Source organism: Rhineura floridana, chromosome 4, assembly GCF_030035675.1.
Source record: "Rhineura floridana isolate rRhiFlo1 chromosome 4, rRhiFlo1.hap2, whole genome shotgun sequence".
Classification (NCBI taxonomy): domain Eukaryota; kingdom Metazoa; phylum Chordata; class Lepidosauria; order Squamata; family Rhineuridae; genus Rhineura; species Rhineura floridana.
In genome coordinates this window covers 59,867,225-60,837,872 of record NC_084483.1, presented here as the reverse complement: position 1 = coordinate 60,837,872, position 970,648 = coordinate 59,867,225, and the positions used below count along the sequence as shown (strand labels likewise).

Here is a 970,648-nt window from a genome sequence, read left to right as displayed (position 1 = left end):
ACCCACCCCATCAGGGGTGCAGGTTAAGGTAGCCTCCAGTTTACATAACATGTCACGGCCCATTAGAGAAATAGGGCATGAAGCAGAATAAAGAAAAACATGGTTAAACATTTTATCATTGTATTTTACTTGCAATGGTAACGTTATGCACATAGGTGTGGGGTTTCCGTCTACCCCCATTGTCATTTTTACTTCTTTACTTAACCAACTACCAGATGCAACATTTATCAGGGAGTATGTGGCTCCAGTATCCACCAGAAAAGTCACCATCTGCCCCTGCACGTTTAAGGACAGTCTGGGTTCTTGGATTGGGAGAGAGAGAGAGAGAAAGAAACCTACCAGAGACATAAGATTCATTAGCCCCGCTCCCAGCCCCTCCCTATCCACATTTAGTCATTGCTGGTTCACTGGGCGTCCGCCATACTGGTCCCATGAAGCCGGTGTCTGTTGAGCGGCAGGTGGAGGTGGGGGCGGAAAATCTGCGTTCGTGCCTGTAAAATCTGGGTAAGAAGGTTTGTTAGGGGTGTACTGCGCGTTCCCTTTCCTCCACGGACAGTCTTTCTTGAAATGAGTGTACTCTCCACATTGGAAACAAGCTCTATCTCCCTGCCATGAATGCCTCATTTGTCCCCTTCCTCTCTGGTCTCCGGCTCTCGGCCCCCTCGGAAAACCTCTTCCCCTGCCTCGAAATCCTCTATTTGGTGGCTGGCCTCTTATTGCAAGAGCCAGCATTTCAAAATCCTCCTTCTTCTCCTTCTTTCTACTTTTCTCCTTATCTTTGTCCCACACAAAATCCGCTACTTCCAAAATCACAGTCACAGCCTCCCCCCCCCATCCGGGTCTGAAATTTAGAAAATAATCCCTCACTGCTGGCTGCGCTTGATGAACAAAATTGGCAATGAGGGTTGGATGATCCAGCACGTTTTCTGGGTTCAAATTGGTATAACTACGTGCTCCCTCTAACAAGTGCGACCAGAATTTTCTGGGAGGTTCGCTGGCTTCTTGTTTGATCGTCATGAATTTAGCTTGGTTGCGGGGTTTCTGTGACATTCACTCCAAGTGTGTCAAAATCCTATCCCTGTCGGTCTGCAGCTGGGCGCGGCGAGGCTGCGTCCAGTCTCCCGCTGCCCAAGCTGCAGCCGTTTGTGCTCGGTCCGACCAAGCTCTATTTGTTGCCGACTCCGCAGCCCAAGCAGTCTCCATTGTCCACAACCTGCTACGTTCTTCACCTGTCAGTACTCTTCTCAACAAATGCTCCACATCCGAGTACGTTGGATTGTGGCTTTTAAACAACCTGCCTAACAGTTCTCTGATTCTCCTTGGCTGTTCCCCGAAAGTTCCAGCCATTCTACTCCATTCTTTTAAGTCCCATTCCAACCAACTCTTTAATTCAACCACCTCAGTACGCTGGATACCCCTGTGGCCATCCACGTACGGCTGATCATGTACAAGCAAAGGCATTTCCAACGCTTCTGCCTCTTTTCTTTTCTTTTCCTTTTTTCGCTTGCGCGTGTCCATGCCCCCTGAGGCCCCCTTCTCTTTCCCCTTTTCATCTGTCTCATCGTCTGACACAAATGAAAGGGCCCCTTCCTCCGGATTGGGATCTCCACCCCCGGGAGCTGGGAGCGGATCCGGAGCAGAGGGTATTATAGAGCGATTCAAGACCGTTCTTTTGCTTGACGTGTCGTCATTAAAATAATGAGGAGGGAGTTCCTCAATGGACAAAGTTCTCACTGCCATCAAAGTAAGACTATCCCATTTTTGCGACTCTATTTTCCATAGGAGCCAAAATTCCAATTGATCCGGGTGGGTATCCCCAATCCGTCTCCGCACTCCCAGTAGCGGAGCGGTTTCAAAGGACCCACCCCTCGGCCACCGTTCACCCGGCACCGACACTGCAGTCATCCGCGGCCACTCCTCCTCACAGAGCTCTATCATCTTTTTCTTTTTCAGGCCTCTCCTTCGCACAGGCAATTCCTCCTCTTGCCACAGCATACACATGATTCCCAAAGGGCTGTCCTTTACCGGCACACTCCCTTTATTTCCCATGATGTCTGATAACGGGTTTTTCCTCAACTGTGCTTTATCCCCAAAGTGTCAAAGCCGCCCGCTTTTATTGATAACCAAGAAAATTCTCTCGTGGCGCCTGTTATCAAATTAAGGGGTGCGATGGCAAAAAGGGGGTCCGCACAAGGGATCCCGGACGAGCCCCCAATTGTTAGGTCCAAACCCAACACGCAAGTCGCCCTGTCAACCCCAACTCGCTTATTACACCCGGGAAGAGTGCGGAGTTGAGTGCAAATGAACCCACTATCAGAGATCAAGTAACACGAGACAAAAACCTTTGCAAAGGGGACCCAATACTTACAAGCCGAAGCAGGCCAGCATGGGAACCTCATTTATTGGTGTCCAAGGGTTTATATAGGCTTACCCCGAAGTTTACAATATCGGGTTCACGTCATAAAATACAAAAGGAGCAATTTCTAACTGTTATAGCTTTGGGGCATATGTAAGGAGGTAAGGGTCAGGTCACCAGGAAATAAACCGACATTTTATATCAAAAGTCAAATAAAGGCCACTTTGGTTCTATTTCCCGTGAAGCCCAAGCTGGTTTAGGTAGGACAAGTGAACTATAGTTTTACAAGCACTGGGGGTTTCAATTTATCCCTAACACAGGTATTTTTCTGCTATCAGATAGTCCTTCTGTCTGGATTAGACAATAGTTGTGTCTTTCTTTGTTAAAAGACAAATGAGGAAATGAAGGCCCAAGCATGGATGGGTTGGAAAATTGGCCCACTGTACTGGCTTCTGGGGGATCCAACAGGATCCATCCCAGCTGCAAGTCCATTATAATAAGGAACAATGAGGCTAACTGTAGATTGGGCATGAGATTGCTTATGCAAACTTATTTCAAGGAATCTACATTTTAAGTTCTTGGAAGATTTGGTGGAGCCAATCAGAAGCAGTTTTATGTCGGAACAAGCAACTTTTTGAACAGTGAGCTGCTGGTCCAGACAGTTCAGTGAATGGACCACACTGGATATCTTACCAATGGTTGGACCTCCTGAAGGTAGCATAGACAGGCTACTCAATTCAATAAAGCTCATTTGCTCCATCCCAATTCTCACAGCAAACCAAGGACCACACTAGGTATTATGCTAAATGCATTACTCTGAAGGTTTTTTTTAAATCAATAGCAGGGTGGCAGGCAGGACGTTAGCATGCGACTTTAATCAGGACACCCTTCCCTCCCCAGCCATGATCCTTACAAAAACACACACTGCTATTAGCTCTGAGGAGAAACCTCCCATCAGTGCCTGCTATTAATCTTTCAAAATCCTGACATTGACATCATGTCCAGGTTGGCCCTTAGGCCATTTCACACATTGCATCGTTACCACCATGCACACACTCACCAAGTCACACCCAGCTGTATCTTCTCAGGATCTTCTCCAGCTTGTTCTTGTGCTCTGTCCAGGCATTCCGTGTAGGAGTATGGGAGGAATGCGACTGTGGCTGCAGGCCCCACCTGCAACTGCTGCTCATTTGGCAGAAAGTATCAATGGCTCTGGCTCTGTTTGTGTACTACTGGACACATGGTTGGGCCTCTATGTGCTCTTGGGAACTCTGGCACCAGAGTTCCAATCATGAATTTGGACCTTAGGTACTGGAACTGTACACACGCAGAACCTTTTTTCAACTTCTGCCAAACACATGCAAGTCACGGGTGGAGCTAGAATGAAAACAGGGCTCTTGACAAGTGTACTAATGTTAAATGTGTTTTGCAAATGTGTTCATAGCTTCTATACTTAGTATAGGGAGAAGATAGGAAAGCAGCTTCCCACATGCAAAAGCCTCCTCCTATGCATACGTTTTGCTTTCTGAACGATTTGGGCATCTGGCTGCATTCCATAGAGCAGGGCTTCCTAAACTTTTTTCCCCTTATAGATGACTTGAAATAGCTGATGGTCTTGGAGGATCATATAATGATTTATCTGCCTGTTGTAGCAAGTGCTGTGCTAAATTCTGTATGATTTTTAATTGAATTTTTACTGCTTTATTTCTTATATTGTATTTTACTATATTACAATTTGCATTCCATGGAATTCAAATTGTGATACAAGAAATACAATAAAAGAAATAAAAGCTGTAAGAATACAATTTAAAATTAAGCTATTTCATATGGAGATGCCACGGACCACCTAAATGAAGCTCATGGACCACAGTTTGGGAACCCCTGCTCTAGAGTCAACAGTTTACCCTATTGTATTCCCATTGATTTGCCCCACTAAGACTTGAGTTCTGTTGACTTTGATGGAACTTCATTCCAAGTAAATCTGCTTAAGTTCAGAGCTTGGGGCTCAAATCATAAATGTACTTGGTGTAGATTTCAAAGAAACTTCAAAATAAGTTTTCTAAAGTATCAGACTTAATCACAGACTCTTTGGACCTTATACTTTGTGATTCCAAGCAAATTTGCTTGGAAGTAAATTCTATTGAAATTAGGACCCAAATCCAGGTAATGGCTTTAGGTCTAGGATGTTAACTTGCTAATAGTTCAGAAGTTTGTATTTCAGGTATTTTCTCTTAGCACAGGAGATGATAATGAATCACATATAAAGTGCAGCCTAAGTAATTTACATGTATGATTGTCCTATATCACATAGCCCCTTTTGTTTTCCCCTGACATACTACAGCCCTCTACTGGAAAGAATCAGACCTATACTAGGCTCAAGTACTGCCAGGGGATAATGAAAGTTTACCACTGAAGAGACAAACTAGTTATGACATTGGAGAGTGAACTGTAATAAATTCTCTCACAATTCCCCCCACCCCAAGATAAAAGTTCCCAAGGGGGTGTGGGGCTGAATTAGATTAGGACCATGGCTTTGCAAGAGCGACAGTCAATCTTTTCTTTTGGTGCAGTTTTCTCAGTATCTGCCTTCCCTCCCATAGACATACATGCAAAACTGCTATTTCCCCCCAAAAAACATTGGTGGCAATTCAGATCAGGAAACCACCGCAAGGGAGAAAGGGGGAGGAAGCTCCCACAGCAGGATAACCTTGATCTGATTGGGGGGGGGAGGATCTGTGGAAGATGCAATCACAGATCTTCCGGGGTATTATCTAGTTTGGCCAGAGCCACTACAACCATTAAGCAAGGATTTTGGTATCATGAAAGGGCAGCAGATTGTTGGAACAATTACACGGTATATGAAACATATAACTTTAAAATTATGAATCAAGGAAACAGGAATCCTCTGAAAAAGTTCATGAGTGATATCCGGTACTACATTGGTTTCAATGGGACTACTCTGACTAACATTGGATAGTACCCAACATTTTCTGATAAGGAGGAAAACTTTGGTATATGCATACAGGAACAGTTCACCTGGTGTCACCTGCTGCTTACTAGGAGGGGGAGAGGTGAAGTGGTGGTAAGGATGGGGCTGCACATGAGCTAGGTCAACCACCTGACATCCATTGTCAGGTGACCCAAAGTAAAAAAAAAAAAAGCTTTTGCAGGCACAGCTTGAGCAAAGATCCTTTGCATCACCAACCTGAATTCAAGTCACCAATGCGAACCAATATTTGCAGTCACAGCAAGCCTCGCTATAAGCGGGAGTTGCTGTAAGTAACAGTCTTAGCAGGGCTTACCGTAAGTATTGAACAGCTGATCAGTGTTTTCCTGCATCACCAGCAATCAGCTGATCAATGCTGACAGCAAGCCTCCCTGGCCAAGGGACAATCGGGAGTACACTTTAAGGGTCTTGATTGTTCCTTTGCAGCCTCTTTGTCCACACCTGGTATCACATATGATGTCAGATGTGGGACAGATGGCTGTGATTTGAGGAAATGGCCTCATGGGCCAAATTGAGGCCCATACTGTGCCTAATCTGGTCCGCAAGTTACAAATTCCCCACCCCTGGCTTAAACTTTTCCCATCTCAATTCTTCCCTCCTGCATTTTCTTATCCCAGCCACTTTTCTCACATCCAGGGTTCCCAGAGAATGTTTGTCATGCCATGAGGAAAAGGACTTGAGAGAGGGAGTTGTATGGTGGTACTGTGGAACTGCACTAGCGTTGTGAGTTAACCAAAGCCAATTCTTGCTGGCCAGCCCTTTTGCCATATTATACACATGAACACTTGACATGGCATAGCCGCACTGACCTCTTTGGGAAGGGCAACAGAGTACATGCTTTGCATACAGAAGGTTCCATGTTAAGTTGCTGACATCTCCAGGTAGCGTTGGCAAAGATCACCACCTGAAACTCCAAGAGCTGGTGCAAGTCAGCATAGACATTAACAAGTCAGATAGACCAGTAGTTTGACTCTTTGTAAGGCATTCCTAAAGCTATCACTGCACAGAGGCTCGTGGGCAGAAAATGATCCACCTACCTATCATCTTGAAGGCATTTCGTCCACTGCTTTTATCATTTCTTCTACAAAACAGTTTCTATCCCCACCTTCCTCAAAGGAGCTCAGGGCAGCATATGTGGTCCTTTCTCTCCTCAGCCCCATTTTATCCTCACAATAGCCTTGTGAAGTAGGTTAATTTGAGATACAGTGACTGTCCGAGAACTTCATGGCTGAACAGGGATATTAACCTCCAGCACTCTGACTACCATCCCACGCTAGCTCTGTTTTTCAAACAATTGCAAATGTTGCAGGCGTTATTCTATTTGTGGAGATAATTCACTTTCCTCTTTCAACAAGCCTTTTAGGTTGAGACCTATCTCACTCTGTGTCTGTGTTAGAATTGCTTAATATGTTTTTTAATAATGTTTTTAACCCTTTTTTAAAGTTGGGTTTCTAAAAATGTTTTTAACGCTGTTTTGTTTTAATGTATTTTAAGAACTGTTTTTACGATGTTTTAAAGTGTTTTTAGTGCTTTGTTTGCCGCCCTGGGCTCCTGCTGGGAGGAAGGGCAGGATACAAATTAAATAATAAATAAATAAATAAAATAATAGGCAAAAAAACTCTTGCAGTTTAAGAATGTACCTATAGCCAACAGATATTTCTATCAAACTTGAAAAAGCAGGGAAATTGGGCAGCTATAGTGAATGCACCAGAGGAGCAGGAGACCTGACCTCCTCTCTGAGATATTGTACCATCCTACAAATTTGTAAAAATGCAAACACCATTTGGGTTGGTCTTTCACAGTCCAATCCACTTGCTGTGTAGCTTGGAAGAATTTGGTAACATGTGCCTCTGAGCATATGGTGAGTGGTGGCAACACCTGCCATCTTCAAAGATAGAGAATTATATTTTCGTATCTTTGTTGGTGTTTTTCTTACTTTGCTTCTTTCTGTGTTACTAATGTTTCTACAGAGAATCTAATCGAGAAAAAATTATTTCCCTCATTATTCATCCCAGAAATCTGTGTCAAATTTATTTTTATTAATTTCAAAGCCTTTTTATTGGTCAATGTCATATGATGATGAAGATAGCCTTTTGTGTTTCAAATTGAAGGTTATGTTCTATTTCTATTTTGGGTGCATTAACAGTGGAATCTGAAACTGCAGTTTGATGTAAAATCAGACTGATCACAATATGTTGCTACTTCAGCAATGACTCTAGCTGTTGGAAAAAAGAGGATGCATGTTTTCAGCCTGCTGTGTTTAAACCACTTCATTTAAGGCAAGGTGGGCATAGTCAATTAAAAACACAGAGCACACCTAGAATTTTGCTAGAATATATTTCACTTCCCACTGTTTTACCTTGTGCAAATTGAGACACTCCTGATGTCCACTGGAGACTATTCTGCAGAATGAAAATGAAATGGACTGCCTTCAAGTCGACCCTGACTTATGGCGACCCTGTGAATAGGGTTTTCATGGTAAAGGGTATTCAGAGGAAGTTTTACCATTGCCTTCCTCTGTGACTGAGAGGCAGTGACTGGCCCACAGTCACCCAGTGAGCTTCCTGGCTGTGTGGGGATTTGAACCCTGGTCTCCCAGGTCGTAGTCCAACATTCAAACCACTACACCACACTGGCTCAGTGTCATTATTCCACAATTATTGTTGGAGGTTTTTTTTAGTGTATGTTAGGTCCAAACCCAACACGCAAGTCGCCCTGTCAACCCCAACTCGCTTATTACACCCGGGAAGAGTGCGGAGTTGAGTGCAAATGAACCCACTATCAGAGATCAAGTAACACAAGACAAAAACCTTTGCAAAGGGGACCCAATACTTACAAGTCGAAGCAGGCCAGCATGGGAACCTCGTTTATTGGTGTTCAATGGTTTATATAGGCTTACCCCGAAGTTTACAATATCGGGTTCACGTCATAAAATACAAAAGAAGCAATTGCCAACTGTCATAGCTTTGGGGCATATGTAAGGAGGTAAAGGGGTACCGGGGGAAGGACAAAGTGGAAACATCAAGACTATCTCTCAGACTCTATGTCTGCATATTTCGCATGTCCTTGAGATAAGCACTATGCAGGAACAGACAAAGGCAACTATTGAGGGGAGGCCCAGCTGCAACCGGGCGCCCCCTAAACTGGAGACAGACATGATATTACTCTGCTTACATATCAAAGGAGTATTACAAGTCAAGGATATGAGGGGCATTGGAATAGCGTTTGACATTTCTATTCAAGGAGCGTTTGTAACAATAAGCAAGGCCATAAGCATAAATTTGATACAGAAATGCATAGTAGGGAAGTTTCCAGCTTAAACCGGCTTTTATTATGCGAGCCACTGGAATGTAGGTAAGGGTCAGGTCACCAGGAAATAAACCGACATTTTATATCAAGAGTCATATAAAGGCCACTTTGGTTCTATTTCCCATGAAGCCCAAGCTGGTTTAGGTAAGACAAGTGAATTATAGTTTTACAGGCGCTGGGGGTTTCAATTTATCCCTAACAGTCCCCCCTTTCAGCCCTGAGAGACTGACTAGTCTCTCAGGTAGCTGTATTTCCCTGCTTGGGTTGCCAAATCGGTCTCAAAGCCATTTCCACGTAAGTTGGTTGTGGTTTTCGGGAAAAGGACAGTGTGAGCTTGCTTAGACAGACTGAGGCCAATTGCATTAAATTAGGAATACATTGCAAACAACAGCAAACAGAAATCAATAAGGCAAGTACCATAACAATGTAAAATAAAATTTTGTGCCAGTCTGGCCATGCAGAAAACCAGTCAGAAAACCCAGAGAACAAAGAGAAATTCCCAATGCGCTCTACCTCATGATAAATGTTTCCGATATCGTTAATGTGTTTAATGACGTCAGCTTTGCTGTCCGTAATATGGGTACAACATTCGCTCCCTATTAACGAGCAGACCCCCCTGTGAGAGCTTAATAAAAAGTCCAAGGCGAGCCGATTTTGCAAAACTACAGTTCTAATTTGTCCTTGTTCATTTGTAAGATCTGAAAAGGAAATGGCCGAATCATTCATAAAACGTTCAAATGCTTGGGAAAGTTCTATGAGTTCCTGGTATGTTTTGGTTGCGCCATACATTGGAAAAAATCCTCTCAACACTGCCTCCCCTGTGCCTCTCTTATTACGGTGGCGCAAAGTGGGCAGAGTGGGGGAAACCCGGAGCCCTGGCACCACCCTTCCTAAAGTACAGGTCCAAGAGCCTGATGCTGGTAGTTTCCTTACCGCTGAATGTCCACAAAGCCACCAGAGTCCAGCTGGGGTTTGATGGTCCACTAAGTCCGTGAGGAAAGGCACCAGATGATGGTCTGCAAAAGTCAGCCGCAACAGATGCTGCCAGATGGATTACCAAGTCAAGCCCTCTGCTCTATGTGTTCCATTCAAAAATGTCCAATTACCCGGGTTTGTAGAGTAAATCAAGCCATCACACATCATCCCTCCCGTCGGCTGGCTTCCGCTGCCTACGCAGACTGATCTAGCGATGGGCCCGCTTAGAACCAGCCCCCCTTCTAGTTCCTGTGAGCTGGAATGTAAGGCAAAGGAAAGATATTCTTTTAACGGCAGAGGGGCCCCAGTCAAGGGGACTCCAGCCTGTCCATGTGGTGGTGTGTGTGCACATACATAACAAGTGCCCTTTTTAGGAGCTGTTTCTTCCATTAAGGCAACAAACGTATTACCATCCCACCCATCGCCTATTTTAGTATTTCTTTGTTTAAACCCACCTAATGTCTTTGTTTTTTGTGTAGCCTGTGTTACCTGTTTCTGTAAAGGTTTCTGAGCGCTCAGTTTATCATTCAGCCACGCATAGCAAGAGGGTATACCGATACCCACACAAAACTTCTGTTTTTCTGTTGTCCTAAATTGAACAGTAATTATCTGGTCCACATCATACAGGAAGGGATCTGGACAGTCCTGTGTTTTCGGAATTGTTCGTCCAAAATCTTTCAGATAGTAATAGTCATTGTCACTGCATATTTTCACATTGGGGGGGCAACATAGGGGCCAGGCATGATGAATCAAAACACCCACAACCCACAAGTAGGCAGACATCCTCCATCCTTGCCGGGGCATTTCTGCGTTGATGTTTACTCGATGTCTGCATCCTGGAAAGGGAGTTGGGCCGCCTGCCACTGGCCTGTTTCTTCATTCCTCTGCAAACGTATTTTGGGGACCTGGGGGGGGGTGCCGCTACCACAGCAGGCTTTACGTGGGAATGATGTATCCACGACTTCCGTCCTTCCAGGAAGATGGCTGCTTGTGTGGTTAAAAGGACTTGATGTGGTCCTGTGTATCTTGGCTGCAAAGCATCGCCCCTCACGAATTTCTTTGCCCAAACAAAGTCCCCGGGACAGTATGGATGCACCTGGTCCTCAAGGGGCACCGTCTTGGTGGATCCGGCAGCTTTCCAGAGTTCACGGAGTCTATTCTGCAGACAAAGATACTGGGATACAGTTATGTGATCCCCCCCCAATAGTGAAACATCCACATTTGGCAAGTTCCCCCCTTTTGTGGGAGGCCTGCCATACATTAATTCAAACGGCGAGAGCCCTAAGGCTCGGGTAGGGCGGGTGCGCAAATGGAAAAGAACGAGAGGGAGTACCTGAGGCCACCTTAAACCTGTTTCCTGAGTATACTTAGCCAATGCCGTCTTAATTTCCCGGTTCTGTCTCTCCGTCGCCCTGGACGATTGTGGATGATAAACAGTGTGAAATAGATGTTTGATTCCCAGACCTTCTTCGACTTTTGCCAAAATCTGTCCTGTAAAGTGTGTTCCTCGGTCTGAGTCTATTACCTCTGGAACCCCGAACCGCGGTATTATTTCTTTCAGCAGCAATTTGGCCACCGTTGTGGCGGTGGCATTTGTGGTTGGGAATGCCTCTACCCATGCTGTTAAAGGACATACCATGACCAAAAGATGTTTCTTTCCTTCTGCTTTAGGGAGATCAACAAAGTCAATTTGAATGTGTAAGAATGGTGCAGCCGATACGGGTCTACCCCCTTGCGGGGCCCTGTTTGGCAAAGCTGGGCCGTTTGCTTGGCAAATGTGACATGCTTTCACTATTGCACCACATACTAGTTGAATTCCGGGAGCATACCAGAAGCGCGTTATCGAATCCACTAGCGGATGTTTACCATAATGGCCCCCATGGTCGTGGAACCATTTCGCTGCTGTGTGGTACAGAGCTCTGGGAAGGCATGCTCGACCATCAGGCATAGTCCATAACTGCTGTTTCAGGATCGCTCCTAGCTCGGTCCATTGCTTCAGTTCCTGTGGGGGTATTGAAACAGATACAGGCGGGACAAAAGCAGTGGTTGCCAGCGCCAAAGTTGGCATACTTATAGGAAGCAGTGCTGCTTGGCGCAAAGTTTGGTCTGCCAGGGCATTTCCTAGTGTCACAGGATCCTGCTCCTTGGTGTGTGGTTTGCAATGCACCACTGCTAGCTGTAAAGGTTCAAGAATAGTTTGTAACAACTTTTGCACGAGTTCCAGATGTTGGATTGGTTTTCCCCCTGCAGTTGTAAACCCCCTGTATTTCCACAAATGAATGTGACAATGTATAACCCCGAAAGCATACCTGCTATCTGTGAAGATAGTCACCTTTTTACCTGCTGACAATTGACACGCTCTGGCCAGCACGTAGATTTCTGCTGCTTGCGCTCCCCACCGTCCTGGGAGTGCTGCCGCCTCTACCACATCCCATTGTGTTGTTATTGCAAAACCTGTGTATCTTACCCCATTCTGGTAGTAAGAACTGCCGTCCGTGAAAAGAATGACATCTGATTCCGGTAGCGGTTCACCAGATAGATCAGGTCTGATCTGCAAGGTGGATTGCAAAACTTCTACGCAGTCATGGTCCGGGAAGGGCGGAGGCAACTCGGGCAGGAGGGTAGCTGGGTTTAACGGTCCGCAACGTTCAAACCGCACATTAGGATCATCCAACAGCTCTGCTTCCAGCTGTTGCTGCCTCTGCGCTGAAAACACTTGCGTGGTACCTTTTCGCAACAAAGCCGAAAGTGCATGCGAAGTCCAGACAGTAGTGGAATGACCGAGGGTCAATCCTTTCACCTTGGTCAAAAGTAAAGCCGCCGCTGTCAGCGTGCGTGTGCATGTGGGGGTCCCACGAGCCACATTGTCAATTTGCTGCGAATAAAACGCCACTGGGAAGTGACTGGGACCGTACAGTTGTGTCAGAACTCCGCTAGCTACCCCCGACCTTTCATGAACAAACAAATGAAAGGGTTTACCGTAATTCGGCGGTTTCAAAGACATAGACGTGGCTACACTTTGTTTTAGTAATTCAAACGCCTTTTCATTGTCCCGGCTCCATTGTATCAAATCAGGAGCTTTACTTGCAGTAAGCGCGTGTAGCGGTTTGCTCAATTCTCCACAGGATGGCAGCCATGGTCTGCAAAACCCAATCAGTCCCAGGAACCCTCTTAACTGTCTCTTTGTCTTTGGGAGCGGACAATTCTGTATGGTGGAAACGCGCCCGGGATCCATTTGTCGCCCCTCTGGCGTTAAAATGAACCCCAAATATTTAACTTTCTCTGATAGCCACTGAATTTTCTTCGGGTCAATTTTATGACCCCTTGAATGCAAGTATAGCAGAAAAGCCTTACCGTCTTCCCGCAGCGCTCCCTGGTGTCCGTTCGCAATCAAGATGTCATCAACGTACAAAACAAGAACTGAACCCCCTTTTGGGGTGAACCCCTCGAGGTCGTCCCGTAGACACTGGCTAAACACCCCAGGACTATCACAGTATCCCTGAGGAATTTGGGTCCAAACGAAAGAGCGCTGGTCCCATTCGAACCCGAACAAATGCTGCGAATCTGGGTGGAGAGGGATACTGAAAAAGGCATTTTTTAGATCAATGATGGTAAACCACTTCGCGTCCCATGGAATCTGACTGATGATTGTCACCGGGTCTGGAACAACAGTGTGTAAAGGGACCACATACCTGTTTACCGCCCTCAAGTCTTGACAAAATCTCCACCGGACTGGATCTCCGGGTTTCTTTGGGGGTTTCTTTATGGGTAAAATAGGCGTGTTACAGGGGGTTCGCTGCGGCCGGATGACTCCTTTTGCGATAAAACCCTCAATTATGGGGCGTATGCCTTCTCTTGCTACTAATGACAGAGGATACTGGGCAACATTTGGTGGCGGGAGGAATGGCTTTACCTGAATTCTGACGGGGCTTACCGATCGCAACAGTCCCACATCCGTATCCTCCGTGCCCCACAAGTCGGGTGGCAGGTCAACGAGATCTTCTGGTAAGCTGTGACCTATATGTTTGTGTTTAATTGTGTTCCCCACAGGCACCCCTAATACACTCATCAACAAACCCACCCCATCAGGGGTGCAGGTTAAGGTAGCCTCCAGTTTACATAACATATCACGGCCCATTAAAGAAATAGGGCATGAAGCAGAATAAAGAAAAACATGGTTAAACATTTTATCATTGTATTTTACTTGCAATGGTAACGTTATGCACATAGGTGTGGGGTTTCCGTCTACCCCCATTGTCATTTTCACTTCTTTACTTAACCAACTACCGGATGCAACATTTATCAGGGAATATGTGGCTCCAGTATCCACCAGAAAAGTCACCGTTTGCCCCTGCACGTTTAAGGACAGTCTGGGTTCTTGGATTGGGAGAGAGAGAGAGAGAAAGAAACCTGCCAGAGACATAAGATTCATTAGCCCCGCTCCCAGCCCCTCCCTATCCACATTTAGTCATTGCTGGTTCACTGGGCGTCCGCCGTACTGGTCCCATGAAGCCGGTGTCTGTTGAGCGGCAGGTGGAGGTGGGGGCGGAAAATCTGCGTTCATACCTGTAAAATCTGGGTAAGAACGGTTGTTAGGGGTGTACTGTGCATCCCCTGTCCTCCAAGGACAGTCTTTCTTGAAATGAGTGTACTCTCCACATTGGAAACAAGCCCTATCTCCCTGCCATGAATGCCTCATCTGTCCCCTTCCTCTCTGGTTTCCGGCTCTCAGCCCCCTCGGAAAACCTCTTCCCCTGCCTCGAAATCCTCTATTTGGTGGCTGGCCTCTTATTGCAAGAGCCAGCATTTCAAAATCCTCCTTCTTCTCCTTCTTTCTACTTTTCTCCTTATCTTTGTCCCACACAAACTCTGCTACCTCTAAAATCACAGTCACAGCCTCCCCCCCCCCCATCCGGGTCTGAAATTCAGAAAGTAATCCCTCACCGCTGGCTGCGCTTGGTGAACAAAATTGGCAATGAGGGTCGGATGGTCCAGCACGTTTTCTGGGTTCAAATTAGTATAACTACATGCTCCCTCTACCAAGCGCGACCAGAATTTTCTGGGAGGTTCGCTGGCTTCTTGTTTGATCGCCATAAATTTAGCTTGGTTGGGGGGTTTCTGTGACATTCGCTCCAAGTGTGTCAAAATCCTATCCCTATCGGTCTGCAGCTGAGCGCGGCGAGACTGCGTCCAGTCTCCCACTGCCCAAGCTGCAGCCGTTTGTGCTCGGTCTGACCAAGCTCTATTTGTTGCCGCTTCCGCAGCCCAAGCAGTCTCCATTGTCCACAACCTGCTACGTTCTTCACCTGTCAGTACTCTTCTCAACAAATGCTCCACATCCGAGTACGTCGGATTGTGGCTTTCAAACAACCTGCCTAACAGTTCTCTGATTCTCCTTGGCTGTTCCCCGAAGGTTCCAGCCATTCTACTCCATTCTTTTAAGTCCCATTCCAACCAACTCTTTAGTTCAACCACCTCAGTACGCTGGATACCCCCGTGGCCATCCACGTACGGCTGATCATGTACAAGCAAAGGCATTTCCAACGCTTCTGCCTCTTTTCTTTTCTTTTCCTTTTTTCGCTTGCGCGTGTCCATGCCCCCTGAGGCCCCCTTCTCTTTCCCCTTTTCATCTGTCTCATCGTCTGACACAAATGAAAGGGCCCCTTCCTCCGGATTGGGATCTCCACCCCCGGGAGCTGGGAGTGGATTCGGAGCAGAGGGTATTATAGAGCGATTCAAGACCGTTCTTTTGCTTGACGTGTCGTCATTAAAATAATGAGGACGGGGTTCCTCAATGGACAGAGTTCTCACTGCCATCAAAGTAAGACTATCCCATTTTTGCGACTCTATTTTCCATAGGAGCCAAAATTCCAATTGATCCGGGTCGGTATCCCCAATCCGTCTCTGCACTCCCAGTAGCGGAGCGGTTTCAAAGGACCCACCCCTCGGCCACCGTTCACCCGGCACCGACACTGCAGTCATCCGCGGCCACTCCTCCTCACAGAGCTCTATCATCTTTTTCTTTTTCAGGCCTCTCCTTCGCACAGGCAATTCCTCCTCTTGCCACAGCATACACATGATTCCCAAAGGGCTGTCCTTTACCGGCACACTCCCTTTATTTCCCATGATGTCTGATAACGGGTTTTTCCTCAACTGTGCTTTATCCCCAAAGTGTCAAAGCCGCCCGCTTTTATTGATAACCAAGAAAATTCTCTCGTGGCGCCTGTTATCAAATTAAGGGGTGCGATGGCAAAAAGGGGGTCCGCACAAGGGATCCCGGACGAGCCCCCAATTGTTAGGTCCAAACCCAACACGCAAGTCGCCCTGTCAACCCCAACTCGCTTATTACACCCGGGAAGAGTGCGGAGTTGAGTGCAAATGAACCCACTATCAGAGATCAAGTAACACGAGACAAAAACCTTTGCAAAGGGGACCCAATACTTACAAGCCGAAGCAGGCCAGCATGGGAACCTCGTTTATTGGTGTTCAATGGTTTATATAGGCTTACCCCGAAGTTTACAATATCGGGTTCACATCATAAAATACAAAAGAAGCAATTGCCAACTGTCATAGCTTTGGGGAATATGTAAGGAGGTAAAGGGGTACCGGGGGAAGGACAAAGTGGAAACATCAAGACTATCTCTCAGACTCTATGTCTGCATATTTCGCATGTCCTTGAGATAAGCACTATGCAGGAACAGACATAGGCAACTATTGAGGGGAGGCCCAGCTGCAACCGGGCGCCCCCTAAACTGGAGACAGACATGATATTACTCTGCTTACATATCAAAGGAGTATTACAAGTCAAGGATATGAGGGGCATTGGAATAGCGTTTGACATTTCTATTCAAGGAGCGTTTGTAACAATAAGCAAGGCCATAAGCATAAATGTGATACAGAAATGCATAGTAGGGAAGTTTCCAGCTTAAACCGGCTTTTATTATGCGAGCCACTGGAATGTAGGTAAGGGTCAGGTCACCAGGAAATAAACCGACATTTTATATCAAGAGTCATATAAAGGCCACTTTGGTTCTATTTCCCATGAAGCCCAAGCTGGTTTAGGTAAGACAAGTGAATTATAGTTTTACAGGCACTGGGGGTTTCAATTTATCCCTAACATGTACATTTTGCAAAGTGTTGCTGTACTTCACATATTCACAGAAATAGAAACAAAATAAAATGATTTCCTATAGGAAACTTCACTAAAATTGCAAAGTAAATCAGACATATTTAAAGTGACTATCTGAACCATATCAACTGTCTTAATAATGTTGCTTCCTCCCTGCTAAAACAAGATCAGCACAGCACATGTCTTCTTTCTATTATTTGGGCTGATTGCAGGTGTTGCCACCACTCACCATATGCTCAGAGGCACATGTTACCAAATTCTTCCAAGCTACACAGGAAGTGGATTGGACTGTGAAAGACCAACCCAAATGGTGTTTGCATTTTGACCAATTTGTAGGGCAGTACAATATCTCAGAGAGCAGGTCCGGTCTCCTGCTCCCTTGGTGCATTCACTATAGCTGCCCAATTTCCCTGCTTTTTCAAGTTTGATAGAAAGATCTGTGGGCTATAGGTACGTTCTTAAACCGCAAGGGTTTTTGCCTATTAGTGAATTTCTCTGCTTCTTAATCCGGGAGGCAAGAAATGGGATCCTGTGCAAGTTTGCTGAGAATGGATTGATCATATTGAGTTCAGTGGGATTTACTCCCCTGCAATCATGCTTGGGATAGGTGAAACTGACCACAGGGGATTGGGAGGAGGAGGAGGGAGGGGAGGAGGAGGGAGAGGAGGAAGGAGAGGAGGAACGACAGAGGAGAGAATGGGGATGGGAGCAGGCAGGAGGGGAAGAGAAGGACAGTTTGATAATTTGCATTTTTTGGGTTTCAGTGGGATTTACTCCTGTACAGTCACGCTTAGGATAGGTAAAACTGATTGGGGGGGAGGGAGGGAGGACTGGAGTAGGCAGGGGAGGAGGAAGGGAAAGGAGAGGGGAGGAAGGGGAAAGCCAGGTCTGATCATTTGCATGCTTATTGAGTTGAATGGAATTTATTCCTATGAAATCATGGTTAGGATAGGTAAAACTGATTGTGGGGGAGGGGGAGGATGAGTGGGAGGGGAAAGGGAAGGAGGAGATTGGAGGGCGGCAAAGGAAGGGGGAGGGCAGGTTTGATAATATGTATGTTTGTAGAGTTCAATGGTATTTACTCCTGTGCAATCATGCTTAAGATAGGTAAAACTGACCATGGGGAGGAGGAAGGGGAGGGGGAGGAGGGGATTGGAAGGGGATGGGGATGGGGAGGGAAGGGGCAAGAGGGAGGGAATAGGAGGGAGGAGAAGGGAGGATGGGTTTGATTATTTGTATACTTTTTGAGTTCAATGGGATTTATTTCTGTGCCATCAAGTTTGAAAATGGAAATGGACTGCCTTCAAGTTGATCCCAATTTATCGTGACCCTATGAATAGGGTTTTCATGGTAAACAGTATTCAGAGGTGGTTTTACCATTGCCTTCCTCTGAGGCTGAAAGGAAGTGACTGCCCAAGGTCACCCAATGAACTTCATGGCTGTGTGGGGATTTGAACCCTGGTCTCCCAGGTCGTAGTCCAACACTGACCCAAGGGAGGGGCAGGGAGGGGAGGAGGAGGGAGAGGGGAGGAGATTGGGTAGGGGGGCAGTGGACAGAGGGGATGCCCCTTTCCTTTTCAAAAGGAAAACATTGTGAACAGTATCATTGCTTTTCAGCATTTCCCCCACCTTTTTATTCTACAGAAGGCACATGTAGCCTCCCACACAAATTTAAACCAAACCTGTCCCTGGCCACATCCACACCAGACCTTCACTTTAGGCAGTCATGGCTTCTCCCAAAGAATCCTGGGAAGTGTAGTTAGTGAAGGGTGCTGAGAGTTGCTAGGAGACACCCTGTTCCCCTCACAGACCTTCAATCAGAGTGGCTGACTTAAACCACTCTGGCCACTGGAGCTCTCTCAGGGGAATAGGAGTCTCCTCTCAGCACCCTTCACAATCTACACTTCCCAGGATTCTCTGGGGGAAGCCATGACTGTCTCAGGTGAAATCAAAGTTTGGTGTGGGTGTGGCCCCCTGATTAGGCAAGCCCAGCAGCTGTGAGTCTGGCTTTTAGAACACTAACAGTTGGTTCTTACTGAGCATGCCTGACACTATCATTCCGTTCAATGGAAAATTTCTTAAATTAATTAAAAATCAGCCAGGCATTTTTTAAACTTTTAAACTGCCAAAGATGAAGGTCAGAGTATGGCGCAAGGTCAGTAATAGGATTACAGGTACTCAGTGAACATGGCTGATTTTTAATGAATTTCAACAGATTATGAGAACTCTGAGAGAAAAAAGTCCAAAAGGGCTCTGGGTTTTTTTTCTCTCTTTTTAAGAGTTTGAACTGTCTATTCTCTGTGACTGTTTTGTGTATCGCCATGAAAATTTAGAGGGTTGTTAAGCAAGCGTTTCTGAGTTCAGGACTATAAGTTTTGTAAGGTTTTGCTTTGAAATGATCTTATGGGAAGCATCAGAATGGCATGGTGGGTATTTTCAATTTAACATTGCGGAATGTGAAAAATCCACCCTTGCTATAGTATACAGCCACTCTTGTGGCTGTATACTAAGGCCTTTGTGCATTCCAGCAGAACAGGACATTCTAAAAGAGTTACCAACACAGCCATTAGCTTGACTGGGCAACATTCCAGCTCTACAAAGGACGATGGGGGAAGATATGCAGAGTCTCCCTGACTCCTCATGTTTGTTTGTTTTTTGTGTGTTTTTTTTGCAGTCTGACACCTCTGAACCATGGTTGCTAATGCTGAGGCAGTTCCTTTGTGGAAGGGAAGCAGTGAGGGCTCATGATGGCTTTTCATTCTTTGGTGAAATGGCCCTATTTAATCTGCTTGAACGTTTTGCTAATACCACCAATGCTATTTAAATATTATGACAAAGAGACTTATGGCACCTTAAGGACTAGCACATTTATTATGTCCTAACCTTTTGTGGACTACAGTCCACATCATCAGATGCATGAAATGTAATCCTAAATCGACAGAGATAAGCACACATAGTGGGGGGAAGGGATTGGAGAGGAGTGAGGTCTGAGGGGAACGAAATGCAAATAGGGACAGGGAGAATTATGTAAAAGCACAATGGCTGTTGTGACAATTGACAAGGCAGTATTGGTTATAACACAAACATCCTAACATTGGTAAGCTAATTAACTCGTCTCTATTTATACTAATATTTTTATAAGCTCCTAGGCTAGCCCAACACGCTGCAGTTCGCTTGGCCACCGAGAAGCAATGCTGCGAACTGCAGCCTAACCAAGCTGTGCTGGACTTAAACGCGGGGGGGGGGTGCGCGCGAGGGAAGAAAGGAAGGCAGGCGGCAGGCCAGCAAGCTACCCAGGCAGAGTGGTGGCGGGGGGCACGATTGTCAAGGGGGGCGGTGGTGCGGGGCAGCGCGCACCAGAGGCCTAGGCATGCTGCACGGAGGCTACATTTGTCGGGGGGGTGCGGTGCAGGGCTGCGGACAGGTATTGCAAGGGGGTTTAGCCGGGTTGCCTGCAAGTGGGGGTGCCTGGAGTGGGTGGGGTTGGCGCGTAAAGCCCGTAGTAGCGTGATAAAAATCCAGGAGGGTATTTTATTGTTTCCTTTGTTAAATCATTGGGAGACATAAATCCTCACTGATTACTTCAGATTACCCAGAGACCTATCAGTAGTTCCCGATCTACCCTCTGCCCATCCCTGGATATACTACATGAGTCAACGCTGGAAGAAACCCACTGGCTATGAGCCGACACCGGAGAGACTTCCACCGGTTGCCTTACGAAGCGGGATCCTCGGACGCCCCTTTTCCTCCAACAACCAATCAGCCAGAAGACTAGTGCCAGTAGCAAAGATGGCTGAGAGAGCCGAGGAGGGTGGGGAGAAAAACAAGTCAGTTCAGCAGACTCTAAGTAGATGAACCCCAACACTGGCCACATTTCCGCCCGGCTAGCAGTCACGTGCCTGCTGGCTGGCTTGCCGCTGACTTTTGTGGCTGGCTGAAGAGAATCAGGTGGGTTATAACAATAAAGGGGGGCGAGTGTCTACTCCAGCGTTTGCTTTTACCCTGAAGAGTGATATGCAGACCACGGAACCTGAAGAGGCGGAGGAAGAAGAGGACCATACCCCGTTGCTGTTGCGAGAATCCCAGCCCATCGGCAAGGCGGGTGAGAGCAGCTGCTGAGGGATCTCTTTTCCCCTCTCCTCCAGTCCTGACCCGAATCCCCTCTTTTTGTCTTCAACAGCCAGCTTCCATGGGGGGAGGGGGAGATATTTCCATAGCGTGCGTCACTGTCTCCAGTAATTTGTGGAGGTGTCCAGCAGCCTCGTCCTGTGCAGGTTTATGAGTAACAACGCAACATTATGCCCTTTTACTCGGAAGCAAGTTCCATTTTGGTACTTTTTCCCAAAGATTGTCGCCTGCCCTGAGTCTCACCAAATTTACTGGCCGATTTCAGTGGGTGGCCGTGTAAGCCAGTGGCAACAAACGTAGCAAGAGGTATATTGTGGCACCTTGAAGACTAACAGATTTATCGAGGCACAAGCATTCACGGACAACTTCTCACTTCAGCAAATGTGTGAAGGATTTATATATACACAGAGGTATCGACGGAGAAATTGCAGAGTGAGTCAAAACTCCATGAAATGCTAGAAATACAGTTTAACATTAATATTTTATTTTAAGGCAATTTGCAATCACACAATAAAACAACTACAAATAGGTTTTAAAACAATTTTAAAAAACTAAAGATGGGTTTAAAAACAATAAACATCCCAGACAGAGACCTTTTTTAAAAAATGTCCTGACTGTTGTGAGACTTAAAAAATGCAGACTGACCTGTGAGTGATCAAGGACTTACCTGTTCTTGTTACATTAGTTTTGCACGGAAATGTCACAGACTACTTTTTGCTTTGGGGCAAAGAGAGAGAGAGAGAGAGAGAGAGAACATTTAATGCATCTGATGTGAACACAAGAAGCTGTGTTATTCTAGATTATTTGTCCCTTTTACCCAATATTGACTACTCTGACAGGCAGCAGCTCTCCAAGGTCTCACATCCTTCTCATCGGTTACTTGAGTTTTTAAGCTGGAGATGTCAGAGATTGAACCTGGGTCCTTCTAAATGCAAAGCCTGTGCACTATTGCTGATCTATAATACCTCACCTGAATGGGCTCTAATCCACAGAAGTTTATGTCTCAGTAAATCTGTTATGGTGCTGGAACACCTCCTCAGCACAAGACTGCAGCCTTGGGCATGCTTATGAAGTATGCTTCCTAGGAACTAGGTCTGTTGAACTTGATAGGTCTTTGTCTTAATAAACATGTTTCAATAAGATATTTAAGATATTTAAATCTATAATTGCATATTACAGATTTCTCATTTGCCTGTAGGAAATCCTATGAAACTTTTGTGTAGATGCTGATCTACATGATGATACCACACATGTGATTGGCTGTGGCTTCCTTTCACATAAACTATCATGGAAAGCTCAGCTGAAGGGCAGTATATAAATATTTTAAATAAATATATAGGCCAAGCAAAACACACACATGTGTAATGGTTGCATGTGCAAGCTATCCCTGCAGGAATTTTGTTCTCTTTCAAACTAGAGGCAGGCTTGCAAGACAGAAAAGGCAAGAAGTCTTATTTTGCTTAACTAAGTTGCTGCCATCATCAAAGTGTCCTAGAGATACCTAGGAATAGAATTGTCAGGCCAGAAGATGATAAGGTAAAATAAAGGCCTTAGCACATCTCTGAAGTTTTTTGCTGGGGCTAGTCACTATGGAGGATTTTCAGATGTCTGTTTAAGACAGAGATGCACTTGATAACCTGGATTTTAAAACAATAGCCATGGTACTTGTGGACCTCAGAGTAACAGGAGATGGATAGCATCCAACAAGTCTGGCTTGTTTTCTTCTTATGACACCAGGGCTGTGGAGTCGGTACGCCAAACCTTTGACTCCGACTCCTACTCCTCTATTTTTCTACTGTCCGACTCCACCCAAAATTGCTTCTTGTCAATCAAAATTTATTTGGAAGTCAGAGTCGGTACATTTCTACCGACTCCGACTCCACCCAAAATTGCTCCGGACTCTGACTCCAGGACTCAGACTCCAACTCCACAGCCTTGTATGACACATGGCAAAACTTCTTTTAAATGAATTGTTTGTAATAAGACATTGGGGGGATCACTTGTTAGAAGTACAAGGCTACCACAAGCATGAGCCTAAGCAATTCTTAGGAGTCCATTGAATATATTTACCCCAATATACGACTGGTTGCAGCATTTCCAGGTCTAACTTTAATAAATAAGGAAAGGAGAAGGGTTGACTATTAGCAGAGAACTTAATTTACTGCAGGTTTGAAAGGCAGGTTTGAAACTCAGAAATGCCAAATCATGCAATTCACTATGTGTAGAAAAAAATGCAGCTATACATACCATGCAAATCGAATCTATCAGATTTAATTTAATAGACACAAGTGATTCATTGTCAGCAGAAACAGCTAAAATGCTACCCATGCTAGGTTGAATAGTGTGTCCCAATTGCAAAATAATGCAATAATTTAGGTAAAAAGAGAGCCAGTGTGGTGTAGTGGTTAAGGTGTTGGACTACGACCTGGGAGACCAGGGTTCGAATCCCCACACAGCCATGAAGCTCACTGGGTGACCTTGGGCCAGTCACTGCCTCTCAGCCTCATGAAAACCCTATTCATAGGGTCGCCATAAGACGGAATCGACTTGAAGGCAGTACATTTACATTTTTTTCGGTAAAAAGGTGTCTCAAGGGATTAGCAGGAAAAAGGGGGAGAAAAACCAGGATGTCAAGAGGCAAATGTGGGTGAATCAAAGTCTGGAGATTTATTGTAAAAATATTTTTAAAAAGTTATGCCCAACATGTTTCAGCTGGAAGAACTCCTGCCTTCATCAGGGGCAAATAATGTGGAAAGTCAGATCACGTACAACGATTTGCACAAGTTGCTAATTAGAACAATGCATAAACAATAAAGTTCTCTCAATGGGACTTACTTCTGAGTAGGCTTGCATTGGATTGTGTTGTTACCCTGAGTGCTAGAAGCTTGTGGTAAACTCCATGAATATGTGGGAAAAACTATTTTCAGTGATGTGGTACTTGCATAGTCTGAGGAGAGAGGAGGCAACCACTGAAAAGCCAGGACTGGTTCCTACGCCAAAGAAAAAGTGTGTGTGTGGAGACCTTTTGCAATAAAGCTGTGTAAACATTTTAACAAAACAAATCCAAGGGGGGAGTCTGCTTTCATAGGAACTGCACAGCATTATGCAACTTATTATCTAAATGGCTGCATTTTCACCCAGAACTAGAACTGGGAGATTTGGGTTAAAATCCCTGCTCTCCCATGAAGCTTCCCTCTCCCGCAGTGGTCTTGGGTTAGTTACTATTATTTAGTCAATCCTGTTTCACAAGGCTGTTGGGAGAGCACCTACTTGTGGTTTTGGAAGAAGGGCAGTATGATATCATAAATATTCTTGCTTACATAAATAGTAGAAGTTTGCTTGAAAAACATATATTCTCATGGGTCTATGTGATCATCTGCTCATGATAGTTCAGCAAGACTGGCTGCAAATTGATGCCGGACAAATAGATAATCCAGCAGTCTGAACCCCCCCCTTACATTCCCTAGGGCCATTTCGGTCTGTAACCTTGGTCCTGTCTCCACAACTACTTCCATGCCACAGTAGTCGCTTATGTGCTGATATAGGACAGAGTTAGGCCTGCAGTCATTTCTCTCTTGGGCTGTATCCCAAATCTTAATAAGTCTAGCTCTACCATTTTGACAAACACTCTCAGGGAGGGGGGCAGCAGGCAACCTATGAGGAAGTGTCCAGTAATCCTCCTTGGACTGCAGTTCTGTCTTTGCCGCTGGCCCTTCAGAAAGAAACCACAATGCAACCTTTTCCCATGCATTTAATAAAGGGATAGGCTTCTTACTACCTTTTGGAGTGTTGTCTGTTCCAGCTGTTGGTCTCTACTAGGGAGTGATCCCCTTCCATTAGTGAGTTCACAACTGCTCTTCCCCATTTCTGTGGAACACATAACAGGCCTGTTACCTCAGTGTCCTTGGGAAAGGGTTAGGTTTGGTTATTATTGGTTGAGATTTTAATATTTTAATGTAACTATGTGTTTTAATTTTGTATGTCGCCCAGAGTGGCTGGATTGCCAGCCAGATGGGCGACTAATAAATTTAATAAATAAATATAGCTGAGGTTATTCCTGCCTCTCTGGCCTCTAGCAGCGCATTTATGGGAGAAGCCACTTTATGAACAAATGATATAACATGCTGACCACGTTCACAAGTCATAGTAAGTCATAAACTGTGGCTTGCTGTTCAGAAGCCAATTGTGCCTGTTTTGTTCCTTCCTACTGACACAAACCCTGCCTTAACACTACACACAAACTGGGGACCTTGGTTTGTTTTGTTCTAACAAACAATGTTTGGTAAGCCAAGAGCAAACTACCATGATGTGCAAATGTAACCATTGCCTCTCTCCTGCTGGCCCAATACTCTTGAGTTCATGACTTGCCCAATGTCACCCAGTCCATTCATTGATGAACCAATATGTGTTCTGGATCCAAGTCCAGTGATCCATCTCAGGAGCTCCCAAACTGTGGCCCATGGACCACTGAGGGTCCGTGAGCATCATTCAGGTGGTGTGTGGTGTGTCTAAAAAATACAATTAAAAATCATACAGGATCTAGGCTAGCGCGTTACAATTGCTACAAGATAGAACAATCATTAAGTGGTCCACCAAGAACCTCAGCAGTTTTCAAGGGGAGGGGGTTTGGAATCCACTGCTTTGTCCAGTGGATTAAACTGACTCTTTGTGTGTTTATTCATTTCTGACCAGCAGCATCTATGCTGAAAACACCTGGAACATTAGTGTAGGTACTGTTTGCATATTTCTAATTACTTTGCTTTGACGAGAAGGAGATGTTCCTAATCAGGCCTGCCCTTAGCATGTGCGGGGCCCGGGGCAAAAGCATAGCTGGAGGCCCCCCACATTCTTTCTCTCTCTCTCTCTCTCTCTCTCTCTCTCTCTCTCGAAGTAGGAGCTAAAAGGAACTCCTTTCACTTTGATTGGTTCCAATCAGCAAGAAAGGCCAAGGAAGCAAGTTAGAAGACTCTTCTCAGTGGCCAATGCACTCCCTTTCATGCTGAATGGCTCATAGGATGCTGGAGACCTAGGGACTCTGCTGGGACCTGGCTCTCAAAAAACTAAAGGGTCTAAGACCCTCCAAGACCCTGGAGGACTACATACACCCCTGGTGGTGGAGTATCTGTTTAGCATGCAAGAAGCCCCAGGTTCAACCACCACCCCCGCATCTCCAGCTGGGACTGGAAGGAACCCCTGCCCCAAACCCTAGATTTACACACACACACACGACTCCTATAGGTAACCACGCTGTAGAAGCAAAGAGACTAGCAATAAAAACAACTCTTACTGATCCTAGGAGGATTGGTGGTACAGTAATATAAGTAGCAAGCTGTACTTCTCAGACAAGGGCTCATACTACAGTAAGAGTAACAGCCGTGCTGTTACCAAGAGGGCTGATGATATAGTATGAGCAGCAAGGATAGGTGCAGCGCAATCCGACACATGTCTACTCAGATGCAAGCCCTACTGAGCTCAATGGGACTTACTCCAAGATCCGTGTGAATTAGAATTGCAGCCTCAGAGGGCTAACATGGGCGATGTGCGACACCGACATGTCCATGTATTTGTCGGCGAAGGAGGAGGCGGGCTGGGCACAGGATTTGAGGACGGCATTGTGGTGGCTCATGTAGCACGGGAAGTAGCCACTGCTGAAGTAGCCATAAGGCAGGGCGGCGGGCCCTGAGGAGCTCTGCACAGCAGCCGAGCAGGGTCTGCATTGCTTGACAGCGGCCCCTGGCTCTGCCATGCCGGCCGCGGGCACCTCACTGGACGTGTAGGCTGCGGTGCTGCCCGGAGTGGCCAGCGAGGCTGAGTGAGCCATCAGGTTCCGGCATTGGTTGGCCGCGGCGAAGTTGGTGCCTGCAGCCGCCGTGGCGTGGAAACCGGCTTCCATGTTCTTGCTGATCTCCTCCAGGCTGTTTTCGTAGAGGAACATGACAGGCTCGATCCAGCGGGGATGGAGGAGCACGGAGGCTGTCATAGCCCAATCCGCATTGAGACTAGTGGGTCTTTTTTAAAAGCCCTAAAGACTGAAAAAAAACGCAGCTGGCGTTTATCTCCAGCGGGCCGAGGGAGGGGCGTGGCTGCTCATCCAGCCAGATTTCCTCAGGCGGGCTGCAGGTGCCATTCGCCTCCCCATGCTGCCCCCAACTTTGGGAGGCTCCCACCGCTCACTCACTCCTGTCCGCGTCCTTCTCTGTCACCGTGGACACCCCCCCCCGAAAACCAACAATGGGACCAGGGTGCACAGCAGAGCCCGCGCCATGAAGCCAATACCTGCCAGCGGGGATGCCTCCTCGCCGACCCAAACCTGCTGCATGCAACGAGATAGTAATCAGCCAAACAGATTGCCAAGTGCAGGGGCCCCCAAAGCGCGGGGCCCGGGGCAACTGCCCCTCTTCCCGGTGCCTAGGGGCGGTACTGTTCCTAATAATAAAATGTAAAAACTATACAAGCAGGTACTAGAATTCCTAGCTGGCTGTTGGTTTACTCAGCCATTATATATATATATATATATATATATATATATATATATATATATATAATACACATGCTTATAAACATTTCATTTGGCAAGAATCATGTTAAAAGTGGTATTTTCCCTTTTGAATGCCTCTTACAAAATGATGGCTACCACAAAAATATTACAAAAAACAAGCAAGCAGAATATTGTGTTTCTTACTTCAGAAATATTATAAAATTAAATTGATCAATTAATTCACTAAAATGCACATGATTGATTGATTGGGTTGCAGTGTTGGTTATAACCTGCCTGCTTTATTTCTGAGCTCCCAGAGACATCTGGATGGAAACAGAAAGTTGGACTTGGTCTGATCAAACAAGACAGATCTTAATCCCTTTTGGTCTGCTGCCTTTGTCCATTTCTTCTTGGCCCAAAAGGTTCACAATGGGAATGTTAAAAGAGCGTTCCTTCTGCAATTGCGCACACTTATGGCATATGTTTTGTGTAACTGCACAAACATTTTCCTTGGTGATGCACTTACTTTGTTTTTTAAAAAACTAGGGTAATATATTATTAGAGGGCAGACCATGGAAATAATTCGTTACAAGTAATAAATTACTTGTAATTCATTACTTTTTTGAGGAACAAGTGGGTAATTCCTTTACATTTTGATTGTAATAGAACTAAGAGTAATTTTATTACTTTTGTGAAGTAATTGTAATGTTTCCAGCATTACATTTGGGCACTACTGGGGGGGGGGAAGCAGGGGAAGTCTTTTGCTCCTCTGATTTGTGGATGAAAATCATGTGCCTCAAACTGGGCTTCTGTGCAGCGTTGTTCTTCCCTCATGCTCCGTGGGCGATGAGGGAGGAGATGGAGAGTGAAACAGGGTGGAGTGGAAAAAAAAATTATTTCAAAAAATGGATGGTGGTGGTGAAGAATGGAGTGGAGGGAAAAAGGAGCCGGAGGGCAAGAACATGGATAAAGGAGGAGAAGGAGGCAGCAATAGAATAGAGATAAAGAACTGTGGAGGTGAAAGATGATGTGTGTATGTGTGGGGAGGGGGGGAATTCTGTGTTTGCACTTGGCAGACAAAGTGGCCTCCGCCACCCTCTCTGACTACTGTGCTGCATTTGCAGTATTTTAACTTTTTTGCATCTCAGGAGAAAATGTTTGCTTGGGTGAGTGTCCCTTAGTTGGTGGCAGGGCAGGGTCCGGGAGGTGGTTGAGTGAGAGAGATTATGCTTGCTGGCTGAGGGGGGGGGTTGCACTTGGTTTGACATGCAAAGATCTGAGTAGTGGCCTCTGCCTCCCTCCCCACCTCCCTTACCAGCAGAGAGACCACCATTGGTATCTTATGGATAAAAAGAATTATTCTACTACCTTGGTATGTGTATGTTTATTTTTAATGTTGTTTTAGGCTACTTAGATGTGTAGCAACTTTGTAGGTGTTTTTTTAAAAAGTAACTGAAATGTAATTGTGGTGATTACTTTTGAGAAAAAGTAAAGTAATCAGTTACTTTCAGAGCAATTGTAATTGTAACGGTAATTACTACTTTTGGGGGGCATGAAGTTGTAACTGTGATTTATTACTTTTTAAAAGTAATCTTCCAAGCTCTGTTAGAGGGTGACAAATAAGCAAATAGCATAGGAGAAAAAAATGTAGCAAAGTGATAAGAAATCTATCCTCATAATTTTTTAACACATTTTTCTAAGGATCTGTGATCCCTCCATTTATAGCTCCAACATAGTGGTACTTATTTTGCCTTCCATAAAACTTTGGTTAAGGGGGGGCAGCTAAAAGCAAGATTATTGTCCTGTCCTTCATGGCAATTACTGACCCTTTTGTAATTTGGGGAATGTGTGTTGCTCCCTGCACCACACAGTGTTGCCAGTTTTACTTCCCCGTGTTTGATAGCGAAAAGGAAGATGACAGAGCTCATGTTGAAGACTCAAACACCCATCATTGCAGTGCACATCTAGGCCTTTTTTATGGTGAGGGATGACAGCAGCACAGCTATTCCCACTCCCACCAAAAACCAAGGTGGTTTTCTCTGCAGCAAGGTATTTCCTGCACTTCTCGACTATGACCACTCTGGATCCCATGTAGAGACTGTTTCCTTTCCTGCAGGACTTTGAACAAGGGGGGTGGGTGGGAATTGGTTGACAGTGGTGCAGTGCTAGATCATGTGGCTAAGTAATAAGTCAGTACTAACAGCTGAGAAAAGTAAATAAATGAATTTGATATCAAACATTCAGTGTGGAAATAATAATGGCAATGAATGAAATATAGAGCTTTCTATTTAGTATTTCCATGATGGTGGGGTGAGAGAGAGGCTATTGACTGAAAGCAGTGTGGTGTGGCGTGAAAGGCAGGTTGCTGAGAGAAGCAAAGCTGCACAACAGGATATTCCACCTGTAGCAGCAGAGGTGGATGCAGAAGAAAGGCAGAATTGGTGATTTGTGGAACCCGCAATAGCTTAAGTGGCCTCACAGATAGCGAGAAGAATAAGGATATTATTGGCAGCAAGGAAGGTTCATTTGCTATTTAATGTTGGGTACTAGACCAGCAAGCTCTTAAACGTCCACATGCCACATCTATTGTGCCTCATTTGCAATAATATATTTACAGAGCTACTTCCTCAAACTAAAAATGTTGCAGGAGCTTTCAGTTCAGATCTTGGGAGCATGTTGTTGATCCAGCACAACTGTAACTAGGAAATTGGGGGGGGAAATGTCTTCGAAAACAAGGTTGGTTGTAAAAGCAGAAGCTCCTGGGGAAGTTAATGGTAAGGAATTAATTTTGTGTCTTTTGAACCTAAAAGGGAGTAGTGTGTTGCATTTCTTTTTTTCAAAGGATGTGTGTGTGTAGAAAAAGAATCACATAATCACATGTAATCATAAAATGAAGGAAATAATGAGTAATATTTTATATAAGTAGGATTTTGTTGCGCATACTATGGTTTATTTGTATATCATGATTGAAAAGTATATGTTAAGACATGCAGGGGAAAAGATTGGGGACAAGATACAATTCTGTTGCTTTTTTAGGTTTGGATTAGGGAGAGGGGAAACTTTGTAGCAGCCAGAAACACACCTGTGCTTCCAGAATGCACAATTCACTTGCTCTGTGTGTGTTGTGTCCATGAATGAGCATGCTTACACCCCCTTTCCCCTTTTGTTGTTTTGTTGAGAGTCTTATCCTGCTATTTTTATTTCTTTGTACCAGAGATATAGAAATTGTGGCCCTCCAGATTCTGTTGGATTCCAACTCATAGCATCCCTGACTTTTGGCCATATTGGGGCTGGGGCTAATGGGAACTGGAATCCAACAACATCTGGAGGGGCACTGTTTAGCCATCCCTGTTTTATGTAGTTCTCCTACTTGGAGAACTGCTGTGGGCAGAGCAGACAATTGCTTCAGACCAATGATCTGAGGTAACTTTTATACATTCATTTGTTCATAAGTAGCAGCTGGTATAGCACAGTGGGGAGGAGAGCCTGGCTGGGAGTCCAGAGTCTGTGAGTTCAAATTCCCACTCGTGTCTCCTGGGAGTCAAGGGCCAGCTAAAGATCACCCCCACAGTGAGTGGCTCAGGGGTTACGTGCCCTGCCACCTGTGCAGCCGTGGGCAAGCTGCATAGTCCCAAGGAGCCCAGTTGCCCCCCAGCTGGCAGTTGCAGACAAGGAAGGGGCTGGCTTGTGCAGCTGTGGCAAGCTGAGCAGGCCCTAGCCAGCTGGGGAGGACTAGCCTCAGAGGGAGGCAATGGTAAACCCCCTCTGAATACCGCTTACCATGAAAACCCTATTCATAGGGTAGCCATAAGTGGGGATCAACTTGAAGGCAGTCCGTTTCCATTTTGTTCATAAGTTACCTAGATGAGAATTCATTAAATTGCTTTTATTCTTGCTATCTGTAGCCTGGGGTTGTATTGCCTTCTCTTTCATTAGTATCTTCTAATTTATGATGCAATGATATATTGCACTGTTTCTGTATGTCAGCATGAGGAATGTGAACTTGGATTGCCAGGTAGAGACATTTTTCAAAGACTAATCTTTAAATACCATCCCCAGTGAACTTTGGAGGAGAAAGGCAAAGAACTTTGAAGGCTGAAGCACAACTTCTATCTTTTCTTAATTAAAAATGTATATCTTGACTTTTTAAGGAACTTCCTCCACAAAACAGCTTATAGTCTCTAATAAAAAACCCTCCACCTGACAATAAAATATAAAAATATAAATATAGTCCAACTAAACAATAAACCAGCATAAAAAATCACAAGTCAGATCCAGCAGGATCCGAGAGAGAGAGAGAACCAGCCTAATCTCTGTCAGAAGTGAGTTCTGCAATGTCGGGGCCGCCACTAAAAAGATCCAAACTCACATGTCCAACAGCCTGATGGTTTTCATTTGCAGGTACTGCAGCAGGCCTTCCAACATTGATCTTAAGTTCTACACAATCAGTATGGCTTTTAGATAGTTATCTTGTTTCCTAAAATTAAAACTAGAATGAAATGTTCTCATAAAAAATGTTGCCATATATATCTTCATCTCCTAGCAGGAGTGCTTCTGTTCAGTCAGCACCCTTTCAGCCATTGACCCACACACCCCCATTTCTAGTTTTTCTTTTCTGACTGAGGGTACACCCACACCACAGACTTAAACTGGTTCCCTCAGTCAATCAATCCCTCTTCCCAGGGAACTCTGGTAACTGTAGTGAGGGGATAGGAGTCTCCTAACAGTTCTCAGCACCCTCAACGAACTACAGTTCCTATGGTTCTTTGGGGGAAACTATAACTCTTAAAATGGTATAAAATTGATATAAATGTATAGCGTGGATGAAGGCTGGCACTGCTCAACCCTCATTGGGGCAGTTTGAGAATGGGGTACGTCCTCCCTTAGATTTGTTTGGCATTTAATCTCCTCTCATGGAATCTGAACATCAAACCCATAGAGGCTTTGACAGAGCCCTCCCTTTTATTTGAACTGCAGCTGTTTGCTGCCATGCACAACCTTAAGACAGACAAGGAAATGATAATGAGCAGCTGAAATGATAGTATGGGCTTTCTTCTTCATATTAGGGAAAGGGGATTAAAGAATCTGTAGCTTGTGCTTTGGCTCTTGTGGGAATGAGTCATTGGGGAGAATCAATCTTGTTGAGTCTTCAGCCCTTGTTCAGTCAGTGGGTGTGGTAAGATGTTGTTAACACTTATCATATGTGTCTTTTTTTCTCTTTTAGCCACAATATGCTGCTCTGCTCGTCTCAGTTTAGCAATTTGGGCCTTCTTTGGATTCTTTCTCTTATATGCACTCCGTGTGAATTTAAGTGTTGCCCTGGTGGACATGGTAGAGTCAAATGCAAGCTTGACCAAAAATACAACTTCTTCAAATGTGTGCCAAGAACATTCTTCTACTCCAGTTGTTCCTCGTAACACTTCGGTAACTTTTTACAACATCTATTTTTGAAAATGTAAGCTGTCTTAAAGGTTTTAATTGTTATTTTTTCACTAGCATTCTGCAAAGGATGTTAACAAAGAGTCTGTACTTCAGGGGTGGGGAATCTTTTCCAGCCCAAGGACCACATTCCTTCATGACAAATCTTCTGAGGGCCACATGCCAATAGTGGGTGGGGTCATTGCAACAAGTCTCACACACATATACATCTCATATATAAAGAGACACAAATACCCATTCATTCATTCAAACACCCACATCCAAACAGTCTCTCTCTCTCTCACACACACACACACACTCACACACACACACACACATATATGAGTTTTTAAAAAGCATTGGAACAGCTCCCAAGTCAGAGTTTCTTCCAAGGTCCTGCTGTCTGAGCGTTAATTTCGGTGAGAATTTCTAAGGAGGAGATGAAAAGGAAAGCTTGCTACACATTAGTTTCTTAACAAGATGGGTTTGAGATCAGGGGATAGGTAGGGAGTGCCTCAGACAGGACACTGTTTTTTTTCTGATCCCCACATTTCTCTTGAGAAGCCTAGATTGATGTATGCATTTCTTGGTGAATATTGATACAGCCACAAGAGTGGCTGTATACTATAGCCAGTATGGATTTTTTGCATTCCACAGTGTTAAATTGAAAATACCCCCCATGCCATTCTGATGCTTCCCATAAGCACATTTCAAAACAAAACCTTATAAAACTTATAGTCCTGAACTCAGAAACACTTGCTTAACAACCATCTAAGTTTTCATTGCGATACACAAAACAATCAGAGAGAACTGAGAATTCAAGGTGTAAAACATGAGAAAAAAGCCCCAGATCGCTGTCGGACATTTTTCTGTCAGTGGTCTCATAATTTGTTAAAATTAATTAAAAATCAGCCATCTTCACAGAGTACCTGTAGTCCTATTACTGACCTTGCCCCATACTCTGACCTTCATCTTCTGCAGGTTAAAAGTAAAAAAAATGCCTGGCTGGTATTTAATTAATTTAAGAAATTTTACATTGAAGTCTATTATAATGTCAGGCATGCTCAGTAAGAACCAATTGTCAGTGTTCTAAAAGCCAGACTCACAGCTGCTGGGCTTGGCTAATTGGGGCCACACCCACGCCAGACATTTATTTCACTTTAGGCAGTCATGGCTTCCCCCAAAGATCCTGGGAAGTATAGTTTGTGAAAGGTGCTGCGACTTGTTAGGAGACTTCTGTTCCCCTCAAAGAGCTTCAGTGGCCAGAATGGTTTAACAGTCAGCTCCTCTTCTGGGGATTGTAGCTCTGTGAGGAGAATAGGGCCTCTCCTAGCAACTCTCAGCATCCTTCACAAACTGCACTTCCCAGGATTCTTTGGGGGAAGCTATGCCTCTCTAAAGTGAAATGAAGGCCTGGTGTGGATGTGGCCAGGGACAGCTTTGTTTTACATTTGGGTGGGAGACTACATGTGCCTGCTGTAGAATAAAAAGGTGGGGGAAATGCTGAAAAACAATGATACTGTTCACAATGTTTTTATTTGGAAAGGGGCTTTCCCTCTGCCCAGTGCTCACCTGCCCAATCTCCCCTTCCCCTCCCTCCCCTTCCCCTTCCCCTTCCTCCTGATTGCACGGGAGTAAATCCCGCTGAACTCAGTAAGCATGCAAATGGTCAGACCTGCCTTTCCCCTCGCCCCTCCCCCTCTCTGCTTCCCCTCCTCTCCTTTCCCTTTCCTCTCCCTTCTTCCTTCCTTACCCTCTTCCTTCTTCCTCGTCCCCTGTCCAAATTGTTTTTTCATTCTTGCAAATTTGTAGGGCAGTACAATATCTCAGAGAGGAGGTCAGGTCTCCTGCTCCCCTGGTGCATTCACTATAGTTGCCCAGTTTCCTTGCTTTTTAAAGTTTGATAGAAATATCTGTTGGCTATATGTATGTTCTTGAACCACCTTTTTTTGCCTATTAGTGAATAAATACACTTACAGTGCAATCTGAGGCATGTCAACTCAGAAGCTGGTCCCACTGATGTTAATGGGTCTTAGATCTTGGTAGGTGGTTATAGGATTTCAGCTTTGCCTTGGAGTAAGCCCCAGTGAACATAGTGGGATCTACTTAGAGATAGGATAGAGGGAAGTATAGCCATGGGGAGGTGGTGAATTACCATCGAAAATGTGGGCGGGGCTATCTACGCCTTGTTCCTTGCTGCCACTGCTCTCATGGATGGGTTCCTCGTTGCTCATCTGCTGTGCCCACTGGCCTGGTGTGTTGTTGTTTAACGCCAGATCAGTACACAATAAGCCCACACTCATCCATGATTTGATCGTGGATGAAGGTGCCGATTTGGTGTGCATTACTGAGACCTGGGTGGGTGAGCTGGGAGAAGTTGATCTGACCCAGGTTTGCCCACCTGGATACAGTACTCTGTGCAACATTAGCCACAGGATGCAGGGATGGGGGGAGGAGAAGTTGCTGTGGTCTACAGAACTTCCATAAGAACATAAGAAGAGCCTGCTGGATCAGGCCAGTGACCCATCTCGTCCAGCATCCTGTTCTCACAGTGGCCAACCAGGTGCCTGGGGGAAGCCCGCAAGCAGGACCGAGTGCAAGAACACTCTCCCCTCCTGAGGCTTCCGGCAACTGGTTTTCAGAAGCATGCTGTCTCTGACTAGGGTGGCAGAGCACAGCCATCACGGCTAGTAGTCATTGATAACCCTGTCCTCCATGAATTTGTCTAATCTTCTTTTAAAGCCATCCAAGCTGGTGGCCATTACTGCATCTTGTGGGAGCAAATTCCATAGTTTAACTATGCGCTGAGTAAAGAAGTACTTCCTTTTGTCTGTCCTGAATCTTCCAACATTCAGCTTCTTTGAATGTCCACGAGTTCTAGTATTATGAGAGAGGGAGAAGAACTTTTCTCTATCCACTTTCTCAATGCCATGCATAATTTTATACACTTCTATCATGTCTCCTCTGACCCACCTTTTCTCTAAACTAAAAAGCCCCAAATGCTGCAACCTTTCCTTGTAAGGGAGTCTCTCCATCCCCTTGATCATTCTGGTTGCCCTCTTCTGAACCTTTTCCAACTCTATAATATCCTTTTTGAGATGAGGTGACCAGAACTGTACACAGTATTCCAAATGCGGCCGCACCATAGATTTATACAACAGCATTATGATATCGGCTGTTTTATTTTCAATACCTTTCCTAATTATCCCTAGCATGGAATTTGCCTTTTTCACAGCTGCTGCACACTGGGTCGACATTTTCATTGTGCTGTCCACTACAACCCCGAGGTCTCTCTCCTGGTCGGTCACCGCCAGTTCAGACCCCATGAGCGTATATGTGAAATTAAGATTTTTTGCTCCAATATGCATAATTTTACACTTGTTTATATTGAATTGCATTTGCCATTTTTCTGCCCATTCACTCAGTTTGGAGAGGTCTTTTTGGAGCTCTTTGCAATCCCTTTTTGTTTTGACAACCCTGAACAATTTAGTATCGTCAGCAAACTTGGCCACTTCACTGCTCACTCCTAACTCTAAGTCATTAATGAACAAGTTGAAAAGTACAGGTCCCAATACCAATCCTTGAGGGACTCCGCTTTCTACAGCCCTCCATTGGGAGAACTGTCCGTTTATTCCTACTCTCTGCTTTCTGCTTCTCAACCAATTCCTTATCCACAAGAGGACCTCTCCTCTTATTCCATGACTGCTAAGCTTCCTCAGAAGCCTTTGGTGAGGTACCTTGTCAAAAGCTTTTTGAAAGTCTAAGTACACTATGTCCACTGGATCACCTCTATCTATATACTTGTTGACACTCTCAAAGAATTCTAATAGGTTACTGAGACTTCCATCTCTGTCACCAGGAAACCACTCTGCCTTGGAGCTGGCTGCACCTGGTGTCAGGCCAAGGAGACAGTAAACTAGGGTTGCTGCTGGTGTACTGTCCACCCTGCTGCCCGGCAGCTTCTCTGATTGAGCTGGCTGAGGCTGTGGTATTGGAGGAGCCCAGAATGATAGTCCTGGGTGCTTTCAATGTCCATGCTGAGACTGACTCTAGTGTTCCAGCTCGGGACTTCAGGAAGTAGGGCTGGGGAACACTGAAACCCTAGAGAAACACTGCCAGTCAGTGTAGTCAATACTGAGCTAGCTGGATCAATGGCTTTACCTTGGTATCAGACAGTTTGCAGTGTTCCACATGGTATAGCCCTCCCTGTACTGCACCACAAAAAAGTTTGTAAGTCTCTCAGGCGTGGAAGTACATAAATTAAATAAAGGGAAAAAAGGAAGGCTTTCAAAGCAATTTATGTATTATTTAAATGATTTTAAAAGACCCTTGTCCCTGTGCTTGTGCTCTGCTAATTTTAGGAGCTGGGTTGACAGACTGAAAAACGTGAGATATTAGTGGCTGAGTGGAATTAACCAGCTGTGTGTATTTTAATGTGATTTACAAAAAGAACAATGTGGTCACTTTTGGATATATGTAGGGAGTTCTTCCCATTCCTCTCATAAAAAATTACTAATGACTGTGCCAGTGACAGGTGGGTAGAAAATATAGTGTGTTGGCGATTCTGTAGTTGGCTCTGAGTACCGTAGATAGGTTTCATGGTTGCTGGATGGGCATATTGTTGGCCAGTAGTGCAATCTATGTGACTCACAGACAGAGGTTTTGCAGAGAAAAGGAAACCTGAAGAAAACGGGTTAACTTGAACAACAGTGAGTGCCAGAGTTGTCAAGGCCAGCAGGTGGTTGGCAAGGGCAACTGCTCTGATAAGAGCAGCTCTCGCAGAAGCTCTAGTGTGGGGGAAAAGTTGTATGGAGAGAGGACTGCATTTGAAACTTATTGTCAGTAAAAGACACTTACAAGGTACTTTGCCTGGCCTGGATTATTTCTGGTTCTGCACAGCTCCAGAGTCGCTTCTCTGGACCGTACTGACACACACGCGCCAACACATATGAAGACCTTTGTTTTTCTTTGTGATGTAACCAGACCTGCATGTTTCTTTTCTTTGTCTCAGGGAAGAAAGTATCCATGGGATGCAGATACTCAAGGCTGGATCCTTGGTTCCTTCTTCTATGGCTATATCATTACTCAGATTCCTGGTGGATATCTTGCACGCCAAGTTGGGGGAAAGCGGCTATTGGGGTTTGGCATCCTGGGTACTGCCATTTTCACCTTGTTCACACCTTTAGCCGCAGATTTAGGAGTTGGATACCTAATAGCAGTCAGAGCTTTGGAAGGCCTGGGTGAGGTAATCTCTCCCTTTTTTCCTTTAATGTTGACCAATACGTTAGTAAGAAAAAAAGAGGGGGAACCCCAGAATGTCAAAAAAGGGAAATTCCAAATTTATATTTTTTTCTTTATTGATTTATTTAAGTTGTTAAAGTGCTTTATTCAATAGAGTTTTCTATCTCACTTTTGCAGCAAAAGTGAGATAGAAAACTCTATTGAATAAAGCTCTTTAACAACTTAAATAAATTAATAAAGAAAAAAATATAAATCTGGAATTTCCCTTTTTTGACATTCTGGGGTTCCCCCTCTTTTTTTCTTATTATCTACGAATGTCCACACCTCGTATTTTTTGTTGACCAATACGTTAGGCCAGTCTTCCCCAGCTGGTGCCCTCCAAATTTAGTTGGACTCCAATTCCCAACCAGCAATTCCAAATTCTGCACCAAGAGCTGAATTCTGCAACCTGTATAAATTATGGAAATTGAGCATAACTTTCCATATCTCTTATTTTGCATAATTTACACTACAGTTTTAATTGTTGGTTTTATTTCTGCTAATCATAAGGAGAGGCAAATAACTACATAAGACACTGAGGCTCTACCCTCAACCAGTGGAAATCATGTTTGCCTTTTGTTAGCTTTCTAATTTAATTTAGGTGTGTCTGGTTGTTGTTTTGACTCAGTCTGTCTGCAGAATGAGGTCCCTTACCTGTCATGCTGTCTGGCCACCTGCACATATTAGCATTTAACAATCCAAATTTGGGGGGGAAATCATCATTTCAAAATATTTGTGTTGCTGTTACTAAGTTCAACATAATTGTTATGTCCACAAAGCATATTCAGCTGAAGAACTGAGGTAGGCAAGGAATTAGTTCTGCTTAATTGCCCCGGAGCTATACACATTTTGTTCAGAGAATAGCTTCATGCTAATGCAACCAGTACTTTCTCCAGGCTTTATTTGAGACATTTAAGTGAAATGAATCTTGACAAATGAAAGTTCATTTTACTCTTGAAATATGAGTAAACTATAAGCAAATGTGCTTATTTTCCAGGGTGTCACCTTCCCTGCCATGCATGCTATGTGGTCCTGTTGGGCTCCTCCGCTGGAACGCAGTAAACTTCTTAGTATTTCATATGCAGGTGAGAAACTATAAAAATGCCCCAATTCTGACCAATGAAGATACAGTACTAATGTATTTTAACTTGGGTACTAGGATTGGGAACAGGCCAAAGTTGTGTGCGTTCCCTTTCCTCTCCAACCCCCACATTCCTGCAGCTGCCCACAACCATTGTTCATTGTTATGAATGCATTACTGCTAATCTAGGTTAAGAGATGTATTCTTAACTCTGCATTTGCAGTCCTTGATGGGCAGAGCAATGCAACTCAGGGGAAGCCGGCATAAGTGGTGCCGGCACAAGAGAAGCTGGTGTAAAGTTCTGCCACATCCAGTTGCCATTCAGGAGCCTCTTGGTTGGCTAAACACTGACTCAGGTGGGAGCTGCACACAGGGACCAGAAAGTAAAAGCCTGCTCTCCCAAATACCCCTACTGGGGAGTAAGCCCTCTTCATTAACTTCTATTGTATTTACTTTCTTTGACCTTTTTCCTGGCATAATGTTTGCTTAAATTGGGACCTGCAGGAGCACTCAAAAAAATAAAATTGGATGTGGCTTAAGTCTCCTCACCTTAGTCCCTCCCCTGACAAGACCCCGGAATGCTCCTTTATCGTTCTTTATTCCAGCTTCATTTACTCCGACCTTGGCTGAGCTGGGCTGAGGGACTTACACAGACATAGCCCTGCTGAGCCAGGACCCAGCTGGTTCAACTGGAAATGCAGCACATCCAACTCCCCTCAGCCCAGTGTAAATGCGCCTTAATATGTCTACTGCTATGATACATATTGGCAACATTTTAAATAATAAAACTTTAATTTCTAGGTGCACAGCTAGGAACAGTTGTGTCTCTTCCATTGTCTGGCTTGATCTGTTTTTATATGAACTGGATTTATGTATTCTATATATTTGGTAAGTATTCTCACTGTAAATATAATTCCATTGAATGAAGCTTTTTGTGTGTATTTCTAGAGGATCTGATTATTGCAAATAAATGCTAAAAATACTTGCACGGCTATACTGTCTGTCACACCCTGGGAAAAGTCATGACTTGATGTCATTTTTCTGTTAAGGTAATATATGCATGTGTGTCACAAAAAGTGATCTACAGTCCTTCCAGTGGAAGAGGTTCTGTCTATGGGAGGGTTTGGTGTTTTTTTTAACATCCTAGTTCTCTCATTTTAATTATGTAAAGCATCTCTCTGAAACTGATTTGTATTCACACCTACTGTCAATTGCTGAAGCTGACAAATCTAGTGGTATTTTCACGGGAGGCTCTGTTCTAACAGAACTAGTTTTGAACAGAATGGCAGTTTGCACACAAGAGTTTCTATTGATGTAATCTGTGAGCATGCACACATAGAAATGTTATGTTGGAATGAGCTTTGTCTTTTACCCTTTCGGGGGGGATGGCTGGATACTACATGCCTGTCGACTCCACATGTGACTCTGACCTGAGATAAATTTTGCATTTTACAATTGGCCTAGAGGTGGTCTGTATCTCAGTGCCCTGTAAATTCGAAGTGTCATAGCTGGCCTTTCCTTTGGTTTAACCATAAGCATTCACTTTAAGGTACCCTTGGCGTGCTGTGGTTCCTCTTCTGGATGTGGATGGTTAGCGATACACCAGAAACTCACAAGAGAATTTCCCATGCAGAAAAAGAATACATTCTCTCTTCCCTTACAGATCAGGCATGTAATTTTTATGTTTTGTAAAGCTTTTGTTCATTGCTGTTGAAATACTGGGGTAATATACCTCCACTAGCATTTAGAGAACAAGAGGGAAAATGCTTTTCAATGCTCAATATCATTTTATTGTTTTATAAGTTTTATTGTCTGTCCTTCACCATAAGGTCCCATACTGGATTACAACAATAAAATACACAATTATAAAAAGAAAGAAAACATTACAGTTATAAAACAGTTCCAAATAGAACAGAACAATATAAATTCAGCAAAAGAGGTGGGTCCCACAACGCAAAACAAAAGCCAAGTAAAAATAACATTTGGGTGAGAAGGGGAACAAGAATGTCCAGCATCTAAATCTCTAAAAGTCACAATTCAGACAAATGGGTTTTCTTCATGTTAAACGTAAGTGCACACATAATGTGCACAAGCCATGGATAACAATGGGTGTATCTGTGTGAAACAGGTAAGGGACTCGGGGAGGAACCTAATCCCATAGCCTATTCTTGATCCCTTTACACATGGTTAAGGATCTACTACCATGCTTGAACTGGCTCCCTAAGAATGCAGACTGACAAGAGCTAGACCCTTTAGAAGTAACTTCTTAAAGGTTGTAAGAAATGAGATTTAAAAAAATTAGAATGTCTGTGTGAATTTAATTCCTTCTCTTTAGCTTTCTACTCAGAAATCTGTCCCTTGGGAAGCCATGCTGACATCCCTTCCGCTTTGGGCTATTGTTGTAGCACACTTTTCTTATAACTGGACTTTCTACACACTCCTTACCCTATTGCCTACTTACATGAAAGAGATTCTGAGGTTTGATGTGCAAGAGGTAAGAGACTCTATGTTTTCCAGTTACAAACTTTATCCTAAAATGACCTTGGCTTGAACAGAAAAAGGGGTTTCAAAGGGCATTATAGAAACAGCAGCTGCTCACCCAGTGGGGCCGAGCTGCAGAAATAGCCTCCTGGCAGTGAGGTTGGGGCTGCATGGATGCATTGCCAGAGCCAATCCCTCTGATATGCCAGCATAGCCCAGGCCTCTCCATTGCCTTGCCCCGCCTTTTCCTGGTAATTGGCAGTGGCACCGCTGCTGGGAGGCTATTGCTGTGGCTTTGTCCCATTAAATACCTCGTATAGTAATTTGTGCAGAGGTGGTTCAATTACAGCACAGTCCTATCTACTCAGATGCAAGTCCCATTGAGTCTAATTTAATTTACGTCTGAGTAGACATGCATAGGATTATTCTGTTACTGTCTTGGCTGAATGGATTTAATGTCCAGTCTCTGGTCTTGGCTGAATGGGAGTTTGATCTGAAATCTCTGGTCCATGTCCAACACTTTTATCCATTATACCACACAGTGGTGTTCAGTATGTGGCCTTGAAAGTGGTACTGTATTTGGAACATATGGCCACCAAAGAAGTGCTAAGAGTTTTTCAGAAAAAGAATATAGAATAGCATGCTTGTCACCTGTCATAGGGTTATAATTAAAGGCACTTGTGTGTGTGTTTTCCTGGGAAATCAGTTCTAGTGAGAGAAGTTGAGGCTTTGCGTACTTTCTCCTCTGCTGTGTATAAAACGTTTCTGGCAATTTATCTAGCAGTGTTACTTCTGGAAGTACAGTTCTTAAATCTCTGGCTACTTTTTAATAGAACGTTGAGTTTACAATTTAAAAATCATTCTATTTTCAAAGTAGAAATTCTCTCTTCTTTCCCCCATTTTTTTCAACACAATGTGCCATAGCTCTTCCATGTTTGCCTTTTAAGGTTAATAGCTTAGTTAAAAATGTGTCACTAATTCAAGAGCATTAGTTAAAATTAAGTTGAAACATCTTTGAAAAACAGTCTATCCAGCTCCCTTTCCTTGTGCTTCAATTCTAAATGTTGTCATATAAATTCCTTTAGAGCAGTTCCATATTTTGTTCTATTTATTATACATTTAATGGGCTCTCTAAGAATGAACACGTACATGCACCAAAGAAATTTTTTACCAGGAGAAAGGAAGGCACGCTATTTCTCTTGCTGCTCCTTGTTCTTCTTCCTCCTGGAACCTTCTGCTGCTGGTCTTTGAAGAACTTTTCAATGAGTAGTCCAGCCTGTTGCGTCAAGCTGGACTCCTTAACCATGAGTACAGTTGCTGACTGGGAGGGCTTCATTTCAAGTGGGAGGCTGATTCCCTTTTGGTGGATCGCTGATTAATAAGTATTCCCCTTCAGGGTGCATATGGACAGATCAATGTGGGGATCATCAGTTCTGCTGACTGGCAAGGACTCTCTCCAGTAGCTCTACACATGAGTAATTGCACCCTTTATGGCTTCTTGAAAATTTCACCCAATCGCAGAGATGGCTGTCAGCTCTCCTCATGTACTGCCTGGGGCACACTAGCTTTTGTCCACAACCATAAGGACATGTGGAGAACTCTCAGCAGTGTAAACCATCCCTTTAAATGCCTCCTTTAAATCAGATTGATCTGAAATCAATGCTTTGCTGTTTACTCCAATGGAAATAAGGTTGGTCTTGATTAAATATATATAACAGAAATAGCCAAAGTGGTACCCTCCAAACATTGGACAACAACTCCTATCATCCATGACTATCGGCCATGTTGGCTGGGGCTACTGGGAGTTGGAGCCCAACATCTGGAGACATAACATTGGCTAGCCCGATCTATAATATGATCTCCTTTTTCATGTTTCATTAGTTTGAAGGATTTCTCAGACTCCCATTTTGGTGAGCCATCTTGTCTGAAGGTGGCTGTTGCAGTTCCCCTCACTGTAAAAAGAACCTAAGCCAAGATGGGAGGGTCATCAGGCAGTGGTAAATCTCATTACATCCCCAAACCAGGCAGGTGTCTTCTCCTGTCTTTGTCATTAACTTCTGGGTTGCCTCTGATAACAGATGGAAAGCTGCTATTGTTAAACCAAATACTCATGTCTCATAGCTGAGACTGTGCGTCCACTGTGGCTTGCAAAAATGTATCACTTTTGCATATTACTGCAAAGGAAGTCAGTTTCCCTTATCATAAAATGCATGACTTATCATTTATATTCACTGGTTATCTTACAGTACAGTATCTGTTAAATACTGCAATATAAATTCTGTTTCAGACTGTTTAAAACAGCTTTTAAATAACTGTCCCCATCCTAAAACAGGTTTTCTTTTTTTCCATACAGAATGGATTTTTATCTGCAGTGCCTTATTTTGGCTGTTGGGTTTGCATCATTCTATCTGGTCAATTTGCTGACTATTTGCGGGAAAAGCAAAATATGTCTACTGTATGTGTGCGCAAGACATTTACTCTGATAGGTAAGGGAAGGAAGTGCTTGTTTTTAATTTGAGCTGTAATTTAATGAGAACACAGATAGTTTTTGTCTTGTTTGTTTTAACCACTTTAATTATATTTTTTGTTTTGAGTAGATTAGCATTAAGATAAGCCCTCCCCTCAATTTTCAATTCTTTTTTCCTGTTTTGAAGAATGCTACAATTTTTCTGCCAAGTTCTTTTTGTCTACTTGTGTGTGTGGGTGCTTTTATTTTTGCTTATATTCCTTTTGCCTGCACAATTTGTGTCCTACCACACTAGATGCAGCCCAGCCCACCAGACATGTATGGTTACCCACCAAGAACTTGATAAACATCCTGTTTTTGCTGCCTATTTGGAATTGCAAAAAGCAGGGAATTTTTAAGTACTGGTGCAGCCATGAGACATGGCTGGTGGGCTTCATTCACCTTAGTGGGTCACACGTTATCCTGGCCCAAACTAGATCTGTGGTGTCTGCAGTATAAGGTGATCATCCCTACTCGGGCATGGATGGTTGCTATGAGAGGGCCAGGGCCTTCATGACTGCTCCCAGCATATTGTGGCTAGGGACCAGAAGAAGAACCTTGATGAGATCCTCTACAAGTGTCATTAGGCTTTTAGAGAAAACAGGTGCCCAGAGGGACTTGGGCAATGCTATTAGCAGCTGAGAGAATAGGACATTACCAGCTTTGGAGAGGGCCCAATTCTTTGTCTCTGCTGGCCATAGGATCATAGGAAACTGCCTTACAGAGTCAAACCATTGTTACATCATCTAGCTCCATACTTTCTACAGATTCTGCACTGATTGGCAGTAGCTTACCACTGTCTCAAACAAGGGTCTTTCTCAGTCTCCCTGAAGATGGCAGAGATTTAAATCTGGAATTGCTGCATGCAAAGTTTGTGCTCTGCTACTGAGCTATGCCTTTTAAATCCAGCCTCCATGATCTTGCTTGGCCTTTCCTCTTGCTAATATTTGTTAACATAATCTCTTTAAAGAACCTGAAATGGCTTTTATATAAACTGAAGTTGAGATAATTTCATGAAAAAAGATGGTCTGAAATGCAGATGCTTTAATCAACAGTTCTTCAGCTTTTTCCATTCTGTCTTGTGCAAAGCTGTCTTTGTACACCGCCCAGAGAGCTATTAGCTATGGGTGGTTTAGAAATGAAAATAAATAAATACCGTAAATAAATAAAATAAAGCTGTCCTTCATGATTTAATCATAATACAACACTAGTCTTGATCAAAACAGGATATGTTTGACATTTCCTGTATTCTGATTACTTCTTTTATCCAATTGGTTTAAAAAAGAGCAATTACAACAGTTATGTTGTTTTTAACAAGCATCTACAGTACCAATAGCATTGATTCTGACATAAAGTTGTACAAGCAATTTAGATATATATTAAATATTAGACAGGTGCCATCTCTGTTATCTTTTCGACGCCTATGGAAGTTACTCTTTCAACAAGCCTTTTAAGTTGAGACCTTATCCCAGTCTGCTTCTGTGTTGGAATTGCTTTTTAATATGTTTTTAAACCTTTTTTTAAAAATGTTTTTTAACCTTTTTTTAAGCTGTCTTGAAAGCTTTTTAAAACATATTTTTAAAGTTGTTTTGTTTTAATGTATTTTAAAGTCTGTTTTTATGATGTTTTAAAGTGTTTTTAGTGCTTTTGTTTGCTGTCCTTGGCTCCTGCTGGGAGGAAGGGCGAGATATAAATCAAATCATAAATAAATAAAACAAAATAAATTTGGAGATCCATGCATTTTCTCCACTAGGTGGCAGCAGAGTGTAGAATAATCACTGAACCTTTTTTCTTATATTGAATTTTCAGTTTTTTATCATAGAAAAGTAATGATGACCACTCCATAATAGCACATAATAAAGGACACAAAGATTAATACAATTCTTAGTTAGCTTGACACCAGATTCTGCTTTAAAAGATGTACACAGAACTAGTTGCTTATTTCTCACTTAGGCTGCAATCCTGTGCACACTTACTTGCTGCTCATCTCGTAATCCTATGATAGCACAAAGTGATGAGGTAAGCCAGACAAAATGATTTAATAGTGTTAGTCCAGGATATTTTGCAATTATTTGGATCTAGAAAATCTGTCTAATGTCAGAGACCAGTTGATCAGACAAAGTGACTGCATAGATCTCCCTTCCAGGGATTGGATTTATTCATTCAGCATGTTCCATTTCCTTGAGAGTCAAGCCGAGTATCTTGAAATGACCCTGTATTAACACAGTTGAATGAATGAAGCTGCCTTGTATTATGTCAGACCGTTGGCTCATCTAGCTCAGTATTGTATATTCCAGAAGAGTTATGCTAGATCTGCTACCACAAACCCTTTTAGCTGGAGGTGTCAGGGCACTAAACATTCCCAAGCAGAGTATGTGCTCTGCCACTGGCCAATGGCACTTCTTCTGTCAGTAGGAACTCTTACACCATTACAAATGTCTTGCATCGTTATGTCCCTTCAAAATTGCACACTGTCACCCAGTCCTTTCCACATATCCCCCAGTACCACAACATTTTTTTTTATCTATCCTGCAATCCCTGACAGCTTCTGAGTTTCCAGGTGCTGCTAACCCTCCTGAATCTCTAACCTGTTTTGCTTTCCTGTGCCTGTTTGGTGGTGATGTTATGCAGCAAGCTCTTTAAATATAGTTAGGAGCAAATACCTGCTCCATCCTGTGAATTCCGAGGAACATGTAATCATCTTCTCTTTCCCTTCAATCATATCAAAGCAGGGCCCCAACCACTGGCTGAGATCAGCAAGGAGATTGCCATAGAATTGTGCTTTTTTTTTGTAGATCAAGAGCAAAAGTTACTACAATATTGCACAAAGAATAAATAAAATTTCAATTTCCATGAAGGTAATATTTATTATTTGTTTTCATTAAGGAATGATTGGGCCTGCAGTTTTCCTTGTAGCAGCTGGATTCATAGGTTGCAATTATGAACTGGCCGTTGCATTTGTAACCATATCCACAACACTAGGGGGCTTTTCTACATCTGGATACAGCATCAACCACTTGGATATTGCACCATCGTAAGTATATTAAAAAAAATCTCTGAAAACTGTCAACTAGGTGTTCTCACTACAGTATGTGAAGCTGAACAGAGTTTGAAGGAGAGCCATAAGAGTGCTTTGAAAAGGATTATTGTAGCAGTCCACACAGTAACGGATCCTTGCTTGTCATTGACCTTGAATTATACTGTTATTTTCAGGCATATTCTGCACTAAACCCATAAGTACAGAGAATCGCCTTGGCTAAGAAAATTGTTGCAGAAGTAAACTAAAACAGTACAGAAAAATGAATTGACAGAAATATTTTAGACTGTTGTGAACCTATAACCAAGAGAAACAATACCAGTGCCAGGTTTTGGAGGCCCCTCAGGCAAAGCATCCCCAGTACCCCCCTCCCATTCGCTATGGTTGCCACCAGTTGCTGTTCCTCACCACTACTGCCACCCCCTTGACTTGTCAGAGCAGAAGGGCCTGTAACAATTCAGAACCAAGAGGCTGCTGCTCCTCCTCACCGACACTTTTGATCAGTTTCTCATCCCCTGTGGTCCAGAAGGATGCAGGTGAGCAAGAAGTAGCAGTGGTGCCAGACCATGCCAGCCTCTGATGCTGGCCCAGGGGAGGAGTGGGCTATTTCTTCTGGGAGCCTACTCCATGCATCTTGAAGGGGGGGGGGCACTACCTACTGAGTTTGCTTGTGACTGAGAAGACATGTTTTTTCCACCCTAAATCCCCCCTTGTCTAACCTGCCTGAGTCCCTATCTGACAGCTTCTAATCAATCTTACCCCACACCATGTGCTCCTGACTCTTGCTCACCTGCTTGCCTTTGTCCGTTTTAAGCTGCTTCAGAACAATTGGTGCAGGTGCTGAAGTGCCTGCCTCCGGCATCTCTAATAACTAAGCTCAAGTGTTGCCCCTTAATGGTAGCATCCAAGGAGAAAGTATAGGAGCTCACCTTGGTGTTTCCCCCTTTCCTAGTTTTTTTCATATCTGCAGTTATGATCCATTCAGTGGCTATCTCTCAGACACATGTTCAAAGTCCATCACTGCAATAGGATTCATCCATCTTCTTTTGTGAGAGTTAAGAGTGATTACTTACCCAAAATTCCCAGTGACAGCAGAATCTGTCTGGGTAGGATCAGGTGTGCCTCTTGGTGTTATCTGTCTTCTTTTCCTCTCCTTTGTGTTATTCTTTTTTAAAAATTTCCCCTCCCTTGTTATGTGTGCATGTGATGTTCATGGATCATTCCGTTCCCAATAGTTAGTGCTCCATGCTCTCTTATGTGTACCCCAGGTTCTCTTCATTTTTGAGTTTCCTGTTCCAGTTTCTGGGGAAATTAATAGTTCTTCAGCAGAGTCTGTACTTTACTTTAATAAATAAATCCTATACAACAATTGGAGAGGTGTTCTAAAGCAGCACCCATGCAGAAATCTGGAGTCACATGTAGCTAGTGTAAATTGTGAGTATCTCAGAGCTTGGAAAAGTTACTTTTTTTGAACTACAACTCCCATCAGCCCCAGCCAGCATGGCCACTGGATTGGGCTGATGGGAGTTGTAGTTCAAAAAAAGTAACTTTTCCAAGCTCTGCTTCTATACTTATTTGGGGGGGGGTTCCCTCTTGCTGTGGACTAATTGCTACAGTGATGCTCATTATTGGATGCTCTAGGTATATTATTTGTCTAAATAGCACTCTTATTTACAGGCTCAATATGAACCAGCTGTATGTCTGCATTTTCCTCAGTCACTGATTTGGTTTAATTCAGCCCCTTTGCTGTAATGCTGGCGAACTCATCCAGCAGCTTTATGGATTATTTTACTCTGTAGCCTTGTTGTTTGTGCAAATGCTATCATCAGGATTCACTGTCTCCTGCAGTTACAAAATTCTCACTTTCCACAACCTGTCTTGGCTTTTTGAACTAGGAACTAATAAAGGCTTGCTTGCAATTGACACTCATTGGGACACTTCTCAGTGGCTAACACACTCCCCTTTCATGATGTTTGGCTCGTAGGACCCTAAAGACATAGGGACCCTGCTGGGACCTGGCTCCCAAAAGCTTAAGGGGTCTAAGGCCCCCTGGGACCCTAGATGACTACATCCCTGTTTGGGAATAAGCCCTATCGAACCCTGATTTTTCCAGGCTTCTAAAATGCACAGGGAGCCTACATAAGTACAGCAGGTTCCCTCCTTCAGAACATTTCCCACCATCTTGTGGAGGGCAAGTGGGAAGGCAGAGGTAGCATGGTTGTCCACCTGCCTTCCCCCTGCGCGTTTAACTAACCTGAATAGAGAATGCCTGAAGACTTTAGTGGGACTGAGACCTCAGTATATATGCACTGGGTTGCGCTGTATACTCTTCTACTATTTTCTGGCTGCTTCCCCCCTCCACTCCCCATTCCATAGTTTTCTGGAGCACACAATGCTTGATTGTTACAGGTACAGGTTAAAGTTACTTGCATGCATTGGTGCTTAGACAAATAAGGTCAGGAAAGGCTTCTATAGAACCCACATGAAGTATGTACATTATTTATCAAAGTGCATATTGATGCCATTGCGGTGGTTAAACATCTGGGGCGGGGAGGGGGGAATGTGCTTTACCACTAAAGGATTTATGCAGTCTTGTTCCTCACTTATCTGTCCTGTGACGCTTTTACTCTTTGGCATTTGTCTTCATAAAGTCATTAATCTTTAAGCACTTCCCAGTTGGCAAAGGACATACTGTATAAATGCTGGTTCTGTAGTCAACGAATCTGTAGTTCTTATGTTTTAACTTTAAAATATAAGTAGCACATCCCACCTGACACACACACACAATCTAAATTTCAGCTTATTTACTTCAGTGCAGGATTCAGTACCATTCTTCAGTCAAAGGCTGTGTCTGCATTATGAATCCTCCCAGTTTTTGAGGAAATGCCCCTTTTTAAAAGGGATGCTGACGTTCTGTATGACTAATGCCATGGCACAGTAAACCTAGAATGCTAGTGCTGTTCCATACAGCACCTGTCCAAACTCTGCTGACACTCTGTTCAGTACTGTACATGCTTCCCAACAGCATATACTCTCTGTGTGTGCATAATATGTGGTAATTCTCTTGTAGATAAATAAAGTTGGTTGAGTAGATTGATTTCAAGACTGATCACTGAGCTATGGCCCCCAGGTGTGGTTCCTCTGAATATAGTTTTGTCTTTCCCTCACATCATCTGACATGGAAGTCCACTAGCACGTTCTGTAGTGCAGTTCTAAGATGTCAACTAAAATGAATTCCCATCCCCTGACAACCAGGTTTTTGAGTTTCATACATCTTTCCTATTTTGTGGTTTATTTTAGGTTTCTTATTTTATAGATTATTTTTGTGTTTTTAATTTATGAACTGCTTCAAAGTTAAGATGAAAAGCAAAATAAGTGGTTTTAAAATAAAATAATAATAAAAAAGCCATGAAGTTGCCGTTTCCTCCCAGACTGCGTTGTCCTTGTGTAAAGTGCCTATACACATGGCCTTGGAGAGGGGCCACTTTCCTCGTGTTGGGAATCCTGTGCTAAAGCTTAGGTATGCGAGCAGCTTAATGCTTGGATTTTATTTCCCTCATAAATACTTCATTGAGAAGTTTGTCCATGTGAGAAGGTCTTCTAATCCCCTGTGGACAAGCGGATGAATCATGTGTGAAATACCTTCTGGGGTCTCTTCTTTCAGTATGCCAGGAGGGTTGCAGGTGCCAAGACATTTTGCCTTGTGCTGAGACTATCTCCCCTCTCTTATGCATGTCTAGTTTTATATATATAATGTATGTGTGTGCTTGGCTTTGTGAGTTGCAAAGAAAGGGGGAAAAGAATAAACATCCTACTGTTGTTCCTCAGTGCTAGAAAGAAGTTCAAGGCGCTATGGTCTCAGTAACCAGCTGTTTTCCTTATTTTCTTAGATATGCTGGCATCCTCCTTGGAATCACAAATTCATTTGGCACAATCCCAGGAATGGTGGGACCACTTGTTGCTAAGAGCCTAACTCACAGTGTAAGTCATTCTTAATTGTTGTTTTCAAAGGTTGTCACCATGTGTGTCATTACTGGTTATCGGTTTTTTAAAAATAAAACTAAAGAAGATTTTTACACACTCTCTTTCTCTCTCTCTTATTATATTGATATAAAATGGCAAAATCTATTCAGTCATATGTCCTGCAGCAGTGGGAATGGATCTCTTTTCTGAGACTCTTTGTACTAATATCAATTTTTATTTTTTAAAAAACACCATATGTTCTGGTTCATTGCTTTGTGAGCTTTGCCATAGTAACCCTCCCAAATTCAGCAAAACAGTTTCTTAAGCCTCTTCGAGTGTATCTAAAACAAAATGAGGACAACCTGAGGACAAGCAAAAGAGGGGAAAGCAAAGGGGCATGGACCCACTGCATGAATTTTAATTAGGATCTTGTGAGACAGATCCCTGAAGAAAGAATTATTTGCACAAAACAGCTGCCTTTTTATCCCCATCAGTATTGACTCTTAGGCACGTAGCCTATTTTGCCACCCTTGAGGATGACAAGGTGGTGTTGGATTGACACATATGAAGAAACTGGAGGGGGGCAGAGTGCAGCTCACACCTCCCCTGGCAGTGAGCTGCATGGACCTCTTGTATAATACAGCTGAGAGTCTCAGGTTTCATATATTCACAACGTTTTGCTACTGTACTGTACTTACTGTACTGTACTATACTTTGCTACTGTACTGTACTTGTGTCACTTAATAGCAAAAGTTAAAACTTTGAGCAACTTCGCAAGTTCTTTATACATTTTATTCCACTATATTTCTGGAGGTAGAATCTGAAGATTCCTTTCAAAGAGGTGTTAGCTCCTCTGGAAACTTTGATTTAGAACTCTCAGTGAACTCTTGAGTGTAGCTTATACATACCAAGAGCTATATCCCTATTTAGCAGAAGTCGTACTGTGCTGAACAAAATATGCCATTTCTCACATTTGTTTGTTTTTAATAAATCGTTGCACTCGACACATTCAGATGTAACATACCTAATTCAGGAGGAGCCTTCTCAAACTGGGGGGAGGTAACAAGTGGGGTACCACAGGGCTCAGTCCTGGGCTCAGTGCTCTTCAACATTTTTATTAATGACTTGGATGAGGAGGTGCAGGGCATGCATATCAAATTTGCAGATGATACAAAACTGGGAGGGATAATTAATACCCTGGAAGACAAACAAAATTCAAAGGGATCTTGAATGCCTGGAGCTTTGGGGTGAAAACAACAGAATGAAATTTAACAGGAATAAGTGCAAAGTTCTACACCTAGGAAAAAGAAACCAAATGTAAGATGGGGGATACTTGGCTCAGCAATACTACATGTGAGAAAGATGTTGGAATTGTTGTTGATCACAAGCTGAATATGAGCCAACAGTACGATGTGGCTGCAAAAAAAAGAAGCAAATGCTGTATTAGGCTGCATTAACGGAAGTATAGTTTCCAAACTCTGTGAAATACTAGTTCCTTTCTATTTGGTACTGGTTAGGCCTCATCTTTAATACTACATCCAGTTCTGGACACCGTAGTTTAAGAAGGATGGAGGCAAACTGGAGCAAGTTCAGAGGAGAGCAACAAGGATGTTGAGGAGAGACTGTGAGGAGAGACTAAAAGAACTGGGCATGTTTAGCCTTGGGAAGAGAAGACTGAGGGGAGATATGATAGCACTCTTCAAGTACATGAAAGGCTGTCACACAGAGGAGGGCCAGGATCTCTTCTCAATTGTCCCAGAATGCAGGACACGGAATAATGGGCTCAAGTACAGGAAACCAGATTTCGGCTGAACATCAGGAAAATCTTCCTAACTGCTTAGAGCAGTACAACAATGGAACCAATTGCCTAGGCTGGTGGTGGGCTCTCCAACACTGGAGGTATTCAAGAAGCAACTCGACAGCCACTTGTCAAGTATGTTTTAACTTGGATTCCTGCATTGAGCAGGGGTTGGACTCGATGGCCTTATAGGCCCCTTCCAACTCTACTATTCTATGATTCTATGATCAGAAAAGAGCAGAGAGTTCAAGCGTTGTCACATATGGTTTCAAGGTGTGGAATAGTGATTAGAATGTGAGATTAGGACTGGTTCAAATCTGTACTTGCCCTTGAAGTTCAAGGAAGAACCTTAGGCCAGTCACTGTGTCTCAGCCTAACCTACCCCACAGGGTGGTTGTGAGGATGAAATGGGCAAGAAGGAGAACCATGTATGCTGCTTTGAACTCCTTGGAGAAAAGGTAGAATATAAATGTAGTAAATAATTGTGCACAGGTTGGATGTTGCTATGTGGCATAAACATAAAATTCGTGATTCGAGATATGAAGGTGCCATTACTGTTGGTGAATACTATCTTGTTCTCTTTGATTTATAAGCTGGTTCTCCCTAATTTAAAATGCTGAAATGTTAAAAAAAAGTTGGATAGGATGGGAGTATTGTCACTATGCATTAAGTACAAATACATAAGGTTTCCTGTAAAAAGGAGGGCTGATGATGGGATTTTCCTGATGGAGACTAATAGTGGTAAGAAAAAAATAGGCATAGGAAATAAGTCGCAACAAGACGGTGAAGGAAAATAATGTCTTAATGAAAAGTAGCTTGCTGTACAGTTCATTCTTGAGCATGGTGATGTAACACTGATGCACTGATTTATCTTCTTATTTCTACCCTTCTTTTGCCAGAATACTGTGGGAGAGTGGCAGATTGTGTTCTATATTGCCGCTGCCATTAACTTATTTGGAGCCATCTTCTTTGCATTATTTAGCAGTGGAGAAGTTCAAGACTGGGCACTCAATGGCTACCACTTGCATAGGAACTGAAGGAACACTGGGGTTAATCACCACGCATTACAATCATGTGACCTGGAATGCCTTTCACATGACAACTGCAAAGCCTACTGTAACCCTTTCCTATTACAATTGGAAGACATTTCATGTTTTAATAAGTTGATTTTGTAATAACTTGGGATCTAATACACAATCAGTTGGTGTCAGATACCTGCAGATGTGACATATTTTAATCAACGTATCAACATTTAAAAAAAATATGTATGAATTAAACTATTGGAAAGGAACTTTTGCAAAATGCAAGTAAGAAGTAGTTGGGGGGAAGGGTGAGACAGAAAAAAGGGGTTTTTGTTGTTGTTGTTGTTAAGGTAATTTTAAGTAAGGGTTGTCATAACTATATTATATATTTGTCCTGTCCTATTAATTCAAATAAGTAAGGGAAATTAAAAGGGGGGGATTCACTTGTGTGCCCACTGAAAGTATGCATTTGTCAGCATATATCCCCTACGACAGGGATGGAGAACTTGAGCCCTCAAGATGTTGTTGCACTACCTCTCCCATCATACCGCACTATTGGCTATGCTGCCTGGGGCTGATGGAAGCTGGAGTCCAACAGCGTCTGTACTATGAGATTTCACCACATCTGAAGCACACACACTAATTAAAAGAAAATAAGCCAAAGTCTGCTACTATATGGAAGAAATAATGTTTGATTGAAAGAATGGCATTTTGTTCCCCCTTCTCCCCCTCACTGTACTAACACCTATTTTGACCAACAAACCACAGAATAATATCAAAATGGCTGTAGAAGCATGCTAAAGTCTGTGACTAGTGCATGGCAAAACATTTGTACTAGTGTAATCATTTGAATATATATTCAGAAGTAAGTTCAGTGGCACATTCCTAGGTAAGTGGGTATAGGATTGCAGCTTAATAGGGTGTTCATCAACCTTCAGGATTATACACTAAGAACTCCCAAGTGTATATCTGCACATGTTCTCTTCAGGGATTGGGTGTTCCCATGCAATGCATCAGAATCCAGAAGCCCTCAGCCAGTCCACATTGCAAATAAGGCCTGTGTCAGCTTACTTTGTCATAATGATACTTAGAGATTGTCCCATGTTGCATTGCACTTTCTTTTTCAGAGGGCTTCCCTCAAACTTCATATTTGATGCTAGTGCACTAAACTGGAAATGGAGGGAATTTCCATACATATATCCTCCTAAGAGATATAGGGAAGACAACATTTCTGTTTTAGAATAAGCTTTGGAGTCTTTGTGTGCCCGCTCAGATTAAAAAAAAAAGTAAAGAAGAGCATTACTGCCTTGGTTTGGAAAGTCCCCCTACTCCAAGTCAGAAGAAAGCTTAGCTTAGAAAGTTTTGTACGCACTAAGCATGGGTATAAACTCCATTGAACACTCTAGGATTTAATTCTAAATTAGCCATGCATAGTACTATGAAAATACAAACTTCCATTGCACTGAGAGAGTGCAGTTGTGACTGGAAATGAGATGGTGGCTTAAACAGTTGAGACTTTGGCATAATTGTAACTAGAATACGGGGACACAAGTGACTAAAGGCCGTTTTGTAAAGCATTGCAGGTTCGAAGCAAACCAAGGGAGGACACTTTGTGGTGGTTCTTCTATCTGTCCAAAGGGAAATCTGATACACCTGCCACAAACTACTCCGGTGGAACCCAGCTGCCTTCGTTTCTAAGAAATGAAGTTACATCTGTTTGCCAGTTTTACATACATTTTAATTTGCATTAAAATATTGCAATGACATATTGTTAGTTAAATTATATTTTGCAACTTTTAGTGTAATAAACAGTGTTGGCATTTTGGTTTGTGTGTGTTTTGACTACTTAATGCAACCACAAACCCTAACATGAAGGTTGTCAATAATGGTATGTTTTGCTTTTTGAAAGAGACACAGCATTCTATGCCTTTGTACTACACACTTGACAGGTGACTCTTCATATCTGTAATCACTGTATTCTCAGCCCAGTTCAGTTTGCATATTCAAAACAACTAACACTATTTCTTCAGGTCTTAGAAATGGTTGTCTAAAGTTGATGGGTGCCAAAGTTATTTTTTTACAAAGCAAATAATTTTTTTAAAAAATTATAGACTGGGAGTGGAAGTGATGCTGGGGAAACCTTTAACACTGCCTTTTTAATACCTGCTCAGTGGGGAAAAGTTACTTGCTACAATAGCAGACCAGGAAGGAGGATTCTCTATATATAGCTTTTTCCCTGATACGTTTTTTAAACATCTGTCTGTATTCATGTTGGAATTTCTTTTTAAGATGTTTTTAGTTTTTTAAAAAATATTTTCATATTTTTTGTTTTAATAAGTTTTAAAGTCTTTCATTTTTAAGATCTTTGAGTGCTTTGAGTGTTTTTGTTTGCTTCCCTGGGCTCCTTCTGGGAGGAAGGGCGGGATATAAATTTTAATAATAATAATAATTGTACATGGAGTGTTTTTCTGTGGGGAGCCATTCATATACACAGCTTTTCCCCATTAACTGCTATCTTCAGTCGAAAATACTGCAATCCAGGAAACACTTCACTGCTTAATTGATTCTGACAGTATTTATTCATTAGCCCAAGGTTAATCTTGCAGCCCTATCCCACTGATTTCAACATCAGGTTACAATCATAAGTATGCTTCTTGGAAGTATTATTATTATTTATCAAATTTATATCCCACCTTCCTTTTACTAAAACGAATAAACCTTACTTGCAACTAAAAGTGCCTAGGGTTAGGATGTAAGGATGGATCCAGACTATAGGTTGTATCCAACTCATAGTCGGAGAAGATCAGTTGAAATCACTGGCTGTGACTAACTTAAATACATTAATTCAAATGGGTCTATTCTGTGCATGACTTAGTTGCATGCAACCATAAATTTCCATGCTCTCAGTATAGAACTTGTAGCTTAATCTTGGAAACGGAGAAAGTGGACAATCTGAATACCTTTCTCTTTTTTCTAAAATAAAGGCAAGTGTATTTTTAGAAGGTAATAGCAAACGATTACTGTGCAACCAGTGCTAGTTGTTAATTATGATGCCCATTCACAACTTGGATGACAGCAGGGTAAAGTCCTGGTTGTTTCTTGTGATGTGTATAGCGTTCCCCTGAAACCACACACTCCTGCCCAGATTGGCTTTAGATCCCCAATATATGTGAGCAGGTGGTTTCTTCCCAGCTTTTATAAGGTTGAATGATCATTTCTAACTTGCTTTTTCCAACATTTGACTTTTTGCTATAACGTCTGTGGTATGAACTACAACAGGCATTAAAAAAACACAGGAAATGCTTTCCTTTTTCCTCTTTTTGGCTGCATATTCTTCCTTCCCCCCCCCTTTATTTTTAATTAAGGGTGTTACTTCCTGTGCCCAACAGTTTAGGATCTTTCTCTCTCTATGGCACATGCCAACCAATTTCTCCACCCCTATCAATCCTAAGTCCAGAGAATCAAGCCAGAAGATTTTCCACTACGTTGGAAGAGGAAGGAGGGAAATCTGTCAAATACAAGCAAATATTTTATGGGCAGATGGTAGCAAATGGTGTGCAGGCATTTAAAACTTTGGATTCCCCACTCTTTTGTGAATCATATTTGAGCTGGGTTGTTTTTTTCTTTAATGAATTCAACGCACAGTTGAATGTGTGAGCATACCCAGGGAATAAGCTCCACTGAATTCAAATCAGACTTCCTTCTAAACAGACAAGTATAGGAATGATACGGGCAAATCTTCCACAGTGGTGTGTGTGCCTTTGTTGTGCAAGTTTGGTTGCTCTTAAATGAGTCAGTGACTGAGGATCTTTTTGCTGAGTCATGAAACATAACTACATTGCTGTCAGTTGATTTGTCTCAATGCACGCCAAGCAAGAAAGTCTCTTTTAAGCGCTTCTGTTCCTGGCACAGGGAACAGACAAAGAGGGGGGCTTGAAGTGACTAAGCGCACAGTGATGTGCTCGTTTGTGCCTCTGGAACAATCAAGTGAACAATATCCGGGCTGCAGACTAAAGGAAAGTTTTTAGTATGCCACCACCGCCCTTCTGCCACCTCAGAATGGATTTTCTGTCTTAATCGGGATGTAAGGTGGAATTCTAACAATTTCAAAGCATTCTGGCAAAGTGAAGGGCATGAACCTGAAATAATTTCGCTAAAACAACTAAAGTGAAAAATACTAATAGAATCATTGAGGATCGGACTAAAAATCAAGCGTAAAATTTTTCTCTGGAAGTGTTCAGAACTAACTTTCTAATCATCTCACAGAAAAGCTCCCAAGGTAGTATGTCATATAACACCACCACAATAAAATAAACTATACATAGATTGCATTAGAGTGGCCAGATGCAACTGAGGATGGGGTCCCTGTGCCTTTAGTAGCTGGATGGACACAGGAATTTTGCCAAACATTTTGTTACAGGGGCAACAAACAGTTGTGTGTCTGCTGAAAATTCTGTCTTCTGCACGAGTAGTAAAGGTACAGGAACCTTGTGCTTTATTTTTTGCATCTGATTCTGTTTGCCAAGTATTTGATGCTAGAACATGTCTTTGCACTCATATTCATAAATGTAGATACTTTTCATGAGAATTCACAACCCTTCCCTTACAGGGTTTCATATTCACTGCACTGTATCTATTTGGAATATGGGAACATTGTAAGTGCTATTGGCTGGATCCAGGCTTGGCCATACTTAGACCAGGCCCATTGAAATCAATGGGATTCCTGTTTGATTTCAGCCCATCTACACCAAGCATGGCTCTTATGGGGACCAACCTTCACAGGTAGAAAACAAAGCCTCATTCATTAAAACAGATGGGGAACTTCAGGCCGGGGGGGTCAAATGTGGCCCTTCAGACTTTTCTATCTGGCCCTTGGATCTCTCCTCAGGCCACAGCCCTATCTGTTTCTGCTTTGCACTCCCAAATGTTTTTGCCTGTCTGGAATGAGTCCTTGAACTCTAATAATGCCTCTTGGTTGTCTCAACCGAGAGAGATGATTGAGTCTATGTAAAAGCTAGGTTAAATTTATATTTGTTACCCTGCCCAGTTTCATTTCTGACCCAACCCACCACTGGCATGTGGCCCTGGGAAGGTTGTCTAGAAGTGAATGTGGCCCTTGGACTGGAAAATGTTCCCTCTCCCTATGTTAAAAGCAGTATGTGATGGAGGACATCAGTATCTCCACTCCATCCTGTGGCAACCATCCTTGCTATTTCTTCCCTGCAAAGTTTAGACAAAAGTTGGAGTGTAATTGAGATAAGATACTCTCCATTCAGGCTCAAAATTTCCCACAATTCCATGTACAGAAACCGACTAGACCAGGAGCTGAATCTTTAGCACTGGTGGTGGACAGCACATTCCACCATGCCAGGGGCAGCAAGGTAGCCACATGACACACACAGGTCCAACATCTTGCTGCCACTGTCTGTCGCATCCCTGCCCCCTAGCACCTGGATCCTAACTGCCTAATGGTAAAGCCAGCCCTGTCATCAATTATATTAATACCAAGTAGAATGGATAAGGTTGATATAAAAACATATCTCAGCAGCAGACTTTCACTTGCACCCTGTTCAAATCTAATGTTGAGGAGCAGAAGCAAGCTATCCCTGCTCCCAGACTCCATCTATTTAGTCTAACATTGGCATAGATTCTGTGGCAATGGTTCCCAAACTTTTTTTCTGCATGGACCACTTGAAAATTGCTGAGGGTCTTGGCAGACTACTTTTTTTTTCTGATGTAGTAATTGTAATGCACTGTACTAGATGCTGTATAGTTTTAAAACAGTATTTTTACAGACACTCTGTGAACCACTTGAATGAAGCTCACGGGCCACCGGCAGTCCATGGACCACAATTTGGGAAACCCTGCTCCATAGCACACCAGGGAAGAAATGGATCTGGCCAGCATTCTGGGTCTTTTCTTCTCCCACTCGCCATAGGCCAGCTTTGACAGTCAGCTGTCAGTCACCTGATGTCTTTGTCCTATGACATCAGCTGTATGGCAGGTGGGAGTGACTCGGCCAAAACAGCCTTGCAGGCCAAATGGGAACGTCTAATTTTGATCAGAGACCAGAGGATCCTCACCACTGCTCTAAAGCCTATGCATGTACAGTTCTCTCTGTGCAATCAGAAAACCTGAAAAAAAGAATCCCCAAGCTCTGCATAAGTGTGTGTGTGTGTGCGTGTGCACACACACACACACGCACAAACATGGTAGACTGCCTGGAGGGAAACACTGGCATAGTCAGCTGGCTGGAAACCTCAACAGAAGTGCTCCACACTGCAACTTTTTGTTGCAAGTCCCTCTTTTTCCCAATTGTATGAAAAGAACACAGTTATATAAATAACCATTCTATGCCCTTGTTAATCTGAAAACATGGATGTTGAGAGGAGGAATCAAGTCAAAGGGCCCACCCAGCCCCCTCCGGATGTTCAGCATCATCTCTGAAACAGGTCTGACTGCAATGCTCTACAAATAATATAATACCTAATAGGCAGGCTAACATGACTTGGCTTTATAATTTGTCAAGACTGAACACAAGTAGCCTTTTGGAGTGGATTTTAACTTGTGAGATACTGGTCGTCTTTAACTTACAATCCTGCTTTTTATTTTCTTCTTGGTGATCTTCTGACATTTTTGACCTAGGCAGAATTACAGATGTGACAGCTTTCAAGCTACCACACCTGTAACTGGCTTCAATTAAGTTGATTTCCCCTTTGATCTTTCAGTGGAGTGTTGAGATTTCATGGCAGCTGTTGCTCTTTCATTTCACATTGTTTTGTGTAGATTAAACACATTATCTCAGAGATGCAATGGGCCTGAACTATAAGGGGCTTTCTGCATGATCAGTGGGGAAAAGTATGTCCTAATTGTATTTTATTCTCATTGCAATGCCCCAGTAAGTCCCAATAGAGTATCAATAATATGATATAGCCCCTTCTCCCAATGAATGGGGAAGAAAATATGATAACAGATGGAAATAATGCATACTTTTTTTTAATTATAAGTGTTTCACATGATCTTGGTAATACAGGCTAGCATTGCTCCTGCATTACAGATTGTGGCTTAGCTTACTGGGTGGCATTGACAAGAGTTAGTAGGGACCTGCAGCTCATGCACTACAGCAAAGGTTGGCAACCTTTTTGGACCAGGTGTCACATTTCAAATTTTGAGAGAGACCAGAGGGTGCCAGTCACAAAATGGCTGCCCTGGGGGAGGTGGCATAACACATCATGGCTGCCAGAGGGGCATGGCATAACGCAAAATTAGAGAGAGCACAGACATTGCTGCTTCTGTCTCTCCCTCTGCCCTGCCCCACAGGACAACCTCATGCTTACCATGGGAAGTCAGCTATGTCCTGCTGGTCCTGAGTGTGGAGATACAGCTGTTAACATTCCCCGATGCTAATCCTAAACGAAAGCCTAGGCTGCTATCCTGTAGCCACTTATCTGAGAGTAAGCCCCATTAAGCACAAAGAAACTTACTTCTAAAGTAGACATGTATATCATTGTAAACTATACAGCGAATTCTTAATGAGTGCCTGGACATCATCTCTGCACAGCAGGAGACATGGCTAAGCCTCTTTGCAAAGTTTTCACATTTGTCTTTTGGGTGGGAGGGGGGTTCTTTAACATTCATCCATACTTATTGTGTAGTAATATTTGCTGAAAATAACTTCTAGGGAGTACTTGATCTCATATGAACCCACCAAAGGAAAGATACATACTATGACCTGGGAGACCAGGGTTCAAATCCCCACATAGCCATGAAGCTCACTGGGTGACCTTGGGCCAGTCACTGCCTCTCAGCCTTGTGAAAACCCTACTCATAGGGTCTCCGTAAGTCGGTATCGACTTGAAGGCAGTACATACATACACATACTGGCTACTAGGTAAAAAGAAAAACAAACTGCAGAGATTCCAAGAACTATTAGAAAATAAGACAGAAGCAGGAAAAGTACACTAAAGGAGAGGGGGAAACAGAAGCTCTTCAGGACTCCAAGAATTCCTATTACCTAGTCCAAACAACTCACTTATCAGTCACAGCTCTGACTTTACTCATTGGCTAAAAACATAGCTAGCTGGGAGTAGCTAGGCTGGCTCATTTCATAGAAATCAATTAGAAGGGCATCTGCACATTTTGGTTCATAACCTTTCTGGGAGGGCTAGATACTTACTTTTCATTTAAATGAAAGCTTGGAGTTTCAGGCCCCTTCCTCGGGGTACCAATGGGTTTCATGGGCACTGGATCAGCAGCCCCCACATTATGTACATTAATGGTTGGTCTAAATTTGATCTGTGCCTTGATATGAATATAGGATTACTTTTTTAGGGACTGGATATGTTGGGATCCCAAAGTTCTTGCTGTTAATATATAGTAAAAGGAGTCAGTCCCAAAGTACCTGCTATTAATAGGCAGTAAAAGGAGTCAGTCTGGGAACCAAAATCTGAGCACCATCCATTTGCACAACTGCTGCTGACACTGACACCACCACCACCTTGCTTGCTGTCTGGGAAGGGAGTAGTGATGTAATAAAAGGGAAATAAGCATGGGAGAGAAATTCCACTCTGAATGGTCTCCCACCTGCCCTCAGTTCCTTTTCAATCTTGCTACTGTGAGAACACAAGAAGAGGCCTGCTGGATCTGGCCAAAAGCCTATCAAGTCCAGCATCCTGTTCTTACAGGGGCCAATTAGATGCCTGTGGAAAGTCTGCAAGAAGGACCCGGGCACAACAGCATTCTCCCATTAAAATATTTGTAAAATCTCAGATTCAGATTGCCCAGCTCTCAAGTCCAGTCCTAGGGAGTGAAACCATCACTGTTGGGCTTGAGTCCCAGCCTAATTGGAAGAAACCAATATTCCCACTTTCATTTTTGTAGCATTTCATCTGAAGCCCATCTGCCAAGCTCTGTTTTGGAGGAAGATGTCTGAGGGGGGATTTTTTTCCCTCGACCTAGAGTGAAAATCACAAGTTGAGGCTTGTTGGTGGGGCCAAGAGCTTTTCCTTCCTTAACTTGAACTGTTTCTGTGTTCCCTTGAGGGGAGACTGGTACAGCCTTGTAGCCAGAGTTCCTTGTTAGGAGGGGCCAGAGCTTGGAAGATTACTTTTAAAAAGTAATAAATTACAATTACAATTACATGGCCCCAAAAAGTAGCAATTACTGTTACAATTACTTTCAGAGCAATTGTAATTGATTACTTTTTCTCAAAAGTAATCACTACAATTACATTTCAGTTACTTTTTTAAAAAAACGCCTACAAGGTGCTGGCCTTGGCTACTGCACATTTAAGTAGCCTAAGACAACATTAAAAATAAACACACACATACAGAGGTAGTAGAATAATTCTCTTTATCCATAAGATAGCAATGGTGGTGTAGTGTATTGGCCCTCCAGGCTTGCCATATCAGGAACTGCTGAGTCAGCCCCAGGCTGTGGTAGTTTTAGTTCCAGGCCCGCCTTACAAGCAGCACCAGGCTGTGGGCCTTGTTCCCTGTATATGATTAGTTATAGTAAAGTTCTTGTTGTTGTTTAGATCATCTGTGTGGCCTCTTCCTTCACAATACTTTTCACTGGTGACAAGGATGGGATCTACTGAGGCACACAGAGTGTTTTCTTCATGCGTTAGAGGCTGAAAGGGAAAGAGAACATTTCTCCTTAGACTGGATTAGGACATCCGCTTGGGCCTTGTGGAAACCACTACAAAGCACTCCAGGTCAGTGTGTATATTGTGCAATATGGCCACCCAAGGGCATCTTGAAGAATTTAACCCTGCAGGTCCCAGCAAGTGGGAAAGTTATGCAGCCAGGCTGGAGTTTTACTTGGCAGCAAATGGCATCACAGAGTCAGAGAGGAAGCGTGCTCTGTTACTCAGTGTCTGTGGGGCAGACACTTTTGACTTAGCCCAGGCCCTCCTAGCACCAGCAAAACTTGCTAATACATCTTACGAGGACATCCTGGATGCTTTACAAGGACATTTCTCTTCAAAACTGTCTGAAATAACACAACATAATTCTTTCTACAAACAAAATCAGGGCCCAATGGAGAGTGTGTCACTTATGTTGCTGAACTTAGATGCATGGCAAAACACTGCAATTTCCCAAACCTTGAGGAGATGCTGCTTGATCGCCTGATCTGTGGGTTACATGATGAGGGCCTGCAAAAGTGTCTGTTTGCAAAAGGACAGCTCTCGTTCAAGACTGCATTAGAGGAAGCTCTGGCTACCGAAGCAGCAGCAGCAAGCACCCAAGAAGTGTGCTTGGCAAGAAACTCACCCTGTTCAGAAACCCAGCTGGCTAAAGATTCAAATCAACAACTTCTAGAGATCCACAGGCTGCAGTGCAAATGCTCATCAACTAGAGTAGGTGCTGCAGGACCTCCGAGATCCAGACAAGTTTCTCCAGTGAAATGTAAGATCTGTGGCGGATCCCATGAATGGCATGCCTGCTGTTTCAGGGGTGCACAAAAAGTTGGGCATATTGAGTGAGTATGCCAAGCCAAAGAGGAAGCAGCCACCCCCAGAAGTGCTGTAGAAGGGAAAACACCAACAAGGACATAGGGCAGTACCACACACACTGTACAGAAGTTTTCCACATATGACAACGCAGAGGAGGTGATTAACCACATCAAGAAAAGGTTACAGTACTCCACCAATGTGAGGAAGGTGAAGGTGACAGTCATCATCCAGAGCACTCCATGCACCATGGAAGTTGATTCGGGCTCAGGTTATACTATCATCTCATCGGAAACCGACCAGCAAATATTTCCTTGTGGGGACTCACAAATTGTCCCTTTCTACTCCAAACTTACTGATTACCAGGAAAATCAGGTTCCAATAAAGGGCGTCTGTGAAGTTGAGATGCATTACCAAACTTTCCATGGAACTTTACAGTTATTGGTTGCTCAAGGGCATCGCACCAGTCTCCTTGGCTTAGACTGATTTGAGCCATTGGGCATTGCTCTCACAGGGGTCCACCAGATTGGTGAATCATTATGGGATAGCATCCTAAATGATTTCAAAACTGTTTTTGATAAAGGTCTTGGGAAATATAAGGGGCCTCCTATTTCATTGTTCTTGGATCGTACTGTGGCCCCCATCCATATGAAACTCAGTCGTGTTCCATTCACACTGCAAGCAAAGATTGATGCTGAATTTGATTGCCTCATACAGCAAGGCATCTTGGAGCCAGTGACACACCCTACGTGGGAGACACCCATTGTTACTCCATTGAAGGCCAATGGCGACATCTGCATTTGTGGTGACTATAAGTGCACTATCAATAAAGCCCTGCATCAGCATCCATATCCAATCCCAGCGGTGAGTCATCTTTTGGCATCACTTTCACAGGGAAAAGTTTTTGCAAAGTTTTACCTGGCCCAGGGCTATCAGCAACTGTCTGTGGATGATGCTACTGCCGATGCTCAGACTATCACCACTCATCGTGGAGCATTCAGAGTAAAACGCCTCCAGTTTGGTGTTTCTGTGGGTCCTGGAATTTTTCAGAGCTTAATGGAGGACATTCTCAAAGGAGTACCAGGTGCCATACCGCATTTTGATGATGTCTTGGTTGCTGGCAACTCCATTGCTGAACTTGCCTCATGGGTATGGGATATACTGCACCTTTTTGCTGTTGCTGGTCTCTGGGTCAAGCATGAGAAATGTGTATTTGGTGTTTCCCAAATTGAATACCTTGGCTACAGTATTGATGCTGCTGGCATTCAGCCTACCCCAGAAAAATGTAAAGCAATTCATGACACTCCAGTGCCCCATAATAAACAGGAACTCCAAGCCTTCTTGGGACTCTTGAATTTCTATCACTTCTTCTTGAAACATAAGGCTACAGTGGCAGAACCACTGCATCGCCTTCTGGACAAGCATGCTGCATGGCAGTGGACAGCCCAGCATAAGGCTTTCCATGACGTAAAACACCTGTTATCATCTGATAGTGTCTTGGTACACTATGATGAACAGAAGCCCTTGATTCTCACATGTGATGCATCTCCATATGGTATTGGAGCTGTCCTAAGCCACCAACTTGAGGACTCTCATGAGGTGCTTATCGCTTTCTACTCCAGAACAATGTTTTCAACAGAACAGAATTATGCCCTGCTGCTGCCTCCTTCTCCTCCTTTATCCATGTTCTTGTCCTCCAGCTCCTTTTTCCCTCCACTCCATTCTTCACCACCACCATCCATTTTTTCAAACAATTGTTTTCTCCACTCCACCCTGTCTCGTTCTCCACCTCCTCCCTTGTCGCCTCCTACCCATCCACAGAGCATGAAGGAAGAGCAACGCTGTACAGAAGCCAAGTTTGAGGCACATGATTTTCATCCACAAATCAGAGGAGTAGAAGACTTCCCCTGCTCCCTCCCCCAGTAATGCCTAAAGGTAATGCTGGAAACATTACAATTACTCCAGAAAAGTAATAAAATTACTCCTAGTTCTATTACAATCAAAATGTAAAGGAATTATCCACTCATTCCTCAAAAAAAGTAATGAATTACTTCCAAGCTCTGGGTGGGCAGCCACATTTCTAGGTGGGGAATTTGGAGTGAAGAGGTGCATAGCGTCAGCCACCCCCACCACCCCACACACACATTGGTGGAGAGGATGTGAGGGCCAGGCCAGGAGAAGGGAAAGGCAGTGACCTCCCCCCTCATTCCTTCTTCATCCAAACAGTGTGTTAACTTATATGCATTAAGTTTAATTGGTTGAATTGTCTCACCTTTTGAGAGATCTCCATGAATACCAGACTCAAAAGCTTGACACTGCCTATAGCTACAGTCCTCTTTTATTTATTTATTTATTGTACTTATATACCGCCCCATAGCCAAAGCTCTCTGGGCGGTTTACAGTAACTAAAAACATTAAAACACATGTGGTCTGTCCCTTTGTTCTAAATCTTCATGAACTGAATTACTTTGGCAATGACAGTGAACTCCTGAGCTTGGCTTTGATGCTGCATTAGATATCTCAGTTTAAAATTCTACCCGAAAAACAAACTTACTAATTCTACAAGTTTAAGGAAGGGCAGAGAGAAAATAAATACTTTAGGATGTGTTTGTTAACTCCTCTTTGAGAGTCCCTCCTTCTAGTCTTGTTCCTGACCTTTCCATTTTCCTTCCTGTTAGACAATCAAGGGAAAACTTGTTAACTAGCCACTATATAAATGACTAACAAAGCAATTGGAAACTAATTGTGGAAAGCAATTGGAATTTTTTTTTACTAGTTGCTGGGCTGAAACCCTCAAAAGGCCTCATGCTGAATTGCACATATTGGGAAAATCAGAAATTAGGCCTGAATTTCAGCCTAGATGGCCAGCCAGCCAGCTAACTGTAATGTGCACAGCAGTGCTTCTATTCCTCTAGGGCTGTTCTCATCCTTTGCCATCATGTACTCAAGAAAAAGAAGAAAAATAACCACTATGATTGTGAGTATAGTGAGTGTTTAAAACAGTAAAGGGTAACATGGGGTAGCCATTTTTTCAGATCACTTTAAGGTATCTATTTCACCTTTTAGCTATAAGTATGCAATCCTGCTGTCCTCATTATAATAATTGCAAAATAAACAAACTCTTACTTATTACTGCAGGCAAACAAACATAGCTCTTTATTGCTGGCTGGGTAGAGAACACAACTGAAACTGAAAGCTGAACAAAAGAAAGTCCAAGGTGTGGAGTCTAATTCTATCCCATAATACAAAGAGAAATGTTACTATACAGGATAGTTTTTTTCAGGTTCACTTAAGTAATGATAGGGTGATTGTGATCAGGGCTGGTGCCAGAGGGTGGTCAGGTTGGGCCCTGGCCGAGGGCCCCTGGAGCCAGAGGGGGCCCTGAAGGGCCCCTCCTTAGAGGGGAAGGGTAGTACTACCATCCCACAATCCACAGCAGCGTTGGTTCCCAACTCTGCCACGGATTGCAGAGAGGGAACCCAGGCACACCCCATACAACTGCACAGGCCCGCAATGCCCACCTGCATGCCCCACCTACCTCTCCCGTTGCGGTGAATGCTGTGCACACTACTTGCGCATATCTGCCATCAACCAAGATGGTAGCCAAGGCTTCCCTAAGGGACTAATGCCCCTGCCGCCATCCTTGTTGATGGTACGCATGTCTGCCATCAACCAAGATGGCAGTGGAGGCATCAGCCCCTTAGGAAAGCCCCCGCCACCATCTTGGTTGATGGCAGGCATGCGTGCACAGTGCAGCCAGCATTCACAGCAGCGCGAGAGATAGGTAGCACATGCGGGTGGGTCCGGGGCAGGCTGGCGCCCAAGGGCCCAGTCATGCCTGGTGCCAGCCCTGATTCTGAACATGAGAAATCTACCCTCAGTCATAGAAAGTCTCGGGTGAGCAGCTTTTGGGGGGCTCTTCCAGATTAGGGTTTTGTTGTGCACTCACACTGCCTATTTCACTGAATTTTTCAGAGGGTCCTATTCTTAAATTGCTCCCTAAAAACAAGCTATCATTCATTAAATGAAGATTGTCGTTGTCTGTCATGTCACAAATTAAAAATGACAATTTCCCAAAAGAATCCAGGGGGGGAAGCGCAGCTCTACGGGGTGCCCCCATTTCCCCCTTGCTGCCTACAGGGCTGGGCTAGTAAGAACATCATACTCACGTACAACATTATAGTTTCTCTTTGCAAGTGAACTAGGCCTACAACAACGAAGTTTTCAAAATCTACCTCAGAATGCACAGATTTCTTCTGGACTATGTTTGAGATAAGAAGACTCACTAGAACTTCGTTCCTCCTTTGCAAAGCTATGATGACTAAGCCCTGGAACAAAGATAAGGAACCTGTGGTCCTCCAGATCTCCTTGGACTCCAATTTTCCTCAGCCAGCACAGCAAACCATCAGGAATGATGGGAGTTGTAGTCCAACAATATCTGAAGGGCCATTGGTTAGTTATCCTTGCCCTGAAACTAAGATGCAAATAAGAAGATATCATGCAAATACGGACGTACCTCCTCTTCCCCCCTGAGGAATTGCAAGAGGAATTACAACTAGATACCAGTTGACATGTTCCATCCACATCCCACCCCTTGTTTCCCTACTCTTTTTAAAAACAAGTTTGGATGTCCCCATTGTAATTCAAATGCCAATTTTAGAGACATTAGCATTTACCCTGTTAAATCCGTAACTGAGCTTATGGTTGGTTTCAAGTCAAGCATTCACAGTACATTACTGACATCATAAAAATAATTACAAAACTATTCATGTATTTTTAGGACATATAGGCTGTTACCCTTAATAACACATGTGATTGTCTTGCTCATCCTCTGTGACTCTGAAGTGATCACTAAATAAGGCCACACGGACGTGGGATTATGAAGAGAGAAATCAGTTGGAAGCCAAAACATAAAGGACAGTTGAATAACGGAAGTTCAGATAACAGGGATTTTACTGTTTCCATAACATAAATTTCCCTTGGCAAACTTTATCTATCTATTTGCAGTGCATGTGCATGCACATGCGTGTGCGTGCACACACACTTTAGATATTATTCACTAATAGGCAAAAAACCTTGCAGTTTAAGAATGTACCTTTAGCCAACAAATATTTCTATCAAACTTTAAAAAGCAGGGAAATTGGGCAGCTATAGTCAAAGCCCCAGGGGAGCAGGGGATGTGACCTCCTCCCTGAGATACTGGACTGCCCTACAAATTTGTCAAAATGCAAACACAATTTGGGTTGGTCTTTCACAGTCCAATCCACTTGCTGTGTAGCTTGGAAGGATTTGGTAACACGTGCCTCTGAGCATATGGTGAGTGGTGGCAACACCTGCCATCTCCAAAGATAGAGAATTATATTTTTCTGTGATTGTTGGTGTTCTTCTTACTTTGCTTCATATCTGTGTTACTACTCTTTCTACAGAGAATCTAACCTAGAAAATTATATTTCTCTCATTATTCATCCTAAAAATCTGTGTCAAATTTACTTTTATTAATTTCAAGGCCTTTTTATTGGACAATGTCATATGATGGCGAAGACAGCCTTTTGTGTTTCAAACTGGCGGTTATGCTCTATTTCTATTTTGGGAACATTAAGAGTTGAATCTGAAACTGCAATTTGATGTAAAATCAGACTGATTACAATATGTTGCTACTTAAGCAATCACTCTAGCTGTTGGAAAAAACAAGCTTGGCCTGCCCAGGATGCATGTTTTCAGCTTGCTATGCTTCAACTACTCCACTTAAGGCAAGGTGGGCACAGTCAATTAAAAACATAGAGCACACCTAGAATTTTGCTAGAATATATTTCACCTCCCACTGTTTTATCTTGTGCAAACTGAGACGCTCCTCATGCCCATTGGAAACTATTCTGCAGAACAGTCAGTGCCATTATTCCACAATTGTTTTTGGAGCTTTTCTTTAGTGTTGCAAAGTGTTGCTGTACTTCACATATTCACAGAAACAGAAGCAAAAGAAAATGATTTACTATAGTAAACTTCACTAAACTTGCAAAGTAAATCAACCATATTTAAAGTGACTATCTGAACTATATCAACTGTTCCACTATTGTTGCTTCTTCCTGCTAAAACAAGACCAGCACAGCACATGTCTTCTTTCTGTTATTGGGGCTGATTGCAGGTGTTGCCACCACTCACCATATGCTAAGAGGCACGTCACGCAATTCTTCCAAGCTACACAGGAAGTGGATTGGACTGTGAAAGACCAACCCAAATTGTGTTTGTATTTTGACAAATTTGTAGGGCAGTCCAATATCTCAGAGAGGCGGTCAGGTCTCCTGCTCCCCTGGTGCATTCATAGGGTTGCCAGGTCAGAAGCATCCCAAACCCTGAGACTTTGGGGGTGGGCCTGAGTGATGTAATGGGGCGGATCCAAGTGATGTCATTAAGCATGATACATTAAGCATCAACCACAGTTGCTTGGCACATACAATTCATACAAATACATTTACAAATACATTTATCTGTTTGGAAATTGAGATAGAAATCTTAGCTAAAAGATGCAGCCTGGGAAGGGAACATTTAATCTAGCCAATTTGCTTCTGGCAAAAAGGGTTCAAGTGCTCTCAGACCAGGCCATACTAGTTACCAGAAGGGCATTGTAGGAAGAAAGGAACCTAGTGTCGTGGAGATGTTAGATGGGAGCACTCAGAAGTAAAGATGGATGCCCCTGAAGAGCTGCAATTCTAAACGCACTTACTAACGGACTAAGCCCCATAGAACTCAATAGGACTTACTTCTCAGTAGATATGGTTTGGATTGTGTTGTTGGTAAAGCTTGACTAGGGATCCTCTGCAAAGATATCCATATCCAAGTAGGGTTGGCAACTTTTAACATCCAAATTTATTTACAGATTTGACCCTTCAGAAAGAGGTCTAAGTAATGAGTAAGAAGATTCTCTACCCTTTTCTGTCTCCACTGTGGGCTGCTATAAACTCACTTCATCAGCCAACCCAATTCCAGTGAATATAATTGACAGAGAGAAAGCACACATGATTTGGTCTACCTTCATAGGCAGCAGCTTGGGAACAACAACAATTGCAGCCATACTGCCCAGTATGTGAATTCTCTTTTACCACTATTGGACAAGAAACAATCAACAAGGTGAATCATCAGTGGATTTAAGAAGGTTGAGCGGAGCACATGGAACCACTGTTGCTTCTATGGATGAAAGGGAGTGAGAAAGGTAAATGAAATTTACTGCTGGGAGGAAGGGCAGGATATAAATAAAATGGTGAATGAATGAATGAATGAATGAATGAATGAATGAAAATAGAAAAAGAAAAAGACAGTGATGATTTCTTAAATGCAATAAGATTCCTACGAGTAAGGCAGAAAACTAAGCATCCAACTAAGCATTTTGATTCCTAACCAAAAACCAAAACTAAAAAAATCCTGGCAGCCAGTCAGCCAAGGTCACATAAATCCCCCTGCAGCACAACCTGACCCAGGGGGCTGCAGTTAGTACAGAATGCTGTGGCACGATTGCTGACATGAGTGAGACCCTATCAGCACATAATACCTCTGCTCTGAAATCTGTACTGGTTGCTGATATGCTAGCACAGGCTTTCCCAACCAGTGTGCCTCAGATGTTGTTGGACCACAATTCCCATCTTTCTTGACCATTGGCAATGCTGGCTGAGGCTGATGGGAGTTGTGGTCCAACAACATCTGGAGGCACACTGGTTGGGAAAGGCTGTGCTAGCAGGTCTAGTTCAAGGTGTGCTTTCCATGTTACGGGTGCCACATAGGACTTGTTCTGCTCTTGTAAGAAACCTATCTTTTAGTGTGGCAACACCTATGCTTTGGAACTCCCTGCCTAATGACATTAGCAGGTACTCTATTTTTAACTCATTGTTGGTTTTATTATTTTGAATATTTTTAAATACTTGTCTTTAACTGTTTTTGCCAAAATATTTTTAGTTCTTTCTGTAAACTGCTTTAAGGGTTTTTTTTTACAATAAAGTGGTATATAAATGTTGTAATAAAAATACATCAATACATTTTAGAGTCACTGTGGCCCTTGGGTCTCTTTCCATTTTTAAGAACAAAGGAATTTGCCTTACACCACTGAGGCCATTTGGTACCATCTAGCTCAGTACTGATGACATGGACTAGCATTGGCTCTCCAGGATTCCAGACTTTTCCAGAAATTGAATTTTGGACCTTTGAATGCAAAGCGTATGCCCTACCAATGAGCTACAACCCTTCCCGTTTTAAAAAAAGTATTTTACAATTGTTCTTTTCAATTCACTAATGAATGCACATCATACCTAGTGCAGATCCACACCATTCATTTAAAGCACATTCAACACATATTTGAAGCAAATGAATCACAGCACAGAATCAGGGGAACTGTAGTTTTTTAAGGGTGGTGGGAACTATAACTGTGAGGAGGAAACTACACTTCCCAGGATTCTTTAGGGGAAGTCATGTGCTTTAAATACAAGTTGGATTTGCTTTAAACATATTGTGTGGATCTACTTAATAAACTTTGCCTGCATGTAAATTGTTTTAATTAATTTTTTTTAAATGGAAATGAGCTGTAAAGTTTATTGGGTGACCATGAGCTACTCACCATCTCTCAGCTTAATCTGCCCCTCAGGATGAAAACAACAGAGGGGAACCATGAACACTCCAAGGAAGAAGGGCACACTTAAAATGTAGGGGAAGTATTGTAAACCATAGTGTGAAATCAGATACCGATCAGGACATAGTATGAAGAAATATTTGTATAAGCATGACTATCAAATATGTTTATTATTTACACAATCTGTAAAGATATTTACAGTGCAATCCTACATTTATTTATTCAGAAGCAAGTCCCAATGTATTCAGTTGGGCTTACTCAAACAGGGACAGAACTGCAACCTCAAGTGACAAGGAACTTCATTCACGCAACCCAATATTCTGAATCATGCCACTTTAAGCTGTTTTGCAACTGTTTATACTTGTTTTTATGGTTATTGGGTTTTAAAGGGATTTATTTCTTCTTGTGAGCTGCCTTGGTTTCCAGACTGCAACCCTACCTCACAGGATTGTTTGAAAGATCCCCATACACACACACACTGGAGATGTAAAAAAACATACACCCGATATAACAGTTTATTGTCAAAACCAGATGATCATTGCAGAACATTAAAGAAAAGAAAATCAGTATTAGTTTCCTACATAATAAAAACAGTGATACCTAAGTAAGACCTGCCCCATTGCTTTAAAAATAGGATTGGAGAGGGAGAGAAAGATATACAACACAAATACAATTCTTTGCTATGTTCACTCAAAAGTCCCATCAATTTACAGCACAATCCTAACCATGTCTACTCAGAAGGAAGTCCTATTGAATTCAATGGGGTTTACTCTGGGTATGTTTATTCTGGAAAAGCAAGTACTGGATTAAAGCTTCATATTGGGAAGTTTGCAAAACACTGCCCTCTTCAAAATTTAAGCCTGTCTGACTCCTACACACAAGAGAGAAAAAGACTGAAAGCTTACTTATTCAATCTGTGAATGTTCAGAAAAGCAGGAAAAAATACATTTTCTGAGCCTTGGGCCAGTCACTGCATCTCAGCCTCAGAGGGAGGCAATGGTAAACCCCCTCTGAATACAGCTTACCATGAAAACCCTGTTCATAAGGTCACCATAAGTAGGAATAAAGTTGAAGGCAGACAATTCAATTTGACTCTATAGCTTTTTGGCTCTATAATTCCTTGTCAATCACAACCCTGACTTCTTATTGGCTAAAAACCTGAAAGGGCAGGAATTAGAGCAGAATTTAGAGCAACTAAGAAGTTGTGAGGGGGCGGCTGACATTTTGCTGTATATCTCTGGAACCAGACCACCTAGAAACTTAATTTTTTTTAAAATGAAAGCTGAAAGTCTGGAGATTAAGGTGAGTCACCTGGAGACCTGGAGGGGACCCCCAAAAATGTGAGTTTCCAGCTGAAAAATGGAGATCTGGTAAACCTATCCATTCACTATAGCTGCCCAATTTCCCTGTTTTTTAAAGTTTGATAGAAATATCTGTTAGCTATAGGTATGTCTTTAACCCACAACGTTTTTTTTTTTGCCTATTAGTGAATTTCTCTAATTTTTAATCCGGGAGGTAAGAAATGGGATCCTGTGCAAGTATGCTGAGAATGGATTGATCACATGCACGCTTATTGAGTTCAGTGGGATTTAATCCCCTCAATCATGCTTGGGATAGGTGAAAGTGACCACAGGGGATGGGGAGGGGAGGAGGACGAGGGAGAGGAGGGGAGGTTTGATCATTTGCATGCTTTCTGAGTTCAGTGGGATTTACTCCTGTGCAATCATCTTTAGGATAGGTAAAACTGACCTGGGGAAGGGGCAGAGAGGGGAGGAGGAGGAGGACAGGAATGGGAGGGTGAAGGGGGAGGGGAGGAGATTGGGTGGGTGGGCACTGGGCAGAAGGGAAGCCCCTTTCCTTTCCAAAAGGAAAACATTGTGAACAGTATCATTGCTTTTCAGCGTTTCCCCCACCTTTTTATTCTACAGCAGGCACATGTAGCCTCCTACCCAAATTTAAACCAAACCTGTCCCTGGCCACATCCACACCAGACCTTTATTTCACTTTACACAGTCATGGCTTCTCCCAAAGAATCCTGGGTAGTTAGTGAAGGGTGCTGAGAGTTGCTACGAGATGCCCTGTTCCCCTCACAGAGCTTCAGTCAAAGTGGCTGACTGTGAAACCACTCTGGCCACTGGAGCTCTGTCAAGGAAATAGGAGTCTCCATTTTGGTTAATGACTGTACTAAGGTATTGATATTCCTTAACAAGTTCAATGTCCTCATTGTCAACTTTAAAGTTACATAAATATTCTTTTGTCATTACTTTAGTCTTCTTGATGTTCAGCTGTAGTCCTGCTTTTGTGCTTTCCTCTTTAACTTTCATGAGCATTCATTTCAAATCATTACTGGCTTCTGCTAGTAGTATGGTATTGTATGCATATCTTAAATTACTGATATTTCTCCCTCCAGTTTTCACACCTCCTTCCTCTTGGTCCAATCCCACTTTCCGTATGATTAAACAAACAGGGTGATAAAATACACCCCAGTCTCACACCCTTTCCTATTGGGAACCAATCAGTTACTCCATATTCTGTCCTTACAGTAGCCTCTTTTCCTGAGTATAGGTTGTGCATCAGGACAATCAGATGCTGTGGCACCCCCATTTGTTTTAAAGCATTCCATGGTTTTTCATGATCTACACAGTCAAAAGCTTTGTTATAATCTATAAAGCACAGGGTGATTTCCTTCTGAAATTCCTTGCTCCATTCCATCATCCATATGTTTGTGACATGATCTCTGGTACCTCTTCTTTTTCTAAATTTAGCTTGGACATCTGGCATTTCTCACTCCATATATTGTAAGAGCCTTTGTTGTAGAATCTTGAACATTACTTTACTTGCAAGTGATATTAAGGCAATAGTTTGATAATTACTGCATTCCCTGGGATCCCCTTTCTTTGGAATTGGGATATATATTGAACACTTCCAGTCTGTGGGCCATTGTTTAGTTTACCATATTTGTTGACAAATTTTGTCACAATTTGGACAGATTCAGTCTCATTAACTTGTAGCAACTCTATTGGTATGCCATCTATTCCTGGTGATTTGTAATAGTTCTCTTTGTCCCTGCGTACTAGTTGCTCTATAGTTGCATTTAGGGTTATAACTGTGTTTCCATCTCCTTTTGCTTTCCTTCTCTCTTTAACCATTTTAAGAGTTTCGCCAGTCATCCATTGAGGTCTTTTTCTCTTTTTAACTAGAGAGATTGTCTTTTTGCATTTTTCCCTGATAATGTCTCTGACTTCAGTCCATAGTTCTTCTGGTTCTCCAAGTTTAAAGCCTCAAATCTGTTCCTTATTTGATCTTTATATTCTTCTGTAATGTTATTTAAATTGTATTTTGGCATTATGATTGCTTTGTTGTTGTTCTTTCTCCTGGTTAGCTTTCTTCATTTCAGCAGCCTAATTTAGGTGGGAGAAGTCATATTGTGTTGCAATTTTTAAACAATTGAGAGTCAGAAATCCTTGTCAATCTATTGTAAAGCCACCACAGATCTGCCAGTAGACCCCATTCTGCCTTTTGCCACCCTCACTTTGCAAAATCAATTGGTGCAAAGACTGGCAGACCAATCCAGGGGCAAGACTCCATGTCGATACAGAGCTTCAGATTGAAGAAAAAATCCCTAATATCACTAATGTTTCAAATTTGGTTTAATGTTGTAACCATATGTCATAACATAGTATCACTAATGTAAATTGCAAAGTTCTTGTTGGCTTCTATTTGATTAAGCCCTCCAGATGTTTTAACACTATAGAAATCTGGAGGGCACCAGGGTGGGGAAAGCTGAATTAGGCCGTCATCCTAAAATTGCCTATGTAGTCCCATGTACTTTTCTATAATGAATCTCCATTCAATATCTGACAGAATTCTACAACTCTATCTCAGCATTTCCTGTTTATATTTTTCATACACTTTTAGCTGGCATTGTACAAGGAGTTAAGTCACAAGAGAGTTCTCTAATGTAGCCTCTCTGATGAGCTGCCAAAGAGCCTTGATTGCGCAAGCCTCACTGACTGCAAGGGAAAAAAGTATTGGAGGCATGAAAGGATATAAAGACGCCAAAGGTTTATGCACAGATTGGGCAGGTAGCTTTATTGGCAATAAATAATCTCACAGTACATAAGGAAAGAAAATATTTGTGAGCACTCACTTAAAAATACAAGAACAAATCATGGTGAATTCAGAAATTTAATTGTTCATAAGGTTTATATAAACAAAAATGACTTCATAGAATTGCAAACTACTCCAATCAACCTAAGATAGATCCTGACTTGTTTAATCTCAGGCAGATCCAAAGCAAGAATCCTTACCTCCTTCAACTCTTAGCTGCATTAGTGATGGTATGGAATAAATGGAAAGTTCTGATTCCATCCAGTAGGTGGTATCTTTACAAAACTTTACCCTGGAGTTACAGGACATGGTGACCCTACCAGTCTTTGGACATACTTTACTGAGATGAAAAATTCTGGTCAAATCCCATAAAACACTCCACAGAGTCAATTTGCAGGCCTAAGAGATGGCAGTTATGATAGCAAATAATTTTTCTCACTACCATCATTTATATAAATTTAGGTTTATGTGTTTAAATTAGTTTTATTTAAATACATAGATCTACCTAAAGTGGCTTACTGTAAAAGAATCACAATAAAACAATATTATTATTAACAGTTTAGTTATGTATTGGATTTTTGCTCAACTTTCTGCTTTGTGATTTATTTAAAAAATGTTTTTTGCGTTAAGGTTTTTTATTTTAAATTGAATTTTGCATTTTGTAAATCGCCCAGAGAATTTGTTTGGTTGAAATGTAATAAACAAAAATAAGTCATTAACTATAAAACAGACAAGCAGTGACTCATAAAACTATGTATCATCTCAGCAGAATATTTCCAGCAAAGCTGCTCTAGATAATTCCTGACTTGTTAGATCCAAAAGATGTTCCACATGAATTAGAAACTAAGGAAATTAGCTTTGCTAGCTTTGCATGATTTATAAAGACATGTAGCTAGGAAAAGGATCATTTTGGTGGTGGTCCTAGAATTAGAGTGACCTCTTTCCTAGCCTTTAGACAACTGTACAGTTTAGGAAAGTGTTCAGGTATTGAGAGCTGCTTCCAGTTTTTATGATGAGAACAATGCTTTATGGCACTGCTATGCCTTGGTTTTAACTTTCCATTTTTGCTTTAAATTTGGATCATATGTCACTTTGAGCTATTTGGAAATACAGGATAAAGAAACTAGATAAACAAAATAGTTATTCCTCAGCACATAATGAGTATGTTTTACCCAAGGTTTAATTCTTATTTGTTGTTGTTATGTGCCTCCAAGTCAACTATGACTTATGGTGACCCTATGAATCAGCGACCTCCAAGAGCATCTGTCATGAACCACCCTGTTCAGATCTTGTAAGTTCAGGTCTGTGGCTTCCTTTATGGAATCAATCCATCTCGTTTGGCCTTCTTCTTTGTCTACTCCCTTCTGTTTTTCCCAGCATTATTGTCTTTTCTAGTGAATCGGGTCTTCTCATTATGTGTTCCAAGTATGATAACCTTAGTTTCATCATTTTAGCTTCTAGTGATAGTTCTGGTTTAATTTGTTCTAACACCCAATTATTTGTCTTTTTCGCTGTCCATGGTATCTCCAAAACCACATTTCAGATGAGTTGATTTTTCTCTTATCTGTTTTTTTCACTGTCCAACTTTCACATCTATACATAGAGATTGGGAATACCATGGTCTGAATGATCCTGACTTTAGTGTTCAGTAATACATCCTTGCATTTGAGGACCTTTTTTAGTTCTCTCATAGCTGCCTTTCCCAGTCCTAGTCTTCTTCTGATTTCTTGACTATTGTCTTCATTTTGGTTAATGACTGTGCCAAGGTATTGATAATCCTTGATAAGTTCAATGCCCTCCTTGTCAACTTTAAAGTTACCTAAATCTTCTGTTGTCATTACTTTACTCTTCTTATTCTTATAATATACACTATTTCTCCTTTCTTCTGCCTTACCACATCTGGGCTTTCCACCTTATGTTCTCCTGACAGAGACTCAGTGAAAATTCAACTGGTGTAGCTTTTATCAGTTTGGTCTATGAAAATGTAGTGATGAGGAAAGCTACACCTGTTAACTTTCTGCAGCTGTTAAAAGTGCAATACCCCTACAGGCAGCAAGAGAGGGAATATAGCATTAAATCACATTATAGAATTTTCACAGCTGACATGACAGCTTGGCAGAGTATGACAGTTCTGCATGCCACCACTGAGTGTAAATGCTCTGAAAGATGACTCACAAGAGGGAATGAGCCAAGAGGGCCAAAGTCTACTCTAGCAACCTTTGAGAGGAAGTTTTTAATCTTTCCAGGCACGAACAAAACCATTGTTCTCTACTATGACTGACAAAACTGTGTGAACCCGGCTCACATAGACACTATGATCCTTTCAAAGGGTTAAGGTGCAACCCTATGTATGGCCACTCAAAAGAAAATTGTATTCAGTTCAATAGGACTTACTGCCAGGTCAGAATGTGTAGGATTGCAGCCTTTAGCTCTCATAAGGAGCAGAAAATGGACTGCCTTCAAGTCGATTCCGACTTAGGGCGACCCAATGAATGGTAAGCAGTATTCAGAGGATGTTTCCCATTGCCTTCCTCTGAGGCTGAGAGGCAGTGGCCCAAGGTCACCCAGTGAGCTTCATGGCTGTGTGGGGATTCGAACCCTGGTCTCCCAGGTCATAGTCCAACATGCTAACCACTACGCCACACTGGCTCACACACAAATATAAAAGACAGGAAAAGAACAAAACAATTTACAAAAAATTATGACAACAAAATCTTAACATTTTTTTAAAAAAGCAACAGCAACAACTAAAAGCCAAAAACATTCATCTTCCTGGCAAAGGCCAGTCCCCCAAAAGATGTCAGAAAGAACTAGGGTGAGGGGGCAAGGCAGGTGGAGAAATCTGCCCCTTAACAGCCCCAGCACAGTCTAATCTCTGCAGCAGTACCTCTCAGTTTGCAGCTTTTCCTTGTAAGAGTCCAGGCAGAGCAGTAGGGCAGGGTAGGTGGAAAAGTTTGCTCTTTGGTGGTCTCACCCTTGTAGTCTTCCTCTAGAATGTGACCATTGGATCCAACTAAAAAAAGAAGTTGGGAGTGCTCAGTCTTATTTAAAATCTATTTGCGTTTGTTGACTTCAGTGGAACATGGGAATCTCTGCCTTTTTCTAGATTGTGCAACATGCATTTTAACATGGCACTGGCTGCTAACTTTTCTGTGGAACCTGATGCTATCAAAAATGTGATTAATTCAAAGTGATGAACAAAGATATAACTGAGGTCAAAGAAATATTAGGTGAATAGAGTGATCCTACGCATATCTGAAAGTAAGCTGTTTCTTTAAGGGCTTTACTTTCTTTTAAACATGCTTAGAACTGCAGCCTAAGGCTGTAATCCTAATCATGTTTAACTGGATGTAAGACTCATTGAATTTAGTGGGACTTACTTCTGAGTAGACATGATTAAAAGTGAAGCCTAACATAATGAATTCAATACTTGTAGTGTAATCCTAACCATGTCTCCTAAGTAGTAAGGCTTATTGAATTAAGTAAAGATTGCTTTCAGGTAAGTGGGGTTAGGACTGCAGCCTTCATTATTAACTAAGAATAAGGTGGTACACAAGTTATGTCTAGATTTTACCTGGTAGGAACAATATGAAACAATGAACTGTTACTGCCAAATGGAAAAATCCTTGTGAGCAAATCAGACATGTTTGTTTAAACTGCTCCTTTACTTCATGCATTGTGGATCTCCCTCTGGTCTTGTTAACTCTTCTCCTGCAATCAGAAAGCCTGCAAGTCCAAAAGAAATCTTCAGCAATGCAATTCCAACCATGCACTGTGGGTGAGATTTTGGTATTAGAGGGGAACTGTGAATTTTTATCTCCTGTGGGTCTGTGCACAGTGTGTGCCTCTTTTACTCAGTACTCAATCCTCTGAGAGAAATAAAGGTCATCTTTAAAGCAAACAAAAGAGTGACGTCTCTGAGTATCTGAGCCTAATGTGACTTAATGCCTTATCAATGTTTACCAAGAAATAAATCCAATGCATAGCACAATCCTATGCATGTTTACTTCAGAATAAGTCCTACTGCTTTTAATGAGGTTTGCTTAATGCAGCTTACTCCACAATAAGTGTGTTATCTTTAATTAGGATTGTAACTTGAGATGAGTAGGAAGAAAATATGCTGCAATCCTCAACATACTTTCTATGGAGTTTGTTGGATACAGTGGAATTTATTTCTGAGTAAACATGCACAGGATTGTAGTAGCATTTGCCTTGTAAAATGTTAAATAACTTCAGAGTTATGACTTCCATGAGGCAATTTAGCAAATTCAGTGACTACTTAGTTTATACTAATACTAGCGAAGCAGGCAAGTGAATTATCGCCAATACTATGACTGCATACAAGCCATGAATTTAAAGCACATGAGTTCCTCCAAAGAATCCTGGGAACCGTAATTCACCCCTTGCAGAATTACAATTCCCAGCACCCTTAACAAACTACAATTCCCAGGATTCTTGAGGGGGGGGGAGGATGTGTTTTAAATGTGTGGTGTGTACAGTTTATGATGCCTCTGCAAATGCAAATTTTAGGGATTTTCCCCACGGAAAACAATGTAATATGTTTGCAGCTATTTGAAATGTAATTTGCTGGGATGTAAGAACATTTTTGCATTTCCAAAACTAGAGGCTGGTGAAGGGACTAAAGTTTTTAAATGTAAACTTTTTGCCACTGACTATCTCTATTGAATATGCTGCCAAGGGCATAGTATTAAAACTAAGAAAGACAGCAAATAACCCTTCCAAATACTACTTTGGGCCAAGGTTAGCTTATTTCAAAGTTTTGCTCAGCCTAGTGAAGCCCTATGCATATTTACTGCAAAATAAGTCCCCTGGAGTTCAGCAGGGCTTATTCCCAAGGAAGTGCAATATAGGATTGCAGCCATAGGGTCGTGAATGTAAAACATAAAACCCAGGATGCCAGTAGTTAGTTGTTAAGTTCAGATAAACTTAATTGCACACATCAATCACAAGTAACTTGTCTTATTGATTTCAGTGTGATTTAAGCATAACTAACTTTAGCTAGAAAGGGGGAGAATCTATGAGTATGGTGGGGCTAGTTCATTTCTTACAAGATGAGACAGTCATGTAGATATCCTTTATAAATTTAATGTAAAAGGAAGAACAATGAAGAGACAGAAAATGTTTTCTGTTGCAAAGTCTTGCTGATTTTGTTTGTATTCATATTTTTAAATGTACATTAAAACTATTGTAAAAAGATGGAATGAGTTTGTACCTATTGTGGTTACAAACAACTACAATGTAAATGATTTTTTTTTTTTAAAAATGAGGGGGACGTAAATTATGTATACTTTTGATAAAATGCTCCATAGGGGAAGGGGTAAGATCCATTAGGGCCAGATTAAAGAAGGTATCTTTGCATGGTGTGGTATTGAGAGATGAAAGTATGAATGAGCATAGCCTGGAGGATGAAGTGGGATTGAAGGGTCCAGTTGAGCATGAATGCTTATGGTGCATAGCTATGTGGAGAGGAGTAGGAAGGAATGAAGAAAATATCAAGCTTGTTTTGTTTTAAGACACCAGGGCTGTAGCACATTATGCTAAATATTCTCTTTTAGGGTAAGTTATGTTTCTCAAGGCTGAATTTGGTACCGTTCGGATGGAGTGAAAAGCGAGCCTGAGGTGGGGGGGAGGCTAGGAAGGGTTAAGAGAGGCGTGTGAAAAGAGGATGTGTCTGGGGATGTGAGCGCACTCCAGCCAGGCAGTTCGCCGGTGGGGGATGGGCTGGAACTGCTTAAAGCCCGCACTGACCACCTCAACCCACTCTTTGCATAGCAGACTGAAGGTGTCTTCAAACTCTCACAGCCTGCCAGACACGAAGCGTGGGCTCCGATTTTGGGAGGAATGGAGGACGAGGGGACGGAAAGTGATGATTTTATAACTGGAGTAAAGTGAAAATACGTTTATGTGAAAGAGAAGTTATTTTATCTCTCTCCCCAGACATAACTCTGGAGGACAAGCTCGACGGTCGGGGGGGACGGGGACGGCAGTCAGAAGCAGCGAATGGAACGCTGGGAGTAGTGACGTGTCCCTCAGGCCACCGCCCTCCCGGCTGAAACTATATAAAGCGCGCCGCTCTCAGTTTCTGCCTTTTTCGCTACGGGTTTGTCGTTGCTTCAGAGGTAGGGAGCGTTTTTTTTTCGTTGGGCCGCATTTAGGCCTAGGCCTGGGAGGGGCGGGGTCTAAGCAAGGGCCACGTGGTCATGGTACTAGGGAAAGCTGTTCTCGGTGCCCGCCAAGAGGCACGAGGACGGGGCAGCGGTGGTTCAGCTGTGGAGGGGAGGGAGTTGGGGAAGCGTGCACGCGCGTGGCCAAGAATCTGCCGCTGCCTCGCACCCCCCACCCGGATCCACCAGGAATGGGGCCTTGATAGAGGCGCATGTTGGGTAAAAAGGAGGGTCTGTTTTCCTCCCCAATGATGTCTTGGGCCGGGAGCGAAGGGGGAGTTTCGAAGACACGTGTCGTGTTTCTTTGGGGTATTTAAGGCGGCGCTGCGGTGGGACGGGACAAGGTGGCTGCGGCCGTAGCAGGTGCGTCCCTCCGGCTTTCTCATTCAACTCCCGTTTTTCTCAGCGGGTCTATTTGGCTTTCCTTGGCCTAGTTCGGGGCTTTTCCCCCTTCCTTGTCTCCCGGTTTTCCATGGCTTCTGTCCTCCTGTCTTTCCCCTTCACCACTTTCCGCTTAGTTCTATTCAGAAAAAAATGGCCGCTCTTCGCCGCTGCCGTCACAAAATGGAGGACGCGAGAGGGCGGGCGGGGCGCGTGCCAGCCAACGAGTGGCTCAACTACCATTTCCCTCGCCCTTCCCCCGCCCCAATCCGGGCTCGTGCTCGTTTGATTTCCGACACAAAGGAGCGGGAGCCGCCCTTTCTCTTTTTTCCTCCCTCAATATCCTATAATAGCAACGATGGTGGGGATGAAGGAGCTTGAATGTATTTTATGAGGTGAAAGTCGACCTCAGTTAGGTTCTGCCCCCCTCCCCATCGCTGTGTGGTGGGTGGAGTTGAGGGAATCGCGGCAGGCTTGGGGCCTTGTTCCGGCTTCGATCCTTTCAATCAAAGGGAAGAGACAGCCGGCCTTGGATGGCCAGCCCACATGGCGTCTTGGCCTCTTCTTTCCCAATAAGAACTTTATACGCTCCTTTACTGTTTCCACTACTCTCCACTAGGGGGCTCCTCATTGGTTGAAAACTGTTTTTTCTTTTTATAAAAATGGATTTTGTTTCTGTGTCCCCAGGTGCTTTATCTGAAGTACGAGAGAACCATCTACTAACCATCCAAAATGGGAAAGGAAAAGACCCACATCAACATTGTTGTGATCGGGCATGTCGATTCTGGCAAGTCTACCACCACTGGTCATCTGATTTACAAATGTGGTGGGATTGATAAGAGGACCATTGAGAAGTTCGAGAAGGAAGCTGCTGAGGTTGGTTTATCTCCTGAAATAATACCAGTACAAGATAAAAAACCATGATTAATCTCAGCCGGATGGGGAAAATTGCTTTAAAGCAAGCAACATTTTTTCTATTACAAAGGTGCCATTAAACTTTGGTCCGAGTTTATGTGGTGTTGGCATTATTGATAGGATCCTGGGTAGTTTTAAGTAATCTGTTCTGAATTTGCATTGTTTGGTGTTTGTGTCGGTGGGTGGGGACAGCCTGTGTCTGTCTTCTGATTGCCATTCAAGGTGTGGACTTTTTTGTTGAACCAAAATTTAAATACAAGCACATTGGGAAACGTACAGAGCAGCTGAGTGTCTTTAGTGTTCTAAGTTGTTAGGGTGGGAATAATTCCACTTGTGTAGAAATCTTAACTTTTGCAGAAGAAACTTGGTGATCTAAGTTTAAACAATTCATATTGCCTGTATTAGGCAATAATAGATTAACATGTCACTGGGTTAAGTAAGCAAAGCGGGTGTGGAATCTCTTCCCACTTCATTTTGCTAAACATAACTTGTATATTATATTTCAGAATATTGGTGCATGCTATCTTTAGAAACAGCTTCCTTTTGGTAATATGATCATCAGTGTGTGTCTTGTGCAAGAGGCATTAATGTCATTTTCTCCCTCAATAAATAGATGGGTAAGGGCTCCTTCAAGTACGCATGGGTGTTGGACAAGCTGAAGGCAGAACGTGAACGTGGTATCACTATTGATATTTCACTCTGGAAGTTTGAAACAAGCAAATATTATGTCACTATCATCGATGCCCCTGGACACAGAGACTTCATCAAGAACATGATTACTGGTACCTCTCAGGTAAGCAAGCAACACTGCCTTTTTGGATGTAATAAAAATAAGTAACATATGATGAATAAAATAATATAAATTCATGGTGCTATTTATTACTGCTTCTTTTCCCAAAAGGCCGACTGTGCTGTCCTGATTGTTGCTGCTGGTGTTGGTGAATTTGAAGCAGGTATCTCTAAGAATGGACAGACCCGTGAGCATGCCCTTCTGGCATACACTCTGGGTGTAAAGCAACTCATTGTTGGTGTTAACAAAATGGATTCCACTGAGCCAACTTACAGCCAGAAGAGATACGAGGAAATTGTCAAAGAAGTCAGCACATACATAAAGAAAATTGGTTACAATCCTGATACAGTGGCTTTTGTGCCAATTTCTGGCTGGAATGGAGACAACATGTTGGAACCCAGCTCTAATGTAAGTAATGTTGCTCACCAGTAATTGCCATAGGAATGCAGTTCAACTAATTTGGGAATTTGAAAGTAATAGCAAGGTTTTCTATAGTGGCTCAGCTGATTCCATAACAAGAAACAACACAGATTTTATTAATTGAAGTCCTTTTTATATTGAACTACAGGTTTAAATCCCGAAACTTGTACTGTTAGAAACCTTAATTTTTTAATATTCGGTCATCATTGGCAAGTTCTTGGAAAAACTGCCTGTAGAGGTTTTAAGCAAAATTATATTGCCTTTTTTTCTTTTTATAGATGCCTTGGTTTAAGGGATGGAAAGTGACCCGTAAGGATGGCAATGCTAGTGGAACTACACTGCTGGAAGCTTTGGATTCTATCTTGCCACCAACACGCCCAACTGACAAACCACTGCGTCTGCCGCTTCAGGATGTCTACAAAATTGGTGGTATGTACTACAAGAAGCCTACATTGAGATCTCAGAGAGACTAATACCTGTAAAGTCAAACTGGCATATTGTGTAAATACTGCTTCCAAAACACAAACACTGTATGTAGCTGTGCCATCCCATCCACTTGACGTCTCCCTTTTCTACATGTGGCATTGCTCGTTTCTTCTAATTGACTTTGCCTCTGCCTGGTAGAGAAGATTATAATACCCTTGATAGAAACATCTTTCTTCCTTTCAGGGATTGGTACTGTCCCAGTTGGTCGCGTAGAAACTGGCATCCTAAAACCAGGCATGGTAGTAACATTTGCACCTGTCAATGTTACGACTGAAGTAAAATCAGTGGAGATGCACCATGAAGCTCTGAGTGAAGCTATGCCTGGTGACAATGTTGGCTTCAACGTGAAGAACGTGTCTGTTAAAGATGTTCGTCGTGGTAATGTTGCTGGTGACAGCAAAAATGATCCACCAATGGAAGCTGCTGGGTTCACGGCACAGGTATTTGGCAGAAGTGCTTAATTTGGTCAATTTCAATACACTGTACAGCTAGATGTGGATTTAACTTTTTTTAACCGTTCTGTAGGTTATTATTCTGAACCATCCAGGCCAAATTAGTGCTGGATATGCCCCTGTGCTGGATTGCCACACTGCTCATATTGCCTGCAAGTTTGCTGAGCTGAAGGAGAAGATTGATCGTCGTTCTGGTAAGAAGCTGGAAGATGGTCCCAAATTCCTCAAATCTGGAGATGCTGCCATAGTTGACATGATCCCAGGCAAGCCCATGTGTGTCGAGAGCTTCTCTGACTATCCTCCTCTGGGTAAGTAGTCTCTCTCTCTTGGTCATAACTTGTTGGCTGATGATCTAAACGAGCTTTGTTTTGGGATAGCTATTGTTACTGCTACTATTAAAGGTATATAATGTGATGCAGATACTTGTACCAAATAACTGCTTTTTTTTTTGAGGGAGCGCTAGTTGAGGTGAGAAGAAACACTCAGCTAGCATCTGTAAAAATTCTACTGGCTTTCTCGTCTTAAATGGGAAAGCAGAACTATTAAATATTAAAGTATATGGTGTGAGGAGTCCTTTTTCCCCCTTTGAAATACTTTTTTAAAGCTGTTTCCAAGTGCTGTTACACTCTTTTTCTTCATACCTAGGTCGCTTTGCTGTCCGTGATATGAGACAGACCGTTGCTGTTGGTGTCATCAAGGCAGTTGATAAGAAAGCAGCTGGTGCTGGCAAGGTCACAAAGTCTGCCCAGAAGGCTCAGAAGGCTAAATGAAAATTCTGTACATCTGCCACCTCAGTCTTAATCAGTGGTGGAAGCATGGTCTCAGAACTCTTTGTCTCAATTGGCCATTTAAGTTTAATAGTAAAAGACTGGTTAATGATTACAATGCATCGTAAAAGCTTCAGAAGGAAAGGAATGTTTGTGGACCATTTGTTTTGTGGCAGTTCTTAAGTTATTAGTTTTTAAAATCAGTAACCTTTTTTAAATGGAAACAACTTGACCAAAATCTGTCACAAATTTTGAGACCATTAAAACAAAGTTTAATGCAAAGTCTGTGTGTTCTTTTGAGCTAATAGTTATCCTTTGGACACTAGGTAATAGACTTGGACCTCTCCTTGGGCTTACTGTAAAGTGAAAGGTACTAACACGTTTCATTACCATTGATACAGGTGTATGTTAGTATTGCGACACAAAAAGTGCTTTGGTGGCAAAAACTTTCCAGATGTGTTACTTGTGCCACTGGCAACCTAGAATTGAACTGTGGTCAAGGAGTTCAGTAGCCGAATCTTATGCAGTGTTAGGCATGCTTAAGCCTACTTTAGGATTTCATGTTTGAAATCTTTCATTTTTAATGTTTAAAGAAGCAAATCACATGTAGTTTGGTGGCTGCTTTCTTTTGTTCCAAACTTAAGTGTATTCTTACAGTGATGTTTCAGTGACTACTTTTAACTTGAGTGTTTCTGGTTTTACTAACACATTGTTTTACTTTAGTTTACTACCCAAGAATTGGGAGCTTTACTTCTGATAGAATTAGATCATGAGTTAATAGTAAATTGGTGTGAATACACCTGTTCTCTACCTCTTCTATTAAACTATCATAAGGGACAAATCTCTTCTATTAAACTAACATAAGGGACAAAACAGCATAGATCAACACAAACATATAGATTCTAGGTGCTGTGCCAGAAGGGACTGATCCAAGAGCCTTATGAGGTTAAAATTGAGACCTTCCCCTGGAACTGGTATTATTCTTGTAAGCAGTTGTACTAGCAATTTCAGCTTCAGATAAATTTTAATTAGTTCGCATTGCTCAAGTTTTCTGAGGACTATTTGGACATAGGTAGAAATTGAAGGTGGTAGATTTTTAATGCTGAAAATACTCCTATTATGCAGATAACCAGTTCTTAATTTTTCATCCACAAATGATTTGAAACATGGAACTTAACATGCAAACTCACCGCTTTGGTTTTCTGTAGTTAAGTTTTATTTATATTCTCAAACTAATTAAGCTCTTTCTGGTGGACTGGAGGCATGGATATCAGGGTCCCCCTTTTGGTAGTTCTGATCACAATTCCAGATCAAATTTGTATGGCAGTAGTTTTATTAGGGAACATTGTAGGCAAAGCTGAAACTCCTTTAATATGTGAAAACTCCTTAAAACTCCTTTAATATGTGAGAGTTATTAATGTGCTTTACGCCTATGGAAATCAACTGGACCTAAATGTTTTAACTGACTGAATTGTGTGTGCCCATACCCAAATTCGTCTAAACCAAATGATATTTTTCCAAGTGTAATGGTAACTTTTTTTTAAATAAAAATGTCTATTAAAAGAATTGGTGGCTAAACGTCATAAGGCTTTGAAACCTGAAGACACAAACTTTTGGATTGCAGAAAAATCCCATGGATGATCATACCAAGTGGTCTATTGAGTCAACCTTCAATCCCCTTTGTCTAGCAGTTGAAAGGTTATGCTTGGAAAAGATGAAAGAAAAGGGTGGTTGCTTGAAACGGTATTGTAGTTGGCATATTTAGGGACTTGAACGATACTTGTGTGCATTTGGCCTTAAATAAATAAGCAGATAAGGATTAGTGCTGTCTGTCTAGTTGCTTTTCGCTGCGCTTTACTACTGTTTCCCCTAAAATAGGTCTCCTGCTATATACAGTATATATATGTGTGTGTGTATGTGGATATAGATATATAGGTACACTGCAAGTCAAACAGCTGCGTGTATTCAGGAGGAGTATTTGAGGGCAAGGCTTGATCACTACTGTAGGATAATTGATAAAAAAACCACAAAGGTATTTGGACAAGAATGCAAGAGACTCGAGGTGAATTTGATCCCAAAGCGTGTTAAAATTGGCAGTTTAACTTTGAAATGGGGGGCTAATGCAAAATGATATTGAGCATCCTACATGTAACATGTCTTAGAGCTGAGAGCTAGCAATGGTTTGCCTGTGCTGAATGCTGCCATTGATTAAATCCAAATTACAGCAACACTGACATTTTGATGCTTTTCTTGGCAATTCACTTTCATAGATTAGTTTTGCTTTCCAATTCATATGTGATAGTACACTTCTGTTGGGTTTATGGAAAAATACTAAACTTTGTAAGCAAACACTTGGACATCCAGTTTTCAATAAATTGAGTAGAATTATTTGACATCTACATGGCTCTTTCCCCTACTCTCTCCCCCCCCCCCCCGGTAGGGTAGCTTTTCTGTGTGGAGCTGCAGTGAGCACATAGTTTATTTTAAGCAAGTGTTGGAACAGTTTACTCAGAATAGTTTGTATTAATGAGTCTTCCGCCAGCTTTTTCAGGCTGTAAGCACTGCATCAATATTCTGTCAAACACCCCAAGCTGCTTGACAAACATTTAGTGCTTAATAATTTTAGGTTGCTCAATGGAAATACTTTTTGTTGGTAATAAGGGCACCAGAAAAAGGTTGCTATGCAACCATTTCCCTCTTGGCTAACTAAAAGCACAGACTAATGGTACAATCCAAATCTTAAAAGTATTCTGTTTGGGGCCACAGTTCAGGGCTCCCAAGGACATCAGTGAGAAATCTATGGGAAGCACAATACAGTGAAACAAAAGTTCTGTAAGAAATGGTGAGATGTAGCAAGTGAGGCACGCTCCACTGAGCATGTGAATCTTTAAGCACTGGGCTGCACCCCCTCCCCTGACTTGAGACGTGTAGGGTACAAAATAAGAGTCTAGTGTGGTTAATACCTCTACTAAAGAACTTCATTAAAGTTGAGCATTACCTGCTCAAACCACACAAACTGCAGATAGCAATGGGCTTGCATATATGCATGTCAGCTTGAAGGGCAGGGTATAAATTTATTAAGCATTAGGTGGTTTGGGAAAATCTGCAGGATACAATTTAAAATTTGCAAAAAATTATAATAGCTAAAACCATCAGACTCAGTAAAAACTTGAGCAAAATAAAAGCTGTGAAAGTCACTATCAGTGACCTGCAGCCTTGGTTGGGGAGGAAATTCCAGAACTGGGCCCCTACAGAAATTTGATGGTCCTTGACTTCTGAGGCTTGTTTTAAGCCTAAGGTAAGTTTATATAGGTTCAGGTGTGCCTTCCAATAACATTCATGGCATGCAAGTCATGTACAGTACACTGGAGGCTTTAAGTTCTGACCATTGGTGTCATTTGTTGGTGTCTGGCATGCCAGTGTCTCTCAGTCTAGTACCAGGATGCCTAAGTCTCCCAAGCTGCATAACATTTAAAATTACACAAAAGGATACAACATAATTTGTAATGGGCCAAAAAACTTTTTTTTTTTAAAAGCAATATTGCTTTGGTTTTGTATCATTTTAAACTTGTAGACAGCAGGTCAAGCTCCTGGGTTGTCTCCGCTTATACCTTCCCCTGCTGTCTAAAAGGAAAGCAAGGCAAACTTCCCTAGGAAATCACACGGCTTTGCTGCCTCACCTGTATTGCCACCTACTGTACTGTCGTGTGTAAAATATGAACAAGCAGGTGTAACGAGTTCACACAAATTAACTTTAGACACTCTAATTAAACCACTATACAAATACTAAGTATTTTTAGCTAGAGTGAATCTCTAGCAACTCTATCAATTGACAGTGACAACTCAAGCACAAGGTGTGCTCCCTTCTTCAATCCCCTCCCTTTCCTTGCTTTTTGTAATCTGGACCTTAACTGCCCTGTACAACACTGTACACTAGGGAAGCAACAAGTGTAGTTTGCATCTGCATTCTGTTGAAAACACATCGTTTTGCAACCTGTGTTAGAGGTTGCCTGCTTTCTCTCATGTAACGCTTTGGGCTAAAAAAACAGTCTTGTGGCGATCTCAGGAATGAGCTCCATTGACATCAGTGGGACTTCCTCCAATCCTGTGTCATCTATTACTGGTTCTTGGCATTTGTATTAAGTAGTGCTAGCCCTAGAAAATAGGCTAGTATTATCTCCATATTCTGGGCAGGGAGATGTTGAGAAAGCAGATTACTGAAGACTGCTCTGTTGGTTCATGGCTAAACTGAGAGTTGAACCACAGTCCTAACTGCAGGTTCTTGTAACCACTATGCCAGAACAGCATAAAATGTCTACTTGGGGTGTGTGAGAGGTGCGTTCCACTTTCCTGATGTGAGATGCTAATCGCACATGTTCTCTGGAGTTCTCGTAAGCGGACTTTGCCGCCCTGGGCTCCTGCTGGAAGGGTGAGATATAAATCTAATAATAAATAAAATAATGTGAAGAATGTGTATTTGGATGAAAGCATCTTTGCTTGTGATGCGTGCATAGGAAAAGTAAGACTATTAACCATACTTCTGAATGCAGTGTTTTTCTGCATGTAAGGCAAAGTTGTACAAGCAAGAAACAATGTTGGACCTCACACAACTTAGAAGAATGCAGCTTTGTTTTAAAATGGTGCATCATGCTGAAACTACTAATATTTTAATAGTTGATCCACTAAATGGAATAATCCAATCGGTTCACAGTGATACTTCAGTGATGTGGTCAAAGCAGCCTAATCTCTGCTGCAGAATGCTAGTTCAGCGCCATCTTGTGGCAGCTCTACAGCTTTGTAAAACCACTGATCACAATTTTCAAAAGGGATTGGAAAGACTGACTACTGTTTGGATTAGTGTGATGACACAATAATAAGAAGAAATAAGCTTGGTTTGTGCAAACGAGAGAATAGGCATGGTGGGTGTACCTTTGACTAAACTGTATTACACTCACATTTTTAGAAAGACCTCTGCAATTTCACTTGCATGTTACAAAACATTGCCCTAGTCCAACAGCAGAGAAATGTTGCAGAAGCAAGCTCTTGCATGCATAAACAATTAAAATGCTGGTGACAGAAAAGGGGAGAGGAAGAATGGAATGGATGTATATATGAATGAAAGTGTGCGGTGAACAGATGATTGATGAATAGGGTACATATTTTGTGTGAATGGAGGAATAAGAACCTAAAGCCCTGTTGCATCAGGGCAGTGAACCAACCAGTCCAGCATCCAGTTCTCACAGTGGCCAACCAAATGCCTATGGGAAGTCCAAAAACAGGACCTGCATGCAACAGCACTTTCCCCGCTTGCAATTCGCAGCAACTGGCAATCGGGGGTATAATGCCTCCAACTGTGTAGGGTAACTCTGGCCCTAACCACTGCTGGCATGTAGCTTTTGATGGCTTACTGATACAGCCTGGGGGGGGGTGTATCCCCGCACACAGGCTATAGTCACATCTTGCTGCTCATCCCCCCTCCCCATGCCCAGATGGCGATGTGTATCCTCATTCTTGGCAACCACACATCAATCATACCTAGAGGTGGACTGGGGTCTTTGGCCACCTTTCTCGCTCCAAATATATAGAGTGTTAAGGTTTAAAAAACCTATAGCTGGGAGCACCTAGATAGCCCTGTCAAAAGGAAGGTTGAACTAAAATACTGTTTCTGGAGAAAACAAAATGGGTTAACTCTTAATAACTTTGTACAATGGGCCTCAACCAGCATTTGCTACATTAGTAAATAAGTACTTAATTTGTAGAAATAAGTAATTCTTAGGCAGTCCATCCTAAATTCTTGCCATCGGTGTCCAGAAGTGCTTACTCAATGGTGTGACTATACTGTACACTGCCCAAACCTTCTCTAAGCTGGATTGTCCCAGAAATTAGTTCCAACTGATATTAGAATCCACTGACTTTAATACAGATTAAAACAATTAATTACAATGCTTTGTCTATTATTCTGGTTGTAATGGTGCTTTGTTTCCACTCCATAAAAAAAAGCAGGAGGGCCTCTATTGTATGCTCCCACTGTAGCTATGTCTACAATGTCTAGTTAAGAGAGGCTCTTACCAGCGCTATAGTATATCACTACAAACCTTCTGTGTCTGAGCCATGGTACTAAAATCAGGATTTGGGTTTGAGCACAGGCCTAAATCAAACCCTGTCTACAAGTGTTTCAGTTGCTTTCAAGTAAGGGAAGAAGTGCTGTTTACTGTAGAAAGCTTGCAAACATCTTTCTCTTGCTTGCTTTCCAATAGGATTGTACCAGATGAAATATGTTCAGTACCATAGGTGGCAGCAGAGACCGTAGAAGAGGACGTTACTAAGCATGAAACTGCAAGCATGAAACAACAGATTTCCCCACCCCCTTTTTCAGTGGTTATACTCCTAGGGCGATACCAGTCCATAGAGTCAAATGAGTCTACCCTATGACTTAGTTGGCTATCACCCTTAATTTCATTAGATAAGGTAACAGAAACACTGGCTTCATTCTCCCTGAGATAGTAAGCCTGTGTCTAGGTTGAATAGACTGTAGGTGGGAACCTCACATGATATAATTCCTCATAAGGAGGACAAAAAAAGATGCTAGCTGTTCTATGTATTAGTTATTCCTTTTCTATTGTTTAGGAACAACTGTAACTATTCTGTTGAAGAATCACTGCTCCTACTCTTTCTTGTCAGAAACCACAAACACATCCGCTTGTGCCCACTGTGCTAAATTGCTAAGAGATGTTACTGCCAGGATCAGCTTCTCAAGAATTCTACACAATGTTCACATTGATATCAACTAGTTGCAACCAACACAGTTATGATTTACAACTGAAAAGGTAAGACTCTTTCTTAGAAAGGACACAGAGGAGGAAGAAACCCCGAGTTCTGACGTTTAATATAGGCCCAAAAAGTTTCAGAGTAATCCTTTGTTAAACTTTTTCTTTGGCACCTGGCATTTCCTCATCTTCTTGCTATTTTCTGATCATTTTTCTGCTTTTCTCTTAAGAATTTATTGGATCACCATACTTTGCGAATAAGTAAGTTAATGCAAAGTAGCCATTCAGGTAGCTTTGTCTATGCATTTATTGGATAGCAATTGGATACATGCATAGTGTATCTTGACCTTAAAACTACAGGCTAAAGAAGCACATACAAATAACTGTTCAATGGCTTTTGCTCAAGAAGCACTGATCACACATCAGCAGCTTGGAACATTCTTTGCCCTGGCGGATCCCCATTTGGGAAGCGGCTGGCAATCCTAGAGAAGTCATTTATTCCCTTTGCTCTTTTGTGATTATTTTTCACAAACCTCAGTAGATTAACAACAGCAGCCGGTGTAATTCCAGGAATGCGGCTGACAGCACCAATCTAGAAAGAGTAGCACAGGTGAGAATGTCTGCTGTAAGGATCGGAACAACTGATTTTCATCACCATTCTGTACTGCAATCTTCCCACCACTGACTCAATTCATGTAGTTATGCTTAGCTCAAATGATAAAAACATGAAAAAAGTGAAACTTGTCCCCCCTAAATAACATGACAGTCACTCTATGGGGATCAACAGAACATCACTCAAAACTGATTATCAGTGAGATTTTATGAACAAGGGTCACTGGGCGGAATCTAACCAAGTGTTTTTGCTAGCATAAGGATTTTCACTTGTGCAATGGAACTTCTCCCTCTCCACATACCCTCCCCAAACTTGCTCTGGAGCGTTGGCAGAACCCCCAGAACAGATATGCAGGGGGGGGAGAGAAGGGGTGGGGAAGTTCTAGACATGGGTCTAAAAAATCATACTGAACTCCGTAGCCTAAATGACAAGTATAAAAGGGACAGAAAAATTATTGATGCCAGGAACTACTCCCTGCCAGAGAGCAACACGGTTGTAGGACGCAAAGAAGAATCATGTCTGCTGTATGGTTTCAAATTTTTGTAGGCCTACAATATCACATATTTAGGGTTCTTAAAACATGCACAACCAAACATCCTTGCCCTAGCGGAAGCACTTTGGATACCACTCATTGTACCTGCCTTTCCCAAAGCATTGACCTAAAAGCTGCATTAATCACACCAAGTCTGGATGTGGGAGTTTTAGCTTTCGAACCACCATAAAATCGAAAGCTACTAAAGAAAGAAAAATGTAGTGGAGGCTTTTGATATACCATATTCACAGCATATCTACTTGCAAATGCTGCTTAGAGATATTTCATATATTAAGTGGTATAGAAATAAAAATAAGCCTACTGAATTCAATGATATTCTCAGGTTTGAAAACTTACCTAGATCCTGTAATTTCTATTTTTTTAAATAAAGGCAGGGACAGAGTGCTAAAATCTTGTTAAATGCTCCCCCTGCTTTTTCTGCAGCTGTTTTATTTTTCAACTTGAAAGTGAAATTTTCTTAGCACCTTATACCATGCTGTCTCTAAAAGTTAAAGATTTACCCCAAAGACAGAGCTGGCAACACAGCAAGCCCCTTCCTCCAAATATCACAATGCTTCTTCAATTTCCACAACAGAGCCTTTGGAAATTACTAATGCTTTCAAGCCACGTATATCTAGTGCACACATAGCACCCATTATAGTTAGACTGCTTGACTACAATTCCCATCATACCTGGCCATGATGGCTAAGGGCTGCTGGGAGTTGGAGTCCAGCAACATCTGGAAGGCCACAGGATCCACACTCCTGTATTAAGCATTCTATCTCCACCAGCAACTTACCGTCTGTGGACGGTGCAAATGTAATTTCTCTCGCACTTCCTGGGATAGTGATGCACTGATGGCAAAATAATCTAGATCTTCTGGCAGCTGAAGAGCCTCATCTTGACGCACTTCCTCTATTTCCAACTTCTGAAGGGACACGTGCCATTTGTAAACAGCTAGCAAGGAGAACAAAGTGAATGAACAGAACAATTAATTAATTAATACAACAGAAAAGGACTTCCTAACAAAACCCAACTGCATACATCGTAAGAGCTTTTGGCAAAGCAACTGAGATTTCTGGTGTGCTAATCAACATTCATTACCATGAGCAATAACATTTACAAGAAAAATTATGTGGATGGCTGGACTTAAACCACAGAAGATGGTCTGTTCTATGAAAATCGTGGTGTTTAGAAACAATGCAATCCTGTGCGCGATGGGTCTTACTCCCCAGTAAATGTGCTTAGGTTTGCAATCTCAATAGAGTAGATTTACATCAGATTTACTCCTGCACCTTTCGAGAGGAGGAAAAGAGAGTATCTCTCCAGGACCCACAAGCTATCTGGGCCAATAAGAACAGCTATTTTTCACAGAAATCCCAAATGTGCATTCTGCATCCTGTTTGGGATTGGAGGGCATTCTTTTCTGACCTAAATACTAAATGAACAAGACCTACTGGATGCAAAATAGAACAGAAGTGAGGAACCTTTGGCCCTACAGATGTTGCTGGACGACAACTCCATCATCCCTGATCATTGTCCATGCTGATTGGGTCTGATGAGACTTAGGCATATATCCTCATTCCTGTGTTAAGAGTTGGCTGGTCTTCCATACCTTCTATTTTCAGCCTCTCTGCCAGTTGTCTCCATTCAGCAAACTTTGTGAGGAGCTCTGGGACAGCTCTTGACAATATCTCCATATTGATCTCCTGGTACTGAAGGATGTCCAGAGCACTGAGCAAACAAGAACAATTACTGACTATCACACTACTGAAATAATCTGTAAAATGCCTTGTGCGTGCTTATCATAGAAAGGTGGGATTTAAAATCAATCTTAGCTAGAACCCATTCCCATAGAATTTCAAGGAAGTTTACAAGTTCTTAAGCTTTACATCTCTTCACATTGTGGTATCACTATCTAGGAATCCTAAGCGCACTACATTAGGCATAGATAATGCACAAAACAAAACGACTGATTTACCTTAAGGATCTTACAAGCTAATAGAAAGAAACTATACACAGAAGCTTGGGCACAAGATGTCTGTCAGAAATTAGCATTTTATAATATTCATAAAACCCAGAAGGTGACTATGCAATAGAACACACACATCATTTTAGCTCAAGGACACTCAATACAGTTTCTTCTTAATTACTTTTTAAAAATCCAACAAGGAAGACAAAACCAGAGGTAGCAGTGCTTTGGCATTTGGAATAAAAATTAGGCCCAAGCAGGTTGGTTCAGGTCTCAATTAAGGCTGCAATCCTAAACCTAGAAAAAAAGTCTGTTTTCTGCAGCTATAAAACTGGAATGATTCTGAGTCCACAGCTTTGCTCTTATGTTTGTTTATGCAGCCAACACATCCTGGGTCATTTAAGCCACAGATTCTTGTTCATTATTTCAAACCATGCTGTGAAATATGAACCCTACCTGTGAGAGGTACTGATTATGATATTATTTATAAGGTTAATTATTTCAAAGACAAAATAGACACAAGGAAAAAGGCCCAGATTACCCAGGACTGCTTTGCCTCTCTTTCTGTAAGCTACAATTTTGAATTTGCCCCCAATTGTGTGTGTGTGTGTGTGTGTGTGTGTGTGTGGGATGAGATTAGACTAGGTTAACAGTTTCACACCTGGATAAGAATGTTCACTTTAGGAGTTTTTTTCTTCAGGACAGTAATGGCTGGTGGGGTAGCATGGGCAGGGTGACACTGCTCATTCGGCTTCTCAATGCTGCATGTTGCTGCTGATTACAGAAGGGGGAGGGCCAAGCAGGGGAGAGCTCAGTGTCAGCGCAGTATTGGGAGCATCAGATTAGTTCCACTGCTATCGCCACACCAAGGTCCCCGCTGTCTTACCCATCCCGCTCTCAGTAACCAGCAATGATGCACGGCATTGGAAAGACAGGTGAGCAACATCTCATTGTCCGTGCTGCCACACTAGCCGCTACTGATAGGTATTCTCATTATAAGACCCTGCTGTTCTCATTGAGTCAGTGGTGAGACAAGACAGGCCCCTGAGCATATAGTCTGAAGGCAGACCTTGCTGAAGCTAAATAGGTCTGGGTCTGGTGAGTGACCGGATGTGAGAGTACCTCGGAACCACATATATGCCCCCTTGAGTTCCTTAAGGAAAGAAAGGCAGGATATAAAAATAAAATTAAATTTAAAAAATAGACAGAAAAGAAACCAAGGAAATTGCTTCACCTTCCCATAAAAATGGACTGACAACTTTGTACATTTTCTCTTAACACCTTCTCCAAAAACCCTAAGCTTTACTAGTATATGAGAATGTGAGGCATGTTGTTTCCGTAGGAATCTCATCTGTACCTCACTGAAACAAAACCATGGAAAGATAAGAGGGCCATACCTGCAAGGAGAGCTGCGACTAGCACTTATTGTAGCCGCTGGTATGAGCTGGGCCCATTTTGTGCAGCTGAACTGAATAGATTTCAGTGTTTCTATTCCTTCTTCCAACATTGCTTTCATCTGCGATGCTTGCTGGTATCGATTTTGGGACACACAGCCAGCTTCATTAAAGCCTTAAAGCGACAAAGAAGTGCTCAGGAATTAGAGGAAGAGAAAATCATATGCACAAAAATAAATAAAAAGCTTCTGGAGGAACTGACTACCTCGAAAGGTGAGCCTGCTGTCAGCATTATCTGGACGCAAGGACATCCGAAACTCCACTCGGCTGGTGAACATCCGGTATGGCTCGCTGGTGCCCAGAGTAGTGAGATCGTCAATCAGAACGCCAATGTAACCCTCAGTGCGACTTACAATAAAGGGAGGTTCCCCTTTGACCCGCAAGCCAGCATTGATTCCAGCAACTACACCCTGCCAGAGAGCAGCCTGGTTACAGAACACAGGGAAGCCACCGCCAGACTGGACCCCAGAATCTCAGTCTGCTTGGTCTGCATCCAAGATGGGGAAAGTGTGTTGAAGCCACAGATATCACATGCATGACTGTACTCTGCATCCATAGCGAATCTCAGTGGCACAGTTGACATTATGCACAACTGGAAATGGCTACTGCCCACCAGGATTGCATTTACCTTCGTTAGCTAGGGATAGATAACCACTCTGAAGATGATGATCAGATGCTTGCAACTACTTTTTTGCAAAAATGTATAAATTTTTATTGAAAATGGACATGGAAGAAGAACAAGTAAAAGAGTGTATGGTTAAGTGGGCAAAAAATTTTGGTTATAATTTACAAATGGATCAATGGGAAAATATGTGGAAAAAAGGATTGAAATTTACATTATGTTATAATCTTAAAGAAAATTTTTATAAAATGATGTATCGTTGGTATATGACTCCAGAAAAGTTGTCAAAAATGTATAGTAATGTTTCTAATGTATGTTGGAAATGTAAACAACAAGAAGGATCTTTTTATCATATGTGGTGGTCGTGTAAACAGGCAAAATTATTTTGGGCACAGATAGGTAGGATGATGCAAAAAATTTTAAAGATAAATATTCAGTCAAAGCCAGAATTTTTTTTATTGGGTTTTATGGATAAACAAAAGGAAAAGAAATATGGAAGAATAATATTATATATGATCACGGCAGCAAAATTATTATATGCACAAAAGTGGAAAATGGAATCGATACCAACAATGGAAGAATGGCTATTGAAATTAATGGACTTAGTTGAGATGGACAAATTGACATGCCTTCTTAGAGAAAAAACGACAGATACATTTCTTAAGGAATGGAAGCCTCTTTTGGACTTTTTGTTGAAAGAAAAAAATGAAATGATGATAATGGGATTTGATGATTAATCAAGATAGACTATGGAAAAAAGTGAATTTCGTATGTTTTAGGGGACAGGTTTGATATATATTATATACTTATAGCTGATCTGTAACAAATCGGAAGTCAAGTTCTTTTTTTTTTTGTATTGTTTTTGTTGTATTTGTTTTATAAAAATTTGAATAATAAAAATTATTATATAAAAAAAAAAGATGCTTGCAACTACTATAATTATGTTTTTACTGCACTCCTCCTCGCCCACCCAAAGTACAGATGTACCCTATCAGATCCTACACTGCAACGGACAAAGGGATTTAAGGCCTCCCCCCCCGCATATATCCCAGTTATCCATTGGCATGTTAAAAGGTGGCTTAACTGTAAAAGTTGGCACATGGCAATAAAAAGTGATAAGAATCAAAAGGGCTCATTCTCTGGACATGAAAAGCAAACTTTCAAGCATGTAATAGAGACTCATTCACTGAGCAAGTGTAATAGTTACACTTGAAATAATCAGCCATACCAGCATTCCTCAACCTGATGCCCTCCAGAAGATTTGGACTACAACTCCCATCAGTCCGTCATCATGGCCACACTGGCTGGAGCTGATGCGAGTTGTGGTTCAAAACGTCTGGGAGGCACCAGGCTGGAGAAGGCCAAGTCAAATGATCTGTGGCTACAAGCCTCTAGTTAACTATGATATTTGGCACTGCAGACGATTTTACAGAAACAATACTCATTTGCTGCATAGTGTCCTCAGCTCACGCACCTGAGCTGCAGCTTCCTCGTAGCCTGTTGTGCCATTTATCTGCCCTGCGAGAAAAAGCCGCTGGACAAGGAGAGACTCCAGGGAGGCAGTCAGCTGACGTGGATCTAGAAAATCATACTGAACTCCATAGCCTAAATGACAAGTTAAAGGGACAGAAGAATGATTGATGCCAGCAACTACTCCCTACCAGAGAGCAACAGGGTTGTAGGACGCAAAGTAGTATCATGTCTGCCGTATGGTTTCAAATTTTTGCAGGGCTACAATATCACATATTTAGGGATTGTAAGACACGCATGACAATGTGCAGATGGGCAGATCCGTTAACAGCCCACTTCTTTGAAGTGAGGCAGACATACCTCTGCATCCACTAGATGTGATGTGGCATACTCTCCCATACGATAAGCTGCTTATACAGCTTTATCTGATCGGAGAGATCTGATCTTCTTTCTGTCTCTCACCTGGTTGTACCATCTTAGCTTTTTCCAAACCGTTAATATGGGTGATGAGCTCCTCCTGGATCTCAGATGGCAACGTCAGTGACATTCCCTGTGGGTAGATGACATTGGAATCCAGACCCTCAGGTTCAAGCCAGACCTGATGTGTGCGATTTGGAAAACGTAGAACTTTAGACTCAAGCGAGGGACAGTACCTAGACACAGGAATAACCAGCCAAATTAGGATGCTGACTCAGCGAGGAGTCTAATACTGACCTTCGTGAGAGTGCAAGAGATTGGATAGGGGTTTTTCATTGCTGTACCCCTCACCCGCTACTAAGCCTAAACTTATGTAAATGCTTTTACAATATTCTTCCCATTGACCTTGCTGCTGTCATCTCTTCCCTTTTTCTTCCCCTCAGGGTTCAGACCTGTGTGTCATGTACGCTGATAGTACTATACATAAAATAATATAAAGAGGGATTTACCGGGGCCCTCTTGTAGTCTCTCTGACATGGTTGTTCAGGTGAAGATTCTCATGGATGATTTGCTCCACTCTGGGGTTTGTGTAAGTCAGGTAACATGACAGCTGATCTTCTGGCTGAAACAGAACCACTTGGATTTAGTAAGCAAGCTATATGACTTAACAGCCAAACTATTTTTGCAATAACTTGATGTGTGTCATTGTTCACTTCAGTCTTCACTTAATTCTTATCATAATACAACCTGACCATGTTACAAGAGCTAGTACCCAAAGATTGCATCTGTGACATTTCCCAGAAAACTATACAAACCACTATTTCTAAAAGTACAGTTAGGACACAAGAGAAATGATAGCACTGAGTGGGTGTAAGATATAGTCAAGATTGGAGCCTATCTCCTGGGAAGAAATCAAAGCCATTTCACTAGAATTAACTTCTAACCAAGCAGGCCTGAGATCACAAGGCTTAATGATTTATCAAAGGTCATACAGAAAGTCCTTTATGAAATCTAATGACCCAAATCTTTCCACCAATCTAGAGATTTCCTATTAGATAGTTTCCTATTCTTTGGACCCTTGAGTTCTTCAGACTTTCAAGTAAGCAGTGTTACTGTTCTAAATTTATGAATGGAATACTTTAAAAGGTTAGTGATGGTTCTAAAACAGGTTCATATTGTGCTTCAGTAAGAATCTTCTGAATGGTTTCCTGACTGATGGTAGCGAGTTCCTTTTTTGTTTCTAGCTGCTGTAGTGGCTGAAATGATATGATTATGTGGATGTTTTAACTGTTGTTATTTATTTATTTTAATTTTATTTATATTGTGGACTGCTTTGAGATTTATAAACTGTAAATGAAAAGCAGTATATAAAATTATTTTAGAACCTGTTGGCCTTTATTTTAGCCAACATAAAAACTCCACCCAAGATAAAAATAATGACCAAATAGGTGGCTGCAAAAATGACAGGGCAGGTATTTCAGAGACAAGAGATCACTGGTGAAGAGGGAAGGGATGGCATTTAAAAATTACCCTAAGTTCTTCTACATATGTATGAGGGCTGATGTTTTAAGAATAAGACTGGTAAATCATGATAATTTACGTTGTCATTGGACTGTCCCAGTATTTAGGGGAGGCTCATGGCCTCCTGCATTGCTTTCAGCAACCTTTAACAGAATTAGGCAAATGTAATGATTTAGGCACATATACCCAATATGCAGCCACAGAACAGATTATTTTCACATTGAAACAGCCATTTCAAGATATCCTCCTGCATGCAGAAAGCCACAGCACAACTAGAATAATCTATGCTACTTTGAGAGAGAGACACTCCACATAAACTTCATCAGCTGCATACATCCTCAGGACTCCATCTCACCTTAATCCACACAGCTTCACTAAGGAAGCTGAATGGCACAGGAGAGTTGTCAGCAGTATGTCTCCCAAGAACACTGAAGTCAATGGAGTCTTTCGCCAGTCGGGGTGGAGTCCCAGTCTTTAACCTTCCTATGGTAAATCCAAGTTTCTCCAGAGTCTGAGCAAGGCCAATGGAGGGCTGGTCTCCCATTCGCCCAGCAGGATGCCTTTCTAATCCAATTAGGATCATCCCTCTCAGAAATGTTCCTGTAGTCAGGACAACACTCCCAGCATGCATTCTCCTTCCATCTTCTAAGGGGGAAACATGAAGTGAAACAGAGTAAGAACTAGATACCAGTTGCTGCCCTATTTAGAAAGCAGTACCTTTTTATTTATTCTTTTAATTCTTAAGAGGTTTTCATCAGGACACATCAGAAGCCTGGAGTTTAACGCAGAGACATCTTCAATGACAGAAAACAAACATTTGTTTTCCAGCTTAATATCTTACAAATCCCTAGGTATATGAAGCTGCCATTTAAAGTCAGCATCTTATCCTTCATTTCCATATGTTTTATTAGAGAGAAGAATAACAGATGTGTATACAAACAATACTCTGTCTGAAGTCGAGTATTTATGATCTTCTTGCTTATTCTATCTGTTGTTTTCTCAACTGTGAGCATCAAAGTGCTGATATACTGAACAAAACTATGTAGTCTGGAACAACATAACATTCTGCAGTGGGGTGACTATGACTCTGAAAATACTAGATAACTTCTTCAGTCAGAGGTTTTTGTCACAGTAAATCCCTCCTTCATGTTGGGATAGATTCATGAAGCTGTTTTGAGGTGGTGAAGCTACAGTCACACACTCTCGGCTTCATGGTGTGTTGACTAGCTGTCTGAATGCCCCAACGTATCTCATATGCGCAACTGAGCTCACTACTTTCTGCCTCAACCTACAAAGGAAAAACCCTGCAAATATGAATAAGTTTTGAGCCATGTTGGAGTATTCAGACTGCCGAATGTAGACTTTAATGTGGAGAATAAGCCTATTCCTGTAAATGTTCTGAGTCAGCGAGACAGCATGCTGCCTAGTGCAAGTCAAAACTAAGATCTAGCTTGTTGCAGCAGGAAGAGGGTGAAAGGATCTAGAGAGGAAGAGGCAGAAAGACACATCAATTGCTTCCTTTCTTGGGGCCTTGAAACATTTAAAGGTTATAGGCATTGTTTCCTGCAAAGTATCTGGCCAACTTTTAAACACACACCTTCATGATTTTACAACCTCAAAAATGGTCATGCATATTAATTTAAAGTGAAAACTGCAAATATGGACATTAGTTCATTAAGGACTAGATTAAGATTAGTTATAAGATTCTTATTTGGAAGTAGTGATGGGCGAGATCTCTTGGCTCACATCACATTAGCTCAGAAACAAGCCAAGGTAATCCCAGCCTTTGGAAAATAACTAATTTCCAAGCCAATCTTCTTTTCAAGTCAGGGAAAGCCCAATCTGGGAAGAGTTTCAAGATGCAACCTTGGAAAGCATCCCCTACGCAAATGGATGAAGACTGCTGATTCAGGATGCAGCTTCCCCTAATACTGACCCAAAATGACTCCACTGACACAACATTTCCCCGGATGATCAGACTCTGGCACTGTCAGTAGAAGATCTTCTACAGAAGCCTCACAAACAGTCAGAAGTGGAGTTTGGAGGATTTCTTTCTACTAGGAAAAAGAGAACTGTTAAATGAATGCACACGCACACACACACCCTTCTATGGATGCAGAAGCAAAGGAAAAACAACGTCCAAATAAAACAGTCTGCCTCCTTTCCTTCAGGGACATTTCACTCTGTGAAAACTTTATGGCGAAGGTTCAGACCACATTTATCTACTTTTGACAATAACAAACTCCCTTTTTTATAACCCAGCTATGAATTTCCATTTCTGCATGACACCATTAAGATTTAAATAAAATGAAAAGATCTTCAAATTGTCTTTGTTAGCTTATTTATGGCACTTGACAAAGTACAGAAATACAAACATTTACATTTTATCATCTACAAACAGCCAGCTATGTTTATACTGCAATTTGAAAACAAATCAAGATTCCATTATGCTATATTTCCTTCTGAGTCCATCTAGAATTTGCTGTAAAAGAATAGTGTGACCAATGAGACAGCTAAAAGCAACTTTATTGGGTATTTTAACTGCCCTGATAGATCAAGTGTGGGGAACTCGATCCAGTCGGTGGAACAGATCCTGATGCCCCCCAACCCCCATTGGCCACTTTGACATATGGGTGGGGCTGCCCACCTGTCAACCATCTGATGTCAGTGAAGGGTTTTCCTTTGCAAACCATCTTGAATTCAAGCTGATCCACTGAGGCTATAAACCTTGCTCCCTTTGTCCTTGTGGTTTGATTTCAAACTATACAGACAAAGGAAGTGTTTTCCTGAGGGGCTTGCTGCAAGTGCTGGTCAGCTGTCCAGTATATACTGCAAACCCCATTTTGGACAGGGAGAGGCTGTGCTACAATGTTCCTAGCTGATCCCAGCTTACTGCAAGCCTTGCTTGCCAAGGAACAATTAGGAGTTCACTCTAAGGTTACCTGGTTGTTTCTTAGCAGCTGTGTCTTCACCTGCCACACACCTAACGTCACATATGATGCTAGGTGTGGGACAGGTGGTAACAGTCTTGCAGGCCAAATTAAGACCCTCTGATAGACAAACCTTATTCATTAATTTGGACATTTCCCACCTGAAAGGAAAGAGTGCACAGTCAATGTCTGATTTCTTTCACAAATGGTGAGCACTGGAGGTTTTTCACTTATTTTTTAAACATTATTCAATTTTTGGAAATAACGAATGTATTAGACAATCAGTCAGCTTGAGAATTATATCTAAATAATAAAGGCAAATTAAAGAATCAACCAAACAAACAAAAAAGGCAAAAAGCCCTAATGTCCACCAATGACAAATAAGGGGAGAAGTTTGAACTGATCTGGGCACCATCTGTTTCCTCCTCACAAGATTTTACAAAAAGGGAAGGACAGAAACCACATGAGGATTTCTGTTCTTGTATAGCACTTTTCAAAGCTCTCCCATCAAAGTGCTGATTTTATCAATAAGCAAGACACAGAGTAACTTATTCAGGGAACAATGAGTCATCTTTTGTTTTTTTTAAAAAAAGACACTGGGTTGGATCTAGAGAAATGCCAGTAGAAGAGGTTAGGCAGAAGATGCTTTCCTACTTAGCCCCTGAAAAGGCTCTCCTGAGGGTCAGGGAACTCTGCTGAATGGGTTGTATTGTAGCACAAGAAGTTGGGGGGGTGTATGTCAAAAATTCATTGGAGGCACCTTTAGTGAATCCTTTCTACTCAGCTCCCTGTACCATAACACACTTCATTCAGCAGAGTTTCCACGGAGTGGCTATTGGAGGGCGGGTGGGCAGGAAAGTCACTTTCTGCTAACCTTTCTCTGGATTCACCTATAATTTGAGAGTAGTTCATTTCAGGGTATGAGTCATGTTTTTAAAACAGCTGTATCCCTGACTGCTTCAAAGGTTTAAGTACTTCAAAAGATAAGAGGAGTTTTGAACTTTAGACTCTAAAGACACTGAGAGATGGAGTTGGATCTTTTCTAATAGGGCATTTTAGTGACATTGTGAAATTAATACTTGGAGTCGTTTTTATGAAAATGGAATTGTAAGAAAGTTGGAAATAGTTACAATTTCCCCCAAGAATTTCCCCCTGATACACCCAGGGTGAGATCCAGCGCAATGTTAGCATAAGGAGATTAAGAATTAGTGTTGTGTAAGGAGTAGTGCACAAACCTAACTGCTATTCTACAACATAATTATATTTTGAATGCTTCAGATTTAAAACTTTTGTTCAAAGGATTACCCAAGTTGTGCAAAAGCACCGAATCCCCTCCTCAGAGTCCTGGCACTAAGAAAGAAGGACTGGTTTGGAGTGGCCTCAGAACAGCTAACTGCTGCTGTACTTTTAATTTTGTTATTTTGTTAAAATGTGGTTTTATATTAATTATCTGAATTTTTAAAAAAGTTTTATCATAAAATACAATGAGAAAAGTAAAAACAGGTTTCTATCAGTTTTACAATTTTATAATGATAAAAAATACATAAAAGTGAATATTAATAAAATGTGTCATTCCAAAACATTGTGAAGATATTTTTATCATCAGTAGCGGTTTTTTTCTTGCATATCATGATATAATCTTAACATAATTAGTTAGTTTTAATATTAAAGGTGTTGGACATGACCTTTTAAAAATAAATTCTGCTACTGACAGAACAACTGGATCTCTCTTGCCACACACACATCAAATTCAATGCAATACATTGTTTTTTACGCAGTTAATAAGCTTAATATTGATTCCAAAAATCCTTTAACTGGTATCTCTGGTAGTGAAAGGTAGCCAGTGCAATTTAAGGGACACCAAAAGTCCTATGATAACTCACGGATTTGGTTCTGTCTATATAACACTGAACACTTACATTGAATTTTGAAAAAATATTTGAGTCTACATTGCCTTATATCCAACAACAATCATTTGCTGGAATAATGAATTCATAAGTCTTTCTTCCATTCCCCACCCCCACCTCCCAAATAAATTTTACATTCTGGGCGTTTTAAGTACAACAGGAGTAAGTACATTTCCCTCCCAATCAGGCCTTTGTATTTGAATGTATTTACATCCCTTTGGGAACCCTGATGGTTGCAAGGTATCTCCTGCATTTTTAAACTAAATCAATTTGTTGGATGACCCCAATATCTTAAGACATAATTCCACGCTTTGATTATAAAATATTTTGGATTTCTCAAAATAAATAGTATAGGGATATTGGTTTTATCTGATTACATCTAGAATCTACATTAGACCACACCCCGGTTCACCCAGTTTTCTTTTTCATCACGCTGACAGCGTGATCATACACATGTCTCCTCAAACTAAGTCCCATTGAGGGCCTTATCCCTCGCCTTCCTATCCACATTCTCACCTGCATGTTCTCTTTGTAGAGCTTTCTGTCAATCTGGGCTCGTAGACCCCAGACAGCTGGTCCCTTGCATTTGTTTAGCACTTTGTAATGCACTCCAGACCGATCACAGATTCGAGCGCAGAGCCCATCCAGTGCATCCACTTCCCTCACCAGATGTCCTTTCCCAATTCCACCAAAGGAAGGGTTGCATGACATTTGTCCTGGACAATATAACAAATGCAGTCATCTAACTAGCAGCAAACAACAGCTTTATATATTGGAAAGTGAAGCTTTGGTCCCATACCATTCCTCTGCCCCAAATGTGCCTGAAAGGGGTAAGCTTTGTACATCTCCAGATCCAACATTGTATGAGAAAACCAAGACCCCATGTTTCTGCTTTTGTCTAAAGATTCAGATCTAGGAAGCTTAGATGGAAAATATACCTATTGCTATAAATGTCAGAACACTTTTAAATATTATTTATTTATTTATTTATTTATTGCACTTGTATACCGTCCCATAGTCGAAGCTCTCTGGGTGGTTTACAACAATGAAAAACATTAAAACAAATATACAATTTAAAACACATATTTTAAAAACAATTTAAAACACAAATTTAAAATTTAAAACAATATAAAACAATTTAAAACACATGCTAAAATGCCCGGGAGAAGAGGAAAGTCTTGACCTGGCACCAAAAAGATAATAGTGTTGGCGCCAGGCGCACCAGCAGACTGATGGCAACGCACTCCACAGCTCCGGATGACCTCACCCAGCGGTTTCATGTAGATGTTGAACAGCATGGGGGACAGAACTGACCCCTGCGGAACCCCATACTGGAGAGTCCAGGGTGCTGAGCAATGTTCCCCAAGCACCACCTTCTGGAGGCGACCTGCCAAGTAGGAGCGGAACCACCGCAATGCAGTCCCTCCCACTCCCAACTCAGCCAGTCTCCCCAGAAGGATACCATGGCCGATGGTATCGAAAGCCGCTGAGAGATCAAGGAGAATCAACAGAGTCACACTCCCCCTGTCCCTCTCCAACAAAGGTCATCATACAGGGCGACCAAGGCTGTTTCCATGCCAAAACCAGGCCTGAAACCCGACTGAAATGGATCCAGATAATCAGTCTCATCCAAGAGTGTCTGGAGCTGGCCTGCAACCACTCGTTCCAGGACCCTGCCCAGGAATGGAACATTTGCTATTGGCCTATAGTTATTAAGATTTTCTGGGTCCAGGGAGGGCCTCTTCAGGAGTGGTCTCACTACAGCCTCTTTCAGAGAGCCAGGGACCAACCCCTCTCGCAGAGAGGCATTAATCACTTCCCTGGCCCAGCTGGCTGTTCCATCCCTGCTACCTTTTATTAGCCAAGAAGGGCAAGGATCTGGCACAGAAGTGGTTGCATGAACCTGTCCAAGCACCTTGTCAACGTCCTCAAGCTGCACCAACTGAAACTCATCCAGGAAATTGGGACAAGGCTGTGCTCTGGATACCTCGCTTGATTCACCTGCTAGAGTCTAAGTCCTGGTGGATGCTAAAGATTTTATCCTGCCTAGCAAATTCATTACAATGGGCCTCAGATGGTTCTACCATGTCCCTGGGGCCAGAGTGTAATAGCCCCCGGACAATTCTGAAGAGCTCCGCTGGGCGGCAGATTGATGATTTGATAGTGGCAGCAAAATATTGTTTTTTTGCTGCCCTCACTGCCCCTAAATACAGCTTACCATAGGCACTTACCAGTGTATAACTGCATCCACTAGGAGTTCGTCTCCATCTGCATTCAAGCCATCTCCTATATTGTTTCATCGCTCTCAGCTCTGGGGTACACCATGGAGCCGTACAAGCTCTACACAGGAGAGGGCACTCAGGAGCAATCATGTCAACTGCCCGGGTCATTTCTGTATTCCAGAGTTCAACCAGGGTTTTGACAGGAGCGCCAGCCCTATCAGCCGGAAAACTCCCCAGAGCCCTTTGGAAACCATCCGGATCCATTAGTCTCTGGGGGCGGACCAGCTTAGTAGGTCCCCCACCCTTGCAGAGGGGAAAAGCCACTGTAAGTCTAAACTTCAGCAAGCAGTGATCTGTCCATGACAGAGGGACTGATGTAAGGCCCCCCCACATTCAGATCACCAACTCCATGTCCAGATGCAAAAACCAAATCTAGAGTATGCCCTGCTACATGTGTTGGGCCAATGGCATATTGAGACAGTCCCATGGTTGTCATGGAGACCATGAAATCCTGAGCTGCCCCAGATAAGGTGGCCTCGGCATGGATGTTGACATCCCCCAGAACCAACAGTCTGGGGGATCTCAACAGTACACCCAAGACCACCTCCGTCAGCTCAGCTAGGGAGTCTGTTGGGCAGCGGGGTGGGCGGTACACCAACAGAATCCCCAGTCTGTCCCACTGACCCAACATAAGGTGCAAACACTCCAGACCAGTAGTCACATGGACTGGGTGCTTGCAGAGGAAGATGGAGCTCCTATAGACACAGCAACCCCCCCTCCCCGACCCTCAGGTCTACCCTGATGCTGGACCAGGTACCCTGGTGGACACAGCTGGGAGAGACTGACTACCCCCTGCTCACCCACCCAGGTCTAGTTATACATGCCAGCTCAGCTGCCTCATCCACAATTAAATCGTGAATGAGGGAGATCTTATTATGCACCAATCTGGCATTTAGCAGCAGCATCCGGAGGCCTGAGAGCTGGCTGATAGGGCAACCAACAAATCTGCGGGTGTGGGGAGGACCGGAACAAGGCACAGCCATTAACTGCCTAGGCCGCGTTCCCCTTACCTGGCAAGTCCTCCTCACAACATTTGCTTTTGTTACCCTGTGCATCTGACGCAAAGATCTGAACAAATTTGGATGTTCAAAAAAGTGAGGATACTGAATTATTTTTAAATCTATATTTGAAAAGAAAAGAACAGGGAGGAAAATTAATTCTATCAACCCACACATGACAATGTTGCTGTTCCGTTTCTTAGGTAGTTCCATTCATAAAACAAATATTTAGCAAAAAGATTGAAGGGGATTTTGTCATGTCAAGTACTAGAAAAGGTTCTATGCCTCTGACACACAAACCGTATTCTAATGTTTTTCTCTCCACATGAATAAACAATAATGTATGGAAAGACACTGGGAATGTATTTACTAGCCCTGTTCTGTTGCTGTATCTCTTGCCAACTCTGCCCTCACACTGCCCACATATTTGGGGGGAAGGTCTGAAGAGAACAGAGAACCCTGGTGAATGCATGTACACAATCCCCATGATGCAGCCCTGTGTGATCAGGGTTGCAGTTCATGGGGACAGCCAACATGCACCCCAAATGTCCTTGCACACGTGGCTCCTTTTAAACCTTCATGCCTTGAGTGTGAAGATCTGAAGGGGGCTTCTATAAGTATTCAACTGAATATGCTTAGAAACCACTACATGACCAGGAATCCTGATAAGGCAGGGTTCTCAGTTGTACAAAAAGGTATGAGAAAAGCCCCACCCCTGTGTAGAGGGAGATCAGGACAGGGCTTGCATGTGTGCCCTTGTCACTCTACATGCTTTTTACCCTTGTATGTTCAGGTGAGTGCCTGAATTGGGCTTATATCAGTGCGGAATCTTGGAAATCTAGAATGTGTACATTTAGCTTGCGCTACGAGAAAAGTCTGAAAGCAGATTGCCCAATGCATGTATGTATATATGCATGCAGTACTCTTTTTTCATGCAATATAGGTTCAAAACTCTTCTCATATTCATCTGGTGAACAACTGAGAATCTTTTATGTTTTGTACCAAGAATACAGTGACTATTTACTATTGTACTATTTCACTGCTATCCATGTTCTAAAATTGAAATCACATATTTTGTGATTTGGATTGTGGGGCATGGACAGCCATTGCTGCCACATGTTAACATATTTAATTTTTTCCATATAGGTTTTGTACTTCCATCCTTATCAGATGGACTCTAGTTTATATAATCTCATGGCCCCAATATGGTGGTCCTTAAGATATCACAATAACTTTTTTGTGTGTTTGCTGTAAACAAATGACAAAGCTGACCTTCTGGAATGACACACAAGTAATCTGCAGTAGGACAGCCTTGAAAATAAGCCCACAAAAGTTACTAGCCTCTTAGCAGACTATATTTCCTTGCTGGATGTTGAGGAAGAAAAAGTCCCCTCCACAGCCAGGACAGAAATGCAGGGTACTACCTCTTAGCAGGCTAGGGGGAAAAATGTCCTCTACCAAGCCGATTGGTGGAAGGGCAGAGTGATCCATCCTCCTTCCACTGCATTTCCAAGCTGGTTATGGAGTAATAAGTTTTCATCCCTCTACTGCTAGCATAGAAACCAACGGGGCTGGCAGATGAAGGATGGAGTAAACCTGGTCACTTGTGCTACCAGGCAAGTTATTAAATGCAAGCAGGATTTTTCCAGACCTGCTATGTGATACCCCGGTATTCCCTGGCACATACTTTAAAATTATATACCTCTTGGTATCCTACGTCCACGTTTGTCAGCTTCAATTTAGCAATTTGCGAAGAACTTACTCCTCATTCCTATTTACCTATGGAGTCTATTTTGTGCGTGATGAGCAGAGTACGGGCGCCCACCCTCGCTGCCGCTGATGCCGCTTCAGTGCCAGCATGACCACCACCGATGACAATGACATCATATTTCGAAGTGCTGACATCATGAGACGCCGACGTTACGTCACACCTCGCACACTGGAACCATGTCTTGAGATTCGAGGTCGTCACAAGGCGGCGCCAGCTACGTCTCAACGGCAACATCTGGAGGACGATAAGATCCACCAAACCCCCCAGTAAGCAGGACCGAAACCACCGCAACCCTCCTAGTCGGCGTACCGCATGGGCGCCGCCATCTTGCTTGTGACGACAAGATGATTGACATACCTCTGCCGCCTACCTACCGCAGAACTGGGAAATTTTGCGCATGCGCAGATGGGCGTGGTCGATTGGAGAACGGAATGGAATTTGTGGGGCGGGGAGTCGCGTTTAGCCTGGGGTTATTCCCACGAGGCCGGGACAGCTGCGCTGTAAGAAAACCGTGATTTTCCGTTAGAATCTGCGTCTCTTCTCTGATGCTCAGCGTTGAAAGGGGAAATCTGTATTATACTCGAGAAAGTTCTGTTTACTCACGCAGACCGTTATTGACAGAGAAAGCGGGAAAAATGAGCTTCTATTTTTTAAAAGCAGAATTGATCAGGGAACAACAGGAAAACAGCAACCTATATATAAATTTTCAAGATAGCGGCCCTTCCTCTCCCTGTGCCCAGTTGTGGCGGCAGAATGTACTCTGTGTAAAGGCAACTCCACAGCTGCGATGCATTTTGCTTCGCTTTACCGACACGTGCAAGCGTTACGTTTGTTCCCCTTAGAGATATTGGACACTGTAACAGAAGGACTAAGTCGAGGTATCCATTATAGCTCGATACTATGCGTGCCTTGTAGCTTAATCCTTTACATATATATCTTATTCCAATCCCTATGCATATCAGCTGAGGAGTAAATCCAGTTCAACGCGACTTTCTCTCTCTTAATTTGTACAGGATTACCGATTTAACAACACAGTTCTGTAAAAGTCACACAGTATTCATTGGTTTTATTGCCTAGTGTGTTTAGGGTTGTGTAAACTTGACACGAAGTGAAGGGTTGTACCGGTTTTTGTGTATGCACTTTGTATTGCAAGTGCAAGGTAGCGAATCTTGCTGGTAAACTGAGCAGAGATTCCAGAAAGATTAATGGATAACAATGGCATATTGCTTTTGACGTGGAAGTTCTGTGCAGACAATAAGTAGACTTCTACATGATTGAGGCTGTATACGCACAACAGTTTACAGTGGATTTGACGCATCCCATGTGTGTGTGTTTTTTGTGTCATTGGCACATCATCCTCACCCAAGTGGCAACCTCCTCCCCAGCAATTTGTTTTGATTTTCCTGATCTGCAGGTAATGCAGTGAAGAAGAAAAATTCATCATAAAATCACAGTAGGGTCACCCAACTGTGGACATTGTGTGGTTTTTTTTTTTAAGTGTGGTGGTTTTTTGCTGGGTACCATCTATCACTGCACTTCATACTTCTGTTGAGGAGGTGCTCCTCAGTGAGCAGCTGGCGCCAGGGCTGTGGAGTCGGTACGCCAAACCTTCAACTCCGACTCCTCTATTTTTCTACTGTCCGACTCCAACTCCTTCATAAATGGCAAATGTATATTAGCTAGTAACAACAAATTTACTGTAGTAAAATGGTAGCACAAGGCATTTCATCACCACCACGTGAATCATCAGGCTAGATTGATAGAACATAAAATATATTTATTTGATTAAAATTTCTGAACAAGAAAACTTTCCTAAATTCCTATGAAAGTGAATGCAACAAACTATGCATTTAATAATTTAAAAAAAAGGTTTTTAACAGAAACATAGGATATACCTTAAAACTAAAGAATATATAAAATTATGACTAACATAACATAATACATAAGCTGTCCTCTTACAAACTTTTTATAATTACATTACCAAATGCTTTCCTATAATTTATTTAATAAACATATGTACTACAGAATTAGGTCTAACAGACCACAAAATTATTTATTTGAGCAAAGAATCTGAACAAAAAAATGCTGTCAGATGAAAACATACAAGACACTGTTACGCACTTAATATTTTTAATAAATCTATGAAGAATTTGTCCTCAGAAAAAGAATCGCCTCAATCAGATCCTCCTTCATGGATGCCCTCAAATCTGATCTAATTATTCTAAGAGCAAAGAACAACCTCTCAACACTAACTTGGGTCGGTGGCAAAGCAGTAACCAAGGCTGTGGTACACCAAACCTTCAACTCCGACTCCGACTCCTCTATTTTTCTACTGTCCGACTCCGACTCCACCCAAAATTGCTTCTTGTCAATCAAAATTTATTTGGAAGTCGGAGTTGGTACATTTCTACCGACACCGACTCCTCCCAAAATTGCTCCCGACTCCACCCAAAATTGCTCCCGACTCTGACTCCACGACTCCGACTCCACAGCCCTGACAGTAACCACCAGGGCAACATCTCTGACAATTTCAGGATATAAGGGAATGGCTTCTTGCACTGTTAGTTTTAATTTTTCTACTTCTTTTAGTGCAAGTGAGAAATTTTGCTGAAATTTACTCAGTTTGTTCTGCATGGGTTTGGAGGAATCCTTTTCTATACGGCGACACTTTGCACACTCCTTGTGATCCAAATATTTTTCAAAATCAAATTCATCCTCATTTGTCATCCTAACTACTACCTCACACAGAGCATCTTTCCCTTTAGTCAGCTGTTCATCATCCAGCAGAATCCGGTGCATTGGGTCTACATAAACAGCTGCCAAAAGAATCTTGTTTTGTAATAATAGTGCCTCTCTTCATTTCATTGAAGCAGCAATGCCATCTGCAATTAACCCTCCTCTCTGAGGCAGGCGAAACATCAGGTTCTTCCACTCCTTCAAGAAAATGCCTGGAGTTAAGTCCTCAGCTTGTAATTTTTTAGTCACTATAAATGGGTGATGAAGCAACTCTTCCAATTCTGTCACCTGTGTCCACTGACCTTCGCTTAGCGTCACTTGAGGGTTGGCCATGTCCACAAGAAAGGGTTTCAGGTCAAGCAAGCGCTGAATCATTAAGTAGGTACTGCCCCAGCGTGTGGCTTGATCTAGAATTGCCCCTTTTCCAGCGCATCTCTTCAAAATGGAATCAACTTTAGGTGTTCTGGCAGCAGTAACTAATTTCCTCACCTTGCCAATCAGCAGCATGTCCTTCTTTCAGACTGTCTCTTATTGCCAGCTGCTGTGTGTGCACAACACAGCGCATGGGATGAATTCAGGACAGTTTTGAGGCAGCTTCAACAAGATCATCTAAAGGATCATCATTTTGTTGTTGTCCTGTAGCAACTTCAGTTTGTTCCTCAGTTGAAGGAGCGTGCTCTTCAATTTCAAACATTCCTATATCTCTGAAGTGTTCTTTTAGCTGTTGGTCACCTTCATTATCGGCATTCATTAGTTTAATTGTACTTAACACGTTTGAAGCATTGTCAGTTACAATACAAAGAACTTGTTCTTTTTTATGTTGGAGAAACTCGCTCGTGTGATGAGCTTCTGTGTCTTTTACTGCCAGAGTCTTGGTAACTATTTCATTCTTGTCACAAACAAATCAGACATTGATGGCAAAATAGTTCACTCTGTGACATGTGCAGGCATCCATTTTAAGAAATACAAAGCGTCCCCTGAGAGTTTTTTTTAAGTTCTTCCTTTTGGTTAAGGGCTTCTTCAATCACTATTTTTCTAATACTATCTCTTTCCAGAGAAACACCAAGTTTGCGGGCCATATCTCCATTCAGACCTATAAAAGCTGGTCGTGAAAATAATGATAAAAGCACACCACCCTTTGCAACAAGTTCTATGATATGTTTTTTTGAATGTATCTGCCGTCATTGTTACAGTAACTTTGTCACCGACAAAATATCTTGTAACTGATGTCTGAGAAGTTTTCTGATCCTTTGCTTGGCTGGAAGTGCTGGGCATTAGTTCCTGGCTTTTGCTGTTATCTTTCTCATGCACAGCTTTGAATACTTCTGGATGAAAGCGCTGTAAATGTCTTTTTAAATTGGAAGCTCTTGTAGGAGCATGTTTATCGCTGCCTGAATATGCGCTGATCTTGGCATCACACCATTTGTCTTCATCTGGGTCTTTTGTCATACACTGACACACAAAATGTTTTCCATCCTGAGTTATGGTGAAATGCTCAAATACAGCTGACTTCATGAGAAGCTTCTTTGACATTGTGAATTTATATTTTAAAAAAATTGTCAATCAAAATTACAAATATTTTTCCTGAAAAATAAAAAAGTATAAAATATAGGTATAAAATGATATATTTACCCAAAGCCCATGAAAGCCCAACAGCCTCAGCTCATTCCTCTGGCTATGCCTTTGCACACCAGTTATCCTGAAAAATAACCCCAAAACCCAAAGCCCCAAAACGACAACCTTCCTAAAATGGCTGCCTCACAGAAGGTCTGCCAAAATGGCCACAAGGCAAAGAAAGGCCCAGTCACACGGCCCCAAACTACCACCCATGCTCCAACACTAACTGTAGGCCCCAAATGATTCCAGCCCTCCAGGCCCTTAACAGGTCAGCCAGACTGCACAGGAGGCTGCTAAGTGAAGCAGGCCTGCCAGGCCTAGCAGAGACTCTCCCTGCCCCGACTCCTTGCAATGCCAGCCCTCCTCCAGGCCCTAACAGGCCAGCCAGACTGCACAGGAGGTGGCTAAGTGAAGCAGGCCTGTCAGGCCTAGCAGAGACTCTCTCTGCCCAGACTCCAAACCTTGCAGGCCCCTTGCCTCAACCGCTCCAAGCCTCTCTCTCACACTCCAATGCTGAGAAGCTGACCCACCAGGTCCTCCCGCCTTGTGTGCCACCGAAACAGATAACCAGCCAAGGCCCAAAGCGCCTAACATGACCTAGCAACCTGTTCCGTCTAAGGCCTAAAGCACCTAACGTGGCCTAGCTACCTGCTCCATTGTTGCATCAGGCCAGAAAGAGGCCGAGGGGAGGTGAAGCAGGGCTTAAATAGCCACCCTGCACCACCCCCTATATGATAGGCATGCATGGCCATGCCACACCCAAAAGGGGAGAGGCGTTGAAGCCATGCCAGGTCTTCCCCAGCATGACTGCAAAGGCCCACCATTGCCAGAGCTCTTGGGTCTGACAATGGTGGGAACTGTTATAATATTATAAGTTTTTATTTTGAAGTCGGAGTCGGTACATTTCTACCGACTCTGACTCCACCCAAAATTGCTTCCGACTCCACAGCCCTGGCTGGTGCAGCACACACTTTATAAAAAAACCCACTGTTTTCTTCAAGTCATATCGAACAACTGGTATCTCAAATAATTATAATGGTTGAGTGCACAGCTAAACAAATACCTCTGTGAATTATGCCCACAATGGACCTCAGGTTTCCAGAATTCAGGAAGGGTAGAGAAGTACTAATTGAGGGGAGGGAACAACAACACATAGTACTAATACATCCCATGATTCAATGCCCAGTAGTTTGGATAGGAAACACTGAGAGTTTAGTTGAAAGCTCTTAAGTGTGAATGAATGTGCACAAAAGCACACAAGAAAGAATCAGATCTGTGGAACCCACATGCATAGTAACAGTCTAGTGTGTACACATCTTATGTCTAATCCCCTTTTAAAGCTGTCATATTCTATGATACTGAATTGTTAATTATGCAGTGTATGAATAATGTGTCCTTTAATGTGTCCTGCTGCCTATTTTATCTCGGTCATCCTTCAGGCACCTTGTATATTATCCCCACGCAGTGGTACAGTGAGGTAATTTTAGACTTGACTTAATAGTCTTATGGGGCCACCTCTTTTGTTAGTAGTTTCTGCTACATCACTTACTTCAAACTATGAAGTGATGTAATTGCTTTTGTTTTATTTGGGGTGCCTTCCTGTTCATTCTGCTGTATAGGCCCAAAGTCCTACCCTGATGGCACCACTGTCACTGTGAGTAGGGCTGTAAGCAGAAGAGATGCATGAAGAACATACATTGAGACTGTAACAAAATGACCTACTACATTTGTCAGATGTTAAAAGTGCTTTATTTGTCTAAACTGGCAAGAGGAGTAAACTGTGTTCCTTATTAACTTAAAATGGAACACTAAATTTCAACAAGAAGCCATTCCTTGAAGTAAGCTACATATGGCAAGCCTAGCTACCAGACCGTGGTTTCCTTTAAAGCTGCCCTGTTTGTGGCTGAGGGAAGATGGATAAGGCTGGAACTTTCTAGCTACCCCAGCTCCCATTCTTAATAGCTATGAAAGGAGCAGGGAAAATGAGAAAATGTGTTTGGAGTGAAGAGACAATGGTAGGCAGTGATGTAGTGGATGGGGGCAGGAATATACTTCCAGGACTTCTTTCATAACAGAGCAGTGATGTAATCAGCTGGAGGACCAGGGTAATTGATGGACCTTTCTCTGGATAGTGAAAGAGGTGATAACACAGCTTTCAAGTTTTAGTATTATTTGTGACAAATAAGCATAGAGAATAAGAATGAAAGATTAAGCAAAAACTGGAGACTTGTTTCCATTGATAGGACTCCTATTTCATGCTATCTATGGTTAAAAAAAGAGTCAAAATCAGTAAAGTAAGGTGCTAGGCAAGATTGTTTGCATTTCTAATTGAAATCCGAAGGTTGCATTTCAGTTGGCTGCAGATCTTTTGTTAAAGGTCATTTTGTTTTATAAATTGCACCTATATGGCTAAAAGTACTAAGTTCAGTGGCGCTTACTCTCCGGTAACTAATGTATACAACTGCAGTTATGCCACATGTCTGATCAGGGATGTGAAAAAAGGTTCCCCAGCCAAATTCCAACATGCTAATCACTACACCACCCTTGGTCAGCTCACTATTCGATGACTGTCAGCAGATCCCAATAAACTGTTGCTCTTTGGGGTGTGCGTGAGTTGGATCAATGTAGCTGTTTGCAGTTTTGGACTCTCCTTTTGGGTGAACCACAGTAGAGAAAGGTATATAAAATCTATAGGTTCTAAGTTTTTCTCCTGGGCCTGCTTGACAGACTGATACAAGAGATGCTCAAGTCCGTTTCCAGTCATAGAAAAAGATATAATGGGAAAAGCTGTTACTGGAGAATTTCTGCCTATTATGCAGCTATGAGTTGCAGGAGATCTGCCAAAAGAGAAAGTGATGGCCAAGACAACTGCATTTAAACACATGCATATTTCATCTCTCCCCCTCCAAAACTGTAAAATCAGATACTGAGTTGGAGGAAAACTTTGCTCACTGGCTGGGCTGTCACAGCAAAGACTACCAGCATTGTCACTTCTGCAGGAGAACCTGCTGCACCTGCTGCTTTCCCACCCTGGACCACACTACTTTAGATCTATGCGGTTCTGTTTCCCCATTGAAAAGGTTCCTGAGAGAGACTGAAATGTTGGTGCAGAGGGCAGGGAAAGGGGTGCTGATCTCTTTCTCTGCCAACTGCTTGTCCACTCAAAATTGTGCCCCTACCTGCTTTCCTACTCACAGGGATAAGTTACAGGTGAAGGACCAAGGGTGTGTAGAGGTACCCATATGCCATAGTGCTGTGCTCTTGTTTCACCTTTTGAAAAGAACAGTGCAACTGTGCTCTTTCCTGCGCACATGCAGCAGAAATAGGGACAAACAAGAGGTGCCATCTTTTTTTCTTACCTGTGCAATGGGCAGGAATTCCAGATGTACAGGTTTTCCCCACATGACAATATAAACATGGGAACGCTTCTTGTTGAATTTGTTCATTGTTTAATAATTGTAATGCAAACAGGATAATACAGCAATGCTTTTACCCACCTGGAAAACATTCAATAATCACAGTGTCTTCCAGCAAACAAATTCAATTATGAGAAAAGTGTCACCTGCTTTTGCATGCCATTGCCGTTCCAGACTAAAACAGTGGTAATCCAAGTGTTGTTTTAAGCACAAAGAAAGCGGATGAACAGATTTGATGATGGGTTAAAGGATGAGAGATATAGAGAGAAGCAAATGATTGTTAAGCCAACCCTGTGCTGTAAAAGGAGCAGAATCACTGTCAACCAAAACTATTTTTTATTCTTCTTTTGAAATCTAAGTTTGACAGTGGCCAAATTCAAGGATTAACTGTTGCTATGAGGCTTGGATACCTCACAATGCTGAAACTGATTCCAAGTTCCTGTTTTGCACAAAAGTTTGAAACACCTCAATCAGAAAACTTAAAAAAGTTGTCATACAATTCATATGCCCCTGAAACACAAAATAAACTCTGGTCTTTTCCCACATCGTATATAGCCATGACCTGGATGGGGATTGTCCCCTTTGAAATTTGCATAGAGTTTAAACAATCAAAATATTTGTTTTTGTGGTACACTCATAAATGTGAAATAACCCCAGCTGATAATTGAAAATGGACTGCCTTCAAGTCAGTTCCGACTTATGGTGACCCTATGAATAGGGTGTTCATGGTAAACAGTATTCAGAGGGGGTTTACCATTGCCTTCCTCTGAGGCTGAGAGGCAGCGACTGGCCCAAGGTCACCCAGTGAGCTTCATGGCTATGTGGAGATTCAAACCCTGGTCTCCCAGGCCATACTCCAACACTCTAACCACTACGCCCCACTGGCTCTCATAGCTGATAATTACTGTACAAATAAAGAACTGGGGGTATGCACCCCAGAGTAAAGTTTGGGACACCCCAAATTATATCTACACCTCTAGGAAAGTGTCCTCTGTGAGGTGGCACTGAATTACATCTGGCCTAATGCTTTGTGTGGATGCTCTCATTGTGCCTTCTCCAAGGGAGGTGCAGATGATGGGAACACAATGGGCCTTCTCAGGAGTGGCCCCCCACTTACAGAATGATCTCCCCAGAGAGGCATGCCTAGCACTACCACTGCTTTCCTCATATCTTGGCTATTATATTGAGTGATATTATTATGGTTGACCGTGTTCCGCTCCAAATTAAGTATTGGGCCAGATGCAATTTAATTATTTCATAGAAGACACTGTCCTCAAGTGTGGGTTTATCATTTGGGATGATGCAGAGCTTATAATTATCATTAGATGTCATATTTAGAAGCATTGCGCAAAAACAATGGTTTTGATCAGAGAAAATTATTTTGGATCTGGAGAGGTACAGCCCATGGCTCATGGAGATATATAATATGTGGTAGACCAAAGCTAATTTCCGGTCTCTTGGGCAGATCCCATTTAGTTCATTTTTTAGGTTTTCTGATTGTTTTCAAATGTTAGCGTAAAGAATTAAAAACTAGCAACCATCTTCAGCATGGTTCCCGACTCCAGCTTGCTGAAAAACACAGGCGGCGATGCCTTTCCAGGTGATCAACTGTCTCTAGACAAGGAAGTGCTTTTGAGGCGATCGCACACTGTAAAGAAAGGTGCAATTCTGTGCACACTTCTTTTGAGGCAATTCCAGTTGAACCAAGCGAGCTTACCTCTGAGTAAACATGCAATTGTGACTTGACAGTTGTTCTGTCCCTAATACGGTAACGAAGGGGCTGCAGTCGTCTGTTACCTACATTAGTAATAAGGAAGCAGGACAGCAATCACCGGTGTGTGTCCCCCCCCTCCCCATCTTTCGAGGCAGATGGAAAAAAATACAGTGCCCGGAAAGCGTTGAACGGACTTTTTGAAGACGCCCACTCCGCGAAAATGTAACTCCAGCAGATGAGCCGCCCAAAGCACATTCGCCGTGAGGTTTCTGAACTCCGACGAGTAGCCCAGCTTGACCTGTTAATTGAGGAAGGAGGGCGAACGAGTCCTGACACGCTCCTTGCAACCTTGAGCGGAGAAGTTTCGTTTCTCCACCACGATGGGCGTGTTCACGTGGCCAAAGAGTTTATATGCGACGGGGCAGTCGCGGGACGCCGACACAGGCGGCGCACTTCAGCTGTCTGTGCTTGGAGACTCAGGAAGCATCTTTCCTGGCGGGAAAAGGCTGCCACTATGGGCCGCGGTGGAGCCGGGCGACGGAAAGGCGTGGCTCCTCCAGCAGCAAAAAAGGATGCTCCTTCAGCCCCCAAGAGGCCAGGAGATGGGCAGGGCAACGGGGAAACCACGACGGCGCGTCTCGCTAAAAATGCGGCGTCGCTCTCCGATGAAGGAAAAGAAAAAGGCTCCGACCAGGCTGGGAAAGGCGTTGCCCCAAGTGAGAGGAAAGCTTCCCAGAAGAAGAAAGGCGACCCCAGAACGGGGGAAGCGGAGCAGGCAGCGGGGGAAATGCTTTCCCAGATGAAGCAGGTCGAGTCTGCCCTGGTAGAAAAAGAGCCTGCCTGGGGAAGGGCAGCAGTTGCCACCGCCAGGAAGAAAGGCGCTGCCCAGAAGACGAAACCTCTTCCCAAACAGGGAGAAGAATCCGACCAGCCGGACCAAGAAACCGCCTGTGCGGGGAGAAAAGCTTCCCGGAAGAGTAAAGAGGTCGCGACCCCCACGGAGGGGGAATGCCGCCAGGCAGGGGGGAAGGGAACGGACGCCCCAGAGAAGCCCGATTTCCAGGTGAAGGCAGAGGCTGCCCCCATAGCGAAGCAGTCGCACCAGGAGAGGCCAGAAGCTGGGGTCCGAAGGAGACCTGCTTCCCAGAAGAAAGGCGCCCACAGAACGGGGAAAGCGGAGCAGTCAGCGGGGGAAATGCTTTCCCAGATGAAGCAGGTCGAGTCTGCCCTGGTAGAAAAAGAGCCTGCCCGGGGAAGGGCAGCAGTTGCCACCGCCAGGAAGAAAGGCGCTGCCCAGAAGACGAAACCTCTTCCCAAACAGGAAGAAGAATCCGACCAGTCGGACCAAGAAACCGCCTGTGCGGGGAGAAAAGCTTCCCGGAAGAGTAAAGAGGTCGCGACCCCCACGGAGGGGGAATGCCGCCAGGCAGGGGGGAAGGGAACGGACGCCCCAGAGAAGCCCGATTTCCAGGTGAAGGCAGAGGCTGCCCCCATAGCGAAGCAGTCGCACCAGGAGAGGCCAGAAGCTGGGGTCCGAAGGAGACCTGCTTCCCAGAAGAAAGGCGCCCACAGAACGGGGAAAGCGGAGCAGTCAGCGGGGGAAATGCTTTCCCAGATGAAGCAGGTCGAGTCTGCCCTGGTAGAAAAAGAGCCTGCCCGGGGAAGGGCAGCAGTTGCCACCGCCAGGAAGAAAGGCGCTGCCCAGAAGACGAAACCTCTTCCCAAACAGGAAGAAGAATCCGACCAGTCGGACCAAGAAACCGCCTGTGCGGGGAGAAAAGCTTCCCGGAAGAGTAAAGAGGTCGCGACCCCCACGGAGGGGGAATGCCGCCAGGCAGGGGGGAAGGGAACGGACGCCCCAGAGAAGCCCGATTTCCAGGTGAAGGCAGAGGCTGCCCCCATAGCGAAGCAGTCGCACCAGGAGAGGCCAGAAGCTGCTGTCCGAAGGAGACCTGCTTCCCAGAAGAACAAACCTGTCGCCAAGGCGTCTGTCCCGGCCGGCATCCAGAGCCTGAATCAGGTGCTGGAAAAACTCAAGATAGCTACCCAGCAGCGGTCCGTGGCTGCGCGGCGGGTTAATCAGGTCAGGGACCTCCTGGTAACTGCAATAAAAATGGAAGACTGCTTCTCCTTTGTCGACGTACTGGGCACTGGCAGTTACTACGAGCGGGTCAAGGTAAATAAGAAAAGGAAGGTTTGATCGCTCTCTCTGGGCTCCTGGTGTCTGGCATAGCTGCTTTCCTGTTAAGAGTCAAAAGAGCTGCCAGCTCCAAAACCCTAAGAACAGTAGCCCTGGATGCCGATATTTGGGGATGATGTGAACGTTAATCTTCATACTGAGGCTTCTGAAAAGCGCTTCTATGTAGCAGTGCTCCATTCAACTGGGGTAATGTCTGAAAGCAGTTTACCACATTTCATCATAACTGTATCTATTGCAGTTGCCGCCAATGAATGGCATTGCTATGCATTCTATATGCTTGTCAGGAGCCTTTCAAATGTCATGCCTGCTATGTGGCATACCAGTATGCAGAAGCACTTTTCAGTGATCTCCACCTGAGGGCTGTAATTATGACCTTTAGTTGGGACTCATGGGACAGTAATTATTAACATATTTTGGTGGTTTAATTACTCTGTGATTTTTGTTTTGGTTTACAGATATCTATCCCAGACGAGTTTGATATTATGCTTAAAATACCAAATCTAAGAATTGAGCTGGAATCCTGCAGTGTTGGTGCTTCTACTGGCGCTTTCTATTATGTAAAATTGAAAAGGAATCCTGGAAAAGGGTGTTTACATAAATTTTTAGATGAAAAAGAACGACTTTCATCTTCTAATATGCTTTCAGCACTGAGGACCATTATTGTAGAAGCAGTAAAGGAAATTGAAGGTAAGTATTCATTACTTAAAATTATCTTCAGAGATAACTCTTATTAAAAATGCTGAATGCAGACAGTTGAATACATATATATGTATGAATACTCTCCAGTCCCACTGAAATCAATCAGACTAAGTACAAATAGTGATGTGGGTTTTCTGGAAGATATAGAACTGGAAAACTTTCAGCTGCTCTAAATTGAGGGAGATAAAATTTAGCACATTTATTTAGTAAACAAAACTAAACTATGTAATGTTAATTTTACATGCTGAACAACTGGCACTTTTTCCCAGTAGCCAAAACTGAAATATTTGATTAGAAATCAATATAAAGTCGACCTGTATACATTTTATATACAAAACTTTACTTGGGAGATTTTCATTGGAAATTTTTAAATATTGTAAGACATAACCCAAAAAACATACAGTTGCTGTGGTCAGAGCTATGCTTCTGATGGGGGGGGTAGCACACCAAACTGGTTTTTAAAACAGCTAATGATTAAAAATGACTAGAGGAATCACCCATGGTAAATGATCCCCCCCCCCCCGGGTAGCATGACAGGGATCAGTAGCCTGGTTAACTTAGGCTGCAATCCAGTACACACTCACCTGGGAGTAAGCCCCATAGAACCAATGGAGCTTACTTCTGAGTAGACATGTATTGGATTGCAGCCTTACTATGTTAACTGTACACATGTAAGGGCCGAGGAAGCAAGTTAGATGAAATGCCAAGCGCATGCAATGCTATATGGTTATATTCTTGCCCAACACATAATGTTTAAATTGGACTTTAGTTTTTCTATCGCATGGGAAGAATAGCGAAATAGTACTGCCACTACCACATTGTCCTTGCCAAGATGTACAGCTGCCTCTGGCATTGTTCTACAAGTAAAGTTTATGCTGTAAATCAGTCATACTGTATTAACTATATCTTTTTAGTTTCTTGTACTTTTCTCAATCTTTGGGAAAAAAACTACTGTATTGGGAGGAATTTTTTTTTAATATATTAATAGATGTGAAAGTGTCTGTAGAGAGAAAGAGGCCTGGAAGCCCTGCAGTAACCCTTCTCATTGGAAAGACTCCCTGCGTTATATCAGTAGATATCATTCTTGCTTTGGAATTTCGGTGTCAGAACTGGTGTGAGAGTACAAAGAATGGTCTACTCATTAATGAATGGCAAGGAAGAAAAGTAAAGAAAGCCTTTCTCAATGAACCGCTCTTGCTCGTGCCCAAGAATGCCAAGGATGGAAAGGGCTTAATAGGTACTAAAATAAACATCTTTGTTTCACTAAACACATACATCTGGTCATGTCAGTGTGTCAGATATTCTAGTTGTTGGGTGGTGTTGGAATAGCTCAGGCTGGCTATAGTAATTGAGTATTTTTTTCTATGAACTGTTAATAACAAACATTTGGAAGATCCACATCCCTATTCTGTTCCTTATGAAAGGAGGGTGGGTTTTTTTGTTTTTGTGAAGGCATAATTGAACCATGGTGGGATAAACTGTCTGCATCATAGCGGCTAAATTAATCATAAACTTGCTGCATAAAGGGAAAATGTGCAGTACTGGGCTATATTACTTGCCCCAAGATTAGCACATTGCACTAGGATACCACTTCAGATGTGGGTCTTGCTCAGCATATCTATGCATGATGGTGGGTTTGATACCAGTGCTAGCACAATGGCATAAGTTGTATCTTTCTGTTAATGAAAGTGTGCCCTTATGAGTTTCACATAGTAAGTTAAAGGGTTGGATCATCTATCACTAATTGATAGTTTAAAAAGAGCTGAAACTACAGCTGTTGTCAGATATTTAACTCATGTTATTTAAAAATAAAGATGGAAATCTGGAAAGATGGAAATAGTTCAGTACTATGTTTCCTTTTTTAACGAACTTAGAAAACACTTGGAGACTCTCTTTCTCACATATTGAGAAGGCTTTAATGACTGATCATGGCCACGCGAAGACATGCTGTGAAAAAAATGGAACAAAATGCTGTAGGTTAGTATCTTTATTATCTCTTTTTGCTATGTCTGCTTTAGTCATTGTATCACTCTAGAAATTGTTTAAGAAACTGGGAAATTGTAAGAATTCACTCTCTGTAATGGTCAGTTAATCATATTGCTATGCTATAGTTTGAAGCAATAAAACTGATATAGTGCCAAAATTCTGAATTTCCAGATTCAGATCAGGAACGGTTCAGTGTAGTAAAATTTCCTGTGTCAGTTGTCTTAATAGTTGATTAATTGCCCTGTTTTTAAGAGAAGGCATAATAAAATAGATGTGGAATAATATTCCACAATAAATACCCAAGGAAGCAATGCTGTAAATCAGTCATAGTATATTATGACAGCCTTGGCAGGGCTTCACGGAGCTATACATCATGGCCAGTGTGAAATGTGGGAGCAGGCAGATTGCTATTCTAACCTGGAGGGGCTCACTGAGCAGGCCCCATACTGTGAGGTGACAAGCAGTGGGGCTGACTTGAGATGCAACAGATTTCAGGCTGGCTCAGCCCTACTCCCCCTCCAGCCCTGGAACACCCCATTTTGGGGCTTGCCACTAGTGGCACTTCCACCCACCTGCATGTGTGGAAGGGAATGCTCTGTGCCAGCAGAGTGATGCTGGTGCTACTCAGCAGGCAGGAGGCTGATGAAAGGTGGCAGGGCTAGGTGGAGGGATGCCTTTGCCCTGGTCCTATATCCCACCCCCCAAGCACAGCACAAAGAATGTTTCAGTGACTGTATCAACAATAGCTGGGAGCTTCACAAGAGCATATATTAAGGAAGGTGCACTTAAGATGGCTGGTGCACTAATCCCAAATTGTGTATGGCCCAATTCTGATGTAACGATCTTGGTCTAATAAACCATGCTTTATTGTACAGAGAATGAGGATTATGCCTATCCAAACTTTTTAGGTTTATTAAATAATACTTACCTGTTGCATTAGCATCAGAAAACAGTGGTTTAATCCTATACAATAATTGGCAATTCATTCTGTGAATGCTGATCATTATATAGCCAAAAACCCCACTCTATTTCTTTCCCCTTTCTCTTTTTTAAACCTCTTACCTTTGATCTTCCTCTAGTTTAGAACCAACACCAAGCTGGAGGGGGGTTGCAGAAGTGTGAAGGCTTTCTCTGTGTCTGCCAAGTATGTGGGAACTCTGGCTACCTGGTAGGCACATAGAGAAAGCCTTCACCTAGTGTTTTCCAAGAAAAAGATGCGGGTGGAATTCATATTGTTTGATGCCACTGCCACTTCAGTGTGTGAGAAGCACCTTCAGCAATGGCACCAGCTACATCTACCATGGACTCTCTCTTTCTCCTGCTTTATTGAACTGGGCTGTTGTCTGCTTGCAATATCAAAATCAGAAAGAAAGAAAATTGTGTCAAACTGGAGAGTGGCTGTATACTATAGCCAGCATGGATTTTTCACATTCCGCAATGTTAAATAGAAAATACCCCCATGCCATTCTGATGCTTCTCATAAGCTCATTGCAAAACAAAACTTTACAAAACTTTTAGTCCTGAACTCAGAAATGCTTGCTTAACAACCCTCTCAATTTTCATGGTGATAAACAAAACAGTCAGAAAGAACCGACAGTTCAAAGTCTAGAGAGAGAGAGAGAGAGAGAAAACTCAGACCTCTTTTGGACATTTTTCTGTCACAGTTCTCATAATCTGTTGGAATACATTAAAAATCACCTGTAATTCTGTTGCGGACCTTGCCCCATACTCAGACCTTCATCTTCTGCAGTTTAAAAGCTAAAAAAAATGCCTGGCTGATTTCTAATTAATTTAAGAATTTTTTTCTTGAACTCAATCATAATGTCGGGCATGCTCAGTAAGAACCAACTGCCAGTGTTCTGAAAGCCAGACTCAGCTGCTTGGCTTGGCTAATCAGGGGGCCACACCCATACCAGACTTTGATTTCACGTGAGACAGTCATGGCTTCCCTCAGAAAATCCTGGGAAGTGTAGTTTGTAAAGGGTGGTGAGAGGAGACTCCTATTCTCCTGACAGAGCTCCAGTGGCCAGAGTGGTTTAACAGCTGCTCTGATTGAAGATCTGTGAGGGGAATGGGGCGTCTCCTAACAACTCTCAGCACCCTTCACTAACTACACTTCCCAAGATTCTTTGAGAGAAGCCATGACTGTCTAAAGTGAAATAAAGGTCTGGTGTGGATGTGGCCAGGGACAGGTTTGGTTTAAATTTGGGTGGGAGGCGTCATGTACCTGCTGTAGAACAAAAAGGTGGGGGAAACGCTGAAAAGCAATGATACTGTTCACAATGTTTTCCTTTCGGAAAGGAAAGGAGCTTCCCCTCTGCCCACCCACCCAATCTCCTCCCCTCCCCCTTCTCCTACGTTCCCTCCCCCAGGTCAGTGGTGGACTACAACCTGGTAGACCAGGGTTCGAATCCCCACACAGCTATGAATCTCACTGGATGACCTTGGGCCAGTCACTGCCTCTCAGCCCCAGAGAAAGGCAATGGTAAAACCACCACTGAATACCATTTACCACAAAACCCCTATTCATAGGGTCTCCATAAGTTGGGATCGACTTGAAGGCCGTCCATTTCCATTTTCAAACATGATGGCACAGAAATAAATCCCACTGAACTCAAAAAGTATGTAACTGATCAAACCCACCCTCCCTTCTCCTCCCTCCTATCCCCTCCCCCACCCCTCCCCCTCCCCATGGTCAGTTTTTTTCTTAAGCATGATTGCACGGGACTAAATACTATTGAACCCAATAAGCATGCAAATGATCAAACCTGCCCTCCCCTGCCCCTCCTTCCGTTCCGCTCCCCTCCCTTTCACCTTCTCTCTCCTCTCCCCTCCCCCTGCTCCTCCCCCATGATCAGTTTACCTATCCTAACCATGATTACATAGGAGTAAATCCCATTGAAATCATTAAGCATGCAAATGATCAGACCTGGCTTTCCCCTCCTTCCCCTCTTCTCTCCCTTCCTCCTCCCCTCTTCCTTCTTTCCTGCCCACTCCAGCCATCCCTCCCCCCCAGGTCAGTTTTACCTATCCTAAACATGTAAACCCCACTGAACTCAATAAGCAGGCAAATGATCAAACCTGTCCTTCTCCTCCCCTCCCCCTGCTCCCCTCTGCCCTTCCTCCCCTCCCCATCCCTTGTGGTCAGTTTCACCTATCCTAAGCATGATTGCAGGGGACTAAATCCCACTGAACTCAAGCATGCAAATGATCAATCCATTATTGGCAAGCTTGCACAGGATCCCATTTCTTACCTCCTGGATTAAAAATCAGAGAAATTCACTAATAGGCAAAAAACCTTGCAGTTTAAGAATGTACCTATAGCCCACAGATATTTCTATCAAACTTTAAAAAGCAGGGAAATTGGGCAGCTATAGTGAATGTACCAGGGGAGCAGGAGACCTGACCTCCTCTCTGAGATATTGTACTGCCCTACAAAGTTGTCAAAATGCAAACGCCATTTGGGTTGGTCTTTCACAGTCCAATCCACTTCCTGTGTAGCTTGGAAGAATTTGGTAACATGTGCCTCTGAGCATATGGTGAGTGGTGGCAACATCTGCAATCAGCCCAAATAATAGAAACAAGGTATGTTTAGCAGGGAGGAAGCAACATTATTAAGACAGTTGACATAGTTCAGATAGTCACTGTAAATATGTCTGATTTACTTTGCAATTTTAGTGAAGTTTCCTATAGGAAATCATTTTCTTTTGCTTCTATTTCTGAATATGCGAAGGACAGCAACACTTTGCAAAATTTACACTAAAAAAAGTCCAAAAATATTTGTTAAATAATGGCACTGACTATTCTACAGAATAGTCTCCAGTGGACATCAGGAGTGTCTCAGTTTGCTCAAGATAAAATAGTGGGAAGTGAAATATATTCTAGCAAAATTCTAGGTGTGTTTTATGTTTTTAATTGACCGTGCCCACTTTGCCTTAAATGAAGTGGTTTAAACATAGCAGGCTGAAAACATGCATCTTGGGCAGGCTAAGTTTGTTTTTTCCAACAGCTAGAGTCATGGCTGAAGTAGCAACATATTGTAATCAGTCTGATTTTACATCAAACTGCAGTTTGATTCAACTGTTAATGTGCCCCAATAGAAATAGAACCTAACCTCCAATATGAAACACAAAAGGCTGTCTTCACCATCATATGACATTGACCAATAAAAAGGGTTTGAAATTAATAAAAATAAATTTGACATAGATTTCTAGGATGAATGATGAGAGAAATACAATTTTCTAGATTAGATTCTCTGTAGAAACAACAGGAATGCAGCAAAGGAAGAAGAACACCAACAAACAGAACAAATGGAACGCTTTCTACCAACTTCGGTTGGTGGCCCAGCTACGTCCCTGTCTGGACAGAGACAACCTCGCTTCAGTTGTTCATGCTCTGGTAACCTCTAAATTAGATTACTGTAATGCGCTCTACGTGGGGCTGCCTTTGAAGACGGTTCGGAAAATGCAGCTCGTGCAAAATGCAGCGGCCAGATTGTTAACAGGGGCCAGGCGGTCCGAACATATAACACTGATTCTGGCCCGCTTGCACTGGCTGTCTATATGTTTCCGGGCCCGATTCAAGGTGCTGGTTTTAACCTATAAAGCCTTACACGGCCTGGGACCACAATACTTGATGGAACGTCTCTCCCGATACGAACCTACCCGTACACTTCGTTCAACATCAAAGGCCCTCCTCCGGGTGCCTACTCAGAGGGAGGCGCGGAGGATCGTGACCAGAAAAAGGGCTTTCTCAGTGGTGGCCCCCAAATTATGGAACAATCTCCCTGTGGAGGTACGCCTGGCGCCAACATTATTATCTTTTCGATGCCAGGTTAAAACATTCCTTTTCTCCCAGGCATTTTAATAAATTTAATAATTTTTAATTTTAACATCTCAACTTATTTTTAGCATCTTAGTACGCTAGTATATTTGTATTTTAGTATGTTTAAGTTGTTCTATAAATGGTTTTAATTGTATTTTGCTGTCTTGCTTGTTGTGAACCGCCCAGAGAGCTTCGGCTATGGGGCGGTATAGAAATTTAATAAATAAAATAAAATAAATAAATAAAAATAAACATACAAAAATAGTTCTGCATCTTTGACGATGGCAGGTATTGCCACCACTCACCATACGCTCAGAGGCACATGTTACCAAATTCTTTCAAGCTACACAGGAAGTGGATTGGACTGTGAAAGACCAACCCAAATTGTGTTTGCATTTTGACAACTTTGTAGGGCAGTCCAGTATCTCAGAAAGGGGGTCAGGTCTCCTGCTCCTCTCGTGCATTCACTATAGCTGCCCACTTTCCCTGCTTTTAAAGTTTGATAGAAATATTTATGGGCTATAGGTACATTCTTAAACCGCAAGGTGTTTTGCCTGTTAGTGAATTCACATACCATGTTCTAAGAAAATGTGCTAGTTCAACATATTTTGGAAAGAGAATGGGTGGTTGAGATCACATTATGAGCTTTGTATTCTCAAATTGTATATAACATATAAACATTCTAGTATTTCTGTGCTAGAATATAATTGAGGGGAAGAAGTATTTAAAATGGACTAATATTGAGAGTAAACTTTGAATAGGTGTGACCCTAGGTCCTAGGATCATTACGGTACATCATTGTGGAGGACTTAATTGATAGGAAATGGATGCTTTCCTTCCTCTAAGGTTTTCTTTATATCCGGTTTCATTTTTTTAAAATGTACTACCCAAAAGAACAGTTATTGGCAAAATTTAACGGATCATATGGAAACTAAAAGGATGTGTTGTGGTGATTGAGGTGCAGTGCCTAAGGAGGAATATAGATGAACTCTGTCTGTCTGCCAGGGGTTGCTGAATTGTAGCAGGTAGTGGATATAAATTCACATGAGATGCATTGCACTAAGACTGACCCAGCTGCTGACATCAAGAAAAAGAAGGCACTGCTATACTGGGATGATGCAGAGCTGTCACTGATTTTCATTGTTGTAGTCAAAGAATAATGTGGCAGTGTATCATCCTTCTTAATATCATCATGCAATTGCTCACATTGCCTCAGCAAGATAAATAGGGTCCTGAGAGTTGCTTAGGAACCAGTTGGAATTCCCTAGGGGGTATCTCAGGAAATCCTGCCTCGGTTTTAAATAGTACGGCTCTTAAGATTTGTTTGGTAAGGCTTCTGGTAAGTAATGTTTGTACTATCTACCGCAGACTAGGTTTTTTTGTCTCACGTCTAGGAGGACAGACACAGCTTTAAGGTTTAAACTGGACCTTTAACATCAACCATTACTGGTTACAGCAAAAACAAGGAGGAAATGGGAAAAGGGAAACCACACTCCTACTCAGAAAAGCCACCCTCCTTCTGGGCCTAGACTATTTATTTGAGTTATATCCTGCCCTTCCTTTAAAAAAGCTTTAAAAACATATTAAAAAGCAACTCCAACACTATTATATTATTATTTATTAAATTTAAATCCCACCCTTCCAGTAGGATCCCAGGGTGGCACACAGAAACACTCTAAAACATAAAAACAGACATTACAATATATTAAAACAAAACTTTTTTAAAAAAAAGCATTAAAAACATCTTAAAAAGCAATTCCAACACAGACACAGACTGGGATAAGGTCTCTACTTAACCCTTTAGTTTCTTTTCATTCTCTGTACACCTAGTGTAAATGAAACGCTGTTGGTTATTCCAACAATATCTCCCTGACCCCTGCCATCTCTGTACCGAAAAATGGGATTTCTATAGATGCTAGATGTTAAACACAATGCATTCTGGGTTAGAAGATAGTTTTGTGAAAGGCCAAGCCTCTTGCTGTGCTGCAATTTCATCATGGTGAGTAGCAGGCCCTTACTAATAATGACACACCTTTATATCTGAGTGTTTGTCGAAAGCCTACTGATCTGTGGCAGAGGCAGCCACTTCTGAACTTGCAATGCGTTGCAAGTCTTACAAGTATGAAAGTGACAACCACCAAGTACAAGATACATTTAAAAATGTGATGTTAGGAAGACGATTATTGTTCTCTTTTATGGAACTGGGGACGACATCATAGTTGAAAGTTGGTCATATAGAAGTTTGATGAGCTAGCTAGAAATCTAACGCTATCTTGTCCAACAGCATTACCTGTCCCAGGTAGGTATGTGTATATTAAATATCCCTATTAAATCAATTGTTCCAGTAGGATGCGTGTTTTAACATAACATATTTCACTTTTGTTTCCCACCAGGAAAGATTGTCTGAAACTTCTGAAGTATTTGCTGAAGCAACTGAAAACAAAACATGAAAACAGAAATCAATTTGACAGATTTCATTCTTACCATGCCAAAACTGCCTTTTTCCACACATGTGCCAACTGGCCCCATGATGAAGAATGGCTTCAGAAAAACCGTGACGAATGCTTCAAGAGACTTCTGGGTTATTTTCTGGATTGTCTCAAAAAAGCTGAGCTTCAACACTTTTTTATACCTGAGTTCAACTTACTCTGCACAGACAAAGTTCAAAAGACAAAGTGTAGTACACTTGCCAAAGCAATTGAAAGTGAGAAAAACAATAGATTTCCAGCATTTTTGCTGTAAGCTTTAAAATAAAGAGCTGTTTGAATTCATGCAGTCGTGAATGAAATTGGAAGCTATTCTATTGCAGTGGAGGTCTTGTTACTGCTGTTTATAAACAAAGTGGGTTTACTTTGTATTGCTGTGTAGCTATATACAGAGATGAGTATCACACGTTCATGCTAATAGCCATCCCTTTTTTTGTTTAGGTAAACATCATGGACCTAATTGGAATAACTATTTTGACACAATAAATATGAAAATGCACACTTCCACAAACATTTAATAATTGTTAACATTAAATACTAACTATTGTAAGATTGCCATTTACTCCTAACATAGGGTGGTATTCAGCTAATGTGTCCCATCAGTGCAAGAATTGCCACTAGTGAAACAGGACTTCCCATCACTCCCCCCCCCATCTGCTCTGGAGAGTTGGGACAACCCTTAGAACAGATTTAGAAAGTGTACAATGAGGGGGGGAGTCCCAATGTGCTACCGGTAATCCTTGTGTTGATAGGATGCTTATTTGGCACTACATTGGATACAACCCATACAGATCAAGTTTATTCTTGTAATAATGTAAAGTATGTCTTTCTTGTCATACACACAGATCATGTGTAATCAAGCTTAATATCCTAACACATTGTGGATCCAGCCAAAGTTAAGCACTTGGAAGCCCTATTGACTGCAAATAGGTGCGAACAAATACAAGTTCAATGAAAGTAGTATGTCAAGGTGTCATTAGCTTTCTTTAAAATTCTCAGGAACATAACTAATTACTCCAAATAACTATATATGTATATACCCACATAAGTTATAAAGTGTCACATTATTTTTAGATTATTCAAACCTATTGAATGTTAAAAAAATAAATTTATGTTAATGAGGAGTAATAGAAATTGCAAAGTAAATCAAACTCTTGGAGTTACCTCACAAGGGGCACTGGCAGCGTGATATTATTGTAGACCAGAAATTCCTGGCTCCAGTGCTGCACATGGTTTAATTTAAATTTTCTTTTAACACTTAAAACAACGTGTCTGACCTTCCTTGAGTCTTTTTAACCAAATTGGTTAATTTTTGAGATCTTTATATAACAAGTCTTGATTGTCACCCTCTAAAACGTTCAACAGAGCTAGGGACAGCATCATGATCAGTATTTGACCTGAAATAGGTGATTTCTGAAAACACAAGTATCCAGAATGATTGTACATGTGAACAAAACCACCACATATACATAAATATTCTAGATGCCTCTCAATTCCACCAGCAATCAGGTTTTGCATTGCCCATGATTCTCAAGAGTTTCACTGGGGTTAAATACAGTAATACCTCAGTTAAGGAAGTACATGCATTTCTGGACACTACTTCTTTTAACAGGAACTTTGGTACCAGAGGTAGGAATAACAGAGAAAGAAAAGGGATAGGTTCCTGCACCATAAAAAAAGAGCAGGTCAACGTATTTCCACAAACTTTTTATTCAAAACTAACAATACGCATGTTGGAAATGAAACAACCAGGTCAGGTAAGCCTTGCATACAGATCACTTGAAAGGCTTCTTCCAAAATGCATCCAGGGCCGCTTGCCCTGCTTTTACTTTTATCATGTGGTATCTTGCTATAACAATCTAAAACTCTGAGCACGGTTCTCTCTGTACACTTGAGCAGGCGGGCAAGGGGCAACCACCACCACCACCCTCTGCTTAGTCTCTCTCTCTCTGCCATCCTCTCCTACACTCAAGTACATGACTGCAGTAAACAATGCTTCCAGGGCACTCAAAGCACTGTTTGCTCTGGAGGTGTCTGTGCTACTTGAGAAGAAGCACCATTCCAGCCACGTGAGAGAGAGTTGTCCGCAGCAGCCGCAATCCAATAGTCAAGGAGCCACATTCTGACTATGTCAGAGTGTGTGCCCCCCCAATGCACGTGCACCCAAAACTTTGTTAAAAGGAGCTTCTTTCCTAGAGAATTTATTAACTGAGGTATTACTGTAGCATCGATGAATTATTTTTAGTGAATTCTCTAATTTGAACAGAGATTTCAGCTTTTTTTTTTAAAACCACATCACTTCCCATTTCTCCTCCGGTATAGCAGTACCCAGTTCCTGAACCCAGAACAGGTTAGTGCTAACCAAACAACCCTAGTGGTTATCAGAGTTTTATAAAGTTTGGTCACCATTTTGTTCGATCTTGCAAAATGTTAAGCAGTAATTATTCAACGGCTGTTAGATTGAGTAGTCTCAGCCATTATTTCCGGATTTAACAGGAAGTGTATAATTTGATTACATTGAAACCCAGGTAATGTAGTATGTGGTATCTGAGCATATAAAATATCTCATTGAAGCGGGATTTCATTTTCATAGAGGTACATATGGTTTTTAAGACAAAAATGGCTTTGTGCTCTGAGTGCTCTTCCAAGGAGACTGCTTCTAAGGGTCATAGACTCATGAGGAGGAGGTTATATGCTGGCAGTAGCAATGCACAGACCTATCTATAGTGATGGAGAAGAACAAGGGAAGAAGGAAGTTCTCTAATCTAGTACCTCAGTTTCAACTTGCCTGGAATTTACCCTCAGCAAGTAAAAAGAGGCATGTTTAACCTATATAGCCACAATACAAGGGAGAGCTTTTTGTTATGTATTTTGCACTCAGTTCTTCAATACATGTACAAAATACACAATTTGCCATGCCAGTTATGATTCCCCCCTTCAAAATATGCCCTAGCTGGGCCCAACTCCTTTTCCTGTCACTGTTAAACATGCCATTCTGGGTTCCTACTGGGAGGAAGGGCAGGATATAAATCAAATAAATAAATATGGAAAGGAAAGCTTCAGATTATATGTCCATGTTGTCTTTATATTATATTATATTGCAGGAACATGGGGGCACAATGCATAGAGACCCCACTGTTCAGGGGCAAAGGCAATGGGAGTTTTCCCAGTTGGATGCATTGCTTACTGTAGGAACTGTTAGAGTAAACAAATATTGCATGGTCACTTTAAGGGATATTTGGGGAATATCCCATGTACCTGTTTACCATGATGTAACTTCCTAATGGGTGGGGTTTAGTTACCTGACTTCCTTCTCTTTTGTCCTGGGGGATTTTTGAATATCCTCCATTCTTCTGCTGATCTTCCTACCTTTGAGATAGGCCGCATGGCATGATGCTCTCTCTAAGAGCATCCATTACCAACACCAAGATGGACTGAGACCTGTATTTTCTTTCTTCTAAGCTAAAGCCTATGTTCTTCTAAACATATGAGGTTGTAAGTAAACATTCTTTTTCTTTTACCTAAAGGATTGTGTCTGTTGTTATTTATATAGAGAAAGGCGGGCTGGTTTACATTCTCATTCCGCTGCTTGTATTTTTACAGCTCTGCTAAGAAATAGGACCAACCAAATTAATTCCTATTTCTGTGTGTGTATTTTTATAATACCGAACAGGAACAAGTTACTGGCAATTATGGGGGAGAAAAGAGATGCTTAATTACAGGCACATGTTTTGGAGGGTGTGTGTATGTGCTAAGCCTGCCCGGGGGGGGGGGGGAGATGGGTTGTCTCTCCAGCAGTCTTGCTGATTGTAGCCTCTTTTTTGTTGCACAGAATTCTCCAGGAGCCATTGATATACAAACCGGAAATGGTTAACCCAGCCTCTGGTTCTGTTTCCTGGTAATATTAGGGCATGATGTTCCAAGTGCAACAGAACTGGAATCCAGAAGCTGAAGACTTCTCAGACAACACATGAAAGCGAATGCTTTAGTAACTGAAAAGAATTATGTTTAGAAAGGCAGATTACCATTATCTGGCAAGTTCTTGAACATTCTATGTGAAAATGATATGCATTAAAAAAAAATTATTTACCGAGTAAAAACATAACAGCTGTAGATCCATGAAAATAATATTGCTTTATTCTTTTAAAACAGTTTTAGTGCAAATAAAGATTCAGAAAGCAAAACGTTACTGAAGGCAGTTCTTATAAAACTTTCAGTATCCTACCATCACCATTTTACAGACCCACTATAAATCTACAGGTGGAATTCACTAGGCATGCAAATGGGTCAATATACCACATCTTACCAATAAAAGAGATGTAGCACACAAAAACACATGGAATAGGGCTAATTTTAAATTGAGGTTGGGGAGGATCTGTTTGCCTCATTGTTACTTTTTCTTGAAAATATAAGCACTTTTATCAGCATTATTCTGTGAAGTTCTCCCATCTAATGAAATGACTACAAGCTACAAAACCAAGAATGAACACGCTTTGGTATTAAACTGAAAGTATAAGCTTTTACTCTCAACCAAAATGCATCAAAAACTGAAACCTAACAAAATAGTCCACATATTTTAATACAGCACTGTATTAGAATACATTACAGAGAACAGATAAAATTTGAAAAAATTGTAAGCCAGCCTAATTTCCAATATTTTTGAACTCCGTTGATCAAGATGTTGGTACTCATGAGCAGATAAAACTTCAGAGTTGACAATTACTGCTTTATGTACAAGGTTTCCTCCCTGAAGATGAGAAGATGCAATCAATGTATTTTGCAAGTCAGTAAAATCCCATTACGTGTCACATTAAGGCCATTATTCTCAAACTACTTCAAAGAAGTCCTATTTATTTTTTATACCCAGAGAATTCAAGAATTCCTAAGAACCAACCAGACCCAGACTAGGACAAGCAGCTTCAAAATCACTTGATAATGGCTGCATAAAAAGGTGTATTATCTCAATTTTCTAATGATTTTTTTAAAGATCTGGAAACCTGAAATTCCTGTAAATCGTGCAGCTTGAAGAGAACCATATTTTAAAGATTTATGCTGTAAGCGTGCATAAAGTTTGAGAAATAAGGCCTTCTTAAAATTGTCAACATTTCCATAGGCACTTACTGTGTTCAAGTATGGATTAAAAGCTTTTCCGAGATCTCCCACGAGGCCTTCCTAAATCCTTTTCCATTTCTTTTTTCAACTGAAACTGCTTGTATCTTTCTGCCATTGAAATTAATTCTTCAGGAATTACCTGACAATTAGACAACCACATCAACAATACATACAGCTGCCAACTAACCAATGTTTATTGTTCTGTGTTTTAACTTTCAGATAGACCCCTCCAAAAATCACACTGGCTAACTTTGGGGTATATTTGGATCCCAATGAGATTTCCAGTGGAAGGATGGGGTCACTTTGTCCCCCAGAGACTATTTTTGCCAGTGTTGTCAGCACAAATGTGCTTCACAATACCAAAGGACCATCAGCCAAAAAATAAGATGAGGTTGAATTTTTCTGAGCAGTAAATGTTGGCCCCTTCTCCATGTATATTGAGTAAACAACACAATTTCTGGGGTATATTTGGACCCCAGTGGGGGGTTTTGTTTCCAAAAGGAAACCAGTAAGTGGTAACTGGCTGAAGATTTGGGACGTTGTAGATTAAAATTTGTGACAATGTCCTAGAAGGACATGCCTGTAGGACTACTTATATATCAATTACACAATGAAGAGTGCACCTGGAGTCAAAAAGTATCCCACAAATCTGCAAGAACATTAAATCTAAGTATACTGTAAAATGCTAACATGTCTTTGTCATATCAGATCAAAGAAAGTTCCCCCTTGCATAAACATTTGGTAACTCCTAAAAATTCAGTGCTGGTATTTTATTAAAGTAGAAGTGACTTTTATGAAGTGCTTATTAGTTCTTCTGGAATAGTTTTCTGTTTAGTTTCCAATACTTTCAACTTTGATAGATTGGCAGGTTAATGTCTGTTGTGCAGCAAATTTTTGCATCATTGCAAACTGCTTGGAATGCATCCCATTCAGTCTCTTACTGGTCAAAAAGGTATAGAGTAAAAGCTTTTGCTAAGCAAAGTGATGCAGAAAATAAGTTTTAAGTACTAGAGATTTAAGTGGCAGATGTGATGTTAGAACAACCATTCTCCTCACGACATCCACAATATACATACATGCATATAGATATCATGCATGGAAAGAACTTACAATAAAGATACAATATTGCACCCAGGAAAAAATTAAATACATATATATTCTGTGTTATTAGAGCTTCAACTACCATTATTTTATATTGAAGCTCAATCTAGACAAGGCAGAGGCTATGCTCACGGCCTTAAGAAACAGCCCTCAACCTGTTCTTCATGCTGTTGCCCTCCCTATTAAAGATCATGATATTATTTCTGCCCAACTTATCTAATAAGGTACTTGTTGCCAAGCCAAACTACAGTGCAATAGAAGAGAAAAAGATACACACAACCCTTCGAGATAGGCCATAAAAAAAGGAAGTCTGAAGAATTAAAATAACCTTCTAATTATATTTCGTGTGCCATCTACACTGGAGTGGGGCTCGATGCTTCATGCACTCCCACTGGAAGAATCTTTTACAGTGCATGAGGCATCCAGGCACCAATGGAATTTGCTGAAGCAGTACACCAGTATACTAGGGGTGTCTTGTCAGGCAGGAGGGCCCGTCTACCACACTTCAGCAGAAGCATACAGGTTGATCTCACAGGGCTTCATGAGGGTATTTGTTGATGCACATGTGACTGCCCAATATCCTCCAAAAAAGCTTTGGTGGAAAGGGGCAGGATAGAACCTCTGCCTTGGCATTGAGGGAGTGGGATCTGGTCTCTTCCTGCCACCTGATGTGTGCCTTTGATCTATTGTCTGTTGGAAATAGCACATGATGAAGGTACACACAGTCACTGAAAACTGAGGGCCAGATGAGTTTTGCAGAGGTCCAGCCAATTGATGGTACGCTGCCCTCTCTTGGAGGCTCCAAATTCCCTGTACCACCCACTTTTGGCATTAAGCCCCCTAATTGGGTGAGGAGCAGGTGCTTCTTGGCAAGAACATGTAGGCACCACAATCAAATCTTTGTATTAAGAACACTGAGTCAAGTTTGTGGCAAGAAAGGGCAGGTGTGCCTCCCCCTACAGCTGATTCATAAAGAGTCTCCTGGAGATTTCTGGGTCCTGCATTGGCATGAGTGACTGTTTCAAACAGTCCCTTAGGAAGACATGCACCAGCACAGTCTGAAGTAGGGAAAGTTACATTCTTGCCACTTAAAGGGGTGTGTGAATTCACAAGCATCACAGATGCTTTCCCCTTTGTTTCCCCTGGTGATTTTGAGCAGTCTTGATGCTTTATTTTGCAGGTTAGAAACCTTTTTCCCCAGCACTGCCAAGCCTGTTTCAATTTTGCATTGTAAGCCACCTGAGGCTATATACATTAAGACATGGTACAAATTTTAAGCAGCAAGTGGGAAGTAGGATGCAAATAAGAGGAGGGAAGTGGAGTGCTAACACAGAAGTAAAAAAGTCCTTTTACAGAATTAGACATAACTCAAAAGGAACTGATAAAAGTAATTGAATAACTTTTAGGAAAGAACACTAGAAAATAATAGAGCAATCAGTAAGGAAAGAAACACTGAGGCAGAGAGCTTAAGGAATTGCTCTGATCTAAATGAGACAGGGAAAAGTAACTAAAGGAGTTTAGGGAACTGGCTGAACCGCTCAAATCTGGTTATATAGCCTTGTCTGGGAAAGGCAATGGGGTGGGTTAACCCACTAGTGTCAGGATGCCTCATGCACACCAACTGGAGAAGGCCTTCTCTGGGTGTTCCTGCCTTATGAGTAGCTGAATGCCTACCAGAGAGGGGGCCTTTTCAGCGGTAGTGCCCAAGTACTAAAACACCATTCCTAAATATATGTACTTGGTGGGTTCTGTTCTCTCATACCTTTAGTGACTTTTAGACTTTATAATTTTTATTTACTTTTATGTTTGAATTGGTTCCACAAGATGGGTTGTTAATGGCGGCTTTGTTTCAATTTTGCATTGTAAGTGCATTAGAGGTTATATGTGTTAAGACAGTGGTTCCCAATCTTTGAGTATGGGACCCCCCTTTGTAAGCTCAAAACATTTCGTGACTACCCCCATGCTAATTGCAATTTTAGTCTCTGTTAATTGAAAAAACGGTATGCGGCAAAACCGTATCTCCAAATATCCCTTTTCATTAAAAGCTCCCTGCAGACAGGGAGGTGTTGCTTTCTTTTCTTAATGCAAAGGTCCAATCAAATTGGGATCCCCCTCCGCCCCGACACTCCGAAGATGTACAGTCCTGTCTCCCAACACCAGTGGGTTACAGTGTTGGGCTAAGATCCAGGTTCAAATCCCCACCCATCCATGAAGCCCACTGGGTGACTTTGGGCCAGACACAATCTCTCATCCTGACCTATCTCACAGGGTTGGTTTAAGGATAAAATGGTAGGGAGTGGGAACCATGTGCACCACCTTGAGCAACTTGGAGGAAAAGTGGGATATACTTGCAATAATAATGAAATAAATACATTTCTGCTGCAATACCAGGATCCCATCCTCAGCCAACCTGCTGAGCTTTTTCTTTTTCTTTTTAATAATTAAGCAACAATGTGTTGGTGGTGGGGATGCTAGATTATGCACTGCAGACAACAAAGTGCACAGACTGAGGAGGGGGTTAGTGCTTTTAGGCCTTGGGATGATCATCAGAACCGATGACTTGGTTAGCGTGCACTTGGAGAATAAAGCGGAACAAAAGACAGATTAGCACACACACACACCTGCCCCTCCTGCAGGTGTGAATGCATTCAGGCACATGGGGGGGGGGAAGCCCTCAGCTGCTGCAACATCTTGGAGAGATTGATACAGATCTGATAGTGTAAGTATGATAAACATTACCTGGTTTCCTCTTTCCAGAATGTCAATCAATTCAGATGCAATCCGCCAGTCATTCCTAGTCACAAGTGTTACAGCTTCCCCTGTGCGTCTATGATAAAGAGTAAAGTTGTCAAGATTGCCAATATTTCTGGGCCCTGTTTGAAAGAACAGAACCAACTGTCTTCAACTAAAACCATTTTGGAGAAGAGAAGTGGGTATTTAATTTAAACCCATTAAGTTAAATCACCTTTATGAACTACCCCTTGCACATTTATTTAATCCTTTTTTGTGCTGAGCATATGGAGACGGGTTTTGCAAATACAATCTATGAAGGTTCTTTGACCATAGAAATACGGTCTACTACCTAAACTGCATCAATGTTACATTACTCTTTCAATTCTCCCAGGCTCTACTATTGACCAGCAGTTGAGCTGCGCTATTTATTTATTTATTTAATTTAAAATATTTCTATCCCACCCTTCTACCCTGTAATAGGGCACTCAGGGCAGCTTACAAAAATAAAATCAAACACGTACATAATAAAATTGTAAACAATAAAATCACAAAACATTAAAATAAATTAAAATACATAAAATAAAATACATAAAATAAAATACAATTAAAATACATAAAATACAATACACACACACACACACACACACCACATATATAGGGAGTGGTACTAAAAGGGACTACAAGGGTAAAATTTAACGTAGAAGGCAGGGGTTCTCATGCTTTTAATGTTCTGCTCTATGTAGATGTGTTTCTGCACAAAATACAGCAAATTGCAAAGCAAATTGCCCTGCATAGGGCATCCTAAAACACTCATTATGCATTACTGTCAAAGTAGACATACAAAATCATAGCCTGTCAGAGTGGATAATGGTCATTCCTTATACTGCAATGAAGACTAAAACTCTGGAGAGAGTATGGCTTTGGGGACATTCAGTGATTAGTAGATCTGGGAAACATGGGCAGGAGTAAAAACTATTTGATTATTCAAGTGACCAATTGAACAAGATTAAACTTGTCTAGGGTATTAAATTTAAAAATCAATGGTATCAGAAAGAAATGTTTTCAACACAACACACAATTCCTTCAAGAAACATTAAGAAAAGCCTCACAGAAGAAGATACCGTTTTCCAACCCTCTAATGCATCCTAGAAGCCCACAAGCAGAACATGAAGGCACATTCCACTCCCATTAAAATCAACCAGAAAGTTTAAGAAAAGCTGAATTTCTGTTACCAACATATTTTTTGGGGGTGGGGGAAGGGAATCTCATGATAAATTTAAGATCCTATGTTAAACCTCCCCCTACCCCCCCCCCCAATTTCAGATAGAAACAAGTTTTGATATCTGGAACTCTTCCAATAGCTGGCCCAACTCAAATAAGGGTAGTTCAGTGATTTGGCTTCTTGTATTGTGCTGAGGAATAATTGTCTAAACACCTTCTTGCATTTTAAGTACTTTGTGTTCCAATACCTAAGGTAAAGTACTAGCAAAGAGCTTAAACCTCACTGCTTTTTTCTTTGAATATCCACTTGCATCTCAGCAAGATGGGTGGTTTCTAATTGTGTCTGAATGTCTCCCCTTCTCCTCCCCCAAAACAAGCACAGATAGGTCAATTAGACATTCCCCATGTAGAATATGTAGGACAAAACATTGATGTTCCTCTAAGCAGCAACAGAGAGACACTCCAGAGTTCCAATTTACTATATATGGAACATTCAACTTACCCTGCACGTCCAGTACGGCCTACTCTATGAACATACTCTTCAATATTGCGAGGAAAGTCAAAATTAAAGACATGAGTGATATCCTGCACATCAAGTCCACGGGAAGCCAAGTCAGTTGCTATCAAGATACGAACTCTGCCTAGAACAAGCACAATGGGAAGTAAATTGATAGCTTACAAAATACACAAATCTGGATCTGACAAGAGTTTTGAACTTAGAAACCATTGTCCTGATCTGAAGGGTGTTTCTCAGAGGTGTTGAACATAGGACATGGTGGGTTACACCACCCCCTCGACTAGAGACAGGAAGCACAGACTGGTCTTTGTCAGTTAGCCACATCCCTCCTTCAGGAAGTTTCATGGCAAGGAGAAGCAGCAACAGATCACGCAACACTCAAGCAAGGAAGTAACACAATCTGGAAATACAACTTGGAAAGTAACTAATTACACAGTGAAGTAATTACACAGTGAAGTATTAGAACCAACTTGGACTCAACTTCCTGTGGGAGGGCCTGTGTTCAACACCCCTGAGAAATACCCTCTGGGTCAGGACAATGGTCCCTTCTCCACAGGTGGTGACTACACCACATGGTGGGATGTTCTAAAGCTTTTACCTTCTGGGTGGGTTATTTTATTCTTCTGTAGCACCTTTTGGAGAACTTGCCTTCCAAATGCTGCCTATGCAGAGGCATACTTATCAATTTTGTAATGTTTTATTAACATTGATGGCAATGCCCCAGTGGCTGCCCTAAAAATCTCAAGAAAAGATGCATTCATTGATAAGACTGCACATACGGACACTGTCCTTGTAGAATGTTCTAGTATGTGTGTTGGTACTCATAACCTTAAAGATTCATATGCTAGTGAAATACATGTTCTTATCCATCTCACCAATATTGAAGCTGACACTCTGCCCCCTAACATTATCATATTAAAAGATACAAACATCGAGTCAGTTTGTCTTATCGATTTAGTTCTGCTTATGTACACCTTTAATACTCTTCTTGCATCCAGAGACTGTCATTCTTTCTCCTTTTGAGGGTTTGGTGACGGGCAAGATGTTGGCAACACAAGTTGCTATTGTCTGTGAAAATATTAATTTACTTTAGGCACAAGCGGGATCTGTTCTAAAGACAACCCTGTCCGCATGGAAAATGCATAGCTGCTTTGCTACAGATAACACCACCAGGTCAGAGACTCTTCTTGTTGACGTGATTGCCACCAGAAACAGAACTTTATATGGCAAGTATCACAGATACATCTTTCTCAGTGGCTCAAATGGAGGCCCCGTAAAGCCTACAGTAACTTATAGAAGTCCCAACTTGGAAACCTGTGGATGATTGATAGACGCTTAAGGGAGGCTCCTCTCAAGAACCTCTTCACCAATGAATGGCTACTTAACGACTGTGATGATTTCTGAGTTGACAAAATATTTAAAACCAAAGAGATTGCTGCCACCTGGTGGTTCAGTGTTGCTGATTTGAGTTCCATAGACAGTCTGCATTGTAGGCATTCTAATAAAAAATTGACATTGACCTCAGCCAGAGATAACCCCTTGGACACTAACCACTTTTGAAATGTTCACCGCATTGACTTATATATCATTGCCATTGATGGACGTTGTGATGTCCACAGTGTTCCTATCACCTGGTTTGAAAACCCTGCTGAAGACAGCTCACTGCTCAACCTTCAGACAATAAGTTGCAAGGACAAGGGTATACTAGCAGCCATTGGGTCTAGAGATCTATCCGAGATGGAATCCTACATGGTGACTGCACACCTAATTGCAGTATGTCCGACTTCCATGGCCTCCTGGGCCAAAATGGCGCAACTAAGATCACTTGGGCCTTCTCTGCCCTTATTTTTGCCAACACTCTTGGAATCAATGGAATCTGCAGGAAAGCATACAGAAGTTCCTTCAACCATGCCACTGACAGCACATCTACTGCTTCTGCATGCAGGCCATGGTACCTTGAATAAAATCTCACCATCTGCTGATTGTATGTACTCTCCTAAACCACACTTGTATTTGGTGGAATACATTTGAAGCCAACCTCCATTTCTCTTGGATGTATCTGTTGCCTGCTAAGCCAGTCGGCCTGGATGTTTTGGTCACCTTTTACGTGCTCTGCTAATAACAACTCCAAATGTGACTCTGCACAGTCCAGTAGCAGTGACACTCTTCCTGCAGACTTCCGGAATGAGTTCCCACTTGCCTATTCACACATTCTTTGTTCATGTTATTGTCCATGCGTAGTAACACAACACAGAACTTGGTGACTAAGTGCCGAAGCACAAATTTTGCTGCTCTGAGTTCCAATCAGCTGACACTGTGCCTCATTTTGCTGCTCTTCCACTGTCCTTGCACACAGTGGCCCAGGCAATAAGCCCCCCATACAGCTATGTTTGCATCTGTGGTAATCACCACCCTTTCCTGCTCCTCCAAAGGAACACCTTGTAACAAGTTTCACTTTATGGCACAAAAAGATGCAGAGGTGCTCGCAGTGGAATTAACAAATGTCTCTTGGATGCTATGGCCCTCCGATATGGGACCTCTGCTGAAGCAGTCTGGAGTGATGATGTGCCCACTGCAGTAAGTGTAGCTCAATTACCTGTGCCAGATGGATCAGACTTGCTGTTCTGTGCCTGACCAGCTTGGCTACTGTCTGCCGAATCTTTGTTACCCATTCTTTGTTGTGTCTATCAGCACCCTCAGATGGACTATGGACTGTGACGGTTGTAGCGCTTTTTTCATAGTTCACTAGAAATCCTCCTCTTTCCAAAACTTGTAAAGTTGTCCAATCATTTTGGGCCTTCTGCTGTGTCTGCAACCAGATGATAATCTATGTAGATACACATGCAGACCTGATGGCACAAACACGCTACCAGGGTTACCATGAGTTGTGTGAAAATTCTCGGTGTTGAGGCCAGACCAAACAGCATTGCCTGGTACTGATGTTGATGATTGAATGTGAAACAGAAGAAGTACCTGTGTTGTGTGTATTGGTATGTGTAAGTATGATTCCTTTAAATCTATAGACACTAGAAACTCTTCCTTGCATAGTGCCTGCCTGATTGATGCCAGTGTCTCCATCTTGAACTTCCTGTGCATGACAAACTGATTGAGATAATTGAGGTCTAGTACTGCTCTCCATGTTCCATTTCGTTTTGGGATGACAAAGAACATTGAATAAACACCTGAGTAACGTTGATCTGGAGGGACTGGCTGTACTGCTGCTATGACCAGTAGATGAGGTATGGCTTCTTGCACTATGGTTGGCTTCTGTTGAGAACTGGACACTGGTGATGACAGGTAACAGTTTGATGGTATTGTGCTCAGTTACACAAGCAATCTGTGACATACAAGATTCAAAACCCACTTGTCATTGGTAAGGACCACCCATGCCTGGTGCTAATGTTGGAGAAGACCTCCTGCTGGTAGCATCAGGATTGGATCCCTTACCTTGGTTTCCTGAGCCTGCCTTACCTTTGTTTGTGTCAAGAACAGCAAGCTTGGCCAAAGTAAAATGGCCCAGCCTAAAGGGATTGTGGGGAATATTCTGCATAGGTTCCTGGGATGCTCTAAGCTGGGAAAAACCAGGGCATCTCGTATAGTCCAGCTGTAGCTTGTCAGCCGAGAAGGGAGGCAGCTGAATCTTATCTGTAGTGCCTGGTACCAAGGTCAGGAGTCCTGAGTAGCATAAATTAGTAGGCTTGGCCTTGCAGTGAACCCTTGGACTGTATCTTCACCAGAGGTGCCATAACTGGCTAATTGGCTCTGTTGCTGGGCAAATTCCCATAAAAGAGGGGTTACTTTCACCAAACTGTCCCATCCCATTTTGACTTACCTGATGCGATGTCTAGTGGTATAAGGAGCCATGGGGGGACCGGCTTACACTTTTCCTGTTTGTGAGTATTCTAGCTTAGGCTAGGTAAGCTTTGTTATTTTGGGTTTGTGCTGAACTTTCTCTTTTTATTTTGTCCAGGTGTCGACTATGCCTAACTGTGCTTCAAAGTATTGGGCTTAAAGGAATTTGTACGCTGCTCTGTTATATGCACTTTTATTATATTTAATAAACTGCCTCATTATGTGGTGTGTGTTATTTGGGGCTATGGCTCTGAAACCAGTACCTTAACAAAGCTACTGACTACTGGATTGGGTTTGGCTGGAGGCTCCAGAGAAGTGAGTCAAAAGTTTGGCTCTTGCTCTTAGGAATATCTGTCAGTCTAGTGGGTGCTCTGAGTTCCCCTTGACTCAGAGTGGGAAACCAAGTTAAGGTGGCAGTCTACCTACCTTACAGGGTTGGTGTTGGGATTAACTCAGCCCTGGTGAGGAGAAGCACGGGGTGTGCCTGGTCCAGGACAATTACCCTGGGGTAAGGGGGGTTGCCTGGGTGACTTTTTGACAGTTTGCGCTTCCTGAAACTGGAAATCTGGATCTGGACCAGGATGGAGCTCCTCCTCTGAATCCTCTCCCTCGGCTATGAAAGGGATGGTCAGTCTGTGGATAAGGCATGTAACATCTGAATTGTCTCTCATTTTTCCTAGCAGAAGACAGGAGGTACTTTTGTTTCTCCTTTGGGTCCACTAGCACTTCTTTCAGCGCCTCATCTCCAAAAAGCTTCCCCATGACATAAGGTGAAGTTGCCAGGTTCAATTGCCTCTCAGGTTCTATGCTGCTGGGGCCACCGTTGATATTGTTGCAAACTGAGTGGAGTCTAACTGCATTAGCCACAAACACCGTTGTCCTGATAATCTTTAAAAGGGTCTTCCATCTCCTTTCTTGACACTGGGTCAGATCATCCACCATCTCATCTATCCACACCAAAGAATCTCTGGCAAAAATCAAGGCTAAAGTGTCAAGGCAGATGCCTCATGCACTTTGCACAACACATAATCTACTCTATGTGTTTTGTCCTTTGGCTATGCTTCTTCTTTCAGAAATAATACCTTAGACGCTAAAGATGCTATGGGAGAATCTACTGTTGGAAATCTTAGCTGATCCATAGTCTGGCTCCAACAAGTAATATTAGCCAAAGACATAAGTCTCTGGGACTGTAGAGGTACAGCCCATTCTGCCTTTATTGTTTTCTTAAATGGAGCTGGCACTCCAGCTTTCATTAGTTGCTGGCTCCCTTCAGTACCTCTGCACTTTTTGAAGTCATGTGGATGAACTCAGCTGGGATCACCGAGATCTAAAGCTGCTCAGGTTTTATACAGCAAAGGAATAAAATGTTCTCTTTAAATAACCTGTGTGAAACCTTCGTTTCTATTTCCACACCACTCTATTCAACTTTTTCAATTTTTTGGGCCCACAAGTCTGTTGGGTCTAACACAGTATCATGTCCCTAAGTATTTCTAGATGTAGCCATGTGCCCAGAAACCCTTCTCTTTGTCACCTCATGGGGGTTTGGGAAGTCTGCACCCTCATCTGAAGAAGAGTTGTATACTTGATACAGCCTTGGTCTTAATACATGAACACTTAACACTTAAAATGTTTTGACTTCTGCTGCAGTTTGGAAGCCACTACTGTGTGTCAGAGTGGACTACCTGCCTACAGCTTGGTTGATTTAAAACTGGTTGTGTGGAATCTTAGCCAGGAGGTGGTGCTGTTGTTTGCATTTGAGCTGCTGTTCTTTTAACTGCTGTGATAAATCTCCTAGTATCACTTCCCTTATTTGCTGCAACATAGATGCAAACAACTGAGCCGCACTGCATTCCAGTGTGCCAACTGCTGCTGCCCCAACTGCTCTGAATGCATACAAGCAGAGCATGTAACCCCTCCCCATCCTTGTTCATATAAGCCAGAGAGCTATTAGTGACATCCATAGATTGGGTCTGGTGGTCGTTTTTTTTTTGGGGGGGGGGAACCTGGAAATCTACAAACTCATCACTTGAATTGGACACTGCATGCAGTACTGATTACTATATTTGCATCTGGGCTTCTTGCGCCATTTCCTCCTCTGACAGAAGCTCAGCTGTGCGGTGGTCTGTTACCTGTTGCTGAGCTATAATGCTTCTATAGACCAGGTCGATTTGGCAACTCCTCTCCCATATAGCATTCCTTCCTAGCTTCTAGTAACCCAGCGGAAGCCAGTACAGACACTGAGTCCTGCCACCGGCATTCTAAGCAATTGTGGATGTGGTGGTTAATTTCAAAGGTGCTGAAGCAGTTGCACTAGCCATTTTGTCTATTGCTCCCCCAACACTCACCTCAGCAGCGAAGTCTGAGTGGGACTTAAGGGCTTCTCCAACACCTGGCATTGTGGTGTGGGATTGCCTTTTTGTAACTTTGCCTATTTTGAACAGTTCACAAAAACTCTGAGCTTCTGTTACAACGTGCAGCAAGAGGGAGAGGGGGAAGGAGAAAAGCGCTGTTGAAGCAGGTGAATACAGAACTTGCTGAGGATTTATCCTGAAGCCTGGGCTCTCACTCATCCCACACACACACAAACAAATGGGAGACAAACACAAGTGACACAAAGGTGTTTTGTTTTAAAGTGCAGAAAACAAGGGATTAGAAAACAGACTGGTTCTGAGGAACATGCTGGGTATCTTAACAACAAAGACCACTCAAATGATTCACTCACACCACATCCACACCAGGAAAAGCTTTTAAAAACACAAGCCTGATAAACAGTGGACAGATGTGAAGTGAGAAAGAAATCACGTCTGTTCCAGTCTGAGACATGAAACTGTCTGAGGGATGGGCGTGGCTAACTGACAAGTATCAGTCTGTTTCCTGTTTCCGGTCACTAGGTGGCAGTGTAACTCACCATGTTGTGTGTTCACCACCTCTGGAGAAATTGACAACTTTTATGTATGTACAATGTGTGTTCAAATACAAGTAAGACTGGAAACAGCCAATGCTTTTCATACTAGTTTACAATATTATACAAAACAAAAACGCAATACATAAACAGCCCTTATTCTGCTAATGTCTGGTTAATATTCAGGCCTTTTTAGTAAATGCACCTCAATAATAAAAAGAGCCTTATTTTTCAACAAAACATTTCAAGACTGGCAGAACCAGTCAGAACACATTCCAATGTCTGTTTCTCTGCTATTCTTATGGCGGGACGGTTGGGTTGCTGCAATGGCATTCTTACGCTACTTTCTTTCAATGGCTATGTTTACATGTAACAATAAGCCAGATTTTGACCTATTGTAGTGTATAAGAAATGAAATGAGTGCTGGTACACCTTGCCAGACTGATCCCAATTAAACTGCTCCCTTGACATGAATAAGATAAACAAACCAGTAAGCCTTAAGTTTGGATTACATCTGGACCAAGGACTGTGGCTTGCTAGTCTCTAAAAAGCTACATCAGCAAGTCAACAACAAACTATGACTTCACAATAACTAATGATCATGGTTTGTTAGGGAACAACAAACCACTATTCCTGGCTCAGACATAATAAAAGGGATTTTCTGGTTTGTTTATTCTGCTTGCACCAGGGAAATAGCACAGTGGAAGTCATCGGTCTGGCTTATAATTGTGTGCAAACAGAGCCAGAGACTTCCTAGTTATGTATATGTTGCACATTAATATAATTTGTTTGGTAAAAAAAAATTCACAGCCGAGTGGAATCGCATCTTCTCTCACACACATTATGATCAGTTGTTTAGTATGCTTATGCTACAGCTCATTTCGATCAACTGCAAATTTACCTTTCTTGAAGTCCTCCAAAGCCTGTTCACGATCACACTGTTCTCTATTACCATGTAAAGACTGAACTGGAATTCCCTGAAGACCAAAATCACTCGACAGATCATCGGCACTAATTAGAAAAGTTAAACACATACTGATTTGTACATTGGGAGACATAGTTACAAGTAAGCACTCAAACCCCTGTCTCTAGTACTCTATTCTGCATGTCCAAGAAAACTCATTTAATGTCCTGTTCTTTAAGCATTCATAACCAGATATTAAACTTTATAAGCATCGATCAGACTTCCATATATTTTTAAAAAATCACTAGCCTAAAAGAGGTAGATGTAAATATCCTCATTTCACAGACAAGGAACGAACTAGAACAGAACTCTGATTTCTGCAGCTAGAGAAGAAAATGTCTAGATTAAGTCCACCATAACAGAATATATGCAAAAACAAAGGAGTTCATCCTGTTCCAAATGTTAAACTAGCAATAGTATATGAAAGATAACAGAGTGTGTAGCATACCCTTTGTCTGATATCACAAGATATACCGCAAACAGCTTTCTTTGGCACTGACTGATATCAGTCCTATGCATGTTTATTCCCAAGTAAATCTGAGGGTACAATGGGGTTTACTCCCAAATTGTGTGCAAAGAATTGTATTGTTATAAAACATGAGATAACTAAGAATATTTTAAAGAAAAAGCATCCTATCAAGATTACATACCAAAATGCTTTTTCATATTTAGAAATAAACTGTAATAAGTATTTTCTGACATTTCTCACTATCAGAAATTGCATTGCCCACACACCCAAGAAGACTCGTGACACAAGCTGGAATAATGTTATATTTATTAAATATAACATTCAACATCAAATGCAAATAAGCCAATTCATCAGATTAAATTGCTTCGGGCAGGTGAGGCCTCCTACAAATGTGGGAATATTCCCACGCCTTCTAAAGGCAAATAATTCTCTTCAGACCTTAACTCCATAGCCAAGGACGTGGGGGAAAACCTCCCTCCTTGCTGCTGAAGTCAGCTGTGGTTCCAACCTCCGCACCATGGCCCCGCCGTACAGGCGTTCACCCTGATGTGCAAGCAGGTCCCACAAGGACACTCCTCAGTTCGCCACCAGGCATTAAGCTTTGATGGTTCCCTGGGGAGTGCCCCTTACCTGTATACTTTAACCGCCTCAAAATAACCCAATATACCTCACCTGCCCGAATTCCATGCCAGCCAAGCTAAACACCACAACCCTTCCCAACACGCCAATCGAATTAAACCCAAGCAGTATGGAGTAGGCAAAACCAAAGGGATCCTGAAATCAGGACCCCCTCCCAAAAATTCCTACTCAGCCCCAGTAAGGCGACTAGCTAAGCCCATACTGACGAGGGTGGGAGGGAGGGTGCAGTGAGGCAAAAAAGGCAAACGCTGAGGGAAGGAGCGGCTTTAAATACTCCGCTCAAACCCAAACCTAATTGGTCCCTTGATCTCACGTGACACACTTGAAATCAGGCTGCTTTACTGATACTTTCATTCATTCATTGGCAATCACTTATGGCAGAGTAAGATTGTCTTCCAAGATAAGGTCTTTAACAGTGGGTCCGTAAGTGACTGTGAAGGCCAATTCTGGATCCACACGGCCTCCCACAGTGAGGACATAGGTTTCCAGATGGAAGATGGTCGCAATGAGGATTTGTTTGACGTGGCTTCCACTTGGCTCCTTTGTCCCATTCGCCCTGTATTCGTGCTTCTTCAAAGTCCACAGCACCTTTGATAATAGCCGACCTCCATTTGGGACGTTTATGGACCAATACTTCCCAGTTCTTGATGTTCATGTTACATATTTTTAGATTCACTTTAAGAACATCTTTAAATCTCTTTTGCTGTCCACCAATACTTCTTTTTCCATCCTTAAGTTGGGAGTAAAGTACCTGCTTCAGAAGATGGTGATCAGGCATTCGAACAATATGGCCAGTTGAGCGAAGCTGATGTTGAAGAATCATTGTTTCAACACCGGTAGTCTTAGTTTCTTCCAAAACGCTGACAATAGTCCATCTGTTTTCCCAAGTAATTTGCAAAATTTTCTGGAGGCAGCACTGGTGGAATCTTTCAAGAAGTTGGGAGTGGCGTTTATAGATGGTCCACGTTTCACAAGCGTACAGTAAGGTCGGTAGTACAATGGCTTTGTAAATAAGCGTTTTGGTCTCCCTGCGAATATCTCTATCCTCAAACACTCTGCGCTTCATTTGGGAGAATGCGGCACTCTCACAGAGCTCAGACAATGTTGAATTTCAGCATCAATGTTAGCTTTTACAGAGAGATGGCTGCCAAGATAGGGAAAGTGATCAATGTTCTTCAGCATCACACCATTAAGCTGGATTGATGATGCTACAGAGGGACTAGTTCACACCTGTTGATGAAGCACGTTGGTTTTTTTAATATTAAGTGAGAGCCCAAGCTTTCCATATGCTTCTGCAAAGACATTTAGGATAGTTTGAAGATCATTCTCTGAATGTGCGGAGACCACATTATCATCGGCATACTGAAGTTCTACAACAGAGGTTGACATTACCTTACTTTTTGCTTTCAGCCTACTGAGATTAAAAAGCTTTCCATCTGTTTGATATGATTTCCACACCAGTAGGAAGTTTCCCCTCAATAAGGTGTAGAATCATATCAATGAAGACAGCAAATAAGGTAGGAGCAATGACGCATCCCTGTTTTACGCCTGATCCGACTTTGAATGGATCGCTCTTAAAACCATTGTTATCCAAAACCGTTGCTGTCATGTTGTCATGAAGGAGTCGCAAAATATTCACAAATTTATGAGGGCATCCAGTTTTCAGAAGGATGATCCAGAGAACGGTTCGGTTCAGTGTCAAAAGCCTTAGTCAGATCAATAAACGCCATATATAAAGGTCAATTCTGCTCCTGGTATTTTTCTTGAAGCTGTCGTGCAGTGAAGATCATGTCCACTGTTCCCGCAGAAGGGCAGAAATCATTTTGAGATTCTGGGAGGACATCCTGAGATCGGCAAGAGGCAATTTGCGAGGATCCTTGCAAAGATTTTACCTGTGGTAGCAAGAAAAAAGATACTTCGATAGTTCCCACAATCTGTGCTCTCACCCTTCTTAAAAAGAGTGATAATTATGGCATCCCTAAAGTCTTCCAGGATCTCATCCACATTTTTTTTATGAGCTTATGAAGTTGTTGTGTAAATTCAGGCCCACCTTCTTTAAAGACTTCAGCAGGAATCCCATCAGGACCACTAGCTTTGTTATTCTTCATTTGATTGATGGCTTTACTGACTTCATCCAAATTAGGGGATACTGCAAGCTCATCTCTAATTTGTTGTTGTGGGATTTGCAAGACCTCACCAGCCACAACAGTTACGATTAAGGAGGTCGTGGTAATGCTCTTTCCAGAGCAGTGCAATAGACACATTATCGTTAAGAAGTTTGGTACCATCCATATAATGTAAGGGATTTGTACCGTGATTTGTTGGTCCATAGATGGCCTTTGTGGCATTCAAAAAACCCATGCATCGTGAGCATCTGCAAAGTGCTGGATTTCTTGAGCTTTCTTTATCTACCAGGCATTCTTAAGTTCTCTAGAGCTTCTTTGGACCTCAGCCTTTGCACTGGCATAGATTTTTTTCTTAGCAGCACAGTTAATGTCTTTCTGCCATATCTGGAAGGCTTTCCTTTTCTTGTTAATGATACGTTCAATCCCACTATCATTTTCATCAAACCAATCCTGATGTTTCTTAGTTTGGTATCCAATAATTTGTTCACATGCTGCAATAATGGATGTCTTCAGTTTAATCCAGTGTTCCTCGACATTTTCAGGGAGTTCCGTAGGTAGATGTTTCTTGTGAGTTGTTTGAAAGCAGGCTTGCTTAATAGGATCTTGAAGGGCATGGATGTTCATTTTACACCTTAGTTTTCTTCCTTGGAGCCTACATTGAGGAACAATATTAATGGCCATAGTGGATCAAATTAATAGGTGATCTGTTCAGCAGTCATCAGCCACTCGTTATGGCCCTAGTGAGGAGTACATCACGACGATCTCTGGCATGGACAATTATGTAATCCAGGAGACGCCAGTGTTTTGACTGAGGGTGCTTCCATGATGTTTTAAATTTATTTTTCTGATGAAAGTGTGTTTGTAACAAGATTATGCTCTGCACGTTTAGTCAGAAGTAGAATGCCATTCAGGTTGCTATTGCCAACTCCTCCTTTCCCAATGGTTTCTGGCCATAAATCAAAACCACGCCCAACTCTTGCATAGAAATTGCCCAAGAGGATAATTTTATCCTCCTTAGGTATCTCTGAAGATGGTGTCCAGCTGGTTATAAAATGTTTCCTTGATGTCTTCATCAGCATCTAATGTTGGTGCATAAGCAGGCAAGTTTTAACCGGAGAGTTGAGTGTCATTCATTAATGCCAATAGGAACTTCTTACAAGAGCTTCACAAGATTATTTTTAATAGCAAAGCCTACTCCATGTATTTGTTGTTCTTGTTCTGGTAGTCCTTTCCAGAAGAAGGTACAACCTTTTTCTTCCTTCAGTTGTCCTTCTCCTGCTCTTCGAGTTTCTTGGAGTGCTATGTCAATATTAAAATGTCTCAACTCCCTCGCGATGATGGCAGTCCTTCATTCAGGACGTTCACTATCTGTATTGTCCAGCAATGTCCATATATTCCATGTTCCAAAGTTCAATTCTCTTTTGCGACTGCTATGTGGTGACCCCACTGGACGCGGTAATCCCGTCAGGGACAGAGATGAGGCAGACTATGTTTAGGGCACCTTTTCTAGCCCCCTCCCCATACGGGGTGAGCAGAGTGGATCCTGAATAGGACTGCTCAGTCGTAGATATAGCTGCCGGACTACTCAACTGCTTGTCCTTGAGCCAGGATGACTGAGTCTGTATCCACCACCCGTGTGCTGGTCCATGACTAGGGGCTTCCGGATTTCACAGTCCTGCCCCCATCACCATTTGCCAATCACCATGGGATTTTGGTTTGAAGACTCCTGTGCGTGAATTTGTTTTATGTGGGGAGATCAGCGCATGACGATCAACACACAATCTTGACAGAAAAAGGCTATGATCCAATGGCATGGATATCACAATGATTTGAAGTCTTTTATCTGCTGCAGCCTTCATCCACCTTCACAGCAGTTGCAATGTACACATTGTTATCCTCCGCCTGTTCTGCCGTTGAGGACTTTCTTGGATCGTACTTTGTCTGGTTCCTCTCCCTTGACCTTACTCTGAATACCGCTTACCATGAAAACCCTATTCATAGTGTTGCCCATAAGTCGGAATCGACTTGAAGGCGGTCAATTTCCATTACTGATACTAGGTAAGTAGTAAAAGTACAGAGAAAAATAATGGAATGTATCCACAATTAAGAGTGCTTAGAGTAGTCCCCTTGAAATCAAGGGGGCTTGAATTAGTCATAGCTAACTTAATCATGCTTGAAATCTGTGGAACTAAGCTGGATCCAATCCCAAAACTTGAAGCAATAGAAAAGGGCAACAAAAATGATCAAGGAGCTGGAGCAACTTGCCTATTAAGAAAGATTAGAGCATTTGGGCTTTTGGTTTAGAAAAAAAAGTGACTGAAGGATATGGTAAGAGGTGTATAACATTATGCATGGTGTGGAGAAAGTGGGTGGAGTTTTTATCCCTTCCCATATAAATAGAAGGCCATCTAATCCAGCTGAATAGTGGAAGATTCAGGACAGACAGAAGGAAGTACTTCTTCACACAATACTATGGAATTTGCTGCCACTACTTGAACAGCTTTAAAAGGTGATTGGACAAATTCATAAAGAAGAGAGCTATCAGCAGCTACTAGTCAAATCCTTTGAGCAGAGGCAGAATTCTCCATATACAAATTCTCCTAGTAGACTAAACCCTAGCATCCAGATTGTACCACAGAAATGAAATGAATGTGCAGAAATGATCAAGTAAGTTTTTATTTTAGGATATGGCAGAAGGCATTATTTGACTATTCACCCTTCTAATAGAAATTAGAACCCAGGCAGAATTTTATCTGTGAATTAATATCCAGATATTCCAAAACCAAATGATGAATTAAAAAAATCTAGGCTGCAGCAGCAAAAAAAGTACAGTGAAAGACAGGGTTAGTACACAGGCAAGAGGACAATATGAGGTAGAGGAAACAATAGCTGGTTATCCCAGGGTTTGTCAGGATGCAGGATTGGGACCCTAGCACTTCAGACGATGAGGAGATCAGTTTCCCAGAGCTGAGTGAGGAGGGGGGGAGAGAACTCTCAGAAATAGTGTTGCCCAGCAACCGAAGAGGCCTTGAAACTCCTGCAGACAAAGTTACAGAGGAATTTCCCATGCTCACCCCCCTCATCGAGCCACAGCAGTTAGACCAGGAAGGAGGGGGAGCTCAACTCCCTCCTCAGACAGAGAAAAGCCCGCCTGACGTTCACCCCCCTCTTTCTCCAATACCCGAGATAGAATCCTCTGAAGGGGAGGAGGTAGAACTGCCCCCATCACCACGAACCCGAAGAAAACAAAAACGAACCATGGGAAGAGAGAGAAGGGGCGGGGAGGAAAGTACCCTAAGGCGGAGTGAGAGAATTCGTGCCAGAAAGCCCCCTTAATAAGGAAAGGAGGGGCGGGAATTCCTTTGTTCTGTCAACTCTCTTGCATGTCGCTGGACACGTGTATTGTGCTCCTTCATGAGAAGGCGAAGTCTCTGTTTGGATATTACTTTAATAAAGACTGAATTGCTTTCACAACCTGGTCTGATTACTGTGCCCAGTCCTGGACACGACAGGGTTAGGGCTGTCTAATCTGCTTCCCCAAGACTCCCATTCTTATTTTTTAACACTATAAATATGTAATAGGTACATATTAGGGTCAATTTATTCTCTATAACCTCCTTCTAATAGTTTTATATAATATGCATCTTTAATGTGAGATATATCCTATATTGTGTAGAACCACTCAAGAAAAAAACAAGATTCTCCCCACCTCTTCAAATAAAATTATCAGTTTTGCAGGTGTTATCATTTTGCAGATGTTAACAGACTTAATTATTCCCATATCTATTTCTTCTACAATATACAAAGTAGGTCGACTGATTTAGCCAATAAATTGTTCCAAGATGAAACAAAGTGTTCTTTCCATTTATATTTCCCCCCTTACAGCTCCAAAATATGTGAGAAATCTGCATGGGATTTCCTACAGCACCACATAGAACCCTCACTCAAACTCTTACACCATTTGTAGACAATCGGATTTTTAAAACTTGGGGTAGACTATCACCTCAAACACAGCACAAAGATCTTCTGCAAGAAACTCATGCTTTTCAGCCAATTTATTTACTCTACCACTTTTCTATGTGGAGTGTCCTGTTAAGTAGCATACAACAGTCATCTAAACAATAAGACATTATGCAAACAATAACATTAGAACAGCCTTTAGTACAGTGCCATAAAAAGTTAATACAAGAAAAAGTTACATTAAATGCCTGTCTGAACAATCGTTTTCAAAATCCATCAAATACAGAGGTCCAATTGAATATCCATATGAAGGGAACAACTGAAAAGGTCCTGCCCCTTGTATTATATTTCCAGCAGCAATGGCCTTTAAATCAATTCTTAAAAGTGCAGGCTAGTTCAGCAGGTTGAAGGAAATTCTTGAGGTAGCCTGTCCACAGGTCATTTAACAGCTATAAAGGTTATCAGCAACACTTTAAACTGAGTTTGGAAACATGGGTAACCAACATAGATACAGGACTGGCACAATATTCTCCAATTATTTTCCTTGCCAGTTTTAGAGGGATCTGTGTGCTCTTCATAGGCTGCATGCCACAGGAAAGGTAATTTCAATGGCACATACAAGGCTACAATTTTTTCCTGACTGGAAGAGTCAGCCTAAGGCAGGGTGGGAAACCTTTATTATCCCAAGGGCCACATCCCCTCATGGGCAATCCCCAAGAGCCACATGCCAGTGGTGGGTGGGAGCAGAGGCTAAATGTTGATGGAGCAACCAATGTGGTCTGTGGAGGGGTATGTGGCCTAGGCAGAGTCACTTGGCCCCAAGGCTTGAGGTTCCCCTGACCTATGGGGTGGACTATTGGTATCTTCTTCATGTTGAACAGAATGGCTTCTGTTGCTCATGGGGCCATTGCAGGATCTTTCTCCTTCCTTCAACAGAGAGAGTGACAGCCCCCCCCCCAGACATTATAACTGCAAATACCTTTCACTGTCTTTTACTTATGACCTGATGCCCTATCACCATAGAGGGGTAAAGATTGAACTTTTGTCCACCTAAGCCCAGGTAGAACATTTGATAAAATCTAGCTTTGAAGATGAAAGCAAGGAAGATACATAGAATTCCCAGATCAAGATCGAGGTTTTCTGACAAGATTGAGATCAGAAGTTTTGTGTAAGGTCTCACATACAAAACCATCATGAGCTAGTATAAATACAGAAAAAAGTAAGGTAGCAAGGAGTTCTGTCTTTTGAGAACAACACTGGTAAGCATCAAGACATATCCTGATTGTTCTTCTAAGCTTACTATACTTTGCGTGTCTGCTGCGTTTTGCTGTCTCTCTCTTTAGGAAAGTATTAGGTTTTGTGCTTATATAATTGTATGCAATGCTTTTCATTAAATATACTTTTATGTATATAGTGTTTAAAAATGACTTTTCAAGAAACTATTTCTTAGTTTGATACAATCCCTGGAACCAAAAGAAAACAAGTAATTTCTCTCATGGGTAATTCTCATGGTTCCTGGTAACCAAACTCTTAAGTGACTTGTGTTTAAGTGCTGAGGTGTGCAGCACCGCATCTCAGACTATGTAATAATAGAAGGGAAAAAAGAGAGGAAGAAACAGACCACTGGTTCTTCATGAAAAAAACCAAAGCCCAAAACAAAAATGAATATGCTTCCTCCATGAAGTCAGGAGCTTGAGATAACCCTGCTTGTTTCAAGAGATGAGAGTCCATATTTGAACTACTACTCGCTTAGATATAGCTTAAGATGGAACCTGACTCCAAGAGGGTGGGAGGGGCACAACAGAGGTCAAAACAACACCCAGCAGTTATTTCTTGGAAAGGTAATTATTTAGAGCACATCATAAATATGAAAAACTGAAAATAAAGAATCTAAATTTAAACCACTGCATTCTGCTGAAGAAGGGCCATAGCTGAGTGGAGGAACACATGCTTTGCATGAAGAAGGCCAAATAATCAGGCAGAAGGTGATGGGAGAAGACCTCTGCTACAGACCCTGCAGAGTTACTGACAGAATAAGGTAATACTGGGTTAGATGGACCCATGGTCTGACTTGATAAATGGCAGCTTCAAGTCATATTTAATGGTTAATAGTGAAGCACAAGCATAAGTAGTTACGCCAAATATCTGTGTTAAGGTTTCTTCTACATACGTAAGTTTCTTTCCCACAAAAATGATGACCTTGTCTTCAGACTTCATCGTGTCAATGAAGTAACGTGTAAAAGCTCTTTTTTCTTCTTCTGGAATAATAACAACCTTCTGCTCTACTGTATTTACTGCCTGTGAAGCCAAATTTAATAAAAGGAAACCTGAATGAAATCTGAATATTGTCAAAATGTCGCATGTGAATTGTACACACTAAGTTGTAGCTAGGGACACTGAAAGAATAAGTTTCAAGCCTACTCAGGTATTATGCATTCAGATTTTGAACATGAGTTCTGACTAGAACTAGCTGTCAACTATAGATTCTGGCATGTTTACTTGGGAAAAAAATTCCACCTGAATCATTGCTGCTGCTGTACATTTCTTTTCTTAGTTGTGTGTATTAAGAATCAACTATCTGCTTTAGACGGCAAACCACAGGCCAGAGAATCCAGATTTATAATTTCAATGCCTTCAGTGGGACTGATTCATGTCACATTAAAGTATTATCCCTTTAAATGACAGTGGGAAAATTGGGCATCCAATCATCTTGCTATATGATGGGTAAAGCAGGACTCTCCCATAGGAAGAATTCCAAATCCAAAAGTGAAGACTTGGAGGGATTTTGGGTTTGCCCAAGGTGAAACAGCATCTCTACAAAGCTGCAGGAGTCACAGCAGGGAACCCTGAAGTGCTTCATGGAACCTCAGTGATCAGACAAAAACAACTATACCAGGAGGGTGGAGGAAGAGCTCCACCGAGACTGACAAATCTAGCTTGTAATTAGAGGAAATGATTTTACTAGTGCTGTCTAATCCCAGTGCTCTGGGGGCGGGTGCAGCTTCCCAAGAGCAAAGCTTATGTCTTTAAGCTTAAGGAAGATGCCTGGATGGAGGGAGAGAGAAGCTTCTTCACAACTGACAGCCCTGGCAATTGACAGCCCTGGCAATTTTACCCAGAAAGCAGGCCCTTTTCATTCACATTTTAAAGGAGCCTATCCTGGGTCTTTGTCTGCAACTTGACTGGTTTCTTTCCCAGAGGGCGCCTCTCATGTCTGCAGTTTTTAGACTAATATATATCTCGCCCTTCCTCCCAGCAGGAGCCCACAAAACTCTATGGGAGAGTAAGTGATTTCTTTCTTTACATACCCAAAAACTGAAACAGCTGCCTGTGCAGGAAAACCACTGCAACTATACTTCTGAAATTTGACAGTATTCATGCCCTTGAAACGGGCAATCTTGCCTTCAAGTTGCATCCAATTCTGTCCCAATTAAGTTGTAGACCATTACTTTTTTAAAATTGTCCTGAGCCAATCTGCTTGTCATTGAGAAGGATGTTTGCACATTCTATCCACTTCTCCAAAAGAAAAAAGTGTTATAGTTGTTTGGGATTCTGAATAGTGAAAGGGGGCAAGGGGGAGAAAAGAAGAAGTGGACCTGGAGTCACCCCAAACCAATTCAGGAAACCTATAAACACCTTTGACCCAGGTGAGATGTTTTCCAAAGCGCCTAATCAAGATCTGAACTGACTCTTATGGTCAATACATATTCCTTACTTCACCAACTGATCACTCCTGTTCTGCCTGCGAGACCTCCAGACATCCATGCATATTCATAACATATATGCACCAAATCCAAAGCTTATGAGCCCAAACAGAATGGTCAATTCTGCAAGCAACTGATGGTCAATCAATCATGCTGTTTGGAATTACGTATGCCGCATTTTAGGCATAGTGGTATTTGCTTAAAATCCAACATACATAATCCCAAATAGTATTATCTATTTTACCTAAACTTCCCTCAAAAGGAAGAAATTTACTAGTTTTAGCTCACAAGCATTGAAGTTTAGTCATGTATATACCTTGTTTAAATGTTATACCCATGTATAGATGTCTGAAGGTCTCAAAGGTAATACAGGTTTACCCAGAGGGCAAAAAAGTGTAATACTACTCTCTTTCTGTGCATAGGAAAAAGGTAGATTACATTATTACATTATCACCTTATCTGGTCAAAAGACAGCTTTTCCAACTCTGACATTTCTTTGTTCCTTCCTACTTTGATAATACCTCAGTTAAGAAAGTATTTTCATCAGAATACGGGAGAAGAAAGATGGTGCTGTAGGGCCTCTCTGATCACCAGAAAGACCAGCAACTTTGGATTCCTCCTCACCTTGAAATCTCTCAATTCCAGCTGCTCATTAAAAGAACTCAAAGTAAAAATAGTGTTTTTTTCCTCTTTCCTCCAAACCCCTTTTCCTTTCGTGTTATGTCATTTAGATTGTAAAGCCTGAGCGCAGGCACATTTGTAAGCCATTCTGGGAGGTTTTTTTGGCTTAAGAATGGGGTAAAAATGCCTTGAACAAACAGAATTTGTTCAAACCACTTGTATTATTGAGATTTTCATTTCAGCACTTTCATTTTAAGCTTTAATTAAGTAGGTGTTGAGTATTTATGCCTGTTTTCATAGTCTAGTTCACAAGCAAACAAAGACTAGACATTGCCTAATCTATACTGTCTTATTTAAAAATACACAGGAGTAACAAGCCCAGAACAAAAAGTAACTCACCGCTAGATCAAGAGTACCAACATACACAATCAGAGGATCTTTCAAATATGATTTTGCAAGACGGCGGACACCATCTGGCCATGTAGCACTGGAGGGAACAAAAGGGTAAGTCATTATGAAGATTTTCAATTATTACTGTCCCTCATTCCAATTCTCTTGCCTTTTCTGTCACAAACACCAACAAGCCAGTTGCAAATGCTTCCCTTCTCTTAACAAAAGATTGAAGAATAAAGTTATCCAAAAATAAGGACTCTTTAGAAATGGTCGCTCTCTCTCTCTGATCTGAACCTTGACTAGGGCAGTGAGAAAGGGGACCAAGTATTGATAAAAAGGGAATAAAAGGTAAACAATGAAATTAAGAAAAGGTGAAGACTATCAAGAACTACTGCCAGTTCACACCAGGACTCAATTCCCAAGCCCAGGGCAATTGATCCTGGCCAGGCACAACCTGTACCTCCCTTACCAGGGAAGAGTAAACTAACAACAATCCTGCAAGGTAGGTAGACTGCCACCACTCCTTAAACCTGGTCACCTACTCCAAGCCAAGGGGAAACCCCAAGTGCCAGAAATAGACCTGCCAAGGATTCTAGAAGACAAGAACCAAAGATACTCTCTTTGTCTTGGTTAAGACAAAATACCCAAATATATGGTAATCTGTGGCTAATTGGCCAAGATGCTTGATCCAGAGCCAATTCCCCACTGAAATCAACACACATGGTAAATAAGAGGTAGCTTTATTAGAATAAAATGTAAGTGGCCAAAAGGCGGGGTATAAATAAACCAACAACAACAACAACAAGAAGCGCAAAAAGTATAGCAGCAAAATAGTTCCTTAAACCAAACACCCCCAAGGGCTAGGTAAAATACAGAGAGTTCAAATCACAAATAACAAAGCTGTCTAGCCTAATCTATACTCACGATTGGTAAACCAGCAGAGTAACATCATGGTTCCACATCTCCCCAGAGATGTATAGCCTGGAGAGCAGATGGAAGATGGAACCCCAGCATTAGGTAGCACCAAGAACACTGGGAAACAAAGACCTAAGGTCTTGGCTCTAGTCTTATGGGGGGAAAAGCCCAGCAACAGCCAAATTAATTAGCCAATCAGGGGGCTTTCTGGAGCTTTTGCACCTAACGGTCATGCACGTCTCCATCCTTCCCAGGCCTGTGGCCTTGAAGTATGAGTCTCAGCTGGTAAGGTGTTCTTGCTTACTGCTTAATTAACTGAGTTCAGCTGTGAGAATGGATTGTCTCATGGCCTCTCAGAGGCTCTAATTCAGGCAAGATGTTTTCCCCACACAATTCCTTGCCACAGAACCATTCTAGAAACCAGGCTTTCTTGACAAAGACAGAGTTTGGAGGTGCTTTGAAACAACCCTGCTTCCTAGCTTCAAGAGAGGATCAGTTTTGAAAAATAGGAACCCACCCCATGCTGATCAAGAGGTCAACCCTTTCCCCAAACCAGGAGGTAGCATTTCCCCCAGTTGTAAGTATTGCTCTCTGGACTCCTAGAAGAGAAAATGGAATATAAGTGTGGTAAAAAAGTAGAGTCATCAATGAGCTAGGAAGCATCTTCCCAACACACTTATATATCATCCAGGACTACTGGAATTTGAGAATACTCATTTTCATTTTTAAAAATGGTCAAGATGGTTGCAAAATGAACAAGCCATATGAAGTCTTAAAAAAAGAGTCAGCAATAAGACATCGAAAAGTTAAAGCAGACACTAAAATAAAGAATTTAATAGGATCTTGAACATTTGGTGTTTGTGCTATCAGGACTCATGTTCACCTGACCTGGTGGAAATCTGTCATCTAACATACAACTCCAGCTATTAACAATGAAAGTGCCAACTACAGCCTTCACAAATACTAGCAACCTTGCCTATTCCCAGTCTCTCACTAGTTATTACTTATAACACTGAGAAGCAAACCAATTTACAGTTCAACAATTTATATCTGAAATACAATACTTTTGCTTACAGAAGTAAACATTTTCCCTAGAAATAATATTCTGCACTGCGAGTTATTACCATCTCTCTCTACAGATTAAAAAAAACACCCTCACAACTATGGTAGCAAAACAAGAGTAATAATATCAAATACAGGTGGTTCCTGTAATTCAATGTGAACTGGGATTAGAAAAAAATTCTATCACATAGGGTTGTATCCAACTAAATGTTACTAAGTGCAGACCCAATGAAATCAATGAACAAGTTAGTCACTTCCACAGATTTCAATGGGTTGATTCCAAATATGACAATTGGATTCATCCCATACCTTTTTTCTATTTTGCAGCAGCAATGTGTTTGCTGAGAGAATATTACTTCCCAGGGAGTGATATCCTAACTAATCTCTTGATTTTGCTGTCCTCTGTACATTAGAGAAATAATCTGTGCAACCTATAGTTTAACTGCAACACTACAGCCCTGAATTCTACCAGGCTGCTGAACTGATTGATGGAAGTTCTGTATACTGACACCTATTTAACAGTATTTCCCAGTTACTTTTCTACTCAGTGATTATAATTATATAAAACTGAGATGCGGTATCTAGAAACCACATTTTTTTTAAAAAAAACACCATCAGATGAAACCATGAGCCACTAGAAGGCACACGTACCTGGTCATTACTGTCTGCCTGTCAGGACGTATGTCTAATAAAATCTTCATTATTTGAGGCTCAAAACCCATATCCAACATTCTATCAGCTTCATCCAACACCTGTGAAAAACAAAAACTAACTACTACCGACTCCAATGTAATAAGCTATGGGCTTTCTGAAACTCCATGTCATGTTCATTTTACATGTATACTCTCATAACGATGACTTTCAGTTTTCATAACACAATACACCTAATAATTAGCTAGCTCTGTTTCTACTCAAAATTCAGCTACACCATTTCTGAGGCTGCAGCACACAAGGCAACATAGGTAAAACATGTCTCCACTTACACAGAGACTTTCCGACTTCCCCCTCTCAGCATAATGAAAATGTTGTCGTTTTCCAAGTGTGAATGCAAGAACTTTCTGCTCATGCACCAAGGGTTGGTTGTGGTAGATCCTGTAAAGGATTCCTGAAGGAAAGTGTACTGTGACTATTTAATAAAACAAAGTTCAAGGACATCTTCCAATGGAAAAGCAGCTGATTTGAAATATATATATATTCATTCCTATTAAATAAAATGACTTCACACCATCTATATATATTGTGCCTAAAATATTATCAGACATTTTGAGTTCTTTAGTATTATTACCAGCCATGTTCTTCCATTTTTAAAAATCCCTCTTTGTTAGGCGCTACTAGTAGCATCTTCCAATACAGGTACAATAGCCACTTCCAATCCTAACAGTCCACTAGGCTGGTTCTTACCAGCCATACGTGATGAAGATCCCACCACAATGCCTGGATTCTCCCTCTGGGCCTGCTAGATGCCATCACATAGGCATCTTGTTTGCATAGTACCTATATGCAGAAAGATGCAGAGCTCATAGGCTCAAACCATGCAACCATATAATGCTAGCTAACTATTGGGTGGGTGGGTGAGGTGAAAAACCACTGGGGAGGAAGAACAGAATGGAGAAGCCTAGAAGAAAGCAGGGTCCAACCAGCCATGAACATTTCCTACTGCAAGGTTTTGTGGCAGGTTCTACTTGTACATTATTAGTTTCCAGTCTAATACAATGTGTTGACTACTTGCCAAATAAGTTATGCTCCTCAGGTTTATGAAGTTGTTCATTTGGAGGTCATTCAATCTACCCGGAGTAGCTATAACGATGTCCACACCTTTGGTAACCATGCTGATTTGCCCTTTTCGATCTCCACCACCATATATGCAAATGCTAGAAAGAGCATTTGTCCAATATTTAGCTGTTTTAAGTTAAAACTGTATGGTCATGTCACTGTATTTTAAAATGTTACAACAAACACAAATTACATTAAAAACCCTGGACAATTTAAATTATTTATTCTTCTAAATGCAGCTGCAATCCACACCCTCTTTAGTCTGAGCTGGGGCAGATTAGATTGGGCAAAAGTACTGCCCTGCAAGCCACTTGCAAACTGATCCCATCTCTCTGCTGGCCCAGAGTTCCCTACTCAGGCTACTGGATGGGGGGGGGGAGTACTGCCAATGGGATCCCCATCTGCCACAGTCCGCAGAAACCCTAAAAATGGGCATTCCAAGGGAATGGCTAATCTACTGGATCCCAAGTTGGTCCCACTGCTCTCACCTAACAACTTTGATCCTGACTGCTGCACCAGTTCCAGGCTGGAGTAGTGATTTGCCCGCCCAACCACCTGCTTCTACCTGAATGGAGTGAGCAACATGGCTGTAGATGCAGCATTGGCTCCACTATGCCCTGCCACTCCCTAGCAAGGGTTTCGATTGTTCTGTTTGATTAGCAGGAACAGAATTTGAACAACCATTAAAAGTTGCTGAGAAGGCTGTTTTAAGTATTTGTACTGCTACTTAATAGTAATGTTGATGTTTCTCTTGAACATCTGGATAGATGTAGAAATGTTTATTTTAGTCAGATGAGGGAATACAAGTCTTAAAAAGAAGAAGAGAAAGCTAGAAGGTGACAGAGACTCTGAGAGATGGTTGGGGAACCTTTGGCCCACAGTCCAATGTTGGCAAACCAGGGGGTCTAAAATAGCCCATCAGGCCATTTCCTCCAAACTATGCCCATCTGTCCATAAGCTAACATGATCACTGATGAGTAGTGGTGTTTGTGTGTTTAATTCCTGCTCAGTTTGGCTGCAAGCCTGTCCCTTGCGGAGAACAGGCACTCGCAGCCAAAGTAGCCGCCCGCCTTTCCCCCAAGAATCGGCTCGGAGAGGGAAAACTTCTCTCGTGCAGCAATGCATGAAAAAAGGGGGTTGCTTTTGCTGCACGTGCAGCAAAAGCAAGCAGCTCCGTTTTCTTTCAGGCACCACTGTGTGCAAGAAGTCCCTCTGCACCTGACCTGTAAAAAGCAGGTTTCTCCCACGGCCCACCTGAGATTTTGACCGGCGGGTGGAAGAACCCAGCTGTCAATCATGTGATGTCATTATGACATCATACCACAGGTGGGTTGTCCTACCATCCTGTGAAAGTTGACCCGCAAGGGGGGGGCAATATGGTGCCCGGAACCAAAAAGCTTCCCCACCCTGTTCTATGGTCTCTAGATAGAATATTTGGCATACTGTCAACAATTCCTAGGTGTTAAACAGTAATCAATCGGTAGTAAGACTGTAGATAGCAACATACCACTCTATATATAACTCAGCTTAGACTAAGGCCACATTCACTCTATACATTTCACTATTATTCCACTTAAAACAGTCATGGCTTCACCCAAAGAATCCTGGCGAGTGTAGTTTGTGAAGGGTGCTGAGAGTTATTAGGAGACTCCAATTCTCCAATTAGTTTAACAGTCAGTCCCTCATCCCAGAGAACTCTGGGAACTGTAGCTCTATGAAGGGAATATGGGTCCCCTAACAACTCTTAGCAACCTTCACAAGCTACACTTCCCAGGATTCTCTGGGGAAAGCCATGATTGTTTAAAGTAGAATAGCAGTGAAATAAATGTATGGTGGGAATGGGGGCTAAGTGGAACACTCCACAGATATTTTACACACTGTAGTACCAGAGCCAAAGTAGTAAGTAAGAGGATGATGTAAATATTACCTTTTAATTCCTTTATAGGAATATTTTGAGCACTCTGCCTCAACTTGAAGAGCCAATTCTCGAGTGGGAGTGAGAACCAACATACCTGGTCCACCACGCTTTTCTTTAGGTCTATAAGAAAATTCAAATTTTAGACAGCAGTTGAGCACCAATTATACTGAAGCCATTACATTCAGGAAACAACAGAGGACATTTAAGTTACTAACTGGGAATGCACTCTAGAGGACAGGATAACAATGCTGTTTGGCTTGTATACAAACATCATTTAACTTGGATTAGAACAACATTAAGGTCACTTCGAAGCATATTACCCTGAAGCAAGTTCAAAAGTATGCATCACTTACAAAAGCAGTGTATGACACTAGCTGCCTACGTACCACAAAAATGCAAACCAAACAGCCTAGTTTCATGTGGATAGGCAGAATGGGTGTTTATGCATCACAACGCTCAGGTGCTTGGGAGCTAAAATGAGAGAAAAGTCAGGCCAACTGGGCTGAGTTGTCACTTAGGGAGGGACATGGAGATATTAAAATAATCTAGCAGACTGGGTAGCCCGTCAATTGGGCATCTCTGAACAAGAAAAATGCACAAGGCACTGGGATTCCGTATCCAAGCAACATGGTGGCCTTCATGGAAATACAGGCAGCAATTCATAGCTAGGACTATGAGGTTGAAGTTTTGTGTGCGTTTGCTTTTTAAAAATCCTATTTGACATGTTCCAGCCTTTAAATAAATCATAGAGCGTACTCTGCCTCCCAAAGTTGACAGAAGCCACCCAGAAGAATTAAGAGGTAAAGTATGGGCATGAAGTCTCGCTGTGCGGAGTAATGCTCATATTGACTTGTTCATGGCAATTTTCATATTAACAATCCTCTACTGCTGCAAACACTATAACCATAACAAAACACATTGCTGAAGCTCGTTCCGGCTTATAGACAATATTATGTATGCAATAGACAAGAATGGCAATTGACAGACAAGCAGGGCTGAATGACAAAAACATGACAGGAGTCTTTTATGCACAGGGCTCTTGTGACCAAGACAGTTAAATCTTATAGACTTGTTCAACAAAAACAACCCATCACACACAGAATACAAGTCTTATCCCAGTTCTTACATTGGCTGTAAATCCAAATGAATGAACCCAGGCATCAGATAAGCCAACGTCTTTCCGGTACCAGTCTGTGCTATTCCAATGAGATCGAATCCTTGAAGTATTATTGGCCAAGCCTGTGACTAAAATAAGCAGTTCATTACTATATAGAGGATGCAATTTAAACAGTAACGTTTCTAGGCTATTCAGAAATGAAGCTAACATACCTGAATTGGAGTAGGCTTCTGAAAGCCAACTTTCCTTATATTTGCCATAATGTCAGGATATTGGTTAAAAGCATCTTCAAATTTACAGATAGGATTGGGAATCAGACGTTTTTCATAATCTTTCAGGTCATCACATGTGATGTTATTGTTTTCTTTTCTTTACAAAAATCAATAGAGAATGTTATACAAGTAAAAAGGTTTATCCATTCCTGATAAAGTACAAAATATCTAAAGCAAAAAACCATGCAATTTCCATTTGCTGTTAGCACCATAATTGGTCCATGCCAGAGGACTAGATAAAATGAGTTTAACGCAATTGTTTAGAATGGATGTATGTTAATATTATCAAAGTCAATGGCAGAGGCTGCCACTTTTTTTTTTAAGTCCTTGACCTTTATCAATATAAGTTATGACAACAAAGTCCTACAGCATTCAAGGAGTTTTAAGTTTTAGCATAAAACATGAGAACAGAATAACTAAAGCCTTCCATCTATTATGTAAGAGCAAACCAAGGTTCTCAGTGAGTTGCCAGAGAGCTGCAATCATATCTGGCTCTCTGATGGGCCCCTGTGCAATGGATGCATTTTCAAACATATGTACGCTTCATTCACACAAGACATTTTTCAAATGCATGTCTAAGAATGTATTAGTGTGTTAAGTGGTTTTAACATAACCTGAATTCATTAAAATCCCCCTGGAAATGTTCCACAGAAGTAGGCATGAGCTTCTGAACCTTACAAGCTTCACAATAAAAGTGATTCAATGTCTGTTCAAGGGGAAACAAGATAATCCAAACATGGCACATAAGACCTCTCCTGTGTGAAATATGCACACAGAGTGGTTCTATGGTATGCATCTGAACATCATATTGTCTGCCACTTGTTAGAAATTGTCCTGGCTTCTTTGGGAGAAAGGTGGAATATAAATTTAATTAAAAAAATAAAACAATCCCAATATAAAGACCAACTCATCCTCTTAGAACTACAATCCATTAAAAAAAAACACAATCCAACTTTCCAGTAAACCTATCCAAATATAAGTTCTTACCTCCACCTATTAGCTTCTTCTTGTGACATTGAGGCAATCTTTGGCACTTCTTTGTAAAAACATTTTTCAATTGGAGGCAAATCTGATAAAATTAAAGGGGAAATAGGCTATTATTTAAAGAAGAAACTTTCCAAAGTACTATGAATAGTTAGACCAGAGAAAGCAGTTTTAGGGGAAAGATTGTTTTGTCTATAAAGACAACTTGCTCCCCATTTTAAAGAAACAAATTCTATTCACACGCCAGGCCTTTTCACATTCTTACCATCATTAACAGGCAGCTCTGTTGTGCAAATGCAATTCAAACAGGGAGTATAGGGAGATTTAGACAACAAGCTACATCAAATGTAAGTGTATTACTAAAAGAAGGGCAATCAATGTCATCAGTAGTTTTCAATTACTCAGAAACCAAAGCATATGGAAATTCATTTTTCCATGTTCACATTCAGTTATATAGTTTCACTAAATCAGAAATAAAACACTCTACCACAAACACCAAATTTTAGCTTTTTAAAAAAGTTATACCAGGCAGTTAGCACCGATCTGTAAAATGAAATTTGGATGATGGGAAGTCTTGTATATCAGACACTACTTTTCCCCAGCTTTATATCTAACAATTAATTTTAAAAAGGCACGGCAAGACATTCTGAATTCAGTACCCCAACCTCTTCAGTATCTTTTGCTCATAGACCTCTCTACAGTCATCCATCTAACTTGAAAAAAGAACATCCATCTAAGGTCTGCCTGAGTGACCAGTATCAGTGTGCTGCACAACTGGCATGCACAACAGCACTGTGGACTTGTGCATGTATTCTACACCTGCTCTGTGGGTGAGTATGCCTATATTGCAGTCCCTAGCATTTATGTCTTGTAGTGGCAATATTAAAATGGTGCACAGAGCATGGGTGGTCCCATAAGGATCAGGACGAGTTACAACAACCCTCTAAATCTAATTGAAAGTGTTCCTTGTACCAAGGTGCTACTCCATTGTGATATGACACTTTCAACACCCCATGGACACTATGGCTTTTGCATCAGATTGTAGCTGGTTTTCATTTTAAATGCTGCCCACAGACCAGTTCTAATACATTTTTCAAAAATTAATAGGTGGTTACATTTTCTCAGATCATCTTAGAAAATTATAATAAAACAGATGATTTTCACAAGTATTAAAGCATTTACGCTGAAGAACGACCACCTACAATTCCTTTTTAAAAACCCGTTACACTAACCAGCCCACTTCATAGCTTCATATCTAGCTTTATTTTCTCGAAGGGATGCCCAGTTAATGGACTGTTTTGGATTACTGTAGCCAGACTTCAGAACACCAGAATGACTTTCATTGTAACAAGTGGTTCCTACATCTTGATGTTTGAAAGAATCTGTAAAAACAAAAATAGGGCGTGATTTGATGAAACATTTTATATCAGAATTTTATGCAGCTTACATGAGTTTTTGGGTATTCAGGTTGAAGGTCTAATTAAGAGTCACAGAACACTTTCATTTCACGGTCATCTAATTTATTATTATTATTTTATTTTTATTTATTAAATTTATATATCTAAGGAGAAACATCCTGAACTGAGACCATGTTCTCATTTTTGGATGCATCACAAAGGCAGCGCTATGAGCTATTCTGGAAATTCCTTACTTTGCTCTTATCCTATATACCTCCTACAAGCATTCAGTTTATAAATGCTCTGTCAACAGAGTGGCTAGCTATAATCTAGATTTTACACAAACAGGATTTGTCAGCAGAAAAAGCTTAAATATAAAATACGTATCAAGTTTTAGATTCTTACCTTTAACACACCTTTCTCCTGCATTGCTTTGGCTACACCTCTCAATAAGGTCTTCAATCATCATTTTGGCTTTTGTTTGCTTATCATTACCACCAAATATCTTTATTTCAGCTTCATAATTTCCTCTTACAACCTAAATATAAGTTTTTTATTTAGTACAGGAATCAGATACTAGAATGCTGTAATATACCTCCCTAAAATTGTCTTTCTGGACACATAAAATTTCTTTGATAAGTATAACTAAAGTTTCCTAAACCACTCAGATACCTTGGAGCCAGAAGTAGTATGTCTGATAGCTTTTCCATTTCTAAAAATGCCTTGCTTCATAAAAATTGATTACTAACATAATGAATAGATACATTTGTGTATGAGCTGGCCCTGATTGTTATGCATTCAGCAGAAAGTGAAAACGCTGTGGTCCAGTTTGTGTGTAGTACTATGCCATAGTTAGTGTTATATGCATGAGCTAGAATGAGCCCAAGCAAAATTCAGACTTGTGCACGCATGCACTTTGCTACATGGCTAGGATGGCTTTGGCAGCATTTAGTTTCAGTGCTAAATCTTCTCATATCTTTGCATGCGAACCAGAGACTGTGGCTTATAACAAAGTCTGATTGGTTTAACAAACCAACTACAGAAACCATAATTTGAAGTATGTTTGTTGTGAAGCTGCAACAATCCAAGATTAGGATAAAGTAAAACTAAATGCTGCCAATGTCCTACTCCAGGTTATCCAGGAGAGGAGTTGGGTTCACTTCAGCTTGTGCCCATAGCATTAAACCATGATTCAGTGTTATGTGTGTGAACACAGCCTACGTTTGTATTTGTGATCAGGAACCCTGGGACAACCAAGGTTCCCAATCGCACACAACTGGATGCATGAAGAATCCACTCCCACCATCCACAGAGGTCAGGGCCATAATCTCATTCTATATATTGACTGAAACGTGGATGGAATATGAAAAGAGGAAAAAATGTTATATCTAATATACAGCCTTTTGTTTATTTATTTATTTATTTTTAAAACTTATATACCGCCCGACTAGCAATAGCTCTCTGGGCGGTGAACATAGATACAATAAAATACAATATAATACAAAAACATCAGTCTAAAATCAAATTTCACAATCTAAAAACAGCAAAGGCTAAAATCAAATTACAAACATTACAATCATTAACAAAAAATTAAAATGCCTCGGAATAGAGAAAGGTTTTAACCTGGCGCCGAAAGGATGATAGTGTCGGCGCCAGGTGAACCTCCTCGGGGAGACTATTCCATAGTTCGGGGGCCACCACTGAGAAGGCCCTTGATCTTGTCACTGCCCTCCGGGCCTCCCTATGAGTCGGGACCCGGAGGAGGGCCTTCGTAGCAGACCGTAGTGTACGAGCCGGTTCATAGCGGGAGAGGCGTTCCGACAGATATCGAGGTCCCGCGCCGTATAAGGCTTTATAGGTTAATACCAACACTTTGAATTTGGCCCGGAAGCGTATTGGAAGCCAGTGAAAGCGGGCCAAAACAGGTGTTATATGGTCAGACCGCTTCGTTCTTGTTAGCAGTCTGGCCGCCGCATTTTGCACCAGCTGTAGCTTCCGAACCGTCTTCAGAGGTAGCCCTACGTAGAGCTCATTACAGTAATCCAAACGTGAGGTTACCAGAGCATGTACTACTGATGTAAGATCCTCCTTACTCAGGTAGGGATGTAGCTGGGCTACCAATCGAAGTTGGTAGAACGCATTCCGTGCCACCGAGGCTACATGAGCCTCAAGTGACAGGGAAGAGTCTAGAACGACTCCCAGACTACGAACCTGTTCCTTTAGGGGGAGTGTAACCCCATCCAGGACAGGATATGTATCCACCATCTGATTGGAAAAACCATCCACCAACAGCATCTCAGTCTTATCAGGATTGAGTCTCAGTTTGTTAGTTCTCATCCAGTCCATTGTCGCGTCCAGGCAACGGTTCAGCACATTGACCGCCTCACCTGAGGAAGATGAAAAGGAGAAGTAGAGCTGCGTGTCATCAGCGTACTGGTGACAACGCACTCCAAAACTCCTGATGACCGCACCCAACGGCTTCATATAGATGTTAAAAAGCATGGGAGACAAAACCGAACCCTGCGGGACCCCACATTGGAGGGGAGAGTGTGCTATTGAACTGTTGTACCTTGAAATATTTACAAATACTCCAATAAATATGCTCTACAAAAAGCTTTGAGTTGTATCCAAGTTCTACTCAATGGACCCAATGAGATGTATCTAAGTTTGCCATGCCCATTATTTTCAAAGCATCTGCTCTGAGTATGATGAACATTGGACATGAATATTGTATTTAGCCACATTAAGTATGCTTTACTTTTTTCCCCTTATCAAATATTTCAGCTGAAATATTTTTGGCTATTGGAAAATTTTCTGAGCTAATTCTACAGCATATTAAATTTACACAGAGTACTTTGCTATTGTTTACTAACACAAGTCTAATAAGCTACTAGTGCAACTCAATATATGATCATTCAGAAGCAAGTCTCTTTAAGTTCAGTGACTTTCTCCCAAAAACTACACTATATCACAATGTCAAATCATAAATATTACTGATGTTCTAGCTATTAGTTGGGTTCCATCTTAAATTAGGTGAAGCATCAGAAAACTGACTTAACTACATAAACATAACTACAGACTAAAGCTTTCTCCCAAATTCCTCAGTTATTTGCTTTATGATCATGAATATACAAAAGAATGCAGAAAAAATAGTACCTCTTCTGCAATGCAATAATTAGCAAATTTGAGGGAAGACTTATTTTTTAAAAAGATCATTGAAATTGAATTGAAACTTAATTTTTACCCTGCCCTTTTTCCAAACTGGAACTCAGGGCTGCTTACAAATAAAACTACATGTAGTTAAAAACATAGAAAAACATATAATTAAAATACAATTAAACTATGCACAACCTTAAAACCGTAAAAGGCACTTAAAAATCTAAAAACAATTTAAAATAATACAGATAATAATATAAAACAATAAAACAAGCCTTGTAAAGCCCAATCCTAAACACCTTCTATCCCAAAAGCCTGTCAGAATAAAAAAGTCTTTACTTGCCGACAGAAGGATGGCAAGGAGGGGGCCATTCGTGCCTCCCTAGGAAGGGCGTTCCAGAACCTAGGAGCAGCCACCGAGAACGCCCTATCTCGCGTCCCGACCAATCGCACTTGCGAGGGTGTTGGGACTGAGAGAAGGGCCTCTCCTGAAGATCTCAGGGCCCGGGAAGGCTCATATAGGGGCATACGGTCTGACAGATAGCCTGGACCTGGGCCATATAGATCATACGAATGCCTCACCTGTATTTTACAACCTGATGATTCCTCAAGTTCTTTTATTTTACTTCCACTTCGACCTGTTGCAAAAGTAAAATACATATGCAAAACTCGGCCACATTCCAAGTGTCTTAAGAATTAGAACAATGCACAACGCTATTGGCAACATGCAAATATTGTTTCCATGAAGAGTAAAAGAACCAAGGGCAAGTGTTTGGAGCTCCATGAAAAGTAAGTAAAACTTTAAATAAAAGCATTCAAAAGTGATGCTGAACAATTCCTAAGCAATCAGGTTTTTCCCAGATGAATTTTTTTACCTCTCCTACATTAATTGATATTTCACTGTAAAATTATTGAACTTACATGACTGTTGACCACATTTTGTGCAACTTCCACATATGACCATGTAAATGCTTTTCCCTACATATATTGCCTCCATATAGAAAACTAAACCAAACCAGCTAAAAGAACACCAATGTTTCTTAAACACAATCACATACACAGCTCTTTTTCCTTTCCTTAAATCCCTCAACATTCTGGTCTTCTAGAATGGGAAACATCATTGTTTTAAATGAACTACTGTTTCATACCCACAATGAATAGGATTCTACTGCTACTTTTTTCTCTCTACTGGCCACCCAGTTCATGGAAAGAAAAATATTAGTACAACACCATGCCAGTTTGTACAGGGAAAGATAGCATGAGCTTCCTTTGCACTGCTGCATCCCGAGCAATAATTAGCTCAGATATAACATCACTTGTGTTGCACAAATGTGAACAGCAGTTTGATGTTTGAATACTAGAACGAATGTACTCCTGATAAAAATGTTAACTCCCATTTTTTAAATGGAAGAGTAAACAAGCATACCCAACATACAGCTACTTCCTGCAACCCCAATAAAGCCAGATGTGTTGCAAATGCAGACAGTCTGTGGTGCTTCTTTTCAACATTTTATTTATTTATATCATGCCCTTCCTCCCAGCAGGAGCCCAGGGCATGTTCATATACATTCTATAATCATTTCCAGGCTCCTTTAACAGTGTAATCCTTTGGGTGTCTACTCAGAAGCAAGTCCCTGAGTTCAACTAGGCTTACTCCCAGTTAAGTACCTACAAGATGGAAGCCACACAGCACAATCCTAATTATATGTATGCAGAACTAAATCCTAGTGAATTCATTGGAGCTTACTCAGAATTAACTGTGATTACACTGCGATCTTAAACACTTTTCCTAGTTAACATGTGTATCACAACTCTAACTTCCCTCCCTAGTCTCTTTCCGTACACTGGCATAAAAACAGCATATAAATGTAAACAATAAAAAAGGTAATTTTATTAATTCCCACGATGGTCTCCTGAGTTAACCTTAAAAACAGCCCTGTGAAGTTACAGGGTGTTATTTAATTGTCGTCTAGGAAATCGTCCACATCTAAATATTCCGTCCAAAGCACATGGAGGAGGAGAGGGAGGAGAGTAAGCCCCACCGAACTGAGAAGCAAGGAAGCCCAGAATTTTCTGCCACACAGGGGAAAAGAGATTTGTCTCCCTCCCTCCAGCCCACACAGGCTCGCCCTCGCGGGCGGCGACCACTACCTATGAGGATGCCAACGAGAGCATTATCCAGGTGAAAGCATAGCGGTGGCGATCCCGCGCTCTTCCTGTCTCCACCCTTAAAGGAGCCTCGGGCCCGATACTCCAGGGGTCCCGACTGCCACGGCTCGCGGGCAGACGCCGGCCGCGAGCCCCATTTTCTTCCGCCGCCTCTTCCCTCCGGCTCTTTGGCCATGGAGCCGCGGCTCCCACTGGCTTTCAGAGGATCCGCCCTCGTTGTCGCCGGGCGCCACTCGACAAGAGAGGGCTTGGTAAGGGCTTCGCACGGCTCGTCCTCATCGCTTTCCGCGTCCCAGTCAGACATGGCGGGAGGCGAGAAAAGGAGCACCCCAAACAGCAACCCTCCACGCCGTCCTCACGCGAGTAACTGCCTACTTCTCCATACGCGTGCCTAAATAAACCGCCCGATTCAGGGGGCCGCTCTGATTGGTTGGAGTGTCTCGAATTGTCAAGATTTGATTGGTTGGTGTTCTGAAGGCTCCTGTCGATAGCTGAGAGAACTTTCCTCGAGCTGGTGTCTTCCAGCCGTGATCTGGGATGATGGGAGTTGCAGTCCAGCAACATCTGGAGAATACCAGGTTGGGGAAGCCTGCTGTAACTGAAGGAAAGGGGAATGATCCAGCTTTTTCGCCTTGTCTGAGTTTTGTGCAGTGCTCCATGATGTGAAAAAAAACCACAATAATTTTGTGTCTATTGCAAAAAGGTCGAACCTGTGATAGTGGCAGAGCAATAAGAAGCTCGCCGACGGATGGGAGAAAAGGCCTTAAGCAAGGTTAGTGGGAAGCAGGTCTCGAGCAAGTATCTTTCACCAGTAAAGTGCAGTTGTATGTAGTAACTTCCGTCTCTTCTCGGGTTTTTCAGTTTCTATAAAAGTTCTCACCCTCTCGGGGTATCATTTTTATCATTAATTAGTTGGGAATAATAAGATTGTGTACGCACGACAGTTTGAAATGGATTTGATTCGTCATCTAAATGGCTTTCCCACACTTTACCCCCTTTTATTTCGAAATTTCCTGATCCACAATGCAAAAAGGCGGGGGTGGGGAGGAAATCCAACATAAAGATGCATTTTAACTGACTGTGAATGTACTGAAGCACATTGTGTAAGCTTTTTAAAAAAAAAAATACGTGATAACGTTTTGCTAGGTACCATCACCACACCTCGTACTGCTCTTGGCAACGCAGTCCTTGGTGGGCTGCTGCTGGGGCCGGGCGCAATACACACTTTAAAAACAAAACGAAACACACCCTCATTTTGTGTAAGTTTGGTATGTTGAACCTCAGGTTTTGGGGGTGGGCAGCTGGGAAATACTAATTGAGGGAAGGGGGACAACAACACATGATGTGAATATATTCTATTAAGCGCCACCCACTACCATGGATAGGTAATAATAAGAGAGTTTAATTGAAAGCGCTCAAATATGGACATGCAGAAAAGCACATATGTAAAAATCAGATCTGTGCAACCCACATTCTTAACATTCGTGTGTCTACATAGCCTAAGTCTGGTGGAATAAGTGGATTTTTTCTCTAAAGTAAGCATATAGAGTTGCAGAGGTGTCCTTTGGTATAAGTTAATCACATTATCTACTTGTCAGATTTTTATCCCACCCTTCCTCTGAAGAGGGGTGGGCTTTCATGACCATTTATCTTCACAATAATCCTTTGAAATATTTGTCTGAGTGGTCCAAGGCCACTCAGTAAGCTTTGTGATTTAGCCGAGGGGGACTATAGCTAGCATGGTCATTGGTCAGGGATGATGATAGTCCAACAACTTCTGGAGGCAGGGCCGGATTAAGCTGAGGAGGGCCCCTAGGCTGGTTGGTGTTTGAGGCTCCCTTCTTCTCCTAGGCAATATTTTTCTCATGGCCGGCTCCGACAGGGCCCTTGGGCACCAAAGTACCCTGGGCCCCTCCACGATCCGTGAAAACAGCCGCAGGAGCAATCGCAGGACAGGAGCTTCTGAGCCACCCGCCGTCCCATCCCATCCCCCCCGCTTCACCTACATTTCTGGGGTTTTTTGCGGCTGTGCGCATATTTGCCATCAGTCAAGATGGCGGCCAAGGTTTCCCTAAGGGGCTGAAGCCTCTGCTGCCATCTTGGTTGATGGCAAACCTGCGCGCGTGTAGCACGCATGCGTGCCATCAACCAAGATGGCAGCAGAGGCTTCAGCCCCTTAGGGAAACCTCAGCCGCCATCTTGATTGATGGCAAACTGCAAAAAAAAGCAGAGAAAAAGGTAAGTATATATTTTTTAGCATATGCACGGGCCCCTAAGAGCTCTGGGCCCCTAGGCTTCAGCCTACTAAGCCTAATGGATAATCCGGCCCTGTCTGGAGGGCCACAGCTTCCCCACTCCTGTTCGAATAATGCCCACGATGGCATTCGCCTTACAGTGTTGCATTGGATTAAATAAATCATGGCTTTTAAAATATGGAAGAAATACTGAGACTTGTGGTACAAAGATGTTGGTGGAAAGTAATGTTTAGCTGAAACAGGTGCATAAAAATCAGCAATATGGTGACTTTTCTAATATACAGAGTTATTTGGTGTGCTTTGTGTAGCGTATGTAGGCTTGGGGTGGTACCCTATTAACATGTGAAAGAGTGCATCTGTGCATTTAGTGGCTTAACTCTGGTGTCTGGAGATTGCCTCTAGCTTGTCAGATGACTGCAAGAGCCCCAGTAAACATACAGAGTGCATGGATGTTGCTGCCTTGGATTCTGTTGGGTTTGCAGGCCCTCAGGGAATTAGGAAGTAATACTGATTTGATGTCTGGGGAGTGGGGACAGGAGATGGGATGGGAGGAATATAGAAAGGAAGCAAGCAGTGTAATGGAAAGGTTCTCAGCCAAGGAGGATACTGCAGCACTGGCGAACGGAATCAAATGATATATAATGCCTGTTACATTGAATCCTTGAATTCTTAGCTCTCTGACTGCAGCATAACTAATTAATGATTCAGACATCACATAGACTTATTTGACATACTCAAGTTAAAAAAATACATTATAGTTAATTTAAACCAGTTTTATTAACAACAATATGGATTCAATTTATCATGAAATTACAATTAACATTGTATTCTAATATAATGGCTGAAGCCATTTCAGCATCAGTGGAAATGTCCCTTATATTTTTTCATTACTGTCATACAACCAACCTTTCACTACTTTGTACTTCATATTTGGGCCAGCATTAGTATCTCAGAACACTCCCAATGGAAAAAGGTTCTGTTTATGGAAGTATTCTACCTCTATTTGAATTACTGGAAATTTTATAAAACCTAGTAAACAACTTAAGTAGGCATAGGTGAGGAAGGTGAAGGGAGCTCAGAAGGGCAAATTAAGTTGTTCTGCATATAAGTCCAATGAAGTTAACAGAATCACACAAGGTCAAATTTAGCCTCTTATACTTATTTATTAAGGCCCCAATCCTATACACATGCATAAGTGTCAATCTATTCATCATGGAAATGTTCATATGTTTAGGATGGACTAAACAATTACAACCCTAAGCACACTTACAGTGCAATCCTATGCCTGTCTATTCAAAATAAGTCCCATTGGCCCAATTCACACCCAGTGTGAAGCCAAACCATGGCTAAGTGTGAATGAGTAAGCATGTGGGTACTCACAGTAAAAATAATGGCTGCTTTGCTCTTCTCCTTGTCATCCTACTGCTGCACTACCCAAAACTATGCCATAGTTTGGCTTAGCATTATAATGTTCAAACGCCGTCTTTTGGGCTGTCTTCCCCAGTCAAACCACAAACAATAAGCCAAGAACAAACTTTGGCTATAGCTCATGGTTTGTATGGAGTGAGACAAATCATGAGCCTGGGTTTGGATACAATGCTCAGTCAAACCATGGCTTACCTCTAGGTAGCTCAGCAGCAGGATTACTGGCGGCGGGGGGGGGGGAGGGAACCAGCAATGTTGCCATGACTTTTAATGAGAACCAGCATGTTCATATTCATGCTTAGCCATGGTTTGGCTTAGCATTACATGTGAACCAAGCCACTGAGTTAAACAGGGCTTATTCCCAGGTAAGTGTGTATAGGATTGCAAATTTAGGGCCAAACTACACATTACACACAAACTCATGTACCACTAGCCCAACAGCCCTTCTCTTTTTCTTTCCTTCTCTTTCTTTAATGGAAAGCCACTTTTCATTAAAAGGAATAACTGAGAGTGCAGCAATGGCAAGCAGAAAAAGTTTAGCACTGCTCCACAACCTACCTCCACTTTTCTGCTCAATTATCCCCTCCTAATGCATCTCATAAAGAATAAGACCAGCATGCTATTGATATATGTGTTTGCATGTAATGTATAATTTAGTCCTTAATAGGGAGTAAGTCTCATAGAACTTAACACTTCTCACTTCAGAGTAAACATCAGTTTTACTTCAATTTTCCTTGGCTTATATATTTTCTTTCTTTTTTGCTAAATTCTGTGCTTTATCAAAATGTTTCTTTTTCGCCTTTCTCTTAGTCTTTGTGCATTAATTAGAGTCAATGTGACATCTGGATTAATTTAGGTAAGTATTAGTTTCCTCAGGAAATAATTGGAATATTGTCATTTGCACTCTATAGACGCTTAGCTAAAGTAAGAGCTTAAGCCTGCATACTCTTAACTGGGACAACACTCTTGTTGAGGTAAGTTGACTGGAACTTTTAGTTAAGAACTACATGTCTAAACCCATGGGCAGTGTGGTTTTTATAAAGTGTTCAGGATAGATTTGCCTGATCACAGAAGGGTAGAAGTATCTGTCACTATATTTAATTATAGTAGACAATTTAAATTTGAATATCTAATACACATTTTTCTGGCCAGCATGGGTAAAGGTATGATCCTTGACATACTGAATTCTCAGTTAGAACACTCTTTCTCTATTTAAATAAAAATATATCATATGAGCCCAAAATATATATATATGTTTTTAGACACTATTATTTTCAGTTCTTTCATCAATCTGGAACAACTGACATATGCATCAAAATACAATTGCTTGTTTACATTGCAGCCCCTACATTGTTTTGAAGGGTCACTTTATTCCCTCCTGGGGTTTTTTTCAACTTTCATATGCTCTAATACACAGTGAGATAGACAACTCTCAAACGAACAACAACGGAAAAGTTCACTCTGTTCCCGCTCTTACACTGCACTATCATTATGATGACTTCAGTTGTATTCATATGGAAGTAAACTACCCATGCAGATGATGGCATAATTAGGGGCTCAGCAAGTACTTCAAGAGAGACAAAACTCCATTTTGTTAATTATTTCAGTAGGAGAAAACATGACCTACATTCTGTGCATATGTTGTGCATTTGATGATAGGTGAAATACCATCCCACACTTAAGCATTCAGATTAAATCTTAAAACCTTCACATAATTATGTTTTTATAATGCTATAAATGTAATAGTAGAAAAAAAGATTTAATATTTTAGAATAGCATTTGTAAACCCTGCTAGTGCAAAGGTATGTGTGTGTGTGTGGGGGGGCAAAATACAAATGGTGAGCTGTAATTTTGCAAATTTTGTATTCCTGACTTGTATGTAGTTTTGAAAGTAGCCATTCTCTTTCTCATACATCATTTTGTACATAATTAACACAGAGGACTCAAGCATGTCCTTTAATTAAGGCAAAAACAGCAGTTTCTGGTAGGTAAATCATCCTAGCCAAGACAAGTAGCTGCCTGCAGCAGCAACCTGCTCTGCCCACGACTGAAATGGAGCACTATTTGGATGCTGCTGTTGTCTCCATAGAGATGTGATGGGATGATATCTCATGTTCATATATTTACAAAGGGAAACAAGTTTCATTATTTGAACGTGTTGCTTGCCTTGTGCCTTTGTTCTAGCTCCTCTGTTAAGCTAGATTTCAAATAAAGCATGAAAAGGCACTATAAAAATTCAATGCATAAAATGAAGGTCTGTTGTTGGTATTCTACTTTTTTTGTAATGTATAATTTTGACTGGATAAACTGAAAATATCTAAATAAGGAAATATTGAAACTTCTGGCTAGGAACTTGTTTTGGCAGAGGACCATTTTTGACAAGGGAGTGAAGGGTGGTAGGCCAAAGCTCCGTGCTTCCCACAACACACTTTCCCCTCTGATTTGGACAATTGGAGGGATGGACAGAATCGGTTGGGAGAGGATGAATTTGGATCTGGGTCCTACAGTTACTGCTTCTAATGTAAATACTGTGGAAAATCTATTGTCACAAGATGGTACAGCCATCAACTTTCAGTAAAACCCATATAGCAAATTGTAAAGGTAAAATGTGGGAAGTTATGTGGGAAGTGAAAGATAGCCATGTGCTTCAAGATGCTTCTCTTTGAATTTACCATGAGCTTTGACCAAGCAACAGCTGCAGAACAGTATTCATCATCTGTAGGTTTCATATGAATTGCACAGTATAAACACTTTACAGTTTGTGTGTACTTTCACATAATAAGATTATGATGAAACATCAAGAAATTTCTTCTGTATAAAAGAACAACGGAGGCAGAAACTACAACAGATTCAGAGTAAACAGTTCAAATTGTTTGCTGTACAATCTGCAGCATTTAACCGTGATTAAGACTGTTGTGATGTTTTTATGTATAACATTCTCAGCAGGACTGGCTCTGAGTGAGCTTGTAGTGGCATCCTTCAGTTTGTGGAATGCCTTTAGAATCACTACAGAAGGTTGAGCACAGGACATCCTGCTCATGAACATATACAGAATGTACGTTTCTGGGGGATTTAATAAATAACATTTGTTACCAATGGGAAGTGGGACTGGAATGTGCTTAGGCTCTTAAAAGATTTCTGTGGCAAAGCTCAGGTATGGAATTGTAAATATGCCCTAATGGTGTTTTAGGTCAGTTTTAATAAAATTTGGGAAGAAAGTAAAATATGTTGGGGGAAACTTCAGTTCCCTTGAGGCTGTGAATCACAAAACTATGTGGATAGAGTTTGGGGGCAGAGACTGTTCTGGAACATATATTCAAAAGAGACACCAGTATTTAGGTTCCTATTGTCACAATTGTTCTACAGACAGGCGTTCCACTTTTCACTCTACCCACTGCACCTTCCTAGTACAAATACTTGGAGGATCTGACAGGTGATGTTCACCACTGTCAAGTGAGTTGGATTTCCTTAGTATTTTGGGGGGGGGAGGACACATGCTTAAACCTTCATCCTGTCTTCCTTCTTTCATTTTACATTTTTACCTGTTCTTGTGCACACACATTTTTTAAAAATCCTTTTCTTAACTCCTTAAAAAATGATTATATAGTCTCTTTTTCTCCCCTTTCTTACTTTGCACTGTTTTTCTTTGATCTCCCCTACCTCATCCAGTACTTTCTCTTTTCTCCACAACCTCTGATTGTGCTATCGTTCAGCCTCAGAACAACATGAGGATTGACTACATCATAAAGGGAGAAAATATTACATCTAAACCAAGTTTCTGTTTCTCCCTTGCAGAGATTTCTGCCAAAATTATTCACATCCACAAGGAAACCATCAACGAGTTCAGAAAGTTGGAGACCGAAAAATTCACATTGAAGGTCATCCCTGATAATTTAGAATTTTGTACATTTCATAGCAAAATTTTAAAAAAAGTTCAGTCACGACCTAAAAAAAGTGCTGTGCAAAATACTTTGTCTCAATTCTGTATCTCCAAAGAGATACAAAAATCAATATTCTTCTAAAATAGCTGATTAAGGGAGCTTGCAATTAGCAGCCATTTCTAGTCTTATATTATGGGGTTTCCTTCACTAGCAGCTGTAGATAGTAATTTTTGTTGCAAACATAACTATGAACTAATTCAGGACATTATAGTATTTTTTTAAAACTAGAAGCAAATGTTTTTCAGATCTTGAGAATTTTAGTTGTGTGTTTTAGAAACACCATGGTTTCTACATATTCAGAGCTGTTGTTTATTACACCTCTAGTATTAGTTTTGTGGATGACTCATTTATATCTACTGTACTAAATGAAAGTTCCAATGTACTGTAGATACAAATTTAAATTTTTCCATCTCCTAAACATGCATTTTCATGCAACTAAAAGATATGGACTCATACAACTGCCTTTCTTCGTGATTAATTTAATTTTTTTAAAAAAAAATCATTAAAAGGGATTTCAAAGTAGTCCATGCTCTGATATGTATGACTGAAATGATTACTCATATGAATAAATGCTATTTAAGTTTGACATGAGGCAGGCTGAGAGCATCTGTACCATCTCCTGGCTTGCAAATGCTTTGAGATGATCTTGACATTCCAGTCCTTAGAGAGTCAGTAGAGAGAGTTGTTTCCACTAATGGGTGAGAAATGGCTTCAAAAGTCTCATTTTCTCTCTCTGTTTCCAAATCTTCATCAGTTATAAATAATTTTGATTCCCTCCATTTGCTATATAATTCTTGACTCCCTCGTGAACTACTGGTGTCACTACCAGAAATCTGTACATTCAGTTCTTCTGCTGTTGACTGTATAAGGTTTTGTACTGATAATGATTTCCCTATATCCATTTGCACTATTGGTTTCACTGAGACTAAGGGTTCCCCTTCTCTATCAAGACTTTTTCTCCATAAGAGATCCTTTGTCACATTGGACTGTGCAATTTGTCCATTATCCTTTGAAGCAACAAGGCAAGCGGTGACATCAGAAGTATTTTCCTGTGTGCTCATGGGGATAATATGTATAGGCTCCAGCCTATTGTTATGCTTTACTGATGAAAAAGGTGGTATCTGTAACGTTGTAGGTGCTGTTGGCTTAGATGTCTGGTTTATTTGGTTTAGTGCATTATTAGCTGATAGAGTTACAGGTCCATCATTTGGCACCTGTGTGGCTTGACTACGCATAGTTGGACTAAAAGCATAGTAAGGTTGAGGGTTAAATTCATTTGGTGTCAGTATAAGCTGTAGGCCACATGGCATGTTGACACTGGCTGATCTAGAAACACATCCACTGGTCTGGGCAGAATTAGACAAATCTTTACTATCTACAGGACTCTGATAATCAGAAGTTTGATCACATTCAAAAGTTGGCATTTGAAATGAAGCCAAAGTTAGTGCAGATACAGATCCTTTCTTCAAGACCTGTTGGTAGATATCTAGCAGCGAGTCTAATTTTGACTCTATGGATTGAACCTGGAGGTAGAAAAAGAAAATAGTATATGAATACCAAATATTATGAACCAAGCACACGTGTCAGTAATATGACAAAATATACAAGCAATTGCTGTGCAAAGGAAAACTAGTTAATCTTTTGCTGATAAAAGAATGTAACGTTCCTAAAAAGTGTACAATCCAGGCTGCAATCCACTTGAACAGCTCCAGTGAAGTAGTTTTACCTAAATCTATGGACCTTCCTGTGATACACCTGTAGAACACATACATTATGATCTGCAGCCTTCTAGGCCAATTCTATGCACTTAAACCTAGTACAATCTCACTAACACCAGGAAGAACAAAAGTACAAAATGCCACTTGACATCCTAGTCTGCAGTAGAATAATGTTGCACAAAAACTGCCCTTGGTGTAGAAATTATTTTACCTTGCAAATATTAAACATGTTTTAATTATTGAAATAGGTGATCAATAAAATAAAATGGACTCATGATCTTTGAGAGTCACGTTACCTGTTTTTCCACCTTCACTACACGCCCTAGCATGCTAAGGTCATCAGCTGTCTCATTCTCTATAGCATTCTTCTCTCGACTTCTTTTATCAGAGGCAATTTGTCCCCTTCCAAGAATTTGGTCAACCCTGTAAGATAGTTAAATATACAAGTGGGTAAGATCACTTCAAGTAACATACTTTCATTTTGGATCTCAGGTGTACTGAAGGTTCATTCTAGATTCTGGCCATGATACAGAGATTTTTTGTTTCTACTATGCACAATGATCTCTCCTGTCAAATAAATGGTTGGTACTGTCTGTTTTGTCTTTTGAGTCTGCTAATTACCTATTGGGAGAGGGAAAGGAGTTGCTTAGAACCAGCTTGACACCTGTCAGAACACTGATCAGAGCCATCAGAACTTGGAGTGGCAACTATCTGGTGCATGCACAAATGTAGGTAGACAGTTGTTACCTGTTTGTTTTAAAAATAGAATTTTGAATTTCAGGCACAAATGGACTTATTGAGAGGAAGGTCACAATCTATAGAACTTAAAGGAATATTAACATCAAGGAGGGCACAGTAGTGTTAAAACATATAACTTGGATTTTGCCAAGCTAAAAAAAAAAGAAAGGCTATTTATATGAATATAGAGAGCCAGGGTGGTGTTATGGTGCTGGACTACGACCTAGGAGACCAGGGTTCGAATCCCTACACAGCCATGAAGCTCACTGGGTGACCTTGGGCCAGTCACTGCCTCTCAGCTCAGAGGGTGGCAGTGGTAAACCCCCTCTGAATACCGCTTACCATGAAAACCCTATTCATAGGGTCATGATAAGTTGGAATCGACTTGAAGGCAGTCCATTTCCATTTAATTTATATGAACACATTTACCCTTACCGTGACTGAAGACTTTTAATTCTGCACAACATATCCAGGTGACCTGCTGAATACTGTTCAATAACATCTTTGACATCATAGGGACGCAAAGTTTCTTTAAATTTCCTTTTGGCAACATGAAATTTCATGATCCTATAGAAGAAATATTCTCTGGATTAATTATCCATGTGCACTTTGTATATTAAAACAAGACCATGAAAATGATTAACATCAATAAAATCATTCACTCAAAATATTGTGAATAACCGACAATTCTAAATAGGCTAAGCATGATAACATTTTCTGTTGTATTACTGAGGACTATGCAGGAAATGAAATCTGCGTAAGACATTTCCTTCCAATCCATTATTTCTACTTTACTATGATAAATGAACACATAAACCAGGAGTGGGGAAACTCCAGTCCATGGGTTGAATGTGGCCCTCCAGGCATCTCTGTCTGGGCTCTTGGAACTCTCCCAGACCACATCCTCTTCACTTCACCATACCTCACCAGCCTGCTCCACACCCCCTTCAGGTGCCTTTGTCTGGTTGGAATGTGTTGTTGAACTGAGATGCCTCTTGCTTGCCTGGATGGAGGGTGTATGTGTGTGTGTAAATATAAACCTCTAGCTTTTGCGTGGCTGTAATGTGGTCAATTACGGTGAACTACTTTAGGAGCCTTGTCCATTGCCCCACCCACTTTTGACCCTGACCCTGCCAACTACTGGTGTGCAGTTGCTGGAAGGCTGCTCTCAAGGGAATGTGGCTTTTAGGCTGAAAAAGATTCCCCACTCTTGATATAAACTGTCTCAGGATCGCGCCTATGTTGAAGCATGAACCCTTTCCATAGACTAAGAGAAACATTTTGTTTTATTAGAATGTAAAAGCCAGATTCTGTTTTCACATACAGTGCCTTGCAAAAGTAATCTCTCGTATTACTGAATTACAAGTGGCGCGTTGTAATTTTGTTCTGTAGGATATTTTATTTTGGAACACTGAAACTCAAAATCAATTATTATAAGGTGACATTGGTTTTATGTTGGGAAATGTTTGTAAGAAACATAAAAAACTGAAACATGTTGCTTGCATAAGCATTCAAACCCTGTGCTATGGAAGCTCCCAGTTTACACAGATGAAAGAAATTGTCCCTTCGAGGACACAGTTACCTTACCATTGGCCTCCACCTGTGAACCATTAAAGTTGCTGTCACATTGTCAGGATAAAAACCCCACTGTTGAAGGATCATTGGTCAGGCTGTGGATCTGAAGGAAAATGAAGACCAAAGAGCATTCTACAGAAGTGAAGAGAGAATGTCATACAAATGCATAGATTAGGAAAAGGGTACAAACTAATATCCAAGTGTTTGGATATCCCAGTGAGCACAGCTGGATCAATAATCAGGAAGTGGAAGCAGATTCCCACCACCCAGGCACTGCCAAGGAAAGGACATCCCTCAAAACTTGGCACTCGAACAAGATGACTTGTGAGAGAAGCCAACAATCACTTTAAAGGAGCTACAGTGGCTGGGAGTGGAGTAATGGTGCACCAATCAACCATAGCAAGAGCTCTGCATAACATTGGCCTATATGGGAGGGTGGCCAGAAAGAAGCTGTTACTCAAAAAATACCATCTGAAAGCATGTCTGGAGTTTGGCAGAAAGCATGAGAGTGCCCCGGCTGCGATGTGGGAAAAGGTTTTGTGGTCAGATGAGACCAAGATAGAGCTTTTTGGCCAAACCTCAAAGCAGTATGTGTGGTGCAAACCTAACACTGACCATGCCTCAAGACACACCATCTCTACAGTGAAGTCTGGTGGTGGCAGCATCATGCTGTGGGAATGTTTGTCATCAGCAGGGACTGGGCATCTTGTGAAAATCGAAGGAAGAATGGATGGAGCAAAAGACAGGGAAATACTGCAAGACAACCTGCTTCAGTCCACTGAAAAACAGGCTTGGGTGGAAATTGACTTTTCAGCAGGACAAGGATCCCAAGCGCAAAGCCAAAGCAACACTGGAATGGCTCAAGAACAAAAAGGTGAATGTCCTACAGTGGCCCAGTCAAAGTCTTGATCTCAATCCCATTGAGAATCTGTGGTGCTCTTTGAAAATTGCGGTCCACAAGTGACGTCCAACCAACCTGAACGACCTAGAGTGAATCTGCCAAGAGGAATGGACCAAAATCCCTCTGACACTGTGTGCAAAGCTGGTACATACCTACCCCAAAAGACTTAAAGCTGTTATTGCAGCAAAAGGTGGCTCTACCAAATATTAATGTGTGGGGGTTGAGTATTTATGCAAGCAACATGTTTCAGTTCTTTATGTTTCTTACAAACATTTCCCAACATAAGACCAATGTCACCTTACAATGATTGATTTTGAGTTTCAGTATTTCAAAATAAAATATCCTACAGAACAAAATTACAATGTACCATTTGTAATTCAGTAATATGAGAGCATTGGTCAGGGGGTTGATTACTTTTGCAAGGCACTGTATATCAGCAAATGTCCCCATCCCCAATAACTAAATTCTACAAATTTAAATTCTGTCATTAACCCCCAAACTATATGTGATGGCAGCAGACCTTTGTTACAGTGTGGCTCTGTCCTAATTATGTCTAAAGAGTGGTTTGTGGTGTGATTTAACGTCCCAAAGGATTGTGTGGTTATGCTGAATCTGCTCCTGCTTGCTGTCCTTATTTTACAATCACCCCAAGTCCTCCCCCACCAGCTGTACTCTTAATACTAGATGTAAGCCTGGCGGGGAGAAAAGTGCATGGGGTTGAAGGGGCTGTGGAGGGAAAGGTGATGGGCAGGGTTCATTGAGCCCCTGTGACAGTTTAAATTGCACCCAACCTCCATTTTAGATTTGACTGAGGTAATCTGCATTTGAAGATGCAGGCCTGCTGTTATCACGTGGAGTTTGTGCCAAACATTTTCATGTGCAGTATAAAGGTCCTTAAATATTCATTTTGCAAGAGGATTCTTTATTTATGCATTCAAGTTGTTTCTCATTAATTATTAGTTTATTACTTACCCATGTTTATTTGTTTTAGACCATCGGCTCTCTTATTTAATTGCTTTTGGTTGTTGCTGATTTGAAACCCAGTCCTATAACACATTCCCTGAAGGTCTGCCGCCTCCACTAGAACTGCCCCCTCATAACTCCCGTTCATCATTCAAATAAAAGTTGTCAAGCTTCAGCAATTTTGGGAGACTAGACTGCCTTGATAGTTTTGAAATGAGGCAAGAAGAGGAAATCAATCATAAAATATATGTTGTCTTGTTCTCTTACTAATCAGGGAAGGAGAACTTCGCTGCTGGCTTATTTCTAATGCTATTATTTCATGCTGAAGTATTTCCCAATATAATTTATTAAAATGCTACCTAATTTGCCATTAGTGAGATGTTCAAAAGATTAAAAAGCTACTTTCTGACAACAGTATTGGTCAAATGAATAGTATTCCATACAAATATTTACATTTTCTGTGCAACACGATGATGGATATGCTCAACGGCAAATTTTGTTTGCATATAGAGCCTCTTCTTCCAAGTAATGTTGGATTCTCATAGAAATAAACTTATTTATGTACTCATGTTACTGAATGATCAGGTCTTGTGACAAATAAACATCTCTTCCTTATCTATAGTAGTATGTTGTCTCTGCATTTGCTGTTGGCAACTTGGGAAATTAAACAATACTTTCTTCCTAACTTTTCTACAAGCAGGCAAAACAAGCTCTTCATAAGTACCATCCTCTACCTTTCTGCCCCTTCATTACATATAAATTGAGCACTATATGGTCCAACGTGCATTTAAATATCTAGCATTATTTAATTTCAAATTAGAAAACCAAGTGTTGCTGACTTCTATGATTAAAAGGGGGAAAAACTAACATGACGTGGGATGCAATCCTATACTATGTTTTACATGTTTTTAGATGTGTTTACTTGTTTTCAAAAGTTTTAAATATGTTTTTGTTTCATTTTTAATTGTATTGTTTTATCACTGATGTACTTGTCATTCTGGGCTCCTTTGGGAGGAAGGAATTTAAATAAATAATAAATAAAATATTTAGTCAGGAATAAGCCCCATTTTGCTCAGGTAAGTCTGTATAGGATGGCAGACTAAATCTCCAAAGGTAGTAATGACATAAAAAGTCCTACTGATAGCGGATAGCATGGTGAGGCGCTTCCATTCATGTGACCTGACAGCTGAGTTCCTTCTTACCAGGAAGGTGAGGTAGTGGGGAGGTCAATCATAGAACAGTAGAGTTGGAAGGGGCCTATAAGGCCATCAAATCCACCCCCTGCTCAAGGCAGGAATCAAAATCAAAGCATTCCCGACAGATGGCTGTCCAGCTGCCTCTTGAATGCCTCCGGTGTCGGAGAGCCCACTATCTCCCTAGTTAATTGGTTCCATTGTCGTATGGCTCTAACAGTTAGGAAGCTTGCTAATCAGAATATCATGGGGCACTTTGTCAAAATCTTTGCTGAAGTCGAGATATATTATGTCCACAGCATTCCCACAGTCTACAAGGGAGGTTACCCGGTTAAAAAATGAGATAAGATTAGTTTGGCAGGATTTGTACTTAATATATCCATGTTGGCTCCTAGTAATCACTGCATTGTTTTCAAGGTGCTTACAGATTGACTGCTTTATAATCTGCTCCAGAGTTTTTCCAGGAATTGTTGTTGGGCTGATGGGTCTGTAGTTCCCCAGTTCCTCCTTTTTGCCTTTTTTGAAGATAGGGACAGTATTAGCTCTCCTCCAGTCATCCGGCACTTCACCAGTCCTCCATGATTTCACAAAGATAATAGACAGCAGTTCTGAGAGTTCTTCAGCCAGTTCCTTCAATCCTCTTACTCCAGGATGCAGTTTATCGGGCCCTGCCAATTTGAACTCATTCAAAGTGATTAGGTATTCCTTGACCATTTCTCTATCAATCTCAAGCTCCAATCCTGCCCCTTCTACTTCATGTTTCCCGGGAGGGTCACAGACCCTTTTTTGGGAGAAGACTGAGCCAAAGTCGGAATTGAGGACTTCTGCCTTTTTTTTGTCATCTGTTATCATTTTGCCACCGTCATTGAGTAGCTGTGCCACAGTTTCTTTTATCTGTCTTTTACTATGGACATACCTGAAGAAAGCGTTTTTGTTGCTTTTAGCATCCCTTGCTAACCTCAGCTCATTCTCAGCTTTAGCCTTCCTGACACCATCCCAGCAATTCCGTGATACCTGCCTGTACTCTTCCTTTGTGGTCTGGCCTTCTTTCCACTTCCTGTATGTGTCCTTTTTCGTTTTCAGGTCAGCTCTAAGCTTTTTGTGAAGCCACATTGGCTTCTTCTGTTGTTTCCCCCTTTTTTCCTTGTTGGAATTGCTTGCCATTGCGCTTTTAGAATTTCCTTTTTTAGAAACTCCCACCCATCTTGGACTCCTTTTCTCATTAGGGTGGCTTGCCATAGAACCGTACTTACAATTGTTCTGAGTTTATTAAAATCAGCTTTCCTGAAGTCCAGGGTGCGGGTATGGCTACTCTCAGTTTTTGCTTCTGTTAAAATCAAGAATTCAAGTATGGTGTGGTCACTTTCCCCTAGAGTTCCTGTAACTACCACTTCATCCACCAAATCATCTCTATCGGTTAGAATCAAGTCCAGGATAGCTGATCCTCTGGTTGCTTCCTCCACTTCCTGTAGGAGAAAGTTATCTCCAACATAAGTCAGAAATTTCTTGGAGGGGCTGTGTTTGGCAGAATTTCTCTCCCAACATATATCGGGATAATTGAAACCCCCCATTACTGCTACATCATGCCTCCTCGAAACATTGGCAATTTGCTTTTCAAGTTACATTCTCATCTTCTCCTTGATTGGGTGGTCGGTAATAGACTCCAAGCACCACATTCCTTTTATTACTTGCCCCATTAATTTTAATCCAGATACTCTCAGTGGAGCTACCAAGCTTCTCTTCCTGTATTTCTGTGCAGGGATATATATTTTTAACATATAGCGCGACTCCACCTCCCTTTTTATCCCTTCTGTTCTTTTTGAACACGTTATATCCTTCAATTGCTGTATTCCAGTCATGGGAGTCATCCCACCAAGTTTCAGTTATACCTGTCAAGTCATAATTGCCCTCCTGTATTAAGAGTTCAAGTTTGTCCTGCTTGTTTCCCATGTTCTGCGCATTAGTATACAGGCATCGAAGACCATGTGATTTATGGCTTGGCTTCCTTATTACATTTTTCTGAGGACTGTTACTGGTTCCTATTACAGCCCATCTCTCTGTTCCCATTACTGTGCACAAGCCTTCACCAGTCGTTCCCACCAAGTTTACATCTCCCTCCCCATTAGGATTCAGTTTAAAGCCCTCCTGATGAACTCCATGCTGTGGCCAAACACATTCTTCCCAGTCCTTGTGAGATGCAGCCCATCACTTGCCAGCAGTCCATCTTCCAGGAAGCATAGCCCATGGTCCCAGAATCCAAATCTCTCACGTTGGCACCACCTTCGTAGCCATTCCTTCACATGGAGTATTTTTCTTTCCCTTTCTACTCTTCTAAGTACTGGAAGGATGGATGAAAAAACTATCTAGGCCCCAAAGTCGTTGAGTTTCCTTCCCAGAGCTTCAAAGACTGATGTGATTTCTTCATAGCTCCGTTTGGCAGTATAATTTATTCCCACATGGATGAGGAGAAAGGGATACCTGTCGGTGGGCTTGATGAGTGATGGCAACCCTTCCATCACATCTCTAATCCGTCCTCCTGGTAGACAGCATACCTGGCGAGTCCACGGATCTTCTCTGCATACTTGGGTTTTGATCCCACGCAGTAGGGATTCTCCCGCTACTAGTACTCTTCTCTTTGATTTGGATTCCTGCCTTGTGCAGGGGGTTGGACTTGATGGCCTTATAAGCCCCTTCCAACTCTACTATTCTATGATTCTATGATTCTTCTTGTTGTGGGGCAAGGTTTCATTGGCCGTGCTTGATTGAGCTTCAGCCTCTTGCTCGTTGTCGCACAGGGTCTCCTGTAATTCTTCCACCACAGGCTGTCCTCCAGTCTCATCCTCGAAAGCGGTTCCATAGTTCCACTGGTGAAGGGTGTCTTCTAGCTCTTCTGCTCCTGTCACTCTTTCCCACGGAGTTTCCTCCATTTCATTGTTCCTCTCCAAAGCAGTCTCCTCTTCTGCTACCACATGCTGTTGCTCTTCCACCTCCACTTCTCTTTGCTGCTGTTGTTTCAGCTTTCTAAGGACTCTTCATCTTCTCTTATAGTCCTCACTGTGGCCACCCACCGTTCCAGGCCTCTCACTTTTTCTTCCAACAGTGCCATGAGCTTGCACTTGTTGGACGTGTACGCCATGTTGTTCTCAGGCAAGAAAACAAACATGGCACACACCTTGCAGGTCACAACCACTGGAGTATCCTTCCCATTCATTCTGTCTTCTACCTTTTGTTTCTTTCTAACTACTTGTTTTGGAGTGGCCTGTGCTTTGTCCTGTCCTACTTCAGGGTAAACTTGAGAGTCCCACTGGTATGCGGTGCGCTGTACAAGGAGAATTAGTAATTAATTTTTTTAGGGACCTCTCCCTTGACCTTCCCTGTCGAACTCCTTTGTCAAACTCCTGTTTGCTCTCCCTGTTCACTCGCTCTGTTCGCTCGCTCCCTGAAAGCTGGCTTGCTTATATCTCCTCACTTGTAGACCAACTGAGACAGCTCACTCTGCTCTGCTCTGTTGGGAGTCAGGAAACAGAATGAAAGTCCCAGCACACACAGCTGCTGCTTGTTGCCCTCCGCAGTTCTCAGGCCACACCCTTAATGTGGTGCAAACCCACTGGCAGAGCAAATCCAGTGCTCCTGATAGTATCTAGTACATTTGTAGTGCATCCACCTCCCTGCTGCCTCAGCCCTCACCTTCTTCTTCCCAGCAAGCAGCAGCTGAGTCACCAGGTGAGCGCCACTGTCCACTACTGGTCGCTATTTTATAGGCAATATCACATATTCCCTCCTTTCTCTCCTTTTGCTGTGTATTTTCTTCATTTTTTATTCAACTGTGAATTCAGTTTTAAGTGTACTGCAGAATGTATTACAGAGTAGCTAAACGATAATCCATTGCCTCAGTTTGGATATCACAGTAAAGCACAAGTGGAGATTACTCCCACTTCGCTCCTCCCCTAGCATGAGTTGAGAGCAAGAAATCACACTAAGCATTGCACCCAAAAGGGATGATAGATCATTTTGTTCAAAGACACCATGAAATCTCTGTTCCATATCACGATTAATTCAGAGTGAAACAAAGGAGCTATGGTTTGGATGTGACACTAAGCCAGGGACTGTGGTTTGTTGATCCTACTTGGATTAATAGTGAACTGAACACAGGCATTGTGTGGTGAAAATATGTAAGAGCATCCTAATTGCAGGAAAAATACCTGCTATCAGCAATCTCCACAGCTCAGGAAACACTGGATGTTACAAAATATCAGCATTCATTTACCCACATGGGAAGAAATTAAAATTCTATAATGGAGAAAGATTCTGGGTTTGGGGCCTCTGTGTGCATTAGTATATGAATATAGATATGGGTCTCAGAAAAGCATGTCCATTAATCTGTCCATTAATCTGGTCTAGTCTGATTAATGAAGGGGGAAGATGCTGATATGCCTGATGTTAGTTCCAGATTAGGTCTGTTCTGCTTGTGACTCACTAAGTCAAATGCTTTATTTATTTTTATGTATCTAAGACATTTATATACCACTTTTCAGGTGAACCTCACAAAGTGGTTAAAGTAAGATTATCACAGCAATGTATTGATTTGTTTTAAAAGTTATAATAAAATGGAAAAGGCAACTTGTTTGTTTAAGAAGAAGCAGTTGCTGCTTCTTCTCATTCCCCTCAGGGCAAGATGGTTCTGCTGCAGATGCGCCTGTGGTGACAGTTAGGGAAGGAGGGAGAAGCCGCTATGGCAGCTGGATGGTAACAGTTCCTCAGCTTTCTACTACCCTTGTATTATGCTCTGGCACGTGCTTGACCACACTTGCTTTTCAGTTATGGGTCTGCTCTGCAGTGAAAACAAGAAGTCTAACAAGTTCTTGGTAGTCCAGTATGCTAGAAGACTGCACGCAGCTTGCTGGGTCACATGGTGCAGGCCTTATCTAGATTAAGGAGCAGGTGCATGGAAGGCTTTATGTAACTACAAAATATTAACAATCTTGCTCTCTTTTGGATACAACTGCTTAGTCAAGGGGCTTGCTGATGCCCACTTTTTCAACTATGATAGATGCAAATTCCAAAGTTATGTTTGAAGCATGTCGGAAAAGTAGCTGATTATCACTAGGATTTAGAGATACTGTCATTCCTTTTGCATGACTGTTGTTCCTCCCTACCTCTGTCCTGATTCTGGTTGTACTGTCAGTATTAGGGATCAACAGAGTTGATTTCTGACTTGTATGTGTCCAGTATGCCAGTGTCTGTATTTGCATACAACACAAAATCCTGTTTTAGCATTATACAGAAAGCTATAGCAAGTACTCCCTTCCCCTTTCCTCTGAATCCAACAGTTCAAATGAGAGGAGAACTCCCATATCCTTGCATCCCATCATATATGTAGCTTGCCTTTCCCTGTACTCTGGCTGCTATTGTGAAGCAGACTTCATGCTGTGTCATATACTTTCAGCAAGAGGAAAAAGCAACCAACTACTCAGTTTTTCAAAGCACTATTCTGCTAATGTGGTTGTCTTGGACTACGTGTGTTCTGAATTTCAGCATTTAATTGGAGTGAGTGTGGTCCAAGTATCTTTATTCAAACATACACACATTACATATAGTTGTGTCACAGCTAGAGATGGGATTCGTTGTTTGCTCCCTATTCATTTGTATTCTGTAAAACTTCCTTGTAGTTTCTTCCTGTAGTTGACTTTTTCCTGCTATCTCCTGCTGTTTGTTTCATTTTTTCTCCCCCCAAATAACAATATTTTTATTATTATCTCTAACAAAGGCAAGCTGCTTTCTATCTGCCCAGCACACCCACCCATCAAACCCACCCTCGTCTACTTCTTCTCCCAAATAGTGTTGGATCTTTACCCCCCTTCCCAGGTGTGGGAGAAAGTGAGACGTCAAGTGTCAGGAGGAGGCAATTTGCTTGTTGCTGCTTTAAAGGAGAGAGAAAGAAGCTGATCTCGCCTCCTTCTGGCTCCCAGATTTTACTTCCACCTTCTGAATCTCCTCTTCAGCAGCAGCTTTTATTTTGGCTGATCCCTCTGCCCCAGCCAAGGGAGGAAGCGAGAGATCACCTGTCAGTGTCCTTTCGTGTTAGCACAGCAAAGCAGCAGACTGATTCTCTGATTTTCCAAGCTCCTTCCCTCCCCTCCCCTCTTCAGCCAAGACCTGGCACTCCAGTTGTTAGCAGCTTTACTTTGGCTCCTTGGTGTGTCTACTCAGGAGGTGGTGGCAGAGATTTGTTTGTTATTACTGCTTTAATGGAAAGCAGTATTATATAAGGGGAAGGGAGGAAGACATGTCCCTCTCTGGTGCTGTGGAGCCTGCTTTGCTTCTTGGTATACTGAGGAGCTGCAGTCAATGAAACGGACCTAGCGAGGATCTCACTCAAGAGCAGACTGAGCATGTGTTCGGGCTCACAATCGGGTGATTGTGGGGGGGCAGCAAAGAGATTCTACTTTGTTGCCTCCATTGCATCCTCAGGAAACCACCCGGCTGAGTTGTTCTGTGTGGTCCGGAGGTTGGTCACTCCTGACCAGGGGGATGGCCCTCTGGACCACAGCTGTAACTGGCTTGCTAAACACTTTGAGGACAAAGTCGCTTAACTCTGCAATGATTTAGACGTCATTATTGTGGCAGTGCCAGCCAAGGTATCCAATGCAACATTGAACCCAATGTTTTGCGATCAGTTCTAGTTAATGCTGCCCGATGATGTGGACAAGATGCTTGCAGTGATGCCTGCTCATTAGATCCTTGTCCATCCTGGCTTATTAAAGCTAGCAGGGGTGTGGTGACTGAATGGGTCACAGGTGTACTAAACACATTTTTGCATGATAGTGTGGTATCCACTGCCCTTAAAGAGGAGGCAGTGCATCCACTTCTTACAGAGTGCACACTGGACCCAATGGAGTGTAACAACTATAGACCAGTCGCCAACACCCCTTTCTTAACAAAGGTGGTGGAGAAAGTGGTTGTAGAGCAATTGTAGGCATTCCTGGATGAGACTGATAGATCCATCACAATCTGGGCTCAGATCTGGTTTCGGAACAGAATCAGCCTTGGTTGCCCTGATGGATGACCTTTAGCGTGAGAGCGACAGGGAGTGCAACCCTGTTACTTCTGCTCAGATTCTCAGCAGCATTTGATACCATTGACCATGGTATCCTCCTGGACCGACTCAGTAGGATGGGTATTGGAGGCACTGAAATTATGGTGGTTCCACTCTTACCTTCAGGGTTGTATCCAGATAGTAACACTGGGTGAGTGTTTCTTAGTCTCCTGGCACTTGTGCTATGGGCTTCTGCAGGGTACTATTATCTCCCCAGAGCTATTTAACATCTACATGAAGCCATTGGGAGTGGTCAGTAGTTTTGGAGCAAGGTGTCAGCAATATGCTGATGAAACACAGTTCTATTTCTCCATACCATCTGAATCAGGAGAGGCTGTGAACACTCTGAATGCTGTAGTGGACTGGATGACAGCCAATAAACTATGCTTAAATCCTGGGAAGATGGAGACTCTTTGGGTAGGTGGTTCCTATGTCTGGAAGATATGCAGGTTACCTGTTCTGGATGGGGTTGCACTCCCTCTGAAGGACCAGGTCTGTAGCCTTGGGGTACTCCTGGATTCATCTTTGTCACTAGAGGCCCAAGTATCCCCTGTGGCTAGGAGTGCCTATTACCAGCTTTGTTTGGTTCGTGAGCTATGGCCATTCCTGGGCAGGAGTAGCCTGACTCCTGTAGTCCATGTGCTGGTCCAGGGTATCTTAGGGACTGCCTAAACTCTTATATCCTAGCTTCATCACTAAGATCTTCTGCAGGAGCAGCTTTGGCCATCCCCTGAGTTGGCGAAGCTTATTTAACATCAACATGAAATCTAGCCTTCAGTGTCATTGGCCCAGTTCTCTGTAATGCTCTGCCAACAGAGATTCAGCAGGTGCCTTCTGTTTTAACTTTTAAGCGCCTGCTGAAAACCTTTCTGTTTCACCAGGCTAATGCAAGCAATTGAGAACATGCTTTTTTTTTTTTTTTGCAACAATTGACCTTTGTTTTTGTTGTATTTTTAATTTTTTAAAATTCTATTGTTATTTTAAACATATTGTAACTGCTTTCATGTTTTTAATGAAATAGTGGTACACATACATTTTTATAAATAAATAATAAATATACCCAGACGTGACAGGGAAGACTCTCACCACCTTTAAAGAAGCGGGGGGGGGGGACAGAAGAAACTGAGGGGAAGGTAAGAGAAAAAGATGCACACAGCTTTTCCTGCCACTACTTTTATTCCTCCAGTTGCTGCTCTTTCTTTACTAATTCTCCCCCTACCACATTCCAAGTTGAGGCTTTCCTCCGGTTTTTGTTTAAAAAGGACATCCCTTCCAAAGCTGGACACACTCCTCCGCACACCCACCCTGTCTTCCTGTGCTTAGTAGAAAAGACAACTGAGGAGAAAGGCTTTCAGTCAGGAGAACTGAAAAACAAGAGAGAGGCTTTCAGTCAGCAGAACATGCACACGCATGCACTCACACACGCAAAGGGGCGAAGGGAGGAAAGTGTTCCATGTTGCCCAACTTTCTGGATGCTTTCTTGTTTTGCACTTGTGAAGGAAGCTAAAGTTTTGACCAGAGTTAAAAGGGATACAGCGAGATATTTGATGGTGTTTTTTCCAGTGCTATAAGAAGCCAAACAACTCGCAGCATGTAGGATTGATCCAAACATGGAGTATATGTGTGACTTAGCAGGACGTCTGGTGCTAAATTTGAATTTTGAGGAATTCTTCTCCATCTCTAGTCACAGCCTCCTGCTGCACAGATAATTCAACAGGCAAGGTGGGAAGAACTGGCCTAAAATTCCATCTTTTTCTTAATTAGATGTGTCATCTGGAGGGCAGCTGGGCACAGATTTAATACAAGGGTAATGACCCTACCAACTGATAAGTGTTGTGATGGTATTTTTGCTAGGCATATTTCCTGTCTCTACAACTTACCTGATAGCTCGGATAACTGTTTTAAGTGCAGGGGTGAGATCTTCTACTGAGACATCACACTGGCATCCTCTCTCATCATATACATCATCTGCACCAAGACTGGCCTCAGCTGCAAGAGAAATGCCTCATAAATGATATGCATTACCTATAGAGAATGCAAGTGTATATCATATGGTTAATAACATTGCAGATTAAAGGAGATGTTTTAACTGGAGCAATAAACCATTAAAATTAGTTTCAGTACTAAAACTAATTGTGTTTTTGGAAGCAAAGTGTGTTCTGATGTAGGCAATGATTTAAGATGAGGGTTTTGGGGGGATGGGGATGAACCAGTATGGCATTTAGGTAAGATAAATTTGATACTTTGCTTCATGCTCCATATGGGACTCTGGAACAGATATATCAAAATGAGTGAACTGGAGTGCTTGGTTTTAAAGGTGAGCATTACTACTACTACTACTACTACTATGTAGAAGTAGAAGTATTCTTTAGCACTCACCCTGAGGTCCCAGGTGGATTTCAACAGATTAATATATAGTGCCTTGCAAAAGTAACCAGACTAGGGTTGCCAAATTCAATCCCTGAGACTGATCCTGTATCTTTAGGAGAAAAGAAAGTCAGCCAAGTGCAGGTGTTCTTGCAACCCTGTAATGGGAAAAACCACAAGGTGGAATTCTCCCTCCCCGCTGCACAACTGTTAAAGATACAAAAAACCTCTTGGTTGCCAGGCCCGGCCTCCAAGAGGTCTTCTGTATCTTTAAAACACTGAAACTCAAAATCAATTATTGTAAGGCGACATTGGTTTCATGTTGGGAAATATTTGTAAGAAACATAAAAAACTAAAACATGTTGCTTGCATAAATACTCAACCCACAGACATTAATATTTGGTAGAGCCACCTTTTGCTGCAATAACAGCTTTAAGTCTTTTGGGGTAGGAATGTACCAGTTTTGCACACAGTGTCAGAGGGATTTTGGCCCATTTCTCTTGGCAGATTCGCTCCAGATCGTTCAGGTTGGTTGGAGGTCACTTGTGGACCGCAGTTTTCAAAGAGCACCACAGATGCTCAATGGGATTGAGATCAAGACTTTGACTGGGCCACTGTAGGACATTCACCTTTTTGATCTTGAGCCATTCCAATGTTGCTTTGGCTTTGTGCTTGGGATCCTTGTCCTGCTGAAAAGTCAATTTCCGCCCAAGCCTCAGTTTTTTAGTGGACTGAAGCAGGTTGTCTTGCAGTATTTCCCTGTCTTTTGCTCCATCCATTCTTCCTTCAGTTTTAACAAGATGCACAGTCCCTGCTGATGAGAAGCATCACCATAGCATGATGCTGCCACCACCATACTTCACTGTAGGAATGGTGTGTCTTGAGGCATGGTCAGTGTTAGGTTTGCACTATACATAGCGCTTAGAGCTTTTTGGCCAAAAAGCTCTATCTTGGTCTCATCTGACCACAAACCCTTTTCCCACATCGCAGCCGGGGCACTCTCATGCTTTCTGCCAAACTCCAGACGTGTTTTCAGATGGTACTTTTTGAGTAACGGCTTCTTTCTTGCCACCCTCCCATATAAGCTGGTGTTTTGCAGAGCTCTTGCTATGGTTGACTGGTGCACCTTTACTCCACTCCCAGCCACTGAACTCTGTAGCTTCTTCAGAGTGATTGTTGGCCTCTCTGTGGCTTCTCTCACAAGTCTCCTGCTTGTTTGAGCGCTGAGTTTTGAGGGACGGCCTTTTCTTGGCAGTGCCTGGGTGGTGTGATGCAGCTTTCACTTCCTGATTATTGATCCAACTGTGCTCACTGGGATATCCAAACACTTGGATATTAGTTTGTACCCTTTTCCTAATCTATGCATTTCTATTACATTATCTCTCACTTCTGCAGAATGCTCTTTGGTCTTCATTTTCCTTCAGATCCACAGCCTGAGCAATGATCCTTCAACAGTGGGGTTTTTATCCTGACAATGTGATAGCAGCTTTAATGGTTCACAGGTGGGGGCGAATTGTAAGGTGATTGTGTCCTCGATGGGGCAATTTCTTTCATCTGTGTAAACTGGGAGCTTCCACAGCACAGGGGTTGAATACTTATGCAAGCAACATGTTTCCGTTTTTTATGGTTCTTACAAACGTTTCCCAACATAAAACCAATGTCACCTTATAATAATTGATTTTGAGTTTCAGTGTTCCAAAATAAAATGTCATACAGAATGAAATTACAATGTACCACTTGTAATTCAGTAATATGAAAACATTGGTTAGAGGTCTGAGTGCTTTTGCAAGGCACTGTATATCATTAAAAACAATTTAAAACAAAATCACAAACACCTCCAAAATACGATGGATCCTAAAAATATACATCTCAGGTGTCAGAGGCTAGGATAAAGAGGTACATCTTCAGCATTCGCCGAAAACTGTACAGTGAAGTTGCCAGATACACATCTGTGGTGAGGGAGTTCCACAACTTAAGGTCCGCCATAGAGAATGCCCTTTCCGAGATCACCACCACCTAGGCTTCTGAAAGTGGGGGAATGACCAAGAGGGCCCCCTCTGCTGATCTTAAGGCCCAAGAGGATCTGTAGTGAAGGAGGCAGTCTTTCAAATATTTGGGGCCTATGTCATTTAGGGCTTTAAACACTAACTTGATCACCTTGAATTGAGCCCAGAAATTAACTGGCAACCAATGTAGCTATTTTAAACGGGTTATGTGAGTACTAAACGGAACCCCAGCAAGTAATCTGGCTGCTGCACATTGGACCAGTTGAAGTTTCCAAATCATCTTCAATGGCAGCCTTACATAAAATACATTGCAATAATCCAATCTGGAAGTTACCAGAGAATGGAGAACAATGGCCAAGTCATTTCTGTCCAGAAGGGGGTGTAAGCTGGTGAACCATCTGGAGCTGGAAAAAAGGCACTCCTAGCCACTGAGGCCACCTGAGCTTTCAGTGACAGTGCTGAATCTAGAAGCACCCCCAAGCTGCAGACCTGCTCTTTCCAGGGCAGTGCAGCCCTGTCCAGACAGACCATCTCCTCACCTCTCGGACATAAGAACTCAGGACATGTAACATGTCTGGTTTTTCAGGATTCAGCCTCAATTTATTGGCCCACATCAAGCCCATCACTACCTCTAAGCACCAGTCTAACACTTCAACCAACTCTCCCAATTCAGATAGAACAGAGAGATAGAGTTGGGTGTCATCTACATATAGATGACACTTCACTCCAAATTGGCTGATGACAGCTCCCAATGGCTTCAACAAAATGTTAAATAGCATGGGGGACAAGATAGAACCTTGGGGAACATGACATGACAACTCCTATAGTGCAAAACAGTAGCCTCCCATAACTACTTTCTAGACTTAGTTCTGGAGGTAGGAGCAGAACCACTGAACCACAATGCCCCCAACCCCCACCTCTATAGATGTTCCAGAAGGATACCATGGTCAACAGGATTGAAAGCTGCCAAGATATCAAGCAGAACAAGAAAGGTTGCACTCCCTCATCTGACAAGTACCATCAACCAGGGCAACCAAGACAGTTTCAGTGCCATGGCCAGGCTTGAAGCCAGATTGAAATGGATCCAAGTAATCAGTTTCCTTCAAACATGCCTAAAACTAGCCCCAAAAGGGAATATTCGCTACTCGGTGATAATTTAACACTTCTGGGTCCAGGGAGGTCTTTAGGAGGGGATGCACTGCTTCCTTTGAGGCAGATGGTACCTCCCTCCCCTTTAGTGAAGTAATAATCACTCCCTGGACCCACATAGCCAACTCCCCTGCAGCTAGCTCTAAGAAGCCAAAATGGGCAAGTGTAAAGAGGGCAGGTAGTCAAGTTTCAATTCTTCAAGCAGCTTGTCTACATCCTCAGGCTGCAATAATGGAAACATCTGTTACAGATGGAACAGAATGCTTGGACGCCTCTATAGGACCTGCTCTTCCCATAGTATCTAACTTTGTCTTAATCTGAGTGATTTTACCCCTAAACTGCCTTGCAAAGGTGTTACAGCAGGCCCCAAGGGTGTCAAAGCAATTTTCTTTTGGCCAGATGACAAAAGCCCATTCACCACTTGGAAAAGCTCTGCTGGACAGCTACTTGTGGACACAGTGGTGGCGGAAAAGTAAGCTTTCTTCACCGCTGCCACCACCATGGTGATGCAACCTTGCCCGTATTTGGTCAGGTTCGGACCAAGATTTGCACCACCTGAGCTCCAGTCAATGACCCTCTTGTTTCATTGCACACAGTTCACTAGAGTCCCAAGATGACCTATGTGCTCCACAGTGATGGTGAGGGTACTCGGGCAATCATGTTGGTGGCTGTATGCATACCACAATACCACAGAGTGACAAGAGCTTCAGCAGGAGTGCCATCCATGTCAGCCAGAAAATCCACCAGAGCATTCAGGAATCCATCAGTTTCCATATGTCTCTGAAGGCAGACCATTTCAATGGGTCCCCCACCCTTGCAGAATGGAATTACTATATTTAGCCCAAACCTCACCAGGGACCCCCCAATCAATGGAGTATTACAATCTGCTCTGTGGCAAAGACCAGGTCAATGGTATGGTCGGCCACATGTTGGGCCATGTAGTAAGACAACCCCATGATTGTCATGGAGAGCATAAAGTCCCAAGCCAGTTCATTTGAGGCAGCCTCTACATGGATATTGAAGTCCCCCACCACCACCGTGAAAGGGTTCTTCAACACCACATATGAGATTACCTCTGCCAGATTGGTTAGAGAGGTTCTAGTGCAGTGGGGTGGATGGTACACCAACAACATCCCCGTTCTGTCTCTTTGGCCCTCCCCAGCATAGATGTAGGACATAACTGAAACCTGGTGAAATGAAGAGAACCAGCAGAACACAGTTATCTCTGGATGCAAACTCTGTAGGAAAGACAAGGAAGGATGTACTGGAGGTGGGTCACTCTGTCCATCTAAGAGGACATAGTCTAATACAGGGGCACCAGTACAGAGCCCATGATCTCCACTGCACCCCTTAGGTGCCTACGAAATTACCCAATAGACACCTTGAAAATACCTAGTAACTGCAGTTGAAGATAATAAACACCATTGAAAGTATCTGACAACCTCTGAAACTACCAACAACCACTGTTGAAGGTCCCCAATAACCACATTTGAAAACCTGGCTAGAAACCAGGCTGCGAAGTTCTTTGCTGGGCTGCATGTAGGGCAAGTATGCTTCCTTTCCAAAATCAATTCTGATTGGATGTCACCCCCTCCCATACTGGGCAGGAATTGTAGAAGGCAGAAGGGACAACACTTTGCAGAGACCAAGTGGTAGTGGCTGAATACAGCTAGGTTATAAGACCTTTTCTTGTTTTTTTTGGGGGGGGGATGGTGGAAGGCACTCATACTTGGGAGGAGCTCAGGGCCATAGAGACCACTTTTTCAGTTTCTCCTTTTTGGAGGTTTTTTGTTTGTTTCTTTTTACAGGAACCTTTCCCTAGCTTTTGCCAGGATGCTTGTCCTGTGTTTGTGAAGTTACAGGGATGTGTGTGTTCTGGGCCATTGAGGCTACTCTTTCAATATTCCCCATTTTCTTCCTTTTAAACAGAAGGGAGTAGAAAAAGAAGATGACGAAACAAGAGATGGATTGATTCCATAAAGGAAGCCACAGTCCTGAACTTACAAGATCTGACTAGGGTGGTTTATAACAGATGCTATTGGAGGTCGCTGATCCATAGGGTCGCCATAAGTTGTAAGCAACTTGAAGGCACATAACAACAACTTCTTTGCATTCTTTTCCCCTTTTTGCATTATGCAGAGCCAATGAGGGGGCCTTTCCTCATGCCTTGCCAGGTCACCACCTTGTGCTTATGGGGTTGGGAGGTGCTCTGGGCCATTGAAGCCACTCTTTCTATCCCCCCTTTTTTTCCTTTTGCAGGATAGGTGACAGGGTGTGATGTTTTCTGATCTCATGTTCGGTTGGCGACTTTGTGCTCATGCAGTTGCATCTCTGGGCCATGGGGACATTTTTGTCCACCCCCTTTTTTTTGAGGCAAAGGCATGGGGAACTGCCCACTAAGCCACCTTGTGCATCACTGGCAGTGAAGCTGTTTGTGTGTGTGTGTGTGGGGGGAAGAGAATGACAGGGAGAGAGGGAGTGTATGCCTGAGCCAGGGTCCTCAGCAAGCCTCATGGCTAAGTGGGAAGGGAACTTTCATCCTGTGTTTTGGGCATGCTGTTAAATTTATGTTCATGTTGGGGTGTGAGTTCATCCCTGCAGGGCTCTTTTTAACTAATCTGGTGCAGTGTTTTCCAACCACTACTCTTGTGAATTGGCCCAGGTGAGCTGTTGTTTTCTGTTCTGTGTTCCATATTTTTGACTCTAAGAACTTGTACATGTGTTTATTTCCTTCTCCCTTCCAATCTATTTTCCTTTTGTGTCACATCTTTCTAGATTTTAAGCCTGGGTGCAGGGACTGTCTTTTCTTTTTTAGTTATCTGCATGTCCACTCCGGAAACCTTTTTTGGCTAAAGAGTAGGATAAAATTATTTAAAAAAGTAATTAAAATAGTATGATTTTTAGACAGCCAGCATTAACTACATCTTTTTATTTGTGACTGAACATGTATATTCATGCAATAACTACGAGTAGTATCCAACAAAGTAGTGTAATGGACACCACCCCCACCATCCCAAGAAGATGCACTGTAATTTTGAGGAGGTAGTATGGTGTAATGCAATTGTTCCCTTCAGTGCCTATTTCTCCTTCAGGTGTCCTTCATGCCTAAACTTTCTCTTGGCTCCCATAAGAAAGTTTAGGGAGTACATTCCAGACATGATAGCCAGGTGTCCAAGTCTGAATAGAGTGTAGCCAAAATGCAGGTGTGATGGAATATAAAAATCCCAACGGATCTGAGAACAGGGAACTTCTTCGTGACAAGGATCACACCACAGTTGACTGGCCCTAGAACTCATCCATTGCTGTAGCAAGGTTCTCAACAACTAAAGGGACATGAGTTTCTGCAACTTCCTTTTCTTGTTGTTATCTTTCCTCTCCCTCTGAATAAAATCAACTGGAAAAGAACAAACCCAGTGTGCCCACTGCCTTGTCTGAATCCTCATGAAACTCTGCCCCAGGCAGATCAAGAACTCTGTTTGCACGATGGAACTTCCCCTTCTTCTCCGCTCCCCAAACTGTCCCAAATCTGATCTGGATGGTTGGGGGAAAACCCAAAATAGATATAGTGGGGCACAGGGGGTGCGAGGGGAGAAGAGGTGAAAAGGAAGTTTCATTGCACACCCGGAAGTCCTTGTGCTAATGGAACTACTTCACTGGATACTGCCCTGAGTTCAGGAATCATTTTAATTATGTTTTATTTATTTTCTAGCTCTAATCTGCAACATGTCACCACCCACAGGCAACACAACAGACAAGATATAGAAATGTCTGTAAAAGGAGATTCCTGGAAGCTGGCTGTTTATATGTTTCATACTTTTTTAAATTAAAGTTTTCCATATTTGCACAATTTTGTGATCCTCTTTTTCTGCTCTTTTAGATGTGGTAGCTTTTTTGTGCTATGCCACACTATCACAGCAGCCATTTTGTGAATGGTGTCCATGACATATTCTCAGAATGCTGCCCTGGGCTCCTACTTGGAGGAAGGGCGGCAGGGGCGTCACTACCAGGGTGTGGGGGGTGCGGATCGCACCCGGGTGACACCATGAGGGGACACACACCCAGAGCCGCATCCCCCCGCACTCCCGCTAGTGACACCGCTGAAGGGCGGGGATATAAATCAAACAATAAATAAATAAATAAAAATTTCAAATGCTCCAATGGGCCACACAAAAAAAATCATGCTGATTTAAACCAATTGTTCCTTTCTACTGTAGCCCCACATTGTCACTTCCCTCCTGTTCTGAGTGATCCTCCAACCTCCCAGAATAATTTCAGAGTAAGTATCTCATTCCATGAGTGGAGAGTCACTCACAGAACTCTTGAGTTCTCTCTGTGGTTATTAATTGGAATTATAAAAGGAATAACATTTTGTAATACACCAAGTCTTTGCTAAATTAAGTCTGCATGACAATTAAAGGTTTGACAGATTTAAAAACAGATCTGAAACTGGAATGGGTTCAGAGGAGGGCAATAAAGATGATCAGGGGACTGGAAACAAAGCCCTATGAGGAGAGACTGAAAGAACTGCATGTTTAGCCTGGAGAAGAGAAGACTGAGGGGACATATGATAGCACTCTTCAAGTACATGAAAGGTTGTCACAGAGAGGAGGGCCGGGATCTCTTCTCGATCGTCCCAGAGTGCAGGACACGGAATAATGGGCTCAAGTTGCAGGAAGCTGGATTTTGACTGGACATCAGGAAAAACTTCCTAACTGTTAGAGCTATACGACAATGGACATACCTCTGTTTCTGATTAGTGTTCCTTGTAGTAATGTATTCTCCTTTATTCTTCTATACAACATGGTAAAAATAGTTTATGCTTTTCACACTATATCCACAGACCATCCTAGATGCATTTCTCTTCATTTTTACTGATGTAAGTATTTAAAAACTGCTGATGTCAGTGGACTGACAGTAGTATAAAACCAGAGCAAGAACAGATTGCAGTTCCAAGACTATAATATACACATTTCATTTTTTTTAAAAATGGCATAAGTGTGTGGTATAAATTCTTGAGCCTTGCACTTCAACTAACTTTAACATTAAAATGGTGTAAAAGATGAAAATCAGTTTGTGCAGCTCTCATTGTAGTTCACATCAGACAGATTTATGAATGCACACTGAAAAACTCAAAAGTAGCATCAAGTGGACATACTTTTCTCATTAAATATTCCATTTTTGTTTAATATCTTCACTACAGTTATGAATATCCTTGCATTATGGCAGGGACTTAATGTCAGTGATGTTGCTGTGGAAAAATTATAAATGTTATTTGATTTATTTGAGAAAACTGTATGTTTCTTTACAGGACCACAAAAACATAAGTACAGCCTGCTGGGTCAGGCCAGTGGCCCCTCTAGTCCAATATCCTGTTCACATCTGTGTGACCTTAGTGCAAGAGCACTCTCCCCTCCTGTAGTTTCCAGCAACTGGTATTCAGAAGCATACTGCCTCCGACTATGGAGGCAGAGCACAGCCATCATGACTAGTTGCCGTTGACAGCCGTATCCTCCATACATTTGTCTGATCCTCTTTTAAACCCATCCAAGTTGGTGGCCATCATGGCCTCTTGTGAGAGCAAATTCCATAGTTTAACTATGCACTGTGTGAAGAAGTTCTATTGTCTGTCCTGCATCTTCCAATATTCAGCTTCATTGGATGTCTACGGGTTCTAGTGTTATGAGAGAGGGAGAAAAACGTTTATCTACTTTCTCCATGCCGTGCATAATTTTATACACTTCTATCATGTCTTACTCGTCTTTTCCCTAAACTAAGAAGCCCGAAATGCTGCAACCTTATCTCACAGGGGACTTGCTCCAGCCCTTTGATCGCTTTGGTTGCCCTTTTCTGAACCTTTTCCAGCTCTACAGTATCCTTTTTGAGGTGAGGCAACCATAACTGTAAATGCAGTCACATTATGATATTGGTAGTTTTATTTCAATACCTTTCCAAATGATTGCTAGCATAGAATTTGTCTTTTTCACAGCTGCCATGCACTGAATCAACATCTTTATCAAGCTATTCACTACAACCCCAATGTATTGTTCATGGTCAGTCATCACCAGTCCAGACCCCATGATTGTATATGTGAAATTAAGATTTTTTGCTCCAATATGCACATCTTTACACTTGTTTACATTGAATTGCATTTGGCATTTTACTGCCCATTCATTCAGATTGGAGAGGTCCTTTATGAGCTCTTCACAATCCCTTTTTGTTTTAACAATACTGAACAATTTAGTATCATCAGCAAACTTGGCCACCTCACTGCTCACTCCTAACTCCAGATTATTTATAAACAAGTGAAAAAGCCCGGGTCCCAATGCTGATCCTTGGGGGGACTCCACTTTCTGCAGCCCTTCATTGGGAAAACTGTCCATGTTTTCCTACTCTCTGCTTTCTGTTTCCTAGCCAGTTCCTGGTCCACAAGAGGACATCTCCTCTTATTCAATGACTTCTAAGCCTACTCAGGAATCTTTGGTGAGGTATCTTATTGAAAACTTTTTGAAAGTTCCAAGTACACTATGTCAACTGGATCACCTCTGTCTGTACGCTTGTTGACACTTTCAAAGAACTCTAATAGGTTAGTGAGACAGGACTTACCCTTGAGGAAGCTATGCTGCTTCTGCTTCAGCAAGGCTTGCTCTTCTATATGCTTGGTTATTTTTCCTTGAACAATACTTTCTACCAGGGCTGTGCACAGCCCTTCTGATCCACCTCGTGGTCTCAATCTGTGGGCCTCAAGGACAGCCAGTCTGCCCTGTCCCAAAGATGGGACTATCTACCCCACCCTGGATCAGTCTCCAAAGTTATTTGGGGGTGGGGCTAAGGGCTTTTTTCAATTAAAACTTTGGTTGGGGGGGCAAAAGGAGACGCTACATCTCCTCCACCCTGAGAGCACATTGGTTCAACCAGCACTACACAAGAACTGCTTTACACCTGGCGTGTGGTGTATTTGTGGGACAGCACGTGGTCCCTGGTTTTGGACACCACACTTTAAGAAGAATACAAATAAACGAACAGGTTCAGAGGAGGGCAACAAGGATGATCAGGGGACTGGAAATAAAGCCCTATAAGGAGAGACAGAAAGAACTGGGCATGTTAAACCTTGACAAGATAAGACTAAGATTCTTTCTCTCACTGGATCGCTAGAGATCTCGGATGATTCCATGAGAGTTTGAACAGGGTGGAGTTAAGGTCAGGCCTTAGGCCTGGGCATGCCCAACACTTGCCTCTTCCTTCATGCACTGGCTTTGAAGGGAAGACAATGTTGGAGCAGACTGTCAAAGAGCCACAGAAGAGGTCAGCATCAGTTAGGGTACTCTTTGGCAGCTGCTCTACTGTCCAGTGTTGTATGTTGTTGCTTACCCCCCATGCCTCACCCCCTGATAGCCCCAGGTCACTCTGGGCTGCCATATCCAACCCATAGTGTTCCAGGGAATTCTGAACCTGACTCTGCAAAAAGCCTCTGAAGAAGCCCAAATCAGCTCAAGGCTCAGCTGAATACAGAGCACAGCCCTTCTTTATTATTTATTTATTTATTTTATTAGATTTATATCCCACCCTTCCTCCCAATAGGAGCCCAGGGAGGCAAACAAGCGCACTAAAATCCTCTAAAACATAATAAAAACAGACTTTAAAATATATTACAACAAAACATCCTTAAAAACATGTTAAAACATCTTTAAAAACATCTTTTTTAAAAAAGGTTTAAAAACTTTTTTTTAAAGAAGGTTTAAAAAAATATTAAGCAATTCCAACACAGACGCAGACAGGGATAAGGTCTCTACTTAAAAGGCTTGTTGAAAAAGTAAGGTCTTCAGTAGGCGCTGAAAAGATAAGAGATGGCACCTCTCTAATATTTAAGGGGAGAGAATTCCAAACGGTAGGTGCCACTACACTAAAGGTCCAATTCCTATGTTGTGCAGAATGGGCCTCCTGATAAGATTGTATCAGCAGGAGGCCCTCACCTGCAGAGCATAGCAAACGATTAGGTATATAAGGGGTGAGACAGTCTTTCGGGTATCCTGGTCCAAAGCTGTATAGGGCTTTGTGCACCAAAGCCAGAACCTTCAATTTAGCGTGGTAGCTAATAGGTAGCCAGTGCAATTCTTTCATCAGCGGGATGACATATTGGCAGTCTCGCCGCTGCATTTTGCACCAGCTGCAGCTTCTGGACCAACCTCAAGCGCAGCCCCACATACAGCACATTACAGTAATCCAGCCTGGAGGTTACCAGTGCATGGACAACAGTGGTCAGGCTATCCCGGTCCAGAAACAGCCACAGCTGTCTTACCAGCCAAAGCTGGTAAAAGGCACTCCTAGCACTGAGGTCACCTGGGCTTCTAGCAACAAAGCTGAATCCAGGAGCTCACCCAGACTATGGACCTGCACTTTCAGAGGGAGTACACCCCATCCAAAGCAGGCAACTGACCAATTATCTGAACTCGGGAACCACCAACCCACAACGCCTCCGTCTTGCTAGGATTCAGACTCAGTTATTGGCCCTCATCCAGTCCACCACTGAGTCTAGGCAGAGGTCCACGGCTTGCACGGCCTCTCCCGATTCAGATGTTACAGAGAAACAGAACTGGGTATCATCAGTATACTGCTGACACCTCACCCCAAATCTGCTGATGACCTCTTTCAGGGACTTCATATAGATGTTAAACAGCATGGGAGACAAGATGGTACCCTGTGGCACCCCACAGCACAATTACCAGGGGCCAAAAGACAAACACCCAATTATATTTTCTGAAAATGACCCTAGAGATAAGATTGGAACCACTGTAAAACAGTGCCTCCGATACCCATTTCACCAAGTTGGCCCAGAAGGATACTATGGTCAATAGTATCAAAATCTGCTGAGAGCTCAAGTAAGAATAACAGGGTCACACTCCCCATCCTTCTCCCAATAAAGGTCATCCATCACGGCAACCAAGGCCGATTCAGTCTCATAACCAGGCCTGAACCCTGACTGGAATGGATCAAGATAATTTGTTTCATCCAACAGTACTTGCAATTGCTGAACCACAACCCTTTCTATCATCTTCCCTAAAGGGGTATTTGCAGCTGGGCAGTAGTTGTCACAAACCAATGGATCACCACCTCTTTCGGGCGTCTGGAGCCACTCCCTCCACAACAATGAGTTGACCACACACTGGGTCCACTTGGTCAAACCCCCTCGGCAAGCTTTAATAAGTCAAGAAGAGCAAGGGTCGAGAGGAGATGTTGCTGGCCACATCGTTGCGAGCACCTTGTCCATGTCAGTAGGCCGCATCAACTGAAATCGATTCCAAGAAGTTGTAGCAGACGTTGCACTCACTGGGGACTACAGTAGATGTGGATAGGGTATCAAAATTGCTACGGAGGTGAGCAACTTTACCCTCAAAGTGCCTTGCAAGCAATTCACAGTGGGCCTCTGAAGGGTCTAAAACTCCATTTCTTGGAGTTGATGTCAACAGACCCCTGACGATACAGAAAAGCTCTATTGGATGGCTACTTGAGGATCCAATGGTGGTAGAGAAGGGGTCCTTCGTGACCACCCTCACCACCACCCAGTAGGCATGGTTATGATGTTTTACTTGTACCCAATCAGCCGCACAGCATGCCTTTCATCACTTGCACTCTAGCCGTTGTCCATTTCCCATGTTTCATTGCCCTTAATTCACTGGTGTACCAAGGTATAAACCGGGCTCTACGATGCCAGAGAGGGCATAATGGGGAATTCTATATATCCATACATATATAATCATAGATATTAAGAAGGTATATGTTTTATAATCATAAAGAATTAAGCATTGAATTGCAGGCCTGTTGGGGCCCTGAAGATTCAGGCTCATAGAGAACCCTGACTCTTAGCATTTAATTCAGACCAATTCAGACAGCAGAAACCTGTTGCAAACGGCAGCGGTCACAGGGACCTTCTGTTTCTTTGCCAAGACCTGGCCAATGCTTGACTGACAGGTAATTGATTACCCTATTGTTTGGAAGCAAGCAGCGTTTAAATTGTGAGAGAAGCTGTGATTGATGTAATAAGTAGGAATAGCCAGTGTTTGATTCTTGGGTAAAGCTATAATGCCACCTAGAGGGAAAGTCTGTAATAATTATTAAGGGTTTAATGAAGAGAAATAGTGAGATTTTATAATGATTTTACAACTTCGTAAGTGTGTTTTCATTAAGAAAAAGGTGGTGTTTTCATTAAGAAAGAGGGAGTGGCCTGCCTCCTCTATATCCCTGAGGTTGAAAGATACTCGTTAACCAGAGTCGTTGTGGGTAACAGAATCGTTGTGGGTGGTGATACCGTGCCCCAGGAGGGACTTAATACTGGGAACGATCTATCGTCCCCCTGATCAAAATGCTCAGGGAGACCTTGAGATGAGATATGAAATTGAGGAAGCATTCAAACTAGGAAATGTGGTAGTAATGGGTGACTTCAACTACCCGGACATAGACTGGCTGCATATGTGTTCCAGTCATGACAAAGAAGCAAAGTTTCTAGATATTCTAAACGACTATTCCCTAGACCAGTTGGTCATGGAACCGACCAGAGGGACGGCAACCCTGGACTTAATCCTCAGTGGGGACCAGGACCTGGTGCGAGATGTAAGTGTTGTTGAACCAATTGGGAGCAGTGACCACAGTGCTATTAAATTAAACATACATGTAACTGGCCAATTGCCAAGAAAATCCAACACGGTCACATTTGACTTCAAAAGAGGAAACTTCACAAAAATGAGGGGATTGGTAAAAAGAAAGCTGAAAAACAAAGTCCAGAGGGTCACATCACTCGAAAATGCTTGGAAGTTGTTTAAAAACACTATATTAGAAGCTCAACTGGAGTGCATACCGCAGATCAGAAAAGGTACCGCCAGGGCCAAGAAGATGCCAGCATGGTTAACGAGCAAAGTCAAGGAAGCTCTTAGAGGCAAAAAGTCTTCCTTCAGAAAATGGAAGTCTTGTCCGAATGAAGAAAATAAAAAAGAACACAAACTCTGGCAAAAGAAATGCAAGAAGACAATAAGGGATGCTAAAAAAGAATTTGAGGAGCACATTGCTAAGAACATAAAAACCAACAACAAAAAATTCTATAAATACATTCAAAGCAGGAGACCATCTAGGGAGACAATTGGGCCCTTGGATGATAAGGGAGTCAAAGGTGTACTAAAGAACGATAAGGAGATTGCAGAGAAGTTATAAGAATTCTTTGCATCTGTCTTCACAGTGGAAGATATAGGGCAGATCCCTGAACCTGAACTAACATTTGCAGGAAGGGATTCTGAGGAACTGAGACAAATAGTGGTAACGAGAGAGGAAGTTCTAAGCTTAATGGACAATATAAAAACTGACAAATCACCGGGCCCGGATGGCATCCACCCGAGAGTTCTCAAAGAACTCAAAGGTGAAATTGCTGATCTGCTAACTAAAATATGTAACTTGTCCCTCGGGTCCTCCTCCGTGCCTGAGGACTGGAAAGTGGCAAATGTAATGCCAATCTTCAAAAAGGGATCCAGAGGGGATCCCGGAAATTACAGGCCAGTTAGCTTAACTTCTGTCCCTGGAAAACTGGTAGAAAGTATTATTAAAGCTAGATTAACTAAGCACATAAAAGAACAAGCCTTGCTGAAGCAGAGCCAGCATGGCTTCTGCAAGGGAAAGTCCTGTCTCAGTAACCTATTAGAATTCTTTGAGAGTGTCAACAAGCATATAGATAGAGGTGATCCAGTGGACATAGTGTACTTAGACTTTCAAAAAGCGTTTGACAAGGTACCTCACCAAAGGCTTCTGAGGAAGCTTAGCAGTCATGGAATAAGAGGAGAGGTCCTCTTGTGGATAAGGAATTGGTTAAGAAGCAGAAAGCAGAGAGTAGGAATAAACGGACAGTTCTCCCAATGGAGGGCTGTAGAAAGTGGAGTCCCTCAAGGATCGGTATTGGGACCTGTACTTTTCAACTTGTTCATTAATGACCTAGAATTAGGAGTGAGCAGTGAAGTGGCCAAGTTTGCTGACGACACTAAATTGTTCAGGGTTGTTAAAACAAAAAGGGATTGCGAAGAGCTCCAAAAAAACCTCTCCAAACTGAGTGAATGGGCAGAAAAATGGTAAATGCAATTCAATATAAACAAGTGTAAAATTATGCATATTGGAGCAAAAAATCTTAATTTCACATATACGCTCATGGGGTCTGAACTGGCGGTGACCGACCAGGAGAGAGACCTCGGGGTTGTAGTGGACAGCACGATGAAAATGTCGACCCAGTGTGCGGCAGCTGTGAAAAAGGCAAATTCCATGCTAGCGATAATTAGGAAAGGTATTGAAAATAAAACAGCCGATATCATAATGCCGTTGTATAAATCTATGGTGCGGCCGCATTTGGAATACTGTGTACAGTTCTGGTCGCCTCATCTCAAAAAGGATATTATAGAGTTGGAAAAGGTTCAGAAGAGGGCAACCAGAATGATCAAGGGGATGGAGCGACTCCCTTACAAGGAAAGGTTGCAGCATTTGGGGCTTTTTAGTTTAGAGAAAAGGCGGGTCAGAGGAGACATGATAGAAGTGTATAAAATTATGCATGGCATTGAGAAAGTGGATAGAGAAAAGTTCTTCTCCCTCTCTCATAATACTAGAACTCGTGGACATTCAAAGAAGCTGAATGTTGGAAGATTCAGGACAGACAAAAGGAAGTACTTCTTTACTCAGCGCATAGTTAAACTATGGAATTTGCTCCCACAAGATGCAGTAATGGCCACCAGCTTGGACGGCTTTAAAAGAAGATTAGACAAATTCATGGAGGACAGGGCTATCAACGGCTACTAGCCATGATGGCTGTGCTCTGCCACCCTAGTCAGAGGCAGCATGCTTCTGAAAACCAGTTGCCAGAAGCCTCAGGAGGGGAGAGTGTTCTTGCACTCGGGTCCTGCTTGCGGGCTTCCCCCAGGCACCTGGTTGGCCACTGTGAGAACAGGATGCTGGACTAGATGGGCCACTGGCCTGATCCAGCAGGCTCTTCTTATGTTCTTATGTTCTTAGAGTTACCCAGTTTTTCCTTAGTCTGTGTGGCTTCAGAATGAAGCTCAAGTTTTTAAATAATCCCCTCTCTTGAGCTATTTATTTCATAAGTAAGGGAATGGGATTTCTGAGAAAGTATAAGGACATAAGAACCCCTATGGCAAAGGAATAGAACTGGGGGTGCTCATACATTGCCTCAACTCAGGGTGTTTGGGAAACTTAACTCAAGGAACTTGTCCAAATATTTCCAGGCGTACTTGGGTTAGCCTGACTGATCAGGAACAAAGGCATATGGAATGTACCAAGTATGCTTGAAAGCATATTCACAATAGTAACTGTTCCAACTAGCCCCTACATTCATTAGTCTTTTAAGACAGTAGGACAATGGAGACATTAATGATATGGACAGAATCTTGGAATCACCACCGGAGTTTCCTAATGCTTTCTGATTGGTTTGGAACAATTGTAGAGAGGAGGAACTGTGATGTTGGGTGGGCAGGAACTCATGAGATTGGTGAAATCATTGTCACATGCTGTAACTGTACTCTACAAAAGAGCTTGCACACAGTGCCTCAGTGCAGTCTCTCCTGCATGTTTCTGGGGGGCTGACCCTGCATGTGTATATGCATATGCTTGTAAAGAATAAAGGCCTACCTTTTTGCTTCAAGCCTGTGTCCTCAAATATTTTTTGTAAGGACCGCCAGCAAAAGATCCCAATGGAGAAAGAATTCTCCAACAGGCACTCAGGGGCAATTGTGTCAAGAGCCTGATGCACCTTGCTGTTCCATGTCGTGAGCCCTGCTGGAGGGGGGTGGCCTAACAAGAACAAAGTGAAGAAGGAAATAAAGTGGGGTGAAGGGCCGAGCGGGGAGTTGGACTCAGAAGGTACCCCAGCTCCGGAGTTTGCCAAATTAAACTCCAGTGCTGAAGGAGTTGCATTGGTTACTGGTTGTTTTCTGGGCCCAGTTCAAGGTGTTGGTTCTGACCTTTAAAACCCTTTACGGTTTCGGCCCAGTCTATCTGAAGGAGAGCCTCCAACATCATCAGGGATGCTGCTCAAGAAGATCAGCCTCAAAAGACCTTCTCTCCATCCCACCAGTTAAAACAGCTAGACTGGTGAGAACTAGGGAGAGGGCTTTTTCAACTGTGGCCCCCACTTTGTGGAACTCCCTCCCAAATGATCTTCGCCATGCCCCCTCTATGATGAGCTTCCACTAGGCCTTGAAGACCTGGCTCTTCAGGCAGGCTTTTGGGGTGGGTTAGGTTTTATTATTATTGTTGAGATTTTTAATGTTTTAATGTATTTGTATGTTTTTCTTTTGTATGTCGCCCAGAGCAGCTGGACAGCCAGCCAGATGGGCGACTAATAAATTTAAGAAAGAAAGAAAGAAAGAAAGAAAGAAGATGCAGGGGGAAATATACCGTTTGCAAGGAGAGGTTGAATATTGGGGAAGGGATTATGAATTTTTAAGGCAGCAATTGAAGAAGAAAGAGGAGTTTAAATCTGAAAAAGTGAGATGGGCTGCTTCTCTGAGCTCCATGGAAAGGGAGCGAGACCAAGCAGTCAGTTTTTCTGAAAAAGCGGGGGGGGGGAATAGATGAATTAACCCAGGATATGAACCGTGCCACATTGGCAGCGGAACATTTTGTTAAAAAGGTACAAACATAAAGCAAAGTGGTTAGTCATGTAGAGTGTGAAAAAAGAATATGGGAATTAGAAGGGGAATTAGAGGTGCAAAAAGGAATTGTGTCTGTTTACAGAGGGGTATTAGGAGAGCCCGATTTGCAGCTGGATCCACAATTGGCTTCTACTCCTATGGGCACCTCTGAATCACCTTTTCAAGGGGGATTCTTGTCTCCTTCACCCATTGTTCCTACAGCCCAGCCTGCTCTTCCTCCCTCTTGCTCCTTCCCTGAACCTCCTCCCCCCCCACATGGGAAAATAAGCCAGATTTTGTACTTGAGGAGTTGCGGAGGCTTGGAATAGCTCCGGAAAACCCCGAGTGGAAAATGGAACCTCTTGCTCCTATATCACTTAGGGAAATGAGAGAAACTAACATAAGGGGAAATGTTACTATAATAAAAGAAGTACAGGATATTGTGAGATGGACCTTTTCTCAAGCAAAAGAGGCAGCAGAGTGCATGGGTCCTTTGAATAAAGATACTGTTTTAAATTGGCTTACTTGAATGCAATCCACACACCCCACAGCTGATGCTTGTGATCTATCTCAAGTTGCGAGGTATTGTACATCTGACACTGACATAGCAAGTATTGAGGGAGCTATGGCTTTAATTAATAGACCCACAGCTGATGAGTGGAGGAGAACAATGTTAATAACATTTGCTCCTGGTTTAAATATACAGAACATTTATGTGTTGGAAAGCCAAGGAGCTGGGCAAAGTCCAGAAGTATATTTAAACCTAAAGAAACTGCTGGCACATTTAGCAGATGGGGTCTCCAACGTCACACCATTAAGCTGGATTGATGATGCTACAGAGGGACTAGTTTGCACCTGTTGATGAAGCACTTTGGTTTTTTTAATATTAAGTGAGAGCCCAAGCTTTTCATATGCTTCTGCAAAGACATTTAGGATAGTTTGAAGATCTTTCTCTGAATGTGCACAGACTACATTATCATCGGCATATTGAAGTTCTACGACAGAGGTTGACATAACCTTACTTTTTGCTTCCAGCCTACTGAGATTAAAAAGCTTTCCATCTGTTCGATATATGATTTCCACACCAGTAGGAAGTTTCCCCTCAATAAGGTACACACTTTGATAGGGAAAAGATAAGAACATACAAAGTACTGGGATCCGATTGGGAACTAAGTTATATAATCTTAACTGGACTGAATTTGGTGGTGGGGGGGGAAAGAAGTAATAGGAAACTGTCCCTCTTTTGTTAGAAGAAATAGATTAGTGCAAACGGAATATATAGTTCCATAGGAGCACTTTAAAGTTATAGAATTATCAGTAGCTTTTAATGATGACAGCCTGTAAGTAAGATCACCCATGAATTAGCATAGAAAGGTTGTAAGTAAAATGAAGGACTGAAAAGTTGCAGGAAAGAAAAGGCGGGAAGGCAGTATGAAGGATTCTAGGTAGTAAGTTATTGTGATGGCTGTTTTATGGTAGAGAAAGGATAGTTTGAGAAATATTGATTGGTGGTAATGAGATAAGAAAGGGGAAAAAATAACAAGAAAACACAAATGGTGGGTTCCTTTTGTCTTCATTGTTTTTGGCAGATCATCGATTAGAACCTACACCTGTTTAAATTTTGAACTTGAGTAAGGGAGGGTGCATATGACAGTGTGCTTAAGAGGGAAAAATATTTGGAACTCAACAACAAAACTTCTTTCATAAGGGAAATAAAACCTCTTCTGAGGGTGCTAGACCCCAGGTAATTGTTTTAAATTTGTCTGTAAAATATATGATTTGCCCATTTTCTAGATAGACAAAACTGAGGCCACCTTGTTGTTTAAGTCTAATGTTATGCCCTCTTGTGACTAGGTAAAGTCATTACAGATAAGATTTCACACTGTAAACAAAGGAGCTGGCGGGATTTTAAAATTTATATTATTGAGTCTGAAAGCTTGATTTAATTGTTTTCTTTAGATCCATCAAGGCATAGTTTTCCATTAATGAATATTCCTCCCCAAAAAAGATTTTTGCCTGCAAACTACTTTTTGACCAAAGAGGGAATCAAAATGTAGAGCTTCCAGCCACAGCAATTGTCCACCTTATATTAGAATCCACATTGGGAATTAACGTTACTTTGCTTCCAAAACAGAAACTTGTCCCCAGATGCGCTCTGCATGAAAATGGACCAGGACTTCCAACTGTAAAGCCCAGAACTGAACAGGGAAATGCTTTCCTCATTGTCATACCTTGTGCATGCAAACCACACTATTACTAATAATTTTTTTCCTTTTAAAATGCTGTTCATAAATCTAACATATTTGGTATAGGCATGTTAGTGCATTTATTCCTCAACAGGCACTTAGAGCAACTGCTCTACATACAGGATGCGCACCATTGGAACTCCCTGCCAATTTGGAACAGAATTTAAATCTGTTTGTGCCACTAACATTTGTTTGTTTTGTATTTGTAGCAAGAGGTATTCATAAAAGAAACACCTTACAGTTGTTGAAACGTATAAGTCCTTTTTCTCCAAGCACAGCACTAACGAAAGAAGTCTTTGTTAAGACATGAGAGTCCAATAGTTACAGACATTGGACTAGGACTCAGAAAACATACATTCAGAGAGTGCACAGAGAAAAGGAAAAGGCTAAGACAACCCTCCCCTTTTGAAGTGTATTGTCTCAGGAAGATTCAGGAAAAACAAGTCAGCAATCTTTGGATAGCATAGTGAATGTTAGCCTTGGAAAACAAAGAGGTAAGCTTCAAAGGCCTCTGTGGTTTAATTTAAGAGCACATATGCCACCCCAACTGAAAGCAAACCAACCAAATTGCAAGTATGTTGCAATATGGGAGAATTTCTTTCTGTGATAGGTTGATGGGTCATCTTATTATGAAGGGGGGTGCCCATACTGTAAGACGCTCTGCTTCCTCAAGATAGGTAGATAGATAGATCCAACCCATCTTCCATTGCTCCCTGTTAACTCCAGAGAAGCTGCCAGACCCCCGTCAAGCACCTGAGACTCCGCTTCCACCTATACTAATTGATGGGCAGGAGGAGTTTGAAGTGGAGCAGATCCTGGATTCCCGCCAGCACCAGGAAAGTTGCAGTACTTGATCCATTGGATGAGATTCGGTCCAGAGGAAAGATTGTGGGAGGCAGTGACCGACGTGCACGCGGCGGATTTGGTGAGAGTTTCATGAAGCTTACCCGGACAAGCCCAAACCCCCAGGGTGGGGAAAATTTGACATGGGAGGAAAGATGATGAGGGCGATACCAACTTTGTGGACTGGGACGACGAGCTGAGGGAGGGACTGAGCAACGTGGAGAGTTCACAGTGCGCCCAGTCCCCTGGTATCCCTGTTGGAGAGCAACCTGAATTGTCAGAGACTGCCCTGTCAGAGACTGCTCCATTAGACACGCCCCCACACCTGAGGCACCGCAGCTTCCCACGGTTGAGCAGGCAGTTAGCTCCCACCAGTCAGAGGGGGAGGCTGAGATCCAGTCCCCATCGCCTCAAGCTCATAGGCTTCAGAGGAGTGAAATTCAACAGACGGAATTAAGGAGGAGCCGTAGTTTACGCTCGAAAGCCAAGCCTACTTAAGTGGACTCGGGAGGGGTTTGTTGCTGAGTCAACATCTGAGTGCTGTGAATATATGCTTAGTCAGTGTTAGCCACGGCAAAAGTTCCTAGAAAGAGTAGTTAGGTTGATGAGTCATAAAGCTTTTGATATATCTGTTACTTTAATAAAAAGAGAAAAACTCACAGAACCGCATGAGACTGCATTCCTCGACTTCGGGCAGGACATGCAGCCTAAAATAGCAGTTGCCATTTTTGCAGACACATCACACTGTATACTCATATTCACCTTGTGATCAGCAACAATTGCAAGATCCTTCCTGCATGTAGTATGGCTGAGCCAACTATCTCCCATCTTATAACTGCGTTTCAGTCCCCCCCCCCCCAGGTATAGGACTTTGCACTTATTCCTGTTACATTTCATTCTGTTGTTTTCAACCCAGTGCTCCAGCCTATCAAGATCACGTTAAATTTTGTTTCTGTCTTCCAGGGTATTAGCTATCCCTTCCAATTTTGTATCATCTGCAAATCTGATAAGCGTTCCCTGCACCTCCTCATCCCAGTCATTAATAAAAATGTTGAAGAGCCCTGGGTCCAGGACAGAGCCCTGCAGTACCCTGCTCATTACCTCCCCTCAGTTTGAGAAGGAATCATTGACAAGCACTCTTTGAGTACAGTTCTGTAGCCAACTGTGGATCCACCTGATAGTTGTTCCATCCAGCCCACATTTAGCTAGCATGATAAAGAATATTATGGGACGCTTTGTCAAAAGCTTTGCTGAAGTTGAGATATATTATGTCCATAGCATACCTGCAGTCTGCCAGGTAGGTTACCTGATCAAAAAATGAGATTAGTCTGGCAGGATTTGTTCTTGACAAATCCATGTTGCTTTCTAGTATTCACTGCAGGGCTGTGGAGTCAGAGTCATGGAGTTGGAGTTGGGAGCAATTTTGGGTGGAGTCGGAGTCAAGAGCAATTTTGGGAGGAGTCGGAGTCGGTAGAAATGTACCGACTCCGACTTCCAAATAAATTTTGATTGACAAGAAGCAATTTTGGGTGGAGTCGGAGTCGGACAGTAGAAAAATAGAGGAGTCGGAGTTGAAGGTTTGGTGTACCGACTCCACAGCCCTGATTCACTGCATTGTTTTCAAGGTTCTTATAGATTAACCGCTTGATAATGTGCTCCCGAATTTTCTCAAGGATTGATACCAGGCTTACTGGTCTGTAGTTCCCAGGTTCCTCCTTACTGCCCTTTTTGAAGATAGGGACCACATTAGCCCTCCTCCAAGCATTGTCATCAATATTGGCCTCAGTTCCTCAGACTCCCTTCCTGCAAACTTTAGTTCAGGCAAAGGGATCTCCCCTATATCCTCCACTGTGAAGACAGATGCAAAGAATTCATGTAGCTTCTCTGCAGTAGCCTGATCCTTCTTTAGATCACCATAGAGTCCTTTGTCATCAAAGGGTCCAACCGCCTCCCTAGAAGGTCTCCTGTTTTGAAAGAATTTAAATAATTTTTTGTTGTTGGTTTTTATGACTTCCACAACCTGGAAGAATCCTGGACTAGACCCATTGCCATCATTTGATGGCAGCAGGAACAGGTCTGTATCCTGTGCCATCCTTTCTCTGCCTCCTCCCAACCCTGTTTTGAGGATTTCTGCTAGCTGCTGGTGGTAGGGATGCCACCAGCGGTCACTTCTACCCATAGTTTGGTTGGTTTCATTGGGTGCTGCTAATAATGGGGCTTCCCGTCTGACAGCAGAGTTCCTCCAATGGTAAAGACTGGCACAGTTGGGCAGGCTGGGGAGAGCGACAGCTCTGCCCCATCCAAACTCCCTCCAGCACAGCAGATTTGGGGTTTGGATTGCTCTGTAAAGCATTGTAAGTTGGTAAACACTATGCCTTCATTTTCAGCAATACTTTCTGTGGTTTACTTCGGCAAGCATGGAACTAGGAATGCAGCTTTCATTTTTTCCTTACAGTGCTGTTCTTTCAGAGTTAGCAACAACCAAGGCATCTCTCCCTACAGAAACACTTCTATTATCCCATTTGCTTGTTTTGTAAGAAGTGCCAGATGCTGGCAGTAATCAAGCATTGATCAAGGTCTAAAAACCTTAGTTCTGTCTAGCATCTGTTGAAAGGATTACCCAAGTAAAGTCCAATCTCAACACCTTAACTCCTTGAGGACAAAAGCTACAGCATATTCCAAAAAGGTACTTCGGGAGGCCTGTTTTCAAAGGCAAATATGTTCATACGGGGCCTCAAAAGTGCTGTCACAGTCAAATACATTTGGCTATTGACAGATGTATTACGGTGCATTAACAGCTGATTGGAATTTTGAATCACTGTTAGACAGTTTTAAAGGGGGATTAGACAAATTCAAGTAGGATAAGGCTATCTATGGCCACTAGTCATGATTAGGGATGGGGGAGAATTTTATTAAAGTTGAACTCTGCACCAGATTACCCAATAGTTGGCTCGTTCATTATCTTTGCAGAGTGATCTTGTTTGATATGAGCTTCTGTGGCTTTTCCTGACACCAGTTTTTTAAAGTGGCAAATATGACACATTGCTATTAATGACATCTTTGATCTAAACAACAGACATATGTATTCTCTTTAACCTCTGTGTCAATGAGGTGATGATGGTAACCACTAACATTCATTTTTTAATTCTTAATCAGTGGCCCCCTTGTATCTGTTTTTTGAAATCACAGGCACAGCAGTCATTTATACAATCATTGTCTGTCAGATATGTCTGCTTTAACCCAGGGCCATGGGAGGGGGCGGGGGGGGAGGAAGAAAAATAAACATGATAATCATTACTATACTATTGATGGTGGATCCTGTTTTTTTTCAAACAGGCTAAACATAAGGACAAGAATGCATCAGCCACTGAGTGGTTAAGTTTACAACTTTCAAACTTATATCATGTAGCTGGAAAAAAACTTCAACTGAACAAGCCTTCACTGGCTTGTTCAACTGAACTCAACTGAACATCCTTTAATTGTGGTGGTGGTGATGGGAATTAGCTGACTGTCCTAGGACGGACAGTAAACCTGAGGTAGAGAATGTACTCAGTGAGCAATTACCTGCCTTATATGCATTTGAACAGGAAAAACACACAGACCATCATTAGAAAGAACAAAAGCATTGGAAGAAACATCAATAGAAAGAATGAGAACAATACTGCTATTTGTCATGCAGGGTAGACGTGAAACAGTAAAAGTAGAAGATAATGAAAAGCAAACTGACATGAAATGGAATTGGGTGCCAGTTCACAGAAATGAGAGCCAACCCTGCACCAACAAGGGGATTACATCCCTAGTCATGATAATGGCTACATACTGTGCCTCTGAATACAAGTCTCAACCACAGCAGGATAAATTTGAATCAAGATTATGATTGCCAAATATTGGCTTATTCAGCATCCCACACACAGCTTTCTTATTTTTATCTTACAGAATTAAATACTATCTAATTTCTGATATCCTTGGCACAGAATGTTGTTATTTTTAATTATTTAATTAAACTGAATTCCTTCTGTTTTGAGTGATCGTGCAGAACTGTAAGGTGTTCTAAAAGCCATGACAACAATAATTCTATTATTAAAATGCTCACCACATTATAATTGTGATTTACTAATGATTCCATCATGAAATAGTAAACTATTCTGGATTGCTTTGTTTTTTCTTCCTTAAACTCTGGTTGGTTTCTTGTGTTTTGATTTCAGGTACTGATGAATGAATCTGATCTGTTGAAGGGTACCAACCATACCTGCTCCAGTGCCCTGTGTACTTCACTGATCTGGGCAGAGCAGGGCCAGCACCAGGCATGCCAGGTCCCTTTGGCATCAGCCTACCCTGGGCCCCAGCACCCGCATGCACACATGCCACACCTACCTATCTTTCATGATCTGTGGCAGGGTCGGCTGCTGAGCCTGCTGCAGATCACAGAGAGGGAGCTCCCAGACACCCCCCTACTGCCATGCAGGCCCCACCTACCTCTCCCTTGATGTAAATGTTGGTTGCACTGCAGGCAGAAGCCTGCCATCAACCAAGATGGTGGGTGAGGCTTCCCTAAGGGACTGATGCCTCCACCACCATCTTGGTTGATGGCACACATGCATGCTATGCACGTGCATCCCTGCCACCAACCAATATAGCGGAATGGGAATCAGCCCCTTAGGGAAATCTTGGCTGCCATCTTGGTTGATGGCAAGCTTGCACCTGCAGTGCAACCAGCATTTACATCAAGGGAGACGTAGGTGGCACCTGTGTGGCAGTAGGGGGCATCTGGGAGCTCGCTCTTATGATCTGTGGCAGGGTCGGGAGCTGACCCTGCCGTAGATCACAGAAAGGAGAGCTACCCACCCATCCTAAGGAGGGCCCCTTCAGGAGCCCCTTGGGACTCAGGGGCTCATGGCCAGGGCCTAACCTGGCTGCTCTCTGGCGCCAGCCCTGGGGAAGAGGATGGTGAATGGGATCGGATGGGCACAAGATTGTAATTTTGTTTCTGCCATATTCTTTGTGCTTTTTAACACTGCTTGATGAAAAGCAGAAAGTTAGCTGTTGAAACTTTATCTGGCATGAGGATGCAATTATGTATAAGCTCCCCAAAAGCTGGCAACCCTAGGTGGGTAACACTTCATCTCATTAAACAAACACCTGTCATTCTTAATGTGTGTCTAGTAAAATATGCAGTTCTGTCAGAAAATGTAAAGACAATATTAAATATAAAAATTGGTCACTGAAAACCCCTAAATCACTGAATAAGGGCTGACCCCTGAGCAAGACAGTTCAACAGAGGTGTTTGTGTACAGAGAGGGAAAATAGTCATTTAAAAATACATAAATTATATGAAAGTACAAGGGAGGAGGTAAATGGAGGCTGTTGCAACATTTTTTCTATTTTTAAAAATATGTTGCATACTCTGAGGATGGCAAAAGCACGCTGAAGGCAATGAAAGGGCAGAGTTCATGTGAGCTCACAGAAATAGGAATGTAAATCAAACACATTCTTGCAGAGTTCTTTTTAATTAATGAAATGAAATGCCTGTGTAATTTCTCATGACAGAACACTTTGAAGGGTTAGTCAGTAAGTAGCTTCCTTCCTTCAAGATGCACTGAATACTAATTATCTCATACAAAGGATGATACAAAGGGATGATTCACTGCTTGAATACAGATTAAATAGATTCCTTTAGGGGGGGAAATTCAAACCGAATCATTTAGAATGTGTACTACTAGTAGTAAGGATGGGATCTGCTGGCCGTTGCCAGTTCGAAAGCATTCCATTAACCTAACAGGCTGGCATTGATTTTAGTTTGTTCTATATCCGCTAGCCACTGCTTTTACCAATCCATGGTGTTTTTTTCCACTAGGGAAAATATCAATATTAATATCAATATTTTAGAAGGAAATATTGAGGTTTCCTTTAAAATATTGATATATTAAAAGGAAATATCAATAAATTATCATTCTTACAATCAATGTTTTAGAGGCAGATTTTTAAAAATAAAGTCCATTTTCAAAAATAGCTGTGGAAATCTGCTACATTAAAATCCAACCCTCAGCGATTGCAAATAAACAAATTAATGGAAAATTCAGTACCAAATCCAAATTGGGCAGAATTCTAACACATCCTTAACTAGTAGCTTCAAATGTAGGCACTGTTCACAATAATAAAAAGAGAACTACAGTAGGTAAAATGACTTGGTGAAACAGACCAGGAAGGTTTGAAGAAATGGGAATCCTACGGAGGTGTCAAAGGGGCGCGGGCATTTTGTTTTTTCCCTTTTCCTTTAACAATAGCATGAGTTACCTAAATGTAGCAATTGAAGCTTTTTCCTGGCATGGAGATAATGGGGAAAGCACCATCTGCTAAATTTCCACCACAGGCTGCTGTTAAAGGCACAAGAGTGGGAGGGGAGGTGTCAACCCTAAGCAGATATGATTATTTTAAATAAATTGTGAAATTTGAATATGTGTTCAGATCAGTATATTAATTTTGCCTGATACAATCATAAGCAATAGTTCTTTAATAGCGTGCATAAATACACACCAGAAAAATATACAATATATAGGTCAGGAGGATCCAAACTTGTGTGAAGATGCTCTGCTGGTAGATGTAGTTATTTATAATATTTATATATTGCCTTTCAACAAATAGTTCTCAAAATGGTTTACATAGTGCACAGTGGGTAACAAACTTTCCAGTGGTAACCCCCCCCCACTGCAAGCCATGCGTTTTCTGGAGTGGCATCCCTAAGAACATAAAAGCTGTGTTTGATCAGACCAAACGTTTATCTAGACCACCATCCTGTTACCCAAAGTGGCCAAATAGATACATATGTGCCAAGAAGATGCACGTGAAAGTCCAAATATGCAATGTCTGCAAGGCAACCTCTATCCATATGCTTGCTGACACTCTCAAACTTCTATAACAGGTTAGCCAAGACTTATCTTTGCAGAAACCAAGTTGATTCTTCTTTAGAAAGACTTGGTCCTCTTCTATGTGCTTGATAATTTATATTTAATAATGATTTTTACAAATCTACCCAGAACAGATATTATGTTAACCAGCTTGTAATATCCTGTACCCCTTTTTAAAAACTGGTGTTACATGGGCTGCTTTCCAGTCCTCTAGACAGAAGACAGAAACCAATCTTGGAAATAGGTTAGATACTGTTGTTAGATCAGCCATTTCACATTTTAGTTAAGAACTTTTGGTGAATACTTTCTGAATCTGGTGATTAGTTAGCGTTTGTCAATAAGGCCTAGAACATCATCTTCTGTCACCACTATTTGGCTCAGTTCTTGAATCCCCTTCCTGAAAAAGTCAGGCACGGGTATCTGCCCTACATCTTCTGCAGTGAAGAAAGCTATAAATAATTAATTCAGCTTTTCTCCAATCTCCTTATACTCCTTTAACAACCCCCTTAATCTCCTCTCTTGTCATCCAGTAGTCCAACTGTCTTCCTACTTGGTTTCCTGCTTCTGATGTGTTTTATTTTATTTACTATTGGGGAAGGGTGAAAGATGGCCGCCGCAAGCTGACTTCTGTAAGTTTGCTCTCTAACTCTGTTCTCCTATTCAATGTCTAATAGGACTTTTTAGAACGAAAAACTTGAATAAGATAATATAAAGAGGACTTACAGAAAATATATATTAAGCTAAAGCAACTCTGCATAATTATGGTCCTAACGAGAAAAAGTTACAGAGAATTGGGTCTACCCCCATTTGACGACTCATCCTTACCTTCTGGGAGGCAAACAAGGCAGACGAAAATAACAACCTTTTGCCGTCCTAAGATAGATTCCAGCCATGTCATGCCAACAAGATATGAGCAGGAAACTCCTGGTCGCAGTCATGATTGGACTCTTTCCAACTCTACCTGTCTGCCGTTGACTGAGGATATGAAAGAGGGTTCTATGAATTTGGCTCAAGAACTTGCTCAAGCTACGGGGGCTGACTCTCAGGTCAAAACAAAGGACCTAAGAGATATGTTGGATGATTCTCTCCTTAATGACTCACTTTCTATGCCTTCTCTTGAATCCTCACATCGAGAAGATTTATTCAATCTATCTTATGTAACTGACTCTTTTCATCAGCATGACGTAGGGAATCTTCAGTCAGATGTAAGGATCTCTTCTCCTTTAAATGAAAATTGGTATCAAACAACTACGCAAATGCTAATCCAAATTGCGGACTTCATAGCTGAATCAAACCTGATACTCACCACTTTAACTGAATTATTACAAGGAAGGATGACCACAACAAACAAAGCAGAAGCTGAGTTATCGCAAAAAGGTGCCAAAATAAATAAAGAAGAATCAACTTTGATTACATCTTCCAAAACAACACAAACAAGGGTAGTACAACACCACCACCTAGTGTCCTTAAAAGGAACTTCCAGGAGAGCAAAAAAATCCTACAAAAACAAGCAAACGAGGAAAACTAAAAATCAGAAGACTGCAAATTCACATCATCATAGTACCTTGAACTTTAATAAACTTTATAAAATCTTAGATCCACCAAAACCCAAGGAAAAAAAACAAAAGAGGAAAAGGAAGAAAAAAAAACAAAAATAAAAATGAAATACCTAAGGAAGTAAGCATAGTAAATCAGCAGACACCACAAATAAGTCCAATAAAATCTGTTTACCTAAATAATATAGATAATGTCACTTCAAAGACATCCCATCTCCCTGAGATTGATCGTGACCAACTTACGAAGTTCCAAATCGCTAAGAATCATGATGTCCCACAGATTGCTGACTATAACAGATGGAATCTAGTCCTAAAAAGAAATATGTTAGCTATAACAAACTACCCCAAACCCTGGGGTGTGATAAACCAACAAGACCGCAAGCAACATTTTTGTGACACTTTGGAAGCCATAATTCCTGGGTCCATAAGTATACATCAGATCTCCTCTATCGAATATCTCTTTTACAACCATGTATCTGCCAGAGCCCTGATAACATTCCGTGATGAGAGCATAACGAAGAGTCTTTATAACAAAAGACAGTTTTTTCTGGAATATAAACTTGGAATTTTTAGAGTGTTCACAAATATGGCTCCTCCTATATGTCTGCTATCAAACAAGTCTAGCAGGTCCTGCTCTGCTCTGCTAAATAATCCCGAATCTAATGACTGCCAGGAGATACAATCTAAAGCTAAACTTGATACCTCCCCAAAAAATCTCCATCAGACCTCTTCAACCATCCGGGAAACACGGGACATATTAAATCCTACCACAGAGAACTTCATCCCAGAAGAGCTACTACTAATTGACTCTTTTTCATCCTTGGCAGAAGACTCAAAAAAAGAGATAGTTTTAAGACTTGAACTCTTACTACTGACTTTAAAGAATCAAAATTCTAATAAGCCCTACTTGGATACTGACAATGTCCATATTAACTATGTACAAAACAATCAAACCAAATCTGATTTCAATACTTCAAATCATGTCAACAATCAGTCTACAAAGATTGACCTAGTGGTGACATCTCCTCCTAGACGTATCAGTATTCCCAATCAACAACAATGCACTTCCGACAATTGAATTAGAACATCTATTCCAAATTGGTATTTGACATTGGTCTCGTGGAATATCGCGGGTTGGCCAAACAAAATTCAAATGTCAACAGTTAAGGACTTCTTACATAAATTTGAAATCATTTTAATTCAAGAATCCTGGTCCTTAGATGAAATGTACTTGGATGGTTTCACGCCATTTACCTTGGAAGCCCAGCTGAGTATGAAGGGAGGAAGGGCCAAAGGTGGATTAGGTATTTTAGTTTCTACTAGGCTACAAACGGAAGCTGAGGCTTTGAACCCTCTCTTAGGCTTAACAACAAGAATATTACTAAAATTCCCACATCTAACTTACTTAATTATAAACGTTTATATCCCACCTAGCAAAGATAAACAACTAACCAAAAAACAATTTACGAACTTGGAAAATTACATGAGAAACCTGATAGATTCCCATCCTAAAGCCATGATAATACTAGCAGGCGATTTCAACGCCAGAATGGGTTCCTCAGATAAGGCCTTATATACCAAATTTTCCCTAGAATCTCCTGAGCTGGATGGCCTATCAAACATCCCCTCGAGACAATCTAAGGACAAGGGTATTAATCAAGCGGGAATATATCTAATGCATTTGTCTCTGAAACTAAATCTGATTCTCTTAAACGGCCGCACTAAAGGTGACCTAGAGGGTGAGTTAACTTATGTAACGACAAACGGAGCCTCTGCGATAGATACGATCTTTGTTTCTCAAGATTGCTTTACTTTAGTTGACTGTTGTAATGTAATGGCTCGACCTGAAAGTGATCATTTTCCGATGGTCCTTACAGCCCATGGCTTTAATGAATTCCCTTTTTTGGTCAAACACACATTTGAAGTCAACGAAGTGGAAATACGCCCAGCCAGAATAAAGTGGATTCCAAAACTCCAGAAGGAAATCTCTGATGGTTTAAATTCCCTAGAGATAGTGAATATTAAGAACCAATTCCTTTCAACCCCAGCTGGCACTTCATCCTACCATTACCTATATCAGCTAATAACTAATATCCAAGACCTTCTTAAGAGGCCCTCACCTGCATTCTCATGTAGAGATAGGTACAGAAATAAAACCTGGTTTGACCGTGAATGTCTCAAAAGTAAGAAACAACTTAAACTACACCAAGCATACAAGCTGCATGGATCACCTAACAGTCTTGAAAAATTTCGAGAAGCTAGAAAAGGCTTTAAGCACTTAATTAAAACAAAAAAGAACTTGGAATTGAGACAAACATGGCAAAGCCTCATTCAGGCATCTAAATTAAAAGATTCTACTCAATTTTGGCATTTAATATCCCAACAATGGCCTAAATCTAATTTCAAACTTGATTGTGCCATTGCTCCAGCTGACTGGGAAAAATATTATGCCACCCTATTTCAAAGCAATATGCCCAAACCTGAGAGCTTTTCAGATATACCTACTGAACTCCCTACATGGCCTCCTGTTATCTCCGAAGAAATCCTGGACCTTATAGCCTCCCTCAAATTAAATAAGGCCCCCGGGCCAGATAATATACCCCCGGAGGTCTTTAAGTTGAATGCTAATTGGTGGGCCCCCCTTTTGGCTGCCCTGTTTACCAACATTAACTCCTCCATGATCATCCCCGAGGGCTGGGGAGCTGCAATTATAATTCCCATCTATAAAAAAGGATCCCACCTAGACCCAGCTAATTATAGACCAATAAGTCTCCTAAATATAATAAGTAAGATATATGCTACTTATTTATATAGGAAACTTTCAGACTGGGTCATTCATTTGGACATTCTAGCACCGGAGCAAGCAGGTTTCCGCACCGGTCGCTCTCCTGGTGATCATGCTTTGGTTTTGCAGCATTTGACTTCTAAGTATAGCAATATTAATGGGAAAGCCCTATATACAGCTTTTGTGGACCTAAAAGCGGCCTTCGATTCCATTTCAAGATCAAGACTCTGGCTAAAATTACAAAATTTGGGAATTGACAGGCGCCTATTAATATTGATACAAGGTCTATATCAAAACACTTTCTTACAAATTCGTTGTAATAATAAAGGCCACCTAACGAAACAAATTCAAACCTCCAAGGGTGTTAAGCAAGGATGTATCCTTGCTCCCCTATTATTTAATATATGTACATAAACGCCGTAGTATCTTCTATCGCTCCAATTTCATCGCATCCCCCGATTTTGGCCCATACTCCCAGACCATGTTTATTATATGCAGACGATATAGTCTTGCTATCACAAACGCCGATAGGCCTCAAGAGACTATTAGCAACATTAACATCTTTTTGTCATGAGGAAGACCTAATAATCAACCTCCAAAAAACCAAAGTTTTAGTCTTTACTAAAAAAAAGATTAAACACGTCTGGAGGATTGATAATCGGCCCATAGATCAGGTTAGTACCATTAGATATTTGGGAATTATTTTTCATGCATCAGGTTCCCAACAACAGCATATAAATTCTAATCTGCTAAATGCAGATGTACAATAAAATCACTATTATCCTTCTACTATACCAAAGGAGGCAAATCAGTCCCCCCGGCAATTAAGGTCTTTCTGGCCAAAATAATCCCTCAATTTACCTATGGAACCCAGATTAGTACATTTATAAATTTCACAAAACTGGAAGCTACCCAAAACTCCTTTTTAAGAGCTATTCTAGGAGTGCCTACCTGTGTACCCAACCACATTCTAAGATTGGAATGTGGCCTCCAATCTATAGAATCGTACATATGGAAGTTGAGAATAGCATACTGGTTGAAGCTATGTTTTAACCCCTTAGGGCTGGCCCCCCTTGTTCTCTTTGACAATTACCATTCTTCGTGGGTGACATTGATCCATGAAAAATTATTAAGTATAGGGCTCTCTCCTTCTTATATATTACAATTGAGTTTTGAATCTGCTACCCAGCTAGTTAAGCAAAGGCTGAAAGACATCGACTTCCAGACTCACTTACTTCTCATCAAGAAGCAGAGATATAACCCAAAGTTCTGTACACTAATGACATATATGTCGACCCTAGAGCTCCCTAATTATCGCAGAGCATTTACTTTAATGCGCCTTAACATCTTACCGTCTGCCATCCTCACTGGCAGATATAATAAAACTCCCTACTCAGAGAGAATTTGCTCATGTGATATTCAAGAACCTGAAACCAATGAGCATGTTCTCCTTCGATGTACACATTATAAGGACTTGAGAAGCCAATTAATTGCACCTATCTTACGACCTCTTCCAGGAAGGGCTCAAATTTTTTATGTAGACCATTTATTAAGTGACCACTTACCAGAGGTGACCTTTGCAGTCGCCAAATTCTCTGCGGGTGCTATCCAAACCAGAAAAATAATAATGAATCACCTATCTGATAATCAAACTGTTTAATTATTTTCATTGAAGCTAATTATTTTAATGATTTGAGTCAATCACCGATTCTGATAATATTTTTATTTTTGTATTGTTGTATATGAATGGCCTTTGGCTGTATTAATAAAAATTCATTCATTCATTCATTCATTCATTCATATTTACTATTGGTCTTAATAAGGGGTTTTTTTTAGCAATATGCTCCTCCAATGCACATCTCTTACTGTCTGTTTGCATTTCTTTTGTCAAAGTTTTTTGTTATTGCTGCTGTTCTCCTTATTTGGGCAAGACGTTCATTTTCAGAAATAAGCCTTCTGGCCTCAAATAGCTTCTTTGACTTTGCTCATACCTTTGGTGCCCTGTTGCATGTGGTAGTACTTTTCCTGATCTATGCTGTTTTGCACGAAGCATGAGGGGCTATCACCAGAAGGATTTCAGCCCTCTCTTAAACACAGGGCAGGGTTTGGAGCCTTCCTCTTAATTATCAGACATAGTTGGATTGCATTGAAGGAGAGTCCTAACAATCTCAGGATCCCTCGGTATAATGTGAAGGCACAGCCACACATCTTTAAAAGTAGCGATGAGAGCAACCTGGATTCAGCAAGTACATTAGCATCCTATCACAGAATTTCCCAAATATTTGTATGAGTTCACAATGATGAAAGTCTGTTTTATTTATTGTGGTTGTAAACTCAATGACATAATTACAATGAATAAGACATTTAAAACAAATTCTTACTATCTGGCACTGGCTTAGGCTGTGAACTCTTCAAACGAAGGGAAGGACGGAAGCGTGTTCGGTCATTGAAGCTCCAGCTCTTTTGCACTTTTGTTGGGCTGCCCTCTGCAGTAATATCGGTACTTGGTGATCTCCTGTCACCAACTGAAGCTTGTCTGTTCTTGATACTCTGTCCTCTTGGGCTAGCCATCCGTACCCGTTCTTTAAAGCTCAGTTTTTGACTGTAAATGCAGAAAATTTATTTTACTTCATTCCAACCTACTGTAAGGTTTGTACAATGCTGTGTAGATGTATGCACCAATCCACATATCAGTATGCCCTGAGATTATTGTAGAAATCTACTGCATGTGTGGAGAAGGTCACCATTCATTGCAAAGTTATGGTTGTGTAGATCAGCTCCCTCTACTGAAATGAATGAGAAAAGCTGTTCTGGGAAGAGGAATTTTATGCTAGTGCATGAACCCCACACCTGGAACATATCACTGGACTGGGGAAATAAGCCCCAATACCAAGGCACAGATCCTCAGGAATACACTCCAGCCTTGCAGAGGGAGTAAGAAGGAGGAAAATATGTGGCCATCCTCCCTTTGGCAGTGGCTCCCAGTATACATTGTGGTGTGGATACCCCTTGACTCTAAAATGTTGCTTTTAGGGAATTCTATGTACATTTCTCCCACATAAGGGGCAATGGATGAATGCATTTTCCATATCATTTTATTTTTAAACTTTTTAAGATGGCCTCAGTCATTTTCATTATCATAGGGACTCTATTCATTTTGTGTTATTTTGTCAAGGGAAAAAATCATATTTACACCTTATATTACAAAAAATGAAACAAAATAAACATAAAAGCTTATCAAATGTAGCCATAGCAGAGCTTCAGTTTTAAAACTTGACAGTTGTAACTGCACGCAATAGGTCAGTGTATTTCTAATAATCTATATAGGAATAATACTTTTTCAAGTGCTTTATTTTTGCATGCTGTTTGTTAGAGTTAAGCAAGCAAGATTAATTTTGTTATTCATGCATTTATCCAAAACATCACATTTTTTCAACACTCCATAAACAATATTAACAAACATTACATTTCAAATTCCTTATTACTTATAACAATCATTTGGTCAAGACAAAAACAAACATTAAAACAATTAACAATCCAATAAGCAATATCAATGGAATGAGTAGTTCATAGGAAAGTGACATACACTGGTGACTTTCTTGTAACTGAGAGCCACAGAGCCCACTAGTGGACTCGGATTGGAAAACTAGTCAATTTTTAGCTGATCCATGGTGCCCTACGGCTTGAGATTTCACATCTAAACAAAAACATCAAAGATGCAGGGTGCTTATTTTTTTAATGATCTTCCCATCTTGTTTATTCGCATATAAAGAGCACTTAGGAATTAAAAGTTGCAGAGCATTTAATTAATCTTTGTTCACATTTTCATGTTTTCTGTAATTACTAGTTAATTCATGAATAAAAGTTTATACATTGCTCTCAGATGAACACTGGTAATGTTCCTATAGTGCAATCCTAAACATATGTACTCTGAAGTATGTCCAATTTAAATGATTCTCTAGTAAATGTGTTTAGGGTTGCAGCCAATCACTATTATATCAATAAGATACAAATGGAGGTTCCCTGTTAGAGGAGATGTGGAATTGTACTGGGTTTTATATCTTTAGCTTTTTCCCCCTCCTTGAATGGGCAGTCACTGAAAAGGGAGTTAAACAGAAAGATGTTATTTGTGCTGCAAGTGGAAGAATCTTTAAAACTTGACCAAATTTTACTGGTTCATTTGATGAGAACACAGCATTCCTGTAGAAGCAAATCTGTTGGGGCCACTAAGGTACGTGGCAAAGATTATCTGCCTGTTGCTACAGCTGCTAATCAAGTTGAGGCCCTATCTGTTCCACTTATTTCATGGTCCTTGCATCTTAGTGCAACATGACAATAAGATACGTTTTAAATGCAAATATATTCTAGAGCTAACAAGAAACTTTAAAAAATACATTTCCCCATGCCTAGCTGTGAATCTAAAAAGGAAATGTTTATATATATGATAATGTGAAATGAAAATGAAATGAAATTAGACACTGTGGTTATGAAATTTCTAGATAATACAAAGAAATTGTACATGCAACTTAGCATATCTTATCCCCAGTACAAGCAGAGCTCAGGCGGGATACAATATGCAGCAAATCAAGCGCATGCTGGACAACTGGAGGACATATTAAAACTGTAGTTCAACAATTAAAATATTAGAAACATTGTGTAAATGTGTTTCTAGCAACTGAGAGAGTACTTGTTTCCAGAAATGTCTTAATTTAATCTCCCTACATAACCATAACAAGTGTGCATTTTAAAAAAACAAACACAAGACAGGCTTTGAAACTTTATTTCTTCCCTTTCAGCATTCTTTCAGCATGTTTATCACTCCTGGACACTTCATTCACTCTACCTCTTTCACCCACCTTGGAATACCTTTTTTTTTCCTTTTTAAAAGCACGTTTCTTTGCAGTAACAGTTATGTTTCTGTGTCTTATTTCCTTTATAGTGACTTCTATTGATTATTTACATTTATAAGAAAGTAATTGGGAGTGTTATCTAATTAAGAGATTTACATGCCACATTTTTGTGCCACTTTCCTTTCAACCACAGTCACTTTTATCATGTGAAACTAACATTAATCACTGATCCATATTCACAGATCTCAGATACATTTACAATCTCAATACTACTCAATAAAAGCTGGGATCCTGCAAATCTCAGGTGAGGGCACTGATATATATACAACATACAAGTGTAGGAGTTCAGCTGATGAGGTTAAAATCAACTTGTATGCTTCCATTATAATGTCACGATATTATATTGTACTACTTCCATAATACAAATACAACTTATGTTTTCCCACATACTAAGTTTTTCCCTTGAATTAAAAACACTGAACGATAAGGAATATAAATTGTTAAGCTTGTTAGACAGTCCTTTGCTTCCCAAATTAATTGAAGACAGATGAGCTAACCATGAGTTGTATTTTATTATCTCTGTATTAATTTATAGGAGCTATATTTAATTATCTTGGTATGTTCAAAGTAAAATAATGAAATTGTGCATAATGGTCCTGCTAAATAAGATACGACATTTACAAATGGAAACAACAGTCACTGTATTGACATTACTATGGTTGAATTATAATTAGAGAAGGATAAATCTTATCCCTAATAAGGCAAGTCAGGGAAGGCAAGGGATAAGGAACGGAAGACTAGCTGCTAAGAGCCTGGCTATATATTTCAGTAACCATGTGAAAAGCAGCATTCTGTAAGCCAAGCTCTAACTGTTAAGAATAACAGGGACAGTTGCAACAGCCTGTTTCTCTGTGTTTTTGTCCACAATCCCCTCCAGCGTTCTTTACCGGTTTTCAAGGAAAAATTCTCAACAGTCAGGGTCAAACTAGATGATACATTAAAAATATGTGATCACATTCAAAAGTGTCTAGTTTTCCCCCTCCCATTTAAATAACAGCCACAATGGAGGGGGATTGGGACTCAAACCATGCTGCACAGGAGGGGAGGGTAACCTTCTGCTCAGTGTAATCTTGACAAAAAAAACCTCCCCTGAACCTGTAATTTGCCCTAGGAAGGAAGTTGCCACTCGCACTAATGGCAGATTTCCTTCCAGGGCAAATAGCAGTGGGGGGTTGTTTTTTGGGGGGAAGGGTTAAGCCTCCTACCACACCCACACACCATGGTCCTGATAAGAGTCCCTCAACAGCTGCTTAATTCCCCCCCCAAAAAATAGGCATCTTAATTGCAATATTAAATGTATCATCTAGTTTGACCCTCAGTGTCTGGCTTGCATTTTACAGATGTGGATGTGATGAATGTAGCTTGTAGCCCTATACTGAACTGGACTGATCCATGACATGGGGCTTTTTTCACATGGAATCCTTGTGTACAAAAGGATGCCAGGTAGGGTAAGAATCCCCCACCCATGATCCAGTCCTGCACATCTAGTACTTCCCCCTGGATCGAAGCTATGTGCAGTCCCTAAACACATGACCTGCAAAAAGCACACAGAATTCAGGTTTTAAGAACTTTGCTTGCCACAGTTTTGTTTTGGCAAGTTCTGTTGTGACTCAGGTAGTTATTCTGGCTAGAAACTAGGTTGAAATCTGGAGTGGAGGGCCTGCAGCATGTGCCCTGCCATCTCAGGTGAGGCAGATGGTCATCAGAGACAGCCTTTTTAAGTAATGGTACCCTAGTTGAGGAATGTTCCTCTCAGAGCCTGCATCTACCTTACAGTCCTTTTAGCACCAAGCAAAAGTGCTTCACATATTTTTTTATTCTTGAGTCTGCTTTACACTGTTTTTATGATGTTGTGGTTTTTAGCCTATTATATTTTTTTGTAAATACACCTTAATTGTTTTCCTTTTTTGCAAACTGCCCTGGGAATATACTCGAAGGGTACACTTATGGGCTGTATTCAACATAGCACTATGAGGAACATTCTGTTAGCACAAGAATTTCTCTTTGTGCAACAGAATAGTCTTCTCTTCTCCTCCCCTGCCCATCTCCTAAATCTGATCTTGGTTTTGCACAACCACTCAGAGCAGGTTTAGGGATGGTGCAGGCTGCACGGGGGGAAGGAGAGGGGGGAAATCCTGTTGTGCTAGCACAACTATTTAGTTGCATACTGCCCACAAAAAATAATTAAGGAGAAAATTTGTACAGGACTTGTCCCCAACTCAGTAAAATAGACAGGTGGAGACTGAGCCATGGCTGTGGTAGACAGTTATGCAAGCAGACGTGACAACCAGAAACATGTAAATAAATACTAGAGGCTATATGATTTGATGTATGGAATTGTAGAGTTGAGCCAGAAAAGCCCACCTCCAAATCCCCCCACTGCCATGGACACAGAGGCATACCAGATGTTACAATTGCTACAGGAATGTAAGTAAAAACAGGATAAAGCAATTACTTGCATCAAAATGAGATCTGATAGAACTACATCTGTGCTGCCTACTTATAGCTCAAGCAGTTCCCAGCAGCTGTATGTCAGGACGTACTCCCCTAAGCTTGCCTCTTCCTACCAAGCAGAGATTATAGGGAGCTTGTCTCTGTTATAACAGAAGTTTTCCCATGTCCTATCCAAATAAAAATCTAAAACCATACTTCTAACCCAGTTTATACAGGTCTATGTAGGGGGGGTGTTTAAGCATAGAACGAGCTTCTTAGCAGTTCCTACAGTATAATGCATGATGGTTGATTGATTATTATATTAGCAGAGATTACCCCAAGAGTATAACTACAACCTGGGACCTCCTTTTAATTTTTTCTTAGTTATTAGTTTCTTCCTTCCATCTCTCCCCACAAATTTGCCTTATCTCTACACATCTCATGTTTCTGCTTTTTTTCCTTTCTCCATCCCTGTAAAAAATAACAAAGTAAATGGAGGCTTTGCTTCTGGCCTGGCCCACCTTAGGGTGGGTCATGATACAGTTTTGGGCACAGTCCACCAGTTGAGAAGCAACCCTCTACACCATCTGCAAACTATATTTCATCCTAGGAAATTCATTTGGTCAACTTAAAAAATAGCACTTTGTAACAAAGAAAAGAAGTAGCTCAGGCACATTTGTGCGTGCATCCCTAAGTGATTGCCTCTCATTCTGGAGCATCAGTAAGGGCCTTGAATAGTCCTCAGCCTAATGAAAGTAAAGACAAGGAAACTACAGTAGATATATACTTGCCTTTTTTGGATTACATTTCTAAATGGCAGCTAAAAGCAAAACCATTTAGTATGTTTCACACTGAATGTTTTAAGGTTGAAAAGGAGACTGAAGACTTATCCTATTTTGGTTTTTTTGTTTGTCAGGTGCTACTTGATTCTTTTATGTCTACCGGGAAAGGAGAGCTAATTGATAAAATGAGTAGTGCTGGCTTGTCCCCTTCTTACCTATTGTCCTTAGACCCACTGCAAGCTAAATCCGTTGTTAAACAGAGATTAAAAGGTATGGATGGTCAAGAGCTTCATGCTTTAGCCAATGGGCCATGCTCACCACACTCACTGGGCCTGACTTGGTTTGCCTCTAACCAATGTACGCCATCCTTACATATTTTAACAATACCTAGGTACAGAAGAGCTGTTCTGCTGGCATGTTTTAACATTTTACCTTTGAAGATGTTGGAGGGCAGATTTGCTAAAGTTCCTATCAAGGATAGGTGCTGTCCATGTACTCAACTGGAACTTGAAACAGTTTTCCACGTGTTTGTTTATGGTAGAATTTATCAAGGGGTTAGAAAACATATAATCTACCTCCTTATGAGGCAGTTTCCTGGTTGATCCTTAGAGACTCTTCTGAGTATTTTCCTTTGTGGGTGGTCTAATAAATTCATTACTGAACAGGTAGCAATATTTCTTAATTTAGTAATCTCTCTTAGACATTCAATGACTGTTAGCTCTTAATCTTCACCTTTGCTCTTTTGATTTTGTGTTGTTATACAGTTGTATATTCTTTAATGATTGGTTAACTGCAATAAAATGAAATTGTTGTTCTATTTTGTCTTCACTTAGTAAAACTTGTAGGATCGCCTAACTGCATATGTGCTTACTTAACCCCTTTGATCTGTGGAACTGGCACTGTTACAGGTGCCACATAATAATCGTTCTGCACTTGTGAGAAATCATTATTTTAGTGTGGCAATATCTACACTTTGGAATTCCTGGTCTTTTAACATCAGGCAGTCACTGTATTCTTTTTGGTACCTACTTAAAACATTTCTGTTTAATTAAGATTGATACGCCAGCTGCGCCCGTTCCTTGATTTGTCAGACTTGACTATGGTGACACATGCACTAGTTACATCCCGATTAGACTACTGTAATGCGCTCTACGTGGGGCTGCCCTTGAAGACTGCTCGGAAACTTAAATTGGTACAAAGAGCTGCAGCCAGAATGTTAACTGGTACTGGACTTAGAGAACGTACAACCCCTCTATTGTACCAGCTCCACTGGCTGCCAATTTGTTTCCGCGCACAATTCAAAGTGCTGGTTTTGACCTATAAAGCCCTATACGGCTTAGGTCCAGGCTATCTGTTAGATCGTATCTCCCCTTATGAACCTGCTCGGCCTTTGAGATCATCTGGTGAGACTCTTCTCTCTATTCCATCTTCTTCGCAAGTTTTTCTTGCGCAGACACAGCATAGGGCCTTCTCAGTGGCTGCCCCTAGATTATGGAACTCTCTCCCCAATGAGATTCGTACGGCTCCCTCGTTATCGTCTTTTCGTACCCAGTTGAAGACTGTTTTGTTTAGATGGGCTTTTAATTAATAATGTTTATCATTTTTTAATCTATTTAGGATTTAATGTACTTTTAACTGTTTAATTGTATTCTTGTTTGATTTAATTGTTTTGGTTTTTAGTCTAATTATGTTTTAATTGTAAGCCGCCCTGAGTCTTTTGAGAAAGGGCGGGGTATAAATATTTTAAATAAATAAATAAATAATTTATTATTATTTATTTATTAGATATATATCCCACCCTTCCTCCCAGTAGGAGCCCAGGGCGGCCAACAAAATAACTAAAAACACTCTAAAACATCATAAAAACAGACTTTAAAATATAACAAAACATCCTTAGAAACATATTAACACAAAATACCTATAAAATATTTTTGCAAGCTTTAAAAACATCTTTTTTTTAAAAAAAAAAGCTTTAAAACATATTAAAAAGCAATTCCAACACATACACAGACTGGGATAAGATATCTACTTAAAAGGCTTGTTGAAAGAGGAAGGCCTTCAGTAGGTGTCAAAAAAAAAATAAATCTCTCTCTAATATTGAAGGGGAAGGAATTCCAAAGGGTAGGTGCCAAGGGTAGGTGTTTAGGCAACCTTATCCAGACACATAGACGCTGGTGTGTTATAATTTCTCTTTAATTTACTGCTGATTGTAATTGTCTTTTAGATGTTTTAATTACTTGTTTTTAACTGTTTTATTGATAATTTCAATATTTATTGTAAACTGTTTCAAGGTTTTGTTACAATCAAGCAGAATATAATGTTTGTTAAATAAATAAACAAACAAATAAATACTATCTAATCTAGGAATCTGCTCATAGCTAGCTTGCAAAGGAAGTAATTGGAAGTTCATTACTGTTCTTTGCTGAATGTAAGCTCAAATCTACATATAACTACAGTATAACTACAAACCAATGGAGGAGGAAGAACATTAAAGTTGGGTATCTTCTAGGGATGGAAAGATCTGTCAATGTTAGTTCTCTCAGTTTCTCACTTTTCTAATGTTAAATTCAGTTATCTACATTTCTGCAGCAATCTGCGATTAAAAATTTTTTTAATTAATTCGCCATCATTTCAGTGCAAATTTCTCAAAATAAACACATTTTTGTAGGCAGTTTCAACAAAGGTACACATTTTTGCAAGCCATTTCTCATCACATCATGCCTTTTTCCTGTTATTTTCACTCATATATTCAATTTTATGTGCACTTTCCCTTAATATACACATTTTTATAAATATTGTTGGCAAACTCCATCCCAAAATTCTAATAAATGCAAATTTTGAGGGATGGCTGTGTTTCGGTTCTCATATTGTTTTGGAAAGTGCAAATTTGATAAATCTGCTTGTAATGTGAACTGAATTGATATTCTCACCCATCCCTAGTATGTTCTACAAAAAAGTGGGAGAGTTGATGGGTCTGGATATTTCTCTGAACGGCTTCAAGTCATTAGATCTGTTTTTTCCCTTCTAAGAATGTCTGTATTGCTTTTTTCTTTTGGCCTATATTTTAGACTTCTTAAAGCTCACTGGGAGACCTTGGGCCAGTCACTGCCTCTCAGCATCAGAGGGAGTCAATGGTAATCCACCTCTGAATACCGCTTACCATGAAAACCCTATTCATAGGGTCACCATAAATCAGGATTGACTTGACGGCAGTCCATTTCCATTTTTAGCTATACACTGCCATTTTTCTTTTTGTAGTTTCTGCAATTTTCTGATTTTTCCTATATCAGTTGGAGACACTAGAGGTCACTGTGGTACTGTTGCAGAGCTATATAGAAAAAAACTTCCAGGACACCATTAATTTTGTGGGATTGTAGACAACATTGTGGGATAGAAGATAGATAATATAAGTAGGCTGAGACCTGATTCATACATTGAAAATACAACTATGTGGAAGTTGCTCTGTTGTTCCATCAACGTTTCACCACACAATTGCAAATTACCAGAAAGAAAGAAAGAAAGAAGGGCTGTAATGAAAATGGTGTAATGAAAGCCTGCTACAACTACACTGGGTTCTACTAAATCAGGGGACAAATGCAGCCCTCAAGGCCTCTCCGTCTGGCCCCAGCAGGGCCGGTTCCAAATGGAGGCCAGGTGGGGCACTGGCCAAGGGCCCCTGGGGCTGCTATCCTTCTGCGACTTGCAGCAGGATCGCTGCCGCAGATCGCACGGTGAGAACTTCAGAGCTCCGCCATTCCCTTGCTTAACCTACCTTGTTCTGCAGTTGTGCATGCAGCACTGCCCTTGACAAAGATGGCAGCCAAGGTTTCCCTAAGGGGCTGAAGCCTCTGCTGCCATCTTGGCTGATGGCACTCATGCATACTGCATGCACATATCCCTGCCATGAGCCAAGATGGCGGCAGAGGCTTCAGCCCCTTAGGGAAACCTCACCCACCATCTTTGTTAAGGGCAGCGCTGTGTGTGCAACCGCAGAACAGCTGAGAAAGGTAGGTTAAGCAAGGGAATGGTGGGGCGTGTGATCCATCGCAGCGATCCTGCCACGAATCATGGAAGGGGTGCCAGGGCCTGGGGCAGGCTTGTGCCCAAGGGCCCTGACATGTCTGGGGCTGGCCCTGATCCCCAGGCAAGATACCCTCCCCAGCCACACCCTTTCTCTTCAGGTCACACCCCTCACTGGCCCTACTTTGCAACCTCGAGTGTTTTTTTCCCTTGGCTGGAATGTGTCCTTGAACTCTAAAAATGGTTCTTGCTTGACTGGATGGAGGATAAAGAGGAATGTGTGTAGAAACTAGCCTACTATACAAAGGTAAAAATTAGCATTTAATGCTCTACTGGCTTTTTCCTCTGGCCCTGTTCACCATTGGCATTTGGCCTCAAGAAGGTTACCTAGAAAGGAATGTGGCCCAAGGGCTGAAAAAGGTTACCCATCTCTGACTGAAATGCTTAAAATGTTTTTAACTATGTTTAGAATGCTTCTCTTTTACGTTCAGTTGTTTTTGTTGATACATTTGCCACCTTCGGCTCCCTTGGGCAGAAGGGTGGGATATAAATTCAACAAATAATAAAATAGTAATAATACTTACATAAGTGGTTTGCTATGCATTTGGAGCGATATCCAAAATGATGTTTTCAAGCATCTACTCTGCTACTTATTAAATATGTGAATTAGGCCTTAAGATTGAATCCATACAACAGTTATCATGCTCAAAGTGCATTCATGAGTTCTAGAGGAATGACACTGATCAATTTTTCTCTCATGGATATTTAACTGCTATAAGTAGTTTGCCTATGTTACAATTTTAAAGAAATGAAATAACCTATATTATTTTTTACTTCCTTGATTTTTTAAAAAATCCAAGAATCATTTTGATATGATATTAAAATTCTCAGAAAAAGTTGATGTAACTAGTTATTTGGCAGTGAACAGAGGATTTTCCCCTGGAGAGCCACAAACTGAAATTACTATTTTTGGTTAAGTGACAAAGAGGTCAATAGATTCCAGCTGGAGCAAACAATCATTTTAACATTCAGTTCTGTACACTGACATTAGCCTACTACAGTCTTCACAAGCTAGGTCACAGGGATTTTTCAAAAGTGCAGGATCTTTATTAACTTAATTGCTTGACAAGTGGTGTGGGATTAGTTGCCTAACTTTACAGCCAAACAATGTGGAAACATAAAGCACCACTACCGCAAAACAATTCTTGGACTCAGGAAAAAGTTATTAGAATCATTCAAAATTCTTTCTTAGCCCAAGCATATCAGACAGAAGAGGAGCACAAGAAGTCTTAAAATGGCACTGCAACATTGCAGTTGTCCCGTTGAATGGGTAGTTGAATTATTGCTACATAAAATCATAAGATGCAATTTTTTTGTGCGTGACTATTTTGGTATATAAGTGCAGGCAGCAAGCAACAAGGAAAATTACAAGCAATTGTGGCAGGGGACCCAGCCAAATAATGAGAAATCCTTTGAGGAGTAAAAAACTGTAAAGCATTAAGAAGGGGAAATAAACTCTTCATGCACCTGATGTTAGTTGGCATTCCCAAATATCATGTGAACAGACAGGATGCTGGATACCTATGTTTCCGAGAGCTGTACATCCTGAAGAGCTTCTGTTTATTACTATAAAGCTTACTAGGAGTGAGGGGAAATAGAGGTTACTAAGCATTCCATGTGAGGAAAGGGATTAGGTTTTCCTTGTAAGGCAAATCAGACCACTATCGATTTTCTTTTCAATTTACAAGCCAAATGACTAACAATTCACAAGCCAATTGTAAAATGTAAGCTTCCTATGTCAAACAGATGTCAGAAATATGAATATAACAAAATTTATCTGGAAAAGACACTCAAAATACTGGTCTTCTCCTGAACATTCATGTAAGACAAAACTCCTGTTATGTATAATAAGAACTTTCCAAATACAGGTTCAAGATCAGAACATGTTACTTCAATATAACATGATAGTAAAAACCCACCTTCGTAACACAGTAAAATTAATGTCTCTATTTTGGCAGTCCTGAGTAATTTATAACCTATTTAAGTTCTCAGCATAAATCTTATGTAGGATACATGTCAAGCTATCCCTTAAGCAAAGGTTCTTGTGAACAACAGATTTTACGCAGAATGTGTAGAAATTGTAGTTTACTCATCAGTACATATGTTACTGCACCTAAAGTACAGAAGAAGAAAAGAACTAAACTGAAGACCATTTAATGTTAACAACTATGTATATTATATATAATACTTTCTGTGGGGTTTTTTTCTATAAAAAGGGGAACCTAATTGGCAGTCAGTGTCATAAAATATACAACACCTAGTGAAGGAGAAAATCTAAAATATTGTTAAGTGATGTATACAGGCAGGCAAAACTTTAAGAGCTGGTAGTAAATGTGGGCTACTGCTTCACCATGAGGAGGCATCAGCTAATCCCCCCTCTGAGTGGATTGCTGGTTTGATTTATTGTTAGGAGGTTATAGTTAAAGTCCTATTCAGTCATTATGCTCACTATGTGGCTTTGGTGAATAACAGTCTCTGAGCCTACCACACAGGACTATTGTGAGTTAAATGAGAAAAGAATTGTATGCTTGCATTTTGAAGTGTACCTTAGAGAGGATAAATAATATTAAGCCTAGGGTATCAGCAAAAAGGAGTGTTCATCTTGCAATGCTGAAGTCAAATTTGCAATAGACATGGTTGTTACGTTGTTCCTAAAGCAGATGTGAGTACCTATGTCCCTTGGCTTAATTTCATGCAGGTAGCAAGGAAGCAGAAAATTGGGAAAAGTGGATACCAGAAAGGAGTGGCAGAAAGGGAAGGAAGGAGGCCTCACCCAACCAACTCTGGCCTCACTCACCACCACTGGTATGCAGCCGTCTTACCCCTCTTACCCCTTACTACTGTATCTAAAGCAGGACAGCTAATTCAAATTAAGAAAAGTAATGTCTTTTATTGAAGATATTTTCTTCATGAAATATATGTATATCTCTCATCTTTACACTTTTGTTCTTATTGTGCAAGTGCATATATTCATATGTATGTGAAGAAAAGTCATTTTATAAGATTTGTTGAGTTGAGTGTTCATAACAAAACAAAGATCTTAAATGTTAACTCCATGAAAGTTAGTGAGAGGTTCGTGAGTAAATTCCACAGGACCCATGGAAAACACTCTTAATTTTTCAGTAGTTTTGGTATTAGCTGAAGTGTGCTGAACAGTGCTGATCAAGTTTTGTTTATAAATCAATGTGATTTATTTATAGATAGTGGATTCAGCATACACGAAAGGTCAGGCTAATTATATCTAAAAGACAACAGTAGATGTTCTGGTAGATGTTGAGGTAAGTGGCTAGCACCCAATCCTGAAATGACTGACTAGGATCCAGAGCTTAACTAGGTTCCTATTGTCGATGATGAAGCAACCAACCAACAAAGGGAGAACATTTGCTTTCTCTAACCAGCAACGGGAGAGCCTTGACTGTATTTGCTGTTCCCTTTTGATAATTCAAAACCATGATGTGCAAGCAAGCATCACTTTTAAGTAATGTGTTTAACATTTGGAGTAAGATATCTTAGCAAACTTTGGTATTGAGAATGCAATATGCATAACCCATTAAGAGGAGAAGATTATTAAATAACTTCAAAGAACAGAGCAGGGGTGGGGAACCTATGGCCCTGCAGATGCCATTGGACTATAACTTCATTACCCATGACCATTGATCATGCAGCAATAGAGGATAAGAGCAAGATTAACAATTAAGCAGAGAGGATCTAACTAGTTTATAATAACTTTGGATAGAGGTCTTGGGATGTCAAGGAGGGTGAGGTTCATGTGGAAAATGTCATTCATCCTGCCCATGTATTTCTGATACATACAAATCACTGAAGCAGCATGAAACTGAACCACAGTGAAGTAGATCCCAACTGCTTCGTGAATTGTGCCTTAGATGCTTTAAAATATTTGTAAATTTATTTAAAAAATAGGTCTATTCTTGGGTATTAACAATGATAATTAAATGGAACCTCCATGTTCAGAGGTGATATTACCAGATGCAGGGAACAAAACAAAAGGAGCAGCTACTCCCTTCATACTGTGCCCAGTCACTGTTGAAAATAGGACACTAGACTAGATGAACTTAATTTTTATTATGTGGGCCCAGTCAAATTAAAAATCCTGCCATAGCATAGATGCCTGACAGTGTCTATCCTGCTCCATATAATGGGCTCCTTCAAAATGTTTTTTCCATGTTCAGAATGTGATTACTATTCTTTCCTCTTATAATAGGGAATAGCGGTACATTTGCCTGCTGGGGAATTGGAAATGATAGCGTCCTACCAAACATGGTCCTGCTCTCTCCAGGGAGCCAAACTGTGCGTTTGATAGGACTGGTAAAACGTATCTGCCTCTGTGAGCTTAGATAACAAAAGGAGTGAATATACAGAAGGTATGGATGTGTAGGGCAATGAAAAACTACCCAAAATGTGTAAAAATGTTCATCCATTGTTCAGGTTTTAGTCTTATAGTCATATGAATCAAAACTTTATGATTTAGCTAAACCTCTTATCAGTTGGCATTTTTAATGTTCTTATGTAACTCTAAATCTTACAATTATGATTAAGTAGGGCTATAATGTTAAGTCAATTAATTGGTTAGGTTAATCAATTAACATATTTCAGCTGATAAAAGATGTGCTCCCAATTAATCAGTCAGCAGATTTTAATAATGTTTTCATTCTTGTTAATACAAGTACATATAAAAACAACAGATGACATATGCTACCGTAAAGGAGGTATTCCTGTGTGAGAGATAAGGCTGAATACGTTTTCTAAGAAAATGTGTTATGATGCATAAGTGCATAATTTAAAGATAAAGTAAGCAGACTTTTTTCTTTAGAACTACTGTCTTTCTTGTATGCAGATTTAACTGAAAAACTGAATAAAACTAATACGATAAATCCACCAAGATTTTAAAAATTTACTTGCAGCTCTAATTTTGCTACAGTTAGGGACAGAATCCTCTCTTTTTTTACATTTTGTTTTTAAAAGTGGTCCCCTGGTATTTGTTAACGATCCAATTCCTTTTTCCTCTGATATTTTTTCATTTTTACGATCTCTGACTTTTTAATTTTTATTTTGCTTTGCAGAGAATTATCGATATTATAATTGCTATTTATTTATGAGTCTCCACTGGTATCAATCTTTATTCTGAACTCTGCAATGATTGCCTGTTTACATTCCTTTTAATTGCATTGCAGAGCAGAGCAGATAAAGGCAGATAATGGTCAGTGTCTTCCCCCCTGCTGCTTACAATCAATTCCACATTCTCCCTGCTGCTTACAATCAACACTTCATTTCCCTCTGCTGCTGTCAGTTACAATCAACACTTCATTGACATCAGTGAAAATGAATACACATTTGAACAGCTCACACAGAAAGTAGATCGATAAAAGTATCACTCACACTACTGATGATTTCAAAGCAATTTTTTGTAAAAAGAATGAATCAAAAAAAGAACAACAATCAATTGGAAACCAGGCCCAGCGAATTGCTACTTCAAAATGCTCTCCACAAAGATAATCAGAAATAATTAATCCAATGGCAAATCTGATTATAGCCGAAACAGAGCCCATTGCTAGCTACAGCACACACCTTTTTTGCAGCTTGGTCTTGCATAGTGGTAGCTATTTTCTAGACAATTTATGTTTTGACAGTTTCCCTTGTCTGCCTTTTAAATAGGAAAGAGTGTTGTCTAATTCCTTCCTGGTTGCTGGTGCACTGAAACAATAATAGTTATCCTATTTCAGATATGTACATGAATGGTCACTTAAAAAAAAATAACAACCCTAAAGCTTATATATCAGGGACAGAGTTATTTTAATAGGATAGCTCTTTCTCACAAGCTATCCTCACATTCATGTCTGTGGCAGTACTCATATGCTGCACCCTACATTTTTAAAAAGAGATTCTAATGTAGAAGAATAAAAAAGAGAGCCAGTGTGGCGTAGTGGTTAAGATGCTGGACTATGACCTGGGAGACCAGAGTTCAAATCCCCACACAGCCATGAAGCTCACTGGGTGACCTTGGGCCAATTACTGACTCAGAGGGAGGCAATGGTAAACCACCTCTGAATACTGCTTATCATGAAAACCCTATTCATGGGGTCGCCATAAGTTGGAATCAACTTGAAGGCAGGCCATTTCATTTTTCAATGTAGAAGAATAGCAGACACTTTTAAAGAAGTTGCCTGGGAACGCTTCCTTGTGTCTGCAAGTTAACTCCATTGCTAAACTTGCAGACACAAGGAAGCATTCCCAGGCAACTTCTTTAAAAGTGTCAGTTCAATATCCCACATTAATTTTGATTATCCATTTTTTCGTATGGAACTTTAAGATCCTTCAAAACTTCAGCTGAACAATTCTTAGCAGCAATCAACAGATATAAAACTAGATTCTGATCCAGTTTTTAACATAATGACCAAACTTTATTAAATCGGGAGGCCACAACATGATATATTCAAAACAAGATAGCACTCTCATAATATTTTGAAAATGTGTGGATGGGGTGTTAGTTTTAACAGTGTAGTATTGATATAGAAAGACTTTTGGTTTATCTCATGAAGTATCTAAATTGTTTTAAATCTGTATATACAAAATAAAATGTGAATTAAAAATGTTGTAATTGTTGTAAACCGCCCAGAGAGCTTCAGCTATGGGGCGGTAAAGAAATGCAATACATACATACATACATACATACATACATGTACTGGGAAAAGCCATCATTTACAAGTCATGACCCTCCTTCAGCAGACTGTCATTTTATTTATTTATTTTAGCTATTTATTATACCACTTAATTACTGAAGTTTGTAAGCGGTGTTTTCATTCTTTGTAATGGAAGAGTCCTCTAACTCTAATTAATTCTTCTAGGTCATATTAGACAGATGTCTTTCAACTCCTGATTGATCATTCCGGTAACCACTACTGTGGACTGCTAGGTCCATGAATCCAATATTAAGTATGCAAATGTTGCTCGGCATCTGTGGGTGACACAGAACAGCAGGGCCAGCTCCAGGCATGCGGGGGCCCTTGGGCATCAGCTTGCCTGGCCCCCCGGTGGGTGGGTGTGCACGCACGTGCGTGTGCACACACACGTGCCCCCCCAGCCCCCCTACCTGTCTAGTCTTTACCATTGCCCTTAATGAAGATGGCGGCCGCGGTTTCCCTAAGGGGAATGAAGCCTCCTCCGCCATCTTTGTTGATGGCACACGTGCGTGCTATGCGTGCACATCTCTGCCACCAACTAAGATGGCGGCAGCGGCTTCAGTACCTTAGGGAACTGAAGATGGCGGCCCCCATCTTCATTAAGGGCAATGCTAAAAAGCCAGCTGACAGGTAAGTGGGGGGTGTGGGGGGGCGTGGGGGGCACGGATTGCAGAAGGGGAGCAGAGGGCCCCTCAGGGGCTCCTGTAGCTCCAGGGCCGTCGGGCCAGTGTCCAACCTGGCTGCCCTTTAGAACCGGCCCTGCAGAGCAGTATTCCGTTCTCACAATAATAATCTGAAGAGAAAAAATTAAATTCCATTTTCTTTCTCCTTTCCATAATTGAATCCAAGCATGGGCTTTATTTATTCAACATTGTGCCAATATATTTTGAGCCTACAGCCACAAAGATGTGCATCCATTCTCAAACAACATTTTAGTTTTCAAAACCACATATATAGAAACACCACAAACCTGCTAGATGCTTCCCCTTGTTCTTTCCTTCAGATGTCAGAGAATGGAAAAAAGAAGATTTGGGGAGGAAAGACATTTGTTATGCTGACAGTACCAATCATGATGTGGTTACAAATATTATTAGATAAATGGTAAATCACAGTTAGATGTGTTAATCAAATTAATATGTTTAATAACACTTTATAAAGCAAGCACAAAACATTCAAGCAGGGACTCGTATAATTACAGTGATATCAGGAAAAAAATCATTACAATCTCAAGGCATGCTGAATGTGCTTAGTACATACTACCATTGAGTGAGTTGGCAAATCACTTATTTTGGCAAAATACACTGCTGATATACAGACAACAGAAAGTTGTAGGCTTTTTATTTGATAACGATATCTGCTTTATTGGATCAGGCTTTATTGGATCAGGCTTTATTGGGGCTAGAAATGTCATGCAAAAGGAGTGATGTCAGATAATACTTTCCAATGCAGCATTTTCTTTGGTCAAAAGTGCAGTGTAATATATTTTAGTCATACTATGGCTTATATGAGCCAGTGTGGTGTAGTGGTTAAGGTGTTGGACTATGACCTGGGAGACCAGGGTTCAAATCCCCACATAGCCATGAAGCTCACTGGGTGACCTTGGGCCAGTCGCTGCCTCTCAGCCTCATGAAAACCCTATTCATAGGGTCGCCATAAGTCGGAATCGACTTGAAGGCAGTACATTTACATTTTTATGGCTTATATATTTGCATAACTTCAAAATAATTCATTTGTGGAAACAATAGTCTTAAGTACCTACCCTGTGGAATTCCCTCCCTTTGAATATTAGGCAAATCTGCTATCTTTTTGGCGGCTTTTGAAGACTTTCCTCTTTCAACAAGCCTTTTAAGTTGAGACCTATCCCAGTCTGCATCTGTGTCAGAATTGTTTAATATGTTTTTTAATAATGTTTTTAACCCTTTTTAAGGTTGTTTTTTTTAAAAAATGTTTTTAATGCTTTTTTTAAAATGTATTTCAAGATCCGTTTTTATGTTTTAAAGTGTTTTAGTGCTTTGTTTGCCACCCTGGGCTCCTGCTGGGAGGAAGGGCTGGATACAAATTAAATAATAAATAAATAAATAAATAAATAAATAAATAAATAAATAAATAAATAAATAAATAAATAAGTATAAATTGTGTTTGCCTACAAATTGTGTTTGCCTAAAACAAATTGTGTTTGCCTAAAACCAACATTCCTGGCCTCTGAAAAGTTTACAGATGACTTTGATTTTGAAGCTCTTACTACTGCACTTGTAGTAATGAAGCTTTGTTCCTGCCAATTTGCTGAAATTTACAAATCAAATTTACAAATCTGTCCTCTTCTAAGTGGGGGAAGATGGAAAAGAAGATGAGGGATAAACTAGACAAGAGAGATTACATGTCATTCTCCCCCAGTGCATGAGTGTCTGCCTCCTTCCCTGTTGAGATCAGTAGACGAGGCCCTTTAGTAGTTCTGCCACCCTCGGGACCTCGGGGGTGGTGCCTGGGAGAGGGCATTCTCTGTGGTGGCCCCTAAGTTGCGGAATTCCCTCCCCACCGAGGTGCATCTGGCAACTTCATTGTACACTTTTAGGCAAATGCTGAAGATCCACCTCTTTAGTTTGGCATTTGATGTATATTTTTAGGACCCATCCTATTTTGTGATTTTAGATTGTTTTTAATTGTTTTTAATGCTGTATTTTTGAATTATTGTGACACGCCCTGGGACCTTTAGGTGATGGGCAAGTAATAGGTGATGATGGTGATTTATTGCATTAGGCCATAACAGTAGTAACAACTATATTTTAGCTACAATAAATGGATCTTGAGAACCCCATATAACTTTTTGTTGTCTTCTATATGAAAGGTAGTATGCAGCAAAGTCTCAGCAGCAGAGAAGAGAATAAGGAGTTTCTAAGTTTATATAATTAGAGTTCAGAATCTATTTATTTTCCATCTTCTTCAATTCCTACAGCTCAGAATGGATTGGGGACAAGTTTTTAAAGCAAAACAAACAATAAGAATTGCTATGCTGTATGAAAACAAGCTAGAAGTCAGTCCAAGCTTCTAGAGCTTTCTTTTGGAAAATGCTAAGGCTCAGACTTTCCCAACTTCCTAAGGTAGACAATACAATTATTGTAGTGCTACTGTATATGTGCCCCTTTTGAGCATAATTTTGCTGCCATAATTCCTAGAAGCATGCCCTACTGATATTTAAAATAGCATTTGATTATTCTTTCAGTATGAAATTTCTGCCTCAGTGTGCATGTTTCTCCTGACCATATTCTGCCCTCAGATGTATAGGGGCTGTCTCTTTGTTGACTACAGTTGTCTAGCCAAGGAACATATCTGAAGAAATACTAATATTTTTATCTATGCTCCCATTACACATAGAAAGCTACACATTTTTCTTTAACTAAAATAGATGTTTCCCATGAGTCATATCAATATGACCCATCTAATAGGAATGAAGAACAGTTGTATGAGTTTTATTACTAACACCCTCCTACATAGATTTCTCACAGGAAGAGGAAACGTGGATCCTAATTGACAATAAGGACAACATGGTGACATTTAAGCTTCTGTTTATTAAAAAACAACAACACCCAAAACAGCTTTACGTAGAAAATACTGAACTGTAAATTGCAAGCAGCAGTAAGTTGTTTGTAGTGAGCTAACAAATTGCTTGAGTTTCTTTCAGTCTTTTCCTGATCTAAATGCTATTAAGGCAAAACCTCTACTGGTATAAATTAGTGTGGCCTTTTGATCTCAGTGTTGTTTTACACAGAATTCAAATTGCAAAGTAGAGGAAAACCTGTTTTCTCTTCCTTCTCAAAGCACAATTAGTATGAGTTATGAAAAAACAGCAAACAATGGAAGTCAGCAGGTATAAGCTTCTATAAAGCCACAATTAATAATGCAGGGTAGACAATATGGTGCCCTCCAGATGGGAATAATGTATCTCTAACTATGTGAAGTAGGATGGATTAGCATTAACTGAGTCAACACACAGGTAGTATTTTGCCTAGATGCTATTAGAAGATTAACTTCCAGCAGGGTTTTGAGGACTTGGTGGAAAAATTCTTCTACTGTCATATTGAAATAATGGCTTAGAAGCAAAAGAAAATGGGAATCCAATTTGTCATTATGTTTGGAGGATGTGTAATTGGCCTGGTTTGCTGCCTAAGTTCCTTAAAGAATAGCATTAAAAGGAAATGGGGAGGAGAGATTAGGAAGGGAAAAAACAAGACAAACCACACACTGATTTTTATCAGCTCAAACAGACATCAAGTACAGCACCAGCTGCCATATTTTTACCTACTTTGTAGGGCTGCAGGTATGCAAGGCCTTCAAATGAGGCTTCCAGGTAGCAATGGAAACCGATTTCTCATCAGCCGCATAACTACGCCATACACACTACGTGCAGATATATGATAAAGAAAGAAAGGGGGGGGAAAGGCAAGAGGGAGCAGGGGATGAAACAAAAATTGAAAAGCATATTAGTAAACCAATACAAGTCATGGCTTTTTTGTATCATTCATAGCACTGATACATGCCTGAGGGATGGAAGAATACTTTCATAATATCGCCAGGTGGCTGTCAGGTTTGTTCGTCTGCAATCAGTAGAATAAAACCGCCAAGCAGCCTGGTGTAAGGAAACAATAGAAAGCACAAAGGAACCAACAATATATGAAACAAAAGGACCATTATCATTATGGAAAATCTGGATTTTGTTCAAGCTGGAAGCAATACCTGTTACTTTGGCTTAAATAATTAGTTCAATGAGGTTATGCTTGCACAGTGCAGTGAAGATTGGGTTAAGTATTTAAATTCAAGAGAAGAAACAGTACACAGGAATGTCATAAATACAACAGGTTAGATCCAGAATGGAAGAGCTCCTTCCATTTGTGAAGGAAACTGGGATCCAGCAGAGGTTTCCTGTTGAAGGAAGGGCGGTTTGGTGACCATTTTCACTTATTGCCCTTTTACCTTGCAGCTCCCAGGATACCTCCCATGCTTTTCCAGAGGGTCTCCTAACCTTCTGGAACAGAGTGGGAGGTAGTATTAGGGTCTGCAGGGGAAACTGGCAAAAAACTCCTGCCATGCCCGCTTCCTCCAGCTGTAGTCTGCTGCACAAGTCTGGATCTAACTCAATACTTGTTCAGATTGCGCTCATGAAGATAAAGGGATGTATCTATCACATCTTTAAGAAACCATTGTGCTGCACTATTTTTGAGGTGTGCATATGACTTATCTCTCCATGATGACAACAGTGCATTATACAATAGTCTTTATCAGCTGTATTCACATCAAGATTGAGCAGACCATGTGAAAGGTTAAGGAGCTTAGTAGGTACAGCTCCCCAGCAATTTAAGGGGTGTTGATCAGGTAGTTTCGCAATAATTTTCATAACTGCCTCCAAACAAGGCATAGTTGTTGCTGAGCCGCTTCTTGACAATATAATGTTACAAATTATGCCCTAAAAATTGCTCCATATAGTTTCAAAAAACCTGCTTCATAGTTAAAGATTAGGCACCTGTATGATCATTCCAATGCTATCATGGTTTAAAAAACAAAACAAAACAAAGCTTTCAGAACTTTGTGAGCGACAAACAGATTTGGTAGGTATTCAGCAGCAACTGATAGGCTTTGCCTACTAATGAGCATGTGAAAATATGACAATTACCAATAAATAAATTGGTATCAACACAATTATCTTGGAAAATATCATTTTTAGTAGGATAATAAACTTTGGGTTGCATTCAACTAAGTCCCACTCAGACTTGACCCACTGAAATTAATGACCTAAGTTGCTCAGTAGCTATCAGTAGTGTAGTGGCAAAATCAGAAGTACAGGGTCCTTTCATTATAGTCACAGCCACACCCCTCCCCCCTTTTTTGCTGCTGGGCTGAGAATGAGATCCTTGTTAATGCCTTCTCCCGCAATGACAGATGATCCTAGGAGCCAATAAGTATGAAAGGGGAGTGTGTTAGCTACTGAGAAGAGTCTTCTCAGTGGTTGACTCACCTCCTTTCACTCTGATTGGCTCCAATCAGTAGGAAAGAACAAGGAAGCATGCTAGAAAACACTTCTCAATGGCCAACACACTCCCCTTTCATGCTGATTGGCTTGTAGGATGCTGGAGACACAGGGACTCTGCTGGGACCCTACTCCCCAAAAACCTCAAGCAATGTCTATTAACTTTAAATGGGTTTGCTCTGAGTAGGAACAGCATTGAATACCACCTATATGGCATTTCACGTACATTATCTCAGCAATACTGAGGCCATATAGTGAATTCATGGCTGAGATAAGATTTTAATATGGAACTTCCCCACTCAAACTTTTAACCACCACACTATGCCAATTTCCTATTAAGTGTATCCCAAAGCTCAAAATAATAGTAAAAATTAACATGAACATTCCATCCTTCTAGGATACTGGTTTCTGTTCCCAATTTTTCAAATGCCACATTCTTCTTACTGTCATTTTCTTACTTTCTTCTTCTTATTTTCATCTTCTTACTTTCAATCAAGGCATTTAGACTCAGTGCAAAAACCCCCACAACAGCCCTCCTTCATCATTGGATGTCTTATGCAATTCTAAGAGAAAGATAAGCCCCAATCAACCTTTGCAAATGGCCAGGTCTGCCACTACCATTAGGCAGAATGAGGCAGCTGGATCTGGCAGTCCTCCTCACTCCTCTTCTGTTCCCATCTTCCTGAGCTAGTGTACCAGTGGCCGCAATGCTTGCTTGCCGGCCTCAGCTGTTTCATCTAGTTGCAGTCTCCCATCACACTGCTACTGGGAAAGGTCCCTCACTGAATGAACAGGCAGCCCAGGCCATCTAGCAGTCACTGCATGTATGCGTGTGTTGCTTTGTTCATGGGATGCATGATGGCGCTGCTGCAGCATTGTAGAACGTGTTTGATGGGAAGCATCAAGTCACCAGGCAAGAGAAGTGAGCAATGTAATGGCAAGGCACTGAAGGATAGAACTGTGTGTGTGACCCAGCCCCCTAAGCTTGCTGCTCCCCGCAGGTGTGATGGTGGAGTTAGACACTGCCCTGTTGACAGTGTTGATGTACAATTCAACTGTTGGAATATGTGGTTCAACTCCAACTTGTGGGTTGAGGCTGCATGGGGTTAAAAAGGGGTAGCTAGAGAGGAGACCTTCTGGTTGCTAGGCTATACCTGTCCTTTGATCTCCTGCGGTCTCTTCCTTCCTGCTAGACTGATATGCAAAGGATGTTGATCACAATTCCTTCCCTCCTCCTTACTTCTTTCTCTTGTGAGGGAGAGCAGACATATTCTCTTCGTCTCTCCCTCTCCTCCAAGCATGAGGGCAAACACTGGGCTCAGTGGTTGCAGCTCCAACTTAGCTAGTTAGTTAGATATAGGACTCTTTCCTATCAAGTATGTACTTCCAGAATAAAGTAGTTATTTCTTATTTTAAAGCTCAAAGTCTCTATCTGACTAATTTGCAGGGAAGGTATAATCTTTAGCAAGGATTCAAACACACACACATAAGCTCGCTCAGAACTCTCCGTTCCCAGCATCGCGACTCTCCGACATCAACTGCCAGTCTGGTATGCTTCTGTATGTTGGATTGGCATGGTAATGCTATGTTATCCTTAGTCCCAGGCAGCAACGTATCTTAGACTAGTCATGCATATGGCTGTGCATTATATAATTAAAAGTCCCTTGTATTTCTGTGCTGGTCCTTGGGGACTAGAGATTTCAGACAGGAGACTGGCAGTAATAACCTTCTCCTTGAGTTCATCAGGTGTGAATCCTGGGTGACATTCACACTAGTAGTTAACCCAGGGGATAAAGTGAGAGGAAGGGTCCCAGTCACTGCTTGGACTACCACTCTCAAGTTCTAGGATGAATCAGCAGTGTGTACAGTCTACAGGCACCCAGGTTCTTAGCTGACAAGTTGCTGGATCATGACTGTATTCCAGCTACAATTCAGCAAAGACAGAAGGTGAATTCATACCTCTCCCCACCTGCCCCCCCGTATGAAAACACACAGATCCTTGATAATCAACCCTGCAGAGGTTTAAGAGCAATATGTATTCTCCCCGCCATGTTATTTACTAACCATGTATAAAGGAGGCTCCAATACTAGCCTGGAACTGTGCACAGCTTGGAACTTGTTCAATGGCCATGTGCTGATACGTTGCCTTCCCACCCAGCTATCATTCTGTTTTGTGAGTGGGAATGCTGTGACTGCTCAGACCTTAACTTCCAAGGCAGGCATAAATGACAAGCCGCGGAAATGACTGATTGATCCCCAAAGAGACATTTGGCAGCTGTACTTCATGGGCATAATCCAACATAATTTGGGAATCAGTTCTGCTGCCAAAATCTTTTATAGGATATTTGATTTGGTTTTAGAAAGAATAATGAGGGTTACACATATAAGGAAGCACAAAAAAGAAAAACATTGTCAGAATAATTATGGGCCCCTATACATCACACATTTTTAAAACAAAAAGAATAGCTCCCATCAGGCAGCATGCTGAACTATCATTTTTGCTACACAATGCCTCTTAATTTAACTAGGTGTGAAAAAAGCCAGGGAAATCAACATGCAGTATTCAGCTATCATCAACAAAGTGAAATTTGTTGTACTAAAAGTAATTAATGAAACAGCTGTTTAAAATATCAAATATGCTAACATTTCAATTTACTTTGATTCCTCCTACACATAAATACTACTGCTGAGGTGCCACAATTTTAGGCAAAAAACTATTATGATCAATCAGTTGTAGTGAATTCTTTGGACAGAGGTCTCTTCCTTCAAATGGAATGTTTTACCCCCTGGCACACTCTCAGAGACTCACTACCCGGAATTAATTGAATGGGGTTGAGTGTGCTATGTCATAAATTAATCTGTCATTTATCAGTTCTGAGTTTTTCTAGAAAACTATATTACAAACTGTGTCATGCAAAACACCATGCAATTTGTATCCTTCTACTTCTTTTGGAATGATCACTTCTGGAAAACACTAAAGTGGGTTATCCAAGCACTGAACATGAAACTTATCAAGTAGAAAAAGTATCTACTGAAATCAACAGGAATTGTTATGATAATTTCAGTGGTAAGTGGTGGATTGTAATCAAGAATTTCAGTTCAATATAGCACACATAAAGTAGCTAGAGTTGTGTGCACATAAAATTAAAATCATGCCAATTAGCTGTTTAGTGTGGAAGTGGAAGCAAGAGGGACAGAATTCAGTCCCCGCTCCTGAGCGGCAGACTGAATTGATTTAAGCTTTCACAAAATAACTATGTGACAGGCATCCCAACAACTTGATCAATTTATGTGTGTAGACGTCCAGTTCTATGTGTGTATCCCTAGCTGGATTGAGATGGAGACGTTTACAGAACATGCTGCATCATGAGAAATCATCCAAATAATGTCTTAATTTCCTTTACAACTCTGCCCGATATGGACTGACATATTCTTGAATGGAAACTTCAAAAATCTGATTCATTTGGCACTTACTTGAATTAAACTGGCAGCAGGATTCCTTCTTTTTTCAAAATGTTTCTGACGATGCTGTTCCTGTACTTTTAATGCAAATCCTGACCCAAGAATGCCCTGGAGTGCAGTGCAGTACAACAAACGTTCATGGTCAGGACAGTCATTGTGGTAAGGGGTTAAGAGTACACAATCTTTACAATCATATAGATGTGTTATACACATTGTCCCACCTGTCATAGTAAGCATGGCTTTCCCCAGAAATACTTGAAATGGCACACCAGGCACAATCTGGAGAGAATCAAGTGTACTTATTGACCGGACAAAACAGGTTTGTGCCAGTTCCCTACAATGTGTGGAGCAAAGGAATTTAAAGCACAGTAGTGGTTGGTGGGAGGGAAGCTGTTGAAACCTTCCATTGCCCACACCCTTCCCCTGAAACAACATTTCTCCAGCTATTTTTCTCTCCAGAGGGGTTACTTCCAGTCTTGGTGCCCTGGCAGGAGAAAACCAAGGACTGGCAGTTTTCTGGGTAAACTGCAGGCAGAAGAAGGGTTCAGTGACTCTCTCCCTGCCTGCCTCTACTGCGTTTTAAATGGTCCCACCCCAGTTTTATAGCAATTCAGCAGCAATCCAATTCTGACACACAGACCTGTTACTGTCACTGTCTACTTTACCTGTCACTTCTCACTGTTTAGTTTGGTCTTATGCCGAGAAGTGCGTGTCAGCTGTTGTCAGCTTATGCTTTCAAACCCCAGTTCTCACTGTTCCACTGTACAGAGGGAATGGGAGAGCATGATTTGCCAGGAAGAAATGGCAGGTGAGAGGAGGGCATTTCACCCTTTTCTGCCTTCTTTCCACCTCAGATGTGTGGTATTGATAAACACACACACACATACACAGGTATTCCAGTCATGCTCCAACATGTGTATGGGACATGTGGGAAGGGGTAATGGCAAAGGGGAGTTGTGGTGTGTGTGTGTGTGTGTGTGACAGGGAGAAGGCTTAAGCATCCACTTTTCATCTGTAGATTCTTCCAAGCAAATCAGAGTTCCAATCCCCCTCTACAGAAAAGCAGTGGTGATTTAAAAACACACATTAACTGAGTAACATGGAGTTTCTCCTGTGCAGCTATTAGCAGCTCGATCTCAGTGAAATAATGGAAAGAACTAAACTGTGCTCTGAAATGTGATTGTTTTAAACTAGGTAAGTGCACAACTTGTTCTGAACAAGTTCCTTAGTACTGATTCAGAGAAGTGTGAAGACAGGAAATCTGCAAATTCAGTAGAGTTTTCTTTACTTCCATCAAATAATAGTATCCAAGAACATCAGGTTTAAATTCCCTCAAATTTAAAAAGCAACAAAAATTATGCAATATAATGTAGTATTATTTTTCCTCATATTACAGACAAAAGGTTGAGACTGAAAAACATTGGCTTACTTAAGGTTAAATTATGTGAACTTATGATGATTCAATATTTGAACTAGGAATCTGTAGGTCATAACTTGCTTTTAACTACTGTGCTACATCAGCTTACTGGGTGCATATCATTCCACATGCATGAATAAAAGGACTTATTATATTCGGGGGCAGGGGAATATTTATTTATTTATTTATAGAAGCAAGCTATGTAGAAGTAGACAATAATTATTTAATGTGAATATTTCAGGGTTTTAAGTAAACTATTCCATCTATGGAATCTTCTCACCTAGACAATTCTTTCTAATTTATATATGCTACTAAAATTTACAACTAGGTGTCAGTATCAGCAGGTAAGCAAGCTTATCCAGGTATGAGTTTTCACAAGAATTTAAGCCCAAAATAATTATGCAATTTTCTTCAAGACCAATAGTTAGCAGCTGGATCAGAAATAATATTCCTGACTTATAAACTCTAAGATAAATGCTTCACTGTAATAATTAATATGAAATAGCATGTCTGAAAGGCATGAAAACAATGTGGTTAGTTATTTTACCATTTCTATTGGCATCTCAACTGAAATAGGTTGAGAATATTCATAATTCTACTAAATAGCTCAAGAGAACAGAACAGTGTGTTCTTTAGCCTTCTGCAAGATGAGTAAAATTTCTTCTGGATGTTTTTCGGCAATCCAAAAAACATTACTAGGATAATCACATATTTGCCGAAAACCCTCAGTGGATCTGCATGGAAAACACATTAATATATTAATTACTAGATCCCCACTGAGGATCATACAGCCACACAATAATGTGTATCATTGGACAAGGCATATATATATTCTGTTGGGGATATCTGTGTTGATAGCATGGAAGCTGGTTCTTCAGCTGCCTCAGATCCTGCTCACATCAACCATTTGGACAGAGGGGAACTAAGATGGGCTGAATCCCCTGGCATTTATGAATAGTGGGGACTGGATGCCAAAACTTGATAAGCCCCACACTAACATGCCTCATAAAAAACTGCTTATTATTTGTGACTATGAAAGAATATATGGATACAATATTACCAAATGAAACTGGGATATGTCAGATAGATTTTACATTTATCCTAGGGAAAGAATAAGCTTTTAAATCAGCTTTAATTTTTTAAAAAATCAATTGTTCACTGTAGATTAAAGAAGCTGTGGACTCCTACAAATTCACTGACCCAGAGTGCTAACAATGTTTCCTACATATGTCAGCTTAGGGTGTAAAGTCCCTTAAGTTTTGCAAACAGTTGTAAATATACTCACAGCAGGTAATGCAAAGAAAGAAATGCCAAGCAGTGCAAACCCTGCAGAAAGCAGCCTTCCTAGCCAAGTAAGAGGGGTTTTATCTCCATAGCCAATTGTCGTCAATGTGATCTGAAAAGAAACAAATGTAATTCACTGAAAAGTGAACAGTACAGATGTCAATAATGTTAACATTAATTGAGCAATATTCACAAAGACCAATAATAAAAAATAACCAAAATATGGATTTTCCTGGTCCATAAACACTGGTTTTAATGGGTCTTTCTAACTAAAAACAGCCTCATTACTCAACTCAGTGGTGGCTGGTGCAAAATGGGACTGATGGGGTGGAAAGCAGAGAGACCAACAGCAAGTTGAGCCAGAGCCAATGAGAGGCAGTGCCAGTTGATTCTCATTTTGTCCCCATCCTCTTGCCTGCTGAGTTCTACAAAGGCAACATTAGGCTAAGGAGGAGAAAGCTGACAGGCAGTGTCATCCCCTAGACTGGTTGTAGGCAAGAAGACAGGCAGGTGAGGGGGCTGGCTGAGGGTAGACTGAGGTAGATGAGGCAGTTTCCCATTCACCTTACTGGACCAGTCTCCATTGCCTGAAATTGTTCTTAATGGTTTTCCTTAAGTCTTTCCCTGACACTGAAAGGAAGACTGACTGGAGGTGGGGAGTGGCCTGGGGGTATTGTCAGGGGTGAATGAGTAGGCACAGAAGGTGTTAACTTCCCTCCACTTCAGCAAACAGATTTGGGAATCCACACTCGCAGAGATAACATGTAGCAAGTCTATTTATTTGTTAAATAACAGAATCAGACACCCTTGAAGCAATTGCAATATGAACTCTGAGATAACAGTTGAATTTAGGTAAGAATTACTCTGAGAGTCTAAGCAAGTAGAATAATGGAAGCATGTTTTCATTTGCAAGAATTGGAATGAGCGACAGCTGATAAGTTAAGATGACCTGGAATGCCCTCAGTTAAGCTTTAGGAAAACACCATAAAAATCATATATAAGGTAATTAAATGAAGTTCATTTAGAAATCATATTATGTTAACCTAAACATAAGCCTGAAAATGCATACAATGAAACCACGACCATGACTATCAGCGTAGTTTTAAAAATGGCAGAACAAATTCAGAAGTACATGCTACAGAGGAAGCTGTTATAGAGGAAGCTTAGCATAAGCTTAGTATAATGTGGGGGGCCTTACATCAGTCCCTCTGTCATGGACAGATCACTGCTTGCTGAAGTTTAGACTTACAGAGGCCTTTCCCCTCTGCAAGGGTGGGGAACCTACTAAGCTGGTCTGCCCCCAGAGACTAATGGTTTCCAAAGGGCTCTGGGGAGTTTTCCGACAGATAGGGCTGGCGCTCCTGTCGAAACCCTGGTTGAACTGTGGAATACAGAAATGACCCGGGCGGTTGACATGATTGCTCCTGAGCGCCCTCTCCTGTGTAGAGCTCGTACAGCTCCATGGTATACCCCAGAGCTGAGAGCGATGAAACAATACAGGAGACGGCTTGAGTGAAGATGGAGATGAACTCCTAGTGGATGCAATTATACACTGGTAAGTGCCTATGGTAAGCTGTATTTAGGGGCAGTGAGGGCAGCAAAAAAACAATATTTTGCTGCCACTATCAAATAATAAATCTGCCGCCCAGCAGAGCACTTCAGAATTGTCCGGGGGCTATTACACTCTGGCCCCAGGGACATGATAGAACCATCTGAGGCCCGCTGTAATGAATTTGCTAGGCTCTTCCAGGATAAAATCTTTAGCATCCGCCAGGACTTAGACTCCAGTGTTATAGCAGGTAAATCATGCGAGGTATCCAGAGCACAGCCTTGTTCCGATTTCTTGGATGAGTTTCAGTTGGTGCAGCTTGAGGATGTTGACAAGGTGCTCAGACAGGTTCGTGCAACCACTTCTGTGCTGGATCCTTGCCCTTCTTGGCAGTTTGGTAGACAGTGCTGGGGAGGAGTCAGTGGTCGTGGTGCATGTTGGCACCAACGACATGGGGAAATGCAGCTGTGAGGTCCTGGAAGCAAAATTTAGGTTGCTAGGTAGGATGCTGAAAGCCAGGACCTCCAAGGTGGCTTTCTCTGAAATGCTACCAGTTCCACGCGCAGGACCAGCCAGCCAGACCCAGCTTTGCAGTCTCAATGCGTGGATGAGACGATGGTGTCGGGTGGAAGGGTTTGGATTTGTTAGGCACTGGGGAACATTTTGGGACAAGCCGGGCCTGTACAAAAGGGACGGGCTCCACTTGAACCAGAATGGAACCAGACTGCTGGCACTTAAAATTAAAAAGGTAGCAGAGCAGCTTTTAAACTGACTGAGGGGGGGAACCCGACAGGAGCTGAGGAAGGTCTGGTTCGGAATAAACCTCCCCCCTGGGATAAAAACTAAAGAAATGATGAAATGTTAAAAGGGGTAGGCCTAGAAGTAGGCATTGTGAGAGCAGGGGCACAGGATATAAATTCAGAAGAGCAAAATTACCACAGGCCAAACCAAAAGTGCCAAAGACACTTGAAGAGAGACACTGCTTAGGAGTGCCTGTACGCTAATGCTAGGAGCCTCCGAACCAAGATGGGAGAACTGGAGTGCTTGGTCTTAGAGGAGAGCATTGATATAGTGAGCATAACGGAGACCCGGTGGAATGGAGAAAACCAGTGGGATACGGTTATCCCTGGATATAAACTATATCGGAAGGACAGGGCAGGACGTATTGGTGGCGGAGTCGCTCTATACGTGAAAGAAGGCATTGAATCCAGCAAGCTCGAAACCCCCAAAGAGGCGGACTCATGGGTGGTGATACCATGCCCCAGGAGGGACTTAATACTGGGAACGATCTATCGTCCCCCTGATCAAAATGCTCAGGGAGACCTTGAGATGAGATATGAAATTGAGGAAGCATCCAAACTAGGAAATGTGGTAGTAATGGGTGACTTCAACTACCCGGACATAGACTGGCCGCATATGTGTTCCAGTCATGACAAAGAAGCAAAGTTTCTAGATATTCTAAATGACTATTCCCTAGACCAGTTGGTCATGGAACCGACCAGAGGGACGGCAACCCTGGACTTAATCCTCAGTGGGGACCGGGACCTGGTGCGAGATGTAAGTGTTGTTGAACCAGTTGGGAGCAGTGACCACAGTGCTATTAAATTAAGCAAACATGTAAATGGCCAATTGCCAAGAAAATCCAACACGGACACATTTGACTTCAAAAGAGGAAACTTCACAAAAATGAGGGGATTGGTAATAAGAAAGCTGAAAAACAAAGTCCAGAGGGTCACATCACTCGAAAATGCTTGGAAGTTGTTTAAAAACACTATATTAGAAGCTCAACAGGAGTGCATACCGCAGATCAGAAAAGGTACCGCCAGGGCCAAGAAGATGCCAGCATGGTTAACGAGCAAAGTCAAGGAAGCTCTTAGAGGCAAAAAGTGTTCCTTCAGAAAATGGAAGTCTTGTCCGAATGAAGAAAAGAAAAAGGAACACAAACTCTGGCAAAAGAAATGCAAGAAGACAATAAGGGATGCTAAAAAAAGAATTTGAGGAGCACATTGCTAAGAACATAAAAACCAACAACAAAAAATTCTATAAATACATTCAAAGCAGGAGACCATCTAGGGAGGCGATTGGACCCTTGGATGATAAGGGAGTCAAAGGTGTACTAAAGAACGATAAGGAGATTGCAGAGAAGCTAAATGAATTCTTTGCATCTGTCTTCACAGTGGAAGATATAGGGCAGATCCCTGAACCTGAACTAACATTTGCAGGAAGGGATTCTGAGGAACTGAGACAAATAGTGGTAACGAGAGAGGAAGTTCTAAGCTTAATGGACAATATAAAAACTGACAAATCACCGGGCCCGGATGGCATCCACCCAAGAGTTTTCAAAGAACTCAAAGGTGAAATTGCTGATCTGCTAACTAAAATATGTAACTTGTCCCTCGGGTCCTCCTCCGTGCCTGAGGACTGGAAAGTGGCAAATGTAACGCCAATCTTCAAAAAGGGATCCAGAGGGGATCCCGGAAATTACAGGCCAGTTAGCTTAACTTCTGTCCCTGGAAAACTGGTAGAAAGTATTATTAAAGCTAGATTAACTAAGCACATAGAAGAACAAGCCTTGCTGAAGGAGAGCCAGCATGGCTTCTGCAAGGGAAAGTCCTGTCTCAGTAACCTATTAGAATTCTTTGAGAGTGTCAACAAGCATATAGATAGAGGTGATCCAGTGGACATAGTGTACTTAGACTTTCAAAAAGCGTTTGACAAGGTACCTCACCAAAGACTTCTGAGGAAGCTTAGCAGTCATGGAATAAGAGGAGAGGTCGTCTTGTGGATAAGGAATTGGTTGAGAAGCAGAAAGCAGAGAGTAGGAATAAACAGACAGTTCTCCCAATGGAGGGCTGTAGAAAGTGGAGTCCCTGAAGGATCGGTATTGGGACCTGTACTTTTCAACTTGTTCATTAATGACCTAGAATTAGGAGTGAGCGGTGAAGTGACCAAGTTTGCTGACGACACTAAATTGTTCAGGGTTGTTAAAACAAAAAGGGATTGCGAAGAGCTCCAAAAAGACCTCTCCAAACTGAGTGAATGGGTGGAAAAATGGCAAATGCAATTCAATATAAACAAGTGTAAAATTATGCATATTGGAGCAAAAAATCTTAATTTCACATATACGCTCATGGGCTCTGAACTGGCGGTGACTGACCAGGAGAGAGACCTCGGGGTTGTAGTGGACAGCACGATGAAAATGTCAACCCAGTGTGCAGCAGCTGTGAAAAAGGCAAATTCCATGCTAGCGATATTTAGGAAAGGTATTGAAAATAAAACAGCCGATATCATAATGCCGTTGTATAAATCTATGGTGCGGCCTGTGATGCGTCCTTCCCTGGCTCTCCCTGTCAGGTTCCTACCTGCTCGTGGTTACTGCCTGTCTCTAGGCACCACCAGGGACTCCACCAGTCCGGACCGCCCTCTCTTATGGTTTACCTGTCCGCTCTAGCACAGATCTCAACAGATCCCCCTGCTAGGCAACCACCAGTAACGTCCCAATACTAGTATTCCCAGAGACTCTGAATACTGGTATTGTTATTCTCTTCACCGCTGCCACCATTCGTTACAGTTCCCCTTCAGCCTTGGTCATTACCTTACCCTCCCTTCTGGTCTGTGAAACCCCAGCCAAGGATCAGGCCTTTGGTAAACCAAATTAAGTATTTATTAAAGATAACAAAGCTAACAAGATTAACAAGATTTCTTCTTAAGGCACATAAGCATATGGTTTTACTCAATACTAATCCGAACTCCACCTCCCTCCTTCTTCACGCTCTCCTGGCAAACAACTCTCTCAAACCCCACCAAGCAATCCACTCTTTCTCTTCTCCCCCCCAGATTCCACTCTCACTCTTCCTTTTATACATTCAGCCATTTTAAACACTCAGCCAATCATCTCGCATTCTACTGCCCATTCACTCCCCCTCTTTCACTCCACTTACCATGTATCTTCTAAAACAACAACACTTACCATATATACATTAATATAGGAACATCACATGGCCGCATTTGGAATACTGTGTACAGTTCTGGTCGCCTCATCTCAAAAAGGATATTATAGAGTTGGAAAAGGTTCAGAAGAGGGCAACCAGAATGATCAAGGGGATGGAGCGACTCCCTTACGAGGAAAGGTTGCAGCATTTGGGGCTTTTTAGTTTAGAGAAAAGGTGAGTCAGAGGAGACATGATAGAAGTGTATAAAATTATGCATGGCATTGAGAAAGTGGATAGAGAAAAGTTCTTCTCCCTCTCTCATAATACTAGAACTCGTGGACATTCAAAAAAGCTGAATGTTGGAAGATTCAGGACAGACAAAAGGAAGTACTTCTTTACTCAGCGCATAGTTAAACTATGGAATTTGCTCCCACAAGATGCAGTCATGGCCACCAGCTTGGATGGCTTTAAAAGAAGATTAGACAAATTCATGGAGGACAGGGCTATCAATGGCTACTAGCCGTAATGGCTGTGCTCTGCCACCCTAGTCAGAGGCAGCATGCTTCTGAAAACCATTTGCCGGAAGCCTCAGGAGGGGAGAGTGTTCTTGCACTTATGTCCTGCTTGCAGGCTTCCCCCAGGCACCTGGTTGGCCACTGTGAGAATAGGATGCTGGACTAGATGGGCCACTGGCCTGATCCAGCAGGCTCTTCTTATGTTCTTATGTTCTTAAATAAAAGCTAGCAGGGATGGAACAGCCGGCTGGGCCAGGGAAGGGATTAATGCCTCTCTGCGAGAGGGGTTGGTTCCTGGCTGCCTGAAGGAGGCAGTAGTGAGACCACTCCTGAAGAGACCCTCCCTGGACCCAGAAAATCTTAATAACTATAGGCCAGTAGCCGATGTTCCATTCCTGGGCAAGGTCCTGGAACGAGTGGTTGCAGGCCAGCTCCAGACACTCTTGGATGAGACCGATTAGGATCCACTTCAGTCGGGTTTCAGGCCTGGTTTTGGCACAGAAACAGCCTTGGTCGCCCTGTGTGATGACCTTTGTCAGGAGAGAGACGAGGGAGTTTGACTCTGTTCATTCTCCTTGATCTCTCAGTGGCTTTCGATGCCATCGTCCATGGTATCCTTCTGGGGAGACTGGCTGAGTTGGGAGTGGGAGGTACTGCATTGCGGTGGTTCCTCTCCTAGTTGGCAGGTCGCCTCCAGAAGGTGGTGCTTGGGGAACATTACTCGGCACCCTGGAATCTCCAGTAGGGGTCAGTTCTGTCCCCCATGCTGTTCAACATCTACATAAAACTGTTGGGTGCGGTCATCCGGAGCTTTGGAGTGCGTTGCCATCAGTATGCTGATGACATGCAGCTCTATTTCTCCTTTTCATCTTCTTCAGGTGAGGCTGTCAATGTGCTGAACCGGTGCCTGGCTGCAACAATGGACTGGATGAGGGCTAATAAACTGAGACTCAATCCAGACAAGACTGAGATGCTGCTAGTGGGTGGTTCTTCTGACCAGATGGTGGATGTCCAACCTGTCCTGGATGGGGTTGCACTCCCCCTGAAGGAGCAGGTTCGTAGCTTGGGGGTTCTCCTAGAACCATCTCTGTCACTTGAGGCTCAGGTAGCCTTGGTGGCACGGAGTGCCTTCTACCAACTTCGGTTGGTGGCCCAACTACGTCCCTATCTGGACAGGGATAACCTGGCTTCAGTTGTCCATGCTCTGGTAACCTCCAAATTAGATTACTGCAATGCACTCTACGTGGGGCTGCCTTTGAAGACGGTTCGGAAACTGCAGCTTGTGCAAAATGCAGCAGCCAGATTGGTAACAGGGACCAGACGGTCCAAACATATAAAACCGATTCTGCATTGGCTGCCTGTATGTTTCTGAGCTCAATTCAAGGTGCTGGTTTTGACCTATAAAGCCTTACACGGCTTGGGACCACAATACTTGATGGAATGCCTCTCCCGATACGAACCCACCCGTACACTACGTTCAAGGTCGAAGGCCCTTCTCCGGGTGCCTACTCCAAGGGAAGCTCGGAGGGTGGCAACAAGGGAGAGGGCCTTCTCAGTGGTGGCCCCCAAATTATGGAATGATTTCTCTGACAAGGTGCGCCTGGTGCCAACACTGTTATCTTTTTGGCACCAGGTCAAGACTTTCCTCTTCTCCCAGGCATTTTAGCATGTGTTTTAAATTGTTTTAAATTTTTAAATTGTATTTTAAATTGTTTTTAAAATATGTGTTTTAAATTGTATATTTGTTTTAATGTTTCTGGTTGCTGTAAACCGCCCAGATAGCTTCGGCTATGGGGCGGTATACAAGTGAAATAAATAAAAAAATAAATAAGAGTGGGAAAGAATATTAGTTAAGGGTGAAAAAATGACATAACTTTTTCACTGTGGAACCCCTCAGGCAGGGAACGCCTCTCCCAAGCTGCAATTTGTTTGAAACTCAGTTGTGTAACTATCATGGGTACATACTGTGTAGAGCCTGTGCTATTACCACCGATTAGAAGACATATCATGCATCCTTTCCTCTATGCCTCTGATACGGAGAAATGGGCCTGGTTTCATTTACACTGCAGTGCACAGAGCTTGAACCCCCACACCTAGTCAACCAGGTTGTATCCTGTTCCACATGCAAAGTCCCACACTGATGCTGTTTTGTGTGGGTAAAAAAGGGCCAAGCCATAGCTTTGAGATGTTGTCTTGGCTAGAACACCTTCATTCTGTGTCCCTGAGGAAGGGTTGTCATTTTATTGCACTTTTTACTGTTGAAGCACTAATTACTGCTGAAAAGGTTTTATCTTTCAAAACCATTTGAGGTTTTGCTTCTTCTTTTGCTTCCTCATGCAAAATCCTTCACTGGATGTTGCTTTGCATAGGTAAAAAGGGGTCAATCCATAGCTTTGAGATGACAAAAGAGCCCCATAAGTGCCATGAATTTACCTCTGATAGGCTTAATAATGCTAAATTATATTCCCAGAAGGAATGTAGGGACAGTTAAGACCTGAAATGTTAACTGAGGACTAACAAATGCCTTTCTGTTCCTTGATGGCCTTGCCAGTATCACAAAGTTCTTCCCTCACAAATCAGCATCAGCCTGTTTTATCAGGAATGAACCTGAATAATCTGGCCTTCATCCAGGTTGCTATCACTGCCAGACACTGGAGAATAGGGAGATGTTTCCAAGCTATCTTTGATAAAAAGAAGAGGAACCTATAAAAAGGATAGAGCCAGCTGTAATGACACTGCAGGCTCACAGTCTCCTCAGCAGAGAGAGATACGATGGGTCCTGAAGATCTTTATATAATTGAGAGCCCTCAGAAAGAAAGAATAGCAGCACCTCTCTCTCAAAGAACAAAACCGAGCCTGTTCTTTCACACACTCAACAGGTTCTGAAGCCCTGACAAGAACATTACATCTTTAAGTGTATCAGAGACTCCTTGCCTCCTTTGAACAGTGTTGCTTTCTAACTGCAGGGTGGTTCTTAAGCAATGTACAAATGTCACATCTTCACAAGTCTACTTCCCAGCACTGGACTTGATTTTGCCTTGACACTGTAATAGTGTACTCAGAAGACATTTGCATTGCAAACTCCTAATTTAGATTCTAAGATCCTTAAGGCGTGAGCCAGGGCTTTGCTTATGTTTCCCTGTAAAGCACACTGATGCTGTAATATAAATAATAAGCAATAGTAACAGTAAAGAAATATTTACCTTCACTTTAAAACAGTTTAATTAACTGGGTTTTTTCTTTTTTCTTTTTATTTTCCTTTTACAATTATTACAACAAAATAGGTGACAAAACAATGCCAAACAATATCCATGTCATGTGTTCTTGGTCACATGCACACCATACATTTAAAGCACATTCAAAACACATTCATCCCCCCCACACACAAGAATCCTGGGAACTGTAGTCTGCCCCTCACTGGGCTACAATTCCCAGCACCCTTAACAAACTGCAGTCTACAGGATTTTTGGGGGTGGGGGGTGGGGTTGTATGTGCTTTAAAGGTATAATGTGTACGCAGCCATTGATAAACACATAAAGGTTATTACAATAGTGTCATCACAATTTAAGTAACAGTGTTTTATTTTTCAACAAATGTGTTGATAGTGAATATAAACCTGGGGCCAGTGACAAATTTGGAGGCTTTTTTGAAACAACACCACCACTATATCCTTAGTATCTATGGAGAAGGGTGGAGCAGGACAGGAAGCTGGGCCCAGTGCCTTAGTTGTGGGAGAGATCACATCCCATAAAGCAGCAACACTGGCTAACTGGTTTTAGAAATGAGTGAATTTATAAAGGGTAACACAGCAAAGCTGGATAGATGGCCACACTGCTTCAATTAGGATCCCACTGAAGCTCTTGCAGTGAAAGCAGACATTTGTGCTGGATCTGTTGCAGCAACTGCAGCAGGGATATGATCTGGCTGCCCATGTTTCAGCACCTTCATTTCTTTTAACATGTTCCTTTACCAAATGCCGAAAGAGTGAATGAATGCCCCCCTCATATATAGCCTGTATAACTTCCAGTTTCACATGTAGAGGCATTTAGAATGGAATTGTTCCCATTATATGAACTGAATCAAAGTAACTGATATTAAGGCTACTGAGAACTCTGCATGGAGAAGAGACCAACATGCTAATAGTCATTGATGCCTCTTAATTTTGTGTCAATGCATATCAATTCATGTTTTTGGCACCTATGGCAAAAAATATAAAGGGCTATGATCTACAATAGGCAAAGTATATTATTAGAATATTATTTAACTAAAGATAGAATTATTCTGGGAGACAACGCGCAGCTCAGTGGTTCAGCACCTGCCTTGCAGGCAAAAAGTCCCCAGTTCAATCCCTGGTATCTTCAGTTAAAAAAGGATCAGGTGGCAGGTAATGGGAAAGACCCCTGCCTGAGATTCTGGAGGGCTGGTGCTAGTCACAATCCTTAGCTAGATGGACAGACAGCTTGGCCTGGCATTAGGCAGCTTCTTAAGTTTCTTTTCTAAAAGATTATAAATTGTTCCTTTTGTTACGATTATCAGTAATAGATACATCTTTGGAAAGGACTAGAACTGGTATATCCAAATTAAGATATCAAAAGGCTCTTAACTCCCTAGATATGTTATTTAATGAAGCAAAATTTATTTCACTGTATTACAATTAACTGTTAATTAAGCAAACAATTCAAAAATTAATCAAATTTGGTAATATTATTAGTGCATTTTATTGCAATGCAGCTGCTCTAATTAGTGAAGTCTGAAATCTTAATTAATCATACAAAAGGGACATTATCATTTCTATCCATAGAACATTCTCTCATGTGGGACTACTATGTTTCAAAGCTTCAAATTACTTACACAATCCAGCTGCTACCATTATGACTTAAGGCCTTGTTTATGACTAGGACCCAGTTTGCATATTGTGGTATGTTAAACCATGGCTTAGCACAAACGTGCAGGTTCCAGGAGAGGAGATCGCAGCTGCTGTGCTCCTCCCTGGTTGTTCTGCTGCTGCATTATACTAAGCTAAGACATAGTTTGGCTTATTGTGTTATCTGGTTTAACCAGACCAACCATGGACAACATAAGACAGTCGAGGATTGTCTCATGGTTTACAGCTCATCTGAAAGAGTAACCCATGAGCCCAGGTTTGGATGACACACTAAGCCAAACTATGGCTTTGCTCAGTTCAGTACAGCAGCAGAATGACTGGGCAGAAGCACAGTGGTTACAATCTCCTCTCCAGGACCCTGCATGCTAGTGCATATGAGCTCGGCCATGGTTTGGCTTAGCGTGACATGCAAAACAAGCCTATATGAGTGACAATGGGTCACATTATTACATGTGATACTCTGCAAGTATTTTGAGTTGACTACAATAGTTTGGTCAATGCCACTGTCCTGGCAAAAGGTGGGTTGATGCTCCCTTGCACTAGGATGCACAGCCTAATATGCTGGGCTAATATACCCTGGGCTCCTACTGGGAGAAAGGGCGGGATATAAATCTAATAAATAAAATAAACAAATAATATGTCTGTCACTGAAAACAATGTAATGCAAAGGACCCATATTCGCACTTGAATGAGAAATAGTTCTCTGCACTGCATTACTTTCAATGGGATGTGCAGCTGAGATGAGATACAGAGAATCATCAACCTGGTTACTTTAGCAATAGGGACATAATTCCTCTTATCCTTGAACACCTGCCCCTTTGAAAACGTTTCACAATCTTTCATTGAGAGATGCAAAAGAAGACTGAAAAAGGGAAGCCATTTACAAGGGGTGAAAATACACATGAAACAGATTCTGCATTTTTGACTCAATGCTAATATGGGCCTCTTGTATGGGTGGTTCTCTGTTACAAGCACTAAGGGAGAAGGACCATCTGTCTTTGCTGAATAGGAAGAAACATCAATTCCACCACAAGAATGCCCTATAAATAAAGCCATGGTCAAGAGTCCAATGGGGGGTCAGTTCTCTGGGCTAAAAGCAGCTGAAGATCCATAGGGCCAGATGAAACTAGAATAATCTATAGGCAGAAAGGAGGTCAAATTCTGAAGGTGGTGTGTGTGTGTGGGAACAAGAGCTTAATGGGACAAGGTTCGTTGCTAAAACTAAAGTTCAGTCTCTGAGTTGGGGTTTTTTAAGCTCTGGTGGAGCCAAATTAGTCCTTGTGGTCAGCTGACGTAGTGATCCATCATAGTTGTGCTTCTATTGCGGTCTAGGTGGTGATGTTGACAAACACAATTCAGTCTACAAGGCTTATCGTAGGTAAATGGTAAGGGTGGTGGAAGAAGTAATGGGGCATAGCCCAGTCGCTGCAACTCCACAGGTGAGACACACCTCCGGGTGTTTCACATCCTCTTGTTTGGAGATTGTGTCTGTTTCCATAATGCATGGGTCGAGACCTCTAACCTCAACCTGTACTGATTCACTGTATTGATTCCAATAGAGAACTTCTGCTTGTGACACTGCAGTCATCCTGAATATGAATATCAAATGCTGTATATTGTAATTAAATTGATTCTGTACTTACTGTGCCCCACCACAGAGCATCTGCATATGTAGAAAACTGAGTATTTGTATCTTTTTCAACCAGATAGACGAGGAAAGATGAAAAAATTAGTACTAAAAATCCTATGTACCAGGCTGTGATTAATTCCTGTAAGATAAAAAAGAGTATTAAAAAGCAAATAAGTGTTTTGACAACTTATCTGCACCAATATATTTGTTGGAATATTTTTACCTCCATATTCCCTAAGTAGAAAAAGTTCCTTATGTACACAAATTCTCCTTAAACACCGAATGTAAAAAGTCAGGTTGCTGCTTCAGGGCCTATATTTTCAGATTCAAATTGCTACTTTAGATATGCTTAAGTGGTCGGATGTGCCTAGTGGGATTTATGACTTTTTTCTTTGAAAAGCAGACCTTCATGCCAGCTCCCTGGTCTCAAAGGAGTTTGCTGTGCAACACAGGGCTGCTGTTCAGGAAACACAGTGTCAAAGTGCCTTTGGGCAAGCAGTATGAATTGCATGGTTCTTTTGATTGTGGCTATGTAACAGTGATTAACACAGCAAAGATAAAGCAAAATGTTTCAGCTTCCACCTTCTTCAGCCGCTCTGATGTCTAAGGGAACTGTAACCAAGATACTATACTATACTACTATAGAATCAAATGGTACTATAGCCAGGATAACAGTTATAGAACACTGAGGATGAAACATTCAGAGGTGTGGCATCTGCTGTAGATGAGTGATGTGAGGTATTATCCTCCAGGTTGAGGCCATGTGGCATTAGGATGTCAAATCTTATACATTCAGAGGTTTCCTCCCATTTCCAATGGTCCTGGATCAGATGGTATCTCTAATTACAGCAGTAGACAAATGAACACTATCATGATATTTTTAGTTATTTTTACATAAATCGCCTTGAGACTAACATGAAGGGTGATTCATACATTAATAAAATAATAACTGACAAAGCTTATGCCATAAAAAGTTTTTTAGGTGCCACAAGCCTATTTATAGTTTTTTCTGCAACAGTTCTGGTTGTTATGTGCCTTCAAGTCGATTTCGACTTATGGCGACCCTATGAATCATCGACCTCCAATAGCATCTGTTATAAGCCACCCTGTTCAGATCTTGTAAGTTCATATCCCTTTGGAAACTGATAAATCAGAGAGGCTGAACTGATTGTCTGAACTGAAGTGCTTTCCAACTGGTTGTTCCAAGATTTTCATTGATTGGGAACATTTGTTTAAGTAAACTGTAAATTTATATGATGTTATATTATATCATACTATATACAAACACTAACTGTTTATGCACAACACAGATCATTGCCAGAGATGGAATTCTATCTTTACTTTCTTAGCATGAAGTACATGCATAAATCACATATATGAAATTCAGAGAAGTGAACGATATGAACAGGATTTACCTTGCTGTGTGCATAAACCACTGAACCTAACAATTTCCAAGTTCCTCCTCTTCGGTCCATGCGCACCATACGAAGGATCTGTAGGAAACGAAGACTTCTCAGTGCTGATGTTGCAAAAATGTTACCCTGAGTTTTTGCAGAAACAACTGCTATTGAAGCGATGAGAACAATGATATCTGAAAGAAATACATTACAAAATACATTAATGTACTCATATGGACCAGTAATAGATTGGTAGCATGTCGTTATATATTGGGTGAATTTGTATGAAGTATGTTCTTCAATAGTCTTTACACTGCAAAGAAAGTGAGTTGAAGTAATAACATCCCCATAAATGTGAAAAATTAACAAATAATATAAAATTTTGCATTAAACAGTGCTGAGCTCTGTCAAAAGAAATGCCCCTTTACTCAGTTCTTGCAATTTACAAGAATAGGCAAGATTCTCACCTTTTCCAAAGGTTGTTCTTGGTCACCCTTTAGTTATTTCAAGATAGGTGCTCTACAGCCCTCATTTAATTAGAGTGTGCCAATTTCCTGGGACCAAACTGGAAACAATTATTTTAACTAAAAAGGTTATAATATAAGGTTCTTTTATATATATTTTCAACACTGCTCACAGATATAGTATTGGGAAAATTAAGGGTATTTTCCAAATTCTACTTTATTTGGCTGTTTTAACATACAAACATGTGAATATTAAATTTAGGGTATTTATAACCTGCCCTTCACCCAAAGGTCCTAGGGCGGGAGATTCATTTACATTAAAACCATAATTAACACTGTTTGAAACTAGAGCAAATAATAGATTGCACAAATCAACAACAACATCATCATCATAATTATTAGTAAAATTCACATGGTAACAGGAACAACATAAAACACACCCTCAACCCACAGTGAACTTCCCCACTGCCCAAAGGCCTGAACAGCTACATCTTTACATATCAGTAAAATGAAAATAATGTTGAAGCATGACACATCTCAGAGTAGAAGTCATTCTGTAAGTGTGGTGCCAGAGCAGAGAAGACCCTCCCATGCACACATACCCCACTTGCTCAGCAAGGGGACAAGTAGAACCTTCTCTACGGATCTTAATGCACAGTCATGATGATACGAGAGAAGGCTTTCTTTTAGATATTTAGGCCCCAAGTCATTTAGAGCTTTTTACATCATAAATGTAAATGTACTGCCTTCAAGTCGATTCCAACTAATGGCGACCCTATAAATAGGGTTTTCATGAGGCTGAGAGGCAGTGACTGGCCTAAGGTCACCCAGTGAACTTCATGGCTATGTGGGGATTCAAACCCTGGTCTTCCGGGACATAGTCCAACACCTTAACCACTACACCACACTAAGCATCCTGAATTGGGATTGCAAGATACTTGGCAACCAGTGCAGTTTTTTCAAATAGGTGTTATATGTGATTGACAGTCTTCACAAGCATCGCTGCTGCATTTTGCAATATTTTAAAATTCAATTATAATAATTTGAACAATAGTTATTTAATTGGAAGAGTGCATACTTTTCTGCTTTTAATAGATGGAAGACCCATTTGCCCCCTTTGGCTTCTCCTTCACTAGGAGTAACTAGCAGTGATAATAACTGAAAATGCATAATAGAGACAGGATAGTCATCATGCAGATGTAAGAAATTTAAAACAGCAGTTTATGTATTAGCTTAGCACTCTGCTGACATACTAGCTTTTCATTTACAAAATTTTTATGTAGGAAAGAGTTCAAAGGTACAATTTGCCCACCTGAAATCTGAAAGTCCAGAAAAGACTGTATAGCATGCTTTTTAAAACATATTTGAATCAGTTCTTATTTTCCATAAGATTAGGATCTACTTCAATCTTAATCAAAACATATTTACATGGGAGTGGCAGCATAATCTTATGCATACCTTCTCGGAAATAAGTCAAAATGTGAAGCCACATTGGCTTCTTCTGCTGTTTCCCCCCTTTTTTTCCTTGTTGGAATTGCTTGCCATTGCGCTTTTAGAATTTCCTTTTTTTAGAAACTCCTACCCATCTTGGACTCCTTTTCTCATTAGGGCGGCTTGCCATGGAACAGTACTTACAGTTGTTCTGAGTTTATTAAAATCAGCTTTCCTGAAGTCCAGGGTGCTCGTATAGCTACTCTCAGCTTTTGCTTCTGTTAAAATCAAGAATTCAAGTATGGTGTGGTCACTTTCCCCCAGAGTTCCCGTAACTGCCACTTCATCCACCAAATCATCTCTATTGGTTAGAATCAAGTCCAGAATAGCTGATCCTCTGGTTGCTTCCTCCACTTTCTGTAGGAGAAAGTTATCTCCAACATAAGTCAGAAATTTCTTGGAGGGGCCGTGTTTGGCAGAATTTGTCTCCCAACAGATATTGGGATAATTGAAATCCCCCATTACCACTACACCATTCCTCCTCGAAACATTGCCAATTTGCTTTTCAAAAGTTACATTCTTGACTTCTCCTTGATTGGGTGGTCGGTAGTAGACTCCAAGCACCACATTCCTTTTATTACTTGCCCCATTAATTTTAATCCAAATACTCTCGGTGGAGCTACCAAACTCATCTTCTTGTATTTCTGTGCAGGGATATATATTTAACATATAGCGTGACTCCACCTCGCTTTTTATTTTTTCTGTTCTTTTTGAACAAGTTACAGTAGGGCCTCATACGGCAGGTTACGTTCCAGACCCCCGCCTAAAAAGTGATACTCGCCAAAAAGTGAAACTCATTCAATAGAATGGTGCCCGACGCCCGAAAAACGCCATAAAAGAGGAACAAGTGCCGTATGAGTGGAGCCTTACTCCAATTGAAAGCCGCTGTATTAGCAGAACACCGAAAAGCGGGCCACCGAAAAGTGGGGCCCTACTGTATATCCTTCAATTGCTGTATTCCAGTCATGGGAGTCATCCCACCAAATTTCAGTCATACCTGTCAAGTCATAATTGCCCTCCTGTATTAAGAGTTCAAGTTCATCCTGCTTGTTTCCCATGCTCTGTGCATTAGTATACAGATACTGAAGACCATGTGATTTATGGCTTGGCTTCCTTACTACATTTTTCTGAGGACTGTTACTGGGTCCTATTAGAACTGATCTCTCTGTTCCTGTTACTGTGCACAAGCCTTCATCAGTCGTTACCACCAAGTATACGTCTCCCTCCCCCTTAGGATTCAGTTTAAAGCCCTCCTGATGAACTTCTCCATGCTGTGGCCAAACACATTCTTCCCAGTCCTTGTGAGATGTAACCCATCATTTGCAGCAGTCCATCTTCCAGGAAGCATAGCCTGTGGTCCCAGAATCCAAATCTCTCATATCAGCATCACCTTTGTAGCCATTCATTCACATGAAATATTTTTCTTTCCCTTTCTACTCTTCTAAGTACTGGAAAGATGGATGAAAAAACTATCTGGGCCCCAAAGTCATTGAGTTTCCTTCCCAGAGCTTCAAAGACTGATGTGATTTCTTCATAGCTCTGTTTGGCAGTATAATTAATTCCCACATGGATGAGGAGAAAGGGATACCTGTCGGTGGGCTTGATGAGTGATGGCAACCCTTCCGTCACATCTCTAATCCGTCCTTCTGGTAGACAGCATACCTGGCAAGTCCACGGATCTTCTCTGCATACTTGGGTTTCGATCCCACACAGTAGGGAGTCTCCCAGTAGTAGTACTCTTCTTATTGTGGGGCGTGGTTTCATTGCCCCTGCTTGATTGAGCTTCAGCCTCTTGCTCGTTGTCGCACGGGGTCTCCTGTAATTCTTCCATCACTGGCTGTCCTCCAGTCTCATCCTCGAGTGGTTGAAAGCAGTTCCATAGTTCCACTGGTAAAGGGTGTCTTCTAGCTCTTCTGCTCCTGTCACCCTTTCCCACGGAGTTTCCTTCACTTCGTTGCTCCTCTCCAAAGCAGCCTCCTCCTCTGCTACCACATGCTGTTGCTCTTCCACCTCCACTTCTCTTTGCTGCTATTGTTCCAGTGTTCTGTCTAAGAACTCTTCATCTTCTCTTATAGTCCTCAGTGTGGCCACCCGCCATTCCAGGCCTCTCACTTTTTCTTCCAACAGTGCCACGAGCTTGCACTTGTTGTTGCATGTGTACGCCATGTTGTTCTCAGGCAAGAAAACGAACATGGCACACACCTTGTAGGTCACAATCACTGGAGTATCCTTCCCATTCATACTCTCTTCTACCTTTTGTTTCTGACTACTTGTTTTAAGAACATAAGAACATAAGAAGAGCCTGCTGGATCAGGCCAGTGGCCCATCTAGTCCAGCATCCTGTTCTCACAGTGGCCAACCAGGTGCCTGGGGGAAGCCCGCAAGCAGGACCCGAGTGCAAGAACACTCTCCCCTCCTGAGGCTTCCGGCAACTGGTTTTCAGAAGCATGCTGCCTCTGACTAGGGTGGCACAGCACAGCCATCACGGCTAGTAGCCATTGATAGCCCTGTCCTCCATGAATTTGTCTAATCTTCTTTTAAAGCCGTCCAAGCTGGTGGCCATGACTGCATCTTGTGGGAGCAAATTCCATAGTTTAACTATGCGCTGAGTAAAGAAGTACTTCCTTTTGTCTGTCCTGAATATTCCAACATTCAGCTTCTTTGAATGTCCACGAGTTCTAGTATTATGAGAGAGGGAGAAGAACTTTTCTCTATCCACTTTCTCAATGCCATGCATAATTTTATACACTTCTATCATGTCGCCTCTGACCCGCCTTTTCTCTAAACTAAAAAGCCCCAAATGCTGCAACCTTTCCTCGTAAGGGAGTCGCTCCATCCCCTTGATCATTCTGGTTGCCCTCTTCTGAACCTTTTCCAACTCTATAATATCCTTTTTGAGATGAGGCGACCAGAACTGTACACAGTATTCCAAATGTGGCCGCACCATAGATTTATACAACGGCATTATGATATCAGCTGTTTTATTTTCAATACCTTTCCTAATTATCCCTAGCATGGAATTTGCCTTTTTCACAGCTGCCGCACACTGGGTTGACATTTTCATCGTGCTGTCCACTACAACCCCGAGGTCTCTCTCCTGGTCGGTCACCGCCAGTTCAGACCCCATGAGCGTATATGTGAAATTAAGATTTTTTGCTCCAATATGCATAATTTTACACTTGTTTATATTGAATTGCATTTGCCATTTTTCCGCCCATTCACTCAGTTTGGAGAGATCTTTTTGGAGCTCTTCACAATCCCTTTTTGTTTTAACAACCCTGAACAATTTAGTGTTGTCAGCAAACTTGGCCACTTCACTGCTCACTCCTAATTCTAGGTCATTAATGAACAAGTTGAAAAGTACAGGTCCCAATACCGATCCTTGAGGGACTCCACTTTCTACAGCCCTCCATTGGGAGAACTGTCCATTTATTCCTACTCTCTGCTTTCTGCTTCTTAACCAATTCCTTATCCACAAGAGGACCTCTCCTCTTATTCCATGACTGCTAAGCTTCCTCAGAAGTCTTTGGTGAGGTACCTTGTCAAACGCTTTTTGAAAGTCTAAGTTTTGGAGTGGCCTGTGCTTTTGTCCTTCAGGGTAAACTTGAGAGCCCTATTGGTATGCGGTGCACTGTACAAGGAGAATTAATAATAATAATAATAATTATTATTATTTTAGGAACCTCCCCCTTGACCTTCCCTGTTGAACTCCTTTGTCAAACTCATGTTTGCTCTCCCTGTTCACTCGCTCTGTTCACTTGCTCTCTGAAAGCTGGCTTGCTTATATCTCCTCACCTGTGGACCAACTGTGACAGCTCCCTCTGCTCTGCTCAGTTAGGAGTCAGGAAACAGAATGAAAGTCCCAGCACACACAGCTGCTGCTTGTTGCCCTCAGCAGTTCTCAGGCCACACCCTTAAGCCAGCTATCAGGCCACACCCCTTCCAATCAAGCTGCTATGTAGCCCTTCAGAGCACACGGCTTAGAGCACACGGCTTCATAGCCCTCTTGGCCTTTTTCCTTTCCTCACTACAGCTCCTTTGTCAAACTCCAGTGTGCTCTCCCTGTTCGCTCGCTTTGTTCACTCACTCTCTGAAAGCTGGCTTGCTTATATCTCCTCACCTGTGGACCAAATACCCCTACCCTCTTCATTGACTTCTGTTGTAATTATTTTCTTAGACCAACCTTTTTCAAGGTGTAGCTTTTCCCTGGATTGGGACCTGCACGAGCACTCTGAACATGAGTTGGATGTGGCCTAAGTCCCCTTACCTCGGCCCCTCCCCTGACATGTCCCCAACATGCCCCTTTTTGGGGCCTTATGCTAGCTTCTGCCAGCTCCACTTGTGTAGGTCTCGGCTGAGCCAGCTGGATCCCAGCTGAGCCAGGATGAGGAACTAATGCAGGTGTAGCCCAGCTGAGACAGGACCCAGCCAGCTCAGCTCGAGATCTGCCACATCTGATCTACCCTCAGCCCGGCAAAAATGCAAGTTGGATTGCACTCTAAGTCATATTCAGAGTAGACCCAATGAAATCAATGGTCTTGTTAGTTATGTCCATTAATTTCAATGAGTCTACTCTGAGTATGACTTAGTTGGATACAACCCAAGAATGATATCAATTCTATGCATCCCTCCATTAAATTTATGTGTGATAGCACTGCCGAACACTAATATAGCTCTTTTCTGGATTATATTCTTGCTATGAAACAAAACAAGGTGATAATAAACAATTCATGTAAACTATCCTCCTTGTATTTGTACAAACAAAATATGTCAAAGCAGTGTTCAGATTCCTGTATCCTGATCCCTGTCAAACATTTACTTTTAAATGTTTTACATGTAGAATTTTTCTCAGTTAATTAAAGCCAGACAGATTATGATTTATCATCACCTACTAGTAAAAAGTAATTGGCAGGATATCTTCAGGAAATTCTCTGAATAAATGGCACTGTCTGATTTTTGCAGATGTCACTTTAGCCAAAAGGTCTCTTCCCAAGCACATACACAATACTCCCTAGATAGAAACCCTGTTAATTATCAACATGAGAAAAATTAATTTACCCAGTCTCTCCAGATTTTTTGCAATTTTGTTTCAAGATGCAAGGCAACTTTATGTTTTATGATATAAGAAATTGAAGTGGCTGTGATTTCACAATAATCATGAGAAACAACTTGGACTGGAATGTGGAAATTGATTTGAGCTATTGCTGTGCAGTAAGATAATAGTGTTCTTTGGTAGCAAGAATTCAGAAAAATTGGTGTTATATTTGAATCACCTGCTCAATGGAATGCATCTCTTAGCATTTTAATGCACTTCAAGCAACTCTTAATAATGTGGAAAAGACCATTTTCAAGTTACTGTTTTCCCCCCAAAGGTTATGGGTTTCCAGACCAAATTAAAGGGACCATTAGAGTTGCACTGCACACAGACCTACCCAGGGGTGCGAACAGGATTTTGTGGGCCCCTTATACTGTATGTGGATTGGGCCCTCAGCTGCACTTGCAAAAGAAGGTACACATTTGCACAAGATTTGCATATGCAAATTTGCACTCTTTTTTGCACCCAATAAATCAGGAATCACACACAGGATGTCTAGCAAATGGAGTATCAACAGGTGATGTTTTCCCCATAATTGTAATTCCACACTAGAAAAGGCCAATTCTATTTAATATCTGCCTGCCACATATCTGTTAAAGGCACAAGAGGCCTTTTCTCCTCCAACCCTATATCATACAACAAACTCAGCTTTCATGAGCTGGAAATTAGTTACGCCACTGTAGGTCTTTCATGTGCTGACAGTAGGCTAGTAATACTACATTCAGTGCAAGACCAGGTGTGGTATTTCAGATGAAGGAGGGGGGTCAACAGTAATTTAAGATTTACAGCAGCTTGTTTGATGCTCAAGAGCGGGTAAATTTAAGATTTAAATAGTTAAAAAGTAAGCAGTGTATTTATTTGTTATTTATTCATACCTCATAATAGCCACATCATTTTTTCTTTCGCATTTTGAGCAGAAAGGATTTGAAATCCCCACTCAGCCATGAAGCTCACTTGGTCTCTTAGCCTAATCTACCTCACAGGATTGTTGTGATGATAAAATGGATGAAATGGAAAAGGGGAGAACCATGTACACCACCTTGAGTTCTTTGAATAACAACCACCACCCATTTCAGTGTTTATACTAGCAGCATGAACCCACCCACAAGAAGCTCCATAGTCCTCCCATGAAAGCAATTAATCACCCTCCCCAAATATTGCTGCTGCAACCAACATAACCAGCACCCTAATAACACCCACCCTCCCAATAACAACAGTACTCCAACTGTGAAGCACATTATGAGCAGGTCTCACCACTCCACCATTCCACTGCTACATGCTATTAAACAACAGCAGCAAAACATTTGAGAAATGTGATATATAATAAATATTTAACATCTATAACAATAATTTGTAATATAGCATCCAAACATGCCTCCAAAACGGTGATGAGACACTAGAAATAAAACACAAAAAGTCAAGAAAGCAAGTCTTCTCCCACCCTCCAAGCTTTGATTGTTACTTTATTTATTATTCAACTTCTATCCCAACCTTCCACCCAGAAAGAGCCCAGGGCAGTAAACAAAGGACAAAACACTAAGAACATCTTAAAACATTTCAAAAACATTTTAGAAACAAAACATCTTAAAAACATCTTTTAAAAACATCTTAAAAACTATTCCAAAACAGACACAGACTGGGATAAGGTCTGCATCTTGTACTCCTGATTTTTTTTCCAGCAAACAAAAACCTTTTTATTGTTGTGTAAATTTGTATAGATATTAGCAGAGATTGTCAATGGTCTGAGATGTGTGTGTGCCAGTGTGTGCGTTTACCTAAGTAGCAGGCTTTTATCCTGCATTGAGATCACTGAGACTTAAGACTTAGTAAAATAAGAAAAGCTACTTTATTTATAGAAATACATAGTAGATAGGAAAGGCATACCTAGTTCTAACTAACTAACTAAGTTGGAGGTGCAATGTCCAGGTTTGGGAGTTGTCCTCATCGCTCAGGAGAGAGAGAGAGCAGAGACAAAGGTGTCTCCTCTCTCCCGGACAGTAGAAGAAGAGAAGAGGGAAGGGCAGAAGGAGGAGGAACAGATAAGCTTCCCTAAGACATATCAGTCTAACGATTGAAGGAAGTCAGTCAGGGCACCACAGGTAAAGGTAATCAAGCCTAGCCATCTGGAGGACCCTAACTTTATCTCCCTTCTGGAACATAAACAAAAGAACCAAACGAGTTACTCTTGCCCCACTTCCAACATTATTTATTTATTTATTAAATTTATATCCATCCCTTCCTCCCAGTAGGAGCCCAGGGTGGCAAACAAAACACTAAAAACATTATAAAAACAGACTTTAAAATATATTAAAACAAAACATTTTTATTTAAAAAAAGCTTTAAAAACATCTTAAAAAGCAATTCCAGCACAGACACAGACTGGGATAAGGTCTCTACTTAAAAGGCTTGTTGAAAGAGGAAGGTCTTCAGTAGGCACTGAAAAGATAACACAGATACAAAATAGCTGCAAAAGGAGTCTTAGTACCTTTGTTACAAGCATCCTTTATTCAAAATCCAACTTTGTACTATAAAGGGGCATGTTTTCTCTCTCCCCTTCCCCCGCAAATTAGCCCCAGGTCTTCAGCCATTCTTAATTAGGGTTGCCATATTGCCCGGTTAGCCGGGTTTTACCCAGATTCTTTGCATGCCACCCGGCGCCCATTTAGCCCCTTAGCTGGCCTGGATTCTCAGCTTTAATTTAAAAAAAATTAAGTTTCTAGGTGGTCCAGTTCTCGAGATATACATAAAAACGTCAGCCCCCCGTTAAATCTTTTTTTAAAACTACTGTATAGCACTTCGTAGCTTTAAACCCGCCCGTTCAGGATTGCAGCCAATCAGTTAAGTGTTTGGTTGACCTGTGGCAGCGTCTAGTAAACCTCATTACAAGGCCAGAAAATGGTGGTTCCCCCTCCTGTTTATCTGAAAATCTCATAAATTGGGTAAGTATATACATTTCAGTTTTTTTCCCTTGTGTGTGTAGGAGTCAGATCCTGGGCAGTGGTTTGAAAACCTTCCCAATACTTGATTTTGTGGGGGTAAAAGCATTGCTAATCCCATATGTCCAGAGTAAATCCCATTGAATTCAATTGGATTTACTTTTGAGTAGACATGGTTATGAATGTGCTGAAAATCAATGGGACTTTGGAGTGAATGTAAAAAAGAATTGTGTTTGTGTTGTCTTTCTGCCCCCCCCCTGCAGTCCTCTTTTAAAGCAAGTAGGCAGGGCTTACTTAGGTATTACAGTTTTTATTCTGTAGGAAACTAATACTGATTTTTTTAAAACTAATACTGATTTTTCTGCAATGCCCAACTGGTTTGACAATAAACTATTATATGGGCTGTATGTATTTATACATCTGCAGTGTGTGTGTGTGTAGTCATTCCAACAACCCTGTGAGGTAGGGTTGGAACCAAGGCAGCTCACAACAAGAAATAAAGCCATTTAAAATCCAATAACCATAAAAACAAGTATAAACAGTTGCAAAACAGTGTAAAGTGGCATGATTCGGAATTTTGGGTTGTGTGAATGAAGTTGCTTATCACTTGAGGTTACAGTTCTGTCCCTGTTTGAGTAAGTTCCACTGAATACACTGGGACTTGCTTCTGAATAAATAAACCTAGGATTGCACTATAAATATATTTACAGTTTGTGTAAATAATAAATATATTTGATAGTCATGCTTATATAAATATTTCTTCATTTATCATATTTTTGGTTTTTGGTTAGGAATCCTGACTGGTTGTGGGATGCTGAGTTTTCTGCCTTACTCATAGGAATCTTGTTGTGGTTGGTACGGTATTACATTTAGGAAAGTGTTACTGCCTTCTGTGTTTTTTTTTTCTATTTGCATTTCACTTATCTTTAACCTCACTCTGTTACAGCCATAGAAGCAACAGCAGCAAATGCAAGATAATTAACTCCCATTAGTGATAAGAGCAAGAACTTATAATTATTATCTTAATTAAAACAAGAGGCTTAGCAGTACTTTGAAGAGGACCAGATCTTTATTTTATTTCTGAGTCCAGGACTGGGTCTTTCATGATGCCCAGGGGGGGGAAACAGGAGAGTAGTCGATAAGACAGACATCCTGGCATTGGTAATCTAATTAGCAAGGTATGTGTGGGGTTGTTGCACACTTCCAGGCCCAGTTTCATTTTGAGTATGGAGGTGGAACCTGTGTAGATGTGGTTGATCAAAGGGAGAAGAAATTTTGAGTTAAGCAAAGCTCTGCTTTTATAAAACCTAAGAAACATACAGATACTTTGAATGTCTGAGTGCCTGCACCAGTGGAATACTGGAGGAACTTGTAAAGCTTGCTGCAACAGTATTTACAACTGAGCATGTGGTGTGAAACACTCCTTTTCCTAACATTTTGGCTTCTTGTTTTTCTCCACCCACCACATCTCTGAAATATATCGTATATGTAATGGTTAACCGTACTGCTGCCCTGACTTACTTTGTTTGTTGCTATTTTGTGTTTTTATTATGTTTTTATATTGATTGTGTATTTTTATTGTTTTTATTATATTTGTAAGCTGTGGTGAGCTCTGTTTTTAACAGCAGAAGGGCAGGATATCCTCTTAATCAACATTCCATAGTGTTGGAAAGTAGAGTCTAGGCATTTAAGGCTGAAAATGTTGTTTTTTTTAAAAAAGATTTCTCACATCTTTCCCCAGTTTTTGGTGGTAATTCCTAGGCACAAAAACAAAACAACTGGACAATCCAAATATTAATATGCAAATAATATGCAAATAATATGCATAATATGTAAATTAGCTTGCCCGGATTTGTGGAACTGGAATATGGCAACCCTATTCTTAATCTACCCTAATTCCTGTGTGTTTAGATTCCCGAATCCCGACTATATTCAAGAGAGCTTACTGCCAGATTAGTGTGAACAAGGGATCCTCTCACCATGAACCCTTCTCTGCCCCTTCCTCACATGAAAACATAGGCTGCCATCCTGTACCAGTTTACCCTTCTGGGGTCTACGTGCCAGTGGTGAGCAGGGCCACAGGCAAAAAATAGGCACAGTGACAAATGTAAAATTTATTTTTGCACAGTAGGTTACTTTCTACACACACTCACCCACCTCTCTCTGTCCTCCCTCCAGACAAGCAAGAGGCATTATCAGAGTTCAAGGACTCATTCTAGCCAGGCAAAAACACTTGGGGTGTGAAGCTGGGCTGGTGAGGGGTGTGGCCTGGGGAGAAATCCAAAGGCCAGACAGAGAGGTCTGTAGGGCCACACTGACCCCCAGGCCTGAGGTTCCCCACCTTTACTTTAGACAGAATATTTTAAGTACTCTGGGATATTAGACATCCATGCATAGGTTATCTCCCCTTTGGATTGCTGCAACATGCTCTATAACTGGGGTGGAGAACCTTTTTCAGCATGCACACATTCACAGATGCTACATGCCAGGGCCAGAAGCAAAAGCAGGTGTGGCAAGAGGCAAAGGTAGGTGGAATAATGGATGCCTCTTACCTTTGCATAGTAGGCTAAATTCCAGCCACGCAAAAATAATATATTGCTGCATGTATGCATCTCTCTCTCTGTCTAGCCAAGCAAGAGGCATCATCATAGTTCAAGGACACTTTCCAGCCATGCAAAAGCACTCAAGAAGGCTGTGAAGCAGGGCTGATGAAGGTGTAACTGAGGTACAGCTTAGGAAGAGTCCAAAGGGTGGATAGAAAGGCCTGGAGATCCAGATTTGTCCCTCAGGCATGAGGCTGCCTACCCCAGCTCTTTAATCCTTGAAAGCTCTAGCTAGCAAAGAATACAGTGGCCCATTCATGGATGAGGAACATATCACACTAGCAGAGCAATCCTAACTATAGGAAGCTGGTGTATGTTTATGCATTGTTCTAATTAGCAACTTGTGCAAATCGTTGTACGTGATCTGACTTTCCACATTATTTGCCCCTGATGAAGGCAGGAGTTTTTCCAGCCGAAACGTGTTGGACATACCTTTTAAAAATATTTTTACAATAAATCTCCAGACTTTGATTCACCCACATTTGCCTCTTGACATCCTGGTTTTTCTCCCTCTTTTTCCTGCTATTTTGGATGTCAACCACTTTTTAGAGCCTTGGCTGAGCCACGATGAGGAGCTTAAGCTGGTGTATTTTCAGCTGAAGAATGAACAATAATTTGATTAAATTAACTAATAGGCAAAAACCTTGCGGTTTAAGAATGTACCTATAGCCAACAGATATTTCTATCAAACTTTAAAAAGCAGGGAAATTGGGCAGCTATAGTGAACGCACCAGGGGAGCAGGAGACCTGACCTCCTCTCTGAGATATTGGACTGCCCTACAAAGTTGTCAAAATGCAAACACAATTTCCAATCCGTTTCTCAGTCCAATGCATCTCCTGTATAGCTTGGAAGAATTTGGTAATGTGCCTCTGAGCATATGGTGAGTGGTGGTAACACCTGCCATCTTCAAAGATAATTATATTTTTGTATGTTTGTTGGTGTTCTTACTTTGCTTCTTTCCTGTGTTACTAATGTTTCTACAGAAAATCTAATCTAGAAAATTATTTCCCTCATTATTCATCCTAGAAATCTGTGTCAAATATATTTTTATTAATTTCAAAGCCTTTTTATTGGTCAATGTCATATGATGGTGAAGACAGCCTTTTTGAGACACTCCTGATGTCCACTGGAGACTATTCTGCAGAATAGTCAGTACCATTATTCTGCAATTATTACTGGAGATTTTTTAGTGTAAATTTTGCAAAGCTGTACTTCACATATTCACAGAAATAGAAGCAAAAGAAAATGATTTCCTATAGGAAACTTCACTAAAATTGCAAAGGAAATCAGACATATTTAAAGTTACTATCTGAACTATGTCAACTGTCTTAATAATGTTGCTTTCTCCCTGCTAAAACAAGATCAGCACAGCACATGTCTTCTCTCTATTATTTGGGCTGATTTCAGATGTTGCTCAGAGGCACGTTACCAAATTCTTGCAAGCTACACAGCAAGTGGATTGGACTGTGAAAGACCAACCCAAATTGCATTTTGACAAATTTGTAGGGCAGTCCAATATCTCAGAGAGGAGGTCAGGTCTCCTGCTCCTCTGGTGCATTCACTATAGCTGCCCAATTTCCCTGCTTTTAGAAGTTTGATAGAAATATCTGTGGGCTATAGGTACGTTCTTAAACCGCAAGATTTTGCTTATTAGTGAATTTCTCTGCTTTTTAATCTGGGAGATAAGAAATGGGATCCTGTGCAAGTTTGCTGAGAATAGATTGATCATCTGCATGTTTATTGAGTTCAGTGGGATTTACTCCCCTGCAATCATGCTTAGGATAGGTGAAACATGCTTAGGATAGGGGATGGGGAGGGGAGGAGGAGGAAAGAGGGAGGAAGGGCAGAGGGGATGACTGGGATGGAAGCAGGCAGGAGGGGGAGGGGAGAAGGACAGGTTTGATCAATTGCATGTTTATTGAGTTCAGTCGGATTTACTCCCATGCAATTATGGTTAGGATAGGTAAAACTGACCGGGAGGGAGGGAGGGCTGGAGTGGGCAGGTGAGGAGGAAGAAGGAAGCAGGGAGGGGAGGAGGGAGGGAGAGGAAAGGGGAAGGAGGGGAAAGCCAGGTCTGATCATTTACATGCTTATTGAGTTCAATGGGATTTACTCCTATGCAATCAAGGTTAGGATACGTAAAACTGACCATGGGGGAGGGGAAGGGAGAAGGGGAAGGAGCGGATTGGAGGGAGGCAAAGGAAGGGGGAGGGAGGGCATGTTTGATCATTTGCATGCTTATAGAGTTCAATGGTATTTACTCCCGTGCAATCATGCTTAAGATAGGTAAAACTGACCATGGGAAGGAGGAAGGGGAGGGGGAAGGGGGGAAGGGGGAGGAGGGGATTGGAAGGGGATAGAGGAGGGGCAAAGGAAGGGGGAGGGAAGGGGCAAGAGGGAGGGGATAGGAGGGAGGAGAAGGGAAGGTGGATTTGATCAGTTGCATACCTTTTGAGTTCAATGGGATTTATTTCTGTGCAATCATGTTTGGAAATGGAAATGGACTGACTTCCCAGGAGGATCCCTACGCCTGTGCAGCCTCTGAGACGAGCTCTCGTCTTGGATGAAACTTTTCCAGTTTAAATTCAGTCAGAAGGCTCTTTTCTGACTGGGAATAATTTCTTCCGGTTAAAGAAGAAACGTGAGATTTCCTACATAGCTTTGTTTTGATTGTTGGAGTCTGGAATTCATCAGAATTGTCTGTCTTCCAGCAGCTCAGACAGAGCGAGGATTTTTATGCTAGCTCAGCTGGATAAGTGACCCGTTTTTTTATACGGATTAACAGGCAAACATCCTCCTGTCTACATTCATCATTTTCTTATCTATACAGCTAAAGAGATTTGTCAAAGTAACAGCAATTGAGATAACCTAGGTGAGGTAAGACTTTCCTTTTTTTATTCACGGAACTAAGGGGGAAGAAAATATAAATAGCGTATCTTTTTTTTTATTGCAAAAAGCTGTCATGGAAAATAGCATTCTAAAGATTAAACGGATGAGAGATTTCTGATTGAAAGAGATAAGACTGGGACTATTTTTCTTGATCTACTTTTTTTTTTCTTTTTGACGAATCTGCTCATTCTCTCTGCTACTAGCTATTTCGACGCTGTGAACTAAAGCCGTTCTTACACTTCTGGGCAGATAAGAGATAAGGGCTGTCTAGCGTGTGACGTTAGTTTGCTGGAAAGATTAACTCCTTTGTAACTGGTTAAAGAAATAAGCTGCTCTCTGTTTGGGACATTGAAAATTGAAGGAGTTTTGTTCCTTTGGTTTTAAGAATGACAATTAAGAAGATCATGGATGTACAAGAAGGGACTTTATCTCTAGACATGTTTCAGAAAATAATGAATGGGATTAACTCAATAAAACAAGAACTGAGAAATAATAGACAAGCGTGGAGAATTGAATTTCACGAAATGAGACAGGAGCTGAAAGAAACTCAGGATTCTATGAGAAAGGAGAATAAAGATAGATCTGGAAAACAAAAAAAGGATGGAAGAGAAATTAAAGGCAAGGTTCAAACTATGGAGATTGGCTTAATTATGGACATGAAAAAAGATTTGGATTTTCTGGCTGTGATGGATCCTGGAGACAAATATTATAGTTTGGAATTCAGCGCTGTCCTTGAAGGAATTGAAGAGATTGGAGATAAAGATATTATCGGTTCAAGAAAATTCTTGGACTGGAAGGATTTGATGGAACTTGAAATGGAGAAAGTTAACAGAATTAATCCCTGTTTTGTGTCAATGGAAAAACCTTCAAGAGATGTACTAGTGTATCATGTGGAAAAGAGGAACAGAGATGCGGCTTTGCAACAACACTTCAGTGATACGTTTGGATTTGATGGTAAGAAAACATCTGTGATGGAGGAAATTCCTATCAGACTTTTATTATATGACTATGACAGCAAGATTTTTGGGTGCGTAAAGATGGAAGATGGAAGATGGAAGATGGACTCAATATGGATAATGACAGAAGAGCGACTTAAAATTACTGGACTTAGTAGATTTGATGAGTTGGATTAATTGGCATGTTTATTTAGAAAAAAAATTGATTGACATATATCTCAAGGATTGGAAACTTCTCTTTGACTTTTTGTGGAAGATTAAAATGATATGATGTTAATGAGATTTGAAACCAACTAAGATAACCGTTGGAGGAAGGTGATTTTATAATCTATTAAGAGATAGGTTTGTTATATATTATAGATTTATAGCTGAACTATGACAAATCGGAAGTCAATATTCTTTCTTTTTTATATATATATTTTTTTTTCTTTCTTTTTGTATTGTACTAGTTATTGATTTGTGTTGTTTTCTTTTGTATTGTTTTGGTTTTGAAAATTGGAATAAAAATTAATTGAAAAAAAAAAAGGAAATGGAAATGGACTGCCTTCAAGTTGATCCCAACTTATAGGGACCCTTTGAATAGGATTTTCATGGTAAACGGTATTCAAAGGTGGTTTTTCCATTGCCTTCCTCTAAGGCTGAGAGGCAGTGACTGGCCCAAGGTTGCCCAGTGAGCTTCATGGCTATGTGGGGATTCGAACCCTGGTCTCCCAGGTCGTGGTCCAACACGTTAACCACTACACCACATTGGCTCTCTATGTGGCATAAGGACAACTATTTATATGTTCCTGTCCAGTGGCTGCAATTTATTTTTCTGCTACACTCATGCAAAATGCTGAAGATCAGCAGTGACATCATAATAAAGCACAGAAGTAAAGTTCTTCACTAGAATACTATGATGTGTTTCCTTTGCTTCATCTTATGTGCCTGTTGTAACTTGATTTTTCTCCTGGTCCTCATCATGAGTTACCTAGACTTAATTATTCTCTACAAAAACAAAATGCAGCAATTCCAGAAAAAGAACATTCTCAATCTGGGAAAGGAAGATTGAAAGTTCAGGAAAAAATGTTCTCACCAGTTACCTGATCTGCATGCATTTCTTTCAGAGAGGGAAAAAAAAGGACAATGCGTGCCCGGATCATACAACAGTTAGCTGCGTTGGCACGCTTCTATGCCCCACTTTTTGGAGGTCGCAACCTTATCATTACTAATACAGTGAGCAGCGGCTTTTTACTGGGAACTGCAGATATAGTTCAGCAGGCTCTGGAAAGAAGGCAAAACCCCACACGAAAGTGGGATGTTGACCGTGCAGCTCACATGTTTATAACAGGTTGTAGCATGGGGCCACTCCTACATTACTGGTACTTCTTGGTAGACAAAATAACTCCAAGAAAAGGACTTGAACATTTCAAAGTTGTTGTCATCAAGGTAATGATCGATCAGAGCTTTGCTCCATTCTTTGGATGCTGGTATTTCACAATGATGGGGCTGCTTCAAGGTCATAGTTTGGCAGACAGTTTGAAGGAATTTAGAGAGAAATTCTGGGACTATTACTTGGCAGAACTCACTTTGTGGCCTGCGGCTCAGATGGTTAATTTTCTGTTTCTTCCCCCTCACTATAGAGTGCTATTTGTGAATGTAGTGACATTGGGATGGAACATGTACCTTTCATATCTCAAACACAGAAATTAAAGACTGCAAAAAATTGGAACCAGAAATGTGAAGCACAAATATACTTCTTTCAACTGACTGTATTTCCTATATATATATGGATTTCATGCTTTCCCCTTGGAATTTTATTTCAGTCCTCTTTACAAAAAGCAAGGTAAAATAATGTTTCCATATCCTAGTTTTTGCAAAAAATAAAATTTGATTAAAAAACATTAATGTACACAAGAATATGTTAAGAATCCAATCCTAAACTAAGTAAGGGACTCCCTTGTATTTACTCATTTCAAACATTATTAGCAATGAGGTTTACAGTAATGTTAAAACAATAGATCAAATTTAAGGGTAGAGACATGGAAGAGGTTAATCCTAGGCTGCAATTCTAGGTACACTTACTTAGGAGTAAGCCCCACAGAACACAGTGAGAATTATTTCTGAAAAGACATACATAGGATTACACTCCAAAGAATTTAATTTTATTGGGAAAAATCTGACCCAAGGAATGTGTACAATACAGATTTTTTCAGCCTTGCCTAGTCATTAGATAAATATTTCAGAATCAAATGTCCCAGGAAACCCAAATGTAAAGCAAGAGAGATTCATTCAAAGAGATTAATTCATGCCTTTTCAGTTTATGCAGGTGAGTCTCCTCCTCCTTCTCTGGCTTGGGGACATTTTATGTGAGCAAACATACTGCAAGTTGTTCTTTTCAGCTTTGTTTGCGCTGCTAATATTGCAATCCAAGCCTCCTTGGTGCTGGGCTGCAGTGGTTTTGAGTGGATTGGGCAGTAGCGTCCCTCTGCCCAGTGCTGCTGGCTTCTGCCCATGGCGTGATGCCAGCATAATTCAGGTACTGTGGAGATCCATGTTTTGCCTGCCAAATGGGTGGGTGAGAGTGCAACCAGCAGGGCCCCCACTGGAAACATCCCTGAAACAGGGCATTTGAAGAGCAGGGAGGAGCTGGGCTGGGATCTGCTGGATCCTGAGCTGACCCACTGCCATCACATGATGACATCAAGCCTGATTGCCACAGTGGCTCCACAGCAATTGGTGTCCCACCCCCACATTCTACCCTGGCATGAGCAGCAGGACTGCAGATGGAGCAGTAGCCCTGCTCCTCCATTAAGCCTGGCTGCTTCCAAGCCAGGGTTTGGACTCACCCTTACTCTACCCTGATGTAAGAAACCTTGGGCTGGAAAACAACAGCAGCATCTGGAAAGTTCACCACCCTTCCACCCCTAAACTGCTCCTTCCAGCACAGGACTAGGGCTGGCTCTACCACTAGCAGATTTTGGGGGATTGAAGGGGCAAATAAAATGGTGACTTATTTAGGTTATTATTTAGTATGTTTACTATTGGGGTACAGAATTCTGAGTTTCTAATTCAGGCACCAAAACATCTTGGATCATCTCTGCCCCTACAGCAGATTATTTCTTTATAAGCAGCTGTGTGTTGGTGGTGAGAGCATCACAGTTGCTGCATTCCTCTCTTGCCCGTTTGCAATCTGTTGCAGTTGCACTTGCACAGATAGCAGTGCTCGGTCTGGGCCACTGACATCATGGCAAGCACTGTACCACTTAGTAGCTGCACACACCAGGAAATATTCCTGGTGGATTGTTTTTACAAGCTGAAGGTTGTTTTTTTAACCTAAATCTGGAAAGCTTTAAGAAATGGTATACATAATAAGTGCTTGTCACAATTCAGGGAAGATATGTATTTCTTTAAAAAGAAAAAGAAATCACAATGTGACTCAACAGTCAATAAGAAGGAAGGAGCAGGAGGCAGGGAATGAGCAGCCCCAAGAACTCCACAGCTGGATCCTCCTACAGCAGTATGATTTCCATAGCTTCTTGCTGACATTACTGGTATGCTGGCTGGCCTCAAATGCTCTCTTGTCCTGACTGGGATGGCTCAGAACTAAATTTGTTCTAGTGAGGGCTTGCAGGACTCTACAGACAGAGAAAAACACACATCTCAAAGATTAACTAATATGCCTTAATTTCTCCTTGAGATAGCTAATAGGCTGCAAAACTAATGTGCATTGATATATGCTTTTAGCACAGGGGCAAGCAGAATTAACTTGCAGACTAATTTGCTTAACCGAAGAACTGGCTTTGGTTGAAAATACTATGCTCAAGCAGGCTCTTCAAGGAATGCTGCAGAGAAAAAAGGGCCCTTCACATATACTTACTGCAGTAATCTGCAAACAGCGATAGCTTGTGTGATAGTTTGCTGGTGGACGGCCAGAATCCAACACAGGACACTGCTGCATGGGAAAGTGGGGCAGGGGACTGACACTCTCACTGGAGAGCCTTACTAGACAGCAGACTCAACATAAGGGAGGTTGGTACTTCAGCACTGTGCAAGTGTGTACTGGCTGCACGGAGAGCAGTGCTCAGGGTGGGCCACTGACATCATGGCAAGCACTCTACCACTTAGCAGCTGCACACTCAGCACCGGTGTAGAAGCCCTCATGCTTCAGCTTCATAAGGGCATCCAGTCTTCCTTCCCCATGCAGTGGAGGTATGGAGTGGCAGAAGCTGATGGTTTGCCAGCAAACTATCACATAATGTACTGCTGTCCACATTGATTATTTTTGTCCTACTCTTTAGCAGCAGCAGGAAATTTGTGTTTGATCACAAAAGCAATTGGAAGGCATATCCACACCAACATGGTGCAAGGAGGAAATGGTAACAAGGAGTTGGGATCTTTGTTGAAATGTCCATGTTAAAATAACATATCCAGTATCTAGTCATAAGCTTTCAGGAAGAGCTCTTGTGCCATTCTGCTTACAAACATACAAATGGTGCTGCTCAAATGTTCTAGTTCATCTATTGCAATCTGAAGGGCTAACAATTTTTGAGTGAGGCATAAAGAAGAAATGGGGGGGGGAACACCCTTCCCACATACACAGAATCTCGAATGGAATTTTCTAATTAGTTACAGCAATTCTGTCAGTAAAGAGGACTGTAAAATCACACAATTACTTAAAAAGGAAAAATGGCATACTTCCTTAAACAAAGCCTAATATGGTATGCATTAGGCTGTTAATTAGAAATCATATTTCAACTAATTTGGCACTGGCACTGGCATGAACAAGCAATGCTAACTTGTAGCCTTGTGTAACAGATATATTTGTATTTAATTTACTGTTTGTTTATTATAGCTGTGAGAGCCAGTGTGGAGTAGTGCTTAGAGTGTTGGACTACGACTTGGGAGACCAGGATTCGAATCCCCACATAGCCATGAAGCTCACTGGGTGACCTTGGGCCCGTCACTGCCTCTCAGCCTCAGAGGAAGGCAATGGTAAACCCCCTCTGAATACCACTTCTCATGTAAACTCTATTCATAGGGTTGCCATAAATCAGAATCGACTTGAAGGCAGTCCATTTCCATTTTTTCATTTTTATTATAGCTGTATTTCCTCCCTGTCCCCCAAGAACTTATGGGAATAGTTGTTCCCCATTTTGTCCAGTGAGACAGATTAGGCTGAGAGATACTGACTCACCCCAAGAGGTTGCCAGGCAATGATATTAATTAAACCCATGTCTTCCCAATCCAAGTCTAGGATTCTGGTTTGAAGCAGAGGAGCTGGTCTGTGGATAGAATAAATCCTTCTGTTCATGGAAGCCCCCCTTATGAAATGGGCTATGTGTGATCCAGTGGAGAATTCAGCTCATGGATTTCTGGATCAAACCCTCTGTAAATTATTCCTCACTGGCTACTAAGTGAGAGCTATAAAGAGGAAAACTACAAATCACAGAGGAAAGAAATTCAGCACAAGTGAAATCAATGCACTCGTGCATATGTTACTCTTAGGTGGATTGTGGCCTAAGTGTATAAGACAACAAAACACTCTAGAATAATTTTGCTGAGTTTAGTGGTTCTACCCAGAAACAGAATACTTATGGGCTGCAGCTTAAGGCACTGTCTTCTTAATGTAAATCATAACAGTCCAGAACACCAGCCAAAAAATTGAGACTCAAGCAAAAAATAGAATAAAAAAGGGTAAAAGCACCTATGGTCTTTCAAAATTATACTTTCTCACTGATAAATTATAATCTGAGGTATGCTCAAAAGTGCAGACACTGGATTTAAGCTTCTCTTTCAGCAAAGTGCCAGTGTGGTGTAGTGGTTTGAGTGCTGGACTACGACCTGGAAGACTAGGGTTCGAATCCCCACACAGCCATGAAGCTCATTGGGTGACCTTGGGCCAGTCACTGCCTCTCAGCCTCAGAGGAAGGCAACGATAAAACCACCTCTGAATACCATTTACCATGAAAACCCTATTCATAGGGTCGCCATAAGTCGGAATCGACTTGAAGGCAGTTCAGTTTCAGTTTCAGTTTCAGCAAAGTGGAGTTTTTTGCTGCCATTACACAAGCAGGACTGCCATCTCTCCCTGTTCCCAACTCCAGAAACACATATTTGTAGCAGCTTTTTGCACTGGAATATGTGGCAAAGGAAAGAAATTATCTGTGGATGATTATGAAGACAGGTCATTGTTTTTATTTTTCAAAGACCTCAAACTGATACAATGGAGGCATCAATGTCCATGGTGTGCCTGCTCATCCCACTGTTGTCTCTATTCACAGGTTTTGCAGACATTTTTGCAGTTAATGTTTCAAAAACCGGTTTGATCGGAGATGATAGTACAGCAAAGGAAATGGTTATATAACACAGAAATTATATCTCACTGTACAGTCTTAACAATTGTATCAAGCCCTAACTCCCAAATCCCATGTATCTACGGCTGTGCCAAAATACATAGCTGGGATAAAACTTCTTCCTACCTCCCCATGTTATCCCATCAGGTTTCATTAATATAAGTGAGTAATTTCTAAGTTTCAGGGTTGTATCTATGGATGGGGGATAAGTTCAATTCAGTTCGCATTTAAAGTGAATGTCAAATTTGCACTTTCTGAAACCATATGAGAACTGAAACACAGCCATTCTTCAAAATTCACACTTATCTGAATTTTGCAATGCAGTTCTCTGACCAAACAATTTTTATAAAAATGCATATTAATGGCAAGTGTGCATACATTAGTCAAAATAAGATAAAAATGCATAATATTAGGAGAAACTGCTTGCAATTATTTGTAAAAATGTGTACATTAGTCATACAAAATGTGTTTATTATGAGAAATTCACTAAAATGCTGAAGAATTTTCAAGAGGATTTTAAAACAAAAATTTGCAGATTGAAATGCAGAATACTGAATTTAAGATTGGAAAGATGAGCAACTGAGAGAACCGACATTGACAGATCCTTCCATCCCTAGTTGTATCCAATGCTCCGTGACCGAACTCCACTCTCATAAGACTTTCCCTTCCTCTCCTTCCTTGCATGCCCCCTAAATCTGTGCCAGAGGGCTTCCCAACTCCTCAGCTGATTTTGAGGGTGTATGGAGGCTGCAGGGGAGAGGAGGAGAAAGTTCCATTCCTCAAACAAAAGTCTCTTGCATTAGTGGAAAAGGAATGTTGGATACCATCCTCAGTTATTTTATTTGCTGCTAGTCTGGCATTTAGAAGCAACAATGTCAGTCATGAGGCACCTCTGATATTAAACCCAGACAGACCCAGGCTAGAGGGTGGAATACATGGGGAGAAAGGACTTAGTTCCTAAGGATCAAATCCCCTTTTCACTCCTGAGAACAGGTGCTGCCCCCAGGGCCCAAGCAGGGTGGAAGGAAGGGTACACTTTACTACGACCCAAAGATCCAAGGGGTCCAGCCTGAATTAAGAGAAAAATGGAGGCTAAATTGTAAATTATGCTTGAGGATATTTCTGGCAACTTACACTGTATTGCACTGTATCTAGGTATCTCTTGTCCAGAATCAGTGTTAGAGCTGAGCTAGCAATATTCTGCATTGCTGGCCCAGAACATTCTCTAGAACATATAGAATATGTTTGTAAAGTTAAACTAAGACATGTAGTTTGAGAGACACTGACATTTATGCTTCCCTAGGGGAGGAAGGTACAGCTGGTGGGAGGGACAAAGCCCCATAATAATCAGGGATCCCTGGGACTAAGTGAGCTGGTGTTTCTGATAGGATTTATATGCCCCCAAATAAATGTAAGTGAATATCTAGTTCACACCCTTACCAACAAGGTTACGTTATTCTGTCCATCAAATGTGAACTTGTAAGAGAAATTGACTTGGAAGAAACCATTCATGATTTTGCAATGAAGAAGGACAGAAAAATACAACTTTTAAGCGAATTAACCTACATACACATGACTGAAAGCACATTCAAAGCACATTTAACCCTCAAAGAATCCTGGAAACTGTTGTTTGTTAAGGGTGCTGAAAACTGTAGCTCTGTGAGAGGTAAACTACAGTTCCCAGAATTATTAGGAGGAATGTGCTTTAAAGGTATAGTGGTTATGTAGCCACAGTCTACAAAATGTTGTAGTTGTATTGGTCCAATAAAAGTAAACAACAACAGGATGACATCTTTATTGAGGCTAACCAAAAAGTTGTAAAATAGTGACCAAATGTTATTGGACTCTTCTTTAGGCTAGTTATTATGTTAAACGAAAATAGCAAAAGGTGATGTGGCTGGGGCATGATAGAAAAACACTAGTATAGACTTCCGGGAAGGGTGACTTCGCCTGTGCCTGCTTTTGAGACGGGCTCCCGCCTCAGAAGAAGCTTTTTCAGATATAAATCAGTCAGAACATTTTTTTTTTTGACTTATGAAATTTCTCCCGGGCAGGGTGAAATGTAGAGAACAACCTCAAAAGCCTGTTTTTGTTGGGAGGACTGGATTTCATTAATTTATGAGAAAAGGTCCAGCCAGCAATGCCGGACGGACTTCCGAACAAGCTCTATCTGATTAATGTGACACGTTTATCTTTTCTTCAAAGAGAAAACAGACTAACAGGCAAGCACCCTCCTTTCTATCTTTTTTTTTTACTTGGTTTAAATTGTTGCAGCAAAAAGAGATTTGTCAAATGAATCAGCTTTAAAGAACTTCTGGGTGAGCTATAACTCTTCTCTGTTATTCACGAAATTAACAGCTTATCTCTGCTTCTATTGCAAAAAGCTGTCCTGGAAGTGCATTCTAAAGATATAAACAGAAGAGGGATTTCTATTCTGAGGAGAAAAAAATAAAAAATATGAACTTTGGAACATTATATTGTCTGGGACTATTCTCTTTTTGGTCTATTTTATTTTGACGAATCTGCTTCTTCACGACACCACTAACTGTTTTGATGCTGGGAACTAAATTTGTTTTGTATTCTTGAACATAGAGAGATAAGGCAGGCTGCTCTGTTTATACTGTGATGTCATCAAGCCTGGAATATTAACCCAATTGTTGCTGAAATAAGAAGTGGTTTTTTATTTTTGTTTTGTTTTGTTTTCGTGGTTTTAAAAATGGCAATCAAGAAAGTGGTTGAGAATCTGGAAGTAATTATGTTTCAGAAAATAATGGATGAGATTGAGATAACGAAACAAACCCTGCGACAGGGCAGTAAGGAGCTGAAAATTGAACTGAGCAAAATGACGCAGGAGCTTAAAGAAATAGGGGATCCTGTGAGAGAGGAGAATGAGATCAGAGATGAGAAAAGAAAAAATAAAGGGAAGATACAAGCCCTGGAGATTGGAACAAATGTGGAATTGGAAAAAGATCTGGAGTTTATGGATATTAGAAATAAAATCTACTGTTTGGAATTTAACGTTATCTCTGAAGAAATTAATGAAGATATTAGAGATAAAGTTATCAATGGCTTGGATAATTTTCTGGACTGGAATGACGTGATGGAGCTTGATATAGAGAAAATCTATGGAATTAACTGCAGCCATGTGACAATGGAAAAACTCTCAAGAGATGAGCCAGTGCATTTTGTAAAAAAGAACAGAGATATGACTTTACAACAATATTTCAGCAACTTATTCAGAATCGATGGCAAGAAAATATTTGGGATAGAGGAAATTCCCATCAGACTCTTATTATATGACTATGGCTATGACAGCAAGATTATTATGGAATACTGATAATGGAAGATTGGACACTGAAATTACTGGACTTAACAGGACTATTGAAGATGGAAGATGGAATTAATATGGATAATGGAATAATGGCTATTGAAATTATTGGACCTAACAGATTTTGATGAGATGGATTAATCAATATGTTTATTTGGACTATGGTTATGACAATAAGATTATTATTATTATTAACGAGATGGATTAATCGACATGTTTATTTGGAGAAAAATTGATAGATATATTTCTTAAAGAACTGAAACCTCTCTTTGACTTTTTGTGGAAAGAATAAAGTAATGTTTATGAGATTTGATGATTAATTAAGATAACTACTGGAGGAAAGTGATTTTATAATATAATTTAAGAGACAGGATTGTTATATATTGTAGACCTATAACTGATCTGCGACAAATGGGAAGTCAACATTTTATTTTTTTGTTTAATCATTTTTGTTTTGTTTTGTTTTTTGTCTTTGAATGTTTTATGATTTTGTTTTGTTTGTTTTATGAAAATTTGAATAAAAATTATTGTAAAAAAAAAGAAAAGAAAAACACTAGTATACACCCTGATGTAAATGAATGAATTCTTTGAAAATGAAGAAAATATAATTTGAACATTAAAATAGAAATGTTTTTTCCATTATATTGTTGGGATTATGTGATCGCTGGGTTGGGATCACGGTATGTGTATGCAAGGGGGCCCATGTTTTAAGTTTATGTTTTAAGCACTAAATACACTTTAAAAATAATAAAACAGACTTTAAAATACATTAAAACAAAACATCTTAAAACATATTTTTTAAAAAGGTTAAAAACACTTAAAAAAGGTTTAAAAACATATTAAAAAGCAATTCCAACATAGACGCAGACTGGGACAAGGTCTCAACTTAGAAAGCTTGAAAGAGGAAGGTCTTCAATAGGCACCGAAAAGATAACAGAGATGGCACCAGTCTAACATTTAAGGGGAAGGAATTCCACAGGGTAAATGCCGTAAGTTTGTAACAGCCCCTGTCCCCCAATTGTGCTTGGCCTTGGCCAGTACAAACATGTATGTTTATAAACATGTATATTTGGAAACGGCACAAGTGAGATTTTAGGTCTGGTATCCTCTTGAAAATGTGTATAAAAAGTGGACAGGAAAGTAAGAAGGAAGCAGAGCACAAAACACTCATAAGCAAGCAAAGGACATTTAAATTGAATCTTGTATAGCAATGGAAATAGAAGCCAAGATAGAAAAAGAAAGGAGAAACATGGACAAAATAATACAAACATACACAAGCAAAGTTGCAGAATCCACAATAAATGAAAATAGTTGGAAGGTCAGATAGCATTACAATAATCAAATCTAGACAATAAAAAAGGATTAAGCAAAGTTCTTATGATATCAACTGAAAGTAAATAACAAAGCCAGAGATATCTGAAAGTTAGAAACAAGATTTACCTGTAACAGAAAGATCCAAGCAAACAATAATAATAATAACAATAAATATAACTTTAACATTATAAACTTGTGAAGCAGGAGAAATGAATACCTATCCCAAAGAAAGAGAAAAAGATGAAGAGACAAGAAGCAGAACTTTTAAATTCAGTATCAAAGAATGTCTTCCATGAAAGTCAGCCATAACACAGGAAAATATATTAGTTAAAAAAGACAGAAAAGGAAATATATTGTTGTGGGTCATTAATATAAAAATGATAATTAACGTTAAAAGGAATGAATGAGGGAGGTCAAAGGAAGTCAATAAATAGGAGTACATTCCTGATGTAAGGCTTTCATCAGTGGAACAAAGAGAGAAGAAATATCCAGCAATTCTCGCTCTGATCCTTCAGCCCCCACTACCCCTGCAAATCTGTCCTAAGGGGAGGGGGTGTCACAGAAAATTGCTTCCCTTCCCATTCCACTGACAGAAGCCTTACTATCAGTTGAGTAATGCTAGTGGATACAATCCATAGAAAACAAAACAAGGCAAAGAACAAAACCCTGTGGAACTCTAATAGAAAGAGGGAAAAGAAGTAGTAACAATTAAATGAAGCACTAAAAAGAATAATTAGAAAAATAAGTATAAAACTTTTAAGAGCCAACAAAAGATTCAAAAGAAGAAAATTAGAATAATGACCTTGAGATATAGACAATAAAATATCATTAAAATAAAGAGTGGGAACAGTTTACATTGTAAGGGGTTAAAAGAGAAATATGAGGGAAGGGAAAAGTCAGATACCGAGAAAGAACCATATCGTTTCAAGGAGTGTAGAAATGAAAAGAAGCATTAGTTGGTGGTATGATCCCTGCCTAATAATTGAGTTTAGGACTACAGCCTAAAACAGAAGAATCAAGAGAAGGTTTTCAAGACTAAGATTAATAACAGTTTAAAAATGGGGGGGGGGAGTGAGCAACTGAAAATATGATGAACAGGAAGAACAGAAGGAGGGTTAGAAGAACAAGCTATAGCTTTAGAAGAAGAATTACAGAATAACAGAACCAGAATAAAACTGCTGTGTGCATAGGCTCCCACCCCCTCCATCTTTCTCTCTGGGAGCTAAACGTTGCCAGAAATGTTTTGATTTTAAGAATTCTGAAATGAAGCCAAGTGTAGGACTAGGATTTGGGAGACCAAGGTACTTTCCTATGAAGCTCACTTCTCACTTACCCTAGGAGCCAATCAGCGTGAAAGGAGAGACATGTCTTAGCTATGGAGAATAGTCTTCTTAGTGACTGACTCATCTCCTTTCACTCTGATTGGCTCCAGTCAGCACAAAAGATCAAAGAAAGTGTGTTGCCAGCCAAGTGAGAAGACTCTTCTCACTTGGCTAACATACCCCCCTTTCATGCTGATTGGCTTATACACAGGGACCCTGCTGGGACCCTGCTGGGACCCTGCTCCCAAGAAAGTAAGAGGTCTCTGACACCCCGCAACCCTGGACGACTACACCCCTGACTAAGAGATCAAGGAGAATCAACAGGATTGCATTCTCCTGTCTCTCTCCTCATAGAGGCAATCAATCTGGTGACCAAGGCTGTTTTAGTGCTAAAATTGTGCCTGAAACCAGACTGAAATGAGTCTAGATAATCAGCTTCCTTCGAGCATACCATGGAGCTGGCTGGTTATCACCCTTGAGCAGACCAGATGCACATATTAATTCTAGGGCAAGATAATTTATTTTACACTGGTGATTATGGAAAATGAGTTAAGATCCCAGCCAAATTTAACCTAGAATTTGAATTAAAATAATAGCAAGTCTAATTCTATTCTATAATATTGTTGTAATTTATAATGAGGTTAGCCACGGTTCAAAGCTTACCTATTACACAGAATGGTTTCCTTGCAAATCGCAACCTTCCTTGCCATCCACGGTATCGACAACAGCAACCAGCAGACCAGATGCGCATGATAAATTCCAAACCAAAGACCACAATCATGACAGACTCCTAAGAGTGGGAACAAATAAGAAATACAGCTGGTGAACTCAGCAGCACAGAAAATAGAAGCAAATGCTTGTCAGTGCTAGCTAATTAATCTCAAACAGCTGAAATATAATTGGATTTTTTTTTAAATGAAAAGGATTACATTGCAAATGACATCCAGAGCTTTCAAAATACTCGATTTTCACATAATGCAAGGCAGCAGTGAGAATATAACAAATAACACCCCACACACAGAAAATTAGCTCATCAGGGAGAGGACAAAGCTGGAAACTTTCTTATGTGCTTTAGTATTCTTTAGGAATACATGGGGACTCAGGGCCAGCACCAGACATGCCGGGGCCTTTGGGCACCAGCTTGCCCTGGGTCCCGGTGCGCACCTACCTGTCTCTTGGAGGGAGGGAGCTTCTTCCGCCTGCCCATTCGCTGCCTCTGTCTCTCCTGTCTTTTGCTGCTGTGCGGGCTGCTACGCACATGCATCACTGCCATCAACCAAGATGGTGGCAGAGAGAAAGCTTGGCCGCCATCTTGGTTAATGGCAATCCTGCGCGCACAGCCCACGCAGCTGCAAAAAACCAGGAAAGATAGGTAGGTGGAGCCAGCAAACAGGCGGGTGGAAGAAGCTCCCTCCCTGTGATCTGCGGCAGTTACTCTGCCAAAGATTGCAGAAAAGGAGCACTACTCCTCCCCCACCCTATCAAGAGGCCCCTCAGGGGCCTCTGTGGCTCCAGGGGCCCTCAGCCAGAGTCCGACCTGGCCACCCTTTGGGACTGGCCCTGCGTGGGGTTATATGGATTGAATCTGTGTCATATCTGTCTTTTTCACCTCTACAACTAATAGCAATTTGGGGAGAGGCAATTTAGTTGGGGAAATGGCATATGACAGGGGAGGAGAGGATTAACCCTTCCCCAAGTATCATGGCATATTTAAAATTCCCCATCCCCCCACAACTGCTTTTCACCAAATACAAAGATGTCAGGTTATCCAATCATAAATCTCCAATATTATGTCAGTCCAATATTATGTCAGTTTGGTTCTCAAGTTGGAACCATTTTCTCTCTTTCTAGATTGAGAATTATACATGGGATGATACTGCACAGTCTTTGTTTTTAGTATGAACATCATTTCCCTTCAGTCCTACAATGATAGCCGATCAAACAGGTTTTGTAGGTTTTTGTAGCGCTTCAAAGCCATGGAAAATGTGTTTGTCAAGAGATGATAGCGAAGCAAAAGAAAATAGTGAAAGGATGGTCCTGAAATAAGGCAAAGTGAATGAGGCAGCCTTAGGCAGCAAATATTGGAGCATAATTGAAGGAAACCACATCACAAATTATTCATGTTATACTTTTATCATCATAGGGGACACCATTTAGATTATCTGCCTTGAGAACCAGAATTTTGTGGGCTGTCTCAGAGTTTTTGGTTGCATTCACATGTCAGATTCTCCAATCTTGCAACCCATGGTTTAGAGGATTGGGAATGTGGTATGTGCACTCCTCTCCTCCCTTTGCATGCATGGCTTCAAAGAACACATCCTGGTTTGTGAAACCAGTCGTTTGCTGTCATGGCTGAATCTTGCAATCTTGGTTGAAGAGCTTGCTCAAATCAAAGGTGTGCCTGTTCAGATGTCATAGCGAACTGTAGTTTGACAAACTAGGAAGTGTTCTTTCAAGTGGTGCCTGCAAGGGGAGGAGGGGAGGGAAGGAGGGAGTACATATGAACATGGCACATTCCCAGTCCTCCAAACAATGGAAAACAATTATAATATTGTGCCACCTTTATATCACTTAAAAACAGCATCTGTGGAACTCTTGTCTGCAGGAGATATACTAAAGCATTCTAAAACCTTTTTAATTTGACCAAACTTTTAATCTGAAGGTAAGATTTTAACACTTGTGGTTTTATTTTTACTTTCTCTTGAGGCTTCACAACAGCAAAGGTAAAAACCAGAATACTGAAAGCAGATACAGTGGCACAACTTTCACAGAAGTCAACTTCCAGGTTATCACTGGGATGTTATTTTGGATTGAAATGTTTAAGGGTTCATGCACTAACTGTAGCTGACTAAAGTACTTGAAAAATCTTATTAAGCAATTTGTCAAAGAAACAGAGGATGATTTATATTTTATTTGGCAGGTAAAAACATTTCCCTGTCCAGGATAAAGCTGTTCTATGTCAGATGGCTAATTTGTTATCCTTACAGGATGGGGACTAATTTGGGACCAGACTAGTAAGCAAGCATTGAAAATAAATTAAGCACAGGAATATCTGCAAAGAAAGTGGTGACCCACCTTTTATCCCCCCCTCAATAAATCACTCATGTTTTCAGTCTGTAAGAAACCATATTTCCTTAATAAGTCAGTTGAAGGCAGCACCTATAGCTAAATAGTTCCTTTTGCTAGCACAGTGTAACAGCTTATATGTTGCTTAGAGGATAATGACAACCAGCTAATTTATTCACACATACATTATTCATAATTTGTATAGCATTTCCCCTCCAAAGTGCTTTAAAGTCTACTTTGTGATGTATTTGTGGCTGTGAAACTTCTGACAATGATTGACTAGACTCGGATAGAGAACATCAGGCCCCGGGGCCAAAGGTGCCTCACATGCTTCTCTATCTGTCCCTAAGTACTCTCTCCAGGCCACACTGCTGTCCTGTTCTGCAGTGTGGTAAGGCACAACCAGGGTATATGTTGCAGCTGGTGAGATTCAGGCTAGACACAAGGCAAGGTGAGACAAGGTTCCGGCTGAATGCACAACTGTATATAACGCTCTGCCCTGGTGCCCACCAAGAAACAAGTGGAAACGAAGCCCTTTTATAGCTGTAGCACCAGATGCAGCCTAATACTTAGCACCACCAATGCCACAAAATGCTGCTCCAGCTAAAGAGGTCCAGCCTTCTCTAGTAATCCCCTACTGCAGTGGAGCAGGATTTTTATTTTTTATTTTTTTTATTTATTTATTGTACTTTTAGACCGCCCTTTAGCGACAAGCTCTCAGGGCGGTGTACAACAGAATAAAACCACATTAAAATACAGGTGAGTGAGGGTACAATACAACAATAAAAACATTTTAAAAGCAAGGTGAAGACAAAGATTAAAATAAGATTACAATTAAAATTAAGATTAAAATTAAAATGCCTGGGCAAAGAGGTAGGTCTTTACCTGGCGCCGAAAAGATAACAAAGAAGGCGCCAGGCGTATCTCGTCAGGGAGGGCGTTCCATAATTTGGGGGCCACCACTGAGAAGGCCCTAGATCTAGTTATTGCTCTCCGGGCCTCCCTATGAGTTGGAACCCGGAGAAGGGCCTTCGACGTCGAGCGTAGCGAACGGGTAGGTACATAGCGGGAGAGGCGTTCCACCAGGTATTGCGGTCCGATGCCGTTAAGGGCTTTATAGGTAAGAACCAACACTTTGAATCTGGCCAGGAAACATATTGGTAGCCAGTGCAGTTGGGCCAGGACAGGTGTTATATGGTCAGATTTTTTAGTCCAAGTAAGAACTCTGGCCGCAGCATTCTGCACCAGCTGAAGTTTCTGAACCGTCTTCAAAGGTAACCCAACGTAGAGTGCATTACAGTAGTCCAATCTAGAGGTTACCAGAGCATGGATAACTGTGGCGAGGTTCTCCCTGTCCAGATAGGGTCGTAGTTGGGCTACCAGCCTAAGCTGGTAGAACGCATTCCATGCCACCGAGGCTACCTGAGCCTCCAGTGACAGGAGCAGATCTAATAAGACCCCCAAACTACGGACCTGCTCCTTTAGGGGGAGTGTAACCCCATCTAGGGTAGGTTGGATGTGATGCGTCCTTCCCTGGCTCTCCCTGTCAGGTTCCTACCTGCGCGTGGCTACTGCCTGTCACTAGGCACCACCAGGGACTCCACCAGTCCGGACCGCTCTCTCTTATGGTTTCCCTATCCGCTCTAGCACAGATCTCAACAGATCCCCCTGCTAAGCAACCACCAGTAACGTCCCAATACTAGTATTCCCAGAGACTCTGAATACTGGTATTGTTATTCTCTTCACCGCTGCCACCATTTGTTACAGTTCCCCTTCAGCCTTGGTCATTACCTTACCCTCCCTTCTGGTCTGTGAAACCCCAGCCAAGGATCAGGCCTTTGGTAAACCAAATTAAGTATTTATTAAAGATAACAAAGCTAACAAGATTAACAAGATTTCTTCTTAAGGCACATAAGCATATGGTTTTACTCAATACTAATCTGAACTCCACCCCCCTCCTTCTTCACTCTCTCCTGGCAAACAACTCTCTCAAACCCCACCAAGCAATCCACTCTTTCTCTTCTCCCCCCCTATTCCACTCTCACTCTTCCTTTTATACATTCAGCCATTTTAAACACTCAGCCAATCATCTCGCATTCTACTGCCCATTCACTCCCCCTCTTTCACTCCACTTACCATGTATCTTCTAAAACAACAACACTTACCATATATACATTAATATAGGAACATCACATTCCCCCCCCCTTAAACAACAGCAGAGTATTATTCCTGTTCCAGGATTTATACGTCGCGTTAACAAATAAAAGTCTCTATGGGGAAAATGTCTTTCTTTGTTCCTCTGTCTGGTCACGTCACTGCTGTCCCAGCCACTTGCCTGGAAAGTCCATCGGCCAGTACATTGTCCTTGCCTTTGATGAACTGGAAGTCCACTTGATAGTCCTGTAGGGCCCAGGACCACCTCTGCAGCATAGTGTTATGGTTTTTCATAGTCTGCAACCATAACAAGGCCCGATGATCCGTAGTCACTGTGAATCTTCGTCCCCACACGTATGGGCGCAACTTGTTCAGTCCCCACACGACCGCTAGGCACTCCTTCTGGACCGACGAATAGTTTTTCTCCCTCGGCGTCAGCTTGCGACTCAGGTATGCCACTGGATGTCTGGTGCCTTCTCTCTCCTGTAGCAAGACGACTCCCAGCGCCAGGTCCGACACATCTGTAGCCACGATGAATGGTTTCTCATAGTCTGGTGCTATTAATATGGGTCCTTGGCACAAGGCTTGCTTCAGTAGATCAAAAGCCTTCTGACATTCATCCGTCCATACCACACGCTCAGAACACTTCTTCTTTGTTAATTCATGCAAGGGGGTTGCTATTTCCCCAAAATTTCTCACAAACTTCCTATAAAATCCAGCCACACCCAGAAATGCCCTTACTTGTTTTTTGGTTAAGGGGATCGGCCACACTTGTATTGCCTCCACCTTGCTCCATAAGGGGGTGATTTTCCCACTTCCCACCTTATGTCCTAAATAGATTACTTCCTTTAGTCCAAACTGGCATTTCTTAGCTTTTATTGTGAGGCCTGCTTTTCTTAAGGCCTCCAATACTGTTGTCAGGTGTTGGACATGCTCAGGCACCGACTTGCTAAAAATGGCCACGTCATCGATATAGGCCACTGCAAAATCTGACATGCCTCGCAACACAGTATTGATTAGCCTCTGAAATGAACTTGGTGAGTTCCTTAGTCCCATGGGTAAGGTCACAAACTCATATAACCCATCTGGTGTACTGAAGGCAGTTTTGGCTCTGGATTGCTCGTCTAGTTCCATTTGCCAAAATCCTTTACAGAGATCTAGTGTAGAGATAATGGTTGCTGCCCCCAACAACTCTAACATTGCGTCTACCCTAGGCATAGGATACGCATCTGGGACAGTAATTTTATTGATTAGCCGATAATCAATGCAAAACCTGGTCGTTCCATCTTTTTTCGGAACCAGGACAATACTTGAGGCCCAGGGACTGATGGATTCCCTGATCACTCCTAATTCCAGCATATCTTCCACCTCCTTTTTGATCTCATTCAAAACTTTCCCATTCACACGGTACGGAACAGATCTGATTGGGACATGATCTCCAGTATCAATGGAATGTATAACTATACTGGTTCGGCCAGGTTTGTTGCTAAAGAGATTCCTATAGGTTTTCAAAACTCTCAGAATCTCCTCTTTTACTTCCTCCTTCACCTCCTCTGACCATTCCACTTGATCTACCCCTCCTTTGTCTTTGCTTTCCTGTACCAAATCTGGAAGTTCAGGCCCACTTCCCTCAGGGAATAAGGAAACTTGCAACACCTTTGCATCCCTGGTATGGTAAGGCTTTAACATATTTACATGAACCACTTTGCTTTTGTTTAATTGGTCTGTGGTGATTACATATGTCACTGTGTCAAGCCTTTCTCTGATGGTATATGGTCCTTCCCAGTTAGCCTGTAATTTGTCATGTTTCCTGGGTATGAACGCCATAACCATATCTCCCACATCATACACACGTTCTCTGGCTGTTCTGTCATACCAGTAACTTTGCTTCTGCTGAGCTTGACTAAGATTCTCTTTCACCACTTCCATCATTTGTTTCACTGGTTCACATTCATCCTTTCTCTCAGCGGGCATCCACAGTCTATATAAAATCCCATTCTCACACACAACTTGATTCCTCAGTTTGTCAGTGAAAGGAATCTGTTGGGTCAGCGCTTGTTCCTTTATCTGCTTCAGACTTATATCTTTATGCAGCTCTTCCCTGAATTGATCTGCTTCTTCCCCAGAGACCACTTGATACAGTTTGTCTTCTTCAGCAGGCCTGCTAGTGGTTGCTATGGTGACCTGAGGCTGGTTAACAGATTCCACCCTGTTTGTTTCAGCCCCCCTTAATATGGCTTCTTTTTCTCTGCCAATTTGCTGTCTGGTCACTACATAAATTTTCCCCTGTGCCCCCATAACATCTCTTCCCAGTATTACTGGTTCTTGTTGCTGGGCATTAATAACAACTTTATATTGGCCCTTTTGGCCTCTCCATTCCATTTTCACTAGGGCCACAGGCAAACTCTCTGGTTGACCCCTCACTCCTTGGATAGTCACTGTTTCCTGAGGTAATATTTCTTCAGATTTTATTAAATCTGGCCTCAGTAACGTCTGAGCGGCACCAGTGTCAAGCAATGCCCAATAATTTGCCCCTTGTACACTCACTTCCTCTCTCAGACTTGAATCAAGGTCTGTTACTTCTGTCCAGTTTATCTGGCAAAACTGAACCTTTTTCGCTGTTTCTAAAGCCTTGGGCTCTGTTTTCACTGCCCTTGTCTGAGCAGGATTACTAATGGGGTTGGCAACCTCACATTGAAAACGTAGGTGCCCCGGTCTACCACATTTGTAGCATAATTTCTCCTCACTTTTAGGGTACACAGATCCACTCTGGGGTGTCCTGTGCCCTTCAGATTTTAATGGAGGACTCACTCGCTGTGGTACCACATCCCTTCTGCCAGCACTATATGGTCTGGGTTTAAACTCTCTTGATGTTTTCCCCACCCAGCCAGTTCTATTGGAGGCGAAGTGATCCGCCATCTCTGCGGCCTCCTGCACAGATGTAGGGGAACGGTCTTTGACCAGGAGCCTTATTTCTGGTGGTAACTGATGGTATAATTGATCCAGTATCATGAGGCTTTTCACCTCTTCCACTGACTGAGCTTTGGCACTACTCATCCACTTTCCAAATATATCCATCAACTTTGCTCCCAGTTCCACAAAAGACCTCCCTGTCTGTATCTGGCAGTTTCTGAAAAGCTTTCTAAAATGATCAGGCCCCAGCCTGAATCTTTTAAACACTGCTTCTTTGAATTCAGCATAGGTGACGGGACTGTCTGAGGGGAAATATTGGTATACCTCAGCCAATTCCCCTTTAATCAGATTTGATAAATACTGCATGTATTTATCTTCAGGTAGCCCCCACAACTGAGCTGCTTTTTCAAAGGTGCTGAGGTAAATTTGAGGATCTTGACCAGGCTCATAGACAGCAAAGTCCTTTGGAGTAATTTTTATTTTTGCTCCATCTCTGTCTTTCCTTGTCTCCTCAGAGTGAAATTCTCTCTATCAAATTTTAACTTTTCTACTTGTAATTCAGCATCCAATGCTCGTTGCTTCTCCCTCTCCTCAAACCCCAATCTCATTCTCTCAATTTCCAACTCCCTCTGTTTTTCCTTCTCTGCACCTTCCATCCTCAATCTCTCAGCTTCCATCCTCAATCTCTCAGCTTCCAACTCCCTCTGCTTGTCTTTTTCCTCAGCCTCCCATCTTAACTTCTCTCTCAAGTACTCTATATAAGCGGGATTGCTTAAATATCCTTCTGGGGTCTCTTCCCTGACAGGTTGTTTTTGCTGGGCAGTTGCAAATCCTATAAGTGCTACCCTCAATTCATCTACCCCTTTACCCTCGTGAGGTAAATTGAATGTTATGCACTTCTCCACCAGCTCCTCTCTTTTCTTTTTTATGTATTCAGCCATGGTGTTTGAGTTCACTCACTCTTTGCCACCCACTCTTTGCCAGTCACTCTCACAAGAAATCTTGTTTTGTTATTTCTGTTTGCCACACCACTGTTCTGGATTCTCTAGTATTCGTATCTGGATTCTCTGTTGTTCGTATCCCACCGCTACTGCCACCACATGTGATGCGTCCTTCCCTGGCTCTCCCTGTCAGGTTCCTACCTGCTCGTGGTTACTGCCTGTCTCTAGGCACCACCAGGGACTCCACCAGTCCGGACCGCACTCTCTTATGGTTTACCTATCCGCTCTAGCACAGATCTCAACAGATCCCCCTGCTAGGCAACCACCAGTAACGTCCCAATACTAGTATTCCCAGAGACTCTGAATACTGGTATTGTTATTCTCTTCACCGCTGCCACCATTTGTTACAGTTCCCCTTCAGCCTTGGTCATTACCTTACCCTCCCTTCTGGTCTGTGAAACCCCAGCCAAGGATCAGGCCTTTGGTAAACCAAATTAAGTATTTATTAAAGCTAACAAAGCTAACAAGATTAACAAGATTTCTTCTTAAAGCACATAAGCATATGGTTTTACTCAATACTAATCTGAACTCCACCCCCCTCCTTCTTCACTCTCTCCTGGCAAACAACTCTCTCAAACCCCACCAAGCAATCCACTCTTTCTCTTCTTCCCCCCTATTCCACTCTCACTCTTCCTTTTATACATTCAGCCATTTTAAACACTCAGCCAATCATCTCGCATTCTACTGCCCATTCACTCCCCCTCTTTCACTCCACTTACCATGTATCTTCTAAAACAACAACACTTACCATATATACATTAATATAGGAACATCACATCGGACATCAACCATCTGGGCAGAGAGCCCCCCCACCAACAGCATCTCAGTCTTGTCAGGATTGAGTCTCAGTTTATTAGCTCTCATCCAGTCCATTATCGCGGCCAGGCAGCGGTTTAGTACATTAACAGCCTCACCTGAAGAAGATGAAAAGGAGAAGTAGAGTTGCGTATCATCAGCATATTGCTGGAAACGCACTCCAAATCTCCTAATGACCTCACCCAGCGCCTTCATATAGATATTAAAGAGCATGGGGGACAGAACTGAACCCTGCGGGACCCCATATTGGAGTACCCAGGGACTCGAGTAATGCTCCCCAAGCACCACCTTCTGGAGACGATTCTCGAGGTAGGAGCACAGCCACTGCCAAGCAGTGCCTCCAACTCCTAAATCCGCAAGTCGCCCCAGAAGGATACCATGGTCGATGGTATCAAAAGCCGCTGAGAGATCAAGGAGAACCAACAGAGTTACACTCCCTCTGTCTTTCTCCCGACAGAGGTCATCATACAGGGCAACCAAGGCTGTTTCTGTACCAAACCCCGGCTGAAAGCCCGACTGAAATGGATCCAGATAATCAGTTTCATCCAAGAGAGCCTGGAGCTGGCGAGTGACCACACGCTCTAGGACCTTGCCCAGGAATGGAACATTTGCTACCGGTCTGTAGTTGTCAAGATTATCAGGGTCCAAGGAGGGTTTTTTTAGGAGCGGTCTCACCACCACCTGCTTCAGGCAGGGTGGTACCACTCCCTCTCGTAAAGAGGCATTAATCACCTCCTTGGCCCAGCCGGCTGTTCCATTCCTGCTAGCTTTTATTAGCCACGAGGGGCAAGGATCCAGAGCAGAAGTGGTCGCCCGCACCTGTCCAAGCACCTTGTCCACATCCTCGAGCTGTACCAACTGAAATTCATCCAATAAAACAGGACAGGACTGTGCTCTGGACACCTCATTAGGTTCAACTGCTACAATGTTGGAGTCAAGGTCCCGACGGATGTTCGTGATCTTATCTTGGAAGTGTCTCGCAAACTCATTACAGCGGGCTGTTGATGGTATTATTGTGTTCTGAGGACCAGAGTGTAAAAGTCCCCGAACCACTTTATAAAGTTCCACTGGGCGGTTAGAAGATGACTGAATGGAGGCAGCAAAGTACTGCTTCTTTGCTGCCCTCACCGCCTTCACATAGAGCTTGTTAGAGACCTTCACAAGTGCATGGTTACAGCCGTCGGGAGTTCGTCTCCATTTGCACTCAAGCCGTCTCCTTTCTTGCTTCATCACTCTTAGCTCTGGGGTATACCAAGGAGCCGATTGAGCTCTGCAAAGGAGAGGGCGCACCGGGGCGATCACGTCAGCTGCCCGGGTCATTTCCGTATTCCACAGAGTGACCAGGGTTTTGACAGGAGCGTCAGTTTTATCAGCCGGAAAACTCCCTAGAGCCTTCTGAAAACCCTCAGGATTCATTAGTCTCCGGGGATGGACCATCTTAATTGGTCCTCCACCCTTGCAGAGGGGAGAAAACATTGTGAGTCTAAACATGAATAGGCGGTGATCTGTCCATGACAAAGGAATAGATGTAAAATCCCTCACTCCCAGATCACCATCCCCTAATCCAGTGGCAAAAATTAAGTCTAGAGTGTGCCCCGAGATATGCGTAGGGCCAGTAACAAATTGAGACAGCCCCATGGCTGTCATGGAGGTCATGAAATCCTGAGCCGCCCCAGACAAAGCGGTCTTGGGGGATCGCAACAGTAGATCTGCGACCACCTCTGTCAGCTCAGTTAGGGAGAAAGTTAGGGATCTTCCAGAGTGAAGTCTGTGGAGTTAGAGAACAGCAATGTGGCATCCTTGGGTGGGCGGGGCACTGGCCATACAGGGTCATGGGGTAGCAGTGCCTCTGGGGCAGGCCCTGAATGCTTTTTAGGTTTGGAGTCCTTGCCTCCATTATCTAACGAAAAGGAATCTGGCTCCTGGCCCCTGACAGCCCCCTTTCCCCAGACCACACACCTTACTGGCTAGGCCCAGCCTCCAAGAAGTCTTTTGTATCTTTAAAAGTTGTGCAGGGGGAAGGGAGAATTTCACCTTGTGGCTTTCCCCATGACAGCGTTGCAAGAAAACCTGCACTTGGCTGAATTTTCTCTTCTCTTAAAGATACAGGATCATTCTCAGGCCCTGAGCCTGGCAACCCTATCACTGGCCGAGCCAGTTCTTTTGCCTGGTTGGAATGTGCACATGAACTGTGATAATGTCTCTTCCTTGCCTAGATGGAAAGGGGGGAGGCGCTGTAGAAAACTCTCATCTCTGTGTGGCTGCAATGTAGCCTACAAAGCTAAGAATCACATCTGTTGTCCCACCCACTTTGTCTCTCTAGGCCCATCTACCACTGGCATGCCTATGAGAGAATGTGGTCCTCAGGGCTGAAAAAGATTCCCCACCCTTGGTTAAGCAGAGTCCAAATCACATTCCAAACTATCCAGAATTGTCTGCAAACATTCCAGAACTGTTGAAATCTCTGCATTGGAGACAGGAAACTAAAGCAAGGAGTTCTAAAAAAAATCTCATAACAATAGGAAGAGCTGGGAGTTATGGGGAGGGTACCAAGGTAACTAAAGGAGGTTGAACAAAGTAGACAACTGTCTACAAATAGGAGCCCCAGGAAACCATAGCTAGAGGTAAGATAGAGTTGAAGAAAGGAGAAGGCAAGGAGGAAGGAGAAATTAAGCGAAACCTCTCACGTGGCCTAGGACTAGACTGGGCTTGGGACTATTGGTAGAAAGGAAGTGGACAGCCAAGGGACAATTGAGGAGTGGGGGTAAGGGAGCCAGTGGGCCAATGTCTACAGTCTTGACCCTGACTGAGATGCTGTTCCTTTATTAAGAGTTACAGAAACGGAATATTGTATCAGTTATGGTTTCCACTATCAATTTATTTATTATTATTCAATTTGTATCCTGCTCTTCCTCCCAGCAGGAGCCCAGGGTGGCAAACAAAGCACTAAAACACTCTAAAACATTATAAAAACAGGTCTTAAAATACATTAAAACAAAACAGCATTAAAAACATTAAAAAATTTGTTTAAAGGGTTAAAAACATTATTAACAAACATATTAAACAATTCTGACACAGATGCAGACTGGGATAGGTCTCAACTTAAAAGGCTTGTTGAAAGAGGAAAGTCTTCAAAAGGCGCCGAAAAGATAGCAGAGATGGCGCCTGCCTAATATTCAAGGGCAGGGAATTCCACAAGGTAGGTGCTGCCACACTAAAGGTCCATTTCCTATATTGTGCAGAATGAACCTCCTGATAAGATGGTATCTGCAGGAGGCCCTCACCTGCAGAGCGCAGTGATCGACTGGGTATGTAAGGGATAAGACGGTCTTTCAGGTATCCTGGTCCCAAGCTGTATAGGCCTTTGTACACCAGAGCTAGAACCTTGAACTTGGCCCGGTAGTGCAGTGGAAGGCCAAGAAACAAGGAGATGAGGGTTATAAGAACTAAATTTTGCATAATGGTTGAACCCAGCAGTCAATTCCTTGGCCACAGGCTTCTAGTTGTTAATATATTGCAGAACACCAGGCCTATTGTTAAAATGCTGCACAACAGTAAGAGTGGAGATTGGAACCCTGGTCTCCCAGGCTCTTGTTCAACGCTCTAACCACTCATAATATTACTATGTTGTTAAAGGAAAATTTTAGCCCTTGGTAGTCCAAAGTACCTGTTTGGGAATGCTATTTGCTAAAGTAAAGTCTAATGCCTTAGGATTGTTCAAAGTCCTAATGATTTAAGGAATTTTGCTCAAGATGTTTGCTAACTATCTGTCTCCTGTTTGCCTTGTAAAGCTGGTAATGCATAACCACAAGATGTGTGCAAGAAATGGAAACAGCGTGATCAGCAAGGCAAAGGGTCAAATATTGTTTGTGCTTATGAAGTAGAAATGCTCACCGTTGGAAAAAGGAGGGGGGCTCTAACATGATGATTAACTTGAGTAACTTGTTTTGATAAGGGTATAAAAATCCCTGTTTTTACACACCCCTTGTGTGAAGTGTATGGTTAGCCTTTACTGCAGTAAATAAATAAATAAGGAGCCTTGAACTCGATTTACCCGCATGTGTGCACGTGTGTGTTATTATTCTCCACCTGGGAGAACCTGTAGCATTTTTGCTATGACATATGTCTATAGCTGTTTTTTTAAAAAACCTCCAGGTGTTCCCTCCACACACACACACACATAATCCCCAAGTATATGTTTGGCAGGGACAACATATTAACTAAGCGTACTCAGACACAGTTAACAGCAATTCCTGTGATTGCAGAAGTTTTTATTCTCAAACAGGAACCTCACAGGGCCGGATGATGAGAAGGAGACTATAATCCGTGGAACACCACAAGTAGGTGGAAGAAATTTAATTTGTTTAATAGAGGAAACCTGAAAGTAGCCAATAAAAAGAGAATCTAAAAAATATGTTAATTGTTTTTTCAGTTCAAACTGTAATCCACGAGACATTGAGAAGTTTAACAATACGATCGAGTTTGATGACAGGGTCAATTTCCAGTGATGCTTTATAAATAGTGATGATTTAAGCTTGATCTTCTGAGAAGAACTTCCTTGTGGAATAGAATTCCGAAAAGGGATATAAGGGGTGATAGAGACTGGTGAATCTTTATCAGCCACAGAATTCAAGGGAGAAAAAAAGGATCTAGATTCCATCGGAGTATTTGAAGACGAAGTTCCTGTATTAGGCTTCGTGGTGGCTTTAACTTGAGGAGTAGAACGTAATTTCGGTGAGGTCTTAATGGGATCCAAGAGCTTGAAAAGAGATTTAAAGTCCATTTTCTTGTATTTGGGGGTTTAAATTTTTTGATGTTTTTGGCCTTTTTTGGGGGGGGGACACTTCCCCTTAGGTTTCTTGATTTTGGATTTGGACTTTTTCTTAATTTTCGATGATGTTATTCCCGAGGAATGTCTGCCATCATCTGAGTTGGTATGATCCCTTTGAATGAAAACTCTCATACCGTTGACTAGGGTGGTCAGGAGGTTGTTACATTCTGAGGAGAACCTTTTCACTGCTTCCAGTTCTCCCATTAGTAAACAAAACCAGCCAGCCAAATAATCCTGGGATACATTGGGCGATAAAGCAGGAGGCAAAACAGCTGGAGGGAGAGATATCTTCTTGGTTCTTCCAAACTGTAATTCGTGTTATCTACTCCAACCTTAAGAGGAACCCCGCCTTCAGCAGCTAATATTTCCTTAGCCAAGTTTAAAGACGTCTTTCCTTTATGGAAATCATCAAAGCTGTAGTTAATATTTTTATAATTGATGGACCAGTCAAGCTCTTGCATTAATAAGGGAGAATGTGGAGGGGAAGCTGACACCTTATCCGATTGTTCTTCATTTTTGGGAGAAAAGTACTGCGAGATTTTGGCTTGACGAAGCTGGGGGCGGCCCAGATCTAACTCCGGCACTAAGTCAAGTTCTTTACGTCTTTTCCTTGTGAGAACCATGATTCTCGCGGAGCCTAAGGATAGTAGGCTAATAATAACAACAGCAAAAGTCCCAGGGAATAGAGGAATTGATAACAACAAACTACACTGTAAGCAAATAAAATTCCTGTTTCTTTTTAAATCGTCACTTTCTCCACAATAAAGAACGTAGAAGGAAATGCAGGTGAGCTCAGCCGTGGGGCGAAGCAGTAATTAATCTTGAAGCTAGCTTCATTTACTTTGTAGAAGTTGCCGTAGGCATCTCCTATGACTGTATGGTTCATATGATCTATTTGCAGGGAATTCTCATTTGTGTATGCAGATTTTTCTGTAATATTGAAGTAAATAAGGCAGCCCTTACTTGCTCCATGTCTCCATCTAAGCTATGTATAACTTTAGACTGGGGTGATCACGTACATTAAGTCCAGTTGATTTCAATGAACATGGGTCCCCCTGAATTCAGTCACTAGTGGCAACCATATATTTTGATCTTGTAAACAGTATGAGAGAAGGGCAGTGGCTTGTCATGTTGAACTTCTGAGGGACTAAAAAATCAGTGAGACTTTCCATTGCTTTGGAGCAACTCTGAAGCTCAGTGTGACATCAGTGACAAGATACCGTTTGCCCCTGCCCCACTCAGAAGAAAAGTCTTATCTTTGATATGTGCTTTGGTGGCCACAAATTTTGGCAGGCAATTAAGTTCAAGGGGATTTATTTTCCTATGATGGGCTGTCGTTTTAATGATGGGTTCATATAATGTATTTAACTGCTTTTAGAAACTCCATAGGTATCCACCTTTCCAAGTGGTTAGTATAAGATATGTTCATGTGGTTGTCACCTAGTCGCCAAAAAGGTATAAAGGGTGTTTTTTTTAATAGAAAAGTTGGATCTGAGCATGCCTGAGGCCTGTGCTTTCAGGGTATGGTTCCAAGATGGATTCCAAACTGAGAACTGTGTGAAAGAACCTTAGAAATAAACCCAGTTATTGTTTGCATCTTACTGGTGTAGCCTACATATATTATAGTTAGCACTGCATTCATGATAGATACAGAATAAGGAAAACATATTATCAAGTTCCTTTTTAAGAAGCCAAAGTGAACAATGAACATAATAGGTTAAGAAATTTGCTTTTTAAACTTGCACTCTAGACAAGACTAAGATATTTATATGGAAGTAATTACATCACATCAAGAGTATTTATTAGCTTTTGCAAGTATATGGAGTAACACTGGAAAAGGAATATATCTAACAGTAAAGATTTTCACCAGCATCTAATGTGCCAGATGATCTTGTCAAAAATGTATTGTAGGATGAGAATGAAACCAACATCTTATTGTTAAGAAAGTGATGGATAAATGTAGGGATGGAGAGATCTGTCAATTTTGGCTCACTCAGTTACTCATTTTTCCAATCTTAAATTCAGTTCTCCACATTTCTGCAGCAATTTGCAGGTTTTTTAAAAACAAAATCCTCAGGAAAATTCTCCAGCATTTTACTGACAATTTCTCCTATTAAACACATTTTTGTATGCAGTTTTGACTGAAATACACATTTTGCAAGCAATTTCTCCTAGTATAATACACCTTTGCATGTCATTTCCCCTTGTATAGCAATTTTTATACAATTTCCCCTCATACATGAATTTTTGCAAACATTGGTTAGTTGGAGAACTGCATTGCAAAATTCAGGTAAGTGCGAATTTTGAAGGATGGCTGTGTTTTGGTTCTAATGTTCTGGAAAGTGCGAATTTGATAAATGAGGCTTTAAATGTGAACTGAATCGAATCCCCCCCCATCCCTAGATAAATGACACATTCCTATTGTTTAGTTTCTGCTTCCATAATGTTGAAGCAACAGGAATATATTCCAACACATTGGATTCCCAATAAAATATATTCAGTTGAAAGAATCCGTTCACAGTAGCACAGAATCCTTGAATTAATCCTACACACCAAGTTTTCATACTCATTGTATATCCCCTGATTCAGCATTCCATATGTTCTCTGATATATAATGGATTATATTCTAGTAAGCCCTACTCAGAGTAGACCCACTAAAATTAATGAATCTAAGTTAGTCATGTCTGTTAATTTAAATGGATCAACTCTTAGTATGGCTGACTACCACCCACAGAGTTCCCATATGAGTTCACCATTCATATCAGTGGAAGGGGTACCTTCTTTGAATTAACAGAAGTTTGCACATGCAGAATAGCTTTTCCTTCTGTCAAAATGAACATGAACTCCTTGCAGAGAAGGAAGCTGCACTGGAGTGCCTGTATCTGCAAGAAATAGCTGGACTGAAGAGGCTGTGTAGCCACATAGGGATAAGCCTCTTCTATAGAAATTCTGCTGGAAAAGTATTAGACTGTTTTAAATCCCAATAAGAACATAATATAAATCTCAAAGATAAGAGTGAAATCAAGCCCTAAATGCTTCCTATTGTTCGTTTGACTGATACCTGCAATATTTATAAAGAGTGAGAAACAGGGTCCTCTTATTTCTTTAGTATACTGTTACATCCAGCCTTTGAATTTATAAATCTCTATAATCTCTACTGTTTTAAGGCCATATCATTTTCAGAGCCTTCCACTAAAGAAATTAATAATGAACAAATCTATACATTGAGGAAATTGTCACCCAAATATGATGGTAATTTGTTTTAAGGTAATCTGGTTCTAGAGTTCCCATTTAACTTTTAACTGCCAAATAACTAGTGTTTATTTTACATGAACATATATGTTATTTTTTAAAAGTGAACTCATTGTTTGAAAATGTTTAACCAAACAGGTTTAAAAAAACCCACCCACCACATTGTAAGCAGAGAACCCTATAAAAATGAAGTGTGGAGCGATCACAACAGAGCAAACTAACAATGTAATGTAAGAGTTTGATTCATGAAAGGGTATCTAGTGCTATTCCTTTACCCATTAGAAATCTTCTCACACCGAGACAAAAACTGAGGGCACTCGCAAACAACTTGTTTATTGGGCATCCACTCTGATTTGTTTGCAGGGAGGCTAGATGAGGTATCCCACACTTTCCACTTGCACTTCCTCATCACTTGTCTTATCACAAAAAGTCTGATCTTTTGGGGAAATGGGTTTGTTGAACAAGAGCTCCAAATCAACTTGAATTTCACAACCTGAATTGGAATTGAATCCCACCCCAAAATAGTGACAGACTGGAAGTAAGGTTCCCAGGTCAGATGCATCCCAAACCCGGAGATTTCAGGTGCAGGCCCTAGTGATGTCACAGGGCGAGCTATGGCGCTGGATACAACCATTGGAGGGGCAAGGAGGAAGTTCCCCTTTGCCCTCCTGATCGAATGCAGATGGGTCAGAGGCTGGGGGGCACAACAACAGGCCTAAATCTCCTTGAGGGGACCCAGAGAGGACCCCCAAAAAACAGAGTCTCTGGATTAAACCTATAGACCTAGCAACATTATCTGGAAGCTCCCCAAGAGTAATGCACATTTAAGAAGGAAGACTAGAATGGAAGCTAAGTATTGAATACTAATGGCCAAACTGCATGGTCCATTGCTTTTAAAACAGCATGTTTAAACTGGCCACTTTTAATTTGAAGAAAAAGCAGCTATGGGGCTTCAATCTAAACCATACTTCCAACTAGGGCCCTGTGGCAATTTTCCACTGAAAATCACACACTTCACTGGTTTCTCCTCTTGAAAGTGCTGTTTATTTCAAAAAGCATAGTTGGAGACAAGCAGTAGCCAAGGCGGGAACCCTAAGCATGGTCTTTTAAAAGTACTATTAACATCACGTGTTGTTAGGCCCTAACTATAAGTTTATAATTCCTTGTAGGTTAGCTATAAATTTAGTTTAAAGTGGTATGAATTTTCCACAGAAATAGGTTCCTGCAAATAGGCACCAGTAGAAAAATCCAGCATAAAAGAAAAAGCCAGCAAAACATCAATTAAAAGCAATATTGTGACGGAGATATTGTATCAACAATTGGAAAATGGAAATGGTCTGCCTTCAAGTCGATTCCAAGATTATAAATTCAGTCAATAATCTTATCTAATTAGCTTCAAAGCAAGCAATGCTGTCATAGAGTCCTTTCCAACACCAGACTATACTCCTGCCCCCCACTTTAAATACCTGAAGATACCCAAGCTTCTGCTTCTGCTGAGCAGTAAATTGAAGATCAGCAAGTAATTAGAAATGATGTATTCTATCTTTAGAATATTTAATATACCATTATAAAGAAGAGAATACTGGTATGCAGCAAGGTTTGCCTAAACTACAGAAAAGTTTGAGCATACAGTGTATATGGAGTCCTGCCAAAAGTAGGAGTAGGAGTAAAAATAGTTATATGCTGCTTTTCAACAAAAAGTTCCCTAAGTGGTTTACATATCAAAATATATAATCCTTGAAATTTGGCTGTATAAAAGAAGATCACTACAAACCAATCATTTTCATTTCAGTTTTTAAATAAGGGAAATTCTCTCCAGTCCTCGCAAAAAGTAGTATTGAGCTTTGAATATGTGAAATAGTAATGAAAATGGAACTTCTGCATATGTGCTGAGAGCATCCTTCATCCATCCCTCGGGATGACATGAAGCAGGGTGATTTTTGGAGGGGTGACGCCTGCCAGTCAGTTTGAAGAAGGATATGTGTTAGAAATACTTTTCAGCCTTTTCTGAATTGCTGAACAAAGGCTCTGCTGGGCGACAGGATGAGCGAGACTGCATTCCAACACAATTTTACTTGGGAGTAAGCACCATTTAACAGGGTGAGGGAAGGGCCAAAAATGCAAATGGTAATACCACAGCTTTTTCTACAGAGAAGATTTATTTCTTTATTATTTGATTTATATCCCGCCCTTCCTCCCACCAGTAGCCCAGGGCAGCAAACAAAAGCACTAAAAATACTTTAAAACATCATAAAAACAGACATTAAAACAAAACAACTTTAAAAACTTTTTTTTTAAAGCTTTGGAGACTTAAAAAAAAAGGTTAAAAAACATATTGTTTTTTAAAAAAAGGTTTAAAAGCATATTAAAAAGCAATTCCAACACAGAAGCAGACTGGGATAAGGTCTCAACTTAAAAGGCTTGTTGAAAGAGGAAGGTCTTCAATAGGCACCGAAAAGATAATAGAGATGGCGCCTGTCTAGTATTTAAGGGGAGGGAGTTCCACAGGGTAGGTGCCACCACACTAAAGGTCCGTTTCCTATATTGTGCAGAATGAACCTCTTGATAAGATGGTATCTGCAGGAGGCCCTCACCTGCAGAGCGCAGTGATCGACTGGGTATATAAGGGTGAAGACGGTCTTTCAGGTATCCTGGTCCCGAGCTATATAGGGCTTTGTACACCAAAGCTAAAACCTTGAACTTGGCCTGGTAGCAAATGGGCAGCCAGTGCAATTCTTTCAGCAGCGGAGTGACATGCTGGAGATACCCTGCCCCAGTGAGCAGTCTCACTGCCGCATTTGGCACCAGCTGCAACTTCCGGATCAACCTCAAGGACGGCCCCACATAGAGTGCATTACAGTAATCCAGCCTGCAGGTTACCAGTGCGTGAACAACAGTGGTCAGGCTATCCCGGTCCAGAAATGGCCACAGCTGTCTTACCAGCCAAAGCTGGTAAAAGGCACTCCTAGCCACTGAGGTCACCTGGGCCTCTAGCAACAAAGATGGATCTAGAAGCAACCCGAGACTACAGACCTGCTCTTTCAGAGGGAGTACGACCCCGTCCAAAGCAGGCAACTGACCAATTATCTGAACTCGGGAACCACCAACCCACAGCGCCTCCATCTTGCTAGGATTCAGACTCAGTTTACTGGCCCTCATCCAGCCCACCACTGAGTCCAGGCAGCGGTCCAGGGCTTGCATGGCCTCTCCTGATTCAGATGTTATAGAGAAATTGAGCTGGGTATCATCAGCATACTGCTGACACCTTGCCCCAAATCTCCTGATGACTATTCCAAAGGGCTTCATATAGATGTTAAACAGCATGGGGGACAAGATGGTACTCTGTAGCACCCCAAAGCACAACTGCCAGGGGGCCAAAACACAATCAGCCAATGCTATTCTCTGAAACCAACCTTGGAGATAAGATTGGAACCACTGTAAAACAGTGCCTCCAATACCCATCTCACCAAGTCGGTTCAGAAGGATACCATGGTCAATAGTATCAGAAGCTTCTGAGGGATCAAGTAAGAGTAACAGGGTTGCACTCCCCCTGTCCTTCTCCTGATAAAGGTCATCCATCAGGGCAACCAAGGCTGATTCAGTCCCATAACCAGGCCTGAACCCAGACTGGAATAGGTCAAGATAATCTGTTTCATCCAAGAGTACTTGCAATTGCTGCGCCACAACCCTCTCAATCACCTTCCCTAAGAAGGGGGTATTTGCGACCGGTCAGTAATTGTCGCAGACCAATGGGTCCAGGGTGGGGTTTTTCAGGAGCGGTTGGATCACCGTCTCTTTCAGGGCAGCTGGAACCACTTCCTCCCACAATGATACATTGACCACACTCTGGATCCACTTGGTCAAACCTTCTCGGCAAGCTTTAATAAGCCAAGAAGGGCAAGGGTTGAGAGAACACATTGCTGGCCGCATCACTGCAACCACCTTGTCTTCATCATCAGGCCGCATCAACTGAAACCATTCCCAAGAAGCTACAGCAGACATTGCACTGGACACCTCATTGGGGACTACAGTAGATGTGAAGGGGGCATCAAGACTGCTACGGAGGCGAGCAACTTTACCCTCAAAGTGCCTTGCAAACAATTTACAGTGGGCCTCCGAAGGGTCTAAGACTCCATTTCATGGAGCTGATGTCAACAGACCCCTGACAATATGGAAAAGCTCCACTGGACAGCTACTTGAGGATGCGATGGAGGCAGTGGGCATGGAGCGGGCCTTCTTTGCCGCCCTCACAGTACACACGGTAATGATGTTTTACTCATGCCTGATCAGCCTCACAGTACGTCTCTTGCCATGTGCGCTCTAGCCGTTGTCCAGCCTGTTTCATTGTCCTTAACTCACTGGTGTACCAAGGTGCAAACCGAGCTCAACAATGCAGGAGAGGGCACTCGGGGCAACTGTGTCAAGAGCCTGATGCACCTTGCTGTTCCACAGCATGACAAGGGCTTCAACAGGGTCACCTGCTCTATCTACTGGGAACTCCCCCAGGGCATTCAGGAATCCTGTGGATTCCAATAGGGCTCGTGGCAGACCATCTTAATCTGTCCACCACCCCTGCAGGGAAGGATCAGATCTATAAGTCTAAACTTCACCAGGAAGTGATCTGACCATGACAATGGGGTGACATCCACCCCCCTATCTCCAGACCACCCATTCCTCCATCTGGAGCAAAAACCAAGTCGAGGGTGTGCCCTGCCCTATGCTTCGGGACGGTGACAACTTGAGATAGCCTTGGAGGCTATGAAGTCCCAAGCCAGAACACTAGAGGCAGCCTCAGCATGGACGCTGAAATCACTCCGGACTATCGTTCTGGGCTCCTCCAATACCACAGCTGAGATGTCCTCTGCCAGCTCAGTCAGAGAAACTGCAGGGCAGCAGGGTGGACGGTATACCAGCAGCTACCCTAGTTTCGTCTCCTTGCCCTGACCAGGTTCAGGCCCTCACAGCCAGCTCCAAGACAGAGTGGTTTCCTGGTGACAGAGATAGAAGTTCTGTAGACCACAGCAACTCCTCCCTCCCTCCCTGCAGCCTGTGCTGGTGTTACACGACGTATCAAGGTGGGCAAAGCTGAGTCAGGTCAACACCTCCCAGCTCACTCACCCAGGTCTCAGGAATGTACACCAAATCCGCACCTTCATCCATGATCAAATCATGGATGAGTATGATCTTATTGCGTATTGAACTGGTGTTAAACAATAACACACACAAGCCAGTGGGCACAGCAGATACACAATGAGGAACCCATCCATGAGAGGAGTGGGAGGGAGGAACAAGCCATAGATAGCATTGCCCTCGTCTTCTATGGTAATTCACCCCTCCATGGCTATACTTCCCTCTACCCATGATCACTGAAATTGGGGTGGCACCACCCATGCACCTCCTTACTAAGACTTCTCCTAAATACCTGATATGGACCCAACAAGAGCCCACCAACACAACATACCTGAACCAATTATCTCAGTAAGTCACTGCAAGAATTGGGAACAATCAGACCCACTCAATATCTTTCACACAGGGCACATCTACTTCCCCCAATGTCTCACACCCAGGGAGGCCCAAGCTTCTGCCATTTGCAGACTCTCACTCTGAAGGCATCTGGTGACTTTCTCTTAACATTCAGGTCACTGCACAGACTCTCACCCTGCGCAGGAACTACACATGAGCCATATGCCCTCCCCACTACCAACCTCCTCCAGATTGGTTAGGGAAAAAAAGAAATAGAAGAGTGTAGCACCCTCGCCCTCAGGACTCCCTAAGGGCTCCCCTTGTTGTTATATCTTGTATTTGTTCAGGGAAGGGAGCGTTTGGTGGATTAAAACCCCTTTATTCCTTCCTCCATGATGGCAGACAGACACTCCCATTGCATTCACCACTTAAGACACACACCCTGAGACACAGAGGCAATTGAGATGAAGGATGTTTCTCCTTGCTGACTTGACCAGAATGTGAACTAGAGTCACGGGATAATGGGCAGAGCTGAATGTGTTGATCAAGTGATCATGTGCAGTTTTCTAAATTGCCTAGATTCTGCATATGCAGCAGGCAGGCAGACAGGCTAAAATAATAATAATAATAATAATAATAATAATTTAATTTATGTGTCGCCTATCTGGCCTGTGGCCACTCTAGGCGACGTACATCTCGGTTACAATAAAATACATCATCATAATACAATACAAACGATAAAAACTATAAACAATGACAGTTCAGAGTAATGGGCAATTTGTCATAGAGATTAACCCTCCCCGGAAGTCCCGAAGGCCTGTCTGAAAAGCCAGGTCTTCAAGGCCTGGCGGAATACATTCAGGGATGGGGCATGCCGAAGATCATATGGGAGGGAGTTCTAGAGAGTGGGGGCCGCCACTGAGAATGCCCTCTCTCTAGTCCCCACCAACCTAGCTGTTTTAGTTGGCGGGACTGAGAGAAGGCCCTGTGTGGCTGATCTTGTCGGGCGGCATAATTGGTGGCGTTGGAGGCGCTCCATCAGATAAATTGGGCCGAGACCGTGTAGGGATTTAAAGGTTAATACCAACACCTTGAATTGGGCCCTGAAAACAACTGGAAGCCAGTGCAGGTCGAATAGCACTGGGGTGATATGCTCCCAGCGGTGACAGTTTGTAAGTAGTCGAGCCGCCGCATTTTGTATAAGTTGTAATTTCCGGACCGTTTTCAAGGGTAGCCCCACGTAGAGCGCATTACAGTAATCCAAACGAGAGGTGACCAGGGCATGTACCACCAATGGGAGCTAATGAACAGAAAGGTATGGTTGCAGTCTACGTATGAGGTGTAATTGATACCAAGCTGCCCGACTCACTGCCGAAATCTGAGCCTCCATGGACAGCCTGGAATCAAGAACAACCCCAAGGCTGCGGACCTGATCCTTTAGGGGCAATCTCACCCCATCGAACATCAAGTCAATATCTCCCAACCTTCCTCTGTCCCCCACGAGTAGCGCCTCGGTCTTATCGGGATTCAGCTTCAACCTGTTCCTTCCCATCCATCCACTCACGGATTCCAGGCACTTGGACATGGTCTCCACAGCCAACTCTGGTGAGGATTTAAACGAGAGATAGAGCTGAGTGTCATCCGCATATTGGTGACACTGCAGCCCAAATCTCCTAATGATTGTCCCCAGCGGCTTCATATAGATATTAAATAGCATGGGAGAGAGGATAGAGCCCTGTGGCACACCACAATTGAGAGGCTAAGGGTCTGAAACCTCTTCCCCTAATGCTACCTGTTGACGCCTATCGGAGAGAAAGGAACAGAACCACTGCAGTACTGTGCCTCCTATTCCCAATCCCTCCAGGCGATGTAAAAGGATACTGTGGTCAACAGTATCAAAAGCCGCTGAGAGATCGAGGAGGACAAGAAAGGTGAATTCTCCCCTATCTAATGCCCTCCTCATATCATCCACCAGAGCGACCAAGGCTGTTTCAGTTCCATGTCCAGTCCTGAAACCCGATTGGTATGGATCCAAATAATCCGTTTCATCCAAGTGTGTCGACAGCTGATTAGCCACCACTCGCTCAATGACCTTGCCCAAGAATGGTAAATTTGAAATTGGGCGAAAGTTGTTCAGAACTTGGGGATCCAAGGAGGGCTTCTTTAAGATGGGCTTTACAATTGCCTCCTTGAGGGCTAATGGCATTACACCCTCCTCCAGGGATGCATTAACCACCGCCTTAATCCCCTCGCCCAATTTCTCTTTGCAGCTCACAAGGAGCTACGACGGGCAAGGATCATTTAGACATGTGGTAGGCTTCACAGTTGAGAACACCTTGTCCACATCCTCAGAAGGGAGAGGCCGAAACCGATCCCATTCGACCGGCTTGCAACTGGCCAACTCTGGTTCATTCACTGTATCCACGGCGTACGGGATCAAGTTCCGTAAGTGTTCGATTTTGTCAGCAAAGTGCTTTGCTAATTTGTCACAGGAGGCTTTTGACTGTTCCAAGGGTTCCTGAGCAACTGGACCGACCAGGCTTCGGACCACTTGGAACAACCTCCTGGGACAGCACTCTGCAGACGCAATGGAGGCAGCAAAGAACCTCTTCTTTTCTGCCTTCACTGCCACTTGATAGGCAGCTACTGCTGCTCTAACCTGTGTCCGGACATCTTCGGAACGTGATTTTCACCACCGGCGTTCTAGTCGTCTCACCTCCTGTCTCAGATTACGCAACCGTGGTGTATACCATGGTGCTAACTGAGTTCTGTTCAGGGGGAGAGGACGTTTCGGAGCCACCCAGTCCAATGCCCTGGTGATTCCCTCATTCCACTCTATCACCAGGGTATCGACCGGGCGGCCTTCAGCAGGTTCCAATTCCCCAAGCGCAGTCAGGAATCCTTCTGGATCCATCAGGTGCCTGGGGCGGACCATTCTAATAGGTCCTTTTCCCCTGCGGAGGGTGTGTGGCATTGAGAAGTCTATATTTACCGGGTAGTGATCTGACCATGACACAGGGGTGGAAGAAACCACCCCCAACTTCAGAGCACTTCCCTCCCCTCCCAGGACAAACATAAGGTCGAGAGCATGACCGGCTACATGGGTGGGCCCAATATTACTAAGGCGCAGTTCCCAGGAAGCCATGGTTTCCAGGAAATCCCGAGGGGCTCCAATGAGAGTGGTCTCGGCATGCACGTTGAAGTCATCCAGCACTAATAATTCTGGGGACAATGCCCGTACAGCCGAGACCACCTCCAGCACCTCGGCCAGGGAGTCTGCCGTGCAGCGGGGTGGGCGGTACACAAGCAGGATCCCTAAACTGCCCTTCGGGCCCAACCTCCAGTACATGCAGTCAACAAACTTAGTCCTGTGAAGAGGAGGTCTGGTAAAAACTAAAGACTCTTGATAGATGACTGGCACTCCCCCTCCCCACCTTCCTACCCTCGGCTGCTGTGCGTAACGGAAACCCGGCGGGCACATGGCCTCAAGAATGGGAGCTGAGGCCTCATCCAGCCAAGTCTCCATAATACATGCCAGGTCTGCCCGCTCATCCAAGATAATATCATGAATGTGTGATGTTTTTTGTACTACAGACCTGGCATTACACAACAGCAGTCGAAGGTCGGTAGGAATCCTGCATCCCCCAGTTATCGTCTGGTTCTGGACAGACCCGGAACATGGGATGGGTATTAAGCATCTATCCCTTGTTCCCCTAATCTGGCCTGGTCTGCCAGCAGTACCATTCCAGTGCCTGCCGCCCACTTTTTCTATAGTTTGGCCCCTCACCCTCCCTGTTCCATTCCTCCCTGGCTTGCACATGCCCCTATCCCAGTCCGCCGATCAGACAGGCCACCCACCCTAAAAGTTTTGATTTTCCTAGGACAGCTGTGGTGTCCCTCATTGGCTAAGAACAATGGAAGGTGGGAGTAGGCTGATTTCCTCACTAAATGATTGGGCAGGAAACTGTCTCCACATTTTGCCTTCTATCTCTGGAACCACAAGGATTAGAGACTTAGTGTTTTTAAACAAATGAAAGCTGGGAATCCAGGCTTCCTAATGGGGTCCGTGGGCACCAGGTAGCATGGCTAGAATCTGAGTAAAACCCAGCTAACCAGGCAATATGGCAACCCTACAAACCATGGCTTAGCACAAACAAGCAAATGTGTAGGCGCACTGTGCAGCATTACATCTGAAATGAGGTTCATTGTTTGTCTTGCTCCAGACAAACCACACTATCTTTGCTCCAGAAACCCACGTGTTTGCTCTTTTGTGCTAAACCATTATTTAGCTTAGCATTATGTGAGAACTGAATCACTGTGACGTTGAGTAAAGAGGAAGTTCGTAGTTTAAATGTAACTCTTTAAACCAGTGTTGTTTAATTCTTAAGCTTAGTTGCACAAAGCTAAAACTTAGTTATACAAAGTTGAAGCAGTTTTAAATTCTGAAGAATTAGGACAGGTAAATTTTAAAACAAGTTATTGGCATAGTTTTAGTTCTTATTTGAGTCTTTACATTAAACTTTAAATTTAAACTGTAGACTAATGAAGCCTGAAAGTAGGTCATGTTCAGTATTAGAGGTATAGCACCTTAGTCATGAGCCCTAGGACTGCAAGTTGTCACTTGTCATACCTCATTTAAAAAATACTGACTGCTACAGGACACTGTAGAATAGTGGAGAGCCCCAATGCTGGAGTGTGAGAGTCATACTGACAGATCATGTTAGCAAGGTAACACAAGAATTTAACTCCCAGACAACTCAAGTATGGGGGGAGGAGACAGGAGTAGAAAGGTAGAATTTAAACCCACACAAACTACCTTTAGCTTGACACCAGTCTATAAAATTAGCAAACACAAAACCACTTACTTAATTGCATCAACGTGAATCCAATTTAGAGAAAGATATTATCAAATAACTAAAAGATATGAAGGCAGAAAGTTAGCAGGTGCATGGTGTTGGAAGTGCAACAGCAGGGATCATTCAGTTTATAATGTAAGGGTTATTTCTGTTATTATTAAGTCAGCCAACCAAAGGGGGGTGGAGGCATTGCCAAGCAATCAGGCAGAGTTGCATGATCTTTGTTGAGGCAGCAAGGGTTCTAAATGATTGTGTAGTTCTGAGGGAGTTTTCCCTCCGTATGTTTTGGTTGTTTCTCTCCCTGCTCTAATCAAGGCCTAAACTAAGACATACAAAAACTCTGTTTATTTCTCCTCAAATTTTACACAGCTTCTGTTCAGTTTACCAATAAAGTGTTATTAGCATCCTGGACTCTGTCTGCGTTAAGTGACTGTGCTAACACATGAGAGCTGTCTAGCGTTTTACACAGTGTCACATTTATTATGCGCCTACTGGGCAGGAATTGTGGAAGTGTATTAATGCAATGAGTTCCTGGGTCTTAATTCCATTTCTGTGAAACTAAGTTGGTTGCCTTAACGAAGCCAGAAGAAACAGAAATGTAAAGAAACAGTATGTTGGAAAACCCTGGGGAACACTGAAGAGAGGTCTGTTGAAATGCTGACAGGTCCTCCACTGTTACGTCAGACAAAGAGGTGTTTTCAAGTGTCCAATGTGTGCATCAAGTGCACATGGAACCTTGCCTCTGAGTGATTGTGTAACTTTAAACTTGTGAGGCCAACCTAGCACTATTGTTTCTAATCAGACCATGCTAATTAATGCAACTGTAAAGCAGCCATTAATTTATTTTAATTGGAGCTTGAGTAAGAATAAGAAACATTAAACCAGCCAATTCTCAAAATTATATAATTAGGTATTTTATTTGCTGATTGAGCTTATTTTCATTTTATTATCCTTACACATTTCAGTAACAGTAATCACAGGGCTGCAAACTCTTTGGATTAATTGAAGGAGTAGCAAAGATGACGTGTTAATCTGTGGATAGTAATTTTAACCAGTATAGACAAATTTTAATTGATAGGGGAAAGTGTAGTACAAGTACCATATTATGTTAGGAATACTAGAACATACACAGCAGGTATGCTTCAAGCTGCAGGTCAACTATGAATATATCCATATTCTACAATTAATTAGTGGAATTAACATTTTATATTATGGCTACAACACTCAGTCACGTAACTGATTACAGAAATACCTCAATTAAGGAATCCTCCAGGAATGAAGCTCCTTTTAAGCAAGGCTTTTTTTAAAAGGGTGAAACTGACCAGCTTTGCTTTGCTATGGATAAACTTTCAAGCCTATGCCTTTGCTTTAAAGTGAAACTGACCAGCCTGTGTCTGCTTTGCTATCAATAAACTGACAAGCCTGTACCTTTGCTTTAAGGTGAAACTGACACACATTGTGTGTTTGCTTTGTATTAAAGAGATCTCTTGCTTTCTCTCAGGGCTGGGGATAAAAGGATCCAATACAATTCAGGGGAGGGGAGGGTGCCGGGTAAGCAACTTTTAAAGCTCCTGTTGAAGGTGCCCCCACCATGCTTGAGTGGGTGTAGGAGTCTAGCCCTGTCCTTTCCATGTTATTCTTACCTCTGGTATCAAAGTTTCTGTTAAAGTAATGTCCAATAATGCATTTACTTTGTTAACTGAGGTATTACTGTAGATTCACCAACCAAAAGCCTTTTGATTGAGAGAAAGTTCATGATTAACTTTACAGCGGGGTTTTTTTTTTTGGAAAATGTTAATATTTTAATTATTATTTTTTATTTAAAATATTTCTATCCAGCCCTTCTACCCTATAATAGGGCACTCAGGGTGGCTTACAATAAAATCGAACACATACATAATAAAATTGTACACAATAAAGATCACAAAAACATTAAAATAAATTAAAATACATAAAATACAAATACACACACACATATAGAGTGGTAGTGAAGGGACTAAAGAGGTAAAATTAAAACAGAAGGCTAAAATCAGTTCAGGCTCTACCTTCAGTCCCATCCAAAGGCTCTCTGGAACAAGATGGTTTTCAGAAGTTTCCGGAAAACCATCAGGGCAGGAGCAGAGTGAGCTTCTTGGGGTAGAGTATTCCAAAGCTTGGGGGCCACAGCTGAAAAGGCTTTCTCCCAGCATGCAGAGGAGACCAGAGGCAGATGGTCTTAAATCCCCGGAAGATACATATGGGCGTAAGCGGTCCCTCAGGTACATTGGTCCAAGGCCATTTATTTATTTATTTATTTATTTATTTAATTAATTTGATTTATATACCGCCCTAAGCCAAAAAGGCTCTCTGGGCGGTGTACATAAAAGATAAAACAAGCAAAATATATAAATACAGTAAATATAACAGAATCAAAAATCAAAACAACAAACAACAAAAACCAAGCAACATCAAAATATAACAATAATAAGATACTGTTTAAAAATACACGATAAAAACAATTATTAAAATTCATTTTAAAATGCCTGGGAGTATAAAAAGGTTTTCACCTGGCGCCGGAAAGATAACAGCATCGGAGCCAGGCGTACCTCATCGGGGAGACTATTCCACAATTCGGGGGCCACCACCGAGAAGGCCCTAGTTCTGGTCACCACCCTCCGAGCTTCTTGATGGGATGGCACTCGGAGGAGGGCCTTAAATGTTGAGCGCAGTGTACGGGTAGGTTCGTATTGGGAGAGGCGTTCCACCAGGTATTGCGGTCCCATGCCGTGTAGGGCTTTATAGGTCAAAACCAGCACTTTGAATTTAGCCCGGAAACAAATAGGAAGCCAGTGCAGATGGGCCAGAACAGGTGTTATATGAGCGGATCTTCTGGTCCGCGTCAGTAGTCTGGCCGCTGCATTCTGGACTAGCTGTAGTTTCCGAACTATCTTCAAGGGCAGCCCAACGTAGAGCACATTGCAGTAGTCCAACCTAGAAGTTACCAGAGCATGAACAACTGAGGCGAGGTCATCACTGTCCGGGTAGGGACTGGTAGCCCAGTCGAAGATGGTAAAAAGCGTTCCGTGCCACCGAGGCCACCTGGGCCTCGAGAGACAAGGAAGGATCGAAAAGAACTCCCAAGTTACGAACCTGTTCCTTCAAGGGGAGTGTAACCCCATCAAGAATTTAGGGCTTTAAAGGTCAGAACCAGCACTTTGAATTGGCCCAGAAACAAATTGGGAACCAGTGGAGTCCATAAAGCACAGGGGTGATATACTCCCTACACCATGCTCCAGTTAACATTCTGGCTGCTGCATTTTGAACCAATTGTAATTTGTGAACTGTTTTCAAAGGCAGCCCCACATAGAGTGTGTTATAGTAATCAAGCCTTGATGTCACCAATGTATGTGTCACTGTGGCCAAGTCAACTGCTTCCAGGAATAGGCGCAGCTGGTAGACCAGTTTGAGTTGGCTAAAAGCACTCCTGGCTACTGCAGCCACCTGATGTTCAAGCAGCAGGGCAGGATCCAGGAGGACTCTCAAACTGCAGACCTGCTCCTTCAAGGGAAGTGCAACCCTATCCAGAATAGGTTGCAACCCTATCCCTGGTGCAGTTTTCCCCTCGACCAGCAACACTTCTGTCTTGTATGGATTAAATCTCAGTTTGTTAGCCCACATCCAGCCCTTCACAGCCTCCAGTCACCGGTTTAGGATGAGCACTCCCTCGCTGCAATCAGGTGGTAGGGAGAGATTTTGTCGTCCAGATTTTTTCGATGAGTTTATGAAGTTGTTGTGTAAATTCAGGCCCACCTTCTTTAAAGACTTCAGCAGGAATCCTATCAGGTCCACTAGCTTTGTTGGTCTTCATTTGATTGATGGCTTTACTGACTTCATCCAAATTAGGGGATACTGCAAGCTCATCTCTAGTTTGTTGTTGTGGAATTTGTGAGAAGACCTCACCAGCCACAATAGAGTTACGATTAAGGAGGTCGTGGTAATGCTCTTTCCAATGCAGTGCAATAGACTCTTTATCTTTAAGAAGTTTGCTACCATCTATTGAGCATAAGGGATTTGTACTGTAATTTGTTGGTCCATAGATGGCCTTTGTGGCATTCAAAAAGCCCCGTGCATCGTGGGCATCTACAAAGTGCTGGATTTCTTGAGCTTTCTTTATCCATCAGGCGTTCTTAAGTTCTCTAGTGCTTCTTTGGACCTCAGCCTTTGCACTGGCATAGATTTTTTTCTTAGCAGCACAGTTAATGTCTTTTTGCCATATCTGCAAGTCTTTCCTTTTCTTGTCAATGATATGTACAATCTCACTATCATTCTCATCAAACCAATCCTGATGTTTCTTAGTTTGGTATCCAATAGTTTGTTCACATGCTGCAATAATGGATGTCTTCAGTTTAATCCAGTGTTCCTTGACATTTTCAGGGAGCTCCGTCAGTAGATGTTTCTTGAGAGTTGTTTGAAAGCAGACTCGCTTAACAGGATCTTGAAGAGCATGGATGTTCATTTTACGCCTTGGTTTTCTTCCTTGGAGCCTACGTTGAGGAACAATATTAATGTTCCATAGTGGACTGAATTAATTGGTGATCTGTCCAGCAGTCACCAGCACTCATCATGGCCCTAGTGAGGAGTACCTCACGATGATCTCTGGCACGGACAATTATGTAATCCAGGAGATTCCAGTGTTTTGACTGAGGGTGCTTTGATGATGTTTTAAATTTATTTTTATGATGAAAGAGTGTGTTTGTAATAACAAGATTATGCTCTGCACATTTAGTCAGAAGTAGAATGCCATTCAGGTTGCTATTGCCAACTCTTTCTTTCCCAATGGTTTCTGGCCATAAATCGAAATCACACCCAACTCTTGCATTGAAATTGCCCAAGAGGATAATTTTATCCTCCTTAGGTATCTCTGATAAGATGGTGTCCAGCTGGTTATAAAATGTTTCCTTGATGTCTTCATCAGCATCTAATGTTGGTGCATAAGCACTTAGAATAGTTGCCTGCTGGTTTTTAGCAAGTTTTAACTGGAGAGTTGAGAGTCATTCATTAATGCCAATAGGAACTTCTGACAAGAGCTTCACAAGATTATTTTTAATAGCAAAGCCTCCTCCATGTATTCGTCATTCTTGTTCAGGCAGTCCTTTCCAGAAGAAGGTATAACCTCCTTTTTCTTCCTTCAGTTCTCCTTCTCCTGCTCTTCGAGTTTCTTGCAGTGCTGCTATGTCAATATTAAAATGTCTCAACTCCCTCGCGATGATGGCAGTCCTGAGTTCAGGACGTTCATTATCTGTATTGCCCAGCAATGTCCATATATTCCATGTTCCAAAGTTCAATTCTCTTTTGTGACCGCTAAGTGGTGACCCCACTGGACGCGGTAATCCAGTCAGGGAGAGGGATGAGGCAGACTATGTTTAGGGACAGCCATCTGTTGGGAATGCTTTGATTTGGATTCCTGCATTGAGCAGGGGGTTGGACTAGATGGCCTTATAGGCCCCTTCCAACTCTACTATTCTATGATTCTAGGGCACCTTTTCTAGCCCCCTCCCCATACGGGGTGAGCAGAGTGGATCCTGAATAGGACTGCTCAGCCATGGGTATAGCTGCTGAACTACTCAACTGCCTCAGTCCTTGAGCCAGGACGACTGAGTCTGTATCCACCAGCCATGTGCTGGTCCATGACTAGGGGCTTCCAGATTTCACAGTCCTGCCCCCGTTGCTATTCGCTGATTGCCATGGGATGTTTGGTTTGGTTTGGTTGGAAGACACCTGTGTGTGAATTTATTTTATGTGGGGAGATTGGCGCACAACAATCAACACACAATCTTGACAGAAAAAGGTTTTGATCCAATGGCATGGATACGACGATGATTGGAAGTCTTTTATCTGCTGCAGCCTTCATCTGCCTTCACAGTCGTTGTAACACACACATTGTTATCCTCCGCCTGTTCTGCTGTTGAGGACATTTTTGGATCGTTCTTTGTCTGGTTCCTCTCCCTTGACCTTACCGCCATGGGTGACCCTGCTGGGAGTACATGACTCCCAACGGCATCGCTCACAGGGTTCATTGGAACACACAAGCCCACTCACCAGAACAAGGTGTCGATCCAGCAAGGGGGTCATTGATCTAAAACCATTGTGACACTGGAGAACGTTGATCACTTCCCCTATCTTTGCAGCCATCTCTCAACATCGTCTGAGCTCTGCGAGTGTCGCATTCTCCCGAATGAAGCGCAGAGTGTATGAGGATGGGGATATTTGCAGGGAGACCAAAATGCTTATTTACAAAGCCATTGTACTACCAACCTTACTGTATTCCTGTGAAACATGGACCATTTATAAATACCACTCCCATTTTCTTGAAAGATTTCACCAACGCTACCTCTGGAAAATTCTGCAAATTACTTGGGAAGACAGACGGACTAATGTTAGCATTTTGGAAGAAGCAAAGACTACCTGTGTTGAAACAATGATGTTTCAACATCAACTTCACTGGACTGGCCATGTTGTTCGAATGCCTGATCACCATCTACCAAAGCAGCTACTTTACTCCCAACTTGATGGAAAATGGAATATTGGTGGACAACAAAAGAGGTTTAAAGATGTTCTTAAAGCGAATCTAAAAAAATGTAACATGAGCATCGAGAATGTAACACGAGCATCGAGTCTTGGCCCATGAACGTCCCAAAAGGAGGGTGGCTATTATCAAAGATGCTATGAACTTCAAAGAAGCACGAATACAGGGTGAATGGGACAACTGAGCTAAGCAGAAGGCATGTCAAACAAATCCTCATCGCGTCTGGAAACATATGTCCTCACTGTGGGAAGCTGTGTGGTTCCAGAATTGGCCTCTACAGTCACTTACGGACTCACTGTTAAAGACCTTATCTTGGAAGACAATCTTACTCAGCCACGAGTGATTGCCAATGAATGAGATCAATGAAAGGTCTTGTTCTGAAGCCCAGGTACCATGAAGTCTGGAAATAAATTTATAAAATTGATTATACACTCATATTCATCCCCCAAGTCATTTGTGTTTTTCTGTTCAGAAGCCCTGTTGATCTCAGTTGAAATTGTGCATACATAACCTCAAATAATCAAACTGTATGCATATGAAAGAATTGACACCTACTGATTTCAGGAAACAATAAGGGCATTTCTAAAACTCCTGGAGTTCTTTTACATATGAATAAGTCATAGCTGCTCTGCTAAAGAAAGCTGTGGGATTGCACAAAGTAACATCTTGGGAGGGGGGGATTCTTTTTCATTGTGATTATAAGTAATGGGGTAATTGCAATCAAACAGCTGGTCCAAGATCTAACAGAACAGATGCATTTAACAATGTACTCAACACTCCTATTGAAAACAATGGGACTTTTAAAGTGCCACCTTTGGCTGGATTGTGCCCTTTGTGTTTAGTGTTATATTTGTATACACAGGCTATTGAAATGGCTTAAATTCCCTTGCTTCTCTGTTGGTTTTAGCAATAAGTGCTTTCCTTTAGTAAGACATTAACATTACTAAAACTGTTGTTATTGTAGTTTCCTCATTAATTAACACCACTAATCATTAAAACTCTAAATAACCTTTGGTTAATTTGCAGAGTACATGCTGCGGCTATCAAATTCCCACAGTTTGAGTCGAGGGAATCAGAAGGCATTTGGATAAAAAGGGAAAAAACATTGACATAAATTCTGGGTTATACTCCTTAGTCACAAAAGAATCATGGTTAATTAGCTATGCAAAAATAAACCAACAGTGGAATGCAAAAAGATCAACACAATCCATTTTCTGTTATTTTATTCGTACTCTCACTTTTAATATACACAGGTTTTGAGGCTACCAACCAATTTAAAGGTTTTTGGCTGACTAACAGTATAGGTTTTAATGTACTAATCATTATAAACAAATTTGCATGTTACTCAAACTTGGATGCTGAATGTAGTATGAAATAATCTAAGAGACAGTTCTAATACACAATTATTTAAAACCAAAGGGAATGTTAGACAGGAAGTTTATATTTTATTATCTTCTTTTTCATTTATTTGGGACCCCACTCTAAAGAGTATTTCTTAGAGTAGCATCGAGTAGAAATCCAAAGTGTTCAAATGCGTGGTGCTCACATGATTCCAAGGGGGATGCATGTGCAATGCAAATGGCTGGTGCTGACTGTTTTGACAGTATTGATACCTTGTTTGAAGGAATGGTAACTTATACCAAACCACTACCATTTTCCTCACTCTTGGATTCAGCCTCTTATCACTGGCCATCTGTTAGACAGCTAGATGATACACAAGTGCACAGACAGACAACTTCCATACACACACTTCTGGATTTGGGCCATAATCAACAATCTCATTCTGCTGACAATCTATGGAGTAAGGGATAGGGGTGCCTGGATTAATTCCTCCCACTTTAAACAGATATTCAGTTCTGTCAGTGATGGCAGCACCAATCAATATGTTCAGTTGTTCACACAGGCTGCAGAATCACTAAATCTAATTGCTGGATACATTTATTATTTGCATTGCAACCTTTAATCCACACAAACAAAATACAGTAGAAGAATGCAAAATACTGAACACAAACACGCTATTATCAGCAGTGGGGATAACCCGACTATTGGTTTTGAAGGTACAAATTATTCAAACTGTAGGCCCGCCTAAATAAGATAGTCTTCAGCATCCAGAAAACAGAAAGGGAAGGGGCTTGCTGGGCCTTCTGAGGAAAGAGTTTCAATGCTTGGGCACCACAATAAAGAAGGGCCTATCCTGCACAGCCTCCGTCTACACCTTAAATGGTAGTGGAATGTGGATCACAGCCTTCACCGGATCTCAGCTGAAGAGCAGGGTCATGTGGGAGCAGTAGCAGATGGGGGTGGTGGTGATGCTTATCTGACCTCCCAGCAGGAGGGTTGCTGCTGCTTACCAGGAGGAAAAGTGGGAGTGGTAAGGTGGCAGGGAGGTTGGTGCTGTGCAACCAATGGAGATTATACAGTATTCCTACTGGTACGTTTGCAGAGCACTGAATACCCCAGCATCTTATCCCCCCCATCCTCCTTGGTAAACACCAGTGACTACCTGCTGGGAGGTCAGGTAAGCAGCACTGTCACATTGCCCCACTGTCTGCCACTGAGGCAGCCCCTTCATGTAACTTGGGCCGAAAACATTTAAGTCTTTATAAGGTAATAACCAGGACGTTGGGCTCAGGAATACACTGAGAGCCAATGCAGACTGACTGAATAACAGTCACATGTTCAGCGTAAACTGAAAAAAAACCCTATAGTATTTTTCCAGGTCTAATCTAATCAAACAATTTTTAAACACTTAGATAACTTACAGCTTACAGAAGTGTTGGAAAAGCTCAAAAAGTGTGAGTATAAGGACAATCAATCTATGTTATGAATTATCTATAGAGAGGATCTAAAAAATAGGAAAGCAATTAACTTTCTTCACATCACATACTAACACCATCAGTATTTTTACCCTCTTGCTGGTTTTACACAGGACACTGCTGAAGACTGCTGTGAGAGACATTGTCCCCCCCCTCAAAAAAAGTTTATCACTTTATTTTTAAAAAGTTTTAAAATGTTAAATTTAGCTCAAGGTTTATCTACTTCATATTAAGGAGCTGATTAATATGCTGTATTACATACACTTAAGAGAACAATGCCTTGGATAAATAAAGATGACTCACATTTCAACTATAAGACGCAAGAATTCAGAGATGAAGATTTTAAAACAGAGGAATACCGAGTTAATGTTGAATTCTATCCAGCTAGACTTCTAACGGTAGGAAAAGTGGAGCCATACATTTAAAAACACAAAAATATGGAAGAGATGTATAAATGGAGCATAAATCAGTACCAATAAATTCCCAAGCTTTCCTACTAGCATAGATATTCTAAACATCCAAGCAATCCAAGCCTGTGTTTACTCAGAAGTAAGACTATTTGGGACTTTCAGTGGTACTTAATTCCAGATAAACATGCTTAGATATCAGTCTTGGAGAGTAAGGGCGTAATTCACAAATCCCCTACACTAGAGCTGTCCTCCCATTCTCAAGAGCAACATAGGCAGCCAAACTTCAGCAAAGGTCAAGCATACCTGGTATTAGGGATTATTGTGTGCGAGCCCTGCAGCCACCTTCAAAGTATCTGCAACTGGCCAGTGCAGTCACACTCGCTTTCAGACTCAAGCTACAAATCTAGGCAGCCTATTGCTTCTACAGCTGCATGCCTCGCAAAGAGCTGTTATGACTGCTCCAACAAGATACAGACTCCAGATCCTATACAGATACACTGTACTTCAGCTGCTGGGTTATATGGGTGGATATTGCATCAGTATGTACCCATTGTTAAGCGAGTTAATTGTGCCTTATGGATTTTCTAGTATTTATCAGTTAAAGAATTCATCTTCACAACATATTTAAACGTTTTACAACTCAGTCTTAATACGTGGATTAGATATAAATGATGGTATGAGTTTCTTTTTCCTTAATAGTCAGCTTCAAAATTATTCTGTTAAAAATTTGCATCATCATTTGCACATCATCCAAGAAAACAGGTCCTACAATAAATGCTAGGTATTTCATACCAAAACTATCTACAAAAAATCTTGCCAAAGATAAAATAGCATTTATTTGCCAATAAGTTTCAATACCTACACATTTTTTTTAAAAATCATTTCATGCATTGTTACAGAAAAAAGGTGACATCCAAAACTGACTTGCTCAGAGTAGATCCACTGAAATCAATGGACAAGTAACTTAAATATATTAGTTGGATATTAACCACTGTCATGCGCACAATATCTATACAAAGATTCTCAGTCAGCCAGAGAAGGAAATGGAGCCCAATCAAGAGCAAACTTTCACCACTGCTGTAGTTCCTGTGTCTACCAGCCTTTAGAAGATCCAGTAGCTATACTGGGTATAAGCTGAAATCCACAAAGGGCTGCTGCTTGTGCAAATCTTACTCATTTTAATCAGCCTGATGATGTACAGAATGTCATATCTGTTTCTTCAATTATGTAGTTTGTTGCAATCAAGGAGATATGTTTTCCTCTAAATCATTTAAGCTTTGTCCCACAAAATCAGCAAATGATTCATTACTACAAGCTTATCTACAATCAGGGCACAAGCACTGGGGATGGGGATTCGTATGCTTGAGGTTTGTGCCTAAGGTGGAAGGGTGGGAGAAGTTCAGGCTGTATGCTTATTATCTTAAGTTAAAAGAAGAAGTTGAAGCTAAACTATAGATTGGGGTAAGGAACCTTCAGCCCACAGGTCAATCTTGGGGTCCAATTTGGCCTGCAATGCAATTTTTCGCAAACCACACCCACCTGTCAATCAGCTGCCACCACTTCAATGGGTGGATGACATACACTGATGGGCAGGATGGCAGGTTCAATTTTGCATTGGTGTGCTTTACCAAAGCAGCAGGATTTAACCCCTGTTCATCAGCTGATAAGTGTGGGGTTGTTAAATCCTGCAGACAGCAGAACTGAAGTCTTTGCTGATGAGCAGAGTGTTCAATTCTGTATGGTGCTGCTTGATGTCAGATGTCTGGCAAGTGGGTGGCCTCCCTCACCAGTCAAAGTTGGCACATGTTGGGGGGAATAAAGATCTGGTCTGCCAGGCCAAAAAGATTCTACGTCCCTGCTGTCGTGGTTGAGGATTATTCCCTGTATCTTTTTGTTGTTGTTATGTGCCTTCAAGTCGATTACGACTTATGGCAACCCTATGAACCAGTGACCTCCAATAGCATCTGTCATGAACCACCCTGTTCAGAACTTGTAAGTTCAGGTCTGTGGCTTCTTTTAATGGAATCAATCCATCTCTTGTTTGGTCTTTTTCTACTCCCTTCTGTTTTTAAGAACATAAGAACATAAGAAGAGCCTGCTGGATCAGGCCAGTGGCCCATCTAGTCCAGCATCCTGTTCTCACAGTGGCCAACCAGGTGCCTGGGGGAAGCCCGCAAGCAGGACCCGAATGCAAGAACACTCTCCCCTCCTGAGGCTTCCGGCAACTGGTTTTCAGAAGCATACTGCCTCTGACTAGGGTGGCAGAGCACAGCCATCATGGCTAGTAGCCATTGATAGCCCTGTCCTCCATGAATTTGTCTAATCTTCTTTTAAAGCCATCCAAGCTGGTGGCCATTACTGCATCTTGTGGGAGCAAATTCCATAGTTTAACTATGCACTGAGTAAAGAAGTACTTCCTTTTGTCTGTCCTGAATCTTCCAACATTCAGCTTCTTTGAATGTCCACGAGTTCTAGTATTATGAGAGAGGGAGAAAAACTTTTCTCTATCCACTTTCTCAATGCCATGCATAATTTTATACACTTCTATCATGTCTCCTCTGACCCGCCTTTTCTCTAAACTAAAAAGCCCCAAATGCTGCAACCTTTCCTCGTAAGGGAGTCGCTCCATCCCTTTGATCATTCTGGTTGCCCTCTTCTGAACCTTTTCCAACTCTATAATATCCTTTTTGAGATAAGGTGACCAGAACTGTACACAGTATTCCAAATGCAGCCACACCATAGATTTATACAACGCCATTATGATATCGGCTGTTTTATTTTCAATACCTTTCCTAATTATCGCTAGCATGGAATTTGCCTTTTTCACAGCTGCCGCACACTGGGTCGACATTTTCATCGTGCTGTCCACTACAACCCCGAGGTCTCTCTCCTGGTCGGTCACCGCCAGTTCAGACCCCATGAGCGTATATGTGAAATTCAGATGTTTTGCTCCAATATGCATAATTTTACACTTGTTTATATTGACTTGCATTTGCCATTTTTCTGCCCATTCACTCAGTTTGGAGAGGTCTTTTTGGAGCTCTTCGCAATCCCTTTTTGTTTTAACAACCCTGAACAATTTAGTGACATCAGCAAACTTGGCCACTTCACTGCTCACTCCTAATTCTAGGTCATTAATGAACAAGTTGAAAAGTACAGGTCCCAATACTGATCCTTGAGGGACTCCACTCTCTACAGCCCTCCATTGGGAGAACTGTCCATTTATTCCTACTCTCTGCTTTCTGCTTCTTAACCAATTCTTTATCCACAAGAGGACCTCTCCTCTTATTCCATGACTGCTAAGCTTCCTCAGAAGTCTTTGGTGAGGTACCTTGTCAAACTCTTTTTGAAAGTCTAAGTACACTATGTCCACTGGATTGCCTCTATCTATATGCTTGTTGACACTCTCAAAGAATTCTAATAGGTTCCCAGCATTATTGTCTTTTCTAGTGAATCACTCTGTATCTATATGGGATGAAATTTGCTGGAACCAGTCAAAAGCAATATAGAACAGAACAAGCAATATTCTGGAAAGTTTGCCTGACACAGGCTGTTCTCTAGAACAGATTAAGCATGAGTGAGAGAATGCTTCTACAGGTCACTGTAGGAGTTATAGGCAGAGAAAGAGGGTGTGTACCATTTTATGGTCCATGCACTTTCAAGAATGACAACTGCCAGAGTACTCTGGTTTTTCTTGGCCCTTCCTGTATGTAGGCAGGAGTTTGGAACAAGTACCATAAAGAACACTGAAATCCAGCTAGTTGTGGGAGCCTGTGTTGCTGACTGGATTTACAGGTCGCAAAGCATATATGAGTATATGATTTCGGTCTCTGGTCTCCTAAGTGCATAGAAGAGCTTGATAGCTTGAAGGAACTGAGATGACAGGGATGATGAATTGAGTACAAGAGGGGATGTGCTAGAATTCTGCCCAATTTGGATTTGGTACCAAATTTTCCATTAATTTGCTTATTCTCTATCATTGTGGCTCAGATTTTTATGTAGTAATTTTCTGCGGCCGTTTTCAAAAACTGATTTTTAAAAAACATTGATATTAAGGATGATAATTTTATCAACATTTCCTTTCCTTTATTGATATCAAAATGTTGATATTTCCTTTAAAAATATCTATATTAATATTGATTTTTTTTGTGAGGAGAAAAACGGATCGGTAAAAGCAGAGGCTAGTGGACAAAGAACAAACTCAAATCGATACTGGCCTGTTAGGTCAACGGAATTCTTTTGGACCAGCACCAGCCAATAGATCCCATCTCTAAGCACAAGTGGACTGGAGGTAAACCCAACAGTATTACTTCAGGCCTGAAAGAGAAAAAGCTGTAAGAAGATCTCCATCGGAAAAAAATTATTTTGGTCCTCACAGACTGGGGAAACTGCAAGACAATCTTCAATTCTCGGCTAAAGCAGTTTGAACATGCAGAAGCTGAGCAGCTTCAAGTGCTTCTGGTTGAAACAGATTATCTAGATCCACTTCAATTTGGCTTCAGGCCAAGATCCAGTACTGAAAGTACTTTAGTGACCTTGGTGGGTAGTCTATGACAGGAGAGAGACAAGAAATGCGATCCTGTTGATTCTCTGCTAGATCTCTCAGTAATTGCCAGTGCCACCACAGCAGCCTGCTGATGAGGTTGGGAACATCGCAGCCCAGTTGTTCCACTTCTATCTTGCTCAGAGGCTCCAGAAGGTGGTATTGGGGGGCTGTTATTCCACTGTGTGGGACCTCATGTACAGGGTCCTTCTGAACCATGTGATGCAATCTTCTTGCTGGGTGCATTGAGGTCAGTAATGGATTGGATGAGGGTGAATAAGCAAACCCAATCCAGGCAAGTCAGAGTTTCTCATGGCAGGCCATTCTAATTCTGATGGAAATGCCTGTTTTTAGATGACGTCACCTCTCGAACAACTCAAATATCAGATTTGCACTTGCTCCTGGCATCCTCTTAGATGCTCACATAGGGGCTGAGGCAAGGTTGATCTTCTATCAGCTTTGGCTGACTCATTAGCTATGCCCTCCCTTCCTAGAAAAGAAGAACCTAATCCCTGTGGTGCATGTTTTGGTAACCGTTTCTAGGCCATATTCAAGGTGCTGGTGCTCACCTTTAAAGCCCTTCACAGTCTGAGCTCACTGTAGTGGGGAGACAGTTTTTCTGCTAGCTAAGAGACTTTTCCTTCCTGCCTTTGCTTCCAACTATGCACCTACCACATGCCAGAGATAAGGGGGTTTGGAGAACTTCTGGGAGCTATTTCTTCCAAGTGTATGACTGAAAGACGGCATGAAGAAAGCAACCGCAATATATTTAAAGAAAGAATCTTTTATCTGCCAAAATCCTGCTGCTGCACATAGTCTGAAGAAAGATTTTTCACTCCTGCCACCTCGGCTATCATCTCTCTTCTTAGAGATGAGTGGAAGCATTCCCTTTGAATATTTTTGCTCAGTTCCTTGGAGGTCAGTGCAAAATGCGAGTTCTCTCCTTTTCCTTTCTACCATAACTGGAGAGTATATCCAATCTGTTGACACTTCTGTTCTGCGAATGATGCCATCTGCCGCAATGCTTTGCAGTTCTCCCTCTGGTATTTTCTTCAAGCTTTAAGACTTTGCCAAAAACACTTTCTTCTAAACTTAATTGACATAGTACTGTCCCATGAAAATTATCTGCATACAGGATATTTCACACGTCCATGCCTTATTCAGCCTTGATGTTTAAAACTGTTCTCTGATTCAACCTGGTTACAACATTGTAACTTACTCAAGACTTCGAGCTTGTTTGCATGACAAATTATGGTTTAGAGAGACTGCATGAACATGCAGGCTCCCAGAGAGGAGCTCTCAACCACTTTGCTCCTCCTGGTTCCTTTTTACTGCCCTCAGCTAAGCCAAAGTTTGGCTTAGTGTGTCATCTGAACAGGGATTCTTGGTTAAGCAATCTCCTCACTCACCATGAGCTGTAACCAGGAACAAGTCTTGAAGAGAGTTAACCATGGGTCCTTGTTCAGAGGATACACTGTGCTAAACTTTGGCTTATCTCAGTGCAATGTGGCAGTAAACGAACCGTGAAGAGCAAGTGGCTGTGAGCTCCACTCTTAGAGTCCACATGTTTGTGTGGTCTTGCTAAGCCATGATGAGGCTGAGGTCATAACAGCACCATACATTTAATGCACTCTTATACAGCTGGTATAGCACAGTGGGAACGAGAGCCTGGCTGAGAGTCCAGAGGCTGTGAGTTCAAATTCTCACTCGTGTCTCCTGGGTGTAAAGGGCCAGCTAAAGATCACCCACACAGTGAGTGGCTCAGGGATTACATGCCCTGCCACCTGTGCAGCTGTGGGGAAGCTACATAGTCCCAAGGAGCCCAGTTGCCCCCAGCTGGCAGTTGCAGACAAGGAAGGGGCTGGCTTGTGCAGCTGTGGCAAGTTGAGCAGGCCCTAGCCAGCTGGGGAGGACTAGCCTCAGAGGGAGGCAATGGTAAACCCCCTCTGAATACCGCTTACCATGAAAACCCTATTCATAGGGTCGCCATAAGTCAGGATCCACTTGAAGGCAGTCTATTTCCACACCACTTTAGCTGTCATGGCTTCCCCCAAAGAATCCTGGGAACTGTAGTTTGTGAAGGGTGCTGACTTTACAGACCTACAGTTCTTCGCACCCTTCACAAACTACAGTACCCAGGATTCTCCATGACTGTTAAAGTGGTATAAGAGTGCTTTAAATGTATAGTGTGGATGTGGCCTTATGATATCATGCAAACCAGGTGTTTGTGTGTGTAGACTGTACAGCATTTCCACTTAAAAATTATCCATAACTTCCCATTACTGGATTTTATTTGACTGTAGGGCTTAAAATTACCTGTAATATTTTTGAACATTATCATTTATGTCAAGCATGCTATTGCAGTTGCTGTTGTTCCTTTCTATTTGAATGCCAAATATCTGACTAGTCAAGCTGAATACCAAATGTTTTTCTAATCATGTGAGTGTGTCAAGACATTCACACACACATGCACATATAAACACATTGCTGCAGTTGTACAGGGGTCTCTTGGATTTTATAAGATCAAAATGTGAAAAACTATTTAGAAACATTTTTAATTATTGACAGTTTTAATATCAAATAAATTTTGGCTTATAAACAATTCATAACTCACACAAGCAAAAAAATAGTCGTAGCAAGTCTAAGATATCACAAGCACATACTCTTGCTTGTGGTGTCAAGAAAGAAAACTATTAATAATGGGTTGGAAGCTAAGATAAGGAAGTTCATGGAAGGAAATCTTCCCTTCCCCTCCTCCCCCTGAGAAACTATTCTGGAGGTTGGTGAAACATCCTTACCAGTGTGGGATAGGATGCAGTTAATCACAAAAAGTATTACTCAGATAACCATTTTACAAGTTTGTTACGGCCACTATCAATTCCTGAAGCTTTCCCCTAATTCTGTCATGGAGATAATCTTTGGTTGGTCCTTAGCACTTGGGAAATCATGCCCCAAGAGTAGAAGGACAGGGTATTCAAAGAGCCCCATTGCCACAGAATTATTAGACCTATGGCTAGATTTTGGTCAGTCCACAGAGAGCCAAAGTAGGGCAACTTACTGGAATCTGGCAGTCTCTTTTATCATACTACTCTTGGTTCAAATTCTTCAGTTGTCTAATGCAGGGGTATCCAATGTTCCCCAAATGTTGTGAACTACAGCTCCCATCATCCCTGACTATTGGTCATGCTGGCTGGGACTGATGGAAGATGTAGTCCACAACACCTGGAGGGCATCACATCAGCTACCCCTGGGCTAAGGAAATGAGTTTTGTACACTTGGCCCTTCCTGCTGTCCTTAAAGATTCATACATCTGGGTCTCAGTTCTTCTTGCATCTGGTGTTACCAAACTGTTAGAAGGTGGTTCCCACAATGCTATGATAAAGTCAGGAGTCCTTAGGGTACTTTAGCCCCTTAAAAGCAATGGGCTTAAGAATACTATTTCTTTGCACTGGATTGTGGCCTTTATTTCTTAAAGTGCTAATGGTCTGCCATGGAGGCTGATGACTCAATGTTAGTGGGGCAGAGGAATCCACTCTGGGTTTTCCCTGGACATGTCCAAGGTGCTGAAACATAAAACAGGTTTCAGCACCTTGAACAGCTCCAGAAAACCCTGGAATGGATTCCACTGCCCCACTGACATGGGGCCACTAGCCTCCACTGATGGTCTGGCCAGTATAGAATGCTCTAGAAATTATTGTGCTTTCGATATATGCCTTAAGGACTTATAAATGTATATCTATAAGCACTTAAGAGATGCAGTTGCATGAGAAACAAAGTAAGAGAGCTTTTAGTACCAGGTCTATTTTTAAAAATGTAATTTAAAGTAAAGATAAAGGTGTCCCCGCACTTATAGTGCGAGTTGTTTCTGACTCTTAGGGTGAAGTCTTGCGACGTTTACTAGGCAGACCATATACAGGCATACCCCACTTTAACATTCGCAATGGGACCGGAGAGTATACTTTAAGTGAAAATCTACTTTAAGTGAAGCAATTGTCTTCACTTGTACTGCACGCAATCACCACTAGATGGCAGCGGCGTTATGCCAATAAAATGTACGTTATTGCGAAGCCTGTGAACGTTAAGCGGGGTATGGGGACGTATGGAGCATGTAAGTTATAGCGAGGCAACGTTAAGTGAAGCAACGTTAAGCAGGGTATGCCTGTATATGGTGTGGTTTTGCCAGTTCCTTCCCCGGTCTTTCTTTACTCCCCAGCGTATGCTGGGTACTCATTTTACCGACCACGGATGGATGGAAGGCTGAGTGGACCTCGACCCCTTTTACCGGAGATTCGACTTCCTCCTTCCGTTGGAATCAAACTCCGGCCGTGAGCAGAGCTTCGGCTGCGTTACCGTCGCTTACCACTCTGCACCACGGAGGGTCTTTACCTGTAGTGATATATATTTCCAAAATACTTTATATTTCCAAAATATCTTTCTATTCCTACAGATATTCACTGTTTAATAATGCATCCAGGAAACTCTTTTCTTCTCTTTCTGCACTTTTCCAGCCCTTTCCCTTTCTCCTATAAATGTGACCCTTTGTTCAGTTGTCTAAATATAAATAAGTGAAACATCATGGCATTTTGTACATTTACAAAGATGAGTGTTATCAACTGTTTTTCACTGTGAAGTATCAAAACTCCAAACTTATGGGGGAGGGGAAGGGAAGAATTTTATTTTATTTGAAACATATCAGCCACATTTTTTCTGGAGCAGGAGGCTTATATTACATTGTGTGTCTAATGCGGGGGTGGGGGCTTTATTTTGCTGTCTGCTTGTGACATATCAGTATGAGAGACACTATTCTATCTATCTGCGTGCAAAGTAAAGATTAAAGGCTAATGGCATAAGGAAAAGTCAGATGTTTTCCTTATGCTTAAGCTCACTCATTTAACATTACCTGAAGAAGGATGTTTTGGATTTTTGATCATTTCAAAAATTGAGACCTCTAAAGTATTTTAAAATATTTTCCAATGCACAGATTATGATAGCCAATGAATTACATAATAGGATGACACATAATATCAGCTGTTTGTGCAAAAATCTGCACAAACCTAAATGCTCTTGACAACAAAAAGTTAAAATATGAGTATTACAATTGTCAGAGGACAGATAGGGAAATTAAAATATTGATGCCCCAATCCAGTAAGAGTGATCATTATACAAAAGCAGGCTTCCATGTGTGAATTCCCTGGCTAGATCAAGAACCATATACATGGTCTGGATGCACTTCCAGATGACTTCAATGACTCTGCAGACTGTGGATGCTGATGAGCATTCACACTTACATTACAATTCATATGTAAATACACATCCCCTTACATCCCCCACAAAAGCCCCTGGACCTGAAATATGGCACACTTAATGAACCCTGCCCAAAGGAGAAAATGTTATAGCTATTTCAGATTTTCCGTAAGAATGAATGGTAAACACAGAGCTTCATTTTACACAAGAGTGGGTTGGAATCCAAATCGCAGGTAGAAGCGAACAGAGCACAGAATGGTTGAGAAACAGATAGGATTTTTTTTAAAAAGCACAGACATGAGATGAATGTTGAGGCCAATGGACACCCTAGTGTTTGTATTCACTGTGTATATATAATTCACACTAAATATTTTTTAATATTTGCCAGAAAAAGCCAGGATGTGAATAAAAACAAAAATCATAATCTCTTAGCGATTATACATTACATCAGTCTACGCCAACATGATACCCTTTGGATGTTTTAGGACTACAACTCTCATCAGGCCAAGCCAACACATATACAAATATGTGCAAAAGTAATCAGACCTCTGACCAATGCTCTCATATTACTGAATTACAAATGGTGCATTGTAATTTTGTTCTGTATATTTTATTTTGAAACACTGAAACTCAAAATCAATTGTTGTAAGGTGACCTTGGTTTTATGTTGGGAAATGTTTGTAAGAAAATAAAAAACTGAAACATGTTGCTTCCAAAAGTATTCAACCCCCACACATTAATATTTGGTAGAGCTACCTTTCGCTGCAATAACAGCTTTAAGTCTTTTGGGGTAGGTATGTACTAGCTTTGCACACAGTGTTGGAGGAAGTTTGGCCCATTCCTCTTGGCAGATTCACCCTAGGTCGTTCAGGTTAGTTGGACGTCGCTTGTGGATCGCAATTTTCAAAAAGCGCCACAGATTCTCAATGGGATTGAGATCAGGTCTTTGACTGGGCCACTGTAGGACATTCACCTTTTTGATCTTGAGCCACTCCAATGTTGCTTTGGCCTTCTGTTTGGGATCATTGTCCTGCTGAAAAGTGAATTTCCTCCCAAGCTTCAGTTTTTTAGTGGACTAAAGCAGGTTCTCTTGTAGTATTTCCCTTGTATTTAATAAGATGCCCAGTCCCTGGTGATGACAAACGTTCCCACAGCATGATGCTGCCACCATCATACTTCACTGTAGGGATGGTGTGTCTTCAGGCATGGGCAGTGTTAGGTTTGCGCCACACATAGAGCTTAGAGCAGCCTTTCCCAACCAGTGTGCCTCCAGATGTTGTTGGACCACAACTCCCATCTTCCTGACCGTTGCCAATGCTGGCTGAGGCTGATGGGAGTTGTGGTCCAACAACATCTGGAGGCACACTGGTTGGGAAAGGCTGGCTTAGAGCTTTTTGGCCAAAAAGCTCTATCTTGGTCTCATCCGACTACAAAACCTTTTCCCACATCGCAGCCGGGCACTCTCATGCTTTCTGCCAAACTCCAGACGTGCTTTCAGATGGTACTTTTTGAGTAATGGCTTCTTTCTTGCCACCGTCCCATACAGGCCAGTGTTATGCAGAGCTCTTGATATGGTTGACTGGTGCACCATTACTCCAGTCCCAGCCACTGAACTCTAGCTCCTTCAAAGTGATTGCTGGCCTCTCTGTGGCTTCTCTCACAAGTCTCCTTCTCGTTCGAGTGCTGAGTTTTGAGGGATGGCCTTTCCTTGGCAGTGCCTGGGTGGTGTGATACAGCTTCCCTTCCTGATTATTGGAGACAGCATTATGGGACTTCCCATACCTTTTGAGAGAAACGTAAAACTCCCCAAATACATGAACACAGAACAAAAATGGAGGTAACGATAAGTACATATAGTCAGATCTTTATTGTTTGTAGCCAATAGCCATTATAATATCAATAACAATAGTACATTCCTCCTTACGGTGTATCCTATGATGGGAATTAAGCCATTATCTTTCTCAAATTTTTCTCACTCTAATCCAGTAAGCAGTGATCCAGCATGATGGCAAACAATACACACACACTCACACACACCACATTGCATCTTCTAGGAAATCTATTATCACATACAGAATTTGGATTCCTGGATATTCTTAGATTTCATTAAAACAAAAGTAATCTTCTGACACCCACAGAGGTAGAGAGAAAAGGGCAGCATATAATGCAAGTCTCCAAAAGAGAGAATATATAGTTTGTAATACTACGTCAATTTGTAATAATTGTACAAATGCCTGTAAATAAGAATTGTGCTAAATACAGAAGCAGCTTGGCAGGTAGAGTAGGCCTGGTAGGCTAGCTTCCCAGGAATGCAGCAGGGAGGTTGGCGTGGTGCAAATGCATTGGCAGGAGCACTGGAGTGGCTACAATCAATCATGCATTGTCTGTGCAGGAATTGGACTTTGCTGTCCTGGACTGTTAATATGGACAATGGCTTTTTATGGAATGCTATGTATAATATGGGAATGCGTGTTTTTATTTGGTTGTTCACTGTAGATTATAAGGTTACCCTACTCAAATCACAGGGCTGATCATAGGACCTGGCCTGCAAGCACAACTATCAAAAGTATGCGACTGCCAGTACACATGTGTGGAAAGTCACATCCCAGGCATTCATGACTTCCTGTGACCTACTGGGGTGGGGTACATGACTGACAGGGAGAGTCTTTATCAAGAGTAGCCATCCTTAGGTTTTTAGTTCAAGGTGGGACTCCTGATATAACAAGTCTTTACATGGTAGATCTCAGTGTGATAAAGAAAAGCTTGGTAAACCTGGGATATTAGCAAGAGGAAAGGCTGCTACTCAAGAGTAAGATTATCCTGAGAGCCGGGTCAGTTTAGGGACTGTTTTAGACTAGGGAAAGAGGATGGCATTTTAATCTATTTTATTTTGTTAATTTGCTCCAAAGAGGAATATACTGTTTTCCTGTATTTTTTTTCCTGTGTTGCATACCTTTCCTCAGGTCTCACATTTTTCTTTCTGTTTCACTAAACTTTTCATTTGTTCATAAACCTGGTGTGGTCTCTCTTTCTTTTCACCACTCACAGCTGAAGCCAAATCACATACTACCTCAAGAAGCTTCAGAGAGACCCCAGGAAAATCTGGAGGCTGTTTGAGGGGCAGGTGGGCTGAGCAAATGGGAGGGAGGGCTGGGCAAAGGGGTATATTCTGTAATGTCACTGGTTCTCCCCTCCCCAGGTGGCCAGGGACCCAGTGTGCCTGAGTGTGGCCATCACAATGACTCAGGTCAGGTTACAATCCTAAAAACCCATCTTCTTAGAGAGTAAGCTTCACTTAACATGGTGGGACTTACTTCTGAGAAAACCTGCATAGGACCATGCTGTCAGATCTTTTCCTGCTGCTATCATTGCTTATTTCCCAACACTGATAAAAAATACATCATAATTTACTCCAGGAATGTATGTAATATATAACACATCTAACGATCTCTGAACATTTGTGTGGTTGTTCATAAAGTTCACTTACCAGAATGAAGAGGCAACTAGTGGCAAGCCACGTATGCTCGGGAATAGTGGAAAATACTGATAAAATCAAGCAACCAAACACAAGGAGAAAACTGAAAAACAAAAGGATATAAAAATAGTTAGGACATTGGGGAGAAAATAGAACTTTAAATATATGAAGCTCCAAGTTATCTGAATTCATTATGTCTCCACTGTCATGATGTTAATACCACCTTATGTATGTAACATAAGGTCCCATTTAGTCAAACTTAAGATTACCTTGGGAGGAAAACAACAGTGGTAGCATGTTTTAAAATCCGCAGGTGCAATCCCAATTCACAAAAATAAGTTTTCTTGCAATTTACTTCAATGGGAGATGAATTACATGCTTTATTTTCAGCAAATATTGCATATGCGCACGGCTAGGTACATTACAAGATGATTTTAGTTATTTTTTTTCTGATCTAAATATTTTTTTCAGAAAAGATTCTTTAAAAAGGTTATGAAAATAATTCCTTACTGTACACCTGCATGACATGTTCTTTTGAAGAAACAAAACCAGAACACTAAAAACTTAAAATGTGGTGGTTATATTTGAAATGACGATAAAAAAGATGAGATATAAAAAGATTCAAGACTGGCTAAAAAAAGAAATTGAAGAAGAAGATTTTTAAAACTAAACATCTTTTAAAAAAAGAAAGAAACAGGTATTGAAATTGGGTAACAGTGATTATGAAGAGCTTGTTTATGTTCAATCTGAAAAGAAAAACTACTAAAGAGTTAAATGATTATCAAGACCTTATCTGATGAGAGATTTCAAGGTTGTAGATAATGGGTACCCAACATGGCGCTCTCCGGATACTTGTTGGATTCCAGTTCCCATCAGCCAGCTTGGTCAGTGGCCAGGGATAATGAGAGGTGTTCTTCAATGACATCTGGAGGAAACCACATTCGCGTCCCCTTTTTTAGAATGACCGCAGATTAAAAAATGAGGCAGATGTAAACAGTCCAATCCAGGAGTTTCAATAAGCTCCCAAAATTCCTGCCTTACAAGGTCTGCTCTTCCAACATGCTGAGCCAGTCGCAACACTGAAGCCAAGAAGTTGAAGTCAGAAAGGACTGCAAAATATTTTGTTTGTTAGATCCCATTTATGGGACAGTGGAAGGAAACACAAAGAACTCTTTAATGAACTCTTCTAGAGTGTAAACAACTTTTAAAACTTCCTTATGAGTTAGGAGGGAAAACGTGGTTAAGAGATGCATCTGACAAGTGAAGACTACAGAGTGATTTTTTTAGCTAACTTAAAATTATTCCTCCTAATTATTTTTTATTATCAGAAGAGAACCTGGGAATGCTGAATTCTCCTTGGACCTTCCTTTAACATACCTTAGCTGATGGGCACAGTAATCCAAATGCCAGGGAGCCAGCAGAAGGAGGGCCGGCAGAAAGCTCCATGGGATCCTCCTCCTGCTTGGGAGTTGCTCCCCCAGCTGAACGCCGGTTCCGTTGAGAGCTACGTTTGCCGGCTCCCATGGGGAGTAAGTGCTCCCCACAGGCCACAATGAAAATATTTGTGTGCCGTCCTTTTGGCCAGCAGAGTTTCCAGGTGGGCTGGGACCCAGCCAAGGGCTCTGAAAGTGAAGAGGATCTCGTGTAAGTCCCCCACAGCTCCCACCATGCCACAAGAATGCCCAGTTTTCAGGGCTTCTGCTGGCCCTCCATCACCAGGCTGGCCATCCCAGTGGAACCCTGGCACCCCTGGCAGGCTCCTGGTGGCATCACGGCTCAGCCGCAGCAGAGGGCTCCTGCTGGCACAGCCTGGTGCAGCCAAGGTCTGTGGCATCCAGCTCACCCCGGCCCAGTGGAAAGTGAGTTGGATTACACTCTAAGGCTGCAATTAAGTCTCATTGAACCCAATGGAGTTTACTCTTGATTAGACATGTATTGGATTGCAGCTTAACACTCCTTTTTAAAACATAACTGCTATGTAAAATAACCTCAGCATTTCCCATAAGCAGAATGTTTTTCCAGCTGAGTGCTTTTTGCACTGTGTTTTGAAATACCTAAACTGGTTTAAATGTTTTTCAACTATTTGTATACAGTACATAATTACTATTACAAAAGAAGCAGATACAATAACACAGGGATTCTGAAAGAGCTCTCTGCCATGCAATACAAAAGCACAAGAAAGGCAATTTATTGTTGTGCCAATACTAAATGCAGAGATGGCTTGACAGATGAAATAGCTTAGAACCAATCCATTGAGCACTGGGCCAAAATCTTGTTCGCTGTGTCTTAAGAGTGAAGGCAGCCATCTAAGCATGATGGGAAACAAATCTCTCAAGAGTGCAATTAAAGTGTATTATAGTCTATCTATATGGTCACACATTCATATGTGGCAAATCAAACAGGAGGAAGTGTATCACATGTGCTTTTATGTTGCTGTACACCACCTTGATGTTTTGCAAGAAGGTGGTATATAATATGTTTATAAATAAATAAATAATGCTGGCTTAGCTTGACAAGCAGCACCTACTGAAATTCTCTGTCCTACACAGCTATCAAAGGTGCAGGAGCCTTGCATCTGACAATCCTACCATTTAGTAAGGTTACAAGGAACCCAGAAAGGAATCTTTTCAAGCACAATGCTCTGTTGACATCGTGGAAAAGTTTTTCATAACACCGGCCATTTGGATTAAATTTTCCAAAATTCAATAATAAATGTAAATTTATTGTTACATTGTGACTTGCTTATTCAAGTACGAGTAGATGTGAAAAGATTATTACAATTTGGTTTAAATGTTTTGCCAAAAAACATACAGTATAGACAGTTTGTAAATTTTACGGTAAACACCAATATGAAAGTAGTATGAAAGCTCTTCACTCTTTTCTATGAATATAACAACATGACCTTAGAAGCTGAGATCTTGTGAAAGTAAGGAGCATCCACATAAAGGTTTAGTACACTGCCCTGATGGATCTCTCTAAACATCTGAAGAACAGATTAAATATAAGTTTTTTTCAATCTGTAAACAAGATTGTGGTAACTATGTCTTTTCCCTTTAACGGATCTTTATGGGAAGGGTTGAACTGCTTTAACTTAATGTTCATGCAGAGCTTGGAAAAGTTACTATTTTGAACTACAACTCCCATCAGCCCAATCCAGTGGCCATGCTGGCTGGGGCTGATGGGAGTTGTAGTTCAAAAAAGTAACTTTTCCAAGCTCTGTCATGAATACTTTGCTTTCACTCTGTTAGCCTTTATAGTATGATTTCATGTGCTTCATACTTTCAAAATTGTTAATACTGGCCTTGATCCAAAAATTGTACTACTAGTTCAGTTCACCCAAGGCAGCTTTGGATTTATACTCTTCAATCAGCAGATGCATCTCCCAAACCTATCCCTATGTGGCAACTGCAGTCTCAAAAGCAGTTTTGAACAGCTGGGGTGTGCTGTTCAAGGGGGAAAAGTACAAAACCCTACTGAATATGCCGAAAGCCTTTGGTTCTCAGCCATATTAGGTTCTCAGCCATAAAGGATAAATATTGGAATTGAAACATAGAATAGCATAATTTACATGAATTGAAGAAGAGTTTAGATTATAAAATGTTGCAGCAAAAACAACAAAGTCCTGTGAAAGCCCCTAAACTAAACCAGCTACTACTCAGACAACACTATTACAGGTCCTAATAACATCAAGTCACAATATCAAACATTCATTTACTGTCTTATCTTCTATTGTTAAATATTCTATCATCTGCCAGCAGTGACCTACCAAAGATGAAATAGCTGTAGAACCATACATTGCCCAGCTGGCACAATATCATGCAGAATGTAACTTTTGTTAAGACTACATTTCTTGCAGAGTTATTAATAGCAGAATTAATTTAAAAACTTTTACTTAAACTCATCTTCTGAAGCAAAGACTTCAGAAATCAAAATAATTCTCCTATTTGCCAGCATGCTACAAAGCATATCTATTTACTCAGCTTTCATTGAAATTAGGATGCTAATGCAAATAGGCCCAGTGCTTGACAAGCAGCCGCAAACGCTCTTGCTTCTGCTTGTGATAACAGTGGAACAATTTAAGAAATTAGGCAAGAGTATTCCATACGATAGCTATAATGCATCATTTCACATTGTGTAAAACCAGCTCTACGGACTTAATCACTTTGCAAAGAGCTATTTTGCTACTACATCTAGCTTTAGCAAATAGCAAGCAATTTGGAAAGTTGAACTTACCATGATGTTCCATTCTGGTATATAGGCAGGAAAACAGGCAAGAAAGAATTAACCCATCAGGCCAGGAGGTTTGCTGCCCCTTCTAAGGAAAAGGCTCCCCCAATATTCAGGGCACAATATCAGCTATATAAAAATACAACTCTAAATTTCTAGAGTAGTGGTTCCTAAACTCCCCCCCCCATGGATCACTTGAAAATGGCTGAGGGCCTTTGGACCTCTTAATGGTTTTTATACCTGGTGTAGCAATTATAATGCACTGTTTTAATTGTATTTTAATTGCTTTTATTTCTTGTATATTGTATTTTATTGAATTTCTATTTGAATTCCATAGAATTCTAATTGTAATACAACACAATATAAGAAATAAAAGAAGCAATAATAAAGACAATTAAAATCAATATGAATATTTAATGCAATGGATGTGTGTTCTCCTATCTTCAGCCACAAATCCATAGACATGACATGGACCACCTGAATAAAGCTCAGGACCACAGTTTGGGATCTAGAGTATAATATGCAGTAGTTGAGTCATTGCCCGAAGAGGGCTAATGAACAAACATCTGAGAAGAGAAAACATGGACACAGATGGATTCCTACAGTTTCACAACATTCATTCATTCATTCAGCATCCTGTTGTCCTTCCTCCCAAATAGGGTTGCTAGGTCAGAAGCACCCCAAAACCAAGATTTTAGGGGCGGCCCTGAGTGATGTCATGGGGTGGGCCCGAGTGATGTCACAGGGCGGGCCCAAGTGATGTCCTTAAGCACGATACATTAAGCATCAATCACAGTTGCTTGGAGCATACAATTAAAAAAAAATCTGATTGGAAATTAAGCTAGAAATTTTAGCTAAAAGATGGAGCCTGGGTAGGGAACATTTAATCTAGCCTACTTGCTTTCCGCAAGAAGGGTTTAGGTGCCTTCAGGCCAGGCCAGTCACCAGAAGGCCACTGTAGAAAGAAGGGAGCCTAGTGTTGTGGAGATGTTAGATGGGATAATTCGGGAATAAAAATGGATGCCCCTGAAGGCTGCAATTCTAAACACACTTACTAAGGGACTAAGCCCCATAGAACTCAACAGGACTTACTTCTGAGTAGATATAGTTTTGATTGTGCTTTTGGTAAAGCTTGACTAGGGATCCTCTACAAAGACATCCATCTCCAAGCAGGGTTGGCAACCCCCTGCCTGGAATGCCCTGCCCTTATCTTTTAATGTGGCTGCTCTTTTACAGATTTGACCCTTCACTTCAGAATGAGGCCTGAGGGATGAATAAGAGTAAAAAAATTCTCTACCTTTTCTGTCTAGCTTGTGGGCTGCTATAAACTCACTTTGACAGCCAACCCAATTCCAGTGAGTAATAACTGACAGAGAGACAACACACATGGTTTGGTCTACCTTCACAGGCAACAGCTTGGGAACAGCAACTGCAGCCACACTTTCAAATATGTGAATTCTCTTTTACCACTATTGGGCAAGAAACAAACTGCCATGCAACCAACAAGGTGCATCATCAATGGGTTTTAGGGGGTTGAGATAAGCACATGCAGACCACTGCTGTTGCTTCTATGGATGTAAGGGAGTGAGGTTAAAGGTAAATGAAATGCAAACAGAAAATGAAAAAGGAAAGACAGTGATGCTTTCCTAAATGCAATACCATACCAAACACAACAAGATTCTTATGAGTAAGGCAGAAAACTTAGCATCCCACAACCAGTCAGGGTTCATAACTGAAAACCAAAACTAAAAAAATCCTGGAAGCCAGTCAGTTAATGCAGAATGCTGCGGCATGATTGCTGACATGAGTGAGATCCTATCAGCACATAATACCTCTGCTCTGAGATCTGCATTGGTTGCTTATTTGCTACCAGGCCAAGTTCAATCTGTGCTTTCCATGTTATGGGCGCCACATAGTACTTGTTCTGTTCTTGTAAGAAATCAGTCCTGTAAAGTGGTAGCATTTTGGATACTCTGTTCATAGGGTTTTCAGAGGTGGTTTGCCATTGCCTTCCTCTGACTTTGGACACATATCATACTTTGGACACATAATGAGAAGACATGATTCACTAGAAAAGACAATACAGAAAAACAGAAGGGAGTAGAAAAAGAGGAAGACCAAACAAGAGCTGGATTGATTCCATAAAGGAAGCCACAGACCTGAACTTGCAAGATCTGAGCAGGGTGGTTCATGACAGATGCTCTTGGAGGTCACTGATTCATAGGGTTGCCATAAGTCAAAATTGACCTGAAGGAACATAACAACAATGAAGTGGCAGCACTTACGCTTTGGAACTCCTTGCCTATTGACATTAGGCAGACGCCTCTTTTCAGCACCTGCTAAAATAATTTTTGTTTAGGCAAGCCTATCCACGCAGGTAGAAGCTATTGTGTTTTTAAATCTGTTTTTAACTCGTTGTTGGTTTTATTAATTTGAATGTTTTTCAGTACATGTCTTTAGCTGTTTTTGCCAATAATTGTATTGTTTTAATTATTTCTGTAAACCGCTTTGAGATTTTTTACAATAAAGCAGTATATAACTGTTGTAAATAAAATACATAAATAAATTTTGGAGTCACAGCTTTTAAAAATGTTTTTAAAGATGTTTTGTTTAAATATAATTTAAAGTCTGTTTTTATTATTTTTAAAGTGTTTTTAGTGCTTTTGTTTGCCACCCTGGGCTCCTACTAAGAGGAAGGGTGGGATATAAATCAAATAACAAATAAAAATAAATAAATAAACTTCATTCACCCAACCCAAAATTCAGAATCATGCCACTTTAAGCTATTTTGCAATACTTGTTTTATGGTTATTGGTTTTTAAAGGAATTTATTTGTTATTGTGAGCTGCCTTGGTTTCCAATCACCAACCCTACCTCACAGGGTTGTTGGAAAGATTACACACACACACACACGTAAAAATACACCTCATATAATAGTTTATTGTCAAACCAGTTGGTCATTGCAGAACATTTTTTAAAAAATCAGTATTAGTTTCCTACATAATAAAAAATGTGATACCTAGGTAAACCCTGCCTAATTGCTTTAAAAATAGGCTTGGAGGGAGAAGGAAAAATTTACAACACAAACACAATTCTTTGTTACGTTTACTCAAAAGTCCCATTAATTTACAGCACAATCGTAACCATGTCTACTCAAAAGTAAGTCCTAACAAATTCAATGGGATTTATTCCAGGTACATGGGATTAGCATTGCTTGACTCCCAGAAAAACAAGTATTGGATTAAATACTTTCATATTGCCAAGCTTTTCAAAGCACTGCCCTCGCCAACAGCCCAGGGTCTGACTCTTGCACACAAGAGAAAAAAAAACTTTAAGCCATATTCTTATTTACTCAAACTGAAGATCTCAAAACCACCATTTACTGACCTTGCAATGAAGTCTAGGCACTGCCTGGGTCAACAAATCACAACCCTGGCTTCACTTATTGGCTACAATCCAGAAGGGGCGGGGTTAGAGCCAGAGCTTGGGGGGAAAATTTGAACTACAACTCCCATCAGCCCAATCCTGTGGCCATGCTGGCTGGGGCTGATGGGAGTTGTAGTTTAAAAAAAGTAACTTTTCCAAGCTCTGGTGGAGCTAGGAGCTGCTATACAGATCCATTAAACAGATTTAACCATCGCGGAATGGTGGCGGCTGATGTTTTGGTGTATATCTCAGGAACCAGATCACCTAGAAACTTAATTTTTTTTTTAATTGAAGCTGAGAGTCCAGAGATTAAGGTGAGTTAGCCGCAGACCCAGAGGGGACTCCCAAAAACCAGAAACTCTGGCTGAAAACCAGACACCTGGTAACCCTACTCCCAAAGGAGTCCAGACCAGCATACTAGGTTGCATCTGGGGAGAACTGTCACAAATGTGATCTTGCTCTTCACCTTTAACCTGCCTTCTACTTTCTAAACAATGGAGGGATGTACATGCTCCTGCCTGAATACCAGAATAACTTTGTGGTATGTCCAATTTCATTCTCAGTCAGAGGACAGAAGAGCAGACAGGAAAAGGATATTCAAAAGCAGGTATCCACATTAGGGTTGCCAGGTTCTTGGCCTGAGACTGATCCTGTATCTTTAGGAGAAGAGAAAGTCAGCCAAGTGCAGGTGTTCTTGCAACTCTGTAATGGGAAAAACCACAAGGTGGAATTCTCCCTTCTCCCTGCACAACTTTTAAAGATACAGAAGACCTCTTGGTTGCCAGGCCCGGCCTCCAAGAGGTCTTCTGTATCTTTAAAAGTTGTGCAGGGGGAAGAAATAATTCCACCTTGTGGTTTTTCCCATTACAGAGTTGCAAGAAAACCTGCACTTGGCTGACTTTCTCTTCTCCTAAAGATACAGGATCAGTCTCAGACCATGGACCTGGCAACCCTAATCCACACCCAGGAAGTGGTGGTGGGGAAGAGAACTGCACATTTATATGACCTGCTGAAGGGTCCTCCTGAGTAATAAGGTGTCCGCAGAGGCGAAGTTACTGATGTTATATAGTGCCTAAGAAAGGGATAGACAAGGAGGCCACATATAGTCTGTACAGTAATGGAACATAAGTGTGATAAGGAAATGGTAGCTCCCTAGACTGCTCCTAGAGGAGCAGGCAGGGTCCCCTGAATCCAATAATGAGAATATCCTTGGGGTCCTCTGGATTGATACCTAAGGAAGAACCTCTGGAAATGTTAGAGGAGGTGAGGCTGCCCCCCCAGTCCTTAAGAGCACCGGTGCCAAAAGCTTCTGGTCAAGGCTGAAGAGCAACATGAGAGTATGCCTCTACAGACCCAGAGTTGGCAGTCTACCTGTGAGTAAGGTGTCTACTCATGAGTAAGCAGTCCCTGATACTCCTTCACTGCCTGCAGCTGCGGTTAGCTCCTGGGTTAGGAGGTCAGAGTATATAAAACATCCTTCTTGAGTCTTCCAGATGCTGGAAAAATCACAGATCTTTGGTTCCTTGTTGCTTATGCTGGTTATTCTGCCTGGCTGTGTTGTGCCTTGAGGAATAACCTGTAATACCAATCTTACACTGTTTCTTGACCTTAGTTCTGGGTTATGTTTTAATTTACATGGATTTCCTGTGTTTGAGCTTGGTTTGTTTGGATTGCTAAGTGCTTTGGTGAAAGGCTGATATTTCTGGGGCTGGGACCTTAACCCACCAGGGCACTCCTAGAACAAGATAGTTAGGTAAGCATCTGACTCCTATGGGAAGCCACATTAATACTAATTATGAAGGACTGATTGGTGTGGAACACAGTCCTGTCTCACTGAAAAGAAATGCAACCCTTTCCTAATCATTAGGACTCCTACATTCCCCATATTCCTGGTAGAATTAAATGTGATTTCAAAAATACCATTATCATGCAAGCTTTGAAGAAGGATGGTCCTAATAGATTTAGAGGGAGGGTCCATGAGATATTTCAAAAAGTAGAAAGTAGGGATTGTGAAGAAATTTGATTCAGTTTGCATTTAAAGCCAAGTCTATCAAATTTGTACTTTCTGAAACAAAATACAGCGGTCCTTCAAAGCTCACTTATCCAAATTTTGCAATGTAGTTTTCTACCCAATGTTTACAAAAATGCATATTTTATGGGGAAATGTGCATAAAATGGATATATTAGTGAAAATACAAAACACACTATATCAGAAAGAAATGCTTGCAAAATATGTACATTAGTCAAAGCTACATACAAAACTTTGTTAGGAGAAATCTGCACTAAAATGCTGAAGAATTTTTGTTAAAGAGTTTGGGGGGAAATCACAAAAATTTGCAGAAATGTGAAGAACAGAATTTAAGATTGGAAAAATGTGAAACTGAGAGAACCTAAATAGACGGATCCTTCCATCCCTAGTACCAAGATGGGGACCCTGTGTAGAGCTGGAGGACAGGTAAGGGATGTGCTCCTAATAGGTTTGGTCCTAACTCTTGGCCAGACAGTCTTGGAGAAAGGTGCCAATGTCTTGAACGGAGGCAGAAGTAGACTAGAGACTTTCTCCCCCAGCACTATGTGTGGATGGCTTTCCATGTTCTCTTTTAGGTAAAGGATCTGCAGTAGGCCAAAATGACATTAATGACTTTCTCCCACAATCCTCTCATTCTAACAGCTGCTGCCATTCAATTTTCAAGCATAAAAGCACGGACAAGCTGGATTGGGTGGTAGATGAGAACCAGAGAAAAGACCCAATTAGATCAGGAGTTATCACAGGTCTAGAGTTTCATCTGGTCTGAGAATCTCTGCTCACCAAAACAGCAGAGGTGATGGTGCACAGCATATAGTAGGCCTGGCAGTCGTCATACCAAAAGTGGATCTTCCACTTAAAGTCCCTGTTCCTGGAAGAGAAGTAGGTTGTTTGGTATTCCCCACGGTCATGAAGAAGATAGGCAATCAGGAAGCCCAGGTGCCAAGCTTTCTAATGAGTTAGAAGCCCATTCTCCCTAAGAGGCTGATTGAACTGGAAGTACTTTCTGTACACTGAGGGAGCCTTGAACATACTCTGCAGCGGGTGATGTGGTCGTCCTCTGCCCAGGAGAACAAAGTTAATCTTGCATGAAGCCTGCTCAACCTAATGTCTGCTTGACTATTGATGTGGGCCTAGGCAGTTGTATTGTTGATTAGACCAGGAAATGTTTAAGATTAAATTCATAAGCAAGTCACTGAAAGGCTTATCTGGCAATTCCCAATTTCAGCCAACTGATTTAGCTAGACTTTTCTCCAAGAACCATTCTTCTGGACTAAATTGCCCTGGCAATGGACATTTCAGCAGCACAGCCTCACATCCAATACTTCCTGTATACCACAAAGGTACTATAGGTACTGCCCCCAGAGTAGGGATGCTGGATCCTTATTTGGAGACTTAATATACAACTCATGTTTGAGTGATTTCTGTAATGCAAAAGAAATCACTACTGGGGATCAAGTGGATTTTGCCCAGGTATGGAATCTGTGCATGAAAACTTTGTTCCTTGCAGGTGGGTTATTTCAGATTGCCCATAAAGCAAAGCCTGATGTCATCACCGCAAAGTATCAGCTCAGCACATCCAGTTCAAAAGTGACACCACCTTGTGTCAAACAGCACACCGAGGCTCAATCTTCCATTTTCCTCCAGGGACTGTGTTTAAGTATTTGGGAATTTTAGTAACTAAAGATCTGGGTCAGCTCCAAAGGAGGAATTACAGTCCCCTAATAACTGCACTTAACAGAGACATTATTTTGTGGCAACTTCTTCAGCTTTCTTGGCTGGGGAGAATTGCTGCAATCCAAATGATCTCTTTCCCACAGCTCCTGTATCTCTTTCCCGCAGTTCCTTTTTTTTTTTCCATTAATTTTTTTATTCAAAGTTTCAAAAAACAAAACAAAACAAAAACAAATTAATAACTAATACAATAAAATAAAATGTTGACTTCCGATTTGTCGCAGATCAGTTATAGGTCTATAATATATAACAAACCTGTCTCTTAATATATTACAAAATCACTTTCCTCCAGTAGTTATCTTAATTAATCATCAAATCTCATTAACATCACTTTATTCTTTCCGCAAAAAGTCAAAGAGAGGTTTCCAGTCCTTGAGAAATATATCCATCGATTTTTCTCCAAATAAACATGTCGATTAATCCATCTCATCAAGTCTGCTAGGTCCAGTAATTTCAATAGCCATTCTTCCATTATCAGTGTTAATTCCATCTTCCATCTTCCATCCTTGCATCCATAATAATCTTGCTGTCATAACTTTCCCGCAGTTCCTATATCTCTTTCAATCACTTTCAGTTGCCCTTCCCCCTGTGCACCTGAAGCAATGGCAGAAATGTATAGTGTTTTTGGCACAGGAGGAAGAAACCATGGGTGAGCAAACAGATTCTCTATAAGGAGCCTAGGGACAGAGATTTGCATTACCTAATCTAAAGCTGTATTATAAAGCTATGGCAATTGATCCCCATCCTTAGGAATAATAAAGAAGTTGTGTGGGTTCCTATGGAATATGATGTAGAGTCCCCCAGGCTACCTTTTAGCACCTTGTCGCAAAGGGTGCTCAAGAGTATTACAAATCCCTTTCTGAAGGTCTCCCTTATGGTCTGGCATTCCTGACAGCTGCCACTTCCTGGACCACCTGGGGTTTTCTCGGCAAGAGCATTATGCTCAGTTTAGAGACTGTGCAAGTGTGGTTCAACTGTGTGACCTCTTTGAGGGTTTGGCTCTGCTGTCCCAGGAGCAAATTTTATTTTGCCTGCCTAAGATCCTGAATCAATGGTTCAAAATCCTTCAGGTGTACAGTTTTATGCACAGTGCTGCCTAGAGACTTGACGCCGTTTGAGCTTGAGTGTTCCCAGAGCTCGGAGAAATGAAAGGGACTGGTTTCAGCAACAGATGACATAGTCCTTAATTTTCCACATAGGGTTTTTCAAGGGTAGAAATCAATTTAGGAAGCAGATCCTGGGATCACGATTCTGGCTTTGGTTTGGGTCATTTATTGGAAGAATGCTACTTTTTAAAAAGGTTTCATCAATCTCACTCCTGTAAGGTTGAGCTATATGAACAGTGTGCTCTCGCCTAATTGTTGGAGGGGGTGCAATGAATGGGGTTTCTTCATCCACATATTGTGGTCTTGCTTCATGTCTCCATGTTTTGGGATCTTATCTTTGACCGCATCACACAAATCAGTGATCAGCTCATTCAGAAGGCTCCATCCATTAAGAACATAAGAACATAAGAAGAGCCTGCTGGATCAGGCCAGTGGCCCATCTAGTCCAGCATCCTGTTCTCACAGTGGCCAAAGAAGGTGCCTGGGGGAAGCCCGGAAGCCAGGACCCAAGTGCAAGAACACTCTCCCCTCCTGAGGCTTCTGGCAACTGGTTTTCAGAAGCATGCTGCCTCTGACTAGGGTGGCACAGCACAGCCATCACGGCTAGTAGCCATTGATAGCCCTGTCCTCCATGAATTTGTCTAATCTTCTTTTAAAGCCGTCCAAGCTGGTGGCCATTACTGCATCTTGTGGGAGCAAATTCCATAGTTTAACTATGCGCTGAGTAAAGAAGTACTTCCTTTTGTCTGTCCTGAATCTTCCAACATTCAGCTTCTTTGAATGTCCACGAGTTCTAGTATTATGAGAGAGGGAGAAGAACTTTTCTCTATCCACTTTCTCAATGCCATGCATAATTTTATACACTTCTATCATGTCTCCTCTGACCCGCCTTTTCTCTAAACTAAAAAGCCCCAAATGCTGCAACCTTTTCTCGTAATGGAGTCGTTCCATCCCCCTGATCATTCTGGTTGCCCTCCTCTGAACCTTTTCCAACTCTATAATATCCTTTTTGAGATGAGGCGACCAGAACTGTACACAGTATTCCAAATGCGGCCGCACCATAGATTTATACAACGGCATTATGATATCGGCTGTTTTATTTTCAATACCTTTCCTAATTATCCCTAGCATGGAATTTGCCTTTTTCACAGCTGCCGCACACTGGGTTGACATTTTCATCGTGCTGTCCACTACAACCCCGAGGTCTCTCTCCTGGTCGGTCGCCGCCAGTTCAGACCCCATGAGCGTATATGTGAAATTAAGATTTTTTGCTCCAATATGCATAATTTTACACTTGTTTATATTGAATTGCATTTGCCATTTTTCTGCCCATTCACTCAGTTTGGAGAGGTCTTTTTGGAGCTCTTCGCAATCCCTTTTTGTTTTAACAACCCTGAACAATTTAGTGTCATCAGCAAACTTGGCCACTTGACTGCTCACTCCTAATTCTAGGTCATTGCTCTCCTCTCCATAAATATTGGCCCTAAATTCCTTAATTGGGAGCTTATTGTATTCTTGTTAGTAGCCACTCGGATGACTATTTTAGCTGGATGGAAAATCTCAGCTGATTTTTCTTTATGTGCCTAGTACAGGCACATATGGTGCATAGGTCTTGCCGAAAAGTTAACACATAAACTGAGGTTACAAAAGGGCCAATGCAAATTTGAAGCATTTGAAGTGGTTTGATTCCTTTTCATAACTTTTATTATTACGTCCTATGATGGACTATGTCCCCCAGGGCCCCAACTCTCCCTCTGGAGAAATTCTTATCAGATGAATGAATAAAAAGGTTTTTAAAGTTTTTTTGTTGCACTATATTGTCTTTTTCTCCTCCCTGATGCTTTGTGGCTTACCTCACATCCCTGTTACTGTACCTTGCATTTGTTGGAGTTTGATGTATTTGGTGGTGATTTTTCTTACCTTGTTACTACTCTTACAAAATATCAATAAATACTATTTTTGGAAAAGTGCCACTGCCTGCTAAGGAAACATTCATAGGTGGGAGGGGAAGAGGTGAGTGATTGGCAGCGGCAGTGTGTAGCAGCACGTGGCAGGGAACCCTAATAAAGCTTCCTTGAGAGGGGAGCTGGGTTGGAGATGGGCTCTTCTGAGTCTCAGGGTTATTGACTATGCTGACCTTGTGTACAGGCCAGACAGGTGTGGGGAGAGGTGCAATGAAATTGCAGAAGCCTTCAGAGTCATGTCTAAAGTTCTCCATGCCTTTTCTACCATTTCTGTTGGAAGAGGGTAGAGTCAGAACATCAAAAGAAGTTGTGAAAAAGAGGCCTCCTTGAACCTCAGCAGTAGTAAGTCTACTGTGTTTGGCTCCCAATCAAAAACTTCCCTTTCCCAGCTAGCTAAGAGCATAGGGATAAGGAGAGAGAAAATCCTACAAGGAAAAAAAATTGCTTGCTTCACTCTCTAGCGGCAAAGACAGAGCCAGAAAAACTGGATAGGGAAGGAACCGCCATCCTCAGAAGGAATATCAAACTTGCTGGCACTGCCTTTGGCTGGTGGATGGGTTAACTCTTTCCTATGTGCTGTGCTGTCCTGTGATTGTGAATTATATGCTCTCTAGTTTCAAAATGAAATATATAGTCCTGTACAAAGTCTTTAAATCTCAATCAAAAATGTAAACAAAAATCCTCATCCAGCAAGGACACTGAGTTGTCCTAGAAGTAGCTCCACGAGCTTTGGATGGGGACCTGGACTTTGGATATCTTTGTGCTCCCAAGATCTACAACAGTCAGTCGGGTAATCACTACGTCTAGTCTATTTCACACTCAGTTACCTTGAATTAACTCCATAAGCAGCCAACAACCATTAGACAGATGTTGCTTTGTATAGCTAGGGACAGGCACTAATGGGGTCTGCAGTTCCTAGAATGCCATTGCAGAGCAGTATCACATTTCCTTGGGAGCCATTGTCAAGAAACTTATGCAAGGCTTATGGATCCTTGGGGGGGAAAGGGCCCTTATAGAGATTAAAGGCCCCCCTGGAAGGATTCTTGAGTCTTCTTGAGTCTAAACCATAGGAACATAGGAAGCTGCCTTGTACTGAACTGAATCATTGGTCCATCTAACTCAGTATTGTCTACACAGACTGGCAGCGGCTCTCCAGGGGTTTCAGGCAGGAGTCTCTCCCAGCCCTACCTGGAGATGCCAAGGATTGAACCTGGGGCCTTCTGCATGCAAGGCAGATACTCTACCACTGAGCAATGACTCTTCCCCAATCTGGTCTACAGATGTTTGGATCTCCATCCTGTGTGCTGTTTTATGCATTTACTTTCTATACAGTGTACTGAAGTTATCAAATACCTTGAACCGAGAAACACCTTAACTGTATTTAAAACTGGAATGAAATATTACGTTGAATAACTAGGCATGTTCGCTAAAGGGTTAAAAAGACGTGAAAGAGAAAACAAAAGATTAGAGGACAATAGCCTATTAAGGCAACCTAAGCTCTGTGTTTTAAATAGCTAACTCTAGACCCAAATCCTGGCCAAATTTCCATGATGCCTTTGAAAGTGCGAGCCAAGAGTCATTTCACATCTGAAAACTGAAAACAAAACCAGTTTTTTCCATGAGTCAAATACAAATCCTACACTACAGGATCCAGACTTAAAAACAAACAAAAACAAAAAACAAAAGGATAGAAACACACTGTTCTGCCGGTTCCAGTGCGTCTCCACCTCTCTCTTCTGAAAATGGGGCCACACGATGCTGGTCAAACCACATCCCTTTTTACTGTAAAACCTAGTGGGAGCAAGTTGAGTGTGGTGTTTTTTTAAAAAAAATCAGCTTCAAAGAGATTTCGCAACTGATTGGAAGATCAACCTATTCCCCTTCCAGGTGTGGTTAATGGAAATGCTTTGTTGTGGTAACTAGTGTATTCACAGTCTTAATAAGCAGAATCAGAACCCACACTGCACTGACTGCACTTGATGCTTCCATCATTTGCCACCATGGGCTCCTTTGGGAGGAAGGGTAGAATATCAATTTAATAATTTTTTTCCAGGCATGTACAGCACTTTTAAGCTCTATTTCTCAAACAGTTTTATTTCACTAGTAGAGCCAGCCATCAAACCTTAATCTTGCTATTTCTTTTTGGCAGGTAGGGGTTTAAAGCAGTATTTTCAATATGACACATTCTGAGGTTCAAACTTATGTATAATTTCAGACTGGAACCATAAGTAATACTCACTATTCCATTAGAGACAGTTGCTATCACAATAACAATTACAAATCCACTATAATTTTAAAATAAATGACTGGATATAGAGAAAAAGGCGCATAAAAGCTCTTGTTCTATGGAAAGAACAGGATGACACCTCAAGTGCTGTGCAGATTATAGTTTTGTTAACAATAATAGTTTTTTTTTGCTTCCGTGAAATCACTGTTTCAAGTTAGTGTTGACTGCTTTTTCCTATATAGCACAACGTTGTTAAGATCATGCACTGTAAAACTGAACAACAGAGAAGGGTCACATTTACACCATAGATTTAAAGAAAATTTAAAGCACATGGCTTCCCCCAAAGAATCCTGCGATCTGTAGTTTGTTAAGGGTGCTGAGAACTGTAGATCTGTGAGGTGTAAACTACAGTTCCCAGATTTCTTAAGGGGAAGCCATATGCTTTATATCTGCTTTAATTGTATAGTTTGGATCATGTGGTCAAGGACAAATGCAAGCAGGGAGAAAAACAGCCTCTTCCACTGTTAACATGGTGCTCTCAGAAGTTACAAATTATTACTATTTATAGTTAAAACAATTTTTAGTCAATCATTTCCAAACAAAAACCTCGGATATTTCTGCATTACATTTTTGATAAATCTTGTGCAGAACAAAAGGGAACTGATTTCTTCTATCTCAGAAATGGATTTTACAGAACAAGAGGAGGGTAGGGGAGTATTTCCTAATCCCACCCCTTTGATAGGACTCAATCAGCCTGCAACATTCCTTTACAAACTGATGATGAATTATGGCTTTGTTTTATGAGCTTGCATTTCTATTGCTTTCATTTATTAAAAAAATATGCAACATACAAGATTGTGGTTTGGGAAAAGTGGTTTGGGAGAATCCCGACAATTTATTTAGGGGGCACATGGGAGGAGAGGGGGAGAATGTTCAACTTAGTACTATGTTGAATACAACTTAACTTGCTTAAATCAACACATTTCAAGTATATTAAACTGATATCTCTTTGTGAATCCCTAAAATATTATACCACATCCTATATTAATAGGAAATAGTATTTACAGAAGGCAGAGATGGGGAACCAGTGCCCCTCCAGACAGTGCTGGATTCCAGTTCCCGTCCCATCAGCCCCCAAGGGAATGGCTGATGGCTGAAAGTAGTTCAACATCATCTGTAGGGCCATGGATTCTCTATGCCTGCAGTAAGGTTAGGGAAATAGCTGCTGATGTTGAGACCCCCAAGTATATTACTATTTAATATACAACATTAAAAAAGTGTCTAGGCTCCAACTGAGGATTTCTGCACCACTCCCTCCCTTGGTACGTTGGTTCACATGCAATCTGTTTTTTTTCTTTATCTGATTTATTATTTCATCTGATTTATAACTAATTAAAACTTTTTTTAGAGCTTCCTCATTTGTAATTTGCTTAGCATACATGAGACCAGGGGTGTGAACTGGTCCCTAGGTCTTGTGTCTTCCACCCTCATGACAAGTCACTTTGACTCCACCTGCCTGTTGATCACCTGATGTTACCATAACATCAGGTGTAGGGCCGGCGTAACACAGTGACCAAATAAGCGTGGCAGGAGGGCGCAACGCCAGAGGTGCCCCTAAGCCTGGAAAAAAATTTAAATGTCTGGGAAAACGCTCTTCTCATGCGCCCTCCCTCGCTTCTGCCTCTCCGCTCCAGCTCCAGCGCTGCCAGCCCCTCTGGCAGCTCCTGACATCAGCTTTGCCTCCTCCAGGGTCTGCAGATGCGGAGTGGAACGCCAGAGGCGCCTCATTCCAGGCCTAGGAGCGCGTCCCCTCAGCGGCCGTCTGCAGCCTTGGGGCGTGCGGGTCTTTCTGTTTGTCTCACTCGGCAGAGGCTGCTTGCCGGCTGGCTTGCGCTTTGAGCGTAGGCAGGAACGGAGGCGACATCAGGAGAGAAGGGATGGGGAAGGTTATGGGGGGAAGGAAGAGACCTGTACCTTGGGGAGATCGGGGGCGGGGTATTGAGTTGGAAAAGGTTCAGATAAGGGCAACCAAAAAGGTCAAGGGGATGGAGGGACTCCCCTATGAGGAAAGGTTGCAGCATTGGGGGCTTTTTAGTTCAAAGAAAAGGTCAGGAAGAGGTGGCATGATAGACGTGTATAAAATTATGCAATGCATAGAGAAGGGGAAATTTTTCTGCCTCTCTCATAAAACTAGAACTTGTGGACATCCAAAGAAGCTGAATGTTGGAAGATTCAGGACCAGTAGTGTAGTGGCATATTCAGAGGTGTGGGGTCTCTTCATGTTAGTCACAACCATGCTCCTCCCCCCCCTTTTGCTGCTGGGTTGAGAATGACATCCTTGTTAACACCTTCTCCCACAACAACAGAAGTCCCTAGCAGCCAATAAGCAAGAAAGAGTGTTGACTACTGAGAAGAGTGTTCTCAGTGGCTGACTTACCTCCTTTCACTCTGATTGGCTCCAATCAGCAGTAAAGGGCAAGGAAGCATGTTAGAAGACTCTTCTCACTGGCTAACACATTCCCCTTTCATGTTGATTGGCTCGTAGGATGCTGGAGACACAGGGACCCTGCTGGGAGCCTGCTCCCCCAAAACTAAGGGGTCTAAGACTCCCTGAGACCCTGGACAACTACACTTCTGTTCAGGAGAGAAAAAAGAAAGTATTTCTACACACAGAGCATAGTTAAACTATGGCATTTGCTCCCACAGGAGGCAGTGATGGCCACCAATTTTGATGGCTTTAAAAGAGGATTAGACAAATACATGGAGGATAAGGCTACTTATGGCTACTAGCCATGGTGGCTATGTTCTGCCTCCATGGCCAGAGGCAGTATGCTTCTGAATAGAGTTGCTGGAAATAGCAGGAGGGGAGAGTGCTGTTGAACTCGGGTCCTGCTTGTGGGCTTCCTATGGTTATCTGGTTGGCCACTGTGAAAACAGGATGCTGGACTAGATGGGCCACTGGCCTGATCCAACAGGGCTCAGTTCTTATGTTCTCTCTATGTGTGGCTTTGCTGACTTAAATTGCTCCCACCCACCTGAAGCTACTACAAGCAGCAGAAGGGGGATGGTGGTGGTAGACAAATACCTGTAGTTTATTTGCCTCCCTGCCCCTATTAATAGGTTCAACAGAAAACCTGTCAGCATAACCATCATCCAAGACTATGCTCCAACAGCATAACACAGAAGAAGAGGAACTGGACAGATTTTATGCAGAAGTACAGGAAGAAATCGATCACACACCAAAACAAGATGTGCTGATAATCATGGGGGACTGGAAAGGAAAAGTAGACAAGAACTAGAAATTGTGGGAAAATGGGGCTTAGGAGATAGAAATGAGGCAGGAGAAACACTTATTGAGTTCTGTGAAGCCAATAATTTGTTTCTTGCAAACACCTTTTTGATCAACCAAAAAGACAACCGTACATGTGGACAACACCAAATGGTCAATATGGGAATCAATTCGATTATATAATTGGGAGCAGAAGATGGAGAAGTTCCATACTTTCTGCAAAAACAAGACCAGGAGCAGACTGCGGTACAGATCATGAACTGGTCATATCAAACACCAGAGTAAAGCTAAAGAAGGAGAACAAAGCAATCATAATGCCAAAATACCATTTAAATAACATCCCAGAAGAATATAACAATCAAATTAAGAACAGATTTGAAGCTTTAAACTTAGTTGACAGAGAACCAGAAGAACTATGGAGTGAAGTAATAGACATTATCAGGGAAGAATGCAAAAAGACAATACCTCTAGTTAAAAAGAGAGAAAGACCTCAATGGATGACTGAAGAAACTCTTAAAATGGTTAAAGAGAGAAGGAAAGCAAAAGCAAAAGGAGATAGAAACACGGTTAGAACCCTAAATGCAACAATACAGTGACTAGTACATAGGGACAAAGAGAACTATTACAATAGTTACTGTATAGAAATAGAAGAGGACAACAAAAAGGGAAGAACAAGACCCCTATTCCAAAAGATTAGAGAAATGAAAGGGAAATTTAAACCAAGAGTTGAACAATCAACAGGGAAACACACTGACTGACCGAGATAAAATAAAAGGAAGATGGAAGCAATACACTGAAGAACTCTATAAAACAGATGCAAGGGTGACAGATTCATTCACGGAGGAACTGTATGATAAAGAACCAGAAATTTTAGAATGTGAGTTGAAAGCTGCTCTTAAAATACTTGGAAGAAACAAATCACCAGGAATAGATGGCATACCAATAGAGTTGCTACAAGTTACTGAGACTGAATCTGTCCAAATTTTGACAAACATTTGTCAGCAAATATAGAAAACTAAACAATGGCCCACAAACTGGAAGCGTTCAATATACATCCCAATTCCAAATAAAGGGGATCCCAGGGAATGCAGTAATTATTGAAGTATTGCCTTAATAGCCCATGCAAGTAAAGTAATGCTACAGATTCTACAACAAACGCTTTTACCATATATGGAGCGACACATGCCAGACGTCCAAGCTGGATATAGAAAGGGAAGAGGCACCAGAGATCATATCGCAAACATACATTGGAAAATGGAATGGACCAAAGAATTTCAGAAGAAAGTCACCCTGTGCTTTATAGATTACAGCAAAGCTTTTGACTGTGTAGATCACAAAAAACTATGGAATGCTTTAAAAGAAACTGGGGTGCCAGAGCATCTGTTTGTCCTGATGTGCAACCTATACTCTGGACAAGAGGCTACTGTAAGGACAGAATATGGAGAAACCCATTGGTTCCCAATAGGAAAGGGTGTGAAAATGATGTGTGTTCCCAATTAAACATTACTGTACTAATTCCTAAGTTCGCCAATGAATGAAATTCATAAGTTAGCAAACATGAAAGCATGTAAGGCTAAATTCGTGTAACTATGTATCTTTTTGCTAAATAAAGGCAATACAAAAAGGTCATTTTCTTTTTACTTTATTTTACTATTCACACAAAACATGTTCCTACTCCATAATGATTTTCTTATTTGTCCTTATTTGCCTTGTTACATTTTTTATAACATTTGAATTGAAAAATGAACCAAAAAAAATTATAAAAGGTAAGGGCGCTGATTAATAATTTGCAGGGGGGCGCCAAACTCGCTAGCACCAGCCCTGATCAGGTGAATCATTTTCCTTTGCAGATCGTCTGCACTATGCAGTTCCCAAATGGGAACTTGGTAGTGCAGTTGATCTCAGTGGGACTTGCTTTTAGTTCCAACCAACTGATCAGTGCTTACAGCAAGCCTTGCTTACCAAAGAACAATCAAGAGCACGCTATAAGACTTCTGATTGTTCCTTTACAGCTGTGTCTTCATATATGACAGCAGGTGTGTGTTGTTTGAGAAAAACAGACTTGCAGGCCAAATTAGAATGTAAGACTAAATACTTTGTCTAATAACTCAGTTCAGCAAATGGTTTAATCATGTTCTGTATTTTTTTCTCAACTGGAGAGGTGAGACCTGCTCCTTACATTGCAATGAAGGAGGCTTAAGCACTCTAGTTGCACTATGATTATTGAGACACTACCAGAAATTATATTTTTTCAATCTGCATGTGGTGAAATCCAATCAGATTTCTCTTTCCTCTTTTCTCCACTGCAGCCCCCATTCAGCCTCCTCCCAAATTTGCTTCAGAACGTGGGGGAACGCTCCACAGCAGATTCAGGAAGCACATGGGTTACAGGAGGGAGGAAAGGAAGACAACAGGCACCACTGGATACATTCATTATACTGTTACATTGTGTCAATCATATTTTGGCATTTTGTTACACATTATGCACGCTAGTGATGTGTTGATAGATATTGCAGTTATCCCTTATTAATGCACTTCTTTTATAATGAAGCATGCTTTTTTTAAAATAGTAAGTTTCTAGTTGGAAAGCAAAAGATGATACGAAAGTAGAGTTATAGGATGAATTAAAAACCACCAATGTACAATGAGACAGTATAGGATGGGTCAATGCAGTCAAGAGTCTTGGAGGTATCCAGTACTTAATCATAAAGAACATTTTTGAAAAGTCAGTGTTTTGTAAGTGTATCACTTTAGGAATGAATACTGGGAAAATTAATACATTACAAGCTGAAGTATTCGTATTCATGTTTTGACACTGTGTTTGACAACTATAGCAGAGATTAATGTTTGGGTTTAGAACCAGGGTGGAGATGTTTGTCCTTGTCCTATTCTTCTCAATTTAAAGTTCTAGGAAAATAATAATAGATAAGCAGGTTTAAACTCTATAAAAGGAAATAAATGCAACTACTGAAGCTGCCTAGAAGATCATTCAAAACATCAAGAACTGAGACATAAAACAAAGGGTGAATTAATGGAATTTGTAGCACTGAACTTAAGCGATGCACACTCTCCACGTCATGGGTTCCTTGTGTTAGAAAGGACTAGTTCTTTCATTCCCCAATTTAATGGGCCACCCCACTTGTATTTACATGTGCAAGCTGTCACCTTACATTTTTGATACAAGCTATCATCTTATATTTTGGATACAAGCTGTCACCTTATATTTAATTTGTTCTTAAGTTATCTATGCTTTAAAAGTTGTACTGATTGTTATCTGTTTTATTGATCATGACGTTATGTATACTTGTTTTTAAACAGTTTTGTGGATTTTAGCTGTGTTTTATTGTTTTTATTATGTACCTGGAGAGTTTTGTGATTAAGCAGTCTACAAATCTTTCTAAATAAGTAAATAAAATTCATTTTGATTGGATTTAAGCATGCATATATTTTTTCTAGATTGTGTTCACTGTGGGGAAATGGGTGCAATGCAAACTGAAGCTCTTTTTATTTTGTATTAGCATTTTTCACAAATGCAACAGCTGCTCATGGGACACACCATATGGAATACAATTAGGGTTGCCAGGCTCAGGGCCTGAGAATGATTCTGTATCTTGAAGAGAAGAGAAAATTCAGCCAAGTGCAGGTTTTCTTGAAACACCGTAATGGGAAAAACCACAAGGTGAAATTCTCCTTTCCCCCTGCACAACTTTTAAATATACAGAAGACCTCTTGGTAAAAGTTGTGCAGGGGGAAGGGAGAATACCACCTTGTGGTTTTCCCCATGACAGTGTTGCAAGAAAACCTGCACTTGGCTGAATTTTCTCTTCTCTTAAAGATACAGAATCATTCTCAGGCCCTGAGCCTGGCAACCCTAAATACAATGCTGTATCTTGTTTATAGTACCATTCCATGATAAATGCCACTGTGAAGTGCTCTAAAAAATAGGAGGATCTTAAGCCATGTTGAAAGTGGGTCGAAAGATCACTTCTTTTTTTAAAAAAATAATAATGTACAAATATGCACTAACTGCAGAGGTGTGCATATTAACGGATAGTGTGATGTGGGGCTTGTCTGAGTTGAAGCAGGATCTATCCTATGTGCCCTGCATCCATCCTGCTGAAATTTTTCAGGTTACTTTCCCAGGCAGTACAGGGAGGGAGCATATCCCTTTTAGTTTCCCCCTTTAAAGATTCTTGGCACAGACATAGAAAACTTTGACCCATTTCTTTGCAATTTGGCAGATTTCTTACCTAGGTTTACCTCTCTCATGTGTGCTATTTTCATAGAAACTGCCAATAAAACAATAGGAGAGCGAAAGTCAATTGTTTTTACGGACCCCAACACTATAAAGACTGCCCTTGCAGACAAACAGCTAAAGTGATACTTCTAAAATTTGGTAGGTTCATCCCCTCAGAAGGGACTACTATGCCTGCAAATTTCATCTAATTCTTCCAAAAAACAAACCTTATAAATTGTTCTTGTGGGGGAATGGGAGGGGGACAGAACCTTTAATCACAAATGCACAGTTGTTGCAGTGGCACAGTGGTTGCAGCTTTGTTTTTTAACCACACCAAAAGAAAATTGTCTGTAATTTAGCAGGCTTTACACTCAGAGCAGGCAAATATACCTGAACATTTCATTCATTTCTGTCAAAAGGAAGAAAAAAGTTATAACTGTGTTTTGATTTCCCCATTACAGTGAATGGGGGAGGCACAAAGCTTTGTTTTTCAATTCAGGATTCATCTTCGGAGCCAAATCAGGCAGCCTCTAAAGCATTTGAGATCAAATCTCGCTTCTTCCCCGAATTCCAAAGCAGAGTCTGAAGCCAACCTTATGATTGATGGACACCCCTACATGTAACTGATGCACAGGAAATTGAATTGCAGCATTATTACCTACATTTACAGTATTAATACAATATATAGCATAATAAACATATTCTTTCTTTGTCATTTCCTGACAAATCTTTTTTACAAGCTGACACAAAGGCCTCCAGGAGCTATTAATTATTGTAGCTTCACTTATTACTTAATATACTTTATAGTCTCCTGTCTTTCTCTACCAAAAATTAAAAAAAATTATACATGAAAAATCCTTATCTGAATCTTCTGTATTAATTACTCTAGTAGTCTAGGATCTTTAGTATTTTGTTAATGCACTATTCATCCTGATGTTTCTTTACATTTGTTTCTTACAACAAAGGTATGCTTTCTGTTCCTTCCTGGTGCATCTCTGAACCCTGAAGTTATTTCTTATAGTGGCTTCTATATCAATTTATTGCTGTTTTGAGAAATGAATATCTCTGTTAAAAGTGTTTAATAATTGGGTAATAATCAAGCAAATTCTTGCAAGAGCAAAATGACTTCAGCTAGTGCAAGAAGATTCCTGGCTTCTCCTCCCCCCTGCACTGTCCCCCAATCTGCTCCAGAGGATTGGAGGACTTTGAGAACAGATTTATGGGGCATGTGGGGGGAGAAGATGCAGAGGACATTCAACTGCACATAGTTTAGTGCTATGTTGAATACAACCCAGTTTTTAAAAGTCCATTGATATTGTTTTGATCATAATAGAGAGGAAAATGATATTTCTTAAAATGTGTTTTATTGGGAGGCAGTTGGCTGGAGTTTGTTTTTAGGCTTTTGGATTTTCTAATACTTGTGAGGCATGCAAATCACTTACTTGCCCCCTCAATATATTTTGCATTGCATATTTTAGACCCTAACTTCCAATGATATTTCCCAACTAAAAGTAAAGCCAAGGCTTACAATAAATGAACTACAGAAGTCAAACTTATAGTTGTCCATTTCATGACTGTGTAGTGTACTATATTCATCAATGAAAACAAGCAAATTAATTTTTAAAAGGTTGTTTTTATATTTTTAGATTTTCACCTGGTTTCTGGATATAAATGGAAAAGGAATAAATATTAGTCTTAAACAGACTTTCCAGTGAAGACCCTATTACTGTGCATAATTTCATTTTATTATATGGAAACTATGTTCACTGTGTGGATTTCTGTAGCCAATAGCTCCACAGACCTTGAGCTAAAAGTTCTGTGAGCTTTTCTTCTTATTCTTGGTCAGGGTGGTGGCACTTTCTAAAATTGTTTTCCTAATAATTTTGATTTACAATGGAGAGAATCCACATTTTGCTATATAAACAATAGGTTTAGGGGAGCAAGCAGAAAATGTAACAAGTGTATCCCTGTTGTATAAAACTCCTACCAGCATCATCTGATGGCATATCCTCAATGATAACAACATTACTTGTAAATTACATTAAATATGTTGCTATTGCCTAGCATGTTTTGAGTATGGTATGCAAGAAGTTGGTCAAGAAAATTTTTAATGATGGAGACATGAAGTGACCACTGTCGCTGAAGAAGAATTGTAGCATTTATTCTTTTAAAATATTTATACCGCATCTTTTCTTATAAAAGTTCAAGGTGACTGACATGAAGAATAAAATAAAATACAACCAACTCATATTCTCTAAGGTTACAATTCTATGTGCACTTATTTAGGTGCAAGCCCTACTGAACGTAGGAAGCTAGCTTATACTGAATCAGAACTGTCTCTCTAGCTCAGTACTGTTTATATCAGGCATGTGGAACATCTAGTCATCAAGTCAAATTTGGCCCATGAGACTATCTCCACGCCACTACACCCAACTGTCACTCATTTGACATCATGTGTGGAACAGGTAAGCTACAACTATGAAGGAACAATCAGGAGCTTTAGAGTGCACTCCTGATTGTTCCTTTGCAGCAGGGCATGCAGCTGGCACTGTTTACATTCAACACTGAAAACAAGCAGAGCTTGGAAGTAACTTGTTAGAAATAACGAGTTACTTGTAATTCACTACTTTTTGAGTAACGAATGGGTAACTTTGTTACATTTTGCTGGTAATAGAACGAGGAATAACTTCATTACTTTTGAGCTGTAACTTTAACGTTTCCAGCGACGTTAGGGGGGGAGCAGGGGAAGTCTTCGGCTCCTCCGATTTGTGGATAAAAACCATGTGCTTCCAGTTGGGCTTCTGTGCGACGAGAGAGGAGGTGGAGAGTGAAACGGGATTGAGAAAACAATTGTTTAAAAATGGAGTGGGAGAGAAAAAAGCTGGAGAGCAAGGAGGCATTAGTAAAATGGGCACGAAGAACTGGCTGCAGAGGTGAGAGACAACAATGTGTGTGTGTTTGGAGCACAAAGCTCGCTCTCTTACCAGTGGAGAGAGCAGAGCCCAGCCAAAAGCAGGGCTTCAGGGTGGCAGGTAGAAGTTGCAACAGGGTCCTAAAGAGCTGCTGCTTTGTTTCCTGCCCTTCCTTTTCCTAACAAGCAGAATGCATCTTCGTCTTGTAAGGAAGATATTTCCTGGAAGCTCTTTTGTGTAAATCCTTCTCCCCATGGCAAATGCAAAGAGTTCCAAACAGGCACTTGTTAAAAATGACTGTATAGCTGACTTACAGTACAATATATACCAGTCTACTCAGAAGTAGGTCTCTTTATGTTTAATGCAGCTTACTCCCAGGTAAATCAAATTGGGTATAGGATTGCACTAATTAGGCAACATGAGGACTGGATGAAGCTGTACTAATTTGCGGGGGGGGGGGGGAGAGAAAAATATGACCCTTTATAGCTCAAAGATGCATCAATCTGGTTAAGGCAAGTAAAATTTAATGCATGTAATACAAGGGCTAACCTGCAATCCAGTACCTGTCTACTAAGAAGTAAGTCCCACTGAGTTTAATGGGACTTACTCTCAGGCAAGTGTGTATTGAGTACACACTTACCTGGGAGTAAGTCCCATTGAACCCAATAAAGCTTACTTCTGAGTAGACATGTTAGTTTCCTTTTTCTCCCATTTTAATTCTGCCTTCTGTATCTTCACAACAGCCCTGTGAGGTAGGTGAGGCTGAGAGTTAGGGACTGGCCCAAGGCAATAAATAAGCAAAAACAATGATGAGTAAAAATTTAAAATGTGAAAATGCTCATGCTCAGAGTATTTTTGTTGCTCTTTGTTAATGCTTTGTGTGTGAGTTTTTATGTCTACTGTCTCATAACTTCTTTTTGCCTGAGAATGTCGTATTTCTTACTGTTACAGATGTTCTTTTTTTTAAAAAAAAATTGCCCAAATTCTGTGGTGTTTATTTTTTTACTTGAGTTCTTTGCATGGTTTAGGGGTGGCATTGCAGGAGATCAGGCTCTTATGGACAGCTGTGGGGCAGGTAGAAATTAAATGGAGTAAGCCTTTTTGTATGGAAATACAATTATGGGGAAAGCTTCACCTGTTAACATTCTTTTTGTCAGACATCTTATTACTTATGTGTGCCCCCCTCCCCAGATTTATTTTTGATTTGTCAATGCCATGACCATTGCCATTCCCTCCCCCCGTTTATCTTTGCAACAACCTTGTGAGGTAGCTTAGGCTGAGACAATATATGTACATAAGCAGCAGTTGGTAGTTGTAGTTGGTACAGCATTAATAAAGTACAGTCCCTGAAATGTATTCTGGTAGAGTCCAGTCCTATATATGTCTGCTCCAAATTAAGCCTCATTGGGTTAAATGGATAAGTATATAGGATTGCAGATTAGTTTTTACCTCTGAAAGGAATGCACTGTCAGATATAGAAGTTAAGAGACATACTTTTCTGGATGTGTTTGAAACAGATGGGTAGGTGGGAAGAGAGTTGGGTCTTCAACATAGTACCCTCCAGATGTTGTTGGACTACAACTCCCATCAGTCTCAGATAACATAATGATGCTGAAGTTGGTTCCTCGTTCCCAGTTCCAAGTTCACAGCTACAGTAACTCCAAGCCAAAGTTAACATGTCTCTAAACCCCAAAATATATGTTGGAGTACCAAACATTAGATTGTAATGTCAAGCAATAAATTCTACTAGCTTATAAAATGGCTTAAGCTAGGGGCTCTGTCATGACTGCATTGAATACACAGAGGCAGTTCTATTTATTTATTTAATCTGGCATGTAATTCATCCTCCTTCCCATTTTCAAAAGGAAAAGAAAAATGCATGTCAAGGTTATCTTGGCTAATTTGTCTCTAGAGATAAGCAGTTCTTGTTTCAATGCCTCTTAAATGTGATTTGGCTGTCTTTAATGCAAAGATAAGAATTTTAGATAAACAGATAACTGTAAATGTGTATTATAAACACTCTTGTCAGTGGTTTAAATGCATTTATCAAGTGAAAATCTATTGGGTCACTTTGAATGTGATTATGTGTCTGTATAGTATTAATTTTAGTTGTTTTTAAAAGAACAAAAAACAAACACTACACAGTGTTTTAAAATGAAAATTGCTGAAGACCATAGAAGCAAGCAGAGAAGCAAACATTTTTATTTGCAAAATATCTCATTAGATATATGACTACATCTTAACAGACTTCCCCCAGGAACATCTTTGATGTTAGGATTTCATGAGAATATTAATGCAAAGAAAGAAACTGTTCTAGCAGCCTGACACTATAGTGCACAATGGGAATGAATACCTGTGCAACACTGGTGTTCAGTTCCTACAGCAAAAGCATGATGTGCTAGCACAAACATTCAAGTGCATCTTTGAATTCCAGTGCACAGTATCTGGGAAACTAGCTTCTGGTAAATCCAAAAATCATGCATTTTACACGTTTTTGACAGCAGCTCTTAGGTCTCAGGCAGAAGTTAGGATCTAAAGTCCAGATGTTTCCAAATAGGTGTAATGTATTCTGTCCAGTTCAATAGATGGTTGGCTGCATTCTATACAAGTTATTGTCCAAACTGTGTTCAGGGGCAGCCCAAGTTAAAGCAAATTACAATAGTTTAATCTGGAAGTCACTGGAACATTGGTGACAGTAGCTAAATCCCTATACAGCAGGGCCCTGCTTTTCGGTGTCCTGTTTCTCAGTGTTCCGCTAATACGGCGGTGGCCCAGCAGGGAGCAGGAGTGCCCTGTCCTGGAGTGGGAGGCGGGGAAGCTTCTTGGTGCCGGCTGCAGCGGCGCTGTCTGCCTCAGCCCTGGACCAGGACACCCCAAGCCAGCTGGAAAAGGAGGAGAAAGAAGCAGTTGGCTGGAGACTCCCAGCGCCAGCCTCCCTCCCTCTCTCCGGCCCACGGTGAGGGCGAAGTGGGCCGGGCCAGAGAGGTGAGCCTCCTGGTGCAGCCAAGGCCAAGGCCAGTGCCAGGAGGCAGGCGGCACAAGGAGGCACCGGAACCCTCGGCCCCCAGTGGCCCCCACAGAGTGCCTGCGGCGCACCGGCCAGGACCAAGATGCCCTTTGTGGAGCTGGAGATGAGCCTCCCGGCTGAGCGGCTGCTCTGTGACCTGCCCACCAAGCTGTGCACGGCCGTGGTGGGCATCTTGGGGGAGGTGAGGAGGGAGGAGGAGCCTCCCCTGCAATGATGCAGTCCCTGCGTGGCCCAAAGAAGAGCGGAGAGGCTGCAGCTGGCACTCCCCAGACCACCCTCATCGCTGCTTCTGATGGACTGGCTGCAGCCCCCCCAAAAACAAAACCCTCTGCAGGACCCTCCCTCCGGAACCACCATGATCCACTTTGCAGTGATTTTTGCTTTTTGGCAGGGGTCTGGAACCTAACCCGCCATATGAGTGGGGCCCTACTGTACATTTTGACCATTGTTTAATTAGCTTGCTGTTTTAATGGGAATCATATTGATGGGAAAGAGTTAACATATGAGAATAATGCTGCAACCCTAAACCCATATACCTGGGAGTAAGCCTCATTAAATTCAATGGGGCTTACTTGTGAGTAGATCTGGTAGGAATGATGATAGATTTCTCATGTTCCAAGGTAATGTATAATAATTTTAAAAGTTAGAAAAACAGTTACAAAACAGTTGCAAAAACAACCAAATAAGAGGTTAAAAACAATACAGGGTAGGGACACTTATGGCAGAGACCTATTCATCCAGCTGGGAAAACTTGGTGGAATAAAAATGTCTTCAATTGTTTTCGGAAAGTGTAGATAGTGGGTGAATGTCATATCTCAACAAGAATGCTGTTCCTTACAGAACAATCCAAACCCCACTTACACCACTCAAGATGGGAGGGAGGTTTTGGAACAGGCAGAGGTGTCCCTCCACCCAACTCTCCTGGCTCAGTCAGCCTCCCACCAGCTGCTGCCATGTGGGTAGCTGGGAGGCCCACTGTATCTCAGCCAACGGAAAGCCCTGGAATGGGATGTTCTGACAGTGGTGAGTGAGAGGGCTAGGCTGGCCGGGGTCTACAAGATCCTGAGCCAGTCTCACCGCTATTGCATGACGGTATTGAGCCCAATGTGGGCCCTATTGTCCTGTCACCCACCTTCCAGCATGGTTACCATGAGCTGCAGAAATGCAGATGCAGTAGCGACTCCACAATCCACCAAAGTCCCATTTGCAAGGATTGGAGATTAGGAATGAACCCTTATTGTATTATTAGTTTGTATCATGTTTATTATATGTAATTTTACATTATTTTACTTCTCTGTATTTGTTATAAGTCACCTGAGAGCTGCGTGGTATAAGGCAACTCGTAAATAAACAGTTTGGCTGATATTTAAACAATACGTTCTAAATAAATAATAATAATTTACTTAAAATCAGCAGCCTAATATTGAAATTGGAAATATTTTTTGAAAGCAATGGTGAAAGGAAGACTTTGGGCAACAGCAAGACTGCCTGTTTCAGAGTTCAACTGTAACCACAGTTATGGGAACAAGACATTTGCTACAAACTTTCCTAAACTCATTTGTCAAAGCAAAAGCAAAAAAAAAAAAAAAGAATATGAAAATCTCAGTGGGATTCCAGCCAAAGATTTCTGAAACATTACAGCAGCAAGAAACTTTTATTTTAAAGTTGTTGAACATTTTCCCAAAGTAGCGACTAGGAGCTCTACTGAGGCAGCTATAAAATTCTCTCCCACAAGGCCAGTGTCCCAGAGCCCCACAGAGCTTCAATTTCTATGCTAGTGACTTTTTCTTTAAAAAAACATAAACTCTACATCCCTTGAAACAAAAACATCTTATCAGTGGAAAAATGTGAATAAGTCCCCTGATAAGTCAGTAAAATAGATATGGAGACTGGTAGATTGCAAAGTGCACACACAGCTTATCTAGATGCCAAACATTTTCTCCATAGAGTCTTTTAAAAATATCCCAATATCCAAATGGGTTTCTAATGTCGTATTTTACACATACTTGCAGAATCTGAGCAAGCAATTCCCTATAGTATCTGGTTAGTGACATTAATCAGTGGCAGTTGTTCGGTACAAGATTGATTCAATTTAATCATAATTTTAAATATGCTAGCTTTATATCATAACTCCCATAGAAAGAAGATTTTCCCAAGATTTAAGGGGAAAAGAGAGCTCAAGACATTATCTTAGCATACACACATACAGGGTGGGAGTTTTGTTTTCTTAGAGACATTTTATAATATACACTCTTATTTGGTGCTGTTAAGATTTCCATAAACTGATATTCTTTTTCTTTGTGTAATAAAATTAATTAAACTTTTCAAACCAGATTTATGTTTCAAAATAGTGGAATTATGTACCCAAAGGAAGACAGGATCTTATCTGCTCTTATGAATAGGACAATGGAATTTTAGGGTCATAAAAACATAGTTTAAATACTCTGTTGAACTCTGCAAATGACTGCAAAAATAGCTGATGCCAACTGTGGTGGCTTTACAGCAGGCTGGATTTTTTAAAACACACTCTTTATCCTTGAAAAGAATTTAGTGAAATAATAATTTAAAAATGTTTGAAATATGAGGGCCTGCTATATATGCCCTTCCCCCCCTTCTTCTTTAAGAAAAACATCAGCTTTGGCGGACTGCAGCTCATTTCATCAGACACATGAAGCATTATCCTGAATTGCAGGTATACGTATACTTTGTTTTTGGAGGGAATTGTAAACAGTGTTTATATAGACCTGCAACTCAGGATTACACTTTGTGCTAGGCTGCAATCCACGAAAGATTACGCTATAATAACTTTGTTCGTCTTTCAATTGATAAACTACTTTTTTGTTAGTTTGTCGCAGCAAGAAACAAACATGGCTATCCCTCTGAATCATTTAGGGTTGCCAGGCTCAGGGCCTGAGTCTGATCCTGTATCTTTAGGAGAAGAGAAAGTCAGCCAAGTGCAGGTGGTCTTGCAACCCTGTAATGGGAAAAACCACAAGGTGGAATTCTCCCTTCCCCCTGCACAACTTTGAAAGATACAGAAGACCTCTTGGTTGCCAGGCCCAGCCTCCAAGACGTCTTCTGTATCTTTAAAAGTTGTGCAGGGGGAAGGGAGAATTCCACCTTGTGGTCTTTCCCATTACGGTGTTGCAAGACCACCTGCACTTGGCTGACTTTCTCTTCTCCTAGATACAGGATCAGTCTCAGGCCCTGAGCCTGGCAACTTTAAATGTAACCATGTATAAGAGGAGGGAAATGGGCTCTGAAATGTTGATGATATACAGTAATTGAACTTAATCTTTCTCAGGACACAGTCACTTTATTTTATTTCCATTGGCCAGCTGATGCTACATGCAACACTGGCTTAGAATCTGCAGCTAGGAGATTCTTCCATTTTGAGTCTAACTTTTTTTTTTAACCAATTCAGGCAATAATCTAATTAAAATGTTGGGCAATACACTCACTTTCTAATAATAAAAGCTGTTGAAATGGTTCTACAAATGTCAGCCTTATTATATCATTTATTTTATATCATTTACCATATCTTTGTTTTTTCCAATTAGGTGGTTAGAGTGCTTACATGTTTTGTTTGCTGCAGTGAAGAACAAGAGTAAAATTTACTAGGTAGGGCCAAAAAGTCTGGACAAAAAACTGCTTCAGCAATACTTTAAAACCCGGAAGCCGGCAGTAAAACTGCCAGAGAAGTAATATAATCTTAATGCTGAAAGAGTGAAAAATCATTACGGAAAACAAGCAGAAATTAAAAGCTGTTCTAAAAAATGAAATCCAACATTGGTCCTCTTCTTCTTTTTACTTGGCCCTGTAGAATTCTCAGGTAAAAATAATAAATTTCAAAGCAGGAAAATAGTTCATGTGGCAGGTACGACAGCCAAGGAAACATCCATGGCTGTTATTCTAACCCCATTTAGTTGCTGGGAATAAGCCCCACTGAAGTAAGCAGAACTTACTTCTGAGTGGACATAGATAGAATTCTGATGTTAGTACAACTCTATTTTTTTTTGCAATGTTTAAAGTATCAAACACACTCTCTAAATGCTTGCTACTACCTATTCAGAAAGGAGGGAGTTAGCTTTTAGAGTGCGCGTGATACTTTAAACACTGCAAAAATCAGACAAACTTAGTTTGTAGGGAGCTGATTTGAGTAGAACCCTAAATTAAAATTTGAAATTGAAATACCAGGCTTAAAATGAAGATCTGGATAAACTGGGGTGAAACTCCACCCTGTTTTTTTCTGTTCTTGGAGTGAAGAGAGACTTCATAAATAAAAACAGCACCAGCAATCTTAGGCACAATCTCTGTATCTTTTCTTCTTAGTTCGAGACCCCATAGTTATGAGGTACTAGAGCTATCTTGGGACCAAGGGCTCATTCACACTGGGGTTGAACTCTGTTTTAAAGATGAAGCTTTTTCCATTGCAATGGGTGTTTAAAGATCACACTTCCTACCTTCCAATCGCTATTTTCCATTCATACTGAAAAGAGTCAATCACACAGCTTCTTAATGACCACACCCTCTTAAGGTCAAACTATCACTTCCTCTGTTTACCTTGGCAACCGAACATGCTCAGTTTGTTCCAGAGTAAGTTTCAGGAAAAAAGAAAAAATCCTCAAGTTTGATTGTTTGTATTTTCAAAATCCAGCAGGAATACAAATATTTGTTTGAACAATGTTATGCTTTTTTGTACAAGTTAGGGAGGAAAGAGAAAAAAAAAAGTTTGTGGCAGGCTTGCAGAACGGGAGCCAGCAGAAAATGACATAACAAAAGGAGGAGGAGGGAGTGGGCGTGAACACACAAAAGCATCAGAGCTAAGAGTCTACAAGCTCCTAGAGATATGAAGTATAGACGGTTTTTCCTTCCCTTAACTTGGATTTATTTGCTGCGGATTAAAAGCTGAAAGCACCGGGATGCCTTCCCTTTGCCTCCTATGTCATGTGATCGCTGTGAATTAAACGGACATGCAAGTAGAACCCATCTCACATTAAATCACCACGTGAACCGGCCCAAAGTCTGATCATAAGCGGAGCCTATGGCCCCAATTATTATTATTTACTGGTACTTTTACAAACACTGTCATTGGTTTGTGATTGTGTTTGAGAAAATATGCTTAGGATAAGGCAGGAAGCAACAGTGCAAGAAATACAATTTTCTGTGGTGAAAGGCAGCAGTTGTAGGTTGATTGGGGTAAAAGCAATAAGATTGGATTGGCACCAGAAGGCAAGACCAGAGCTTGGAAGTAATTTGTTAGGAAAAACGAATTACCTGGAAATTTATTTATTACTTTTTTGAGGAATGAGTGGGTAATTTCTTTACACTTTGATTGTAACAAAACGAGGAGTAATTTCATTACTTTTGAGCTGTAATTGTAATGTTTCTAGCATTACTTTGGGGCATTACTTGAGGGGGGAGCAGGGGAAACATTCTACTCCTCTGATTTGTGGATAAAAATCACGTGCTTCTGCACAGCGTCACTCTTCCCTTGTGCTCTATGGGTGTTTAGGAGGCGATGAGGGAGGAGGTAGAAGTGAGATGGGGTGGAGTGGAGAAAAAATGGTTAAAAAAATGGACGGCGGTGGAGAAGAATGGAGTGGAGGGAGAAAGGGGCTGGAGGGCAAGGAGGCAGCAGCAGAATGTACATGAAGAACTGCAGAGGTGAGATACGATGACACGTGTGTGTGTGTTAATACTGTGTTTGTACTTGGTGTGAGGGAGTAGCCCTTCCTGGCTACTTTGCTGCATTTGCAGTTTTAACTTCTTTTGCACCCCAAGGGAAGATGTTTGCTTTGTGGCAGGGCAGGGTCCAGGAGGTGGTTGAATGAGAGAGGCTATGCTTGCGGGCTGAGAGAGAGAGTGTGTGTAGGATTTCCACATGGTTTACCCTAGGGTTGCCAGGTTCAGGGCCTGAAACTGATCCTGTATCTTTAGGAGAAGAGAAAGTCTGCCAAGTGCAGATGTTCTTGCAACACTGTAATGGGAAAAACCACAAGGTGGAATTCTCCCTTCCCCCTGCACAATTTTTAAAGATACAGAAGACCTCTTGGAGGCTGGGCCTGGCAACTAATAGGTCTTCTGTATCTTTAAAAGTTGTGCAGGTGGAAGGGAGAATTCCACCTTGTGGTTTTTCCCATTACAGGGTTGCAAGAACACCTGAACTTGGCTGACTTTCTCTTCTCCTAAAGATACAGGATCAATCTCAGGCTCAGAGCCTGGCAACCCTATTTAGCACGCAAAGCTCTGAATGGTGGCCTCTGCCTCCCTCCCCACCTCCCCTCTCTTACCAGTGGAGAGACAAGAGACCACCACTGCTAGCTAGCCACTCAGAAGTAGCAGGGCTGCTAAGAGAGCAAGGAGTTGAGCCAAAAGTGGCAGGTAGAAGTTGCAGGAGCAAGCAGCTTGGGTCCTAAAGAGCTGCTGCTTCCAGTTTTCTTTCCTGCCCTTTCCTTCTTCCTTACAACCAGGATGAATCTTGGTTGTCTGAGGAAGGTATTCCCTGGAAGTTGTTTTGTGCAAATTAAACAATCTCCTTCGCCATGGCAAATGCAAAGAGTTCCAAACAGGCATGTGTCCAAATCACTTTATAGTTAACTTACAGTACAATTAGGGTTGCCAGGTTCCTGTCCTGAGACTGATCCTGTATCTTTAGGAGAAGAGAAAGTCAGCCAAATGCAGGTGTTCTTGCAAACCTGTAATGAGAAAAACCACAAGGTGGAATTCTTCCTTCCCCCTGCACAACTTTTAAAGATACAGAAAACCTCTTGGTTGCCAGGCCCGGCCTCCGAGAGGTCTTCTGTATCTTTAAAAGTTGTGCAGGGGGAAGAAAGAATTCCACCTTGTGGTTTTTCTCATTACAGGGTTTTAAGAACACCTGCACTTGGCTGTCTTTCTCTTCTCCTAAAGATACAGGATCAGTCTCAGGCCAGGAACCTGGCAACCCTAGTAGGAAGGGAGTTGTGCTAATCGAATTGAGTCATCAACATAGTGCCCTCTACATGTTGTTGGACCACAATTCCCATCAGTCTCAGACAACATAACCAATTATCAGGGATGATGGAAATTGTAGTCCTGCAACATCTGCAGGGCACAACGTTGGCTGTCCCTGGTCTTTAAGGCCCCACAAGTAACTTTTGTTGTTTGTTGCAATACATACAAGAACATAAGAAGAACCTGCTGGATCCAACCAGTGGCCCATCTAGTCGAACATCCTGTTCTCATAGTGGCCAATCAGATGCCCTAAAGGGAAGCCCACAAGCAGGACCTGAGTGCATGAGCTGCACTCTCCTCACTTGTATTTCCAGCAACTGATATTCAGAAGCATACTGTCCCTGACAGTGGAAGTAGAACATAGCCATCATTGCTAGGTGCCGCTGATAGCTTTATTCTCCATGAATTTGTCAAATCCTCTTTTAAAGCCATCCAAGTTGGTGCCCACCACTGCTTCTTGTGGTAGCAAATTCCATAGTTTCACCATATGCTGGGCAAGACCATATTTTTAATTGCAGAAGGAATAATGTTTATTCTGGTGGATTACTTCTGATATGTGCATTTTCTATTTACTTATATTATGTCTCTTTAAGTTCCATCTCTGACAGTTCAATCGTGCATACATGTCTATCCAATGAGCAGGGCCAGCTCCAGGTTTCTGGGGGCCCATGGGCAAAGGCTGTAAGGGAGGCCCTTGCCCTCTTGCTTTCCTCCTCAAACCACACTCCTCCTCCCTCTTGGCCTCATCCATTTAAAGTAAAACAAAACCTGAACAGAAAGACTGGGGTGGCAGAGGAATCGGACAGGAGAGAGAGAGAAGGAATGCCAAACTCCTGTATGTAAGTTCATCAGGGACATTCCTGCCATGGTTCTGGAGTCCCTGCTGCTTACCCTGCAGCACAGCGCACCATGCCAGGAAGCCTCCTCTTCCTCCTTTGCTCCTTCATGATCCAGCCTGGCTTGGAGCAGCTGCCACTGCTCTTTCCTTCTGCCCTTCTGCTGGAGGACATTTAAGGTGTTAATACTACAGAAATTAGGCAGCAACCAGCCTAGACCATACCAACATAGCACTGAATGAGACAGTTACCAAGTTGAGGAGACCCTCTGGGCTCAGCTTTTCAACTCCATGGTATTAACCCATCAATTTCCCCTCCACTCTGGTGATTCAGATAAAAAGAGAAGCTAGCAGGAGAAAAAACACTTCCTGGCCATTGGAATAGGATAGGATCAGCAACAAGCAGCAGGTCCCATTCCACTGGGGCCAGTGAGGGCCCCCTCTGTATTCCTGGGCCCTCGGCCAGTGCCCCACCTGGGCCACTGCTGGAGCCAGACCTGCCAATGAGTTCAGTGGGACTTACTCCCAGGTAAGTATGTACAGGATTAAGATAACTCTAAATTATACTGTTGACAAAAAAAGTTTGCATTTTTCTTTGATGATAGGGACTGCCATATTGATAAAAATGTGTTTAAGTTGAAAGGGGTGCTGTGGTGTTTTTTACAGCACAACACAGACATGCCTTCAAATGCCACAACAGAATGCCTGTTCAGTACGGGTGGCAACGTAATGACGGTAAAAAGACATTTCTTGTCTGACGTGCCCTTTGAACAAAGATGAGACATAACAGAAATGTATTGTAAAAGCAGCATTTCAAGTGTATAATTTGATGTCGAGTGAAAAAGTATATGTGTGTTGGGGTATCACCACTGCTGGGGTGGGGGGTGAATGTGAGATTCTGCTATGCCATTCTTTTAATCTTATGGATAAAAAAAAATTCTACTACCCCTTGTATGTATGTGTGTGTTTATTTTTAAAGTTGTTGTAGGCTACTTAGATGTGCAGCAGCCTTGTAGGCACTCCATTTTTAAAAAATGTAACTTAAGTATCATTGTAGTGATTACTTTTGAGTAACAGTAATCAGTTACTTTCACAGCAATTGTAATAGTAATTTATTACTTTTTGGGGCCATGTAACAGTAATTATACTTTATTACTTTTTAAAAGTAATCTTCCAAGCTCTGGGCAAGACAGATAGATATATTTGGATTTTGTATGCAACAAGACCCCATGATTTATCCACAATGCTATTCTGACAATGTCTTGCTTCCTGTTGAGATTTAAGGTAATTCAGAATGGTAGCCTGTGAACACAAGCATTTAAAGAGGCAGCCAAACTGTATCTGGCAAGCGTATATATCTAGGTCAGCAAAAAGACAGGGTACAGATACCTATCCAAAACCTGTGGGATCCCAATTATGTCTTTGATCAAGACTGGTTAACACAGGTATTTTTACTGAAGTTTGGCAGATAAAGAATAGTAAATTAAGGTGAGTGGAAGTTCATCTAAACCTAGAGAAATAAACGGTGGTCCTGCATTTGCCTGAACACACAAAGGGTTAAACTGTGTACAGGACAGGGGTGTGCATCATGACCCACCCCCAATGTCCTCAGGTTCTCAGACTTCTCTTCAGTTCTATGTGCTCACCTGAATGCATTTAGAAACACTCCCCATGATTGGAAACTGATAAGCCAGGGTTCCAGCTTGTGGGAAGGTTTTGAAGTATGTTCAGTTGAACATACTTAAACACCTCTTCAGATCTTCTCACTAATCACAGGAATAATAATAATAATAATAAATTTAATTTTTGTGTCGCCTATCTGGCCGAAACCACTCTAGGCGACGTACAACATTAAATACAACAATACATAATAATACAATACATAATAAAATACAATGCAGTCAACAATAACCATTTTAAAAAGCGGCAGTACAGGGCCATCAATAGACAATTTTAAAACAATATAAAGAAATTAGCCCACCCCGGGGACCCCAAAGGCCTGTCCAAAGAGCCATGTTTTTAAGGCTCGGCGAAATGTATCTAGGGAAGGGGCATGGCGAAGATCGAACGGGAGGGAGTTCCAGAGAGTGGGGGCCGCCACTGAGAATGCCCTCTCTCTAGTCCCCACCAACCTAGCTGTTTTCGTTGGTGGGACGGAGAGAAGGCCCTGTGTGGCTGATCTGGTTGGGCGGCTTAGTTGGTGGTACTGGAGGTGCTCCTTCAGGTAAACTGGGCCGAGACCGTATAGGGATTTAAAGGTTAAGACCAACACCTTGAATTGGGCCCGGAAAACAACTGGAAGCCAATGTAGATGAAATAACACCGGCATGATGTGATCACGGCGGCGGCTGTTTGTAAGCAGGCGTGCCGCCGCATTCTGCACCAGTTGTAGTTTCCGGACCGTTTTCAAGGGTAACCCCACGTAGAGCGCATTGCAGTAGTCTAATCGAGAGGTGACCAGGGCATGTACCACCAGTGGGAGCTGATGAATAGGAAGGTAGGGTTGCAACCTCCGTATGAGGTGTAGTTGATATCAAGCTGCCCGGCTCACTGCCGAAATCTGAGCCTCCATGGACAGCTTGGAATCAAGAACAACCCCGAGGCTGCGGACCTGATCCTTCAGGGGCAATTTTACCCCATTAAGATTCAGGTCAGCAACACCCAACCTTCCCCTGTCACCCACAAGTAGCACCTCGGTCTTATCAGGATTGAGCTTCAGCCTGTTTCTTCCCATCCACCCACTCATGGATTCCAGGCACTTGGACAAGGTCTCTACAGCCAACTCCGGTGAAGATTTAAAGGAGAGATAGAGCTGCGTGTCATCCGCATATTGGTGACACCGCAGCCCAAAACCCCTGATGATAGCTCCCAGTGGTTTTACATAGATGTTAAATAGCATGGGAGAGAGGATAGAACCCTGTGGTACTCCACAAGTGAGGGGCCAAGGGTCTGAAACCTCATCTCCCAATGCTACCTGTTGATGCCTGTCAGAGAGAAAGGAACGGAACCACTGTAAAACAGTGCCTCCTATTCCTAATCCCCCCAGGTGATCTAACAGGATACCGTGGTCGACGGTATCAAAAGCCGCTGAGAGATCCAGGAGGACAAGAAAGGTGAATTCTCCCCTGTCTAATGCCCTCCTCATATCATCTACCAGAGCGACCAAGGCTGTTTCAGTACCATGTCCAGTTCTGAAACCCGATTGGTATGGATCTAAATAATCCGTTTCATCCAAGTGTGCTGACAACTGGTTAGCCACCACTCGCTCAATGATCTTGCCCAAAAATGGCAAATTCGAAATGGGGCGAAAGTTGTTCAAAACTTGGGGATCCAAGGAGCACTTTTTTAGAATGGGTTTTATAATTGCCTCCTTGAGGGCCGGTGGCATTACACCCTCCTTCAAGGATGCATTTACCACCGCCCTGATCCCTTTGCCCAATTTCTCCTTGCAGTTCATAAGGAACCATGATGGGCAAGGATCAGTCAGACAGGTGGTAGGCTTCACCGTTGAAAGTACCTTGTCCACATCATCAGAAGGAAGAGGCCGGAACCGATCCCACTGAACCGGATTGCAACTGGTTAACTCTGGATCCTCTACTGCATCCACAGCGTACGGAATCGAGTTCTTCAGGTGTTCGACTTTATCGGCAAAGTGCCTTGCCAATTTGTCACAGCAAGCCTTTGAATGCTCCAAGGGTTCCTGAGCGACTGGACCGACCAGGCTTCGGACCACTTGGAACAGCTTCCTGGGACAGCACTCTGCGGATGCAATAGAGGCAGCAAAGAAATCTTTCTTTGTTGCCTTTATTGCCACCTGGTAGGCAGCTATTGCTGCTCTAACCTGTGTTCGAGCATCTTCAGAGCGGGATTTCCGCCACCGGCATTCTAGTCGTCTCACCTCCTGTCTCAGACTTCGCAACCGAGGTGTATACCACAGTGCTGTCTGAGTTCTATTCAGGGGGAGAGGACGTTTCGGAGCCACCCGGTCTAATGCCCTGGTGATTCCCTTGTTCCACTTCGTCACCAGGGTTTCGACCGGACGACCTTCAGCAGGTTCCAAATCCCCCAGCGCAGTCAGGAATCCATCCGGATCCATCAGGCGCCTGGGGCGGACCATTCTAATAGGTCCTTTACCCCTGCGGAGGGTGTGTGGCATCGAGAAGTCAAAATTCACCAGATAGTGATCTGACCATGACACGGGGGTAAAAGAAATGGCCCCCAACTTCAGAACACTCCCCACCACTCCCAGGACAAATACAAGGTCGAGAGCATGACCGGCTACATGGGTGGGCTCAGTGTTACTAAGGTGCAGTTCCCAGGAAGCCATGGTTTCCAGGAAATCCCGAGGGGCTCCAATGAGAGTGGTCTCAGCGTGTACGTTAAAATCCCCCAGTACTAACAGTTCTGGGATCAATGTTCGCACATCCGAGACCACCTCCAGCACCTCGGTCAGGGAGTCTGCCGTGCAGCGGGGCGGGCGGTACACAAGCAGGATCCCCAGACTGCCCTTCGGGCCCAACCTCCAGTACATGCAATCAACAAACTTGGTCCTTGGGAGCGGAGGCCTGGTGAACATCAAGGACTCCCGATAGATGACTGCCACTCCCCCTCCCCGCCTTCCCACCCTCGGTTGCTGCGCATAGCGGAAACCTGGCGGACACATGGCCTCAAGAGTGGGAGCTGAGGCCTCGTCCAGCCAGGTCTCCATAATACATACCAGGAAGATCTGAACAGCAGCCTGGGGATGTTGCAGGCAGAGCTTGTATCTGCTCCCCTGTCCCATCCTCTTTTTAACCCTTCATATGTTCAGGAAAATGCCTAAACATAGTGATCATATGGATCTTTGGATTTGTTCAAGATGCCCCAAAGATGTTGATTCTTCCCTTGGGGAAAAATATTATTGTTGTTGTTGTTTGATTTATATCCCACCTTTCCTCCCAGCAGGAGCCCAGGAGTTGTGGAAGATAATTTGGGGGCAGGGAAGGAAATGTAAGGTTTTATCATCTGAGTTAAGAAACTTAACAGGCTAGTAATACTGATACATACCACCAACTGAAGATAATGAAGAGGAGGGGGCTGTGCTTAATAGATAAGTGATCAAAGGAACAGCATGGCAATACTACAAACTATAACTAACTAAAACCTTTCTGTTGGGATCATTTGACCGCAATTTATCAGACACGCTATTATTTGTACAGTGTATGATTAAAACCTAGACTTAACCACATCAAACAGGGATTATAACCATGAACTGTGTATCATTCAAATGTACTAAGGCTTTATGGCTAGACATACATGATATATAGTATTCTTACATTCCATTCATTTGAATGGATATTCTTTAGGGCATTAATGTGGGGAAGCCAGATGTTTCTCAAATCTCCCCCTCCCTCAAATCCGCAAAGCTTTCCCCACAAACCTTCTAATTTTTCCCTTCAGAAATTGAATCCACTATGCTGCTTTCTTTGTGTACCACAAGCACAAAACCAGACATTACAGATACATTTAGCAGTCTTATAGGAGGTTCAGGAGAGAATGAATGGAGGTTCCAGGTTCAATTCCTGCCATCACCAGTTAAATCAAAAGGAACAGGTAACAAGTAATGTGATAGAGCATTGTCTCAGACACTTAGAGCTACTGCCAGCCAGAGCAGATAATTGGATGGACAAATAATTTCACCTGGTATACGACAGCCTCTTATGTTCCTGTGCAGGAAAACTAAATTTGTCTCTACAAAAATAATACATAAATGACCAAAAAAACCTTCATACCCTTTATATGAAAACTACCACATTGAACTTGCACATAGCTGCCCTGGATATGTGATCATAGAATCATAGAATCACTGAGTTTGAATGGGTCTGTAAGGCCATCTAGTCCAACCCCCTGCTCCATGCAGGAATCCAAGTTAAAGCATTCCCGACATGTGCTTGTTCAGCTGCCTCTTGACTGCCTCCAGTGTTGGGGAACCCACTACCTCCCTAGGTAATTGGTTCCATTGTGGTACTGCCACAACAGTTAGGATGTTTTTCCTGATGTTCAGTCAAAATCTGGCTTCCTGTAACTTGAACCCATTATTCCGTGTCCTGCACTCTGGGACGATTGAGAAGAGATCCTGGCCCTCCTCTGTGTGACAACCTTTCACGTACTTGAACAGTGCTATCATATCTCCCCTCAGTCTTTTCTTCTCCAGGCTAAACATGCCCAGTTCTCCTCATAGGATTTTGTTTCTAGTCCCCTGATCATCCTTGCTACCCTCCTCTGAACCTATTCAAGTTTATCTGCATCCTTCTTGAAGTGCAGTGTCCAAAATTGGACACAGTACTCAAGATGAAGCCTCATCAGTGCCAAATAGAGGGGAACCAATACTTTGGAAACTATACTGCTGTTAATGCAGGCTAAAATAGCATTTGCCTTTTTTGCAGCCATATCACAGTGTGTGTTCATATTCAGATTGTGATCAACAACAATCCCAAGACCCATCTCGTATGTAGTATTGCTGAGCCAAGTATCTCCCATCTTATAACTGTGCATTTGGTTTCTTTTTCCTAGGTGTAGAATGTTGTACTTGCCCCTCTTAAATTTCATCCTGTTGTTTTCAGCCCAGTGCTCCAGCCTATCAAAATCACTTTGAATTTTGTTTCTGTCTTCCAGGGTATTAGCTATCCCTCCCAATTTTGTATCATCTGCATATTTGATAAGCATTGCACCTCCTCATCCAATGTAAATGTTAGAGCCTTGGGTCCAGGACCAAGCCCTGTGATACCCCATTCATTACCTACCCTCAGTTTGAGAAGGAACCACTGACAAGCACTCTTTGAGTATGGTTCTGTAGCCAACTGTGGATCCACCTCACAGCTGTTCCATCCAGCTCACATTAGCTAGCTAGAAAATCATGGTGCACTTTGTCAAAAGCTTGGCTGAAGTCAAGATATATTATGTCCACAGCATTCCCACAATCTACAAGGGAGGTTACCCAAAAAATGAGATAAGTTTAGTCTGGCAGAATTTATTCTTGACATATCCATGTTGGCTTCCCTTATCACTGCATTGTTTTCAAGGCGTTTACAGACTGCTTTATAATCTATTCCAGAATTTTCCCAAGGATTGATGTCAGGCTCACTGGTCTGTACTTCCCAGGTTCCTCCTTTTTGACCTTCTGAAGATAGGGACAACATTAGCCCTCCTCCAGTCATCTGGCATTTCATGCGTCCTCTATGATTTTGCAAAGATAATAAGACAGTGATTCTGAGAGTTCTTCAGCCAGTTCCTTCAATATTCTAGGATGCAGTTCATTGGGCCCTGCAGATTTGAACTCATTCAAAGTGGTTAGGTATTCCTTGTCCATTCGTCTCTCAATTTCAAGCTGCAATCCTGCAACTTCATGTTTCCCAGAAGGGTCATGGACCCTCTTTTGGAAGAAGATTGAGCCAAAGTAGGAATTGAGCACTTCTGCCTTTTCTTTGCCATCTGCTATCATTTTGCCATCCTCACTGAGTAACTGTACCACCATTTCTTTTCTCTGTCTTTATACAGCCACAAGAGTGGCTGTATATTATAGCCAGTGTGGATTTTTCACATTCTGCAATGTTAAATTGAGAATACCCCCATGCCATTCTAATGCTTCCCATAATCTCATTTTGAAACAAAAACTTACAAAACTTATAGTCTTGAACTCAGAAACGCTTGCTTAACAACCCTCTATATTTTCATGGCGATACACAAAACAGTCACAGAGAATAGAGAGTTCAAAGTCTAAGAGAGAGAGAAACTCAGAGCCCTTTTGGACTTTTTTCTGTCAGAGTTCTCATAATCTGTTGAAATTCATTAAAAATCAGCCATGTTCACAGAGTACCTGTAATCCTATTACTGACCTTGCCCCATACTATGACCTTCATCTTCGGCAGTTTAAAAGTTAAAAAAATGCCTGGCTGATTTTTAATTAATTTAACTAATTTTCCATTGAACTGAATGATAGTGTCAGGCATGCTCAGTAAGAACCAGCTATCAGTGTTCTAAAAGCCAGACTCACAGCTGCTTGGCTAATCAGTGGGCCACACCCACACCAGACTTTGATTTCACTTGAGACAGTCATAGCTTAGAGTCCTGGGAAGTGTAGTTTGTGAAGGGTGTTGAGAGGAGACTCTGTGATGTCCCTGTGTATATATATAATACTGTAAATATGGTAAGTGCGGGTTTATTAGAGTATATGTGGTAAGTAGACTGAGTGAAAGTAGACTGAGTACATGGGTTGGAATGTTAATGAGTGTTGTATTATGACTGGCTGAGCGTTTGAGTGTCTGAAGGTATAAATGAGAGGATGACAGTGGAGAGGCAGTTCAGTTGGTTGGGTTTTTGTGAGGCTTGGAGAGGGTTGTTGGGTGGATTGGATTAGGCAGGTAGTGAGGCAGGTTATTGACAACTAGAAACATAAAGAGTAATGCATCTTATGAAACTACATGCTTGTTGACTATACCTTTAAGTAATCTTGTTATTCCCTGTGTATATAAATAAGGGCTTATCCAAACGGAGCGGGATAATCTATGGTTTCCATATTCGGTTTGTCATCTGATAGTCCTAACTTTGCCTTTTAGTTCGCTCTTTCCCAATAAAAAAACATGCTTTTTTGCACCCGCACACGCAGCGGTAAGACCCCTACATTCTTTTTGCTTTTTCCAAGCTCCGCCTCTAAAACCTCCCCCATCAACTAATTGGTCAGCAAAATAATTACATATGCTCCTCTCCTCCTTTGCAACGAAGCACAATATGGCTGTAAAGGAGTTCTCGCCTCGGAAGGAAAGGCTGCTGGTTGGTTTCACACCTGCCTTGTTTGTATTTGCAATATTATGCTTAAATGAATGTATGCTCTTCTGCCTTTATTGATATTTAAGGAGATACACACTCTGGCAATTGCACTTATTTCTCCAAAAAAGCAAGAAACATGTCACCCCCCCTTTCTTCTCACGGAGAATGAAATTGACAAAGCTTTCTGGAGCAGGCGTGAAACTGACCAGCAGCCTTTTTCTTGTTTGTATTTGCGATATTACACTTAAACAAATGTATGCTTTTCTGATTTGAGGCAAAAACCCCAGCAAGTTGAATGAAATTTTCAAAGGTTTCCGGAGGCAGGCTGAAACCGACCCCCCCTTTCTCGCTTGCTGTGCACTGCAGATCTCACCAAGAGTGGCCACCCAGTTTGCAGGCTAGCAAAAAATAAAATGCATCTGCGCAGTAGTTGCAGACCCCCCCCAACACCCCACCATTGCGATGATTGGTTCAATTTTCCCGGGCTTATTCTCGCACATGCGCAAAAGTGCAGATACGTGATTGGCTGGAATGAGGAGAAGGGACAAGGGGAAATGCCCAAGAATCGCCCATCAGCTGTAAAGTCCACGGTATTGCATCCTAACTCCTGAAGGCACAGCGGATGATTCCCGATTTTAAACAGCAAATCGCATTTTTGCTGGTATTGCAAGGAGCAAATTTAACCCGCGAAAATGCGTAACAGCGCGAGACGTCATTTGGATGACCGAAAAATAATGAACACACATAGTGGGTGTGTCACACATTTTACAGTCGTCTGGATGAGCCCTAAGTATTTCTTGGTTTACCAAAACGCTTGATCCTTGGCTGGGTTTACACAGACCAGAAGGGTGGGCAGGACATATACCAAGGTTGGGAAACAGTATCAATGGTGGCAGCGGTGAAGAGATAGTGTAACATCATCAGGTATCCAGAGCAACCCAGGGCTGTAATCTTTATAGGCACAAAGATACAGGGGGGGTTGAGGCCTGCAATTGCTCCCAGACACGACATAGCAATAAGCCAGGAGGAGATTAAGGCACAGTCTCAAGGCATTATTGTTTACAGGGAGTGTCTGGTGGTGCTGCCTAGCAGTGGGATCTTGTGAGATCTTTGCTAGAGCCGGTGAGAGAACTGTTTTGAGAGCAGGACCCTGAGGTGGGACCATGACAAGGCAGTGACCACAGGAAGGGGCCTGACAGAGTTCCAGTGGCCAGTCTGATTTAACAGTCAGCCACTCTGATTGAAGGTCTGTGAGGGGAACAGGGCATCTCCTAGCAACTCTCAGCACCCTTCACTAACTACACTTCCCAGGATTCTTTGAGAGAAGCCATGACTGTACAAAGTGAAATAAAGGCCTGGTGTGGATGTGGCCAGGGACAGCTTTGCTTTAAATTTGGGTGGGAGGCTTCATGTGCCTGCTGTAGAATAAAAAGGTAGGGGAAATGCTGAGAAGCAATGATACTGTTCACAATGTTTTCCTATTGGAAAGGAAAGGGGCTTCCGCTCTGCCCAGTGCCCACTCAGCCAATCTCCTTCCCTCCTCCTCCTCCTCCTCACCTCCTTGCCTCTCCCCTGCATCAGTGTCGGACTACGACCTAGGAGACCAGGGTTCATGAGACCATGAAGCTCACTGGGTGACCTTGGGCCAATCATTTCCTCTCAGCCTCAGAGGATGGCAACGGTAAAACCACTTCTGAATACCATTTACCATGAAAACCCTATTCATAGAGTTGCCATAAGTCAGGACTGACTTGAAGGCAGCCCATTTCCATTTTCAAACACAATTGCACAGAAATAAATCCCACTGAACTCAAAAAGTATGCAAATGATCAAACCCACCCTGCCTTCTCCTCCCTCCTATCCCCTGCCTCTTGCCCCTCTCCTCCCCATTCCTTTGCCCCTCCCTCCTCCTCCCCTTCCAATCCCCTCCTTCCCCTTCCCCCTCCTCTTCCTCCTCCACATGGTCAGTTTTACCTATCTTAAACATGATTGCATGGGAGTAAATACCATTGAACTCTATAAACATGCAAATGATCAAACCTGCCCTCTCCTCCCACTTCCTTTGCCCCCTCCAATCTGCTCTTTCCCTTTCCCCCTCCCCCTCCTCCTGCCCCATGGTCAGTTTTACCTATCCTAACCATGACTGCATAGGAGTAAATCCCATTGAACTCAATAAGCATGGAAATGATCAGACATGGCTTTCCCCTCCTTCCCCTCTCCTCTCCCTTCCTCCTCCCCTCCCCACTTCCTTCTTCCTCCTCCCCTGCCCACTCCAGCCCTCCCTCCCTCCCGGTCAGTTTTACCTATCCTAAGCATAATTGCACAGGAGTAAATCCCACTGAACTCAATAAACTTGCAAATAATCAAACCTGTCCTCCTCCCCTCCCCCTCCTGCCTGTTCCCATGCTCCTCCTCCTCCCCTCTCTCCTCCTCCTCCTCCTCCCCTCCCCATCCCCTGTGATCAGTTTCACCTATCCTAAGCATGGTTGCAGGGGATTAAATGCCACTGAACTCAGTAAGCATGCAAATGATCAATCCATTCTCAGCACCCTTGCACAGGATCCCATTTCTTACCTCCTGGATTAATGATTATGCTGAAGCACATGTTACCAAATTCTTCCAAGCTATACAGGAAGTGGATTGGACTGTGAAAGACCAACCCAACTTGTCTTTGCATTTTGACAAATTTGTAGGGCAGTCCAATATCTCAAAGAGGAGGTCAGGTCTCCTGCTCCTCTGGTGCATTCACTATAGCTGCCCAATTTCCCTGCTTTTTAAATTTTGATAGAAATATCTGTAGGCTATAGGTACGTTCTTAAACCACAATGTTTTTTGCCTATTAGTGAATTTACTATGGATGTACCTGAGGAAAGCTTTTTGCAGGGGCTATATTTGGCAGAATTTGTCTCCCAACGCATATCAGGGTAGCTGAACTCCCCCATTACGATTAGATCATGCCTCCTTAAAACATTGGCAATTTGCTTTTCAAAAGTTTCATCCTCATCTTTTCCTTGATTGGGTGGTCGGTAGTTGACTCCAACCACAATGTTCCTTTTATTCCTTGCCCCATTTATTTTAATCCTGATACTCTTGGTGGAGCTACCAAGCTCATCCTCCTGTATTTCTGTGCAGGGATATATATTTTTTAACGTATACCAAGACTCTGCCTCCCTTTCTATTCCTTCTGTTCTTTTTGAACAAGTTACATCCTTCAATTGCTGTGTTCCAGCCATGGGAGTCATCCCACCAAGTTTCAGTTATACCTATCAAGTTGTATTTACTCTCCTGTATTAAGACTGTGTTTGTCCTGTGTTTTCCCATACTCTGGGCATTAGTATGCACACATCGAAGACCATGTGATTTACAGCCGGGCTTATTTCCTACAGTTTTATGAAGATTATTACTGGGCCCCATTAGAGCTGTTCCCTCAGTTCCTCTTACTGTGTACAAGCCTTTGTTAGTTTTTACCAACATGTTTACATCTCCCTCCCCTTTAGGATTCAGTTTAAAGCTCTCCTGATGAAGTTCTCTATGCTGTACCAAACACAGCCTTCCCAGTCCTTGTGAGGTGCAACCCCTCACTTGCCAGCAGTCCATCTTCCAGGAAGCATAGCCCATGGTCCCAGAACCAAAATCTCTTGTGTTGGCACCACCTTCGTAGCCAGTCATTTACCCAGAGTATTTTCCTTTTCATTTCTAGTCTTCCAGAAGGATGGATGAGAGAAAACTATCTCGGCCCCAAAGTCCTTGAGTTTCCTTTCCAGAGCTTCAAAGTCTGCTGTGATTTCTTCGTAGCTCTTCTTGGCAGTATCATTAGTTCTCATATGGATGAGAAGAAAGAGATACCTGTAAGTGGGCTTTATGAGTGATGGCAACCCTTCCATCACATCTCTAATCCATCCTCCAGGGAGACAGCATACCTGGCGAGTCCATGGATGTTCTCAGCATACTTGAGTTTCAATCCCATGGAGCAGGGAGTCTCCCACTACTACTACTACTAGTACTACTCTTCTCTTCTTGTCATGTGGCATGGTTTCATTGCCTCCGTACTTCCCTTTGCTGTTTTCCCCCCAGCATTCTATCTAATAACTCTTCATCTTTTCTGACACTCTTCAGTGTGGCCACCCGCTGTTCTAGCCCCCTAATTTTTCTTCCAACAGCGTCACCAGCTTGCACTTGTTGCACATCTACACCATGTTGTTCTTAGGCAAGAAAACAACCATTGCACACACCTTGCAGGTCACCACCATTGGAATGCTCTTTCCACTCATAGTCTCTACTGACTATTGTCCTTTCTTTCTACTTGCATTGGAATGACCTGTGCTTTGTCCTTTTCTCCTTCAGGGTAGATAGAAGAGTCCCACTGGTCTGTGGTGAGCCGTACAAGAATTTTTTTCTTAAGACCTCCCCTGCCAAACTCCTCTGCTAAATTCCTGTTTGCTCAGTCTGTGAGAGCTGGCTCCCTTGTATATCCTCTGGACCAGCTGACACAGCTCTCTCTATTCTGCTTAGTTAGGAGTCAGGAAACAGAATGAAAACTCCCAGCACATAGCTGCTCCTAGTTGCACTCAGCAGCTATCAGGCCACGCCCCTTCAGCCAGCAGCTATCAGGCCATGCCCCTTCCAATCAAGCTGCTATGCAGAGCACACAGCTTCAGAGCTCTCTTTGTGTTTGTCTTTGTCTCTTCCTCCCTATACCTCCTCTGCCAAACTCCTGTTAACTCTCCCTGTTTGCTCGCTCTGCTTGCTCGCTCGCTTGTATATCCTCTGGACCAGCTGACACAACTCCCTCTGCTCTGCTCAGTTAGGAGTCAGAAAACATAAGGAAATCTCCCAGCAACTAATGATCAGGAGGGAAAAAACTAATTAAACTGTTTTCACAATTGGTAGGGAACAGAAGCTTAAGGGCAATTCATCACTATTGCACCAGCCACTTTGAACAGGAAGCAAATAAAGGAAGAAGGTTTAAGGAAGAAGTCCGTAATTAAAGATACAATAGATGTGAAAAGCCTCAAAAGCATTTTGCTAGTCCACACTGCATTTTTAAGTGAAAAAGATTTCTACAATCAGATCCGAAAAAAGACAGGACAACTAAAAATAACAAACACGGAAATGCAATGAGTTGGTAACCACATCTGGATTCTTTGTAAAAAGTGATTGAAAGAAGGATGGAACGTCCCAGTTAAATGTCTTGTGTGAGAGCAGCCTCACTGTTTTCTTATGTTCTAAATATGAGGGTTTTCCAGTGTGACATTTCAACAAGAACATAGTAGGGATAAAGTGGTAATATAACTCTGCATCTGGTAATCCCATTGCACACTCAACATACTTCCTGTGATGCCAAATCCTGGATTGCTGCTATGCTGCATTTTGAAAAATGTCCTGCTTGGTATATCTCTCTACATCAACAGCAACTCCCACCCTGAGAGTGAACCGAAGTTGGCAGAAGATCATGTACTGCACTTAAGCAAAGTATATTCTTTGTTATCCATTTTCCATCATTCCAGCCAAGAATGCTGGGAAACCTGCTTCTTTCCTCCAGTTCACTTGCTTCTTACATACAACTCTAATTCTTTCCTTCCTTTCTGTTTTACTCTAGAAGATCTTATCTCATGTGACTCCTGTCATGGCTGCTCCCCAAATGCTATTTTCCTTTATCCCCATATCAATTTTCTTCCAATAGTTACTCTTAAACCCCATAATCTTTTAATTTATATCTTCTTTACTGGTTAGGTTGATTTACAGTTACATGCTTCCTGAAACTCTTTACTCTTTGCAGTCACTGCAGCCTTTGAATTACATAGTCAATTTCTCTTACTAGTTACTTGCAAGAAAAATAGCAATAGAAGACATAAATTGCTTCCTTATATCTAGTTTGTCTCGATCACCACCACCCCATCCCAACATACTATAGCCATGTCAAATGAAGTATACTCCTGGGTGAAGTTTTTTTCAAGCTTTTTTCCCATTGAGCTTTGAGACATATGGCTCCTATGAACATCAACAGATTTAGTTTAAAATACATGGCAGAAACATGAACACAGAGAATTTTATGTACAATTCCCTAACACATATCCTGCATCTGAAGAAGTAGACTCTAGCCTATGAACATTTATGCTATAATAAATTAGTCTTTAAGGTGCCATAAGACTCTCTGTTGTTGCTGCTGCCGCCGCTGACTAACTTAGCTACCCTTCTGGAAATTCCAACATATCTAATAATAGGTAAGAATATTTTGTCCTGTCAGTCCGAGCATTACTACAAACAACAACAAAAAATATTTTCTCCCCACCCACAATCAGGATATTGGCTTGGAACCTAAAATAAGTTAATTTAAGGAAGTTCATGAAAGAAAAAAAATCCTGTCGGCTTTCCCCTCCTGCAGTCACCTTAGCTACCTAAAGAGCCTCTTTGAAGAGTTGGGCGCCAAGTTGAGGGGGGCATGGGAAAACTGGGCCTCTGGGGCCACCCAACACCATCTTGGTGGGCTCCCAGGGAAACTAAAAGAATGGCATCTGCTGCAGCCACTTCACTTGGCACTCCACTGCCAATTGCTATAGCTTGCCCCATTGCCCCTACCTTTGCCCTGCCCTTGCCCTGCCCCTCCAGTAAGCTTACCAGACCAGCTGGCAATAGGTGGTGGTGCTCAACTGAGAATGGATAAACCTGTCAATTCCAGTTCTTTAAGTTTCTCATTTTTCCAATCTTAAATTGAGCTCTCCACATTTTTTTAAAAAATCCTCATGAAAAATTGTCAGCATTTTGGTGTAAATTTCCACCAATAAGTAAATTTTGTATGCAGTTTTGACTAATATATACTTCACACCATTTTCCCTACTAAAATGATTTTTGTATGTTGTTTTCACTTATATGCATTTTATCCATATTTTCCCTTAAAATGTAGGTTTTTGAACATATTGTTTGGGTGGAGAACTGCATCATATATTTCAGAGAAGTTTGAATTTTGAAGAATAGCTGTGCTTTGGTTTGTGTGTGGGGTGTGAAGGCTGCTGGGAGAAAGGAGAATTGTACCAGATTGGACTGGCCCCCATTTAATTTTGGGCAATCTTCACTTCCCTGAGCAGCTCCCTCCCCTGGATACCATCCCATATTGTACAGAAAGAAATGTCTGGGGGGTGGAGGCAGCTGCATTTTGCTGTGAGGTGAGGACAAGATGGAAAACATCGTTTCCATGAACTCCCTTGAGATATTGTCTGTGCCATAGCAATTTAGGTCTCAATAGGTAAACAACTTTAATAATGACTTTAATATTCATTTATTTCATTTTAATATTCATTCATTTAAATATTTTAAATGGTCAATAAAATTAATGTGGCTGTGAAATAGATCAGGTTGATTGATAAACATGGGCTATTATCAGTGTGATATTCAGTTCTGAATATAATCAAAGCAAGATGCATTTAGTAACTATATACATTTAATAACTATATGTATAGTAGTAACTATATACAAACCCTTGAACTTCTAGGGAGTTGAGATTTGTATGAGTTTTATAAAGAAGTTGGTTATCTGTTCCTAAGTGGCCAGTTTAATTTCTAATACAGAAAAAGACTCACATCAGTGTCCTAAATGATGACATTCTGAAAATTGTAAGGCAATGCTGCAAGTAGAATCACGGCATTAAATAGCTGAATCAGTGCCAGCATTCCATTGGCTTCAACATTGCTATAAAAATGAAACTCTTAAGGCCAAAAACTGTCATAATGTGTTGCTTTAAATAGATCAGAATGGAAGCTATTAGTACACTACACCTTATGGAGACCCTGGTACTAGGATGATCATAAAAACATGTTTTTCATAGCAACCTGTGCATACTACTTGCCCTGTAAACTGTATGAAAAGAAACAAAGGCAATGTCCAATTTAGCAAGCTCATGAATCAAAGACAGATCTGTAACCGTTAGGCTTTATATTATCAAAAATTAAAAATAAAAATGGGGATCAGACATTGCTTTTTTATCCCAGAATCCTCGGTGTAACCTGATACCTTCATCACCTAGCAAAAACCAATTTAGTCTGCAATCCCCATCTTGGAACTGATGTTTAGGATGGGAAAACTGGTCAATTTCTTTCAGTTTATAATTTTTCCAATCTTAAATTCAGTTCTTAGGATCATAGAATCATGGAATAGTAGAGTTGGAAGAGGCCTACCCCCTGCTCAATGCAGGAATCCAAGTTAAACCATACCCAACAGACTGCTGTCCAGCTGCCTCTTGAATGCCTCCATTGCTGGAGAGCCCACCGTATCCCTAGGTAATTGATTCCATTGTCGTCATACTACTCTAACAATTAGGAGGTTTTTCCTGTTATCCAGTTGAAATCTGGCTTCCTGTAACTTGAGCCCATTATTCTGTGTCCTGCACTCTGGGATGATTGAGAAGAGATCCTGGCCCTCCAAGCTTTCAAGTACTTGAAAAGTCCTATCATATATTCTTGCAGTCTTCTGTTCTCAAGGCTGAACATGACCGGTTCTTTCAGTCTCAGAGCTTTGTTTCTGTTAGAATAAGCAAACATGCATGTTCCCTTGTAAAAAGGGAGATGTTCCATTTAAGGGATATTTTGGGGGATATCCCTATGTACCTTTTACCATGATGTAACTTCCTAATGGGTGAGGTTAGTTACCTGACTTTCTCCTCCTTTGCCTTGGATATTAGCAGATTCCTGCATATCCACCATTGCTTCTACTTTTTACCTCTGGGAGAGGCAGCATGGAAGATGCTCTCTCCTGAGAGCATCATTACCAAAGACTAATGGACTCCTAATCTTTCCATCTAAGCTAGAGCCTATGTTTCCTGAACATATGAAAGGTCGTGAGTAAACATTCTTTATCTTTTTACCTTAGAAGATTGTGTCTGCTGTTATTTGTGTCTGAGGGAAAGGTGGGCTGGTTTTATTCTCATTCTGCTGCTTGCATTTATATCTCTGCTAAGAAATAGGACTATGAAACCGTTGCTATTTCGTGTTTAAAATACCAGTTCCTGTCCCCTAATCTTCCTTGCTGCCCTCCTCTGAACCTGTTCAAGTTTGTCTGCATCCTTCTTGAAGTGCGGTGTCCAGAACTGGACACAGTACTCAAGATGAGGCCTAACCAATGCCAAACACAGGGGAACTAGTACTTCATGCAGTTTGGAAACTATGCTTCTGTTAATACAGGCTAAAATAGCATTTGCCTTTTTTGCAGCCACATTGCACTGTTGGCTCATATTCAGATTGTGATCAACAACAATTCCAGGATCCTTCTTGCATGTAATATTGCTGAGCCAAGTATCTCCCATCTTATAACTGTGTATTTGATTTCTTTTTCATACATCTAGAACTTTGCACTTGCCCTTGTTAAATTTCATTCTGTTGCATTCAGCCCAGTGCTCCAGCCTATCAAAATCACTTCGAATTTTGTTTCTGTCATCAGGGTATTAGCTATCCCTCCCAATTTTGCATCAAGTGCAAGTTTGTTAAGCATTCCCTGCACTTTCTTATCCACGACATTAATAAAAATGTTAAAGAGCACTTGGCCCAGCACTGAGCCCTGCAGTACCCCGCTCATTTCCTCTCCCACTTTGAGAAGGAACCATTGATTAGCACTCTTTAAGTACGACTCTGTAGCCAACTGAGAGTTGTTCCATTTAGCTTACATTTAGCTAGCTTGCTAGTCAGAATATCAGGGGGCACTTTGTCAAAAGCTTTGGTGAAGTCAATATATATTGTGCCCACAGCATTCCCAGTGTACAAGGGAGGTTACCCAACCAAAAAAAAAAATAAGATAAAATTAGTCTGGCAGAATTTATTCTTAAATCCATGTTGGGTTCTACTAATCATTGCATTGTTTTCATGGTGCTTGCAGACTGACTGCTTCATAATCTGCGCCAGAATTTCCCCAAGGATTGATGTCAGACTGATTTAAGGAGACAAAAGCCACTAGCTTATGCAGGGGAGGGGGAAATAGCAGCTCTTTGGGACTCCAGGGATTCCTGTTGTCCAAAAAACTCACTTATCAATCACAGAGACTGAAAGCTTAGTTTTATTGAGTAAAATACAATTTTATTGTATTGCCACCCTGGGCTTCTTCAGAAGTAAGGGCAGGATGTAAATTTAATAAATAAAATAATCGTAGGTGGTTGCATGGTCTTAGAAAGGGAAGGGGCTGTGAGGGGTATGAGGGAGTGTGATGTGACTATTACAAAGGGACCCTGCACTTCTAAATTTGCCACTCCACTACTGATGGAGAGTGATAGTTAACAATAGCAGTAAAGAAGCTGCATATTAAATATTACTATATTATAATATTTAAGATGATTTTATTGTGTATTGTATATTAGTATGATAAGGTATTTTGTATATTTGGTAAATTTAAAAATAAATAAATAACACTTAACATTTGTATTTTAAATTTTTTATTTTGCAACAATATTGTACAACTACATATTCTCATGAGATCTTTACATTAATCATACATATTGTTGCGTGCCACCCCAATCTCCAAGCTGTGAGATTTCTAGGGGTCCCTGCTCTCACCCAGGGTTTGGTTTCCTTGGGAAGAAGGTCAGCGGAGACTGTGGTGTCTTTATGAAATATGGTTTATTTATTTACACACATTCCAACCTGAGCTTAGGATGGAGGGATTCAAGGCATCAGCAGTCCAATATCCAGCTTTTCTATCAGAGTTACAGGAGGCATCCTAAAGCCATGGTGCAGGGAGACAGTGTCTCTTTCTGCCTCCAGTTCCCAGCCATTATCTGACTCAACTCAAAACATAAGCCTGTCCTAGGCCCCAGGAGGGGGGGAGAGGCTCTCCTGAAGAGTTTCAATGACAAAAGGATCTTTGTGGCCCATTCACCAGTTGCTGGACACCTGATAGACCCATTAACAAACCTGGCCACTCTTTTAGCTTAACAAAAGAAACTCATCCGACCAGCAGAGCGAGTTTCTCATCCCAAGGCACAGGATTCCAAATCAGAGGCTGGAAGGGAACTCATAGAAATTATCCATTTCAACCCCCAAATTCACAACAATATATAATTCCCTATAGTAAATATAGCCTTTTGTTTTTTTTGTTCAGCTGTGTTTCAGTGAAATTAAGAGTGTTTATTTTTCAGGTATATCATTGTAGCAGCAGTTGATTGGCAGGGTTAACTTAAAGATATATTCACTAATAGGCAAAAAACCCTGCGGTTTAAGAATGTACCTATAGCCCACAGCTATTTCTATCAAACTTTAAAAAGAACGGAAATTGGGCAGCTATAGTGAATGCACCAGGGGAGCAGGAGACCTGAACTCCTCTCTGAGATATTGTACTGCCCTACAAATTGGTCAAAATGCAAACACCATTTGGGTTGGTCTTTCACAGTCCAATCCACTTCCTGTGTAGCTTGGAAGAATTTGGTAACATGTGCCTCTGAGCATATGGTGAGTGGTGGCAAAACCTGCAATCAGCCCAAATAACAGAAACAAGACATGTGCTGTGCTGATCTTGTTTTAGCAGGGAGGAAGCAACATTATTAAGACAGTTGATATAGATCAGATGGTCACTTTGAATATGTCTGATTTCCTTTGCAATTTTAGTGAAGTTTCCTATAGGAAATCATTTTCTTTTGTTTCTATTTCTGTGAATGTGTGAAGTACAGCAACATTTTGCAAAATTTACACTAAAAAACTCCAAACATAATTGTGGAATAAAGGCACTGACTTCGGCAGAATTGTCTCCAGTGGACCTCAGGAGTGTCTCAATTTGCACAAGATAAAACAGTGGGAGGAGAAATATATTCTAGCCAAATTCTAGGTGTGCTCTATGTTTTTAATTGACCGTGCCCACCTTGCCTTAAATGAAATGGTTTAAACATAGCAGGCTGAAAACATCATCCTCTTTTTTCCAACAGCTAGAGTGATTGCTGAAGCAGCAACATATTGGAATCAGCGTGATTTTACATCAAACTGCAGGTCCAAATTCCACTGTTAATGCACCCAAAATAGAAATAGGACATAACCTCCAATTTGAAACACAAAAGGCTGTGTTCACCATCATATGACACTGACCAATAAAAAGGCTTTGAAATTAATAAAAATAAATTTGACACAGATTTCTGGGATGAACAGTGAGGGAAATAAAATTTTCTAGTTCACATTCTCTGTAAAAACATTAATAACACAGAAAAGAAGCAAAGTAAGAAGAACACCAACAAACATACAAAAATATAATTCTCTACCTTTCGAGATGGCAAGTGTTGCCACCACTCACCATATGCTCAGAGGCACATGTTACCAAATTCTTCCAAGCTACACAGGAAGTGGATTGGACTGTGAAAGACCAACCCAAATGGTGTTTGCATTTTGACCAATTTGTAGGGCAGTACAATATCTCAGAGAGGAGTTCAGGTCTCCTGCTCCTCTGGTGCATTCACTATAGCTGCCCAATTTCCCTTCTTTTTAAAGTTTGATAGAAATAGCTGTGGGCTATAGGTACATTCTTAAACTGCAAGGTTTTTTGCCTATTAGTTAATTTCCCTGCTTTTTAATCTGGGAGGTAAGAAATGGGATCCTGTCCTGTGCAAGTTTGCTGAGAATGGATTGATCATTTGCATGTTTATTGAGTTCAATGGGATTTGCTCCCCTGCAATCATGCTTAGGATAGGTGAAACGGACCACAGAGAATGGGAAGGAGGAGGGAGGGGATGAAACACAGAGGGGAGGAGGGGGATGGGAGCTGGAAGGAGGGGGAAGGGTGGAGGACAGGTTTGATCATTTGCATGTTTATTGAATTCAGTGCGATTTACTCCCGTGCAATCATGCTTAGGATAGGTAAAACTGACCAGGTGGGGAGGGGGGGAAGGCTGGAGTGGGCAGGGGAAGAGAAAGAAGGAGGAGGGGATGGGAGGAGGAAGGGAGAGGAGAGGGGAAGGAGAAGAAAAGCAGGTCTGATCATTTGCATGCTTATTGAGTTCAATGGGATTTACTCCTATGCAATCATGGTTAGGATAAGAAAAACTGACCATGGGGAAAAAGGGGGGGGAAGGAGTATATTGGAGGGGAGCAAAGGAAGGGGGAGAGGAGGGCAAGTTTGATCATTTGCATGCTTATAGAGTTCAATGGTATTTACTTCCATGCAATCATGCTTAAGATAGGTAAAACTGACCACGGTGAGGAGGAAGGGGAGGGGGAGGAGGGGATTGGAAGGGGATGGGAATGGGGAGGGAGGGTCAAAGGGGCAAGAGGGAGAGGATAGGAGGGAGGAGAAGGGAGGTTGGGTTTGATCATTTGCATACTTCTTGAGTTCAGTGGGATTTATTTCTATGCAATCATATTTGAAAATGGAAATGGACTGCCTTCAAGTCGACCAGACTTATGGTGACCCTTTGAATAGGGTTTTCATGGTAAATGGTATTCAGAGGTGGTTTTTCCATTGCCTTCCTCTGACGCTGAGAGGCAGTGACTGGCCCAAGGTCACCCAGTCAGCTTCATGGCTGTGTGGGGATTCGAACCCCGGTGTCCCAGTTCATAGTTCAACACTGACCCAGGGGAGGGGCAGGGAGGGGAAGAGGAGGGGGAGGGGAGGATATTGGGTGGGTGGGCACTGGGCAGACGGGAAGCCCCTTTCCTTACCAAATGGAAAACCTTGGGAAAACCTTGTGAATACCGTGGAAGACAAACAAAGGGGCCTTGATAGGCTGGAGCATTGGGCTGAAAACAACAGAATTAAATTCAACCAGGATAAATGCAAAGTTCTACACTTGGGAAAAAGAAATCAAATGCACAGTTATAAGATGGGGGATATTTGCAAGAAGGATCTTGGAATTGTCATTGATCACAAGCAGAATATGAGCCAATAGTATGATGTGGCTGCAAAAAACGCAAATGCAATTTTAGGCTGCATTAACAGAAGTATAGTTTCCAAATCGCGTGAAGTATTAGTTCCCCTCTATTCAGCACCAGTTACACCTCATCTTGAATACTGCATCCAGTTCTGGTCTCCGCACTTCAAGAAGGATGCAGACAAACTGGAACATTCATTACATTCATTACATGCCACAGGGGATTTGGAGCAAGTTTAAAGCAGACTTTTTGGAATCTATTTGTGGCACTATCCTGAAGAGCAGGTGTTTAACAAGCAACAGTAAGAGTCACATGATGACACACTGAACATTTAACAGACATAAATTTTATAATATTTATTGATAAATCACCTAGTATTTAAAGGAAAGGACTGAATTTAGAAGTTAAAGGCTGTAATTCTATGTTCACTTTCACTTCAGGAGTAAGCTGCAATAAACTCAGTGGAACTTACTTCTGGTGATGTGTGTGTGTTCCCACCCCCGCTGTCTCCCACAGCCTGCCCTTTCCATTGGCTCAATCACCCTGCCCCCACCTGCGCTCTCTCCCACTGCCTGCCTTCCCCACTCGCTGAATCTAGCTTGAGGGAAGGAAAGAGTCAAAAAATGGGGGGGGAGCTTTGAAGGACTCTGCAATTTTTTAAAAGTCTATTCAGAAGCTCTGCTCCACTTACCTGGGAGTAAGTCCCACTGAACTCAGTGTGATTTACTTCTGAGTAGACTTTATCCTCCTTCCCTTCAAAATCATGTGCAATCAATCTAGCTTTAAAATCTTTCACAATAATTGCGCAAAAATCTAAAATGTAGCTGCTGCACCCAGATATATTGGGTTGCATCTGTGCTTGCATGTGTGTTCCTGACCCCATCCCTGGTTTAACCCTTCATGTGTTAGCCTAAACACAGCTAAATAAGTATCTGTGTCTAACATGGGAAGGGCTAAAGGTGTGTATATTCACAAGAAAGACAAATCATGTAAAGACCACAGTTCAGCTAGGAATGCATTTTTAATAAATTAATTAAAAATAAACCATGCCGTTTTTTTAAATTTAAACCTACTTCAGATGAAGTACTGTGTATGGGGCAAGCTCAGGGATTTGATTAGGGGTACCTTACAGTCATCTCTGAGTTGTAATCAACGACAACAGATTATGACCATTTCTCAAGAAAAAAGTCCAAACGGCTTCTAGTTTTTATCTCTCCCGTTTTTCACTTTAACCTGTGGATTCTCCGTAGGGGGGTTGTGAATCACCAAGAAAACTTCCAGAGTTGTAGAGCAAGCGATTCTGAATCCAACAGTATAAGACTTGTAAGTGTTTGTTTTGAATTGGGACTATACAAAGCACCAGAAAGGGATGTGGGGGGGTATTTTCATTTAACATGGTCGAACGCTAAAAATCCCTGCTGACTATAGTATACAGCCACCCTTGTGGCTGTATAAAAATATTTTTCCACAGTTCATCTGCACTGCACAGTGTCAACACAAATTTACTGAGGGTCCACCATCTGTTATTTTTTGACATTATTGCTGGAATTGGTAGTCCCGCAAAGAACCTCGAGGTAGGAGAATAGTGAGAGAAGTTTAAGATATTAGAAAATTGATAACTTTGGCACCAAAACACCAAAATTGTACATGACACTCCTGCAAATACTCTACTTTTAAAATGGATTGTGGTGCAGGTGAAAAAATTATGAAAGTATACATTTAAATGCATTGAAGAACTGCTTGTCGCTAGTTTGGTGTTTCATTCCTATTAAGATTTAATATTAAATCAATACTTCTTAAAAATGAAATTGTAAGATTGAACAGACAGGATTACTTGAAAATTGCATAATTCCTTCAAAGAAAATACATTTAACATAAAAAGGAGCACAGCATATGTATAGCTGTCATGATCCCACAGGCTGGAGGACTGTCTCCTGAGATAGCTGAGGTCCCTGGGAAATGCTGCAAGGACTGGGACCCCCTGCCTGACCCTGAACCAGAGAGAGGCTGCACTCAATCATGCAGCCTCTTGCATCAGCTCCTGGATGGGTCAGGAGGCATAAAAGCTTGGCAGACCTTGGGCAATAGATCTGCCACCAGTGGGACTGCCACCAAAGGGATGACACCAAAGAGAGTCTTGAGGGGGAGGGAGCTGTGACGCCCTTTCCTGGCTCTCCCTGTCAGTTTCCTACCTGCTCGTGGCTACTGCCTTTCACTAGGCACCACCAGGGACTCCACCAGTCCGGACTGTCCTTTATATGGTTTCTCTCTCCGCTCTAGCACAGATCTCACTAGATCCCCCTGCTAGGCAGCACCACCAGTCACGTCCTGTAACCAATATTCCCAGAGACTTTGCCTGAGTCTCTCTCTATCTGGTTACTTTTGTGACTGCGTGCGTATGCTGTCCCCAACCCCTTTTGTATCTATATAGATTACACATATAACTCTGGGTTGCTCTGGATACTTGATATGTTATTATTCCTCCCTTCGCCGCTGCCACCATTCGTAACTGTTTCCCTTCAGCCTTGGTAATTACCTTGCCCTCCCTTCTGGTCTGTATATTCCCCAGCCAAGGATCAGGCCTTCGGTAAACCAAAATAGTATTTATTAAATATCAGAAATAACAAGATTACTTTTATAATGTTACATAAGCGTATGGTTTCATCTATTCCTGTGGTACTTGACTTATTATTAATCCGAACTCTCACTCCCTCTTTCTCCACACTCTCCTGACATCCACCACCAAACACCTTCTTCCTCTCACATCCACCAACTAACTTCCACCACCTACTACTACTCCCCCCCCGATTCAACTGTCATTCTTCCATTTATACTCTCAGCCATTCAAACACTCAGCCAATCATCCAGCATTCTACTGCTCATGTACTCCCCCCTCCTCTTTCACTCCACTTACCATATGTCTTCTATATAAACAGCACTTACCATATTTACATTAATACAAGAACATCACAGGTGCTACCCCCTTTTATTTCTTATTTGTACCCATCTAGAGAAGGTTGGTAGCTGGGAGGGCGTAAGGTACATGTATATACAGGGTGAGAGCCTGTGCAGTGAACTGTATGATAGGAGAAAGCTGCCTTCAGAGCGAGAGTCTGCAACTGGCAGAAAGCTGGCTCTCCCTGGGTGTGAGATGGGGGGGGAGAGGAAGTGTGCTCTGTGTGAAAGATATTGGACAGGTCTGGTGTAGTCCTAGTAATACTGTTCCCAGTTATCTCAGGGGCATACTAGGATAATTGGTTCTAACAGGTTTCGTTGGTGGGCTGTTGTAGCTTATATCATGTGTTTATTTTATTTATTTATTATTTGATTTATATCCTGCCCTTCCTCCCAGCATGAGCCCAGGGAGCCATAATAATAAATGTATTGCCCTAATAGGGATAAGTAAGCAGGTAACTATTTCAAAATGTGGTGGCTTTGCCAGAAAAAACTGTTGTATGGAACTTGTGCGTAGAGTGTATTAGCAGCTTTTTATTGTAGCCTGCTCTGATACAATTGCTTTTTAATTCAGAAGTTTTTAGAAATATTAAGAAATAGAAAGTGGGATGGGAATTACATTTCTCCCATGGATTCACTTGATCTGGTGGTTGGCTTGCATTGTGACCTAGAGTGATCCAAGTTTAATGGATTTTTAGTGCTCTCAGAGCATTCATTAATTGCTCTGAAGTTTTAGACCCTTCAGAAGCCCACTATGAATTGCTTGTAAGGCACTTTGATGATAAAGCTGCTTGCCTCTGTAGCAATCTTAATGCCCCATCCACATCTACTGTAGTCTCCTCTGAGATATCCAGCGCAACATCTGCTGCAACTTTTTGGGATCAGTTTATGCAGCCTGATGATGTGGGCAAGGTGCTTGCAACGATGGGGGCAGCAATGTGTCCTCTCAACTCTTGCCCTTCTTGGTTTATTAAAGCTTACCGAGGGGGTATGATCATGTGGATCCAGGATGTGGTTAATATGTCTTTGTGGGATGGAGTGGTCCCAGCTGCCCTGAAAGAGGCGGTAATCTGACCGCTCCTGACAAAGCCTACGCTGGACCCATTGGTTTGTGACAACTACCACCCAGTCTCAAATACCCCCTTTTTAGCAAAGGTGATCAAGAGGGTTGTGGCGCAGCAATTACAAGTACTCTTGGATGAAACAGATTATCTTGCCCCATTCCCATCTGAGTTCAGGCCTGGTTATGGTATTGAATTGGCCTTGTCACCCTTATGGATGACCTTTATTGGGAGAAGCATAGGGGCAGTGCGATCCTATTATTCTTATTTGATCTCAGCGGCTTTTGATACCATTGACCATGCTATTCTTCTGAGCCGACTTGGTGAGATGGCTACTGGAGGCACTGTTTTACAGTGATATCGATCTTATCTCCGGGGTCCATTTCAGAGAATAGCATTGGGTGGTTGTCTTTTGGCCCCTGGCAGTTATGCTGTGAGGTGCTGTAGGGTACAATCTTGTCCCCAGTGCTGTTTAAAATCTATATGAAGCTATTGAGAGTGGTAATCAGGAAATTTGGGGTGAGGTGTCAGCAGTACGCTAATTAACCCAGCTCTATTTCCCTGTAATATCTGAATTGTGAGAGGCTGTGCAAGCCCAGGACTGGTGTCTGGATTAGGTGGTGGGATAGATGAAAGCCAATATACTGCCTCTGAATCCTAGCAAGATGGAGGTGCTATGAATACATGGTTCCCGAGACTGTATAATTGGTCAATTGCCCGCTTTGGATGGGGTCTTTATTTATTTATTTATTTGATTTATATCCCGCCCTTCCTCCCAGTAGGAGCTCAGGGTGGTAATCACTCTGAAACAGCTGGTTCATAGTCTAGGGATGTTCCTGGATTCATCTTTGCCACTAGAGGCCAAAGTGACCTCAGTGGCTAGGAGTACCTTTAATCAGCTTCCGCTGGAAAGACAGCTGCAGCAATTTCTGGACTTGAATAGTCAGGCAACTGTTGTACATGCACTGGTAACCTCCAGGCTGGATTACTGTAATGTGCTATTTGTGGGGCTGCCCTTGAGGTTAGTCGGGAAGCTGCAGCTTGTGCAAACTGCAGTGGCGCGACTGCTCCCTGAGGCAGGATATCGCCAACATATTACCCCACTGCTGAAAGAATTGCATTGGCTACCCATTAGTTGCTGAGCCAAGTTCAAGGTTATGGTTTTGGTTTACAAATCCCTATGCAGCTTGGGACCAGGATACCTGAAAGACTGTCTTACCCATTATATACCCAGTCAACCACTGTGCTTTGCAGTTGAGGGCCTCCTGCAGATACCATCTTATCAGGAGATCCATTCCACACAACATAGGAAGCAGACCTTTAGTGTTGTTGTATCTACCCTTTGGAATTTCCTACCCTGAAATGTTTTCACAGGCACCATGTGTTATCTTTTCAGCACCTACTGAAGACCTTCCTCTTTCAACAAGCCTTTTAAGCAGAGACCTTATCTCAGTCTGTGTCTGTTTTGGAATTGCTTTTTTAAATGTTTTAAAATATTTTTTAAAAGATGTTTTTAAGATGTTTTAAAAGATTTTTTTAAAAGATTTCTTTAAGATGTTTTATTTTTAAAATGTTTTTGAGATGTTTTAAGATGTTTGTAGTGTTTTGTCATTTGTATACTGCCCTAGGCTCCTCCTGAGAGGAAGGATGATATAGAAGTACAATAAATAAATTGGAGCCTCCTATACATTGCATACAATTATAGGGATATGGTGACTGATGGGTAGAGCCAATAAAAAGTGATGGCAGATACATGGATGACTATTAGATGATGGCAAATGTTTTCCACAATTACTAAGATACAGCATCTGTTCCTGTGTTTTTCACCTGAAGAGTTATCTTTGGGGAATGAGCTTTAGGGAGTGAGATTTAGATCAGGGAAATGCCATGGGGGGATGGTTAACCCACCCACCCCATCTTGTACCACTGCTGTGATAAAAATTGTTCTACTCTGTGCCTAAAATAAAATGGATTTCTTGAATCATGTCTGGTTTTGGTCAAAATGAGGAGAAATCACTACTGTAGTTTATGTTGCAGGGCATACACTGATTGGGCCCTTCAATTACATGCTCAATGATACAAAAATAGATTTAATTAGTAGAGGTATTAGTAGAGGTTCCAAGTCAATCCCCTAAGTTGGAACTGTTAAGTCTTACCTTTACTGCATAAACAGGAGGATGACCTGCATTTTCCAGGTTCATTTAAATTGTAATATGTTAACAATGCTACTCCCATTATGATCACTGAAAATACAATTAAACACTAAAATGGCCACTAATGCAATTAAATATAAAATGCAGTTAGGCAATTACTAAGCCTGTTAAAGCCACTGCACACATAGCCATGTTCAGTAATACATCACATGCTGTTTTTGGAGGGAGAAGTACCGTGTAATCAGACTGCTTCTCAGCAAAATAAACTAAAATAAAATAAAATTATAGTCATAGAGACCATCTCAATAATGACTGCTTCAAAGAACCAAACGAATAGAAGAAAGTCCCAGTTCACCATAACTGTGGTGAACAGTTATAAATACAAGCCAGAACTAAAACTGTAAAACAACAGCAGTTAAAACATAATCAAAGAGGCCAAATTAAGAGAACACTTACTGGAATAAAGTCATTTTCACTGCCCAGGAAAAAGTCCAAGCACATCTTTCCAGGCAAACTCTTCCACAATCTAAGCACTACTACTTTGAAACTCCTGTCTTTTGAGCCCACTCACTGACCCTCATAAGCAACAGAACATGGAGGAGGGCCTCTGTAATGAAGCTGAGTTCCTGGGCAGGTTTGTAGGAGAGGAAGTGATTCCAAAGGTATTCTGCCCCCAGGCTGTTTAGGGCCTTAAAGGTTAGAGCCAGCACCTTGATTTGGGCCCAGAAATAATTTGCAGTGGAGTTAGGAAAGGATTGGAGTACAGTAGGGCCCCACTCATATGGCAGGTTAGGTTCCAGACCCCCGCCGGAAAGCAAAAACCGTCGAAAAGCGGATCAGCTGTAGTGTGGAGGTCTGGAACCTAACCCACTGATGGAGTGGGAGTCTTATTGCGCCAGAAGAGAAGATCAGCTGGAGCATGCTTCAGCTGATCTTCCCCTTCTCCAGCGCGATCAGCTGGAGTGCAGGAGCCTGACCGCCCCCAAGGAGGAGAAGATCAGCTGGAGCACACTACAGCTGATCTTCCCCTCCTCCGGCGCAATCAGCTGGAGTACAGGGAGCTCCAGCCCCCCTCCAGCTGATCGCCCCTGCTGGTGCCTTATTAGCGGAATGCTGAAAAGCGGGGCACTGAGAAGTGGGGCCTTACTGTATTGTGTTTTAGTCTCCCAGTCCTTGCCAGAGCATGTTGTACCAATTATAGTTTCCAGACTGTCTTCAAGAGCAACCCCACATAGCTGACAGACTTAAGTGATACTGGGATTTTCAGGACTGTAGCAGAAGGAAGGGTCCATCAATTATTTTGATTTTTATGGATAGGGAGGGAAGCAAAAGGGGTATTTCTAGTGAGAAAAGTATTAATGAATTTTGCTGTCAAAAAGGTTTTTTAAAAATGGCAATTGAGAATGACAGAAAAGGCATTTTTGACAAAAGAACTATACTACTTTTAACATTTTTTATGTTGCTGTACACAGCCCTAATATTTTGTGAGAGCAGTATATAAATACTTTTATAAGTAAATAAATAAAAGCATCAGCTACTATAGTTTAAAAACATAATTTCAGATATCCAAAATGATGCATTTTTCTAGTTCCAAAATCTACATTTGTTCTAACTCCATTGATCTTCTCTTTACATCTCCCCAGTTAAAACACACAGATCATTTCTACTCTCATTTTGAAAGTGTCTTAATTAAGCTCTACTTCTTACCGGAATGGCCCAATCAACACTCTAAATCCATAATCAACCTTTATTTTATTATAAAGTAATCCTTACAGCTTCCAAAGGATAATTCCTGCACAAATGTCTTGAGATTCTGTTGCAGATAACAGGAGAACTGAACCCTTTGTCCATTGAACCTAACAGATATAATGAAATGCTAGTTTCTCATAGACCCTGAATAATTTTCAATACCTAATGAAATTACAAATCTGAGCAGCTTCCATAGATATTCATATACCATCTATTCTGGGAACGTCTTCCACCAAACCTCTCTCTTTGAAAACATGTGAAGTTGGATTTACATAAGGCCTAAAAAATATTCTTCTACATAATTAGGACACAATATCTCCGCAGGGGACAAGGACCTATTAGGATGGTCCGCCCCAGACGCCTGATGGAACCTCAGGGATTCCTGAATGCACTGGGTGATTTGGAGCTGACTGAAGGTCGCCCGGTCGAAACCCTGGTGATGGAGTGGAATAGGGAGATCACTGGGGCTTTGGATCGGGTGGCTCCGAAACGTCCTCTCCCGCTGAACAGAACTCAGACAGCACCTTGGTATACACCACGGTTGCGGGGTCTGAGACAGGAGGTGAGACGACTCGAGCGCCGATGGCGGAAATCTCGCACTGAAGGCGATTGGATACTGGTTAGACCAGCGATAACTGCCTACCAAGTGGCAACAAAGACAGCAAAGAAGGATTTCTTTGCTGCCTCTATTGCGTCAGCAGAGTGCTGTCCCAGGAGATGGAACAATCAACAATGGTCCGAAGTCTGGTCGGTCCAGTGTCTCTGGAACCCATGGAGCAATCAAAAATCTCCTGTGATAATTTTGCTAAACACTTTGCTGGTAAAATCAAGCGTCTGAAGAGCATGATTCTGTCCACCGTGGATACAGGAAGTGGGCCAGAGTCGGCCAGTTGCATTCCGGTCCGATGGGATCGGTTTCAGCCTCTTCCCTCTGAGGAAGTGGACAAGGTGCTCAGTACTGTGAAGCCAACCACCTGTCTGTTTGATCCTTGCCCTTCATGGCTCATAATGAGCTGTAAAGAGAGACTGAGCGAAGGGATCAAGGCAGTGGTAAATGCATCCTTGAAAGAGGGTGCTATGCCAACAGCCCTCAAGGAGGCGGTGATAAAGCCCATTTTAAAGAAACCCTCCTTGGATCCCCAAGAGTTGAACAACTTCCGCCCAGTCTCTAACCTACCATTCTTGGGCAAGATGATTGAGCGAGTGGTGGCCAAACAGTTACAGACACACTTGGACGAAACGGATTATTTAGATCCATTCCAATCGGGCTTCAGGACTGGGCATGGAACTGAAACAGCTTTGGTCACTCTGGTAGATGATATGAGGAGGGCGTTGGATAGGGGAGAATATACCTTCCTCGTCCTCCTGGATCTCTCAGCGGCTTTCGATACCGTCGACCACGGTATCCTTTTGGATCGCCTGGGGGGATTGGGAGTAGGGGGCACTGTTCTACAGTGGTTCCATTCCTATCTCTCAGGCAGGTACCAACGAATAGCTTTGGGAGATGAGGTTTCAGACCCTTGGCCCCTTAACTGTGGAGTGCCACAGGGTTCTATCCTCTCTCCCATGCTGTTCAATATCTATGTGAAACCGCTGGGGGCTATCATCAGGAGTTTTGGGCTGAAGTGTCACCAATATGCGGATGACACTCAGCTCTATCTCTCATTTAAATCTTCACCAGAGTTGGCTGTGGATACCATGTCCAAGTGCCTGGAGTCCGTAAGCGGTTGGATGGGAGAGAACAGACTGAAGCTGAATCCTGATAAGACCGAGGTGTTACTTGTGGGAGACAGAGGAAGGTTGGGTATTACAGACCTGATACTTAATGGGGTGAGATTACCCCTGAAGGACCAGGTCCGCAGCCTCGGGGTCATTCTTGACTCCCAGCTGTCCATGGAGGCTCAGGTTTCGGCGGTGAGTTGGGCAGCTTGGTATCAATTACATCTGATACAGAGGCTGTGACCCTACCTCCCTGTTCATCTGCTCCCACAGGTGATACATGCCCTGGTCTCCTCTCGCTTAGACTACTGTAATGCGCTCTACGTGGGGTTACCCTTGAAAACAGTCCGGAAATTACAGCTGGTACAGAATGCGGCGGCGCACTTGATCAAGCGCAGCCATCGCTGTGATCACATCACTCCAATATTAATAGATCTTCACTGGTTACCAGTTGTTTACCGGGCCCGATTCAAGGTGTTGGTGTTGACCTTTAAAACCCTATACGGTTTCGGCCCAGTTTATCTGAAGGAGCACCTCCAGAATCACCAAATATGCTGCCTCACAAGATCAGCCTCTCAAGACCTTCTCTCGGTCCCACCGGCTAAAACAGCTAGGCTGGTGCGGACCAGAGAGAGGGCATTTTTGGTTGTGGCCCCCACCCTCTGGAATTCCCTTCCGTATGATCTCTGACATGCTCCCTCCCTGATAGGTTTTCGTCGAGCCTTAAAAACCTGGCTATTCAGGCAGGCCTATGGGATTGAGGAGGATTAATTTTATGATGTTTTAACTGGAAATTGGTTTTAAATTGTTAGGACTGTAGATTGTTTTTGTATATTGTATATTATGTATAGCTTTTAGCTAGTGTAAGTCGCCTAGAGTGTCCACTAACCTGGACAGATAGGCGACCAATAAATAAAATCATTATTATTATTATTATTATTAATAGTAACATGTGCAAGCATCAATCACATGAACTTCCCAGGCAGCCCTGTAGCCAGGGTAGGACAAATGGGTCTACTGCCCCTCCCTAGAGCTGTGCTTTGCCCCTATTGGATTGTTTTTTTGAAAAAACTTTTTGTGACATGAGACACAATGACAGACTCGATTTAAAGAATGTTTGTTTGCCTGCAGTAAGAAGTAATAGTTTGTTTATTCTGCAGTTATTATAATGAGTAGAACAGGAATGGGTGCTTATTGCTAAAGGGTATAATAAAGAGATAACTTAAAGTGATGTGAAAAAAATGGTTTCCCTAAGTTACCCTTTACTCTTTTAAAGCACTCACTATAGTCGCTGGATTGTCACCTTGTAGTGGTGAGTGGGCTTGTGTGTTCCAATGAACGCAGTGAGAGATATCGTCGGGAGTCATGTACTCCCAGCAGGGTCACCCATGGTGGAAAGGTCAAGGGAGAGGAACCAGAGAAAGAACGATCCAAGAAAGTCCTCAACGGCAGAACAGGTGGAGGATAACAATGTGTATGTTACAATGGGTGTGAAGGCAGATGAAAGCTGCAGCAGATAAAAGACTTCCAAACATTGTGGTATCCGTGCCATTGGTTCAAAGCCTTTTTCTGTCAAGATTGTGTGTTGATCGTCATACACCGATCTCCCCACATAAAACAAATTCACGCACAGGCGTCTTCCATCCAAACCAAACCAAAAGTCCCATGGTGATTGGCAAATGGCAACGGGAGCAGGACTGTGAAATCCGGAAGCCCCTAGTCATGGACTGGCACATGGGCGGTGGATACAGACTCAGTTGTCCTGGCTCAAGGACCGAGGCAGTTGAGTAGTTCAGCAGCTATATCCACAACTGAGCAGTCCTATTCAGGATCCACTCTGCTCACCCCGTATGGGGAGGGGGCTAGAAAAGGTGCCCTAAACATAGTTTGCCTCATCTCTCTCCCTGACTGGATTACCGCGTCCAGTGGGCTCACCGCTTAGTGGTCACAAAAGACAACTGAATTTTGGAACATGGAATATACAGATATTGCTGGACAATTCAGATAGTGAACTTCCTGAACGCAGGACTGCCATCATCGCGAGGGAGTTGAGACGTTTTAATATTGACATAGCAGCACTCCAAGAAACTCGAAGAGCAGGAGAAGGACAACTGAAGGAAGAAAAAGGTTATACCTTCTTCTGGAAAGGACCACCTGAACAAGAACGACGAATACATGGAGTAGGCTTTGCTATTAAAAATAATCTTGTGAAGCTCTTATTGGCATTAATGAACAACTCTCAACTTTCCGGTTAAAACTTGCCAAAAAACCAGCAGTAAATTATTGTAAGTGCTTATGCACCAACATTAGATGCTGATGAAGACATCAAGGAAACATTTTATAACCAGCTGGACACCATCTTATCAGAGATACCTAAGGAGGATAAAATTATCCTCTTAGGCGATTTCAGTGCAAGAGTTGGGTGTGATTTCTGCTAAAGACCTTATCTTGGAAGACAATCTTACTTGGTCACGAGTGATTGCCAGTGATACTCACAATCACAATGGCTACTTTTTCTTCTTTTTCTTCAGTAGTTGATTGCAAAGGATGAAAACAGCCCTAGAAGATTATAAATATTGCTCTGTACACGATACTTAGCTAGCTGGCTTGCTGGCCACCTATGCTGTAACTCATGCCTAGTTTCTGATTTTCCCAATATGTGCAACTCAGCATGAGGCCTTTTCAGGATTTCTGGACAGGAAAATCAACCTAGGAAGCAGTAAAAAGAATTCCAATTGCTTTCCACAATTAGTTTCAAATTGTTTAATACCTTTATATTGCAACTAGTTTAAAGGTTTCCTTTGACTGTTCAACAGGAAGGAAAATCTAAAATTCAGAAACAAGACTAAAAAGAAGGACCCTCAAGGAGGAGTTCATACCTTTTGGTATCCCCTTATTCACTGTATTGTTAATTTTTTTTTTTAATGAAACAAAAAATGCCAGTCACTCAATTCCTGGTGTTCATACTAATTTTTTTGTTAACTTGTTTGTAAGTTAACACACTCTGCATGGAGGAGTGAAGGGGAAGGTCACTGCCTTTCCCTTCCCATGCCTGGCCATCACATCCTCTCCACCAGTTAGTAGGGGGAGAATTGCCTGGCGCTATGTATCTCCCCCCCCAAAGCCCCACTTAGAAATGTGGCTGCCCCACCTAACAAGGAAGGTTTTCTCAGGCTGCATGGTTATGTGAAATATTAGCATCAGAAACCTCAGATGGGAAGCATCGTAGCTTTGTTGCAGTTGTAGAACATTATTTCAATCTATAAGATCCCAGTCCCAGTCTCTTGCATTTCCACTTAAAGCATCTCAGATATTAGGGTGGTGACAGATTTCTTCTACCGATGTTGGAGAGCCATTGCCAGTCAGAGTAGATAGTACTAGGCTATTACTCAGTATAAGACAGCTATAGGTATGCTCATTTGGATGGTATGCAGCACTTGTATGACATGGTGAAAGTAATCATACCATCTTGGACACCCGCACAGTTGGGGATAATATTGTGTTGAGCCCTGATTTTTGGCAACATCCATTGCCTGAGTCCCCCGTATAACTGAAATATTTTTGAGTTAAGCACAGTTAAGGAGTCAAGGCAGGCTTACATTTGATTGTTTATTCTCTTGGTCACTCCCCAGTATAATCAAGAGATAGTGTAGAAGAGATGGATGCAAAGCTGTAAAGCAGCATTACAAATTTTGAGTGAGAAAGAGAAAAAAGTAATTGATAGGTTTCCTAAACACAATGATCACATAAATGACAGAGTTTTACAAAAGCAGTTTTACAGTCAGTAGTATTTTAGGATCTAAAATTAAATACAAAAATGCTAGATTCCAAAACAAATGTATGAATACAAAGTTAGAGGAATCATTCTCCCTTAAAAAAATTAATTGGGTAGGACATGTTTAGAGCCTCCTTCAATGAACTCCTGATCTTTCTAAGACAGTTAAGTCTCAGCCTCTGTAATGTGCCTCTAATTTCATTACTGGAAATGGTAATTACTATATGCTCTCATACTGAGTGCAGGAACATTAAACATTTTTTCTTCGGTTATCCATAAATCTAAGGTGTTTATTTTCCCCTATAAATCATTATCATTACTCCTTCTACTCTTGTCCAAGAATACCTATTGCTGCAGAACCTAAAGCTGCTTTGAGAGCCTTTTTGGCTAAAGGGAAGGGTATAAACACCTTAAATAAATATAGAGTGTTTTTTCAAAACTGCAAGCTGACATGCAAAGCAGACCGGAAAGACTTGTTGTTTGTTTCTTTGTTCAGGAAGGGGCAATAAAACAAGCAGAATCACATTTACCACACTAAATAGCATTTTACTCTACAGACAAATCATTTGTTGATATTCTTAGAAATTCCTGCTATCTGTTCTTTCCCCAACAGTCCTTTAGATTATCAACTGGATCAGTTATATCCTCAGTTGTAGCTGATCATATCTTGCACATTCTGACAGGACTACAAAGAGTGATTCTATCCCTTTAAAAATACCAGATAGTGAAGTGCTTAAATGGATTCCCCAACTGCATCCTGATATAAAGCAAAAGGATTATGCTGAAGACTGTGATGGAATCAGCTGCACAAAAACAGGCCATACATTTTGCAAGGAAGTTCTATAGGGCATGGAGTATGCAGTACAATTCATGCCTGAATCAAATGACCAACGGAAAAGGGCTAATGATTGTATATTCAACCCACTGGAATCAATGGATAATTTGCCCCTGATTTCAATATGCTTGCACATTAAGTAATAGCCCAATATACAATCTAGTTAACCCACTTGGTTTGGGTTAATTTAGTCTTAATAGTGGTTTAGTTGGCTGGCTTGTGGACAAGATTAGTAAATAGTACTAGAATTTTGTTGTATGAACATGAATTTATGGGCAAAAATCTGTCTGCATTATAAATGTGAAGAAATTTAATCTGAAGACCTGTCTATGAAATCGAAAAGCATTTTATCTCCTTAATAAATGGAAACTAAAACTTGGTTTTGCTACTGGACTCAAGGCTACAAGACAGAATTCAAAAGTATTCAGGATGCACCTGTTTAGAATCACAAGATCAATAACATTTCCATGCTTAAACTACAGAACATTATCTTTATGCCACACTTTTAAAATATACAATAGATCTTCTTTGCTTCTTATGAGTGGCGAGACTAGAATCTGCTTCAAAATAAATGCAAGTCATATTTTTATCTGACAATTTGCTTTCCTTCATGAAGTGCTAATTTAGGATAACGAAAGTTGGACAGTATAATTACAACACTAAAGTTCATGGATACAGTATTGTATGTTTTGTAGCAAAGTAAAGAGACAAGGTAGAGTTTCAAAGGCACAGTTAAATATTGTTGTGGTGTCTTGGTTTCATTTTATGCTTGACCATCTTGCTGTTAAAGTATTCCTGTGAGTCATCTGGCAGACATAACAAAACCAGCATCTACCCCCACCCCAACACAAATATACATATAATCATCAGTCATTACAGTCAGATTCCTATTCAGTTCTTTTAGAGTCCGTTTTCAATTTCTGTCTCTGCTGGCCAATCAACGGCAAGTCTGTACACACATGCATCCAATCAATGTTGCTAGATCCAGGGAGAACCATTTTCCAAGCAATTCCAACCCTCAAAGACAGCATTTAGCAATTCTCATGGGGAAAAAGCCCATGCATCAAAGTGATCCTCCATTCAGCCACCTTGTTCTGATTGGAAATACCTAAACAATCAGGAGTTCCCAGAGCACAGTACTTTGCATGAAAGAGGGGTGTGCCTAGTACTTATAACCAAATGTATTCTCTGTGAAATTCCAACTTCCCCGATGTCTGAAGAGGTGCACTCTAATTGGCTCTTGACCTGACTCAGGGTAGAGACACACTTACTGTTCTGCCAGTTCCAGTGCATCTCCACCTCTCTCTTCTGAAAATGCTAGTCAAACCCTGCCCTTTTTATTGTAAAACCTGGTGGGATCAGTTTGCGTGCATTTTTTTAAAAAAATAATTATGAGATTTTGCGACTGATAGGCAGATCAACCTGTTCCCCCTCCAGGTATGGACAATGGAAACACTTTGCTGAAGGTAACTAGTGTGCTCACAGCTTCAGTCATTTACTCTCCCCAACCTGGAGTGGATGGGGGAGAAACATAATTGCACAACAGTAGTGCTCAGAATTCTCCAGAGACCAGAAAAACATGGTAACAGCAGGTATCCCAGCAAGAGACTCCGTGCCCGTTCTTGCTTTTATAGTCCCCTTTGCAAGGGATATAGCAATTATTGCTGTTTTATTGGGGGGTGGGGTGCATCTCTCTCTCTCTCTCTCTCTCTCTCTCTCTCTCTCTCTCTCTCTCTCTCTCTCTCTCACACACACACACACACACACACACACACACACCATTTGGGTTTTTTTTCTTCCTTGCTCTTATGGTGATCCTCCAAGTATATCTTCTCTCTCTGTTCTCCCCAACCCTGAAATCAAGGGGAAAATGGCTGCCTTCATTCTCTCTTTGTGCTTTCTTGTGGATTGCCCACTTTGGTTTACACTTGAAGGCAGGGAAATTTCTTCAACTAGAATTAAGCTTACCCAATGTTTCTTCTGTGTGTGAACTCCTGTGGAAACTTATCTAGATATGGTGATTAAAAGGCAGGACGCCAGGTACATAAAGAAGGAGTAGGGAATTGGCTGGAACCATTTTAATCTGCATTTCAGAACGGAAAGGAAAGAAATTAATAGCAGAATTTGCTCTTCTGATCTCTCCCCTACCTAAGGAAGTTGTGGCTATGTGCCAGTTTTCTATGCTAAACCTTCTTTGCACACAGGCCCTTTATTACTAGAGATGTTAAGGAAATTGTTCAAACAGTCCAGAGTAATTTAATTTAAGTAAGAGGAAAACAAAGAAGTCTCTGCTGAGGACTACCTCTTCCCAAATTTTATAGCACTGGCTGATAAAGGGTAACAATCAGATTATTTATCTGCCTTTCCCTTCCTGTCAGCTTCCCTCCCTGTCAGCTTATATTGGTATTTTCTTCTCTTCCTGCTCTTTCTCAAGAAGTTTGCTTTAGTGATTGAGCAACACATGATGGAATGAATTTTGACCTTTCTGGTCGTTTGTGCATCTTCTTGCAATATATGCTAAATCCCTTTGCTTGCCTGTGAATGTCCAACTTTTAATTACATAGCAAGGCTAGCTGCACCACTGGGATGGGTTGTAGGTGTGCCAGTGAGGGTGGGAGGTCTTGCTCTGTAATTAGCAGTTTTGTTTTAATGTGAAATCACTGGATAATGATATAGATGCTGCTTTGGGGAATTTAGCAAATAATACTCCCATGTAAGCAGCAGTGGCACACTCCCAACAATGCACCACCAATCCAGAGCTCCCTCAACTTTACCACCACACCACCTTGCCCCACCCATCCCCATCTTAGTGAGCAGCATTGTCGCCACTGAGAGAGTCCCTATTGCATTTATAGGACTGCAGCCTTAAGAAGAGGAGGTTGTATCCAACATAGCTAAGACATGGTCCTGTCAGCACGAGGATTTCCACTTGTGCAATATGCCTCCCTCCCTCTGCTCCCCACACACCCTCATTTTGTTCTAGTGGTTCCCCCAACCTTCTTGAGCAGATTTGGGGAGGGCACCAGGCATGCGTGGGGAGAGGAGAGGGGGGAAATTCCTACTACACAAGTGGAAAACCTCATGTTAATGGGACATGTTAGTAGAATACCACTTAATGGGGCAAATAAAGGCAGCAGCTTGGATGCAAAAGAGGACTGGGCTCCTGCAAACTACACCTGCTGAAATGCCCTTTTCTATATAACTCAGGGTGCATCTACACAGCAATTTACTGTGTGTTTGGTGCTACTTGCATCCCCTTTTAATTCGCATGGTTCACATGATGTTGCAGGCAAGCAGAAGCTATCACAGTTTCCCTATAAATCTGTATTAACACAATCCACTGATAATGCAAAAAGGGAAGGAAAAACGTCTCAGCTGTGCTGTGCTCCTCCTTGTAGGTGCTTTGCTTTGACTTGTTTTGTGGGTGGGTGAATCGTCACTTTCAGCTGTTCCTCTTTCTCCGCCCACTGTAATTCTCCCATGAATTCCATTTTGTTTCTGGTGGATTAACCAGCAACTTCCAACTGACTGCTCTGTCCTGCCCCACGGGAGTTTGCTCCAACCCTCCTTTATTTCCCCCCTTTCTCCCCCAGTAAACTTCCTTCCTTCACTCCTTGTAACCAGCGATGGGCTCCATTTCCATAATATCTAATCAGAGTTGCCATTGTATTTCATCCTGCTGGGGGAGGTGTGTCCCCATTTTCCCAGGTGCAGAATCCCCCTTTCTCCCAAGCCTTTCCCCCGCAATGCTTTCATTGCACCTGCCGCCTGCAAAACCTGCAGCAGCTGCTGCCTACTTTGCCTTTCACTCACTCCCCCCACCTGCCCTTCACTCAGGCTTGGTCAATGGAGAAGGGGAGAGTCTAGTCAGTTTCATTGTTTCTTGTCAATTGCATGCCAAGGCGCTCTCCCAGCTTCAGCCTTGTAGCTCAAGCAGTCATGGGGATTGCAACTGAGGGAATTGTTGCCTTCTATTGATACTCCGGAGGGAGTAAACATGTAAAATTGGGGGCAGGGCCACAAGGAAACGATGACACTAATCCTTCCCAGAGGAACACCTACTTGTGTGAATAGAAAACAGCGGATTGAAAGCTACCATTGAGCAAGAAGTGGGGACCTTGAAAATCTATTATGATGGTAAAAGCAGCGTCTTTAGTACGGTTAGGGTCCTGTGTGGATAAGCCCTAAGGTGCAAAAGCCCCACACTCTTTTGCTTCTTTGCTTTCTGGTCTGTGAGAAAGAGATGTGGATGGGATATGCACAGCAATCCTATGTAGGTCTACTTTGAAGTTCCTTAGAAGTTATGGAACTGAGTTCAATGGGACTTACTCCCATGTAAACATGCATAGGATTGCAGCCTTGTAATTATTATTTTATGAGTCTGTTGATTGCTCTAGAAATATCTATATTGAAGGGAACAGAAGTGGCAGAGAGGTCAGGGTTGTGCAGGCATATCAGCAGAGCCAATCCAGCATCCCCGCCAGTGCACCCACATAGCTCTGACATCACTGCTGCCTTGCCCCTCCCCTTTGTCTCTCAGTAAGCCACAGCTTTGTGGCTCTGTTCCATTAGAGGAGTTGCTTCTGGAAGGGAAGTATAAAAATTGCTACAATAAATGAAATAAAATGGGTGGTTTCAATGCTAGTCTTACTCAGAGTAGATCTGTTGAAGTTACTAGATTGACATAATTAATTTTAGTAGGTCTACTCTGAGGACTTAGTTGATCACATCCCAATATATTTCATCAAATGTGCTCTTTCTGTTAAACTCCCACCTGCCAACTTTCACGAATGGAGATAGGGTAGTGGGCCTAATAAAAAGGTTCTCACTGCCATGGCTACTATGAAAAAGCTTCCATATGATCAGAGCACCACACAGTCTGAAACTGACTTTTTAAAATTTGTCAGGGATATCTGACAGTGGCAGGGTTACTTGCCATGTGATCCAGCTGACCCATGTCTTCAGCTGTGTGGCACCTCAATTGCACAGGAATGTTTTCCAGAAGAAACCCTGCCTCCACAGTAATGTTTGAATTGGCCTGGCCTATTCACCTCCTGCTAAATCTACAACTACAATCTAACTAAAGTATTTGACTTACAGGCCAACCCTAAAGAAGTTTACTTTCACTACTGCCCCCTTGATTTCAACAGAAGATACTTCTAAGAAAGCAAGTTTAGCGTCAGGGTATAAACTGGCTTAAATACAAATACTCGTTTAAGTGAGTTGTGTAATGTGAAATGCTCATTTCAGATAATCCTACTTCAGTGCATAACTGAACATCTATATCCGAGTTCAAAGTAATCAGAATATATAAAAGGGACCTTACCACCACAGTCCAGAATCCCACAGCTTCCATAGTCCTTGTATTAATAGAATGATTTGAGCATCAGCTTGGAAATTATTTTCTACCTCAGATTTGGCCATTATAAAGTCATTATGTAACTGAGATATTCCATTCTTGTTTTGCTTTCTGCTTCAGTCTGAAGACTGTGACTAAGAGCTGACCATTTTAGTACTCGTGTGTGCAGATAATAAAACCTTTGTGCATCTACACCATTACAATACTTGTACTACACAGATATTTGATATTCTATGTCTGTGTTTCTTTTGTTTATGTGATGTTTATTTCAAAAACGTGTCATTTTAGTGCTTGGTTTATTTCAAAATCAGTGTCTGAGGGGTTATACAAACTAGCACAACAGCTTCATTCTATGTAATTAATTAATCATCAGATAATGGATTTTTGGCAAACAACTAACACTATACATAAGCAAGACATCTGGCCTGTTACGTACTGTATGCATTGCACCTTATCCTCGTCTTCTTTATTTAGGAATTTATTCAGCTGTGTTGCTTGACACCACACAGTTGTTTATCAGCCTAGTTTATCAGCGAAAGTCAGCTGTTGTCCCTTTTCTTGCTTTTCCTACTGATGTTGCTGAGAAAACTTACTTAATAAGTCCATCTAACAAATTTCTATAATATAGAGCAGGGGTGGCTAACCTGTGGCCCATATCAAGGCCCCCAAGCAATTTCTGGTGTTGCCGAAGTCCCCACCCCAACAATTTGGCTTTTTAAAACATGTTTAAAAACATGTGCTATTGACCCCCACCATCATGCTGGTGAGAGTCAAGAGGTTTCAACATCTCTGCTGCTTTCACAAGCAGGGGGGTGAAGTGATGTCACCTTTTTTTCCTTTTGCATGGACAGTAAACAATTCTAGTGATGATGATAATAAAAGTGCACATGCATGATTTTTAAAAATTATTTGCGAAATATAGCATATTACATATGTTTGAACAGAAATAAAAAATGTGCATATGCAGCTTATGATGCCATTACAATGTGTTATAGTTTTCTAAATATAAGGAGTCATACAAGTTTAAATTTTCCTGGACTATTGAACAACACAGTTTATTTATCTAATTCATAGCTTGTTTTGAAAACCTTCCCAACATGAAGCCTTAATCCTATACTCACTTTTCTGCAAGTAAAGCTGCAATTCTAATCCCACATACTTGGGAGTAAAGCCCACTGAATTCAACAGGACTTACTTTTGAGTAGACATGGTTAGGATTGTGCTGTAAATAAGTGGGACTTTTAACTAGACATAGCATAGAATTGTATTGTTAACCCTTCTCCCCAACCCACAATCCTATCTTTAACACAATTAGGCAGGGTTTACTTAGGTGTCACTGCTGCTATTTGGCAGGAAATTAATACTGATTTTTTAAAAAAATGTTATTCAGTGACCAACCGGTTTTGACAATAAACTATTATATCGAGGATTACATACACACCTCTGAGGTATATGTGTATGGAGTCTTTCCATCAATGCTGTGAGATAGGTTAGACTGAGAGTTGGTTTAGTCAAGCTGCATATGCTTAAGAGTATTTTTGTGGGTATGTTGGAAAGTTTGGGGGGCATTTTGCTGTAAAATATCAGGACTGTGGAATGTTGCAGTTAAAGCAATTGGGAGGCTGCCTTTGTGCATGTTTACTGAATAGTTTGCAAATTTGCACCTCACTTTTCTTCTTGGGTCCTCCTTTTCTCTTTTATCTTGCAAGAGTGCAGTAGTTATTGATACTTTTATTATTGTTTTTAATGATGTTTTTATTGGTTTTTCAACTTCATTGTGTTGAAAGCTGCCTTGATATACTTCTATGAAAAGTGTGGCTTATACATACTTTAATAAATAAATAAATAAACAACCCTGAGAGGTAAGTTAGGGTGAGAGTTGGTTCAGTCAAGCTACACCAGTTTTTATTGGCTTTTTAATGTTACTTTAATGTCTAAATGTTGTTTAATAATTATATTATTATGGTTTTTGAACAATTTATAACTGTTGTAAAATGTCTTTTGAAGCCAGAAACTCTGAAATGCAGGTAAAAACAATCTGATAAATACATATTTGTATTTTGTTGATTCAAAATAACTGTTCATACTGGTAATATATGTATATAAGCAGCAGTTCTTGCCAATAGATTGCTGGGAGTGGGGTGGGTGGGAATGTAGGAGGACCAATGAACACAGACTGTACTAGGTCCAGGAAATCCTGTTGGCACCCCTGCCTGAAACCCTGGAGAGCCACTGCCAGTCAGTGTAGACAATACTGAACTAGATGGACCAACCATCTGACTCAATGTAAGGCTGCTTTCTATGTTCCTAGGAAGAGAGCCTCCTGTACCAATGCTGCCCTATGGAGCAACAACGGTACTCTGTGAGTGCATGCTTGCATGCATATGCTACTGAATCTGTCCCCTCAGGCTGTGTGTGTTTATATGTAAGCTGCTTGTCTCCTCCTCCTCCTTTCCGTGAGTGTGTGTGCATGGGCAAGTGTGTACATGCACTGGCATGCAGTCCTTGGATGGGTGGCAACTCTCCAGTGTGACAAAATTGGTTAGTTACCACCCTTGATGTAAAGGATTTTGTGATATGAAGTTTCTGGAGAAAAGTGGAATCATGTATGTTCTATTTAGGAAGAAAACCTCTATTTGAAGTAGGACAATTTGTAGCAAGTTATAGTTGGTAAGGTCTAGATTTGGAAACATGAGCTACACATTCAGAGTCTTGTTCAAAACTTGACTGGTTGTGCTCAAATTATTATATCTCAGCTGAAAGAAAAGGAGGGGCCAGCATAAAAAAGTAAAAAAAACCCAAGAAGGAGGAAAACAACCCCAAAAGAGGGAAGAGTCTAAAGCTCATGCTCATGAATGAAGATGTTTCATGGTGTGTGATATGCCCAGCACATATTGACCCTTAGTCTTCTTTAGAAAAAAAAATACCTTGTTCCAGCGGTTCAGTTAGAGCATATTCTATCAGGTGATCCCAGTCCACAATGCATTTAAGCAAAAGAACTTTGATTTAAATTGTCTCTAGATTATTTTCTGTGACCGGGTTCAGAGGTAATGATAAACAATGATTTATTGTTACATTCATGAGCCTCAGCATAGAGATACACTAACTATTCTGCTGGTTCCAGTGTGTCTCCACCTCTCCCTTGTGAAAACAGGGGCGCTTGATGCTAGTCAAATCCCACCCCTTTTTACTGTAAAACCTGATGGAATCAGCTTGAGTGTTGTTTTTTTAAATTCAACTTCAAACAGATTTTGCAAATGATTGGCAGATCAATCCATTGCCCCTTCAAGTGGGGCTAAGTCTTATGCACTCTCCCATTTCCTCTGCTCCTCCAACAAGTTTGTGAGAAGACTGGAAGCCTTCTGTTCTGATTTCAATTAACCATAGTTGAGCTGTGGCTGCATTCAAACATCTTGCTGAAGTTAGAAAGACATGAATGAGGTAAGTTAGCTTCCTCCTAGACTTGTACACTCTCAGACTGGTTTCTAAATGAAGGTATCAACATAAATTAATCATTCAAGCAAGACATGCCAACTATAACTGAAGGGAAAATGTCTACGTGTTTGATATGATGAACAGCCTTAGTGAGTTTTCTTTAGATGAGCAATTTAGAAGAGCAAACGGCTGTTGCACACAGAGTATAATTTGAATGAAGTTTCTGAAGGTGAAGTTCCATAGATGTTTATCACAGAATTACGGCTGCTGTTACTGTTGGAACTATGTATTGACAGTTCTTGCCTCGATAACTTTCCATTATGCTTTGAGAAATGTTTTCACTTGACTTTAATGTCTGTTTCTTATCTGCACAGTTTGTATGCAGAGGAGAGACATAGCCATCACATCTTATATGGGTTTTAAGTCTCATCTGCACCATACACTTTAAGGACTTGTATATAACAGTCATAGCTTCCCCCCAAGAATCCTGGGAATGATAGTTTAAGGATGCTGAGAACTGTTAGAAGAGCCCTCACAGAGCTATAATTCTTTACTAAAAAGAGTGAAAGCAAAATTACATCAGATAAGGATATGTCTAGCTTTTTCTTAGTTTTGTTTTATCTCATTATCTGTTGTTAACATTTTACTAATCCTGAGAAAGCTCTTTGCATGGAATATATGCACTATGTAGGAGTTTATACTAAATGCTGGTTTAAAGCACCAATGGCTACTATTGCAGCACCACAGAAGCCAAGATGAGGCTTCAGCTTTTGAACACGAGAATAAGGGCTGAGTAAGATCTTACATGTAGCTGTAATGTTGAAAAGCTGAAGCTTCATCTTGGCTTCTGTTGTCATGGAGCAGGAATTCCTAATCACCATTTTCCCTGTCCAAGTTGCCCCCCCCCCATGGCTTCCCCCCGTAGTATCCCAAATGCGTATATATAGTAGTACAATGCCTACCTGGCATTCACATTACAGTCCTTTCAGTGCCAGGCTCAAACATTTTTATTTACCCAGGCATTTTAAATTGTCTTAAGTGTTAGCCTGTATTAATGGTTTTAATTGTTATACACAAGCCCTGGCATATGAATTTAATGTAGGGCAGCATATAAATGTTTTAAATAAAATAAAATGCACATGAACCAATTCACATGATAGGTATATCCAATCCTTTCCTCCTCTGCAACTTACAGACTGCTATCTTTTACTATGGCAGGGATGGGAAAACTTTGGACCACAACCTCCATCATACCTGGCCATTGGTCATGCTGGTTGGGACTGATGTTGATGGGCTACAACTCCCATCAACCCCAGGCAACTTAGCCAATGGCCAAGGATGATGGGAGTTGTAGTCTGACAATGTCTGGGGACCCAACGTTGAAGAACAGTGTTATAGCATAAGACTCGCTAGCCATGATGTGGGAGATCTGTGATAAGGATCTTTTGTTAAATTTCATTTCATTAATTAGCATGGCTGCTTTGAAGACTGCCTATTAGCTTTGGTGTTAGGGGAGGCGTTTGCACCCTCAAAAACGCTGTTTGCTCCATGGTAGCAATGGAGGTAAATACAGGCATAGTTACCTGTATATTTTTCATGTGAAGATAACAGCAGTATAGGGATGATTTTACACTGTGGAAGCAGCACAGGGAAAAGGGTAAGGATTAAACTGCCCCAAAAGGGCTTTTAGTTACTTGTTAAAAGGGAATATGGAGGACATCCAAATCATGTCACACGTGTTCCCCCTTCATCCCATTCATAGAGAAAGGGACATTCCAGCCACAAAATTAAAAGTCTGAGGCAAAACATTTATTTAGCAGATGAGGTTAGAAAAACACCAAAGAGCAAGAAAATGCAAAACTACAGCAGTTCTGTCATCAACAGCTACCACAGTAGCCATACTGTAACTGAAGAAACGGAAGAGAAACCTCTATAAAACCAAGAGGCCGCAACCAAGTAAGTGGAATGCAGAACTGTAAACAGAACTGTAGGTGTAATTGAGCTAACTCAGTTCCTAATTAATAATAGTGAAACTGAATCTTAGCAGTGGGATATGAGGAAATTGACAAAAGCCCTAATGTGAAGGGAGAGAGTAGCCCTTCTGTTTACTTCCTCCTTCCCAGTGGAGCTTTCTTCTGAGCCACCACAAAATCTTTTTCATTTTATTGTCTAAATGAATGCCATGCCTTTTACAATTAGTAGTTTAAGACAGGAAGAGATGTTAATCTTTGGCTGATTCTACTAATGTAATTTATGTGACACAGTGTTATAACAATATGAAGTTAGGCAGAACACACCAGACCTACTTTTGTCTTTCTAAAGGTTGCCTCTGTGGTGAAATTGCAGAGTACCTTGCATCCACAGTTCATATTCTCTATATAAGATATTTTCCTGCTTCTGGGGCCCATACCTGTTAACTTTTAGTGAGAGACTTGCCTGAGGTAGACTTCAGGATCTGACATGCTATCCTTTTTAAGAACATAAAAACAAACACAAGAACATGCAGTCCTGTTGGATCAGGCCTAGAGCCCATCAAGTCCAGCATTCTGTTCTCACAGTGGCCAACCAGATGCCTACAGGAAGCCTGAAAGCAGGACCTGAGTGCAAGAGCACTCTCCTCTCCTGTGGTTTCCAGCAACTGGTATTCAGTATTCAAAAGCATAGTGCCTCCAGTTCTGGATTTAAAATTTGCCAAATAATAGCCTACAGTTCTATGTCCAAAGCTCCCACTAATTTCAGTGGGAGTTGAAATAGCATTTCTCAGGGCAGAATTTGACCTCATTATGTACACATATTTGGATGAATACTGTACAATTCAAGCCAAATCCATCATTTAAATTTATATCAAGTCAACTTTTTGAAAGTACAGATAAGAAGTAGGGATGCAAACTTTAATGCATTAATCAGTGTAATTCATCAACTAAAGCTTTAATTTCAGTTCAGGACTGCGCTTCCCACATTATGTTCCAGCTCCCTTCTCTGTATTCTCTCTGCACCAAACGTTATGAAAGAGAAGATGGATTTTCCCCTCAGTTTTATCCAAAGCTAGTAGGCAGTTTGCCTTACCCAGGATGAAAACTGCAATGGGCCCACAAATCAGCATGAAGCACTTTAAATGGCATGAAAGTGAAAATACAGAACACAATTATTTGAAATATTCAGTCTGAAATCCTACACACTTACTTCTGAGTCCCATTCAACTTGATCGGTCTTAATTCTGAGTAGTTATGTGTAGGATTGCTCTGTTAATTAATCTTAATTATACTCTTTTAGATGCCAGCTTAAAAAAGTTTTTAAACAACCCTATCGGGACACATTATTCAGTTATGCATGCTTGTTTTTAAATTCTGATTTTATCTGTATATTATTGATATTATTTACTGTTTTATGCATCCCACTTAGAGATTTTTTAGTGAATGGTTCATATTTATTAAATAAAAAAAATTGGACAGGAAGCAACAGCTGGAACCACTCAGCTGGGCAGGTGAGCTGTTTCCCCAGCCCTGACTGCACACTGTTGCCCTCCTGAAATCCTCCCTCCCTGCCTGTTATCAAACACCAGCCTTTACACCAAAGGAGGAGGGAGACACCCCCCCCCACTGCTTGGACTGACAGCTCTCTTGGGACTGATTTCTGGGGGTCAAGGCTTAAGAGCTAGTTCGAAGCAGACTCCACCAGAGGCTTGCTGGTTGGGAAGCAGCAGCTGGAACCAATCAGCTGGGCAGGGACTGGGAGACATTAAAATTGAGGGTTGCCACCTAGGAAATCACATTTCTCAGAAACTGGAAAGGAGATTCTTATATTTTCATTGATATTTGACTAAACTGGAAATGTTTTTCATGCCTGACTCTTGTTCATATGTTCTGATACATTATAAAATAAGCTTTTAAAATGTTATGTTTATTATCAAATTATTATATTGTGTTTGAATTGACATTGGACTTTTTTGTGATGCAATATTGATATGCATTTTTTTGTTGTCAGCTGCTTTGGCGCATTTGTGTGGGAAAGTGGCATACAAATGGAATAAACAAATAAAATAATAATTTGTAAAGAATTAGCTTAATGGTGCAATCCTACATGTGTCTATTCAAAAGTAAGTCCAGCTAAATTCAATGGATCTTACTCCCAGAAAGCAGATATAGGATTGCAGCCTAAATTCCTATTGAATGTATGTGCAGCTTAGTCAAAGGTAAAGTTGTATTATAGGCATTGCAGATTTATAAGACCAATCAACTCATCTGCAGTACACAACATTGTAGAGTATTGTACTAACACCATATAATACTCTAAAAATCAAAAGATATTGTACCACCCACACTGGGCAAGAGCCAGGGTTACTGCTGTAATTTGTGGGAATGGTTACAGTAGTCCCTGAGCAAGCTGCTGTGGTGCCCTATTGCCTAGCCGCTAGCCATGAACTTCTTTCAGCAGTCAGCATTTCATTACATGGTAACTGGGCTGTGTGTTTAGGCTGCTTGTGATGGTCTGGGGAAGTGACAGAATATCATCAGTGCACTGGAGATTGAAGATTATGCTATAAGAATGCAACCCAATCACTTAAATTATTGCTGTCAACCCTTTCACAAGGGCTAACAGAAGGTCTAAGGGAATATTTGTTGCTCAACCATAGCTTCAGATCCTGGCCCCAAACAAAACATAGCAAGTGAGCCAGGTTGGGGTTGGACATATAGCCAAGTCAAAGTTAAGATAAATAAACCAATATTTAGTGCAGGGGCAGGCAACATGCTGCCCTCCAGATGTTATTGGACTACAACTCCCATCATCCCCAGCCAACATGGTGAATTATCAGGGATGATGGGAGCTGTAATCCAACAACATATGGAGGGCACCATGTTGGCTATCCCTGCTTTAGTGATACATTTGAACATGGTCTGCATTTGCAGAAGTCTTTTTTCCAGTAGGTCAGGGCAAATACCAGTAACAGCCAATAAAAATGAGAATTACAATTCATTACATAAAAACAATACAGTACAATAATAAAACAAATATAACAAAACTATTATCAGACCCAAAAGGAACTGGTTAGTTTAGAACTGTACTAACTCTCAGAACATTTTGCACTTGGTTTCCTTCTGCTCTCTACCCAATAACAAAACAGAGATTATAATGTTAATTTTTAATAATATTTTAACCCTTTTTAAAGATGTTTTTAAAGCTTTTTTAAAAATGTTTTTAATGTTTTGTTTTAATGTATTTTAAGGTCTGTTTTTATCATGTTCTAAAGTGTTTTTATCGCTTCTGTTTGCCGCCCTGGGCTCCTGCTGGGAGGAAGGGTGGGATATAAATCAAATAAATAAATAAATTTAAGTAACTTGTGTATATTTGCATGAACAGTAGAACACCTGTTTGCTGTTTCAGTCCTCAGAGTAACAGTATGTTATTAAAATTACTGCAGTGATATTGCTCTGGTAATATATCATGCCACAGCATATATAACTGGGTTTGCAAACTGAGAATGAAGTTAGCAGTGTTATTTAATTTTGCAAACTATATTTCTGAATACAATTGCCTATGCAAAAAGCTGATCTATTTTAAAAATGCTATCAGACAAGATGGCATTTTATTTGTTATATATTTATTGTGGGATTAAATTGCCTTTAAATGTTTTAGTTACAAGTGACTGGAAGAGGATCAAAATCTGTAAATACTCAAACTGATAAATGTTCAAATTAAATTAAAAGTCTTAAACAAAAACATATTCAGTAGGTGCTTAAACATCATAATACTACTACTACTACTACTACTACTACTACTACTACTACTACTACTACTACTACTACTACTAATGCTAAGCATTAATTTCAGATGGTAATTGATTCCAAAGGGCTGGAGCTACAACACTAAAAGCCTGGATTCTAGTATAAACTAAGCACACCTCTGGGGCATGCAGTACTCTCAGCAGTGCCCCATCTGAGAGGTGCAGTAGCCAGGCACAGATGTATGGGGCAAGGTTGTCCCTCACAATGCACACCTATGCGTTTTTCCTCGTAAGGAAGTCTTGCTCAGTTCAATGGGGCTTATTCCCAGGTACCCGTGTGTAGAAGATTGCAACCTTAGTTGCAGTGGTGTGACATCAGGAGGTCCATGATAGAATCTCTCACTTCTTCCCCCCCCCAAAAAAAAAGTTAAAGCAGTTGTAAACACAGCTTGGAAGGTTACTTTTAAAAAAGAATAAATTACAGTTAGTAAGGAATGAATTACCATTACAATTGTTCTGAAAGGAATTGTTTACCATTACTCAAAAGTAATCACTACAATTACAGTTGTTACTTAAAAATATCTAGATTGCCTACAAGGCACTGGCCTTGGCTGCTGCACACCTAAGTAGCCTAAAAAAAAATTAGAAATAAACACACACACAGTAGTAGAATAAAAAAAATCCATAAGATAATTATGGATAAGTCTCTCTGCTGGTGAGGCAGCAAGGTAGGTAGAGGCCACTGCTTAGAGCTTCACACATCAAAACAAGTGCAACCCCCCAAAACACACACTCTCAACCAGCAAGCATTGTCTCTCACTCAACCATCTCCCGGACCAAGGCACACTCACTCAAGCAAACATTTTCCCCTGGGGTGCAAAATTGCGGCCCAGGGGTGAAATAAGACACAGACACAATATATATTTGGGTTAAATAACGGGCCACTTTATTAACCAAATTCACATTGCATAATGAACCTACAGAGGGGAACATAAGTGTGGGATTCTCCTGGTGAGTCAGGCAAAGCCTGCTTGCAGCTATTGGGGCAATTCAACCCCTGCCAGGCAAGGGGCTGCCAATCTGCCAACCCCTTGCCCTGACCACACCCATAGGGTGTGTAAGAAGGCCAACCTGCGTCACCGCCTGCCCTGAAACTCCGAGTGGATGAGATATGTTGGCCCCAAAGGTGACCCGTATCCTGCCCTCGGGCCGTATAACCCGGAGCTGCAGGCCTCCGGAACCGCCAATCACCTCCAAAGGTGCCTAAAGGTGTCACCTAGCTGCCCTTCACCTTTACACTTTCCCACACTTCCTTGCCACCGAAGAGGGGACAAACCTCTGTTTAGTCCCCACTTGCCCCACCGTCACACAACAACTCTCGCAGACCCCTCTGCAGGTCCCCTAAAAGGATGTCATTACCCATATCTGTCATATGGACTCCATCTGACCTATATAGTTCTATCCTACTGCGTCTTATCTCTGGGTGGTGAATAACCGACACACCAGAGCCCAAAAGAGCCAGCCTGAGTTGCCTATTGACTTTCTTGCGGGTCCTATTTATGCCCCTAGGGTCACCCTCGCAATTCCAATGCCTACGGGGTAAAACATCAGACCACACCAAGTGCACTCCCGGGCAGCGTCCTTCGATGGCCCGGAAGTCAGCACACGCCTGCTTGATAAGAGCCCTGCCTTTCTTCGCCGCCCTGCAGCCTGCCCAGAACACCATACTATGGCCGCAGAGGAGGATGCGCGCCGTCTCCTCTCCAGTGGCCTGTCGAAACAAACAAAAGCACTCAGAACAATGAGAACAAAAACTTCAGCGTTGAGCTTTCCAAAACCCTTGAAAAGATCTAACATACTATCTATAAGCATTGGAACACCACCTCCCCAGGGCCTGCAGTCTGTCCCGTCCAGAGCCGAAAGAATGAGGCTGGAGTGTGTGTGCAAGTAAATCTCATTTTATTAGAGTAATGGATACATCAAAGACATTGTGCTTCATAGGAAACCCTACGCTAACTCACTAGAGTCCCTAACTATACACTCGACATGCTCTGCAGCATGTGAAGGAAGTTGACTCAACGACCCCCCACTGGGAGCGGCAGGCTTATATAGGAAATGTTTTTGAACATAATCTCTGACTCCTTCGTAATTCCTGTCTTTGCCCTGTCCGTTTCTCGCGGTGATGGGAACGAGGAGACAGGGGACGTGCATCCAACAGCTCATCTGAAGACACCTGCTCCCGAGCAACAGGCTCGAGGTCAGGGGGCGGTGCTACACTGGAATCCTCCTGGGAACTGCTTGGAAAAGGAGGAGCTGGCACTGACTCTGAAGCTTCCCCCCACAAGTCCTCTGCATCAACTGGGGGCGGTGCGCTCGGCTCCTCGTAAAGGGCGTTACTCATGGGAACTGGCTGGAGAGCAGGCTGCCCCCCTCCCGCACGATCCTGCTCAGACACAACAATCCCCAACTCTGCTTCTTCTGGCTGCGGAGGTGCCTGAAACTCATGCCTCCCCCCTTCCTGTCCCTTCTGAGTTGGCTGCAGCGCAACATCATCCCCCCCTCCATGCTTTAACCATTCCCACCCCTGAGGTCTAGGTTTCTCTGGATAAGCCTCATGGAATTCTCTCACCAAAGTCGGAGCGTGCACATTCTCCTCTGTTTCCCAGGAACATTCAGTTGGATCGTACCCCTTCCAATGAATCAGGTACTGAAGACGCCCTCGGCGTTTTCGCAAGTCCAAAATCTGTTCTACTTCGTATTCCTCCTCCCCCTCTACCAACAACGGCGGTGCAGGCTCCACTCGTGGACGGTGAGGGTCGGGGGCAGCGTCCTTGGTCAACAATGCCCTGTGGAAGACTGGGTGCATCTTGAAGGTGGGTGGCAATTTTAATCTGTAAGACACGGGGTTAATCTGAGCCTCCACCTCAAAGGGCCCTACACGCCGATCCTGCAGTTTACGACACCGGCCAGGCATAGCTAGGAAACGTGTAGAGATCCAGACCTGGTCTCCCACTCGTATGAGGTCCACCTCTCTCCGATGCTGGTCAGCTACGTGTTTGTAATCCGCTTTGGCCTGTTCAAGTTGCTCTTGGAGTAGCTGTTGCATAGTGTGAAGTTCCTGCAAGTAATCCTCAGCGGCTGGGACTGAGAGACTGTCTTTTGGGGCAGGGAAGGCCAAAATTGGCGAAGAAAGGAGTCTGTTGCGTGTGCGAATGCACAGCATTATTATAGGCAAATTCTGCTAAATGCAGGTAGGACATCCAGTTGTCCTGCTGATACCCCACAAAACAACGTAAATATTGTTGCAACACTGCGTTGACCCTCTCGGACTGCCCATCCGTTTGAGGATGATGGGCAGATGACAGTCTCAGCTCACTTTGCAGCAACTTCCACAACGCTTGCCAAAAACGCGAGGTGAATTGTGTGCCCCGATTGGAAACCAGGCTGTCTGGCAGACCGTGCAGCCGATACACATTTTGCACGTACAACTTGGCAGTGTCTTGAGTGCTTGGGAGCCCTGCACACGGAATGAAGTGAGCCATTTTCGAGAAGGCATCAGCGACCACCAAAACTCTGGTTTTCCCCTGCGAAGGTGGAAGGTCTGTTATAAAATCCATAGTAATCATTCGCCAAGGTCCTCCTGGAGTAGGAAGGGGTTCCAGTAGCCCCGGTGGCTTCCCAATGGCATGTTTAGCCCTCATGCAAGTGGGGCAAGAGCGAACGTAATGCTCTACGTCCTTCACCTTGGGCCACCAGAACTCCCGAGTGACAGCTTGAATGGTCTTAAAAACCCCAAAGTGGCCTGCCATGGGGGCATCATGGCACTGACGTAGTACCCTCACTCGCAGTTCTCCGGGGGGCACGTAAACAGCTTCCTGATGGTGCAGTATGCCATCCTTCCATATAAGGTCCTTCTGTTCTGCCTGGGGTGACGTGCCCTCTTCGACCCGCTGCTCCTGCACAAAAGGGTCCTGTTGTTGCGCTTCACGCACTTCAGCTTCCCAAGAATCTTGGCAGGGCCCTACTACTCCCCACTTGGGAGGTATTATGTACTGTAATGGTCTTGGGGTGGGATCCCTCAGAAATTCTGGCTTCCTTGAGAGGGCATCAGCCCGCTTATTCGGTGCTTGGGAGATATAATGAATTTTGAAATGGAACCGTGCGAAGAACTGAGCCCAGCGCACTTGCCTCTGATTGAGTTTACAGGCGGTATGAAGACTCTCTAGATTACGATGGTCCGTGCGCACCTCAATTTCATGCTGCGCCCCTTCCAGATGGTGTCTCCAGGCTTCAAAGGCATCTCTAATGGCTAATAGCTCCTTTTCCCACACAGTGTAGTTTTGTTCAGAGTCGGTTAACTTTCTGGAAAAGTAGGCACAAGGCATCAGTTCTCCCCCTTTCTGGGCCGGTTGCAAAAGAACCCCTCCGATCGTGACGTCCGACGCATCCGTCTCTACCACAAAAGGGAGCGCCGGGTCGGCATGCTGTAGTATGGGTTCGGTAGCAAACCTTCGCTTCAGGCTCTCAAAAGCCTCTTGTTCAGCTTCTGTCCATTGGAAAGGTCCTGAGCCCTTCAGGCAATCCGTGAGCGGTGTGGTCTAATGGGAGTAGTTGGTTATGAAACGATGGTAGTAATTCGCAGAGCACAAGAAGCGTTGTAAATCCTTCTTGGTCTTGGGGGGTTGCCACGTGAGTACACAACAAACTTTTTCTGGGTCCATTTCTACGCCTGCTGGAGAGATCCGATACCCCAGAAAGTCCAACGTGGTTAGGTCAAACCCACACTTTTCCAGCTTCGCGTAAAGACGGTGTTCCCGTAACTTCTGCAGCACATGCGAGTCATGTTCCTTGGGAGTATTCGAATAAATCAGGATATCATCCAAATACACTATCATAAAGCGGTCCACAGAGTCCCGAAAGATGTCATTCATAAAATTTTGGAAGACTCCAGGTGCTCCCGACAACACGTATGGCATCACCAAATACTCAAACTGACCGTAACGGGTCTTAAACGCAGTCTTCCATTCATGACCTGCCTTAATCCTCACCAAGTTGTAAGCTCCTCTCAAGTCCAGTTTCGTGAAAATTTTGGCGGAACGCAACCTCTCCAACATTTCCCTAATGACCGGCAGCGGGTAACTATTGGGGATAGTGAGCTGGTTTAGAGCTAGATAATCATTACAGGGACGGAGCTCCCCCCCTTTTTTCTTCACAAACAGCAGGGGTGCACCAGCTGGGGACTGTGAAGGGCGAATGAAGTCTTTCTTCAAATTGGCGTCCAGAAACTCCCTTAACGCTGCCAACTGGTTCAGATAGAGAGTAGATCCGCCCAGCGGGGATGTGTGCCCCAGGCACCAAATCAATGGCACAATCATAGGGCCGGTGAGGAGGGAGTTGCTCCGCTTCCTTTTTATCGAAGACGTCCCGAAAACTCCCATACTTGGTGGGCAAAGTTATCTCCCTTGGGGGAGATGCCCCTGCCAACACCTGTGGCTACTGTTCAGGCTGGCAATGTTGATGGCAGTACTTGGAAGTAAAAACCACTACAGCTTCATCCCAAAAGATTGTGGGGTTGTGCCTAACCAGCCAAGGCATACCCAACACCACCGGGAAACGTGGCAAGGACGCCACATAGAACAACAGGTCTTCCCAATGCCCAGGGACCTTCACTTCCACGGACTCAGTCACCCGAGTCACCCCCCCAGACTTCAGAGGCCGGCCATCTATAGTTTCCACTGCCAACGGCTGGCTCAGTTCTCTTGTGGGAATAACGTGGTGTAGCTCCAACTCTCGGTCTATGAAACAAGGGGATGCTCCACTGTCGATCATAGCCTTGGCTGAGAAGCTCTCGCCTGAGGATAGGGTGATGCGAATGGGCAACAGAAGGGATCCTTGGGAGGGAAGGGGTCATAACGGAGGCTCAGTGTCTGTAGCACCCCCCAACTCTCTAGCCTCTACGAGAGCTGGGATGTGAAGTTTTCCGGTGGCTGGGATCTTCTGGTTTTGGCTGCACAATTTCTGGCGAGGTGTCCAGACTTTCCGCTATAGAGACACAGTCCTTCCCTCCGGCGTCTTTCCCTCTTCTCCTCTGTCAATCGCGGTCTAACCCCCCCAATCTGCATGGGCTCCTCTCCCAAGACAGTAGGGATGCCAGGATTGGGCACGGGGCGCACACGGGGCAGCGGAGCAGCAACCCGACTCCATGAAGGCTCCATTCTTCGCTCCAACTTTCTTCCTTCTAAGCGGCTGTCTATCTGCAAACTCAGTTGAATCAAACCCCTCAGTGAGTCGGGCTGTGTGGAGCGCACCAGTTCATCCAACGCTTCTGGACTCAGTCCATTTCTGTAGAAGTACATCAAGGCTGGGTCATTGTACTCCGTCTCCTGAGACAAAACATGAAAAGCATTCGTGAATTGCCCTACAGACCCCCTTCCCTGTCTCAGGGTCCCTAACTGGCGGGCAACTGTCTCTTTCCTCTGGGGGTCTCGGAACATGTCCCCCACCACATTCTTGAAGGCATCAAACTGGCGCAATATCTGGTCGTTGCAAATCAAATACAGGGTGGCCCATTTTGCCGCTTCCCCTTCCAATAAACTGATGATGAACGCCACCTTCACGTCATCAGTTGGGAACTCAGCTCTGCGCACTTGAATGTACAACTCACATTGGGCTAGAAACGTGGTAAACTGTTCACTCTGGCCCCCGTATCGCATGGGGAGCCCCACTGGAGACTTCACAGGGGCTGCCGCCCCTGGAGGTGCAGCCTGGACTTGGGCGACCAAGGCATGGAGATTCTGGTTATCCACTTGCAAGGCTTGCGTTGCGGCTCTGAGGTTTTGGTTCTTGGCTTGTAGGGCTTGCGTAGTCACTCGGAGGTTCTGGATCTCGGCATACAAAGCTTCCATGGTGATAGGTACTCCCCCTCTTGCTCCGTTCTGGTCCATGTCATCCGCCATGGGAACAGGTTCGAGTAGGGATGGTGGTTGAGTTAATCTGTCCCGTCCAGAGCTGAAAGAATGAGGCTGGAGTGTGTGTGCAAGTAAATCTCATTTTATTAGAGTAATGGATATATCAAAGGCATTGCGCTTCATAGGAAACCCTACGCTAACTCACTAGAGTCCCTAACTATACTCTAGACATGCTCTGCAGCGTGTGAAGGAAGTTGACTCAACGACCCCCCACTGGGAGCGGCAGGCTTATATAGGAAATGTTTTCCAACGTAATCTCTGACTCCTTCGTAATTCCTGTCTTTGCCCTGTCCATTTCTCGCGGTGACGGGAACAAGGAGACAGGGGACGCGCATCCAACAGCTCATCTGGAGACACCTGCTCCCGAGCAACGGGCTCGAGGTCAGGGGGCGGTGCCACACTGGAATCCTCCTGGGAACTGCTTGGAAAAGGAGGAGCTGGCACTGACTCTGAAGCTTCCCCCCACAAGTCCTCTGCATCAACTGGGGGCGGTGCGCTCGGCTCCTCGTAAAGGGCGTTACTCATGGGAACTGGCTGGAGAGCAGGCTGCCCCCCTCCCGCACGATCCTGCTCAGACACAACAATCCCCAACTCTGCTTCTTCTGGCTGCGGAGGTGCCTGAAACTCATGCCTCTCCCCTTCCTGTCCCTTCTGAGTTGGCTGCAGCGCAACACAGTCGCTCGTGCGAAAAGCCCAAGCATGCAGCTGTGGAAGCCGCACCAATACGGAAAGAGTGAGTCCCGAATAATTGAGGGTCAAGCCCCAGATTAGTAAGGGCCATCCTGGTTACTGCCCAGAATTGGAATTTTGAGAGGGGGTGGCCATAGTGATGTTCCTGTATTAATGTATATATGGTAAGTGCTGTTTGTATAGAAGATACATGGTAAGTGGAATGAAATAGGAGGGGAAGTAAATGAGCAGTAGAATGCTGGATGATTGGCTGAGTGTTTGGATGGCTGAGAGTATAAATGGAAGGATGACAGTTGAATCTGGGTGGACGTGAGTAGGTTGTTTTGGTGGAGTTTGGAGGTGGGTGTGAGTTGGTGTATGTCAGGAGAGTGTGGAGAAAGAGGGAGGTGGAGTTCGGATTAGTAATAAGTCAGATATCAGAGTAACAGATGAAACCATAAGCTTGTAGATCATTATCAAAGTTATCTTGTTATTAATGTTATTTAATAAATACTATTTTGGTTTACTGAAGGCCTGATCCTTGGCTGGGGTTTCACAGACCAGAAGGGAGGGTAAGGTAATAACCAAGGCTGAAGGGAAACAGTAACAAATGGTGGCAGCGGTGAAGAGGAGAAGATAACATTATAAGTATCCAGAGCAACCCCGAGTTATGAGTTATCTGCATTGATACAAGGGGGTTGGGAACAGCATAGGCATGCAGTCACGAATGTAACTGGATAGAGAGACTCAGGCAAGGTCTCTGGGAACATTGGTTGTAGAACGTGACTGGTGGTGCTGCCTAGCAGGGGGATCTATTGAGATCTGTGCTAGAGCGGAGAGAGAAACCATAAAAAAGGACAGTCCGGACTGGTGGAGTCCCTGGTGGTGCCTAGTGAAAGGCAGTAGCCACGAGCAGGTAGGAACCTGACAGGGAGAGCCAGGGAAGGGCGTCACAGGTGGTGTTAGTGGTGGGATACGGACAACAGAGAATCCAGATTCAAATACTAGAGAATCCCTAAAAGTGGTGTGGCAAACAGAAATAACAAATAAAGATTACTTGTGAGAGTGACTGGCAAAGAGTGTGTGGAAAAGAGTGAGTGAACTCCAACACCATGGCTGAATACATAAAAATGAAAAGAGAGGAGCTGGTGGAGAAGTGCATAACATTCAATTTACCTCACGAGGGTAAAGGGGTAGATGAACTGAGGGTAGCACTAATAGCTTTTACAACTGTCCAGCAAAAACAACCTGTCAGGGAAGAGACCCCAGAAGGGTATTCAAGCAATCCCGCTTATATAGAGTACTTGAGAGAGAAGTTAAGATGGGAATGTGAGTTGGAAACTGAGAGATTGAGAAGGGAGGCTGAGGAAAAAGACAAGCAGAGGGTCTTTGAAATGGAAGAGAAGGAAAAACAGCGGGAGTTGGAAACTGAGAGAATGAGAATGGGGTTTGAGGAGAGGGAGAAGCAACGAGCATTGGATGCTGAATTACAGGTGGAAAAGTTAAAGTTTGAAAGAGAGAAGTTTCATTCTGATGAAACAAGAAAGTACAGAAATGAAACTAAAATAAAGGTGACACCAAAAGATTTTGCAGTGTTTGAGCCTGGACAAGATCCACAAATTTACCTCAGCACTTTTGAAAAAGCGGCTCAAATGTGGGGGCTACCAGAGGATAAATATATGCAATATTTATCGAACTTGATCAAGGGGGAGTTGGCAGAGGTATACCAATATTTCCCCTCAGACAAGCCCGTCACATATGCCGAGTTTAAAGAGGCAGTATACAAAAGGTTCAGACTGGGACCTGACTATTTTAGAAAGTTATTCCGAAACTGTCAGATCCAAGCAGGGAGGTTTTTTGTTGAACTGGGAGCAAAGTTGATGGATATATTTGGAAAGTGGATGAGTAGTGCCAAAGCTCAGTCAGTGGAAGAGGTGAAAAGCCTCATGATACTGGATCAATTATACCATCAGTTACCACCAGAAATAAGGCTCCTTGTCAAAGACCGTTCCCCTACATTGGTGCAGGAGGCCGCAGAGATGGCGGATCACTTTGCCTCCAATAGAACTGGCTGGGTGGGGAAAACATCAAGAGAGTTTAAACCCAGACCATATAATGGCGGCAAAAAGGATGTGGTGAGTCCTCCAGTAAAATCTGAAGGGCACAGGACACCCCAGAGTGGATCTGTGTACCCTAAAATGGAGGAGAAATTATGCTATAAATGTGGTAGACCGGGGCACCTACGTTTTCAATGTGAGGTTGCCAACCCCATTAGTAATCCTGCTCAGGCAAGGGCAGTAAAAACAGAACCAAAAGATCTAACAACGAAAAAGGTTCAGTTCTGCCAGATAAACTGGACAGAAGTAAAAGACCTTGATTCAAGTCTGAGAGAGGAAGTGAGTGTACAAGGGGCAAATTATTGGGCATTGCTTGATACTGGTGCCGCTCAGACATTACTGAGGCCAGATTTAATAAAATCTGAGGAAATATTACCTCAGGAAACGGTGACTATCCAAGGAGTGAGGGGTAAACCAGAAAGCTTACCCATGGCCCTAGTGAAAATGCAGTGGAGAGGCAGAGAGGGAAAATATAAAGTTGTTATTAATGCCCAACAACAAGAGCCAGTGATACTGGGAAGAGATGTAATGGGGGCACAAGGAAAAATATATGTGGTAACCAGACAACAACTTGGCAGAGAAACAGAAGCCTTGTTAAAAGGGGCTGAAGGAAACAGGGTGGAACCTGTTTTCGAGCCTACGGTCACCATAGCAACCCCTGGAAGGCCTGCTGAAGGAAACAACTTGTATCAAATGGTCTCTAGTGAAGAGGCAGAGCGGTTCAGGGAAGAACTGAATAGGGATACAAGTTTGAAGCAAATAAAGGAGCAAGCCCTGACACAATAGATTCCCTTTACTGACAAGCTGAGGAATCAAATTGTGTGTGAGAATGGGATTTTATATAGACTGTGGATGCCTGCTGAGAGAAAGGATGAATGCGAACCAGTGAAGCAATTGATAGTACCTAGCAAATACAGAACCAGATTGCTAGAGGTAGCCCACGATGTCCCATGTGCAGGACATCTGGGAATAAAAAAGACCAAGAGGAGATTGGCTGCACACTATTATTGACCAAATATCTCCAAAGATGTAAAACAACATTGTCTATCTTGTGGTATATGCCAAAAGGTGGGGAAAAGTGGAGTAAAGACTAAGGCACCCTTAAAGCCCCTCCTATAATTGGACAACCCTTTTATAGAGTGGGAGTAGATTTGGTGGGCCCTTTTTCCAAACCCACAAGGCATGGCAGGAAATATATATTGGTGGTGGTGGATTTTGCCACCAGGTACCCAGATGCAGAAGCATTAAGATCCGTAGAAGCCCCTGTAGTGGCAGAGGCTTTGTTAAAAATCTTTATGAGGCTGGGTTTCCCTCATGAAGTGCTGACGGATCAAGGCAGTGTATTCATGGGAGAAGTGATGCAATGTATGTGGAAGTGTTGTGGTCTAAAACATCTAAAGACCACCACTTACCATCCAGCCACTAACGGATTGACTGAGAGATTTAATGGGATTCTGAAGGGCATGATAAGAAGTTATGTTCAAGATCACCCACAAGACTGGGATGAACGTTTGGGGTGCTTCTTATTCTTATTAAGCATTTTAAGTTACACTGATTTAATTTTAAAAATGTTTATTGTATTGGATTGTTGATTGTATTTTAGTATTATTTTGTTATTCATTGTATTTTTATGCTATTTTATGTTCACCGCCCAGAGAGCTATTGCTAGTCGGGCGGTATATAAATTTAATAAATAATAATAATAATAAATAATTCACGTACAGAGAAGTCCCTCAGGAGTCAACAGGCTTCTCACCCTTTGAACTCATGTTCACTAGAAAAGTGAGGGGACCTTTGGAACTGTTAAAAAATTCATGGGAAGGAACCCTGGGAGAGTACAAAACATCTGTAGTTGATTTTGTATTAGACTTCCGCAGCAAATTAACATCAATGATGGAAGTTGTGCAAAAGAATTTGAGTCAAGCACAGGAGAAGCAAAGTTACTGGTATGACAGAACAGCCAGGGAACGTGTGTATGATGTGGGAGATATGGTTATGGCATTCATACCCAGGAAACATGATAAATTACAGGCTAACTGGGAGGGACCATATACCATCAGAGAAAGGCTTGACACAGTGACGTATGTAATTACCACAGACCAATTAAACAAAAGCAAAGTGGTTCATGTAAATATGTTGAAACCTTACCATACCAGGGATGCAAAGGTGTTGGAAGTTACCTTATTCCCTGAGGGAAGTGGGCCTGAACTTCCAGATTTGGTACAGGAAAGCAAAGACAAAGGAGGGGTAGATCAAGTGGAATGGTCGGAGGAGGTGAAAGAAGAAGTAAAGGAAGAGATTCTGAGAGTTTTGAAAAACTATGGAGATCTCTTTAGCAATAAACCTGGCCGAACCAGTATAGCCAGACATTCCATTGATACTGGAAATCATGCCCCAATCAGATCTGTTCCGTACCGTGTGAATGGGAAAGTTTTGAGTGAAATTAAAAAGGAGGTCGAAGATATGCTGGAACTAGGAGTGATCAGGGAATCCATCAGTCCCTGGGCCTCAAGTATTGTCCTGGTTCCGAAAAAAGATGGAACTACAAGATTTTGCATTGATTATCAGTTAATCAATAAAATTACGGACCCAGATGCGTATCCTATGCCTAGGGTGGATGCAATGTTAGAGTTATTGGGGGCAGCAACCATTATCTCTACGATAGACCTCTGTAAAGGATTTTGGCAGATGGAACTAGACGAACAATCCAGAGCCAAAACTGCCTTCAGTACACCAGATGGGTTATATGAGTTTGTGACTTTACCCATGGGACTAAGGAACTCACCAAGTTCGTTTCAGAGGCTAATTAATACTGTGTTGCGAGGCATGTAAGATTTTGCAGTGGCGTATATAGATGACGTGGCCATTTTTAGCAAGTCGGTGCCTGAGCATGTCCAACACCTTACAACAGTATTAGAGGCATTAAGAAAAGCAGGCCTCACAATAAAAGCTAAGAAATGCCAGTTTGGACTAAAGGAAATAATCTATTTAGGACATAAGGTGGGGAGTGGGAAAATCACCCCCTTATGGAGTAAAGTGGAGGGAATACAATCGTGGCCTATCCCCTTAACTAAAATACAAGTTAGGGCATTTCTAGGTGTGGCTGGTTTTTATAGAAAGTTTGTGAAAGATTTTGAGGAAATAGCAACCCCCTTGCATGAGTTGACAAAGAAAAAGTGTTCTGAGCGTGTGGTATGGACATATGAATGTCAGAAGGCTTTTGATCTGCTGAAGCAAGCCTTGTGCCAAGGACCTATATTAATAGCACCAGACTATGAGCAACCATTCATCGTGGCTACGGATGCGTCGGACCTCGCGCTGGGAGTCGTCTTGCTGCAGGAGAGAGAAGGCACCAGACATCCAGTGGCGTATCTGAGTCGCAAGCTGACGTCGAGGGAGAAAAACTATTCGTTGGTCCAAAAGGAGTGCCTAGCGATCGTGTGGGGACTGAACAAGTTGCGCCCATACATGTGGGGACGAAGATTTATGGTGACGACTTACCATCGGGCCTTGTTATGGTTACAGACTATAAAAAACCATAACACTATGCTGCAGAGGTGGTCCTGGGCCCTACAAGACTATCAAGTGGACTTCCAGTTCATAAAAGGCAAGGACAATGTATTGGCCGATGGACTGTCAAGGCAGGTGGCTGGGACTGCAGTGACGTGACACAGATGTAGGAACAAAAAAAAAGACATTTTCCCCATAAAGACTTGGTTTTATTGTTAACGCGGCGTATGAATCCTAGAGCAGGAATAATACTCTGCCGTTATTTTTAAGGGGGGGGGATGTGATGTTCCTGTATTAATGTATATATGGTAAGTGCTGTTTGTATAGAAGATACATGGTAAGTGGAATGAAATAGGAGGGGGGAGTAAATGAGCAGTAGAATGCTGGATGATTGGCTGAGTGTTTGGATGGCTGAGAGTATAAATGGAAGGATGACAGTTGAATCTGGGTGGACGTGAGTGGGTTGTTTTGGTGGAGTTTGGAGGTGGGTGTGAGTTGGTGTATGTCAGGAGAGTGTGGAGAAAGAGGGAGGTGGAGTTCGGATTAGTAATAAGTCAAATATCAGAGTAACAGATGAAACCATAAGCTTGTAGATCATTATCAAAGTTATCTTGTTATTAATGTTATTTAATAAATACTATTTTGGTTTACCAAAGGCCTGATCCTTGGCTGGGGTTTCACAGACCAGAAGGGAGGGTAAGGTAATAACCAAGGCTGAAGGGAAACAGTAACAAATGGTGGCAGCGGTGAAGAGGAGAAGATAACATTATAAGTATCCAGAGCAACCCCGAGTTATGAGTTATCTGCATTGATACAAGGGGGTTGGGAACAGCATAGGCACGCAGTCACGAATGTAACTGGATAGAGAGACTCAGGCAAGGTCTCTGGGAACATTGGTTGTAGAACGTGACTGGTGGTGCTGCCTAGCAGGGGGATCTATTGAGATCTGTGCTAGAGCGGAGAGAGAAACCATAAAAAAGGACAGTCCGGACTGGTGGAGTCCCTGGTGGTGCCTAGTGAAAGGCAGTAGCCACGAGCAGGTAGGAACCTGACAGGGAGAGCCAGGGAAGGGCGTCACAGCCATCTCTGTGAACGAATAGATATCCTGGTTGATGGCCCCTCAGGGTCAAAAAACGACGCAAAGCTGCCACTGGGCAAATGTTACTGTCCGGTGAAGGAGAGAGCAGAACCAGCCGTCCCTTCCTGCGTTGGTCCGTTTTTGACCAACGCAGCTGCAATAGGGCCTGATTATCCTGCCAGCTAAGGTCTGAGAACAACAAGGCCCGGAAAGATAGATCAGTTTTGGACTTGGCCACCACCTCACTGATCCGGAATGCTCCAAAGAAAAGTGTAAGAGTGGCACATAGTGAAGCACATAGAACATCCCACTGCCTCTGAAGTCCTTTAAGAATCTCAGGGTGTATGGGGAAGCGGGCATCCTGGGGCCGGGGGTGCTCCCGAGCCCAACCTTCCAGCATCTTACGTATGCGGAAATCGTCCGATAAATCTGGAAATCCCCGAGACTTAGCTAAAAAGGAAAGGCCAGAAAGCTTACCTCTAATAGTCTTGATAGCAAGGCCCTTCCTTTTGCCTTCCACACAAAACTCAATGAGATGCTCTACCGGGACCAGCCATTCTTGCACATACCCCCTAACAGCCCTGAAATCCAATAACTCCCTACCTGATCTTTGGTAGCTGGCCATAGTGCTGGGTGCAATAGATAGGCTTATTGCCTTCTCCGACTCAAGCCGCCAATCTCCCATAGTGTTGGAGGCACCACGTCCGGCTGAGCCCTGGCCCACGGTGCCAGCTGGTGAAATCTCTCCATCTGGTTCTTTGACAGAGCATCAGCAATACCATTATCAATACCTGGGACGTGGCGTGCCAGGAACAGAATATTAAATTGGAGACAATGTAAAACAAAGGCGCCCATGACCGTAGGGTTTTTTGATGTCAAGGAATTAATAACATGCACCGTGTACAGGTTATCACACCAGAAATGGACTGTGGTATCCCGTAACCTCTCCGGCCAAAGATATACTGCCACCACTATTGGAAAGAATTCCAATAGGGTAAGGTCTCAAACTAAACCCTCTTGCACCCAGGTCTCGGGCCAGCTACCATGGCACCATGAATCACCAAAAATAACCCCCAAACCAAAAGACCCCGAAGTGTCAGAATGCACTTGGAGTTCAGCTTCCAGGAGGCGATCACACCTCCAGAAAGAGATCCCATTAAACTCCCGCAGAAAGGCAGACCAAACTATCAGGTCCGCTTTGAGGGCCGCTGAAATTCTAACATGGTGCCAGGGATGTGATAGTTGTGACATGGCATCGTACACCCTTCGAAGGAATGCACGCCCAGGTGCTATTACCCGGCATGCAAAGTTCAACGAACCAGCCAGCTCCTGAAGAGCAAGCAATGTTGTCTTTCTAGAGGCCAAAATGTGTGCCACCTTCTCCCGTAACAAGTCTAACTTCAGTAGTGGGAGCCTACAGCATTGGGCCAAAGTGTCTATTTCAATTCCCAAGAATGTCAAAATAGGGGATGGGCCTTCAGTCTTCTCCCCCGCCAGTGGAACACCAAGGTCTGCCGACAATCCTATAAAATGATCCATCAGATCTTTGCAATCACCTCTGTGTGCACGGCCCGCAAACAAAAAATCATCCAAATAATGAACCACAGCAGGGGATCCAGACCGCCTCCTGACTGCCCATTCCAGGAAAGAGCTGAAGCGCTCAAATACTGAGCATGAGATTGAACAGCCCATGGGCAATGCACGATCTACATAAAACTTGTCTGCGAAAGCAAACCCTAACAACTCGAAATCCCCTGGATGGATGGGGAGGAGGCGGAATGCCGACTTTATATCACACTTTCCCATGAGGGCACCAACCCCGCAATGCCTAACCATAGCGACCGCACAGTCAAACAAGGTATAGCATACTGAACATAGGTGGTGTGGTATAAAGTCGTTCACTGATCGGCCGTGGGGGTAGGAGAAGTGAGTTTCAGGCATGGGAGGAAGGGCTGGCCTGTAGCAGCAGAAGCAACGCTGAGTAGGGTTACCAGTCAGAGATTCCGGTTTTATGGTGTCCTCTCATGATCTCTGGGTGACTCACCTTAATCTCCAGACTCTTAGCTTTTATTTTTTAAAAAAACAAGTTTCTAAGTGGTCTGGTTCAAAAGATATAAACCAAAATGACAGCCGTGCCCCCCCCCAAACTTCTGTTAGTACCGGCTGCTCTAATCCATGCCCTTTCAAATTTTTAGCCAATAAGTGAAGTCAGAGCTATGATTGACAATAGCAATAGCTAAACCTTATTTCAGATTCTGAGAACAGTTTCCTTTTTCCTGCTTGTCTCACATCAGGAATTCAGTAAATATATAGCTTTCAGCACCATAAAGAGTACTTTTTTGTACAGGAGTGGGACTTGCTTCTGAGTAAACATGCATAGGATTGCACTACAACAAAAAATCACAGCAAGATCTTGGTAGGTATAAAAGTGTACATGCAGGGTTTTAAAATTACTTGCAAAAATGCTACATTATACTTTTTATCTTTCACATAATTTTTGAATAGAAGTTTTAAAAAGTGTACATGCTACAACGTTATACTTTTCTAATTAAGGAGTAAAACAAGTTTAAATTTTACTGGACTGTTGAAGAGGACAGCTTATTTGTCTTATTCACCTGTTTTGAAAACCTTCCCATTATGATTTTTTTTCTGGGAGTAAAGCTGCAATGCTAATTCCACATACCTGGGAGTTAACCCCATTGAATTCAGTTGGACTTACTTTTGAGTAGAAATGGTTAGGATTGTGCTGAAAATCAATGGGACTTTTCAGTGAAGATAGAAAAGAATTGTGTTATAAATCTTTCTCTCCCCCTCTGATCCTTTTTTTTTTAAGCTGTTAGGCAGGGCTTACTTAGGTGTCACTGCTTTTATTTGGCAGAAACCTAATACAGTAATACCTCGCATTAACGTACTCAATGGGACCAGAGCGAGTACGTAAACCGAAAATGTCCTTAAAGTGAAGCACTACCTCTTACAGTAAAACTTTTTTTACCTCTCCTTCATGCAGGAGCCTCAAAGCCCTGCGCTAAAGCCTCTGCTGCTGCGCTGCCCCCTGTCAGCTGATCGCGATCGCGCCTCCCAGCTGATTTGCAGTGGCGCGATCGCGTCTATTTCCACCCCCACATGCTAAAGCCTCTGCTGCTGCGCTGCCGTGCCTCCCAGCTGATCACGATCATGCCTCCCAGCTGATTTGTGGTGGCGCGATCACGTCTATTTCCACCCTCAAGCGCTAAAGCCTCTGCTGCTGTGCTGCGTTCCTGGAGAAATACAGGCATATGGAGCATGTACGTTATAGAGAGGTGACGTTAAGTGAAGCGACATTAAGCAGGGTATGCCTGTACAATGAAGGCGCCTGCCTAATGTAAATAGGCATGTAAATAGGGAGTTCCAAAGCCTAGGTACTGCCACACTAAAGGATCAATTTCTTACAAGAGCAGAACAAGTACTATGTGGCACCCGTAACATGGAAAGCACACCTTGAACTTGGCCTGGTAGCAAATCGGCAACCAATGCAGATTTCAGACCAGAGGTTATGCGCTGATAGCGCCTCACTCATGTCAGCAATCCTGCCACAGCATTCTGCACTAACTGCAGCCCCCAGGTCAGGTTGTGCTGCATGGGGATTTCTTGGCTGACTTGTTAACAGCATTTTTTCAGTTTTGATAAGGAATCCTGATTAGTTGTGGGATGCTGAGTTTTCTGTCTTACTGATAGGAATCTTGTTGTGGTTGGTATGGTATTCCATATAAGAAATCATCACTGTCTTTTGTTTTTGTTTTTCTATTTGCATTTCAGTTACCTCTGACCTTACTCCCTTACATCCTAGAAGCAATAACAGTGGTTCCATGCAGTCAGCTCAACCCCCTTATGCCCACTGATGATGCACCTTGTTATTTGCATGATGGTTTGTTTCTTACCCAATAGGTAAAAGAGAATTTACATCCTGGGAAGTGTGGTTTCAATTGCTATTGTTCCCAATCTACTGCCAGTGAAGGTAGACCAAACCATGTGTGTTTTCTCTCTGTCCGTTATTGCTCACTGGAATTGGGTTGGCTGTCAAAGTCAGTTTATAGCAGCCCACACAGCAGGCAGGAAAGACTAGAGAATCTTCTTAACTCTTACTCATTTTTCAAACCTCTCTCTGCAGTGAAGGGTCAAGTCTGTAAAGAAGTTTGAAGCAGCCATGTTAAAAGGCAGGCAGGGCATTCCAGGCAGAGGGTTGCCAACCCTGCTTTGATATGGATAGCGTTGCAGAGGATTGCTAGTCAAGCCTTACCAACAGCACAGTCCTAACCATATCTACTCAGAAGTAAGTCCTCTTGAGCTCTATGGGGCTTAGTCTCTTAGTAAGTGTGTTTAAAATTGCAGCCTTCAGGGTATCCATCTTTCCTCCTGACTGCTCCCATCTAACATCTCTAGAACACTAGGCTCCTTTCTTCCTACAATGGCTTTCTGGTGACTGACCTGGCCTAAGGGCACTTAAACCTTCTTGTCAGAAGCCAGTAGGCTAGATTAAATGTTCCTTATCCAAGCTGTCTAAGCAGGTGAGAAGGAATGATCCTGTCACTTTAGCTAGACCTAGAAACACCCCCACTTAGCTAATATTTCTATCTTAATTTCCAGTCAGAGAATTTTTTTTGTTAGAGTGGTATGCTCCAAGCAACTGTGGTTGATGCTTAATGTATCATGCTTAGTGACATCACTAGGGGCTTCCCACTATGACATCACTAGGCAACACCAGCACCAGAGCGTGCCGCCCTGGGCTCCTACTGGGAAGAAGGGTGGGATATAAATCAAATAATAAATAAATGAATAAGGTTCTCAAGGGCCCCTGAAGATCCCCTCCTTAGGGTGGGTGAGTAGCGGTAGCTACAGCGATCCACACTGTGGATCATGGGAGGGAGTTCTGAGGCATCCGCCTACACCGTGCAGGCCCGCGATGGCCACCTGCAACTTGTTTTGCCTACCTTTGCATCATGCTTTGCCTACCCCTCGAAGTAAATGCTGGTTGCCAGGGCGGTGCCAGGCATGCCAGAACTCCCACAATCTGCGTCATGGATTGCAGATGCTACCGCTACCCACCTCAGGGAGAGGTAGGTGGGATGTGCGGGCAGGCAGGTTTGTGCTGGGGCCCAGGGCAGGCTGGTGCCCAAGGGCCTCGGCATGCCTGACACCAGCCCTGACACTAGGGCCCACCCCAAAATCTCAGGGTTTGGGATGCTTCTGACCTGGCAACCCTGATGCTGAGTGTAGGAAGCTGCTGAAAAATCATCTCTATTCTAATGTCTCCTCAGAAGTAATTCCTGATGAATTCAGAAGGGTTTCCGTCCACATAAATGTAGTTAGAATCCAATACATATCTACTCAGAAGTAAGCCCCATTGGGTTCAATGAGGCTTCCACCCAGGTCAGTGTGTATTGGATTACAGCCTAAGAGTGAGCTGCAGAGCTTGGAAGGAAAGTAAGAAGGATTTCCTGGGTTCTTTAGGCTGCAATCCAACAATGCCTACTCAGAAGTAAGCTCTGTTGGATTCAGTGGGACTTACTCTCAGGTAAGTGTGCATTGGATTGCAGCCTTAATTACATAATAATTATTGCCTCCTCACCCCCTTGTTCCCTTCACCCCACTGATATGATAGTGGCTGGCTATATGTGTGTGTGTGTGCGTGTGAGTGTGTTAAGGCCTTTCTTTTTACAGGCAAGCTTCCATTGTTCAGGTCTGTACTGTAGCTTTTATATTTGAATTCCCTCTCTTGCCTCCCCTCCACCCCAGTTGTAGCTGGGAAGCTCCTATTGTTATTTACATTTATATCCTGCTTTTTAGATAAGGAGCTCAAAGATTGTTCTTCCCGTCCCCATTTTATCTTCTCAACACCCCTATGAGGTAGGTTAAACTGATATTTTATTTATTATTTGATTTATATCCTACCCTTCCTCCCTGCAAGAGCCCAGGGCGGCACTGGCTCAAGGTCACCCAATGAGCTTCATGGCTGAGCAGGGATTTAAAACCAGGTGTGGCAGGAGGTCCTAGCTATCAATTGTCTCTTTAACGTGGAAACTTGTACATTTGTAATGCCTGATGGTAGCATGGCATGTTCAGAGGCTAATAATGTGTCCCTTTAAAGGCCCCTTGGCTTGTTCTGTCCTTGGCTTGCCCTGGTGCTCTGATACAACAGTGCCACATGGCAATAAGGGGTTCCAAGATTAATTCTAGAATGCCTCCTAATATCTCAGCACAGTTGAATAAGTTGTGAGTGTAGGGAAAGGGCCAATGCAGCATCTGCCTTGCATGCAGAAGGTCCCTCAAGTTTCAGTCCCCAATGGCATCAGGGACTGAACCTGAGGGACCTTCTGGGAGACACTCCTGCCTGAAACTCTGGAGACCTTCTGCGAGTCAGTGTAGACCAGCCTTTCCCAACCAGTGTGCCTCCAGATGTTGTTGGACCACAACCCCTATCAGCCTCAGCCAGCATTGCCAATGGCTGAGGCTGATGGGAGTTGTGGTCCAACATCTGGAGGCACACTGGTTGGGAAAGGCTGGTGTAGACAGTACAGTACTGGGCTAGATGAACAGATGCTCTGACTTAGTATAAGGCAGCTTTCTTATGTGAGAGGAAAATCCTGGTAGAGAACTGAAATGTTTATTTGAAGTGCTTTTATCAAAGATTGTTGCAAATTACAGAAGAGATTGGATTTAACCCCCCTAAACACACTTTTTTGTCTGTGAAAACATTAAAGTAGAGAAGTAAACAGAAACAGCGAAAAATGAGAATTATTTCTCAGTACACTATGTAGAAGATCCCAGGCTCTGATATTATTCATATAATCTGCCTATCATTAACATGGTAAATCAGAATAAATTCTTAGGAGCTGAGGCCTACAAAATAGGTAAATTTACCCCAATAAATTAAAATAAATCAAAATTTTGTATTCTTATTTTACAAGAGGGAGTTGCAATATTGGCGAAGATTTGTTTTCTTTGGAAGGGGTGGGGCCACAAGGAAGGAGGAATGTGGTTTAAGGGAGAAAGGGAGGGAACAAGGGCCCACTGATACTCTGTCCACGAGGGGCCCCAGAAAACTGGAGCCAGCCCTGTTTTCTCTCTCTCTCTCTCTCTCTCTCTCTCTCTCTCTCTCTCTCTCTCTCTCTCTCTCTCTCTCTCTCACTCACTCACACACTCACTCACTCACTCACTCACACACACACACACACACACACACACACACACAGAGTCATCTCTTACTTCCAGTTCTTCATCTCCATTCTGCTGCTGCCTCCTTCTTCATCCATGTCTTTTTCCTCAGCTTCTTTCTCCCTTCACTCCATTCTTTTTCATCACCATCCATTTTTTAAAAACTTTTCCCCCTCCATTCCACCCTCGTCTCACTCTCCATCTCCTCCTTCATCACCTCTTAAACACCCACAGAGCATTAGGGAAGAGTGATGCTGCACAGAAGCCCAGTTTGAGGTACGTGATTTTCATCCATGAATCAGAGGAGAAGACTTCCCCTGCTCCTCCCCGGCCCAGTAATGCCCAAAAGTAATGCTGGAAACATTACAACTACACCTAGAAAGTAATAAAATTACTTGTATTACAATAAAAATGTAAATAAATTACCCACTCATTCCTCAAAAATGTAATAAATTACAAGTAATCCGTTTTTCCTAACTAATTACTTCCAAGCTCTGGTTGCAAGAGGTATGTGAATGAGAGTGTCCCAATTACACTGGGGGTGGGGGCAAGTTAAACACCCCCCATGACCTTTTCCTTATACTGTATATATTTTCAGGACAATATTCTGCTCTTTCAATCTCAGTGTAAAATCAACGGATGAGGAAACAACAGAACAGAAGAAACCGTGGGTTGGTTACAGTGCAGATCCCCAGTACCTCACACCATGTTTCTCGGAGCTGAAAAAGCTTGTTCTTCTTAAAACATGAATTATATTTTTTAATTGCAGATAAACAAGACACAGACTGGAAAAAATATACACCCTTTTTTGTTTTAATGCAAACAATGATTCAACATACATCAGCTCTCAAATCAGCTTGCAAATGGCAATTCCAATTAAATATTTTTTATTTTATTTTAAAATATTTTAGACCGCCTTTCCAGACAATACAATTGTGGCTTTTCATATGATGGCATGGGAGTCTGATGGAACTGGAGTGCTTACAAGAGGATGAAAGATCTGCAGATCTGATCTGCATTAGGGATGGGAATATCTGTCAATTTCGGTTCTCTCCGTTTCTAATTTTTCCAAACTTAATTCAGTTCTCCACATTTCTGCAGCTATTTGCAACTCTTTTTAAAATCCTCAGGAAAGTTCTCCAGCATTTTACTGAGAAACACATTTTTGTAAGCAGTTTTGACTAATATACACATTTTTGCAAGCAATTTCTCCTAGTATTATGCACTTTTGTATGTTTTTTTCACTTGTATATTCATTTTTCCCTCGTACATGCATTTTTGCAAACATTGCTCAGTTGGAGAACTGCATGGCAAAATTCAGATGTGTGAATTTCAAAGGATGGCTGTGTTTCGGTTCTCATGTTATTTCGGGAAGTGCAAATTTAATAAATTTGGCTTTAAATGCGAACTGAATCAAATTTCTCCCCCATCCCTAATCTGTATAGAGCTATATGGATATTTTCTATGGAAATAATTATAGAAACGTTTAGGATAGGATTCAAGCATCCATGCACGTAGTTCAGCACAGACAAGTCTTTGGGTTTATACTGCTTGAAGCTCTACCTCAGAAGCCTGGCATATCACACATACCAACTGTGGAGTTGGCGATTCGAAACAGTTTGTTATATGACATGAGGCCCTACTCTACAAAGAACAAAAGTATGTTTAGAACTCCCTGCCTGTTACCATTAGGGAGTCACACTCGCTATATTGTTTTAGATACTTGCTAAAAACCTTTTTTATTTCAGTAAATATACCCAGACATATAATTTAGTGCACTTGTTTGTTAAAACGTTGCTAATGTTATCTGTGTATTACTGATAATTATATTATTTTATGCATACCACTTAGAGTTGTTTTATTAAGCCATTTATATTTTTTCTAAATAAAATAAATTTTAAAATTAACATTTTTTTAAAAAGCCCCTGGACATCCCTGAATGAGTTCTTTGGGTGCCAACTGCAAATACATGGGAATGACCCAAGATAGTTTTTGACAGGTCACATAGGATGATACAGCATGTGCTTTGCATGTGTAAGGTCATGGTTTTAATGGTTTTAATGTCCAGTTAAAAGAGGATCTTGGGTGCCACAGCTGGGAAAGACTCCTATAATACCTTTAACAGCTACTGTTGTCAGCCATAACAGACAGAACTGGGCTACTTGAGCCAATGATCTAACAGTATAAGGAAGTTACATATATCCTTATATAAGAAGGACTTCCCTGGGAATCCTTATGAAATAGCATCCTGAGATAACAAGCTCTGAATCTTGATTATACAATCAACTCCATTGTTTACATGCTTGAACAAAGGGCTGATTTGCACAGCTTTAAAATTGTACATGGTAGTATGTTTGCATATTGCATATGTGGAAGGCTAGGTGATAGGGGCCAGACAAGTTCATTCTTTGACAATCAGTTCAATTATTCATGTGAAGTCAAATTCAACGTAGAAAAAATACCTTCTTTCACTGGCTTTTACCAAAGGAATAATTTGTAAAGAAGTGAGAAGATGATTTCATTCACAGCAAGATTAAAAATGCCTCTTCAATCAGTATTAATCTTGTCTCTAAAGCTCCTTGCTACAGGGTGATTTTAAATAATGTCAATAGAAGCCTCTTATCTAATTGCCATCTGAGTTCATTGTTATTGTTATGTGCCTTCAAGTCGATTATGACTTATGGAAACCCTATGAATCAGCAACCTCCAATAGCATCTGTTATAAACCATCCTGCACAGATCTTGTAAATTTAGGTCTGTGGCTTCCTTTATGGAATCAATCCATCTCTTCTTTGGTCTTCCTCTTTTTCTACTCCCTTCTGTTTTTCCCCAGCATTATTGTCTTTTCTAGTGAATCACTGTCCAACTTTCACATCCATACATAGAGATCGGGAATACCATGATCTGAATGATCCTGACTTTAGTGTTCAATGATACATCTTTGCATTTGAGAACCTTTTCCAGCTCTCTCATAGCTGCCCTCCCCAGTCCTAGCCTTCTTCTGATTTCTTGACTATTGTCTCCATTTTGGTTAATGACTGTGCCAAGGTATTGATAATCCTTGACAAATTGTGAATATTGTAGATGAAAAGTTTTTCCTTCTTACTCTAATATTTCTCTACTCTTGTTGCCATAACAATCACAAGAGAGAGGGAATTCTATGTTTACATTCCATTGTAACTAAACGTTTTTCAGAGTATGAGCAGTTTTTAGTAATTCGTAGTAATAAAGTTTGCCTTTTATTTCCAAAACTGTACTTTTTTTGGTCATTATTAGGTTCCTTCCTGCTTGCAGTGCAAATATATTCCCTGTCTATATAAAGGAATACCGCTTCAGGGAACTTTTCTAAATTCTGTTTTAAATCACAGAACTACATTTCAGCATTCCAAATCAATAAATTTATTTCCTTGATTTTGGTCTGTTTTTCCCAACATTTTGTGAAGGAGTAGGTATGATAAAGAATCAGGTTTGTTTCAAAAGATCGGGACTAAACACACATGATTCTTGATGCTGACAATCCTGGAATGTCATTATTAGAGTGTTACCAAAAGCATTTGCATTGTTGCTAGGATGAAAACATAACTGGCTGCATGACTAACAGAGAAATGGGTGATCCAATGCTATTAGTGCAAAAGGCAAAACCAAACCAGTCTTTTCCTCTAGATCTAGCAGAAATAATCTGATTCTTTTTCATAATGTAGGCTCTGTAATAATGTCCCAAATGACTGTCATGTATTATTCACACACACTTTCATTCTGGCCTTTTCTCTTTAACTATTAAACAAAGAAACCCGCTTCCTGGCATCTCAATTAGATCTATTCTGGGCAATGAAGCATCGCCACAAAAATTAGAAAATGAAACTCTACTTAGGCATATAAAACTGGAATTAGCGAACTTTTTGCCCATCTTTACTTTTTTTTTTAAGTGCTGATTTGGTGGCCAAATCTTCAGGTTTACCTCAAAGCCACAAGAAGAAACAGTCTTGCAGCCCCTTCACTAACAAATTTATATTGGCATACATTTTTGTGGTTCAGAATTTACTTCATCAGGTGCATCTGATGAAATGGACTCTGGTCTATGAAACATATTATCATAATTAATTTGTTAGTCTTTAACAGCAGAAACAGTCTTGTGACCCTTAAAGACTAAATGGCCACTCCTCTGGAAACTCAAAGCCAGTGTAAAAAGCTTGCATATTTATTTGATACACCCCCAAAATGCAGTATTTTAATTTAAGGGAATTTATAGATTATTGGGTGGATTGTCATGCTGGTTTTTCCATGAAGGAAAAGTTCCATCATTTTTGGTTAGTCAAAATGTAAATTTTGCCATCTGAAAGACTAACAGTGAAATCTATGTGAGGTCAGAGACGGTAGATCTACTGTCTCATCCCAAGTCCTGTCAGCTCACTCTAGCTAGAGCAGAAGACTCTGGCTGCAAACATACTAGTGCCTCTGGCTGCGTTTTAAAACAACTCTGCCTATGGCTGGACACATCTCTCTTCCCCATTGCTGATTAGGACCATCCACAGGAAAGTGTTCGGCCAATCACTGTGGCTTCCAGAGCCTACAGCAAAGAGTTTCATTGGACATGCCTCGAGTGGCAACTGGGTTAATGGCCAATCAGTTTTGAAGTCTATGTGAAGCTGACTTCAAGTTAAAGTGTGCTGCAGCTGCAATTGCTGAGGTTTAGGAGTAAAAGAGCCCAGAGTTTTTCTGGCATTGTATGCCCCCACGTTCAAAAAACAGAAGTAGAGGAGTATTGAAGCCAGCAAAACTGCAAGTATGTCTCTACTCTCTCTTTTTCATTTTTGCTATGCGAGCTCCAGATTGGCTTGTATAGGAATCCAAGGATCAGGCCCCTTGGAAGATCCACAGGCTTTTTGATCCAGAGCAGTCAGTGTCCTGCACTGAAACTCTGTTTCAGGGCTTTCTGCTTGCTTCTGCTGGTTGCAGCTTTCCATACCCACATACCATCTTATCCCCCACTTGCAGCAGCCATCACCATATTGGCATGTAGGATTGTGCTCTAAACCTGTTTTCTTTATGGTCCAGAATTTAGGCTGCAGTCCTGTACATGCTAACCTTAATGGGTCTTATTTCTGAATAGACGTGTAGGATTGAACTGTTAGACTTCCATGGGTGGAAAAACTATCTGATAATTCAGAAATATAAACATAATCTATTATATGTATAATATTCAATCTGTGTTTCCCCAAATGCTAGTTATAACAAATTTTGTTACTGCCAGTTCTGGTGTATTTCCTCTCTGGAGCCACACAGTTATTAAACCTAATGTCCTTCTAAATCAAGTATTAATATAAATAGCATTTGGTAATGAATAGAAGACATTCCCAAGCACCAGGAAGAAAGGCATTGAGCCCTTAGCCCTTTCATTAGCAATAGACGTTCTCAAAAAGAATGGAAACTAGTCCAGCCTTAGTACTCTTGTTTGATTAGCAATTAGTTTTGAAGGAGGGGCACTTTGAGGAGGAGTTTCTCAACTCCAAGCTGGATTGCCAGCAAGTTTTCACAACCATGCATTTCTCCACATTCCTCTTTTGCTTCTGAATTGGCAACTGTGGGGGCACCTTATGCTGGATGTTAGATGATGGCATACGGCTCTGGAGCTTCCAAGTGCTGATCCCTATTCTAAGGTGACACACCTGAAGTGACACTGAAGAACTCAGAGTACAAATGATGCTTGGTATGTGCAGAGAGCTTTGCATAATTATTAATTTCATGAATGTAAGAGCATAGGGAACTGTCTTATACTAGAACAGACTACAAGCCTAACCTATCTAGTCCATAACTGTCTACTCTGATTAGCAATTACTCTCTAGGATCTTCAGCAGAGGACTTTCACATCACCTGCTACTTGGAGATACCAGGGACTGAACCTGAAACTTCCTGCATGTAAATTGTGCACTCTTCTACAGACTTATTGCCCTCTCCTCCCCAAATATACATAGCACTGTCTTCCTATGTAACCTTCCTTCATAATAGATTATTCTATTATGCTCTACAGACTTCTTTGCCTTGGGAGGAATCTGGAGCAGTCCATTTGTTTTAAATCAAGTTTGGCCCAGGAAATGAGACTCTCTGTTCTGGGGAAAATAAACTAGAACCCACAGTTGTTGAAACTTAATTTAACTTTCTGTTATAAGACCAGGGAACAGTGAGGTGAACAGTTATGTATATGTCTCTAAATAGAGAAAGAGAGAGGTCTTACTTATTTATTTACCCTACAATGAGGCAGTCAGGGGCGGCTTAACAACTTTACTTACTTGGAATAGAGAATAAACTGACCAGCTGTAATTTAAAATAATGTAATCCATTCGCTAAAACCTGCAGTGCCAGCAATACATAAGGTTTCCGACGTCATTTACACTATGTGGTTATCCATATTCTTCAATAAAATCTCTCTCAGGGGCGTTACTAGGGCGGTATGGCAGGTGCGGGCCGCACCGGGTGACACCCCAAGACGGGGGTGACACCATGAGCCGCCGCCCCCATGGCCACCGTCGAACAACAGCCGGCAAGGCAAAGTCCTCCTTGCCAGATCCAAAGAGGCCCCACTGCCGCCCCCGGGGATATTCTGGCCAGAGCTAGAAAGGGTCACACGCTCGCCAGGCCAGCACGGAGCACCAAAGGCCCGCGGTACCTTGGAGGGAGGGGCTGTCCGCGGAGAGAGAAGTGACCTCTCCAGGGTGGAAACTGGAGGTGCGGCTGTGATGATGAGAGCCCCTGGTGGCTCCCTGCCTTCCCCTCCCCACGTCTCCTCGCCTAAGGGACGCTCTTGGCTTGTCACTCCATACAGCAGCTCTCCCTCCCTCTATTCGCTCTGCCCCTGCCGCTTGTGCCCCCAGAAAGGGGGTCTCCTCCACCCTGCACCCTTTTTACTCCCTCCATGACAGCTGATTCGTGCTCCAGATTAGCTCCCCGCCCCGCCACAGTTGATGATAAGCCTGGCCCCAGCCTGAGCATGAGAGATGTGGAGGAGCCTGGCGGCGACCCCACTCTCTGGCGGCTGCGTCTCCTCCAGCGGGCTGGGCCTGGGCTGGGGCTGGGGCGGTGGGTGAGCTGGGAATGAAAGGCCTCCTCATTCTCTCGCAGGGGCGGCTCCACCCTTGCGGCGCCCAGCCTGAGCAAACAAAACCTTGCAGAGGCCCAGTCGGGGGAGGGGGAGAGAAGATTGGATGGGGGGATGCCTGCATTGGGGGCCTGCTGCTTATGGGCGGCAGAAGGGATGCTGCCACGAGAGCTCGTGAGCGACAGCTTGGCCATTCAGAAAGGGAGCAGCAGAACTGGGCACCCCCAACTTGGCTGGTTCCCCAGCACGGATGGGGCGCAGTGCCGAAGATGGTGGCTGGGACCCTTCAGACACTGCATTGTGGCTGCCAACTCCTCCCGCAGAAACAGCAGAGCCTGGACAGGTCCAGAGTCCCATTTGAAAAGCGGAGGAGGAGGAAGAAGCACCTGTTGCCTTTGGCTCAGGTAGATGGAATGGCAGGTGGGCGAGGGAGGCGTGCCGGCATTCCCAGGCCTGCTTCTCCAGCTGGGTGCCCCTCCGGCGCGTGCCCTCCCAGGGGCATGGGTGGCTGGCGTTGTGCGTGCACGCTCAGCAGGACATTTGGGGGCTCGCCAAGGAGTTACTGCACCGGGTGACACCAACCCTAGTGACACCACTGCTTTCTCTGACAGATATCTATCATATTTTTTTTGAAGAAGAGTAAGTAGCCACTGAAGAAGTGTAGTCTAAATAACCAACCCAAAAAGAAATATACCTAATGCATTTCTAAAGCTTTTCTTCCTGTCTCTCCAGTAAGTGCTCAGGTGACTCATTCCCTTATCTTGCAGTACTATCAAATAAAAGATGTTTAAAGGCAATTAGCAAGATAATTAAAAGTTTATTCATAACCGGTTGTGTGGCGAGTAACTGCAACTTGTTCACAAAAAAACCCACCTTAATTTAAATATATGTCTAAATCTGAAGATAAACTGTAATTTAAAAAGCATCCACATTACACAAAATCCAATTCAAACTGTGTATTTCTCTCTGTCCAGACTAATTGAAAATGACTGTGTGCCAGTACCATTAAGTCCAAATATATGCAGATAAAACTACCTAGCTAATTTAGGGTGCAATCCTATAGGTGTTTATGCCTGACTGAGGGAATTTAGGATATGGCAGATCTCTGGCTGAGCCAGCTGGGTCCCAGCTCAGCTGGCTTAAATCCCTCATCCCGGCTCAGCCACAAGTTCAGTCAGCAAAACCCCACCACTCCTGGCTCAGCCAGGGCTCAGCCAAGACTGGTGTAAATTAACCCAATGTAGGTCCCGAAAGGGGTGTTCTTGGGATGTGGCAGAGAGGGACTTACACAGTATCCTACATCCGTTCAGCTTGGTCATGACCTCCAGGTCCAATGTAAGTTAAGCCAGGAAAAAGGCTGCCAGCTTAGCCAGCATTCTTCCCCCCCAAGGGTTCCTGAATGGAGGTAGGATCTGGCGTACTTTAAGCTGGCGTAACTTCAGGCAGCTGAAGTTACGCTGACTTCCTCAATGTAGAATTGCTCTGCCAATGACTAACATCAAGACTGAGCTTAACAAATTGCTGTCTAGTATATGCTATTAGAGCTCAGGTTAGTTGTATGCAAGATTGGTGATTTTGTGTTGAAACAGAATTATAAATGCAAATATTCTAGCAAAGCATTATTTTATAAGTCATTTTATTTTTGGGGGCTGCTGTTATTGTACATTTAGTTATTCAAATAATATTTTTGAAAAAATGAGGAATAAATCTGAATCATACCACTTTACATATGAAACAAACTCTTCTGGAGCAATGCCCATCCTTACTTAGAGCGTTTAAAATAGTGGTCAGGTCTAAAAAAAAAAAAAAAAGAATAGTTGGGCCACTTATTCTCCTGCCATCTTTTGTCCTCTGACAGCCATGAAGAGCAATTGCCTTCGAGTCCTTGTGGGAAATCTTTGGACCTGCCTAATTAAGTCTAATGCCACAGTTATTAGTGATCACAACATTTCTGCTCAAGCATTTATCATAGTTAAACTGCATAGTCACAAATGGGTCTCTGCAGGTTCTCTGCATTATGACTGCATACAGGGCAAACCCAGCTGCTTATCAAAGCGGCTTGGATATGAGAGAAATAAAGATGAAGTCCCCGATGATGGCAATAGTGATAAGAGCATATGGACTGTTTTGTTGGATCAGAACAAAGTTTCGTCTAGACTAGAATTCTGTCTCCAACAGTGCATGAAGGATTGGTCTATAATGGCTATTAAACATAAAAGCTAAGAATGTACCTTTCATGTTTTGGATAAGCAGTAAGAGTCTGGCTTTATCTTAGCCTGCTGCTGTTGGAGAAAGAACGCTGCCATCATATATTAAATATTAATATCGTAATATTAAATGTCCCTCTTTTTTAAAAAATGAGCTGTATGGTGTCTTTGCACTATTAGACAACACTTCCACTCACACAAGGCACACCATTTTTGCTTAGGCCCCCCTAGCCATTACAGCTCCCCACAGCCCTGAAAAGCTGCTCCTGAGTTAGGGATAGGGATGGCAGGATCTGTCAAACTCAGTTCTCTCAGTTTCTCATTTTCCTGATCTTAAATTCATTTCTGCAGAAATTTGTGAACTTAAAAAAAATCCTCATGAAAATTCTTCAGTATTTTAGTGTGAATTTCTCCTAATGAACAGATTTTTGTATCCTGTTTTGACTAATGTATACATTTTTATAACCAAATTCTCCTAATGCATTTTATGTTATTTTCACGATATCCATTTTCATGCACATTTCCTCCTAATATATGCATTTTTGTAAATATTGCATGAAGAACTGCATGGCCAAATTAAGATAACTGCAAATCTTAAAGGATGGCTGTGTTTCAGTTTCAGATAAGTAAGAATTTGATAGATTCAGCTTTAAATGCAAACTGAATTGAATTTCTCCACCATCCCTAGTAGGAGGATCCTGAATAGCATGGGACATGGCACAGACAGCTGCAGCAAGTAGAGGTGATTAGTGAAAATTGGATACTCTGCCTTACACGAGCAGAAGGACTTTCCAGTAGTGCAAAACCACCATTGGATACAAGCCAATAACTAAGTTTTTATGCTAGAGACCATCACAATATCCTGTGATGATAAAGCAAGTGGCACTCAAGAGTCTAAAGCAGGGCTAGGGAACATTTGTCACTCTAGATATTGTTGGACTCCAGTTCCCATCAACCCCAATCCTCACAACCAATGTTTAAGGATTATGGGAATTAATTAATTAATTAATTTAATTGGTATACTGCCCCATAGCTGAAGCTCTCTGGGCACTTTATAACAATTAAAAAACATTAAAAACAAATATACAAATTTAAAAACACATTTTTAAAAGAGCAATTTAAAAACACATACTAAAATGCCTGGGAGAAGAGGAAAGTTTTGACCTGGTGCCGAAAAGATAAGTGTTCGTGCCAGGCGCACCTTGTCAGGGAGATCATTCCATAATTTGGGGGCCACCACTGAGAAGGCCCTCTCTATTGTTGCCAGCCTCCCAGCTACCCTCCAAGTAGGCACCCGGAGGAGGGCCTTGGATGTTGAGCCTACTGTACGGGTGGGTTTGTGTCGGGAGAGGCGTTCCATCAGGTATTGTGGTCCTAAGTCGTGTAAGGCTTTATAGGTTAAAACCAGCACCTTGAATAGAGCTTGGAAACATACAGGCAACCAATGCAAGCGGGCCAGAATCGGTTTTATATGTTCAAACCGTCTGGTCCCTGTTACCAATCTGGCTGCTGCATTTTGCACAAGCTGTCGTTTCCAAACCGTCTTCAAAGGCAGCCCCACGTAGACTGCATTGCAGTAATCTAACTTGGAGCTTACCAGGGCATGGACAACTGAAGCCAGGTTATCTCTGTCCAGATAGGGGCGTAGCTCGGCCACCAACCGAAGTTGGTAGAAGGCACTCCGTGCCATTGAGGCTACCTGAGCCTCAAGTGACAGAGATGGTTCTAGGAGAACCGCCAAGCTATGAACCTGCTCCTTCAGGGGGAGTGCAACCCCATCCACGACAGGTTGGACATCCACCATCCGGTCAGAAGAACCACCCACTAGCAGCATCTCAGTCTTGTCTGGACTGAGCCTCAGTTTATTAGCCCTCATCCAGTCCATTGTCGCAGCCAGGCACTGGTTCAGCACATTGACAGCCTCACCTGAAGAAGACGAAAAGGAGAAATAGAGCTGCGTGTCATCAGCATACTGATGGCAACACACTTCAAAGCTCCGGATGACTGCACCCAACAGTTTTATGTAGATGTTGAACAGCATGGGGGACAGAATTGACCCCTGCAGAACCCTATACTGGAGAGTCCAGGGTGTCGAGCAATGTTCCCCAAGCACCACCTTCTGGAGGCAACCTGCCAAGTAGGAGCGGAACCACCGCTGTGCAGTCCCTCCCACTCCCAACTCAGCCAGTCTTCCCAGAAGGATACCATAGTAGATGGTATCGAAAGCCGCTGAGAGATTAAGGAGAATCAACAGAGTCACATTCCCCGTCTCTCTCCCGACAGAGGTCATCATATAGGGCGACCAAGGCTGTTTCCGTGCCAAAACCAGGCCTGAAACCCGACTGAAATGGATCCAGATAATCGGTCTCATCCAAGAGTGTCTGGAGCTGGCCTGCCACCACTCGTTCCAGGACCTTGCCCAGGAATGGAACATTTGCTACCGGCCTATAGTTATTAAGATTTTCTGGGTCCAGGGAGGGTCTCTTCAGGAGTGGTTTCACTACCGCCTCTTTCAGGCAGCCAGGGACCACTCCGTCTCGCAGAGAAGCATTAATCACTTCCCTGGCCCAGCTGACCGTTCCATCCCTGCTACCTTTTATTAGCCAAGAAGGACAAGGATCCGGCACAGAAGTGGTTGCACGAACCTGTCCAAGCACCTTGTCAACGTCCTCAAGCTGTACCAACTGAAACTCATCCAAGAAAACGGAACAAGGCTGTGCTCTGGATACCCCGCTTGATTTGTTGTCCAGCAGCATCTGGAGGGCCAAAGTCTCTCCCCCACACACACTTTCTTCCTATGGTTCCTTATACTGATGCTATGTCACAATGGTATAAAAATGTTAAGCTATTTCAGTAACAGAGAGAAAGCTGAAATTTGCTTGTGGTCCCAAGACATTCTGGTGAAAAGCCTGGAAACATGACATGTTGATGCCCCCTTTCAAAACATGCAAAATCTACCTCATAATTGCATTTATTTTTATTTATAGATTAAGCAAATTTATACGCTTCTTAGCATAAAGCCGTTGAAGTGGCATACAAGTTAAATACAGAATAAATCACAAACAAAACATCTAAAAATAATAAAATCAGTACAACAAACTCTAAAAGTAATAAAACCATCCACACAAACTCTAAAAACAACAAACAATTTCATCAGCTATAAAACTGATAATTCCATAAAGGGGTTATCAAACATTATATTCCCAGGGCCACTTAAGATGACTGAAAATTACAGAGTCCTACAATGGTGGTGCAGGGGCAGAGCTAGTCACAAAATAGTGGCAGATGGATACAGAGTTTAGCATAATCAATTTGCCATGACTGACATCATTTTCTACTGATATCTAACTCATTTTTGGAAATTGCTGGATTTTGCTGAATTTTGTTGTGGCAAGAGGTTCTACAGGACAGCTTTCCTCAAGCTACGTAGAGATATTTGCTCTGGAGGTATTGTGGCTCAGCTGTCCCATTTTAGGAAGAATTTGCTGATCCAAAGCTCTAAGTGAAGAAAGTTTTTTTCTTTTATATTTTTCTCTTCCCATGCCCCACGCCTCTCAAACTATTTGTTTTGTTGTTATATGCCTTCAAGTCGATTACGACTGATGGTGACCCTATGAATCAGCGTCCTCCAATAGCATCTGTTATAAACCACCCTGTTCAGATCTTGTAAGTTCAGGTCTGTGGCTTCCTTAGGGAATCAATCAATCTCGTTTGGTCTTCCTCTTTTTCTACTCCCTTCTGTTTTTCCCAGCATTATTGTCTTTTCTAGTGAATCATGTCTTCTCATGATGTGTCCAAAGTATGATAACCTCAGTTTCATCATTTTAGCTTCTAACGATAGTTCTGGTTCAATTTGTTCTAACACACAATTATTTGTCTTTTTTTGTGGTCCATGGTATGCTCAAAGCTCTCCTCCAACACCACATTTCAAATGAGTTGATTTTTCTCTTACCCACTTTCTTCACTGTCTAACTTTCACATCCATACATAGAGATCGGGAATACCATGGTCTAAATGATCCTGACTTTAATGTTCAGCGATACATCTTTGCATTTGAGGACCTTTTCTAGTTCTTTCATAGCTGCCCTCCCCAATCCTAGCCTCCTTCTGATTTCTTGACTATTGTCTCCATCTTAGTTAATGACTGTGCCAAGGTGTTGATAATCTTTGACAAGTTCAATGTCCTCATTGTCAACTGTGAAGTTACATAAATCTGTTGTCATTGATTTAGTATTTTTGACATTCAGCTGTAGTCCTGCTTTTGTGCTTTCCTCTTTAACTTTCATCAGCATTAGTTTCAAATCATTACTGTTTTCTGCTAGTAGTATGTATTGTCTGCATATCTTCAATTATTGATATTTCTTCCTCCAATTTTCACACCTCCTTCACCTTGGTCCAATCCCACTTTCCGGATGATATGTTCTGCGTATAGATTAAACGAATAGGGTGATAAAAAACATCCCTGCCTCACATTATTTCCGATTGGGAACCAATTGGTTTCTCCATATTCTGTCCTTACATTATTTTTATTTCCTCCTATTCTCCTTTCACACTCAACTTGTACCTTATCCCCTCCCCCCCAATGCCAATTTCTTTCATCCCTCTTCCCTGGTATTATCATTATTATTGTTATTATCATTATTAACTTTTTACAATATGAAAAGCCTCAAAGCAACTTGACAAAAACAATAAAACACTTAAAACAATTGAAAACCAGAAAAATAAAGCAATGAACAATAAAAATTCATAAAATGCTCACCTAGCAACATATTAATAAGGACAAGTCCTACCCATCCCACTAAAAGATGAGTACTGTACCACCACAGGAGGCAACTTAATTACCAAATGCTCGGGTAAACAAAAAGTTATTAGCTAATGCCTAAAGACTGACAAATATAGAGTGTTTCTCTGACCAGAGCTTTCCACAGACTGAGGGGGAGGCACCAATGAAAAGGCCCATGCTTCTGTGGCTATTCTCTACACCTGCCTTGGCTGGGGCACACTTTTACACTCACTTCTTCCTATAGTACTGTCTCATTATTAATTTTATCTCACTCTCAAATTTCCTTCAACACCTCCTCTGGCCGTTTCCCCTCAGTGGAGGGAGATCTTCCTTTATTCCCTCCTCTTCCTCCCACCTGAAACCTTTCTGTCTCCTGGCTACCTTTACTCAACATGCAGTGAGTTGCTGGTGGTGGCACTGGTCCAACCAAAAGGCTATGGAATAGATAGCGGGCAGGGCAGGCTAGTGAGGAGGCACTGGGCAGGCTGTGGTAGGGAGACCCACTTGAAAGTGACCAAAGGCACACTGGTGGGTCTCAGCCCACTGTTTGAGAAACTCTGAGTTAGAGATTTTTCCCTGTCTGGGTTTGGCCTTAAATAGGGGAGTGTAACTGTTATTGTTTCATACATTTGGATGGATGGAGATTTTGCTGGCAGTCAGAAGTTCGCAAAATTACATGTGCCTACATCACCACCTTCCTCTTTTTATATGCCCTTTTAAATTTTCCCCTTATTATTTATTAAATATATAAAGATGCTTGGGCCTTGCTTACTCACTGATAAAAAATGAGGTACCAGTAATCACATCTTGATGGAAGTCTCGGGGATGCCAGCACAAAAAGGTTGCCAAAAAAAAAAAAAGAGGTGAAGGTACTTCATACTGGGGAATACTGTCACAAAAAAAGCACTATAATTACTATTACACATTCAGTAATGCACAAAAAGAGCACTGTTCTCTATAAATTTCTCTGTCTCAAATATAATTAGTCATTTTCAAAATTTCTCCACATTTTAGTTGAACATTCATAATTTTTGGAGCAGAAGGCCTAAAAGAAGTCATCTTTTTTTCGCCAAAATAACAAATCCCAAATGTTAATGCCTTTCTCCATATTAAAATAAGAATTATTTTATTCACTAGCCATCAAGACCCGTTGCTATTTCTACAATAAAACATAAAAACATCCAAAAATATACATTCCATTCACATCTCAAATTTAATTTAAAACAGACAAGAGGAAAGTGTATCAAACAAGATAATAATGTGTACAGTCAGTAAAATTTTGACCTACATATAATTTCCTGATCATTGCTGCCTCAAGGACAAACTTGGCAACAGGTTTTGTAATATATTTTTGCTCATCTTATAATTATATAAAAACCTGACCCGCATGCTAATAGGTTTATCCAAAGACAATCAAAGCTACTAAAACAGAAATTCCCTCTTTAGTTCATAATCTTGATTACATTAGTTCCCCTTGTCTGTATCTTCCAACTCTATGATATTATTTTTCTGTTTTTGTTTTTTAAGTTGGTTGGCAATTCTTTATTCCAAAATGTGAACACACTACAGATTTATATAGGCCCCCACCAAAAAGCAAAAACCGCCGGAAAGTGGGCCCCTACTGTATTCCAACCGCTGAGCTCCAGCTGACCACGATCAGCTGTAGCGCGAGGAGCTCCACCCGCTGCGCTCCAGCTCACAGCGATCAGCTGTAGCGTGCTGCAGCTCATCGCTGTCAGCTGGAGCATGGGAGCTGGAGCTCCCCACGCTACAGCTGATTGCCCCACTGGCGCCGCTGTATTAGCAGAACACCAAAAAGCGGGGCCCTACTGTAATGGATTGTATCCAAAGGTGCCTTCTGCATATGGAAGGCATCTTCTAGTACATTTTGCACTAGAATGTTGTATGAGAAAAGTAAAGTTCAAAGATGTTCTGCTTGTGCAAGGGGGTATATTAGGGTGCAATCTTTCTGATAGTTATGCCAAGCCAAGGGGATTCAGGATGTGGCATATCCGCAGTAGAGGAGGGAGGGTGTTGGCACAACCAGGCAGCACCAGCAGAAATCACTCACCTGGGCACAGCTGAGGAACTTTGCCACCTCCTAGGTGCAGCCAAGGCCAGTGCAAGGCCTGAAAATGGATGTTCCGCAGGTGCCGGGGGCGGAACTGAGAGAGGGGGACTTATGCTGCATACTGGCCCTGTTCAACTCCAGCCTGCGGCCCTCAGTCCCAGCAGATGATACACTGGGGGAAAGGGTAACAGAAGGAAACATACATTTCTTTTCCTTCCACCAAGCTCTGTCGCTCAGCCAGCATGCTCCCTCCACGGGACTCCTGAATGGAGGTAGGATGTGGCAGTTCCTTTTGCCACCTTCCTTCCCACAAGCTCCACTCTCACTGGCCTCTTCTGTGTTGGATTGCTCTGTTAGTCTTTAAGGTGTCACAAGACTCTTTGTTGTCTAACAGGAGCCTAATACAGCTACCCTTCTGAAATATATTTAAAACATTATTTTCTTAAAGGGAAGCTTCACATTGTACCATCTTTTAAAATCAGTATCCTTAGCTTTTTATTTTTGCAAAATGTCAAAATCTAATTTCTTTAAATTTTCTACCATTCTGTGACATTTCACACTTGCTAGATAAACTATCATATCAAACTGTAACAACATTATGTCAAAATAAATCTTACATGTCAAGCAACAGTCAGAAAACAGATATGGTATAAGAAGCTGATAAAGTCAAGTGCAACTTCTGTTGGTACAACGTATGCAAATAATTACTGAAAGAATTATAGGACAATATCACTGCACTATATTATCACATAATTACTGAATTTAATTAAAATTCATTCACACATACACACGGTTTCATTGCCAAAATAAATAAATAAAATTTAATAACTTGATCCACAATCTAAATAACTTGTATGTGTTAGATAAAAACAGTATGTAAAATCACATGCTATTTCTGCAAAACTTTTGATAGGCAACCAAAATTGGCAAGGTACTGATCTCACACATCTACAGTTGTGAACACTGCTTTAAAAGCACGGTCTTATGCTTATATGCTAATTTTCCCTACACAGAGCTTAAATGGTGGATATCTGATCTGTGTACCTTCGACAGGAAAAATAAATTTTAAAATCCATGTAGGAAATTAATAAAATCAAAAGGGTAGATGGAATTATAACCTATTAGCAGACAGTCTTAAGGGCAGTTACAGTGCAACTAGTTCAGCAGCCACAGCAAATTCTTGGCTAGTTACATTATATGGGTGCAATCCAACTCGTATTAATGCTGGGTCAAGGGGAGTTGGATGTGGTGGGTCCCTGGCTGAGGTGGCAGGGTCTCGGTTTTGCTGGCCTCTGTGGGCAGAAGCTCATCACCTTGGGTCAGCCAGGACCCTGCTGGCTCAGCTCAGCAGAAAGGGTTCTGGTGGAAGCCAATGTAAGGCCTGAAAAAAGGGAGTTCCAGGGGTATGTTGGAGGAGGGGCCATGGGGGAGGACTTAAACAACATTCAACTCCCGTTCAGAGTGCTCCTGTGGGTCCCGATCCGGGCTAAAGTTACAGCAAGAAAAAGGTTGGTCTAAGACAGCCTTTTCCAACTAGTGGGCCACCAGATGTTGTTGGACCCCAACTCCCATCTTTCCTGACCATTGGCAATGCTGGCTGAGGCTGATGGGAGTTGTGGTCCAACAACATCTGGTGGCCCACTAGTTGGGAAAGGCTGGTCTAAGAAAATAATAACAATGGAAGTCAATGGGAAGTGCTTACTCTCCAGTAGGAGTATTAGTGAGAGCCGCCTTTTTCTTTTCCTTTCAAGCATGAAGCTCCCAGCTGAGCCAACATTCCGCCAGCCTAGCGGCTCCCAAACATCAAATGGATGCTGTGGAGCTTTCCACTGGCTCCTCCTCTGCTGGCACCCTTTCCACCAGCTTCCTCTGAGTTAAGTATGTTAATCTAAACATGCTCAGCTCCTCCTGGCTAGCCAAAAGTCTACAAGAGCCCCAATTAGCTATTGAATTTACCCGTAGATTGCTCATTCACTCCTTGCTTGTGTAACAAGTAATCAGAGATGCTGTTGCTTATAACAGAGTATATAGTCTTGCCACTATTGCCCTGGGCTCAGCTACCACTGTTTAATATTTTGACGGTTCTGCTCCTTAATAATTCCAATCCAACTTTGTCCTGGATTCCTATATAATTTGCTCAACTAATTCCTGTCTGGCATTTCCCAGGATCGGGACATTGAACTTGTTTGCAATTTTAGCTTTAACATTTCAGCTTGACTAGATCTAGCCCTGTAGCCAGCATTCCTTGTTAGGTGGTGCATTTGAGGGGGAAAAGCTCATAGCGCCAGCCAATCCCTCCCAACTGGTGGAGAGGATGTGAGGGCCAGGCCAGGGGAAGAGAAAGGCAGTGACCTTCCCCCTCCATCCAGAGAGTGTCTTAATTTACATGAATGGTGTTTAATCTGTTGAATTCTCACCTTTTCTAAGAGATCCCCAGGAATAGCAGACCCAAAAGCTTGACTTTGCCTATAGCTACAGCCATTTTTTACCTGTGGTCTGATTCTTCCTGAACTGAACTTCTTTGGTAATGACAATGAGCTCCTGAGCTTTGCTTTGCTGCTTTTATATTTATCTCAGTTTTATATTCCACTCCAAACACAAACTTGTCTATACTACAAGTTTAAGGAAGAGCAGAGACAAAACAAATACTTTAGGCGTGTTTGTTAACTCCTCGAGAGTCCCTCCTTCTAGTCTTGTTCCTGACCTTTAGATTTTCCTTCCTAATGGAGAATCAAGGGAAAACTTTTTAACTGGCCGCTACATAAAGGACTAAATAAGCAACTGGAAACTAACTGTGGAAAGTGATTGGATTTTTTTTATTGGTTGTCGGGTTGATTTTTCTGTACAGAAACCTGAAAAGGCCTCATGCTGAGCTGCATGAGTTCCAGCCTAGGTGGCCAGCCAGCCAGCTAGTTAAACAGTAATGCATACAGCAATATTTCTATTATTTGTATTCATTTAGGCTGCTTTCATCCTTTGCCATCAAGTGCTCAACAAAAAGAGAAATAGCCACTATGACTGTGAGTATACCAAGTGCTTTAAAAGAGTAAAGGGTAGCCGTTTTTTCACATCACTTTACGTTATCTCAGTATTTCATCCCTTGGCCAAGACTATGAACATATTGCTAATTCTAAAACTTGATCCCAAGCTTTTGTCCTAGTCCCAATCCAGTGAATCTGTCCCATTGCCACTATCTGAATAAATCCTAGGGGCCAAAAAATCTGAGGGTTATATCCAATGAAGTTGTCCTATCAGTGTAAGGCCTTCCACTTGACCTTTCCACTTTCTCTCCTTCGCCTCTCACTATGCCCGCTCCCAAATATGCTCCAGAGGGTAGGGGGTATCCCCAGAACAGATTTGAAGGGATGCAGGGAAGGGAGAGGGAAAGAAAGTGGCATTGCACAAGCGGAAATAATTGCATTTCATTAAATACAAGATTTTATTGCATTGTACCTATTGGCCCTGTTTGCACATAACGCTAAGTCAAACCATGGCTAAATATGAATGAGCAAGAGTGCTGGTTCATTGAGAGAAAACTATGTTCACTTTGCTTCTACACACTTGCTTATTCACACTGTCTTAGTGTTATGTGTGAACCAGGTCACTGTGGCAAATTAATAAATTTCTGAGTATGGAAGAATAATTTCAAATTCAAATTAGGGATGGGTGAATCAGTCTGTTTCTGCTCTGTGTCCTTTTCATATGTGTTTATTTGTTAACTCCATTGCGTCAATCTGCAATAAAAAAAATCTGCTTGGAAGTTCCCATTTTAAAGATGTTTTAAAATACATCTTCTTTCAAAATACATATTTTAACATTTTCCTTCAAAATAGTGAGTTTTGAAGCATATGTTTATTGAGCCAAAAGCTGTGTCAGAACTCTAGGGAAGTGAGAAAGCCAGTCAACAACAGTTCTAATTTTCAGGTTAGTCTGGTGGGGTGGATATGTGTAGTTCAGGTCAGTTCATCCTGAAATTCACAAAGATCCAAGTCCTCATGCATCCCCAGTTCAAGACAAAGTCTACACCCAACATGACTATTTATGCAGGCTCACAGACAAACCTACAGTTCATCATATATATTGTCTAAGACCTGACTTCATTTATTGGGGGGGGACCTTAAAAATTCAGTTGTGTTTAAAAAAGAAGACAGCTTGTGTCAGAGAAAATATATGAGTCCAAAGAGTCTCAAGAACTATTACGTTCTTTATATACTTTTTAAAAGTTCAAATTAAAACTATGTGGACCAAATTTAGTAACAGCTCTCTGATGGGACAGGACAGTTCAGAGTAACAGCAGCTAATTTATGAAAAGCCCTTGGGTAAAATTTCAGTGTCCAAACGGACATCTAAAGTGATTACCATGCTCAAATTACTTCCACTGTTTTCAAGAAATGTATTTTACACTCACTCTGGAATTCCCATCAGAGGTGATAACACCAGAAAAAGTGGCAGATTATAGTGTACACATCATTAAGAGAGCAGCTAATGAGCTGTTGCATCCTGGCATTTGGATAATTCATGCAACAGTTTTGAGACTGGTGAAAATTAACAGCTGTGTGCTGCTTGAAGTTGCTAATTGGTGCAATACATTAGAGACATAGGGCTGTTTCATTATAAGAAGGAGCCTAACCTCCCTTGTACTTTTTGCATGTCCCCGTTGTCCAAAGTAATCATGAGTAGTTCAGGAGCTTTTGCTTCCATTTTTGAATATACTTGATGTAGCTGGATTCTTTTCACTAACCATAGTGAAGATTATCCAGTTTGTCTGGGTTTGGACAACACAACAAATGGCATTTATTAAATGAGAAGTGAAAGCTTCCAACTGCTCCTCATAACATGCCAATTTTTGTGCTGGAATGATGGACCTGTTCAAACCCATCCTACAATGGATTTGTGTTGTGTGTGTTTTATTAATCCCACCGTTATTAAAAAAAAAAAAAACACCCTCTCTTAATGACAACAATACAATTGCAATTAAGAAAATGTCAGGGTGTGTGTGCCAAAATGGCATAATCCCTACTCAGTCTCTTCGCATATAAACACACATCCAAGGAGAAGCATGGACATGCTGCCAAGGCCCCCTCCCCCTGGCATGTGATCTCCAATTGTGCAGGGTCTTAAAACACACACGGAGCCTCCATGAGTAGAGGAAGCTCCCACTTCAGGCCTTTGCCCTCAAACTCATCAGTGTTAGTGGGGCTAAGTGTGTATAGCATTGCAGCCTATGGCTGTATTCTTCCTCCATTACACAATGTATAAAATAAAATTTCTACCTGCTTTAAAATACACTCTTGACCCAAGTATGTGGTTGCCAGTGTCTTTGTTTCACATGATGTTTAAGAGTCAAATATGAAAAAAAGGAAAAGTTTGGAAAAAGAGATAACAATACAAAGTTTATTACCCTCTCCATCAATAATCTCTGCCCAGCTATAGACAGGGTCCAAGAATGTGTGTGTGCTCACGCCAACAATCAGAAAACAGTTGTCTAAGTGGGTACAGCAAATTCTGAAATGTTGTGGGCTGTATAAATGCTCAGAATTTTGGTCCAACTGTCAGCTAATACCTTATTTTAATTACAAAGCCTGCAGTGCCTCATGTTTCTAATTCACACAATTAAAGTAATGTTTGAAGAGGGACTCACAGATCTCACCAATCAGAAGGTCACCTGGAATCTCACTTCAAATATTACTTTAATTGCAGGCAATTAAATTGTAAGGTGCTCAAATTGAGTTGTGAGGTACACAATGCTTCTGGAAGTCATGTTGTTAAAGTAATGTATGAATTGGCTTCCATGGCTCACTCATGCTACCATTTGCTGCTGTTGTTTTTTTATGCTTTTGGTCAACTGATGCCAACTGATGCTGCCCATTTTCTGCTGAGCTGAGCCCATATGTTTTGTTTTGTTTTTGCACAGGACTGCAACTTTCAGAGCAGTTGCATCTGAATGCAAAAAGCCAATCCAACTTCAGATTAGGGATTTATTTATTTATTTAAAATATTTCTATGATGCCTTTCTGCTTAAGTATTCAAGGAAGCTAATGAAATATTTTAAATAATACCCCTATTTAAAATAATGCTCTTCAGGCAGTCAGAGAATCACACAATTAGAATTACTATGTGAAGACAGAGCTAAGGTGTATGAGGTATAAGGTTTAAAAAGAGACTGACTGCAACCATTGCTGCTCTTATGAATTGGTCAGTGGGTGGCTGGGTGTTAGGGATGTGCTAGAATTCTGCCCAATTCATATTTGTTACTGAATTTTCCATTAATTCACTTATTCACTATCGTTGCAGATCAGATTTTTGTGTAATAATTTTCTGCTGCTATTTATAACAATATTTTATTGATATTTCCTTCAATTTATCAGTATTTTGTTTATAGATATTTCCTTTCAAAATATCAATACTTCCTTTCAAAATATTGATATTAATGCCAATTATTTTTTTTGGGGGGGGGGGAAGTGGATCAGTAAAAACAGCAGCTAGCAGACAAAGATACCAGCCTGTTAGGTTGACAGATTGCTTTCAAACCAGCACCGGTCAACAGATCCCAGAGAGAAAGAGAGTGTTTCAGCCCTCTACCAGTTCTGTTCTGTGTAAGCTAGCCTCAGAGTCAATCCTATTTATCTCCAGTTTAATAACGCAACTGCTCTGATCTTCACTTGGGAGTCTTCTGTAGTACATGATCAACAAGATGATCTGCAATTGTGTCAGTAGACACAAGAGGACCCACTTAGGAATATTACAAGAGCAAGGGCATGCTAGTTAACCTCTTTCCTGATATCATGGTACCCACGCTACAGTCCTAAATACATTCATAAGGAATCTCCTCTTTACACATTGGAAATTGAGTGGGCAAGGCTCATCTGACAACAACAAGAAATCGAGCATTTAGTGTCATTGGCCCAGTCCTGTGGAATGCTGTGCCAACAGAGATTCAGCATGCACCTTCTGCTCTGTGTTTAACTATCTGCTGAAAACTCATTTTTTTTATCATTAATTTTTATTCAAATTTTTCAAAGACAAAAAACAAAACAAAACAAAACAAAAATAATTAAACAATAAAATAAAATGTTGACTTCCGATTTGTCGCAGATCACTTATAGGTCTACAATATATAACAATCCTGTCTCTTAAATTATATTATAAAATCACTTTCCTCCAGTAGTTATCTTAATTAATCATCAAATCTCATAAACATTACTTTATTCTTTCCACAAAAAGTCAAAGAGAGGTTTCAATTCCTTGAGAGATATATCTTTCAATTTTTCTCCAAATAAACATGTCGATTAATCCATCTCATTCAAATCTGTTAGGTCCAATAATTTCAATAGCCATTCTTCCATTATCAATATTAATTCCATCTTCCATCTTCAATAATCCTGTTAAGTCCAGTAATTTCAGTAGCCATTCTTCCATTATCAGTATCCCATAATAATCTTGTTGTCATAGCCATAGTCCAAATAAACATATCGATTAATCCATCTCATCAAATCTGTTAGGTCCAATAATTTCAATAGCCATTCTTCCATTATCAATATTAATTCCATCTTCCATCTTCAATAGTCCTGTTAAGTCCAGTAGTTTCAGTATCCATTCTTCCATTATCAGTATCCCATGATAATCTTGCTATCATAGCCATAGTCATATAATAAGAGTCTGATGGGGATTTCCTTTATCAGAAATATTTCCTTGCCATCAATTCTGAATATGTTGCTGAAATATTGTTGTAAAGTCATATCTCTGTTCTTCTTTTTTACAAAATGCACTGGCTCATCTCTTGAGAATTTTTCCATTGTCACATATCTGTAGTTAATTCCATAGATTTTTTCTATGTCAAGCTCCATCACATCATTCCAGTCCAGAAAGTTATCCAAGACATTGATAACTCTATCACCAATATCTTCACTAATTTCTTCAGAGACAACGTTGAGTTCCAAACAGTAAACTTTATTTCTAATATCCGTAAACTCCAGATCTTTTTCCAGTTCCACATTTGTTCCAATCTCCAAGGCCTGTATCTTCCCTTTAATTTTTCCTTTCTTATCTCTAATCTCAACAATCTCCTCTCTCACAGAATCCCCCATTTCTTTAAGCTCCTGCGTCATTTTGCTAAGTTCAATTTTCATATCCTGTCTACCCTGTCTCAGGGTTTGTTTCGTTATCACAATCTCATCCATTATTTTCTGAAACATAATTTCTTCCATGGTCTCAGTCACTTTCCTGGTTGCCATTCTTTAAACCACGAAAACAAAAATTATTTCAGCCACAATTGGGTTAATATTCCAGGCTTACATCAGAGTGTAAACTGTACAGCCTGCCTTATCTCTTCTATGTTCAGGAATACAAAACAAGTTTAGTTCCCAGCATCAAAACAGTTAGTGGCGTCGTGAACAAGCAGATTCGTCAAAATGAAATAGACCAAAAAGAAAATAGTCCCGGACATATAATACTCCAAAGTTCATAAATCAAATTTATTTGTTTTTTTCCCCTCCTCGAAATAGAAATCCCTCTTCCGTTAGTATCTTTAGAATGCACTTCCAGGCCAGCTTTTTGCAATAAAAACACAGATAAGCTTTTTCAATTTCTTTCCTCCTTAATTTCGTAAATAGAAGAGTTATAACTCACCAGAAATTCTTTATAGCTGATTCATTGACAAATCTCTTTTTGCTGTAACAATTTAAACCAAGTGAAGAAAAAATAGAAAGAAGGATGCTTGCCTGTTAAAGTCCGTTTTTCTTTGTAGAAAAGATAAACGTGTCGTTAAATCAGTTAGAGCTTGTTGGAATGTCCGTCCGGCATTGCTGGCTGAAACTTCTCTCATAAATTAATTATGAAATCCAGTCCTCCCAACAAAAACAGGCTTTGTGGTTAATCTCTACGTTTCTCCCTGCCCGGGAGAAAATCTTTACCAGTCAAAAAGAACGTTCTGACTGATTTTAGAACTGAAAAAGCTTCTTCTGAGACGAGAGCTCGTCTCAAAAAGCAGGCACAGGCGAAGTCATCCTTCCTGGAAGTCCTGCTGAAAACTCTTCAGTGTCACCAAGCTGATGCAGGCGATTGAGACAATACCTTTCTGCAATAGTTAATTGAGTTCTGATTTTATATTTTTATATGGTTTTATTTTATGTTTAAATATGTTGTACAGTAGGGCCCTGCTTTTCGGCGTTCTGCTAATACTGCACGTTTCAATTAGAGTAAGGCCCCACTCATACGGCGCTTGTTCCACTTTTACAGCGTCTTTCAGGCGTCAGGCGCCATTTTATTGACGGAGTTCTGCTTTTAGGTGGGTTTCACTTTTAGGCGGGGGTCTGGAACGTAACCCACCGTATGAGTGGGGCCCTACTGTAATGTAAACCACTTTGTGAGATCCATTTGAAAAGCAGTATATAAATGCTTTAATAAATAACTTCTAGTAAGCAAACATTTTATTTATTTACTGGAAAATATCTTTACTAGGTTAACTGTGATAATAGTTAAACTAATAAAGATAGATTTTCCAATAAATAAATAAATATTTGTTTATTGGAAAACACATCCAATAAGAGCAACAATAGAATATACAATAGGAATAAAACAAAAATAAAACTTAACAGCCTAAAATGGTACATGGTGTTGCCTAAGCTTAACTGAATAATATTGAGATGATTGACATGGGGTCAAATCCCTCCAGAATGCAACTTGAGAGTCCAGTGGCCTGGAGACATTGCTTTTGCAATAAATAAACAATTTATTAATTTTCTTACATTTATATCCCACCTTCCTTCTGTCGTGGAACCTAAGGCAGTGTACCTATGGTTCATAGGTGATTGCCCATCCAGTATGTTTAGGGCTGTATCACACATCCTGCTGTCTTCTGATCTATGACAGTGATGGGAGGCCTCTGGCCCATAGGCCTAATCACACCCATCTCTCCTGGACCGGACATCATATGACATCAAGCATGGGAAAGCTCAAGGAAGAGTCTTCCTTTGCAGTAATGGCTTGAATTCAAGCAGTGGCTGCTAAGGAAAATGAGGAATGCACTCTAAATGCACATTAATTCAAAATGCACCAACATTTGGCTGCTTTTGAGTGCACTCCTGACTTCCCTGACTTGTTTTCACTATTTGCTGAGCGTACCCTGCTTCATATTTTCAGTAGCCACTATGGTAAAGATCACTACACTAATACAGATACACTTTTTGGAGAACTGAGTCCATCACTATGTTATTGACACTTGGGGAAGGACCATAGCTCAGTGGTACAGCATCTCCTTTGCATACATAATGTCCCAGGTTCAATCCCTGGCATTTCCAGGTAGGGTGGCAACGTCCTATGGCAGAGCCACTGCAGACAAGAGTGAGCTGAGTGAACCAATGGTTTGACTCAATATAAGGCTGCTTCCTGGGTTCTTCTTCATATTCTTCTATGTTCTCCTTTTCATCAATTTCTGCAGAACTTGGAAGTAATTTGTTAGGAAAAATGAATTACTTGTAATTTTTACTTTTTTGAGGAACGAGTGGGTAATTTCTTTACATTTTGATCGTAATGGAACGAGGAGTAATTTCATTACTTTTGAGCTGTAATTATAATGTTTCCAGAGTTACTTTGGGGTGTTACTTCGGGGGGAACAAGGGGAACATTCTGCTCCTCTGATTTGTAGATAAAAACAACATGTTTTTGAACAGCATTGCTCTTCCTTCATGCTGTATGGGTGTTTAGGAGGCAAAGGAGGAGGACATGGAGAGCGAGATGGGTGGAGTGGAGAAAAGGTTAAAAAATGGACGGTGGTGGAGAAGAATGGTGTACTGCCTTCAAGTCAATTCCAACTTATGGCGACCCTATGAATAGGGTTTTCATGAGGCTGAGAGGCAGTGACTGGCCCAAGGTCACCCAGTGAGCTTCATGGCTATGTGGGGGTTCGAACCCTGGTCTCCCAGGTCATAGTCCAACACCTTAACCACTACACCACACTGGCTCTCGGAGAAGAATGGAGTGGAGGGAGAAAGGGGCTGGAGGGCAAGGATGCTGCGGCAGAATGTACATGAAGAACTATAAAGGAGAGAGACGATAACTTGTGTGTGTGTCTGTGCGTCTCTGTGTTAATACTGTGTTTGCACTTGGTGTAAGGGAGTAGCCCTCCCTGGCTACTTTGCTGCCTTTGCAGTTTTAACATTTTTGCACCCGAAGGGAAAAAGTTTGCTTTGTGACAGGGCAGGGTCCAGGAGGTGGGGGAGTGAGAGAGACAACGCTAGCTGGCTAAGAGTGTGTGTGTGCATGGGAGGTTTCCACATGGTTTAGTGTGACCACCTCCCCTCTCTTACCAGTGGAGAGACCACCACTGCTAGCTAGCCACACAGGAGTAGCAGGGCTGCTGAGAGAGCAAGGAGCAGAGCCAAAAGCCTCCCCATAGTTCCGGCTTCGGGGTGAGCAAGGGGCAGGCAGAAGTTGCAGAAGCAAGAAGCACAGGTCCTAAAGAGCTGCTGCTTCCAGTTTTCTTTCCTGCCCTTCCCTTCTTCCTAATAACCAGCACGCATCTTCGTCATCTTGAGGCAGATATTCCCTGGAGGTTCTTTCGTGCAAATTAAACAATCCCCCTCCCCAAGGCAAATGCAAAGAGTTCCAAACAGGCACTTGTTAAAAATCATTGTACAGTTAACTTACAGTACAATATATACAAGCCTACTCAGAAGTAAGTCTCTTTATGTTTAATGGAGCTTACTCCCAGGTAAATCCAGAGCTTAGAAGTTTGTTGTTGTTATCTGCCTTCAAGTCGATTACGACTTATGGCGACCCTATGAATCAGTGACCTCCAAGAGCATCTGTCATGAACCACCCTGTTCAGATCTTGTAAGTTCAGGTCTGTGGCTTCCTTTAGGGAATCAATCCATCTCTTGTTTGGTCTTCCTCTTTTTCTACTCCCTTCTGTTTTTCCCAGCATTATTGTCTTTTCTAGTGAATCACGTCTTCTCACGATGTGTCCAAAGTATTATAACCTCAATTTCATCATTTTAGCTTCTAGTGGTAGTTCTGGTTTAATTTGTTCTAACACCCAATTATTAGTCTTTTTTGCAGTCCATAGTATGCACAAAGCTCTCCTCCAACACCACGTTTCAAAGGAGTTGATTTTTCTCTTATCTGCTTTTTCCACAGTCCAACTTTCACATCCATACATACAGACTGGGAATACCATGGTCTGAATGATCCTGACTTTAGTGTTCAGTGATACATCTTCACATTAGAGGACCTTTTCTAGTTCTCTCATAGCTGCCCTCCCCAGTCCTAGCCTTCTTCTGATTTCTTGACTATTGTCTCCAGTTTGGTTAATGACTGTGCCAAGGTATTGATAATCCTTGACAAGTTCAATGTCCTCGTTGTCAACTTTAAAGTTACATAAATCTTCTGTTGTCATTACTTTAGTCTTCTTGACGTTCAGCTGTGGTCCTGCTTTTGTGCTTTCCTCTTTGACTTTCATCAGCATTCGTTTCAAATCATTACTGGTTTCTGCTAGTAGTATGGTCTCGTCTGCATATCTTAAATTATTGATATTTCTCCCTCCAGTTTTCACACCTCCTTCCTCTTGGTCCAATCCCGCTTTCCATATGATATGTTCTGCGTATAGATTAAATAAATAAAATACACCCCTGTCTCACACCCTTTCCGATCGGGAACCAATCGGTTTCTCCATATTCTGTCCTTACAGTAGCCTCTTGTCCAGAGTATAGGTTGCACATCAGGACAATCGGATGCCGTGGCACCCCCATTTCTTTTAAAGCATTCCATAGTTTTGCATGATCTACACAGGCCCAGCCTTCAAGAGGTCTTCTGTATCTTTAAAAGTTGTGCAGGGGGAAGGGAGAATTCCACCTTGTGGTTTTTCCCATTACAGTGTTGCAAGAACACCTGCACTTGGCTGACTTTCTCTTCTCCTAAAGATACAGGATCAGTCTCAGGCTCTGCGCCTGGCAACCCTATATTTGTATGCTCCACAGATGTGTTACAAGCCATGAAACGTCACAACCTCGAAGCAATGTAGGAAAAGTTAAGAACACAAATTCTGTACACAGCCACTATTTAATTATGGAATTTCACTAGCTTCTTACTAGTATATTTATTCCAGTATATGGAACCTAATACAGATAGACCTGGCTGCAGACTTTATAACTGGTTCAATCAAGAACTTTGATAGGAGGCACTAAGAGGATTACAGGAGTGTAAGGAATAATTAGGGAGTATGATAAGGACAGTAAGAGGGCAAATAGAATAAAGGAGGAAGCAAAATAATTGATGTGGTTATGAGTGGGACAAAGATGCAAGACAGGACACAAAGCGGAAGATACAAGCGGAAAGCAGATCTGTGCTCTGGAAGCACAGAGGCAGTGGTATATCTCTATCTGAGCAAACAGAATCATTTTCCTAGGTTATTTAAAGCCTAACTCAATGAGATGATGGAGATTTGTGATCAGAACTCTAATCTCTTTCCATTTTATTAAATTGTAGCCATTGGGATGAGTGATCTGGGTTGTAATGCTGTGTGTTTGTGTGTGTGCATGTGTTAACCTTTTCCCAAGGCATTTTCCTAATGAAAACCATTCCCTCTGAAGCTGCTATTTCTCCTGCGTAAGCTGTACACCTATTGGCTGTACACCTAAAGTTTACCCTAATGGGGCATACATTAGCTTTTGTGGGTGAGAGAAAGGGGGAGGAGAGAGAGAGAGATGGAAATTCTTACTTTGAATTTCTATTCCCAGGGGTTGTTTGAGGGCAGCCATGACACTGGGATGGTCCCTTCCTCTGGCTATGCAGGCAGGGTCTATTTCTGATGACCTCACCCAGAAGGGAGGGCCATCCTGCTCTCCAGAATGGATGGCAGAACAAGGACAACTCATCAAACTCCTATAGGATTTCATTGATGTAGCAGGATACCTAGGCCTGACTGGCCCACAACCACAACAGAATTAAGAGTAGAATGAAAAAAGTAACATTTCACACACACACACAAAACTAACATTAATGAGTGTTAGAAACAACAGGGAGGAGTGTGCCAGAAAATCCCTGGGAGACCCTAGCTACGTCCTCAAATGTATGGAACTGGCAGAAGCCACTAAACTAGACACCCCAAAGTCCAGAATGGAGAGGTGGGGGACAGCCTTCCAGGACCCCCTGGGAATAGAAATCCATGGTAAGACTTTCTGTTTTTTCCCAGAGGTTCCTAGAGGGCAGTCATGACACTGGGATGTATAGCGCATCAGCTTCTAAAGCAGGATTGCAGACAGATGGTCATGCATTAACTATTCTCTGCAGAACCCTCCACCCAAATGTTGCATGAGTAGATGCACAGGAATCAATTTTGCAATGTTTAGAAAAAGTATGCAAGAAGGCCTAGGTGACCGCTTTGCAAATGCTGAGAAACTGCCCTTGAAGGCAGCTGATGAGAAAGCCCCCCAAAGACAATGAGCAATGTGAGTGTCAGGCAGATTTTTTTTCCAGTGGCTGGTAGGCCAGAACTATTGCTTCCTTGAGCCAACGTGATATGGAAGATGAAACCTTCTGCCCAGGTGACATTTCCCCAAATGAAACAAATAGGGCCTCTGACTTCCAGAGGAGGGAAGTTCTATCCAGATAAAAATGGAGTGCCCTGAGGACATCCAGTATGTGCCATAACTTTTTCTTAGGGGATGTGGGATTTGGGCAAAAAGATGAAAGGACCACCTTTTGTGACCTGTGAAATAACAAATTAATTTTGGGGACAAATGAATGGTCCGACAAAAAGCCACCATCCTAGTAAAAAATGCATAGTTGGCTGTCTGAATACAAGGCCCTGATCTTAGCGACACAACAGGCTGACATAAGGGCAACCAGGAAACAGTCTTGAGAGTGAGAAATTTTAATTCACAAGTGTCCAATGGTACAAAAGAAGGCCCCATAAGGGCAGACAACACCCAATTCAAATTCCACCTGGGAAAACATTATACAGTAGGGCCCCGCTTTACGGCGTTCCGTTTTCCGGTGTTCCGCTGATGCGGCGGCTTTCAATTAGGGGAAATTCCCCATTTTAAAGCAGATTTTGCGCTTTTGCGGTATTTTCGCGCGACGCAACCCATTCTAGTAAATAGGTTCCGCTTTATGGTGATTTTGGCTTTACGGCACTATCCCACTGTATGAGCGGGGCCCTACTGTACAACTGGAGGATTCTGCTGCTCTACCCCTTTAAGAAATTGCTGGAACAGAGAATGTGCAGACAATGAAAAATCCCCTTTACAGCCCAGCATGCTGTTTAATGCCGCATCCTGGCACCTGGTGGTGTTAATACTCAGGCCCTTATCTAACCCAACTGAAGGAGCCCCAGAACGCCAGACATGTCCTTGACAGAAAGGCCCCTTCCCCAGCCTGACATCAAGTGAAGACCACTTTGACTGTGGAACTATTGTTCCAAATTGATGTTGATGACTTACAGGACAACAAAAGTGTGTCCAGAACTAACCCTGAGAGCCCTATCTCTCTCAACCAGAGCTGCTCAGCCTCCATACTGTCAGCTGGAAGAGCTCCAGCTGTGGATGACTGACCCTGAATCTGTAGGTCCTCCTGCTGGGGAATTTTGGGATTCATTGGACTGGGGGTCCTAGATGAAACTGAAGACACAGGCTTGCAGCAAAGTTAGGCCTTTATTGGTTACGTGCACATGATTAGTCTCCCATGATGCTGGTGGAGAGCTGCATCATGGCACTGCTTGCCTGGGTTTTTATACATTCCAGGACAAAGACTTTAAGATTAACTAATCAGGAGTTTACACATCAGTATTGTATAGGTATTACATAGACATTGCATACGTATTGGATTATGTTCGTCAATTTGGCAATGTTCAGTACTTCACATAACAGTACATTTGCACTATGAGCTAAGTATTCCAGTTAATGCAGTCCTTCCTATGTCTTGGAGAACACAGAGATGTTCAGTACGGTGTTCTGTGTTATCTTATAGAGTTCAAGCTGTACCATACATGCCAGCACAGTCAGGGAAGACAGCTCCAAAGAGAAAAAGTTTCCCCATCACTCCCAAAGAGGCAGACACCAAGGCCATGCCCTGGAAAGATGTAGAAGCTCAGGGAACCATGGGCTTCTCAGCAAATACGGAGCTGACAAATCTGCCTGATTGTCTGTAGGAGTATGGGTGGCAAAGCATACAGCAGACCCTGCAGCCAGTCCAACACCAGGGCATCCATATTCTTGGCCCCTGGAGACTTGCATCTGGAAAAGACGTTGGCTACCTCAGAGATGTTCTGCATCATGAACAGATCCAATATTGGGTATCTGAACTGTCTGGATATCTGTCTGGATATGAAACCATACGCTTGTGAAACATTCTAAAAGTAATCTTGTTATTTCTAATACTAAATAAATATTTCTTGGTTAAACAAAAGCCTGATTTCTTCAGCTGGGAAACAAACCAGGGGGGATAGCAAGTAACCAAGGCTGAACAGTTGTATCGAATGGTGGCAGCGGCGGATCGGAGGAAAGTGTATCCAGTCCCACAGAGAAACCCAGGGCTGTATGCTTCAGTGCAAGAGGCTGCAGGGGGGGTTGGAAATTACCTATACCCATAGACACAAGGTATCAAGATAGCCAGGCAGAGACTAGGTACAGTCTAAAGGTTATAAGAGGTACAGAGTGTGGGGTAGTAAGGCCTAGCAGGGGGATTTGTTGAAATCTGTGCTAGAGCTGTAAAGGGTAAGAAGAAAACCTGACATTCCTGTCTGCTGGTAGCCACAAGTGAGAGCTTCACTGGTGGTGCTGGGGAAGGACGTCATAGCCTGCCATGTTTCCTCTTTGGCCAGCAAGGCACATGATGTTAGGTGGAGCAGGAAAGGATGTGGCTTCAAAGGAACAATTGGGAGCTTAAAGTGGGCTTCCAATTGTTCCTTTGCAGTAGAATGGCATGCTAGGAGTGCCCTTTGCTCAAGGAGGGGCAAGCAGTTTCCAATGAATGGAAACTGCTTCTCCTTCCTCACACACCTCCTTAAACTTCTGATTTTGAACATATAAAGGAGCCATGCAAAAGTGCTTCCAAAGGGCTTTCAAGCTGCTTCACACAGTTCCTTTAACCCTCCAAAAGCAGACTTTTAAAGGAGCCACATGTGGCAGTTTGAAAAGCTCTTCATACAGCTCTGTTAAACCTCAGAAATTGCATGGGGAGGGAGAACTGTGTGGGGAGGGATAAGCGGAGTCACTAAGACTGCATCACACTTCTGAATAGGCATATTTAGCAATATCCTCAAAGTGACTGAGTGGCATCTTTCCACTTTTCAGCTATACTTCCTATGCAGGATGGAAATATACACCTTATATTCATAACAGGTAAATGAAAAGTGAGTCGATGAAAATATTTGTCTTGATTTTTTTTTAAATTCTCATTAAAGTCAGATTTAGCCAGGTCATGGTACAAAACTGCAAAATAATAATGCTGTCAAAATATTTTTTGTTTATCTCTGTATTACATTCATTTTTTACACATTGGGGCTTCATGGATATCTCTCATAAAACTTGTAGCAATTACACTACACTGCAATATCATATTTCAAGTTTTATTTTAGGAAGCTCAGGAGACATACAGTCTTTTAAATTCCCTTGATTATATTAGAAGGTCCATATATTGCCAAATCAAGCAGTTTTCTGGATATGGAAGTAATATGGAATTGGGCAGTGTAGGTTCCCATTGATTATGCAATTCCAGTTCCTGGAATTCTTCCACGTATTTTTGAGGAGGAAAGATCACTTGAGTATATGTGTGATTCACAGTGGGCAGCACTTTCTATGTGGCATGCATACCTGCTTGCTTCTCTACTGGAGATAAAATCTCCAGATTCACCAATATATAAACCATGTTTTAGAATACTTTTACAGTTTCTCTTATAACAATATACTCCAATATGACTGAAAAACTGCAGACATTTAGCACAGTTTCTCCTCTGGGACTCTTATTTCTGTTCAATCTGTTCATATTGTCTATGACTTATAATAAATTCATCACTTTCATCATTTCCCCCTGGAGATATCACTTCACTGGTATTAGTCCATCCCCAGGGTCTTTTATACACATAGGATAAACTCAATTCAATTTATTTTCTGAGTTTCCTGCTTAAGTCGGTATTATTCTATCATAAAACAATTTGTCTGCATTAGAGAAGACCATAAGACTATAGACTTTTCAAAAAACATTTTCAGAGGCGTCCCCCTCTATTGTTCTTATCCAAAAATGCTGTACAGATTTTTTTTTATTTAAAGTCTACATTATTCCAAAGAGTGAATTGAGGCAGGCCAGTGAAAACAACATGAACAAATATTTTAAATTGATAATTTAAAGGGCCTTCTGAGTTTTGGTACCCTATGCCTCGAGGTACAGTAGAAAAAATGGAAAATAGACTACCTTCAAGTTGATCCAAACTTATGGCGACCCTATGAATAGGGTTTTCATGGTAAGCGGTATTCAGAGGGGGTTTACCATTGCCTCCCTCTGAGGCTAGTCCTCCCCAGCTGGCTAGGGCCTGCTCAGCTTGCCACAGCTGCACAAGCCAGCCCCTTCCTTGTCCACAACTGCCAGCTGGGGGGCAACTGGCCACGGCTGCACAGGTGGCAGGGCATGTAACACCTGAGCCACTCACTGTGCGGGTTATCTTTAGCTGGCCCTTTATACCAAGGAGACACGAGCAGGGATTTGAACTCACAGACTCTGGACTCCCAGCCAGGCTCTCCTTCCTGCTGTGCTATTTTCAGACCTGCAGGGAAGAATGATGCAATCTGGCTTTTTGTGATTTGTTCAATTGTCAGGTTTGTTTTATATACTATTTAATTGATTTTAAATGTTATATTTTTATGTTTTTATTATGTATTTTGATGTTTTAACTGTACAGATGGGTAAACCACCCTTGGGATCTCCTGGATTTAGAACAAATAAAATAAAAATAAAATAAATAAAATAAACAAAGACTAATGTTGTCTGATGGATAGCAACTGGCAAGAGGGCTTTTTTGGTTGTGGTGCTGTTTATGGAATGCTCTCCCCAGACAGGCTTACCTGGCATCAGTCCCGATATACTTTCAGTGCTAGGCTAACTCTTTTTTATTGTCCCAGGCTTTTAACTATAGATTTTTTAAAATGTTTAATAGGTGGTAGAATCGTTCTAATGACTAGCTTTATTCTACTATTTCTTTACTGTCATGTGTGTATTTTTTAAAAAATCATTTAATTACTGTTGCTTTTTGCATAATTTCTGTAGGCCACTCTGGACACATTTCTACATTAAAATATGGGATATACATTTTATAAAATATTTTTTTAATGTTCGCCATGAAATACATACAGTTTGCATATTATGCTAAGCCAAAACATGGCTAAGCAAGAAGATGAGACTGTGTGGGTACTCACAGGAAAATTCAGAGCTGCTTTACTCCTCCTCTGGTCTTCCTACTGACACACTATGTGGAACTAAGCCAGAATTTAGGTTAGTGCTGCATGCACATCCAGGCTCATTCTTTGTCTCCCCCAGACAAGCCATGAGCGGTAAGCCAAGAACAAAACCTGGCTTACTGACTGTGGTTTGTCTAGAACAAGACAAACCATGAGCCCAGGTTCAGATGTTATGTTAAGCAAAACCATGGCTTAGCATTGGAAAGTACGGCAGCAGTTGGGGGAGGAGTGAAGTGGCTGCAATTTAACCATGGTCTGGCTTAGCATTACATGTGAATCAAGTTATAGTCTTGCTCAAAGAGGTTGTATAGGATGACTTTGTACAGAGATTCTAATTTATCTATAATTTATCAAACACCATGTTAATGAGGCCACAAAATATTTGGTGTGGGAGAGGTGTGGGGAGCCTTTGGCCCTCCAGATGTTGCTGAACTAAAACTCCCATCATCCCTGGCCATTGGCCATGTTTGCTGGGGCTGATGGGAGTTGCAGTTCAGAAACTTCTGGAGGGTCAAAGATTCCCCACGTGTGATTTAGAAATGGCATATTTTCTAGATGTACAGAAAAATAAGACTGGCACTAAAACCTACCACAAAGGCTAGAAACCCTTTTCTAACATGGAAAAAAACACTGTTGTTTCACATTCAAATAAGCATACCCAAATTCTGTATGTCCAGTTGAAACCATTCATGAGAGTTCATTTGGGGCAAAATAAGAGTTTGCAAATTAGAATACTGACTGAAATAACTAATGTGAGGTTGGGACAGCGAGGGTGGCAGGTGGCGGGGGGAGAGACAGAGAATTAGCCAGGGAATAAGGAATAGTTACCAAGTGAAGCTTCTTTATGTTGCTATCCATAGTCGTTGTGGAAGGGCAACAGCTCAGAGGTAGAGCACATGCTTTTTGTACAGAAGGTCCCAGGCTCAATTACTCACAACTCCAGGTAGGCCTGGAAAAGACCCCATCTCTGAAACTCTGGAATGCCACGTCCAGTCATTGTAGACAAGATTGAGCTAGACAGCCAATGGCATTAGTCAGTATAATGTAACTTCCTAAGTTCCTTCCAAGGCTCCACTGTAATCACATCAACCTATTATTGTGCATTAACTCACTATGTAAGCTGGAGGTCCCTGCAATATCTCTTTCTTGGAGGTATGTAGTGGTGTGTGGGGAGGGATCCCCCATCTTATATGACTAGGTGCTTTACATGAACTGAAAAAGTTGTCACAGACAGCTATTTAAAGCACCGCCGAGATAATGGGTGCCTCATGCACACTAGCCACAAGAACAAATGACTGAGGAAATCCATGAATAAGGACTTGAAGCCCTTGAAACAGGGTTGGGGAATCTGTGGCTCTTTACATTAGGTGTAGCCAACATGGTGCCCTCCAGATGTTGCTGGAGTCCAACTCAGCCCTGACCATTGGCCATGCTAACTGGGGCTGATGGGAGGGCACCATATTGGTCAACCCTGCTCTAGATATTGTTTGGACTCCATCTCTCATCAGCCCCAGATAGTGTGGCCAGTATCGGGAATAATGGGAGTTGTACTCTGATAGCTTCTGGAGGGTCAGGGGTTCCCCACCACTGTCAGGAAGTGGGGCAGGGGGAGCACTCTGTACCATAAACTAAGCCCTACAACTCATGTGATTAAAAGGAGCGGGAAGAATGCTTCAGGCAGGATATAAGCACAGATAATTTACAGAGGGCATGGGCAGTGGGTGTTGATGCTGACCCAGGTAGACATCAAGAACAGAGCAGTGAGCAGTTCTTAAGGAGGATGACAAATCCTATCCATTCAGTTACAATTGTTGGTACTACATATAGGGTGGGTTGCGAAAACAAACAATAAAAAATCAGTAATGGCAAGGAATACTTTTCAGAAATGACAATAACATTTGACTATTTGTCATGGGCCCAGCAGAACGGGGGTAGAGCAGCGAGATGGCAGAGGAGGAAGAGGAGGACTTTGAATGGACTGATGTTGAGCCATTGGGTGCACAAAATTTTGAGAACTCTCTCGCTCTGAACAGTGACAGTTCCACCTCTGAAGCTCTGGTTACCCACGAGGAGGCCCAGCCCAGCCAGGCAGTTGCCATCCTGCCTGAAGTGCCTCCTTTACCCACACCCACTTTGTTGCTTCCCCAGTGCATCGCTCCTCCCTCTTAACGAGGAGGGTCCTGCTGAGGCAGAGCAGCCACCCTCAGCTCATTCACGGAGGCGCCAGCGCTGGCAAGAACAATGCATGCCAACAGCTCCCCTGAGGCAGAGCTCTGGGGTGCACGTGGGCTTCCAGCAGTGACACTCACTTCATGAAAGTAGGGTGCCCGCCCAACCTTACTTAAGCTAGGTGAGGGGGTGAGCCTAGTTGCTGCAATAACTTCTTAATGCAGTGTAGTCCAGTCTAGTCAAGCCTAGTAATGATGCTGAACCCTGTGTAACCTGCATGCTGATTCATAAAGTTCTCTGAACAGAAATAAACCTATTAAAGAAAAGCACAGCTCTTTGTTTGTGACTGACTTCAGGGTGTTTGGGCAGGACACTAGTATTCTTTGGATACACTTCCAATGTAATTGGAAAGGCGTCTGCTGCAGTTATAAAATCAGCTGGTCTCATCAAAGCATTTGTCCTCACTAATGATAATAGCTCATATTAAATACAGCATGGGATTCATACATCTGCTATTTAATGTTCATTACACAAAAGCATGCAGAAGGAATACACTGAAATATAAGCAATTCGAAGAATGGTTAACATTAAAGTTAATATGTTTTTCTAGCATACACATTTGTATGAATGAAGCTAGACAATATGTTATGAAACAAGTAAAATCCTCACAGATGAGAAAACAACTCAGCATACTGAGGTTAGAATGATATTCTGCTTTCTGGAGTAGTGATAATATTTCCCTTACGTATATTCACAGCATCACTACAGAGGTCTCGTTTTAATTTTAATTTGTTTTCAGACAGTCAAAACGAAATAACAACTTTCTTCCTCCCTCCCTTCCTTTAACTAAATTATTTGAAAGAATCTCAATAATCAAGCAGAAGTGGCTTCTGTTTGTTGTTTCCAAAAGAAAACCTACATAATTCCAGAGTGTCATAATTAGCCTAGTATTAGAAACAATAAATCCATAAGATACCCAGTCTTGTGACGTGGACAAACACTTCAACTGCATGATAACCACATGAACAGCAGCCCAAATTCAGTAAGATGTCTGAACTGGATGGCATAGAAATGTATTAATAAATGAGTGAATAAATGAGCAAATGGGAAACTATGTTTAATGTTGGGAAATGAAGGGAGGAGACAATCATTCCAGAGAGAAAGAAGGTGGAAGGGAGGAAGCATCCATTCACAGAACTGGGTGACTGCAAAATTCTCCATAGGAGAATGATGACTTAATGACAACTCAAGAGGGGCTTAATTACTTGGTAATTGTTATTATTTTTACACTCTCTCTCTCTCTCTAGATTTCTTTTCCTCAGCACGCTAAGGAACAAATTCCCTACCAGACTGGGGAGCCCTTATGGCCCTCCCTGACTCCAACATAGGCGGGCAAGACATCCAGTGGGACTGTAAAGCAAATGGCCTGATAATTTATTCCAACAGCTTGCACCCTATGAGGAGAAAAGGATGAAACAGATGTAGTCACACCAGTCACTTCTAATTCAGTAAAAAGGGACTGATGACTAATTTTAGAATTCCCTAATTATAAGCCTCCCCCTCCCCTGCTCCAGCAGTGTTTTAAAAGGCTAGTAATCTCAGGAGGTCTAATAACTATGCTGGAAACAGGGGCTTTTTATCAATAAGCAGCATGCTGTAAAGAGAAAAGGACCTAAATCAAATAGGATACTCTGGTTTCTCTTGTCAAGCCTTTCATTTAGTTGTAATAAGTGGAGAGTCGACACATTTTACAGTTAAGAAACAGCACAAATGCTTTCTCCAACATTTTAAGCATTATAAATTGAAGACACCCCCCCTTTACACTCTTCCTAACTTTCTGTACCAGCAAGAGGGTTGGTTCCTAAGCGACCACTAGCTGTTGAATGAAAAGGTCACATTCTATTGCACATTCCACCCTCAGCATCCAGAAAGCCTGCAATCAAATGTTATGATTCATAATCTCTTCGTAGAGATAATTAATTAAGGTGCACACACACACAAATCAGGAAAATGGGTGTTAAGTGAGCAGTAACATTCTGAATGTCATCTGATTGATAACGGCAATCTTGTAAATTAGAGGACATGTAAAAAGCTGGTCTTTAGCAGGCACATCAGCCATGCACAGGCCGCCATAAAGTTCAATACAGCCTTGTCCTCTCATCCTCCCTCCTGCTCCATCAACACCCATAGGTTGCATGCGGGCAATATGCCAGGCCATTATGGGAAATGGGTGGTCTGTATGTTCCTATCCCACTTTAGCCTTTTTCCTGTGCATGATGAATACAGCCATCACAAATGTTTATTTCTGTACACTGAATTGTTTACAAACACACACACTTCTATATTAATTTGACAGGCCGCAAAAGTTACTCCAGGCAAGTATTCAATGGATGAAGCTGGTGCTGTCTGAAAAGGCTGCTCTGTGTGCTACTTTTCCTAAAGAAGCTCCATCTTCTGAGAATTCACACACTATCAAAACAATCTTATTTTAGAGAAGAAATCTGCGAGGGTTGGTTAGATTTTTTTTTGTCACGCCTTGCAGTATCACCCTGATGGTAGATTCAGATGACAGAAGCCACACAGCAGCAACTTAAAATCCTGCTGTATAGCTATGGAAATCTATGTGGGTGGATTTTAGACTACTGTGTCATTCTTGATTGGTTGAAGTTGCCAGTCTAATTACGCTTATTTATTTCTTCTGGTTTGCCCTACTATCTAGAACAGCCTTCCCCAACCAGGTGCTCTCCAAATGTTTTGAACTACAGTTCCCATCAGACAGCCAACAATTTGGAGGGCACAAGGTTGCAGAAGAATGATGTAGAATATCAGTAGTTTTAAAATGGGCAGGTTACTGCTTAATTGTTTGAACCATTTATTTCCCTTTTCTGAAGCAAAGGAAGAGCTGAAATTTATTTTCTAAGAGCTACTATACTAATAAATTATTTAATATTATGTATTTTTATTGTAAATATAATAGTGGTTTCCATGGAAATAAAAATAATATTTATATAGCACTAATAAATACAGCTTCTACTGTATTCTACAGGCATAGTTATATACATTTCTATCTAGCACTGCACATATCCCTTTCTTTAATTTGAACCTGGTTCAAGTGTGTAAAAGATGAAACCCTGCATTCTACTGCATGTGTTATTTGGCTTCCTCTCTGCTGCAGTATTATGGTGACTTTAGCCCCTTCCATGTATTGAAAGGGGTAGCAAGACCACACTGATGGCTGCTCCTCCAAAGTCTCATTGCTCCCTGGCCAGACACTGAATGTGCATGTCTAAGTTGGAAAAGTTTACATGCGTAGACCAATTGTGTAGATCAATTCTCTTGGGGAAGTCTGTGCAGAGTGGTTTCCCTGGCTCACGCAACTACACTCAACATGCAAAGGCCTGGGGCTGGGAGCTACATGAGCTTCAGCCTCTTTAATGTGTGTATCCCCTTCATGGGCTATCTGCTCTAGCAAGTGGAAAAACCCCAAGAGCATTCAGGAATCCATTGGATTTGTTAGTCTTCAGTGGCAGACCATTCAAAATAGTTCTATCACCCCTGCAAGGGACTGGAGCCATAAGTCCAAACTTCATCAGCACAATGTTGTGATATCCACATGCCCTCATACACATATGTCCAGACCACCTGTTCCTCCATCTGGAGGAAAGACTAAATCACGGGTGTGTCTTGCCCTATGTGCCAGACCAATGAGAACTTGAGACAGCCCCATCGTCGTCATGGGGGCCATGGTCCTCAGCTGGAACACTAGTGGCAGTCTCAGCACTGAATTTTAAATCATCCAGAACTAATGTTTTGGGTTGTCCTAAAACAGCCTCTAAAGGGCTGTAGCTCAGCTGCAGAACATCTTGCAGGAAGTCCCAAGTTCAATCTCTGGCATTTCTAGGCAGGGCGGTCAGCGACTCTTGCCTGAAAACTCTGGACAGCTGCTGCCAGCCAGTGTAGACAGTGTTGAGTTAGATGGACCAATGGTCTGTCTCAGTATAAGGCAGCTTCCTATGTTCTGAAAACCATACCCAAGCCTGCCTCCTCCAGCTCTGAGAAGCTGCTGGTCAGCAGAGTGGATGGTACACCAGCGGCAACTCTAGTTCACTGTCTCCTTGGCCTGACACCAGGTGCAAGCCCTCACAGCCAGCTCCAAGACAAAGGGGTTTCCTGGTGATGGAAAATGAAAGTGCTGTGGATCACAGCAGTTCCCCCCTCCTAACAGTCCTAGCAGCCTGTGCTGATGCTGCAGCAAATATCCAGCTGAGTACAGATTGATCAGATCAGATAACCTCAGCTCAGCCACTCAGGTCTCAGTAATATGTATATTTATTTTTAAAGTTTTGCTGATTGTATCTGTTTTATTGATAATTTTATTATGTACACTATTTAGAGACTTCTAATTAAGCAATCTATATATTTTTCTTAATAAAATAAAATATAAATAGAAGCTAGAGTCGTCAGAGCCATCACCTTAAACTTTAAGCCAGACCTCTTTTATGCCCCAATGGCTTCCTGGGTGTGAGGAGCAGAGCTAGGAATCCTGATCTGTCTGCAACCTTCCATTTGACTCCAGGCCTTTCCTGGAGCACTATTTCCTTTCCTGGAGTCTGCTGTTCTTGGATGCCGGTGTTCAACTTCAGAGCCTTTATTCTTTCCAACTTCCCTGGAGATGTCTGTGGTACCACTTCCTTCCCTGTTCCCCCTACAGACTCTACCAGAAACAAGATAAGCATTCAATTACTATAATGAGCTAGCTGCCTTTGAGGCTAAACTAGACATGATCAGAAGTGGATATGGACAAAGGCAGCTGTGGGGACACCCAATTAGGATTAGGGCTGCGGGAGGGGGGAGAGGAGAGAGTTAACCCTTTCCCCCAATGCTGAAGCCTCAAACCAACTGCTATTAGCTACAATGGGGACAACTGTGTGTTTCTATGTGTCCCCCCCATCTATTAGCAGCTTTAGAGGCAACATAAGAAGGTGGCCTCATCCCTTTCCTCTTATTTGATAGTCTCAGTCCAAATCAGCCGCCTGCAACTGCTTATAGCAACAACAACAAAAGGGGGAGAGAGAGAAGAAAGAAATTAAAGATTTTTAGTTTTGCTCTGTTTCCAATCAGAAATTCTGAACCAGGAAAAGAAGCATTTATACAAGAAATCATATGAATGTGACAATTTTGGTGATATTCTGAAAAGGAGAATGAGGGAAGGATTGGAAATTGCCTCTCAAAAAATTTAACTTTGAATTTTACAAAGGTGTCACAAAAACGTAATGAACAATAAATATATCCCACAAGGCTTTCAAGAAGAGAATATTAGAACCCTTGCCTGTAGCAACAAAACATTCCCTATAACATCTAAAATACTATATATTAGTGTTATAGAATTGCTTGGTGGATATGTCCAATACTTTGGGGACATGTATTTTGTCTTGTCTATAATTTGTTTCTTCAACAGATTAAGAAGAAATATTTCTCTCACAAATAAAAAGATGCTTGCAATCTGGTTTTGCTCTATTCGGTTCAAAAACGACACATTACGATAAATATGTAACATTCAGCTGTCTATGGGTTCTATCCCATTAAATCATACTAAGAACAGATCTAACCAATTGTCTTATGCTAGTTATGGCCATTTATTTCAGTGGGTCTACTCTATGACTTAGTCGGATACAACCCACTATGTTTTATAATTCAAAATAAGTATGGGAGCCCTAATCCAAGCCACACCATAGGTAGTAGTCCCAATCCAGGATGGGGCCCCCTACACTTAATTTTTAGTAAAACATACATAGGAAAAAATGTTGCATGCTACACATTTAACATAATGTGTACTTTGACCTTAATTAATGGTTTATAATTTCTTAGTTTTCAAATAAATCTAACTGCTAATAGAACCCTATTTCAACATTTTTTTCATTTTGAACTGATGTAGAACAATAACAACAATGTCCGATATCCTGGTTAACTGAACATCTGTTCAGATTGGCTACAGACATTACATACCCAAGACGACAGGAAGTGCATATAATGTCCAAAATTCAATATTTGTTTCTTCTCTTGCAGTCAGATATGACAGTTCCCAGCACTGGAACAGCATGCATATCAGACCACAGGGAGAGATGTTCAAGTTGAATTTTGGACATGATAAAGGTATGTTGAGAACAAGAAGCCCCCAGTTCCTGTCCCACATTATGTAACATCCAGAACCACTCTTAGCTTGGATTACTTCCACATATTTAATGACATATATCATAATTTTATGTGAAGACTTAATTTTTCTCTAAGCTATAGTCTGGGGAGGGACCTCTGTTCCACAGCCCTAAGAAGGTCCACCAGGCTTCCCCATTTGGCCTACCAGACCATTTTGGCCTAGCCATGCCCACCTGCAAATCACCTGACATCATGTACAACATCAGGAATGAGAGGTAAAAAGGTGGCTGGGCCGGGGCAAAAGGGGCTTCTGAAACCCTGGTTTTGAAGTCCTGACAATCAGCTGATTGTTGGGGCTTCAAAGCAGCAGCACCTGTTATTGTGACATCAAGTAGAATTGACAAGTGGGAATCCGCCTCCGATCTGTCAGCTTGGGCCTGCAGGGGATAGGGGAGATAAAAATCTGGCCTGCCAGCCAGATCCAGTTCACCACCCCTGCTATAGTAATACGGCAACTGCTTCTTAAATGATTATTGCAACTTTAAACATTTAGCCTTAATTGGCTTTGATCCAGACGAGAACCACATAATTTGTTTTTCTGTTCATTAAAGAAAGGGCCATAGTTCAGCAGCAGAACACATTATCTGCATCAAAAAGGTCCGAAGTTAAATCCCTAGCATCTCCAAGTAGGGCTGGGAGAGACTCCTGCCCCAAATCCTGGAGAAATGCTGACAGCTAGTGTCAACAGTACTGAACTAGATGGACCAATCCATCTTGGTATAAGTCCTGTGCAGAGCTACAACTCTGGCTGGGGCTGATGGGAGTTGTAGTTCAAAAAAGTAACTTTTCCAAGCTCTGGTCCTGTGTTCCTATGTAAGTGAGCCAGCTGAAATATGCTGTCAAGGAATATTCTGCTGAAAGCATGGACTGTACACAGGGATATTTTTCACATGTCCCGGAATGTGTCCTGTTCTGAAATATTGCAATTCACCAAATAACACCGTTCTTCCTTTTGACTAGTCAGAAGAAGTGACTGAGCAAGATCACAAATTGTCATATATTCCACTTCAGGAGATGGTTTTGAGCTTTCCCACTGCCCCAGTAGCATTCAGGAGTCTCGGGTGTACTGTTGAGATCCCCCGGACTGTTGGTTCTGGGGGATATCAACATCCAATCCCGAGGCCACCTTATCCGGGGCAGCTCAGGATTACATGGTCTCCATGACAACCATGGGACTGTCCCAATATGCCATTGGCCCAACACATGTAGCAGGGCATACTCTAGATTTGGTTTTTGCAACTGGACATGGAGTTGGTGATCTGAATATGGGGGGGCCTTACATCAGTCCCTCTGTCATGGACAGATCACTGTTTGCTGAAGTTTAGACTTACAGTGGCTTTTCCCCTCTGCAAGGGTGGGGGACCTATTAAGTTGGTCCACCCCCAGAGACTAATGGATCCGGATGGTTTCCAAAGGGCTCTGGGGAGTTTTCCAGCTGATAGGGCTGGCGCTCCTGTCGAAACCCTGGTCGAGCTGTGGAATACAGAAATGACCCGGGCAGTTGACATGTTTGCTCCTGAGTATGGCTCCATGGTATACCCCAGAGCTGAGAGCGATGTAACAATATAGGAGATGGTTTGAGTGCAGATGGAGATGAACTCCTAGTGGATGCAATTATACACTGGTAAGTGCCTATGGTAAGCTGTATTTAGGGGCAGTAAGGGCAGCAAAAAAACAGTATTTTGCTGCCACTATCAAATCATCAATCTGCTGCCCAGCGGAGCTCTTCAGAATTGTCCGGGGGCTATTACATTCTGGCCCCAGGGACATGGTAGAACCATCTGAGGCCCGCTGTAATGAATTTGCTAGGCACTTCCAGGATAAAATCTTTAGCATCCGCCAGGACTTAGACTCCAGTGTTATAGCAGGTGAATCATGCGAGGTATCCAGAGCACAGCCTTGTCCCAATTTCTTGGATGAGTTTCAGTTGGTGCAGCTTGAGGCTGAAAAGGTGCTCGGACAGGTTCGTGCAACCACTTCTGTGTTGGATCCTTGCCCTTCTTGGCTAATAAAAACTAGCAGGGATGGAACAGCTGGCTGGGCCAGGGAGGTGATTACTGCCTCTCTGCGAGAGGGGGTTGTCCCTGGCTGCCTGAAAAAGGCGGTAGTGAGACCACTCCTGAAGAAACCCTCCCTGGACCCAGAAAATCTTAACAATTATAGGCCAGTAGCAAATGTTCCGTTTCTGGGCAAGGTCCTGGAACGAGTGGTTGCAGGCCAGCTCCAGACACTCTTGGATGAGACCGATTATCTGGATCCATTTCAGTCGGGTTTCAGGCCTGGTTTTGGAACAGAAACAGTCTTGGTCGCCCTGTATGATGACCTTTGTCGGGAGAGAGACAGGGGGAGTGTGACTCTGTTGATTCTCCTTGATCTCTCAGCGGCTTTCGATACCATCAACCATGGTATCCTTCTGGGGAGACTGGCTGAGCTGCAAGTGGGAGGGACTGCATTGCGGTGGTTCCGCTCCTACTTGGCAGGTCGCCTCCAGAAAGTGGTGCTTGGGGAACATTGCTTGGCACCCTGGACTCTCCAGTATGGGGTTCTGCGGGGGTCAGTTCTGTCCCCCATGCTGTTCAACATCTACATGAAACCGCTGGGTGCAGTCATCCAGAGCTTTGGAGTGCGTTGCCATCAGTATGCTGATGACACGCAGCTCTATTTCTCCTTTTCGTCTTCTTCAGGTGAGGCTGTCAATGTGCTGAACCAGTGCCTTGCTGCGACAATGGACTGGATGTGGGCTAATAAACTGAGGCTCAATCCAGACAAGACTGAGATGCTGCTAATGGGTGGTTCTTCTGACCGGATGGTGGATGTCCAACCTGTCCTGGATGGGGTTGCACTCCCCCTGAAGGGGCAAGTTCGTAGCTTGGGGGTTCTCCTAGAATCATCTCTATCACTTGAGGCTCAGGTAGCCTCAGTGGCATGGAGTGCCTTCTACCAACTTCGGTTGGTGGCCCAACTACGTCCCTATCTGGACAGGGATAACCTGGCTTCAGTTGTCAATGCTCTGGTAACCTCTAAATTAGATTACTGCAATGCACTCTACTTGGGGCTGCCTTTGAAGACGGTTCAGAAACTGCAGTTTGTGCAAACTGCAGCAGCCAGATTGGTAACAGGGACCAGATGGTCCGAACATATAAAACCGATTCTGGCCCACTTGCACTGGCTGCCTTTATGTTTCCGAGCTCGATTCAAGGTGCTGGTTTTGACCTATAAAGCCTTACACGGCTTGGGACCACAATACCTGATAGAACGCCTCTTCCGATACAAACCCACCCGTACACTACATTCAAGATCAAAGGCCCTCCTCCGGGTGCCTACTCCAAGGGAAGCTTGGAGAATGGCAACAAGAGAGAGGGCCTTCTCAGTGGTGGCCCCCAAATTATGGAATGATGTATGTGACGAGGTGCGCCTGGCGCCAACACTGTTATCTTTTCGGCACCAGGTCAAGACTTTCCTCTTCTCCCAGGCATTTTAGCATGTGTTTTATATTGTTTTAAATTTTTAAATTGTGTTTTAAATTGTTTTTTAAAAGATGTATCTTAAATTGTATTTGTTTTTAGTTACTGTAAACCTCCCAGAGAGCTTTGGCTATGGGGCGGTATACAAGTATAATAAATAAATAAATATTTCCATCTTCCTCTCACCATACACAACAATCTTAATCTGTAGTATTCTTCTCCTTACTTCAGTTAACAATCATTTGAATTGCCATACTTTGTCATAATTCTTCCACTTTGTTGTCACTGTGCTGCTTAATACACATAAATGCACTTCTGCCCTGATTAAAGTTTCAACCTGAACAACCGCTAGTCTTGGCTTTGGTATAAGGTCTGCCACTAGTGTACATACGAGAGCCACTGTGCCTTCATAAGAAAAAAAAAAGAGTTGCATGAGAAGAGAGTGTAGCGCAAGTCATTCACATTTCCAGTTGCTGCTTCTTGTGAACATCTGAACTGGCTTTGGCTCATAACAATTCCTAACACTGTTATTTTTGGAAATCTTTACTGGTATGGGAAGAAACAACACAACATGCATCCATTCTAATTGAGTGATCCCACTCTCCGTTGCAGAACATGTTATCTTTGCCTAAAATTCTGTTCAGTACTGTATGCAATTATGCGTCATTGCATGCTATGTTGTTGCATAACTAGCAGCTGCAGTGTTGGGAATCCCTAGACATGGGAATGAATGTTGGTTCTCTCTCAACAAACCGAGAAAGACAATTATATGAATCAACCTGAAGGCCACTCACTTACTGCAAGTCTGAGAATTTAATGCTTAGCAACTCAGGATACCACTAGGCACGTCATTAAATACCTCTGCCAAACAACAGAAAACTGAAAAGCCTCAAATTGTTATTCTAGGTTTATGCAACTCAATGGGAAAGCTGTCATTAATTTACAATAAAAGCTGGCATCAAAGAGGGCATATACAAACCTTATCTTCTTCTCTAGAGTTAATTCTGCAGTAGGTATCACATGCATACACACAACTCCAAACTACTCTTTGAACTGAGTTCAAAAAGTAGCTTGGTGATTAGGTACAAGAGATTTTCAAAGGAAAACACTGCCAATAAGTACATAGTATTTCCCCACACAGCATTTTCCCCTTTGAAAAGCTCTCATACCTAATTGGTGCAGTTCAAAGAGCAGCTTGGATATTCTGGGAGTGTATCTTCTGCACAGATAGTTCCCAAAACACGGCAGGTGCAGGCAGAAACCAAATATTTTAGCCTGTACTTTTTTGGGGGGGGGGGGAACAGAATATAAATACGAAATATGCAGACATATAAAAATACAAAGTGGAGGCAACTGCTCCAATCCAACAGTTCCACATAGTTAAGGCCCAATGACACAAAAGGGACATAATCATGCAAAATTATGAGCAAGACTGTAGCCTATAAAATCAAGAGTACCTAAAAAAGGAATTATATCTCTCATCTAGTTTAGTTTCCAATAGCTCAACAGAGCTGCCTAATTCCATTTAACCACTGTTGCTATTCTGTGTACTATAAAAAAGTTATGAGCCATTTGGTGCCTCCTCCTGAGTCTAATCTGTCTCCCTTTCCAGTTATTGTACACAGGACATATCCATATTGTTCAGATCTTCCACAGAAAACTTGATTCTAATGATCTTCCTGCTCACTTCGCAATAAGTACAGCTGTTCCTATTTGCATAAAACATACCCTCGAGATTGCTCTCCTATGGCCAGAAAGCTGCAGACTAACTGCTCTTCAACACCAAATCTATATTTAATATTCTACAGGCAGGAACCATAACTATTAGACATGGCTGAGTTCCCCTTGGTTCACCTTGCAATGAATTTGGTTTTTCTGAGCTTTCTCAGAAAATTCTTCCGAAAAAGCTCAAGATTTTCTGTGCTTTCCCCATGAAATCTCAGAAATACCAAGCATAGGTCACCTTCAGCTCTCTTTGCCAGTCACCCCCAGTAAACGTACCCTTGCAAAGGGAGTGGTAGTAAAATTACAGTGGGAAGAATTTGCTGGAGACAGGAACGGAGTTATCCTTAATGCCTGCATGCCCCCAAGTGTCATTTCCTCCTAGGACCCATGGGACCTGACATTTCCTGTGCCATTCAGTTCAAGGTTATTCGAATGCCCGATCACCGTCTTCCAAAGCAGCTACTTTACTCCCAACTTAAGGATGGAAAATGGAATATCGGTGGACAGCAAAAAAGGTTTAAAGATGTTCTCAAAGCTAATCTAAAAAAATGTAACATAAGCATCGAGAACTGGGAAGCCTTGGCCCGTGAGTGTCCCAATTGGAGGTCGGCCATTATCAAAAGTGCTATAGACTTTGAAGAAGCACGAGTACCGGGCAAAAGGGACAAACGAGCAAAGTGGAAGGCACGTCAAGCAAATCCTCATCGTGACCATCTTCTATCTGGAAACCTATGTCCTCACTGTGGGGGGCTGTGTGGATCCAGAACTGGCCTCCACAGTAACTTACGGACCCACTGTTAAAGACCTTACCCTGGAAGACAATCTCACTCGGGCACGAGTGATCACCAATGAATGAATGAATGAATGATTGGAGGAAGGGACATAGGAAATGATAAGTCCCAGAGACATTGGCAGGAAAGAAACATCAAGGCCTTTAGAATGAAGTCTACAAGGCCCTTCCTGTCTCCAACAAACCTTTTCCATCACTAGTTCCCTCCCCACTTCACATAAGTAACCCTATATTTTCAAAATGCACTGCTATCAAAGGGATAGCATACTGTACACTTAAGTGCCCATCAGTCTTATGGGTGAGAGAGGAGATGGTTTAGATCTATTCCCCTTATTCTTTCTATTCCTCCTCCTCTCTCACTCTCTTGACAGCCTTGGAAATCACATCTGGCAAGGGTAGAATGCAGGAACCACAATAGTAAGTCAAATGGGTCCATTCACTGCTCAAGTACTCCAAGCCTAGAGATGGCAGGGTCGTCTTATTGGGACTGTGAAAGGGAGACAGTGCTATGGTCTGCATACAACTGCTTCAGCACCACCCCTCATTGCTTCAAACCTAAACTTTCAGCACAGAGTGTCCATCTTGTATACTCCCACTCCTAATGGATTCATACTTCAGCTCCAGGCCACCCCCATCCTTCAGGTCTCTCAGATCTAAACTAAATGTGACTCAGCAACTGCATGCATACATCTCACTATGTCTTTTTATACAAAGGTAGCCACTGGATTGGTGATCCATTTCAGGGGCAAAGACCTAGGGACAAGGAGATGAGCCTAATTCACATTCTGTCTCCTCCCGCTCTCCCTCAAAATTGACATTGACATTAGCTTTGGAGGGAAAAATATTCAAGAAAACTACAAGTATCATCCCTTCCCCCCATGGGGGGAGGTGCTTTTAGCAAAAGAGAAAGATTCATTTTTCATTGGCCCATAGTTCTTCACTTTCAAAGTGGTGACCTAATCATTGAAAGTGACAGAGAGACAAGAACTGGCTGTATTATTGTCATTTTTAAAAATTTCCTGCTTCAACCAACTTCTAGATCTCAAATTGTCAGACTGTTACAGGTTTCCACTGTCTATATTAACTGTCTAATGGAATTACATGATCTCTCAGGGAGGAATCTAAACCTAAAATCTGCCAGGATGAGCTAAGTTTGGAATAGGTGAATCTCTGGCTGAGCCAGGGTTCAGCTGAAACCAGGGTAAATCCCCCCAAAGGGGGCATTCCAGGGGAGTGATGGGATAGTGGCAGGACAGTGCAGGGGAAGACTTACCCCTATTCCAAACACAGTTTGGCTCAGTCACATGACCTGGCAACCCAGTGGAAGTTATACTGGGGAAAAAGGGTGGTGCAAGTCAAACTCTGTTTTAAACATTTGTTTTCCCAGTATGGGGATGGTTGCACTTACTTTGGAGGAAGGACCAAAGCTCAGAGACAGAACCAGTAAAACTGATTTTCTGGCAAGTTTTGAATTGCATCAGAAATTAGGGCAATTTGCATTGGATTTTTTAAAAGATGCCCTAGAGAGTGATCAAATTTAGCATATTTGTTTTACGTGTGGTTAGCAAATGAACTAAAATCTTTGAAACTGCTAACCTTGCATAATTTTTATTTGAAATTGGCATCCATTCATTGTTACAAATTAATTTATGAAACGGGAAGTTTTCCATAGAAGAACAAAGCACTGGAAAATCTGAAATCCCCATATCACTGGATAGGAGTGTTCACTTTGGAGGAGAGAATGGGCAAGTGCCTGGGGCCCAACATTTTAGGGACCCCCCCAAATCTTGTACAAATCCTGCCTGTCACTTTTATAGTCAAGTCAGTCACACTCTGCCTTGTCTTTAACCCAGCAATACTGCAGGCAAGCAAGTCTCTCCCTATGAAAATACAGGCAGAGGGACTTTCCCCTCTTAAAGCCAGGCCAATCCACACCAGTAGTACTTTAGTTCCTTGGCTGGGTGCTATCCTTATGCCTTTTTTTTCTGCACATGCCCAGTTACCCAGTTTACTCAAGACATCAGGAGGCAGAGGAGGCAACCATTTTGTTTTAGTAAGAGAGGAAGGGTGAAGAAATTTACAATTTCACAGGTATTGTTTCACAGTGAAATCTCAGAGTACAGAAAATATTGTCTTCAGCATATTTCACTAGCTCTGATTAGAAGTTGAAGAAGAAGGGGGAAGTGGCACTGGAGGGTAACTTCGTTGTTGAGCAGAATATCAATTTACACAGAATTTATTATCTCTTTGCAGATGAAAAATCATAACATTATTTGTAACACATGCTTTGAAAATGCCGTCTGAAACTCATTGGAAGAGTTGCATTGCTAGTGTAAAAGTTGTATGTTGCAAGGCTTTTTGAATTTATAAAGCCTGTTGTGAGAAAATAATGTTCGTTTCTCGTTTCTGAAAAGAAACGAACATTATTTTCTCACAACAAGCCATTATTGAATTATTGAAGATGCCTGCCGTTGATGGTGTAACTTGTGCTGAAGCTGAGGTCTTTTGCCTGAACTTCAGTCATTCACATTTCTTTTTAGTACATTTGGTTGGCATGACATCCTGTCACAAGTGAGTAAAGGTAATGCAAAATATGGATATGCAGCTAGATGCTGGAGTAATATTCATTACTATGACCGAGTATAGAGATCATGGGTTTCAAAAAGCAACAGAAGGTGCTGAAAAAAATTGCTACAACATTTGAGGATCCCACTGAGATAATATTCCCACATCAGCATGACAGAAACACAGACTTTCCCGAGATGAAATGTTAGATGACCCCATTCTTGATCCAAAAGACAAATTTTGGATACAATTCTTTAATGTTATGGTGGATGAAACAATTGTTCACCTAGAGGACAAATGTAAGTCAACGGTACAGTTTAGAGACAGGTATCGATTCATATTTGATGTTAAATCTTTAGCTAAAATGGGAGGTAAAGGCCTTGCAAAGGGCTAAAAAGATACATCTTTGCACCTTGATGGAGACATTGAATCAACAGAGCTGTTGACTGAGATCAAGAGGGTTTTTTTAGGTTATATATTCAACCTCAAGAAATATGCACAGCTTTGGCAGCCCTTCACTTTACTCATAAGTTTAATATTCAAAATATTTATCCCAATTTATGTGTAGTACTTTGCACTATTCTCACATTACCTGCAACTGTTGCATCTGGGAGGTCATTCCTAAGCAGAAATTGATAAAAAATTATCTGCGCTCTTCTATGTCACAAGACAAGATTATATTATTGTATTTTAATCCAGTTTTGTACACCGCCCAGAGAGCTACTAGCTATGGGCGGTCTAGAAATGAAACGAAATAAATAAATAAATAAATAAGAGCACCCAGTAGGATTAGCACTAACTTCAGTTGAACATAAAATTAGGAGAGGTCTAGATTTCAGTGATTTTATTAAGGACTTTGCTTCCAGGAAAGCTCAAAAAAGTTCATTTCATCAAATAGGTACTAGAGAATGACACTTAGATGATTAACCCCTGTATCTTTATTTATCAGTGAACTGGCTATCACCAATTCACCATATGCCCCCCCTACCATAATATCATACAATATTTTTTTTAGGATTTTTTTTTTGCTGTTTTTGTTTACATATTAAGGCAATGGCTTGTTTATTTATTTATTTATTTATATCCCACCCTTCCTCCCAGAAGGAGTCCGGGGTGGCAAACAAAACACTAAAAATACTCTAAAACATCTTAAAAACAGACTTTAAAATATATTAAGACAAAACATCTATAAAAACATGTTTTAAAAAAAGCTTTAAAAACATCTGAAAAAGCAATTCCAACTCAGTGTCAGACTGGGATAAGGCTTGTTGAAAAAGGAAGGTCTTCAGTAGGGGCTGAAAAGATAACATAGATGGTGCCTGTCTAATATTTAAGGGGAGGGGATTCCAAAGAGTAGGTACCATTACACTAAAGGTCCACTTCCTATGTTGTGTGGAATGGACCTCCTGATAAGATGGTATCTGCAGGAGGCCCTCACCTGCAGAGCACAGTGATCAACTGGGTATATAAGGGGTAAGACAGTCTTTCAGATATCCTGGTCCCAAGCTGTATAGGCCTTTGTACACCAAAGCTAGCAACTTGAACTTGGCCTGGTAGCTAATGGGCAGTGAGCGCAATTCTTTCAGGAACAAGGGGATATGTTGGTGATACCCTGCCCCAGTGAGTATTTTTTTTCCAATAATTTTTATTCAAATTTTCATAAAACAAACAAAACAAAATCAAAAGAAACATAACACAATAAGATTAAAAATAAAAATAAAAAGTTGACTTCCGATTTGTCACAGATCAGCTATAAATATATAATATATATCAAACCTGTCCCTTAATACATACAAAATCACTGTTCTCCATAGTCTATCTTAATTAATCGTCAAATCCCATTATCATCATTTCATTTTTATCCTTCAACAAAAAGTCCAAGAGAGGCTTCCATTCCTTAAGAAATGTATCTGTCCATTTTTCTCTAAGTAAACATGTCAATTTATCCATCTCTACTAAGTCCATTAATTTCAATAGCCATTCCTCCGTTGTTGGCGTTGATTCCATTTTCCACTTTTGTGCATATAATAATCTTGCTGCCGTAATCATATATAATTTTATTCTTCCATATTTCTTTTCTATTTGTTTATCCATAAAACCCAATAAAAAAATTCTGGTTTTGACTGAATATTTATCTTTAGGATTTTTTGCATCATCCTACCTATCTGTGCCCAAAATGATTTTGCCTGTTTACACAACCACCACATATGATAAAATGATCCTTCTTGTTGTTTACATTTCCAACAAGTATTAGAAACATTACTATACATTTTTGACAACTTTTCTGGAGTCATATACCAACGATACATCATTTTATAAAAATTTTCTTTAAGGTTATAGCATAATGTAAATCTCAAGCCTTTTTTCCACATATTTTCCCATTGATCCATTTGTATATTATAACCAAAAAATTTTGCCCACTTTACCATACACTCTTTTACTTGTTCTTCTTCCATATCCATTTTCAGCAAGAGTTTATACATTTTCGCAATTATATTTTCATCATTTGTACACAAACCTATTTCAAAATCAGATTTATTTATTTCAAACCCATACATTTTCTTATCCATTTTATATCTTTCTAACAATTGTAAATAGGCAAACCATTGAGAACTATATCCTTCCTTTATCAGTTGTTCTCTCTCTTTCATTATATATTCTCCATGTATATTTTCTAATAGTTCTTGATATGTTAACCATTTCTCTTTTCCAGCCATTTCTCTTCTATAAAATGCTTCTTGACTTGAAACACATAATGGTATTTTCGAATAAAACCTTGGTTTGTATTTATTCCATATTTTCAACAGAGGACGTCTTATAAAATGATTATTAAAATTCACATTAACTTTTACTTTATCATACCATAGATATCCATGCCATCCCCACTTTAGGTCATGGCCCTCCAAATCCAATAGCCTTTTATTCCTCAATAAAAACCATTCCTTTATCCAGACTAAACAACAGGCAGCATAATAAAGTCTCAAATTCGGTAATCCCAGTCCTCTTTCTTTGGCATCTTGTAATAATTTAAATTTAACTCTTGGTTTTTTTCCCTGCCAAACAAATTTAGAAATATCTTTTTGCCATTGTTTAAAAGGTAAATCAGAGGATATGACAGGTATTGTTTGAAACAAAAACATCATTCTCGGCAGTACGTTCATTTTTATCACGGATATTCTTCCCATTAATGACAATTGTAATTTATCCCATCTTAACAAGTCTTTCTTAATCTCTGTCCATAGTTTTTCATAATTATTATGAAACAACTTTGAATTTTTATTTGTCATAATAATACCTAAATATTTCAACTTTTCCTCTATTTTAAAATCTGTCTTGTCCATCAACTCTTTTTGTTCCCTTGAAGATAAAATTTTCACCAACATCTTTGTTTTTTGATTGTTGATCTTAAATCCTGCTAACGGTCCAAATTCTTTTAATTTGTCCATCAATGCATTAATTCTTTCCAATGGATTTTCTAATACAATTATCAAATCATCAGCAAATGCTCTCAATTTATATTCCTCTTTTTTTACCTTTATTCCCAAAATCCTTTTATCTTGCCTTATATCTCTAAGCAGCACTTCCAAGACCAAAATAAATAAAAGGGGAGATAATGGACATCCCTGTCTTGTACCCTTTTGTATTTCACATGAGTCCGTTAACCCTCCATTAACAATTATCTGTGCCTTCTGAGATGTATAAATAGATCTAATCCATTTTATAAAGTTATCTCCAAAATCCATTTGCTCCAAGACCTTAAACATAAATTTCCAATTCAAATTATCAAATGCTTTCTCAGCATCTAAAAAGATCAAAGCTGCTTGTTTATCATTTCGTTGTTCTAAGTATTCCAACACATTCAAAACATTCCTGACGTTATCACGTAGTTGTCTTTTAGGTAGAAACCCTGCTTGATCTTCCTGAATAAATTGTTGCAATATTACTTTCATTCTTTCTGCCAAAATCGTTGTAAAATTTTTATAGTCATTATTCAATAAAGATATCAGCCGATAATTTTTTGTTTTGGTTAGATCCTGCTCCTCTTTAGGTATTAATGTTATATTGGCATTTTTCCAACTATCCGGTATCTTCCCCTCTTGCAAAATAGAATTCATTGTATACTGTAAAGGTAATAAGAGTTCCTCCTCCAAGCATTTGTAATACATTGCTGATAGTCCATCCGGTCCTGGCACCTTTCCTAATTTAATTTTACTTACAGCCTCAGATATTTCTCTTGACGTAATAGGACCATTAATAGCTTGTCTCTGAAAATTTGTAATTTTAGGCAAATTCTGTTTAAGTATATACTCTTCTATTTTTTCAGAGGGAATTTCCTGATACTTGTACAAAGTTGAATAATATTGATGGAAAACCCTTTGGATTTTTACATTGTCTGTCAACATCTCATCTCCTTGTATCTTTAAAATAAGATTTTTTTGTCGTTCTTTTCTTAATTTATATGCTAGCAATTTCCCCGGTTTATTTGCAAATTCAAAAGTCCTTTGCTTGGCAAAGTTTAATTTCCTTTCAATTTCTCTAACTGTCAACATTGACACTTGTTTCTGTAACATTTTAATTTGATTTACAATAGAAACTTTAGTTGGATTCTTTTTCAATTCTTCCTCTTTTTGTTTTATTTCTTCCAAGATTAATTGCATTTTCTGTTGTTTCTTCTTTTTTAATTCAGAGTTACATTTAATAAAATATCCCCTCATAAATGCTTTACTTGTATCCCAAACAATATTTTCATCTGTTCCTTTATGTAAATTGTGTTCAAAAAACTCTTTTAATTTCTTCTTACATTCTTGTACTACTTTGTCATTCTGTAATAAAGATTCATTTAGTCTCCATCTAAATCCAAGATTTTTTTTTAAAAAAGTCAATATCACTGGGTTGTGATCCGAAAAAGTTTTTGGTAATATATCCATTTTGGAAATGTCTTTCACTAGACTTTTAGACATCCAAATCATATCAATCCTCGAGAATGTTTTATGTCTTTCTGAAAAATAAGTAAATTCTTTTGCATTGTCATTTATATATCTTCAAGCATCCACCAATTCTAAATTTTCCATCAATTCAAAGCAAATCTTCGGTAATTTACCCTGTGTCTCTTTAATATTTTTCTCAGAAAGTCTGTCCATTTTTGGTAAAATTACTCCATTCCAATCACCCATAACACCAATGATCATATGCAAACTCTGATAATTTTTCCATAAGTCCTGTATAAAACCTTGTTTTATCTTCATTGGGGGCATAAATGCCCACTATCAAAATTTTTGTATCTTGTAAAGTAATTTCAACCCCCACAAATCTACCACTGTCATCCAATAATATAAATTTAGGAAACAATTGTGGGTTAATATAAAGAACAACACCATTTTTTTTTTGATCCAGCCGAAATAAATTCTTCACCCAAATTTTTACAAATCAAATATTTGGAATCTTTCTTCTTGATATGAGTTTCTTGTAGACAAATTATATCCAATTTTATTTTTTTCAAATAATGAAACACCTTCTTTCTCTTCTGCGACGTATTGGCTCCATTTATATTCCAAGTTAGATATTTGTAATCCATCTTTAAGCATGTATTTTAAAAAGTACCTGATGCTCCCTTTAATCCATCATCTTCCTTTCCCTCCTCTGCATGTTCCTGTTGTCTTTGTTTCCCAGGAATTATATCCATGTCTTTGAGTTTGTCTTCTTCCATGTCTTTTGAAGCTTTTCTCAAGAAGTCCCTTGCTTTTTGAACAGTATTCAATCGATATTTTTGTTGTCTGAATGTAAAAATCACTCCTTCTGGAACATCCCACCTAAATTGAATTTTACATTGTTTAAGTTTTTCTGTAAAGAAAGCATATTCTTTTCTCTTGCGTAGAAGTCTAATAGGGATTTCTTTCATCACCAGTATTTCCTTACCATCAATTTTAAAGATATTATTGAAGTGTTGTTGTAATACCATATCTCTGGTCCTCTTTTTTACAAAATGCACAAGCACATCTCTTGGAATTTTTTTCATTGTTGCATATCTCGAATTGATTCTATAAACTTTATCTATTTCAAATTCCATCAGATCTTCATTCCAATCCAAAAATTTTACCAGAGCATTAACCATTTTATCTCTGATATCTTCACCTGTTTCTTCAGGAATTGCACGAAATCTCAAACAATATTCTTTATCTCTTAATTCCATCACAGCGATATGATCCAAATTTTTTTCCATTTCCATATTTAATATATCTGTTTTGTTCTCCAGGATTTGCACCTTTCCTTTAACGTTTTTTACCTCCTGTGTTATTTGCCCAATTGTGCCTTTAATCTCATCCACTTCTATTTTGATATGTTCTTTTATATCTTTCAATTTCATCTTCATTTTGCCAAATTCATCTTTAATTTCTTGTCTATCCTGTTTCATCTCTTGTTTGAGATCTTGTTTAAGATCATTAATCCCATCCATTATTTTCTGGAACATGTCTGGGGAGACAGCCCCTTCCTGTGCATCAGTTGAACCTCTTCGCTCCAGGGCTTTAGTTGCTTTCCTAGTTGTCATTCTTAAAAAAAACCCTTTAGTTTCTGCTATTAACCAATGCTCCCAAACCTAGAGGCAGTCTGTTTCTTTTTTTTCCCCAACAACAAAAGAGTTAATATTCCAGGCCTGTTAATATGATCTAGCCAGCACAGTTGTTATCTCCTGCATGTCCAGGAATGCAAAACAAGTTTGGTTCAGAGCACCCAACCGTCAGTAACATACACGAACAGCAGATTCGTCCAAAAAGAATAGTCCAGAAAAAAGAAAAAAAAATAGTCCCAGATATATTTCCTTCAAATAGTCAAATCATCTTATCGGATAAGTTGCCTCTCATCCGTTTTAATCTTTATAATTCCAAATTCAAGCCAGCTTTTTGTCATTAAACTATAAATTGAGTTCTTTAAATTTTCTTTCTTCTTTAATTTTATATCAAAGGAAAAATGTGTGACTCACCCAGGTTTCTCAATTGCCGATTCGTAAACAAGTCTCTTTTACTGTAGTAATTTAAACCCAAAGATAAGATTTAGACAGAAGGAGGCTTGCTCGTTATAAAACGTTTTTAAGAAAAAAAATGTATCGCTTTGTTTCAGCACAGCTTGCTGGAAGTCCTGACTTCGTCTTCCGCTGCTAGATCAGCCTTCTTATCTCAGGGGATTCCTGATCAATTCCAGCTATCTACAGTTCAACAAAGTTCCGTGGATAATCTCTTCAGTTCACCTTTGCCTTGGAGAACATTTACACCAGTCAAAGATTCCTCTTGGCTGGTTTTTAACTGAAAAAAGCTTCCTCTGAGACAGAGCTCACTCAGAGGCACCACCAGCAGAGCACTCACTTCCGGGAAGTCCACCCCAGTGAGTATTCATGCCACTGCATTTTGCACTGGACCAACCTCAAGGGCAGTCACACTTAGAGCGCACTACAATAATCCAGCCTGGAGGTTACCAGTGCATGGGCAACAGTGGTCAGCCTATCCCAGACCAGAAATGGCCACAGCTATCTTACCATCCAAAGCTGGTAAAAGGCACTCCTAGCCACTGAGATCACCTCAGCCTCTAGTGACAAGGCTGGATTCAGGAGCACCCCAAGACTACGAACCTGCTGTTTCAGAGGAAGTATGACCCCATCCGAAGCAGGCAATTGACCAATTATCTTATCGGCAACCACCAACCCACAGCACCTCCATCTTGCTAGGATTCAGATTCAGTTTACTGGCCCTCATTCAGCTCACAACCAAGTCCAGGCACTGATCCAGGGCTTGCATGGCCTCTCCTGATTCAGACATTACAGAGAAATAGAGGTGGGTATCATCAGAGTACTGCTGACACCTTGCCCCAAATCTCCTGATAAGTGCCCCCAAGAGCTTCATATAGATATTAAACAGCATTGGGGACAAGATGGTACTCTGCGGCACCACACAGCACAACTGCCAGGGGGGCAAAAGACAATCACCTAATGCTATTCTCTGAAAACAACCCTGGAGGCAAGATAAGAACCACTGTAAAACAGCACCTCCGATACCCATCCATCTCACTAAATTGGCTCAGAAGGATCTAATGATCAATAGTATCAAAAGCCACTGACAAATCAGGTAAGAATAACAGGGTTGCACTCCCCCTGTCCTTCTCCTAATAAAGGTCATCCATCAGGGTGACCAAGACTGATTCAGTCCCATAACCAGTATAGTGTTTACAGTGTAGTGTTAACATAACATATTAAGTAATATTTTCCACTCCAGTTGCAATAAAAATTAGTCTCAATGAATATATTATAATACATTTATCCATACCTTCATTGCCCTTCATGTATAGAATTAAGTGAAATTTTATGCCTGTTTTGCTTTCATACCTTTAAGGGCCCTCAAATGAATCCCTTGCCTGATTGTGCACTGAATGTAGCATTACCAGCCCAAGATCAACAGGTGAAAGAACTTCAGTAACATAACTGCACCCCCACCCCACACACAGAAACATCCAGACTCACACCCAGCTATATGGATCTGCACAAACACACAGACATACAAACACTTCCCCCTCCCTAACTTTTTGGGCTGGAACAAAACCACACATCTCCCCCTTTTTTGCTTTTTGTTTAAGAGAGAGAGAGAGAGAGAGAGAGAGAGAGAGAGAGAGAAAGTTTCTCTCTCTCTATTCCAAAAGAGTAAGGTACCAATCCGAGAACGTATCTAGCTACTGTGCCTGTGATGCTCCATAAGGGGGTGATTTTCCCACTCCCCACCTTATGTCCAACACCTGACAACAGTATTGGAGGCCTTAAGAAAAGCAGGCCTCACAATAAAAGCTAAGAAATGCCAGTTTGGACTAAAGGAAGTAATCTATTTAGGACATAAGGTGGGGAGTGGGAAAATCACCCCCTTATGGAGCAAGGTGGAGGCAATACAAGCGTGGCCGATCCCCTTAACCAAAAAACAAGTAAGGGCATTTCTGGGTGTGGCTGGATTTTATAGGAAGTTTGTGAGAAATTTTGGGGAAATAGCAACCCCCTTGCATGAGTTGACAAAGAAAAAGTGTTCTGAGCGTGTGGTATGGACGGATGAATGTCAGAAGGCTTTTGATCTACTGAAGCAAGCCTTGTGCCAAGGACCCATATTAATAGCACCAGACTATGAGAAACCATTCATCGTGGCTACAGATGCGTCGGACCTGGCGCTGGGAGTCGTCTTGCTGCAGGAGAGAGGAGGCACAAGACATCCAGTGGCGTACCTGTGTCGCAAGCTGACGCCGAGGGAGAAAAACTATTTGTCGGTCCAAAAGGAGTGCCTAGCGGTCGTGTGGGGACTGAACAAGTTGCGCCCATACGTGTGGGGACGAAGATTCACAGTGACTACGGATCATCGGGCCTTGTTATGGTTGCAGACTATGAAAAACCATAACACTATGCTGCAGAGGTGGTCCTGGGCCCTACAGGACTATCAAGTGGACTTCCAGTTCATCAAAGGCAAGGACAATGTACTGGCCGATGGACTTTCCAGGCAAGTGGCTGGGACTGCAGTGACGTGACCAGGCAGAGGAACAAAGAAAGACATTTTCCCCATAGAGACTTTTATTTGTTAACGCGACGTATAAATCCTGGAACAGGAATAATACTCTGCTGTTGTTTAAGGGGGGGGGGAATGTGATGTTCCTATATTAATGTATATATGGTAAGTGTTGTTGTTTTAGAAGATACATGGTAAGTGGAGTGAAAGAGGAGGGGGAGTGAATGGGCAGTAGAATGCGAGATGATTGGCTGAGTGTTTAAAATGGCTGAATGTATAAAAGGAAGAGTGAGAGTGGAATCGGGGGGGGGAGAAGAGAACTGAGTGGGTTGCTTGGTGGGGTTTAGAGAGTTGTTTGCCAGGAGGGAGGTGGAGTTCGGATTAGTATTGAGTAAAACCATATGCTTATGTGCCTTAAGAAGAAATCTTGTTAATCTTGTTAGCTTTGTTATCTGTAATAAATACTTAATTTGGTTTACCAAAGGCCTGATCCTTGGCTGGGGTTTCACAGACCAGAAGGGAGGGTAAGGTAATGACCAAGGCTGAAGGGGAACTGTAACAAATGGTGGCAGCGGTGAAGAAAATAACAATACCAGTATTCAGAGTCTCTGGGAATACTAGTATTGGGACGTTACTGATGGTTGCCTAGCAGGGGGATCTGTTGAGATCTGTGCTAGAGCGGATAGGTAAACCATAAGAGAGTGCGGTCCGGACTGGTGGAGTCCCTGGTGGTGCCTAGAGACAGGCAGTAACCACGCACAGGTAGGAACCTGACAGGAAGAGCCAGGGAAGGACGCCTCACAGCGCCCCCCCCAAAAAAGAGCAGTCGCATGGGATTTCTCTTGCATTGTCAGTTTTCTGATGATCTTCCTACAGTTGTCACTGAGATACCACTTACCTGGTAGTAAGTCACACTGAATGCAATGTGACTTGCTTCTGAGTAAGCATACATAGGAATAAGCTATAAGGCTGCCATCCAAGGCACATTTATTTAGGAGTAAGTCCCTACTGAACAAAAACGCTCTCTCTCTCTCTCTCTCTTTCTCTCTCCCACACACACACACACACACACACACCCCTTCAGTAAAGTTAGTTGAACATTTCCCCTTCAGTAAACCCCTCCCTGAGGCAAAAGAAAGGAAACACTCGCTGGCAGATAACAGCATCTTCAGCATGCAGGGACCTATCCATTGCTCCATACTTCCCTTCATACTTTTTTTAAAAGCAAGACCCAATCACTCCCCTAAAGCTTGCTGCTGGATGGCAGCCTGAGCTTGCTGTGATCATAAGAAAGTAAGTACCTGGGCTTGGCTATCCACCCTCCTGGTCGGACTAAGACCTGTCTTTTTTTGGGATCCCGAAATGTAGCTGGTGGGGCTGACAGATGAATGGTCTGACTCAGTATAAGGCAGCTTTGTATGTACTTTGTGGTGACAACATTTAAAAGCAGTTTTAAAACGTCACATGGCCCAGGGTGAACTCTGGCAGTGAATATAAATTCTAGCAGGAAATGCTGATGAAATCTTATTTAATTGAAGCATTTCTGGTTGTACCTCATTGATCACCAGAACTGAAATATTGACACAAAGGGCTGAAACAGGATTCTGGTGTAATTAAGCCAACCTAATAATTTCAGGAGGGTTAGTTTGTCTGCTCTCCCTTCCATCTGTTCATGCATTCTTAGGAAAGCCCATCTTGTATCATAAGCAGTGCAGTAGATGCATTTCAAGTAACCAGTTTGGTCTATATAAGAGCATCATGTCTAAAGTGGCTGCTATTACCCTACTACGCTATTGTCAGTATCTAACAAAGGCTCCAACCACTAAAAATGCAATGCATGCACAGCTGTAGAGTTTGCCAGTGTTCTATTTTCACTTAGATGCTACTTGTAAAATAAGCTCAAAATCATATTAGTTTGGACAGGTTTTCTAGGCACACAGGACAATCGGTATAACCTACAAAACGCTATACAGGTCACATAATAATTCTTCCAAACCATTTCCACAGAAGGGGTTTTGCTTCAAAAGCTTCCCACTGTAAAGTAAAGGGAAAACAGCTTGCTTTTTCAACTCTACAGATTCCATGAGGATTTTAAATCCAATTGATGTAAACAAACACCCTAATACTGTTTTTATTAAGAGCTGTTTTTATTAAGTGTGACCCGTACTGAACACAATCTTAATATTGTGTTCAGTACGGGTCGCACTTAATAAAAACAGCTCTCTCAGCAAGGACAACAAATAACTAAACAGAAACACACCCCCTTTCACTACTAGTACCTCTGTCTTGTCTGGATTAAGTATAAGCTTATTGGCCCTCATCCCAGTTTATTATTGTACCTATAGACTGATCCAGTAAATCCAATGCCTTACCTGCACTCAGAAGAGGCAGGTAATATTCAGGTACTGGTGACATCTCAGCCCACCTCTCCAGATAACTTGGAGTTGTGATACACGTGAGCCATTTTATCTTCAAATTGTACACAAACTTGTCACAGAGTGACAATGAGGGTTCTACTATATCCGTGCCCCAAATTTCAGCTGGCCACAAACTACTTGGGAAAGCTCTTCTGAACATTACTGAGAAGTTGTGGTGATGGAAAAGAACTCTCTTTGCCACTATCATTACTACAGAATAGGATTTATAATGAACTTCTCTAACCTGTGCTTGGTTGGCCTCAACAGGAGTGTTCCTCTGTCTGTGTTCTAGGCATCTCCCCTCTTGTTTTATTGCCATCAACCCATGTGCATACCAAGCAGCTGTCCAGGCTCTAATCAGAGGGAAAAGGGGCTGGGGTACAATCATGTCAACTGCCCAAGTCATTTCTGCATTCGTGACCAGGGCTTTCACAGTAGCACCAGCCATACCAGCAGGAAAATTCCCCAGAGTTCTCTAGAATACATCAGAATACACAAGCTTCCAGGGGGTTATCCACTTTAACAGGTCCCCTATTATGAAATGCAACTGCAAAAAGAAATCTTGCTAGGCTTCCTGTGGTTTTCAACTTTTTTGCCCTTTTTGTTCTTTTTGTCTCTGATATCCACATCTCCTTACAAAAGTGTCTTGCAAACCAATTTAAGAAAACTTTCTCTCCCTCCCTCCCTCCTCTCCCTATGTGAAGCAAACAGAGCTACAAACGCATCTCACTCACTCACAAAGGCAGGCCTCACACCAGTCAAATTACAACACAAGATTTATACATTCCTTCCTCTTGAACATACTATGTGCTAGATGTGAAATTTGGGAGGTATTTCACAGAATCAGCAGGATATTCTAAGCCTTGGCCTGTGAAACTATGAAATATGTAAAAAAAACACTCAGGAAATATTCTGAAAATATGTTTGCTCATTTTCTGAAAAGAGTTCTCGATATTTGTTACAAGGCTTACGATAAAATGACAGTATTGAGACATCCACCCCAGCAAGAAACTAATTAACACATTCTGAAGTTCTTTCATACTAGGCAGGCTGTAATTCTTTTACCTCACAAAGCCCAAAATTTATTTCCATCATCTTTATTTCAATGTCTCGGGAAGTTAACAACAAATACTGTGGTGGGCTGAGAATGCAGTTTAATAATGCAGCTTCTCGCATGTCTGGTGAAAAAAACCACAGCATTATAATTTCAGAAGACAACTTTGTGTAACTGCTTTAAGGATTTGTTGGCCAAATCAACTTATTGAACTGTGTTTTTAAAGTTTTTTGGATCCATGGCAGAACATGGAATAATGGAATGTGAAGGGGGGGAAGGAGTATTAAAGCTACATACTTTGCAGAAGATCCTGGGATGGATGTCTTGATGTATTTTCATTTAAAAACAGCCACTTCCCCCCCTCTTCCCCCGCACTCCCTCCAAATCTGTTCTGGAGGGTTGGGGGAACTCCTGAAACAGATTAAGAGGAAGCAAGTGGCACGCGAGTTGGATACTGTCCACTCTTAATATGTGTTTTTTCCTAAACTAATTCCAGGCCTCATTATCACCAATGTGGACTTTTCCCTAAAGTTTCTTGCCTCATAGTGGGTGGGAAGGGGTGGTGGAAGATATTCTCTGTTCAGATCATGGTGGTGGAGTGAAGAGATAAGCCTCTCTTCCCTGCATGTTGTCTTCCTGCTACGAATTGGGCTCCCCATGCTTGTAATTTAGGAACAAAGAAATACATGTAGATGCCTGCTAAATATTAAGCACACATCTGTTTTGGCCCTCATTGCCTGAAAATATGTTGAATGGATGTCTTAGATCAGGGGTCGCCAATCCGTTGCCCATGGGTGCCATGCCTTCAGTGGCACCTCCAGCAGGAAGGCCAGAAACTGTGCGTTTATTTTTTAAAAAATCTCTAGCCCTCTTAGAAATAAAGGTATGTAGCACAATGTGCAGGTACCCTTCCAAGTAGGCATTGTGAGAGCAGGGGCACAGGATATCAATTCAGAAGGGCAAAATTACCACAGGCCAAACCAAAAGTGCCAAAGACACTTGAAGAGAGACACTGCTTACAAGTGTCTGTACTCTAATGCTAGAAGCCTCCAAACCAAGAAGGGAGAACTCGAGTGCTTGGTCTTAGAGGAGAGTATTGATATAGTGAGCATAACAGAGACCTGGTGGAATGGAGAAAACCAGTGGGATACGGTTTTCCCTGGATATAAACTATATCAGAAGGACAGGGAAGGACGTATTGGTGGTGGTGTCGCTCTATACGTGAAAGAAGGCATTGAATCCAGCAAGCTCAAAACCCCAAAAGAGGTGGACTCTTCCACAGAATCGTTGTGGGTGGTGATACCATGCCCCAGGAGGGATTTAATAGTGGGAATGATCTATCGTCCCCCTGATCAAAATGCTCAGGGAGACCTGGAGATGAGATATGAAATTGAGGAAGCATCCAAACTAGGAAATGTGGTAGTAATGGGTGACTTCAACTACCCAGACATAGACTGGCTGCATATATGTTCCAGTCACAACAAAGAAGCAAAATTTCTAGATATTCTAAATGACTATTCCCTAGACCAGTTGGTCATGGAACCGACCAGAGGGACGGCAACCCTGGACTTAATCCTCAGTGGGGACCGGGACCTGGTGAGAGATGTAAGTGTTGTTGAACCGATTGGGAGCAGTGACCATAGCGCTATTAAATTATACATGTAAATGGCCAATTGCCAAGAAAATCCAACACGGTCACATTTGACTTCAAAAGAGGAAACTTCACAAAAATGAGGGGATTGGTAAAAAGAAAGCTGAAAAACAAAGTCCAGAGGGTCACATCACTCGAAAATGCTGTGAAGTTGTTTACTGTATTAGAAGCTCAACTGGAGTGCATACCGCAGATCAGAAAAGGTACCACCAGGGCCAAGAAGATGCCAGCATGGTTAACGAGCAAAGTCAAGGAAGCTCTTAGAGGCAAAAAGTCTTCATTCAGAAAATGGAAGTCTTGTTTGAATGAAGAAAATAAAAAGGAACACAAACTCTGGCAAAAGAAATGCAACCAGACAATAAGGGATGGTAAAAAAGAATTTGAGGAGCACATTGCTAAGAACATAAAAACCAACAACAAAAAATTCTATAAATACATTCAAAGCAGGAGACCATCTAGGGAGGCGACTGGACCCTTGGATGATAAGGGAGTCAAAGGTGTACTAAAGAACGATAAGGATATTGCAAAGAAGCTAAATTAATTTTTTGCATCCATCTTCACAGTGGAAGATATAGGGCAGATCCCTGAACCTGAACTAACATTTGCAGAAAGGGAATCTGAGGAACTGAGACAAATAGTGGTAACGAGAGAGGAAGTTCTAGGCTTAATGGACAATATAAAAACTGACAAATCACTGGGCCCGGATGGCATCCACCCGAGAGTTCTCAAAGAACTCAAATGTGAAATTGCTGATCTGCTAACTAAAATATGTAACTTGTCCCTCGGGTCCTCCTCCGTGCCTGAGGACTGGAAAGTGGCAAATGTAACGCCAATCTTCAAAAAGGGATCCAGAGGGGATCCCGGAAATTACAGGCCAGTTAGCTTAACTTCTGTCCCTGGAAAACTGGTAGAAAGTATGATTAAAGCTAGATTAACTAAGCACATAGAAGAACAAGCCTTGCTGAAGCAGAGCCAGCATGGCTTCTGCAAGGGAAAGTCCTGTCTCAGTAACCTATTAGAATTCTTTGAGAGTGTCAACAAGCATATAGATAGAGGTGATCCAGTGTACTTAGGCTTTCAAAAAGCGTTTGACAAGGTACCTCACCAAAGACTTCTGAGGAAGCTTAGCAGTCATGGAATAAGAGGAGAGGTCCTCTTGTGAATAAGGAATTGGTTAAGAAGCAGAAAGCAGAGAGTAGGAATAAACGGACAGTTCTCCCAATGGAGGGCTGTAGAAAGTGGAGTCCCTCAAGGATCGGTATTGGGACCTGTACTTTTCAACTTGTTCATTAATGACCTAGAATTAGGAGTGAGCAGTGAAGTGGCCAAGTTTGCTGACGACACTAAATTGTTCAGGGTTGTTAAAACAAAAAGGGATTGCGAAGAGCTCCAAAAAGACCTCTCCAAACTGAGTGAATGGACGGGAAAATAGCAAATGCAATTCAATATAAACAAGTGTAAAATTATGCATATTGGAGCAAAAAATCTTAATTTCACATATACTTTCATGGAGTCTGAACTGGCGGTGACCAACCAGGAGAGAGACCTCGGGGTTGTAGTGGACAGCACAATGAAAATGTCGACCCAGTGTGCGGCAGCTGTGAAAAAGGCAAATTCCATGCTAGCAATAATTAGGAAAGGTATTGAAAATAAAACAGCCGATATCATAATGCTGTTGTATAAATCTATGGTGCGGCCACATTTGGAATACTGTGTACAGTTCTGGTCGCCTCATCTCAAAAAGGATATTATAGAGTTGGAAAAGGTTCAGAAGAGGGCAACCAGAATGATCAAGGGGATGGAGCGACTCCCTTACGAGGAAAGGTTGCAGCATTTGGGGCTTTTTAGTTTAGAGAAAAGGCGGGTCAGAGAAGACATGATAGAAGTGTATAAAATTATGCATGGCATTGAGAAAGTGGACAGAGAAAAGTTTTTCTCCCTCATAATACTAGAACTCGTGGGCATTCAGAGAAGCTGAATGTTGGAAGATTCAGAACAGACAAAGGGAAGTACTTCTTTACTCAGCATATAGTTAAACTATGGAATTTGCTCCCACAAGACGCAGTAATGGCCACCAGCTTGGATGGCTTTAAAAGAAGATTAGACAAATTCATGGAGCACAGGGCTATCAATGGCTACTAGCCATGATGGCTGTGCTCTGCCACCCTAGTCAGAGGCAGCATGCTTCTGAAAACCAGTTGCCAGAAGCCTCAGGAGGGGAGAGTATTCTTGCACTCGGGTCCTGCTTGCGGGCTTCCCCCAGGCACCTGGTTGGCCACTGTGAGAACAGGATGCTGGACTAGATGGGCCACTGGCCTGATCCAGCAGGTTCTTCTTATGTTCTTAAGTGATTTTTATGAAATCAGCCAGCCTGGTTGCTTCTGCTTCTCAATGTTTTAGCCAATGAGTAAAGTCAGAGCTGTGATTGATAAGTGAATTGTTTGGACAGAAGGCAACAGGAATCCCTGGGGTCCTAAAAAGGTTTGTCTCCCTTTCAAGTGCACTTTTCCTGCTTCTTTTTCTTCTTTTGCTAGTCCTTGGAATCTCCATAGTTTGCCTTTTCTTTTCCCCTAGCAATCAGGATGCATCTTTCCTGTGCTGGGTTTGCCTGTGTTCAGGTAAAAAAGGTAAAGGTGTCCCCGCACTTGTAGTGCGAGTCGTTTCCAACTCTTAGGGTGACATCTTGCGACATTTACTGGGCAGACCATATATATGGGGTGGGATTGTCAGTTCCATCCCCGGCCTTTCTTTACCCCCCAGAATATGCCGGGTACTCATTTTACCGACCACGGATGGATGGAAGGCTGAGTGGACCTCGATCCCTTTTACCGGAGATTTGGCTTCCTCCTTTCATTGGAATCAAACTCCGGCCATGAGCAGAGCTTCGGCTGCGTTACCGCCACTTACCACTCTGCGCCACGGAGGATCTTCTTGAGTTCAGGTAGTGCCTTGAAATTATTTCTGTAAATATTACTACACAGGAAGGGTGGTTGAATGTGAAATAATCCATCTTTCCCCTCAAAGGCAAATGTGACAAGTTTGTAAAGAGGTTTAGGTGTAAATTGCTTTGCAGGAATTAAAGACCAGGGACTCATTAAGAATTCACTGTATAGTTAACTTACAGTACAATGGTATACATGTCGACTCAGAAGTAAATCTCTTTTCTGTTTAACAAAGCTTACTTCCTGGTCAATGAGTACAGGATGGAAGCCTAGGGTTGAGTTTAGGATTGGTGCTGGAGAAAAACAGGGTTCTTTTGCCTTTAACAGCTGTGTGGTAGGCACAATTTGAATAGGTAAAGCTTCTTCTAGTATGGAAATACAGTTATGGGAAATGCGTCACCATGACGACTACCTAATTTTGTGTTATGCCACACCCCCATGGCAGTCATTTTGTGACTGGTGACCCCAGTATCTCTCAAAGTTTGAAATGTGTCCTCTGGTCCAAAAAGGTTGGTAATCCCCAGCTTAGACTGAACTTTGATATGATGGGGCAGATCTGTTGTTTTATTTTAAAGGGGAGCTGATTTTAATTGCAAAATGGATGCATAGGGGAAGGGTGTTTACTCCCCCCAACATGCCTTTTGTTTACTTCTCAACAGCCCTCCCCACCTTCTCCTTCAAGTTAGCCTCACTTTTGTTTTCTGGCCAAGAGTCAAGTGTTGGGGGGAGCACACACTATGGAGCTGTAAGCTGGGAGGGGGGAGGGATTCAGTGCCCATCACCCACACACAAGTTTTGCTCTACAAATCGAGTCCCCATCCCTGCTTTGTACATGTTTGGGATAGATCCACATGTAAAAGACTGGCCTGCTGCTGTTATTTCTAATTTGGCTCTCACAAACAGAAATATATGAGCACTGATGAATCAAGGCTCATGTCCAAATTAGCTGCAGCAGATACCATGAAACCATGAACCTTCTTACAGCATCAGAATACTGAGAGGGAACTCGGGTTAAACAATTTTCTTGTTTAACTGCTTGATCCTATTGCCATTGAGTCAATAGCTAAATTTCCATTAACTTCAGTAGGGTCAAGACTACATCATTTTAAATGTGTCTTCTTCAAACACACATCCTGAAGTAAAATATAGTTGATTCTAAAAACTGAAAGGAAAGTTTAAAAGCTGCTTTCATCTTATTGCTCTCTCCGCCTCATTTACCCAAATGAATGCCTTTCGCAATGTGGAATTCAACATATGTAAAGGGTGTAAAAAACCCAAATCCTAATGTATGAAAACACTATATATATTTTTCATGCTACCATTGATATTTCTAGTGCTTCTCCTCATTATGGTGTAGTACTGCATCAGTTTGCATGTATCAATAAACCATGGTTAATGGCTTATCAGGATCAAGCTGCATGCTAGTTTCCCCTTTCCTTCTGCCCTATAGCAAGTAGGAGCAATGGCTTACTATTATTTCCAAACTGGGACTCTGATTTGTTTCTCCCCAAAAACTACAAGCAACAACCCAACAGCAAACCATGGATTCATATTTGCTAGCAATGGTGGTTTGTGAGGGAGAAACAAACCACAGTCCTGGTTTCTTTCATGGCTTATTGCTTACACTTGTACCATAGAAGAAGCAAAACAGGAATGATCAAGCAGCATGCACTAGCACACTGACTGATGGCTTATTGTTACATGGACTTAAATGTACAGCATAGATTTTCTTACTTCTGAGCATTTTTAAAAGCAGTGCTGAGAAAATGTAAGTAGTTAGTAATAACAAAGCTTCATCAGTTAAGTTCTCTTTACAAAGATATTTCATCAGACATCCAATATTAAAGAAGAAGAAAACAGTAAAGTACCACTCTATGCTAAAATAAGCATATGCAGGTTAGTTATAGGGTACAATTCTAAATATAGTTCTAATAAACGTTTATAGCCTACAGTACATAATGAAGATGTACTTGAAGGCTTATGTTGGAATACAGTTTCTCCAATCATTCAGATTCCATTAATAGCTGCAATTAAGCAAACAGCATCTGCAGTACATGTCTCTAAAAACCACTTGTGAGCAGATGTTCATGTGAAGTAGTATTTTGTATCAGAGCAATTACCATGTGGATTAGTTGTCTGGAACATATAAGTTGTTAAATTTTTCTGGGTTCTTGTTTTCTATGCAAGTATGGGGGTGTAAATAAGTTCCTCTCATTCTGTGTTCCGAGTTCTCTTTCTCACAAGTCTGCATTGTGAGAAATCCAGGATGTTAAAAGCAGAATTGTTCTTTCACAGACATGCATTAAGCATAAAAATAACAGACTCCTGTAGTGTCTTAAGGACTAACAAATTTACTTTAGTATTTAGAGGACTAGAGTAGATTTCATCAAATACATTACATACATTAAAGCTATATTATACAGGCATTAATCACACATAACTATGTGCCCTAAGGTCAGATAATGATGAATGAACATGCTTTCCTTATAAATGTATGTATATATGCATCATATATGTTAAGGATAAGGGAGTACTATGAAATAAAGCCCAAATCCTGCAGGATGTGCTTTTAGGTCTCTTCTCACAATGCCTTCATGTGGAGGATGAAAGGGGAAGCCCTAGCCATGTGGGAGGATCCAGTGCTGTCACACCTCCCCACACCAGTATCAATCTTAAATGGGGCAATGGTAGCACTGGGGAGGAGCTGTCGCATGTGCTCCTCCCATACTTCCTGGAGGTTTCTGATATTACCTTCGAGTGGTATAGTGGTATCCATGTTGTGAAGGTATTATGTGAAGGAACTCTAGTACAGTAGATGATTCAAAGGAAGGAAGAATGTATGTGCTGGATAAAGCACCTGTGTTATAAAGGATCCTGCCACTAAAACATGTGCACACAAAAATATTTAACTATTTTCTCAGGTAAATGTTGAGATTTATGTTCTGAAATGTTTTCCCGCAAAGCCCCCTTTCAGTTCAAATGGATTTGAGCTAGAAAGATTCTTAACGGATTGTACCCTACATTGTTTTTTGAAGGTTAGGATCAACAGTACCATGTAAAATATAATGGCAGCAAAATATAGGACGATTCCAGGTGCTTTTTAAAAAAACTCATTATTGCACAATCCAGTTCTTCAATGGTGTATTCCTATTGTAATAATATTGTACATCCTACAACCAAACCCACAATATTCTGTTATTTGCTCTATCCTACCCAATGGTAATCCTGTATCGGATGGGGCTCTAAAAGGCCATGGGTATCTACTGGATAGTGCCAATGGCATCAGTAGTGATAAGAGATTCAACTCTTTATCACCCCCTTTTCTCCACTATTTTGGGGTCCTTTAAAAAAATTTTTTTTTAAATCTGACCATTGACCATTGAGATAAAATTGTGCCTATCCTTTTGTTTTTTAAAAATTAAAACGTTACCCATTTCCCCTGCCACAATGCTCTCACTCTGTGTGAATCTTTTGATCATATACATGAAACATAGTTCTTTGAAAGCTGTGTCTTCCGTTTCTCCTAGAACATGCAATTGCTCTGTTGTTGTTTTTTAAAGCAGCAAACAAGAATATGGGTATCCTCTGCAGCAATACTAATCTTGATCCATTAGGTTGGGAAAGGATATCTTAACAGTGGTGTTGGATTACAGGTAATGCAAAGTAAAGCACCAAGGGGGAAAGAAATCTGGTTTTGTAATAATCTGGAAGCCTCAGTGTCCTATTTAATTTAGCACCATGGGTGGCAACTAGGGTTGCCAGGTCAAAAGCGTCCCAAACACTGAGATTTCAGGGGTGGGCCCTAGTGATGTCATTAAGTATGATATGTTAAGCATCAACCACAGTTGTTTGGAGCATACCACTCAAACAAAAAAAATTCTCCACCTGGAAATTAAAATGGAAATCTTAGCTAAATGAGGGTGTTTCCAGGTCCAGCTGAAGTGACGGGATCATTTCTTCTCACATACTTAGACAGCCTGGATAAAGAACATTTAATCTAGCCTACTTGCTTCTGGCAAGAAGGGTTTAAATACCCTCATGCCAGGACAGTCACCAGAAGGCCATTGTAGAAAGGCTGCAATTAATACTAAGAGACTAAACTCCATAGAACTCAACAGGACTTAGTTAGGATTGTGCTGTTGGTAAGGCTTGACTAGGGATCCTCTGTCAGCACATAATATCTCTGCTCTGAAATCTGCACTAGTTGTTGATTTGCTGCCATGCCAAATTCAAGGTGTGCTTTCCATGTTATGGGTTCCACATAGTACTTGTTCTGCTCTTATAAGAGTGGCTTCGGCCAGATAGGCGGCCTAAAAATTAAATTATTATTATTATTATTATTTTATTATTGATCCTTTAGTGTGGCAGGCATTAGGCAGGTGCTTCATTGTACTCTTTTCAACACCTGCTAAGAACATGTACCCAGGCATGTACAAGCTATTAAGCTTTTTATCTGTTTTTAGCTCATTGTTGGTTTTATTATTTTGATTTTTTTGAATGCCTGTTTAGGTTTCTGCCAATAATTTTGTTGTTTTAATTCCTTCTGTAAACCACTTTCAGGTTTTTTTACAATAACGGGATATATAAATGTTGTAAGTAAAATAAATAAATATATTTCAGAGTCACCATGGCCCTTAGGTCTCTTTTCTCTTTTATGCACAAAGGAATCTGCTTTATACCAACTCAGGCCATTTCAGTACCATTTAGCTCAATACTGATGACATGGGCTGGCATTGGCTCTTCAGGATTCCAGGCAATAGACTTTTCCAGAAATTGGATTTTGGACCTTTACATGCAAAGCATGTGCCCTACCACTGAGCTACAGCCTTTCCCATTTAAAAAATATCGTTTAAAATTGTTCCTTTCAATTCAGTAATGAATGCACAACATACCTAAGACACATCCACGCCATGCATTTAAAGTACATTCAACATGCATTTGAAGTACATGAATCCCATCACAGAATCATGGGAACTGTAGTTTGTTAAGAGTGGTGGGAATTATAACTGTGAGGGGAAACTGCACTTTCCAGGATTCTTTGGTGGACATTATGTGCTTTAAATGCAAATTGGATGGATCTCCTTTACTTTATAAACTTTGCCTGCATATAAATCATTTTAATTATGTTTTAAAATGGAAATCAGCTACAAAGTTTACTTGGTGACCATGAGCTACTCACCATCTGTCAGCCTAATCTGCCCCTCAGCGTGAAAACAATGGAGGGGGACCATCACCACCCCAAGCAAGAAGCGCACACTTAAAATGTAGAAGAAATAATACTGTACAACCATAGTGTGAAATCAGATACATAATGAGAGTAGTATGAAGAAATATTTATATAAGTATGCATGTTAAAGATGTTTATTATTTCTACAACCTATAAAGGTATTTATAGTGCAATTTTATGCATGTTTACTCAGAAGCAAGTCCCAATGTATTCAATATATTCAAGCAGGGAAGCGTGCACAGGACTGCAACCTCAAATGATAAGGAACTTCACTCACCCAACTCGAAATTCAGAGTCATACCACTTTAATCTGTTTTGCAACTGTTTTATACTTGTTTTATTGGATTATGTTTATTGGATTTTAAAGGGATTTAAAATCTGCCTTTGTTTCCAACCCTACCTCACAGGGTTGTTGGAAAGATTCCATACACACACACACTGGAGATGTAAAAATACAAACACTCTATATAATAGTTTATTGTCAGTCAGTCAGATTTTATTACGGTCAATGACCCGTCAAAAACGGTAAAATAGAACAGATACAAACAAATCTAGGCACTTGTATCAATTTGCACTAAAACTACTAAAATTATACACTAAAACTACTAAAATACTATTTATTACATAACAATTAAGGAGAGTGATGATGACCAAATACAGAACGTTTACACTGGCATATGTATAAAAACTTAGCGACAGATATCAGATGTAAGCTGTTAGAATAGTTTATTGTCAAAACCAGTTGGTCACTGCAGAACTTTTTTTAAAAAATCAGTATTAGTTTCCTACAAAATAGAAGCATTGACCTTTGGGTGAAGGGCCGATAATAAATTCTAATTCTTTTTTTTTAATAATTTTTATTCAAATTTTTCAAAAGACAAACAAAACAAAGTCAAAAAACATAACAATACAACAAAAAAAATAGTTGACTTCCGATTTGTCGCAGATCAGCTATAAGTATATAATATACATCAAACCTGTATGTATGTAATGTATACATACAGGATCACTTTTCTCCATAGGCTGTCTTAGTTAATCGTCAAATCCCAATATCATCATTTTATTTTGATCTTTCAACAAAAAGTCTAAGAGAGGCTTCCATTCCTTAAGAAATGTATCTGTCGATTTTTCTCTAAGTAGACATGTCAATTTATCCATTTCTACTAAGTCCATTAATTTCAATAGCCATTCTTCCGTTGTTGGTGTTGATTCCATTTTCCACTTTTGTGCATATAATAATCTTGCTGCCGTAATCATATATAATATTATTCTTCCATATTTCTTTTCTATTTGTTTATCCATAAAACCCAATAAAAAAAAATCTGGTTTTGACTGAATATTTATCTTTAGAATTTTTTGCATCTTCCTACCTATCTGTGCCCAAAATGATTTTGCCTTTTTACACAGCCACCACATATGATAAAATGATCCTTCTTGTTGTTTACATTTCCAACAAACATTAGAAACATTACTATACATTTTTGACAACTTTTCTGGAGTCATGTACCAACGGTACATCATTTTATAGAAATGTTCTTTAAGATTATAGCATAGTGTAAATCTCAAGCCTTTTTTCCACATATTTTCCCATTGATCCATTTGTATGTTATAACCAAAATTTTTTGCCCACTTTACCATACACTCTTTTACTTGTTCTTCCTCCATATCCATTTTCAGCAAGAGTTTATACATTTTCGCAATTATATTTCCATCATTTGTACACAATCCTATTTCAAAATCAGATTTACTTATTTCAAACCCATACATTTTCTTGTCCATTTTATATCTTTCTAACAATTGTAAATAGGCAAACCATTGAAAACTATATCCTTCCTTTGTCAGTTGTTCTCTCTCTTTCATTATATATTCTCCATGTACATTTTCTAATAGTTCTTGATAAGTTAACCATTTCTCTTTTCCAGCCATTTCTCTTCTGTAAAACGCTTCTTGACTTGAGACACATAATGGTATTTTCGAATAAAACCTTGGTTTATATCTATTCCATATTTTCAACAGAGGACGTCTTATAAAATGATTGTTAAAGTCTACATTTACTTTTACTTTGTCATACCATAGATATCCATGCCATCCCCACTTCAAATTATGGCCCTCCAAATCCAATAGTCTTTTATTCCTCAATAAGATCCATTCCTTTATCCAGACTAGACAGCAGGCAGCAAAATAAAGTCTCAGATTTGGTAATCCCAGTCCTCCTCTTTCTTTGGCATCTTGTAGTAGTTTAAATTTAACTCTTGGTTTTTTTCCTTGCCATACAAATTTAGAGATATCTTTTTGCCATTGTTTAAAAGGTAAATCAGAGGATATTACAGGTATTGTTTGAAACAAAAACATCATTCTCGGTAATACATTCATTTTTATCACAGATATTCTACCCATTAATGACAATTGTAGTTTATCCCAATTTAGCAAATCTTTCTTAATCTCTGTCCATAATTTTTCATAATTATTATGAAACAACTTTGAATTTTTATTTGTCATAATGATACCTAAATATTTCAACTTTTTCTTTATTGTAAAATCTGTCTTGTCCATTAACTCTTTCTGTTCCCTTAAAGTTAAATTTTTCACCAACATCTTTGTTTTTTGATTGTTGATCTTAAATCCTGCTAACGGTCCAAATTCTTTTAATTTGTCCATCAATACATTAATTCCTTCCAAAGGGTTTTCTAGTACAATTATCAAATCATCAGCAAATGCTCTCAATTTATATTCTTCTTTTTTTATCTTTAATCCCGAAATCCTTTTATCTTGCCTTATATCTCTAAGCAGCACTTCTAAGACCAGAATAAATAAAAGGGGAGATAATGGACATCCCTGTCTTGTACCCTTTTGTATTTCACATGAATCCGTTAAATCTCCGTTAACAATTATCTGAGCCTTCTGAGATGTATAAATCGATCTAATCCATTTTATAAAATTGTCTCCAAAATCCATTTGCTCCAAAACCTGAAACACAAATTTCCAATTCAAATTATCAAATGCTTTTTCAGCATCTAAAAAAATCAAAGCTGCTTGTTTATCATTTCGTTGTTCTAAATATTCCAACACATTCAAGACATTCCTGACGTTGTCACGTAATTGTCTTTTAGGTAAAAACCCTGATTGATCTTCCTGGATAAATTGTTGCAATATTATTTTCAATCTTTCTGCCAAGATCATTGTAAAAATTTTATAGTCATTATTCAATAGAGATATTGGCCGATAATTTTTTGTTTTAGTTAAATCTTGCTCCTCTTTAGGTATTAATGTTATATTAGCATTTTTCCAACTATCCGGTAGTTAAATTCTAATTCTAATAATAATTCTAAATAAGCCCTGCCTAGTTGCTTTTTTTAAAAAAAGATTTTTTCTATGTTCACTCAAAAGTCCCATTGATTTACAACACAATCCTAACCATGTCTACTCAAAAGTAAGCCCTACTGAATTCAATGGCATTTACTCCCAGGTAACTTGTTTGACTCCTGATAATTAGAATAGTGTAACATATTATACACTCACTTCTGATGTTCAGACAAACAGGAAAAGGAGACTGTTTTCCATTTTTGCAGTTGGATCTAGCTATTGCCTAGAGCTCACAACCCTGACATCACTTATTGGCTAAAAACCTGAAAGTGCGGGGATTAGAGCAGCTGAATTCTAGCAGAAGTTTCAGGGGGGCTGACATTTTGGTGTGCATCTCTTGAACCAGACCACCTAGACACTTAATTTTTAAAAAATGAAAGCTGAGAGTCCAGAGATTAAGGCCACTCACCCAGAGAGGGCCCCCAAAAACCAGCGTCTCTGGGCAAAACCTGGAGACCTGGCAACCCTAGTGGCAACATCTAGCTTTTACTCACTGTTCTTTAAGATCTTCCCTGAATGTATTCAAATAAATTAATGTGTGCTTATTTTTTCCCCTTAGGCTTCTTGTTACCATTCAGATCCAGTGAAAAACCATTGTAAGTAATAAACACAAATACAAATATGTCTCAATCACAACTGTATTACCAAAACCAAATTGCCTAATGGGTTGCTTTAATTCGACTGCATCCTAATGAGTATCTACTGATTACTACTTGTTTAAAAGTTAAGATTTTGGAATAGTCTTTAGAATTACTTTAAAAGCTGTATAAAGTGAGTTAATGCAAGTATAGTACAATTAGGGAGGAAAATAACAACACAAGAAAAGACACTGAAGGCTGCAATCTCATAGACACTTACCTAGGAATACGTCTCTTTGAATTCGGTTTGGCTTACTTCTGAATAGACAGACATAGGCTTACACTGAAAACCTGTGTTCCAACTCTGTCTACCTATTGTTAGACTTACAGGGCAATCCTATACATATATATACTCAGAAGTAAGCCCCACAATCCAATGCGGCTTACTTCCAGGTAACAGTATATAGATCACAGTAACCCTAAATGCAGATACTGGAGTTACAGAACACCAGAGGATTTACTTCTAAGTAAATATGTACAGGTTTCCATGGTTAATGTGACTATGTCATATAGCTGAGATAAGCAAAAAGGTTCCTCCTTAATGATAATTAAACTGGCTATTGGATCACTGTCTCTCCTCTAGGAAATTGAACCACCAATTACTTCTATCAGCAGCAAAAGTGACAAGAACATTGATCAGACCGCTTCATAGAAAAACCTCAGCCCTATAAACCAACATTTTTGTTTTTATTACTGAGGCAGACAAACAACGATTTCCTCCAGCTGGGGAATCAAAGCAGTGCACTCAGACAACTTTCCTATGGAAAGCGTATTCATTCATCATTATTCTGACCTTAGGGCACTTAGCATATGTGCGACTAATGACTAATTCATAATTACTGTGGTAGAAGGCCTACAATGATCAGAAGACTGCAGCCAAAAAGGGAGTGGAATGAAGTCAGTTGTTTATATGATTTGCTGCTGCCTCATTTGAGTTCTCTTGTACAACTACTTGCAAAGGTTTTAGTTAAGAAAAAGGAATTACTTAACTATTTTTTTTAAAGAGCAAAGTACCATATTTGTGATACAGTCCATTTCTATGTATGCTTACTCAGGAGAGTCCCACTGTAATGTAATGTATAATGAAACTTATTTCCTAGTAAGCTTGCCTAGGATTGTACAGTAAGTAATCCGAAAATTGTATGACACTGGTTATTATTATTCACATTTTCATATAGTGATCAAAGACTGTATGAGTGTGATTAAACTGATAAAAATCACATCCACAAAAGTCCCTGGCTGTGTTAGAATATAAATCAATTGCTTCAGGCAATAGATCCCAGAAAGAGTACCATTTCCCTGCAAACAACCTCTGTCTCTGTCTACTATTTAAAAAAAAAGAGAGACATTGGGGGTATAATTTGACATGCTTCCAGATTGAATACATCTATAAGACTTGTGCAGTACTTTCAGACATTATCAGTCTATAAATCATTGCAAGCTATATTATTTAGTATTAACCAGAGAACAGCAATAACACAAACATTCTGGTGAAAAAGATACTCAAGTGATTAATTTTTCTATGAGAATATTGTGCTAACAAGTTTAAGAAACACTTGGCTAATAAATTAATGATAAAACTTAGCATTTTTGTTAGGGTTGCGAGGTGTCCAATTTTTGCCTTGAGACTCCATTTTTGGGGGGTCCTCTCCAGGTCTGCGGGTGAGTCACCTGAATCTCCGGACACATAGCTTTCATTTTTTTAAAAAAAATTAAGTTTCTAGGTGATTTCTAAGTTTCAAAAGATATAAACCAAAACATCAGCCGCCGCCGCCACCACCACAACTTCTGTTACCACCAGCTGCTCTAATCCCTGCCCTTTTGGGTTTTTAGCCAGTAAGTGAAGTCAGGGTTGTGATTGACAAGATATGTTGATGCCTGGCAATACCTGAGCTAGATGATATCAAATCCCTGACTTAGTATAAGGCAGATTCCTTTGTACTTAAAACAGGAAAGAGATCCAAGGGCCACAGTGACTCCTTATGTATATTATTGCCAACATGTATATAACGCTTTATTGTAAAAAACCTCAAAGCAGTTTATAGAAGGAATTAAAACAATAAAATTATTGGCAAAAACAGTTAAAGACAGCTATTTAAAAATTCACAATAATAAAACCAACAATGCATTAAAAACAGATAAAAAACGCAGTAGTTTCTACATGCCTGGGTAGACTTACCTAAACAAAAATGTTCTTAGTAGATGCGAAAATGAATACAATGAAGCACCTGCCTAATGTAAATAGGTACTCCAAAGCGTAGGTACTTCCACATTAGAGACTCAATTTCTTACAAGAGCAGAACAAGTACTATTGGCAGTCGTAACATGGAAAGCACACCTTGAACTTGGCCTGGTAGCAAATCGGCAACAAGTGCAGATTTCAGAGCACAGGTATTATGTGCTGATAGGGTCTCACTCATGTCAGCAGTCCTGCCGCAGTGTTTTGCACTAATTGCAGCCCGCAAGTCAGGTTGTGCTGCATGGGGTTTTTTGTGAACTTGGATGACTGGCTGCCAGATGTTTTTAGTTTTGCTTAGGAACTCTGACTAGTCGTGAAATGCTGAGTTTTCTGTCCTACTCATAAGAACATAAGAACATAAGAAGAGCCTGCTGGATCAGGCCAGTGGCCCATCTAGTCATAAGAACATAACAACATAAGAAGAGCCTGCTGGATCAGGCCAGTGGCCCATCTAGTCCAGCATCCTGTTCTCACAGTGGCCAACCAGGTGCCTGGGGGAAGCCCGCAAGCAGGACCCGAGTGCAAGAACACTCTCCCCTCCTGAGGCTTCCGGCAACTGGTTTTCAGAAGCATGCTGTCTCTGACTAGGGTGGCAGAGCACAGCAATCATGGCTAGTAGCCATTGATAGCCCTGTCCTCCATGAATTTGTCTAATCTTCTTTTAAAGCCATCCAAGCTGGTGGCCATTACTGCATCTTGTGGGAGCAAATTCCATAGTTTAACTATGCGCTGAGTAAAGAAGTACTTCCTTTTGTCTGTCCTGAATCTTCCAACATTCAGCTTCTTTGAATGTCCACGAGTTCTAGTATTATGAGGGAGAAAAATTTTTCTCTATCCACTTTCTCAATGCCATGCATAATTTTATACACTTCTATCATGTCTTCTCTGACCCGCCTTTTCTCTAAACTAAAAAGCCCCAAATGCTGCAACCTTTCCTCGTAAGGGAGTCGCTCCATCCCCTTGATCATTCTGGTTGCCCTCTTCTGAACCTTTTCCAACTCTATAATATCCTTTTTGAGATGAGGCGACCAGAACTGTACACAGTATTCCAAATGCGGCCGCACCATAGATTTATACAATGGCATTATGATATCGGCTGTTTAATTTTCAATACCTTTCCTAATTATTGCTAGCATGGAATTTGCCTTTTTCACAGCTGCCGCACACTGGGTCGACATTTTCATCGTGCTGTCCACTACAACCCCGAGGTCTCTCTCCTGGTCGGTCACCGCCAGTTCAGACCCCATGAGCGTATATGTGAAATTAAGATTTTTTGCTCCAATATGCATAATTTTACACTTGTTTATATTGAATTGCATTTGCCATTTTTCCGCCCATTCACTCAGTTTGGAGAGGTCTTTTTGGAGCTCTTCGCAATCCCTTTTTGTTTTAACAACCCTGAACAATTTAGTGTCGTCAGCAAACTTGGCCACTTCACTGCTCACTCCTAATTCTAGGTCATTAATGAACAAGTTGAAAAGCACAGGTCCCAATACCGATCCTTGAGGGACTCCACTTTCTACAGCCCTCCATTGGGAGAACTGTCTGTTTATTCCTACTCTCTGCTTTCTGCTTCTTAACCAATTCCTTATCCACAAGAGGACCTCTCCTCTTATTCCATGACTGCTAAGCTTCCTCAGAAGCCTTTGGTGAGGTACCTTGTCAAACGCTTTTTGAAAGTCTAAGTACACTATGTCCACTGGATCACCTCTATCTATATGCTTGTTGACACTCTCAAAGAATTCTAATAGGTTACTGAGACAGGACTTTCCCTTGCAGAAGCCATGCTGGCTCTGCTTCAGCAAGGCTTGTTCTTCTATGTGCTTAGTTAATCTAGTGATTGGTACAGTATTGCATTTAGGAAATCATCACTGTCTTTTGTTTTTCTTTTTCCATTTGCATTTCATTTACCTCTGACCTTACTCCCTTACATCCATAGAACCAACAGTGGTTCCATGTGCCTAGCTCAACCCCCTTAAACCCACTGATGATGCACACTGTTATTTGCATGAGGGTTTGTTTCTTACCCAATAGTGATAAAAGAATTCACATCCTGGGAAGTGTGGCTTCAATTGCTATTGTTCCCAAGCTACTGCCTGTAAAGGTAGACCAAACCATGTGTATTTTCTCTCTGTCCATTATCACTCACTGGGATTGGGTTGGCAGTCAATGTGAGTTTATAGCAGCCCACAGGTAGGAAAGAGTAGAGAATCTTCCTAACTCTTACTCATTTTTCAAACCTCTCTCTGAAGTGAAGAATCAAGTCTGTAAAGATGTTTGGAGCAGCCATGTTAAAAGGCAGGCAGGGCATTCCAGGCAGGGTGTTGCTAGCCCTGCTTTGATATGGATATATTTGCAGAGGATCCCCAGTCAAGCCTTACCAACAGCACAATCCTAACCATGTCCACTCAGAAGTAAGTCCTGTTGAGTTCTATGGAGTTTAGTCTCTTAGTAGTCTTTTTGTTTAGAATTGCATCCTCCAGGGTATCCATCTTTCCTCCTGACTGCTCCCATCTAACATCTCCACAACACTAGGCTTTCTTCCTACAATGGCCTTCTGGTGACTGGCCAGGTCTGAGGGCACTTAAACTCTTCTTGCCAGAAGCAAGTTGGCTAGATTAAATGTTCCTTACCCAGGCTCTCTAAGCAAGTGAGAAGAAATGATTCTGTCACTTCAGCTGGACTTGGAAACACCCTCATTTAGCTAAGATTACTATCTTAATTTCCAATCAGAGAATTTTTTTGTTTGAGTGTTATGCTCCAAACAACTGTGGTTGATGCTTAACGTGTTATGCTTAATGAGATCACTATGACCCACCTTGTAACATCATTCAGGCACCCCCATGACATCACTAGAGCACACCCCCATGACATCACTAGGGGACGCCCCTGAAATCTCAGGGTTTGGGATGCTTCTGACCTGCCAACCCTAAATTATATAGGACCTTTCCTGAGTGCTTCCTGTGCATAACAACTGAGTTATTCTTACATCAGACCTCTATGGTAGGTCAATATTATTATTTCCATATTATAGATGTAAAACCAGCTAAGCTAAAGCTGAGGGGGAAATGGTTTATTTAACACAACCCAGTGAAATAACAGGCTGAGATTGAATATGCTTCTTCAAGTTCATGGCTCATCACTAGCTTAATCTTAACTTAACCTAATCAGTAGCTGTGCATCAGGGATGGGGCATCTGTGGCCCTCCAGGTGTTGCTGACTACAATTCCCATAAGCCCTGACCATTTTTCATGCTGACTAGCCCTGATGAGAGTAGATGTCTAACAACATCTGGCAGGCCACAAGTGCTCCATCCCCACTCTGCACATTATACCTTTTTTCTTCCAGCTGTTGCAATTCCGTCATATTGCCTATTAAGTCTGGCCTTGTCCTGCTTTTGGTCTGCTTGGTTTCTAACTTCATGACCTGTGTCAAACCATTTATATATATCCTTGACTTGGGGACAAATGTATTCCTAGAATAGGAAAGGTTTGATATTATACAAAATCTGCAGCAAAAGTCCCAGAGTCACTGGGAAGTTCTGGGAACGCTAATTAGCAGTAAGTGATTTATTTATTTATCTTACAACATTTGTATGTAGCCCCATAGCAGTAAATAATAAACCACTGAAATATAAAGCAAGACATAAGACCATTAAAAAGGGGGGTAGGAGGGAATCTTCATAAATACAACAAAGCACAACTTGCATCCCCCAAATTAAAAAGAGATTTTTTTTAAAAAAAGACATCTATTTAAGCAAAGACATTTTAAAGGCCTGGGTGAACAAAAAGGTCTTTTCTGATGCTGAAAATATCACAAAGAAGGTGTCAGGTCTCAGGTTACCCACCCCTGCCTTAGATGAATGGGATATAGAAATACTTGTGTATTAAAGGAACCTGGATGTTTTCAAGGTCCAGCCTCATAAACCAAGAGTGTGTAAACATTGAAATTGCTCCAGCCAAACCTCAAATCTTGCTGAAATGCCAATTTGCTTCTCTATCATTCTCCGTCATACCTCATCTCCCTCTTGGGTGGTTTCTACACATAATACGTGATATTTTTCTAAGCGCAAAGTAATATATTCCTATCACACAGAGACAACATACCATCACAAGCTCAGAACCAGATGAAAACTGGGGGACGCAAGGTTCCTACTGACCTTCGACTGCTGTTATGTAATGCCAGGTCTGTGGCTCAGAAAACCTCGCTCATCCATGATATGATCTTGGATGGGCGCGCAGACCTGGCATGTATTACGGAGACTTGGCTGGACGAAGCCTCTGCTCCAATTCTTGAGGCCAGGTTTCCGTTATGCACAGCAGCCAAGGGTGGGAAGGCGGGGAGGGGGTGTGGCAGTCATCTATCGAGAGTCCTTGGTTTTCGCCAGACCTCCTCTCCATAGGACTCAATTTGTTGATTGTATGTATTGGAGGCTGGGCCCGAAGGGCAGTTTAGGGATCTTGCTGGTGTACCGCCCACCCTGCTGCACAGCAGATTCCCTGGCCGAGGTGCTGGAGGTGGTCTCGGCTGTACGGGCATTGTCCCCAGAGCTGTTAGTGCTGGGTGACTTTAACGTGCACACTGAGGCTGCTCTCATAGGAGCCCCTCGGGATTTCCTGGAAACCATGGCTTCCTGGGAACTGCACCTAAGTAATACTGGGCCCACCCATGTAGCCGGTCATGCTCTCGACCTTCTGTTTGTCCTGGGAGAGGAGAGAAGTGGTCTGAAGTTGGGAGTGATTCATGCCACTCCTGTGTCATGGTCAGACCACTACCTGGTAAACATGGACTTCTCGTTGCCATGCCCCCTCCGCAGGGGCAAAGGACCTATTAAAATGGTCCGCCCCAGGCGCCTGATGGATCCGGATGGATTCCTGACTGCGCTTGGGGAATTGGAACCTGCCGAAGGTCGCCCGGTCGAAACCCTGGTGAAGGAGTGGAACGTGGGGATCACCAGGGCATTAGACCGGGTGGCTCTGAAACGTCATCTCCCCCTGAATAGAACTCAGCTAGCACCATGGTATACACCGCGGTTGCGTAGTCTGAGACAGGAGGTGAGACGACTAGAACGCCGGTGGCGGAAATCTCGCTCCGAAGATGTCCGGACACAGGTTAGAGCAGCAGTAGCTGCCTACCAAGTGGCAATAAAGGCAGGAAAGAAGGCTTTCTTTGCTGCCTCTATTGCGTCTGCGGAATGCTGTCCCAGGACTGTTCCAGGTGGTCCGAAGCCTGGTCGGTTCAGTTGCTCAGGAACCCATGGAACAGTCAAAGGCCTCCTGTGACTTATTAGCAAAGCACTTCGCTGATAAAATCGAACACTTACGGAGCTCGATCCCGTGCGCCGTGGACACAGTGGATGAACCAGAGTTGGCCAGTTGCATGCCGGTAAATTGGGATCGGTTTCGGCTTCTCCCTTCTGAGGAAGTGGACAAGGTGCTTTCATCTGTGAAGCCAACCACTTGTCTTACTGATCCTTGCCCTTCGTGGCTCCTTATGAGCTGCAGAGAGAAATTGGGCGAGGGGATCAAAGTGGTGGTAAACGCATCCTTGAAAGAGGGTGTGATGCCATCAGTCTTCAAGGAGGCAATTGTAAAGCCCATCCTGAAGAAGCCCTCCTTGGATCCCCAAGTGTTCAATAACTTCCGCCCAATTTCGAACCTGCCATTTCTGGGCAAGGTCATTGAGCGAGTGGTGGCCAACCAGTTGTCAGCACACTTGGATGAAACGGATTACTTGGATCCATACCAATCGGGTTTCAGGACTGGTCACGGAACTGAAACAGCCTTGGTCGCTCTGGTAGATGATTTGAGGAGGGCATTAGACAGGGGAGAATTCACCTTTCTTGTCCTCCTCGATCTCTCAGTGGCTTTTGATACTGTCGACCACAGCACCCTTTTACTTAGCCTGGAGGGATTGGGAATTGGAGGCACTGTATTACGGTGGTTCCATTCCTTTCTCTCCGGCAGGTACGAACAGGTAGCGTTGGGGGAAGAGGTTTCAGACCCTTGGCCTCTCAATTGTGGTGTGCCACAGGGCTCTCTCCCATGCTATTTAACATTTATATGAAACCACTGGGGACAATCATCAGGAGATTTGGGCTGCAGTGTCACCAATATGCGGATGACACTCAGCTCTATCTCTCGTTTAAATCTTCACCAGAGATGGCTGTGGAGACCTTGTCCAAGTGCCTGGAATCCGTGAGTGGATGGATGGGAAGGAACAAGCTGAAGCTGAATCCTGATAAGACCGAGGTACTACTTGGGGGGGACAAAGGAAGGTTGGGCGATATTGACCTGAAGTTCAATGGGGTGAGTCTACCCCTGAAGGACCAGGTCCGCAGCCTTGGGGTTGTTCTTGATTCCAGGCTGTCCATGGAGGCTCAGATTTCGGCAGTGAGCCAGGCAGCCTGGTATCAACTACACCTCATACGAAGGCTGCAACCCTACCTTCCTGATCACCAGCTCCCACAAGTGGTACACACCCTGGTCACCTCTCGTTTGGACTACTGTAATGCGCTCTACGTGGGGATACCCTTGAAAACGGTTCAGAAATTACAACTTACACAAAATGCGGCGGCTCGATTACTTACGAATAGTCGCCGCCGGGATCACATCACACCAGTGTTGTTCGACCTACACTGGCTTCCAGTTGCTTTCCGAGCCCAATTCAAGGTGTTGGTATTGACCTTTAAATCCCTACACGGTTTCGGCCCAGTTTATCTCACGGAGCGCCTTCAACGCCACCAATTATGCCGCCCGACAAGATCGGCCACACAGGGCCTTCTCTCAATCCCGCCAACAAAAACAGCCAGATTGGCGGGTACTAGAGAGAGGGCATTCTCAGTGGCGGCCCCCACTCTTTGGAACTCCCTCCCACAAGATCTCTGGCACGCCTCTTCCCTAAATGTATTTCGGAAAGCCTTAAAGACTTGGCTCTTTCAACAGGCCTTCGGGGTTTCTGGGGAGGGTTAACTGCTATAACTGTAGTGCCTCCTGCCCTCTTTTAATACTGTTGTTGCAGATTTGATTTTACACTGTTTTATATTGTATCACTGTATTTTATTAATTGTATTTTAATGATTTTGTACGTCGCCTAGAGTGGCCATTGGCCAGATAGGCGACACAGAAATTAAATTTATTATTATTATTATTTCAGAAAACAGTTTGAATACTTTCTAACAAAGATAAATAATTTGTGACTGGTCCCAATATTGCTGAAGCGAAGCAGGGGGGGTGGTTCCTTTTAAAAACATAGGAATCTACAATTGCCAGGAACATGTAGCTTTCCTGCATATCCAAATACAGTACTTAAAACTAACCAGGACTTATATTTGTCTTGAACAGAGCACAGTCAGTAGAAATATGTTAGAATTTTGCCAGGAAAAGAATGTTTGGCCTGTGAGAGACAGCTAAACAAGTACCATACTGTAATTTCAGTAACCTTTAACTCACTTGGGCACATGTGAATGACTTCTTTATGTCATATTTTCATAGCCAGCATTCATCTGAACAGATCTCTGTGCCGGACACAATTGTGGCATGCTTTTTCTGTTTCTTCTATTTTAAAAAAGCTCAAGTGATCAATAATCACAACATAGGATAGCGTTAGATAACAAATGTTGCACCGAGAGAAGTCTTATTGCAACCTAGTTGAGGAAGAGCATAATTTAATTTTTTAATCCAGGCTGCTCATCAAGAATAACCAAGTACTTATATAATACATTTTTTATAGATCACTCTGATATATAGTCTAGGAATGCCTTTGTAGGCTGGACGAGTTTTATAGTTATTGTGCAATGCTCATACATGGTTTGTTTTACATAAAGGCTCAGAGAATTTTACAGTTATTCCCCTAATTCACATATTTGTGAATAGATAAATACTACACATCTTTGCTGAGAATCTTGGGTAATTCACAATTCATTAGACAGTAACGTCTATGGAAATGTTTGTAGAAAAGTATGGAAATGCTTGCAGAATACATTATCTGCAAATTGTGATACAAACAGACCTGATCTACATCTCCCAGACTAATGATTTGAACACAGTCGTCTTTCGGATGACACACTTCTCCGAAGTTTGCAATGGGGTTCTCAGCTCAAAAATGTAATGTACCAAAATGCATACAAAAGTGTAAACATTGGAATAAACTGTGTTTATAGATGTGTATTTAAATACATATTTAAATATGACTTCACACATTTTTAAAAATTAAATAAGAATGGAACAGACTTATCAATGAATGCATGCAACAATGACACAGATCGGAAATTACAATCCCTAACCTGGTATGAAAGAGATGTGAGTCAACATCCCTTGATCATGCCAGGAGTTGCTGACTTGGTATGTTTGTGTGTGTGCGTGTATTTAATATATAGATAGATACACACTGGTGTTGTCTAGGGTGTCAAATAGCTAAAGAACCGTTTAAAAAAAGATTATTTTCTCTATTTTAAATGTTTTAATCTATTTTAATCAAACTGTGAAAGTGTTCTACAAATGTTAAATAGTTTCTATACTAATATGAATGAATGAATTTATTTGTTTTGGTCATAGACCAGCAAGTACAAAACAAATAGTGTCAGAAATATAATATACGTGGTTACAAAAACAGCTCCAAATTTAAAACTGCATCATTAAAACTGCGTACACATCGAGCTAAAATCATGGGGCAACATTTAAAATACTCATGTTAACTTCCTCCTGCAAGCAATAGCAGCTGCACAATAACTAGCCACCTTAGCAGTGACCTGGGGATCCTGATCTGCAAGCAGATAGTATACATATCTTGCTTCAAGGCCCCTGGGCATTTTGTGCAGAATCGGAGAGATAAAAATATCACGAAAATCACAGTATAAAGGACAATGTAGTAAAACATGACCCACAGACTCCACTTCCCCAGAATCACAGGGGCAGACCCATTCATAATAGGGGACTCTCTTGTATCTTCTTTCCAACAGCGCTGAAGGTAACAGATTAAATCTAGCTAGCGTAAATGATTTTCTATATTTAGTAATATTCAGGTTGGCTAGATAGTTCGCGAGTGCGAAAACTTTCCCGTTAATCCGGCAGTCGGGATATGCTGCAGCCAAACTCAGGTTGTTTTGCAACTCAATATCTCTGATTCGTTGGAGGATGACTGCTTTGGCCTTAAATAGCCAAGGTCTAAAACTGCTTTCGTCGAGAGGCCGAGAGCTTGCAATTTATTACTCACTGCCTGTTTCCATTTTGATTGGAAGGAATCTGCTAGTGTCAATGGAGCCAGCCCTAGGGGGGAAAATATCATCTTCAACCAAAAGTTCATCCTATAGATCCAAGCGTGGGACTCTATTAAAAGTGTACCTACCTCTAAGCGTAAAGTTACATTGGGTACACAACTGGGTACACCAAGTATGCTTCTAAGGAATTTAGTTTGTATGGATTCCAATGGGGCATAATTACCGTAGGCACATAGCTGTGACCCTAATAGCATTTGAGCTATAACCTTAGCATTAAAAACCTGCATAGCCGAGGGAACGTATTGACCTCCTTTATGCTTCTCTGGGCATTCTCGGCAGCATTATTCATTTGCGCTTTCCAAGTGCCGGAAGAATGTAAGGTTATTCCCAAATACCTAAAAGCTGTGACCTGTTCAATCGGGTGTTTATTTATTTGCCAACAGTGTTTAGTCCTTTTCTGAGTGAAGACTAAGATCTTAGATTTATCATAATTAATTTCCAACAATTCTTCTTTACAATAGGAATCTAGCACTATCAAAAGGCGTCGAAGACCAACACTTGTTAAAGACAGGAGTACAGCATCATCTGCATAAAGGGAGGACAAAAATCTGTTCGCCAGATTGGGGGGGTGGGAGTTCACCTCCGCTAAGCATTTGACTAGGGAATTGATATAAAAGTTAAATAGGGTAGGAGCAAGAATGCATCCCTGCTTAACTCCATTAAAAGTTGGGATAGGGGTGGTCAGATGGCCAGCACGATTGCATCTTACCCTTAAGCATGTTTTTTCATAAAGACTACGGATTAAGGATAACAAACGCCTGTCAATATTAGTATCCTCCAGTTTTCCCTAGAGTCTGTTCCTTGGGAACAGGTCAAATGCCGACTTAAAGTAAATAAAAGCAGCGTATAGCATTCCCCCTGACATGGATGTATATTTCTCCACCAGGTGTTGAAGTACAAGGCCCTGATCAATGGTAGAATGCCCTGATCTAAAGCTGGCTTGTTCATTGACTAAGATGTTTTCATCCTCCAGCCAGCTGGATAATTTCTCAAGGAGATGGCTAGCATAAAGCTAGTATCAGCAAGGTTGGTAGTTTGCAGGGTTTGATCTTTTCCCTTTTTTAAAAATAGGTATAATAATAGCCAACCGCCAATCCTCAGGAATATGTGCTGATTGGTCAATACATGTAAACAGGGCCGCCAAAATCGGCGCCCACCAATCTTTGTTATCCTTGAGGAGTTCAGGAGGGATATTACTACCCCCAGGAGCTTTGCCCAATTTAAGTTTATTGATAAGAGTGGCAATTTCGGAAATAGAAACCAGGGGCCATTTAGGAAGAGTATTAATGTCCTCCCACACTGTACACAAACTACTTTGCCTCTTGGCATAGATGCCTCTGAAGTAGGATTCCCAGGCGCTGGCTGGTATATGATAGTCCGTAATAACAGGTGTAGACTGCCAACCTCTGGAGACCATCTCCAGAACGCAGCCAAATCTTTCAGCCTAGAAGCTTTTATTAGATTTTGCCAAGCCTCTCTGGGACTGTTTCTTTTTTTCTTTAATTAAGGTTTTATAACTCCTCTTTAGTCCCAAATACTCTAAGGGCAGTGTTGATAGATCAAAGCTTCTATATGTCTTATATTTTTCCATGAGAGTGTTCTTCAAGTCAGCACATTCATGGTCAAACCAAGGGTTGGAATCATGAGGGGTGGCGCAATGCCTTCTCCAGTTTTTGAAGCTCAAACAGTTATGGAGGGATCGAATCAGTTCCTGGAACGGTTCTAGGACCATTTCAGGAGCCTTAACGATTAACATAGTATCACGCAAGCGAAGGCTACCGTCAGAGTGTAAAACTTTTGTTATCTCATTAGCTAACTTAGGAGTCCATCTAATGCGCGAGGCTCTTTTTTCAGCCTCTAGATTTAACATTGGCTCACAAGCCACATTAAGCAACTGGTTTCCAAGGTTAAGGGAGAGAGTCAGGGGGAGGTGATCACTCTTTCCTCGCAAGCCTACACTGCAGCTGGACACAAGATTTAACAAGTTATAAGAGACAATAAAATAGTTGATTGTAGAAGCCCCAAGGCTCGTTATAAATGTATATTCACCACATTTATCACCCGCTACACCCCCGTTCAATATCACTAAATCAAGACTATTGATCATCTGTAAAAGGCAAAGCCCAGCATAGTTGCATCCCTTGTCTTTGGACTGTGTAACGGGGAGAGGGTGAGACATCTCCATTGTCGGCGGGTCGAGATGAAAATGTGAGTACAGTGCTTCGTCATTGTGCCCTATTCTGGCATTAAAATTCCCAGCCACAATGACGTAAGCTTCAGGATAGTCACTCATCAGCTTACTAATGTACTCCAGCCTTCTCCAACTGTCCTTAATTAGATGTTTACAATGCAAGGGAGGTAGATAGACATTGATCATCAGTAAGAGATTTGAGCAAAGCTTAAGCAGTAGAGCAGACATGATATTGTGTACATATATTTGCTTTATCCATACTGGTATGCTATGAAGTACACATTTTTTAGAAAGCTAATTAAGCAACAAAACAAACTACAAGATATATACTGCAAAGCATAGTATATTACAGTACAGCAAGGTGTGAAATCCTGCCCTATACTGTAGTAATGTGAAAATGTCAGTGATTTCATAAGCTTTAAGTTGGATTCCTGCATTGAGCAGGGGCTGGACTCAATGCCCTTAAGCCCCCTTCCAACTGTACTATTCTACGACTCTGTGATTTCTACTGCATTAGGAATTCATGTCATGTTCCATACATGACCACTTCCTTGCATATATTACTCAGTGGCCACTTACAATCACTAATTCCAAATTCCATGAGCATAGGAGTTCTGTTTGTGCAAAAGTGCTCTCTCTGTAGTCTTTCCAAACCACAGCCTCCAGAGAATAGCTCAAGTGATCTTATTATTATCTATTAATAATAATTATTTATTATTTATTTATAATCACACATCTTCAAGCAGAGCCCAGGCCAATATACAACAATAACATGACCAAATCACAATAAGTACCACTAAAAACCTATAGATAGTAAAACATTTGTAGCACATTAATTAAAACAGAAACGCATTATATTGCTGATGAGAATTATACTTCTTATTTACCAAACTATAAAAGCCTTGGCAAAAATATTTTCTATTGGCATCTGAAAAACACCACCATGGGAGACAGACACATCTCTAAGCAAAGATTATCCCAAAAGTAGGGCTATATCACTAGCTAGATGGATTAAATGGCCTGACTCAGTATAAGGCAGATTCCTTTGTGCATAAAAGATGAAGGAGACCCAAGGGACACAGTGACTCCAAAATTTATTTTATGTACAACATTTATATACCACTTTATTGTAAAAAACCTCAAAGAGGTTTATAGAATGAAGTAAAACAATAAACTTATTGGCAAAAACAGTTAAAGACAGCTATTTAAAAACATTCACAACAATAAAACTAAAAATGAGTTAAAAACAGATTAAAAAAATAATAGCTTCTACATGCCTGGGTAGGCTTGCCTAAACAAAAAAATTTTTGGAGGTGCCAAAATGAGTACAATGATGTGCCTGCCTAATGTAAATAGGTAGGGCGTTCCAAAGCGTAGGTGCTGCCACATAAAGGATCAATTTCTTACAAGAGTAGAACAAGTACTATGTGGAACCTGTAACATGGAAAGCACACCTTGAACTTGGCCTGGTAGCTAAGAAGCAACCAGTTCAGATGTCAGAGCAGAGGTATTATGCGCTGATATGATCTCACTCATGTCAGCAGTCATGCCACAGTATTCTGCACTAATTGCAGCCTGCAGGTCAGGTTGTGCTGCATGGGGTTTTTTTTGTGACCTTGGCTGACTGGCTGCCAGATTTTTATAGTTTTGGTTAGGAACCCTGACTAGAAGTGGGATGCTGAGTTTTCTGCCTTACTCATAGGAATCTTGTTGTGGTTGGTATAGTATTGCATTTAGGAAATCACCACTGTCTTATCTTTTTCTATTTGCATTTTATTTACCTCAGACCTTACTCCCTTACATCTATAGAAGCAACAACAGTGGTTTATTTATTTATTACACTTATATACCATCCCATAGCCAAAGCTCTCTGGATGGTTTACAGGTTCCATGTGGTCAGCTCAATTCGCTTACACCCACTGATGATGCACCCTGTTATTTGCATGAGGGTTTGTTTCTTGCCCAATAGTGGTAAAAGAGAATTCACATACTGGGAAGTGTGACTTCAACTGCTGTTGTTCCCATTCTGCTGCATGTAAAGGTAGACCAAACCATGTGTGTTTTCTCTCTGTCAATTATTACTCACTGGAATTGGGCTGGCAGTCAACCTGAGTTTATAGCAGCCCACAGGATAGGCAGGAAAGAGTAGAGAATCTTCTTAACTCTTACTCATTTCTCAAACTTCTTTCTGCAGTAAAGAATCAAGTCTGTAAAGACATTTGGAGCAGCCATGTTAAAAGGCAGGCAGGGCATTCCAGGCAGGGGTTGCCAACCTTGTTTTGATATGGATATCTTTGCAGAGGATCCCTAGTCAAGCTTTACCAACAGCACAATTCTAACCACATCTACTCAGAAGTAAGTCCTGTTGAGTCCTTAGTAGGCCCTTTCTTTAGAATTGCAGCCTTCAGGGCATCCATCTTTCCTCTTGACTGCTCCCATCTAACATCTCCACAACACTAGGCTTTCTTCCTACAATGGCCTTCTGGTGACTGGCCTGACCTGGCCTGAGGGCACTTTAACTCTTTTTGCCAGAAGGAAGTAGACTAGATTAAATGTTCCTTACCCAGGCTCTCTAAGCAAGTGATCCATCACTTCAGCTGGACCTGGAAACACCCTCATTTAGCTAAGATTTCTATCTTAATTTCCAATCAGAGTTTTTTTTTCTTTGAGTCATATGCTGCAAACAACTGTGGTTGATGCTTAATGTATCATGCTTAATGATATCACTAGGCCCTCCCATATGACATCACTAGGGCCCGCCCCTGAAATCTCAGATTTTCAGATGCTTCTGATCTGGCAACCCTGAGTAACATACAGATAGCCATTGCAGAGCTTTTAGGATAGGTGTAATCATGTGATTCCATCTTGCTTCCTCCTTTTTAATAACTCAACAGCTGTCTGCAGTAGCTGCAGCTTCTGGACTGTTTTCAAGGGCAGCCCTACTTAGAGGACATTCCTAGAATCCAAAGGCAAGGTCACTAGACCACAGTGAGCTACTGCCAGGAAATCCATCGAGAAAACCAACTTGTACACATCACTCAGGATTTCAGGCAATGCCTCCAGTATGTATGCTACTGTGAACATGACTCATAAAAATAGTCCCTGCAAGCAAGATAAAATACATTACATAGTGTTTTCTGTATTAACTGTTCTGTAATTATCTAGAGGATATATTCGTTTTATAACAGGAATGAAATGGAAATGAACTGCCTTCAAGTCAATTCTGACTTATGACGACCCTATGAAGAGGGTTTTCATGGTAAGCGGTATTCAGAGGTAAGCGGTATACCATTGCCTTCCTTTGAGGCTGAGAGGCAGTGATTGGCCCAAGGTCACCCTGTGAGCTTCATGGCTTTGCGGGGATTCGAACCCTGGTCTCCCAGGTCATAGTCCAGCACCTTAACCACTACACCACACTGGCTCTCATAAAATGTTCTTAAATGGATTGCCTTTGAGCTTTATTAGTGATTTTCATAGAAACATTTTTGTCTTTATAACAGATTCAATTGTACTGCAAACGTGTTAATTTATTTTTCATTTCATTCTTATATAATACAGCCAGCTCTGTTTCTATGGCTAATGATTTAGACACACTCCCCACGTTCTTTCTAACGCATTTGTAGAGAGAGAAAAGACACTATGGAGCCACTAACGTTTTTCACATTGTTGCTCTCTGAAGTACCAACATTCAGCATCATCACATGAGCTCCATGAATTCACAACATCAAGACTGTATAATTGATATTGTAAACAACAGGTGTTGAAAGTCAAAATAAAATGAACACATTACTGGGAGCTGGAAAAGATTGTTTTCTTTGTGTGTAAGTGTAACTAAAGCTTCCCTCATAACGTTTCTTTTTAAGATTAATGTTCGCAGCTTAGAAAGTGATAGGCATAATCCATGCACCTTGCAGCAATTCAGTTCATCCTCTATCTATTTCCACAGGATTTACACGATTATTCTTTATGCAAAAGCAATTGAAATGAATGGAGAGTTCACATCAGCACTGTTTGGTGGGTTGCATGTACACGCTTTGAACCAGAGCACCATATGTTAGTAGCAATTTGGATAATTTGAAAACTAGATGGCAAATGAACCAGATTACTATTATTCCCTTCTCTTGTGACAACTAGATAATGTATTTCAATTTGGAATAGTATTAATTCTCTGTTTCCAGACACACTCACTGACAGAAACAAGTGGGAATATGGAGCAGAAAGTGTGAGATGGTAAATCAATGGGATTTTTTTTAACACTATCTAGACTACAGTCTGCCAGTGGAGGCAGGATTACATTAAGGCAAATGGGGGACTACCCAACCAAACTCAGTCTGCCCTTAGCCAGCCCCCACTTGCCCGACACATTAATTAAACCTAGTCCAGAGGGTGGCACTGGTTGTCAGACTCCTCCTCCTTAGGTCAGATCCACACCATACATTCTCACCACACGACTTCTCCCAAAGAATCCTAGGAATTATAGCTTGTTAAGGGTGCTGGGAACTGTAGCCCTGTGAAGGGCAAACTACAGTTTCCAGGATTCTTTGCGGAAAGCCTTGTGCTTTTAATGTATGGTGTGGATGTGAGTCTTGAATGCTGCTTTTGCAGAATTCAGCAGAGAGAAGGATGGAGACAAAATCAGAATTAGTTGGCTCCACCTATTGTCAGCCTCCTTGGCTTCTATCCTACCAGTCTCAATAGGTACCAGCCTCCACTGGAGCCAGGAACATCTGGAGAGAGATTTGTACCATTTTGAATAAGGGTTTTGATTTTTGATTATTAATCTAGCATAGAATGCCTTTGCATTCAGTTGTCGACACACTTGGATGAAACGGATTATTTGGATCCATACCAATCGGGTTTCAGGACTGGACATGGAACTGAAACAGCATTGGTCGCTCTGGTTGATGATATGAGGAGGGCATTAGATAGGGGAGAATTCACCTTTCTTGTCCTCCTCGATCTCTCAGCGGCTTTTGATACTGTCGACCACAGTATCCTTTTACATCGCCTGGAGGAATCGGGAATAGGAGGCACTGTACTACGGTGGTTCCATTCCTTTCTTTCCGACAGGCATCAACAGGTAGCATTGGGGGAGGAGGTTTCAGATCCTTGGCCTCTCAATTGTGGTGTGCCACAGGGCTCTATCCTCTCTCCCATGCTATTTAATATCTATATGAAGCCACTGGGGACAATCATCAGGAGATTTGGGCTGCAGTGTCACCAATATGCGGATGACACTCAGCTCTATCTCTCGTTTAAATCTTCACCAGAGATGGCTGTGGAGACCTTGTCCAAGTGCCTGGAATCCATGAGTGGATGGATGGGAAGGAACAGGCTGAAGTTGAATCCTGATAAGACTGAGGTGCTACTCGTGGGAGACAAGGGAAGGCTGGGAGATGTTGACCTGGTGTTCAATGGGGTGAAATTGCTCCTGAAGGACCAGGTCCGCAGCCTTGGGGTTGTTCTTGATTCCAAGCTGTCCATGGAGGCTCAGATTTCGGCAGTGAGCCGGGCAGCTTGGTATCAATTACACCTCATTCGTAGACTGCAGCCCTACCTTCCTGCTCATCAGCTCCCACTGGTGGTACATGCCCTGGTCACCTCTCGGTTGGATTACTGTAATGCGCTCTACGTGGGGTTACCCTTGAAAACGGTCCGGAAATTACAACTTATACAAAATGCTGTGGCTCGACTACTTACAAACTGTTGCCGCCGGGAACACGTCACCCCAGTGTTGTTTGACCTACACTGGCTTCCAGTTATTTTCCGGGCCCAATTCAAGGTGTTGGTATTAACCTTTAAATCCCTATATGGTCTCGGCCCAGTTTATCTGATGGAGCGCCTCCAGCACCACCAACCATGCCGCCCAACAAGATCAGCCACACAGGACCTTCTCTCAATCCCGCCAACTAAAACAGCTAGGTTGGCGGGGACAAGAGAGAGGGCATTTTCAGTGGTGGCCCCCACTCTCTGGAACTCCCTCCCGTATGACCTTCGACATGCCCCTTCCCTGAATGTATTCCGCCAAGCTTTGAAGACCTGGCTCTTCAGACAGGCCTTTGGGACTTACGGGGAGGGTTAAATTTTTACGACGAATAGCCTACTACTCCGTACTGGAACTGTTTTATTGTTATATTGTATTTTATGATGTATTTTATTATGATGTAATGTATTGTTGTTAAATTGTACGTCGCCTAGAGTGGCCATTGGCCAGATAGGCGACCCACAAATTAAATTATTATTATTATTATTATTGCATGTTCTAAAACTCAACACATGTCTTTAGTACAATCAAATAAAAAAGTAAATGTCTTCCTACTTTAAAAATATATACAGACTTTCAAATAGCATCCACCTAGCATATTAAACCATCCACTCTAATTAGGGCAACAATCCTATGTGCACTCACCTGGGACCATTGAACACAGTGAGACTTACTTCTGAGTAAACATGCATAGACTTGTGCTGTAAGAAATCTAATCCTCAAAAACAGAGACTTGGGATGTGTTTAGCATAGCGAACAAAACAAGGAAGGTGAAAGTAACATATTTATTAGATACATGTCAGAGCAACACCTACCCTTAGATTTAGAAAAGTAAATAGTGTATGATCATCTTCCAGTTATGTTAATACCATAATTGTCTTCATTTATGCCTGAGAACAGACACAAAACAGAAAACTGCTTTCTGCTATTTATGCAGAAATGTCATGAAATCAATTTGGTTTTTTCCTGTATCAACAAGTCCTTAAATAACACTTCCTATTTTGCTTCAAAGCTTTGCTTCATGGAAAACAGAATGTTAAGTGCCAAAAAACTGCTATAAAGCTAATTATACTGCACCAATTCAGTCAGAGGTGCTCTGTGACACTATATGGAGGACACATGGAAAACAATAGATATTTTCTTGTGATTTATAACTACATTAGGCAGCTGCCTCTAGCCCATTGTGATCTATAGGTACACTTTTGTGCATCTGCCTCCTCCATTAATACTCACGGAGACATCCACAAATTCGGGACACAGCAGGCATCCACAAACACTTGCCCACACGATAGGCTTCTCCTTGGAGGCAGCTACAGCAGTGGCAAAGTTCTTACAGTTGCTCTCCAGGGTGGGGCTAGCTGGGTCAACCTTCTGGCTCCTCAACAGGCTGCAGTTCTCTAGGTGCCAAAACAGGAGCAGGTGCAGTAGAGGGCTGGGGAGGCTAAGCTGATATTCACCTCCTAGCCAGCAATAGTCCTATTACTGCTACCTGCTCATCATAACCTCCAGGCACTAGTTAAGGTTTCCACTGCCTCCTTGGAATTTGATAACAAGAGACAGAGCTGAGTGTCATCCACATAGTGATGACACAGTACTCCAAACCCATTGATGATTTTTCCAACAGGTGCAGATGTTGAAAAGCATGGCAGGCTGGTGGTCAGGATGGAGCCTAGTGTGATCCCATAGGCCAAACAGTCAAACAGTAATCACCCAGCTCAACCATCTCAAACTTGCTCTCTGGGTAGAACACAAACTAGCACAAAATGATTCCACCCAGCTCCAACTCAGCTAAGCAATTCAGGTGGATGCATTCATCAATGGTATTAAAAGCAACTGTGAGATTCAACAATTCCTGGCATACGAAGGTGACCAAGTTAGTTTCAGCCCTCCAAAAACAGGATTTATGATCTGTGTCAGATGCTGAGTGCCTTGAGTTTATGTAGAACTTGAGAAACTTTTTAATGGCCCAAGAGCAAAAGAGCCCTGAGCATTTGCAGAGTGCATGTTCTTGGTGAAAGAACGTAATCCTTTCCTCTCTAGAGACTGTGGAATCTAGTGTCCTACCCATCTTAGGGTAGCAGTACACCCCACACACACTGTAGCCCCTAACCACCCTCTATATAAAATTCTTGCTAGCTGGGAATCTTTGGCCTGTGCCACTCTGACAACTGTATTTGTTTCATACTTCTCTGTGAATCATGTGGTCTAAAATGCCAGCGGTTAAGGAAATGGCCAGTAGGAAAAACAAGACCACGTGGCTTAACCAGGAGGGGAGAGACAAAAGCACTCTTAAGAGTATGGATGGGGTGCTTCTGTTTGTGGGACCTGACACCCAGAGGGAAGACAACCAAGCGATTTTCATTCCTGCCATTGCTTTGGATGATACCATGATGCAAAAGAAACCATAGGCTTCCACTTGCACAAATATATTCTTGATCTCTTGGAATATTTTATAATATTTGACAGTATCTGGGTGGCTAATTGACTGGTGTCCTTATCCTATTTTCAACACAAAAATGTAAGAAGGATAATTTTAAGTGTCCCCAAAACAGGACAAGCACATAAAATACGGGATTGTCATTTTTTAAGTAATAAGTTGATTTGTATTCTTACAAATTGCAACTCTTTTCTGAATAGCACCTTTTACAGATGTAATGCAAATATGCAGATTTTTGCGGCAGATGAAAAAAATATCCCAAACCTACTAATAAGTTAACTGCCAGAAAAATTTGGCATCGGTTCCAGTCTTTAATCAGTGCAATCCTGACTTTCTTTAATCTTTTAATTATTTAGGATATTAATATCCACAACAATCCTTTTCAACATTAAGACAATAATATTCTCCTGCAATTGATGTTTTTGCATTTAGATTAGACTATATTTGGTTGTGCTCACACCAAAGACCAAATTTAGTTTTGGAGACAACTGCACAGTTATAAGATATGATAGCTTTTAAACCTGTGTTTACTAAAATATATTTTCCAGAATATTTTAGTTCATCTTATGCACACTTAAAAAAAAAAAAGTTGTTCAGAACTGAATCAGTGCCAGGGTTGCCAGATTGTGTGTGTGTGTGTGTGTGTGTGTGTGTGTGTGTGTGTACTGCCTGCAAGTCGATTCTGAGTTATGGCGACCCGATGAATAGGGTTTTCATGAGGCTGAGAGGCAGTGACTATCCCAAGGTCACCCAGTGAGATTCATGGCTATGTGGGGATTAGAACCCTGGTCTCCCAGGTCGTAGTCCAACACCTTAACCACTACACCACACTGGCTCAGTTGCCACATTAAGAATCCTGAAATATGCAAATACTATCTGAATGCATTGGCATATCAGCATAAAACTTTTGGTTTTGTCCTACAGACCCCTTGTATGATTTTTCACATTCTAAACCTCCTCCAGCATGGCAGATCAGAGGCATGGATTGTTCTGCCCCAAGTAATTAATAAACCATAGCTAAACATGCTTCACCTCTGAATACCTCTTACCATGAAAACCCTATGAATATATATACAAAAAAGATCAATAGGGTCACCATAAGTCATAATTGACTTGAAGGAATATAACAACAACAACAAACACGCTTCACTCACTATATTAACCCTTTCCCCACTGAAGTCAAAGGGACTAAACTTTGGTTGAACTATGCTGTAGGTTCTTTGGCTATGAAAAAGACGAAACAGGATATAAAATCCACAGACTACATTTAATCTAACTGATGCTACATGAATTACCTGTCACTTGTTCATTTTGTTTTCAGCTATACACCAACGAGTGACAGGCAACTGGAAGCCTGGAGGCTCCATTCAGCCCCCAGGGTCTTCCCATTTGGTCCTCAGCTACATTATTACACACACAGACTAAGTCTCCACTGTAGTGAAAGCGGGAGGCCTCCCCCACCTGCTCTCACTGTCCCAGGAGTCAATCCCCAGCCTTGGGCAATTGATCCCAGCAAATCCTGGTTTGCCAAGGTTGTGTACACTCACACCAACCCTGCAAGGTAGTAACTGCCACCACCCTTCTAGCTGGTTAGCCACTCTGGGGTGAAGGGAACCTCAGAGCCCAGTTAAGCACCAGAGCTTCTCAGAGCAAGAGCCTAGATACACTCCTTGCCCCTTCCAAAGCCTCAGGCAAAACTTTCCTTTGTTACACGGTAGTTTGTAGTCAAATGGTAAGGACTGAATTTATGAACTGACCCCTCCCTGAAGTGAACACATGTTGGTTAAAGTAATTAAAGTTTATTAAAAAGAATAAGAAAAGCATAGAAGTTTTACAGATAAAAAAAAGGTGCACAAAATAAGGTTTAGCAGCAAATCGAATCCTGTTACCATACGCCCAAACAGGGTAAGGTTTGGTAAGAAATACAAGTAAGATAGTTTTTGGCACAAATCAAAAATAACAAACCTTTCTTGCCTAATCTATACTTACAGACCATAGGATCTATAGATGAATAGCCTTCTCCCCTCAGAGAATTGCAAGTCAGGATGGAAATGGAGCCACAACTGAGCATCATCCATGAAGCATGATGGTACTCACAAAATGGGACTCGCAAACCCAAAGTTCTGAGCTCCTTGTTATGGAAGAAATCTTCCACCTAGCCTGAGACAATTAACCAATTAAGATATTATCAAAAGGATGAAAAAATTATGTTCCCACAACACCAGGCACCTCCTCTTGGTTTCCCAAGGCAGTTCCTTGAATTTTATGGCCTTGACGGAACCAGGCCCCTTCTACTGATAACAAGGTGTGAAGCTAGCTTGTAATCTCATACAGCTGGGGTTGTAAATTGCCAAGTCACAGTGATAAGGCAAAACCAAACATTTAACTGCTTACTGGCAGGTTACAGAAAAAGATGTCAAGAGGAAAAATCCCCACAAGGCTTTGCATAAGCATTTTAAATGCAGGCCAGGGCAAGGCTGGCAAGCTGGCATGACATCCACAACACAAGTAAATGGCTAACCCAACCTGACATCATTTGAGGGAAAAGTAACAGAGGAGCTTTCCATTCTCTCCTTATTCATATCAGCTGCTCGTTCCTGTGTAGAAGCCAAGAAACTGAGCAGCAGAGGCTGATAACCGCTGGAGCTTCTCTTCACAATGAAAAGAAATTAAAGAGCAATTTGCTCTGATGTGTGTGGCTGAGGTGTATACTACAGGGCTCTTCCAAAACTCCTGCTGCTGTTCCCACTCAGGATCAGAACTGTATCAGTGGGAAGAGGGAATGCTCTTGATCCTTGTAACTCTTGCTGAATTAAAAATATGTCATTATTAAAAATTAATCATTGGCCACATTTATCCAGATGCAGAGCAGTTAGGTAATTTCAGACTCTGGACTTAATGGTCTAAGCCTCCTCTCCCTCTTCAGATGGTAAATGTGCATTACTTCACTTGCTTTAAAACCAGCCCTGCTGCATTTGGGGGCCCTTTTACCCACTCTGTTGAATGGGTCCTGGCATTCTATCCCAAAGTCCTGACCCAACAACAGGACTGGGTTTATCCTCTGATAAGGAAATGAAACACCTTGACTTGCTGGTAGAGCAACCAGATACTAACAAGAACACAGCTCCTGTAACAAGTATGCAGAAGAGGGAAGTTCCATCAGCTACAGCTTTCATTCTCCCATCAGGACTGAGAAAAGCAGCTGAAGTCCCGTTTTAGCTCAGGTGTTAAAAGTTACAGGAGTCCTATTCTCTTTTGCCACTGGCCTCCCTTCTTGTTTATAAGGGAAATTCCAGACCAGCTGTCTATTGAGCATTTATGCTGATATGTTCGCACAAAACTTGCACTGGCGTTGTACAATGTTGCCTCTTTATTGAGCATTCATCCTGATATGTTCGCACTGACGTTATTGCCAGCAGCTAGCAGTTGTTATTCCACATTTCTCAGTGCAATTTCCTGTCACTTTTCTTTTTTGCAGTTAGATAAATGACAGGATAATTGCACTAGAAAGTGTGGGATAACAACCAAATTTTATGCAAATAAACAGCCCATCTGGAAGCACCCTGATGAATGTTGCTGTGTAAATTTGTATATTTGTTAGCAGAGAACAGCAACGGTCTGAAATGTGTGTGCCAGTGTGTGCGTTTACCTAAGAAAGCAGGATTTTACCCTGCATTGAGATCACTGAGACTTAAGACTTAGTAAAATAAGAAAAGCTACTTTATTTATAGAAATACATAGTAGATAGAAAGGCATACCTAGTTCTAACTAACTAAACTAACTAAGTTGGAGGCGCAATGCCCAGGCTTGGGAGTCGCCCTCATGGCTCAGGAGAGAGAGAGCAGAGACAAAGGTGTCTCCTCTCTCTCGGACAGTCGAAGAAGAGAAGAGAGGAAAAGGGCATAAGGAGGAGGGACAGATAAGCTTCCCTAAGATGTATCAGTCTAGCAAGGGAAGGAAGTCAGTCAGAGCATCACAGGTAAAGGTAATCAAGCCTATCCATCTGGAAGACCCTAACTCTATCTCCCTTCTGGAACATAAACAAAAGAACAAACCAGGAGTTGCTCTTGTCCCACTTCCAACAATGAACAGGGCCTGTGTGTGTGTGTGTGTAACCAGGGCTGGCTCTAGGCATGCCGGGGCCTTGGGCATCAGCTTGCCCTGGCCCCCGGTGTGTGTGCATATTCGTGTTTGTGCGTGCGCATGCCCCCCACACCCACACCTACCTATCTCCCATCTTTTACTATTGCCATTAACCAAGATGGCGGCCGTGGTTTCCCTAGGGGAATGAAGCCTCCACCACATCTTTGTTGATGGCACGCATGCATGCTATGCAGGCATATCTCTGCCATCAACTAAGATGGCAGCAGGGGCTTCAGTACTTTAGGGAAACCATGGCCGCCATCTTCATTAAGGGCAATATTAAAAGGCAGGAGACAGGTAAGTAGGGGGTGTGGGGGGCGCAGATCACAGCGGATCGCAGAAGGGGAGCAGAGGGGCCGCTGAGGGGCCCCCTGTTACCCTGTAGCTCCAGGGGCCAACCGGCCCTGTGTGTAACGTCTACATAGTTCTAACAGAGAGAGAGATGTCTACATAGTTCCAACACTATGTAGTTAATTGTTGTAAACTGCCCAGAGAGCTTCAGCTATGGGGCGGTATACAAATGCAATAAATATTTATTATTGTTGTTGTTGTTTGTTGTTGTTGTTGTTTATACCCCTTTTGGCCAAAGGCCCTCAAGGCGGCTTACAAAGAAAAATAAACACAAGTATAAAAATACATCAATAAAAGCAATACAATTTACAAAAATTAAACTAAATAACATTATTAAGGAAAAAAAGTCCTTTTTGTTCTATGCAAGCCTCACAAGGGTCTGTCCTATCCTTTTGACCCTCCAGCAAGAGTTTGTTGCCACATTCCAAAGTGGGTGACGTTGACTTGGCATTTGGACTTCTTGGCCATGGAGCACCCACTTGCCCAGGATGTATTCCGCGTTGTTGTGCACTGTGTTGTCATCACGCCCCTGGTATGGCTGGATATGAAACACGACCTTGATAGCAGATCTCTTCGCTCCGGGCTCACAAACAAACACTAGTGGGATAAGTAAAATCACTACTACCTCAGGATGAACTATTCAGAAGTTGTGGATACAGATAAGCATTGAAAATATTTGAAATATCCCAAGTAATCTCAATTGACTCAGTATTGAGTATTTAAAGAAGATGGGGCAGCCGACAGTAAAAATAAGTTGCTTTTACTCTTCATACATAAACAGAGTCAACATACATAAGAGGGCATACTAAGAAACACTATCAGGAAAGAATATGAAGGAAGATGAGTGTGTGTGGGAGAAAGAAGAAAAAAGGTTTTTGAACCTGTAATTGTGACTCCCACATTCTTTCTTTCAACTGTCTAATAGCAACAGTGTTTATAATACCTTATCCCTTTGGGGACAACACATTTTACAGATTTTAGCAACCTTTGTGTAACAAGTAAAACATCACAGTTTATATATACACATTGCTTTGTTTAAAAAATAATGATAGCCTGAGATGTTTTCTGAATGGAAAGCACAATGTTGATTTGGACTAAAGAAGAATCTGTTATGGCTATTCAGAAATGTACATGTGTATTAGCACCTCTGCTCCAAACTCATTTTAATGCACTTAAAAAATGGTTTTAAAACGGGGGAAAGAAGACAAAATGCAAAACTGCTATTCATCTCAGTGTTCACACTAGATACTGTTCCTGTCAGATTATTTTGTATTACTAAACAATATGGTTGATGTTAACTGATGCATTCCAGACTTACCTTCTTATAGCATATAAAAAACTACATAACTTCACAGAAGCGACCTCCCTGCTACAACTCTTCCATTAACAATAAAGATACTGTCCTCTTATTAACAGAGATTACCAAACAAACAGTAGGCTATTTGTGATTCAAACTGAAATTGCAAATGAAGTCTCGGTCTCAGCATTAGCTGTTTGAAAGGTAACTCTGGGCTCATTCACACGGCAATTTAATATGAGATCAAGGCTGGCTGCATTCCCTTTTAATTTGCAGAGATCGCATGATGTTTTTTGGAAAGGGAAGGCAAGCCGCTGCATTTCCCTTTAAATGCAAATTAAACTAATCTGCTGAAAATCTGAATAGTGAGGGAAAAAACGACTCTGCTTGGCTGTGTCCCGTTCATGTAGTCCCCTATTCTGATGTTTCCTGCTTGGGGGGTGGATCATAACTTGCAGATAACTCCCCTTTCTCCACCCACTAAACTCCCCATCAACTCCATTTCATTTCCATCTGCTTAGCCGGCCACTTCCACCACTCTAGCCTTCCTTTCCGCCCCTTCACTCTCCCCCGTAACGTTAGCGCAGGTTTGTGGGTGTGCAAAAGGGCAGCGTTAATGCCCCCCCAAAAGTGCAAGCAAAATAAATGTCTGGGTTGTTTCAGGCTGGGAGGAAAAGAACACAACTTATAGTGTGTACGTGCATGTGCTCTCTCTCTCTCTCTCTCTCTCTCACACACACACACAAACACACACACACACACACACACAGAGAGAGAGAGAGAGAGAGAGAGAGAGAGAGAGAGAGAGAGAGAGAGAGAGAGAGAGAGAGAGAGAGAGGAGGGAGGGAGAGAGGGAGGTCTGCCTGGAGGGAGAGAACCTGATTTCCCCTTCCTTACGTTCCCAGAGTTTTAGCTCCCCCTCCCATCCCCATCAGCTGTTGGGCAGGAAAAGAGAGGCTTTTCAGTCCAAGGAAGCTCAGTTAAAAACCTCCTCTAAACTTTGTTTGTGTAATATTGCAAAATTGCCGTTGTGGAAATATTATTCATTTAACATTTGATTTTATGTTTGATAGCAAAATAGTAGATTAAAAAAAAAAAGATGCGAGAGGAATACCCCAGTTCACTATCAGAAGCAGGAATGAAAGGAGAAGGCTCCTTGTCTCTCTGCCGCCTGCAAGAAACTGCCCTACTTTGCTTTAACTCACTCCCCCCACATTTCATGTCAATTTCCCCCTCCCCAGGCTGCAGAGAGGCGTGTAAGTAACAAGAAACAATGAAATTGACAAAAAAAACCTCTCTTCAATAGCAAAATCTAGAGAAAAGGGTAGTAATGACTTCGGGAGAGCCCAGAGTGCATAACAACTAACAACTTCGACTGTCATCTGTCAGGAGGAACCTCTCTATGGTTATCAGTGATGAGCCCTGAGCGGAGGGTAAGCACTGTTGAGGCTTACTTCTGAGTAAGTAAGAACTGGGTAGTTGCTTGAGGCTGCAGAAGGCGCGCACACACACTTCTACTAAAAACTGCATTTCATAAATACTTTGAAAAGGGGTGGTTCCCCCCACGCTCTTCCCGTTTCAGTGTTCAACTGACAAGAAACAATGAGGAATAAACCCTCCCCTTCTCCATTGGCAATACTCCAGAGGGAGTAAACATGCAGATTTGGGGGAGGGGCCAGAAGGAAACATCGATACTAACCCTTTCCAGAGGAATGCCATGTGAATTAAAGTAAAAAAAAAAACATATTGGAAGCTGGGGAGTGTAAACCTTCCAAAGCTATCGTGATGGCAAAAGGTGAGTATTTACTATGAAGTTAAGCTCCCGTGTGAACCAGCCCAGACAGACAGTTGGTATTAATATTATCTTTAATCCTAAAATATGTTAATTCAGGGAAATTCATGGGAGGAAATTTTCATCTCCCCATCTCTTCTGCATTCATCCAGGGAATCACCCAAAGCTGAGTGGAATATTACCAGGGATGGACAAATCTATTGATTTTGATTTCTCTCTGTTTCTTATTTTTCCAGTCTTAAGTTCAGTTCACCACATTTCCATATCAGGTTGAATTTTTAAAAAAAGTCATCACAAAAAGTTACAAGCATTTTAGTGCACATTTCTCCTTATTTTTGTAAGCAATTTCACCTAATATATCCTTTTCCCCAAGTGATTTCCCCTAATTTAACGCATGTTAATGTTGTTTTTCCTAATTTATGCATTTTTATACACACTTTATACTTTGGTTGGATAACCTTTGAATATTAGGCAGGTGCCATCTCTGCTATCTTTTTGGTGCCTTTTGAAGACTTTTCTTATTCAACAAGCCTTTTAAGTTGAGAGCTATCCCAGTCTGTGTCTGTGTCAGAATTGCTTCATATGTTTTTTAATAATGTTTTTAACCCCTTTTAAAAGTTTTAAAATGTTTTTAACACTGTATTGTCTTAATGTATTTTAAGATTTGTTTTTATGATATTTTAAAGTGTTTTTAGTGCCTTGATTGCCGCCCTGGGCTCCTGCTGGGAGGAAGGGCGGGATACAAATTAGATAAATAATAATAAATAATAATAATAATAACTGCATGGCAAAATTCAGCAAAGTGCAAATTTTGAAGAATACCTACATTCCAGTTCATGTATTGTTTCAGGAGGTGCACATCATGCAGAGTCGCATTAAAATCTGAACTAAACCAAATTTCTCTGCCATCCCTAAATATGACTAAATCTGGATCCACCCCTACTTGTTTTGCTGTGACAGATTATCACAGCTACCCTTATGGACATTGTGTATCAGGGACAAAACCTAGGCAACACTGCTACTTTGGGGCAACATTCTTCCCTTTTTAGCATTCCTCTGATCTACCTGGTTAATGTGAAAAATTGATCTGATCAAAACTTAAAATAGATAAACTTCTTTCACAGTAGACTAGATAAATCCTTTTTTGATGTACTGTCTTTTACAAAGCATTCATATGTATAAGAAGTTGTGATTAGTTTAACAAAGATCATCGTCACTGATCCTATGTGAAATAAGATTTAAATTGTGCAATGTCAGGGAAACCAGCCTTGAAAATGGTCAGAAGAACTAGAAAGCATGTAGCTGAAAATTAAAATGAACTAGAGAGCCTATGTTTTGGCTAGTTGGTTTAACTCAAATGTGTGAAATCCAGTTCCTCCTCCCTCATGTCCCCAAACACCCCTTTGGTCTTTCCAGCATATGGTTTCCCCTAGTCTCTAAAATTCCTTTCCTGTCCACACCCCATTTGCTGGGAACACACAATAACCCCAAGTCTTGAGTCCAGTCTCTTTCTCATTGCCCATTTACACATATTTTTAAACTTCTTTTCTACTCTAAAGGCTTCCTGCACCGTCTATTCTTCCTTCAATGTTCTCCTTTTCAAGACCTTGTTCTATCCTGCTTTCTTGTTCTATCCTGCTTCCTTGCTACCCTACTTCAGCCTTCCTGGATATCCAGCACTGCAATTTCTCCCCCCCCCAGCTTCCTACCAACAGCACAAGCCCCTCTAGTCCCTAAACCCTGTGAGGTTTTATTCCAGCCCCTCTTCCAACTCCATGTTTCCTCCATCCCCTCTTCCCCACTCCACATGCCTTTACCACATCCACTTATCCCCTTTTCATTACTTTCTCTGAAGTGCCCTTCCTTCAACCTCACTGGGCTTTCTTCTGTATCAGCTGCCCCACTTCCTGGGCCCTCCTCATCTACCTATCTAAAATTCTCTCTGAGTCTAGAACTCTTGATTTAGCCTGTGATTCCAGTTAAAACAATTCCTGATCGGGTAGAATGATTGCAAAAACTTTGACATTATAGGAGTGGAGCCTGTCATGAGTCTCATGGGTTGGCAAAGGAGTGATGAGGAGGAGGAAGAGGATCAATGGGAAGGTACAAGAGATGTGACTTCAGACGCAGGTGAGCTTGACGGCTCCCACACTTCTGACAATGGCAGTTCCACCCCTATAGCTCCAGTTACTACCGGGGAGGCATTGCCCAATCAGGAAGATGTCTCTCCCCCTTTCCTTTGCCCTCCTTCCTCGCTCACCCCACTGCCACTGCGGCTGCTGTTTCTGCCAAGCAGGACCCCTCCTGAGGGGGATGTTGCAGAGGAAGCCCAACTGCCTTCACCTCAGACACATAGGCTGCAGAGTTGATTTGATTTAAATCAAATTGATTTAAACCATGATTTAAAACACTTCTCTGAAGGACTCAATTTTAATTATTGAAATCACAGTTTAAATCACTAGTGGGGAAGATTCTATTTCATCATCATTTTGGGTAGAAGTACACTATTGTTTAATATAACCTTAATATATATTCAGAGATGTAGGTTTCATTAGAAGGTAGGTATACACTAGGCAATTATTCTGAATTATTTTCAGATTGGTTTTCACACAAAAAAATTGGATGATAATCATATTTTTGTCATGATGTGCCAGAATCACCACCACCAAACAGGCTTTTAAACTGTTCTAATAAGATTATTTATTCTTTTGGTTAGTTTTCTTCTTCAACAAACAACAATAATCAAAACATGCACATAGATTTTTGAATGGTTAACTATTTCAGTTTTCAGATCACTGTAAAATTCTTTAAAAAATAAAATTTGGGCAATTTCAACCAAGTCAACATGAGAAACTTGAATATTAGGTGGTACGGTTAACTCAGTCTTCTTCTTTACCTTTGACTTCATTATTTATTGTCTTGAAAAGAAATATAAGCTTTCTTCCTTTTTCAGTTCCCAACTTATTTCTCAATTTAGAATGAATTAGTCCAAAGGAAGAAGTCCAAAGGAAGAAGAAATAAATCTCTCTACACCTGTAGAAGAGGCTATTGTTGTTAACTGGATTACCACTTCAGTGGTCTCCTTCTTGTTCAAATCTATTTCATCTCCCCAAAGACTCTATTTATTGACCTTCTCTATCTTTGTACTTAGAGAGAGGCAAGGCCTTGAGAGAGATAGGTAAGCCTTGAGAGACGGAGAGCTTGTATTTCATGTATACCACCTGCAGAATAGAACAGATTCAGGTTATCTCCCATCTCCAAAAACTGCTGTTAACATATTAATAGAATATAATTAAAAGTTGTATAATTAGTATTCATTATGATATATTTGACTTACACTCTTTTTTTTACTAATTGCTTTAGGAAAATTTTGAAATCCAATTTAAATTTTAAAAATCCAATTTTATTTTAAAAAATCATTGATTTTTCTCAACCCTGGTAGGCTGTGGCACCACCAATCTCAATGCATCCTCATTGTCACACTGAGGAGGACTGCTCGTCTGCACATACACTCTCCACAGTGCCACTCAGTCCACACAAGTAGGGTGCCCACCCATCCTTACTTAAGGACGATAAGAAGGTGTGTCTACTTCCTGTGACAGCATCTTAGTGCAGTGTAGTCATGCTTTGTTATTCCTGGTAATGATGCTGAATCCTGTGTAACCTGTAAGCTGATTCATGAAGCACTCAGAACACTTTCTATTAAAACTACCAAATAAGTTTTGGTGTCTGACTTCAGTCAGCTTGGGCAGCACAGAGCCATTGATTGGGATGAGGGTGTTTGCAAGTAAAAGGTACCATCCAGTTTCTAGCTTATTATATATATATTTTGGGGGGAAATCAGTTTAAACTGACCTAGATTGACTATGTTCTTTGGGACTGGAGCAGACATAAATAATTGTAACCCAAAAATGAAGAGACATTTCTATGAACTTCTGTTCTGGAATTTCAAGCACTGCTATCAATGTGAATAAGATTGTGATAATCATGTGAATACAAGAGATGCAGTTTCTCAAGTTGCCTAACCTTTGTTTTCCATCAGTATAATAGAGGATGTTTTACAGTTCTCAAAATGATCACAAAAGATTATGCAAGTTGCAATGGTTATCAAACACCAGATATTTTAGCTGTATTTCTTATTTTCAGGAGAAAAATTGATATATGGAGGAAAGGTAATCTGACCTATTGCTTTGGACTACCACATCAACTAAGCCTGATGTGTAGTCTTGAGCAACACACTGTCCAGCCTTAAAAATGTTCACTAAAAATAAACAGGAGGTGAGGATAGAAAGAACCCAGATGGTATTTTGTTCCTACATAATTGCAAAGCATTTAGTTTATGAAAATGTTATTAAGCCTTAATCAATCTGCTATAGAAACTAATTACCATACCATTCATGAATTTGTTATGTCAATTAAAACATGCACAACTCCCCCTCCCCCCATTAAACAGGAAAAGAAGGGATTACTATCATTGGGAACATGATGTGAGACAAACTGGGAATATTTTCAAAGTTGCTCGAACAAGCAACTTCACAAAACATATTACTCTGCTGAATCAAAAAGAATCTTCAAAATCCTTAAGAACCAAAATAGTCAGGAGGTATTTGTTGTTGTTGTTATGTGCCTTCAAGTCGATTTTGACTTACGGCGACCCTATGATTCAGCAACCTCCAATAGCATCTGTTATAAACCACCCTGTTCAGATCTTGTAAATTCAGGTCTGTGGCTTCCTTTATGGAATCAATCCATCTCTTGTTTGGCCTTCCTCTTTTTCTACTCCCTTCTGTTTTTCCCAGCATTATTGTCTTCTCTAGTGAATCATGTCTTCTCATTATGATAACCTCAGTTTCATCATTTTGTTTCTAGTGATAGTTCTGGTTTAATTTGTTCTAACACTCAAGGTATTTATGCTTCTTGACAAGTTCAATGTCCTCATTGTCAACTTTAAAGTTACATAAATCTTCTGTTGTCATTAATTTAGTCTTCTTAACCAAAAATTGTAGTCCTGCTCTTGTGCTTTCTTCTTTAACTTTCAACAACATTCATTTCAAATCAGTAGTATGGTCTCGTCTGCATATCTTAAATTATTGATATTTCTCCCTCCAGTTTTCACACCTCCTTCATCTTGGTTCAATGTCGCTTTCCGTATATGTTCTGCGTATAGATTAAACAAATAAGGTGATAAAATATACCCGTCTCACATCCTTTCTGACGGGGAACCAATCAGTTTCTCCATATTCTGTCCTTACAGTAGCCTCTTGTCCAAGGTATAGGTTGCACATCAGGACAATCAGACGCTGTAGCACCCCCATTTCTTTTAAAGCATTCCATAGTTTTTCATGATCTACACAATCAAAGGCTTTGCTGTAATCTATGGGTTACAGGGTGATTTTCTACTGACATACCTTGGTTCGTTCCATTATCCAACGTATGTTTTCGATATGATCTCTGCTGCCTCTTCCCTTTCTAAATCCGGCTTGGGAATCTGGCATTTCTCGCTCTGTATATGTTAAGAGCCTTTGTTGTAGAATCTTGAGCATTACTTTACTTGCACGGGATATTAAGGCAATCTGCATTCCCTGGGATCCCCTTTCTTTGGAATTGGGATGGGAAAGCACTTAGGGCTAATGCAAATGAAACAATTTATGTTGGAAACTTTCTATAGAATATCATCTACATGCAGAGTGCCTCAAATTTATTTGATTTTGTTATAGGGAAATTTATATCCCACCTTTCTGTTAAGTCCTCCTGCTGCCCTTTATCCAAAATGACACAGGAGTCAGAGTTTTCTGCTGCCAGCTTTTTCTTGGCTGAATATTTTAGAACAAGAAGAAAGAACAGGTAGAAAAACCCACAGGGGGCATTCCTGAATGTGTTTTCCAGGCAGCCGTAAATAATCACTGGCAGAACAATAGATTAAAGACAAACAATCACAGCCATAATAACACTGACCCAATACACTACACTCCTTCCGCTGGATATAAACCCATATTATCTCTACAAATTTAGGTGCTGTGGTGGCTTTCTTGAGCGGGATGCGCCTGTTATCACAGGCAGAAACACTTGATTTGTCTACTGGTACTGGTGACTGTGGAGCAACCACTGGTGGAATGTCTTCTTCAGTGGCAGGTGTTGATACTCCAGTCATGTCTTGTGCTACCTCTTCATTCTCTATCCTCGATTTCCTCAATTGGTCAATGTGTCATCTCCAAATGCTGTTGGGAGCAATCTCTACAGTATAACACAGTGATCAAGTCCTTTCTTTGATTGTTCCAGATATCCACTTCTGTTCTCCCCTGTAGTCCCTCACTAGAACAGGTTGTCCTATTGAGTAGTGTCATGCTTCTTCATGAGAAGATTGCTCAACTTGTTTCAGTTGTTTGTCCTGAACACTTCTTCTCAAATTGGGCTTGAGAAGATCCAACCTTGAACGCAAAGTACGACCCAATAACAACACTGCAGGTGCTTGATTTGTTGTTGCATGTACAGCATTGTGGTATGCAATTAGAAAATTTGCAAGCTTTTGGTTTAGTGTGATGTTTTCCCCCGACATTGCTGGCAAAGCATTTTTTAAGCTTTGAACAAATATTTCAGCCAATTCATTTGTGGCTGGATGATACAGTGATGATGTTATGTGTCTAATATCATTCTTTTTCAGAAATGCCTGAAACTGTTCAGCTACAAATTGCGATCCATTGTCACTCACCAGATGTTCAGGCTTGCAAAGAGGTCTTGCAATACCTCTATGGTATGCATGGCCGTTATTGAAGTCATTGGAAACACTTCTGGTCACTTGGAACATGCATCCACCACAACTAAAAAAGTTGTGCCCGGAAATGATCCTGCAAAGTCTATGTGACTTCTCTGCCAGGGCAAGGCAGGCCATTCCCATGGGTGAAGTGGGGCTGTTTTTGGCATCTTTTGGTCATGCTGACAACCTGAACAATTCACTGCAAGCTGTTCAATTTGTTGGTCTATTCCTGGCCACCAAACAAAATTACGGGCTAATGTCTTCATCTTTACTACTCCTATATGTCTAACAAGTAGCTCCACCAACACTCGAGCTCTTTTCTTGCACGGAATGATGACCCTTAATCCTCACAGAATACAACCACTGTCAAGTATAAGTTCCTCATGACGGTGATAGAACTCCATGAACCGAGATTTCTGCTGCTCATTCCAGCCATTTTGGGTTGCTTTGTATACTTGTGACAGTGTAGAGTCTCTGATAGTTTCTCTTTGTATCATCTCTGCTGTGATGGGAATCTCTGTGAGAGAAAACACATCAAAAGAATCTCCATCTGATGTGTATTTCTCAGATTTTTCATCCTCTAGAGGTAAATGAGACAATCCATCTGCATTTGAATGACTGTACGTCCTCTTAAATTCTACTTTGTGTCGGTGCCCTCCCAGAAACAATGCCCATCGCTGTATTCAGGCAGCTGCTGTCAGTGGAATTCCTTTTTGTGGATTGAAGATGGACAGTAGTGGCTGGTGGTCAGTGATGAGGGTAAACTCCCTCCCATATAGGTACTGATTGAAACGTTTCACCCTCCAAACCAAACTCAGTGCTTCCCTGTCTATCTGTGTGTAATTTGTCTCTGCAGCCATGAGTGAACGTGATGCAAAAGCTACTGGGCGTTCGCTGCCATCTTCCATGAGATGTGATATAATTGCACCAATGCCAAATGGCAAAGCATCACAAGCTAGTTTCACTGGTAGGTGTGGGTTATAGCACATGAGCACAGTATCTGATATCACCATTTTCTTCACTTCCTTGAAAGCTTGTTCGCACTGTTTTGTCCACTGTCATGTTCTCCCCACTTGTAACAAGGTATTCAAGGGGTATAGCACAGAAGCTAAGTTTGGCAGTAATTTGTTATAATAATTAATGAATCCTAAGAAGGATCATAGCTGGGACACATCTTTTGGCCTTGGAGCATTTACGACTCCTTGGATTTTTGTGTGCACACTTGGGTACGCCTTGCGAATTAATAGTGTGACCACGTAATGCTAGGTTTAAAAAACTCACATTTGTCACGTCGTGCTCTGAGTCCGTAATCTGCCAATCTCTGCAGAGCTGTCTTGAGGTTTTGTAGATGCATCTTATCCTTCTCTCCGGTGACAATGATGTCATCTAAATAGCACTGAGTGCCTGGACAGCCTTGTAGCACCTGATCCATGGCTCTCTGCCAAAGCGCTGGTGCTGATGCTATTCCAAAACCAAGTCTGCTATAATGATATAGTCCGTTGTATGTATTTATGGCGAGAAACATCTTAGAATTATATTTCATTTCCATTTGTAAATAAGCCTCTGCTAAGTCTATTTTGCTGAAACGTTGTCCCCCAGCTAGGTTAGAAAAAATGTCCTCAATTCTCGGCAATGGATACTGCTCAGTGCATAATACTGGATTAATGCTAACTTTAAAATCACCACAAATTCTGACAGCGCCAGTCTTCTTTGCTACGGGAACCACAAGTGTAGCCCATGGCCTCCAATCAACTTTTGAAAGAATTCCCTTGGCTTCCATGCAAGTCAGCTTAGTTTCCACCTTTTGGCATATGGCATATGGCACTGGACTGGCCTTGTGAAACTTGGGTGTGGCATCCTCCTGTAACACTGTTTTACCTTTGATGTGCCTTGGTGTGCTGATGCCAGCTTGGAACACAGGTGCAGCAGCATCCAACACCTTTTCCAGCTTACTTTCAGTCGACTCCAACATGAGGAGCATGGTGTGCAGACTGTTGATGGCACTCCAATCCAGCTGCAACTTCCTCAGCCAATCACAACCCCAGAGTGCTGGTCCACTTGTTTTCAGAACATATAAGTCCAATATATTTTGTTGGTTATTATATCTCACAGTTACAGATGTCATTCCAATGAGAATTATCTTTTCTCCAGTATATGTTTGCAACTGTAGTTCTGAAGCCTTTAATTCAGCATGTTTGAAATGCTGCTTAAATTCATGCTCTGATATAACTGATACAGCCAAACCGGTATCCAGTTGCATGATATTGTTTTGCCATGCACTTCTGGTGTAATTCTTATTCCACCCTTTATTTTATAGATTTCCAGGTTAGCTGGCCCTGTTTCACCTCCATTATCAGGTTCTTCCTCTACAGCATGCACTTCTGCACCTTTTTTAAAGTGGTGGCTTGATCAATTATCTTTGTCTCTGTTGTTAGCAAATGGTTGCCTTTTACCTGAGCGACAGACTCTCTGAATTTGTCCCATTTTATTGCACACATTTCACTTCTAAATCTGCATTAAGTTAGTATGAGTGAACCCTTGCTACAATGATAGCACAGTTTATCTGAACCTGCTGAGCTCTGCTTACATGTTATTCAAGCTTGTTCATGTTTGATTTCACTCCTGACTTCAACTCTGTTGCAACTTTGGCAACAGTTTCCATAGATATAGCAATTTCAATTGTTCTCTTAAATGTTAAATCTGCCTCTGTTAAGAGTCTTTTCTGAATGCTTTCTTTCAGAATTCCACACACCGGCTGGTCTTTCAGTACTTCATTTAGCCCCTCACAAAATTGGCAATGCTCAGATAATCTTTAAGTTCAACTTTATATGTTGCAATGGACTCTCCCCCTCTTTCTGGTTTTGTTTATGGAATCTGAAACACTCTGCAATCAGTAATGGTTTTGGTGCCAAATGCTCCTGCAATATTTTCACTAATTCTGCATGGTGAAGGTTTTTGTGGAGCAGTCAAACTTCTTAGTAAACTGTATGCTTTGCCTTCCGAAAAGCTCAGTAAAGCTGGCACTCTTTTTTCAGGAGCAATCTCATTTGCTTCAAAATACCGTTCAACGCTCTCTGTGTATAGTAGGGGATCCACCACTTTCACAGCCCTGCCTGCTTACACCAATGGCAAATCTATAGTGGTGTGTGTGTGTGTGTGTGCTGAGAAACAGTCTTGCTATTGTTTCTTTCTGAAACCTATCGGGGAAGAATTAACTATGCCAGCTCTCTTCTGGTGCATTTGATGAGTTCAATCCTGTGTTCTCTCAGAGGATGAAGATTCAGGGTTCCCTCTGCCTCACCTCCAGAATGCTCCATGTAAGGGCCTACAGAAACACAGACAATGGTAGTCTATGCCCACAGATCTTTCCCTGGCTGAAGCACACTTCCAAAGCCCCTCCAGCCAATGACATTGCACATTGTGTTCTCCTCTCTTTCTGCCCGGCTGAAGCAAAAATAGCAGTACATGTGGTATATGGGTTGGGGAACCATTTTCAGCATGAGGGCCATATTCCCTTCTGGACAAACTTCTGGGGGTCACATATCAGTGGTGGATGGGGCCAGAGACAAAAGTGGGTGGAGCAAAAAAGGTACATTTTACATTTTGTACAGTAGGCTAGTTTCTACATCCACTCACAGACCCCTCTCTATTCTCCATCCAGCCAAGCAAGAAGCATTATCAGAGCCCAATGGCACATTCAGCCAGTCAAAAACACTTGGGATATGAAGCAAGACTTATGTGGGGTGTGGCCTGGGGAGAGTTCTGAGGGGTGCATTTCGCCACCAGGTCTAAGGTTCCCCACCCCTGTTCTGTACTAATGAAGATCCGTCTTCCTGTTTAGTTGGAAAAATTGAGGTTTAATGTAATAGAGACAGAGGCATTGAATGAAGGCAGGGGAGAGAGAATCTTTGGTGAGGGTACAACCACATCTAGAGCCCTGACCAGGACATAAGATTAGAGGGCAGCTGGAAAGGAAATAAATACTCCTATTTGTATATTGTATATTTTCCCTTGTGGGAGTGTTGGGAGACTGATCTTGTATCTTTAGGAGAAGAGAAAGTCAGCCACGTGCAGGTGTTCTTGCAACTCTGTAATGAGAAAAACCACAAGGTGGAATTCTCCCTTCCCCCTGCCCAACTTTTAAAGATACAGAAGACCACTTGGTTGCCAGGCCCAGCCTCCAAGAGGTCTTCTGTATCTTTAAAAGTTGTTGAGGGGGAGGGAGAATTCCACCTTGTGGTTTCTCCCATTACAGAGTTGCAAGAACACCTGCACTTGGCTGACCTTCTCTTCTCCTAAAGATACAGGATCAGTCTCAGGCCATGGACCTGGCAACCATAGTGTATAGTGTCCAATCATCTGTTGCGCAATCAAAGATATCAATCTTTCCAATACAGCTAGCCATCCTGTTGTGGCCTTGGTTTTTCTTTCCCTTTACTCACTGTGACCAAGTCTCTTTCTCTCTCTCCCCCCAGAGATGAAGTTAGGCTTACAGCTTTAATGTTTTTATCCTCACCGTCAATGTTAAGTCCTCCTGCTGGCCTTTACCCAAAACGACACAGAAGTCAGAGTTTTCTGCTGACAGCTTTTTCTTTACTGAATATTCTAGAACAAGAACAGGAAGAAAAACCCACAGGGGGGCATGTCTGAATGTGTTTTCCAGGCAGACTAAATAATCACTGGCAGAATTATAGATTAAAGACATATTCAAACAATCACAGTCATAATAACATTGACCCAATACACTACGCTTTCCAATTATAAAAGTTGCCAAAACTGCTACTTGAGACTGTTGCTAAACAAAAACACCTGCTCATTTGAATTGTATGAGAATTGTTTTATTTTTATGCATTCAACATCTTCATCACAAAATATTAGAAATTAAAGTCTATGTCAATCAAAATACAGGAAGCAATCACAGCAATATCCAGGTAAATTGTAGTCAGTTGGTGTTTCTCCTTTGCCAAAGCACTACACACTGAAGTTCATTGGCCATGGACCAATTAATATTCTAACCCAGCTCTTCTACAGATGCCACCATCTAATTGATAGAGGAAATTCATAGCTCTCTTATGCACTTGGCTGGAATACAACACATCTGTTTAACAGACTGATATATCTAGTATAAAGTCAACAGAAATGCCCTTTCAGGACTACATTTTAAAAAGTGCATCAGGCCTTCAGTTCTGACTACAAGCAAAGACACAATGTTAATCCAATATCACTTAAAAATGCTTTAAAAACAGACTCCTAATCAACAACCTTTTACGGGTTAGATGGCTGGTATTCATACTACATGGTGGTTTTTAGCTCGCAAGAACGTATTTTTATGTAGAGCCTTTCTTGGCAGATCATGAGTCATATCCCTTATGGTGTTTTGCTATGATTAAGGCTGACTCAGTCACACTTTCCCAAGGGCCAACACAACATGAAGCCAGCCTTTTGTTATTACTATGCTATTATAACTAACTTGCCTCTATTTTTACATCAAGTAAGCATGTTTTACTCTAGAAGGTTTGGAATCTCCATATGGAAAATTTGTGTTAATTTCAAGAAGGAGATTCTTCAAGGTACAATTAGGGCAACTGTGTTAGTATGCGTATTTGTCACACTTTTCACCTGGGACAATGCTTTTATCTTAGGGCCAATTCACACAATCAAAATAGTGTGTCATGAAGGTGGGAAGTTTAAATCTCAACAGTAGTTGGTGTATGCTGAAGACTTGTGTTAGTGCGTATCCAAAACCTAATTCAGGCCATAGTTGCCATGTCATCATTATATTGGTTTTGTGAGGGCATGACATACAAGGCTTGCCTTGCAAGTATAATTTTACTAAACTATTTCAGAATGGATAATATTAATCACACATAGGGTTGATCATGTGAAAATTGGCCCTCATTGGACAGCCAAAGAACTCGCAGTTTTCCAGAACTGTATACAGAGTATTCATGTTGATGTGATTAAAAATACTAATTAAATATTACACATCACCAACGTTCAATAATGACCCCTCATTTCAGTTTCCTTATTTAATTTTGTAAAAGAATTTACAACTTTGCAAAGACTTTTAAAGAAAATGTATGTTCAGTCATACAGAAATATGAATGCAGCTGTGCTTTATATTAATGGTTACTAATTTTATAACCATATTTGATTTAAAACTTATTAAATGGGTTTATACTGAAAACAGCTCTCACTTTAATTTCCTTTCCCTTTGAACTAAATTATGAATCCTTCTTTGCAGAATGCCTAACTGTACTAAAGTGATTTTTAAAGTACAGTTCCCTTTTCCAAGTCTATCATAACAATTAAATCTTTGACAGATTTCCATTGTTAGCAAAAATCCCCTTCCCCATGGCAAATGCAGTTTCCAGACACTTGACCAAATCACTGTACAGTTAACTTACAGTACAGTATATACAAGTTTACTCAGAAGTAAGTCTCTTTATGTTTAAAGGAGCTTACTCCCAGTTAAATCGAATTGGGTAAAGGATTGCACTAATTAGGCAAGATAAGGACTGGCTGAATCCTTGATGCTGTATAAATTTGGGGGGGGGAGAGAAAAATATGAAACTTTATAGTACAAAGATGCATAAATCTGATTAAGTCAAGTAAAATTTGCTGACTATAATACAAGGGCTAACCTGCAATCCAATACATGTCTACTCAGAAGTAAGTTTCATTGGATTTAATGGGACTTACTCCCAGACAATTGTGTATTGGAGTACACACTTACCTGGGCGTAAGTCCCATTGAACACAATACAGCTTACTTCTGAGTAGACATGTACTGGATTGTAGCCATTTCCTTTTGCAGCCATTTTAATTCTGCCTTCTGTATCTTCACAACACCCATGAGAGGTAGGTTAGGCTGAGAGTTAGGGACGGGCCCAAGGCAATAAATAAGCAAAAACGATAAGTAAAAATTTAAAATGTGAAAATGCTTATGCTCAGAGTATTTTTGTTGCTGTTTGTCAAGGCTTTGTGCGTGTGTCTTTTATCTCTAGTGTCTGATCAGAGCTTGGAAGTAATTAGTTACAAGTAATGAGTGAAAGCTGCTCTTAAAATACTTGGAAGAAAGAAATCACCAGGAACAGATGGCATACCAACAGAGTTTCTACAAGCTACTGAGACTGAATCTGTCCAAATTGAGTTTTTTGTCAACAATATGGAAAAATAAACAATGGCCCACAGACTAGAAGCTCTCAATATACATCCCAATTCCAAAGAAAGGGGATCCCACGGTATACAGTAATTATCGAACTATTGCCTTAATATCACATGCAAGTAAAGTAATGCTCAAGATTCTACAACAAAGACTCTTTACCATATATGGAGCGAGAAATGCCAGACGTCCAAGCTGGATAGAAAGGGAAGAGGCACTAGAGATCATATCGCATCCAACATTACCATATATTGGATAATGGAAAGGAGCAAGGAAGTTCAGAAGAAAATCACCCTGTGCTTTATAGATTACAGCAAAGCCTTTGATTGTGTAGATCATGAAAAACTATGGAATGCTTTAAAAGAAATGGGGGTGCCACGGCATCTGATTGTCCTGATGCACAACCTATACTCTGGACAAGAGGCTACTGTAAGGACAGAATATGGAAAAAACGATTGGTTCCCAATCAGAAAGGGTATGAGACAGGGGTGCATTTTATCACCATATTTGTTTAATCTATATGCAGAACATATCATACAGAAAATGGGTTTGGACCAAGAGGAAGGAGGTGTGAAAACTGGAGGGAGAAATATCAATAAATTAAGATATGCAGACGAGACCATACTATTAGCAGAAACCAGTAATGATTTGAAATGAATGCTGATGAAAGTTAAAGAGGAAAGCACAAAAGCAGGACTACAGCTGAATGTCAAAAAGACTAAATTAATGACAGCAGAAGATTTATGTAACTTCACAGTTGACAATGAGGACATTGAACTTGTCAAGGCTTGGCACAGTCATTAACCAAAATGGAGACAATTGTCAAGAAATCAGAAGAAGGCTAGGACTGGGGAGGGCAGCTATGAGAGAACTAGAAAAGGTCCTCAAATGCAAAGATGCATTACTGAACACTGAAGTCAGGATCATTCAGACCATGGTATTCCCAATCTCTATGTATGGATGTGAAAGTTGGACAGTGAAAAAAGTGGGTAAGAGAAAAATCAACTCATTTGAAATGCGGTGTTGGAGGAGAGCTTTGCGGATACCATGGACTGCAAAGAAGACATATAATCGGGTGTTAGAACAAATTAAACCAGAACTGTCACTAGAAGCTAAAATGATGAAACTGAGGCTATCATACTTTGGACACATAATGAGAAGACGTGATTCACTAGAAAAGACAGTAATGCTGGGAAAAACAGAAGGGAGTAGAAAAAGAGGAAGTCCAAACAAGAGATTGATTGATTCCACAAAGGAAACCAGGGACCTGAACTTACAAGATCTGAACAGGGTGATTCATGACAGATGCTCTTGGAGGTCACTGATTCATAGGGTCGCCATAAGTCGTAATTGACTTGAAGGCACATAACAACAACAAAATGAATTACTTGTAATTCATTACTTTTTTGATGAATGAGTGGGTAATTCCTTTACATATTGATTGTAACAGAACTAGGAGTAATTTTATTACTTTTGTGGAGTAATTGTAATGTTTCCAGCATTACTTTTGGGCATTATTTCGGGGGGAAGCTCCTCTGATTTGTGGATGAAAATCATGTGCGTCAAACTTTGTTTCTGTGCAGCATCGCTCTTCCCTCATGTTCTGTGGGTGGGTAAGAGGCAACAAGGGAGGAGGTGGAGAGTGAGACGGGATAGAGTGGAGAAAACAATAGTTTTAAAAAATGGATGGTGATGGTGAAATGAGCGGAGGGAAAAAGGAGCTAGAGAGCAAGAACATGGATAAAGAAGGAGAAGGAGGCAGCAGCAGAATGGAGATAAAGAACTGTGGAAGTGAAAGATGACAGTGTGTGTGTGTTTGTGTGTGAATATTGTGTTTGCACTTGGCACAGAAAGTGGCCTCCACCACCCTATCTAGCTACTGTGCTGCATTTGCAGTATTTCAACTTTTTTGCATCTCAGGGGGAAATGTTTGCTTGGTTGAGTGTCCCTTAGTTGGTGGCAGGGTAGGGTCTGGCAGGTGGTCAAGTCAGAGAGATTATGCTTGCTCGCACTTGCTATGACGTGCAAAGATCTGAGTAGTGGCCTCTGCCTCCCTCCCCACCTCCCTTACCAGCAGGGAGACCACCATTGGTATCTTATGGAGAATAAGAATTATTCTACTACCTCTGTATGATGTTGTTTTAGGCTACTTAGATGTGCAGCAGCCAAGGCCAACAACTTGTAGGCTTTTTTTAAAAAAGTAACTGAAATGTAATTGTAGTGATTACTTTTGAGAAAAAGTAAAATAATCAGTTACTTTCAGAGCAATTCTAATTGTAACAGTAATTACTACTTTTCGGGGCCATGTAATTGTAACTGTAATTTATTACTTTTTAAAAGTAATCTTCCAAGCTCTGTGTCTCATAACTTCTGTTTGCCTGTGAATATCATATTTCATATAGTTACAGATGTTCTTAAAAAAAAAAGTTGCCCAAATTCTGTGGTGTTTATTTTTTTAGTTCTTTGCATGGTTTAGGGGTAGCATTGCAGGAAATCAGGCTCTTAACAGCTGTGGGGCACGTAGAAATTAAACAGAGTAAGCCTTTCTACTATGGAAATACAATTATGGGGAAAGCTTCACCTGTTAACATTCTGTCTGCCAAACATCTTATTACTTGTGTGTGCCCCCCTCCCCAGATTTACTTTTGATTTGTGAATGCCATGACCATTGCCATTCCCTCCCCCCATTTATCTTTGCAACAACCCTGTAAGGTAGCTTAGGCCGAGGACAATATATGCACATAAGCAGCAGTTGGTAGTTCTAGTTGGTACAGCGTTAATAAAGTATAGCCCCTGAAATGCTGAAATGTATTCTGGTGGAGTCCAGTCCTGCATAGGTCTACTCCAAATTAAGCCTCATTATGTTAAATGGATAAGTACAGGCATACCCCACTTAACGTCACTTCACGTCGCCTCACTATAACGTACATGCTCCATACACCACCATACCCCGCTTAACGTTCGTGTGCTTTGCAATTACGGACACTTAATGGCATGATGCCGCTGCCATCTAGTGCAGTACATGCATAGATAATTGCTTCACTTTAAGTACATTTTCACTTTACATACACGCTCCGGTCCCATTGCGTATGTTAAAGCGGGGTATGCCTGTATATGGGATTGCAGATTAATTTTTACCTCTGAAAAGAACGCGCTGTCAGACATAGAATTTAAGAGATATACATTTCTGGACATGTTTGAAACAGGTGGCTAGGTGGAAAGGGAGTTGTGCTAATCTTATTGAATCATCAACATAGTGCCCTCCAGATGTTGTTGGACTACAATTCCCATCAGTCTCAGACAATATAACCAATTATCAGGGATTATGGAAATTGTAGCCCTACCATGTTGGCTATTGCTGGTCTGTAAGGCCCCACAAGTAAATTTTGTTGCTTGTTGCAATACATACAAGAACATAAGAAGAGCCTGCTGGATCCAACCAGTGGCCCATCTAGTCGAACATCCTGTTCTCACAGTGGCCAATCAGATGCCCTAAAGGGAAGCCCACAAGCAGGACCTGATTGCATGAGCTGCACTCTCCTCACTTGTATTTCCAGCAACTGATATCAGAAGCATACTGTTCCTGACAGTGGAAGTGGAACATAGTCATCATTGCTAGGTGCTGCTGATAGTTTTATCCTTCATGAACTTGTCTAATCCTCTTTTAAAGCCATCCAAGTTGGTGCTCATCACTACTTCTTGTGGTACCAAATACCATAGTTTCACTATATGCTGTGAAAGACTCCATTTTTAATTGCAGGAGAAGAGATAATGTTTATTCTGGTGGATTACTTCTGATATGTGCATTTTCTATTTACCTACATTATGTCTCTTAAGTTCTACGTCTGACCGTTCAATCATGCATACATGTCTATCCAATGGGATTTACTCCCAGGTAAATATGCACAGGATTAAGTTACTTCTAAGTTATGTTGACAAAAAAAGTTTGCATTTTTCTTTGATGATAGGGGATTGTCATATTGATAAAAATGAAATAAATGAAAATGAATGAAAAATGTTTTAGCTGAAAGGGCTGCTGCGGTGTTTTTTGCAGCACAACACAGGCATGCATTCAAACACCTGTTCAGTATAGGGTTGCCAGGTTCATGGCCTGAGACTGATCCTGTATCTTTAGGAGAAGAGAAAGTCAGCCAAGTGCAGGTGTTCTTGCAACACTGTAATGAGAAAAACCACAAAGTGGGATTCTCCCTCCCCCCTGCACAACTTTTAAAGATACAGAAGACCTCTTGGAGACCGGGCCTGGCAACCAAGAGGTCTTCTGTATCTTTAAAAGTTGTACACGGGGAAGGGAGAATTCCACCTTGTGGTTTTTCCCATTACAGGGTTGCAAGAACACCTGCACTTGGCTGACTTTCTCTTCCTCTAAAGATACAGGATCAGTCTCAGGCCATGAACCTGGCAACCCTAGTTCAGTATGGGTGGCATCGTAATGACTGTAAAAAGACATTACTTGTCTGACATGCTCTTTGAGCAAAGATGAGACATAACAGAAATGTATTGTAAAAGCAACATTTCAAGTGTAAAATTTGATTTAGAGTGAAAAAGTATAAATGTGTTGGGGTATCACCATTGCTGGAGTGGATGTGAGATTCTGCTATGCCATTCTGTTAATCTTATGGATAAAAAAAATCTACTACCATCTCTCTCTGTGTGTGTTTATTTTTAATGTTTTAGGCTCCTTAGATGTGCAGCACCCAAGGCCAGCACCTTGTAGGCACTCCATTTTTTTAAAAAAAGTGTAATTGTAGTCATTACTTTTGGGTAACGGTAAGGTAATCAGTTATTTCAGAGCAATTGTAATGGTAATTTATTACTTTTTGGGGCCATGTAGCAGTAATTGTAATTCATTACTTTTAAAAAGTAATCTTCCAAGCTCTGCCAGCAATGCAGCCTCACTACTACTTTCAAGGTGTGGACTCTCTTCACTTAGCTAATGTGTGAAGAGGCTTCTGTCAGAGCTTTACTAATGCCAGCCTCTCTGTGTGTCTCCAGTTCCCAGCCTTTCCTCAGACTCAACTAAAAACAGAAGCCTCTCTTTTGGCCTGGGGGCGGAGGCTCTCCTGAAAAGTTTCAATAACAATAGGATCTCCCTGGCCCATTCACCAGTTAATGAGCACTTGGCAGACCCTGGCCACTCTATTAGATTAACAAAAGAGACTCATCTGACCAGTGGAGCACATTTTTCACCTCCCGGTGCAGGGTTCCATATCAGAGACTAGAAGGGGACTCATAGAAATAATCTATCTCAACCCCCAAACTCATAACAATATCAAATAACTGATGTTCTAACAACTACAAATGTTGCATGTTATTACACAAATATTGTACAGGAATACCCCGCTATACGGACCTACACTTAACATACACTCGCTTTTACGGACATACTCCATACTCCACCATGCCCCTGTGTACGCTCGCTTCGCACTTAAAGACATTTAACGGTGCGTGGGGGTGGAAATAGACGCGATCGCGCCACCGCAAATCAGCTGGGAGGCGCGATTGCGATCAGCTGAGAGGCGCAGCAACGCAGCAGCAGAGGCTTTAGTGCAGGGCTTTGAGGCTCCGCATGAAGGAGAGGTTAAAAAAGTTTTTAAAGGTGGTGCTTCACTTTAGGGACATTTTCGGTTTACGTACTCGCTCTGGTCCCATTGAGTACGTTAATGTGAGGTATTCCTGTATGATAATACAAGGAGATACTAAGAAAATCCACTAGGTGTTGTGTTCAGTATAAATTCAAAAACTATTAATATCTGCAAGTCATTGGAGGGGTTTTGCAAAACAGTAAGACCCATTATCTGCCCACTGGAAATCTGTATTCAGCAGGATTGCCAACATGCTTTCAAGCATAACTTCACAGCCATAAGCACTAGCACAGCGAGGTTTGCATGTTCTATGGAGAGAGGATCTCGAATCACTCTTCTATTCCCTGATGCTTTCATAGTGTGCATTAACCTCCTTAAGCCATATTCTGTCCATTGTAGCTTAACACATAATCAAGCCATCTTGTCTAATGAATAGAAGTCTTGGAAATTTCCAAAGATCCCAGAGAAAAGAGTGGGGTGGACTATGGATCTGAATTTTCTGGCCACAATTTATTCTGATGAGCCTGGGTTTCTTTAATCCAGAGATTAAACCTTTCTAATTAACTATGCACGGCTACTCAAGCAGAAGACTTCAAACTCACGCAGAGGAGAACAAAAACACAACACAAAACCTTAGAAGATGCTGTCATACAAGACATAATCCTTTAAAAGTGATTTCTCAGTGGTAACTGTACAGAAAGTTGAGGTTTGTACCTTCTAATTTCTGAACTTCAAAATTTCATGGCAATAAGAAAACACTTCAGGATCAGCCTAATGTGATCTTCAAGATCTGGTTATAAATTTAGCAGATTCTCACAAAGTGCAAGGGAGATGCTTAAGCCCTGAAAAAGAGCACTCAGTATTCAATACAAGAACAGGCCAAATATGAAAAGGACAACAGATGGGGGAAAACCCTCGGGACCACCAGCATGGCTGTGTACCATTTTACTTTCAAAAACTGCACTTGTTTTTTAAAGTGAGATTAAGCATGCTGTATCCTGAGATCAACACCTGTGCCCTATTTATATGAACATTTTGTTGGCATTGCTTCTCCATCAATCCACAGTGAACAAACATGTCAACAAGAATGACAAACAGATGAAGCTTTACTTTCATTTGGACACATGCTTGGCTGAAAGAATGAAATACAGGCAAAACTTGCTTGACAAAGAAGCTCTGTGAGAAAATTAGAGAAGTCAAGGCAGACGTATACCCAAATTCTAAGAATGTTTATTCACAAACAAGATCCACCAAGTTCAATTTAACTTACTTTCTAGTAAGCATGTTTAGAACTGCAGCCTGAATGTTGTTTTTAATTGACCAAAACTAATTTGGAAACAGAGCCAGTGTGGTGTAGTGGTTAAGGGGTTGGACTACGACCTGGGAGACCAGGGTTCAAATCCCCACATACCCATGAAGCTCACTGGGTGACCTTGGGCCAGTCACTGCCTCTCAGCCTCATGAAAACCCTATTCATAGGGTCGCCATAACGCAGAATCGACTTGAAGGCAGTACATTTACATAATCTGGAAACAATGGAATGCCCAGAATTAAAATGCTCCATAGCCTCATTCAAACTCAAGTGAATGACAGATGAGGGAGGTAAGAGTGGTGAGCAGATGATGGGGAAGAAAATGACATTCCTGAAGAATGCTAGGTTACTCAGCTGACTCAAAACTTAATGCACTGTATTTTTAATACTTTTAAGACTCAGAAAGATATGAATAACTAGAAAGGAGGACTGCAATTGTCCTTCATTCATTAGCCCTCTTTCCAATACTTTGGGGTTGTTTGCTTTGAGTTTCTCATTAGGTAAAAAAAAAACACATCTGGCACAGGTAGCAGCACATGACAATGTCTTCCCTTGACACAGAAGTGCTTTCAATGAAATCTTTGAAAGAATACCTGAACCAGTGGGAGTTAGTGATTCATTTTTTAAGCTTCCACACTTCATTAGAAGCCTTCCTGTCAGGACTTAATCTGAAAACAGTGGATAAACTGTAGAATGAATCCAGCTGAAAAACAAGTATGTCCAACAATCAACATGAATCATTATTACTGTTTTGGCAACTAAGAATATTTCATCTGGTTTGACAAGCATTTTAAAAAGCTATTAAAGATTTGATCCTATGGTCCCTGGGAAGGTGTCACAAGGGCCATAGAGCATTGCAGGCCTTTCTCTCTCCTGAAGGCCTCTTCAATACAGCTGTAGGAATTATCATACCCATCTGAATGACCATTCTCCCAACACTCCCACAAGGGAAAATATACAATATAAAAATAGGAGTATTTATTTCCTTTCCAGCTGCCCTCTAATCTTATGTCCTGGTCAGGGCTCTAGATGTGGTTGTACCCTCACCAAAGATTCTCTCTCCCCTGCCTTCATTCAATGCCTCTGTCTCTATTACATTAAACCTCAATTTTCCCAACTAAACAGGAAGATGGATCTTCATTAGTACAGAACAGGGGTGGGGAACCTTAGACCTGGTGGCGAAATGCACCCCTCAGAACTCTCCCCAGGCCACACCCCACATAAGTCTTGCTTCGTATCCCAAGTGTTTTTGACTGGCTGAATGTGCCATTGGGCTCTGATAATGCCTCTTGCTTGGCTGGATGGAGAATAGAGAGGGGTCTGTGAGTGGATGTAGAAACTAGCCTACTGTACAAAATGTAAAATGTACATTTGTTGCTCCACCCACTTTTGTCTCTGGCCCCATCCATCACTGATATGTGACCCCCAGAAGTTTGTCCAGAAGGGAATATGGCCCTCATGCTGAAAATGGTTCCCCAACCCATATGCCACATGTACTGCTATTTTTGCTTCAGCCGGGCAGAAAGAGAGGAGAACACAATGTGCAATGTCATTGGCTGGAGGGGCTTTGGAAGTGTGCTTCAGCCAGGGAAAGATCTGTGGGCATAAACTACCATTGTCTGTGTTTCTGTAGGCCCTTACATGGAGCATTCTGGAGGTGAGGCAGAGGGAACCCTGAATCTTCATCCTCTGAGAGAACACAGGATTGAACCCATCAAATGCACCAGGAGAGAGCTGGCATAGTTAATTCTTCCCCGATAGGTTTCAAAAAGAAACAATAGCAAAGACTGTTTCTCAACACATACACACACACACCACACACACACACACATTGGTGTAAGCAGGCAGGGCTGTGAAAGTGGTGGATCCCCCACCACTTCACTCCTCCCTCTGCACTGAGGATTGCTCTGCTGATCAATTTCATTTATAATACAATCTATCAGGTGTTCTTGAAATGAAGTCCCATTGTGGTCAATGGAACTTTTCCCCATATAAGTGTGCACAGAATTGCAGCCTCACTCTTCTGGTCACCCTAATTTAACAGAACAGCCATTGCTATATTAAGATGATATTTTGTATCAATGCAATTCCTAAAAGCAAGTCTGAAATCATCAAAGCCATTAAACGACAGTATCCCAAGAAGAGTAAAACTATCCTCAGCCAGACTTACACTGTTCTCTAAGACAGAGCAAACTTTTTCCACATTACTTTCATTCTATGTAACATTACCTGACCCTTTTCTCAAAATATTCATGAAGAACAAAAGGAGGCACAACAAATATGGCACTAGCAATACCTTTATATGTCATGATAATAAGTTTAAAAAAACATTTACAATGAATAAATGCTTTTTTATTTACTTTGCAGAGATTTTCGAGTAAAGTTCTGCTCATGGATTTATATCAATGGAACATGAAACTGAATCTCAGAAGATTCAAAGAGACTTTATTCAGGAAGGTTTTCTTACTACAGTTCTTCTCCAACAGCTCTTCATCATGTGAGTTCCCAGGGTAGTGTAAAATTAAAAACAAGAATATATTTTCCCTGGCCAATAATCTATGAATACAAAGGAGTCTATTCCATACATAAAATATACAACTTAAAGTGATAGCTTTATAGAATAAATATCATAATCACAATAGCAAATAAACACATCTCTATATGCAAGACACTTTGGCACACTGGATATCTGTAAACATATTAATCAATTAAGACGTATTAGCATGTATAATATGCATTCGGAGCACCAGCTTGAACATGAATCCAGATGGTATAATCTTCAAAATGGTAAAAAAAAATTAAAATGAATATATTATGGTTATATGACCTATACCCAGAAAAAACTACATATTAACTAAAGCTGAGGCTCACCATATTTAAGATGTGCTGCAATAAGAGATTCTCTTCCCAAATTTTCAAAATGAAAAATGGCAAGCCTCTTAATCTTTTACAGTTCTGAAGATTATAATCTCTGGATTCTTGCTGAAGTTGGTGCTCAGAATTCTCAGTTTGCAACTGAAGAAGACTCAAACTCGCTATTGGCTATGAAAGATATGTTTCATGCATATTGTACACATTGTTACATCTTAACTGATTAGTATATTTACATATATCCAGTTTGCCAACATGTATATAGAGACATATTTATTGGCTATTGCAACTATATTGTTTATTTTATACAGCTATCAGTTAAAACAAATTATAAACAGGATGACTTCATTAGCTGTAGACCTCATAATACCTTTCTACAGATTGGCTTTTAGGGCTCAGGGTTCATTTCCCAACCCCACCGGTGGCACTTCGAATAAGGCAGAGCTGGTTGACATGCTTGCATTGTCTTTGTTTGCATGTAATGCAAAGCCAGTCTATTTCATTATCTGCATTCGGATGTAACACTAAGCAAACTATGGCTTAGCATGAATGAGTAGATGTGCAGACTCCTGGAAAGGAAATTGCAGCTACTTTGCTCCTCAGGTACAGATGAAAGAAAAATTTCATTCAGTTTCCAGTTAAAGCTGAATTTATCAAATTCACACTTTCTGAAACAATATGAGAAACGAAACACAGCCACCCTTCAAAATTCGCACTTATTTGAATTTTGTTATACCGTTTCCCAATGTTTAAAAAAATGCATATATTAGGAGAAAGTGTGCATAAAAGTGAAAATAACATGCAAAATGCACTGTTAGGAAAAATTGCTGACAGAATGTATATTAATAAAAATTGTATACATAAATGTGTTTATTCAGAGAAATTTGCACTAAAATGCTGAAGAATTTTTATGAAGATTTTTTTAAAGAGTCACAAATTGCTCCTGAAATGTGGAGACCTGAATTTTAAAACTGGAAAAATGAGAAACAGAGAGAACAGAAATTGACAGATCCTTCCATCCCTACCTCCTTCCCAGTCGTTCTGCTGCTGTGCTTCCTGCGCTAAGCCATAGCTTGGCACAGTGTGTCATCTGAATCTGAACTCGTGTTTAGCTCTCCCAAGAGTGTATATGTGATAAGGTAGGGGTCAAGCCATTGCCGGTGTAAGAATATACCATTGAGACCACAGCACTCAACTGATTAAGCTACAATGGCCAGATAGTGCCATGTATATGCATGTAATCAATCATTTATCAGCATAGTCGCTTTACATCATTTTTATGTGCATGCTTAATAAAATTTGTCAGTCCCCAGTCAGGGAAGAATGCTCCTTTGTCTTTAATTGCTGCAGAGCGAGTAGAAGCTTCAAGAGCAAATGATGTTTTCATGTTTTGGGCCCCACAAATTTAAAGAAGGTAGCCATAAGTCTATGCTCTGACATGATGTGCAAAAATCCATTGAGAGATTTACACAACTGGTAGTGCATTTGTCAAACCATTATGGTGAAAAATATAAATGCAAAATTAATTGGTAAGCATACTAAACTATCATCTATGTAATCAATAATTTCAAACTGTTATCTTATTTAATTTTCTTGTAAGCCTTAAAACTGCCATCAAATTAATTAATGGTTTGTGTGTTTGGTTATGACTGCTTTGTGCTTTACTACTTCAGGTTGCCACGAAGGCAATTGTGCTGAGATTAGGAATTGCCAAATTTTGTATTCCCTTCCCTTTCGGTGTTAAAATCTTCCCACTTTAACTCTACACTTGACAGAGATTTTTTTTTGCCACTCAACCTGAATTATTTTTGAAGTGTAACATTAATAATTGAGCAACATCCCATCCTCAAATGTTTCCAGGTATTTTATGTTTCCAGGAGATGAATGTTTGGGAACAAATTGTTGCTTGATCCTCACACAACTTTCCACAGGGCTACAAGACAACTTTGTTTTCTGCCTTTGTCCTTTCTAGTACATTCAGTACTGTTTCTTACCTTTTATTACTAACCATTTTATTCATATGGTTATCTATATGAAATAGTCATGCAAAATATAACTTCATTCCAGAGCTTGGAAAAGTTACTTTTTTGAACTACAACTCCCATCAGCCCAATCCAGTGGCCATGCTGGCTGGGGCTGATGGGAGTTGTAGTTTTAAAAAGTAACTTTTCCAAGCTCTGCTTCATTCTAGTAATAGAGCTTATGATAAATTAGCCAGCAGATTCTAGATTGTTCAGATTTCAGCAATATCTGGTGGTGATAATGTAAGGAATGTAATTTTAAAAATTTGGACTGATGCAATTAATACCAAGGGATATAAGTTGCCAAAGGAATCTTCAGTTTTGTTTTTAGGATAATATCTTGATTAAGTGTTATAAATGGAGAGAAATATACAGGGCTGGTCCAAGGCATTTTGCTGCCTGAAGCGAAGGTCAAGATCCCCCCCCACCCCAATTCCACATACAGACCAGACTGGCAGCTGAATCTAACTTCAACACCAGCAATGGGACACCGTCTTCCACCCTATCTAAGCAGGTAAGCTTAGGGGACTCAGAGAGCACTGCTGCCACTTCCAGGCATCTATTGTCTGAGGCATCTGACTCACTCTGCCTAATAGTAGTGCTGGCCCTGGATTGATTACTATTGGCTCAAACTGGAAGAAACAACACTAGCCATTAAAAGACGATTGAGAAAAAAGTATTATAAAATAACCTACTGGAACAAACAATAAGAAGGATGGGAAACAAAAAAAACCTTGGGAGGTTGGTATAATTTACAATATTGGAACATGAGAACTAATTATCAACATGGGAAGAGATATATCGGAGGTAATTTAAATCAAGTTTACTGCAATCCTACACATACTTAGCTGGGAATGATCCCATTGAATTTGAAGGAACTTACTTCTGAGTAGACCTGCACAGAATTACACTGGTTATTCCCCCCCCCCATTTTCTTTCTTTTTGAGGTAACTATGTATGATTACTGAGAGAATACAAGTTTTATAAAATGAAAAAAATAAATGGTTTAAAATTACAGGTATATCGTCAGAACAATCAAATGGATTATGAAAGTTATGTGGATTTGTATCTCCTCTATTTATTCTTTTAATATTTAATTTTTTTCAAAAATTAATCTACAGATTTACTACTAGAAAAGGAAATTTAGTTTCAGCTACAGATGAACCCATGATCTTAACTTTTCTTGAGTGAGACCAAACGGTCTGTCCTGCCAACTATCTAGTCCCTGACATTGGCAGCAACTCACCAAGGTCTCAAACAGAGGTATTTTCTAGCAATACTACTTCAGATTCTTTAAGTCATGGGTGGAAAAACTGTAGAGCTCAAGATGTTGTTGGATTACCATTTCTGTCACTTCTGAACATTTGGCCATGCTGCCTGGGGGGACTACATCTGGTTGTAGTCCCCAACCCTAATTTAACAACAGAAGAGCTTGTGATGCCTGAGATTATTTTAACTGCTCTAGTAGCAGAGGTTGTAGTAAATCCAACAGCAATTTTATTAAGAGGAAATGAATGTTAATTTCAGCTACAGATAAATATATTTCAGCTATAGATAAATTTCACCTACAGATAAATATATGGAGATGGTAGTGAATGAATCTGGAAACTTGTGTCATGCCACTGAACAAAGTTGGATATTTTGGGTCTACTTTATGCAGTACCTACAAATGTCCAAGGCAAAACTAACATATTGAATTTCAATCTACATACTGAATTCCATGCTAAACATGGAAGATCAATATGTGAATTTTGCTGCAACAGATAAATATCACTGTATAGATTAAATATAGCTACTTTCCTTTCTTTTTGTATCAGAATGTGAATCCTTCACATACTGAGGGCTCTGTTCTTTTGTGGTTCTTTTAAAATATTCTTTCCTGTCTTCTCCCACTTTTCACGTTTTCCTCCTACATCACTTTTTAGCATGTGTGTAACATTTATAGTTAAAAATATGTTAAAATCCAATACAAATTAAAGTTGTTTTTTTTAAAATATATTAAACACCTAGAAAATATTTTTTTTGCAGGGAGGATAATACATTTTATAATTTTGGCTTGTGCATTGTGAAATGCACATAGCAAAGACGAATAAACTGAACATACGCAGAAAAAAACTTAGTGTCCTTTTGAAACTTTCACACAAAAATTATGAGAAGATAAGTAACATAATCAATGGAAGCAATAATTATTATTTATCCATTATATTTAATAGCACATGTTTTGTTATGGTAAAATCTCTGTATCCATTGTGAACCAGGAAAGGAAATATTGTTTCTAAAGGGAGCTCAGAAAACTGTCAGAGTTTATAAAGTGATTTAGGAGGGGAAACTGTGTTGCTGGTGACTTTTGGGTCTCAAGCTACACTACATTCCTAAAACCTTGGAGATTTATTGTTCTGGGTCTTGATGCCCTTTGTACTTTACTATATTCTGTTTTAGGGCCTATCGATTTCAACAACATCCAATGGGACATGGTCTATGTTGCTCAATATGTGAGTGGCCATAAGAGTACAGATTTATATGTACTTCAAGGAGCTGTGTTAACCTTTTTCCATTATAGTATTGTGTCAGACTGTCTTCAGCATCTAGACATTTAAATCATTTCCCCTTGACTATGTGATATCAGGTTACTCAGTGATAACTCAGCAGGTTAAGCTAACCTGTGTTTTTCCATTTTAAAATAACATAGTGTCATTGAAAATGATGGGCTGTTTCACTGAACTGAAAGACTCACTGAACATTGATCTCATCTTTATCAAAATTATATCTTAACTGGCTTAAAAAAATTCTCCAGAAATTATTTTTAATTATGCTTTCAGAAAATAGTCAAATTGATGTTAATTTTTTTAAAAAAGAAGAGGAAAGATGTGTGACTACCTTATTCTACTTTGTATATTTTTAATGAATGAACAAAATATTGGAGGGCTGATTCCTGTCTTACAGCTCCCAAGTGGAGGCAACTGGCTTCAGTTTGAAGACTTACTATATGGACCAACCAAACCATATGGTGAATAGTTGCTACATATTATAGCCCCCTATAGCAGCCTCCATGGCTGGGGCATAGGGAACCAGTGACCCTCTAGAATTGTTGTGACCCCAACTGCTATCTGCCGCAGCCAGCATGGCTAATGATCCAAGATAATGGGAGTTGTAATCCAGCAACATCTGGAGGGCCACAGGTTCCCCATCTCTGATGGGGCTGAATCTCTTTAATTGGTGGCAGTTGAAAAAAATGGGGAGAAGAAGGGATGAAGTAAATTCTGAGGGGCAAGCTCTCACATGCATATTAAACTTAAACACATTAATGGTGAACTCATATACGTATCTCCTCAGAAGTAAGCCCCACTGAGTTAAATGGGGCTTTCTTCCAGGTAAGTGCATGTAGGATTGCAGTCTATTGCTCCAGTTTTAAATATATATATACTCCGAAGTCAGCAACACTGGGTTCCGTAAAATTTACATCCATATAAGTATATTTACGAATGCAGACTTTAAAATTAAAGAATCTGTTTTTTATTTTTGGTTTAGTTCTTGTCTTTCGTTGCTACGAAAGGTGCTAGTTTTTTCTGAATAATTATATTGGGAAGCCTTCTCAATCTGTCTTGTAGAAGTAGGTCTTGTGAAGATGGAAGTGCTTGCCTATGACAGAAATTCACCAGGAGAATATTTGCCTAGCATAGTGATACAGTGACAGAGAGCATCACATGTTGAACTTTTTTCCTGTCATACAGCTGCAGACACAGATCAGATCAACTATGACAACATGGGGTGGAAGGGGAGAGAGAAGAGGGACCTTACCGGAGGGGCTCTCAAGCTTGAGCTAGCCATGGCCCCCAGCAATGCATATTCTGCACTTAAAAATGAAAATTTTCCCGTCTTGTATAGCTAACATTTCATTAGGAAAGGATTGATATATGCTTTGTCCACTTCATAATGTTGTCAGTATTTTTTTTAAAAAAAACACCCACATCTGCTACTGCATATCTTTCACGGAAGGCTTAGAGGCCACAGCAGTCAAGAAGTTAGACCAGTACTAGAAGCTGCACAACAAAAGCAACAGGAAACATGATATCAACACCAGATATGATTAAGTCCAGTGCCACCTAGTGCCACTATCTAATACCACTATCCACACAACAAAGTCTGCAATGGACTTCTAGAAACTTATTTCACCGGAGCATTACCATCAATTTTTTTTGTTTAGTGTTTTCCTTCCAAATGATCAGGAATTACTCTGTAAGATGATTGATTAAATACAGCCAGGTAAACAAGGCTGCAGTGACCAGCAGTTGCTATGGAACAACTGGCAGCTCAACTACCAGAGGCACACTCTGTGGAAAATAAAACAAAATAGAAAGGAACACCTTTAAAAAAATGAGGAAATTAATTTGTTACTTGAATAATACGTATCATCTGTGCTGGATACATCTCATAGAATCATAGAATAGTAGAGTTGGAAGGGGCCTATGAGGCCATCGAGTCCAACCCCCTGCTCCATGCAGGAATCCAATGTTGGAATGTATGAGGGTCAACTCCAACTTGGTGGGCTGAGGCTGCATGGGGTTAAAAAGGGTAGCTAGAGAGCTAGACCTAGACAGCTAGGCTGGTTGAGGCTATACCTATCCCTTTGATCCTCTGCCGTCTCTCCCATTCCTGCTAGGCTGTTAAGCAAAGGAATGTTGATCCCAGTTCCTTCCCGCCTTTCTCAGTGTTCCTTCTTCTCTCTCGAGAGGGGAGCAGACATCTTTCCTTTGTCTCTCCTTCTCAACCAGCATGAGAGCTGCACTGGGACCAGTGCAGACTACTCCAACATAGTTAGTTAGCTAGATGTAAGGACTCTTTCCTATCAAGCATGTACTTCCAGAATAAAGTAGTTGTTTCTTATTTTACAGCTTAAAGTCTCTGTCTGACTAATTTACAGGGAAGGTAGAATCTTAGCAAAGATTCAAACACACACACGTAAGCCCGTTCAATACTCTCAATTCCGCTACGCAACTCAATAGAATTCCAACATCCAAATCAAAGCATTCCCAACAGATGGCTGTCCAGCTGCCTCTTGAATGTCTCTAGTGTCGGAAAGCCCACTACCTCTCTAGGTAATTGGTTCCATTGTCGTATGGCTCTAACAGTTAGGAGGTTTTTCCTGATGTTCAGTCAAAATCTGGCTTCCTGCAACTTGAGTCCATTATGCTGTGTCCTTCACTCTGGGATGATCGAGAAAAGATCCCAGCCCTCCTGAGTGACAACCTTTCATGTACTTGAAGAGTGCTATCATATCTCTCCTCAGTCTTCTCTTCTCCAGGCTAAACATGCCCAGTTCTTTCAGTCTCTCCTCATAGGGCTTTGTTTCCAGTTCCCCGATCATGCTTGTTGCCCTCCTCTGAACCTGTTCCAGTTTGTCTGCATCCTTGTTGAAGTGCGGAGACCAGAACTGGACGCAGTACTCAAGATGAGGCCTAACCAGTGCTGAATAAAGGGGAACTAATACTTCATGCAATTTGGAAACTATACTTCTGTTAATACAGCCTAATATAGCATTTGCCTTTTTTGCAGCCACATCCCACTGTTGGCTCATATTCAGCTTGTGTTCAACGAAAATTCCAAGATCCTTCTCACATGTCATATTGCTGAGCCAAGTATTCTCCATCTTATAACTGTGAATTTGGTTTCTTTTTCCTAAGTGTAGAACTTTGCATTTATCCCTGTTGAATTTCATTCTCTTGTTTTCAGCCCCATGCAACAGCTTATCAAGGTCCCTTTGAATATTGTTTCTGTCTTCCACGGTATTTGCTGTGCCCCCCAATTTTGTATCATCTGTTAATTTGATAAGCATGCTTTGTACCTCCTCATCCAAGTCGTTAATAAAAATGTTGAAGAGCACTGGGCCCAGGACCGAGCCCTGTGGTAACCCACTCGTTACTTCCATCCAGTTTGAGAAGGAACCATTGATAAGCACTCTTTGAGTACAATTTTGGAGCCAACTGTGAATCCACCTGATAGTTGTTCCATCCAGCCCACATTTAGCTAGCTTGCTAATCAAAATATCATGAGGCACTTTGTCAAAAGCTTTGCTGAAGTCGAGATATATTATGTCCACAGCATTCCCACAGTCTACAAGGGAGGTTACCCGGTCAAAAATCGAGATAAAATAGGGTTGGCAGGATTTGTTCTTCATAAATCCGTGTTGGCTCCTATTAATCACTGCATTGTTTTAAAGGTGCTTACAGAATGACTGCTTTATAATCTGCTCCAGAGTTTTTCCAGGGGTTGACGTTAGGCTGACTTGTCTGTAGTTCCCCGGTTCCTCCTTTTTGCCCTTTTTGAAGATAGGGACAACATTAGCTCTCCTGCTATCATCCAGCACTTCACCAGTCCTCCACGATTTTGTAAAGATAATAGACAGAGGTTCTGAGAGTTTTTCAGTCAGTTCCTTCAATACTCTAGGATGCAGTTTATCAGGCCCTGCCGATTTGAACGCGTTCAAAGTGATTAGGTATTCCTATTCTTATTCTAGTTTTAGGAAGGAAGCTGCCTTATACTGAGTTAGACATTGGTCCATCTAGCTCAGTACTGTCTACACTGACTGGCAGAGGCTCTCCAAGGTTTCAGGCAGGAGTCTCTCCCAGCCCTACCTGGAGATGGCCTGGGACTGAACCTGGGACCTTCTGCACACAAAGTAGATGCTCTACCAGTGAGCTACAGCCCTTTTCCTGTTTTTGTTTGTGTATGTTTTGTTCGTGTAGATTGCAACTGCACACAAAGCAACAAAGGCATTTATCAGAACAAGAAAAGAGAAACTCAACAAAACCTGGCATTTCTTATTTTTTGAAAAAATCGGAAAGAGTCATTATGTTAGGACTGCTCTTTTCTTCGAAGATAGTTCTGACAAATTTACTTACACATTTTAATGTATATTAAAACAGCAAGATTTTATATTTTTGATAACATGATGATGATAACATTAATTAATATTGTACTGCAGTATCTTGCTTTCCTTTGCTTAACTATGTAGTGCATTCATGAAGAGAATATTTAAAAGCACAGTTCTTGCAATTATAATTTAGAAATTTCAGATAATGTTTGCAATAGCATCTCTGTAATATGGTAGTTTTCACTGGTGAATGCTTACTACTAGCACATTATCAATTCATTTATCATGCCATTTCCCTATAATGCTGAATATTTAAACTCTTTACTGAGAAAGCCTGCAAAGCAATTATCAGTGAAGAGCTGGAAGAATGAAGCAATATGGCTGAATGGATCGAGAGGAAGGTGAGGGGATTCAAACACCTTTGTCTGACTAACTCAACACACTAGGTTCATCCTTTTCTGGTGATGAGTTGGGGGAGGGGGTTCATGAAGAACCTGCAAGCAAAGTGATTATCTAATGCAAGAAAAAAATACCTCAGTCTTTTTTTTCCCCATGGGAAAGCTGCCACCGAGAAGAAAGGAATCTAAGAGCTAAACTGGATGTTAAATTATTCATATTGTTACCCCTTATTTTACTAAATACCAAGTGTGGGACAGCTATAGAGAGATTAGGGCCATGGCATGAGGGGTGTGTGGCAACTTTAAGCCTTGCCTCTGCCATGGTCCGAATCTGGTTTGGGGGGGGGGAATCCTTATATTTATTTCTAAAACTACTATCCAAGGACTAACAAAGGGAATAGCATGATGTCTACTTTGGCCCTAAATGCAGAATTACACATTATGGTAGTTTTGCATCCTCATGTCACGTTATCCCCCCATTAGAAATAGAAAGAGTAGTCTGTGCCTTGATATCATCAAGTTGCAGGTTTTCCCTAGGGATGGGATCCGTGCGCTGGTGCCACTTCTAAAAGCATTCTGTCAACCTAACAGTAGCGCTGGGGTTCACTGCCTAGTTCTGATCCGCTTGTATTCCAATAGTCTGTCATTCAATCCTTATCCACCTTTTTTTGTTCCTGCTTGCTTTTGCACTTGTTGATTCGATCCACTGTGGGGTTTTATGGCGGCAAAAAAAACCAACCGTAATTTTTAACATAAAGGTGTATGTAAATCTATCAAAGTTAATGGATAATAGCGATTGTAATTGTGAAGATAATTATGTAAAATCGGGGGGGAATTTGGGGGGGAAAGCTGTGCTGACTACAGCCGTGGCCCACCACAAGAAATCAGTGCTGGTCCAAAAAGGTAGTGGACTGTCAGATTCAGTCAAAATCCAGTACTAAGTCTGATTTAGCAGATATTTTCCTCCTACCTAACAGGCTGTTACTGATTCGAGTTCATTCTTTGTCCATTAGCTGCTGCTTTTACCGATCCATTTTCCCCCTCCAGAAAACATTGATATTAATATCAATGTTTTCTTTCAAAATGTTGATACATGACAAAAAATATCAATATTCTGAAAGAAAATATTGATATTTTCTTTCATTATTTTGATAGAAAATATAGATATTAGTATCAATATTTTTGAAGAGGGAAAACGGATTGGGAGGACACTAAAAGCTGCTTTCCTCCTTTCTTTTCAACATGAAAACTGAGCAGCCTCAGTCACAGCAGTGGAAGAGACAGCGAAGCTGCTTTCCTCTCCTTTATCAATATTTTATTTCAAATTATCAATATTTTGAGAGAAAATACTGAAAATTTGAAAGAAATTATTGATACAATAGGCAGGATTCTGGTAAGAAGTTCCCAAGTTGAGAGAGAGACATGGTGGGGGGGACTGCTACAGAAGCCCAGTTCAGTAAGGATGCTTGAGGGATAAAGTGGGCAAAGGAAATTAAAAAGAGGGTCCAGGAGGACAAGAAAAGCAAAGGGGGGAACCATACCCCAATACACATATACACCATTGATCTGTACCTTAAACCAGGAATAGTTTGCTTGTAGTCCTCCAGATGTTGTTGGATTCTAACTCCCATCAGGCCCAGCTAGCATGGCCAATAATCAGAGATAGGAGTTGTAGTCAAGGAACATCTGAAGGACCAGAGATTAGCCTCCCTGTTTTAAGCCATAAATAATGTGGACAACAGAATTAGGAGCCACTGAAGAGTAGTATATACAGCTCCATAATCTGGCCACTGCATTTTGGACCAGCTGAAGTTTCCGAGTAGTCTTCAAGGGCAGCCCCACATACAGCACATTGCAGTAATCCAATTGGGAAGTTATCAGACCAGGGAGTATGTTGCCAAGTCATCTGTGTCCAAAAGGGGCCGCAGCTGGCAATCCAGCCAGAGCTGGAAACAGGCACTCCTAGCCACTGAGGCCACTTGAGTCTCAAGTGACAATGCTGGATTGCCTCTGGGAGGAAGTCTTATATGGAGACACAGGAAATGGAATTTGCACAGCAGCCAATGTTCCAGGCAGTCTGCCAAGTTGGTAGTAAACAGAGATAAGAATAGCAGAACTGATAAGCAGACTGCATCACCTAAAGGACGGAATGTCCTCTCTGGGACACCTACAAGGTCACTGAGGGGGCAGATGTGCATCTGGACTGATGTACCACAGTCCAGGCCATGACCTCATGCAGCCATCTTTCAGATATCAGAAAGCTATAAATTTGTAGAGAATACCACAGAAAGGGAGCAGTGCTTCTAAGCCTGGTCAAAGACACTGCTGCTGTTGCTGCCAACATTCCAAGGACAAGATAATGCAATTTATTTCTGGATAAGACACTAGAGAATAGCTTTAACTTGCTTGATTCTTACTGAATGACTAAGACCAACTGATTGCATTTATGTAAAATGTTGCTAAGACGTTTAAGAAGTGTTGAAATGTTTAAGAAAAAATGTTATGAAGATACTCTGCTGAACCCTCATTTATTTTTTTGATAAAGCCCCATGAATTCTTGGGTGGGATCTCCAACCATTAGCGTATCTCTTCAGACGGCTGCTGTTGGAAACTGTGCAAGCTAATGTATGCACAACTTCTGACATATAAGGACTCTGAATAACCAATGGGCAAAGAACCCTCGATCCTGTGCATTCACAAGAAAAAGGCCGACTTCCAGCTTTCATCTCTCTCAACAAATGTCATCAACCAAGGCCATCAAGGCAGTTTCAGTGCTGTGACTGGGCCTAAAGCCAGACTGAAATGTATCCAGATAATCAGTGTCCTCCAAGCATGCCTAAAGTTGGACCGTCACTACTTTCTTGAGCCCCAAAATGGGATATTTATCACTGGACAATAGTTATTTAACACTTCTGGGTCCAAGGAGGACTCTTAAGGAGGGCACGCACCACCACCAAGGTGGATGGTACTCTATCCTCCTCCAGTGAAGAATGTATCACTCCCTGGGCCCACCCAGTCAACCCCTCATGACTAGATTTAAGAAACCAAGATGGGCAAAGGTCAAAGCGGCAGGTGGTCAGCCGCACTTCTTCAAGCAGCTTGTCCACATCCACAGGCTGCAATAATCAAAACTGATTCAGTACAGATGGAACAGACAGTGCTCTGGACACCTGTACTGGACTTGTTCCAACCATGGCATCCAACTTGGTCTGAATCTGAGTGATTTCGTCCCTAAAATGCCTCCCAAAGTTGTTACAGAAGGCTTCCAAGAGTGTCAGAGCAAAGCCCTCTTGGCCCGATGACAAGAGCCAATTCACCACTTAGAAGAGCTCTGCTGGGTGGCTCTATGCAGACTCAGTGGTAGCGGAGAAGCAGGCTTTCTTCACCACTGCCACGTAGTAGGTATGATAATGTGACTTCACAAGTGCTTGGTCAGGTTCAGACTCAGGGAGGTTACACGAACAATATCCCCATTCTTTCTCTGGCCCAACACCACAAAGAGTCCCTCAAACCCAGACACAGTGCAGATTGGTCTCCTGGCAAGAGAGATGGAATTTCTATGGATGATAGAGACCCCGCCCCACCCTGCCCCTCTAATCTGGACTGGTGCTGCATTGAGTACCCAGGTGGACACAGGTGGCATAGGGTCACCTAGCTCATCCACCCAGGTCTCAGTTATACACACCAAGTCAGCCCTCTCATCCATAGTCAAATAGTAGATGATGCTTTATTCTGGACAGACCTGGCATTCATCAGCAACACCACCAGACCAAGGGTTCAACTGACCAGCATCCCCAGATTCTGAAATACAGTGGGCAAAGCAGTGGAGATGAGGATCTTTGATGTACCTAGACTTCCCCCATATATCTTCATCCATGTCCATACCTACTCTAACCTAACATCACTATTATAAGGTTAGACAGATAGAATTGCCTTCAAACGCATCTTATTCAGATTATTATGTTTTACTGTAAACATAAAACATGACTCCACCTTTGCAAAACTTCATTTTCACAAACCAATTTTCCAATTTTCATTTCAACAAACCAAATGTAACAAACCAATATATACCTGGTATTCCATTTCCATCTGCTTTCAAAGATGAGTCCAGAAGATATCAAGATTTATTTTCTACAAAATAATTAGCTAAAATGTTGAGTGTAAATTAAATCTGTGGATATGTAATCAGATTTGCAGATTTCTTTCATTAGCTGTTTTCTCAAGAGGAGCCATTTTGTCAATTAGTTTTCTGGAGTGACAGCAGAAGATAAATAACATGTGACATTCTTTTATATGCTTTGTTGCCATTCATCTATAGGAACCATAAAATCAGTGAATTTGTAGAGAAAATGGATAGGTAAATAGGAAAACATTCTGAATAGCCCTCATCCAAAGAATGCTAATCACAATGAACAACATAAGAAGACCCATGCTAAGCAGACCAAAGCTCCATCTAATCCAGCATCCTGTTTCCAGATGACTTCAGGAAGCCCACCAGCAAGACATGAAGGTTTTTTCCCCATTGTTTCATGCCAGCAACTGGTATTCACTGGCATATGAAATGTTCTGTAACATGAAGTCCAAAGAATTTACATTATACAGCCACAAGAGTGGCTGTATACTATAGCCAGCATGGATTTTTCACATTCCGCAATGTTAAATTGAAAATACCCCCCATACCATTCTGATGCATCCCATAAGCTCACTTCATAACAAAATCTTACAAAACTTAAAGTCCTGAACTCAGAAACGCTTGCTTAACAACCCTCTATATTTTCATGGTGACACACAAAACAGTCAGAAAGAATCGACAGTTCAAAGTCTAAAGAGAGAGACAGAAAACCCAGACACCTTTTGGACTTTTTTCTCTGAGTTCTCATAATATGTTGAAATACATTAAAAATCAGCCATGTTCATAGAATACCTGTAATCCTGTTACTGACGTTGCCCCATACTCTGACCTTTATCTTCTGCAGTTTAAAATTTTAAAAAATGCCTGGCTGATTTTTAATTAATTTAAGAAATTTTGGCTGGAACCCTATGATAGTGTTGGGCATGCTCAGTAAGAACCAACTGTCAGTGTTCTAAAAGCCAGACTCACAGCTGCTGGGCTTGCCTAATCAGGCAGCCACACCCACACCTGACCTTTATTTCACTTTAGACAGTCCTGGCTTGAAGAATCCTGGGAAGTGTAGTTTGTTAAAGATGCTGAGAGGAGATTCCTATTCCACTGACAGAGCTCCAGTGGCCAGACTGGTTTAACAGTCAGCCACCGTGGTTGAAGTTCTGTGAGCGGAACAGGGTGTCTCCTAGCAACTCTCAGCACCCTTCAATAACTACACTTCCCAGGATTCTTTGAGAGAAGCCATGAGTGTCCAAAGTGAAATAAAGGCCTGGTGTGGATGTGACCAGGAACAGCTTTAGTTTAAATTTGGGTGGCAGGCTACATGTGCCTGCTGTAGACGAAAAAGGTGGGGGAAACACTGAAAAGCAATGCTACTGTTCACAATGTTTTCCTTTTGGAAAGGAAAGGGGCTTTCCCTCTACCCCTCTACCAAATTCTTCCAAGCTACACAGGAAGTGGATTGGACTGTGAAAGACGAACCCAAATTGTGTTTGCATTTTGACAACTTTCTAGGGCAGTCCAATATCTCAGAGAGGAGGTCAGGTCTCCTGCTCCCCTGGTGCATTCACTATATCTGCCCAATTTCCCTGCTTTTTAAAGTTTGATAGGAATATCTGTGGGCTATAGGTACATTCTTAAACCGCAAGGTTTTTTTGCGTGTTAGTGAACTTAGCAAATAACTGAAGGAAGAAAAATACCCTGATTTCAGTAAGAAGACTAGCCTTTTCTGAATTGCGGGCCATGTCCTTGTCATGCTCCTAAACCTAGACTGACATCATTTGTTTGATTTGAATGGAACTTAATATTACACAGGTTTGCTTAGGATCAAAGTTTAATACTAAGTTTCAGTGCACAAATAATGTGTATTTTTTTTCATTATTTACTTATTTTGTCCTAAAAGCTGAAAAATGGGTTTTCAGCTGGGCTGTGGTTTCTATTATTTCTTAGGGGAGTCTTGCTTCCATCACCCCAGGCAAGATGCTCTCTAGGTCCAATGAATAATATACAAGACAGAATCATATCTGAAGCAAAAGTACCAAGGGAAGGAAGCTGAGCACTCAACTGTTATTTTTCTGCGTGGATTTTCAACTTGATGCTATAACAATTGTTTTGTGAATTTTGTCTAAAGGACGGACTGTCTGCTTAAGTTATAAATGGCCTGTATATATATTTAGTACTGATATTAAAGCTGTTTGTGTACCTCTGAGTTTATAATTCATAACAATTAAACTACTGGTGAATACACTGTGGGTTCTAAAGGAGTAGCAGGATGTCGTCGTAGCCCAGGCTGGGTCTCCCCAAATTTACACTATGACTATGGGGAGCCAAAGTCTGATGGAGTTCTCAGTTGCTTGATGATTGTCTTCTTAGGGCAATCCTTAAGATCACCTTAGAACTAGAAAGAAAAGCAACAGAAAAGTGTCTAAAACATCATCACAATTGTGGAGCATATGGGGATGGCATGCAGGGATGGATGGATTTGGCCTTTTATCAATTTTGCATATGTTGGGCAGTCCATTCCATCCCATTTCCATGTGTGTGTGTGTGTTTTAATCTGCAAATAAATAAATAACGTTTTTTTAAAAGTACTTTTTTTAAGGTGGCCCACAGGGTGCCTCCCCCTCCGCTTCTTCATTTTTTACAAGTAGTTCGAGACTAGAAAGCGAGCAGCTGCTGTATCTCTTGCAAATGAGGCTTCAAAAGTCTTTGAGAACTCAGGATATGATGACATGCCATTTCCCCCCTCATACCTTGTACAGAAAAAAAGTGGCCCCTGTAACCCTGGTGTCAGCCATCTTTTCCCCCCTATAAAAAGTCCAAGGGAAGGGCAACATGACTGCACCATGTCATCATGTCCCGTCCTCCCAGAGGCTGTTCTGGACTCATTTCTAGCTGTTCCAAGTGCCTAACCATCTCACAGAATTCAGCTAGGGTGCAGATTCCAAGGCAGATCACGTCCAAAATGGAGCTGCGTATCAAATGAATTCACTTTGGAATCCAGACCACCCACCCCCACCCCTTGCAATTCCTTAAGCATCTCTTGTAGGGAGCAGACTCTTCTCATGGAAGGGCAATCTGTATGGGCACAACCTGCCAGAGTTGTTTGAGAATGAGCAAGATAAATATTACATAGGATGCCATTTGCTGTTACTATTTAGGGGCATCCAGGAGCTCACTATATTAAGCCCCAACCTTGCTGAACATGTTAGGATGTATTTCAGAGCAAGAAATGGCTGTTCTTTTATTCAAAGTTGCCCTGTGACTTAGAATAGTAGAGTTGGAAGGGGCCTATAAGGCCATCAAGTCCAAGTGAAGTGTACAACAAAAATAAGAGCAGGGATTTTTTCTTCACTTGGCAAGTAACACTAAAAATAGGTGTTAATGCTTGTGATAGGAATTTAGTGCCCAAAGAGATAAAATGTCATTTCACTCTCTGACCTTTTAAAAATATCAGTGAAAAGAAATTATATTTTGACAGGCAATAAACACATTTTCCTTGCAGGTGCTGAAGTCTGTTGGTCATTCTAATATCTGGAATTTGATCACCTTTGACAGTTAAAACTCATGAGAGTCATTAAGAGATGCAGACAGTGTGTGAATATGTAACAGGAAGCAACTGTGTCTGAGCACACTTAGCAGTGAGAGCACACAGTTATCATAGAATAGCAATTGTGAAAACTGTCTTGATACTCGTTAAGGTATATCCAGATGGTAGCAGCTTTCCTGTCATTAAAATAGCATAGTTTTCTCTGGATTTTATGGATAACTCACATATATTTTATCTCTTGCACTTCTGTGGTTTTATCTGGGTTTCAAACATTCTCATAGTACTACAAAGTATAACTGCAAAATGTTGGTCAAATTAAATCCCAGAAAATATTTTCACACCATGATTTACATTTACCATCAAAAGCAAACATCTCAAAACAGTTTATGGACATTTCATTTCAGACAACTGCACATTACTTTTTATTTTTTATGAATAAGCGCTTTAGCACTAATTAAATAATCTTTTTAGACCACCCAAATAAATCATGTCTTCTGTACCCCACGCATAGTGGCTACATCATGCCTGCTAGTTTGGTGGAGCATAGCAACAAGTACACATTTTAAAAGTGCAATACCCCCAATAGTGTGGAAAGTTAATTGCAATTCCTTTGCAGCTGAAGAGCTATTATTAGGTAGTGCTAGGAGTCACCCATCTGGAAGTTCCCTTTTATCCATCTCAAATGACTGTTCTTTGCAGATTCTCTGTGTGTCTGTGTTTGTGTGTACATGAAAAAATGAGAAAGTATGTAAAATTATTAAGTGGCGTAAGTTGTATGATGTTGCTTTTACAGTTTATCCATCTGAGCCCTTAGCATGGGATAGGATGGAAATCTAAAGCAAAATTTTTAATAATATATCATGACCCCAAAAAGGTAGCGCTGAGCAAAAAGCTGCTAATTAAGTGTTCTATATTATATTATATTATACCTGAAACAACCAAATAATAACTGGAATAGGACAAATGGATTTAAATACTGCAAAAGCTCAACAAAGTTATTTTTCTTTCAAAAGTGACTAAGTGTCTATAATTTCCAAAATAATTCAAGCCTTTCACAAAGACCTGTTCTTGTTTAGCTCAAATATGGTGGTAATATTGCATGTAATCAAAAATTAATTGTTCCATTCCTTCTTTACTTTGACTTTACAACAGAGTTGGGGAACCTGACCTGGGAGCCAAATACGACCTTCCAAGCCTCTTTATGCAGCCATTGGAACTCTCTCCAGGCCATCCCCTCCCCAGCCCACCCTAGCCTTGCTTCACATCCTGCTTCAGTGTTTTTGCTTAGCTGGAATGTGTCCTTGAACTATGATAATACATCTTGTTTACTCGGGGTGGGTGGGTGAGTATGTGTAGAAATAAGCCTATTATATAAAGGTAACTTTTACATTTATTGCTCCACTCACTTTTGCTTGTTGCCCCCAGAAAGTTGTCCAGAAGGGAATGTGGGTCCTGGGCTAAAAAAGGTACTCCACTACTGCTTTACAACATTACAAATATTTATGGTAGCACTTATGGTTGTGGGAGATACCTGAGAGAAAGGCCCTAATGTCTAAGAACAAAGTTGCTTGTTGGGGCACTCTGTGTTGGAGGGCAAAACCCCTGGTTCAAAAAGGCTGACATCCTGAGAAAGAGGCTAGGAAAATTTGCCTTTCTAATAAATCATTGAAAAGGTTTACCACATTTACAATGTGAATTCCTGTATCTGTGAATATTGACCTAGTTTCCCACAGAATGCCTTCTGCATCATTGGGGTTACTAAAAGGTTCATTACCCACAAGTTGGAATTGCCAGCTTAAACAGATGCAGCTACTTTATTTGACAATGCTAATAAGCTTCAGCCAATGTTGTTTAGAAAACCAGATGAACTCTTGGAAGGACAAGGTGATTTTATAATTGATTCCAGGGCATCCTTTCTTATACAGCAAGTGCATCCTGAAGTAAGCATACTTAGTATACAGTATAATTTAATTTGAACATATTCAGAATCGCTGAAAGAACACAACATACTGAGACCATTTTATCTTAACCCCAGCTCATTTTGAAAGCAATATTGGGTTTTCACGACAGTTCTATTAATTTTCATGGTCCCTTATAGCCCACCCCTTTCTCAGGCTTTTATGATAACGGTGATTACTGGTACAGCATAGAACAATAGTTAATAGTGCCTTTCTCATCACAAAACAGGAGACTGATTGCTTATTTTTTTTTAAAAAAGAATAGTGGGAGGGAAGCCTGAAACTACTGCCAAAGTTCTTCCCCAGCCTTCCCCAAACTGGAGTCCCATGATGGCTGGGGCTGATGCGAGTTATAGTCCAAAAAGTATATATCTACACCATGGTTTTTATTCATCCAAGTCCTACTCAGAGTAGACCCACTATCCACTAACTTCAATGGGCCTACTCTGATAGGACTAGCACTGAATACCACCCCATGTGAGTAAAATCCTTAAAAGGTTCTTCTGAGATTTGATTTCTAGTAACCACCCTGTTCTCATTGCTATCACTTTTGGGGCTAAAGGTGTTTTCAGCTTTTTAGTAGTTTTATTAGTATTAACACTAGTACAGAGTGGTTTAGAGCTAACACCTTTCTCCTAGCAACTGGTCTCCCATCTTATTTACTGGGATGGTTGTTACTTCTGTTACTTTGGTATGGGGAATTTCCTTTTATTTATAGTTCTGTATAATGGTGGAGTTGGTTGGCTGATGTTTTATGAGATGCATTATGCATTTTAAGCTTTGTATTTGTGATTGTGTATATTGTAATTCAGACAGAGGCTCCAATATAGCTAACACAAAAATCTAAAAAATAATAGCAGCATCAGCAGCTCAGATAAGGCCAGTTCTTAAGTGGAAACCCCAAGCATCCTATCAGCAGTCAACTCCCAATGAACTCAATGAATCTTCCTTCAAAATAAAGGGGTTTAGGGTTTAGTTGTTAGTCAATTATTTGAGATATCAAGAAGACAGGAGAGAACTCACAAGACAACAAGCAAGAAGGAAGAAAGGGTGGGTGGGTGAATTAGGATAGCAACAATAAGCTGTATGGCATGGCCTCATTTGGGGAATGAGCCTTAGCAAGCCTTGGGTACTCATACTTCTCCCCACTTTTAGATGAACTTCAGTTTAGCGTTATATCTGAACCCAAACTTAAATGAGATTAATCTTAAGTATTGTTTCAACAAATCAATTTCAAAAAGTAATTTATAGGGATGGAGGGATCTGTCAATTTTGATTCTCTTTTTCATTTTTCCATACGTCAATTGAGTTCTCCACATTTCTGCAGCAATTTGCAATTTTTATCATTCTCATGAAATTCTTCAGCATTTTAGTACAAATTTATCCTAATAAACACATTTTTGTAGACAATTTTCACTAACGTACACATTTTGCCGGCAATTTCTTCTAATATAATGCATGTTTGTATGTTAATTTCACCAATATATTCATTTTTATGTACACTTTCCCCCCAATGTATGGATTTTTGTAAACTTGTTTGGTTGGACAACTGCATCACAAAATTCAGATAAGTGCAAATTTTGAAGGATTGCTGTGTTTCAGTTTTCATATTGTTTTGGAAAGTGCAAATGTGATAGATTTGGCTTTAAATGCAAACTTAATTGAATTTATCCCCCATCTATAGTTGCTTATGAGGCTGGCTTGTTCCAATTAACAATTGTTAAGATTAAACCACAGTTAAGGCTGATATGCTAAACTACAGTTAATCTAAAACAGAAGCAGAATGTACCCCACTTCTGTTGCCTTTCCATCCACAGCTTCAGAAGTATCACTGCACAAAACAGAAGACTTGTACAAAATAAACCAATTGCAATGGAACAGAAAACACCAGATGAAAGTGCAAGTGAATGTCAATATGGATCAACATACATTAATGCACCTCAACTTCAGTGTTGCTAGGTCTCCACCCACAAGATCTCATGATCTGCTGTCACAGAGCTCAGCAGGATTTTTGGCCTCCCATTCTGCTTTATAACTTTTATTTTCATCTTATAAATAGGCAACATCCAAATTATCCAAATTAAAATCTAAATTTTGAATCTACTAATGAGATATTCATAGGGCCATGCATCTGTGTATGGTTTACTGTGCTATTGTCTTGGTTTCACATACAGGGCCATTTATTTTCTTCAGTAGCAGTGCTGATCTCAGATGTCTTCTTTCATTCATCTCTGTCAATATACACACTGAGCCAGCATTGACAGTTTATCAATTTGGAATCTTCCTAGTTAAGCCTTTTTATAGCCAGTCAATGCAATCCCTTTCTGTTCAATTAGCAATAGATTTGATTGTGTGTAGCAGACACATATCCAGTAGTGAGTGACTAATACAGTATTTAACCCAGGCCTCAAAGCCAAACACAGATTTCATTTTATCTTACTTTTAGACTGTGCTGTAAAAGAAGGCTTCATTCTTCTAACACTTAGATTATTCCTTCCATTTGAGAACAAGGAACCAGTAAGACGGGACAATGAAAATCCTATCACACAGGAAAGCCAGGAAAAAAATAACAACTTTTTAATTAATTTGTTTGAATTTTTAGGTTGCCCTATCTTAAAATATTGGTATAGTGGTAACTGCGAAGCACTCTGGTGGTTAATGGATCCCTTTTCCCCCTTGTTATCCTTTGGAGAGACACAGATGCCTTGGTCTCCCATGAGATCACCTCAGAATGATCATGTACAAGCTCTGATGACCAGAATTCCAGATCCCTGTAGATGCCTATTCATTTTTTTTTCACTTTCCCTTCATGGCTTTAAACTGCAAGCCCTTATGCCATATTACAAAGTTCTGTTGAAACTCTCCTCACTTTTAAGACATGTGGTATGGAGGTCTACTGTCCAATACAGAGAAGCCCCTAGTCCCTCTTTGGGTGGAGAAATTAGTTGGTGGTTCTTTGATTATGCCATATGTATCCACCTGGCCCTCTCAATATCAAAGGAAGAGCCTCCCAAGACCTTTCACTGGGATTATTCATTCTACCCCAGAATCCTTAGAAGTCATTTATTATTGTTGTTGCTTACTGTTCAAAGAGGCTTTTGCAAGTCTCACCCTCCCCCTTTAAGTCCCTGGTCATGGAGAATTAAAAGGAAAGCATGGGGAGATTTGGCAAAGGCTTTTGCAAGTCTCCCCCTCCCGCTTTTTTTCATTATTTGTAAATAGCCTACTAGATACTAAAACAACATGCCCCATAATTGGGAGATGCAGTGGAAACTTTCCAAAAACTATACCTTTCTTCACTTTAAAAAAGAAAAATTAAAATTTCATAGTTTTGAGTGTAAGATGGAGAGATCCAGAAGAAGACAGCTTCTTACTGCTTTCATGGAATCCTGCTTTGATGATACCTTGCCCTTGTTTAATCAAGGCATATAAAAATATCAGTAATGAAGAGCTGGAACTTATTCAGTCAGTATGTCAGATTTATGGATGTGGTATATGGCTACATAAAAATCCTTTAATTAATTGTGGTTTTCTTAACAGCAAGTGATGCAGTGAATGACCTTACGCTAAGCTTGATACAGGGATTCATTGGTTCCAGAGAGAAACAAAATAACAAGGATTTTAGAATGAAAACTTAATGTATTGTTGTGGGATGGTGGTGGCCAGGAGAGTTTAAATGGACCGGAAGGACTGCTTAAAATGGAGCAAATCTACGGGGCCAGTCTGGCCTGGCACAAATACCAAGGAAGCCTATAGTGACCTCCTTGGGTAAGTTTTGCACCCCTAGGACTTCTCACCACTCGCATGTGGGGTGAGCGTAACAGTCTTTCCCTATATTTAGCAAGGCTGTTGTTGTTGTCAGTCCACCAGCACTAATTCTAAGTTCTGATGCATGGAGTGGATATGCATATGCAAAGTTCCCCCCTCCCCACACTGCCACCATCTCAGTAAACAAGGAAACCATTGGCTGAAATCCAAAGACCTTATAAAAAGACTTCTGACTAAAAGCAATAAATATGGCCAACTGAATCCAAAGTAATATAATGTGGCTAGAAAGATGCTCACCATGAGGGGAGCATCCATCATTTCTGCTGACTGGCCCTCCATCAGTAGTACCTATGCCATATCTCACCTCACTTCCATGGATCTTGACGTCAACATCAGCTTTCCAAAGCAGGGAGGAATAGGAAGGAAAGCACCATTTCTCAGGTAGAACACTTAGGATCCAAACCACTGTATTGTAGTTTCTCTTTAGGTCAGGATAAATCAGAGAGAAAGAGAGGTGTAACACTGAATAAATGTTTACCTACAGAAAATAAGCACCGTGAATGCTTACTGATAGAAGGCTTGAAGAGAAGAGAAGGACTGTGCAGAAATCTATACAATAAGTATGCATATTTGGTGATGTACTCATTGCCCTGAATAATCTATGGTGTCAGTCTTTCTGCTTTTCAACTGATTTCACAGATGTGATACACCTTAAGGATATTTTATAAACTAGGGCAAATCACAGTTAATAGGCATCTCTGTAAATGTGGGCATTTTCAATCAGTGTCAATTTCAATTTCATGTTCTTAAAAATGAATGATGCACCTAAGAATAGAAGCAAGAGGAATTCTAGGGGGACAGAAAACTGCATTTTCATTATGATGAAGAGACACATAAGGCTGCAGAGCAGAGGCAAGAGCTTCCTTTCACTTTACTAAGCTTAATCAGAATTGCTAAAACAATTTAATGACTATTCAAGGCCTGTGTATTTCTTAATTATGGCAATTCTATGAATATCTGATAGTCTCTTTAATATTTAAGTATAATTTTTATCTGAGTATAATTGGAGGGGAGCAATAGTGCGTATTTCACACTAATCTCCAAGAGGAATATTACTATGAATCAGTTGCTAATATACTTCTGTATATTAAGCACTTAATTTTGGCTGGATTTGGTCCACAGTTCCAAATGGATACTATTGTGTAGCTATTGTTGGTTTTGTAAAAGCAACATGCTTTTGGGGAAATGTGAGTCCACCTTTCTTAATCTAATGATTAATGTTAAATGGGATGATTTAATTAGGGACTTAATTTTAGGGATGTTGAAACTTCAGTGGTTTTAATCAGGGCTAGCTCCAGGTTTCTGGGGGGCCCATGGGCAAAGGCTATCAGAGAGGCCCTTGCCCTCTTGCTTTTCTTCTCAAACCACACTCCTCTCCCTCTTGTCCTTACTCTTTTAAAGTAAAACAAAACCTGAACAGAAAGATTGGGGTGACAGAGGAATTGGACAGGGGAGAGAGAGAGAATGCCAAACCTCTGCCAGTAAATGCACTGGGGGATTCCTGCCACGGCTCTGGACCTCCTGCTGCTGCCACCGAGTCTCTGTTGCTTGCTCTGCAGCAGAACACTCCTTGCAAGGAAGCCTCCTCTTCCCACTTTGCTCCTTCATGATCCAGCCTGGCTTAGAGTTGCTGTCACTGCTCTTTCCTTCTGACTTTCTACTGGAGAGCATTTAAGGAGTTTGTACCACAGAGATAGGAGGCAACTAGCCTAGATAATCTCCTCAACACCAGCACTGAGTGAGACAGTGGCCAAGCTGAGAAGACCCTCCAGGCTCAGCATTTCATCTCTATGGTATTAACCCCTCAATTTTCTCTCCATCATAAATCAGATAAAAAGAAAAGCTAATGGGAAAAACACTTCCTGTCCATTGGAATAGGATAGGGTTGGCAACAAGCAGCAGATCCCATTTCACTGGGGCCAGTGAGGGGCGGTTCTGCATTCCTGAGCCCTTGGCCAGTGCCCCACTTGGGCCACTGCTGGAGCCGGGCCTGGTTTTAATATTGAATTTTTATGGTGATTTATAGTATTTTGAATCATGTAACTAACTTTGGGTGCTTACACAGTGAATGTGATGTATACTTTTTTAATAAATCGACAGACAACTCTAAAAAATGTAAGAGCCCCTGCCAAGGCTATCTGAAAATCTGCAGCATGCTGTTTCATCCACCTGTACGAATTTCTACTGTATAATATGCAAAATGCCTTCTGTAAAAAAAAAACAGATCCTCCATTAGAGAGTATTCTAGTCTTGTTGAATTACCTGACAAGCTGTAATGTGTCTGTCATTTAACATACACAGTCTGTCAGTGACATAATGCCAGCAATATGTTAACAAATGGAATGTCAATTGACTTTTCTTTTTCCAACAGCGTACTTTCCCTCATCTTTCTTCCTTCCTTTCTTTAGATAGTATCTCACTTCTCAAGTCATGTCAGGGCCGAAGTATACATAAATTTGTAGCTTACCCTTGAATACAAGCTTCCCCCGCACACGCACAAACACACACTTATTATTTATTTATTTTTGCCAGTACAGGGTGCCCAAACCAGATTAGAACTCTAGAGTGGGACATAGGAGGACTTTAACTCTTTGCCCCCTTTCTGGTCCCAATCAAGCGCCCACCCACCCCCAATTTACACAGGAAAATGTTTGCATTTTCCCTATGGAAATTGCAGGCATGGGGCCCCTGATCTGGATTGGACCACAGAGAAGGCAAAGGGTTAGCTCTGGTGAGAAGCCAGGCTTCTTCCTCCCACTGTCACTTGGCAGTATCTACTACATCAGGCTGTAGCAGAGGTGGGAGTGAAAAGAAGCAGAGCCACTCCATTGGCACATCTTGGAGGTAAGCAGTGTTTGGTTCCTCCTCTCCTTGACCTTTCCCCACCCCAATCAGTCATTAGAAAAACTTGTACTGATGTGCCTATTTCCTCCACCCTCCTAATTCGTTCTTTCTTTTGTGTTGTGTCTTTTTAGACTGCAAGTTTGAGGACAGTCTTGTAGATATTGATCTGTAGGATATGCAGTGTCTCAGAGGTACTAGTGAGTTTACATCCTTAAGTTTTCAATTCTGGAGCTCGCTGAGCTTTGATGAATAAAGCCCCCTTCATACATTACAAATGTGTAGGAGGTTCACATGTAGAACAAGGAATATAGCTGCATGACTGCCCTCCTCCCATGTCTGCACATTGAACACAAATGTCAGAAGAGGAGTCCCTGTGCATTAGCAGCTCTGCAGAGATCTGCACGTTGTGGGCTGGGGTTAGCCTGGCAATGCAGACCTTGTTCTACACATGGACTCCTTTCATGCAAGTAACAAGTGAAAGCTGCTTAAGGGTTTGGGATATTCTGTGTCATATGCATTTGAGAGGGCAGATGGTAAGAGACAAATTATAAACAGGTACATTTTCCTACCCAGTTTATATTAAAGTTACAAAACAACCTCATCTATAAATAGTCCTCACCAGAAATGTAATTTAGTTCCTCAAAAGGAGAAACTCTTAATTTCACTTTTAAATACAAGGAATCATCATTAAGGCTTTGACCTAAATCTACTGAGTGAACAAAAAGCTTGTTTATGCCACTGTTCTTGGATAAGTTCAAGGCAGTGTTAGTAACTTAACAAAGGGCTTGATTTCAAGCTGGGATTAAACTTTGTGCCCCAATACTGCATCCATTGCATAAAAGACGATAGAAGGCTTTCATTAGTTTTACTTTCTCATTTTAACATTTCACAAGGGCAGTATCAATTGACAAAGCAGTTATATTTGCTAAAATTATACACACATTTTTGGAAGAAAAAATGAAAACACATTAATCTTCTATTATTGTTTTATACATTAAGTATGCTGCAATAGTCCACCAGGTCCAGTGTTCAGACACAGTAGTTCCACTGCTATGAAAAAGTACCTGGCCCCTCCTTATATTCACTTCTGTCAAATTTAATTTCCATCAAGGAGAATATTTATGAGTGGCAAGATGAGGAAATGCTTGCACATGTTGCGTAGAGGAAAAAGAAAAAAGGAAAATGGGGAGGAAAAAACAATTGTTGGGGGACACTTGCAGAAGTTGTATGGAAATTTGGAGGAACTTATGTGGTCCTTAAAGTGACATCATCAGAGAAGATGATTTAACAATTTTGATTGTGATGTTGGTCTGTGTTTTGATCTTCTGTTGCTGATTACTGTTCATACTGAAACTTAATTTAAAAGATATATAAAGACGTTGTACTCAAACTCCATCAATATCTGACACTCCATGAAGTTTCCATGGATATCTAATATGACTGAGGGCAGGGGAAGGAGAAGCAGAGGAAAGTTCCATAAAAATAAAAATTCTGCATACTCCCACAAATTTTGGTGGTGGTCTAATTTTCACAGAAAACTACTTCCACATGGTAGGTTCTCAACAGGTGCTTTAATATATGCCGTGAGCTTGCCGCACAGATCAATACTGTCCTGTGAAATAACCCCTTGCCAGCATCAACAGCCTGAGGAAGAAGCCCTGACATCACAAATGTTCCATGGGATTGCACTGATCTCTATAGTAAGCTTATAGCATAGATCACTCTTTCCCAAGTTGGTGCTCTCCAGATGTTGTTGGACTCCGACTCCCATTAGCCCATGCCAGCATGGCCAATGGTCAGGGATGATGGCAGCTGCAGCGTAAAACACCTGGAGGGCACCAAGATGTGAAAGGCTTGCATGGATTGTGGTTCCTACCAGAAGCCCTTGCCATGAGACCACAGTCCTGCTGTTACAGATAAAATGGCTGTGCTTAATATGTCACTTTTTAAAATTAAACAAAATTCTCTCCATTACATGTCTCTGTTTAACAGCACATTATTTTGGCATTAACAGCTGGTATAGCACAGTGGGGAGGAGAGCCTGGCTGGGAGTCCAGCATCTGTGAGTTCAAATCCCTGCTTGTGTCTCCTGGGCATCAAGGGCCAGCTAAAGATCACCCACACAGTGAATGGCTCAAGGGTTACATGCCCTGCCACCTGTGCAGCCGTGGGCAAGCTGCATAGTCCCAAGGAGCCCAGTTGCCCCCAGCTGACAGTTGCAGACAAGGAAGGGGCTGGCTTGTGCAGCTGTGGCAAGCTGAGCAGGCCCTAGCCAGCTGGGGAGGACTAGCCTCAGAGAGAGGCAATGGTAAACCCCTTCTGAATACCGCTTACCATGAAAACCCTATTCATAGGGTAGCCATAAGTCGGGATCGACTTGAAGGCAGTCCATTTCCATTTTCATAGAATCATAGAATAGTAGAGTTGGAAGGGGCCTACAAGGCCATCAAGTCCAACCCCCTGCTCAATGCAGGAATCCAAATCAAAGCATTCCTGACAGATGGCTGTCCAGCTGCCTCTTGAATGCCTCCAGTGTCAGAGAGCCCACTACCTCTCTAGGTAATTTTGGCATTTCCTGTTCTCAGTCTTACAGTGTTAGATGCAACCTGAACCACTCATTTCTAAACTTCCAGTCCGGTTCTGTCCACACTGTCATCAGCATTTCTAAACTGTTCACTGTGACAGTCTATTTTAGTATACATTAACTCTGTGAGTTAATTAAGGCCACAACTTACAATATCTGTTACAGTCAGCTATAGAAACCTTACATGATACGTACACTCCACATCAGTTACAAATGATGCAACTATATGCATTTCTCAGCAAAATACAAAGATGCAGGGAGATAGTACTTCCTGCTTGTATATATTTTTATTTAAAAAGCAGAGATTTAAACAATTATGCTCACAAGTTCACAAGTTAATGGCTTAGAACCGTAGTTTAAAATGCACAATTGGTGATAGCAGTTAAAAGTCAGTGTTAATTGAGATAGGGCCAATGTTCTTATATAGAATGATGGAGAACTGAATATTTTATCACTTGCTTTGTGATTTCATTAAGTGTTTTGAAGGACTGTATTACCTTTATACAGATCACTACCTACACAGAATATTTATAGCATTACAAATAATCCACATAATATGCAATAATTAATTGCACGTAACAAAATAATTGCAAGTAACAAAACTTTGGAGATCAGTAGTTAAAATATTATCTCAGCCTACTGCAAGCAGTGAAACACATATGAAAAATCTAAAGATGAACTACAACCAGTTAAAATTGTATTCCCTATTCTGTATCAGCCATGATACAATGTATGATACAGACATATGTAGATACTACGGCTGCCGCCCCTGCTCGCTTCATTCGCCAACTCCACCTACTGTCACCAAAGCTCCCACCCCCACCCACACAGGGGTTGCCAGAGCTCCCCCCTCCCCCCCATGGGTCGCCAGAGCTCCCACCACCCCTTTGTTGTTGTTATGTGCCTTCACGTTGATTACAACTTATGGAGACCCTATGTATCAGTGACCTCCAACAGCATCTATCATGAACCACCCTGTTCAGATCTTGTAAGTTCAGGTCTGTGGTTTCCTTTATGGAATCGATCCATCTCTTGTTTGGTCTTCCTCTTTTTCTACTCCCTTTTGTTTTTCCCAGTATTATTGTCTTTTCTAGTGAATCCAGTCTTCTCATGGTGTGTCCAAAGTATGATAACCCCAGTTTCATCATTTTAGCTTCTAGTGATAGTTCTGGTTTAATTTGTTCTAACACCCAATTATTTGTCCTTTTTGCAGTCCATGGTATCTGCAAAGCTCTCCTCCAGCACATTTCAAATGAGTTGATTTTTCTTTTATCCGCTTTTTTCACTGTCCAACTTTCACATCCATACATAGAGATCGGGAATACCATGGTCTGAATGATCCTGACTTTGGTGTTCAGTGATACATCTTTGCATTTGAGGACCTTTTCTTGTTCTCTCATAGCTGCCCTCCCCAGTCCTAGCCTTCTTCTGATTTCTTGACTATTGTCTCCATTTTGGTTAATGACCCTGCCCCCCATGGGTTCCCAAACCTGCCCCCACCCTGCCAGGTCACCAAAGCCCCCCCTTTTGTAAGCATGATGCTTACAAAAATATTTATTTATTAATTTAATGTATTTATCTATTATTTGATTTATATCCTGCCCTTCCTCCCAGCAGGAACCCAGGGCGGTAATATAATATAGGAAGATACTGTATTTGAATGTTAATGTGTGAGTAACATCTTCCTCTCTGAATGTTATTAATGGAGAGTAACCAATAAAGAACAGCATTTCTGATGCTATTGTCATGATTCTCCTCCCAAATTAAGGAACTCTGGCTGAAAATTACAATGCTGATAGATTCCCCCCCCCCATAGCCTAGTATACTGTAAGGAAAGTGATTCCCTAATTATTACTTAGGTGTTAATAGATTGATTATTACTTAGGTGTTATTAGATTGTTGGGCAAGTTCAACAATCAATGTGTAACAGAAGCATTTGTATGGGACACTGTAACATACACTTCAAAGGACATCATCACAGACGCAATTTTTCTTTGTGTCTTTTTCGGTCTTATGTTTCCTTCTTATGCTAGTGTATGTGCACTGACACACAGAAAAGATGCACCCCCTATATATATTAGTTGTGTTGCATGAGGAGCTGGAACACATGCATTTCTCTGTACTGCTGGGTATGGAGAATTGAGAGCCACTGCTTCCCACAGAAGTCAGCAGCTGCTGGAGGCAGCCACCCAGATCTTTAGTCAAATGGACCTGATGCCACCTCTAGTGATTACTGCTTGAGCATCTGCTTGTGTGTGTGTGCGCGCGCGTGCGCACATGTACACTGCACTAACAGTTAGATCAAAGTTGATAAGCAACAGACAAGGCAGCAGATGTGATATCTCTGAAAAAATGCATATTTATTTCTCTCTCCCCACACACACGTAAGGGGTACAAGTATTTCAGAAGGTTGTATCTGAGAAGTGCCACCACTGCAGGATTTGGCTGTGTGTATTTGGGGTTACTTTCGGGAGGAAGAGGGTGGTCCATTCCAGCAATAAACCCCCTTTAACCTTTTGCTCCACATGTTCAAGCCATTTGATGAAGATACTATAGTTTTAGCTCTGCCTCAATCTCTGTGTTAAGTGTTGATTAACCCAAATTCTTGCTCTTGCCCTTGAGAAAAGGGAGACTAGAAAATGTGCATTTATCTCCGGGTAAATGTAGATGGGGGAAAAAGAACCTAATGCTAAAAAGTGTGATGACAGAGTATACAGAATTCTGGCAGCTGTGAGCACATCGGGCGATTCACTTTAATTTCACTTATGTATGTGTCAGTAAAACTTTATTATACATCAGTATATGCCAGTAAAGGATCTGATTGGACTGGAGAGTCTTGCATTTTCTCAAGCATAATTTTTTGCTTTTCCACAAAACTTTTCCTATAGGGCAGGTCCAGCAAATATGAAAGAAGTTGCCCCATTTGTTCTTACATTTCCAAGATACAGGACTATATGTGATATTCATCTTAACAGTATTTATGACTGATCTGGAGTGACATACCATCTAGATATCATTTTAAACCAGTTTATTCTCATATAGTAAGCTAAAAAGCATGACCCCTAGTCCATATATCCTCACACACATATATTGTACTATGTACTCCTTAATACACTTTCACCTCTCTTTGGCACACACAGGGTATTAAAATGTGGGGCTTTATTTCCACGGTTGCAATAAATGTCTGTTTGGAGGCCACAATTCCAATTACTTTACCTTTGTGAGTATGGAACTAGATGATAATAGATATTCCTGATGTAATGCAAACAAGGAGGTGTTCTTGTGTAAGTGATACAGGGACAGAAATCACTCTGCATTAATCAATCATATGAATAGGTATTGGCAGGGCCAGTTCCAAGGGGCGGCCAGGTGGGGCACTGGCCCGAGGGCCCCTGAGGCTACAGGAGCCCCTGAGGGGCCCCTCTGCTCCCCTTCCATGATTCGCGGCAGGATTGCTGCCGCGGATCACAGGGCGAGAGCTTCGGGGTTCTGCCATTCCCTTCCTTAACTTACCTTGTTCTGAGGTTGTGCACGCAGCAGTGCCCTTAAGAAAGATGGCGGCTGAGGTTTTCCTAAGGGGCTGAAGCCTCTGCCGCCATCTTGGCTGATGGCACGCATGTGTGCTGTGCGCTTGCATCCCTGCCATGAACCAAGATGGCGGCAGAGGCTTCAGCTCCTTAGGGAAACCTCAGCTGCCATCTTTCTTAAGGGCACCGCTGTGTGCGCAACCGCAGAACAAGGTAAGTTAAGGAAGGGAATGGTGGAGTCCCGAAGCTCTCACCGTGTGTGAGTCGCAGAAGGAGAGTGCTGGAGCCTGGGGCAGGCTTTTGCCCAAGGGCTCCAGCGTGTCTGGGGCTGGCCCTGGGCGCGCACATACGTGTATGTGTGCATGTGCACATGCGTCCCAGGGCAAGCTGGTGCCCAAGGGCCCCGGAATGTCTGGGGCCGGCCCTGGGTATTGGGGAGAAACTGCTTTACTGTGTGTGGCTGGGCATTTAAACTGTGTTGTGCTGCACACTGCATAATGGCTGCCGTGATTCATTATTGGGGCTGCTTCCAAACTGTCATTATTTGCAGTGGAATTTAATTGCATGTGGGCAAATTAAGGCTGTGCCATTAAAGTGGATTTCTGCAGCATCCCCCTACCCACAAATCAGATTTTTGTTTGTTTTTGCAGTAAGGAAAGTAATGGGAAAATGCAATGGAAAGTGTAGGATAACAATTGCTTCACACAACATAGTATAACTTCCAACAAACATATCAGAATGAATGCTCAATAAATAGTGGATGTTGCATAATCTCCCTGCAAACTTTGTGCAAGGAAATCACTAAATACTCAATAAATAGGTCATCTGGAAGCAACCTGGAAAAGCAGAATTGTTACATTTCTATGTTGATTTGTAATCTCCAAGTCCCAAAAATATCCTTGTTATGATTAGTATGTTGGAGAAAGGGTGGCCCACATGTTGACTTTGGAAATGCAATAACATTGATAATGTTGTTAAAAACCTAAACCAATAAAAATCAAACAATTTTAAGAAAAGAGTACCCTCGGAAACTCTACCTCATGCTAGTGCTATGGAACCAAACATCCAAGATGGTTGTTGGAGGAAGAAAATGTTACCTCTTCTAGGGTGAAAAGGTAACCTGAGCCATGGATTGAATTACAAATATCTAATATACACTTAATTCAAAATCTTTGTTTAAAGTGTATAATTTTTAGAACAGAATATTAATAGACATAATTATTTAGTATTTTCAAGTCCTCTTTAAAAAACAGGATAATGCAAATATAAATATTATGTATTTTACTAATATAAGGATATATTTCTGTATATACATGTGCTAGGGAAGGGATCCGTTGGCTGGTGCTGGTTTGAAAACATTCCATCAACCTAACAGGCTAGCATTAATTCAAATTTGTTCTTTATCTGCTAGCTGCTGCTTTTACCAATCCCTGGTTTTTTTCTGCTTGGAAAAATATTGATATTAATATAGGAAGTTTTGAAGAAAATATCAATATCTTAAAGGAAATATAAAAAAATATTCTTACAACTGAAGTTTTAGAGGCGGATCTTTTTTTAAAAAAGTCAGCTTTTACAAACAGCTGCGGAAATTTGCTACATTAAAATCTGATCCTCAATGATTGAGAATCAGTGAATTAATGGAAAATTTGGTACCAAATCCAAACTGGGCAGAATTCTACACATCCCTAGGCATGCGCGCAAAAGTCAAAGCTATAAAACATTAAAGAAAGAACTACTAGTTTCAACTATATGGAGAAGTAGTTAAAGGCAAGGAACCACCACTATCCCATAACCTGCAAGAAATCTAGCAACTTCATCAACCTTATAGCTGAATAGTCCATGCAGATTTTTGTTTTGTTTTTTAAAGTGAAAGTTGCTCATGAAAAGAGGAAGAGTGAAGGAAAACCAGACACCTAATAGTATGTGTTAAAATAATCTATTTGATTAATTACAAAGACCTATTGTCTTCAGACCTAAGTTTAGAATAAATTGCGGCTTCTACTCTGCCTCGTCTAGAAAGTGGAGAAAAGTGTATGTTTGGCAACACTTACATCCAAATTACTCTCTGGTTTATTTTTTTTTAAATATGCATTTAAACACAAAGCCCATGTTGTCTTTGGTACATGGGCTGCTTAGACTAAAACAAGAATAGTCTTCCCTAGGCAATCTGTATCACATTCTGTGGACAAGGGTAGAGCTTGTAACATAGTTTTCAGTTGCTCTGTTCAGGCAATCATACCTTAACTTAATAAGCCAAAATATAAGTGAGCTTTTTGCCCAGGCATGCAATCTCTTTTGCTCCCCCTTTGTGGTATGGGCAATCAAACTAGGAAGCCTCCAACTAACCATAGTTTCACATTTCATCTGAACTGGGAAACTATGGTTACCAGCTTTGGAAAAAGCCAAGATATTCAAACAATAGTTTTATATCCTGGCTTGTTCAGATGAAATGGGAAACTATGGATAATAATAAACTGATTAGAGATTTTTTCCCTAAAAATGGTAAATGGTCTATAAAATAAATAAATATATAAATAAATAGGAGTTTCTTAGTTTGATTGCTTGCATTGCAAAGGGATGAGTGAAGGGGTTGTGTGCACAGGCAAAAGACTCATATCTCAGCTTATTAAGCCAATATACAATTGTCTGCACCAGACCAGTATGTGGTTGCATCTGCAGAAGAATTTTTTGGAATTGGTCTTCTTAGGTTTATAAGCCACAGTTGTTGCTACTAGGGACTGCATTTTAACTAGTTTTTATGAGTGCATACACCATAGTAATTGCATCTCAGAAATGTTACTTACGCCATACTGGTGATTTCACAACAACTATGGAAGTCCACTGGAGCATGCAGTCAAGCCTATGCAGAGTCAGGAGAATTCAAGAAACGTGGGAATAGGAGCAAAGGGAGGATTGTTTATTTTTAGAACTTTTTAGTATATTGTGTCGTTTTGCAAAGTTGTATTTCTCTTTGGGTTAAAGTCAAGCTGATCATTGTTTGAAACACCACAATATACTAAAAACAGTACTCACCTGGACCTTTGTGCTCTGGCTCCAGGTTTCAGTGGATTTCCAGAGTTGATGTGATATTACCAGCACAGACCATGATGCTTAGGCCATTTACTTCAGACCATATATATGGATGTTCAAAGTAGGACTGAAGAGGACTGGACCTATGAAGAAAATTGAAAAGGTATATTTCAAATCAATAGTAATTCCCATTAGCCCTTGGGGGCAGGCATTTGATGTGTGTTCTTATAGCAAATTAAAGTTTGTAGGCCTCTGAATACTAAGCAGGGACACACAGGAACTGTGAGGGCATAATATTAAAACACAGTTAAGAGTTTGAATCCCCACATAGCCATGAAGCTCACTGGGTGACCTTGGGCCAATCACTGCCTCTCAGCCTCATGAAAACCCTATTCATAGGGTCGCCATAAGTCGGAATCGACTTGAAGGCAGTACATTTACATTTAACTGGAAAGAACAAAAAGTAGATATACAACCAGGAAGAAAGTGGGATTACTCTAGATTCTATTACTGCAAGTCTATCTTTGCTTGGACAAACTGACTCTCCAGACATCAGTCCCTTTAAACTTTTAAAAACCTGCCAAGTCCAATCAGAGGGCTTTGAAGGAACACAGGATTGTAACCAATGCTGCATGAGCAGAGTTCCGCTCATACAATGGGACTTCCGCTTCCTGTTGCCTCCACACACACAATCTGCTTCAATGTCCCCCAACATCTGGGGCAGATTCTGAGGATGTGCAGGGGATTGACAGGAAGGGGAAGTCCTGCTGAACAAGTGAAAGTTTATTCCACTTGTGCAACAGCAGCAGGCAAACCCACAGATGGGAGATGGGAAATCCCTTAGAAATCTAGAAGAGGCTTAGCAATATTTTTATGAGTTTTATAAATCTCTGCAGAATCCTCCCTAATTAACAGGGATCAGCAGGAGCCCCTTCTGCCAATACCCATCAAAACTGTCTCCATGGTCTTTTGCACATTTCAACTTTTCTTTTAATACTGTGGTTCCATATTACTCTACAGTTGGGAGTCTGCAAAAGCCACAAATGCCAGCTTCCTTGTTATCATCTGACTGTCACTTGTTATTTGGCTTATTGACAAAAAGCAGATGGCTCCCTGTAAAAGTTGTTACCTTGTTAATGGTAATGACAGACATGCTAGCTGTTGTATTTTGATATTTTTACATTTGTGTTTCTAGATGCTTATATGATTAGACCTGTTCTCTTCCTTTATTACAAACCACCAGTGAAAGACCTGGAATGCTGTTTATTTTATAGAATAGGAACAAGCCTCATATTGCAAACATATCTAACATTCACAATGGAAAAAATGTGTACAAAATATTAAAGAACTTTACAAAATGGACCTCTCTAAACTAGGGTTAAATGGGGGGGGATAATATTTGTAGCAAATAACTTGCCAGCCTGTCAATGTAGCTTGCAAAACTAGCTCAGATGAGTAAGAAGATAAGCACCTTCTTACACAGAAATCCAAAAGCATTGCTCTAAAAGAGTAGACATGAATCTTAAAGAAAAACAAACCACCACCCCCAAGCGTTAGTTTAATAAGCTGATTGCTGAAAATGTTGCTTCCCCTTGCTTCTGCAGTGCAGAGGGGGGCTTGCATTCTGCCTTTCTGTTTCAATGGACAGTTACATCTTCTCAGCTGTAGATCTGGAGCTAAGCCTATTGTACAGTTAGCAGAAAGGTCCAATTGATTTTGGCTCAGGTCTTTCTGTATCCCAGCGTAGTCACCTCATCCTCAGAAGAGGCACTGCAGTCATGGAGATTTCTTTTTTACACTGCCACCAAAAAAATACAATACCTAAATAGTCAATGGATTTAATAATAGGCATGCCGTGTTTAGATCCGACTGCTAATTTAATTCTAATTTTATTGTTATGGACAGGACAGTTTTTAAATACCACCGTAAAATACTGCAAATCACATCCAGTCTTACACATACCTGATACAAGCTCTCTATTACTGAGTGGTTATTAAAGTATGAGATGAGTAGTGCTTAATTTCTAAAATAATTAAACCTAAGTCACATGTTTTCCAATTGCTTCTAAACCTTTTTTATTTATTTACTTACAGCATCTGTACACCACTTTACAGTAATCATTCACAAAGTGATTTACAATATATAAAAAAATCTAGTACAAAACCCATAAAATATTAAAAACAAATACAGCAGAACAACCAGGAAGTAAGTACAGTAGGGCCCTGCTTTACAGCGCTTCGCTTTACAGCGTTCCGCTAATACAGCGGTTGTGAATTGTAGAAAGGCCCTGCTTTACAGCGCTTGTTCTGCTTTTATGGCAGTTTTTTGCAGCCGGGCGCCATTTTGGTCAATGTAAGTCAATAGGATCCGCTTTACAGCAGTTTTCGCTTTACAGCGGGGGTCCGGAACATAACCCACTGTATAAGCGGGGCCCTACTGTAGCAGGATTACCTTCAATCCAAGATAATGTTTAGCAATTTTGCCAAACAGTGGATTCAAAGACCTGGTAGAAGTTTTTGTCCTTCTCCAAAAGGAAAGAAATGATGAGGTCAAACACGCCTTCTGGGGGAAGGCATTCTACTGAGAAGACTCTGCTCCTAGTGGACTCTAATTTCCAACCACCAAAGATGCCATCCCTATCATGGTGTCACTGGGAGGTCTCAAGCTATGGTGTAGGCTGTTCATATGAAGTAAGGTATTTCCCGAGATACTCTGGACACAGACAATTTCCAGCCCTACACCTGCCTCATCTGCTTCAATGTAGAAATGGTTATGAAATGGACTGCATGTTGTCCCTTGCAATGCTGATTTGACAGTCCTACTGTGAGTGGTTTCCTTTCCAGTAATTCTTTACTCAGGAATCCAAAATACAACACTGACTAATGTGTCTCGTTCAGCTTGTTTACAAAAGCTGTTAATTCATTTTCACAATCAACAAATAATTCTTTAACTTCCATATTTCAAGAGAGATTCAAGACTGCTTCATATGTTACATTTTACAATAGCCCCTTTTATGTTACCGAGAGTGGCACGGTTGTTCCACATCTCTTCTGGTAATATGTAGATCTTCATTTTTTACTCTCATGCTTAGACTGGATCAAGTATTATGTAATATATGTTGGCAACACACTCCTAAAAGGGTGGGTGTTGTTGGTGTGACATATAATGTTGTGATAAATATCAAGCACATGGATTGATATAGATGCTAAATGGGAGCAGGCAGAGATGACTTTGCTGGAAAAGGCTCATTTCATAATGGCTTACTTGAAACATCACACTAAACTATGGTTTCTGCTAACCATAGTTAAAAACTCAGTTGTGGTGTATGTGTTGGGGTGCTGCTGCTGCTGCACCATTCTCCCAGCTGAGGTAGCACTACTACTTGCCAAGACTTGGATGGGGTGGAGCAGCATGGCACTGAGGGCAGGGGAAGCACCTGGTTAGAAGTGTAAGGCACAAGTGCATGTGCATCTTCACCTGCCACCACCAACCAGGTGCTCCCATCCTTGCTACCCTAATGCTTCCAGTAAGCAGTAGCAGCAGCACAGCCAGGAGGCAGGTACAGTGGTTGCACCCTACCGCATGTGCTGCAACTGTAAAAACTTGCACCATGACTTGAATTTCCAAATGCACAAAAGACAACTATTGCATACCACTTTTTATTTGCTTTTGTTTACTATATACTCAGCTCTCAGTTGAGGCAATGTCCCAAAGATAAATTTGTCAATTCAGAATAATAACAGACAGCAGCACAAATTTTGGTTTGTAAACCAGCTTCAAACCATGTTTTGATATCCTAGTTTGTCCCCCTCTCATAAACCATAGTTTGTAAACTGCTGTAAGTTTTGACATGTTAAACCGTTGTTTTGTTTTACATTTGAATGCAGCCACTGTGTGAATGGCGACATAAGTGTAGTTTTCTATCCAGGAACATAACCAGGGAACCACTCACTCACAGCAAGAGTCTCTGACACATATTGCAGTAGCATATATTATATACTATAATCATTAAGTGAGACTTTATTGGTGGGTCTGCCCCTGGGGGCTGACCAATTGGTGACAGGGCCTTTTCAAGAGCAGTTCCCCATCTGCAGAATGCCCTTCCTGGTGGGTGTGTCTGTCTCCCTCATCACTGAATTTCAGGAGGAGTTTTAAAAGATTCCTGTTTACCCAGATATTTGATGGCTGAAAGACACTGTTCCTTGCAACCCTGAGAACCTTGGTTGAATTACTTTTGACTGTTTGTAGAATGTTTTCTAAAGACTTGTTTAATTGGTCATGTGTTTGCTACCCTAGGCTCCTTTCGGACGAAGGGCAGGATATAAATTGAGATGATGATGACAATTTAGGAATAAGGAACATGAAGCACCTGTGATCATCTGCCTGGAATGCCTCTAACATGTATTCACAACTAACTGCCTCTTTTACTCATCACAGAGTAAGTAGAAAAATATCTGTGTTGTTTACTTTCTACAATTCCTAGCAGTAATTAATCCTGTTTTTTTCTCTTATCTGCAATGAACAAACTACTCCTTTGATAAAGCAGGAGACCTTAGACACAAAAGAGATATTCTAAAATCTTAATTATGAATTCCTGACCTAACTGATTGTACTGATTGCTACTGTAAGCCCATCTGTGCATCGACATCAGTTAGTGGAACTATTCCAAGGGGTACCATCTAGTGTTTAGTTATCTTGTAATACTTTAAAATGATTTTAGGACCTATTAGTACTTAGAACTGGGGGCTTTAGAGAAATACATCCAGTGAGAATTTGTAGGAACAATTAAATTTAGGACCAACAGAATTCTGAAGGCCCTCCAATTCAACTGACTACAATGAGAGATGGGCCTCAAATAATACAGCCAAAACAATTTCACCCAGTTACAATTATTGCATTGCAAATCCTTTCTGAGTTCTATGCCCTTAATAATTTTAGGTTTGTTCCCTTGATATTTCACATTTAAGCAACTTCCCTCTCTATAATTTAGCTCTTTATTTAGCTCACAAAGTAAGCATTATGCTCTAAGTAGGTAGAGTATTTATCTTCTGGAGTCAGTTCCAGTTGCCCTTAGCAACCAACGCTTGAAGGAAAACCTTATTTTTATTTGGCAGTTCTGAGTAGATGTAAAGGGTCAATTTCATGGCTACTGCAGAAGGTGGGTCTTCAGCTTGAAAAGCCCTGCTTTCATTTGAACAATCTGAATTAAAAATCGGTGCTTGTTTTTAAAAATACTTTCCATGCCATGTGACATTTCTGGCCAAACGATTTATAGATCATTTACCAAGCCCATTATATACACCTCAGCAAAAAAAAACATGAAGGTGAATTTCAGCTTGGTCTATAGCCATGTCCCAGCTCAGTCAAATATTGTGCAGTGCATTCTGATGCTATTCTGACTCTTAGAGCTCGTGAGCAGCACAAATGGTTTTTTTAACCTATTACACAAATTGCAGGGTGTACATATTTATCAAAATGAAGGAAAGAAAATGCCTTGATCTGAAGAATCAGTCTTCTCAAATGAGAAACATTGTAATTATCAATCGTCATGTGTAGCTCAGAATGCACCAATAAAATAATAGTAATAATAATAATAATAATTTTATTTATTAGCCGCCCTTCCTTCCAACAGGAGCCCAGGGTGGCAAACAGAAACACTAAAAACACTCTAAAACATCATAAAAAGACCTTAAAATACATTAAAACAAAAAAAATCTCTGCTATCTTTTCGGCGCCTTTTGAAGACTTTCCTCTTCCAACAAGCCTTTCAAGTTTAGACCTATCCCAGTCTGCGTCTGTGTTAGAATTGCTTTTAATATGTTTTTAATAACATTAAAAACATTAAAAAAACTTTAAAAACATCTTTTAAAAAAGGGTTAAAGATATTAAAAGACATATTAATACCAAATTCTTCCAAGCTACACAGGAAGTGGATTGGACTGTGAAAGACCAACCCAAATGGTGTTTGCATTTTTACAAATTTGTAGGATGGTACAATATCTCAGAGAGGAGGTCAGGTCTCCTGCTCCCCTGGTGCATTCACTATAGCTGCCCAATTTCCCTGCTTTTTAATGTTTGATAGAAATAGCTGTGGCTATAGGTACATTCTTAAACTGCAAGGTTTTTTGCCTATTAGTGAATATAAATTCTGTAGTGCAAAAGTCATAGGAACTACAGGACTAGAGTTTCAGCATTTTATTTTTTGTTAGTGCAAATGCTTTATTTCGTCTCACACAGACAGGATGCAATTGTTAGAGCAACCAATTACTATGCATACTTGTTTAGGAAATATATAAGTTAGAAAGTTGGGAACTTAATCTAAATCAATGATTCAAATCAGCCTTTTTCTTGGCTATTTAAATCAATTGCCTTGATTTAAATTGGCAGCACTTTAAAACTTTAAAGCACTACTTTAAAAAAGTATTTCACCTATCATTCTGAAAGAGAAAATTTTTCATAAGGGGTTTTTCCCTCTTAATCTTTCCCAACATTGCCAATTTTTCTATTTCTGGCTTTTATTTGGGGAAAAAACAACGCTGCCCTTCCAGTCCTTACACCAACTTTCACATTCATTTAATGTCTATTAACAAGTATTTTCTCTTGGGTGAACATATCTGAAAAGCTATTTTTTATTAGCACATGTAACCAAGAACACGTGAAGCTTTATTTTCAGTGCTTGTTCTCTCCCCTTTTCATCTCTTTAAGAAGCCAATTAGTAAGCTGTATTTCTAGCAACTTGTGATTTGCAAAAAGTAATTGTGGTCTAAGACTATTTTTTGACTGTTGCTATTTGCTGAACACCCACTTTAAAAAAAAAACAGCTCCCTAGCAATCTAACACATTATGGCTTTAACATGAAGGAAGAATTGACTATATACAAGGCAAGGAAGGAAAGGAACTCAAGTGCCCACAGCTTTTACCTAATTTTGCAAAATCTACTGTCTGGGTATGATTGTGCAGTCCTATGCTAAATTTACATGGGCAGGGGTATTTATGGATTTGGTTAAGTCCTGTGAACATATGTATGTATGTATTATTATTATTATTGTTGTTGTTAATAATAATAATAATAATAATACACTAGACACTATTATTGACACTAGACATGCATGAAAGCCCACAGAAAGTATGTATAAGAGCTGTTATCGATCAGTCACACAAGATAAATAGGCTAATGCTTCTTTTACTGTCCAAACTACAACCACTGACAACATCTTTGCAGTGCAAAGCTATGCTTGTCAGAAGCATAAACCAACAGAGTTCAGTGCCTTGTACTTTGTAAGCATGTAAAGAACTGCAGTGTTCATTAATTTGTGCTTTTAAAAAATCCTCTTTCTATCACACAGTGGCTCACAAGGCCAATGTAAGAGTTAAAGGGTTATAGTATCCTTTTGTTTCAGAGTTTTCTGCCACTGCAACCAGTCAGTATAAACAGTACTGAGCTGGATGGACCAATGGTCTGACTCAGTATAAGTCAGCTTCCTATGACCCTGGGCTCCCGTATTTTATCTTCCATTTCCTGTTCTTTTTTTTCATTCCCTCTATTCTGCTAGAATTGGTCAGAAAATGTCTACTATCACACTTTGGCTTCAACTCCAAATTTGTGCCTTTTGCCACACTGCTTACTATGCTTGAAACAACCTCCCCACTGAATAATCCATCCTTCACTTTGGGACCACTCCTGAGACAAGTGGTTCTATTCTATGTAATGCCTATTATCCCCAGCTTTGGCTGTGGGCACACTAGTCACTTCAAAAGCAGTGAGAATGGTTTTTCTGGCTGCGTTATGAAGCAACTCTGCCCTTGGCCAGAAACACCTCCCTTCCTCACTGCTGACTTCAGATCTTTCAGTACTGCCCACAGCAAAGTGTTGAGCCAATCACTGTCTCTGCCTGAGCCTAAAGCCATACCTGGAGGGGCAACGGTTTGATCTACCAATCAGTTGCGAAATATGTCTGCAGCTGATTTTAAAAAAAAAAAGCATTCAAGCTAATCCAGGTTTTAGAGTAAAAAGGGGCAGAGTTTGGCTAGTGTCATGTGCCCCCATTTTCAGAAAACAAAGGTGGAGACGCACTGGAACCGACACAACAGATATTCATACTTTCTCAAAATATCAGAATAGATGTTGATATTTTATTTAAAATATCAGTATATTGATTGATTTGTTTTTCCAGCAGGGAAAAATTAACTCAGAAAAAGCAAGGGGCAGTGGAGAAAGAAGATGCCTGTGAATTATCTTCTTTTCAACCACCAAACTTCAGGAAGCAGTGGGGGCAGGAGGGAATGGCAATACTGCGCGTGTCAAAAAATATTTGCACATGACCAGTAACTGAGCAACTGGAGGGAGTAAAAATGTAAAATTAGAGGGCGGGGCCACAAGGAAACAGCAACACTAATCCTTCCCAGATGAATGCCTTCTTGTGTGAATGGAAAACAATGGATTTGAAGTTGTCATTGAGCACAAAGTGTGGACCTTCCAAATCTATTATGACAATAAAAGCAGTGTATTTCCTAAGAAGAAAGGCTTCAATGTGGATAAGCCCTTAGATGTCGACTCATATTTCAGCTTTTTACCTGCTCTGAATATGACACTTGGTAACTACATAGGAACTCCCCAAGGGACTCTTATTTATTTATTTATATTATTTATTGAATTTATATCCCAACTTTCCTCCCAGAAGGAGCCCTTTTGTCTCAGTTGTACCTTTCGTGTTATTTCTTTAAGTTGTTTGTATTGTTCCTAATTAATTGTTCCAAAATTAATTATTAAAAAACCCACACAACCTTTCTTGTATAACTATACAGAGATCTACTGGGGACTGGTTTAAGATTGGGGAACAAGCAGGGGGCAATCCCTGCTCTCTGCACTTGAGGAACTGGCCTGGCGTTCTATATCACTTGGGTCCCTTGTGTGCCATGTACATGCTTGAGCCTGGCTGCCTGCAGAAATCCCAAGCTCAATGTCCCAGATTCAATGAAAAGCCAGTACCAAATCCAGCAACTGCCCAGACAGCTGGATGGCCTTTGCCCTACAGCTCCACCCACTATGCTGAATAAAGGTGTCTCCCCCTCCCTGGAGGAGCCCTTTGTGTCCCTTGATTTCCTGGACAAGAATATAGCTCCAGTTCTTGGGTCCTAACATCTCCCCATTTCTTGTGTTCCCCAATTGCGATGGAGTTATTCAAGGAAGCAGATGAATAACTGGATTCCTGCCATTCTAGTATGTCTAAAACATACTGTAGGATTGTTAAACCATCTTTAAAAAGAGAAACAATGTTGCTGGTTTCTATATGTAGCATCATAACAGCTTCCTGGCATATATCTGCCAAGATTAAAACATAATGCTGTTGGCACTTTATACACCCCACAGTGGCCTTGACAGGATCTCAAGACTTGCAGATTCTATTCAGAAAAACAAAACAAAAAAACCACTCACTAATGAGTTTTAAGATAAACGTGAAAGTGATATAAAGTGATATAAGGAAACAATTGTGCCAAAAATCATTTTTAAAACGTATCACTGCTAATCTCTTCTTCGGTATTGTTTTAAATTAAATGTGATGGAAGGTTTTTCAAGTCAAACTCAAATGAAAAAATGGAAATGGACTGCCTTCAAGTCAATCCTGACTTATGGCGACCCTTTGAATAGGGTTTTCATGGTAAGCGGTATTCAGAGGGGGTTTACCATTGCCTCCCTCTGAGGCTAGTCCTCCCCAGCTGGCTAGGGCCTGCTCAGCTTGCCACAGCTGCACAAGCCAGCCCCTTCCTTGTCCGCAACTGCCAGCTTGGGGCAACTGGGCTTCTTGGGACTATGCAGTTTGCCCACGGCTGCACAGGTGGCAGGGCACGTAACCCCTGAGCCACTCATTGTGGGGGTGATCTTTAGCTGGCCCTTGACACCCAGGAGACACAAGCAGGGATGTGAACTCACAGACGCTGGACTCCCAGCCGGGTCCTCCTCCCCAAAAAGTAATAAGATGTACAAACTAAGTCCATGTATCTAGCTAATGTTGTTGATAGTGTGCCTTGAGCATAACATGCTGGCCTCTACCTCATATAATTAATTACTAATATATTCATAATTTTAAAATGAAGTTGTTCTAGATTGGTCCAATTTCTGCAGTAGAAAAAAAACAGCAAAGAGACATACCATCTTAAAGGGAAGCAAATTTATTATGGTGTAAGCTTTTGTGGACTGCAGTCTACTTTATATGATGCATTACAAGTGACAGACTGTGCTACTCATCTGATACTCATTAATAGGGCCAGCGCATTTGGCCCTGGCTGAGGGCCCTTGAGGCCCAGAGGGGCCCCTGAAGGCCCCTCCTTAGGGTGGGAGGGTGGTGCTCCTGTTCCCTGATCCACTGCAATGTTGGGTCCTGCAACTCAACCTGCTGCGGATCACAGAGAAGGAGCTCCCAGGCACCCCCCCAATATAGACAGCATGGGCTTCAATACTCATACACGCATACCCCACCTACCTCTCCTATCAGTGTGAATGCTGTGTGCGCATGCCTGCCATCACCTGATCCCTGCTGCCATCTATGTCATTCTCAAGACACGAAAGGTAGGTGGGGCACACAGGCTCTTATTAGCCCTGTGCCGCCTATATCAGGGGGTGTTGGGCTACAGTACTGTGAGTCCAAGCCAGGATGGTGCCCAAGGGCCCAGTCATGCCTGGAGTCAGCCCTGCTCATTGCTGTTGTTATATGCCTTCAAGTCAACTACGACTTATGGCGACCCTATGAATCAGCGATCTCCAATAGCATCTGTTATAAACCACCCTGTTCAGATCTTGTAAGTTCAGGTCTGTGGTTTCCTTTATAGAATTAATCCATGTCTTGTTTGGTCTTCCTTTTTTTTCTACTTCTGTTTTTCCCAGCATTATTGTCTTTTCTAGTGAATCATGTCTTCTCATTATGTGTCCAAAGTATGATAACCTCAGTTTCATCATTTTAACTTCTAGTGACAGTTCTGGTTTAATTTGTTCTAACACCTGACTATATGTCTTTTATGCAGTCCATGGTATGCGCAAAGCTCTCCTCCAACTCCACATTTCAAATGAGTTGATTTTTCTCTTGCCCACTTTTTTCACTGTCCAACTTTCACATCCATACATAGAGATTGGGAATACCATGGTCTGAATGATATTGACTTTAGTGTTCAGTAATACACCCTTGCATTTGAGGACCTTTTCTAGTTCTCTCATAGCTGCCCTCCCCAGTCCTAGCCTTCTTCTGATTTCTTGACAATTGTCTCCATTCTAGTTAATGACTGTGCCAAGGTATTGATAAGCCTTGACAAGTTCAATGTCCTCATTGTCAACTGTGAAGTTATATAAATCTTCTGCTGTCATTAATGTAGTCTTTTTGACATTCAACTGTAGTCCTGCTTTTGTGCTTTCCTCTTTAACTTTCATCACCATTCGTTTCAAATTACTGGTTTCTGCTAATAGTATGGTCTCGTCTGCATATCTTAAATTATTGATATTTCTCACTCCAATTTTCACACCTCCTTCCTCTTGGTCCAAACCCATTTTCTGTATGATATGTTCTGCGTATAGATTAAACAAATAGGGTGATAAAATGCACCCCTGTCTCACACCCTTTCTGGTTGGGAACCAATCGGTTTCTCCATATTCTGTCCTTACAGTAGCCTCTTGTCCAGAGTATAGGTTGCGCATCAGGACAATCAGATGCCGTGGCACCCCCATTTCTTTTAAAGCATTCCATAGTTTTTCATGATCTACACAATCAAAGGCCTTGCTGTAATCTATAAAGCACAGGGTGATTTTCTTCTGAAATTCCTTGCTCCATTCCATTGTCCAACATATGTTTGCGATATGATCTCTAGTGCCTCTTCCCTTTCTATCCAGCTTGGACATCTGGCATTTCTCGCTCCATATATGGTAAAGAGTCTTTGTTGTAGAATCTTGAGCATTACTTTACTTGCATGGGATATTAAGGCAACAGTTATATAATTACTGCATTCCCTGGGATCCCCTTTCTTTGGAATTGGGATGTACATTGAGCGCTCCCAGTCTGTGGGCCATTGTTTACTTTTCCATATTTCTTGACAAAGTTTTGTCAAAATTTGGACAGATTCAGTCTCAGTAGCTTGTAGCAACTCTGTTGGTATGCTAACTGTTCCTGGTGATTTGTTTCTTTCAAGTATTTTAAGAGCAGCTTTCATCGCACATTCTAAAATTTCAGGTTCTTCATCATACGGTTCCTCCATGAATGGATCTGTCAACCTTGCATCTCTTTTATAGAGTTCTTCAGTGTATTGCTTCCATCTTCCTTTTATTTCATCTTGGTCAGTCAGTATGTTCCCCTGTTGATCAGGGCCCAATAAACTTTATCCTAGAGTGTTGAAGGAACTGGCTGAAGAACTCTCAGAACCACTCTCTATTAACTTTGCAAAATCATGGAGGACCGGTGAAGTGCCGGATGACTGGAGAGCTAATGTTGTCCCTATCTTCAAAAAGGGCAAGAAGGAGGAACTGGGGAACTACAGACCAGTCAGCCTACCATCAATACCTCTAGTTAAAAAGAGAGAAAGACCTCAATGGATAACTGAAGAAACTCTTAAAATGGTTAAAGAGAGAAGGAAAGCAAAAGCAAAAGGAGATAGAAAGACAGTTAGAATCCTAAATGCAACTATACAGCGACTAGTACATAGGGACAAAGAGAACTATTACAATAGTTACTTTATAAAAATAGAAGAAGATGTTGAATCATAGAGTAGTAGAGTTGGAAGGGGCCTACAAGGCCATCGAGTCCAACCCCCTGCTCAATGCAGGAATCCAAATCAAAGCATTCCCAACAGATGGCTGTCCAGCTGCCTCTTGAATGCCTCTAGTGTCGGAGAGCCCACTACCTCTCTAGGTAATTGGTTCCATTGCCGTATGGCTCTAACAGTTAGGAAGTTTTTCCTGATGTCCACTCAAAATCTGGCTTCCTGCACCTTGAGCCCATTATTCCATGTCCTGCACTCTGGGACGATCGAGAAGAGATCCCGGACCTCCTCTATGTGACAACCTTTCATGTACTTGAAGAATCAGAACCCTAAATGCCCTAAATGCAACAATACAGCGACTAGTACGTGGGGACAAAGAACTATTACAATGGTTATTGTATAGAAATAGAAGAGGACAACAAAAAGGGTAGAACAAGAGCCCTGTTCCAAAAGATTAGAGAAACGAAAGGGAAATTTAAACCAAGAGTAGGGATGTTGAATGATCAACAGGGGAACACACTGACTGACTGAGATGAAATTAAAGGAAGATGGAAGCAATACATTGAAGAACTCTATAAAAGAGGATTCATTCAGGGAGGAACCATATGATGAAGAATCAGAAATTTTAGAATGCGAGGTGAAAGCTGCTCTTAAAATACTTGGAAGAAAAAAATCATCAGGAAGAGATGGCATACCAATAGAGTTGCTACAAGCTACTGAGACTGAATCTGTCCAAATTTTGACAAAAATCTGTCAAGAAATATGGAAAACTAAACAATTGCCCACAGACTGGAAGCATTATACATCCCAATTCCAAAGAGAGGAGATCCCAGGGAATGCAGTAATTATATAACTTATAAAGTAACTTAATTATATAAAGTAATGACAACAGAAGATTTATGTAATTTCACAGTTGACAATGAGGACATTGAACTTGTCAAGGATTATCAATACCTTGGCACAGTCATTAACCAAAATGGAGACAATTGTCAAGAAATCAGAAGAAGGCTAGAACTGGGGAGGGCAGCTGTGAGAGAACTAGAAAAGGTCCTCAAATGCAAAGATGTATCACTTAACACTAAAGTCAGGATCATTCAGACCATGGTATTTCCTATCTCTATGTATGGATGTTAACGTTGGACAGTGAAAAAAGCAGATAAGAGAAAAATCAACTCATTTGAAATGTGGTGTTGGAGGAGAGCTTTGCGGATACCATGGACTGCAAAAAAGACAAATAATTGGGTGTTAGAACAAATTAAACCAGAACTATCACTAGAAGCTAAAATGATGAAACTGAGGTTATCATACTTTGGACACATAATGAGAAGACATGATGTATTAGAAAAGACAATAATGCTTGGAAAAACAGAAGGGAGTAGAAAAAGAAGAAGGCCAAACAAGAGATGGATTAATTCCATAAAGGAAGCCACAGACCTGAACTTACAAGATGTGGACAGGGTGGTTCATGACAGACGTCTTGGAGGTCGCTGATTCATAGGGTCGCCATAAGTCATAGTCGACTTGGAGGCACATAAGAACAACAACAACAACTGGAATAGGGATAGAATACAGAATGATTAAATGTACCAATGTATTAGCAGCCTCCAGATGGTGAAACAGGACTACATTCTTTTTAAAGATATACTTAAAAGAAAACTATATTTTTACTCCAAAAACCTTATGACATGTTTCAAGTCTGTGTTAAAATATTTCTGCCAAGGGATAAAGTCCCCAAAATAGGCCTTTTAAAATAAAACTGCTGACAAGTCTTCAGCTATAAGAGTGAAATAAAGTTCCTTCAAGAATCAAATAAATGACAGAAACTGACTTCAGTGTCTCAGGGAAATGAAATGTGCTGGGAAGCCACCAACATGCCCCAACTAAGTTTGGTTTATCAAACTTTATGTCTTTACTTGTGCTTGGGGTTGCCGGGTCCATGATCTGAGACTGATCCTGTATCTTTAGGAGAAGAGAAAGTCAGCCAAGTGCAGGTGTTCTTGCACAACTTTTAAAGATACAGAAGACCTCTAGCTGTTTTCTGTATCTTTAAAAGTTGTGCAGGGGAAAAGGAGAATTCCACATTGTGGTTTTTCCCATTACATAGTTGCAAGAACACCTGCACTTGGCTGACTTTCTCTTCTAAAGATACAGGATCAGTCTCAGGCCATGAACCTGGCAACCCTACTTGTGCTTGCAGATAAGCATTTCATATCAGGCAATAACTGGTATATATTTAGTGAACCGGTAAGAAATCACTTCACAATGAACTCAAGATTTTGCGGTAGTTTATGTGGGTTAGACTGTGCTCATAAAAGCACAATTCTGTGTGACAGACCTACTTTCACACCTGCCTCCCTGAAATACTTCTGAACTTTCTAAGAAAGTAAGAATATGTGAACCCTTCCCTTTATTTCCACAGAGTTTTCCACTCAGCTTTACCATGCTCTTGGGTATCAATGGAAAGTCTGCAGAGTGTCTCAGATATCCCTGCTTTCCTGAACAACTGTACATACAGGATTTCTCCCCCCAAAAAGCAATCATGTAAACTAAATGCAGTTGGCCACTGTTTGCAAGATGACAGTATTTCACATATAAAAATGCTTGTGAAATATTGCTGGCTGTACCACAGCTTTCATTTCATTTTGCTGCCTTGCCTTTAGGCATGAATGCATGCATGGTTGGAGACAGCAAGAACAAAGACAGATCTGCAAGCACTTGTTTACAGACTGCCTGTGAAAGTGCACGCTACAAGTTCAAAAATATTGTTTTGCTTATTTATGTTTCACATTAGGCTTTGTCCCCAGATTCTCTCCACTTCAGCAATAATCATATGTGACTAATATGTGTGACTAATTGCACTAGTTGTTGAAGAGAATCGAAAGGTGCACTGGAAAGTGCAACTCTCTGAGGGTAATGTAATACTGACAGCCATCCACACTTCAGTGTGCACACATCATCTCTATTTTTCCCGTCTCCTATCTTGCACAAGAATTTGCTCATCTAGCTACTGATCTTCCCACCTGATGAAATGTACATTGGATATAATTGGACACAGGAAAGGTTCAGGTTAATTCTCACACCTGTGGAATAACAATATCTGCATTGGAAATTGAATTTGGTGGATTATCATGGTATTCATAAACAATCTAGAGCTGCTTTCATAGTTTCAAAAGCACAGTTCATAAAATGACATTGATGCAAGAGGAAAAAAGTTCTTAACTTTAGCTAAATGTCAAAGAAAATATTTAGACGTGCAGTACCTGATGCATTCATATTATAATCAATGTAGGCTATTCTGGTTCTTGTTGCAAAAGACTGTTTGGATCTACAAAGTCAAGGCTAGCTTCCTAGGATCACAATAAGATTAAAATAACTTAAAACCAAGAGTTTGAGCATAATTGTAAGGTCAATCCAAAATTGATGCATATAACTAGGATGGAGCAGGCTCATGCAAATATATCAGGTGATGCACATTTTTTATGTTTTCACTGATGTTTAGCTAAGATTCAGGAACTAGGATGCACACTTGATGGGCATATCTACTAGTCATGATGACTATATGCCAACTCCACGTTCAGAGCAGATGCGCAACTTGGGGTACTTCTGGATCCACTACTGTCACTTGAGGCCCAGGTTGCTTTGGTGGCACAAAGTGCCTTCCATCAGCTGTGGCTGGTGGCCGAGCTATACCCCTATCTGAACAGGGATAGTCTAATGTCTGTTGTCTATGCTCTTGTAATCTTTAGGTTAGACTGCTGCAGTGTGTTATACATGGGGCTGCCTTTGAAGATCGTTTAGAAACTAGGTGATGCAGAATTCAGTGGCGAAACAGCTGACTGGGGCTAGTTGGTCTGAATGTATAACACCAATTCTGGCACGACTATACTGGCTACCAATTAGTTTTTAGGCTCAATTCAAAGTGCTGGTTTTGGCCTATAAAGCCTTATGTGGCTCAGCAACCCAATACCTCAAGGACTGCCTCTCGCCACATGAAGTGACCCACACCGTGATTGTCATCTGACGCCCTTCTTCGTGTACATGGAAATCAAATTCCATGCAAGGCATGGAAGAGACAACCATGGTAGGAGGGCTAAGTGGGATTGCAAACTCTTACTGCCCTAGGAGTGAAGCCCCTTATAGCAGTCTTCACCAACCTGGTGCCCTCCATATGTTTTGGGCTACATCAGCTGCAAATGGCATGGCCATCAAGTGCTTGCTGGTGGCTCAAATTCTTGCAAATAAATGCAAGGTGGACCTCAGTCTGAGCCCACAGAAGACACTTTTTAGTATTCTTGAGCAACAGTACACATTAAAGATTACTTAACATAGTTTTAAGACCCTCCGTGGCACAGAGTGGTAAGTGGCGGTAATGCAGCTGAAGCTCTGCTCATGGCCGGAGTTCGATTCCAACAGAAGGAGGAAGTCGAATCTCCGGTAAAAGGGGTCGAGGTCCACTCAGCCTTCCATCCATCCGTGGTCGGTAAAATGAGTACCCGGCATATGCTGGGGGTTAAAGAAAGGCTGGGGAAGGAACTGGCAATCCCATCCCATATATACAGTCTGCCTAGTAAACGTCGCAAGACGTCACCCTAAGAGTCGGAAACGACTCGCACTATAAGTGTGGGGACACCTTTACCTTTAACATAGTTTTGCTGACTGGAACGCATTGATAGACCATTCTGATTCTATTTTTTAAAAAGGTCAGCACCTGGCAATTCACCTGACTAGCTAGAAAAAATAAAATCCAAAGGGGGAAAATACATTCCTGTCAAAGAAAAATGTTCTCCTGCTGACACTCTCTGCAGTAGTCAAAGGGAAACTGAGTTTGGCACATGTGCATAGAGAGAAAAAGTATCAGCTGAAGAAAGGAAGCAGGAATTTATGTCTTTCTTGTCAGACAGTGGTGGAAGGTTCCACTTTGAGAATACACATTTTTTTTATATAGGACAGCAGAAGTCCACAACCAAGAAATATTGTTTCATATTTCCCACGGCTAGAAAGAGAATGCACTTTAAATTATTCACCCATGTGTTATTAAATCAACTGCAGTTGTGCATAATTTATTTTAAGAAGCCAGTTGTAATAATATTATTTTAAGAAATGAAAGGCTTTACTTTGGTCAAATACAAAAACTAAGGGTAGTATAACTATAAATAAATACTATGATTGTTCATTCATCATTTTAATAATCCTTGAAGAGCAGTCAGTGTGGAATGCTTGGCATAAAACTTAAAACATTTTAATTTTGAAGAACTGGAATTGCCATACAAAATACATTATCCATTTTCACTCAGTCTCAGTACTGGAAGGTAATTCACACTGAGACCCAGCATGGTGTAGTGGTTAGAGTGTTGGACTAGGACCTGGGAGACCAGGGTTCAAATTTCCACTTGGTCATGAAGCTCGCTGGGTGACCTTGGGCCTAGCCTATCCCATAGTGCTGTTGTGAGGATAAAATGGGGAAGAGGAGAACCATGTTTGTACACTACCTTGAGCTCCTTGGAGGAAAGCCTGGATATAAATGTAGTAATAAATTAATAAAATGCTATGGCAGTTCTTCAGTTTCAAGAACTGTACATCATCTGGTATAAAATAACATTGCCCTCTCTAACAGCAGACCCATTTTTTTCTCAGAGATTGAGCTACAAATCAGGTAGTTCCTGGTTCGACTCTTGCATCTGCCATGAACTCATTACTGTATGAGGAAACCCACTCCCTCTCAGTCCCATCATCTGCAATATGGAGGATAATAATAATGATTTGCCTTGCAGGACTGTTTTATGGATTACAATTAGCTGAGGTGTGCATGTGTGTTGATGGTGATGATTACTAAGTTTGGCCTGAAGTAACTTCCAGTTCTAAATGCTCTCTTCTGTGTAGCTTCTTTCTAGCTTACTTGAGATAAGTAAAAACAATTTTTAAAAGAAATTGCTGAAAAGAGGAAAGATTTTCATGTTTCAGCTTTGATAGGTGCAGTGTTTCTGCAATTAATATCCCAATTGTCTATTCTTATCTTACTAACTTGTATTATTATCCTTCAGAATAACTCATGGGTTGGAAGGTGGTAGTATAGCAGCTAAGTGGATGTCCTGGACAATCCCTGATTTCAGCCTCATTCATGAACTCAGGAGGTAGCCTCTTTCTCATCTGCAGCCTGGGGATAATACTGGCCTACCTGATAGAGTTAGTTATTTAGTCTTGTTACAGCTATTTTTTCCTCAATGAGAGAAATGCATAATGAAAAGTTCCAGGATGGGGGGTGGGGTAGTTCACATAATGTGTGAAGGCTAATGGAATCCATAGGATTCCTGAATGCCCTGGAGGAGTTCCCAGTAGATAGAGCAGGTAACCCAGTTGAAGCCCTTGTCACTCTGTCGAACAACGAGGCACGTCAGGCTCTTGACACGGTTGCCCCCGAGTGCACTCTCTGGCATTGTGGAGCCCTGTTTGTACCTTGGTACACCAGTGAGCTAAAGGCAATGAAACAGGCTGGACAATGGCTAGAGCAAAGTCGCGAAATACGTGCTGTGAGGCTGATTGGGCATGAATAAAGCATCATAACTGTGCCTACTGTGTGATGGTGAGGGCGGTGAAGAAGGCCCACTTCTCTGCCACCATCACATCCTTTAGTAGCCATCCAATGGAGCTTTCCCATATTGTCAGGGGTCTGTTGACAGCAACTCCAGGAAATGGAGTTGTAGACCCTTAGAAGGCCCACCGTGAATTGTTTGCAAGGCACTTTGAGGGTAAAGTTGCTCGCCTCCGTAGCAATCTTGATGCCCCATCCACATCTGTTGTAGTCCCCAATGAGGTGTCCAGTGCAACATCTGCTGCAACACCTTGGGAATGGTTTCAGTTGATGTGGCCTGATGATGTGGAAAAGGTGCTTGCAACAATGCAGACAGCAACATGTCCTCTCGACCCTTGCCCTTCTTGGCTTATTAAAGCTAGCCAAGAGGGTTTGACCAAGTGGATCCAGGGTGTGATCATCACATTGTTGCGGGAGGGAGTGGTTGCAGCCACCCTGAAAGAGGCAGTGATTTAACCGCTGCTGAAAAATGCCACCCTGGACCCATTGGTTTGTGATAACTACTGCCCGGTTGCAAATACCCACTTCTTAGGAAATGTGATTGGACAGAGTTGTGGCGCAGCAATTGCAAGTACTCTTGGATGAAACAGATTATCTTGACCTGTTCCAGTCTGGGTTCAAGCCTGGTTATAGGACTGAATCGGCCTTGGTTGCCCTGATGGATGACCTTTATTGGGAGAAGGTCAGGGGCAATGCGACCCTTTATTCTTACTCGAGCTCTTGGCGGATTTTGATACCATTAGCCATGGTATCCTTCTAGGCCAACTTGGTGAGATGGGTATTGGAGGCACTGTTTTACAGTTGTTCTGATCCTATCTCCAGGGTTGTTTTCAAGTAACAGCTTTGGTTGATTGTCTTTCGGCCTCCTGACAGTTGTGCTGTGGGGTGCTGAGTACCATCTTGTCCCCCATGCTATTTAGGCTATGGTCTAAAGGCACATAAGGCCAGCTCCCTGCTGAAGCTAAGAAGGGTCAGGTCTGGTCAGTGTCTAGATGGGAGACCGCCTGGGAACCATATGTAAGCTGCCTTGGGTTTCTGTCATGAAAATAAAGGTGGGGTATAGATGTAATAAATAAATAAATAATAAATAACATCTATATGAAGCCCTTGGGAGTGGTCATCAGGAGCTTTGGGGCGAGGTGTCAGCAGTATGCTGATGATACCCAGCTCTATTTCTCTGTAACATCTGAATCAGGAGAGGCCATGCAAGCCCTGGACCGCTGCCTGGACTCGGTGGTGGGCTGGATAAGGGCCAGTAAACTGAGTCTGAATCCTAGCAAGACAGAAAAGCTGTGGGTTGGTGGTTCCCAAGTTCAGATAATTGGTCAGTTGCCTACTTTGGATGGGGTCATGCTTCATCTGAAAGAGCAGGTCCTTAGTCTGGGGGTGCTCTTAGATCCAACTTTGTTGCTGGAGGCCCAGGTGACCTCAGTGGGTAGGAGTGCTGGGATAGCCTGACCACTGTGGTCAATGCACTGGTACCCTCCAGGCTGGATTACTGTAATGCGTTCTATGGGGGCTACCTTTGAGGTTGGTCTGGAAGCTGCAGCTGGTGCAAAATGTGGCAACAAGACTGCTCTCTGGGGCAGGGTATTGCCAACATGTCACCCTGCTGCTGAAAGAATTGGACTGGCTACCTATTAGCTAGTGGGCTAAGTTCAAGGTTCTAGCTCTGGTGTACAAAGGCCTATACAGCTTGGGACCAGGATACCTGAAAGACTGTCTTATCCCTTACATACCCAGTCGATCACTGCGCTCTGCAGGTGAGGGCCTCCTGTAGATACCATCTTATCAGGAGGTCCATTCTGCACAACATAGGAAGTGGACCTTTAGTGTAGTGGCACTTGCCATTTGGAATTCCCTCCCTTTAAATATTAGACAAGCGCCATCTCTATTATCTTTTCAACGTCTACTGAAGACCTTCCACTTTCAACAAGTCTTTTAAGTAGAGACCTTATCCTAGTCTGCATCTCTGTTGGAATTGCCTTTTAATGTTTTTAAACCTTTTAAAAAAAAGTTCTTAAAGCTTTTTTTTAAGTGTTTTTAAAGATGTTTTGTTTTAATATATTTTAAAGTCTGTTTTTATGATGTTTTAAAGTGTTTTTAGTACTTTTGTTTGCCACCCTGGGCTCCTACCGGGAGGAAGGGCGGGATCTAGATCAAATAAATAAATAAATAAGTGAAGTTTCAAATACCCAGCATGGTGGCTCAAATTCTTAGATGAAAAACATGATTGTATTAATCTCCCATTAGCAGGGGTCTCCTAAGAGGTGCATTTCTTTTCTTAGGCCTCATCTACATTTTCAAACTTAATCCAACAGCCAGGCTGGTTGCTGGTTGCTAGGGCAACCTACCTGATCCCCAGGTGTCCTCATTCAGTGCCTCCTTAGGAAAGCTACCTATCATAACAATATTTATTTTGTTTATATCTGGAAGGATTCATTATATCATTTTTTGCCCTTTGTTCACTTCTGTACAGAACAAGAGATACTTTACACAGGTAACACCAACTGTGGAATACTCTTTAGGGAGCAAATTATAAAATGGTGGGTATACACTACATAAAGATTGATCGATCCACCTCTAAAAATATATATATCAGATAGATGCCAGCAAATAAAACCTTGTCAGTATGAAAGAACTGTAGTGACCATGAGAAATGTACTGTTGAATTTACAGATAGCCTGAAACAGCTATGCAAAGTTTGAAGTAATCCATCCATTTTAGCATCATGATTGATCAGATGCAGACAGAATACATGGGAGAACACTGTGAGTTATTACACTGTTCACAACTTGTATATCTGTTGTGTTATGAAGAGCTACACAACTTCTTCATAAAATACAGAAAGCAAAAACAAATGGACAGAACTGTGAGAAGGAAAAAAGCTGTAAGAAATTGTAAATCAATACAAAAGGTATTCCAGCAACAATGAAAGATGTAGCATACAACTTGAGCGGACAAAGCCTGTGCATCGTCTTCAGGTGTGATCCTACTCTCCTGCCTGCCACACACATTGATTGCACACATCTCTCTCTCTCTCTCTCTCTCTCTCTCTCTCTCTCTCTCTCTCTCTCTGTGTGTATGTGTGTGTGTGCGCACAATCCTAAAGTGCATGAGGCAAGGATTACTAACCTGTGGCCTTCCAGATATTGTTGGACTTTGACTCCCATAATCCCTAGTTGGCCATGTTGGCTGGTGTTGATGGACTCCAACACCACAGGTTAGCCACCTCTGTCAGATAGAATAGTTTTAAAAATGAACAGATGGTCTTATCCCACCATGTAGCTGTTGCTGGTAAAACAGAGTTGTGGAATGCTATGTAATGCATGGAGAAGGGGGGGAGAGGGTGGCATGGCCACTCCTGGAACCTTGCACCCTATCGTAAAGCTCACAGGGCACACCCCTAGTTCCTAAGGACAGGGCAGTTTTGTTTTATTGAAATTCCAGAGCACAGAGTTTTTTCTCTTGCTGAAGCTATTTCATTTTGCATTGCTTGTTTCACACAGGAAGTCCCTTCCTGTAAATCCTTACTGGAGCAAAATTTACATGACTCTCATTGGTGACAAAAATGCTATTATAAATCTTTAAATAATACCCTCAGCAATGTGAGAACAAGTTTTCAAGTTCTGTTTAATGAGCATTTATAGAGTTTGCTCCTACTTCATCTGTTTCTTCATCTGTGCAAAACACGCCAGCAAAGTGAAAATAATCTCCAAATGTTACACCAATAACATAATTTCTTTTTCATTAATCTGTTGCCTAATTTACAGGTATCTGCTTTTTCTACAATAGCCACAACAGCCTTCCAGATGTTGTTAGACTGCAATTCCTATCAGCTCCAGTCAGCACGGCCAATGGTCAGTGATGACGATAGTTGTAATCCAACAACCCCTAAAGGCTACAGGTTCCCATCCCTGAGTCACATGGTGGAATAGGAATCCTAGAACCAGCAGTGTCCTTCACTACTAAAATACTGCTCATTTTGCAGATCTTATTCTCCCAAGCTCATCAATGTTTTAAAAATAAATTTTGTCCTTGCAGGTACAGGAGGCAGGGAAGAAAGGTAGTGGCAGCCTTTCATGCAAGTGACTCCAAATCCTTGCCTGGTTTGAAGTTACTTCAGTTTTGTGCAAATCTGGAATATCAGAAAACTTGTATTTCAAAAATACAAACATTAAAAGATGCTTGCACACAAACAAATACTGGCATACATGCCCATAACAGACCTCAGGTTTCTGGAACTTACGTTGGGTAGGGAAGTACTAATTTAGGGGAGGGGATAATATATAGTGCATCAAGGATTGCCCAGTAATGTGGACAGAAATCATTGAGATAGATTTTGGAGGCATAGAATTGACAGTGCGCATGTATGGATGAAGGCACACAAGCATGCATGTGGAGATAATGACCCACATAAGGATAAATGCCCCAGTGTGGTCACAGCCTATATTGTTTTAACCTGGCTTTCTGTTTTTGTATCTCTGCTGTTGTGGGAGAGGGGGAATAGAAAGATCTGTAAATTTTTATTCTCTTAGTTTCTCATTTTTCTAATCTTAAATTCAGTTCTTCACATTTCTGCAGCAGTTTGCAGGTTTTTTTAAAAAAATCCTCATGAAAATTTTCCAGTATTTAATGCGAATTTCTCCTAATAAACATTTTTTTGTAGAGAGTTATGACTAATACACACATTTTTATAAGCCATTTTTCATAATATAATGCATCTTTGCATGTTATTTTCACTCGTACATATTTATGCATACTTACCCCTAACATACACATTTTTGTAAACATTGGTTGTTTGGCAAACTGCATTGCAAAATTCAAATAAGTGCGAATTTCAAAAGATGGCAGTTCTCATATTGTTCAGACTCATATTGTTTCAGAGATTGTGAATTTGAATAGACTCAGCTTGAAATGCAAACTGAATTGAAATCTCACCCTTTCCTAGTGTGTAGTATGTATGTGTATATATACATGTGTATATATATATGTAGATATAGACATAGATAAACTGTGCTTTAAAAAACAGTATTAATCATTAATTTCGTTAGCTACTCTGAAAGGTTTTACCTGAACAGCAGGCACAGAAGGATAACCAAAACAAAAGGAGATAATGAAATAGTAGGGAGCTGGTGCCTGTCCAGATTTATTGGACTCCAACTCCCATCACCCCTAGCCAGCATGGCCAGTGGTCAGGGATCATGGGGCACAAGTTCCCTATTCCTGTTTTAGATGCAGCATCTTATTGGCCTTATTTGCATACAGTATTTAGCAGGGCTTACCACTTAATGTAAAGCTGGCACAGTCATTGCAAATCTAAACAATAATGGAAGTGGATTGGAGCAGCCGGCCAGCAAGAGTACAGGAGAGGCTGAGAGACTATATCCTGGCTGTCAGTTCCTCCCTTTCCTGAGCATCTGCTGGATCATTATTCATGGCCAAATCTTCTCTGGCTTATCCCTCCTCCAAAATAGACCCTTCCTTCTGGCAGTAAAGTCCCCCAGCAAGCAAATGAGTGGACCTCCACTGGCTCTCTTGCTGCCTTTGCTCTTGAGGTCCAGTAAGTGAAGGGAGAGAAGTAGGGGTCAAAGCAAACTTAAGGATGTGGTTGGAGGGCTAGTTGGGGGTCCCAGATGAGACGTCCATGGAGCTACGTATTTTGGACTGTCTTAGATATAGCAGGTTTGTAAATTACATAAGTAAAAGATCTAACCTTGGCTCAAAATTGGTTTTGATCAGGTTCTTGGCCCTGGCAGAAGGTGATGAGAAGAACTGAGGTCTCAAGGCTCTGTAAGGATGTTATTGTCATGCCAGGGCCTCAAAAGGTCCAATATGGATTTCAGACTGCACTTGGACCTAGACTGGACCGGGACTGATCTTAAATGGATTGACCGGTAGAAGACTCCTTCCAACTGGATATAAATCTAGATATGATAGATTTCCCCATCTCTAGTCAATAGGATAATTTCCTGTCTGTAGCTTGAATTTGGCATGTGGCATACTCACTGGCAGTTATTATGCCACTATTCATAATTGCTGATAATTAAACATGCCATTTTAGTTATTTCTCAATCCCAAGCACATTTACATGTAAGTCCAGTCTACTGAAATGAGTGGACTTTGAAGTGAAGTTGTTTATTATTAAAACAATTACTCCATAGCATAAAACGAATTAAACCAAACTACGACTACAAAACATTAAAGCATAAATATGTCATGTTCTGCAGTATAAAACACCATTGAGAGCTCAAGAAAAGACAACACAAAAATGTATCCTTTGTTCATCTCCAAATGAGCTACTAAATCCATCTTCCACATTCAGGGAAACCTCTAGACAAGATTCAGCTGATGAAAATGTGACCAAAAAGAAAGCCATCTATGCTTTCATCACCACACTTTACTGGTCTGCAAACAGCGACACTTGACTCAACACGTTTTCTGACATTTGCGGTCAGCTGTTTTCTCATGACATTCTAATTCCTACTTAAATATCTTAGGCTACAGTTCATAAAAACATAAGATCCCTGATGGATCAGAGTGCAATCCAGCTGCCATCCTGCACACACGTACAGGGAAGTCCTGCTGAAATCAACAGGACTTACTTCTTAGTAGACGTGCAAAGGATTGCTCTGTTAACCAGAGCTAGGGGTAGGGTTACAATGAAGCAAAGTCATTAATTGCTTCCGAAAGAGTTGCTTCTCTCTCATTCATTTGCAGTGCTTACATAATAAAATGTGAAATACTGGGTAATTGGGTATACGTTTAATAACTTTCAAGTATTTAAAGAGCAACATTCATTATTATTTGATGAAAAATAAAGTAGGATCATGCACCTCTTTTTGTGATTGGAAAAATCCATCCTTACTCGATAAATAGAGTTTCAGATTTATATTTCTTGGCTGAATTGACCCTTTTGGCTAACGAGATGAGAGAAGTTATTTTGGAAACATCCAAAGAATCACAAATTCTGGAATGGATTTAAAGCCTTAGATCAATAATGACTAAAAACAGCAAATGATTTTAACTTAAGATCACAGATCTGACTGTAAGCAAGATTCCTGTGTGCCAAGTGAAGGAAATATCAATGCAAAGAGTGTTAAAAAACTCTTTATTTGTATGAACAAACTTCTCTTGTGTGCATTACTATTCCAACAAGGGCAGATGCCTAGTTATGGGCGTTGCTGCCTAAGGAATAAACTGGGAAAAGTAAACACGATGGGAATTCATTTCCTGTTATCTCAAAAAAACTGGAATTTTTAAAGTAAAATAAATTAATAAATGAAAATGGTAGGAATAATTTCATCATACAGCAGTTCAACGCTTTACCTCTAAACTTCTTTTGCTCTTGTGGGCATCTTCATGTAACCTCAACTATCATGTAACCTCCACCATGCATATTTCACAATAAAGTTATTTCTCAATAGCAATCAAGTGAGTTGCTGCTGCTAAGCTAGTTACAAGTTATGTACCTCCCTTTTTAACATGCAGTCTTGTGAAATATAAAATACAAAAATTAGTGGAACTTACAAGCACATAGGTATGCACAAGCATCCCTTTGTTTGCCTTGAAAGTAGCTCAGCCTTTGCAAGCATTAAAATTGAAGTCTGGCAAAATCTTGAGCTTTTTACAAATGTTAAGGTTGATTAGAGGGTGGTTGCAAAGCACCCCCTCATTACCACCTGCTTGAGTGTCTTCTCCTTGGTAGAAATGGCATTCATAGTAACAGATCTGCATCAGACATTCTGGGACTGTTAATCCCAGTCCCATTCATGCCAGGAACAAACACTCTGTTCGGGTCTTGGGAGCAGCTTCTTGCCTTCTTCTCATGCTTCAAGGCAAGTTACTGGGCCTTGGGGAAGGGAGGAGTGGCAGGAACACTCAGAGGATCACCTTCACCTTCATCCTGCTCATGAGCACTCAAGTGGGTTCTTTTCTTTTTGTACATGTCTCTACTCAAATTGTCATGAATAACAAGAGCTGCAGCACAAACTTTCACCCCAACATTAAAAGCAAGCCCTATTGGTTTTAGTGGGTTTTATTTATTTTATTCACAAGTATACTTATGATTGCAAGGCCCACATTTGGATTTTTGAGCAAGTGGTCTGGGTTCCACCCCCACTAATCATTCACAGTAGAATTAATCTAAGCATTCAAAAGTACATGGAGCTGAAAGAGAAAGTGGGAAAGAGTGTTTATTCTTCCAACTTCTTCCTTCATCTTTATACAATTCTCAAGGGGAAAAAAGCTAACCCCCCTCACCACCTCATGACCAAGGGGCACCGGGGAAGAACTCAAGGATATCATTGCACCCACAGGTGCCGCATTGGTGACTCTTGTTGTAATGGGTTCACAAATGGCTCATATAACATCACTATTATATGAGTTGAAATCTCCTTCCACTTCATTCTTCCTTGCCATTTCCACAATCCTGCCTCTTTTCCTATTCTCACCTGAAATGGGGTGAAACAAGTATTTCCTAGTCTTAAACTATTCTTACACTGTTCAAGGCTAAACTGTGAACTCTGTTCTCAAATGGGTCAGAAATGGATCAAATGGGCTCCTGCTGGGAGGAAGGGTGGGATATAAATCAAATAATAGATAAATAAAATAAAATAGAATAAAAATTTGTGGCCAGTCTGACCTGGAAAGAGACCTAAATAGAATCTTAGGGCCACCACCTATAAATATTTCTTCAGTCTTAAACACACGTCTCCTACGGTCATGGGAGTCCCTTATTGGGCTAGAATTTCTCTCCAGGAACAGAGTTTTGTCAGCCTACAGAGGAGAGTGTTCTGGCTCTCTTAAGCCTGAACAGCTTGTGCAGTCATTTGGCCTATTAAAAACCTATTTTGTCTTTGCAGTCAACCATCAGTGGCTGAAATGTTTAAAAGGGAATGAAAGATGTTTTGATACAAACTGGTGTACCTATGCTCTCAAAAGTCAATCCTCTGGTATTGCATGATTAAATTTAATCATAATTGCAAGAGCAATTTAATAGAACTTATGAAATTTCCTAACAGGAGGACTCTGTAAAATACATTAAAACAAAACACCTTTAAAAACATTTTTTACAAGCTTTCAAAACATCTTTTTTTTAAAAAAAAGTTAAAAACATATTAAAAAGCAATTCCAGAACAGACACAAACTGGGATAAGGTCTCTATTTAAAAGGCTTGCTGAAAGAGGAAGGTATTCAATAGGCGCTGAAAAGATAACAATGATGGTGCCTGTCTAATATTTAAGGGGACGGAATTCCACAGGGTAGGTGTTGCCACACTAAAGGTCCTTTTCCTATGTTGTGCAGAACGGACCTCCTGATATGATGGTATCTGCAGGAGGCCCTCACCTGCAGTGCGCAATGATCGGCTGGGTATATAAGGGATAAGACAGTCTTTCGGGTATCCTAGTCCCAAACTGTATAGGGCTTTATACACCAAAACTAGAACCTTGAACTTGATCAATGACTGTATAGCTTATGACATTCTGTATATTGTGTAAAACAAGGCAGCTGGGCAAACAAGATTTGATGTTATTATGAGTTGAGGGGAACCTGTGGAATCAAGCCAAAAAGATGGCACATGGTGGGGCAGAAGAGGCTGAATGATTCCAGATGAGGGATTGATACTCTAAACAAGTTGCTGAGCTGTCACAAATTGGTTGTTGGCAACAGATCTTTTAAAAAAACTTATCGGATTTTCACCAGAAAGGGTACATCTGGATTAAGTGGGAGGAAACATGAGCTGTCATTTTGAGGGCAAAGGATATGTCGATGCTATGAACAGCTTACATGCATAAGGAGCATTGATCCCGCAGTAACACTCATCTGGAAGCATGCACAGATGACTGCAGAGAACCACTATTGAAAACAACAGACATACCTGAAGCTGGGGTTAGACAGAACACTGCAATAACATCTCTTCAGAATCTGAGCCCTCTCAGGATTATGGGGTTGAGTGAAGGCAGGTCAGTTAGGAACACATCAATCTCAGAATCCAGGACAAATGTGTTGCCTAGCCTTTGCACAGATGCCATTTCCTAAGCTTTTGCACTATTGTTTTCTTTTCATGCTGTTAAGAATACTGTCTAAACCAGAAGTACAGTACTGGAAGCTTTCACTGAAAAATAGAAAAGTAATATGCTAACAAAACAACCATTCATCTCAGTCCTAGTTACTATTAAACATTCTCTCAGAGTGCAGTGTCAATTACGTTTAAGAGTATGGGTATGCTGACATTTAGATGTGTTTGGCATGATGTTGTGCAAGGCCTATGTCTTTTTGAGATGGCATGGTATTTAAGGTACAGTAATAGAACCTTGGAGAAGACAAAGTAAATACTAGACTGTATTCCGATAGACACTTTGCAATTTGTTCCAGAAACTCTTTGCCAAAGGCTCTGAATGATCTGAGCTGACCTTTAAATAAGAATTGAAGCAAGCAATAACTATATTTTTTTAATGCAGCAATTACGAGTAGTTATTGTCACTAACAAGTCAAAAGATTTTTAAAAAACAACTTCCATAATTTTACTTAACATACAAGCAATTTTATTTTTGCTTACGGCTGTTACACTGCTGAAACAAAAGTATTATCTCAGCATGAGCCTAAACCAGAATAATTATTTGTGCTGTTTACATGTGAATCTTTCCTCTTATAAAAGAAAATGATGGCATTCTTTGGTTATTCTCTATATGCTATTATAAAGAAAGGTCTAGTTTTCTTCCATCATGAAAAATAGATGCTATTTATTGCCATCCTGGGTAAAATCAAAGAATAAACCTTTAGATGATGCAAGACAAATAATGAAAGCTTAATATTTCATCTTAATAAAATAATAACTGAAAACTTAAAATTTCAGATGAGAAGCATTTCTTAGCTGCTGTGTGGAAATGACTGGCCAGGATTGTGAAGATTGACAAGTAGGGTTGCCAGCTCACAGTCTGGACACTGGACATTAATCTTTAAGTTCCTCAGTATAGCAGGAGAGAAAGCAGCCACAACTCATCTTGCCTGTTCCCTTCCTGGTCCTGTCTTCCCCACACATTCATTAAACACACATTTAAAGCACATGGCTTCCGCCAAAGAATCCTGGGAATTGTAGTTCTGTCATAGGTAAACTACCAGCACCCTTAACAAACTACAGTTCCCATGATTCTCTGGGAGAAAGCCATGTGCTTTAGATGTATGGTGAAGATGTGGATGCCTCACAGCACATGCATGGAAGGCAGGTCCAGGGAGAAGATGGATGGAAAGAACTGCAGCTGCTTTCTCCCCCACCATATTGGGAAATAGAAAAGTGTTGTTACTCCACTCCCATGCACTGAGAAGTTTCAGCATCAATACAGGGTTGTTTCCTTTGGAAGGAGATCACTGGAAGGAGATCACTGGAGGCTTGGTTATTTTAGAATTTAACAAAGATGATAACAAAACCATGATTCTTCTATATATTGATCATATTGGCCAGACATTAAGTATTTCACTTTCACCCTAGAGATTACTGTGAAGACAAAACATTTCACATCTGGTCGGTATGTTTATGTACACATCCAAAGAAAGTATGTAATATAATCCACACTTAAAAGCCTATAATCTTCCTCACTGAGAAAGCATATAGGGCCTGACCATTTCTTAACACATATAGCCTGAATGGAAAGCCCAATCTATAACAAATGCCCACCTTTTGTAGCAGAGACGTAAGCAGTCCAAAGTCCTTCTGCTTTCTCAAGGTTTCAGGGCACAAATCCTCCAAAACTAGCAGTGGGTTCACATCATCAAACAGCCATAAGGTCTTCTTTTAATGTCCCTTGGGGGCACAGAATCCTTGGTTTTGGCCGCTAGCTCTTGGTGAGCATGCTCCATGTCCAAAGCTGAAATTTCAAAGTTGGGCAAGGGTGTAGAAAGCCAACCAACTATAAACATAGGCATGGAGGTCAAGTTCTTCCGCTCCTTCTTTAATGCCATGGAAGTGTAAATAAGAGCGACAGCTGTGGTTCTCCAATTCTTCCAGGTTATTTTTAATCAGTTCACATGTTTTAATAGTAGCAATTCCTCCACGTTTCCTGAAGTCGGAATATCCTCCGTGCAGGAACTAACTGCTCCTATCTTATCTCCCAATGATTTCGGAGCTGCATTCCAGCTCCCTTCAAGTTCTGTTTTAAGAGATCAGAGTTGCACAGCCAACATCTCTTTAAAATTAGGTGTGCTAGCCCCAGAATCTGGCGATGTTAACCTTGTGTTCTTTTGCTGTCCAGGCACCATGTTGTCAGGTAAGGGCCTCTTCACTGTGCTTGGGCTGGCTGTATCAACTGGTCTAAAATATCCTGTGAGATCTTTTTGGCTCCAGAAAGAGTCGGTAGCATTCCCCAAGGGGTTTCAGAATTAATAAAAACAAGCAGAGAGTCAGATGAAAGCTGTGGAGGGTTTTTTCCTCCAGAGGAGAACACTGCAGGGAGATTATGCAGCCATGTTGTAGCCCCACTGGCCACGCCCCCTTTAATCTCTAGTATTAATCTTTTAAATGTCCTTCCACCTTTCCCCTCCCCTCATTTGCATCTCTCTCTCTCTCTCTCTCTCTCTCTCTCTCACACACACACACACACACACACACACACAAACACAGAGAGTTCCTTAAATCACACTGGATAAAAGCAGAAAATAGCAGAAAGAGGAACAGCATTCCAATTTGACGGAATGCAGTCAGATTGGAACTAAAAAGTACATCCCATCCCTAATCTGTGTATGGTCCGTATATTCCAGCAAATATACCAAAACTTTTCATACCAGAAATGTTCGGGGGGGGGGGAGAGAGTTACTTTGATGCCCTTTGGCAACATGGCAAATTGAAGTTGCTTCTGTATGATGTAGCCTCTCCCACATATTTCCTATTGATGCCATTTTTGTGGACCCAAGCGAAGGCTTATTACAGCAATCATAGCCTGAACATTAAATTGTGAAAGTGAAAGTGTGGTGCTGGCATTGCACCATTGTTTTACAGCACAAATAACATGCTTAAATTAAAAAGCAGGAGAGAGAGAAATCTTTACATGTCTGCTCTCTCTCTCTTTTTTTTTTGCTTGGCACTGGCTACTGTAGCTATGCTCGTGTAAGCATACGATCAGGGGAAAGTTCTGTGGCCGGCTGAGCCTTGTTAGGCTTTTGTTTTGCTCAGGGATGGGTGTTTCAATGAAAGTGAAGGGAGCCCAAATGGGGGATACATGCGCACACACAGCAAGGGAAAGCAACAAACTAGGGTGGTCCTGGCCAAGCCCTTTGGAATCAGACTCAGACCAGCTGGTGTATTTCTCTCCAGTATGTTTAATGAGAAACTTCAGTGCAGAGCACTTCATGGATCAGCTTATATGTCACACAGGATTCTGCATATTTACACAGCATAATTAGGCATGACTACTCAAAGCTAAGATGTTGTCGCAGCAATCAGACACACAACTCAACACTCTTAAGTAGATTTGGGGTGGGCTCTTTCTACTTGGGTGAGGAAGGTGTCCCAGAATGGGAATGTCTGAGCAAGTGAGCGCTCCACCTAGTTGGAAAAGTGGGTGTCAGCTCTACCTGCTGGCACAGCTATCTGGTGTGACAGTGGTGGTGGCACTTCATTGAGATCCTCCACCTCTACAGGAGGTGTGCACAGCAGTGGAAGCCTGGGCAAAGAAGGAGGTGGAGGAGAGGAGAAGGGACAGGCTCCTGGTCAGCCAGCATTCCACTGGAGCTGCCACTGTCAGCACTTCCTTGTTGCAAGCCACTGGGACCCTTCCCTGGTTCCTATTCTGTATCTTCTTCTTCCTCTTGGTCCCATGTCTGATGACACCACAGGAGATCTCTCAACCAAGCACTTCAAGGAACACTTGAGTATTTTATTAGATTGCCTGTTGTGGCTGAATGTACTTTTTATGATGTAAGCAAGCAGAGCAGGTTTTCATAGCCTTTTTCTTTTTTTCCCTCATGGCTGTGGGGGGGGGGAATGAGAGAGGAGCTATCCCTCCCTATTAAAAAAAATGCTTCTTTTTTGGAATGGGGTTATTCTCCGGAGGAGACGAGGATATGGGGCAATGAAGTAATTGCCACTTCTATTATTTGTTCATTGCAGTTTCACCCCTTACTTAAGAGTACTACATACACCGGATCTATGTCCAGGTCCCATGCAGACTGGTGCAGGCACAAGCCCAGCTTGCATGCCATGTGGTTTGCATGGTCAGATCTTTTTTGTTAATTGGTAAACGACCAGGATCTAAGTTATTCCTTTCATTGAGTTCTTGTGCCATTTGTTTTAGTTGTGTGGTTTAAGTGGAAGAAGGGGTGGGTTGGGAGTAGGTGGGTTGGGAGCAAAAAAGTCAAATGGAAGTGAAATCTTTTATTTATGTATCGATCCCAACAGGGATGTGCTATAGTTTTGCTGATTGGACAGTGACATGAATACAATGAAAATAGTAACCCTTAATGTAAAGGGAATGGGACATGTGGTGAAGAGGAAAAGGATAGTATCTAGGTAAAGCAGATGTTTCCCATGGTGCTATTTCTACAGGAGACACACAACCCTAAACCACTGGAAGCTTTATGGAATCAAATATTTTGGTGCTCAATTCTTGGCTAGAGGTTTGTCCAAGGCAAGGGGCATGGCGTTCATGTTTGAAGCAGGCTTTCCTTTTGAGATCCAGAAAGACTGGAAGGATCCAGAAGGCCACTTTCTTGTCATAGCAGGTCTATTGGGGGTCAAGGAATCCCTCACTTTTAGAACTGTGTATGCATCCATCAAGGGCCAAATTAGTTTTTTCTCTACTCATTTTTAGAAATTCACAAAATTTCAAAAGGATAATTTAGGGGGGACATATATCCTAACTAAGAGAGCCAGCATGGCATAGTGGTTAGAGTGTTGGACTATGACCTGGGAGACCAGGGTTTGAATCCCCACACAGCCATGAAGCTCACTGGGTGACCTTGGGCCAGTCACTGCCTCTCAGCCTCACAGGGAGGCAATGGTAACCTCCCTCTGAATACCGCTTACCATGAAAATCCTATCCATAGGGTCGCCATAAGTCGGGATCGACTTGAAGGCAGTCAGTTCTGCTGCTATATCCTGACTAGGAAAACTGCTGGCAGTTATAAAGGACGGTTATAAAGGACTCTCAATTAAGCACAATAGGAACCTTTACAAGGAGATTTAATTCATTACTGCTCACTTTACAACTTAGCAGACAGCAATTTAGGGTCACTTTGGTTAACTATTTTAGGGAGAATGACACCCCAGGAATTAGCACACAGTGGGAGGCAATGAAAGTTTTTTTCAATATGGCAGCCGAGGTCTTTGTTAACAAACAGGATCAAACAGAAGCAATGAAAAAATACAATACTTACTATTCAGAAAACTGATGGATCAGTTGCATGGACCCCATCTGAGATCGACACAACTTTTGCCTCCTTTTATGAGGATATATACAGGGAATGCCCAGTAAAACCTACTGATGTTATTTGTCAGGTCTACAGCTTGACACAGGGGAACCACCACTGATGAAATTAAAACCATACTTAGCTCCCTTAAATCCAACAAATCACTTGAACCTGATGGATTTAGTAATGAATTTTACAAACGTTTCAAAGAGATATGAATTCCTAAACTATTGATTTTGTTTAATAGCATAGACCAATTGCATTATGGAATAACTATTATAATTTTTTTATCTCCATTCTAGCAAATTGTTTACAATTAGTTATTACCAAATTAATCAATCAAATGGATTTTGTCCCATGAAAGCAGATTGCTAATATTGCTAAGAAGATCACTTAGAAGAATACTGAATTTAATTACTTTACTTTAAAAACTTCAGTCAATTTTTTTATCCTTGGATATTTTTTAAGCATTTGAACATTGGCCCTTCTTAATTGAAATCACTCGCAGAATGAACTTTGGTACTAAATTTGTAATGATCTTGAATTAAACTTGATTAAAACTTGGATCTTGTATAACTTGGATTCCTTCATTGAGCAGGGGCTTGGAGTCCATGGCCTGATAGGCCCCTTCCAACTCTACCATTCTATGAAAATATATACACCAACAAAAGCAGTAATCAGAGTGAATAGAATGGACTCACTTCAAACTGGATCGCATCATGGAGCCAAATAGGGCTGCCCTCTCTCTCCTCTCTCCTTGTTATAGAGCCTCTGGTGCAACATTTGAGGATCAATGTAGGAGGGAAAGAAATCCACTTATTAAGCCTCTGCGCAGACAATATGGCATTGCTTATATTAAACTCATTGGAGGCAACAATTAGGTCAACTTTATTTAAGTGACAAAATTTGTCAATTTTTAGATGAAGGAGAAGTATGTTGTACTGCAAAATTAAAAAATGGACTTTTGCATTTGGAATATTTTGAAACTATGCATGCAAATACAGCCAAAGAAAACTGTGATTCCGGATGTTTACATGTTTGGCATCAAAGAATGAGACATGCCAGCTTAGAGAAGGAAAAGTTGGCTAGAGACATTAAAATTGGACAATGTAAATCCCACAGAAAAATGTGAATGCTGTATAAAGACAAAAAGTGTGAAACCAAGATTTCCTAAGAAAAATGAAATGAAAACTACAGAACTTATAGACTTAATTCACACAGACCTTTGTGGACCCATTAGAATGCCATCACAGAGTGGAAATTTATACATGCTTACTTTCATAGATGATTACTCGAGATATACTGCAATGTACCGACTGAGAGAGAAAAGTCAAGTACTTCAAAAATTAAAGGACTATATCATAATTGTCCAACAAATTTGGCAGAAAGCCACAAATTATAAGATCTGACAATGAAGGAGAATTTGTGTCCAGGGTATGCAAGACTTTCTACGTGAGGAAGGCATAGAACACCAGACTACTGTTGTTTATACTCCAGAACAAAATGGGGTTGAGAAATGCATGAACCGTACTCTTTGACAGATGATTCCCTCCTTGTTGGAAGATGCACAGTTACCACAGAAGTACTGGGGAAAGCAGCGGTTACTGCCCCCTATCTGCAGAACCGACTTCCAGCAGCTGCAACCAACAAGATGCCTTTTGGCTATGGCATGATCGCACACCAAGTGTGTCTCACCTTCATGTATTCATTTGCAAGGCCTTTGTACACATCCCAAAATAAAAGAGGTCAAAATTTGAAAACACTGCCAAGGATGGAATATTCATTGGATATTCTTCAGTGCAGAAGGACTACAGAGTCATAAATCCCAAAACTGGTGAAGTTGGAGTATACAGAGTTGTCCACTTTGATGAAGGAAAGTGTGCACACCAACCGGAAGGGGTGCCACACGAAACAGATGACAGCAAAATGGAAGAAGAAACTGAGCTATTATTCCACAACAGAAGGGAACACAGTAACACACCAGCAGAGGAAGACAAGAAATCTGAGCTAGAATAGGCATCAGAGCCAGATGGGGCAGCTGAAGCGCCAGCACCCAGACACTCTGAACACACCAACAAAGGTGTACCACCAGAAAGACTTGCTTACCTTGTGAGAGATGAACTTCCAGAGCCAGAGACCTGGGAAGTGAATGAAGCCTTACCCAAAGCTGAAGCTGAGAGGTGGAGGCAGGCAGCCAAGGAAGAGCTGGAAGCTCTACACAAGAATAATACTTGAACACTGGCCAAGCTTCCTCAAGGAAGAAAAGCTGTAGGCTGCAAGTGGATATTCAAGAAAAAGCAGGATGCTAAAGGGAATGTTGAGAGATACAAGGCAAGACTAGTAGCCAAAGGATACTCTCAAAAGTATGGACAAGACTATCAAACTTTTGTTCCTGTAGTCAAACACACTACTATCAGAAATCCAGGTGGAGCACATGGATATAAAAACATCATTCTTGCATGTAGAAATAGAAGGGGAAATCTATATGCAACAACCACCAGGGTTTGAATTTCCAGGAAAAGAAAACCCCAGTGTGTAAACTTCAGAAATCCATCTACGGACTTAAACAGTATGCCAGAGCCTGGTATGAGAAACTGAGCAAAATGCTCTTGAAGGAAGGCTTTGTACGAGGCAGAGCAGAGCCATGCCTGTACAGCAGATTCAAGAACAACAAATGGACTTACTTACTGATTTACGTGGATAATCTACTGTTAGCTTATCAAGACCCACTGGACAAGCAATAACTAGTGAATCATGTCAACAAGGAGGTTGAAGTGAAGTGCCTAGGTGATGTCACTCACTACCTCAGAATACAAATTGAAAGAGAAGATGATGAATCCTTCTTGCTAAGTCAAAGCCAAAAGATCCAAGACCTTCTTGAGAGTCTAGGACTGAAGGATGTACATCCAGCACCTACTCCAATGGAAGTAGGATAGCTGAAATTGGACCATAACTAACAGCTATGGGAAGACCATGAGACCTACAGATGAGCCATTGGGAAGCTTCTATATATCAGCACTGTTACCAGGCCAGATGTGGTGTTAGCAGTGGGATATCTGTGCAGAAAAACCAGCTCGCCAACCAAGAAGGACTGGAAAGCAATCAAGAGAGTGGTGAGATATCTGAAGGGCACTACAACATGAAACTGAAATTAGCAGCTACCTGAGATACCAAACTAGTGGGATATGCAGGTTCTGATTGGGCTGAAGACACTACAGATCAAAACTCCACCAGTGGAAACATCTTCTACAATGGAGATTCTGTGATCAGCTGGGCAAGTAAGAAACAACAGACTGTAGCACTCTTTTCCACAGAAGCAGAGTATGTGTCAGCTTCTGAAGCAAACAAACAGTTGACATGGCTACTTGGACTGCTCAAAGATTTAGGCATCTCTATACCTGGGCCTGTTGTGATGCATGAAGACAACCAAAGGATGGAGTCCCAAGGGGTGAGTTCACAAACCGAGGACATAGATGTGAAGCACCATTTCGTTAGAGATACCTACTGCAGAGGACTACTCAAGATGGAGTATTGTCCAATGGAAGACATGACTGCAGACGCTCTGATGAAGGCGTTGGACAAAGTCAAGATACTGCAAGTTGCGAGACAAGATGAACCTTGTGGGCTGAATCAAACACTCATTGCGAAGGGGTGTTGGAAGTGGGGCAAGAGCAACTCCTGTTTGGGTTCTTTTGTTTGTATTCCAGAAGGTAGAGTTAGAGTCCTCCAGCTAGCTAGGCTTGCCTACATTTACCTGTGCTCTTCTCTACCTAACTTCCTTCCGTTGTAAACTGATTTGCTCAGGAAAGCTGACCTGCCCCTCCTTCCTTTGTCTTCTTCCACTGTCCGAGGAGAGAGGAGACATCTCTGCCTTTGTTCTCTCTCCTTTGTTCAATGTCAAGTCTGGTCATTGTGCCTCCAACTTAGTTAGTTAGAACTAGGTACGCCTTTCCTATCTAATGTGTATTTCTATAAATAAAATAGCTTTTCTTATTTTACTAAGTCTTAAGTATCAGTGATTTAAATGCGGGGCAAAAGCCTGCTTCTTAGGTAAATACACACTGGCACACATGCAACTCAGACAGCTGAATTACTCTGCATATTTCCATAACATTTTAATGAAAGTTAACAAAGCACAATATTGTTATATTTGAGAGATTTTTTTAAAAAAAAAAATGGTTTCAGGACAAAGCTGCTGAAGTTCGACGCAAACATGATCACTCCACAAAGACTGAGAATATGCTAACTATTGCCAAATCCAGTGTTAAATCTAACTTTAACAAAATTCTTGCCCATCCCTAGCAGATTGCTACTTACGCCATGTTGACCATCTCCAAAATGTTGGGACCACAAATTAACCTGAATACAGGAACATGTCCACCCTGATACCATTAAGAGCACAAATCATCCTGAATGCACATTTAAAAAGTCATCTGGACTTGAAGAGCCCTAGGTATGAAAGGACAGGACACAGAGTCTGCCATGAAGAGAAACTGGATTGCCTGTATAACTGGAATCTCGATGCAAATGCTATCTATTATGAAAGCAGGAAAATGCCAAGTTTTCTTCCATGTCTATGTGGTACTATTTTAAAACACAAACAAGATTCTTAAAACTGTGCAAAGTTTTCAAATTAAGAGACATGTTCCATGCTACATAACAACCACAACTCTAGCAATGTTCCAACTCTTCTTCCCCGTACAGCTTTTCTTTTAAAATATCCCAACTACAAAGCAGATTTTTCATAAATGATGAGTATCCCCATCTCCAGAAATTTGTGTCACAAAATAAATGGGATTTAAACAATGTTTGTTATTAGAACATAATGTATTTGCATTTCCAACTGACTGTTGCTTTTTAGGTAATACTTCATTTTTTCTTTAAGAATGAGAAAAATGAAGTTTCCTCTAAATGAAAGTGAAATTTATGACTCAAGAACTGTGGCTTTCAGGAACATTTTGCATTCTATTTTGACTCCCGATACAAAGTTTTAAGTTTTTCTAACCTGTTGATTTGTGCTAAAGTTAATATACTTTTAAAAATGATTATTGCTTGAAAGTTTGTTTGCACCTAGACTGCTCCATAACATGTAGAGAACTGGTTCCATTCCACTTTGAATTTGAAGTGAAACTAACACCTTACTGAATGCCACCCAAGACAAAAATTAGAGAAAATAAAAGTTTAATATGAACTCTATCAATGTCTTTAATATTATATGCACTTGAATGCTGTGGCAAGGCTATAATGTTTACAACCTCACAAATCATTTTAGAAATGAGAAAGCCTGCAGATTTAAACTACTCTCCTCAATTATAATTGGTGCAAACTCAGTATTTGTTGCAGGTTTTCAAATTTGTTTCTCTCCTTCAAGCAACCATAAATATTTAATTGACTTCTACTTATTTAAAAATGGATGTTTTTCTCATTATTTTGCATTTAAAACCCCCAAAGCATTGATAAAAATACCCATGTTATCCTGTTTTGTTTTGTTTGAACAGTGTAGACCCTAAAAGCATAATATGGCTACAGCATTATATTTTTTGTTTTTGTTACGTTCTCATTTCACTCAGGATAGTCTCATTATGCTCATATTTGTTCCTGCATATTAACTACCATTTCAAAGGCACAAGAAAACATATTTTGGGACTGGTTAATAAAGTCCAAAAACAGTGTGAGAGGAATAATGTGGTATAGCATATTGTGCACAAACATCATTTCTTTTCAGTATTTATCATACTAATCATATCACCATGCACAATCTTCACAGGCCTGTCATACAGAGGTCACTACATAGTGTCACATATGCTTGATGCAAGCCTCAACAAAGCTCATAAAGCCATTGTTAGAGTGACAGGAACATAAGTTATATTTTTAGCATGTGCCTATATTGCTTAAACTTAATGCTTGGTATTCCAAAATATGTAGAAGGCCCTGTTAGATGAGATCAAAGGCCCATCTAGTCCAGCATCCTGTTCTTACAGTAGCCAGCCAGATGCCTATGCGAACCCTGCAAGCAAAACGTACGTGCAACAGCATTCTCTCCATTTGTGATTACCAGCAATTGGTATACAGAGTCATACTGCCTCTGACTGTGGAGGTAGAACATATTCATCATGGCTAGTAGCCATTGATAGCTTTAGCCTCCATGAAACTGGTGCCCATGACTACATTTTGTAGGAGCAAATTCCATATGCTGTGTGAAGAAGTGCTTTCTTCTCTCCCTCCTGAATCTTCCAATATTCAGCTTCATTGGATGGCCCTGAGTGCTAGGATTATGAGATGGAGAACCACGTGCCTCTATCACTTTTCTCTATCCATCATGCATAATTTTATACACCTCTATCGTGTTCTCCTTTACTTGTCTCTTTTCTATATTAAAATTCCCAAATGTTGTAACCTTTACTCATGGGGGAGTTGCTCTAGCCCCCTGATCATATCTGAATCTTTCCCAACTCTTGGCTCTCATGGTATGGAGCTTTTAATTAACTATTATTCCTTGCAATGTATACTTGTATTTGTTTTCCTAAAGTAATATGTCACGTGACACTTGCTTCCAAACAGGAGCCACTAATTTCATGAAATTACATACAGTGCTTAATTTCAAACTTGGGTTACCACCAAACTAATCTAAAGCAGCACAGGATATGAGGCCATTCATAGCACAATATACTCAGGTGAGAAGGGAGCCAAACCTACATCTCCCTGTGCTTTTCTTCCTGACACCCCCACAATTTAGCTATTTTCTCCCGGAAGGCTCCAAAACTGGAAGTAACCCTATGGGATAAGCAGTTTCAGCGGTGAGCACAGGAAGAAGAAACTTTACCATTTTGCCTTTGCTTGTACATAACCAGTGATTAGTGGCATTTTTAAATATCCCCATATTTTTTTCTAGTCAATCCTTCAAGTGAGGATTTTTTTTGTTACCTCCAAAACCTGGCATACACTATTTCTTCTATAGAAGAAATTAATTTTCAAACGTTGCAATTTTGTCATCTATATAATTAAGGATAAAGAACAATATTTAGTGTTTTTCTCATTCTTTTTTGTTCGTTTGTTTAGACTGGGAAAAAATGTAGAAAGAAAATTAGGATGACTGGCAATACAACAAAGCAACAAAACTAGGACTCATCCCTGAGAATCAAATCATTTGTAAGCAGTTCATGAAGACAGAATAATTTCCAAGAATGCTGCATCATGGGGCTTGGAATGCTGCCACAGAGGATCATCATCGTATCAACAACATGGCTGTGAAAGATGCATCCTCATTTCTAATTTGCTGGTGAGAAAACGACATTATTTAATGCTGTCTGCTCTTGCTGTTGTTAAGTTACATCAGCTGATGGCATCAACAGCCCCATTAAATAATTCACTTTTACAACCAAGGATACTGCCTCCCTTCCAACGTTAGTAACGACAGAACCACACTACTGAAGACACCACAGGGCTTCAGATTCTGCAAATCTCCAGAATGTTATACACTGAACTCATAGTGACCTACAGTCTGAATGTCTAGTGAACCATTATCAAGATGGGAGATGTCTATAGGTGGTCTCAAGGTGAAATTGTTAGTTGCAATCCATGCCAACATACTAATAAGTTCAAAGTGGACTGGGGCTACTGTCTGATTGAATTTCCCATCTAACAATAATGGTATCATGACTAATTTCACGTAGCTGTTGGGAAGGTGAATGAGATAATAACAGAAGTACCAGAAAAGCTAAATGTGCTGTATAAAATGATGAAAAGTATATTCAGTACATTCAGGCTTATTGCTTTGGTGACACAACATGCTTAAAACTCTTGCAGCGAGACAGACAAAAGGAAGATTAGAGATCAAGGCTGGCTAACAGCTTGTGTAATAGACAACTTGTGCCACTTACTGTGATGCTCTCATTCTAAGGTCAGATAAGAGTTATATTATCAAAGGTGTTTTTTTAACTGTTTCAGAGAACCTTTAACTACTCCTTTCTATAGTTGTTCATACCTATCTGTGAAATCTAGAAATAACAGGACTCAACTCTTTTGTGGCCTTCACCACTATGTTCCCTTTTCTGACCACTGTAACAGTATTTTTTTTAAATGCAGAGAAAGCACAATGAAGGCAAGAATGTTACATTGAAAGTTCAAAGTCTTTTCAAAATATCTGTTCAGTGTTTTCTAAAAAACAAAACATCTACACTCATGTACGTATACATATGTCTGAATCAAAACCCTTTGCTCTACTCAGTATGAATGGTGGGTAAAAAGATGGGAGCCTAAGACAGCAGCAGCAGAGTGGCTCACTCCATAAGCTCTTTGTCTGACTGAGCCAGGTGCATGGATGCCCCACTATACAGATTGTTTGCTTACTGCTGATTGGTGAAAGAGTTAGTGGAATACAACAAAGAGGAGACTGCTTCTCCAGGTTATGTAAAAGGGCCACAATCTAGGGAAGGCTCAATGCACATTTTATCTTCACCCAGATTAGAACCTTAATAGGAGCAATAGCGATGTCACGTTAGGGAACTTGGAGACAATACAGTGCCAACGTAAGTGAGTAAGATTGCTAAGTAAATATGCCTGGGGCCATGGTTATGATAAACTAATTGCTGAGGTTTGTGCAAACCTGTCTTCTGCAATTTCATGCTAGAGAAGTGTTTCTGGCACAACACATCTCCCAATCCATGCATTTATGGGCAGGCATATCTGAGTCACCTGTTACTGGACAGGCTTCACAAGTTTGCAGTCCTGGTTTCTTATCCCAGGTAAGGGATAGCATGGTTGTGCCCTTGGGCAATTCTACCACAGGCAGACCCTTAGCACTTTTCAAGTAATCCACAGGAAAACATTTGGGAACCACTACCACTGTTTTAGAGAGACTCCTATCACCCCAAGAACAATCCAGTCCTATACAAGTCTACTCCAAAGTAAATCAATGGAGTTTACTCCCAGTTAAGTTGGTATGGGATTGCAGCCTCAATAATCGTCTGTTTCAGGTCTTTCTCCACTGAACCTGGGCGTAGCTCAGGGCTGCTATCACAGCAGAATCTCCCCCTTCAGAGTGGCACTTCACTAGCAAAGAGTAATCTACACACGACCCTAAACTCCCCCAGCTTGGTGTGTTTGTGTGTGAGAGAAGATTGCACTACAACTTCTGTAATTTTAATGTTCCACTTTGCTTAAAGACTTTTAAATATTCAAATAATGTTTTCTATGTTTTTTTCAATATTCCCTTTATATAGTCCCCTGGGTAAAACTAGAAGCTGTTCAGCAATTTTGCAGGAAACTATTACTTGTAGGGATGGGGGTAAATAACTTGCCCATGAAAACTGAAGAGCTTAAAAGTAAATCCACCTGCAGGGCATGAATTTATAGAATACTATAATACCTAGATGATAGCCAGTGTGGTGTAGTGGTTAAGGTGTTGAACTACGGCCTGGGAGACCAGGGTTCAAATCCCCACACAGACATGAAGCTCACTGGGTGACCTTGGGCCAGTCTCTGCCTCTCAGCTTCAAAGGAAGGCAATGGTAAACCCCCTCTGAATACCGCTTACTGTGAAAACCCTATTCAAAGGGTCGCCATAAGTCGGAATTGACTTAAAGGCAGTCCATTTCCATTTTCCAATACCTAGATCACACTTAATGCCTACGGTGCAGCTCTTGAGGTGAGTTACTGAATATGTAAAAAGAAGAAATATATTATCTACTTACATGAAGTATCCTAGATACATAATATTAAACTATGACTATTGTAAACAGATAGCAGAAAAACTCTCAAAAACTGTAAAACATAGTCAGTTGGTCATGCAAACATTAACAAATATTTATTTTGTAAAAATATATTGCTAATGCTAGGGTTGTGCAAACCCCCACAGGTTCAACCATAAAATCAATTTGGCACTACAAGTATTCATGTCCAAAACCTGAAACACCTTGTGGGCTTTTCTGACTGTTCAAGATAAAAAGCACAATTACAACAGATGCTATTGGAGGTCGCTGATTCATACGGTCGCCATAAGTCGTAACTGATTTGAAGGCACATAATAACAACAAACCTTTTGCCAGGACTCTTCCCTTCCCATTACCATCCCCAAGCCAAAAAGCTGTTGTCTTGAGGATGGAAGAGGATGTAACTGATGATGAAAGGCTCTCTTCCACACAGAAGATGGTCTTCTGTTTTCTAACTATAAGTATGGAGTGCTGTTTCCATCTGGAAATGACACTCCATGTATCATTTACAGAAGACGAGAGGCCTTGCAGAGCGTCTCCTATTCAGAAGTGAACCCTTTGCTGCCTATTATTCCTTCCTCTTCCCCAAGATAAGATTTTTTTTGGCCTGCAGAAAGGCATAGAGATGGACACAGGGTGCAAACCCCATTTTGAGGCAGGCTAGCTCAAAGGGTACTGGGCCCAAAATGGGGACAAGCACTTCAGTTAGGGGCAATTTGCACACCTAAACTGAAGACTCACATCATCCCTATATATTACTAATAATCAACATTTCAGGCTAATAACCAAAAGTCATCTAAAGTACAGAAGGAACAACAAAATCTGCTATGGTCATATGTTGATTACATTAGACGCTCACTGCTCATAAGTAACTAAACAAAACCAAAAAGAGGGAAGAAATGGCCGTCAAAATATTTGCAAAAACATTAAGATTGAAGCAACCTTAAGGAAATTAAAACATGAATCAAATATTTGAACGTTTGAGAGACTAGTTTTAATTTTTCATCGAAGCTGGATAAACAATGTGTAAGTTTAAAATCGAAGGATGATGTCCCATTGTAGTGTTCCTATTGAACAACAGACTTCCGCTTATGCAAATAGGACTTCCCCTTCCTCTTCTCCTCCCTGCAGTTGTCTGTGTGCTTCCAGATCTGTTCCTGAGGGTTGGAGGACCCTACAGAACAGATTGGGGGCATCAGGGGCTGCATGGGAAAGCAGAGGAAGGGAAACTCCCATCACTTCTACTGGCACAATGCTGGAAAATCAAAAGCAACCATAACACAACACAAAAACAACAAAGGGCCCTTTGGCACCTTAAAAACCTAACAAATTATGGCATACACTTTTGTGGGCCATAGTCCACTTCATCAGATGCATCAATTATAATGCTAAATTGTTAATCATATAGATGGTTTCTTCCCCATTTTCAAGGGTCTGCAAGCAAAACATTTTCAACCTTTTCCAGACTATTGCTTTTCTACAAAATGCTGAGCCAATTCTGATATAACTGGGTGTCACCACTGGCAGTACCAATGTTTTTGCTCTGCTGTGCTTTTGGTAGCTGCAGCAGGGGTCTCTACAGTGGTGAGAAACTGGTGGAGGCTTACGCATAATGTCAGTTTTACATCCAAAACTTCACCTGGTATCTGTTAATTTTCAGGTAGGAGTGTGCAAATAATTAATGCACAAGGCATAAAGTCCTCATGTTTAGCATCACCACCATTTCTTTCTGGGGCTTATCCAAAAAATACCTTTAGTAAGAAAACAATGAGTTGGTGAAGCAAGAATTAGAAGTCAGTTTCATCAAGTGCATAAAGGTTTGCAAAATACACACTGTTCTACTTCTTGATTTTTCATTTCCAAGGATGTGAGATATGAATGAAGCCCTTAGTAACACAAAGCTGTCCTGAGTAACAACAACAAAAACTAGTATTTTCTTATTTGTATGCGCTATAAAGGACTCAGATTCAAAGCATGGGTGCATGCTAAGCTGAAAATTGTCCTGGAAGGCCATACACAATAACACTGGCCACAATCCAGACAGCCGCACAATTAGTTTTGTGCACTCAACTGGTCTTTGGATTTGTACCTCTGAAACATCAGTCCCTTCTGCTACTCAGCCAACCACTTTTGAAATTGGTGGAGTTTTAAAAGTACTTTGAGCTCTGACAGGTGCAGTGGTAAGGGTGCAAGAGTATGTATGAAAGAGAGACAGATGGAGGATGTCTTGCTGTTAAGGGGAAAAGTCAAAAGACTACCCTGCTTCGCATGCAGAAACTCTTGGGCATACATATTTTAAAGGGCAAAACCTTCATTTCATTATGGAATTAGGCTGCCACAATGATGTTTCAAAGCTCCAACATACAAAGCAAGACAATGTGATCTATTCAACAGACATTATTTACATGATAATCATCGTGTATTATCAACCATTTCTAGAGTGTATGTGTAGCTGATATCCCTATTGCACTTTCTGTTGAGAATATGTCATTTATACAACCTGGGTAGTATAGGTAATAACTATTGTTCATACAACCCACAGAACTTAGCACCTCACTCTGCAGTCATTTATGTTTGTTTTTTCAAATAATATCCTTTGAGTTCCAAGACAAACAACTCTGAAAACAAGAAGAGATCTATTCAAAGAAAAGCAGACACAATTCCCACCGCATGCATACAAGCCCCTGAGTGTGCCTAAAGCAATTTTCTATTTCTAGATTGTGGCCAAGTTTTCAGATCATTGCTGAGTAAGGGTAATTGTTACCATCTGAAATCAACTGCAGTGCATAATAAGCATATTCAATTAACAAAAATCCCTTTGGTTTAACATGTTGTGTTAAAGGTTTCCATATTCACTCAAGCTCCAAAACGCTGTGAAATTGTAGCCATGCTCTTGACAGACATGTTATTTATTCAATATGGATATGGCATGGTATTATGTTGTGGTTAGTTCAAGCTTCACCTCTACCTTGAAGCTGGATGGCTGTTGGTGGTAGTGTGGTGGACCTAAGGCCCAGATGTGTCTGTTCACTGGAATAGAAACGTGATGTCTATGTGACTGAAGCTATCATGCAACTTAAACTACCATTCCACATTTCAAATACCATCCACACTGAATGGACACAGCTCAGATGTTGCCTCTTGAAGAGCCTATGTGAAATTGAACCTCCCAGATGTCCGCTCATCATGATATATTGCACACACACACCATTTCTTGTTACAATGGTGGAATACAATTCATGAATGCTTAACTTGTTTAAAATAAGTCATTTCTTACCCTTTCTGTCCCAAATTCTGTATCAACCCTCCTCATATTTACCTCTACAAAGTTTCAAATCAGTCAATTGAACCATTTTCTAACTAAAACCACAGAACCTACTGCCCCATTTTTTTGTTATAATAGTAGAATGTGATTGAGCTGACTCACCCATAAAACAGGGCCATAATACTGTGCATAATTCAGCTGCATTCAAAAGCACTGATAAAGGCCATTTTTCGACCTTGTTTTCTGTGTTGGTCAGGATGATGGTGATCTTGGTGTGGAAGAACTTGCGGTGGTTCTGTTGTCATGGACAGATCACTACCTGGTCGGGTTTAGACTCACTGGGACCCAGAACCTCTGCAGGGGTGGGGGACCGATTAGAATGGTCCATCCCAAGAGGCTGATGGATCCAGATGGTTTCCTGACGGCTCTTGGAGATTTTCCTGTCACCTTGGCAGGCGATCCTGTCGAAGCCCTGGTTGACCTCTGGAATAGGGAAATGGCCAGGGCGGTGAACACGATCGCTCCCGAGTGTCCCCTCTTTCGGAGTGGAGCCAAACCGGCCCCATGGTTTTCCAAGGAGCTGGTGGTGATGAAACGTGACAGACGGGGACTAGAGCAACGTTGGCGGAAGACTCAGAGCGAAGCTGACAGATCTCGGGCTAGAACCTATCTGAAGGCCTACTCCGAGGCAGTGCGGCTAAGAAGAAATCTTTCTTCTTGGCCTCCATTGCGTCTGCTGGGAGCCGTCCAGTGGAACTGTTTTGAGTGGTTAGGAGGCTTTTAAGTTCTGGCCCCGGTGAGGGTAATTCTGACCACTCAGCAGACCACTGTCAAGAATTTGCACGGCACTTTGCAGACAAAGTCGCTCAGATTCGCTCCGACTTGGATGCTAAAATTGATACAGTCTCTGAGGATGTAACTTTGGCACCTGTTTGTCAAATTAAAATGGATTCTTTTCAACTTGTTTTGCCCGAGGATGTGGACAAGATCCTTGGAGCGGCGCGTGCCACCACTTGTTCACTGGACGCTTGCCCTTCCTGGCTCATTAAAAGTACCAGAGGGGGACTGGTCGATTGGGTCAGGGGAGTGGTTAATGCCTCTCTACAACAAGGCAGAATTCCATCATGCTTAAAGGAGGCAGTTATAAGACCACTGCTGAAAAAGCCCTCCCTGGATCCCTCTGTACTGGGTAACTACCGGCCAGTCTCCAATACTCCATTTCTAGGCAAGATAATAGAGCATGTGGTGGTCGCCCAACTCCAGAGATTCCTGGATGATACGGATTATCTGGATCCATTTCAATCTGCTTTCAGGCCTGGCTATGGGACAGAGATGGCTTTGGTCGCTTTGGTGGATGACCTACGCAGAGAACTGGACAGGGGCCCTGTTGGTTCTACTGGACCTCTCAGCGGCTTTCGATACCATTGATCATGGTATCCTTCTGAGCCGCCTTGCTGAGATTGGACTTGGGGGCACTGTGTTACAGTGGCTTCAGTCCTTCCTGGAGGACTGAACCCAGAAGGTGGTACTGGGGGACTCCTGCTCGACCCCTTGGCCATTGACCTATGGGATCCCTCAGGGTTCAGTTTTGGCCCCCATGTTATTTAACATTTACATGAAACCGCTGGGAGAGGTTGTCCGGGGTTTTGGGGTTCGGTGCCATCAGTATGCTGATGACACTCAACTCTATTTCTCTTTTCCACCTGAAGCCAAGGAAGCCGTACGAGTCCTCAGCCAGTGCCTGACATCAGTGATGGACTGGATGAGGGCAAACAAGTTGAGATTAAATCCTCACAAAACAGAGGTACTCCTGGTCAGTCGGAGGGCAGATCAGGGAATAGGGATTCAACCGGTGCTGGATGGGGTCGCACTCTCCTGAAGTCTCAGGTTCGCAGTTTAGGTGTACTACTGGACTCAGCTTTGAATTTTGAGGCCCAGATTACTGCTGTGTCCAGGAGCACATTTGCCCAATTAAAACTGGTGCGCCAGCTGCGCCCATTCCTGGATCTGCCTGATCTGACCAGGATGATGCATGCCTCGGTTACATCCCGCTTAGACTACTGTAACACACTCTACGTGGGGCTGCCTTTGAAGACTGTTCAGAAACTTAAATTGGTACAAAGAGCTGCAGCCAGAGTGCTAACCGGGGCTGGTTACAGGGATCATACAACCCCCCTGTTACAACAGCTCCACTGGCTGCCAATTTGTTGCCGGTAACAATTCAAAGTGCTGGTTTTGACTACAAAGCCCTATACGACTCAGGTCCAGGCTATTTGGCAGATCGTATCTCCCTACATGAACCTGTCCGGGATTTGAGATCTTCAGGTGAGGCCCTTCTTGTGCTCCCCACACCTTTGCAAGTACATATGATGGGGACACGAGATAGGGCCTTTTCGGTGGCCGCCCCTAGGCTATGAAACTCCCTTCCGAGTGAGGTGCGATTAGCTCCCTCTTTGCCATCTTTCCAGCGACAAGTAAAGACTGTTTTATTTCAACGGGCATTTGGGATAGAGAACGACTAGGATTAAGTGTCCTAGGATTGGTGACTACATTATATGGTCTTATTATTTTAAATTGTCTGCTGTTTTTAACGTATGTTTTATGGTCTTAATTTTCTCAAAGTTTAATTTTATTTTTACTTGTATACTTTGTATGTTTTAATGGTGTGTTGTTTTTAGTTGCAAGCCGCTCTGAGTCCTATTAGAAAAAGAGCGGAGTAGAAAGTTTATTATTATTATTATTATTTATTTAAACACCTCTATCATTCCTCAGTCATCGATGTCATGGGCCCCATGGAATGTTCCTGGAGTGGTCAAGAGGAGAAAGTCTGGAATCCTGGGGAGGGGCTCAGTGGATTGCAGCAGGAGGGGGCTGAATCAGGAGAAAGCTTCAGAATTTTTGACAGTGACAGCTCTGTCGCTGTAGTTCCAGTTGCAACTGAAGAAATGCTGTCTGACAATGAGCCAGCCCCTTTCCCTCCCCTCATTCCTCCCTTGTTGCCTGATCCACTGCCACTCACCTCTCAAGGAAGAAGAATCAGAGGCTCAATCAAAGGTAGTGTCTGAGGAGCATCTTGATGAAGTACCACCATCACCAAGGATGCACAGGTAGATGTGCAGGTGCTCACAGATAGCACCAGCTTTTCAACTTGTCTGTAGGAGTGCTTGCTTGCTCATGCAATCCCGTTCAGAGAAACCTTCCCCATGCAAATAGAGACAGCCTGCCCTGAACCTACTTAAAGGGTCTCAAGGGGTGTGTCTTAACTGCTGCAACAACATCTTAAGCTTGAGAAGTTATGCCTAGTTGTGCTGTGCAAAGATGCAGAGTTCTGTATAATCTTTAGGCTGATCTATGAAACACACTGAAATTTCACATTGAACATAATGGAAAAACCAGAGCTTGGAAAAGTTACTTTTTTTGAACTACAACTCCCATCAGCCCAATCCAGTGGCCATGCTGGCTGGGGCTGATGGGAGTTGTAGTTCAAAAAAGTAGCTTTTCCAATCTCTGGGAAAAACACACACAAGTGAGTCTGAGGTCCCATCCATACGACTGTATAATCTGCAGTGCAATTGCTTTGTGTCCTTATTAATTCACCGCCATCCATATGACGTTGCAAGCTAGTAAGGATTTTCACGTTAACAAATCTGCATTAGACATACCACCAAAAAACTGATAATCTTTCCTAAACCGATAATCAATCACATTAAGGTCTGTGGGCTCAGATGCAATGCTGCAGATCTTCCTGCAACAGGCATTCCATAGGCGTTCCTCTGTCATACGCCAAGCCCCTCCTTCCCACCCAACAGCACATCCACAAACCTGCGCATGCATGAATTTTTTTTAAAAGACATATGTTTCTGTGTTCTTCTGAAAAAGCGCATGAAAAGCAAACAACCGTTATGGACCAATCACTGAAAAGGGGTAGACTCAGGGGAGCAGCCATGGACTTTCCTGCAATAGGCAGTCCATGGACATTCCTTCGTCATATGCCAAGCTCTGTCTCCTTCCTCCCTAATAGCCAGTTGCATTTCCGGTACTGAAGTTGGATCCACCCTCTGTCCAAGCCTCCTCCTTCTTTCTTACAGTTCATTCCTGCTTCTGTTACTGAACTGGGGTAATTCTGGCTTCTGGAACTGTATCGCATTGGGTTTTTTTTAAAAAAAACTACTATCTTGCGATCAAATGTAAAATCAAATGTTTAATGAATAGTATTTCCACTTAAACGTTATTTTGCAATTCATTGAAAACACAGAGTTTAAAGGAGGATATTTTTAACTGAGCTTCCTTGGGCTGATTGGGAGAAAGGAGAGGGGGAGAGGAACAAGCTCTAGTACTTTAACGTGGCATTGATCTTGCAGCCCATCCCGCAGTAGGCAAAGCCTCTCTTTTCCTGCCCCACAGCTGATGAGGATGGGAGGGGGAGCCAAACAGACCAAAGAGCCAAAAATCAAATCAGGAATGAGAGGGAAAGATCAGCTTCTCTTCCTCCAGGCAGCTAGATCTCTCTCTCTCTCTTTCTCTGTGGGAGCACACGCACTGTAAGTTGTGTTCTTTTCCTCCGAGCCTGAAACTTACTTATCTGGGCCTTCCCTTTGCTAACCTGAAACTGAATGACAGACGATCTCTTGCTCTCTCCCATGGTGGGTGGTGGAGGATCTAATACAATTTGGGAGGAGGAGGAGCCATGAAGGGGAGATTTGGTGGGTGCACTGTGCAGAAGGAAAGTCCTTTGAAAACGGTAACAGCAGGATAGTGGAAAACAATTGAGCACAGACAGGGATTTGCCTCCCAGTTCTACAAATTAAGTGGAATCAGGAGTAACCAGCGGCTCCCATCCTTAGTATGCACTGTTATATGTAACAGCCCAGACATTTATTTTGCTTGCACTTGGGAGGGTTCTATTAACATTGTCCTTTTTCACATCCACAAACCTGCACATGCGTGGGAATTTTTAAAAAGATAAATGTTTCTGCGCTCCTCTGAAAAAGCTCATGAAAAGCTAATGACCATTATGGACCAATCATTGAAAAGGGGTGGACTTAGGGGAGCGGCCAATGCTAAAGTAAAAAAAAAAACACCATACGTATGGACGCTTGATAATTGGGTTTTGACAATAATCTGAGCACAAACAGGACATGTATGGATCTCAAGGTCACTAACCGAATATGGAAGATGAAGATTTTGCAGCTAGGTATGGATGGGCCCTGAATCCAACAGAGTTGGCCTGGACAATCAGGATCCAAGATACACATAGGGAGTTAACGTACACATGCACAAGGGTGCACACACACATTATTACTATTTTTACAGACATAGCAGAGCCAACTGGAAAAGGAAGCTTAAACTGGCTTTCATCAACCCATTCAATTTTAGCCTTTTTTATGGTAATATTTCCACTATGTCTTGGACATCTCACCAGTAATTCTAGTAATTCCAAATTACCAGTGAAACACCCAACAAATAGTGAAAATACAATTACCCTGAAAGAGAAAGCTGACTAGTTTATTAAATATAGCACACATATTTCCTAAATGTTAAGAAATAGAATGAGTACTGTTTTTGGTAGCTTTTTAAAACCTAATTTTTAAAGAAAAAGTTCATTACAGCAATTAAAATATGGTTATGAATTGGATAATCTAAAAGTACTTGTACTGTTTTCTAAAGTCATATTAGACTAGTGCTAGAATCCTAAGTATACATACTTATGGGAGTAAGTCCTATTGAACATAATGGGCTTACATCTTAATAGATATGTACAGGATTGTGCAGTGAAACATATTAATTTCCCCCCATTATTCCAACTCCTATTCCTTGGACTTTGAAATACACTTTAGAGTGTATTGCTACAAAGCTGTGCCTAATTATACTGGGTATCCATAAATAGGTATACATGACTCAGAATTTCTGTGTACTCAGCCAGCCTATCAGACCACAAGAAATACACCAGCTACAGTTAAATTAAGCAATAAGATATAACAGGCTGCAGCTTCTGACATATATCAGCACACCTCATGTTAGAAAAGAACTACAGTACAGAAAGAAATCAAACATTTACAATAGTAGCTCAACGCTGAATATGATCTGAATGAATATCAATACAAATCCGACATCAAAACTCAAAGCAAAAATAAATGTTTTCATTCATTGTTTTACCTTATAAGCACCATAACCTAGCACACATTATTGCTATTTATATTTTCTGGGTATAAGAAGAGCCCTGCTGGACAAGTCCAAAGGCTTATCTAATCCAGCACTCACAGTGGGCAACCAGAGGTCTATGGGAAGCTTGCAAGCAGAGCCTAAGTACAAAACCATTATTCCCACTTGTAATTCCCAGCAATTGGCTCACAGATGCATACTGCCTCTGACAGTAGAAGTAGAACATAGTCATTATGGCTAGTAACCACTACACTCAATGAATTTATCTAACCCTATTGTAAAGACATCAAAACTGGCTGTCATAACTGCATCATGTGAGAGTAAATTCTATAGTTTAACTATGTGCTGTGCAAAGTTCTTTCTTTTGTTTATTCTGAATCTTCCAAAACGTCAATGGATGGCTTCATGTTCTACTATTATGGGAAAGGGAGAAAAACTTCTCTTTATCCACTTTCTTCACACCATCCATAATACCCCTCTATCATGTCTCTTCTTACTCATCTTTTCTCTAAACTAAAACGCCCAAATGTTGTATCCTTTCCTCATAGGTGAGTTCCTCCAGGCCCTCAATCATTTTGGATGCCCTTTTCTGAACTTTTCACAGCTCTACAATATCCTTTTTGAAGTGAGGCAACCAGAATTGTACACAGTATTCCAAGTGTAGTCACACCATACATTTATATAGTGGCATTATCCTTTTCCTAATGATCCTTAACACTGAAATCAACTTTTTCATAGCTGCTGCACACTGGGTTGACATCTTCATCGAGATGTCTCGTTCCTGGTCAGTCACCACCAGTTCAGACCCCATTACTGTACACATGAAAGAAGAATTCTTTATCCCAATGTTACACTTGCTTACATTAAATTGCATTTGCCATTTTACTGCAGTTTGAACAGGAGTTCTTCACAATCTCTTTTTGTCTTAACCACCTTGAACAATTGAAAACTATCAGCTAACTTGGATACCTCACTGCTCACTCCTAACTCTGGATCACTTGCAAACAAGTTAAAAAGCACAGGTCCCAATACTGATCCTTGGGGGACTCCACTTTCTACATCCTTCCATTGGGAAAACTGCTCATTTATTCGTACTCTCTGCTTCCTGTTCCTTAACCAATTCCTGGTCCATAAATGGGCCTCTCCTCTTATCCTATGACTGCTTAGCTTATTTAGAAGTCTTTGGTAAGGGCCTTTATCAAAAGCTTTTCGAAAATCTAAGCACACAATTGTCCAATGTCAACTGTATCACCTCTATCTATATGCTTGTTGATACTCTCAAAAAATTGTAACATACAACTAACACGTACAGAAGGGATTACCACACATTATGCAATAAATGGATCTTGGTTTTTAACTCCCTATGGTCTTACTTCATTACAACTTAGAATGCATATAAATAAGGCACTTTTATTCCCAATCCATGCCATGCACTACCACCTTCTCCCCTTTGTTAATAAAATAGGTTGCTGTATTTTCCTCTATTGGTGCCATAAAAACAATACATCAGCAAGTTTCAAACTGGAAAATGTAAAATGGATCCCAAAGAAAACCCTGGTTTTGGAACAGGAACATATCCAGATTTCCACTCCATAGCGAGAATAACTGGTTCCATTTACAGCTAAAAAATGAACTGCAAGTCACTGGGAAGACCTCTCATGCCACAGTAATTTAGAAGCTGTGAGCAATAGTTTTTACAACAAATTTCCTTTAGCATAATTTGCCCGAGGACCGATTTTATTCATTAATATCACAGGTTGTTTTTTTTACAAAAATACAGGGTAAAAAAAAAAAGAAGTGCCTAAAGTTCTGATACAAGCAGAATTTAATTTTTCAGAAGCACCAGATATTTAGGGTGGCAGGTTGGGTGGGAATAAGTTGTAGTTATTAAAGGCTCTTTTTGTATGCACTTGCAACACTTAGCATGCCAAAGCAAAAGGAATCCTATCTTTGGCTTTGATATCTGGTACATTATACATGACCTACAAACGTTTTACTTGTTTATTGTTCACATTTGTATCCATCCCCCCCCTTCCCCTGCCCAACACTCTGTCCAATACACTACACTACACACCACTCTAGTTCTGACTATAAAACTGCCTTAATACTAACATTAATCAACAAATGATTAATTTCACTGTGGATTTAAAACATACCTCAGCATCCTTGCATTCCCAATACACCAAAAAAATACTGATTTCAACAGGAAGTAAGTTTGCCTACCTAACTAAGCACTTGATTGTGCCCATAATGCTTATTATGTTTAAGGAATCACATACTAGAAAAATCCAAAGATTTCTTAAATGAGGTCTTATTGATCTTTTCTTCAAGATATATTTCATAATTATATGTGCTAGAAATGTATTTCTGGCACTCAACAGGTTCTAGTAACAAGGTACAAGATAAAATCATAAGAACTGCCAACACTAATCCCTTCCAGTCACTAATAATTATACCTCTATAGCAGCTTCCAGTTTGATTTCTGTCCTCTTCAAAACAGCATTTCAACTAACGTTCAAAATAGTATGTCTGGTTATTATTTCTTCTGCAACATATTTTTCCCTATTTTCAAATACTGGAAAGAATAGTGCTGGCTATTAGCAAAGAGTCCTTTCCAATCTAGGCCAAAATAAAGCAATGAGCTAATATGCTGGAGCCACCCAAATAGCTATGTTTTCTGGTAAGTGTGAATATACAGAGAAAATCCAACAAATTCATTTAGTGCCTCACTGTGGATGTGTCACACCGTACTTTTCCAATTTGGAGGATCCCTGAGTGGTTGCTGGCTCCATCCTCCCCTGTTGTATGTGGGCTCCCTCTTCCATTTCCATTTTGGTGTGACATCCGAATGTACATTAATTATGGTTAGCACCTTGCTTTCAAACCAAAGTTCACAAACCCACTTCAAACCATGCTTACAAATAAAATTTGTTTAGTTAAGATGCTAACCATCATTTACAAATTCAGACATCACACCAATCTATATGACTCTGCTGTGGCTATATCTGTGGCCACCATGCTTGTTCTGTGCCTACAGGGAAAGGTCACTTTGAGGAGAATAATGTTGCACTTATATCCTGCTTGGAAGCTTCCCATAGACATTTGGCTGGCTACCGTGGGAACAGGATGTTGGCGTAGATGGACATTTGACTTGATTCAGCAAGCTTTGTCCTTGTGTCCTGTTGACTATCTATCTATGCCCAGTGCAGGTTGCTGCCATTGTGGCCTGAACTGCCACTGGGTTTCGAAAACAGGAGCATCTTCATTGACTTGCACACTTCCTCATCATCTTCCCTCTCTTCTTGTGTGCATGGGCTCCCTCCATCACTTTCTTGTTTTACTAACTAGGGTTTGTTGTCTGTGGCAGCTGGTGGCTTCATGCCAGTAGGGCAGTTAAATCTGCTCCAGGCTTGCACAGCTCCTTGAAAGTTTGGACTAAACCCCAGAGCGGATTCTACTGCCCCACTGGCATGGAGCCATCAGCTGCCATGGATTCCAAACCCTAGTTAGTAAAACAAGGAAGTGAAGGAGGGAGCCCATACACATGAGAAGAGTGAGAAGATGATGAGGAAGTGTGCAAGTCATTGGAGGTGCTCCTGTTCTCCAAAGCCAGTGACAGTTCAGGCCACAATGGCAGCAACCTGCACTCAGCAGGACACAAGTACAAATCTTGCTGAATCAATCCAAAGGTCTACCTACTCCAACATCCTGTTCCCACGGTGACCAGCCAGATGCCTATGGGAAGCCCCCAAGCAGGACATGAGCGCAACATTACTCTCCCCACTTCTCAAAGTGACCTTTCCCTGTGGCCACAAAACAAGCATGGTGGCCACAGATAAAGCCACAGTAGAGTCATATAGACTGACAATGGAAAAAATTGTGCCTTGGTGGCCAACAACAAAGTCCCGATTGGCCACATGTGGTCATCATGGCATCACTTGAGGGTGAATTCACATGCAAAGTGTTCATCTCTCAGTGACACCACCATCAAGAGATTATTTACCATGAAACATCCATCCAGATCAAACATCACAGGTAGAGCTTTCAAATAAACTGGTATTTCAAACACAACAGTTTTCAATGGAGTCTCCTCACAGGTTCAGCCACAAAGCATTTAGTGTCAAGACATCAAGTGGCATACATGTATGTGTGAATCAACCCTAAGAAACCATGCACTACCTGAAAGCATGTAATTTGTTTTTAAAAATTGTGAGATACTGCAAGATATTGGATTCAACTGAATCCTCAACAAGATTTTGGGGAGCAATAAAGGAAGTCAGAAAAGAACATATAGTGTTAGTTATGTTGTGAGTATGGGGGTTGGAATAGATAATCCCTGAGTCCCGTTCCAGCCTCTGATTTGGAATCCTGTGCCTAGGGGGAGGGGCTGGCTCTGCTGGCCAGATGAGTTTCTTTTGTTAAGCTAACAGAGTGGGCCTATTAGGTGCCCAGCAACTGGTGAATGGGCCAGGAAGATCCTTTTGTCATTGAAACTCTTCAGGAGAGCCTTCCCCTCCCTCCTGATGGCTAGCAGAGGTTTGTGCTTTGAGTTTTGAGAGTTGTCTGGGAATGCCTGGGAACTGGAGGCAGGCAGAGAGGCTGGCTCTCTGCACCATGGCTTTAGGATGCCTCCTGCAACCCTGATGGAAAAGCTGGATATTGGACTGCTGATGCCTTGAACCCCTCCATCCTAAGCTCAAGTTGGAATGTGTGTAAATAAATAAACTATATTTCATAAAGACACCACAGTCTCCACTGACCTTCTTCCCAAAGGAAACCAAGCCCAGGACAAGCGCAGGGACCCCTGAAATCTCACATCTCGGAGATTGGGGAGGTGCGCAACAGTTATATTAATCACAGCAGATATAATTTGGCAAAAGCAAAGATATATGATATTTTTCTAACTCCTGGTCAGTGGAAAAGGAAATTTGGAATATTGTGCTAATGGGTAAGACAACTGCTTATAAGTGGGAAGAAGGAAATAATTCAGGGTTTTATCAGAAGAACTAGACTCCGTTTATAAAATTTTGGAATACAGACCAAGTGATTTAGTACCTAAGGACATTTTGAGAATTTGATGTAAGAAATTGAATTAGAATGTTAATGTATGCAGGGCTAGCACCAAAGGGCGGTCAGGTCAGGCCCTGGCCGAGGGCCCCTGTGGCCCAGAAGGGCCCCTGAAGGGCCCCTCTTAGGGTGTGGGGGTAGTGCTCCCCTTCCACGCTCCTTGGCAGGGTCAACTCCCCACCCTGCCGCAGATCGCAGAGGAGCTCCCAGCTCTCCCAGACAGTGCATGCCTGTGTGCCCACCCACTCTACCTACCTCTCCTCACACAGCTGCCATCAACCAAGATGGTAGCAGAGGCATGCCTGGCACTGGCCCTGAATGTATGATTTAATTTATGTTTTCTATTGTTCTTTTCTGAATGTATTTTAAGTCATTGGTCTCTCTTATATAAAGTCCCAGTTCACACTTAATAGTAAGGCATATACTGAAACAAACCATGGCTTACCACAAATTAGCAGCATGCTGGTGCACATTGCTCAGCTGCACCACCCCTCTCTTCCCTGTGCTGCACCAGAAGGAAACTTGCAAATCAGTGCTTAGTGTTAATTACAAACCAGTGCTTGTGGTCTGTTTGTCTCCAAACAAAGCAGAAAGCCAAAAACAAACCTTGGGTTCTGTTTATGGTTTGTTTGGAGACAAAGAAACCATGAGTGTTAGGTTCACAAGTAACACTAAGCCAGTGTTCTGGTTTGTCAGAGCTACAAATGCTATTCTGGACACATAACCAAATAATGCTATAATATGGGTCTCTCTTCTATAATATGGCTTTCAAATATATATCTAGATAAAAGTGCAATGTTTGACATCCTGGTTGGTCAAAACAGAAAAGTCTTAGCATTACTGCGCAGTTAGATCTTGCACAGCACAGATGTCCCTCAACAGTCCAATTCTAAAGTAACTCTTTTAACTCCTTCTTTCTAAAAGTGTTCTGGAAGATAATCAATAGATTTAATTGCTAGTGAAATTTCCCTGAGATAATTAAAAAAACCTGCCCACCTCTAAGACCTTTTCTACCTTTTGCCATCAATAGTTTACAGTGTAATCAGTATCACTTTTATATCATGAGGAAAACACTGCTGTGGCTGACAGATAAAACTCAAAATAGGATACTGTGGTTGTAACAAGAGTTTTTTTGCTAAATAAATAAATAAATAACAATTCTTGGGCTTTTATTTATAAATACTCTTCCTTTATTTCTCCCACAACTAACCATGTATGTCTTAACAATGGTTTCTTCCAAACTATTTCACAATGTTCCTAACATAGTAGTACATGAATAGTGACAATTGTATGGAAATAAACTACTTGACATATCCATGTGGCCATCCATGTATTTTGTATAATTCTGTATTGATCTTTATTGTAAAAACTACACAGAGGCAGGAGGTTGTTGCTTCCCAGATTGTACTATTGTTTCTGAATCTGTATTTCAAAAGGTACAAAGTTGCTTTTCTCTACCTTTTTCATAGAACTCAAAATGAAGTTTTCAAAATATCATACTATTGTTTAATTATGTTAAGTTTGTTGATAAGTAGTCTTCTTTTCTTGGGGTAACCACAGTCACAGCCTTTTTGGTGGCAGCCCCTAGGTTGTGGAACCCCCTTCCTAGGGAGGTAAGAATGGCCTCCTCTGGGCAGTCCTTCCGTCGGCAGGTAAAGACTTTTCTCTTCCTACAGGCTTTGGGACCTGAAGGTCTTAAGGACAGGGCTTGAAGTGGGTGCTGTACTGTCATTGTTTTATCTGCATGGCTATTTAAACTGAGTTTGCAGTATTTTAAATGTTGTTAAATTGTTTCAATATTTCAATAGTTTAATTATATTTTAATGCAGATTTTTGTATGTTCTTAATTATGTGTACTTTTTATCTGGAAGCCGCCTTGAGTTCCAGTTTGGAAAAAGGGCAGGGTATAAATAAAGATAATAAAGATAATAAAGATAATAATAATAATAACAATAATAATAATGATGATGATGATGATGATGATGATGATGTCCCTTGTTGCCAAAGATTTCAAAAGATTCAGGAAATTTCAAGCAGAAGGGAACTCCACCTACAAATAATTCTTCATTTTATAAGAGAGCAGGCTTGTCTAGCTCCTGTGTTCAGTTTCAAGGATACACCCTGCTCAGGACAAATTCTGCCAAGCTCATCTGAAGAAGTGTTTGGTTCTTGTGAGCCAATTTATGAAACTATTGCTTTGCAACTCAAACGAAGATGCCCTGACCTATCCTAAATGTGGGCTGAATGGAACAACTATCAGGTGGATCCACAGTTGGCTCCAGAATCATACTCAAAGAATGCTTATCAACATTTCCTTCTCAAACTGGGTGGAAGTAACAAGTGGGGTACCACAAGGCTCGGTCCTGGGCCCAGTGCTCTTCAACATTTTTATTAAGACTTGGATGAGGAGGTACAGAGCATGCTTATCAAATCTGCAGATGATACAAAATTGGGAGGGTACAGCTAACACCGTGGAAGACAGAAACAAAATTCAAAGGGACCTTGATGGGCTGGAGCATTGGGCTGAAAACAACAGAATGATATTCAACAGGGATAAATGTAAACACACTTAGGAAAAAGAAACCAAATGCATAGTTATAAGATGGGGGATACTTGGCTCAACGATACGACATGCAAGAAGGACCTTGGAATTGTCGTTGATCACAAGCTGAATATGAGCCAACAGTGGGATGTGGCTGCAAAAAAGGCAAATGCTATATTAGGCTGCATTAACAGAAGTATAGTTTCCAAATCACATGAAGTATTAGTTCCCCTCTATTCAGCACTGGTTAGGCCTCTTCTTGAATACTGCATCCAGTTCTGGTCTCTGCACTTTAAGAAGGATGCAGACAAGCTGGAACAGGTTCAGAGGAGAGCAACAAGGATGATCAGGGGACTGGAAACAAAGTCCTATGAGGAGAGATTGAAAGAACTGGGCATGTTTAGCCTGGAGAAGAGAAGACTGAGGGGAGATATGATAGCACTCTTCAAGTACATGAAAGGTTGTCACATAGAGGACAGCTGGGATCTCTTCTCAATTGTCCCAGAGTGCAGGACATGGCATAATGGGCTCAATTTGCAGGACGCCAGATTTCGACTGAACATCAGGAAAAGTTCCTAACTGTTAGAGCCATATGACAATGGAACCAATTACCTAGAGAGGTAGTGGGCTCTCAAACGCTGGAGGCATTCAAGAGGCAGCTGAACAGCCATCTGTCGGGAAAGCTTTGATTTGGATTCCTGCATTGAGCAGGAGGTTGGACTTGATGGCCTCATAGGCCCCTTCCAATTCTACTATTCTATGAATCTATGATAGGCACTGTATTTGGGAGACGGGGTATATGTTTGAAATTTACATTATGTTTTCCTAAGTAAGTGTTTATTTTATTTAATAATTTGTCCCTGGGTCATTTAAAGCTCTTGCCAAATCTCTAAGCCTTGCCTGACTGGTAAGTGCTGAACGTAAGAAAGAAGACATATGGTAGATTAGAAAGCCATACATACACGGCAAGAAAGGTTTGTGTAGAAACTTCCACGTTACTGTCTATGGATGCCTAGGAGCCCCTGCTCATCTGTGTGAAATGGAAGCTGGGTGGCAGCTATCTAATCCAGGCTGCAATACTAAGTGCACATACAGCCCTATTCTGTGCATATCAATTCAAAACTAAGTCACACAGAGTCCAATGGAATATCCCAAAGAAATTGTAGTGAAATGTGTCTTTAAGTTAGATGAACAGCCAAGAAGAGTTAACTTTCTCTAGAGAGTATTGCACACCCTAGGGGGAGCTAGACTGATTTAGTTAGTGGAGTTAGTCAGTGTTGTGTGTGCTGGGTGAGGCCTACCACAGAACAAGCTCAGATGTTTTACTGTTTAAGAATTATTAAATAAAGAAGCTATATTTTATCCTCGGTCTCATCCTGATCAATAGGGTTGCCAGGTCGGAACCATCCAAAAACCTGAGAAAATGGGGGTGGGCCCTGGCGATGTCACGGGGGTGGGCCCTGGTGACATCACGGGGTGAGCCCTAGTGACATCATGGGGCGGGCCCTAGTGACATCACAGGGCGGGCCCTAGTGACATCACGGGGCGGGCCCTAGTGACATCATTAAACAAGATACATTGCATCAACCACAGTTGCTTGGAGCATACCATTCAAAAAAAAATTCTCTGGAGATTAAAATAGAAATCTTACCTAAAATAGGGTGTTCCTAGGTCCATCTGAAGTGACAAGGTCATTCTTTCTCACAAGCTTATGGTGATGCAAAATGGAAATGGACTGCCTTCAAGTTGATCCCAGATAGGGTCTTCAGGGTAAGCAGTATTCAGACAGAGATGGTTTACTATTGCCTTCCTCTGAGTCTGAGAGGCAGTGACTGGCCCAAGGTCACCCAGTGAGCTTCATGGCTGTGTGGGGATTCGAACCCTGGTCTGCCAGATCACAGTTCAACGCCTTTAGGGAACATTTAATCTAGCTTACTTGCTTCTGGCAAGAAGGGTTTACGTGCCCTCAGGCCAGGCCATTATTGGAAGAAAGGAGCTTAGTGTTGCAGAGATGTTAGATGGGAGTACAGATGGATGCCCCTGAAGGCAGCAACTGTAAGCATGTTTATTAAGGAACTAAGCCCCATAGAACTCAATAGGAGTTACTTCTGAGTAGATATGGTTGCAGCCATGTTAAGGACAAGGGAGGGCATTCTAGGCAAAACAGACAAATAATTGGGTGTCAGAACAAATTAAACCAGAACTATCACTAGAAGCTAAAATGATGAAACTGGGGTTATCATACTTTGGACACATCATGAGAAGACATGATTCACTAGAAAAGACAATAATGCTGGGAAAAACTAAGAGATGGATTGATTCCATAAAGGAAGCCACAGACCTGAACTTAGAAGATCTGAATAGGGTGGTTCATGACAGATGCTGTTGGTCACTAATTCATAGGGTCGCCATAAGTCATAATTGACTTGAAGGCACATAACAATTTCTTTTAATATAAAACTACCTATGCCTGTGACTGGACCCTGTTGGTCATTTTAATGACAGCAGCATACTCTCATGGGTGGTGGTGGTGGTTGGTATTTATGTGGAATCAATCAGTCAGCTTTATAACTGTTATTCCAACGCTACTGAACAGTGTGCAACTCATTCCTGATGAAGTAAAACCTACTGTAGCAAATTGGGCCTGAGGAATAAGGAAGTAAGGACTACTTCCAAAGTAAGACAGAAAAGGGGTGAAGAGGGGGATGAACAAGGTAGCATAGTGACTAAGTGTGAGGAGTAAAGTTCCTGGCTAAAATATCACCTCAGTGTTTCTGCATTCACTCTTTCCAGTATGAGAACAAATCTATCTTAACAGTCTGTTGTAAGGACACCCTAGAATTTGCCAGCTTAATACTGGTGTGGGCATACAAGTTTGATGCACACCAGTTGAAGCTGATAAGACTATCTGCCCTTCCCCCTCTTCAAATCCAACCTAGAACATGTTAGATGCTCTTGGAGACATCTGCCCATCCACCTCCCTCTTCACATATCCCTCTGCTGCTTGTAGTGCAGCAGGTAGCAAATGAAGAAAGCTTTTTGTGTAGTGGTGGTTCCCTGCCTTTGGAAAGTCCACTTTAGGAAGGCCTGCCTTCTGCCACCTTTTAGGTGAAACATCCCCCCAAGTTTTAAAAACTAATTTTGATCCTTTAGTTTTATTTGGATTTCTTTTTCTACTTTGTACATTTAAAACATTTGAATAGTGCATCCAAACAGCTTAGAGAACTGGGGGCTCATTGTCCAATGGAAACTAAGCCACATCCAAGAGTACATTGGCGTTTCAGCACCAGGAAAAACCACACCTCTTTGCTCAGGCTTTTATGAGTATGTGACGTTTACTGCTGTTTTGTCTGTTCTCATTGCTGGATATGTTTTAATTGCTCTTAATGGATTTTAAGATTTGGTTGCTGCTTAGAGGTCTATGATGAGTGGGATACAATACACATAAATAAAATAAATTGTATTTTCAAGTTTAATGCAGCAAAAATACTTCAGCCTGCAACTCTACACCCACTTACTGGGAATAAGCACCACTGTACAAAGTTGGCCTTGTTCTCTTTACATGACTATGCAGTTTGACTTCTTAAAAAAGGTGACCCAACTAGATGAGCAGATTAAGAGATTTAATGCAAGTACCTAAAAACTGAAGATGACAAGTGCAGTCTTTAGAGACATTCCCCTTTTCTTACCATGAACTATTATTTACTTAATTTATACCCTGCCCTTCCTCCCGCAGGAGCCCAGGAAGACAATTAAGGGACTGGCTGCCTACTCCAACACATATGCTTCCCCTAAAAAGGAGTCTTCTTGCTTCAGAAAGTTTTTTACCCATATGCAAAATCTGATGGGGTGGTGAGTAGGGCTGTAAGCTCAGCAAGAGCACGTTTTAAATGCAGAAGGGCCCAGGTTCAGTTTCCAGTATCTCTCAGTACAGCTAAGAACCTATTTGAAACACTGGAAAACTACCATCAACTACCTGTTGGGTCTGAAGCCTTGAGTCTGCAGATGTTGTTGGACTACAAGTCCCATCATCCATACCCATTAGCAAGTTGGCTGGGGATGATGAGAGTTGTAGTCCTACAACATCTGGCGGGCTCCTGCTAGGAGGAAGGGCGGGATATAAATCAAATAATAAATAAACAAACATCTGGGGACCCAAGGTTGAAGAACACTGCTGTAGACAGGAGTTAGATGGACAAATGGCAGCTTCCTAGGAACTATGATTAAATTAAGATTTCCAATATGTTTGCAGCCCTACCTATAAAGAAACTTGTACACTTTCAAAAGGCACTGGTAAAAAACAAATAAACTACCTTATTGGAGATCAGTGTTAAAATATTTTTGCACATTTAAAACTATACCCCTTCACACAAACCCTTCCCAAGCCTCATTCAGGAATCTACATACTATAGATTAATGACTCCACTGTTAGGTATGAGAGGTCAACTAAAATGTTTTGAGGGGTAATTAAACACAACATGAGATTTCTGGTGTCTTTTCAATGTATGATTATGGCTGGGAGTGAAAATTCTAGTTTGTGTCAGACCATTTGGTTTTGGTAGGCGAATAACAGGTATAAAGGGCTTTTTATTTAACAGTAAATGCAGAATACAGAAATAGTATATAAAGCTACCTTTATTTAGACTTTTACAGAACAGGCCAATGAATACACTTACAGGAAGTTTAAAAACAGCAAGTCACCTTTTTACACCAACTATATTGCCATCAACTTGCTTTAGATGTTACAGAAATGCCAAGTTTTGGGATCAGCGTCCCCATTCAACAGGTATTCAACACAACATCTTAATCCCAAAATATTATATTATACTGCGTTTTTATTGGCATTTGAAGGTTTAGTCTGTGGCCAACAATAATCTAGTTTAGAAGTTACCTATAGCCTTCCTCCAATACACTGCAAAACACAGAAATGAATGGAAATGCAGGTTTAAAAAAATATTCTAAGAATTACTCTAGAACTAGGAGAGAGGAAAGGCTTATGGCAATACTTACAGGACGTCTCTAAACAGATTTTAGATGGCCAAGTCATTAGAACTAGCCTGATGTACCTACTTTACTCCCATTTATGGACAGTTAGTCTCTCTTTCTCTTCAGCCTCTCTCTTTCTCTCTCTCTCTCCAGCCTGCCACCCATAGCAGCAGTGGACACCGGACGGGGCCAGCTCCTTCTTAGCCCCGAGGACGCCTGGCCGCTTCACCCCTCCTGCTGTGGGCACCGCTGGGTAGCAGCGGCCGTGATGGGCCCCCCCAGCCAGAGGGAGGAGGGGTGAAGCCGCCGGCCGTCCTTTCCGGAGCAGGAGCTCCGGGGCTAAGAAGGAGCCGGCCCGGCCTGCCCTTCACAGCTCCTGCTGAGGCTGCTCGGCCGCGTGGGCCCTGTCTCGGCAGCGGTTGCTAGGAGACGGGGCCCACGCGGCCGGGCAGCCTCAGCAGGAGTGGAGGCCGGCCAGGGCCGGCTCCTTCTTAGCCCCGGAGCCGGTTCCCCTGCTCAGGAAAGGACGGCCCGTGGCTTCACCCCTCCTGCTGTGGGAGCCGCTGGGCGGCAGCGGCCGTGATGGCCCCCCCCAGCCAGAGGGAGGAGGGGTGAAGCCGCCGGCCGTCCTTTCTGGAGCAGGAGCTCCGGGGCTAAGGAGGAGCTGGCCCGGCCTGCCCTCCACGGCTCCTGCTGAGGCTGCTCGGCTGCGTGGGCCCTGTCTCGGCAGCGGTTGCTAGGAGACGGGGCCCACGCGGCCGGGCAGCCTCAGCAGGAGTGGAGGCCGGCCAGGGCCAGCTCCTTCTTAGCCCCGAAGCCGGTTCCCCTGCTCAGGAAAGGACGGCCAGTGGCTTCACCCCTCCTGCTGTGGGCGCCACTGGGTGGCAGCGGCCGCAATGCCCCCCCCAGACAGAGACTGCTGAGCCCCAGGGGAACTGGCTCCGGACCGGGGCTAAGAAGGAGCCAGCCCAGCCTGGCCTCCACTGCCACCGCTCGCCTCCACCCATCACCCTCACCTGTACTTCTGTGGGTGGCAGAAGCGGGCAGGGACTGCTGCTGGAGGGATCCCTGCAGGGGCAGTGGCTGCTCAGTCCTCGTCTCTAGTCCCTGCCTGCGGCTGCCTGACTGAGAAAGGGCGGGAAAGCGGCCAGCCACAGCCCAACTTATGCGTGTGTCAATCACGCATGCGTGGCTGAGGGGGCCAATGAAAAGCCGGAGATTCTCCAGTTTAAAGAAAGTATTGCCGGAGGCCGGACACAGCCCCATTTTGCCGGAGACTCCGGCAGAAAACCGGAGACCTGGCAACCCTACTGATCAATATAACATAGTGTCAGAAGTTAAGAAATCCTCATGGCGTCTCCAGAGTAGCAGAGCTCCTGGGACAACTGGGGGGGGAAACATAGGAAAGCAATGGCAAAGTTTTTCCCACCAGAGGCCTTTGATTTCACCAGCCCTGCAGCATGGCCAGATTGGAAGCAGAGGTTTTCCAGGTACTGCATTGCTATAAAACTGAAGGAAGAGAAGGAAGAAATTCAGGCATGTTCCTTGATTTATGCCATGAGCCAGCAAGCAGAGCTGGTATTTAAATCATTTGAGTTTGCTCCTGCAGAGGACCTGGATGACTCCTAGCCCTGGGAAAATTTGGTGAATATTTTGTGCCAAAGAAAAATCTCATTCATGAGAGGGCAAGCTTTCACCAGAGACATCAGAAACCAGGGAAATCTGCAGAGGCCTACATAAGATGGCTGCATGAGAAAGCTGATGAATGTGCTTTTGCGGACACCAGGAGTGAAATGCTCAGAGACCAATTGGTAGTGAGAATTTTGGATAAAGAAACTACACCCATTAAATACACTTTTGAAAGCAGACAGCACATGGTGCTGGGTCCAAGCCAAGAAAAATCATTCTCAACAGTGAAAAAACTCTTAACTGAGGCTCCAGTACTTGCTTACCATGAAGTTAACTGGCAGACAGTAGTGAGTGCTGATGTCAGTAGTTATGGCCTGGGAGGAGTACTACTCCAAAATGATGGAGAGTTGAAACCAGTGGCCTATTTCTCAAGAACACTAACAGAAGCTGTGACCCGATATGCTCAGATAGAAAAGGAATGTCTAGCTGCTGTTTGGGCTTGTGAAAAATTCTCAAAATATCTCTATGGGCTAGAATCATTTACACTTTATATAGACCATAAACCCTTGGTACCACTGATAAATTGCAAAGATCTGGACTGAGTATCAATACGATGTCAGCAACTCCTTTTACGCATGATGAGGTACAATCCTCAAGCAGAATACAGACAAGGCAAGACTCCTGTTGTAGCAGACACACTGTCAAGAAATCCACTGGAAACTCAAAGTCAATGTAAATCTTCTACAAGCTTCTAAACCAATATCTACCACACTCCCTCAATGCATTCAAGTAGCTACCAGCACTGACCCAGACCTTTCAACAGTGCTGCAGTTTGTCAACTGGCTGGCCATTGTACATGTCTGAAGTGACAACTAGCCTTAAACCTTTCTTTATCAGGAGGTCTGTGCTGCACAACATAGGAAATGGACCTTTAGTGTGGCCAGAGCTTGGAAGTAACTAGTTACAAGTAATGAATTACTTGTAATTCATTACTTTTTTGAGTAACGAGTGGGTAATTCCTTTACATTTTGATTGTAATAGAACTAGGAGTAATTTTACTACTTTTGCGGAGTAATTGTAACATTTCCAGAATTACTTTTGGGCATTACTTGGGGGGGGAGCAGGGAAAGTCTTCTGCTCCTCTGATTTGCGGATGAAAATCATCTGCCTCAAACTGGGCTTCTGTGCAGTGTCGCACTTTCCTCATGCTCTGTGGATGGGCAGGAGGCGACGAGGGAGGAGGCGGAGAGTGAGACGGGGTGGAGTGGAGAAAACAATTATTTAAAAAAAGGATAGTGGTGGTGAAGAATGGAGTGGAGGGGAAAAGGATGCAGAGGTCAAGAACATGGGTAAAGGAGGAGAAGGAGGCAGCAGCAGAATCAAGATAAAGAACTGGAGGTGAAAGATGACATGTGTGTGTGCGTGTGTGTGAATACTGTGTTTGCACTTGGCACACAAAGTCGCCTCCACTGTGTGTGTGTGTGTGTGTGTGTGTGTGTGTGTGTGTGTGTGTGTGTGAATACTGTGTTTGCAGTTGGCACACAATGTGGCCTCCACCACCCTCTCTGGCTACTGTGCTGCGTTTGCAGTATTTTAACTTTTTTGCATCTTAGGAAAATGTTTGCTTGAGTTGAGTGTCCCTTAGTTGGTGGTAGGGCAGGGTCTGGGAGGTGGTTAAGTGAGAGAAATTATGCTGGCTGGCTGAATGGGGGGGTTGCACTTGGTTTGGCATGCAAAGATCTGAGTAGTGGCCTCAGCCTCCCTCCCCACCACCCTTACCAGCAGAGAGACCACCATTGCTATCTTATGAATAAAATAATTATTTTACTACCTCTGTATGTGTTTGTTTATTTTTAATGTTGTTTTAGGCTACTTAGATGTGCAGCAGCCAAGGCCAGCACCTTGTAGGCGTTTTTTTAAAAAATAACTGAAATGTAATTGTAGTGATTACTTTGGAGGAAAAGTAAAGTAATCAGTTACTTTCAGAGCAATTGTAATTGTAACGGTAATTACTACTTTTTGGGCCATGTAACTGTAACTGTAATTTATTACTTTTAAAAAGTAATCTTCCAAGCTCTGAGTGTGGCAGCACCTACTCTGTGGAATTCCCTCCCCTTAAATATTAGACAGGCACCATCTCTGTTATCTTTTCGGTGTCTGTTGAAGACTTTCCTCTTTCAACAAGCCTTTTAAGTTGAGACCTATCCAGGGCTGTGGAGTCGGTACGCCAAACCTTCGACTCCGACTCCTCTATTTTTCTACTGTCCGACTCTGACTCCACCCAAAATTGCTTCCAACTCCACAGCCCTGGAAAGGGCTGTAAATGTCTTTTTAAATTGGAAGCTCTCATAGGAGCATTTTTATCACTGCCTGAATATACGCTGATCTTGGCATCACACCATTTGTCTTCATCTGGGTCCTGTGTCATACACTGACACACAAAATGTTTTCCATCTTGAGTTATGGTGAAATGCTCAACTACAGCTGACTTCATGGGAAGCTTCTTTGACATTTTGAATTTATATTTTAAAAAATTTGTCAATCAAAATTTATTTTGAAGCCGGAGTCGGAGTCAGTACATTTCTACCGACTCTGACTCCAACTCCACCCAAAATTGCTTCTGACTCCCAACTCCACGACTCCCAACTCCACAGCCCTGGACCTATCACAGTCTGCATCTGTGTTGCAATTGCTTTTAAACATGTTCTTAAACTTTCTTTTTAAAAATGTTTTTAATCTTAGAAGATGTTTTGATAGCTTTTATAAGTAATGTTTCTGAAGATGCTTTGGTTTAATGTGTTTTAAAGTTTGTTTTTATGATGTTTTAATGTTTTTAGTGCTTTTGTTTGCCGCCCTGGGTTCCTGCTGGGAGGAAGGGTGATATATAGAAATAATAATAATGATAATGATGATGGTGATGATGATGATGATAATAATAATAATAATGCCTGATTCAACAAGTTCTACTGTTATCAGTTGTCTGAAGAATATATTTGCTAGATGGGGATGCCCAAATGAACTAGTAACAGATAAAGGACCACAATTTGCAGGGAAAGAGTTTACTTTGTTCGTAAAGAAATATGACTTTTGTCACATTACAGCCAGTCCCCATTACCTACAAGCCAATGGAGAAGCAGGAAGAGCAGTACAAACAGCAAAGCGAATCTTATGTCAGGTAGATCCCTAGAACTGCTAAGCTACAGAGCAACACCTATGAACTCAATGAAGTGCAGTCCTGCACAACTGATAATGGGAAGACAAGAGCACCAATTCCAACCTTAGAAGAAAATTTGTATCCTAAGTGGCCTGATTTGGGAAAAGTCCGTGTCACAAACAACATGGCAAAAAGAAACTACAAATACTATTACGACAGACGTTATGGAATGAAGACACTTCCAAAATTACAACCTGGTTCACGAGTAAGACTGAAACTGGATAACCAGAAAGGATGGTCTGAACCAGCAACAGTCCAGAGCCCAAGTCACACTCTAAGATCTTATGTTGTCACTACCAACAATGGAACATTCCAAAGGAACAGGTTCCCAACAAGGTGAGGATTCAGAGGCAGAAATACCAGAAGAGCAGAATTTATTGCCAGAACAATCTCAAAAGACTGAGAACAAACTGGCAAATTCTTGTGAGCAAGCATCACCTGCCAAAGACAGCCTCTCTTGAGTGACAATTTGAAAACCAGAATGTTATAGAGACTACGTGTGTTTGCCGATAGAAAAAAAACACAAAATAAGTTAGAATTCAAAGAAAGGAAAATGTAGTGAAATGTGTCTTTAAGTTAGATGCACAGCAAAGAAAGAGTTAACCTTCTCTAAAGGGTATTACACACCCTAGGGGGAGCTAGACTGATTTAGTTACTTGAATCGGTGTTGTGTGTGCTGGGTGAGGCCTACCACAGAACAAGCTCAGATGTTTTCCTGTTAAAGCTTCTTTATTTAATAATTTTTAATTTTATCCTCGGTCTCATCCTGATCAATATAACAGAAAGAATGAATAGGATTTCAACCCATGCTGAAATTCAGTTGAACTGAATGCATCTATGATTGTGCAGTTAATTTCACTCAGAATATTAAAAAGTTACTCAACAGCAGTTCTGAAAATGATGAGCAGTAGAATCCAGAGCAACATTTGGTTGCATTATGAGGCTTGTAACACCTAGCTGCAGCACTTTCCATTATGAAGAAAAAGCATTGTTTTTATTTTTAAATTGTAAGAAAATAAACAGTACAGATCTTGTTATAAAATACCAAAAGGGAAATCTAGCTAATCTTGAGCTCAGTCTGCATTTGGCAAATTCCCACTTTCTTTCTTTCTTTCTTTCTTTCTTTCTTTCTTTCTTTCTTTCTTTCTTTCTTTCTTTCTTTCTTTCTTTCTTTAAAATATTTCTATCCCGCCCTTCTACCCTATAATAGGGCACTCAGGGTGGCTTACAAAAATAAAATCAAACATGTACAGTAAGGCCCCGTTTTACAGCGCTTCGCTTTACGGCGCTTCGCTAATGCAGCAGTCTCAATTAGACGCAAGTAGACTAAAGCCCCACTCATACGGTGCTTGTTCCGCTTTTACAGCGGTTTTCGGGCATCACGCACCATTCTATTCAATGAGTTCTGCTTTTCAGAGGTTTTTGCTTCTTGGCAGGGGTCCGAAACGTAACCTGCCGTATGAATGGGGCCCTACTGTACATAATAAAATTGTAAACAGTAAAAGCACAAAAACATTAAAATAAATTTTAAATACATAAAAAACTATATATATATATATATATATATATATATATATATATAACAAGAATGTTTTCAGAAGTCTCCGGAAAACCAACAGGGAGGGAGAAGAGTGAACTTCTTGGGGTAGGGTATTCCAAAGCTTCGGGGCCACAGCTGAAAAAGCTCTCTCCCACGTGCCTGTCAATCTAACATCTTTCACTCCAGGCACGCAGAGGAGACCAGAGGCAGATGATCTTAAATCCCAGGCAGGTACCTATGGGTGTAAGCGGTTCCTCAGGTATATTGGTCCAACGCCATTTTGGACTTTAAAGGTCAAAACCAGCACTTTGAATTGGGCCCAGAAACAAATTGGGAGCCAGTGGAGTCAATAAAGCACAGGGGTGATATGCTCCCTGCGCCATGCTCCAGTTAACATTCTGGCTGCTGCATTTTGAACCAACTGCAATTTCTGAAGCATTTTCAAAGGCAGCCCCACATAGAGTGTGTTACAGTAATCAAGCCTCAATGTCACCAATGCATGTGTCACTGTGGCCAAGTCAACTGCCTCCAGGAACAGACGCAGCTGGTAGACCAGTTTGAGTTGATGAAAAGCACTCCTGGCTACTGCAGCCACCTGATATTCAAGCAGCAGGGCAGGATCTAGGAGGACTCCCAAACTGCGAACCTGCTCCTTCAAGATCCTGTCCCTGATGCAGTTTTTCCCTTGACCAGCAGTACTTCTTGTCTGGATTAAGTTTCAGTTTGATAGCCCACATCCAGCCCTTCTCAGCCTCCAGGCACCGGTTTAGGAAGAGCACTCCCTCCCTGCAATCAGGTGGTAGGGAGAGATAGAGCTTTAAGTGATTGATTTGGGAATACCAGGTGCCGTAGGCTTAGAGGCAGGCAATGGTAAACCACCTCTGAATACCTCTTACCATGAAAACCCTATGAATATACCCAAGGTTTCATAGGGTTGCCATAAGTCATAATCATCTTGAAGGCATATAACAACAAAAGTGATTGATTAAGAACATAAGAACATAAGAACATAAGAAGAGCCTGCTGGATCAGGCCAGTGGCCCATCTAGTCCAGCATCCTGTTCTCACAGTGGCCAACCAGGTGCCTGGGGGAAGCCCGCAAGCAGGACCCGAGTGCAAGAACACTCTCCCCTCCTGAGGCTTCCGGCAACTGGTTTTCAGAAGCATGCTGCCTCTGACTAGGGTGGCAGAGCACAGCCATCATGGCTAGTAGCCATTGATAGCCCTGTCCTCCATGAATTTGTCTAATCTTCTTTTAAAGCCGTCCAAGCTGGTGGCCATGACTGCATCTTGTGGGAGCAAATTCCATAGTTTAACTATGCGCTGAGTAAAGAAGTACTTCCTTTTGTCTGTCCTGAATCTTCCAACATTCAGCTTCTTTGAATGTCCACGAGTTCTAGTATTATGAGAGAGGGAGAAGAACTTTTCTCTATCCACTTTCTCAATGCCATGCATAATTTTATACACTTCTATCATGTCTCCTCTGACCCGCCTTTTCTCTAAACTAAAAAGCCCCAAATGCTGCAACCTTTCCTCATAAGGGAGTCGCTCCATTCCCTTGATCATTCTGGTTGCCCTCTTCTGAACCTTTTCCAACTCTATAATATCCTTTTTGAGATGAGGCGACCAGAACTGTACACAGTATTCCAAATGCGGCCGCACCATAGATTTATACAACGGCATTATGATATCGGCTGTTTTATTTTCAATACCTTTCCTAATTATTGCTAGCATGGAATTTGCCTTTTTCACAGCTGCCGCACACTGGGTCGACATTTTCATCGTGCTGTCCACTACAACCCCGAGGTCTCTCTCCTGGTCGGTCACCGCCAGTTCAGACCCCATGAGCGTATATGTGAAATTAAGATTTTTTTGCTCCAATATGCATAATTTTACACTTGTTTATATTGAATTGCATTTGCCATTTTTCTGCCCATTCACTCAGTTTGGAGAGATCTTTTTGGAGCTCTTCGCAATCCCTTTTTGTTTTAACAACCCTGAACAATTTAGTGTCATCAGCAAACTTGGCCACTTCACTGCTCACTCCTAATTCTATGTCATTAATGAACAAGTTGAAAAGTACAGGTCCCAATACCGATCCTTGAGGGACTCCACTTTCTACAGCCCTCCATTGGGAGAACTGTCCGTTTATTCCTACTCTCTGCTTTCTGCTTCTTAACCAATTCCTTATCCACAGGAGGACCTCTCCTCTTATTCCATGACTGCTAAGCTTCCTCAGAAGCCTTTGGTGAGGTACCTTATCAAACGCTTTTTGAAAGTCTAAGTACACTATGTCCACTGGATCACCTCTATCTATATGCTTGTTGACACTCTCAAAGAATTCTAATAGGTTACTGAGACAGGACTTTCCCTTGCAGAAGCCATGCTGGCTCTGCTTCAGCAAGGCTTGTTCTTCTATGTGCTTAGTTAATCTAGCTTTAATCATACTTTCTACCAGTTTTCCAGGGACAGAAGTTAAGCTAACTGGCCTGTAATTTCCGGGATCCCCTCTGGATCCCTTTTTGAAGATTGGTGTTACATTTGACACTTTCCAGTCCTCAGGCACGGAGGAGGACCCAAGGGACAAGTTACATATTTTAGTTAGCAGATCAGCAATTTCACATTTGAGTTCTTTGAGAACTCTCGGGTGGATGCCATCCGGGCCCGGTGATTTGTCAGTTTTTATATTGTCCATTAAGCTTAGAACTTCCTCTCTCATTACCACTATTTGTCTCAGTTCCTCAGAATCCCTTCCTGCAAATGTTAGTTCAGGTTCAGGGATCTGCCCTATATCTTCCACTGTGAAGACAGATGCAAAGAATTCATTTAGGTTCTCTGCAATCTCCTTATCGTTCTTTAGTACACCTTTGACTCCCTTATCATCCAAGGGTCCAATTGTCTCCCTAGATGGTCTCCTGCTTTGAATGTATTTATAGAATTTTTTGTTGTTGGTTTTTATGTTCTTAGCAATGTGCTCCTCAAATTCTTTTTTAGCATCCCTTATTGTCTTCTTGCATTTCTTTTGCCAGAGTTTGTGTTCTTTTTTATTTTCTTCATTTGGGCAAGACTTCCATTTTTTGAAGGAAGACTTTTTGCCTCTAAGAGCTTCCTTGACTTTGCTCGTTAACCATGCTGGCATCTTCTTGGCCCTGGCGGTACCTTTTCTGATCTGCGGTATGCACTCCAGTTGAGCTTCTAATATAGTGTTTTTAAACAACTTCCAAGCATTTTCGATTGACATAATACACTTAGACATGTTTTATAATATTTACCAAAAGGGGAATGTACAATATAAAAATAACAGTAGGAATGCTATCAGCTAAGGAGACATTTCAGTAGTATTTTTTAAATATAGTTTTTAAAGATTAGTTGGAAATAGGGAACCAAGTAACACATTTTTGATAAAAATGGCAATTAACTATAATAAATGTACAGTTAGTTTCTCAAGTAATCTACCATACACATCTGTTCAGTGATATGCTCCCAATTAAAACCTCAATGCTACAAGCCAGCTATAAAATATCAGATTCATATTTTTTATTAAAAGTTACTTCAGTATATAAATGAATCAAGCACACTGTGCACCCAATTACCTTTATTTATTTTACTTTAATTAAGGGATTTCTATCCCTTTCTTCTAGTATTTGTGCATTAGGCCTGTACATAACCTATTTCTTAACTTTTACTATTTTTCTTCTCTGGAAAAAAATACATATGGAATCCTTTAATGTTTGTACAGATATTTTCTTTCACAAGCTGTTCTATCCATGTCAATAAACTATTTGCTGATTTCATTCAGCAGCATATAATTCATGGAAATGTCACATATAAAGCAAATCCCACCACCATGGTTTTCAAAATCTTCCATGTAGAGCAGTTACTACTGTATTTACTGTATTGCTAAAAATACTGCATACTAAGTTTTGCAAACTGTGCAACACACACATACGTCTACTACATCAATTACATTCATTTTATTTAGCACTCAGACATTTTAATGGATATAACTAGGAACACACACATAAAAACTAAGCTTGCTCCAGTTAAAAAAGTAAAATACAATAAATAAATGGATAAAATAATTCATATCTGGCAAGATTTAAAAAATTGAGTAAAATGAAATATGTTCACTACGTTGAAGGGTTCCCAACCTTTTTGGGCCCAGTGGCACATTTAGATATCTCAGGAACTGTTGAGGGCACCACAAAACACCCATTTCACAGAAGAAAAACTGGCAGTGCACAGAACTGCCCCCTTAAACAGGCAACCCCCCCACAACCTCCACAATACTAATAAAACAGACAAAACAGCAGGCAACACCACTTAAAAAGACAACTTCCCCCCAACCATCCTCTCTCAAAAAACTCATTTTAAACCATGTGAGATGCAGGGGATCTTGGCAGGTGCCATGGCACCCACCGGTGCCATGTTGGGGGGCTTAGTGTTAGGGATTGAACCTGGGAACTTTTGCATGCAAAGCATACACTCTAACACTGAGCTATGTCCCTTCCCAGGCCTCCTTGCAGATATTAAATTATTCCAAGGATCACATACTCAATGTCCCAGCTAGGTGTCCTTGGCTGATATTTATGTTTCTTTGATGTTTTATAATGCAGCTAGGATACCAGCAAGGGCAGCTGCTGCCTACAAAAAACTCACCCACTCTGCCAAGCATCTTCCAACATACTTTGCCTTAGTCTATCCATCAAAATCTGCTCCTACTGGTTCTGTTCCAGCTCTGTACATGGAAAGCCATCTTATCAGTCCAGAGCTTCCAGAAGATGCAGTATAACTCTGAATCCCAGACGTAGTGTTGCCTTCATACATTTTGGCTGATGACATTCAACTCCACATCTGTTTTTGCAACAACAATTTTACAGTAGGCAAACAAATCAGTCAGTCAGAGAGTGAGAAGTTACTTGCCCATAGCAATACAAACTGGGTATGAGCAGACAGGTGTTTAGAAACCCAAACATCAAGCCCTCCAAATAAAAATCCTCATCAATTAAATTCCTCCAAATTCCTTCTGAGATCTCTCTGAAAATTAATTTCTCATTTAATTTTCTCCAAGGACACATTTGCTCCTAGATTCTCGCTGCAATTAATTTCCCTGTAAACTAATATCCCCAAGCCAATTCCTCTCCCAGTTTCCCTCCAAATCATTTCCCCTACCAAAAATGTATTTCCAACCAAAATTTATTTGTTTATAAAAAATACTTATATATCACAATTTCATTAAAAAAACAGAGCAGTGTACAACAGGTATATATATATAATAAAAACCACCACCACAGAACGCCAGCTAATTGTAATATGGACCAGGATATCCGAGAGATCACTCTGCCCAGCTACTGCACTCCTCAGATAAGGCACGGCTGAGAGTACCATATGCCCCAGAAGTGTGCTTGACCTGTACTAGAAACCACACTTTTAGTGTTGCAGCTCTAGGTCTCTGAAATCAATCACCAGCCCAAAACAGACAGGTGCCTAGTGAGATGACGTTTAGGCACTGACTGAAGACATTTTTATTTAGGAAGGCTTTTTCTGAGGTGTGACCCAGTCATTTACGGAATATCAATTTTATATATGAAGGAAATTATTTTGCTGTTTTGGAATTTGTATGGATGATTTTATTGTTTTTAGAGCTTGTTGAATTGATTTTATGGTGTTTGTGTGTTTTATTCTGTTTTTATCTTGTACATGCTTTGATGGCTTTATGCTGAAGCAGTCTATATAGTTGTATAATACCAACAACAGCAACATAATAACAACAATAATAGTAATAATAACTTCTTTTTTTAAGTGCCTGTATAAGCTTGGGAGCATAGAAAAGTTTTCAGAAAATGTTTAAAAAACTTAAGACGCCTGCCGTTTCTCTATTAGAAGAGCATTCTACAGGACTGAACTGATAATACTGACGCCTTTGTTTCGTGTTGACATCAAATTAACCTAAGTTGGGGGACTACAAGCGATGCTTCTACGGAAGATTGCAGAGATCGGGCTGAGGGTTCAATCAGACCTAAGGTACCCTGGACCTGTCGTCCAGGGCTTTTGTAACTCAGTACAAAAGCCTTGCTCTGTTCTTTTATAATTACCCACTTCCGTCCTAACAACTTGCTTGCATTTTTTTTCTTCTCTGGCCCCTCTTAAGTAATAAAATTCCAAATTTTATCATAGAGGCAAAAGCTCTGTCTTTGCAGCCCGATTCAGAAGGGCTCTTTTCTCCTGCCTCTTCTGTTTATAGGGAAAAGGCAACAATAACATTTAAGGTAAGGGGGAGACTTGAGCAGCTGTAGTGCATCACTGCCTAGATACGTCAGTCTGCCTGTATTACTGAACCCTGTTCCATACTGCTACAGACAATGTGAGGCTCAACAATCTTTAGGATTAGGGCAACACGTAACCCTTTTAGTGTTCCTGCACAGTGCACTGACAAAACTGCCTCAAAAAACTTTTTTTAAAAAATCTAATTGTTCCAGTCATGTACATGGTGTGGATTTTTAATTAGTGTTCAACCCTTTTTCAACATGGCAGATTTGGTACACTGTATGCATTAAGAATACATAACTGCATATTAATCAAACTGGTATTTCACTCTGGCAATTCCTTTGGCTGCTCTCAGTCACAATTAATATAAATTATGTCAGCTCAAGAGCAAAGGCTAAAGTTATGCAGACATATATACAGCTAGAAATAGATGTAGTACATATATTTGGACTCTACTGATAGGAGCTTCAGGTCAAGAATGTAAAATGTACATTCCCCAACTTTTTTCCAACTAGGATACAATCAACCCATTTTCTGTTTATATTTTAAGCAACTCAAAACTGAAAGACATGCTGTATCAAGCAAACAGTGGGAGCCAAAGTGAAAAAGTGTCCAGCATGAATAAAAAGAGACAGGTATAGGCTGGTCTTTTTATTCCTAAAGGGATGAATGCATGAATCATGACTCTAAACAAGTGCCATCTGGTTTTAATTGTACTTTGCAAAACACCAGGATTTTGTTTTCTTATTTAATAACTACAAAACAAATTAGTGGCTACAAAGGAAAGTGCAGATGTTCTGAAAAATTAAGGATACTACTGCTTGAGCATTAGGAAAGTCATGATTTATTTCTTTTATTATAAAATTTATATCCCACCCATCCTGCCAAAGGAGTTCAGGCAGTATGGTTAACTCTAAACACATATTACTTGTTTTTGTTTCCACAATCCAATGCTTATCTTTTGTGACATCAAACTGTACTATAATATAGCTGATTTTGTATTTTAGATAGCAGTCATCCAATCTTTTATAATAGAAAAATATTCATTTACAAATTATGCATGACTTCCAGGAATAGCATTGCAGGCTGGTATTATTAATAAAGTGCACAGCATAGTCAGAAGACACACAATGATGCCAACTTGCTGAAGCTCAGCACGTCTGGTTCTGATCAGTGTCTGGATATAAGACTTCTTGAGACCTCAGTGTACATCTAAATATGATGGAAACTATAGCATGTGTGTCTTTGACAAACAATATGAGTGTTTTGATATCACATTTTATCTATGGCACTGCAAGAACAAAACATCCCATGTTGTTCTATATGCCTATTTGCACACTCCAGCCAGCATTAAACACATTGAAGTCTGTTTGGTATCAGTGGGAGATTTTAGTGCAATCCTATGCACACTTAATTCTATGATTGAACAGAGCAGGACTTATTTCTGAGTAAACTCAGGATTGCACTGTTAAGCGTATGCTTAACTAGCAAACTTTACTGCTGGGTGGATTGTGCCCATTCTTCATTTGTACTTGATAGTTTTTCAGACATTTCAAGCAGGTGGTAATGTAGTTCCCTTCAAATGGTGTTTCCATGTAGGCATACATTTAGATGTAACATCTCAAAGTTGCCATGTATTTAAGGCTATGAAGAACAGCAGGAAATGCAATTTCTATCATTTCTTCATAATTGCTCACCGGCATGATAAATAGTCAACATTTATAAATGGTCAACATTCTTATTACCCCCGTGTTTTGAAACAGAGTTTCATATGTGCATTGAGAACCTGAACTAAGCAAGGGGAGGGCAAGAAGCAGTGTCTGATATACATCAAAATAGTGTTTTTTAAAAACACACACAACTGCCCCTCACAACCCAACAAGCCCCCCAAACTGCTGGAGACTAAGGGCTGGATCCAATGCTAAAGCTCCTCTGGTGCAACAGGCTTCCATGTGTGTAACAGAGCTATCCCCTGCAGCCCTCCACATACCCTTAAAATCAGCTCCAGGGGGATGGGGGAAGCTCCAGAGCAAATGTGGGGGTGCAGGGGAAGAGAAGAAACATAAGTCCTGTTGTGCCAGCAGACCTATGAATGCAGAGCACTGGATACAACCACATCATGTGCATTGTCCTTAGCTGTGCCTTTGAGACATCGTAACAAGGAGCAGCATGTGAAGGTGCAAACTTTTGCTTGCCACAGCTTGCTGTGAAGCTAAGGGGATGCTAGCAGTCTACCATGCTCCTCTTCAGCCTGGGTTTTAAAGGGGGGAATTGACTGAGTAGGGTGGGCAGTGCACTTTCACATCATGTCCCCTGAGTCAAATTGCCTTGCCCCATTGGAGCCTGTGAGGGAGGTTGTCCACTGGCAGCTGAATGAAGGGAGAGGGATGAACTTGATCCTCTAGTACACTTGTCTCTCCTGAAAAGACACCACTGATTTCCTGTCCTTGCCAGCTGCTCTATGAGTGAATGAGGAGGAAAAGAAGATGAATGGGAGAACGTTGAGTGAGGGGGAACGGAGGATGGAGGAAGATAAGCAACAAGAGTGTTGGGCAAGGAAAGGAGGGCACACCAAGCGCAATTCCACCCCCTGCACGATCCCTTTGGCTGCAAGAAGGTGGCCCCTTGCAGTTTAAAAGAAAGCAGAGGAGGGTAAATTGGGACTCAGAGCTCCTTACTCCCTTTGCTCCCGCCCCTCTGCCTGACCTGAGCACTTTCCAGGAGAGTGACTTTCTTCAGAGTTGGCTCCATAAAGTTTGGAAGCTTAGGTGAGAGTTCAAAGGGAGGGTAAACAAAGGGGGGATTTTTTTTAAAAAAGCCACATATTTTTAATGTATCTACACTTATTTTATGCCAGCATTAAATACTTAGATATCATTCTAACACATTTTTCCACATTCAACCATTTCCTCTGCAGTTCAGTTGTTTTAGATGGACTAAACAGGCATGATCTTGTACCTATTAAACAAAATGGCAAAACTCTCATCAACTGTGTCAAAAGAGAGAATTAACCCCAAGGGATACGGTAGGGTTTTAAAAAAAACACTAGGCAGCTAAAACAGAATGAAGGCTCTGAACACATTAGTCACCAGAACAAAGCATTGCCATTAGCCACACCTGGAGGGGGAAGGGGTTGACCTGCTGATCAGCTGCAAAATCTCTTTGAAGTGGAATTTTTTAAAAAGAACTCAAGCTGATCCCACCAGGTTTTACAGTAGAAAGGGGTGGGGTTTGACTAACTTTGTGTACCCTGTTTTCAGAACAGAGAGGTGGAGACACACTGGAACCGGCAGAACAGCGAGTGTGTTTCTACCCTAAGTATGAAGTTTTCTGTTTCACACTACATGCATATCATAAAAATACATAAAGATAACATATTTATTTATAAGATTTATTACCCACCCTTCACCATGAAGTCCCATTACACCAAATGGTAAATACAATTTTAAAACACATAAAACCATTCCAAAATGGAACAGAGCTACAAAAATTCAGCGAAGAGGTGGGTTACAAAGCCAAGGTAAACATTATACTTACTTTGACTTAGAACAACAAAAAATTCTCTTTTCTATTTATTAAGGTGATGTTTGGATGAAAATTTATATTGAATGACACTGAGTCATTGTTCCAACTCATGATACTTAACTTAGCTTCAAAACAAGAGCAATGAAGCACTTCAGTAATGCATTCATGAGACGAAGATCCCTTGTGATGGTGTCAAACTTGGAGTTTAAGTTTTAATGCTTTGTTAAGCTTCTATTAGCTGTTGTTTCCCAGATCCCTCTTATAATGTGAAGACACAAAGTGAGCAATAAGCATTGAAGAAAACAGTTAAAATCTTGTTGAACTATTGTACTTTCATTTCTCATGTTAAATATTTATTCTACCTACCTACCACCATATGACCAACTACATGATACTTTGGCGGCCAAAATATTCAGCAGTATCCTAATCATAATGAATTTTGTGTAGCTAGAACTGGAAAAAGCATATTAATTATGACTAGTATCCAATTAAGTCATACAACTAAGTTGTTTTGACAGCTCTGGGTGATGCATCCTATATGGTCTGATTTTGTGTGAACATTTCAGTTTATGAAGCCTGAGGATGTGGACAAAACGATTGCAGCTATTCAACTGACACTTGACCAACTTGACTAATATAAGCTAGCCAAGAAAGGCTGAGTGGATCCAAGATGTAGTGAATGCATCATTACAAGAGAGAATGGTATCTGCAGCTTTAAAAGAGGAAGTGGTATGACGGCTCCTTAAGAAATCACCCTGTTCACAAATATCCCATTTTGGGCAAGGTGACTGAGAGGGTCCTAGCATCCCAACTTCAAGCATACTTGGAAGAAAAAGATTATTAGACTTGTCATCCTGATGAATGACCTTTATTACGAGAAAAACTGGGAAGTCCAACTCTGTTACTCTTACTGGATCACTCAGTGGCTTTTGATACCTCAATAATGGCATTCTCCTCAACATACTCTGTGGGATGGGGGGCATATCTTACAGTGGTTCTGCCCCTACTTGGTGATTCGGTTCCTGAGGGTAGAATTGGGTAACTATACCATAGCTCCTTGGCATCTATGCTTTAGGGTGCCACAGAGGACCATCCCTATACTGTCAGGTGGATTCACAACTGGTTGGAAAACCGTACTCAAAAAGTGGTCGTTGGTGGCTCTGCTTCAGACTGGAAGGAGGTTTCGAGTGGAGTGCCACAGGGTTCTGTCCTGGGGCCAATACTCTTCAACATTTTTATCAATGACTTAGATGATGGGGTGGAGGGAAGCCTTATGAAGTTTGCAGATGATATGAAACTGGGAGGGATAGCTAACACAATGGAAGACAGGAATAAAATCCAAAGGGACCTGGATAGACTAGAAAATTGGGCTGAAATTAATAAAATGACATTCAATAAAGACAAATGCAGGATTCTGCATTTAGGCCACAAAAACAAAATGCATGGGTACAGGATGGGAAATACCCGGCTTAGCAGTAGTGCGTGTGAGAAGGACCTTGGAATTGTAGTGGATCACAAGTTGAACATGACCCAGCAGTGTGATGCTGCGGCAAAAAAGGCAAACGCGGTTTTGGGATGCATAAACAGAGCTATAGTTTCCAGGTCGAGGGAAGTAATAGTCCCACTATATTCTGCATTAGTCAGGCCTCATCTGGAATACTGCGTTCAGTTCTGGGCGCCTCATTTTAAGAAAGATATAGACAAGTTAGAGCGGGTTCAGAAGAGGGCGACAAGGATGATAGCCGGTATGGACTTCCGGGAAGGATTGCTTAGCTTGTGCCTGTCTCTGAGACGAGCTCTCGTCTCAGAGGAAGCTTTTTCAGTTTTAAAACCAGCCAAAAGGTTTTTTTTGACTGGTAAAACTTTCTCCCAGGCAAGGGAGAAACGAAGAGATTATCCACAAGCTTCGTTGTGTTTGTTGGGGGACTTGAATTCATTAGGAACGAAGGACCTGCCAGCAACATCGGACGGAGCCAGGGAATTTCAAGCAAGCTCAAACTGATTAAGCAAGACTTTTTTTTTCTTTAAAGAAAAACGTATTCTAACAGGCAACCATTCTTCTCTCTACTCTTATCATTTTGTTATCGTTACAGTAAAAGAGATTTGTTATAGGATCAGCAACAAAGAATCCCTGGGTGAGTTATAACTTTCTCTCATATACACGGAATTAAGGAGGAAGAAAATCGAAATAGCCTATCTTTGTTTTTTATTGCAAAAAGCTGGCATGGAATGGAGCATTTTAAAGATATAAACGGATGAGGGGCAACTAATCTAAAGAGGAAATCTGATTTTATGACATTTGAGACTATTTTTTCTGGTTTACTTTTTTTTTTTTGATGAATCTGCTTACTTTTTATGCCACTAATTTTTTGGATGCTGTGAACTAAATTTGTTTTGCACTTTTGGACACATAAGAGATAAGGCGGTTTGTGCTGTCTAGAGGGTGATGTCAGCAGGCTTGGAGGATTAACTCCTTTGTGACTGGAAAAAGAAATAAACTGTTCTTTGCTTGGGAATAGTTAAGAATGACAATCAAGAAGGTGGCTGAGACCCTGGATGTACAGGAAGGGGTTCTCTATCTAGATATGTTTCAGAAAATAATGAATGAGATTAAGCTGGTGAGACAGGAGCTGAGACAGAGCAGACAAGAGATGAAAAGTGAATTTGGCAAAATGAGACAGGAGCTGAAGGAAATTCAGGATTCTGTGAGAGGGGAGGTGGATGAGACCAAAGATATGGCTGGACAAATAAAAGAAGATGAAAGAAAAATTAAAGGAAAGGTTCAAGCCCTGGAGATTGGAATAGATATATCAACTATGGACTTGGAAAAAGATTTGGATTTTATGGCTGTGATGGATCCTGGAGACAAATATCATTGTTTGGAATTCAGCGCTGTCCTTGAAGGAATTGGTGAAGAGATTAGAGATAAAGATATCAACGGTTCAAAAAAATTCCTGGACTGGAAGGATTTGAGGGAACTTGAAATGGAGAAAGTTTACAGAATTAATTCCAGATGTGTGACAATGGAAAAACTCTCGGGAGATGTGATGGTGCATTCTGTGGAAAGGAGGAGCAGAGATGCAGCTTTACAACAACATTTCAGTGGTACATTCGGAATTGATGGCAAGGAAATATTTGTGATTAAAGAAATTCCTATCAGACTTTTATTATATGACTATGACTATGACAGCAAGATTATTATGGGTGCAAGGATGGAGATGGAAGATGGAATTAACACTGAGAATGGCTATTGAAACTACTGGACCTAGCAGACTTGATGAGATGGATTAATTGACATGTTTATTTGGAGAAAAATCGATGGATATATTTCTCAAGGAGTGGAAGCCTCTCTTTGACTTTTTGCGGAAAGAATAAAGTAATGTTAATGAGATTTGATGATTAATTAAGATAACTACTGGAGGAAAGTGATTTTGTAATATATTAAGAGACAGGTTTGTTATATATTATAGATCTATAACTGATCTGTGACAAATCGGAAGTCAACATTTTATTTTATTGTATTAGTTATTAATTTTTCTTTTGTTTTGTTTTGTTTTGTTTTTTGAAACTTTGAATAAAAATTATTGATACAAGGATGATAGCCGGTATGGAGAACAAGTATTATGAGGAAAGGTTGAAGGAGCTTGGCATGTTCAGTCTGGTGAAGAGAAGGCTGAGGGGCGACATGATTACACTCTTTAAGTACCTGAAGGGCTGTCACATAAAGGAGGGTACAGATTTGTTCACTGCTGCCCCAGAGGGTAGGACTAGGTCTAATGGTTTTAAGTTGCAGGAGCGTAGATTCAGATTGGAAATTAGAAGGAACTTCTTGACAGTAAGGGCAGTTCAGCAATGGAACCGACTGCCTAGGGAGGTGGTGGGATCCCTTTCGCTGGATGTCTTCAAGCAGAGGCTGGACAGCTATCTGCGGGAGATGCTCTAGCTGTGGATTTCCTGCTGTGAGCAGGGGGTTGGACTCGATGGCCTACAAGGCCCCTTCCAACTCTATGATTCTATGATTTAATGTCTCTATTGAGCAGTGGCAACTAAATTCAAAGCCTGACTAAAGTTGATATCCACTGGAACAAGTGGGTATATCTATACTACAATAGTATTTCAAGATTTTTTATATACATTTGCTCAGGAAACAAAACACTGAATATTAGTATTTTCATTTGCCAAAACTGCCATTTGCAATTAAAAATTAAAGCTGCTGCAATCATTTTATGCAGGCAATTATCTAAAGGTAGCTGGCAGTCTTCATTGTTTACAGTGCTGCTGCTGTGTCATGACTTCACTCAGTCTGGCAATTTATATTTTTAATAAGATTTAACATTGTCGAATTTAGTTTCAGCTAGGTTCATATTTGAATCACACTCTCAAGAAATAGTAGGGAAAGTCCTGTTTTCTTGGCATTACTTTTTTTCTTGATGACAAAGGGTCATATCCAAAGTTTGTCAGAGTAAACCTATGGACTTAAGTCTATTCTGAGTATGACTTCATTGGGTGTCACCCCATGTATATTGAAATAAAAAAGTTCCATAGAAATTGTTAAGTTCAGAATATCAGCAAAGTCCATGGTACAAATCCAGCCAATACCTTTGCATGTTGTTACATTTTTATTAGGCAGCTAGTTTATTACATGCATAATTAATCATGTGCATAAACATTTTGAGACTGCTACAGAGAAAATATTGTATTTCTCTTCTGGAATGCCCTATTGCAACTTATTAGTTATTAGTGAAATACACAGTCCAAACTGCAACACATCAGTCTGTTATCCCAGCATGAAGGGCTAATGCCAACTCTTTTCTTCTCTCTTTCATTTCCATATTCAATCTGGTCCCCACATTCTGCCATTCATGAAAAGCTGGCTTTTCCCACCCACCACTTCAGCTCCAGCTTGGGAAACCATTCTCCATTCAGGAGAATTAAATGGGTGAATATGTAATTGTTTAGCAATTACAGAACATGTTTCCCATGCGTTTTCAAGTTAACAATGTTATGCTTCCCCAACATACAAACCCAGTATGCTTCAAAAATCTATGAATTACATCAAAATTATTCTCCTCCCTCCCTGGAATGCTATGTGAACTACCGGGAGTGCCACATGTGACCGTGGTATATAGTCATTAGCATTCTAACAGTGCATGTCTATTTAGAAATAAATCCCATTGAATTCAATGGGGCTTATTGCCGGGTAAATGGCATAGGATTGCATCCTAAATGAAGTCTATACCCATATGTGAAAAAGTATTAAAAAGAGGGGAATCCAACCTAAATTAATCACTTTTAAATCCCATTTATTTCAAGGGCAGCTTTAAGCACTTGGTTAAATTTCTTTCATTGTAATTAATGGGATTTAACAGTACTTAACTTTGCTGGATTATGCCAGTGGTTTTCACTATAACTTGCTTAAAGAAAAACAGCAATACACAGAAACATTTTACTTTTGCCCCACTACATCTGTTTACTAAATAACGTAATTCACTAATAGGCAAAAAAACCCTTGCAGTTTAAGAATGTACCTATAGCCCACAGATATTTCTATCAAACTTTAAAAAGCAGGAAAATTGGGCAGCTATAGTGAATCCACCGGGGATCAGGAGACCTGACCTCCTCTCTGAGATGTTGTACTGCCCTATAAATTGGTCAAAATGCAAACACCATTTGAGTTGGTCTTGAACAGTCCAATCCACTTGCTGTGTAGCTTCGACGAATTTGGTAACTTGCCTCTGAGCATATGGTGAGCGGTGGCAACACCTGCCATCTCCAAAGATGGAGAAGTATATTTTTGTATGTTTGTTGGTGTTCTTCTTACTTTGCTTCTTTCCTGTGTTACTACTGAATCTAAACTAGAAAATTTTATTTCCCTCATTATTCATCCTAGAAATCTGTGTCAAATTTATTTTTATTAATTTCAAAGCCTTTTTATGGGTCAATGTCATATGATGGTGAAGACAGCCTTTTGTTTCAAATTGGAGGTTATGTTCTAATTCTATGTTGGGTGCATTAACAGTTGAATCTGAAATTGCAGTTTGATGTAAAATCAGATGGATTACAATATGTTGCTACTTAAGCAATCACTCTAGCTGTTGGAAAAAAGAGGATGCATGTTTTCAGCCTTCTATGTTTAAACCACTTTATATTTAAGGCAAGGTGGGTAAGGTCAATTAAAAACATAGAGCACACCTATGTATTTATTTATTTATTGCACCTGTATACCGCCCCACAGCCGAAGCTCTCTGGGCGGTTTACAGCAATCAAAAACATTAAAACAAATATACAATTTAAAACACATATTTTAAAAACAATTTAAAACACAATCTTAAAATTTAAAACAATATAAAAACAATTTAAAACACATGCTAAAATGCCTGGGAGAAGAGGAAAGTCTTGACCTGGCGCCGAAAAGATAACAGTGTTGGTGCCAGGCGCACCTCGTCAGGAAGATCATTCCATAATTTGGGGGTCACCACTGAGAAGGCCCTCTCCCTTGTTGCCACCCTCCAACCTTCCCTTGGAGTAGGCACCCAGAGGAGGACCTTTGATCTTGAACGTAGTGTACAGGTGGGTTCGTATCGGGAGAGGCATTCCATCAGGTATTGTGGTCCCAAGCCATGTAAGGCTTTATAGGTCAAAACCAGCACCTTGAATTGAGCTCGGAAACACACAGGCAGCCAATGCAAGCGGGCCAGAATCGGTTTTATATGTTCGGACCGTCTGGTCCCTGTTACCAATCTGGCTGCTGCATTTTGCACAAGCTGCAGTTTCCGAACCGTCTTCAAAGGCAGCCCCACGTAGAGTGCATTGCAGTAATCTAATTTGGAGGTTACCAGAGCGTGGACAACTGAAGCCAGGTTATCCCTGTCCGAAGTTGGTAGAAGGCACTCCGTGCCACCGAGGCTACTTGAGCCTCAAGTGACAGAGATGGTTCTAGGAGAACCCCCAAGCTACGAACCTGCTCCTTCAGGGGGAGTGCAACCCCATCCAGGACAGGTTGGACATCCACCATCTGGTCAGAAGAACCACCCACTAGCACCATCTCAATCTTGTCTGGATTGAGCTTCAGTTTATTAGCCCTCATCCAGTCTATTGTCGCAGCCAGGCACTGGTTCAGCACATTGACAGCCTCACCTGAAGAAGATGAAAAGAAGAAATAGAGCTGCGTGTCATCAGCATACTGATGGCAACACACTCCAAAGCTCCAGATGACGGCACCCAACGGTTTCATGTAGAACAGCATGGGGGACAGAACTGACCCCTGCAGAGCCCCATACTGGAGAATCCAGGGTGCCGAGCAATGTTCCCCAAGCATCACCTTCTGGAGCTGACCTGCCAAGTAGGAGTGGAACCACCGCAATGCAGTACCTCCCACTCCCAACTCAGCCAGTCTCCCCAGAAGGATACCATGGTCGATGGTATCGAAAGCCGCTGAGAGATCAAGGAGAATCAACAGAGTCACACTCCCCCTGTCTCTCTCCTGACAAAGGTCATCATACAGGGCGACCAAGGCTGTTTCCGTGCCAAAACCAGGCCTGAAACCCGACTGAAATGGATCCAGATAATCGATCTCATCCAAGAGTGACTGAAGCTGGCCTGCCACCACTCATTCCAGAACCTTGCCCAGGAATGGAACATTTGCTACCGGCCTATAGTTATTAAGATTTTCTGGGTCCAGGGAGGGTCTCTTCAGGAGTGGTCTCACTACTGCCTCTTTCAGGCAGCCAGGGACCACCCCCTCTCGCAGAGAGGCATTAATCACTTCCCTGGCCCAGATGGCTGTTCCATCCCTGCTAGCTTTTATTAGCCAAGAAGGGCAAGGATCCAGCACAGAAGTGGTTGCACAAACCTGTCCAAGCACCTTGTCAACGTTCTCAAGCTGCACCAACTGAAACTCATCCAAGAAATCAGGACAAGGTTGTGCTCTGGATATCTCGCTTGATTCACCTGCTATAACACTGGAGTCTAAGTCCTGGCGGATGCTAAAGATTTTATCCTGGAAGTGCCTAGCAAATTCATTACAGCGGGCCTCAGATGGTTCTACCATGTCCCTGGGGCCAGAGTGTAATAGCCCCCGGACAATTCTGAAGAGCTCTGCTGCCCTCACTGTCCCTAAATACAGCTTACCATAGGCACTTACCAGTGTATAATTGCATCCACTAGGAGTTCGCCTCCATCTGCATCTTGGTTCATAGCAGGGATGCAAGCTCACAGCACGCATGCGTGCCATCAGCCAAGATGGCGGCAGAGGCTTCAGCCCCTTAGGAAAACCTCAGCTGCCATCTTTCTTAAGGGCACCGCTGCATGCGCAACCTCAGAACAAGGTAAGTTAAGGAAGGGAATGGCGGAGCCCCGAAGCTCTCGCCCTGCAATCCGCGGCAGCAATCCTGCCGCGAATCACAGAAGGGGAGCAGAGGGGGCCCCCAGGGGCTCCTGTAGCCTCAGGGGCCCTCAGGCCACAGCCCCACCTGGCCGCCCCTTGGAACCGGCCCTGGAAGTATGGTGTCTCCCTTAAAGTTATATTTCCCACCATCCTTAAACTACAATTCACAGGATTCTGTGGTGGGACTCGTGCTTTAAATGTATTATGTGGATCTGCCCTATTATGCTGTGCATTCATTAGGGAAATGAAAAGAACAATTATAAAGATACCTTTTAAAACAGGGCTGTAGCTCAGTGGAAGGGTACATGCTTTATGTGCAAAGGTCCAAAATTCAAACTCTGGAAGAGACTATTGCCTGGAATCCTGGAGAGCCAATGCTAATCCATGTCAGCAGTACTGAGCTTGATGGTACCAAATGGCCTGACTCAGTATAAAAGAGAAAAGAGACCCAAGGGCCACAGTAACTCAAATTTATTTATATATTTTATTTACAACATTTATATACCGCTTTACTGTAAAAAAAACCCCTCAAAGCAGTTTATAGAAGGAATTAAAACAATAAAAGTATTGGCAAAACAGTTAAAGAGAGCTATTTAAAAACATTCAAAATAATAAAACCAACAATGAGTTAAAAACAGAAAAAACATAATAGCTTCTACCTGCCTGGGTAGGCTTGCCTAAACAAAAATGTTTTTAGCAGGTGCCAAAATGAGTACAATGAAGGCGCCTGCCTAATGTCAATAGGCAGGGAGTACCAAAGTGTAGGTGCTGCCACACTAAAGGGTTGATTTCTTATAAGAACAGAACAAGTACTATGTGGCACCCATAACATGGAAGGCACATCTTGAACTTGGCGTGGTAGCAAATCAGCAACCAGTGCAGATGTCAGAGCAGAGATATTATGTGCTGATAAGGTCTCACTCATGTGATCAATCAAGCCACAGCATTCTGCACTAACTGCAGCCCTGGGGTCAGGTTGTGCTGCATGGGGCTTTCTGTGACCTTGGCTGACTGGCTGCCAGGATTTTTTTGGCTTTTGGTTAGGAATGCTGACTAGTTGTGGGATGCTGAGTTTTCTTCTAACTCATCAGAATCTTCTTGTGGTTGGTATGGTATTGCATATAGGAAACCATCACTGTCTTTTCTTTTTCTTTTTCTATTTGCATTTCATTTACCTCTGATCTTACTCCCTTACATCCATAGCAACAGTAACAGTGGTTCCATGTGGTCAGCTCAACCCACCATGTTATTTGCATGATGGTTTTTTTCTTGCCCAATAGTGATAAAAGAAAATTCACATACTGGGAAGTGTGGCTTCAATTGCTGTCATTCCCAATCTACTGCCTGTGAAGGTAGACCAAACCATGAGTGTTTTCTCTCTGTCAATTGTTACTCACTGGAATTGGGTGGCGGTCAAAGTGAGTTTATAGCAGCCCACAGAGTAGGCAGGAAAGAGTAGAGAATCTTTTTAACTCTTACTCATTTCTCATACCTCTCTCTGCAGTGAAGGGTCTGTGAATACATTTGGAGCAGCCACGTTAAAAGGCAGGCAGGGCATTCCAGGTAGGGCGTTGCCAACCCTACTTGGATATGGATATAATTGCAGAGGATTCCTAGTCAAGCCTTACTAACAGCACAATCCTTACAGTATCTACACAGAAATAAGTCCTCTTGATTCCTATGGACCTTAGTCCCTTAGTAAGTGTGTTTAGAATTGCAGCCTCCAGGGGCATCCATCATTACTCCTGAGTGCTCCCATCTAACATCTCCACAACACTAGGCTCCTTCTTCCTACAACAACCTTTTGGTGACTGGCCTGAGGGCACTTAAACCCTTCTTGTCAGAAGCAAGTAGGCTAGATTAAACGTTCCTTACCCAAGATTTCTAAGCAAGTAAGAAGGAATGATCCTGTCACTTCAGCTGGACCTGGAAACACCCTCATTTAGCTAAGATTTCTATCATAATTTGCAATCAGTTAATTTTTTGTTTGTTTGAGTGGTATGCTCCAAGCAAATGTGGTTGATGCTTAATGTATCATGCTTAATGACATCACTAGGACCCACCCCAATGACATCACTAGGGCACACCCATATGACATCACTAGGGTCCACCCCTGAAATCTCAGGGTTTGGGATGCTTCTAACCTGGCAACCCTACTCCCTTGGAGTAGCACCCTTGACTTGACTGGCAGGTTAAGAATTGCAGCACAATTCCTCCCCTGACCTCCCCTCTGAGATGTGTCATGCTTCAGCATTACTTTCATTTTATCTCTTTGTAAAGACCTTTGAGGAAGGATAGAATACACTGTAGATTGAAAGTGTATTTTACTTCATTCCTCCTATCATTTGAATTTCATTGATGATGAAGTTTAGTTGGTTGAAGTCTTATTTGAGTTTTACATATTGTTAATTATGGCCTTTAATCTAGATGTATCTCCCAGTATGGAACCTTTCAGTGTTATCAATACTTGAGATAAATTAATTAATAAGTAAGTTCCTACTAAAGAGCAATACCTGACGGAACGCCTCTCCCGCAATGTACCTACCCGGTCGCTGCGCTCGACGTCGAAGGCTCTTCTCCGGGTTCCAACGCATAGGGAGGCCCGGAGAGCAATAACTAGAGCTAGGGCCTTCTCAGTGGTGGCCCCCAAATTATGGAACGCCCTCCCTGACGAGATACGCCTGGCGCCTTCCTTATTATCTTTTCGGCGCCAGGTAAAGACCTACTTCTTTGCCCAGGCATTTTAAATGTTAAATTTTAAATTTAAAATTTAATCTATTTTAATTTTTTGTCTTAATTTTGTTTTTAAATATGTTTTCATATTCTATTGTACCCACACCTGTATTTTAATCTGTTTTTATCTTGTTGTACACCGCCCTGAGAGCTTGTTGCTAAAGGGCGGTCTAAAAGTGCAATAAATAATAATAATAATAATAATAACAATAATAATAATAATAAATTGTGCTGTGAGGCTGCAGTTCTAAGCACATTTACTGGGGAGTACATCCCATTGAACTCAGCAGAACTTACTTCTGAATAGATGTGCACAGGCTTGCACTCTGAGTGTACAATAATACAACACTTTTTGCTTTTTAATATGTTTTTAAAACTTTTTTTAAAAAAACAATGTTTTTAACATTTTTTAAAAAAGGTCTTGAAAGCTTTTTAAAAAAAATGTTTTTAAAGATGTTTTGTTTTAATGTATTTTAAAGTCTGTTTTTATGATGTTTAAAGTGTTTTTAGTGTTTTTGTTTGCCACCCTGGGCTCCTGCTGGGAGGAAGAGCTGGATAAAAATCCAATAATAAATAAATAAATAAATAAAAACTCTTTAGCTATCTTAAGATTGATTTGTTGAGTAGTTTGATTATGGTATTACACTAAAACTGTGTATATTAATTACTACCATTCGAGGGGATTCATATATCAAATACATATGACTATGTAATCCACAGGGATGTTAAGTAAGGTCTTAATGCTCAAAAATATTTCTCACAACAGGTAATGAATTCATCGTCATGGAAGTAAAGTATTTTATTGAAAGCCCAGTGCAAGAAACATATGAAAAAGACAAAGACAAAAATTCAATTCGCAAATATCATGAAGTTGGACAGTTGCTAAGACTTTTCATTATATTTAAAAAATTTAAATAGCCCTCTTAATACTCATGAACTATTCTGAGTTTTAGCACCTAGGCTATGCATATTGACTTTTCCATCTGTTCCTATCAATCATTTCAAAACTTTAAAAAGCCACTTTCCCAATAAGATCTAACATAAATAAGATCTAAGATATAAACAAAGACCACTGTAATGAAGAATTCTGAGGTATGGAAAATTGTGAAAATCCATGCATTCAGAATCTGCCTATTTCCTCAACAAAATCTTCTACTGGTTTTAATGTGCATTCATTCAGGAACCACAAATAAATATCTTAAAATAACCAAGAAAACAAAACTGTAGTAGGAGACTGAGCGAATGAACAACAAGCAAACAAGGGACTAAATGAAAGGATGGATGCTCTAGAGATTCAACAGTAACCTGTACCCATTCAACATTATTTAAAACCTGAGGAAGGGGTGAAAACATGTGCTTCCTCTCACTATGATCTTTTCTGCCTTTCCTTTTTGCCTTACAGATAATACCAACCCAGACTTCATAAAATAAATTCCTAAATGAAGCAGTAAAAAATTACTTTCACCATATCTTGCAACACACCTCTTTTGCATATTCCTGAGATTTTTCCCTATGGGATAACAAATGTATTGATGCCCTGCAAACAACCAGGTTTCTAACTGAATGCTGTACTTCAGATTGTCAGTGCTTTGTCTGACACTTAAGCTATATTAAGCTAAAATAGGTATAACTACCATTGTCTGAATTCAGACTCCCAGTCCCTAGCACACATTAAATCTGCACTTAACTCTTAAGCTTTCATTAAGGATTGGGGGGAAACACATTTTTTCTTCAACTGTCTTGGTTTCAAGTGTTACAGTCATCGTTCAAGTAATTAAGGGTGGTTAAAGGGTTTAAAAACTGTTTTAAAAAACCCCAAGCTAGCTCATCTTTGACCTGTGGCAACTATTTTGGTAGGATTCCAACAGAACATGTTATCATTCCAATCAGAGCAGAGTTTCAAGAATGCCCCCCCCCCAAAATGTAACACTGGGAAAATGGAGTAACTGTAAGGAAACTATGGATAGTAAAATGGCTAATATTAGAGACTATTAGGTGGAATAACTTCAATAAACTTTCAATGAGACTGAAGAAAGAAAATTTACACTCCCAACCTAGTGCTCCCTTGTATAAAAGCTGCTTTGGAGAAGATCGAAGGCAAAGCCCTTTCTCTTCTCCCTCTCCTTCCTTTTTTCTTGTGTGTCATGTCTTTTCAGATTGCGAGGGCCAGCTCCAAAAGGCGGCTAGGTGGGGCCCTGGCCGAGGGCCCCTGGGGCTAGAAGAGCCCCTGAGGGGGCCCCTCTACTCCCCTTCCACGATCCGCTGAACTTCCAAGCCGCCCGCCATTCCCTCGCTCCACCTACCTTTTTCTGCTAACTTCTTTTGCAGCTGCCATTAACCAAGATGGTGGCCAAGGTTTCCCTAAGGTGCAGATGCCCCTGCCACCATCTTGGTTGACGGCAGAGATGCGCGCGTGTAGCACGCATGAGTGCCGTCAACAAAGATGGCAGCGGAGGCTTTAGCCCCTTAAGGAAACCTTGGCTGCCATCTTGGTTAATGGTAGTGCTGTGCACACAGCCCACATAGCCGTAAAAGACAGGTGACAGGTAGGTGGGGTGCGCACGTGGCTGCACATGCATGTGTGCACGCACATGCCGGGGTCCGGAGCAAGCTGGTGCCCCAGCATGCCTGGGGCTGGCCCTAGCAGAACCTTCTTGGTATTTATTTTTCTAAGCCACTCTGAGAGCCTTTATAGCTTAAGTGTGGGGTATAAATGCCTTAAATAAATAAAGCACATCTCTACGAGGCAGGTATGAGTTGGAGCACGGGCCGTTCGTGACACCTCAGCAATTCAGACATCAAAAAATGCTGCAGACAAGATTAGGGAAGAGAGATCATACACCAGAGTGACGATAGGGTGTGTAGCAAGAGCTCCATTGTGATTGACATTGTGATTCTGATTGTAATCAGAATAAATTATTTTACCAGGACTCTCCTATTCCAGTACTCTGAGGGAGGGAGCAGATTTCTAAAAGCAAGCATATGTTTCTAAGCTAATGGAAGGCACCAGATAGGGAGAGGGAGAGTTTCCTTGCAAATGACATGGCTATCTTGTAATGAGAGAGAATAATATTACTTGGAACTAATGATCTGCAATGTGGCAAGTTTCTTACTCACAGGCACATCCGTCATACTTGCCATTTTCAGCTGAATTGTACAACACACTAGGGAGATTGTCATTCCTTTTTTACATACCCCAAAACTGTGATAGCTGCCCTAGCAGGAAAACCACTGCAGCTCTGTTTCTGAAATTTAGCAGAATTCATGACCTCAAAAGGGGTTACTATCTATGCCTGCAAATGTTGCTCTATTCTGTCAAAAGGGGGGAAAAGTTCTTTTATTTCCCCAGAATAAAAGGGGAAAGGGAAATGAAGCACACCCCAAACCTTGAGCAAATATGCAACTATCCTTCTGAAATTTAGCACATTCATGCCATCTGAAGGAGCAACCCTGCCTGCAAATTTCACCCAAGTCTGGCAAAAGTTATAGACAGATTCCAAATTGGTCTGAGCCAAATCAGGTTATTTGATGAACCACTGAATTGGAGTCCGAGCTAAATCATGTGGTTAGTGAACACAGCTCATTTTTAGGTTATTGGCTTCCTGCACTGAAGGAGTTCTTTTCCCCCTCACACACGTGTACACAGAGATAAAAATGTAACAGCCTAACTATGTCCTCCGGAGAAACATTAAGGGACTGTAGGACTCAGTCTGTTCTTCAAAAGAGCTATGTGCTAACAAGCATACTCTTAACTATTTCTACTGACTAGAGTTTGAGAAAGAGCTGAAAAAGCTCAAAACATTTCAGGTCAATTCGAAGAATAAAAATAGCATTTAACACTTGTGAATATTTGTTTTAATTGTTGACTTGTGCAACTCTCTGTTCTACAAAAGTCTGTAGGTTTACAGTCCTAAAACGGTTAGGGTGGTCATGAAAGTATATGTGCAGGTTACAATTACCACAGTGCATATTTTATTAATTAGTAATAGCTTATGGGATGGTTAACTATTACTTTTTAAAGGGTTTTCACATTTCCCATCGAATTGCATTTGCCTATTTGTAGATTTGGTACCAAGGGCTATGATTACTTCAACAATGTGATAAACATTAGACATATCAATGTTTCCCACTGTAAGTGCCTATAGTTGTTTATTTATTTATTACATTTATACCCCACCTTTCTTTTCATGATAGAAACCCAAGGCGGTCTCCCATCCAGGCACTGACCAGACCTCACCTTGCTTAGCTTCAGCAAGGAGCTGGCCTCATGTGCCTTCAGACCAGTTGTTCTGTGCAATGTGCATGATACACCCGTAACTAAGCATCATTGCTAGCATATCTCCAAACAAAACCAATGGGAGTTGGAAGTGCTTAACTTTGGGTGGATTATTTCCATTGTCAATTTGGACAATGGACAGTCATTGACAATTTGACAATCCAGTCAAAATTAAGCATATGTGCTTAGCATGTGCTCTCTTTGAAATCAATGAGACTTATGGGTGCTTTGTACTGTGTCCTTTACATCTGCTTTACTGGGAATGGCAACAAATCCCAAAGCAGCTATGCAATGTATCAGCTAAAATATTATCACTGATGCCACAGGGATTCAGCAGGCAGATGTTTGGCCTTGAGCCTGGGTTCAAATTCCCATTCAGATATCTGCTCACTGGGTCATAAGTACACAAGAGCCTGTTGGATCAGGCCAATGGCCCATCTAGTCCAACATCCTGTTTTCATAGTGCAGCCTTTCCCAGCCTTTGGGTCCCCAGATGCTGCTGAACTACAACTCCCATCAACCCCAGCCAAATGGTCAGGAATTGTGGGAACTGCAGCATCTAGGGACCCACAGGTTGGGAAAGGCTGTCATAGTGGACTACCAGATGCCTATGGGAAGCCTCAAAACAAGACCTCAATGCAACAGCATTGGGCTCCTGCTGGAAGGAAGGGCAGGATATAAATCAAATAATAAACGAACAAACAGCACTTTCCCTACTTGTGATTCCCAGCACCTGGCATTCAGAGGCAAACTGCCTCCAACCATGCAGGCAGAACCACTGTGGCTAGTAGCCATTGATAGGCTCCATGAATTTGTCTAATCTTCTTTTGAAGCCATCAAAACTGGTGGCTATCACTACTTCTTGTGGGAGCAAGTTCCATAGTTTAACTATGTGCTGTATGAAGAAGTACTTTTATTTGTCTGTCCTGAATCTTCCAACGTTCAGTTCATTGGATTTCCATGAGTTCTAGTGTTATGAGATAAGAAGAACTTTTTCCTATCCACGTTCTCCATACCATGCATATTTTCCTCTTACACATCTTTTATTTAAACTAAACATCTCCAAATGTTGTAACCTTTCCTCATAGGGGAGTTGCCCTATCCTTGATTTGGGTTGCCCTTTTCTGAACCTTTTCCAGTTCTACAATATATATTTTTGAGATGAGATAACCAGAACTGTATACAGTATTCCAAGTGCAGTTGCACCATCAATTTGTATAATGGTATTATGATATTGACAGTTTTCTTTTCAATCCCTTTCCTATGATCCCTTTGGCTCAGTCTTCTCCCAAAAGAGGGTTTATGACCCTCCTGGGAAATGTGAAGTTGTAGGGGCAGGATTGCAGTTTGAGATTGATAGACAAATGGTCAAGGAATACCTAATCACTTTGAACAAGTTCAAATCTCCAGGGCCTGATGAACTGTATCTTAGAGTATTGAAGAAACTGGCTGAAGAACTCTCGGAACCAGTATTATCTTTGCAAAATTCTGGAGGATGAGTGAAGTGTCGGATGACTGGAGGAGAGCTAATGTTGTCCCTATGTTCAAAAAGGGCAAAAAAGACGAACCTGGGAACTACAGACTAGTCGGCATTGATCCCTGGGGAAATTATGGAGCAAATGATAAAGCGGTCAATCTGTAAGCACCTTGAAAACAATGCAGTGATCACTGGAAGCCAACATGGATTTATCAAGAACAAATCCTGCTAGACTGATCTTACCTCATTTTTTGGTTGGGTAACCTCCCTGGTAGACTGTGGGAATACTGTGGACATAATATATCTCCACTAGGGCTCCTACTGGGAGAAAGGGCAGGATATAAATCTAATAAATAAATAAATATCTCAACTTCAGCAAACTTTTTTGATAAAAAGGTTTTTTTGCCCCATAATATGATTAGCAAGCTAGCTAAATGTGGGCTGGATGGAACAACTATCAGGTGGACCTACAGCTGGTTACAGAATCGTACTCAAAGAGTGCTTATCAATGGCTCCTTCTCAAACTGGGGGGGGGGGGGTAATAAGCAGGCCTTGGTCTGGGCCCAGTGTTTTTCCACATTTTTATTAATGACTTGGATGAGGAGGTGCAGGGAATGCTTATCAAATTTGTAGATGATACAAAATTAGGAGGGACAGCTAATACCATAGAAGACAGAAAAAAATCCAAAGGGATCTTGATAGGCTAGAGCATTGGGCTGAAAACAACAGAATGAAATTTAACAGGGATAAGTGCAAAGTTCTACACTTAGGAAAAAGAAATCAAATGCACAGTCATAAGATGGTGGATGCTTGGCTCAGCAATATGACATGTGAGAAGGACCTTGGGATTGTTGTTGATCATAAGCTGAATATGAGCTAACAGTGTAATGTTGCTATGGTCCCCAGCTATGGTCTGAAGCAGCCTTTCCCAACTCCAGTGTGCCTCGAGATGTTGTTGGACCACAACTCCCATCAGCCTCAGGCATTGGCAATGCTGGCTGAGGCTGATGGGAGTTGTGGTCCAACAACATCTCGAGGCACACTGGTTGAGAAAGGCTGGTCTGAAGGCACATAAAGCCAGCTCCCTGATGAAGCTAAGCAGGGTCAGGTCTGGTCAGTGCCTGGATGGGAGACCGCCTGGGAACCATGTGTAAGCCGCCTTGGGTTTCATGAAAAAAGAAAGGTGGGGTAAAAATGTAATAAATAAATAAATAAATAATGTGGCTGCAAAAAAAGGAAATGCTATTTTAGGCTGCATTAACAGAAGTATAGTTTCCAAATTGTGTGAAGTATTGGTTCCCCTTTATTCAGCACTACTTAGGCCTCATCTTGAGTACTGCATCCAGTTGTGGATACCAACTTTAAGAAGGATGCAGACAAGCTGGAATGGGTTCAGAGGAGGGCAATGAAGATGATCAGGATAATAGAAACAAAGCCCTATGAGAAGAGACTGAAAGAACTGGGCATGTTTAGCCTGGAGAAGAGAAGACTAAGGGGAGATATGATAGCACTGTTCAAGTACTTGAAAGATTGCCACACAGAGGAGGGCTGGGATCTCTTTTTGATCATCCCAGAGTGCAGGACACAGAATAATAGGCTCAAGTTGCAGGAAGCCAGTTTTCAACTGAACATCAGAAAAAACTATAATGGAACAAATGGCCTAGGGAGGTGGTGGGCTCTCCGACACTGAAGGCCTTCAAGAGGCAGCTAGATAGCCACCTGTCATGTATGCTTTAATTTGGATTCCTGCATTGAGCAGGGGGGTTATTTATTTATTTATTTATTGCATTTGTATACCGCCCCACAGGGGGTTTACAACAATTAAAACATTAAAAACAAATATACAAATTTAAAAACACATGGCCTTACAGGCCTTTTCCAACTCTATGATTCTATGATCCCTAACATGACAATCGCCTTTTTCACAGCTGCTACACACCTCTATCCTGTATGTAATCATCACCTAGCTATCCTGTATGACCACAAGACCTCGTTCCTGGTCAGTCACTGCCAATTCAGAACCCATTACCATATCCATGAAATACCGTAAGTATAGTTTGCCTCAAAGTGCATCATTTCACACTTGCTTACACTGAATTGCATTTGCCATTTTACTGCGCATTCAACTAGTTTGAAGAGACCATTTTGGAGCTCTTCATAACTCCTTTTTGTTTTAACCACCCTGAACAATTTGATATCATCAGCCAACTTGGATACCTCAGTGTTCACCCCTAGCTCTAGATCACTGTGGACTGACATCTTCATTGAGTTATCCTCTACAGCACCAAGGTCTCATTCCTAGTCAGTCACCAGTTCAGACCCCATGAGCATATATGTGTTCTAATCTCTTTTTAGCTTACAATTTAAATTATGTTTTATTTAATTGTTTTTAACCATTTATTGATATTTGTAATATTTTTGTAAAACACTTAGAGGTTTTATTTACCAATAAGCGGCATATACACTTGGTTAAATATATAAATAAAATAAATGCAGAATTAAGATTTTTTGCCCCTATGTGCATCACTTTACACTTGTTTACACTGAATTGCATTTGCCATTTTACTGCCTATTCACTGAGTTTGGAGAGATCCTTTTCTAGGCCACTAACTAGGTGGCTTTATGCAAGCGCTTAGAAGAACTGGTGTGACATAGTGTCTAGGAAATTGAGGGTAAAAGCACACTCACTGTTCTGCTGGTTCCATGCATCTCTACTACTCTTTTCTGAAAACGGAGGCACACAAAGCTAGTCAAACCCTGTCCCTTTTTACTATGAAAGCTGGTGGGATCAGCTTGAGTGCTTTTGTTGTTGTTTTTAAATTCAGCTTCAAAGATATTTCACAACTGATTGGCAGATCAACCTGTTCCCCCTTCAAGTGTGGCCAATGTGTGTTCACTGCCTAAGCTACAAATCTGTAAGTCCCTGGTTCACGAATCTGCTTAGTGGCCTTAGGAAGCCTCAGTTCCCTCTCTCCCCATCTGGTATGTATAGAACTTACTTCACAGGTAAAGATTGTTTTAAGGATTGCAACTAGATAATGCATGTGAAGCACTTTGAACCCTTGTAAATTCAACTGCACTACACAAGTATTAAGCACTATTTTGTCATCCTCATCCCCGTCTGCAAATTGGGAATAGTAACAGTGGCCTCCTTTATTGGGCTACTGAAACCTGTAAGTGCTTTGAACACTTGAGATGTTCTATTGAGTGCTATTATTGTTAGTATCCTAAATAGTGATGCACTCTTAACATGAAGAGTGTTCTATAAATAACTTACAATAGTAAGAATATAGTTTTAAACACAATCTTTTCTTTTCTTCAAAATCTCTTTAAATTACTTGGAATTTGCTATAGTTACTCTCCTACAGCCATTCTATAACTCTGCCATTCCCAGTGGCAATTCGCTTTCCTAGGGCCATTCCACAAACCCATTATGGGTAGTCCTTAAATCATTTCAGAACCAAACCCCTTCCCTTCCCCACTAGGCTGATTTGCAGCATCTATTCCCATCAGTTCCTCCCGCCTCTTTGTAGAGAGTCAGTACATCCTGGCCTTCCACCCCATCATGCAGAAAAAGAAAGCTCAGTTTGTTCCACTCTTGGGGAAAACTTAAGATATTACATGCCACAATCATCTTTAGAGTCTCTTCACCTAGTGCATCTTTCAAGCACTTGCCAAAAGGTAAAGACTTTACACCACTCAGTCCTCAGCACGTATAAATCCAGACTTCCTCCTGACAGTGTGCCCAGCAGTGCCAGAAAATATTGCCATATGTCACCTATTTCCAATTACACAACATTTTGTATCATCGCATGTCAATTAACCAGAATATAACTGTTTTCCACTGCACCCTTTACCTTCAGGTTTCCATAAGCACAGTCATTAAAGTGAAAATATCCCTTCTTTTACTCTAATCATGATTAAAAGTGATTAAAGCAGGCTCGCTAAGAGTGCTTTTACACATGACCAGTGTAGTGGCAAATTCAGAAGTGCAGAGTCCCTTCATGTTAATCACAGCCACATCCCTCCCCCTTTTCTGCTCCTGAGTTGAGAATGAGATCATTGTTACTGCTTTCTCTCAAAACAGACACCCCTAGGAGTGAATAAGCACAAAATGGTAGGGTGTTAGCTACTGTGAAGAGTCTTCTCAGCAGCTGGCTCACCTTCTTTCACTCACTCTGATTGACTCCAATCAGCAGGAAAAGTCAATGGAGCATGTTAGAAGACTCTTCTCAGTGGCTAACCCACTCCCCTTTCATGCTGATTGACTCACAGGATGCAAAAGACATGGGACTCTGCTCTCAAAAAAGTACAGTAAAGGGTCTAATATCCCCTGAGACCCTGGATGACTACACCCTGCACATGGCACATGCAGCCTGGTCCTTTTTTACTTGGACGTATGACACTCTGCATTCAACAGACTTACTTCCACATAAGTGTACATAGAATTACAGTTTTAAAGTCTTAGGCTGCAATCCAATACTCACCTAGGAGTAAGTCCAAATGGAGCTTACTTCTAAGTAGACATGTACTAGATTGCAGCCTTACAGAGTTTTAGATTTATCTTTTTATTTGCAGTTTTTGTTTGTAATTTGGAAGCAAAAAATTCAACACCTGCTGGAGTCCTTTCAACTTTTCATGTCTCTCTCCCATTTTCTACCTCACCTTAAACAAATTTACATGTGTGGGCAAAAAGCTCAAAGGTGCTTATAGTGGAATGATGTGTGAAAACGCCCCAAAGGATATATGGAGTATGATTTAAGCCTAACCAGCTCTGGAATTGCTTTTTGCAATGAAGACTGGGCTAACAATTTTTTAAAAATAAAATAAATAAATAAATCCTTGTGAAGTCATCCGGAGTACATGATGCTTTCCTTCCAGGCAGCAGGACATCTATGCAGAGTACCAGAGCTTCCCACTGCAGAGCCTCGTCGCCACAGCATTTTAGTAACATTCCACAACGTTAGGACACACACCTCTTATCCACCCACCCACCCACGCACCCACCCGAGACACAGGCGCGCGAAGTGTCCCTTGCGTTGGGTGGGGATTTACTCCGGCTTCCCTCCTGCCAGGTAGGCGCTCCTCTCCCCACCATGTGGCAATATAAATAACAACCTGAGGCGCGCAGCTGCCCCTGCCACCCCGCGGTACTCACACGAACACGTGGTAGATGAACGCCCAGCCTCTAGGTCTCTCCAGCACGTTGTAGAGATAGTTTTGCAGCCTCCTGTACTTGGCGTTCCGCCGGTAGGTCGGGTTGCTGGTGTAGGAGAGCGGTTTCCCCAGCAGGCTCATCCGGGCTCCTCCTTGCTTGCCTCGCCGACTCTCTCGCAAGCAGAGCCCGCCGCCGGTGCCCAAGAGGAGTAAGCCGTCCCCTCGCGGGGGCACCGAGTTCAGGAGCACCCTGCTCCGGCCGGACTCCACATCCTTCATGCCGCTGCTGCCACCGCGACGCCCTGCCGAGCTGCTCTTCAGCCAGAGCCCGGCGGAGCCGCCCTCGTCATCTCCTCTGCTGTGGCTGCGGGGCATGGCATCACGGCGGGGGCAAAAGCTATAGCGGTGGTAGCAGCAAAGGCTGCGGGTACCCGCTTGGCTGGAGATGGGAGGCGAGCAGCTTCCTCCAGGCGCTAAGGGAAGAAGAAGGCGGGAGAAAAGAGACTGGGGCTGGAGGCGCTTAGTGCTTTCCTCACAGCTCCCGCCAGGCAGGAAAGGGGTAGGGGGAGCCGTGGGGGCCACCTTGCCAGCACGCAGCAGGGAGCGTGGAAGCTGGGGGCAGGGGAGAATCGATGGCTCCTTCTGTAAAGGCTCCTGTTTGCCTTTTGTTTCCCTCAGAGGCTCCAGAACCGCCTCACCTCCTCAGCGCTGCCCTTTCTTTACCGTAAAACTTTGGAGTAATAACAAGAGAGCATCTAATCACCAGCGATAAAGCAACAGAGCGCTGGTCTTCTCCCTTAGCCTCAAAGCGAGATTCAGGGACATTCACAAATGACACAAGGAAAACCAGTAACTGAGAGGGGGAAGGGGGAGAGAAGGAGGAGAGAGAGAGAGAAGTCGGCTGTCTTGGTTTCTAGAAATTGTAAAAGGAGGGGGGAAAGCCGTGGAAAGACACAAACTAGTGCTGAAGGCTCCTGCTGCTCCCCTTGGCTTGTCAGTACATTTTGCTCTGGCAGGGCGGGCGCTTCTCGGGCGGGCAGACAGGCAGGCGGGCAAGCTGTTGCTCTCTGTCCAAGTGCAAGAGAAAGTCATCACCACTTCCACCAAATCAAACCGACAAGAGGAGATGGAGAGGGAGCGCGTAGGAGGATTCACCCAAGGCGTCTTCGGTTCCCTCGTGCCAAATTAGCAGCATAAAAGGAGCAAGCAGTGACAGCCAGAACGGGGCGGGGGGGATTACAGAAGGCGCAGCTCGTGGCGGTTACGCAATAAGGAAGTCTCGATCGGAAAGTCATAAAACAGCCTCAGGAGTCAAGCCCAGTAGCAGCAGCAGCTCCTGGCGGCGGCGGGTCCATCAGATAGCACCATATTATATACACATCTCTCTCAAGTTTTAGAGCCTCTTTCTGGCGGGTTTTTGTTGTTGTTCAGCGGTATTAGCACCACGCATCACTCAATAAACACCCCTTCTCTGCGCCTCCCGAAATTGGCATGCTTTGCTGCGGTTCCTCCAGATGATCTAGCCTTTGATGGAAAGAAAGCTAAATCGACGTCGCCCCGGTGACTCGAGTACAAAATAAATCCAGCAAGGCGCGGAGGGAAGGGGACGCCCTCTTCTCGCGCCTGCAAACTCGCACCAAGTTCCAGGAAGTTTGCCCAACCTCAGATGTAAACCAAAGGTGCGGATGGAAGAGAGCGTGAGCCGGCGCGGGAAAGCGAGAGAAAGAACCCTAGGTTGCTAAAGGGGCAGCCGCCTCTCTCTGACTCTCTTCCCGGTGCCTGAAAAGAAGCGCTCGTGAGAAGCGTCGCCGCTTGCTCGCTCTCGTCTCCTCTCGTTCATTGTTGCACACATTTAAGGGCCAGGTGGGGACGACAAAGGCTTGGAGACATTCCTCCTCTTTGTTTATATTCAGTATAATTCCAGCAGGTCCACGTCGCCCAAGCTGTGCGCCGTCTCTGGACAGCCGGCTGCGTCTGAAACAATACTGTTGTGCGGCTGGCGGGAGCACCGCTCCCACGTGATGCCCAATAACTTGAAGGCGAGGCAGAAGCTGGCGACAGTAGCCAAGTTGGGCCGCTGTCCGCCACGGTTCCTCCCGCAAAAGGAATCCACAGCAAAGAAAATTGACCTGCGGGAAAACTGGGTGGATCATTTAAATCCAGGGATTTACTAGTGGCATGGGCAAAGACTGGAACGCTGATGTGTAAATTAGGATTCTTGACATTCACTTTCTTTCCAGCACCTGCATTTCTGTAGTAAAAGCAGGTCATAACTTCCTGTAGCTTAGATCTTGTTGCCTGTTTTCCTCTTTTTTCCTTTGCATACTGCGGCTAAAGCTCAGCGTCACATTCATTTCCTAATGTCAACTGTGCCCAGCCTTGCCATCTACATGCAGGCAAGCTGTTTTGAAAAAAAAACAGATCAGGAAATGATGCTGTGAAAAGTGGTGCAAGGAGGAAGAATGATGAGTCTCTCTGAATGTCTAACCCCACTAATACTGCCACATTTTCAGAGTAAGATGCTTTCCTCTTCAGGATTCATATTTGAGTGCTCTTTGTTTTATTGCCAATCTCATAAAAAAGTAAACTGAAAAAATGGCTAGAGCACACTGACAAAACTCTTCGTGTGTGTCCATTCTCAAATTTAACTACTTTCGTTGGACCTATTGCAAATAATGCATTAAACCATATTAGCTTCCACTCCTGCATAGCAGGAAAAACTAATATTTTTAATCCATATAAGCTGCAGAATCAATTGCACTTACTTCCAAGTAATTGCATGCATGAATTAGAGGTTCTAGTACAGGCACAGTCTCTTAAGTCAACAGAGTCACCTATCCCTTATACAGGTTTGAAATTTGCAGCCACTCTGTTCCTAAAGGAAGAAATATTTTAAACAGACGTCCCAACTTCTCTTAAAGCTAAACAAATGCAGCTCAGAGTGAACAGTTCTCAATTAAATGAAGTTTAATTATGGCCATACCTGATCACATTTATGGATTTTTAATTGTATTGTTGCACACCTCCCCAATCTCCGAGAGGTGAGATTTCCAGGGTCCCTGTGCTCATCCAGGGTTTGGTTTCCTTTGGGAAGAAGGTCAGCGGAGACTGCAGTGTCTTTATGATATATGGTTTGTTTATTTACACACATTCCAACCTGAGCTTAAGATGGAGGGGGTTCAAGGCATCAGCAGTCCAATATCCAGCTTTTCCATCTGGGTTGCAGGAGGCACCCCAAATGCCATGGTGCAGAGAGCAAGTCTCTCTGCCTGCCTTCAGTCACCAGCCTTTCTCTAGACACTCTCAAAACACTCAAAAGCACAAACCTCTGCTAGCAGCCAGGAAGGGGGGGGGCTCTTCTGCAGAGTTTAAATGACAAAAGGATCTTCCTGGCCCATTCACCAGTTGCTGGGCACGTAATAGGCCCATTAACAACCTGGTCACGCTATTAGCTTAACAAAAGAAACTCCAGCAGAGCCAGCCCCTCACCCCAAGGCATAGGATTCCAAATCAGAGGCTAGAAGGGGACTCACAGGGATCATTCATCCCAACCCCCAAATTCACAGCAGTATTGTACTATTTGATATCATGCATTTAAATTCAGGTGCCAGTATATTTTTATTTATTATTATTTATTATTAATAATAAATAATAGTTTTTATTTATTTCTTCCCCTCTAGGATACACACCTTAACAAGGCGGAATGGTCAAAGCTGAGACACCAGACTAAGATGCATCCAAACTCAGAGGAAGGCAATGGTAAACCACCTCTGAATACCTCTTACCATGAAAACCCTATGAACAGACTATCCAAAATGCAACATGAGATAGTGCTGGAAGATGAGACCCCCAGGTCAGAAGGCACTCACCAAGCTACTGGGGAAGAACAAAGGACAAGTATGAATAGCGGTGTGACTAACAATGCAACTGGATCAAAGCCGAAAGGAAGCCCAGAGGCTGATGCGCACAGATGCGAAAGGAGAGTCCGGAGTTGTACGACGCAAACAATAGGAACATGGAATGTCAGAAGCATGAACCAGGGAAAGTTAGAAATTGTCAAGCAAGAAATGGAAAGTATCAGCTTTACAATACTTGGCATGAGTGAATAAAAGTGGATGGGAATGAGGCATTTTCAACCAGGCAACTACAAAATATTTTATGCAGGAAATGAGAAATTAAGAAGAAACAGGGTTGCTTTAATAGTGAGAAGTGTTGTAGCAAAAGCAATTAGGAGCTACAATGCAAGCTCTGAGCAAGTGATATCAATGAGGTTAAATGGGAAACCTATTAACACAACCATCATCCAAGTCTATGTTCCAGTGCCAAACGCAGAAGAGGAATTGGAGAAATTTTATGAGAAGTACAGGAAGAAATTGATCAATAATAATAATAATAATTTAATTTGTGGGTCGCCTATCTGGCCAATGGCCACTCTAGGCGACGTACAATTTAACAACAATACATTACATCATAATAAAATGTGTCATAAAATACAATATAACAATAAAACAATAAAACAGTTCCAGTACAGAGTAGTAGGCTATTCGTCGTAAAAATTTAACCCTCCCCGTAAGTCCCAAAGGCCTGTCTGATCAACCAAAACAAAATGTTGTGCTAATCCTGGGAGAATGGAATGCAAAAGTAGGAAATGGAGAAGAGCTAGGAATTGTGGGGAAATGGGGCTTAGGAGATAGAAATGAAGGGCATAAAGAAGCCAATAATTTGTTTCTTGCAAACACATTTTTTGAGCAACCAAAAAGACAACTGTACACATGGACATCACCAAATGGTCAATGTAGAAATTAAATTTATATAATTGGTAGCAGAAGATAGAAAAGTCCCATATTTTCTGCAAAAACAAGACCAGGAGCAGACTGAGGTACAGATCATGAAGTGGTAATATCAAAAATCAGAGTAAAGCAACAAAGCAATCATAATGCCAAAATACAATTTAAACAACATCCCAGAAGAATATAAAGATCAAATAAGGAACAAATTTGAGGCTTTAAACTTAGTTGACAGAGAACTAGAAGAACTGTGGATTGAAGTCAGAGACATTATCAGGGAAGAATTCAAAAAGACAATACCTCTAGTTTAAAAGAAAGACCTCAATGGATGACTGAAGAAACTTTTAAAATGGTTAAAGAGAGAAGGAAAGCAAAAGCAAAAGGAGATAGAAACACAGTTAGAACCCTAAGTGCAACAATACAGTGACTAGTACGTAGGGACAAAGAAAACTATTACAATAGTTATTGTATAGAAATAGAAGAGGATGATAAAAAAGGTAGAACAAGACCCTATTCCAAAAGATGAGAAAAATTAAAGGGAAATTTAAACCAAGAGTAGGGATGTTGAATAATCAACATGGGAACACACTGACTGACTGAGATAAAATAAAAGGAAGATGGAAGAAATACACTGAAGAACTCTATAAAAGAGATGCAAGGATGACAGATTCATTCATGGAGGAACCGTATGATGAAGAACCAGAAATTTTAGAATGTGAGGTGGCTCTTAAAATACTTGGAAGAAAAAAAATCACCAGGGATAGATGGCATACCAATAGAGTTGCTACAAGCTACTGAGACTGAATCTGTCCAAATTTTGACCAAAAGTTCTCAACAAATATGGAAAATAAAACAATGGACCACTGACTAGAAGCGTTCAGTATACATCCCAATTCCAAATAAAGGGGATCCCAGGGCATGCAGTAATTATCAAACTATTGCCGTAATATCCCAGGCAAGTAAAGTAATGCTCAAGTTTCTACAACAAAGGCTCTTACCATATATGGACCAAGAAATGCCAGATGTCCAAGCTGGATTTAGAAAGAGAAGAGGTACCAGAGATCATATTGCAAACATACATTGGATAATGGAATGGACCAAGGAATTTCAGAAGAAAATTACCCTGTGCTTTATAGATTACAGCAAAGCCTTTGATTGTGTAGATCATGAAAAACTATGGAATACTTTAAAAGAAATGGGGGTGCCACAGCATCTGATTGTTCTGATGCGCAACCTATACTCTGCACAGAATATGCAGAATATGGAGAAACCGATTGGTTCCCCATCAGAAAGGGTGTGAGACAGGGGTGTATTTTATCACCCTATTTGTTTAATCTATATGCAGAACATATACAAAAATTGGGATTGGACCAAGATGATGGAGGTGTGAACATTGGAGGGAGAAATATCAATAATTTAAGATATGCAGATGACACCATACTACTAGCAGAAACCAATAATGATTTGAAACGAATGCTGATGAAAGTTGAAGAGGAAAGCACAAAAGCAGGACTACAGCTGAATGTCAAAAAGATTAAAGTAATGACAAGAGAAGATTTATGTAACTTTAAAGTTGACAATGAGGACACTGAACTGGTCAAGGACTATCAATACCCTGGCACAGTCATTAACCAAAATGGAGACAATAGTCAAGAAATCAGAAGGCGTCCAGGACTGGGGAGGGCAGCTATGAGAGAACTAGAAAAAGTCCTCAAATGCAAAAATGTATCACTGAACACCAAAGTCAGGATTATTCAAACCATGGTATTCCCAATCTCTGTGTATGGATGTGGAAGTTGAACAGTGAAAAAAGTGGATAGGAGAAAAAGATCAACTCATTTGAAATGTGATGTTGGAGGAGAGTTTTGTAGATACCATGGCCCGTGAAAAAGACAAATAATTGGGTGTTAGAACAAACTAAACCAAAACTATCATTAGAAGAACTATCATTACATTGATCGACTTGAAGGCAGTCCATTTCCATTTTTCATCATTAGAAGGTAAAATGATGAAACTGGGGTTATCATACTTTGGACACATAATGAGAAGACACGATTCACTAGAAAAGGCAATAATGCTGGGAAAAACAGAAGGGAGTAGAAAAAGAGGAAAAATCAACAGAGATGGATTGATTCCATAATTCATAGGGTCGTAGGCTGATTCATAGGGTCGCCATAAGTTGTAATCGACTTGAAGGCACATAACACACATTTATTTATTAGACTTATATCCCGCCCTTTCTCCCAGCAGTAGATATTATCTAGCTTATTTCCAAAATTTCTAGCTTGTGGTGGCAGTTTGTAATCTCTAGTTTCTCAAACTGTGGGGCAGGCTGCTTTAGAAAACAGCAGGGCACGATATACTGTACCTGCAAGGTAAGCAGATGTTAGAATTAAGCAGATGTTAGAATTCTGGAACCATTCCTGCTGTGTAAGTTGGGGATTCCTCCTTCCCAGGAGTTTGTTCTTTTTGCAGTCCACTTCTGTATTCTTTAGGTGAGCAGGCAGAACTGAGCTGATAGTGGTGCAGGTGGTGGAGAGGGAATGAGATCTTGCTAAAGTATCTTTACATGTAATTTGTTTACATGAGCGCCTACACACTGTATTTACATTATATCCATTGAACAGAAAGTTGCGTCTGGGTTTGCAGGGTGGAGAGGGTAACAAAGACAAAAGGCAGTTTAGAAGGAGTCCCAACTCTTAAAAATTTCAGAAACACTTCTTCAGATACATTGCAAGGAGACTTCCTAGAGTTTTGGTTCAGACCTGGGCCAGGGTTTCAATGAAACCACACAGTCTGTAATTAAGTGTGAAGAAAAATAAACTATCAAGAAAAACCCGATCCCACAATCCAAAATCCCCCCCCCAAATTTCCTCTTAAAAGCAAGTAACTTTGAGAGCTTCCATTTCAGTATTCTAATGAGAACGTGTGAGTTCTAAGCATGTCCATTTGAAGGGAAGCTAAACAGAGTGAATTAGAATGCAGACAGAGTCTTTCCAGACAATTATTTCTGTGCAGTATTACATAGCTCTCAGCTGTCACAAGGGATGGAGATGTCTTTCCTCGAGGTAGTAGTGCGTCTATTATAGGCAAATCACATTTTCTCAACTGTCAAACAATAGTATTTTGCCTCTGGAAAAATGCAGTATTCCTCTCTGCCGGTTCACATTTCATATGCAGTGGTGCAGTAAATACTATATAGTGTAATTGTGCAAGTGTTTGAAGGACCACATAGATAGTGTCCAATGACATGTTTGGTGACAAGCAGTACAAGTTGGTCCTCTACATCATCACATTGTGACATGTGTTGAATATATACATATAAAAATTTTCAGAGGTTGAGTGCATTCTGTTGTACCCCAGTACAGGAGCTTTCATGTAGCTCTTAAAACATTATGGTGAGAACAGGCAAGGCTACCCCTTCCCCTACAGCAATACTCTTGCAATTTCATTTGGGTAGTTTCCCCACCACCATCCCAGTTTTTCCCTAATTTAGTTTCCAGATGTTACATCTTCTCCAGCACTACTCTGCACTAGGGATGGGGTTCACTGCATGGTGCCAATCCACATGCATTTCTATCGTCATTTCTTTACCGGTCCATCCTTTTTTTGTTTCCACTTCCTCTGGCGCTTGCCGATTCGATCCGCTTTGTACGTTTTTGGGTGATTCGATCCGCAGGTTTTTTTGGGAGGGGGTTTGCAAAAATTACATAATTGTTTTCATAGATACTTATGTAAATGACAGCATTCCACGTAGTTTTTTGATGGCAAAGAAAAACATTGCATAATTTTTAGGTTGCTTACGTGAATGACCACAGTGTTCCACATGGTTTTTTGGTGGAGGAGAAAAACATTGCGTAATTTTTAGGTTGCTGACACAGACACACAAACACATTTAGCACAGACAGAGCAAGAGTGTGTGAGAGAGAGAACCATTGGTTAGCTCAGAACAACAGCAAGGAAAGGGGCGGGGGCAGGGCGAGGTGGGTAGCTTGGATTAGTCTCATCATCGTAATGTTTCCCACGCAAGAGATTCAGAATGCTCTGAGATACCTTGTTTGAAAAACATGACATTGCAGGATGATTTGACAACATCGAAGACATATATAGGCATTTTTTTTGCATTATATTGCAATAACTCGTTTTTTTTGTAATATATAATGGACAAATGAAATCCTGTGGTTGACACAACATCTTAATTATGAAAAAAATATGTATAGGGGGAGGATTTTTTTGAGGAAAATTCTTGCCGATTGCAGTTGCCGCCGCAAAATCCTTGCCAATTACAGCCACAACCCGCCGCAACAGATCGGTGCCGCTCCAAAGGGATAGCAAACTAGCAAATTCAGTCGGGATCCAGTACCAGGTTCAATTTTGTCGGATATTCTCCCCCATCCCTACTCTGCACAACCTAATTAAGGGAGGGAAAAAGCCATACACTTCTACAGCTAAGTGCTACTGCAGACTATTTGCCTACAGCAAAGCTACCACCCCATATTCACCATTATTATTGTTGTTATTATTATTATTAGGCTGTTACTAGATCATGCAAGTATCATACTAAGAAAAAATCCTCTTTCCCTCTTTGTCTCTTATCAGACTACTAAAGTGTTATATGGCTCTCAGCCAGGTTCTAGTGAAAATAAAAGCCTGGAGACCCTCGGGAGGGACACCCCAAGCAACTATTAGAATGGGGTGGGAAACATTTTGCATAGTCCATTTCCAGGAGTGATTTAAAGAGCAGGAAATATGGACAAGAGCAGAGTAGAAAAATGATTAATAGGCAGAAGCCATGAATGGCAGTCAATCAAGTGCCACAGCCTTCCAGGGATAAGGATCATGCTGGACCAAAGAAGATGGGATACTCCAAGATGGGGTGGGGTTAAAGGGGTTGAATAGTCCTCCCCAACAGCTGATTGCTGGAATCCAGCAGACTATTATTATTGTTATTGTTATTGTTATTATTATTATATTTATATCTCACCCTTCCTCCCGGCAGGAGCCCAGGGCAACTATTTCCTGAAACCTGACAAGATCCCTCAAAGGGCTATGGAAGAGAGATCTGATATTTACTGGGAAGAATTATGGATCTCTATGGCAGGTTGTGCAAGCTTTTGCAATTGTGACAGGACTGCACAGCCCTCCATGTTAGAGCTGTTTCATTTCCACCAACCTCTCAAAACTCCTTTTTAAAGCTTTTTACACTGCAGCTTAACAGTTTTGTTTACAGCTACTACTTTAGCTATGAATAATTCCTGGTTTTCAGCAAAGAAGACAAAGAGTCCTGTGGTACCTCAACAGTGCAGTCCTATACTTGTGTCTACTCAGAAAAAAGCAACTAAGTTCAAGGGGAGTTATTCTCAGGAGCGTGCGCATAGGATTACAGCCTTAAGAATATTGTACTTAAAAGTATTAAATGAACACCAGGATCCTGGATGCATTTACTTGAAAGAAAGTCTCATAAATTTTGAATGTCTTTTTCATGTAACTTATTAGTAGAACTTTATTTTTCATTTTGTTTTGGACTAGGGCTGCCAGGTCAAAAGGATCCCAAACCCTGAGATTTCAGGGGTGGGCCCTAGTGATGTCATTAAGCATGATACATTAAGTATCAACCACACTTGCATGAAGCATACCACGCAAACAAGAAAAATTATCTGATTGGAAATTAAAATAGAAATCTTAGCTAAATGAGGGTGTTCCCAAGTCCAGCTGAAATGACAGGATCACTCCTTCTCATCTGCTTAGAGAGCCTGGGTAAAGAACTTTTAATCTAGCCTACTTGCTTCTGGCAAGAAGGGTTTAAGTGCCCTCAGGCCAGGCCAGCCACCAGAGGCTGCAACCTGATCCGGGGGCTGCTGTTAGTGCAGAATGCTGTGGCACGATTGCTGACAGGAGTGGGACTCTATCAGCACATAATACTTCTGCTCTGAAATCTGTACTGGTTGCCAATTTGCTACCAGGCCAAGTTCAAGGTGTGCTTTCCGTGTTACAGATTCCACATAGTACTTGTTCTGCTCTTGTAAAAAATCAGTCCTTTAGTGTGGCAGCACCTACGCTTTGGAACTCCGTCTACTGACATTGTACTGTTTTCAGCACCTGCTAAAAACAGTTTTGTTTTGGCAAGCCTACCCATAACATTATGTTTCTAATATGTTTTCAACTCATTGTTGGTTTTATTATTTTAAGTGTTTTAAAATACCTGTCTTTAATTGTTTTTGTCAATAATTTCATTGTTTTAATTCCTTCTGTAAACCGCTTTCAGTTTTTTTTACGATAAAGCAGTATATAAATGTTGTAAATAAAATACATAAATAAATTTTAGAATCACTGTGGCCCTTGGGTCTCTTTCCTCTTTTAGGAACAAATCTACCTTATACCGACTCAGGTCATTTTGGTGCCATCTAGCTCATTACTGGTGACATGGACTAGCATTGGCTCTCCAGGATTCCAGGCAATAGTCTTTTCCAGAAATTGGATTTTGGACCTTTGTATGCAAAACATGTGCCCTACCACTGAGCTATATCCCTTCCCCTGTTTAAAAAAGTATCTTTTAAAATTGTTCTTTTCAATTCACTAATGAATGCACAGCACACCTAGGGCAGATCCACACAATTCATTTAAAGTACATTCAACACACATTTGAAGCACAAGAATCCCACCACAATCATGAGAACTGCAATTTGTTAAGGGTGGTGAGGACTATAATTGTGAGGGGGAAATGACACTTCCCAGGATTCTTTAGGGGAAGTCATGCGCTTTAAATGCAAGTTGGAGGTGCTTTAAATGTATTGTGTGGATCTACTTAATAAACCTTGCCTTCATGTAAATCATTTTAATTCATTTTTAAAAATGGAAATCAGCTACAAAATTTACTGGGTGACCATGGGCCAAGGCTGGCTCCAGAAGGTGGCACAGTTGGGCCCTGGCTGAGGGTCCCTGCAGCTCAGAGGGGCCCCTGGAGGATCCCTCGCTAGGGTAGGAGGGTAGAGCTCCTGTTCTGCAATGTGCAGCAGAGTCAACTCCCAACCCTGCTGCAGATCACAGGGAGGGATCTCCTGGGGCCCCCCATATAGACTGTGGGCCCGCAATGCCCACCTGCATGTCCCACCTACCTTTCTTGTTGTCTTGAATGCTGTGTGCACTGCTTGCGCATACCTGCCATCAACCAAGATGGCAGTGGATCCGTCCCTGGGGGGGCTGATGCCACTCCCGCCATCTTGGATTATGGCAGGCATGTGTGTGTATAGTGTAGCATGCATGTGTGCCATCAACCAAATTGGTGGCAGGGGCATTAGCCCCTTAGGGAAGCCACCACCACCATCTTGGTTGATGGCAGCCAAGCATGTGCAGGTGGGGTGTGCAGGCGAGTGCTGCAGGCCTGTAGCAGGCTGGTGCTCAAGGGCCCAGTCATGCCTGGTGCCAGCCCTGCCATGGCTATGCACCATCTCTCAGCTTGATCTGCCCCTCAGGGTGAAAACAATGGAGGGGGATCATGACCACTCCAAGGAAGAAGGGTACACTTAAAATGTAGAGGAAATAATAATATACAGCCGCAGTGTGAAAGAAGATACATATCAAGACATAGTATGAAGAAATATTTATATAAGCATGGATGTCAAAGATGTTTATTATTTACACAACCTATAAATATATTTATAGTGCAATCCTATGCATGTTTACTCAGAAGCAAGTCCCAATGTATTCAATGGGGCTTACTCAAACAGAGAAGAGTTGACAGGACTGCAATTCAATGATAAGGAACTTCACTCACCCAACCCAAAATTCATAATCATGCCACTTTAAGCATGTTTTGCAACTGTTTTATACTTGTCTTATGGTTAATGGATTTTAAATGGCTTTATTTCTTGTTGTGAGCTGCCTTGGTTTCCAACCCTATCTCACAGGGTTGTTGGAAATATTTACACTGGAGTTGTAAAAATACATTCACCCCATACAATAGTTTATTGTCAAACCAGTTGGTCATTGCAGAACATTTTCTATTTTTTCTACCAACTAAAGCAGTGACGCCTATGTAAGCCCTGCCTAATTGCTTTAAAAAAGGATTGGAGAGGGAGAGAAAGATTTACCACACAATCCTTAGCTATGTTCACTCAAAAGTCCCACTGATTTTCAGCACAGTCCTAACCTACTGAATTCAATGGGGTTTACTCCCAAGTATGTGGAATTAGAATTTCAGCTTTACTCCCAGAAAACCTTCATATTGGGAAGGTTTTCAAAACAGGTTATGACACATAAACTGCTCTCTTCAACCGTACAGTAAAATTTAAACTTGTTGGACTCCTTAATTAGAAAAGTACAACACATTGGAATGGTATCACAAGTTGCAGCATATACACTTTTTAAAATTTCTGTTCAAAAATTATTTGAAAGATAAAATGTATAATATGCAATTTTTGCAAGTAATTTTAAAAACCAGCATGTACACTTTTATTATAGTTATAACTAAAATTGTTTACTGTGTATGCCTACCAAGATCCTGCTGTGATCTTCTTCTAGTACAATGCTATGCATGTTTACTCAGAAGCTAAGTCCCACTGTGTTCAGATCTCCTGTACAGAGAAATATTCTCTATGCTGCTGAAAGCTATCTATTTATTGCATTCCTGATATAAGACAAGCAGAAAAAGGAAACTGTTTTCAGAACTTGAAATGGGGTTTAGCTGTTGCCTGGGGGTCAACAAATCCTTTGTCAATCACAACCTTGTTGGCTAAAAACCTGAAAGGAAGGGCATTATAGCAGCTGGTACGATCAGAAGTTGCAGGGGGGTGGCTGAGATTTTGGTGTATATTATTTGAACCAGACCACTAGAAACTTTGTTTAAAAAATGAAAGCTAAGAGTCCGGAGATTGGGGTGACTCACCCAGAGTCCCAGAGAGTACCCCAAAACCCAGAGTCTCCAGCAAACAACGGAGACCTGGCAACCCTGTTTTGGATATATATATATGTTGATTTGTGTATCATTCAACCCTTGATGTATTGATGGAATATGTTTTCCTTTCTATGTCCTTCACCTTTTTGTAACAAGTTTTGGTTCTTAATTTAATTCTTCCTAGATTCTTCTTTACAAAAACAATCAGTTGACCATTTGAAAGCAAATGGTAGAAAAAGCCTTATCTGCAATTGTTAAATTACAACACAAGCAAAGGAGGTCCAGTCCATTTTACCCTTAAAATATATTTCCATACTTATTTCTTTAAGGGGTGGGGAAGATCTGCCCCAGGGGCCTAATTTGGCCCAAGAAGGGGCTTAATTTGGCCTGTAAGGGCATTTTCTCCAAACTACACCCCCTGCGCTATCCCTGGCATATTTTGTACTGAAACTGTTTGTAAACAGACTTCAAAGGCAAGCCTCTTTCATATTGTCACATGATGTCATTATGCCCCACAGGGGGCGGGGGAAGGAAGGATCCATCCCACCAGCTGAATTCCGTTCCCCATTTGTCCTGTCCGTAGTCAAGGGATTCAGACTCTGCTGTAGTTTTTTCTCTTTTTATTAAAGTAATAGATACATCCAATGCAGTTCACCTCATTAACCTAGCTACTCTTTCTAGGAACTCAGCTCTGCTGTAGCACTGACTAAGCATGACTTCGCGACTCTAAGACTTTGACTCAGCAACTGGGTTTTACCCCAAGTCAGCTTAAGTAGGCTTGGATCACATGCACAAATGAAGACTCCACCTCAGCTCTGACTGTTGAACTTCCCGCCTAAAGCACCTCCAAGAGTGAGGCGAAGGTGGTTTGATCTCTATTCCCCCCTCCAATGGAGAGGGGTTGCTAACTGTCAGTTCAGGCAGGGGAAGCTGTGCAGCACTCAGCTGGGAAACATCTGATGTGCAAGGCTAAGCCTCCAGTGTGGGTGGTGGGAGCATGTCCAGTTGAAGAGTGTCCAATAGGCCAGGAGGTGCTTCTACAGGGGGGCCAGGAGCCAAGAGAGCTCAGCTGCCAAAGATGGGGGCTGGGCCTCCCTGTGAGTCCACCCACATCCAAGAATTTATTGCCAGGCCATAGGCCATCACAACATACATATATAATAACAAAGTATAAAATCATGTAAGACCAATTAAAACAAAAGTTAAAAGGAGGAAAGAAAAACATTCAGTGAGAGAGCCTATACAAGATTTAAAAGCTTTAGTCAATATAACTATAATAAAACTAAATATACGTTGTTCGATAGAGCCTATATAAGATTTAAAAACCTTGGTCAATAATATATTTAGCCCTCATTTTTTGAGCCGCGAGGGCAAAGTGAGCCACCCTGTAAGTAACCCTATAGTCCATATCGGACAAAAGATAAAAAATAGTTTGGGATGCCCGGTCAGGCCCTTGGAAATTGGGAAGGGGATTAAGAAACTGGGATCTTGGTTGAGCATAAATGGGGCAATCCAATATGTAATGCAAGAGATCTTCTACCTTTTGGGAGCAGCATACACATTTCCTCTGATCTCTTGGAATCTGAAGATAACGGCCAAACATAAAGGCATTTGGCATCATCTGAAATCTCAGAGATGTGAAGGTATGTCATAAATGGACCGGAAGGGGGAGTAAGAGATAATTTGCAATGGAGTGGTCTTTTTTATATACCCCAAACCATGACGAAAAGTTGGAATTCAAAATTGTCAGGTTATCCATCCATATACAGTGGTTTTGTATCTGTTTACGAAGTTCAGACTTATCTAGTAGTAAATTTGACTGATTAGAGATATGATAATGGAGCTGAATCGCTCGAAGTTTTGAGCTCCAAAACCTATCCTTAACAGCAATTTCATGGCACGCCTTGACTAGTATCCTAGAAGTTGCGTTAGTTAGGGAGGACCAGTATATCAGCAGAGTTTCATGTATACGGGCGCTAACAGGGAGTAAGCCCACTTCTGCTCTCATCAATGCTGAAGGAGTGCCAGGAGGTAAACTCAAGAGCCGTCTTAAAAAGTTATTTTGGACCGCTTCTAATGTGGAGAAAAGAGGGATCGACCAACCCCAAATGGCAGCCCCATATGTAATCTGTGAAAGAACTTTATTCTGGAATATTTTTAGGGCGGGAGCAATCAGGTGACCCCCCTCAGTTCTATAAAATCTAAGAATCATCCCAAGGGATTTTAAAGCTGTAAGTTTAACGGCTTCCAAGAGAGAGAATCTTGGAATAAAATCCCTAAATACTTAAACGAGCGACACTGGGCTATTGGATGTTCTCCTATGGCCCATCTATGTTTAATAGATCTTTTCCCGAAGACCATTGTCTTTGTTTTATGGTAATTGATCTGTAGTGATTCTTTTTTACAGAAATCGTCCAGCTTGGACAAAAGCCTCCTTAGGCCTATGGGAGTAAGAGACATGAGAATCATGTCATCCGCATATAATAGGATTGAGAGTTTTCTCCCACCTATTGAAGGTGGAAAAATTTTTGGTCCCATCAGTTCAACAACTATGTCATTTAGATACAGATTAAATAAAGCCGGAGCCAAAGGGCAACCCTGCTTTACACCCTTATTTGCCATAATTGGATCCGACAAATTGTTACCCATTCTAATTCGAAGGAAATTATCAGAGTAGATTTCTCTGATTAGGTGTAATAGACGTTTGCCTATATTGGTGTTAGCGAGCTTGGCCCATAGACGGTCTCTGTCGATAGAGTCAAAAGCTGCCGCCAGATCAATAAAGGCGGCATAAAGATGTTTTGTGGGGCCTATCATTGACTGCCTAGCTATAAAATGTAGAGTGGCGCAATGATCGATAATGCTCTGCCCTTTCCGAAAACCCGCTTGTTCTGGGTGAATGAGTAGGTTGTCCGCTTCCCACTCCTCTAACTTGAGCAGGAGAAATTTGCTATATAATTTGGCACCTACGTTAAGTAAACTAATGGGCCGATAATTATTAGGATCTTGTCTCTCTCCTTTTTTAAAAATGGGGATGACAGTGCTTTGTTTCCATCCCTTGGGCATAATGCCCGTTTCATTAATCTGAGTAAACAGATTAGCCAGAATGGGGGTCCACCAATCTGGAAAGTTGATAAAAAGTTCAGCTGGGATCATATCACCCCCTGGCGCCTTACCCCTTTTTAACAAGGAGATGAGGGACTCAATTTGGGTTTTTGTAACCGGGGGCCAGGGGGGCAAATCTAACTCTTTAATAGGCCGAAGCACAGAACTTATAGATGGGGCTGCATAAAGTTTAGAGAAGTGTTCATACCATATCCTGGCAGAAATTTGGTTGTTAATAGGGTACGTGTTCGCACCCGTACCACCAGCAACCAAATCCCAAAATAATCGTTCATTACCCTCATGTAGCGCTTGACTGAGTCGTTCCCATTGAGCTCTCGCAAACCTGTCCTTTTTTTGCCTCAACATGGATCTGTATGAAGAACGAAGATGTACTAGATGTTCATGACAGAATGCAGATGATCCCCTTCTAGATCTGCAGGCATAATTTACTAATACTCTCTTAGCTGCTTTGCATTCATAATCATACCACCTCTTAGATCTTAATCGAGCAGACTTAGAAGAATTCTTCCGAGACAGCAAGGGTTTAAAGAAAGAGATAATATTCTGATATGCATTAAGTGCATCAATCTCATAATTAATATTATTAATAGAATGCAAGGTACTGTCGTTTAATAATTTCATTAGTTCCGTTTGTAAGTTTGGGGTCCATCGTATTCTACGGTCTGCAATTTGGAGACCATCCATATCAGGGAGTACAGGAGAAGGGAGGGGGGAGCGCAAATTCAAAGTCGTTGAGGTAGGAAAATGGTCACTATCAATTCTATCTAAGACGTTGAATCTACATACCTCTTTAGTTAAAGTACTTGAAACCAGTGTGTAGTCTATCACACTGGCTCCCCTAGAGGAGAGGTAAGTATATGCTCCATTTGATTGGTCAATAACTGAACCATGTAGGCAATCCAAGAGGTGTTTATGGGAGAGCTCAATAAGTCTCCTACCTTGTTTGTTAATAACCTTATCTTGGGAGACCCTGGCCATTTGAGCAGGTAGTAATAATTGACCATGATTAGATTCAGGCCCTTCTACAAGACCGGAACCCAGTCTAGCATTGAAATCCCCACATAGTATAATTCTATGAGAGGGGAATCGAAGTTCTAGCGATGTTATGTATTCCGAGAGATGATCCCAGACACAACCTGAATCTAACCTTTTGGCCATATGAGGGGGAAAATAAACATTTATAACAATAAGATCCCCCAAAATGGGGCCATGTAATCGAATGCCTTGAATATAGTGACCACAGTTTGGATTGAGAACCTGTATATCAACCGGGAGATCAACAGAAACAAAAATACAAAGACCCCCACTACCTCTCCCTCTATTATTGACTTTGGCCGCTGGAAGAGTGAAAACTCGATAACCATTTAAAAAGACTAGAGAATCTGATGTCGTCCAGGTTTCCTGCAGGCATATAATTTTAAATTGCTGGAGGAAGAGAGAGGGATCGTCCTCTGCAAATTTGTTAAACCAGCCCATTATATTCCATGACAAAAGCTGCAACTGTCAGTTGGAGTTCATTACTTCCGAATCAAGGCGGAGGTTACTATGACGATTCCGGCTTAATGTAGTTGGAGATGTCCTCGGCGGGACTGTAGGAAGGTTGATCGATAATTGAGGAATTGACCTCATTTGGTAGGTAGGCTGGACTTTTGGAAGAGGGAAGTTTGAATCAGTATTCTCCTCTTGGATTTCGACTTTGTCGGGAGGAAAGTCTCTGACTAATTGTTCGTGAGAAGTAGAGAGTCTCAAAATAAGTTGCAGAAATCTGTCAATGATTTTGTTCCTTTCGGGGGCTGGCAGAAGATTGAAGGACTGCAATAGAGCTTGTTCCTCCTCCAGTGGCAAATCTAGCTTCCAGGGTTCATGGCAATTTTCATCTCCAGCCGATGAGTGGACCTGACACAAGGGGGGGGGACTTAAAATGTAGTCATCCTCTGAAGTGAAAAAAGGGGTCCTATTCGAATTCTGACAACACAATGGGTTGTTCATATTAATAAAGGGCTTAGTAATTGTTAAACCATATTTAGGATTAGGATTATTACTGAAAGTAATCATCGGATCCAGGAGTTCATGGACTACAGGAGGGTCTCTTCTTAAGTGGTCTTGAGAGTCTAGCTCTATCAAAGGTTTGTTATTTAGCAAAAGAGAGGGATAATCAGTTCTGTATGAGATGGAGGGGGCTAGACTCATAGGAGGGGCTGAGTTTTCAAAGAGTCTTGAAATAAAAATACCCGCCCTAGCCAAAGAGTCCTTATGTAACCACACCTGTTTCGTTACATCCAGGGAACAAAAAGTGACCACCGCACGAGCTTTGATATTATTATAGTAAAGATATTCCACGTGTTGTATTTGACCTGGGACTAAGGGGAATGCCAAAGCTTTATTTATGGTGTCAATAAAATGTTGTTTCCTATGTGATGGAAAAATATGACCCCACGGTTTTGGAAAATTTCCGAATACCAATTTACATCTTTTCAGTATTAGATTCCACTTACTCGTTAATGCTAAGGATTGTGAGTTTTGTGATGGATGTATACCCACAAGTACATCCTGCCACGGGTCCTGGAAAGGAATATTTCTTATAGGGCTCATAAGGTGAGTTGTATTAATTTCCTTGGCAGTAGGTCGAGGAAAAGAGGAGGATATTCCAACATCGGTGGATACTGTGGTATTTCCCTTCTTTGTATTATTTCCTTTTATCGAGCTGGTCTTTTTATCTCCCTCCTTTGTTATATTGTCCAATAAATGAAAGAGTCTTTTAAAGTTCATCCTGGATTTTGGGGTATACTTAGAGGACTTTATATTTTTTGACTTTTTTTGTTGAATGATCGGAGGTCTTTTTTTATTGTTACATCTTTTCTTTTGGTTGAGAGTTTTAGAAGTTTTTGAAGGGATTGTCGGAAGAGTCTGAGTATAGGTTGGTTGCAGAGTTTGAATATTGCGATGTAAGGCAACTAGAGTTGATAGAAGGAGGTTGCATTCAGTTAGGAAGGTTTTAATATGCTCCAAATCTGTCGCCAGCATAGAAATCAGACCGAATAAAGACTCATCTCTAGACAGGTGTGCATAAACGCCTTCAACCTGAGCAGATTTTCTTGTTTCAGTCAAGGAATTTTCTGTATTAAGACTCACCACTGGGGGCTCAAACGTTTGAGTGTTTTGCTCCAGGGAGGATCTAAAAAGCAAGTTAGAAGTCTCAGGAAGATGATTATCCAATAAAGCTTCTTGTTGGACTTGCACTGCCCCCTGATTGTCGGGACTTTTTGAAGATGGGAGGTGAGGTAGATTTTGGTAACCTGCCAATGTTAATTCAGTAGCCAGGTCCATCTCCTGGGGATCATTCCTAAGGCTATGTTGGTAAGCCTTTATAGGGAGGGACCACTCCAGTGGGGTAGAGGCAGCTTGTCGAGAATCCCATTCATCACATTGATGTGTTGGTGGGGGAAAAAAGTTCGTTATTTTCAGCTGCCCTTTGATATCTTTAAGTGGGCTTTCAATCTGCCCAGATGTTAACGGCAATTCCGACTGTTGAGGATCTCGTCTTCTCTTTTTTCCCTTTTTTCCTTTTTTATTAGGTAGGCTCTCTAATGGGGGAGGAAATTCTAAAGTTTTCCTCTCTTTCCTAGTTAACACCATCTGGCTCAAGACGTTCAGTAGTTTGCAGTGAGATTGTTTGTTGTTAATCTAGCTGATAGTTTCTGCGGTTTCCAGAGTTTTCAGGGACATTACCAGCAGTAAGCTGTAAACATCTAACAGCTTGATTAGCGTCTATAATGTTAAGAGCATGATGATAATAAGCTATTATTACTAGTTGGAGGTTATTTGTTAAAAGGGAGTAAAAGGGAGTAAAAAGTCCAAGACGCAGAAAGAATCTCACCCTGCTTCGTCAGAGCCGGAACCGGAAATCCTGTGAGTCCACCCCACTGCTGCCCCCTCCCCGGGTTCCCAATCCAAGTCCTCATCATCTGTTTCGCCTCGTCTATCCATCCCCTCCCTTCATGGCTCACAACGCCACTCCTTTGAAAGCCAAACCAAAATCTTCACTCAAAAATGACAACAAATAGATGTCAGGTACCTGGGAGGCATCCTCCCTGGCTTCCCATGCTTATGGGAAAGACCAGAGTTGCCATTGGATTTTCAGGAAGTACAGGCACATTAGATGACTGCAAAGTGCAACCACCAGAGAGATGATTTGTGAAAGAAAAGAAAGAGCACTCAAGAAGCCCTTGGCAACCTCGGAAGTAAGGTGCAACAATAAAACCCACACTCTGTCCATGAAAATTTCACATAAATTTTTAAATGCAATTTTGTCTTTATTAATTGATGAGAGAATAGTCAGGAAAAAATCAAATTTTCAATACAGCACTAGTTACATGGGAGAATTGGGTATGGAGAAGAAATTATCTTTCATTGTAATTTAGTATTCTGTAATAGGACTGTACATGGACCCCCCAATCTGATTTGTGGCTCCAATTTGTAAATACAAATCAGGACCAATCCAGCCAGAAAGATCTGAACTCAATCCAGATCTGAATCTGGATATAACAGGTGGATGGACTCAGGTGTTTTTATGCTAGCCACCTTTAAAGTTTAAAATGTTCTGAAATTAAAACTGACATAACTATTTGTTTTTTCACACAAGGTCATGACATTTGGCAATGTGGCAGCCCCTATAAAGGGAATTAACCCTGTCAAATTTCAGGTGGGTAGATTTAAAGTTTTTCATGCTAGCCACCTTTAAAGCTTGCTTTTTCCAAAACATTTTTTAAAAGACTGTGTGTGCTCAGTCATGCCAGTTCTCATGCTCCTGTGTTTCCCCTGTTCCTTTCTTTAAGATTTTGGGGGGGAAATTAGTTTTTTTTTTTAATTAGGTTTGTGATAGTAGACATGAGTACGTAGCATTTGGCATGCATGGGCTGGCAGCACCATGGACATTATATATATATATATATAATATATATTTAAAATATTTCTATCCCGCCCTTCTACCCTATAATAGGGAGCTCAGGGCGGCTTACAAAAATAAAATCAAACATGTACATAATAGAATTGTAAACAGTAAAATCACAAAAACATTAAAATAAACGAAAAATACATACAATACAATTAAAATACATAAAATACTATACACACACACATATACACATAGGGACATGAAATTTGGAGACATGGTTGCTCCTATAGAGGGGATTAACCCTGATAAATTTCAGGTGGGTAGCTCCAAGGATTTTCATGCTAGCCACCTTTAAAATTTGTTTTGTCCAAAAAAGGTGTTCTTTTTTAAAGCCCTTGTCATATAGGGGGCAGATTGCCAACAGCAGGGGAAAATAAAAAAGACTATTTAATATTAATTATATTCACTGTGGTTAGAAATTGGAAATTCATTATTAGTATTACTATTACTATTATTTATTAACTCAGAATGCTGGCTATTATTCCCACAAGGGTTTTTTTGCTGGCTGGCTGGCTAATAATAATGATAAAAAGAAAGTCTAACCCCACAAGTTGGCTGCTTTTTACTGTTTGTGGGTAGCAACTGGAAAAATAAGAATACTGTATTCAGAAAGCTGTGGCTATATATGCCCACAAGATTTAATAATTATTCTTAGCAATGACAATAGAATAGAATAGTTTTTCTAAAATAGAAAAATACAGAGACAATCAAACTTTAAAAAAAATAAATGTACATAAGGATGGGACTGGGATTGATTGGGAAAGAACAGAAAATATATACAAGCTGAACAAATGCCACCCAGCCAGCACCAAACATTTCTAAGATACAGAACTTACAAAAGATATTTGCATTTTAAGACTTTATCACTTTCAGGCATTGTGACTAGAGAGTGTTGGGTGAGGTGATAACATTCTAGCTTTCACCCCTCTGTCCCCACCCTGTTCTCCTTATACGGTATAATTGTTCCATTTCAAAGACACTGTAGCTCAAAAAAGTCTCCAATGTACCCAGATATGTACAAATCTCTCCAGATCAGTTCGGACTAGCTGATCCACTTTGTAGAGATTTGTAGATAATTCAACCCAATCTGGACAGGATACCAATCAGCCCAAATCGGCTCTATTTCGTCTGTGATTTGTACAAATCCAGTGCACAGCCCTATTATGTAAACACATCTCTGTAACATATCAATGGAATTAGAAACTGGATTCCATTTGTTGTCTACTTTTGGACCATTTACATTCCCCATTGTCTGCTGACATAGCAGGTATAATTTCTGCAACCTTAATTTCAATAGTAGGGAAATCAGGGTTTTCTTCCCCACCACAAGCCCTGAGAGGATTCCTGTACCTTTAACAGCTGCATAAGAAGTAAAATGTTTCTCATCATCACTACATGTTCATGTCAGGAGAAGCTATACGTGTTGATATTATTATTATTAGTAGTAGCAGCAGCATCCAATTCTGTTACTGATTTTAAACATGGAAATCCTGCCAGAAAAACAGTGGCAATAGCATGGCTGTCTTCAAAAGATGGGCTGAAAATGGAAATCATAATTGTTATTTATTTGTGTAGTGAGGATTTTATATTTTTAGAAAAGCATATCTATATCTATCTAAAGAACATGCCCATTCTGCTGAAGATGCATACCTCTATGCATGTGTAGGTCCATGCTGTTAATAAGAGGAGGTAGGACCTACTTTCTCCTCATAGACAACTGTTTATATTGTGGAAGAGAGGATCTTAATAAGGACGTAGCTGTGCCTTAAGATAACAGAGGACCTTCTCAGAGGGAGAGGGTGGCTATGGGAGAGAGGGCATTTTCAGCAGTGGCCCCCAATTGTGGAATGCTTTTCTTAGGGAAGCATGCCTGGCATCTACATTAATGTCCTTTTGGTGCCAGGTAAATACTTTTTAAAAAACTCCTTCAGGCTTTTAGTATTTTTTAAATAACATTTTAACTTCTATAATCATGTTAGCATTGGGTCAACTGTTAATTGGGTCAGATGTTGACTGTTGATTGTGGTTGGTTGAGTTTTAAGTCTTAAAGATGGTTCTAGCTTGTTTTATAAAACAATTTCTGTTTGACATTGTTTTGGTGTTTTTTTATGCTGTCTTGGCTTTTAGTGTGTATTAGTGTTATTATTATGCTTTAAAGTTTTTATTTAACATATTGTACATCAACAAGATAATTTATGTTATGAGGCAGGTAATAAAATATAAGTAAATCATGAGTAAAAAATTAAAGCTGTTCCCCTTTAATCTTACAGTGTGCGTACACAAATGTGTCTAAGCTACCAAGTTTGAGGGGGGGAAACCATCGGTTTGGACTACAGAATCCCATCACACCTCAGATTTTGCAAACAAAGTATTTATGGCCCTGCTGTTGTTCTCACCAGTTGTCTGGACAGGTGTGGAACACATACATCCTGGAGATCCATAGAATTCTGTAGAAAAATGCTTCTTGTGAAAGCGTTTTAGAGCTGGGGTATCATCACAAGAGGGATGGGTGAATCTGTCAATTTCAGTTTCTCATTTTTTCAGTCAAGTTCAGTTCTCCACATTTCCACATCAGTTTGCGATTTTTTTAAAAAAAATGCTCTCATGAAAATCCATCATAGTTTAGTGCAAATTTCTCCTAATATACATATTTTGGTATACAACTTTGTGTATTATACACATTTTTACAAAGCAATTTCCCCTAATATAGGGGAATAATTTGAAAGATTTTCACTAATATATAGATTTTTATGCAAACTTTACCCCAATATTTGCATTTTTGTACAAATTATTTGGTTGGAGAACTGTGTTGCAAAATTCAACAAAGTGCAAAATTTGAAGGATGGCTGTTTCAGTTTGCATATTGTTTTGGAAAGTGTAAATTAGGTAGGCTTTTCTTTAAATGCAAACTGAAACGAATTTCTCCTTTATCCCTACATCACAATAAAGGTTCCACTGATGGAGCGTAAAGTCAGGCCACCCTTAAAGGAGCACACTGCAAGTATTAACCATATTTCCTGAGACTCCAGAAGGAAAAGTTGATATAGAAGCAAACATTGGTGTGACCCGTTGCCTAGATAGATCATACCTTACTGACTTCACAGGGGTCATAACTAACATGGCCTATTTATACTTTGGATTCTGAATAAATTTGTTAACCAAAGTCATATTTATTGCATTCTTTAACAGATACCCTGTTTTAAGAGATGGCCACTGATGAGGGATCAGCTGGTGAAAAAGCTCCATCACAGAGCTGAGGAGCATCTATGTATGTGTGCAAAACAGACACAGAGACAGACAGAGAGAGAGAGAGAGAGAGAGAGATTTCCAACAATTTCATATGATGATTTATACCAGGCTACCCGCAACCTGAAGCCCTCCATATGTTTTGGTCTACAGCTCCCATCCTCCCAGGCCATGGGGCTGGGGATGATGAGAGTTGTAATCCAAAATATCTGGAGGGCAACAGAGTGGGGAAAGCTAATTTATAAGCATGATCTGTCCAACAGTTTCATATAGATGCTAAATATTATTGGCAACAGGATGGAATCTTGCAGAATTCTGCAAGACTACTCACAGTTAGAACAATAATCTTCCAATACAGCCTTGAACCTAATCAGAAAGGCAAACCATAAAAAAGCTTCCCCACCTCATCTGAATTAGAAAAACAGAATGAGAAATACAGACTTGTTTTGTTTGAAAAGACTGCAATGTATGAGAGAGAGCTCTCCTCACACCCCAGTCTACGGTGCCATTTCTTTGCCCACCCTGTTGTTTTTTTCTGAAGCTACTTCTGATTCTAGATAATAAACTACTAGGATCCTCTTGATCTAATTTTAAAACGTCTCTCTAGTTTTTATTGACAATAGTTTTAACGACAGTTTTGCAAATTGAGCCTCTACTTTGTAAATATTTATTTTATAAATGAACTGTTTTGTATTGCTATTGCTGGTCTACAACTGAAATAAATTATTTATTTATTCATTCATTCATTCATTCACCTACTAGGATTCTCTTGATCTAATATATATAAGGGGGGCTGACACCTGTTTGATAGGGCTGGTTCACACTGCAGCTGACTTCAGCTGAATTTCGGATTAAAGACAAAGCTTTTCTCATCACGATAGGGTTTAAAGGTTCACACTGCTTACCTTATATGAGCCCTCAAACTGCTTTTTTCCATTCATCCTGAAGAGAAAGGGTTAATCTTGCAGCTTCCTAATGACAACACCCTCTTAAGGCCAAAGTATCTTTTCCTCTGCAGCAGGCTTGTAGAATGGGATCCAGCAGGAAAAGATAAACAAAGAGGGGGAGGGAGTGGGCGGGGACTCACCAAAGCATCAGAGCTAACCATCTATAGTAGGGCCCCGCTTATACGGCGGGTTCCATTCCGGACCCCCGCTGTAAAGCAGAAATCGCCGTAAGGCGGAACCCCATTGACTTTAATGGAGCGCGTCGCGTGAAAATGACGTAAAATGCCGCAAAATGCCACAAAAGTGGCGAAAGCGGCTTTTAAAGGGGGGAGGAAAGCTGCCACATTAGCAGAACGCCAGGAAGTGGAGCGCCGGGAAGCGGGGCCCTACAGTACATGCTTTCAGAGATGCGAAGCACAGACGGTTTTTCCTTCCCTTTTTGGATTTAAAGTGAATTGATTTGCTTCAGATTTAAAGGGTAAAGCAGCAGGATGCCTCCCCTTTGCCTCCTACATCATGTGATCGCTGCGAATTTAATAGGTATGCAGCGAGACTCAATCTCAAATTAAACTGCCACGTGAATGAGCCCAAAGCGTTAAAAAGCTACCCACCTTGGGTCATTTTTCAGTGAGTGCTTTCAAATACATTGAAACGTCCACCTATTCATATGGCATTGCACTTTCTCTGAATTGGTTGTTTGCCTTCAGTTACATCAGTACATAGCCAAATGTCATTGACAGCCATTTACTGCCCAAATTGCAACTGGCTGGGATTGCCCTAGTGACTGATCTAATATTAAGTCCCTCTATTTCTAATCACTCAAATAACTCTATAGCTACACAAGTGAAAAGAACCAGAGTGGTTTACAATCATATGAAAGAACAAGGACAACATTAAAACAACAATCACAAAAAACAAACAACAATAAAAACAGTAAATGAAAGCAGCAAGTTGGAAGAGCCAAAAGGACAGTACTTAAAATGCCTACATGAATAAAAAGGCTTTTGCCTAATGCCAGGTAACTTACTACAAGGTGAGGGCATTACCTGGAATGGTCATTCCATACCAATAACCCTTTCAACAAAGAGTTTCTATTTTGCAGTCACTGCCACAAAAATATAGAGCTCTTCTGCGCAGTCAAAACATGTCACAACTGTTTTCCCACCTGTTTCAAACCATGATAGAGCATCCACTGCCTCTTTGTTTAACTGTTTTTATTATACTTGATTTGTATTGTATTGTATTGATATTATCCGCTGTGGGGCCTGTTGGCAAATGACAGTATATAAAACTGTCAAATAAATAAATATTGTGTTGAAGCTAGCTAAATTCTACTCAGAGTGTAATGTAAATGTACTACCTTCAAGTCGATTCTGATTTATGGCGACCCTATGAATAGGGTTTTTGAGGTAAGCAGTAGTCAGAGGTGGTTTACCATTGCCTTCCTCTGAGGCTGAGAGGCAGTGACTGGCCCAAGGTCACCCAGTGAGCTTCATGGCTGTGTGGGGATTTGAACCCTGGTCTCCCAGGTCACAGTCCAACATTCTAACCACTATGCCACACTGGCTCTCAGAGTAGACCCATAGAAATTAATGGACCTGTTAATCATGTCCATTAATTTCTTTTTTTTTTTACAATAATTTTTATTCAAATTTTCATAAAACATACAAAGCAAAAAACAAAACAAAACAAAAATAATTAAACAAAAAAAATAAAATATTGACTTCCCATTTGTCACAGATCAGATCAGTTATGGGTCTACAATATATAACAATCCTGTCTCTTAAATCATATTATAAAATCACTTTCCTCCAGTAGTTATCTTAATTAATCATCAAATCTCATAAACATTACTTTATTCTTTCCACAAAAAGTCAAAGAGAGGTTTCAATTCTTTAAGAAATATATCTATCAATTTTTCTCCAAATAAACATGTCGATTAATCCATCTCGTTAATAATTATAATAATCTTATTGTCATAACCATCATGACATCACGTAATGTGATGTGTCATAACCATAGTCCAAATAAACATTTCGATTAATCCATCTCATCAAAATCTGTTAGGTTCAATAATTTCAATAGCCATTATTCCATTATCCCTATTAGTTCCATCTTCCATCTCCAATAGTCCTGTTAAGTCCAGTAATTTCAGTGTCCAATCTTCCATTATCAGTATTCCATAATAATCTTGCTGTCGTAGCCATAGTCATATAATAAGAGTCTGATGGGAATTTCCTCTATCCCAAATATTTTCTTGCCATCCATTCTGAATAAGTTGCTGAAATACTGTTGTAAAGTCATATCTCTGTTCTTCTTTTTTACAAAATGCACTGGCTCATCTCTTGAGAGTTTTTCCATTGTCACATGGCTGCAGTTAATTCCATAGATTTTCTCTATATCAAACTCCATCACGTCATTCCAGTCCAAAAGATTATCCAAGCCATTGATAACTTTATCTCTAATATCTTCATTAATTTCTTCAGAGATAACGTTAAATTCCAAACAGTAGATTTTATTTCTAAAATCCATAAACTCCAGATCTTTTTCCAATTCCACATTTGTTCCAATCTCCAGGGCTTGTATCTTCCCTTTATTTTTTCTTTTCTCATCTCTGATCTCATTCTCCTCTCTCACAGGATCCCCTATTTCTTTAAGCTCCTGCGTCATTTTGCTCAGTTCAGTTTTCAGCTCCTTACTACCCTGTCGCAGGGTTTGTTTCGTTATCTCAATCTCATCCATTATTTTCTGAAACATAGTTACTTCCAGATTCTCAGCCACTTTCTTGATTGCCATTTTTAAAACCACGAAAACAAAGCAAAACAAAAATAAAGAAGAACCACTTCTTATTTCAGCAACAATTGGGTTAATATTCCAGGCTTGATGACATCACAGTATAAACAGAGCAGCCTGCCTTATCTCTCTATGTTCAAGAATGCAAAACAAATTTAGTTCCCAGCATCAAAACAGTTAGTGGCGTCGTGAAGAAGCAGATTCGTCAAAATAAAATAGACCAAAAAGAGAATAGTCCCAGACAATATAATATTCCTCGGAATAGAAATCAGGAATAGAAATCCCTCTTCTGTTTATATCTTTAGAATGCACTTCCAGGACATCTTTTTGCGACAGAAACAGAGATAAGCTGTTAATTTCGTGAATAACAGAGAAGAGTTATAGCTCACCCAGAAGTTGTCCAAAGCCGATCAATCTGACAAATCTCCTTTTGCTGCAACAATTTAAACCAAGTAAAAAAAATAATAGAAAGAAGGGTGCTTGCCTGTTAGTCCGTTCTCTCTTTAAAGAAAAGATAAACGTATCGCTTAAACAGATAGAGCTTGTTAGGAAGTCCGTCTGGCATTGTTGGCTGGACCTTATCTCATAAATTAATGAAATCCAGTCCTCCCAACAAAAACAGGCTTTTGAGGTTGATCTCTACGTTTCTCCCTGCCCGGGAGAAATTTCATCAGTCAAAAAAAAAATGTTCTGACTGATTTATATCTGAATAAGCTTCTTTTGAGGCGGGAGCCCATCCCAAAAGCAGGCACAAGCGAAGTCACCCTTCCCGGAAGTCAATCATGTCCATTAATTTCAATGGGTTTACTCTGAGTATGACAAATGCTGGACACAACCCATTGTTAACTGCATTGTTTTAATGACCGTGTAAGCTTCAAGAAAGGTGGGAACGTAGGTTTATTGCTCAACATTTACAGGTAGGGCCAGAACTCTGTCTGAAACCCTTGAGAGCTGCTGCCAGTCAATGTAGATAATACTGATCAATGATCTGATTCCGTATCACATCTATGTTCATAAATTTTCCACATTAGGGCAGAATTCTATATATATTAACCCAGAAGTAAACACTATTGAGTTCAATGGGGCTGATTTTTAACTAAGTATGCACAAGATCTTTTAAGAACAGACACAAACAGATTTTGTGAGAGTCTATACATTGCTTCCAAAGAGTAGTGCTTTGGGTATTAGTGTTCCTGCTGTTTGCTACTTTTTGAATTAAATGCAACTGAATGAGGACTTTTAAGGAATTAAACACAGCGGGGAGGGGGAGTACTCAGCCTCCAGAGAAATCATTTAAACATTTTTTTAAAAATAATCCTTTTAAAAATTACAAAACGGGTCATGCAGAGGTGGGGTGGGAGTTATGTCACATCACTAATAAGCTGGTTTTGTGTAATCGCTAAGAGTCTGATCTACAAATCAGGAAGCCCGTGGCTCAAATCTCACCTCAACCATGATCTCACCATGTGGGATTAGATGAGCCATTTTCAACCTCAATCCTTTCCTTCTTCTGTAATATGGGGAATAATAATATTAACTCACCTTACATGGTTGTTGTAAGCATTACAATATCAGATGTAGTGTTCTGAACACTTGAAAGCATTATACAAATGCTAAGTATTGTTAGTAGTAGTAGTAATAGTGAAAAATGGAAATGGACTCCCTTCAAGTCGATCCCAACTTATGGCTACCCTATGAAGTTCATGGTAAGCAGTATTCAGAAGGGATTTACCATTGCCTCCCTCTGAGGCTAGTCCTCCCCAGCTGGCTAGGGCCTGCTCAGCTTGCCATAGCTGCACAAGCCAGCCCCTTCCTTGTCCGCAACTGCCAGCTGGGGGACAACTGGACTCCTTGGGACTATGCAGCTTGCCCACAGCTGCACAGGTGGCAGGGCACGTAACCCCTGAGCCACTCACTGTGGGGGTGATCTTTAGCTGGCCCTTGATGCCCAGGAGACACGAGCAGGGATTTGAATTCAGAGACTCTGGACTCCCAGCCAGTCTCTCCTCCCCACTGTGCTGTACCAGCTGTTAGTAATAGATAGTAGTAGTAGTAAAAGATAACCAACAGGTGCCCTTGGCACTTAAGCAGTCACATTCAATGCACCACAGTAAGCAATTAATGGGTTATGTGCTTGTAGAATGCAGTATCCTCGTCACAGAACTACAATCTCATTGAAATAATTGTGAACCTGCACAACAAAACATATACATTTATTGCTCCAAAAAACCTGATAATGCAGAAAGAGTTTGCTTGTGTAGATCCTACAACAGGACTAAAACCTTAACAATAAATTTTAAATTCTACACATAGGGAACTACAAATGGGCATATGTTTACAGGATTGGGGCAAAAAAATGGATAAAATTAAAACATATCCAGCAGATGGGTTTTTAAAACTCCAGAGGATATGTTCTTTTTGTGAGCCAGAAGAAAATACTGTAAGAATTCTGTGCCCTCTAGTGGTACTAAGTCACCAAAAAGAAAGATAAGCAACATAGCAGGAAAATGTACACACTGCATGTTTATAGTATCAACTACTTATTGAATATGTAAGGAAACCCGGACACAGAATGTTTCACTCTTATTCAGGACATTTATAGCATGATCTGTGGGACAGTTTGGTGAGCATTCAAATGTCCCAGAGCATAAAGAAAATAATCAAAAGACAGTGCCATGTTGAAATCTAATGCCCCATTGATAGGAAGAAGTACAAATGTGGAGCACAGCAATTCATTATGTTATTTTTGGCATATAACTATGCCAGTGCATAAATCAGTGATTCCCCAACGTTTTTCCTCATGGACCACTTGAAAATGGCTGAGTGTCTTGGATACCACAATGAATTTTCTGCCTATTGTAGCAATTATATTGTGCTGTACTAGATGCTGTTATTGTTTTTAATGGTATTTTATTGCTTCTTTTATTTGTTAAATATTGTATTTTATTGTATTCAATAGAATTCACATTGTAATACAATAAAATACAATATAAGAAGCCATTAAAATACAATTAAAAATCAATATGAATATTTAATACAATGGTTGTGCCATCTTCTATCTTCAACCAGAAAGTCACAGACATGCTACGGATCACCTGAATGAAGGTCACGGATCACAGTTTGGGAACCTCTGGCATAGATTATACATCTCTTTGAAATGCTTCATACAATTGGTCACATTGTATGATCTCCTTATTCTATTATCTTTCAACTTCTGTGTAAATTTTCTTTCATTTTCTGTTTCCATTCTAAGCAACAAGCTTGGCTAAACCCTACTCTTTGATTTGCCTTCTTCTACCCTCTGTTTGTTGAGTGCCTCTGAAAAAATGTATAAATGATAAGACTATTCTTTTCCTAAACAACTTCTTTTTTATTGACATTCTAATTCAAAATTACCTTATTTATTTATTTATTTATTACATTTATACCCCACCTTTCTTTTCATGACACAAACCCAAGGCAACTTACATATAGTTCCTAGGCAGTCTCCCATCCAGGCACTGACCAGACCTGACCCTACTTAGCTTCAGCAGGGAGCTGTCCTTATGTGCCTTCAGACTATAGCCTGGGACCATACCTTGTGCACGACACCGTTATGATCTCCCATTGAATAATACTGACTAGAGAAATGTCTTTTTAATAAGAACTACAAACATGTTACACAACTTATGGGTGTTGGGTACATACTAGATGTTCCCCTTGACCTAACACAACAAACAGCTTCTCAAAAGACACAGTACAAACGGAAAAATCTTTCTCCAAAAACCACTCCAGCAAAGTCTATGGAACAATATATACCATTTGTTAACTTCCCAAAGTCACTCATCACACATTTAACTCATTCAAAATAATGCAAAATCATGCAAATTCAGCATGGGCTATCCTCAAACTCCCTTCTCCTATGCTACCAAGTTTCAAGTCAGTCTGTTGAACCATTTTCTAACCATAAGCCACAGAATCTACTGTGCCCAGATTCTCATTATAATGGGGTAATACCATTCAACCAACTCACCCTTTAAAAAGTGTCACAATGGTGGCCGTATAAATAGAATAATTTTCTCTCTCTCATGTAACCCAATTACACTGAAGCATTCCAGCCTCACCTTCCTTCACCATTGGCTGCATTTTTCCTACTTCATCATGCCCATTCATTGCTACTCCCTAACCATACCCCATCCAGGCCTTGTCCACTTAATTCACACTTTAAAATCCCTGAGTTGTGAACATTTCACACCTACATGTACATAAAACTAGGCAGAGTGGAATTATCTTTAGTGTGCAATTAGCATTAAACAAAGGTACATTATAGTAGCATTATTAAACACACTGTCAGAATAAAAGATACTGATGCAAGGACTGGACAGCCAGATGCAAAATTAAAAACTGAAAAATAGTGTTTTCAAGTACTTGGACAATCTTTTGTGCATATCTGTGCTTTTGTGTATGTGTGTGTAGGGGGGGAAAGTTTGCATTATTTTTCTCCTAAAAATTTCCTGTGAAAATCCTTTTGTAGGTACAGTAGGGCCCCGCTTACATGGCGGGTTCCATTCCGGACCCCCGCCGTAAAGCGGAAAATGCCGTAAAGCGGAACCCCATTGACTTTAATGGGCCGGATCGCGCAAAAATGACACAAAAACGCCACAAAACGTCGCAAAAGGGGGAAAAAACCCTTTAAAATTGATAATGAAAGGCACCGCATCAGCGGAATGCCTTACAGCAGAACGCCATAATGCAGGGCCCTACTGTACTGCATACAAAGGGATCCATACTTTGATTATAAGCTTTTTATCTCATCACATCTGATAATAACTTTTGAAAGTCTCTTGACCTTATTCTATTAGCATTAACTATTTTTTTATACAGTAAGTAGGGGTACACTGGTGAGATTTCTTTGCCAATGTGCTACGGTTGTTTGCTTGCAATATGGAACATGCTTTATAGAAACTTAATTATGTTGCCTGACTGTTTCATTATTATACATAATAAAGTACTCAGAACAGGACAACAAACCAAGACTATGAAAAAAAAAAATTTAATGAGGAGATTTACAACCTTCCTTCACGTTTCCTTTTGTGTACCTTGATTGTCTCTCTGAATAGAGAATACTTTTGAATAAATGTCAGTGTTAATGTCTAGATTCTTAGCTCTATCTATTTTCTCTCTGTCCTGTAACATGTCAGAGCCCTCCCAAGAAGATACACCCTGGAAAATCAGCTAGCGATGAACTCTGTAAAACCACTTCTGGCTTGTTTGATGGCTCTGTTAGTGACAGATATAATTGTTACCACTAACAGTCATATCTTCAGTTTTGCAATATATATGCTTGCCTTCAAAGTGGGGCTTTAGGTCATGGTTTAGATGTCAGAGGCAAAACTTGTGGATCTATTACATTCAGTATATCTATAGAAAAAGGCTGGGCTAGGAGATCATAGAGCCTATGGACTGTCACCTTCCCAAATATGGGCTAACCAGTTGTGTCTGAGAAACGTAGCACAAATTTATCTATTGCATTTAACTTTTAAATCAAACCATGTGGGCAAAGGCACAGGGGCTTGCAGGCACTGGCATTCATCTGATTGACAGCACCTACAAAATTCACTTTTGGCAAGGAGCCACATCTTTACCGACCCCACACCTGATGTCATGTGTCACAAGTTGGGATGGGGCAGAATATCTGCTAAATCAGACTTAGTACCAGATTTTGACTTAATCCTACTGTCTTTTCGAACTGGCACTGATTTCTTGCAGTGGGTTGCAGCTGTTATTGACACAGATTTATTTTTAAAAAATCAGTTCCGAATTTTATGTTACTGTCTTCGTAACTGGCTGTCCTCTAAGTTGATGTATTCTTAATGGCTGTCTAGCTGATAACAATTGCCATTTACATCCATTAACCTCCCTCCAATTTTTTTCCTTATTTTGTTAATTCTCAGATATATTTAGGATCTTGAAAGGAATCAAATAAATAAAAATGCAAGGTAGTGGTGCTGCTGCTGCTGATAAAGTAATCCAAGAGGTCACACAAGCATGACATTTGCAGGGTTAAAATTTATTATTTTAATACACATTTTAATTAAATAAAAAATAAGTTATTTTCAAATATAAAATAGTGACAAAATCATAGCAGTAGCAATATTACTTTCTGCTCGTAAAACATATAACCCTCACAATTTCCATTATATAAATACATAAAATAAATAAAATGCATTTTTTGGTAAAAAGTATTTGTTACTTTATTTTTTTTAAGATTAAAATTTAGCAGGAAAAAAGTTAAAATAAGCAGTGGTAGTTGACTTTTCAATAGTAAAAATCAAAAGTACTGCAAAACAACAAGAATAGTGAAGGGGGGAAATAATTAAGCAGCATATCAGTTAGCCTGAGGCAACAGACAGACTTAATAGGTGATATGCATAACAGATATGTAAATAGGAAAAACAAGTGAAACATCATAAGCATTTTAGTTAAAAAATTACATTTTTTTTTCGGTTAAAAAATCAGTGGATTGGGAATGAAAGCCAGACTGTGGGAATCCAAGCAGATTGGAACTAGGCAGCGAACCCCATCCCTAGTTACAAAAGGTGTAGGGCAGGTTGGTGTGGCTGGGGAAAAAGATATCTCTGGCCAAATGAACACTCCTGCTGGGCCTAATTAGACCCACAAAGAGCTTGGAAAAGTTACTTTTTTGAACTACAACTCCCATCAGCCCAATCCAGTGGCCTTGCTGGCTGGGGCTGATGGGAGTTGTGTAAAAAAGTAACTTTTCCAAGCTCTGGGCCCACAGACTGTAAGTTCTCCACCGCTGATTTAATATGTGGTTTTTGCCAGAAATCATGGGCAAAATCTGACTAGAATAAATTTTCCCCAGAAAAAAAATTTCCTAGAAAGGAAGTAGTCTAACTTAACACTATGGTTATTATAGTTCTGTTGAATAATACATATACAAGAGTAGAGAATTCAGTCACTGTAGAAGTGAAGGCTGATGCTAGATCACTTTACAAAAAGCAGATAATGGCTGAGTCTAATTAAAAATTACTTGATGAAGACATCATTCATTTTATTATTTCATTTGCGATCACTAGTGGCGGAGTAAGATTGTCTTCCAATATGTCTTTAACAGTAGGTCCGTAAGTGACTGTGGAGGCCAATTCTGGATCCACACAGCCTCCCACAGTGAGGGCACAGGTTTCCAGATGGAAGATGGTCGCGATGAGGATTTGTTTGACATGCCTCCCACTTAGCTCCTTTGTCCCATTCGCCCTGTATTCATCCTTCTTCAAAGTCCACAGCACCTTTGATAATAGCTGACCTCCATTTGGGACGTTCATGGGCCAAGACTTCCCAGTTGTCAATGTTCATGTTACATTTTTTTAGATTCGCTTTAAGAACATCTTTAAACCTCTTTTACTGTCCACCAATGTTCCATTTTCCATCCTTAAGTTGGGAGTAAAGTAGCTGCTTTGGAAGAAGGTGATTAGGCATTTGAACAACATGGCCGATCCAGTGAAGCTGATGTTGAAGGATCATTGTTTCAACACTGGTAGTTTTACTTCTTCCAAAACGCTAACATTAGTCCGTCTGTCTTCCCAAGCAATTTGCAGAATTTTCCGGAGGCAGCGTTGGTGGAATCTTTCAAGAAGTTGGGAGTGGCGTTTACAAATGGTCCATGTTTCACAGGCGTACAGTAAGGTCGGTAGTACATTGGCTTTGTAAATAAGCAATTTGGTCTCCCTGCGAATGTCCCAATCCTCGAACACTCTATGCTTCATGCGGGAGAATGAGGCACTCGCAGAGCTCAGACGATGTTGAATTTCAGCATCAATGTCAGCTTTTACAGAGAGAAGGCTGCTGAGATAGGGGGAGTGATCAACGTTCTCCAACGTCACACCATTAAGCTGGATTGATAGTGCTACAGAGGGACTAGTTCGCACCTGTTGATGAAGCACTTTGGGTTTTGTAATATTAAGTAAGAGCCCAAGCTTTCCATATGCTTCTGCGAAGACATTTAGAATAGTTTGAAGATCTTTCTCTGAATGTGCAGAGACTACATTATCATCGGCATATTGAAGTTCTACGACAGAGGTTGACATTATCTTACTTTTTGCTTTCAGCCTACTGAGATTAAAAAGCTTTCCATCTGTTCGATATATGATATCCACACCAGTAGGGTTTCCCCTCAATAAGGTGTAGAATCATATCAATGAAGATAGCAAATAACGTAGGAGCAATGATGCATCCCTGTTTTAAGCGTGATCCGACACTGAATGGATCGCTCTGAAAGCCATTGTTGTCCAAAATTGTTGCTGTCATGTTGTCATGAAGGAGTCGCAAAATATTCACAAATTTATCAGAGCATCCATTTTTCAGAAGGATGGTCCAGAGAGCGGTTCGATTCACAGTGTCAAAGGCCTTAGTCAGATCAATAAATGCCATATATAAAGGTCGATTCTGCTCCCGGCATTTTTCTTGAAGCTGTCGTGCAGTGAAGATCATGTTCAATGTCCCCTGGAAAGGCGGAAACCGTTCTGAGATTCAGGAAGGACATCCCCTGAGATCAGCAGTAGGTGATTTGCGAGAATCCTTGCAAGGATTTTACTTGCGGTAGCAAGAAGAGAGATACCTCGATAGTTCCCTCAATCTGTTCTATCACCCTTCTTAAAAAGGATGATAATTATGGCATCCCTAAAGTCTTCCGGGATCTCCTCTCTCATCCAGATTTTTTTGATGAGCTTATGAAGTTGTTGTGTAAGTTCAGGCCCACCTTCTTTAAAGACTTCAGCAGGAATCCCATCAGGTTCTTCATTTGATTGATGGCTTTACTGACTTCAACCAAATTAGGGGATACTGCAAGCTCATCTCTAGTTTGTTGTGGAATTTGCGAGAAGGCCTCATCAGCCACGATAGAGTTATGATTAAGGAGGTCGTGGTAATGCGCTTTCCAATGCAGTGCAATAGACTCTTTATCCTTAAGAAGTTTGCTACCATCCATTGAACGTAAGCGATTTGTACCGTAATTTGTTGGTCCATAGAGGGTCTTTGTGGCATTAAAAAAGCCCCATGCATTGTGTTGTTGTTGTTATGTGCCTCCAAGTCGACCATGACTTATGGCGACCCTATGAATCAGCGAATTACAAGAGCATCTCTCATGAACCACCCAGGTCAGATCTTTTAAGTTCAGGTCTGTGGCTTCCTTTATAGAATCAATCCATCTCTTGTTTGGCCTTCCTGTTTTTCTACTCCCTTCTGTTTTTCCAAGCATTATTGTCTTTTCTAAAGAATCATGTCTTCTCATTATGTCTCCAAAGTATGATAACTTCAGTTTCATCATTTTAGCTTCTAATGATAGTTCTAGTTTAATTTGTTCTAACTTCTAACACCCAATTATTTGTCTTTTTTGCAGTCTATGTTAAGCACAAAGCTCTCCTCCAACATCACATTTCAAATGAGTTGATTTTTCTCTTACTCGCTTTTTTCACTGTCCAACTTTTACATCCATAAATAGAGATCAGGAGTACCAAGGTCTGAATGATCCTGACTTTAGTGTTCAGTGATACATCTTTGCATTTGAGGACTTGTTCTAGTTCTCTCATAGCTGTCCTCCCCAGTCCTAGCCTTCTTCTGATTTCTTAACTATTGTCTCCATTCTGGTTAATGACTGTGCCAAGGTATTGATAATCCTTGACAAGTTCAATGTCCTCATTGTCAACTATAAAGTTGCATAAATCTTCTGTTGTCATTACTTTAGTCTTTTTGACGTTCAGCTATAGTCCTGCTTTTGTGCTTTCCTCTAACTTTCATCAGCATTCGTTTTGAATCATGACTAGTTTCTGCTAGTAGTATGGTATCGTCTGCGTATCTTAAATAATTTATATTTCTCCCTCCAATTTTCACACCTTCCTCATCTTGGTCCAATCCTGCTTTCCGTATGGTATGTTCTGCGTATAGATAAATAGGGTGATAAAATACACCCCTGTCTCACACTCTTTCTGATTGGGAACCAATCGGTTTCTCCATATTCTGTCCTTACAGTAGCCCCTTGTCCAGAGTATAGCTTGCACATCAGTACAATCAGATGCTGTGGCACCCCCATTTCTTTTAAAGCATTCCATAATTTTTCAGGATCTACACAGTCAAAGGCTTTGCTGTAATCTATAAAGCACAGGGTGATTTTCTTCTGAAATTCCTTGGTCCGTTCCATTATCAAACATATGTTTGCGATATGATCTCTGGTGCCTCTTCCCTTTCTAAATCCAGCTTGGACGTCTGGCATTTCTTGCTCCATATATGGTAAGAGCCTTTGTTGTAGAATCTTGAGCATTACTTTACTTGCATGGGATATTAAGGCAATAGTTCGATAATTACTGCATACCCTGGGATCCCCTCTCTTTGGAATTGGGATGTATATTGAACACGTCCAGTCTGTGGGCCATTGTTTAGTTTTCCATATTTCTTGACAGATTTTTATCAAAATTTGGACAGATTCAGTCTCAGCAGCTTGTAGCAACTCTATTGGTATGACATCTATTCCTGGTGATTTTTTTCTTGCAAGTATTTTAACAGCAGCTTTCAACTCACATTCTAAAATTTCTGGTTCTTCATCAAACAGTTCCTCCGTGAATTAATTTTTCATCCTTGCATCTCTTTTATAGAGTTCTTCAGTGTATTGCTTCCATCTTCCTTTTATTTCTTCTTGGTCAGTCAGTGTGTTCGCCTGTTGATTATTCAACATTCCTACTCTTGGTTTAAATTTCCCTTTCATTTCTCTAATCTTTTGGAACAGGGCTCTTGTTCTACCCTTTTTGTTGTCCTCTTCTATTTCTATACAGTAACTATTGTAATCATTTTCTCTGTCCCTATGTACTAGTCACTGTATTATTGCATTTAGGGTTCTAACTGTGTTTCTATCTCCTTTTGTTTTTGCTTTCCTTCTCTCTTTAACCATTTTAAGAGTTTCTTCAGTCATCCACTGAGGTCTTTCTCTCTTTTTAACTAGAGGTACTTTTTTTTGCATTCTTCGCTGATAACGTCTCTGACTTCTCTGTCAACTAAGTTTAAAGCCTCAAATCTGTTCCTTATTTGATCTTTATATGCTTCTGGGATGTTATTTAAATTGTATTTTGGCATTATGATTACTTTGTTGGTCTTCTTTAGCTTTACTCTGATTTTCAATACGACCAGTTCATGATCTGTACCACAATCTGCTCCTGGTCTTGTTTTCGCAGAAAGTATGGAACTTCTCCATCTTCTACTACTAATTATATAATCAATTTGATTCCTATATTGACCATTTGGTGATGTCCATGTGTACAGTCGTCTTTTCGGTTGCTCAAAAACCGTGTTTGCAAGAAACAAATTATTGGCTTCACAGAATTCAATAAGTCTTTCTCCTGCTTCATTTCTGTCTCCTACGCCCCATTTCCCCACAATTCCTAATTCTTCTCTGTTCCCTGCTTTTGTATTCCAATCCCCCATGATTATCAGCACATCTTGTTTTGGTGTGTGATCAATTTTTTCCTGTACTTCTGCGTAAAATCTCTCCAGTTCCTCTTCTGTGTTTGCTGTTGGTGCATAGACTTGGATGATGGTTATGTTGATAGGTTTCCCATTTAATCTCATTGATATCACTCGCTCAGACCTTGTGTTGTAGCTCCTAATTGCTCTTGCTACATCATTTCTCACTATCAAAGCAACCCCATTTCTTCTTAATTTCTCATTTCCTGCATAAAATATTTTGTCGTTGCCTGATTGAAAATGTCCCATTCCTGTCCATTTTAGTTCGCTCACACCAAGTATTGTAATGTTGATGCATTCCATTTCTTGCTTGACAATTTCTAACTTTCCCTGGTTCATGCTTCTCAAATTCCATGTTCCTATTGTGTGTGTTGTACAACTCTGGACTCTCATTTCGCATCTGTGCGCATCAGCCTCTGGGCTTCCTTTCGGCTTTGACCCAGCTGCATCATTAGTCACAGCGCTACTCGTACTTGTCCTTTGTTCTTTCCCAGTAGCTCGGTGAGTGCCTTCTTACCTGGGGGGTCTCATCTTCCAGCACTATCTCGTGTTGCAGTTTGGATACTCTGTTCATAGGGTTTTCGTGGTAAGAGATATTCAGAGGTGGTTTATGATTGCCTTCCTCTGAGTTTGGATGCATCTTAATCTGGTGTTTCAGCTTTGACCATTCCGCCTTGGGTGCCCATGCTAGGAGTCCAACCTCTTGGTCTTGACTCTTGACGGCATTGCTCTTAGCTCTCAAACCCCCTCACCACGTTAAGGTGTGCATCCTAGAGGGGGTGCATCGTGAGCATCTGCAAAGTGCTGGATTTCTTGAGCTTTCTTTATCCTCCAGGTGTTCTTAAGCTCTCTAGTTCTTCTTTGGACCTCAGCCTTTGCACTGGCATAGATTTTTTTCTTAGCAGCACAGTTAATGTCTTTCTGCCATATCTAGAAGGCTTTCCTTTTCTTGTCGATGATATGTTCAATCTCACTATCATTCTCATCAAACCAATCCTGATGTTTCTTAGTTTGGTATCCAATAGTTTGTTCACATGCTGCAATAAGGGATATCTTCAGTATAATCCAGTGTTCCTTGACATTTTTAGGGAATTCCATCAGTAAATGTTTCTTGAGAGTTGTTTGAAAGCAGGCTCGCTTAATAGGAAGGGCATGGATGTTCATTTTACGCCTTGGTTTTCTTCCTTGGAGCCTATGTTGAGGAACAATACTAATGGCCATAGTGGATCGAATTAATCGGTGATCTGTCCAGCAGTCATCAGCACTCATCATGGCCCTAGTGAGGAGTACCTCACGATGATCTCTGGCACGGACAATTACGTAATCCAGGAGATGCCAATGTTTTGACCAAGGGTGCTTCCATGATGTCTTAAATTTATTTTTATGACGAAAGAGTGTGTTTGTAATAACAAGATTATGCTCTGCACATTTAGTCAGAATTAGAATTCCATTCAGGTTTCTATTGCTAACTCCTTCTTTCCCAATCGTTTATGGCCATAAATTGAAACCACGCCCAACTCATGCATTGAAATCACCCAAGAGGATAATTTTATTGTGCTTAGGTATCTCTGATAAGATGATCTCCAGCTGGTTATAAAAAATTTCCTTGATGTCTTCATCAGCATCTAATGTTGGTGCAGAAGCACTTACAATAGTTGTCTGCTGGGTTTTGGCAAATCTTAACCAGAGAGTTGAGAGTCGTTCATTAATGCCAATAGGAACTTCTGACAAGAGTTTCACAATTTTATTTTTAATAGCAAAGCCCGTTCTGTGTATTCGTCATTCTTGTTCAGGCAGTCCTTTCCAGAAGAAGGTATAACCTCCTGTTTCTTCCTTCAGTTGTCCTTTTCCTGCTCTTCAAGTTTCTTGGAGTGCTGCTATGTCAGCATTAAAAAGCCTCAACTCCCTCGCAATGATGGCAGTCCTGCATTCAGGACGTTCACTATCTGTATTGTCCAGCAATGTCCGTATATTCCATGTTCCAAAATTCAATTGTCTTTTGCGACTGCTAAGTGGTGACCCCACTGGATGTGGTAATCCAGTCAGGGATAGAGATGAGGCAGACTATGTTTAGGGCACCTTTTCTAGTCCCCTCCCCATACGGGGAGAGCAGAGTGGATCCTGAATAGGACTGCTCAGTCGTGGATATAGCTGCTGAACTACTCAACTGCCTTGGTCCTTGAGCCAGGACGACTGAGTCTGTATCCACCGCCCATGTGCCAGTCCATAACTAGGGGCTTCCGGATTTCACAGTCCTGTCCCCGTTGCCATTCACCAATTGCCATGGGACTTTTGTTTTGTTTTGGTTTGCTTGGAAGCCTGTGTGTGAATTTGTTTTATGTGGGGAGATCGACGCATGACGGTGAACACATAATCTTGGCAGAAAAAGGCTTTGATCCAATGGCATGGATACCACAATGATTGGAAGTCTTTTATCTACTGCAGCCTTCATTCGCCTTCACAGCCGTTGTAATATACACATTGTTATCCTCAACCTGTTCTGCCATTGACGACTTTCTTGGATTGTTCTTTCTCTGGTTCCTCTCCCTTGACCTTACCGCCATGGGTGACCCTGCTGGGGGTACATGACTCCAGACGGCATCACTCACAGGCTTTATTGGAACACACAAGCCCACTCACCACTACAAGGTCACAATGCAGCGATGGGTGATGAAGACATATAACAGCTTTATTCTTATCCAAATAATACCATGAATCTGAGGTAAGGACTAATTGGCTATCCTTTACTAATTGGTTATCCCTAAAATCTTGGCTACTAAATATTCATACTGTGCATTAATCCCATTGTAATGATTTATTTATTTATTTGATTATTTGATTTATATCCTGCCCTTCCTCATTTTAGCTTCTCAACTTAAAAGGCTTATTGAAAGAGGAAAGTCTTCAAAAGGTGCCAAAAAGATAGCAGAGATGGTGCCTGCCTAATATTCAAGGGGAGCAAATTCCATAGGGTAGGTGCCACCACACTAAATTGTGCAGAATGAACCTATATTGTGCAGAACGAACCTCCTGATAAGATGGTATCTGCAGGAGGCCGTCACCTGCTGAGCACAGTGATCGGCTGTGTATATAAGGAGTAAGGTGGTCTTTCAGGTATCCTGGTCCCGAGCTGTATAGGGCTTTGTACACCAAAACTAGAACCTTGAACTTGGCCTGGTAGCTAATGCGCAGCCAGTGCAATTCTTTCATCAGTGGGATGACATATTGGCGATACCCTGCCCCAGTGAGCAGTCTCGCCACCACATTTGGCACCAGCTGCAGCTTCCGGACCAACCTCAAGGACAGCCCCACATAGAGTGCATTACAGTAATCCAGCCTGGAGATTACCAGTGTGTGGACAACAGTGGTCAGGCTATCCCGGTCCAGAAACAGCCGCAGCTGTCTTCCCAGCTGAAGCTGGTAAAAGGCACTCCTAGCCATGGAGGTCACCGGGGCCTCTAGCGACAAAGATGGATCCAGGAGCACCCCCAGACTGCAGACCTGCTCTTTCAGAGGGAGTACAACCCCATCCAAAGCAGTCAACTGACCAATTATCCGAACTTGGGAACCATCAACCCACAGTGCCTCCGTCTTGCTAGGATTCAGACTCAGTTTATTGGCCCTCATCCAGCCCACCACCGAATCCAAGCAGCAGTCCAGGGCTTGCACGGCCTCTCCTCATTCTGATGTTATGGAGAAATAGAGCTGGGTATTGCCAGCATACTGCTGACTCCTCACACCAAAGCTCCTGATGACCGCTGCCTAGGGCTTCATGTAGATGTTAAACAGCATGGGGGACAAGATGGTACCCTGCGGCACCCCACAGCACAACTGCCAGGGGGCTGAAAGACAGTCACTCAATGCTATTCTTTGAGAGGGACCCTGGAGATAGGATCAGAATCACTGTAAAACAGTGCCTCCAATACCCATCTCACCAAGTCGGCCCAGAAGGATACCATGGTCAATGTTATCAAACGTAAGAATAACAGGGTTGCACTCCCTCTGTCCGTCTCCCGATAAAGGTCATCCATCAGGGCAACCAAGGCCAATTCAGTCCCATAACCAGGCCTGAACCCAGACTTGGGATGGGCCAAGATAATCTGTTTCATCCAAGAGTACTTGCAATTGCTGCGTCACAACCCTCTCAATCTGTCCCTAAAAAGGGAGTATTTGCAACTGGTCGGTAGTTGTCACAAACCAATGGGTCCAGGGTGGGCTTTTTCAGGAGTGGTCGGATCACTGTCTCTTTCAGGCAGCTGGAACCACTCCCTACCTCCATGATACTTTGACCACACCCTGGATCCACTCGGTCAGACCCCCTTGTGATGCCCTTCCCTGGCTCTCCCTGTCAGGTTCCTACCTGCTCGTGGTTACTGCCTGTCACTAGGCACCACCAGGGACTCCACCAGTCCAGACTGTCCTTTTTTATGGTTTCTCTCCCCGCTCTAGCACAGATCTCAACAGATCCCCCTGCTAGGCAGCACCACCAGTCACATCCTATAACCAGTATTCCCAAAGACTCTGCCTGAGTCTCTCTATCAGGTTACCTCTGTGACTGAGTGCTTAAGCTGTCCCCAATCCCTTTGATCTTTATATATAAAGCATACGATCCTGGTTTGCTCTGAATACTTGTGGTATTATATTCTTCCCTTCACCGCTGCCACCAATTGTTACAGTTTCCCTTCAGCCTTCGTAAGCACCTTGCCCTCCCTTCTGGTCTGTATAACCCCAGCCAAGGATCAGGCCTTCGGTAAACCAAATATAGTTTTTATTAAATAACAGAGATAACAAGATTACTTTATAAAGGCACATAAGCATATGGTTTCATCTATTTCTGGTACTTGTCTTAGTATTAATCCGAACTCCACACTCTCCTCACATCCACCAACTCTCCACACAATCTCCTCTCAAAAACCCACCAAAACAACCCACTCACGTCCACCCAGATTTAACTGTCATCCTTCCATTTATACTCTCAGCCATTCTAAACACTCAGCCAATCATCCAGCATTCTACTGCCCATTTACTCCCCCCTCCTCTTTCATTCCACTTACCATGTATCTCCTATACAAACAGCACTTACCATATATACATTAATACAGGAACATCACACCCCTCGTCAAGCTTCCGGTAAGTTTTAATAAGCCAAGAAGGGCAAGGGTTGAGAGGACACATTGCTGGCCGCATCATCGCAAGCACCTTGTCTACATCATCAGGCTGCATCAACTGAAACCGTTCCAAAGAAGTTGCAGCAGACATTGCACTGGACACCTCATTGGGGACTACAGTAGATGTGGAGGGGACATCAAGACTGCTACGGAGGCAAGCAACTTTACCCTCAAAGTGCCTTGCAAACAATTCACAGTGTGCCTCCAAAGGGTCTAAAACTCTATTTCCTGGAGGTGATGTCAACAGACCCCTGACAATACAGAAAAGCTCCACCAGACAGCTACTTGAGGATGCGATGGGGGCAGAGAAGTGGGTCTTCTTTGCCGCCCTCACCGCCACGCAGTAGGCACGATTATAATGTTTTACTCATGCCCGATCAGCCTCACAGCATATCTTTTGCCACTTGCGCTCTAGCCATTGTCCAGCCTGTTTCATTGCCCTTAGCTCACTGGTGTACCAAGGTGCAAACCAGGCTCCACAATGTTGGAGAGGGCTTGGGAGCAACTGTGTCAAGAGCCTGATGCGCCTCGCTGTTCCACAGCATCACAAGGGCTTCAACACGGTCATCTGCTCTATCTACTGGGAACTCCCCCAGGGCATTCAGGAATCCGGTGGATTCCATTAGGCTCTGTGGGCGGACCATCTTAATCTGTCCACCACCCCTGCAGGGAAGGATCAGAGTCTAAAGTTCACTAGGAAGTGATCTGACCATGACAATGGGGTGACATCCACCCCCACATCTCCAGACCACCCCTTCCTCCATCTAAAGCAAAAACCAAGTCGAGTGTGTGCCCTGCCCTATGTGTTGGGCCAGTAACAACTTGAGACAGCCCCATGGTCGTCCTGGAGGCCATGAAGTCCTGAGCCAGAACACTACAGGCAGCCTCAGCATGGACATTGAAATCACCCAGCACTATTGTTCTGGGCCCCTCCAACACCACAGCTGAGATGGCCTCTGCCAGCTTGGTCAGAGAAGCTGCCGGGCAGCAGGGTGGACGATACACCAGCCGCAACCCTAGTTTACTGTCTCCTCGGCCCGACACCAGGTGCATGCCCTCACAGCCAGCTCCAAGACAGAGTGGTTAATTTAAGTTAATTTACAATATAAATACTATATTGATAACTTTTTTTGCTGCCTTGCAGTGGATAAATTCTTCTTTCAGCAAATGAGGTGATTAATCAATAGGTAAAAATGCATTCTACCATAACAGAATATTTGACAGATCTGTAACATCTTCGGGGGTGTAGCGACCGAGGGGCAAAGGAGGACATTGCCTTCCCACATGATAATTCTGCTCCCCAATGAAATTTTCCTTCAGCCCCCAAATTTCTAGCATTACAGTAACTTAAAACTTCAGTTGAGTTTTTAGAAATACAGATATGCATCCAAAGAAAGAGGCAGGGCAAAGTTACCAAGGGAATGCAAACACAGCAAATATAGGGTTAAATGTGTGAATGGGGTGAACACAAATCTTGATGGATGGGAGAGGGAGTTGGCAAACCTAAGGATTTGCAATTGGAGGAAAGAAAGGTGGTAAGGACAGTATTGGTGTGCAATGCAGAGCATCTCCCCCTCCCCTGTAGTGCTCAGTCAGCCTCTGTAGGTGGTCAGTATTATTAGTGCATCTGCTGAGCGTGCCTAGGTTTTGGGCCTTAAGTGTGCAGCAGCCTAGCCTAGTCCAGGGGAGGACCTGAGAAGACGCAGAGTAAGCTGGCTCTTCAAGGCCCAGGAAGCCTAATGAGACCTTACTAACTTACCCCAGCCAATGGAGAGCTGAAATATTGTGTGTGTGTGTTTCTGGGGGGCATTTCTTCCCTGGTTTTTTTTTTAAGTTGAAAAAATATCCTTTCAATCCATTCAAGCTGGTATCACTTCAGATTAGTTTTGAAGAATATAATGTGGCTAGAGCCTTAGTTACCATAGTTTTACTTCCATCCAACTATGCAAATGGTCATTATAAATAATTCACCTTATTTAACTTTTCTCATGCAAACTTATGTACTACCAAAATAGGGTTGTGAGATTTGCCTGTAGAGGCATCAGAAGTAGTGTTAGTTGGCTGGTCCAGGGCCTTTCTGTAGAACAGAGATTGTGTGCTTGTACAGTTAATTCTAGCACCTGTAGCTTGGAGAGATGTTAGGGTTACCAGATCTCTGGCTTTTGGCTGGAGACTCTAGTTTTTGGAGGTCCTCTCCGGGTCTCCAGGTGACTCCCCTTAATCTCCAGACTTTCAGCTTTCATTTTTTTAAAAAAGGGTCTAGGTGGTCTGGTTCCTGAGATATACACCAAAAATGTTAGCCACCCCCCCCCTGCAACTTCAGTTAACTCACTCGTAGCTTCCTGCTCTAATTCCCCCTTTCAGGTTTGTAGTCAGGGTTGAGATTGACAAGGTAGTAACTATAGAGCCAAAAAACTACAGAGTAAAATAACTTGCTTTTTCCTTGCAACTCTGAAAGCTTGCTTACTCCTGCTTTTCTGAAAATCTCACAAATTGAGTAAGTATATAGCTTTCAGTCTTTTTCTCTTTTGTGTGTAGGAGTTGGACAGGTTTAAATTTTGAAGAGGACGGTGTTTTGAAAACCTCCCCAATATGAAGCTTTAATCCAGTACTTGCTTTTCTGGGAGTAAAACTGCAATACTAATCCAACATACCCAGAGTAAACCCCATTGAATTCAATAGGACTTCCTTTTGAGTAGACATGGTTAGGATTGTGCTGTAAATTGATGGGAATTTTGAGTGAACATAGCAAATAATTTTCTTTGTGTTGTATATCTTTCTCTCACCCTTCAATCTTATTTTTAAAGCAATTGGGCAGGGCTTACTTAGGTACCACTGTTTTTATTATGTAGGAAACTAATACTGATTTTTAAAAATGTTTATTTATTTATTTATTGCATTTGTATACCGCCCCATAGCCAAAGCTCTCTGGGCAGTTTACAACAATTAAAAACATTAAAAACAAATATATAAATTTAAAAACACATTTTTAAAAAGCACTTTAATGTTCTTCAATGATCATTTGGGCAGGGCTTACTTAGGTATCACTGTTTTTATTATGTAGGAAACTAATACAGATCTTTTAAATGTTCATTTATTTATTTATTGCATTTGTATACTGCCCCATAGCCAAAGCTCTCTGGGCAGTTTACAACAATTAAAAACATTAAAAACAAATACATAAATTTAAAAACACATTTTAAAAAGCAATTTAATGTTCTGCAATGATCAACTGGTTTTGACAATAAATTATATGGGGTATATGTATTTTTACATCTCTAGTGTGTGTGTATATGGGAATCTTTCCAACAACCCTGTGAGGTAGGGTTGCAGTCTGAAAACCAAGGCAGCTCAAAATAAGAAGTAAATCCCTTTAAAACTCAATAACCATAAAAACAAGTATAAACAAAGCTGTTGCAAAACAGCTTAAAGTGGCATGATTCCAAATTTTGGGTTGCATGAATGAAGTTGCTTATCACTTGAGGTTTTGAGTAAGCCCCACTGAGTACATTGGGACTTGCTTCTGAGTAAATAAATGTAGGATTGCACTATAAATATATTTACAGGTTGTGCAAATAATAAACATATTTGATAGTAATGCTTATATAAATATGTCTTCATACTATGTCCCAATAAGTAAGATTTCACACTAGGGTTGTACTCTACATTTCCCCTACATTTTCAGTGTCCCTTCTTCCTTGGGGTGGTATGGTTCCCCTCTGTTGTTTTCATCCTGAGGGGCAGATTAAGCTGAGAGATAGTGAGTAGCCCATGGTCACCCAATAAACTTAGTAGCTGATTTCAATTTCAACAAATTAATTGAAATGATTTACATGAAGGCAAGGTTTATTAAAGCACCTCCAACTTGCATTTAAAGCATATGACTTCTCCTAAAGAATCCTGGGAAGTGTAGTTTCTCCCTCACAGTTATAGTTCCCACAAACCTTAACAAACTAGTTCTCATGATTCTGTGGTGGGATTCTTGTGCTTCAGATGTTTGTTGAATGTACTTTAAATGAATGGTGTGGATCTGCCCTAGGTGTGCTGTGCATTCATTAGTGAATTGAAAAGAACGATTTTAAAAGATACCTTTTTAAACAGGGGAGGGGCTATAGCTCAGTGGTAGGGCATATGCTTTGCATGCAAAGGTCCAACATTCAATCTCTAGAAAAGACTATTGCCTGGAATCCTGGAAAGCCAATGCTAGTCCATGTCACCAGTACTGAGCTAGATGGTACCAAAATGGCCTGAGTTGGTATAAGGCAGATTCCATTGTTCCCACCACAACAAATTACAGTTCCCATGATTCTGTGGTGTGATTCATATGCTTCAAATATGTGTTGAATGTGCTTTAAATGAATGGTGTGGATCTGCACTAGGTATGCTGTGCATTCATGAGTTAATTGAAAAGAACAATTTTAAAAGATACTTTTTTAAACAGGGGAAGGGTTGTAGCTCACTGGTAGGACATATGCTTTGCATGCAAAGGTCCAAAATTCAATTTCTGGAAAAGACTATTGCCTGGAATCTTGGAGAGCCAATGCTAGTCTATGTCATCAGTACTGAGCTAGATGGCACCAAATGGCCTCAGCGGTATAAGGCTGGGTCAGGTTGTGCTGCACGGGAATTTCTGTGACCTTGGCTAACTGGCTGCCAGGGTTTTTTTAGTTTTGGTTTTTGGTTAGGAATCCTGACAGGTTGTGAGATGCTTAGTTTTCTGCCTTACTCATAGGAATCTTGTTGTGGTTGGTATGGTATTGCATTTAAGAAATCATCACGGTCTTTTGTTCTTTTTCTATTTACATTTCATTTACCTTTATCCCCACTCTCTTTCATCCATAGAAGCAACAACAGTGGTTCCATGCACTCCGCTCAACCTTCTTAAACCCACTGATGATGCACCTTGTTGATTGTTTTTTGTCCATTAGTGGTAAAAGAGAATTTGCATACTGGGCAGTGTGGCTGCAATTGTTGTTGTTCCCAAGCTACTGCCTATGAAGGTAGACCAAATCATGTGTGCTTTCTCTCTGTTAATTATATTCACTGGAATTGGGTTGGCTGATAAAGTGGGTTTATAGCAGCCCACAAGGGAGACAGGAGAGGGTAGAGAATCTTCTTACTCATTTCTCAGACCTCTTTCTGAAGTGTAGGGTCAAATCTGTAAAGAAATTTGGATGTTAGGGGCAGGGCATTCCAGGCAGGGGGTTGCCAACCCTTCTTGAATATGGATATCTGTGCAGAGGAACCCTAGTCAAGCTTTATCAACAACACAATCCTAACCATATCTACTGAGAAGAAAGTCCTATTGAGTTCTATGGGGCTTAGTCCCTTAGTAAGTGTGTTTAGAATTGCAGCCTTTGGGGCATCCAACTTTACTCCTCAGTGCTCCTATCTAACATCTCCACAACACTAGGCTCCTTTCTTCCTGCAATGGCCTTCTGGTTACTGGCCTGAGGGCACTCAAACCCTTTTTGCCAGAAGCGAGTTGGCTCCATCTTTTAGCTAAGATTTCTATCTTAATTTCCAATCAGAGAAAACATTTGTATGAATTGTATGTGCCAAGCAACTGTGGTTGATGCTTAATGTATCATGCTTAAAGACATCACTCGGGCCTGCCCTGTGCCGTCACTCAGACTCGTCCCATGACATCACTTGGCCCACCCCCAAAATCTCAGGATTTGGGATGCTTCTGACCTGGCAACCGTAAGAGACGTATGGTTCCTATGTGACATGCTGTCAAGGATTTCCTTATGAAAAGTGATGTCTATATGTATTATTTTAATTTTTAAAGTGAAACTTCATTTAGTGGCTTTCCTGGCATGGCAAAGGAGGCCACAGTAGTTAGTTCTGGGAAGCAGCTGCCTCAGATGAACTGAATTCACAGTTCACAAGCTTACTAAAACATTTACCTATACAAGGAAGCCTTTCCAGGTATGTATGCTTTGTAGCATCTAAGGCTGTGTGTGAAAATTCATTCTCAACTTTGACACATGCACTGACACCATAACAGGTGTTTAATGCTTCATCAGAGAAAAGCAAACTTAGTAATCTTGGCTTTTGAAAGGAACATATTTGAAGGAATTTCAAACAAAGAGTTCCTCTGCAAGTTTGCAGAGAAATCATGGCTCATTAAACTTCAGTTCAGATCATTATGGTAGGATGATTTGCACAATATACATTTACTTCCTAGTAACTATTAGTTTGCACAACTATTTTGCATGTGGAAAACGTATTTTAAATTGATTTGCTTTTTTGTAAACTTCACAAGTCATAGTTCCTAATTAACAAGCATAAACTGGGATTTATTTTTGTCAGTACCTATGAAACCTCTTTTATAGTGACAAATGTCCCAACCCTTCTTCCCCCCTCAATTTTTGCCTGTGCTCACCCAATGACAATTGTCTTGCTACACTCCTGAGTATCTCTTAATTTCTCGTTTAAATATATATAATGAAAATAAAAAGCCAGTTGATAGCAATTTTGACATGATATGCGCGTTTCGATTTATTTTTCAGCAAAAAAGAGTAGAATGTAGTGGTGTGTCCTTAAATCTGAAAACCTGAACTCTGACTGATGTGGGAACTTATCACTGTACATTGGTGCCATGATATAAAGAGTAGGCAGAAAAAAAGTGTTTAACTTTGTTCTAGTTCATTGGACTGGAGGTATTAACTTCTAACTCACTAACAAATTGATATAATAAACATTTCATCTTACACCAAAAGGCAAGTCTAAAGCCTATAGTACTCCCCCAAAAATAACAGGGAGTAAGCACATATTTTCACCCAGGTAGTTAATAGAATTTGTTGAACCAGATCTAAAGGTTTCTTAAAGAATAAATAGAATTATGATTTGGACATAACTGTTTCATCTGCAGATGAATAGCAGTAACAGCTTCCACATTTATTCATTTACTTATCTAACATATTAAGATATTGCATATTGGAAAGCAAATAGATACAAACACCACAATCTATAAAACAAGCAGCAACAAGAACAATCAATGCCTGAAAACTTTAAAAATGTAAAATTTAAGCAGAGGGGAATCAGTAAATCCGAGATAAAACCAAAATATCAATAACAGTAAAAGCCATTAAAAAACAGAAGCTATAAAAAACACCAAAACCTTTGGTGAACAGGAAGTCTTAACTTGTCTTCTGAAGGATAAATGCATTGACGATGAGGTTCAAGGGGCTGTTCTACAGATGGGGTGCCATCACGTAGTGAGAGCCGGTGTGGTGAAGTGGTTGGAGTGTCAGACTAGGACCCAGGAGACCAAAGTTCAAATCCCCCTTAGCCATGAAACTCATTGGTGACCTTTGGCCAGTCACTCTGTCTCAGCCTAACCTCCCCTCAAGAGTCATTGTGAGGATAAAATATAAGGGAAACTGATGAAAAACTGTGTATGCTACATTGAGCTCTTTGGAAAAAAAGTGGGACATAAATGTAAGAAAGAAAGAAGGACCTTCTCCCTGGTCGCTATACATATAACCACAGCTGGAAGAAGGTCACTGATGTGGATCTTTACTTTGCCAGTCGGGGTTGTTCATACAGTAGGAGGATGGTCCTTTAAGTACTCTGGTTCCGTATCATTTAGAGCTTTAGAGATTAAGACAAGTGTCATGAATTTAGCTTAGAAATGCATTTGAAATCAGCAGATCTTTTAAAAAAGATGTTATATGGCCAAATGATGAGTTTCAATCAACGATCTGACAATAGAATTCCAAACCAGCTGATGCTTCTGAAATGTCTTGAAGGGAAGTCCCATGTATAGCACATTACAGTAATTTCACCTACATGTTAGTCTTCTGGGCTAGGCCTGCTGTTAGCACCAGGCATCCTCGGATAAATACCAGAGGTCCAGAACCCGGGCAAGATCCCTGACATTGATGCTTGCTCAAGACCCCTGCACCAGGCAGCTGTAGCTGTCACTTTAATTTCTCATAATACCCCAGACTGACACCATGTCAAAAGTATGTGGGCAATAAAAATGGCTACCCATTGTTGCCATCACCAGATAAGCCCTCAGATGCAATTGCATTAATGTAGGAGTGGGACCACCTGAGGGCATTTTGCTGAGGGCCCCCTCAGACCTGGAGCCAATCCTGTAAGAGTCGCTCATGCCTTCTGAGCACTAGATAGGGAAAAGGAACTTATGCATGGTGAGCTATACAGTAGTTGTTATCAGCCTGATTTTCCATTTAGGAAAGCTATAATTCTACACACGCATCCCAACTGGTGGATAAATCAAGGATGAGGAACCTCCAGCCAACGGGCCTAATTAGGCCTGCCCATTTGGTTTGTAAGGCTATTCTGGCCAAGCTATGCCCATCTGCCCAACACTTGACATCAACTGTAAATATGATAAAGAGTAGGGATGGAAGGACCTGTCCATTTTGGTTCTTTCAGTTTCTCATTTTTCCAATCTTAAATTCAGTTCTCTACATTTCTGTAGCAATTTGTCATTTTTAAAAAATCTTCATAAAAATTTAACAGCATTTTATTGTGATTTTCTCCTAATAAACATAGTTTTGATTGTAATTTTGAATAATGCACACTTTTTTTGCAAGTGACTTCTCATAATATAATGCATTTTTGCATGTCATTTTCACTAATATAGTCATTTTTATGCACCTTTCTCCACACATATTTTTGGTAAACATTGTTTGGTTTGAGAACTGCAGCACAAAATTCATATAAGTGCAAATTTCAAAGGATAAGTGTGGTTTGGTACACATATTGTTTCAAATTTCTTCCCCATCCCTAGTAAAGAGAGACTGAAATTAAATGTTCTGGCTATTTCTCACATCTCCCCTCCTTCAAAATGCCATTGGTCACATTAATCTTCCCTTATTACTTTATCCCCTTTAGTTTCCCAGTTTCATCTTTCATTCATTCTTTCTACAAGTTGGTTTGCATCATATTTTTTTGTTTGTTCTATCACTGGAAAGCAGTTCAATCAAGAGTTCATAATTCTTAAAAGCCCTTGTTTTTGAAAAATAGCTGAGTGCTGTAATGATACTGAAAACATTGGCCTTTTCAGATCTCAGGTTCTCTGCTCAAAAAGGCATTCAGAGTCACTAGTCAGATTTGAAAAGGTTGGCCTAATTTTAAATCTCAGCATAACGGAAAATTCAATGTAAACTACTGAAGCATGCAACCCTTCTAGTTTGATTTTTAACATTATGCAAATTAGATACAAAAATAAAAATGCCAGCACACTTCACATAAAAAATCATATTGTGCAAAATGCTGTTATATGAACATTAACATACTGGAATATTTCCACATATACAGTGATTGGGTATTTGCATATTCAGTTAGTTCTACACATGTGTATATAACATTCAGCAGAAGGAAGTATTCTTTTCAGCAAGCATGTATCTGTTTACACGGGTACTGTAGACAGACTATCTTTGTTCATTTATATTAGGGTTGTGCAAAGGATTTTATATTTGTCTTCATCTCTCTTATACAGTAGTTAAATTTAGATGTTCATGACTTTGAGCAGTGGTAGGAGGGGGGAGCTTCATTCCACAAGCATCAGAACACAAATACTAATATTAAGACACTGTTGTTCTTATAAACCCATGGCACTTTTTTACTATATTTTAATGTGCCAAAATTACAAAGATCAAATCAGTTAGATAATAATTAATGTTTCATGGCAACATTTATTTCATGAAATTAAACAAATTACATAACTTTGGGGTAAATTTGGCCCACTGTGTTTGTTTCTGTCAATAATCTTTTACATTAGTATTTTGAGTTTTGGAGAGAGGGGTGTCAACACAACTACAGTGACTTCACTTAGGCCTAGGGTTGCCAGGTCAGTAGCATCCCGAACCCTGAGATTTTGGGGGCGGGACCGAGTGATGTCATGGGGCAAGTCCGAGTGATGTCATGGGGCAGGACCAAGTGATGTCATGGGGAGGGTTCAAGTGATGTCACGGGGTGGGTCCAAATGACATCATGGGGCGGGTCCAAGTGATGCCATTAAGTATGATACATTAAGTATCAACCACAGTTGCTTGGCGCATACAATTCATACAAAAACATTTATCTGATCGGAATTTAAGATAGAAATCTTAGCTAAAAGATAGAGCCTGGGTAGGGAACATTTAATCTAGCCAATTAGCTTCTGGCAAAAAGGGTTCAAGTGCCCTCAGGCCAGGCCAGGCCAGTCACCTGAAGAACATTGTAGGAAGAAAGGAACCTAGTGTTGTGGAGATGTTAGATGGGAGCACTCTGGAATAAAGAGGGATGCCCCGAAGAGCTGCAATTCTAAACACACTTACTAAGGGACTAAGCCCCATAGAACTCAATAGGACTTACTTCTCAGTAGATATGATTTAGATTATGTTGTTGGTAAAGCTTGACAATGGATCCTCTACAAAGATATCCATATGCAAGTAGGGTTGGCAACCCCCCTGCCTGGAATGCCCTGCCCTACCTTTTAACGTCCAAATTTCTTTACAGATTTGACCCTACACTTCAGTAAGAGGTCTGAGTAATGAGTAAGAAGATTCTCTACCCTTTTCTGTCTCCCCTGTGAGCTGCTATAAACTCACTTTATCAGCCAACCCAATCCCAGTGAATATAATTAACAGAGAGAAAGCACACATGATTTGGTCTACCTTCACAGGCAGTAGCTTAGGAACAACAACAATTGCAGCCACGCTGCCCAGTATGTGAATTCTCTTTTATCACTATTGGACAAGAAACAAACAACAAGGTGAAACTTCAGTGGGTTTAAGAAGGTTGAGTGGAGCACATGAAACCACTCTTGTTGGTTCTATGGATGAAAGGGAGTGAGGATAAAGGTAAATGAAATGCAAATAGAAAAAGAAGAACAAAAGACCGTGATGATTTCTTAAATGCAATACCATACCAACCACAACAAGATTCCTATGAGTAAGGCAGAAAACTAAGCATCTCACAACCTGTCAGGATTCCTAACCAAAAACCAAAAATATGATAAATGAAGAAATATTTGTATAACCATGACTATCAAATATATTTATTATTTACACAACCTGTAAAGATATGTATAGTGCAATCCTACGTTTATTTATTCAGAAGCAAGTCCCAGTGTATTCAGTGGGGCTTACTCAAACAGGGACAGAACTGCAACCTCAAGTGATAAGCAACTTCATTCACGCAACCCAAAATTTAGAATCATGCCACTTTATGCTGTTTTGCAACTGTTTATACTTGTTTTTATGGTTATTGGATTTTAAAGGGATTTATTTCTTATTGTGAGCTGCCTTGGTTTCCAGACTGCAACCCTACCTCACAGGGTTGTTGGAAAGTTTCCCATACACACACAGAGATTGGATATATAAAAATACATACACCCCATATAATAGTTTATTGTCAAAACCAGTTGATCATTGCAGAACATTAAAAAAATAAAATCAGTATTAGTTTCCTACATAATTAAAACAGTGATACCTAAGTAAGCCCTGCCTAATTGCTTTAAAAATAGGTTTGGAGGGAGACAGAAAGAAATACAACACAAACACAAGTCTTTCCTAAGTTCACTCAAAATTCCCATCAATTTACAGCACAATCCTAACCATGTCTACCCAAAAGGAAGTTATACTGAATTCAATGGGGTTTACTCTGGGTATGTTTACTTTGGAAAATCAGGTACATGATGATGATGATGATGATGTATATACCGCCCCATAGCCAAAGTTCTCTGGGCAGTTTAGAACAATTAAAAACATTAAAAACAAGTATACCAATTTAATCCATTAAAATCCATAAAAACAGATAAGCAAGTTAAAAACACATGTTATTCAAATGCTGTTAAAATGCCTGGGAGAAGAGAAAAGAGGGTTAAAGCTTCAATTTGGGAAGTTTGCAAAACACCGCCCTCTTCAAAATTTAAACCTGTCTGACTCCTACATACAGGAGAGAAAATGACTGAAAGCTTACTTATTCAGTCTGTGAGATGTTCAGAAAAGCAGGAAAAGGCACGTTTCTCAGCCTTCCTTTCAGCCTCAGAGGAAGGCAATGGTAAACCCCCTCTGAATACCTCTTACCATGAAGACGCTGTTCATAGGGTCGCCATAAGTCAGAATCGACTTGAAGGCACACAGTTCAATTTGACTCTACATTTTTGATTTTATCATTCCTTGTCAATCACAACCCTGATTTCTTATTGGCTAAAAACCTGAAAGGGCAGGGATTAGAGCAGAACTTAGAGCAACCAAGAAATTGGGGGGGGGGAGCTGACATTTTGGTGTGTAACCAGACCACCTAGAAACTTACTTTTTTTTTTTTAATGAAAGCTGAAAGTCCGGAAATTAAGGTGAAGCAGCCGGAGAGCTGGAGGGGACCCCCAAAAACCAGAGTCTCAGACTGAAAAATGGAGATCTGGCAACCCTACTTAGGCCCCATCTACACTGTACATTTAAAGCAGTTTCATGCCACTTTAAATAACCATGAATTCCCCCCATGAATCCTGGGGTGGTAGTTTATTAACTTTTCTTTAAAAGAAGGTTTAAAAATATATTAAAAAGCAATTCCAACACAAACACAGGCTGGAATAAGGTCCCTACTTAAAAGGCTTGTTGAAAGAGGAAGGCTTTCAGTAGGCATCAAAAAGATAACAGAGATGGCGCCTGTCTAATATTTAAAGGGAAGGGATTCCAAAGGGTAGGTGCCACTACACTAAAGGTCTGCTTCCCATGTTGCACAGAATGGATCTCCTGATAAGATGGTATCTGCAAGAGGCCCTCACCTGTAGAGTGCCACTTGCACTCTAGTCATCGGCCAACCTGTTTCATTGCCTTTAGCTCACTGGTGTAACAGGGTGCAAACCAGGCTACACAATGCCGGAGATGGCCCTCAGGGGCAACTGTATCAAGAATCCAATGTGCCTCACTGTTCCACAGCGTGACAAGGGCTTCAACAGGGTCACCTGTTCTATCTACTGGGGACTCCCCCAGGCTATTCAGGAATCATGTGCATTCCATTAGTGTCTGGGGGTGGATCCATAAAATCTTTGAAGAGGTGGCAATACTAATGGAGAAGGGAGGAAAATAGGGGTGTAACAATATCAATACCAATAAGGCATTAAATGTTATAAACTTCATCATAAACAGTAAATAGAGAGTTTAAATTCAGCTGTTCATATCAACAGCTATATAGCTAAGAATTTTTTCCAATTTAATATGCATCTTGGAAATCAGAATGCAAATTATAAGTAAAGGATCGTCTGATGTTTGGTAAAATCATGTTAATATCTATTTTAGTCAAAATGAAATGGATAAAATAATAAGCTGGATACAATGGCTAACAAATGAAATAGCCAGGCAGACCTGTGGAAACACCCTCCCAACACCAATATCACTATAGCTGCCCCACACTGGCAACTCCTGATGAAACAGCTTTGATATGGAGTTACGTTTTTTAGAATTAAATAGGAAAAAAGTTATGAGATACTCGTATATTAATCCATTCCAACTTAACTCACAAACATGTACAGTATCCATTCGCTTCTTTTGCATAAATTATTTTAGCAGCGCAGTATATTTACAATATCTATCATGCTACCTATAGTAATCCTGATACAAATATAAATTTTTGAAATAGATTTCCAACTATTTACAATTACTGGCTATAGAAGATTCATAGGAAATAACATTATTATAAGTACCAATTCTTTCTGTAATCTATATAAAATATTCATTGTAATCATATTATTAATGAAATTGTTTTTTATTATATATTTTTGTGAAATGCTTTAAAGTTAAAAAGGGGGGAATTAAGAGACCAGAAATACTACTACTGCTGCTGCTGCTGCTGCTACTACTACTACTACTACTACTACTACTACTAATAATAATAATAATAATAATCCCAAACTCACAGAGATAGAGAGGAGAAAAGGAACCAGACTGTCTAGTGCTAATGGCACTCTCAGAATTCCAAATCATAGAGTCATAAAATAGTAGAACTGAAAGAGGCCTGTAAGGCCATCGAATCCATCCCCCTGCTCAGTGCAGGAATCCAACTTAAAACAGGTGGCTGTCCAGCTGCCTCTTGAATGAACCCAAATGTGCCCATGAATCTCCAAACGTTTGGCAAACTTGTCATACTGCAAAATTGCTAGGCTTGGAGTATAGGGAAGCACAATGTGAACACAGAAGTGTTGCAAGAATGCAAAACAAAGGCTACAAGCAGAAAAAGGAGTTGAAAATACAGATAAGCAGGGAGGGAACTAGATCTCCTTCCTTAGGGAGGGGAAAGGGACACAAAATATTTGCAGTAGGTGATCACAAGTCAAGAGAAAGTGGAATAGTTATGGGTGTTAGAATTACCAATGCATTTTCATAATCCAAGATCTATCATGCTCACAGCATGAAAATAGGATCTTTAAAAATGATGGGCAGGCATATGAGCAGCAAAACTGTTTCTTTAAAAAGGATATGCAGAATGAGTCATTGCTGGAAAACAAGTAAACAAGCTTGTACAGGAACAGTCTTTGTATCACAATGTATTCATTCTTCTGTATTGACATGAGCTTTAAAATGAGGTCTCCTGAACCCTGGAGAGAAGTCATGCAGTGATGTAGATCTACACATAGCATTAAGGTATATATAACTTTTTTGTTTTATACACTGACAGTATTTGTTAGCTAGTCTGATCATGTAGTTTCATGCTTAATTTAATTATTTATTATTTTATTACTAAGATCCATATCCATCCTTCACCCAGAAGTCACAGTGCAGGTTACAATAAGCAATATAAAGATACAATCCAACTACATAATTTAAATAACAAGTCACCTAAAATCAATATACAAAATTTCTTAGTCTTACAAATAATAGAATTTGCATCTGTTGCTACTGTCCAAAAGGTCCAGGAAAATAAGAATGTTTTCAGCTATAGCAGCCTGCCTGATCACATGGAGCAGCTCATTCTAGAGCCAGGGTTCCACTACTGAAAAAGCCCTGAAAAACCAAATATCTTTTGCTGAAAGAACAATAAAGCTTCTGTGACTGATCTTAGGACACAGGCAGGATAGTACTAGGAGAGCTATTCTTTCATGTAGTTGGGCCCCAAGCAGTTTAAGGCTTTATATGCCAAGTCAACACCTTGAACTGTGCTCAGTGACTAATACACAGCCAGTGCAACTGCCCCAGGAGTGGTGTTATCTGTTCCCAAGGTCTTACCTATCAGCACTTGTATTACAGAAATTTGCACCAGCTACAGTCTCTGAACCATCATCAATGGTAGTCCTGTAATGAATAGAGCACATTGCAGTTGTCAACCTGCTGTGTTAGTAGGTCGTGGTTACATGGATTCATTAAACAGGACAATTGTATTAAGCCTTGTACGAAACACTAGCCTGATAGCCATTGTCAAGAAGAAATGGCATGCAGGCAAGGGAGTGAGCTGGCAGATGAGGAATGGAGTGCTCCTCTGTCTTTCTCTTGTGCCCAGTAGAGAAATGTAGTGGGATGCCTCTTCTGCCTGCCCCGCAAGGCTAGTATTTTTTATTTTCTATTTGCAGGATACTTTTGTCAACTTAAATTACAAAACTATTCTAAGACAATAGCTCCTCTTGAACTACCAGCCTCTCTGTCATGGTTTCACAGGGTGAAGCAGCCAGTCTCCCTTTACAATCCATCAAAATTATTTTGGGATTTATTGATAAAGCCAAGGGACCCAGCCAACCAGCTTATCTCAGTTCAGCACTCATTTTAACCAAAAAGCACTTAGAATCCCATTCACAGTGAAACAAAGGCATTCATTTTGAGAAGTGGTACCATGTAATGTATTGATGTTGGATTATATGAACTTATGTAAAAATAACAAAATGCCACCAACTGGATCAGGCCAAAGACCCATCTAGTCCAGCACTCTGTTCTCACAGTGGCCAACCAGAAGCCTGTGGGAAACCTGCAAACAGGACTTAAAGGCAACAGCAATCTCTCAACTTGTGATTCCCAGCAACTGGTTTTTCAACACTGGAGGGAGACCTGTAACCATTGTGGATATTTGCCATTTATATCCCTATCCTGCATGAATTTGTTTAATCATCTTTTAAACCCATCCAAGTTGCTGGCCATCACTACCTCTTGTGGGAGCGAATTCCACAGTTTAATTGTACACTGTGTGAAGAAGTACTTTCTTTTGCCTTAACTCTTCCGTCATTTAACTTCATTGGATGACCCTGAATTCTGGTATTATAAGAGGAAGAAAAACATATCATTTTTTTCACACCATGCATAATTTTATACACCCCTCATGTTCTCCTCAACTTCCCTTCTTTTCTAAACAAAAAATCCCCAGATGTTGTAATCTTCCTCAGAGGGGAGTTGTTCCACTCCTTTGATTATTTTGGTTGCCCTTCCTTTTCCAGCTCTTCAATATGCTTTCTGAGCTGAAGCAACCAGAACTGTATGCAGCATTCCGAGTGCGGTTGCACCATAGATTTGTATAATGGCATTATGATATTGCCATTTTAATTTTGAATTCCTTCCCTAATGATCCCTAACATGGAATTTGCTTTTTTCACAGCTGCCACACACACATCTTCAACTAATGTTTCCACTACAACACCAAGGTTCATTCCTGGTTGGTCATCATCAGTTCAGAACCCATTAGCATATATGTGAAATTAGGATTTTTTTTGCCCCAACATGCATCACTGTACACTTGCTTATTTGGGGTGTTATCTAACTAACATGTTCCTTCACTACAAGGATTTCCACTTGTGCAATGAAACTTTCCCCCCTCTCCTCTCCCTGCATGCACCCTGCACCCTCTCTAAATCCAAATTTAAGGGGCACACAGGGGGAAGAGAAGGGGGAAATTGCATTGTGCAAGCAGAAATCCTTGCACTGACAGCATGTGATCGTTGCATATCGCCCTGACTTGCATTTGCCATTTTATTACCAGTGTGGGGTATCATTTTGGAGCTTATTGCAATCCCTTTTTGTTTTAACCAACTTTATGAACTTTATGAGGCATGGGCAGCCACAAGTCTGGTGGATCTATGGCAGCATCCAGTAGTGACAAGATTATAATGTGCCCTTAGAATTCCTAGAAATATTTTCTTTTTCTACTCTTTGCCCCCAGTCAATCAACAAAGCAATAAAGGAAGCATCAGGGGGGAAAATCATTTTTCATTTTATTGGGTTTCAGAATTTGGGTTAATACTTCAACATCAAACACCTACTTCAGGGCAGAGCAGTAATGGAATTTTTAATGTAGGCCTTTGTCTGAAAGCCTGCTTTCTGTCAAACCATTGTTAACACATTGTGATTTTTATAGTACTGACATTCATTATAGTGTTAAGATAGTTCTACAAATTTGCCTCATGGGTTAAGCAACTATCTGGCAAACTCTTAAACTCCAGTGACTTGAAAATAATGTGACATTAGCCATGCCAACAAGAACTCTGGACAGTGCAGGAAAAAAAAGAAGGAAAGAAAATAAAAATATAACCTTCTTCACCATTTTTAGCTTAAAGGATTCCAATCTAAGCTAATAATAATGGAACAGTTTGTATTTGGAAGAATGGGGGTATTCATAGAAGAGTATTATTCAATTAGAGACTGCACTATACACACTATACACCATGGAAACATGGAAACTATGGAAGTGCCCTCTTAAAACTGCTGAAGAAGTCATTGCATTTTTACTTTGCTTGAGAGAAGGAATATCTGTTTTACCCAATTGCTGGGTATGCTTGCTCCACTTCTCTAAGCAATAAAAAGTTCCAGATGTGGATGGCTTACTTGGGTTAGGTTACCTTTGAAAGGAAATCACAGGAAGCTTATTGGCATTATGTAATATGTGTGCTTATTTACCCAATACACAGGTTGAGCATAGGTGAAGGCAAAGCCTAAACACTCCAACAGCCAACCAAAGTCCACAATGCCCTAAGAGCCCCTCCAGACTGTTCCCCCTCCCCCGTCTGCAACATGTCATTGATAAACAGAGCTTGGAAAAGTTACTTTTTTGAACTACAACTCCCATCAGCCTAAGCCAGCATGGCCACTGGATTGCGCTTATGGGAGATGTAGTTCAAAAAAGTAACTTTTCCAAGCTCTGCACTAATGGTGTATTAGTGGTGGATTTATACTGAACTGTCCATACATCATTCCACTTTATTAGTTGTACTGCGATGCTTCCACAATGTTACCACATTATTGCCATCTGGAGGAGCACTCTTGCATTGCAGTGCATCAAAAGCAGAATAGCCCCCCACCTCGGAACATTTATGATTTGAAAAATTACAAATCACATAATTCTTAACTAGAGTGTCTGGAGTAGGGATGGAAGGCTCTGTCAGTTTCTCAGTTTTCCAATCTTAAATTCAGTTCTCCACATTTCTGTAGCAATTTGCTTTAAAAAAATTCCTTATGAAAATTCTTCAGCATTTCAGTGCAGATTTCTTCTAATAAACCCATTTTGTATGCAGTTTTGACCACACATTTGCAAGCAATGTCTCCTAATGTAATGTATTTTGTATGCTATTTTATTACTATATTCATTTTTGTGCACACTTTTACTTAATATATGTGTTTTTGTAAACATTGGTTGGACAACTGCATTGCAAAATTTGGATAAGTGTGAATTTCAAAGGATCGCTATGTTTCAGTTCTCATATTGTTTCAGGAAATGCAAACGTGACAGTTTTGACTTTAAATGCAAACTGAATTGAATTTCACCTCATCCCCAGTGGGGGGGGGAGAGAAATTCCTTGTCAGGTATTTCCTAGCCATTGAGAAGGCCAACTATTGGGATCAATTAGCTAATCTCCCTGCCAAAAGGAAAGTACTTGACAACTGTGCTAGTACTGTTAAGTCTGTCTCCAGCTCCACCAGGAACCTTTTCCTGTTTAGCCCCCAATCTTACAGCAGAAGCATGTTTTTCCCCCCAGTTCTGAACCATGGAGCCATCTTCAAGGTAAACCTACATCTGTGTATGATTAATGTAGCGTCTGATGCATCACACACGTTTGGTGTAGTAAACGTCTATGATGCAGACCCAGTTAATTATAATTTGTCTCACAACACAGACCAGACGTCTTATCAAGAAAAATCAGTATTCTTAATTCAAAGGTCTATATTTAGTAACAGCTAATAAACATGATGTGCTGTAGAATCCAAATATTCATGAAGTCTCATTGTCTGATACAGCTGGTATAAAGGATGATTCAGATACATACCTCCCTCCACTTCCTCACTTTTAATTCTTATTGCTGCTGCAGGGCTCCTGCTGGGAGGAAGGGTGGGATATAAATCAAATAATAAGTAAAATATTGGCTAGGCTGATTGTCTATTCTATCTTTATACTGCTGAAAGGCTTTGATACAAAGATCTGCAAAGGTACTGGAACTAGGGCTGCCGGTTCTGAAGCATCCCAAACCCGGAGATTTCAGGGGTGGACCCGAGTGACATGATGGGATGGGCCTGAGTGATGTCATGGGGCAGACCTGAGTTAAGTAATTAAACATGATACATTACGCATCAACCACAGTTGCTTGGCATATACAATTCATACAAAAACATTTATCTGATTGGAAATTAAGATAGAAATCTTAGGTAAAAGATGGAGCCTGGGTGGAGAACATTTAATCTAGCCTACTTGCTTTTGGCAAACAGGATTTAAGTGCCCTCAGGCCAAGCCAGTCACCAGAAGGCCATTGTAGGAAGAAAGGAGCCTAGTGTTGGGGAGATGTTAGATGGGAGCACTCAGGAGTAAGGATGGATGCCCCTGAAGGCTGCAATTCTAAACACACTTACTAAGGAATTAAACCCCATGGAACTCAATAGAACTTACTTCTGAGTAGGTATAGTTTGGATTGTGCTCTTGCTAAAGCTTGAGTAGGGATCCTCTTCAAAGATATCCATACCCAAGAAGGGTTGGCAACCCCCTGCCCAGAATGCCCTGCCCTTATCTTTTAACATGGCTGCTGCAAATTTCTTTACAGGATTGACCCTTCACATGAGAAAGGGGTCTGAGAAATGAGTAAGAGTAAGAAGATTCTCTACCCTTTTCTGTCTACCCTGTGGGCTGTTATAAACTCAATTTGACAACCAACCCAATTCCAGTGAGTAATAACCGAGACAGAGAAAATGCACATGGTTTGATCTACCTTCACAGGCAGCAGCTTGGGAACAACAATTGCAGCCACACTTCCCAGTATGTGAATTCTCTTTTACCGCTACTAGGCAAGAAGCAAACTTCATGCAAACAACAAGGTGCATCATTAGTAGGCTTAAGGGGGTTGAGCTGAGCCCATGGAACCACGATTGTTGCTTCTGCGGATGTAAGAGATTGAGGTTAAAGGTAAATGAAATGCAAATGGAAAAACAAAAACAAAAAACAATGATGATTTCCTAAATGCAATACCTTACCAACTACAATAAGACTCCTATGAGTAAGGCAGAAAACTCAGCATCCCACAACTAGTCAGGATTCCTAACCAAAACTAAAGAAATCCTGGCAGCCAGTCAGTCAAGATCACAGAAATCCCCAGGCAGCACAACCCGACCCAGGGACTGCAGTTAATGCAGAATGCTGTGGCACCATTGCGGACATGAGTGAGACCCTATCAGCACATAATACCTCTGATCTGAAATCTGCACTGGTTGTCGATTTGCTATCAGGCCAAGTTCAAGGTGTGCTTTCCATGTTACGGGTGCCACATAGAACTTCTTCTGCTCTTGTAAGAAATCGATCCTTTAGCGTGGCAGGACCTACACTTTGGAACTCTCTGCCTATTGACATTAGGCAGATGCCTTCATTGTACTCTTTTCATCACCTGCTAAAAACATTTTTGTTTAGGCAAGCCTACCCAGGCATGTAGAAGCTATTGTGTACTTTATCTGTTTTTAACTCATTGTTGGTTTTATTATTTTGAATGTTTTAAATTACTGTCTTTAACTGTTTTTGCCAATAATTTTGTTTTAATTCCATCTGTAAATGGCTTTGAGATTTTTTACAATAAAGCGGTATATAAACGTTGTAAATAAAATACATAAATAAATGTTGGTGTCACTGTGGCCCTCAGGTCTCTTTCCTCTTTTAGGAACAAAGGAATCTACCTTATACCAACTCAGGCCATTTGGTGCCATTTAGCTCAGTACTGATGACACAGACTAGCACTGGCTCTCCAGGATTCTAGGCAATCATCTCTTCCGGAGATTGGATTTTGGACCTTTGCATGCAAAGGTATAGCCCTTCCCCTGTTTTAAAAAGTATCTTTTAAAATTGTTCTTTTCAATTCACTAATGAATGCACATCATTCCTAATGATCCACACCATTCCTTTAAAGCACATTCAACACACATTTGAAGGACATGAATCCCACCACAGAATCATGAGAACTGTAGTTTGTTAAGGGTGGTGGGAATTATAACTGTGAGGGGGAAACTACATTTCCCAGGATTCTTTGAGGTAAGTCATGCACTTTAAATGCGAGTTGAATGTGCTTTAAATGTGTTGTGTGGATCCACTTAATAAACGTTGCCTGCATTTAAATCATTTTATTCAATTTTTAAAATGGAAATGGGCTATAATGTTTACTAGGTGACCATGGGCTACTCACCATCTCTCAGCCTATCTGCCCCTTAGGATGAAAACAGCAGAAGGAAACCATGAACACCCCAAGGAAGAAGGGCACAGTGAAAATGTAGAGAAAGTAATACTGTACAACGATAGTGTGAAATCAAATACTTATTGGGACATAGTATGAAGAAATACTTATATGTTTATTATTTATACAACCTGTAAAGATATTTATAGTGCAATCCTATGTTTGTTTACTCAGAAGCAAGTCCCAATGTATTCAGTGGGGCTTACTCAAACAAGGAAGCATGCACATGACTGCAACCTTAAGTGATAAGGAATTTCATTCACCCAACCCAAAATTCAGAATCATGCCATTTTGCAACTGTTTATACTTGTTTTTATGGTTATTGGATTTTTAAAGGGATTTATTTCTTATTGTAAGCTGCCTTGGTTTCCAGTCAGTAACCCTACCTTACAGGGTTGTTGGAAAGACTCCACATACACTGCAGATGTAAAAATGCATACACCCCATATAATAGTTTATCATCAAAACCAGTTCGTCATTGCAGAACATAGTTTTTTAAAAATAAAATCAGTACAGGCATACCCCGCCTAACGTCGCTTCACTTAACATCGCCTCTCTATAACGTACATGCTCCATATGTCCCCATACCCCGCTTAACGTTCGCGCACTTTGCAATAATGTACACTTTATTGGCATGACGCCGCTGCCATCTAGTGGTGATTGCACGCAGTACAAGTGAAGACAATTGCTTCACTTAAAGTTTATTTTCGCTTAAAGTACACTCTCCGGTCCCATTGCGAACGTTAAAGCGGGGAATGCCTTTATTAGTTTCCTACATAACAAAACTGTGATACCTAAGTACGCCCTGCCTAATTGCCTTAAAAATAGGATTGGAGGGGGAGAGAAAAATTTACAACACTAACACAATTCTTTGCTATGTTCACTCAAAAGTCCCATTCATTTACAGCACAATTCTAACCATGTCTACTCAAAAGTAAGTCCTATTGAATTCAGTGGGGTTTACTCTAGGTATGTGGGATCAGCACTGCACCTTTACTCCTGAAAAAGTGAGTATTGGATTAAAGATTGATATTGGGAAGGTTTTCAAAACACTGCCCTCTTCAACAGCCCAGGAAAATTGTTTGTCTCCTGCACACAAGAGGCAAAAAGACTGAAAGCTATGTACTTACTCAATTAATGAGATTTTCAGATAAGCAGGAAAAAACAAGAGTTTTCTGAACTTGCAATGGGGTCTAGGTACTGCCTGGAGGTCAGCAAATCTGTGATCTTTATTATGTTCGATTTTATTATGTATGTGTTCAATTTTATTGTAAGCTGCCTTGAGTGCCCTGTTATAGAGTAGAAGGGCGGGATAGAAATATTTTAAATAAATAATAATAAATAAATAAATCACAATCCTGACTTCACTTATTGGCTACAAACCTGAAAGGGTAGAGTTAGAGCAGCCAGCTAGGAGGTCCCTTAACAGAAGTTGAGGGGGTGGTGGTGATGTTTTGGTGTATATCTTGTGAACCATACCACCTAGAAATTTAATTTTTAAACAATGAAAGCTGAGAGTCTGGAGATTAAGGTGAGTCATGCAGAGACCTGGAGAGGACCCCAAAAATCTGGAGTCCCCGGGCAAAAACGGGAGACCTGCCAACCCTAACTGGAACACATGGAGTTCTATGTGATTCACTTTTAACATAAGTGTGCATAGTTTGTGGCCCAGCAAGGAGCCCATCAGCAAAGTAAAGCTACTAATTATGATGGCTACATACTACCTCTAGGAGCACATGCACCATACCTCAGAATTCCAGTTGCTGGGGGACATGTGGGGAGGGTGCTGTTGCACTCAAAACCTTCTTGTGGGCTTCCCAGAGGCAGCTGGTTGGCAAAAGATGCTGAACTTTATAGGCCTTGGACTAATCCAGCAAAGTTCTGCTTATGTTCTTCTGGCATCCCACCAGAGTCTCAGTAATGAAACCTCCTACTTTTACTTTCTTCCTCAGACTGCAAAAACAGGGATGAGAGTGGGCTATTATCTTGGTGGGTCACAAGCCTGTAATATTTCTGGGAATAACCCTAGCACACAAATGCAGTGGTGTACTTTTGTAAGTTTAGACTCTGGTCTGGAGATGTGTGTGTGTGCACGCATCTGTAGTAGGGATAGGGTTTGCTGCCTAGTTCTGATCCGCTTGTATTCCGATAGTCCATCATTCGATCCTGATCTGTCCTTTTTTGTTTCTGCTTACATTGGCACTTGCCAATTTGATCCGCTGTGGGGTGTTTTGTTTTGTTTTTGATTCAATCTGCAGTTGTGTTTTTATTGGTGGCCAAAAAATGTTTTTGGTAATTTTTAACATAAATGCATATGTAAATGATCATGGTGTTCCATGTGGATTTTTTCCTATTTACATATTAATGAGGTAGATTACCGCCTTTGAGTCTGTCTCTTACCTTGGGCTAACTGATGTGCTGCTTAATGAATCCCCTCCCTTTTGCTATTCTTGAACTGGTTTGTCAGCAGCACTGCAGCAGCATCACCGCCACCACTAGTACCACCTTGTATTTATATATATATATATATATACACACAGAGAGAGAGCCAGTGTGACACAGTGGTTAGAGTGTTGAACTACGACCTGGTAGACCTGGGGTTCGAATCCCCACGCAGCCATGAAGCTCACTGGGTGACCTTGGGCCAGTCACTGCCTCTCAGCTTCAGAGGAAGGCAATGGTAAACCCCCTCTGAATACTGCTTACCATGAAAACCCTATTCATAGGGTCACCATAAGTTGGAATAGATTTGAAGGCAGTACATTTACATTTACACACACTTAGCACACACACACACACACACACACACACACAGAGCCTGATGAGCTAAGACAGCAGCAATGAAAATGCGGCAGGTCACAAGGGTCAGTCTCTCTCATCAACATGTTTCCCATGCAAGAGGATGGAGATTCAGAATGCTCTGAGCTGTCTCGTTTGAAAAACAAAAAATTGAAGGATGATTTGCCCATTAACACTGATGACATATATATCCTAGAGCAGGGCAGCCAGCCAATATTTTTGGCATTATATGGCAATAAGTAACACATTTTTTTGTAATATATAATGGACAAATGGCAATCATTATCACACCTACAGTGTTATGAAAGCAGCAACTTTGAGGAAATTACAAAGATAATTACGTAAAATAGGGTGAAAAAATCAGAAAAGAAATTTGTGCCAATTACAGCCGGGGCCCACTGTAAGAAATCACTGCCTGTCTGAAAAGATAGCGGATTGTCAAATTCAGTTGGAATCCAGTACTAAATCCAATTTAGCAGATATTCTCTCCCATCCCTAATCTGTAGATGGTAATATTATTACTTCATTTACTTCAAAATGTTTCCAGTCCTGCTGTGTTTGTGGGCCCTCCTGCTCAATCTGCTAAGAGGGGTTCCTTGGGCTTTTGCCCCATATAACATTATTACTATTATTAATAAACATGCCCTGGAGTGCACTTCTGCACAAATGCTATTTGATCTACGTTCAAGTCTACACTTGGACTTGAAGCTCACTGTTCTTCAATGAGTCTCAGGCTCACAAGGTTGCTATGAGGACTAATGAGATGAACTGTACAGTCTGTTGTACAGCTTAAGTACATGATAACAAATGCAAGGCACACTTAGATTCCAGTGCTCACAAACAAGCCAGCCCACAAAAATTGCAGTTAACCTTTGCTGACTTGGTTGAGTCAGCTTAGAATGAGATGTTATATGTGATGCCACTGTCCATTCTTTACTCAGCCTGGATCTCCTTTCAGAGTATTTCCAGTCCTCTATTTATTTCACATTGATATTTTGCCCTTCCTCCAGGAGTTCAGCATGGGACACATGGTGCTCTCTCTCTCTCTCTCTCTCTCTCTCTCTCTCTCTCTCTCTGTGTGTGTGTGTGTGTCTCTCTCTCGTGTGACACACACACACATTTTGTTCTCAGTCCTGCAAGGCAGTTGGTCAGTCAGATAATGAGAGCTGTAGTCCATCAGCCCATGAGAGCAGAAGTCCAACAATATCTAGAGGGCTACCAATTCCCCACCCAGGAATTAGACAGAATCAGGCAACTGCGTCAGTCTGCTGATGCTGGGTGTTATGAAAGGACAGTAAATCGATTGTTTATTGTTATTATTTCTAAGTATTTATAGGCCACTCTTCATTGAGTATTTCAATCCCAGAACGGCGAACAATGAAATAAAATAATAATAAAAATATACGAAAATTACAGGAATCCAAAAGAACAAATTTAATAAATAATATAAACAAATTAATAACCCCATCATAAAACAAAAACACTAAACTGTAGTGAAGGCAACTGTTAGAATTTCCAATTTAAGCAAATACCTCAATAAAGAAAATAGGACACCCAACTGACTGAAACAACAAAATGGCCTTATAGCTACAGTTCCCACCTCATTTCTCCCATCTCACTCTCCCTTTGTCTTTCACTATAAGATGGCCCCACTCTGTGTATGCACAGAATACTTTTACTATATATTTTTACTGTGTGTGCTTGGGGGATACGGGGACAGATGCTTGTGGGATTTTCTGGCTCGCATGCCAAAATAACTTGACCAGCCATGAAGCACTGTACTCCTTGACTTGGGGAGGGGGGTGCAATTTGTTTCTCCAACTCAGACAGCAAAATGTCTTGGGCTTATTATATTTTTGTATATTTCTGTGACAAATTTATTAAAAATATTGGTATCTACTTTGAAAACCTATTTTTTCCCCCAGTTAAATTGTAACTTGTCCTTTGTGTACCTTACTAAAGTCTGTATCTCATTTGGCAATGCTTACAAAACATTCCCAGTAAACGCTTTCTGTTTTTTGTCATCTTTAGAGGCTATCGTTTTTTAAATTTATGATTTTAAACTAAATTTGTTCACAGGAATATTTATCAGTGAATGCTTTACTTGAACTATAACAAATCAAATCCCTTTCTTGGGAGGAATTATTATGTATCATAATTTTTGCCTCTTACGTAATATATAAAAATGCAGCAAACCCTAGGCTTATCTGCTACTATATATCCACATTATAAGTTCCTTTATAAACATTGGTTCTCCTGTGTCTTTCTGTGCCACTGTGTGCTCCATATTTCACAGGTGCTCTAACAAAAAGTCTAAAGTAGGGGTAAGGAAATGGATCTAGTCAGTGGGCCAGATCCAGAACTCCAGAGACCACTTTTAACAGGTGGGTGGGGCTGCCTACCTGTCAATCACTTGACATCATAGAATGACAGGTAATTCAACTTTAAAAGAAGAATCAAAAGCCCACTTTAAGTGCATTCCAGATTTTTCCTTTCTTCCTATACAACCCCAACTTGAATTCAAGCCACGGCTGGTATTCAATGTCAAATGCTAGCTCAGCTTTTGCCAGGGATCTGCTCTACTTGGGAGCTCTGATTGGGAGCTCCTGAGTGGAACCAATCCCAGGGGGGACTTGTATTTGGCACTAAATTTTAAAGGCACTGAATGCAAGCCCAGCTTGCAGGAGTGCACTTGAAGGCTTACAGTTGTTCCCTTGCACCCACAGCTTTCCCTGCCCACACCTGACACCATCAATAAAAACAATTTCAAAAGACTAGAAAGGTGTTTATTTATATATTACATTTATACCCCGCCTTTCTTTTCATCATAGAAACCCAGGGCAGCTTACGTATGGTCCCCAGGCGGTCTCCCATCCAGGCACTGACCAGACCTGTACTGGCCTCATGTGCCTTCAGACCATAGTCTAAGGTGTTGCACTACAGATGCAATTGCTTTGGAGTAGGGATAAGAGAGAAATGCAGTTCAGCTGACATTCAAAGGCAAATCTGTCAAATTTGCACTTTCTGAAGCAAACAAAGACATCCTTTGAAATTCACACATATCCAAATTTTGTGATGCAGTTCTCCAACCAACCAATGTTTACAAAAATGCAAATATTAAGGAAAAGTGTGCATATATAAGTGAATATATAAGTGAAAGTAACACACCTGCAAAAGTGTGTATATTAGAACTTCATACAAAAATGTTATTAGGAAAAATTAGCACTAAAATGCTGAAGAATTTTCATGAGGAATTTTTTTAAAATTAGCAAATTGCTGCAAAACTGAACTAAAGACTGGAAAAATGAGAAAATGGGAGAACCCAAATCGACAGATCCTTCAACTGTAGCTTTAGTATACGGTAACCCTTTTCAAGGCAGTTCACACGTTCAGCTGTGAGTTGAGTGACATGTTATTGACAGGCATGCATGGATATGTATAATCTCAGCTTGTTCATAGTTCAGATTTTGGGGGGCCCTCAAGCAAGATGACCTCCATGTGACCCCTTAAAATATACAGAGTAGGCCTGGAGGTTGAACCAACTGAAGAAGAGAGAAAGGGTGAGGGTGGCTGTAGTAACTTCTTTCAAGTATGTACCTTCAAATATACACACACATACTCACCCTCAGTCTCCCATCAAGTGAATGGGCTCAGTAGGAAAGATCTTCATTTAAGCTTTTTGACCTTCTCTTCCTTTTTGACCTTCTCTTCCTTTTTGACCTTCTCTTCCTTTCTGGCCTCCTATTTGTCTCCCTTGAACAATGGACAATCAAGAAGTATCTTAACTGATCTGTCTCTCCCTATTCTTTATGGATGGACTCCAGCGCACATATGCATTCTATTTTCAAGTCCAGCCAAGCTATGTTTTGTAATGAGTCACTGTCTCACCTGGCCCTGCAGCCTTGAGGGAACCTTTATCCATTAGAGAAGCAATCAGGTGGCTGCTGCTCTCCTCGCTGCTTTCTAGCAGCTCTGCCATTTTCACCCTGCCTGCAGGGCAGGGGCAGCCCAGCCGTTCCTTCTTGCCTGTTGTCTGTTAGTACAATACAGGCTTCTCCTCATTGCTCCCACCTGTAACTATTCTGTGGTGAAGGCAAGAGGCAGTTGAGAGGAATAGGAGGAGCACCAGCTGCTACTCTCTCATTCTCCCCCCTTCCCCTGCATGCCAAGGGGTGGTGGGCCATCTGCTGAGGTGTGGGCACCAGCAGGTGTCTAGGGATGCTTGAGAAATTTGATCTTCATGAATTCTAATACTAATTGACCTGAACTTGCCGCCCTGGACTCCTGCTGGGGAGAAGGGCGGGATATAAATCAAATAATAAATAAATGAAAATAAATAAATAAACTGCACTTCCCAGTCTAATGTGCAGGTTTGAACATAGCTATCTGTTGAATTTCACGCTTCTCTGAATATTGCAATGCAGCTTTTTGCTAAAAAGAAGTATTTAAATAGATATGAAATACATTTAGAAATGTGTCTTCTGAGGTAAAATATGTTTAGAAACGCTCTGAAGAGTCAATCCCTCTTCCCAGGCAACCCTGGAAATTGTAGCTCTGTAAGGGGAACAGGGGCCTCTTAACAACTCTTAGCACCCTTAACAAACAAGTTCCTAGGATTCTTTGGGGGAAGCCATGACTATTTAAAGTATTGTGGCACTGGTTTAAAGGTGCAGATGGGGTCCTAAATTTAGTTCTTCACATTTTCACAAGTTGCCATTTTAAAAAAAGTTCTCATGAAAATTCATCAGCATTTTAGAGATAATTTATCCTGATATAATTTTTGTATGCCATTTTGCCTGATATACACATACGTGCAGAGCAATTTCCCCTAATATAATGCATTTTTTGCATGTTATTTTCATCAATATATGCATTTATATGCACACTTTACCCTAGTATATGGATTTTTGTACACATTACTTGGCTGGAAAACCACACGACAAAATTCAGACAAGTGTGAATCTTAAAGAATGGCTGCATTTGGTTTCCCATATTGTTTCAAAAAGAGTGAATTTGGTAGGGTTTCTTTTTAATACATACTGAATCAAATTTCTTCCTCATAACTACTTGTGATGCGCTTGATGGTTTGCATCCATATGTGTTTGTGTATCAGTGGGTCCCTCTTACTTGACTGGGATGACTGTACTTAATGGAAATACTTCACATCATGACTAAACATCTAGGCCATGAAATCTATTATTTTGGATTGTAAAATTTGGTAGTTTCAGAAATAATACATCTTGGCTGCATCAACCATACAAACCACAATGTTTCTAAAATTAACAAGGAGAGATTTCTGTCCCATCCCCCCCCCAGCTTGCTGTCTTCATTTGACTCTCAAAATAAACTTGTCTCGTATTACTTATCAATCTTATAATGGTGGTATTGTGCCTTCTCCCATGTGTACCCTTTATAGATCACTTCTAAAGATACACAGTGTACTTTGTGCACTGTCAGGGAATACCGTGAATCTTTCTCATCTGTTCATTCCCTTCACTCCTTAGTAAGCAAGATATCCTTGTATTTGCCATGGGGACATCTGTTCCCTCAAAACTATCTGCTTGTTTAATTTCAGACACTTACGTAGCTATTGAAGGCTAAGAATTGCTCTGACATTGGCTCCTGGGGAGAGTGAAAACTAATTTCTCTTTTTTTAAAAAAAGTATTAATTTCTGTGCGATGCTAGCAGTCACTCTGCTCTCTTCACTAAGGCTGGTGAACAGGAAAGAGACGCCTCCTGAAGGCTATTGTAAACAGATCCCTTTGGCAACCATCTCCACATGCAAACTATTTGCGTGTAGTGGAATTCCATTTGGATCAGAGTCTTCCCCACACTACTGTTTTTTGTGTGTGGGTATGTATGTGTGTGTGTGTTTAGGTTAGATGGGGAAGGTTCGTGGCAGTATGGAGAAAATCTTTGTGCAGGAAGCAACTGCACCCTGATCCTCATTTTGTGTAGCAAGCTAGCTGAGAATGCCCCAGACAGAAATTTTAAAGAGGTCTCCACCTGGACGCTGTTTTGTGCTCACCATCTCTTATGTCTCGGACCTGGAAGAGTTTTCCCCCCACTGTTTCCTTACTCTGAAAATAAATCTGCTCTTTTTACTTGCCTATTACATCGAAACAAAATCTTTTCATGCCTCTGTTTCTATCAAGCCTGATCCACTGCCAGGCCCATCCAGACTTGCTGTGAAATAACGTTTCCTGTCACATTAAGGATCAGCTGTCATCTTTTCTTAACCCTCTACGCTGTAAACAAGTACTTGCTGGCAGAGGATCATAAACAGAGTTATAATCTGCGTGCCTCAATTTTCCACATGTCTAGCCAAGAAAGGTATCTCTCCATGACATCATTCCATCTCATCCATTTCCCTGTCTTCTCAGGCCTACAAAGCTTTTATCTTCCTTTTTAAAAATTATTTCTTCCACATTCATTTTCCTTGCATCTTTGAATCGTTCCTGTGTGCTGCTTTAGTGAGTGTGGCCCAGCAGTGAGTCATGGAAACTCCTTAAGACTAGTCTCTTGTTATTTATTCTACCAGCCATATCCTGTTATTTGTCTGCTTCTCAACTCTTCTTGTAACTGGACACTTTCTACTTGCCTTTGCAATATTGGTTTGCTTGCCTGACTTTCCCCTTTGGGGGCTTGCAGCACTTCACATTTGCGGAGTTTCTCTCCCTTTAAATTTTGGGTCAACTGAAGGGGCGGGGGAAGAGTCCATATCAGAGGCTGACAGAACAGCACTGCATGCAATACTGCAGCAAACCAACTCAATAAGAGAAAGCAAATCTCCAGTTACTGCTCTACTTACTGATCATTAATAAATAAATGCCTTTCTCTCTAGTCAGTATAAATAAGATTGAAACATCATTAACTTGGGGGGGGGTTAATGAAAACAACAACAACAAAAGCTTTAGACTGGTTGAGTTACCATTTCAGGAGAGGAACCACATCAGGGTAGCTTTGGGTGTGTGTTACCATGCCAACCTCAGTAAGCTAAAATGGATGGTCTTTTCTCAGCTAAAGAAAATATGGAGTTTCCCCCCAGATTTATTTATTTATTTTAGTAGATTTTTTTTAAAAAAACCCTACAACATTGTGCACACTTATTTGAAAGTAAGCCCATCGGACACAACATTTATGGGCTCCTGCTGGGAGGAAGGGTGGGATATAAGTCAAATAATAAATAAATAAATTTATCTGAAGGATCAGCTATATGTGTATGAGCCTCTTTGGCTTAGTAGCCATTGGATACAAGATATGACTTTCTCAGTGAAGGCTCCACATCTTTAAAACTCCCTTCCTAGGATAAACATATAGTCTCATCACTGTTGGTCTTTTTTTTTTTTTTAGATACTTTTAGGATGCTTCCAGAGGGGAGTTCATTGTGAAATCAGTGCTACTCCCTTTTTTGTATTCTCCACATAACATTGTCATGAAATACTGCTCATACACGTTTTTACATTTAATCTTGCGTTTCCTTCCTTCTGGTAAGTACAAATAGCCCATAATACATCTGTAATCACTGCTGGTGTGGAAGCTCATTAGTTTTTTTGGGGGGAGTGGTCAGTTTATCAGTGTTTTAGTGGGTTGCCTATGCCAGTACACCCCTACTTCCATTTGCTACTCACCTGAGCACAACCTATTCATTTTGTTTCCAGCAGTTTCCCCAATGCCAAATAAAAGAATCATATTTCTATTGATTGATACATGCCCAATTCAGTGGAGATAATCCCTCAACCGAGTGTGGTAAATGTGAGAAATTACTTAAGTGACTATAATCATATACTGAGCTTTTACAAATATTTTTTCAGTGAATGCAGAGGTCTTGCACAATACCTCTTTATAACTCTTTATCACTCTTGCACAAGACGTCGGTAATTATTGTTATTTTTTAAAAGATACCAAATGGATATTGGCTCCATCCCAATACCTGCACAAGCCTCCATTCTGCCCATTGCAAAATGTGATAATTGGCTGGATAAAGCTGGTAACATTAGCATTCTTGCACATTCTTGGGATTTTTATTGTAAACACACACACACGTACTTACTTGCATGCTCAGGATGGGAAACGATGGTAGAGGACAGGGGAGGAATGGCTGAGGGAAGGGGGAAAAAACACAGCCCACATACATTGTGTGAAGTTCCACACTCTGGTGTGGACTAGTGCTGTGCTGAAACCTGTCCAGTGGGGCTGGTAACCAATAGCCTGAGATCAATGTGGTTGCTTATTTTGTTTTGAAGGGAAGACCTTCCTTTTAGCTTTGTTATTATTTATTTATTTATTCATTATTTGATTTATATCTCGCCCTTCCTCCCAGCAGAAGCCCAGAGCGGCTCCCAGGGCAGGATTTTTTAGCTTGAAAAAATCCATCCTGATTTCTTTAAAAGTTAAAAAAATTAAAAAGAAAGCCAGCTGTTAGGTGCATAGAAAGCAACCTCCTAGCTCTCCATGTGTACAAGAAAGCTCAGCTGAGGACCTCATGGGGCTTTCAGGAAACATGGGCACCTGGGAAGGCTATAGACTGTAGAGCACTAGAAAGATCATTTGTACAAAGAAAGAAAGAAACTGTAACATTACACCCCTTGGCCACCTGGAAAGCAAGGAAAGCACAACAAAAACCCTGCACCTCACCCAGAATTTCACTGAAATGTTGTTTCCCCTTCATAACTTTCAAATGCAATTTCTTTTCTCATAAACACATGGAGAATGGTAAAAAATAGCAGGAGAAATGTTCAGCACAGCATTAGTGTGGACAGCAAGCAGCAGAATAGCAATGAAAATCCATGACTGAAGGGGGGGAAAGGGAATGTGGAAGCTAACGTGCCAGACGCAGTAGAGGCCAGTCCATGAGGGCAAAGGGGGCACTGCCCCACCAACCTCAGTCTGCCCTCAGCAATCCCCACCTGCCTGCTGTCCTACTTACCACCAGTCACGGGATGGCTCTATTTGTCATTGGCTCTAGCTCCTCCTTTTGCTGGTCCCCCTGTCTTGTGCCCCAACAGTCCCAATGGACACCAGCCATCACTGGCCAAATGCACACACTGAAAAAAATGTATATGTTTTACCTGTAATATAAAGCCCTCATCTGGAAGCACCCTTACTCAAGTCTGTATTTGGTTGTCCTTTAGCTGCCGCTACTGCTGGTGTGTATTTGTAATTGTATTTTCATGTGTTTTAGCATACAGGCTGAACATTGGTAGTGATTCAGAGCTTAACACCCCAAAGGTCCCTGCTTCTGCATCAGATTTTAGGGGGTCGCTTGCTCCCTAAAGATGCTTCCAGAGCTCCGTTCAACTTGTTCCTGTGTCTCACAATCTCAGTATGACACCCCCCAAAAAGGGGGCACTAAAACCCAGCGTTTTCTTTTTGCAATTATTTTGTTCTCAAAAATGCCAACTATTAATGTCTGGAATAGCCAGCAATATTTGTGTGAGTTCCTTCAGAAAGACTAATATTGCTCCCCAAGAAAGAACTTCAGTTTTGAAATGAATTGAGCTACAATAAACCAGAGCTGTGGAGTCGGAGTCGTGCAGTCAGAGTCGGGAGCAATTTTGGGTGGAGTTGGAGTCGGAGTCGGTAGAAATGTACCAATCCCTGGGGCTGATGGGAGTTGTACTTTAAAAAAGTAACTTTTCCAAGCTCTGGATTCAAGTGGTGGTGATGAAATGCCTTGTGCTACCATTTTACTACAGTAAATTTGTTATTACTAGTTAATATACATTTGCCATTTATGAAAGAGTCGGAGCTGGAGTCGGACAGTAGAAAAATAGAGGAGTCGGAGTCGAAGGTCTGGTGTAGCGACTCCACAGCCCTGCCATAAACATTAGTAGATGGCACTACTAATGCTTCTCTTTTTTGCATTCTATTCCAGTTTCAGGGCACTACCAAACCGCTGCTACTTTTGGGTGGGATTTGATGATATACCAGCAAATTTAGGTTGTGCGATTATAGTTGATTGGGAGGTTTTGCACAACAAACCCACTTCCCCTAAAAACATAAGGCAGTAAAAAATGGACCAGCTGAAGCGTCCAGGATAGTTGGTGTTTGAAGGAAATGCAGCAGAGAACTGGAGAAGATGGAAGCAAGGGTTTTAATTGTACTGCATTGCAAGTGGAGCAGATAAGAAAGATGAGAGACTCCAGTCAGCATCATTTCTGCATGTGGCAGGTGAAGGTGCAAGAGAGGTATTTAATACTTTCCAGTTTGATGATGATGCAGATAAATATAAAATTCAAGTTTTGATGAATAAATTTGAAGCATATTGTGTGCCCAGAAGAAATGTTACTTATGAAAGGCACAGGTTCTTCCCTAGAATACAGAGTGAAGGAGAAAGTATAGACCAATATGTGACTGATTTGAAGCTTTTGGCTCAGACCTGTGAATTTGGGGACCTGTGTGATTCTCTTATTAAGGATCGCATAGTGTGTGGCATTCAGAAAGACAGATTCAGAGCCAAGTTACTGAGAGAGAGTGATTTAACCCTTGAGTGTGCAGTGAATATATGCAGGGCAGAAGAAGTGGCTGCAAAACAGGTGAAAGATTTTGGGGCAACAGAAAAACAAATGGATGCCTTACAGGGCAAAAGTACCTTTGAAAAGCCAAAAGTAAGCCAGCCTCAGAGCAAATGGAGCCCTGGCACTACTACCAGCCCCCAAGAAAAGGAAATGCCACAGAGGCCTGTAGAAGCGGCAAAGGCCTGCTACAAGTGTGGTATCAGTCATCGTGACATAAATGTTTGTCCTGCATATGGGAAGGAATGCAGAAGATGTGGTAAACTTAATCATTTTGCTAAAATGTGTAAAACTAGAGATAGAAAACTTCGACGCAGAAAAATGTTCTCAGTAGCAGATACAGCTAAAAATGCTCATGATTTCTTCATTGGCACATTGAATTCTACAGCTCTGGAAGATGAATGGTGTGTGGATCTTCTCATAAATGATCACAAGTATGTGACCTTTAAGACTGACACAGGAGCACAGGCTAATGCAATGTCTTTAAAAACATACAAAGGCTTTCAAGCTGAACCACTTCAGCATTCAAATACCAGATTAATAACCTACTCTGGAGAAAGACTACATGTGTCTAGTAAATGTAACCTGGATTGCAAATATAAAGATCAAAGAGCTGAGTTGGAATTTCACATAGTAGACTTTGATGCACAAGCTGTACTCGGTCTCCGGGCTGTGACTAATTTAAATTTGGTGCAAAAGTTAATTTAATGAAAAGAGCTCCAGTAGATCAATGGGATGTTGCAGTTGAATACAAAGATGTATTTGAAGGCTTAGGTTGCTTACCAGAGAAATACGCCATCAAAATCAACCCACAGGTTCCACCTGTAATTCATGCACCTAGGAAGGTTCCAGCAGCACTAAGGGATAAAGTCCAAAAGGAACTGACTTGTATGGAGCAATTCAAAGTCATAGTTAAGGTAGAAGAACCTACAGAGTGGGTGAATTCAGTTGTGGTTGTAGACAAGCCTGCCCGGGACCAGATAAGAATATGTTTAGATCCAAGAGATATGAACAGAGCAATTTTAAGAGAACATTTTCAATTGTCTACTGTAGAAGAAATTACCAGTAAGCTAGCAGAACCAGAATTGTTTACTGTTCTTGATGCCAGTAGTGGATTCTGGCAAATTCAGCTAGATGACAACAGTTCCAGGCTATGTACATTTAATACACCTTTTGGCAGGTACTGATTTACAAGAATTCCATCTGGTATCTCTTCATCTCCTGAGGTCTATCAGAGGATGGTCCAACAGACATTTGAGGGTATTGATGGGGTCACATGCTACATAGATGATATCCTGGTGTGGAGGAAGATCAAACAGGAACATAATGAGAGACTGAAGAGAGTTCTGGACAGGTGCCGAGAGAGGAATCTGAAACTGAACAAAGTGAAATGCAAATTTGCCATGACTGAAATAAAATATCTGGGACACATCTTAACCAAAGAAGGACTAAAACCTGATTCATCTAAAATAGAGGCCATCACTGAAGTGCCCAGCCCAAGTAACAAAGCGGATCTTCAAAGATTTCTAGGAATGGTAACTTACCTAGCAAAGTTTATCCCAAATTTGTCAACAGTAACAACCCCTTTAAGACAGCTGTTGGCCCATGATGTTGAATTTTGCTGGATATCAGTTCATGAAACAGCATTCACACAGTTGAAAGAACTATTAACAAAAGCTCCTGTTTTGAAATATTATAATGTGAAAGAACCTGTAACTCTGTCAGTGGGTGCTAGTTCTACAGGCTTAGGTGCTGTACTGTTGCAAAGAGGTGCACCTGTTGCATATGCTTCTAAAGCAATGACTGCGGCCCAACAGAACTATGTTCAAATAGAAAAGGAAATGCTGGCAATAGTGTTTGGATGCACAAGATTCCATCAATTTCTCTATGGCAAAAAAGTGACTGTGGAAACAGACCACAAACCATTGGAGGGAATTTTCAGAAAACCTTTGCATAATGCACCTCTAAGAATCCAAAGATGGCAGTTAACACTGCAGAAATATCAATTACAAGTGCACTATAGACCAGGCAAAGAATTAATAATTGCTGATACCCTGTCCAGAGCATATCTTGAACAGAGTGAAGTAATAAGTTCTGAAGAAGCTTTACTTTGACAAAGGTTCAAAGCCTTTACCACCTTTGCAGGTTGGTGATTCTGTTAATGTTTGGCAAAATGGAGTGTGGAAACCAGCGAGAGTGACTGGACAAAACATGACTCCAAGATCATATTTGGTTCAGACTGATGATTTAGCTGTTTACCAAAGGAACAGAAGAGATCTTCAAAGCACTCCAAGTTGTGAACCAAAAATGGATGAGACTACTGAGTCTGCAATTGCACCTCCATCAGAGGTAGACCTATCAGAGTCTCAAGACAACAAAAGTGGAACAGCTGTAGCACAAAGTGCCAGTGATATGCCAGAAAAGATTTTGGACTCTGAGTTACCTGTTACTACATCAAGAGGCAGAGTGATCAGAAAACCAATTCAATATAGACAGTAGTTTCTATCTTTTTCTTTAAAAAAAAAAGGGAGATGTAATGTGAGTAGGAACTCAAGTGAATTAGAAATAGTTGCATGGAGGAATCAGTTGGGGGTGGGACCAGCAGGAAAATGAAAGAAGAGCTCTCTGTCTGGGTTAGAGATTACAGCTCTTGGTTCTGCTACAACACACTGTTAAGTAAAGTTTGTTCCTTCTAACCAGTATTTGTAGTTCATTTCAAATCTTGTAAATATTACAGATTGGCTCCTAGGGATGTCTGCATTAACAAGGATCTCATTCTCCACCCAGCAAAAAAAAAGGATGGGAGAGGGCATGGCTGATATCTTGGCTGATAAAAGCTAGCAGGATTGGGACAGCCGGCTGGGCCAGGGAAGTGTCGGGAGGCAGAGTTGGGGTCCCGAGGGGTTGGAAGAAGAGGATTCAGACGGATGGCAGGGAGGAGGGGGAGCAACTTCGCCCGAGTGGAGTGAAGACGAAGCAGAGGAAATGCCAGAGATAGGGTTGCCTAGCAACGGGGAGCCTGAGAGCTTTGGAGTTTCAGAATCTTCCCTGGACATTCCCACGCCTCCCCTTCTCCGAAGCTCAGAACAGGAGGGAGAAGAGGGAGGGCTGCCCAAGGCAGAAAAGCCGCGAGGCAGTTTACCATCAGCCCATCCCCTATCCCCCATACTGGAATCGGAAACTTCAGAAGAGGAGGGGCCGATGCTTCCCCCTTCGCCGCGCACACGAAGACATCTGAAAAGACAAGAGAGAAGGGGGGGAAGGCGGGTAGTACCTGAGGGGCAGTTAAGGAGGAGCGAAAGGTTGCGTGCCCGTTTGGCCCCTTCTTAAAGAACAGGCAGGAAGCAGCTCCTTGCTCTGTCAACTTTCTCTCAATGCCGCAGGACCTGTATCTCTGTGTTGCTTCATGAGAAGACGCAGTCTTTGTTTGGACATTACTCTAATAAAAACGGAATTACTTACAACCCCTGGTCTGGTTCCTGAGTCTCATCCTGGGCCTGACAGGAAGTGATTAATGCCTCATTGCGAGAGGGAGTGGTCCCTAGCTGCCTGAAAGAGGCGGTAGTAAGACCACTTCTGAAGAAATCATCTCTGGACCCAGAAAATCTTAATAACTATAGGCCGGTAGCAAATATTCCATTCCTGGGCAAGGTCCTGGAACGAGTGGTTGCCAACCAGCTCCAGACACTCTTGGATGAGACCGATTATCTGGATCCATTTCAGTCAGGTTTCAGGCCTGGTTTTGGCACGGAGACAGCCTTGGTCGCCCTGTATGATGACCTTTGTCGGGAGAAAGACAGGGGGAGTGTGACTCTGCTGATTCTCCTTGATCTCTCAGCGACTTTTGATACCATCAACCATGGTATCCTTCTGGGGAGACTCGCTGATTTGGGAGTTGGCGGCACTGCTTGGCAGTGGTTCCGCTCCTACTTGGCGGGCCGTCTCCAGAGGGTAGTGCTGGGGGAGCATTGCTCGACATCCTGGGCCCTCCAGTATGGACTTCCACAGGGGTCAGTTCTGTCCCCCATGCTTTTTAATATCTACATGAAGCCACTGGGTGCGGTCATCAGAAGTTTTGGAGTGCGTTGCCATCAGTATGCTGATGACACGCAGCTCTACTTCTCCTTTTCATCTTTTTCAGGTGAGGCTGTCAATGTGCTGAACCAATGCCTGGCTGCGACAATGGACTGGATGAGAGCTAACAAACTGAGGCTCAATCCAGACAAGACTGAGATGCTGTTGGCTTCCGGGAAGGGTGACTTCGCTTGTGCCTGCTTTTGGGACGGACTCCCGCCTCAAAAGAAGCTTATTCAGATATAAATCAGTCAGAACATTTTTTTTTTGACTGATGAAATTTCTCCCGGGCAGGGAGAAACGTAGAGATCAACCTCAAAAGCCTGTTTTTGTTGGGAGGACTGGATTTCATTAATTTATGAGATAAGGTCCAGCCAACAATGCCGGACGGACTTCCTAACAAGCTCTATCTGTTTAAGCGATACGTTTATCTTTTCTTTAAAGAGAGAACGGACTAACAGGCAAGCACCCTTCTTTCTATTATTTTTTTTACTTGGTTTAAATTGTTGCAGCAAAAGGAGATTTGTCAGATTGATCGGCTTTGGACAACTTCTGGGTGAGATATAGCTCTTCTCTGTTATTCACGAAATTAACAGCTTATCTCTGTTTCTGTCGCAAAAAGCTGTCCTGGAAGTGCATTCTAAAGATAATAAACAGAAGAGGGATTTCTATTCCTGATTTCTATTCCGAGGAATATTATATTGTCTGGGACTATTCTCTTTTTGGTCTATTTTATTTTGATGAATCTGCTTCTTCACGACGCCACTAACTGTTTTGATGCTGGGAACTTAATTTGTTTTGCATTCTTGAACATAGAGAGATAAGGCAGGCTGCTCTGTTTATACTGTGATGTCATCAAGCCTGGAATATTAACCCAATTGTTGCTGAAATAAGAAGTGGTTCTTCTTTATTTTTGTTTTGCTTTGTTTTCGTGGTTTTAAAAATGGCAATCAAGAAAGTGGCTGAGAATCTGGAAGTAACTATGTTTCAGAAAATAATGGATGAGATTGAGATAACGAAACAAACCCTGCGACAGGGTAGTAAGGAGCTGAAAATTGAACTGAGCAAAATGACGCAGGAGCTTAAAGAAATAGGGGATCCTGTGAGAGAGGAGAATGAGATCAGAGATGAGAAAAGAAAAAATAAAGGGAAGATACAAGCCCTGGAGATTGGAACAAATGTGGAATTGGAAAAAGATCTGGAGTTTATGGATTTTAGAAATAAAATCTACTGTTTGGAATTTAACGTTATCTCTGAAGAAATTAATGAAGATATTAGAGATAAAGTTATCAATGGCTTGGATAATCTTCTGGACTGGAATGATGTGATGGAGCTTGATATAGAGAAAATCTATGGAATTAACTGCAGCCATGTGACAATGGAAAAACTCTTAAGAGATGAGCCAGTGCATTTTGTAAAAAAGAAGAACACAGATATGACTTTACAACAGTATTTCAGCAACTTATTCAGAATGGATGGCAAGAAAATATTTGGGATAGAGGAAATTCCCATCAGACTCTTATTATATGACTATGGCTACAACAGCAAGATTATTATGGAATACTGATAATGGAAGATTGGACACTGAAATTACTGGACTTAACAGGACTATTGAAGATGGAAGATGGAACTAATAGGGATAATGGAATAATGGCTATTGAAATTATTGGACCTAACAGATTCTGATGAGATGGATTAATCGAAATGTTTATTTGGACTATGGTTATGACAATAAGATTATTATAATTATTAACGAGATGGATTAATTGACATGTTTATTTGGAGAAAAATTGATAGATATATTTCTTAAAGAATTGAAACCTCTCTTTGACTTTTTGTGGAAAGAATAAAGTAATGTTTATGAGATTTGATGATTAATTAAGATAACTACTGGAGGAAAGTGATTTTATAATATGATTTAAGAGACAGGATTGTTATATATTGTAGATCTATAACTGATTTGATATGTGACAAATGGGAAGTCAACATCTTATTCTTTTTTGTATAATCACTTTTGTTTTGTTTTGTTTTTTGTCTTTGAATGTTTTATGATTTTGTTTTCTATGTTTTATGAAAATTTGAATAAAAATTATTGTAAAAAAAAAAAAAGACTGAGATGCTGTTAGTGGGTGGTTCTCCTGACCAGATGGTGGATGTTCGACCTGTTCTGGATGGGGTTGCACTCCCCCTGAAGGAGCAGGTTCGTAGCTTGGGAGTTCTTTTAGAACCATCCCTGTCACTCGAGGCACAGGTAGCCTCAGTGGCACGGAGTGCTTTTTACCAACTTCGGATGGTGGCCCAGCTACGTCCCTATCTGGACAGAGAGAACATCACTTCAGTTGTTCATGCTCTGGTAACCTCTAAATTAGATTACTGCAATGCACTCTACGTGGGGCTGCCTTTGAAGACGGTTCGGAAACTGCAGCTTATGCAAAATGCAGCGGCCAGATTGATAACAGGGACCCAGCGGTCCGAACATATAACACCGATTCTGGCCCGCTTGCATTGGCTGCCTATATGTTTCCGGGCCTGGTTCAAAGTGCTGGTGTTAACCTATAAAGCCTTATACGGCTCGGGACCACAATACCTGATGGAACGCCTCTCCCGATATGAACCTACCCATACACTACGCTCAACATCGAAGACCCTCCTCCGGGTGCCTACTCATAGGGAAGCTCGGAGGGTATCATCAAGAAAAAGGGCCTTTTCAGTGGTGGCCCCCGAATTATGGAACAATCTTCCTGATGAGGTACGCCTGGCGCCAACATTATTATCTTTTCGGCGCCAGGTTAAAACTCTCCTCTTCTCCCAGGCATTTTAGTATGTGTTAAAATTGTTTTTTTTTAACTTTTTTAAGAATTTAAAAATTTTAAAGATGTTTTAAATTGTCTAAATACGTGGTTTATTGTATTTGATGTATGACTGTTGTGAACCGCCCAGAGAGCTTCGGCTATGGGGAGGTATATAAATTTAATAAAATAAAATAAATAAATGAAGGAACCCTGTACTTCTGAATTTGCCACTACACTACTGCTCCTATGTTGGATAGGTGTTTAATTGGCATTTTATTGTTGTTTGAACTAATGGTTCTAAGATCTCTTGAAGTGGAAAACCAGGATATAGAGTAGAGACACACTTACTGTTCTTTTTTTTAATTAACTTTTTATTGTTACAGAAAAAGAAAGATCTACATTGACTCCAGAAAAATATACTGCAATCACAACAAAAGAAAAAATCCACAAGATATACTGCTTACAGATAATGGAGTATACTAAATCCTTTTACAATTATTGCTGTCGATAATAGGAGTCCCTTTCCCGTATATTAACTAGAAATTAAACAATTAAACTAACTAACTGAACCCTGCAAAGGAAGCCATACAGGTAAGTATTTAAAGAGGTGTTAAAGCTGTCAAATGTTATGTATCCAGTGATTTGCTATATGCTGGGAGCTAGACCATCATGTGGCTGGAACTGCAGAGTGGGATATAACATCAAATTCCATTCATTTCCCAATTATACAGCCACGAGAGTGGCTGTATACTATAGTCAGCGGGGATTTTTCACATTCCGCAATGTTAAATTGAAAATATCCCCCCATGCCATTCTGAGGCTTCCCATAAGGTCATTTCAAAACAAAACCTTACAAAACTTATAGTTCTGAACTCAGAAACGCTTGCTTAACAACCCTGTCCATTTTCATGGTGATACACAAAACAGTCAGAGAGAATCGAGAGTTCAAACTCTAAAAAGAGAGAAAAAAACTCAGCCCTTTTGGACTTTTTTCTGCGAGTTCTCGTAATCTGTTGAAATTCATTAAAAATCAGCCATGTTCACAGAGTACCTGTAATCCTAATACTGACCTTGCCCCATACTCTGACCTTTATCTACTGCTGTTTAAAAGTTAAAAAAAAATGCCTGGTTGATTTTTAATTAATTTAAGAAGTTTCGGCTGGAAGCCTATTATAACGCAGGACATGCTCAGTAAGGACCAACTGTTAGTGTTCTAAAAGCCTCACAGCTGCTGGCCTTGGCTAATAAGAGGGCCACACCCACACCAGACTTGATTTCACTTGAGACAGTCATCGCTTTCCTCAAAGAATCCTGGGAAGTGTAGTTTGTGAAGGGTGCTGAGAGGAGACTCCTATTCCCCTGAGAGAATGGTTAACAGTCAGCCACTCTGATTGAAGGTCTGTGAGAGGAACAGGGCGTCTCCTAGCAACTCTCAGCACCCTTCACTAACTACACTTCCCAGGATTCTTTGAGAGAAGCCATGATTGGCTTTGAGCCATGGATTTGAGAGAAGCCATGATAAATTGTTTTAAATTGTTTTTAAAAGATGTGTTTTTAAATTTGTATATTTGTTTTTAATGTTTTTAGTTATTGTAAACCGCCCAGAGAGCTTTGTCTATGGGGCGGTGTCCCGTCCAGAGCTGAAAGAATGAGGTTGGAGTGTGTGTGCGAGTAAATCTCGTTTTATTAGAGTAATGGATACATCAAAGGCATTGCGCTTCATATGAAACGTTATGCTAACTCACTAAAACCCCTGACTATACTCTAGACATGCTCTGCAGCGTGTGAAGGAAGTTGACTCAACAACCCCCCACTGGGAGCGGCAGGCTTATATAGGAAATGTTTTTTAACGTAATCTCTGGCTCCTTCGTAATTCCTGTCTTTGCCCTGTCCGTTTCTTGCGCCGGCGGGAACGAGGAGACAGGGCGCGCGCATCCAACTGCTCATCAGAAGACACCTGCTCACGAGCAACAGGCTCGAGGTCAGAGGGCGGTGCCACACCGGAATCCTCCTGGGAACTGCTTGGAAAAGGAGGAGCTGGCACTGACTCTGAAACTTCCCCCCACCCGTTCTCTGCATCAACTGGGGGCGGTGCGCTTGGCTCCTCGGGAAGGATGTTACTCGTGGGAACTGGCTGAAGAGCAGGCTGCCCGCCTCCCGTTCGCTCCTGCTCAGACACAACAATCCCCAACTCTGCTTCTTCTGGCTGCGGAGGTGCCTGAAACTCATGCCTCCCCCCTTCCTGTCCCTTCTGAGTTGGCTGCAGTGTAACATCATCCCCCCCTCCATGTTTTAACCCTTCCCACCCCCGAGGTCTAGGTTTCTCTGGATAAGCCTCATGGAATTCTCTCACCAGAGTCGGAGCGTGCACATTCTCCTCTGTTTCCCAGGAACGTTCAGTTGGATTGTACCCCTTCCAATGAATCAGGTACTGAAGACGCCCTCGGCGTTTTCGCGAGTCCAAAATCTGTTCTACTTCATATTCCTCCTCCCCCTCTACCAACAACGGTGGCGCGGGCTCCACTCACGGACGGTGAGGGTCGGGGGCAGCGTCCTTGGTCAACAATGCCCTGTGGAAGACTGGGTGCATCTTGAAGGTGGGTGGCAATTTTAGTCTGTAAGCCACGGGGTTAATCTGAGCCTCCACCTCAAAGGGCCCTATCCGACGATCTTGGAGTTTACAACACCGGCCAGGCATAGCTAGGAAACGTGTAGAGATCCAGACCTGGTCTCCCACTCGTATGAGGTCCACCTCTCTCTGATGCTGGTCAGCTGCACGTTTGTAATCCGCTTTGGCTTGTTCAAGTTGCTCTTGGAGTAGCTGTTGCATAGCGTGAAGTTCTTGCAAGTAATCCTCAGCGGCTGGGACTGAGAGACTGTCTTTTGGGGCAGGGAAGGCTCGGGGGTGGTAGCCAAAATTGGCGAAGAAAGGAGTCTGTTGCGTGTGCGAATGCACAGCATTATTATAGGCAAATTCTGCTAAATGCAGGTAGGACATCCAGTTGTCCTGCTGATACCCCACAAAACAATGTAAATATTGTTGCAACACTGCGTTGACCCTCTCGGACTGCCCATCCATTTGGGGATGATGGGCAGACGACAGTCTTAACTCACTTTGCAGCAACTTCCGCAACGCTTGCCAAAAACGCGAGGTGAATTGTGTGCCCTGATCGGACATCAGGCTGTCTGGCAGACTGTGCAGCCAATACACATTTTGCACGTACAACTTGGCAGTGTCTTGAGCGCTTGGGAGCCCTGCACACGGAATGAAGTGAGCCATTTTCGAGAAGGCATCAACGACCACCAAAACTGTGGTTTTCCCCTGCGAAGGTGGAAGGTCTGTTATAAATTCCATAGTAATCATTCGCCAAGGTCCTCCTGGAGTAGGGAGGGGTTCCAGTAGCCCCGGTGGCTTCCCAATGGCATGTTTAGCCCTCATGCAAGTGGGGTAAGAGCGAACGTAATGCTCTACGTCCTTCTTCACCTTGGGCCACCAGAACTCCCGAGTGACAGCTTGAATGGTCTTAAAAACCCCAAAGTGGCCTGCCGTGGGGGCATCATGGCACTGACGTAGCACCCTCGCTCGCAGTTCTCCGGGGGGCACATAAACAGCTTCCTGATGGTGCAGTATGCCATCCTTCCATATAAGGTCCTTCTGTTCTGCCTGGGGTGATGCGTCCTCTTCGACCCGCTGCTACTGCATGAAAGGGTCCTGTTGTTGCGCTTCACGCACTTCAGCTTCCCAAGAATCTTGGCAGGCCCCTACTACTCCCCGCTCGGGAGGGATTATGTACTACAACGGTCTTGGGGTGGGATCCCTCCTAAATTCTGGCTTCCTTGAGAGGGCATCAGCCCACTTATTCTGTGCTTGGGAGATATAGTGAATTTTGAAATGGAACCGTGCGAAGAACTGAGCCCAGCGCACTTGCCTCTGATTGAGTTTATGGGCGGTATGAAGACTCTCTAGATTACGATGGTCCGTGCGCACCTCAATTTCATGCTGCGCCCCTTCCAGATGGTGTCTCCAGGCTTCAAAGGCATCTCTAATGGCTAATAGCTCCTTTTCCCACACAGTGTAGTTTTGTTCAGAGTCGGTTAGCTTTCGGGAAAAGTAAGCACAAGGCATCAGTTCTCCCCCTTTTTGGGCCGGTTGCAAAAGAACCCCCCTGATCGCAAAATCCGATGCATCCGTCTCTAGCACAAAAGGGAGCGCCAGGTTGGCATGCTGTAGTATGGGTTCGGTAGCAAACCTTTGCTTCAGGCTCTCGAAAGCCTCTTGTTCAGCTTCTGTCCATTGGAAAGGTCCTGAGCCCTTCAGGCAATCCGTGAGTGGTGCGGTCTGATGGGAGTAGTTGGCTATGAAACGATGGTAGTAATTCGCAAAGCCCAAGAAGCGTTGTAAATCCTTCTTGGTCTTGGGGGGGTTGCCACGTGAGTACACAACGAACTTTTTCTGGGTCCATTTCTACTCCTGCTGGAGAGATCCAATACCCCAGAAAGTCCAATGTGGTTAGGTCAAACCCACACTTTTCCAGCTTCGCGTAAAGATGGTGCTCCTGTAACTTCTGCAGCACATGTGAGTCCTGTTCTTCGGGAGTCTTTGAGTAAATCAAAATATCATCCAGATAAACTATCATGAAGCGGTCCACAAAATCCCGGAAGATGTCATTCATGAAACTTTGGAAGACTCCAGGTGCTCCCGACAGCCCATAAGGCATTACTAAATACTCAAACTGACCATAACGGGTCTGAAATGCAGTCTTCCATTCATGGCCTGCCTTAATCCTCACCAAGTTGTAAGCTCCTCTCAAGTCCAGTTTCGTGTAAATTTTGGCGGAACGCAACCTCTCCAACAATTCCCTAATGAGCGGCAGCAGGTAACTGTTGGGGATAGTGAGCTGGTTTAGGGCCCGATAATCATTACAGGGATGGAGCTCCCCCCCTTTTTTCTTCACAAACAGCAGGGGTGCACCAGCAGGGGACTGTGAAGGGCGAATGAAGCCTTTCTTCAAATTGGCGTCCAGAAACTCCCTTAACGCTGCCAACTCTGGTTCAGATAGAGAGTAGATCCGCCCGGCAGGGATGCGTGCTCCCGGCACCAAATCAATGGCACAATCAGGGTCGGTGAGGAGGGAGTTGCTCCGCTTCCTTTTTATCGAAGACGTCCCAAAAACTCCCATACTTGGCGGGCAAAGTTATCTCCCTTGGGGGAGATGCCCCTGCCAAGACCTGTGACTCCTCTTTAGGCTGGCAATGTTGATGGCAGTACTTGGAGGTAAAAACCACTACAGCTTCATCCCAAAAGATTGTGGGGTTGTGCCTAACCAGCCAAGGCATACCCAACACCACCGGGAAACGTGGCAAGGACGCCACATAGAACGACAGGTCTTCCCGATGCCCAGGGACCTTCACTTCCACGGACTCAGTCACCCGAGTCACCCCCCAGACTTCAGAGGCCGGCCATCTATAGTTTCCACTGCCAACGGCTGGCTCAGTTTTCTTGTGGGAATAACGTGGTGTAGCGCCAACTCTCGGTCTATGAAACAAGGGGATGCTCCGCTGTCGATCATAGCCTTGGCTGAGAAGCTCTCGCCTGAGGATAGGGTGATGCGAATGGGCAACAGAAGGGATCCTTGGGAGGGAAGGGGTCGTAACGGAGGCTCAGTGTCTGTAGCACCCCCCAACTCTCTAGCCTCTACGAGAGCTGGGATGTGAAGTTTTCCGGCGGCTGGGATCTTCCTGATTTGACTGCACAATTTCTGGCGAGGCGTCCAGACTTTCCGCAATAGAGACACAGTCCTTCCCTCCGGCGCCTTTTCCTCTCCTCCTCTGTCAATCGCAGTCTAGCCCCCCCCAATCTGCATGGGCTCCTCACCCGAGACAGTAGAGATGCCAGGATTGGGCACGGGGTGCGCACGGGGTGGCGGAACAGCAACCTGACTCCATGAAGGCTCCATTCTCCTCTCCAACTTTCTTCCTTCTAAGCGGCTGTCTATCTGCAAACTCAGTTGAATCAAACCTCTCAGTGAGTCGGGGTGTGTGGAGCGCACCAGTTCATCCAACACTTCTGGACTCAGTCCATTTCGGTAGAAATACATCAAGGCTGGGTCATTGTATTCCGTCTCCTGAGACAAGACACGAAAAGCATTCGTGTATTGCCCTACAGACCCCTTTCCCTGTCTCAGGGTCCCTAACTGGCGGGCAACCGTCTCCTTCCTCTGGGGGTCTCGGAACATGTCACCCATCGCATTCTTGAAAGCGTCAAACTGGCGCAGTATCTGGTTGTTGTGAATCAAATACGGGGTGGCCCATTTTGCCGCTTCCCCTTCCAATAAACTGATGATAAATGCCACTTTCGCGTCATCAGTTGGGAACTCAGCCCTGCGCACTTGAATGTACAACTCACATTGGGCTAGAAATGTGGTAAACTGTTCACTCTGGCCCCCGTATTGCACGGGAAGCCCCACTGGAGATTTCACAGGAGGTGCCGCCCCGGGAGGCGCAGCCTGGACTTGGGCAACCAAGGCATGGAGATTCTGGTTATCCACTTGCAGGGCTTGCGTTGCGGCTCTGAGGGTTTGGTTCTCGGCTTGTAGGGCTTGCGTAGGCACTCGGAGGTTCTGGATCTCGGCATACAAGGCTTCCATGGTGATAGGTACTCCACCTCTTGCTCCGTTCTGGTCCATGTCATCTGCCATGGGAACAGGTTCGAGTAGGGATGGTGGTTGAGTCAAGCTGTGCCATCCAGAGCCGAAAGAATGAGGCTGGAGTGTGTGTGTGAGTAAATCTCATTTTATTAGAGTAATGGATACATCAAAGGCATTGCGCTTCATAGGAAACCTTATGCTAACTCACTAAAACCCCTGACTATACCCTAGACATGCTCTGCAGCGTGTGAAGGAAGTTGACTCAACAACCCCCCACTGGGAGCGGCAGGCTTATATAGGAAATGTTTTTGAACGTAATCTCTGGCTCCTTCGTAATTCCTGTCTTTGCCCTGTCCGTTTCTTGCGCCAGCGGGAACGAGGAGACAGGGCGCGCGCATCCAACTGCTCATCAGAAGACACCTGCTCACGAGCAACAGGCTCGAGGTCAGAGGGCGGTGCCGCACTGGAATCCTCCTGGGAACTGCTTGGAAAAGGAGGAGCTGGCACTGACTCTGAAACTTCCCCCCACCCGTTCTCTGCATCAACTGGGGGCGGTGCGCTCGGCTCCTCGGGAAGGGTGTTACTCATGGGAACTGGCTGAAGAGCAGGCTGTCCCGTTCGCTCCTGCTCAGACACAACAATCCCCAACTCTGCTTCTTCTGGCTGCGGAGGTGCCTGAAACTCATGCCTCCCCCCTTCCTGTCCCTTCTGAGTTGGCTGCAGTGTAACAGGCGGTATATAAATACACTAAATAAATAGATAAATAAATAATGATTGTCCAGAGTGTAATAGAGGCCTGGTGTGGATGTGGCCAGGGACAGCTTTGTTTTAAATTTGGGTGGGAGGTAGGGTTGCCAGGTTCAGGGCCTGAGACTTATCCTGTATCTTTAGGAGCAGAGAAAGTCAGCCAAGTCCCGGTGTTCTTGCAACATTGTAATGGGAAAAATCACAAGGTAGAATTGTCCCTTCCCCCTGCCCAACTGTGAAAGATACAGAAGACGTCTTGGTTGTCAGGCCCAGCCTGGTCAGTTTTACCTATCCTAATCATGATTGCATAGGAGTATATCCGATTCAACTCAATAATCATACAAATGATCAGACCTGCCTTTTCCCTCCTTCCCCTTTCCTCTCCCTTTCTCCTCCCCTCTTCCTTCTTCCGCCTTCCCTGCCCACTCCAGCCCTCCGTCCCTCCCCCCCAGTCAGTTTTACCTATCCTAAGCATGATTGCACGGGAGTATATCCCACTGAACTCAATAAACATGCAAACGACCACATCTGTCCTTCTTCTCCCCTCCCCCTCCTGCCTGCTCCCATCCCAGTCCTCCCCTCTGCCTTTCCATCCCTCCCTCCTCTCCCTCCACCCTTCCCCATCCCCTGTGGTCAGTTTCACCTATCCTAAGCATGATTGCCTGGTGTGTGTGTGTAAATCCCACTGAACTCAATAAGCATGCAAATGATCAATCCATTCTCAGCAAATTTGCAGAGGATCCCATTTCTTACCTCCCGGATTAAAAAGCAGGGAAATTCACTAATAGGGAAAAACCTTGCGGTTTAAGAACATACCTATAGCCCACAGATATTTCTACCAAACTTTAAAAAGCAGGGAAATTGGGCAGCTATAGTGAATGCACCAGGGGAGCAGGAGACCTGACCTCCTCTCTGAGATATTGTACTGCCCTACAAATTGGTCAAAATGCAAACACCATTTGGGTTGGTCTTTCACAGTCCAATCCACTTGCTGTGTAGCTTGGAAGAATTTGGTAACATGTGCCTCTGAGCATATGGTGAGTGGTGGCAACACCTGCAATCAGCCCAAAGAATAGAAAGAAGACATGTGCTGTGCTGATCTTGTTTTAGCAGGGAGGAAGCAACATTATTAAGACTGTTGATATAGTTCAGATGGTCACTTTGAATATGTCTGATTTACTTTGCAATTTTAGTGAAGTTTCCTATAGGAAATCATTTTCTTTTGTTTCTATTTCTGTGAATATGTGAAGTACAGCAACTCTTTGCAAAATTTATACTAAAAAAACTCCAAACATAATTGTGGAATAATGGCACTGACTTCTCCAGAAGAGTCTCCAGTGGATCTCAGGAGTGTCTCAATTTGCACAAGATAAAACAGTGGGAGGTGAAATATATTCTAGCAAAATGCTAGGTGTGCTCTATGTTTTTAAGTGACTGTGCCCACCTTGCCTTAAATGAAGTGGTTTAAACATAGCAGGCTGAAAATATGCATCCTCTTTTTTCCAACAGCTAGAGTCATTGCTGAAGTAGCAACATATTAGAATCAGTCTGATTTTACATCAAACTGCAGGTCCAAATTCCACTGTTAATGCACCCAAAATAGAAATAGAGCATAACCTCCAATTTGAAACACAAAAGGCTGTGTTCACCATCATATGACATGGACCAATAAAAAGGGTTTGAAATTAATAAAAAATAAATTTGACACAGTTTTCTGGGATGAATAATGAGGGAAATAAATTTTTCTAGTGTAGATTCTCTGTAGAAACATTAATATCACAGGAAAGAAGCAAAGTAAGAAGAACACCAGCAAACATACAAAAATATAATTCTCTATCTTTGGAGATGGCAAGTGTTGCCACCACTCACCATATGCTCAGAGGCACATGTTACCAAATTCTTCCAAGCTACACAGCAAGTGGATTGGACTGTGAAAGACCAACCCAAATGGTGTCTGCATTTTGACCAATTTGTAGGGCAGTACAATATCTCAGAGAGGAGTTCAGGTCTCCTGCTCCCCGGTGCATTCACTATAGCTGCCCAATTTCCCTGCTTTTTAAAGTTTGGTAGAAATATCTGTGGGCTATAGGTACATTCTTAAACCGCAAGGTTTTTTGCCTATTAGTGAGTACATATTGGCACCAAGCAGAGATTGTTACCATAGTGCAGCAAATGTGATCAAGCATTCCACACTTACTGTTTGTTCTGTCAGTTCCGGTGTGTCTCTACTCTCTCTTTTCTGAGAATGGGGACACACGACACTTGTCAAACTCTGCCCCCTTTCACTGTAAAACCTGTTGGGATCAACTTGAGTGCATGTTTTAAAAAGTCACTTTTGCAACTGATCAGCAGATCAAGCCATTCCCCCTCCAGGTGTAGCTAATGGAAACACTTTGCTGTAAGAATCTAGTGTGCTCACAGCTATACGTGTTTTAAAGAAACAAGTCTTGCAGATTTTTATTGTACCTCTGAACTCTGAAAAACCTTCAAAATTTCATTTTTATTTGTTCATTACAAATTGGAAAAAGCTACATGACTGTATACAGAACAAGTGGAACAGTTTGTAATAATGAAGAAATGCAGAAAGAATATATCATCTGACTCATTAATGGTATTTATCAGATATAGAGGTAGAATGTAAGTGTTCTATAATGATTAGATCATTCCAAAATGATTTATGCCGTGTTGAATAGCACTGTACCATAAGAAATAAAATGACACTATTGGACTGCAGAATTATCTGAATGAGAATTACTATTGGCTGTACAAATCTATTGTGTCAATCTTTCCACTAGAGTGGGGATGGAGAATCTGTGGCCCTCCAGATCCTTGAACACTGGCCATGTTGGCTGGGGATAGTGGGAGATGGCATCCAGCAACATCTGTAGGGCCAAAGTTTCCTTATCTTTTTTAACCATAGAGGACAGTGGGACAAAAGAAGCAGGTACACACATACCAGGAAGTTATGCCTCAGTCACAGCTCCTTGATTCCTGGGGAAGTCTATTGCCTATCTCTAGCTTGAAATTATTGATAGGTGGCTCCAATTATCTTTCTCTCTTTTTCCTTACTCCTCATTCCCCTTTTTAATAAAGGTTAGGAATATTGGGGATTTTCAGGTGGATTTTCAGGGGTATTTCAGAGTAGGGCTGGAGAATACTTTCATTATTTGATTAATGCTGTTGTTTGTTGTTGGAACTGTGAACTAGGATTTTGTTTGTGTATCAAAATAATGTACTTATTTGTAAAAATAAGAAATGATTAATTAAAAAAGATAACGGCACAGGAACCAGCTGTGCTAAAGCCTGATAATACGGCCTTAATACAGCATCTGCACAGGATGTGAGTTTATTGACTGAAGTTCACAGCTATCTTTCTAGAAACATGAACTTCCAGTTTTAACATCAAGGTCTTATTCACACTGTAAATCATCCCTGGAGAATATTTGAGTTATCTGTGTGCTTGACTGAAATGTGTCTTCTGCGTGTCTTGTGAACTGATGCTGTTTCCTGCTTGTGTGACTCTTTCCATTTCTTTGCAGAGCCTGAAAGAAAAGCTTTTCTTTTATTTTCTTTTTTGATGCAAGATGGAGACAATGTAAGCTGGAGTCTCATAGGTTTGATTTGGCCCCAAGAAGAGGAAAGAGAAATGGGGAAGCCCAGAGTGGACTATTAGGGAAATTGGCATGGTTTCTCTTATACTGTTCCACAAAGGCTGCAAAGTGGTGTGAAAAACTTAATTGCATTACTAAAATGGCATCATTGGGTATTATTGCCAACTATCCACAAGCAGACAGAACATTAAATGGAAAGCTTTGGACTTGTTCATGTCATTTTCCCACAGGGAAGAATGGAACATTTAGCATCCTTCAAAATCCAGGTAATGGTAATTGCTTCAGCTTCCAGAAGCTGTGTGTGTGTGCAATTAATACACTTGGGTGGGAGATAGCATCATGACAGCAGGCTCCACCAGGCTGCAGTAAGAAGGGTAGTAGTAGTGAATATTGAACTACCTACTCATAGAAAATTAGCAGGTCACAGAGAAGACTCAGCTGGAATTCTTATCCTACCTTGAGGTCCAGTTTTCTACATGCAGTGATAGAATAAAAAAGGTGAGCCTTCACTCAAGTCTGAAGTATTACAGTCTAGACACAAGCTTATTTTATATATTTATATTTATTTTCTTACATTTATATCCCACTTTTATTCCGTCATGGAACCCAAGGTGGTATTCATGTGGTTTCTAGGTAGTCAGCCAACCAGGTACCAACAAGATTATTATTATTATCATCATTTTATTAAACACTTTCTACACAAGCATCTCAAGGTGATGTACAATAAAAACAGTGAAAAACACAAAAACAGATATGTTTAAAAAAACAAAACAAAAGCAATACAAAATAGATGCCCATAGGAGAAATATATTCATCCATCTGGGAAAGCCTTCAATTGTTTCTTGAAAGTGCAGAATATGGGCACCTGTCATATGTCGACAGGTATGCTATTCCACAGAACAGAGGCAGCCACACTGAAAGCCCTGCTCTGGCTTACTGTGGAGCAGGCTTCCAGTATATTTGGAACTTGCAGGAGAAGCTCTCCTGCAGACCACAGTGACCTACTGGGTATATAAGGGATAAGGGATAAGATGGTCTCTCAAGTAGCCTGGCCCTGAGCTGTATAGGGCTTTATTTGTTAGTTTCAGAACCTTGAACTTGGTCTGGTAGCAGATTGGCAGCCAGTGCAAATTCTGCAAGCAAGGTGTTATATGCTGGTGGTAGTTTGCCCCTACAAGCAACCTAGCCCCATCTGCTGCAACCTTCGCACTAACCTCAAAGGTAGTCCCACATAGAACTCATTGGAGTAATCCAACTGTGAGGTTACTAATGCATAGACAACTGTGGTCAAGTTATCCTGATCCAAGAACGGCTGTAGCTGTCTTACCAACTAAAATTGGTAAATAGCACTCCTAGCCACCAAGGACACCTACACCTCCAGTGACATTGCTGGATACTGGAGCACCTCCAAACTACACACCTGCTCCTTCAGGGAGTGTGGCCCCCTTCAAGGCAGGAAACTCACCAACTTCCCAGAGCTGGGAACCACTCAGGACGAGTCTGTCTTGCCCTCATTCAGACTAAGTTAATAGCCCTCATCCAGCCCACCATTGGATCCAGAATCCATCCAGGGCCTTCTCAGCCATTCCGAATTTAGATGTTACAGAGAAATAGAGTTGGGTATTATAAGTGTACTGATGACACCTTGCTCCACATCTCCTAATGATCACTCCCAACTGCTTCTTATAGATGTTAAATAGCAATGGAGATAGTATCGTGCCCGTAGCTCAAGAGCCAGGGGCTGAGAAGCACTCATCCAGTGCTACTTTCTGGAACTGCCTCTGGAGATAAGACTGGAACCACTGCAGAATAGTGCCTCTGATACCCATTTAATGAGGCATTGGAAACATCACTTGGTATTGCATCAGTTGTGGAATCTAGCTCACTATGGATAAGAATGGCTTTGAAAATCCAGACCTGTTTATCTTCAGCAAGGTGGTCGTCACATTTGCCTTCAGAGCATTCCTTGGAGTCATATGTTTACCACCTCAGTGAGAACTAAGGGCACCATCGAATCTCCCACTCCCCACCTATGGGGCTTTATAGAGCAGCAAGATCACCAACTAACCTGCAGCCCTGCCGCTCACGGCAGCCATGGTGGAAGGTGGGAGTGGCTGGATGATTGGAACCAATCTGCACCTGATTGCTGTGCCAGTTCCAGGCTGGTGCAACATTAACACATGGATCAGATCTAATGCCATTGCACAATGGCAGTGATAATGGCCTCCACCTAATCCAACTCTATCTCTTCGTCCTGGTAAGATGTTGGGGGGGGATGAATTGCTGTGACCACCTTTAATGGTAACATAAAATTGAACCTTCAGGGTAAAATTGAGAGCCAGTGCGGTGTGACAGCCAGTGCAGTGTAGCGGTTAGAATGTTGGACCTGGACCTGAGAGAGCAGGGTTCAAATACCCATTCAGCCATGAAGCCCACTGGGTGACCTTGGGCCAGTCACTGCCTCTCAGCCTAATTTACCTCATTGGGTTGTTGTGGGGATTAAATTAGGAGGGGGAGAACCATGTATGCCACTTTGAGCTCCTTGGAGGAAGTGGGATAGAAATGCAATAATAAACAAACCAACCAACCAGGGCATCTCAAAGGCTGGCCACTCCAAAGAGTTTTTCAAAAATATGAAGTGTCCTGATAGGATACTAAAGAGTTTAGAGATATTTTCAGCAATATTATTCCACACACTGGTGTACATTTATCAAGCCCCACTGACATAAATTAATTTAAACTGTGAAACTATTATTTAAGGAGCTTAAAAAAAATCTGGAAATTTCCCAGTGAGCCAAACATCCTTGTAAAACCAGAGATGAGTCTTGCTCTATATGTTCACATTAGTCATCAATATCAAGTCTTGCATCCTGTATTTTTCATCTTGCTTCACTGTTTGTATGATAAAGTGTTCTCTGAAATCCACCAAGTTATTGTGTTTAGCTGTGGGAAAAGTGATGCAGAAGTGTGTGAAGATTAGTGAATGGGAAGGAATGGTTTTCCCATAACCTCTTCCCTGAAGGTACAGCAGATACTATTATAGCCATACTGACGGGCAGTAATTTTGGTTCATTGCATGCCAACATCAACATGAGCTTTGATAACATAGCTGATAGGACTTTCTCTGACCAACCCAGAGGTAAATGAAGATTTAAATTTATTGTAAGATGTTTATTATTAGTTAAGAATTCAGTATCAACATTATGTCAGATTGTAGTTCAGTGATATTATTGTTATTATAATTATTATTATCATCATTTGCTCACCCTTCATCCAAAGATCCCAGGGCAGGTCACAACAGTTTTAAAATACATAATTACAAACTGCTAAAAACAACCTAAAATCGCAACATGACAAAAAATAGGGTGGGTCCTAAAAATAGACATCTCAAGTGTCAAAGGCCAGGGTAACTTTTGCTCTGTGTGCAAAAGGTTCAGTCCCTAGTGTCTCCAGGTAGAACTGGGAGAGACTCCTGCCTGACCCCTTGGAGAGCTACTGCCAGCCAATGTCGATAATACTAAGCTAGAATGACTTGGTATAAGACAGTTTTGTATGTCTTCTGTGCAAATGGTGTCATTTTCAATTAAACTAGGTACAGCCATTTAAGCTAGTGCAAAGAGCTCTTTGATGGAATTTACAGAAAAAGTTGTCAAAATGGATTTCCATAGTAATATTCACCACCACTTTCCATTTGATACATCAGATACTACCTTGCACAAACTTTCATGCTCCCTGCTGAGTTGTTGTTTTTTGCTGCCTAATGTTTGCATCTCAAAAAAAATTGCCTTACCCAAATCTCACATCTACAGCACACATTTAAAGCGCTCTTATATCAGTCTAATAGTCATGGAGTATCCTGTAGTTTGTTAAGAGTGCTGAGAATTGTAGGTCTGTCAGCATCCTTAATAAACTACAGGTCCCAGGATTCTCATGACTGTTAAAGTGGTATAAGAGTGCTTTAAATGTATGCTGTGGATGCCCCCTTGGAGTCTAGACATTGTCTGTTGACTGTATAATTTGCTTATTTATTACAGATTAAGTTACTGAAGCCACAGTCCTATGCTGATTTACCTGGGCAGTAAGCCCCACTAAATGCAATCATATTTTCTTTTGAGCAGACATATATAGGTTTGTGCTGTAAAGCTGTTATCTTCAGGGGCCTGAGAGAACAGTGTGACCATGCTGAATTCCCTAGAAAAATCATTATTGTAGGACAGAGAAAGTTTGAGCATAACCAGAAAAATAATGTTAAGCCAAAACCTATGTTTACTGTAACCATCCTGTGGCTATCACCAGTAGTGTAGTGTCAAATTCAGAAGTGCAGGGTCCATGATAGTCACAGTCACAGCCATGCCCCCTCCCCCCTTTTTTGCTGCTGGATTGAGAACCAGATTCTTGTTAACGCCTTCTGGCACAATAACAGACATCCTTAGGACCCAATCAGCATGAAAGGGGAGGGTGTGGCTGAAAAGAGTCTTCTTAGTGTTAGTGTTGGCTCCAATCAGCAGGAAAGTACAAGGAAACACATTCCTCTTTCATGCTGATTGGCTCGTAGGATGCTGGAAACAGAGGGACCCTGGTGGGACCTGACTTCCAAAAAACTAAAGGGTCTAAGACCCTGGACAACTACACCCCTGGCCAGAGCTTGGAAAAGTTACTTTTTTGAACTACAACTCCCATCAGCCCAATCCAATGGCCATGCTGGCTGGGGCTGATGGGAGTTGTAGTTCAAAAAAGTAACTTTTCCAAGCTCTGCCCCTGGCTATAACCCTAGAAAAATATAACAAAGACAAGAACTTGGGCCAAATAGTATAAATATAAAGAGACAATACAGGGTTGCTTAGCGTTTTATAAAAACAAATTAAGAGGACACGACAACTCAAAGAAATCCAACTTAAATATCTTAAATAATGGTGCAAATGTCTATGGGTTATGTGCATAACTTTTATCTTCCACAAGTTGAATCAGATTATAACTGGACATACAGTGATTTTAGGGCATTTTAGTACTTTTCTTTTTGTCTCAACTCACTACGTGACGTCCTCAGTTTTTGAGTAGTGATGGTTAGGGAAATAGGGGCACACAATTTTCAAGAGAGTAATTGGTTTTGAGCCTGTGCTCTGTTGCCACACAATATTAGAGTGCTAGATTTCCAAGATCCAAACATTTGATATACTTGATAGAATCTATCAAGAAGAGCCTCATTCTTCAGATGTACACATCTCATACTGAGCTCCCCTCTTCTAACCCCTCAAACCTTTCCAATAAAGTGTTGCTTAGAACAAAAAGAGACTTAATGTGTTTGGTGGGATGGCGGGGTGGGGGGAGAGATCTTGCTCGCACATTCCTAGAAAAGGGGAAATGACACAAGAGCATGTAAGTTAGGGGCAGAGAACCTTTTTTGAGCCTGAGGGCCTCATCCCCTTGTAGGCAACCTTCCAGGGAGTCCATGCCAGTGATGGGTGGGCTCAGAGGCAAAAGTGGGCACAGCAACATATGTTCCTCATACCTTTGCACAGGAGGGTACATTGCAGGTACACAAGGTCAGCGGCTTCTACGCCCCACATCTCTCCATCCAGGCCAGCAAGAGGCATTATCATAGTGCAGTGATTCATTCCAGCCCGGCAGAAGCATGTGAGAAGGGTGAGGTGCAGGGCTGGCGAGGAGTATATCTGAAGAGATGGAATGTGTCCTGGGGAGAGTCATAAGGACTAGACAGAGAAACCTGGAGGGCCACATTTGCCCCGCAGGCCTCAGGTTCCTCACCCTGGCCTAAGGTAAGGGTTATAACTAGGTGCTAAGGAAAGAGCTGGGGACCCCAATGTTGCAAAATATTCCACATGGATATGGTCTGACCAGGAGTGAGAATTCTATAATAAGACTTTTTACTCTTCCTTTCTCATCCTGGTGCCAAAACTCAGTTCCTACAACTTCAGCCAGGTTTTCTGTTGTGGTCTGCACAAGTGCTGGTGAGTTTAACTCAACATTTTCACTCACAGCTAGATTTAGCTAATGCAGTATGTGCCTGAATCGATTCCTCCCTCATACAAGCAAACCGGCATGAGTTTAATTACTTTGTTGTAGCTTCACACTCTTCATCCTTCAGCTCCCGCAATCAGCTACAGAGTCTTCGCTGTTTCAGGAGCTGGTCTTCCCTGGACTATCCATAGACTGTTGTGCATCTGTTATTTCAACATGAGTGATATAAAAGGTAGCACTCAAGGACATGCAAGAGCTCTGTGGGTAATACAATCAATGACACCCATCAAAATGTGCTTGATTTCTCTTCTGTGTCGGATGTATTATTGACCATGCCTTTAATATAACAAGTCTTCCAAGTAAAATTCGATAGAAGTTGCAAGTTGGAAATATTTTCATTTCTCATATTGCAAGTGAGAGACGACAGCTGAATTGGAATTGATTGTAGGTTTTTTTTAAAAAAAGAAATAATTAAAACCAGCAGTTTCAGAGAGAGAGCATGGCTTTCAGAGAGTCATGTAAGTTACAGTGGGTTTATTCAGGGTAATGTGAGTTGACTCATATAATCCAGTTTGTGATGTGTCTCTGCTCCAGCAAGAGATCCCATATATTTTGACTTTGTACTTGTTTCCGCACATTTCAGCACATAACAATTTATTGTGAAGAAATTTTTGTTAAGTTGAGGTGCCTAATAGCTTACAGCATCTCATAGACATGACATGTGAAATGCTGTAAGGCTGTTAAGCTCCCCACCTCACACTTAAGAATAGGTGTTTTGCCTGCTCTGTTTGTTTTAGCTCCATTCTGTGCCCCACCTGGTATCTGTGTAGCTGAAGGGCAGGCTTTAAAGAATTTAAATAAATTAAATGGCTGATGCTATCAGTGGAAGCTGTGGAGGAGCAGAACAAGAAAGCACTGCTTGGCCATGCTACAGGGTGATGCTTCAGGACCTTCCAGTGGGCTCCATTCATTACTTAGCCATGGGTAGTCTATCTCTCAGCCACTTTACCTTTGACAGTCATTGTTACTGTTCTACAATGATCCATAGTTGCAAGTCTTACAGTCTTAAGCATCCTGTCTTAAGAAAGCTCTTGGAGGATTATTGGGCCTAGGTGGATATAGGACTGGCCCTGTCCTTAGGAGAGTGAGGTAGAGTATCATTAAAGGGCAGCAGGTGGTCAAGAGAGAATAATCTTGTAATCTTAATTTTGTCCATGTCGCATTCCAGATACATGTTTAAACACTTCACTCTTCTTTGAATTAACTGGAAATTTGTGAAAGTCTGATTCTTATTTTATCAAACTGTTCCAATTAATGTACATCATCCTTAATATATGACTATACATAATTCATGAGATGTAAAAAAATTCAGCATATTTTTGGTGCCCTTACAAATATAGCTGACCTGTACACAGAATGATTGTTTCTCATCTGGATTTTTTTGTTGCTTGGCAACTGTCATTGCTGTTCTCTTCAAAAAGATGATGACTATAAAACAAGAAGATAGAATGCTCCATAAGACCAAACCTATTAATTTACTGATTAAGAACAAGTTCACACACTGTAGTGCTCTAAATGATAATATGTAAACAATATTCTTCTAATAAAAAGCTTTTGTATGAGAAAATGCAAACAATATCTATCACAGGATAGTTCTAGAACCATTTATCTTTTCATAGTTATATGTAATGTGAATACATTTGCAGACTCAGTGAAGAAATTACCTAGCAACCTTGTGGTGGACTTCATCTTCACTGATGCGATCTAACATGTATTCTAAATTAAGGTTCGTGCAACCACTTCTGTGCTGGATCCTTGCCCTTCTTGGCTAATAAAAGCTAGCAGGGATGGAACAGCCAGCTGGGCCAGGGAAGTGATTAATGCGTCTCTGTGAGAGGGGGTGGTCCCTGGCTGCCTGAAAGAGGCGGTAGTGAGACCACTCCTGAAGAAACCCTGCCTGGACCCAGAAAATCTTAATAACTATAGGCCGGTAGCAAATGTTCCATTCCTGGGCAAGGTCCTTGAACGAGTGGTTGCGGGCCAGCTCCAGACACTCTTGGATGAGACCGATTATTTGGATCCATTCCAGTTGCGTTTCAGGCCTGGTTTTGGCATGGAAACAGCCTTGGTAGCCCTGTATGATGACCTCTTGTCGGGAGAGAGACAGGGGAAGCATGCCTCTGTTGATTCTCCTTAATCTCTCAGCGGCTTTCGATACCATGGTATCCTTCTGGGAAGACTGGCTGAGTTGGGAGTGGGAGGGACTCCATGGTGGGGCGGGTTGGCTCCAGAAGGTGGTGCTTAGGGAACATTGCTCGGCACCCTGGAGTCTCCAGTATGGGGTTCCACAGGGGTCAGTTCTATCCCCCATGCTGTTCAACATCTATATGAAACCATTGGACGCAGTCATCCAGAGCTTTGGATTGCGTTGCCATCAGTATGCTGATGTCACGCAGCTCTATTTCTCCTTTTCATCTTCTTCAGGTGAGGCTGTCAATGTGCTGAACTGGTGCCTGGCTGCAACAATGGACTGGATGAGGGCTAATAAACTGAGGCTCAATCCAGACAAGACTAAGAAGCTGCTAGTGGGTAGTTCTTCTGACCGGATGGTGGATGTCCAACCTGTCCTGGATGGGGTTGCACTCTCCCTGAAGGGGCAGGTTCGTAGCTTGGGGGTTCTTCTAGAACCATCTCTGTCACTTGAGGCTCAGGTAGCCTCAGTGGCACGGAGTGCCTTCTACCAACTTTGGTTGGTGGCCCAGCTATACCCCTATCTGGATAGGGATAACCTGGCTTCAGTTGTTCATGCTCTGGTAACCTCCAAGTTAGATTATTGCAATGCGCTTTACGTGGGGCTGCCTTTGAAGATGGTTCAGAAACTGCAGCTTGTGCAAAATGCAGCGGCCAGATTGGTAACAGGGACCAGACAGTTCAAACATATAAAACCAATTCTGGCCCACTTGCATTGGCTGCCTGTATGTTTCCGAGCTCGATTTAAGGTGCTGGTTTTAACCTATAAAGCCTTACACGGCTTAGGACCACAGTACCTGATGGAATGCCTCTCCCGACACAAACGCACTCGTACACTACACTCAACATCCAAGACCCTCCTCCGGGTGCCTACTCTGAGGGAAGCTGGGAGTCTGGCAACAAGGGAGAGGGCTTTCTCAGTGGTGGCCCCCAAATTATGGAATTATCCCCCTGACGAGGTGCACCTGGTGCCAACACTGTTATCTTTTCGGTGCCAGGTCAAGACTTTCCTCTTCTCTCAGGCATTTTAGCATGTGTTTTTAAATTGCTTTTAAAAAATGTTTTTAAATTTGTATATTTGTTTTTAATGTTTTTAATTGTTGTAAACCGCCCAGACAGCTTCACTATGGAGCGGTATGCAAATGCAATAAATAAATAAATAAATAGTTATGGCTGAAATCCTAGACACGCTTTCTTGGGAGAGAGTCCTCTGAACACAGTGGACCTTGATTCTTAGATAACAGACATAGGATCACAATGCCTGGCTGATTCACAAGAGATGTCATTTTCAGTTTTGTTCCCAGTTGCTTTACTACATTTATTAGGTTTAGACAACTGAAATACCTTTCTAATCTTGTTTTCTGCTGCGCATGTATTTTTGACCTTTAAAATATATAGAAAGTCTGACATGATCTTTTTAAAATGTTTTCCTCAAAAATTAATTCTGAATTGCCTTCTTGAGTTGCTCCCATACATTTAGACCAGCAGTTTCTGACAATAATTTTCTCTGGAATATCTGGGTTGTTTTGTTCTGATTTTGTACAGATTAATCTAGATATTGTCCTTGGCTTCAGTATGTTGCTTCACCTCTTCTTTTTGGTTATGTTTTGTATTTCGGATTAAATCAGATTGCAAGGCTTCATCCTAGGAAAGTTCCAGCACAGTACTTAGAAATATTGAATTTATTTAGGTAATTTTGGCTTATTATCTGCTCAGTTCTGAAGGCTCAGAACAGGTTATTTCAATAGAAAAGCATACAAATTACCCAAAGCATAATAATAAATTCTAAAAATAGTGCTTTGATATAGGAAGAGCAATCTGGATGTGGCTTGAGTTGCCTTACTGGGTGAAACTGGTGTATTTCTGTAGCTGAACAAACTTAGGTATATGTCATGATTGCATGCTTTTTAATCATGTTTTATCATCTGTGCATACTTCTTAGCAAGACTGTTTGAATGTGGGAAGTGTGGGCTTATGAATTATACAGCCACAAGAGTGTATACTTTAACCAGCATGGATACCTGTATACTTTAACCAGCATGGATTTTTCTCATTCCACCATGTTAAACTGAAGATACCTCACATATCATACTGCTGCTTCCTATAAGCTCATTTCAAAATGTCTCAAAATGTCATTGACTATCTGTCACTGCCTTTTTGATAGTCTAGTTGACCATGTGAATGTTACATTTTTTAAAATTTGAGCACTTTTGCCCAATGAGTACGATATATCACGTGCCTTTCTTTGCTATAATACTGTGCCAAAATTTGCTGTTTAGATTTTTTCTTGTCTGGTCTCAGTGATTTTAGAGCATAAATCCTTCTCGGAGCCTCAGTCTTTTCCTGCTTTTAATTCTTCTTTGATATTCTACAAGCCCTTAACTTTCCATGGCACTTGAGATTTGGCTTTGAATCAACCTCCTTTATCATCTTAAGCAACTCTTGCATAAGTTTCATCTTTATCTGTTTCTTGTCTCATTTCCTCCAGTTTTTCTTCAGTGGCTAGCAACAAATCCTGATTGCTCTTCCAGTTCTTCCTCTTTATCATGCCTTTCAAGTAGAAATGCTGTGGATAGTGTATGCTCTTTCGTTGTTTTGTATGGGATTTTCAGACCCTATTTTTGAAGATGAAAACTCATGTTTTGGAACCTACATAGTGAAGTAGAGCAGCACGTTGAAGGTTTCTGCTTTTAAAAAGATAGCTACCAGTATCTTGTTTGTATACCAGTACTCTAAAATAGTTGGCTTTGGATCAGGGATGGGAAATCTATTTTAATCTTTTTGGTTAGTAGGTGTTTTAATTGTTTTAAATATGTTTTAGTTACTTATTTTTAACTGTTTTATTAATAATTTTAATGTTTTTTGTAAACTGCTTAGGTCTTTACATTCAAGCAATATACAGATTTGTTTTTGTTTAAAATAACTATGGCCCTCCAGATGTTGCTGGATTCCAACTCCCATCAGCTCCAGCCAGCATAGTCAACGGTCAGGAGCTGCAATCCATTAACAACAGGAGGTCAACTCAAACATATAAAAAACCCATTTCCCCAAACAACCCTCCTGTCTGGAAACGATGGGAGAAGATTTTAGCTCCCTCACTCTCATATGCCCAATACAATGGATGGGAGGAGAAAGGCTTATATAGAATATGGGACCTATTTGTGAGCAGTCAGCCTATTAACGGAAGCGATGTTGCGAGACAAACGGGAATCTTCCTTTAACCTGGTTCCATCTTGTCCAAGTACGCTCGTTAGCCTGCAAACTTAACGAAGAAGTCCACCGCTCCTTTACTGTACATGAACATCTTTGCTCCCGCCCAGATCTTGACCTGAAAGGGACAGCAGCACTCCTTTATCGAGCGTTAATCAATGCTACCATGGGAGATGCCAATGGCTTGAGAATGAAATGTGACAGAGATAGATAACCAGCAGTGGCAGCAAATATGGTCAAAACCACCTCTTAAAACACCCTCAGCTAAGATCCAAGTGGCAACTCTGAAAGTATTCCTACAGTGGCACTAGACCCCTTTAAAACTATTTCTTATCAACTCAACTCTCTCACCACTCTGTTGGAGAGGCTGTGACACAGTAGGTTCATTCTACCATATGTGGTGGGATTGCTCACCAATCAAAAGATTCTGGTCAATGGTATATAGCACAATCTCTGACATCACTAGTCAGTTAATGATTCCTACACCAGTATTTGCCCTGTTGTCGCTTAGTGATCATCTTGATGAGCCAGTAATCCACAAGAACCTAGTGGTTCTGCTCTTCGCAGCCACTCACCTGGAAATTTCTTTTCAGTGGAAAAAAGCCGAGAATCTCACCATGAAACAGTGGTTGGATAGAGTATGGGACATAGCCATCTCCGAAAAATTAATGCACCACAGCAGTGCTATCAGAGACCAATCATGCAGAGATAAATTTGATGACACATAGTACCTTTTTTGGCATATGTCAATAGAACATTGCCCACTATCTCCCCACCCACTACTCATGTCTCTTTGTGGTGCAGTTATGTATTCAAGTCAGAGAACTAGATTTCTATGACTATGAAGTAATGCTAGACAAAGGATGCAACATTCATGACTAACTGTAATTGCTCAGGAGAGTAAAATATAAATCTCCTAATATTTTGTACACTAGGTAATTGTACTCTGTGACCTTGCTTCTGTTTGTTCATGTTTATTTAAAAAAATAATAAAATATTTAAAAAACAAAAAACAATTGGAGGTCAAAGATTCCCCATCTCCACTTTGGAAAGTTCATCTCTTCTGGTGTAGGAAGTTTGCAGTGTTCTGTCAAAATGATTTGATTTAAGTCTCTGACCTAAGCAAATGTGAAATGGTTCAAAGTTTTTCTTCTTTGTGACCACCATAAACCTTACTCTTCAATTTTTCACCATTATGTTTCGTGCACTTACATTCTCTTTCCATTTTTTATTAAAAGAGCAAATTGGAACCCTTTCAGGTTCAAACATATAACTAGTTTTTCATTGGTTTCAGCTTTATTTGACAGCCTCAACATGTACATCCGCAAACCATTTGTTCTCTTTTTGTCTTGCTACCTTAGAGAAAAAGTGTTGCAGCATCCTGGAGATTGACTGGTTTAGTGTGACGAGATCACACTGTTAAGTAAAATCATGGAATTATAAGGCTATAGTCATAGCCCTGTGCTAATATTTACAGGTGAGTTGACTGTACTGCATTCCACCATTATAATGAGAAATCAGGTGGGGAGCAGGTAGTACAGCTTATAGTTAAAAATGGTTCAGCTGTCTGTTTTGGAATTTCTTAGTGTAGGAAAGATAAGTTTGAGGGTGCTTCATGCTGACTTTGAAGTAGAAAGGATAAGAAATTGCTTATTTTGAGTGGTTTAATTCAAAGATTTAATGAGCAGGTGGTGCATTTTTCCCATAACAGAAAGCTATCCTTTCCCACAGTTTTCTGTTATAGGCAGTAGTTTGTGGCTTTTGATGATTATTTTAAAATCCCATTTAAGATGAATGAGATTTATCAAACTAAATTGAAAAAGACAGGTCTGTTGGTGTACATTTTGGGATTATCGATGTGAATGTGAAATTCTGCTGTTTGTGGTTTGACCTTTCAGCCCCACCCCAAATGTTCAGGAGATTTTCCTCTAAATATTTAAGGACATGATGTGGTTTGGAAGATCCTTGTGTCAATGTGGCAGCTTGGGTTGTGTAGACAGCCCAGCCAGAGCTGGCTTCACTAAGTTGCCCCTTCTGCCATGAGGACAGATGGGGCTAGGGGAACAATGTAGACCTATTCCAAGGCTTATGCAGCAAGTAAGGATCAGGTGCACTGAAGAACCTTGTTTAATCACCATAGAAAGCCTGTGGGAGAAATATTCTATGCTGCCATTAAAAGCATTACTCTCAAATATTTGATGAAAAGGTCTGTTGGTCCACAATTGATAGTTGAGATGCAGTGCTTCAGTTGTAGATTTGCAGAGGCCATATTATACTTAAGCTATTATTATTATTATTATTATTATTATTATTATTATTATTATTATTATTATTATTATTAGTTCACCCTTCCTCCCAGTAGGAACCCAGGGCAGAAAACAAAAACACTAAAACACTCTAAAACATAATAAAAACAGACATTACAATATAGTAAAACAAAAATCTTTTAAAACATCTTTTTAAAAAAGCTTTAAAATATATTAAAAAGCAGTTTTAGCACAGACACAGACTGGGATGAGATCTCTACTTAAAAGGCTTATTGAAAAAGGAAGGTTTCCAATAGGCATCAAAAAGATAACAGAGATGACTCCTGTCTAATATTTAAGGGGAGGGAATTCCAAAGGGTAGGTGCCACTACACTAAAGGTGCACTTCCTATGTTGTGCGGAACGGACCTCCTGATAAGATGGCATCTGCAGGAGGTCCTCACCTGCAGAGCATAGTGATTGACTGGGTATGTAAGGGGTAAGATGTTCTTTCAGGTGTCCTGGTCCCAAGCTGTATAGGGCTTTGTACGCCAAAACCAGAACCTTCAACTTGGCCCAGTAGCTGATGGGCAGCCAGTGCAATTCTTTCAGCAGTGGGGTGATATGTTGGCGATACCCTGTCCCAAGTGAGCAGTCACGCCACTGCATTTTACATCAATTGCAGCTTCCAGATCACCTCAAGGGCAGCCCCACAGAGAACGCATTACAGTAATCCAGTCTGGAGGTTACCAATGTATGGACAACAGTGGTCAGGCTATCCCGGTCCAGAAAGGGACACAGCTGTCTTACCAGCTGAAGCTGAGGTAAGCCACTGAGCTTACCTAGCCACTGAGGTTGCCTGGGCCTCTAGCAACAACAATGGATCCAGGAGCATCCCCAGACTACAAATGTGCTCTTTTAGAGGGAGTACAACCCCATCCAAACCAGGCAACTGACCAATTATCCAAACTTGAGAACCACCAACCCACAGTGCTTCCATCTTGCTAGGATTCAGACTCAGTTTATTGGCCCTCATTCAGCCCACCACCAAGTCCAGGCACCGGTCCAGGGCTTGCACGGCCACTCCCAATTCAGATGTTACAGACAAATAGAGCTGGGTATCATCAGTTAACTGCTGACACCTTGCCCCAAATCTCCTGTTAACCAGCATGGGGGACAAGATGGTACCCTGCAGCACCCCACAGCACATCTGCCAGGGGGCCAAAAGACAATAACCCAATGCTATTCTCTGAAAACGACCCTGGAGGTAGGATCAGAACTACTGTAAAACAGTGCACGATACCCATCTCACCAAGTCAGTTCAGAAGGATCCCATGGTCAATAGTATCAAAAGCCAGAGAGAGATCAAGTAAGAAGAACATGTTTGCACTCTCCCTGTCTTTCTCCCAATAAAGGTCATCCATCAGGGTGACCAAGACCGATTCAGTCCTATAAACTTCCCCCAAAAGGGGGTATTTGCAACCGGGCAGTAGTTGTCATAAACCAATAGATTCAGGGTGGACTTTTTGAGGAGCAGATGGATCACCGCCTCTTTCATGATAGCTGGAACCACTCCCTCCAGCAATGATGTGTTGACCACACCCTGGATCCACTCAGTGAAACCCCCTTGGCAAGCTTTAATAAGCCAAGAAGGGTAAGGGTTGAGAGGACATGTTGCTGGCCGCATAGTGGCAAGCACCTTGTCCACATCATCAGGCCGCATAACTGAAACTAATCCCAAGAAATTGCAGCAGGTGGTGCATGGGACACCTCACTGGGGACTACAGTAGATGTGAATGAGGCATCAATATTGCTACAGAGGTGAGCAACTTTACCCTCAAAGTGCCTTGCAAACAATACACAGTGGGCCTCCAAAGGGTCTAAAACTCCATTTTCTGCAGCTGATTTCAACAGACCCCTGACAATATGGAAAAGCTCTACTGGATGGCTACTTGAGAATGCGTTGGTAGCAGAGAAGTGGGCCTTCTTCGCCGCCCTCACCGCCACACAGTAGGCATGGTTATGATGTTTTGCTTGTGCCCAATCAGCCTCACAGCATGTCTTTCGCCATTTGTGCTCTAGCCATTGTCCAGCCTGTTTCATTGCCCTTAGCTCACTGGTGTACCAAGGTGCAAACCGGTCTCTACGATGCTGGAGAAGGCACTCAGGAGCAACCATGTCAAGAGCCCGATGTGCCCCATTGTTCCATAGGATGGCAAGGGCTTCAACAGGGTCACCTGCTCTATCTACTGGGAACTCCTCCAGGGCATTCAGCAATCCAGTGGATTCCATTAGCCTCCAGGGGCGGCCCATCTTCATCTGTCCACCATACCTGCAGGGAAGGATTGGAGCCGTAAGTCTAAACTTCACCAGGAAGTGGTCTGACCATGACAATGAGGTGACATCTATCCCCTCCCCCATCTCCAGACCACCCCTTCCTCCATCTGGAGCAAAAACCAAGTTGATGGTGTGCCCTGCCCTATGCTTTGGGCTGGTGACAACTTGAAACACCCCATGGTAGTCATGTAGGCCATGATGTCCTGAGCTGGAAAACTAAAGGTAACCTCAGCATGGACACTGAAATCACCCAGGACTATCTTTCTGAGTTCCTCCAGTATCACAGCCAAGATGGCCTCCGCCAGCTTGGTCAGAGAGGCTGCTGGGCAGCAGGGTGGATGGTACACCAGCATCAACCCTAGTTTATTGTCTCCTTGGCCCAATACAAAGTACAGGCCCTCACAGCCAGCTCCATGACAGTATGGTTTTCTGATGACAGAGTTGGAAGTTCAGTAGACCACAGCAACCCCTTCCCCGTTGTCCCTGCACCTGTGCTGGTGTTGCACCGAGTAGCCAGGTGGGCAAAGCTGGGTCAGATCAACTTCTCCCAGTTCACCCACCTAAGTGTCGATAATGCACACCAAATCAGCACCTTCATCCATCATCAAATCATGAATGAATGTGGTCTTATTGTGTACTGATCTGGCATTAAACAACAGCACACAAAGGCCAGTGGGCACAGCAGATGAGCAATGAGAAACCCACCCGTGGGAGGAGTGGGAGGGAAGAACAAGTTGTAGATATCCTTCCCTTTGAATTCTGTGATAGCTCACCACCTCCCCATGGCTACACTTCCCTCTACCTATGATCACTGAAATTGGGGTGGCATCACCCATGTACCTCCTTACTAAGATTCCTCCTAAACACCTGATATGGACCCAACAAGAACCCACTGACAAAACTGACCTGAACCAATTAGCCCAATAGGCCTCTGAGAGAACTGGGAACAGTCAGACCCGCTCAAGATCTTTCACACAGTGCACATCTACTACCCCCAACTCATACCCAGGGAAGGCTAGTCTTCTGCCAGTTACAGACTCTTACTCTGAAGGCATCTGGTGACTTTCTCCTATCATTCAGTTCACTGCACAGGCTCTCACCCTGCACAGGAACTATACAATCACCTTATGCCCACCCAACTACCAATCTCCTCTAGATTGTTTTTTTAAAAGGATGACTCCCTTTGATGTTGCCCTTTTGGTAGTGACCCCGCCACCACCAGCAGACCCGCCGCCCCAGGACAGCCAGGCTTTTATGCCCCCTGACCCAGCCAGGAGCTGATGCAAGGCTGCAAGATTGACTGCAGCCTCTCTCTGGATTCAGGGTCAGACAGGGGGTTCCAGTCCTTGCAGCACTTACCAGGGACTTCAGCTGTCTCAAGAGCTCGCAAGCATCCAGATGCTCAAGTACTCACTCCCAGAGCAGGTCTTCTCCAGTCCCCCAGTGCTGCAACTGTTCCCCATTTCTGTTTGCTTATTCAGCCAGTATCTACCTATCCACCAGTTATTAATAGAATGTCTCTCAAGGCTATTTGGTCTATACGTTCTAATTGCTGCAACACACATACCACAGTAAAAGAACATTGCAGAATTCCATACTAGTTCTAGGATTGCCAATTATCTTGTTTTACAATGACCTGATCTACTTTTTGTTTTTTAAAAAAGCTCAAAATCAGTGCAATGTTGATTTAATTAATTATTAACATATGTAAATGGATAATGCCTATATTTTCCCTCAAGGATAAGTGGCAACAGACCATGCCAGTTTATTTTATTCGATATGTTTGACGTTCCTGAGCAAATCTTATTCTGACAGCTATTTTTGATGATTCTATAGAACATCTGTGGCACCAGAAGAACAAGATAAAATATTAAATTCTGACCAGCGTTTTCCAATTCTGACTTGGATGATTAGCTTGAACCAATTTGCTGTTTCAGCTATCCTTGCAAACGGTGGTTTGATCAGAGTAGGAGGTATTCTGTTCAGCTGAGTACTAAAGAACAGGGGTGAAGGAGACAGGAGAATGAAGTGTGCAAGCACAGAGTTCATTACATTTATAAAACAGAACAGCATCAGTTATGATGTAAAACATGGTAAACATCAAGGGCATTGACAGGAGAGCAATAAAACACAAGAAACCAGGAGGAGGGAGAGCGCTAATCCCTCTGGTCTCTATTTGATGAAGAAGCTAAATAATCTTAACATGGCCATAACAAATGGGCGAGTTGATGGAGACATCCCTGGTGAATTCACCTTTCTAGTTGGACCCAGAACTTCTACTATTGATTACTTTAGTGTCTCACAAGAACTTCTACCGGCCATTCTTGCCTGCTTTGTGGAAGCGCGCCCTGAAAGTGATCATCTACCGCTTGCTCTTTTGTTGTCTTGTGGCAGCAAGTCTATTTTTGCAGAGCAAGCTCCAACTTTTGCTGCAGAATTTGAAAGATGTCCTACTTGGACTAGTTGGTCTCCCCAACTGGATGCTGATACAAAGAATCTGCTAAACTCTGAATGCTGTCTCTTACTCCGTAACAAACTCGTAGCCACTTTATCTACTGACTCGCCCCTTGATATGCTCCAACAACTGATACAAGTCTTACAAAAAAGCTTAATCAGTACCCCAAAATATAGCTCCCATCGAACCATCTGGCAGTCCAAATCGTGGTTCGACCATGATTGTGTTGCTCAAAAAAAACTACTAATTGAAAAATACAGAGTGTATAGAGATACAAATTCTTCCGTCCTATTCCTCCAGATGTTGGAAGAGAAAAGACGATATAAACATCTAATAAAAATCAAAAAGTCTCTAGCTCAAACAGAAAACTGGCAACGATTATTGAAAGCATCCAGAGAAAAAGATGCATCATCCTTTTGGAAAATGGTTGCTAAAGGCTGGCCCCACTTGTCAATCACCCTGGATTATCATATTTCAGTAAACACCTGGGAAGACCATTATACAAAGCTTTTCTCCGGAGCACAACTTTGCACTAAAACCATCGAACCTCACCATCAAGGCCTTCCAGAATGGCCACCGGTCGCTCCAAAGGAAATTGGCTGTTTAATAGCGAGATTAAAAGCAGGAAAAGCACCCGGCTCGGATTGTATCCCAGCTGAACTCTTCAAAGCCAATATGGACTGGTGGGCCCCGGTATTAGCTGCCTTATTTTCCTATATCAACTCGAATATTACTATCCCAAGTGACTGGGGCTTGGCGATTGTAATACCGATTTTCAAAAAAGGCCCCAGAGCTGATCCGGCTAACTATAGGCCAATTAGTCTATTGAACATCATTAGCAAAATCTATACCACCTATTTAAATGATAAACTTACATCCTGGATGGAACAAGAAAATATCCTTGCAGCTGAACAGGCAGGATTCAGAGCTGGACGTTCTACAACCGATCATGGTCTCCTTGTAAATCATTTAATAGAAAAATACACTAAATCTTCTAATGGTGCTCTTTATGCTGCTTTTATCGATTTTAAAGCAGCTTTTGACTCTATATCGCGATGTAAGCTCTGGGATAAGTTGGAGACCACCAATATTGACAGGCGTTTACTAGCTTTGATACAGTGCTTGTACAAATCTACTTACCTGCGAGTTAGATGTGACAAAGCCGGTCATTTAACAAAAGCCATTCCAACGCTTAGAGGCGTTAAACAGGGATGTATCTTAGCACCTTCATTATTCAATATATATATAAACTCCCTGGTTAGCTACTCACTACCCCTTGGCTCACACTATCCCAGTTTGGCTGGAAGACAAATTCCAACACTTCTATATGCAGATGGTGTAGCCCTCCTTTCATATTCCCAGATTGGTTTGAGGCGTTTACTAAGGGCGCTAGCCAAGTATTCAAAAAAAAGAGCTATTGGAAATTAATTATGGTAAATCAAAAGTTGTAGTTTTTTCTAGAAGAAGGCTAAAACATCTTTGGCAGATTGATGGCTATCCCATAGAACAGGTTTCACTTTTTAAATATCTGGGAATGATATTCCACACTTCAGGTTCCTGGCAGCATCAAATAAATTATGCTGTTTCAAATGCCCACAAAACCACTAAAGCACTTCTTTCTTTTTACTATAATAAAGGTGGTCAATATGCTCCATCAGCAATACAGATTTTTGAAACCAAAGTAATACCTCAACTTCTATATGGAGCTCAAATTGGATTTTCTACTAACTTGGCCCCACTTGAAAAAGTACAAACAAAATTTCTAAGGGCAATTCTTGGTACCCCTACTTGCGTCTCAAACTTCAACATACGCTTGGAAGCTGGTCTTATAACCTTGGAGGCCTGCATTTGGTTAGCTAAGATTAATCTATGGCTGAAAATTTTATTTATGCCAGTGGGTCTTACCCCTTTTATTTTAACCGATGTCTATTGTTCTAGATGGCTAAAATCTGTAATGGACAAAATAGCCCACTTAGGGTTCTTTATACCGATTATACTCTCATGGGGCCTTATAAAAGCAAAAGCACAGATCCGACAGAGAATACTCGATATAGAACTTCAAAATCACCTAACACAGATGACATCTGCCCTTAATTCTGGCTGTAACTTAAAACTATTTTCTATTCCCCGATATTTATTTAATTTAACTGTTCCCAGATATAGAAGGGCTTTTACTTTAGCAAAATTTAATGTGTTGCCATCAGCCCTACTACAGGGCAGGTACAAGAAAATCGCCTATCTTGAAAGAGTTTGCCCATGTGGTACCGAAGCAGTAGAAACGGTTACCCATGTATTGCTTCACTGCCCTTTTTATTGCGACTTGCGTACTTCAATTCTAGCTCCAATTTTGAATCAAATCCCCTTCAAAGATGAAAATACGACAGTAGATTACCTTTTAGAGGATAAGACCCAGCAGGTCACACTAAAGGTGGCTAGTTTTTGTGCAGCAGCAATTCGCTTAAGAAAACTTTTAATATCAAAAAAAATTTCATAATAATTTTTTAGCTTAGAGAAATCATTGAAAATCAAATTCTGAAATTCTTAGCCTTCTTAAATGTATAAATTGGAATTATAAATTTATCATTTATATTTTAGGAATATTATTGGGAAATTGTTTTTGCTTTCTGTATATACTATATACTCTATGCTTTGTATACTTTGGCTGGTCTTTGACCGTAATAAAGATACTTGACTAACCCTAGGTAAAACCGATCATGGGGAAGGAGGAGGGGGAAAGGAGAGGAAAGGAGGAAGGGAGGGGAGAGGGGAGGGGAGGGGAAGAAGGGGGAGGGGGAAGGAGGAGGGGGGAAGCAGAAGGAGGAAGAGGGGGAGGAAGGGATTGGAAGAGGATGGGGAGGGGAGGGAGGCACAAAGGAAGGGGAGGGAAGGGGCAAGAGGGAGGGGAGAGGAGGGAGGAGGGGGAGGACAGGTTTGATCATTTGCATGCTTTTTGAGTTCCGTGGGATTTACTCTTGTGCAATCATGGTTAGGATAGGTGAAACTGACATGGGGAGGGGCAGGGAGGGGAGGAGATGGGGAGGGGAGGAGATGGGGAGGGGAGGAGATTAAGTGTGTGGGCACTGGGCGGAGGGGAAGCCTTTTTTCTTTCCAAAAGGAAAACATTCTGAACAGTGTCATTGTTTTTCAGCGTTTCCCCCACCTTTTTATTCTACAGCAGATACATGTAGTCTCCCACTCAAATTTTAACCAATGCTGTCACTGGACACATCCACACCAAACCATTATTTCACTTTAGACAGTCATGGCTTCTCCCAAAGAATCCTGGGAAGTGTAGTTAGTGAAGGGTGCTGAGAGTTGCTAGGAGAGGCTCTGTTCGCCTCAGAGAGCTTCAATCAGAGTGGCTACCTGTTGAACCACTCTGGTCACTGGAGCTCTGTCAGGGGAATAGGAGTCTCCTCTCACACCCTTCACAAACTACACTTCCCAGAATTCTCTGTGGCAAGCTATGACTGTCTAAAGCAGCCTTTCCCAACCAGTGTGCCTCCAGATGTTGTTGGACCACAACTCCTATCTTTCCTGACCATTGGCAATGCTAGCTGAGGCTGATGGGAGTTGTGGTCCAACAACATCTGGAGGCACACTGGTTGGGAAAGGCTGGTCTAAAGTGAAATAAAGGTCTGGTGTGGGTGTGGCCCCCTGATTAGCCAAGCCAAGCAGCTGTGTGTCTGGCTTTTCGTATACTGACAGTTGTTTTTTACTGAGCATGCCCACATGTATCATTAACTCCAATGCTAAATTTCTTAAATTAATTAAAAATCAGCCAGGCATTTTTTAACTGCAGAAGATGAAGGCCAGAGTATGGGGCAAGGTCACTAATAGGGTTATAGGTACTCTGTGAACATGGCTTATCTTTAATTAATTTCAACAAATTATGAGAACACTGACAGAAAAAGTCCAACAGGGGTCTGGTTTCCCCCCGTCTTTTAACACTTTGAACTCTCAATTCTCTCTGAGTGTTTTGTGTATCACCATGAAAATTTAAAGGGTTGTTAAGCAAGCATTTCTGAGTTCAGGACTATAAGTTTTGTAAGGATTTGTTTTGCAATGAGCTTATAGGAAGCATCAGAATGGCATGGAGGTATTTTCAGTTTAACATTGTGGATGCAAAAAATGTATGCTGGCTATAGTATACAGCCACTCTTGTGGCTGTATAATTTTCCAGCATTTTAGTGTGATTTTTTCCTACTAAATACATTTTTGTGTGCAATTTTGACTAATGTACACATTTTTTGCAAGCTATTTATATATTTATTTATTTAAAATATTTCTATCCCACCCTTCTACCCTATAATAGGGCACACAGGGCTGCTTACAAAAATAAAATCAAACACGTACATAATAAAATTGTAAACAGTAAAATCGCAGAAACATTAAAATAAATTAAAATACATAAAATACAATTAAAATACGTAAAATAAAATTAAAATACATAAAATACAATACACACATACATATATACACAAACATATATACATATATATAGGGGGTGGTAATAAAGGGACTACAAAGGTAAAATTTAACGTAGAACACATAAAATCAGTGTCAGACTCTACCTTCAGTCCCTCCCAAAGGTTCTCTGGAACAAGATTGTTTTCAGAAGTCTCCAGGTGGGAGCAGAGTGGACTAGCGGTAGGGTATTCCAAAGCTTGGGGGCCACAGCTGAAAAAGCTCTCTGCCGCATGCCTGTCAGTCTAACATCTTTTATTCCAGCCACACAGAGGAGACCAGAGGCAGATGATCTTAAATCCCGGGCAGGTACATATGGGTGTAAGCGGTCCCTCAGGTACATTGGTCCAAGGCCATTTAGGGCTTTAAAGGTCAGAACCAGCACTTTGAATTGGGCCCGGAAACAAATTGGGAGCCAGTGGAGTCAATAAAGCACAGGGGTGATATGCTCCCTGCACCGTGCTCCAGTTAACATTCTGGCTGCTGCATTTTGAACCAACTGCAATTTCCAAACCATTTTCAAAGGCAGCCCCACATAGAGTGTGTTACAGTAATCAAGCCTCGATGTCACCAATGCATGTGTCACTGTGGCCAAGTCAACTGCCTCCAGGAACGGACGCAGCTGGTAGACCAGTTTGAGTTGACGAAAAGCACTCCTGGCTACTGCAGCCACCTGATATTCAAGCAGCAGGGCAGGATCCAGGACTCCCCCCAAACTGTGGACCTGCTCCTTCAAAGGGAGTGCAACCCCATCCAGAATAGGTTGTAACCCCGTCCCTGGTGCAGTTTTCCCCTTAACCAGCAGTACTTCCATCTTGTCTGCATTAAGTTTCTGTTTGTTAGCCCACATCCAGCCCTTCACAGCCTCCAGGCCGGTTTAGGATGAGCACTCCCTCCCTGCAATCAGGTGGTAGGAAGAGATAGAGTTGAGTGTCATCAGCATATTGATGACATTGTACTTCAAATCTCCGGATGACCTCTCCCAGCAGTTTCATATAAATGTTAAAGAGCATGGGAGACAGAGTGGAACCTTGCGGTACCCCATAGGCCAACAGCCAGGGAGTCAAGCAGTAGTCTCCCAGCACCACTTACTGGGTCCTGTCCATCAGGTGAAACCGGAGCCACCGTAAAACAGTGCCTCCCAATCCCATCCCAGCTAGACGGTCCAGAAGGATACCATGGTCGATCATATCGAAGGTGGCTGAGAGGTCCAGCAGCACCAACAGGGATGCACTCTCCCTGTCTGATGCCTAGCATAGGTCATCAAGCAGGGCAACCAAGGCAGTCTCCATCTCATGACCAGGCCTGAAGCCTGATTGAAAAGGGTCTAGATAGTCTGATTCATCCAGGAAAACTTGGAGCTGAGCAGCCACTACCCTCTCAATCAGCTTGCCCAGAAAGGGGAGATTAGAGACTGGACGGAAGTTGTTAAGATCCGCAGGGTCTAACAAAGGCTTTTTTAACAAAGGTCTTATCACAGCCTCCTTCAACAATGTTGGCACAGTACCTTCCCTTAGGGAGGTGTTAATTAAATATGCCAACCAGTCAGCCACTCCCCCTCTGGCAGATATGATTAACCAGGATGGGCAAGGGTCAAGGGAACAAGTAGTGGCCCTTGATTCTCCCAGAATGCTGTCTACATCCTCAGGCTTTACAAGCTGAAAAGTATCTATAGAAAAATGACCAGAGGAAGCTGGGGACATCTGGCACAACTGCAGTTAATGAGGAGTCCAAGTCAGTCCAAATGTGAGCAATTTTATCTGCAAAGTGCCTCGCAAACATGTCACAGCGAGTGACTGACGGTTCAGAGTCTAATGTAGGGCCAGAGCCAAAAGACCCCGGACCACCCAGAAAAGCATCGCTGGACGACACTGAGCAGAGGTAGTGGTGGCAGAGAAGTGCACTTTCTTCGCTGCCATCACCGCCACATGATAGGCTCAAAAATAAGCTGTAGCCTGTGTTCGATCGGAAGCGGACTGTTATTCTCTATTGTTGCTCTAGCCGTCGTCCCTGCCATTTCATCAGGCCCAAAGTTTGAGTAAACCAAAGTGTGTTACGGGCCTTCCCTGGTGGGAGAGGGCACTTTGGAGCAATAGTGTCCACTGCCCGGGTCACCTCTGTATTCCAGAGATTGACCAGGGCTTCGGCAGTATCGCCAGCTATGCTAGGAATATCCCCCAGAGCATTCAGGAAATCATCTGGATCCATGAGTCTGTGGGGGCGGACCATCTTAATTGGCCCTTCACCCCTACGAAGGTTACCGGGGGCACAAAGTCTAAACCTTGTCAGGTGGTGATCTGTCCATGACAATGAAGTCACTAAGAACCCCTCCATCCTCAGATCACCTTCTTCTTGTCCTGAACAGAACACAAGATCAAGTGTGTGTTCTGCCACATGCATTGGTCCAGATGATATTAAAGACAGCCCCATGGTTGTCATGGCAGCCATGAAGTCCTGAGCTGGACCTGTGAGTCTAACCTCAGCATGTATGTTGAAGTCACCCAGGACCATCAGCCTGGGGGACTGCAACACCAATGCCGAGACCAGCTGCACCAGCTCAGGGAGGGAGACTGTTGGGCAGTGGGGTGGACGGTACACCAACAGAATCCCCACTCTGTCTCCCTGACCCAACGCCAGGCGCACACACTCAAAGCTGGAGGTGTTAGGGACAGGGTACCTGACAGGGGAGATAGATTCCCTACAGACAATTATGCCCCCCCTTCCCCTGGATCTAGGCTGCTGGAGTGCCACAAAACCTGGTGGTCAGAGCTGGGAGAGACCTACTCTGCCTTGGTCATTTAGCCAGGTTTCGGTAATACAAGCAAGGTCAGCGCATTCATCCAGGATTAAGTCCTGAATTAATGTGGTTTTATTATTTATTTATTTATTTATTAAATTTCTATACCGCCGCATAGCCGAAGCTCTCTGGGCGGTTCACAACAGTAAAACTTCAATATACAATAAACACAAAGAAAACTATTTAAACATACTAAACTACGAAAATACTAGTATACTAAAATGCTGAATTAAAATGTTAAAAAGTTAAAAACATAGATGTTAAAATGTTAAAATGTTAAAATGCCTAGGAGAAGAGGAAGGTTTTAACCTGGCGCCGAAAAGAGAGTAATGTTGGCGCCAGGCGTACCTCAACAGGGAGATCGTTCCACAGTTCGGGGGCCACCACTGAGAAGGCCCTTTTTCTTGTTGCCATCCTCCAAGCTTCCCTCTGAGTAGGCACCCGGAGGAGGGCCTTTGATGTTGAACGAAGTGTACGGGTAGGTTCATATCGGGAGAGGCGTTCCAACAGGTAATGTGGTCCCAAGCCGTGTAAGGCTTTATAGGTTAAAACCAGCACCTTGAATCGAGCCCGGAAACATATAGGCAGCCAGTGCAAGCGGGCCAGAATCGGTGTTATATGTTCGGACCGCCTGGTCCCTGTTAACAATCTGGCCGCTGCATTTTGCACGAGCTGCAGTTTCCGAACCGTCTTCAAAGGCAGCCCCACGTAGAGCGCATTACAGTAATCTAATTTAGAGGTTACCAGAGCATGAACAACTGAAGTGAGGTTGTCTCTGTCCAGATAGGGGCGTAGCTGGGCCACCAACCGAAGTTGGTAGAAAGCGTTCCATGCCACCGAGGCTACCTGAGCCTCAAGTGACAGAGATGGATCTAAAAGAATGCCCAAACTACGAACCTGCTCATTCAGGGGGAGTGCAACCCCATCCAGGACAGGATAAACATCCACCATCTGGTCAGAAGAACCACCCACTAACAGCATTTCAGTCTTGTCTGGATTGAGCTTCAGTTTATTAGCTCTCATCCAGTCTATTAGTCACTGACCTTGCATTCTTCAGCAGATCCAGGGAGTTCCCAGCAGAGCTACCAGCGTCCTGAGGGTTGGAAGGGGGACCAGAAGGGATGCAAGCACAAAGATGTCTTATATTCCTTCCCCTGTAACGACCAGTCTGCCTCCCACAGGTATTATGTCCCCTGCCCAATATTACCTCAATGGCCGGCCCTCGACTACTCCTACCCAGGCACATGTTAAAAGAAGCATGACATGGGGGGGGAGCCTTGGCTAGAGGTGGCTCTTCTGAAGGGGAGCTCTCTTCCCCACCCTCTGGCAGTTGTCTTCTCCCTTGTTAGCCCCAACTGGCTTCAACTGGCACCCAAGGCCTTGCATGGAGTAGCAGTTGACACCTGAGGAAGCCCGCAGATGGACTTTTGCAGGAGGCCACAGCAGCAAGGTGTAGGTTCTGCTGGGTTTCTCTCACCTTCCTCAGCCTAATTTATCCTAATATAATGCATTCTTATATGTTATTTTCACTAATATTTTCATTTTATGCACATTTCCTTCTCATATATACTATTGTAAACAACTGAAGAATTGCACTGAACATTTCAAATTATATCTGTTCTCATATTGTTTTGGAAAGTGAGAATTTGATAAATTCGGCTTTAGATTCAAATCAAATCAAATTTCTCCCCCACCCCTACATGTAATTATTGTTTAAGAACATCTGTAACTCTGATTACTATGAAGTATATACATTTACAGGAAATGCTCTTAAAGAGTACAGTCAGTTTATCTAGGGCAGGGGCTCCAAACTGTGGTCCATGGACCACCAGTGGTGCACAAACTTCGTTGAGGTGGTCTGCAGCATGTCTGTGGAGTTATGGTTGAAGATGGGAGATAGCACAGCTATTGCACTGAATATTCATATTGATTTTTAATTGTATTTTAATTGTTTCTTTTTTCTTATATGTCTTGTATTTTATTGTATTATTCTTCTGAATTCTATGGAATTACAATTACTACAACAGGCAGAAAAACCATTAAATAGTCTGTCAAGACTCTCAGCAATTTTCAGCTGGTCTATGGGGAAAAAGATTTGGGAAGCACTAATACAGGGGCATGATTTGTCCCATGTTCTTATCCATAACTGGATACGGAAATGTATGTGAGGTTCGTCCCTCTGATCTGGGATTGTGTGCATGGAGCTAAAGCCCTGATTATTTGCTGTTTGAGAATTGAGTTGGGGCCTGGATTTAGACTCCAAATGGCTCCATCTTCCTCAGGATCAGGTCCAGATGTGAGGGGCCTTAGGCAAAGTACTTTGTAGTAAGCCTCCCCCTCCACTGGTGAGCCCTGGCAGCCTTATACAAAGGTTCTGGGTCTAGCTGCCATTTTAAGCCTCCATAATGCCCGCAGTGTATTTTATTTAACACAATTCATAAACTACTTGAATGTAAAGATTTCTAAGCAGTTTACAAAAAACATAGTGCTGCTCTATGGAATTATGGGAAATTAAAATGGCAGATAGCTCTAGCCCCCTAGTGCTGATCAGACCATGAGAAAATGTTTTAAGGGTGGCCCAGCATGGGTGTTAGTGGTGGACCCTGCTAGGGAACTGGGTCCCTAGCAGTTGCCTAAGGATGCCAGTTGTTGACAGCAGCCCTGTTCTTCCCCACGAAACAACAGGCCTACATGCTTTTAGCATAGGGCTGTATGTGTACAGCCTTGGCTGTTCAGCTCATGCTCCTCTGGATTGGAGCAACTACTTTTTGGCACTTCAATCTTGTATATATCAAAGAGTGAGAGCTTGAACATTGTTGTAAATTATGCCCACCATCACTAAAATTCTTTTGCTCCCTATACTGAACCCTGAAATTGCATATAATCTACTGCATGCTGCCCAACTGGCACTGACCCATGACCTTCTCAGTGGTGGTTTCCTGTTTGTAGAACATCCTCCCTGGTGAAGCCCATCCCTCTCCCTCATTAATAAAATCCAGGAGGAATTTTAAAACGTTCACTTTCAACCAGGCATTTAATGGTTGAAAGATGCTGTTCTTGAAACCCTTGCAGTTATTAACTATATGTGGCTGTTTTAAAATGTTTTCAGATGTCCTCAATACTTTTAAATGTTTTGAATGATTTTATTTATTTTATTTTTAATTTTGTTTTGCTGCCTCTGGGCTCCTCTGGAAGGAATAGAGAGATAGAAATGTAATAAATAGAGTAAATAATAAAATATTAGCCATTTGACCCTTTCTAACTTCCCTTTTTTGGTACAGGTTGCTCACTGTCCCCTTATTGGAAGTCAACTCTTGCTTCTCAGTTATCACAGTAATTTTTTATGCCTCTGAGAGGGCCTGTGGTTTCTTCACTCCTATGACCAATTCACAACCATTCATGGGTAGGCTATGCTATAGATCCTTCCTAAAGATGTATGACATCATTGACTAGCTGTCCTGAACAGGTTGGTTTTAGAAAAAGTGTTTCCATAGCAACCCTGACACATAAGGGGCCATTATTTCCGTAGTGTCATTTTAAAGACTTGGCTGCGGTTGCCATAACAGCAAATGCAGCATAAACATTTTTATTGAAGTTCAGAACAAATATTGCAAAGACAGAAACCCACAACATTTCCATTGCATGCAAGTATCTGGAGGAACATAGCAAGCGATAAAGACCTGCCAAAAAGCAGTTTGACAAAAATCTAAATTAAGCTACAACTTAACAAACTTCAGTTTATTTTTCTTAATCAAGATGGTAATGCACAGAACCTAGCAAATGTTCCACTGTTGACTTGAGATGAGGAGATACTTTCAGTCAAAACACAGGACTGTACTGGTGAATGTATTTGAAATTCAACATGGGATAGGATCTCTGTGAGAGGGTCATAGCTTAGTGGCACAGCATGTGTTTTAATAAATTGAGCTACTGTAATTTGCAGCTTGTACTGTCTGGGTTACATAATGAATTCATGGCTGAGATGAGATTTGACCAAGGGATTTTGGGGCTTACAGCTCCTACTAGTAATGGCTATGAGAGCCAGGAGGCCCTTGAGGCAAATCTCACCTCAGCCATGAATTCGTTATATTGCCTTAGACAGCCACCATTGTCCAGGTTCAACACCCATTTGCAACATGGAAAACCCTTATATTGACTCACTTTACAGATCAGTTGTACAGATTATATGAGATAATACATTGTGTAGTGCTTTCAAATGTCAAAAATGATTAAATAAATTATATTAAGGGTAGAAAAGAAGATTTTAGGTGGTGTAGTATTTACACTCCTGTTGTTACAACACAAAGATAAACTGCATCTGCTGAAATTCTCGTATTCCCACACAATTTTTTAAAATTACTGCAGTGTATCTGGCTATTGCACAGAAATGGAAGATGCTACAAGGCCTGGATTTAGGCTCATGGTACCACAATATATAGTAGTGGCTGAAAGGGTGATACATTTAATGGTCCTTAAGAGGCAAGGAGGCCCCAGACAAATGTTATGCAATATGGCACAGGTTTCTAGAGTCCTTTCACCATCTGGAACAGAATCATGCTTACCACATGATGCTTAGCTTTTTACAGCTAGAACTTTAACTTGAACCATTGGTGTATTGCTGCCTCTGATGAAACCAGGAGAGTTGGTTTGGAGTCTGAAGTTTTGGTTTTGTTCTTATATCCTGATGTTAACCCACCACCACTACCTATAATTATAATCAGTCAGTCTAGGAGTTTGCACAATCGTAATCATAATGTTAAATGTGGGAAACAGCTTCAACACAGAGGCTACAACTTAGAGAGAGTTAAGTAAGTATATGTCACATTGAATCAACAGGACTTAAGTACTTAATCATGGGTTTAAGAATTATACAGCCATGAGAGTGGCTGTATACTATAGCAGCATGGATTTTTCTCATTCCACAATGTTAAATTGAAAATAGCCCCACATGCCATTCTGATGTTTTCCATAAGCTCATTGCAAAACAAAACCATACAAAACTTATAGTCCTGAACTCAGAAACGCTTGCTTAACAACCCTCTAAATTTTGATGGTGATACACAAAACAATCAGAGAGAATCGAGAGTTCAAATTGTAAAAAGAGAGAGAGAGAAACCAGACCCCTGTTGGACTTCTTTCTGTCAGTGTTCCCATAATTTGTTAAAAATAAGCCATGTTCACAGAATACCTGTAATCCTATTACTGACCTTGCCCCATACTCTGATCTTCATCTTCTGCAGTTTAAATGTTACAAAAATGCCTGGCCGATTATTAATTAATCTAAGAAATTTAGCATTGGAGTCAGTGCTCAGTAAGAACCAACTGTCAGTGTTCTAAAAGCCAGACTCATAGCTGCTTGGCTTGGCTAATCAGGGGGCCACACCCACACCAGACCTTTATTTCACTTTAGACAGTCATGGCTTCCCCCAGAGAATCCTGGGAAGTGTAGTTTGTGAAGGGTGTGAGAGGAGACTCCTATTCCCCTGACAGAGCTCCAGTGGCCAGAGTGGTTTTAACAGGTAGCCACTCTGATTGAAGCTCTCTGAGGGAAACAGAGCATCTCTTAGCAACTCTCAGTACCCTTCACCAACTACACTTCCCAGGATTCTTTGGGGGAAGCCATGACTGTCTAAACTGGAATAAATAATTGTCTTTGCATTTTTGCAAATTTGTAGGGCAGTACAATATCTCAGAGAGGAGGTCAGGTCTCCTGCTCCCCTGGTGCATTCACTATAGCTGCCCAATTTCCGTGCTTTTTAGACAGAAATATCTGTTGGCTATAGGTACATTCTTAAACTGCAAGGCTTTTTTGCCTATTAGTGAATATTTTATAACCCTGAGAATACATGCCTTACAGTACAATACTATATGTATCTATTCAGAAAAAGGCCCACAGAGCTCAATGGGGCTTATTCCCAGTTAAAATAAAGGATTGCAGCCTTAGGCTACCTTCTTATGCACTAATGCAAGGGAGTGAGTCTGAATGAATTTAGTGGAACTTACTTTTTATTGGGGTTGCCAGCTGGCTGAGATGGTGTGGGTGGGAGGACCCTTACTGCTTCTGTGCCTTTTTAATAGAAGTGTGATAAAGATGAAAGTTACAGAAGCCTGAACGTACATAGGATTGGGCTGCATGGTTCTTTTTCTTTTCTTGAAGGACTTGTAACCCTCATTGTTACACAAAATATGAGGGCCAGCCCTACCATTAGATAGTGAAGTGACCAAATCAGGCAGCAGATGCTGTAGAACTCAGAGCAGTGCAAGATGTTGAAAAACAGGCCAGTGTGTGCTACACAACCAGCACTGTGCCATCTAAGCTAAACTGCAGCCCTCAGGTGCAGTGGAGGTGCTGAAGGAAGATTCCCCTGGATGTCTGATCAGCCTTTGTACATAGAATGGAAAAGGATACCATTCCGTCTTTTGCTTCTAGCAGCAAAACCCTGGGACAAGATCTCATCTCATCTCAGATGAAGAAAGAACATTCACCTGGGAAGAAGAACTGTTATGGGATGTGGCAGGAGTGAGTGTTTCCCCTGATCTGTACTCCTTTGGAATCTTGACAGGGACTGGATACTATTGCATGTTGGGATTAGTTAAGGTGGCTTTGGGTCAAGTGATTGGTGGACGAGAAGAGATATCCAAAAAAAGAAGGCAACACCTCAAAAGAATAAGAGGGATTTATGGGAAATATGGCATGCCCAATACTCTTCAGCATGTCACATTCTTCAGAGGCACTTGTGACAGTCCAACAAAAGCACTCTGTTTCCAATTCAGCATGCTCTGAATGAATCGGCACAAGTGTCAGCTTCACCCTGAAGACATATCTAAATCCATTGGACAGACTATTTTCCCCACTAAATTTCTCCATATCAAGCCTCATTTTGAGACTTTACTTTTTTGGGGTCAGGAGGAGAACTTCTAGTTCCACTTGTATCATTCATTCATTCATTTTATATCCCGCCCTTCCTGCCAGAAAGAGCCCAGGTAGCAGGGGACAGACACTGGGAAAAGCAGGAAGAAGAAGGAAGTTATTTGCAAGTTGCTGTTCTCTTGTTCCTAGACAATGACTCAGGTCTTGTCATCTCTAAAAGTATGGATTCAAGCTAGTCACTTAGGGCAGGAATAGGGAATTGGATCTAGTTGGAGGGCCAGATCCAGAAGTAGCCAATCCGCTGCGGGCCACTTTGACAGGCAACTAGGGGCTCCACCTGTCAATCACCTGACACCATATGATGTCGGATGACTCAAACTTAAATACATGGCTGCAAAGGAAGAATCAGGAGTGCACTCTATAAGTGTCGTATGACCTCAGGTGATGGGCAGGTGTGTTTGGCTTTTCCAAAACAGACTGGCAGTCCAAATAGGGAGGCCTGGCAGGTATGATTAGGCCTGTGGGCTGGAGGTTCCCAGATACAAATAATAATAATAATAATAATAATAATAATAATAATAATAATAATAATAATAATAATAATAATAATAATAATAAATTTAATTTTTGTGTCGCCTATCTGGCCGAAGCCACTCTAGGCGACGTACACATTAAAATTCAATAAAATACAATACAATACAAAATAAAATACAATGCAGTCAAGAATGATCATTTTAAAATAGCGGCAGTATAAGACAATGTAGGGCAATCAATAAACAACTAACACTCATAAAAAATTAGCCCACCCCGGAGGTCCTGAAAGCCTGTCCAAAGAGCCAAGTTTTTAAGGCTCGGCGAAATGTATCTAGGGAAGGGGCATGGCGGAGATCGAACGGGAGTTCCAGAGAGTGGGGGCCGCCACTGAAAAAGCCCTCTCTCTAGTCCCCACCAACCTAGCTGTTTTTGTTGGTGGGACTGAGAGAAGGCCCTGCGTGGCTGATCTAGTCGGGCGGCTTAATTGGTGGTGCTGGAGGTGCTCCTTCAGGTAAACTGGGCCAAGACCGTATAGGGCTTTAAAGGTTAATACCAACACCTTGAATTGGGCCCGGAAAACAACTGGAAGCCAATGTAGATGAAATAGCACTGGCGTGATGTGATCACGGCGGCAGCTGTTTGTAAGTAAACGAGCCGCCGCATTCTGCACCAGTTGGCAGGGCTTCTGTATCTTTAATAGTTGCATAGACAGAGCTATGTCGTTCTGTAAATCTGGTCACTCTGTGGGCAGAGTCATTTTGCCCACACACTGCTTCTAGCTATCAGGAGTACTCAGAGCTTGGAAAAGTTACTTTTTTGAACTACAACTCCCACCAGCCCAATCCAGTGGCCATGGTGGCTGGGGCTGATGGGAGTTGTAGTTTAAAAAAGTAATTTTTCCAAGCTCTGGGAGTACTTAGTTTTCTGCAGCTGCCAGCATTTCCTCCAGAAATTCAATTGCCAAGTGTTTGCAAAAGTCCAGTCTCAGCAAAATTTGTATGGCCCTACATATCAGAATCAAAGAGGAAGGCAGACCCAGTCAGCACACTGTGCAGTATGCTAATTCTTGAAGCAGAAGAACAAATTGATAAAGCAAAGAGTGAATCATGGGAGCAGAGATGTGATTCTATCACATAAGTTTTCACACTAGTCTAGGTGCATTTCTGAAGTACACTTGTCTTCCAGAATGATCTAGACAGAGATCTAGGACAAAGTAAGAATGAAGACGTTCCTGGCTTAGGATCTTGGAATTGTTGTTGATCACAAGCTAAATATGAGTCAACAGTGTGATGTGGCTGCAAAAAAGGCAAAGCCTGCATTAGGCTGCATTAACAGAAGGAGAGTTTCCAAGTCGCATGAAGTATTAGTTCCCCTCTATTCAGCACTGGTTAGGCCTCATCTTGAATACTGCGTCCAGTTCTGGTCTCCGCACTTCAATAAAGATGCAGACAAGCTGGAACAGGTTCAGAGGAGGGCAACAAGGGGACTAGAAACAAAGCCCTATGAGCAGAGACTGAAAGAACTGGGCCTGGAAAAGAGAAGACCGAGATGAGATATGATAGCACTCTTCAAGTACATGAAAGGTTGTCACACAGAGGAGGGCCGGGAACTCTTCTCAATCATCCCAGAGTGCAGGACACGGAATAATGGGCTCAAGTTGCAGGAAGCCAGATTTCGACTGAACATCAGAAAAAACTTCCTAACTGTTAGAGCCATACGACAATGGAACCAATTACCTAGAGAGGTAGTGGGCTCTCCGACACTGGAGGCATTCAAGAGGCAGCTGGACAGCCGTCTGTCGGGAATGCTGTGATTTGGATTCCTGCATTGAGCAGGGGGTTGGACTTGATGGCCTTATACGCCTCTTCCAACTCTACTATTCTATGATTCTATGATTCTATTATTATTGCTGTTAGTCAGCATGAGCACAATTGGGTGGAAGAGCAAGGTACAGATTTAATAAATAAATAGCCTTTACAATAAATAAATCCCTGGGCTTTATCTTACAGTGAATGTTCCAGACATTGTTGCTTCTGAGGACATCTAAGTAACCCTAGGGCTGCTGCTGCTGGTCTTGGATGAGTGCTTCTAGTAGCAGTGGTGCAGTTAGGTAATTTAAGAGTTACAGAGGAATTGAACCCCCTGATCTGACCTGCTTGAGTGGAGGTATCCCTCCGCTCAACCCTGCCAGCTCCATGGGTGGAAGAACTTTGCCATTGGTGGGGAAGCCCTGTTAGCCTAGAGCACCCCAACATGCCCACCCAAACAGCAGGTAGACAGAAGCTACCTTTGACAGCCTCCCTGCGAGTGGCAGCCAGCAGCAACCCCTGAAACAGGGTGTTTCAGTGTAAGGAGGAGGATGGATCCTGTGTACAACTGGCTGCCGTCATATGATGGCAACTGGACTGATCCAGGCCTCTGTGCTGCACTAGCCTGGGAGCTGACACAGCAAATGGTAGTTTTTTCCTGTCCCCCACCTTCTGCTCTGTCTGGTGTGAGTACTGGGGCTATGGATGTGGTGCTGCTGGTTGCACCACTCCAAGCCCTCCCACTGCTGGATGGACGCTAAGATTGTACACTTAAGGGTCTTGCAGGAATACCTTCTCAGATGGTATTATTTATTACTTCTCTTACTTCAAATTGTGGTAAGCCATATGTGCTGCATTTGGGGGCTCTCTTGCCGAGTGGGACTTTGGATGTCTTTCCCAAAGTCCTGCCCTGATGGCACCACTGCTAGCAAGCAGGCTCTTGCATAGTGCTCTGTCTCCTTGTCAAGCCTGAGAAATTAAGTCCTGAACACCATCCTGGCTGCAGTACCAGCCTGTGTGAGTAGTGTCAGCTAACCCTGTGGGTCTCAGGTCTTGTTCCTGGACTGAGCAACTTGTCTTTGGTGTGAGGACTGTGTCTAGCTCCTGTCCTCTTTGCCTGACAGATGCCTTGGATTGTGACCTCTTCCAGACTTGGACCTTTCAGCTGCTTCTGACCCATCCAGCCCAGTATTGCCCTCTTTGATCTTAACCCTTGCCTGACTTTGACTATGCTCCCGTGTCCCTAAGATGTCTGTTTGCTTGCTGAGGAGTGCAATGGTAAGGTTTGAAATATGTAAATAAATCCATAGAATCAATGTAACAATTTCATCCTTTAATCAAATGCATCTTTAGAAAATTATTTTTTTTTACAATAATTTTTATTCAAATTTTCATAAAACATACAAAACAAAATCATAAAACATTCAAAGACAAAAAACAAAACAAAACAAAAATGATTAAACAAAAAAATAAAATGTTGACTTCCCATTTGTCGCAGATCAAATCAGTTGTAGGTCTACAATATATAACAATCCTGTCTCTTAAATTATATTATAAAATCACTTTCCTCCAGTAGTTATCTTAATTAATCATCAAATCTCATAAACATTACTTTATTCTTTCCACAAAAAGTCAAAGAGAGGTTTCAATTCTTTAAGAAATATATCTATCAATTTTTCTCCAAATAAACATGTCGATTAATCCATCTCGTTAATAATAATAATAATCTTATTGTCATAACCATAGTCCAAATAAACATATCGATTAATCCATCTCATCAAAATCTGTTAGGTCCAATAATTTCAATAGCCATTATTCCATTATCCATATTAATTCCATCTTCCATCTTCAATAGTCCTGTTAAGTCCAGTAATTTCAGTGTCCAATCTTCCATTATCAGTATTCCATAATAATCTTGCTGTCATAGCCATAGTCATATAATAAGAGTCTGATGGGAATTTCCTCTATCCCAAATATTTTCTTGCCATCCATTCTGAATAAGTTGCTGAAATATTGTTGTAAAGTCATATCTCTGTTCTTCTTTTTTACAAAATGCACTGGCTCATCTCTTGAGAGTTTTTCCATTGTCACATGGCTGCAGTTAATTCCATAGATTTTCTCTATATCAAGCTCCATCACGTCATTCCAGTCCAGAAAATTATCCAAGCCATTGATAACTTTATCTCTAATATCTTCATTAATTTCTTCAGAGATAACGTTAAATTCCAAACAGTAGATTTTATTTCTAATATCCATAAACTCCAGATCTTTTTCCAATTCCACATTTGTTCCAATCTCCAGGGCTTGTATCTTCCCTTTATTTTTTCTTTTCTCATCTCTGATCTCATTCTCCTCTCTCACAGGATCCCCTATTTCTTTAAGCTCCTGCATCATTTTGCTCAGTTCCATTTTCAGCTCCTTACTGCCCTGTCGCAGGGTTTGTTTCGTTATCTCAATCTCATCCATTATTTTCTGAAACAACTTTCAGCCACTTTCTTGATTGCCATTTTTAAAACCACGAAAACAAAACAAAACAAAAATAAAGAAGAACCACTTCTTATTTCAGCAACAATTGGGTTAATATTCCAGGCTTGATGACATCACAGTATAAACAGAGCAGCCTGCCTTATCTCTCTATGTTCAAGAACACAAAACAAATTTAGTTCCCAGCATCAAAACAGTTAGTGGCGTCGTGAAGAAGCAGATTCGTCAAAATAAAATACACCAAAAAGAGAATAGTCCCAGACAATATAATGTTCCTCGGAATAGAAATCCCTCTTCTGTTTATATCTTTAGAATGCACTTCCAGGACAGCTTTTTGCAATAGAAACAGAGATAAGCTGTTAATTTTGTGAATAACAGAGAAGAGTTATAGCTCACCCAGAAGTTCTTTAAAGCTGATTCATTTGACAAATCTCTTTTTGCTGCAACAATTTAAACCAAGTAAAAAAAATAATAGAAAGAAGGGTGCTTGCCTGTTAGTCCATTTTCTCTTTGAAGAAAAGATAAACGTATCGCATTAATCAGATAGAGCTTGTTCGGAAGTCCGTCTGGCATTGCTGGCTGGACCTTTTCTCATAAATTAATGAAATCCAGTCCTCCCAACAAAAACAGGCTTTTGAGGTTGATCTCTACGTTTCTCCCTGCCCGGGAGAAATTTCATCAGTCAAAAAAAAAATGTTCTGACTGATTTATATCTGAATAAGCTTCTTTTGAGGCGGGAGCCCGTCTCAAAAGCAGGCACAAGCGAAGTCACCCTTCCCGGAAGTCTAGAAAATTATTTTTAAGAACATCTGACATTTCAGCAGGGCACTTCTAGTTGAAATTTAGAGACTGAACATTTTGACTTGCCACTCTGATTTACCAGGCAATATAAAAATTGTATCTGGTCCAAAACACTGTAGTTAGATTTGGAAGGGAGAGGGGAAAACTACTTGAAACCTAGCAGGCCATTTTCATGTAAATCCCCATTTGTCCAGTTCTTGCCATGTTTCCTGATTAAATTGCCTGCAGCGTATGAAATTACTCTTTAAAAATGCAAAGCAGTCTATTAGCTACAACCATTTTATCTCACTGACATTTTGTACCCTACGTTCTGAGCTGTAATTTTCAGTCTAACAAAGGCAATCCTTTAAAATCATCAAGTACAATGGCAAAACATCAGTTTGTTTTCCTGACATTTAAGGAAAATCTTCCTTTTCAGTTACGAATATTTATACTTTTTGAATGGGCAGGTAATTTGACTGGCTTCATGATAACATTTACAAACTAGTAGACTGATTGGATGTCTGTATAACATTGTATTATTTATTGGTGTATTTTTTATGAATTTTGTATTATTTATTAAGTGAATAGGTAGTTTCCTCTCACCCCCATTGTATCTTCAATACAACTTTGTGAGGTAGATATGACTGAGAGAGTGTGGCCCAAGTTCACCCAGTAAGGTTCATGACTAAGTGGAGATTTGAACCCTGGTCTTCCAGGTACTCTACTCTAATACTCTAGCCTCTACACCACACTGGCTCTCCAAAATACTGTCTCCTTCTTTACAGACCTTCTTGGGTGTTGAGATCAGCAGAGGGGACCCTCTTGGTAGTTCTACCACCTTCAGAAGTTCAGGGAATGGTGGCCTGAAAGAGGGCATTCTCTGTGGCTGCTTTCAAGTTGTGGAACTTCCTCCCCACAGAGGTGCACCTGGTACCTTCATTATATAGTTTCCACCATATGCCGAAGGCGCATCTCTTTACCCTGACCTTTGACACTTGATATATATATTTTAGGACCCTCTCTAGTTGTGAATGTAATTGTTTTAAACTGTTTTAATATTATATTTTATATTGTCATGACCAGCCCTGAGACTATTGTGTGGAGGAAGGGATAATAAATCAAACAACAGCAACTCTTTTCTTTCATTCTGCCCATCCTTCCAGTACAAATCCTGGCTTGCATCCCATTCACTCCCCAGACTCCAACCCATTTCAAAGTAAACATTAATATCCCAGAGTGATTGCCTAATTGTCACATTCAGTTTTGAGAAGTGGACCACATTGGTGGCAATCTGGTTATGGAAGTCCCTTCCTGAGGAGGTTCGCCCAGTGCTTATGTTGCTGTCCTTAAATGCTAAATTAAAACAATTCATTTTCTCAGGCATTTTAAATGAAATTAATGTTTTCAATGTGATGATGAATGAGGGTTGGTGTTAAATACTGGAGTCATCCATTCTGTCTCTGAACTGGTTTTGGAGTTGTAGTGGATTTGGAGAGTGCTTGTTTTGTGTGAGCTTCTTGTAGTATTTTAATTATGTAATTGTATTTTATTATAATTTATTATTCTGAACCACCCTGGGACATATTTGTATAAAGGGCAGTATATAAATACTTAAATAAAAGAAATAAAACTGTTGATCCATGACAGAGAGACTCCTTAAGAATTAAAACGGAATATTTGGAGTTAAATTGGCAGCGTCATGAGGTAGATTTTGGCAGGTAACACCACTCCCACAGTTTCAACTGCAGTCATTTCCTGGACTAATGTTTCCTTCTAATACTTACTTTCCAAAATTTGTCAGATGAAAACAAGTTATTTTACATTAGCAAAATAATGAGTATCATGTGCCGGCAGATCCCATGAGTTTCAATGACTGGCACAGAGCACTGAAGAATTTTGGAAACATAGTTTGCCCTTCCATTAATAAAACACCTGCTTTTAAATTTAGATGGGGAAAACGTGCATATTTTCTGTGTGCCCAAGCATGGTGCCAGGAGTTGACTAGGCCAGGCCTGACCAAGGGTCCCAGACCTTTGGGAAGGTCCCTCACTGCCAGTCTGACCTAGTTGCACTGCCATTCACCACCTTCCCTCGTGGACTCCCAGATGTTTTCAGCAGCAAGCAAAAGGTGCTGCTTTTGAACAGGTGGCAAGCTCAGATTCAATTTGTGGTGGCTGCCATCATATTAAATTAAGTAAAGCGCCATGCCATGACCTACTTATTGATTTCACAGATCTGCAGTCCAGGTAAGTTGCTGGGTGGCCTGCCACCATAGATGGGAGCAGAGGTTTGTTCTCATTCAGAAGCGCTGCCCCCTGCTGAAGTGTGTCTGAGGGCTTGATGGAGGACTGCAGGGAAAGCAGCATGTGGCAGCTGTCACTGTGGTCATCACAAGTAGGGCTGTGCTCTGACCTGGTTGAGGAATGGGGGGCCATTTTGGGCACTGTGCTGTGGGCCCTCCAAACACTGGTGCCAGCCCTGTATGTGTCATCAGAATTTCAGAACCTTGTATATACTAGCAATGCTGATCAAAATTATACCAGAGCAAGAAATCTCATATTTTAACAACTAGAAAAGTTACACTTGGATATTGCTGCATTATTAGGAGTAAGCTGGGTAGAAATATGGCACACTCAAGCAAATGATACTCAAACTAATTATATATCACATGCAAATGGCTGTAGCAGAGGCCCAACACAGGCTGAAAAGGAAAACCATGGGTGTGGGAGTTTGAGCTGAAATTGATGGCAAAGAGGAATGCGAAAGCCTTTTCATAAATGTCATTTCTCCAGTCAACACTTGCCTTACTCCAATAGCTTTCTCTGGATTACAGTTATGGGTAAATACACACTATGGATCGTAGGAAGAGTGGGTAGGAGCTGAGTGTGAGTAGTTGATTTTGAATGGAGACGTGGTAGGTTAGAAAAGGGTTGAGCACACCACCATTTCCGAAGTCATAATTCTGTACCAAAAATACTATTGAGGTTCCATTGCATGCATTAGTATGTAACTTGTAGTTAGCCTCTCACAGTGAGAAAATAGCCATTATATAGGGGGAACAGTACTAAAATGTCAAACAAATCAAAACCACACACCTCCATTTTTTTTAATTCCTTCAAGGAATAGGAAAACCTTATGCTTCAAACAGATACTGCTAACTTTTAGTAGTACTGGATGTGTCTCAGAGGTTTATGGCCGTGAACAGTGAGAATTGAATTTGGGGACGGACTGTTATGTGATTTTCTATAGCAGACCCGAGGATGCTTGATGCATCTTGGAAGATGGGAAAGGAGCCAGTTGCTGAGATGGTGCTCCATAAGTGCAACCCATGGAGAGGTATTAGTATTAACTCAGAAGGCAGTTTCAAGCTGCCTCACTTGCCAGAAGGACGTTGCCAGGAGAGAGAGAGATTTTAAGATCTTGATACTGAATCTTTCACAATGTGCCGCTTGTGGCTGATATACACTTTAGTCTAGCATTCATCTGTTCTGTGAAAATACTAATGGTAAAGTTTGCTTATTTGATTAGCTTTCCTGCTTTTGTATCAAGGCAGAACCCCAAATTTTGGCAGTAGCATTATTGCAGCAACATGCCATTTCATATTTCCCAAAGAAGCAGACTGATATTCCTAGTGAGTCAATTCCTAGATGTAGCTCTGCTTGACTTTACTTGTTATGACTTTCACTGCTCCTTCCTCTTGTATGGACTAGAAAGTCCAATTCCCCATATGGCACTGAGTTGTGGGAATTCTAGATATTCTACTGCGTTATGCAATTGGTCACAAGTCAGACTATTTGTCAGACTATCCCAGTATAACCTACTCTCCTTCATAGTTGCTTGCCAGGGTTTTAGGCAGAGGACTTCAAATCACCTGCTACTAGCATTTATTTTTTAAAAAAACTGGAAATGCTGGGATCTTCTACATGCAAAGCATGTGCTCTGTCACTGACCTATAGTCCCTCCCTCCCCTCATGTTCATGACAGAAGTTACAGTTAATCTTATCTCTGCTGAAGGCTACTGCTGTGAGAGACCCATAGACCTCCTTTTTGTGTGCAACTCAAAAGACCAAAATTATACCCCCAGCAACAATTTGAACAGGCAACAGACCCAGTGTCTTCTCACTGAAAAAGCCACACAAATGCTTTGTGGAATCTACCTAACTCCAATTGCTGTTCAGATTGCTACACCATTGTCAGAGAGCTCTCACCATCTTTTTTTCTGCCTTCATCCTCCAGTCTGCTACTGTACTTCTAATGTTACACCTGAGCTTTCTTGCAGAGTGGCATAACGAGTCTGGCTTCCAACTTAATCTCACTTCAGGTGGCAGGTATGGCCAAACAATCTCCCTTTCTGGCTTCCTTCTCCTGCATGTAATTTTGTGGCCATTCCTGACCAACTATCTATTAGGGCTTATTTTGAGAAACCCACTTTGCAGCACCAATGCAATTGGACAGCTGGGTTAGGGGGAGATGGGAGATACAATGGAATGGCCTTCCTATCCCTTCAACCAGTGCTTTTAAAAAAGCAGCAACTTCAAATAATGGGTATTCCATAACCCCTGTTCCTTTATTAATTGTCCTTGAGGAATGATGAACATCGTATTTGACTATCTGACATCCCCCCTCCGCATATAATTCAATTTCTTTTTCAGCTTTCCAATAACTCCATCCAATGAAAACACTGCAACCTTTTTCTTTCAGATTCGAACCAGATATCATTCATGCTTTTGTAATCTTTGTGGCACATTTGTGGTTCAAAGCTACCCATGAAGACTATTCAAGAACTTCAGCTGGTACAAAGTTTAGTAGCCCAACTCTGATGAGACTACCAGGAGCACATTGCATTTGGGGTCCAGCATCTGCATCACAGGGCACTTTTGCCTTTTGGGCACAAATTAAGATGCTATCTAGCACTGGAATCTTGACATTCTATCATACATCTCATTGTGATCTTTCAGGTCAACTGTGAGTGTGCCTCCTTGTCCATGTCATCAATGAAGTAAACTAAGATGACAAGAATATGTAATTTTTCTGGATGGCTTCCTTACATTTATGAAAAAGGCTCCCTTGGAAATCCACCAAAGAGAAAAATCACTTCCAAAAGTCTTCTCACACCATTCTGCTTGTGCTAGTTTTCAGGGCTAAGCTGCAGGAGGGAGTGTAGCACTAGGCAGGGCATTAACTATAAAAGAGACTCTGGATATCTAGGTGCCCTGTATATGGACCAGGTCTGCACTTACTCTTCTGGGTTCTGTTTTCTCTTCCTGTTGTTTCAGCACCTGTGTCATCACACTTCTTTCCCTTTCTTATAAGATATCTGCTTCCTCTGTGGATCTACCCTTCAGGGCAGGTGTTTCTTCTATCTGGCTGATAGGCAGATCTCAATTGTTAATGTTTGTTATCTACTGCTACTCTGCATGTTTTTACCATGGTATTTTATATAACATCTTGCTGGTGCTATTGAATGCATATGTTATGGAGTTCTCTGAAACCTATCCTATACAAGCCTTTGCAGTTAATGCCTCAAGCTCACTAGATTGCTCCATCCCTTGCATTTTCAAAATCTATTTTGAAATACGAAACTCTTCACCAAATAAGAAAAGTTGTTGTAAATCAATCCACTCAAACTTTTCCATAACTTACTTGGCATTTGTAACTGGTGTAACGGGAGGCCACAAAATGTTGTGGTCAATCCATCTCCACTCTCCCAAAACAGATTTAATCTGAAAAAGAGCCTATAAGGATCAAAGAGTTCATTATGCAGAGCAATCAGTGAAGCATTCTATAGTCTGATCCTGAAGCCTGGTTAATTCCATTATCTTCTTGCTCTCTGTTATTCTCCTTGCCAAGTTAATGATTTCCTGGGCTGCTGAGAATGAAAACTTTCACTGAGTTTGCTTACATTCAAGCTTCTAACCTGAAAACGAATTCAGCTGAACATTACTGAAATAAAAAACCAGAATAATAATGTTACAGAGATGAGAGGTGTCTGAAGGGTGTGGAGCCCAGCCCATTTGCACTAAAGCTCAGTTATAGCAGCAATGACACCTGATGGATCACAGCATGTCTCCATGGAAGTGGTGTGGAGAAAAATCTGTCACCATCGATATCATTTAACACATGATATTCAGGACTCAGCAGCAGCAGTTGTGGCACCAACCATTTGTGGAGCAGAAGGATAGGGAGACTGTGTCTTCATCAAACTCCCACCAAGACCCTATGCAGGATGACTTATCTGGAAGAGGAGACAGGAAGGGAACAGTCAGAGAGAGAGAAAGAAAACTCGCTTTCCCTTTCTTGGTCCCTCACACTTCCCAACAGATGTGACAGAGAAATTGTGACTCCTTTCCTCTCCCTCCTTCCTCACCACAGTGTTTCACGGGCCCTTCTTTGCAAAACAATATTGGAAACAATATTGCAGCAGAAATAATACTGCCGAGAATGCTTATTCTCCATTTCTTTTCATATACAAATAATCCTTCACATATTCCACAAAGAAGTCCTTCACATAGTTCTTATACAGGCAATCCACATATTGCAAGGATATGGATTTTTAAAAAATCGTTCTGTGTATATATTCCCAGCCTGCCATCACCACAAAGATATGAGGGAGGAAAAGGAGTGAGTGAGTGAGTAGTAAAAAAACTTGGCTGTTACTTGAGGTTCATCTCCTGAATAGAAGTAAAACGCTCCTGCAAAGCAGCAAATATAATTTCCTGTCTCATTAGCAGAAGTATCTATGATTTGGCGCATAATTGTTGCAAATCTATTTTGCACTGGAGGTGACTCATTCAAGTGACCACATCCAGTTTCCAAGATCTTAAGGAACAATGCTCACAAATTGGAGAGTGTTCAAAGGAGGAAAAATAGACAAAAAATATGTCTGGACTAAAAGGCACCTAAAGAAGCCTGAAAGAAGATGGAAAATGTTAGTGTGGAGAAGAGAAGATTATGGTTAAGTGCTGGGGAGTAATAACTTTAATATATATATATATATATATATATATTTAAGAACATAAGAAAAGCCATGCTGAATCTGCTAGCCAGCCACAAGCTTATGGGAAACATGCCAACAGAACCTAAGCACAACTGCACTATTCTCACTTGTGATTCTCAGCAACTGGTGTTGAGAGGCAGATTGCTACCAACACTGGAGGTAGTACATAAAACTTATATCCCACTCTTTATTGCCAAGCAATCCCAGGGCAGGTCACAACCATAAATAAGTACATAGTATCATACAAATAATCAATAAAATAAAGCAATCAGTAAAACAGAACCAACCACAGTTCATTAGAAAATTTCCTCCTCCTTTCAGTACAGGCCAAGTGAGTTCTGTAGGAACAATAACTATTTTTATTTTTTACCATGGATGGGACTTGCTATAATCTGATGAATAATAAGCATTAAGTAATGATGAAACTAATAACTGGAACGTGACTGTGGACTTTAAGCAATGGAAACAGGATAAGAAACCTCACACTAGGAATAATGTTTCAGAAGTGCATGTGTGTGTGTGTGTTATGTACCTTCAAGTTGCTTATGACTTATGGTGACCCTATGAATCAGCGACCTCCAGTAGCATCTGTTATAAACCACCCTGTTCAAATCTTGTAAGTTTAGGTCTGTGGCTTCCTTTATGGAATCGATCCATCTCTTGTTTGGTCTTCCTCTTTTTCTACTCCCTTCTGATTTTTCCAGCATCATCGTTTTTCTGGTGAATCCTGTCTTCTCATTATGTGTCCAAAGTATGATAGCCTCAGTTTCATCATTTTAGCTTCTAGTGATAGTTCTGGTCAGGGCTGGCTCTAAAGGGCGGCCAGATGGGGCCCTGGATGAGGGCCCTGTGACCCACAGGGCCCCCTGAAAGGTCCCTCGTTATGGTGGAGGAGTGGCGTTCCCCTTCCGCAGCAGACTCCCTGCTGCGGATCACAGGGAGGGAGCTGCCCACCTGCTCACCGACCCACCCACACCCACTCCATTGCCCGCCATTCCAAGGGCCCCTCATTATGGTGGGGGAGTAGCACTCCCCTTCTGTGGCAGGCTTCCTGCCGCAGATCGCAGGGAGGGAGCTGCCCACCCGCTTGCCGGCCTACCCGCCCACCCACTCGCTCGCTCCCTCCCTCATACTCCCTCCCCCCTGCTCACTCAACCTTCCGTCCGACCTCCCGCTCCTCTGCCTGCCTGGTAGGTAGGTAGGTGGGGCATGCATGCATGTGCCAGGGGCCAGGGCAAGCTGGTGCCCAAGGGCCCCAGCATGCCTGGGGCCAGCCCTGGTTCTGGTTTAGTTTGATCAAGGCACAGGCATTGTCTGGCCTTCACATTTCTGTCTCCCCAATTCCAGGCAGCTTATTAAACTCTTGTAACTTTAAAAACTTGTAGGACTGCTACAACAGCTGCCAAAAGAAAACACTAGAAGAACCAAAACAAGAGCATATATATGAACGTGGGGTAGAGGGATGCTGACTGAAAACTTGTTTGATGTATTTTAAATGGAATGTATTGCAGATCAGCTGTGAGAGGGCCCTTTCTTGCAGGCAGCAATGCCTGTAAAATATCGGCTTCTTTGTCCCCACCCACATGGGGAGAGGAGAAACAGCTATATTGCTAGCTCTGTTTGGTGCTTTGGGAAGCGCTGAGCACAGGGCTAGCAACACCCCATGTGCAGTGATTTCAAACACCTGATTGCCGGCAGGATGTTGTGGCTTGGGAACCTCCTGCAAGGGGTTTTGGTAAGTGGGTTTGATAATGATGTCATGTGATTGACAAGTGGGTGCCCCCAGTCACCTGTAAAATTTGGCCTGTAGGGCCGATCGTGATGGCTCATGAAGGGACCCTGGACTTCTAAGTTTGCCACTACACTACTGAGCAGGAGATACTATTCATAAATGTTCTGTGTCACATGTAGCTTGTCCCAAGTGAAAACCTCTAGGCCAGGATCCAGAGAAGAATGTTAGGTCCATTCTTAGTAGAGCAGGATTTTGTTACTTGCCCCAAAGAAGACCATAACGTTATATCATACACTGTTTTTTAAAATATCCCTCAATTTGAATTTCTGTTCTTGTGACTGTACTTTGAATACTGTATTTTTAAATTGGGATTCTGGGACCTTATAGTGAAGGGCAGATAAAAAATAAAAATAACAACAGCAACAACAATAATGTAATTTTAGGCCCTGGAATCCTGGATCTAATGGTTTTACTGGGGGGGGGGGCTTTCAACAGCCATTTATCTTTAATTGTGAAGCACACAGTTATATGTCTCTTCTCACTCCCTGCCCTCCATGTTTTACAACTGCTTCTACATTCCTGTTATATGTTAGAGCCACAACAATGACAGTTTGCTAACCCTGATTTCTTTTTTAAAAAAAAAAACCTTGAGCATGTGCACTTTCACATTTTAAAAACTCACTCAAAATCATAGCACCATCTTGACTACAGGAATAAAATGTGCTTTGTTTCTGCTGCCCTGAGGCTAAACACATTTACTTAGGAATATGCACCATTTTGTTGTAGAAAAAAAAATATTAAGTATTAAAAAATATTAAGTATTAATATTAATATTAATACTTAAGTATTAATATTAAGTATTAAAAATATTAAGTAAATACTATAAAATGAGAATCTACAACAATGAATGTCTGTCCCATCCATCCGTCCGTCCGTCTGTCTATCTATCTATCTGTCTGTCTGTTTAATCAAGAAGAAGAAACCAAAGATGTTTTGATGAGTTTGAACAGCATAGCTCTGGTGGACCCTGGCGTGGGGATAGATGGCAGCTCTAAAAGAAGAAGCAGCAGCACAGCTCCAACCACCCAGTACTCCCTCACTCCAGCAGTGATTAGAGAAGCACTGAGTCAGGTGGCTTTGTCCACCACTATCTTCATTTCCCCAGAATGCCTCTGGGCCCCAACATGGTACCCACTGGGGGCAGGGCCCAGAAAAAACTGGAGCAATAAAGAAGGTGGCAGCTGCAGCCATCGGGTCTCTCTCTCTCTCTCTCTCTCTCTCTCTCTCTCTCTCACTCTCTCTCACTCACTCACTCACTCACTCACTCACTCACACTCACTCTCACTCACTCACTCACTCACTCACTCTCACTCATTAAAATGAAAACAAGGGATGCTGATGTTACCTATGGTGAGCCCTCCTGAACCTCAAGGCCCCAGCAGTTGCACAATCTTGTCATGTGCTTATGCTGTCCCTGGCCACAGCACTGCTGTGGGTTGATTTTTGGAAATATTACTATATTAATATCCCAAACCATGGGTTTTGGCTTACAGAAAAAGCTGTCTGAAGATGACTACATCTTCTGGAATTTGTACTAATGAAAAGACACTTTGTCAAAAGTACTTTGTCAAAATGCTTTCTGAGAATTCTAGTTAATTATATTTTCCTTTCCACTTGTCTATGGGCAACTCTGTGATGGAATGAAGCCAATTCTTTCTGGATCCAGACAATGTTAATACCTTCCAGAACCTGAAGAATAAAACCAAGAGGAAATTTAAAAATAGTGGTTACATGGGCTGAGGTGAAGTGGGTCTGGAAAGTAGTTATGTATTGAAAGGTTTCAAATCTGCAGTTAAGTTAGTTAAAAACAGATATCCAATCTAATTAACAAAATACTAATATATATTTTCCCTTCCATTTAGTCTGTAGGTCATTAATAAATGTTTTTTTCCATTTAAAAATTGTGTGACTGACTGCATTGGGTAGCTTAATATAAGACAAGCTTACATGCATTTGCGGGCTTCCCGTGGGCATTTGCTTGGCCGCTGTAAGAACAGGATGAGTCTTTGGCCTGATCCAACAGGGCTCTTCTAGCATATTCCTGAGGTGACAAAACTCTGTCATAGCAATACAAGTTGTCACAAGATCTATCATATTATATATATAGCATTAAAGAACTAATTTGAATCAATCCCACACATTTCTTGAATAATTTGTTGGGATAAGTAAGCTTGCATGCTTTTAATAGGAAGATGTCCCTTCTAGCCAGAATTTAGGGACACCTTTGTGCTTGTTTGCTGTGATGTAACTTCCTATTGATAGGTGTTATTTTCCTTCTTCTCTTCCTCTTCTTTGTTAAGAGATGTTCTCTTATTAGCATACCTCTCCATTAAGCCACAGGAGAGAAAAGTCTTCTCTGCCAGGTGATTCCAGTCATGGACTAAATCTACTACCTACTTCTATCTTTTCTCTGCAAGCTGGAGCCTATGTTTTCTGAACATATGAAAGGTTGTGAGTAAACATTCTTAATACTTTTTACCAAAGAAGACTGTCTCTGTTGTTTTTATTCAGCTAGTCTGTATGAGGAGAAGGTGGGCTAGTTAATTCTCATTCCGCCTTGCAAAATATATACTCTGCTAAGAAATAGAACTTCTGAACTGTTTCTATTTCATTTTAAACCAAATATAATTATGTATATTGTATATATTCAATCCCAATTTTTTAGTTGTGTACTTCCTCAGAGTAAATTGATATGGAAGGAGTGCCAGCAATGCTTATTTTTGTTGAGGTTCTTTGATTTCTTCATTCTTCCTTGATGGAGAACAAAATCAAACTCATTGATTTTAAAGCTTAGCAGGACGTGGAGGTTTTTAAGGACAACTTGCCAGGAATTTGTGTCTTGACAAACTTCAGTCTGAACTACATGCTAGGAACCTTTTTATATGTAGCTATAACTTCCCTTAGCAAAGAGACCTCTCATGCAACATTTCCACGGACTTTTGGAAACTTCAGTGTAGTTGGGGTACTGAGTGTTCAGTGTGATAAAGGCTGGCTGTGAAATACAAATGAAATTTATAGAAGGGTTGTAGTGAGGCAATTTGACATGCTAGCAGAGTGAGTGAAGTTGCTTGAGAAACCATCAGCAGAGTGTTACAGCGTATGCTCTTCCCGTTCTCTCCAGATCTTCTTTCTAGTTCACTCTCAAGATCTCACCCAAGTTGTTTTTCCAGGTCATCCTTTCTTCTACTCCATTCTCAAACTATGTTGCTTGATTTTCTCCCCTTGTTTATTAGATGTACATTTCCCCTCTAATTTTCATATAGGAACAGAGATAAAGAATATGATAGAGAAAATTGCAAGCTGTGCAGAAAAGAAACCTTGTTTTGGAGTTGGGTTTTTTTTTTTGTCTGCACCTTTGGCACACCCATGAACATGACAAACTCATCCAAGTCTATAATGCCTTTATTTTTGTTACAGCTCTGATTTATAATGAAGCGTTAGACCCGCTAAGCCTAATACACCGTAAAATCCATTTTATACCATATGAACATTCTCTGTATAAATGTCTTTGCTTTTGCAAACCAGGCCTTTCATCCTTTTCTTTAAATCTTTTTATTAACTGTATTAATTAAGCTGTAACGTGCTTTCTTAACTACTATCAACTAATCCATTGCCACTGCACTATAAATAGTTCAATTTCATTAACAGTGACTAACAGAAATGCAGCTTCTGCCCTTCCCAGACTGCAGAAGGTTCCACCTACGTAGTTTTTTTCTTTTAAATTGCTTACATAGAAATTTTTCCCATATCATTAAACTGTTTGTTGCAGCTTTTCAGCCAAGTTGAGCATTTGAAGCCCGGAAATGTTAGCTATATTTTGAACTACAGCTTGCATTTCCTTGTTATACAAAGGGTGTGCTCCAAATGAGAGTGGATGTGATTTATCCACTCATTTTCCCCTTGTGTTTCATTCAGAAGGAATTTCCCTATCATCTAATCACCTCATTAGAGCCGCCCCTAGGCAGTGGGAAGCGGGGAAGCGGGGCAGTTGCCCTGGGCCCCATGCTTTGGGCCCCCCCCGCGCTTGGTGATCTGCTCACCAGCCAGCTCCTCCCTCCCTGCCTGCTCGCCTTCGCCACGCCAGGCAGGGTGCAGCGCTTGCTTGCTCACTTTTTCTCCACCTGGGACGGGCTCACTCGCCTGCCCACCCACCCGCCATGTCAAAGCCGCCACCGCCACCGCCTCTCCTGCTGCAGTCAGCGAGCGGTAGCCGTCCCGGGGACACCAAGCTGGGCCGGCAGTTCCGGGACTGGTGCCTGCGCACCTATAGCAACTTGGCCAAGACCAAGACGGTGACCTGGAGCAAATGTGGGGGGGGCAACTATACTTTTGCCCCGGGCCCTCACATGCTAAGGGAGGGCCTGCGCCTCATCATCAAATTTTCTTAGCCAATGGCATGTTCTAATTGTTTTGGCTTTTCTTATGATTAAATTATTTTACACTTGAGTTATCTTTTGTGTGTGCGCATGTGTTGCAATTTCAAGGGCCCCGACCCTATAAGAGTGGAAATCAATGGCTCCTGACTTTTAGAGGCCTATTACAAGATAGTTCTGCCTTCGGTTTTATCCACAGAGTATCAACCCTGACTTACCCTGACATAGAGTATCAACCCTGCACCATGCACAGCATTTAAAGCTAAGAAACTGCAACAAAATTGCACTAGATGTGCAGGATATCACATCCCAATCCAAGAGTCTCCCCTCAGTACTTCTGCTGCTCAATCTCAGTATGATAAAGCAGGCAGAAAGAAGAATGTTAAAACCCCTCCAAACCTGTTTATTCAGTATTCATCCTGATTTGCTTGCACAAAGCTTACACAGTGGTCAGACTATGTTCAGTCTTTATTGAGCATTCACTCTGATTTGTTTACAGGGTGGTTATATGACAATGAGTATTAATCCTGATATGCTTGCCTGGGAGGTGGAGCTTACACATCTTCCCATCAATTATTTGTTCAGTGCAATTTCCCATCCCGAATCCTGTTCTGCAGTGAAAATAAAAAAGCACAATAATGGGGGCCTAAACCTGCAATGCATTTATGTCAGGTTCCTACTATACACACAACCAAATGCATGGTAATATGTGACCGGAGGCATTCCTCACCCCCATTATTGATCAAGCATACACACATAAGGATATGAATATATACATGTGCCTATTATCACATATTATGGCCCATTCCTCCACTACATTTACAGGATTTCTAACGTTGATTGTGTGAAGTGGCCCTTTGTTCCTGGAGAATATCTTTCATAAAAGCTCTTGAATTGCATTGATAAGATAAAGAAACACAACTAGAACAAATGATTCCCTCTCTCATTTTCTGTACCTGATTTAAAAAACAAACTAAAAACCAATCTAAATCACAGAACATTTTCTCCTAAAGAAAAACATCTTTCAGAAAAGGGCACAGTCTTTCAAACTAAGAAAGCAAATGCAGATAGATGATGGTGTGTATGTCTGTGCAATGAAATCAAAAGAAAGGCTATCTGTGAGTCATGGATTTATCAATTTTTATTAGGCATACCTCTGAAATTCTCCTCTAAATTAGTTTGAAATTAGTTCACTTTGTTATCCAAAGTGGAACCGGTTCGTTGGGAATTCTCAGTTGTACAAGATTTTATTTCTAATTCAGGTATAGGGAGCACCATGCATGCAGCAGTCTGCCATTGCTTTCAGTTCCTTCACGTCTTTTCTTCTCCTCTTTGTTGCCAATGCACATGCATTCTGCTTTGGTAAAACATGGGGAGGGCAGGGGGCAGAAGCAGAGAAGCAGCAATCTTGATGTGATGTGATAGTATATCCAGTTGTTATATTTGTGGGGTGTTTGTTGATGTGCAGGAGGAGAGTATGAGGGTAAAAACACAGCCCAAAAAAGATTTCAGTGCAATGCACAACCATGCATACATAATCACACCCAGAGAGTTCTTTCCTTGGTTTGCATGCAGTGTTATCTTAATGCACATAGGGAACACAGAGGGAAGATAAAGATGCAAACGAATGGAAGTTGCTGAAAACAAGCAAAATGCACATGCTGCAATTCCAGAATGAATTTTAGAAATTCTCCCAGATAAACTGGAATTCAGGAGGAATGGAATACAGAGTAAAAAGAATAAAGCAATAGGAAAATCACTATTTTTTAAAATCAAGGCTAAGATGCCAAAAATAGCCCTTTTGAACACACTTCCCAGTGCAGTTCTGAAATCAGAATATCATTTTGAACATCACAACCAGGGTACATAGAATCATAGAATTGTAGAGTTGGAAGGGTCCTGTAAGGCCATTGAGTCCAACCCCCTGCTCAATGCAGGAATCCAAATTAAAGCATACCTGTCTAGCTGCCTCTTCAAGACCTCCAGTGTTGGAGAGCCCACCACCTCCCTAGGTAATTGATTCCACTGTCATACCGCTCTAACAGTTAAGACGTTTTTCCTGATGTTCAGCTGAAATCTGGTTTCCTGTAAATTGAGCCCATTTATTCTGTGTCCTGCACTCTAGGATGATCAAGAAGAGATCCTGGCCCTCCTCTGTGTGGTGCCCTTTCAAGTACTTTAACAGTGTAGTCATCCAGGGTCTTGGGAGGTCTTAGTCCTCTTACGTTTTGGGGAGCCAGGTCCCAGTAGGGTCTCTAAATCTTAAGCATCCTATGAGCCAATCAGCATGAAAGATGAGTGTGTTGGCCTCTGCAAAGAGTTTTCTAACAAGCTGCCTTGTCCTTTCCTGCTGATTGGACCCAATCAGAGTGAAAGGAGGTGAGTCAGCATCTGAAAAACTCTTTTCAGTAGCCAACACACTCCCCTTTCATGCTGATTGGCTCCTAGAAACATCTTGTTGTGGGAGAAGGCATTAACAAGGATAGATAAGCAGAAGCAGTATTCAAACATGGCCAGATTATTCTATAGTCTTAGAAGGTTGTATAATCTTAGAAGGGGTATGGCTGTGTGACTATCATGAAGAGACCCAGCACTTCTGAATTTGCCAAAACCCTACTGATCACAACGTGTTGTTTTAGTGACACTGCAGCAATATATGTTGGTCCTATACTGTGCTTCCATCCAGAATCCCGTTCCGTGCCCAGGACCTACCGGGCAGAGGGACGAGCTTGCGGCCGCTGTCGATGTCCAGGCCGCCATCTTGGGGGATGCGTGCACACACGGCGCGCTGGTGCGCCGTCGTGTGACGCGGCAGGGAGGCGGGGCGGCTGAAGGCTATTTAAGGCCGCCCCGCCTGCTTCCCGCCATCCAGTTCAAATTTCGGCGGCAATCTCGGCAGCCGCAGCAGCAGCTTCGGCGCGGCACGGCTCCTTTCGGCGGCAGCTTCGGCGCGGCGCGGCTCCTTTTGGCGGCAATCTCGGCAGCTGCAGCAGCAGCTTCGGCGTGGCGCGGCTCCTTTCGGCGGCAATTTCGGCAGCAGCAGCTTCGGCGCGGCGCGGCTCCTTTGCCGGCGCACGTGGGCCTCCGGAGGCTTCCTGAGGCCAGGGTGGCTGGGCGGCGGCGAGCCCCCCCCAGCCTCATTGAGAGACAGGGAGGCAGCGGCGGCTGGCACCAAGGCCTATGCGGCGAGGATCCTGGGGCAGTCACTACGAGGCGGCAGCGCAGGATCGGATCCAGCAGCGGCGAGGACCACAGGCTAGGCGGCCTTTGGCTGGCAACTTTTAAATTTAATTATTAATTTTAATTAACACGGGGGTAGGTGGGGCACGACCCCAACCATCAATCCTTGCCACGTGCAGGGCAATTAGGCTCCCCTCCAGGATAATTGGGTGCCGGGAGGGGGTATAGAATAAGCAGGCGGGCCCCTTCACAACGTTTTGAAATCACGTCGTTTTGTAAGCGGGGCCCCTATCTCCCTCTAGTATGCCACCCAAGAAAGGACAAGAGGGGCCAAAAGGGAAAGGAAAGGCCCCCAAAGCAGGGGGGAGATGCCCACCCCCAGCGGCGGAGGGGGCAAGGAGTGGGGAGGGGCCACCATGGGCGGCCATATTAGCCAGGCTGGAAGCCCTAGAGCGTGGCTCAGGCCATCCTAGTGCACCTCGGGACCAACCTGTGACAGGGAAGGAGAAGGACCCACCACCCAAACGGTCTCGGGGGAAAACGCAGCGGCCAGTGAACAGTGCTGATGCAGGGGCTGTTGCTTCCATCTTAGCGCGACTGGATGTGCTGGAGGCCGGGCCCAGGGCTGAGGCGAGGACGCCCAGCATAGAGCCAGGCGCAACTCCCACCTTGCAAGCAGCCCCAGCAATGCAGACCACACAAGGACCTTCGGCGGAAAGCACACAGGGTTCGTCCTCTATCATGCCACAACAACAAGGGCAGCGGCAGTGGAGCTGGGCCCCCTGGGGGTACCCCTACTGGCCCTTTTCCCCACCAGCGGTAACCGAGGGATATGGGCAGGCAGGGACTCCTGCCGGCGGGGGGGAGGTTACACCACAGCAGCAGCATCCCCTAAGGGAGGCCTGCGAGCAGGTCTGGCACCTCGCTGCTGGGACGGCGATGGAAGGAGGGCATCAGCCCGCCCTGTCTGCCAACCCCCCTGCAGAGATATCTGACCCCCTGGGATCAGTCAGAGAGGGGGCCATACCTTTTGGGGACACGTCTGCCCCACTGGGTTTTCATCTTCTGCCTGCTACGAAGGACAGAATATGGAGGGGAGAGTACGTGGACCTATTCTTGCTCTTGTACAGGGAGCCGGTTGGGAAGGATAAGGATAAAGGGGAACATGCAGAGCCCGATAGGCCCAAGCGCCGACGGGTAGAGCGCTCTTGGTCTAACTGGCTGCCTGCATTCCTTACGTACATGGGGGTGGTAATACAGAGGCAGCCTCATAGGGCCTCGGTACTGATCAAATACCTTGATATCATATATCGGGGCTACTCTGAGTTTCAAGGGACGGCATGGCTGGACTACGACCAGGCGTTCCGTATGAGGGCGGCTTTTGATACATCCCTCCCCTGGGACAAAAAGGAGGCTGACCTGTGGCTGCAATTTATGGCACATTCTAGACCCATGGCAGGTGATAGGGCGGACAGCGGCCATCTCTTGGCGCACCAGGCATCAGTAACTGCTTCCCGCGGGCCTGCGGGGCAGGGGGTTCAACCCCGCCTGCTTTGCTGGGAGTTCAGCTCGCGTGGCCTTTGCGGTCGGAGCCCGTGCAGGTTCAGACATGAATGTGCCATATGTGGGGGCCCCCACGCCTGCACTAGCTGCCCCAGGGGCCGCCCCTTCAGGGGTGGAAACAGGGATTCGGCTGGCACAAGGAAGACAGGGGCTGCAGGCACAGCTCAGGGAAAGGGGCCCCAGCCCAATTAAAATTGCCGAGCTCCAACACTTACTCCACCTTTACCCCCTAGTCCAAGATGCCCAGTTTTTACTCGAAGGCTTCACAGTGGGTTTTCGGATCCCCTATTTGGGTCCCAGGCGACCTTTCATGTCCCGCAACCTTAAGTCAGTGGAAGGCAGGGAATCAGTTCTGAGAGAAAAAATTAGGAAGTAGTAGCCGGCCAGGTTTTGGGCCCCTTTGCTGCACCACCCATCCCCTCACTCAGAGTTTCCCCGTTGGGCCTCGTCCCCAAGAGGGCACCAGGTGAATTTCGCCTGATACACCACCTGTCCTTTCCACAGGGTGAGTCAGTCAATGACTTCATCCCAGCGGAGCTGTGCTCGGTCCGCTACACATCATTCGACTGTGCTGTGCGAATGGTCAGGGACTGCGGGGTTGGGGCCCTTATGGGAAAGTGTGACATCAAGTCTGCTTTCCGCCTCCTCCCGGTCCACCCACAGGACTTCGAGCTGTTGGGCTTGGCTTTTGAGGGTGAATATTACGTGGACAGGGCATTGCCTATGGGCTGCTCTATATCATGCTCTGTTTTCGAGCGCTTCAGCTCCTTCTTGGAGTGGGCGGTCAAGAGGCGCGCAGGCTTGCAATCAGTGGTACACTATTTGGATGACTACCTGTTTGCGGGCCCTGCGGACTCAGGCACCTGTAGGGCGTTCATGGCACATTTCACGGGGCTGGCTGGGGAGCTGGGCGTCCCCCTCGCGGCCGAGAAAACTGAGGGCCCATCCACCGCTATCACGTTTCTGGGCATCGAGACAGATACAGTGGCCCAATGCTGCAGGCTCGCTCATGACAAGTTGGGGGCCCTCAGGGAGAAGATCTCAGAGGTGGTCAGTTCTAATAAGGTGACATTAGCCACTTTCCAACGGCTGGCAGGCCATCTGAACTTTGCCTGCAGGGTTGTAGTGCCCGGCCGTGCCTTCCTGCGGCACGTATATGACGCCATGGCTGGCCTATCACGATCCTACCACCGCACACGGGTGACAGCCGCTCTTAGGGCTGACCTGACAGTGTGGTCCACCTTCTTGCGGGAATTTAATGGGGTCTCCCTATGGAGAAGGGATCGCCTGTTGGAGGCAGAGCTACAGGTGCACTCCGATGCCTCGGGTGCCTTCGGATTTGGGGTCATTCTTCATGACTCATGGTGCCACGGCAGCTGGCCGCAGGGCTGGACACTGGCTGGCCTGACCAGAGACCTGATGTTCTTGGAGTTCTTCCCCATTGTCGTGGCCGTACACCTCTGGCCCGACAAGTTGGGTAATTCCTCAGTCCACTTTTGGTGCGACAACCTCCCCACAGTGCACGTTATTAACACCCTGTCCTCTAGAAACCCCAACGTTATGTGTCTGGTGCGAGCATTCGTGCTCCAATGTCTTCGCTATAATATTCAGTTCCTGGCGCGCCACGTTCCGGGTATTGACAATAGTATTGCTGATGCTCTATCACGGAACCAGATGGAGAAGTTTCGCCAGCTGGCACCGTGGGCAAGGGCTCTGCCGGAGGTGTTCCCCCCAGCGCTATGGGAGATTGGAGGATTGAATCAGAAAGGGCCATAAGCCTTTCTGTGGCGCCCAGCACTTTGGCCAGCTACCAGGGGGCAGGTAGGGATCTATCAAACTTCAGAGAGTCCAGGGGTTACGCCCAGGAGTGGCCCATCCCGGTCGAGCAGCTTATGGAGTTCTGCGTGGAGGGGAAACGGAGAGGCCTTTCAGTCAGGACCATCAAAGGTAAGCTCTCAGGCCTCGCTTTCCTAGCGAAGGCACGGGGCTTTCAGGACTACACGGGTGACTTTAGGGTGCGCCGGATGCTGGAGGGTTGGTCCCGCGAGCGCCCTTGCCCCCCGGATGCACGCCTCCCCTTTTCCCCGGAGCTATTGTTTGGCCTGCAGGGACAGTGGAAGCACTTGTGTTCTTCCCCTTTCGAGGCCTTGCTATATCATGCTGCGGCCCTCACTCTGTTTTTTGGGGCCTTCCGAATTGAGGAGGTGGTGGCGGCTTCTAAGATGGATAACTCCCTCCGAGCTCTGCTAGTCTCCGACCTCAGCTGGAGGGCAGAGCGGGCCCTCTTGCGGCTCAGGCAGTCTAAAACGGACCAGCATGGTAAGGGGCGCCTGGTGGTATTAGCCCCATGCCGGCAGCAAGAACTCTGCCCAGTAACAGCCCAGCGCGGTTTTGTGGCAGCGAGGGGGTCGCAGTCAGGGTACCTATTCATACATAGGAACTCCCAGCCCCTTACCAGATACCAGTTCTGGTCCGTGGCAAAGGCCGCACTGGGGAATTTAGGCGTGGACCCCAGTAAGTTCGGGACACACTCCTTCCGGATAGGCGCGGCCTCCACGGCAGCCCTATTGGGCTTCTCTAAAGACAGGCTTCAGGCTGTGGGCGGGTGGTCCTTGGATGCGTACAAGGCCTACGTTAGACCACTTGCTGACACACACGATGCCAGTGGCTAGATGTTGGCCCCCCCAGCCCCCCCCTTTTTTTTTTGTTACCCAATGTCGTTGTTGTTTCAACAGATCGCTGGACAAGATCGGAGCAGCCACGCATCCTCCTATGTGGCCACAGTATGATGTTCTGGGCGGGCCGCAGGGCGGCGAAGTCTCGCTTTGGCATGCAGCTGGGGCTCAGTCAATGGGCCCCAGTGCGGTGGCTGGGACGTCGGGGGATGCGTTGGGACGGGCTCCTGCCAGCCTTGTTTCAACCGTCTGTGGAAGTGGCAGTGCCCCAGGTGCTGGTGATCCACCTCGGGGGCAACGACTTGGGTCTGTTAAAGGGCAAGGCCCTAATTGAACAGGCATGCGGTGACCTCCGGGCCATTGCACGTCGCTGGCTGGGGGTGCACTTAGTGTGGTCAGACATCCTGCCGCGCAGGAGGTGGAATTGTGCCGGTGACCCACGAGGGATGGACAGGGCACGGAAAAAGGTGAACAGGCAAATTCAGAGGGCCCTTAGGGACTTGGGAAGTTCTGTCATCCACCACCCAGAGGTGGGCTACAACAAGCTTGAGCTGTTTCGGCCTGATGGCGTCCATTGACGGACACAGGCAACGACATCTTTCTAAGGGACCTGCAGAAGGGTTTACACCAGATTCTTATCGGGTGTGGGGTAAAGGGGGACTAAGCAGAGGCTTGTCCCCCTTCTGTGGTGAAGAAGTGCGGGGAAAGGTTAAAGGGAAAGGGCAGCTAGGTGACACCTTTAGGCACCTTTGGGGGTGACAGGCGGTCCGGATGCCTGCAGCTCAGGGCTACACGGCCCGGAGACAGGGTACGGGCCGCCTTTGGGGCCAACGTGCCTCATCCACTCGGAGTTTCAGGGCTCCGAGGGGCGGTGATGCAGGTTGGACCCCCTACACATCTTCAGGGTGTGGCTGGAGCTGGCGGGCTGGCACAGGGCAGCCCCAGGCTCAGGCAGGGCATGGTCGCCCGATAGCTGCTAACAGGCTTTGCCTGGATCACCAGAATGCTCCCGCCCTTAATCTCCCTTCTGCAGGTTCATTATTCAATTGATTCTGTTTAAATAAAGTGGCCCATTATTTACCCAAGCAATGGTGTCTGTGTTTTATTTCGGCAATAGGCCGCAAACAGCAAACACTAGCAACGAAGAGTTATTCTGGCATTAACCAAAAGTTCGTCCTTAACATCTGTGCTTGATGATATGTGAATACTTTATTCTGGGCTCCTGAGATATGTTAATGTAGAATAAAAGATTATTTTTGTTTGCTAGATGGATTGGGCAGAACAGTACTGGAGTAATAATCTCTTGAGTGTTGTGTGCTTTGTAGCTATCACATAGGGTAGAAACACTCACTGTACTGTAAGTTCCACTGAATCTCCATGATGCCAGTCAAACTCCAGCCTTTTTTTTTACTGTAAAACCTGGGAGGAGCATCTTGAGTGCATTTTTTAATGGTTCTCTGATAGCTGCCCTCCCCAGTCCTAGCCTTCTTATGATTTCTTGAATATTGTCTCCATTTTGGTTAATGGCTGTGCCAAGGTATTGATAATCCTTGACAAGTTCAATATCCTCATTATCAGTTTTAAAGTTACATAACTCTTCTGTTGTTATGACTTTATTGTTCTTGACGTTCAGCTGTAGTTCTGCTTTTGTGCTTTCCTCTTTAACTTTCATCAGCATTCGTTTCAAATCATTACTGGTTTCTGCTAGTAGTATAGTGTCGTCTGCATATCCTAAATTATTGGTATTTCTCACTCCAATTTTCACACCTTCATCTTGGTCCAATCCCATTTTCCATATATGTTCTGCATATACATAAAACAAATAGGGTGATAAAATACACTCCTGTCTCACACCCTTTCCGATTGGGAACCAATCAGTTTCTCCATATTCTGTCCTTACAGTAGCCTCTTGTCCAGAGTATAGGTTGAGCATCAGAACAATCAGATGCTGTGGCACCCCCATTTCTTTTAAAGCATTCCATAGTTTTTTGTGATCTAGACAATCAAAGGCTTTGCTGTAATCTATAAAGCACAGGGTGATTTTCTTCTGAAATTCCTTGGTCCATTCCATTATCCAGTGTATGTTTGCAATATGATCTCTGATACCTCTTTCCTATCTAAATCCAGCTTGGGAATCTAGCATTTCTTGCTCCATATATGATAAGAACCTTTGTTGTAGAATCTTGAGCATTACTTTACTTGCATGGGATATTAAGGCAATAGTTCAATAATTACTGCATTCCCTGGGATCCCCTTTCTTTGGGATGCATATTGAGTACATCCAGTCTGTGGGCCATTGTTTTATTTTCCATATTTGTTGACAATTTTTTGTCAAAATGTGGACAGATTCAGTCTCAGAAACTTGTAGCAACTCTATTGGTATGCCATCTGTTCCTGGTGATTTGTTTTGGCAAGTATTTTAAGAGCAGCTCCTACCTCACATTGTAAAATTTCTGGTTCTTCATCATACAGTTCCTCCATGAATGAATCTGTTATCCTTGCATCTCTTTTATAGAGTACTTCAGTGTATTGCTTCAATGTTCCTTTTATTTTATCTCAGTCAGTCAGTGTGTTCCCCTGTCGATTATTCAACATCCCTACTCTTGGTTTAGATTTCCCTTTCATTTCTCTAATCTTTTGGAATAGGGCTCTTGTTCTACTTTTTTCGTTGTCCTCTTCTATTTCTATAAAATAACTATTCTCTTTGTCCCTACGTACTAGTCTATTCATAGGGTTTTCATTGTAAGAGGTATTTAGAGGTGGTTTACCATTGCCTTCCTCTGAGTCTGGACGCATCTTAATCTGGTGTCTCAGCTTTGACCATTCCGCCTTGGGTGATCCTGCTAGGAGTCTAGCCTCTTGGTCTAGACTCCTGATGGCATTGCTGTCAGCTTCTTCGGAACCTTTTTGTCAAAAGTTTAATAGAGCAACTTCTTTACTAGGCTTTTGGAGAGATTGTAAAATCTACTTCTTTTGCCTGACGGTTTTCGTTTCATCTTGTGGCTCTTTAATTTGTAATGGTTCTAATTATGGTTGCCTATGTTATAGTATTTGTTTGATTTAAGGTTGTGTTTTTTATTGGGGAAGGGCTGGAGCGAAGTGGCAGAGCATCTGTTTTGCATGCAGAAGGTCCCAAGTTCAACCCATGGCATTTCCAGATAGGCTGGGAAAGACTCCCTGCCTGAAACCTGGAGAGCCACTGCCAGCAAGTATGACAACACTGAGCCAGATGGACCCTTGATTTGATTCTATATAAGGCACTTACTATGACTTTTCAAAGTAGTTGTGAACAGTTTTGAGCTGCCAAAACAAGGAGCTTCAAGTATTATACTTGATTATGTCATATTATACTAAGTCTGTGTCTGTGTTGGAATTATATTTTAGATGTTTTTAAAGCTTTTTTAAAAGATGTTTTTAAAGATGCTTTGTTTTAATATGTTTTTAAAGATGTTTTGTTTGCATATGTTTTAAAGTCTTTTTTTTTTAGATATTTTAGAGGGTTCTTAGTGTTTTTCTTTGCCACCATGGGCTCCTCCCAGGAGGAAAGGCAGGATAGAAATTTAATAAATAAATAATAATTATAAATGAATCAACAAACAAACAAATAAATAAATACTGGGACAGATAAGGAGAGGGCTGGGGATCCCTCCATTGCTGCTCCACAAACCTGTTCTCTTTCTTCATCTTCCCTACTCCTCCATACTCCCATCCACCATTTTTAGCAGCAGATCAAGGACTGGAGTGAGCCACGACTGGTTTTCCAAATTTGATACTGTCCCCTGTTCCCCTGAATCAGACATGTTCTCCTGTGTTGAGAAGGATGAAAAGAACATTACCTCACTACTACATTTAGGAAAGGAAGAGGGAGGGAAATGACCTTTCTCCTTTCCCTCTCTCAAACCAGGGTCCTGTTGTAAGAAGCAGCTCCATTCAGGAAGGGAGGAGGGGCATTTCACTTGCTCATGAGGTCCCAGTCAGTGGTGACTTGGTTACCTATTGTCAGGGTGGGTAAGGTGTCACCCTTCCACACAGTAACCCAAGCCACTTGCTGCTTTGGAAGTAATGATCTCCAAACCTGTCCCCTATCTCGGTCATTCCTGACTGGAGGGTTGTTTTTTTTACAGATGTCTTTATTAATGTTAACTAAAATAGCCATTCCAATTTGAAGAGTCAAATCATATAACATCAACTAAACAAAAATAATTTTACCCCACCTCCTACCCTCCACGTAAAACTCATACCTTATTGGGCAAAGCAGATAAGCAATTGTACTCACATAACAATTTAGTATTAAGAAATATATTCAGGCAGTCTAATTCCATATCATTATACAAGGAAAGACAACCCAAAATTTCCTTCAACCAACTATGAAGCCCATGAGTCTGGAGTGTGAATTAGGTCCCGCTCTCCTTCAGCTGCAACCCAGAGTGAAGCCCATCTACTTTATCCCACAGAACTCAAAGGGAACCACTGAGAACGAGCCAGCCCCTATCTGCGCATCTTCACTGTGGATCCCATTTCTTAGCCATGCCAGATTGTCATGGAATATTGGGAGACGACATTGAAATAGAATGCTGGGAACTGGCTATGATAGGTAGGTAGGTAGGTAGGTAGGTAGGTAGGTAATCTGATACTTCTGAGGAGTTTCTTTCCCAGGTGTTCCCAAGACCCCATAAATAGGATCAATGTTTAAAAGATTCAGCCCCTCCATCACAGTCAACTGCAAGTAATGACTATAATATGAATAGTGTGATTTCTTAATAGTAACTCACATTGGATAAGTTACTACTTGTTGCCTTTTTTCAATTGATATTTAATGCCCCATGGGAAGAATTTAACTGAACATTCAAACTAAATTTTGTTGAGCATCTAATTTCTGATGATATATTTCTAGTTTTACTTGCTCTGCCAAATGCCCTGTAGTGGAAAGGAATGGGCTTTCTTAAGCTGACAGAGCTTTTTATTATTTTTATAGCAGGCCAAATCTTATTTTTCAGTCAATTTTTGCATGGAGAGTTGAAATAAATTGCCAAACATTTGAGAGTAAAGGCCAAGTTCTATAGCAAGTGAAATAAACCGCAACACATTTCACTAAGACTGACTTATCCCTTCAGCCCTACTAATGATTTCAGAAAAGCATCACTGGTATAAAGGGAAGGGAATTTGACCAACACGCTGTACTGGATAAAGACCTAGGCTGGGCTTCTATGTGCCTTCAGACCATATCCTGACCTGGATACACTTAACATAATTGCTTCATGAATGGTCACTCTAATTACATTGCAAATATTTATGCTTTAATATAATTATCGTAATTATCACTTTTTGCACCTAACTGGTTACATTTTCTCTCACTACACTTGCATATGTATTTATATTTATATACATAGAAATGATATCTATATAGTGTGGTGTAGTGGTTAAGGTGTTTGACTATGACCTGGGAGACCAGGATTCGAATCCCCACACAGCCATGAAGCTCACTGGGTGACTTTGGACCAGTCACTGCCTCTCAGCCTCAGAGGAAGGCAATGGGAAACCCCCTCTGAATACCGCTTACCATGAAAACCCTATTCATAGGGTCGCCATAAGTCGGGATCGACTTGAAGGCAGTACATTTACATTTTTAGTCGCTTGTTACATATAGGTCTCCAAGCAACTTACAATATATTGTGGTATAGTGGCTAGAGTGTCGGACTAGGACCTGGGAGACCAGGGTTCAATTCTCCACTCCACCATGAAGGTCACTGGGTGATATAGGGCCAATCCCTCAGCCTAACCTACCTCACAGGCTGGTTGTGGGGATTAAATGAGGAGGGGAAGAACCATGTACACCACCCTGAGCTCCTTGGAGAAAAAAGTGGCATATAAATGCAATGAATAATAAAAAATAATAACAATAATTTAAAACATAAATATAAACATATAATACCATAAAACCATAAACCAGGACAAACAACTCCTATAGATCTGTAGACCAGCCAAGGTAGGATGTTTCAAGCATCTGATGAAGTGGATTCTAGTCTGTGAAAGGTTATGCCATAAACAATTTGTTAGCTACAAGACACTTTACTATTTTTGCAGCAACAGCCTTTTGCAGCTACCCCTCCAGAGAAAGTATGGAAGATGAGCCTATGGTGTTCAGCAATGCACTTTATAGACATAGCAGGCTTTAAGGAAATATTCAAAGTCAACTGTTTAAAGATTATTAATTGAATAATCAGCTGGCTTTTAATCAGTTAATCAATTATTTATGCATACGCATTTTACAAAAGCCTCAATATATGTACCATCTTGAGGATACTGAAGAAAGGGAACAGTTCCTTTTACAGTAAGTTACAATTTAATCAACAAAAGTTACTTTTAGAAGGGAAACTCAGTCTTCAATATTCTCTTTTTCAGTATGGCAATCTAGACTATTCTCTGTCATAGTAACATCAGATTCAAATCCTATGACTGAAGAACAACAAATCCATGGAAAAACTAAACAACAATGTTGCAAGTATTTTGAAGTTCAAAATACTTCATTAACTAATATGCACCAGGGACACAATATCAAGAGAACAATACCCAGTAAGAATAACAACAGTCTTATTGGAGGGAAAGCCACACATCTATGCTTCAATTGCTCCTATTGTTCAGGGGCAGGTACCTGGTTCTGGCAAATCTTTGTTAAATTTTATCTTAACTATCTAGTGTCAACTTCAGATGCAACCAAAGGGCCAGTCAGCGGTAGATCATCTGCTCTGCATGCAGAAAGTCCCAGGTGCAATGCCCAACGTTTCCAAGAAGGGCTGGGAAAGACTCCTTGTCTGAACCCCTGTAGAGCTGCTGACAGTCGGCACAGATAGTAGTGCGTTAGACAGACCATTGGTTTGACATGGTAGAAGACATGTGTTGCTAGTAGAGGGAAAGCCAGAATGGTTTCATCCAGTAATGCAAAGATATCTCAAAAGTTTTGGATACCAGCAAAAAGGAAAAGCAGCCTGCTAAAGGTCTTTTTCACCAGTTTGCCACAGGGGAACAGACCTGGCGTGTCTGTATGGCTGGCATTATCTCAGTCCCACTAATTATGTAATGGGGGAGGAATTTTAATCTGCAATTAAATATTTTAATGAATTAATCTATAGATTAAGGCAGCAATCTTAAACACACTTATTTGGGTATATAAGAATTTAGTGGGATTTACTTTTGAGTAGACATTGCTGTAAATCATTTAACACTTGTTGCCCTGATTTAAAGGAGGTGACTTGAAGGACAGCAGGAGCACAGCATAAAATAAAGAACTGTTATTTTTCCTCTTTCCCCACCCCAAAGGTAGTCAAATAAGTAACTCTGACTTTGTAACTGCTATTGGCTTATCAACAGCGATGAAACAATATAGGAGACGGCTGGAGTGCAGATGAAGACGAATTCCTGGTGGATGCAATTACACACTGGTAAGTGCCTATGCTAAGCTGTATTTAAGGGCAGTGAGGGCAGCAAAAAAACAATATTTTGCTGCCACTATCAAATCATCAATCTGCCGCCCAGCGGAGCTCTTCAGAATTGTCCGGGGGCTATTACACGCTGGCCCCAAGGACATGGTAGAACCGTCTAAGGCCTACTGCAATGCATTTGCTAGGCACTTCCAGGATAAAATCTTTAGCATCTGCCAGGACTTAGACTCCAGTGTTATAACAGGTGAATCAAGCGGGGTATCCAGAGCACAGCCTTGTCCCAATTTCTTGGATGAGTTTCAGTTGGTACAGCTTGAGGACGTTGACAAGGTGCTTGGACAGGTTCGTGCTGTGCTGGATGCTTGCCCTTCTTGGCTAATAAAAGCTAGCAGGAATGGAATAGCCAGCTGGGCCAGGGAAGCAATTAATGCCTCTCTGCGAGAGGGGATGGTCCCTGGCTGCCTGAAAGAGGCGGTAGTGAGACCACTCCTGAAGAGACCCTTCCTGGACCCAGAAAATCTTAATAACTATAGGCCGGTAGCAAATGTTCCATTCCTGGGCAAGGTCCTGGAACGAGTGGTGGCAGGCCAGCTCGAGAAACTCTTGGATGAGACCAATTATCTGGATCCATTTCAGTTGGGTTTCTGGCCTGGTTTTGGCACCGAAACAGCCTTGGTCGCCCTGTATGATGACCTCTGTCGAGAAGGAGACAGGGGGAGTGTGACTCTGTTGATTCTCCTTGATCTCTCAGCGGCTTTCGATACCATGGTATCCTTCTGGGAAGACTGGCTGAGTTGGGAGTGGGAGGGACTGCATGGCGGTGGTTCCACTCTTACTTGGCGGGCCCGCTCCAGAAGGTGGTGCTTGGGGAACATTGCTCGGCACCCTGGAGTCTCCAGTATGGGGTTCTGCAGGGGTCAGTTCTGTCCCCCATGCTGTTCAACATCTACATGAAACCGTTGGGTGCGGTCATCCGGAGGTTTGGAGTGTGTTGCCATCAGTATGCTGATGACACACAGCTCTATTTCTCCTTTTCATCTTCTTCGGGTGAGGCTGTCAATGTGCTGAACTGGTGCCTGGCTGTGGCAATGTACTGGATGAGGTCTAATAAACTGAGGCTCAATCCAGACAAGACTGAGATGCTACTAGTGGGTGGTTCTTCTGACCGGATGATGGATGTCCAACCTGTCGTGGATGGGGTTGCACTCCCCCTGAAGGAGGAGCAGGTTCATAGCTTGGGGGTTCTCCTAGAACCATCTCTGTCACTTGAGGCTGTGGTAGCCTCAGTGGCACGGAATGCCTTCTACCAACTTCGGTTGGTGGCCCAGCTACGCCCCTATCTGGACAGGGATAACCTGGCTTCAGTTGTCCATGCTCTGGTAACCTCCAAGTTTGATTACTGTAATGTGCTCTACGTGGCGCTGCCTTTGAAGACGGTTTGGAAGCTGCAGCTTGTGCAAAATGCAGCAGCCAGATTGGTAACATGGACCAGATGTTTCAAACATATAAAACCGATACTGGCCCACTTGCGTTGGCTGCCTGTATGTTTCCAAGCTCAATTCAAGGTGCTGGTTTTAACCTATAAAGCCTTACATGGCTTAGGACCACAATATCTGATGGAACGCCTCTCCCAACATACCCATTCGTATGCTACACTCAACATCAAAGGCCCTCCTCCGGGTGCCTACTGCCTACTGCAAGGGAAGCTGGGAGTCTGGCAACAAGGGAGAGGGCCTTCTCAGTGGTGGCCCCAAAATTATGGAATGATCTTCCTGATGAGGTGCACCTGGGCCAACACTGTTATCTTTTCAGTGGCAGGTCAATACTTTCCTCTTCTCCCAGGCATTTTAGCATGTGTTTTTAAATTTGTATATTTGTTTTTAATGTTTTTAATTGTTGTAAACTGCCTAGAGAGCTTCGGCTATGGGGCGGTATACAAATGCAATAAATAAATAAATAAACAGTTACCAGTGTGTTGAAGCCTTCAAACACCCCCTTACAGACTGCAGTGCTTGTACAATTAATTAGCAAGAGAGGTTGCTACTGGCACTCCAATACAGAATCTTCAGTTATAAAAGCATGAGCTGTGTCATTAATCTACAGGGATCTCTCTATTAGCTCTGGCCAGCAGGTTCTCTATTATCCTTAATCCAGATTTTGTAAAATCCATTTCCTCTTGCACTTTGCAGTGACAAAATCCTTAGTATTGAAAAGGGAGTCAGAGATATGTCTTAAGAAGAAGAAGCCACTAGAAGTATATAGCTGAATAAAGTAGAGAAGCCCACAGGGTATATTATATCCCACTTAGTGCAAGATGGAAAGCAGGGTTTTTAAATCTCTCAGTGGAATCATTCCATAGAACTAATCTAATTTAGTAAGAAAAGAAAGCCATTTAACAGAGTAGTTCTCCAATAGCGATCCACATATCAACAGGGGCCTACAGAGTAATCTCAGCAGTTCCTAGGAGAGAACTGGCTAGCCATATGGCTCGTCAAGTTCTCTTTCTTTCCATCCATCCATCAGCTAAAATCTCATTACAAGAATCTGCTCCATGTACATCAAGCACACTAGCACATTTCTCTCTCCGTATGAACAATCATGATAGCTGCCACTAGGATGATACAAGGCAGCAAACGGGAAAGGATGCAGGGCTGCAAAGCCTATAATGCTAATCATAATGCAAACAGACTCATAATGAGAAAGCTTACTCTGTGGGAAAGAAGTTTAAGAGCTCTGTGCTAGCTGCCGTGAGATCCTTCAAGCATTTAGTACTTATTGTCAGGGATAGTGGATAGTCATGCCTTTTATGGTGCGCAAATGAATTAACCACTGATACATGATAAAATTAGATTCTAATCACATCAGTAATAACGTATTGCCAGCATATGCAGAAATAAGTGGGTGATGATATTTGCTCATTTGGTTTGGAAGCTGTAGCATTATTAACTCTGCTCTAATTGAAAAAAAATGATGTTCATGGATCCATTCTTAGCACAGCATCTGATTTACAAAATAAACACAATATTTAAAATAGGGGAAAAGGCATTTTTTACAACAATAATTAATTCTGCCTGCAGTGTTTGCTCCTCATTGTAGTTAAATAAAAGTATGTGTGAAGAAACATGTTAAGAACTGGACCAAGAATACATGGATTCAAAACCCAGCCTACCTCTGCATTCCCTTGTCTTTCATTCTCTCTGTCAGCCTCAGTGTCCAATCTGTCAAATAGGAATAATATGTTACAGGGATGTTGAGCGAATATATCAGAAGGATGGGTTGCAAAGTGTATTTACACATTTTGTGTTACTTTTATTTGAAATATTTTTATTCCAGCTTTCAGCTATAAAACATTTCCAGTGCAGTTCACTTTTTGAAAACAATGCATGTTCCTAGATCTGGTAGATTTCAAAACAGTCATGTGGCCATTTAGTGGCCTCTCATTCATTGAATCCATGGATTGACAGGGTCAGGCTGCAGAATTTTGATCAATTTGGGAGGAGTGATGATGCAACAAGGTGGAAGTTGTTCTGACTTTTGGTTTGCATATGCTATTCTCAGTGAAATTAGGGCCTCTGTATCCTGCCAAGGATAAAGAACATAAGAATAGCCTGCTGGATCAGGCCAGTGATGCATCTAGTCCAGCATCCTGTTCTCACAGTGGCCAACATGATGCCCAAGGGAAGCCTGCAAGCAGGACTTAACTTAAGAGCACTCTCCCTTCCTGCAGTTTCCAGCAACTGGTATTCGGAAGCCTACTGCTTCCAGCTGTGGAGGCCGGGCATAGCTATCATGGCTAGCAGTCATGTATAGCCTAATAAGAACATAAGAAGAGCCTGATGGATCAGGCCAGTGGTCCATCTAGTCCAGCATCCTGTTCTCACAGTGGCCAACCAGGTGCCTGGGGGAAGCCCGCAAGCAGGACCCGAGTGCAAGAACACTCTCCCCCCCTGAGGCTTCCGGCAACTGGTTTTCAGAAGCATGCTGCCTCTGACTAGGGTGGCAGAGCACAGCCATCACGGCTAGTAGCCATTGATAGCCCTGTCCTCCATGAATTTGTCTAATCTTCTTTTAAAGCCGTCCAAGCTGGTGGCCATGACTGCATCTTGTGGGAGCAAATTCCATAGTTTAACTATGTGCTGAGTAAAGAAGTACTTCCTTTTGTCTGTCCTGAATCTTCCAACATTCAGCTTCTTTGAATGTCCACAAGTTCTAGTATTGTGAGAGAGGGAGAAGAACTTTTCTCTATCCATTTTCTCAATGCCATGCATAATTTTATACACTTCTATCATGTCTCCTCTGACCCGCCTTTTCTCTAAACTAAAAAGCCCCAAATGCTGCAACCTTTCCTCGTAAGGGAGTCTCTCCATCCCCTTGATCATTCTGGTTGCCCTCTTCTGAACCTTTTCCAACTCTATAATATTCTTTTTGAGATGAGGCGACCAGAACTGTACACAGTATTCCAAATGCGGCCGCACCATAGATTTATACAACGGCATTATGATATCGGCTGTTTTATTTTCAATACCTTTCCTAATTATCGCTAGCATGGAATTTGCCTTTTTCACAGCTGCCGCACACTGGGCTGACATTTTCATCATGCTGTCCACTACAACCCCGAGGTCTCTCTCCTGGTCAGTCACCGCCAGTTCAGACCCCATAAGCGTATATGTGAAATTAAGATTTTTTGCTCCAATATGCATAATTTTACACTTGTTTATATTGAATTGCATTTGCCATTTTTCCGCCCATTCACTCAGTTTGGAGAGGTCTTTTTGGAGCTCTTCGCAATCCCTTTTTGTTTTAACAACCCTGAACAATTTAGCGTCGTCAGCAAACTTGGCCACTTCACTGCTCACTCCTAATTCTAGGTCATTAATGAACAAGTTGAAAAGTACAGGTCCCAATACCGATCCTTGAGGGACTCCACTTTCTACAGCCCTCCATTGGGAGAACTGTCCGTTTATTCCTACTCTCTGCTTTCTGCTTCTCAACCAATTCCTTATCCACAAGAGGACCTCTCCTCTTATTCCATGACTGCTAAGCTTCCTCAGAAGGTTTTGGTGAGGTACCTTGTCAAAAGCTTTTTGAAAGTCTAAGTACACTATGTCCACTGGATCACCTCTATCTATATGCTTGTTGACACTCTCAAAGAATTCTAATAGGTTACTGAGACAGGACTTTCCCTTGCAGAAGCCATGCTGGCTCTGCTTCAGCAAGGCTTGTTCTTCTATGTGCTTAGTTAATCTAGCTTTAATAATACTTTCTACCAGTTTTCCAGGGACAGAAGTTAAGCTAACTGGCCTGTAATTTCCGGGATCCCCTCTGGATCCCTTTTTGAAGATTGGCGTTACATTTGCCACTTTCCAGTCCTCAGGCACGGAGGAGGACCAGAGGGACAAGTTACATATTTTAGTTAGCAGATCAGCAATTTCACATCTGAGTTCTTTGAGAACTCTCGGGTGGATGCCATCCGGGCCCGGTGATTTGTCAGTTTTTATATTGTCCATTAAGCCTAGAACTTCCTCTCTCGTTACCACTATTTGTCTCAGTTCCTCAGAATCCCTTCCTGCAAATGTTAGTTCAGGTTCAGGGATCTGCCCTATATCTTCCACTGTGAAGACAGATGCAAAGAATTCATTTAGCTTCTCTGCAATCTCCTTATCGTTCTTTAGTACACCTTTGACTCCCTTATCATGCAAGGGTCCAATCGCCTCCCTAGATGGTCTCCTGCTTTGAATGTATTTATAGAATTTTTTGTTGTTGGTTTTTATGTTCTTAGCAATGTGCTCCTCAAATTCTTTTTTAGCATCCCTTATTGTCTTCTTGCATTTCTTTTGCCAGAGTTTGTGTTCCTTTTTATTTTCTTCATTCGGACAAGGCTTCCATTTTCTGAAGGAACACTTTTTGCCTCTAAGAGCTTCCTTGACTTTGCTCGTTAACCATGCTGGCATCTTCTTGGCCCTGGCGGTACCTTTTCTGATCTGCGGTATGCACTCCAGTTGAGCTTCTGATATAGTGTTTTTAAACAACTTCCAAGCATTTTCGAGTGATGTGACCCTCTGGACTTTGTTTTTCAGCTTTCTTTTTACCAATCCCCTCATTTTTGTGAAGTTTCCTCTTTTGAAGTCAAATGTGACCGTGTTGGATTTTCTTGGCAATTGGCCATTTACATGTATGTTTAATTTAATAGCACTGTGGTCACTGCTCCCAATCGGTTCAACAACACTTACATCTCGCACCAGGTCCCGGTCCCCACTGAGGATTAAGTCCAGGGTTGCCGTCCCTCTGGTCGGTTCCATGACCAACTGGTCTAGGGAATAGTCATTTAGAATATCTAGAAACTTTGCTTCTTTGTCATGACTGGAACACATATGCGGCCGGTCTATGTCTGGGTAGTTGAAGTCACCCATTACTACCACATTTCCTAGTTTGGATGCTTCCTCAATTTCATATCTCATCTCAAGGTCTCCCTGAGCATTTTGATCAGGGGGACGATAGATCGTTCCCAGTATTAAGTCCCTCCTGGGGCATGGTATCACCACCCACAACGATTCTGTGGAGGAGTCCGCCTCTTTTGGGGTTTCGAGCTTGCTGGATTCAATGCCTTCTTTCACGTATAGAGCGACTCCGCCACCAATACATCCTGCCCTGTCCTTCCGATATAGTTTGTATCCAGGGATAACCGTATCCCACTGGTTTTCTCCATTCCACCAGGTCTCCGTTATGCTCACTATATCAATGCTCTCCTCTAAGACCAAGCACTCCAGTTCTCCCATCTTGGTTCGGAGGCTCCTAGCATTAGCGTACAGGCACTTGTAAGCAGTGTCTCTCTTCAAGTGTCTTTGGCACTTGTGGTTTGGCCTGTGGTAATTTTGCTCTTCTGAATTTATATCCTGTGCCCCTGCTCTCACAATGCCTACTTCTAGGCCTACCCCTTTTAAAATTTCATCATTTCTTTGATCTTTATCCCAGGGGGGAGGTTTATTCCGAACCGGACCTTCCTCAGCTGCTGTCGGGTTTCCCCCCTCAGTCAGTTTAAAAGCTGCTTTGCTACCTTTTTAATTTTAAGTGCCAGCAGTCTGGTTCCATTCTGGTTCAAGTGGAGCCCGTCCCTTTTGTACAAGCCCGGCTTGTCCCAAAATGTTCCCCAGTGCCTAACAAATCCAAACCCTTCCACCCGACACCATCGTCTCATCCACGCATCGAGACTGCAAAGCTGGTCCTGTCTGGCTGGTCCTGCACGTGGAACGGGTAGCATTTCAGAGAAAGCCACCTTGGAGGTCCTGGCTTTCAGCATCCTACCTAGCAACCTAAATTTTGCTTCCAGGACCTCACGGCTGCATTTCCCCATGTCGTTGGTGCCAACATGCACCACGACCACTGACACCTCCCCAGCACTGTCTACCAAACTATCTAAACGACGGGCGATATCCGCAACCTTCGTACCAGGCAGGCAAAACACCTTGCGGTCTACACGCCCATCACACACCCCACTGTCTATGTTCCTAATGATCGAATCACCCACTACAAGGATCCCTCCACCCCCTGGAGATATATCCTTGGCACGAGAGGATAGCTGCTCATTGCCCAAGGAATGGGTCCCTTCTAAGGGATCGTTTCCCTCTTCCTCAGCTGGATGCTCTCCTTCCCTGAGACCATCGTTCTCCATGATAGCAGGAGAGCTATCATCGTTGGAGTGGGACACAGCTATAACGTCCCTGAAGGCCTCCTCCACACACCTCTCTGCCTCTCTCCACTTTTCCAGGTCCGCTACCTTGGCCTCAAGGAAATGAAGTCATTTCCGGAGAGCCAGGAACTCATTGCACCGAGAGCACGACTTCTGTCCAACAGGCAAATAGTTGTACATGCTGCAGGCGGTGCAAAACACTGGAAAGCCCCCACATCCCTGCTGGCTTCTTACCTGCATAGTTTTGTTTAAGGTTTATTACGTCAATGGGTTGGAGACTGAGGTTTAGTTGAGGTTAGGGAACAGACGGGCAGAGTGGGGGGCCCTGGCCTCCTCGCCCTGCTGCCGAACTCGCTCTGCTGCTTAACTCGCCTTGATGCTTTGTCAGCTGGGACCTTGACGCTAGCTCGTGGAGCAGGCTCCCTCACTAGGGTGCTCTGACTTTATATGTATGGCTGGTTCCTCCCAGCTACTGCTGCCAGTCAATGATGTGTTACTTGAGGCTGATGGCTCAACTATCAGCTGGGGCTTAACTCTTTAGGATTATCTCAGGCTTCCTTCCTTTGAAGGCAGGAAGGCAGGCTTCTTTCCTGAGTGAGGGGCGGGGCTGTTTAAGCTTTTGGCTGATTTTAATCTAAGCAAGGGGCTTTGACTTCCAGGCAAGTCTTTTTTGTTTGTTGTTTTCCCACCTAGAACAGCTTGACCTTTCTTTAACCTAGGGAAACAGAGCTTGTGGTTGTGTTTCAGGAAGGCTAAAGCTGCCCTTTTTAGCAAGGACTGAGCTGACTCTCTCCCTGTATGTATGTATGTATCCTCCATGAATTTGTCTAATCCTGTTTTAACGCCATCCAAGTTGATGGAGTTGATGGAGTGAATTCCATAGTTTAACAATGTGCTATTTTATTTGTTTATTTATGAATTAGATGAATACCCTGCCCTTCCTCCCAGAAGGAGCCCCTGGGCAGGCAAACAAAAACACTAAAAACACTTTGAACCCTATTAAAAACATATTAAAACGGAACATCTTAAAAACATCTTTAAAAAACAACTTTGAAAACATCTTAAAATGAGCTATGTGAAGTACTTTCTTTTGTCTGTCTTGAATCTTCCTGTGTTCAGCTTCACTGGATGTCCACGAGTTTGTGTTATGAGAGGGAGAAAAACTTTTCTCTATCCCATTTCTTCATGCCATACTTAGTTTTTTACATTTCTGTCATGTCACCTCTTATTCACCTTTTCTCTAAACTAAAAAAACTCCAAAAGTACCACCTTTCCTCACAGGGAAGTCACTCTATCCCCTTGATCATTTTGGTTGTTCTTTTCTGAACCTTTTCCAGTTCTACAATACCCTTTTTGAAGAGAGGTGACCAGAACTGTACATAGTATTCCAAATGCGGCAGCACCATAAATTTATATAATAGCATTACGATGTAGCAGTTTTACTTTCAGTTCCTTTCCTAATGATCCCTAGCAAAGAGTTTGCCTTTTTCGTAGCTGCTGCACACTGGGTCGACATCTTCACTGAGCTATCTATTATGACCCCAAGGTCTCTTTCCTGGCCAGTCACTGCCAGTTCAGATCCCATGAGCGTATATGCAAAATTAAGATTTTTTTGCCACAGTGTGCCTAACCTTACATTTTTACATTGAATTGTATTTGCCATTTTACCCCCCCCCCCATTCACTCAGTTTAGATAGATCCCATTGGAGCTCTTTGCAATCCCTTTTTGTTTTAACAACTCTGAACAATTTAGTATCATCAGCAAACTTGGCCACCTCATTGCTCACTCCTAACTGTAGATCATTTATGAACAAATTTAAATGCACAGGTCCAAATACTGATCCTTGGGGGACTCCACTTTCTACATCCCTCCACCGGGAAAACTGTTCATTTATTCCTACTCTCTGGGTTTACTCATTTCCCACATTTTATTTAGAGGGAGAGGCAAGGTATTAACAGCAAAGGCAAAACATAAAGGAACGGGCAGGTACAGGAAACTTAGGTACCTTCAGTTACCAGGATCCTCACTGAAGTAATGGACAAGCACCAGGGCTAGTAAACCATGGTGCATGTTGTGACCCTTACCCACAGAGCTCCCATGGGACTTTTAATGCTCTTTTCCTAACATAAGTTTCAATATGTTTTGCCAACTCATGCTTACATCACTAATTAGCTATCAGCTACACCTGTGCTTTAGCTATGTTCTCACACATTTGGCAGACTATTTCTGATTAGTTTATTCATCACACCTGGCTGTCCTGTACTCTGCAAACTTCCTCATGGGAGCTATGAGAAAGCTTAGGCATGCAGGACATTTGAAGGAGAGATAGGCACTGAAGGGAGTAACTGCATTCCACCACCCTAACTCCTCAAAATTACAGTGGGTCTTCTGGAGTGCCACTACACTCTGCTAGGGATGGGAGAGAATTTTGATTCAGTTCGCATTTCAAGCAGAATTTATCAAATTCTGGGCTCATGCTGGGAGGAAGGGCGGGATATAAATACAATCATTAATAAATGAATAAATAAATTTGTAATTTCCAAAAAATATGAGAACCGAAACACAGTCAACCTTCAAAATTCTCATTTATTAGAATTTTGGGATGCAGTTCGCCAACTAAAAAAAATTACAAAAATGCATATATTAGGGAGAAATGTGCATAACAATGAATACATGAGTGAAAATAACATGCAAAAAGGCATGAAATGGTGAGAAATGGCTTGAAAAATGTGTACTTTTGTCTAAACTGCCTACAAAAATGTGTTTATTTGGAGAAATTTGCACTAAAATAGTGGAGAATTTTCATTAGGATTTTTTAAAAAAAATCGCAGATCGCTGTAGAAATGTAGAGAACTTAATTTAACATTGGAAAAATGAGAAACTGAGAAAACCTAAACAGACAGATCTTTCCATCCCTACACTCTGCATAACAAATATAGACCTGACATAAATATGGTTCAGAATATTGAGAAAACCAATTCGTTGATTGCCATAATATTTTGTTGATGTATCCAGAGCTTTATACCTTCCATCTGACAACTTCTCCAATTTGCCAGCTGAGATGATTTGTCATAATACAACTGCTATTATAATTTTGGCAAAATTGAATATTTCACCTCTCTTTGAAAGAGATCTGACCCATATATGAAAACAGGCATACACGGAATGACACACAAACCCCAGAGCATTAAAGTCAATCTTTGACTGGTTTAAACAGAGACAATTTGTGAGTGATACTGAGAACCTCTGAAAGCCAAGAAACCACAATTTCACCCCGTGCTGCGTATGATAGTAGACAATGTACTGAGCACCTGAACAGGCCCTCACCATCCTTATGAAAGCTGTACATTGGGGAAAGGGTAAATTACAGAGAACTTTATGGCATCATCTTTTACCAGGAAATGTTGGCAAGTGGTGACATTTCCCCTTAATATTTAAGGCTTCATTCTTCCATGGTTATTAATTCTTCTTAATGTGTTCCCATGACTGGGGGGGGGTAACCACAAGAAAAAACAAATGAGAGCACATTTCTAAGAAAGGATAAACATGGAAATACAAACAATCCTGCTATTGCTGCTGCTTTTCCAGAAGTATAGCACCAGATATGCCAGTTGAGATGGGCAACATATATTATCACTGGGTAATCAGTGCACTGTTTCTTCCGTACTTCTGCCAATAATTATAGCCATATAATTATATATTAAACCCAGTCTTCCCAGAAGATATGGCCAAAGAAATCTCAATACTGCTTCAACTAATCTAAAATCATGCTATAAATTGCCTCATCAAAATGTTAAACAAGTCAGATTTAAGCCATTATTCTTGTCTAGCAAAGTCTTGCATACAACTTTTCAATGTGACATCTCTATCACTCTTTTGAAACTGCTTAAAGCTAATGACAAAAAATCTAACTGTAAATCATGGGAAGAGGTAATTGGATTATTTGGAGTAATATAAATGGCTGCAGATGTTTTCAGATAAATGAAGTTTATGATGTACTTTGTGATCAATGCTGTGCTCTTTAAATTGAGTAACAGAGTGCTTTACAATTATTCCCTTAATTATTCATTTGGAAGTAATAAGAAGGGTAATAAACTGGTCTAAAATAAATTTGGCTTCTGGCAAGAAAACATAAAACTCAGAAAATGCTAAACTTATTTCCTATTTCCTTAACTTTGCAGTGGGGTAGTCATGAAGTAACCTCGGATACTAATACTAATTTCAAATATTTTGGACCAAGGCACATTGCAGATTCTTACATATTAATATCAGGACTGCTCTGCCACACTCAGATCCTGTAAGGCCCAATACACATTCACCAGCATTGCGTTTAGTATTCTGCCAACCTTCTAACACTGTGGGTTTATATATTTTTATTCCAACTTTCACCGCAGATTGCGCTGTTTTGTTCCATCATTTGTTTTTGATTTGTTTCTGTTATTTCCGGTTTGTCAGCATATCCCATCATTCCTCAAATATGCTTATTTCTGTAATGTCCTGCTGAGGTTTTGTCAACAGAATGGGGGCAGAGTCATCCAGTATTGCAACCCTCCAGCCCACCTGCTGTGTTACAATCATTTTACAGTCAAGCTACCTACATGCATTATGCAGTACATTCATTTTTACTTGATACATTATGTTTTTTACAAAACCAACAACTTTGTCATATTTCCTCAGGAAATAGTACTGGTGGTACTTTCTCCTGTCCCCGTAAACGGAAAACATTATTGGCAGCAGGATGTGCAAACTCTTGTACATAATGGTCAGAGGGAAAACTAATGTACAAGCTCATGCTTGAGCTCTTTGTGTGCAAGGGCTGCTATGAAATTAAGATTTTTCTCCCTTGGCCTCTGCAGTACCATGGTTCTTCACTGGCAAGCCCTTGCCAATTTCACTTCTGCACTGATTCCAACCCAGGGACAGTAATTAAAAGAGACATACTATTGGAATCAGGAGCATTTCAGTTTTCTTTTTACCTAGTGCTCTCTCATTAAGTAAGCGAACCACATCCATATTTGCTTCAGCAGAAATGCCAGGCAAAAGATTATCATTGTAGGTTCTGCAACATATACTGTGATATTAGTCAGCGGGGAACCCTAATAACCAGATCTCCTTTCTGCTGCTGGATACTTTACGATTGGAAGTCTGAAAAGGTTAGTTAGCACAGCAATGTATTCATCTTTCTACTGAGAACAAAGTCTGTTCCACTAGCATGGTCAATCACCCACCCATTATTTGTGTAAAGGACTGTTCATCAAGACAAAGAAGGGAGTAATCATTGTTGCTCCTCCAGATTTACTGTTCCTTTCTTTCATTTCCTTATAACCAGATGCTGCCTTGGTGTGGTACTGTTCCATATCCCAGTGGAAGTTAAAAGATTACTTCCCCTTCACATGCACTGCTCTTCATTGAGATATGACTCTGCAAGGTTGGGATAATCCTAATTGGTTCTTTGGTCGCATCTACACCATACATTTAAAGCACATGGCTTCCTCCAAAGACTCCTGGGAAATCTAAATCTGTGAGAGGTAAATTACAGTCCCCAGGTTTCTTTGGTGGAAGCCAGGACTATTTAAGTTCTCTGATGCTTTAAATGTATGATGTGGGATTCTTTGGTTTCTTGCTCTGAGCAGGGCAGGTTGACGAGATGTTGAGACTGTTTTGAGGCTACAGGACTAGGTGGAACAGATACACACTTTGTAAACCACTTAGAACCCAATTTTGGTATTAAGTGGTATATACATTTAATGTCTGATACGGTTCTATTAAAAACTTTAGTGTAATATATTGCTATTTGTTACAAGGTTTTTAATAATGTTTGTGTGTGCACATCCCTTAAGTGGGGTGAGTAGGACTTGTTCCTTTTAAATATATTTTGGATGAGTATTTTAGTTTTGTTTTTTATACCTGATTTTAATGTCCTTATTTCTGTTCTTATAGTGTAAGTCACTTTGAGACACCTGTGCAAAAATACAACTAATAAATGAATAACAGTAGTAATAATAATAATAATCTTCATAAAACATTTGTAGCAACTGCCACAAAAGCTTACCAAAATAGAGCTGAAAAACAATATTATGTTCTCTCAAAACACAAAATAAACCCCTTGCAGTGAAGGCAAACAATGAGTGGCAATCCAACAATTAAAGGAGCATCAGGGTTAGGAACTCTGTCCTGACAACTTTTAGCCTGGAGGACTGTCATCACACTGGGTAAGAGATTCTACAATAAGTGCAAAACTAACGACCACGGAACAGATGCATTTCACATATCCTATCAAATTGGGTGTACTCAAATTGGGTGTTTTCGGGTACCTGGCGTACGGACAGGAAGGCCTAAAGGTTTCTGCCTGTTCTTCTATCCCTTCCCAACCTCTACAGTTACTAGCTTTCAAATAATTTAGCTCATTTTACACTCATAGAAGGCCAAAACAAACATATGGGGGAGACCCAGATCTGGGAACCCCATCACATCCCACACACACACTCCTGAGATTAAGAAAAGCTGTTCCCCTTCCCATACATTTTCCGACACAAAACTGGGGGCAGAAAATGAGCCTAAATCCTCACTCAACAGTTAAGAAAGCCCCATGCACTAAACAGCCGACAGCAGGGCCTCTTCCAGATCTCATTTCCCACTTTCTGGATATCCAGTAGACAGTTTTTGACCTTTTTTCTCCCCATCCTGATACTCTCTAGTTCATATAAATCTAGCCAGCCATGGCAGGCCAGCCTCCCTCTCCCCTCCCTGAGCAAGGGAACTATAATGCTGTGGATAGGGTTGCCAGGTCGGAACCATCCAAAAACCTGAGAAAATGGGGGCGGGCCCTAGTGACGTCACGGGGCGGACCTTAGTGATGTCACGGGGCGGGCCCTAGTGATGTCACGGGGCGGGCCCTAGTGATATCATTAAACATGATACATTGTATCAACCACAGTTGCTTGGAGCATACCATTCAAAAAAAAATTCTCTGGAGATTAAAATAGAAATCTTACCTAAAATAGGGTGTTCCTAGGTCCATCTGAAGTGACAAGGTCATTCTTTCTCACAAGCTTAGGGTGATGCAAAATGGAAATGGACTGCCTTCAAGTTGATCCCAGATAGGGTCTTCATGGTAAGCAGTATTCAGACAGAGGTGGTTTACTATTGCCTTCCTCTGAGTCTGACAGGCAGTGACTGGCCCAAGGTCACCCAGGGAGCTTCATGGCTGTGTGGGGATTCGAACCCTGGTCTGCCAGGTCACAGTTCAACGCCTTTAGGGAACATTTAATCTAGCTTACTTGCTTCTGGCAAGAAGGGTTTACGTGCCCTCAGGCCAGGCCATTATTGGAAGAAAGGAGCTTAGTGTTGCAGAGATGTTAGATGGGAGCACAGATGGATGCCCCTGAAGGCAGCAACTGTAAACATGCTTATTAAGGAACTAAGCCCCATAGAACTCAATAGGACTTACTTCTGAGTAGATGTGGTTGCAGCCATGTTAAACAAATTAAACCAGAACTATCACTAGAAGCTAAAATGATGAAACTGAGGTTATCATACTTTGGACACATAATGAGAAGACATGATTCACTAGAAAAGATAATAATGCTTGGAAAAACAGAAGGGAGTAGAAAAAGAGGAAGGCCAAACAAGAGATGGATTGATTCCATCAAGGAAGCCACAGACCTGAACTTACAAGATCTGAACAGGGTGGTTCATGACAGATGCTCTTGGAGGTCACTGATTCATAGGGTTGCCATAAGTCATAGTCGACTTGGAGGCACATAACAACAACAGGCTTCAATCCTAAATACATATAGTAGGTTGTATATGCCCCGCCCTATGGAAACAGTGGGACTTATGAGTAAACGTTCATAGAATTGTGCTGTTAAGTATTGAAGTTACAGCTATTTTTGTTAACCTTTTAAACCACAATCAGCCTTTTTACTTTGAGCTTTTCATTGCATAAATTATTCTAGACATTAACATTTCATAATGAAGTTTTGCTTTGCATATAGCTTACAGATTTCTGGTTAGTCATGCAATCATTCCAGAGTATTTTAGATATTGAATAAATCTGTTGCTGTGTCTTAATAAGGCAGTACATACAGAATTAATTCTGCTGCAATCAGCGAGGAGCTGGGTTGCACTCATGGTGCGACCACATTCAGTGAAATCAGTGATAATTTAGGTTGCTGTCCTATGCATATTTAGGACTGGGAATAAATATTGTTAGTGGGTTAGACTTCCGGGTAAACATACATGGAATCAAACTGTTAATTTCATAAAAAAGAAAGCAAAGCTAGTTTAAGGGCAGATGTACTGGCTGTTACAGATGCCATATTAAATACCACAGGGACTTTCAAAATTGCCCAGAAGGGCAAATTCCAGCAGACATAGTTTCTCACAACATTACAACCTTCCAGAAATTGTAAACTACTGTTAATTAAAAGGCATATAGGAAGTTGCTTTGCATTAAGCCAGGCCATTGGTCCAACTAGCTGAGTATTGTTTTGCAGGATTTCAGACTGGGGTCTTTCCCAGCCTGACTTGGAGATGCCAGGGCTTGCACCCAGAACGTTTCCTGTTCAAAGCATGTGGTATACCACTGAGCCCTTCCTTCAGGAATTTGCTTTTTTAAATCTGGCAGTGTTATAATGCAGGGTGGGGAAACCTATGGCACCCAGATGTTGGACTACAACTCCATTCATTCCTGACCATTGGCTATGCTTGCTGGGACTGACAGGAGTTAGAGCAGCCTTTCCCAACCAGTGTGCCTCCAGATGTTGTTGGACCACAACTCCCATCAGCCTCAGACAGCATTGCCAATGGTCAGGAAAGGTGGGGATTGTGGTCCAACAACATCTGGAGGCACACTGGTTGGGAAAGGCTGAGTTAAGAGTCTAACAACATCTGGAGGGCCATGGTTTCCCCAGACCTGCTGTAGTGGCTGGTGGATCTTGAACTGTAGTGTATGTGGCAACTGGATATTTGCAGGATCAGAGCCCTCTGATAATCAGTTTATTGACCCAATGGGAGTTTCCACCCACAGCTCCCATCATGTATCAGCTGACAATTTTAATCAGGTGTGTGGAACCTTTGGCCCACCAGATGTTGCTGAACTACAACTCCCATCATCCCCAGCAAGCATTGTTAATAGCTAGGTAGGGATTATGAGAGTTGTAGTTCAACAACAACTAAAGGGCCACAGGTTCCCCACAGCTGCTTTTAACTAACTAGAGTCATTTATTGATTAGCCAGAAGACAACATGATTCAGATTATGTTGCATTGTGACTGAGCTGGGACACAATGGATCATCTGTAACCATTAGAAACAACAAGCTGACATGACAGCCCTTAACATGACTATATCTTCACTAAACTAACATTACAAAGTTCCCAAGAGTTTGTAAGCTGCAGTCATAAACTGTAAAATAGCTGAAACTATGTCAACATCTATGTTCAGCAGGCACTTTGAGTTAAAATAATTACAGTTGAACCTTCTATATTGTGCAGTAATTTTCAAGCAGTTTCTTTATTTACAAGCTAAAGGAAACATCAGTTCAATACTATGTCGCTCTACAGGTTTGAGTAATACTATACATACACTTCATCCCTGATAATTTCCAACAACTCTTCAGCTTGTGTTTACACATCCTTAGATTTCTGGCAAGCAATCACTTTGTAACCAGCTAGCTTATTTTATGCACAAGTTTAAAAATGTGGTTTCAAGAAACGAGCTGTCAGACTCAGTTCAGTTATTATTTCTTCATGTTCTGTTCTGTGCCTCTTGCAGCCCAGTCCCACATACATTTACTTGGAAGTAAGTGCTGAGTTTAATAGTAATTAAGCTTGTGTGTGCACAGAATTTCAGCCTAAGGACAGAAGGGACTACATATTATTTTAGCAAATGCAGGTTCCCAAACCTGTGGTAGCCAAAATAATGTAAAGTGAAAGCAGGGGAGAACTGGCATGTTATTTTACTTTATCTGGAATATTTCTGTTTCACCCCATCCCAGGCTGGTTAACAATGCAAATGTTGGAAAGGAGAGAGGAATCTTTAAACTTACCTCTCACCTGCCAATTCCCCTTCCTCATGGCTCTAGCAGCTCAGTTTACTTTCAGTTATGGAGTCCATAAAGAGTGGGAGCAATGACCCAGGCAGGGGGTATTTGTCTGCAATAGCAGAAGGTGTAGTGGGGCTGAATCTGCTCACTCCACAGCTCAGTTGCCTGCCCCCCCCTCTCTCTCTCTCTCTCGGGCCTACCAAGCCTGTTTCCCCGGCGCGACGACTCCCAAGCAGAGGCCTAGCTACCAACAAGCTGGGCCGGCCTCCTCCGACGAGGCCTTCTTGCTCCAGGGGCGGTGGCTACACTTTACTCACTTCCTGTCTCTCTAGTAGTCCCTCCCTCAATGACAAAGGGCGGGAAGGCGGCCAGTCAATCACGCATGCATGTCAATCACGCATGCATGCCTGAGGGAGACACTGAAAAGCCGGAGATCAACGGCTTCAAACAAACTATGGCCGGAGGCCGGAGACGGCCCCGTTTTGCCGAAAACTCCGGCAGAAAACCGGAGACCTGGCAACCCTAGCTGTGGAAGCCATGCAGGGCTTTTCAACTATCTCTCCCCCCCTCCATTCTCAGGAAACCTGGCCCATTATCCCATATCCCCAACACCTCTAGAAATGGGAGACAATTTGGAGGGAAAAGAAAAGGCAGTCAAGGGTCAGTTGTACAATTCCTCTGTGACTCTCAGCATTTCCCCTGCACTCATTTCTGTACCATAATAGATTTCTCCCAGCAACCATGTATCTAGGAATGTCAGCTGGGGAAAAACTGCTGGTGGAAGGAAGTGCATGGTTGTACACTCTTTTCACCGAGGACAGTAAAGTGTCACAAGAAAAGTGTTGAGGGACGGGGGATTGTTCAAGGGAAGGAAATGGGCCAGATGACTCACCAGTGTCTTCTAATATTTTGATACTAAATGGTAAATGCCATAGGTTCGAGGCCCACCCTCAGCACCTCAATCCTTGTCCCTAAGCAGGGCCGGCAAAAGCCTGCCCCAGGCCCCAGCACTTCCCTTCCGTGACTCATGCACGGCGAGAGCTTCAGGACTCCACCGTTCCCTTCCTTAACTTACCTTGTTCTGAGGTTGAGCACGCAGCAGTGCCCTTAAGAAAGATGGCGGCTGAGGTTTCCCTAAGGAGCTGAAGCCTCTGCCGCCGTCTTGGTTCATGGCAGGGATGTGAGCGCACAGCACACATGCGTGCCATCCACTGCCATCTTTCTTAAGGGCACCGCTGCGTGCGCAACCGCAGAACAAGGTAAGTTAAGGAAGGGAATGGCGGAGCTCCGAACCTCTTGCCCTGCGATCCGCAGCAGCGATCCTGCCACGAATCGTGAAAGGGGAGCAGAGGGGCCCCCAGGGGCTCCTGTAGCCTTAAGGGCCCTCGGGCCAGTGCCCCACCTGGCCGCCCCTTGGAACCAGCCCTGTCCCTAAGGAGCTGGATGACAATTTAAGACAGGAAAGTAATTGGGAAATGCCCTCAGGAAAGTTTGGTCTAGCTAGGCCCCTCCCTCTTGCCTTGCTTCCCTCTCAGTCTATCCACGGTCCAGGCTCCCACTCATAACCTTGATGCAATCTATATGGAAATGCCAGGGTAGTCAGCCCCCACCCATGCAGGTTTCTTCTTTCACTTGACCTGCCACCTCTTGCTGAGTTTTTCAAGGTTTACTGTGGCTGGTGGTGCTCACAATTCTAATCTCAGAAAGAGTCTGGCGTACATTTCCTGCTTTCACATGATTCTCCAGGATCCTTATCTGTGGCTGTAAGCCTGTAACAGAAAGCTGAACAGAGTGACTTCCCCTTCTTTTGCCTTCACCTTCCAGTCTCTGAGAGGCCTGTTTGAATTCTCTCAAGAGGCCTTTCATTTCGTTCCTGTCCCATGTGCTTCCAGCCTCCCACTCAGGAACTGAACTCTGGTTCCCACTCATGGTATCTACTTCCACTTGAATTTGAAATGAGAAAGTGCTGCAATAATGACAGTCACCTCTCAGGGGGCTGCTAGAGCAGCAAGGTTGCATTCTGGAGGGACATGTATTCTCATGGGTCTCAGCCCACTGTAGATTCATATCTTGTGCTGGGCAACGTCTACTGAGCTTTACTGGCAACCACTGGAACTCATGCCACTGGTTGCTAGGGAAAAGAAATTAGACAGCAGTAGAAAAATAAGCTAATGGTCTTGACAGAGGCTCAGTTGTGGCAAAGGGCAAAATAAAAAGCTTCAGGTTAAGAGTAGCTATCAATGTTTCTTGTCTTCCTCATACTGCATAAACTGTCACTTCAGGAGAAGCCTGTTTGTCCTAGACATGATTTATAGTCGTATATTGTTTTTGTAATTAATTTAGACCGTCATACAGCATACTGCAATAACAGCAAATGTGCAATTTGTTTGTATTTTTCAGATTTTCCCTTTTGAATCAAAAGACTTGATGTTGCCTCGATTTCCTGTGTGAGTTATTGCTTGTATTAATCTCTCTAACAAGTTCATTGGAAAGAACAGATCTCCCCACAATTACCAACAAAGCAGATATTCCACGGAAAAATGTAGGCTCAGAAATCTCTGTTGGCTTCAGTTATATTTTAAGTTATTACTCTTTTGGTTCAAGTTAACAGCTCATACTCCAGCAAAATCAACAAATATCTTTGGTGCTACAGCTGTCACATCATAGGAACTTGCCCTATACCAGGTCAGCCTAATTAGCTCAGCCTACTCTGACTGGCAGATATCTTTCACATTACCTACAGTAGGGTACAGTAGGGCCCCGCTTTACAGTGCTTCGCTAATACAGCGGTCTCAATTAGACGCAATTAGACTAAAGCCCCACTCATATGGCGCTTGTTCCGCTTTTACGGCGGTTTTCGGGCATCGTGCACCATTCTATTCAATGGGTTCCGCTTTACAGTGGTTTTCGCTTTACAGCATGGTTCTGGAACGTAACCTGCCGTATGAGTGGGGCCCTACTGTAGTAGCAAATTCAGGGCCCTTTCATGATAGTCACGTGCCACACCCCCTCACAGCCACAGCCCCATATAAGATTAGACAACCTATCCCCACACCGGTGTATTCTGATTCTATTCCACTTTAACTGCCAGAGCTTTACTCAAAGTTTCCTGGGAATGGTAGTTGTATGATCTCTAAAGGAGATTTCTCAGCACCTCACCAAACTAGTTTCCAGTTGTGTGATCTCTAAAAGAGATTTCTCAGCATCTCACCAAACTAGTCTCCAGAATTCTTTGGGGAAAGCCATCACATTTAAAGTGGAATAGAACTAGAGTAAAAGTGCAGTATGCATAGACTCTCCTCACCCCCTCTGGGAGCTAAATGTTGTCAGTAATGTTTTGATTTTAACAGCCAAGTGTGGGGAAAAGGACACATTCACTCCATAGATTATAGCACTATTATTCCACTTTAAGCAGTCATGGCTTCCCCTAAACAATCCTGGGAGCTGTAGTTTGTTAAAGGTGCTGACAGTTGCTGTGAGAGCCCTTACAGACCTGCAGTTACCAGCGTTCTCTCGGAAGAGAGACTGACTGTTAAACCACTCTGGAAACTGTAGCTCAGTGAGGGGAATAGGGGTCTCCCAAAACTCTCAGCAACAAAAAAGTTCCCAGGATTCTTTGGGGGAAGCCATGACTGTTTATGACCCTGTGTAAAAATCACAACAGTGCCTGACTTCTCCAACATGCTAAAGACACCCAACTCTAGCTGCCCTCCTCACATTCATAGGGCTGAGAGAAAGAAAGGGGATTTATTGCATTTGGCAATAAATCACACAAGCCCTTCTTAACCACACGTCCACGGAAGAAATGCAAAGAATCCACATTTCATTAATTCCTTAAATAAATCTTCTCACTATCTCCTTCCACACTTTCCCCAGCGGAGACAGAGGCTGTAAACACACTAGTCACCAGATCAATGTATTTCCATTAGCCACACCTGGAGGCGGAACAAGATGATCTGCCAATCAGTTGTGAAATCTCTTTGAAGCTGCACTCAAGCTGCTCCCACCATGTTTTACATAAAAAGGGGTGGGGTTTGACTAATGTCATGTGCCCCTGTTTTCAGAAGAGAGAGGTGGAGACACCTGGAACTGACAGAACAGTGGTTCCTTTAAGGTGTGGGGCTTCTTGTGTTGGTTTAACTGATTAAAATGTCCTGGTTTCTAAAATTCCTTTCACACTGCAGTACCTGTTGCATTAAAGAACAGTAGCTTTTTCAGCTGATATACCAACATTTCGCATAACTGTCTTTCATACGGAATTATACACATGCATTATACACATGCTCACTGTAGTTCCCCACTGTGTGGGAGGTCTAAGATCTCGTCCTGTTGCCATGCAGCCCCTCTCCCTTTAGCATCTGACTTTTTTTTTTAGTTGTATAAACAGAGGGGTGTGAAATGCTGCTGCTACCCAAACCTATGCTGGAATATCGGTACAGTCTTCATCAGGCCCAAAAACAAAGCACACCTAAAGGTTGGGAACACACTGCATACTGGCATGCCTGTCACGTGAACAGCTGCAGCTAGCGAAAAACTCTCACAATTTTCTGGGTTCCCAAGCCTGTAAATAGATTATTTCTGGTATTATTTATCACAAAAATTAGTGCTAAATTTGCACTATATTCTACTAGAATTCCAAAACTAGCTTGTACATCATGTGAAAGATCAAACATAATGAGCAAATTACCAGATAAGAAATCATCAGAATAACAGAATGAAGTGCAATGTGAAAGCAGCCAGTGAGTATGTTTCTACCTGCAGGCAGGTAGACAATCCTTCCCCACTCCCACCCCAATGGGTGAGTTGATGAGGAAGACTCGTTAAGCACTTTTTCTTATGTGAGATGGGGTTTCTGAGATGTTTGCTTCTGCCTTTGGGCTGGAAAAAAAGCACACATCTCTCCCCCTCCCCCCCCTTTTTTTGCTGCTGGGCTGGAAATTGGGATCCTTGTTAACAAACAACAAAGAGATAAAGTTTAGCCATGCTGCTGCCACCCCTTGTCACACATACACACACCTATCTCCCACTAGGGCTGTTGCAAAGATAACATGGGGCAAGAGGAAAACTTTGAGGGCCCATCCATACCACTGTATAATCTGCAGTGTAATTCCTTTGTTCCTCATTAGTTCACCATTGTCCATATGACATTGCACACTATCATGGATTTTCATGTTGATAAATCCACATTTGGCATACCACTGAAAACCAATCAGCTTCACTGTATCGATTATCAGTTGGATTAACTTTTGGTTGCTCGGACACATTGCCGCAGATCTTCCAGTCTAGGTGGTCCATAAATGTTCCTCTGTCATCTCTCCACACTCCCTTTCGTCTTACCTAATAACCAGTTAAATTTCTGTCACTGAATTAGGCTATTTCCAGTCTTGTGTTTTACAAATTTTGTGATCATATGAAAAACAATCTAACCACCACTTAAGGAAAGGAAAGGAAAACACAACCACTAACATGCTTTTTATTATGAAGAAAAAAAGTTCTTGAAGGGTTTACTTTGGGTCTTTTAAACATTCAAATTTGATTGTTGTATGCATCAGTGGACAAACTCCTCTATGCGCAGCTACGGAAATGCTTTTGTGTAGTTCTGGGGGGGCAGGAGAATGTAAAACATGTGATACAATGTGGACCAATGGGTGTATAGGGGAGAAGTAAGGGTGGAGCCTAGTAAAAAATCAATATAACAAAGTCCACACCCACTCATATGGATGTGTCAACTTTGGAGCCTATAATATGGCCAACCAATAATAAACAGCTCAGGTGTGGACTCTCAGGTGATGAATCAAACACTGAAAATGTAGATTTTCATGTAAGGTATGGACGGGTCCTTTGTAAGCAACACTGAACTCCTTCCTTGTCTGCTCTCTGTTGTTGCTGTCCTTCCCACACTTGTCTTCTCCCTCAACAGACATCCCTAGAAGCGAATCAGCATGAAAGAGGAGATGGTATTCTCTCAGTGGCTGACACCCTCTGATTGGCTCTAATCAACATGAAAGGACGAGGAAGCATGTTGTTAGCAAGCGAAGTGAGAAGACTGTTCTCGGTGGCTATTGGCTAATAGGTTTCCCTTTCATGCTGATTGGCTCATAGTTGATATAGGGCTCCAGCTACCAAAAAAAGACAGTGTGTTTATTATGTCTCCAATGATGATGAGTGTGACTAAACATTGCAGCAAGGTGGGGAGAACTCACAATTTTCAGTGGCATTTCCGTGGTGGGAATATTGTGTAGCCAACACTTAGCCACTATGCCAGCCTTCCCCAAACTGGTGCCTTCCAGATGCTTTGGACTCCAACTGCCATCATCCCCAGGCAGCGGGGTTGATGGTCAGGGATGATGGAAGTTGTAGTCCAACAACATCTGGACAGCACCAGTCTAGGGAAGGCTGCACTGTGCTGCATCAAGACCTATATTTTTTTAGTCTTGGCTCACAAATTATGGATATATGTAGCACAAAGCAAAAGAAAAATTGTTTTACTTTGAAGATAGGCTATGTTTCCCTTTTGCCCAGCCATTGCTTAACTATCTTACCTTGCTCAGAACCTACTTAACAACCACGCCAGCAAGGATGGATTATATTGGACTATCAAGTGCCATGGGATCATCCTCTTTTCACTCACCTATGCAAAATGGCACATCACCACAACTAGGGATAGGGGAAATTCAATTCAGTTTGCATTTAAACCTGTATTTATCAAATTTGCACTTTTCAAAACAACATGAGAACTGAAACACAGCTATTCTTTTTAACATCTATATGAAGCCGTTGGGTGCGGTCATCAGGAGATTTGGAGTGCGTTGCCATCAGTATGCTGATGACACGCAGCTCTATTTCTCCTTTTCATCTTCTTCAGGTGAGGCTGTCAATGTGCTGAACCGTTGCCTGGCTGCGATAATGGATTGGATGGGAACTAACAAACTGAGGCTCAATCCTGACAAGACTGAGATGCTGCTGGTGGGTGGTTTCTCTGATGAGATAGTGGATATATACCCTGTCCTGGACAGGGTTACACTCCCCCTAAAGGAACAGGTTCGTAGTCTGGGAGTTGTTTTAGATCCTTCCCTGTCACTTGAGGCTCAAGTAGCCTTGGTGGCACGGAATGCGTTCTACCAACTTCGGTTGGTGGCCCAGCTACGTCCCTATCTGACCAGGGAGGATCTAACATCAGTAGTACATGCTCTGGTAACCTCGCGATTGGATTACTGCAATGCGCTCTACGTAGGGCTACCTTTGAAGACAGTTCGGAAGCTGCAGCTCGTGCAAAATGCAGCGGCCAGGTTGATAACAAAGACCAAGCGGTCTGAACACATAACACCTGTTCTGGCTCGCTTGCACTGGCTGCCAATATGCTTCCGGGCCAGATTCAAAGTGTTGGTTTTGACTTATAAAGCCTTACACGGCGTGGGACCACAATATCTGCTGGAACGCCTCTCCCGATATGAACCTGCCCGTACACTACGTTCTACATCGAAGGCCCTCCTCCGAGTCCCGACTCAGAAAGAGGCTCGGAGGGTGATAACAAGAACTAGGGCCTTCTCGGTGGTGGCCCCTGAATTGTGGAATAGTCTCCCCGATGAGGTACGCTTGGCGCTGATTTTGCTATCTTTTCGGCACCAAGTTAAAACCTTCCTCTTTTCTAAGGCATTTTAATTTAATTTTAATTCTAATCTAGTTTAAAATCTGCTATAACTGATTTTAGTTTTTTCATTTTCTTATATGTGTTCTTGTTGTATTATTATGGGTTTTTATTGTATGTTTTTGTATTTTTGTATTTTTGCTGTACACCGCACAGAGAGCTATGCTAGTTGGGCGGTATAAAAATCTAACAAACAAATAAATAAATAAATAAATTCTTCAAAATTTATAGTTATCTGAATTTGGCAATGTAGTTCTCCAACTAAGCAATGTTTGGAAAAATGTGTATATTAGGGGAAAGTGTGCATAAATATTAATATATTAGTGAAAATAACATAAAAGTATCATATTAGGAGAAATTGGTTGAAAAAATGTGAACATTAGTCAAAACCTAATACAAAATTGATTTAGTAGGAGAAATTCTCATTAAAATGCTGGAGAAATTTCATTAGGATTTTTTTTAAATTGCAAATTGCTGCAGAAATGTGGAGAATTGAATTTAAGATTGGAAAAATGAGAAACTGAGACAAATGAAATTCACTGATCCTTCCATCCCTAACCACAACTATTAACAACTATACAATTTTCCTTCCAATACATCTCCAATACATTTCCTGACTGATTACTATGGTCCATGGATGGGGCACCACCAGCTTCTGGGCCAGACCCGCCACTCCCTCCCCTGTACCTGTTAAGGGAAGGTGATTGAGAGGGTTGTGGTGCAGCATTTGCAAGTACTCTTGGATGAAACACATTATCTTTATCCATTCCAATCTGGGTTCAGGCCTGGTTATGGGACTGAATTGACCTTGGGTGCCCTGATGGATAACCTTTTTGAGAGAAGGACAGGGGATACCATTGACCCATGGTATACCATTGACCCAGGGGATACCATTGACCCAGGGGATACCATTGACCCAGGGGATACCATTGACCCAGTGGCCTCTGCCTCCCTCCCCACCATCCTTACAAGCAGAGAGGCCACCATTGCTATCTTATGGATAAAATGAATTATTCTACTACCTCTGTATGTGTTTGTTTATTTTTAATGTTGTTTTAGGCTACTTAGACGTGCAGCAGCCAAGGCCAGCACCTTGTAGGTATTTTTTTTAAAGTAACTGAAATGTAATTGTAGTGATTACTTTGGAGGAAAAATAAAGTAATCAGTTACTTTCAGAGCAATTGCAATTGTAACGGTAATTACTACTTTTTGGGGGCCATGTAACTGTAACTGTAATTTATTACTTTTTAAAAGTAATCTTCCAAGCTCTGATTAATCTGTTTTACAGATGTTTTGTTTTAATATGTTTTGAAGTCTTTTCATTTTAAGATGTTTTAGAGTGCTTTTAGTGTTGTTGTTTGCTTCCCTGGGCTCCTACTGGGAGGAAGGGCGGGATATAAATTTAAAAATAAATAAATAAATAAGACTTATATTTCCTTCTCAGCCATACCTCTTCCTTGGCCTTACCTCTTTCTCCTCTGCTTTCTCCCTCCTGCAGAAGCTGCTGCTCCCTCAACATTGTTTTCTAAACATCTCAGCTGCTCATTCAGGTAGAGCCAGCACTTCACCAACTTGAACTCTTAATACAGGAGGGCAATTATGACTTGATAGGTATAACTGAAACTTGGTGGGATGACTCCCATAACTCGAGGAGGCATGATGTAGTAGTAATGGGGGATTTCAATTATCCCGATATCTGTTGGGAGACAAATTTTGCCAAACACGGTCCCTCCAAGAAATTTCTGACTTCTGTTGGAGATAACTTTCTCCTACAGAAAGTAGAGGAAGCAACCAGAGGATCAGCTATCCTGGACTTGATTCTAATCAATAGAGATGATTTGGTGGATGAAGTGGCAGTTACGGGAACTCGGGGGGGAAGTGACCACACCATACTTGAATTCTTGATTTTAACAGAAGCAAAAGCTGAGAGTAGCCGTACACGCACCCTGGATTTCAGGAAAACTGATTTTAATAAACGCAGAACAATTGTAAGTACGGTTCCATGGCAAGCCACCCTAATGAGAAAAGGAGTCCAAGATGGGTGGGAGTTTCTAAAAAAGGAAATTCTGAAAGCGCAATGGCAAGCAATACCAACAAGGAAAAAAGGGGGGAAACAACAGAAGAAGCCAATGTGGCTTCACAAAAAGTTTAGAGATGACCTCAAAACAAAAAAAGACACATACAGGAAGTGGAAAGAAGGCCAGGCCACAACGGAAGAGTACAGGCAGGTATCACGGAATTGCAGGGATGGTGTCAGGAAGACTAAAGCTAAGAATGAGCTGAGGTTAGTGAGGGATGCTAAAAGTAACAAAAAAGCTTTCTTCAGGTACATCCATAGTAAAAGACAGAGAAAAGAAACAGTGGCACAGCTACTCAATGAGGATGGCAAAATGATAACAGATGACAAAGAAAAGGCAGAAGTCCTCAATTCCTACTTTGGCTCAGGCTTCTCCCAAAAAAGGGTCTATGACCCTCCCGGGAAACATGAAGTAGAAGGGGCAGGATTGGAGCTTGAAATTGATAGACAAACGGTCAAGGAATACCGAATCACTTTGAACAAGTTCAAATTGGCAGGGCCCGATAAACTGCATCCTAGAGTATTGAAGGAACTGGCTGAAGAACTCTCAGAACTGCTGTCTATTATCTTTGCGAAATCATGGAGGATTGGTGAAGTGCTGGATGACTGGAGGAGAGCTAATATTGTCCCTATCTTCAAAAAAGGCAAAAAGGAGGAGCCAGGGAACTACAGATCCGTCAGCCTAACATCAATCCCTGGAAAAACTCTGGAGCAGATTATAAATCTGTAAGTACCTTGAAAACAATGCTGTAATTACTAGAAGCCAACATGGATTTTTCAAAAACAAATCCTGCCAAACTAGTCTTATCTCATTTATTGATCAGGTAACCTCCCTTGTAGACTGTGGGAATGCTGTGGACATAATATATCTCGACTTCAGCAAAGCTTTGGACAAAGTGCCCCACGATATTCTGATTAGCAAGCTAGCTAAATGTGGGCTGGATGGAACAACTATCAGGAGGATCCACATTTGGCTCCAGAATCGTACTTAAAGAGTGCTTATCAACGGTTCCCTCAGTAATGAGTGGGGTACCACAGGGCTGGGTCCTGGCCTCAGTGCTCTTCAACATTTTTAATACCGACTTGGATGAGGAGGTAGAGAGCATGCTTATCAAATTTGCAGATGATACAAAATTGGGGAGCATAGGTAATACCGTGGAAGACAGAAACAAAATTCAAAGTGACCTTCATAGGCTGGAGCATTGGGCTGAAAACAACAGAATGAAATTCAACAGGGATAAATGCAAAGTTCTACACTTGGGAAAAAGAAACCAAATGCACAGTTATAAGACGGAAGATACTTGGCTCAGCAATACGACATGTGAGAAGTATCTTGGAATTGTTGTTGATCACAAGCTGAATCTGACCCAACAGTGTGATGTGGCTGCAAAAAAGGCAAATGCTATATTAGGCTGCATTAACAGAAGTATAGTTTCCAAAACACGTGAAGTATCAGTTCCCCTCTATTCAGCAGTGGTTAGGCCTCACCTTGAATACTGCGTCCAGTTCTGGTCTCTGCACTTCAAGAAGGATGCAAACAAACTGGAACAGGTTCAGAGGAGGGCAACAAAGACTGGACTGGGCTGGAAACAAAGCCCTATGAAGAGAAACTGAAACAACTGGGCATGTTTAGCCTGGAGAAGACTGAGGAGAGATATGATCGCACTCTTCAAGTACATGAAAGGTCATCACATAGAGGAGGGCAGGGATCTCTTCTCAATCGTCCCAGAGTGCAGGACAGAGAATAATGGGCTCAAGTTGCAGGAAGCCAGATTTTGACTGAACATCAGGAAAAACTTCCTAACTGTTAGAGCCATACAACAATGGAATCAATTACCTAGAGAGGTAGTGGGCTCTCCGACACTGGAGGCATTCAAGAGGCATCAGTCTCAGCCATCAGGAATGCTTTGATTTGGTTTCCTGCATTGAGCAGGGGGTTGTACTTGATGGCCTTATAGGCCCCTTCCAACTCTACTATTCTGTGATTCTGTTGTTTGTTGGTAGATAGCATCAACTATCATTCCTGCCTTTCCTTTCTACCCAATCTCTCTTTCTGTCCTCCCTTTCCACATGGCTTGCTTTGGCATGGAAAGCAAAGTTCTCACCTTGGATCCCACTCTGAAAGTTTCTTCTTCTCTTTGTGCTTGCTGATCTCTATGAAAATAAAGGATAATTGGGGAAAAGGTGGAAGGAGAGATGAACATGTCAGAGGGATCAATGCAGAGCATACATTTGCCTGTGTTTCCCCTGCACAGCTGCTCTCCAAATGCAAGTAGTATTGCTTTCTCCTGCCTCTTGCCAGACTTTGTAGCTGCAAGAAACCACAGGGGAAATTGATTTGGATATTTAAATAAGATAGTAGTTTTGCAGGAAATGATTGAATTGATGAAATCAGGGGATCTGGGTGGGCAATGATTTTGGGAATGTGGACATTTATTTGGGTGATATCTGGGTAGAGTATTAATTTGGAGGGGCAGAGCAAAAGAGAACAAGAGGGTTGCCCCCTCTAGGGATACAAGAAAGCCTTGATTTTTGTTCTGACTCACGTTTGCAGCATGCACTGTTGTTTCCATTCTGCTGCAGTTCAGATTCTGAAAAAAAAACTAGTTTATTTATCTCTTGCTGGCCACTGTGGTAGAATTTCATGTAATTAATTATGTAATCAATCAACCATTCATTCTAAGGCAGAGGCCATTCATTTCAGTGCAGATGGGGGGAGTAATTAATTACATCTTATTTGCGAACTGAAAACAACAGTGAATACCAACCATATTTGCTGGATTCATTTCCATTCCAGACATGGAATGAGTAAATGAACATTGACAATTTCTCCTCCTGTTTGCATCCCTAGGCCCCACTTGCCAGCTGTGTCCATGCCCACTACTGTCATGCAGCCCCCAATATATTTCCCTGAGGGAATGTGACAGAAAAAAGGTTGCTCACTCCTGCTACAGTCCATTTCAGCCTAGCTTTCCCAGCTTTCATCTAAACTGGTGAAACTTCCCGTTCGGATGCTATCACCTTTTTCTGAACATTAAAATTTTAATCTGGTTATATATACATATTTTCAAATTATTACAAGAGAAGCAGTTCAGGTGAATGGGGCACTGCCCCATCAACTTCAGTCTGCCTTCATCCATGCCTCCTACCTGCCTTCTTATTTATAACCAGTCTGGAGGATAGCACTATCTGTGCCAGCTTTCTTCTCCGTAATCTCAGTGTTGCCTTTAGATAACTCAGCAGGGAGGAGGAGGAGGAGGAGACTCTCATTGGCCTGGCTCCACCTATTGTTGGTCTTCCTGCCTTCCGCTCCGCCAGTCCCAGTGCACACCAGCCTCCATGGAATAGAAGACAGAGACTGCTTTGAGCATAACATTATCATTTTACGCAGCGGTATTATAGTTTTTGGTTAGTTTTATTAGACAGGTGGAACAAATGCTTCTGATATAAAGAAAAACAGACACATCTCCCCCACCCTCCAAACTCTTCGGAAAAGATATACAAAGCAGAATTAGCAACAACATTTGCAAAAAAATGTACTGGAAAGCCTAATTCATCAGTGAAGGATTGTGTGGGCTCCTTGCTCCTGTTTATACAGATGTGCAACTCCAGTGCATGCATTATGTCATTGTAGCTCTTTGTTACAATGAGCTCTCTTACTTATTTGACTTCTGCCTGAAACCTTCCCCAACAACAAAACAAACTACATATCTTTGATGATAGGGTGTATAATGTTTACTGTTCACCTAGGAGACTGGAAGAAGCTGTGCGACATCTTTCAGCTTCCTCAGCCTTCATAAAATAAATTGTAAACAGTGAGACGAGTCTGCTCTAGCATGTGCTTTTAAAGATGAAAGAGGCTGAGCTGGAAATCATCCTCTAATGTGCATTAGTATTATGGGTAAGCAGAGTTGCAAATGGTGTGAAATCAAAGGGAAGGATAGGAGATTCATGGGGAATAGTACAGAGAGCTGTCTGTCAGGTAAATGGCCTGTATGTATGCAAGAGTATTTCATCTGAAAATGGGAATAGATTTTGATTTGACATGCAGCTGTTAAAAATTGCCTCAGTCCAAACTAGCCTTCAGCAATTTCTGAATACCATTTCTCTAGACAGTTGCAAAAGTGGCTGCCACTCTTTTGGAAACAAGTATTGGAAGAAAGGGAATTAAAATCCATAATGGGCCTCTCTCGACAGGGCTTTAATATTCTTAGATTATGATTATGATGATGTAGAAAAATATCTATACTTAATGATTCTTTCTAATATACCGTGAGAAGGGTTTATATAAGGAAACAATTGAAGTGAGAGCATCTAAATTAAAAACCAAGAGGAAGCAGACAATACTTATCCACACAATAGCAATAGGAGATGGCAGCAGTGCACATTATCCAAATCCTATAAGGCTACAATCCTAACCCCACTTACCTGGAAGTAAGCCTCACTGAATTCAATTGGATTTCCTTCTGAGTAGACATGGTTAGGATTGTGCTGTTAGCTATCAGCAGATTCAAGACATATGACTAGCTTTAGAGGAACCAAAAGCTTCTTAGAAAAGGTCTTATGACATACTGCCTCTTCACAGCCTGGATAATAGGTTACCAGGCCTTCCCTTGGCTCTCCATTCTATTGTAGGACAAGAGATGTTCCTGACATTCTTCTAATCCAAATTATTCACCAGAGGTGGGAGTTCTGAATTAGCTGTCTGGTCTTATTTATGATGGCAAAACTGATGCACTGGAAAATCTCCATTGTACTGTTGTTTTTAATTTCCCATTTTTGTACATAGCACTATGAACAGCTTTCTGCTCCTTCAGTTCATCTGTATTCTTCCAGCTCACATTGTTCATCCGCATTAGGCACTTTTTAAGGAATTGCGACTGGGTGTCCATTTTTTCATCCAGATGGCTTGTATATGGAAGCGTCTCTGCCATGTACAATCTCTGACATTTAGACTGAGGCAAAAGTGATTAAAACAAAAAAGGGGAGGCATGAATACAGCCTTGCAAATGTATTTACACAAGTTACCAGCCTAGCAACATTCTTACTTGCCTGCCCACCCACCAGTAAATACATGAATTAAAAAGCAAATTAAAATTAATAACTGCTGCTTATGATCCACACCCTGCTGTACTGGAAAAAAAGAACAAAGATACAGGAGAACAAAGGGAGACAGATTTTGTTAAAAAGATTTTCAGAAAGAGTGGGAGTTTGTAGGAACCCTAAGAATCATTGTGTATTGTGTAATTTCTATTTCTATTCAATTTCACTAAAATGTCATACTTCTAGTCAGTGTTTCAATGGTTTCCAATCTAAATTTCTGTTCTCAGGTCATTGATTAAATTTTATGTGTCCAATTTGTGTCCACTGGGTGTCCAAAGGCTAGGACTGGGGGTCCACAACCATTACTTAAAAATGTCTTGATATTATTTATTTATTACATTTATATACCACCCCATAGCCGAAGCTCTCTGGGCGGTTTACACATGCATACCTTGATAAAACACTACAACAAAGAAATCTTGATGAGTTCCTATGCACAGCTGTATAAAGATTTTGTTTGTTTTTGTGTGAGGCTTACCAATGCACAGGAACACAAGTCCACATCACTTAAACACAGAGTGGAAGGAATCTTGAGGCAGTTATACAAATCATAAGAAGGTTGGCTTTTTGATGTGTTTCATCAAGGTACATATGCACATCAGGACACTACTGGGGAAGTGGGAATCTTAATCTCTCCAAATTCTTGGCCACACTTGTGACAAGGAGATGGAAGCCAAAACTTTGCATGTATTTATGATTAATCTATGTATATCTAACAGAGCCTAGAGCAGCCTTTCCCAACCAGTGTGCCTCCAGATGTTGTTGGACCACAATTCCCATATTTCCTGACCATTGGCAAAGCTGGCTGAGGCTGATGGGAGTTGTGGTCCAACAACATCTGGAGGCACACTAGTTGGGAAAGGCTGGCCTAGAGAAAGGAGCCCTGGGCTCCTACTGGGAGGAAGGGAGGGATATAAATCTAATAAATAAATAAATACAGACAGACATAGGACAATGAAAGGAAATCAGAATTTACTACTAATTTACAGTCAAACAATTTGAGTGGAAGCTAACATGAAAGGAAGACTTTGTGGACTCTGAACTGGAGTATAAAATAACAATTGGATTATAAAAACAATTGGAATAACTTTTTGATAAAAGAAAACCATTCAGACAGCACTTTCTAGTTTTTTTAGTTCTTTAGTTTTATAGTAATATGCAACTGGTCACATGTAGCATTCCCATTTGATCTGTCAACTGACAGTGCAGTCTGTAAGACAGGCGTCACCAAGCTTTTTGGACCAGAGGCCACATTTCAGATTTTGAGAGAGTGCTGGGGGCACCAATCACAAAATGGCTGCCACAGGGGCATGGCATAATGCAAATGTAGACAATATTCATTGTGAATTTTCCCTTAATTTTATCTCCATACTAGAAAAGACTTGACCTGTTGAATTTCTGCATGCCTAAACAAAGCCTAAGCTGCCATCCTGTACCCACTTACCTGGAAGTAAGCCCATTAAACACAAACAGACTTATTTCTGAGTAGACATATATACCATTGCACTATAAGGTAACTATACAGTGAGTTCTTACTGATACTCTGATCTTTAGCTCCTTCAAAGCAAGAGACATAGGTAAGAATCTTTACAACTTTTTCATATTTTCTCCTTTTTTGGAGAGGGAGGGGGAATGCCTTAACATTTACCCACACTTATTATGTAGCAGTATTTGCATAAAATAACTTCTAGGCACTACCTGGACTCAGGTGAACCCAGCACAGTTAAGATGCATCCTGATTGCAAGGGGAGAAGCAAGCGCAAGCTATTGAGAGTCCAAGGCTAGAAAAAAAGACAAAAGCAGGAAAAGTGCACTTAAAGAAAGGGCAAAACAGCAACTTTTAAGGACCCCAGGTATTCCTGTTACCTGATGTCCAAACAATTCACTTATCAATCACAACTCTGAGTGTAAGCAGCTGATTTCAGCCCTGGCCCTTGGAAAAGCTCCTGGAGAAAATATGATTCCCCCAGAGGTATACAAGATGAATGATTCTTGGTGGGTCCCTATCCTGTCTAGACTCTTCTCAGAAATAGATAAAACATGTATTGTACCCCCTGATTGGAAACAAAGTATAATATACCCAATTTTTAAAAAGGGCAATAGGCAAGAACCTGCTAATTATTGCCCAATCGGTTTGCTAGACATTTCTTCTAAGCTCTATGCTAGACATCTTTTGAATAAATTAGAAGATTGGGAAGTAGAAACACAACTTTTATCCAGAACAGGCAGGGTTCAGAAAAGAACATAGCACAACAGATCACTGTGCCATTCTGAAAGCCCTTATTCAGAAATATACAAACGGGTATACAAAACATCTTTATGTTGCTTTTATTGATCTTACCTCTGCCTTCGATTCCATTGACAGGCCTCGATTATGGGAGAAATTAGTTAGGACAGATATTGATAACCGCCTTCTTAGATTAATTATAGAATTATATACCGATATCACAGCTAGGGTAAGAACGGGCCCACAAGGGTCCTTGTCAGATCCCATTCTATTGAAGAGAGGAGTAAAACAGGGCTGTCTACTTGCTCCCTTTTTATTTAATTTCTATATTAATGATATTGTAGAGGCCATGAAGTCACAAAGTTTTTTCTCCCCTTCGCTTAATGGACAGACAATCTCAATATTAATGTATGCTGATGACATGGCTCTTATTTCTTATACTGAGATTAGCCTTAGAAGATTATTGGCCAGACTAGCTGCATACTGTGAAATGGAAAAATTGAAGATAAACTACAACAAAACTAAAGTAGTAATTTTTGGCAAAAGTAATATTAAACATAGATGGACAATTAATACCCAACTAATTGAGCAGTGTCCCTCCTTTAAATACCTGGGCATCACCTTTCATAAGTCCCTTTTGTGGAAAGTACATTTATCTAATGTCTTGGTAACTGCTCAGCGAACAGTAGGTGCCATTTTGTCATTTTTCTATGCTAAGGGAGGACAATTGGTAGCCCCTGCACTTAAAATATTTCAATGCAAGGTGATAGCCCAGATGTTGTATGGGGTTGAGATCTGGGGGTGGGACGAGAAGGTCATAGCCCAATTGGAAGTAGTCCAAAATAACTTTATAAGGAAGATCTTGGGCCTCCCCCAGGGTACCCCTGCTACCTATTTAAGGATGGAGGTAGGACTACCCTCCATCGCTGTTAGAGTACATCTTGCATTGGTGGGCCACTATAGGAAATTAGAAAACCTCCAAGAATCCCATCTTGCCAAACTCTGTTTTCTCCATTACACAGCTGGAAACCAGTGGACCAAATTTTTGTCACCCACTTTACAAACATATTCCTTACCATCTCTGGGAGAACTTAGCACGTGGAACAGAGAAAATATTAGAGACTGGCTTTTTGAAAAGGATGCTAACAAAGACGCAATGGCGATACAATCATCCAAATTTTCAACTTGGTACTATCATTATAAAAAACACAGAAGTCTTTCTCAATATCTGGTTAACATAACCAATGCGCCACTGAGAAGGGCTTTAACATCCCTTCGCCTGCAGACCATGCCCTCTGCATATCTTGAAGGGAGGTTTCGTAAGCTCCCTGTCGAACAACGCCTCTGTCCTTGTGGTGTTGGTCAAGTGGAGGATGTTATCCATTATGCCCTCCACTGCCCAATTTACAATGTGATCAGGCCCAAATTACTAATGGTGGATGAACGTAAGGGTTCTGATGTCAAAAAACTGAATTATCTTCTTGCAGATGTGTTTCCGACTGTTAGCAACCAAGTCGCTACTTTTGCCCTGCTTTCACTTAAACTTAGAAAGAAATACTTAAGCTCTTAGTTGTAGCACTGGTTTTAGCTTGTTGTAATCCTTTTCTCTTATATTTAATGTTTTTTTCATTATTTTATTGTATAATTTTATTCTGTTGCTTGAATGTTGTTGTATTTCATAGTATGTTATCCTATGTTTATGTTATGACTTGTGGTTACAACATTAAACTTTACTTACTTACTATAAGGTAACTATACAGTGAGTTCTTACTGAGTCTCTGATCTTTAGCTCCTTCAAAGCAAGAGACATAGGTAAGAATCTTTACAACTTTTTCATATTTTCTCCTTTTTTGGAGAGGGAGGGGGAATGCTTTAACATTTACCCACACTTATTATGTAGCAGTATTTGCATAAAATAACTTCTAGGCACTACCTGGTCTCAGGTGAACCCAGCACAGTTAAGATGCATCCTGATTGCAAGGGGAGAAGCAAGCGCAAGCTATTGAGAGTCCAAGGGCTAGAAAAAAAGACAAAAGCAGGAAAAGTGCACTTAAAGAAAGGGCAAAACAGCAACTTTTAAGGACCCCAGGTATTCCTGTTACCTGATGTCCAAACAATTCACTTATCAATCACAACTCTGACGTCACTCATTGGCTCATAACACTGCAGGAGTAGCCAGGTTGGCTCATTTCACACAAATAGCTTAGAAGGGTACCTGCACATTTTCCTATATAACGTTCTTTGTAGGAGGGCTAGAGACTTACTTTAAAAAAAAAAAAAAAAAAGCTCAGATTCTGGGCTATCTCCTGGGGGTGCCAGTGATGGTCTTCATGGGCACCATGGTGCCCATGGCTGACAGATTGGCTATCTCTGCTCTAAGACATGTCATAAATGTATCTGTTTTTTAATCTTTGTAAATCACACTAATTGCATTCTCCGGTCTGATAATGGCCTGGTGCAGTCATAATGCCTCTACTTTCTTAACCATGCATAAAAGATTGCTTGTGAGCCACAGGGAACTCTTGCATTACCCTCTTTCCCTTTCCTTCCTTCATCACCATTATCACTAGCTTTATTTTTAATTAGGGTTTGCAAATCAGTTGTAAACCCTGTTAAACTGTGGTTAGTCAAGGTTGGTGTTGGTGCAGATATAATAGTAAATGATGGCTAACACTGACAAGGGAAGGGAGACGTTCACATGAAAGAAAGGAGGAGGGAGAGCATGAACCTGCCACCCACTCCCCATCTCTTAGCCACGGTTAGGATATTAGTCTGGTTCACACAGTCATTTTAAACCATAGTTAAACTAAACTATAGTTTAAAGCGATGTGACAGTAGACCAGGCCATCATCTATGGGTAAGATATCATCTTATCTGTTATTAAGAGATCAACAGTGTTTCATCTATACAGAGCCAATGTGTAACTCATTAAGGTCTTGCCATTATTATTATTATTATTATTATTATTATTATTATTATTATTAACTGCCCTTCACCCTGCGGTCCCAGAGCACAATTTAAAATACATCCTTAAAAACTATTTTAAAAGACTTATAATCACACACACAAAAATCAGAAAAATAGGATCCAAAGAGTCCTAAAAATATATATCTCAGGTATCAAAGGGTAGGCTTTCATCTTCAGCATTCGTCAAACACTGTACATTGAAGTTGCTAGACAAATCTCTGTGTGGAGGGAGTTCCACAACCTAGGGTCTGCCATAGAGAATGCTCTCTCCTGGGCTTCCACCCCCCCCAAGAGGGGGCCCTCTACTGATCTTAATACCCAAGAGGGTCTGTAGCGAAGGAGGTGGTCTTTCAGATATTTGGGGCCTATGTCATTAAGACTTTAAACACCAACATGGAATCTACTTCAGGATGGGATCTAAAAAGAACAGACACATCTGTTATATTGAGAAAGGCTTGTACACATTGTCTATCACTTTTGTAGGTATAACCTACTAGCATTTACGTTCCTGTTATCAGTCATCCCTAAAACATTAAGTAATCTTAGTTAATGCAGATTTTACTTTTAACATGGCAGGCTTTTTAGATCGCATTGTTGTAAAAACTAAGTAGACAAAACACCGTCATTTCTACAAAACCCATTAACTATAAAGCTAGAACAGAGAGGACCCCAGAACACACTAAAAAACTCCAGGGATATAAAAAGTTATTGATTGAGATTGTACCAGCTGTTATGCTAAGATGACATCCAACGGGTTCTGAACATACATGGCAGGAACATTTGTATGAAAGGTAAAAGCAACAATCTTAAGCCAATTCCATTTGATTATCATATTGTTCATTCACATACTACTCTGTAATTTTGTTCAATTTGAACTCCTGGAGCGTCTATCGTTGACATTAATGGAGAAAATGTTTTACCTCAATATCGCAATTTCAGTTACATTCAGCCCTGATAGATGCTGTCTGAAAAAATTCTTCTTGGAGAGCTCAGGAAATTCTTGTAGGTCCAGTCTTTTCTCCAGAAACAGGCCTTTATCAAGCCCAATGAACTCAGCAAACTTATGTTTCCCAGGAAGGTTGACTGGGGAATAATTACTCAGTACACATAGTTATGAGGGCCAGTAGTGGTCAATATGTCCTTTGGAATATTTCATTTTCCAGTGGATTTAGACATTTACTGGTGAACAAGCCCATCATTCCCCAGTACTGAACATATATTTTCATATCATTTGCTGGGAATCATTCACATATTAGGTTGGATCCAAAGGTTGCTTTCCTCCAAATTTCTTCCGTCAGTGGAATAAATCCTTCCATTGGACAAAGGAACCTCTGGATCCAACCCCCATAATCCACTGCAGGATAGTGTATGTTTGATATATGCCAAAATTTCAGCACATGTTACATATTATGAATATAATTATTAGTGAAGCATACAGCATTTTATGATGCATATGTTTTAAGAAAGATTATTATTGGGTATTTTATAAATGGTTTAATTCTTACTTTAACACTCTGAAGGAGTCTAATATATATGGTTGCCAGTTCGTTTCCATGTCCAGTTCAAGGTGCTCACATTGGTGTTTAAAGCCCTAAATGATTTTGATCCCAAATATCTGAATGATCACCTCCTTCCCTACAGACCCTTTTGGTTGTTCTGTCACCCTCAGAAGTACAGGTGGTAGTAGCCAGTGAGAGGGCATTCTCTGTGGCAGCCCCTAAGCTGTGTAACTCCCTCCCCACCGAGGTGCATTTGGCAACTTCATTGTACAATTTTCAGTGAATGCTGAAGACTCACCTCTTTACCCTGGCCTTCGACACCTGAGATGTATATTTTTAGGACCCATCCTATTTTCTGTGATGTTTTTAGGCTACTGTTAACTATTTTTAATTATGTGTTTTAAAACTATTGTTAACCTGAGACTGTCAAGTGAAGGTCAGATTTATTATTGTTGTTGTTGTTGTTATCATCCCAAGGCTCTGTCCCACTCTCCCAATATTCCATCACCCTCCAACATGGCCATGAAATACAATGGGGCTGTGCTGATAGGAGCAGGCTTCATTGTGGTGGTTGTGACTAATATTATGCCAAGTACCAATTCATTGTGGCGTCATTAGGGACAGCTAGCAACTTCTGCTTTCACTTTAGTGGGGGTCCCATGGAGTGGTCTCCTTATTTTCTTCTGTCAAAGTGAATGGCTGCTGCTCATGTTAGTCCTGTAGGAAAAATTAGTGTTGTCCCCAAGTGCAACATTGCAGTGCAGATAAAAACCTGACTGTGACCCCTGAGATTGGATCCCATTACCCACAGGAACCTAACGTAGCAGATACACTGCACACACAGGTTCATGCACACATGATTCTTTGTAGCATACAAGTACACAAACATTTGTCCCATAATTATAAGAGATACTTTGCTAGTAGAGATGGGCGAATATGTCAACTTTGGTTTCTTTCCATTTCTTGTTTTCTCAATCTTAAGTTTACTCCTCCACATTTCCAAATCAGTTTGATTTTTTTTTAAAAAGTTCTCATGAAAATTCATCAGCATTTTAGTGTGCATTTTTCCTAATATAGACATATTTGTATGCAACTTTGCCTAATATATAATTTTTGCAATTGCACACACAATTTCCCCCTAATAGCATTTGGTATGTCATTTTCACTACTTTGTGCATTTTATACACACTTTACCTTAGTTTATGCATTTTGCACACATTCTGGAGACCAAAATTGCAAAATTTGAAGGATGGTTGTTTTTTGGTTCACCTATTGTTTCAGACCCCCTCTAGGATGCACACCTTAATGCTGTGAAGGGGTTTGAGAGAGAAGCTGAGAGCAATGCCAACAGGAGTCTAGACCAAGAGGCTAGACTCCTAGCAGGGGCACCCAAGGCGAAATGGTCAAAGCTGAGACACCAAACTAAAATGCATCCAGACTCGCAGGAAGGCAATGATAAACCACCTCTGAATACCGCTTACCATGAAAACCCTATGAACAGACTATCCAAAATGCAACATGAGATAGTGCTGGAAGATGAGACCCCCAGATCAGATGGCACTCAGCGACCTACTGGGGAAGAACAATGGAGAAGTACAAATGAATAATCAACAGGGGAACACACTGACTCACCGAGATGAAATAAAAGGAAGATGGAAACAATACACTGAAGAACTCTGTAAAATAGATGCAAGGATGACAAATTCATTCATGGAGGAACCTTATGATGAAGAATCAGGAATTTTAGAATGTGAGGTGAAAACTGCTCTTAAAATACTTGGAAGAAACAAATCTCCAGGAACAGATGGCATACGAACAGAGTTGCTACAAGCTACTGCGACTGAATCTGTCCAAATTTTGGCAAAGATTTGTCAACAAATATGGAAAACTAAACAATGGCCCACGGACTGGAAGTATTCGATATACATCCCAATTCCAAAGAAAGGGAATCCCAGGGAATGCAGTAATTATTGAACTATTGCCTGAATATCCCATGCAAGTAAAGTAATGCTTAAGATTCTACAACAAAGGCTCTTACCATATATGGGGGAAAAAATGCCAGACGTCCAAGCTGGACAAGGGGCTACTGTAAGGCTAAGGACAGAATATGGAGTAAGGCTAAGGACAGAATATGGAAAAACCGATTGGTTCCCAATCAGAAAGGTTGTGAGACAGGGGTGTATTTTATCACCCTATTTGGTTAATCTATATGCAGAACATATCATACAGAAAGCGGGATTGGACCAAGATTAAGGAGGTGTGAAAAATGGAGGGAGAAATATCAATAATTTAAGATATGCAGATGATACCATACTAATAGCAGAAGCCAAACAAGAGATGGATTGATTCCATAAAGGAAGCCACAGACCTGAAAGTACAAAATCTGAACAGTGTGGTTCGCAAGAGATGCTATTGGAGGTTGCTGATTCATAGGGTCACCATAAGTCGTAATCAACTTGAAGGCACATGACAACAATTGTTTCAGAAAGTGTGAATTTAGTAAATTTGCCTTTAAATGCAAACTGAATCAATTTCTCCTCCATCCCTGTTTGCTAGTGTATTAATATTCACAGGTATGCCTGAGAAAGCAGGTGCCTACTTCTTAGGAACAAATCTTTTCATTGAGTATTACCTTGATGATCATCAATCACTTTGAGTTCATTTTCAGTCCTGGTGCTGCTCCCCTGCCCTGCCCTGCCCCATCTTTCTTTTAAAGAAAAAAAAAGATATTTCTGCTTATACGTTTGTTGTACATGATTTGCCTCTTTTTTTTAACTGCAGAAATTTGGAAGTGTTAACAAACACAAGTGATCCACACAATATTAACCCCTGTCGTAACATGTGATGTTGTAGTGAGTTCATCAGAGTAGGACCCATATTGTCATCTGCAGAAAACAGAGCATCATGTCCTTTAGAATGGCGAATGGGTGGTTAATTATAGGGACACTAATAAAACAGGCAGAACATTACAGCCTGTTCTAAATGAAGAACCAAATATGGAATAAAAATGACTGAATGTTTCATAAATGCTAAATTGAGAGTCATTATAAATCTGCTTTCAATACCAGACGTGTTTGTCTCCTGATGCGTGATTAGATTCAGCTGTAGATCTCCAAAACATACATTATGTTAATTGCACACACAAGGCATAGCCATTTTAGCTCCTAACCCCCCAGTTCACAATTAATCCTTAAAAGAAAAATGATTTTTTAAATTTGTCCTAAGAAGATGCTTAAATGTATTCAAATTGCCTCAATTTATTTTCCTGTGGAGGAGTGGGGCGGGGAGGCCGGAGAGAAATATTATGCATTTTTCTTGTACTGCTAAAAAAACAAACAGTGTTGGTCAGTGAATGCATTTGGGATGACTTATGATTCATTGTATTATCATGGTCCAGTGATGAAAGCCCATATTACAATAAATGCATTGTGTGACTGTCGTGGAATTGACACCATAGTGTATTGATGATGATGATATTGTTTTATGAACTGCTTATATGCCGAAATGGCTTCGGCAGAACAATCTAACTTCTTGGAGGCCAGCAGAGTGAAGCTAGGAGAGACAGAGCTGGTGGAAGGGGCCACCACATCCAGCTGCCACTCGGAGGCCTTGTGGAGAGGAGGATGCTGGCTGCAGCGGAAGGAAAGAAAATATGTTTCCTTCCACCACCCCTTTTCCTGTCATACCTGCTGTCGTGCCGGAGGGCTGTGGGAGGGAGCCAAATGGGACCTGTACATTGCATAAGTCCTCCCCTCAGCCCCTCCTCTGATATGACTCAAGAACGCCCCTTTTGCAGCTCTTACACCGGCTCCCCTAATGCCATACTGTGCTTCCCTGGTGGAACTCTAGCTGAGCTGGGATGAGGGGCTTATTCTGGCACAGCCCACCTGAGCCAGGACCCAGCCAGCTCAACCGGAGGTCCGCCATATCCAACTCACTTCAGCCCAGCGTAAATAGCAGTTGGATTGCACCCTAAATGTATTGATTTCTTCAAAATTCATATAAATTCATGTAATTCATAACCACAGCACCCTTCCCTTTTTTAAAAAATATGGAACTTAAGGGAGAGTTTTGAATGGATTAATGGCAGGAGGTACTTAGCCAATTCTCACCCACCATTTCCATACTATGTATTATCCCTGGCCGCCTGTGCTTCCCCCTGCAGGGCTAAATGCATGTTTATGGGAATAGAGTCCCATAGCAGTGCAATATGTAGTGGAGAAGTGGTAGAATATTCCAAACCATCTCTTCTCCAAATAGTTTATCTTAAAAAGAACAGAGAGTCTGCATAACATGCATTTGCCCATAATGTGTCATTATTTATGTAAAGTATTTTTACCCAACTCTATAGCAACCCCCCCTCCAGGATGCACACCTTAATGTGGTGAGGGGGTTTGAGAGTGCTGAAGAAGCTAAGAGAAATTCCATCAGGAGTATAGACCAAGAGGCTAGACTCATAGCAGGGGCACCCATGGCAGAATGGTCAAAGCTGAGACACCAGACTAAGATGCATCCAAACTCAGAGGAAGACAATGGTAAATCACCTCTGAATAACTCTTACCATGAAAACCCTATGAACAGAGCAGCTAAAATGCAACACGAGGTAGTGCTGGAAGATGAGACCCCCAGATCAGAAGGCACTCACCGAGCTACTGGGGAAGAACAAAGGACAAGTAGCGCTGTGACCAATGATGCAGCTGGGTCAAAGATCCAGTGCCTGCAAGGGAAGAGGACCATCACCGCCCAGGGAGGGAGAGCCATCTGCCTGCTTTGCTGCTGCTGCTTGGCCAACATCTCTGCTCTCTCCTTCTTGGGCTCCTGCTCTGCATGTGGGCACCTTGCAGGACCAGGCTCCAGGTACTCAGCCAGCTGTGCCTGATACTGTTCCACCTGTATCGTGGCCGTGGCGTTTTTTGCTGCGGTTTGTGCTTCTCCATCGTGGGCGTGGCCGTGCCCTTCGTTGCTGCTGCTGTTGCTGCGCTTCGTCCCTGTCGTGGCTTGTGCTCTGCTGCCATCGCGGCTGGTGTTTTTTGGCCGCCTGCGCACTTCCATCTCTGCCGCTGCGGTTTGCACTTTGCCTTGGCGGCCCACACTTCTTCGTCATCGTTATCATCTGGACTCTTTGAGGGTGGCATTTTTTCGTGTGAAGAAGACAGGCTTAGAGCTGGCGCCTGTGCGCACAGAATGTGGGACTCTGTTTGCCGTGTTGGTTTGAATTGGATGAGTGGGTGCGTGTATGAGTGTATGTTGTGAGTGAGTGTGTATTTTTGTGTATATGAGTTTTTTGTACTTATAGTTTATTATGTGCCTGGGGAAGAGGTCTTTCCATCAAGTGGGGAGACTTGAGGGGGCCCCAATTGCCGTAGTGACGGACAGAGGGAGGTATGGCGTTATGAGAAGAACGTGCCAGGTAAGGGGAACGCGGCCCAGACATGTAGCGGCTGTGCCTTGTTCCGGTCCTTCTCATACCCGCAGGGTTGTTGGTTGTCCTCTCAGCCAACTCTCAGATCTCCAGTTGCTGCTCTTAAATGCCAGATCGGTACATAATAAAACCTCCCACGTCCATGATTTGATTGTGGACGAAGCAGCCGATCTGGCATGTATAACCGAGACCTGGGTGGGTGAATAGGGAGGAGTTAGTCTCTCCCAGCTCTGCCCACCGGGGTACCTGGTCCAGCATCATGGTAGATCTGAGGGTCGGGGAGGTGGGGTTGCTGTGGTCTATAAGAGTTCCATCTCACTCACCAAGCACCATGTCCATGCAATCACTGGTCTGGAGTGTTTGCACCTTGTGCTGGGCCAGAGGGACAGACTGGGAATCCTTTTGGTGTACCGCCCACCTTGCTGCCCAATGGCTTCCCTAACTGAGCTGACGGAAGTGGTCTCGGAGGTACTGTTGAGATCCCCCAGACTATTAGTACTGGGAGATCTCAACAATCATGCTGAGGCTACTTTGTCTGGGGCAGCTCAGGACTTCATGGCCGCCATGACAACCATGGGGCTGTCTCAATATGTTAGTGGCCCAACACATACATCGGGGCATACTCTTGACCTGGTCTTTGCTACCGGACATGGGGATAGTGATCTGGATGTGGGGAGTTTTACATCTCTCCCGTTGTCATGGACAGATCATTGCTTGCTGAAGTTTAGACTTTCAGTAGCCTTTTCCCTCTGCAAGGGTGGGGGACCTATTAAATTGGTCCGCCCCCGGAGACTAATGAATTCTGAAGGTTTTCAAAAGGCTCTGGGGGGTTTTCCGGCTGATAAGACTGGCGCTCCTGTCGAAGCCCTGGCCGATCTGTGGAATACAGAGATGACCCGGGCTGTTGACACGATCGCTCCTGCGCGCCCTCTCCTATGTAGAGCTCATACAGCTCCTTGGTATACTCCGGAGCTGAGAGCGATGAAACAAGACAGGAGGCGGCTTGAGCGGAGATGGAGACGAACTCCCGACGAATGCAATTATGAGCTGGTTCGTGCTTCTACTAAGCTCTATGTAGGAGCGGTGAGGGCGGCAAAAAACCAACATTTCGCCGCCTCTATTCAGTCATCTCTCTCACGCCCACGGGAGCTTTTTAAAGTGGTTCGTGGCCTACTCCATCCAGGCCTACAAGATACGGCAGATACATTGGTAGCTCGGTGTAATAAATTTGCTGAACACTTCCAGCATAAGATCTCATGCATTCGCCGGGACTTAGACTCCTATTTAATAGCAGTTAATCCTACTGAGGTGTCCGGAGCACAGTCTTGTCATGTTTTGTTGGATGAGTTTCAGTTGGTTCAGTTCGAGGACGTGGACAAGGTGCTTGGACAGGTTCGTGCGACCACTTTGGTACTGGATCCTTGCCCGTCTTGGCTAATTAAAACTAGCAAGGAACGAACAGTTGGCTGGGCCAAGGAAGTGATTAATGCCTCTTTACGAGAGGGAGTGGTCCCTGGCTGTCTGAAAGAGGCGGCAGTGAGACCACTCCTGAAAAAACCTTCCTTGGACCCAGAGGATTTCATCAGCTACAGACCAGTAGCCAATGTTCCGTTCCTGGGCAAGATCCTGGAATGTGTGGTTGCTGACCAGCTCCAGGCGCTATTGGATGAAACCGATTATCTAGATCCATTTCAATCGGGGTTCAGGCCTGGTTTTGGCACTGAGACTGCCTTGGTCGCCCTGTTTGATGACCTATGTCGGGAGAGAGACAGAGGGAGTGTATCTCTGTTGATTCTCCTTGACCTCTCAGCGGCTTTTGATACCATCGACCATGGTATCCTTCTGGAGAGGCTTGCGGAGTTGGGAGTTGGAGGCACTGCTTGGCAGTGGTTCCGCTCCTACTTAGCGGGTCGTCTCCAGAAGATAGTGCTTGGGGAACATTGCTCGACACCGTGGGTTCTCCAATGTGGGGTCCCGCAGGGTTCGGTTCTGTCTCCCATGCTTTTTAACATTTATATGAAGCCGCTGGGGGCGGTCATCAGGAGTTTTGGAGTGCGTTGTCATCAGTATGCTGATGACACGCAGCTCTACTTCTCCTTTACATCTTCTTCAGGTGAGGCAGTCGACGTGCTGAACCGTTGCCTGGCTGCGACAATGGACTGGATGAGAACTAACAAACTGAGACTCAATCCTGACAAGACTGAGATGCTGTTGGTGGATGGTTTCTCTGATCGGATGGTGGATATATACCCTGTCCTGGATGGGGTTACACTCCCCCTAAAGGAACAGGTGCGTAGTCTGGGAGTCATCTTAGACTCTTCCCTCACACTTGAGGCTCATGTAGCCTCGGTAGCCTGGAATGCGTTCTACCAACTTCGGTTGGTAGCCCAGCTACGTCCCTATCTGAGTATGGAGGACCTCACATCAGTGGTACATGCTATGGTAGCCTCGCGTCTGGACTACTGCAATGTGCTTTACGTAGGGCTACCTTTGAAGACGATTCGGAAGCTACAGCTAGTGCAAAATGCGGCGGCCAGACTGCTAACAAGAACTAAGCGGTCTGAGCATATAACACCTGTGCTAGCCCATTTGCACTGGCTTCCAATATGCTTCCGGGCCAGATTCAAAGTGTTGGTACTTACCTATAAAGCCTTATATGGCGCGGGACCACGATATCTGTCGGAACGCCTCTCCCGATATGAACCGGCCCGTACACTACGGTCTACTACGAAGGCCCTCCTCCGGGTTCCGACTCATAGGGAAGCCCGGAGAGTGGTGACAAGATCTAGGGCCTTCTCAGTGGTGGCCCCCGAACTATGGAATGGTCTCCCCAAGGAGGTGTGCCTGGCGCTGACACTATCATCTTTTCGGCGCCAGGTTAAAACCTTTCTCTTCTCTGAGGCATTTTAATTCCTGTTAATTCTAAATTATTATATTTTGATTTTAGACTGTACAGTTTTTTGTACAGTTTTGTATTGTGATATACTGTATTGTGTTATTTTTATTGTATTTTTAATGTACACCGCCCAGAGAGCTGTTGCTAGTCAGGCGGTATATAAGCTTAATAAAACAATTAAATAAATAAATAAAGCCAAAAGGAAGCCCAGAGGCTGAAGCACACAGATGCGAAAGGAGAGTTTGGAGATGTATGATGCACAGAATAGGAACACAGAATGTAAGAAGCATGAACCAGGGAAAATTAGAAATTGTCAAGCAAGAAATGGAATGTATCGACATTACAATACTTGGCGTGAGTGAATTAAAATGGACGGGAATGGGACATTTTCAATCAGGCAACTACAAAATATTTTATGCAGGAAATGAGAAATTAAGAAGAAACGGGGTTGCTTTGATAGTGAGAAGTGATGTAGCAAAAACAATTAAGACCTATAATGCAAGGTCTGTGTGAGTTATATCAATGAGATTTAATGGGAAATCTATTAACATAACCATCATCCAAGTCTACGCTCCAACGGCAAACACAGAAGAAGAGGATTTGGAGAGATTTTATGCAGAAGTACAGGAAGAAATTGATCACACACAAAAATAAGATGTGCTGATAATCATGGGGGACTGGAATGCAAAAGTAGGGAACAGAGAAGAACCAGGAATTGTGGAGAAATGGGGCTTAGGAGATAGAAATGAAGCAGGAGAAAGACTTATCGAATTCTGTGAAGCCAATAATTTGTTTCTTGCAAACACATTTTTTGAGCAACCAAAAAGATGACTGTAGAGGTGGACATCACCCAATGGTCAATACAGGAATAAAATTGATTATATAACCTGGGAGACCAGGGTTCAAATCCCCACACAGCCATGAAGCTCACTGGGTGACCTTCAGCCAGTCACTGCCTCTTAGTCTCAGAGGAAGGCAATCGTAAACCACCTCTGAAAACCGCTTACCATGAAAACCCTATTCGTAGGATCACCATAAGTCAGGATAGACTTGAAGGCAGTTCATTTTATTTATTTTTTTAGCAGAAGATGGAGAAGTTCCATATTTCTGCGAAAACAAGACCAGGACCGGACTGTGGTACAGATCATGAACTGGTCATATCAAAAATCAGAGTAAAGCTAAAGAGGAAGAACAAAGCAATCATAATGCCAAAATACAATTTAAATAATATTCCAGAAGAATATAAAGATCAAATAAGGAACAGATTTGAGGCTTTAAACTTAGTTGACAGAGAACCAGAAGAACTACGGAATGAAGTCAGAGACATTATCAGGGAAGAATGCAAAGAGACAATACCTCTAGTTGAAAAGAGAGAAAGACCTCAATGGATGACTGAAGCAACTCTTAAAATGGTTAAAGAGAGAAGGAAAGCGAAAGCAAAAGGAGATAGAAACACGGTCAGAACCCTAAATGCAACAACACAGCGACTAGTATGTAGGGACAAAGAGAACTATTACATTAGTTATTGTACAGAAATAGAAGAGGACAACAAAAAGGGAAGAACAGGAGCCCTATTCCAAAAGATTAGAGAAATTAAAGGGAAATTTAAACCAAGGGTAGGGATGTTGAATAATCAACAGGGGAACACACTAACTGACCAAGATGAAATAAAAGGAAGATTGAAGCAATACACTGAAGAACTCTATAAAAGAGGTACCAGGAAGGCAGATTCATTCACAGAGGAACTGTATGATGAAGAACCAGAAATTTTAGAATGCGAGGTGAAAGCTGCTCTTAAAATACTTGGCAGAAACAAATCATCAGGAACAGATGGCATACCAACAGAGTTGCTACAAGCTACTGAGACTGAATCTGCCCAAATTTTGACAAAAATTTGTCAACAAATATGGAAAACTAAACAATGGCCCACAGACTGGAAATATTCAATATATATCCCAATTCCTAAGAAAGGAGATCCCAGGGAATGCAGTAATTATCAAACTATTGCCTGAATATCCCATGCAGGTAAAGTAATGCTCAAGATTCTACAACAAAGGCTCTTACCATATATGGAGCGAGAAATGCCAGACGTCCAAGCTGAATTCAGAAAGGGAAGAGGCACCAGAGATCATATTGCAAACATACGTTGAATAATGGAATGGACCAAGGTATTTCAGAAGGAAATCACCCTGTTCTTTATAAATTACATCAAAGCCTTTGACTGTGTACATCATGAAAAGCTATAGAATGCTTTAAAAGAAATGGGGGTGCCACAGCATCTGATTGTCCTGATGCGCAACCTATACTCTGGACAAGAAGCTACTGTAAGGACAGAATATGGAGAAAACAACTGGTTCCCAATCAGAAAGGGTGTGAAACAGGGGTATATTTTATCACCCCATTTGTTTAATCTATATGCAGAACATATCATACAGAAAGTGGGATTGGACCAAGATGTAGGATGTGTGAAAATTGGAGGGAGAAATATCAATAATTTAAGATATGCAGACGATACCATACTATTAGCAGAAACCAGTAATGATTTGAAATGAATGCTGATGAAAGTTAAAGAGGAAAGCACAAAAGCAGAACTGCAGCTGAATGTCAAAAAGACTAAATTAATGACAGCAGAAGATTTATGTAACTTTAAAGTTGACAACGAGGACATTGAACTTGTCAAGGATTATCAATACCTTGGCACAGTCATTAACCAAAATGGAGACAATAATCAAGAAATCAGAAGAAGGCTAGGACTGGGGAGGGCAGCTATGAGAGAACTAGAACAAGTCCTCAAATGCAAAGATGTATCACTGAACACTAAAGTCAGGATCATTCAGATCTTGGTACTCCTGATCTCTATTTATGGATGTAAAAGTTGGACAGTGAAAAAAGTGAATAAGAGAAAAATCAACTCATTTGAAATGTGATGTTGGAGGAGAGCTCTGTGCATAACATGGACTGCAAAAAAGACAAATAATTGGGTGTTAGAACAAATTAAACCAGAACTATCACTAGAAGCTAAAATGATGAAACTGAGGTTATCATACTTTGGACACATAATGAGAAGACATGATTCACTAGACAAGACAATAATGCTTGGAAAAACAGAAGGGAGTAGAAAAAGAGGAAGGCCAAACAAGAGATGGATTGATTCCATTAAATGAAGCCATAGGCCTGAACTTACAAGATGTGAACAGGGTGGTTCATGACAGATGTTGTTGGACGTAGCTGATTCATAGGGTCGCCATAAGTCGTAATCAACTTGAAGGCACATAACAACAACAAATAGCCAAAAGTGACTCCCATAGCACCTTATAAGATCAATAGTAAAGCAGTCATTGCCCAGAGGCTTACGGAGACACAACACACAAGGAAAATGAGATGGAGAAGGAGAAAGGGGGAAAAGCAAGCCCAGTTCTTATAAAAACCAGGTGGGATGGTAACAGTTTGGGAAACCAGCCTTCCCCATGCTGGTCCTTCCAGGTGTTTTCTGGACTCAGAGTTTGGAAGTAACTAGTTACAAGTATGCATAAACGTTTATTTTCCCCCCATTGGCCCGAGGCTTTGGACTCAAATATGGCAAGATTTCCTTGAATTTATCGAATTAATACAGCAATTTTATCCAACACACAAGATAATAATGGGCGGAGACTTTAATGCTAGGTTAGGTCCTAGTTTTCCGAACCCTCCTGTTTACTTGGATCCTAGTCTAGGGGATTGCCCACTCCTTTCTCGTACTTCATGCAATAAGGTAATAAATACAAATGGACATGCTCTATATAAGTTGTTGCTCTCCACCCCCCTTGTGTGCCTTAATGGTACCAAATATGATCTGTCCAAGGGGTTTTTTACCTTTATCACTAAAAAAGGGGCCAGTGTAGTCGACTACACTTTGGTTTCCCCACAAATTCTAGACTTTGTAATGAATTTTACCACCATGGACAGATCTGAGAGTGATCATCTTCCTCTGTCACTGACCCTATCCTCTCCAACCGGCTATCTGCCACTTACACAGAATAGACCTGATTCCTTTGTATCCTAGGGTTGGAAATGCCAAAGGTGGTCTCATTTATTAGTTCAAGAGGTTGACACAATTCTAAACTCCCCTCAGCTATTGGATCTTCGCCAAAAAGCTACCATGTCACCAAACAAAATTAGAGAAACATTTGAACAGATACTTAAACATCTCCATCCAACTGTTACAAATTCAAAGGCTTTCCCAACCAATACACAGGCTGGTAGTAAACCATGGTTTGACAAGTTTTGTATGGCCAAAAAGAAACAAATTTGCTATCAATCACGTTTCACCAGGCTACATTACTCAGAAACGGCCATAACAAAACTGGTTAGATAGATAGATAGATAATTTATTACGACCATATGGTCAGCAAAAAACTGGTTAAACTCAAAAAGGAATATAACAAAGTATAAAAGTATAAAGTATAAAAAATCCACCTATACTACTTCGTTTTGGCAACGACTTGGCTGGGCTGCCCTCCAAGACAACCAGGGGGATTTCTGGAGATTGGCCCATAGTTCTCTATCCGATAGACCTTCTATTTCAATTCCTCCGATTCTCCCTGAATCTTGGATATTACATTTCAAATCCATTTTTGGCGATTTTTCTCCCCCCCTTCAAGGTTCACCAACCCTCCCCGCTGATTCCCCACAATGGCCCCCTGTAACAGGTCCAGATATTGATAATTTAATTGCAGTATTACATACGGGGAAAGCCCCAGGCCAAGACATGATACCAGCAGACCTATATAAATCTTTCCCTTCATGGTGGCGTCCCATTTTTGCAGCCTTATTCACAAGAATTAATGAAACGGGTTGCATTCCCTTGAGCTGGAAAACGAGCATAGTAATCCCCATTTTTAAAAAAGGAGACCCTACTATCCCATCCAATTATAGACCCATAAGCCTCATGGACATAGCGTCAAAGCTCTACGGATGCTACCTCTTAAATAGACTCCTTGATTGGGACAAGAAATATACCATTATTTCTGATGCCCCGGCAGAATTTAGGGAAGGTGCCTCTACGATTGATCAACTATTTATTTTACAGCATCTAATCATGAAAACAAAAAAGACACCTTCCCATTCTCTTTATCTAGCATTCATTGATTTTGCGGCCGCCTTTGACTCCATCAATCGTCATCTCCTTTGGAGTAAACTAGACAAAGTTGGCATAGATAAAAGACTTCTTTGGTTATTACAAATCCTACACCATGACAATGTTATAAGAATTCGCCTGGGTCTCAATGGTTTCCTATCCCAAGAAATTCCAATGAGAAATGGAGTCAAACAGGGATGTATATCGGCCCCTTTCCTGTTCAACTTTTTTATCAATGATATTGTTTTAGAAATGACTTCCTCTACATTCTTTCCACCTTCGATCAAAGAGAGGAAGATCCCTGTATTGCTCTATGCCGATGATCTACTCTTGCTTTCACAAAACAAGATCGGTCTAAAACGAATGCTATTGCACCTCCAAAATTATTGTGATTCCCAATTGTTACAAATTAATTACATAAAATCTAAAATAATGATCTGTGGAAAACACAGTAAAGCAAAAACCATCTGGCGTTTAAACGGCCACACTATAGAACAGGTTCATACTTTTAAATATTTGGGACTCCTTATCAATAATAAATTGTCGTGGTCACACCAATTGGCTCATATCAAACTCCAGGCGAGCAGGGCCCTCGGTATATTGAAGAAATTATTTTATTCTAAGGGAGGCCAACTCATGCGACCCATGTCCAAGCTTTATTCAACAAAATTACTCTCATTAATTATGTATGGGTGCGAGATTTGGGGTCCTTCGTTGCGGCTTGCCCTTGAACCAATTCAAAACACTTTCTTTAAACAAATTCTGGGTCTACCCAAGGGCACCCTGGCTGCTCTCCTGAGAGCTGAACTCAATCTTCCCTCTTTAATGGCTAGGATTGACCTAGCCTTTTTTTGACTATGGAAGAAACTCTCAGATACTGATTCATCCTCACTGGCCAAACTATGCTGGCAGGAGCAGTTGGATAAGGGGGGCTGGGCAGGGAATTTCCCTGTTCTTGGTATTCAGTATTTGCTAACCTCTACCCACCTACTTAATCTTAATTTGAAGTCTCTCCGAAATCAGATCTTTGAGTTTGATGCACACCAAGATAGGGCAATGATTGCCAACTCACAATTTTCCAAATGGTATTCCCACATTAACTCCACCCGAATGTGGCCTCACTATTTGGATATCTTGACAAGGGCTCCCCTTCGGAGAGCCTACACCGAGTTGCGATTCCAGGTGATGCCATCGGGGTTCCTACAAGGTAGATACCTTGGCATCCCTTATGCTAAAAGGCTATGTATAGCCGGCTGTAATGTACCAGAAGATTTGACACATTACATACTTGATTGTCCTCTGTTTTCTCTACCAAGATCTAAATTCCTACTTCCAATAATTCATGCAAATCAAGAAAATAACAGGTTTCAGATTGTGATTTTTTTATTGTCCTCCATCCAGCCTCACATAATAATTGCCACTGCTAATTTTGCTTTGGCAGCTAAAAAGCTTAGAGCTATATATGTCATGAATAGTGGTTGTAAATGACATTTCACAGTTCTTGTTTTTATTTTGAATGTTTTAAATATAATTGTATCTTTGTGTTTGTAATCCTGTTGTAATAGCCAATGGCTGTATACAATTATTATTAATAAAAGAAAAGAACTGTGCATTTGGTTTCTTTTTCCTAGTTGTAGAACTTTGCTTTTATCCCTGTTGAATTTCATTCTGTTGTTTTCAGCCCAATGCTCCAGCCTATCAAGGTCCCTTTGAATTTTGTTTCTGTCTTCCACGGTATTAGCTATGCTGCCCAATTTTGTATCATCTGCAAATTTGATAAGCATGCTCTGTACCTCCTCATCCAAGTTGTTAATAAAAATGATGAAGAGCACTGGGCCCAGGACCGATCCCTGTGGTACCCCACTCGTTACTTCCACCCAGTTTGAGAAGGAACTGTTGATAAGCACTCTTTGAATACGATTCTGGAGCCAGCTATGGATCCACCTGATAGTTGTTCCATCCAGCCCACATTTAGCTAGCTTGCTAATCAGAATATTGTGGGGCACTTTGTCCAAAGCTTTGCTGAAGTCGAGATATATTATGTCCACAGCATTCCCACAGTCTACAAGGGAGGTTACCCAGTCAAAAAATGAGATAAGAGTAGTTTGGCAGGATTTGTTTTTGAAAAATCCATGTTGGCCACTAGTAATTACAACATTGTTTTCAAGGTACTTACAGATTTATAATCTGCTCCAGAGTTTTTCCAGGGATTAATGTTAGGCTGACGGATCTGTAGTTCCCCGGTTCCTCCTTTTTGCCTTTTTTGAAGATAGGGACAATATTAGCTCTCCTCCAGTCATCCGGCACTTCACCAATCCTCCATGATTTCGCAAAGATAATAGACAGCAGTTCTGAGAGTTCTTCAGCCAGTTCCTTCAATACTCTAGGATGCAGTTTATCGGGCCCTGCCAATTTGAACTTGTTCAAAGTGATTCGGTATTCCTTGACCGTTTGTCTATCAATCTCAAGCTCCAATCCTGCCCCTTCTACTTCATGTCTCCCGGGAGGGTCATAGACCCTTTTTTGGGAGAAGCCTGAGCCAAAGTAGGAATTGAGGACTTCTGCCTTTTCTTTGTCATCTGTTATCATTTTGCCATCCTCATTGAGTAGCTGTGCCACCATTTCTTTTCTCTGTCTTTTACTATGGATGTACCTGAAGAAAGCTTTTTTGTTACTTTTAGCATCCCTTGCTAACATCAGCTCATTCTTAGCTTTAGTCTTCCTGACACCATCCCTGCAATTCTGTGATACCTGCCTGTACTCTTCCGTTGTGGCCTGGCCTTCTTTCCACTTCCTGTATGTGTCCATTTTTGTTTTGAGGTCATCTCTAAACTTTTTGTGAAGCCACATTGGCTTCTTCTGTTGTTTCCCCCCTTTTTTCCTTGTTGGTGTTGCTTGCCATTGCGCTTTTAGAATTTCCTTTTTTAGAAACTCCCACCCATCTTGGACTCCTTTTCTCATTAGGGTGGCTTGCCATGGAACCGTACTTACAATTGTTCTGAGTTTATTAAAATCAGTTTTCCTGAAGTCCAGGGTGCGTGTATGGCTACTCTCAGCTTTTGCTTCTGTTAAAATCAAGAATTCAAGTATGGTGTGGTCACTTTCCCCCAGAGTTCCCGTAACTGCCACGTCATCCACCAAATCATCTCTATTGGTTAGAATCAAGTCCAGGATAGATGATCCTCTAGTAGCTTCCTCCACTTTCTGTAGGAGAAAGTTATCTCCAACAGAAGTCAGAAATTTCTTGAAGGGACCATGTTTGGCAGAATTTGTCTCCCAACAGATATCGGGATAATTGAAATCCCCCATTACTACTACATCATGTCTCCTTGAAACATTGGCAATTTGCTTTTCAAAAGTTACATTCTCATCTTCTCCTTGATTGGGTGGTCAGTAATAGACTCCAAGCACAACATTCCTTTTAATACTTGCCCCATTAATTTTAACCCAGATACTCTCGGTGGAGCTACCAAGCTCATCTTCCTGTATTTCTGTGCAGGGATATATATTTTTAACATATAGTGCGACTCCACCTCCCTTTTTATTCCTTCTGTTCTTTTTGAACAAGTTATATCCTTCAATTGCTGTATTCCAGTCATGGGAGCCATCCCACCAAGTTTCAGTTATACCTATCAAGTCATAATTGCCCTCCTGTATTAAGAGTTCAAGTTTGTCCTGCTTGTTTCCCATGCTCTGCACATTAGCATACAGACACCGAAGACCATGTGATTTATGGCTTGGCTTTCTTTTTTCTGAGGACTGTTACTGGGCCCTATTACAGCCAATCTCTCTGTTCCCATTACTGTGCGCAAGCCTTCATCAGTCGTTACCACCAAGTTTACATCTCCCTCCCCCTTAGGATTCAGTTTAAAGCCTTTCTGATGAACTTCTCCATGCTGTGGCCAAACACATTCTTCCCAGCCCTTGTGAAATGCAGCCCATCACCTGCCAGCAATCCATCTTCCAGGAAGAATAGCCCATGGTCCCAGAATCCAAATATCTCACATCGGCACCACCTTCGTAGCCATTCATTCACACAGCGTATTTTTCTTTCCCTTTTTACTCCTCTTCTAAGTACTGGAAGGATGGATGAAAAAACTATCTGGGCCCCAAAGTCGTTGAGTTTCCTTCCCAGAGCTTCAAAGTCTGATGTGATTTCTTCATAGCTCTATTTGGCAGTATCATTTGTTACTACATGGATGAGAAGAAAGGGATACCTGTCGATGGGCTTGATGAGTGATGGCAACCCTTTCATCTCATCTCTAATCAATCCTCCTGGTAGACAGCATACCTGGCAAGTCCAAGGATCTTCTCAGTATACTTGGGTTTCGATCCCACACAGTAGGGAGTCTCCCAGTATTAGTACTCTTCTCTTCTTGTGGGGTGAGGTTTCATTGTCCCTGCTTGATTGAGCTTCAGCCTCTTGCTCATTGTCGCACAGGGTCTCCTGTAATTTTTCCACCACAGGCTGTCCTCCAGTCTCATCCTCGAGTGGTTGAAAGCAGTTCCATAGTCCCACTGGTGAAGGGTGTCTTCTAGCTGTTCTTCTCCTAACTGTCACCCTTTCCCACAGAGTTTCCTCCACTTCATTGTTCCTCTCCAAAGCAGTCTCCTCTTCTGCTACCACATGCTGTTGCTCTTCCACCTCCACTTCTCTTTGCTGCTGTTGTTCCAGCTTTCTGCCTAAGAACTCTTCTCTTATAGTTCTCAGTGTGACCATCCGCCATTCCAGACCTCTCACCTTTTCTTCCAACAGTGCCATGAGCTTGCACTTGTTGCACGTGTACGCCATGTTGTTCTCAGGCAAGAAACAAACATGGCACACACCTTGCAGGTCACAACCTCTGGAGTATCCTTCCCTTTCATACTCTCTTCTACCTTTTGTTTCTTTCTAACTACTTGTTTTGGAGTGGCCTGTGCTTTGTCCTGTCCTACTACAGGGTAAACTTGAGAGTCCCACTGGTATGCGGTGTGCTGTACAAGGTGAACTGGTGAATCACATCACTTTAAGCTGTTTTGCGACTGTTTATACTTATTTTTATGGTTATTGGATTTTAAAGGGATTTATTCCTTATTGTGAGCTGCCTTGGTTTCCATTTGGCAACCCTACCTCACAGGGTTGTCGAAAAGACTCTACATACATACACACACACACAGGAGATATAAAAATACATACACCCCATATAATAGTTTATTGTCAAAACCAGTTGGTCATTGCAGAACATTTTAAAAAAAAGAAAATCAGTATTAGTTTCCTACATAATAATACCTGTGATACCTAAGTGGGCGCTGCCTAATTGCTTTAAAAATAGGTTTGGAGGGAGAGAGAACGATTTATAACACAAACACAATTCTTTGCTATGTTCACTCACAAGTCCTATTAATTTACAGCACAATCCTGACCATGTCTACTCAAAAGTAAGCCCTATTGAATTCAATGGGGTTTACTCGGGTATGTGGGATTAACCCTACAGCTTTATTCCCAGAAAAACGAGTATTGGATTAAAGCTTCATATTGGGAAGGTTTTCAAAACTCTGCCCTCTTCAACAGCCCAGGAAAATTTAAACTTGTTTGACTCCTGCACACAAGAGGAAAAAAGACTGAAAAAAACTTACTAAATTTATGAAATTTTCAGATAAGCAGGAAAAAACAACAGTTTTCTGGCCTTTCATGGTTGTCTAGCTACTGCCTGGAGGTCCACAAATCCCTTGTCAAGGAGAGCATTGATATAGTGAGCATAACGGAGACCTGGTGGAATGGAGAAAACCAGTGGGATATGGTTATCCCTGGATATAAACTATATCGGAAGGACAGGGAAGGACGTATTGGTGGCGGAGTCGCTCTATACGTGAAAGAAGGCATTGAATCCAGCAAGCTCGAAACCCCAAAAGAGGCAGACTCCTCCACAGAATCGTTGTGGGTGGTGATACCATGCCCCAGGAGGGACTTAATACTGGGAACGATCTATCGTCCCCCTGATCAAAATGCTCAGGGAGACCTTGAGATGAGATATGAAATTGAGGAAGCATCCAAACTAGGAAATGTGGTAGTAATGGGTGACTTCAACTTCCCGGACATAGACTGGCCGCATATGTGTTCCAGTCATGACAAAGAAGCAAAGTTTCTAGATATTCTAAATGACTATTCCCTAGACCAGTTGGTCATGGAACCGACCAGAGGGACGGCAACCCTGGACTTAATCCTCAGTGGGGACCAGGACCTGGTGCGAGATGTAAGTGTTGTTGAACCAATTGGGAGCAGTGACCACAGTGCTATTAAATTAAACATACATGTAAATGGCCAATTGCCAAGAAAATCCAACACGGTCACATTTGACTTCAAAAGAGGAAACTTCACAAAAATGAGGGGATTGGTAAAAAGAAAGCTGAAAAACAAAGTCCAGAGGGTCACATCACTTGAAAATGCTTGGAAGTTGTTTAAAAACACTATATTAGAAGCTCAACTGGAGTGCATACCGCAGATCAGAAAAGGTACCTCCAGGGCCAAGAAGATGCCAGCATGGTTAACGAGCAAAGTCAAGGAAGCTCTTAGAGGCAAAAAGTCTTCCTTCAGAAAATGGAAGCCTTGTCCGAATGAAGAAAATAAAAAAGAACACAAACTCTGGCAAAAGAAATGCAAGAAGACAATAAGGGATGCTAAAAAAGAATTTGAGGAGCACATTGCTAAGAACATAAAAACCAACAACAAAAAATTCTATAAATACATTCAAAGCAGGAGACCATCTAGGGAGACAATTGGACCCTTGGATGATAAGGGAGTCAAAGGTGTACTAAAGAACGATAAGGAGATTGCAGAGAAGCTAAATGAATTTTTTCCATCTGTCTTCACAGTGGAAGATATAGGGCAGATCCCTGAACCTGAACTAACATTTGCAGGAAGGGATTCTGAGGAACTGAGACAAATAGTGGTAACGAGAGAGGAAGTTCTAGGCTTAATGGACAATATAAAAAATGACAAATCACCGGGCCCGGATGGCATCCACCCGAGAGTTCTCAAAGAATTCAAATGTGAAATTGCTGATCTGCTAACTAAAATATGTAACTTGTCCCTCGGGTCCTCCTCCGTGCCTGAGGACTGGAAAGTGGCAAATGTAACGCCAATCTTCAAAAAGGGATCCAGAGGGGATCCCGGAAATTACAGGCCAGTTAGCTTAACTTCTGTCCCTGGAAAACTGGTAGAAAGTATTATTAAAGCTAGATTAACTAAGCACATAGAAGAACAAGCCTTGCTGAAGCAGAGCCAGCATGGCTTCTGCAAGGGAAAGTCCTGTCTCAGTAACCTATTAGAATTCTTTGAGAGTGTCAACAAGCATATAGACAGAGGTGATCCAGTGGACATAGTGTACTTAGACTTTCAAAAAGCGTTTGACAAGGTACCTCACCAAAGGCTTCTGAGGAAGCTTAGCAGTCATGGAATAAGAGGAGAGGTCCTCTTGTGGATAAGGAATTGGTTAAGAAGCAGAAAGCAGAGAGTAGGAATAAACGGACAATTTTCCCAATGGAGGGCTGTAGAAAGTGGAGTCCCTCAAGGATCGGTATTGGGACCTGTACTTTTCAACTTGTTCATTAATGACCTAGAATTAGGAGTGAGCAGTGAAGTGGCCAAGTTTGCTGACGACGCTAAATTGTTCAGGGTTGTTTAAACAAAAAGGGATTGCGAAGAGCTCCAAAAAGACCTCTCTAAACTGAGTGAATGGGCGGAAAAATGGCAAATGCAATTCAATATAAACAAGTGTAAAATTATGCATATTGGAGCAAAAAATCTTAATTTCACATATACGCTCATGGGGTCTGAACTGGCGGTGACCGACCAGGAGAGAGACCTCGGGGTTGTAGTGGACAGCACGATGAAAATGTCGACCCAGTGTGCGGCAGCTGTGAAAAAGGCAAATTCCATGCTAGCGATAATTAGGAAAGGTATTGAAAATAAAACAGCCGATATCATAATGGCGTTGTATAAATCTATGGTGTGTCCGCATTTGGAATACTGTGTACAGTTCTGGTCGCTTCATCTCAAAAAGGATATTATAGAGTTGGAAAAGGTTCAGAAGAGGGCAACCAGAATGATCAAGGGGATGGAGCGACTCCCTTACGAGGAAAGGTTGCAGCATTTGGGGCTTTTTAGTTTAGAGAAAAGGCGGGTCAGAGGAGACATGATAGAAGTGTATAAAATTATGCATGGCATTGAGAAAGTGGATAGAGAAAAGTTCTTCTCCCTCTCTCATAATACTAGAACTCATGGACATTCAAAGAAGCTGAATGTTGGAAGATTCAGGACAGACAAAAGGAAGTACTTCTTTACTCAGCGCATAGTTAAACTATGGAATTTGCTCCCACAAGATGCAGTAATGGCCACCAGCTTGGATGGCTTTAAAAGAAGATTAGACAAATTCATGGAGGACAGGGCTATCAATGGCTACTAGCCGTGATGGCTGTGCTGTGCCACCCTAGTCAGAGGCAGCATGCTTCTGAAAACCAGTTGCCAGAAGCCTCAGGAGGGGAGAGTGTTCTTGCACTCGGGTCCTGCTTGCGGGCTTCCCCCAGGCACCTGGTTGGCCACTGTGAGAACAGGATGCTGGAATAGATGGGCCACTGGCCTGATCCAGCAGGTTCTTCTTATGTTCTTATGTTCTTTAACCCTGACTTCGCTTATTGGCTACAAACCTGGAAGGGTAGGGTTAGAGCAGCAAGCTATGAGCTCATTTAATAGAAGTTGCAGTGGGCAACAGCTAACTTTTTGATGTATATCTCATGAACCAGACCGTATAGAAATGTAATTTTCTGGCGATGCTGGCAATGATGTGGCCAGCAACGTGTCCTCTCAACCCTTGCCCTTCTTGGCTTATTAAAGCTTGCCGAGGGGGTCTGACTGAATGGATCCAGGGTGTGGTCAATGCATCATTGTGGGAGGGAGTGGTTCCAGCCACCTTGAAAGAGACGGTGGTCCAACCACTCCTGAAAAAGCCCACCCTGGACCCATTGTTTTGTTTTAATGTATTTTAAGGTCTGTTTTATGATGTTTTGATGTGTTTTTAGCACTTTTGTTTGTTACCCTGGGCTCCTGCTTGGAGGAAGGGAGGGATATAAATCAAATAATAAATAAATAAATATTTTTTTTTTAAAAAAAGAGAGCTGAGAGTCTGAAGATTAAGGGGACTCATCCGGAGACTTGGAGTGGACCCAAAAAATCCAGAGTGTCCGGGAAAAACCGGAGACCTGACAACCCTAGTCCAAAACGTCTGGGATCAGATTGGAAAGGCTATAGTAGTCTGATGGAAAGACTAGCACAAGATGACAGTTTAGGGATGGTCAAAGGCAGAGGCAATGGAATAGTCTTGCTTCTCTACAGGGAAAGCCTGTGGGATATTCTCCAGATGTTGTTGGACTCCAGCTCCCAGCAGTTTCACTCGGAATGGCCAAGGGTCAGGGATGGTGAGAGTTCTAGTCCAGCAATGTCTGGAGGGCACCATGTTGGCCAACCCTGACCTATGACTTAGCCCCATGTTGTTTTTGTAACTTGTTAGTTTGTTAAAATATACCAGCAAGAGAGAGCAGGTTTAGATATACACAAGGTAGAAGACTGCAG

The 970,648-nt window shown here is 41.7% G+C and overlaps 7 protein-coding genes and 1 long non-coding RNA gene across 19 annotated transcripts; 5 read left to right on the top strand and 3 right to left on the bottom strand.

The window, feature by feature from the left end:
* Positions 1-20,525: 20,525 nt before the first annotated feature.
* SLC17A5 (solute carrier family 17 member 5) lies at positions 20,526-55,793 on the top strand. The gene is made up of 11 exons (XM_061623136.1): positions 20,526-20,878; positions 32,607-32,806; positions 37,812-38,045; positions 39,078-39,165; positions 39,963-40,049; positions 40,711-40,829; positions 41,497-41,655; positions 43,996-44,128; positions 47,035-47,182; positions 51,076-51,166; positions 53,846-55,793. Exons 1-11 carry the CDS (start codon positions 20,791-20,793, stop codon positions 53,981-53,983), a joined length of 1,485 nt encoding a protein of 494 aa, XP_061479120.1. The 5' UTR covers positions 20,526-20,790; the 3' UTR covers positions 53,984-55,793.
* Positions 55,794-83,176: 27,383 nt separating this feature from the next.
* EEF1A1 (eukaryotic translation elongation factor 1 alpha 1) lies at positions 83,177-87,820 on the top strand. Its single transcript, XM_061623135.1, has 8 exons — positions 83,177-83,282; positions 84,396-84,584; positions 85,237-85,416; positions 85,525-85,821; positions 86,112-86,262; positions 86,503-86,759; positions 86,845-87,079; positions 87,417-87,820. The coding sequence occupies exons 2-8, from the start codon at positions 84,441-84,443 to the stop codon at positions 87,539-87,541; spliced, it is 1,389 nt and encodes a 462-aa protein (XP_061479119.1). The 5' UTR covers positions 83,177-83,282; positions 84,396-84,440; the 3' UTR covers positions 87,542-87,820.
* A 6,774-nt stretch (positions 87,821-94,594) lies between these two features.
* MTO1 (mitochondrial tRNA translation optimization 1) lies at positions 94,595-113,160 on the bottom strand. 3 transcript variants are annotated; one of them, XM_061623131.1, is made up of 12 exons: positions 112,803-113,160; positions 108,260-108,459; positions 104,843-104,960; positions 103,262-103,551; positions 101,895-102,007; positions 101,431-101,621; positions 100,973-101,103; positions 99,082-99,286; positions 98,820-98,991; positions 97,066-97,184; positions 96,250-96,407; positions 94,595-94,897 (listed from the first exon to the last, which is right to left on the bottom strand). In XM_061623131.1, the coding sequence occupies exons 1-12, from the start codon at positions 113,026-113,028 to the stop codon at positions 94,721-94,723; spliced, it is 2,100 nt and encodes a 699-aa protein (XP_061479115.1). In that variant the 5' UTR covers positions 113,029-113,160; the 3' UTR covers positions 94,595-94,720. The 3 variants fall into 3 exon arrangements, with proteins under 3 accessions (XP_061479115.1, XP_061479116.1, XP_061479118.1); XM_061623132.1 differs by having other exon boundaries at positions 112,726-112,814; XM_061623134.1 differs by lacking the exons at positions 99,082-99,286; positions 100,973-101,103.
* Positions 113,161-122,512: 9,352 nt separating this feature from the next.
* Positions 122,513-134,753, top strand: CGAS (cyclic GMP-AMP synthase). The gene is made up of 5 exons (XM_061626069.1): positions 122,513-124,453; positions 124,933-125,164; positions 126,165-126,413; positions 127,051-127,153; positions 134,380-134,753. The coding sequence occupies exons 1-5, from the start codon at positions 122,513-122,515 to the stop codon at positions 134,726-134,728; spliced, it is 2,874 nt and encodes a 957-aa protein (XP_061482053.1). The 3' UTR covers positions 134,729-134,753.
* Positions 134,754-138,587: 3,834 nt separating this feature from the next.
* DDX43 (DEAD-box helicase 43) lies at positions 138,588-179,930 on the bottom strand. Of its 4 annotated transcripts, none has more exons than XM_061623127.1 (17): positions 179,532-179,930; positions 177,963-178,018; positions 174,630-174,762; positions 174,060-174,209; positions 172,831-172,912; positions 171,784-171,940; positions 171,581-171,699; positions 170,464-170,574; positions 168,493-168,634; positions 167,747-167,868; positions 164,793-164,880; positions 162,239-162,366; positions 152,812-152,921; positions 145,142-145,280; positions 143,425-143,512; positions 139,594-139,723; positions 138,588-139,219 (listed from the first exon to the last, which is right to left on the bottom strand). In XM_061623127.1, exons 1-16 carry the CDS (start codon positions 179,851-179,853, stop codon positions 139,610-139,612), a joined length of 2,061 nt encoding a protein of 686 aa, XP_061479111.1. In that variant the 5' UTR covers positions 179,854-179,930; the 3' UTR covers positions 138,588-139,219; positions 139,594-139,609. The 4 variants fall into 4 exon arrangements, with proteins under 4 accessions (XP_061479111.1, XP_061479112.1, XP_061479113.1 ...); XM_061623128.1 differs by lacking the exon at positions 167,747-167,868 and adding an exon at positions 167,415-167,515; XM_061623129.1 differs by lacking the exon at positions 174,060-174,209.
* A 156-nt stretch (positions 179,931-180,086) lies between these two features.
* Positions 180,087-225,295, top strand: LOC133383095 (uncharacterized). Of its 3 annotated transcripts, none has more exons than XR_009762178.1 (2): positions 180,087-180,321; positions 224,515-225,295. It is a non-coding gene; the product is annotated as an uncharacterized LOC133383095 (long non-coding RNA). The 3 variants fall into 3 exon arrangements; XR_009762179.1 differs by lacking the exon at positions 180,087-180,321 and adding an exon at positions 222,336-222,652; XR_009762177.1 differs by lacking the exon at positions 180,087-180,321 and adding an exon at positions 224,160-224,282.
* KCNQ5 (potassium voltage-gated channel subfamily Q member 5) lies at positions 187,664-744,551 on the bottom strand. 5 transcript variants are annotated; one of them, XM_061623123.1, is made up of 15 exons: positions 743,874-744,551; positions 361,022-361,112; positions 310,268-310,394; positions 280,889-281,064; positions 279,487-279,612; positions 266,964-267,074; positions 264,274-264,369; positions 259,081-259,175; positions 255,751-255,777; positions 249,604-249,660; positions 238,259-238,479; positions 203,235-203,343; positions 190,062-190,193; positions 189,185-189,311; positions 187,664-188,693 (listed from the first exon to the last, which is right to left on the bottom strand). In XM_061623123.1, the coding sequence occupies exons 1-15, from the start codon at positions 744,245-744,247 to the stop codon at positions 187,743-187,745; spliced, it is 2,820 nt and encodes a 939-aa protein (XP_061479107.1). In that variant the 5' UTR covers positions 744,248-744,551; the 3' UTR covers positions 187,664-187,742. The 5 variants fall into 5 exon arrangements, with proteins under 5 accessions (XP_061479107.1, XP_061479108.1, XP_061479109.1 ...); XM_061623124.1 differs by lacking the exon at positions 249,604-249,660; XM_061623125.1 differs by lacking the exons at positions 361,022-361,112; positions 743,874-744,551 and adding an exon at positions 339,209-339,285.
* Positions 298,431-298,997, top strand: LOC133384080 (mpv17-like protein 2). Its single transcript, XM_061625995.1, has one exon. The coding sequence runs from the start codon at positions 298,431-298,433 to the stop codon at positions 298,995-298,997; it is 567 nt and encodes a 188-aa protein (XP_061481979.1).
* Positions 744,552-970,648: the final 226,097 nt, after the last annotated feature.

Bases quoted from the DNA above. Each gene is read 5' to 3' on its own strand.
- KCNQ5 (XM_061623123.1), bottom strand. From the start codon at position 744,247: ATGCCCCGCAGCCACAGCAGAGGAGATGACGAGGGCGGCTCCGCCGGG. The intron at 249,661-255,750 runs GTTTGTGGTGTT...CCTCACTCCTAG, and splicing joins CAAGGGGAAGCATCTAGCAG to TAAGCTTTATAGTAATAAAC. The intron at 203,344-238,258 runs GTAAGAATTTGT...TTTCTCTTGCAG, and splicing joins GCCTAAGCCAGTGCCAGATA to CTGAGGCCAGTCTTGGTGCA.
- DDX43 (XM_061623127.1), bottom strand. From the start codon at position 179,853: ATGTCTGACTGGGACGCGGAAAGCGATGAGGACGAGCCGTGCGAAGCC. The intron at 174,210-174,629 runs GTAAGAATCTAA...TTGTTTTTACAG, and splicing joins AGGAGAAAGGTGTGTTAAAG to ATTCTTTCAAACATCAAGAT. The intron at 171,941-172,830 runs GTAAGAACTTAT...ATTTTTGTAAAG, and splicing joins GAAGAAGCTAATAGGTGGAG to AAAAGAAAACAATAACATCA.
- EEF1A1 (XM_061623135.1), top strand. From the start codon at position 84,441: ATGGGAAAGGAAAAGACCCACATCAACATTGTTGTGATCGGGCATGTC. The intron at 86,263-86,502 runs GTATGTACTACA...TCTTCCTTTCAG, and splicing joins GGATGTCTACAAAATTGGTG to GGATTGGTACTGTCCCAGTT. The intron at 87,080-87,416 runs GTAAGTAGTCTC...CTTCATACCTAG, and splicing joins CTCTGACTATCCTCCTCTGG to GTCGCTTTGCTGTCCGTGAT.
- CGAS (XM_061626069.1), top strand. From the start codon at position 122,513: ATGAGCCGCCCAAAGCACATTCGCCGTGAGGTTTCTGAACTCCGACGA. The intron at 125,165-126,164 runs GTAAGTATTCAT...ATATATTAATAG, and splicing joins AGCAGTAAAGGAAATTGAAG to ATGTGAAAGTGTCTGTAGAG. The intron at 126,414-127,050 runs GTACTAAAATAA...TAACGAACTTAG, and splicing joins GGATGGAAAGGGCTTAATAG to AAAACACTTGGAGACTCTCT.
- MTO1 (XM_061623131.1), bottom strand. From the start codon at position 113,028: ATGTTGCCGTTGAGACGTAGCTGGCGCCGCCTTGTGACGACCTCGAAT. The intron at 101,622-101,894 runs GTAAATCCCTCT...TCCTGTGTCTAG, and splicing joins GAGACTACAAGAGGGCCCCG to GTACTGTCCCTCGCTTGAGT. The intron at 98,992-99,081 runs GTAGTCAGTTCC...TGTCGCTTTAAG, and splicing joins CAGCAGGCTCACCTTTCGAG to GCTTTAATGAAGCTGGCTGT.
- LOC133384080 (XM_061625995.1), top strand. From the start codon at position 298,431: ATGCGTGCCCGGATCATACAACAGTTAGCTGCGTTGGCACGCTTCTAT.
- SLC17A5 (XM_061623136.1), top strand. From the start codon at position 20,791: ATGCAGACCACGGAACCTGAAGAGGCGGAGGAAGAAGAGGACCATACC. The intron at 32,807-37,811 runs GTAACTTTTTAC...TCTTTGTCTCAG, and splicing joins TTGTTCCTCGTAACACTTCG to GGAAGAAAGTATCCATGGGA. The intron at 39,166-39,962 runs GTGAGAAACTAT...TTTAATTTCTAG, and splicing joins TCTTAGTATTTCATATGCAG to GTGCACAGCTAGGAACAGTT.